The 849,527-nt window shown below is 41.6% G+C and overlaps 11 protein-coding genes and 7 long non-coding RNA genes across 55 annotated transcripts in view; 6 read left to right on the top strand and 12 right to left on the bottom strand.

The window, feature by feature from the left end:
• LOC110404807 lies at positions 11,090 to 79,810 on the top strand. Of its 3 annotated transcripts, none has more exons than XR_002442498.1 (5): positions 11,090 to 11,251; positions 11,554 to 11,604; positions 40,298 to 40,437; positions 77,211 to 77,392; positions 79,660 to 79,810. It is a non-coding gene; the product is annotated as an uncharacterized LOC110404807 (long non-coding RNA). The 3 variants fall into 3 exon arrangements; XR_002442497.1 differs by lacking the exon at positions 11,090 to 11,251 and adding an exon at positions 62,075 to 62,624 and having other exon boundaries at positions 11,414 to 11,604; positions 79,660 to 79,791; XR_002442496.1 differs by lacking the exon at positions 11,090 to 11,251 and having other exon boundaries at positions 11,425 to 11,604; positions 79,660 to 79,809.
• Positions 76,904 to 86,326, bottom strand: LOC110404806. Of its 2 annotated transcripts, XR_002442495.1 has the most exons (5): positions 84,954 to 86,200; positions 84,062 to 84,172; positions 81,367 to 81,452; positions 80,886 to 81,020; positions 76,904 to 80,619 (listed from the first exon to the last, which is right to left on the bottom strand). It is a non-coding gene; the product is annotated as an uncharacterized LOC110404806 (long non-coding RNA). The 2 variants fall into 2 exon arrangements; XR_002442494.1 differs by having other exon boundaries at positions 78,272 to 80,619; positions 80,886 to 81,452; positions 84,954 to 86,326.
• KBTBD8 (kelch repeat and BTB domain containing 8) lies at positions 89,382 to 99,617 on the top strand. 4 transcript variants are annotated; one of them, XM_021409583.1, is made up of 4 exons: positions 89,382 to 89,467; positions 91,488 to 91,698; positions 92,215 to 93,329; positions 95,986 to 99,617. In XM_021409583.1, exons 2-4 carry the CDS (start codon positions 91,550 to 91,552, stop codon positions 96,447 to 96,449), a joined length of 1,728 nt encoding a protein of 575 aa, XP_021265258.1. In that variant the 5' UTR covers positions 89,382 to 89,467; positions 91,488 to 91,549; the 3' UTR covers positions 96,450 to 99,617. The 4 variants fall into 4 exon arrangements, with proteins under 4 accessions (XP_021265258.1, XP_021265255.1, XP_021265256.1 ...); XM_021409580.1 differs by having other exon boundaries at positions 89,410 to 89,540; XM_021409581.1 differs by having other exon boundaries at positions 89,441 to 89,540; positions 91,539 to 91,698.
• Positions 108,527 to 134,685, top strand: LOC110404924 (monocarboxylate transporter 2-like). Of its 2 annotated transcripts, XM_021409711.1 has the most exons (5): positions 108,527 to 108,801; positions 109,067 to 109,324; positions 124,376 to 124,519; positions 128,364 to 129,239; positions 131,334 to 134,685. In XM_021409711.1, exons 2-5 carry the CDS (start codon positions 109,108 to 109,110, stop codon positions 131,624 to 131,626), a joined length of 1,530 nt encoding a protein of 509 aa, XP_021265386.1. In that variant the 5' UTR covers positions 108,527 to 108,801; positions 109,067 to 109,107; the 3' UTR covers positions 131,627 to 134,685. The 2 variants fall into 2 exon arrangements, with proteins under 2 accessions (XP_021265386.1, XP_021265385.1); XM_021409710.1 differs by lacking the exons at positions 108,527 to 108,801; positions 109,067 to 109,324 and adding an exon at positions 116,078 to 116,334.
• Positions 116,523 to 180,769, bottom strand: LOC110404925. Its single transcript, XR_002442574.1, has 9 exons — positions 180,621 to 180,769; positions 179,514 to 179,745; positions 178,774 to 178,895; positions 175,964 to 176,060; positions 149,395 to 149,477; positions 139,736 to 139,942; positions 134,701 to 134,854; positions 132,007 to 132,097; positions 116,523 to 121,011 (listed from the first exon to the last, which is right to left on the bottom strand). It is a non-coding gene; the product is annotated as an uncharacterized LOC110404925 (long non-coding RNA).
• On the bottom strand, positions 184,317 to 209,899 carry LOC110404750. Its single transcript, XR_002442475.1, has 8 exons — positions 207,022 to 209,899; positions 202,531 to 202,722; positions 194,404 to 195,889; positions 191,814 to 192,029; positions 188,559 to 188,686; positions 187,837 to 188,036; positions 187,428 to 187,656; positions 184,317 to 186,147 (listed from the first exon to the last, which is right to left on the bottom strand). It is a non-coding gene; the product is annotated as an uncharacterized LOC110404750 (long non-coding RNA).
• Positions 217,136 to 322,512, bottom strand: SUCLG2 (succinate-CoA ligase GDP-forming beta subunit). Its single transcript, XM_021409364.1, has 11 exons — positions 322,359 to 322,512; positions 302,320 to 302,461; positions 273,422 to 273,521; positions 273,219 to 273,309; positions 269,191 to 269,343; positions 268,116 to 268,205; positions 265,423 to 265,519; positions 260,139 to 260,300; positions 258,989 to 259,131; positions 224,129 to 224,249; positions 217,136 to 219,037 (listed from the first exon to the last, which is right to left on the bottom strand). The coding sequence occupies exons 1-11, from the start codon at positions 322,440 to 322,442 to the stop codon at positions 218,922 to 218,924; spliced, it is 1,299 nt and encodes a 432-aa protein (XP_021265039.1). The 5' UTR covers positions 322,443 to 322,512; the 3' UTR covers positions 217,136 to 218,921.
• On the top strand, positions 322,509 to 622,907 carry FAM19A1 (family with sequence similarity 19 member A1, C-C motif chemokine like). Of its 7 annotated transcripts, none has more exons than XM_021409372.1 (7): positions 322,509 to 322,647; positions 340,211 to 340,267; positions 412,899 to 412,995; positions 420,421 to 420,541; positions 580,057 to 580,197; positions 615,718 to 615,842; positions 619,768 to 622,907. In XM_021409372.1, the coding sequence occupies exons 4-7, from the start codon at positions 420,424 to 420,426 to the stop codon at positions 619,783 to 619,785; spliced, it is 402 nt and encodes a 133-aa protein (XP_021265047.1). In that variant the 5' UTR covers positions 322,509 to 322,647; positions 340,211 to 340,267; positions 412,899 to 412,995; positions 420,421 to 420,423; the 3' UTR covers positions 619,786 to 622,907. The 7 variants fall into 7 exon arrangements, with proteins under 7 accessions (XP_021265047.1, XP_021265040.1, XP_021265044.1 ...); XM_021409365.1 differs by lacking the exon at positions 619,768 to 622,907 and adding an exon at positions 618,205 to 618,515; XM_021409369.1 differs by lacking the exons at positions 420,421 to 420,541; positions 619,768 to 622,907 and adding an exon at positions 618,205 to 618,515.
• LOC110404751 lies at positions 604,708 to 636,877 on the bottom strand. Of its 2 annotated transcripts, XR_002442477.1 has the most exons (5): positions 636,766 to 636,877; positions 632,409 to 632,530; positions 627,355 to 627,446; positions 615,910 to 616,067; positions 604,708 to 604,830 (listed from the first exon to the last, which is right to left on the bottom strand). It is a non-coding gene; the product is annotated as an uncharacterized LOC110404751 (long non-coding RNA). The 2 variants fall into 2 exon arrangements; XR_002442476.1 differs by lacking the exons at positions 632,409 to 632,530; positions 636,766 to 636,877 and adding an exon at positions 628,236 to 628,412 and having other exon boundaries at positions 615,910 to 615,995.
• On the top strand, positions 641,159 to 660,425 carry LOC110404923. Of its 4 annotated transcripts, XR_002442571.1 has the most exons (5): positions 641,159 to 642,130; positions 651,864 to 652,090; positions 652,561 to 652,633; positions 654,650 to 654,770; positions 655,332 to 660,425. It is a non-coding gene; the product is annotated as an uncharacterized LOC110404923 (long non-coding RNA). The 4 variants fall into 4 exon arrangements; XR_002442573.1 differs by lacking the exon at positions 654,650 to 654,770 and having other exon boundaries at positions 652,561 to 652,648; XR_002442570.1 differs by having other exon boundaries at positions 654,650 to 660,425.
• Positions 646,264 to 674,747, bottom strand: LOC110404922. The gene is made up of 4 exons (XR_002442569.1): positions 674,469 to 674,747; positions 673,469 to 673,593; positions 647,288 to 647,550; positions 646,264 to 646,807 (listed from the first exon to the last, which is right to left on the bottom strand). It is a non-coding gene; the product is annotated as an uncharacterized LOC110404922 (long non-coding RNA).
• Positions 675,142 to 728,118, bottom strand: FAM19A4 (family with sequence similarity 19 member A4, C-C motif chemokine like). 4 transcript variants are annotated; one of them, XM_021409705.1, is made up of 6 exons: positions 727,660 to 728,114; positions 726,006 to 726,141; positions 722,876 to 722,991; positions 690,086 to 690,241; positions 682,055 to 682,179; positions 675,142 to 678,475 (listed from the first exon to the last, which is right to left on the bottom strand). In XM_021409705.1, the coding sequence occupies exons 2-6, from the start codon at positions 726,083 to 726,085 to the stop codon at positions 678,464 to 678,466; spliced, it is 489 nt and encodes a 162-aa protein (XP_021265380.1). In that variant the 5' UTR covers positions 726,086 to 726,141; positions 727,660 to 728,114; the 3' UTR covers positions 675,142 to 678,463. The 4 variants fall into 4 exon arrangements, with proteins under 4 accessions (XP_021265380.1, XP_021265382.1, XP_021265383.1 ...); XM_021409707.1 differs by lacking the exon at positions 682,055 to 682,179 and having other exon boundaries at positions 727,660 to 728,118; XM_021409708.1 differs by lacking the exons at positions 726,006 to 726,141; positions 727,660 to 728,114 and adding an exon at positions 724,761 to 724,828.
• Positions 763,700 to 779,849, bottom strand: EOGT (EGF domain specific O-linked N-acetylglucosamine transferase). Of its 3 annotated transcripts, none has more exons than XM_021409055.1 (16): positions 779,694 to 779,849; positions 778,521 to 778,745; positions 777,824 to 777,924; positions 777,161 to 777,269; positions 776,973 to 777,067; positions 776,360 to 776,464; positions 775,115 to 775,221; positions 774,106 to 774,209; positions 771,917 to 772,009; positions 771,050 to 771,121; positions 770,441 to 770,527; positions 769,180 to 769,248; positions 767,833 to 767,894; positions 766,289 to 766,408; positions 765,198 to 765,300; positions 763,700 to 764,810 (listed from the first exon to the last, which is right to left on the bottom strand). In XM_021409055.1, the coding sequence occupies exons 2-16, from the start codon at positions 778,728 to 778,730 to the stop codon at positions 764,664 to 764,666; spliced, it is 1,584 nt and encodes a 527-aa protein (XP_021264730.1). In that variant the 5' UTR covers positions 778,731 to 778,745; positions 779,694 to 779,849; the 3' UTR covers positions 763,700 to 764,663. The 3 variants fall into 3 exon arrangements, with proteins under 3 accessions (XP_021264730.1, XP_021264731.1, XP_021264732.1); XM_021409056.1 differs by lacking the exon at positions 779,694 to 779,849 and adding an exon at positions 779,465 to 779,636; XM_021409057.1 differs by lacking the exon at positions 779,694 to 779,849 and adding an exon at positions 779,388 to 779,410.
• TMF1 (TATA element modulatory factor 1) lies at positions 780,237 to 795,309 on the bottom strand. Its single transcript, XM_021409045.1, has 17 exons — positions 795,022 to 795,309; positions 793,264 to 794,501; positions 791,542 to 791,645; positions 790,576 to 790,702; positions 790,241 to 790,346; positions 789,935 to 790,077; positions 789,217 to 789,383; positions 788,917 to 789,073; positions 788,414 to 788,506; positions 787,403 to 787,559; positions 786,749 to 786,941; positions 786,266 to 786,335; positions 786,084 to 786,176; positions 784,971 to 785,081; positions 784,192 to 784,338; positions 783,628 to 783,753; positions 780,237 to 783,006 (listed from the first exon to the last, which is right to left on the bottom strand). The coding sequence occupies exons 1-17, from the start codon at positions 795,161 to 795,163 to the stop codon at positions 782,863 to 782,865; spliced, it is 3,318 nt and encodes a 1,105-aa protein (XP_021264720.1). The 5' UTR covers positions 795,164 to 795,309; the 3' UTR covers positions 780,237 to 782,862.
• UBA3 (ubiquitin like modifier activating enzyme 3) lies at positions 795,810 to 811,160 on the bottom strand. 7 transcript variants are annotated; one of them, XM_021409047.1, is made up of 18 exons: positions 810,254 to 810,413; positions 810,065 to 810,106; positions 807,225 to 807,345; positions 806,158 to 806,238; positions 803,463 to 803,545; positions 802,887 to 802,967; positions 802,208 to 802,251; positions 801,839 to 801,903; positions 800,897 to 801,052; positions 800,664 to 800,766; positions 800,075 to 800,188; positions 798,881 to 798,934; positions 798,364 to 798,400; positions 798,202 to 798,283; positions 797,405 to 797,505; positions 797,203 to 797,266; positions 797,049 to 797,103; positions 795,810 to 796,599 (listed from the first exon to the last, which is right to left on the bottom strand). In XM_021409047.1, the coding sequence occupies exons 1-18, from the start codon at positions 810,358 to 810,360 to the stop codon at positions 796,511 to 796,513; spliced, it is 1,479 nt and encodes a 492-aa protein (XP_021264722.1). In that variant the 5' UTR covers positions 810,361 to 810,413; the 3' UTR covers positions 795,810 to 796,510. The 7 variants fall into 7 exon arrangements, with proteins under 7 accessions (XP_021264722.1, XP_021264723.1, XP_021264727.1 ...); XM_021409048.1 differs by having other exon boundaries at positions 810,244 to 810,381; XM_021409052.1 differs by having other exon boundaries at positions 810,233 to 810,315.
• On the top strand, positions 811,171 to 821,186 carry ARL6IP5 (ADP ribosylation factor like GTPase 6 interacting protein 5). The gene is made up of 3 exons (XM_021409058.1): positions 811,171 to 811,385; positions 818,922 to 819,139; positions 819,442 to 821,186. The coding sequence occupies exons 1-3, from the start codon at positions 811,210 to 811,212 to the stop codon at positions 819,612 to 819,614; spliced, it is 567 nt and encodes a 188-aa protein (XP_021264733.1). The 5' UTR covers positions 811,171 to 811,209; the 3' UTR covers positions 819,615 to 821,186.
• On the bottom strand, positions 822,437 to 829,966 carry LMOD3 (leiomodin 3). Its single transcript, XM_021409046.1, has 3 exons — positions 827,519 to 829,966; positions 824,786 to 826,144; positions 822,437 to 822,779 (listed from the first exon to the last, which is right to left on the bottom strand). Exons 1-3 carry the CDS (start codon positions 827,807 to 827,809, stop codon positions 822,753 to 822,755), a joined length of 1,677 nt encoding a protein of 558 aa, XP_021264721.1. The 5' UTR covers positions 827,810 to 829,966; the 3' UTR covers positions 822,437 to 822,752.
• Positions 835,015 to 849,527, bottom strand: part of FRMD4B (FERM domain containing 4B) — a 108,687-nt gene continuing 94,174 nt past the window's right edge. For 6 of the 10 annotated variants that reach the window (XM_021409422.1, XM_021409423.1, XM_021409421.1 and 3 more), the window contains 13 exons: positions 848,279 to 848,355; positions 847,825 to 847,963; positions 847,198 to 847,339; positions 846,228 to 846,361; positions 846,024 to 846,143; positions 844,609 to 844,837; positions 842,661 to 842,717; positions 841,220 to 841,370; positions 840,271 to 840,396; positions 838,642 to 839,447; positions 837,953 to 838,085; positions 837,319 to 837,594; positions 836,540 to 836,677 (listed from right to left, as the gene is read on the bottom strand). In XM_021409422.1, the coding sequence (XP_021265097.1) occupies position 836,677; positions 837,319 to 837,594; positions 837,953 to 838,085; positions 838,642 to 839,447; positions 840,271 to 840,396; positions 841,220 to 841,370; positions 842,661 to 842,717; positions 844,609 to 844,837; positions 846,024 to 846,143; positions 846,228 to 846,361; positions 847,198 to 847,339; positions 847,825 to 847,963; positions 848,279 to 848,355 (2,391 nt within the window). In that variant the 3' untranslated portion in view covers positions 836,540 to 836,676. Of the gene's footprint in view, positions 836,678 to 837,317; positions 837,595 to 837,952; positions 838,086 to 838,641; positions 839,448 to 840,270; positions 840,397 to 841,219; positions 841,371 to 842,660; positions 842,718 to 844,608; positions 844,838 to 846,023; positions 846,144 to 846,227; positions 846,362 to 847,197; positions 847,340 to 847,824; positions 847,964 to 848,278; positions 848,356 to 849,527 lie in introns of those variants that run through there. The other 4 variants (XM_021409417.1, XM_021409419.1, XM_021409420.1 and 1 more) reach the window with 4 other exon arrangements.

Raw genomic sequence — 849,527 nt, forward strand, 5'->3', positions numbered from 1 at the left:
TCGCCGCGGGCCCACGTTGGCTGCACCGCAACATGTAGCCGCGCCGCCCCCCGCGCGCCCGCCCATTGGCTGGCGGGCGGGCCCGCGCGCGCCGCTATTGGTCAGGCTCGCCCCCCCACTCGGCGCCTCATTGATGCCGGCTGCCTGTCAATCAAAGGCGCTAGGGCCCGCCTCCCTTTCCCACTCCAGGTGCGAACGCGGGCGGCCCTCGCCCCCCCGGCTCTGCCCCCTTAAAGGCGCCGCGCCCGCCGCTCTCCGGCCGGCGGCGTGCAGGGGGACCCGGCCCGAGAGCTCTCCCCATCCTCTGTGTAACCTTCCCCAGGTTATAGTATCATCCACAGACATGTACTGCAAGGATGCAGCGCAGGAGCACGTGTAAGCAGTTCACTCCAAACCCAAGAAGCTGCCCAAATTCACCCGATGTTTGAAAACCCCGGGTTCTACCATCGGAGGGGGCAAGCCCTGCACAGATATGAGAGCACTCCGCCCCAAACAGCGGCGCAGGACTCATCTAATGGCTGCAGCAAGACGATTACCAGCAAAGTTATCGTTGGGGCATCCACGCCCTCTCAGATGTTGCTCCTGAACTCAGCAGAGAGCATCCAAGCTCCTTTGGTCACGCTCCTGGCATCACATCCAGATGGGTTCCATGATCCAATGGTAAATCAACACCAAACAGAAAACCCAAACTTCTGCAAGAGCTTCTGCCACCCCACGCTGGGGTCACCAGGACCCTCTGGTGTCCCATGCAACATCATCTCCAGTGACACTCAGCAGTGTTAATGACCACGTGGGGCCAGGACAGCTGCCATCCCTCCATACAGCTCCAAAGAATCAATGGGCATTATTTTGAGACAGAGGTAGAACTTCAGGGGTTAGGTTTTTGTTAAGACAAGGGAGGACAAGAAGAAGAGATTCACAGTGGCACAGGGTTGAGTTTCAGCCTCCAAGAACTGGAGAATGTAGGAGAACGCTTGGGATTAGTCCTTTCATTTATGTGAAAGCTGTCTGCAAACTAAAAGAAAGCAGCTCCCACCCTGGGCCAGCCAGGGAGACCTGATAATGGCCTTTCTAAAGGAGGGCTGTGAGAAATAAGGGGACAGACTCTTTAGGAGGTTCTGTTGTGATAGTACAAGGGGCAAAGGTTTCAAACTAAGGAAGGGGAGAATTAGATTGGATATAAGGAAGTGTTATTTTACAGTTAGGGGGGTGAGGCACTGAAACAGATTGCTCAGAGAGGTGGTGGATGCCCCATCCCTGGAGACACCCAAGGTCAGCCTGGATGGGCTCTGAGCACCTGATCGAGCTGTAGGTGTCCCTGTTCACTGCAGAGGAGTTGGACCAGATGGCCTTTAAGGTCCCTTTCAACTCAAACGATTCTAAGATCCATGCTAAATCACATTGCATGTGCACTGGGAATCAGTCCCCAGCAGCACTCAGTAGGAAATGAGTGCACTCACAATGCTCCTGCCTTGCCCCAAGCCCCAGTCTGTGCTACGGAGTTGTGTACGGTGTGGAGGATGCTTCTGCCTTGAATCTCATTAAGTCTAATTAAATAGCTTACAAAAGTATTTAGGAAAACAAATTTTAAAGTGGCAAAGGCATGCCAACACGGAAGAGATTTCGAATTCTGTCAGTGTCTTTTTGTGGATTTGGATTCGGTTCAGAAAGTGCACACTTGGAAGGTAATTGCCGACAGCATGCAGAATCCATCAAGCTATAATTAACACTACTATTATTCTAATTGCCTCACTCAAGCTTCTGTGTTTTTTAATTGTAGAGCAATTTGCCAATAGAGAATTTAATTGCAATACATATTTTATACATTTTGGGACAAAGTACCATTATTTCTACTTCAGTAGAATGCTCCTCAGTTTTTAATAGCTTTCTTTATTCTTCTCTAGGATTTTTTTTTTTTTTGCCCAATAAAGGAATTTGATTGCAACCTCTTGTGAAATTAGTAAGGATATAATATACAGGAGCGCCCGGAGGCTTCGCTTTGGATCATGACTCTATTAGGCGAGGAACTGTACATACATGCAGCAAAACACAGCCCTGAGGAGCTTGAAATCCAAACAGAGAAGACAAACCGAGGTGAGAACAGAAGCACCATCCCCGTGGCACAGATGGGGAACGCAGCCGTGGATCACTCACCTCGGGTGACCCTGTGCTGGTAATTAGGAAGGTACATTCTCTCTCCTGCTTCCTGCACATCACAGTGGTTATTCAGCGCAGCCACATCGATACAGAGCTAACAGTGGTCCTCAGCACCAGCTGCTCCCAGCAGGATGGTGATGTGGTGGCACCAGCTCCACCACGGCTCCATCAGCCTTCCAGAGCTTCATGGGTTACACCAGACCTGGAGGGACGAGGCGATGGCTGCTCACCACCCAGAGCTGCTCTGTCTCTGTGGTCCCAGCCCTGCTGCTCAGATCTGGTCTGGTTGGAGAACGTGGCAGATACATCTGTGACCCACGAGTATCCAGCAACAAAGGCTGATGGTGACATCACGCCTCGCTGCTGCAATGGGCAGTGCTGGCTCAGCCTAGCAGAAGGCAATACATGACAAGGAGAAATAAAAGAAGAGATCATCACGTGTAGGGTCAGTGCTGACATGAAAGTTGGGTTTGGGCTCAGGCTCCTAAGGGTTTGCCTTCAGTGACATGTAAATCTCTTCTTTTATCAAAAGCAGAGGCATGTGCTTGAACACTAGTCTTCCAGGAACAAAACATCTTTGATCAAGACCAGATCATCCTTTGTTAACTTGAAAGTTCATCCAAGAAGCTGCCATCGTTTCATTTTGCACAGGCAGTGAGTTAAATTGCTTCCCCATCCTGGGACTGACACAGGCACTCAGCAGAAGACGGTGCAAAGAGCGAGATCCAATTAACTTTGTCCGTGTTCTGTCACATCAATGCCACCTCAGTCTCTTTCTCCTTCCCTCCTAAAGGGCTTGTTTGAAAACTTCTGCATAATGAGAGCGTCTCACCTATTTAAGATCAGCCTCAGGAAAGCACAGCAGCAATTTGCCGTTGAGACAGAAGGGGGAGAGAAAGGAGGCTGTGAGCAGCAGAACAGTGCCTGCCATTTGGATAGGCAAAAAGCATGAGGCAGAAGGCAGCTGGCAGCCCACTTGGACTGTGCCTTCCAGCACCTTCCATCGTTGTCCCCTCACCGTGCTCAAGATCCACATCCAGAAGATTCCTGAAGCCCAGAGATCAATTTGGTCCCATGTGCGAGCTGGCAGTGTCAGGGCTACTCCTCAGCTCCAGGCAGCAGATCTGTGCCCAGTCTGACAGCAAGAGCAGGACTGGAGACATGGTGCTTCCCAGCAGTGACAGGTGCTGACGGTGTTTGCGCTATGAAGAGCTCTACTAGTTGGTATAATAACTGTAATTACATGGTGTAACTCCTCATTGCTTTCACCTGTAGGGTGAGGTGGAAGCGCAAGGTTCTTGCAGCCCCAGAGGAATGCACGAGATTAAATCATGAAAGTGGAGCAAAGGAGCAGGGATCCAGCTAACACGGGAAGCACCTGCCCCAGCCCCGAGAATAACAAAGATTTAGGAGTATCAGAGGGACCAGGGCTCAGAAGGTTGATACTGACTAAGAAAAAAGCCAGATGGAGTAAGCACAGGATGCCCCTTCAGAAGGGATCAGTATTATTTAACAGCTCACCATAAGGCTGTGTGCAGCAAGATGAAGGGCACCATCAGCACAGGTGGTCTCTGCCTGGTAGTGTTTCCAAGGCAAGCTGAGCTGTAAGTTGCACAAGTGGTGCCTGTTTGCAAAGGCTGAACTCCCATTCAACAGCTGAAGGAAGTTGATGGCAGAATAGCTACTACAGGCTGGGAAGGGCCTGGAGAGCAGCACTGCCTTGCAGGTCAGAGCTCATTTTTTTCAGCTGTTTTTCTTGAGCTTTGGCTACAGTAGAAGTGTGGCAAGATGCCTTGTGCCAGCTTCCATTGGTACTCAAACACTGCCTCTGTGATTACCACAAGCTGTTACTACCAAACCACCTCTTCTTGCTTCGACTGGCTGGAAGATATTAGTGTTTGTCCATCACACTTTGATCCCTTGTTTAGAAATCTGTTTCCTTGCTCTTGAGTGCTTCATTCTTGGCTAGGGTCTGAACTGCAGGCTGATATTTCTGCTTGGCCCTCAAAGCCAACTGTTAACCACACTTCTTGTCCTGCTGGTACCACCCAAGAGCGCAGCAATACTGCCATACAAATGGCACAGCATCATTATATGAAGAACAAAATATGTGGCAGGGCCCTGCTGTGGCTTAGAGGCTCCGAGAAGAATCTGTCAAAATATCTTAGACATCTGCCATGTGTAAAAATCTCATGATTGTTCTTCAAATTCTTCCGTGGATACATCAGCTTCTCCCCAATTTCTTTCCCCATCTCCCTCTGCTCGTTACCAGCTGCGTGTGACACAAGAGCTCTTTTCCTTCCATTTATTCGATACCTGAGGTCATTATGCTCTGTTTTGAGACATCCTAAATCACTTCCATAGCACACAGTTGGGATAACATGAAGGATTATGACTTCATGTGGGAATAAGGAGGAGCAGATGAAGACTTAATAGACACAGACCCTGCTTTATGCCAGTGCCATAACTAATTAGAAACAGGGGCAAACAAGTAGATGGTAACTGTCTCAAACTTCTTACAGGAGTCTCTAGCACTCTCATGCCAGCATTGCAGCAGTTGGACAGCTTTGTCCTTGCATGCAGTGGTAGGTATTTGGGATTGGTATTGGCACATCATGTCTCCCACAAACATGAGTGGCTATGGAAAGCTGCGGGGATACACGATGACTGTGTCTGTTCAGTCCCAGGAGGATTATATTCCTTCTGCTTTTTAGAGGCATTTTCCAACAGCTTTGCAGCAAGGCACATTGTAATGCAAGAGCTCATGCGGAAGTAATGAGGTTAAAGCAGTTACCAGGTTGTGATCCAGAGGCAGCACTGCATGAAGATGCTTCGAGCTTCCAGCCCCTTCCCAAACCTCACTAAGCTTTCAACAAAACCAAACCAATATCTCAGTATACTATTATTTGTCTCTTGGATTCACAAAACTACGGAGAGCTTTTAGTCTCACAGCTGTGCTGCTCTAGAGAAGCAAAACTCAATCCTGATTCCTTGTTGTTCTTTGGCTTCTACACTGTGCTGAGGGGTCTCAGTCACTCTCCTCCTGCCCCACATAGAAGGACTCTGTTCTGGTTACTATGGGCAATAAACACATCATCCACCACATTTTGGCAGACCTGTAACCAGCACTCAAAGATAAGAGCTTGCCAGCAGCCTCCTCACCCAGCAGGGGCAACACACAGCAGCATCTGCCAGGGCACCAACAAGGAGTTCTTTGTGAGGATGGCTTAGAAGAGGGACAGCATCCAAAGGAAGCACCAAAGGAGGAGGTAGGAAAAGAAAGGAAAAATACAGCCCTTGTCTCCTACTTACTCTGCTGCCCACCAGGCCCATTTGATGAGACACAGTACCCCCCCCCCACTGAGCACCCTCACTAAACAAAAGCTACCTACACGACTTCCTCTCCCAGCATTTATAGGGTTTATGGGATGCTGGCATGCCTCATGGTAGAGCCTTTCCCAATGGGCTGCACCTGTGGGGAGAGACATCAGCTGCAAGCTATCAATTACTGTGTGCTGGGTGCTTTGCACACTGCCCAAAGTTGTCATCTTGAGATCTTTGAGGAAGGCTTTGCAGGTAAGGGGTGCTTTTTGCATGATGATTTTACTGCTATTTTGCTAGGAATGCTAGGGCTGTGGTTCAGAGGGCTTCCTGTTCTCTAAGGCTTGTCCTTGTTCCAGGCAGAAGGGAATAGCTCTGGGGCTGTGCTGGAGGGATGGGAGAGCCTGGTGGCTCTTGGCTTATCTGTGGTGGACCCAAATTACTGTGTGAGGGGTGGGTCAGTGAGAACTACCAGCCCCTGTGGGGGGCAGGGAGATGGCTTCTATTTTTGTTTGTTGCCTTGGTCACTTCTTTAGTATTGATAATGGCTGGGTGACTTTGTCTGGGCTATAACGTTGTATGAGTTTGTGCCTTTGTGTAAGATGTTCCTTGGGACTTCAGATACACTTCTGTCTGGTTTTGGACATGTTCAGGGGGGCTTATGGTGCATTTTTGAATGGTTTCCATATGGACCAATGGTTTCCTTTATCTCTCTGGCTCTGGCATCATGGTTTTCCTAAACACCTCCCTTGAACATCTGGGTAGAAGGCAATATAAGCAGGAGGTCCATATGTAAAGGTAACACAAAGCTTAGGCTGGCTTGTTTCTGAGATAGCCAGGCTGCACCAGTTTCAGCAGCTTCCTTACAGATGTGAGCCTGTAGGTGACCAGCATCCACCAACAGATCATCCATAATTTAATAAAAGTTAGCTCTCTGTATTAGCGTAAGGCAACACATTGGAAAAAGCCATTAATCATAGCGAGTCTTGATGGCTGCTGAGTCTGCACCTGCGAAGCTGGAGCCTTGGGAAATAGTATTTTGAGCAATCTGCGTGGCTTTGACAGAATGCCTGTAACTTTTTCCCATTACATCATTACTGGGGCCAGCACAAAGGCTATCTGGGTTGCTCAAGGAAGTGTATTGTGGAAAACAATCCTACTTTGATGACTGATCCAGGCATTTATTTAGGCAAAGCAGAAGCAGTTGCACTGGCACATTTGATCTGCACTGTTAATGGGAGACAGCTCAGTGCATGCTTTTGTTATGCTTGCTCTTGCTTGCATAAGTTCTTGAGATTATTATTTTTTTAATTTTAATGAACAAAGCTGTCTACTCCTTCACGTGGCAATCCTGCCAGTGTCACAATCCTGCTTATCACTCATACTTTCCAGATGGGATTTTTTCCAAAACCTGGCTCAGAAGAATCTGCCCAGGTTGAAAAAAAGCCACTTGATATAACATGAAACAGATAAAAGCATGTACGTACGCAGCAAGGAGGGAAAAAAACCCACACGGGCGGGATGCAGCGTGTAAGAGTGGAGTAAAATAAAACAGTGACTCGATTTCTTGTTGCACTGATTGATGTCTAAGTGGCCAAGGAGATGTCAGTATCCCTCAGTATTGTTTTGCAGCGAGCATGCAGAAGTGACCGCTACCCTCAAAGGGAAGAAAATCTGTTGTAGGGCTCGCATTGATTTCTGGCGTTGTTGCTGGTGCACCTTGCAAACCATTCATTTTTTTAACATTCGTTCTCTGTTAGCATTTCTCATATGTTGTTGACTGTTATTAAACACTTGCTAAACGCTTTGAATGAAAGACATGCAGAAATGGCCAACTCACTTCTGTGCGATCAGGCTTCCATAGTTTGAGTGTTCCTTATTTGATTGTTGATTAAATAAAGATAAATATTCCTTCTGAAGGAATGAGTAGGGCTTTCAACAATGTAATATCTGAAAATAAAAGGTGAAATTTAGTATGGGAAACTAGCAAAAGGCAGTTGTGCTCTTCTCAAGTGTATGCAATGTGGTAAAACAGTGTCACTGCAGAATGCTTCTGCACTGTAGCAATATTTTTCTGGTTTAGGTTGTTTCTAAGACTCTCTCAGAAAGGAGAGGAGTGTGTTTTCAGCTGTACTTTGCTGGTGGGAAATGCACTGCTCATTGCTCCAGCTGCCGCTGATCAGAATTGCAAGAACTTATCTGTGAGGGGCAATCTGTTAAGGTAAAGCTGTGGGCAATACATCTGTCCTCCTAAGCTGACCTTTAGAAGACTCAGCCAGAGCTGGCCATGGTCATTCCTTGCACAAAAATCAGTGGATGGGGTGTGCAGCTCCCCAGGCTCACAGGTACGTGTTCAGCCCACTGGCAGCTGGCTCTGTGTCTGCTCTCCCTTAGCTGCTGGGTCATTCGTCCGCTCCCCAGCTCTGGGCTTGGCCAGGAGTGGCTCATCGCCGCCTCCTCCTCGTTCTTGGAATTAATTCTCGGCCATTTCAGGGCGTATCTATTTATTTCTTGCAAAAGAGGTTTTTAATTCGTTTTAAGGTGACCAGAATTCCTTGTTGAGAGTGCAGGCAAGAGCCACGCGTGTGTGCCTGCGTGCTACCCTGCAGCTACCGATTCCTCCTTCCCTGGGCAGCTCTGTGCAGGCAGCCCAGAGCATGACAATAGCTCTTGGCTGTCATCCTGCTTCCTCCCCCTTCCACCTGAGCGCTGCCTTCCAGGTGTTACATGCATTTTGGAGTCAAAGCTCTTGCCAGCTCCAATTAAACTTGTGGTTTGCAGACAAATTGGGAGCCGGCCGGAGAGGAAGCGGGCGGGAGAGCTGCGTGGAGCCTGCAGCAACCTGTGAGCTGCTCGGTTGCTTCATGGCTGTTCCAGCCTTTGGGCTTTTCCTTCCAATCTTTGTGGTGTCCTTCTTGGGTAGAAGTGTTGGGTGGGCACAGTGAGGGCATTGCTCATTGTCACTCTGTGTTAATCTGAAATTCTCTCCTTGCTCAGTTTGACTGCTCTTTCAAGGGAAATAAGGCTTTTGCAGGGAATTCCTGCTGGTAAACTTTAACCAAATTCAGCATTGGAGTGGATGTCTCCATGGCAGCTCAAATTCCATAGGTTTCATGCAAGTAGCAGTAAATGTTCCACTGTGAATGTGTTAGAGGCATTCGAACAACGCAATTCCCAGATTGCACAGTGACCAAGTTAAAATCATGGAATGGTTTGGGTTGGAAACATGGAATTAAAGATCACTTCGTTCATAGAGTAGAAACATAGAATATCTCAAGTTAGAAGGGACCCATAAGGATCATCGAGTCCAATCCCCCACCATGGGGGGCCCAAAATCCGAGTTCAAACACTGGGTTTTGTTTGGAGGTGGTGGTGGTGATTTTGATCCTTTTTCTACTTGCAACCTTGGACACAGATGCACTTTCACTGGCACAGCTGCCCAGAGCTGTGGGTGCCCCATCCCTGGAGGTGCTCAAGGCCATGAATGGGGCCCTGGGCAGCCTGAGCTGGTGGGGGGCAGCCAGCCCACAGCGCGGGGATGGAACTAAATGATGTTTCAGGTCCCTTCCAACCCAAGCCATTCTATGATTTTTAACAGCAACAGAAGAAAGAACCTTCAATGTTGGCACTTGCCAGAAATGGGACGCCTCAACTGGATTTAAGAAATAGACCAAAATGGCTTCAAATGAAACATTTCCTGCAAAAAAGTTTGTTTTGACGATTTTATTTTTGTTCTGTAGCAAGTACTATATGGTGAGGAAATTGCTCACCAGTTCTAGTATTTGAAGCAATTGGAGATGTCCTTCAGAGCTTAAAAAGAAAACATATTGCTTTTTTTTTTTTTCCTGTTTGCATTCACATTGCTTGCCAAAATGGGCTCCGAGAGCAAAGTCAGATACAAAAGCAGCAGGAATCAGTTTATTAGTTGGGAAGTGACTTTCAGTGCATCTTGCTTTTGTTTCAGTGATCTTTCGAACCTGGCTGTTGGCACTGTAGACACATCCACAGTTAATGTGTTCCTGGTAATGTTTTTCCCCAACGCTGATGGTGTTGCAATGATGTTTCTCCCCAGCATCCTGATGGTTTGCTCCTGGGGGCTTTCCAGCCCTCTAGTTGCTCTTACTTTCTGTTCTGTGCCTGAGGGTACTCCCCCCATCTCTCAAGATGTCTGTGTGCCCTTGCCATGGCCTTCTGCCGTACCCTTTTATGTTTTACTTGCTGCACCCGCTCTGGCAGGCATCGTTTTCATTTACTGCCCCTACTACACCCATAAAAGCTCCATGCTGATGTCTCTGAAAGCCCCAGAATAAGCTGCATTAAAGCAGAAGAGGAGTACTTGATTGTGGACGTGAGGATAAAGAGGATTAGGGAAGGGTGCCAAACCTACTGTTTAAAATCCGGCACTTGCTGCAGAAAGTATCTGGCATGTCCTTTGCCAGAAGTGTCTTTGGCCCTGAAAATGAGCCCCACGTCTCTTGTTGTCCCAGCAGCAAGTCCTTTGCAAGGAAGAGCCGTGTCTGAGCTGTTCGTCCTGGGAAGGACACGTGAGTCTCCATGCAGCCCTCCTCTCCTGCAGCCATCTCCCTGAGCGCATTTCTGCTTTTCCTCTCGCCTGTTCCTCTGTCCTCCACCCCCCTCTGCCTCCATCTGGTTTCTATCTGGGCTAAACAGATGTTTTTCCACTTCTTACATGTCCTGTGCTCTCACCTTGACGACGTCTAACAGCGGTTGTTCATTCTTCTTTCCCCAGGTGTAAAACTTGAAAAACAGGAGGGGCTGGAGGAGCACCAGCTTCTCACAGCCCCTTTGTGCACGTTGCTGCTTGGTGAAGGGACGGGGAAACCTCTGTGCTGATTCACCTTGCAGCCTAGAACCCCATTTCTCCTTCCATCTCCCCTTTCCGTTTTACACAGAGGATCAGACCCGTGATTTATGCTGGGGCAGTGTATATAATATTCTCACTTTCATGTTGTAAATGTTTAACAAATCCGTAAGGTATCAAAAGAGCTCTCAGGGGAGATTTGCTAAGAAGGGCTGGTGGATAAACCTTTTGGGCTTGGTTGGAAAGCAGACGTACACAGTTTATTGCTTCCCACTGCTGTGGGGTGACAATAGGTTAATTGCAGATTTTTTTTTCCTTAAAATAAAAGTTCCTCACTTGGCAACTCAATCAAGTGGTATCCGTCACACGGAGGACTTGTGAAGGATTTATTCCCATTTTAAGTAATGTTTTGGAGGTGTGTGCTCCATATGGAATACATTAGATAGACAGCAGCAAGGTCTGCTGGCATGTGCCTGGGCTGGGGAAGGTGTATGCAGCGGGGACTGGCTGCAGCTTGTTATCTTCCTGGTGCCATCCTTCTCTCGTGTTCCCATTCTGTGCCTCTGAAGGACTGCAGGAGGGAGCCCCAGAATCTCCCGTGGTGGGACTGTGAGCATCACAGCAAGGGATAGGGATGCTCTGAGCAGTTCTGGGTCCCAGAGCTGGTGGCAGCCAGTGCTGTGACCACTCCAGGCCATGGCAGTACTCAGCTCCAGGGCCCTGGAGATAGGCCAGAAGTTACCAATTGCCCCCTCCCTGAATGAAACCACCTCCCTTCTGTGTGCCCTCTGTTCTCTCTCCCTTCTTCTGGGTACTGTACAACCAAGTGAAATCATGCCACCCTTGGAAGCTTCTCTCTGCTTAGCTTTGCACTTTTTTATTTTTCAGCTGGCTGGACCCTTTCTCCCATAAAACAGCAGCAAATGATGGCATAAGAGAGCAAAGCATGAGGTGAGCACCTGCTGGGTGCGAACCCTGTGTCAGAGCCCTGGCCACCAGCTGCTGCCCTGCGGGAGGTGGGTGCTGGGCAGCCCCTCCTGCTCTGCTCTGGGTTTTGGAAACTGTCCTCCTTGGAGACCATATCTGTGAGTGCTGGCATTTTCCATGCCGCCTGCCAAGGGGGCTGTGCAGCGCGGAGCAGCCGGCCTGCGTGTGTTTTTTTGCTCACTGGAGCACAGCCACCTTCCTGAGGGAATGGGGCTTTCGTCACACACTGTCCCCAGCCACTGAGCACCCATGTCTGTGCCTTGCAGGTGCCTGAAAACCCGTTTGAGGGGCAACGTTGGGACACTGAAATGGGATGGGTGAGCTGACATGTTGTCTCTAAATCTGGGGAGAACTGGGTCTGCTCTAGCATTGAAGCCCTATGAGGTCTTTTTGGAGGCAGGACCTCTCAGTGGGTGCAGTCAGTGCTGTGTGATGCTGCCACTGAGAGCAAAAAGAAGTTTGGTTTTCAAGAAACATATTTCCCTGAGCTTCCAGCCCTTGGAGATCTTGGCCAGAACTCTGGTATTCTGCGTTCCCCAACCCTATGAAAGATGAAACTGGGCGCGGGGTGCAGCAGGCGCGTTACTAATGGGATATGGAAGTGCCATATGGCCCCAAACCATCACTGTCAGCGAGACCGCTCCAGGAACCCCCCTTGGTGTGTGGGTAATTAATCACCTTCACCTCCTGATGTGGGTGGAGCTCCCATCCCGAGGGGTGCTTTGGTTGGAGGAATGGAAGAGGTTTCCTTTCTCTTCTGATGCTGGAGGGGTCTGCACAGCGAGGAGGAATCCATCCCTGTGAGCACTTGGCTGCATTGCCCTTGTGGGCCTGAGTCTCTGCAGGATCATTGCAAAGCTTAACCAACGCTTCCCTGAAGCCACCAGCTGCCACTTCACTGCTGGAAAATCAGCAGCACTTCGTTCTTTTATCTTTAAACTCGGTCTGGATTAAGTTGAAAGTGGTACTCAGGGCAAATTTGTTGATTCAGGCTTTTCTTGCTGCAACAGACTTCCCTTTGTCCCCTGCACCTCTAATTTCCCACATTTCCTTCTGTGTTGCAGGCTGCACTATTAGCTTCAGGCCACAGCCAGGCTCGTGCCACATTTTAGCCTTTTATCATTGCAAACCTGGGGACGTGCTGGGAAAAAGTCTGAGTGAATTGCGTTTCAGCTCATCCCTTCTTTCACTGCTCACGGCTAAAGCAGCTCTTGTCAGTTTCATGGCAGTTCATAAATATTGCTGCCTGGGTAGAGAGTGGTAGCAGAAGCGGTACTGGGAGAGTTTGCTGTAAGGATACGTCCCTTGGATGCCTCTGCTGAGACTGTGTTGCTGCAGCTCTGTGCTGCTGCGGTGGCCATGGCAATGGTGCATCTGTGGGGTAAACCCACCCTTTTGATGAGAACAGTCATGTCCTTGGTCACAGGGAGGGCCTAAGGGCAGCCAGGCTGGGTGCACCCAAGGCTTGGGATGGCACTGGGGACCTTTGGTTGGGTTGGAGTGGCGGTAGTTGTGTATCCAGTAATCCCTAGCAATTCACTGTATCCTAAAATGCTGTTTCATTAAAGCTGCTCTTGCCTTCCAGAGTGGGGAGGTAGGCCACTGAACCAGCTGTGGTTTTCTGTCAGTTCACTATACTGGAGTTTGAAACTCTGCCTCTGGGTTTGCCAGTGCTGTTCTTTCTGATGCTACCCAGTTGTTTTGCATGGCCTTGAAGTGGTTTCCCAGCTATTTGAACTCCCTAAATGACAATGCTTCATTACTGTCTGATGGAGAAGTGGAATCTTCTGTTTATATGTAAAGGTTCCCCTCCTTCCCCCCTACCTCCCTCAACATATGCAAAGGCACTGCAGAAACTGGAAACAGATAAAAAGAAGAAAACGGGCTTTTAAAACGAGTTCTGAAGTGTAAAGATGTGAAGGCCACTTAGAAATCATTGCCTTGCGCTTTCTCCCACACTGTGATTCATTTGGTCCAATCCATCATTGATTCAACATGCTCATCCGCCAGAGCCTTCAAAGACAACTGTGCATCTGCTTTCGCCATTCATCAAGGAGGAGCACAAAGGAGAAGGGCAAAGGAAAATGTATTGCCAGCTCCCTTTGGTGCTGTTTAATGGGTGTGAAAAAAGGACAGTGGAGAAGCTGGGTTAATGAAAGCCAGCACTGCCAGGGAAGTGCCCTCGGGACATATATTTCTCAGCCCAGGTATGGACCTTGCTAAATTTGATTCTGCAAAGGAACTTCAAAAGCAGAGCAGGAGAGCCAGGATGAGGTCAATGCGCAGAAGGGTAATCCAGTGCAGGTGGGAGCTCCTCCCCAGATGTGGCCTCATAGACATTGAGGGGAGAGGGCTGCAGACCCCTCAGGTCTCCCATCTCCCAAATATGCACCAAAGTATTTTCAGGAAGACGATGCTTTGCTACTCCAGAGAGCTTTGTAGGCAGCACTATGTGAAGAAATTGGTGGTTTTTTTCATGCCAACTCCTATGGAGAAACTCTACCTATTCTGTCCATTGGATCCTGCATGCTTTAATAAGTACAGAAGATGTTTTATGCTAGGGCACTGATTTGCCAATAGGGGTTGACCAGATATATGTTTTTTTCTCCTTCAAGCCAGTTCTGCATGCGGAATTGTTAGGATGAACTGGATGAACATTGACTGGGGCAGAAAGAAAAAATCTTGTGGCCATATGAAGGATATGCGTGAGAGAGGAGAAGATGCTTTTAACTCCTAGTTATGCCGTAGAAAACCCTCCAGACTGATCCTTCCATGGGCTTTCTCTGAAGCTTTCAGGCATTTAACATTTGCCATTTAACACTTCTGCTTTAACACTTCTGCTTTTCCAATAGTGAGGAAAAATACTTTGGGTACAGCTACCAAATAAACAAAAATGTATTTCTGGGCATCCTCAAAACCCACCCCAAATTCCTGGCCCAGCCAACTCACTGTTAACAGAGATTATTGGTCCTACTTTAGCATGAGTTTCTCTCGGTGGAGAAAGCTTGTTATGAGCTGCACAGCAGAAGGAGGACACTGTACAAACCAGGGGGAGGACTCTTGGGCAATTTAGTGGCTGGTATAGAGCAACGAGTGATACAATATGCCTCACAGCTAATTATCTCATTTTTGGAGTAGGCTGAGACCTCCTCCGGTGTTCTCACATGATATTATTTATCACTAATATCATGTTCTTTTCAATCAAAGATGCTTAGCTTGAAGTTTTGCGAAGACAGCTTCCAAGTAGTTGAGCAACAATTTGTTCTCGGAATAAACCAATTTGCAGCTGGGGCCTGAAATGCTTTGAAGAAGATGAGTTTATACTTGCAGGCATTCTGCTTTGTGCTTATCTTGATTTGGCCTTGCAGATCTTAGTCCAGATTTTAGCTGAGTTCAGTCTTTTCTTCAGCTTTGGGCTGGGGAGGGGAAGCACAGTGCTTCGCAACCACGTGTGGATGGGTGAGCTCTTGTCCCAGATCCTTCCCCTGTGAACTAAATAGAGCTTCTGGACTCATGGCCAGTGCGTGCTCATCGGGGTCCTTCCATGCTGGAAATAAGATATAGATGAAAGCTCATATGAATTATTCATCTTTGTGCTTTAACTCTATAAATTGAGAGAGCTGGAGGATGGGCCTCCTTGGGAAGGGCTGGGAGATGTGGACAAGAAGTCTGTAGGAGTGCGGGGAGGTTTTTCATTTTACTGCACCCGACACAGAAGCCCTGCTAGCTCTGTATTCATGTGGCTCATCTTTCCGACCAACTAGACAGACTTTCTTTTTTTTTTTTTTTTTTTGGATCTGCATGCTGCAGGTTGGGTTTTGCTTTTCCTGGCTTCCTTTTTAGTATCCATGCCGAAGCTTTTTGCTCTCAAGTTCCCTTGATTTCACTCAGTTCTGCAGCTTTAAAGGGAACGGGAGAAGCTTGCTCGTGTGCCTGCAGCCCAAATTAAACACAGCAACCCCCTCTTTGCAAGTTCATAATTGTTATGGAAATATTATAAATCATTCTTGTGAGGTCCCAGTTCGCTAACGAAGAAAGCAGGACAATGTATGCTACTAAATGAGTGTCCTGATGTTAAAAGGCTCCTGATGGACATCTGGGACAGTGAAGTCACATAGCCTTAGTCTGGGTGTGGTCAAAATTGCAAACAGACATTGGTTTTAGATAAAACAGCATTAATGCACTTTTATAGAAAGTTAGTAGCGTGGCTGCTGACCTTATGTTTGGCAAAAGTGGCCCACTCAAAACATGCATGCAAGGCAGATGGGGAATGCGATTTAATTAAAAAAGAAAATGTTATTATACTTTGAGAACAAAGTGGTAAAATCTTCTGACTGCGTAGGAATTTCTATTGAGAAATGGAAGGCACTGACAGGCTGGGCTGGGAGGGGACAGGGTCTGGGCCATCTTCCCCTGGTTGGGAGGAAGAAGGACAGTCTCAGGGTATCTGCCAAAAGCATGGTTGGTTGTTGTCTCTAGAGCAGCAATGACTGGAGAGTGGCCAAGCACTTTTTCCATCCGAAGCTGTGCGATAGCAGCGATGGCTCTCTGCCTGCTGGAGCTGCTGCTGGCACCCCTGGCCCCACCTGTGCCTGCCCCGGGGCTCTCAGCACTGCACATAGCAGCCAGACCTGCAGGCAGCAGGTGATGCAGGGAGTGGCAGCTGAGCGGGGATGCTCACTGCCCACAGGCAATGCCTCTGGGGTGCTGAGCAGATTACTGACAGGGTGGGGGTTCTGGAAGTGGGGTGAGGTAAGAGGTTTCCGGGGAGGTTCAGGTTGGATATTAGGAGAAAGTTCTTCTCAGATAGAGCGATAATGCATTGGAGCAGGCTGCCCAGGGAGGGGGTGGAGTCACCGTCCCTGAAGGTGTTCAAAATGAGGGATGTGGCACTGAGGGACATGGCTAGTGGGCATGGTAGGGATGGGTTGGGATTGGTCTAGATGGTCTTAGTGGTCTTTTCCAACCTTACTGAATCTATGATTTTTTTTTTGATGTGGATTTAGAGCTTCTGGATAGACACCAACTTCTGGAAACATATGCCAAGGGTGCTGCAGTGGACAGGACATGGGAAAGTGGCTGCATGGTTGAGCAGAGCTGGGGGTGCCAGCTGGATCCCCAGGTTGGGGGAAGCTGGAGAGGGATCAGTCTTGGGTGCCGGCACGAGAGGACCTCCTCACCCAGGAGCGAGAGTCTCTGGTGGGTTACAGAGATGCCTCAGCTGAGGGAGGAGCAGCTTCTCCATGAGGCTGCTTGCAGGAGGCCATCAGCATTGGCCATCAGATGTCAGGGTGACATCTGCCATGGGCTCTGCTCTTCAGGGCAGGACCCTCTGACCTTTGGAGACATGGAGACCATCACCCACCCCTTGAATGGCCCCGGAGAGGGCAACACAGCCCGTGACCCTGATCCTCCAATCCATCATCCAGTCCTGTCCCCAAGCAAAGCCCGTAACTCTTCTTGGCCTGGCTTGGTGGGTTCTGCAGGGACTGGGGTGAGCAGTTCTGGCTGCAGTCAGCAGGTCTTCATTTGTAAATAAGCACCTAGCTGCTATGGTAATGCTTATTTAATTTGGGCTAAGTATTTCTACAGCTGTTCTGGGAGAATCATGCTGGTTTATGCTGAATGTTAATTCTCAGCTGCTCACAGCTGCAGAATTGTGTCGGACAGACTCAGCCCTGAAAGTAGATTGTATTGCATGCTGTGGTGTGGCCACATCAGTCTTCTCTGCATTTGGGGTTCACTGAAAAGAGCAGTGGCTTTCCAGGACTGCATGCACTCACTTAACGTGACACAGGGACTAATATTCATCTGTGCTAGCAAAGCAGGTCTTTAGGTATACTTTGCCAAAGGCATTTTTTAAAGAAAAAAATGCCACTCTACTTCTCAGGTCCAGCTGTCTTATTTTTACCTGCCCTCACGTCACGCCACAAGCCATGCCAGGTTGCCTTGCCTCAGTTACACAGGGCTAAATCTCTCTTTGCTTTGAACAAGCAGGGTGGGCCAAGGTGCAGGATCCAAGGGGCCATCCACCAAGCACATGCCATGGTGCCTGTGAGCCATGGGTGGAGTCAATGAGCTGAAGATGGATGGTCCTTGCTCCAGGGTCCTCCAGGGACCACCTGACCTTCTGCAAAGACCCCACAAATCCCCTCGCTGCACTGCACTGCACCTGAGTTATATTAGTGCTGAGAGCTCTCCCAGCAGAGGGATCGATGGACTCCAGGACTGAAACACTGCCAAACCATCCTGCTGCAGCAGGTGGGCCCCATTCGCAGCCCTGGCTCCTCCAGCACTGTGAGCAGCTGGGGAGCTGCTATCCTCAGCCAAGTGTGATAAAAGCCTCCCTCCATCCTCCCCTGGGCTCAGGCAGGTTAGAAAGCATGGTTTAGCTTGTGCTACACAGGATGCTTCTTGCAAAAAGCAAATTTTGGAGCATACTGCTCTGCAGCAAACTTAAGAGCTGCTCTTTGCTCAGGGTGGTGCTTTGGAACAGGATTTGGGTAACAGCATGTTGCATTGCAGCATCCCCGGAATCCTTCAGACCCAGCGTCATCTGCAAGCTTTGCACCACCTGAGACAACACCGGGTCCACAGTGTACTAAAAGAAGCTTTGACAGGGCCTTTTGCAAGCTATCGTGCAATCTGTTTATAGCTCGGGATTGTCTTTGACTTTTAAACACTGCAGTGAGGAGTAAACGCAGCAATCCCAATGTGGGCTTTGTTATGACATTCTGTTGCAGGCAGGAGGCAAGCTCCGGCTCTAATAACAAACACCCAGTGTTATGACACTTTTACCTTTCCAACTATTTATGCAAGCGCAAATATTTTATTTTAAGGTTTGAAATGGGCGGTTAACATAAAGCAGTCCCATTCCTTTAAATACGGCCTGGTTTTTGCTTTGGGAGATGTTGTTTAGTGGAGAGATTAATTGTGTTTTACAGGGCTGTATTGCCTACCTACCGGTTTGTGTCTTGGAAGGAGCAAAGATGTGGCTCCTTGTGCTGGTGCCAAGCTATGGACCATGAATATGTGCAGTTCCTAGGAAGAAAACAAAATGTGCTGTAAAAAGTAGCATAGAAATCAAGGGTTTGGGCTGTGCAGTTCCTTTTTGGGGCTGAAAAAATGATTTTAGTTGCAATGGTTTGCAACGAGTCCACCCTGTGCTAATGCCCTGTGCCTTGCAATGTAAAATGAGATGGGAGTTTCAAAGAACTTGAGCTGTTTTCTGCCTTGCAGTAAACATGCACCGTGTTAGAGAAATCCTGTGTGCATTTTCATCTCCTGAGATTGAATTAATTAACTTGAAATTTCTTCTTAACAACACATAATGACTGGGGAGAGCAGAAGGAACTGAAAATTTAATCTTGACTTGTCAGCAAATTCCTGCTCCAGCAGCAGAAGGAGAAGCAGCCATGCACTTGCATAATGCCCTGGTGTGGTCGCCTGCCTGTTTTGATTAAATGGATTCTGGGGGTTTAGGAAAACTACAAAGTTTATAGCTATGGTGATCTTCTCAAAAGTGATGTAAAACACCATAAAGCTGCCAAACCGCCACTGTGGTGCTGGGATTTCATGCTGGCCTCCTCTGCAGCAGGGATTTTCAGCCCTGGAGAGTGCTGTTAAGAAAATAGTGTGGATGGAGAGGGGGAGGTTCACGCCTTACAGACCTTCCTTCCCCCTCGCTGAACATTGCCCTTCTTTCCATCAGTGCTGCTTGGAAGCAGTGTCTGAAGCCAGCTTGGTGCTGGGATCCAGGAGTTCCTCTGCAGTGGCATCACCCACATGTGAGTGGGGCTGTGACACGATGCCCTGCAATATTAGCAGCCTGGAGCATGCAGCCAGGCTGGTGTCTGGCTCTGAGCTTTAGTCAGCTTCCTCCATTGCAAAAATGAGCAGGTTTTGGGCTGGAGCTGTTGGGAATGTCAGCCTCTAAGAGCTTAGGGAATGCTCCCTCTTTTGGCAAATTTTGATATCTGTTCCTATTGACTACAGAAACGAAATGCAGCTTAGGGATTCTGAATTCCTGACTTTAAACTGCACAGAGATTGCAGCCACTTCTTCTTGCAGTTGGTGCCAGAGGGGTGTGCTGTACAGCCAGAGGATTTACATGGCCATGAGCATTTCAACATCCCAGGCCCTAAGGAAGAACAGCCAAATCTACAGCAGAAGGGAGGGAAATTGCACCTACTCCTTGCTGAAAGGCAGCAGCAGAGATGGAAGTATTCAGAAAGCTATGTCTGATGTGATAAGGGCTGAAGGATGAAGATTGATGGCTTGTTTCCATCCTTCTGGTTGGAAAGGTCTGGCACAGATTACCCATGCAATTGGGGACCTCATGTCAGCACATCAAGTGGCCTGGCAGCCTGTTTGGGTGCACGAACCTCTTCTCTTCAGGTTTCCAGCTCCTGCACTAGGAGGAGGGAGAGCGCCTGTGTAAGATAAGGCTCAGCTAAAGGACATATGTTGGGGGTACGTGCAATGCTGGGGATGGGATGTGACTCGCTGATGGGAAAGCTGTACTTTCAATAAGGCTCTGCCTGATGCCAGTGGAAAACATGAACAATCAAAATACCTCCAACATATAAATGGGAGTTCTCTAAACCTGAAGGTTTAATTGATATTTTTCTTCAAATAGAGGACTGAAGTTGAGTAATTTAAGACATTTTACAGCAAAAGCAATTGAATAATTGCTAATGGCTTTCAGCTGAATGTATTTAAAGTCAGGTCAGGAACCTGAGCTCATTTAAAGACCAAAGGGCATTCCTTTCTCTTGCAGAAGAATTAGATTACAATGATAATTACAAGGTGGGATTCAAAGTAAAACTGAGATTTGAGCATTGCTATGGCAGACCCACAGAAAATGAACTGAGTTGGTGAAGAAAAATGTGAAGAATTGGCAAAGCAAAGCCTGAAAGTTGGTGTTATGCATGTGAATGGGTGGGAGAACAGAGCAGGAAGGAGATGGAGGTCCTTCTGGCTGAGATCTGGTCCAGGCAGTGTGTGGTGGTCACAGTCACGTAGGGTTGGGTGATGCCCATCAGATGGCCAGGAAGCATGCTGGGAGCAGTGTTGTGCCCAAATGACATGTTGGGGGGGGGGGCAATTTGAGATTTGCCCCTGAAACATTTGTGGCTCTTATGCGTCTGATTCTTGAAACCATTTGTAGAACAAGGGAGGTTTGGAGAGGTGAGTGACAATCCTGTGGAGTGCTCGAGGGAAGTAAAACAAGAAAAGAGACCTTCATGTTAGAAATCTGAATTTTAACATTTGTTTAAGGATGAAAATTGAAGGTTTTTTAAAAACCATTTGAATGAAAAATCCTCTTGGCAGAATTTGCAGCAGCACCGCTTCCTTTGGAAGAAAGTCCTTGTGCTGTAACACTGACAAGAAAGGGATGGAGCTGTGGCCATCTGATTTATGGGTCCTGTCGACAAGAGGAGGAGCTGCCACAAGATTCCCTCAGCCATGGCTACACCCTGTATGCACTCACAGGCTGGACAGTGGTCTGGGTGTGGATGGTGGGCACCTTGGTTGGAGAGCCCATAGGGATGTTGTGGCCTGCAGAGCAGGGCAGGCCACAGTCACAGGCCACGTGCTGAGGGCTAAGTCCTAAAAACCTCCGAAGCCAAAAGGAAGAAGATGCTCAGAATATTTGCGTGGGTTCTTCTCACAGCAGATAAACCTCATGCACTCCCAAAGCACAATGTATTGGTACCTCAGACAAGCTGGGACTCCTGCCCCAAGCTGCTGTTGGGGCAAGTCCTTGTTTTGTTTGTTTGTTTTCCTGCTGCTGGCTGAGGAATTTGCTGGCTGAGGGAGCTGGCAGGTGTCAGTCCTCCTGCACAGCTGCATGTCACTGGGGCACAGTTACACCATGCAGGCACTGCTGGGCCTGCAGTGCTGGTGGCCCATCCTTGTCCCTGCAATGGTGTTTCATCCTGCTGTGCGGGTGGCTGGGGGGTGGGAGGGAAATCTGGCAATTTTCCCTAGCACTTTACTCTTTACCTAAAAGAGATGTAGTTTAGATGAAGGTAATGGCCTCCACATCTCAGTGATGGGGTTGCAAGAGACTGCTTTTTGCTGTCCGCTGGAATGGCCTTGCCCCGATACTTCTTCAGTCACGGGAGAAAGAAAAGATAAACTCTCAATCACTTTTCTTCAAATAATAGAAAGCCCTTCGTTTCCTCCTTTTTATTTCCTTTAATATAATTGGCTCTTTGTCTTTCCTCAGTGTTTATTTGGTCTCCCTGAACTCCTACTGTCTCCTCCAGCTGCTCTCCATGACAAAGCTCTATGGAAGGATGTTGTTCACCATGCCTACATGTTCAGCTAAGGTCTCCCCTGTCCCTTCTGCTCTACTGGTATCTAATGGCTTCCCTTCAGCCCCCTGCAATGATATGAGCAGCTTCCATCTTTTGATTGCTTTGTGCAAGGCATGGCTGTTCAGCAAATTTTCCACATCACGGATTGTCTTTTGCTATAATTTAGCTTATTTCCTTTGCCAGCCACCACATGTGAATGTATGGCCTATTAACACTGAACTGTATTGAACTTTGTCAGAATTACCCAGGATACACCATGGGTGGCTTTGCTATGGCATACGTGCCTATGATTACCTTTCGGCAGCCTAATAATATCAATGAAATGTACTTGCGGCCCTCCACAGGCTTTCTTCAGGCTTTGTAGCTCCTGGCAGAAGACTCTTTCTCATTGGATCATGTTTGCTCAGTGTCCACAGCTGAGGAATCCTTCATTAAGGTCTTGTTTCTTGCAGACTCCCTGTTCTCCAGTCCTGATGCCACCGGACTGCCTCCTTGTCTGAAACTCTAGTCTTCCTTTTCCTTCTCTTGCTTTGTAACCTGCTCCCCAGGATTCTCACAATGGGATTTAGGGAGAAGCCAAAGAGCAAACAGAGCCACCAGTGGATTTTTAACATCCCATTCCCTTGGGAAAAGTCCTAATCTTAGACTTCTCTGTTTTCTTTGCTATCACCCAACTTTCCACCGCACTCCAACATGGGAACAGTTAAGCAGCATAAATAGCAAACAGGTTCATGTGCCTAAGCACTTCCAGATGCCTGAGCAGGTAACGCTTTGAAATGTCTTTTAAATGAGCGCTGAGTTTTGACCTGCAGGATAAATGCTGACACAAATAATACTGATCTAGAAAATTATGCCAAATTATCCCCACCAGCTGTAATGGTGGTAACGGCTCAGAGACTCACACCTCAATGGAGCTATTTCCTGCCAGGACACTGTAGAGCCCTGCAGTTACTGTCACGATCTTGTTCCTTGAATTACCATGTCTTTGCTAATCGTCTATGCTCCCCCATCTAGGTTTAAAAACAAAACTTTTGCTGTTAATTTATTATCTGTGTGTACATCCATGCTCCAGCTGGTCTGATCATCCTCTTGCACTAGACCTAGAGAGCTGAGTGTTGTATGCTTTGTGTTGCTCACAAAAACCTTTTTCCTTTGGTGCAGTTTCCTCATGCAGGGATTTTGCACCTGGTCTCTGCAGTGTAGGGGTGTCCACTTTCCCCTCTCTCCCTCCAATTGCTATTCTCTTTCTGAGTAGGATGGTCAGAAATATATTTAGCCAAGGAGCGGAGCTGTACGTTGTATTATTGCACAGCATGGTCAGATTGTATTCCTAGTGACTGTTAACAAATGTTTGCTTCTTGGAAAATGTCTTCTATACTTGGGCAAGGAATTAAACTGCTGGTTTAAAATTAATTTCCCTGTTTGAGAGGGATCACTTTACCTTGTGCTGAGTGATAGCAAACATCCAACATAATTTTAGAGTCCTTCCTTCCTCTTATTGTTCATATTTCAAACTTAATAGTAAAATAAAAAGTTAAATGAATTATTCTCCCTTTATTGCCTCCAGTCTGCTCCCACTTTCTCCCCCAATAGCTGTAGGAGACCTTTCTTAATCTTTCCAATTAACTCAGTATTTCCTGTTAGGCTAACACAAGTGGGTAAGAAAGGAGTGTAAAGCGAGGAAAGACATCTGTCAACTATTGGAAATACTTTCCATGTTAGAAATTGAAGGGAGCCCACACTGAAGCCAGATGATCCAGCGAGAACAATTGCAGCGTTGGCTTGAAAAGAATGCGGGTGATTTGTTATAGCTGTCCTCGCAGTAGGCACCCGGTTGTCATGATCATGTGAGAATACCTTGGAGATATGCTAAACGCATATCCCGTTCCCATCAGGAGTGCTGAAGGGCCAGAGCAGGCAAGGTTTGATTTGCATTTTCTGGAAGACATAAATTATCATTTGTTCCTAAATCTCCGTCTTTTCAAATCTTTCTCATTCCTCTCTGCCGTCCCACGACTAATTTAAAGCAAGCTGTGAAGACCTCGTGTTTTGTGTAGGCAGTTGCAAGTGTGCATTTTACAAACTCCCAACGGACAGAGGCTGCGTGCAGAATTTTGTAACGATCTGCTTCTGACTATTAGCCTTATGTAATAGGTCAGTGGAGGCCCATTTTGGTAACACCGCAGTAAAAATACGAAACACTTTTGGGAAGGAGAGACCCAGCACTTCAGCTGATCTGACATGTAAGCTCTTGCATTGTTGTTTGTTTTACTTTTTGGTTGTTTTAAAATCGCTCTGGCATAGCCTGAAAATGCACAGGTTTGTGAGCCAAGGCATGTTTTAACAGAAGAACGGGTCTGCAGGCTTCCAGGGCTGTCCCACTTCTCCACTCCTCCTTGCCCTAGCTAAGTTAGTTCTAGTTGCAGAGAGAAGAACCAGCTTCATCCTCCTAAATGGCAGAAAACATGATTTCATTCCAATAGTTTCTGCACCACTTACTTGATGTCCTTTTCTCATTCCTGATCACAGGCCAGTTTTTGAGTAGTCTCTTGCCATCCCCATTTGCAAAAAGAATCCTATGAATCAGTCAAGTCATGGCGTTGCCCTACCAGTTTGACATTACACTCTTGTATTCTCTTGCACTTGAGCTCCCTTATTGTGCCAGGCTCCAGGAAATCAGAAGAAACTTCTGTGAATGACTGGATTACTCTAAAGGGCAGAGGGTATCACAAGATCAACAACTGGAACTTTGCATTTCATGAATCATGGGATTTACCCAGTCTCCCTGGCAATGAGCCCAGTAACTCTTGTTCCAAAATGGCCTACCAGTGAAGATGTCAAGGGATGAAGACTGTGCTAACAACTCTTTTGTTACCTCCATGGTTAATCATGGTACTTGAATTTGTTTAAATTCATTTCTAACACAAATTCATGCAGTTTCTTCCTCCCAGAATGTTACTATGGGGTGGGGAAAGGAGGCCTGCAAAAGTGATTGCTGCATGTTGAGGTTCCTCAGAGCAGCATGAGCTCTGGATCTTGTGGAAGAAGAGCAACTTGGCCCAGAGAACCCACCAGCACACTATTAGCAGCCAGCCTGAGCCTGAACAGATCTAGGATTATCTCTGAACCCACAACATCTCGCTCGCTGTGTCCTCCTCTGCTGGCTTTAACACAGAAGGAGCTATTTTAAATGGAAACCTTTCATGAATACTATTCAAGATATTCTCTTTCAAAGGGCCAAAACCCATGTTTCATTGCGGGGTTTCTCTCTTGAGCTGTCTCTCCTGCCATTCAATAGATGTGAACAAACAGACCTGATGGAGAGAGGAGTTGGTGTAAGGCTTATGTCATTGCACTGTGGGTCTCCTTGCTCCAGTCCAGGTCTGGAGGACTCTCCACATCCATCAGGAGCAACAGCCCTGTCCAACTGCTTCAGTTGTCCTACAAAAATTTTATCTCTTCCTGTAGCCATTGCCTTCTTACATCCCATTAACCCCTCTTGCACACACCAACTTGGTGAGACATCTCTGGCCTCCAGCTCCTACCTCCATCCTTGGGACCTCATCTTCTCCCTCCCTCGTACATCCCCTAAGCCCAGCATTACAACATATGTGCAATTTGCAGAGAATGTTTGTCGCGACCAGGTGGCTGAAAGTAAAAATGCCAACAGATCTGCCTCTTGTAACCGTGCAAGCAGCTTGTTAAAATTAGTCACGCGCTAAGCTGCAGTACATCTGTGCTGTCAGCCGGCCAGAGCCATCGGTACCGCGTCTTCTCCAGCGCGAGCCCAGATGGGAGCTGCTTTGCCAGCACCAGACCCCAGCTCTGGGCTAGCACAGATCCCTGTTCCCAATTTACCCCACTTCAATTTCTGAAGCTCTGCTCAAATTTGGCCACTCATCTTGTTGTAAGCTCATAGACATTTGTGTATCCTGAGTTTCAGATGCTCACAGATAGAGGATCCTGAAACAAAACCTGGGAAACCTTGACGCTGGAGTGAGCTTTAGAAGAATTTGTACTTGGCTGTTCTGAAAACCTTTTTTTTTTTTAAACTTAATTGAGCAAGGGCTGCAATTTCCAAGGCCTTTTGGGGAGTGAGGTGCCTAGCTGTCACTGGAAGTTTATTAAATTTGGGCCCAATTCCCATAATCTGCTTGAAAAACTGCGAAGTAAATTCCTGTCTGGCTCTGTGCTGTGGTCCAGCTGTCGATCTGAAAGTACCAAACCTTCTGGCAATTAATAGCTGTCCTCAGTGTTGAGCAGGAGACATCTTTCCCAGTTTTCAGTGTGGTGCCCTGTTTTTGTGATCGGGATGGCGGAGGAGACAGGTGCTGCTGCCAGCAGCATGGGGCTGCACCGTGCCTCCAGTCCCGCTTCCCTATCGAGAGCTGCCTTTGATGTACATCCAGAAGTAAGGCTTTGGATCCATTGTGCTTAACTGCTCTATCAACATGCCCCACTGTACAAATACATAAACATCTTGCATGCCTGTCCTTGAGCCAAGGGTCTCTTGTTTCTCTGAGTCCTACCTCTGGCGACTTCTGACTTGCCATAGCTGACATCTGTGCTCACCCAGCCCTGTGCTCCCAACCTCATCTTCTTGCCCTGCTGTGCATCATTGCTCCTCCTGAAGCCCAGAAACACAAGTTTTTTTTTTCTTTTCCCACCCTTAAAATGAGGATTATCATGACTGCCACCAAAACTTCTCAGCCACCAAGAGCAATGGGTCCAGCAGCCCAAGCTCAGGCAGGGAAGGAGAGAACATTGTTCTGTCTTTGCCCCTTTCAGAGCACGTTTGGTGCTGACTTCCAGACATTTTGCACATAATTCCCTGCCTGTGAAAGCCTGACATTGTGCCGGGAGGACACGAACACAGAACCTTTGTGCTTAGGGTATTATGCTTTCCCCGCGCACTTGCTCTCTGCTCGCACATGCCGTCTGGACAGCCCTTGGAGCTGGGTCTCTTGCATACCATGCTTTCTGATGGAATTTGGATTCAAATGTGAAAATTCTCCGCCACACAATAAAAGTGGCATTTCCATGCCCTTTAGCACATCAGTCTTTTCTTGTGAATAGAGCCCTGAGTTCTTTGGCTTTTGCCATATGGAACAATTGATCCCTTCAGTTAACTTGCCAACAGTAATCGTTTTCTCCTAGCCATAAATTTTAGCTATTCTTTTTTCTCCCTTTTTTGGGGGGTGAGTCGGTGGGGAATAAAGTAATAAAAAGAGACAGCCATGAAGTAGGCAGCTGTTACTAGTCAGATCTTGCTCTGGGAAAGAAGAGAAGTGAATATCAGCTTGGTTGTTACCTGTTGTTCTGTGCTGAAGTTTAGCTATCAGGACAGGTTGCTTTACAAAGGGTCTCAGTGCTAAAGTTCTTACTTCCAGCTTCCACTTTCTCTGTACTTAGGTCAGCTGCATTCAAACTAAAAGATTAACCAATCTGAAGCACCCTCTGAGCTCTGATGCTTGCTAGACAAGGTGAGGTAATATCGTCTAAGAGTGCAAAGCAGTGGTGAGACAGTAGTTCTGCTTAGATGCAATTTTTGGATACACCACTTTCCTCTGTTTTGTGACGTTATTTGTTTGCCTGCTCTTTGCCTTGCAAAGACTGCTTGCTTATTTCACTGATGCCTTCCCTGCCTGTATCTGTTTCTGAAGGAAGACCTTGGTGCTCCTCGCTCTGATGGAGCTGCAGCTTTGGCACTGGTGGCACTGGAGAGGTTCACCAGAGCACAGCAGCATCCCAACACCAACGCCATCAAACTTCCCCTCTCCCCTTCCCACTGCTGTCCTGGGTTTCTTACTTCCCATCAGGGGTGGGAAATGCCCAGGAAAAGAATTTCCCCCTGTTCAAAGTTGAGCCCTGCAGAGCTAACTGTACAGGTCCTGCTTTCTTCTAAACCTGGAATGTCTCTTGAGGATGGACTTATTTGAAATAAATTTGATCTGAATTGAGTCTTTCCATTCATGTGGCTTGGTACAGCATGATTTTTTTCACACTTCTGTGGTTTACAGCAAGCTGTGAGCACTTGCCTCTTCAGGACTTTGGAAGGGAGAGGAGCTTTGAAATTGCTCATAAAATTGTGTGAGGGAACTTGATCTTTCTCAGTTTCCTTCCCCTGTATGCTCCACACTGTTGGTATTGGGCAAGGAGGGCAGGGACCTTTGGCATGAGGCTTATCAGAGGAAATCTGGCAGATCTGGGGTCTGATCCCTCTTCCTGACAAAAGAAAGGCTCTGCTGCTCTGCCAGCCCTTGGGAAGGAGAACCTTCTTACCTAAGTTGCTTGCAGTAGAACCAGAAAACCCTACTGCAGAGTTCCTCCTTCCCTGCCATTACTGATCTGCAGATGTTTGCTTTTTCTCCAGCAGGATCACGATTCCTACAAAGTCCTTCCAAAGCTGATGTCATTTGGGCAGAGGTCTGCCAGATTTCCTGACCTTTTTGACACGTTCCCAGTATCCACAGCCCCTGGGGACCCTGTGAGATGATGTGCGCAATGGCCAAAGGTCTGGCCAACCCAACTCCCCACTGGAATCACTTACTTTTCCTAATGACACTTTACAGCTCCAGTTGGATTTTGGAGAGAATTTAGGTTTCTTCCCACTGTTCTCACTGAGGATCAGAATGAAATATAAATATTTTAACCCCCCTGGATTTGGCAGGTTGTCCCCTCCCCTCATCTGACGCTGTTTCCTGGGGCTGTGTGGGTGCTGTGGATGTCATCAGCCCATTTGATTTTCTTCTGATACCAACACCCAACGCCATCTTCATGCACAAAAGCAGAGTTGGAGACCAACCTTCAGCATTTGGTTCCAGATGCTGACAGGTTGGAGCCACTTTGGTAAATCAATGGCTTTCCACCCCCAGATGCACAAAACTTTGGACCCATTTTTGAAGCAAGAAGAGCTTTCCTTTGTCCCTACCTTGAGTCTACCCATATGTGAGACTGCCAGGGCAGGGACTGCCTTCTGGTGGTGTTTGCATAGAGTCTGGCTTGAAAAAGGACCTCCTCCAAAACGCTGCTGCCACCCAGAGAAGATTAGCAAACTCAAGGGACGGCCAGAAATAATATATACAGCCCTTACTCACATTCTTGTCACGATCAGTTAAAAAAAATAAATACACAAAGCTGTCAGTTTACCGCAGTTGAACACAGTTGTATTATCTGCTCCGCTTTCTGATTTATTTGTTGAAGTACAGCACAGCACTTATGCCCGATGCAGCTCATAGTTGTTCTTTCACCAGCGGCAGAAAAGCTTACGCATTCCAGTAGTTAAATGATGCAATATCCAGGTGGATATTCAATGGCCCGTGACAAATCTGGAATGACACAGCAGACACCATAAATATCTTCACTTGAACAGATAGAACAAAACCTTTTTTATAAACGCACTTCCCCCTCCTTTTTTTTCTCCCATAGGCTGGCCTTTATTTTTAAAATACTCTATAAAAATAGTCCAAGGAATCATCTCTGTCCACTCTCCAGCCTGTCCCCTTCTGAGCTTGTCAGGACGTGGGGCCTGTTGTGGTGCAAGCAATGAAGCTCTTTCCTATCAAACATATAATTCTTGGCATTTCTTTAACGTTCAGAAGTTCAGCTGTGCGAATATTCCCAATCTGTTCAGATAAACCCCTCAAGTCTATGCATGTTTATGTTTTTTTGCATAACTTTGGAGAGTTTTTGAAGCATGTTCGTCATCTTATAGGTGGCTGCGCTCTTAACCAAGGGCAAGTTGCTGTGAGGTGTCAAGGCTGGTGGTCACCCAAGGCAGTGTGGTGGGTGCCAGGGGTGTCCTTCAGCAAGGACGTGTTGTCCTGTAGACACAGGGTAGACCTGGACTCTGCCCACACTGGTCCCTCAGCATCTTCTCTGAGTTCTGTTATCATCACGTTACATATAATGCACTGCAAAGGGCTTGTTGAATGATGGAAGGAAAGCGCACCTTTATTACCAAATTACGAGTTTAGGAGGTCCCTGCAGCTCCTGTGAAATGAGACTGAATTTCTTGAATTTCTGATTTTTCTGTTAAAGCTTTTTTAAAAAGTTTTTCAAAGGATAGGGAGGAGAGGTGGGTATTTTTCTGAAACATTCCATTTGCTCCAAGGTGAAAAGATGTATTTACATTATTTAATTACTCATTGACGTAAAAACTACGGATTTCTTGGCTCTGTTACTGAAACAAACAATGGTGTGGGATCCTCAGTGTGGTATTTAGCTTATGGAGACATTGCTTCCCAGAGCGTTGTACCCACACTGGGTGCTCTGACAGGCAGCAGTTGTGCCATTCTTAAGGACAATCCTGATCATGCAGGGAAGCGAAGCAGGGTTCAGGGACAGCAAATCCCACTGGCCACAGGTGCCAGGGCAGTGCTGTAATGGTCCTAGGGATGCTGCAAAAGGGAGTGAGATTTGTCATCTTGAGTAGAGAGGTCTCAAGGAGCTTTGCATAGGATTTGATCCCCTTTGGAGTGTATGGCAGACCTTGTGTACAATTATTCCCAAGCAGGCTATCAGCATTCAGAAGAATGTATCTGATGCTGCTGTCCTGGTTTATGGGACTTCTTTAAATACTCTTTTTTTTTAAAGCAGTAGTTTTTCACTACTCACACACGTGTGCCTCAGGCAGATTCTGAGTCTAGTAGAAACATTGTCCTTTCTTAAACAGCGCTTTGGGCAATGAGAGTTTAATGACACGTGCTGCTATGGGGCACCTCAGAATCATTTTTCAAAATAGGCAGCTCTGAAATGCAGCACATGCAGCTTAGTAGACTACACACGGGTATGCTCCTGCCCACACCTCCCCTCTCTGAAAACATTCTTTATTCGTTTAAATACATCCTTTAAGAATAAACAGTGAAGAACTTGTCAATTTGTCATGTTCTCCATATCCCTTTCTCCTCTCTGCAGTTAAACCCATGTTACAGGCTAACATAGCTGATCTTTATCTGCTCCCAACCACTTACCCCTTCTGGTATTTTGCAGTCACTTTCACTGATACTTGTGTGTTTATTTCTGTTTAATCTCCAGTGCCAAAGCACTAGAAATCTCTCTTGGTCTTGAGTTATGGGATACTTGTCCCTACCACCAATTAATGAGTGACATAATCACAGCTGCGTCTCGAATGATCCTGCCTGAAAGTACCTCCGCAGCACTTTCCAAGCACAACCGCATTGTATTTGCCATGCAGAAAAGCCTCTGCTCTGTTCAGGCATCGATTGCTCTGTCCAGCAAGGGTTTGGGGCACGACGTCTCCACGGGGTGCAGGTTTGTCCTGCAGTGGTTGTGTCCGGTGGCAGACCTCTGCTTGGAGCCATGTGCATATCCCCTTGGCCGCCGTTCGCTCCCCGGCAGCGATGCCTTTCTTCTTGTGGCTTTGAACTTGCAGACTCCCCTCTCCTTTGGCAGAGTTTAGGTTTTCAGTCTATTGTACAGAAATGTTAGTGTTTCTCAGTGGAACAGTGAGGATTCTTTTTCTTTTTTCTTTAACATAGACAAAACAACCCTGTTTTCCATGAGGTCATTCCGTGAAACACCCGACATTTTTCAAATGATGTTTTCCCCCAAAAAATGCAGACAGAGGCAGATGATAGCTTGGAAAACTTCAGTCCCACTGGCTGAATTTTGGCAACAGCAAGTGAAAAACCAGTGTCCTGTGATGGAAAGTGTCTGACAACTGTAACCATCGAGAAGAGCTCCATAAATTAACCCTGGGAAAATCACTTAGCTTGCAGAAGAGACTGTGCGTATGCATTGTCAGGGAGAAGCTACTCGCTTCTCTCCTTCTCTAAAAGTATAATTTCCTAGAAAACCTCCTGGATCAACACCAAGGCACCAAGGAGAATGGCCAAGCCTGACTGAATGGACTTTGTTTTGTCCCCTTGCTTTGCTGATGCCTTCCTCTGCTTGTCCTTCTACTTTCCCCCTCTCCCCATCTGAGGCATCATGGCCCATACCTGCAGCCTGCCGGGAAGACTTGAGTTTCCATTAGTAATGTCCATCACGTGTTTGTCAGGTCCTGTGCACAATTCTGAGTTTGTATTCCCAAAGTGCGTTTATTATACAGGACACCGAGAAAAAATTGTCTAAGCAGTTGAAGGACAATAGTGTTTCTTATATTTTCCCCTTTTTCCTCCCGTAGAGGAAATCTGTTTGGTGGAAAGACCTCTGCATTTTTATCCAGCTTTCCTCCTGCTGTTACAGAGCTATGCTGTCATTACTCACTCAATTTTTATCTTTTATGGCAATGAATTTAGGGTTTTTTTGGCTGTGAACTCTAGTTTGTTCTGCCTTTGCCCTGATTAGCTCACATTTGCTTTTCCTTTACTTCCTGCAAGAACATCTTTTCTCATAAAAGCTGTATGTGTTTATCTTTTAGGCATTTATTTGTAAACCACCACCAGACCCTTGTTGCTAACCCAAAGGCAAAAGCCCTGGTATCTCCAGATGTTCACAATCTGACCACCAGAGTCTTGGACATGGCAGGTACCTACACGTATGTTAGGGTCATTCCCCTGGGTCAGATCAAATTTAGCCCTGCCTTGTGTTTGGGAACATGTCACAGATGCCAAGAGAAAAAGGACAAGGAGAGAGTGTCCTCATTCCACCTTGGCAGCATTTTGATTCTTGGCAGTCAACAACTTCAAGACTTCCCATGCTAGAGGTTGTGTTCCTTCTTGGTAGTTAATGTCCGTGTCTCTAATCCCCATTTAAACACTGTGCTTAGTAACTTGTCTATGTAGTGGCTAACAAAGCCTTCTGTAAGTGGCTTTTTTATTTTTGTTAGCAAAATATTTTTGGGTTCCATAAAGCGTTTTCCTTAAAAAAACAAACGGAGTAAGTCTTGGTAATCTATCAAATTTAGCACTGTGAAAATCACAACAATTCCCCAGCCAACCCCATTGTCTCAAGCTCTGCTCAGACTCTTTGACAGTCAGTGGGAATTTCCTGGGCACAGGGATTGTCTCAGGGGAATTGGGTTTCTCTCAAGGCGAGTCCTTGACTGCAGACGTTCTGCAGTTGGAGTAATTTCAGCAGCACTTTGCTGGATTTTTTCCAAGAAAATTGACTGTCACCTTCAGTCTTTGACCTTCCCCCTGCATCCCTTTTCTCTTCCTTAAGCAATGCTGTTTCCAGGGTGGGTTTTTGGATCCACTAGTAACATCGAATGAACCCAACCTTCACCCCAGCCGAAATCTGCACAACTTCCACTACCCTTTCTCACTCGGCACCAGGTTTCCCATAGCTGTAGGTCTGAGGTCTCCACCTGGGTGACCAGTTGAGTTTGTCTCATTGCTGGAAGCCTGGCTTACATCTCCTCGCCCACAGAGGAAGCCAGTAGACATCTTGCCCATGCTGGTGATAATCCTAGCTTAGTCTGGGATGGAAATGCAGAGGAAGGATGACTGAATCTCTTATGGGGAGGGTGCAAACTCATTCCCAGTGGCCAGGAATGCAGCATGGAGCCAGAAAATCTCTGCTCAGAGTGTTGGGCAAGAGCCTGTTTTACAAAGTTGCCTGGGTGCCTTGGCAGTAGCAGTTGTTTTCCAACCCGAAGAAAACCATCAGGGCAACAGATGATGTTTACTTCATGTGACATAATACTCAAGTCAAATATTATTTAATAGTGCTTTCTTTCATGTCCTGACAACTCCGAAAGTGCCTCTGTATGACAAAAAGCTGTCGAACAACTTTTTGCAGCTTTGTCTTGTTTTGTGCGCAGAACGAATATTTGTCTTTTCTTTGGCCAAGTCAGACTGATCCCAGAAGAACTACATCAGGTCAGACTGAAGCCATTTGTGTTTGGTTTTGCTAGCTCAAGTTTATCACGTCCCACAGAGGAGACTGCAAAAAGGCTCTGGTGGCTTTTGGACTGAATTTACTGTCAGTTAGTATGCCACGTGAAGTGGGGGGATTAGGAAGAATGTCAGTAACAGATGACATGAAAAAAGCTCAGATTATGACCCAAAAAAGTGTCAGTGACTCCCAGATGCCTTCAGGTGCTTGGCTCAGGACCATGCTCCTACCAGCATCCTTCAGTGGGCACCTCTGCCTTGTGCCAAGTGTTTGAGACCAACCCTGCACATCCAGCAAGGCGTGGATTGAGGTGGTGCTGTGCAGAGACACCCTTACTTTTTGCAAGAGTGTCTGATTTATTAACCTCCCAGAAGCCATTTTCTCAAGGAAATGACACATTTTAGGGATTTGAACCACTGTCTTGACTGTCATCACAAGACATGTCTGTCCTGGCAGCGTGGTAGCCATGACATACACCATTTTCATGGCGTGCTTAGACTGATTGTATTGTTGCATTCACTAGAGAAAGTGAACACAATTTATCATGATGGAGAAGTGTCTTTGGAAAGGATATTTCAGGTGACTGAAGCTGAGAGAGCAAAACGTGGCTGTTCTTCACCCACTACAGGTTTTCTCTTTCAGAGTCAACAAAGCTCCCATCAGTAAAGTAGAAATACCCAACAATTTTTTAAAAACTTCCGCTGACTAGAGGAAATGTTCTTAGAGGTACGGTTTTTAGAAGCACCCAGAATGGCTGAATGCCACAAAACATCACAAATATTGATTGGGATTATTACATGAATTTGCCCAGGCCATGACCATGTCCTTTGTATACACTTTCCACTGATACTCAGTCCATCAGGTTTCCACTGTCACCAGTATAAATGCTTTGAGGCCACAATATCACCGGCACGAGTATTTGCAGAAGTTGAACTTCACATTCCTATGTAAAAATTATTGGAACAACAATGCAGAAGGAAAAGATAAAAAAAAAAAAAGGGGGAGGGGGGTAATATTCAGGGCCTCGTTTAATAACAACTGGAAGGAAAACTGTGCTCTCGGAGTTGGCTTTGTTAAGGGTTTGAGTGTTGGGGTGCAACTAAATGGTCTATAACCACCAAGACCAAGTAACATTTAGCTGAGTTTTTCCAAAGCAGAGTTGCTGTGCTGGCTGGGGTGGATTGTCTCTGTGTTTTAATTACTCAAATAAAACTTTCTTCTGGACATCCTCAGCACAACCATCTGAGCAACTTCACTGAATTAAAACCATCCAGGAGCCTTATGTGTGCTAACACTAAATCAGTTTTAAAGTTGCAAAGGATTATCTGTGTGTTCTCCGAGTCCCACCAGGTCCTCCCAGTGTCCTTCAGCAGTGGCTGTGTGTGGCAGTCCAGGAAAATAAACTCTATCCCATTAAAGTAGATGTTGCTAAGAGTATTGGTCTGACAGAGCCTACTTTATCACAGTAAAGCTGCACTTATGGCTGATACTGATCTAAGCCACTTATGTTGATGTGTTTGGAAGCAAGATGTTTGGTCTGTTTTATGGGTTTTATTGTTTACAAGATGATTGATGTTGCAAAAGGGTTTATCATCCTGTCAGCAATAAACGGAGAAAGGACACAAGCCGTCCAGAGCCATGGAACTGGTAGCTCCATTGAGGTCTCCTGACTCACAGCTGTGAGCCTTCTCTGCTCAGCCACCCTTCCCCAGAGCTCTGGGCCATGGTCAAATGTTCTGCTGCGTCCCAGCTCAGCTGCGAGCCCGCAGCAAGGGGAAGGGTGTCCATCAGCAGCTCTGCTGGGCTTTGCTTTGAGAGCTATTCAAACCCAGACAGTATCCCGAGCTCCACTTGGGGCTTCTGCAGTCACACTGTAGCTGATCCGACTTAACGTTTAGATTGGAGACAGGCGGCAGAATTTAATCCAGAAAAGATGGAGACAGAAGCTTTTAAAAAAGGACTGTTTATTACAGCTCCCTCTCAACTTTAATGCTGGGAGGGGTGCTTTCAGAAGACAGAGGGTTGGGTACCGCTCACTGCTCCTCCTTTCCTTGTTCCCTGTGAGGTTCCGGGCACGCTCCCAGCCCTGCATCCAGCACTACCTGCTGCCCTTGCAGCAGAGCCAGCCCGCTCCTTGGGCACACAGACCCAATGTCCAGCAGCCAGTGGCATCTCTTGCTTTGCTTGCTCCCTGCCTGCTTTTATAGGGCAGCATTTTTCTGCCACTTCTGGCTGGGAGGCAAGCTTTGTCTGAACAAGCAGGAGGGAGGCCTTTTTGGCAGCTCCCCATCTCCTCTCTCATTTCCCCTGGTGTTTTGGCTCTTTCTCCCCTCTCTGTTTATTCCCTTAGGAGCCCAGACACTAGCAGGATTGTTGAGACTCCAGAGAGGGTGCAGCAGTCGCAGTCATGCACTCACATTTCGTTTTGTAGAGAGAGAGAGCAGATGTTGAGTGCAGGGGAGCTGCCTTGGGCTGGGGATGGGGTTACTGGTGCAGATGCAGAGCTGGTCCCAAGCTGGCCCATGTTGCTTAGCTGTGGAGTAGGCTGTGTCAGCCACTCACTGCACGATCCAGGATAGGCCAGGTCACTGGGGTGAAGCTCACAGTGTTCACATCTGCAGTGCCTTTAATCCCTGTGCTGAGTGCCTTTCCTTAAGGAATTCAGATTTTGGATGCTCAGGAGAGAAAAAGGAGTCTGACTGCTGTCAAATTTGGCTGATTCAAGCAAGGCTTTGAGTCCTCACCCAGAAAACCTGGGAACCGGGTGTGGAAAAGGCATCACTGCCTCTGCCCTGATGTAGCAGAAAAGGAGGGTGCTCGCCCTCAGTTCATGGGGCAGCTCTTTGCCTGGTGCAAGCTGTCCCCTGAGGAAAAACTGCTGGCTCATCCCAGCTCAGGATCTGCCTTTCCTCCTTTTTTTTTGTAGCTTTTGGAATATTTACTTTTTTCCACTGAAATGTGATTATCCCTAAATTTTTGCTGCAAATCTCCTGTATTGCCCAAAAGATAAAACCCAGAGATAGGGTTTGTGAGGGCCCTGTTTATGTCCATCTTTTGCTTCCTTCAGCAGGGATGTGCTAGGGGAAAGGAGGGAGAATGCTGCCTTCAGAAACCTTCCTCTCCTACAACTTGGAATGAATACCAACAGCTGAAACCCTTCCTTTTGCATAAAGGAACTTTTGAAAGATATTTTCTGGGTACTTCAGTGTTGATTGGAGAACGGATTCTACATCCTTAAATCCAAAGGTTGCAATTTGAGGTTGAATTTAACCCAGGGAATCTGGTGCCCTGTGTTAAGAAGAAGCTCAAACCAGATAACAGCATTGATCTTTTCTCACCTATGGGGGAATAGGTCTGATGTGGATAAACCCAAAGCTAGACAAGCAAAACTCATCCATGCCTACCAGCTCAGCCAACCTTTGAATCACAGGGACAGCTTCAAACCTCAGATTTAGAATCATAGAATCATTTGAGTTGGAAGGGACCCTTAAAGGCCATCTGATCCAAAGCCCCCTGCAATGCACAAGGACACCGACAGCTCCATCAGGTGCTCAGAGCCCATCCAGCCTGACCTTGGGTGTCTCCAAGGATGAGGCATCCACCACCTCTCTGGGCAACCAAGATTTCTCAGCTGAAGACACCGCCTTGCACACCAGGTACATCAGAGGAGGGAACAGCACGACTTGGATGCCAGACCCCACATCTGGCAGGCAGGGCGGCCAGCTTGCCTTCCCCAAGCGAGGCATGCAGCGCACAGAGCGGCTTTCAGCGCGCTCCAGCTCCTCGCAGGCCGGCAGCGGGGAGGTTTGTCTTCTCAGCAAGCCACCTCGGAGGGCTTCCTGCACACCGCGTGGGTCTGGGTTGAGCCAGCACGCTTAGGACCACACAGAGAGCCCAGCCCTTTGCCTGGGGGCTGCTCGCTGCCCATGTCTGGCTCCTGCTGGGCAGCCGTCACCCGCTGGGCCTGCGCTCCTGCAAGGTGGGCTGCCAGCATCCAACCCATGGGACACAGCAAGGGCACGCGGGCTGTAGTGCTGTAAATCGTCCTATAAATAGCGGAGGGATTACCTTTCAGGAAGATGCGCTCGGTGAAACAGCAAGTGAGAGGGGTTGGTTTGTTTGTTGATACAAATGGTCTCCATGCAGTGCTCGGGCCCAGCGAGGTTGGAAACCCTATCAATATTTTGGTGACACGGAGTTACTAAGCTGCTGTCAAAGCCCGCCGAGAAAGGGAGCAGATCCTCTCCCTGCACACAGCTTGCTCGCTTCACTCGCACTCTCTGTTTCGAGTGCAATTTTATGTTTTATGGCACCGCTGTGCAGTGTCTCTCTATTCCCGCTCTGTGATGCTGAAGGCAGCTCTCTCCTCTTCCTCCTGGGGATGCTGGGTGCCCTGCATGGATCTGGGAATGGCATCCCAGTGAGGTGGGGGTGCAGCAGGCCGAGGCTTGGCCGAGGGCTGCTCTGTTTGCTCTGCTCTCCGTGCTCCAGCTCAGAGCCTTGGCAACCCCTGTGAAAATGCCTCGGGGTTAGAAAAGTCTGAAATGTGTTTGTTTCAAATACTTGGCCGGGCTTTTTTTAGGCAGGGTTCCCAGCACAGGTGTGAACTTTTTTTGGGTGCTGTTTGTAATGCAAACACAGAGAAGGAAGCGCTCCCATATTCTGCCTGGATTTCATAAAGCTTCAGCATTGGGTTTTTTTTCTTACCTTGTGGCCCATGGCAATGTTGGTTTTACCACTTGTTTATTCATTTATTACTTAAAACCCACCTTCCCTGCAGGTCCTGAGCCACGTCTCAATACTGGTGGCTGGCTGGAGATGGCCCTGTCCCCACACAGGGGCACCATGCAGGCACTCTCGCCCCGTTGTGCTCTCACCCCGGAGCTATTTGCTATCCTTGTGTAAATGAAAGGAAGCACCAAGTTTCATCAGCCTGGGAACCAGTGCACGCTGGGCTGTTTTTCCTGGTTTCAAGCTCAAACCACATTCACTCTTGAAAGCCTGGGGGGGGTCTGCCTGAGCCCCACATTGTGCCCAGAGCCCTCTCTGGGGCTCCTCAGTGCAGCCAGGAGGAACAGCTGTAAAGTTCTGCTCAGAAAAACTAACCCATGAGATCCTCACGCTGGCCCTTTGCCAGGAGCAACACATGTGGGGTGCGTTTTGCTTTTAAAGATGGGGCAAAAGTGTATATTGTTTGCTCTACATATGTATTTTTTCAAGTTTGATGGAGCGAAGACCTTGTTGAAATAGGACTGAGAAAGTCAGACATGCATTTTCTTGATGTGCAAGGGGTCTGTAGTGTTCTTGTCAAAACATGGCTCAAGTGTGGGGACATGGAGTTAACTTCATGTTTCTATTGAAAATAATAGTGTAATGAAAATGAGATTATAATGAACATTGGGCAGTTTTGGACAATGAATTGTGGGCAATATTGGTGGACGGTTGGACTTGATGATCTTAGAGGTCTTTTGCAGCCTTAATGATTCTATGATTCTATGATCTATGAATATTGTAGTCCCAAAAGGAGCCATCCTGCTGAGGCAGTTGTGGACAAGAAGAGGGTGCAAGGGTTTCAAGGACCATTTTGAGAATGTGCCTCTGTGACACAGGGGTGGGCATGTGAAGGTGTCTGAGGTGCTCAAGAGCTCTTTCTTGTATCTCATTTATTGTATATATTGTATATATATTTCCATAGTCAAACAGACAGCTGCTTTCCTCACCAACCATTAGCACTGCAATCCTTTTTGTTCTGTTCTCCCATGGTTTGTGGCGGCAAAGGCACCTGAGCAATCTGTGGGCTAAGCTGTCCCTTTCAAAAGGCTGTATGAAAAGCCATCTTTTCTCATGAATTTTGGTCATCATTTTGTCCTGATTCACTGAAACACCTGAAAAACAAAACCCAAACCCTCAGTGCTTGCAAAACATCCACTGAGCCCCACAGCTCTGTCTGCTTCTCCTCATTCCAGAAAAGCCCTGGTTTGCCAAGGTGGATGTCCAAAGACAGTGATCGGTATTTTTATTTGAGCAGAAAAGAAATCTCATATTTTAATAAAATAATTGGGGTCTGGGGGTGCCACTGCCCTCGGGGCATTGAGAGATGTGGGTCAAAGGGAAAAGAGGATTAAATTAGTACCAGCCCTTGTCCTGCAGCCCTCCCACTCCAAAGCCCCTCCTAACTGGAGGAGGGTGGGTGGGGGACCTGCTAATTGCTGGAAAGGAGATTTCCCAGAAAATCCCTAATGCAATCACTGTGCTGATACAATGCAAGGCGGGGGTCGGGCGGAACACCAACACCCTTTGTTGGGTTGGGGGCAGCTGCAGAGTCCTCCCTTGGCCTCACCCAGGCACGAGGAGAAGGTATGCAGCTGGAGTTAGGCTCAGCACACTGCAGGACAGCTCTCAGTCCTCAAAGGATCGTGCTTTGCTGCCTTCAGCGGTGGCTGGTGCCCACCCAATGCCTTCCCGTGTCCTTGCTTTGATCCAGCCTCAACGCTGCTGGGAGAATGGACCCCTTTTACAGACTTAACGAACTGAGGCAGCACCAAAGAAAATGGTTTATGTAGAGAAAGACATCTCCCAACGTGTGCACTTTCAGCTCTCTGCTTTCTGTCATTCTTTGGGGATAAGCTATAGGAATCCTTCCTTCTAAAAATATTTTAAGGTCTTATTAAGGAATCCTTTGATAGAGAACCAATTATAGCTCTTAGCTTCATTTCCTTGCTCAGGCATGACCTAGAAGTCATAAGTACTCACATTTGTTACCTGTACTTCGCTTCAATGTTAATAGTAATTCCTGCTTTTAATTTGATGCTGATTGATCGTGAAACTGCATGTGAGCCACATGGCACGGTGTTTACAGTTTTACACCATTCCCATTTTCCAGCAGCCACATCGAACTATTTACATAGCTCCAGACATGCTGAAAGGACAGCCGAGGAGGGGCATTTGTTATGATTACTTCATTAATGCTTTATGAAATCAAGAGAAATCACAGCAAACGCGGAGCAGCCACGAACGCCCAAGGTACACGAGGAGGGGAAGGGCCGGAGTTGGGAGCTGGGGGGAGGTGCGTGCAGTAGATTTTTCCACACCTGCTCTTCAGAAACAACCCCAAATGTTTTATCTTTGTCACGGAGGCATGATAAACTCTTACTGAAGGCGAGAGCCTTAACTTGCTGCATTTTGCCCCATTATGGGTGTGCTGGAGTGTAGCGCGCACAGCTGGTGGGCAGGAAGGGCTGTGCAAGCTGTGCCCCAGTGCAGTGGGGTGCTCCTCAGGGATGGGGTGTGGGCAGCCCCCCCAGTCCCTTTAGCACAGCCAGCTGCCCCTTGCCCCAGCTTTAATGACAAAGTGTTCTTTTTGCAGTGTTTTATCCAAGCCAGGCTCTTGTCTTGAAACCGGGAGGGTGCATTCTGGCTGCACTCAAAATCAGGAATTCCAAATTTCCACAGAATCTGACACAAGAAGAGAGTCATTTCCCGCTGAACAGATGGGAACCACTGCTCCCATGGCTCTGGTATGCATGCACATGTGCAAGGGGCACTTCTAAAACAGCTCTTGCCTTTTTCTCTCCTGGTGTGCCTGTGCGTGTATGAGCCACAGGTGCTTAATATGCACGGCCTGCATTATTCGAGTTTAAAACATAAAATAAAACAGCAAAGAGGCAGACAAATCATGACAAATATCAATATTCATGGTAATCTCATTCCTGGCAGTGTCTGGAGCCTTTTATGATAGCCAGGCTTCTAAGGAAACCAATTCATATATAGAAGATTAATTTCTTGAAGGTAAACTGCACATACAAAATGAAAACCAGGTTAAGGGGAGAAATGTGTGCTGGGTGCTTCGCCCTGGCTGGGAGCAAGGCATCTGGGTATGGCTCCATTCTGAGGTTTCCAGAGATGTTTCAGGGATGCAGCACTCAGCTCCACTTATTTCAGAGGCTGTTGGTCACCCGCATCCGACACGTGGCATTTTCCTTTTTTGGATAAATGCCGCTCGAGGTTGCGAGTGGTGCAAAGATTATTTTCTTTCATAAAGAGCTCCAGGTAGATAAAAAGGAGAATATATTGCACTCTGATAACTGGAATATCTGTAGTTTACTTCATTTAGTCTTCATTTTAAATAGATACTAAACTTTAAAGAGGAAAACTCCTCTTTGTTTCATGTGTTTCCCATACTGCTTTGCCCAGGACAACGACGAATTGAGTAGCGGGTTTGCTTTTGCTAGTGTAAAGTGGGAGCAAACAATTACATGAGATTTTCACCGCTGAACGTGCACCAATCTGCTGCAAATATGGGTTAGCTTGTCTTGTGCCACGCTGGGAAATGAGTAATTATCAATTGTTTTTGCAGAAGAATGACTTCCTCTCTGACACTGAAACCCTACTTAATAGCAAACACAAAATAGAATGTGCAGACTTTGCTGAAGGTTGCTCCCTGCTCTTGTAAGACAAAACAATAGCAAAAGGGAATTCAGGGAATGTTTTTAATTCCAGCTGAGGAAATCTCGGGGGTTTCTACAAACCCTGCCGTGTGCAGCACTTTGCCCCGGCTCGGCCCCATGGCTGGCAGTGATGCGCTGGCAGCAGCTGGGGAGCAGCTGGGTGCCCCCTGCACAAGGGCACAAGGCTGAGCCAACGCAAGGGAAGAGGGGTTTGGGCAGCAATGTGTCCACACTGTTGACCTTGCATGGAGTCCAAGGCTTCAGTGAGCTTGGTTTGCACGTGCAGTTATCAGTTTTCTGGATGTCACCACACCTTTGCCCTCTGGGCAGCATGAAATGGATGGAGGGAAATACAGAGCACATCAGCTAAACCAGCCCTGGGGTGATTCAGAACTTCAGACACTGTCTTTTTCATTTCTCTATGGAAAAAAAAAATCCCAAATTCTCCTCTTTCTGGAACAAAATTCAGTATTTCTACATGAAATTAGGATTGAATTTTAGCAGTATCAAAATTGACACAGGTTGCTCCAGGGAGGAGGTGAAGCCACTGTCCCTGGAGGTGTTCAAGGACTGAGATGTGGCACTGAGGGACATGGTTAATGGGCACAGTGGGGTCAAACTAAATGTTCTTTGTAGTTTTTTCCAACCTTAACCGTTCTCTGATTCCATGAAGTTCCCACATATGTAAAGGCAGTGCATTCCTAGTGTAGTGTAAATCTGCAACAATTTGTTAACCTCCATGAAAAAAAAAAAGCAAAATTGAGCTCATATCTAGAATCTTTTCCCATGCCTGAGAAGTACAGAAATAATTTTAATTTCAAAGGAGAAATGGTTAAAATCAGAATTGATTGAAGTATTTGCTTTCTGGTGGGAGCAAGGAGTCTTTTGAGGTCTTTTAGGCGAGCTTCAAAAACACCTACAAGTTGCATGATCGAAGCTTTGTTTTCAATTATTCATTTGTTTTCAATATCTGAAGGTCATACAACAGGCTGGGATGGGGAATGCAGCTGTCATTAAAAATTTACTTTCTTTTTGTACTCCAATTAAACTTACAGATAATAGCAGATAAAAACAGCCACACAATTGCTTTCCTGATGAAGGCACTGATTTATTGATACTGAACTTGGCTTCAGTATAGTTACACCCGGGATGAATTTGCAAAGGTTTGCTTCCATTTTAGGAAGAAAAAAATTGACAGCTGTAAAAACAGCAGGATGTGATACTGTCCTTGGTGAGGATTTTTCTTGGCAACAGGGTATACACATCTTGCAAGTCCATGACATGCCGCGCTCCCTCTGAAGATGCAGTCAGCCTGAGCTTTCACTTTAAATTAGGGATCTGGTCCCCTCTGCTCCCCCTGCAGTCAAAGAAAAAGGGTGGAGGATCGGATCTACCAGAGGGGATGGCAGGACCGAGCATGGGCCTTCTCCTGTATTTTCCAGGATCTGGAGCTTCGTAACATTGGAAGCAAAATCTTTCTTGAGGAATCACCCCTGCTAGACCCACAGGCTGATGTTCTGACAGCATCAGCATATCAGTAGGAACGAAGTTATCCAAATGGTGAAATGCTTTTGGAAATCCAGCCATGTAACTTTGGCATTTAAACAATATTTCCTTCTGCAAAAGGCAGGGAAGATGCTGAGGTGAATAAATACATCCTGCACATATCTCAGACACATTGACTAATTGGTCCAATAGCATCTAGAAGAACTGCAGAAGCAATTGGAATATGCAACAATAAAGTAGCCTTTTGCTATATACCATCTAAAAAAGAAATTGGATATCCAAATCAGGTTTAGATTTACAATGCACGTACTCAGCTACAGCCACCTTGTACTCTTCGACAGTGAAAACTGGGTAGCTCCACCAAAGCAAACTCTCTGCAATGACTCATCCCTAATCACTGGCAATTAGTCCTGAATTATGCTCCATATATTTGCAAAGGACTGCAGACATACTAAATTTTTTCTAATGTACACGAATAGAAAAAACATTAAGCACCAAAGAGTACGTCTGGAAGCCACTGATAAAAAGAAGTCATGGTGTATGAAGACAGATCTATTGGAATGAGCTGAGAGTAGAAATGGAAGAAGGAATTGATTCTTTTCTTGCCTTTCAAGGTCCAGGAATTCCCAGAAAACTCCTTTAATTTTAAACTAAGCGGATTGGACTGAGGATACTTGAACTTCTCTTTCTAAGGCTTTCTTTTTCTATGCAGTTCTCCCTCTCTTGTTGCGGTATTGTTTGTGTTGTCCCTCTCAAAACCAAATTTATCACAGCAGTGATACTAGGGATCGATCTTGAACATTGGATCAAAGGGATCATTTTACTGTGACATTCATTGCTGGTGAGCTTAGACTTCACCACAGCTACCCACCCAACAACAGCCTCTACTCATCACTTGGGTGGGGTACATTCAGAAACAGTTGATAATTTGGTAATTGATTCACTACAAAGCATGTGTCTGTTTTGGTTAGGAATGTGAGAAGTCACAAAAAAGCTGCTTATGCATTGGCATACGACATGCTTCTTTTTTCTTCCTTTTTTTTTTTTTTTGCTACGAATAAAGCTGTCCCTTGAATATCCTACAAACTTTGGTGAAAATTTTTGAAATGTTGTCAGCATTTTTTTCTGCATACAAACATGTAGCATTTCTACAAAAGTTAGATATAGAATATACCATTACAAGTTTGATTTTTAACAGCAGATTTGCTGTCACTCAACAGGCAAAATATTCTATTCTCCATCTTCCTACTGGAGGCCTGGAGACAGGCACGGTGTGGTAGGAACCAATGAGAAGAAAATGTCCCACGAGTTTAGAGGGGTTGTGTCACTCTCACTGAACCAAACTTTCATCCCCTTTTTTAGTGCTGCTCAAATGTACTCTTCAACGGTGTTGAGTTTCACGAAACATCACAGAAATTATCTTCATGGTGCTTTTGGAAAGACTGATGGTAGAGGCTTGCTTGTCATCACATTGTCATCTTGTCCAAAGAGGCTGGATGGCAATAAGTTAAAGCTCTGGTGTGACCGAGGAAAGACTTAAATACATGCTTCTAAGAACAACCTCTTTCTATAAGCCTGTAAGATGACTAAGACGGATGGGGAAGGCTTAGGTTTGAGCTGATCTTTGGGTCTTCCTCATGCCTTTAGTTCTGTCTGGCTGATATGACTACAAGCAACAAGCAAGAGCGTTGTGTCTACGCTATGAAAACAGCTGCAACAGAGGAAGGACCTTAAATCTTCTCTGGATGGCTATGTGTATGTTTGCACTGGACTTCCTCAATGAGTTGAATGTCAATCTGGGGAAGACTGCTGGAGCTACCATTTGCTTTCTAGGGGTGATTTTCTATATCCAGGCCTTTGTCTGTGTACCACTGCCTCAAAAGCTCATAAGGTCCATGCAGCCCTACATAGAGGGCTCTTTTGTCAGAGCATTGCAACCTAGAGGAGAATCACGCAGCATCCTCAAATGCAGTGCACTACTTCCCCAGGATGGAGAGGTGCTCAACTTGGTTATTAATTAATACCTCACCAAGAGGTTTAAACATTTGCCTTGTGCAGTCCAAGATTTTCTATGAGTTTTCTGAAATTGAAATAGATTCTAGACTGTTTTTTTTATTATTTATTTATAAGCAGAAAATATTTTGGTATGCACAGAATAGCTAATTTCCCATAAGGATAGAATGTTAAGAACAGCATTCTTTCTTGGATATTCACAGAAGAGATCCATGTGATTTCAGTTTAGATAAAAAGAAGTTCTGATTTTCCTCCGCTAGATTTTAGTGAAGCAAAAAGTTAAAAAATGCTTTTAAGGAGAGGACAGTTCTAAGGTAGGGTAGCTTAGAAGTACAAGCGTTAGAAGTTAATTGAATTGACACAATTACATGGACAAAACCTCTTTATCTTATTGCAATATTAACACTAGTGTGATTTTTCTCCCTTTCTGAGAGGCAATGTCACACTAAGCTGATATCAGTGTGATTAGATAAATGTTGCTTTTACATGTATACCGCCATAGTGAATTGTGTGTGTACATTTATAACGATTGGGTTCTCCTTCTCATTAGAAATATCCTTTTGCCTTTCAGTTATCATACAGTAAAAAATACCCCATTCCTGGGAAACAAACTTCAAAGTATTTGGAAAGTTGGAGTTTATCAGAATGAACAGATCGAAATGGGCCGTGCGGATGGTGTGAGGGAAAACTCTCCCACGCAGAGATGGAAAAAATTTCAGACACATATTTTGGTTTCAGTTAGTGATCTGTAAATGCCCTGCAGTTCCTGGGTGGTATCAAATTTAAATTTTTTGGCCTCAGTCCTTCCAGCATGAATAGCTTTGGTCACAGAAGAAGCTCCTTGAGCTCTTCCTTAAGGGGACCTTCCCCAACGGTTTTGGTGGGAGGACTGTGGTATTGAGGGACATGGTTATTGGGCATGGTGGTGATGGGTTAATGGTTCGACTTGGTGATCCTAGTGGTCTTTTCCAACCATAATGATTTCATGACTATCCAGTTCCAAAGAACTCGACACCTCTTGTACCTGCATGCAGGGCAGGGCTAAGAAATGGTCATTATTAAACCAAGTGACAAGATTTCTTCTCCTGGACCTGCCCCGTATATTCCTTGCCCATGCATTCAAAATAGTGCTGTTCTCAGTGGAAGACAGCAGGAATCTGGGAAGACACCAAGTTTCAACGTTTTTTTTTTTTCTTCTTCTTTTTTTTCTGCTGCTATTGTGGTCGTCTAGTTACTGTTTCAACAGGAAAGTGTTTAATCAGCGCAAGGCAAAAGGCAGAGAAACAAACTGGTGGTTTCCAAAAAGAGAAAATGTTGGCCCTGATTAGAGGGCTTTTTTCTCAAGGCAGAGTAGACAATACAAAACGTGTGATAACACGTTCAAGATATGCCTAAAATCCCCAGCAGCAGCCCTGTGAATGAATGGCGCATTTCCTATCATGGCTCTCACAGTTCAAGGCTGATAAGAAATGTCCTGTGCAGCAGAATGCACTTCAGAAAACCTTGATCTTCTCTTGGGCAAAAAATGAAACCAAAAAAACCCCAAAACTCAACATAAGGGCAATTAGAGGAAGCAGTTCCCTCTGATTTTTAGCTTGTAAATTTACTGTTTTATTTTACATGTTGGGTAATTGTATTCTCCAGCTCATGTAAAGGTAGGGAGACAGGAAGAAAGAGGATATTTCCTTTAAGTTTTGATCTGCAGAAGTGAAATGTTTGCTCTCCCAGAGTGTACAATGTCTTTCTGTGCTTTAAAATCTGATTGACACTGGCAAAAGGGACATATTATGCACATAGCACGCGAAGCCCTTCATATCCTGCCCGATGTGTGAGCTGAAGTCGTTAATCTCACCCATTTCCTATGCTCAGCAGTGTGTGCCAAGATGTTCAGAAATAGCTAGGGATTTGGATGCCTTAGCTATTGAGTGTCCAGCTAAAGAAACTTCTAAAGGTCTTGGTTTTCAGAGGGCTTTGAACAGCCGTCCTCTGAAAATCAGGCTTGTAAAACATCTGTTGGAAAGTGACTGGTCCTTGGAGGCCTCCGTGGTGCAGACATTTTCACACAAGCAGGTTGGAGTTGGTGGAGCATCTTAGGATGAACTTCTATAGAGTCATGCTGCCATGAAGGCAGAAGGGTCAAGCTGCAATTACGATCTGCTGGGTTGGGCTGCTGTTGTTTTCATAGGACTTGGACTTGACTGGCATGAGCGAAGGGCAGGTGTTCCCCTTGTGTGATCTTTAAATGTAAAGTGAGGGAAAAAATACGTACTTTAAAGATTAAAAGAAGCATCAATTTTGTCTTCCTCCAACCAGAAAAGCAAAAGCACTGGTTCCTATCCCATCCTATCCCATTCCATTCTATCCTTGCTCTCCTCTCTACAGCACCTCAGCAGCTTCTAAAAGCACTGGTTGAACATGTTTCTTAGGTGAACTCTAAGGTCAAAACACCAGAGAATAAACAATACATGGAACAGAACCAGCATGTACCAGCTTGTTTTATTGGCACAAAACCGAATAATACCTGAGTAAACGTGGCAAAAGCAGCTATTGACAAATTGGCCACTCAAGAGCCCAGTGACCTCTGAAGTGCTGGAGCCCTGCCGAAGTCCAGCAATGGCAAAGAATATGAGGTACTGCATGTTTGAGAGTGAAGATGTGGGCAGAGATATAAACTACATCCTGGATGTTGCAATATCCCATAGCTGACACCTCTATTATCTACACTGTGTGTATGTAGCATAGAATTACAATCTGAGAGATAAACATAAGGAGAAATCTTGTTTTCATCCTTTTGCTTCCAAACCTCTTCCTCATTCTTTTAAAAGTAGTGCAACACAAAATGATAATAATAAAATCTGCTTTTCAGGATGTTTGCAGCCACTTTGGCAGGTTCAGAAGATAATCCTTCACACCTTTGGCTTTAAATAAATCAGATTTTTTTTTCAATCAGCCTAGGCTGTTTCTCTTCCTTTGAGGAACCCTATGCAATGCCTCTCAGCCATGTCAATGCTGTGGTCACCAAGCAAAGACATTTCTCAGGTGGGGAGGAGTCTGACATACTTTCTTCATTCTCACAGATCACAGGAAGGGGGTTTGCCCATTCTGCATGCTTTGCAGTAGCCTGTCTATTAATCCTTTACAAACTTTATGTAGAGGCAGAGAAAGACTGCTTGTAGCTGCAAATAAGCACTGGTTTTGCTTACAGTGGTATGCACTTTGCTGCAATGATCTCATGTAACATGGAGGCCCTGCATTTTTCCTTTCCATATTCTGTTTCCAGACTTTCCGTTGCCCTCCTCCCCTGCAAGCTGTCTCGCAGGTAGGGTTACCCATGCAAGCTGAGGGTTCTCATTGCCTCCTGTCCTCGCAGGGCTCTCAGCAGTAATTGTTGCTGTGAGCATTGCACGCCTGCAACGTCCTTGGTAGGGAGAAGAGTGCAAACAGGAGGAGACTCTGTCTTGGCCCAGCTGAGCTTTCTGAATGATGATTTCATGACCTCCCCATGCCAAGAGCGGCCTTGAGATGATCTCCAGAGGTCTCTTCCAACCCCTGAGTGATTTGGTGAGAACAAGTCATGCTCATGCTTTATGCAGAACATATGCCACTGATTTTTTCTGCCAGCACACAGCCAAAATCTTTCACTGGTTGGGCAGAGGTGTGTGGATAATGCATATTAGCAATAGCAATATCTCACCTTTAGAGTGAAAGATAGATATCCTTTAAAGCGACGGCTCTAAAGATTTATGAAACGCCTGCTGTTACTTCACGCTTGATGTTTGGTTACAGTCTGCTCTGAACAGCAATCAGTTCTGCTTTTGAACACAGTATCTGATATTTTAAAACACCTTAGTCCACACCAAATGAAAAAAACCCTTTTCCCTTAAAAGCTGAGATATTTGTTCTCCTGCTGATCTGAGCACGTGGCTCTTTCTTTCCACTCTCTCACTTTGGCCAGCTGTGGTTCCCTTCTTTGTCTTCAGATGCATCCAGGTCCCACTTGGGCACGAGCGATGCTAGGAGGCGATGCCAGCTCTTCTCACACAGCTGCTCTCAGGGCTCACCCCATTGCCACTACACATCTCTGCTGCCCTCCTGTACCACGCATCCCACCTCCCCTTTCATGGCTTTGCTGGGGCTGCTAATCTCATTTCTCGCCCTTCTGGGGGGTTAAACCATTTGACCTGTGACCCCTAGCTGGTCTGAAGCCTCCATCAATCCTTCTGAACAGTTTTGCTGTGATCAGGGCTTTCAGATCACTCTGTACATCGTTCCTAAATGGAAGAAGAAAAAAAAAATCAAAAAAATCCCCCAGCCGTGTGCTGTTTTCTGTTGTTCTAGCAGAAACCAAACATCACTCATAAAAACACAGGCAAGAAAAATAGAGCGTGCTGCTTGCCAGAAAAACAAACCGTAGCAGAACACAGAGGGGCCTCTCACAGGGAGGAGGCAGGGGAGAAACACCTGTGATTTCCATCGAAACTCCTCCGAGAGCCCCGTTCCCTCCGTTCTGCTCCAGTGAAAGCTCTACCCCTGACCCTGGGGCAGGGGCTCCATTGAAGGGTCCCTCCTGGTTGGGCCCCGAGTGCAGGACCGGTGAATCACAGAGCGCAGCTGATGAGCACAGAGCGTGCCTGCCAATGTCCTCATGTCATTGCCATGGTTATCTGAAAGTGTGCTGCAGATGTTTGCCTGCTTGGAAAAAAAAAGAAAAAAAAGAAAGAGAGAATCAAGAGAGGGAGATGGAAACAAAGCTTTAAATTTTTCCCCGCGAGTGTTCAACCACAGCTATTAAAAAGTTTGGATGGAGGCAGAGCTGTTGTTGGGTTTTGGACCATGGTGGTCTGCTGTGAAAGTAGTTACTGTAGAGTTCTTTGTGCACCCAAATCAATAAGGAGTGGGTGACTGAAGCGGGTGGCACACTGTGGGTGCCAGTCCTTAGGGGACTCCCAACACTGAGCCTTCAGGGTTGGGAAGCATAACAGCACCAGACTGTCTCCTTGCTGGCAAAGCAGCTGCACACTTTGGGACCCCCTTAAGGCCACTGTGCAGTGCAGATGTGCCCCTTGGGTGTTCAGAGCTCTGAGCTTTAGGAGACAGCTCATTTAGCATGAGAAACAGAACCCCGCCATCTTGGGATATTCTATGATTCTATGCTTTTGCAAATATGGTCTATTAGTTTCCTAGTAATGTAATCCCAATGACTGGGACAACAGTAATGTTGGACGTTCCTGATCACCCTTCCCCAAGTGCTCCTAGATCACAACACACAGACTTGGAGGAGAGATCTGAGACTTAACATGAACCCAAGCATGGAGCTTAAAGATCTGTCTTGGATTTTTTATGACTTTGCCAGACTTGGTGTTTATAAGAGACAGAAGGATAAATTAAGAGAGAGATAAGCACTGAGGATGCAACATGGAAGATGTATCAAATAGGCCCTCAAGGAACTGCTTTGCATTGCAGCCACTGCACTGCTTCTCCCAGCAAGATAAATGCAATTGGGTGCTACCAAATGCCATGCAGGCATGTGATAGGAGTGTCCAGCTCAAGCCCACTGGAACCAAAAGGAGATTTTTCCTTCCACTCACATAAGCCCTGAACTACGTTAGAAATGAGCATGCATGCCCTCTGCCCAGCAGCAGCCCACCAGGCTCAGGGGTCTCACGGCAGGAGGTGATCCCACGGACAGTGGTGAGGAAGCTGTCCCTACACTGTACAGAAAGACAAACAACCCAGAGAGAAAGCTCCTCTGTTATTGCATGGGCACACAGTGCGCTCAAGAACATTTTGTGAGGCTGGGCTTGCTACATGTCGTGTCAAAATACACATTTTTCTTTGCAAAATGGGACAAAAAATCCTGTTTAGTAAAGCAGAGCCCTATTTGTTTGAATAGGAAATGATCTTGCTATAAAAAGCATCGTTGCCTTTCTCTGGAACACGAGCCCAGGCACATTAAGTGGCTCAAATCAGCAGCATGTGCAATGCTTTGGTGGCCTCTCAGCAGAGATGCCTGACTTACCTCGTGCATGGCAAAAGAGGAAGCTCCTGCTACAACTACAGAAGAAACGATGCTAGAGATAAGACTACTGAGTAGAGAAGGACCCCAAGATCTCTGGCACCTGAAGCTTTCCTTGGTGCGCTGAGAGCTCTCTGGGCATGTCCACAAATGAGGAGTTTCCACTGATACAAATTTATTTCAACATTTGAAAGCTGTGTGAAGAAATTGCCAATTTAATGAGAAGTTCTTGATTTGGGTTAAGTTCTTCAAAGTTATCAATGCCTTGAAGATGCTCGCTAGTATGGTTATTTCTTCCCTGCCTTCTCTTATCCTTCTCCTCCTTCCCTGTCCATGAAAAACATCAATGAACACCAACCCAGCTGACAGAGAAAAAGGGCTTCAGGCAAGAGGAGAAATCAGGAAACGTTTTAGAAAGTATTTCAGTAAACATTGGCTAAAACACTGAGGAAGTGGGTTTCTTTGCATCTTGGAGTAGAGAATGCCTCTCTCATATGCTCTAGTAAACTATTTCCCATTTTTTGTACGTTTCCCCCATTTCAGTCAGAGCTTTGCTTTGCAAATGGGTGCCATGTGTGTGCTGAGGCTCTTTTCCCCTGACAGCTGAAGGCCCCATGCACAGTGCCCATCCCTGCTCCCTGCCAGGCTCCACTCAGCCTGCAGCCAGGCACTCAGCCCATCACTGGATGAGCTTTGAGCAGACTGAAAATGACCCTAGGGAGATTTAAAAAAAAAGAAAAAAAATTCTTGAATCAACACCAAAATTTCACGCTCTTGTAATATTCTGGATACATATTGTTTATAAAAGGGAGGGCTGTGTGGCCAGTGCAGTACTTTTGGGCTGTCTCTGAGGCCTGCAGAGATTTGGTGCAGCCAGAGCTAGTGCTTCTGCATCTGAGCTAGTGTTACCACTAGCTCGTTGTTTCAGCTTGGTTCTCCATCTGAGAAGATCACTGTCCAGAGAGGCATAAAGGGTTCCTTTCTTCTGGGTAACATCTGAAATCACAGACCGGGCTTTGGTAATGGGATACGGGTGGCTTCAGTTCTTCCAATGAGGGGAATGCTTCTTTTCCTTGTTGTTGTTAATCCTGGGAGTGGAGATCAGTTGCAGTGCAGGTGTCTGATTTTCATTAAAATTGCAAATTGGACTGGATGCTTGATCAGATAACAAAGACATCATTGAAACCATGTGTCTTCCTTCAGCAGCAGCAAAACAGGGGACAAGACAAAGAGTTTCCCAGTGTATGTCCACTTGTGCATATTTACTGCAGAGAGCAAGTCTTAATACTTTGGTCATGGGTGAATAAATAGCTTCTAAGAAATGCCAACCCCATCAAGCTTGCTGCAGCTTTGGAACAGTTTTTGAGCTGAATACAAGAACTACAGTATTAGCCCTTTGGGGAGGGTATAGTATGTTCTCAAAGGAAATCAATTAACTGTAGCATCTCTTTGGTCCCAGTTTGGTGGATCTTCCCTTTTTATCAAAGCACTTAAGTGTTTTCTCAGCTTTAAGCATGAGCTTAAGTTCTGTGATGAAAAGGATGGACTTTCACGCATACGGCTGACCCCTCCACAAGTAAGACCATGTGCTTTCTACTATGGGAAGGCAAACAAGTTAGAGAGGTTCAACCAGTCATTTTATTTAGAAATCATATGCAAAAAATTCACCTGGGTTAGGAAAGAGTGAGAGCTGATAGCATGTGCTGTCTGGAAAGGAAGCCCCTTCTATGATGTCCTCCTGACCGCCAGCCAACTGACTGTTGCAAAGGCAGGTGCTGCCTTTCCCAAGACAGCTCCTTATGACTGTGTTTCATCTCAATGCCTTCTTTAAATCATGGTTCTCTCTTCTGCTTTGTGGCAAAACATGTATGAACTACCCTTGGTGATGATGAATTGAGAAGCTAGCAAAGTCTTATCCAACCCAAAGAATAGGAAATGTCTAGGATAGGCTCATCTTCATCCTTTGAACACTCCAGAAACCACTGAAAATGGTTTCCACCAATAAGAAAGGTGCTGAGCCATGCTTATGCATACATGTGCATTTCTGTTTAACCTCTGTAAGACAGAATTTTCAGTGGTGACCTGTTTGCATGGTGTTTGCAAAGCCTTTAAAGAAGATCTGTTGACAACAGAGCATTTTAAATCACTACATAGTATTAGAACAAGCTGGAATGACCTTATCTTGGTCATAGGTGGAGTTAAGTGCACCCAAAACATAACTCTTGCCCATTTAGGGATGAAATAAACTGTTCCTGATGCAGGTGAGCAAGGATTGCTTGTGTTAAAAATGCCTTTTTTGGAGACTTTCTACTGAGTTTGCTGTGCTTCACAGTAAATGTTGCAGGAGGTATTTCTCAGGGAGTTTAAACAGGTCCTAACTTGAGAGGGAAAACAATGCTGAGCTTTTACAAAGAGACAGAAATGAGAAGTTTATTGTGCTCTGCACGTACTGTGAAGAACTCAACTGCTGAAGTATAATTTGCTGTCCTGGTGTCCTTGAGCAAAACTCAGCCACAGCTGTCTGCACTGCAAGTCCCACCTTATCTGCCAGGCAGCCTGGCTTGCTCTGCAGGAAGAGCGTGATCCGGGTGGTGCTTGGCCCTGGGAAGAAACTCGGGCAGGGATGGAGCTCTGCTTTGGGATGCCAGGCACCCAGCGTGCTGCCTGCTGCTAGAGCAGGGCTACATTCAGCTCTGAGAAACAGCTGGACTTCCTACTCCCAAAATGCTGTTAAACATTTTGTTTTCCAAGAAATGAGCATCACTAGAAAATCACAGAAATATGCATGGAATTTCTTTGAGATTAAGACAGTATAGATGTAAAAACTGATTGCTCTGACAGCTTCCTATGCAATGAGCATGCTGCGTTTACTGCTTGCTTCCATCCCTCCGTAAGTAGGAGGTAATCTGAAGATATTTTCATTCCTCTCCGAGCATCACTTGGGATATCTGTAGAATCACAGAGCATCACAGTTCCAAGAAATCTGCCAGGACTGTGCTCTGAAGTTTGCTTTGGATAAAAAGGGACTCAAAAGGTCATAGATTATCCCAGGACATATCAAAACACGCATTACAAATTTCCATGTTCTTGAACTTGCCGTGAGAGTCAGCCCCATTTGCTCAGTTTTGCTCAAGTTTGAAACCCAAGGGAACCTCTCTCTGCTTGCCGGCGTGTCAGCTTTTGCTTTAACTTAGTAGGATTTCCAGCCTCTTCAACATGCAGAAGGGCATTGCTGGCTTCCTCACCGCCATTCCTCTTACCAGCTCTTACACCAACCTTTTTTCATGGGTAGCAGATGGTGACACGTTGTGGCACAACGGTGCTCCTGCTGTACCTACAGAATATCAGTGGACATTGGTGCAGAAACAAACCTTGCAGCGTGGTGTGTGTGTGCTGACCATTCATTTAGCCATGCCCACCCCTCGGGATCAGATGTGCTGGCAGGAGATCTCTAACCATGGAAGAACGGCTGTGAGAGGAGGATGAGGTCATCATGGGCTACAGCTGTAAGATCAGTCGAAGCCCCATGGCCAAAACTATCTAATAAAGGGAAGCGGGCCAGAACGCCAACACCAGTGACCCAGAGACTGCTTTGGTGGGTTTTTTTTTATCAGCTTAAACAATCTTATATGGCAACTCCACTCTAAACAAAAGCAGGGATTTCGTGGCCATCCTCAACGCTTTCGCCTGTGCTACAGTGGCAAACCGTGTTTCAGAGGGTCAGTAATGGAGAACAGATGTGTAAATGTCTACAGCAAAGAAGCAAATACCACAAGCACAAAGCCTGTCATGACAAGGAGGGTATCTTTGGATTACAGCAATAAAAAACACACATTCATGAAACACAGGACTAGATAAACTGCTATTTTTTAATTGTTGCGCACAGCTGCTTTCATGGCCATAAACTCGCAGTCCTTGTAATAAGCCTGAATCAGAACCTTATTTTAGCATTCTGCACTCCTGGTTCATGCAGGGATAAACTACTGCACAAGAAGTGTTGCAGGAGAGTGCTCTGCTGCCAGAAAAACAATACAAGATTAATGATTTGCCCAGCACACTGCTGCCAGGCTATGAAGAATGATGCTATGTATTCTTTTAATTAAGAAGAGATACTTCCACTGAGTAACAGAAAGACCTACTTTGAAATCCGAGAGTTTCCAATATTTCAGAATTAGTTTTCATTCCAAACTAGATTTCTAAAATATGTCTATTCAGAAAGGTTTTTTTAGAAGTGTCAAGACATAATGCGAGTCAAAATACGTATCTGCTGCAAGATGCAAGCCATAGATGAATGTTTAGAAATTGTAGTCATGAAAAAGAATCCATGTGAATAATATTTCTTCCCCTTTAAGCATCCATACACACTCCTGGAGTGCATTACTTGGGGCGTGCTTAATTTTTGTACAGAAAACAGCTTCTATTTATTTTTACATGCCAACAGTAGCAATGTCTTTGTGTGTTTCTTCTTCTTTCTTCTCAGCAAAGGAATGTGACGTGAAAAATGGAAATAAGTGATTTCCTAAACCTGTTTTCATGGGATGCATAAAAACGTGCAGAACTACAGTGAGATGGTGAAAAGAAATATTGGAATCCTTCTATTTGAAATGATAAAGATCATCTTGTTCTCTTCCAGCTTGTCTCCCTGCTATTCTTGGATGAGGAATAAACGGTCCCTGAGTAAATGTTGCATTGAAATCCATTGAGAAAAAATTAAACTTTTATATTACTTACTGGGAAAAATGATGATTCTACAAGCTGACGTTAAGGGACAGATTTTCAACATTATTCACCCATTGAAAATAGCTCCTATTGTTCCCAAGTTCAAAAGCCTCTCTCGTTATTGCAGCTTTGTCCTAAATGTGTAGTGGAGCAGTTGGGCTCAGGCTCTCCAAACCCAGCTGCAAAGCCATGCGACTGGGCCATGCAGTTACCGCCGTGTCATGCAGGGATGGTGCCCACCATGGGTCACAAGGAGCTGCTGCCATCAACTCCCGGCCCTTGATAAATGCACGCAGTGTAAAAATCTGATTTGCTGTGAGATTAGGGGAGCATAATCTCATTAGTTACTATATGCCGCACCGGCCCATCCTGCCACCCACTTTGCATCCTCACTGTTCTGGGGTTGCACAGTGACTTAGGGCTTTGATTAAAGGCTGATTGCACAGATAGCAATCCTGCCATCTCTGCTGGCACTGCATGGAGCTGTGCAGGTGTGCCCTGGTTTGTCCTCCTCTGTGGTGGATGTCTCTGAAGGGCCACTCACTGGTTAACCCCCATCCTGGGACATGCTTATCATGGAATCAGAGAATCGGTTGAGTTGGAAGGGACCACTAAGGGCCATCTGATCCACCCCCCCTGCAATGCACAGGGACACCCACAGCTCCATCAGGTGCTCAGAGCCCTGTCCATCCTGACCTTGAGTGTCTCCTGGGATGGGGCATCCACCACTTCTGGCAACCTGTGCCAGGTCTCCTCTGCCCTTATTGGAAAAAACCTTTTCCTTACATCCAATCTAAATCTCACCTTTTTTAGTTTGAAACCATTTCCTCTTGTCGTGTCACAGTAGACCCTGTTAAAAAGTCTGTCCCCTTTCTTCTTATAGACTCTCTTAGATAATGAAAGGCCACTCTCAGGTCTCCCCGGAGCTTTCTCTTCTCCAAGGTGAACCTTTCTCTGTATAGACCCCTGTCTCTACCAGATGTCTCCATCTTACTCATCTCAAAGGGCTCTTCCTACCAGTAATGCTAACTGGCATGCCTGAATCTCTCTGCAGAACATTTTCCAAAATATCACATTGTTTTTACCTATTTTCCTTCTTGTTTGAAGGCAAATCACCCTGATTTGCATTTGCAAAATGAAGATTAACATGCTAGTGATCATACTAATAGTACATGCACTGATTCTTACAGGAAAATGCTTGGGAAGGACCAGGATCCAAATTGCATGACACGTGTTACAGGTAACAGGGCCACAGAACCACAGAACCACAGAATCACAGAATGGTAGGGGTTGGAAGGGACCTCTGGAGATCTCTCAGTCCAACCTCTCATCTAAAGCAGGTTCCCCACAGTAGGTTGCAGCTCTCTGGGTGACATCAATAAAAAAGGTGGCAATTCTCCAGGTTTTCCGGGAGTTCATTTACTCACATTCCTTTCTGGTGCACGGGATGAAAATCCTTCTTTAATTAAAATTGCTCCTAAGCTCCCAGTACCGCAACGCTGACCAGGGCCACGCTGAGCACCGTGCACCCTCCCATTTCCATCAGCCTCATGCAGCCACTTCAGGACAAGTTGTGGATCTCCTTAAACTGATAAGAAAAGAAGAAAACAGGACAGTTTCCAGTGTGAATGCACCAACCAGGAGCTGCCAGGGGTGCCTGCACACAGCCATGGCGCCGCGTCTGTGCTCCAGCACTCTGCGTTGTTTCTTCTCGGCAAAGCAACTCAAATACTTCCCTGCAATGCAAAATATTTTGGAAGCTAAAGATAGTTCAGGCTGAAAGGCAGACATCTAACTGACCCTGACCAAATAAATACGAGTTATGAGGAATTCTTAGTGAAAATAAATCCCCATAGGAATGGAGCTTGTTACCGAAGCAGGGCAGGAGGCTGCGGTGGCTGTAGGCTCCACCTGTGAACATCTGTCCATCCATTGGAACAGTTCTGGGGGTGGGGACGGGGACGGGGAGTGCCCACAGTTTCTGCTAATGGCATCAAAACATGCAGCAGGTGAAGGAAATCACAATACTGCCGTACATTGCAATGGACCTGTTCTGTCCTCTAGATTCAGTGACTCCAAACACTATTAACAGAGATGGATGTCCTTTCTTTGAGTTTTCTTGCTTTTGATTGAGGAGGCAAAGGAATCAGGTGGAACTCTAGGAAAACATAAGACTGATCACAGAAAGTATCCTTCTTTTACACATATTAGGTATGTGCCATTACCGTTTGGGCATGGTGTGGGTGGGTTGATGGTTGGACAAGATGGTCTCAGTGGTCTTTTCCAACCTCAGTGGTTCTATGATTACCTTCTTCACCTTCTTCTAACGAAGACTGTGTTGGGCTGCAGCTGCTGTCACCTGCTGGTGGTGGCAGGACATTGATGCTGAGCAGAAGTTACTGCTGTACTTGCTATACTATGTTGATAATTGACACAAAAAGTGTAGTTGGTTATATAAATACAGTGTCAAATAAACAGACCAGAAGAGGATTGAGAAAAGACACTGGAGATCCAGGAATGTGTTTGTAGAGTGTGAATCCTTTTGTCTGACCTTTCAGTGGCAAGGTAGCTTGGTGTCATATGTTGAAGCCTTGCTGTCTCATGAGATGTTTCTCGTTTCCCTACTGTGAGGCCAATTCCCTTGGCCTGAGGGGATCAAAAGCAGTGCCCAGTGCTTGCAAGGATGCACCCATGGTACTGCTGAGGCTACCCCAGGCACACACAGACTCAGTCCTTGGGAACAAAGAACAGACAAGATGATGGAAAAGATTGGCATAATCAGATGAGAAAATTTCTCTCCTACTTAACAGCACTAGCTGCCATTGTTTTTATTTCCTGGGGCTAAACTAGGGCTATTTTGCTCAGAGTGGGAGTAAATCCCATTTTGAAATATCACAGTGAATATTAGCCATTAGAAATGCCTTGATAAAAACACCAGATACAGCTGCAGCAATCAAAAGGAATATGCCAGAGATGATTTCACTGCCCCAGAAGCTGATGAGCTTGTTGGAGGAAGGCACTATTATTAGCTCCAGCAGACACTTGCAGCTTGCCTTGCTAGTACAGTGCTCGTGAGAGCTGTTTTCCAGTGTGCTTTATCACAGAGCTCGAAGTCTGTGTGGTCTCCATCCCATGTGGCCATCCTGCATGGGATGGGAGGATGGGGGATGCCAGCTATGAATTATGCCACAGGTTCCATGGACAACTCCATGCACCTACTCCAGCTGCTTCAGCTCCACTTTTCTGCGCAGAACAAAGGAATTTGAGTGTGGGGATTATGTTCTGCTGCCTTTGTTGGAAGATGTAGAGAGGAACCTACTATGGAGTTTTATTCCACAGGCAGCCCTGGGCTGCTGCTTAGTAAGGATGTTGCTCCAGTCTCTGCAGACCTGGTAGCTTCCTCATTTTATGTAGTGGTGACTAAGCAATGAGCCCTATGGCCATGCTGGAATCCTGTTGGGGACCTGCATCTCAGAGCAGTGCTGTATGAGGACAAGCCCAGCAGGTGGGTGCCACGGCAGAGTCCTTCAGCAAGCTTTGACCACGTTTGATGTCAGGGGGAGATGGACTTAATGGCTCAGCTTGACTTGAAAGCTGGTGGATGTGAGACTGTTCGCTTTCTCGTTTGGCCAAGGCAGATTCATTTTACTTAATGTGGCTAGTGCTGCTGGGCAGGGCAGGGAGGGAAACGAGATCAAAGTTTGACCGATGCCTTCAAAGCCAAGTGACGTATCTTCTGATTGGGCTCTTAACTAAAAGCTGTGCAGCCACCCTTTGAAAATGCAAGGTCCTGAGTGTAAATGTTCCATTATGCATGGGAAAAACCGACAGCCAACGCTTTTATCAGCAAGAGTGATCAGGGCTGGCCATTAGCCTAACGCAGCACTGAGAGGACAAAAAGTGGTCCTATTGGTGTGGTTCAGAGGTGTGCAATGAGTTTTCCTCTTTGAGGGGAAGGACTTGGGCAGCTACTGAGCTGCGGAGGATGAATTCAGCCAATACAGCAAAGCCTGAGCACCTTGGCACCATGGCAGTTTGGTGTACAAGGGAGCTCTACTGGCTCTCAATCTCTGGTCATGGTATTTTGGGTGATTCACTGGAGTTTTGATCCTGAATGTGTTTTGGTCTTGGTTCTCTCTTGGTAGATGGAAAATGCTTCCTTGCCTCCAAGGGGCTTTGGGCAACAAATCAGTTCTCACCACTGAGGTGCTCACAGACTGAGGTGATGAGAAACCTATAAAAACAAATCCCACTCACTCAGAGCTGAAGGAAATGAAATGGGAAACAAATGTTCGCCCCAGATCAGAATGAGTGCAGAGGAATCGCTCTCTCAGTCAGAAAAAAAAAGAAAAAAAGAAGAAGCAATTCTGCACATTTAGGTCTCCATTTGGTGTCAAACTGCACAGCTGTGAGTACTCCAGGGTGGAATGACAACCAATCCCTGAGGTTGCTGTTACGAATCCCGCGCCTTCAGAAATACGACAGTTTTAAACAATTTGTTCCTAATTGAAAGAGGTCACATGAGACTGACTTTACAAAGTTTACATAACAAAGAGTAATTCTGTTAAGCAAAATGATTAATTCCTGTCATTGCACATCAAACGGCGTAGTTACAAAACAGTATTGTCTATATTCGCATTGCATTGAAAGCCATTTTTTCTCCAGTTTCCCTTCCCATAACGGAACCTTTTGACAGAGCCTTAACTCTTTGGTGTTATTCAGTGGAGGAATTTGTGAATGGGAAGCGAGTAGGCTGCTGCAGATGTGTGAGATGTGTAACACTGGTGTGGTGGCAGGCAAAAGACAACAGCTCTTTAGAGGGGACCCGGCTTACCCAGGATCCCGTTGCACTGAGAAATGCTTGCCTGTACAATGCGTTGGTTGTCGCCCTTCCATGGTACAATGAGGCATTGAGGCAGAGTCACAGCCCCAAAATGGCAGATTGTTCCTTTGAAATGCTTCCACGGTGTGCTGAACAGATGTGCTATGGGCTCAGTAACGCCAGCAGCTGAGTAATTTGGTGCTTGGGTTGTCTGGGAGAACGTGGGTATCTTCAAGCCCATTAAGCTGCTAGCTTACAAGTGCATGGGGTGGGACACTGGCTGTGCAGAGACTGAGAAACTTGCATAGTCCTTACATAATATGCATAGATCTGACACCAAGAGAACCTTTGGATTTGGAGCAGCTCTGTTACTGCTCCCTCTAGGAAGGGAGGCTGTCTACATGCCTAAGTGGCTACAAGGAGGCCGCTACCCTGCACATAGGGATGGGGTGCTTGGTTGTCCTCAGGACAAAGCTGTGCCTGTGAGTGCTGGGGGACACCTTCCCAACTCAGTGGGCAATGAGGTGGTCTCTGCAGCTTGTACATGCTGCTTCTGATGAGCATAAGTGGACTGGGAAAGGCTGAGAAGCACTGGGGTGCACAGAGAACCTTACTTGCAGTTTGGGTTGGTGTTAAAGCCCACTGCTGGATTTTAATATGAAGTCTCCAACACACCATGAAGTTTTGTGACACTCCTGCTCCTGCCTGCTTGTCCCTCTGCTCCCCTTTTTATCCCCAAGACAATCTCTTTCCTACTTGGCCAGCGACCATGGCAGCCACAGAGGTAGGAACTGCTGAGACCAGTGAGAGTATGAGGGACAGATGACATAAATCTGTGCTTAGTCAGGCTTCAGTTCTGCAGCTGCTGGAATTCCCTGTTTGATCAAACAGTTTGGGATATGCTTGTGTCTAAAACTACCTTTTTTGCCTAGTCTGTGGAGTAGAACTGACTCACTCTTTAGAAGTTTTTCTCTCTCGCTTATTTTATGTAGAGCACATATTTGCTCATTTTGTATTTGTTTTTTTTTTAATCATTACACTCCCTTTCCCTCCCTTTCTGCAGACTCCTCTCGTGTCTCTCCTTCCCTGCCTGCCTTTCAATTCAAAGCCCTGTTGGAGTTCTTCATTCTCTTCTAGGGCTGAGTCACTGACTTTTGTCAGTCTCCCACCATGGATAGCAGAGGGGAGGGAGAATAGAAAGAAGAAACAGACAGAAATTGCTTCAACACCAGCCAAAAGTTGCATAAAAAGGCCCAAATGTTATGGAATCTGAAACAAAATCAAGCACAAACAATTCCTGCCAAATCTCCTTTGAAATGCTGGAAATCTGGAAGCGTTCAGTGCAGCTAAATGGCAGCTTTCTAGCCTGGATGCCAGTGGAGTGGTCAGGGCAAGAATCTTGCTTTGCAGGTGGGATGTCCATGTTCTTGATCCCATCCAGGCAGCCAGGCCCTGCACCTCTTCCCTGCTGGGAGGACATTTGCTTTGCAAAGAGACGATGCCAAGGCTGTTGTTGAAATGTGGAGGACTGATCACCAACACGAGTCGGGGCCTGAGTCAATCTGGTGAGCACACACTGGAGTGGTGCAGAGGACCTCTGCCTGCTTTCAGCCCTGGTTGTGTGAAGACCAAGCCTTAGAGTCCAGTTTTTCTAAGACCTTCCCAACCTGTGTGCCCAGGCTGCCAGGTAAGCAGTAAAAATATGTCCCCTATGCAAATTATCCAGTACATCTTTTTCCCAATATTTTCATAGTAATTGATCTTGTATCCAATTACTTAGAAATCTGCCAAGACTAATTAACATATCTTGGATGAGGGCAAGCTTTGTCATATTGAAATCAGACTCATTTTTATTCTAGAAGAAAGTCCTGGCCTCCCTATGGAACCCAGAGTCCCAAAGCCTCTTTGAAACCCCTGCAGTCAGGCCATTGCTTTCCCCATTCAATGGGAGATGATGGAACAAAAATTCTTGCTGGCTTGCAGCAGAAGGATCCACCTCTCCCAGATCTTTTCTTGGAGAAACAAAGATTGGAAGTTGCTCCACGAGGGCTTTTAAGCTAGACTTTGTCCTTGTTTTTTGTTTATCTCCCAGGAGAGGCATTTTGTTCTCCATTGACTATGAGAGTACTAATCTCACTGTCACACCTCCCACGTCAAACACCAGTCCCCTTGACACCCACCACCTTACAATGTTTTTCAGGGCCCCATGACCAACCCAAGAAGGTTTGCACTCAGCTCTGAAAGCAAGGAGTAGGTGAAGGTTCATTTCAATGTATGTGCACTAAAATCCACTTTGGCCATAAAAGGGTATCACTTGCAAGTCCCAGGCATTTTCGACACCTCTTGCTATAAATCTAAGCAGTTTAAACTATATTTACTTATTTATTTGTGCCACCGGCTAATCTGTTCAGTTGGGAAAGCAGATTTTGTATTGCTTGTCATTTCAGACTTTTTTTCCATCTCTTTCATGTGCTAAATCTCAAGATCTGTAATGTTGCAATCCATTTTTCTCCATAAAAGTGTTTAGTAACGATAGATTAGATTGGCCCTTCTGACAGATTAGATAGGTTTTTCGTTTTGGCCTTTGATGAAATTACATGGAGAGCACGAGGCAAGTAGTAAAAAATGGCCTCGCAGTGAAAGGTTTGACTTCTTATCTTCATAGATTAGCACCCTGCCTCTGCAAACAGCTTCAAGAAAGCTTAATGAGTCTGTGGGGACTGGCTGTTATCAAGAATAGTTGCTCTCCGGGGACTTGAAGGGCAAGGAGCAGCCACTTTGATTTAATGAGTAAAAATATACTGTGCTGCCCACTGCAAGGGCTGTATGACACGCGGCCATGGGCTTTCTTACTGCTGCACAGACATTGTCTTCTCTCTCTGTGTCTCATCTACATTTATCTCAAAATATTTTGGGAAATCCCAGTGCAGCCAGTGGGACCAGTGCAGGTAAGAGAGATGGCCAGCGAGGAGAGGGACAGTAAGTCCTGGTGTCTTGAACAGGACACAGATTGGCAAAAGAGCATGATTTCCACCTAATAGAGAGAAGTCTAAAGACATCACCTGGTCCATCTACACCTCTCCCAAGATATGTATTCATGGCAAACCAACATGGAGCATCTCTGCCATTCCCTATGAACTGGGTAGGATTTTTTGGAAGCTGTAAGATGAATACACAGAGTGCCCGTGATGAACCATGCTCTGAAGCAGCCACCAGCATTCAGAGCACACTGGGCCCCTGGAAGGTGCTTGGGCAAAGCAGAAACCAAAGCTCTTATGTCTTCTTCAGTGGAAAATGTGTTGGAAGAGCCTTTGATGAAAACTCCTTGCAGAGAGTCTGGGACACATGAAATGTGCTGAGATCATGACACAAGTCAGCTGTTTCTAGGAAGAGCAGGGGTGAGCTGAGCTTGTAGAAGGCACGGAGGATGCAGCACCAAGATTTCAGTCACCCACATTCAAAGCCTGGTAACTGAAACGGGTGTGTAGAAAGGCTGAGTGAGGGCAATGGGGACTCTGCCGGAGAAGAAGCTGAAGCAGCTTGTTTAGTCTGGCAAGGACAAAGGGCGACGGGGTGGTCTCTATAAATATACATTTGTAAGGCAAGGCCCCATATTTATTTCTTTTTTAATTAGCTCGTGTTAAAAAATGGGAAACTCGATTTTGTTTTTTGAAAAATAAATGTAGTAGAGATCCCAGTCATTTCCACACCTCAGAATCCTGAAATGGCTCTATTTTATGGAACTTTCTAAGCATTCCCTTTTCACTTTTATCTCGTTTTCCAGTGGCCCATGTTCCCCGGTAGCAGGAGGCAGAGGGTCCTGCTGAGGGGGCCCTTTATCTGCAGGGTCTGTGGGAACCAGTCTGTTTGCAGGCTGAAAGAGGACGATATCCTCCTGTGTGACATTTCTGATCCCCAGAAGTGCCCTGTGCTTCCTCCCACAGCAAGAGCATAGCATGGAATATCTCATGGCAGCTCCACCCCAGACTACTGCTTTTATTTTTAATGAACTCAGAATGTTCTCATTTCAGCGGGCCTTTGCACTGTGGCTCAGTGCCTCGAGGACTGTCCTGGTCTCGGAACGGCTGCGAGATCACATCCCTACAGGGCAGAGACCTGGTTTTCATCTGGCTGTGTGGTGCAGTGCCCTATGGCAGCGCTGCAGCTCCCGGGACCTTCTCTGGGGCCGAGCTGGGCGCAGAGCCGCCAACCCGGCACAGAGCTGCTGGGATGCTGAAAGGGCTCTCACAAAGCACAGCAGGTGACTGCGCTGAGCGAGGATGTGGCCTCCCCAGCTCAGGAATGCTGGAGTTGCTTTCTTTTTCTTTTTTTCTTTTTTCTTTTTGACCAAAAGAAAGAAAAGACCAGCGTGAAGCATTTGTAGATTTCTGAAGCCATTCTCGCCCTGCAGCTCCCACCCATGGAAAAGCCTACGGGGTGTCAAGGTAACATCTCTTCCCCGCAGAAGAGCCTTTCCCAGAAAATGGAGATCTGGCTCCCTTTTGGCTCTTCTTGCAGAGAAGAACTTTTTCACCTTTTTTGAGGGGGAGGAGGGAAGACAGTGCCCCCAGTCCACATTTCAGCTTCTTAGTTCCAACAGGTTTCATACTTTCCAAACGCAACCATTCCCCTGCAATTTTTCAAATAAGCAATTTATTTTAGAAATAGCACCTCAGCCTCGGGGAACCGCTATCTGTGCAACTGGTTTTTATTAACTGTGGAGAGGGACTCCTGGGGGGGTGAAAAGAAGAGCTTTCTGGAGATGGGAACACAGCCCTAATTTGTACTTCTTTATTTATTTTACAAAAGGCATGGAAATTGCACAGCGTCCCAAGGATTAGCTCAGTCTCCTTGCCTTACTCTGGGTACTGCTTGTATTCTGGGGAAATCACTTGAAATTTCAGAGCCATCTCCTTGTACAAAGGTTATGTCATTAACATGCATGTTCCTTGGCAGCGGCTCCACGTGCTTTTCGAACCAGGAAGGCATTTTTTATCTTGCTTGCGTTTGAAAGGTGGAAAAGCTGTTTTTCCATTAGGGCAGATCATCAAGGGAAATACTTCAGGCTGGAAGAAATCAGTCATGGGAGTGTCGGTTCAGCTGTGCAGGGCCCCCTAGGAGAGCTCAGAGGAGTTTGCCTCTGTCTGGACTCCATCTCACACAGCCTCCCACTGAGCTCAATGGCTTTTTGGGGAAGAGGGTTCCCAGGAAGCTTCTGTGAGGATTTTTGGGCATCCAGTGCAAGATGATGGTGGTACAGCTGGGCTTGCTTGGCACAGAGAAAGAGAGACTACATGAGGACTCGTGACTTGTGACACGTTCTGACAGTGTAAACTGTGCAAGATGCTTTTGGCAAAAGGTGGCTTTATTTTGCCCGTGACCTGCACCCTGAGCTGGCCCTGCATCATGCCATGTCTGGAAGCATTATGCCATGCAGTCTGGGGCAACCTGGATGAATTCAGTTTCATTTGCTTCACATGAATCCATGGGCTTTTATGCTGCAGCAGGAGGACGAGTGGGAATGAAGGAACCATTTTTACCAGCACAGCTGGATCCAGGAGGGAAATTCTGTGCACAGGATGTGTTTAGGAGCAGCAGGGCCCCCCAGCAAGGTGGGACACAGCTCCTTCAGCCCCCCTCTGTGCAGAGCTCTGCCTGCCCCACGCTGCTGCACACCCCCGGGATGAGTTCATCTTTTGGCCTGAAAATCCACACAGTTGTTTTACTGTTTGCTCTGTGCCTGTAACAAACACTCCTGATAATGCCTTGCTGCTGTTTTTCAAAACCTCTTCTTTTAGGAGTGATCTCGTACATCAGGGATGCTCAGTTACTGAGAAAACGAGAGCTGCTGTTTTAGGGGGAAACAGGGTTGCAGAGACGTGGTGGTTCTATGAAACCACACAACAAAGCTGGGGACAGAGGCATGAAAGGACACAGCTGTTCTGTCACCAAGCCCTCCTTCCTGGGGCTGCAGCGGGAGGGGGCAAGGCAGAGCCATGGTGCAAGGACTGACCGTGAGACCCCAGCGCTGCTCTGGGACAGGGCATGAGGCCTCTGGGGCATGAACCAGGCGCTGGCTCTACTACCAGCCCCATTTCCAGCCAACATTGACTGAAATAATGTCCTCAGCTGATTCTGTTTCTCTCCCTAGAGAGAGGACACACACGAGAAGGCAAGGTGACAGGGAGAGCCACAACCGGGTGTCCTCTGCCTGGCAGGCGGCCAGAGACGGGTCCCTCTTCCCTCACGATGTGCAGGCACTGCCCTCTAGTGCTTCTGCCTTTGGACATCGCTGGAAATATTAAAGAGAAAAAGTGCTATCGCAGCAAGAGCAAAGCTCCCAGTTGGCACTGGGATGTTACCCCCAGAGAGTCACCGAGAAAGCTGGGATTGTGAATGATTGGTGGTAGATCTGCAAAGATGTGCTCTCCCAGTGGTGCCTCATGTCCACGTCGTGGCATCCAGAATCCCTGCAAGATTGTGGCACATCCCAGCATAGATCTGTGCTGGAATGGGCCCAGACAGATCTGTGTTGAGATATGCCCATACATTCTTCTGTTGGGATATGCCCACACAACCCACCACACTTTGCTGACACATAAATGGCACTTTGCAGCCAACAGGTGATTCCCAACACGTGTAGCCGAATTCCTGATGAAACAAATACCATTTGTATAAATGCAGACAGAGTTTGAATACACTCTGAATTCAGAAAATAGAATTGTTGATTTAGATTAGGGACTTATTTTGTATTTGCCTTCCTTTTTTTTTCCTTTAAGAAATGCTTTTTATTATCTTGCAAGTGCTAAACTTTTTATTGCCTCATTTCTACTTCTCAATCACAATTTGCTTGCTGTTGGCTCCCAGTTTGAATCAGTTCTGCTTTCCTAAAGGGAAAAACGCTTTCATTTGGATGCATGTATGTTTAATACAAAAAAAAAAAAAAAAACAACAACAACAAAAAACCAACCCACCTCTGGGTTTAAAAGAAATTTTCATTAGTACCCTTGGGAGCAGGAGAAAAGCTTTTCTATTAAAACACAATGAAAGAGGAAATTTGATCCATATGATTCACCACACAGCCTCTTCCTTCTCATTTCTGGCAGCATCTTCTGAGGATGTCTTTTATCTTCATATCATCTTGGCTGACACCAGCCCCAATCCATGTGCCCTCCCAACACACTTAAGCACAGTCTTGCTGCTGAAAGTGCTTCCCTTTCCTCAGCAAGGACGATGGTGGATGGGCTGGTGGTAGCAAGAGGTGTCTCCCTTGGAAAAGTGATACTTTGAGAAGTGCCTCAGTTCCTTTGAATGAATGCAGTTTCACTTTGGACAAACTTTTTGCTCCTCTCCAAGCTCCAACTGGCTAAATTGCCTCCACTGAAACATCCTTTCCAAAACCAAGATGACTTTGGTTGACACATAATTATCCTGGTTTGATATCAGAACAAGAATCAGGGTATCTCTCCCTGGGACAGCATGAATGTCTATGGACAGTGCTTTGCAGTTTCCTGTTGTAATTGGTACTTTGGTACTTCATCCCCAATGCAGATGGTGCAACATCAACAGAAGAGATTAAACAGAACCACATCTCCACGTCAGCATCTTCCTTATGTGGCCAAAAAGTAACTCTTTCTTTTTAGTGGGTTGAAGCTCTTAGTTAAGTCTCACTTCTCAAATGATATTTCACTGCTACAGTAAATGATCAATTTCTGCTCCTTGTAGCCAAGGTCAGGTGTGAGAGAATAATAGTCTCCTACCTTAGCTTTGCACACGGCGTAGAAATGATTTATTGCATTTCTAAAAGAGGATGCTTGACATTTTGAAAATGCAATGTAGTGCAACAGTAATTAAGCAAAAAGTAGACTGCTGAACAATTGATTGCCACTGTCAGCAAAGCCTGATTAACTCAGATGCTTGAAGAACTGTTTCTGCCACCTATGAATTAAAGATTAGTAATTAAATTTATGGGCCATGGCCACTGTCTCTGGATGGTACTTCACTTATAAGGGTCCCGATGAGGAATAATCAGATGGAAAAAAAATGTAAGTTGGTAACTCAAAGGCTTTCTACTGAGAGACAGAGGGAAGAGCTCTCGAGGACAGTGCCAGCCTGCACACAGCTGGGTGCAGACTTGTCCATGGCGCCCAGCAAAGGCATGGTTGGCAGGGCAGGTGGAGTCATGGAGTGACGGAGCCATGCTCAGACTGAGTTCAGCATCTCAGTGTTGCTGAGGCCCCACATTTCAGGTCTTCTCTTGTGGACACTGAGCAACAGGAAGGGCTCAGGGGAATTTTCCAACCTTTCACAGACCCCAGATTCGAGGTTTAGGTGTTTATGGATTCAGGCCATGCTTTGGGCAGCGGCTGCTTCTGTCAGGATCCACTGACCCCAGGGCAGGCAAAGGGCAGAGCTGGAACTTGGCCAGCAGATTTTAATGGGAAGTGACAAACTTTTCAGCAAAATGGGACTTTGGGGCTTCGTGAACACATTATTTTTGTCCAAATTCATGAAAGCCATGCCTTCACCATCCGGATTTATTGCAAGCCTATTGAGGTTAGCACTTCCTTTTTGGAGAAAGTTGCAATAACCATGGCTGGCACTGACTCTTGCCCACCTTTGGGATCTCTCCATCACCCCTCATCGCAGGAATGTGGGGCTCTCCACTGATCCCACGTGCTGAGTGTCACTCTGTAAAGCAGATTCTGCGAACGATCCATACTTCCATATTTCAGAGCACTTCAGGTGCCAAGATAAGAGTTAGTTTTCTGGGGAACTCACACCTCAAAAGCCATATTTTGAGTGTCACAGACCTGTGAAAGCCAAGTGTCTTGGACCTCGCAGCTGCTCACTCAAATTGTCCAGTTTGAAGCATCTCATTGCAAAGTGAACTCCATCCCTTTGTGCTCCATGTGAGCACAGCCTTATCCCCATCCAGGGGAGGCACAGAGCTGCTCCAAAGTGCACTGGGGATTACACCTCACACTATGAGGACATCAAAACATCCCCGCTGGGCAGACTGGGGTGGGCAGGGCCACATGGCCAGGGCAACATCACTCATGCACGCAGCCTGAATGGGATAAATAGGCAGCAATTCATATTTCCGTGAGTTTGCACACATTCACACAGCTGTACTGAAAGGAGAAGAAAGAGTTATTTATGATGTGTTCTGAACTATAAATTATATCAAAGTCAAAGCTCAGGGTAATTGCTGCTGAAGTAGATCCAAAGGTTGGCACTATGATTAAATAGCGCTGCTGCCTTTTAGGGGAAATCTAGTTACAGACAAACAACATGGAGGTCAGAAGCAAAATATAATTCAATTCTTAGCTATGAATTAATGAATGTGTTTTAGATTAATTTAAATCCACAAAGAGACTTTGTGTTGCAGAAATATTCATTATGAAGTTTACCAGATTATTCTTCTGGCAGGGATTCAGCTTTCTGGGCTCCTGCAGGTGAACCCACATCTTGCAAAATGAAGCACAAGGAAAGTGCCAGCTTTTCCTGCAAAACGTGTCAGCTTGGATTCTTCTTTGGGAATGCGTTCTCTCCTTTCCAGCTGACCTGTATGATACCTGTGGCTGCTTTGGGTTGGTGTAAGATTGATGGTTGGACTAGAAGATTTTAAAGGTCTTTTCTGACCTTAATGATTCTATGATTCTATAAAGGTGAAATAGAACAACAATTCTGAAAGTGCCATACATGAGCAAGTGGCACTTTTCCATTTTCTGTTCTGGGAGCACAGCCTCTTGCAGGAGAGCTGAGGCTTAAGTGTGTCCTTAAATGTTTCTGGAAAAGTGAAGATCTTCCCAACTGGTGTTTATGGGCGTGTGTGCTGGAAATCTTTTACATTTGAGGTTACTTGGAACACCTCCTGCATGATGATAGTCTCTGGCTGCCTTCCTAATTGTGCAAGGAAAGAGCTCATACAGCCAGTGACAATCCAGGGGATGAAACAAAATGCTTGCGGTGGTCACAGGACTGAGGACAAGCTGTACCCGCAGGCTCACAGCCCTGCCAAGGAGTGCTGAGCTCCAGTCCTTCCTCCAGGGATGGACCAAGCATGGGGAGGAACCTTGACCCCACTGCCCTGTCCTCAGAGGGAGCAGAGACTGGGAGGGACAGTGCTGGCAGGACATGAAAGTGGATCCAACGCTGCCTTGGCTCTGCTCTCCCTCCTCCTCTGTGCACTCACCGTGCTCCTTCCCAGCACTGCAGGGATCTATGATGAGCTTCCACTAGAGTAGAAGGCTGCACATGAAATACCATGGGCACATCTTTCTGTCCCCACCCTGAGCACTGATGGCTTTGTGTTTGCACGAGCCCCTACCGTTGCATTTACAGCAGTGGCAGTTGCCTCTCCTTAGCTGTAATCTGGTGGTTGAGTGGCTTTGCTTTTTAACTTGAGTACAAGTTGTCCGAGCAATGCGCGCTTTGATTCCAGATCAGCTGCTCTTGACAGAAGTGCCTTGCTTTGTGAAATGTTAGTGGCTGAGACGATGCATATGTGTATTATTTGAACATCTGGATTTTTATGACTTGGCATCTCGCTCCCTAATTAACAGCGACATAACACAGCTTTGCAGGGACCTCCAGCGAGGGCAACTGCTGTGGCCAGCACCCTCTCTCATTTGTGACATCGCCCATTGCCCTGAGGCACCTGCATGTTAGGGGAAGCACTGCAGGTCCTAAACACGGCTTGGTCAGTTTTATTTTATTTTTTTAAAGCAGAACATTTTTTTTCTCTTCCTGTAGTTTTATATGGTTTCTTTCACAGAAAGCTGTGCTAGCCCTGGGTAGCCTTACCCTTCCCAGCCCACTGCTCCAGATGGTTTTGCTTTCCTTCAACAGCAAGATCTTTGGTCACAGAGGCCAGCAAGTAATAATTCATCAGCTGTTTTTGGCTGCTCTTAGCTCACAGTCAGGAACCAGGGTGGAAATGCATTTATCATGGACAAGCTCTAGCCATTAAACTTGGACTTTGCCTTCCAAGCACTGCAGTCATTTCTCAGCCCCAAGTTTCTCTCTTTGCTAACAGTAGGGAACCAACTGCAGCTATCTGGGGTGCTCAGGACGTGGTTTCCTTCATCCTTGGGTATGTCCATGTCTGCAGGAGCAGATGGAGACTCTTCCATAGTAATAAAAGGTGATTTCCAGCAGTCACTGACTCAGCCCTGGGCTTTCTGGAAAGCATTCACTTGGCTGAATGCAGACTGTTTCCAGGCACTGTTCACTTCAACTTCCTAAACAGGAATTTATAATTCTGACAGTCCCCAGGATGAGGACATGGTTTAGTGGAAATGGTAGGGATGGGTTGATGGAGTACATGATCTTAGTGGTCTTTTCCAACCTTAATGATTCTGTCTGTCTGTCTGTCTATCTATCTATCTGTCTGTCTATCTATCTATCTATCTATCTATCTATCTATCTATCTATCTATCTATCTATCTATCACCTAAATACTTGGAAGAGGGCAACATGTGGATGCCCTGTCCCTAGAGGTTCTGAAGGCCAGACTGGATGGGACCCTGGGTAGCCTGGTCTAGTGAGTGGCAACCAGCCCACAGCAGGGGGTGGGAACTGGATCAGCTTTAAGGTCCCTTTCAACCCAAGCCATTCTCTGATTCTATGGTATTTGTAACCCTGTTCTATTAAGGGCCCCACATGGGAAGAAGGGCTCTGTGCTGACAGTGCTGTGCTGATGACTGACTCAGATGCTTGATTCAGACTGAAGCTTAGTAAAAGTCTTATACAATTCTGAAGGACTTGGGACAAGACCCATACTAAGCAAAAGAAGAAACTCAAAACTAAAACTCAAACCACAGTGAGAGGAAATTGCAAGAACAGGAATATCTGAAATAAGCAGCACACTGTGATAGGTGGGTTAGGCTCATGGAGACTCCTCAAAAACCATACAGTTAACTGAACCAGGAATGATACTGGGGCCTCCAAGGAATAGATGTAGCAGAGGAATCTTGGCTCCTGAGCTGTAGCTATAAAACTCCAGCCCAGTTTCTCTTCGCCTCCCCCACCCTCTATGGAGGGCAATCTCCCGGTGTCCCCATGTCCCCCTGCAGCCACTGTTCCCATTGCACATCATGGGATGCTGAGGCTCTTGCAAATCAATTAACTGGGAGGTGAGGAGGAAGTTGAAAGACTGCCCAATGGAAAACATGTCAGCTGGAGGTGTATCACCTGCCACCCAAACATCCCCAACTGTTCAGTGCTTTTCTCTTCAAGGCCACCTGGAAAACCTGGTGGAGAGCTTAGCCTCAGCCAGAAGCCCCACTGCTGGCAGCCCTAGCAGGAAATTTGTATCTTGGAGGACAATCAGCGTCAGCAGGACAGGCTGGAGCTAGTCCTAGGAGCACACCTGGAGGACTTGCTGGGCTCTGATCCGCTGCCAGCTCCCCTACATCAGGCCATCCCCAAAAGGGCATCTTGCCCTGACTCCAGTGCCAGAGGGCAATGCCTGCCATCTCTACAGACTCAACCTGCCAGATGCTTATTTTCATTAAACACATTCATTTTATTGCCAGATTTGGAGAGTGTAGACTGTGTGTGTGCTCACTGACCTCTCCTGGCCGGCCTGGGATGCTTGTCAGGGCTGAACCATGCACACAAGTACCTGCGGGAAGGGGTACCACCAGTCACAGCCAGGGTATTGCTTCCAGGTATAGGGCAACACAGGCAGTGGCAGCCCTTGGGGAAATGCTGCAGGTCTTCAGGGTCATCTTCAATTCACAAACTGAATCATCCACATCTGTGATTGCAAGTGGAGCAGAGCACACAACTGGAAGAGGGATCATGGCAACAACGAGCCACCACATAGTGGTTCCAGGAAGACCTGGAAGCAACAAAAATCCATCCCTAACCTGCAGTCTTTGCTGGGGAAAATGGAGGAGTGAAGTAAAGACTGCAAAATCAGGCCCATAGTGAAACAGGGCAGCCTTGGAAATACTAAAGGAAGATCAGCCAAGCCTACAACTCAATATTAAAAAGCAATTGGTGTGTTTTCTTTTCTGTGCCTTCTGCTGCTGTACTAAAAGCGTCTTTTCTTTGTGTGAGAATGCCTTTGTTTGCTTGAAATAGGTTTTCCCACCCCCAAATAAATACTGCTTTGAAAAATCCCATTGTGAAACCCACAGCATTGGGCATTAGGAAGTGAGCCCAGATGGCTCGGAACATCCACGGCGAGGAGAGCCGGCTTTCATCTGACAGTGCTTAAGGATGGTTTGACCTCTCCCTTCCTTTACATGCTGGGAGTTAACTTCTCATGTAGGTGTCCAGCATAAATTCTTCTAATGCAAATTTCCTTGTCAAAACTACAAACAGACATTTGATCAAAGGTCAGCTCTCCTTTGTGTTCCTGTTTGATATAGAAATTTCTATTTCATCTTTGACTGTCATGGTCAGTTAAGGGAACTGCAGCCTGATGGGAAATTACTGATGCATTTCAAGTCCTCTCTCCAATGAGGCTTTTCCCCTCCCCTCTTTCATATCTTATGGGTGTTTTAATTTGAATATGTTTTCATTTTTTAATGGAATAGTTAAATTAGCTTTGAAAATGTAGCAGTATGACACTGAAAATTGTCTGCTTATTAACTGAAGCTCAATTTACTGCTATTTGATACCCCGGGAGCTGATCAAATAACAATTATTCCCTTGCTGCTGGCTTTATTTCATGCTTAACTTGCGGATCTTTCTTTATGGGGCAGCGCCTAAAGGACAGGAATTGCAGCAAATGGAAGGTCTGGGAAAACACTGCATTTATTCTGGGGATTCCCTGGCTTGGATGGACCCAGAAGAGTTGGGGCTCAGCAGAGGAGTGAGCGCTGCTGGCTCATCCTGCCCCGGTGCTGTGAGGAGTGCTAACTCCCATTTATCATCCTCAGAGACAGCAAAAAGAACTGGGATGAGTGAGTCCCTCTGTTGGCAACATTTAAGATTTGCACCTGGGTTTGCAGGCTGGATTATCTGACGAGTATAATTGTCTCCTGAGGGAATAGGAGGCTGTGCACCATCTTCTCTTGGGAGGTCACCCAGGTCTTGCAGCATCCAGTAACGGCCCATGCTGAGAGAGATGTCCTTCACAGTGACAAGAGGCACAACATCTCATTGCCACTGATCTCTTTGAAATAAATCACTCCTTGAAGTACCAGAAACTCTTCCCATAAATCAGGAGGGCATCACCCACCAGCCTGGCTGGCTCACCCAGTGGGATGAGTGATGCCATCAGCCAGCGTGTCCCTGGTGCTACCAGAACCTGGTCCTCCACCAGGGTACGTGCTGGTGCACAAGGGGTTATGCCCACGGAGAAATGCATGTGCCACAGCCCTGCAAATTCTCATGCTGGTGGCAAATGCAAAGGAGGTTTTTTTTTTTTTTTCCCCCTAGATCGCTGCAATTTATTTTGTTTTACAGTTAAATTGATTTAAATATGCGCAGTTACGCATCGCAGTCAAATGAAATAGCGTGAGATGGTCACCTCACCAATGTCACCTGGCAAGATCCAAAGCGACCAAGCTGTGTGGCAGCCCGCGGGGAGTGGAGCAGCACCCGGTGCTGGGTGTCCCTGCCCAGTTCCCTGCTCAGCCCCCAAATGCTGCCTCGAATAGGTAACGTAGGGCTGCTGCAGCCCGGAGGCAAAGGGAGAAAAGCGGGTTGGAAGCTCGGAGCAGGACGCGACGCGGATGTTGGCCACGCTTCGCCAGAAGGACTCTGTCCTTCCTGGCTCCCCCAGCGGCTGCACACCCCGCAGCCCGCTCTCCTGCCAGGCGGGTGACAGTGACACCAGATGGCAGCAGTGGCCTTCGGATCCCAGCAGCTCCCAGCCAAGAGGAGGGCGAGTATTTCTCCACGGCCGGCTATCCGAGGCCGGCTTCCCTTCTGCCCTCCCTGCGCTGGGGCTCGCTCAGCATCCTGCATCCTGCCCGTATGGGCTGCCAGAACATCACTGCGCAGAGTAGTGATACGCTGAAGTTGTTCCGTGCATCAAAATGACACACGGACTCCAACATTTCAAGGCGAAAGAGAAAACCCATGTCTTAGGCCGGGCTTTTGGAGAAGCACTCACCTAGCAAAACTCCTTTGAAGGCGGAGAACACGGGGTCTTGCAGAAGACTTTCAAGACAGGTTATGAACTGTACCAACATGCATCAGTGGAAATACTGGTTACTTGAACATTACATTAACATTCTCATTTCACTATTACTGCATTGTAGTGCTTTAACCTCCTGAATAAGTTTTGTTTATGATAACACTCCAATATTTATCGATTTCTATATTGATTTAGGGGCTATCCATTTACCTGTTCACCCCTGTGTCACTCCAGAAATTATTAGTGCCCTAACTGCCAACAGAAAAGCAAACTCAAAACACAAGAGTGATTGATCGCTGTGTGCATTTGGGCAGAGAGCACTGCAAGGAACAAGAGCAACCAGAAATAAATCCTTTTGGCTTCACTCACATAGATAGGGCAGCGACCCAGCAAACAGCAGGACAGGTCTGGGTTCAGCTCTATTTGTACCCAGGAGCTCGGACAAGCCCAGAATTTAAACAGAACCTCCTGTATCGGGAAAATCTCAGAAACGCCAATAACAGTGGATCATGGACTCAGTTTCTTCACATTCCTCCACTGCCCCTGTGCAAAGCACAGCTCTGCCCTTTGGGTTTGCCCATCGCAGCTGGGATGAGCCCAGGACAGGCTGGGATGGATCCCTTTGGAAGTGTTACACTTCTGTGCAACCTGAAAACAACAGGCAGCACATGAACAGGACTGTGGGTGTTTGCATCTCCAACAGAAGCTTGCAGTGGCTCTGGATAGCAATAGCGTTCAGGCTTTGCAACTTGGGATGCTAAGAAGGGTCTGCAGCATATTGCCTTGTAATAACATGAAGCAAAAGCTCAGCAGAAAGGCTGTGAACCAGATAAGATTGATTAAACAATTTCTAACCAACGGGGTTGCACATAAAAATTTTATTAAAACCTCAAGTGCTAAATTTATTTCCTGGGTCTGTCACTGCTATTTTTTTTTTTTATTCAGTAGTGATAATTACTACATTAGAAATTAAATGAACCTCATATACTACATCTTTCAGACCTCCTAGGAGAGTTGTGAAAGTGATTTAGGGAAGCGAATTTGCTATTGTGCCTAATCAAGTTACAGTAATTGTCACCTATAATTTTAACTTGACTGCTATGTGTTTAATTGGGAGCTTTACCTTTGGATTTTTGTAACCGAGCTTCTCTCTGTTTTCCTACTTTCCAGCCCCTCCCAAAACGCACTGACAGAAAACAAATCACTGCACACAGCTGTGCAGTTAACAACATTGCTCTTAATGAGTCCCTGATACTGGTTCCCCAAACGTGGCTGTGCATGCTTCTTCAGGGAGCTCTGTGGAGCAGTGCACAGTCCAAAGCCTTCTGAGAAGAGCAGAACGGGACCTCCAGGTGAGTGACAAAATAAGATATAGGGGAGCCAAAGGCATGTGAGCATCTCTCAGCAAGAGTCCAGGCGGGAAGCTGGGTCACTGGTAGGCTTGTGGAGGCTGCATGCGCCTTTCCTTGTTCCAGCTATGCACAGCGAGCTTAACTCACAGCTTCCCTTCTGTGGTCTCTGATGTGGGCAGTGGTTCTGGTTACTCAGCTCTGAAATGGGCTCTCTGGACGGCCACAAGCCTGCTTGTTCCTCTTTCCCTTTTCTTACTAAAGATATGTGTCATGTATACGCATGTGATATACATTTTCAAGCTTTCCCAGGACTCTGATGACCTGTGGTGGCTGTGACAAGTGCATCACATGCTGCTTGTGGTGCTGCTGGAATCTCCTGTCCAGGCACTGCACCCAGCCTGCTCTGCCTGCCTTGCAGCCCCCAGAGCTATTGCTTGTCTAGATCCCCGGTTTAGCAGGGCCACTGGCTGGCCTGTCCATTGATATTCTGCTATTGGAGCACTTCGATAGCACGGCCAGGCACTGAGCAAGTTTACTCCAACCTGACCATCTTCAGCAGCAGTACAGAAAGCAATTGGGGTAAATTTCAGCCTGCAAGGAGACAAGGTTTCTTCCGAATTTGTGGAAGGTGGTGATGATTGCAACCATGGAAGCTTTAAGTTAGCTCATGATTCTGAAGCACTCCCAGATGGTTGGCCAATATTAGTTTGAAAAAAAATGGGGCTGTTTCTGACTTCAACTAGATGTAGTAAAGGAATACTTGTCCTGCTTGAGTTTTGTTGTATATAAAACCTGTTTAATTTAGATTGGGATCGGGCCCTCCAAATTTAAAGTTACAGATCTTTACAGATGCAGAAAGGATATATTATGTTGCTGCAATTAAAGGAGTTCATCTGAATTTATTTTATCACAGTAGCATTCACAGAAATGATTTTTCTTCTGTGGCTTGGAACTCGCATTATGAAGCGATGTGTGTAGAATAGCAGTAACCTTGTCCCTGAATAATTCATAGTGTTTGTTAGACACTTTTTAAGCCTTTCTGCTTAACCACAGAAGATTAGCATTTTTGTTGCTTTTTTCAATTGAAGTTTTGGAGCTGGGGGGGAAGGGAGAATGTTGGCTTTCTTCTTAGCTTACTTTAAACAGTTCCTCAGGCTTTCAGTATACAACTTAGCTATTCAAATTGGGATATTTTGGCCTTAGAAGCATGTTAGCTAGTTCTCAAGCTCGCTATATTATACAGCTTTCTAGTAAATCACGAATAAGTTGAAAGGCTATAGAGCTTTCTCCCTAATTTCTCAAGGGTCCTTTTACTACCAAATTTGTTTTCATCCCATGTTATTTACCGACTAGCTCTAATAAGCTCTTCTGGTGTTGTTCCAGTCTGCAAGTGTGGGGTTTGGCAGGTAATGCGTGGCAGCACAGGGAGTTTCAAAGATCCTGGCTTTGAAACGAATATTGCTGGTTAGAAATGGGACTGTGTTCATTACCTGCTGGAGTGTTTCTGAGCTCTGTCTTTAGGATGGGATGCTCCAGCAGTGTAAAACAGCAGAGCTCTGTTATGGCTCTCTAGTGATGCTGTATTGCACAGCTGCAGATATGAAATAGCCTCAGAATCAACAGGATGGTGGTAAAAGCTGAAGATCTGGCTTGGAGCAGAGTGAGAGGGCAATGCTAACCTCAGAAGATGCAGGACTTGGGCTTCCTTTGCTCTGCTTCCATTCTGGGGTAATGCAAAGCAGCAAATGTTATGTGTGTTTTGTTTATTGTATTTTTTCTTAAAATCTCAAAGATTAAAAGTGAAGAATTGCATTAATGATACAAAATACTGAATAAAAGTGGAGACTATCAAATAGTAGAATTGTTGTGATGAGCAGAGACCAGGTATATTAGCCAGGCAAAGTTTCTGAAGGGAAATACATACATGTATTATATACATATAACATATATACGTCAAGCTATACTTTGGAATCCAGTGGTGTGTATATGGGTATGTAAGCTTCCTTAAAAATATTACAAAAGACAGCATCTACCCTCAAATGTAACTCATGGTATCTCTTAGAATGCAGTCTACCAAAACCAACATATTTCTGTTTGAATTTTAACAGGACCACAAGTTCCTCTTGGGAAGTTGGTGCCATTTTGAGCCTGTCAGCCCGCCCTGTTGTGAAGTGGGCTGGCAGGGAAGTGTAGGTTTTCGTGTGTTTGGTTGTTAGGTTTTCGCTTGTTTCAATTTGTTCAAATACATGTCTTGCTTGTTGCTACAGGTTCTGATTTGTGGTCTTTACGTGGCTTGTTGCATCCAGGTCAGTGCTCTGAGAGCTGCTGAAAGCCAAATACGCAGGTCACCCCACTGGCGTTTGATATTTCAACCTGTTGTGAGGAAACGTTTTGTTCTGTCTGAACAGAAGCAGTAAATCCCAGTCAATGTGGACAGTGCCATCCCAAACAGAGCAGAATTATGGCTGTTGGCTAAGGAGCTGCTGCAAAACCTAATGACAGAGCCAGTGTCCTGCAGGAAGCAGTGCCAAGAGGCACTTGGAGATAATGATCTTTTGAAGAGGTTCAGATAAGGTCATTTGCCAGCAGTCAGTGCTGGCCCTGGTTACTGAGCACAGAGATCTGCAAGCAAAGCTGATGAGAATGTCTGGAGGATGTGTGTCGGCACAGTCACCATCTCTGAAAGCATGGTGGGACATTAATACAGGAACTGTTGAGTAGATCAATCTAGTGCCACCAAAAAGTAAGCCCAGTGAAGGGAAAAGATTCTTCAGGCTCTTCAGAGGCAAGGCAAAATACAGATATTCTCTGGAGTGTCACCTCCAACTCCTGCAGCCGATGGGATGCCAGTAAGAGGCAGGTGGCTGACAGCAGCTTGGGAGCTCCTTCTGTCCAGGATGGTACTGCATAGATAACATGGTTCTCTGGGGATCTGCAGCAGCCTCTTCTGTCTGAGTGAACTAAAATCATTGGCATGCAGCAGCCAAGGCCTGTGGGCAAGAGCATCTTCCTGAAAGGGAGGATGTTTGGGTTGCTGTGCTGACAGATTTAACACTAACATCCATGTGTGCAGAGAGCTCTGTGGGCTTAGTTGGTGGAAGAGAGACTGGAGTGAGATCACTGCTGTAGGAAAAAAATCCTCCCATCTCTGCAGGCACTCCTGCTCAGTTGTTCCATTTTTCAATGCCTTTTCTTTGCAAACCCTCCTCTGACACACCAGGTGATCTCTGGCAGAGGACAGAGGTGACAGAAGTCAATACGTGGCCACAGCTGCTTGAGTGCAGAGCATTGCTATGTGGCATTCACAGCTTCCTGCTGCCCTTATCTCACTTTTGTTATTGCTATTCCTCCCCTTATTCTATTACATTTAAGAATCAAAACCAGGCTTCTTCTGGAAAAACAGAACAAGGTTTTGAAAGACTGCTAAATCCCAAACTTTGCAATATAAACTTTCCAATCAAGCTAATTTTCCAAAATAACGGCATTGATTTACCTTTTTTCCTTCTCGTGATACTGTTTGTTCCTCTTCTCTTGGAACTGCAGCTCTTTCTGTTGTACACAGTTGCCAAGAACCAGTCCACAGCTCACGCTGACGTGTTGCTGGAATGACAGCTCCAGCTTTCACACGCTGGTGCACTGTATTAGCTGGGGAGTTTCTCTGTTCCTGTTCCACTATTAGGTTTCAAACCTCCCTGCTGAGTAGCTGTCCTCGAGTCGTATCAGGTAAGCTTAGCTATGCATTGAATTCAGGGAGTGGAACTAATCCACACTTCAGCTTTAGAGGAGAACAATGAGGCAGGGAGCTAAGCCTGGCCTCTGTCTGAGAGGTAGAGCTTTTGTATGCTGAAAGAAACAGGTGCACTGTGCTTAAGCATGTGTTCTATCTATCTCAGGTCCATCTCTGCTTAGACAAATGCCTGTATGCTGGAGGCAAATAGAAAGTATGTACAACAGTGTGTCTTAAATATACTTACATCATGTCTGTTACATGTATAATGTGTGCATGCCTTGGTTCACGACTCTTTATTGAAAACTTGTAATGCCAGCATCATCCGTCTGCCTATAAATGATAGAAAACAATATTACCATAGCAGATAAAAACAAACCTCAGTAAATGTATGCTGCTGCTTCCCCAGGTGTTGGTATTTCTGTCACTGGAGTAATTAAGTTCTGCCCCCACATTTTATCTCCCCTGTTCAGTGCAGAAGCGCCTGGCCCTTCATGAATTCTCTCCCAGCATTCCCTTGGAGTCAAAGGGACATTTCTTACTGACTATGGTAGAATTGGATTTAATTTTTTTTAATGACAGAAAGATGAATCTTTATTCAGATCTGAACTTATAAAATCCTTATTTATAAAGATCTGAGTCTCCTACCTGAAATGAGCAGATATGCTAGCTGCTAAAAATGATGCTTAACTGTCTTATCAGACACTGAGGAACATTTGTTATTTTTTGGCAAGAAGAGGAAAAATTTAATTTCCCCTCAATTGAAGTATAAAAAGAATGGTGAATATGAGTGACTGCCCTGAGATCCAGCCTGCACAGCGCATGCTAGAAATGAGAATGGTCTCTGCAAGAAGGAAGTGGCACTAAAATTACTTTCTCTTTTAGCATTTATACTGCGGAGTGAAAACTGGGCTCCGAGTGTTCACCATGCATCTGACAAGCAAGCATGACAAATCTAAAAAAGCGATGAATGGACTCCTTCCACTTTGCCTCCCTGTGTGGTGGGGCAGAAGGAGCAGTGTACCGCCCATGATAGCCCAGCAGGCAGAGATACGCTTTTAAAGCCAGATTTTGGGAGGAAGCGGTGAGTCTGCTGATAGGTGTGAAGGGCCCTAGCTGACCCAGGCAAGCCTACAGCCGTGTTAGACTTGCATTCTGGCTGGCAACACGTAGGCTGCAGCACAGCATGATCCCATCTGAGCCTGACAAATAAGAATCCTGGCTTCCAACTGCAATGCGGCCTTGGGTGGTAGTTCTCAGATTAACATAACAGAGCAAAAGAATTAAGACTTTGAATGTGAATAGATGTTATTGCAGGATAATGCAGGTATCTACATAGGGATCTCTACTTACCTTTATATGTCAGCTTTTTATCTTTCTATCAAACAAGTCTAGGAAAGTTCTGTAGTCGAGATATGGTAATAATCAGTGTAATTCCTTAATAGTTAGCTTTGAAATCTTGGAAGCCCTCCTCCCAAGTAACAAAAAGTGAATGCCCTGCTAGCTGCAAGTACCACGAACCATTTTATCTTAACTACTTTCACTAGGAAAGCTCTTCTTTATTCTGTTAGGTAGAAGAGTAGGCATGTTGTCAGAGTGCAGTTAAATCCCACAGCTTATTACCATGAAATATATGAGCTTAAAGGATATGAAAGTGTTCAATCCAAGAGGATATGAAAGTGGTCTGCACAGAGAGAGTCCAAGGCCTTTTGTACAAGGAACACAGTTCCAGGCTTTAAGGCTGTACCATATGTCAGGATTTCAAAAAAGGCAGTTCTCAAAAATGGCCTTTCAAACTGGCAATTATTTTCCATATATCATCAAGAGAGACTTTAGAGGTGAAATAATGACCCTGAAAAGAACAGTTTGGAAGGGCTCATCTGCTGTTTCAGAGGTGCATTGGCAGGGTGTGTGGGGACAGCTGAGCTATGGCTGAAGTTCCCCTAGCCCTGAGACCCAACCTTGACCACTGAAGCTTCTGGAGCTGTATCTGGTGGCAGCTCTGTATTGCAGCTGGCACCACTGCAGTGCTACTGCTGCAGGTATCTCCTTGGGCCGGGTTAAAGTCGTAGAAGATTTGAGCACCCTGGATTCATGCAACTGCAATCTGACTGTAGACTCTTTTTTTGCTAGGTAAGGCTACAGTGAGAAAAACCTGACTATTGTGGGAGGGGGGTGATGAGACAGTGGAAAACCCTGTTGTCCACCTGACTGTTTTAAATTCCAGAATGAGTCACCTTCCTTTTATATTTCTAAGTGTATTTGTAGGCTGCATCTAGGAATCCCCTCTTCCAACTGATTTATTCTGTTGCACAGAGATTTCAGAGGCAATAGCATTTCATTCTTAATACATAGACATTAAACACACTTCTGCAGTCAATACCAGACCAGGCATGCTGCCTGGACCTCATCCTAGTTCCATTCAATAATAAAGCTATTGACTACGATAAGAAAAAGATCTAAAGCCATAAACAGAAAATAAAAATAGCCAGTGCCAAGAAAAATGTAAACTGAAGTTTTCATAAACAGTCAAATATTCCAAATTGAATCCACACAATATAAATTATGCAACTGAACTTGGATGAGCCAAGTAAGATAATGGCAGGTAATGAGACATCTGTATCACAGCATGTTATTTAGAAAAGCTAATATAACATATTAAACTGATTTCTTCATGAAAGCTGTCACACTGAGCATTCTTCTCTATTAAAGAAATACAGGGGATTTTATTTAAAAACAAACAAAAAACCCAAACCTCCCTATTACCCTGGAGCTGTTTGTTAGTTACCTTTCCCAATTCAGTGGCTGAGTCTGTAAAACCGAACTACCTCAGTAGTAATAGGTTTTTTGTTTTATTTAATAGTAACAAATAAACAACAACAACAAAACCAAGTAGGCTTCTGAAGTGATTAAAAAAAAACTACTCCAGTATATTAAGCTACCTGTGTTCTTCAGGTTGAAAGTATGATGGAGAGAGAGATGTTCCTTCCAGCTGTGGCTCCAGAGATTGTCTTTTCCATATTCTAGCTCTTTTTTACATAGAAAAAAAACTACTGTAGAGAGAAAGAAGTAGAAAACAAAGCAGCTTTGAGTGATAACTTCAGAATGGCTCAGGGATATAGGATGGCTTTGAGTGATTTGAGTTTATTGTATTTCCCCTTAGAACAAACAAGTGTGGTTGCAGCTATGCCAGCTCTCCTAGTTGGGAAGGAAAACTAATTTGCTCCATCTTCTCTGCTTGTTCCAAAAGGCAGTTTAGAGAGAGCAGAGAGCAAAAACTAACCATTTGCACTCTTTGGGGAGCATCTGCACCTTTCTTGCAGCTGAGTTGCATCCTGACTGGCAGCTGGATTGTTAACATTAGTATTATTATATTATAGAGCCATCTCTTAATTGTTGGAGCTGGCCAGGCCATCAATGAACAGTTTTTTTGGAGGCTGCTCCCCCACCAATTGAAGGGCTTTATAACAAGCACACACAGAGCGGCAAAAGTGGATAGTGGATACAAGAAGCAGCAAGAAGTCATTCCTTCTCTGCTGCCACCTCTGCTACAGTTGCAAGGGCCTGTCGGATCTGAGCCACTCTTTCTGCTTGCAGCTGGAGCTTTAAAGCTTGCCCATGTAGCACAGCTGCCAGAAGCTCAGGGGTCTTGGCAGTGTTAGGGAGGGAACATCACAGAAATATGCTTAGAGAATAGACAAATTGGACCAGAACTCATATTCTGAGTCTGCTGTAACCCAACCAAGGCTATTTCCTTTAAAACTGCTGTTGGGTTACCACTGCTGAGAATGAGGTCTCACTGGGATCAAACTCAATGAATCTCCTTCCTGTCACCTGTGCTGAGCAGATCCAGTGCAGTACAAATTTCTCATCTCTGTGCAGGTACCCAAGCCTCGCAAAGCTGTGATGACAGTGGATGAATGGGTACTCTGTTCCAAAGTGACTGTTCCAGAATGCATCACTGTCACGTCATTTAAACACCACCAGTCATCCAGGTTTTCAGTAGCTGCTGGGACTTGCTGAAAACAGTAGGGCCTGTCATTCTGAGATTAAGGAGGGATTAGCTGTACGATTTCAGTCAGCCTTAAAAGAAAGGTTAAACACTCTGGGAGGAGGAAATGTGTGTGTGTGCGCATATGCATCTTCCAAAACAACAGATGGTTTCAATAAAGTTGCTCCTGCTGCTAGGAAGTGGCACTTCTTGACATTAGCAGAGCCATATCTCATTAGGGTTCTTGTTTCTACCAGCCTGTCTCAGCGAGGCCAAATCCACTGTACAGTATGGGGTAATCAGAAAAGACACTCCAGTATCTGCCCCATTAATTGCCTCCTGCCAGTCTTCACTCTGTTCTGATGTAATGCCCACTGTGCTCAGTATGGAACGATCAATTGGCTTTGAAGGGCAACTTCCCCTAATGATCTGCGATTCCCCCTACTTAAACTGCAGCAAGAAGTGTCTTTTTAAAGATTTTGCAAGAAATGTGTTATTTCTTGGAACTGCTAAATAAAAACTCTCTGCTTCAATCAATGTATCGATGTATTAAATTATTGTGCAACTAAATTAATGTGCCCCTTGGTGACAGAGCTGCAGAAAATGAGCAGTGTTTTATGCATTAAAGACAAATTGGGAAAAGATTGTTTTCCAAGGTTAGATTGTTCCTCAGTGAATATCGAGATTTTTCCAATTAAAATATGAAGGTTTTTCAGAGTGCAGTTGTATCAGGTGTATTACTTCTCACAGATTCACGGCACAAATTAACTCGTACAAATAGCTAAGCAATTGTCAATGTTAGAGTTGGCATAATTTGAAGAAGGCAAGTAATATTATTCATTTCTACTAGTATTGTGTTTAAATTCTATAGTTAAACAATTTTGCTGGGAGTTGGCTTTTTTTTATTATTATTTTTAAGGGAAGATTCATGAAAAAAAAAGGATCTTCAAAATGTTGCTCTGAAAGTCTTGCCAAGCTTTTGCCAATCCTGGTTCCCCTTATTTGGGGTATGTTGTGTGTGGGGGGGGAGGCTGGTCCTTACTCTCACGATAGCTCCCACCTTACAGTGAAAAGCACCATGCAGGAGAGGGCCAAAAAAAAAAAAAAAAAAAAAGGCAAGAAGGGTGCTGCATTGCCTTCCTACAAATTGAAACTAAACATGGCCTACAAAATGGAAATGTTAATATGAATTAAAGCTGTTTTTTAAAAAAGCTGATTGAATTCATGTTTTCCTTTAAATTTTGGTCTAGTTACATTTATTGTCTTCATTTTTCCTCCAGGAGAAAAAAAAGAAAAATCTTATCTGATGTTTTATATCAGTAACTAGATCCTCCGAAACTGCTTTCTGCACCACCTGTTGTGCAGCACTAACACATCAGATGACCCAAACCAAAATTTGCTGAAGATGTGATGTTTTCTTGGACCCTTCATTGAAGGTAGATGAACCAAAACATTCTAATTAATTTGTTCTGTAGATGTAATGAAGAAGGGAAACTTTTTCAATAACTTCATTGTTCAAACTTTTTTTTTTTTCTGGTACCTTCTAAGTTCTCAACTATCTGAAAAAAAAAAAGTGTATATTTTGTTCATTCTCTCTTGAAACTTTTTCCTTCTCCTCTTTTCTTGCTTGGGCTCGTGACAAAGACATTCTTTATTCTGAAGGCAAAAATCCCAGAACAAGCAGTGCCAGCTCTGAGTTCATAAGGAGGGCAATGTTTCTAATCACTTATAAAAAGCAGACTTGGACTCTGCGTTTTCTCAGTCGATATTATTTAATCTTTATGTCTGAATTTTTGGAATATCAAATGGGAAGCACTTTCTCCAAATGCTTTCATCTGTATTCCTTCAAGAGGTATCTGCAGGAATGATAAATTAGGCGTGGAATTAAAGCATAAATGAAAGCATCCTAGTACCTTAGTATTCAGGACATTTTGTATTCTTGCAAAATCTTAAATGATATCATCAGTTCTAATGGATTGCTGGACAGAAGATCTAAAAAGGACCAAACAAAAACATTCTTCAAAAAATTATTACAATGTTGATAAAGAAATTTACGTCAAAATATCATAAAGGGCTTCAAAACTCCCCACTGTCTTCTGGGAAGCCAAAATCCATGAAATCAAATGATTTGGTCAACAGCACACAGTAAATTAGTGTCAGCACTAAGATAAAATTCCAATTTTCTGACTTCTAGTTCTGTGCTCAAATTCTGGGCTTGTATTGCTTCCCAGGCAAAACAGAAGAGAGATAGAAATAGATGCAGCAGAAAGGAGCTGGAACTCCCTTTCTTTTAGCATCTTGTAATTTCTGAAAGCACCGATGCTAGTATTTGTGTGCAATGCAAGTGCTCTTTATAAAACCTAGCTTTAACATCGTGATTGCCACAGATTTTGGAGTAGTTTGCACAGGCAACGTGACTCTCATTTTGCACCCAAGAAAGCCAGTAGATAGTATGCAGACCTGGGTGAAAAAGTCTGGTCCCTGGATTCCCATGGGTGTGCCACCCTGTGCTAAATCTTCTTAGTGCTAGGGAGTGCTAATGAAGGTTTCCAGAGAGGAGAGTGGATGAAAGTGTATTTATTGTACCTGAGAAAGACTTCAGAGTAAGAGAAAGCGTTGATACCAGTGCCTCTTAAAGAACACCTAAGCCTGTTTGTATGGCAATTTATTTTCTTCACAGAAACCTTACAAAGGTAAGCTATTTCAGGAAATACTTTACCCCAAAGTACCAGTTCAATGCGGTATTTATATTAAAAAACATTTTCCATTTTGCTTCTGCATTTTGAACGCTAATCCAGCCCTGCCTCAGTGTCCACACCAAAGGAAATGAACTGCATTAGGCAATGTCATTTGCTAAAAGGTAAGAGTGGAGTCCCCTGGTTTTATATTTCTAGGGACAATTTCACAGGCCATGCCACTGCTGAATGGGGAAATTGGAAAACTGCAGAATCGATTTGCAGACATGCAGTTCTATTTTCTTTCACACCTCCTTCATCAGAGCCCCCATCATTCCTGTGTTGTGTCGCATTATTACCGACGGCAGCCTGGACACCACTGATAATGGCTAAACTAGGGAAAAGCGACTCCTTGCAAGTGAAAGCAAAACCACATAAGAAGCAGTCAGATGACACTGAGCGCTGCTATTTTTGCTTTTAAACTCATCTTGCTTCCGAGCACTGTAATATACCCGTGGTACATTGTTGCTGAGAGTTAAAGGGAAATGTTGCTTAAAAAAATCTTATCTAAATTGGTTTGGGTTTGTTTGCATTTATTTTTCCTTGAGCAAACAGCTGTACTGCAAAGTTGCATTACATCTATTTTGATTTATAATAGAAAAAATACGCAGGCCTTCAAAACACTTACAATATTTGATAATTCCTTCGTTAACTGCATTTCACAACGGAAAAAAAAAAAAAAAAAAAACAAACCACACCGAACGCCTCTTCCACAGCACGCTGCTGATAATGGCTCAGTTATCAACACTGAAACCAGAGGCTAGTCATGGCCAAAAACCAAAAAAAAAACCAAAAAAAAAAAAAAAAAAAAATGCTGGTGACTGTCAGCTGCTTCATCTCCAGGGCAGAAAGGTGCCTTGTGATGTTAAAGGGCATTGGCAACAAGATGGGGTCTGTCTGCTGGGGTCACCAGCTGCGTTCTGCGCAGGGCATGGCTGGCCGCGTGCCAGGGTCACAATTACAGAAAGAAAAAAACATGACTGCTGGCACGACGAGCTTGTAGACCGCTCTTGATTAAATGTCTGGAAAGATCTGGGGCTTGCAACCACATTACCACCCTGCCCTTTTGGCATTAGGAAGGCAGTAAATACTGTCGGGTTTTGTTTGTTTGTTTGTTTTCTGCCATCTTTTGCTTTTCCAGCAGGGAGCATGGCAGCCAATGCCCCCGCCTGCTCGGTGCCATCTTTGCTCTCCCTCGAGCGCTGGGGATTGGTGCCAGGAGCTGCAGGCCAACGCCTGACAGAGCAGGGACCGGGGACATTATTTATACAGAAGGGCCATTTCCGTGGGGTGCTCTAAGGGCAGCCGGTTCCCGGCCGCACTCCGCCCTCACGACCCTGCCCGAGGGCCCCAAAATGGCCGCTCCGCCCTTCAGTTCCCACCTCCTCGTTGCTACGCGACGAACAGGGCCTGGGCTGCCCCCCCCCCGCTTTCTGTGAACTACAACTCCCAGCATTCCCCGCGCGGCCGCGGCCGTGCGCCGCACGTCGCCCGCACTACATTACCCGGCAGGCCTCGGTGGCGCCCGCCAATCAGCGTGCTCCGTGTTGGGCGGTGTCGAGAGCGGGGTTGGCTTCTGCGGGAGCGAGCGGAGAGGAAGCGGCGCGGAGGAAGCGGCGCAGGTGACGTTTCCTCTCGGGCCGCCCCCCTCTCCCGCTGCCGGAGCTGGGGCCCCGAGAATGGCAGCGTTAGGAGGTTGGTGCGACGGGGGAGGGCTGCTCGGGCCTGGGGAGCGCGGTCCGAGCTGGTGGGCCACGCCGGGCCTGCGAGGTTGGGGTGCGGTGTGGGGAAGGTGGGACGGAAAGGGGGGTTNGCAATGGCCTTTAGCAGCAGTTTTAAACGAGAGTGAATCCAGAATGGAGAGCACCATAATTCGCAATACCCGAGGGAAGGGCGGGGGAGGGGGGGGGAAGAGCACGACAGGTCCTGCTCTGGGTTGGGGGGGGAGCTCCCGGGGCCTGCAGCTGCAAGGACCTGCTCTGCCCCCAGCTCTGCTCCCAGCATGGGGGGGGGGGGGGGGCAGGGGGGTGGGGGGTACTGGGAAGAGCAGGGGTGCGAGTGGGAAGAAGATTAGTAGAAGGAAAAGGTGCTTGTTGTGATAAGGAGATGGAGGCGGTGAGAGTGGCTGCGTGAGACCTGTGAAGTGCATGGTGTTACGGATTAAACAGAAAAACGAATACGTGGATGAGAGCGTTCCTGGTTGATTCCATCAGTGCTGGAAGCTGCCTTGTCCGGGTGACCGGCAGGGTCGGGGAGGGGCTGTTTTGAACCTTTTCAGTGTTACAAAGTAAATGAAACTCCTCTGCCGTGGCAGTTACATCACTGCGTTACTGTACGTTAAGGTTTGGCCAGGTAGGAAACCTTGGCATCCATGTACCGGGTATTATTGCCTTGGAATCACTAGTGGCTGGCACTATTTCTGAAAAATGTCGGAATTCCCTGCTTTCCCCATGATCGCTTAGTTTTTGAATGTTGGTGTTTAGTTACTGTGATCAATCACCCTGTTGTAGACTTTATCTTTAAATACAGTATTTACTAGCTTATTTGGAGGGGAAAAAAAAAAAAAAAAAGGTGCTTTGAAGACTTCTCCTAACAGTAGTTTGAAGAGACACTGACAATATTTGGCCTTAAGCCTACCAGGAAAATGTGTGCCCGACCAGCAGATCCCTGCTGATTTAATTGAGAGTGCTCAAAGCTGTGTCTGAATTCTGAGTAAGAGAAACCATAGCTCCTGTGTTTTGCCATGTGTTAGAATTTCAATCTCCTAGTCGTTTTTCGCTGTCCTTTATTCCCCTTTGTGTTGCCCTAAATTTGTTGAAGGCATTCTCTGTTGCAGTCAGCAACATCACCTGATTTGCAGCTTTTACCACCTAATGTTTTTCTTTTGAGTTCTCCTTTGGTGTTGCGCAAAAATCTTGTTGCTCTTACGAAACAGATATTTGTGCTTGAGGTATTGCTCAATTTTCACTTCGGGATTTACTTTGTTAAGCATATCACATGTTACTTAAAAATGTATTCTCTTTGCATGTTTTCACAATGATGTGCAAGTACCTTCACAGCTGGGTAGTCTTAAATGTTAATTGGATTTAAGTGGTGAAGAAAAACATGTAACCATATATACAGATTTATGTGAATTTATCTACTAGGTTTGTTGCTCTACATGTTTACTGTAAGGCTGTTTCTTTGTGGTCTTACTCTGTTAGTCATCATTTGTGGAAGTTAGTAGCCAGTTCCTGTTTCAGTGCGGAGTTAAGTACGTGCATACAGACTTGTGAAATGGTGATGTAGATTGTGGGCTAGTCCTACTCTTCTGCATTCTTTGTTCTTCCCATTTTAGAGGTCAGTAAACATTGTGATACTTCCCTCCAACACACCTCCCAAGAGATATCTAGTAAGAATTCATGTAAATATTCCGTATTTTTCTTAAAGTTAGTGAACTGAGGAAGGAAAAAAAGACAGAAAAAAAACAAAAACTCAAACCACTCCCATATATCCTTATATATTTACTCACCCTTGAGAATGTTAGATTTGCTGTTAATGGATGATGACAGTAAGAACATATGGAATATTAACTTGCATTAAATGTTTTTTTCTGCACGTGTATGCTTTTTTATTTTAAATGGTTTCAATTTTGCTTTGTAGAACCAAGTAAGTTTTCACAAACACTGAATGGAATTCCTTCTTCAAACACAGTCAGCAGTGGAATGGACCCCTTCCACGCTTGCAGTATTCTTCAGCAGCTTAAAACCATGTATGATGAAGGACAACTGACAGATATTGTAGTGGAGGTGGATCACGGGAAAACATTCTCCTGTCATAGAAATGTTCTTGCTGCAATCAGTCCTTACTTCAGGTACAGTAGTCTTTTGTTCTAGGAATGACCAAAAGGGGAATTGCAAATTATTTTCATTTAATGACCAAAAAAGAGCACACGTTTTACTAATATTCCATGTAACTATTAATGTTACAGTGTACCTAGTAAATAGCTTTTTACAGTAACGCTATATTTAAGCTACTTGTTTCCTTTTGAAGTTAAGTGTTCTGTCATGCTAGAATATGCACACGAGTAACATGTTGAAAGTTGAATGCAATGACTTGGCTATGTCAGGAGCTTTGCTTGTAAAATGAATGAATTTTTATATGAAATTAATGGGGTAATTAAGGAAGAAATCCTAGCTTGCCATTTTTGACTTAAAGTCTGGAACTGATCTTAAGTTTAGGTTCCCAAGCAGAACAGTGTAACATCGTTGATAAATGCATTTGTGCTCATAGAAGGGCAGAGGTGTTGGGGTTAGCGGTATGGTATATTTCTTAGATCTGTAGTTAGAAGGTAACTACAAATAAACTGCTAAATATTTTTCTTTTGTAGATCTATGTTCACTAGCGGCCTTACAGAGAGTACCCAGAAAGAAGTTCGTATAGTTGGTGTTGAAGCAGAGTCAATGCATTTAGTATTGAACTATGCATATACCTCCAGAGTAATGCTGACAGAGGCCAACGTTCAAGCTTTGTTCACTGCAGCTAGTATCTTCCAGATCCCTTCCATACAAGACCAGTGTGCTAAATATATGATCAGTCATTTGGACCCACAGAACTCCATTGGAGTGTTTATCTTTGCTGATCACTATGGTCATCAGGAACTCAAAGACAGATCACAAGACTACATTCGTAAAAAGTTTCTGAGTGTCACCAAAGAGCAAGAGTTTCTTCAGTTGAGAAAAGACCAGCTCATAAGTATACTCGACAGTGATGACTTAAATGTAGACAAAGAAGAACATGTTTATGACAGCATTATAAGGTGGTTTGAGCATGAACAAAATAAGAGAGAAGTGCACCTTCCAGAAATATTTGCCAAATGCATCCGTATGCCTCTGTTGGAAGAGACATTTTTAGAGAAAATCCCTCCCATGTTTGCACAGGCTATGGCCAAAAGCTGTGTACAAAAGGGACAACATAGTGCCAATGGCTATACACAACGGCTTGGAATGACTGCTTCTGAAATGATCATATGCTTTGATGCTGCCCACAAACACTCAGGAAAGAAGCAAACAGTGCCTTGTTTAGATTCGGTCACAGGGAGAGTGTTTAAACTATGCAAGCCACCAAATGACTTGAGGGAGGTTGGAATTCTTGTATCTCCTGATAATGATATTTATATTGCGGGTGGTTACAGACCAAGCAGCAGCGAGGTCTCCATTGATCACAGAGCAGAGAGTGATTTCTGGATGTACGATCACTCTGGCAATAGGTGGATTCCGAAAGCTCCTTTGTTACGAGCCAGAATAGGCTGCAAATTGGTTCATTGCTGTGGTAAACTGTATGCAATAGGTGGTCGTGTTTATGAAGGAGATGGGCGAAACTCTCTCAAGTCTGTGGAGTGTTATGACAGCCGAGAGAACTGTTGGACGGCTGTCTGTCCAATGCCGGTAGCAATGGAGTTTCATAGTGCTGTGGAATATAAGGATAACATCTATGTTTTACAGGGTAAGGTGGTTTGACTGGCTATATGGTGTTGGATTGGAAGTGGGGGTTGTTCAAGCCAACTGTCTTTTCTTAGAAGCACATTAGAAAACCCAAGTTTCCTGGACATCTAAACAATGCCCTAGGGTAATAGAATGGGAGAAAAGTTGGGGAGGGCATTGAGCGAGGAAGAGTGAGGCTGCTGCTTGAGTTCTCAAGCCCTGGGTATGTGTCACTGACACATTCTGCCACGACTGCCATTTCTGCAAAGTCAACAGTTCAGTATTAAATTGTATGGTGAAAATTCTGTATTACATCTTTATTGGGGTGAAGTACACTAATGTTGAAGAGCAGCTATTGTCATGAAAAAGTACTTTGCATTTTATTTAGCTGAACCTGTGAAAATTCCTGGTGTCTCTTCTTGGTGAGTCATAAAAATCAATTAGCCACGGTAGGCCTTCCCTCTCTGCCCCACCCTACTTTTTGAAGTCAGCTAACTAAATAAGGAAGATGCTTTATCTTTTTCTAATTAGCTTGTTTTCTTTGGTCAGGAATTACGGTACAGTCTTTCCATCCCATCTTCTGATACCTGATCAAGCTTACTGCATTTTGATTCCTAAATGATTTAACTGAAGTTCTAGTACCAGGAGTGATGATATCCATTTTTGAGATGTACCTCAGAATAATCAATAAGAATTAAAACAAGCATGTTATCAATGATTTATTGCCAAGATGTACGTGCACGTGAAAGTAGTGTGATGGAAAAGATGTTTGCAGTTCTTTTAGACTGGTAATTGAAATATTTTAGGACTCTGAAAAGGGTCGTTATGGGAATGGATCAAATCATTTATTCTACTCCTATTCAACTTCTAATTTTATTTGTGCAGCTTACATGAAGTGTGTAATTTTATATGTACTTGAGCCCCGTAGCACTCTACACTTAAAAGTGCTGAGGCTGTGTATGAGGTTGTAGTAAGACTCCTCAGAAGTGGAAAGAAAGATTGGGCAGAGAATTGTCTTTGTTTTATTTTGCTAACGTCCATCTCTGTGCAAAGACTTCAGGAACTTGGGTCCCAGATCTGTAAACTCACTGTAATTTATCAGAAATCAACCTGATTTCTTGACATTGCACTCCTGCCACTCAGTAAGGTCGGAGGGCTTCCACATGACCTATGGACTGTGGTGTTCTTTCATTGTTTCCATATTACATCTGATTCTGGTTGTGGCTCTAAATAATTCTGTTACAAGTTTTCTCAATCTGTTGAGTCAGAGATCTGCTTTAGATCATTAAAGAGGAACACCAAGGAATCTTTAATGTAGAATATTTGTTCATCCTTTAAATGTTTATTGGAACTGCTATAACGCAGATAACTTTTATAGAGATATTATGGTCTATAGAATAAGAATGTATCTTGTTTACAGATCTTACTTGCAATAGTTTGGTGCTTCAGTGGTTTTAATGACAACTCCATGCTTGCATAAATAAACCACGTCATCACACCATCCAACAAATTAAATAATTTGTGTTGCAGAAAATAAGTAACTTTTCTATTTGTGTGATAGGTGACAGCCTTGACTGAATTGCACTGTAGTAGTCTATAATAAGTTAACTATTAATAATTTTTGTGGAGGAAACTCATAAGTTTGAAGTAGTCAGTAAGGATTAATGAGTCTTAAAATGCCAATTGGGTTCCAGGCATCAGTCATAGGAGATCACACTGTGGAACAAAAGTGAATAATCAAAAAATGCATTATCTGTAGGACTTCATGTCTTAAGCTACATTCCACTGTTTTTTACTGTATTATGTCTGTATTCTTTGTCACGCTTGAAGCACTTGGTTAGACTGCAGCATGGTTAAAATTCTTTAAAATATCCGTCTGAAATATAAATGAAGTTGAATTACACTAATATTTGGCGAACTGTAGCCCTTTGTTCCCCCAAAGCTTCATAAAAGGCAAGGTAATTTTTATCCATGTTCTTCTTACCAAGTTTGCAGAGCATGGGCTTTCAATCGTCTGAATTTCTGCTATCTACAGTCTGCATAAGCTGCTCTGTGCACTCAACAGAAGAGGTGCCTCATAGTCCAATCACAAAACTAATGATGAATCACAGCTTCATGCAAGTATTCACCTGGCATCCTTTGAAACCCAATCAACCTGTGTAGCCTAGCCAAGTGATACAAACAGCTTCAAAGTCTGTAGTACAAGATACATTATTTGCTCAGATTTAACAACTTTCAAGCACTGAATTCCAAGATTTTCCAGTCTGTAGGTTACGCTTTGTGAAGATACTAAAGAACAGAGCAAATACTTCGGATGTTTGAAGGCTGGAATCTTGAAAGGTTTTATCCCAAGTTCTTAAGCGTGGTTTAAAAGTAGTAAATGATAGCTGGGAGATACGTATTCCACCACAGTGTTCGTGGTATGCTTCAGATTCAGTTTTCATCAGCAGGGATAGAAACCCAAAGTAGCTTTTGCTCTCGCTATTAATGTTTCTAAGCACTCTGAAGAAAGCAAATGATGTTAGATTTTTGTTCTAAGATCAGGGCTTTTAAAAAATTGTAGACGTTAGTGAATATAGCTATATAACTGAAGAATATAACTGAAAACTTAATAGCTACAGGATTGCTGTTATGGAAATAAAGCGTAAGTTATGTTTTATTTTTCCTCTCTTTTTCAGGGGAATTTTTTCTCTGCTATGATCCGCAGAAGGATTACTGGGGATTTTTGACCCCGATGACTGTGCCTAGAATCCAAGGCTTGGCAACTGTGTACAATGACTCCATCTACTACATAGCTGGAACCTGTGGAAACCATCAACGTATGTTTACCGTAGAGGCCTATGACATTGAACAAAATAAGTGGACTCGAAAAAAAGACTTCCCTTGTGATCAATCCATTAATCCATACATAAAACTCGTACTCCTCAAAAACAAACTCCATCTGTTTGTCAGAGCTACTCAAGTCACTGTTGAAGAACACGTTTTCAGAACCAGCAGGAAGAATTCGCTCTATCAGTATGATGAGGTCACTGACCAGTGGCAAAAAGTGTATGAGACTCCAGATAGGCTCTGGGATTTAGGCCGGCATTTTGAATGTGTTGTTGCTAAGTTGTATCCACAGTGTCTTCAGAAAGTTATTTAATTTTCTTTTTTTCAGTAACAGGCCTTAGTGATTTCAGTGGTGATCTGATGCTAGAGAAAACGTCTTAAAACAAAGAAATTGTCAGTATTTATTGTAAGCTGAAACAGACAGTTTTGTTTTTTTTTGTATGTGGGGATGGGTGCTCTTTAAAGGTTGCAGTCTGTGAAGGGTATTACTGGTTCAGTTTCATATTTACTGATATTTTCCTGGGAAATGAGAAGGAGGTTACGAAGTGCAATTATCAGCATTTTTTTTCTGGTATACACTTAATCATGTCATACTTGAGGGGTGTATTTGTGGTAAGAGCAAGTTAAGTGGAAGAGTCAGGATAACTATGCACTACAGTGAAAGAAAATCTAGCATTAATAGCTAAGGATGTCCAAGCTGTTTTGAAGTGACTTTTCATTTTTTCTTTTTTTTTTAAATACGGGTAAAATTTGAGGCAATATCACTAAGTTGTGTTTGGTTTTTTTTGGCTTTGTTTTCTTTTTTCATTTGAAATTAAAATGGCATAGAGGAATGGTAGATCCTGATTCATAGTGATCTTTTTTTTTTTTGTACTGTTCTTGAAGTCCGTGAACATGTTTTGTGTTGTTGTTTGTGCACTACAGTTTGGAAGGACAAACTCAAGTCAGAATTGGAACACGAAGTACCTTTGCCTGGAAGGAGGCCTGTTCAGATTACTGTACCACTTCCTGTCCATGAACTTCTGTTGAAAGTTGAGGTTAAAAGATAGAGAAAACAAATCCCAACACCTATTTTCTGCCGTTTAGGTGTAGTGCTGTAAAAACGTTTATAACACTGCTTAAAAAACTTATTTTTCATCCCATAAAGGGCTTTAATCCAAAAGTTGATGGTGCTAGTACATTTTTAATACTTGTTTGTCTGAAATGGGCTAACCTTATGCTGCTGTTTAAGACAGCCTGGTAGTTTTCATTGAGTGTCTGTTTCCAGGCCCTGTTCTGTCATCATAGTGTCTTTTCTAACATAACGTTTTTACTGTAGTGGTATTCTTGCACAGGATGGTGACAGGATATGGCCTTAATATTGACTTTTTTTTTGTGGAGTGTTCATTTTTGTCTCCACTAAAGTACAGTGCTGTGTGCAGTGTTAGCATGTGCTCCAGTAACTTTAAAATGTGTGGCTTAACTTGACAAGTTATTTTTTTCTCCCTGTGATTGAGCCCTCGAATATCTTCTATTTCATTCTGATCTATAATGTGAAAATTTTGCACTACTGAGCTGTCTCCGTTATTCAGTGTATTAAAGCAAAATTGGTAACAAGTGTCCATGGCTTAAATAATATTAGATGCTGATCTAGAATAGAAATCCAATGTACTGCAACACGTTTCTCAATGTATTAAACATGTAGCTTACTTTTCCAGAAGTAAAAAAAGTTTCGAAGTTCAGCCTCTACTTCAATAGTGGAAACTCGACATAAAAGGGAAAAGAGGAATCCTAAAAATCTTAGTGGCTCTAATTTGCCACGTTTGGTTTGCTGCAGGTCTAGTTTTTCCAGAGCGACAGGTGTGTGCGATCTTACTCTTTCCTATTTCTCAAATCTTCTGAAGGAATAAACCAGCTAACTTGAAATGGCAGTGGCCATCACTGGCTCTAAGTTCTTACCATTATCTGTCTTAACAGCTGATACTTCAGTGAGCCAAACAGTGACCTCACTCATGTTTATCCCCCTGGCCTGGCTGAGGATTTGGATAACGTTCACTCGCCATGTAGTCTTTATGTTCCCAAATGGAATCTTTCTGATATACAGAGATACTGGCCTGGTTCTACTTCTCAGTTCTTGCACAAAACGTTAAAAAGACAAAAACAAAACTGTGAAATGAAAAGGAAAAAAAAAAAAGAAAAGCCTCTTTGCATTACATACCTCATCTTCCAGAGATTTACCAAACTGCTTCTTTCAGATGCAAGCGCCGGATTTTTTTTCTGAAGTAAAGTTATTTGTTGTAAAACGCAGTCTTAGCAAGCGTGTTGAGGCATGTTGTTTCTTTGTTTAGTTTTCTTCTGGATGCTGTTTTATATATCCATAGCCAAGAATAAGAGCTTTTTTTTTTTTAGTACAACTAATTTCATTTTTAAAGTTATCCTTAGTCCTTGGCTCTCTTTGCGCTGTTGTAGGCCTCTAGCTGCAAGCTTTCTGAAGCACCCTCCCTAACAGTGTTGCATTTGTGTGTAAAACCATTCTTTTGCAAAGTGTTATATAACTTTTCTTTTTGTTTAAGCTTGGTTGAATATTTACGAGACTTCTTGCTGCTTTTTGACAATCTTCTATATTTATTTAGTAGAACAAATTTCAATATATTACTTGAAACTATGAAATAGAATTGAGTTAGCAATTGACTGGTCATGTGATGTATAGAAGTACAATACGCTGTGGTTAATTCTGCAGTAGGTTTGTTAATTTTGTTTATCTGCACTAAAGTACGAAGATCTCCATTCTGTTTAACCATTCAAACTGAGGGTGTGATCCAAGTCTGTAATGTGTTTCAAAGCTAAATCCTGGAACTTGCTGTGGGAGTAGAATATACTGAATCTTTTGCATGAGGAGTTTGTTGAGACGGTAACATAGCTGTGAGATTTTGCCAATTCTTAAATGCTTCTACACTTTGCTGAAAGTCAGATTCCTGGTAAAGTTTTTGTTTTAGAGTTGAGCTTAAGTAAACTTGCACAGCACAGAAAAAAAAAATAATTGCACCAAAGGTACTGATAATGTTTAAACAGTAACCTGTCTGTTTTCTGCCCATTTAGTATTTTTTTCTGCATTCTTTTCCCTTTTATTAAATTAACTTCTAGTATTGTAAGGATTTACAGAGGTGTAAATCTTTTCCGAAATTACTAATTACTTTAGAAGGAAGCATTTTGTAATTTCTGCTTGATTCTTTCAGTAAAATTTAGGATAACTAAAAGCAATTCTGGTGCACCAAACATGCAGTGTTTGTATGTTCTACAAGAAATTGACAAGCTCCCTGTTTGTAAAGCTGTTTAGAAATGGCACCCAACATTCAGTGCTCAGGTATGTTAGTAAGAAGTACTGTAGTCCTATGAGGGCAAATGTGTGGATTTTTAAACATTTTGCCATAATTGCACAATTTTGCATTTTTACTTAATGTCATGTTATGTTTCTTAAAATAAACCTATTGTTGAAATACAATTGAGGGCAGCTGGTTTTGTGGTAATGATATTGCATAAATTTTGATGGATTTCTGAAAATTGACCCTCTGATATCCTCTTGATGGTTGTTAATTTTTTTTTTTCTGTTTACTCTCATGGCTAAGCTCCTGTAATGTCACGTCTCCTTTAAGGCAGCCCCAGACTGCTGCTTGAGGTGGAAGGTGCTTTGTTCTTTGTCTCTTTCTTTGTGGCTAACTTTTCATTTGCTTGTACAGGTGCCAACATTTTGCCCCTTCTCTCTTTGAAGGTGGGGACCTGCAGCTGACACTCTTGCTGAGATGTTAAGGAGTCCAATAGCACTGTATATTGACAAACCCTAAAATATCACTTAATGAATTTCCCATTGTCCTTGCTGAGTAGAGAACTTCATTCCCCGTGCACAGGCCACCGTGCAGCAGGCTGATGCACAGACTGTGAGCTACTCGGTGCAGCATGCACCTTTCTGAAGAATGTTGCACAATGATCCTGAATCATCTTGGGTGAGTTTGAAGTGATGATTGCTCGCTCCTGATTGCAGTTCAGAACAGTATGCTTCCTTTTGTCAGACTAAAGACCGATTTCTGTTAAAAATCAAAGATACTTGCTCTTGAAGAACTAGCAGGAAAAAGTGATAGAGCCAGCATGGAGGAGATGGGCTTGCTGTTGAAGATTTTTTTTTTTAAGTGAGCTGAATAAATCAACACTGCATGCTGAACTGTATGCACTCTTTGCTTGCTTCCCCATCCAAGGACTCTGCCTGGGCACAGACAGGCCTAACTAAATTTGGCTGTACTCTTGCTCTTTCTCTGGAGTTTGCTAATAAAATGGTAACTGAGAGTCCAATTTGTCCCTGCAATGGAATTCACAGTTGTAGTTACCCATACTTGAATGGTGAAAGCATTCTAGCCTCAGTTTTCCTGTCTGCTGTCTTCTTTGGTTGGAGCACCTCTCTTCTGTCCAAAACAACAGGGACTCGCAGGAGAAGATTCTCTACTGCTAGAGTATGGTTTAGCAACATGCTAGTATGTAATGAATCGTTGAGACTTAAAGAAGTTAAGAGAGCTGAAGTTGATGAAGGGGGGTGGGGGGCAAAGACCTCCTTCGGAGGTCCCTGAGGGAAAAAGTTATATCACAGTAAAATAATGAGACTGCCAGGAAAAGATAGCCAAATTGCACTGACCACCTTGGGACAAATCAAGTTAATTCAGGGTCTGCAGCTGGGACAACAAAGCTAAAACTGCAGAAGCTGGCTGGAATTATCTCAACTTTTTTTTCCCACCAAAGAGGAAGAAAACAACCCAGCAGTTGTAGCAGAAGCCTTGGTGAGTGCGTAAGTCTTCAGATACATCTGAATGGTTCTTATGCTTAGCTGCAAGTGTTCAAGGCTACTTCAAAATGACATGCGTCTGTGAGCTAAGTAGTAGCTGATATCTGGTTTCTACAATGTTTATGGAAATGTCTGCAAACTTTCAGCCAACTCATAAAAGTCATATCTGGAAGGCACTCTTGGTTTGTAATGGCTGGGGAGAGGCATGTTATTTTGGAACTATCTGCTGGAGGAATGTTCGCACCCTAAACCAAACTGGCATTTCTTTAATCTATCAGGTTTATTCCATGGCAGTCGACTTCTGTGAATCCACCCTTTTGTTTTTCATTGCCCCTAAGCTTTCTGTTCAGCCCCTAGAAGCACATTAGCGTACACTGCTCGGGGACATATCTGTCAGTAGGGCACTTGTGCAGGAACATACAGAGAATTACACACCCAGGCGTTGCCTTTTCCTTATCTCTGGGCAACATGTAGGCCTCTCTCTGCCTTTGCAAAGGAGCCGAGTTAAGCTAACAGAGCTTGAACTCTGTTTCTTAACATCTGATTGAGACCTTGTGAGCCTCGCTACTGATCTATGTGTTTCTGTACTTTACATAAATCATAATGGAAATATCCACTGTAAGAGGAAGGTATATATTAACTTAAGCTAACTTTGGGTCATCAGGGTACTGTTTAACATGTTATTTCAGGAGCAGAAAAACTAACAACCTGTTCACGATGCATTTTTCCATAGTGGATTTTCATAACATAAGGTTATGTTGTCAGCACTCCCTTTTCCTGAGGTAGCAATGGGACCTCATTCCTCTTTAGCCACCTCAGTTCACATATGCCCTATTACTTCTTTAAAAGCTTGCTATCACACAGCTTAAACCCAGCCCCACCTTAGAAGATGAGATGTGTATGGTAGCAAACACTGGGAGTGATCAAGTGGCGGTACGAAACCCCACGTGCATTTTGCCATGAAATAATGCTACAAATCCTCACTTGGAGGACGCTTGGCCGTGCTGCAGCAGACAGATCTGTACAGATGGCTCGCTGCTGCTCCTTCTCGCCTAGCCTGGCCCCACAGCAGGGAATGGCTGAGGAGGCTGTGTGCCCTGGTGGATTCGCTTACTGACTCTGAAGTGTGGAGTCTGACCTCTTAGAAGACAGGATGTGCTTATTTAGATCTTGAAGTGTCACTGAGTACCAGCAATGATAACGTATCTGTAAAACATCAACGAAAATAGTACCAAATAAACCCACTTAAAGGAATGCTTTCTGTGTTCCAACACCTTAGCCCTGCATGTGATCTGCAGCTCTGTTAGTGGCTCAGAAGCTGGCAAGGGGCAGTCCCAATGTTAAAAAGTGTAAATTGCATGCTTAGTCTGTTTTGATTCTCTTTTGATGTTGGATAAGTAGTGTTTGGTTATCTGTAAACTCAGTTCTCAGTTTCAGTAATTAATCTGCAATCAGAACAGTGTGTAACGTACCAGCTGCATAAAAATACTTGCAGGTAAATTTTGTGGTATACCCTATTAATTTGATTCTGATCATATTCCTTCACTTATAGGTTTCCTTAAGCACTCTGAGAAATAGGTTCATGGGCAGGAATGTTTGGTGAACGTCAAATTAGCTTTCTCCCACAACCAATAAATAAAGTGAAACACTTAATTTGCAGAGCAAATGCAATTTGCCTTTCTGTTTTTGTTATTTAAACAAAAGGAATACATTATCTGCTATGTTTTGCATCAGAACTAAGGCATGGAGAGCAAATGATAAAAGCTATCTGATTAATCATTCAAATTTCAATTTTCCATAGTGTAATGAAGCAGTAAATGAGAGTTTCTGCTATTCTTGCCTAACTCAACTGCTAGGGGAACTGACCAAGGTTTTTCAAACTCATTTTGAGAAGTAGTTTGAATAGTTTGAATTGCTGTTGTGTCTGAAGAGTGTGCCAGTAGTCACAGCCCAATGACTACCAGCAGAAAATCTTTGCAGTTCAGGCATTTGTATTTTCTTAAGAAGAATATCCATGTTGAGAGCCTGCTTCCTTGGGTATCCCATGAACAAGAGCAGGTGATGTCTGTCAAATGGGTTGTTAGAAATTCTTTACTAAATTCTGTTTATAATGGGTACTTACGATGATAGTAATTTCCCAAAGTAGTAATGTAACTGCTTTGAAGACTCAAATGCAGTTATTAATAAAAAATGATTTGGATGGGAAAGCCCTTGTTGCTCAACCAGCCTTGAGAAGCAATATTTAACATGCGATGTTGCCACATAGTGTGGGGCACTTCCTTGGAAATGAATGGAAATTAATTCACCACTGTGGATATGTAACAACCTTTGACACCAATGGTCAATGTGATGTGAAACTGGAAGTTTTCAGTACGAGTTGATACAGACCCCTACTACTGGATCTTCTGGAATAACTTGATTATCTGCTGTGACCAATATGTTGTTGTTTTCCATCAGAGTGAACCCTAGAATGATTAATGTGATTAAGCAGTGGGGTGAAAAGGGACAATATAATTTAATGTAAGCAATCTCACAGTTTGATACAAATGGTAAAGCTCCATTCTAGAGTGGGTCAGAGCCAGGGGAGCTATCGAGCTAGTATCTGCAGGCAAGGAGAAAACACATTTCTGGAAGAAAGGTCCAACACTGTAGAAGCTGCTTGGTTCTAAAAATCAAAAGGATTTTCACCATTTGTAATGCCATTAAGCTTTTACAATAACTTTGTTCCTGAAGTTGTGATGCTGAAAGAGAGAACCCCAGTGAACTCAGGCTGGTGTGACTGAAGACTGTTCAGATGGAAGCTTCTGCTGGCTTCCCATGGGACAGAGGACCATGTGCATCTGGATCAGTCTGTAACAAATTCTCATAGCACCTATGACAGTGTTGAAGTGTTTATTCCTTCTAGAACACTGAACAACACCAGGTATACTTGTTATATTTCCCATGGAGCATGTTATAAAACCTTTTAAGAAAGATAACAAATGACTAACTGGTAGCAGCCATCACCAGTGAGGTAGGAGGAGCAGAACAAGGCACATCCAGCTGGTATTCTCTCCCTCAAAGTGAATTACTGGTGAATTACTCAGGATGACAAGAACAGAGCAGGGTGTAATATTCCCCAGCCTCCAGCAATTGTGCGTCCTGTGTCTGTGAGAAACACCTGAGCTGGCGGGGACTGCACTGGTAGAAGCCTTTCTTATTAATGTCAACTGGGAGCTACAGCACAGTTTTATGAGCCCTTGCAGGGAAGCAGTTTTTGCTGGGCAATCCAGAGCAACGCGGATGGCTGCATGTGGCCACGAGGCAGGAAGCAGGGGCTCCAGCAGATGCTGACTTGCAAAGTCAGATCGGGTGAATCACTTTTCTCTTTGTTTACCTTTCTGCTGGCTTTTCCACTCAGATTGGATGAGAACATTACACAGGCCTGCCTATGGTCAGATTTTTCCTGTTTTTTCTTGTGCCTAAGTAGTGTGTTGCAGTGTTTGGATTATAAACCTGGCAGGGGAATGTTTTAAATCCCCCGAATGGGGATTTGCAATGTAAGTCTTATGGAAACATTCCTGCTGAAATTGGGTTATGTAAACCTCTGCACGGTGCGTACTCGTGTTGTGGACATTCCTCTTTCCCTCATCCAATTCCACCACTCAAATACTGGCAACAAATTCAGGAACTTTCCGTATCCCCTCCCATCACTCCAGGGCAAAATTTACCCCTTGTTAAGGGTCACTGTGGCCTATGAGTCCCTTCCTTTGTTCTTGAGTGATCAAAATAAGTCTGACGCAGGATTTTAGGTGACCCGGAGGTCATGCAAGGGAATTTCTGCCAGAAGGTTAAAATTGCCATAGCAGGACTGGCAAAAGAGGGGCGTGCTCTATGCGGATTGCCTGGAGGAGAGTGGGAGCAGAGCCTGCAGAAACTTGCCCTAAAGAAAGAATAAGTTAATATGTACTGGGGGAGAGGGAGGAGAGAGAAAAGATCTCTAACAAATAATTAATTAACATCCACAGAGCTCTGGGTGAGGCCGGGGCTTAAAACACTGCAAATGGGGAGTTTACCCGAACTTGTCCCTGGTGGGCTAAGAGCCATCACTGTTTGTGAAGGGTTAGTTGATGTGGGATGCTGTTACTGCTGGATATGAGCAGAGGGTGCTGCAAGTTACAGACAAGTCTGAGGATACAGCCTCTGATCTCAACCTTTGATCTGAGCTGAACCTGGGGCGGGGGAAGAGTTCAGCAGTTGGCTTTAAAAGCTGAGCGGGTCACTGCCTGGGGAACCCGCAGCTGGAACCCCATGGGGCAGGAAGCCTGAGGGGTACCTGTATCCACTGAGGGGAGAGCTGTCGAGAGGGGAGCTGGGCCTCGGGGAGCCCCTGGGCCACCAGGTGAAGTTGTGTTAGCCTTGGATTTGATTTGTCATGGTGCTCTCATTTTATGAAAAAAAATAATAATAATATCCAAGAATATTCTGAAGCTGGTTTGGCTTGTAGAAATGGAGGACTGAGATTGTGGATCTGGTTCTAAAAGGGAAAAGTTCAATAAATCAAGGAGCCAAACTGGTAATGTCATCTGGATTGAGACCTAGTGGCCTTGGGTTTGTGCAAGAGACCTGGAATTTCTTTAACTGGAAGTTTTTTATTGTAGTCTCAGCCAGTTTTCTAAAATGGAAGGGAGGAATAGTGGATGAAGACGACTCAGATGTAATAGTATTAAAGCAGGAAGCCTATGGGGAATGGTAGATGGAGAAATGGGAAGTCCAGACATGTAGAACTACAAAAAAAAATAAAAAGAAAAAAGAAGTGAGTGTTCCTGCAGGTGAATTTGAGTTAGATTGTTGTTATGTAGTGGTAAATCTCAGAATTTTCCTTCGCTTCAGTAGAAGGGTGATAAAGGTGAGGGAGTTCACTACTCTCTAGGTAAAGCAAAGGCATTGGTGTATGAAAGAAAGGCTTCCCAGGTAGCACTAACAGCTTAGAGAACAGTTATTGAGAAAGGAGAATCAAAACGTAAAAGATTTCCTTTAAATGGATATTGTAGAAGGAGCTGCCATGGTGCTAAATGGAAATAAAGAGCAAACCTGTAGCAGATGGGGAATGGTGTAAGGAGATGTTAAGGTGACAGAGATGTAGCTAAAAGGAGTGGTGGCGAGTGCAATGGAATGGGAAATGTCAGATGAGGGACAGGTCCTGTGCCGTCCTTAGTGCTGATATCCCCAGAAACCAAGGGAGAAACAGGAGGAGGAGGCGTATGTGTCACGTTGCTGACTCTGAATTCTGAGGCTACTAAGCCTTGTTCAAACAATCTTTAAAGCTGTACTTCTGTTCTTCCAAGTTAGCCTCTGGAAGCATTGTTTTACCATCAGGAAGGCAACTGCTGTGATTTTTATATGTATTTTTAGCGTACGATACATTTTCATTTACCTTCAGTTCCTCTCTGGTTTTCTGCATTATGTAGAAGTTAGAATTGATATCAAAAAGCTGTACAATGAAGCTTATACCACCATCTGACTTTATGCAAATCTCTTTGCAGTAAATCTCCCATTAAACAGAAAATCAAATGAAATGAACAAATATATTCACAGCATTAGACTTTTAAAAGCGATGTGCAATTGGCCACAGTTCTACAAGTAGAACAAATTGGTCGTAATAAAAAAATAACCTTTCTTCTTAATCTCTGAAGATATATTTGAAGTTCAGGCTCAAGCTTTTTTAAAGACTTCCAAAAAAAAAAAAAAAAAGATTTGGATTTGAGGGGCCTGAGAATTTTTGCATAGACTGTACTTTGGTAAACTATGAATATCAATTATGATATGAAATAAAGAACTTGTCCTCCCTATGCTCACGCTTTAATTTTATTTTGCCTAATGTCAGAGCCACTAGAATATGTCAATGTTTTTTTGGAAACTGGGTGTTCTCAACAATATTTGAACGGCTTAAATTGGGTGGCGTAAATGTAAGTGATAGAAACAGGGCAATGAAACGCATATTTGATAAGTAGTAAAACCTCTTAAATTTCTTGTCAGCGCATGATCATTCCAGCATCACCACTATTCCTCCTTAAGACTAATCTCCTAAAATTCTACCCTACAGTAATGTCATTAAAAATCCTTTGAGAAGACTGCACAGTATTTTTTTTTTCCTTTGGAAAAACTTCGATAATAGGAAAAAATAGATTCTGCATCAGAATAAGTTCTTCCATGTATTCTGCATCTCTGTAATGGAAAAAATAATGTTCCACCGATTTCTATCACATTGCTTAATTACCTGATGTCAGAATGGGAGAAACTTTGCAGGTGCTGTTGTCTTTGCTACTGAAATCCTGACATAGTGTCATAGAGCAATGGGACATTTTTATGATTTATTCATTTGTAGTTAATTTTTAAGGCTTCCTAGTTGATGTTAATTTGATAGACCAACGAAATCTAAGAAAACCCAACAGCTCACAAACCAGGTAGACATCTTCAGGGCTGGATTTGTTAAATATTGGTGTTTGGGGCTAATGTGTCCTCCAGTTACATCTAGGTTTTGCTCACCTGCTTTGGACAGGCCTAAGGGATTTGTCTCATGCTAGAGGAGAGCTGAGCAGTTAGGTGTGCATTTGCCAGTGGCCCTCAGAGCGTCCATGCGAAGAGTGCAGCAGCTCTCAGACCTTTTAAACAGTGCTTACAAGTGAGAGGCTGCAGACAAGCAAGGGAATAAACTGGCTTTAATTCAAAGGGCGATTAGCTACGGTCTTCGTCCTCCATGTTTTCCCTTCATCTTCCAGTGAGAGTTCAGGGTAACAATCAGTGAGTCCTCCTAAGTGGGAGGCCAAGTGTGCAGCCACGTGTGCACCCCCTGATGCTGTTAGAGGGGACCTGACCACACGTCCTTCTGCCCTTGGTGGCTGCAGTGCTGAGGGTGGAGGTGAGAACAAGGCTGGCATGCACCCATCCTACCCCAGCGTAACCTCTCACTGTACCAGCAGTGATGCTTTTGCAACTCTGACCTTATACAAATACTCTTAAATCAGATGTAAGTCATGCAAACCATACTTCTCAAGAGCTGATGGGCTCACGGATAGATGCAAATTGCACTGCACTTTCCCTGAGTATTTTTCTTTTTCTTTTTTTTTTTTTTTTAAGGTAAACAAAGGTCCCTGTCTCCCCACTGAGCAACCTGAGGTTCAGCAGGGTGTGTCCAGCTGGTCCCTTTGCTTTCTGCTTCCCGTTAGCTCAGCTGTTGCATGCTCCTACTGGCTTCTCTTGCTTCTGAGTTCCCAGTAGAGAATGGCAGTCACCCGCCTTTTGTCCACAAGGCCCTCAGCTGTGGGACATACTCCTCTCCCCTCCAGCTTCATGTCTTGACCTTGAGTGGAGACTCGTGGATTAACTCCTGAGAGGCACATAGGTTTATTATTATTATTTTTTTTTACCCTTTTTTTATTTTAATGGTTGGGGAACATGGGAAGAATGCAAATGGGTGAATGCCCTCTTAGGTCTGTGTTGTTTCTGAGCATAATCTGCTAACCTGGCAGGCACCAGGCATGAGTGAAATTGCTGCCCCAAACTCCGTCTGCTTTGCAGGTGTTTGGCTGCAGCTTGTGTGTTGGCTCCAGGGAAGCAGTCAGCCCAGAAAGCCCCATCGTGGTACAGAATGAGGAGCTGGACAGAGGCACCGTGGGGCTGATCGCATGCTGCTCACGTAATGGGACTTATTCTTTTAAGCAGGGATAACTTGAAATCATGAGGCTTTCCACTCACGTCTGAAAAATGCACAGTGGAGCATTTACCCTAAAAACAAAACAAGTGTGGCATCTCCCCCCTCCCCAGAGGGACAGGCTGAGCGACTGCGAGAGGAAAACCCACAGCAGCCAGCAGTGAGGTGAGAGCTGGGCTGCAGTGCTGCGTGGGGACTGTCCTCACCCTGGGAGCTGGGGGAGGCTTCTGAGGATACGTGCTTAAAGCGCAGATGGAAGGGCTGGCTGGGGTTGTAAGAGAGGGGAGGGTGATTTTGATTGTGATAGTTTTGTGCCATAGAGCTTTGAAGAGCTAGGAAAACGCTTCAGGAGCGAGACTAAATGATTTTACAATTCTGGCACGATATGCATGTTCTGTAAGACACACGCTTGCTTCGCTTTGCCCCGCAGGACGCTGGGACGCAGCTTGTGCTCCACGCTCTGCAGTGACCATGTCCCCTCCGCTCACCTCGGACCTGGGCTACGTGCCCCCCGACGGCGGCTGGGGCTGGGCAGTGGTGTTCGGAGCCTCCATCTCGGTGGGGTTCTCGTACACCTTCCCCAAAGCTTTCACCATCTACTTTAAAGAGCTCCAGGCTTTTTTCAGCATCTCCTATAGCCAGCTTGCCTGGATCACATCCATCATGTGCGCTACCACCTACGGGGGAGGTAAGTAAAGCAAGAGCTCAACCTTTCCTTGTATGAGATGGGAGAATGTATTTCTTTGAGAACGTTCTTGCAAAGTTCTGATCTAAAACATGGCTTTTTCTGATGCCGTGCATTGGCAAAAGAGAGAAAAACACCTCTTGACAATGTGTATGATGTCATCAGCTCTTGTTATTTCATCGGAAATCTTGCTATGCTTGGCCACGGGGAAATTGCTTTAAATTTGGACAGTTACTGCAGCACGTTTGGTATGACAGTTTTTGTCCTGTTCCTATTCTTTGCCGTCTTTTTAAAACTAACAAATGTTTCTGGCACCCGTGACTGTAGAGAAAACATTGGAAATGTGAAACCTGAAGCTCTGTTGATGAGCAGGCATGACATACATACGTGCAAATCATATCTGTCCAACCTGCTAGCTTTATGGTTTTGTTGCCTTCTTTTTCTTATGTTTTAATTACAAATCTTCTTTCTGTACATATATTTCTTGCTTATATACATTAACTATATTATATATTTTGTATGCAGCCCCAGACAATTCCTCTTCACTCAGTGAGGCCCAAGTTGGATACCCCTGGGGTAAATCTTGAGTCAGTATATGAACGTGTTTTCAAATATTCCCTAATTCTGATGCTACAGTCTTGGTGTAAATCATTAAGGGATTAAATTTTAGATTGCTCTCCAGAGGAACCTTCTGAATGGACAAGTGCATCCCCCAATCACTTAAGTTACGTTGTTGGCTGAGTACGTGTCCCTGGGCTGCAAACATCTCGGTTGTACCAACGCCATTGAGCGGCTGTGCTCAGAGGAATGCTTGCCTCATGATGAAGCCAGGTATCATTCTGCTGCTTTGATCTGAGCTGCTGCCATGGCTCTTGCTGTTTACAGTTAGCAGAGGGGCCACCTTCAGTAGGTTGCTGATGGCCCGTGAGGTGCAGCCATCAGAGGCCACTGCTTGGCTCTTGGTGCTTTTTAGCTTGAGTTGCAAGGGTGAAAAGTGAAAAGATTAACACGTAGGTTGTGCCAGCTCGTGCCTACCAAAGCCTGTTTTCTGCTCTAACAAGATCAGTGACGCAGTTACAATAGGAAGGACTATTACATAAAAGTTGTGGCTGGAGGGATCCTCCTGGTGCCTGTCCTTCATGGCAGAGTTATTTGGGTTGAGCACTGCAAGAGTAGGACGTGCCCCTTATCCATGGGCTGTATGCATCTCATGTGCTTTAGGAAATGGCTTTGTGTGGTGATAAAAAAAAAAGGAGTTCCTTTCACATGTGATCTATTGTGGATGAAGACAAAAGGAGGACATTTCTGGAAGGCTCACTTTGCCTTCACACATCACTTTGCCAGTGCCCAAGTCAATGCTGTCTGTGGCAAACCTACATCTTGGCTCTCTCCAGATGTTGTTTTCAGTAAGAGGTGTTGACACCTCCATAGATCTGATGGCAGCAGCATAGTCATAGAAAAGGGAATTGTATGTAATAATAACAGATTTAAGAGCTTAATCCTGGAAAACAAATATCTGAGCTCATAAGTAATTGACTGCTCAGTTTGGTCTTCCTTTCATACATGAGCATGAATATAGGGCCATTCTGCAGCACCCAGTGAGGCTGTGTTTGAGGGAGGAGGGAAGCAGCAGCAAGCCTTGCCAGAGGGGTCATGGGTATGCAGGGGATGCACAGGGGATCCAACAAATATTGGATATTGCTTTTGGTTGAAATTTTGACTGCACCAAAGTCCCTAGTCACTTTGCCATCGCTTTGCCAGGATTTCACCTTTCAGCTGCAAAATTGGATCTCCTCATCTACAGCACAAGGAGCCTGGAATATTTCGGCCTAGGTAGGACGTTTGGGCTGAAAAGTGAATGCAATGTTAGGAATACTGTATCTGTAAGTGCTCTGTTTCATAAAAGTCTCCAGGAATGCTGAGTGATGGAGTGCCCTATATGCACAACCCAGGTGACGAGCGCATCTTGGAAGCTGCTTTACATGGGTTTGTGACGGTGGCACAGAGAGGTTATTGGGAAGGTCACTCTGCAAGCCCAGGATTACAGCAAGCTTCAGCAAACACTGCACTGGAGCCAGTGTCTCCTCTCTTTGATCTCAGGGCAAAATGGATGTACAGTGTCAAAAGTTCAACAAGCTCCTACAGAACAATCTGTGTAAGACCTTGAAAGTTAATACTAAAGCATTGTGCTCAATCTGCTGGACAACGGTCAGCCAGAAGAGCAAAGAAACATGGAAAATGCAGGCACAGGAGCCTGGCTGCGTTCGCCTGCAGTAACACTGTGTTGCATCACCCTGCACTAATGGCACAGGGGCTGATCTGCAGGGATGTACCACCCCACTGTCCATACTGCCCAGCGCACATATAACCTCTTCCCTTGGTTGGTTCTGTTTCTTGCTTCCATGTTGCAGTATGTGACTAAGTTTGGAAGACTGGAAGGCTGCTAAGCAGGAGCAGCCTTGTCTTCAGGGCAAGGCAAAGGTGCCTGCTCCAATGGAGACTATATGGGTTGCTTTTCCCAGGGCACTGCAGGGCGATTTTTGGGGGAAATTACAATCACTCAGCAGGTAAGGCAAACTGGAGTAAGATGGGACATAGCTCTGATTTTACTTCCCCAACTCCAAAGGGCCTTTCTTCACTGCATGTTTACCTTGAGCAAGGAGGTATGCACTTGTCAGCCTGGACTTTGGGAGCACTGTACCCCACATCCTTCAGTGGAGTCCCCATTGCTGTTGGTACAAATGAATGACACGCTCTGCGCTGACTGGTGAGCGATGCCACCTCCAGCACAATCTTCCACCCCAGCAGTTTTCTTGCCTGTTTGCATGCACGATTTGAAGTGCCACCCAGCTCTGCATTTGGTGACATTTAGGAAAAGCGTGGTGTTTGTGCTATTTTTTTAATCAGTCAAGGCTTGGCATGGCCAGACAAGGGTAGATGTGGCACTGAGGGACGTGGTTATTGGGCATGGTGGAGATGTGTTTATGGTTGTTCTAGATGACCTTAGAAGTCTTTTCGAACCTTAATGATTCTGTGGCATCTGCCACTGATGTTAATAGCTGAACTCTATGCATCTTTGAGTACTCCAGCTATGTTGTTTTTCCCTTATTACAGTAATTTTCCAGATATATCAGAGCAAAGCCCTACTGGGATTAAGATGTAAATGAGACGAAGATGCAATAGCAAAGGAATAATTTGTTTTAAGTCCCCAGTGAAAACATTCCAGTTATTAGATTTAAATTAATTGTCACCATCTTCTTACCAACACAAATGTTTCTGTTTGGGCTACTGATTAAAACCCTGCAACAGGGGAGAAGTAGAAGAAGTGATGTCACTGTTGGGTTTATGGTGTGGTTTCTGGGAATCCAGTGCTTTAGTAGTGATGCTTCGTGTATCTGGTGGGTTTTCCCGTATAATGATCCATATTAGGATGGACTGATCCCTCAGAAAACAAAACATTATTATGAAAATAAATGCATGTGAGTATTTTTGGAGGACTGGGGTATCTTTCGTAAGATACTGGGCTGAGGAAGGTACCAGTGTTGTGTCAGTGTCACCAAGGAGAGCCCTTTGGTTTTGCGACAAGAGCTGCACATAATGCTCTTTCATAAATAAAGGAGCAGTTTTAGCCTCTGTTATTGATTGGCCTTGGCTTCCACTGTGTTTTATTAGAAAACAGAAAGTGACAGCAGCACAGTTTTGAGAAACACAGCCACGCTGTGGGAATGGGAACCATGGGCAGTGAAAGAAGTGCAGTTACTTCTCCAGGTGCTTGCTTACCCAGTGCCCTCCTGCAGCAGAGAGGGACAGGTTGTTTTTTTTCTCTTTTCTTGAAGTGGAAGCAGTTTCTAAAGCCTTTAATTGACTTCAAAATGTTCAATGAGAGAAAAAACACTGCTGAGTTACGGAGCTGTAGCTCCTACCTTTGACTGCAATAGAACACCCTGTGCTTGTGCTCCAGGTAAAATCCTTTCCAAATACCAAAGTGGCCCACAAAAAATGGAATGGTAAAGTGGTTTGGGTTGGAAGGGACCTTTAAGATCAGATAGTTCCAACCCCCCGCTATAGGCAGGGACACCTCCCACTAAATGAGATTGCTCAAAGCCCCATCCAGCCTGGATAAATGAAAAGAAATGCTTTCCATTCTCAGAGGAGTCCCCATTTTTTACTTTTTTTTTTTTTTTTTTCTTTTGGACACGGAAAACACTCAGGTGGCCAGCACTAGTCACTCTTCTTTTGTCCTCTTGTTTTTGTGACTTTATATTTTAAAGGATTTTTTTTTTTATCAAACCTCAGGCTTCAAAAAGTGAAGGACACACTTTTAAAAAATCAAGTCTTAAAATATCAGTGAGGACTTCAGAGAGTGGAAAATGGAAAATAGGTGGTTTTGGGTGGAGGGGGAGCAGGTTCAGCCCTGGGCTCAGTCCCAGCCCCTTTCCCCTTTGCTCCTCTTCTCTCCCCAGCTCTGGAGCTGAGCACTGGGAATGCAATAGCTGTCATGTATTTACATGGAGGATTGCGATAGGGAAATGAGTCAGTGGAAAAGGTATTTTGCAATTTTAATCAATTTTGTTGCCGCTTGCCAACAAATTAAAAAACCTGCCCTGCGGGGACCGGCTGCTCCCCCACGGATGCATGAGAGGAGCCCGGCCCCCGGGCTGTGCTCCTGCCCCACACCTCCCTGCATTGTGAGGAAGCCCTTTTTGCCCTCACCACCCCAAGATTTCTGCTGCAGGTTTGGTTTTGGAAACCCCCCCCTTCTTCCCCTCAGATGAGCACATTCTGCTTGTGACCATCTCATCAGAGCAACAACACTAGTGCAAAGAGTGATGGTTTTCAGGGATCTTTAGAAATAATTTGTTCCCTTTCTAATATCTCCTGTAGCTACCAATTTCCTGCTCCAGTTCTGTTTTTACATCCAGTTTCTGCGGACATTTACCCAGAAAGTGCCATGCCAGTGTTTGCTGCAAAGGAAATTAATTAAATTGCACCAAATTTAGCATTTCTGCAGAAGGAATCTCTCCCATCTCCCAGCCCAGCCCAGCTCATGGCTGCAGCTGCGTCTTCTTGGAGAAAACCGTCCCGTCCCCATGTCCCCTTGTTCAGCCACAGAGAGGGATTTTCATACTGGGGAGATTTCACTGTCCCTTGCGAGGACTGATTTCATGTTTGCAGGGCTGCACCATAAAAGTCGGCTGTGCAGATGCCTGTGGCTCGTAAAGTGGTGCTGGGCTGCACCACGACAGAATTCACCAGGTCACTGTGCTGTGGCCCTGTACTCTTGAGTCAAGGACTCCTGCACTGCTCTGAGTTTACTCAGTTTTATAGGAAGAAAGGAATGGTTGTAATACGTGTAAAACATCTTACAGATGTGTTGAAAGGGGATGTTTAAAGCTTAACAGTGCCAGGAAAATGACAGAGGGAGACAGCGATTCCTTCCCCCTCTCCATTATTTCTTAATTGCCTCTGTAGGAAAATGGGATTTATGGTGGCATAGGCAGTGTGGGGAGTGCTGGAGGGAGGCTGGGATAGGGAGGAGGGGATCTCCTTCTCATTTCATTAGTGACTGGCATGTTTGCACCTGAGCCAGAAGTTAGCAATCTGTGGTGATAAAATGAGAAGGAATGCCACGTGAGTCCATCTCCCTGTGTCCTTGGGGAAGCCCAAAGGACAAATCTGCCCAAATCATGCCCCAGTCTTCACGTTTGCACACGGACGGAGGTGGCTATATCAGGTTGCCCAGAGAGGTGGTGGATTCCCTGTCCTTGGAGACACCCAAGGTCAGGCTGGATGAGCTCTGAGCCCCTGGCGGAGCTGTAGGTGTCCCTGTTCACGGCAGGGGAGTTGGACCAGATGGCCTTTAACGATCCCTTCCAACTAAGACAGGTCTACAGTTCTATGATATCCATATGAATTTGCACAAAATTGGAGCTGAGGCTTGTCCTCTGAGACCAATCAGACTGTTGCTTGAGCCAGGAGGAGGCAAAGCTGAGCAAGATGTGAGTCTGGCAGCAATACTGCAACTTTCTAGCAAGAGGAAACAGCTTAAGAAGTGGAATGTACAGTGAATTGGTGAGGGTAACCAGTGGGTGTCCATCTGCCAAGAGCTGTTGTGTTGTGTGCTGTTCTCCTGTACTACTACAACTTTGTAAGGGGAAGGGAAGAAAGCTGGTAGAAACGCACAAAAAAAAAAATAGAAATTTCTGTTTAAATTACCGTGAGTGGTTTAATTAACTCCAGCAGAGTGGTTGAGGTGCTGGTGCTTGGTGTTGTAGGAGTAGGGAACAAAAGATAAGGAGGGAAAAGGGGAAAGGAAAAAAAAAAAAGGAAAAGCAGCAATATGTGTAAGGAGGCTTGGTCTGCTGGCTCAGCATGGGGCGGTTCAGGAGGCTGTCCCATCCCATCCCATCCCATCTGGCACCGCCCAGAGCTCAGAGCCGCTCCTGCAGGTGGGTGCTGCGTGGGGCTGCGGGGTCTCACGCGGGGCTGGGGATGCCATGGGGGGCTCCCAGTGGGGGCTGCTCTGAGGCGGAGGCATTATTTTGAATCCTAGCCTCGTCCACTGGGATTTCCAGTGCTGGCCCACTCTTCCCCCAAGACCCCATCGAGATGCGCTATTAAACCTAGCCGATATTTGCAATATTTACGACACTCAGAATCAATAGCTGGACGCTGCTCTGGGGCCGTGCTGTCACTGCAGCCTGGGGAGCACCGCCAGCACTGACTCTGCCCATTTGCACTTTTATTTTTCAGGGCTTCCCAAGGAGCACCGGGTGCCCACTCGCGTCCTGTGGCCATGCCGCCCCACACCGATGCGGGGCCAGTCGCCGGCCCCCCAGATGGTGGCTGGGGCTGGGTGGTGGTCTTTGGGGCTTTCATTTCTATTGGCTTTGCATACGCCTTCCCCAAAGGCATAGCCATCTTCTTCAAAGAAATCCAGGATTTCTTTGGCACGTCCTATAGCGAGATCGCGTGGGTCTCCTCCATCATGTTGGCCACGACGTACGGCGCAGGTGAGTACGCCTGCCCCAGCCTCTGGGTTTGCTGTAAGACAGATATCAGTCAGATATCTCCCTCTAGGGCAGCGCACAGGGGAAAGCACCAGCACCCATCTGTGCTGCTTTATCAGCAGATTTATTTTCTAATTGCATTTTCCAATATCATTTTGGGAAACGTGTCTAGACGCAGAGCGTAGTTGAATGAAGGGGTGTTTCTTTGGAGTGGGGTTCTTCTCTCGCCCCTGATATGCAAACAAAGCATGGCCAGGACAGGGCACATGGCTGGAGGTGGCAGCGGTGCTTTGCCGTCCAGAAGTCAGATAACTTAATGGCAGTGTGAAATAACAGGGACTCAGCCAGGGGCGAGCACGGAGGAGAGCAGCTGCTTGTTTCTTGTGGCAGGTTATAATCACAGCAATTAAATCACTAGGGTCAATCATTCTTATCAGTCGCAAAGCAGTACATGAGTTTGCTTTTTCTCTTTTTAAAAAAAAATAAAATAAAAAATTGTGATAGCACTTTCCTGACTCAGTGAGAGTCTTGGTCAGCCATTGATAAAGTCTACAATTGGAGATAGACAGAAAATAGGCTCAGTGATTGCAGGAAACATCATCAGAATTTATCTTTGCTATTAAATCAATTCTGGAAATATTCTTTGTTACCAAAAAGGGTGTATTTTTCTTCACACTGTGGTGTAGCTGATAATGAAAGTAATGATGCTTTATAGTGAAATGGAAGCAATGCTTGGTTCAGAACCTATTGTGATCCTTCATGTTACAATGCAGAGCTAAGTCTTGGTGCCACTGCTCTGCTTGAAATGTAGCAAAGAGAGCAACTTGCTTCGCCCTCTCTGCTGTGCTACCAGCCTATGGCAGCACACCTGAGGAGCGCCCAATGCCCCGCAGATAGCAGCTGTTCTTTGCAAACACCCTCAGGAAGCAGTCCCTCAATTCCTTGGCATGCTCTTTGATGCAGGGACTTGTTTTTAGGGGGCACTCCTTGCTGTAAACAAAGCATGTGTTTGCATTTCGTAATCTGAGCAAGGCTGCAGAAAACAATCCCGTTGCTCACAAACAGTCAGTAAAATTGGATCAGTGTGCAGCAAAGCAGGGAGCCCGGTGCTCTTCTCTATCAAACAGTGTTATTGTGCTCTTTGTGTCTGTCGTAGTTACCATAGGAATAAGTAGGAGGCACTACTTTCAGAGCAACCTACGAGTGAAATTGCAACTCTACTGATAGCAGCACTGTCCTTGTAGCAGCACTGGGCTTCTCTAAGGCTTAAAGGCATTGAGGACTGGGCAGAAGTAAGGCCTTATATTACAACCAGCTGTTAGAGCTTGTGTAGTGCAGTGGAGTCTTGATCTTCATCTTGCTGTAGGTACTGTGGTGCTCCCCACATCCCCAGGGTGCTGTTCTTACATCTCCAAATGTCAACAAAAATTAAGGAATCACCTTCTGCCTGTTTTACAAAGACAGGCACAGAGAGCCGCTTCTTGAAAACACAACAAAAACCAGAGTGTTTCTGAAGATAAAACCTCATCCCAAAGCCAGGCAGTATTCATTACTCTTGTTATTTATTATTTATTGTTTTGAAATTGGATGAAATGTCTGAAGATTTAATTCTGGAGATGCCCCACAACCGAGTCTTTTCTCCAAAGAAACTTTCTCCCAGAGCTTGTAACTGCTTAATAGAGCATCAGCTACAGCAGCAAGCAAGAGATTGGGAAGCTGAAAGTCAACCGCTGACCTTGAACATTTAATCCAAAATTTTATAGCTGTATTTTATTACATTGCTGGCATGATAAATTGCAGTGACAGGTTTAGAAAGGACCTTACAACATGCAGTGGCGTCAAGCTAGATTAATAATGAGTTTGATTCTGCAGTTCTTAACTTAATCAAAGCTGCATATGTTCTCTTCTGGTCCGGTCTAAACCTAGTCAAAATCTTCTCTGCTTCCAGAAGACCTCACCCACGTCTCTGCACCCAACTCAGCTGCTTGCAAACAGCTCCAGGGCTTGCAAACAGCCACAGCTCCAGGGCAGGAGGGGCCCCAGCCAGTGGAGTTGGGTGATGTTCTGTGTGTCCTGCTGAAATATAGATGGTAGGGGTGTGACAGTTGGACTAGATGATCTTAGAGGTCTTTTCCAACTGTCACGATTCTATGGTTCTATGATTCCAAAGAACAAAGGGCTTATCCTTCTGCGTTATGTTTGAGGGGCTGCAGTGTGGTCTTTCCATCTCTCTTTGTAACTGGCTATGCATCGTTCTGCCTGGCTGTTTTGCATAGGCTGAAGCAAGAGGAACCCTCCCATGACATACCACAGTGTTACCTGTGCTGGCCATGCAGACACTGGAGACCAAGCCCAGGTGTTCCTGGCATGAGCACCTGTATAGTGCTGGATCATAGAATCATGCCATCCTTCTGCTCACTGTGGCCATCTCTTGGAGTCCCACAGGGACGAAGGAGCTTCCCTGCATCACTGAAGCACAACGTCTTCCCACACTGAGGCAATACCTGGTGTAGCAGCACCATTATCAGCATGGATTTTGTTAAGGAAGCAGGTGAAAGATGATTTGATTTCTGTAATGGATGATGCTATGGATTCATATGCTTCTCCTGACTCTCAGGAAGCACTCAAACCCAGCAAGGTCACCATGTATGCACTTATTTTTTATTTTTTTAAATAGCCTGTTCTGGTTAAGAGCAATAATAGCACTATAGGTTTGGGTGAAATATTTCTGTGTTCGTGGGCTTCGTCACAAAGCTTTATCATTTTGTCCTTCATTGGAGCTAGCAAGGTCACTGGGCAGGAGTAATTGAGATGTGATAGACTTAATAAAAACAGAGATTAATATGAACTAGAAGAAAGCAATGGATTTTGGTTGGGGAATTGTTAATGTTTTGCAGGCAGTTGTTAAGCCCAGAAGTAAGTTACAATCCACTCCAAAATGTGAAGTTAATGTGTGTGAAGGCTGCTTCCCTCGGTCAGTACAGGATGTGTTTGTGTGTTGCTGTAGGAAGGGGTGCAAGAACGTTGATGCCAACTTGTCGAGGGGTGATGGCCTTAAGTTGCACCAAGGAAGGTTCAGGTTGGATATTAGGAAAAATTTCTTCTCAGAAAGAGTGGTGAGACACTGGCACAGGCTGCCCAGGGAAATGGAGGAGTCACCGTCCCTTGTGGCACTCAGAAACCGTGGAGATGTGGAACGTGGTCAGTGGGCATGGTGGGGGTGGGTGGATGATTGGGCTTGGCAGTCTTGGTGGTTTTTTTTCCAACCTTAATGATTCTATGATTGTCCAGCATACATGCTCTCTCAGTCCCATTATATAAGGCTTCTGGGAGATGGACAAAAGCCTTGGAGAGCGTGCCCAGGTAGAGCAGGGTGTAAAAAGGGCCAAGCAAGGGAAGTTAATCTGAAGGCATACATGTGCAGGGAACCGATCTGCAGCTGGACTTCATGATGGAAGGGATACAAAGCTGTGGTTCTGCCAAAGTGAAAGCTTAGCTACAGAAATCATGGGAAAGCAATTCAGAAAACATGAAGCCATGACCTTCTGAAGGTGAGCAGCTGTGGTGTGTTGGGGTCCAACCCAGCGGCCCGAGGAAGTGTTGAGCACAAGCAGCTGTGTGCTTGGCACCTGCCATGCTGTCCCCTTGCAGGAGCAGTTATTTAATTGCCTAAACACGAAGTGACACGAAGGACCTTGGCTCCAGCCCTGATTTTGGAGCTTTTGGCCTGTGGCTGCTCTGCAGCGCATCAGTAGTGCGGGCTGGGAATTGAAATGCCGAGGCACTGATCAGATAAGATTGTTGGATAAGGATGAGGACGCTTTGTGTCTCTCAGCTTGGTTCTTATCTGCTTTGTTTTTTTTCTTTTTTTTTTTCCTTTTAACCCCAGGATGCTGCTGTGGAAAATGCACGTGTGTGTAGGGTCCTTGGCTTTCCAAGGATGTGTCTGGTGGGTGCACGTGCTCCTCAGCCCCTCATGTGTGTCCTGGCAGCCTGTTAATAACACAGGGCACTTCTTTCATTGCCTGGGTAATGAGGAGGCTGCTGTGCTACAAAGGGCTGGTACCCTAGTGGATAAATTACGAGGCCAACGGCAGTGTTGTTATCCCACCGAGGGAATGAGATTATTACTGAGGAAATTGCAGGCCTGCTGCTGCCGTTGTTTTACTACTGGTGTAATAATAGGCTTTGGTTTATTAGTATAAATGATTTCCCTCCCTTCCTCCCAGCTGGGTACGCTCCCTCCTGTCCCCAGTGACTCCGCGCAGCCCGCGCCAGTCCTGTCCGGCTGAGCCTCTGCGCATTATCTGTGTTTTCACAGCAGATTGGAAAACATAAACTATCATCTGGGCAGCTCTGACCAACGTCTGCACAGCCACAGTTTTTCGGAGAGCTGGGAAAAGCTGGGTTGTGCGTGCAGCCCCAGCGCTGGGGACACTGCTGCTCCCACATCTCCGCCCCACGCAGAGCGCACTTTGAAGCATTGCTGTTTAATCACCTGCACGGCCATCACGTGGTCCTGGTAGCAGAAATGCTGTATTTGTACGGTGTTTGCACGGTCAGAAGGTCAGTGTTGTGAAACCTGGGATAAGCCCGTGTTGCATAAAAGCCTCTCGGGTATGGGCTGCCTGAGCCTGGCGCAGAAATGTTTCAGCAGCAATTCATCCCAGCCAGGTTCCGCTGAAAATGGGGAAAATTGGTGCTGTTAAAATCTGGTTAAGTTAAAAAATAAAAACAAAATCACAAAGCTGGCTTTACAAATGAGAAATACGCATGTGGTCAGAGCTAAGGGAGAGGAGAACACTTTAAATAGAATGCTTGTTAAAAATACATTGGTGTTTTGCACCAACACTGGAAGTTTTGCTGCTCATAAAAAATTCATAAGGCTTTCTGAGAAAAACAGGAAAGCAATTCAGGTGTCTATTTCATGAGCACTGTCACACTCGCAGGAGTTTAAGCCAGTCTGGATTGATATTTCTTGTTAAATGCCACCTCCGCCTTACATCCTGCCTGCCCCATAGTTCAGTGGCTCAAGAAGAAGAAATGACAAGATGGCCTGGCTTTGTGGGGGAGAGATGGGGAGAGCCCGGGGTACTTTGCATTTTCTTCATGGTTTTACAGTCTCCTCTTCAGGGTCCTTTTCACTTCTGCAAACTCAAAACTCAAGGTGAAAAGTAATTGGACAAGCTAACAAATGAGGCAGGGCTTGTGTGCCTTCCCAGCGGCGAGCTGCTGCGCTCTGCAGCCGAGATCAGCCTCTGACATGGCCTTCCATGCCCCAGCTGACAGCCGATGGAAAGCTGTCACAGGTATGAGAAAGGAGAGGCTTTGTGCAGGACAGGAGCTAAACCAGGGTGATTTATGTGAGCTGGGGATGCTGCTCTGCATGCCGTCAGTCTTCCTGGAGCGCGATGGTCCCAGCAGCATCTTTATGGATATTTGGTGTGAGCAGTTCTCTGGGTGAGAAATGCCATCCCTTCTCACCGTTGGCAGCCCCGTGTCAGCAGCTTCATCCTTTTAATACAGTGTGGTGCGAGGGAATGATTGAATCTTGCCTCCGATTTCCCCATTAGAAATTGCTGTGTGCTCTCTGCTGCAACGGGGATTTTGTTGGGAGGATGCTGGCTCGGTGACGCTGCTCTGGTCCCCATGGTGCCATGCCTGGGGACACACTCTGCAGCCGAGATGGCTTTTGCTCCTTAGAATGGCTTCCTGGGGACTCCCGACAGCATTCCCATTTCTGCCTCTGCAAGGTCAGGCCAGACAAATGGCAGCTTTCTGGGCACTTTTAGTTGGCTATTTCTCTTGTCCTGTCCTCACCTGGCTCTGCAATTAAGAGACAAAATCAGCCCAACCCCCTGTTAGCTCCTTGGCCAGGTGGGGTGGGTTTGAGGGCAGGAGCCCACACCAGGCAGTGTGAGCAAGCAAATGTGCCCTGAGATTTACGTTCCCATAATAGGTTTCTGTGTGGTAATGCACAGCATCTTTATTCTTTTCATGCATGCTGAATAACCGGTAAATGACAGGTCCTGTTTTTTCAATTCCACTCTGTTTCCAGATGCTGTCACACTTTTTAATTTTTGCAATAGCTGCAAGCAAAGTAGTAATCTTGTTTCCCATTTCCCACCACTGCGGTCCTGGCTTTGTTGTTCCCTCTTCTTAATTCCTCTCCCTGACACGAGCTATTTGATGTTCTCTCCAGCTCCCCAGAACAATGCTGTTTCATCTCACGTCTGATGGCTGATCCCTACGAGCAGTGTGCCGTGGGTCCTGCAGGGCAGGAGCAGTGCACTGGCATCTGTTGGGGTGACACTGATCGCTGCAGACACCTGGGCAGGGTGGTGGTGTGCGTGTCTGTGATTTGTGCCCACACTGGCAGGGTTTGCGTGCTGAAGTGTGCACGGCTATGTGACATATTGCGTGCTAGAGTTCCTGCTGAGAGACGGGACAGCTTCTAAAAGGCTGCTCCTTTAGCCTATGGACAATCACCTCTATGTTTCTGTAGGTCCAGATGACTTAAGTGGAAGTAATTTGGAGGATGTGATTTGCTTCAGTGCGTTTAAAAGGTCTGCTCAGGACTGTTACAAAACCTTTGCCCTGTGAGCAGCACAAGGAGGTTTGGTTTCCCATCTGTTTGAGGCCATGTGTTGGATTCTCCTGTGTCTCGTAAAGTGTTGGTCTGGCTGATGCTTTCCCTGCAGGCTGGGCACTCATCGTGACCTTTGCTGTGGATTCTCCAGAGCCTGGAAAGGTTCAGAGCAGATGTTCTGCTCCTGGCTTTCTCCTCTCACTAGTTGCAATTGGTATCTTCAGGGTCTCCAACACCAGTGTGATGTGGGTGAACTGGTCAGAGACCCCAAATGCTGCCGCTCACATGCATGGGCTGTGATCCCATAAGCTGTGCTGCTTTAGCAAAACAAGCTTGTGGTGCCTTGAAGTTAAGGTTTCAGGGTGCAAAGGGGAGAGACTAAGGCTGCTCCTAAGCTCTTTGCCATTCCCCCTGGGCACGGCCCAGCCCAGGCTGATAGCACCTTTGAGACTACAGCTCTCCACCCAGACAGGCAAACAAATGGGGCTGATTATCCCCCTGTAAAGCTGATAACACTGATGATAACAGATGAAGACTGTTTGCTGAAGGTCACCCAGATCTGCAGTAAAGCCTGCCTGAGTTCCCCCCGGATAGCTCAGGAGAGATGAGAACAGGGAGCTGTGTGGCTGGGACATTGCTTTCATGGAGGCTGCCCCAGGGGAGAACCTTGTGCTCTTCTTAGATAACCACTCAGCAAAATTGGTTCCTCTCTAAGCAGGAGTTGGGACCTGAAACCTTCACAGTCCTTCCAGCATCTGTGATTTTGATTTCTACGGGTCCTACAGCTAACTTGGACTACAGTAAACAAGAACCTCTGCCCAAAGCCACCATCTTGTTTCACTTCCTCAGATTTAAATGCTTCCTTTAGGTATCTGCAGTCTTCGTTAAACCATTTCTCTCTTTCATAATTTTGCACTTTCCTGAACCACTTCTTTACAGAAATACAAGACCAAACTGGTTCTTTGGAACCAGTTCATCCATCATCCCAAACTGTTTCTACCGACATAGGCTGCTATTAAGAATTAATTAACTGTTCTGCTCAAGCTTCAATCCTGGTCAGCAGTATCGGAATTGGATTAAGTAGAGACATTAAAAATGCAACAGTGTTCATGATATCAACCTCATAATATGAACCACTGCTTTGTGCGTGTGGTTTAGCATCCTAATAAATCATGGAGTTCCTGTGCTTGGGTTGTGTGTTCACCCAGTATTGCTGTTTGCCTTCAATGATGAAACTGTTCATTCCTGGGGCAGGGACTGTCACCATCACAACCACCGTATGGCACGGGACACGCTGCCATCCCCACACAGTGCAGATTGTCTTTCTTTTCCTGTTTTCTTCCTGAAGCCACACTAGAAGCTGTCAGAAGCACCCAGGGATACTAATACTGCTACTTCTACCTGCCTTCTGACAGATGTGCCCTCTTCAAGGACTTTCTTTCTCTCTTTCCCCAGGTCCCATTAGCAGTATTTTAGTGAACCGCTATGGCAGCCGACCCGTGGTTATCCTCGGAGGCCTGCTGTGTGGCATTGGGATGGTCTCAGCTGCCTTCTGCACCAGCATCCTGCAGCTCTACATCTGCGTGGGCTTCATTACGGGTAAGAAGAAAGCATCTCCTTTTGACCCATGCTTGAAGTTCATTTCTGATGGCTTGGGCATTCTCCTTTGGGCTGAAGGCAATGGGAACATGGTGGTACAAAGGTGGCAAGGGGGGCCTGGCTTGTTGACTGCAGCAGCTGAGCTTTAGCACGGAGCCTGTTCCCAGCTTAGCTCCATGTCCCTGGCTGACCATTGCGTGCAGGGATGTGCTCTTTGCTGCTGAGCGCTGTCAGCCAGAGGCGATGGTGAGGATGGCCACCAGTGCCCTCGGCTCCTGCTGAAGTCAATGCAGGCTGACTCTGCTCTGCCTGGGGCAGGGCAAGCCCTCCCAGGTACAAGTGCAGCTGTGAAGAACGCATCCATGCTCTGATGGAACTGTGTGTTACCTTCTGTCTGTGAGACATTTGAAATGAGATTACAGGGAGTTGCTTTGGTTTACGTGCCATTTGCCTGCGTGCCAGGTTAGGAAGTCTTTATCTGAAAATGATAGGTCAATTAAAAAAAAACCCACAACAATTATATTTTCTTATTAACATTATCCTTTGAATTTTCTGTGGTGGAATATGAATCTCCATATTGGAAACTCTATGAGGAGAAGGCATAGGCCCAGTAGTTCAAAACTGGCTTTTGAGGTTGCGAGGTGTATGCTTTACTGAATGCTTCCTGGCTCAGTGCAGCCACAGGAGGTGTTGCTGCTCTCTGAATGTGAAAAGTGTGAACCTGTCATTTAGAATCAATAAAAACAGCCGCTATCAAAGTAAGGTGGGATGGAAAGTTTGTCTCCCTGTTTTCCCACACCAGTATTGTTTTATCAGATCTGCACAGTACTGAATAAACCCTCATGTAGGATTCCATCTCAAAATGTAGTGATACATGGGCTTGAGTCATTCCCCACCAAAAATAACGTCCTCTAGCAAGCTGACTAATGCTGGACGAGCACGTGAAAACCATGAATCCTTGTCAGTAGAGCTGGGATGTTTCCTCTGAGAGATGCACATTTTTCATTGGAGATGCTTTCCCTCCCGTGTGCTGCATATGAGGGTAGCTGTATGGATGAGGTCTTAGCTAATAACCCATCATTTCCAGGCATGGTGCGTGTGCTGGGGAAGGAATATTAATTTGACGGAGAGAGGAAGAGGTTTGTAATCCTGCTAACGTGCTTGATGCCTCTAATTATGCCTGAAGTGCTGTCACTAGGCAGGCCTAACATGGAAGCATTCAAGGGCAATTATGAAGCTGCCTGCTCATCACACGAGACCATGTTGCTGTACGAAGAGAGAGCCTTCTGCAGGAGCGATTTGCAATGGCTAAAAAGCAGCCTGTAATCATCACACATTTTCCAGCCTCCTTTCTGGACTGATGTCAAAGACTGTGTTCCCGGAATGCCCAGGGATGGAGGCACAACAGGACAGTTGGTACTGGGAGGTCTCCACCACAGTTCTGTGCCTGTGGCATATGAATAGAAATCTCTTCAGAGGAGCACAGAGGGAAGTGTCTGTTTACAGCAGAGGGATTAGACGTGGCAATCTCACTTTCTTCCTTGATTTTGTCTCCTTCCATTTGTATGCAGAGCAGGGTCTAGGCTCCTGTTGGATTGCTGTCGGAGGCAGCTCTAAAGCAACTCTGTCCACGATGGCACCGAGCTGTGGGCTGTACGAGGCACTTCCCTGCACATGCTGTAAAACCCAGGTTCTCTTCCTCGATAATCGCTTGTTTCCCTGTGGCACTTTGACAAAGAAATGGGGTGTTCAAGCTGTGGGCCTGAATGGATGCCAGCCTGGACACACTGGGTGGATGCTCAGGCACACAGCTCTTCATGACTGAGGTAGAAGCAGCAGATTTCAAAGCTAAACGCAAGCCAATAAGGACTGGTCTGAATTCAGTTTAATCTCTACCAATGGGGCCATTATCAAATAAAGTGGAATCTAGAGTGAAGTACATGGAATAATGAAACTGGCATCCTTGCTTCAGCTCTTGAGGCTGAGCATTGAAATACTTGGTAGGGTCTTCCCTTACTAATGAAGGAAAAACAAGATCAATAGCTACTCATCTCACTCCTGCAGCACCATTACTTCCTTCTACTATAGGGGAGATGAATTTAATCTAGGGAAGAATGTTCTGTCCAGCACAGGCTTGCTTCTGTTCATGCCAAACCACCAACAGAACCCTCTGTCAAATCACTGGGGAGAAAATGTGGTCATCTGAGTAACAACTCTGATCATAGCAAAGTTACCGTAGTTTCAAAAAGCTGGAATAAAATGGTAACAAATATTTCCACCTAAAGCCAGCCAAAAGGTTGAAGTAAATTGAAATTCCAGTCAGTCAATTTGAAACTCTCCAAATTTAATTAATGGGAAGAGCATGATGTAATATTAAATTAGATTTGTCTGACTGGCAAATTAATGTTCATATAATAAAAGATTCAAGTTGATTATTGGCTAAGTGGGCAGCTGGCATCCAATCTGATTTTCTTTCACCTCACAGTATGGAATAGATATAAAAAGGATTCTGTGAAACAATGGTTCAATATTTGCACATATCTACCAGCCTGGGAATACGGAGTTAAAGCAGATTCTAGTCCACTGTGCTGCATATTCTTGGGTGAAAATAATTCCCATTTCTGAGCGCTCCCAGTTGTGCTCTCTCACAACGCTGTGTTTTGCCTACGTAGTTTTTGGGTCAGCCCTCCTTATAGGCATAAACCCCATCCCTTATGAATTAGGAACAAGCTGTACCTCCCAAAGACCTACCAAATGTATGGACTCGCCAGAACCAGAAATTCATATTGAGAATGTGTTTCCTATCAAGGCTAGTTTCAGTGATGTCTTTTTGATTTCTTTTTGGTGTTGTAAACTTGCAAGTAATTAAAAAAATACATATCTGAGACTTGGCAAAAAGCATAATTTTGTAAAACTGTTCAAATTTAAGCTATCTAACATCAGTCAAATTCTACTGCATCAGTTGGTTTCTACTCTATCAGTGACTAATGATAGCATTCCTTAATTAATTTTGAGGACCTTGACCTTTCTAAATTCTCTTCTGTAAAGCAATATGCCTAATTATGTACTGCAGAGTTAAACAAACTCATTATATAGACTAATGATCAAGAAAAAAATCTGCGTGACCCTATTTTCAGGATTCATGTTCTCTGGTACAATCACTTCAACGATTACATTTCTGCTTTGTTCTAATGTGGCTCATTCTTTCCTAGATGATAGGGTGAAAAATATGTGGCATAATTTTAAAATGTCATTTTGACAGAGTTTTGCAAATTTAATTTTGTAAGGAAGTACTACCAATCATAGAAATGTGTAAAAAGAAGAGATTATCATTTGCTAGTGCTCTTAAATAGAACCACAGAGAGTTGAGGCCATCACAGCATTTGGTGCTGCTTCTTTCAGATTTTAGCTGTGCAAGAGAAGCTGGTTTGCTGAATTAGCAATGCAGATTTATAGTATCATTTATATATCTAAATGTAATAAAAATAAATTTTAATTAGAAGAAACACCCTACAGTCCTGTTTAATTGGTATCCTCAGTAGCTGTTTTGTTGTGTACTTGCAGACCTCTTAATCTTATGCATCAGAGCTGGCTCACTCACCCCACCAAATGAAGAGCATTTGGGCAGTCTGATGCTACCTTCCTGGGCATGTCTGGTGCCCACCACCCACAGAAGGAGTGCTGGCTGTAGTTCACATGAGGAGGATGTGCTTTGGTGGTTGGCACCAGACTTCTATATTGAAGAGCTACTGGTTCTCCATGAATTTGCCTAGAACAATGATTTGAGGACACAACAGGTCTCAAAGCTTTCTCTGTATGTCTCAACTGTTTGTCTTTGTTTCAGGACTGGGACTTGCTCTCAACCTCCAGCCATCAGTGATAATCATAGGGAGATACTTTTTTAAGAGAAGACCTATCGCCAATGGCCTTGCTATGGCAGGGAGCCCCGTGATGCTCTGCACCCTGGCTCCTCTCAACCAGTTCCTTTTTGACAATTATGGCTGGAGGGGCAGCTTTTTAATTCTTGGGGCAATTTTATTACACTGCTGTGTTGCTGGAGCTCTCTTCAGACCCATCAGTGCAGACAAAGCCTCAGTCAAAACCCAATCAATTGAGGAAGGGAAGGAGGTCCTGAAAGAAGAAGTTACTAAGGATGCCATAGAAACGAACAGTCCCACTAACATCCCTATTGAGACCAAAACAGAAGAGGAAGAAGAAAGGGACTGTTGTGAAAAAGTCAATAAGTACCTCGATTTTTCCCTCTTTAAGCACAGAGGGTTCTTGATTTACTTGATTGGAAATGTGCTCATGTTCCTGGGCTTCTTTGCCCCCATTGTTTTTCTGGCACCCTACGCAAAGCACATCGGCATTGATGAATATTCAGCTGCTTTCCTCCTTTCAATTCTTGCTATTGTGGACATGATTGCCAGGCCGACCACTGGCATCATTGCAAACAGCAAATGGGTGAGGCCACGGATTCAATACTTCTTCAGCTTCTCCATTGCTTTCAATGGCACTTGCCATCTTCTGTGCCCGTTGGCTTCTGGCTACACAGGGCTCGTTATTTACTCCATCTTTTTTGGCTTGGCCTTTGGCATGGTTTGTGCCATGCTTTTTGAAACTCTCATGGACCTTGTGGGAGCTCCCCGCTTCACAAGCGCTGTTGGCTTGGTCACCATTGCGGAGTGCTGCACGATATTGCTGGGACCACCTATTGGAGGTGAGTGTCTTTCCTTCTGCTTCCACTGGCTAGTTGCTCCCTCAAAGAGTTTTTATGTAACTTCCTGCCAGCACAGTCTGTAAGAAGTGATTCAAAACATCTTTCCTGTCCTTCCCCTCCACCTTTTTTCTGCTAGTAGCCTTAGGTGCCTTGTCCAGTAATTCTCCTCTACTCCTTTCTGTGTAGTACTCGAGTTGAAGTTAAGAGTTTGGAGAGTGATCTCTCAGGCCCTGATCCCTTCAAATGCTTAAAATTCCATGAAATCCTCTTGTTGATGCAAGGTCAGGATTTTACCTAACAGGTGCTGTTTGTCTTTAAGGTTTTGATTACTTCCACTTACAGATTTCAGTCGAGCCATTCCATGGTTCGATGGTTGTTGTTCTGTGTGTATTTGGATATATAAAAGTTAAATTCTGCTAATTCTTTTGAGTTTGTCAATATCATAATAAATTTAAAGAAGCTCCAGAATGAAGGCAGTTTAACCTCATTTCCTAGATTCAAAGTGAGAGCTGGCTAAATGACATGTCTTGCAGAGCCATTCAATTCTTCATATTATTGTGTAGCTCATCCAGTGTGACAGAAGCAGCTGTATCCTCTTTCTGTCTTAGAGATTCATTATTTAATTAATGACAAACAAAGAAAATACAATTTAAAAATGACCATTTTCTGAGCTACATAATTTTCTGTGTGGAAAAATAACTTAATGACCAGAGACTCCTAATGAGGCTAAAGCAGTTCTATGTAATAATCAGTAATATTAGTTTTGTAGGGTTTTCCCTTCTACTTTAATAAGCAGCAAATTTATTGGTTCTTTGGCATTTTAATAACCTACTGCAGGGTTCTGCTTCAGTGAACTAAGTAAATTGTTCCCAGTGTGTTTTATGGCTTTATCTTATTCTCAAAGGAAAAGAGGTAGGCTATCCTACTGTTGTATTTTCCAATACTCTACTCATTAAAACTCTCATTGAAACCTGTTTAGGAGACCTCTAGGTCATCCTGATTAGCAGAAAAGGAAAAAATTTTTGCAATTAGCATTTGGTTGATGTTTCACCACCCACATGAAATACATTGTGCACTGAAAACGATGCACGAAGACATCTAAGAGTGATTCAGGAAGAACTAGTGACCAAAAACAGTTGAAAGTTACTCTTTTTGTGATCAAGAAACGTATTTGGTGGCCATAAAATCCCTTGTTAGTGTTGTGCAGTGGGATAATTAATCATCAGCTTTTCACATTAAGGGTCAGTCAGGAAGTAATTAAGATCCCTCATTTTAAGGAGGAGAACATATTCCAAGAAGTCAGAGAGCTAAATGGATGATGGGCCAGTTTCAAGGAGGTCTATCTGTACTATGACTGCCAGGTTAGGAGTGGGTCTTTCTTTAATTAGGATCTGGGATGTTATGAATGGTCCGTGATGCTCTAGTAAGTGGGAATTAATGCTTAGGATCATAATCCCAATAAGATTTGCATTACATTTTGACATAATGGAGAACACTGACATTTCAATTAAGCCGTCTCCCTTCAATTACTCTGTTACTCCGTAACAGAGGCATTAACCTTTTAGAGGAACCTGTCACATTTGTCTTGGCATTGAAATTATCTGACACTGAAAGCATCATCTTTGCTTTCCCTGGAACTAATGTTTTCCAGTTCCACACAGTGCACTTTCATCCTCAGATCACAGGCAGAAATGCAGAAAGGGCAGCTGTGACCAAAAGCTGAGTCCCCTCCAATGCTGGAGAATGACCCGTGGTGGAATAAATTGGTAGGTCTTTGTCATGAGTCTGAGATGAGACCCAGTGGCCAGGTGCCATCTCACACAGAGCTTCCAGGAAGCTGCCATTATCCCGTTCCGCTTTACTTACAGATTTTTGGTAGCATTACCTCCATCAGCATTAACTACCCCCAGGCAGTGAAGTGGAGCACGTGTGAAGTATTTGAGGGATCAGAGCGCTTGGGGAAGAGATCAGAAGTACAAAGAACATTTTATTTTATCCTAAAGCCACAAGGTAGTCCCTTTATAGTTAGGAACTGATAACACAATAGTCCTTCCTTCATCTCTTTTTTTTTTTTTTTAAATATGTCTTTTACAGGAACACTTATTGATACCTTTGGGGACTATAAATATATGTTCATTAAATGTGGGGCTGTGATGGTGCTGGCAGGAACGTTTCTGTTCATCATGAATTACTATAATTACCGTATGCTTGCCAAGGAGGAGAAGAAAAGAAAGGCAAAGGAAGAGGATACTAAACCTGTAAGGACAGAAAATGAAGGCAGAAATAACTGGAACAAAGAACACGTACAGGCTGGACCTGAGTTAGAACCTCTGAGAAAGGAACAAGAAGGACTAAAGAAAGAAGCAAATGGCACAAATGAAGTTTAAACCTGTTCTCATGGGCTGAACAGGGAATTACTTCCATGTTGCTTATGTTGGCACTAGCTGTGAAATCACACCAGATTTTTAAATTTTGCCACGTGCATCCTCTTCTTTGTCTTAAGAGAAGACTAGAACAGAAACAAATTTAGTTTCTTATGAAGTGCTGGGACACATAGCAGTGCCCATCCATGAACCAAAGGATCTGAACCATTTTTCTGCAGACATCTCCCATTTTCCAGAGGGCCAGTAACAATCACCCTACTGTTACTCCCAGTAATACAGCTCGGTTTGGTGAAAAGGGCAATGATCATCATGGTCAATGCTGAGCCCTTCCGCCAGCTTGTAGGGGCTTTGCATTGAGCACTGCGGTGGCTGGATCTACTCACCATGCATTCCAAACACTTTGATGCTTTGATTGCAGCGTCAGAATTATCCCAGGGATTTGGTGCCACCTTCCATGGGCAGCTGCACCTCTCTCTCATGGAAAAAGAAAATAGACCATATGCTCATCTTAAATACGTCAGCTAGAGCCAACTGAACAGCACAAGGGCAGTACATGCCTGTGCTGGCAGCAAAGCAGCCTGTCCCTGTGGCCAGAGCATGCCAGGAAGGAGCTGACTCGGGGTGGCTCATCATAGCTTGACCATGGAACTTCTCAGGGACCTCTGCACTTAGTAAAATGGCATTATTCAGGAGGAATACACCAAGCCAACGTGCTGCAGGAGTCCTTATTCCAGGTAATTTGTCTGTGCAGGGCAGAAACTTAGTCTTAAAATGCTTAAATACTTTTTTTCCTTAGGAGGTTACATATTACAAACCAATATCTAAGTGCCTTACAGTCCTTAGCCTTTTAGTTTTTTTTACAACTCGCTGGTGAAGCAGTAATTACAACTAGTTAATTTTACAAATGAAGAACTGAAAAGCTATGGGCATCGAGTCAGTGAATAAAGCTTAGACATGCTGCAGCTTAAATGGGATCCATTGCCCTGAGTCAGGAGCCTTGGCTGTGTACAGAAGAAAGCAATCGGCAGCTGAGGAGGGGAGCTGACAGCCTGCCAGCTGAGCACAGGCATCCCACTACTGGAAAAGAGAAAATACCAGCGAGTGTGCATTAAACCACAGCCTGCCTCCTTTGTGCTTCTTGCTATTTAAGCTTAATGATTTAAAACACTGTCTTACAGCTGGAATTTATGCCTTTTTTTAATCCTTGTTAAGTTGCATCCACCCCAGAGGGAATCTGAACACAGCTGCCTCCACGTTTGCACCCAGTTAGTCACCATCCCATTGCTGGTGCTGCAATACCTGGTGGCCTCTTGCCATCCTGCTGCAGGAAATACTGCTTCCCTTGGTCAGTGTTGCCAATGTAGAGATGAGGCCATGTAGGAACCTATCCTCCACTGGTGATAATGTTGATCTGGGCTCTGACAGCAAGCACTGATATATTTGTATTAAGCAGCCATTGCCTGAGAGCTGTGGATGCTGAGCATGGCATCCCGTAGTTAAATCATAAGTCTTTTTGAATTTAGCTCCAAGTGGCCAGATAAAAACAAGGACTTTGGAGGCAGATGAACCAAACCTGAAGTTCACAGCTGTCCATGGGCCAGCTATCACCATTCTTTGCTTCAGTGGACCCCATATGTGATCAAATAAAGTCCTTTCTTTTTTTCTTTCATGTCTTTATCACCCAATAACTGTATTTAATGATCACTTACATACGTGCTATGAAGAATGACTTGTAAAAAAATCTTTCCACAGCTACACTGTCCTCTTAAATGTAGATCGCTCATAGCTCATACAGAAGTTCTGCAGTGAAATCTTTTGTTCCACTGAAGAATAATGGTCATGATCTAGTGACAGCAGTAGGACTTGAATTTCTTCCTTATATTGCATTTCTTGGAAGAACAAAACTTGTACAATATATTTAGCATTTTGTTGCTGTATTTTTAATAGTTCTTATTTCTGTCAAATATATCTATGACTGTTCAGTAAGAAAGGTGTTAAAAGGAGGTCCTGAACATTTTCTAATATACCTTCTGAATGCTTCGTTATGCTTAATAAATCTCTTCTAAGAAAATGAAATTATTTGACACTTGTTCATTATAGTCTTTCTGTTTGGTAAGTATTTTATCCTTGTAGGGTTTCTAGCCTTGGCTCCACGTGCATGGTAATACAACTCTGATTTGCAGCCTCTGATCCCAGGACTAGCATCAGAAACTCCTTACAACACATTTCTCAGACATTCAGATATTTTCAGTGACTCAGGCCAGTCTGACTCACACCTCCAGTTGCATGAGCCCATAGTAAGTCTGAAAGTAGTTGAGTTCTAGTCAGTTAGTTCTAGCAACAACCACCCAAGACCCTCAACCATCCTTACTGCAGGAGCTAGTGCTAAGGCTCTTTGTCTAAAAATAATCTTTTTAGATCATAGAACTTTGCTGAAACAGACAATGTTTCTAATAAAAAGGCTTTTTTTGTTTGTTTCTTTAGCTATCTTTGAAAATCCTCTGGAAGAGATACACCTTTGTTAACTTGTCCCCAGGAGCAGAAAAATGCTGTGTCGAATAACCAGTGCTTTATGGCTTCCAAAGTCTTTTATATTAAGCATCTACTTCATTTAACCTACTCAAGCCTCTTGTCATAGAAACAAGTACTCTTTAAGACTGTCACATAGGAAGCCAGACTATCTTAATGCAATTTTGGAGGTGAAGGCTTTTTTTCAGGTTGGATGCCTGCCTGTTCCCTGTCACTCTGTCTCCTGTGCCCACTGTGGGTTCAAACTTCAGATCACAGCATTTCACTGATCAATTCAGCAAAGCAAAGCTGTGTACTTTTAAGCATGTGAGTAGTTCCAGAAATGCTTTGCTGAATCAAATCCCTTGAATTCAATACCCTGCAGGCTCAAGATGTAATCCAGGCTTGGAAAACTCTCCCACTTTCCTAAGAACATTTTTCAGTTATTAAAAATGTTTTGCGTGATATAAAATATCCATTAAGGAGAGCGCTTGTGAAGGAGTAGAAGCTGCTTGCGCATCTAATGTAGTGATTTGAGAGGCAAATTGGACACAACACGGTGTACTTACATGCATTCTTAGGCTCAGAAAGCACCTGTGTAAGCAGGTTGAGAGGTGTGAATGTTGCTCCCAGGGTTGCCAGAGCTTCTGCAAGAACCTGTCTGCGATGCTGAGCCCCTGTTCCCCTCATCCAACAGACCAGGCAGCAACACAGCACTCACTGCTGCCTCAAAGTGAGAAAACAAAGCATCAATTTAGCACACAAAACCTTGCCACAAATATCCAGGCTAGCTATCATATAGATGTGTTTGAAATGTGGAACTGTGTTATTCTACATGAGATTATTCAGGACAGTTCCCGTGGCAGCTGACACCAAATTCATTTTCACTGTGTTCAGAAAATGCCTGGTAGACAATGCAGGTGCATTCAGATTATACCGAGGAACAAATTTAAAAGATGACTTTCGTGCCCTCCACAGTGACAGTGACATTGACTATATAAGAGTATTATTTAGATTTATCAGAACCATGTGAGAGTGCCTTGATGACTGACATTCATAACTGTCAGCAGAGCTTCCCATAGCAGCAGCGCAGCTCTGAAACAAAGACTTGATCTGCCATCAGCTTTGGCACTTACTGAAGTATTGCTACAGTTTTTTATTCTTTTTGGAGAAAATATCATTTACATTCTGACACCAGAAAATGAATATATATATTCATTTTTATATTATATATATATGTGTGTATAATTCTATACATATATATAGGTAAATGGGAACATCATTGTCTCCAAAGTCAAGAACGTGCTATCACAGGTAACAGCATTGTGTAATTTCTGTTACAAAAATATTTACAATCCACACATATTTAACAACACAGGCATACACATGGACCTCAGCCTGCCAGTCAAGCTGTTAGGATATTTGCTCAAGAGAAAGTGATATGCTCTCCTCTTCAAAAAAAAATTAAGTAGATTTGGACGCTGTTGAAAAATCCAATTTTAAAAATTGTATTTACTTATTTCTATGTTTCTGCTTTTCAAAACATACTCTGCATCTCTTCAGTGCTCCCATTACTAATGATTCTGGACTGAAAGTACTTTCTCTTTGCTCTCCTGTCCTTTATTCTCTTACAAACCACCTTACTTGGGGACACAACTTCACACTGACCATGGCTGTTACAGCGTACTACATTTTCAAAAGCTTGTTTTCCCCTATTTTGACATTTCTGAAACACTATAAACTCAGTAAAGAGAGAGTTGCAAACCATCATTTAGTCAGAAAGTCCAAATTATCTGAAAATATTCAAAAGTCAGTGAACGATATTTGGCTGTAAGTGTCCATAGCTGTCCCAGCTGCCTCAGATTTGCTGTTTTTGTAAGCAAAGAATCCTTTAAGGCGCATTAAAATCTCTCTAGAAGTTTGCATTTAGCTGAATTAGTGTCCCAGCCAATGACGTGGGAAAGGCTGGGGAGGTTCCAGCAGGCCTGCATGTATTTTTAAAGTCTTTTGGTGAATGCAGCCCTATTTTACTTCTGACCTAATGAGGCACACATGCCCAGCAGATTTTAGATTCATAGAATCACTGGAGTTGGAAAAGACCTCTAAGATCATCTAGTCCAGCTGTCCACCACCAACATTGCCCTGTAAACCACATCCCTAAGTACCCCATCTACATACTACTTGAACACCTCCAGGGATGAAGGGAGGGACAGGAAGGAAATAGGGCTATTGCTACAAAGGCAGATAAGAAACATCTTATACCAGAAAGGATGAGGGTATCCCTCAGTGCACACAGCACTGAATCATGTATTTCACCCACAGATGCTCTAGAAGCCAAAGTCTGGATCTCCTTCAAACCAAGCAGCTGCTGGACCTACCAGTAGGAACATCTCAGCTGGTAGTGCCTGTTGTCACAGCATGGCCATCCCTAGACAGCCCATTTTTCACCAGCAAGTCCCCAGCCCATGAAATTGCCATTTTTCACTCCAGACTAAATCTGAGAGAAGAGAAATGTAGAGAAACCCGGGATCTCCATAGGCTCTGCAGAGTTTTTACACTTCTGCTCACTCATTGCAAAGGCCTCCTACCCAGATGTGTAGCATGAAGAAATTCCCACCTTCTGTGGGAACACTGCTGCTTTGGATAGGCACCGACAGAGAATGCACTTTCATACTTTCCTGGTCAAATTCATCAGTTTCTGAGGAAGAGAAGATATTCATTCATCAGAGGTATTAATTCACCAGAGGTCTAATTCTGGTCATTCCAGGTCTAATTCTGACTGAGCTCAGACACATTACAGTCCTTTTGCATCCTGAATTCCCTTTGATGTGCAAAGCAGAGTCGATCTATGCCTGCTGTTAGCAGCCGATGCACTAATACCACTGCAATGAGATATATAGAGACAAGCACTTCCCTTGTACTGCAGACCTTTTTATCCCCTTCCTGGACAGACGAGATTCTTAAGTAGTTTTTAATCAGCATGTAATCAGCCCCGGCCATTAGTTATGCCATCTGATCACAAACATGACTCCAGACAGAGATCCTTAGGATATCTAGGAAGATCCATGCATTATTAAGTGAAACAACCGCAGACTCAACCTATCACCCATTACTACTACATATAATAAGTGCTTGTTGAGCAAACTTGCCAAGCATAATTAACTTGCCAGCAGACTACTGTGTTTTTTTGGTGGTTTTTTTTTTTTTTTCCCCTTTTCTTTCTGGCGCTTGTACAAGCCTAATGGAAACCACAGCAGGCCTGCTCCTGCAGAGTCAGAGTGGGCAAGGAATTCTGATGTGCTTCAGGCTTCCAAGATGGTCCCTACCTTGTGTGCAGATGCATGCACCCACATCCCAGTCTCAGACACACCAGAGGGAAAATCCACATGCTGAAGCCTTGCACTGGAGGTTGCTTAAAAATGGATACAAGAGGGATCTCCATGGCTGGGGTCTCCCTTCAGAGAACCATAAAGTTTGGAAAAGACCTCTAAATTCATCTAGTTCAACCATCCACCTACCAATACTGCCCACTAAACATGACCCTAAGTACCACATATCCATGTTTCTTGAACAACTTCTTTCTCCTCCTCCAACCAGGGCAACAACATGATAACATCCCTTCCCAGATTATGACTCGGGGGATGACTTATGATTTCCCTTTTGTACTTATTTTTTTTTGAAATCTATTAGCATTACTCCTGAAAGTCAACTTAATGCCATAGTGGGTAATTATGTGGAAAGATTTCGAGCACACATGTTCCTGCATGAGGTGTTGTGCTCTCCAGAAAGTCTGTCAGGAGTCTGTCTTGACAGAAGATCTCATGGGTTGATACTGGAAAGATGAATGAGACCTCATATCTCATCCAAGAAATTAATAAGGAAGACTGTGCTGATTAATTAAGACCAGATGCAAAACCTCCCTGCTGCCTTGGAGGGTGGGCTGTAGCCATGTGGGTCTTCTCCTACACAGAGTGCAAACATCATCTCTACTATGATATTTAAACAGAAGCAGCACCATTTCTCTGCAGAAAAGCCTCCATTTGGAGACCTCTGCCAATGGGATTGCTTAGAAAACGCCAAATACTTAGAATGTTGGTATCCTTCTATCACTAAGCTCAACATTTTGGAAAACAGCCCTACAGGTTAGGCTTATCTTTTCCTCTTTTCCTTATTATTAGCCAACTATTGCCCCCCCCCTTTTTTTTTTTAAACAGAAAAGGTCATTAGTGCAGTGCCTCGAACCATACTGACTTCATTTACTCAGCAATGCATGTCCTCTGACCTACCTGTTAAAGACATACATCAAAACACAGCGTTGTGCAGTACATTACAGTACAAAACACAGAGGACAATTATATCATGATTTCAACATTCATCTAGAGAAGATGGTAATTACACACTATATAAATAGATGTGCAGTGAAGTAGCTTTGTAATTACAGTGTAACTAAGCCGTAGCTAATTTACTTACATTCTGAAGTCTATCTGAAGTTGGTAATTATGGCCAGTGCATGATGAAATACTGGCAATATACTTACCTTCACACAGTGTATTATTTTTCACCCGTATCTATCACGAACCTAGATATTTTCCAGGGATTAATGATAGGCTGTGAAAAGTTGATAGCCTGAAGTTCAGCAGAGAGCCATTAAACTGGCCTGGTCATTAATCCCTGGAAAATACCCTGCACCAAGGTTGTTATAAGGTGAATATGGAAAATAACTTTCCACATGTGTTGACTTTTAGTTTGGCTGTGATGTCTTTGACGGTGTGTAGAGAGAACACCCCAAACATGAGGGGCTCTCTCCTCCTGGGAGTTGGATGTGCCTGATGAGCACATCATGAAGAGGATGGATCCTCCCTCAGCTCACCTCTGTACATCACTGTGGGATGTCTATAGAAGAGCCTGAGCAGACAGCTTGTTTTCCTGCCTTAGCCACAGCTGTTTGGCAATATTTAGATGTCAATTTTAAACTGAACCTCCATTTTCTTAAATGTGTAATTCCAGCTTCTCTGAACTGAGAAACAACAGTGGCAGTCAAGTGAAAATACCCATTACTGGGGGAATGTGTAAAAACACTGTTTCATCAGTCATCCTGCTCACACGATTCCCTCCCAGAACTGAAGGTGGTAATGAAAGTAATTTAACACACATCTATAATTAATTTACTACATTCTTCCTGCTGATGGCAATCATCTTACCCAGCAAAGTTCATGAAATTGATCTTAATGCATAAAAATAGAGATGGAAACATGTTCAAGGCATCTAAATGCGGTGTACCTCTAAGCCTGGAGGCAGTTCAGCACTGTTTGGAGAGAAGTGCTGGGGTTCATTTAGCAGGAGCCATTACCTATGAGCAATGACAGAAGGTGCAGGTGCGGAGGGCGTTCCCCTCGACACAGAGGTGAGGTCCTGCATTGTGCAATGTGTGCAGTGTGGGTTCAGAGGCTTTGCAGAGGAGGACAAGCTAATGGGCCACGAGCTCCTGCATACCTGATTTGAAGGGCAGCCCTGGGCAACACGTAGAAAATCCAGATGAGTGGATGTGTCTGAAAAAGCAGGCCTAGAAAAGCAGAAGCCCATATCAAAGCATGCATTCATCACCTGTAACAACTTCATGGAGTTAGGATTCCTCAGCAAGGCTCAGGGAGAGGGGGAGAGGCTCTTCCTCTGCGCGCAGGGCTGAACATTGGCTTCAGGACACGCAGGACAAGTGTTGCTGAAGAGGGGACGTGGAGCAGGCTGAAGATCCATCCAAATGGGCATCCAATCATCTCCAGCTTCATGACACACAAGCTTTGTCTGGAAGGGCTGAGATGAGCAGTTATCACTTAAGAGGCGTTGCTCTAGGGGACAGCCCTTCTTTAGGGAAAAAAATAAATAGGGAAGATGTCAGCAAGGGGCAGGAAAAGCCAGCTTTTCTGGAATGAAAGCAATACGGGATGATACTCACCTACAAAAGGGGATCTTAGTGGTGAGGTTAATGGGAGGAGGATTAAACCAGCACTGGGTGCTGAAAGACAGAACCAACCCTCTCTGTGCATGAATTCCCACATCCCTCAGCACGCGATGTTAGCTGCTGCGTGGCAGAACGCCGAGCGCTCCCAGGGGGATACGCAGAGCTCTCTTGAATGGGCTGTGCCAGATCGCTTTGAAGGAACCTGAATCGGATCTTCGTTAATCAAAGAAAGGTAATACTTTAGCTGGATTAAAAAAATAATAATAATCATCGCCTCTTTTAAATGACAGCGATGGACGAAATAACTTTCTCAATAACTTTGTAGGCTTTTCTCTCGAGACCTACGTTGGACTGGATGACCTTGGAGGTCTTCTCGAACCTTGGGGATTCTGCGATTCAAACCGCGATTAAGCAAAATTCGTCAGCAAAGCCGTTAAGCAGCGATTGTTAACAGAATATACAACACAGCAGCGGCACGCGCCATCCAGAGGTCGAAACCAACCAAATCGATCGATCAACCCAGGGCAAAGTTTCCACCCTTCTCCGAACCGCGGCGTAGGGAGCGGGCAGCCCCGCAGCCACCCGCGCTGTCCGCACCGAGCCCGAGTGCGTGCGGGAGCGCGGCGCTGCTCGGAGCGGCCGCTAGAGGGCAGCCTTGCCCCGCTCTTCTGCTGCTGCCGCATCCTCCTCCTTTTCGCACTTGGTTTCTCTTTCTCGCTTTTTCTTTCTGAAGTTATTCTGCTTCTGGATGCGCATGCTCTCTGCAATGAATTTTAAGATTTCCCCCTTGTTTTTTTTTTTTTCCCCCCCGCCCTTTCAACTTGGTTGTCGTTCATTAGCTGACAGCGAAAGAGAGACGTTTTCTGACAGAGAAACCGTGCGTTTTTCTCCTGTTCTTTCCCCAGACTACTTACTTTGGTTTTGCTAATTTTCAGAACTGTGCTCTATTATAATCTCTCAGGCTTCTTTTCTCCCCCAGACTCCTATCTGCTGTCAGATCACTGCTATGATCTGAATACAATCACTATTCCTGTTCCAGCGCTGTGTCTTTAGGTAGTATATTTACCTCAGCTACACGCGAACCTGGGGAGCAGAAACAGAAAAGCAAAATATACTTCTCCTTTGTCTACAAGGGCACTGCCATCCCAACCCCCTGCCCGCTCAGAGACAGGAGGCAGCAATGACAAACTGTCACGTAGACAGGAAAACACGGATTACAAAAGGATGTGATGCACCAGGAACTGGGCTCCAACTACATTTCTGCATCAAGAACTCAGCTTTAAGTTTGTCCCAGGTGCTCACCCTCTGGATTTGTTGCAGTGCTTTACTAATAACCAGGAACGTCTTCCTAAATGAAGTGCACCAGTGGGACCTGAGGACAGATGTGGCCTTAGCATCCTCCTGCTCTGAGCCACCTGATGAAGCAGCCCTGAGTAGCTGGGGTCCCTGCACGTTGGCACTGCCCTGGAAATGATGCTGGGCAAGAACTTGAACGTGTGAATTTGAAAGTTCCTCTCTTCAGGTGCTGGAATTTTTCCTCCTCCTGCTCATCTCTGGGAAATGACTTCCGAAAGCAAAGAAATATGGCCAGAATTCTTTTCTTCATTAATTCTGCTGAAACTTTAGTGCTCACAGTTTTCTAGAGCTGATGGTTGGTGTACGCAGCACCAAAAGGCTGTTTTGCTACCAGAAAGACGAAGATCAGCTGGCAAGAAATTCAGATCCTGGCACCTGTATCTCCCTCAAGATTTAAAGCCCAAAATGCTGATGTCTGCCTGTTAGCCTCACAGTGACCCTCTGAGAAGCTGAAAGTGGCAGCACATGAGTGATGAAAACCAGAACGCAGAGAGGAGCTGGCCATCAGCCCCTAACCCCAAATGCTCCCTACAGAATGGGACCTGGGAGTCAGCAACAGGGTGGGAAGAAAGAACACAGAAAGAGCAGGGTGGGAATGGTGCAAGGAGTGTTGGTTGAAAGTAGCTGTCATCACTGCCCAGACTGAGAGCTTATTTCTCCCTTCACACATGGCACGTGGGCACATGGTGTTCTTATGCATTCACTCAATGTCACCACAACCCCTGTGACTGCAGGGAATAAGCATGGGCCCAGCATGATGATATCCATTGCTGCATGCACACATGCACGGAGGGTTTTGAAAGAAACATGGCAGTATTTGAGAACCTCATCTCTTTCCAAGAGAGAAAATAACCAGGAAGCCCTAGAGTGAGTCCCAAAAGAGATGTCACTGCATTTAATGTGTATTTATGCAGCTGTTTAGAGGCAAACGAGCAACAGTGATTATGTATAGAATGAAATGGAACAACAAACTGAGACTGTTTTAGTTTCCGCTCTATCTGATTAGCCAGGAAGAACAACAGACTGATGTGCTCCAAACGAACAAAAACAAGTCGAAGCATTCCGCCCTTGGGGGATTCATTTTTACTTACTCAAACCAGCCAGGGCGCTTGGCAGCCCAGGCTGAGTGCTTCTGATGTGCACTTGCCTGATGCTGGAGTTGCTGGGATTTACTGGTGCCACTCCTCTGCTCCCTGGCTGGGAAAAAGCCCTCAGTTAGTTCTAGCTCCAGCAGCAGCTGCTCTGCAACTGAGCGGTGGGAGCCTTTGCACAAGAAAGGGCTGTGGCACAAAGTAAGCCTCCCCTAGACATGTTTAGGCGCAGGATGTTGAAGATTATTCAGCGCTTTAGAAGAGCTGAACCTGATGGCTCAAGCCTGCTCAATGCTGTGAGATGCGAGCCGGATGCTGAGAGAGGGAAAACCACCATGAGCTTCTTGCTGGATCCACAATATGACATATCTCAGTGAGGACTACAGTCACCAGTCCAGCTCTGCTCTCACAAGGACTTTAGGGGTGCACATGGGCTGGGCAGGAGCAGCTGGAGGAACTCTTTGAGCTGCATGGTTTCATCCATCTATCTTAGGCATATACCATGGGATCACAAACCACTAATAAGCACCATTGCTCAGAACACCAGGTGCAGTTAACCAAGGCTTAGGTACTCCACTGAAGGGTAGCGTGTCTCAGATAAGTGATAGAGTGGCAGGAACAAACCCTTCAGCAATGAAGGTTACAGTTTGGTAGCTTTCTTTAAGCAGCAAATATCCTACACCAACAAAGTCCCCTGACCTAAGTAATAAGTAACACTACCAGAGCAGGCAATAAGACTGGATGGAACAAGTATTTCATGTACATGCAGCCAAACAAACCTTGCAGACAGCGAGAGGTCAGGCTAAAACTTATTTACCTTCTGTGCTTTGCAGGGCTGTGCTGGTGTGGTTACAGTATGGCAGCAATTAATCCACCACCTCCTTTCCTGCTCCACGGGGAGACAGCAGAGCTGCCCATGAGATAGGAAGTCTGAGTTATACCCGAAAACCTGTGAAACAACTGATATATGGCTTAATAAACGAACTATTGCGTTGTCTCATCAAAATATAGGACGCCAACTCCCCCAGCACTTTCCTCTACTAACGCGTCCCTTGTCTCTTTATGCGTTTTAATAATATTCTTCCCTTTTCTCAATTACTTTCTAAATGGAGTGGGAAAGTGAGGTTTCCCCACAAACCATGTCGTGCTATAGACACCATTACAGCTCTGCTTAAGAAATATTTAAATACACTCATTGACACAGAATGGGAAGAACTACTCCTACTTAGAGTCAATGGCATGATTTTCGGCTTGGAAAAAGATCCTGTAAAATATATATATATATAAAAGGTCAGCAGCATAATTCTTTGCTCCTTTCTCCGCATCAAGGAAGATTCATCAGAATTAAAAATAATAATGATAAAACAATCTATGGTTTCTGCAAACACACCTTAGCCAGTTTCTAAATGAAGAATGGCAATAGCTTTCGAAAGCCTGGCATGGAAAAGGTCATTCTCAGAAGGGAGCACTGGTAATGCAAAACTGAGTGAAACAGAAGCGACTTAATAGAATATGTCAGAAAGGACTGTTCAGCTGTGATAATAACAAGGCTTCTGCATTTTATTATTTTTTAGCTGATATTTCCAAGCGAGCGAGGCTCACACAGTCACACTGCATGTGCTGCTATGTGCCTCTATCTGTTCTTCCTGAGTGATTTTGGAATCCTTTGGGCTGTCAGCACCAAGTTTGAAATGGAACAGCATTTCAGGGGGAACTGAGCTCTTCCAGCTGTTGTTCCATGTACACAAGTTAATGCTAGGTTAGGAATCATTGGCACAGGCAGGGAGAAGGCTGAGAGAGCCCAGAAGCAAAGCTGGTAATCCTGGCTTGAGGAAACACCTGAGCTGATCAGGACCTGATATCCTCCATTTATCCTCTCCTGTTCAGCTGACCAGCAAGGTTTTCCATCAGCCACATTTGGTGGTCTTCTCTTTATGTATTTACTCTTTCCTTGTCACCCTTGCAAACAAATGCACACACACCACACAGACTATTTTATCTCTATAACGCGAGCACTATCATCTCAAATGAATGCACCAGGAAGGTCAGAGCTTGCACTGCACATCAGCACCAGTTATGTGTTCTGACAGCACCAGATGTCAGCTCCAAAATGAGCTGCATCTGCTCAGTAGTACACAAGGAGCAATGTATGGCAGGGCAAGACCAGGCTCCCGAACGGCCCCTTGGCAGCCCTTACCTGGAGCAGCTGCTCCTAATGGGTTTTGGGACAATGCTTCCAACACAGAATCATAGATCATTAAGGTTAGAACAGACCACAAAGAACATCAAGTCCAACTGTTGACTCATCCTCACCATGCCCACTAACCGTGCCCCTCAGTGCCACATCCCCATGGTTCTTGAACACCTCCAGGACAGTGACTCCTCCATCTCCTGGGCAGCCTGTGCCAGTGCCTCACCACTCTTTCTGAGTAGAAATGATTCCTAATATACAACCTGAACCTCCTCAGTGCAACTTGAGGTTGTTACCTCTCTTCCAATCACTGTTACCTGAGAAAAGAGCCAAATCTCCATCTCGCCAATAAGGACTCCCCTCAGCCTCTTCTTCTCCAGACTGAACAACCCCAGTTCCCAGCTCTCCACAAGACTTGTGCTCCAGACCCTTCACTAACTTAAATGCCCTTCTCTGGACATGCTCCAGAGCCTCAGCATCTCTCTTATAGTGAGGGGCCCAAAGCTGAACACGGTACTTGAACACAGCCTTACCAGTGCCAAGTAGAAGCTGTTGCAGATACGCCTCATGCTACTCTGATGGGTGGTCGAGTTCAGCTGAAGATCAGAGACTCGATGTGTGTCAGCTTTTGCAGCTTGGCTACAGTGTCCCCACAGTCCTGGATGATGGCACCTACCCAAGGGACTCGTGGAAAGACTCTGGAAGGAGCAGTCCTGTCCCAGCCACAGCAGAAAGCCAATCAGAGGATGCAGGCCCGTGGTGAATTTTTTGAAGGAGCACTTGTACTGCCATGCTGCTCATGTCTTGGAGTCTGGGCTGATTTTTGCAGTGTCAGAAGACTCGCTTACACTTGGTTTCACAGCTGTTTCATTCAGAGCTGTGAACCTGACCTGTCTGCTACTACGCTGATGGGAACAGGGTCAGGTTTTTGGCTGGAGCTATGAAGCTCTGCTTTTCCGAGCACCTCCTCCAATTAAAACTTTTCTACCATATTTGCAAGCCAAATAGTTAGCACCCTTGAGATATCCATGGCCTTGTTTAGATTCTCAATTTCTGTATTTTCAGTAAAACGCTAGGAAACAAGTAAATGCCACATTCAGCAAGCATTTTAGGATAAACGCCGTAGAGCAAAACATTACACATGTTATCTGCTTTAATGCTACTTGTTCACAAGTATTAAAAATATTCATTCATTTCAACAGCCATGACATGCTTTCTGTCAATGAGGTACAATATTACAGACTCAGAGTGATTGCCTTCCCCTTGGCGAGTCCCCAGGTAGCATCACACCTCCAAGAGCTGTTTTCATGGGCACCAGCGCAGAAGTTGTGTTGGTGGCAGCAGCCCAGACAGAGCAGTCGTCCTAATCAGCAGCACTAGAGTTGTGTCCCTTCAGAAGCTTGGGAAATACTCTCTTGTTGAACATAATGAGGATCATTTGGCTTATATGTGTGTTTGCTTTTTAAGGTAAGGGCACGGAACATTTTCCTTTCCTCCCTTGCACATTGCACCCGACATGATAAATCTTAGAACAGTAATGAGAACAAGTTAATATGGGGCTATATTTTCTCTGCTCATAATGAGCTTTGTCATGGAAATGGATTGATTTTATGTCACTTTCTGTTCTCTTTATAATTTTTATGGGTGGAATGAGGTAGCAAATTTCATCTCTCATAAATTTAGCATAAATTTGCCTTAGCCTACGTAACTCACTGTGTATTTTGGCCACCTGTTTCACTGCTCCCCTCTTTGCAGCCTGAAAAAGAGGGAAAATGGCCAATCCTTCACAATCTGTAACATTGAAAAGGTGACAGCCATTCAGTCCCGCAGCCCTGGCACCTCTCAGTTGCTGCTCCAGATGTGCCTTGCACTGTTTCTCCAGCAGCTGTCTGAGTTCCTATCAGATACAGATCCTGCCCCTGGAAGCCAAAATGGATCAATAATTGTGACCCATAATAAACTGGCACCGAGTCAGGGGATAGCTCATGTTCCTGAGACTTGTGGCCAATCGCAGTACAACTGCAGATTTCCATAATAAGAACAAAAAATATTGCTTAATGGATTTGGGGGGGTGATAACTTTTAAATAGGAAGACCGCACAGTAGAAAAATAAAGCAGAAAAATTGCAATTTTGCATTGTATGTGATAAAAACAATGGAGGGAAGAAGGGAACATGTGGCTGCTACTGTACAAACTGTGTCGAGGAAGCCAAGCTCCAGCTCTGCTTCCATTAAGGATTAACATCTGGAGATAATAGTTTAAAAGGCAATATTGCCTTGAAAACGATGCACAGACACAGCTTCAAGTCACTGCCTTGCCTACATATTCACAGCTCACTGGCTTTATGCTTTATGTCTCCCTCTAAATTATTCATCCTGAGCACCCTGTGTTGCATTTTCTTTACATCATGTCACAGTGGTAAAAGGAGAAGCAGATCCTGCAGGAGAAGGAGCTCCTCTTATCCCTGCTTTTGAGATCCAGGTGCAGTCTTTTCCTACCTCTTTTGCTTTGGTGAACCCCAGTGCTGGCAGGTTGGGGGTCCCTCTTCCCCCCACTTCACACCTGTCACACTCAGGTGGGGATGAGGAGTGGGCAGGTGCGCACACAAGTACTCATAGGGCACCAAGCACCTCGTGTTGAGCACAGGAAATCAAGCACATTTCTACTTCAGATCCTCTCCAGCCTGCATCGCTCTTCAAATAAAAATTACTCTGCACTCCAACAGCTGCTTCTGCTGCCTGGTGGTTGTATTCCAGAAGTGATTCCAAGCTTATATCAGAAATACAAGCTCAGGATATTCCCCTGAGCTCCCACGTGCCCCATCAAGACTGGCACTGGGACTGGGAACAGCTGGCAAAGCAGAGGGATGGTGCTGAGGACAGACCCATGAAGTGAGACTCTTCCTCTCCCATCACACTCTTGCTCTTCAGGGTAGCATGTCTTCTGCCAACACCCCATAACCACTGAGATCCCCTTGCTGATGAAAAAGATTCATTTTTGTGATGTTAGGCAGAAATTCTTTATGCAGAGGGTAGTGAGGCAGTGGCACAGCTGCCCAGAGCTGTGGGTGCTCCATCCCTGCAGGTGCTGAAAGCCAGGCTGGGGCCCCGGGCAGCCTGAGCTGGTGGGTGGCAACCAGTACAGGGAAGGGGGATGGATCTGGATGATTTTTTAAAGTCCCTTTCAACCTAAGCCATTCTATGATTCTAAGAAACGGTAAAAAATAATAATAATAGTACAGTAAATACTGATTTAACCCCTCCAAAATTTTAAGTCTTGTTATTTAAGTACCTCAAGTCCCGGAGAAGGAGAAAAGCTACTTCAGCTATTGAGCAATGCCAGCATACTCACAAACAGGTATCAAAAAGATTTCTGAAGCTTGGAAATTAGCAGCCAAGAGTTTATCTGAAACTCTTGCATTGAGAGAGTCAAAGAGACAGAGAGAAAGACATTTACTTAGGTCCTGTGATAATAATATTAAGTTTGAATCTCTTTTTCTGCCACATTACAACTGAATCAACAGAGGGAATAGGGGACTTCTGACTTATAAACAATGTATAAGAAGGAGATCTGAGTGCATTATGCATTCAGAAGATGAATAAAAAACTCAAAATACTCTACTTAAATAAACACTTTTTACAACAAATTTAGTGTGTGAGTTCACCTCAGAAGGGTTGGGAAGAATTTAACCATCAATAAGGTTTACTAGAGTTAATGTAAACGTAACCTCCCCAGAAACCAGCAAGCAGCGATTTTATGCTGAAATCACAGACGCTTTTTCTACTATGCATACTGAAGCTTGGCAAAGAAATATAAAGCCAAAAGTAATTGAAAGCCACAAAACACAATGCCGTGAGGTCACCGCAACTATGAAGTCAGGTGGGATACTCTTTACCCAATTTTTTTCCCCGCTCCCGGATGGGTCCTCACACCCACTGAAAACAACCAGGGCAGGACGGTGTGAACTTGCACTTCCAGAACTGCAATGATCATAGAATCACAAAATCGTTTGAGTTGGAGACAACCTTTAAAGACCGTGTAGCTCAACCTCCCTGCAATGCACAGGGACACCTACAGCTCCATCAGCTGCTCAGAGCCCAGCCAGCCCGACCTTGGGTTCCTCCAGGGATGGGGCATCCACCCTTCCCCTAGACAACCTGTGCCAGTGCCTCACCACCCAAGCAAGTTTTGCTTGGCTGCATCATCTATAGCACTGAGCACATTCACCAGCTAATTGACAGCTAACCAGCTTGTCAGCTCCAGCTATTCCTTTCTGCCACAAACAGAAGAGGTGAGGAAAAACACCAGCTGGGAGTCTGTATCAGTTTTTCTATATGGAAAGCTTTAGGGTAAATCATGTTTTCTGTCAGCTGATGCAGAATTGGATCTGTTTGCCATAGCTCTATTGCTTAATACATGGGCTCTAGCATACTGTTCACATATGAATGGAGCTATGAAGGCACGCTATGATTTATAGAGCACCTTTCATGTTATATCTCTGATTTAGCAAGGTTGGGACTTGATTCTGTAGGGAGCTTTCCACTGGCATCTGCAAAGCACCAGACTGTGGCAAGTTGTGAAGGACTTAAAAGCAAAAGAAAAATTGTCACTGTACATCCATAACCAAGCCAGAGATCTCTGAACGACGACAGTAAGAAACGGTTACCTTGCAAATGCTCTTCCAAATCCCCCTTCAAGAAGTCCGATCCTCCTGCAGCACTCCTTTATCATCTCTGCTTTACAGCATACCTATAAGGAACGAGTCAGGGGACAAAACTTAGAGCAAATACAGCTTTCATCTTCTAAAGCAGGAAATAAATATATTGTCCTGATTAAACACATGTGAAAGAGATGTCCATTGGCTTTGGTTCCATCTATTGCCTTTGCAGCAGGGCAGAGCGGTCCATCAGCATGCTCGAGTCTCGCCTCTGAGACTGAACACAGTCGCATTTATTTTCTTTCCTCTTGCTGCCATTAGTGCTAGTTTTGCTGTTAGATTTGTTAATCTCACAAATGAAATTAAACCAAGGCTGTTATACAAAAGGGGTTTGCATGGATCAGCTCTAAGAACGTCATACTGTGATATTTTACACAAAATGATTAGCTAGTAATTGGTTTAATGGAGGAAAAAAATAAACAAAACCTCCATGAAGTGGCTATTTCACATGGCAGGCATGGCTGAAGTTGGGCTAACTGTGCAAGTGGTATCAGCTACCACGTGCTGGACACCATCCTGAATCAGAGATAGCCCAGTCCTGGGAGTGAGCTTGGACGAAGCATGCCATCAGACAAAAGGCAGCTGATGCAATTTACCATCATTTCACTGATTCTGGCACTGCTGAGCGTACAGTGGTGTATTCTGGTAATGAGCACATCTCCCCCTGTAAGGTGTTCTCAGTGCTGCAGGAATATTCCCCATTTTTTTTCAGTTGATGTGATAGTGAAGGAGACAGCTAAGGAGACAGTTAAGGCTTTTAAACCAAATCTTTTTATTTTAGTATCGTTATTATACACAGCACATCAAGTGTTTAAGAATCGTTTTGGTTCGGTGTCTGTTTAGAAATTCCACTCCACTCTGTTAATATCAAGGGAGCTCTGTTAATTTACCCCTGTAGAGGATTTGTCTCTTGTTTTGCTCAGTGGCATGACCAGGGGTATTTGTGTATTTTCTGTTCTAATGTCAGAGTGATTTGATGACATGCACAAGCTATTATTCAATAATGATGCCTAAATGGAGCTATCAGAAGGGTTATTATCAAGGTTATTAAAAAGCAATTCTTTCCGCCTTCAGTTCAGCCATGAATTGCAGAGCTCACCACCATCTAGGTGAGGATGTGTGTATTAATCAAGAGGCTTCCTGTGGTCCACCTAGATATTCTGAGAATGGATAATGATTGATTTACTCTACTCTTAGATTAGCACACAACCAACTGGGGGTGTCGAACATCTGACCAGCAGAGTTAATTCATAGTGCTTGGCAACCATTTTGTAATTTCCTCACATCTGTTCTTTCTGGCTGAGATGCTGGATTTCTTTTAGGAGCCCAGAAAATGGCTCATAGAGAAATGTTTGTGGAGCAGCGTCCCCTGCTATCAAATGGTTATGGTCCTTCTAAAACCTCTCTCACTTCAATGCTTTTCCAGGAGAAATAAGCTTTCTATAAAGTAATATACCAGATGCTAAAGTAAGGAGTAAGCCAATAATTTTTTAGTAATCATTTGAAGGTAGCTGCATGTAATTACATCCCTATGTAAATCAGATTTCATCAGGTAAGTTACTAATGAGGTCATGAGCACCATTTGGGCTTAGTCGCCAGCGTTAGGGAAATGTATTTAATTTCACTTCTTGCTTGCTTGGGGGTAGGGGGCAGCTCAGTATTGCCTTACACACTCCTAGCAAAGCCCAAAGTACAACACGACCTGCATCTGTTGCTGCAATTTCTTTGAGCGCAATCATGGCAATGGAGCTGGCTCAGGTCCCTTCTGCCGACTCTGTGCTACCCGGGCATACATTTCAGGTTTGGCAAAGTCCTCACTGTGCTGTCAAGCTGACCAACACATCCAGCATTTAATGGTTCCCCTTTTGCTGTTGTCATCATTTTCACAGGCTATATTTCAGCTTTGCTGTTTGCACTTCTAAGCACTTCTAATGCTTTCAATGCTGCTTTTTGCAAGCAAAAAGGCCGGAGATGTCAAGATGCAGATGCACCTGCTCCAGGCCATCTACAGCAGCCTAAGAATGGCAAAATGAGCATTTAATATGGCCACTAAGAGCTGAAAGGCTTCTCTCTAGTCTTCCCTTCAGTTACACTGTCAAAACCATTCACCCTGTCCTGGGAAGCTGTCAAAGATGAGTGCAGAACAAAAGGTGAAGGTGGGCTTAATCCATCTGCCAAGCCCAAAATGGAGCTGATCACTTCTGGGAAAGCACCTTAGGTACAAGTCAGAACGGATCTCAAGCTTCTGTTTGGATTGGCCACTCATCCCTGGGGTAAATAAAGTCACACAGCCTTGCGCTTCCCTTTGCAGTACTGGGCACCGCACCAGATATCACACCCAACTTTATGTTTAAAGCTGTGTGATCAAAAGGGAACCTTTTCTGGAAAACTAAGAGAAAACTTATTTTGAGAAAGTATTTGGCAATGCCAATAGGCAAGGAGTGCCAGCTCACCAGCCTCTCCAGGATACAGCCTTGCGGGAGCTACAAAGCCGCTGAGCATCATTACGACCAGCACAGTTTTAGATGCGTGCAGAAGACAAGTTTCAGGCAGAGGACTTGCTGTAGGCTTAGCTGCACGTGCAGCTGAAGTGTCCCTGGGGGTGGCAGGTGTGGGGCTTGGTGCCTCCCCTGGTCCAGCTCGGTGCAGTGGCCTCCCACGGCCGGATTATTTATGCCTTGTTATGTCTTAGCTCTGTAATTTACCAAAATAAAGAATAACATTCCTGTAACAGAGATTAATGGCTGTCAGGCTGCAAAGTAATTTTTCAATATGAAATGGAGCAAAACTTACATTTTTAGCACAATTTCCCAGTTCAGTGATGCACCTGGTAATAATTATGATTTACATTAACCATAACATCATCCTTCTTATATCAACTTGCCTTAGTGAAGAATGAAATAGGCCCTTGTTAAATGTTTCATGAAATAATTCAAATTACATATGCTAAAATTTCCCAGCTCCCACCAGCCAGGCTAAAAACCAACGAGAAGAAAAATTACTTGCTGCTGCCTAGTCCCTGATTCTGCATTCTGAATCAGGTGAGAATAGCCCTAAGTTAATTACACCAAGAGCAGACAAAAACTTTAAGCCCAAATAGGTGACAAAATGAATTCTCTGCAGATATTCTGTGTCCTGAGACGACACTCAAGCCAATGTTCTCCCGCAAGAATTCCCTCATAACAACACTCAAGCAAAAAAAAAATCTTCTGTCCCCAGTGTTAGCAAAATCCAACCCCTCAGGACCACCTAACTAATGAAGGCAGTAGGTCTGTAGCAAGAAGTTTGCAATTTGTTGCTTTGCTGATCTAGGGGCTGAGCGTCTCCTGTTCTCCAAGGCACAATAAAACACTTTTCAAATGGAGTTTCCTGCCAATATATAATAAACAAAGTACCTAAAGCAAAACAGGAAGACAACATACTTCTAGCATTTATGAGGAAGGCAATGCATTTACATGCTAAAACGTTGCAGCAAAAAAACAGAGAAATAGTGTGAATTATTTACATTAGAAACGCAGATAAATAAAATACAGAACTAATGTAGCCCTAAAAAGCAGGTAAATTCATTCGAATAAAGGGATTTTGATTTATGATTTGCCTATTACCAGAGCAAATTTCAGTTCTACAGCCCTTAATTACACACTGGCTTGTGCCAAAGCAGCTCTGCTGCTACACATGAAGCCCCAGAACCCAGGAGAGGTCTCAGAGGAGACCTCAAGCACCATGCACAGCCCTGGCTCGAGACTATCCCCCTCCTGGGGTCCTACTTTCCACCACAAGGACCTCCTTAGCCAGCAGCCTACCAGGAAACCAGGGGGCTGGAATCACTCCTCCCCATAAATATATTCCACATTACCAGATTACAGCTGGAGCATCCCCTAGAGATAAGTGTTAGGCTTCCCCTTTGCAGATGCCCTAGCATCAGACCGCAGGGTCAACATAAGTCTTTTGTTCCACCTTACTGTGTCTTTTTGCTATTTGAAGAGGTGCAGTTCACCCCAGATACATGCAGTGCCATCACATAGCACTAGGCTCCATCACTCTCCATCACTGGGTTGGGTCGCCCTGATGCTGGAAGGGACACTAGTGCCCGCTGGCAGTGCCAGTCCTGTACCATCCCAAAGCACTGCTTCCTTTTCTGCAATCTCTTCCCCTCAGCCAAGACAGCAATAACGGCTGCCACTGCCCGAGTAAAGTTCAGCACTGAATCATTAATTAGGATGACTGGATACTCTGGGATTTAAACCAGTGATTAATGAGCCTTTCCAACTCCAGCTCCATGTGAACAACTATCTAGTTCATGTTATATTTAATTTATTTTAAGAAAACCTCACCGAGACAGTAAATCTTGCTCAGAAAAATTAGCAGAGGAAAAAATAACACTCACACTACATTTATAATGTTGATTGCACATTTCTATTCACACTCTCTTGCACTAATGCAAATGTCTTCTTTATAGAGATAATATAATTCACAAATTGGTGGATTCTTTAGAAATCTGTTCAGAAATGGGAAATTATGAAGGGGTTGTGGCAGAGTTAGTAAAATGGGTATGGTAATGTCCAAATAATTCAAACCAAGCAAAAATAGCGTGCTTTTTCTTAATCTTGGCACAAAGCTCCTGTTCCTTTTGTGGTAAGACACTATGTTCTGCCAAACCAATCATCTCTCCCTATGGTTAATTAACTTACAAAGAAAGTTTGACTTGTGCTAATCACATCTTCATGCAAGGGCTGAGCCACCTTCAGATTTCCTGGTGGTACTTCCCACCCCCCCCAAGCTTTTTCCTTAAGCAAAGGTTACAGGCAAGGTGCATGACAAGTGCATTGGATATACATTTTCAAATTAATCTGTTCTGAGAATTAATCCACTCCTAAGCTCCCTTTGCTCCTGCATGACGCATAATCGAAGCTGGGATCATGGCTACTTGAGCAATGCTTCCCTTTACATCTGCATGCAGACACCAAGAATCCAAAGGCCACCAGTCTTAACTAATTCCTCTAACTATGTGCTCTGCAACCTCCCTGCCACGAGTCGGTCCAAGGTCTCTGCAAATTTCCATATGTTTGAAGTTTTCCTCTCCTCTTTTATCTTTGTCTGAAAGCTGTTAAAACACAGCTACGATTTCATAGGGTAACGAGGAAGAGATTAAGGAACGCACACATCTGTCACCTAAATATGTTCAATAAGGAGGACATAAAACACATCAAATTAGGGTCCCATAAAAGTAAGCAGCAGCAGCAGCTCCTACAGCAGGCAGTGCTCTGGGTTAGTTCCTTTACCCCAGCAGCTCCAGGAGCATTTTCATTATGGCCAGGCTTGTGCCCCATGGCATGGATGGACTGGGTCTATGTCTGAAAATACCACCAGGCAGCCCTTACCTTCCCATATACCTGCAGGACTGCAGAGGTCAGTCCCAGACCCTGCACACAGCAGGTATATGGGGAACACTTTTTGGATGTAAGCCTGGGTATCTGCATGGATTCCTCCACGGGAGGTAATGGGGAGCATGCAAATGGGCTCATTTTCCATGTTTTCGCAATAAAGTTCTAGAAAAACTCTTATTTTCAACCTTTCCCCAGAAATGGTTAAGCTCCTAAATTGGATCCATTATCGCCCAAATGAAGACACATACCAGTAAGCTAATTATGTTTCTCACCAAACTCGTGAATAATTAAATATTTTATTGTGATGTTATAATTTGTATTTATTATCCTTTGCTAAGGAGCAAAATTAAACATAATGAGGCCTGTTAGCGTCTCTCTTCACAGATGATCCCATGTTACAGGAACCTATATCATTTGCACCAATGGTGATTAATGGATTTAATTTACTTGACTTGCATATGTTGGAATCTGCGAGGGGGAGAGAGAAGGGAACTCTGATTGCTAAAATCCTTTTAATTAGACTAATAATGCCAAGTTTGCATGTGTTAACTAGGGTGCACTATTAATTAGTTTTAGTAGGCTGTTTTCTGAGAGGTGGCACTGTAGCATTTAGGCATGTCTTATGATCCCAGGAGAGCTATTAAGATGACAAACAGAGCATGACATTACACATAACTGCAAACAAACAGCCTTTAATCTTTCTGGATGAAGAATTGGGGGTAATTGATGGACAAAATACTCTCTGCACTGTAGCTGCCTCTCCTTCTCCCTGCCTTTGCTTGCTTGGTTATGGCCCAGGCCCTGCAGAAGTGTTTGGGCAGGAGATGAGCCAATTGCCATGGGACAGGCTGAGCAAGGTGCTCACTTCTGGGGCTTCCACGGGGGGTGGATGGAGAGAAAGGCCAGGTTCAGTCTCTGGTCATAGGGCAGAGCTCAGCAGGTCAATGCAGACAGGGCTATTCCGTTACCCAGTCAAGCCATTGGCAGCATGACTTGGCCCAGCAGGCAGAACTGGCACAGCCAAAAATGGGTGTCTAAAGGACTTAAGATTTTAATTTTCACTCTGATTTCTCTGCCCATATTAAACACCTGTCAGTGTACTAATGTGTGGAATTTGCATCAACTTCCTTGGAGATGTTTTGAGTGCAGAATAAATGGGGATTATGCAAGAAAGATCCTTAGTGTGGACAAGAACTGTAATAAAAGAAGAAAAATAGAGTTCACTCTGTTCCTTCTGCAGCTCTGTCATGCTGTGCCCAAGAAATAAGGGGGAACCCACTGTTCACATCCCTGTAGGATTACTCAGGTGTAAAGGAAAAGGAAGTAAAAAATAATTATTATTGATCTAAACAGAGGGAAGTCTCCAGGGTAAGTAGTTGTGTAAAATAATCACTTATAGCTTCTCATTCATATCTGCTAGCATTTAAAAACAGGCAACACAGGTCAGAGCAAGACCCATTCCAGCCAGGCATCCTGTCTCCAAAGTGACAAGTAAGAGATATCCTTGTCACATCCAATGACCGCTGGCCTTGAGTTACAGTGTTCCCTGTTGCTGGAAATCTGCAGGTTAGATATTTATTTAATGGGTTCTAATGGACCTTTGTTCAATTAATTTTTCTGCTGCTTTTTATTCCCTTGGTTCTGCAGCATCCCGTGGCTATGAGTTCCACAATTTCATGATGCATTTTTTTTTATCATTTCTACTCAATAGTTTCATGTGATACCTCACTCTGTCACATTTGTGAGAAACTGAGAATAACTGTTTTCTTACAATTCCTAATAGTAAAAAAAAAAAAAAAAATCATTTACTTCTCAAAGGGAAAAGGAGATTATATCTCAATTTAATAAGATCAATGACTTATGGATTCAAAATACATACAAATTATCTGAGTAAATAATTGCTTTCTGCACATGGTTTGACTCTTAAAGAAATACTGAATCATTGAGAATGATATACACACAAGGATTTCCATGAAATGAATTGTATGTCTTAAGTGGAGCTCAAAAGCTAGAGATGTCAAAAATCCCTTTTGATTTATTGGTGAAAACATATTGACAGGCTAAATAACATAGCTGCCTAAGTAAGAGGATTGTTAACTATCTCCAAGGTAAATCCCAGCCTTCTTGGTCCATTTTTTGGGAAAAAATAATCATAGTAAACCCAGGTTCACAAGTTGCGGTGGTCCAATCAGTATCACTGAGGCAACATTACACCTAAGGGGACCATTCACTCTAGAAGCAATGCTGCAATCTGCTCTACCTCATCTCACCTCTGCAGCAACAACAAACCCAGAAATTCAGATTACCCACCCTCACGGGACAGACAGCTTAAACTGAGCTTTGCAGATGCACACCCCTTCACTCCCTATTTCAGCTGCTCAGCTCACGTCTCCAAAACATGCTCCCAGCCTTGTAGTCTGTTTGCTTAATTCCCACTGAAGACCTGCTGAGTTGTTTTCAGGCTAAGCAAAGACAGATCAGGAAAGCAAAGCCTCAGAACTCAAGCCTGAAAAAAACATCTTGTTCCCACTCTCTAAAGTGGGAGCCAGGGCAGATACATCTTGCAAACTTCACAAAGACTGCCGAATAAGTGAAACGTTTGAGGCAGAGGAGCGCTCGGCTGGCAATGCTGTTTGATCTAGTTGCTAATCTATCTGTGGCAGACAGCCCTCTGCATCTCAAGCACTGGTTTTCCAGCACCCTCCCACCCCATAACTTCATTATCCCTTGGATGAAAGCTGATGCTCTCATCCTTCTGACCGACTGCTATGCATTGCCAAGGCAGCCTGTTCTGGGGAATATGTCCACATTCCTCCAACATTTCCATTCACAGTTAACTAATTTTTCAGTTTCCTCCACCATGCCAGGTTATCCTGATTTATTCCCCACTGAAATCAATGGAAAGTCTCCCCATGGTTTGGACCAGACAAATAAGGCTGGCTTCAGGTCCCAGGTGGAGGCCATGGTTTGAGTCTGGGGTACCTGAACCCTAAATATGCAGCCCCAAGTACTTCTGTGGCACCACTCAGTTAAGCAGAGGCTGCAGAACACAGGTAAGGGCTGCAGCTCAGCCAGGGACACAAATTTAATTGCCACTATTACGAACTCTCCACCAAAACTATTTCACCTGTTCTGAATGAGCATTGTGTGACAATCAAGACATCACCTTACAAGTGTGCTGGCTTCCTTCACTGATGAGTGAAATAGGTAGCAGCAAATAGACACAGCTTTGTGCCATTTAAGCACTGCCAGGCTCTGAGCTGGCTTTTCGATCAGACCTTGGGAGCCCAAATCGTAAATCATCACTCTGAAATGATGCCCTGGGATTTGAAAGGAGACACATGGCAGGTTCTTTGAGGAAAGTGGGATACAGGAATTCATTTCTGTTACAAACGTGCCACTGCAGCGTACACCTGATACTTTATACACGGACACAAGTCAAGATGTGTTTTGCAAATAGAAATGAGGTAGTACACTTGTCCTAGAAAATAAATATGGGTAAAATCATGTCTGGTTAAGCCTGGGGTCCTCTCCTGGCTGCAGTGAGCTGATACCATAAACAAAGCTCCCATGGCAAGAGCAGACTGTGGAACCATGACAAACACTTCTGGCACATGGCAACCTCAGTAGGGAACCTATGAGGCTTCCTCCACGAACACTTTGAGCAATCTGAGACATTTTATCCTGAAATGGGATAAGATGAACTCTCAGTTATGCTTACATACTAGGGAAGTTTTCACTCTGAGTCAGCCGAACCATTGACCTTATTTGAAGAAGTTTTAGACTATAAACAAGCAAGCCTTGGGTTAGCTTACATCTCAAACCACAATGCCATTTCACATTGCAGAAAGAGTTTTTGTTGTCGAGAAACAATGGTTTCAAAGTACACAATAAACTTCTTCAGCTGTATTCTAGTAACAGAGAACCACAAGGCTCACAGTTTGCAAAAACAAAAACAACCCACACAAAATATAGGCTCAACTCTGTTCTCTGGGACTGATTTCCCAGTAGGTTAAATGAGAGAAATACCAAGCCCTTTGACACAGATGAACAAATATGCTTATTTCTAATTCCTCCTGGCAGGTGGAATGTACCTATCACAGCACGAACAAAGACACCCAAAAGAAAATACCAGAAGGTGGTTATGATAATAAGCTTATTTTCATTACAGAAGGATTATGTTTTAAACCTTTGATTAGACTCTTAAAATTTCAGAACATGCTTCTTCAATCCCAGATTTTTAAAAGACAAAAGAAAAACAGAACGAGAAAGTAAAGTCTTACTCTGGTGGACGAACGCAGTTTTGATGCACAGAAAAAACTCTTTTTCTTGTAGAGTTATTTAATTACATTCAGAGGACATCTTTAATTTTGATTATGACTAGAATCACGCATGTCTTAATTTAGGAAGCCCTATTGGAGTCTGTGTCCTAAGCACAGGCTCCTTGAAGCATTGCTAAGTGAGGTAATTTTATTGTACGAGTTTTCTTGTAAAAATTATTGTCTTTCTGGATGTCTAATTAAAATAAAGATGTAATAAAGAATTTATGGTTTTAATTAGACCATAGATCTTAAAGCAATTATAGTGTGATTAATAATTCCTTAACAGGCTTTCTTATACGAGATGAAGGAAAAAAAAAAAAGATTTGAGCCCCATGAAAAATCAATATGCATTACTCAATTACATTAACAAAGCTACACAAAGCAGTCTAGGTCCCAATTAAATTGCTCCTTGTGTTAAACTGGCAATGGAGTCTGCAGTTATTAATGAGCCCCGATCTATTTGTTTAGTCATCGTGGATATTTCTGAACTACATTTTTCGTTACTGGAAGGATGCTGTAACGTACGGATGCATCTATAGACTCATGGTCCCTGAAGGGGATTTCAGAAAGTTCGGGACCTGGTGCCTCACTCTGTTACAGCTCCAGGTCTGTGGCAGAGCCTGTGCAGCTCTACAACAAACAGAGGATTGAGGCTGAACAGGAAATGGCTGTTCCCTATTTGGCAAAGAAGTGGGAGCTTTGAAGAACCCAACCAAAGCAGTGGGGAGCAGGTGTGAAATGGACCAAAGGAAACACGTTCCGGACCAACGGTGCTGCGAAAGTCCCAAGTGAAAAGATATCCTAAGGGCAAGGACTACAAACTGATTCAGAACTGGAAAAGATAAGCTATATAGCAAGTTTATAGTCAGCATTAAATTCAAGGGTTGCAACATCCCAGAAAGTTCTGACATGGCTCCAGAATTGAAATATTGACAAGAAGACTTTCGGTGGATATCAGCACTTAGTGTACAGCTTGCACAACAAATATCTAGCAAAAATTGTATTTTACCTGTCATTAAGAACCCAGCTGAATGAGCAGGGAACAAGATTAATTCAGATTTTACAGATCAAATTAACTTTGAAAACAACAATGTATCTACATTCATTCATGCACAGACAGCTCCTCTGATCAAGCTGCCCAGCAAATGAGGCCACGCTAATTGTAATGTACAAGACGGGGAAGTGATCTCATAAGAAACTTCTAACCTGCCATCCTGTAATATGGATTGCAGCCTCACTGCCTGCAGACCTGGACCTTCCCTGCTATCTGTGAGCGATGCTGCCTTCCAGCAGCAGTGCACAAGGGTAGCAACACCATCAGAGCTACCTGCAGATTGCAGCATTAGGGGAACTCATTAGGGGAACTTAACTGGATTTCAGTTCTCTAGCACAACTTCTGTAGTTCCCTTTGAAAACACAGCTTACTTCAGACAAGCGACTGTGCAAATTCATGCTCATTTCAAAGAGTTGATCAGATTACAGAAAAAGAAGATTCAGTAACTGCAACAGAGAAGAGTGCAAACTACTTAATTCCAGCCTAATGCTGTGACATGAGTGAGTGCCTTACAGCTGGTTTCGGTTACTTGAAAATCTGATTCTAAAGCCCCTTAAAACACTTCAGAAGCAGTGTGACATTTTTGTAAGATTTTCCTTTCCTGTCTCTCCTGTTCAACACCTTTGGGTTTTCCTGATGCTGTGTGGCTGCAGCATTCAAAGACACAGGACAGGGAGGTGAGCAGCACAATTTGGCTGCAGGGCAACCATCTAACCCAAGATAGCAGACTGTGCAGCCCCCCTTCTTCCTCTTGCTATCAAATCCAAGAAAAATCCACCCTACTTGCAGGGCCACAGGTGTCAGGATGTTCTGATTCTCTATGGTAAGTACATAGAGAAACCAAAGTGTAGAAACTCATCTACAGATCTTTGCAGGCCACGTGGCCCAGGGTCTGCCCAAGTGACAGGAGCTGCACGAATTCAGTGCCCCTCAAGGCCATGTCCCTGCTATTGAAGGGACTTTCAGGGGACCACATTCTGCATCAAACACTGAAGATGACTTCTAGCAACGTCCTGCACTCCTCCTTTATGCACTGTCACTGCTCTATGCATGCCTTGCTCCCTTCTGCTCATCTTTCTTTCCATCAGGAAACCATTTGTCTTGGCATGTATTTTCATCTTCTCATTTACATGTCTCCTGCAAGACTGAAACTCCAGCATTGATTTACCACAAAATAATGGTAATAGGATCAATAAACCGCAACGACTGTATCGAAAGTGTCTGTTCTACACCCTCCAGGACTGCAGAAGGTGCTTCAGTCTTGAAGTACATCCAGTAATCCGTTTCTCACTCCTCTTGGTCTAGTCTTATGCATGGGAGACTGTCTGTCTGCCAGGTAGAAAATAAATTATTAGCTTGCTGAAATAATTTAAATTTTAATACCACTTCAGCACACATAAAATATTACTGATGCAATTAAAAAAAGACAATTGGCTCAATGCATCTAAAAATGGGTGCTACATGCCCTGACAAGAATAAATGAAGTCTTTTGGGAAGACTATTAAAAGGACAGATTTCTTCTTGTCCTAAAAGTCACATCGTCTCAGCTGGAAAAGCTCCGGTGTCCTATTGCATTTGGGTCAGACAGCATTTAACAGTGTCACTGGAGAAAGACTGGGAAAGACATGGCTCAAAACAAGCTGGATCCTCTGAGGGTGCACGCATGAGTAATTTTCAGAGGTGTGAAGGAATTTATCTGTTTTTAAACCAAGGTGTAGCCTTTGGTTTCTTGGTTAGCTATTATGGGTACTATGTAGATGATTCATTTCTCAAAGGTCACAAAGTAGAGAGCACCCTGGTTACTGGATGGGGCAATAGGTTGCAGTAGAAGGCTGCTTCTGGTGCCAGGCACCCCAGCAAATATTTGTGTGGTCCCAACCAGGTTATTGCAGCCAGCTGTGAAGGCACAGGAGCAAAAAGATAGATAACATCGTCTATGATTTAAAAACTAAACATTTCCTTATTCTTTTTGATTCTAACCAAAATCTGACGCTTGATATCAAAGCATTTTACAGGCAGGATTAAAGACCTGAAATTCATTCTAGTTATTTTCCTCAAGATCAGATGAAATGGTTCAGTGAAAGACTGATGACTTTGTTCAGCTTTACGACCGTGTTTAAATAGCAATTCCTGGGGTGCTGGTGAGTTTGATGGGAGATGTAAGGGGCATTGTACGGTCTCCGTACAAATGACAATTGGGCTGGGCTGCCACCAAGGGACATCACAGTCATGGGCACAGGAACTGGGTTTCTACCGCAGGTCATTGGAATCATCTTACTGATAGATAAAGGTAAGAAGATATTAGCCTGAAGAACCAGGAGTCTGAGATGGAACACGTGAAGACAGTCTGTCTGAGCAGTGACCAGAAGTCATCACCTTCCAGGAGATGCTGGAAACATAGGAAGGCTCAGCCCTTTTCTGGGAAATGCCTGTCTGAAAGAGTAGTGTAAAACCCCATCAGTCTGTGTAAATCAAGCCCAGCAGACTGCAGTCACGAGCTTTACTGGAGATAAAGGGTGAGATTTATGAACTGCCCATGTAATTCAGCAACACAAGTGAAAATTCTTCCCTAGGGACACTTTTAAATCCAAAATCTATAAGAAAACAGATTTTGTGAGTTATTCCTATTGATTTAAATGGACTCTGGATCATCCCCAGAGCATTTTAAACTTCATATCAATATATTTTCCAGTTTTGTTTGTATATGCCGAAGAAAGCAAAGGGCTTATTATTATCCCCACACACAACAAAGTAGATTTGTTCCGACAGTTTAAGGTGGCTTAAATTTAAAACAAAGCTCTGAGCTTTAAAAACCTAGCTTAGATGTTATCATTTTATGATAGAACACCACTTCGCCCAAATAAGCATCCATTTTCCATATCAATATTTTTATAAAATTATCCAAAAGCTTGAAAGACACAGTAGTACTTCTATTTAAATATTTAAGAGCCTCTATTAAAAAATAAGCTGGCTGGTGAACTAGCACAGTGTTCTCAGTTACATGGATGCACAGCAGAAAAACTGATAGGGAATTTTAAGAAGTCATCTACAGAGTAACCTCCTACTCCAAGTAGGAGCCAACACTTGGTTAGGTTAGTTGGGCTTTGTCTTACTGAATCTTGAAATCTTGGAAAAACAAACAATTGATTTATGCCAATTTTATTTTGGTGGAAAACTTGGCTACCTAATAAATGAGAGCAATATATCCAAATTAAAAGTAGGCATCAGGATAAAATGAACTTGCTGGATATTCAGATTCTTTTAGGCATGCTTGTTCATGGTTAAAAAAAAAGCAATAATTTGGTTTTTGTTTCCAAAGTGAACTAAGGTAAGCCCAATTAAATCCATCCTAATTCTCTGTAAGATTGCCTTTTGAGAGATTTAATGCAGTTCAGCAAGTTGGCTATAAAAGGCATTTTGGACTGAGTACCTCCAAGTTGGATCAGGGACATTACGTATGCTTTAGAAGTTTCTTAAACACTTTTGTGACAATTAATCATTTTTTTGGTCTTATAGAAACACTCCCCTCCTTAGCCTCACTGTACAAAATTGGAAGAGCTTATCTAAAAGAAAATCCCCAATTAAACACTTGGAAGAACATTGCAGGCTTACTCTCAGCATTGTCCAAGGGAGACGGGAGGAACAGACCCACTCTATTCCATGAGATTAGCCAGGCAACCAGGGACTGGGACTTAATTTCATAATGTAATTAAAATTTCCTTTTATTTACAGTGATGAGTTAGCTGTAGGTTGGCTTTTAATGTCTCCCTAACTGACTCTGGAAAAAGAGCAGGATGAAATAAGAATGAATGCAACACGCTCAGCTAAAAGGTCAAATTCTGCTCTCAAAGCCACTGGCTTTGGCAGTTCCCACTTGGGTGCAAACTTCCCACCAAGGACCTTGGCCATACTCCATCTAGTTGAGCCCCCAAGAAGAATTTGGTCAAAGCAGAGCTGGAGAAATTACTTTAACCTTTTAATAAGCATTCAATGCTAAGCAGATACGAAAAAATTGCAAAGCAAAATGTCACAGAACAGCTATAAACAGCGGGGAAAACAGTGGAGGAAATTAGGGCCAATTTACACTCGGAGAGACCAATACTGCCATTTTTTCTTGTCTCCCTTCCCTAAATAAGCTTGCTATGTCTTAATGTGGCTAGCAGATTGGCCTCAAATAACATAATATCTTGCCAGTTTACTGTCATACTTAAAAAAAAAACAAACAGTCATTGCTTTCCAAATTCTTAATTTGTATTTTTACTGTACCTACAGTTAATAAAAATCAAATTTTAGAAACCCATTTCTAGAAAGCCTCTGGAGTTTAATTAAAGGCACGTTAACCCAAGGGTTTGGGTTTAAATAGAACGTTATAGATTCAGTGCCCTTGTCTGAGGATGAGAAAATCCAGAAGTGGCAGCAGGGATGAGCGAAGGGCAGAGCTGGAGCACGGGGCTGTGCCGGGTGTCTGGCAGATGCCGTGCTCCCACCCACAGGGAGCCCGCTTGCGTGCCAGAGAGGATGTTTTCCAGTGCTGAAGGGAGTCCCATGGGGAAAAGGCTGATCAAAGCTATGATTAAAGGCAGATTTCACAGGGTCAAATTGAGCTCCTTTGTTCTTCTGACTTGTTTTAAAAAAGAAAAAAAAAATTGCACTCAATAAAGCTAGCTCTACTCTTGAGGGCATATTGATAATTAAGTGGTTGCTTGGCTAGCTTGGCTGTTTCAGCTTTGTTTTAAGAATACGGAGGAAAGTGGTGCATCTAGATTCTGGTAACCTGAATTCTCTGCATGACACTCATTTCTATGCAGCATGGCAAAGATCTGTATGGAGCTATATTTGAAAAAATGAACTTGCAAAAGGGCTAGATATAGAGTTAAGCTTGTGAAAAAATGCATTTCCTCAGTTATTCAGCACATCCATTATTAATGCTTCCAAAAGTTCACCATGCCCTTCAGTCCAAAGGGCAATTCTAAAGAAAACCAATTCTACCAAAAAGGCAGCAGTCCACACCGCATTCAAAGGTGTGGTGAGGGCAATCCATTCCCACTTCTTCCAGATATGGGCCTTCCCTACAGGAGTTAACAAGCCTTACTTACCTGCACATTACCAAATTAAGTCCCTATAAGTAGATAAATAAAAATTTGAGTATTTGCTAAATTTTAGCAAGATTTAGGTTTTGCAAATTTTAATCATTTGTTTCTTATTTGCAAGGACACATATATACATAGCATTAATACTATCTAGAAAGAATTTAAGCTACATATTCATTTCAAAATACCCCATAAAGATTTTGTTCACAAAATACTTGAAGACATGAAAATGATGCTGCTTCAGAAGTATGCAAAACAGTTTGACCTACTAATATCAGATCCCCAAATGTACTGGTGTAAGTGCAGAATTACTCTGAAAGACATGCCATACAGGTACAATGCTAATTTCATGAAGCCTCAAGTCGCTAGCCTGTAGTATTTACTCACTTATGGCCCCCACAAGTAAACCATATGCATGGTTATTGATTGCCTGCAATTGTAAGCCATAGGGAGACAAAGCAACTTGAATCACATCAGCATTAAAGCAAATTAAAATTAACCACTTACATTAGAACTTGTATCTCCCAAGCACGTGCCTTGCTCCTCCCACACATGAAGAGGTAGACACCCTCCACAAGATGAGAAGACATAAGCTGAGAATAGGTAGCTAACCTCCTTTACACCCTCGAATAGCAGAGGGTGACCAGACACTGACTGGCCAGGAGCAGGGTGAGCTGGCCTCATGGGATTGGCCAGGGTATACTTAGTTCTCCAGATCTCCACCACCTACCACCACCTAGCACCTGTGGGGAAGACACACAGCTGAGGAGCCTGCCTGCTTCTGGAAGCAGCAGCTGTAGCATTACTGCTTTGGGGTTAATGGGTATGGGCCTGCTCCTAGCTCAAAGAAAGCAGAAGTTCCCACTGTCTGTGACTGCATAGGATGATAATAAAGTTGAGTAGAGAGTTCTTAGTTTGAAGGTATCGCTGATGGTTGGGCTGATGAACAAGGAAATACAGAAGAACCAAAGGAGAAGCCAACTGTAGTATTGTGCTATCTTAGTTCAGCTGGGATGGAGTTGTTTTCTTTGGACGGTCAGGTATGATGCTAGGTTTCGGTTCAAGGAGAAAAACAATGTTGATATCACACCAATGTTTATAGTTGCTGCTAAGTAGTTTTGTACAGAGCCAAGGCCATTCTCAGGAAAGGGCTCAAGGAGTTAAGAGGGAACAGAATTAGGACAGCAGACTTAAACTGACCAAAGGGATATTCCATACCATAAGACATCATGTGGAAGGAGTTTTGAAGGGGGTAGGAACTCATCTCTCTTTCTTCTGCTGCCAGGGAGTGGTGAGCAATTACTTGTGCCTATATAGATATTTATGAATGTGTATAACAAGTGCACAACTATTATCCTTTTCTCTATCTTAGTATATAGTTACATCTCAACCCATAAGTTTTTTTTTTCTGATTCTCTCCCCTGTCCCATTGGGAAGGCAGGGAGTGAGCGAACAACTGTGTACTGAGCCACCTGCTGTGTTAAACCACAACATGTATCAAAAAAGCCTGAATCTTTAGTGACCTAGTAGTGTTCTTGTGATCAGTCTATAATGGTACTGTATTATCCTTTGTATGCTAGTGCTCTGTGTGAAGTGTCTTATGTCATCCACCTTTTAGTGGAATAAAGCCCTATCCACTGTAAGTTTGGTTGTATATCCATAAAGAAACCATAACACACTGTCCAGAGAAAGCAGCCTTCTTCCAGCAGGACTGCCCAGAGCAAGAAAATTAAAACCTAAGTTAATTATTCTCAGGTGCTGAAAAAACATGATTTGTGATGCACAAGTAGGCAGAGAAACCATCATCCCACCAGATTAACATCACTGGAGAATCAGAAAAGAAATGCCCGGTCTTGCACCCAAGTAGTGTTCTCTGGATAGGAAACAATTAATTACTGCCAGGTAATATTGTCAGAGCTGATTAGGTGACACAGTAACTAATGCATTTCCTAAACCAGCCCGGAGCTGCAATGAAGATGCAGCAAGATCCCCTTTCACTGAAAGCAAATATTAAAACAACATTCATTATCTTTTCATGACAGAGAAAAAAACAGTGACCTTGGCAGAATTTCTGCTTCTCCTTCTCCCTCTTTCAAAACAAAACTAAACCAAGGCAGCACCTCCCCCAGGTCCATCAAAGTCAAAGCCCCCAGCAGAAAGAAGCAGAGCCCTTTTAACCATTGAAGATGCTTTGAGATGGGCCTTTCCTACGGGGATTTCAGCAGCTCCATTGCAGCAGCAGCAAGCAAATGAAGTGAAGCATGGGCCACTGAGTCAAAGAGGGAGCAGGAGCAGGCGTAGTACAGCAAGTTATTTTAAATCATCATCCCAGATCTGTAGCTAAGCTCTCCAGTGGCCTGCTTCTAGCTAAAAGGCTTCCACTTGAGTGCCTCAGATCATGTAAGTTTGTTTAAGATGCATAATTCATGAAGGGTACATAACACCATCCTTGAATAACTTTTCACTCACCACCTGCCTGACAGGAGAGAGCTGGCAGAGCAGTGTGACTTCAGAAATCTGACAGTGGCACGCTATGTGTCCTGGGAAGGAACAGGGATCGCTCAATTGTCTTAACCCCTTAGTTAGCACCAGCATCTGAGAAAGTTAATTCCACAATTAGGACTATTTCCATCAGATATTATTGCCATTAAAATAAAAGAAAGAGAAACAATGTGAAGAGTTATAACTACTTGCATTATAGTCTTGAAAAGCGTATGTAAAGAAAATGTCTGCTTTTATAAGCTAAAAAAAAATCCATTGCACACCAAAGGCCAAGTACAACCACCCCTGTGCAAGCTGAGTAGTACCTTGCTACTCAGATAGTCCCACTGAAATCAATTTGGGGTTGTATAATGCAAGTAAGGAAAGCACAAACTGGTCTTTTGGTAGCAAAATAAGATGTGTAAGGAACAAATCTTCAGCTGAAGTTAATGGGATTTGCCTCATTGTGGGTAATGGACCTGTGCCCATTCACATCAGTCTGGAGCCCACTCTGTAACAGTGTGCCTGTTCTAGAGTTCTTGGGTTTTAATTACCACTGGTAAATACTCTGTCCTTAAGCTTTATAGACCTTATATATTTGCACTACTTTATTTTGTAGATAAAAGCCCTACTGTGGCCTGATAGGCAATTTAGGGATGATTTATGGACTTGGTCTGCTCTTAGTAACAGTTTGTTCTGTCTGACAGAAGGGAGGGATTCTTTTCTATTTTATTTTAAGAGATCATGGTTGGACTGGAACTGTCTTGTGTTACCTTATCAAAAATATAGTGTTTTTTCTTTGACAGGGATTTATTAAAAATAAAATAAAATAATATAATAGGGCAAGATGAGATATAAAGAGAACAACAGACACAATAGCTGGGAAGAAGGACCTAGCACAGGCTGGAGGAAGAGCACTGCTTTCATTATTTATGCTGTGGGCCACTTGTCCCAGCAGTGAGTCTCTTCCCAAACCCATCCCAAATCCCTAGAACTCAATTTATTTTGTCTCCTTCACCACTGAAGTGAGTCTCCTGCTGTCAGGCTTGATGTGACATTCGGGTTGAGCACAGACACCTCTCAATTCCATTTAAAAGGCAGAAACAGCAAACACATGCACACACATCGGGACAGGTTAATTTTCAAAAACAATATATTGAGCATGTCATCACCCTGTACACACAGTCCCCAAAATAAACATTTCACACAAGCAATATTTTGCCTCCTGTCTACCTCAGAGCAGTGAAGTGAACTGGGACTCCCAGCTAGGGCACTCTGAGCATTTTAAAAGGAGGAGATTTTTCCTCCTTAGTGTTCAGACAGGTTTTGTAATTGGAGGCTTATTTGATCCCACTGTGATTTCTGCCCTATGCAAGAGTGCTGAGGCTACCTGAAAAGTGATTTCTGAGTCAGAGAGAAATAGTGAAAGATGTAGAGCTGGTGTACTGATGTGCACTTTACCCATCCTTCTGTTTCTCTGAAAGCTAGCAGGGCTTCCTCCTTTTACAAGGGTCATTTGAGTCTTTTATCTGAGTCAAATCCTGCTCTTGTTTCCTGCAGGGCATATGAGAGAAATGACATTTTCTTACCAAAGGAGAGAATTTATCCCTGCGACATGGGGGTTTCCCATGGGGACAGCCAAAAAACTGACAGAGGGAATGAACTGTCCATTCCTCTTGCCAATGGATGCCCAAGATGTTTGCAGAGGAAAAGCTGAGAATGCCTGTTAATGTAATTCTTTTGCATGCCTCCTTGTGTAAATCTGCACAGCTGGAATAAGCATTGTTGGACACTGTTGGACATGATAGAATAATGCTGCCAAATTTCTAGGGTCTGAAAGGGACAGAGCCCAGTATCAGACTCTTTTTCACCCAGCAACCATCCTGCAAAGGGCCCACATTGACTTCAGTTGGTTTGGTCCATTATTACCTGCTTCAGGCCCTGTCCTTTTCCTGGCCACCATAGGTGACCTGATTTATCTGCCTGATGATGAGACTGTGCTCAAACTAATAGGCTGTCTCTGTGCAGGACTAAACCTTCTCCCAAATGGGTCTGCTGAAATAGCCTTTAAAAGTTTACAGAGCATTATGAGATCAGTACAGATCTGACCATTACTTATTAATTGTTCAATTCAAGGAATAACAATATGATAGAAAATGAGGTGGAGACTTGGGAAATAATGACAATAATGAAATCTCAGTGAATGATATTTGGAAATATATTATTAAGTTTCTGCAGCGCAGCACTGATATTTCCCAATGCCCTCCAGAAAAGGAGCAGCATCCTACGTTCATGTAGGCAAGGCAATGCAAAATAACAAAGGTGCTGATGCGCATTTTTCTCTGCACGTGAAAAGTATGTCTGTCCTCTCCAATGGGCAGTTCTTCATGACTTCTAATGGATAACATCAGAAGGCACAAAAAAAGCCCTGAAAACTGTCTACCTCAAGCTGGCTGAGGGGAGGAAGGCTTTGAACACATCCCTTCTAAATGCTATTCAACCTTGTGATGAAAGGATGGGTTAAAATTTGCCCAGAGATGTGGTGAATACGCCCTCCTTGGAAACATTCAAGGTCAGGCTGGACTGGGTTCTGAGCACCCTGATATACTGTAGATATCCCTGTTCGTTGCAGGGGAGTTGGACCAGATGATCTTTAGCTCAGATGACCCTTCCAACTCAAATGATTCTATGATTCTATGATTCTATGATTCTATGAAAGGCCGCTGTGCTGGACCTGGAAGGTAATACAAAGCTCATCCCAATTATAGATTTACTGTGTGACCATGAAAAAAGCTTGGACAGAGCTCATTGAAAACTGACTCTTCAGGACATTGGGAAGTCTGCTGTCATTCCAGAAACTAGAGAGAGAGATTAGTCCATCCCTGATTCCCAGGGTACATTATCCAGCGAGCTGGGAAAAGCCTACCTCTTGCCCATGTGCAACCCCTGTTTACACAGGGGTGTGGTACATCTTTACATGAGAGGTGCAATAATGCTCCTGACCCCTGTGGCAACTCCACGCAGTCGACACTGCAGCGAAATAGCCATCCTAACATAGCAGGTCACTGTGCTAACACAGACAAATTCACACTGCTGAACGCAGAAGGAGGAATAAATATAAATGAATGAGAAATAAGTTCCTGCATGCTTAGATGCACAGATGCTGCTTTTTGGCTCTGCTCCTTACCCAAGTCATGCTCGCAGATGTGCCAAGCTTGTGACCTGCTCTGTGTCAGGGGGATGTGACGAATTGCTGTGTTGCTCAGCTACATGGGAAGGGAATGAAGACTGTGTCCGGCAGCGCTGAGAGAGGTGAGGCAAGGTGAGACAAGGCTCCCAACCCCAGCAGGGCTCTGTTTACAAAAAGAGGCCAACAGCGTTGCAGGGCACATGTTCTGCGCAGAGCACCGGAGGAGCAGTAAACCTTGACGTACAGCATATATCCACATAGCCGTAAAGAGGTTAGGACTCTCTTGGTAGAAAACGGTAGGCGAGAGCCTCAGGAATGATTATTTTTCTTTCCTGCCTGCCCCATAGGAGAACACAGGGAACAATTCCTTCTGCTTCAGCTAATGGCTTTTCCCCCCAGAGTTTTGGTGCTGATTGAGGATGATATTGTTTGTACAGGGACGCGGTAAAGATGACCACAGTTTCATGAGGAAGGAAAAGATGACACCCAGTCTCTTAGCATCAGCATCACAAGTGGCACTGAAGCAACTGAATCACTACCTGAATCCAAACTGTATATAATTTTCATGTTTGCTATGCTGCATTTTGGGCTTTCACTCTTTGTTTATTCTGTTGTTGGTGGGTTGGCTTTTTTTTCTGTTTGTTTTTGTTTCCTTGTGTGTGTGCTTTTCAGAGGTTACTAAAGTTTTCTGATTTATAAAAGCATCAGACAGCACCGTGTTTCCTTGGGTCCAGTTAAGGAAATCCAATAAAGTGGGTGTTTTGTGCAGTGAACATACATATATTTCATTCCCCTGTAATGCTAGGCCTGTCAAAATGAAACTGAGAGGTAGGAAACAACTCTGCTGAAGAATCAAAAAGGAGAATAATTTTACTAGACCTGGTGAAATCCATTGAGTAAGCATCAGAGAGCAGGAATTAAGGAGGAAGGGGAGTGGTAGGCTCCAACTGGGCAAGGAGTAGCTGGGTTTTAGGTCTGCTTCTCCTGAGAATCTGCTGCATGACCTTGAGCAAACACACTTTTCTCTCTACAGTTGTTTCTTCTCTTAGAGTTTGTTTTGTTTTATCCGTTTAAATTGGAAGCTGTTAGGATGGGTTTTGGCTCCTAGTGTGCTCAAACAGAAGCTGAAATGGAGAGATTTTCATCTCCATTGTGGGGCTCAAGGTGCTACAGTAATTCAAACAATAATAAAAAAGGAGTGATGCAGTATATTTGCATGAAGAAAAGGACACCTTTTAAGACTGTTCCGCCAGATCATCTTTGTGCTAATAAGTTCTGTTTACTCAGGAAATATTCAATAAATAATAAATAAAACCTCAGGCTCAGACTTTTCCAAGCACAGCAGGTAATTTAGATGTATCATCCATTAAAATTAATGCACAGGGTGCATCTAAATCCCTCAGCACTTTCAGAAAATCCTTAGCTCTAATATTTTGTTTCCAAGTGTGGCAAACGGTAGGGTGTTCTCCTCTTCCAGCAGAGAGTGGGGCACAAATTAAGGGGAGTAATGGATGTATGTGGGTGAAGAGCTCTTCCTCCTCTGAGCAGCTTTACTGAGGTGGCATTGCTCTTGCTCTCCTTAGTCCTGTAAACAGACTCTGGGAATCAGTCACTATGTGCTTAACACAGGGTAGGGCTCACTGTTCCTTCCTCTGGGTTATGAAAATCATAGAATCATTAAGGTTGGAAAAGACCTCTAAGATAACCAAGTCCAACCCCAACCCACCCTCACTGTGCCCCCTGACCATGTCCCTCAGTGTCACGTCTCCATCTCCACAGTTCTTGAACAGCTCCAGGGACAGACCCCACCGCCTCCCTCGGCAGCCTGTGCCAGTGCCTCACCACTCTTTCTGAGAAGAAAGATGCAATATGCCATCTACATCTTCTGCCCCAATAGATATTCCATAAGCACTGCTCCAGGCTGAAACTGTGCTTCTGAGATACCCCCTGCAGTGCTGCTCTCACTTTTGAAAAGGGCCAGTGGGAACCCATGGTACATCCAGCAAATGGAAGCTCAGAGCAACTCAGAGCCACCTTCTCTCGATTTCTCACCCCTAGATTACTTAAACCCATCTCTACACTACTACACACTGCAAACGTCACATTACAATGTAGGACAGAACTGATGTGCTTCGAAAGGTGCTCACTGCAGCTTTGGTTGATCACTCCATCTCTGTCAGCATGACAGATAACAGCCTGCAGACACCTATGAACACATTAAAAATATACTTCTGTCTCTAAGCAATCACACGGCGGTGTGGTGCCGTCTCACTATGGAGAAACAGAGAAGGCTGTACCTCTGGGAGAGCTGTACAAACACCTGTGCCTGCCTCAGCTCTATTTTTCACTATTGTTCCTTCCTGACAGTTTTGCCACCCTTGATGAAAACCCGAGTGAGAGGAAAAATTAAATGAGTTCTTTCTGATGCGTGCATACATATTTAAGCATTTCTGTCACTATATGTTAGAGTTGCCGGCACGTTAACGATGCTGCTGAGTTCTTTGCTTTTTGCTTGGTGTCAGGTTGTAATATTAGGCTATGAGGTATCAGAAGCTGAACAAATCTCCTTTTTTCCCATTTCATATTGGCCATTAAACTTATATTATCATCAGAATCATAACCAAACAGAGCAGCTCCTATAATTCTGTGAGGAAATGAGGCTGACAGAATCAGAACAAAATACACATCATTAACAAAGCTCTGCTCATAACAGTCTCAAACACACAGCTCTGTGACTACTCATACTCTATCTTTGAGGGACTCTAAGCTAAAAGTTGGAAATTTGGGCCTCCTGGGATCAGAATACAAAGGAAGAATATCAGTGTTGCTCAGGGTATCTGTCTCTCCATAAACAAGGCAGAGACAAGTTTCTCTACAAAATAAAGGGATGGCAGACTCACATTTAAATGCCTCATATCTCACTTTTTAAGGAAGTAGATTGTGAATATTATGATGTTGGATTCCTCGTTAGAGGACAGAACAGATGGTGAAAGCTCAGAGTACAGTCTCATCCCTATGCAGAGGGATTTCTACAATTGCATATTAACTGTTATGGAAGTTTCCATACACATGTAAATCCCTCTGTACTGGAAAGAGAATATTCTTTAATGCAAAGCATTATGTCCATTACAATAAGGAGCATGAATAGCTAATAGTCATTGCAATTAAACTGAAAATCGATTTGGTCTGCTGTCACTTTGAATATAAAGGAGGAATTTTATAAATGATATTGTTTATTTAAACAGAACATTTAATGTCAGTGGCAACTTCACAGATACAAATAGCTGGCAAGTTCAGTCACAGGTCAGTGAACTCCAGACAAAATCTGAATGTTCAGAACATACTGAGAAGGCACTGGTCTGGTTCAATGTAGTTCATACATATACTAACAACTCTAGTATGTATGTGGTTCTACCTACTTGAGTGGATTTTTTTTACAGTTCTGTAAAACTTAAGAAACACTAGATTTCTGTATGAAAAACCTGTAAGCACTTGCCTTTAATAAAACCCACTGGAAAAGATTCCCACCCTAATGCCAAAATGTCACAGAAAATGCTCAGTGCTAGTAGCTCCCTGGGAGATAAGGTCAATTACTATTAGTGCAGTCTTAATGTAGCCAAATAGCCTCTGAGGCCTATGCCAGCCTCTTGGACCCATAGTTGCCAAGGAACCCAAGGTTACTGGAAGGCACCTGTCAAACTCTGGGAGCTACCTGCGTATAGAGTGAAACAGTCAGTCATAGTTAAGCTTAGTTCATCATTTTCTTTAAAAAGAGATTCTATCATTTCCACACTGCAATGAGTTCTTGGGAGGAGAAATTCAGTAATACGTGTAAGATGTTAGCACAGCCATGGCGGCCATACTGATTGGAAAACTAACCTTGACACCAGTCTCTGGTTACCTCACCAAGACTCACTTCACTCAGGCACAAAGAGATCTACAAACTGACTGCGCTTCCTTTTGTGGCTGTCTATGGTTTCAGAAACCACTATTTGAAAACAGTCATGCGACCCAAGTTACACCCTCAAGCAACGGTTCTCAATCTCAGAAAAGTCAGTGTGTTCTGCAGAATATATAAACAAACAGACACTTTGGATAGAAAATATTTGAACATCTGTTCAGAGCAGAGTCTTTGTGCATCTTGAACTATGCTAATAAAATTACTTGCTTTCCTCATTTCCTCATTCTAAACCCTTTTGTAGCAAACATTTAGTTGCCATTCACTGTGCTGAAGAAATTTTGCAACATCGGGATGAATTAAGCTGTCCTGTAGAAATCACTCAAAATTCAGTATTAGAAATATACCCCAAAGAAACTCAGAAAATATAAACCCAAGAAATTATTTAGAATGCTTTCATTCATGCCTTGTCTTGGAAGCAGAACCAGTAAATATCCTTTGCACACAGAGTCGCTTCACTGGCGTTACTTATCCGCAGCCTCTCCTTAGCAGCATCCCTGGATAGAGCTCAACAAATGCCCCTGCCAAGTGTTTCAAGATTATTGAGTCTGTTTATCACAATTGTTTTGTTTGGATCTCCCTGTCCTTCCTGCCTGACTACAGAATTTCATGAATCCAAAACAAGCAGAAATCATAAGAACCCTGGTTTATTTTCCATTCTTCTCTCCTCTGAAGACAAAGACCTGGCCTCTTGTTTCAAGACAGAATTTGCCTCAAAGAGAATTTATAACACTACTAATGGAAAAGCTATTTTTATGGAAAAATCCCACAAGCAATTCAGTTTCTCCCTGTAGCATTATAATTGCATTCTTGAGGGGAAAAGAGTGGGGGGGGAGCGGGGGGGAAGGATAAAAAACCCAACAAAATATCAGGAAAAGCTTAATCCTTCCAAAAAACTGTTGCTTACAAAATAAACACATATACTGAACTGAAATTATTTTTGTCTTGAAAAAAAATTGTCAGGCACATGTTTAATATAAAGCCTACTCATAGCCCACAGATAGCAAGGTACCCTCACTGTGTGAAGTGAGCTTACCTGTTGATCACAACATGGTTGCTTGAACTTAAACCAGTGTTCAAGTGTCCTGTCAAACTAAGTTCTTACAGTTCCCCCTTCAGCTTTCTCTTCTTTCCTGTTGGAGAGAGGACAAATAGGTCCATGAATGAATGGACAGATCTTCAAAGGGACAAGATATTTCAGTAAGTCACACACAATCAAAAAAGTTATGCCTGTCCTTTGCTGCAGAAAGCCAGAGCTAAGTTTCCACCATCTTTTAGTGAGCCTACTCCTTTAGCCTTGGTATCTCTTGCTGTGAGTGTGTGCATATGTGTAAAATAAGTACAAACCTCTATTTCACTCCAGAAGAGGAAAGGGGTACAAATGGAGGGTCATGGTAACAGAGCAGGATATGAGGAAGTCAGCCAAACTGCCCTTTCAGAAATGGCAGTCTTCCCAGCCTCAGTCTTTTGTGGAAAATAAAATATTCTATTACATTATTTTCCAATTTCAGCTATCTCCCTTGTTGGGCTCCAGGGTGGTATACTTCCAAAAGTTCAGGAATATTTAGCTGCTCACCATCTGCCTCAATAGCTGGACATATTGGCCGTCAGCACCAGGCCCAAGCATCTGTCACCCAAGGACACCAAGCAGACACCAGTGTCAGACCAGTGGGAATACCCATGTTCCAGATCTCTGCAAGTTCACTGACCAAAGGCTGATGGGCACACAAAAATAAATCTCCCTATACACACTCCTTCTCTTCTTACATCAGTACAGAGCTGCTGGGTAAGAAGAGTAAGAAGACCTATTCTGACACACATATGCTTTCTTTCTCCTCCTTTCCCAGCCACCGTCTTTCTCTCTCCCTCTCTCCCTCTCAGGCACTCACACACATCTGAGAAAGAACTGCAGCTGGTTGTGTCAGTGTATGATATTTTCCATCCTGTTTTCCAGTGTGAATATACTCTCAGTTTGTGCATCGGACATAGAAGAATATAAATGGTATTTTCCAACTTCTGAGTTCCCAGTTTGGGGATTGTTCCTCATGGATGTTTTCTCAAAGAAAGAATAGATCATTCTGAGGATGGATTCCTCCCTTAGATCACACGAAACCGCTGTGACTGAGAAGATGGCAAAGGACAGTTATTTGGGAGTACCTACTGAGCAGGCCTTGCTCTCAGAATTGACAACCAAACAATCCAAAGGTTAATATAGGAACAGACTCAATCAGCTCAGTATTTCCAATGGTACATACTAAATGAACAATAACAACAACAACAACAACAAAGGCATAAAAAAACCCAACCATCGAGACAAAATCCATATTTCTTAAGAAGGATGGAGCCAAACTGAAATAAATGAGATTTTAAAAATATGTGAACATTTCTGTTTTTCTCTGTTTACATATTATATTATAAAAAAATAAAAACAACAAAACCAAGCAGCTAGACAAGCCAGGCTCTGGGATGCTTTATCCAGACAACAGGATTTTAGACAAATTATCTTGAAAATATTCTGGCTTACAATCCCCAGTAAGCTTCATAGCAGCTTCCTGGTTTTCTGAAAGCAGATGGGCAATTACTTTGATTCTGGAGTAAAGCAGATGAAACATCTGGACTCTAGATGTTGCTCTCACACAATTTCCCAGCTATGAATTCACTAAATTCCAAAGCGCTTGCTCAAGCCTCTCTCTGGAGGCTGACTTGATTCAGGTGTCTTTTTAAATTGTGAAAAGTACCTCTGGACATAGAAACTGGCAGGCAGCAGATCCCAGAAGCAGGTCATTCATATACATACATAATGGCAAAACAGGAAAAGATGGATGTTGTGACTACTACAGGAGGAGATGCCCACAGCTGGCTCCAGCTAGGACAGCATCCCTGTTTTTGGAGCAGCCAGAAAAGAGTAAGAAAACAAAAATCAAAGCAATGTCACCCAGTAATTGAGCTGAAATGTCTCACTGCTTGTTTGCAGTCTCTCTCCAGAGCACAGAAAAAACACCCCTGGGACAGCTGTGTATGAGTTAATTGGCTACGTCAATCTGGAAAGGATCCCTTCTTCCTTTGTTAGACAGAAATCTGTTGGGGAAGGAGCTCAAAGGATACAGATAAACATATTCCTTTTCATTTCAGTGTCATCACACTGGTTTACATTACTGGAGGACCTGGCTCTTGTCTGCACATGGCTCGGAACAGAAGAAACATGATGGATTCAGGCTTGTATAGAATAGCAGTACAGAAAATCTGTACAAAATTACAGTTTTTGCTAGAGGATACTAAGGATGAGATTTGAGTTGCTGATGGAGAGTGTGGGAGAACAGCTGGTATTTTCAGGTCAACTACAAGCTATTGTATTTGGAAGTGAGAGGAAAAAAATTGTTCACATTGCTTTTATGAAACGTGTAATTTTCCCTCTCCCTTGCCATGCCTTAAGAGCTTAATTGGACACAGTTGATGTAGACACAAGCCCAGCTCCTGTCTCAAGCTTATATTTCCAAAGGTCACAGATTTCATGCTGATCCTCTGCATTATGCTATCATTTCCATGAGAACCTGAGGAGGGGAACATTAATTGCCTGTGACTGTAATTGGCTTCATGATGGTCGTCAGGCCAGTGGCTGGGAACGCACACCCCAGAACAGCTGTCAGACATGTAACCTGGCAGAAAGTCACCAAGTGTCAGCGCCGTGCTCCGAGCAGGACTGACATTTTTGCTGCCCACAGAGGCCCTGAAATCAAGACAGATCTCTTGACATAATGATTCGCAAAAGCAACTAATTTGAAATAGCTTCGGCTGAAGCAAAGGAAGGATGCAAAGCATGCACAGGCTGTTGGGAACAAAGCTCACCTTAAATTGCAACAGAGAAATGTGCTCTTTGAGACCAGCGTGTATTCAGGCCAGGATGAACCCACTGTGGTGTGTCACTGATACAGCACTGACATTCCTGGTCACAGGTTAGGTTGGAAGAGCTGAAGTCAAAGCAGAAAGCCACTGGATAGCCACCACAAACTAACTGGCACTGATATCAGACCCGTTTTGTGTTCTGCTAAGTCAAAACCAGCCCCTTCTGAGGGCAAGGAGAGCAACTCAGATCAATCAAATACCAACAGGCAGAAGGTGTGCTCTGCGTTACCAGAAATATCAGCTCTGCTCTCTCTCACCAATGAAAAACAACAGTCCTTCATGCAATATGTAACAGAGTAGAGAGTTTTGAGTGTGCTTTTTAGATCTGTATCTGCCAGTTGTATCTCTGCTCTGCAAAAAATTTATTTTTCTCCCTGCTGGACAAGTCTCCAGCTCCCCTTTGCCTTGAAGAGATTCCTGCTTTGCAGTATGAGGGTGCATGCTCCTCTCAAAAATACAGTAGTAACCATTGGCTGCTAGAGTTATTTCTATTTCAATAGAAAATTCTGGGCTCCACCAAACTTCAGTATAGTAGAAGGATAGTAGTATTGCTACCCACTTTTCTCCTGGGCATGCTTTTCATTTCAGTGAAATTAATCTCAATTACAGCACCTCATTCACAACTTTAACATGAAATACACTGAAAGGCTGAAGGCAAATTACAAATTCAAGTCAGTTTATACCTGTGGCAGCTCATTTCCACATGGTTTTGGAAAGTGCTGTAAAAGCACCACCAAATTGCCTTGGAAGCCTGTTCCACCTGCTGGAGGCAGGAAGATCCTACGTTACCAATCAAATTTATTCTTGGGCAGAGCTAAGGGGCTTGAGTGAAGCCAATGGAATGGCTCCCTGGACTGCAGACGAGGCCATGAGTACATTGCTCTGCCACTTGGACCTGGATTCAAAGTGTGTGAGCTGGAAAACAGAGAAAAAGAGCAGCAGTCATCGCAGTGACCTCCCTGTGAACCTGGTCGGGTAGCACTTTGCTCCCTCCCACACTTCAATTCATATTTCTGTGCTGACTGTAATGCTGTGTACTGGCCCCAGAAAGAATTAAATTAAATATTTATACTTTTGTGATGAGATACTTTGTTACCGCGTAAAACTTGCACATATGGAACTCTATTAATTTATGCTAATTCCTTATTTCTCCAGAAGAGCCTCTCTCCTCATTAGCATTTGATCGTTTAATACAACTTTACAGCACACACTAAATTGAAGCCCATAATCTTTTGTAATTGAAGCTTTGTGTGCATTCATTGCTATTTTTCAAAAAAAAAAAAAAAAAAAAAGAGAGGGGGAAGGGAGATGTGTGTCGCATTGCCTTTGCATGGCTCCAAAGGTGGTGAGCACCATGGGGAGCGGTTTGTAGGGCCAGTTGTGGGGGGCAGGGCACTTTGGAAGGCAGGGCTGACCCGGCTGGTGTTGGGGAAGCATTTTCTGCTGGCCTCCAAGGGCAAAGGAGCAGCCCTCTGGCACGCTGCCCGTGCCTGGCAGCTGTATGCAGGGATGGTGGTAGGAGGATAAAGGAGAAGTGGAAATTTCAGCCCGTGGAAATTTAGACCTGCAGCAAAGAGAAATCCTACAGCTCAGCCTGCCCAAGAGAGCCTCCCTTGCCTTTGCCTCCTGTTATGGGCCATTGCAGTGCTCTGCTGTCCTTGCTGAACTTAGCCAGTAAATTACTGGCTTTATGTTGAGCTCTGGTGTTACTGGAGAGGAAATTAAATTAGTATTTCTTCCCATAACCTAGCATTGTCCTTGTCCAGTGAACCAAATTCACGTGTACTTACCCACAGGTCTGATGGAAGGAAGCAAATACCTCTGGCTGGTGCAGAATCTGTGCCCCTCGCAGGGCTGATCTCTGCTCTGCTACCAGCTTCTCCAGCCCATCTGCTGGACTCCTCTTATGGGGACAGTTGCTCCCCTACTCATCTCTGGCCACAAGCTACAAAACAGAAGTAAACCATAAGACTTCCAATTTCAGGAAAGGAAAACAACAGCGTTTTTCTCTATATCTGGATTCCAACATAAATGGGCAGAAAATGGTGAGCTGTACTGCTGAGTTTCACATTGCTCCCCTTTTTTTCCCACCTTGCCATCAGCAGCTGGGAGATTCCGACAGAAGGAAGGCAGACATCTGGCCAGCTTCTGGATTTTTCCAGCCACACTACAAAATAAAATCTTTTAAATTTCAAACAAGGCTGTAAACATATATGACTTACTGAAATATGTGTCAAATGTACACACAGAGAAAGAGTACAGTGCCTCTTAAAATAGTTTTTCATTCTTTTAGCAATGTTCAGTTTGCTCTCAATTTAAGGAAACTAGATGGGACCCAAACAGGCAACAACACACTTCGAGAGTACTGAAGTTTTCAGTGCTTTTGTATTTTTTTTACACGCACTTATGACACCCAGCTTTATGTTGCTGAATTCTCTTTGTTGCCTTTCACGCGAGTAAAAACTTGCAACACACTTATGTCCTGCTACCACTGAACTTGAGTTGACAGGAATGGGAGCTCATGTAAAAACAGAGTCAAGTAACAGTTTTCCATATGGAGACTGACTGATGTTACTATTACACATAGTCTCATTCAGGTTAGGACCTTATGATATGCCTGTCTCAAAATTAGGTTGAGTTTTAATATGAGTGGTCCAGTAACTGCAGACCACATTCTGACTTTATAAAGTTCCAGGATTTACAGCAGTAAGTTCAACGGAAAGGCACCCAGCCTCCATCTGAATGATAACTGAGAGCTGGAGCAGGGCTGAAGGAGCAGAAATCACCCAGCTGTGGAAGATTAATGATGGTAATGCACAGAGGTCCCACCACGTCTCTGGGGAGGAGTTTTTGAGCACTACCTGTATTCTTAGAAGTGCATAGAGGGAAATGCTGTACTGAACACTACCATCTATTCTCAGGGACAGGCTGACAAAGACATAAACAACAAAAAAGCTAAAAATATCCACTGCCCCAGTTAGAGAAAACACCTGCACCTTAGTACTCATTTAAGACTCGTTGAGTTTGGTGAGAGTTAAAAATGTTCGGTGCATCAAGATGCATAAGACAACATGACAACATTTGTGCTCCCATGTTGTGGACATAAAGTGATGATTTCACCAGCAGTGCTGCAACCTGGGCAAACTCACTGCAGCAGTGGTGTAAAATTGAAAGACTGACTCCATTTTTAAGTTTAAAAAACACTTCCTATCTAAATGCCATATACCTTCACTGATGCTTATTTAAATTGACAGTTAATCAATGAAATCTATTTGAGCTAGCAGCACATCAAAGCAAATCAGTATAATCACCTTCATCTCCACTTAAATTTAACTGAGCTCAGTTCTGAATTCTGCCCCTGACCAGAGCTAAGTCAGAAGTGAAAACAAGAAGTTTGCTTTACCAAATGCAGTTGTTGAAACTCCCTCACCGCTAGCACCCATTTATGTAGGACAAGCAGTGTGAAGAAAAGGAAGAGAACTGATTCTTTCCTAGAATCCTAAGGCTTGTCTAAAACCCTGTTAAACAGCTCTGCATGTTTCATATATACATAGCTCGAGCTGGGAACCAACAGCTTCGATGTAGCAGCAAAATATACTCATTTCTCTATCAAGGTGACCATCAGCTAACAAAGGCAGTGCATTTCAAGTCAGGGCTCTCAGCCAGCTACACAATCTTTTCATACGCTGACCATAAAATTACATGGTAAGTGCCTTTTAAAGACAGTTACCACATGGTTATTGCTGTTTTCCAAATTAGATTGTCATCACGAGTGTTAAGAAGTGAAAGATACAGGTAGGGAACCTGTTAATTCCTTAGATCTGGCAGGTTGGAGCTCCCAATGCTTATTCATTTCACATTAGCAAGAAACATCAGAACATCTCAGCTCCCCACACAAAGAGGTAAATTATTCCTGGAACACTGTACTCGGTTGCTTCAAGTTTAATTACCTTGTAATCTGCAGGTCGTGTTATTACTTTGCGGTTACGTGATTATTTTTTTTTTGTACCTATTTATACAGCCTATAAAAGAAAGTGACATTGGAATGGATTTTTCTAAATTGGTCCCATGCATATAGTTCTTTCAGTGTCTGAAAAAATGAGATTCTGCTCTCAGTGTCTGCTGGGTCAATCTGTATACACTTTTAAGAATGAAAAACCTACTAATATCTTAGCAAGGCACAATGATTTTCTTGTAAAGCCAAAACTGATACTGAAGTCGATTACTTTATATTAAGCTTATGGAACCAGAGCATTTATTTGAGAAAGAATTCATATCATTGACTACATGAATTGCAGTTTTAAGTACTGATATCTGGTCCCATTTCAGTTCGGGGAGTGTTCCCGGATGGAGATAATCCAGAAAAATTTTATTGCAAAAAATAAATTGAGATCAAGAATTGGATTTCTCTTACACAGTATCCTATGTGATATCTCCTATCTCTACATATTCAGCCACAAATAACAAGATTATTTGGTGGCTGGGAGCTAGTCCAAGCAAGTCCAAGCATGGCTGAGTGCACACATTCTACATCCTTCTTTTTTCAAGAATAGTCCTCTCATCAACACTTCTCCAGAAAGAAGAGTTCTGTACTTGGGATCTGCACCAAACACACCAACGAGAGTGTATTAACAGTGAAGAAACTTATCCCTTACAGACATATACAGGGACATCTCTGTTAAGTGTGGAGAGAGAATCTCCAGCCTAATGTCTGTCCCTCTGACAAGACAGAACATTTATGTTATAAAGATGAGGGTTTTTTTGAAAAATGAAAAAAAGGAAAAACATAGAAAGTTGCTGTAACTGTTGTTGATGGCCTATTCTGTACTGTATTTAATTGCATAAATATTTTAAGGCTTTCTTAATGTACAGCCTGCAGAGATGTTAACCTTTGCAACAAAGAATGCCTTGAATTCTTCTTTGCCACATGGTAGTTGATTAATGTTAAATCAGCTCATTGTTTTTTAATTGTGGAGGACCTCAGAGTGTTATTAAACAGCGCATACATTCTTACTATGCAAAGGAAGAAGCACATATATATCTTGGTTGCAGGCAGAGTCTTTAAACATTTTTTTGTCTTGGGAGCATTGCTAACAGATTTTACCCCCTTCAGTGCAAGTTTTGTTTGTGTCCTTATGGGTTACAAGAAACATCTCCAATGCTATCTGCTCAGTAATAGTTTGATCAGGAAGTAACTCACAGATCTGTTGGGGATGAAAGATGGGCTAATATGATGCGACTTGTCTTAGATCTATGAGCATGTTTTTCTTCCTTCCCTCCTCCCTTACTTCCCTGCTTCTTTGTGATTCAGGAATAAGCCCCCAAAGCCGTTTGTGGTATGAAAAAGGGATGTGTAAGCAAAATTACTGAACGCACCAAGCCTTGGGATTTCACCAGGTAAATCAGATGCTCGCAAACAGTTCTGTCTTTTTAATGGAATAGGTGGCTGTGCTTTTTTCATGCTAAACTGCAATCAAGAGTGGTAATTTCCACACCTGAGTGAATAAATATGCAGTAACTACAGCACAATGTGCACAGGTGGAATCTGTAATCAGGACTTTCTGGGGAGAAACAAGACAAACATTTTTCCTGCTTTCCACAAAAGGGAAGGGCTTTGTACAAAACCAAAGGATGTCTTCCCAATGCATGCAAAACATTCCAGTATGTTTCATTTCCCACATGAAGAAGTAACAGAGTCAAAGGAAAGGCTTCTTGATAAAGCATGATGCAGACTTATTTCAGGAGCTGCTAATTGACAAAGCAAGCTTCAAGAGCCATCTAGAGGTTGTTTGGCAAGAATCAATTTTATTATTGTAAGAATGTGGCTTGTGCATGCCAGAAACACAACCCTAGTTGTCCAAGTTTTGTTCACACGCACAGTAAATCAGGAAGACCTCTCAATCACTGGAATTTCAGCAGTGTGGAGATAATTCCAGTGAAGGAGAAATAACTCCCTTCACCACCGAGACAGTTGTTTAAAGGAGAAGATGCATTCATGTACAGCAAGAGAAAAAGTATTACAGAAGATGCTGTGTGAGCCAGAAAGCATTTGGCATGAGGACTGTGCTCTGGTGAGCCCCAGACACACTCCAGCTGATAATAGCAACTCAATAAGAGATAAGTAGATTTGGCCAAAACTGGCACACAGCTGGGATTTACTTAATTATGAAGCTATTACACTCCCAATGGCATTGTCTGATCTGTTCTGGCTCCCTCTTAAGTCTGTATCTAATCAAACCAAAATCAATAGTGCTTTGCACGGGGGCTGGAGTTTGCAGGAGCATGGCAGAGAGAGAAGCAGGGAGGCTCAGTGAGCTCAGTCCCATGGTTTTAGACAAAATGTGCCAGCATTCAAACAGACATCTTTTTGGATGGACTCTTGGGAAGTGGGTCGTATATGCATGGCTGCATAGAGAGAAAGGAGAGAACAGTGGGATAAGATTTTTTAGACACAGTGGTGGCAAACTGGGGGAACAGTTCCTCAGTTCTAGCAGATATTTTTGTTTGCAACTCAATTCTCTTTCCAACATGTGTCATCCTCCAGCAACAAATCCGATACATACCTTCTCTAGTGTAAGCTGCTTTGATGTTAATGCATCCCTTGCTTATCCAAATGATAAACTTAGACTCAGAGGTCCAAATGTATTTTGCAATCCAAACTCTGCACTGACTGGTCTAATACCAAGCGTATCCATTAACATCTTCCTGAGTAGGAAGCAGGAATTGTGTACACAAAGCAACACAGCAAGGATATCATATATTCACTTTAGCGTAAAGAATATCCTTTGGATGCAGAGAAATCTGCCTGACATTTCCTGCGTAATTTATCTGCTGGAGGAAGTGCTTGAATGCTATTTGAATACCACCCTGGAATGGTTGAAGCTCAGAGCAGGTGGACTGCTGAGGTAGCACCAGTAAAACTGAGCCCACATTGCTCTCCAGGGGTACACAGTCCTGCTCCAAGGGAAGGAGCTCCCTGCACTTTGGGTTTACTTGGATTTTCCACTGTGGTGGACTTTCTTGGGAAACCAGAATGCAGCAACCAGCAGCACAGGCTTAATTTCAGGATATTAAAACTTTCTAAAATGTTTCTAAAGTGATAACCCAAACAGCTGTCTAATGCATTCCCAGGGCTGCTCTCTCCAGGCCAGTGTGTGCACCTGTGAGATCTCTGCACAAACGCTGCCTTGAAAGCCACGTCCCGAGAGCTGCTCCAGTGTTTGCATTATGCATGATCCTCATCACTCTCACCAGATGTAGGTGGAGAGGGGAACTGACACAGATGCTTCCAGGGTAATGGCAGGGGCTGCTTGAATCCTGAGAGAGGGAAAGAGAGGTTTTATCAATACATAATATGAATGAGCTGAATTGAAATGTTTCCATAAGGGATTACTGGCTTCAAGATGCATCAACTGGCTTCATCAAAATGCTGAGGGTAGGAGACAACAAAGAGGAAGGCTTAAGGGGCACTGCTGGGTTGGATATGTCAGCTATTCAGCCTTCCTGAGTGTCATTGAAAACGTACATATGGTAGAAAGGTGGAGAATGGAAAACACAGCCAAAAGGTTTCTCCAACAGGAACATATTTCAGAACTAAACCCCAATAATAACATTTAGGCACTCCAACCTTTGGACAAAGAATTGCACAGTAAGAAAATCTGTTCTTGTAAAAGACGTCAAATTACAGCTTCAGTCACTGACCTTCATTGTAATGTGACAGCCACATAATTAAGGAAAGGGGATAAAGAAAATGTAAGAGTCATAAAGTATGAACAAAAAATAGAAATATACAAACATATGCATGCATATACACACACACACGATATAAATAGGAGGACAGGTGCTGTCATTAATCCAGCAGTGCTGCAGGTGAGACATTGCAATATGTAATTTGTTGACTGGGTGAGATCAAAATAACATAAATGACTGTAATATTGTCTCTGTGACACACCATGGCCAAGGGTCACCTGCAGAGAAAGGCAGGGCTCTCACTAAGAATGCACTCTTGGTTAGGACTTCTGTAGGCTAGCGAAATGTACCTGGTGAATGGGTTATAATGTGACTTTTGCATACTGGTTCAGTATTCTGAGACACCCCGAGCCTGTGAAACTCTAGGGTTTAATGAATAAGCCTTTAAGGGTTCTTTAGTCCACATCCTCACAATAACCACGCCTTCAGATAAAATCCAGCTGCCTCCACTGAGAATAAGCAAGACCGAAAAAAGACATTAGTAAGTAATAAATTATTGAGAACAAACTAAAACAGCATGTAAACAGCGTGTCCTTTAAAAGCAAGCTTTTGATGCCTTTTGGAGGCTTGAGAAATGTGCTTTTCCAGCATAAGTTAAGTTGCTCACAGTCTATTACATGTCTGATTGCTTCTGACAGAGGGCAACAATTCAGCACAGACATAAAGAGCCTAAAATGCTCATAAACATCAGTGGAATGTAAGAAAGAAGTGCAGATAAGAGATTAAAAGGAACATCTTGGAATGGATGTTTGCTTCTGCTTTCCTGGTAAACCTATCTACAGCATGGTCTTTGGAGTGATGAGATCAAGATCTGTCTTTAATAGTAAAAAGCAGTCTCTTTTGCTTACCAAGGAACCAGAACTGTCATCCTCCAACAGTCCCACAGAATTTAGTGGGATTACAGCAGAGCAAGGAATGCGTGTGGGGTTGCAGGTGCATCTTACGTCCAATTTCAGAGGTAATATTTCCTCAACAAATGTGTTGGAGTTCTCCTTCGTGTAAAGTGACAGAACTTGAAGACATTACTTTTTAATGTGCTTGTAACATATTTGCAGTCCCACTCACCCCCAGAGAGTACTGTGGAGAACATAACAACAGTAAAACTTATGATATATAATCAGAATCTGCAGTGTTCAATTAACAGTTTCCTTTAAAATTTGCCATGCTGCCAGCTACACTTAGGTGCATACTTTACATGATGGAGATGAATGTGTACATTTTAGAATAGCTATTAGCAAATATAGAACCACATCCTACCTGTAGACATCCTCTAGATAATTTTGTGCCAGTCTCAAGTCCCCGTGTTCATAAATTATAAGCGAAGATGTGGTCCAAAGCCAGGAACGTACTTCAGAGCTTTGCTGCTTTCTTTACTTTCCATCTCCTGAAGAGCAATATATGTTTGACAGAGCGTAGCCCTGAGCTCCAAAAGAAGTTTTAATTTGAATTCTCTGTAGCTGACAGACCAAGAAAGAAGAAAAAAAAATCCATAAGAATGAAAATTTCAGTACATGCCAATGTATAAATGAAAAGGTGTCACGACCCTTTCTCTAGACCATGATCTTTGTAACCCTCTGACTTTGCACTGTGAACGGAGACTCAAATACTCCATCTTCACCAGAAGAACAACAATCCAGACACGAGATGGGATCCTGTAAACTAAGGTATTTATGATGCCAAATGTCTTGTTTGCACAGCTGCTGTGTGCATGAGTTCCCCAGATACGTGGGCTTAGCTTACCAGGCGAGTAACAACCTTTCCAGCAAAACCTGCCACAACTGTTGGCAACTTCCAACAAGTCAGTGGAGCTATTCATGTGATTAAATTAATTAATACACATTAATGTTTACAACACAGAAGCCAGAGTCAGATGAAGAAGAATGACATACATTAAATTCTCTCAGAAAGTAGAGTTAGGAAGGAGGAGGCAGAGCTACTCACCGGTTTGATTTGATGGAGACAAATATTTTTAATCTTACCAAAACAGATGTTTCTGAAAAATTTGAAATATTTTGCTCAAACATTTTTCTCCTTAGCAATGGAATGCACTTTACTCTTCTTCTTCTGTTCCAATTGCTATTTGTAGCTGGTACATCTTTGTTTTCCACTTTGAAAAATGAAATATATTGTAACTGTTTTTGATTAAAATACTTGAAAATAAAAAGGCACCGCCTTGGGCAAACATTTCTCAGATGAACCCCAAATGCCATTTCTTTTCAATTTCCTTTTGTTTGTTGATTTCCACAAAATAACAACCAACTTCTTCTATCTCAGGACCCCTAAATTGCAAACCCACCAACCAACCCCAGTTCTCAGCTTGGCAGGCACTTTGCGTGCATACGGGTGAACTGAAAACAAGGAAGGGCATGAGACTCAGAGCCCTTGGACTTGGACCTTGGAGGAGAACAGTTATGAAGTACAATGCACCAGTTCTACCTGTGACATCTTTCAGCTCAGACTATGAATATTAGGACTGCAAAAGGTCAATGGCTATTGTCTGCCGTATCAGATAGCATAACATTAAATATATTTTATCCATGGATTGTCCTAGACTACGTCTTCTGTGTCTTGGCTTCTTGTCAAATCTTCTGGCACATCCCTACCTATTGCAGCATTCAGACTGAATTGATGACTGACACAACTTACATGATTGAGTAGAAGTACACTTACTGGAAGTGACCTGTGTTCAGGTCTCAAAACTGGTGAGTTAGTTAAAAATCAATTTTCCCTATTAGCCAATCAATAAACTAAAGGCAGCTTAGAGGTCACTGGAGCAAAAATGTCCCCTGAGCCGTGAACTGAGATCACAAACAGCTGGGTAACCAACCTGGGAGCTCTCTCAGACCAAATTTCCCTCTTGCCTATAAAAATTCAGCAACCGTTACTACAGTATCCTGGGATTCCAAGTGAATAATTCTTGAAAGCTTTGCACAGAAAATATGCTCATCTCCTTTTCTTTTTTTTTGGCTCTCTTGCATTACTTTCCACTTTGCTTACAATACTCTCTACTCAATATTCTTTTCATGATAACCTGAGTTTTACCCACGTCAGGAATAGCTGACAACATGATGGAAGGGCAGATGAAAACAGGAGAAAGCTCGTTAAACTCAGAGACATTTTGAGCGCAGCTATCTACCATTCAGTAGATAGAATGCATATAAAATACAAGATTCTGCACAAGATATTGAATGGAAGATTTTCTGAAACCAACCCTTGGCTTTACAGCCACTGCAGGGTTATGGGAAAGAAAATGAACATCCTGCCGAAGAAGCTGTGAAGCGGGGGTGAGAAGCCTAACATTCCCAAGAAATTTTATTTTTTTCTGAGTTTTTTATGGAAGTATTGAAGCAGCATCTCTTAAAATATCTAGTGCTGAGGTTAGTTTACCCCTTATAGAGCTTCAGTGCTCTTTTTATATTGTGCCAGGGCAGTATTCACACGTGTCAGTTTTAAACACAGACACAATCAATCACTGCTTTTTCTGACAAAACTCTGTCACTGACAAAGCTCTGCAAAAATGTTCCATTAAACATCTGGTAATAACATTCCATAGATGTTCTATTGAACACCAAGGTTCTCTAAGCCACCTAGTGTACCTGTAAAAATGTGAAATAAAATACTCACGCGATAGAAATATGTCTGAACCAGTACACAGTGGTAATTAAGAAATGCATGGTTCAGGTGATTGGCTGGAATGATATCAGACACATTGGCACCAGGAGAAGGACCTTTGGTGCATTTGCTCACTGGAAGTAGTGCTCCCTTCCCACTCTTTATCAGTAGCTCAGCATCCAGGGGGTTCAACTGTGTTGACATTTTCTGGGCAACGTTTTCACGTAATTTTTATTACAAAAGCTTAATTCCTCACTCATTAAAACTCCAGATGGAAATATTTTGATTTTCTGTTTGAAATGTAAAAATGTTTTGATTTTGGAGAAAAAGCACAATGCTTTTTCACTTTTTCAACAAATCCATTTTCTACAAGTTTTCCCTATCATCTCTTTCCTCATAGGCCTCCCACCTCTTTGAGAACAGGCTATCAGGAAGTCACCAAAGCAGACAGAACCTTCTCTCTAGTTACACAGATGTGTCTTTTCCCTCAATCTGCTGCCAATTTTCTAACAGCTACTTGAGTTTCTTTCTTCACCAGTCTTCAGTTCTCTTGAATATATACTGTCCCTGATCTTTTATTTTCTATTTTGTACTCTTTTTCCCATGGTGGTTGTTAACTTGTTTTTCCCTCTACTGGTCGCTGATCCTTGGCTCTTCCATTATCCTTTATCTTATACCTTTCCTGTCTACTGCAGTAAATTCCCATGTAACCTTTGAAGCCTTGAGCCAGAAAAGCACAGCATCTTTGAGAAGATTCTCTAGGCTGTCACCTTCTGGATTTAGCTATGTGTGTAACCAAGTGATTAAACTCCCTACTCTTTTCTAAGGTCTTCAGGCTTGCTGCTCTTCACCTCTCTGCCTCAGCTTGGAAGGAATCCTTAACACTGAATTACAAAGCTCTGACTGGCCTCACTAAGTGTGGATAGGTTTGTCATTATTCCCCTCCAATCCATGTAAATACATCTCCTTGTTTTGAAAGCTTTCGCTTTTTAGCTTAACCCAGGAAATCTAGGCAGATCTTGAGAAAATCTGAATTCTTGTACTTTTCAGCACTGCAAAGCTGAAAACTAAGTTCAGTGGCACCAAGGAAGGCACAGGAGATTGAACTGGTGGCTCTAGAAACCCTGAACTTGTGGTAACAATTTAGACTAAGACTCATGGTGCAGGCTTCTGGATATCGCGTAGTGCAATGGACTGCAATATGGAGCACTTCAAACACCTATTCTGGCTGTTCACCATATAAAACATAACCCTTGAGGCTCAAATCAAAGTACAGAAAAAACAATTTTCCCCCAAAACAACTGCCTCAAGTAACCTACACTAAAAGCCTCCACACTTGGTAAAGATAAAGAAAGTTTGCCTTAATGTCTTACTTCCCATTTCTGAAGTGGACTAATCATATTTGTTTTCTTTCACCTAACTCACGCCTAATGCTCTTTAGAATAGAGACTGTACCCACAATGAAGTTCCTCACGATGCACAAGGGGAATGTAGCAGTTGCCAAGAAAAGCTGTTTTAGAGTTGTCTGTAGGATGGGAGTCCAAATGGCCTTCACTGCACCTTACACTATACATCCCTGGTAGCACATTTAAGTTTCTCTGGCAAAAGAGCCAGGAACACACCTTACTGGATGGCCCAAGGGCATGAACTCAGAGCTGCACCAGACTGACAGGTCTCCGTCGTGCAGAATGATGGCAGCAGTAAATGTGGAGCTTTGCCCCAGGAAGACCACATCAGCATGCCCACTTCCCTGCTGCACTCTATGTCCAGCATGTCCAGTACAGCTTCTTCACATTCAGATCAGGGACGTCTGTGGGGGCCTTCTGCAAGTAGCTGGTCTGGAAAATAAAATCAGATTTGTAAAATTACAATGTATAATATCTTTGAAATTGAATTCTCAGGGGAATCTTCGCTGGGGCCCATGGCTGAAAATGATGAATGCCTGCTGCCCTTTCCTCCTGCCAAATAAATGTTTCGTCCCTCACCACTGGGGCCAGGCAGCAGATGCAAAAATACAGCACATAAAAAGAGCATAATTTAGCCATTAAAATGTTGCAATAAGTGTTGTTATATAACTGAAATGCCGTCTTCTTTAGTGCATCCACCCACTCATTTTACAACCAGTTAATATTTTTCTGAACTTTCATGCTGTATTCTAGCCTGCCGCCTCTGCAATCTTTTTGCCTATTTTTTCTGCCAAAGCCACAAGAATAAAGCTGTCAGCATTGCTACCAAGCCATCTTTCTTGTCTGGCAAATTGTCTAGTGGAGACTATAACCTCCTGGCTGCTCCACTGTATCATCTAAGTATCCTATCTTAACAAAACAGAATTTAAATATTCTTTAGATGCAAGATATCTGCAGGCATCTGTGCAGAACCAAGTTAAATATATTTCCTTGACAGTTTTTACTTTTCTCCAGTGGGAATGGCACGGACATTCATACTAAGCTGAACACGTATTGACATGCTTAGAGAGATGTTATATGACTTTTCAACTGAAATATCTCCAGGTATTTGAACTACATCAATAAATACGGCTGCTCCTGAGGGAAAGAAGAAGCAGCAAGAAAATTCCCCGGAAAACTATGATTAAGAGCTAAAGCGAGCCAATGGCATACAGTAGTTATGTTTTGAATGTGATTGGGATTTATGATTTCAATTAATGCTGGAGCACAATTTTAGAGAATTATTAGCAAGATACTGGCTACACAGAACACAGCTTATTTGTGTATTCCTCTCTGTTAGCTGTCTCACTGTGCTGTTTACAAACAGAAGGCTGGATCCACCATGGTGTAACTTGGTGTGGCACAGCCCATAGCTGTAGAGGAGCTGGGCTAGTATATACGAGCCAGAAATGTTGCCTCTTCTCTACGGTAGGGGTCAGTGTTTTGGAGAAGAGAGATCAAATGAGAACTCTCTCTGCCTTTCCACTTTGTGTCCCAGGAAAGGCCCAGCACTGTGTGCTCAGCTGGTGTCAATCTGTGGGATTTATATCACCAAGATCATGTGCCCTCCTGAAGTTCATTTGTGATTTAAAAGCTAACCAAGGCCAGACCCAGCTGCACACGTGGACATGTGCTGTATGCATATACATGTCTTAGCTTGTGTATATTTTCTATAGGCACAGCTCTCCACAGCTGCCTCCTAACTTCAGGATTTAGATGTCACCTGTATTTTAAGGCATTGAGTTCCAGCTCGGGAAAGGTGTTGCTCTGTGGGGGCTCTTTGTGCACGCTGCCCCAGGAGAGCCTGAAAGCCAAGGTCTGGATCCTGAACATGTCCTGGCTCACTGAGCTGGATGAGGCTATTCAGAGAGGCAAAGAAAATCAGGTGTAAGCAGCTGAGGGCTAGGGGATTAATGAAGCATTCAGGAGGGAAAGCAGCTGAGTATTTTAGTCACGCCCCAGAGAACCGGAGTGGGGATGGGGAGAGGAACGGGTGCTTCCATCGCCACTGGTGGCTATAGGAGTAAGTGCAGGAACCTGCCTGCAGGCTGGTCCTCGAGCACCTGGCTCACTCGTGGCACCCTGTTTCCTTTAGATCTCTTCTCAGGCACTGAGAGATCTTTACTGAAGTCTCCAGTGTTACTACTTTGCTTTGTAATGATGGTAATGATTGTTCTTCACAAAAAGAAATACTAAAATCACAAGTATGTGAAATGCAGTGACAGCAGACTTAAGTCTCCATGTTTCCGTATTGCCAAGACTGCAAAATAATTCACCATTATTTTTACTGAACAGTTTTTTAGGAGAAGCATTTTCTCCTTCATTTGCAAAAGCTGCATGTCAAAGCTTTGTGCTGGTTTTGAACCAATACTGTGGCTGCCAGCATGACTCACAGCTGCTCTGATGTAATGGTATTTGTCAGTGACTAGGAGAGAAATCTCAGTGATGCTTCAGGCACTTCTCTGTGACCATAGCATAGAGTAATTAACTTCTAAGGATGACCATTTCAATCCCCACGCAGCAAGAGAAACCTTACACCTGCAGGTCTGGTGTAGTCCTGAATGAAGACACCCAGGCCAAATTGTTTTAAATTCTGTGCATTAAATGACAGAACCCACAGAGGAGGAAATGGAAAAGAGATTCTGCTTTTTAGTAGTAGCTCTTATCTGCAATTCCTGTTGAAGACTGTGGGAGACAATAGCTCTGAAAACTAATCACTTGCTTAGAGACCTTGACACCGGTAGAAGCACTATAGCCGAGGACTTACCCTTTGAAATCTTGTTTTCAGTGTGTCCTCTCAGCAAGGCTCTTGGACAGCAGTTTCAGCTTGCTGGGAGCTCCGCTGAGGCTGTGAGCATAGGGCTGCAGGGCAGAGGCAGCCCTGTTCTGTTTGGATCACAGACAGCCCCTGTGCAAGCCTCTTTCTATTTTGAACAGCGAGAGATCCAAGATTAAGGTTCTGGAGGAGGCTGAGAAATTTGCTCAGAGAAAGTGTTTCAAGAGGGAGTTTTCACTTGTTGCACCTGATTGAGCCATTGGACACAGGGAGGGGAAAGAAAACCATTGCTTCTGAGTATTTCTAAAGCAGATGGTAGACCTTCATGGCCTCCAGCACATTCTTATCATTACTGCACACTATCTGTTTTTCAGTTTCATAAAACTGTGAGTGAAGTGTTTTTGGCTTGTTTGTTTTCCATATGGCAAAGGCAAAGCTTTCCCCTTTGGTTCTGTTGGATCTAAACTTGACAGGGCTGTTCTTTAACAGCTCATATAACACCGTATTCTGTCAAGACATCTTTGTTTGCGTACTAGCCACAACAAATACACTTAGCACAGGACTGGGAATACTGTTTGTTAGTTAACCACAGCTGCAGAACTAGCAGGTGGAGCAGAGTATATTCTTGGTGAAGATCACAAAAGTAATGACTCTTCTTTTCTTGGAGAAGGAGACAGCAGCAAGACTAGGGCTGCTGGTTGTTACACAGAACAATTCCCATCGGCTTAACTAAGTTCCCTCCAGCAAACAAACAAGCAGAAAAACAAAAAGTAAACATTTTCAGTCTTTTCATTTCTAGCATCCTGTACAATGAAGGAAGCATGCTGCATTGTTCACAGTCCCACAGTATCACAGTTCCCTTATTTCGCCCGTTCCCTTATTTCATTACAAACTTCCGTTTCTCTTCACAGCCTTTGCCCTAGAACTTCCACACCTCGAGTTTCAATACCCAGAGCTGTCTGTAATCTTTAGGAGAAATGAATGTGAAGAATCAAGACCTATATCCCAAGGACCTGGTATCAGAACTGCTGTAAAAGTTGCAGACTTTCTGTAGGAACACTAACTCTTCCAAAAAAGAAAAGCAGATGGGAACAAAAAGAAAACCAGTTAGGTGGGATTTTTCTCTTAGCAGTAAACAGAAAAGTGAGGTGAGTATGAGGAAGTTTTCTTGTAGCTGTCATATCCAGAGAGCTTTCTACTTCTCTGTTTGGGTGAAATAACAGAGAAATTATGGCTGGGTTTGGCAGTACGGACATGAGTTGACGTGTGATCCAACAGGTAATAAACAGACTAGAAGAAAGGGATGTTCTTACAGCTCTGCTACTGTCTTGTTGTTTGCATTTGATTAAGGCTCACTGCCCCTTTATATCCATCCTGTCCTGTTTATTAGGCCTTTTAGGCAGTAAATTGAAGGGAAGAAGACTTTTTGCATGCCAACACCGCAATGGAAGATCAGCCTCTGCAGAGGGTTAAAACACTGTGAAAAAAGAAAAGAAAATCAACACCAATCACACCAAAGCTAATCCCCAAAAAACCGAGTGTGAACCATTTCTAATGACTGCATTAACACATTCCAAGATGTCCCTCTATAGAACATAACCTGCAGAGTGGACTGTACCTGCAGTGACGTGCAGAAAGAATTTATGTTGTATGCAGTGATTTCATGATTGAGTGTCTTAACACTTCATGCATCCAAGGAGCAAATCGTTTTAGTGTTTTGAGCCTTCCATCAGCCTAAGATGTTGAGAAATAAATGCCAAATGACAGCAGCCATTCTAGCTACAGACAGTGTAAGGTGCCTGTCTAGAGCAAAGGCTTTGTAAAACTGAAGGAAATGAGCCATGGTCAGCAGGACAATTTCGGTCACGATAAAATTCTTCATTGCCACTCTAACTCAGTCACTGGGCAAGAACCACTGAGATCATCAGTGGGACCCATATCTCTGGGCAACTTTTATTACACTGGGATGTATTACACTGGCCAGGTAGAGTTTAGATGCCATATCTAGCTCTCCTCTTTTTGCTTCTGTTTTTTCTTCCCATGACAACTCCTGACACACACATACTCACAGCCTACATCTATTTACGTAGTAATCTCTGTAGTGGGAATTTGGGTTACGTTCCAGCACCATATCCTCAGCAGAATTGTCCAACCCTGATTAAACCAAAGGAATCCAGTCTTTTACTACCCATATGCTGCTTGCCATTGCCTCCCACTTTCTAACCTTTTTTTTTTTTTTACCCAAGAAAGAATGCAGCAGCCTTCCAATTGAATTACAAATTAGCGATGTGAGACACAAAACTTCAAGGCATCATTAAAAACAGAACATTGTAAGCACGCATGATCTTTTTTGCCTCATTTTCATGACAAAAAAATAGTGGACTCCTATCATCAGCCAAAATTATTATAATCCACTGATAAATTGCATAACTAGTATCATGAGTGCTGGACACTTAATCTGTTCTCAGATTGGATTTCATATTAGTAATATAACAAAAAGGGTTATAGCAATTTTCTTAGAAATAAACTGTTCTCTCTGAAACATATGCAACAGACAATGGCAAATCCCTTCCATGCAGAAATCTGCAAACAAAAGCAACAACAGAAACTCCATTTAAATTTATTTGTGTTTCACTTCTGTGTCTAATAGGATCTCATCATCTCCAAGTGTTTGTGCAAACTGGTTTTATCAGCTTAAAGCATCTTTAATTCAGGAATTCTAGAAACCAATCAAAAACTAACTCAGCATCTTAGACAGATAAATCTTAGAGGACATTTGCAGAACTCTTTGCTCTTGAAATAAAATTAAGTTGAATACCTACATCCTAAAGGGGGACTTAATGAAGCCTAAGTAGAAAAACTTTAGGAGGAACATGTTCTAATCAAAATTTTTATGTATGGATAGCTGATAAAGATTTTTGATATAGATATAGACACCCATTTATTAAGCAATCCCCTTAACAATTTTATAACTACACAGTACTATATACATGCAGTGGGAAGCCCAAACATACAACACCATCAAAACATTCTTTAAGTGTCATTTTTAATTTTAAAAACAATTGGTTGTTTTATAAACTGGTACTACAGTTTATATGATTTTAAATAATTTAAGACATGAGTTTAAACTTCACTGCTCTCTTTAAAGTTATAGCTCCAGTAATTTCTAATTCATATCAAAATCAAACAGATGAGAGGTTTATTATGATTTAGGCTTGCAAGTACACAGAATTTCTCCTACCAGAAGAACTTACAGGATCTGAGATGAATAAGAGATATGTTTGATTTATTGACTTATAGGGGCATTTATAAAAGTGATTTGGCAAGCATTCCATGAGTCGTAGGATATGATTGGACAGCTTGAGAGATAGAGTAAGAAAAAGAGATTACTACTGTTTAAATCCAACTCCAGACTGAGGAAGGAGTCTTCCATCACTTTCATCACTGATCTTTCACAAATATATGTAAGTACATTATTACCACAGAATTTGGAAATGAGTGTGCATAATGTGTAAGCAGGAGTATGAACGTTAGGAGTGGAAATATCCAGCCAGAGACCCAGAATGTCACAAAGAACTGCACTGACTGCAGTACGGAAGGTATATTATAATTATCAGAAATATCCCCAGGACCTCAAGTTAAAAAGGATTTGTGTCAATTTCTGAATGTATTTCTGACCATTATAATTATTATTATTTTTTTTTAACTTAGATTGCTGTTGAAGAAGGGGATCTTTGAAGGAGCCTGGTCTGCTATACAGCCCACATGCAGAGTCTTCTACACAGCCCATATCAATAGATCTGGGAGAGAACATCTTGTGCCATCAGTGCATGAATCTCGTAGCAGACATTCACCTGATCTACTTCTTAAAAATTTCCAACAGCAGAGCTTCCTCAGTCTTCCTAAGCAATCAAGTCTGATGTTCACACTATCTTTGTAGGAAGAATGTTTTTCCCAGTATTAATTAAAGTAATACAGTTCATTTACTTGAAAGAAACTCCCTCTTCCCTTTTGGTAGGATGTGCCAAGGTTACACTGACTGTAGATAGCTTTGGAGATATGAATCAGAAGTGGCATCCAAAAACTTCTCATGACCTCAGCAGAGAATGTGCAAAAGCTTTCATTTTCAAGCTTTCAGAGAAGGATTTTACTGAAAGGACCCTTTCAGGTGACTCAAATCAGGAACTCAAAAATGCAGATCGTCAGGATGATGCATACCTCTGGAAAGCATCAGCCAGACAGTTTATAATATGTGCTCAAGGAAGTCAGTGTTCATCAAGACAATTAAATATCATGCTTTATACTGCTGTCACTTGTAATCAAGTTAGACTGGAAATGAAGAATGAGTTGTCTATGCAATTGCTATGATAAACATCACAGAAACTGCGTGGAAAGATTCACAATACAATACTAAGTTGCTATTATCTCGATGGCAGGTCCATCCTCTTACAGAGTGGTAAGTAATAACTCCTTCACATTTGCAAAAGAAAGCAATATTCACACTGCAAGGATGTGTCCTGTTAGTTTGAAAATAATGTCAATAAGGTGCTCTCCTCAGAAACGACTCCACCATCCAATTGTTTCCCAATCACAATTCATTTACTCAAGGACTGGACTCTGCTAGAGAGTAGGAATAATCCCGCTTTCATAATTGCTACTCCTATGTTAAATCATCGACAGCAGACCACCAATTCTGGCTGATTTAGTCAAGCGAAAGGTTAATGCTGGGTAACTGCAGCCTGAATATTTCTTCTAGCAGGAAGATGTTCAGAGTGTAATAAAACCTTATCCCTGGCTACCTTTAAGCCATTGTGCCAGACCCTTGCTAAACATGGCTTCAAAGAGAAAGTAAACGTTGAAATACAGCACTTCAAAATTGCACAACACAAAAACTTGCACAACAAAAAACCTCAACGGTTGTGAATCCCCATTTTGTGCTTTACTTTACCTCCTGGACTCTCCACCAAAAGGGATAAAAGAAAAAAAATAATTCTTTACCCATCCAAGAGGAACTGCAGCCAGAGACAAGGTTCTTCATCAGTTATTGCTTTTTATCTTTTTTTTTTTTTTAAGCTGTGACTTGAAAAACCTCAATCTTATTATAACTAAGCAGTTATTCTAATCTAGTTTACAATCTTCAAGACGCTCCATCCAAGAGAAAGTACTCAAGTGAGTCATATTCCAAATTTCTTGATCGACAGTTTTTGATCTTGCTAGACTTTGGTAGTCACTGGGTATTTACCACAACTCAACCATATTTACCACAACTCAAACATATTAGATAGAAAGATTATCTCGAGTAGTCTAAAGCAAAATACAGTACTCAAGTTCTTGTACTTTTTCAGACTAGAAATAAGGTGAACTAGCACTCATCTAGACAGACATGTGCACACCTACTGGCATCACTCCCATATTACGTGAATAACAAATAATTATTCACACTCCCGGTAGAGCTATATTCACCCAAGTCCCACACTGAATTTCAGCTGTTGACTTCTTAGGATGCTAGATACAATTCAAGCCTGCCACCAACAAGGTGAAAGATCTGTTGGAAATTTATTCTAGTCCACATTTTTGCAGGTGACAGGTGATCTTGTGTGCTCCACATGTGATGGTTAGGACAGGACTGATCTGCAGAGAATGTTATTGAGTCATCCCCCCAAAATCATGCCCTTGTAACATGTCTTACAGTAAGCAGCCAAGAACAGTTAAAATTGAACCACTGTGTATTTCTGGTCGGCATTTTGAAAGGCAGAGATGAGATCAGACACCATGTCTGAAAGTGAATTCAGGATGTTTTGAACAAGGGTAGAGGCTAATCATTTGCTATGTATATAAAACTCTCAGATTCTGTTTAAGGAAGTTACACTTCCTGTTGATAAAAGACAACATTAATTGCAATAAGTGTAGGTGGCCACCTGGTGTATCAGTTGCTTTCTCCTCCTTCAGTGAGATAAAGCAAAGGGAATTGAAACCGCTAATAGTCATGCATACAAATACATTAAACAGAGACTTAGAAAATTCTCATATATATATACTGCAGCAGAGCTGTGAGTAAAATGAGTATTTTTTTAAAAACAGTAGCCCTATTTACTCTGTCATCAACTCAGTATTTTTTTTATTATTCTTCCATAACCACTGATAATTACCTAATATATTTTGTAAACTGCAAGTCCATTTTCAGAGCAGAAATGGCACTTAGACACGGATTGACTCCAATTGGCTTCGCCGTCTGCTCCACAGAGGAACGGCCATCATATGACTTTTAATCTCATATGAAACAAAAAGATTAAACTGTCAATATTAGGATGAGCCACCATGACGGCTGCCCTGATGGAATGGCGCTTCCGAACTGCTCCTAATAATATGTATGCAAGGAATAGATTTTTCTTTATAATGCATGTAATTAGAGTACAGGACAAAATGTTCTGTTCAAATTCATGACATGCACAACTAATAGAAAAGGAGAGAATGAGGCCCTTGGCTATTTATTTGCATGAAAAGGCTTCAATATAGGATATACTTTAGAGAAATTAGTTTTTAATCTAGGTGACTAGATGAGATTTTGACCCTGAACTGTTTTTGAGTTGACCTGGGAGAATTTATGCAGAAATAAATGTGATGCCCTGAAAGCCAGGCGGGTGTCGCTTTTTTCATCAATTTTTGAATGTCTCATGTAGTCAAGAGGAGCAGAAAATCGCTCCTTTTAAAGGCTCACTTTATGTGAATTTGCTTTGATGAGACACAATCCAAAAAAGGCAGATAGAAATCTTAGCAGGAATGTATTCTTTGTAAATTTGGGCTTTCAAGGAGTTAGATACATTGATTGAGCAGCGATTCCCCCTGCTTGACCTGTACAGAAGAGAAACCTACAACTGTAGCTTTCTATGAATACATTAAGTAGGGCAACTTACCCTCTCAGCACAAGCCTCATACAGAGAAATATTGTTCCACAGTCTTAATAACAACCAATCCAGTAAGTCATTGAAGGAGGGTTTCAGAAAACAGCTACCTTTTAAATAACATTGCTCATTTAATGGCTGATATGGGAAATGTATGACCACTGAAGGTGAAGATTGTGTACCAGGTCAGGGTAGAAGCCTTGCATCTCTGGGAAAAGGGTACTCTGAGCATACCTGACAAACACCTGCATCTCCGTCTTGATGAATCACTGTTAACAACATGAGGCAGGGACAACAATTATTCTAACGTGTCAGACCATTAAAATACTGCTATTTCTACATGTTGTTATTAACTCTTAGCTTGAAGTCAGATTTTAGATGGTAAGTTGCTGTTTTTATACAAAAGCTACCTTTTAAATAATCCCACAGGTGGATTTATCTGCACTTTTCTGCTACGGGGTGTCCTGACCATCCCCTGGCTTCAGCAGTCAAATTCTTTCAGATAGGAAAGGAGTGATGTAATTAACACATGAGTTTCACAGCAGCAAAAGACATAGAAGCGTAAGTTATTTCTCTAAAAATCACCACATTAATTAGGGAGAACATATAATTTATTTATGGTTTTAGGCTTTGAAAGAGTATTTGATGGCTAGGGAAAGGCAAGGGCAAAGTGTCTTCCAGAAAGCTGATGGATGTGCAAGTCACAGCAGCAGAGGGAGAGTGAGGACTTCTGTTGTGGCTAATGAAAAGGATGTTTTTGTGAGCAATGACAGAGGTTGGGACAGGCCAGAGCCTTTTCCTGAGGCTTGGGTAATTTGAAAGACAGTCTGTCCACAAATTTCTTTGGTAATTGCTAAAGCTGCTTTTCAGGAAACTCAGTTTCTAGCTTTTCCTCTGCCACGGTCTCCTGGGAAACACAAGGCGTGCTGTTTAGACTCTCCATGCAGCATGGCCCCCCTTGCTAGTATGGGACTTGCAGCCACAAAGTAGTACTGGTGACAAGTCACCAGCATCAGGTAATGCGCAGCGCCAGGTGCTGCAGTAACAGAAGGAGAGGCAGGAGGCAGGGGAAAAAGCCAACAACAACATAAACCAAACAACAAAACACCTAAAGAAAAGGCACATTGAAAATGACCATGAAAGAAAGGTAAAGACTCTCTGATGTTTTAACTAGAGCACTTATGGATGAAGGAATAAAACAAAAAGTGTCTCTTACAGCATACATCTGGTTCTTTGGACTATCTCTCAGTGTGACTTTGTTGTAGTATCTCACCCGCTCAGGTAACACTCAAGGAGTCAGCTCAGTTCAGCAGTTTCCGTCACCTATGGAGCCTCCTTACAAGGTACTTTGCTGTCAGAGGCAGCTGGTAGCAGCAGCTTGCCAGGCCAGTGCTCATGCTCTAGTGCTCTAGAGAGGAAATAACAATTAAAAGAAAAAAAGTTATTTGAGAATTAATACAGATTATGCCAAAACTGATGGGTGTATCTCTGTATCTGCAGTGTATGCATGCCATCTTGTGAAGGGTGACATCCTTGGTGGATCAAAACACATTCTTACCACTGTGAAATCCAGAATCAGCAGGTCTGGAGGCAGCTTGACAGCTTTCTTGAGGGCTGAGCACATCTGTGCAGTACCTGGCATATCTGGGTGGTGTGTTTCCTGCAACACTCATACCTACACCACTTGACATGATTCTCTTTTATTTATTATTACTATTTTTGAGTTTTGTTTATTTGTCTTTTATATTTCTAGAAGATCTTGACGGGTGAAAACAAGAAATGCAGATGGAAATGCATTTGGAGAATGGCAATGAGAGGCCATAATGGGCTTGCTAATACAGACTGTACATTCATTGTATCCTCAGCTTTCTTTATGGCCTAATTACTATGCAGGCTCATGTTTGGTTTCCCAGCAGTTGGGAAACTAGTTGGAAGGTGTATGCTGAAGCTACACTGTCTCATTATGCTACATGCTTCCTCACTTGGAAAAATCATCTCTGACAAGCCACTTTCCTGGGTGCAGAGCTCAAAAGACGCCAAGAGGCTTGGGGCTCGATGAAAGGTATTTGATGTCAATAGCATTTGACGTATGCAGGTTTGATACGTTCCTGGCTTCTAAGTGATGCCAAAAATGCAGCTTATGAGAATAATATAAAGAAAGAGGACAGAGATCTAACCTCCTTCAGATAATTGCTCTGAGTTGTTGCAAGGTGACCTTCATCCACTCACACACAGCTTATTGGTGAGAATGAAAAAAACCTCTCTCTGTCCCCAGTTCCTGTGGGCATGCAAGAGGCAGGCAGTGCTCATGAGAAAATGCTGCTGACCCTGTCAGCTGCACCAGTAGGTCAGATGGTATCTGTATATAAGCATAAGTGTACCCACCCTAATGTCCCCCAAGACTTCAATGTTCATGACGTAGTCCCCTTGGTAAAACCAAAAATGTTGTTTGCAAGCAGAAATGCTCCCAGAAATGGCTTCCAAAGGCATATGGGCACCTCTCCTTTCAGCCTCCTCCTCCTCCCAGGCAGATGTTTGGGCACATTTGCACAAAGAAAGAGGTGCTAAGTGCCAGCATGGCTCCTTTTTCCTCAAATAGCAGAAGGTAAGGCTTCCCTTCCAGAGGTACAATCCTGTGTAGCTTCGTCCCATCCTTCACTCTCTGCAGAGCCCAGCTCCTGTCTGCATCCCCTCTCAAATGTGTGATTTGCTGTGATCCTGGGAGCTCTGGACTGGGCCATGAACTGATTATAATTAAACTGGAATTGGGGCAGAACATTAATAATACAGAAACACAGCACCTGCACTCTGGGCAGCCAACCGGAAGCCTGTTCTACCCTCAGACAGTCACACGAAGGCAGACACTGACACGAAGGGCTCCATTTCCCATTGCCTTCCCTGAGGTGAGTGCAAGGCTGAGGAAAGGTTCCACGGTCATGGCTCTGAGGTGGAAGCTGTGCTCCCTCTGGTTTCATGGCGTGGTTTGGCTGTAGGTGTAATGCCTGAGGGGTCCATCCTTCCCTCCTGTCAGTTTGCAGCCTTGACAGCCATGCCAGACCCAGCAGTCACCACAGAGGTGGCCGCCATCTTGGTCTAGCACCCTCCATGAGGGGAGGCCTTCAGGGGCAGATGTGAGCTCCCCACCATGGCACAAAGGGCTCTACAGCAGGGAGAGAAACCTGGGGGATGTGTGGGTTCACCAAAAAAAGGTGAGTTATTTCACTGTCCCAGTTGCATGCTACTGGATTTTTCCTTCAAAGTCCTTCTGTCTGTGCAGTCCCTCCTGGTGTATTCGTGCCTGGTAGAAGATGTCAATGCCCAATACCTTCTGCAGGCTCCTCTGTGGCAATTTCAGTAGAAAACCCCAGAATAAATGGCAGAATAAATGAGATTACTTCTAGCAATGAGGACCAGGAGTGGCTGAGGTGTTCCCTGGCTGCTTAGACTCAGGAAAATGAATAGCTCTAATATACAGAGGAAATCACAAAGAATCCTGTTGTCTGGACATTTCCACAAAATTTCCCTCCAAGGTAAAAAGCTGCTTTTCACACTGCACTCCCAAATGTGGAAATAAACAGGAAAAACAAGTTTCTCTTTTACTGATTCTTTTTCCTTGGTGTCAAGGCAGCACAGAGGCATGAGTCGGGAATATTGATGATGCCCAGCCCCTATCAACACGTGCATTGAGCAGTGAGAGGGCAGAGAATATGTTTATGCCTTTCCTTCTTCGTTGAGCATTTCTGCCTGTGGCTTCCTTCTTTCAGATGCCAGACTTACCTCTCCCTGCATGTTTCTGTTTGCAGATGGTTGTCAGCAAATTACTTTGCTGTTTAATGAGACTGGCTTCCATGTAAGGTTGCTTATATTTTATATCTAATATGGTGGCCAAAGTAGTCTGTCTTTATTTTGGGAAATGTTTTCTGTCCTCCAGCTGCTCCAGCTCAGATAGAGCTGTCTGCTGAAAGCCTCCACCCATATAAGAGGTATTGTTCCCGGTAAAAATCCTATTTCACTTAGAAACTTTAAAAGACCGCCCTCCAAATTTCATTGCCAGACCAGTGTTTTGTCTTGACCACCTGGCAGATCAGAGCCTCCAGGGAAGCTAGAACTTCGTTCCTGCATGATTTCTGGAAGGAATTTGAAGCAGGCTTGCAACCAACCTTTACAGAGTGCCTACCAAACTACCTGTTCCCATGGGGCAAATGCTTGCCTTTGAGACACCAAAAATGAATAAAACCTTAAAAAGCTTCAGTGCTCCTGCCTCCCATGCTGTCTTCAGAAGCAAGCACAAGCTGAAGTGATGGACAGAGCCAGAACTTTCCTTGCCATAAACCACATCCTTCAAGGGCAGTCACTGCAGCCATACCTCAGAAGCAGCTCTGCCAGTTTAATAGTGTTCTTACCTTTAACAATGTATAATTCATGGCTGTGTCACTCCGTAGCTGCAGCAGAAAGAAGGAGCATTGGGATGCTCTTTCCAAACTTGGAAATCTATAGGTACCCTCAGGTAGGGTTGGGACTGCAGGAATGTACTTGGCTCCAGCGTGCTCCAGGTTGATTCAGATATGCATTGTGAATTTGGATTGGTTACACCTCAGAGCCAAGGACTGCTTTACTTCTGCTAGCAAGATTTCTTGGTGGTGGCAGGTCTGCTTGAGTTCAAAGCACCTTTACACCATTGGCTCCGTGTCTGCTCAGGGAGCCTATATGTTTTATTTCAAACTAGATCTGCTTAGACCACTGTGTCATGGCGAAATAGACTCCTAACAAAATTTCATTCCAAATTGGTTAAGTACACAGTGCAGAGGTGCTAAAGGGAGACACTTGCCTTCAGTTTGCACCTTTTGAATTATATCTGATTTATCAACAACTTGTAATGTCACATGATAAATAATGGATAGCCAGAATGTAACATTCCACAACATGCTTCAGAATCGAGTCCCATGCATACAAGAAGTGGTACTGCATGCCCAGAGATATTTGCTAAAATCTCCAGAACAGAAAATTGCTATCTTCTACCTTTTTCTCGCCTGTTTGCGCAATCCACAATTCTCACCTATTCAGATCCATGCCTTTTACCCATTAGTACAGTGAGAGCCTCTGTAGTTCTAAATACTACAGATCATATTCCCTTTAGGGTAGGAAAGGTATGTGCACACAATAAGACATAATCCTAATTTGAAAGATGCAGACAGATAAACGCTGGGGTACAAAACTCCAGAGTGGAACCCTTGTGTACTATTTTTAGCCTTCATACAAGTTCCTAAAGTAGCTACCAGCTTGAAATCCAAGCATCAGACCTGGAAACCACTTTTAAGCGGGGGCCAAAGAGAATGGGTAATTTGCCAGAGACATACAGGGACTCTATGAGAGCACCAGAGAACAGGAGCAGGATCTCCCTAGCGAAATTTAAAATGTTTGTCATAAATCTTCCCATCGTATAACACTATGCATCTGTTTCTCTGCCTTCTTTGTTGAATTTCTCATAAACACTTTCAAAATACCTTTTCATAACATTAAAAAAGAATAAAAAATATGCAAGTGCTTCTGTTTATGAGTAAGAAACTTTCTTAGAAGTTCACGAGAACAAAAAAATCAACGTGTTTTCCAAGGCACAATAAGATTTCTGAGCGAGCCTTCTTTCAGTTATTCATTATTCAGTTTAAGCACAACTGAAATATATGGACACTTCAAATTTGGTTCCGACCTGAAGCATGCCTTGTAGAACAATGTTTCTGTCTCCCTATAAACCCCAGTTTCATTTGCCAGGCCTTGCGAACAATGATCTATCCATCCATGTCATGCATATTATGTCAAATTTATGATGGTAGCTTTTCAGCATATTTCCAGTCAGGGCTTCATTCTTCTTACAGATTCTGCAAATGAACAACAGTTTTAGTTACAAATGCCTCCTCGTGAGGCAGCACTCCTGACAATAGAACTGAACTTACTGTTCAGTACTTACTGTATTTCTTGCAGAATTGTGACACCGGTATAACCAATCATTATGACACATTGCTGAGAAACACCGTTTTGCTCTGCTGTTGATATATTTCCAATTCAAAATGAACAGGAGTGATACTGGGAGTCATTCAAGCCTTGATTAGTACTTGAATGGATCAAGCATATATCTTCATATCCCATTAGGAGAAGACAATGCAAAGAACTGGTTGCCCCCAGCCAAGGCCCTGAACCCTGGGAGAGGTTTGTCCACAGAACAAATGACAGATACATGGAAACATGAACATCAAATATGCACAGAGCGCATCGAGAAACAGAAAGAACTGCAAGATGTTCCTGACAAATGGTGGCAGTGCTAATGAGCGTCTGGACTAAATGATTATATTCCCTTTTTGATTGAAAGCGCTTACAGGTTTACATTAGCTCTGACCCAGCAAAGCATTAACACCTGCTCATAGCGAAGATGCAGAGGCTTGTGGGCTGTGAAGGCAGCGCTCACGTGTGGGTAGATAAATGATCTGGGTGTTCAGGAGAGAAATGCCCTGGCTGGCTCTTCCCAACTGGCAGGATCAGTACCCGATAAACATGCCTGTGAAATGTCATTTTTAAGACAGGAACCAGAGAGTCCTTCTCCTGATTATGTCTGCAGAGGAGCCTTGAGCCAGTCCTGTGGACCTGTGTGCGCTGATTGCAATGCAGACAGCTGCACCGAGGCACCGGGTGAACTCAGAAATGTTTATCAAAAGCTGTAATTCATTTTGCTGAAAGTTTAACTATGGTTTCCTGGTTGTTCCACTTCTATAAGCCTCACATTCCATGCCAAGTGCAGCAGCAGTTGCATTTCTTTCAGCAAAGGTAAAGCACGGGGCTAAATATTTTGGAGCACTAATATACATTAGATTCCTTGCTGCTCTGAGAGTGCTTCTCATAAAGACTATAGGTAGGCTGTGCTATAAGTATCAGACCCAGAGAAGAAGACCAATGTGATTAATCGTAAACGGACCAAGGAAAACTCATGTTGGAGTTTTGAGGATTGCTATTGGTTGTTCTTGGAGAACTTGCAAGTGCAAAGTTATTGAGCATCAAATGACTATTTAACCTAGCATGCCAGCATTTCTCTTACTTTGGAAGTCTACACCAGAAACTGAAAAAGCAGGATTTAAATAGCTGTCAGAAAAACTGAGAAGGCTTTGTGACTCCAAAGGTTTGGAGAAAATAAATACAATCACTCAGAGTAATTTTTAAGTCATGGACAAATGGCACTGAATAAGCTAACCATGGCAAATTTTATAAAGCAGTAAATAGGAGTATCACTCTTCAGCCCTAGATTCAACAAAGGAAAATGTCCTTTGTCAGATGAGAAACTGAATTTCTTTCTGTCGATCCCCCACGATGCTAGCTGGGAGTCATGAACAAAAGGCAGGTCCCCTGCACTGCATTTCAGTGGTTTTCTTACTAAGCAACACTGCTCATGTCCACAGTTGTGTATCTACTGCTGATGACACTAGGTAATACTGAAGAGATGAGTTCTGCAAGGCGTGAGCTCCTTCAGTGTCTCCGCAGTGGCATGAGTTCTAGTTTCATTCCAGCTGGTGCTCTTCTCTCTGTGACACAAGCATGCATACTAAGCCACTCAATGCCAGCAATTGCTAATTCCCACCTACAGGGCAGCATTAATTCTATTTTCCAAATCTCAATAGTCTCAAGACCTGTACTGGATTTTTCACTGAGCCCTGTGCAGAGTGCAGCACAACAGAGGACCCTATGTCATGACATGGACTATCCACCCGACTGGGTCACCAAGTATTAATCTATGGGTTTGGGTTCTGCTGCAGAAATAGTCCTAGCACTCAAGTTTAAAACAGCAATGTTGGGTAGCAGCACTGAAAGCCACGTGCAGAGGGACGAGGCACTCTTCTGAAAGGATACAAACAATAGACTCTGCAGGTCTTGGTTGCAATACAGCTGGAAGTAGGCGAAAGTCTAATGAACTTTTCAGAGGATAAAGTGAACTAACAAAGACATCAGCATCCATCCATCAGCTGTCAGGGAACACAACCTCTATCTTTCATCTTTGCTTATAGCAAAGCACACGTTTAAGTGGTTTCCTGCAGTGGGACGTCTTTGCTGAACTGAGGCCTGCGGGAGCCATTGATCATTTCCACGAGTAAACAGTCTTGTTTTGCACTAAGCACAGAACACTCGGATGCAAAAATGCAGGTTGTGGTTTTGTAGCAAGTCCCAGAATCTCAGGAAGTATCTCTGGTATAAAATTAAAATAAATGTAAAGAAAAGTTTGCACTTTGGACTTCCCTCCCTACAATACCTCTTGGTACTATCAGCTTCTTCTCCAATAAAGTACAAAGAACAGCTTCCATAACGTAACATCACAGGTAGAATGCAATTTGTGCATCCAAAGTTTTCTCATCAAAACCAGAAAACAGCCAGGAAAAAATAGATGTTGATTCTGCTATGGTTTTGTCATGTGAATCAATCAAACACCAGCAAAATATTACTTAGCTTCAGTATGAACAATCATTTCCTCACTTCCAGTGAAAAACACCCATTCCAAATGGCCATTTGTCTCCAAGTGCAAAAACAAATCTTCAGTTGCAGTATTTCAAATTAACATTATTTTCCTGAAAGGAAAAAAAAAAATCAATTTTCCAATCATCTGTGAGTAAAACACTTTGCTTCCTAATTCTAGGTAGGGCTTCTGGAGCAGAAGAGTCCTGTGTCAGCCAGAGTACGGATTTAAGGAGTTTCAGGATTATTTTTTTTTGCTTCATCCTGTATTAATTTTTTTGGCCTTTAACTGTAGCGATACACAAAAGATACAAGCATTTGTAATTAAAATCTTCAAATTTAAACAATTCCAGATTCTAGATCGTTTATTTATTTACTAGTTGTTCAAAATATTCACAGTACCTGAAACATTGAAAATCTCCTAGGTGTTCGCATGCTTTGCATTCACTGCTATTTTTCTTTTTTTTCCTCCAGATTTATGCTTCTTTCCATGTTTGACCCAAGAATTGAGAGCTACAGGAAGGCAAGGCCGAGGAAAGCAGCTTGAATCAGTATTCTTCAGGTAGGCTTTTTGATTGGTTTGTTTCAACTGGAGTGAAGAAAACAGAAGTACCTCTTAACTTAGAAGCTACTGAGAATCCAAGCAACCACCAAATAGTAAGGAAGCCAATGCTGCATTTATTTCAAAATTGAAAGCTGCCCTTCCAAGGGGTTTAAAGATGCTTCCTTGACTGCTACATTTAGAAAAAAAAAAAAAGAGGCTTACCAAGAAATTAATTTGTCTTAAATGTTTCCATTTGCGCTGTGAATCTCTTTTATACCTTAGGGAAAAGATCGCTTTAGCTGTGTTTTGGTTATCTTTATATTCACTGCAATTACAAAGTGTTTAAATAGAAAAACACTGATTTTCATACAAAAATTGGAACCAGTGTCAGAAATTCAGCCATAGCATTATTGCTAGGCTCTCAGCTGACCTCCATTTGAGGCCACATCCCCTTCTCTTCCATCGAGATAAGGGAAACATAAGGGAAACATTGACAAGAAGGAAAAAGAAAAAAAAAAAAAGAAGAAAGGGAAGAAAAGAAAAAAAAAGAAAGAAAAAAATGGGAAGAAAAAGTAAAAAAACCACTGAAGTTTCTTGAAGTACATCCCGCCATGCTTTGGGCTGTTTTTGATAGGCTTCAGTATAATTAGTTCTTGCTCGCAATTTCTGTGATAATTGCACTCTATATTAATTGAGCGTATATTGTACTCCATGCAGTCAGCAAGCGATGAAGCTGTCGGTGTTTTGTTAGCTATTACACTGCCTGATTCTTATGGGCTGTTTGATATTGGTAACAAATTAGCCAATTTATACATCATAAATAAGATTCAAAAGCCCTGCTTTATCAGCTGGAGAGAAAAATACTGTTATCTTGGTTGACAAAATGCTTGAGCTAAGATTCCCAGTGCCTTCTGGCAGGAATTCATCAGAGCAGATGTATTCCTTCTATTGGGCACCATTTGGTTCAATTATTCTTAATGTTTAATGGCAGAATAATTGGACCAAATGGTAATATATACTCCAATAAAATACTTTCATCAAATACTTTAATTGCTGGATCTCTGTAACTGCAGTGCTGAGCTTTTTATTCTGCTTATTGACATTTGACAGACAATGATCTTAATGTGCTATTTTTATAAATCTCTTGATGAGCTTTATCAGTGGTGAGCACTAAACCCATGGAAGCAGGTCCTACTTTGGTAAATGGGCCAGGGAATAGGAACAAATAGGTAAAAAAACAAAACAATGTGACGTAAATCTGCTCCATGGTGTTACCTGAGGTAGGAAGAGGAAGGCTGAGAAGCTATTGAAAGATGGTTAATTGCCTTCACTACCTGCTACAAGCAGGAAGTGTCCATCTGGGACTAATGGGGAGAAGGAGAGGCTTACAGGTCAGGGGAAGACTTACAGACCAGAAGAGGATTTCTGGCATTCCAAGGCACTGACCAGTTGACTTCTGTGTTGCCTGTTTGGATAACGTGGGGCACTATGGACACTTGGTCACTTTTCAGGGCTCCTCGGTGCCCAGGGACACAGGAATACATTTTGTCATGCAGAAGCCCTGCATTCAGAAGGCATCTTCCCCTAGTTTCTATCACCCACCCTGTAGAAAAATCACACATAAAGACTTGGTGAGCACTTTTCCAGTTTGGAGGCAGCTCAGCCTCACCGGAACAGGAGGCATCTACAGCTGTGGGAGGTCTCAGCCACCTCTCCCTGCTGTTAGAGCAGAAACGGGGCTGCCCTGCCAGGAGAGGAAATGGTGTTCCTGCAAACCTACTCTTAAGGAGGCACCTACTCTCGAGTTCCCAAATTAATGTTGTATTGTGAACTGCGAACCACAAGGACGGAACTAGGGGCCCGGGACTCCTGTAGAGATACTGCACAGCTGGTCCTGAAGGCTGGGAGTGACACAGACACCTTCTGAATTAGCTGCTTTTAGCACTCGTCTTAGAAAAGGCTCCAACACAGTGGGTGGGTGGTTCTGTTACACCAGCAAGAGCCAGCAGAACAAAAGGGACCAAACATAAAAGTTGGGCTGTGCTTCTGCTGCTGTTGCTGCAATTTCAGATCTTTGCAACATCTGGAAACAACTGGGACAGAACGTGTGATGTGAAAGAGCTCAATCTTAATGATGAAACCTGGAAATCAGTCATTAGAAGGAGGCACAGCTTTGGCAGACCCCTTCGTGTCTCCTGAAAGTAAGCCATTTTCAAAGGGCAGCCTCATGAGGATGGATCTGGGAATTTCCCAGCTAGAAAAGCCAATGCAGCTGTCATGCAAGAACAGGCTGCCTTCAGCAGATGGAGCATGACAGCAAGAATTCTTCAGGCTTACAAGCAGCTATTTCTAAAATGGGTATAATCCAGAGAATAGCGGAAAAAATCAATAGATGGGTAACGTTAAGGAAATCAATAGGATTGAAGCTTTAAGGCTGAGTTGTTCGCATGGAGAATTGATGCTAACCCAGTGTTGTCCTAGAACATTTTGTCTTGATGAGGGTGCACTCAGCATTCCGGACATCGGTGTGAGAGTGGCACTGTCCTGCACCCACCACACGAATAATGGAAAAAAGGATCCATTCTCACAAAAGACATTCTGCATGCCTGAGAAAATTCACTTTGAGTGTTCTCTGAAGCAAATCTAAGGAGTGATTACCAGCTGTTTGGCAGACAAGCTGTGGAGGTGTGTTACGCCAAACATTTCACCAGGGCTACAAGACAATAGCTATGGAAAGCTAAATGCAAAATAATTTATGCTTCATTGTCCCCGTGTTTTGCACATGCTTCTTCAGAGCACAACTCAAAGGGGATTAACATCTCCATGTCTGAAGTGGCAGTCCTGCTGTTAAATACAGGAAAAGCACTTGGGAAAGCAGCGGAAAAGGCCACTGGCAATAAAAGCTTTCAGTTCTTCAGGAACTCAGGATTTAGGCTGAGCAGTGCTATTCAAAAAACTCCAGGGGATGGGAAGGTTATGATGGCCCAGGAAAAGGAAGGGCAAGTTGCTGGCTCAGCTCGCCCAAGTCTTCCAACACCAACCAGCCTTGCAGAGCAGTCAGGTACATCTTGGGGATTTACACAGGAGCAGAGGATTTTAGGGTTGATAGTTTCTACTGGTAAAGAACGAATAAGGATTCACACCCTCACAAAAAGTTTGAGCTCGTCTGTATGTGGCAGAGAGGTGCAAAAGGGCAGAACCCACGTTCGTGTTTGCTATGCAAACCCCATCTCACACTTTGCTTGGTGGCAGCCCTTTGATGTCCAATGGCAGAGCTGCTGCTCTCCTATTTGAAAGGCAGCATGAATCCTTCCAAAGCTGCAGGCTGTCAGCATTCACAGCCTGCGATATTGCAGCTGCAGATTAATACCATGCTGCTGCCAATACCCTTCAAATGAAGCCTCTGGTCCCACCCAGCTGGGGAACACATCCATGTTGCTATGCAAGCAGCCCAGGTAAGGCAGGGCACCGAATGCCATTTATTTCTTCAACTGCGTTGCCCTGCACTGGCCAGCGATCGGTCGTGGGGCCCAACAGAGCAGTGCTCAGGCACTCAAAGGAGGAATGTCACTGTAAGTACTTGTTGCAATGCCCTTTCTTGCCTGTTATTTTTTATTTCTGTTTTGGTGCGGCTGGAGAGCAGCAGACGGCACCTAGCTGCAAAGAAGCTGCCAGATGCAATTACAGAGGAAGTCTTGAAGGACACAGTGCTGAAACAGAGACATCTGAAATAAAGGGAGCAGCTTTGTTTAGCTGTGTGGCCTTTTGCTGCCCTGTAATTCTTGATGTCGATTATAATAGAAAGATCAAATTTCTCATTTTCCCATCTCTCTATCTAGAGCAATGCAAAAACTCTTACACTTGATCTCTCTGAGCCCTCCTTTCCCATATTCGCTTACTGATGCTTTGTCACTGTCACCTCTCTGACAGCGGCCTCCTCGCATCCACGCATTCAGAAGAGTCGCTCTGGTAAATACAAAGGAGCCAGTTTCCAAATCCCATCATGCTGCACATCTCAACAGCACTTTAAAAAATGGAGTAACCTACTTCTGTCAGCTGCTTCCTTCTCCCCAGCCTTGGCTATTCCTGTCAGATTTCATTTCAAATTAGCTAGGATGTAATTGGGAACTGGGGGCCAGGCCATTTCCCTATTGCCACAGACTCAGGGAGGTCCAGAATGAGGCATCTCCTGTCCCGAGGAGGTGGGAAAAGGCAATATATTGCTCGTGGCACTGCTTTTCCTTCCTCCTTCTTCATGATGTGGGAACACTCCAAGGACACGTGGAGGACAGGGATGGGAAGCTATCACGATTCCAATGTGGAGCTTCTTCATTGCAAGTAAGATGGCATCACACCCACAAAATTTCCCCCTTTAGTGCTCCAAGTCCTATTGGAAAGGAGTGGCCACAAGAAACGGGAAGCATCATGGAACTTGCATTCCTCCAGTACTGCTGTCCCTACAACACTCAGCACCCACAAACATGGACAGGAAATACAAAAGACAAATTCACATACGCTACCAGCTCTTGAATAAGGCAGTTTTATCTCATATGAAGAATAACATCCATTCATCCACGTACACTTTTATTTTTAATCTTTAGCTGGTACTTTGTGAGTTTGAACAAAGACAAAGATACGTTCAGGATTCTACCAAGGATGCATCTGTCTCTGGATGAAAGTATCCTGACATCAAACTGAATGCAGCTGGGCTGGAAGAAGTTTTAAATCACTGCGATCAACACAAGTTTTGCGCCAAAGTACAAATATGAATACCATGATTTCCTCTGGGTGACAGACAAATCCTGTTATTCTACTTATGAATGGGTCTCATTAAGTGAAAAAAAAATTGTTGGTGCAACCTGTTCCCTTTTAAATTAAACATATTAAAGTTGATAGATACCCCTAATTCTCTGCTCAGCCTTTTATGTATTGCAATAACACTGCTCCCATTGTTAGGGAAAGTCTTGAGTCTGCATAATCTGCTTTTCATTTCCCTGGCAGCTGCAGATCATTCTCAGTGACTAAATTAAAAACAGTTTCTTTTAAGAATCCACCAGATCTGTCCTCCTCATTCCTCCCTGCACCTACAAGTCACGACGAAAATTGCAAAACAAAACCTTACCAACAAGCATTAAATCCTATCAAACCAGGCAGGAAGGTCACCTCATCCATCCCTCTGCCCTGAGGCAAAAATCAGCTCTTCTTAAAGCAGGCCTGGCAGATGCTCATCTAACTCCAAAACACATCCACTGATGATTTCACAGCTCGCTCCTTGGCTCACCTCTTGCCTATAAGTCTGACCTAAATGTCCTTTGCCACAGTTAAAGCTCCTCACTGCTTGTCCTGCTCGCAAGAAAGACTGTTTCCCCTTGAAGAAGCACTACGCCTCGTAGGCTGTTGGATTTCTGTAGCTAAGCTGATTCCTTCCAGAGGACACGGCATTGCCAGCACCAAGCCTGGAGCGCACAGCCCAGTGGGGAGGCTCAGAATCGTGTTTCAGACCACCCTCAGTGCACTCACCAAGCACCGTGCGCCATCCAGCACAACGGCACCATCCAGACCAAGCTGTCACAGCAACCAGAGGTCTGAGAATGCCAGCAGCTCCCAGGCAGGGCAAGCAGTGGAGCTCTGCTCCCAGCAGGGCAGCAGGTTGTGCTGCGGAGAAAAGGCGCTGCCAACAGTTCTACACCAACGTGCTGTTCCCATCACAGCAATTCTGGTGATGCCAGCTGCTTTTCCAGACACAAGGTAGGAAAGCCCTGACAAACAGGATAGTAAATGAATGTTAAGGACGTTACTCCAGAACTCCCAGCTGTTGCATGCTGCTCACTGTGAGAATTTTAGGGTATCTAGTTAAAGACGTAACACAATGTCAGCATTAACAGCTTCCTCTTGCTTTCCCATCTACATGCCCAATCCTACAGAGCTTTACTAATACAGACCGAAATCTCAAGATTCAAAGGCAACTAAATCCCAATGTCAGCATTAACAGCTTCCTCTTGCTTTCCCATCTACATGCCCAATCCTACAGAGCTTTACTAATACAGACCGAAATCTCAAGATTCAAAGGCAACTAAATCCCACTTAAACTCTCACAAAGGGGATTAACTGGAACTTACTGCTGCTTCCACTGCTGCTCTCCGCAGGAGGGGCGATGCTCCCGTGTGCGATGCCCTTCAGCTTTCAGTGTTAACCGCAGGACATTGGGCTGGGGACAGCAAACCTCGCTTGCACCAGGCTGCAACTCTGCGTGCTAGAGCAAAACAAGAGTATCCCTTCCAGGTATTGCATTACTTGTGATTTAGAACAGCTAAAACCACAGGAAGCGCAGCTAAAAGCAAGGGAGACCAGAACCAACTGCATACGTTTCCATGCACACAGAAACAACCCATGCAATTGATAGCAAACCAGTTCACAGCACCACGCAGAGCAAGCTGTGCATACAAAGCGTGCCTCTGGTTACAGAAAGCCAACGGTGCCATGGCACAAGCACAGCGTGCTGGCTCAGAAACACATGCCCAGAGCTAGGGAAACTTTTGATGTAACAGCTGAAAAGTAAAAATGATACTGTTCTACTCTGCAGATGGCTCAACAGGAATAAAACTTGTATGTAGTGTCACTAGATTATGTATAAGAAGTAGGAGAAAGATTATTTTTTAGGGTATAAGGGTATATCACGTTAGTGAAGATAAATTCCTACGTGTTTAATTTCATCAATCTCTAAAAAAATGCTGAATGGAAAAACACAGAATACAACAAACAAATGTGTTTTCCAGAGAGGACAAAGTCATTAAATGGGATCATTTTTACATTTATTTGACCAAACAATTGGTGTAGATAATGTTAATCTTTGCAGAATAATCATGTACACACACAACAATGGTTTTGGGATCCAAAGTAGATACGCAGTGTACGACAATATTGCATAAACAGCTCTTCCACAGAATGCCTCTAGTTCCAGTATTAAAACACATAAAAGAGTGGCTTCTGTATTTATGGTGGTGAGGTAAACATTTCTTCCTTCAAAGCTCTGCACTTCCATGCACCTTCAGGAGAACTGCTAACGACGCCCTTCTGCACCATTCAGTCACTAAGTGCACACCCAGTGGCATATTTATTGCTGTCCTAATGGCTGTACGTTTTTGCCTGGAGCAATACAGAGAGAGAGGAACGGAGAAGAAAAAACCCACAGAAACTGATGACAGCAACCTATCCCCACTATTGGTGTGAAGAGGCAGAGATTAGTGCAGGTAATTTATTTAGAATGTAATCGTTCTAATGGAAATGCCAAGAAAAAATCATTTACATTTTTCTAAGCGGAACGTGGTATTGATTAGAGCTGCTCAAAAATCATAATTAAGAATTTATTAGACAAATTTTAACCTCTCTGCCCATTTACAAAACAAGGCCAGATCACAATACTCGCTCATTTGTTCACGGTTCAATTTATTGATGATCCCACGCAGCCCCTGTGCTGGGTGAGATCTGTGCTGATTTCTGTTGTTACTCAAGCCATTTGGTATGGTCTTCTGTTCCCTGAGTGAATGATTTGTGTAACTAACAGCCTGAATTTGGACTGCTACAAAAGCGCATATAACCTAAATAAATTTCAGTCCATATCTGAGTACTGAAACTCATATCTTATTTCTTGTATAGACCTTTGCTGATATCTTGGAAAGGAAATACTTTAAAAATTGAAAACTTCATCTGTGTTTTGCTCTTGATAAATCAGAATGGTTTTTTTGAGGGAGAAGTTATTTCAGTTTATGAATATTCCACGATCCTGATAGCAGACTGCTTCAGAACCTCACCTTATTCTAAAACCTCACAGCAGTGGCATACTTACAAAAGTGGTTATTCTGAAAAGTGAGCAGCCATTTTCTGCCTGACATGCACATTCTCCTCACACATCCTCTTATGTGACACGGTCACACCTAGAAACACTGCACCTCATTTCCAAAACCTAGAAAATGAAACAAATCACATTCCACCTATTTACAGGTACAGTATAAGAACGGAAGGTCCTTTCACTACCAACTACTCGGTCTCTTCTATTGTGAGGTATACTTGTGAATCTACAAAAGAAAGTCATCTTAAGGCAAAATGTGTACTTTCTAAAAAAAAAGAAAATAAACTTTCATTTGAATAAAAATAGATATTGTGAGCACAATTTTTTTTACATTATTGTAAAAATCCATAAAAATATAAACCCATTATCAGTTTGCTGATTCTTTACAATATAAAAAAATGACCAACAGTATTGTGAAATAGCGTTCTCAGTGTTTATCAGTGGCAATTCTGGAAGAAAAGCAGAAAAAGATTTATGAAACTAAGTATTAATAAAACTCAATGAAATTACCAAAACTAGACGAAGACATACTTTTCAAGAAAGTAACTGCAAAAAATTTGTGAGGCCTAATTTGCAAGTCTATAGCCTGAGTTTGCCACGTGTCACAAAGTAAGTCCCCCATACACTGATGACAGCCCAGGAAAATTCCACCAATCCTCTCTGAAGGAACGACAGAAATGACGTCTTGTAAAACATGCACACTTCCCCTCAGAGTATCTTCAAGGAATTATTTTTTGGCCACACACGCCACCGCCTTCTTCGCTGCATCTTCAAGGTCACTTGCAGAGGTGATAGGGAGCCCACTTTCATTCAGGATGCGCTGGGCTTCATGAACGTTTGTTCCTAATAAAGAACATTGGCTATAATTAGTTATTAATATTAACGAACAAATGAGCATCTTCTACTAAATCTCTATTAAGAGTTGATGCTTCAGACTACATAATGTTCCATTTAATATCAGATTCAATGACTGATTTAGTCTGAGCTGAGAGGAAGGAGCTCTCAAACTCAGTGACAATTTTGAAAGGCAACACAATACAGTAGCAGTACCTGCGCCTGCAAGAGGGACTTTGTGAAGATTAGAGAGTCAGTCCAACACCCACAAGCAAGAGCAGTGGATAGCGGATCAGGTACAAGGCCTTTAAGATGCTTAGAAATTCACAATCCACTCTTATCCTCAAAGTATAAAGAACCATGTACTGATGAAAATCTTAATTCTCCAGAGCTTTCCCCAGCAAAGACACTTTTGATCACTGATATTTTGCACAGCAGAAGAACTTCAAGGCAGGTACTGCACTGAGCAAGTGGAATCCAGCCTTCTGGATTACATCAGCAGTCACATGCACAAGACCCCAGCTCGATCTTCTTTAGGATCATTTCTACCCCCTCCCACGAATCAAGTTTCTTGTTCATGTGACACGTCAAAACGCTTAATTACTTTGTAATTCCTAGACCTAGCAAAATGAATTTTAATTATATTTGGAATTACACACTAATTGCACTCTTAATTATTAACCAAGCAAGAAGCATACTGTGCATTGTAGAACTTCCAGAATGCTCATTTTAAAGGGTGAATTTTTTTTTTTTTTTTGGCAGATGTTTTACAATATCTGCAATTACACAGCAGAAGTAGAGAAATTCCAAAGTCTACGTAAGCAGTGTGCCCAAGTCAGGGCTCCCACTCCTGGACTAAAAGACCAAAGAAATCCCTGCAGCAGCAGTCCCAGCACTTTATGATGGTCAAGGCAGGTGCTGGGAAGAGGAGCGCAGGCCCCATCTGCCCGTTGTTGGATGGTGCTGCCCACAGAGGTCATCGACATGCAGAGGACACACACTGTGGGACAGTGGTAACTTGGGGAGAAAGGCCAAAGATATCTGCAATCTCTGATGGGAGATTTGGATGCGCAGTAACATCCAGAATGGTCCAGAACTTTTCCTGCAGAAGAGCATAACATCTCAAACAAGCTCATACTGTCTGAGGTTTTTCAATCAGCCCACACAACGTAACAGGGGAGCTGCTAATTGCCAGCAGAGAACAGTATAGGAAAGTCAGAAGACACTACAGTAGGTCCTCTTCTCTGTTAAGTTCCTTATGTTTGTACAGCAATTCCCATAAAGTCTTGAAGGTTTTATCAATGATTTAGATACAAGTGTGATAAACACTAAACACCCGAGATTATACCAGCCTCTCAAATAGGATTCTACAAGAGTTAACAGGAGAACAAATGGAGACAGGGAAAAATTTTTACTGGAAATTATCCCACACAGAAAAAGATGCTGTTTGTGATAGTTAGATATTTAACATTTGCTGTTCACCAAATGGCAAATAATAATTTACAAGCAGGTCTGAATTAAACAATACCTTGGGTCTACTCTGTGCTGCACTGACTGCTCTGCACACTACTTGTCTAACATGCATTACCAAATCAATACAATACACGGTTCGTTGCGAAGGGAGGGAGGAGTTTATGCAGGTAAATGAATATATGAAAGCTGCAAAAGATGTTACCACTGTCAGAACACTAAAGTCACATACTGTATTTATTAAATAAAATGCTGCTCTATAGGCAGGCCGTACAACCAAACATTTTTCAAGTATTTCATGTGCAGCATTTTTTTTTTTTTTTAATGAAAGCTTTTTATTGCATCATGATGAGTATTTTAAACATAGAGAGCACACAAATTGTAATGACATCCTGTTGAAAGCAGAGTTTTAAAATTAAATGTTCAGGAAATAGTGGAAACATTTAAGAATGTACATAAGACATCACCTTATTGCAGTAGATGTTAAAAATAAACAAATAAATAATGCTATTATTCTGACATTAACCTCCTGCCACTGGATGGTGTCAGAGAACTGTACACAGAAGCCACATGCAGACTGTTGGAAGTACCCTGCTTTTCACCTACACCGCCACCAAGAAAGTGAAAATTCACAGCACTGAAGGCTGCAGGGTTTTGTTGTTGCCCGTTTTTTTTCTTCCTCTTGTTGTCATTTGATTTTTTTGTTTTTGTTTTGCTTTTTAAACTTGATTGCTATTAGGAGGATGCCTTTCTGATGAGAAAAAAAGATGTTTTTTTTTTTCCTTCTGACACATATTAGTACCAATGACACGCCAAAGAAAAACAGGAAAGCTCTAATTTTATCAGTATATACTTTCAGACTTTATATTTTAAATATTCTCCATTGGAAACCTGGGCTCTGAAACAACCTATATATTTGTGTACATGTAATCTGTCACATTTACATTTCTATCACCTTGAAATCTCTGCTCTCCCAAGCAAAATGAATCTATTCAACTCATTGCTCCTTGTAATAAATATTCTATCTGGGCATGATTCAAAGAATTGTAGGATTATACCTGCACACGCTGTTAGAAATGAGTCAAGGGGACTGCACAGGTTGAATGAAAACAAAAAATACAACACCCAATCAGACCCCAACAGGATTTTAAAGTCAGGATGCTGGATGAGATGGATGCAAAATGAGTTCTAAATGTGACCTCGAAATACCCTATTCTTCACTCTTGATAGATAACGTGGCATACTAAAATGATAGATTATTATCTATCTATACTAGACCACATTCATGCTGACAAGCCATTGGGAGTAAGGTAAACAAACTGGAGCAAAATCCCACTTGGAAAAGATTTCTGAATAGGAAAATCAAAGAAAAAAACATCATTAGATTCTGAAATATACAGGTCACAAATCATATGGCTAAGTATAAGAAGTTAGTGATTTAGGCATTTGAACAGAAGCCAGTTTGATTCTGTGTTTCCATATTTAAGTAGTTCTGATTCCTCCCAATTCTTGTCCGAGGACGAGACAAACAGAGAATTCATTTGTTGAGAGAGAGAATGGAAAATTTCCAGCACAGGAAGAGGACATCTAATTCACAATTCTTTTTTTATTCTTTGCTGTTTTCATCAAGGACTGAGCTACATAAGTGAGAAACAAGTTTTGGCTTCCATACAGCGCTACTGGTTTGCTCTCACAAAACTTAATTGAAATACATTACATTTTAAAGGAAAAAAAAAGCCCTGCATATAAACAGCAGAAGTGAGTTTTCAACATCTGCAAAAGATAAAATTCAGAATATGCTGTTTCTCCGTTTGTCTACGAGCCTTTCAAACAACAATAATCCCATGTCTCAGCTGGTGAGTTCTTTACTGATAAGGCAAGTAAATACATGTAATTATAAAGTTACCATTTTCAAAGAGAAGAGTAATCCTTTCTTTATCCACTGGTAAAACAGCTTGTAATTATAATTCAACTGAGAACAAAGATTTGTCCACAGAATCCTGCTAAATCAAGGCAGATTTGACTGATTAAAACTCTAGTCATCACGACATTTGTAATACAGTGCATGTGGGCAAAGAGTCTTTAAAATGCAGGTCACAAATCTGTTAGATTTATGGGAATAATCATGAACCTTCTATCGGAAAAATGGAAATCCAAAAAAAGTGCTTGTCCCTTCTTCACCTTTTGAAGTGTAAAGTATTATCAGCCACGTTTTAAAAAGTCTTGGGTAGTCTTATTACCTCCACAGTGCTCATTATTAATTCAAAGTAATCATATATTTGGATAACCCAGTACGAGTTCAAAGAAGAACAAGGAAGATGATTAAGGATCTGGAGGGATTGATTTCTGAGGAAAGATTAAAAGAACCAAATACATGTACAGTTGGGTTGGGTGATTACGGAGCAGAGAAAGCTGGAGTTACAAGCTAACAGCTCCTAGGTGCGACTTCTGAAGGCTGTAAATATCAGAGGACAGCATCTAGAACAAATTCACCGGTAACACTAGGAAGAACAGAAAGAATTAAAATGCTTTTGGAGTAAATATTATGCAAAAGTGAGGGCTGAGTGTACTATAATGGGACAAAGTTTCCTAAGAAAACACAGTAACTGAATCTCCTGAATGACTAAGAAGCTTAAGAAAAATATCATCAAAACTAGCAAAGAGCATGCAGTCATGAGGTGATGGCCAACACAAGATATTTGCACTGAACAATGTGCTGGACTTGCTGAAGAATGAGCTTTGACATCTGTGCCTAAGCAGCATATGGCTCTGCTAAAGGCCACGAGCCACAAGGCAGAAGCTCTCCCAGTTCTTCTTCTAAGCAAACCCCACTGAGCAGCACCTCTCACATACACCCAAACATGAATATTTAAAGAGACCAGAAAAACTCTTATTTTTCCAAGGCTACTTAAGTAAGAAGAGATGTTTTAAGTGTATCAGTGCTGTGCTGATTTCAGCCAGTGCACTTTTTCTATTCAGTGGCAGAAGAATCTCTCTTCTTCCTTCAGGATAATTCTCAAAAATTAGAAACAGAACTTCATATCCACTGCCTTTATAGCAAAGAAAAGAAGAGGAGCCCGTAACCACCAAGGAACGCTCATCCTCACCTCTTTATGATTTCTATGCTGGATTTCCTGTACCCTTAGCAAATTCAGTTTTTTAATGGATTTCAGCTGGACACTTCAATACTTGGCTAAAGAACACGCTGCAGCAAGCTCTCTCAGAAATACTACTTCTAACCTCTTTTAATTAAATCGGAGAAAAATTAAGAAAACTATTTTGCTGCAGGTTTAGAAATCATAGAAATGCATTCAGCAAAAATCACATGAAAAGGAAATACCTTCCAGTCAATAGCAACTTGCCTCAAAATCATTTCTATTTGCATTGCAAATATTACAAGCAAAACCATAATGCTTTCATTGCAAAATTTCATCTCTTTGCATACCACCTGGTACCAGGGATGCAGAAACACACAAGGAAAGAGAGTTTGTTGGCTTCAGGTCATGCCATGGACAAAGAATTAAACATAGTGTGTTGGACTTGCCTGTTTAGAGCTTAGAAATCAGCAAAAGCTGAAATAGAATACTGTGAGCGTGAGGGAAGATTGTGTCTGGGACCACCAGCACTCACCTTCCAGCCTGACCACCAGAGGCACCTTCAGCTCAAGCTCTCGGCAGGCTTTGGTAATACCATTGGCTATAATGGCACAGTTGACGATACCCCCAAAAATGTTCACAAGTATTGCTTCAACCTGTGGGAAAGAAGAGTGGGAAACAGTTATTTTTAATAAACATGTGTATTAGATCTAAAGCAGGGTTAAAACTTCCCTCTGCTAGATAGAGTTTCATTTACAGAAGGCTGCAAGCTTCATGGCCGTAGCTCAAAGAAGTTGATTCTGAGTGTATTGTTTCTGTAGTACGTAGCAGTGATTAAATGCCTTGGTCTAAAGTGGCATTGCAATTTATGTCATAAAAAACATTATTATGCAGAAAAGGAGATTTTCTACTCAAAATTAAACAATCTACGTTTTGGATTTGGAAGAATCTTCAGAGTTTGGGGCTCAAGAGAACACTGGATCTGTGTTTATGCACACTGCACAAAATAATACAGATGCACACTTTATTATAAGCCGCACAGAGGACGTGGTAACACACTTGCCCCGACTTGATAAAGAGGAGTAAAAATCCCTTCTAATTAATAAGGAGAGGCATGTAATGAAGAGTTTTCATTGCTACAGATTAATTGATAACAACCTCAACTGCTATTCATCAGTTTATAGAAACTGAAATTCCTGCACTCATGTCACCACCCAGATGCTTCGGGTCCCCAGCTTGAAAGGAACATTTGATTTTCATGAAATCAAATACAGCAATACTAAATCTAGCAATAACAACAGGTAAATAAAATTGATGACAAAGTAGCTACTGTTTGCAACAGAAAACAGCACATTGTGCTGTCTTATAAAGACAACTATCATACACACAGAAAATTATGTCAAGGTAGCACAACACTGAATCCAAGTTCCCATGGCAGGCTTCCCACCACAGCTCTAGGAAGGCTGAGGATGCTCCACAATAACCTTCCCTGAGCATCACAAACAGGCTTTGCCAGAATCGCGCTGACTCACAGGAAGACGAGATAAAAAATGGGGGATTAGGTCCGGAGGAACGAAACAACACTGGGATTTCTCTTGTGCACAATGTCAACCACAGTTATGCTAAACTCAAGGCACAAGGTGAACAGATTCCCTGTGCCCAGCAGGCAGATTGCCTCATGCTGACACTGAGAACATTCCCTGCAGTCACACATGTGCGCAGTTCTGCACCACCAGGTCTAGCATTCCTCTGCACACAAAACATGACAGCTGGCTCCGGAGATACGCAGTCACACAGACTGAAAGCTCACCATGGCCAGTAGTACTGCCATCCGCAATACAGCAAGAAAAAGGGAAAAAAATCTCAACACGTGCTTTGCTTCCCACAAGTAATCAGCTCACCTATATCCTGCAGCAGAAACCTGGAGTGCAAATCCATCATTTACTATTGGCACGTGCAGTGCTCTGCAGAACTCCAATACCAGCTCAACAGCCCCAAAATGAAGGTGACAGCAGGGCTACACCGCTGACCCCTCTCAACACCCTCTGCTGCTCCCAGCTCCAAGGCTTCTCACAGTACTGCCCTCGTTAGACTCAGGCCAACAATTTAATGTCACGTTAAATGCATACATTCACCCGTCTAGGTGTTTAACAGTGATGTCATTGCAACTACTTATTTCACCTCTGTGCTCCCAGAAAGTCCTCCCCTTTGTAGAAGCTACCCATGGTGAAACCTTACAAGGCTTCTTCTCTGCTTTGCTCCAACTACCTGTGCACATGCAAATATTCATGGGCTTGGGATGTAAAAGCACATCAAGGGAAAACAGAACCCTTCAAAGTCTTATGCCATTAACCCCTATGGTAGGGAGCTACCTATGCAAAGTGCTTTGATGTTAAAATGTACTGGTGATGTAGTCTAGCAGGACAAGCCCCAGGCACTGCTTTGCCCTTCCTAACACACGCTCCTTAATCAGGGACATTGCATCAGGCATGTGACATATCAACTTAACCAAGGGTGTTTACATTATTAGAGATAAGGAGGAGGATATTATGCTCAGTACAGATATTTTAATTCCTAATGCAGACATTCTCATTTAAGCATCTGCCTTTTAGCTTTCAAGCTGAATTCTAATCAGGTCTTCTAATCCATTGGCAGCAAAAGGAAAAAAAAATGTTGAAGGAAATTAGATGCAGCTTGGATAATTGATGTTTGTATGTTTGACTTCTAATAAAAATACCCTGTTAAATTAGAGAGGAGTCTAAAAGGATTCAATCAATAAGAAACTGATTCAGGTGGAGAATTCAATCTTGGGTTTTATTGTAATCTTCCAAATAAGCCAACAGATCAGTCCCAACGATGCTGAGATTCACTTTAACTTCACTGAAACTTGTGAACATTGTTTATATATGCTTCTGTAGACCGATGAGACCTCGCATTTCTAGTTGAAAGAGCTTTAACATTCAGACCCAGCATACGGATGAAAAGGTTTTCAGTATTTCACAGAGAATGTGCATCCCTGTGTTATTCAAGTCTATAAGAGAAAACCTCCCTTTTTTTTTTAATTGGAATAGTTACATATTAGTGTGCTCAGTATCTAATGCATATGGAACAACACATTAATAGTAAGAGGACAAACTGCCCAGTACGAGACTTGGTAGCATTATTACCACATCTACCAAATAGTATTCCTTATAAAATTAATTTGTATTTCAGAGACATTATCAAGGAAATTCAAGATACCAGCACATCCAAAGGTTGGGCTCTTTCCATCCACCGAAACAACTGATAGATGTGAAATCACCCTCAAATGCACTCAGAATTAATTATGGACTTCTCTGGAGAAATAGAAGAACCCACAACAGCATTAAGACGTCACCATCAATGGTGGTAACAACCTGCAGGCTGCCAGCCCCAAGCAAAAGTGGTGGAAACTTAAGTAAGAGCTGCATTATTGCTGTCTTCATGCTAGGTACAGTATGCAATACCTATTAATTTCACAGCTCCCAAATACTGTATGCATATATATGCAGACACACAGCCTTCTCTCTCTCTTTATATAAGAAATACTTATGCCTAGCTGTATCTATACAAAATATATACAATATATAAAATCTATATTGCTTAATTACTAACAATTCTAATTTACAGCAACTTTTTATTAAAGTAAGCCTCAACAAGGTTTGACAGAGCCTGCAATTCTGCTTTAAACACTTGGCACTGGAAAAAATAAAACAAAACAAAAACAAAACAAAACAAAAAAAACCCCAACAAAGTAAATGTAACAGAGCAATGGCAGATGCTTCAACTCTGGCAAAACCCTGAATTTCACATAGAACAAAACCCCCACCATGACTGCTTATTAACCTGGGGTTTCACAACCGCTTGAAGATGGTCCAAGCATGGGTGGTCACCAAAGAGGGCTGTCTTGCTTTGCTACATCTTTTTCCCTTATATGCACACACAGATGCATGAATACTCACAAGGAACTGTAAATATTATTGTAAAATCACTGATACAATCTCTGACCTTGCTGTAAATTGTTGCTTGGAAGTTCAATCCATTTATTTCAGTTGAAAATTAGCTACTCAGCAACTATCAATAAAACCACATCGGCAGCAAATTAAGAGCTCTGCTAGCAAAGAGCTCACTTACACTTTGCTTTGACTGAAATCTGAAAAAATGACAACAAAACATACCCACCTTTACATCTCAAGCTAACTGAATTCATTTATTAACCACTCCTTGCTCTTCTGTCAGCTAAAGATACATGCAGGCTCTCTGAAACAGCCTGCGTTTGTCACAAGATTTGTTCTCCAGGACATTGCAGCTCACACCCACATTGAGGACAGTCCATTCAAGGGCTGCAGTTGGCCAACTTGTTCTTGCCCAGAGGCTTCCAGTGCTTCCCAAGGTTATAACATGAATCCTGTCTCCCAGTCCTGCCAGTCAGCAGGGGCTAAATTTACATCCTCAAAAAACACATTATTTTACCAAACTTAATCCATGAATTCACCCCAAATTAAACAAGATAAAGCCAATAGTGTGCTGTCAGGCAAAACTGAAATGAAAAAAAAAATACATGCATAAAGTGAGATACATAGTTTGTCGCCTTCAATCTAATAAGGCACATTTAATCCTATTTTTCCACCAGTCTTTATATTCATTTATTCACATTTTTAAAATATTTGTTTCAAAGTGAAAAAAGCAGATTACCTGCAACTCCCAGCATCATGTAACAAAACACAGATGCCATATACCTGCGCCATTGCTCCACCTTTCTTCTCCAACTGACCCAAACATTTCCAAACATCCCTACATTACTCCACTTTGGTTCCAAGCTATAGTTATTTATTCTTATCCAGTATTGAAATCTTACTGTAATCCACTAGCCTCTTTTATCAGGCAATGTTCATGGTTCATCTGCAAATAAAGATTAAGCCTCCTGTATCAGTGGTATGAAAGTCACAAACACAGAAACAATTGCTTCAGATATCCACTAGAGGACAGTGCAACTCAATGCGGAAAAGGAATACAAAAATCCCCTCGGAGAGAAGAGCACGGTTATTTTTCCTACTTAAAGCTGAACTCTCTTATTCTACTTTATGAAATGAGAGGCGAAGTGGTATTTTGCATCTTTAGGGTGGAATTTTCAAAGTCTGAAGGTGATAAAATTAAGGAGGATGAGTCATCCAAAAGTAAAGCAAGAATGCCTGCAGTCAAGAAATATCAATGCCATGCAATTTCGAATGTTTCTGACTGTTTTAAAATGGGTCAGGGTTTAAGATTCACTATAACGCACCGTTATATCACAGCACGAGAGGAATGCTGATGGATCCTCCAAACAAGATTTTCTTTTGGGGCAGGGGGACTGGCTGACAGGTAGGAAAAGCACACTGAGCATTTTCCCTGACACTGTTATTTTGGCTTGTATTCAAGAAGCACCTGAGGAATGTGTCTCGCAGAGAGTGAATGCGTGGCTCTTGCCACATCCAGTTGTTGTACATCTTTTGGGAGCAGAAACATTCCCATTCCATGTGCACAGCCTCCTTCAAACTCTCAAATACCATGGCAGCCAGCACAGCAGCCTTGGGAATATTCACTTCAGTATTACTTTTCAGTGAGCTAAGTCACTGGAGGAGGCTTCTGGAAGGTTTCCCCATCGGTGGGTCACGCCCTGGGCACACACATCACCACGATGCCATCGCTGCCATGCAGCAACGATTGCACTTCAGGTGTGTTTTGGAAGATGCAAACCTTCCTGAGTTTTCTGTGCCTGTGCTACTGCCTGACAAGACATCAGTCAGCCCCTGTCCAGAAACCAAGTTAACACAGTTGAGAACATGAGCTAATTAATCCTACTTCAGAATACAGGCAGAGCGGGCGAAGGAGTGCCTGCAACCATGTAGGCATGTTTTCACTGATAGGAAGCAAAGCAGCCTCCCAACGTAATCTTTATTTATGGTAATAAGGGACAAAAATAAGGAAAGAAAAATCTCGAGGCCACAGTGCTATTCTAAAATATATTTGAGAATCGAGACAACAGCTTTACTATCATTTGGGGGATGAAATGCAGCTGGCAGTTCCTAAAACAATTGCATTTTTGGTGCCAGTATGAGAGGATAATGATCATGGGTACAAGGAATAAAAGAGCATAAATTAAATTTGTTCTGACTATTGTTTAAATATCTGAGCCTCGAGGTGATCAATCCCCTGGATGAGCCCATCCAAATGCAGATCAAAATAAAATTAAGGGGTGATGACTACCTCCATGACTACATCCTGCAAGAACAAAAACAAAACAACGCACACGGTCAATTCCATATCAGACAAAGGTGCAATATTGCAGAGGTTTTAAAATTTTCTCTTTGTGCCCCCAGAACCAAGGGTAGTTGCATGTTTAGATCTGATTTAGGGATTTTATTGTAGCAAAAACATGATGCAACCATCCACCCCTCGCCTAGGCATATTTGGAAAGCACTGGTCATTAAACACCTAGGGAATTTGTGTTATTTGACTGCACCATATTAGCATAATTACTTATAAATACTCTCCAAACTCACTCATCCAGGGTGGTTTATAGACTACAAAAGGTCTATTAAAATTGATCCAATATTTGCTGAATTTTGCCTGTGTACTTTTTAATTTCTCAGAGAAATTATGCTACGTGCTACCCTTAACATTCTTAGTGTCTGAAGTTCAGATCGGATTTCTGACAAACAATTATTAGCTATCTGAAAAGTAATGTAGCAACGTGATCATCATCTAAGCAATGCCATATGACAGGACGTGTGTGCTCCTGCTATCTCAGCAACACGCTGTGCCCCAGGATGGATCTGTGCACCGTCTCATCGGGCTTTATGATGTGTTCAAAGGCCAAAGGCCAAATGATTTTACATCATTCAAAGTCAAAAAATGCAATGTTCCTGGAAGGGGGGGAGAAGATGGGTAGATAAAAACAAAACAAGTGCAGTACTCAACCACAGTGCAGGTGCTGTCAGAAGAATTGTTCACACTAAGTTACGCTGCTCAGTGCATTTGGGTGTGTTAACAAACACTTGGCCAGCTACCCAAACAATTAAATGATACAATCAAGAATAGCCACAAAAGGACTTGATTAAACAGACCTGCTGATTCGACGATTAACTCAAGTCTTTATTTTTATTTCAATTTAAAATGCATCTGATCAATTTGTGAAGGTCTTCAGGTGTGCCTTCTCTCGACCTGTTGGCCACAGATGTGATCCTGACATGAAGTTCAGCCCAGTTATGCCCTACTGTAAACCGAGAGAGTAACTTCAAAATTCAGGAGTGGTGGGAACAAGTAAGGCCTGAAATCTTGATGTAATGTTTGAGGAATACCAGTAAATTTATAAACAAAGCACAACATTTTCAGCATCTCATTTTAAAACTGTTTAAAACCATTTTTAAAACTATTTTTAAAGAAAAATAATTGTTAGCCTATAAAGCCGTCTTAGGACTTCTCTACCTACTGAAAGTTGGGAACTCCCTTTATGTGAAGATTTCACCTTCTGTTTGACTTCACATCGTACCACTCACACCCTAACCCATCACACCACATCTACCATTTACGTTTCCCATTGTTCAGTTCTGCACTTTCTTTTGAGAAAGGGACAGGCCTAGCTACTACTTTTCAAACTGTTATGGCAAGGGATTTGTTTCCTGAAACTAATAGCCATCCAAACCACCTTCATCTCTAAATGTATATTTAAAGAGAGAATTAAATCTATATTTATCTAGAGTATCAAAATACTGAGTGATTGTAACTCCCTCAAAAGGAGAAAGCATGGAGAACAGTGACTATTTTGTTTTAGAGAAACTGAGATCTTGCTATTTTTCACCTGAGAAGCATCTCTGGCATGTATTCCCCACACAGGAAAACACAAAATGTTACACAAGCTCCTATCTAGGTCGCACTTTTTTTCTTATTGAGACAATGGAAACTTTTAGAAAGGGATTTTGTGATTCCAGAAGCTTAATTAAAGTGTAAAAATGCATTGTCATGGGTACTGAACTGCATATACACGTCTGAAATCTCCAAATAATTAGAAACAGTTCTTTTATGGTAACATGCTAGTCATCAAAAACCTGAATTGCTGCGCTCATTAGGTTCTGAATTACTATCACATAAAATCTGCCAACTACTAACACATAAGTGAATTCACAATGGAAACAATACAACTAAGAAAGGTACAAAGAAGGGTAACAAAGATACTGAACACGCTTTGGATACCGAATGAGCAAATAAAACAGGGCTTTCCATCATAGAAAAAGGAAAGCTGAAACATGGTATTTAGGGAAGACTGTAAGTAGAGAGACGAAAAGGAACAAGGTGCAATCAGTTAGTGCCTGCCTCCAGGGAATTTTATTGCCTAGCCCTTCATTTGTGCAATGACAGATGGCAAAAACAAAAAGCAAAAAAGGGGATGGTCAATATTTCTGTCATTTTTAAATAGAAAATATTGTTACTGTGAGGACTGGCACAGGACACTGTGGATGTGAAAAGTTTACATGAGACCAGAATACACAGACATAGATTCATGGGATGAAAGGCAAAGGCTGGTAAATACAAGGATATCAAAGATCACTATAAAGCAGGCGGCATATATCAAAAAGCATCCTCACATGCTTGTCCTTCTTTAATGCTTTTTTCTAGGAACTTGCTTTTGGCTGCTATTGGAGACAAGAAGATGATATATCAAGATAGATCCAAACCTTCCTCAATGCAGGTATGCTCTTCCATTAAACAAAAGCTATATCCATCATTTAAATATTATTCCTATGCATCCCCTGCTCAAATTAAATAACAAAGCAGTTAATGCTTGAATGTATGTTCTTTTATCTGTTTCCCTGATTATAGTACTGCCTAATCTCAGCAGTTACCATTTAACACTGTTGAAGTATGTGGCACTGGGCAGGTGATTGAACAGGTAATCAGTAGCCCACCATAAGGACTTGCTGCCACCTAAATGTTGGTGAGAACTTTTGTTCCAGAAACTTCTCTTGGGAAAACTGGTCTGTCTGGCATTATATACTGAAGAAATTTAGCTGAGAACAGGACTGCTGAAAGATGGATGATGATCCTTATCATTTGCAAGGTTATATAAAGTAATTTAAACTAAAAAAAAGTGACAGTTTAAAAATTAATGACCAGTAATAACAACCTCACAAATAGGATGCTACACTAAGAACTGTATTATTGTGAAATGGGATGACTCAGAAGCTGACGAAGTGGTTCTCCATCCTTTTTCGATTGTCTTGCTACTTGTGAAATCGTAAAATGCAATTTAACATTATTTTTTTCCCTCAGAATTAAGAGAGGGAAAATGCCCTGAGAAATCAGTGACATCACCTTATTCACCCAAATAATCTAAACTCTCATCTTCGTTTTCAGTAAACGTTTTTCTAACCTATTTTCTGCCTTGAAAAAAGGAATCCGCTTCGGAGAAATAATTATTTGATAATGAACTACCAGACAATTTTCACAAATTTATCAAAGCATCTTATAATAAAAGCAGAGTTGAATGTTTTAACCAGAAACCCAAAGTGATATAATCAGCAAATCTGAACTGTGAAAGAAGTTATACAGCTACATTAAGAAACAGATGGAGTGAGCATAAAACAATCACAGATAAGCCAGCATAAAGGAACTTAACTTTAGAGTAATCAAGGTTGAGATGCTCAAGGCAGCCATGGGGAGTCATAGACATTAAAATTAGCAGGAGAAGCGTGTAAATCACAGTCTGCTTCTTAAACTTCAGTGCAGGTCTATACAGAGCAACACAAAGAACTTGCATTCTCTCACTTAACCATATTCCATTAGTTGACAAGTGATTTTGCAGTACAGGCAAGGAAAAAACGACTACGAGAAGCAGGCTGAGTACTGCATATCTACCTAAAAAAAAATCCAGATGCCTGTCAACTTCAATGAGAAACAGAAAATCTTCTTAAATTTTAAACTCCCACATTAAATAGTAAAAAAAAAAAAAAAAAAGTGAAAAGCTGACCATCTATCACAAAGCCCAAAGATCTCATTTGACTTGAGTAACAGACTTCTAAATTCAAATCTTCTGCAGTGATCCGTATTGCAATATATTGTGAACCTACCATCGGTTCCTTGATGTAGGAATCCGAAAGAGATAAAAAACCAACCTGAAACTCAATCAATTTCAATTGCAGTATTAAATGCAAAGCGAACAGTTAAGTCCAGCACTGTCTCATAGGTCTTAGTTTCAAAATCAGTTAAACGAGTACATGCAAAGCAGATTTCTTGTTCTACAAACCGGTAGCATAAAAGTGACATAGGTTTAGGATCCTCTTGCAGCCACTTTTTGTATTTCTTTGCTAGATGACACATGGAAAGGAAAAGTTTACCCTGATCTGGGAGTCTGTTTCATCACCTAGCATGCCTTGTTCACAGACAAGTGCCCAGAACCTATCACAGTCGGGCAAAGCTGTACAATAAATGCAAATTCAAAGTCTCTATTTCAAAAGATAACAATGTAAATGGTTATAAGCAAGGAAAATGATGCAGGCAGAAACAGTTTAACGCATGTACTGGGTGTAGATTTTGTTAATTACTTTTTAAGTACTTAAACACAGTAGTAGCTAAAGAGAATTTGAAAGAGAGATTACATACAAATGCTTCCAAGTGGGTGTTTCCTGCTGAGCTGCAGTCTGCCATAGCAGCACTGATTAATCAGGGAAGCCTTGCCTTCACTTTCTAGTTCCTTAATGGCCCACCACCACCCCATTCCCACCCTCTCTCTTCAGCACCAACAAGGCAGCTCCTGCCTCCATTCTGTACTGCCAGCTGATGGCTGCCACTGGCTGAGCTGAAACAGCCAGCCTAAGACACTTCATTACATGGACTCCCATGTCTAAGAGAAGCTTTCCAATAAGATTCTCCAGTGCCACTCCACTGACACATTTTAGTTATGGCATCCTCAATCCCTCAAAGAACTCCAGATGTGACAGAGGTAAGGCTGTGACTGTAGCTCTCCTCCTCCATTTTCCAACCTAGACCATGCTGGAACCTTAGGGCGCAAGTTCCTGAAACAGCTGGAATCCAAACAAAGCATGAACAGAAGGAGAGAGGAGCAAGATCTCACCTTTTCACCTGAGTTAGCTGCAATGCAAAATCATCTCCTCATCTCAGAGCTCTTTCTATCAGAGACTTGGATTTTATTCTGCATCGATGCACTGTATGGCACAGTGGTCCTGGGCCACTGAGAGCCAGAAGAAGAAGAGAAATACAGGCAGTAATGACAGTGTGCAGTAATAGCCATTAGCCTCATCCAGCAGCTACAAAACAACCAGAGTTCAACACAGAACTAATACACTGGCCCTGAAAGCCAACCCACGTGCACTTCAAGCTATTGTCTTTTAATTCATTGCAGTCGACATTTTAGTGCTACAGTTCACCTCCATAAGGATAATGCTGAACGAATGTGGATACCTGCAGCTGGCACCACAGCAGTGCATAGATATACTCTCACCAGTACCGGCCCTAAACAGACAGATTATAGTGCTGAAAAGCAAGGAGGTGACATATGGACTTGTCCCAAAAGACCTTATCCGTTGCAAACCTCTGCAACAAGTCCTTTTTTTAAGAGGCCCTTCACTTGCGGTAGAAAAACTTCACCAATAATCCTATTTCCATAGGACACCAGTTTGAAGTAGTGTGCTACGTTTGGTCTTCAGGGCAGCAACACGCAGCCAAAAAACACTGAATACAAGATGAATTTCAGTTTGGTAAGGCCATCTATCAATTAAGTGAGGAAACACTAAAAATCACACTGAGTGCTCTTCTAAAACCAAGCAACCCTGTAGCACTCAGCAGCTCTTGCCTTGGTGACACCTTAGAGTGCCTACAAATAGCAAACAAGAGGACTCTGGCTTACTTCAGCCTAATTAAAATGTTTTAAAGGAATTTAATTACAATGTGCCAAACCACACAAATGTAAAGATCTTTCCTACAGAGAATTAGTGATGAATTGAATAATTTTATTTTAATCTAACTGTTGGCAAGTGATGTGGGTTTCTTGTTTGTAAACAACCATACTAATGCTAAGCATATTTATTCACAACTTGACATGAAATACAGCTCTGTAATTAATCATTTCCCTATCTAATTCAGACAAAATAAAACCCCAAACTTGTACCCCTCTCACATTACGAAATAGTCAGTTACACACAAATGAATAATTATCTGCATTATCAACTATCTACAGATGCGCGGCTCTTTTCAGCCCAGACAATGGCATATCCCTGGTGCATACTGGTAATCTCGCACACATTCACTTATTCTTTGTTTTAAGTGAGAAAATCTCCTTACATATTAAATAAGCTCAATCATGGGCTATTTAAACTATTGTTTCAGGTTATCTATTAATTGCAGGCTTCCCTATCTGCATTCATTGCTAAGATGCCAACTGTCTTATTAATTGAAAAATGTCTGCATGTGTGGGGAAAATGTCAAAGGGCACAGGTTGAGATTAATTCTGTAAAAATAAGGTAACACTTAAGCTGTGAAAAGTTGTCATTGGAATTAACTGCTTGAAAGCCTGTCTTATTGTAACAACACAAATGCTAAGTTGCAAATAAAAAAAATATTCATTAGAGCTTATTTAATTTCAGTCTTAAATAATTTGCAAGAATAGTTTGCTTTTCATATCAACAGATGTTTAAATCTGAAAGACTGTATGATTACACTTCCTGTAAAACAGTATTTTCATCTTCTGAAATGCAACAATTAGGAGTCAATATGAAGACATTGAGAACTATGTTGTTCATGTAAAAAGATTAAGTTCTTTGTATGAATGTTATATTAATCCCAAATAAGACCAGAAATGTAATATGCTGCATGATTATGGTTTTGAATGTAATGGTAAAATTTGTATGGGTTTTTTTTTCCTCCACTTAAAAGGGAAAAATAGATGCACAACATCTTCACAAGCTCATTGCATTCAAATAGAATAAAAATAACACACAGGCACATGTACAAGTGACGTCTTTGACAGTAAAATGCTTCTGCTGATAAAAACACAAGCAAAAGCCATGACACAAACCACTGAAGACACAAAAGAACTCACCACATGCCAAAACCTAGACTAGAATACCACGAATCCACTTCTTTCCCACACTTTCTCATGATGTTTAACCCCTGAACTAAAAAAAAGAAGTTAAATCTTTTTTTGCAGACTTACCATAAGCTTGCCCTAGAAGTCTAACTTAGAAACCAGTCACTTAATTTATGCACCTGTAACTCACTGTAGTATCACAAATTGGTTTGCAGTGGCATGATGGAAAGAGTGGGAAAGGAAGAGAAATAATTAAACTTCATAATCCAGGAAGTCAACTGAATGATTCTTGAATAACAACAGATGATAATACTCTTGTTATCAAAGTTTCCTTTTGTCGTTTGTCTTCACTGGCTGCAGCTGACTGACACACTCTTTTATAATCCTTTGCCAGCTGCAGACTGAGAAGTCTTTTGAATTAGTCCCCCACCTCAAGCCTATGAATTCAATTCTTTCCACAACCGACTGAGCAATGTTTCAAAACCTCGCTTCAAGACACCCACAAAGCCCAGTGTTTGACTTAACGGAAGAACAAACAGGTTACTCCCTGTATTTGCAGGAATGCCAATTCATTTCAGCATTACAGACAATCTGGATGAAACACTGTAGAGGTATTAAAAGTAAAGCATCATAAAAATACCTTTGCTCTACAAAGTTCTGAGCAGTTCCAATTTTGATTCAAATTTGAGGCATATCAAAAGTTCTTAAAAATTTAGGTAAGTAGGATCCAAATAAAAAAAATGTTTTTTAACCCATTTCATTGGCAACGTTTTCTTTTCACCTAATGACCATGGATTGGACCTTGCTGCTCATATCCATGAGGAAAAATATTTAACTGTCTAAACTTTCTTCTTCATTCCAAAAGCAGAAGCGTATCACAGTTGAAACAGCATAAAGAAGAATATATGCTTTACAGAAAAAGAAAATGCACAAAATAATTAAAGCCAAGGTAAATGGTACAGTGACTAATGTATCACTCCTTTCCTTCGGGATTATTCTGGTCATATGGAAAGCAATTGTTCTCAAAAGCTTTGATCGTGTCCTCATGGAGGACATATCAGAAATGGGAGGGTACCCAATTGCAACTCCAGGCAACACATTGCTACAATCAAAATTGATGCAAATAAGAAATGAGAAGCACTGGAAAAGCAAGAGAGGTCCTTGCTGAGACAATCAGTACATTTCACTCATAAATGCTCAAAAACTTTCCATTCACATCTGTCATCATTTCTTGATTTTTCAGCTAGCCAGATGACAAAATCCAAACATTTGATTAACAACGTACCAAGAGGTTTCAGAACTCAGAATTAAAGAAAGAACAATCTCTGTCAGCAAGTTACAGCTGCTCATGCATTATGATTAAAATAAACAAGCATTTCCACAGGTTCCTTTGCAAGAGATTATCAAAGTAGTAACAACGTGGAAGAATCTGCATTATCGCAGATCTAAATGAAGCCCGGTAGGATTCAGAAAGCAAGGAGCAGAATGAAAGGGTCAGTGTTTATTCTGGCAGATATCTAGAGTGAATGACTCATGGTTTCATTTACACAGAAATTCTCTAGAAAGGTGAGGAGTTACATAGCCAGCGGTGTGAAGGAAGCAAGCTGGGAAGAGCCAGTGAAAATTACAGGAAGCAATAATACAGCAATATTGAAATGATTCAGTTTACTAGTTTTTATTTGACATTTTTTAGGTCTGTAATTGCTTCATATAGGGTTTATTTAGCCTTTCTCTTGGAAGGAGCCACCTGTTACAGGTTACTGTCAGAGATATAGTGACTAGCAGTGATGACAATTCTGACTCAAACTGGTAATGCTTATGCCTGGTGTTTACTGATTCTATATTCTTTTCCTTGAAGGACAGGTTACTTTGAAACATCAGTAAGCTGCTGCATCCTAACAAGTCTCATTCAAGCAAATTGCCAAGGCAAGACCAAGAACGTGTCATATCGCTGTTCCCAGGATGTTTGGATTCTTAGTTTAAACAGTTATGCCTCTGAAACGGCCACTGTTTTTTGCACTTATTTAAAATGAGCACTCATTCAATGTCATCATCTCAGTTATTTTCTGGCCTGGACTTCAACTTCCCTTAAAATTTCCTTCCCAGCAAAACAACTGTGGTCCAGTTAATCACCATCATAGCCTGCCTCCATTATTACCTGCTAGGTTTTGATTACCTGCACCTCAGCAAATCCAATACCACTGATTTCTGCCTATAGCTACAGCTGTGATGATGGCTTCTAGAGAACAGTGGAACTGGCAGAAAACGCTGAAGTACTTCTACACTGACAGCTTGCTTTCCCGTTGGCATAGAATTCATGCAGAAGTTGCAAAGCTACTTTTGAAATATTTATTTATTTTACCGTTCAGGATTTAAAATCAAAACCCAGCAAGACTTTACAAGTCCTATTATTTGTATTTGTCTGAACTCTTCCACCATACCCAATACTGTGGAACTGCAACCCTCCTTTATACCCCACATTCATTACTTGACAAATGAAATCCACAAACACATCTAATGCGAGAGCTAAGAACACTCCCGGTGAATAATGACTCACAGGGAAAAGGCACTAAAATTCTTTCAAACATTTTACTGCTGAAGAGCTAATAATCTACTTGTTGCCAGCTCAAAAAAATCAGACGACTACGTTGGCCAACATTTAGGATAACCTACCAGTTGTGGCACAGGCAGGACAAACTCTTAAAATGGAATTCTGCAACAGTTCAGCTCATGTATTGCTGGATATGGATGTCAGCAGGATGCCCAGATGCTGGGTCTAAACACCACTGGTTTTTAGCAGTCATTAGAGCAAGCACTCTTTCACTGCCCCAAGCTTGAGTATTTTCCAGCCTTCACTTGTATGTCACGTATATGTAAGCATTCATCTAAAGCCATGCCAGACTACCCATACATCAAAAAATAAGCATGGAATCCATTAAACATTGCATACAGCTGGGAGCGCTCAGCGCTCAGTGCAACTCAGATGCAAAACCTCAAAGAAACAAGAACCATTCTATTGATTTCTGGATAGCTCTTTTGGTTTTCCAATTATGAAAAAGCTACAGGTAGCAGTTTTCTTCAGTATAACAAGATGCTGAAGTTGTCGCCTGTTTCTCATTAATTTTTCATTTCTACAAGCAAATGTCTTTTCTAGGAGTGCTCAGTGGCAGCACAAGTCTGTTCCATTCACTTTCCAACACCAGACACGTATTTATTTCTAAGCTTTCAATTTCATTGCATAGCTTGCTATGCAACTTGCACACATCAGCCAAAGCAGCAGACAGCTTTTCACCAAAAACTTGTAGCTTGACATATACCTTGTCTTGCCTTAGGCTTAAATTGATTAATTCATCTTTCACTTGTGGTAAAGTCTTCCATTTAAAATGTTTTAGTAGGAAGAGGCAGATTTAAAAACTGAACCAGAAAGAATACTTCCAGCCCACTTCTCATATATAGTTTAAATACAGCATTATGCTCTGCTGTTAAGGAAGTCTTTAACTTAATTTTGCTGTTACTATCTCCATAAGTACCTGGTTTTCATATATTCCTTTGTGTGCAAGAAGACTACAAAGCAATGGCTGTCTCAGGCATTTCTCCTCTTAGAGCTTGCTAGAGTTGACTGAAATTCTCACTTTTTTTTTTTTTGCAAGAAAATCGAGTTGGAGAAAGCCACCATAAAAGATTCACTTCACTTCAGAGCCTCAATCTAACACATTTTTGAATGGAAGATTACAGAGTAAATTCTGTCTATAAATTACTCAAGAAGGCAATAACATACTGCAACTTGAAGCACAAACTGAAAATTCTAATGAGAAAGACAGAAGCACATGCATAAAATTAGATAGACCATGGAAAAGATTACAGGTTCATGTATGGTACCCTCCTAAATTAATGATGTTTGTATATGAAGATAGAGAATTTCTTCTACAAAATGGGTTAGGGCTTATTCAGCCACAGGATTTTGAACCGAAAGCAGGGATTTTTACTCAAGAGTTTGCAGGTCAGAAAAGATGATCTTAAAGATCTTTCCTAATCTTCAAATCTGTGTCTCGAGGAGTACATACAGATTTAGTTTCGTAGAACTCCCAAGTATGGTAATATATTGAGCATATTACAAATAATAAATTTGCTTTTATCCTTGAGTAAAAATGGTAGATGGTACCTGGCTTTCCCCAATGGAAGTAGTTATGGGTGTCAAACCAGCACATACAAGCCTGCTCACCTGCTTTCATTTAGAAAACTATACTAGATTAGCAGTTAATACACACTTCTTAAGTTTGTTTCATTGAAGTACTGCTGGTATCAATGAAACTGAATTCAAAAATACTGAACTGGACAGCAGATCCTGGACATAATGCAAAAACAATATACCCATTAATAACAACATCAACTGCAAGAGTTTCTCAAGCAAGTAAAGGGAATCAAAGCTCATATTTCTGTGGATATACACTCAAGGTGAGAAAAACAGAAACAAATAGGGCATCTTATGCAATACTGATGCTGACAGTGCATCAAGAAGGAAATGAAAGAGGCTATAGTAATTTTGGGGTTTATTAGAAACACAGAGGGTGGGGAAGAAATCATGTTTTTCCAAATAGAAAAAGGGCAAAATCAGCAGGGAAAGTGGCTTTAATTTCAAGCTCATAAGTGAGTATTACAAATAATGTAAAGTTAAAAAAAATAAAGATAAACTGCATTCCCGAGTATTTGTGTATGCACCCTTCAGAAATGCAGACACTAATTTATTTAAGCACAGGCTTCCTCACACACACACAAAAAAAAGGTAGTACCCTAAAGATTATAAAGTTATAGCTCAGTGATCCTTCTTCATAGATGCCTTGAGCATCTTCTCTGTTACTTTCCCTAAACAGTCCTAGCAAGTGAATACCTATTGACTGCAGCACACAGCAGGTGCTTCCTCAACTGAGTGAAGGACAAAATGAGCCACGCAGCATCTATCTGCCACTCCAAAACCTCCTCTGGAACTTCCCAGAATGCAAAGAGAATCTTCTACTGACTGAAATGTGTGCTGGACGTGAGCAAAGGGTTTCCCACTTCTCAGCAGGGAAAACTACGCCTAACAGAAGAATAGATCCCTCTAAATTCTTATGCTGACCTTCAGTAGTCCTAGAAGGCTGAAGACATTGTCCTGTAGGTGGCATCTAATATAAAGGAACGCATGTTTTCAGTGAATATCTTGGTAAAATATACCATTTACAAAGTCATGAGTAATTTACAGTACTGAGAGTAAGAGACATAGCATCATCCTATGGAACATGAACAGCAATGGCAATCTATGTACATAAAGAACAGATGACTGATCATCACTGCATCCAAGAGCTGCTCCCTTGACAGCTCATTGTGATGGCAGGACGTGAAAGGAGGGAAGTTTAACCTAGAAAATAAAGTAAGCACCTACAAAAGGCTATACTGAATGGAGATGAACAGATGAAAAAACGAAACTCGTTCACTCAGTTTCGTAACCCTAACAAAGATAAAGACAAGCTGATTTTCAGCTGACATTATCCCTTTATCGGGGCAAAGTGTTGTAAGGATGCAAAACACTCCTCGTGCTGCAAACATTGTACAAGCAGTGTACTGGACACGGCATTTTGGAGGTTGCTAGAAACATCTGCTTCCATTTAATGCTACTTCAGGTTACACTGTCCTGTGGCTTGGAGCTGAAGTTCACAAATTGCAAACAGCAGCAGTGTTACTAGCTTGATTTTTCACTTGTATTTGAGACAACAAGGCCATTTTTTGGACCTTTTCATACACAGAACAAGTCCAACTAGCAGGCTACCCCTTGCTGTTCTGCAAAAAAAAAAAAAAAAAGCATTGAAAACACCACGTTGAAGACAAGCAAAGATAAGTTCCTTCACACATTCAAGGAAATGATACATAACCAAGTGCCACATGCCTAAAGGGGTGACAGGGCTGCAGAATGAAGGATATTTGGTGGCCGCCACGTCATCCCATTTAAGCATGAGAACGAAGTGCGAAGCACTGCTACGTGGCCTGTTCTCTAAGCATGCAGCGGTACACACGTTCCATTCAACACTGCCAAAGCTGTATTTATCCTGATGTTACAGCCCGAATTAGTGAATATAATAAAAGCAACCTAAGCAGCGGAGATCAGAAACTATTATTAAGCCTGTAGATTAATGCTGCTAGTGCCTGTTCACCTAGCAAGACATACAATAGACACGAGATAGCTACTAAGCCATTCAAACCATGTATTTCAGAAGTGCATGTGATCCTTCCTCTCCTCCCCTCCTCAAATATTTATTTTCTAATAGCAATAATGACCTCAGCATTCAAGGTAGTCTTCCAAGATTAATGACCAGTGGAGGTTAATGGTCCTTAGCTATTCTTCGAGCCATCAACTCCTCCCAGCCAGTCATTAATCCCCACGAAATGCCTTAATGCTTCACTTATTACTGCTTAAGCATCAAGCCTGTAAATTTTCAGGGCATTAAATCTCAAGAAGTAACCTTTCTCTCTTCATAGGGTACTATTTCAACAAAACAGACAGACAAAATGAAATTAGTCACTTCGTTTTTATAGGAATTCTCTCAGCCTTGCAAAACAGTACTATTTATTTGTGCTTATTTGCATTTATTTGTTTTGGACGCTAATAAATAATGTCTCCCTTCTTTTCAATTCAGTAAATTTCCTGACAAAATACTGGTATCAAACCTTCTTCAGCCAGCATGTCAGCAAGAAAAAATAACGGTGAGAACGTTCTTGATTACTTTCTTTCTGCCACAGGAAAAAACACAACATCGAGGAACTACTTGTATTCCACACTTCTGCTGAAGATATCATTGATCTCTACTACCTATAGAAATATGTATACATACACATTCACTTTTAATTTTTTTTCCCCAAAACTCAGCAGCAGTGACCTGCAGCAGAAGACAACATGATCCAGAGGACGTGACACTGCATGACTCAAAGCCATACAATGAAGCTTCTAATGAAGGTTCTGCCACTGATATTTGAGTAACCTTGGGAGAGTCTCATTGCTTCTGGAGGCCTTTTTGTTTTTCCTGCTGTACCTGTTTAGACCAGACTGCTAATGAAAAGAAAGAGCTATTCTCTGTAGGATTCTGAGTAAGATACCTTGATTTCAGCCCAGGGCTTCTATTCTCTACTGCAATGTAAACAACTACAACAAATCTTTTCCAATGGTCCATTAAACTCAGTGTTTATATGGAAGCACTTTGTATACCAAGTGGTATAGCATGTAAGAAATTACCTTTCCTCTAAAGCACTTGTTAGTTTTTTGGGTTTTTTTTGGAAAGTTGTGATACATGGTAAAGTACTTGCTTAATTGTCTCCGGATTCCAACAGAGCAAAACAGCAAAACCAACAAAAATAAATGTCTTTATTCAAATGGTGAAATCAATCAAATTTAATCTGCATTCATATGTTTCTAAATTAGACTGTACCTGATCCAGGTGGCCCATCAATCATTTAAAGGGCAGCCTTCCTTTGCCTTTTACTTTTTCATTCCCCTACTATTTTAAATGGACATCAAGATTTACATTCTCTTCCTATTGTCATACTCTGGCTAATAAGACCTGTTTTACAAGGCATTCCCAACTTGAATCCTCTGGTTTTTGAAAGAAAAAAAATATTCTAGAGTTCACTGTCTGTGGCTATGACAAACAAAGCAAGATGTCATTATTTTTCAATCATTTTTCTGTGAGGAAAACAGCACACAGAAAAATGTTGACATTACATTTAGAAGATTAGACATATCTGACTATTATCATACTCATTTATATTGGCACTCAACTAGCATTAGTTGTGAAGGCAACAGGGCTAGCTGTCAGACAGCATGTGCAAATTGACAAGCTATTAGAGGATGCCAACTGGATCTATTCAATTAGAAAATTTACTCCAGTACTGAAAAAGCTTGCTTTCAAGATAAGGTAGGAATGGCATGTGTTGACTAGGGAAAAAATGATAGAAATTAATAAACAGAGAAAAATTAATCTCTTCCTTTTTGCAATAAACGCTACAAAGAGATTAACTGTAAAATATTAACTCTAAAAAACTCCTTTAAAATATTAATAAGATAAAATAAGATAAAAAATAGAGTAAATACTTCATTATGACAGCGTAGGAGACATCTCCTCTTGTTCTCCTGATAAGATTTTCCAGGATCTGCTGCTATGGAGCTCTTGTGACCATAGGAACTCTGAAGTGTTAGCAAGGTGGCTGGAACTCCTGTCTTCCACCAAAACACCATTTTCAGCATTTGGTGGCTCTACTGTATTGTCCCCATCATAGCCTGTTTTCTTCTGGAAAACTGAAGCTATGAAAACACTATAAAAATTGTAGTCCTAAATACTACTTGGAAAATAAAACCAAAGACGAATCTACAAACAAACCCCATGTTCCTAAACTGTCACAATGCCAGCATGCAGTATTGGCCTGCAAAATTCACAGTTATGTGAACACTTCTAAGGACTGTATATGTGTGCATGTACAAAACTGTGTACAGCATTTCCCTGGAAAAAATCAGTTTAGTTCACTCTGCAGAAGAAAGAACCGTGTGGGTATTAAGGCCCCAATCTGATTTTAGTTAGATTAATACAAGACAGCACTAACACTCAAGTACCAGTGGTTTTATAGCTAACAGACCCTGAGGAAAATCAGACCTTGATTGCTCCTGGAAATAAATCTTTTCCTAAGACAGTTCTGAAATTTCATCCATAACTCTAAAAAACCAAATCTGAATATTACGCTTAGTTAAATCCACAGAAGCGCTGACCTTCAGCATCTACAATGTTTAAGAAAAAGACACTTCTTCTTCTGACTGACAGATCCACTGCAAATACATCCTCAACAGCCCCAGAGCCAAGGCTGAGAAATGCAACCCAAGCGTCCAAAGTTCACTCAGCCTAACCTACCCAAGCAGGTTTTCCTCTACAATTCTCTTGAGAGAAAGGAAAGATTCAAGATTCAGCCCTTCAGTTAACAAGTAACCAGGAAACCACTATCATATGGGATTTGATCTTGGGTGATGATATAAAGCACAAGTTCTTACAATATGCTTCCCAATTGACTTGGAATAAGCCTTCAACTCAAATCCAAAATTATCCTTTATATTTATTTATGGACTTTCTGTGTAATATTAACTCTGAAAAAGTTAATTATACTTTAAATTCCATGCTGAAAATGAGACACACCTCAATGCAACAAGTGCGCAAGTCCAGCTGGCACAGGACAAACCTACTATGTTCACTGAATCTTTCCACTTTAAGATTCCAGAACCAACTCCAACAAAGAGCATCCTTTCCCAGCATAAATCCCTCATCTCTGCCACGCCAGCAACTACCCAGACAATACAGCACTAGCACAAATGAAAACCAAACCATGCTGAAATGTCGCAGCTCCTCTCCTGCACTCCTCGGACCAACCTCCAAATCAACCCAAAACACGAGAATACGTCCAGGTTTCCTTATGGGCTAAAAATGAAGAAAGAAGCATGTGGTACGAGCTGCCTCTTCTTGCTTAAGTGGAAGGTATTCAAAAACACTTAGAGGACTGCTGTAAAACCTGTGGAATTGGAAAGCATTGTTACAGCTTTAAGTGCTTTTGCCTCAAACCCTTCAAGACCCTGTGTTATCTAAGGTGTTAGATAATGCCTCAGTACCTTGTTACCTTAAAACCCATAGTTCAGGGCTGAAAAGCTCTTGGATACACGAGCAAGATCAAAGCAGGTAAGTTCAATAAACTGTGTAGTCGCTGCTTAGGGGCTTGAGGGGCATCGCTTCCACAGCATGCTGCAAGTAATTTTCTCTGGTGACACACTATGTTTTGTCTTACTGAACATTTAACCTCTAGATTTGGACAGCACACATTTGGCATGGGCACATTTCTTTAGGGAACACCGGAGTGGTTACTTCAAGTGACAGTTTTCTAATTATTCTGTCAAGCATCAATCTGTGAAGTTCCAAGTTCCTCTCTGCCCTGACTGACAGGGCAATCAGCGCTTTACTTAAAGCCTCTAGAGCTGCTCTATCCTGACAAACGCTTTTAAAAAACCCCAACCAACCCCTCCTCCCCAGCATTTGGGGGCAGTGTAAAATTTAACTTCCAAAACAGCTCCCTGCTTTCTGCGACACAGTTCCCTGAGGTAGCCAAAAAATGGCATGAGTGCGTATAACGCAGCTGGGGAAAGAAACACAGACCAAAACAGCATCTTCCTTTGTATTATAGCAATTCATTTCAGGCATTTTATTTTGGAGAAAATTGGCTGATAAAAGTACATCAGAAACAGAGAAGCAGCTGATACAATGCAATCATTCTCACTGAAAAGTTTTCATCTTTTCTCTTATGAGACAAAAAAGACACAACACCTACACAGCACTTTTAGCTTGATTCTGAGTTCCCCTTATTCCTGAGGAGAATCATCCCCTGCTGAGAGTCATACTGTGAATTCTCTTGGGGTGGTATGGTACCAGTGATTATAAGAAGTGGAAAAATGAGGGACTTTGTGATTGATAAAAAAAATTAGGCCTGTACCAAGTTTACAGAATTACACAAGCTATTGAGTAGTCATGATTATAGTTTCCTCAACAGCACCAAAGGACATCATGTTCTTTATCTACCATATAATTAAACACTGGGGCTAGGATTTTGACCATTAGGTTGGCATCACAGTAGCAAATATAGACAATTATATGCCAAGGTGCTGCATCTGAGGAGTCAACAGTGGAGATGCTCTTCTTGGTTCCACTTAATAATGGATAAGAAAAGAAGACATCCCAGTATGGGACCGCAGCCCTAACACACTACGGTACATTCTATCGCAAACAAATTGGTATAAAGTTGCACCTGCAGTTTTCAATGTAAACTATGAATAATGCAGGTTTGGCGACTTGATTGTGTGCATAACTGAGCACTCCATGGTACAACACACTGCTTCAAATCAGCAACGCTAACAAACAAATTAATTACCAAGTCAGGTGTCAGAGCGGAAGAGTACAACACATTTGATCACAAATCAGAGTGAAATGCAGAAAATCTCTCCCTAGATTTAATGCTTAATTCTGTTTTTCTGAGGACATTAAATATGTAAATATATTCACACACACAAAATTCAATTTTTTTCTTGGATGTGAATCAAAACTCCCAGAACACAGAATACCTGTGATTTATGAAATGAAGAAAGGAAGCCTGTTCTAATCAGAGCTCAAGTTTAGTCAGAGCCTAGCAATGGATGCATAATTTTGTTTTCCTTGCTGGACAGCTGAACACTAGATGATTTCTACAACGAAACTGTCCTCCTCCTCAACCATATGACATGATGAGTTTCCCCTTAATGAACCAGATTCCCTTTGGATAAGGTTACGACAAACAACATACTATGAGAAAGTAGTTTCCCTGAATTCAACAGCAGCATTGAATGATGGAGGCATTGTATGATGCACGAAAAAATACCAGTCTGCTAACAGCCCAAAGCTCAGGGCTGAAGTTTCCCTAAACCAGCACCGTCCTCCGGGAGCAACTCATCCCACCCAGCAAAGTGCAGGGAGCCAATCGATTCCTGTTTTTACAGGTTTAGTCTTGCCAGTGCAGCTCCCCGTTGTTCGCTGCACTGTTGGAGGAGCACCAGGGCACACCCAGGGAAGGAGGGTGCAAACAAAAGCACTAACTTAGATAAGCTCGAAATGCCATAGACTGAGTGCCTGCAAGTAAGAGAACACCAGCGCTGAGTGCTGATACCACACACAGAGGAAGGAAGCTCTTTGATAAAAAGCCTAAATCTGCAGTGGTCAGTTAGGGGAAAATCTGTTCCTCTGGCAGGGGAAAAGGCTGAACTCATCTGTGTTCTTACTGAAGTGTAACAGATTTTTAACATTATTAAGGGAGATAAGCTAACACTGCTGAAATGTATGCACTGTCTTTTTTAAATTGCTTTCATTTTATCTTTTCAGTTCAATTACTTCCATAGTTTGTACGATGAAATGAAAACAAAAACTTATTTGATTTTCTCTAACTAATACATACAGAAAAAAAACAACCAAAAAACTGCATGGGGCCCGTGAAAGTTTTGATTAAAGACAAAACCTTCACAATTCAGAGAGCACATACTCAATCAGTGGTTGAAGAGGAAAACCTCCAGGGTGCAGCAGAAACTAAACAATTCTGATAAGGTTTCTGTGACTTTCCAGCAAACAGTAATTTGCTCTTTTTTATTTCTTCAATGAGAAGTCAAGCATTGCAGTCCCAAACCTTTAAATCAAATGATTTGCTGGGCATCAGGCATCCAACTTTTACCATTTACAATAAAATAATGACTCTGCACATTCATTCATTTCTATCCAATAATTGATTTTTTTTTTTTGCCAGTTACAATCCTGTAACAGTGTTCTGGGCAGGTGATTTCATCAGGATTTAGTTAAGGAAAAGAAATTCACAGCACTTTCAAGTTTTAATCTTGTCTACACCACGTAAGCATGTATACCACTTGTTTTCTTAAAGATATTAATTTTACTCTTTTCCCCCCTGTTATCATTATAAATTCCAAATTACCATGCATCCACAATTCACATGAAGGTTCTGTCACAAAGCCAGCTTTTTCATTAAGTCAGTCCCGCAAAAAAACTTAGTCTTCCCTCAATCCAAAGAACAACCAAGAGTTTCCATTGAAAATCCAGGACTTTCAAATAAAACCTTTTAGAAAAAGTGACAGATTCCATTATCATTTAAGTACTACCATTGCCCAAATTCCATTCTGCTTTACACAGACTCTCTTTCCCACTATTCCCCACTCAGTGACAGCAGAATGAAGGCTAAACACGTAAATCCGTTGAACTTCTGTGCAACTGAAGGAACCATGGTTGGCTGGGAATATTTCTTCCATTTCTCCACTCCCCCAGACTGCAGACATCAGAGAACTGTGCCGTGGGAGATAGAATAGCTATTCTATCTCATGTCTGCTGTAGACTGCATTCAAAAGTCAGGTACGAGCAATAGAGGAGATGAGCTCTCCTCAGCTCTAAGGAAAACACCCTGTCGTAGGGTAAAATACTGAAGGGTACAACACAGCATATTTTGAGAGACGAGCCTAATTTTCATCTTGCTATAACTGAGATACTTTTTCTATTAGAAGATGAAACTAAACCTCTAGCAACAAGAATAAGAAATACTCATTTGAAGTAGATGTGGACTTGATTTACCAAGTACTTAAGCACATGACAAGCTTTAAAAGTGAATAGACTAATTTATTTCAGCTTTATCCAGCCACTCAGAATAATAGATAATAAAATATTAAAATCTGAAACAAGTTTGAATATCTTCTTGAATTGGAGCATGAATAATGAAGTTCTGAAATAATTCAGTCTCACCTGAAATAAAACAGAGATTCAAAGGAAAGAAATAGCTTTTCCCTCTTTCATTAAGCCATATTTCAAATAATTTTTGTCTTTTCCAAAGCGTTTTCATCACTCTGTGCTCCTCAATGCAAATGAATGGATGAACACAAGTCAAGGAATACTTTTCTCATTCAAATATAATTAAATACATCCTTCTGACAGGAAAGAGTGCATCCTGCTCCAAAACTAGAGTTTACATACTTCAGAAAAATATATTTCCTATCTCTAAAGTATATGAAAAGGCATAGACACAGGAATACAGAATACATCAGAAGATTCACAGGGCATCTCAACATTCAACCCATTCCCATAGAAATGGGCAGATGCTCTAACAGATTTTTTTCCCCAAAAAATGCGAATGAATCTAAAAGCTCCCTACTTGCCATCCCTGCTCATTATTCTTAGTCACATCACTGTGCCAGACATTTCAGATGGCATATGGGATTAATAATAATTTAGATTACGATAGGTGATATTGTTCTTTTTCCTATATTAAGATGCAAGCCAGCATGCAAGTGTGACAGCAGAGCTGAGTGATACATCCGTATTTATTCATGTAATTTTCCCCTTTTTTCCAATAACCACATAATCTAACATGACATAGCAGAATTCGGTCTCTTTTTTATCTTAGAGGCAAAAGACAAAAAGCTCGTTTACAAACAACACTGCTTCACACTTCCCCATTTTCCCCTTTTTTAGCATAGACTTATTGTTACACTAAAAATCTTTGCAAGATCAGGCCCTTTATTCTTTGGTCTTAAAAGATAAATTTATGATGGGAAAATGGTATTTATCACATAGCACCTTTTTTTCCCCCTCAGAATCAAGCCTTCAACTAACCTATGCTCCTTCTATCTGTACTCCATCCATCAAGGGTGCTCTGGAAATTATAATTAAAAACAGTTGATATGCATTTCACTGCCAGAAGAGAATGTTCTACTCAGTGTAAATGGCTAAAAGCACCTAGTTGAAATATACAATTCATCATCTAGGTCTGCATCTATCAGAAACAGATGGAGGTGAGGTGATGAGATTTCTTCATTCTGGTGGAAAGAACTCCTCCCTGGATGGCCATGACACCTCAAGCCACTTAAAAACAATAAGCAATAAAAGGTGATTTTCTCTGCAGAGGAATTTAAGTAGGGAAGCCAAAATTTTTATTAACACATTATTTCCTATTTGTATCATTAAATGATTATTCTTTAATTCCTCTATATGCTAGTCGATCTATAAATAGATTCATAATAAACTACTCATCTCACCAAGATGAATTGCCAAATGGAGATTCCCTAAATATCTTCCCCTTTTATCCTCAGTAACAGTGGAATGAATCACATAAATTTTCAAGATTTAATCAATTTATAAGTAGAGTAAAAGATTAATCATTTTTCTGATGTATTACGCATGGCTTTTCCTCTAACCTGGCAATAGTAACACACAAGCATAACTGCACATCGTATCGAATATGCTGCATGTGTGACATCAGGCATTTTGCAATTAGAGATGACACCACAAGGTTCTCACGATGGAAATTTTTCTTCTTTAAACAGTGGAAGATTCTCCCCAGTGTTACAAGCCCCAGTTGTCACACTCATCTGGGATTTCCTATATTGGCAGTTGAAGTAAGCGTGGTCCCTAGCATACCTTGACTACCACTATGTGGCTACCAACTTCCACCACTGCTCTCCAAGTTTCTGATACACAGGAGGTAACTGCAAAATCTCTGCATATTTTTTTTTCCTTGCTTAGTAAGTTTATTTTTGTATCCCCCTTTTAAGATTCATTATAGTCAGCTTTAAAATGCCAAAAGGCACTCAGCTTCTCACTGCCTACAAATAACTGCAAATTCATGTTAAAGCATATTTACATATCAATTATCTAGGACTCAATAATACATATGCTTCTAAAAGATATGTAACTCTTGATTACAAATCAAGAAAATTCCATTATACATTTTAAAAATGCATAATTGCCCTCACATTTTCATAAATATTGGCTATATGCTAGGAGTCTATTAAAACGTTTAAATGAAATGAAAGAATGTCTTTTCAATACTTTAATTGCTCTACAAGATGACTACCCACCTCAAATTAATACCTGTGAAATTGCAAAGGCACATTAGTTGAAGTCCTTGCTCAAATTCTATTAGTCTATATTTTCTCAACAAAGAAGCACTAATAAAAATTTGGGATAAGTTCTAGATTACTCCTACAAGCCCAAACTCTGCAGCATCTGGCAAAGAACTGTGTGTTAATACTGTGCAGACAGATGTGCTCCAGTACCCTTGGTTACAGGCAAAGTATTTGTACAAATTTCTGACACAAGGCATACGATGTGCCTCTTTCAAATTTGCTCAGCTTTACAAAATGTTTCTGATCTCTAATCTGTCTTTTCTACATCTACAAACTGTCATCCTATGAGAGCAATCTTAAACTTTCAAAGGCTTAAAAAGCCCAAGTCCACATAAAACTACCCATCACGGCTTTAGATGTACGGCAGTTGCCCGAAAGAAGAAAAGAAACCTCAAGTCCATTCACTGGCCCCAGTGTGTGATCAGCTCTTCCTGAAACATCCTGGCTAAGTTTTTGTTTAAGGCAGTTCTTAAAAACTTGCAGTGTTGGCACCTTGTGTAAACCACTAAAGGACTCAATCACCTTTTCTGCTGGACAATTTTCAGAACACTTAACCTAGCTTCCTTTGCTGCCTTTACACAGAAGACATTAACCTGTAACAATGGGCAGACTACCCAGGTTAACTGAAGTTTTCCTTCACCTTGCTGTGCCTTGTCCTTCTTTCAACCCTTAAGTCTTTTCTAAATCTTAAAGTAAATGTATCAGCTCACCATACACGTTCACGCACCCCTAAAGCAGAAGGGGCTCCTCAACACTATTAGGAGATAACGTTGAGATGATGTTTAAGATTCACCTTCTGAAAACTGACACATAGCAATAATTTATTAGATATCACCTTGCACAAATGTCAAATCACAACACAAAACCAGGTTTACTGACTAGGACCTCTTTTTTAATTGAATATTTCATTTATACAAAAACAATGGTGAGTACAAAACTGCCACTAGGATATGGCTGTGCAGTAAGCAGTAAAAGAATAGCAATAATTTATTATTTCCATAGCACCCGAATTCTTTTAACAGCCTATATAATTTGCGATCAGTCCTGAGAGCAGTCACCTATGGAAGACAAGTATTATAACCCATAGCTCACCCAGAGGGGGCAAAATCTTTCACAAGTATCCACTAAATTGAAGTGCCACCATTTTGGGACACCTAGCTGGAGCTACAAAGTGCTTTTCAGAGGAGGGAACACTGCACTTGTAGTCAGCATCCATGGAAGTACTGGGCCCTGTAAACCTGGGCCTCATAGAGCATGGCCACAAAAACAAGCAGAGATGCTTGTGAGAGATGCAGGAGAGGAAGAAGAGTGAGACTTCCAGGAAGACTTCCAGCTGAGGTGTGCCAGTGGGTACTCTAGTTTAGGTGAAAGCAAGAGAACAGCGGTCAGTTCCAATTTTTGGAATTGCTTCCAGGTCTAGCACTGCTGGCATGCAGCCTATTACACATTTTTCACTACACTAACTCTTCAGCTACAGTTTTTAGAGTACTCAAAACAGCATAGAATGCTTCACCCTCTTGCGTGAATCAGAAAAACACACAAGGCATAAAGACTTTTCATGCTGTGCAAAGAAGAGCTGGGTAATGAAGTGTGTAAAGGGTGCATGATATTTGAATGAGAAAGCAAGAGGATTCCTAATGACTATGTAAGAATAGGGTTCCTCTGCATTATCTGAAATGACATGCAATCTCACAATTCAAACAAATCCAATGCTAACACTATTATACGTCTACAGCTGAATGCTATTTACATTTCATTTTTTTTATTCACAACTATACACATGCTGACATAGGCTGTATGTGTGATACAGAGAAGGTTCTCTGATCCTATAGATTTATAGCATTGCATTACAACATTGAGAAATCCACTACAGGCAATTTGTCAGTGAAATGCAGAAAATGCACAGCAAACTACTCACATCCAGCATACTCTATGACAAGGCTCACTACCACTGCAAGTGTGGCCATTTTAGCTGTTAAATTGTTAAAACCTCTACACACTATTCCCTATTTATGACTTTTAAAACTTAATAGTCTACAGCCCCCACTCCCTGAAGCACCCTCCTCTCAATCCACACAAAAGTACCAGAACTAGCAACAATAACAACCAAAAGACAAAGGCAACCCAAGAAGAAAATCACGTTCTCTGTTTCTTTTTCATTTCTATTTCTGGATGTTGCTTTTGATGCTCAAGCTGCAACTCATCATAAATAAGACAGATTTGACAGTCTTGACTGACTGGCAAGACAAATATTGCAACAGACATTCTGCAGATCCCATTAAACAGCTGTGCAAGCTGTCTGTGCTCACAACTTGGCTGCTGGTATTGTCCTTGCTTGCTGTGATTACAGTGTCTCAATGCCCAATCCTGGATCAGGTACACTCCATGATAGCATTCATTTCCCTCTTCTTCCAGTCTCTGCTCACCTCCAAGACTGTCCAAGATTATGCCTGCTGCATGGAATATTTGGTTGGGAACACAATAAGCACTTGGCAACTCCTAAGAAGAAAAGGTTCACTGCCAAAAACTCCTTTTTGGCTCACGTTTCTAACACTACAGACAAACACTAGGCACAGATTCACTGAATAAGACAGATTTTTGCGTAACTTCCAGGACAAAATCCTCTGCTCTGTAGTCAAGCACAGTTGGAAGCCATACTCAAAAGACCCATTTCCCCTGAAACTGGGAGCCAGTCTTTGTTTCAAGTTGCAGAGTAAGAGCAAAGAGCCCAGAATCACCCCAGCACAGTCGCTACGCTTCAAATTGCCTGAACACTTCCAGGTTTTCTGAATTGTTTAAACTGAACCAGTTCACCCAATTAGTTCTGAATTACTTAAACCAAAATTAGGATAAAACTGGTTACGAAAGGCAGCTTTTTTTTTTCCCTATTTCTGAAATCTGAGAAAAAGAGTAACACAAAGCTTTTCTCTTAGTAGCGAGTTATGCCTTCTGTTGTCACATAACGGACTGCAGCATTAAGAAAAGTAATACCAAAAGCCCCTCAAGCCAAAAGGATAAACCAGTCATAAAAATATCTTATATAATAAGGATGGATAAGCAGTATTACTTTCACACCAAGCACGGCTGGAAAATAACCGAATTGCAAAATTATGATTTAACGATACCTTCCTTCAGAATTCTTGTCACTCTCTCAGAGGCCTGGAAAATAAAAGCCCTGAGACTTCTGCTTCACGCTGCCACTTAACGGCGAGGCACATCAGTGCCGTTACCTCTCCCATCACCGAGATGGACAGAGAGATGCGTCTGACATAAGCAAACAGCAAAGCAAAGTGACAGGAATAAGAACACGCATTCCACATTGAGTAAACAATAACCTGAATTTGGAGCAAGGAATGCCTGCAGGGAAATCAAAAGTTTTGTGTGTGCCTGATATTAATTATTCCCTGGATACTAGTTACCAGATGTCAATACAGAGTATTTTTTCCAGAGAAACGTCCGTCAATCTGTCAATAGATTTTTGCCTGTATGGCAAGCAAACACTTGTTAACAGCAATTGATTTGATAAATCTTTTGTAGCACCAACAAGGACAGGAACCAAAAAAAAAAAAAAAAAGAACAACAAAACCAAATAATTTTGGCCTTTCAGCTCCTGTATTTCAGTGTTACTTTCAATTAGGAATCGATTGAGTTCAGCCAGTCAATGGCAACTCCACACCAAAGCAGAGGGCTGAGACAGTCACTAAGCTGCAGTGTCCTGGACAGCAAATTTATTGACAGGACTGTGTTTTCAGCTTTAGCCTTTTGGAAACTATGGAATGCTACAGTTATACAGTAGACACAACAATCTACGTCTTCACCCTGAATAAAAATGAGCGCCTGTTGAGCTTGGAAAGCGTGAGAGTGCTCAAAGATGGGGACCTCAGCAAGAACAGTTGTACCAGTGCTTCATGCATGCAGGGAGGAGCCAGGCTACACTCAGTGTCTGAAACACTGAAGGAAAAACCTTTTCTACGTGCTGTTGGACAAAGAGGAGCAATAAGTTCCTGCAGGGCATTCCAGCAGCTCCAGTTCCCAGAATCAAGCCCTCTTCCCCATTCTTGTTACTCACTGAGAAGTGGGGAGACATTTCCTTTCTGCCAAGCAGACACACTGAACAAACTCAGAGAAATAAGAAAGGCAGGAAAGAAAAAAAAGCCTGGAATTTAAATTGTGAAAAGAAAGGAATTCAGAGCCATTGCAATGACCTGCCCGACCTAGGAAGTATTGGATATGGCAGACTGCAAACAAGACCAGCAGAGCATAAAAGGGTCACTGACTCTGAAGACAGCATTTCCACCCAAAAGCCACAGTGTAACCTTTTGCAACAAACAACTTTTTTTTCCCTTTTTTTAAAGAATTACAGACACTGACAGCAGGTAGATTAAACCAAAAGCAAACCAGCAAAGATCTTTTTTCCTCACAAACAATATCCCCCGTTTTACTAAATGAAACTGTCATACCTGTGTTGTTTTTTTTTTTTCTTTAATATAATACAGACATCTTAAAGCCAGCCAGAGAGAGAAAAAAAAAAACTACTGGAAAGAGCAGCTGAATATTTTCTTCTGGAAGATTTCTTTTCTTGCAGTGTCCTTAATACTGCCAGTGCCATATTTCAGCACAACCAGTCACACTGAAGCCCTGCAGACTGTCTGTTTTATGCACTCCTCAGAAGCCCCACGTTTTTGGGCAAGAATTAACTGGCTTCAGAGTTCTCAAGAACAAGTTCTTATATTCTCAAATAAGGTGGGAATTGGGTTAAACATTACAGGGAAATTACTGACCAGGTACAAACAGTGAATGCTACGTTAGACGCCACGGTGTCTTGGAATTGAAAACCTAATATTACCTAAGAAAAGAGAGGATTCATTCCATTACCTTATTTAACTAATGAACACAGATGGAGAATGGAAGTAAGGGATTTATCAAGTTTTCTGAGCAGAAAGAAACAAAACATTAAATGTTTATTTTTTTTAATAGCTAACTTGCACTAACATTCAATAGGAGAGCAGTAAGAAAAGCTACAAGAGCTTTGAGGTTAGGCTGGTGTAACTGCCAGAGCTGTTACAGTCCCCTGTTATGTACTGGGTTATCACTGGTTGTGTTAAGGGAACATGGAATAGAAGGTTAGGGATTTACAAGTCAGTACTGGGTATGCAGATACAGTATAGCTGAGAGATACTGAAATGCTTTTTTGTTTCAAGATGGCTTAAACTCAGTTTTCATCACCAAAATTAGTACCTGCTGTTTATGCTGCTGCAGCAGACAGAAAAAGGTATTAGCATAGTGATAATCATAAGGTAAGCTGTGTATCTAAGCCTTTACTGCACCTGCTTTTCCACCACTAAGTCAAGTTTCAGAACTAAATTACATCTCAGTATGATGATGAAGATTTGACTAAGCATGCACTGCACAAACACAAACAAATCTGTGGTTAATGTCCTGAGAATATCTAAAACTGACAGAAATGAACACAAGTATATCAGTGTCTACTAGCATCAGACAATGAAGGAAACTCTTATTTTCTACCATGGATCCCAAGTCCCATCCTATCTCCCTTTTGCCCTACACAAGATAACTTGCTTCTCTACTTCCTCAGGTCTATGGTCTTTTACATCCATTAATAACCTGAAGTTTGTAAGATCACTAACTAGAATAAGGCAACAGGTTCTCTTACTGAGGGTCTTGGGAACAGCATACACCTAGATCTCTACAAACAAAAAGCACTACCCAGGTTTATGAGGGTGTAAAAAGATCCAAGCAAAATGTTTCAGATCTTGCTGATGACTCTAGTAGACTTGAAACATCAAGGTACTGCATGCCTTAAAAACATGAAAGAAGAGTTGCAGCTGCTAAAGGTTTACAACATCAAGTCAACACGTGCTTATTTTGTACTGTAGATTTTCTTCCTGATTTTGCCTTGAAGTATTGCTGCAAACAATATCCTCTTCTATCTGAAAAATCACATTTTGTTGCTTACTGCTACTCAGGGTATATAGTTACAGTGAAGTAACTTCCACAGGAAGGTGACATTTAGATGGTTTAATAGCATACAGTGAAAGTAAGGAAAAGGGAAGGAGACAAAGGAAGAATTAAAAAAAAACAGCCAAATCCACAAAAAGTAGTAAAATGCTGAAATGGGGACTTCAGCAGAGATGCTTAGGTGCAGGAAATGGATATGATGATCAAAGCCCCTTGACAGATTTTCATGAGTAAAAGAAAAATCTACAGTAATGTAGGTTCTGACACAGAAAAGCACAACTCCGTGTTGGCAAGGATGGTTGGCTGGCACTGCTCCAGTGCTGATGCCTGATCAATAGCCTCTCAGTAGCTATTCTGCTTCTGTCTGCAAAAGGGCACCGATGACCTCAGCATGCTAACATGCATCTCTGGAAATAACCTCCGCTCAACACATACTAGCTAGTCTTCTCCTGTTGTTTAAGGAAAGGAGCAACTGCACCTTCATCTGCTGAAAAAAAGCATTAAGAGTGCACCAGGATCAGATTGCAGCCTTAATTCAAGTAGAGCAGGATGCCCCAAGCTTAAAAGAGCACAGATCAATCTTTACAATTAACTATTTGCTTAAATCGAATTTTCCTCCTCAGTGTGGCACAACACTGTTAGGAATAACCTCTCCACAAATTCATCCTCTGTGTTCATGCTATTACCTGTATTTTCAGCATACCATTTGTAGCTCTGGAACATAGGTGTATGACTTGGTACAGGGGAGCCTCCTGTCCAAAACCAATGCTGAGCTTCTTATTTATTACCTTTGGATCAGCAGTCAGCAGTTTGAACGCTTGGTACACTTGTGCTTCTTTCACACCTCCACCCAGATCCAGGAAGTTGGCTGGCTTTCCTCCATTCAGAGATATTATATCACAAGTCGCCATTGCAAGACCAGCTCCATTCACTGCAATTGGAAACATGTGATGTGAGAAAAGGATTGGAGGCATCAGTGCAACCACATTAACATGGCCCACCATATTCCACAAATATGTCTCAGTAGGTCAGGACCTATTCACAGATATCCATAGCAACACATTGTTTAAAATCAGGTGCATACACACCAACATTTAGGTTTCTTCACGATTTTATTAATTTTATGACTTATTCATGCCCCTTCCCTTAGGTATGTATGAGCACTGGAATGGAAGCTGGGGAAATGCAATGAAAAAGAAACAGAAACTTCCCGGAATAGCAATCCCAATATGAGCTCCCCTCCCTCCACTATGACAGCAAGAGAGAATGTTTAGTGTTACTGTGAAACAAACAACTAAATTTTGGGGACAGGTATCAGATGTGCCTTGAAACTGCCTTCTGTTTTGTATTTGCACCAGTCTAGAAGCAGCACCACGAGCACAAACATCCTCTAAGCTAGCTACAGTAGATGAGAATTATTTGTCCCAAGTATGTTTCCCCTAATGGATAAAATAAGGCTTCTGTGTCATCTGGAATTTAACAGAAACATGCAATACTAGATAATAATAGTAATAATAAAAATTACTGTGGTATTGCCAATTCTCTTTTATACTGAGATTAAAATCTCACTGTATTTATTTGAAAAGGGAATGCTTTTACAAACAACCTTTTGCAGTGCCTACTAAGTTACACCACCTCATTTCCTAAAACTAATCATCAAATTTGGATTGCTTTTCTTGTTTTGTTTTTAATTACTGGCAAAACCAATTGACTCCATATAAAAGTTGAAAACAGAGAAGCTCCCCGTTCAGCTCGCCTTCTCTCCAATGCATCACACCCTGCCTGCCTGCTGCAGACTGCACAGCTTCCGCATGCTTTTAGTTTCACTTCTGCTAGAAATATTATCAAGGGTGAATTGAGCGTCAGAATGTAAACAAAGCCTATACATTGAACAAATATGAATGTCTTCAAATGTCTTTTCGATTTATTTGTTCTTACCAAAGCAAGCAATATTTCCATCCAGTCCTATATATTTTAAGTCATATTTGGCAGCTTCGTTCTCTATAGGCTCATTTTCAGACTTGTCATCCATGGCAAATATTTCTTTTTGCCTAAATTCTGCATTGTCATCAAAGTTTATCTTGGCATCAAAACAAACAACTAAAGAAAAAACATAAAACAACATAGAGGCATTTAGAGATTACAGTTAGACAGAGCTTCTGAAATACTACTGTTGCAGAGCACTACAGGAGGAGAGACTTCCTTGCAGTTTGATGCTGAAGATCCTGCATTGAGTTCAGTAGAAAAGTACAAGCTTTTCTTCAAGCTTATACTGGGAGAAAGTACAAGTGCCTCCACACTACACGGTCACGTGCCTTTGTCAAGGCATGATTTTCTGTGTTCACTTGAAATAGAATTAAGTGATGACGGCAGGTTTTCAATCTGCACAGGTGGTCTGCAGCAATTTCCTAAGACACTCTGCTTTCAGTCTTTTGGAAGGACAACAGATGTAACCAATAACAGATTAGCAATTCCAAGCAAATACTAACACTTGTTTGAATTTTCAAACCTTTTTGAATTATTTAAATTTTAATATTATCATCTATACGCACCTTATTTCCCTGAAGATGTAAATTAAAATAACTTTAAACAAAAAAAAGTGATGAAAACATGATTTTTATGTTGACATCCACTATAGTTGCGGAAAAAAAAACCAGCTATCCTTGACTACATTAAATAAATACCAAAGACTAGAACTAGTAGATATAATCACACAAAACCAAACAGCAATAGAAATGCATGTAGAGTAAACAGGTTATTTGCCTATTTACTAACTCATTTATAGGTTTGAATGGGCAAATGCCTCATCAGATTTAAGTGTTCTAAGTAAATATAAGACCACATACTTATTTTACTATTTCCATAATTTTGGCTGTACTAGCTCCAGATAATTACTGACTGCAGCATAATTGATTTCTCAAAGCAAATCAGCCAGATTTAAATGTCTTTAAATGTTGCATCCAGAAAAATCTAGTAGCCCTCCTTCCTGCTGTGTTTTGATTCTTATTGCTTTGAAATACATATATGGTACACATGCCTCTACTCATGAGCACTATACACGCCTCTTCATTGAGAGGCCAATAACAAACAAAAAGACAATTCAATACAGATATCCATCAATTAAAATATCTAAACACAAAATATATTTTTAGTAGAATAATTTAATTGTTTAACTTGGAGGAAAATACCACAGCAAGCAAAAAAAATATACACATTTAATTTCTTGATTTGCATTGGGTTTTCTTGTTTTCAATTTTTTGCGGGTGGATTGATGTTTTTTTTATTTGATTGTTTTTCTGTGGGTTATTTTTTGTTTGTTTTGTCTTTTTTTTCCCCCAATACCTTTGACTTGTAACCAATATCAGATTAAATTTAAACAGGATCTAATTTAGTTTCAGAGACTTCAGTTGCAGAAAACTGTTCACAAATTTTCACATGTAATAAATCTCTGTTGAGACAGTCTAGATCTTACCTTGTGACTCAACATGTGGAAAACTGCCAAAAGGAGAAATACCTTAAGCCTATTTTTTGTTAACAAACTGAGACCTGTACCACTTTTCTTCTTCGAGCTTTCAGTTCCTTCAATTGTTAAAAAAAAACATAAAACCCTCAAAACTAGACTAAAAATGCAGTTTCAGAGCTCTAAGTCTGCCTTAGACATGAACATCCTCAATGACACCTTAATAGAATCTCATTTCTACAGAAAATTCATCTTTAACAAAGACCGTGCCGTACAAAGTAGCAAAAAACCACTTTGTAATATTTATCAAACCATTTTCACCATCAAAAGTGCATTGTTACATGCATGATAGATTTTAGAAATTAATTTTTCTTCTCAACAAATATATAAAAAAAGCTCCAACACATTCATGGAGTATTTGTTGTTTTTGTACAGCAGTATAGGATTCATGTCATCTGCCAATTCAACAGCTTACACTGAGAATAAACAAACCAAAAAAAACCTGGCAGTTACAGGCTTTTGACCCAAGAGCATTAACAAAAAGAATTTGATGCAGAATTAAACAAAAGGAAATACATAGGATAATGTATTTTCTCATGGAAATTCACACAAAACACAGCAAGAAATAAATCCATCTTAACCACTGCTTTGACAGGAATAACACTCTTTGTATGCAAACTTATGTTTTATCATTAGAAATAACTGCTTTAAGCTGCTCAATGGTTCTTCCATTTGTTTATTCTTCTTTAAGACGTTTCAAATGAAGAAACTGCTAGCAGAAAAAAAAAATAAATGAGCACAGGGCAGTATGTGTGTATGTCTGCCAGCAATACTGCTTCCACAGCTTGAAGCCTGCTCTGTTTCTGCTGCTCCTCAGTCTCCTGGATGCGAAATGCAAGGAGAGAAACCTTGGAGAAAAGGATGAAAGCAGCGTGAAAACTCCTAGCATCCATCAAATTGGGCCTTGCTCATTACTGCAACTTGGCCAAATCTGTTCACTTTTTCCACAGCGCTGCCTCAAAGTGTGCAAAAAAAAACAAAACAACCATCAACCTACAAAGCCTCCAGCAATGGTGCAAAGCTCCTGCCACCGTGGTCCTGTGCACCAGCTTTTAGGTCCAGCAGTTTTGTTTCCTCCCATTCCCAACCATCCCTTCCTTCACTTGCCCTACTTCTCTCCGAGTTTTCCTTTCTTTGTTGGCCAAACACATCCTCAGCACCTAAATAAAATCCCTTTTCTCTGGTTACTCGTGAAGGGCAGAGACTGTGTTGTGTCCACAGTGATCACTTGCCAATATCCAAGATGTACTTAAAGGCCTTTCTTGCAGAAAACACTGCTGAGATGACGCATGTGCTGAACTGGGGATTTGGTCCTTTCCTCTGCCAAAACAGTACAGTCATCAACCGTTCAAACAACTTTTAGGAGAAAGTATATAAATATATATTTTAAAATTCTTCAACATCAGTTGTCTTGAACCCAGAAAATAAACTACATAAGTACATCAGTTACAGCAAACAAACACACCAGTAAATTTGTATTGAAGTGAAATTCAAAACCTGCAGGAATACTCAAGTAATTTTTTTGCATCTATTTTAAAGGTCCCATTCAATTTCAAGAACTCAAAAATGTCATGAGTGCACGTTGCTAGAACTAAAAAATTCCAGATCATTCGTTTCACAAGTCACTACTTCATTGCTGTGCTACAACTTTACTGTGCAACACAAAATAGAAGTCTTTCTCATCTCATTTGGTTCTAACGAGGCCAATGGATCTATATAGATAGTGGGGTAAAACAAACAACCTACAGAGTTCTGAAGGCCATTTTTCAATTCCTATTTAAAATAAAGCCTGTACAATAGAGCTGTACTGATTGACAGCAAGGCTTTTTGTTTCTCCCCCAGTACACATTTCACAAATTGGCCAAGAACCAATGGAGTTAGAATTAGTTGCTAAGAATTTGACTTCCATTTATCAAGTTGGGTGAGGTTTACAATGCAGCAACTATTGATTCAATTTGCACGTTATTATGGTACCTCAAATGAGCTGGAAATCTGAGCACACATGATTGCAAAAGATTCTCAAAGAGAGTTAAAGTGCTCAGTGGAAATAATCCTCAAATAGTGAAATCCACCCAGAGAGGTAAAGGACTATGGTGGCAAGAACACCAACAAAAAACAAAGGAAGTTAAAATAGTTCCGCTACCAAAGCACAACTCATACACTTAGGCAACACTTCCTTCTATTTTAGAATAATCTCAGTTCAGTTCATTAAGTCAAAAAATAAAACAAAACACCAAAAAAAGCAACCTGGACACACTCTGGATCACTGTTACCATTATCACTGAATTACCATTACTATTACCATTGTCACTGAATTATCCTCATACACAAACATAATATTTCTTCTTTGTATTTGTTTTAAATATGTCACTTTAAAGCACTCAAGTGTCACAGAGACTATTTTATGACAAAATGCAGCACCTTTTGAGATGAAATTTTGTTTGAAATCTTTCAGAGTTCACGACTAGCAGAATTTTTATTTTAAACTGTGGAAAATTCTCTGCCAATTTCTTAGCATTTGGTTTGTTAATAAAAATGGAAAATCAAGGTCAGACAATTGGAAGAACATTGCTTCTATCCACAATTCAGCTTCTGAATTCCGGACCAACTGAGCCAAAAACATGGATTTTTAGTGAAAAACTGTTTATTTTACAAACTAGCTGTGGGCACAAAAGGTACTTTAAAAGTGCTAATTCTTTCAGTTGTTACTGACTTCTGTGAGGAGTTCGTGGTCTTATCTGACACAGCAGTGATCCTTTTTTTCCATAAGTTTCCAGAAGAGCAATCAAACAGCTACATTCCCAATGTCTCAAAAAACGGGCAAAACTTTTCTCTTTACGTTTTCTGATTTCTGCTTTAATCTGTAGCTGTATTTTCTAAAGCTCATGAAAAGCTGGAATTTTCTGTCTTAAAATCACTCAAGAACACTTGAATACTCAAGAAATACCCACTGCCAGTTCCCAGTATCAAAGACTTCTCTCAAATCCCTTAGTGCTACCCTGGGCAAGGCCTCCTCTAGGAAGTCACCAGCAAGGTAGTAACTCAGATCAACTGGGATCAGCCCTACTGTACTTCAGTATCCAAGACAGCCTCTTTCATTCCTCTTCTCTCTGCCTTTGGCCAAGCTAACTGGTTTCGGTTGGAAAACCAACTTGCTGAACAACGTGAAAGCTAAATCAGTTCCTCTCGTTTACCCTACACCTTCTTCTTGGACATAGACTCCAGGTGGAAGCGGATTAATTACCCTTTTTCTTCCCAAAGGAAGAAACAAAGTTTCAGTTTCAGCTGGAATTTCTCTTGTTCCCTAGTTGGTTGCGGAGTCATGCTCTTAGAATTTTAACTCTCCTGTATGTTTTTAAACCTAAATTAACCTATTTTTTTCCCCCCACAACCTCAGTAATTCTAGCAGTATTGACAGTAAAGCAAAATAAAAAGAAAAAACCCTTGTGTAAAAAGAGAAAAAACTTTGCTGTCTCTTACCATGCATAACATGTAGAATCTGATACTTCCATTATTTGAATTAAATAAGAAAAGATATTGAAATGTAAAATCTGCTGTGGGAATGTTTATGAATATTGCTTAAATTACATTACAAAATGAAATTAATGCAAAGCTGCTGCCACCATCTTCCATGCAATTTAATTTATAGTTTGCATAAACAAAGAGTTCTAACACATGCATTTGTTTCCTTTAATTTCTTACCTTGCCCTTCTGGAGTTTCACCAAAGGGATTCACTTCAACCTGAGTGGCATCAATTTTCAAGAAAAGATTATAAAGCTTCTTAATTTGATCTGCTGCCTAAATTTGATCAGGAGATTTACAATTACCACACAGAAAAATAAAAGTTAATGTCTTCAAGGCAAAGGTAAGCCGTTATTGATTATTTTTAATGTATTAAATTGCAAATTGGCTCTAGATAATTATGGCTTTTATTTCTGTTTTAATTATAAATAAAAATACTATCTAAAGTAGCTATAAAGTAGCATTATGATGCTGCATAACATTTACTAAATGTGCATTTAAAGACTCCATGAACAAGATTTCCTACAAAATAAACAGCGTGATTAGTATGAACAACTTTAATTTCAAAAGCGCCTAACAGTTTGTAATGACACATTCCCCAGTGCGCCGAGATCTAAATTGCATGCACGTTAATCAGTCTGAATTCAGAAACCATAAAACAGTACATGCATATAAGTGACTTTAGAAAAAATATACATTTCTCCTTCCCACATCACTCTCAAATGTTTTCTTCAAGAAATTATGTGAGAAGTATGCTTGTTTATTCCCTAAAAGATATGCTTGCTTGTTCTTTATTGCTCCTCACCACCTCTCTGCAACTAGTTCTGTGGCCAAAGTATTGCCACTGTCTACTAACTACCAAGCCATTTGTTCATGATATTCTTCCATTAAAAGAACAGCTTAGTCTTCAACAACAGCAACACAAACTTGCATTAAAAAAAACTCCCTTTGGTTCATTACACAGTGACAAGCTATTAGCTGAAATGAGTCTGCAGATGAAGAAGTACGCTAATAAAGAACTCTTCAAATTTGTTCCTTCATTACTGATAATTTAACTGAAGAATATAAACCAAAAATATTTGGGACTTCTCATAATAAACAAATGAGAAGTCAGTTTTCTCCCAGAACTTCACGCACAAGAGAAAACATTGTAATCAGAAAGACTAAACTCCAGTGCTGCCATACATCAGGAAGAACATGATCAGTAGGTTGAGGGATAACCCTGTCCCCCTCTACTCAGTGATGACAAGGCTGCACTTTGAGCACTATGTCCAGTGTTGGAGTCCACACTCCCTGGTCAAAAAAAATCAGTAGAGGGCTTCCAAAATTGTTCTAGGTCTAAAATACACGACCTAGAATGACAGGCTGAGGACCAGGGCTTGCATACTCTCGTGATGGTGATGCTGAGGGTCATTGTAATAGCAACCTATAACTGCTATGAAGAGCAGTTACAAAGATGATGGAACTGGGCTCTTTTTACTAGGGGCAGACAATACAAAAAAAGGCACAACAGCCAAGCTGTGGCTTGGGAAGGTTCAAACTGAACACTGGGAAAAACAAAACAAAACCAACACTTTTCACTAGAAAGCTTCTACAACACTGGAGAACAGTGACAGTGTGGTCAGGGAACCCTTGTCTTGGAGATTGCCAAGGCTTGGCTAGACAAATTCACAGCTGATGAGATCTCAGGTTTGCCATGACCTCATTTTGAGCTGGACAAGCTGACCTCCAGACATCCCTTCTGACCAACATGTCTAGACTCTTTAAAGTGAGTTATGTTTTGTCCCAGCACATCACTAGAATCACTTAAGTTTTATTAAAGGCTGCTCTACCTTTCAGCACCTCTCTGAATCAGGGAGCTTAATGTCACTTTTTCCCCTCTTTCAATCCTCTTCAAGGCAAAGCATTAAATCTCAACCTTGAAATACTGAATGCATAAGTAAATACTAGGATTCATCTGAATAAAACCTACATCCTTATGATTCAGTGAATTCCTTTGAGGAGTTGATAGCACAAACAAAGAAATGCATGCACTGCAGCATTATTTAAATGTATTGTTGAGAAGTCCATGTATAGTTGTTAATTATTAAGTACTAGAACTCTTCAAGGGTTGAAAGGTTCTACAAAATCATTCCTCCTCATTAAATATACAGCCAACTCTTCAAATGTGTGTTAATCAACTTAATGGTTATGCATTTGTTAATTGCACAGTTGGGATAGAAAATAATTAAAACTGCTGAATTAAAAATAAAAGAGTTCTACAAAAATTACAGTTTGATACTATGGAAAAAAAAATCAGGGAAAAGCAGCTTAATATTGTATCTGTCCTTCAGTTATCAACATTAAACTAAGCAAGCGTTTTCTTCTCTGCAAAATGATTCATAAAGGCAAAATGTCTCGAGTAATCTCAATTCTATGTGGAATTCCAATAAATATAAGAGATACTGAAAATATAACAAGCTGGTAGCCTTTCAGCTTAATTTTGAGTTCAAGTAATAAAAAAAGGTTTCAATTACACAAAAAGATACCCTTCTACTTTTCCTCATGTTAAGGGCCAGATCTTCCAAAAAAGAAGTACCCATGTTATTCACCGAGCTCTAATGGCATTCCAGTGGAATCAAAAGAATTTCACACGGCGTAACAGCTTGTCATCAATTGCTTCAAAGACCAAGGATTTACAGTTTGGAACAACAAGAACCTCATTAAAATTGCTAAATCCTGATGACAAGTATGGGTGCAATATAGAATCTAAAATGTCAGAATGGTCTTGATCTAATAGAAACTTAGCCTCTCGTGTCCATTTGGAAATCATTTACCATATAGCTTAGCTAAAATATCTTCAGTAAAAACTGAGGAAGCAGAGTCAAGTCACCTGCTGTTGTAAAGGTCCTTGGAATCCCAAATTTTTTGCCATCTGCAATGCCTGATGATCTTGTACGCCTTCGAAAATATCTATTTCCTCCTGTAACAATGATATGCATAAATATAACTAAAAATTAAATCGGAATGGAGATTTATAACTTCAAAAGGAAAACAGTTAGTATATATTTGCAAATTAGTAATTAAAATTTGGCTGTTTGCCAAAGTTTCTCTGAGACTGAGGCTACAGCAGCTGCCTATAGGGTATGTTATAATTACCACACTATCTATGAAACAGTCCTTCCAAAAAAATATGTAAATCTTCAGGGTGGCATGCTGACAAGACAATGTGACACCAGTTTTCACTTTTAATTACTGTACAGATGGCGTTGACGAATATTTAGTCTGTTAATTTTTATGACATCTTCTGGAATATTTTCAAAGCAATGGTGTCACTGCCCAGTAACACTGTAAAGTTTATATAATTTTAAAATGTATGTTAAATATTTTTATAGTTTTTTTGCATAATTATACTTGTTTGTATCAATTATTTTCCCAGATGAGTAGCTTCAGTACTCATTATTGTGCCTCAGTAATATAAAAAATATACTTAAATGTAATCAATGTTAAGAAAGCAATTACAGCAGTTGTATTGCAAATGCAAAAGTCATCCAGGTAGTAAGAAATAATTAACAACTATGTCAATTAGAAAAAAACACAGAAAAATAATCACATTGCCAATGACCCACTCGCAAAAGAACTGTGTACCTTCCTGAAAGCAAAGCACCAGCTCACTCATAAAACATTTCATATGTTAAGGTCAATGTATCATGTAACAGCCAAATTTACGCTCTTTCTAATCAAGTTGCGGACACAAACACTGACAAAAATCAAGTGTTATGCACACTTCATCATTTACTAGATGATAGGTTCAGCCCTTTATTTAGTGAAATGCAATTTTTATGGTTCTTGCCATCTTCTTTCCATACATGGAAGTGGCATAAATGGAGAAAAAAGGAGAAAATTAAGATATATTATTTTAGATAACGGATAAGGAAAATGCTGGATCTAAAATATTATTTCAATACCTTAAAGATAAGTTCCGGGCTAGTAACTGCAACTTCTTCTATGTCAACACCGCCCCGTGGACTACCAACCATTACAGGTCCATTGCAGGCTCTGTCCATCAAGATTGCAAAGTATGTTTCCCTTGAAATATTCAGTGCTTCTGCAACCATCACCTAAAAATCAATACAGGGGAGAAGAAAACAGCAAAAGCTCTGTGTGGTCCATTGAGCTGGTGCCACCTGATCTGAACACATTTTTATTTCCTTGATGTATCAATGCAGTGAGCGCTCTAAAATCTTTTGCATATTGACTTTCTGACGCATCTATAAAAGCTATTTCAGAAACTAAGTAGTTTTACAGTTTGGAGAAGGTCTCAAAAAATTCTGTGTTTTGATGGAAGATGACCAAATTCCTCCAAATGTTCCTCATCTTAAAAAACATCTGCATATAATCATTAGCAATTGTTCTTACAATCATAGCATGTGCCACAGTCTCAAGTGCAAAGACTGAGGCTCTGCTCTACTGTTTTGCTTTTCAATCTGGAAGTTAAGCAGTCACCTTTGCACTTCAATTCTCACCACAGATTCTCCTTCTGACAATAATTCTCCTTAGTAGAGCTACTATTTTGTATCTTTCAATGGAAGCAGCAGAAATCATGAAAAACATTACTTTTTCTAGATTATATTAAAGTAAATGGCAGTGTCTTTCTAACACAGTCTGTTTATCAAGTGACAGTTTTGAAAAATGACCGTAGACAAAGATCATCACTCTGAATGAATCATAAGGTGAAATTCATTCTGTAAGTCAGTGGTTCAAAATCCTGAAGAACAAGAGGAATCCACACACCTGCAGTCTTAAAACTGTCTACCCAGCAAGATGTGTTCCATCAAGGAAATATTTCTGGGGTTTTAATAGTTCAAGGACTATAAACAAGAAAGATGCACTGTACTTTCACCCAACTTGCTTTTTTGACATTCTACTCCTGAGTACATAAGAAAGAATGTACTTACCTTCTGCCAGGTTGTACATCTTACCAGAACAGGAAAAAAAAAGTAAGAGATAAGGAATTAAATGAAGTCCTCTGTGGTCAGAGTGGAAGGAAAGATGCTATTTCTTTATTCTTTTGACTTGGAAAAAAATATTTTTTACAGTAATTTTGCTTCCTTCTACTTTCACCTTGCTTTATTTATATAACATAGGGTAACGTAAAGCAATAGTTCAAACTACCAACTGTTCAAAAGTAGACTAAAAAAAAACTAGGAGAAAGGCGACAACTAAGAATACAGAAAACCACGATACAGTACTTCTTACAAGCATCTGCCCATTTAAGGCTTCCATAAAGGGATGCTAGAAGCCCACTTCAGATACATAGCTCAGCTACTTGCTGCTATTTATCAAACTAGAAGCAAAAAAAAATCTGTATTTGTCACAATCAGACCTTTTACCTGCATGTGTAGTTTTACCTTCATACATATCCTGTATCAGTGCGTCTGAAAAATGTGAGTCAGTTGCTTTAGACACAAGTCAAACCAAACCACGTGATCCTACTGGAGCTTCTTGGAGTAGTTCAGTTTCCAGAGTGCTCAGGATCTGGGTCAAGCTCAGGACAGAAATCAGCACGAGCCTTAAGGACTACATTTTCATCACAGCAGGTGGAATTCACATTATTAAATCCGTTATCTGCTGCTTCAGAGCCAAACGATTGTCCTCCCCATTGCTAATTAACAGTGCCAACATCACCAAATACTTCTCTCTTACCACACCAAATTACAGCTAGTCTGCCTACTCTGTAGCAGCCAATACAAATTGTTGTCAGATTGTGCAACGTGTCATTTCTCCCAGCAAAAAGTTACTTTCCTTCACCATCCTTCCCGTCTGATGCAGAGTAAAAGCAGGTAAGCTGGCATTCAGGGTCTATAAACACTATTTGTTAAAGTCTACCCATTATTCACATGACAAAACTAAAGCAAACACGTTGATGAACATTCAAGAGCGGTGCAATTGAATCTACAAACTGTTAACGTGTCTAATGTTTTGACTGTTCTGCTTATGACAAAGAAAGTGAAGTACTGTTAGCTAGTTTACCACATCTTGTTTATATTTTAGAACTGCCTTAGGGAAAAATACTTTTTCCCCAAAACTTCCTGATAACTTCAAGTTTTCCTTCCTAAAAACAAAACATTACCAGAAAATATAAGTCACATCTAATTTCGTGAGTGTAACTGTAACGGCTCTTTTATACTGAATCAAATATTCAAAACGTTAATTCTGTTATTGCTTGGGGAGAAAACACAGGTAGCAAATTCTCAGGTTGTCACGATAAGAAAAGAGTGGCTTCTCAGATAAGCAGGCTCTCCAAATTCCAAGCTGCCACAGGAGGATTTTATGTAAACTTACAAAACAGCTTCCAAGTTATGAAGTTACTGAGGAGACTGCTATTTATTTAGGGAACATCAATCTAAAAAAGTGCAAACACACTTTAAATTCTGTAGTAGTTGCACAGGCTGAGAAAGCAAGCTGGAAACTCTATTTTCAGTTCCATATTACTCTAATTGTACCAAAAGAAAAACTTTTCCCTTACTAACACATCTAAGTCATGTGACTTCCACTCCCTGACTTGACACTAGCTCATTGCTTGCTTTGCAGAAAGTAACGTGTGACAAACATATGAATTAGGCTAGGACTTCCAAAATTCAACTGTATCATTAGTATATAATTTTTGACATTATATCTGCTTCTCCTTGTGAAAAGCATGGCACCAGTAGAAAGTAGACTTGCTACCAAGTCTACTTTCCTGTACCACTGAAATGGAGTAGCACAGACTTCAAATGAGGCTTCATATATGCTGACTCAATAGCTATTCTATACACTGTAAATTGGCATCTTGATATAAATCCTGTCCTGGAAATAATAATAATAATCAGATCTTTCTTTCATTTCTATCAATTTCAAAGAAAAACTGGAAGTTTCTTTTTTAGAACTGAACATGCAATTGAATGAACAGACTTGCACTCAGACAAAAGAGAGAAATATCCTGTATTGATTTTTTTTTAAGTAGTTTAACCATGGGAAAGTGATAGAATCAAATAATTTATAAAGAAAAGCTGCTTTTACAATACAACATTTCCAAAGCAAACTGTCTTCATATGGGAAATATATATATATATATCCTTTTTTATATCCTTAGTTTTATCACAATCTCTAACAGACATACCTTAATACTGTTCCTTCTGTTTAATATCTAGTATTTCTTTTAATAATGCCTTATCAGGAGCGATGGTAATTTGCTGTCTGTGCTCCCCAAGAGAAGAATCACCTGAGCACTTTCCTGCAGCCCTCATTAGACAGCAGCTTTCTAGACAAGTGTTCCCCTTCTATATTAATACCAAGCTGTTCACAATATATTTACAAGTGAACTGCAGTTCCTTTCAGCTCATGCCAAACTATATTCTGGCATCAGATACAGTGTGGGTCTAAACTACGCATCTGTCTGAAGAACTTTGCTCAGGTAAATGAAACAAGACAAAATATATATACTAGATATGTAATTGCTAGGATTTTCTGACTTTCATCAAGCTAGAAGTGAGTCTTGTTGAAGGGCTATCTACGCTTCTGTTATTTAGACCAACATGTAATGACACATTTATTCCCAAAGTTTGTGGTGAATGAATTAAAGATCATTATACTGCAAATTACCAGGTATATATTACTTCCCTTAGCAGAAAGTCAGTGAGCACATAGAACTATGTCATACAGAGTTATGCCAGCACTGAGTACACATCTGATGAAGGATGAAGATATGAGAAAGGATTCTGCTCATTACAGGTAGCAAAAATGAAATTATTTTTCCACTACTAGGTATACTAAAATTGATAGACTAAACATGTGCACACAAAGTAGGTAATCTGTTTTTTTTCCTTTCATCAACTGGAGGTAATCAACGTGACATTGGCAAAGGAATGGAAAAAAAATCTATGACATATACCCCAGTATGTTAATACACACTGCAGATAAACAGTTCTCAATTTTTAAGAGCTAAAAACCTTACCTTTTTCACTCTCACACCATCCTTTGGAGTTTGCTTTGTTGACAGATTGTACCCAATCATCTGTTTAGCAAGCTGTTCAACAGTCTTAGGGCTACAAACAAAGAAAAAAGGGTAGCTTATTGACACCCACACAGCTATTATAAACAGCTTGGATATTACTAGAGAAGCAATGTATGCACACTTTTTGAGTTTTCAAGTCTTACTCTTTAGTTAGATGGACTCCTCCTTTCAATCCACTGTTGAAAGTACCTTTTCCTCTCCCTCCAGCCAGAATCTGTGCCTTCAGAACAATTTCCTTTGCCTCTGTAAAAGAAAAACACAATGCTCTTCTACCGTGTGCCATTTACTGAGCTTGTTAGCTTAAGTTTAAAAAGCATTTCCAGGTTAGATTGTTTTTTTTTAAAAAAAAAAAAAAAGAAGTTCAAACAATAAGAGAAAATTAAATTCACCATTTTTAAAGCAACCTTGCAAAAAAGAAAAACAAATCAGATGTTGAAGAATAAATAGATGGTGACTATTAGCTGGATAAATATATCATTATTAAGATTAAAACCATACTTTTAATACTACGTGACCAGCACAACAAGCTGTATCACTCGTATACAGTATGACAGCTTACACTCTGGCATGGCTTTTTAAAGGATGTATCAAGCCATATTTTGTATTGAATGCAGAACAAAAATGCTCATCAAGGATAATAATTTCCAGTCCTTTCTCTGAGTACATGTAGGGAAGGCTATGGATGTGATCATAAAAGAAGAAATCTTCATCCCCAAAGGACAGGTAAATGTAGAGCATGGGCACTAGTTGTGAAAACATGTTTTCCTGTTCATGAGGCAAGACAGCATTTCAATCTGTGGTAATGTGAGTATAACAGTGACAAGAAACTGCAGGGAGACACAGAGACAAAATTAACTGCAATAAGATCCACATTCCAAACGAAATGGATCCTCACATCCTTCTGAGTAAACGGGTGGAAGGGGGAGAAGAAAACAACCAACCAAAACCCAGCCGAACTGCAAAATACTTCTTGAACCGTAAGTGTCAGCTAAGTGGCTATAGGATGCTTATCAATCATGAATACCATCACTTCTCTCAGGGGCCAAAATGCTACCAGGAATTTTGCAAAATGTGAGATCCTAATACGAACACATCATTAAATGGTGCCTACAAAAGGCTAACATTTTTGTTTTGTGACTGACACGATTCCCTCTGAATTCTGGGGAGATCTCTGACTGCAGTGATGCTCGAATGAGGTCACACCTTGAATCAAACTGGTTGATAAAACTACACAAGATAACATGATAATTTCACATTAAATTGACAGACTTGCTGCTTAAATGGCACAGAGAGTACAGATACTTATAGTCAAACAAACACAGGCTTCCTAGGCTTGTATTGCATACAAATACCTTACAGGTGATTGAATACAAATTTGGAGGTGCAGTCTTTTTTGGTGAAGACCAGTTCTTACGCAGCATCATTTCAAAGTTCCAGTAACATAAATTTCAGTGAACAGAAAGCAAATTGGATCTTACGACAGAATAAATATTACAAAATAAATATTCTGTTTTCTGCATTAAGGCAAAAACGTATTTTTAACGTAGCTATTGGAGGCATTGTATCAAGAGTGACTGATTTCCAAGCTTCTCAAGCCCAAATTCTTCCACGTATTTATCCGTTCAGTAACACCTGACATACATCACTCTGAACCTTAAAAGCCTCCTTGAAAATACTTCATGCATTTGAATATATGTTCTCAGCTCCCTATTACTCATGCCACTCCAAGGCAGATAACAAGGAAATTTAAATGCAACAAAAAGTTTTATATCAAGCATTTTCTAAGCACACAAATTATTAAGATGAATTAAAACTATAAATCACTTCCCAAGCTAGAGAATTATGCCCTAATGGTACAGTAGCTGCTGTGATAAAGAATCTGATATAGATGCTGCAAGCATTTAATTAGATCAGTTTAGGTGCCGACCACACCAGCAGGGTGGGTTTGGGACATCAGTGAGATGTGATGTCAGTTAGGGGAGTGTTGATTACCCCCCATGCACAGATTCTAGGCCAGCAGCTCCTTTTTATTCCTAACGGCATGCTACGGAGTGCTGATTATCTTCATTTGGCTACAACAAATGAAGACAGAGAAAGGAATTAACGTCTACGATTTTAGAATCCACTAGAGGACTATCAAGGCAATGCAATGACTTCAGAAAAACAACTATCAAAACCATAAATAAGCACACTAGAAAGTAAGCATAACCACGTAAAGATTAGACCTGAGGAACTAATCAATGTGGGAGCTCGGCAGAGCACAGTACGGCAGGTTCTGCTTGCCCTGGGGAAACCAACAGGAAGCAATTTAATTCAATAGTTATTTGCCCAAGCTCTGTAAAATGAAGTAAACCAGCCAGATCTTATTCTACAGTAACTAGGCTTGATCATTCAGTACTTACCAAGCTGATTCACTACTTAACAACACCATTTTATTTAAAGAGCTGATTTCCTGAAACGTTCACATAAAGTTGCCTGAATGCCATCTTCTGCCTGAGTTCCCAAATTGCTACGAAAGTCTACCCCAAAAGACAAATGTGGTTTTAGCTGGAATATATAAAGCAATTAATTCACCTTTACCTTCATTTGTAGGCACTAGCAAAAACAAACAAAAACTAAAAAGGAGTATATAAAGTCAGTATTAAATGTATTAAAAACAAAAAGCTGTAATTAATTTCAATTAGCAGCCTTCCAAACTGCTGTAGGAAGGTCGCAAAGATGTTTTAGGGTGGGTTGTGATATTAAATACTGCATTTGAAGAGAACCTAGCAGAAACAACATGTCTTTACACCCCCGTAAAGCACAGCCCAACATTTTCAACCGCATTGCATTTGGTAATTAAGGCTCCAATGAACTTCTGTTTATGTCCATTGACCGATAAGACTCCGGAAAATTAAAAAGCAAGCAAACAAAACAAAACAGAAAAAACCCACACAGGCTGTTTCTTAAGTGCACACAGATCTGTTGACACAGATTTAAAATTTTCTTTAACCTTAAAAATAATGATAATAAAGACTTGAGTGTCACTAGTTCAGCAGCAAAACAGTTGCAAACTTCTCTGTGCGGACTAATGACACATTTCTGGTAACAGTATGTGTTCTTAACTAATTTTAACTTGAATGCATTATTATCTCAGACTTGACAGTTTATTTATTGAATCATATACACATATGCATACACGTTTTACATTACCCTGCAGAAAAAATTATACATACATAAATATGCACATATATGTATATATTTTAGAAAGAGCAAAATACAGCTCATGCCTAGGCCAGATGCTACTAACTAAGACAGATCTGTAGTCCCCCAAAGTTTAAAATATCTCAGCTGCAATTGGGTCTAACTGTTCATTTCCAACAAGTTAAACCTAAGTATAGAGGAAAAAGCCTTACGTACTTCTATTTTAACTAAATTCCACTGTTTCAAGAGAGCAGAATACAAAACTCTAAGGCACAAGCATCCTCCACATTGCATTCAGCAATACATCCCCTTTCCCTGCAGTCAGCGCAATGCATACCAATGGCAGTGCTACTCCTTGCAATTGCAATGGGCTCAGCTCTATAATGAAAGCCTATTTAGAATCAATAAAATCAGTCCTGCTTTTGGGAGCTATGATTACTCTGGTCCACTGGTAATGCTTGCAGCAAAAATGAACAGCTTGTTCTCAGCCCACTGCTGTGTATATTTAACTACTGAATTCTTGATCGTGAAACAATATACTGAGAACCACAGTTCTGCTTGTTATATGGTATGTTAATTTATTACCTGTGAACAACTTTCCATTATTATTGATACGACTGCGTGATTGCAAATTAGCCGTGTTAACAATCACATTAAAGTGTGCTGTAGCTCACCAAAAATAAACCGCTGTAAAGAACAGGGAACGTCAGCCTGCACAGCACTAGGCCTCACTCCCGCCTGTTGAACAACAGCAATCTGTACCCCAGAGCACTGTGGCAGGGCAGCACACACCACAGTGAGAGCTTGGGGCTGAGCAGGAGGTGGCCTCACGCGGCATCCTAATGACATCTCTGTCTCACCATGCAACCTTCCGCAGCTCAGCTTCTGTGTCTGCAGGGGTTCTGTGAAAATTAATTAGCGCTGGCACCTCTTGAAAATGCAGAGCCAGATTCAGTGTTACATTTCTGTATTTTTGCCCCAGTGCGAGGCAACTGATGACAGGAAAAGGGCCCAACTCAGGCATTTCTCCTGTTATGAGGTTAGGACACACTGCAGAAGACACGGAAGTAACCCATGGGAACAGCGTGATGAAGACACATTGAGGACAGGCCCAATTCACATCTTGCAAAAGCAGCGTCTGCTCATTCACCCAAATGGGACCGTAAAGACTAAGCCCACTCTGCTTTGTGATTTTTGTAAGCCCTTCCTGCTTCAGCTTCCTCATCACTGCTGACACAAAGGTGTCCTTTAAGGTTTCTGGATAACCTCCCAGTCTCTCTCAAACGGCGTCTCTGCATTTTATAGCTTGTAAGGGGAACTCTGAGACGTGGAAGGCAGAGACAAACCCAACTCCCAAACTTGACCGTACCTGATTCAATAGGAAAAACCTTCCTCAGTAAGGAAACCACTTTTCTGGGTTTCACCTGTCCTCTTCTATTGTTTTTTTTTTTTTTTTCTTTCTTGTTTTAACGCTACTGCAGAAGTTTCTAGCTTTCTTTTAGGAAAGATCAGCAATTTCCTTATACTGTTCAGACGGGATCCTGGCAGGCTCTTATGATTCTTTAACATTATTGTCCAGAGACACTCCTGTGTACTTGCTTCAGCACAAGAAGGAAGGGAGAAGCATAAAAGCAATAAAGATGGATAATAAGCATAATACAACAATAGTAAAAAATAGTAGCAAAGCATAATCCCCAAACTGAACACTGCATCTTAACGCTGCTCTATGAACTTTCTGTATTGGGGCCTCTTTATGTGGACTTGCCCCAAAATTTGGGGCAACTTTTCCCAGAGAGCAGTCATTGCCACCACTCCTGCTGCTCCCAGATTCTGAGAGCTCCAGGGATGCCTAAGATGGTTCCCAGTCTCTGCCAAACATGCAGAGTGAGATGGGGAATGGGAGCTGACCACATGAAGATTCCTCCCACATCTACCAAACTATTGATTTCCTAAACACCTTTAGAATGAAGTTGAAAAGTACATTTGTGTTTCTTCATCCCTCTTCTGATTTTAAACTCCTTTCCTCTGTTATTCCCATTCTTCTGCTCTGTAAAGCCAAAAAGGAATTATGTTCTTACACATCTACTTTCCATATGCTTTGGTCTTCAGACTAGTTTTGAATTAAAATTAAATAAATCATCCTCTTCGTGACTCCATGGTTTTGAGTATATTGTATATTTATTGCTAGATTATAAGCCTCATTAAAATCTATAATGATAAATTAGTCAGTCTCTTGATTCTGTCAGTGCTGTTATTAATTGCTTTCATAGCCATTACTACATACTCCTCAAGTGATAAAAATTTTAAAGCCAGATAAAATCAACTAAGCTAAAGCTCACTGTTCGTACTGCACCCTTAAACCTCAAAGTAAAAGTAATCAGGCATTCTCACTTTATACATTTAAGTTAAAGTTGATAAATTACTTCTACAACTAACAGAGCCAGTAGAATGAAAAAATATGCACATTAAGCCAGAGAAACAAAAGTTTTCACATTAAAATTATTTCATTGTATGCACGCATTTTACATTTGATCAGCCATCACACTTGTGATATTTTCCAACCTTTAAGAGTTCCTCTTTTCAACAGAAGTTCTCATTAATTTTAATGGAGATTTTACTTTGTAATAGACCCAGGCTTTCAAAAAAACTATCAACTTCGGAAAGTAAAGAAGCAAAGAAAACTCTCAGTAAATTCATTTCACTATAATCTTTTTTTGGTTTCAAGCTTCCTCTGCCTTATCTCTTCTTTCTTTCTTTTTAATATTTACAAACATATTTCAAAAGTTAGCAGATTCTGGCAGTTCAACTACATCCTAAATTCTTGATTGAATACCACAACACCATTTGTTTTAATGCAATTCAGAGAACAGGTTTCATGCAATCTGTAGTGTCAAAGTCAAGCAGTCATTAAGAACCAACTCTCCTCTCGCCCCTAGCTGCAACAATACACACACCTGCTTTCCTGGAAAGATTTCAGAACTTCATTCTTTGAGATTATGTATCAGGAAGACAAGCCAGAAAAAAGTCCTTTTGACTAATTCTGATTCTTTTGTCCATTACTGAACTGTAGAGATTATTTTGAGAAATATGTAGTTAGTGTAGAGAATAGAAAAACTAGGGAACATGCATTAGTTGTTTCATAATCCACTCTGAGGCACAGAAGAGTTATAGCAGACGATATGATGTTTTAAAACATGGAGAACAAAATAAGAAGCCCAAGTAAAATAGCAGCGATTCCCATGGTAAAAAAAAACAATACCTACATAAATGAAAAAAAGCAACAACAAAAAAACCAACAAACTTACAAATAAACACGCAGAGAGTAAAGACAAGTGTAACATCACCACCATCACTTAATATGTGTCAATCCATTCATAATGTAATACATGTGGTCAGTGAACACAGTTCAAGCACAGATTTGTCAGTCAGCCCTTCGCCAAGCACAGCCTTACTGCCACGCCTGCCGTGCCCAGCAAGATCCTGGAAGGAGAAGCACTACAGCAGAGGGCAAAGCTAACAGAAATCTGGAGCACATCACACCGTGGTCACTGGGCACCAGATCAACAGCCTTTGAAAGCATGGGAACACACGAGAAGGAAATCACGAGCCGCTTTAGGCCCAATTTCCACACGTTTGGCAGCAGCAGTGGGGCAGGACAGAGGCTCTGACACCAACTGACCCGAGAGCCTAAGATGTGCAAGTGCTCCCCAGCCTCAGGCGGCTCCCTGCTCCCGCGGCGCTCCTCATCGCATCAGCAGCAGTCATCTCTGCTTCATAATAACTGAGAGTGATGAGCATGAATTCACAATACTGACACTTTCATCAAAACAGCTCATTATCTCCTTAATTTTAAGCATGCGCTAATGCTGTCTTAGCATTTGAGTACACGCATAAATATTTCACGAGCTGAGGTTTTGACATGTTTCATGAAGATTTCTTAATGAAGCTCCACACCTAAAACTTTTCTACTGATTTAAGTAAAAATACTTAGCAGTTCTTAGCTGAAAATTTGCATTTTTAACAAAATTAACGTTTCCTTCCCAAGACAGTCATCATTAAAAAATCCCGCTCTACCTCTAAGACTTGCAGCCCTCAGTTGTTTCATTTTGTAGGGCTGCATCAAATACGAAGCTTACTGCTGTTCAGACCATAAATACATAAATTCACACCAATACCAGAACCGTGCAAGGGAATGGCAAATCTGGCAGTATTTTGATCTGAACCGAGTCCAGCAGTATTGCAACGCTCTCCAGCAATCCAAACCATTATCCAGCTCAGACAGAAGAACTAAGTACAAAAATTTTTCCTGTAAAACTGAAAATTTTCTGAACCTCTGAAGAAAAATCATGCTAGACTGGTCATCATCTGGGAAACAACAGGATGGGAAACATTTACTATGCAAGTCCAGTTTGATTTATGGAAGCATTTTATTTTTGGCAAAGAGAAGAATATCATAAAACATGCTATGAAAATAATCACTATCTCATTTAAAATAATAGGGTTTTTTTTGGCTTTTAATAGACATCTGATAACAGGTCTAAAATCAAGTAAAAGTATGAAGTAAATGAAGTAAAATCAAGGAGCAGCGCTGCCAAGCAAAGGGCTTGCACAAGGCTAAGTGATACGTAAATTCTTTTGTAGATATAAGTGGGACTACGCAGATGAACAGGTATGGCCCTGGCCATCTGGAATATTAACAAATTTTACCCAGTGCAAAAAAGAAAAACCACAAAGAAGAAAACTGAACTGAATTGGTTCTGATGTCTCATTCCTGTTAAGGTTGACTAATAGCAGACTCCCGAGCAAAAGCTTATTCATTTCCAAAGCCTCAGATCTAGAAAATCAAGTTAACCAAGTTTGAAACAGCCAGAAAAAACACCTCATCATCTGAAGACTTAAAAATGGTGAAATGATGAAATTAAAAAAAATAAATGGAGAAATACATATTTAAAGCACAGAAACACTGCAAGAGGAAAATAAGCATATTTATTATTAGGCAATACGAAAAAGAAATATCCTAGCCCTCTGGCAACAGGCAAAGTACTGCAAGCAGATGAAGTTTCATCTGTGGTAAACACAACTGTATATATTTTAACATAAGATGGAATCAATAATAAAATAAGCGCAACTAATAAGGGAGAGGATGTATTATTATCCTCTTCTCGTTTTTGTTTACTCATCATATGTGACATAAGGATGATGGCCAAAATAATCTAATATTGGAAGAAGGCTGAAGAGGAGACCCATTACCTAAATTTGCTACTACCTAATTCAATATTTCAAACTTAATTGTTCCACCCATTACTCCAAAAGGACCTTTCACTGACCAGTGATACACCGGTGAATTTAAATTCAAAGCCTAAAAAAAATTGTTTAGAAGATTGTGTCAAATCTTCACCATCTGAATGACAATCATTTACAGCTCTACAGAGACAACCAACCTACACAATTCCTTCACATCCATGCAGTAAGCTGAGGCATTCAACATAAAACCATTCAAAAACACATCCCTAATAACACACCTCTGCCAATATAAGCAGTCTAAAAAAAACCAATTACCTTTAAATATTTTTTCTAGATTTCTTTTTTTCCCCTCCATTTTCTTCTCTGATATTTTTCTTAATTTCACACCATCTGCAGCCTCTTATGAAAAATACCGCAGAAAAACAAGTTAGGGAGTGTTCCAGATAAGCCAAGAAATACTTGATAATTTTTACTCTCACCTTGGGGATTTCTTCTTTTTTCAACTATTGTATTAAAAAAAAGACTTCAGTTTTGAGTACTTGGTGGAAACAAGATAATGTAAATAAATGATAGAGACTTGGCTGTGAAGACTCATTGCCTATTAGGAAAGGTTAAGAAAAAACACATCAAGTTTTACATTTTGTGACTGCTACTCCTTGAAGCGAAGCTTGCAACAACTTAGTTGTGTAGATCAAACGTGTTACCATCTGATTAGCTTTACAAAGGAAGAGAAAGTAAAAACTGGGTAAAAACCGTTTCTCCCCAGAGACAAGTATTTTCTATGTACACAAATTAATTATTTAGATCACACTGTAAAACAGTTATCTAAATACACAGTATCCTTAGTTTTAACCAGTGGCTTCCTAGCTGAACTAACAGCACGCATGACTATGCACTGAACCAATGTATGCAGTCTCTCTTCTTGTCTCAGCTTCTCTTTACCCCGTAGGCTGCTTTGTGGATTTATTTATGAGCTGCTTGTTACTATACAGAGTTACAGCACGCTCTGTATGAGGACACTGGGCAAGCTGTTGGCTCCATTAGCTTAATAATCGATTTTCAAGTGTGATTTTCAATTAATTTCATTTTCCTCATTCCACTGAAAACCAAAATTACAGAGCCATATGGTGCTTCGTAAGAAACAACTAAAAGTTATTTTCTAATCTTTGCGCACAAAAAAAAAAGAGGAGAAAAACAAAAATACTTATGGTCACAAGGACATGGAGAAAATGAAGATCTGGATGTCTGCAGCTGTCCTTTAAGCTCCAAGGACTTCCTCAGCTTCTTGCCCATTCACATACTTCTGGTCTGTGCTAACCTTTGGATAATCCAATTAATCACAGTGCATGCCCCAAAACTCATCATCAAGGTCTTTCTTCTGAAACTGCAGCTTCATAACAACAGCTTGTACGAAGATCTGTGTAGCACATTGCGTGTTCTGATTCTGATACCCAACTTTACCTAGTGCCTGGGTTTGTTGACAGCTTGGTCCCTAGCCAACCACAAGCGTTTTCAGAGAAATGCCATCCAAGCTCCACAGACTGGGCTGCGACCTGGGAGCCTGCAGGCTTACTGCAGGACTTTGCCATTTTCCAGCAAGCAAGAATTCACACTATTCAGCACGGGCATGCAACTACAATTGAATACTTTCAAATTCTACTCCCAAGCATGTGAAACTTAAGCTGTAGCTTGAAATGATCCCCCAACAGCCACCTTCCACCTTCCCGACCTTTGTCATACCTTCTGCACACCCTTTTTTTTTTTTTATCTATTACATTTGAGACTCCCATTTGGGTACTTGAAATAAGATAAACTCTTGATATCTCTCACTGTGAAAAGGAAATAGCATGGCTACCTGCTTTATTGGACATTTCTGGAGTAACACCTACATACAGTGAGGCAAATTTTCTTTAGAAGCACTCTGGATGACAGCTTTCACTACTGCCCACTACTGAGAGTCACGCTGATGGACAAAGAATTCCGTCTCCTTTGGCACAAGCATCCAGACGTGCAGAAGACACACTGGCCTTGGGTACTTGGAAAGCAACAGTCACCTCCAGTACAGGCAGATGTGAACATGCTCACTCACAGTATAAATGACTCCTATCATCTGCACATCTCCTGGGGATAAAATTGACAAGAGATTTTGTTAAGCAAAGAGCAATAGGAAGAAAATATTTTATATACTTAGGCATCAATGGATTACTTTAAAGTCATGGGGACTGTATGACTTTCTTAATATACCTATTTTTAAATCTGCTGAATTATTGCACTCAAAAATACTGTATACTACGATCTTTGTCAATTCTCAAGAGTGTAGTTTTGTCATATTCATCTTTCATGGAAAGACATTTTGAGGCTACACTGAAGATAAGCCAAAGAGAATAAAATGCAGCATCCTTTCACATTCATATTCATGGGATTGATTTCTCCTAACAATCTTTGTGCTTTTATATGCACATTCATACTTAAGTTATAATTGTATACACACATACATATAGATCTACTAGCATAAAGATCCTCTAACATATAAACTTAAAATATTCATATTTTAAAGCACAGAATACAAAAATTATGGTGACTGAAGGGACAAAGGAAGGGAAAAAATTGCTCTCCATTGTATATTTTATTTAAAACGATCTCAATTTTAACTGTTGTTTGCATAATGCAGAAATATTCCATTAATGTCAAGCCTGTAACCTCAGTTAATACTAGTATAAACTAAAAGTACTTAACAAGAAAGATATCTACCTAACTACTTCACAGGTCTGACATTATTCAAAAATGTCTATCTTATATACATACACAGACTTACATACAGTATTTTGCATAAACATACCTGATAATTTTAGCTATTAAAAGAGAGCAGAACACTCAGCAATATCGCTCAAAGGTGTAATGATCTTCTCCCAAAATCTACAAGCATATTCCAAGTCAGTCTAACATATCTCACCAACCTGCATCAAGCCAGACATACTATATTTCCTTGCTCAGTTATGGAATGGCAATGGCAAGTCTATACCTACATCTAGGCAACACGTCACAATGTAAGAATTTGAATGTTACTTTAGTACAAAGCTTATTTTTGAGTGATGCATTCATCTTCCCACTGTGAATATTTCAGCTCTTGCATTAATGTCAGTCTGATTTAAATAGCTGATCTTGTAGATACATTGTTGGAGACACAGAAAAGTGAGCCCTGGAATCTTTTTTCCTGGGAAGGTATATATAGCAATTGATACATCTGAAGGCAACACCTGTACCAGGGACAAGTCAAACCCCATGGTCCACTGCTCATGTTTTCCTTCCTTGGTATTCTATTGGGCATTTCATGCTGGTATTTGCTTTAGATTTTCAACAACCTGCAACACAGCCTACACAATTCCATCAGTGCTACGACACAATACACAATACCATGAAAAATATGGCAACCCCTTTATGCAAAGCAGCACTCCACAGATGCTTCCTCATCAGAGAAGAGCTACAGCTTTTTAGGAGGATTCACAACCTCAGTCACAGTCAGAACAATCAATTTGGCCCTTCAGAGTGGCTTTTAAATATTCCATATATATTTAAGTTAAAAATACCATATTTTGCTTGAGAAAACACATGCAGTCTGAATGAAGACAACAACTTTCTCACATATGGATACATTTTTGCAATTAACAAGGTAGTATAAAAAGTTACTCTTTGTATGTCAGCAATGTATTATCAACATCACTAGCATTTTAACTACTAAGAACTGCTGAAAAGCAGCATTTTATCTGCTAAATTACTGACAAAAGACACTGCTACCAAAAATGTATGCCTAGGCGTACAGTCATTCAATCCAAAGTGACATTTTTAAGATCAGTAATTGATTTCATTTAAATCAAGTTCATAAAAGTAATTATTAAGCAAACTCTTTCCAACTTCACCACGCAAGAAACTTTATCTCTAGCACACATCCTAAACAAATGAATCTAAACCATTCCTCACTTTCTTCTTTAGCACTTCCTTTCCTAACAAAAGCTATTTTTCCCCCTTTTCATGCACCCATTTCTATTGTTTCACAAGGGAAGCCTTTTTCAAATTTGTCACAAACGTTGCCATTCCGATATCAACAGATTTTTCTTCAAAGCAAATCGGATACACAGCCTCTGGACTAGTTTTAAAGGCAAACATATTGGATACATGAGAAATGAAATCAGATAACATACAAGTAATTTTCTTTTACTTTATTACACCACTGATCTGAAGCTGAACAAGATCTGAAAGCTGACCTACAATCACGTCCTTTCTTTCAATTGACTAACACAACCTGCTTTTCTGATATTACCTCAGCTGAAGCTTGCAGAACCAAGTCTGCATCTGCCAGTGGAACTTTCAAGCAGTAGCAAGTAAATTGAGGTTAGGTCCTGCTCACCTGCAAAGTTAAAATATCAACAGTTTCCTGGGTTTCAGCATGGGAAACGTTATTAGAAAGGAAATTGATTTAAACAAAACCCTCGTGGGTCACAGAATAACGGCCTGTGTAAAACAGAATGCCCCACCCTCCAAGGCAGCCTGTATGGTATCCCAAAGGCCAAATGAGATGACAGAACAAGGCATAGAGGGGCACCTTGCCCAGGGCCAAGCACAATCTGCGGACTTGTAACCTAAGAAAATGGCAGAGGGACAAGAAACATGGAAGCAAGAGAGAAATATCAAAGTGAAGAACCTGAATCATCTTGAGAAACCAAGTAATTTCCCCTAAGAGTGGGACATTTCATAGCTCTGCACAGCGCAGCTCCAGAGAAAAGCCTCAGCCGGCACTGCAGAGCAAGGTGTTGATGGAGAGAGAACAAGACACCTGAGGCTCTAACCTTGGCCATCCAGGTTAGTGAAGTGTGCTTCACGCAGTAAACTTTTCACAGAGCTCTCAACTGTCCTAGCCTAAAGAAAGAAGAAACAGGGCAACAAATAAAAATGAAAAATTAAGAGGGGAAGATTTTCAGCAGAGCTAAACAAGCTTCTGTTCACGGAGTGGAGAAGCACTGCAATGCCATCCCCTGCCACTGTACACTCAGTGGGCAGAGCTGGCAGCCTCCTGTCAACATCATCAAGGACCTATTCTGCTACACAATTCAATGAACAGACAAAGAAAGAGAAATCCTGCAAACGAGCATTAGAAGATCGTGCACTTTTTATTAACATTATCATTTTTCAATATGGTTTCTTACCAGTCACCTAATTCAGAACAGCCATCAAAAATTAAGTTTTAATTCCGCAGTATGCGAGCTGCAAGAAAGTTTGAAGTGGCTCAAAATCTAAGCAGATCAAACACAGTCAGACTTTTATCACTTATTGACCTCAGCCTTGCAAAGCCATCACACAGCCACCCAAACTTAAGGTCCATGCGTTTGCTCTCAAAGCTTTCCTGGAACACACCCGACTTCATGAAGGAGGACATGGAGCTTCTCAGTGCTTAAGGAAGCCTGGTTCAAAAAAAAAATCACAGGCTAAGCATTATAAATCATTCAATCTCTGGCAATCATTTAGAAGCCTTTTATGAAGGTTCTGTTGTTCAGATGCTACACTGCAGAGTACCCTGCCCTGAGAACCCCGGTCTCCAAAATAACCAGAGCTGCCAGATAATGTCGTTGCTTTTGAAACTACAGACCATGTGTAATTGAAATGAGCATTCTGTAGATAGTTATTTGCACCTTTACCATGCCAAGACATGCCAAAGTACAGAGTCCCAAATGTAAACACCTTCTGCCTGCATGGGTAGAGACACAAACATACGGACACACAGAAAACATTAAAAACAGTATTTTCCAGTAAAGATTCACCTAAAGACAGAAGCAGTCTGTTTATTTTTTATGCTGATAGCATCCACTGTGTTAACATATATGGTGAGATTCGCATTGTCTACACAATAATCCACTTCAAAAAGTGAAAATACATTAAAAACAAAAAAAAAAGTGCTTGACTTTAAAGAAAACTATTTTTAACTTGCAGTTGGCACTTCTTACTCTCTCAAACATGCTGAATTACCATAACAACACAGTACAATTCATAAGGTCAGTGGGCATCTTCCCATTACTTCTAGCATTCCTTACCCAACAAAGCAATTCAGCCATGTGCAGATCAGCATGCACCTTCCAGTCTCAAGGCTCCTACAGTCACAGGACCCAGTTATGCCTCTAAACCCCTCTGTGTACAAAACAGCTATGAAAGAAAACAACTAGCTGCAATATCTCACAGTATTAACAAAACATTTGCTTTCCCAACTGAGCTGAAGTTACCACACCTGTTTGTTTATTTTCAGTTTATGCAGAAAATAATACATTTTATTAAAGGAAGGTCTTCAAAGTTGTTTTAAAAGCCCCAAACTGAAAACTTTTCACATCCCTCTTTTCTTTTTTTCCTGTTGACAATTTAATGCCCTCCTCTTGTAAATACGTGCCTCTAAGAATAAATCACATTTTATTATTAAAGATAAAAATATGATTGAATACAAAGCAGAAAAGCCAATCTCCATAAAGTTTCCCAACACAGTGACTGAAATTAGCTTTTATATGACTATTCAAATATGCATCCAGCCAAGCATTTAAGCAAGAATAAGAGTAGCCTAGCTGTACGTGGGACTGAATATCAAATGCATTATGTACTGTTTAAAAAAAAAAAAAGATTCTAGAGAAGTAAAATCAATGATAATTCTTTATAATGTGAATATTCTGCAATCAGAACCCTGATATATCTGAGAACAACAGCCTATATCAGCAAAGCAAGTCCATAAAATGAATATAAACCATTTTTTAAAAACTTTTATATTCAAGTTATTTTGTATTCCCCAAACTACTGATTCAGATGAAAAAAATACAGAAAAAAACCACAACTTGATTCTTCTGTAAACATACTCTGCTTGGAAAAGTGCCTGCATGAAGCACACCAGGGAACAGGAGTGCAAGCAGCCTGGCCCACCTCACCCTTTGTTTAGATTGTCAGTCCTATCTTTTGATCTTTCTTTGCAGCTGAAGAACCAAAAATTGATTTTCCCTGTTGAACTACAGAAAAAAAACAAAAAGGACAATACTGTGTGTGAGATCCTTCACTCTCCCACGTAAACCTATTTCTTTATTTATATACAAAAGAAACGGTGTTTTTGTTCTGGCAAAAAAATATTTTCAGGTAAGGAATGTTCTCAGTGTACTGACGGTAGTTTAATAAAAAACTTTAAAAAAAAATGGGGCTAAACAACCCCAAAGTTGGTCTCCTGAGGAGGAGTGCACACACCTCAGGAGCCCTCTGAAGATCCAGAAGCTGAACTGCAGGGAAGCAGCAGTCCTGGTTGTTGGGTGCCTGAGTCAGCCGAGGTTGCAAGTCATGTTACGCTCAAAATCTTGTTCACAAGCAAGGAGAAAAGAGTTTATATAGAGATAGAAATACATAAGGCCAAGAATATATAGTCAGTATAACCACAATTTTAACATTCTAGTTCAAAGTTCATTATTGTTTCAGATTTAATTACAGAAAAATGAAAGAATCTCTATACAAAAGTGTTTCAATAATAATGCAGTTAAAATTTATACATATATATTTCTTAATTTCTACCACTTTTCCTGGTGTTCCACTCAATTTTGCATAATTCTCAGAGATGAACCTTGTAATTTAACTAAAATCTTGGAGTTTCCCCATGCTCACGTTGCATTCAGTGAGCCCCTTAAACCAGTAGGCGATCATGCCATTTACCATCTTCCTCCAAAACAGCAGTTGATCATTAAATAAGAAATATTTTGCATACTAATAGATTATTAAATATGCATTTTAACTCACTGTGTCACCAGGATTACTGAATTTAGTAATTAACCCCCTTGTGGTTACATTTGCATTTCAGAATGAAGCGCTGACATAGGCAGAAAAAAAAAGGTTCCCCAACACCTACAGGTATCACTGGTAATAGCAGACTGCAAACTTCCCGTGATCTGCACAGATTCCATAGCTTCTCAACGGAAGCTGAGCTCACAATGTGTAGAGCTGCCCCTGAAGCTCCAGGAAAGCTTTGGACACACTCATGACTTCCCACAGGGAGCACAAGCAGCCTCTTGCAGGCTCTGCAGCGTGCAGCCATCCGCTGTCTCCCATGGCTGCTCCAGCTTTCTAATCAATCTTCTTCCATGAACTTGGGAAGGCTTACACAGCTTTGCCCAAGCATTTCGTTTGAATCAATTCAGCATTTGATTTGTCACACAGGATTTATTCAGAACAGTGGGTGGATAGCATACCAAATGCTGTGTAATTGTGACTGAGCAATCTGTAGTGAGGCCAACCACCGACAAGTTTAAACCCAGAGGATACAAACTGTGATTCTCCTTAAGTATATGATTACCTCTTTAAATCTTGCAGAAAGGAGGATGCTTAAGACAACCAAGTTTAGTAGTGAAAAAGGCTCTTTTTAATCGGTTAAAAGACAGAGAGAAGGCCATGGGCACTTTTGCAAGCCTCATAATTAGTGTTGAAGTGGATATTGAGAAGCTTACTTTGCCTTCTTCATGCACTATGCTATCCTGTGTAGACATTCCCCAGTCCTGTGAGATAAGGCATCCTACACACCAGTTCAAGCAGCTTACAGTTTCTATCCCAAGCTTCAATAGCTCACCACCCCTGTAGCAGAGATATAACTACAAACATTACACTTAAGACTTTGAGTTTTCCAGATTTTCTACCATTGAGTAAGTCTACATAAATAAATGTAAAGGCACCTGGGAGGCATTAGCTTCTTGTCTGGCAGTCAGCATTTACAGGGAAAGACGCATCTCAACACGATGCAGAAATCAGCACTACTCAGTTCCATTTAGGCTCACTGCAAGATGAGCTCTGGGGGGACGTTGCAAGTAGGTATATGCCTGGAACCTGCATTCCAAGTGTTTTAATGAAATCACACAGTCCTGGCATCACAACGAGGGAGCAGTTGTCTCAAATTCCAAAGTGTGCAGCTTTCTCAATTACTCACACATACAGGGAACAACTAAAAAATTGAAATTGGAATAAGCAGCAACCATGTTTGCAAAGGGAGAATACAAGGCTGATTTATGTCTTTTAAACCAGTGCTGAACCTACACAAAAAGACCAACAGAACAGGTGAGTAAGTACATCTCACATTCTTCTTGCAGTGCTGTTCAGCTAATTTTCAGCTTCAGATGAGGAGGACTGCGAATCAAACCTGTGTTGAACTTCTCAGCAGCAGAGAACCATATCTATACACCATCTTCATGGCCACGGTCCAGACGAGAGTTTGAAGTCTGCTATTTAAATGATAAATGTGTGACCTAAGCACTATACCCACAGCCCCTGGTATGAATCCTCAAAACCAGATGTACACCCTGGCATCCCAATAACTATTAAGAACAGGTTAATATTTTATTAGCTGAAGGTCAGCAAGTTGCCTTGCCACACTGGAAAAACTCACTTCTCAAATGGTGCACAGAGTCACTCAATTGCGTCTGCCTGGTTTACAAATCGTAAGAGGTAACTGCTGAAAAGAACGTTACAATACGTTATTACTTCCTTCTGCACTGCAGAAAATAGTTTCAGATTTTGTTGAGGTGTCAGATATAGAATAGGGCAATTTTTCCTTAAGAAGCAGAATTCTTGCATGATGTTTTGTCCATGCTTCTGCTGCCTCTTCCACTTAAGCCTTCTTACGTAGAGATCAAGTTCAGGCCCTCTACTTGAGGCAGCGCAAACTACGTCTGTGGAAACAGCAGTCACAGCTAACTCCCAGAATGTCTCTCGCGACATAGCTTACCCACCTTGCTAAAGCAATTCATAGAGAGGCAAGAGAACATATAATTAACATGGCCCTTCCTGCTGTTGGCTGCACTAATTACATTCCTTTCTGCACAACTGACAACATCATATAGACAACTGGAGTAGTTTCGCCAAGCTACCTCTGAGCCCAGCCATTAAAAGTCTCTCTCCAGTATTTAAGTTGACCTGTTTACTTCCTTTCTTCAGCAGCTCATTCCTTTCTGAAGGAATGCTTCACGCACTCTATGGAAGTGCATATATATGTATCACTGTTTACAGGATACTAGATGTCAAAAAGTGTAAAAATAGCCATAAATCAGAATCCGTAACAATCAGATTGTTAAAACAGTCACAAAGCTGTACAAACCCAAAAGAGGTAAGAGCCTTGTTTGGGAACTGAACAACGTGAAATACGGAAAGACATGAAATGGTTTTCATCCCCAAATTGCAAAGTGACTTCAATAAGAAAGGATCTTTAAGCACGTAACAATGTTTTAAATAAATACTATCTGCATATGGACTTCAAATAAGACTGTCACTCAAAAGCTATTTATAACACATTAAGTATCCCATTTAAATGGCAGATTACAGTACGAGACATCACATTTTGTATAAGAAACTACTTTTTTTGTCAGATGGTTAAATTTGCAGTAATCTGCTTCAAGTCTCTCTTGTTCCACTTTTACCCCAACCACATAAAACAAAATCTGCATTGTACTACAGGTAAGATGTGGAAAAGCTAGTAACCAAAAGAAAATTCAAGAACACTAAAGCTTTAATGAGCTATAAAAACAAAAAACCAACAACAAAAAACACCAGGACCCCTGTGCAGAAGATTCCTCCGAGGTAACAGGCACAAAAGTGGATGCTGGACAAGCAGACGCAGAATCGGGATTGTTATGACAACAATCTTCAGTGGAGCACAATGCTCACACACCTGACAGGCAATGAGATGAAGAAAGCTGCTGCTCAAACACACAGGTGAACACCTGCAGGGATGAAGGGATGAGATTTGGCAGGGAGCAGAAGGAAGTGCAGGGAAGCAACGAACGGCGTTCTCAGTGACTTTAATAGACTTAGGATGGGGCTAAGTGAAGTAAGAGATTTTTCTCTTCCCCCCCAAAAATGAGCATAGAATTAAATGGTACTTACAGATCATTCGTGAGAAACTGGTAGAACTGGTCAAATACACTAAGCAATGAAATGACACTTCTGACACAAAAAAAACTCACTTCCCAGAGAACATTTCAGCTGTTCAAGCATCCAACTTGTTTTTTTCCAAATCTTCTCCCAAAATAATTCTGCATATGCATCATAGTTACACTGCTGTAACATTTCCTTCTTGCTATCTACCACCTCCTCTTCCTCCTCATTTTTCTTTTACCATTTATATAGTTTACTGTCTATACCATAAACTTCTCGAGGTTGCCTTACTTTCCTCCCTCTGCAAAAATCCTGAGTCGTTCTTAAGCGTTTAGAACAATAAATATATTGAAGATTTATAGCCTGAGGTTTGGTCCTATTTATCTTACTCAGGTGAGCAGTACAATTGAGCCCAAGGGAGGTGCAAGAAAAATGTTCTCCTTCACAATGATGCAAGAAACAATAGCTGACTTGAACAGCAGGACAGGGGAGAGTACACCACTTGTAGGTAACACGGTCAACTTGGAATTTTTGTAGCAAAACAAATATCACTTAAATAATAGCGCAGCTAACTTCTGGAACTCAGTGTTTTTCATGATGATACTCTCGAGAGTTAATGCCTCATTTAAAATACACCATGGTACATGAAGTTAGATAGCATCTCCCGACTGAATTCAGCAGAGTTACAAAGACACATTACATTTTCATGAGTGTGTTTAAACATTTTACTTTTCTTAAACTGCAAATATTTGAAGAAATGTAGATAAACATATTTTAAATTCACAGCACTTTCTCAAATACGAGGTAGCAGATTAAAGGAATGTCAGGTCATCTTCAGCTTCAAAAAACTGACCTACCATCTTAGGAAGAGATTATCTGCACAAAAAATATCACAGCCTCTTATGGTCATACTTCTCAATTGCTGGATGTATTCAGAATATCAGATTGTAAATTGCTCCCATCTCCAAAGATGAAAAAAGCTCTTGCAAGTCATACTAACCTTTGCAAAATACCAGTTAAGCTTACTCCATAGGCCAGAGGAGGCTGGGGAGTGAAGAAAGGGGAAGGAGATCCTGGTCCAGAGCTCTCCGTGCTTATCGTGAGCTCTTTGAGCATTGCACAGCTTGCAAGGTCAGCTGTGACAGAGATTTCTGGCTTGGTTCAAAACCACGTATTCGTACAGCAAACATACAGGTTAATATCCTCATACATCAATCACAGCCCTTCCTAAAACAGCACCCATTCCATAAGGACTAACAGTATAACGTATTTAGCAGAAACAACTCACTTAAAAGATGCTACTTCAACTTTCGTACTGAATTTGGTTATCTAACAAGCGTACCTTCCTGCTACATTCTGTCACCTATGGGAAGCTGGTGGAGAGCAGGGAAATGACAAAGGCATCCATGTAGGGCAATAACACAACAGTCACCTGTAACACTCAGCACAAGAAATAGTAAAAAAAAAAAATATGGAGCAACAGTTCAGAGTTCATTTAAAGAAAAGCATCTGAGCAAGAGCTGTTTTTTCAGCACAATGTTAACTATTGATTTGAAAGAATTTATAACTACTGAGTCTTCACTTTTTGTGAGGTTCCCCAGTTTAACTCTCACTACATTTGGCCCACTTCCTTCTGCTCTTTATTACGTTCCTCTTCTGAGCTCCGATTACAAAAGGAAGGGTCTCTGCAAGTACCCATGATAACAGTTAACGATGAGACAATATCAGAGCTACTGTCATCTTTGCCCCCTTGCAGATGAAACCGCAGCCTCAAATAAAATCAGTTTCAAGTGTAAAAATGTCCACAGTTTGGAGGAAGGAATAAATAAGCTATTTCACCCAAGCAACTACTACCAAACTGCTGACCATACGAAAAAGCTTTGCCACTAAGGACCTAGGAGATGCTATAAAAAAGGATTAATTGTAAACCATTCTCGTCTCTAGACAGTCGTCATTTTACTCTTAAATTTTATACTAATTCAACGTAATTTTACTACTTGTATTCCCATTAGAAAAGCTTAAAATAAAAATGAAACATTTTACAGACAGAGGCATCAATTATATATTTTGCATTCTCAAACATGGGATTAAATACCATCACACAGCCATCAATCTGAGGAGCTCTGTCATCTCATTTCCAGTTTCTAACCAATAAACACTACTGCAAAATTAATACTTAAAACACGTCTCCTGCCGAGAGTTTGTACCACGTAAACAGAAGAATTGCAATTCCTCTGATCAAGGTCACCCCAAAGATCGCAACACAACGCAGCCGTAGTAATGAGCCCCAGAGAGGGCAACCTGCAAACTGCCAGCTGAGAAGCAGATCTTTCCATCACAAGTTTAACCAATAGTATTGGCAGTATTTGTTATCAGAATGTGCTGTGCTATAATTAATATCAACATGGATATTTATTTAAAAAATTAATCAGGCTTCATAGGAAGCGAGAGAATTCTCAAGAAAGTAAAAGTCACATATGGCTTCTGGACAATATTACTTAAGCTGTATACTTTGTTAAAACACAAATGACAACTAAATGATCATTAAGCTAAGCTGGCATTTCTTTCAGTACATCACATATACTGAAAGATTTGTATTCCTTTCTACCTTGAAACGCACTCAGCAATGCAGTCAGTGATGGCAGAATCCTAAAAAAAAAAAAAAAACCAAACCCAAAAATCCAGCACAGCTCATTCATCTTCCATCAGAAGCAGACATTCCCAGAAGGGGATACACCGTGGTATTTGGATAAAAGCATCCGCTATAAACACAGGTGGATTTGAAAAATGGCTATTTGGTGTCACAGATGGATTTTTACAACAGTGCTTTATAAATTAAAAACAACACAAATGCTTTATCACATTTCCAAAGCAAGCCAGAGAAGCAAGGAGCAACAAGATTTGATTTCAGTAATCAGCCCCAAACATTTTAAATCAGATGGGCATCTAGAGAGCATAGAAGGAGTGATTCCTCTCCTTTACAGAGCTGCAGAGAAAGAAAAATGTTGTTTAGTTTTTCCTATCTTATACGTAAAGCACATCTAATGGTTCTGATTTTATGCATAAAAAAATGAGAATTTCATGCAGCTGCTTCCCAATTACACATCTGGTTATTGTTTTGCAGCTGCAAAACTACCTTGAAGAACTGTAAAATACGGTGTGACTAGCCTCGAATAAACACCAGCACTCATATTGTACCTCCCTTGTGGCACGCTGCACTTTTTATCACCTTTTAAAATTCCTGTATCAAGAGCTATGGCTTCTGTCATCTCCTTCTTCTATAAACAAAAATCCACTAATATATTTAACTCAACAGAAATTTGTAAGTGATTGCTTTCTCTGGCATGCTTTAAATATGAAATTCAGTACCCCATTTCTAGAGCTTTTTTTCTTTTGTGTTCTTACTTCCAAGTAGCTATTCTGGTAATTTGATCAAAAATCCAACACAGGGAACAATAAGTCAGAACAACATTACTGTCAAACATCTGAAATGAGATTTTGATTTGTTAGCCCCCAAGCCATTACTCATATTACTATAAATCTATTAAATATGAAGACATTTGATGACAAAGAATAGTTGTAAAATAGCCAACTACTGTAAGCAGTCTCCAGCTTGCACTTGCTGACTTACATTCAGCATGTAATTTTCTAACAAAAGGAGCAGGTAAGACAAACAAAACACATTCGTTTTTCCTAGCCATGCACTGGAAATTAACTATTTCAGTAAGTCCCCACCAGACTCAGGTTTCCTTGAAGAATTTCCATCTCTAAAATATTAAAAAATGCTGAAATTTATAATTTAACTTGGTTCTGAAAAGCTCAACTTGAAACACTGCAACACACAGTGGCTAAGCTTGGACAACATTCTTTCACTTATTTTGCTTCAAAAAGAATAAAACCCCAAATTGCAGTTAGGAAAGCCGAAATTGCTTTGTCAGTGTTTCTGGCACGCAGGACACAACACGTGTGGCTGTTACCAACAAGTGCACGTGCTGTTGGACAGCTGCCCCTCTCCACACAGGTGCTTGGGGCTTCTGTGCAAAAACACTGCTGAGCTGCAGAGGAACCAGGCATCCATGAAGCCAAGTGAGGGAGCACTTGCAGGGCTTACCGAGGATATTACACCGCTTAAACGTTGCAGGGCTTAAAGCTTTGCCCCTTCTTAGCAGACACTGTGAAATAGTTTCATCGCACAGAACTCAGCAGGAGGGGAAGCAAGGAGGACAAGCGGGAATTACAACATTCATAAACAAACCAGCCACACACAGGAAGGAGACAGCAGTGGTATTTTAGGGCTCATGTCCTGGAGAAGGGTCCTCTGATTCTCCCTGATTTCCTCATCCAGCAGACAGCGTAAGTGAATTGGATCACTGACAAAGTGGTCATTACAAACCCCACACATGCATTAGTTTGTTATTTGCACCATTTTCAGACATGAGTGAGATTTTTAATATTGTTGGCTCAACTAAACTTGGAAAAAGTATTCTGACAAAAATCAAACCCTTTCAACGTGAACCAATAGAGAGAGAAATATTATTAGAAGTGCTGGTGATCATTACTTTATTTGTGATCGCATGCAGAAACATTCATTTCCCAACTGCCTGTCAAATAAATGGTGGTTTAAGCAAAGCACTTTGGGAAAAAATGAATAGTGAGCGTGCTCAAATACACAGAGCCTTTCTGCAGAATGCAACTGTTGCATTAATTTGTTGTAAGCGAGATACAATATGTCAGACTTCAGCACAACAAAAAGCAAAGAGCCAGTTCTCAGTCTGAAGTCACAAGGCGAGATGGCAATAGGAAGAGACAAGAGACAAAATGGGTACAATGAGGAAAAGGCTCTACAAAAAAGAATAGGAAAAAAGAAAGGGGACACAACAAAACCACAGACCACAGCAAATTCTGTGGAGCTTTCAAACAGACGAAATACATGAACTACATCCAAGAGGCATCTATGAAGAGAAGACTGGGAGTAACAGGGTAAAAGCAGGTATTTCCTAATGCAAATTCACAGCAAAATGCAGGTATCCTCTAGTATTGATTTCACCACTAGGCAAAATTCATTAACTGGAAGCTAATCCATTAACTGGATCACTATATGCGGGAGATGTGTTTGTTCTCAGCAATGGTGAATGAGGTCCAGAATAAACTCAACCACCACCGGCTTTCTATTAAATAGAAGACGTTGCTTTCTAAACGCTTACCCCTTTGAGGATAGAATCATATTAGTCAATAACGTAAAGAATCATCTTCCCTGAAAGGATAGTTCTAGAAAGACATAACTTAGGTACGAAGAACTTTAATAAAGAGAGAACATAAGAGGACTTTAGGAGAGCAGTTCCTTAACAGCAAGCAAAGTTGCTGCACACAGCTCCATGGAACAGCATGTTTCAGCGACGTGTGATTGTTCATCAGATGCAAAGAAGAATGATCCAAGAGTCTTTAAAAAATAACTGGTTAAAATCATTAAGTACGTTGCAGCTTTTGGAGAAATGAAATGTTATGCACAGGTGAAAGATTATTACTACACAGTGAACCACACAATAACATAAAAGCATAGGTTAATTGTAGGATTAGGGCTTCTATAGAAAAAAGAAAACTACCAACCTAAGGACTAATCTTTGATTCTTTCTAAACATACACTGCTTGCAAGTGGTTTTCTGACCAGTACTGGAGATGAACTTTGAAGTAAGGGATCTAAAACAGCATCTACAGATTTAGACCTCATCTAAAACCAGGCATAAGACAATAGAAATACAATATGCAGAGACTACACATTCTTATATTTTTCTTTAGGAAAAAAAAAAAGAAAAAGAGTGAACAAAGGCCTTGCACTCAATTCAATTGCATTTCTCTGTGATAGAGTGTGAACACTGCACCTGACTGATTCCTAAATGTAATGAAACACTCTAAGTGGCAACAGGCAGCACTCTATTGCTTTTGTTAAAAATCAGGAAAAGAAATGCCAGAAGCATGCCAAGCTTCTACCATCCATTTAGGATACTCAGCATTTTCAGCCCCCTCTGTAAGTTCTCTACTGATTCAAAGAGCCAATTGACAGTACATAGTAACACCCTCCAGCATAATTATACTCCCTTTCAGCTTTGTCCACCTACTGGTTTAAAATGATGGTTTCCCTTAATAACTTCACCATCAGACAGAACATAAAGCACAGTGCAAGAGCTGAAGTAGACTTAAGTACCCCTGGTGGGGAGGAGAAAATGATGGCTCCTAAATGATGCACAGCGCATCTGCCCAATGCAAGCAATGAAAATGCTCACATCCTAATATGTATGTATGCACAGATAAGGATTTTTTTTTTTTTTGCACATATTGGTACTGTGTTATGTACAAAAGAAAGGAAACTCCTTCCCCAGATAAATGAGCTCTGAATGTACAACTGCATTTAGTGAGAATCAGATCTGAAGAATTGAGAGTTAGTACAGCACCAGCTAGATTGCCTTACATTTCAAACGAATGCTCAGCTACCAAATACTTTGCTTTGTTTTCCATTAACTAGAGGTACTTGAACTGTAAGAACCTGTTTACAGGTTGTGTTTCTTCAGATGGCAGATCAAGCAATACCTTACTGATCCAGCAAAATGGCACAACACTTTTCTCCCACTCTTGAAAACTCTGGAAATTCAGCGTGAAACATGAAGCCATTTGTAACTGCATTTCCTGATATTCTACAAATACTGCCTTCTTCACCAGACTTACAGCTGAAAATTGCTTAGCACGTAAAAGGCAATTAATTCCTTGGAGTCTAATTCCATATTCCTTACTGTACTCAACTTCTTTTGAAGTCAATATTAGTGATGTCATTTTAATTTTCTTCACATCTGCCATTCTTATCTTAGAAAAAAAAATCCTTTAATTCCATTAAAAATTCCTTGTAGACTGCCTTTTGGACCGTTGGTAAGTTTTGAAAATATTTCTGAGAAAATTAATATTCAGTGTATTCAGTATACACATTAATAAAACAGAGCAATAGAGGAAGTGAGCAAGCTATAATAAAACTGCTGATACCAGGTAAAAGTAAAGCTTTTCAAGAACACATGCATTAACACCTTCCTGACAAGTGAAGACAGCAGCAAAAATGGCCTAGTCCCATCCCTTTCCATTTCCATCAACAGGAAATCCAACAACAAGAAAACAGTCACTACAGGCACTGCAGCAATACAACATGCTCAGTCTTCTCTTTTTAAGAAAATCGTATATTTCCTTATTTTTCAGCTTTACGCTTTGTCAAATCAGGAATTTCTGTCCCTTTACTTGCTCCCCTCTACCACATACGGAGATCCAAGCAAATAACATAATGCTGTAAGATTATCTAGGGAAAATTCAAGGAAATATGCCTCCAGAAAGAATCTTTTTTCACAAGAAAAATACATTTAGAGTATGAATATCTTTTAAGTATGCTGGCAAGTACCCCTTATTTGCAGAAGTGAAAATGAAGGACAGCTGCACCGTGGCAAATGATACCTAAAAGACCAAACTTTTGAGCAGGCCTTGGCAAGGGTGCTGGCCTTTCCTTTTACCATCTACTACTGCAGAATGTTTGTCTATCAAGAACATCCCAAGGCCACTTCCATCCCTTATTTTATTTTGGAATATTTTGAGCCTGCAGTAGGCAAAAGGTGTTTGGTTTGCTCCAAAGTTTTTACAGAGCAGCTGCATTTTGAGAAGACAACAGCTCACATCACATCGTGCAGATAAGCCTGAGTGATAGAGATACTACTTATCAGATTTATCTCCTTTGTGATACATCAGGCAAAATCTTGGTACAACGACAACAGAAACAGAACGTGTTCTTGATTCTTAGATTTCAAATACATGTTAGAAATACGACAGTGCAGTACCAGAATGATTACAAGGATGTTTAATTATTTAGTGGAACAATAGAGCGTGCCAATCATTTCAACATGAAATACTCTAAACCACAATTGTTTAACACACAGTAATGTAGACTGCTTGAATACAATTCTATAAAATGAAGAAAGGTACTGCTGACTGATAATTTTTAAGGCATTCACAAGCCATCCCAGTTAAAATGCATGCAATTGACTTGAGTTTGATTAACAAATCTTTTTTTTTGTTTTTATATTTTTTGATTATTTGAAATTCAACAGGTTCTTTTAATAGACCAAAGTGATTTGCAAAGCAACCAAGCAACAGAAGGTTATTTAAAATAAATCTGGCATCATAGAACAGAAAAGGTCTACTGCCTTTAATGGAGCAATTTATTTCTGCAAATAGTTATAGGGATCTAGAATAGTTATAGTTATTGGATAGGCTAATCCATTTATGAGCTCAATCATGGAGAAAAGAGTTTAAGCACTGAAAGATTTGTGGAAAAAAGTTGCCACAGCTTCATAGGGCATTTTCTGGTTTTCTCAGATGTCCATACACAAAGAAACCCTCAAATTTTATGAGCTTTGCTTTGTGCCAGCATTTTTTCAGTTTGCACTGACAAATGACCGTAACAGTAGCATTTAATGCTTTTGCTTCAAATATATTTTCAAATATTTGAGTTGACATAAGAAGGCTTTGATTACTGAAAAATATATCACCTTCATGACATTATAAAGATTTATCAAGCCATTATGCTAATCCTATTCAGCTACTTGAGGACTGATGAGATCTTTGAGATCAGTAAATTGTGTTATTTACTTTCCAGTGTGTAAAACTGAAATACATTTAACCGAGTGGCTTGTGCATTAAGTAAAACATTAAAAAACTTCCTGTTATTGGACAATTAGACTACAATAATATTTGTCATCCAGCATGTTGATTATGGCATATTCATTTTAACAAAAGTTAAATCAAAGTCAAAAACTACAGAAAACAATACTATTAACTTCAGAAAAGTAAGAAACTTTTTTACATCCAGAATTTGGTGAAAAACATATTTGAACATATGTAATACCTGTCATATCCAAAGGAAATAAGTTTCTTTCTGACTCACATTCTCATCTTAATTACACTAAATGAGGATGTTGTCTCCAGAGCCACGATCTTCCCTTCGGGCCACTATCAAATCCTTTCGTGATGGTATGTAACTCAACTCATCTTTCCTCTTTTCCTCGCATGGAATAATATATCGGTGGACAAACATGTTTGTAATTCTCTCACATATTTTATACCTTTAAAGAATGATAGAATAGTTGAGGCTAAAAGGCTCCTCTGGTGATTGTTTTGTCCATCCCGTCTGGCTCAAAACGAGGTCTGCTACAGCAAGTTGCCCAGGACTGCATCCAACTCAGTTCTGAGAATCTTCACAAATGGAGAGTTCAAAACCTTTTTCTTCTTTTACTTTTTAATAGAGCAGATGTTTGTTTGAAAACAACTTCCATAACTACCATAAGTTTGTTTACTTCAGTCCCTTAAATTTTATCAAGTATACAACATGTATTCATGAGGGTATTCGCCATTCTAAATTGGCAAAATGACTTAGATAGTAGCAATTAAAGACTCCATGCTATATGTTGCCTACCCTTAAGAAATAAACTTCAGAGAAAATATTGCTGTTAAGCACTGCTGATCATAAACAAAATAAATATTTATGGTTCAGATAATATATCAAACCTTTTCAATAAACATCAATTTGAAGATTGTGTACAACTTATTAGAAAGCAATTTATTTTCCAGATTGCTATCTGGTGAAGCAGATTACTCCCATTATCAGTCAACTTACTTAGTCTCCGAGCAGCCTCCAGGGCATCATCTGCAGAATCAGCCACAAAGAATCTCTGAACTGTAACCCCATGGTCTGCCATCAGCTTTTTGCTTTGGTATTCCTGCAGATTCAGCCATCGTCTAGGGGTTAATTGAACAGCCTAGAAAAATGAGAGGGGAAAATAACATAATGCTCATTAACAACAGCTCATCAGACAGTCAGCTGAGCTCTTCAGCCCCGTGGTTATCTCAAGCCAGCAGCTAAACAACACTTCTTCAGAGAAAATATGTTATTGATTCACTTTTCTTAATGTTTATGTCTCTAACATACTCTGAAAGCTACATAAGATATTAAGCTATACAAGGTTCCCTGGGTGATCTTGGCTAGCTAAGATGTCTTAAATTTAGTATTATCAACAAAGATTGGCAAACTTCATTTGAACTACTTGTGTTTTTATGTTAGCCTGTGCTGTCTTAAAAGACCCTAAATTATCTTTAAAAAAAAATCATTGTTTCATATTAAATATCTTTACTTACACTAAATGTTACATAATTTCTCCCAGTAAAATTACTTCTACTTATTTTGTGCCTTTATTGCAGCATATCTAGGAAGATAAAAAGCCATGGAATTAGTGTCATAATGTAGGAAACAGAATACTGATATTTTCAGTGGTTTGTTACCTATGCTCCGTTGGTCAGAAGTTTATATTTATCACGAATACAAAGACGTGACAAAGTTATACATGCGCACAGACATCATGTTTGCTTGTCTTGGAGGTAAAAACATTTCATATTGATACTTCAAAAGTCAAAGGTTCCTCACTGAAGGATATACAGAAAGGACTCTTTCTCCACACAAGATGAGTTGTTACAGATAAAAACAAGAATTAAGGAGCTATTAACATTGCGTTGTTCCTACAGTTCTGTAACACATTTGTTGGTTTCAAGTCAGTAACAAGCACAATAAAGACTTTAGCCCCAGCTCTGAAAAAACATTTGAGGTAAATGAAGCTTGAAGTTTTTCGGTTTTAATCACAAGAAACTTTAACTGACTTTTTTTTTCCCCTGAAGGTGTTGAAAACACAGTTCTGAAAATACATTTTATTGACAATAACATGAATTCCACAAAGAGTTCACGTTTGCGTAGACCTAATGCAACTAAGACAGTTTCAGGCATCCCTACGGACCAGTCAAGCCCTTCTACTACAACACAAAGGAATAACATCATCAACTAGAAAAACTGAGAAATAGAGAAGTTATTCTGAAAAGTTATCCTGTTATTCTGACTGCTGGCAACGGTACGAGCACAACTTATGCCTGAGAAAGATGCTGTTCCCACATGGAGAGACGAAGTGCTGTCCTCCTGGCAGAGAGCCCACAGCCAGCTCTTGGTTCTTCCTGAAGCTCCGGAGCACAGTATGCAAGCTAGTACTGCATATTCAGAAACATCAGACAAAGAGGACTATTTACTATACTAATACTTTCATCTCTAACAGCATGATAAAAAATATTATCCTAATGTAACTTTATACTGAAAACAAAAACCTCCATGCTAAAGTTGTTCAATAATGCATACCCTTTATCAGAACACTAGAATTTTAAATGTTGCACTGTATCAAAAGCAAACCTCTGCCTGCTCCTACTTGCTTTGAAGAAAAACACAAAAGACCGATGCATAAAGGAAATACAAAACCTATCTTTTGCTGTATATAATCACTTTTTTTTTGTAAAACTGACTCCCACTCAGCTTAAACAGCTACAAAAAGCCCAGAATTACACATTTTAAGTTCTTTTTAAATGCAACCTGGTTAATAAATTTTAGAAGAATACAATGGTATATTGTCAGTATGTTCTATGGCTATATCTAATTCTAGCTATCACACCAGCACCTGAGCATGTTCTATTTTTCCATGTTACTCGGAGACAATGTGTTATTATGTTATGCAGTGCCTTCAAATTACAATTTAAACTTACTTCCGTAATTGTTGACTTTTCGTTTGTTTTCCCTATTGTAAGATCTCTGTTAGACTCTCACAGCTATTACCTCATGATAATTTCCACAAGGGGATTAACACTAGGAGCCAAACGGGGACCTGAAAGTCAGCTCTAACCTCACATTAAAACAGGTCAGAGAATTTCAACCAAAAGTTGATGCCACAATCCCACAATTTGCCAGTAGTGAGAGCAAAATTCATTCAAAAGAATTAGAAAAGCAGACAAAGAACAAAGTAACAAAGAAAATCTGGCCAAAGAAACTTTGGCGCAGAAAAGAGACGCCTACAAACATAAGGTTAGAAAGCACACAACTTTCTTTCTCTTTCTGTGTTACATGACTCTTAGGGAGACCAACTTCTGAAGGCCAAGCAAAGACTTTCAGCCAAGACTTTTGACAAAAGACAGACTCCTGGCTGCGAGGGACAGACTCAATAAAGCAAGTTAGCACAGCCTACCATTGCATAGCAAAGTACAAGATACTGAGGAAACCAACACAAAGTCTGTATTAGAAGCTTTGAAGAGCAAGGAACATGAAAAAAAATTCTTTAAAGATCTTGCAGTATACGCACCATATGTCTTGAGAAGCGCAGGCAAAATAAAGAGATGAAACAAAGCAAAAGCCTTGAATCTGAAGACGACTGCTCTTTCAAGACTATCTTGAAAATACACAACAGCTGTAAACATGTGTTTTAGGCTTGTGGCACAGAAAAAAAGTGACCACAAGATGTTAGAAATGTGAGTAAACATGATTCCCCAAACCAATTCCCAGTACAAAGACGTTCTGGTCGCAATAAAAGTCTGAAAGATTTAAAAGGGACAGCAATGAAAAGAATCAGTACAAAACTCTTGAAAAATCCTTGCCAGATGAGGTTCCCGACCCCCTCAAATACATTTACAACAAGCAATATAAGAATGTGAGATGGCCTTAAAATAGTCTAAGTTTCTTGAGCACCATAAATTTCCAGGCATCCTACATAGACATACATACCCAAGTCTGCCAGTGCTAACGCACAAAGGTACAGCCTTCAGACAACCAACACAAGAGTCTGCAGCTCTGCTCAAGCAGTTTAAGACACCCCTACATTTTATCTGCTTCTTTATGGCAAGGTTGCACTGGAAAACAAGGAGTACAAACTTCATCACGGGCGCTGTTTCACTCCAGCTTGTGGAGAAAACACTGCAAAGAGTGAGCGGCTTTTGCTCAAACTTAAGTCCCCAAAGAACATCTCATATTTCACCTTTGCAAGAAGATGGGCAAGAAGTTGAAAACCCTCTACCGGTGACATTTTGCTGTTATCCTTGTACATTTTTTTTCCTAACAACAAATCAAATTTAAAAACACATTTTAATAAACTTGTACATTCTTATTACTGTAAATATACCTCAACTTTTTTTTTTTCCCCTCTCAAGCTCTGAACAGCCCAAAGAGGGGAAGCAGGTCCAAAAATGCATCTTTCTAACCCCCCTCCCTTTCTTTTTTAAATGATATTTTACTTCTTAGCAGGTTAGCTACAATTTCTATAGAAAAGGAGCACTTAAAATCATTCCGGAGAGCATACATGAAAGAACTGAAAATCTAGATAGTATGTTTTCACAGATTGGAACAAAGAAATTCAAACTAAATGTTTTAGTCCTTTAAAAGCAAATTCTTACTAGAAGGACAAAAGTATTCACAACTTGACTGAAAACTTCCAATAGATCTTATATTACTACAATTTTTTTAAAAAAAGCTTTTATATGAGCTTTTTATGTTTTGTGTGCACAGTATAGGTGGAGAACAACTCTTGTTGGAGAATCATGTAAGCCAGGTAAGTTGAAAGGGTGTTCTTCAGTTTAAATCACAAACAGAAACAAAAATAAATGAGTTCATGAAAGTAAGAAAAACATCACTACTAGATACATCCACGATTTTATAGAGATTATAATTTCAAATAATTATAATATTTTTAAAGAGGAATTAAACTCTTCCTGGTAGGATATTTTTTAAGATTACATTTCTAATATAAGAGTCTATCACAGAGATTAATAAACTTAAATACGGCCCTTTTACAACTGATAACATTTTTTTTTTAGAGCCCGACAACAGCATCTAAACTCCAGAACTGAAATAAGTGGAAGCAAAGGTCTCAACTGAGAAGTGAAACAAAGTAAAACGAAGACAGAATTATTTCATCAAGTACAAGTTTCACGTTGGATTTTTTCCTGCTGGCTAGAATTATTTGGCACTTTTCACAAGCACCAAGAATGTTTGGGGTTCCCTTCCAGTCTCACTTCCCTTCTTCACTTTACAAGAGTTTTGCTACCAGTCAGACTCCAAAATATGGAGCAAATATGCACAGACAGACGAGGCTTTCCGAAAAGCGCTGTTACTAGTAGTTGACTATTTTGTTCTCAACAAGCCTTATGTTCCGTTACTTTACGCACATAGAAACCATGTGTCTGGTCCAATTACATATGTACACAGTTACTATAATCAGTGACACAGGCATATAAAGAAGTTAAACATCTTTTCATGACCATCTTAGCAAAGGAACGTGTTTTAAAGCGTAATGGTTTATTGACTGCTGCTACCAAAAAAATTGATTGTTCACATAACCTGCATAACCTCTTATTTTTCCACTGTTTTGTTTGGTTTATTCTATATAAAATGCTATGAGTAGCATACAAATAATGTATTCGGAGAGCAGCCAGATTAGATTCTTCCACTACTCAGTTTGCCATTTCTTCAGCTAGCAACAAAAACAAAAAAAAAAAAAAAAAAAAGAGGCTAAATTCTATAGATAGTTAACCTGGAGTGGAACTATGAGCACATTTTACAGCAGAAATCAGTTTCAACACATGAAAAAAAAGATTTAGTAAATGTTACAAAGGGAAAATTTTGTCCTTATACATATGCACCATTAACTACTCTGACGCACAACATCTTTCAGATGACCCAGGAGATATCTCTGGAGTGCTTGCTTTTTATGTGTGTGTTCTTTTTTTAAAAAACACGAGAAACTACCTTAATGTATTCACAAAAAGTTGTCAAGTTGCTTGCTAACGACTTCAGCAAAATTGCTCAGGAATAACGTTCCACGTAACCACAAATAAGAAGAGCATCAGCAGTGCAAGCTTCATCGAACTAGACTCCAGTATTTCTTCCTTTTAGGAATCAGCACACCAAGGTGCCAGCTCAGCCTGTTTTTTTTCATTGGAAAGCCACCTCTAGGAGGGACTATTAAGCACCATGTATTCTCCTTAAACATGGGTGAAGTGCTCAACTCTCCTTCTGAGCAAGTATTCAAAGAAACTAGAAAAGAAGGACTGAGAGGTCAGTCTGGCAAGTAACAACACTGATAGCTACTATGAATTTTCTGTCTTAAGAAAATTTGTTGCAATAAGTGTTGTACTACTTCAGGCCTAATTCCACATGGAAATACACTGGCTACAAATGTACATTACGTACCTTCCCACTCTGAGTTGAGTAATCACATTTAGACAATTTCTCTAAAAAAAACAGCAACCTTGAAGATACAGTTTCCCTTAGCAAATCTTTTCAGGTGGAACCCTGTACTTTCAGAAAATGCCATGAGCAATCAGCACTATTAAAAAAAACAACAACAAAATCACCACTCAGCAAATTTCAGGGGTAACTGAACACCCCTTGACACAGCTATAAAATCGGAACAGCTTCACTGTTTACACGAACTTAGCTTAATGGATTTCATTGCATCAATGTTAAACGCAAGACACTTTAGCGATAGCCAACATTCCCTTCCCATCCATAGTAGGAAACCAGCATTAAGTATGTGAAACAAACATGGACCACTTAAAAGCACCTGAAAGTAAAGCTGGTCAAATAAATGCATACTAATTTTCCCCTCTGCTGCTCCACTGAAGTGACATAGCATAATAGATCCTCTATTACAGCATAAAGTGGCTCTACCAAAACAAAGTCTCTGGATGAATGCAAATTATATGAGAAATGTAGATAGCACCAAGTTTCATAAATACAGACTACCCTGTAATGGCTACACCACAAGGAAGCCACGTGGGGAGAAAAACTGGGTTCTCTACGGGGAAATCTTTCAGATGCATCCTGTCTCAAAACCAAAAAGCAAGTGTGCATAACTTATGTTATATAAAATAAAAGCATCTAGCCAAAAATCCATTTGCTTACCCATCACATTCTACAGCATTCCAGTTTATTCGATTTGTGTAATACAATTCCAAGCGCATATGAAAGAAACAGATACACCATGATGACAGTAATGAAACAGCATACCATTCATCAATATAAGAAATAAACTTTTATTGTATTTATTGACATACAGCCGCTGTAATTGACAAAGTTGTAGCAGAAGTTTGTAACAGAAAGGAGCATCAAAATACAACTAAGTGGCAGGCTTCCTTATAAAACAGTTCAGAGAACAATACATTTTATTATGTTACGTACTTGAATGATGCCATGTAAGGTACTAAAAACAAACTAGAATACTTATCTTAGTTTGCTGGCAGCATGATGTTACAAAGCGAGTATTAGTAGAGTTAGTCTGACTGGAAACAAAAATTTAGGAAAAGTGCAGTACATTGAACAGAAAGTTTATCACAAATGTAAGTCATGAAATGCAAACGTATGGAAATTAAAACAAATAATTAAGGTACAAAAGAAAGTAGAAAGACTCCCAGTAAGAACAACAGGCTCTAAGGTCTGCCATGTTAAGTCAAACCACACATCCTCTTCTCCATAAAGATAACTAATGCCGTGCACCTACGTTATGTAAAAGAAGATGGAGAATGTCCTTCCGAGGTAACATCACATAGAAAATGAGAACTGATTCATGATAGCCTAAGACAGGGGCAGGCCCCCAGACTTAAGAGTCACAGAGGAAAGTATTTTCCACCAGCACCTCAAAGTGTTGACTTTGGACTGGATACAACACAGCAGAGAGTTTGCTTCGGTATTAGCAGAGCCCAGCTTCACCCAGCACTGGGTGTTTTCAGCAACATCTCAATCCATGCTTCTGTGATATATTTTACAGAATCCTATGAGCCTTAGAGTTGGAAAGGACCCTCCAAGGTCATCCAGTCCAACTCCCCTACAATTAACAGAGACATGCACAGCTAAACCAGGTTGCCCAGGGCTTGATCCAGCCTTGCCTTGAAAGACTCCAGGGATGAGGCATCAACCACATCTCCAGGCAACCTGTTCCAGTGCCTCACCACCCTCACTGTAAAACACTATGTTAATTAACTAGGTTGTGGAATTAGTTTTATCCTTTTATCCTTTCCCTGACAACAACAAATTTTCCACACTTTTTTCTACAGCAGTTAGGAATTGTTTATTCCTCGTTAAAATTTGTGTCAAAACACTGTAAATCATCTTAATATCAAGTAGTGTTGCTTCAGCTTAAAATCTTTCGGTTCCAAATTCACTGCTCAGAATGCACCACACAAAGCACCCTGGCACAGTAAAATGAAGTACGTCTCATAAGAAGAGAAGGGGGAAAGAGTTTACGCTTCCAAGTTCTTTAAGGCTACGGTATTTTGATCAATAAACTGCAGGAGCAATTTACTTTTTTACACCACTGATCTGAGCACTCACTTTTCAGAATGAGTGAGATCTGTAGCTGCAGCTGTTGAGGTTTATGTAACACAACTTGCAATAAAAAAAACCCATGAAATATGCCACCGAGCTGCTGTTTACTGAAGCCAGGCAGCAGGTTGTGGTGGGCAGCTCTAACTACCCCTAACAACATTAGGGGTAGTTAACATTAAATAAACAAGCAACTCTACTTGTATGCACAACAAAAAAAAAAAAGGAGAAAAACTGGTTGTTTAGTTAAAAGAGCAGCATCAAATGTTAAAGTTATCGTTAGGATTTTTGCTGATAAACTGTTTAGAAAAGTGAGAGTCAAACAGTTGAGGGCATGGCCAAGAGTTTCAAATTATTTAAGTACACAAAGTTAAAGTTCCCAAGCAGCAGAACAGGCAACAGTTTCTGCTTAGAAGTTCACACTACTGAAAAATCGAGCTGCTACCTTGAGTGTATAAATCTTGACAGCAAAGCCTGAGGTCAAATCCCGTTTTGGAAAATCTTTGCCCAGCATTGCCTTAATATTGTTTTTCAATTACCCAAATGAGTTTATTCAAAACTGAGCATTCTGTAGTCTCTGCAAACACTAATCCACCCTTAAGTCACGCTTACGCAGAAGGAGAAGTGCATCAGCTCAATCCAGAGGCAGTTTAGTGACATTTAGAGAGCAGCACTCTTCAGCAATCAAACAATTGCTCCGTGTACTCCTGCCATCTGAGAAAGCTGGTCCTGCCTTCAGTCCTGCCTCACACCCTTCTGCAGTTCTCCAGCCACACCTGACATTGGTTTAGACTTCACCACCGCTCTCCCATATAATGCTGACATCCCCTCACGCATTTTATTGCACCGGTGTCAACAGCATATAAGAGCATCGCATTCCTTAGAATGGAAAAGCCAAGGTGCTTGGTGCCACAAGGCTGCAGTTTCCCTGTTTAAAACAGGTTTTTTTAAAAATGTATGCAATTATAGGAGGTGTTTGTATCAAGATTTTAATCCTAGTTCATGCGACAGAACAAGTGGTTAGTTAAATCTTTCCCTGAAGACTTCCACAAAGTTCGTGGAAAAGCCAATTTCTCTTGTCAAGTTGCAAGGTTCTTTCAATAGGAGCCACTGCAAAGGAGAGATAGGAAGGCAGAAATCACAGTGCATCCCAGCAGGAAACATCAGGACAATTACAAACAGGAAAAAACATTAGCGAGCTAGTAATGTGCCAATTTCAGAAACAGAAACTGTTTTAAATGAAAAGCTAGAGAAGACATATTTAGCCATCTCATCCATTTCAGTAAAGAGAACCTACCTTCTCTTCCATTGCCAGGCAACAGTGATTATTCTAACGCAATGTAATAAGGCAAGGATATAAACTACAGATTACCTACCTGTAGATAACAGAGCATACAAGAAACTAATAGATGCCAAGTGGCTCCACTTTCCTACTGAGAAACAGGCAGTCAGCAATTACTAACAGAATGAGAATTTGCTTGTTTAATGATTATGCTAAGTTACTGAAGCCTTATCAGACAGGTATACAGGCAGTACTGATGAGTTCCATAAAGCCCTAGAAAGTATGGCTGAATTATTTCAAAACAAACTAGAACAAAACATAACTGCACACTACATAAAGGAATAATAAAAACCTGGCAGTGAGGGAATTGGCAGGATCAGCTCTGAATAAGATGCAAGTGTTCAGACCTGCACAGGCCTACAAACCTTCTGCTGCAGCAGAAAGCTTCCCATCTATGTATGGCTTTACCAAAGAAATAAGCCTGCTGGATTTGACCCCAAAGTAAAATCAGACTGCCTCACTCTCTCACTGATTTCCTCACTGCAATGGGCGAGCCTTCCCAAAACTCACTCATCAGCTGAACTGTCAACTCAGCAAGGCAATCTCATTTGAAAATACGTATACATGCGTCTCTGTTAAAGCTCTTTTAAATTTAAAGATAAGGGGAAACTGGACATTTTATTCACTACCCACTGCCTCAAAGTTAGTGAATTGATAAATATGTAAGATGTCCATGAGGATTTACTTCTTCCACCTGTAAACCAGTATTTCCTGCCATTAAAAATATATTTAACTTTAACAATATATTGATTACTTTCTGTTTGGAAAAACCACAGTGACCCTTCAATATCCCTCCTAAATTTTGATTCAGCCTTCCCTTTCCTCTCTCCATGTTGGTACCAATTGGTTGGAAGCTGGAACATCAGGAGTGTCTGGTTTATCTCAAGGCTTTCTTTGCTCTATTTGTCTCTTTCATTGAAGCCCACCTTCTAAACCCTTACCCAGCAGATCCAACCCAGAACAGTGCTCTAACAAATGCTACAATCAGAGGAGGACTCCAGAAGACAGCAGTGAACTAGCTCACATTATTCTCCATTTTGAAACAGATTAACAAAATCAGATAGATTGGATTAAAAAAGGAAAAGTCCCTGGATAGCTCCTGTTCCATTGTACTTCAGTCATAGCAAGGCACATGTGAAGAAACACAAGTCTTTGTGTAAGTTCTAGAGGCATGTCAGTTGTGCCTTGAATATCTCAGAGCATTGCAGATAAAATGGTAAGGGTTAAACTTTGCCAGTTTCTAAGTAAATGCACTCTGGGTAGAAGTGGGGCTGGAAAAAACTAAACAGTTATTTTAACAAAACCATAAAGCTGCCCTTAATAGCTCTCCTGAATGTTCCTGATAGCTCGCTGCTGTAAGAAACATTTTTAGTTCAAGAGTTCCTGAACATTTCTCTCTATAGCTCTCTGCCCTACGTTCTTTTGCTTTTACCTTGTCTGCCTTCCTGTCCCTTTATAATCAGTCTGATTGCAAACTGATTGTTCCCAAGCTTAGCCTCTGCTCTCCCCTAGAGATGACGCACTGTGGTGCGGTGTTCCTACACTGCACACGTCACTTGGGCCATTAGCTCAAGAAAGAAAAAGGATAAAAAGAACACTACACAATTCTGTTCCAGAGTGTCTTTAAGTCATGTTCATAAATGCAGCTTTCTGATTTACCCTTCTGTTTACATCTCAGGCGAAGAAGCAGAGACAAGAATGAACTCAAAGCGAGTCCTTCGCTCGTTGCAGATTTAAAGCCTCCAGTAATGATTACACTTTACAGACTTTTTTGCAGCTTGCTTACACACAGGGATTTTGACAGCTATTCTGTAAACACACTCTCCCACCCACTAAGCCCTATTGTAAAGTACAAGGAACAAGCACAGGGTCAGACTTGAGCTCTTTCTGTCAGCCTTATTCTCCTTATCTCGAAAACCAGCATCTGAGCCCACCTCCTTGTGCACTGCAAGGCTGATTTTAGCAGCTGCCACCTGGACAATCTTCATGCATCCATGTGGACACGTTCTTCTGAGGACTGCAGATCTCAGGAGTACAAGAGGTGATGGCAGGAAGAACAGCCCCTCACCAGGAAGGTCCTGACCTCACAGCTCCCTTTCCCACACCTTGCTACCCATTGCTCTGCACTCAGTTCCATTCGGCAGCCACGGGATCATCCCAAATTAAGGAGTGCATGGCCAAATCCTTCACAGCCCTGCACCACAACGCAGGGGAGTGGCAAGGCCTCTATTTACATACAAACACCAAAATAGAAGTTGCTGCAAATTAAGTGCCAGCACATTTTAGACACTGACAAGTTCTCTGATGCACTCTGCTTAGCATTTAAAGGCTGACCGGGCAGAGCTGAACCTGCTGAAATCACACAGAAGTTGAGCTGAGCAGTGAATCATTGAGTTCTGAAAACACAGCCTAACTACAGCGGGCTCCCATTCTACAAGATTACACAGAAACCTTCCGGCTTGAACAACATGCTTAAGGCCTCCTAAGAAGTAGGATGGCAATAAAACAAAGCTGCCTGCCTGAACACAGAGCTCTCAGTCCCCTGCCCTGGCTAGGCAGCACGCCCTCAGCTAACTTCAGAAACCATTTGGAAAAAAATATATATATCTTGCATTCTTTAAACCTCACAAAATAAAACAATATTAAAAATACTTATTGTACGTCCACACAAGCTTTGCACTTCTGGAATCAGTTTTCAGAGCCTTTGCTTGGACAAAATGAAGAAGAATACAAATTCATGGATTCAATTTCTCCTTTTCTCAATGTGTTAGCTATCAATAGTTCTCTTTTGCATTAGTAATTAATTTTAGTCAAATTATGCCCATTTTGTTTATTTGAAACTTCAAAGCTTTGGGAAAAAGCATACTTCCCTGACCTAAAAAAATAGAGGCTTTGAAGTATCTGATGAAAATAAACTTACCACGGTGTACAACTGAGTCATCAGTCACAGAAAATACTGTGATACATTACCTGCCTTTGTAAATGAAGGAAGACTGCTGGTGATATGCATTACTTAGCCAAAAAGGGAACTGTGCTACCTTCTTCACATAAATCAGAAATAGTCATTTAATTTAAATTTAGTATTTCTGCTCTCACCTTACAAAGTGTTTAAGCTTCCTCATTTTCACAAGATTTAAATCATATTTTTATGCAACTATGAAGAAGTGTCCTACACATTAAATGCAGCCAGGAAAAAAATAACTCAAATTATTTTTACCACCAACCATGAAATATAAAGAGTAGGAATATAAAGAGCCCACTACGAATTTTTTCCTACAGCTCACCCTAATTAAGCTTCCTGAATTATTAGGAACCTCAAAGCATGGTCAGTGGGTTGATCAGGAATGTTTCTGAACTCCCAGCTAAAGTAATCATACCTATCAAAGAAGTTCCTTGCACCTGCCATGCCCTGGAAAACTATTTTCTCAAGCATTAGAAATCACTGATATTTTAAGAAAAACACCAATTAAATGTCAATTTAGACATTATGAGCTCTATTTCTCATCATACAGAAGCAAATACGAAACATAATCATAGTTTTTGTTCCAGTTCTTCAGTACTTGCAGTGAAATCATGATAATTTCCACGCTACCTAATTATGTCATCACAAAGATTACGGCTTTGAGCACTAAGCAGCATAACACTCCAAAGCAATAAACATGCAAATGTCCACAGCAGTAGAGAAATATAGAGAAGTATCTACAGTAACAGTCTTACCGCATGCATAAGTCATAAGTGGCTTACCAAACAAGTACATTGTATGGAATGGACTGCAACCTTTTCTGTCCCAGAAACACCACAAAACTGACTGATACACAGCTTTTGTTTCAAATCACCTTTTATTGTTAAAAACACTTGGTTTTAGTTAGACCACTTGACTTAGACCTACATGAAGTGAACGTAAAGGAACAAACATACAAGAGGAAGACAGCCACCTGGCTGCTTTGGCGCAGCTGCACAGAAACCAGAACCTGTCACAGAACAGAGGATGAAAGTATGCTTTTTTAATAGGAAACCAAAGGTTATGAGCATTTTTCCTTACTCCGCGGGATACATTTTCTTTATTAATATTTCTTCATTATTCACTCTGAAAACTCACCCTGCTGCCATCCTCAAATCTCAAAGCAAGTCCGGGACACCACGAGCAGCATTATCTCTTTATCATCAAACAGACTGACCCTAAAGTCTATTTCTACATTTCTTACACCACTGATCAAACATTCCAGGCAAATGAAACTCTATTTTAAGCCATCTTAAAAACAAAGCCATCTCCAGCTTCTTGCCTTCTGGAAACACAGGAGCGTTCACTGCCTGTGCTCGGCTGTTTGCAAGGATTGAGGCTTTCAGACATGTAGAACTGCAGTGCACAATAAAAGCTCATCAGCGAGCTGAGGGGTAGGGGAGAGCAAGCATTCACCAGAAACACGTTAGTCGAGCAGCTCTTTAGAGCCACTACCTACCTCCAAGCCGATAACATTCAGCAGGCACTAAGCAACCAAGGGCACCAATAAAGCCAATGTCAACTCAAAGTGGCTGCTCATAAAAGACAGCAGAGTAAGTAACTGAAGTCACAAGTCCCATGCACGAGGGGGACAAGGAGGAAAGCACCAACTCCGTAGGGCTGGCAACTCTCAGCGCTGCTCTGCGACCAAACCCTGTGTGAGTATCCCAGCTCCACCGCGCATCCCCAGTGCCACAGCGATGGTCTGAAAACAGATTTGTAGACAACTGGGAATCATAGAATGGCCTGGGTTGAAAAGGACCTCAAAGATCATTGAGTTTCAACCCCCCTGCTGAGTGCAGGGTCACCAACCACTAGACCAGGCTGCCCAGAGCCATGTCCAGCCTGGACGTGGGTATCCATCCCATCCAGCCAGCCTGGGTATGATGGAGTGTTTTTCAGAATATCTTTGTTACTAAATCTTCAAAGAAATAAGGTGCGTTACTGTGGCCAGTGAATTAAAAATACATATTCTACTTTTTAATCATAAAATCACTCTTAACAAGAGCTACCAGTGGGACATGACATGAACCACTTCTGCACTGGTGGAAGAAAGCACTGAGAGACGACCAGAGACTGCAACCCTGAATCTATAACAAGTTCCAGGACTCCAAGAGAAGTCAAACCCCTCAGCTCCCTCTGCATGCCATGGTTTTGTCTCCTTGTATAGACTACAGGGTAGCTAGAAAACTGACTGACCAAAATAACCTCTGTTAACGCTGCATAGAGAAGTAATTACTGAGAGGACATGGAAAAAGGTCCCATACGGGCAGGTTATGCAGCAAGGTTCTTTCATCCCTGGTTGACATCTGACATCAGATCTATGCAGCTCCTAAAACCCACAATTACAATAGTCCAAACACAGATCTCAGGTAAATTAAATGTAGCCCTACAAAAATACTTTCATAGTACATATTATTCCCCAGCCCATCTCTCTCTCTCTCTCAGAGTTTCACAACATGTTTAACACAAGCTCTAAATACCAGCTCCTCTATTCCCTAAATTTACAGCATCGCTGTAGACTATTTTAAACTGAGCCATCCAACTGAGAAACAAACCCAGACTGAAACTCTGCATGAAAGAATTTAATTAAATACATTCAGTGTTTCCAGTGTGTTTGGAGAGGCAGAGTTGAAGAAGCTAAATAATTTAGGGGAAAATAAATTTCTTATCCCACCTTCATACCTTAAACAGCTAAGCAAGTAAGCTGTTGATAAGGAAAAGTATTCTGCTGCTTTTAATAGCACTTTCATCTGTAATTTTCATAGATATCTATATTCTTTATCTTTACCTATCACTTATCTATAATTTGCATATGTAATCTTTCCCATAACTGTAATTTCCCAGACAGTTTCATACCAATATTATGTAGGAGCAACTTTCTTTTTTTTTCTTTTTGCAAGGCTGTAGCTGCTTTCTTGGCTGCCACTAAATAAGCAGATGTCAAATTAAGCTGTTCTTTTGCCCGTGGATCCCTCTGAGAGGGATCTCAAAAAAAAAAAAGTATTCCATGAGTGACTTGTTCCTGGCTTTTAATTTGCAGCTTCAGATTTTTTAGTCCAAAGTCTTGAGCAAGAGACAACTCTACCAAATGTAATCAGAAATCTTCCTTACTTTTCCATTCCAGGCAATTCCTACAAAACTTTCACATCTCCCAGAGAATGTAAGTGGACAGGAGTTAGACACCAAAGCAAAGTAACTACAGCAAGAGTGATTCTCTCTCCTCCTGGCACAAATTGAGACTCTTGTTCACTGCTTATAATCCTCAGAGTCTATCTACCCCATAATACCTTGCTGGTTTTCATCTTTCCCACTTATTGCTCCCACGAGCTTGCTTATTGCTCCTGAAGTATTCTAAAGACACGCTGTATGAATAGGTGTATGAAGTTGCTGCTACTGATACTCTCAAAATGTGTATCCATTTTCAGACAAATAAAATCATCTCATTTACAATGTAATCACCAAAAGAAAACAAATAAACAAAAGGCTTCTTGCTCTAAACTGAGTTAATGCCCACCAAATCTTGAAGGTCAATATTGTGTCTGGTCCACCTTCCTTAAGATGAACAGGACTTTCCACAGTATTCCATCTTAACTTCCCTTAGTTTCATACCTACACCTACTGTTACTGACTTAAAATAAGATCAATAGCTCACTATTAATTATGGATCAATGCTTAATTACCATTCCCAAAGTTACTGTCATAATCAGTTGCAGTGATGACCCGATTCCTGTCTGCACCCTGTATTTTATTAAAATGCTGAGGTGAGAGATGAGCATTCAGCTCTGATACACAGATGGCTAGAAACTGGCTTCATCAGCAGAGAATATTAAAGAAGGGAATTTTCTGTAGAAAATCCTTAGGGTATATGCTCAAAGCTGCAGATTATAGTCACAGACATGCACAGAAAGATTGGACTGTCTGATGCAATAATGAGCTGAGCTGCTTGCTGCAGGTGTGGACCACAGCAACAGAAGAATAAATCAGTACGGGTTCAGTAATCCCAGAACTGTCCCAGTAAGTGCGCCTTTAAGATGGGGCAGGGGATCATTTCCAGGCACTAAGTAAACTTCCAACTCTTGCTAAAAATGAATATTCAAAACAAAAGGGAAAAAATGATCTGCTTCTAAGGAAGAACCAAACTTCAAGCATTTCTATGCCCATATCTCACTCTTTTTTACATTCCCAAAAGAATCTCACCATCTTCCCGCATCCCTCAGAGCATTCTTGTTGGCAGTCATCAGCCAACATTTAACTAAATGAAAGTGAAACAAACAAACAAAAAAAAAATAAAGAACTGCTACACACTGACAATATTCCAGAAAAAAAAGAACAGGAAGAAAGAAGAAAACTTCTCAGACACCGATAAAGGAAACAGAGTTTGTCTACTGACAACAGTAACTAACACCTCGGGAGGCCAATCAATGAAAAAGCACTTGCTTTTATAGCAAAATAATCAGTTAATCCTAAATATACCCAAGCAAGGGCTATCTGTGGATGAACTGGTTGGGAGTTCAGAAGGTGGAAGAGTTTACTGATCCACGGCCAGGTTTAAGAATATAGGCATCCCCGGTAATTCTCAACCAAGTGCCATATTCATGAAGCCTATCTCTTCTCAGCTCATTGGCCCTATCCTCTGAATATACTTAAATGAAGCACAAAGAATGGCCAATAAAAACAGCAAAGTGCAATGATTTGCTACTTCTAGATAACACTGTAAACATGCGCATTCTGTTTCTAAGACAGAAGATTCACCGGTATAAAACTACTTAAAAATGAACAAATTAAATTAGTCTTAACATATTCATGTTTTCATTACCATCTCCAAATAGGATTCTCTAACTGCCTTAAAGAGAACCGCCAGGAAGGAGTGGGCCAAACATCCACTGCGTATCGGCATTTCAGCGCTGCCTACAGTTCAAAGAGGACTGCAGTTTTTTTTTTTATTTTTATTTAGGCACACATAATAAAAAATATTGCTTGTGGAAGTCAGTAGGCTCGTGTAATGCCTGCCTCTAAACATAAAATATTAAGAATTATAGTGAAACTGACAACCAGGAAAAGCCAAATATAGAAGCAGACTGAACCTTCAAGAAACTTTCAAAAGCTTTACATCAAGCCAAGAAAAAAAGGAAGACTTCTGGCATATGAGTAGCTGCTGAAGTCATAAATTACGAGTTATCTTCAATAACGTTTTCCCTTGCATGGAAGATCATTAACTTCGCTTACAGCTGATAACTTCTTAACAAAGACAAAACTTCCTCCATTCAGCATTAAGGAGGCTTCACAAGTTGTCAAGTTTAGGAACTGAAGGCATCTGCGGCAAACAATCTTGTCTATTTTTAACCCACACAAAATTCAGTAGATTTTAAAACCGGAATGTTGCTGCATCCAATCTTTTCTTATTTATTTTCAAATATTTTCAACATGCATGAAATTTGGAAATGTTACAGCAGGACTGAGGAGAGTTTTGAAGGCCAGGATAGGGCTGTATAATGCACTAGCTATTATCTGTCCATTGTATTAGAAAATTTGAGAGTTACCTTAAGCATTTTATTATGACTCTGACTTAATTGTTCCTTATTTATATTCATCGCTGAAATTCACCGCATCTGAAGCTATTTTGAAAACACAGCATTCTCCCAAAGGGCTGAATCCAACTCCCATTCAAATAAACAGCCTTCAATGGAGCCTATTTGTTGCTAGCCAACAAGATTGAATTCTGCTGCAGAATGGTCCCTGGAGCGTTTGTCACAGCTCTTTACAAATACTGCTCCAGTAAGAGCAGGTCTAAATACGCTTGTCCACAAGCACCGCAGACAACTGAAATTTATCTTTTATCTTCTTGAAACACTTGGTCAGATTTAAACTCCAAGAGCACAAACAACTGAATCCATCAAGAATTTTTAAAAAGGGGGAAAAAAAATATAAGTTATGATAAGTTAAAGAGACAAAGGAAAAGCTGAAGGATGATAAAATATTTTCATGGGATAGGATCAAGCATCACTTATTCCACCCCTAAAGTCACAGAGGAAAAAAAAAATGCTTGTTCATGTAGATTTTTATGAGAGCATACAACCAAACTCCTCAAAAAGCTTGTTTCAACATAGCTGTGAGCAGCATCAACGGTTTTGAAATGAGTAATTCTGCAACAGAGACAGTGCATGAATACCACTCCTGTCATCAAGCTTACGAGGAAAGATTTTAAATCTCATCAGGCATCTACTTACACAGGGTTACGAAAACACCAGAAAGCACTGGATGAGAAACAAAACTGATCTGCAGTGCTCCTGCCTCAGCCTCCTGCTACCAGAGCTCCAACAAACTGCTCGAGCAAATGCTCAACTAGACACAAGACCGGAGTTTTCCAACAGGGAATAACGAGGAGACTCCCAGAAGAAACAGTTTTAAAAGTTTAAGATTATTTGCTACTGTGGCGGGCTTTGAAGACAAAACAGATTTTGCCGTTTTATGGTAAATAAATCAAATTATTGGTGCAATTTCTGGTCTGAAATAAGTAGAGAATGGTACAAATGAAATGAAGGCCTCTCTCACATTCTTCGCCTTGCTACTTTGTAGCACCACAGAATCCAGACTCCACACCTGGAGAATGGTTTGGAGTCCGAGACTATCAAAGTTAGAGAATGATTCAGATATTAATTCTATAATGCAACACTGCAAAAATGAAGACCTTTCTATAGAATAATGTTCCACTTGGAAATTAAGAATTTGATCAGTTGTTACACTGTATAAAAAGTGTTCTTGAAAACAGTTGATATGGAAGGAGCATAACTTGGGAGAAGCTCTGATTATCTGACATAATAATTCAGACACAAGAACATGTCATTTACAATACAAGCTCAGTAGCTCTATTTCGTTAGTAACATACAAATAAATTTTCAAAGTTGACATGTTAATATCCTAATTATTTTGAGAATCTCAGCAGATTCGCCCTATAAAAGCTCTCCAAACCAGAGCTTTGCAGAAACAAAAAGCCACTTCTGGGTTTGGTATTGTAGGGTCAGAGTCACTTGAGCCGTTATGACAGAACCACATTTTCAGTGTAATATGTGAGCACCAAACACTGCTGGGACTGGCAGGATTGCTAATCAAGGCAAGGAAGATTTAAATACACATACGCAATTAAGTGTATACACATATCCACACATACATGAAACAGATGTGCAATAAACCGGTTGCCCAGCTGCACTGAATTCTTCTGTACCCACCATCAGAAAACCAAGCTTCCCTCAGGCTGAAGGATATTCCATATACAAGATGCACAGTGCCAGCTCTGCTCAGCCCTGAGCGTGCACAGCCACAAGCACCCAGCAGCTGCACCGCGCAGCGCTCAACTCAAACCAGCTTTGTTCAGCCAGGTGGGTTTTGCTTTTGGGAAAACGTTTGGGAGCACAGACCAAAGAAGACTCCCACGCACCTGCTGATCTGATAAGACGACAAAATAAAGGAGCAGGCACCAAAACGATCCCAAATGTATGTATCTCATTTTATCTTTAGTGCTTCTGCAGTTCTGTGGTGGAGGTGAATGATGGCCTCCTCCTGTGCAGCCCAGCAGAGCCCCTGACCCACAACCCTACCCATGGAAGCCGCAGCCACCAGCTGAGCGCAGCTGCCCCAGACGCTGCTTAAACTTGCACTAAGGAAGTGGACAAGTGACTCCTAAACGAAACTAACGATCAGCACCAAAAGGCCACCCAAGTTCCGTCCCAAGACCGATTTAAGACTCAAGCCCTTCAGGCAGAGCCACACTCCGAAGCCTGCTGCTCCCAGACCTTTGCCCCGGGCACGGGGCAGCGAGAGGGTCTAGTTTGTATGTTTCTAATGCAACGGATATGTTTGTTTCTATCACTACACATTTGCTTGCTTCCAACGCTACAAACACAGCGGGGTTTCAGGCTCAGCACATCGCTCACAGCCGTAACCCGACCAGGGACAGCCTGGGGCGCGCGAAGACGGAAAGTGAAAGCTCCCGCTCCAGCCGCGGGCTGAGCTGAGCCCCGCGCCCAGCGGGAGCCGGGGGGAAAGGCTCCTAGGGACGGCGAGCAGCAGACGGAGGGACGGGGAGCAGGGCGGTTTCTGCAGAGCCTCCCTCCTCGGGAGGACGCGGCGGCCGGGACTCACCGGGAAGCTGCCCCGCAGGCGGGCGGATCGCAGGGCCAGGTCCCGCAGCGCAGCACCCGCCCGCGCGGCCACGGGAAGCGCCATCTTGGCCGCAGCGTGCCCGCCCGCCGGCCGCTGTCTCCGCCCTGCCCCGCTCCCCGGGCGGAAACTCGGCGCGGTCCCCGCGCTCCTATCCCTCCACAGGGGAGGAGAGGGGATGGGGAGGGTCGGGCACGGCGCAGGGCTGTCCTGAGGAGGCGCGGGAGGACATCTTGGTGCCTGGCGGGAACGGTGCGGTCACCTGCTGGAGGTACTGCGCTGTCTGCGCGGGCTTTTTCGTCACTAAAAGCACTTTCTAAATTTTTACCTTTTAATTAACTCGTGCTAATAAGCCCTAATAAGCATGGCTGGAAGCCTATGGACTCTTTGCAAGCGCTTTCATCTGAACTCCAAGAAGAGCCCCAGTTTGCTCTTCCCTCACAGGTGAAACCTGTTTGTTAATGCCCAAACTGAGGCACTGAATCGTGGCCCTCCTGCAGGATGGTACATAACACTAGAGCCCTGGTAGATCATCATGTGGAAATAATAGCAGCTCCCAGGCATGAAAGCGATTCCTAGAAGCTAAATTGGTGGAAATACCTCATTCCATCCACGTGGGGATGGAGCGAACGCAGGTGTGACATGTCCGCATGGCTTGGTCTTGGCAAAGGTCCTGCATGAAGCCAGGTGTCTGTTTCTGGTATATACACTGGATAATCCATCCTTGTGGAATGGAGAGTATAAACTATTCACAATGAACTGGTGATTAATGATTGGGGTTTCAAAAACAACTGGAAAATTGAGCAGCAAATGAGATACCCTTATAACAGCTCAAATTAAGTTCGCCTATATGGAAGAATCCAAAGTTTAGCACTGTAAGAAGGCGCAACACTGAACATTATTTGTTCAGTGTTCGGCAATGAAACAGTGGGATAAAATTCTAATCCAGGATGCGAGTGGGAGCAAATGAGAATTCTCCTGTCAGTGCTTAGGACTTATACTCCTAAATACGGTCTTAAAAAAAAAAAAAAAATAATCGAGACTGAACATCTCCTTTATATGAATTTAATCAGTAAATAAATTACACTTCTATTAGAAAAAAAATCTGCAATTTCATAAAAACAGAGATGCTGGGAAAAGCTGAAATTGAACAGTTTTGTCTTTGTCTCGACAATTTAAGTAATGTAATATGTTTCTATAAAGAATCTGAAGATGCAGCTTTTTGATAGCATTGAGCAATAATGTATGGTATCCGGTATTAACCTAGGTATTACTGTGTGCTTGTTCTTTCAAAATGTTATATATTGGCTTCGGTATTATGATGGAGGAATATAATTTCATTTTTAGTTTCATGACTGTGGCTCAATAAGCGCAGTGTTTCCTATTCATACAAACTATTATGGCTGTCTGTATTAGGTTTAGATATATAACAGGTATATAAGCCTTCAGATAATGTGTGTGGATTGCATGCAACACTATCATTTAATGCTATATGGAGCACTTTCACTGCTTAATATAAATTGTGGAGAACCTTCTTTACTACATTTTTATTGTTTAGATTTGGTAAATGGAAAAACACTCTGCAAACACAAAGTCTGTGTTAGTCACTAAGAGATGATTTTTGTGTATCTCTAAGGTAGAAGATATCTGATTTTTGAAGTATGAAGAGAAGAAGGATAAAGATCAACTGTTTTCATATTTAGTCTCCTTGTTTATAAATGTAAGCCAAAGAAATGTAGATTGAGTAGGTCTCACACAGTTAGCAGGGCAAGCAAGAGCCAGCTTTCTCACAATATGGGGTAGAAGGATATGGGAGATGAGATATCCAATATGGATTATTGTTAGGAAACTCACTTGGGATGCAGTAATTTGGGATCAGTTAAGGATCATTCCCAATGCACTATCCTCACAGCAGCATAAAAATAGGGTCAAGGGAGACTGATTTCAAAGCACATTCCTTCTAGGCTTCCAAAGATTCCTCCTTGTACCTGTCGTGGGAGTGCAGCACTTTATGTGCATTCCCCAGGATGCGTACAAAGCTAGATTATGGCTGGGCTTTTTAGCAGTGGTCTACTTAATGGAAACAACCAGTAATGTTTTTGAAATTCAGTGAGGTTTGAAAAAACATGGTATAATGCATGTTATAATGCTCTTAAGAACTTATCCCTAAGCTTATGTAGTTGACAGTATTAAGTGAAAACACACACACAAAATATTATCCCAGGTAAAGAAAAGCATATTTTTAGTGTTCTTGCATTTCCTGTTCATTGCAGCAATATTTGTTAACGATGAAATTGTATATTCATTTTCTCATCCATACTGATTACCTCCTGAAACATTATTTGCTAAAGATGGACGTCACAGCCAGCACATGGATGGTGTACCCAGCAGTTCAGAAAGGTTGTTTATCATTAACTTTTCATTTAACCATAAAGCCACTTGACAAATACAAGCTCATTATAGCTAGCAGAGCTGAATGGAGTTTTTTCTTAATAATTTTTCCTGAGTAACATGTCTGAGCTCATGCTGATACATGTCAGGAATAAAACCATTATTACAGCAATGAAGCAGGGAGCGCTTATGTTTTTTTACAGAAAGTACAGTCTTCTAATTTAGACTGAAATAAAATTGAGACAAATAATCTTTCATTATTCAGATAATTAGTCTTACAACTTCAGTGGAGTACCTATGAGTCCGATGAGGCCTCACACATTCACTTTTTATCACTGTTAATACAGTTGCCCTAATCTGTTTTTGATGGGCTGCAGCTTTGTTTTCAGAACACTTAACAATTGACAGAAAGACATTTCATCACGTACATATTACCTTGTAATCATACTTGTGTCAGCTGCAGAACAGTCTTCATATCCACATACATTTCCTAAAGAGTAAGTTTCTGTGTAAAAGACATTCCACACACAGCATTCCCAGGAGTAATGTGTGTGTGGTGAAACTGCATGAAGTTCACTAGAATAGTACCACTGAAGGTGACTGAAGAACAGAAAATAAGATCACAGACTGAGTCTTACGATGTGCAAATACCTCTCAGCCTACAACGCTGTCTCAGTTCTTCACTCTTCCTCATTCTTTTCCTCTTTTCATGTCTTGCCTCCAAATACAAAATTAAAAAAAAGGGGAAAAGGTTATGGTAAGTGGTAAATATACCAATGAGTGGAGGGAGGGTAACAGAAGATTAAAATTAAAATAACAATATTCAGTGCTAGAGCACGAAAGAAGAATGAAAATTTAAAGATAAAAAATAGAATACTAGAATTTGTAAATGACCTTCTAAGTCAATGAGTTCTGTCATTGCACACAGCCACAAAATTTCCATTCGTTAAAAAATTACTTGAATATAATGTAGGGGATCCAGAAAGCTAGAAAAATGGTGTGCTTTTTGGCTAGGTAGGATTGGATTTTCTGGTTGCAGGCTTGAACAAATATATGTGCTCTATCTACTGCTGCATCGTTGGTCTATCTATGTAAATATCAGTTTGCCTTTTTCATTTTCAAATTATATGCACTTCTGACATATCTAGTGGAGCTTGTATGTGGCTAGGAGCAAAAGAATGAAGTGAAACTTCAAAACAGTCCCTGAACTTTGTGTTTGATAGGGTGGGAAGTCAGAGTGCAACATTGCAACGCTGTTGCAATGGGATAACTTTACTGTATAGTTAATGCTAGAAAGAGGAAATAAGTGCCTAAATTAAGGAAGGCTTTAAATAATAAAAATGTAGTAATAGAGAGAAAAACTAGTGAAGCAACCTACTTTAAAAAGATTTTTATCAAAAGAGGCAACACCAGCGCCAGTGGCAGAAGAGTAATGCTCCTTTCTGATATCTAAACATTTGACTCTGTGAAAAGGAAACATTCAGGAATTATGACACAAATTAATTGACTAAAAACAGTAGAAGTGATGCATCAATTTACAAGTGATATCCTCCTTTTGCCAGCAGCCTGCTGTCTAATAAAGCAGGCAGGGGAGTGCAGGTTTCTCAGCAGAGATAGACTATAGGTCTATAACACTCAGTTCCAACCATGTTGAGAATCCTGGTATTGTGGATAGAAAGACAATTTTATTGAACTTCTGTCAGAGACAATATAGGACTATGAATAGAAAAAGTGTAGAGATCTGAGCTGTGGGATACAGTGGAAGAAAAAGTCTCAGAGGCTGGACCCCTTTGATAAGATGTGGCTGCATCCCCACAAAGACTTTGAAGCCTTTAAAAAGTATAGACAATCTAAATTCGGGAAAGAAATATCTAACAGTCCAAAACAAAACAAAACAAAAAAAAAGAAAGAGAGGGAGAAAGAGAGAGAAAGGTAAAGAGTGGAGGTTAGAATAGCAGCAAAACAGTGATGTACAGTGATGTAATGGAAAGGCAGGCTCTTTCATGTATGTGCTAAGCAATTGAGTCTGTTACCGAGGTAAACATTTTAAAAAACTCCACTGGTTTATCAAATATGAAACAGAATGACCAGATTAATTTTATTCTGTAAATTATATTAAAACCACATTTATCGGTAAGCCAGTATATTTAAACATATTTAACAGCAAGCTAACTGGAGTACAAAGGAAAGTTCACAGATTAAGATGCCCAAACAGTTGAATGTGTAACATCCATACCCAAGGGCACGTGCTTACCAATAGGAATCGGTGGGCTCTGTGTGTGCCATGCAGTTGAGCTCTTTAACTGTTTCACAGTAGGGCTGGAATACCCAAGTAGAAGAATAAAGGCGAGGTGACACCGCCTTAAGAGAAACTGAATCCTAACATTGTCAGGTAGGATTATCTGAGTCCTGCACAGTCTTTGCAAAAGGCTGAGCATTTTCCAGAAATGGAGCCTGGATACTGCTTGATGCTACGGACAGCTGTAACTAAGAAGCATTCCTATAAGCAATGTTTGCTTTTTTGGTAAAGGAAGGCTAGAGAAGTTAGGAAAGCTGTAGGTGTTCACATCACATCTAATCCATGTTTTAACTGATACGTTGCAAAATACCTTATAGCATGTCACCCCAACCTGTTACAGGGCTTGAAATTGTCTATTGTAATTAAATTCTAAACCTGTAGGCTGAAGGGACTGATAATATGTGAGGGGTAATTTTTTCCTGATGAATTTTATGGATTGCAGAGGGAGGGAAATTGATTTTTCTGCCGAATTAAGTATTGATTTAAATGTAGCTTTCAGTGCTAGCTAGTTTGGGGTCATGGGGTACCATTTCAGTGGATTTTGTAGATTGCTTGCTGTGTCTTCCTATTTCAATAAAATCTTTTTGGCATGGATGCAGGTTTCACTTTCATTACAATTGGCTGGACACCAGCAAGCGGTTCAGTGATTATGGAAGTTCATGAAAACCATAAACTTTTTAAACAGCCTAACAGAGAACTGCAGCACTGTGCAGAAAGTCTTAAAACCTAAATGCACCACTCGAGAAAACTGAAATACGTAAACACAAAGCAGATACAGCTTCTGCTATGTTGATTGTTTGTCCTTAATAAATGTTTTGTTTGTCCTTAATAAGCATGTTTTGATGGGTTTGTTTCTCTAGGAAACCTGGGTGTGTTTTGATGCATAAAAATGAGTCTACGATCAAAATTCTACCCCAGTGGGTATTTGCATACTCTCAGTCTGTGCTTCAGAAAAAGCTGGATTTTGTCTTAAGCAGAAAAGCAGTGAAGACCAATTCATTAAAAACAATTGCCATAGGAGGTATGTGATTTGTTTTGGGGATCATTTAAGCTCAAAATGCAAACAGTAATAAAAATTCAGGGAAAGAACTGAAAATCTACAAGGACAGCTCATTTAAAGGCCGTGATGATTTTATGTTTAGAATTAAGGTAATGTGCATCTAAAGTGTAGTATTCTGAGATAATTACTCATTTATTCACTTTAGATTTAGCTTCTTTAGACTTTTAACTTATCTTTAGTGAGTGTTAAGCTATATACCGTAATGACTTACTCAAGGCTACGTGTGGTTTATGCAATTCAAAGTAGGATTCCCAACAAATGGCAGAGTTTGAAAGGATAAATGTCATGATCTTATCTCTGCTGGTCTCTGGGAGCATAGTTATTACAGTGTTTGTGACCCATACATACAAAATATTGAATTTACTTCATAGTAGTTAACCAGTAGAAATGAATGCAAGAGTATAATATAGTTTAACAGTAGGAATACCAAAGTCATCAGGTGATATTTATAATTGAAAATGTATTGCCTGTAAATATTTTCCTAAATTCTAATGAAATTTGTATGTATGTAAGAGTTTATGAGTATTTCCTTTAATAATCACCTACAATGTTGCCAGACAGGAGAAAGTAACAAAACGATGCTGTGTAACTTGTATAACATATGCAACTGATTGTCACATTTCAACTGAAAACACAGCTATTCTCATTCTGTGAGACTGAAAACACTCAATTCATTACTTAACAAACAACTGAGGAATTAGAAAAATACATCAGTGTTCTGTGAAGAGAAGAATTTGGCAATAATTGTTATGAATTAATCAGCCAGCTTTAATGCTAAGTATAATCTTGTGATACAGCTTGTAAATATGAGCTTTAGTCAATACACAGGCCAAGAAAAGGTTTGGCAAGAGATTTGTCTCTTGTCTGGAGTTTCTGGAAAGCAGCAGTGGATCTTTATGCTAACTCTCATACCTCAATATAAGGAACAGCTGGGCCCATGCTGTCTTATATTAGAAGCACAGATCTAAGCAGTAGCAGTGTACCTTCTATAGAACCTTTATCATCACTATATCCTGATGAAGCCTCTTACTCTTTTTAGGGCAGTGGGAGCAGTAAGCGAGAGATTTCTGGCACTATATAAAGCACTTTATATATATATTTTATATATGTGTTTGTGTGTGTACATGTATAAATAGTGCAGTACTTTATTGACAGATTTTTTTTTATGATAAAGTGGGAGAACAAATCTTTCTTCTACTTTTTTTTTTGTGACGTAAGAAGGTCTGCAATATTTTTTCTGTAATGCCTCAGTTTATTCCTGTTTTATTCAAAATTATGAGTAAGTTACAGTACACCTAATTTTCTAGAGATTACTAGCAAATGTGAAGATTAATTGCATATATACATTGTTAATGTAGCCCAGTGGTGTCAAAGTGAACATGTCTAACGGTACGTAGTACTTAAGAATCCCCAAGGGCTGAGAGAGTAAGAATCAGCTCCATAAAACTCCACCCAAATGAGAAAATCAGCCCTCAGTGAACTGTGAGTATAGACCATCAGAGGTCATTTTTCTTGATGGGCAGAAGGAAAAATGTGTTTTTGAAGGTAGGCTGTTAAGTTTTTGAAAGGCAACTATCAGAGGCCATTTAAGACTCTGCTGATTATGTCCTAGGCCTTAGCCAAGATTAAATGGCAAGTTCAGAAGCCTCATATGTATAGCAGAGTGAAGGGTACTTAGCACAGATGAAAGTTAAAGAAAAGAGATGAAGTCAAAGTCAAATTCAAGGAAAAGAAGAGTCCTCTCTTTTAGATTAGCATGCTTATTGATGAACTGAAAGCCAGAGATTGTTTAATCATGTGACATTTCTCCTCCCTTGGCTGTGTAAAACTGAACCCATGTTCATGTTTGGCATTCAATTTCTGTTCTTCTTACAAGGAATACTGGGGTAGTTATAAAAACTCAGTTGTACCCCAGGAAGATAAGATGGTTTGCAACTTGAAAAATAAAAATAAAAATAAAAGGAGGGGGCAAGAGCTTGCAGCAACTGTCATCCTAGTCAAGAAGGCATTAGCAGCATGACCTTATCTCTGTGATGTATTTCAAAGCCATTTAACAAAGATGAAGCAAATGCTTCCAGAGAGGTTTGATATTGACTTATTTTGTCTCATTCCCTTTGTTATCTGCCAAACAATGCAGTAGTCATATATGACAACTCTGCTTTACAGATGAGGTTGCCATATTAACTTAATCCAGCTCATCTATAACTTAATTCCCATGGTGTATCTAGGCAAGGGGTCTGCACTACTGCTAAGGCTTCTGCTCAGATGCCACAATGACACCTAAACAAAAGGTCCTATCTCAAGGAAATTCCCCTCACCTGTTGAAGTAAGCCAAATTTTTCATCAGGGAGCTATTGCTTCTCATTTATAAAGTAAAACATCAGCTACCATGGTAATAATACAGAAAACCTCATTAATTACAGCACACAATAAAGAATGAAGTGAGTTTAAAGAAGTCTAACAGATGGTGCAGTATAAACAGACTTTTTAAAACAGTAACCTTCACAGTAGGGAATGCTATGGGAAAGAATGCAGCTTAACTTTCATGCTTAACTTTCATTAGAACATTTTTATTTCTATGTTTAGAACATAGAAGTATTTCCAGATATATGCTTTGCTCAAAGTTGAATCATTCTAGAAAAACAAAAAGCAATGCAATTGCTTTCTAATTACAGAGATTATAAGGTTGGGGGCTGGGGGATAAGAGGATATGCTGTAATGTTTCGACTGTATTCTGTCATCACTTCTGCAGTTTTGTAACACTCTAAAAATTTATCAAAATTTTTCTGGGAAGAAGTTTGGTGATTAGCAAGGAAAAGAAGAAAGATACAAACACGGGAGCAGATATAACTCTGATTTTGGTGTTAGGAGAAAGGAAGGCTAGAGGTCATTGCATGAAAAGGAGGAGCCCTCAAGGTGCCATTTGCCCCCAAAAGAAGGCAAAAGCAGGGTGAGGAATTGTAGAATTATAGAATCATCTGAATTGGAAAAGATCTTCAAATCATCAAGTCCAACCATCAACCCGACCTACCAAGTCACATCACTAACCCACGTCCCTTAGGGCCATGTCCACCTGTCTCCTAAATCCCTCCAGGGATGGGGTCTCTGCCAGTTCTCTGGGCCACCCATTCCAATTATTGAAGTATTGTTGTATGTTAGAGGCCATTTTAAGAGACAAACCCCCTAAAGATTCCTCCATCAATATCAAGCATTCTTCTGCACCTAGGAAACTAAAATGTAACTTGCCAGATCCTCTTGCAAGCATCCAGAAAACACCTTTAGTACAGAGCTATAAGGTATCTGATTGGAGAAACTGTGTCCTAAAACTATTAAAATTAAGCCTGTGTGGTTCAAGAACTCAGTTCCCATCCAGTTACTTAGTAGCAGAATTGTAACAAATGAACTGAATGCTAAGGAAAGGTTTCCCCCTGCTTCATTGCAACAGGACCAGAAGGACTGCACATGTCTGCTGGGGTCTTAACTGACCAGCCTCAGGAAGGACGGATGCTCAGAGAGCTGCTTTGCATCCATGCTGTCTTTGGAGGCTGCCTGTGTGTAAATCTCATCTGCCTTTGCAGACGCTGAAATGGGAAAAATCTCAAGCCTTCTTATTTTTTTCCCAGTATTCTGTGACTTTAGCAGGAAAACAAATAGGATAACAGCTGAGGAGCATCTATGAAAGGGGGAGGTGTTGGGTATTGGAGAGTTTTGATGCAGTAGTCAGATAGCTCAAAAACCTGAAGCTGGGAGGTTTTGTTCTAATTTTTATTAAGGGTGTGTACTTTTTACTTGGGGACAGTGAGTTTTAAATAGTTTCCATTCAGTCTCCCATTATTATTCATCCACTTAGGCTTTATTGGATTGTTCTTGAAATAATGTGCAGAACTGCAGTTATTCACAGTCTACAAGCCTAGTTCTTTCAACTATGAGCTTTCTACTGCCTCAATGATCACTGTGATCTACATATTACACTTCAACTTTGTTGTTAATGAAAACCTATATTCATGGCAATAAACTGAAATTCATTTCCTTTTTATTCCTGATGTAATTGGAAATTAAGCTCAGTTTATTTTAGACTGGACATTTAACTGCAAGAAAACAACTGTCAAATAGTCTTTGGAGCTGTAAAATAGTCTGTGAGTTCAGAGAACACTTCTGAAGTCAAGCAACTGTTATTTCAAATCTGAAATGTATAGTCACATGGAATTGTAGAAATGAACTTTGTTCAACCCTCTGAGTTGGCATATGTTTTGCAGCTGGTCAGTAAGAAGCTGAGATACCTTGTACTCATGTCTTGTCTCAAACCGTTTTTTTTTTGTTTGTTTGTTTGTTTTGTTTTTTGTTATCACTGAAAATGCAGATCCCCAATGTCCAGCATATGGTAATATAGAGAACATTCAGAGTAAGATTGAGTTCAAGGCTATTCTTCTAAGGTCTGGGGTGATTCATTGTCCAACACATGTGTACATTATTCCTTGTTTTATATGAATCAAACACAGCTCTGTATGGTGCTGCCACAGCCTTCCTTTGGGTATCATTCCCACTGACACTAGCCTGCCTCACAGCATGCCAGGCCATGGAGGCTCAGGAGGGTGGGTTTTTTTTAACGTATCAATGGTCATATTAACCTGCTCCTCGAACATGGCAATAGCAAGAGACAAAACCTTGCCTCATGAAGAAAACTTTCAGGGTTTTTTTGTTGTTGTTGTTTTGGTTTTTTTTGAGCTTTCAGTTATGCATCTGAAATGATATCTAGCTGTGTGTTCACAAAATACAGGTATCAAACTGTGACAGCTCTGAAACTTAGGGGAGGAGCTCTTTGCTGCCATCTCTCAGTGAGCTGAAAAGAGTAGAAGTACATATTTTATTGGTGTAGTTATTTGCCCACCCTTTTCCTGACAGGCATCTTGATTGATTTTCTAGGGGATCATTAACATCTGGGGACTTAGAGAAATGAAATAATGTTATATTTGTTGAAAATCAGAATTGTATTTAAATATAATCTCATTAAGAGTTAGCATATTGGTACCTCAGTCTGACAAAAGATACTAAATGAAAATGAGTCTATATGTACATGTAAATATGTGTGTTCTTAACTGATGTGATGCATTGAGTGTGCTGAGAAATGGAGTGCAGACATCAATATGACAGCAGACGACAGTAGCATCATTTAGGTACGATGATACAGGATTAACACTGACAAAGGATGTAAATGGGAGATACAGTAAATTGCTTCCTCTATTAAATGAGACAGCTCTTTTTGAGAGCATTTTTAGATCTGTCTCTTCCCTTTTTTGATAATAAATGATGAAGAGGGTGCAGCTGATGGGCAAACTATGAAATCATTTGTTCATCAAATGTTCAAACTAAGTGAAGGAAAGTACCGAAAGGTGCTGTGTGAGTCTCTGCATTGGTGCAACAAAGCTACTCTAAATATTGACATTCTGTAGAAATATTGCTAAGCGTTTGGCGCAAATCAGTGCTGAATTCCATTTCAGCTTCATTTCTCTGAAAGAATTAATTGGGGAACTCAGAGAAAGTGTTTCAGCTTTTTCAGGATTTTTTGAGTCATATTCTGGGTGAATTTTTGTAAGTCTAAGAAAAGATGATAGCATCTGAACATGTTCCTTCTTGTCAGCAGCAATATTTGGAGGACTAGTTTAAGGCTTGTATCATTACAGGAAGCTTCCTTAATATAGCTCTTAAGAATAGTCTCATTAAAATCAAAGAGCATGACTATATGGCTATGCAAACACAAAGTTTGACCCAGAGGAGAAGATGTGCTAGAGTTTCTGTGATATTCTCTGGAGAATTCACTATTGCTATTGATTTTACATGAAGGCGCTCAGATAGTACAGTGATGGACGGCAGTATAAAACCCTGAGAGAGATGGATAGACATGATTAAGTGTTTATTGGCCAGTAGTCAGTACCTTTCCTTATCCTCTCAGGTCCCAATCCACAGATGATATGCTGTTACCGCTTTTAGCTACAGGGTTGGTCATTAAACTCGAGAAGAAATAGCTGATATATTTAGGTCCAGAGGTCTCCAGTTCATTGCTTGTTTATCTCTGTGCTAGAGTCTAACATAGTTACAATGCAAAGGCCTAAATCAGCAACAGAATTATTGTGAATATTTAATTTGTTAAAATCTTTTAATTCAAATATTAAAGTTTTCAGCTATCTTGTGTGTTCCCTGGTGAATTTACAATTTCCCTTGAGATTGTGGTTAGTTGTTACTCTTTCCGAAGGAAGCACAGAAATCATATTTTATCCTGAAAGGATTATCCTCCCTTTGTGCTCTGTTTCATGTTTTTAGTTGAATAGTGTGAACTTTTCTGAGCACATTTCTAGGATTTATGCATTCATATCGGACTCCTGATAAAGCAGCTTTTTATCAGATAAGCAAACCTGGAACAGAGTCTGAATCTTAACAGTGGGATGGAGGCTAGAACTGTTCCCCTTCTTAGAGCAAATCTTATTGCATTGAAGTGGCACAGAAGATGGAGTACCTTTATTCACTTGTTACATTACTCCCACAATAAAATACATAAGCTCTGTAAAAAGAAAATTCTGGGATGTGGATATATTCAGTAGCGATGCGTACTAAGAAGCAATGAACATACTTTGTAGTTTACTACTACGTGATATCTAGATGGCCAACTATCTTAAGAGCACTTTCAGATCAATGTTCTTTAGCGTGGTTTTAGCATAGTTGATGATATTGCCATCAATGCCTTGCTATGGAGAAAGACATCTTTCTGGATTCAGGCATGTTGTTCTTTCTCAGGGGATAATACAGTTCTTTGCCAGCCATTGCCATCAGATCATAGGGTGTTGCTGGTACCCTGAAAACTCATTTTTCTCAATCCTGGTCTAAGACTTCATTGGAAATACTGCATTGTTTATGTAATTATGCCTTCTTCCTCAAGATCAGTCAGCAATTTGTATCCCATTAGAACATGTTTTTGTAGCAAATCATGGCAGCCTGACCAGCTCAATTATTTTATGTCTTCCAGAAGAATTTGCTATCATAAAATTGTATAGTAAAGCATGAAAAAAAAAAAAAAAACCCCTCAAAGCTGAACAATCCTAGGATAGATAGAAACTTCATATTTAAAGTAGTATTCCACAAGTACCTAGCATCAAATAAAATGTACACTAGTTTTATTGGTGTCTTCTACCTCCTCCTTCTACCTCCTACAATAGAAGAAATGGTAAACAACGTAGTAAGGTGTGCTAATACCACACCTATATAACATTTTTGTAGAGTATGCATTGTAAGCAACCTATGTTCCACAGCAAGTTATCTGATTTATGACAAACTGTTTCATAACTGTTGCCTAAAAAAACATTCATGATTTGCCTTTTTTTCTTACTGAAACCATTGTATGTTTACTACATCAAAATAATTCATAAGCATTCAATAGAAGACAGAACAAACTGAGTGACAATCTATTAAAGATGCCAGTAACTTTATACTTTTGTGTATACTTTCAAAGAAAAATTCTTGAAAGGAGCTGGAGAGCTCATACAGAATGCAATGTATTTTGAACAATCACACTATTTTTATCCAATTAATTTGAGAGGATTTGGGTTGACCTGCTAGGGGGTGTTTGATAGTGATTCCTGCTGTGATTCTTAGTACTGGTGTTATGGTCTAGTGGTCTAGATCCCCAGGAGCTATGTCAGCTTTAGCTCAGTCAACGGCACGTGAAGAGACCTCGTGCACATCATCTGAGGCTCCAGAAGAAGGAACACTGTGATCTCCTTAACTGTGGAAGCAAGGAGAGGACTAAAGTTCACAATTTTTCTTGAAATGCTTGCTATGTTCTTTTTCGTGGTATGCCAGCCGCAGAAGCTCAGTGAATTTAAAAGAGGGAAAAGACAGCTGTAAATATTATACAGAATTGGAGAACACTGTTAAGAAACTAATAGAATAATGTGCCTTCCAGCTATAATTTGAGATTGCCTGCAGAAATCCTTGAGAATTCTGATTCCTTTCCTTGAGCTAAAAAGGGTGCCTGGATTATGAAACATAATTACTATAGTCAAAGCAAGGAAATAAGGGCTATCAGAAAGAAGGGGACAGACTTTTTAGCAGGATCTGTTGTGACAGGACAAGGCGAAATGGTTTCAAAAACAAAGAGGGGAGATTTGGATTGGATATAAGAAAAAAGGTTTTTTATGATAAGGAAAATGAAGCAAAGAACAGGCTGCCCAGAGAGGTGGTGGATTCCCCATTCCTGGAGACATTCATGGTGTTATGAAGACAGACAAGCCTTGCTTTTCCTAAATAACTGTTGCATCTTAGGACAGCACTGTTCCTCCTGGGCAAAATGGCATCTGCTCATCCTAACCACATCTGTTTGTCATACCTAGCCCTTCCAAAGAAATGGAAGGACTGTAATGATCAAGAGCAGTCCAAAATGGAGTAGGCCAATTCTAGACTAGGCTAGGGTAGACTGGTGGAAGCATTTCTCCTATAAGACATACACATGGCTCTTTGTCCTATGTTGACTGGTTGAGACATTTTTGTCAGCCAGATACTCATTGTAGTACTGTTCATTGTAGACTGGATAGGAGAACGATGTGCAGGATCACAGAGCCATAAGCTCCCAAAGTAGAACTGACAGCTCTGACACAAAGACAGTGGGTATTCTCTGAGCAGTAGTAATAGTATCAGGCCCATCATATGTAAAGCAATTACAGTGTAAGCTAATAAAATCAGATGCCAGCTTTGCTGATATAACCAGTTTCCCAACCTCTAGCCTTCCAAGCATAACACAGAATAATTCATAATGGGACTGCACAGAACTCTTTCAATTAGATTTCAGCAGTGGAGCGAGTTATTTTAGTTAGGCAGAAGTATGCAAAGCCTGTAGGCTCTGGCACATGGTAATTGAATAAATAGACTCAGGCTTCTGCTATCACAAAAAGAAATTAAGAACTCAGTGTAGAAGATGTAAGAGTCTACATCTAAAAGACACCCATTCAGCTGAAATCATCTCATTGTACTCCACTCAACAATCACACTTCTGTATGAAGGAAGAGGTTGCTTTTTCTCGGGAAAACTCTCAGGGGTGAGGATGCCTTCAAGTGCAAACTGTGAGTGCAACTAACTTTCACATGCTACAAATGTCAAAAGTGCCTGCAATGCATAAAGGAAGTTGAACATTAATCAGTAAACAGGGTCTGTGAAGACAAACTCACTCAGGGATGCTATTTCTATTAAAGGTGATATTTCAGCATTTCAGGAAAGTATCAGTGCTAATCACTTGAACCTTACACAGCACAGTCTCTTGTGTTTCTGCCTTTTTTTTTTTTTTAAATCTTTTTTGCATGTGTTCCCCTCCACCTTGCAGCTGTTTTGCAATGCTTAGTGTCAACCTCCCTGCCAAAGCGTATTGAAAATAGCTCCTGAACATTGCAGCTGCTGAATGTTTCTGAACCAGTGCATTCAGTGCCTGGAAGTTTCTTCCTATCTTCACTGTATTTTGCACGTTTCTGATAATGATTGCTGCTAGGTGATCAGGTCTTCAGTCACTTGATCTTTTCCATTATTGTTAGGAAAGCTCTCCCCAGGTGGATGGCTTGTTCCCTAGCCAAATTACTTCAGCCAAGAATGTTTGATCCAAGACTTTCACTCTGGGCTTCAGATGCTTTCAAGCAGCAAATTGTAGATGAACATCTGGCAGGCTAACTCTCGACTTACTAATAGATTTGAAGGAAAATGAGAACAAATTTGGGACTCCGTGAAGGAAAGTGACAAAAGTCCCTAAATACCCTTTCTGGACTGTAATGGCATACTGGGGAGGAAGCATAAATGGTTTTGTTTATAATACTTTTATATTATTTTTCAGAAATTCTTTATAATCTCTCAAATGGCATCACACTGGGAAAGAAGCATTATACGCTATGGCAAATTTGCAAAAATCTCACATGAATTTTGATGATGGATTCAAAAAGGCAGAATAAATATTTTTTTCCTTCTAGGTTTGAATAAGAATTGCTTATACTGAATATAGATTTTCCAGTCCATTAAGTTCAGTCAGTACAAAATGAACTTAACTGGCCAGATTGACACCTTGAGAATACACCTTGTGCTAGAGGGAATCCTCATTTGGGTAAGGTTGGTAGAGCTAATTCTGTTACTTCTTGCTTCGGATCTGACGTCTGTGAGGTTTCTGCTGCCGGAGCTGTTTTCTGTATGAATGGGAAAATTCTGAAACAATACAAGAGACAGGAAAAATCAAAGGCAAATCAATACTATTCTGCTATGTCATGTCCTCAATTAGCAAAATAAGCAGACAGAGTACGCGGTCTTGCACCTAGTATCTTGCCACTCCAGAGCCATGCAGATCCTACTCACATCACTCCCCTGCTGCTCCAATCTGAACACGAATGTTGCAATGTGATATATCTAATCCTTTTGGTACTTTTGTTTAATTATTATAAAGAACAGACATATTTTCTTCCTCGTAAGGAAGAGCTAATGTCCTTTCCCTAGTAGAAACAGCATAGGATCAACCGGTGATGTAAACTATCAAAAGCTACTGATATACAGACATTGAGAAAAGGATGAGAAAGCAAATTTCTTCTAGAGATGTTCTGGTCAAAAAAAAAAATGTCAAAAAAATTATATTTGACTGTAATTTCTCTCTACCATTCTCAAGTTTCCATTTAAGTGACGGAGTATGAACTTGGCTGTCTTGTGATTCAACAACCATTACACCAAGTCCAGTAGTTAGCTGAGTGGAGTTGTTTCTTGGTCACTGAAAATTGTTTTGCATCATAGTCATAACAAATCATGAGCAATCAACTATCTTTTCCAACAGTAGGAAATTGTGAAAGCTCTTTGTCTCTTCTATGTAATGTCTGCCACTGGTTTATAGTTTCTTAGTAGATAACAACTATGAGAGATAGGATTCATATTGTCTTGGTTATGAACTTAGGTAAGAATTTTGCATTTATGTATGAGAATACCATGAGGGCCAAAGAAGTCATCAGAAGTGCTTTAAACAGCCAGGCAAATTTGCTAACTGACCGGTCTGAATTGCACCCACCAGTATCAAAACCACGTCACTTCTGAGTGCTTTTCTGGGAGACAACTTTTAGCTTTGCAGAGGTCTGAAAGCAGAGCCCACAGCTGCTTTGATTCTCAGGAGTGGGAGTGGACTGTGGAATTATTTCCATTGATTGCAACTCAGACATTTACACTCTCCTTTGTTTTTTTATTCCCTTCCCTTTTGAAGAATTGATTTCAATAACTAAAGCAGTAGCAAGAGAAGATTGGCTATATTGAATTCACATTGAACTGATTAAAAAACATAGAAGTTATTAGAAAAATAAACATATTTCCTTTTGCATTATGTAGTATTTCATCTCCAAATTTATTAGTTTAATATACTAAGTAAAAATGACAATGAATATTATTTAGCATCATCGGAGAATAATTTTGGCAGCTGGCAAACATTTTTATGTGTGCATTACAGTTTACAATCAATTTTTTTATGAAAGACATCATATAGTTTTTCATCTTATGCAGCAAGGAATGAATAGTATGAGGATAGCCTAAATATTCACACACATCTAATTTTGTTTACATATTTTTCTTAATTATTGTTAAACCTTAACTACTGAAGTCAATCTGTGTAAAGTTTATTTGGAGAATAATTAAGGGACATTCTAAGCATGCAGATACCAGTCGTTATTTCCATTGTTCTAAGCTGGTGTTTTTGCACTGTGAAGAGTTGTTGTAGCTGACACAAGAATCCGTTTGCAACTCACAAAGAGAGATAACTGACAAAATAATCAGATGCAGTACACCCACTTCCACAGGAAGGCCTAATTGGTTTTAGAATGAGCAGTGCCTGTCTGTGAGCTGGAGCAGAAGCTGCGCCCCAGTGGTATGGTCAGCAGTGCCTTCCAGAGGAACGGATGGTATATAAAACAGAGACCCTAAGTACCTATGAATTATAAAGCTTTTGGAACAGTTTGTGTAAGAATACAGGATCAGTCTGAATTAAATTCCCTCAAGTATTCCATTGGGCATATTAATTCTTTCCCTTCTTTTCCTTCTCAGATGTGAAATGCTGCAATCTACTGTTAAACAGCTGCTGTGGCTCCTGATCAAAGACAGGTAAAGTAGTCCCAGATCTTTTACCTGCCTCTTACAGGTGTTACGAGGTTTAATAAATTTATGCTTTTATAGCACAACAAGGTCCTTGAAGAAAAGATGGTATAAGGTTGTATTCCCCGCTACGTTCCATTACTGGCTAAGCAGATTGCTTGGAAATGCAATTTGGTATGCACAGGTGGCGCTGCCTTCTGCGAGCTCCTTCATTTGTGCGCTTTCCATGGGGCTGATCTTGTTCTTTCTCCTTTAGAATTTCTTAATAAGGGGTAAGAAAGAGGAGGCAGGTCAAAAAGATGCTTAGTGAAAGAGATCTTGCAATACATTAAACTTTTCCAAGGAGGTTCCGCTGTATTGTCCCTTGTACTGATCAATTATGGAATCTTTTTCTCATGAGCACAACTCCAGGAACAGATAATGAGTTTGCACAAATAAAAGTACCAGTAGAATTTGATATGGAAAACAGACGTGCAGAGACACTTAATGTGCTATGTGACTTTGCTATTCATTTTTGTAATACCCCAGCAAGTTCATTAGGGCCAATTCTCAATCATGCCATATCCATATATGTTCAATAAAAATGAAAATTTCCTGTCAAAGCTTGTATTTTTGATGGTTCAATTGTTTTAATTATTTATGTAAGGAAAACAGCTGTTCTCTGTAGGAAAAATTTTAATTTAAACCAAAAAAATGCACTTCCAAATGTCAATTCATTTGAGATGTGAATATTTAAACCGAAGATATTTTCACTCTTTTGTTCATTTTGGTTTCATAACCCTAAAACTTTGAGTCACTCTGATATTATTTTTAAGTGACTTCCCTATGAAGAATGAACAGTGTGGCTTCCTGGTTTTCCTTTAGGTAGCAGATCAGAAGAGCTTTTTATGTCCTTCTTGCCCCACTCCCTCAATGTGGGGTTGGACCACGAATGTGTACTTTGGCTTCATCAGTGCAACTCATTCCTTTTTCTTCCAGTACATTTTCCATTGTTGCAACTGTCGACGGTTATTAGCTGATACTATTAGACTTGGGAGATAAGACTTTCCTCAGGAAAAAAGCGTGAAAAATTGAAATGACAGCATTGTACCCGTGTTGTGATGGCTGTGCTAACTCCAGCTCAAACGTAGTTTCTGCTGTGATATTACAGAAGCCTTGTTGTGATGCAGGGAAATTATATCAGTGCCCATGGGCCCTACCACAGAACACAACACATTTTCCACATCTCTCTCTCAAGAACATGCACTAACTCTGTGGAGTGACTGTACTGTTATAAATGTTACACAAGAGGAAAATGTCATACCTGCAAAGTGCATTGACAAAAATTCAGGCAATGTTTTCCAGCCACTGCTGTACTTGTTACTGCTTCTGATAGTCCAAGGTTGGATTATTTTGGGTATAGCACAGCATTTGAATCACTGAATCACAGAATCAGAGAATTGTAGAGGTTGGAGGGGACCTCTAAAGATCATCCAGTGCAGCTCCCCGTGACCTTAGGAACAAACTGCTTCACATACAATAGTGAGCCAAGGCCTGAATATATCAGGGAGCAGAATGAGATCCTAAACCTGTATGATCAGTAGTTAGATGCGTCATTCATTTTTCATTGATTTCAGTGCAGCATCCTGGGCTGCTGCATCATTTGGGCAGTTTCTCTGAACTGGGGCAGAATGACTCAGTTGAAGAACGTTGTTATGTATTGCTGTCTGGACATCCCACTTCTAAGTGGTTCTTAAGTTTAATGATCAGACTCTTCACTTAAAATACCTTGCAAGAGCTTTCTCAGTAGTAGGAAAACTTGGATTTGGCTGCATTTTCCTAAAAGTCATTGCCCAGCCAGCAGCACACTGCCTCTCCCTTCAAACCATAGGACGAGACACTTTGCTGACATATGCCTGTTTTCTCTGATGTAGAAGGACCTTTAATGATTTGCAACAGCTAAACATATGACCCTTAAATTTCATATTTATACTTGTTTTATATATCTGTACACATTAGCAATTCAAATCTAAATATTTGCTCATTTAAATGTTTGAAATCATCACTCTCAGCTCTATTCTGAGTGTCTTGTTCATACTTTTGCCCTTGACTAATGGTGCAAAGTGTATTGTATCTTAGTGCCTGTGTGTGATCCTCCCAGCTTAAAAATTCATATATTCAGTAAAACATTAGATTTATAATATTCTTCATCATGAGAAGATAAATACAGTCCATAAAGGCGGCCTTTCTTATATATTATAAATATTTTTTCCATCATTACAGGTGAGTGCTGAATTTTGCTTGTTCAGATCAGTAACACAGACTGTGCATCAGAGGTGTTGATGGGCAAAAATGAGTGTTCTGCAGCCATATGGGAAATGAGAAAACCATCTGAAGAAAATCAGGCTAATTTAACCTGTTACCTAATTTGTTCTAAAACCAAAGATTTAATTACTGGAGTTAACTTTCTGATTGTTGAGAACACTTATTCTGCATAGACAAATGACAACATACACCACGGATTTAATTAAAGAGAACAGAGATAAGTACTGTATTGTATGCTAAAGTAATGTTTATATAGTAATTGATTACTCTGCAGACAGCTTGTTATGTTCCATTCCAATTTAAAATGAAGATAAGAAATATGGCAGGATGATAAATATTCAGCCTGAATTGCACCTTTTAGAGAGGTGACTGAAAGTTACTGAGAACATTTATATAAGAAATACAGCTGTAAAATCCACAGGTGATGTAAACTGGCATGTCTCCATTTGACATTACTGAGTGTTGTTTTGCACCAGCTGAGAAACTGACTCCCAGGAGTGCTAATGAAAAAATGTTGGTATCTTCAGACCACTCTAAGAAGAGCTGAACTTCTTATATCAGTGTGCAATGGCCTGATAAATCAACAGCTATTTCTTCTGAGAAAGTGTGGGAGAAATGATGGGGAACAGCACTGTTGTTCTCTGGAAGAAAGCTGTAGGGCATAATGGAGAGACAGTATCATAGCACCAACTCACTGGTGAGTTCTCTTCAGGGCCCATGGTTTTGTAATTTCTGCAGTTGTTGCTCGGTATTCCTCCTCTGATTCAGCCTGCTGGCTGCACGTACTGTAGGACAGCAGGCTTTCTGTTGAGGTCATAGATTAGGAAAAAATGTTGTTCCGGGTTCATTGTACGGCTGTGGCAAACTACATTGCTACTGTATGATTCGGTTTCTTTGCTGACATACTCTTCTGAGCTACCCTTTCTGTTACCCCTTTCTTTCTGAAAGGCAGGATTGCTGTATGTGAGAAGTGGGCTGGTGTTTAAATTCAAATCGTTTGGACTAGAGCACTGCCCTGCCTCAAACTGCTTGTGTTTTGCTCAGTGACTGGGTTATTCTGTCCTTGCTATAGCTGGCTGAGTATAAAACAAGGACAAAACAAAACTTACTGAATGCTGAGCTAGGAATCGGTCGGGCCGCAGCTTGCCAGCTCCACAAGATGACAGTGTGAAGGGGAAAACAACTTGTGTCTTAAAGTTATCAAGGGAAAATTAATCCCTTAATCAGGGCACAGTGTGCACTTCAGGATCCTGCAGAAAACACGTGGTTCAAGTGCTGCAGGAGGCAGTGAGCTGTGAGCACTGCTGGCTCCCTGCTCTGCACTCAGTTGTACACTGAGCAGGGACTGGAGTGCTCAAAGCATTCGGCTCACGTTTGTGATGTAGCAAAGCAAAGACAGGCATCACACGTGTCAAATCTGTACAAAAGGAGATCTGGATTATGTGAGCTTCTTTATTCTTTTATTATTGTTATTATTAATGTGGAGGTATTGCGTGTAATTGTGGCATGAGCTATGTTAATTAATTCCAAGTAGCCCTTTTAGCTAGAAAGTATATGTTGTGTTTCATTACTGCAATAGTCTCTGCCTTTCCAAGTTTCCTCAAAATAAAACAATTTTCTTTTCAAGTGTACATCACCGAAGCCAAAAAGACATAATATTCCCAACTGTATAAAACAGCCTGTGGCAACTAGGTTAGAGCTGTCAGTTTTACACATGGGGTGCCTGACAAACATATTATACATACAACTCAAGGCTGACCTTATACTGCACCTGAATTTAAATCCGTGTACTGCATGATGCTTTATATCCCAAATAGGCTGTTAACACACTCTTGCAGCCCTTCCCTTTTATAATGGACTGTAACTGCAGACTCTAAATTGTCATGAGCATCAGCCAGAAGGTAACACCATAAAATTAGTTAGTTTTAACATAAAGATGCCAAATCACTGCTGCATATGTTTGAAAAATATATTTTCTTTTAAATATTTGCGTGCTTGTGGGTAAGAATGTTCCATCAGAACGCCACAGTGTTTTAAAATGTCTGATGTATCCAGAACACCTGGGATAAGGTAACACATGGACTTGTAGAGCTGGGGACCTTTGAGAGAAGCCCAGAGAGGAGGAGGCCTTGCGGACAAAGGCTGTGCAATGTTGTGCAGCCTCTCCAGGGACGTGTGCCCACAGCCAGCACGCAGCTGGACAAACGCGCTGTGAGCCGGGCCGTGCCCAGCCCAGCCATGTGTTTGCTATCGAGCACTTTGCCTCTGAGCTTTTGCGAGTCATCTGGAGACATTCCATGTGTGATCGCATAAGGGCAGTCCCTGGTATGGAGAGGGAGCTTTTGTTCACGTTTTACGGAGCGTTCTTTACTGAACGGTCCCCACTGAAGTAACTTTTTTTTTTTACTAAAACCTCTTAATCTGTCTGTAAGATAATCTCCTAACTAGAAATTCTTGGCTCCACTAGCCTGGGGATGCTGAGATATTAGCCAGTGTTTTCAGAAGGTGTAACAGTCATTTGCAGGGGATGAAATGCATGCCAAACTCCTGATGACTTCAGCAGGGTGAAATTTCCACTGTAACTTTAATGAAGGCACAGATATGCAGCACCTGCAGAGAAACCAGTGGTGCTTCTTCTGCTGATGTGCTGGGGAAGTAATAATTTGTTTCCTCTCTTATTATGACTGGAGGCATTACAAAATCTTTGCAAGGGATGGTGTAACTGCAGTCAGGGAGGCAGGGGATGCTGGGGGAGGATATGAGCAATTTTCTGCAGCTCATTCTAAACTTCTATAGGGGATACAGAAGGCTAAAAAGGAGAGAGGTATGTTGTGCTTTGCCACTGCTCTACACATAGGCAATCAGACACCTCTTTTGGTACAGTATGGTTGGAGAAGGCATCATGGAGTGTTTCTGTCCTCGTCTCCTTCTCTATCAGATGTGCTCTGTGTTGGAATGCTGCACACAGTAGCTATGTCCTTGCTCAAAATGCAAAGCTAACTCTGATGCTTACTTTACATTGCTGTGCTTATTATCTTTCATGTGCTTGCTGCTGCAGAGCTGTGCTGTTTGCATGTCAAATCACCCCCTTGTTTCTGCTCAGAACAAGAAATTGATTCAGACAAGGCAAGCTCAGGAATGGGTCTGGAGCAAGGAGCCTTAGACTGTCTCAGGCAGTTGGAAGGTTGAGATTACGATCTCACCATGAGCTCTGTAAACCAGGCTGGGCTTCTCAGCTCATTTCCAGTCCACACAGGAGCTGCTTGTGCCTGGCTTTGGGCCTTGTCTCTGGGAGTTGGTATTGTGCTTGGCACCTTGAGCAACATTTGGAAAAAAGACTGTTTTTCTTGGCGTAAACAAATCCTTTTGGAAATGTTTTCAGGCGTTTTTGAGGACTGCTCGGAAGTATCTCACTTCAATCCGTAGGCTGCTTTTGCTATTCTTGTACATGCTCCTGTCAAGCATTACAACTGATAGGTACCATTTGGGTTTAAATTCCTTTGGAAGTAAAATCCTTAGGATTAGTGTTTTTGTATCCTTTGATTTGGTTGGTTGCCAGTTATTGACTCATGTCAGGCTTTAAAAAACTGGCTGCTATTCTTGCTAGAGAAAATGAAGACTAGGGTGTAGTGAAGCATGTATATTGTTATAGTTAATGAAATTATGGCACACTGGTGATGCTTTACTAACAAACACTAATAATTCATTGAGTGGATTAGTTTCTGTAATTGATTTCCAACTTTCCTATCAAAGCTTGTTCTCAGAAACTTTTAAACATAAGACAGTTCCTCTCCTTCCTCTGGAGACATCTCGCTTGTATGCATTATGAAATGGGCACATCCTATTAAGGTATTCTTCCCTGCTTGAATATGACAGATATTCTCAAAGGAACTAAACTCATTTCTGCACAATGTGCTAGAGACCTGAAGAAGTAAACTATAATTTATCTTCCCTGAATAACACTTCTCAGTTCAGTGCCTAAGCTGGATCACCTTCCCATGAACTCTTCATATGGATATTTATCTGCTGACCCAAAGCCATATGGAATTATTTTTATAACATACAAATCATCTTGTAGATAATGAAAACAAACATTTTATTACTTATTTTCTAGAAATTAGAATTGCCACTGACAAAAAATTGGCTGGTTGCACAGATTTTATTACACTCTTGCATATTGCTTTTTAATTATTCACTGTTTAATAAAACAATTATGTCTTTCCCACCAACTGATAGGTAAAGCATACGGTCTCTGATGTTGGTAGAAGTACAGTAAAACTCTGAGTAGAGAAAAGGGCAGGAAACTGTAAGCAATTCCTTTTGGGATTCTTCAGTAGCAGATAGTCATTCAAACTTTTTCCTGTGAGAGAAATGATAACTTGAGCAAAGTCATGGTACAGCTGCTGCAGGAAGAGCCTTTGTCCCTAGAGATGAGCAGGCACTAAAAACAAGGCATGTTAAATGTCCCAAATGTCAGCTTCCCAAGTTTGAATAGGCTGGCACCTGCTGAATATCAGCCTCACCATCCCTCTGAGTAACCCTGATTTCTGCCTACTTCCTTTGTTCTGCACGGATATGTTCCATCTTTGCAAAACAGAGGGGGGAATAAATCGTCAAGATTGGAAAATACAGAAATACAGAAAATTAGTTTAGAAATAAATATTAGAGAACTAATGACTTCTGATAGCCTGTCTCTAAATGGTGGGAGTCACACGCACTTTTCACTTCAAAATAGCCATACTCTGTCTTTTTAGCTTCTAGCTTGTTTTTTATTATCCCAAGGTTCTTCTTGAGTCCATTGTTTCCCCATGGCAACAGGTGTAATTCCTCAAACCATCCCTAAAATACATTTAAAAAGTAAAAATAAATATAAACTGTAACAAGGACGTTATTCACATACGAAACCATGGTCTGAACCATTTTCCACGTGTTTTATTTGCTAATTACTCTGGAAGCTGAAAGTTTATTTTAAAGAGTCCACTTTATAGAGAAGCACAGCCAGCACAGCAGTCTGTGCAGAGGCATATGTTTAGAATATATGCACAGAATTGCTTTATGTCTATATAAAGAATAAATGTTGTTTTCTCCAGGTTGTAGTATCGTGCTTCTAAAAATCAAAGACAAAGGGCACTGTATTAAAATCCTGCCAACAGAATGAACAGTAGTTATTAGTACTTAAACTTTTTTATTGCAGTGTAAAAAATACTTATCTGTAGTCTCTTCTCACCTCTGCATGACATCAGAGGGTGAGGCTAAGGAGTCCTAAAACATTTCAATTTGCTGCTATATAAGACACACCAGCTATTTTCAATGGCTCTCACTGCCAAGCAAGATGGCAGCAATTAATTCTTTGAAAAACAACCATTATTTCAAGTGGCAGAGCTATTCCTTTAACAGCTCCTTCTGTTAAGAAGTTACTCGCATTTGGAGCCAGAATGAAGTGATTTCCCAAACCTTCCTTTGTCAGAGAAATTCGGCTCGTAGACACAGTGGGTATTCACACCCTCTAATTTTAAGTGGAGTTTAAGATGCTTCTTCCCTTTAAGCTACTTTTGTAGACAGTGGAGAGGTACTAACTTCTTCAGGTATGGTTTGGATCCAACATAGTCTAAGCCACCTTCTGGAGATACAGAACTTTTTTCTTGGGATGTAGGATTACTGTACTTATAACACAGGCATCTCTGGTAGTTGCTTACACCGAGCTGAGCTGGGATGATAACAGGATCTACTGTGTGTCAGAGGAAAGTAATAGGCTAAATTTATCCCATTTCTTCATTGGCTTGGAACTTTCTAATTAAGAACTAGGAATTAGGAACTGGGAACTAGTTTGTTGTTTTAATGATTATCAAGGAAAATATGACTTTAAATCCATTCCTAGACATCCATTGTGTATTAGGTTCAGTCAGCTTCATCTCTAATTCCCAACGTTAAGAGAGTAAGAATGTATATACGGTGTGCACATACATTAAAGGATGCACTTGGAATCATATAGGATTCTTTGAAATCAAATCCTGACCTTCACATGCAAACAATTTGCAAAGAGTATTAATTAGTTAGCGGTTGCCATTTGCATGTTAATTTACTATTAATGACTGTTGCTTAGTAACTCCAGGATGGGTGCAAGAGGAAATGGTGCTCTACATGCATAGGTGTAAATCGTAGAATTACCAAGGTTGGAAAATACCTCCAAGATCATCTGGTCCAACCATTCACCTAATACTAGTATTTCCCCACAAAACCATGTCCCTTAGCACCACACGGTTCCACATTGCTCTTGATTAGTTTCTGCAGTTTCTTGTAGTAGAGGGGACATATATTCTATGGTTAAACTCAAATTGGTACATTATATTCTATGGTTAAACTCAAATTGGTGCATTTGGTGAGGCGAGCTGCTTCCTCTCAAGAGAAGGAAGAGGATTAGCTGGAGACGTAGCACTAGCACTATACTTTTGCTCTAGCAGTACAGCATGTGCATTTGGAGCTAGGAATCCCAGCTTCAGCCCTTGGAGCCGGCTAACCTGGCCAAGTGCAGCATGCACATCAGCAAGTACAGCTATCTTCAGGCTAATGAAGGAAGAACAGAGGCTTCCATGCCTATGCTGATGCTGTATGACTAGAACAACACAGGTGCATTAAAGCATTCAGAAACTGAATTTCCTGTGTTTTTGGCTGTGCTTTTATAAAAGTGGCAGCTTATCTGTGCTCCTACATACAAGAGAAAACAATGGAAATTTCTTAAGAAGTAATCTCAAGAGGCTGAATCATAGATCCAGCAGAGAGATGTACCACTTTTCCTTATTGACCTTTAATATAGCTTCCCTGGCATTCTGCAATCAATGCAATCTTTTCACTATGATCATAATGGTCATTGTCCCAAAGACAATTGATACAAGTAGAAGTAATATTAAATGAGAAAAATCACTGAAGGATTTATTTGTTTCCTTTATGGATTTTTTTACAATTTTTTTTGTTTCTTTCTTTCTCTTTCTTGTTTTACAAAAAGTGAGAAATATTTTTACACTGAAAAAAGTGGTTGGCCCCATTAATATTACACACTTCCCTCTGCCTTAATACTTTGCCAACAGTAAGGAATTATTTAGGGAAAAATATAAATGCATAATAAACAGATCTATACAATCATTACTGAAGTAAAATAGCAGTTAGGGAAGTATTTTTATTGTGAAAAATGGCCCTGTAGGACCTGCTGGCTATTTGTAATGTTGCAATGTAACTCAGATAAATTGGTGCCCAGGAGTGTGACATTTCAAAAGCTTGAAAATACACTACATTTTTCTGGAACTCCATTTTTGTAATTCTGCTAGCTATTTTGCAGTAGCAAGAAGCAATTCCTCTATGTCCAGGCAGTTCAATTAGAGTGTTGTAGATGTTGTCAGAAAGACTCAAATATAAGTGCCCCTGAGCCATGGTTGCGATTTCATGAAGTATCCTGTGGCCCTTCTTCCTAGCAATTGACATTTGTGGTCAGTTGTGTGCAATGCTATAAACTAACTTTTAAAATAACGACTCCTTTGTCTTTCTGTTGTAAACTTTGTATGATAAACTCTCCCATTTGGTGTTAGACATGCTTTTCTCATTAAGAAGAGGTTAATAGACGAAGACTTGCTCAGAAACAAAAGGCTCAGTGTTTCTACTGACAAGCAGAAGTTCACTACGTTCTGGAGATGGATGTAGGGCAGCCTGGCAACGTTATCTGCTTACCTGTCATTATTCATAATACGGATCAGGAGTTCAGGAGGTATCAGAAGTCCATAGTGAATTGAAGCTATGCAGTTAGAAGGGAAGAAGTGGATCAGGCACTGATATGCTTGACCTTTGACTAAGTAGGAATCCCAGCTACATATAGGCTAGTTAAAAAGCACTGCATTTTGAGCTACAGAATTCAAAATCTTTTGGGACTTCGAATGTGCAGATAAAAGTTTTTTAAAATGTAAACACACACCAAGATTCCCAAGTTTGTCTTTCATCCCTCAGTGGTTTAGGCACTGTTATGGGTCCCATGGGTGCACTGTCAGTGTTGTAAGGGTTATTTCGCAAGGTGGGAGGAGAGGAGTGGTTCAAGGCCTTTGGTGCTGCACTCCATGTGGCTGGGACATTACTTGGGACTAGAGATAGTTTGAGTCTCTGACCCTTCCCATCACTCAGGTGGTTGGTAGCTTCAGTCTCTTAAGTTCCAGCAAGGTCTGGAACATATTTGACACCTACACTTCTATGTGAGCGAGGCTGTTGTGCAGTGACTAGAGGCAATGTGGGGATTCACTACTGCTACAGATCAGATACAGCCCATTGCACCTTTAAGCACCTGAATGTCCCAGTGGATGCATCCTTAAGAGAAATGGCAACTGTGAAGGTTTAAGACTAGCTCACAGGCAGTGCAGGAGTGGTGACAACATTGTATTTCAGACCTTGAGCAACATGGCTCAGGATTGTGCCATGGGTTTCAGGGAGCGTAGTCCTTGGAGCAGTTGCATTTTAACTGAATGTGAAGATTACAGGGCACTCACTGGTTATCCTCAGTCCTACTTGGTTGCCTAAATATTTGCAGTTTCCACAGCTTTTCCTTCTTTCCCTCACTGACTTCATGCGAAAGAAAGATGATTTGTGCACAATTAGAAGAAGTGAATTTACTTCCTGCTTCTGCTGCAGTTTTCACACAATGGCCTTGATTTCCTTGCTCTGAAATGGGGCAGTAAGATGTTTCTGATCTATCTATATAGTTAACCTCATGAGGGCAAGTACGTTTTCCTAATGTGTGTGCATCTAGTGCTCAACACAGTAGGGTACTGGTTTTGCAAAGCAAAACACAAACTCCCTAGTTAACTACAAGAGTTTCCTTAAGCTGAGAAATGGGAAACACCTTTTATAGGTGAGATTTGCAAAGGCTATTTGTATTAATTTTCTGAGTTTCTGCTGGAAGCTTGCACTGGCTGCCACAAGCAACGCCTACTGACCAGTTGTCTAAAGACCTCTTGATAACAGTGAACAGTATCATTTTTGCAATATTCAAATTGATCCACCAGTAGGAAGACCAGTTTTCATAGAGGTGAAGTTAGAATTCCAGTTCCCAAAGATGATAAATAGCAGTTGGGTACAGTGTGGTTTTAATGCCTTTGAAAATCTCTTCATGTGATTTAACATCAGGGTATGAGACAGCATGATTTGATGCAGGCTTGGTATTCTTACCCAGAGGCTTAAATGTCATAACACAGCATCATGTGATGGCATTACTTTAGAGACATTTGAAAGCTTGGAGACGACAATATAAAATAAAAGTAAGGACATAGTACAGTGTTGACAGTTTCAGTTTCAGGAATCAGAACACATTCTATTTCTTTAGTCTAGTGTTGTGACGTTCCACATTGAATCACTTAATCTCCCATTAAGTAGCTGTCTTATCCTATTTTTCTCATAGGCATTCACCCAAATGACATCAGCATCATTGTCTAAATCCAATCAAACACTAACACCAAGTTGGGAATTTGTTCTTATGTATACTTTAGCAAGGTCTGTCCACACAATCTGCTACAAAGGAAAAAACAAACCAAATGCCGTAATTGTAGCTTCATCTATCTTGTGCTTTCTACGTACTTCAATGTTGATCTGACTTTGAATTTTCTTTTGGAGGAAAGTATTGCCATTTTCTGTTGACAAAAGGACAACTATGGAGTTTGGGGAAAAAAGTAACACTGACAGATATATTGAATTATAATTATAAAAGAAGCACACAGCGCTCCCTAAAATTTCTGTTGGCATATGCTAAATATGTAGCGTATCACTTAGAAATCTATTCTCAGAGGCTGCAGTTAAAAAGAGCAGTTATCGTTATAATCATGCCTGCATCTTGTTAAACAATCATGAGGTGAGAAGCTGGGAGAAGTTTTCTGGTGCATATGAAGAGTGAAGTCAGATTTTTTTCATTATGTCCAAATAAAAAAAAGACAACTTGCCTGATCTGGAATATTTTATGAATCAGCCTCTACAGGTTCTGCGACTTAGTGTTTCCATTGAGGTTCAAGATTGGTTTTGGGTCTGTATTTAAATCCCTGTCTAATGAGAACTGTAACAAAGAGTTGCAGTACACAGACTTTACCCGCCATCAGAGATAAAAACCCAACAAACCACTGAGCAAACAAGTAAACAAACTGCAACAGAGTTCTTCTGACAAAGTTATTCAGAGGATGATAGTACTACAGAGAGCAGTTATTCTTATTGTTGTTGTAATCATTGTGTCTGCAGCCTGACAAACAGTGACAGGCGCCTCTTTACCCTGGTAAAAAGGAAACAAAATGATCAGATCGCAAAACTCGTAGACTTTGATATCGGATCGTGTCTAGACAGTCCTTGCCTCTTAAAGACAGTCGTCAAGTGCTTTCCATCAATAATATGATATGCTGCTGTTTTCGAGATGTTGAACATTAATGTCACCTCCTTGGGTCCCAAGTGCCTGCCTCTTTTGCATTCATTATTTCTAGGCAATAATGGATACTTGCTTCTGTTTCTTCTGTTTAATTTTAATAATCTTTCTGAACAAGCAGATTCAATATCTGAAATAAACTGCTTTGCAAATTAATCAAGTGCACAACAAAGCCTTTTAAAGTACACAACAGCCAATAAAGTAATTTATGATGCATTATACAGTATGTAGTCTTTTCTGCTCTGTGCTAAATACTATCACCAGCTGTGGAGATGGAGGGAAATTTTATTCAAAATCAAGTTCTCCAGGAGTTTTGACAGAAGTGTAAAACTTGATTTTATACGTTAAGACACAATCATTTAACGTCAATCCTGCAATTTCAGAGGATAATTTAGGAGACTACATGTTTTGGAGAATTAATAAAATGAGCTCAAAATGGAATTGCTCTTATGTTCTAAAGAAGTCTTGGATGTGTTAGATGCCTTGCAGGCAGTCATAGTTCAAATTTCTCATACTGGGAAATAGAATCTGTGCCCGTGTTTGAGTCGGACTGAATTGTTTGTGGTTGAACAGTAATGAACTTCCCTTAGCTCAGCAGCTGGCTTGTTGAGCTTTTAAATTCTGTGTGGTTGTAGGAAATAGCTGAGTTATGTGCTGCAATTTTGCATCAGCCCATCAGTGCAGTAGGAACTGACCAGAGCTATCATTCGTTTCTCCTCGGATTTTATATTGGATATGAATAAAAATATAGTTGTAATATTGAGATAACCGACCCTCTTGCTTCTGATAACTCCCGGATTACATTTAACTCTATCTTCAATCTGTTTAACAAATCCATGTCCCTAAAGCCTTTATGAAAATAACATGGGGTACAAACTGACAAATTAGCACTGATAGATATGCAGAGAATGTGATGGTTTTGAATGTATCACATTGTAGAAGAGAAGATCTCAGTACAGACACAATCTCCTGTGTAAAATCTATATGAGATATATAGAAGTTACTACTCAGAATATTGGCTTACTGCACTCCATAGATTTGAAAACATCTTTCTTGGATGGCAGTGGAAAGCTTCAATATACTCACATGAATTATAAATGATGTCTGGTTTTCTTGCTAAAGTAGGTACCCTGTGTTTTTCTAACGTAGGCACTTCAGACTTTAGAAAACTACTTCATGCATGCACAAAAGCAAAAGACTTGCATGTGGAAACTTTTACTGTTGTCAGTACCATTGTGTGCTCTATTGTAAATATTTTTGTTTTAATTGGGAGTGCCACAAATATTCTCTTAACATGGGAATGAAGTCGTGGCTTTTAAACAATTAGTTTAAAGATGGAATTGATTTGGAAGAAGAAATGCCTGTGAAGACACAATATATGAAACCAGAATTGATTCAAGGCGACAATTCCTACATAGTTCAGACATTTCGGTGCCTTGAAATGAACATCCTTTCTGTCATTTCAGAAATATAGTAATATACAACAAGGCAGATCAAAGACAAGGAATCATCACATTGCTCTCCTGATTCTCAGCAGTGATGCAATTTACATTCTTTTAGATGTCTTTGTATTGTTTTCATTTCAAAACCAAGCACGTACTGTGGTACTGCCTATTGGTAGCCTGAGACATTAACTCTTTGTACCATACTTTTTAGTAAATGGTAAAGCTTACAGTAATGACAGTACTGGGTTCAGTACATGAACTGGGTAAAATTCACAAGGTTGTGTGACACAAGGTGCTAGGCAAAATGACCTCTTAGATCCTGCAGGGCTATAAACTTACTGCTGCTCCTTGGCAGAAAGCAAAAATCTGTACAGTCTTCATTTAGAGCAACCAGGATTCCAGTTAAATCATCAGAACAGCAGTGCTTTCAGGTTTGCCATGCACTTCTTAAAGACTGGATTGAGATGACATCGATTGCCATAGATCTTGCACAGTCCTATCTGAATGAAGCATTTTGGCTCTGCTGCAGACCTGTTCCCATCCAGAGGAGGCTGGAAATCCAGCCTTCAGAGCTGGAGCATTGCACCTGGGACAGAAATATGCGAGCAGCTTCTCATCTAAGATCAAACATGAAGATTCTGACACTGCATAGATCTCATCAGGATATTAGATGAGTGAAGTGGCTGCTTGCAGAGAGCGCTATGTCTGTATTTCCTGGAAAGCACTGCCCTCAATAACAGCACCAGACTGTGGGTAACGGAGCTGATAGACAAGGCATTAGCCAGACTAACCCAGCAAAGGTCAATCAAGGATAAATAAATCTTGGCAGACTACTTGATGTAAGAATTACTTTATGCAAAAAGGACTTAATGGGAAATAGAATGTGTTTTCTGGAAGAACAATCTGACAAGGATGCAGTGAAAATAGTTACTATGCATGCCAAGAACACAGTGTAGTCTAGACTGGAGAGTGCCAATGGGAGTGAGTTTTACTCCAATTCAGACCTGTCCAAACACGGGAAGGCTGCACTCAAACTCCAGCAAATATGAGGGATATTTACCTGGCATAAAAAGAGTATATTGTCAGAACTGGGTTACTTTAAAAACTGTCTGGTTCCAGCCCTGCAAGAGTCTGCCTTTCAGCTATTCCAGAATTAAATCTGAATCACAAAACCAATGCATTTCCCTGCCTGATGCCACAACTCGGGTCACTATCACAGATGTGATACATTTCAAAACGTAAGGCTTGCCCTCAAGCAAGTGCATGAAGAGACCCATCATAACGAGTCTGATCAGTCGAATGGTGACAGCCAGGAATGGTGTGACAGCACAGAAACATGCCCACTGGTCACCTGTGCAAATGGGACTCACAGAGGGATTGAATGAAAAGACACAGACCTTAAGAGACCTGAGGTTGCTTAAAAGAAACATGAGTTTGCCATAGAAATTTAGACAATTTTCAAAAGGGCACCTAACATAGATTGATACTATGTAAAAGGAAAAACAGATTCAGTGAGAAAGTTTCCTACACCATTGCCTCACCTAAGGTCTGACAGAGCTCATTTTCATTACAGATCTCAAGGCATCATAAAAAGGAAGATAATTATCATTATTTCTTCTGCACAGCCTGGGAAGAAGAAATACCATTTAACTATTTTCATGTAAAGATGAATACCAGGCTGGAATAGATGGGCTTCCTAATTTAATCCATGCCTGCTATCATGTGCCTCCTGAAGTTGCAGATGAATGAACTGTAAAATACAGAATTATATTTTGATGAATAGTTAAATCACATGTAGATTATTTGGAGTGATATATTTACGCCTTGATCTCTCTACTCACTGTAACCACCTGCCTTTTGTTTTCTGCTGCTTGTATACTATGCTTTTTTTCATAGTCATGACATCATTTAGCTCAGCTAATAATTTTTAAGGAAGTTGCTGACACATTATATTGCATATTGGATTTTTAAGATAGAAGATATGAGCCAAATTCCTTGTTAGAGTAGGTCGATTAAAATGAAGTAACTAGAACAATATCAATTTACCTTAACAAAGACCTTTGCTTTTTGATTATTGTTAGTACTACTATAATGTTCAGGCTTCAGTTCCTTAAGTTCAAAGTCTTTGCGTAGAAAACATGCCTTTTTTTTTTTTTTTTTTTTTTTTTTTGTACAGTTTAAGATTCCCAGCACTGTTATTTCTCAGTGGCCACTGTTGCAGAGCAGCCTGTTGAGCAGGGTTACTCAAAGAACATTCAAGTTATAATGGACTTCACTGAAAGCACCTTTAATATTTGAAGTTTGTCATCTCCTGAGTTAAATTAGACAGATTCCCCCCTTTTTGTGGCCTGATTTGCCCCTAGACATTTCCCAAGAAATAACATAATGAACCTTGTCAGGGTCACGTGTTTGTGCAGTGTTGAATATTAGGGAATTCCATACTCAAACATAACATTTTAAGCAGTAGTTTGTGATTCAACAAAACTCACCTTTAGTAAAAGCAAATGGACGTCTATAGGATTATGGGAGAGTTACTGAATCTTCAGAAAGGGTTGCAAAATTGAAATCTGCCTCTATTAACTAGCTGGTTAACATTTGCTCTTCTACCATCCTGACTTGGTGGCCCTGCCTTGTTAGGGCTCTAGAGCAGGCTCAAGTGTTCTACCCAGCTGGATACCATTGGTACTGCAGTCCGAAAGCAGCGGGTATAAACTGAGTATGAGGAGAGCATAGGTGGAGACTTCACATTTAAGGAAGAAGGAAGAGGAATGCTGGGAAGTGCTATGTTCTGGAAAGAGGGGAGTGGGTGTGTGGTGGAGCCATACAATTCCTAATTGGCCCCATTACTCACACAGCTGTGCATGCCAGCTGAAGAATTAGGATCTAGGAGTCCTTGTGGCATGTTCACTAAATACTTTTTTGTAGTTAAGAAAATGGTTTAGAGATCTCCTTCTTCCATTTCTGCAGTATTTATTCTTCTGCGTTAGCAAATAACTACTTTGCCTTTCCCATTATCCGGTTTGTCATCTTTCAACTATTTTCCTTTGTATTTTATAATGTACGTGAACTAAATACAATAAACCTAAATACATACAGTGCAGAAAATACAAAGGATCTCAAACAGCTTTACATAAAATAATATCTAGGAGCTTTAAAACTGAGCTGCATTTAATGCTGTAAAAGCCAGACTAAAAAGATAAGATTTCAATTTTGTCTTAAATGAATTCACTGAATCTGCATTTCTGATGTCAAGCAGAAGCGAATTCCATAGTTCTCATGAATAGCAGGCAAAAGCCTTACAGCTATGAGAATTTAATCTGATTCTTTTATTTTGCATGTCCGGGATTTTTTAAAATACATCTCTTTTTATATGTTCTGAAATCTTTGTGGACTTTCGATCTTATGGTTGCACGGCTATTTTTTTTCTCTGCAATCGTCCTTACATTCCAAATGGCCAAATGAAACAGTCTTCTGGAAAAAATGTTGTTAACACAATAAATAGCTTTGAAATGACAGCCATGATTCATTGGAGCAGAATACTTTTATGTGGAAAAGTTTCTCGCTCTACAGTTTTCTCTTTGACAAAACCTATGCATTCAACAGCTGTTGAGGTACATGAGTATATATATAGATGCAGTTATAATTGTGCATCAAGAGAAGATATAGAAATGAAAGAAGGTCATCAAGAACTTTGGATTTCAAATCTGCTGCGTTCTGTACTCTTTCTGTACTCTAATATATGGGATCAGTATCCTAAAATGCAGTGTTCACAGATGAGGTTTCTATTGCTATGGCATGCTTCTCTACCTCCTCCTGGCAGTAATCACTGAGTAATCTCAGGGCATGTCTGTATTGCAATGAATGTAGAGCTTATAAACTGTCTAGGGTAGCTTTAAACAACCTAGCTTGGTGTTGACACTATTGCAGTAATGGCAAGATAACCACTGGATTCATTTAACAAGCCCAGCACCACCTCTGCTGGGCTGCCTAATATGAGGTGAGATGTGTGCTTTTCATGGCTACTGCATTTTTGCTCCCTGATCAGTTAATTTAACAGTAGTTTGGATGTGTTGACAGAACCCAAAGGCACACATGTACACATGCCTTTGGTGTGGCAACCAATGTGCTAATCCATCCAAAGGTCTGATGGGCCCTGCTTAGCTGACTTTATGACTGCAACCAGCTGAAGGGGGCAAATGCAGTAGCTGATAGTAAGCTAAATTCTCAGAAACGTATTCTTGCATATTTCTGTCTATAGCCATGTGTGCTATCAAATAGTAAGTACTCCCTAGTTCCTTGTGTTCAGAGCAGAGAAGAGGGAATAACCCCTTTTCCCCCTGGCCATGCACTGGCAGGCTTGGAGGGGTTTCAGTGAATGTGATGAGGTAAGGGGCTGGAGAACAACTGCTCTCTGCAGCATGCTTGCCAGGTACTGGCAGTGATGCAGGTGGGTGTGTGTGCCAACTGTAATGCCTCACAGAGAGAGAATACTGCTCTGGCATAGGCAGAGTAAGTGTTGGCCATGTGGTTACAAAAGGGCAGATGTGTAGGGCATTTTCCAACTTGGCTGGCTCTTCCAAATCTCTGGCAGCTGTTATTAATATTTGCATAACATACTAGCACGCGCTATTTGGACTCAGCCAAGCTGTCTGCTGTGACTTCCCCTGTGCAGACTGCTAAGCCATGCTCCTTACTGCCTTATTCAGCCTCCCTGAAAGCCAGACTGGGGATGATGGTATGGGTATCATTCCCGGGGCATAGGTTAGAGCAGACTTGGGGTTGCTCTACCATCTGTTAAGAGGAGTCTCCAACTCCCTGCTCCCTCCACCAGCCCATCTCTCACATCTGTTCCAGCAAGCTTATCCAGTGAGATGCTGCTCTCAGTCTTCACCAAAAAGCCCTCTCCAGCCTGCATGTAAGGAGCAAACTGAACAGAAAATATGCATTGTCATATGCAACCTCTTCTGATTTTGGTCCTTCTACTGGAAAGTCTGTTTCTGCTTCCTCTGACTGCAAAGTCCAAATAAAACTTGTAGGTGGGCAGAAGACAGGCATGGATCTGTGGCTCTGTCCTCACAGATCGCTTACAAAGCTTGTTTATTTATGTAAAAAGCTGCTAGCTGTATTTCTACAGAGTTTCTAATGATCATCAGTGTCTCCCAGGGTTTCCTATAAGTTGTCCCTTTCCACAGAGAGCACTTTAAGGGATTATAAATATCAATGCCAAAGGTCCCTTTAGGGTGTTCGTAGGCTCCTGGTATCTCTTGTTACATCTCTAGTCTTTCAAAGAGAAATCTTGCAACCATGAGCTGCTCACTTCATGCCTTTGTAAAATGTCTATGGCTAGCACACATGCAACACTTAGTGCAGCTAGGAAGTCAGAGCTAACACTGCCAAGAGAAGCGCAGGTGAGTGAGTGTTGCACAAGAGCAAACATATCAGGGTTGTTAAAGTGGTAATAGATTTTAACAACAATTTGCATAGTCAATTGCTCTTTGTATCAATGTTCTGTCCATGTGTTTGTCTATGAAATCCTGTGCAGAATGCAATATTTCTCGTTTACCTCTGTTCCCTGATGTCTGAGCCCTGAAATGTACCTATGTGGCTAAAAAGTGCCCAGAGGAACTTGAATATTCAGTGCTGAATAATTAGCATGTTACAATGTGGGAGAGAAGAAGGATCAAGCAGTTTGTAATCAGTTCTAAATGAGAGCATGCTGCAGAAGCAGACACATCTCTCTGCAAAAGCATCTGGCTGGAAGTAAACGGAGTACCTGACGCTGCACCTTGGTGGGAAATTGGTTTCTTAGTCTGCAGAGGTTTATAAAGTTTCAGAAATAATAGTTTTGAAATAGAATGAAACTGGAAGTGGAAAAATCCAAAGCAACTGAGCAACTTGTGCAGTATCACTTAAGATCTTCAATCATTTTGAAAATACTGGCAATCTATTAGACTGGGAAATGAAACGTCTTGGCAAACAAGCTGTTAGCTAATTTTGGTATTTTGTGTGAGTCAGAAATGTGTGGAGGGAAATATATTAAAACTAAGCCCTCCTTGTGAACTGCTTCAGATTGCATAACTGACATTTGCCAATAAAATTTACATCAGAAAGTATCAGAACATGTCCAAAAGAAGAGGAATTAGAAGCTACTGCAGACGCTCTCCCATGTGTCATTAAAGGACATTGGTCACACTGAATTTTCACAATGGTCAACATGAGAAATGTCTGCTTTCTTCTATGCCTAACTCTTGTTAGTTACAAAGTGTATGAGAATTGCTAAGTCATGGCCTGAACTAATGATTGAGCACCTGGTGAAGGGACACAGCCAGCCTTGGGAGCACAGGTGAAAGCAATTCCCCTATGGACCAGAAGGGGTGGAACCCACCCCTCCCTAAGCCTCATTTAAGGGCTGGCTGCCACCAGGGAAGGTTCTTTCCCTGGTGATGTGTCCTTTTGGAGTATTTGACAAGCCCTGATCCTTGGGATGGGTAAGCTAATCTTCATTTCTTTAACTGCCTTGTGACCATCACCCTTTTTGGGGTGATTTAGAACTGGTTGTTTGCTGTTGCCTTTCTCTGCACGAGGTGGTTATGTTCGTTTCTGAACTTGAAAGTTTTTTGAGTCATTTCCTTGATTGTAGAACTACGCTACCCCCTTTTTATTTTGTTTTCAGCTGCTTTGTAAAAAAGCAAGGTGATAAAAGCATTATGCTTTTTTAAAAATGTGAATGTATCATCTACAGATCAGTAAAGAAGTCGTGTTTCCCTTCACACCCCCATGTATCTAGAACTCTTAAAGTTTCATTTTTGGCTTCTGGAAAGTACATTTTAAAGTGAAAATCATAGCTGCAAAATTAGAATTGTGGTGTTGAAAAACTGATGAAATAGTTTGATTTAAATTATCCACAATTGTCTGTTTTTCTTCCTGCTGCAAAAACATGTCACAGGTCCTTAGCATTTCCTTTGAGTGATGCTGAAAAGCTTTTCACATTGCTTATTTGTTTACTGTACTTTTGAACTGGAGCATTCAATGTTTAGAAATAAGTGCTAAATATATTAAAGTTAATTGAGAAAAGTAATTTTGGGGAGAACTTGAGCTTCTGCACCAGTTTAAATCTCACAGTGAGATGTGATTTTTTTCTTTTTGTCTTGGTTTATGAGAGTCATGCTGAATTCCCATTGCATTAAATGGGCAAAAGACACTAAGAGCTATGGACACTGCTGAGAGATAGAATAAAGTGAGTGAATATTTAAGTCATGCAAAGAGTGGAAAACCCTACTTAAGTAACCTTATCAATGATGATTCAGGGTGTGGAAGGCTGGGGGCAAGTCCTGAGTGAAACAGATCTCCTTTTGAAACAGGATATCCTTTTGCAGTTGGTTCAACTAAAGCTTATAGCTCTGTAATTGTGAAATAACGTCAAAAGAAATTGACGTCTTATTCTTCTGGAAGCTTCTCAAGACACTTCAGTGAGAGTGCCTCTAAAATGAAAACTTATTTCAGTGTATCCCATGGACACCAAACTGTTGTTTGGTGTTGTGGAGGTGGTTTGGAAGAGCTGTCTATGGGCTTATTTTTTCCTTTGCCTCTCTGAGTACTATGAAGACCTTTCACTTAAAGTGACACCTGTGTAGTCCTTCAGTGCTCCCAGGTGTCTGAGAGGAGTGTGTGTCACTGCCAAGGAGAGAGAACAAGGGTGGGCAATGTTTCTCCACTACCAATGAATTTAGCTTGAGGTGGTGAGTTTTCCTGATATCCACAAGGCTTTGTCTGCCGTTCTCCAGGTGAAGCTGAAGAGAGGTAACACTGCAGCCATCAGCTACAACATACTACTGTATGTTTATTTATCTGCCCCTCTCTTGGTGTCACGTTTCTTTTTTGTTGCTGGAAGCAAAATCCTGGTAAGGAAATTGCTGTGCACGTTGCACGGTGTTTGTGCCCCTGTATTATCAGGCCATGTGGCAGATTTTAACTAAGTTTTGGGTCCAGTAATCATATTAGTGTCATGGCACCAGAAGAGAGAGAGGAAGAGCAGTTGTGCTGTAGTGAAGTCTTCTCACCAAGCAGTCTCACTTCTGAAGTCAATGTAAAGTCAGCACGGTGGCAGCTGGTGGGAGTCAGAGGTTCCTTTACTCAGAATGTCTGTAGATCTGATTTCTTCTGCATGGTGAGGAGGACATTAAGATTAAAAAAAAAACACATTGCAAGACACTGAGGGATAATGTAACAGGGAATTCTATCAGGAGTTAAAGCTGTTTTAGATTTTCTACTCCAAATGTGGGTTCTTTGTGGAGTTATTTCCAGTAATGACACATGGTGGGTGGTAGGTTGTGTACTCAGCTCCCCAGTTAGTTGTCTTTGAGTTCCACTTTTATCAAATTAAATGGAACAAAACTTAGGACAGATGTTACCTGCTGATCAGGGTAGTATGGTATACATGCCACAGGAATGCTGTGATGAAACCACAAAGGCTGAATAATCCAGATTGTGATTTTGTTGCAGCTAGAGTAAATTGATATTGATCTAAATTCCAGCATCAAAATATCTTCACGCGTCCTCCTTCGCGGAAGTATTCACAACCTGAAAACATTCAAAGCTGATTTTATTGCATCTTTCTTCAAATTGCAAGGACTCTTGGTTATTTGAATGTACCATCTCGACATAACCCAGATCACAGTATCTCTACCACCAGAAAATTTGCTGTGGAGAGAAAGGAGATATGTAACAGAAGCTACTCTGTACAAATGAGTAGTGAGAGTTATGGTAAGTCATTTTCCATCTCAGAATTCAGCATCTTTTTAGGGGACAGCGGAGTTGCTGTACTGTGCCCTGTGCCAGCTCTCTGAACGTGTGCACTGGTTCTTCCCTTTTCAGTGTAGCTTTGTAAGTCCACACATCTTCAGTGTCTCTTTGTTTTTGAGAACATAAAGGAATCTTCTGGCTGTGTGGTGTGGAGGCTGTCCCATAGAGGGATCTGTGCACCTGTTTATCCTACTTTCTAGCACAGGGATATTAGGTGCTTTTTTCCTTATCAATGGATGAAATGCAAGAACAGAATGGCTATGATGTTACCAGTGGTTGAGAGTTAACTTTACAGTAAGTCAGTAACATTTGGGTTTCAAATCAGTCCAAACTTCCCCCTAAATGCATAATCTTCTCGAAACTTATTTCACTGAAATGCTTAAAGCATCCATCTCACTGTCAGCACAGATTCCCCTTTTCATTGTGTATACATATGCAAACTGTTTAAACCACACGTTATGTCAAGGATATGGGATGGAAAGAAAAGTGTGAAGACTGTTTTGCCCATATGTTGAGGAAAAAATCTTTTGCAGACAGTAAAGAAGCTGCTAACAGGAAAAGTATCTGAAGTTACGTTACAAGGTAAAAGACAAGATTGTGGCTGTGAAAACAAACTAAAACAGAAGGAGATAAAATACCCTTTACAAGACAAAGTGGTAGTACTGTGATGCTGTAGTTCCTTGGAGGGGTGGTGAGGGTATTTTAAGAGTGTGGGTACTGGCACAACTGACTTTGCTGATACTGCATAGAGTTTGCTCTCATCTAATGATATGAAGTGAAGCTGTGACCAGGAGAACACTCAGAGTGGGGAAAAAGACAAGAATGTCTGAATGAGGAAGACGGGAGGCTGCGTTACCCTGAGAAGGAGCGGGTTGTTTGCAATGTGGGCTATATAGCCAAGGGAAGGAATCCCCTCTCTGAGCTTTAACACTGGAGAGCTGTAAATAAACAGTTGGATAATATGCTTCATTTGACATTAATAATGCAGTGCCTGAAGTATGTTGGATGTGCTTTAAATATTACATGTGAATCCCAAACCTCTCTTGTAGTAATTTTAGGAAATATCCATAATCTTGTCATTTTAACAGCAGAACAAGTTTTCTGGCCTTTTCATCCTTCTTTGTGTATTAGGAACTGAGATATGCATACCTTCTCCACATAAAGAAATCATGTACTGTTGCTGCTGCCTTTACATCTATGAAAGCAACTGCTGACTTGATTTCAGACAAGTTAAGTAAATTGACAGCATGGAGACCCAAGCACAATAAAACTACTTTGTAGTCATTATATGATGTTAGCATAGAACAGATCATGGGTCAGATCCAGGTCTGGCATCAACAGTCAGCTCCAGCTCTTACAGGAATTGATTCTAGACATCAAAGTTACCTTCGTATATCAAAGATTGTGCTGGTTGAAAAATACTTGGGCTTTGGAAAGCAAAATCATTTGAATCGTAAGTGCAAGGTTCTTGCCAACAGGATTTCCATTGGTTTGTTTCACAATCCAAAAGAAGCATTACTGTACATCCAGATGGAGACTACCCGGCTTCTTACAACATATAGAATGAGGAACAAATCTGATTCATTTTTCTACTCATGGTTTGCCCTGAATTAAAGAGTAAGCAATAGGGGAACTATGAAGGAAAACAACCAGGGGGAATTTTTTTCCTGGGAAGAGAACTGTGTACACTTCCAGCTAGCATCAGTGGTTCTTTTGAAGCATGCATGCAAGAATACACTTTGTTCTGTAGATATTAAAAGATACTCAGTCTGCTGCTGTCAGCAGTACAAGATGGGCAAGTGACAATAATGCCTGCCTGAGCTAAATGAGAAGATGAAATACATATGGAGTTCATTTTTGTTCCATTTATCCTGCAACTTCTGTATCGCTGGATGGCAGAGGTCACGGTGAAGTCTTCCTTTCATAGTGGTATTATTAAAGCAGTGCTTAATTAAATTAATCTGTGATATATTAAAAGAACACTTACTTTGTTATGCTAGTCCCTACTCCTCAAAACTAGGGACTGACAGATTCAATCTGATAGAGCCATAACGATTATTTTCCTATTTTCTGACTATTCAGTTGTGCTGATAAATACACCTACTCCCTGCTGTAGCTGTGGAGTAGCATTTCCAACAGAAGCTATCATCATCCCAGCTCAGTAGTGGAGAGCAGAAAGGCTTAGGAGAGCAATTGTCCTGTACAGTGTGTGTGACTACAGGCAGGTCACATCACCTCTTTGTCCTGCCTCTCTTTTTGTTGGCTTTGACATGCTTTGAAGTAGGGGTTGCCTGTTTCCTTGTGTTTCTCTGAAGCTCCTGGTGTGCTTTCCCACTGATGTTAGCTCTTGATCTTGAAAGAGGTGCCTGAGGGCACCGTGCAGATGTTTCTGCCGTGCCAAATGTCCACGTCACAAATGAGAAGGCTGAGCAGCTCAAGCAGGAGGCTCAAACTGTTATGGATCTGTTCATTTGCTGGGAGTTAAAATCTCATTGATGTCAGGTAGAAGTCAAGTCCTTTGCAACCTGATGGGCGGTAGGGAGTTGTGTGACGTGTCCCTTCTGCTTCATCCCAAGAATAGTGTGTGTTAATGGAGTGGGGTGTGGTGGAGGGGTTACAGTCCTCTGTATCCCTTTCTACTTTATCTGCTCTGGGAATAGACAGATACGCTGCCCATACACACCCTGAGAGTAGAGAAGATCCTGCAGGAAGGTATTCAGCATGGAAGTCATAAGTCACACAAGAAACAAGTGTCACTTCTGTGATCTGTGTTACATGAGGGTACCCTTAGGTAACAAACAATCCCAAAGAGAAGTTAAAAATGGCTTCCAATGGCAAGACTGCTAAAACGCAACACTTTGCTGTGGAAGAGGGGACTCTGGCAGGGCTGCTGTGTTTGTGTGGTCGCTGAAGAATGGATGTGTGCATAGAAAGTAGGGAACAGCACTAAGAACAACAGAAGAAGAAAGCTGGGAAGAAAAAAGGGAACCACACAGAACTCGAGCTGTTAATCACATCCCTATGTTGATAAAATATTTATGAGATCTCATTCAATTAATTAGAATAAACTATGTAACACTGCAGGAAACAAATTGAAAATTTAATAAAGTAAGTTCACTTCCAATTTCTTTTGAAGAAAGAAGCTAATTATATTTAGTTCTGTAATTATAACTTTAATTAAAATATAATGCAAAATATTCCATAAAGTGAAAGCAGTTCTGTGTTAGAAAATGGAGCCTTTAAGACAACTTGCTTCTCAGATAAAACTTCATAACAATTTCAAATGAACATTTTAATGTACCAGCTTCTAAAATTTTTCAGGCTAATTTTAAAACAAATCCATCTTAGGACTGCTCCTGAGTGTTAGCTTTTATTTAAAAAGTGATGTCTTACATTCCTGCCTCTATTTAGAAATGTACTTACTCTGCATTAATGTGTTTTCCCTACTATATTGGAATCAGTGACACACTCCTTATTTCTATTTGCTGATTGCAGCATCCAATTTTTGTTTAGCGAATAATTTCAAAATACATGTAAAGGATATCCACACAGCAGCTGCCCTCACCTGAGCAGCAAGAGAAGAGAGCATCTCAGGCAGAGAGGTCAGGGTGAAATTTGGTCTAGCAATATAAAAGGAGAATACTGACAAAATGATGTCTTGTTGATGTTTTTGATGATTTAATAGCAACAGAGTCTTCTAGGCTTGTGTAAAATGAATTTGTCTTCAGGACCCCAAAAATTTTACAAATAATTTCTAATGTACAGTTCACAGGGGAGTCTGGGATGAACGTGATGCTTGTGTATTCACAGAGCCTATCTGAACCATGCATTAAGTCTGGCTGCATTTCTTCCACTTTGTTGGGTTTTGATTCAGGCCAGTTCGTAAGTGTTCCCATTTAGGTTAGAAGCCATAATCAGATGCTTAGATATGTTTTAAAATAAATGTAGCATTGAATCCTGTTTTCAGCGATGCCATTAGAGTCCCGGACCTTTAACATTTCTTTGGTTTCTGTCTGTTAAGTAAAGAAAGAATTAATACACAAAGGAAAAAAGAGAAACTTACGAAAGAAAAAGGATTATTGCTCTTATCAGTGCTAATGTGCAACAGCGGTCCCTAATGGCATGTGTTACAAAGGTGCTCTTTGCATATTTTCTATCTGGAAGAGAGTCACAAACTTTGCTTATCCTTAATTCCAACCTTGGGATGTACCTCTTGTCATTTCAAGAAAGAAGGGGACATCAGACCTTGGGGCTTTCTGACTTTGACCTGTGCTTGTCACTGCTATAAAGTCCCTTAACTACAGATTTGCAGTGCAAACCAAAACTCCTTCTGTTCTTCCCGAGTAGATCAGCAGTACCCAGAGTGAGTCAGTTCTACCAGTGTTAATTGAACAAAACAGGAACCCAGAATAGAACAGTTTGAAGGAAATGCTGGACTGACATATGCTGTTTTCGTACATTTGTTGAACATTATTGAGCATTTCTAGTGCAGTAATCAGAGAGTAGGAAAATATCTGGGAGTGTTTATTTGATAGAGTTTACATTACACAGCCCACAATTCAGCCAGGGCGGCATTTCCTGGTCTTCCTGATCTTGTTTGTCTTCTTCCTCTCTTTGAGAAGGAATTTGTAAGGATCAAAACCAAACACTGACCAGGAGCTGATGTTTCAAAGTCTGTCTAATGAATAAGAAGTTCTTTAGCAGTATAGTCCTCCCAGAGTGGATCAGAAAAGGGGCATTTGTCTGCAGAGCTGACTCCTGTGCTGAGGCTGTGGCGGTGAATTCTTTCATCTCCCGCAGTATCTAGCTTCTCTGTCTGATGAGCTGATCGAGGTGGTGGCCTTTCTTCCACTACACCATAAATCCCTTCATCCTTTGGGCCCTTTCTCTTGGTATTTCTTCATCTCAAGGAGAATAACTGAAGACTTTTGCTGAAATCGAGCTCACTTAGTCCCTGTTTGGCACAACTGAGCTATCAGGTGACATTTCAACCTCCCTGCAGAACTGGAATGCTAAAGATCTGGTTCCAGGTGAAAATCAATACTGAAGTCAATGAAACTAAACCAGGACATAATTTGCGGAAATCAGTTGTAACTCACTAAATTTACTGAAATTGCTGCCATGTCAAATACAAAGTAACCCTGCTAACGTCATGGGATATAGCTGATGTGAAAATAACATTAGAATATACTTATTTACTACAGTGTTTAAAATGAAAAAAAAATACATCATGTGTTGCTTTGTGCCCTTGCTCCATAAGTAAACTTACTGGACTGAGCAAGCTTTGGGTGAAAATAAGTCCTTAAGAAGAACCTAGGAAAACCATACCTGATCGAACACACAAACTGGTTGTAATGTGTTTTCAGTTTTTTCCCTAATAGCCAAAGAGATCTGTTTCCTGGGAAGAAAAGCTTACTATTTAATGCTTTGTACTTCCCAAAAGAGATCAGCTCCCGAACCCCAGGCAGAACTACAAGAGTGGAGCAGAGGGTCAGGTGGGTGTTTATGCTGAGTTGAATACAGAATTACTTAGTGAATCTTAGTCACAGTGAAATCAAATCCTCTAATACAGACAGGAAATTACGCTTTTTTTGGTAAGTGGATTAAGAAAATTAGGTGCTCAGCTGCAATTAATTAAATTTGAAGAAAAATACTCTTTATATTCATATCTCCACTGGTACTGTAGCATACTATAGAAATAATCTGTGGTTTTGTAGTATTCTCTTCTGCTGACTGCTATGGATATGGCCTGAACAGTGGGGATGCTTCCAAGGCATTTGCAGTCTAAGTATCATCTCTAACCTAAACATAATATATCACCAGGTCTGCCATGAATCTGCTGTACAACCATTTTCTCTTTTCTGTGCACCTCTTTCTGCTCTGATCTTTTGCCTGTCTGGTTTACATAAGTTCAGTATTCTACTGCCAGAATTAACCTTTATGGTATGTCTATAAAATGCCTAGAATAAATGAGTGTTCATCTCAGTGGGGAACTTTAGACATTGTCATCATGCAAATAAGAATTTAATATGTAACATGTCTGACCCTGTTGTTATCAATGCTTCTTTGCACACAAAGGAAAACAATAATGAAGAGAAGCAGACTCAGTTGTCACACAAGAGATGTGAATACTTAAATAGCTGTCTGCTCTCTTTCACATTTTTAAGATTTAAAAGTTCATGTTTTTTTCTGCCAATGTTAAATGAAAATATCTTGATATTCATCATTCTACAATGGCTATTTTATCACCTAGACAACATGAATAAAAGTTATTATTCTTAGTCATTAGTCACTCAGTCAGGAAAAGAGAAAAATTGAACGCTTTAGAACATTTACTTTTCTGTCACTTTAGAGTAAATGACATTCCTAAATGATGGCCAGTCAAACCTACAGAATCTATTAGTAACTTGATAATAAGTGTGGAGGGATGCTGGGACCCAAAGGAGTCTTAAAGTGGCATTTATCAGGCATGTCACATCATTGCTACTGGTAATAAAAGCATTTTTGTTTTATGCTGCAGCGTCTATAGAGAATAATATTTTTTGTGCTATAGCCAAAAGTGATATTGCTACATTCATCACACTGCTTGATATGAAATAGCCTAAAAGCTCTGGAAACTGACTGTCATTATTTGTTTCTTCCTTTTATTTTTCCTTCCTAATCAAGGAGCCTGTTACAGTGGTGGGAAACATTAGCCTTCAAATTAAGACACAGACACAAAACTGTTTATTCATCGTGAGTCTAACACTTTGTTTCTAGCACTGCCTTTTGTTTTAGTGTCCTTTCAGAAAGAATATGATTAACTCACTTCATTTTCATTTTGTCTCCCCTTCTGAAAGTAAGGTTCACGGTGCTTGGTTTACTATCCCAGTCTTCCTGGCAAAACCTTCATTGGAAGAACCATTACAGAACATTCTGTGCGTTTGGGGATTGCGAAATGGTAATTTTATATGTTAGCTTCTGAGTGTTAAAAATCAGAAATTAAAAAAATCACAACAGTAACAAAAAACAACCCCAAGAGAGTCTTTCTTTTCAGCAGAATTCCTTGGTAGGAAAAGGATCCATCAGTTACTTTCAGTTGATGGATCAACCAGTCCTGGCCTTGTACTCTGTGGCCTATATACAGCTGCTGCAAAAATGTATGGGAAAGCTTACAGTTTCCTATGGAGATGTAAGGCTAGTATAGGCAAATGCATCACAGGAGCTTGCTTAATAGCAGAGAGGAAACAGCACATTCATCATACTGAATTCTTACCCACAGATATTCATCTTTCGTATGTAAAAGTGCCATCTGATTTTCTCCCTCATAAACCCGGTGCGATGTTTTCCCTTTTTCCTGTTGTTGTTATTTTGGTTTGGACTTAAATCTGTTGCTTTTGAGAACTTATGGTTTTTAAGCCACGCTTCCCTCTGGAAGTAGAAATGAATGAGATTTTGAAGGACTGGGGAAGTTGAAATACCCTTTTAAAATTGTCAGTGCAGTATGATGGGCTTTATAATTACTCGAGTCTGTTCTGAGTAGAGGGCTTTCTCTGTTTCTCTCTGAAGGTGAATTCTACCCTGACTGTTATTTCCAGAATACAGAATTTGTTTAATTGACTGACTGTGGTAAGATCTGCTGTGCCTTATTAATACTCTTTAGCAAAGCAACCCGCTCTTTGTCTGAATCATAAAGCCAGGTAAGACAGCTGGTACAGCTAGAGCAACCTTCACGCTTTGAAGGGGCATGATGGTGCCAATATTTTTGAATAGCCCTCTGCTCTTCCTTCAATTAATCTTATTCCCCCTTCACAGCATGCAGACATATCAGCTGATCCCATGGGACATTCAGTCTGGTAAGAGGATGATGCTATGACAATTTAATTCAGGATTTTAGAAGTTCATACAGCTCATCAATAAGAAAAGGTGTACCACAGAGAAATGTTGAAAAGTACAACAAATTTGGCAATGCTATACCATTGGTATGAATGGCCATTTGTAAACTGCGTAAACAGCTTTTGCCTTTCTTTTCCTGACTTCTTCTTATTGCTAGTTCTCTGCTCATGCAACTATGCAGTTGCTGATGAAGCAAGCTGCTACTTTGAGGTTGAATGTATCACTCATCGAGTATGGTGCTCAAGAATGGCCCTAATCAAATAAACTAATGTGTAATTAACACTTACTGAATTCTAGAAGTCACTGTTTGAACCTGTTCAGCCTTCCTGAAGATGTGACATGCCTCAAACCATGTCTTGAAATAACCAAGCTGCAGATCACACCGAGAACCACATGACAGGAATCATTTTCTTTATGAATGTCTTTATAATTAAATACTCACGTCACCCTGAAAAGACTTCATTTTTTCTACCTTTCCTTTCCCTAACAGCACTTCTTTCTGGGGCTGTTTTTGGCAGAGATCCTTTCGTGCGGCCTTAGGAGTTCTCTTGTGTGCTGCGGGTGCTGTTTGCTGCTAGTGGCTGTTTTTCCTCTGTTTCTTACCCTTGCTCTAGTAGCATTTGCTGCTTTATTTCTGAAAAGATAATGCATACGCTAGCAGTCAGTACTTCAATAATCATGTCTCAGCGGTTGTCTTTGGTCAGCAGTAATGAGAAGAAAGGAACAAGCTAGAGAAAATGCTCTAATTAGTTCCTGTAGATCAGAACACTTTGCTGCTGAAATAAGCCATGTGTCTCCACAGAACTAATATCACTGCACTGAAATGTTGCCTTTTCTGGGGAAAGAAATTGCAGTATGTTTTAGGGGATGAACCAAAAATAATTTCATAATGAAAAACAAACTAGTTGCAATAGACTGAGGAGATGAAGTTCAATGTTTGTTTCTGAAAATCTCAAAATCAAACATGCTTATATTTATGTATTTATATTTTTATGGATTTATATTTAGTTTGGTATGTTTAGTACTCCATGGATATTTTCAGTGTTTGCAAAAATTCTTCTCTTGTCTTTTCAGTCACTAATTTCTTGCTTGCTGCTTTCAAACAGCACTCCTAGTGGGTTTGAACTAAGCAAAATGGCTCACTTGTCTCTTGCTAGTATTTGCATGCAAAGCTAGAGATGTTTGCAAAGAATCTGTAAATTTATTCTGCAAGAAATTTCTGCTAGTATTGCCAGCAAAGACAATTTTTCTATGCGAACACAGTAAAATTTCACCAGGAGCAAGCCACAGATGTGTTGCATGAGCCAGCTTGCCATTTGTTAGTAGAAACTCTTTACAGCTTCTAAAATATCACTTCTCTCAGGAGCAGCTGCCTCAAACTCCACTGTGTGCTTGTTCTGCTGGGGAGGGTGGCTGTGCAGATCGTTGATGGCCAATGCATGCACACATCCCCCATACATACACATTTGCTTCAACTTGTCTACCTGTACCCCCTTCAAACAGAAGGAAAGCAAAATAGTGACAGTGTTCCAGCTCAGCTATTTCTTGGCCTGTGTTTATCACTTTGCTCCGGGGCTGTGTCTGACTGTAAGAATGAATTGTGAGTGAAGCTGAAGGTCCATCTAGGTCAGTGTGCTGCCTCTCATGTTTGTCACAAACGGATAGCTGGGGAGGAGCACAAGGAGTGTCCCGTATCTGATTCTCCCCCCTAAACTTTTGTCAGATTCCAGCCGTTCTCAATACCTGCACTAAGGTTTTTAATAAACTTCAGTAGATTATAATTCCGTGAACATTCCAGTCTTCCAACCACTCTAAATGTCTAGCATCCATGATACCCTTTGACCAAAAGATTCACAGGCTGTGTACCAGTCTCACGAGGTACCACTAAGCTTTGTTCCAAGCCTGGCTCAGAATTTCCTGTTTCCTTTTCTCTTGCTAATTTGAAAACGGCTTGTAGCATTTCTGTGACCTCTTTCCTTCCATCCCTCTTATAGTATCTTGCTCATTGTTCTGCTCTTCCCTTCTGAACTCCAGCATTCTCCAACTCTTCTGCTTGGAATCAGCGACCAATATCCTAGGAACATAAGATTCTCAAAACTATATCTTGTTTAGAGGATTCTCTCCCTTCAGCTTAGCAGGTGGGACATAAGCATTTAAATAAGGAATGTGCAGTCTATATGTTTGAGGGCTGTCATCTCACTAGGGCATAACAAATAATATCAGCTTGTTCCATGCCAGTCTTTTTTCTGCCACTGAATGCATAAGAATTCACTTCTTATCATCCATTCAAAGACTATCCTGAGGCATTTGAGAAAATGTATTGGAATGACTCAGCAGTAATAAAATGTTCCATGCTCAGATGCAAAGTAAAATGCAAAAACATTTCAGTTTAAATTCTTGAAAAGAGCATTCTAGCTTAGGAGCTGGAGTAGGTAACAAGTAGTGCCTATTTTATAACTGAGGTGTAACGTTGTTCCAGCTGACTCTGGTAGTATGTCTGGTATTGCTTTGAGTGCACACAATACCTTATGAAAAATGCAAACAAGAAGCTGAACTTGCATGGAAAAAGAAACAACAGAGGGAAAGTCATGAGGCTCTCCGTAACAGAGAAGCATAGAACTTCTGTTATTAATCACGGTCACTTGAGTAAGAAGAAAAGCAGTCAGGAAGAGTCTAAAAGACAGCAAACGTTTCTTGTTGAAACCTCTCCTGTGTGAAGGATGTGTTTGCTCTTCAGCAAACTCATAAAAGGATAAATGAGTTCTTAAATTCTGTATTTTCATGAAACTTTAGTGATGCCCTAAACAGTTAAGCTAAAAAGGATAAACAAAAGAATGGAGTGATCTGGAAGAGGGGTAGAATAGTTCTCTCTGAACTTCTAGACTTATTACTGGATGTTTATAAACTACAAGGAAAGGCTTCATAAACAAATAAGAAAGGTTATGCTTGTAGTTTGTTGATTTACACAGATAATATATAACTGCATTTATAAACCTTACAGAGCAACTTACTCATTTGGTAGAGAGTAGCTCCAGATGTGCTGTCTTCCATTAAAGCTGCGAGTGTTAAAAATGTCACTCATCTTTAAAAAGCAAACTACTGAATATTTTTTGCACATTCACTGGTTTGCTGCAGTCTTGCATTGTTTGTGAAACTTGGGCAATGACATTCCTTGGTCAGCCTTGCATGCAAGGGATTCAGCATTTTCATCTTCCCAAGGAGGTGCATCCAGTGGTGAAATCAACAATGCTGCATAAAACAGCAATGATAAAGTAGGCATCATGTTCCTGGCTTTAGTCTGCATCCTTATGCTTTGAGAGGCACTTCGATTTCTTTTCTTGTTTCTACAGCATCTTAGTGTTTGAGTGTGCAGTCTGTGTGTATGTAGTTCTGAATCAAAGCTGATGAAGGTGGGAGGAATATAGAAAGCAAAAGAGTAATGTTTGCAGGAGATGAGTTGGAAAGGAGAATTTCACTTATCTGGACTACTCTATTGCAGTGGAAGGCAATATTTTATGGAAGACCCATGCAAATGTCAGGCAAGAATGCAATACATTCTGACAGCTATCAGAGACTTAAACGGAAAGCTGGGTCTGAAAAGTAAAATGTAGTTCTGCAGCAGCAAAATCTTTGGTGTATTCTGCAGAGTGGAGATGTGGCAGGTAAGACAGAGGAGAAATTGAATGCTTTGATACAATGTTTCTAAAATCCATCTGGAACTGCAGAGCAGGGAGGGAATTGTTAAGCAGATTTCTTGCAGATCTGCCTCCAGATATTTGAGCCAAACTTTGTGCAGGAAAAAAGACTGCCATTGCTAGTGAATTCATTGCTTTTCTGTGCCGTTCAAAGCTTGAATAAGCAAGTTGCCATTTATAGCTCACAGGGACAGTGAAGAAACAAAAGATAGGAGTATGACAAGTTGGGCTGGTAGGACTGCATACGGAAAGGGAGGAAAGGCATTGAATGAGTTGAAGTCCAAGTGACTGAGATGTACAGGTGTCACCTCCCAGTTTCTCTGCACAAAGGAACTTACATGGTCACAATCACCTGGTACTGTAAAAAAGTGCCTTTATTACTGCAGAATGGTTGGAAGATGTACAGTATTAGACTTGAGCTTGAGAAGGCTGATAAAGTATCTCAAATAACCACTGTATCCACTGCTACAGTCATTTTTGTATCAAAAATAAAGCGAGGTTCATGCTTATCTTTCTGGATAACAGTTTATATTGTAGTGGGAAGGCCTCTGTAAATTAATCATGCTTCAAAGACCTTATCTCCTTGGTAAGCAGTAGACTGTATAATGCAATCCCTGCAGCTTACAAAGGATCAGAGCCTGCTTTCCTAATCATAGGAAGAGGGCAGTGTTTCTTTCAGTTCTAATCATGCTTTTTTAAGAAAGGAAAGGGCAGTCTGAGTGAAACATCTAAGATATTTCCTCTGCCTCCTTCTCTGGAGGAGGATTTTTATCACACATAGACATGCTTCGGATGGGTAAGAGAAATTCTCAGCCTTGCCCACATGGGAAAATATCAGAGCCATAGACTTAAGGGAAGAATCATGTATCAAGCCTAGGCATGTTTCCTGGCATTTAAATTGCATCAGTACACAGATTTCTGAGTGCTTTGTAGGTAACTGTTTCCATCTGCTTAATTCGCAGACAACTCTTACCTGAGAGTTCAGCCAGAAGGATGATTATTTACAGTGACACTTTGCATCAATGCTTTGCAGCTTAAAGGATAAACTGGTAACATATAGCTATTAAGGCTGAGGTCAGACTATACTATTAGATTATTTCAGGTTTTGGAATTCAGGGATATAGTCTCAGAACACACTGCTGTTTGAAAAACTGTTTGTAAGCATAGTGCTGCCTTCCATCTTGGTTTCCATCACTAGTCATCCAGAGTACTTGGTAATATGAAAGCCTGTCTGATATTTAGGTTTTTTCACGTTACCCTTGAGCCTCTTCTCCTTTGGAAAAAAATAAATGTTAAGCAGAGGTTACTGACCAGTGTCTCTGTCAGGTGAGTTACCATGTTATTTACACCAATTTATCCCACCCAGCTGTCCATCTAAATCATCTGTGACTTAAGGATCACTGTTAAATAGTATATTTCTATAACATGAAATAGGAATGATTGCTATCTGGCCAAGTGGAACAGAAATAAGATCCCACAGTTTGTGATAATAGCTTCATAGTATGTCCTGAGGGCTGCTGAGCAACTGCAGTGCTATTGATTTCAGGATATTGCATACAAGCTCTTAAAAAGTGTTACTGAATAGGATTTTCTCCTATTATTTGTTATGAGTACAATGTGAAGCACCCCACAGAGAGTCAGGCTGGAAGGACAGCTGAGAAGAGGGGTGAGTATGGCTTGAGTTGCTATCATACTGACGATGTCCATCTTGCTCTGATGCAACTAGGTTTGTGTCAAAGAGCCATGGCAGTTTGGGAGTGGAACAAGTTTGTAATCCTTTAGCTCTTTTGTGAGATTTTAAATCCTGCAATTTAAAGGAAGTAAATTTCAGCCACTGACTTTTGCATTGCTTTCTAATAATGGTAAAATTGCCAGGTTCCTTGGAAATTGCCCAAGGGTCACGCGCTACAACAAACCTTTGAAAATATTGTTGTAAGTTCCAGATGCTCTTAGGAGTGTTTCCAGCAGGCTTCAGTGATGAAGCCTGGAAACTTTCCAAAGCTGTTAAACGCATCTAATTCCCTCCAAGTCCAACAGCTACTACAGCCTCCCTTGGAGCCTTGAACCATTAGCACCCTGGACTTTAGTTGGGTAACAGACTTAGCAAATGATCAGAATGTGATCGCGTTAGCAGTGGATTTTACATGAAAGCAATCCCAAAGTACTGCCAATCACTTCAGGTTTGTGAATCGCATCTCTCTGAAATGAACCTGACTAGATGATGGGTATTGTGTAAGTCAGATAATCCTTCCAGAGAACTGCAGAAAATTGTTAGCAATTCTTTTATGCTGTTATTGGAAGATGAAAGCACTGCTTTAACTGTTGAACAGTAGTAAGTGGGGCTTTTTCTTACACAGCACTTTATTTCTGGTCATCACCCGATCATCCGTATATTTTAATCTGACGCTCTAATGGTTTACCTCTGTTTTTCTCTTAGTTCTTTTCAGCCCAGAGATGTTTTATTTCATTTACTTCTATTCTTTAATGCTTCCTTATTGTACATTTCCCATTATGATCACTATTGTTTCGAATGGTTTGTGATCAGAAAGATGCTGCAATTATTTTACCTACATGAATTCCAGCCTTGACAGGTTACAGAACAGGATTGCTCCTTTACATAATAGTAGGATTCATATGTTAAATCCTTTCCTTTGGCCTGTACCACAGCATTCAAACCAGAAAGCTGTTAAAATAGTTGGCTACAGGCCCGTGACTGACTTTCTAGTTGTAACAGCTAACCACGTTCACCTGCAAAGTCAAGACACAACTGGGACACTCTTAACAGGAAAATCCAACTGGGCTACCAGTTGGGAAAAGCACAAGAAAACAACTGGTCAGCTTCAGAGCTTAGCTAAACTGCAGATTGCAATCTGAGGTTTTCTCACTGACGGAGCAGCCTAGAAAGTTGCAATTTTTGGTGTGCAAGTCCAAAATGGTCTGTAGAGGCTTCAGTAGTCATCTGGGGGATGAAAATTGGATTTCAAGTGTACCTAGACTTTCTAGCACTCTGCCTAATCCTGATGGACATACCTTTTCATCCTAATTTCAGGGACCTGAAAACATCTGATGAAGGACTCCTAAAACTGTTCCGTTTTCAAGTCAGTGCATTAAGCGAATTGATCTCAGGTTACATAATCGACTTAAGAGAAATGCTGATGAGTCTTATGGTTCTTCACAAGCCCTCTACACAATCTGCCATTTGTGTGATGGAGTGAAAGTCTGGAGGCGGTGAACTCTTGGTCAGACAGAGAGCAACCCATCCTGCTCTGTGGGGCGCAGTCCCTTGGTTTGCACTGGCAGTCTGAGGGCTTGACATCTTTATAGACAAATCTCCAACTTTATAACCTACAAGTTTTGTTTTTGAAATCAAGGGGCTATGATCAACATATATTTTAGAGCTGTGTATTACATGGGATTGTGGAGAGCTTTCCTTGCTTCAGTGCCTTTTCTGGCAGAGTCTTCAGGACACTAAGACAATCAGGCTCTAGTCTCATCCACTAATGCAAGATGCTGTTTTAATCTCACAGTATAGGAGGACTCTAAAAATCAATTCCATTAGCATTATCTTTTAGGGATTTTTTACCTTTACCTTCTTCCAAATTGAGTGCTTCCGAAGACTTAGTGAAATTTCAATTATTAAGTCTTAAGCTCTGTACTCTGCCTGGGATTTATGTCTTTAAATATGGACAGAGCTCAAAATGAAGTGGTTGAATTCATTAACAAAGTTCTTCATCACACAAACTCTAAAATTTGTGTGTAAAAGTATTTTTTTTTGTTGCAAATTTTCTTTAGTGTTTGTGGTGACTGTAATGTCACCATCTGTTCAAGAAGAAGCAGAATAAGGTGCCAGCTCAGATGTGTCATGGAGATTAAAACCCTGCAATGTTTCAAAATTTCATATTATGATAAATCTATTTGGTTTCATTTAATGTGTCTATGCTGTTTATTTTTTTATAGTCAGAATGCCCAACTAGAAGAATCATCCATGAGAGACTCAAGACTGATGAGATACTAGGGGCAAAATCTTGACTTCAGAGAAGTCAAAAGCAGATTTACTTTTCTCTGACTTCAGTTTGCAGTGCTTCTGAAGTTCACTTTGAAAATTGCCTGCTTATTTTGGGCTTGCTTTATAAAACACTTCAGAGCAAACATTATTTGAGCCGTTCCAGCTATATTCTGTCCAGTGCTACGTTTCAGCTGTAATAATCACCTCTGATGCTTCAGCAAGGGCGATGTTTCTGACTTATCCTTGTCTGAGACAGACTAGACTATACTAGGTAAGCTAACCACCTTGGCCTTGCAGTTAGTTCTGTTTAGATGCCTGAACATCTCACTTAGTATGACCTTTAGAAATATATATATATATAGAATGAATAGTATGAAAGTTTGACTCAAGCATAGCTAAGTAATAAATCTCCTTAATTTTTCTCTAACAGAAACCAACCATTGGATTCATAAATGCAATAAAACTCAGAAATATTCCTTCAGGCAACTAGGCCACTTTGTGAGAGTGCTATCTAGGTAAGAAATGGATGTATCTTGACTGCAAACACAGCATTGAAACAGTCCTCCTTTTCTGTATAAAACATCCAGCAACTCCTCTGTGCAAGAAACCTGATGTACTCTAGGATCAGACATAATTTGCAGAAATAGTTATGTTCTGGAATAATCTGCCTCACTTCAAAGAGGAATCAGTACAATTACTATGAAGCTCTTTTCTAGCTGAATAGGAAGATTAGCACACTCCTTGTGCAAGGCAGCAGCTGGGATTCCAACAGCTCATATGGCTTGGAGGGCAGGAATGTTCCCAAGATAATACATCATGGAAAACTCTGTCAGTTCAGCAACCAATTGTCAGTTTAACACAGTTCCTGTATTAAAACAAACAAAAATACAGAAATAGTGTTAAGAAGCAAAGTGTTGGACTGTTTGAGTTGTGGTATTTAAGTTCAGTCTGAAACATAATTCTAAGCAATATACTTCAGTAATTTATGTTAATCGTAACACTAAAATCCAGATACTTTAGTATTGCTTCAAAACTAAATTAGATGTTGATAATATCCCGAGTTATCCTGAGGCTACTTTTTTTGAGCATGTTTAGCCCAGAGCTTAGTTAGCACAAGGAGATGGATGAAAAAGGCTTTAGGCATGTTTAAAAATCCCTGAAACGCACTGTGTCAAATCTCATGCAATGGACAACACTGGGTGATATATACAATCCCATCAAAATCCTTTTCTACAGCAAAACAGAGGCCTCTGGGCATGTGAGCTCGAGTGTGTGAAGAAGTGAGAAAATGTTTCTAGAGCAGTTTAGTTCTCTCATAACCTGTTGGGTTTGATCTTTCAGCTCTCTGTAGAGTAGGATCCCTACAGCTGTCTAAGGCTCAAAGTGATGATGAGTGATTAAAAATTACAGAGTAATTATAGAGAAGGCAAGATCTGAGGTCAGTCATGCTGTCAGTCAGATTTCTATTAATGGTTGGTGCCTAAAACAAGGACTGAGCAAAAAGTATGATGGTGTAAGCCAATTTTTCCCTGATGTAGAAAGGCAGGAATTTAATGTTTGACCCCCATGAGCTGACTGGCATATGTCTGGAAGTATGAGATTTAATTGAACAGATGGCAGCACACATTACTGCTTTAGAAATGTGATTAATCATTATAAATGTTCTAGGTACTTTAAAAGAATGACTAGAGCATCTGGCTATCCACACTGAGACAGTGTACACCCACCTGACAGGAATCCATCCCCATAGCAGAGATGATACTTGTATTTATATTAATTGCTTTAAGTCTTTATGCTTCAGCTGAATGGACAACTGCTGGCAATTTCTTTTAAATAAGTAAGATCAATTTTGAAGTTAAATTGCTTTTACTTTGTTTACTGTTGAATTTTGGCATCACTATGAAGCACAAAGCAAACAAAAAATATAATCTTAACCTACAACTTTTCAAGAAGCGCGGAGATGAAATTTCTCGTAGAACTGTAGACTAGAATAAGGCTAAGTGCCTTTGCCTGCTGTTGGAGTACTTTTTTTCTTCCCTAAGCCATCAGATCAGTGAGGAACCTCATCATTCCTGGGTGTGTGCACTGACATCAGTTCTAATGTGCTCTAGCTGGCGTGCTCACCCACTCATTGCAGTCTCTCCTGTGTTACGCATACCTGTTATCCAACCTGGACCTCAGGCAATGAATAGAAAAGCTGACTGTCTGAAGTTCGCTGTTTTTCTTGTATGTCATCCTGCCACTCATGACTACTCACCAGGTGGCTTCCAAGTATTCCTCCTGCAGGTGCTTGGCAAGTGCCCAGGAACTCGCCTGTGATTTTTAAGGGACATGAGTCAGGAGGAGCTGGCTAATGCCAACCAACCACTTTTGCTGGATATGTACCTTTCAGATCCTGCTCTGGTTATGAGCATGGTGATTTATTTGTCTCAAGTAGATATCTTATTTTTTAGTACTCTATATTTATCCAAGTTCTGTCATTTACTTCCATCTGCTGTACACAAAGTTTAGTTTTTATTATAGAACCTAGTTCCACATAGTGCCATCATCTTGAGACTCTCAGAGATTCTCAGTGTTTAAAGCTGGACAGGACCTTTGTTTTCAGCCTGTTCTCTGTAGTGCATGACTTGATTCATTTATGTCCTGCAATTGCATGTTGCTGACTGACCTCTAAAGCATATAGCAGCTGTGCAGGAGCTGTTCAGTGCTTTGAAAGATGCCCACAAAGTGCTCTGATGTTCGTCATCTTGGGAAACTTTCATTCATGCTCAGAGAAGTAGATGATGAGACCAGACTGATGTTGAACAATAGCCTCGAGTCAGTAGCCAAAGCTGCAAAGCAAGTGCTGTAGTCTTAATACATAGGCATCTGTATAGGTTTCTAAACATGTTAAAAGTCAAATCAAGAGCCAAAGATACCAGGACAAGGCAGCTTGGTGTTTGTTCAGCAGCTCTTGTTCAACAAACTGCTGGATTAACACTCTATCATTTTCATATGACTCTAAAAGGCTTACGGAAACAAACTTACTTCAGAGGATTACCTTCTTGTTTCTGTGCATTTATAACTGCCATCTGTTCATATCTGAGAGCTGGGTGTTATGGTAACCTGAGTCCTTTAAACTTGAGCTAATTGGAGAGCTCATGCCTGTACTTATAGAACACATTTAAGTGTGGGTGCATAATGGTGGCAGGAACATGGTGACTGCGAACAGTCCAGAATTTGGGAAGCCCTTCAGTCAACCTTGTCTGCCACAGCATGCACAGGAGGGGAAGGGAGGAAGTATGTCTATCTCCTTTGCAAGCAATGTAAGGGGAACAAGGAATGTTACTCTTAATACTGCAGCAAGCCCACAGGCAAGAAGGGCTTTGCTATTTTGACAGTGAAAAACAAGCTCTGGGGAAAACATGAAGGCAGGGTAAAAGTCTCTCTGCTGCAATTACCTTTTCCATATGAACTTTGTCACATCTCGCGGGTGTTTTTGTGATATGCTGACTGATTCAATGTGAAGGTGCCACCTGTCTGGTTCACTCCATCTGTACGAAGAAAAGCTCATGATTATCGTGGCCATGAGGTCAATTTGAATCACTCTGTGCGCAGCTCCTTGTGCATTTACCACACTTCTTAGGTTATTCTTCATAGAAAGCAGTTTGGTGTAGGAACAAGACATTGTCTCAAATGACTTTTGCTCTTAAAAACATCTTCCAGTTTATGGCCAGGTAGATTCAATAAAAGTTAATAACACAATATCACAAAGACAGGTGCACAGCCTCGTTCCTTGTAGTTGACTGCTGTATGAACTAGTATCTGCTACTGTTTTCCTCCTCTGCGCATCCATTAATTATGGATCAATTATTCAATTCTTTAAGAACTCGGGTGGTGCCCAGGCTACTGAGTTGTGAAATTAAAGCAATGCCACAGTGAACAGGAAAGAAACATGCATTTACTATACCACCATCATCGTATCCCTGGGACAAAAGCTTTTTTCTTCAATAACTAAGCCAGTTCATATGGATGTCCTTTTTTTCCGTGCTGCTTCTAATTCTCCTTCAATAAGGCCTGTCAAGGCCTTCTTTTTGACTAACAGTCCTTCCTCTTATTTTCAATGGCACAAACAAAATCTGAGAGCCAAATGCCTGTTGTCATCATAGGTGTAATTCACGCTCCTAATCAAAGCACAGCACAATTAGCAAAAAAAACCCAACTGCTTTACAAATTGAATCTTGTAGGCCTGTAATCTTTAGCCACTGAGGAGCAGCCTAACAAATGAAGTATTAATTTTCTATTTGAGATGCTGGAAAAAATGTCAAATGAAAATGTGGCTTTTCAGCTTCTGGGGCCAGGAGTAGTGTGCTCCAATACATTGTTCACTGAGCAGTCAGTCTCTTGCTTAGGATTTCACAGTGGTTCCTGTAATATTTAAACCAGATCCTCTTTACCTTTAGGGAGTGAAATTTCTAATGACAAGTCTTTTGTTAGTGAAAATTGTTTGCTGTTGAAAAATGTTCTGTACTGCAAGAATGTGAATAAACTTGAAAGCAAATATTTACACAAATTAGAAATATGCTAACAAGTAAAGAGAATGGCCTGCTTTTCATTGCCTTTATCCTTTGTTTAGTCATCTACATCAATCAATTAAGCAGCTAACAAAATTACTGAAAGAAATAATCTAACATTTCAGCTTTTTTGCATGGAGGAGAAAGGGGAATTAAGGAGTTTGTTTTCAAGTATGTGCCATTTTGATAGAGTGTCATGTTTTTAAAGTATTGTACTCAATGCTCATCGATTGCCCTATTACTAATTATCTTTAACACCGTAGAGAGAGGTCATACTTGTATAAGGAGGAAGTGCCTTTGTGTTACTTGTCCATCAGAGCTGAAACTGGTCCTGTCTTACCCATCTGTTGCATTTACCTCGAGCCCGTTTCAAGTACACCTTGCGCCATTTAATCAGTTTCCTGATTTTTTTTTTTTCCCCTTTCTTTCCAGCATCAGAATACATCACATCAGGGGCTGTGAATTACTGACTGAACTGCTTCTGTTTGCTTCCTCCAACTACTGTCTGCTGTGTCAGCAGTCCGGCTCCAGCCTGTGACATTTTTCTCTCGATGTCTCTGAGGCACGCGATGCTAAGCCCTGCCCAGATGCTCTAGCATGGCTTTCTGTGAAGTCCGATGCTGGATTCAGCTGCACAATACTTGTAGCAGGAGGGGCAGGTCTTGAGAATGAAAATCAGGCAAAAACAGTCTCACCTCAGATACTGAGAACGCTTGCAGAAGAGCTGGGTTTCCATTTATAGGGTACTTCAGCTTTGCCAGTTCTGGAGTGCAATGTGCAGTAATAAGAGATGATTATGCTGCACAATAGCCTGAATATAGTCACTGAAGCAGAGTGAAATTAAAAAAGGTTTCTTCATATGAGGCATGATATAATGATTTCTGTCATGCTTACAGCCATAAATGAAAATAGCAATTCATTACATACCAAAACTAAGCAAATAGTTGAGGCTACAGGTAGCGCATAAGCAATAAAACCAAAACCAATATAAGGACCCAGGGGCTGAGTGCATTTTCTACTTTATTTATTACTTTGATCTAGACTAGAATAGACGAGACTAGAAATAACTGTCCTCCTGCTCTGAGCACCCTGCCAATTATTTCAATCTACAAAACCAAAATGCAATATGAACAACTCACTGCTTCTAGCAAATACCCATTCAGATATTCCCGCCTCTCTCCTTTTCCACCAATACTTAAATTAATTTCTCTCTCGCTCCCGATGCCAGGTCACATATGTGAGTATTGCAAGCACTGCTGATATGTACAATAACAAATTATTTTTTTTCTTCCTTTATTTATTTTTCAGAGAAAAGTAGGAAATGTTTCCTTAAGTGAAATGAAAACTCTTTACAGTCTGTTTAGAAGCAGCTTTGTAAATTATTGGGCTTTTGTTCTTCATTCTGACCTCTCTTAAGAGTCTGCTTTTTGTCTGCTTTTCTGTGCTTAGCTCAATTATACAATGCTTTGACCTAACAGCTGCTTCTCTTTGCTACATTTCACCCTATAACTTACTGAAATGTGGGAGTATGACTAGCAATATTGCTTTTAGTAGGAGAAAGGTCTATGAAAATCTGCCTATGCTCTAGCTATTTAACCATCACACCCTTATTTCTTTAAATCTCATTAGAAGTTAAACCAAGAGTAAATAATGCTTTATTCTGAAAGCCCCAACGCCTTACCAATTAACACTTTTAAGAACGACTTTAACAGGTGTTACTATTGTTTGGAGACAGACTGAGAGAACAGCTCGTTTTTCCCAGACAGATAGGAGTGATGCTACGTTACAGTAATAGTTGTGGTGAAATGTGGAGGGGATGCTGGTGCCCTGACAGTCAATGGCAGAACTCCCTAGTGTGCCAGTACCCCAATCTTTGAACAAATTAAGCGCCCAAATCCCAGTAGGTTTTCCTCGGTCTTTTCTACAGTAAGCATCGTTGAACCTCAGGTAAAACCAATCATCCATTTTGCTTCTACCTCATCTTGAACAATGATTCCCTTCCCAAAACGAGCGCCTGAAAATGGCAGTGACCTTTCAAAGGATCTTAGTGCAGAGAGTGCAAACAAGATGATGCTGTTGCTCACAGGAAACTTGAAAGCCTTTGTTTAGGGAAGAGGCATTGTACAGCCTGTTTGATACTCATAAAATTGATTTCTGAGCATAACTTAGAGAGAGGCTTGATGCACAACTTGTCTTATATGTTTTTTAAAAAGGCTGAAAAGTGTTTCTGCATTTCTAGACTGTTTCCTCCTTGTTAACAGCAACAGTTATGTTGCTCTGAAGTATTTTTGTTTAGATGCAGAATTGTATTTGAAATGACATCACGACCTTCTTCAAATACACTGTCAAATAAAAGGGGATGAAATCCAACAGATGCAGATTTTAAGATTCTAAATTTCCATATTCAATGCCCTTTAAGTATTGCAATCCTATGTTCTTGAAATTCCTTACAGATATATTATCAGGCTTAGAACTGAGTAAAGGTGAACTTCATTAAATGGGATCATTATAATGGTATTTCATAGGTTTGAGCTTGCGATTAATGGATTGTACATTTATACTTTAAGACTGGAAGAACACGATCATATAAATAGTATTATTGAAGTTAACAGGGCTATTCTTTGATGGAAAATGCCATTCAGCAGAACACTTAAGTGTATGCAGAGCTCTAAGCATATGTTTAAATTCAACTCAAGTCAATTTATTTGGTTTTAAGAGGGTTTGACTGTGCTTATGTTCCTTGAAACATCTTATTAATATATAGGGTGGCTGCTGCAGCAGCCTTGGGATGTCATTAATATCTTAAAAACGATAGTCTTCCTAAGCACTCATGACTGTTAGCTAGGGGAACTGTTAGTAGTTTGTAGCCAAGTCCAAGCCCTAAAATCTCTGTAATCAGGCATGTTTATTAAACTTACCTACGTGTTAAACAGATGCAAAGAAGAGTATTTAGTTGTGTACCGGTTGCTGGAATCTTTTCCTTGTTGTCAAATATTGTAGGTAAGAAGTTGCCAGACAAAAATTACATCTGAAGAACAGTGATAAGAGAAGGAGTTTCTATCCCTAATTTTTTGACTTAGTTACTCAGAAAAAAAACTTTGGATTTGTTCTGGAAGTCATTTTCCTTGGTCTATTTAGGACCCTTCACATCGACTGTTAAAGTACCTTGTGGGAGAATAAAGAATAACTATTTCTGGTTATCATTTTCTGTATTGGGGAAAGCACAGTGTGATGAAGGAGCATCACTGATGCAGTGCATCTCCCTTACAGTGAAACACTGTGCTGTATAAGAGTAAAATGAATGAAAAAGTTCATTTGTTATATTTCTGTAACAAGAACGTCTGATGTCCTAATGAGCAGAGATTAATACAAAACAAACAGGTACTTTCTACATTATTAAATGAGGATGTAAAGGATGAATATATTTTTTGTTCTGTACACTTAGGATACTGTAGATACAAAGCCAACTGTTCAAGAATTCCAAGTCTTATCTCAAAATCCTCATCATAGCTAATCTATTAAGAAATGCAAACCAAACAGCACATTTAATCCCCCTGCTTTGTAAGTGTATCATTGGGTTACATGGCGGCATAAAGTGATGGCATGCTGCACAGAGCATCATTTCCCTGATTGGAATGAAATCATATCATAATTTTTCTCCCCTTGATCTCCAAAATATTTTTTGCAAGGTCATTTTTACGAATCTGCAGTTATCACTTTTTCCGAAACTAAAGGATACCACTACTGTCCCACTGGTGTCCACAGTCCAGTTCATACCTTAAATTGCACCAAAACCTACTGGCTTTCCTGTTGTGAGGAGTTTCACTGACATCAAAGAGGTACTATAGTTCCTTTTGCCTTAGCATCCTTTCATCTAAAGTAAGAAAAATAAAGAACAGAAATGGTGATGACTGATCAAAACTATCCCCTTTGTATGTGAGAAAGCATTTTTGGACATCATTTTACCATACTTTCAGTGGTCTAAAAACGACAGAGAGCAAGAAAGAGGAAGTGTAAGCATAGAACCTAGGAGCCTTTCTTTGCCATTTCTTATCTATGGTCTGAACTCAAATACTTATTTACTGATGTCTTGAATAACAACATTCTAATTTGCATAAATGGGCTGATAATCCAACGTTTCCTTTAACTCTTCCAGATAAATGCACAAAAGCAGCATTTTCCTATCCCCATGTTTATGCTGGACAAAAAATAGCACAATTCAGAAGAAAGTCTGTTGTGCCTCTTTTTAAGATATGCATGACTTAAAAATAGGAGAAGTCCTTATCTTTCTGTTGGTGCTGAGATGCAGTACAATAGGTAAATGTTGATTAAATGCCAGTTACACTACACTGGGCAGTGCTTTAATCAATTGTTTTATATTCTCCTAAAAGAAATGCACACTTTGAATTCTAAGCTTTGGGGGGAAAAAATAGGAGTGCTCTTGTCAGTAGAATGCAGAAAAATAGCAAAGTATCATTCAAACGTTTTCAAGATTTTTTTTTTTTATGGTAGAACTATGCAGGACTTACGAAAATAGAACATCAGAAATGCAGGCTTTCAACATTGCTGTTGTGCTCCAGTGAGTGGCCATAAACATGACGTTTATGAAGTTTTGTGTTTGGCACTCAATCATCCAACATAAAACCCATTAAGTTTATAATTAGAAATATATTCTGTTCAATTCTTCAATTCCAGCCTGCACTCTGGTAGTCAAGGCGCAAACTTTCTGTCATGCACACTGACAGCAGAGATGAAGGCTCTATGTCAAATTAGACCCAAATTAACACCTCAAGAACTTCAGATTCTTTAATGTGCCTGCACTAGGCTAAGACTTATTAAACAGCTCAGATGATGGTGGTGTGAAGGAATTAATTTCCATCTCACTCTTTTATCTCTGAGTTGGTTCTCAGGGGCTGAGAACAATTAAAGTAATTTCTGTCACAATAGTCAGCCAAATAAGGAGACTGATATATGAAAAGGATGCAGGGCACAGAAAAGATGGTGTTCTTATATTGCCTTTTCTAACCGGAGCCAAAGTCTGACTTGTAGTGGATATTCTTTATTCCTCATAGAGAAAATTCTTATGGAGCTGGCGTAAGGCTGCTGTGAGCAAGCAATCCCTGGGTGTTGATGTATATAGAGGTTAGGCAAGTGCCATTTGTATTCCTTTGGTCAGACAGTACCGTGTCACATATACACGTTCACGTATCACATACATATAGAATCAAAGAATCATAGATTGGCTTGGGTTGGAAGGGACCCCGAGGATCATCAAGTTCCAAGTCTATTGCCACAGGCAGGGCCGTCAGCCTCCAGATCTGGTACTAGACCAAGCTGCCCAGGGCTCCATCCAACCTGGTCTTGAACACCTCCAGGGATGAGGCATCCACAGCCTCTCTGGGCAGCCTGTTCCAGCACCTCACCATTCTCTCTGTGAAGAACTTCCCCCAGTTTCTAATCCAAACTTTCCCTCCTTGAGCTTAAAACCATTCCCTCTTGTCTTATCACTATCTACCAGAGTAAAAAGTTGATTTCCTCCTTTTTATAATCCTCTCTTAAATACTGGAAGGCTGCAATGAGGTCTCCTTGCAGAACCATTGTCCAACAGAGTCGTAGTCAAAATAATTGCTCACCAAAAAGACACAGACACTTGCTTTGGAGCAGCACCTATCATAATGTTTCTTGCTGTAAGTCTTACCAAATCTTTTGAATAAGATTTCAGAAGCAAGCTGTACCTGCTTTTTTTTAAATTGAATTTTAAGGAAAGAGAAATGGGCCTGTGACCCTTTGGAATATTCTTACCAATTTCTTCAGTTTTGAATCGAAATTAACTTCCTGTGAATGGAAATTTCCTCTGCCATTTGGCATTTAGAGAAGCATTTCTCTAGTTGCAGCTTAGTGTGGAGGCTCAGGAATAACAGAAACTTTTTAAATTATAGAACTAATTACCTCCATGCAGCTGATCAAACACTTTGCACCTCTTGCTGTGAGCACAACTCACCACATCTGTTGGCCTCTCCCTGGGTAAGACTACACTGCAGTTTCTGCTGTGAATGTTATAGAGTGGAGATGCACCACAGGCAACATTAAACTAACCAGCCTTGGATTTGTTAGCATGTCAGCACAAAGCTTCCTGGTGGCTTCTTGCTGGGAATCTTCCCCACTTTGGAACCACCAGAGAGTTTAGGGGTACCACAACTGGGCCTCCACTGTCTGTGTTTTGGTTGCTTTAGTTGTGCTGAACGCTGATTGGGGTACAGATTGTACACAGTGCTCCTAGAGGGCAGGTTGGCACGAAGTCAGATCCAAGCAGGAAGAGAGGCCAAGCAGTCCATGAGGTAGATTTTCTCTCCACTAAAAAGTTTGGGTGTTCCTATGTGAAAGGGGAAATCTGTTGGACAGGTGCAATGTTTTCTTGAGTACATTACAATATATTATTCAGTAAATATCCTTCCTGCTCTTAAATCACCAGGGCTTATAGAGCTGCAGAATATGAACACTTAAAGTACAATGTACTCATCCTTGCCTGTCAGACGAATGGTCTTTCATAGATGCTTTTGGACTGTCTGAATAATCTGTCTGTGAAAAGAGAGATGTCCACATGCAGGATTGGACACTCTGTCATCTGGATGCCTCGAGAAAACCTCCACTGGTTCCTTCTGTATAAATGCTAACTTGTGCTGTGTCCAGCTATAACTATGCACAAGGATAGCAAAAGTATGGCGTATGATGTTCCATTGAATGTTTATGTATAATAATAGTGCTAGAAAACCATATGATGCTTCATATTCTCTTTGCAAGCCGAACTGAAGAAGCAGTTGAGCCTTTTTTGTTAAGAATCACACCGTTCTTCACCTACTGTCATCAGCAATTGTCAGCCCGCTATTTAAATTCCCTTGTACCGGTCTTGTTTGTAGTACATAACAGCTTGCTTTGTCTGACTAACAAAAACTTCTTTTTATTATTATTTTTTCCTCCACTGAATGAAAGAATAAAGCCAAGCAATTTTTGATTTAACCTCCTGCTGCTGACTTTTCAAATTTTAAAGTGTTAACAAAAGAGATTGCGTGTTTTCAGCTCTGAAAGCTCTGACTGTACTGTGGCACAAATTTATAAAAATCAAACGCAAACAGAGAATGGCAAGTTAGAGATATTTGACTCTCTTTAACTGCTGGCCTCCTGGAAATTGAACTTTCTCAGAAAAGTGAGCTGTGAAAAAGAGGCTGTTCAGCCAAGTCAGAGTCTGTATCCATTGTTGATAGATTTAGTTAACCTGCAAGGGAACAACAGTATTGACATATATCACTTTGAAAAATGCCAGCTGAATGAGATATTCTTGTTTCCTGGGTTGCATGCTGAAACCATGTCATTTCTTCTCATTTTTTTTTCCCCACTAACACACTCTGTTCCTGTATTTTATGATTGTGTCCACTTTCAGAACTACTCTGGTGTTATTGATTAGATTTTTTTCTTTTTTGGGTGAGTGAACCAAACAGCCTACATGAAACTCTCACATCTGTTTCCATTTATCTTTAGACTAGAAATATAATCAGATGAGTCAAATTCTTACCGTAAAGAATATTAACCTGGCAAATAATTTTTGATGGGATGACTTTTGGTTCCTTAGATTTCCTCAGCTGATTACCTATATGAGAAAACGTTGCCCTCAAAGGGGAAAACTAGTGAGATTAGTTATGTTTGGGTGTTGCTTCGGTGGCTATTTCCTGATAATCAGTCACTGCCTGGTTATATGTATTTTTGGGTCTCCATACTGGAAATACAATGAATATTAAGGGAAGGAACCTTAAAGGTTTCCGGGTCCGCAGTAAAGCTATGGATGCAGCTGCCTGCTGAGGCACTTGTGATGCAGAATCAGATCTGAGATTTTCAGATTCAGATCTGTTAAGATTCAGGGCACAATCAGAAAACCAGAATGATACGGACGATGTCACCACTGCTGTTACTTACAGCTTGTTTGGTGAGAAGGGTCAGGGTCAGCTTGTCAGGAAAGCTTGATGTGAGCAAAGCCTTTACAAGAGATTTGTTCTTTTTCTTCCAGTCTTTTTTCATCCACTTCCCACCTGCATAGGAAACAGAGTTTTGTGCAGACCAAACCTGCACTCATTGCTGTTTGCTGAACCCCTTCAAGTTAGCGTGCAGCAGGCAGAAGCACTTGCATGGTTCCTGCTGGTGGGGTTCAGGATGCTGGTAAGAGCTTATTTTGAGGGAAAGGTGCCTTATTTAGTGAGGCAGCTGATAGTTTTGATAGCAGCTCGGAGCAGCTTTACTCCCTGGCTAGTGCCAGCAAGCAGATGTGTGATGTGCCATCTCCTTAACAGATGGACATGCCATATGCCATCAAAAGTGCTTATCCAACTTTCTCTCACGCTGTGGTTGAACAGCCTCAAAGCTTCACCAGGCAAAAAAAAAGATGTTAGCGCTTTGGGGAGGTGAGTAACTCAGTGGAAGATTTCCCAAGTGCCTTCCTGAGTTTCTTGGTGGTGAACACCTGTGTGCCTTTCAAGGATCTGTCTGAGGGTTTGAAGTCCTCTCCAATTCACAGTCCTGGGATTAGACTAAGGCATGTCCAAATCGGAGCTAATTTGCTGATTTTGACTTCCCTCTCTGTATAAATTTGATTTATTTGAATGGATGGACTGGGCTTTGGGCTGTTTGGTATTTTAGGTGGAGATGGTGCAAAATGGGAGTAGAGAGGATGTGGTCAAAGTCTTCATAGGCAAGGTTGCCTCAGACCCCAGCCAGCTCATGAAGTTGATTGTGTTTCTGCCTCAGGTTGTTCAGGGCCCCTAATGCAGGAGGATCAGAATGAATGGTTTTGATTTGGGCTCATCTTTGGAGAGTCTGCAGCATAATGTGAGACAATGGACACAATAAAACCTACATGGATTGAATAATGCAGAATCAATAAGCGAATAGAAGTGTGTTACAAGGGTTGCTATGGCATCTTCTTCATTTAATAAAAGAATAAATAAAGGAATGGAAATCTCCTTAAATGGTCTGAGCGCAAATGAGAGCTGTTCCTAACTGTTCTAATATATGCAGTATCATTTTTGGAAATTATCTTCCTCCTTAAACAATAATGTTATGTTTTGATCATGGTTAAAATTACTTTAATTTGTCTAGATCTGTGCCAATTCCAGTTGAATAGTCACCAAAGCACTTGAGGAGTAGGGATGTTATGGAAATAGAGATTTGTACAAGTGTTTTGTTCAAATGCTTTCTGCTGTTGTGTGCTGGATGTGCAAGAAGATAGGCACAAATACACTCCAAAATGCAGTTCATTAGAGAGTGGGGGACCTAAATTTCCACCTTGAGCTCTCAATTTTATTACTGGGCTTGGCAAAGGAGGGAGAGTGACAGGATCTACTCCACATGGTGGAACCGGGCTGAAGGTAGTGCTGGAGTTTGCCTATGATCTCTAAACTGATTCCCTAGCTAGGGTGCTCCTGAGCTAGAAAACCCACACTCAGATTCCAGATCTCACATGCTTAAAATTGGGTTCTCTAAGGAATTAACAGGATTACACAACGTGGGTGTGGAGAGATGAAAGGACAAGTAAGTTACACACAATGAATAATTAATCCATGGAGTTAAGATTTGATTTTGCTTGTCAAACATTGATTTTCTCATTTAGGCTTACTAGTACTTGATATTATCACACACATTCCAATAGTTGTGCCCGATTTGAAACTTTCAGGGTATGTTGTTTAATTTTATGCAGTTAATTGTGTGACAGTTTTTCTTCAATAGGACAGTGTTAAAGTTGTGCATCACATCTTGTAGGTGTTTAGACATGTATGTCGTTTATTGTCCATAAGTATTTCCTCAGAAATGTTTCTTATTTATAGAACCATAGAATGGCTTATATTGGAAGGGACCTTAAACATCATCTGGTTCCAAACCCCTGCTGTGGGCTGGTTGGCCCCCACCAGCTCAGGCTGCCCAGGGCCCCATCCATGGCCTTGAATACCTCCAGAAATGGGGCACCTACAGCCCTCTGGGCAGCCTGTGCCAAGGCCTCACTGCCCTGTGAGTAAAGAACTTTCTCCTATCAGCTAAAGTCATCCCTCCTTTTCCTATCACTGTCAGAACATGTAAAAAGTCAATCTCTCTCCTATTCGTAAGCTCCCTTTAAGTACTGGAAAGCAATGAGGTCTCCCCAGAGCCTTCTCCAGGCTGAACAACCCCAGCTCCCTCAGCCTTTCTTTGTAGGAGAGGTGCTCCAGCAGTCTCACACAGATCCACTGCCCTGTTTCCCATTTAGCTTGATTGCTGATGCATTGACCATGGTGGCAGCCAAGGCAATAGGCTTTCCAAGCCTCCTTTGGGTGCAGGATTGTTCAGCCCCATCTTTATTCTCTTCTGATGAGCGTTGTCCTTGCTCTTCTCACACCAGTTGCATTCCAGACCTGGGAGGGATGGGGCAATGAGTGCTGCCCCACTGCCAACCCTCTGCATCCCATCAGCAAATCCCAACAGCTGCCTGCTCCTGGCCTGGCCTCCTCCTGCTGCATCACCCAGCGACCCGCTCCAGGACTGCAGCTGCAGGCAGCACTCTATTTTCAATTGTTCCTACAGTTTGATGAGAACAAATTGCGAAGGGGCATACTGTGGCCAAAAGTAATGCAAATAACTTTGGGGTTTGTGTTTCTCTTCCCTTTCAAAGCTGAGCGGAGGCTTCTCTGTGCTTGAGTATTTGTTAGTCCTTCAGTGTATCACACCCTCATATCTCTTACTGTTCCCGGAGAGCATGTCAACCTTTAAATGAATAATTTAAAGCTAATTTAACTTTCCTGAGAACCAGTTCAAAGTATAAATGCAACTGATGCCCACTACTTATCACATTCCAGGGTACGTGGTGAATAAATTATCATTTTCTTTTCCCTTGCATGAAACAGTCTTTATTTGTGGAAATGCACTCGCTAGTCAAAAGTATCCTTCAAAAAAGTGCATGCAAACCAAATTGCATGCTTTGTGCAAAAGGCCTTCACTTTCATGAGTCATGGGTGAGTTTGTGCTTTGACAACATCAACAAAGCAAATAACAAATGATTAATATTTGCTTAGGAGAAAATGTCTATATTTGCTTGCAAATTTAGGTATTTTTATGGGCCTGGTTTAAAGCCTACCACTTATATGAAAGACCTTACACAGGTCAAGCAGCTGAGAAGGTGCTTTTTCCCCAGATTTTTGTGAAAATAGAAAGCAATGTATGTGAATATTGAAAAATAGGAAAAAGTACCAGGTATAGACAAAATAAAAGTCATTTGAATAGCTCTGTATTTCCTGCTGTTTGTTTTAGTTGCAGCACATTAAAATAGAGCAAATATATATGAAATGCTTAATCTTGTGAACTGTGGCCCATGGAGGATCCTGGCTGTAATGCAAGGAGGTGGTGGGGCACAACCTCCAGGAGTTTGCAAAGGGGATTGTGGGTTTAGTTACTTACAAGCTATGAATTGCTGATGTTAATTACAAGCAAAAATAATTTGCAACAAGAGAGAAAATTATTTGTCCGCGTATTGATTGCAAGTGTATTTTTCAAATTCCTCGTGATGTGGTGAATCTCAAATGCCATAAAAAAAATCAGGCCAGATCATTAGCTGAAAAGTCAGCTACATTTGCACTGAGTTCTGTAGGGCGGAACAGCTTTGCTACACCAGTAGCTCTGCTCTGCAAATCTGCAAGCAGAATTTGAAAGCTGAGTATTTTGCTCTCAGTAATAAGCTGTACGTGAAAACGTTTGTGCTTGCTCTTCCCTGTGGATTCCTGTATCCTGTTACTCCATTCGCCCTTCTTTGGCATCATGTCACTTTTCAGCAATAATGTATTTTAAAACGTAATGAGAAGCTAAAATATGCTTAGCGGGTTATTAATTTCTTTTCACTCATCCTTTAGGCCGCATATTTTACCTTTTTGCAAGAAGATCTTTACACATCTTTTGACCAAACATATATAGTAGGGAAGTTTATACAGTAAGAAAGTTTATGGCCACTTTGTTTTGCAAGGGGATTTTACATGTGCCTCGGGTAGGGACAAATAAACAACTGTGTTCACCATAATATCACTCCGTGCAACTTTCTCTTGCCACTAGTTAGGCCTTAATACGCTTAGAAGGTTGCTCTTCTAATTTGAACTGTGTGAGACTTTGGCTGGAGGCTACTTCTGTGTCCCAGTGATAAAAGAAGACATAAAACAAGCTGGTGCCTGATCATTCTCCCTGGCTGTCAGTGAATCATGTTTAATAGCATCTCCATTGCAGTTTTGGCCAATTTGCTTGCAATGGCATTCTTTTCCATGGGCTTACTGCTCAGCAGGCCCTGAAGCAATCTATGAATAACTTCCCAACAGATGCTGTTTATGAATTGAAGCAAATGGCTTCCCTGTTTCTCTTTTTTCTCACTTCAATAATTTTCAGTTACATTACGATGAATATTTATAGTCCTATAGCAGTGCATAAAAATGGGAACAAGCAGACCCATGCATTGTTTCATACGTGAGTGCTGTTCTAATGGGTTTTGGCTCAATGGTTTTAATAATGTTGTGCTGATGGACTGAAAAGAGAATGCAAATTGTAGATCAGTCACTTCCATTCAGTGTTTTAGCAGACCGGGCATTGATGGAAGACTATATTAGGAGCATGGATAGTGCATCTTATCTTCTGGAAATAATACACCCCCTAATACAAGCCTACAATACCTTTCTGCTCAGCTTTATCCCCAGTGAGTGATCCCAACTGCACTGCTAAGCACGGGATCTTACACTACTGCTGCTGATACTTACTAGATTTATCAGACTCTGGATAAAACATCATGTGATTTATGATAAAATTTACGTTCAGAGGTAGAAGTAGTCAGTGTTACATGTATGTCATTCCTACAAATTAAGATGGAAAAACTGATTTGTGATCAACCATCTTTCTTGAGCAGAACAGCTCAAAATTCTTGTTCAATCCTGAAAAGGCCACTTTACAACATTTTATAGTTCTGTAACAGTTCTTTAATGTTGTTTTGCCAAGAGAAGTGGTGAGATTTACAACTGCATATGTTTATTGAGTTTTTTTTCCGAGGGAACAGTTCTCAGCAGTGCTTCATTCATCTTCAAATGTCTGATCTACTTTGTCATTTCTATTAAACAATGAAGGCTAAAGAAAGAATGCTTTTACTATCACAGTAATTCCAAGATTAATAAACCCATTAAAGTACTGGATACACTTGTACAAACATATTTTGCAGACACATACACTACAAGAAAACTTACATTTAAATACAGAACGTATTAAAATCTTTCATTTTCAATTGCTTTATAGTAAATTCATTTATACTATACAACTAATAGGAAGTATGAATGACCGCATGTGCTATTCACACTACACATCTTTAACACAGCATTTTATTCCCTGGTACAGAAGTTGGGAGCAGGAAACAATCTGACCAATTTCTTGTATCGTAATGTGATGGCACTCGTGTGATTTAAAAATCTGTCGTTAATAGGGTGCATTAAAAAAATATGACTATTGTGCCTATGAAACGCAAACCATGTGGTTTCATCACTTTGGACTCCCCATAAATGAACGAAAAGCATTTACCATGTTAACTTATATTGTCAATTGCCGTCTCAGGAAAGTAAACTCAGACATGCACTGAGTTCTGAGTTCTAGGCCATTAAGTAGCAAAATAAACTTCTACTTCTTTAATATTCTGAAGTCTCTTGTAAAAGGCACTGATAGCTGACGGTTGGCATTTCTAATTCACAGGATAGTGTGACATTTTAAAATGTGTACTTGTTCCACTTCTCATGAAATCAGTACCCTGGCAAGCTGTCACATGGGGTCATTCAGGTTTCCAGATCTGGACATCAGGGTGAGGTCAGGCTCCCTGCACAGGATGATGGGCTCAGTCTTGTGGCCACTGGGAATGCTGGGCTCCAGCCTTCTCTTTTCAGCTCCTAACCAACTCTCCTTCCTCTCCAGGCTGTGCCATCTCCTACAGCTGCTTTATAAGTTATTGGTCCTTCTTTTCTGCTCCTTTTGAACCTGGAGAGTGCAATCAATGTAGCGGCGTCTTTCTCACATCTTTGGTTATTCTGGTCTTCTCTATGTGTCACCCTACATACTGTATAGAATCATAAATAAGTCTTCCCTTGAGACTAGATCTAATTAAGAGCCGCACAAAGCCTGCAGTAACAGAAAGGCCTCGTTTGAACTTTTCAGCATCTTTTAAAAATAAAAAAAAAAGTCATTAGAATGTTGACCAGGTATTCACAAAAATGCCTTCTCCCCATCAATCATACAAAATGCTTTTTTATTTAATTATTCAATATAACTTATCTTCCTCTATAACTCATTTCCACAGCTCCCTGCTTCTTGGACAGGTTATTGATCTGAAGTGTACAGAGAGGGTCTTTTAAAGGCGGTCTTTTAATAATAATCACCTATGCACATAATCAAGGAGCGGTTTAATGTAAGCACTGGTAGAAGTCCGATCAATGTGAGCATTACAGCATTAGGCATTAAATTAATTGTTTCAGCTTACAATTTTGGTAGCTTTGACATCATTTCAATATCTGGTCTTTACGGAGCTCCGTCATGTAGGAAACGTTATCTTCATACATCACTGTCAGCTAAGAAATTTTGCTGGGGAAGGAAGTAAAGTAAGTGGAGTAAACAATTTTCCGCTGGAAGTTGGAGACTGAACTAGATCCTGGCCCCAGTTTCCAGCTCCAGTAATAGTGATTTAATACCTCTAATGTCCCCAGAGAAAGCAGTGAAAAAGATCTGCCCAAAACATTTGACAGGAAAAACTGATAGCATGTTACAGAAGCATCAGTCAAATGGGCAGTGGGAAGAAGCAATTAGCGATGCTCAAAACAAAAGTTGGGTCTATATCTGAGATATGTTTTTTTTTTTTTTCTTTCACCAGCCAGATTTTGAATGCTGAGGAATATTGCTACTATTTAAGTTTTCATTTTAAAAAGAAATGCTGTATGTTTTTTAACCGAGGAACAAAGATCAGTGCTCTAGACCCAATACCTATCCTTGTGAGCCTCAGCTAGAAGTGGGAAACAAGCCCTTTCTCAGGTTAATCATAAAGAATTGATTTTTTCAATACAAACACCCAAAGCAACATCTCGGTAGTGAACTGCTGGGGTCAGGCACAAGTGACTTTCAGATCACCCAGCAGGCAGCCTCCTGCCAATCCCCAGCGACAACCACTGCTGCCTGCAAGCACCCTTCGGTGATGGGAAGAATGGGTCCCACAGAGATGCAAGGGAGATGGGTGCTCTTCCCAGGAGGGGATGCCTGTATAAATGCACATTCATTCCTTCATAGGGGTTTAATGGCTTGCATGCAGTTGTGAACAGCTCTAAAGCTTAGTGTTTCTAATGAGTTGTTTATTACTGCGGACCTTCAATTTGCCACACACTGAGCAGGCTATAAATATTGCTCCTCTATAAATTATTGATAAAATCAACCTCTTTTATCACTTTCTTGCCTGATGTAAACTATTTTGAGCTTTATGTCCTACAGATGCTTTTAACCACCCCTACTACCCTTGCACACGCAAACCAAATATTTGCTTTTATGCTACTGTGGAAGTGATTTTGCTGCGGCTACAGTAAATTTCCTCTGATTTTTTACGGTGGGTACCAATAACCAATACCAAAGTAGCTTTGTTATTGCCTAACAAAAGTCTAGCATGCTTTAGCTTTAAAAAATCATATCTCTCCTATTGTTCTTTTCATCTCAGGCTTGTTTTCTTCTGTCGTTCATTATTTTCTAGTAGACAAAATAAACCCCATTTGTACCAACAAGACAGAGTCAGATTAAGGGCTCACAAAGCCTTGCATATCAATGTTAACATTATTGTGTGAGCAGGAATTTATCAATTTGGAATTAAAAATTAATCACCAAAAGTGTTTTAGGAGCATGATTCATAGTCAAGCCAAAATACCAGAGTGTTTATTTCATTCCACAGAGAAGACAGATGTCTTTATCTTAACTCTGTGGGAATTACACTGGATAATAGAAAGGAGTGTGACTTTAACAAAGCTAAATTTGAACCATTTCATGTGATCATTTCATCTCTCTTTTTTTTTCTTTCTTCTTTTTGCCTTTCTCAGTGTGCCATGACTCAGACAAAAATAGCAGGATAATGTCACAGATGTTCTTTTACACCAATCAATTGGTTATTGCTTATCCAAGTGATGTTTTAATACAAACACACATCTACTCATTCTGTGTTATCGCTGTCAAATTTTGTTTCAAATTTAATAAATGGAGAAGTGTGGGCAGATGTGTCATTGAGAGCTTGCTTCCTTTCCTGGGCTCTATGGCAAGCCAGAGGATGCCAGTCACATCTGCATTTTTAGAATAGCTAATTCTGCACCTTTTTCACCCAGTCTGGCACTCCATGAGCTGTTAGGTCTGGCACAAACTGGCTGAGGCTGTGCATGGATCTGGAAAGCTGTAGCAAGCTCGGAGCTGCACGAGCAGTCAACACCCATTGCCACCTCCTGGCACTGCAGGTACCTCACTGGCTTCGTGGAGGCCAATGAGAACACTCACTCTTTCAACCATGGATTGTCTCTGAGAACCTTAACTATGACTGCATTTATCTCAGGTCTTTTTTAAAGCTTGATATCATACCACAGCACCGCTGACTGCTGCACAACTCTGGTTACTGTGCCAGCTGTGCTCTGGTAAAGCCCATACAATAGACTGATTGCCAAAACTGGATCAATAATGCAAATTCTGGGATGTCTGAACCACCAGAGAAAGCACATTTCTTGCTGGCCGGAGGCATTTTGAGGATATTGCTGTATGGAGGGATTTGGACAGAAAGGCTGGCTAGGTCCAAGCAGGGATCCCATAATCTGCTGAATTGGGTAGTTTATGTTTTTGGGAACCAGGCTGAGAGAAATCCCAAGGAAGAAGCTGTCTTAGTATAGTAACAGCAGAGGCCATAAAACACTGTGAAATAAACAAACTTCATCAACATAAAGCAAATAAATACTTTCTCAATCACAGTTTTTGTGATTTATGTCTTTGATTTATTTAAATCAGTGACCGTTTGAATGCAGACACAAAATTAGAAGCTCAGCAAAAAATTCAACTGCCATAAGGAAAAACTGAGATATTATTTTCTCTCCTCCCATGTCTGACTGTCTATGTTGCATGAATTTATCTCAAAATGAAGCACAACAGGGAATCATCTAGCCAGAGTATTATTGGTCTGTGATTTGGGTACCGGACTCAATGCACTGTAGACACAGATGTGGATGTGAAAGAGACAATTTTCTCCCTCTTGCCCCCAGTATTTTCAGAGAGGATTTGGTTTCAGGTACATAAATCTGTAAGCATTTCATAGCAATTTTGTGACCAAGTGTACGTTCCATATTACTTAGATTTTTCAGTAAGCCAAGAATGAGTCAGTGTCCTTGTATTAATCAGATGGTCATGGTTTCAAGGCCGCTGATATCCGTGTCACTTGGCCCAAAGGGGTCCACAAACGGCGAGCCTGCTCTGCAAGGAACTGAAATGAAGGTTTCTTTCTGTATTTTTTTTCCCATTGGTTACAGTGGGATTTGGTTCAAGCTCAATAAATTCAACAACAAGCACCGGATCTTCAGCTGGTGTGTAAATTTCACACGTTGCTACAAAAGCAGCCGCTGCCTTTCACGGTGGGAATTTTCCTGGTATCTTGGGCTTACACATTTTGCAAGTGATGAAGTTGAAGTGTCCACCTCTATAACTTTGAAAAAGATGCTTTGCTTATTTCCATGCGTTGCTGGTGTCCATACTCAGAGAAGCAGTTTTCTCCTCCTTTTTCCTGTCCTTGTCATTGACCAGTAAAATCATTATTTGTGCAGACATTTTCTAGAAATATGTGATTGAATTGTGCTCACAGCACAACGAGAAAAACATGTTCCATGTGTCAGGATGAGGCAAAAAAGTGCACAGCGTGAGATGTACTTGATTTTCTTTTAGGAAATTATAGTAATTTTAACAATCTGGCCCTCCCTGCCAAAATAATCCAACCCTCTTTCAATGTTTGCCAGGAAAGCTAGACCAATGTATCAATCTTTAATTAGAGAAAACCGTGTTCGAGTACAGAAAAAAGGGAAAATTTAATTCTCTCCAAGGCACTGATTTCTTTTGCAGTCTCTGGGAATTAAATCAACCTGCCTGGGTCCAAAATGGCCGCTTACTCAGAATACAGGTGGTGCAGGAAGAGCTTGATGGGGTACAACTTACTTGTGGGAGAATGGCTTGAATGAAACTCCTCTGCCAATGAATGCCTCAACAGAGAGCCAGCTGACCTTCACAGGTTTGGAGTTGTGCAAGCACCCATCAGAAAAACTCTTTTATCTGACATAAAATGGGGTTTGTTCAACTTATGAGCATATTTACTCCTTAGGAAGATAACTTTAGGATTAGACTCTTTGATGAGCAGCAAAGACAAGTTGCGCTTTCTAAAGACCACGATATTGTATGTAAAAACTCCTTTTGAAATTTGATCATTTACATTATTTTATAAGTGGGTTTATTGTTTGTTTTTATTTTTTTCTTTATTGCCTCAGAAGCTTTTCTACATTTTCCTTCTGAAAGTGCAACACTCCTCGGCTTTCTGACTGCCTGATCCTGCTCCATTGCCTGCTGCCATGCTGCTGTGTGACAGCTCCTTCAGAGCTTTGATAGTGATAGACAACAAGCATGGCACCCAGCTGTTTCTCTAGGAGTGTTTCAGCCATGTTTAGATGCAGATTTGATCTGCATTAGGCATGGACACTCATTGCATTTATGTCTCATTGACAGAATGCCTTAATAGAGCTTGTGCGAGGTTTTTTTTGAGCCCTGGGAGGACAGATAATGCCAGAATGACAAGCAATGCAGCATGCTATGAGAGAGAGGGACTTATGGTCTACTCTAGGCAAAATCAAGCCCTGCTCAGCCTTTCTAAAGCAAGTATGAGTCAGTAGAATGATTTTATACTAGGCCAACTCTTTACATTTTGTAGCTGTGACTTAATACTAGGATTTCAGAGGCTGCATTTACAGTACCATTGTCAAACCACAGCTCCAAGAGGAGTCTATAATCCTGTCCCAGTGTCATCTCCACTGATCTCAAAAGGAAACGCCCTCTTGCCATACTCTGTGGATTATGGAGCCCTCTAATGTCGGGAAGCTGCACTGGGTGAAATGTGTCAGCTCCACTGAAACATAGGATAGTATGCTTTATGAATGAAGGACATGCATTATGTATGCTAGCCCTATATGCATGCTTTCAAATTGTACTCCTGTTTACACTCTGAACACTGCTGACTCCAGTGGTACATAATCAAGACAGAGCTCAGCACTGTATCTTTAGGAAACTCATATTTTTCTTATAGTAGGTGTTCTTGCTGCAGCACTGACATCCGTTGGTTCATCAAGTTCTGATTAGAAATGAGGTAAATAAGCTCTCTACATTGCATTACAATTTTCTTCAGAACAGATACAAAGCAGATTTCTGGAAAAGGACAATGAGTTAAAGTTAGAAATGAAATCTTTCCATTAAAGCTGTGCAAAGTATGTGGTTTCCAAAGAAACCGACAATACAAAAAGAGAGCCATGTCACCAAGCTTCAAACATTGCCCACTTGCTAAAAGACAAAGCAAGCTATGCTAACAGTAAAGAGCTTAGCATGTAGCAATGAAGAAATCTGTATTAAATGGCATAAAAAGCCGCTCTAATTTTCCATGACCCTACATAAGCCTACTAATACTCATTAGCGTCCACATAAATTTGTTAAACCTTCCCAGCACTGAGAAAATACGACTTCTTTTAATTTGGATCTGTTTGCAGCTAAAGCTTTCATATGCTCTAACTTTCATGGGAGTGACAATAACACTCCCATAAAATACATAAATTTGAGGATTAAGAAAACACATATTTTCCACATCTAATCGAAGTCACTGATAGCGTAACCCACCACCTTTCTCAAAGCAATCAAATGGACAAATCTCTGCCCCTTAAGTAAACAAGCCTGCCTGTGACAGCTGCATTCTGGATTTCATAATTAAGTGAAAAATTAGAGGAACCCAAGTGAAGTTGTGAATTGATGCAGCTCGATTGTAACAACAAGGCCATTAATAGTTATTAATGATAACTGGGATAAACTGTCAGATATCATCCATGTGTAACTAGGTAGACATGAACAGATGATTAATAAATGTGTCCTAAAGAAAAGGAATCCTCGGTTGAGACTTTCGTGAACTTGCAAGCTGGGAGAGCAGATACAACAAAATGCAAAAACAGGTCATTTGTTTTAATTTTCATATACTCTATTTTAACACAGGCCCCAGCATCACGCAATGCAATGCCATAGAAACAGCAAAGTTACTGATTTTAGAAGTAAGTAACAATGAAATGCCCCTCTTGGCTCAGAAGCCTTTATTCACCCCTGACTAATTTCATTACATTGCTCAAGCTGACATCCTGATTAAAGGAAGTCATTCCATTTACTGTTCCTTTTAATCATTGGGTAAACATAATAGGGAGCGCTGGGTACATTTGGTAAATACGAAGTAGATCAGTTACTGCTCCTCAGGTGCTGATAGCACTATCACACTGGATTATCTCCCCTGTTATCAGCACCCCATTCCACCATATAGCAACTTCTTGAAATTGCAACGTTGTAAACAGAACGCCTTTGGGTGTTTGCTTTCTCTTTTTCAAATATACATAGCCGCTCAGTAATACCAGGATGGTGAAATTATCCATACAGCTAAATGACTTTGAATTAGATTTCTTCCTTAACTACACTAGTGCCCCATATGCCACTGATATCAGTGAGACACCAAAATATTCTTTTTCTGCTGGAGTCGTATTCCGCACCCGTGTCCAGGCTAAAGTGAATCTACCTGCTTGCAGAGTACACGCTCCTTTGGGTGAAGGGCTGGCCCACTCTGCCCCTATGGCCACTCACCTGGTGGCTGCTGAAGAGTGTCCTGTGTCACTGCTGTCACCCTTTCTGAAGTGCGACATTTTCAAATTACCCACATGACACTGTTTTCAAGGCTGGTGAAGGGCGGGACTTTCAGAGCACTGATACAGATCTAGCTCTTCTCAAGTGGTGGGATCTTTGCTATTGATTTACATGAGAGTGGAATTAAAAAACACCCTTCCACACCAGTTCTGTGCAAAAAATTGCAGAACATATTTTAAACAATACGAATGACCTAATGTGGATAAGCAAAGCCTAGCTGGAGCCTGATGAGCCTCCTTCCTTTTACCCCTCTTTTGGCCATGAAGAAGCACTCCTTTTCTTGCCTTTGCCCATTTAGTAACGGAACCTGCAAACACAGGGAAAGCTGTGGGTAGGGAGCATGGAGATTGGAGGGGAAGGCCTTACAGCATGGCAGCAGTTTTCCATGGGTGCCCATCCTTTCCCTCAGACCCACAGAAATACTGAGCTGTGCTACGGTCCCTTACAGGGTACCACACAGAAAGATATATGTCTAATTCCTGCTTAACTCCACTAACAAGGATGTCCTGTCACTCTGCAAGAAGCAGCCTCCAAATGTCCTTCGGGTAGGAGTCTCGAAAAGCTCTAAATTTACAATTATTATTTTTTTTTCAGTCGGTTCCTGTCATATTTATTATTACAATGACTATTATTGGCATTTTGGCCATAGCTGCTCACTCATTTTTCACAGAGCAAGGGTAAAATTGGAACCCAATTAATTTTTCCAGTTGTAGTCTCACAACTCTGAAAACAAAAGAATCCAGAAGTTGTCACCAGCCTGCCTATTATTTTATTTGCAGCACAGACCTTTCCCTCCTGAGCAGTTGCATCAAGATGAGCTTATATCTGATGCCTTGTTGTCATTTCTCTTTGTTTCCTCTTTGCAAGACGCTGATGGCTCGTTGCAGATCGGAGAAGGCTCCCGGCACAGCAGCTGTCTGGACAAGCTGCAGGAGCAGGTTAGCAGGAATAAAACCTCCCCGAGACACAGGCTTAATACTGTTTGCATGGCTTTCACTCTTTGGCTTGCAATCACTCTGACATCAAAGGAGTGTTTTATGAGATCTTACATTCAGAGCGTTGTAGAGAAAAGTATTTGTTCCCTTCAGCTACTCTCAGGAACAGCCTGACAACAGTTGGTAAAGGGGAGGCGTTTTACCCCTCTGAGTCCCTTAAAGCAGCGACATCTTGCAAGACTGGAGGACAATTATAGGTGCCACATTTTTTTTTACTATCGTCCTCCCTAGCTTGTCTATTCCAGTTTAATACGCATGTCCTCACAACTGTGATTTTCCACAGGCATAATTAATATTTTGCCTTCTGAATGCGGCAAGAGGCATTTGTTGGTCTGTTGAGAGGCTGAGCCAGGACGCACTGCTTCTCACTTGGTAACATTTTAATGTTCTCAGGGAACGCTGATCTATTTGTTACAATTTTGTTCAAATAACACGTCAGTCAAAACCAATATGAGTCTTTTCACATGAACCTTTCCAATGTCCTTGTTTTAGGTGTGAATTTTCTTCAGTGGCTTTTTATTTACTTATTTGTTTGTTATCAAGGACACTGCAGATGGAGAAGAATAAAGTCAAGCAGGCAAACCTGCAGGCTGCTGAGAGGCTCTCAGCCTAATAGCAACGTACAGTGAGATGCAGGATCTGTCTGAGGATAAAAGTCTGCCCATGAGCAATGACCAAACTCACGGTCTCCAGGACATCAGCATTTCCTCCAGTGGCTCTCTTATAAAAGCAGAAGTTCGCTTTTCTTTTTGTCTGAGTCTTTTTTCCAATTAATTCTTTATCAACTCTTTCTCTGATTTCAGCCTCACTTAGAACTTTATCCACTTTTTCTCTCCCCCTAAAGAATGATTTCTTTAAGATTGTCTATGAATTCTACAGAAGTATTCTGGTTTAGGCAAAACCTCTGTAGAATAGCTAGGTATTTTTTTTGTAAAGAAGACAGTAAGATCACGGCACTGCTTTTATATCAGTGCTGACAAAATGTAGCCTTCAGGCCCATATCTGAGTCTCCTTTTGCTTGATTTATTACAGATTTTTCTCTTATCAGGTGAATAGTTTGATCATTTGATTTCATTGTTGGTTTCTTTCCAGGTGCCAAAAGTAGTGAGTATTTAAATATATATCTGAAGTGCAGCAGGAAATTGAAAATTGATTCTCTACAGCATTTATTTGAGTTGCGGTTCAAGTTCTTGCTTCAGGTTAGCCAGAGCAGAGCTAAAACAGTCTCAGTGGAATGCCAGCTAGGCAGACAGTCTGGAGTTGTTTTGGTGGCATCTTTGATGAGAAATTCAGAAATTGTGCATTTTTTAAAGGAGTTTCTTGTTTACTGTTGGCACTACTAAATAAGCACGGAAGGTAAAGACAGACCAAGAAGGATTTTGAATTACTTGTGTAACGTGCAGGCACCTTTCAGTGGAAATAGAGGTGATGAGTTGGCAAATATGGTTGATGAACAGATTGTAATTCCTAATGGTTTTCTTTAGCTGCGCTGTGGAGTGACTGCAGGATCTGACACAGGTCAGCCTTCTTGTGTTAGGTCTCATACACATAGACAGAAAGCAAGTGCCTTCTGCCCAAAGCACTCACCCACAGACTGCAACAGGAGCCAGTCTGGTGAGGACCAAAAGCCAAGAGAGCACAAGATGGCAGTGCACTGCTGAAGCCTGAATATCCATCAGCCTTATGGCTGCTCCCACAAGCGTCCATCCACTGTTAACCCATGTTGGAGTCTTGTGGTTCAATCTCTGCCATGGAAGTGAAATTACTCTCCTTCCGCTTTCCAAATGGTTCCCCAGGCTGCTAAGTACAGCTGCAGCACATGAGTGCGCTCCAGGAAGCTAAGTGCCACAATGAAAGTAAGTGGCAAAACATAAAGTCATATTTACACTGATGTTTCCATCAAGTTGATATATTAACAGTGATGCACTTACTCCAAATGGTAACCTTTGCTGCTCTTAGTCCTGTATCAGTGAGCGGTTGGAAAAGCACTTGGGTGTCACACACTTTAGTGATGATATTCTCAGCAAAACCAATGAAATTGGTCTTGAGTAGAACACTTGCAAGAACATAATTGTGAGTTAGGCCATTCTCTGCCTCAGTTTGAGCTCTCTAGAGCAGCACCTCCAGTGGTGGCCCATAAAATGCTGCTCAGACTCCAGGAGCTGTGATATGTGAGACAGCTCTAACCTCCTTTATGCTCTGGCAGGAAAGAGAGTACAGTAATGATTCACTGTTACAGGCCCGTTCAATACAGATTGATTTGGGTTCTGTTCCTTTTTGTTTAAAATGTATTTCCACACAAATGAGTTTGGTATGTTCCAACTTCCTAAACAATGTCTCCACCAAAATTTTGTAATGAATAATTTTAAATTACCCTCAAAAATCTACTGGAATTAGAAACAAATCAGCAGATTCTCTGTTCAGCAGGAGCAATAAATCCTTTGACTATCACAGCATACAGTGTTTACATTTGCCTAGGGGCTCTAAAACATTATGAGATGAAATGATTTTCCTGTTCCTTGGTGTCTGGCTGCCATAGAATTTAAGTGTTTCATGAATTTAATTGTGAGGAGAACAGTTTAACATTTTTCAGCCTCCTGTGGGAAGTGGAAGGAGGAGCCAAATGGATATTACACTGCCTGGGAAATGATTCATATTTAAAATTTTGCTATGGTGATTCTATCAGGTGAGATTCAGAAGGCCAGCAAATGACTCCAGGTCCATCAAGGCAACGTAAACTGCCAGAAGGCAGTTTTGGTACTGTAAGTTGGGCCTAGCTTTCTACTCATGGTGGAATTTCATTCCAGGTTTCATAAATATATTTATTTATGCAACATTAAGCTAATTTTCAATGTTTTTCTGAAAATCTATTAGTCGCTTTCAGGCTCTCTGAAAGGTATCATACTTCATGGTGTGAGAATTCATCCGTCATACTTTGGAGAGAGAGTTTATGTCTCTAGCAGCCAAAAGCTTGTAAAAAAAAGGGTTGCAGTCTTTTGCTGGAGTATAGATAGAAGAAACAAAAACTACCACTGTTGGTTAGATGTAAAATGAATTTGGGGGGGGGCGAAAAGATTTTTCTGATTTACTCTGATGACTGGAACCAAGGGAAACATATAACCTAAGTCTGCCATACTATTTTTTGTACGATGAAGGAAATGAAGGAGAATCACTGCAAACAATGGGGGAAAAAAACAGAACTATTAAATAAGCTTCCTTTAAACACATATCTGTTTATATTTTCATGTTTTCCAATCTCTGTTTTCTTACCTTGACCCTCTTTATTCATGTTCATGTTTTGCAAGCAATATGGAAAGATTTCTGTGCCATTATGTATGCTCACTTGTTCTGACTTCTCTACTTGCCACACAGAATTCAGTATGACATGAACAACAATTTGATGTACAGAGCTTACAATGCCAACAAAATGTAGCATTTTATTCAGAAGCAAATGACAACAAAATCTTTGAGAATCCGAGAAGAAGGTGAGGTAGTAAAAGGGATGTGTGGGAGAAGAGGAATATAAAAAAGGATCAAAGCAGATAAATTTCAGCAAGCAAGTGATAACATACTCCTCAGTTTCCTAGAGTTAAATTTGTAGCTTCCAATATATTTTAGTGATGGATCCCGCATAGCAAACTTAACCAAAATTATCCCTTGTAAATTTGTTTCCAAACAAAAAAATAGAATTAAATATCATCTTATATGTTTTACAGTTGAGCTCGGGAGTGAAGCAAAATCAGCTGTCAGATGAAGAGTACTATTGTTCTTGAGTGAAGAACAAAATCAGTGAAGTGTAATGTTAATAATTCCTTATTTACTATGATAATTCGATCCCAGCATTCTGCACAGTGATGTGCAGGGCTTGCTTTGTTCATGATGTTACAAACATTAATTCTTTGGGCATAGTTGTCTTCCTTTGCCACCAACTCCATACATGCTTTTTAGTATATACATGCACTGAAAACGAGTGCTTCAAAGCTTCCTGACCAGCCCCACACCTCTCCACGTGCATACCCAATGACATGGAGACAAATGAATTTGCTTCCAGGGACACAACTGCATGAAACATTTCTTTGGTTCATTAAAACAACTGCCTGGATACCCGCTCAATAAATGTTCTTTATCACTGAAAATTAGCAGTGATGTGAATGTGTCTCTTGAACTTCATTAGTACAGCTGGGGTTACGAATGGCACAGTCTGAGTGTTGGGAATTGGAAGAAATAAAAGAGTAAATCTGAAAACAGAACAGACTGGAGGCTGGAGCACTCCTGCATCTCTCTTAGGGTGGAACTGCGCATTAGCAGATGGCAGCCTAAAAACAATATGTGCTGAGAGAGCTTGAGATGTATGGCAAGATTTTCAACACCTACGCAAACGTTCAAAAGAGTATTGTCTGTCAGGGGTGGTGGAGCAATTTACAAGTTGCTTTTGTGTGGATTTCTGAAGCTATTATCTACATACAATCAGCTAGGAAATGTTGGAGGCAAATTCGAGGCAAATTTTTGCAGAATGGAATACAATAACTAGTCACAATATTAATCCATATGTTTTGAGTATTGTAAAACTCATACAAAGCAGCCCAGGCCCTTTCTATTGGCAGATCATGTAGCTAGGTTGTTTGTGCGAGGCAGCAGAAAATTGCAACTGAAGAGCAAATCGTGATCTTGCCATCTGCCTGGAAGGAATTATTATATAGGGTTGGCTGTCAATCAACCAACCTGTTTTGAAGCAAAAGCAGAACAGTATATGATTTTTTCCATGTTCATTTCATGCGCTAATTTCTTACCCTGCAGCTCTTCATTTCCAGCAGCAGTTCAGCACACAGGGCTCTGGCTGCAGCACTCTGCCCAGCCCTGCAAACAAGCGGACGAGGTGTGGTAGGGAGTGCCTGGAGCATTTTTCTTAAATAATGACAAAGCTGGTAGCAGTGACAGGGAGCTAAATCTTAAGGTATTGTGTTCTTCCAAGCGACGGCATCAGGGATCTGTTGGCACTTGTATATCACATCATCATGTTGATTCTCACTACCTTTTTTTTGTTCCAGTGGGATAATTTTCCCCAACTTCTTGTTTCCACCTCTGTAAGGAAGACTTTTGTGTTACTTTCCAATGTCAATTTTTTTTCCTCAGTTTCACTGTTTCTTTATCCTTTTCTCTCCCTCCTCTCCCTCCCTGACTGCTTTATCTTTTCAAGGATTTTCCTACAAACTCTAGGCTACTGTATCGCACACCAGTTTATTTAATTAAAATCAGAATTGCCTTATGGTACACCTCCAATCCATGGTCCTTAAAGCATGCTACAATAGGTGTGTAGAAGCCACACCTGCAAAACCCTGGACATTTTATAAGAAATAAAGTGAAACATATCTTAAGATCACACTGTGAATCCATTATAAGAGGTGTGTTACAGGGCACAGGAAGCAAGGAAGTCTCTCAATTTGCTAACGATTTTCTTCCTTTTTTTTTTTTTTTTGTGGTGAAGTGGAAGAAATACACAAGTTTGCTAACTATCTGTTTGGTTAAATGCCCTGGTGCAGCGCAAGAGCTGATATTCCCTCTGCAGCTGGGACTAATGCAGAGTAAATCTACTTTTAAGTGCTATTTTCAGAGTAGCACCTGGAGTTACGAAGCTCGGAAGTGATAGACTGAAGAGCAGAACTCCTTGCATTTCTCTTTTGCATGTGTACCAAGCACAGCTTTGTTTTTGAAATAAACTCTTTCTGAAGATGGGTGCTGGCTTGGGCAAAGATGAGCATTCCGTGTACACTGGAGCACACAGAGATGGGGCCTGGAGTTATCTGTGAGCAGGAAAGGGCATTGAGCTCATAGATAGCGTGGCTCCATTTGGTGTTCCCTGTAACACAACACAGCCACCCTAGCACACTTCCCAAATCACTCTGGTCACGTCTTATCACTGGGATTTATTCTATCTGAAGAAATTTTGTGTGGAGGTGTTTTTTGGGGCTGTTAGAGCACATGGGCCGGGTGCCAGGCTGTGGTCCTTTAGCAGCTCTGGTGTTTGGACTTACAAGGCTCCCTTGCCCCAGCTGTGGGATTGCTGCAAGGTGTGAGGGCTGAGTTGAAGAGTTTGCTCCAGGACCAAGGTAAGAAATACCTTATAGAAAGGAATTTCTGAGTTAGGAGTCAGAAACAACACCTAAGCCTGCTAGAGAGCTCGGGCTTATGTATTCTGAGGTTGGTGCTGAGGATCTAGGCTTCTGGGGCTGGAGGAACAAGTTCTGGGCTGTGTTGACCATGTGTGCTTTCAGATTTTGTGGTGAGTTGGGGAAGCTCTTTTTTACCCCAGTGATAGTCTAGGAGGGACTGGGGGTGACCAGGGAAGAGCCGATGCGTTTTTTAGCTGTGGTCGGTGTGGTTCCTGCTGCCCTCCCTGGGCTCAGCAGTCTGTTGTGGTGCAGCTGGGCCTGTGGCAGTGGTGACCTACTGTTTGTTAAGCTTTATTTAAAGCTACGACCATAGCGAGGCTGAAGGGAACAAAGGCACCCCAGTGACCGTGGCTGAACTATCTGCACTCTTTGCCTGCCAGCGTCTTGCAATTGCTTTCTTCTGATTGAATTGCTTTTATTTATGATGCGGATTTTGAAAGTACTTGCACCTTCATGTAAAACTTGACTTTTGAGCAGCAAAAGTAAACACTGAGCCTATGCCTGGGGACTGATGTTTGATCCCGTGAAGCTTTTTAACCCAATACCAACTGTCTTCTCTGACTTCAAATGCACTAATCTTCAGTTCATGCACCATGACCTCTGATTTGGCTGCTGTAGCTGGATCTTCATGGAATGTAGTTCTAGTTGGTCTGGAAGGGAACCTGCAGGCTAATGCTAGAAGGTGTTCCTTCCTGAAAATTGGAATATTTTGATACTATTTCATTTAATGGACTTATCTGGATAATATAAGAATGCATTGCCTGAAGGCTCTTGACTTTATACCATGAAGAAGTTGAGAATCGATGAGAAGAAGAGATTCTGAATTTTCCAGGTCAACGTGATCTCTCCAGCTGCTGTGTAGCTGATTAAGGATAAAAATATTGTTACTTGAGAAGTTCACCATGACCAGCATTTCTCTAGGTCTGATTTAACTTAGATTATTTTTTTTTCTTGTTTGCTTTCTTGGAGCTCTCTAAACTGAAACAAAATAAACAACTTCTCTCATTGCAAGGCAATTAGGCTCACCTGCCATAGTGAGATCAGCCCGATTGTGTTTTGTGGTTATGTTTATAATGTACTATGTGCTACTGAAATGTTGTTGCTCATTGATAATATACTGCATAGTTAATTCCTCTTGTTACTCCTTAGCAAATACTGATCTTGTTGGCTAAAGGCAAGTTATAGATAAGGGTTTAGATTTTTGTGTGTTGTCCTATGTACTTTAAAAATAACTGGGATATAAACTATCAAGAAATTTCCTTGACAAATATAGGTTTATTTCTTTTCCTTTTTTTTTTTTTTTTTTTTGTCTTAGCCAGGAACAATATGTAAAAAGCAGAATCTTCGCCTTCCAAGCAGAGGAACTGGGAAGATGAGCCCTCCTGTTAACAAGGAAAAGTGGCGTCTTCAAGGTAGGCTGAGAAAAATAGCTATGAAAGTTTTTCTTTTGTGCTCTGCTCTCAGTTCTTCTTCCCCTTCCATCAATATTTGGACTGGATTTTTAATTCTTTGTTGCTCTTCAGTGAAAGTGTCTTACAGTGCTCTGATATTTGCCTTCTAATGGCTCTGGCTGTGTCATCTTGTTGATTGAATCTTTCCTTTGTGTTTGGGAGAGGCTGAAAAATAGTGTTTCTACTAAGCAAGGTTGCTGTGGCTGAGGAACAAGAAGAGGTGATACAAGGAAGTGGTACAGACAGGATGATGGGAAGGAGCCACCAGGTTTTCCTATGCTTAGCAGAGCTTCTCCATTGAGTGCTGTGCCCTGATCTTACTGTATACTTGAGAAGACCCCTGTGCCTAGACAGGTTCATTGGGAACAGGGCAGGCTTCCTGGCATGCTGTGCATGATGCAGTATGATAACCATGTCAGCTAGTTCCTGAGCTCATGTGAGAAATGGTTTCCCTGTATGAGCTGCTGGTTCAGCTCTGCTTCTGCTGGCTTTGGGTGTGTGCAGTCTCTTTGTTTGGCTAGTAGAGGCTGTGGTCACAACTGGACAAATCACCAAATCTTTCTTTGATGTTCTTCCTTCATGAAAAATTGTGTAGCTTTCTAGCTGAGATTTTCATGCTCAGCATGGATACGCATGAGCAAAATCATTGCATCTTCTTTCCACTGGAAAAGCTAGAGGAGAAGAAAACCTGTCAATACAGACTAAATAATTTAATACTGTTGCAGAAGACATAAGAAGAGAAGGAAATGTGTTCAGTTCAATCACTGAGGTTAGAGGAGGCCCCTCAAAAGAAAGGAACAAAAATGGTGGGGACTCAAAAAGGAAAGTTCCTGGGCAAAGTGGGGAGGGCTTTCTTGGGAACATGTAAAAAGTGCTGGAAAGGAAACGACGCACCACTGTGAGCATCTGGCTGACCACGGAGGATGTGCATGTAATATCAAACATTGCTGCAGACACTTATATGCGTGGAACAGAGCTTACGAACATTTTTCCTGGGCAAAGCTGCATCCACAGATTAGTTTTGGGAAGCCCCTGGGTCTCATGCTCTCCCTGAAAGAATCCTGCTTTAGTGTTTGTTGCTCCCTGTTCCCCAGTGGGAAGAAGCCAAGAGCCAGAAATGCCCTGAATTAGGGTTGCTTCTTAGCTGTTTTTACTCAGAGCTCATGGCTGCCATTCAGGCTATTATGTAGATGCATACTGATCTTTATGTGCCCAGTTGCTGGTTTTCCAGGTGGGCTAGCTTTCAGGGGAAGCCACTGTGGTGATGCAGTGCGAGAGGAAGACTTCTGGTCTGTTGGATTTTAAAGATAACTGCTATAAGTGTTGTGGACATGAGAAAATAGTCTGTAATTTTCCTTCCAGTGAAGATAAGGTAAAATGTACTGCTAGACTTGCCTTGGCTCACCTGGAGTAGGAACATGTAGGCACTCATGAGCTGCACTGATCACTGCCTGTTGCCCAGGCAGCAGCCAACACTGAGTTTGGGTGTATGGGAAAGAGCTTTGTAGGGTGGGTGGAAGCAGCTGGGAGGGATGGAGAACACAGTCTGTGAAAACCAAAGCTTCATTGTCCCGGGAGCATAAGAACTAATGAGCTTTGCATTTCAAAGGTGGTGAGCTTTCTTCAAACCCTGTAAAATACACTCCTGGGATTTGTTGTGTTAAATCTCTACATGGGGAAAAGGTGTATGTGGGGGAGGAGAGGAGCAGAGATGGCAGCATGAGAAAGTAGAGGCCAGAGGCCCCTATTTGGGTGCAAGTACCAATCTGCTGTCTGCATGAGTCTGCCTGAGTTGCATATGCTCTCCTTTTCTGTCTGCACGGAAACTTGTGATAAATAGAGTCTCGGGGAGTGAAGAGCATTTATTTTTATTTGCCTATTTTTGTCGTCCGCTTGGCATCTTTAGATGAATGGTGGAACCAGGAGGAAGAGGCTATTCTTCTTGTGAATAAAATCATTGTTTGTGTAAGGCAGCTTGTCTCAAAGGCAGTTTGATGCCTGCTGACCCTTTGCAACCTACTTTCACCTTGGAAATATCGCTTAAGTGCAATGGTCTGCTTTTGGCAGCCCCGCTGGCAACCCCATGGAGTTTTTCAATCAAAGCTGTGGATAGGCAGTTTTCCATTGCTCTTTGTTCAGGGTAGCTCAAAACTCCTGGTCTCTGTTCTTTTTTCTGTTTGCCATCAGGTGTCATAGTGGAGGTGGATGGGCCAAGTAGGGAGGAGGACAGATAAGACCAGGCCAATGTGAGAAGAGCATTCAACTGTAAATAGCATAAGCTGATAACTGCACCCTCACCTTCACTGTCCCTGGCCTTTTCCGTACCTAGAAGCCTCACTTCATTCTGAGATGAGGAGTTGATAAGCTTCTCTCTGCTATGGCTGCTGCCAAATGTTTGGAAGGAGGCAAGGGGCAAGGCTGCGTTTAGAACAAGGACTGCTTCCCTGTACTCCCACTTATGAGACCCTCTTGGACAAACAGTATCTTGTTCATAGATTGATGCCTCTGGGTGAGCAAACCACAGCTCTCCCTGGCCTGTCTTTTCTTTTGCTACTTCCTCTCCCAGGCAAGTACCATGCAACCCAGGGGCTGGTCTCCTCACTGCAGGTCCTGGGACTGTCCTATCCCAGTGCTGGACGGAGCTGCCATTGCACTGGATGGATGACACAGACTTTCACCTCCTTTTCCTTCTAGGAAGATATTACTTTCTTTCAGCCTTCCTTTGTCATGACAAAGGATTTTGAAATGTGCAGACTGCTTATTCCTATCTTATTTTCCTTCATATTTTCTGTTTCTGGCCTTGTCAGTGTTAGCATCTCCAAATTCAATACACGATCCCATGGGTGCGTGTAAAGATGCGTCCTCTTCCTGTCAAAGTCAGTGACTCCTGAAGCGAGGAGGCAAAAGTAAAGCCCCAAAGTGTCAGGTGAAGAAGACACTGTGCCCAGCTGAAGACAGAATATTAGAAGCTTTCTCATGTCTTACTGGTCCACTGAAAGATAAAACTGGCAGCAAGGACATCAAAACAGGTGTGAGAATGCTACTGCAAGATTTGCCAAGGCCTCCTCTGTTCCCAGCTAATGCTGGAAGCCAGGGTAGGGAAGAGACTGTGCAGCCTTTTTAATATTCTCTTCTGTTCCTCTGATCTCCCTCCTACCCCACAAAAGCAACATGTCCCATGTTTCTGCAGAGCTTGTCCTGAGCAATAGCAGCATCTGTCAGGGGTTACGGTGGCATTAGCCTCATGGTGCTGGGAGTTAGCAGTGCCTGGCAGAGTGACAGTTCTGCTGTACCTAACGTAAATCTGTATCTTGCATAAATCTGTCTCTGTCTCCTCTGCCAAGGTGTGTGGTCACAATTTGTCTGATTCCTCCTGCTGTCCAGAAGGCTTTTTGCTTTCCTAGAAAATCTTTAGATCTTCATGAAGCCCCACTCCCGCCTCTTGCCTCACACCTCCCCATTCTGTACCCTTCATCACCTTTCCTAGAGGGAATGCACCTTGTTAAACAGGTGCTATTTTAAAATATACTCCCATCACCTACCCCTCAGGTACTGCAGAAAGCTTCCACATTGCCACAGAAGTTGGGAAGGTCTTGAGCCTCCCTGAGGCTTTGGCAGCAAACCAGAGCTGCTGCAACCACCAGCCCTCTGCCCATCACCTCCTGCTGTGGGCTGGCCCAAGTTGGTTCCTCGGGCATCAGCACTCAATGTGCTTTGGTTGCCTGTCTTAGCAGCAGCTTTTGGAAATTTCTGGACCCTTCTGAAGCCAGAAAGTAACAACTGCTCCAGCTCTTGGCCTTATTCCAGTATCTAAGGAAATTGTTGGGGAAAATGAGAAAACCTTTATTGAAGAGAATATTGTGTGCTGAACCAAGCTAGTGTCGTATGCTTCCACACAAAGCACCAAAAAGAAACACTGACCTCTTGAAAGCACCTCTGGCCACCACGGGGCTTGCCCTAAGTGACCTACCAGGAGCTGTGTGGCAACGGTGGCTTGGGGCGCGTCCCTCCCCTGTGACACTTCATCCCACATCCCCATTGCTTTATTGTGGTGTGAAGATGTGATGAAGAGCTGCTCTGAGCACCGTGCCTGAGTCCTGTGTAAAGCAGTGCTTGTGGGGCCAGGCTCTCAATGCTGGTTACCTAATGACATAGGGGCCCCAGGGGAGTGCACAGATTGCCAGGTAAACGTGTCACACCTCTCGGTGAGCGTCTCCACAGAGACATCTGTCCTTGGTGCCGAGAGCGAGATGCTTGAGAGGAAAGGCACTTATCGCTGTTACTCGCATTGTTGGTGTCAGGAGCAGGTAAGCAGTGAAGGCAGTACGCTCTTCTATAATAGGTTAAGTTGGAGAAAAAAAGCAGCGTTGTATTACAGTGTGCACGTAGAGCTCTTAAAATGGAAGTTTGTTCCTTCTCCTTGCCTTCCTCCTTTTGTAGGCAGACTTGAGAGCTCGTAAAGCTGAGTGAATGGCATTGAGTACATACAGTGGCTCTTTAAGAAATAATTACACATGGTACAAGAAGGAGAGGAAACCACGCCATTCCTGTAAATGGCCACTTAAGATGCGATCAATAAATAAAGAAGAGTAACCAATAATTGTCACAAAAACAGCTTCAGCAAAGCAAGGCTCCTTCCTATTGTCCGCGAGGTGCTGGAAGGAAAGCTTCCCCCCACTTACAGCGAGGTGTAGCAAAGCCCTGCGAGCGTGCGGAGCTCACACGCGTGTGGCAGGGGAGTGGCTGCCTCAGGGCTGCGACGCTGTCACCAACAAGTGCGGGGGGACGCCTGGGGACAGCACAGCCCCAGCGCCGCGCTGTGCGATCCGGAGCCGTGTCGCTTTAAGGCATGTGATACTTTCCCGAGCAGGGATGCACTGAAATAGGCTCCGGTACTTCCAGCATCCTATAGCAGTGTGCGTACAGCTGCCCGGCTCTGCACTGCCCGCGCTGGAGTGAGGCTGCTCCGTCTTTAAACACAAACCGCTCCTCGTCCTTAAGTAGCCTGGAAGCTGCAAATTGCCTCAAGATCGCTTCGGAAGTCTCATCAAGCAGAAGGTGATGCTAGGAGATGATTTAAAGGTGAAAATGAGAAGGTTTCCACCCCTCAAACCTCGGCCACTTTTCTGACGGCAGTGCCTGAGAGCTCAGATGTCGTCTTTACTCTGGGAACAGGATTTGTAACGAGATTTTTTTTTTTTTTCCTCGTAATCCTGATAAAGAAGATTATTGGGAAGCTATTAAAAATCCCTTATTGTGGTACAGATGGATTTTAAAAAGTGTTAGACCTTTCCAATGAACACTAATAGAGTGCTCTGCTCTTGGCTGGATTACTCAGGTAAGGAGCTTCTTTAGGATTTAGGATTCAGAAAGCAGATCTGGAACTCATCAGATAATAACGGGAGGAATACTCACTGCTGTGTTTCTTAATAACAAGGAGATGATCTGTGCATAGAACCGTGTGTGTGATAAGTGCTGACAAAGGAGCGTGAGAAGTAATGTTTGTAGGAAATGCTGGGGCTTGAGCAAAGGTAGTTTAGATTAGAACGGTCTGAGAAAGGTTTGAAAAATGTAGAAATAGAGAGCAATAAAAAAAATAGAGTGGGTTAAGGAAGTCTGCTGTCCATGTGGTTTGGAACGTGATTCCTGAAGACTGGCATGAGCATTTAGCAGACTGTGGAAGTTTGGCTTTGCTTTGCTCTTTGTCCAGGATTTTAGAAGTTTGGTTTAAATAACCTGAATGCCTGAAACATCTCCGCGTGCAAGAGTCACCTCTCCCTCGTGTAAAAAGCATGAGAGCACCAAACACAACAGAAAGGCATTAATTCCTGCAGGCACGGGAAGCCTCGCTGGGAGCTCCCTGAGCTGAGGGGACAGAATCTGTATGACAAGGGAACTAGGTCTGAGGAGAGGAGCAGGAGTGCACTGTATATTGGGAAGTAAGCAGTCAGAAATGGAACCAATTATATGCTGAGTAGTGCTTCAGATACTCCAAACGGGGGAAGGAAGAGCCTCATGCTGATCAAAACAATGTTTTGCTGTTTGCTGTTAATTAGACTTGTCAGTTTATGTGGCTCTCTCCTGCCAGTTAGTCCTAAAGCTTCCCAGAGGCTACGTCTGCTCCATTAAAATTTGGGGGAATATATTTTTCCTTGCATATATTTTATTGATACTGAGTTCCTCTCTTCTAATGCTGCTGATTTTCTACTGCAGAACCCCCCGACAGACCACATAGAATTCTTACTTTCACGTTTTTGTGTAAAGGCACGATTTTTCTATGCAAGAGATTTAATCTCTAAGTCTTTCTTCCTCTGTGAAAACAACGTTCAGCCGATTGGATTATTAGATAGAAAATGGCATCACGTCATTGGCTGAACAAGGAGAGTGCCTCAAGTTTGATTAATTTAGCAATATGAAATGCAGCAGAAGGTGTTGTTAAGGGATCCGGACGATGTGTAGCGTAGCTGAGCCTTGCAAACCTCCAGATCCTTGCAGGCATTCGGAAAGAGCTGCTGAAGTTGAAAAGTCAGAGGAGAATTTAGGCAGCTGGTACAACAGTGAATCCGAGTATGGAAATGCTCGATTGCCTGTTCTGGATGCCCAAGTATGCCAGTGCTGGGAGACAGAAACAAAGTGCTCTTTGCCTCTGCTGTAAGAGTTTCTGTAAAATTTTGACACAACCTCCCTTGTGAAAAAGAGCAAACCTTTTACGGAGAATGCATGAAAGCCGGAATACAGCCAGGCTGGTCCCCGTGCACACACAGGTCAAACAAAAGGAAGCTGGTTGTACTTTGGGACTGGAGGATAATTCTGAGAAACGATTACTTTCTGTAGCAGACAGCATCATAACTAAAAATTAATGCTCCCAAAAGTCAAAAACAATCATCTGTTACCTTTTGGGGCAGAATGAACCTCCCAGTATTCAGGGTGGAACGTTTTTGAAATATGTCTTGATGCCTGATAACATTACACGCCTATCTATAAGGCATTTAAATTAGTTTGGTACTGTCTGGACATCAGTCTCTTTAGCTGGCCTTGTGATTTCCCCCCAGTTGTAAATTAGACACTGGATCAGTGTGGGGAAAATTGCCCAGCCTTGTTGTTTTCTGTTTTTCCCTAATCCTCAGATCATTACAGTTTCATTTTTGTCACTGAATTATTAAAGTTATCCTGGCTCCTGCACTGACATACTGTTACATTAACTGTCCTTTTTTGGACATGACCTTTGTTGTATGACAGTTGCGTCCTGCAGGGGGGGGAATAGGCAGGAGACAAAAGATTTTTAACAAAAGAAGTAGAAAAATAACAATACTGTTGTAATGGAAGCTGACTATTCTGTGTGCTGCAAGGCAATGGATAATAATGTCTGTCTAATATTTTGTTTAGAGAATGGCAGTGGTCTCTGCAATGTCCTGGGTCCTGTATTTGTGGATAAGTGCCTGTGCAATGCTGCTCTGTCAGGGATCCCTCCATCACACTTTCCAGCAGCATCACCTGCACAGACCAGGTAGGACTGACGGCATCACACAGCTGATCTAAGATTACAGGCTTTCTGCCATGCTCACATCTGTCTTGATGAATGACTGAATAATCATGACAATCCATTTTATTGTTTAACTTTTCAAAGTTGTCTGCCTTTATGTTGCAGAGCATGGTTTTTTTGGTCAAACGTGTGTTGCACTTTGCCAATCTGATGTTAGTATGTTTATTTTATACACTGTTTTCTAACAACTTCCCAGCATGGGAATCTCACTTTGGGTAACTGTTTAGTCTCTATCCTTCTTTCTATCTCCTATTCTCCCTTTCTCATGCAGTTCTAGAGTGGGTGTACAATGCAGAAAGACATTGTGACAGCTCTTTTGGGTAACTTTGTTTGCAGTATCAAACCCAAACTGGACAAGGTTTTGCTGTTTGGGATGCTGATATCACATCTCCTCAGACTTTGTTGTTCATCAGAGGTCAGGATTTTGCCTCAGTGTAAATGAGAATAGAGCTTTTCCAAGATTCTCAAATTTACTGCTCAAAATTGTTGGGGCGTGGACATGCAGCTCAGAGGAGAGTTTGGGCCTGTCTTCCAATGCAGTTAAACACATGTAAGGTCGGAACTGGTCCCAAAGGTCTGCGGTGAAGAACTCAGTCACGTTTACCACTGTGATCCATAGAGACTGCACGTTAGTTTTATTGCACTTCTGTTTTTTATTGATAGAAATCGATCATTAATTTTTCGACTGTTAGTTATGCTTTGAAGAAAATGAGCCATGTTTAAAAATTGAGAAGCTGGCATATTCTAGAGCAGTTTTCTCATCTGCTTAAATTTAGATGGGCTTAGAGTGGTATATTACAAATCTAGATCCACAGAAAGAAGGGAGAGGTCTTAAGAGCTTTAGGAACTGAAGATGGCAAACGTTAACTTGCAATGATGCGTCATTTAATAAAGAACACTTTGATTTTTTTTTTTAAAGTATCTTTCTTAATCTAATGACCTGCCTTCAAAGAGAGCCTGTCTTGAAATGCAGATTTTGAGCAACCCAAAGTTTTCCTATCTATTTCCCTTGTCTAGAAGTCATAGCTCTTCCTTCTTGGCACAGTCTAGTTTCCTAGTAATAAAACACGTATAGTACAGAAGAATAGACCTAAGTCTTTGATAGATCCATTCTGAGTAACTACTAGTTAATCTAATATCATCTTTACCAGCTGCCACTGGAAGTCTGAGTCTTTGAAGTCTGAGTGGCAATGTTCTTGGCACTTGCAGAGAAATGATAAAATATTTGTTACGACACAATTGTGAGAACTACTCCTGGTTATTTGAATCTGTCCTCCAGTGAAGGAAAAAAGAAAAAAGAGCGCAGCTAAACAGATAGGTAAAAGGAAAATGTAATCTTGTTTTGCAAAATTGGTTGAAACAAAGTGACATTATGAGAAAAAATGAGCTGGACAGATTCAGAACTCTGCAACATTTGCCTAAGCTTGAAAAATCGCCTCCTTTATGAGGCAAGAACAGCGAGACACTGAGTGCATACCAAGTGTTGGGGAAATGTGAAATATGACAAAATCTTTCACTCAGAGGTGTGATACATATAGAGTGAAGGTTTTACAGCTGCCTCATCACCTACTCAGAAACTGCCCAGCTTTCCCTCTTGCGAGCCTTTCTCAGGCAGCATCTCCGCACCCTACGTGAACAAGATTGATGGCGTTCTGATCCCAGGCAGCCAATTTCAGTCTCTCAAGAAATAATCCACTACGCTGACAGATGAGTGGAATTTGACACGATGTTCACCTCTGATTCAGATTGTGTGGCACCTGGGAAGTACCAGCAAGTGGCCGTCCCTTAGGGAAACAGTTCCAGATTTCGGGCAATTTCCGCTGTCACAACAGAAAAATCAAGACAGTGTTTTTTTATAAGACAGTGAATTTGCAGTCCGCCAACTGAATGCAAAAGGTTGTATATAAAAGGGATGAAAATATGTTGATTAGCAAACTGAGTGATTTTAATGTATTCAACTGCAGTCCCTGAGCACACCCTATTTTTCATATTTATAATATTAGGAATGCGTCATTTACTTTTAGTTAGTCACTGTGTAAGTAAGATTAAAATGTTCAGCTAAATAAAAGGGAATTAAAAAATGGATGCAGATGAACCAATACATAATTTCAGTAATTTAATATTTTGTACATGAAATTTCAACTTATTGAATCACGGCAAATATAGCTGTAATCAATAGCATGCTCAGCATACCTCTCCCTTCAGTTTGTGATCTTCCATAGACAATGAGAAGCTCTAAAATAAGAACAATTCAGAGCTGTTCAGCTCCATCATGGGGTTACTTTGGTACAAGATGATGAAAAAGGTAGACTCCACCCAGTCGTGTGCTTCTCATACTTGATGAATAGAAGTCTCACTGAGCACAAGAAGGTGCAGTTAAAAGATAAAATCCTCATGGAGTGGATTTAGCATAATAAACTTGAACTGAACTCAGTGGATTAATGCAATGACTATACCTATCCGTAGTACTGCGGTTAATCCCATTTTGAAACACTGGAAATCAAGGACGATATAGTTTATAATCAGATATTTCTGACCTTATTCTTTTCTGTTTCCTTCCTGAAACTTTCTTAAGCAAGCATCTGAATGGATTGAAGTAGATTTCTACACACAATGTGCAATCACAGAAGTTTAAAGCTTCCTTTCAGTCTAGTATGCAGTTTTATAATTCAAGCCTTTATTCGGTTAGATGACTTGGCAGAAGGTACAAACCTGAAAACAAATGTGATAAACCATTTTACGTGACAGTGTTTGTAATTGACTGGAGCTGTATTTTCTGTGAAATGTTGGCAGGAGGGCACAGATAGTAAGAGGATAGTAAATATTGCTTGATTTTAAAATGGATTATTCTGGGTTGCCCGTACCCGTCCATGAATTCCTTCTTGTCTCATTAACACAATAAAAAGTTGCAATGCTGCTGTTAAGTACCTTCAAGTGACGGTGTGTGTTCCCTTTTAGTTGAGACAAGTGAGGGGGCAGGTTGGGTTTTTGGGTTTTTCCAGTAGAATCCGAAGATCTTACTTAAAGTAAGCTAGCTGAACCCCCTTTGCAGCATGATTCCCCTTGGGTAATGCACATAGTTGTCTACAGCGTTTTAATGAATATTTTTCTTTTTCATGAAAACTCTTAGACCAAAGCTGTATGAAAGCATTCACAGGAAATAACTTTGCGGGGGGAAAAAAAAAATCTTCATTTTTTTTAGAAGCATGTCATTTCTGTGTGATTTAATAAGATCCGGCAGTAATGAGAAGAATTCCACATTGGCCGTTTTAGGCTGTAAGATGCAGACGGTTGTAGAGCTGTTGAATTGGCCTGAGGATTAGAGTGGACAGGTTGTGATTTGCAGAGTTAGCCGAGTGCCTGTGATAGTCCATTGATCATCTGATTGACAGTATTGACTCTGCCCCAGAGGCAGAGAGTAGATGCTGGCATTTGACAGGAAAATGAGATATTAAAAAAGCACAGGGTCTCAGGTTTTTTTCCTAAATTAAAAATAATAATTAAAAAACCCATATAATGTGTAGCTCTTAGCAAATTTTCTAGCTTTCTTCCGTAGAATGATGTCTTGCACCCAGTGAGGACCGTTAGCTAGCACTGAATCACAGTGGGCAGTACTGGCCATGTGTTGCTTGAAAACACAGGAAAGCACACTGGAGCCTGTAAGTTCACGCAAGATGATTAGCTACATATTAAGGATGCTGGGTTACTCTTGCATACAGCATAAAGATGTGAGGCAGACACAGGCAGAAACATGTACTTACTATAGCAATGCTGACATTTGCAAGTATGTTAATTAAAAATAAGTTTATTCAGAGGAAGAAGCCACAGACTGAATGAAGGATGGCTAGAATCTAAGTCCACTAAATATAAGAGTGTCTTTTATTGTGGTAGTTGTTAATGATGTGCCCATTAACAATCTCAAGAAATCTCTATACCGCATACTGTGAGGAGGAAAATCTGTATCAAAGCAATTCTGCACAAGTTAACAACCAACATCACCCTAAGTGTTCTGAGCATCTTTCTTAGTAGACAGCATTTTGCAGAAACTTGAGTCTGTGACTGTGAGCAAAAAGTCTTCGTTCTGATCTTGGCCTTCCGACTGTTTTCTATAGCCTTGGGAGGAAACTGCATATTTTCCCATTTCTAAAGACTACTATTTTCATATGCTCTAAATATGTGGCTATTCAGTTCAAAGCAGCCTGGGAAGAATGTTGGTCTGAATCCCATTCCCTAGTAAAGTGTAAATATAATGTTTTCTACTTGCCAAATGAGATTTGGAAGATGAATTTAACGGGGTTTTTGCTCTTGGTGTTGATAGAAGCAGATCTAGGACTAGGTAGTTAATGCATAAAAGTGGATGACTTCTTTGAGAATTGTATTCCATTAATCATATGGTGGAAATGCAAATTGTAGCAAATTGTATTATGCAGTGTCCATTATGGCACACAATGACTCCACCTGTGTGCAGTAGATCAGCTCATGGACGTGAAATTTGGCAACTGGTGCTTCATGCTGTGTTAATTGAAAGAAACAAACTGATAGCTGTAACACCTGACTCAGTTTTCATTTAATCCAGTAAATGCACTTGAAACACCATGTATATATACATCTCAGTTGGTTCAGAATCTGAAAATCCTGAGTACCCATCTTGGTATCCCATAGGTGCTTGCTGAATTCCTTTCTCTCCCAATACCTTTCTGTTGTACACCTCTGGCCTTCACAGTCTGTTCTTGAACATGTGAAATTACCTACTGCAGTGTAAAGCAATCCAGCCTAGAGGTACTTACTGTGTTTCCTGGTCCCACACAATATATTTGGATATACGTGGATGAACACACTCGCGTTTCGTGTAGGCAGAGAACTGATGTAATGAAGCCAGTGCCTCAGGCTGAGGTAGAGCTGCTGCCAGCATGATAATGGCGAGTTGCGTGCAGATCTTGTGGAATGCACTTGTTGACAGCAGCAGGCTTTATTAGAGGTGTAGCAGCCTGTGATTTTTGAGGAATCAAACATCCAAATAAGAGAAACATGGCTATAGGGTGTGTTTGTATCCAGAGACTTGGCTGTGTTTTTCTAGGTGAGCAAGAACACTTTAATGGTGTTCTCTCTCTCAGGTAGAGAGGAAAGGGTCTGCAGCTCTGCTGAGGAGCATATGGTGCCTGGTGGAAGGTGGATGGCAGGAGAATGCCCCTCTCCTTCACCTGAGATGGGTGCATGGCTCGTTTGCAGGTGGAGGAAAGCTGTCACTGGTCACGCTGCTGAACTGCCTTGTTACTTCTGATCCAGGGAGGCAACACGGGCTGTGGGGAGCAGGTGTTGCAGCTCGATGGGCTGTGAAGAACAGCGTGGCCAAGGCGCATGATGGGCACCAGATACCTGCTGTGCACAGCGTGACTCCACGAGCTGCTGTGAGCATTGTTGTCCCGCTGTGTGACAGCAGGAGCCCAGGGTGCTGACAGTGGTATTGTAAGAGGAGAGCTGTGTCTCCTACGGGTGCAATTGTTGCAATTTCTCTGTGCTCAGGTTTGGCACTCGCTGCCCGTGCCACCTCAAGTCCACCTCAAACTTCTCTATGGGCAGTCATGCGGGCAGGAGCACGGGACGTCCCTCTGCAGGGCTGGAACTGCTGTGGGAGAGTAGGGACACAAAAGCCCCTCTGAATGCAGTGCCTCCCCCTCCTGGAGCTGCCCCCGGGCTCCATGAGTCACGGAGGGGACCTCTTGATGCTCTGTGCTATTTGGAGCTCGCTGTCACGGTTTTAAAGACCCTGAGAATTCATACTGTGGTGTTTGAGCTCTAAGGAAAAGTTGGCACCTACAAATATAACCCCCAAAGGCAATACAGTTTGCTCTGTACAGAAGTATTTCTGCTGATAACATCAGAAGCCTGCCTTTAATGATTAGCCTACTTAAATCCAAGACTCATTTATATTTTAAAAGGCAATATCCAAGTGCATTTCCTCATAAGATAGGCATCTTTTCTCCCATTAAATTTCATATTGTTTTATCCTATCCCTCTTACAATCTTTGGATTTCTTTGAATGTTTTCTTTTCTGCGCTGCTGTGAAATCAACCTTTGCTGTGAGTAAGATTTATTTTCCTGATGGGATTCAGCATTTTTGCCATCTCCAGATGCTCTGTATAGAACAGCTCTCTCCAGCTAGACTTATTTTTTTGCATGGTAGCAGTGCTGGAGACTTCTTTTCATTGTGCTCTAGGCAGGCACTGCTACGACTGCAGCACAGTTGGACTCTAAATTTATTAGACTCAGTCAATGATGCACAATGGGGATTTGGGGGTGTAAATTAAGCTGAATGAAGTTACAAAGCCCCATGTATGTATTTGTGACTCATATTTCTGTGCTCTATTTAGAAGATTATCTGACATCTCTCTCTCGCCTTCTGTATTCCTTTCAGAGCAGCAGTCTTCCCCTTTTCCTTTGCATTCAGCGAAGAAACCAGTTTTGCTGTCCTTGGAAGGTCACTTCTCCAGTGACAGGATCACTGTGGCTATTATTTGATGTTAATTGTTCATAGTATTCCATAGTAATCCTTATTTTCCTTCAATAGGGTGGAAAAACAAACAAACAAACAAAAAAAACCCCAAGAAAGACCAAAAAAAAAAAAAAAAAAAGAGATGTGCTTGGGAAGTGAATTTGTGGCACAAAGGAAGGACCTTGCTAGTTTTTAGTTGATGTGAGCAAATCAGGATTTTAAGAATCAGCTCCTAAACGCTTGGTGTGATCCCAACACCTTACACTCCAGTGGTAGACAACCATCTGCTCCTGAGCATTTCTGGAGTTCAGTGCACTCTTATAGCTTAATCCATAAAGGTACTGGGTAGGTTCTGCACTGCCCAAGGAGCAGTGCTCTTCTTCCAAGGCCTGGAGCTCACTTACCCCTTCAGACTCATTAAGTGAATCAGGACACAAGGCCAATCTGTTGTCTGAGATGGCTGAATTTCTTCAGTTATTCTCTCATTGTAGTGTCTTGACTTTCAGCCTGGGAGAAGGCTGATCTACACCAGCAGTTCCTACTGAAAGTCATGTGGGCTGAACTTTTTATAAAATTGAGTCTTAATATTTTTCCCACAAGCTGTAGGCATTGTATGGGGTTGTATGTCATGCAATAGGCAGTTAAAGCACAGGTTAAATGGTAAGACTTGTTTCTTTGTTTTTAGGAGAGCTGCTGGTTCCAGTAAAAAAATATATTTAATCTGTCTTTATACGCGATCCGGCGCTCCTGTTAGATCAATAGTTTAGATTCTGTAGGGTACAAATCAAGAGCTTTCACTGTAAATCTACCAGATACAGTGAGTTAAAATCTCTTTTGTATTTAACTTGCAAGTGAGTGAAAGTCATACAGATGGAGAACTTGACTGGGAATCACCTCTGATCATACCTGCTGCTTTACTGGAAAGTGGGTAGCTGGGCATTTCAAGTGCTGATGCAAACAGTGTCAGCAGCCAGCAGGCTGTATAGGTCAGGTAAGGGTCTCAGGACCTAAACTGCACATTTGATAATGATTCATATATTTTTTTTTAGTGTCCTTAGTAATGCTATTAAAAATCCCATTAAGTATTTTTGTCAAGCAAAGCTTCAAGTGTAATTTCACTGTATTGTTAGGGATTTATTAATTATAATCTTTTCTCGTGGAGTCTATTTATTTGATCACGACATTAATTGGCTGCCAAAACAAACGAGAGTTAATTGTGTTTAATTAAGTGTTTGGGAGCACGCAAGAATGGTTTATTTGGAAAATCAGTTTCATTGATTAGTATGTTTATTTTTTAATAGGACACAAATAAATGAAGGGAACTTATTGTTTAGCACCTTTTCCCCTAAATGCTGAAGAGAAATCATCAATAACAGCTATGACTTTAGACAGATTCAATGCCAAAGCAAACTCCAAATTAGTTCTCATGTGTTCCAGATGATACCACTCTTGTATTAGTATGCAGAGTCACTGAACTTAAAGGAGGACTTTTGTTGCCAGAAGTTGGTCTTTTTTTTTTCCCCTCCCCTAAAATCAACTTTCTCAGTCTGCTGTTGCAATAGAAATTATTTGTCTTAACTAGAATCTTGCTTAAATCCATAAACGAGTAGGTCTATGCTAATGCTCTTCGCTGTGAGTGTCATTAACTCATGAAGAACTTTTTGGCTACTTCCATGGGATGCTTTTAAATTGGAGTGGTCAGTCAGCCAAAAGGCACCATTGTGCATGAAAATGAAAACTGAAGAGATGAGTTGAAGATAACAGAGGTCTACGAATGAGTTTGTAATTGGTTTCAGTGTGCCAGTGCATGATTTGACATAGAATGATTGCATCCAAGGCAGCTCCCACATCTGTAGTATAATTATTTCTGTAATAATATTGTATTTTTGTGAGGCTTTAATGACCTGGAGGAGAAAGCTGCATTGTAGAAATGGCTTTCCATGGCTGAAACCTCAACCTTTTCTCTGCAAATTCAGCTGCCCAGGTGGTGTTTATCTTAACTTTGTTTTGAGTTTCTCCAAAAATATGCAACTCTTTTAGTTTTAATTTAGCTTCTCTTGGTATTTCTATTATCTTTCTAGCTGGCATGCAAGAAAATCCAGTGTGCATCAAATGAAACCATTTGTCATGGATTAGTGCATGCAAATGCCTCGATGACAGCAATAGACAAAAGCCTGAGAGTGTCTGAATGCGAACTTTGGAAGAGAAAATTAATGAGGCCCTAACACCACAGATAACAGTCCCTAAATGAGTTGATTCAATACCTAATCGTAAGGCAACACTTGAAAAAAAAAAAAAAGAAAGAAACAATCTGTAAGGAAACTTTAAGATGTTTGGTGTTCCCTACCAGCTGGAAAGGTATCCCATGGGACCTCCTGGTTTTCCCAAGGCTACACAATGGCAGAATGTTTTTGGCCAAGTAACATCCATCTGTACCCGCAGCAGAAAAGAGGTATGGGACTCATGGTGAAGTAGACACAAAGATGGCCTCAGTGATGCTCCACCATGCATATCTCTGTTTGTCACAGCATGTTGAGTGCAGATGAGCAGCCAAATAAGGTGCTCCAGTGACTCCGGAGGTGGTATACCTCTTCCTTGTTGTCTTGGCCAGAAAATCTGCATTTCCTTTATCCCTGAGAATGAAGTAATTGTTTAATGCTAGTCTCCCATTGATAACTTACAGAATTAAATGGGTTGACAGCCATTAGATCTTTATCTCCTGCTTGTGTTTGTTACTCCAATTTCATTACAAGCCTACTTATACTCTGTAGAGTGCTAAAGGATAAATATGGGCTTTGCTAAAGTTTCTGCTTAAAGAATGGTATGAGGAAGTGTTAGGGAATGCAGCTGTTGAAAAGGGAATTTGAAGATGCCCTGATTGGGAGCAGGCTGTGGACAGCAGGCACATGGTGTTATCACCCTTAGGAGAGCACCAGGCACAGAGGCTGTAACTTAGTGGAAGGTCCTCAGTGTAGCCAGACTGGCTGCTGCTCTCTATAAGTTTTTAACAGCATTCCTTCTCCACCCAACCCCTGAATTTATTTTGTTTCTAAGCATCTCCATTTGAATCAGTTTATTATATGATGCTCTTAAGGAGGTCACTTTCCTAAAAGGTTCTGTAAAACTCTTCATAGTTGATGCACCTGGATGTGAGGTATGAGAAATAGAAAAACACTTGAATTCATTCCAATTAGAACAACATACATATTTATCAAATAGTTTCAACCATTTCTATTTGGAAAAAAACAATTTGACATGAAAGATATGTTTTCATTTTCTGATATTGACACCAGATTTTGTTAAAAAAAATTTCTAACAGTCAGGCAAATATGATCTATAACTTTTTTCACCCACAGGGAAGACTATTTCTGTGAATAAGAATTTTCCAGTGAGAAAAGTTATGCATTTTGTTCCTGTTCCTACAGCAGACTGTATACAAAGGAAATTTACTATTGTAGCGGTTTACGGCTTTTGTTGGTATTTTCCCCTCTATGCTTGGATTTGTGTATTAGTGCAGGAATCAGACTTTCATCCTTTACATCCCCATTTTTTTCCACTGTTTTGATGTTGTAGTAAAGTTGAGGCACCTCACTGAGGCCATGATATTGCCATAGAAATAAGTATGCTGGTCAGGTTGGGTGAAGCAGGCTCTGGAAATCAACAAATGCTGGGGATAAAAATAGGCACAAATTAAAGGAAAAGGGATTTCTGCTTTCAATGTGAGTCATTTGATGGTTTCCCCTGGTAAAAGAGTTCCTTGACTTCTTAGATTGGATTTGAATTGGCTTTGAGCTGCTCAGTGTTTCATGATGATGTGCTTTGTACATGCAGTAGGGTATCAAGTGGTTTCTTTTGTATCAGTCGTGCTCTTCTTCTGAGGATCAGGCTGTGTAAGTCCCCCTTGAACCAAGTTCTTATGTAAATTGAATTATTTGCTTATGTTCTTGTTTTGTTTTCTAATCTTTCAGAGGAATAGGAGAATCTATAGTGTCTAGAGATGGAAACAAACTACAAAGTAGTATCGCACTTATGCTGCAGTTCTGATAAGGATTATGTCTTTAGAGTGCTGCTCTCTGCTTCTGAGGGGCTGTGCACTTTAACAGGTGAGAAGGGATAATCCCTTCGTCCTGGCAGAATCTATGAATCAAAGTCTGTTTGGGAAAATCACACAGAGTTTAAAATGAAATCCTGTTTTCAAATGTAAATAGAACAAAATCGTTTTCTCTGTTTAGGTACTTACTACATAGCCCACTTTAATGAAAGTTTTGGAGGTCCTCCTGTAAGCTGTATCTTCTCTGCTCTTAAAGAAGGGCTAGAACCTAGTATATAAACAGAATTCTTATATACCGTTGTTGGAAGAATATCCACATGCTGACAGCACATGCAGATCTCCAGAACATCAGTGCTGTGAAGAGAGCACTCAAAGCAGCACCTGCTTTTCTGTTTGAGGTGTTTCTTTCCTTTCTTGCCCAACCATGGGACGGCTGATCCCCATGTGTAGTACTTCCGTAGCATTTAGCACTGGATTGCTTGAGGATACTGAGAAATCTCCACCATGGACGTATTTAGGGTAGTGGAGGCACTGTTATTCTGTTTCTTAAGTGAGCTTCTGGTAGTGTCTGGTGGCTGCCAGAGAGTCCGTCCTCCCCACTTCCCCAACTGGTACCCATGGCAGGCACACTGTCCCTAGGCATCATTGGCATGGCTTGGTGAGCAAGTGCAAGCTCTGCTGCGAGCTGAGTGGGGATCATGGAGGCTTTTTGCTTTTCTTTTCATGAAATCAGGAGCTTTAGTGTAAGCCAACTTCACAGCAGCTTAAACTTTCATGGTGGTTAAGCTATAATCTATCTGACTGCCCCAGCTGTGAGGTGTAAAGAGCCTTCACGTTCACTTACTGTAGCTCAATTGACAAACAAGTTGTAAAATGCAGTGGATTTTTTTTTCCCCTGTGTTCCTGTTCTCAGCTGAAAAAGAGGCTCAGCACGTGCAGATGGGCAGTGTTCTGTTGGCTTCAATGTGCAACTCTCCACGTCTTGCTTAATTGCTTCCTTCAGGAGAAGAGAAGGCTGGGCTTGTCTTTGGACAAAAAAGATTTCAGTTTTAAGTGTGTTTATCTCTCCATGGCTGTGCATCCTACCAGAGTGCAATGCTTCCAATCTCTTGCAGGCAGTGTAACACCAATTCTGCATAACTTAGAGTGTATTTTTATAACACGTCTGACTTGCAAATCTTGTTAACTGCATGCTGTTATCTCAAAATGCTTGCAGGCTGGCTACAGCAGCATAAAAACCTGTGGCAAGATAAATCATATCTTTTTTTAATAAGGGGGGTAAGAATCAGTCTACTTCACTTGCTACAAATGAGCTTTGCTCTCTTGGTTGCTTCTAAAGACATGGATTGCTCTGAGTTGAGCCCTGGAAGATCCTCCCCAAGGGAATGGTGCTGTGGAGACTCCTACCAGGAACGTCACTCATAAAGGCTGGAGATGTGGTGGGGACTGGTGCTGTGTGCCTTTTTACCAGTGTTATGTTTCCTGGAAGGGTTTCATGCTGTCATAGAGGCATAGTAGGAATCCCATGTCCCATCTCATGTTGGGTTGCGCTGGGTTCCACCTTTTCCTCTCATGCAGTGTAAAGGCAGCCAAGCTCCAGCCGATGGCCACTACCTGGCTTGCAGAAGGTATCCGGAAGCTCCTGTTATGCCTTGGGGATCAAACTGGGACTTGATTTCATCTGTACTGCTGCATTAACATTAAAATAATTATTTTTAACATCTTGTGTTTATGAGCTTCTATGTGCATAAGGAATTGTAGCAGACTTTCATTTCTATTGTGACAATTGTTTATTTTCCTAGGCTAGAGGAATACACGGGGTAACACTGCATTTTGCAAAGCAATATTTCCTTTGTGTGACTAAAGCAGTGTAAATAATTGAATTTTTTTTATGTGACAGCCAAAACAAGATATCAAATGTTGATTTGGCACAGTATTTACGTTTGAAATTAGTTTAGAGCAATTTAATTGTTTTCCTTGCTAACTGGAAAAGAAAAAGAAAACAAAACCTGAAATAATTTGTCCGATTTCTGAACACTGAAAGAAAAGCAAGGAACAGCCAGATTAAATTATTATTTTTCTAAGGGAAAAAAAAGTCTAGAGCAGAAGGTACTGCTTCTTTCCTTAAATTGTCTTTTGTATTGTATCCAATTTGAGATGCTCTTATTTTAATTGGATTCCTGCTCTTCTTCTTTCTCCCCAAAAGGAGCACTGTGGCGTTACGATACCAACTCCGTGTGAGCTGGGCAGAGTTTCAGCTGTTCTGCTGCTGCACTGGGACATCAGGGTCTGGGCTGTGGAAACAGAGGGGGTGTTTAGATTGGATATCAGGAAGGAGTTCTTAACAGAAAGTGTGGTCCAGTATCAAAACAGGCTGTTCAGGGTGACGGTGGAATGGCCGTCTGCAGGTATTTAGGAGATGTGTGGATGTGGTGCTTGGGGATGTGGTTTAGTTAGACTTTTGTGTGAGGCTGATTGTTGGACTTGATGACCTTAAGGGTCTTTTCCAGCCTCAGTGATTCCATTCTGTGATTTTTCTCCACCTGTTTTGAAGGAAACAAGAGCTGCACCTCAGGGCCCTACTGCTGGCCTCTGCTCTTCCACTCAGAACAGAAGCAGGAGCCAGCAGGGAGCAAAGGCACAGCTTGGGCAAGCTGATGTCTGTGGTGCTATTGCAGTGTTTAGCTGACTTCTGTCATCTCCAGATCTTTGCTAATTTAATGAGCCAATTTCACTTGTCAGAACGACATAGTAATCCATGTCTGAGACAAATGCTCTTTCTTTACCAAATACAAGGCTGCTGCACTTATCTGGTGTCCTTGAAGAAATATGGACTAGAAGCTCACTTTATTTAAGAGGTGGTGCTTCTGGAGCTTTTGTTTATGTTTAGCTGAGGCTTGATATTAGAAATGTCTTTCTCTAAGTGACAGCATCTACATTTTTATGTAAACTCAACTTTGCTTTGCAAAGCACCACTGTTTTTCTTTCCCAAAGAAAATGTGATTATCTATCAGCACTGATGTTGTCTGCACTATAGTATTAATCATTGAATACAGCAGTTATTTAAACTGTGTCTACTTAGGCAATTTTCACGAATATTTCTTGGGGAGTGGGTGGAGGGGAGAGTTGTGGGGGACATAAGTGACTATAGTGGATTTTAGATAAGAACCTCTGCAGTCATTTAGTTAGGGACCATGTGCCACCTTCAGTGGAATTCCTGATTTTGTCAGGGAAAAATAATTTCAGTTTCATCAGGACACAAATTTTGAGAAAATGAAAAGATCTCTCAACCTCTTTGTCGAGAATATAATCATTAATGTTTGGACACATCTCTGGAAGCTGATTCAAATGAAGGGCTGGAATCTGTTTTCCACTGGACTGTGGACTTTGTGTTTTCCCTTTCCTGAGAAGAAAACCTGCCTGTTCAGCACACAAGGAGCCAGCAGCATGGCTGGGCAGCAGCACCAAGGGCAATATTTCTGCAGCCATATGGCTTTGGTATGATACCTGCCTGTTGTGTGCAATGTGTTTTTGTGCTGCTACCCAGCTCATTGGACAGCCTGTAGTAGAGCCCCAAATTTCTGCCATCAGAAATTTCTTAGTGGTGTAAAATGATTTTTTTTTTTTCCCAAGGCCCTTTGTCACATCAAATAGAAAATGTAGATGGGTTTCATAGGTGACAGGGTTGATTATTTATGTTTGTTAGAAAACTAAGAATGTCTGAGTGTTGGTTTGGTGAGTTTTTTTAATCATTATGAATGTCTTGACTTGTATTTTGACGCTGATCTCGTATCATGACAAATTGAGATTAAGCAACAAACAGCCCTTGAAATCTGTCCATCTTTTTTTTTTCTCCCGTGATTTATGTAGGATGATACCTATAAATTATAGTGGATAGTGGATGTTGTGAATGAGCAAATACTTCGTTTGCAATTCAGTTTTGCAAAATATCCCGTGAATTGTGTCTGCAGAAGGTAATGGTGCCATCCTATTAAAACCCTGCTTACTGCTTACAGAACAGTAAGCCATGATGCAAAGGTGCAGATTTTCCATGTCTTCTTAGCATTTATGACATAAAAGTGTGAGTCTTTACGCTGGATTGTACGCATTTCTTTTCATGTTGCTTTTACTATGGCATGTAAATGTCAAAAGAACAAAAATACACATCTTGTAACAGGAAAAAGATGAAAAAAATTCCATTTTGCTCTGGTGCTCTGAATACTTTGACATCTGTAAAATAACTATTTCTCAGTAAACAACTGACCCAGTTTTGGATACCCTCTTCTCTCTGAAGTGTCTCTTCCTTTTTTAACTGGAGCTTCTGGAAAGATGCTGTAAGAAAGGAAGTCTAAATTTGTTCTGTTGCAAAGCCTCCTTATTCAGGGCTATTCCAAACTTTTTTTATTTTTAATTTCTTTACCTTTAAGCTCAACTGACCAGTTAGACGTCAGTGCTCTCAAGGGCTGTGTTTTCTAAATGAAGCACTTAAAATCATAAAGGATAAATGTAGGAAGCACAGAGCAATATGAGTTGTCTTGCTTTTCTTCTTACTTCTCTATAAATATTTTTCTTATTACATTTTGAGTTATGGTTCCTGTAAGAACTTGTAAAATATATATCAACACAAGTGGAGAAAATGCCTAAAGTGTGCAATGGCTGTTTCTATCACTATTTGATATTTGGGTAAGTGCACTTCACGCTGTAAACAAAGCCTTGGTATATTGGTGGAAGGTAGATGAGGTGTTCTTGTGTACATACATATCCATACTTTCACCATAAGCCAACTCATTTCCTGCTCTCTGCTATCACCTAGATTTTTCTTGTAGGGTTTTGGGGAGCTATACATTTCTATATATATGGTAAGATCCAGAAGTCTCAAAACTGTACAATCAACTCCTCTGGTGATCTGCTGCTCAGTGACACCCAGGAGGGTGCAGCTGCCCAGCTGGCAGCCCTGTGTGCCTCGAGGGGATGCTCGAGGCTCCCAGCACTACGCATCTGCCCTGCATAGTGCTGCGTTTTGGGTGCAGTGCAAAGATGTGCTATTCAGCTGTGAGTGGGGATTTGAGGTAGTAGCAGGTTTTCTTTACAGCAAGCTTGCCAAACATTTTGGTTTCATCACACTTCTTTTGGCAGTGATGGATGTATTAATTAGCATTTTTTCTCATGTCGTTGTCTATAGCCTGAAAATGTCAAACTGTGAGCACGTTTGTAGATTAAACTATTAGTGCTTTTCCAGGAATTATATATAGATGTGTACTGCCAATAAATGAATAATAATATTAAATCATTGTAGTTGGAGAGCTATACATCTGCTCTTGATTCATTTTTCCCCTGCCACCAAGACACATGCAGACATCGCAGCGTCTCACCCAGCTGTCAGCATTTGAAGATGTGTTCTCATTTTAAGTCTCTTACATAGATATATAATGTGGGGGAGTGGAGGATATAAAGGTTCCATCAGTATGTGTTTCTGTAGCTTAATTTACATTTATTATTTTTCTCAAGGAAGGAAACTTCCACACCTGTGAGGAGAAAATGAGGTGGACTATAAAACATTGTTTTTAATGGCAGCAATGAAAATGTTCAGTGATTTGGGATGTTAGAGCAAGTCTGCTGGGAAGGGGATTAGTAGGCCAGGAGAGGGTATTGTGATCAAAGTGCATAGTAAATTAATTTACCTCACACTCCTTCAATTTATCACGTAGATATCACCTCTGCACATGAACAGATTTATGAGTATGGATGCGATATTGCTCTAGTGCTTATATCTTATTCCAGAACTTAAATAATTTAACACTCCTGCTTTAACCTTATTGAAATATTAAAACCCTGAGATCCTTTAGATTTGCTTTTGTTACAACTGTAACATTACATTTTCATGTCATCATGACACTGGTTCATAATTGCAGCCCAGACAGATCTTTGGCCATTCGGAGAGAAAGCAAAACTGGTTTTGACTGGTAAGCACAGAGCAATTTCATCGTGAGCATGGACACGTGTTGTGAAAATGTGGGAGTTACAGATTCATGGATATTAGGAGGCTTTTCTCAAAACTTCTTTGCTTGCTTATCCTTGCAACTCACACTCCGACTTAGTCACTTCCCATCTATGTAACAGTTCACAGTGATTTTTTTCAAGCTGCAGCAGTTAGACTTCACAATTAGACTTGGCTGGGAAACAATTAAAAATAGCGGCTTTAAAGTGTAATGAAAAGTCTGCCAGAGTTTTGATGGAGAGTGAAACAAATTAAAGACCCATGAATTGTTGCAGAATGGGCTGTGGGTTGGAGGTAATGGTGCAGAAGAGCAGAGCATGGGAAAGGCAGAGTTAGGTCCTGACATGAGCTGTGTGGCCAAGTGCTCATCTGCTATGTGTGGTCCAGGGCAGTGCCCTGCCAAGGCTGCTCTCATTAGTCTGTGCCTTAGGCCGAGAGCTGCCCTGACCCTCAGCAACTCCTTCCTATTAAAATTACTGCCAAATAGCTTTACCGCTATTAGGTTTCAAATATTGTTACCTCAAAAATAATCATAATAAAAAAATCTCAATTAGCGTTAGTCACCGTGCTTAACTCAATTAAGATGAGCTGATCCCCTCTGCTCATGGTGCTGGTGACCCCAGCATCACAGAGGAGAGGGCTCTTTCCTCCTGCTGTCCCACGTCGTCTTTGCAATTGCTGCACAGCCATCAGCTCCTCGAGCCAGAATCCCTTCATTGCCTGCACCGTTCTAATTAAATACTTATCTCCAGGTCTTTTAAAAATTTCATAATTGGTGCATGTAGCTGGTTGTTTCCCCTAACGTCTGAAACCATTTTATGTACAACTTATCCAAGTGTACAATCAGCTAAATTGATACTAATTACCATTCCTGAGACTCCCATGCATTGTTCATTTTCTGAAGGGAGAGAAGTTCTCTTGACTGCTTTTTATGGGTAGAGGTCATGAATATCATTGTACTAATCTTTTTTTGATTGCTAAAACCTGATGACATGAATTTCTTCTTCCTAAAGTGTGAGCATGGGGCCTTTACCTGCAGTGTGACAATACAGTGCACCTCAGGACAGCAGGGTGGATGTGCTAGAGTGGTGCCAGATGAACGGTGCTTGTGAGAAGCGGTTCCAGGCTCTCCTGCTGTGGCAGAAGGAGACTGATTCCAGGAGCCAAGATGGACTGCAGGGGATGGTGGGGGAGAACAGCTGACACTGTGAGGGTGGCAGTGCTTCTGAAAGCTGCTAAATGATGAGGTGGTGCAAACTTTGGAGCTCAGACTCCAAAACTGGCAAGGAGAAGGTGATGGAAGAAATTGCTTCTCTTGTAGAGAAGGCAGAATTCCTTCCAAAACAGGCACTTGGCACCCAGTTGAGTTTTCATCATAGTGTTACTCCATCAGCAAACATGGGCACTAAGTAAGACTGCATGGATTCAGTGGCATTTTACAAACCTTGCCAAAAGTCTTGGGGGCAGCAGAGATCTGTTTTCTGGGATTATATATATAAACACCCGTAGACCTTCTCACAAAGTGAGTTTTACTGGTCACTCTTATGAAAGGTTTCATATGAGCTAAGTGATCCGTCACAAAAAGGAGTGAATACTTAATAGAGACTCTTGATCTTAACCACTGCAAAATTAACCTCTTCCACTGAGGCAGAAAATCTGTATCAGGACAACGGTTGTTCAGTGCTACAAGAGCGGGTAATACATCACTAGGTCTGCAGGCAGCAAAGAGGTGTCTGGCTACTCAAGTAGGGAAGAAAGAGGCAGCAATTTTCTTTAATAAAGGAGGCCAAAACTGCAGAACCACCTCACAATGCACTATTCTAACCACAGATCAACCACAGTCTAGGATTCAACAGAATAGAGGCTTAAATGACTAATGAAAACATCTGCAGATTTGTTATTTTCTGTTTACAGTCTTTGTTTTAACAATATAATTTTTCTGTTCACCACTTCATTTTGTCCCTAATGCAAATTCTAGTCATGTCTGCACCAAAATCTGCTCCCATCTCTGTGATGTCCGTATCTTTCGGCTTTTGACACTGATTGCTGTATCTAGAGCACCGTATTTTACCATGACTGCAGCAGAACTCATTGTGCCAAATCTCGCTTTTCAGTATCATGCCCTGAACAGCTCCATCCTGCCTATAACAGTAGTGTCACTTTCAGCTGTGTCACCCAGACCACCTCTCAATCATGCTGCATGAGCTGTGTAAGGTGCAATCATCCAGGCTCTTGTCTTGAGCCCTGATTATTTCTTCCTTTACATGTCTGCGCTTCATGTTTTTATTCTGTCTCGATGTCCATCTGTAAAGATGAAACCAAGTCTCTCCTTACTCTGTATCTTTTCTTCCTGCTTTTCTTGTATTCTCTTCTCTGTTATGTCAAACATAACCTCGTTTTCATTTTAATAGCCTTTTTGATCTGTCCCCAGCAGATTTATTCCCTGCTTATTGTGTTGTACATGTTTTCATGTGTATCTCATTGTTCAGGCTTTCATGCAGTTCATTCACATAGTGCTTTGTGTACCCTTTTAAAGTACCAAGCCACTTCAGTGTTAGCTGCTGTTGAGATACTGGATTAGATGTAACAATTGGTTTGGTATGCTAGAATAGTTTCTCTGATTGCATACAGAAGGATTTCTATAGAAGCTATCTGCAAATATCTGTAGTTTGGACAAGAGACATTTTTCTTGAACTCAAGAGACCATGTCTGATCTATAAGGACACCTCCTGGGACACTGGTTTAGATTTTTATGAGTACTTAGGCACCTACTGTGAATAGGCATCTAATGTAAAAGATCAGTTGCATAGGGCTTTTATTTCAGTGGGTCTTAGTCCTCGGAATATTCCTCTCATAAAAAGATTATTCTGGGCGTATACACGCATTGCTGAAGAAGACCAAGATGTCCTTGTTGGAGCCTGTACTGGCTCCAGAGCCAAGATAGTTGCAGCAGGAGATACTAGCTTGATTTGATTGCTGTGTTTGTTTGGTGTCCTGCTGCCCTAGCTGAACTGCTACGTGTATTGCTCCAGCATCACATCTGGGTTCTTTGCAATTCTACATTTTGTGTTCTGTTGTTTAGTGTGGACTGCTTTTAAGATGCTGTGCTTGCTTTGAATACTCCTTTTAATAAGTAAAATTTAATCAAAGATTATCTTAAAATTACACATGCGTTGTGTGGTTCTCAGACTTTGATAAATAATTATTAAAAAAAGCTATTAAAACGTGTAGATAATATTAAATTAACCAATATTAAGTTTTAACTTATGAGTATGCATAATGTAGACTGGCCCCACTGTATTAATGTGAGCCAAACTATGCTGCTCTGCAAGAAGGAAGATGTTATTAAAGTGAAGTATATGTGTATGGTTGGGCTATTGGCTTATGAACTGCGGTAGTAAACCTGAGGCTTTGGAGCTCTCAGAAATATTCTCTATAGAGAAGTGCATATGTGTATTTGTTTATAATAATAGTCACACTTAGGACAAGATGACTGCTGGAGTTTGTAGCCCATGCTCTGGCAGCAGCCAGCAAGCACTTAATTAGCATCTAAGCCCCATGTTAGGGCCTTAAGGGTGACCTTCAGTGGAGGGGAGCAATCAGACACTTAATTTCCTAATTACTGAGCAGGGCTAATGGATGCATGGCGACATCAATTCCACAAAAACTATTCTTGTTCCTCTTGGGTTCCTCAGACTCCTTTGCTTGTATCGATTGTATCTCTGCCCTGAAAAATGTATAGGCAGTGTGAAAGAAAGCTATTTTGGCTTGAGATGCTGTGAGATCAACACTGCTGTAGTATAAAAAGTGATTTAAGTGATGTTCCAAAAAGAGGGCAAGACACTGTAGCTCATCTCTACTGAAATATGTTACTAATAACTATGTTCTGTTTAAAAATAATACTAATTAAAATGGGGAGCAGGGAATTCCCTCAGAGTTGGGAGGCTTATATTGCTCCAATCAATAGTATACATAATACTATCAGTAATACTGATTAAAGACAACTCTCTGAAAAGGAAAAACTCACATTTTTAATATCCGTGGTGCATCAGCGACTAATCTATGTACATGTGCAGCGTGCTCATAGAGCATCCCTTATTTGCCGAGGGTTTCTGGTGCTATGGCTCAGTGAGCTGGTGTTGGATTCAGTGGCCACATGAAAATGATTTCCCTTGCAGCAGTGAGATACAGGGGCCTGCTTCCCCCTCTCTAGCTTTCTGTTCCCCTTGCTAGTATAGCTCAAGTTTGTGTAGTGACCTAGAACTAAGTAATTACCATGCATAAAAGTGCATAGGCTTGCTGGAGTAAAATACTGGTGTGTGTGCCATATAGGTATGCAATAAAGTGCCATGATTATTAAATCAATTTGGTGTGTGGCTTTAGTGCTCTTCACTAGTTTTTCACTGTGGAGAATGGTAAATATCTCTCTGTTTGGTCCTTCCATGTCATTAGCTATTTTTTATGCTATCCTGTGTCCATCCCCTTTGTTTGTACCTGCTGGAAATGAAGCGTTTAAATCTTTGTTCATTGCCCTTGATTCTTGGTCCTCTTACAGCTCTCTATCCTGTTCTTCCTGCTTCACCTTTTTCAGGGTGAGGATCCTAAATGTTGTACTTTTAAAATTTATTTCCTCTGTACTAAATTTTTTTCCAAGGTATTATTTTTCTGTCTCCCAAATCGTATGACATTATGGCTGAACTATGGTTTTCCAACCTGATGTTACGTGCTTTAGAAGTATATTGGAGAAGATAGAGCTGACCACAGCGGCTTGAAATGGGATTGCATCAATTTTGTTAACTCTCGTTTAATTTAATGATTTTTTTCCTTCTTAAAAACAAAACAACAATAAAAACTGAAAAAAGTCAATTGAAGAGCCGTTCAGCAAATTAAAATAACAATTAATGTTGACTTTCAAAGTGAGGAAAGGGGAGTCGATGCCAGTATTCCCTCAGAGCCCCAGTGCTGTTTTTCTTCCTTTGATAATACCAACCAAGTGGAAGCAGCTTGGGCAGATTTGTGTGGGGAGGTGTAAAAGTTGTGGGAGTGTGGAAATAGAAAAATAAATTTATCTTCATCCCACTGCAATGTGTCATTGCAGCTGTTTATTTCAATAGTTGCTCCATATAAAATACCGACACAGAGCCAGATTCTCCCCTGCCTCAGACTGGCAGGTAATGGGCCAATAAGAAACAACAGCCCCAAAAGCTGTCTGTAAGGCCACATGTGGCTTGGGCTGGATGCAATCCCTGCTTAATCAGTTGACAAAAAGCCACTTCCTGTAAACAGCACAAAATGTGAAGCCACCTGCAAAGGAGCTTGAGGTGAGAGGATGTTCTCGACTCATAAATTTGGGCAGGAGCATCCCTTGTTTTTGTTGTTGTTTTTCCTTTTACATCTCTTCGTCTCATTCCTGATGGGGTCATGTGAGAAATGCTGAAAAGGATTCTCCTCTTCCTCAGCCATCTTCTCATTCTCAAGTGCCACTGGCAGCCACTTCCCTTAAAAAAAATAAATAAATAAATATAAGGTGAACTCCTCAGGTCATTGTTTCGGCTATTGACTGTATGGAGGGTGACCTCCAACACCACCCTGACAACTGGCATTTCTGCCCTTGTAGGGCTGTCTGTTTTGGCTCTGATATAAATTAAAGCCATTAGTTCGTCCCCAGGCCCCTGTGGCACCCGTGAGTTTTCATGCTGGAAAGAGACCTCGCCATCTGCTCCCAGCTTCCCCATCCCTGGCCAATGACTTCTAGCAGAGGTGTGTCTTCGGGCAGAAGGGTAAGAAAAGACTTTGGACAACTTCAAACCTTTTTCATTATTTAAACATGGATTCTCTAGTATTTATTAAAACATAGTAACTGTCAAATTTAAATAGAAAAATAGCTGTTGCAAATGCAAATTATTTCTAAAGTTCAACTGCTGCTAAATGAGATTCTGTTGCTCCTATACTTAGAAATGCTTAACATAAATTATGACCTAATTAACATTTGCATGGTAATCTAGACTTCCTACAGCTTATTCTGCTAATTAACACATGACAAATGATCAGAAATTAATATTTCATTGAAACATAACTTGTCCAAGAGAGCCCATTAATGTTGCAGAGAACATTTCATTTCCTTACAGTTTTATACCTGAAAAGTGTTTTCTTATAGTTAAGACTATTACATAATATTTGTTATTAGGAAAATAGGTGTGATAAGGACAACTGCAGGTGTTTCATCATAAATTCTTCTCAGGTCTATTAAAAAAGAAGTGCATGCCCTGACACGATCACCTGGGTTAATTAGGATTTGGGGTAGCTAGGATTCTGCTGTAGTACCCCACTGGACTTCAAACAGTCAGCTTCAAACAGATTGAAACAAGTGCAAAACCCATGTGTGCTGTATTTCAGTTTTGGTTTATTTGTAATGTGATAAAGCATAGTATCCATTGTGTGCAATGCAGTGTTATGAGCAGACCTGAAGGTTAGCTCCAAGCAATCCAATATCAGTACAGAGCACAGAGCAATGGCACACAGAGATACCAGCTTGGCTCCTTGGCTGTTCCTGTATTTGCTGCTTCGTTTTGTTTTTCCCTTTCTAATGCCTCAAAACATCCTTATGGCCATTGCTGCTGCAGTGGGGCCAGGCTTCCATCACCCCAGTGGGACCCAGCTCCTTCTCCTCACCTTTCTGTGGAGGTGGGGTGGCTCTCTGCAGGATACAGGACTCGGAACTCCTGCTTGAAGAGTTTCTCATCTTAAATGGGTGACAAAGTAGATATTATGACTAAAACAGGGGGAGCACACTCTCCAGAACAATTATTTCCTTTTCCTGTGGATATAAAGAAAAGAGCCCAAAGACTTCAGAAATTTGTATAGGCTAAGCATAATTAACACATAATAATTAGCTGCTCACTCATATACCCAAGAAACTGAAGTTTTACATCAGGGTTGTAATTGGGATTACATGATCAATGCAGCACAAAAACCCAATGAGCTAGTTCCTTGAGTTCAATGTGATTAAGTACTGGCCGTTCTTACCATGCTTTGTCAAGCATTTCTACTTCTAAGCACTGCCTACTCCTTATATGAATAAGAATGTGTCTCCTTGGGCTAAAATACTAAGCTTGATTACCCTTTAAAAAAAAAAGTTAAATGGAACCAGGTTGTTTCCTTCCTCGCGTATTCCTCTGCAAATAATACCAGTTAAAATGATAGATATGCTTTTGCAGGAACGTAAGTCTCATCTTCAGTGTCTGATCATCAGATACATCCCTACAGACACCACTTGCTCGATTTCTTTTAGATAATACATCATTTGTTCACTAGGCAATAAATCCTTAGTGATTAATCAATCAAAATGCTTATTGGCTTCAGAAAGGAATCTCAGCTGCTTGAAAAAGCAGGACCTGCTCTCTCAGGGAAGAGCAGAAACACATGCGCACATTAGACTAACATTTGCTTAGTTTTAAAGTCAAATTAATTTAGCCTTGCCTGAAGCTGAGAAGGAACTTAATCATATATAGAGGGTCTGTAATAAATCCTGCTTGACACCTGGTATTTTCCTGTGAGCTCTCAAATGAGGGGCACAGCAGACACATGGGTCATGGACAAAGGCCTGATGTTTATCAAGGACCATCTGAACTCCAACATTTCGTATTTGCTTTTCTGCTCTTGCTGTGCATGCCCTTCTTGGAAGGAGCTCCCCACTCAGTTTTGTTGCCCATGGCTGCTTTTCACTATGCTCAGATGCTAGCACAAGGCAGAAACCCATCTGAAAACTGTTTCATAGGTATTCCTCAGCCAGCTGGTCTCCAGTGTGCAAGGTCACTGTCCAAGGTTTGACCTTGTGGATATCATTTTATAGCAGCCCCAACTTAAGAGTGAATTTCTTAGATCTACAACCACAAGGAGTTGAAATTGTTTGTTTCTCCCAACAAATTGCAAAACACGGTGTAAGATTATGGGAGTTTCTGGGCAGGAGGAGGATGACTGGATGTCTGTCTGAATGATGGCGTTGTGTAGCACAGTTTGCTTAACAAATCAGTACTGCACTGCTGACAATCCTTATGCAGTCATTCTGCCATTGCTTCTTTGGGACAAACCTTGGTGAGTACTAGCTATAACCTGTTGCGTAATTAACCATTATGGCTTTAATATCATAATGTTCTGGGAGTTAGTAGAGCCATATCTTTGAAATCATTTTTCTAAGGGTAACTGTTAGAAGAATTTCCTTCATCCAGAGATGGAAGTGCAGACAGAGATTGGTAATATTGATCTGCCAGCAGTAATATATATTTTACAACAGAGCCTGAAACATATCATCCCTTTGAAGCTCTCATTCTTGTTTAACTATTTTTCCTTTGTTCTGTTCTGTGTTCTGGCACTGATACCCACAATGTAAGAGAGCTGAATGAAAAGCTTGTCAGAAATCTAGCAGTCGGTTCCTGTTTATGTTTTTCTGTTCTGCATTAGATACTCAAACACATTTGACCCTGAAGAAGACTTCCTTTAAGGCTTTTGATTCACTGTGACAGGTTACTTGTGTCTGCATTATGCAGGTGGCATCATGGCATTTGCCCTCTACCATACAGCTGGAGGAGAAAGTAATAACGTAGAATTTCATGTCAATCACTTCAGCTGTAGGTGGCCTTTCAGTGCTTCCAAAACCCCAAAGTGCATAATTTTCTGCATTTGATGGCTAACACTAAAAGGTTTCTAGTATATGACTTGGCACTATATTTTGTATTAAGCACAAGTTGTATGTTTTCTTCAACTAATTCATAATCTGATTCTTTTGAGTTTGGAGAATCTCTGGGTCAACTCTGAAACTACAGATATGCTGCTCTTTCTTCAGAGAAACTTTGATTAATTTGCTTGATTAAAATCAAGGATTTCTTGGGATCTTGAATCTGCAACAGTCTCTGAATCTTCGTGATTTTCAGGTTGAATTGATGTTTCAGTGCCTTTCCAGGAAGGAGCAGCACCCATGGCTGGATACATCTGGGTTGGCTCATCCCTCTGATCTCTAGACTGTCCTGTAAGCAAGGCACAGTAGGTATTGTTGATGTCCCATAGGCCAGTAATGTTCCCTATTTAGAAGTTGCATTTTGGGTAAATCCATGTTTATCCAGGCTTCTGTTGCATTGTGTAACTGAAACAGTCTGATTCATGCAAGTGAGTAATGCTGAAAGTCAGTGGCTCTCTTCGTTGAAGTGTTGGGAATATAAAGGAAACCATCTTGAACGTCTTTGATCTATGACAAAAGGTAAAGCTTGAGATGCAGGAGGCATTGCATACCACCAGTGGATCTGTGGATGGCAGATATGTCAGTCAGGCTCCTGCTTGCTGTACAGTGACAGCAAGTTCTTATCTCTGGTGGTCCTACATCCTCCAAATGTAGAGCTCACATGCTTGTATCTATTTCTAAAGTTTTCACTTTGAACTTCTGAAGGGCAACAGCAGCTTGGGCTGCAGACTGAAATGGATCTTGAGCCATCAGCTCTTGATTCACAATAATCACATAAACAGAAAAAATGCTCTAAATAGGCTGCCTAGCTTTGGTGTTGTAGAGTTTGGGGACCTATGCGTTTGACATTATTTTATTTCTTTTGCTTGTTAAGTGGGAATCTTTCATTATATCTTAGGTCCTTTAGGTCTGCAGGTAAACACACAGCTGCTTCAGGAAAGGCTTTTCTTCTTTCCAATTCTTTGAAGCAAAAAATACTTCCAAACAAACAGCAAGTCAGTAACAATTGTCTTTAAGAAGCACCAGTCAGTGCAGTAAGGAATGAACTACCCTTCCAATCTGGCTGTCTAAATACAGTTAAATGCTGCTAGATTTGCTGTAACAAAGTGCTAAATTGTCACTGTCATCTGCTGAAGGAGATACCTCTGGTTATTGAGGGCACTGCTCATTTCCTCCTCCCAGATAAGGGATCTGTCCAACTGTCAGGTGTCATTGATGCTGCTGTTGCTGGGCTGGGCAGAGAGCAGCACACTTTTTGTTCAGTGTTCTTATTTATTCTTCTACTTGAGTTTGCTGTTTTGGGGTGTGTTTTGCATTCTCAGCTTCCTAAAGAATGGCTTCAGCTTGTAACAGGTGCAGTGCTTCTACTCTGGGTCTGGATGTGCAAACTTTTTTGTTTTGTTTTCTCTGCTTAAGCTCGTGCTTTGTTCTGAATATCTCCGGTCACAGACCATTGCAGTCAGAGAGAGTTAGACTGAGAGAGAGGAAAAAGTGTCTGTTTTGGTGATTTCAAAGTGAATTCATTACGGGATAGGATTTTCTTGCTGAGAATAGAGGTCATGCTACCTGAATTTGGTCTGTCTCCAGCACTGGGCTATCTATTACTCTAAGTCAATTTGTATTTTTACTTCTTGTTTTGCTTTTGAAAGGGGAAGGGCACACCAGAGCATATTTCCAGCATTAATTCTTGTCACTAATTTGAGATGCTGAAGAAACCCATGATGGTTGTGATATTCTAGTTTGGGCTACTGCCTCACTTATTGATGTTAATTTTTCCTCATGAACTAATTTAGCTGTGGGGGAAGTGTCCTTTTTCTGGATGGATGTCAACTAGCTCTTTTCTGTCCTCTCTCATCCAAAGCATCTGGGGCACATGGAGCATCTGCCTGCATTCTAGGCTGTTGCCAAATGAAAGTGGCTGTGCACTGATGCACACGTTGCACACTTTCTGACTTGTCTGGCTGTATTGATGCTGGAAGGCAATGTTTTGGCCACCGGGGCCGGTATTTACATTTAAAACCGAAATGTCTGCTTCTCTGCTTGGAGATGAGGTTGTCCATCTACAGGAACTATGTGAGCATCGAAGAGCCCCTTGGGCTGTAATGACCATGGAGGATTGCTTTGCAGCAGGTCCTCTGGTTGCATAACCTGAATATACTGCTGCAGTGCCCCCAAACACAAACCCATCCAGCAGATTGTTGCAGAACGGCCATGTGTATTAACTCTATTTATCAGATAATTAATTTTGGTTACAGAGAGCAGGGATGACCATAATTTACAAAGTGGTTTGGGGCGCATGGGAAAAGAATGATGCTGCAGTGCTGTGGGCTGTGAATGGGCAATGTAAGTACGCTGTAGTGTCTCTGTGGATGTACTAAATACATTAGGGAACCTGAAGGTCATCCTTATGGAAACAGGAGAGTCCAGTTCACTTCCGAGTGCCTTTCTGCTGTGTTTTTTGGTTTTGATTTAATTTAGTGTTGCACAGCTCACTAAGAGATGTTATTGGTTCTCTGGCGGCAGTCATCTTTTAATAATCTTAACCGATAGGATGTTTATAGGCCAGCAAATGATTTTGTAATAGTTTTAAGCCACAAATGCTGATCAGACTATGGGGTGTGGAACCCTATAAATATATAATCAGCCCCAGTGCTATTTCCTGGCTGTGTTTTGCTGCTGAATGCCCTGGATGACTTCACTGCTGTATCCCTGCTCCTTACTAGCAGAAGAGGAGCAAACACCAGCTGTGCCTTCCCCAGAGCCTTGGGAGTGCTGCTGCCTTCCACCTTTCAGCAGCAGCATGGGTGTAAGGCACATGGGGCACAATCACAATTATCCTGTCGCTCCCTATTCCCTCAGTGCCTTCAGAGTCAGAGTTATCCTATTTGACAAAATGTGTACAGCATGCATAGCTTTGTCTAATTTTTCATCACTGGATTGCCTTCTGTTTATCAATAGCTCAATGATTATTGATATTATGTTTCCTACAGAACACATAGCATCTCTTTAAATTTATTCTCCCTCCTTACAGTTTTTCTTCATTTTCTACAACATTTGGCTAGAGGGAAGAGAAGGGGAATGAGCGTTCAGTTTTATTTTCCAGTTCAGGATCCCTTTTATTCCTGCCAGCAAAATACAAGTCACATTGCAAGCACTAGACAAATGGCTCCAGTTTTACCTCATCACCAAGTGAAACTCCTTGCTCAGTTTTTTTGCTGTTACAATGTGTTTGCTGTTTTTTCATTTGCAAGGCGTGTAAGCAGTTCCAGTCCGACGAGGTCCTGCCATTCCTTCTCAGGAGTTGGTTGCAAGGGGATGAGTTGTTATAGCTGTAGAGGGAAGGGGCTGGCAAAATTTCCTTTAAGGCTGCTAAAGGTGCATTTGGAATGTGCTGCATTGTTAATTTTCTTTCTATCCTTGGTAGCTGAAATTGGTTGTACTGAGCATTGTGAGCAACAGGGATGAGATGAGGCTTATGCTGACCAATACGTCAGCGTGAGGAGCTCGATGTTGCTTTGGGGAACATCCATCCAGGGAATGGCAGCCAAGGGAGATGCTCTGGCTGGGAGGAGTTGTGGCTCCAGCTGGAGCATTGTCCCAGCTGACTGTGACCTCCTGCCCCCTACTGATGGTGCGTGACCACTCTCTGGCACTCTTTCCCAACAGGACGTCAGGTTTTGGGCAAGGCTGGAATGTGGAACTTCCTTTTTTTTTTTCATGTGAAATTTCTTTTGTTCTCCCATTTTTTTTGTATTCTATTTATTATTTCTTCTATGTGTTTTTATGAGTTGAATAGTAGTTCAATATTTCAGCTTCCCTTTCATGTTGTATCTCCTTTCATGTTCTTTTGAAAGTCGATATTGGTTTGCATTGATCAAATCGCAGTTCCCTGTATTTAGAGCGAAGTGTCTGCTTTGAGATGCAATGAAGGGTAAGTCTGACACTTGTACAAACATCATACATTAAGGCATGTCAATAGAAATGTAGTGCAGGATGTTACTATCATTGTGTTGCAAGATGTGAAATACGTCAAATGTATTTCAGTCCACAGCATCTAAATATGTCTCTAAATTTTCATTTTGAAAAGTAACTTATTGGAATGTCTTATATTCCACAATATCTTTGTTGAAGGTTTTTACTGAAGTCAACAGAATCTGCAGAACAATATCAATTTTGACAAAGACTGGCACTTGGATACGAGACCCTACAAACAATATATGATGGAGGGGATGGAGGGGAGGAAGGAGAAAGGCCCTTCATGACACCGTAGTCCTTGCCAGAATCTCCAGTAGATTGGTGCTAAACACCCTTTTAATGCTTGGGAGCTCTTTCTCAATCAGCCTCTATTGTGGGAGAGAGGGAAAGGAAGAGTTATTCTTTCAGTAAGCCCTTTTCTGATGGTCTGAAATCTCAGACACAATCAAGTCTTTATGTACCACAGAACTGACTGGTAGATACCAACCTAAATAGGTTAGATGAATTATTAATGTACCTATTTTCTAGATTGACAATAATCGGTTGAAGAAGACAACTCTATTTTCATAAGTAGCATGCTCCCAGACACAGCACTAAATCAAGGGTCTGGGCTGGGGCCCTCAGTTTGGAGGGGAGAAGGCTGAGAGGCACATGGCTACAGGTTATCAAATGGCAGATGAGCAGCTGCTCGCCAAACCTTTCAAAGTTAGAGGCACCCAATGAACCAGAAAGAAACAGATTTTAAAAACATTTAAGCTCCTTGAACTTCTTCAGTGCAGGGCTGGAGGTGCTGGGGAAGCACAGTGGGATGGGATGGCAGGATGCAGTCACGGCTCACACGCTCCCATCAAACAGCACCTTACTGCTTCTGTGGGAGAGGGGGCAACAACCCCCAGGGCACAACTTTTGGTAGTATGCCCTTTCTAAAAAGTCTTCAATTTTTATTTTTATTATTATTTTTTTTTTTTTAGTTTTCCTGCTTTTTCTCATACATTCTGGTCAGGCAGAAGATATATGAATTTGAGCTGAGAAAGGATGCTTTGGCTGTTTCCCCTTATTGATGAATGTGCCTCTGTAATGATAGTTTGTATGAGAAAACCTTATCCCACTTTTCTAACTCTTCTCATTTTCACACCTGCTAACAGCAACACAGACTCAGCTCCGGTCATCACCTGGAGGCAGATTGCTGCTTTTGAAGAACTGAATGAAATCTCGAAGATATGGACAAATACTTTTGAGACTAGTTTGCAACTTGCTTAATTTGTTTCCAGAGTAGATTCGTCTCAGATTGTCCAATATGAAATATTCATCTTCTGCTTAGTCCTCTTAGTATCCCGTGTCCAAGCTTGTGCACAGTATGCAGCATTTTAGGGTGTAATACTGTCAGGCCAATGCATGTATAATGTGTTAAACTTATTCCTAAACAAATACAGAAATATGTTTATCAACATTTGCTATGTATACAAGCCAATCTTTTCAGCTCAATTTATATTGATTATTTTAGCCTGATTTCCACCTTTCCTATTAGATGTTTTTGAACGGATGCCATTAATTTTTGTCCTTTGGAGCTGTAAGAATGACAGAAATGATGCTATTATGTTGCTCTTCAGAGAGTCGATGGTGGCAGTGGCAGCTTTCACTCAAGTCCCCGGAAATCTTAGTGTGCGTCTGAGATTCCTATATTATTTTCATCTCTCAGGTCAATTCCAAAATAGGAGGAACTAATCCAAAAGCTGTGCAATTCTGTCACCTCCAGAAGAAAAGAGTACAGCAGAGGCATTAACAGTTGGTACAGCAAACACCTCTGCTGCCCTTTAGAGCCTCCTTTAAATGACACAGAAACAACAGCTTTGCTTTCCAATCAGGCACAGGAGGTTAAAATTTAATGATTGAACACTATCCCACTTGTAAGGTTGTCATGAATTTTATCTGCAGCCTGCAGAATGAAAAGGAGTCTCCTTGACAAGATACCACCCAAATCCCAAGGCTGAGTTCTCTTTTTGGGGGTGGAATTCTCTGATGTTTGCATGTTTTCCAGTTTGGCATTTGTGGCTTTAAGAACCATATGAAATATTTATGTATTTTGCAAACGGCACTGCTTAGTTACTATTGGATACCTGCTGTGGTACAAGGCTTGAATTAGAATTACGCCAAGTCTGAATTGCAGGATGCAAAAGGACCCCTGAAAACAATTCCATTTTGTTGAAAGAAGCTGATCCTTCATTTTGAGGCTGAAAGAAATTCCAAATTCTGTCCATTTCCAGAGGGATTCTGCTTTTGTCTGGATTTGTTGAATCAGGAGAGAGGTGAATGCTTACTTTTACGTGTTTTGTGAGAACACTAAAGATCTCTTAGCTGCCATATTCTGTATGCTTAGGTCTACTCCATGAGGAAGAACATGTCAAACTGACCAGCCTGCTGCTTCGAGCCATGTGGTCAGTGAGATGCAAGATGGGGGGGAGGTGCATCTTGGGATGTTAATTTCTCTGGTACACTAAAAGATTGACAGACTTCTTGTTTGATAGATGTGTACAGCTGTCAGTGCCATGTGCTTATTCAGGGTTGAAGAGACCTTTACTACAGGTAAATAGTTGATGATGTCGGTTCTTAATGTCTTTTAATCTGCAATTTAAATCTTGTGAAAGCTTTTACATGCTCTAAAATTGCGTTCATTTTGTGCCTTTGTACTTCCTTCCACGTGCTAGAATTTTAGTAACCATCCCCTCCGTGCCTGTTAGGAACAGAACCACAGTTGTTCAACTTCAAAGTCATTAGAATGGAAATGCAAAGATTGCCAGAGCCCTCCCAAAGCATTTGTCTAAAGACCTATTTTCACTTCTGTTAGGTAGTGATTCTAATCTTTGTTTCAACTGTAGTAATATGTTGATAATATGATACCTGGGTATGGATCTAAATCAAAATTAATGTAGATGTAAATTTAATAGACATCTCTCTCTCTTTAATCTGATGCATAAATATTTCTGTGGGAATTAGTTGCATACGGAAGTGATAGTCCTGCATACTTTGCAAAACTAACTAAGGTCTGGTATTATAATGTACATCTCTGGTCACCTTCCCTACTGTCTGCTCACAACAGTCTCAGCCTCTCCTATCACATTTCAAGCAAGGTAGAACTCTCCGGAAACTGTCCATATGGAACACAGGTGGAGTTGGATCTGATGCATTGTGCGATATTTGTTGGTTCCAGATTTGATCCTGGATCTGTTGTAGGGCTGAGGTGGAACACACAGTGGTCACACAGGATTAGCAGAGGGAATGGGCTCCTGAAATGGGAAGTCATGGCATCAAGGAGTTCAGTGTTACCTCCTGGAAATAAACAATTCTTGTATGGAAAGTTTAGTGCAAAGTCATTTTCAGAAGTTTTTCAGGTGGGTGTAAATGTACCCCTGGAACTAAATTACTAGCTGAGAGAAAAGGGAAAATTACTGCAATTAACTTTAAATGCTCTAATTTTTTTTTTTTAATGTTCAGGTATATTGCACGTAGCAGCATGGATTAAGGGACTCTCAGGAGTTCACAAACATTTCTTTAGGATGACCTTCATAAGTTCCTTGGGACTTTGCTGTCTACATTGGAGACGTTCCTGATGAGTGCCAATTAAATATTTATACCAGACCATATTTTTGCATATATATAGTGGCCACCATTAACATTTCAGAATTTGTTTACAGATGCTGCATTTTCACCACAGTTATTTGCTAATTCAGGCATATACACAAACAAATGGTGTCTCAAATAACTCTAACTGTGGGAGAAATGCTAAATTTTTAATTGTGAGCACTATGTATTCATGTGGTCATATTGTTGTTTTAAATAATTGGGCCCAGAAGCCCCAGCTGAGAGCAGCAGTCTATTGCACAAACTTGCACGAGAATGCGGCCAAATACCTTTGCAAAGGAAGAGAGCTGCCATTCAGAAGACCTTATAAGATTGCTGGCTTAATGAAGGTAGCTGCTAATTGAAGGTAAACAGAGAACGTTCATTCACAGATTATGTCAGTGTAGGACATGAAGTTAGGTAGCAGCAACATTACACTAAAATAGAAATAATGCAAGATGGAGGAGTTTCATATAAAACTAGAAAGTGATTTATCCTTACAGAGTTTCCTCTCACTTTGGATTCAGATTTAAATGCAATTTACAGTCCAGTGCTCATAGTGGAAATGATGTTTCTTTTAAGTTGTAGTGATTCCTGTGCTTAAAGGGTACAGCTTAATAAAATACTACTTCTCTTTGAAATATGAGTTGTCAAAACTAAACACCCCAATTCTCCAACAAACTTCAGATGAAGCCATGATAACTGGCATTGGTGTGTTGAATACAAAGTACATTCCCATTGTAGGACTTGCTTCACTTCATTTTAAAGGGGCTTATTCTGCACATTGAAAATTTTGAGATGTAAGCAAAATAAATGATGAATGAACTTGACAAGTAGCAAAAATTAAAATGTACTTTTAAGTGTTCATTCATCATACTACTACTGTGTAAACTACATTCAGAATGAATGGTTTCAGTTTGCTTATTTTCTAAGCACTGATCAGGTTCAAGATTTTTTTGGCCATTTTTTTGCCATTTTTTCTGGTCGATAGAGGGATCACATCCAACCTAGTAAGCTGCAGATACAGAGGCCCCATCCTTTTCTGCCTACACAGAGGTGAGACCAAAGAAATACCTTCCACTTAGGTGTATGCATGTTAACAGTGGGGCTTCTTAAGTAATCTGTTCTTTTAAAAGTAGCAGCTCGCTAAATCTTTCACTTACAGAGCTTCAGAATACTTTGTTTAAAAGCCTCAAGCAGTGGACATCTACAGTCACAGCTTCTGCAAGTTTTCTTTCACTGAGAGTAGTTCTTGGAGAGATTGCTGTGGAAAAGTGATGAGTCTTTGAGTCAGAAGCTCTGCTCCCGGGCTGTGCCCTGGGTCACCTCTGCTGAAGGAGCTCACAAAGCTGAGAGTCAGACACAGCTTTTCTGTGCATCCATCAGGAATGAGGCACTAATGATTCTCCCAGTCCAATCACTTCAACTGGGTGCACCGGAAGCAGGCAGGATTGCAGGGGTTTTAGGAAGGGCAGCCAATTTAATGCTAGAGCAGTGAGAGAAGCCAAGCACTCAGGATGCCTTTCAGCCCAGAAGTCCCATTTGTGGGGTTTGAATATGGGAGGTTTCTCACCTTGTTCATACCTAGGAGCCACCGGCTCACAGTGTGGAAGCCCTGAATGAGACTTTAATTTGCCAGTGCCTTGGAATGTCTCTGTCCCCTTTATGATTGGGATGTTTCAGAGGGACATGGAGAGGCAGATATGCGGCAGAGTAATTGGCTTGTGGTGTATGAGTCCTTCACATAGTGAAACTGGCACCTCTGGGAGGAGTGGGATGCACCTTTATTGGCCCTGGTGCAGGTGATGAAGCCCCATGCAGGGGTATCAACCACCCATTGCCGAATAGGGAACAGGCAGTCACACTGCTGCTTGCTACGGTAAATCACTTGGTAAATGAGCAGAAGGCAGGTGAACAGGATTTATGCAACGCTAGGATGTCATCCTTTTACACAAACAGGCACTTAAACTGCTTGGTGCGGTTATGTCTTGTTCCCCTGGGAGTCTGGAGTCATTCTGGGGGGAGGGGGCAGTTTAGTTCTGCTCAAAGCAGGCATATCTGTGCTCCTTATTTTATGTCACGGTGAAAGCTGCTGAGCTATGCCAGCCTGTCCTTGCTCTTAAATGCTCGAGCTGCACAGTACCTGTGTTCCCCCCAGCAACTCTGTTAATTCATTTAAACCTCTCCTAGGAAGTAACTTTTGCCGTCTACCTTCAGATGGGGAGTTGTAGGGGAATTACAAAATCAATATACATAATAAAGACAAACTAAATTTAAAGAGACCTCTGTCAAAACAGTGCGTGTACGTGTCCCTTATTTAAGAAAGATTTACTTTTTGCATTGTTCCCTGCGTTCCTCCTCTATCTGCCTCTTGAACCTTCAGATCAAATGTAGGAAAAAATGCTATAGATTCTGAGCTGTGAGTTTATGCGTGTATTTTGGTGTTCAATTGACTCGTCTTTTTCATCTCGCCATTTCTTAGAAGTAGATCACAGTTTGTGCAGTATATAAATGCTATGGTGCATTTTGCATGGCTGTTCAGGAGGTGAATACTTGGAAGAGGTACGTTCTATCTGGCTGAGCACACTGCTGGGTGAGAGGAAAGCCCAGATCCATTCCAGCTGCTCATCTGACTACAGCCATTGTGTCAGAATAGGGAAGTCCAAATCTGGTTTTAGTGATAAGTAGAGTATGAAACGCTGAAATTTGGGGAAACAATGATATTTGATAGATGCATATTAAGTGCTCTGTGTTTGGCTCTGGTTTAGAAAATATTGGCAATGAGATGAGAGAAGTTTCCCTACAGTGCTGAACTCCCACAGTCTGCCCAGTTTGATTTTTTTCAGTGCTTTAAATAAAACCCCCAGGACTCTGGCAGAGCACTGAAATTTCTTAGGAATTCAAGAAAATATGGAAAATAATGGCAACTAATGGGCATTAGCCTTTAGGCAATTGGCACAAACCCTTAAGAAGCAAATCCTTTCCCTTTCCAGATAGTGTGAGGAAGCCTCTTGGGTTGCAAGAGCTCTTCCAGCCCAGGCCCTCATGATGGCTGAATCAGAGCCAGGTTTTAAAAACATGTGAGAGACCTTCTCCTGCTGAGCAAACCCCAGGCCTTGTGAGGTCTGTGTTAGCTTCCCAGACGTTTGTGAGCTGTTTACAAATGATGTTTGCAAACTCTTCCAACGTGAGTCACCACTGCAAGGAACGCAATACGGGATGAGCTGGACTGGTCTCTGTTGGAGTAAAGCTGGGTCATGTTTCTGCGTCTCCTCTCTGCTTCCAGGAGATGAAAGCTAAACCTGCAGTGCTGTATCAGCCCTGAGAAAGCCATGCACAAGCCTAATGCCTGCTGTCTGCAGACAGGGCGATTCCAACCTGTGTGTCTTTGTAACCCGAGGCTGTCAGCCAAGGTTATCCCTGAGCCATGAGGATTCAAAGGAAAAATAAGATACAACAGCTTTGAAATTGTTGTTCTGGTTTGGTTTGGAGTGGTTTGTGGGTTTTTTTTGTTTTGTTTTTTTTTTTAAACTACCCTCACCAAACAGCATATAATTAGCATTAGTATACCCCAGGAAAAGCTGTTGTAATCAAGTGGACACATTGGACCCATTTCCTGATTGCTGGTTTCAGAGCTGAAGCTGAGCATGCAGCAGGCTCAGTCCTGAGTGTACGAAGATCAGTGCTGATCTTAGCACTCCATACACACAACCTCCACCTCAGGACAGAAGTGTTTTGCAATATTTACCCTCAGGAAAGAGTGGGCTTCCCACAAATTTCTTCTGTTCAGTGCATGGCAAGAATGGATGACTGGCCCTCAGTTTTTTTCCTGTTTAATGAGACCCAAATTTGTAGTACACGAGCTCCAACACACAGCCTACGTAGTTTGTTATCTCCCTTGTCAGTAATTGTGGAGGTCCTGGCACCAGCTCACTGTGTTCATTATTTTAGTCCCATGCAGCTTTCCTGTTTGGTGGCTTAAAGTAGATGATGCTGTTTTACCTTTTCTTTCATGGCAGGATAAAAGCTGCCATCCACTCTGTACTGCACTGGTGGGCAGGTGAGCCTCTCCTTCCATCTACCACTTGTAGTCAACTCGTAAGCTTTGTCAAATACCACGTGGTTAATTGTTACTTTCTTAGAAGTCTCGTTGTACTGTTAAATGTCCTCTTTCTCCTTATTACTAATCAATTGAATAATGACTGACACAAACGCAGTATTTAGGAACCCTTCTTTTTCATGGATCACAACAAGCATCAATTTGAATTGCAGAGCCCTACTTTTGGGATGAACAAATAACGTGTAGCCTCTGTCCTGTAGTTACTTCTTTATTCGGAAATCATCAACAACAACTACCTGGCTATTTAACTAACTTTTTGTTTTAATTACTTAGTTATTTATCTACCACAACTTCATTATTTAATGTTAAGAGAAGTGTTTTGCTTTCAGAAATCTCAGTGCTCTTTCTGCCCATTGCTGCTATTCTGTCTGGGAACTCTCATTACAGATAATATTCTCTATTTGTTTTTGCAATATATGAGTTTAATATTCTGCCCTATGCTTACTGTATCCTAGCTGTCCTCATAGATTTCTTTTAGAGTTGTGAGGGCAGCCTACATTTATAATTTGCTTCTCAGCAATTTTACTGTGTTGACAAGACCTAAAACAATTATTTTTGAGCAAAAGATCTGAAAAATTTTTGACTACCCAAAAAGCAAAGACCTGATCTTAAGGAAGAGGAAGATTCAGCACCAACTGCATTCAGTGTTACTCTTCATATTCTCTATAGAGTTGTGTAGGTACACATACACACTGCACCTGGAAACCTTTCACTGTATGTTATGTAATACTGTTAACATCTGGTATGTATTTTTCTTCTCCCCTGCTCCTTGGGAAGAGAACTGTGGGCTGCAGTGTGCCTGTTTTTGTTTGGTTTATGCAACACGCACATTTCTCTGAGTTTGCTCAACTCAAGAGACTGTTCTTGAAAACAAGAGGTTGGAGGCCTTTAGTTTCTATTTCAAATTGGGAAAGCTCACCATCTTGCACACGTGATCTTAATCCTCATTGTAGCATTATTTATCCCACACAAAGACATCCTGAAGCACAGTTTTCAATCCTCTCACATCATTTAGATTCAGAGTTTGGTAGAGATGCACTCTATCAAAATCGCTTAGCCTGGCTATCCAGAGAACTACCTTTTAATGTCGATGGAGGTATTTCACTTATGGACCAAGATCAGTTGGGTGGGTGCTGGGTATCATGACTCCACACGCTGATGTTGTAGGTGGCAAGTGGGATTCAGGCTGTGCAAGAAGGGCTTTCAATCTTTCTGAGGTTATTAATGTAGAAAACTGAAGAGTAACCTGATTGACTTGCAGTTCCTGTGAGCTGCAGGGACAGTTGCAGCTTTCTGTCCTCCCTAGGAGTTCACTGGCCATCTCCTTCTGTGCAGCACTCTGCAGTGTGGATTTGCCTGAGTCAGAGCAGGCTGGAACCAGAGTCCTCAGCTGCAGGGGACAGGGGGCAACTTCTGTGTGCGTGAATGCTTCATAGCCTTGGGCTTCTTCAGTCTTAAAACCACTGTGAAACTCTTCTCTAGACAGTAAGAACCTTGAATCCTATTTCAGCTCAGCCACAAAAGAAAACTTCTAACAAATTTCGTTATTTCCTCACAGAGATTTGAATAGACCTCATGTTAATTGCAACAGCGCTTCAAATTTTCCATTAGTGTATGCTGTATCATTTTTTCGTGTCAGTGATTCTTTGTTTGGTCTGCATAGCTGCAAGAATATATTAAGAATCTTTATAGCCCAGACATGCTTCGACATGATGATTTTTCATTTATTGTTGTAGGATGCACACTGCAGAGCAAGCAGAAGGCTAACCATTTAACACCAAGTGTCTTATTAATCAGCTTTTGTTTATTTAATAAGCATCTTTTGACAGCTGTGAGAGTCTGGTCATAGATTTAATTTGAGCAGCATTTGGATCTTTGGAATGTTTGACATCAGCCTTCCTGACACTGCAACTGCATGGTGGATCTTGCATTTCTATTTAGGAAGTTTGTTTTAATTTTTTATTTTCTTTTGAAAACACGAGGAGCTTTTTCTCCTTAAGGTGCAAAGGAGCATGCTTTCTGGGGCTGAAAGCTTAACACTGTTTTGCTCTAAAATTTGGGAGGTATCTGTAAGCACACAACGTTCAAGCAACTTTTTGCCCTTTAGCATCAAAACTTAGAGCAGCAAGTGCTAGATACTGCTGCCTTTGAATCCTCGCCTGGTGCTCTGGGAACTCATGGCAGCTTCTTACCATCCTCCATCCTCCCTTCCTTTCTGACAAAAATGGGCATTTTCATATATCCGTGTTCAAGCAAGTCTCAGATTATTTCAAGAGAGAGATGAGAACCAGAAATCACCTCTATAATCTCAGCATCCTCTGGCTTCAGCACTCCTCAGGTTTTCTCAGATATTTATTCTTAGTATTTAAAATGCTGACAGGCGATGTGCTGCATTTCTGCACCTGGTGCTGCAGGCTTCATCTCTTTAGGGACCTGGGGTCCAGGGAATGGTTGTTGCTCTGCTCCCACTCCTCAAAATTCCCTGGGACAAAGAAATAGCAGACACCTCTGGGAAACCTTACTCTAGTTTCATTTGTTTCACGTAATCAGCATGTATTTATTAAGTAATTAATTGGTTTGTTTGTTTCTAAGCTAGAAGAATGCCATGTGGTTTTGTATCTTCCATTATTTCAATCATGTCACATTAGCAGGATGGTTTTGCGTGTACTGCTTGTAGCTCCAAGCGGCCTCGGGCCGTGTTGCATGGATCCAGTAGCTGAAGTTGGACTTGGCTGTAGCTAGGGAAAACTGAAGAATTCTCCTTGATGTCCACTGCAACATGACTCAATAAAATCTTGAGGAAAATGAGGACAAAATATTCCTGAAGGAAATTTACAGACATGTGAGCTTTAGGACATTATTTTTCAAGCAAAAAAAGGGATATAAAAAACCTTCTCCTACTCATGATAATCATATTTGTGCATTTTTTACAGCGCTAGATTGACATGGAAACTGTGTATTAAATTGACATTATAAATATGCCTAATTCTAATAGCAGTGCTGTGGGCTATAGTACTGTGTCTTTAAAGATTGTTCGGGATTAAGTCTCTAACTTTATGATGCATTGCATAAATTGGTTGAATACTAAGTAGGGGTAGGGAAGGGATTTCCATAAAAAGGATAATTTCAATTGTTTTGTGAAATACATATTGACAGCATTAATGTTAATTTCATAAACTCTATTAAAAAAAAAAAAAAACAATGAGAAACCATGAAAAACCCAACCTACTTGTACTTGTGAAGGTGCAGCTTTTGGCAGATCCTAATACAATCTGAGAAATACAAAGATTGGTACGTAACTGCAGAGTGCTACGTTTCCTTGGCTGCAGCAAGTAGCCCTGTAACAACGTTCCGACACTCACAGGTTGATATGTCAGGGCCAGTTATTTGGTGCTGCAAAGCTATTAAAACATAAAGTAAATCTGTTAGAAAATTCATTGTATTGTCTATTTAAAAAATAATAAGAAGAAATTCCATGCTTGGTAGAAAGCCAAGGGCATGGCCAGATTTGGTTTTTCAAATACATGGGTATACAACTAGTCAACGTAACAAAGCTTTTAAACCCAAATTAAAAGAAAAGAGAGAGGAAGAGTTTTGAAACACATAATTTAGTTTCTTTCTCAATTTGTTCCTGTGCCTTCATTGATTTTTAGGGGGCTGTTGAGTGATTCAGTTGTAGTCATTAGGGCCCTAATTCTCTTAAGTACTTATGAAGCAGTAAATTGTTTGCTTATGCCAGATCTTAGTAATTCATTGCCCTGAAACAAGAAAGAGAAATAGCAAGGATTGACATTGGAATTGTTATTTTTCCTAGTGTTATCAGGTAGAACAGCAAGATCAGCATTTTACAACATTTTCCTCTCTGCCCTATAATTAGAATGTAAGAGAACTCCAGAAACAAAGGAAGTGGCTTGCCTAAATGTGAACACTTACATTCTGTTCTGGTATTTCATCCTTCCAGGAATGTACTTCCGCATAGAATTCTTGGTACCTGGCTCCCCCTGTTTCCAGATTTCCAGATGAAGTGACCAGTGTTTTTAGGAACAATGTAATATTCCTTTATCCACTAACAGTGGGACTTTCATCTTTCCAAGCAGGATCTAAAGCAAAGACCTCAGAAATTAATGTGGGATAGATGGCTCCAAGAATGAATTGTCTCACTTAATATGCTTGCAGGGTCTACGTGGCATCTAAAACATATTTCTGCTTCAAATAATGTCAAAAGATCCATAAGTTAATTATCTCTAAAAGCTAAAGTTCCTGAGGGAGGCGTAAGCCCAAAACCAAATGATGCTGTGAGCATTAGACCCAGTAATACGGCAGTCATATTTTTGGCTGGAAGGAAGCCTACTGCCAGGCCTTGAGTTCCTTGGATCTCCCCCCAAAAAAAGTATCCCCCTGAAAATCAGTCTGTGAGAGTTCTGTACTCTAATGGCATGGCTGATGTGCAGGAGCATCACTGAGCGCTCTTTGAGAGGAATTCTTGATGAAAGATGTCAAAGATAGTCCCTGAGGAAGGGGAGGGAGGGGAAATTAAAGTTCAGGTTGGAGGAGTTAGCTCCTAACAGCAAAAGGCAAGGCCATGTTCCGTGTATGGGAAAATGGGCAAGAATTCATCTTGAAAAGAACTAGGGCCTGTTATCCTTTATTGACCTAAAATGATGTGGGCATGAAGGAACTATTAGAGGGCAGCAGAGGCAGAGAGAAAATACTCTTTTAAATGAGAAATAAGTCATTTGAAGAATGAGTTTGCTTGTATTTTTTTAATGTAATTGCCTTTCTCTCCATTAGCTAGATATCAGCTTTGAGATGTGCTATTCAAGCTTTGGGAATTTGTCGGCAGTATTTCAAGTTTGTTTCTGTCTATTGGTTTTATAGACTTGTCAGCAGAAAATCATGGGAGAACACAAATCAAGAAATCTTTAATTGGGTATAACTTGTCAATTCATTTCCATGCGTATTTCATGATACTCTCTCTTATTTCTACAACAGTGAATGAGTGTATGCATTTTATTTTTGTTGTGGTTATTCACTGAAAAAAATATATATCAATAGAAAAATGTTTTCCTAAATGCAGTCTTGCTAGCATTGTAATGTTATGTCTCTGGACTCTTATTTCCGCCAATAAGAATATTTAGTACAGCCACTTCCAAAAATTAAGATGCAGCCTGCTGCTCCTTGTCTATTTCTTGCATTTTTATACAGATTTGGGATTTTTTTTTTTAAAGGGTTGGGGAGAGGATATCATCCTTCTCCTTTCCCATGTTCCCGCACCTCACTCCTCTTACAGGCAGCGTTTCACCCGCTCTGGTTTTCTTATTTCTGTTCAGAGCAGTTTATTTTGGTTTACACCAGGATTGCATTTACACTATGCTGTGGTGGAAACAGCACAGAAACGAACCTTTCTTTAATGCTGAGGGAGCCCTGGAGGTGTTTTGCTGGCTGCTCCCCAGTGGACCTTGGTTGGCCAGATGTGGGAGCATGTGGGCAGGCTGTGAGGACTGTGCTTGTGTTCACCGCCCCTTTGTCTGCTGCTGCTTTCACTGCTTTGCTTCCATTGAGCGAGGCACATCCCTTCCACCCAGCCATCTGCCTGGCGTGAGCGTGCTCCTTCCCTTCTACTTTGATGAAGAGTTTGCACCATCTGGGCCTCCCCCCTCATAGCGGTCAGAACTTGTAATATTATAATGGGTTTTCTGGTTGGTTTCCTCATGATTTCCTTCTTTTAGCAAGAGCCTGGTGTCAGCAGAGGAATTACACTGTGGATTTTAGCTTCATTGCCCTCCTCAGACACATCTTACTGCTGGTTTTCTTTAATCTTACTGGTCACTTCAGCTCTAACAGCGTCTTTCTGAGTTTCTGGGTACTACTGAGGTCTCCTCTTTGGCAGCAGCCATGCTTTAATATGCTGCGATCATGTAAATCACTCTGATTTACCTGATTTTTATTGCTCTTAACAGAATCCAACTTCCTCATTTGTATCCCCAGCCTCAGCTTTGCCTTGCCTGGCTGCAGCCAGGGTTGGGTTTTTTTCTTGCATCCCTCAGTGTGATGTAGAGAGCAACAGTTTTGTCCATAGCTTTGGTTAACTCTGAGGAATATAGAAAAGACTTCTGTGACGTTTGCTCCTTTGCAGAGGGATGGGTTCCCCCAGCCTCTGTCCATTTGCAGAGCCAAGCAAATGGGTTTGATGCTTTCTTCAGAGCTAAGCATTTACTGCTTCACTAATTTAACTGCTCTAAGGATCTTAAAATAAGAATCATTACCTTCAGCTTTATTTAATTAAGTTTTTTAATTGTGTACTCTCTTTGCTGCATGAGGTAATTTGGGTACTTCAAGAAAAAAATATTATTCTTGTCACTAGGTTGTGGATTTTGTTCATTTTAAGTTTCCCTCAATATGACACCCATGATATTAAAGCACATGAGATTGTGGGAAAGCATCTGCCGCATACAATGTGGGAAAGATGCTGTGAGTCCTGGGCAAACAGTGACATGGCTGCTGGAGCAGGGTCTGACTTCTCAACAGCCCTGCAGTTGGTAATGATGGATTTCATTCCACTGCTGGGAACTAGTGCTTCTTTTAGGATTAGATCACAGAATGAAAGCCACGGGTCATTTAAGCCTGATCCCAATTTTTAATGATTTTATCATTCCTCTGAAATGAATAGTGGAGAAGAGAAATAGGCCCATTGGGTCTTAGGATCACAGGGTATGTACCACAATCCAATCCCTGTGTAGTCTGTTTAATAGAAGAAAACACAGCAGAAGGATCCGTATGAGTGGTTTTAAGATCATCAGCTCTCTAAGCATTGTCCTTATTTCCCAGAGAAATTTCATAAATGGTAATCACTGCTTTGGGAACAGACCATTGAGTGTCTGAGGATATTTGGCAGCGCTCATAGCCAGGGGGCTTAAGGGCTTTTCCACGTGGGGAAATTTACTGCCGTAATTACATCGGTGCAATTATATAGCTATAAATGTACCGACGTAAATACCCTGTGTCTTCCAGAATGAGGGTGACTTCTAGCTCATTGTGTTTCTGTCGTGACGTGCTTTGTGCAAAAGAGAACGTACTTTGGCAGGCGTGACTTGCCCTTACCAGGGAGCTGGAGCTCTCACTATGCCAAGCCCTCCACAGACGGACATCCCATCATCTCCCCAACCTGTGGCCTTGATGAATGATGTCCCAGCACTACCGTAAAATGAAGAGAGCTGCACTGCACACCCCGGGGGGAGGATTATTTTCCGTACCCAAGCTGCTATTCTGTAGAATAGAAAGCAGCTATCTAGCAGGAACGCATCTCTTTTGGTACCACGGATTGTGAAAAGGGGTGGAGTGACGTGCACATTCAGCAAGATGGTACGATAGTGTATTATTAAACATCCAAAGCATTGCTTTAGAGAAATGTAAGCAAGTATTCCCTTCAGGGCTGGGGGGAGAACATTCCCAGCCTCAGGGCTTTGCTCCTGGGGTAAGCTGAGGTGCAGTGCAGGTGAATGGGGAGTTAATTTACTGAAGTTTCTGTGCAAGCTCCAGTTAAAAGCATTAGGAATCTTATTTGCATAACCACTGTTACTTGAGCAAACTGAACTAATTTTGGAGTTATTTCTGTTCAGGACAAAGAAACATTGCTTCTTTCTGCCAGTCAGCATTAGTAGCCAGCTGGAACCAGCCTAAAAAAGTTTCTCTTTAGATTCGCAATTATTATTTTTGATTAAATTAAAAGGAGGGATCTCATTTTGTTTTAAGCACACATTCTGCAGTATTTCTGGTACTGTGGAAAAGAGCACACTATGCACTTAAAAATAAATAATAATTACTGCTCATTAATTAGATTCTTTGATCCTCAGAGCGAGAACATCTCACCTGTGCTATAAGGTGACTTGCAGTGTCTTCTCCAGGAAAAAAAAGAGAATTTTGCTGAAAAAGCCTATCTTTTCTGCTGTGTTACGCAAACAATTTTTTTTTCTTTTAGTAGGAGTTCAGTATGAGCTCTTTTTCTTTTCCTGGCTTGCAAAAAATGTGTGATAACAAGTTGACTTCAGTGGGAGTTTTGCATGGGTAAAAGCTGAAGGATCAATCCCCATATTGTATGTGATTTTTGCCCTAGTAATTATTCTTCAGTGGAAAAATTTCTCCATGGCAACTGCTTCAAATAAGTCTTGTGTCTTCACCTATTTTTAAAAAAGGGCATATTAGGATGTATGTTTAAATTTTTTTTCACCCTAGAAATGGAGGGATGGGAAGGATCAGACAGAAGCAGAAGTGTATAGGGGGATTTGGCCAAAGATGCCCTTTCCTCCATTCCATCCCCACTTTTATCTGTCCTAGGAGGAAAAAAAATATATATATAGTTAAAAATAAATTGACTACCTTGTCTTTCCACGTCCCCTTCCTGAGCCTCTCAGACATCATAACACTGATTTGATCAATCATCCCACATCCACCCCGACGTTTCCTTAACACCAAGTTTCTTCTCCCCACTTTTTCAGCCACAGTCTGCTTTCTGTCTGGCAATTAATTGGCCTACTTCTGTTCTCAGAACCGCCTTCTCATCAGCTGAAGGTCAGGCCTTGCTGGCTGCTTTGTTTTGCACCTTCATCCCATAAACTAAAGGGAGGAATATATTTTGTGACTGGATTACTCTCTCTCATATTGGACTCATCTCACTGGTTATCAGTGATGCCTCCACATGCTGTTCTGCTCCTAAAAAGGGGGACTGTCTACTTTTTTGCCAAGGACCAGAAAACACATCCATTGTCAGCTATACAATAGTCACCAAAAAAATCCAATTATTTTAGACTTAATTTTCTCTTTTCGTTTTAGTAAGGCAAGTGTGGTTTCCAACAGAAATCCAAGAGCAAGGGTTTCATTAGAAATCAGCTTCTCTTTATGGTTTTCTATTGTTGGAGACCGCTATCTTTGGGAATAATGCATTCTTTTGGAAGGTCTTTTTCCTTGATTCATTTCCAAATGCAGGGTTATTGTTGTATGCTGGATATGCTATTTTGTGTTCAATTCCTGATGCTGTGCCACATTATAAAGGCTAATGGGGTAAAATGGGGGCCCCCTCCTTTCTGCTGAACACATGAATATGCAAACTGGTGGATAAGTTCACCTGTCCTGGTGACATGAATTTGAAATGCTGCTCTCTGACAGTTTTGCTGGCAGGTTTTCACCCATGGCTTTTTGAAGCCGATACATAAAGTCACATTACATCTGTTTCACCTGAAAACCCACGTAGTGTGACATACAAAAGTCATTATCTAATAGGTTTCAGCAAGGCTACGTGCAATGTGAGAGCTCTTTTGTCACTTTTAAGGTTGCTTCTGGAAGTTTTTGCAGGTTATGTCTAATTTTAAAATCATCACTCTTCTTTGTGAGAACCATTGAATGCTGATTTTTAGCTGACTTTTAGCAAATCCAGAATGACTGATGCTGGCCCCGTCTTGCCTTCTCTATCTGCTCAACTCTCTAGGTATAGAGTGGTGAGGCATTGGCACAGGCTGCCAGGGAGGTGGTGGAGTCACCGTTCCTGGAAGTGTTCAAGAACCATGGAGATGTGGCACTGAGGGACGTGGTCAGTGGGCATGGTGGGAGTGGGTTGGAGTTGGACTTGATGAGCCTAGAGGTCTTTTCCAACCTTAATGACTCTGTGCTGCTCTCACCCTCTCTCCATTGCACATAACTTTTGGAAATCCAGTCTATGTTATGACCCAATAAAGAGCTTCACATGCAAAAACTAAGATGTCAACAAAGGGTCAACACAAGTTTGCTGGTGCACTATAAAGCAGGGCCTGTTGCTGTTTTGCAGCGGTCAAAGCAGAGAGAGTGGTTAATAAAGGTAAACTAGTATTTTTCAGTTCAAATATTGACAGCCTCTTTGCAAATGCCATTTTAGCTCTGATATTTTGGGAAACAACCTAACAATTAACATTGTAATGGGGAGTTTAACTTTGTACCAGTTCTGATGATCATGAAAACAACGCAAACTCACCAGATGTAGCAGCAGTGCCTCAGGTGGGATGGACAACAGGCTCTGAAGAGCAGCTGTTGTGTTTGATACAGTGCCATTCAACAGAAGAAACTTTATCTGAATTTTAAACAAGATGCATCTATTAAGTTTTTGTTACATGTGTATGTATTGAACAGTTAAAACACCAATTTAATTGTCTTTTGGCATTAAGAAATCAGCAGTTTATAAAGTGAAATAAATACAAGGAGGAGTGAAAATCTAGGATTTTTTAAAATATATCTTGGCAAAAATAGTGATGAAACAGAATATTGTCAGCCATAGTGGGAGAATAATTTGACTCTAGAAAGCTGTGAGACAAAACTTCTTGTTATCCTTTCTTCTGCACTACCTATTCTGTCACTTAGCCTAACATTAATTAATTCCAAAGAGCTATCTTGAAAAACAAATAGCCCAGGATTCCTGCTGAAAATGACAGAGATGACTCCACAGGGAGAATAAAAGATAAACAATAGTTAATTTTTATCACAGAAATATGGATTCTTCTGTTTAATTGAGTAGTATCCAAATTCTCAAAGTACTCTCTGAATAGAATATATATATATATCTAATGGTTAAAATGGGTGTGATTTGGTACTACTCATCAGTGCTTGTACAGGTCCTTTAGAAAACAAACTAAAAAACTGTAGAGGACTCTGCTTTGTTAGCCTTATTGCTAAGCTTTTAATAATAATTAAAAAAAAATAAAGCATTTCATGGCTTAATGTGTCTCCATGGGCCATTGTGAGTTGCTTACTGGTGTCTTGTGGGCAACCAGATAGAGCTGGGGCAGCACATGGGATCCATGATGCGTTCTGTGAACAGCCTTTGCTGAGAATGCAGAATTTCCACGGGCAATACATTTCAATCAGCACCAGTTTCCCCATGTGGCAAAGAGAAATACTTTTTTGCAGTAGCAATAAAATGATTGATGCTGTTGTTTTTTATTATAGCTAAGTCTTAAAACATCCATTTATCCCGTTCGTCCGTACCATGCAGATTTTAAACAAAGTGACATCTTTTCCATGGGTCTCCCGAGCTTGTTCTTCTCCCTGAGGCTCAGCTCCTTCAGTCTTTGTATTTTCCTCAGGACGCCCATCTCCTTGCTTGTATAAGTAGGATAGTGAATGAAGTATTCTTTGGTGAGGAATTCAGCAAGTTTATTGTTTCGTTTATTGCTGGATCTGGATTTTGAGCAAAGGCTGAAGCAGTGGGACTGCACATTGAATGCTGAAGGGAAAAATAAATGTTGCACAGTCTGCATTGCCAGCTGAACTACATACTGATTTGGGCAGGGTCCTGAGGAGCAGGGAGTTATGCGCAATCCCTGCTGTAATGCGCAGGATTAATGTTGGAGGATTAGAACCAACACTAGATTGTATCCTTCTTTTTGAGAACTTGACTTTGCAAGTTGATCATTCTTCTCAGTCACTTTGTGATTATTGTTTAGGAAGGAACTTTCTTTAGAGATCTTCCAACAGCTTTGCTGAGAAAATTCCTTGTAGTCTAGGCCTTTTCCACTTATACTAGATCTTGTGCCCCGTTGTATTATGGGTATTATACTTCCCAAATTCAGCTGATGACTGCACAATGTGGCTATCCAAATGATAGTCAAGAGATGGCAAGAGATATTGTAAACAAGGTGGCTAAAGTCCTTTTGTAGCATAGCATGCCATCTTGTTGTCACAATCAACATGTGGTGAACCAGGTATTGGTTATCTCCTCAGTTCAGAGCATCTTGGCTGCTAATACAAATTAATGACATGGGGACACCAGACTTGATGGAAAAAAAACTAATTTATCAGCAGTCCAGCTTGCAATATTGAGACTTAAAGAAAAATATTAAAGCGAAAGCAGGGGTTTGTATGTGTTAATAACCTGTAAACTTAAAAATACCAGTTAAATGCAGGAAGCCTAACACATGCTCCTGTCAAATAACATTTCTGACTGTGAAAGTACATGAGTAGATTACAGTTTCATGTTTTTCTCAAGGCATGTTTGTTTAATCTCCATCACAATGTAACTGCAGGATCTGCTGTCTGCATATGCTTTGTTATGTTTGTATCCCATGCCCAGATTTAGGTAGCACACAAGTGAAATTTTGCCATTTATTAAGCAATTAAAAGTGATCCTACTTTTCAAATGTCTATTAGAATGCAATAGAAGTAGTGACATTTATCTTGCAGACTCATGCTTTTGAAATCTAAATGCATATGGAATATCTACTAAAGAAATTTGACTTGCTGAGCTGGATTTTCAGGTCACGCTGAATTTACATTTGTGCAGTCTTTTCTGAGGAAAGAGCCTTTGCTTCTATCTTTGAAGGAATGTGAGATAATGGACTCTTGCACTACGACGTTTGTACTTCTAGAAAAGCTTTTCATGGCCAAGAGCTATGCCCAGGCACTTCTTTGGCTTTGATAAGATTAATTGGTGAAGAAGCATTCTACATTTAATGAAAACGAGAAAAACATGTTTTGATGACTTCAGGGACTCTTTTTTCTTCCTAAAAATGACCGTTTGAGCCTGCTGAGGATGGAAATGCCTGATATGTTGAAATAAATCACAGAGAAATAAATTAGCAGGCAGACAATGTAGTTTTGGATGTAATATAAATTATATGGCTGTGATTATAGATACAGAGGAGAAATCCATGAGGTGAATTCTGCATGTAACTGCTCATGTAAGCTAAGCCTTTGCAAAATAATAGCAAAAGGAATAGTGTATGCTGTGAGGTTGGACTTGAATAATCGTTCTGCAAGCCAACTCCTTTTTATTTAACAAAGATAGAGGAATCTTTGTAACACACAAAATTCTGACTCTATAATGTGTTGATTATCCTTCCATTAAATGTTATTCTGACATAGAAATGGAATATAAGTTAGCTTTATAGGGGAAATATTGACTAGACAGGCTGGAAACGTAGAGATTGATTTTATTATTTAGGAAGGCAGAATATTAGGATACATGAGCGTTTCTTTTTTTAACCAAAATGCTAGGCTGTCAGTGGTGAAATATTACTGCAGGAGAGTTTTCTTTTTATACACAGTGGTAAGAAGTATGGCTTCCTTTCTCGGCACTTCAGCCACAGATGCTATCAGCTAAACCATCTGTGGTGACAGATTTGTGTTATATCACTTAAAAACTAAGCGAAGCTGGTAGAGCCTCCTACTACAGGATATAAGTAGCTTCTGTTAAGGCTGCGATGTATTCCGATTCTTTCTTTCTTCAGGGGGCAGAGGAGTGGGAGGGCTGTGTGGATAGGGACCCACAATAGCTTTCAGTCGTGCCTTCACTGAGTCTTGAAATGCTGGTGCAGAGCTGCTGGGGCAGCGTCCCTACAAAGCTCCTTTCTTGCTGTCCCCACAGCGAGAGCTCTGGCTCAGTCATGTTCCTGTGAGCTGCTGGTAAGCCTGACTCACCTGCAGAGGTCATGGAGAAACCAGGGGGGCACTGACTTCCAAGGAAGTCTATGCTAGGTGGTACATACCAGGCTCTAGCGTGGCCCGTGCTTGTGTAGAGGAATGAATCTGCAGAGAGGGGAATGTTTCCTCAAACTTACATTGTCTTAAAGATGGTAGCATCTGGGGGTAATGTTAGGTTCCTCCTGCCCAATTTTTGTCATGATTTCTTCTGCTAATCTTCAAAGTATTCTTAATAGGTGTTCTGAGATTTTCTGGAGCAGGGCAGTTAAGCTTTGAGCACTATTGTTAGCAAGTCCTGACCACGCGCAACAGCTGAGCGCTGCTAGGACTGAAACTGCTCCACCACACATGCAAAGCTGACCACACCAGGGGCAGTTTCTCAGCCATGACTGTTCAAGAAAAGGGTATGAATGTCATATAATGTCTCACAACATTTCTGTGCAGTGAAATGTGGCACTTGTTTTGGAAAAATGCTGCCCAAAGCTTTGCAGATGCAGGGAATGGAAACGTTCAGTCTTCGCGTTTGTGACTGTCCAGTTGAAGGTATGTGGAGCTATGTTCAACTGGAAGAATACATCTTTTTCATGTCTCCATAAGCATTAAAGAAATGTGTTCTTAGACTGTGAAACAATTTTTTGCTTCTGAAAACATTGTGATGTCCTTCTACATATGTCCAGAATACTCAGGTACCAAACAAGCACCATTGAATTTAAGCGTGACAGCTCTCAAAGTGTTTTGTGCTGAGAATTATGGGCTTTTTGCCCCATAATGCTGTCAGCTCATTCTCTATTTCAATTTCTAGCAAGTAATGACAGCTAACAGTGTTGAGCACCTTTATGGGAGTTGGCATCTCACAATCTCAGGCTCCCCACTTCCAAAACAGAGACCACCTTTTTTTCATCATGTAGGGAAGTGGCCTTGATTTCTTTCAATAATAGAACCCATAAAACCACCAAAAATAAAACTATGTTGTTTTAGCAAATCTAAGTTATAACAAACACCTACTTGTCAGTATAAATTTGCAAAATTGTCCTTCCTTTTTTAAAAAATAAGATCCTATCAATAACTTATATTTAGATCCAGCAAAGAGACTTTCAAACAGATAATCTCAGGAAAATGATTTTCATCTTTGGGAGATTGGGCTTGCTATACCTCACCCACAATATCTTTACAGAGGAAAATCATAGCAGTGGTTCCCTGGGTACCTAATTCTGGTGGGATATAGTGCTGAAATGCTTCAGAGGACTTAACAAAGCTGCTTAGTATAAATAAAATAAGATCTGCCGGTGAGCAAAAGAGAAATATTTGATATTGTTTCCTTTCTGTCTCTGATTTCCAGAAATTGCTATTTTTTGCCTTTAAAAATGTAAACTGGCTATCAGCTATTTTAAAGCAAAATGAATCCAGCAAAAAAGGGTGCTCCATTTTATTACTTTTTTATACATATAATAAGTATTGCATACAATGGATATGTATTATTAAAAGAGAGAAGAAATGGTGATTGGTTTTACTTTGAGATCAGTGGTGTCTCTTGAACTGGATTTTTTCTTTATCAGGTGATTGTCAGGAAGGTTTGTTGTATGTACATGCAGGGTAGCATTAAACTAAACTGAGCAACATTTATTCATTTTGCGGGATTTCATGTTTATCAGGTGTGCTTATTTTCCAGTGTTCAATGCTTTTAAGTTGTTGCTTGCCAACTTTCTGCCCTGCTGGCCTTGTGTTAGGAGAGGGAGATTCGTGGTGTCTTTGCAATGCCTTGAAGCTCTAGGAACACACGTGTAAGTAAGTCAAGTCAGAATTCTTGGTCTGTGCTTGTGGGGAGTCTTTCCATGAAGGACCCCAGGTTCTTAAGCACTTTCTTGATGTTGTCATCTGAAATCCTGTCTTAAGAGAGGTTCTTCAGTGTCTGTGCTTGTCTGATATGCTGCTGACTGGACAACACTTGGCCCTGACAAAATATTGCTGAAGGGGATGTTATAAGGGACTGTACTCGGACAGCCATGGGTTCTTGTCAGTGGGGAGACACCTCTGAGCATCATCCAGTCTAACATACTGCTCACAGCAGGGCAGGAAGGGCAGGCTTCTCACGAGAAACTCCAGTCAAAGTCTGAATAACCCATGCTGTGTGAAGCCTCAGTGAGGTCTGCTGGCCAATCTAAAATGAAATGCAGCCATGCGCTTCTGCAGTAGGAAAGGTGCTACCAAAAAAAAGATCATTGCTATACTGCATGTAAAAAGAAAGACAAGAAAACCAAAATCTGCGGCACAAGTTGTCTTCTCCATTACATCCTTGTCATGTCCTTGAAGCCAGGAAATCCGTCTGACTAGCTTGGGTCAGGGCTAGGTACTGCAACAGGGGCTTGATGAGTCTTGCGTGAAGAATACTTCATTAGCAATATGTTTAAGTTATGTCAACTGTCAACCATTTATGAACTTTTATTGACAGTCAAGTAGAACCTGAATGACTTGAGTTTTGGCTGTCATTCAAGGGTGCTTTTGCTTTCTGGTCTATCTTAACCTGAAAGCATGTAATTTATTTCATTTGTGGTGCTGCATAGGAAATGAACCTAGGTCTCTAGTGCTCAAAGGCAAACGTAGTAATCATCTGCATGAGTTGATTCCTTATTCCGGTAATATGAAAATTGTCAATTATGGATGAATTATGGGTGCTACCGATACCTGTAATTTGGTTCTGCAGTTTTGTAAACATGCAGCTGCATTTAATTGTATTTTACTAGTCGTGTAATTCATTAAGGTGCACCTGCAGTCACCTAAGATACGGATATTAATGAAGTGAAGAGCTGTATTTCATTGTCTACTATTTATATTGACTTTTCTTACAAGTGTTTGCATTTAATCACATCTGTGCATCTGAGTTGCTGATTAAAAAAATCATGAGATAAACAGAGAACATAGTTAACTGCTATATTTTAAGTTTCTGAAAGTACTTGCTTAAATAATTAATTTAAATAATTGCCTTTCCATGCAAAGCCCAAGACTTTGCAAGGTGGTAAAGCTGTAGAATTGATTTTTGCAACTGTTGGCAAAGATGAATCAGTAGATAACTGATTTCAAGGATGTGAGCTAGTCAGGCCCTTGCTCTCTATTTCCATGGTTGACCAATGATGGATGCTGTTCAGCCCTGCACAAGCACAGTACCTTTACCCTTCAGTGTTGAATCCAGTTAGTGGAAGTTATTGGGAACGTACTTTTAAAATAGATTTGTTATGCTGTGCAGAAACACATTCAATATGCACAACCTGTCCCTCCTCTGCTTCTAGATATTCCTATCATTTTGGTTTAAAAACATAGAAACGAAAAAAGCAGATAGCTTTATTATCCCTATGACCAGTCTTGGGTTCAGTGCGTTTTGCAGAAAATATAGGTAGAGCACTGAGACTCAGATCATACAAATAACATCTTGGGTTTCTTTTTTCCTATTATTTTTCAGCATGTCTCATTTGGCCTGTTATTATGGGGATAAAATCTGGTCTTACAGTCTCAGCAGGTCTGGGGTAAACTTTGGCTCCACAGGGAACTGTCATAATGTTATTGCATAGCATAAAGATGGAAAAGAAGGTGACACAGAGAGCTTCTGTTCCTGTCTGTGTCCCAGGGAACATTGCTCTGTGGCTGCTGTCTGTATGGGAGCACCAGGCAAAGAGTGATGAGCCCATTAGCTGCAAGCTGCTTAGGTGAAGCTCAAACCTTTCCATCAGCACAGCAGAAACACTCTGATCTCCTCTCAGTGTTAGTGTCTGCCTGTTTCTGCTCTCTGTATGAGCTGCCTCTTGTCTCTGACCAGGTGTGATACTCAGGTACATTCTTCTTGTCATTTCTGTCTCCTTGGGCAGAGCATCAGTCTTCATCTTTCCTTCAACTCGACCTCAAAGGATTGTCCTCATTCACTCTGTTATATATATGAAAAAAGCCACACCACTGAATGTAAATTGCACAGAAGCTAAACAAAATAAAATGATTGAGTCTGGGAAAGAAGTAGAGTCACTTACCATAATTTAAATACATAGGTACTGTATTTCTTGAAAAAGTCTCTTTTTCTTGAAAAGAAACTGTTGGTTGCTTGACAGTCTTTGCTAGAAACTTGCTGCGTATTCCATGTTCGCTGTAATATTTTTTTTCAGGAATGTTCTTACAGCTCTAGCTAATAGAATACGCTTTCTGCCTCAAATAAAGTTGGTCTTCTGCCTCGTAATGTGGGCCCTGGGGCAAAAATAGATTGAATCCTTTCCATACATCTTGACATGTTCAGAGATGTGTAAAATGTTTGTCACAGGTTTTGGAGGGGAGGAGGGGGAAGGAGGGTTAAGTCAGTGTTTCAGAAGTTTCTGTGTTCTAAGAGAGTACGAGGACATAAGAAAAGATGTTTTCTGGCCTTACAATGAGATTCTGAGGTAGGTGCTTTTGTGGTTGTAATATTTGTCACAAAACAGACTTACCCCATTACTCAGGTAATGGACTTTGTGGCTTGGCACCACCTAACTGTGCAGGGGTGTTTATTGTAAGTGTAAGCTAAATATTCTTTAGCCTATCTAGGATGTTAAGTACTACCAAGCATCGCACCTCCATTTCATCTGGTGCTTGGCAGGTACAATTTCCAGCTAGGAAAGTGTCAGGCAAGGAGATGAATTGGAATCAGAGCAGCAAGGCTTACGTAAGAGGACACAGGGACTTGAGGTGAAAGAGGCAGATCCTGGGACAGGTGCCTTCAATTGGAAGAAACTAAGAATTCAGGTTGTAAATAAATTCCAAAAAATGCAGGAGATGCTGGAATGAATAATCTGATTATTTCTGTTCCGACATCTTGTGAAAATACTGGAGTGTCCATTGGTGGAACATCTGCATGGGGGCAGTAAAAGTACTCATGTTCTTGATATCCAAGAGTCTAAAAACAGATAGAAGAAATAATAGCATTTATCTCCTGGTTTTCTTTTCTGTTTGTTTGTTTTCTCATGCTCATTAAGAACATGGAGACAAATGAAGGAGAAATTAAAGTAAAAAGAACAAGAAATATCCATTGTTGTAGAGAGGACTGGGAAATGAGGAAAGTTGGATGGGAGTTTATTGTACATCAGATTAGGGATAGTACCATTCCTTAGGGGAACACTGCCCAGACATCTGAGTTAATATGGGATCCTGGCTGTTTCATGATTCTGTTCTACTGACTGTATTAAAATGAGGTATTAAAGAACAAATGAAGTACAGAAAAATGTTAGCAGTAGGCTACATTTTCAAATCTTTTTTTTCAGGCTGTTCTTTCCAGAGAAGTATAGGATAGATGAAGCACAGTTCCAATAAGTTATTGTCTCCGCTGGATTATTTTAGAGTCTTCTTTCTACGTAAGATCAGAATTTGTAGATATGATGAGGTGACCAAATCCCACAGGTTGGTTCATCTCTCAGGCCCTTGAACTTAAGCCAATTGCAGTTAGGGTCATTTACCTGCTCATATAGTTTCCTCCAAAGCTTGGCCTTCCTTCATTGGTCTTTGGATAAAGTCTTTACACTACTGACATCTCATCCATTTCACTGGGTGAAGGAAAAAGGTTTAGCCCTTATCTCTGGTTATTAACTTCATTTGAAGTTGCCTTTATATGAGACACGCTTCCAAGCCACCTAGATTGAACTACCTCAATCACTAAATGGTTCCTTGTTTTTGCTGCAAATCATGCAGTGTTGGAGAATAACTCAATTAGTTTTGAGTTTGAAAACCTATTGATTTCCTCCGCCTTTCCCCCTCTGCCAAGCAATGGACACTACTTATGACAGCACCTATCTCTTATTTTTATGAGGAAGTTCCACACACAGCAACAAACTTCAGAAATTAATGGCTTTATGACAAACTTACAGACTTGTGTGATTGTGTTTACTCTGGTCATTGGTTTGTTTACAGTCTGCAGTGTTAGAAGAGAGGAGAGGTGCATCCAGCTCTCAGCTGACCACATCTAACTGATTCTCTTATGCCAAGTGGAAACTGAGTTTTCTTGGCTCAGGAAAAGGATCTTATTGCTGGCACTTGCTAGAATTTAAAGCTCTTCTGTTTATGCTCACAATTGCCATAGCCACATAGCGCTGCCATTTGCTTTTTGCTGTTGATTTCTAAGTACACTGAACTAATGAACTTTAGTTTAAAATCTTAATGTTTGTTTGTATAAATGGTTCTTGCTGCATTGAACATTTACTCTTAGATCTTTTATTGCTGATCTCCACTCAAATACTTCAGTGATGCAGGCTTATCCAGGCCACAGAATTATTCAATACACAGTCTGGGTAATTCAGTGTTTGGTTTCCTGCTGCAACACGTGTCAAGGATAGTTACCTTAAATTCAGTTTGTCCTGAATTAAGACAAAACTATAATTTTTTACATCAATAGAAGTCCAAGTGCCAGAAAAATAGAATCATTTTCTCTTTTTCAACAATACTGATGATTTCAGGATGCTGCAAGATGTAACCTTTGTAACGCTCAGCTTCCTGCTGTCCACTGATGCTTTCTGAAAGGATCTCAGAGCAGAACTCACAGTATGAAGCACAAAGTAGCTGTACATTAAACACAGCTTTAACTTGAAAATAAGTGTGGGATAGTTTGTTGTTTAATTGCTTTGTGACTTCATCTATCTAAATAAGGTAAGACGAGGGTATATGAACCATCCTCCGTTCTGCAGATTGCTTAAACCTCCAGTCCCAGAGAGAGGACTGGGAGATGGTAGGCAGCTTCAGGGGCTGGGTAACACTTTGGCTCAGCCCTCCCACTCCCTGGGTCAAAATAATCAAGCCAGCACCCACATAAAGGGAGGTAAAAACCCAGTCCTGTTATAGGCCAGTGGTAAATTGCTAGCTACACTTTCTCTCCCACGGGAGTAGGTGACTGTGATTCAGAGATGCATCTCTGAGTCAGGTGGTTTCCTGCTGCTCATCATGGGCTGCTCACTCTTGGTTTAGTGTGCAGTAGTGCGGAAGAGTCAATGCTCATTGGAAGGGGTTTATTTGAGAAGAAAGTATCAGGAACTGATTTGCCTTCTGGGTTCCTACTGAACCGGTCTCCCATCAAGCCGTCAGTGGTAGAGAATGGTTTGGAATCCCGATGCTGGTCTTTCCAATTGTTTTCTGGAAGTGCCTGTTATAAAGCATAGGAACATAATCATAGTAAAGATCATCTGCCTGCAGAGGTGTGCTCTTCTCATAAATGCATTTCAGAAGACAGTGCTACTAAAGATAGAGGAAGAATCTGAAATAGTTCGGATAGCAGGAATTTTCTGGTAAATTATTTGAAATTTGTAAAGAAGAGAAATGTTGAGGTTGTAGTGTATGCAACACTGCACAAGTCTGCTGCGGTTGAAGAAATGTTTCTATTGTGTGTTGCTTGTGGATTAGTGTTTATTCTAGAGACAAACTATTTCTGAGATTCTTGCAAAAGGTAAAGACATACTCTTCTGCTGGACCACTTCTGCTCCAACATGAGCAAACATACAGGAATAATGTGGTGCACAGAAAACTCACCCAAATATCCAAGAAACATCTGGTTTCTCCTCTGCCTAGCCCAGTTGCTCACTAAAAGTTCCTGGACAGTCGAACTTTGTCTCACACAAGGGGGACAAGAACATTATTACTGGTGAATCTGTAACTAGTCAACAATTGATTAGCTGAAAGTGTACACAAAAACCTTCCTTAGGCAGGAAAGCAAATGACAGAATAGGAGAAATTGCTAATTTTGACATGTTTTAACAGTAAGTGTCTCAAAACCACACAAGGTACCTTTTATTCCTGTCTTTTGTGCGCAACATTTCTCATGTCTTTTTCTCTCAGTAAAGCAGCTGTGGTACTTGTGAAAAGGCTGTCATCAGTGCCAGAGAGAGAAATACTGCATGAAAAGTGGCAGAGGAAGTTTTTCTGCTCCACAAGTGTCCTTGCCTTGATTTTCTTAGGAGCGTTGTAGTAGATTAAAGGTAGTACCTCAGCCATTATGGCCATTCAAACAAACCTAGCTATAAATGTCTCTTCTCAGTTGGTAGACTCTTCCCCGTGCATCGTTTAGTAACATCTCTGCTGCCTGCCAGAGGGAGGGCTGTTTTCCAGAGCAATACTTCCCCATGGGGCTGGGAATTTGGCCTCTCTTCCCATTACTTTTAAAGACTCTTGGTGAGAACCATGATTGCATCCATGCAATAGAGTCTCAGAAAGGTTATCTTGCACCTTGGAAATGATCTGATCATTGATCCAGTGACTACACTGTTGGCTGCTGGTGTTGTTATGGGGAACTGGTTGTTGTCCCACAGCCGAGTCAGGACAGCAGATCGCCCAAATGATTCTTCAGTGAATCCATGCATCCCTTTTGGTGATTATTTGCTGAGTACTTCCAGATTTCCTTACTCCTGTTACCTCTGAGTGAGTCCTCTAGCTTTAATCTTAAAATTCAGGTTGAACATTTGTCAACGGTTTACGGGTGTTGGGCCCGGCTCCGTGACAAAGGGGACGGGGGACCCACGGGCCCACACCCTGGGAAAAGGGGAAAAGGGGAGAAGGGTAAGGACATGGCCCTGAGAGCAAAGAACAGCGGCAACAATCTGAGGAGAAACAAACTAATTTACTAAATAAAATATCGGAATGCAAAACAACACACTATAATACAATATAATTACAATTTAAGCTGATAAATCCAACACAGAGAGAGAGAATGTCCCAAAGTCAAGGTAGGCCTTACTCTACTACCGACGATAGGACGGCTGGAGAGCGAGGTGCTGCCAAGATGAGAGACGGCGGAAAAAGGGACAAGGTCTCGTGATCTGCAAGTTTTTATACTGCGAGCTTTTTTCTTTTCCCTCCAGCTGGAAATGGTAACAGAGGAGCAAAGTGCCGTGGGGAATGTAGTAGTCCTTCTCTTCTGAGAACCAGGTATATCCACTACATGATGTTATGATGTGGAGTACCAATAACCAAAAATCATAAAACCACGACAACATTAGACTAACATCTCACATTAATGCAGTTGTTCCATCTTAGATGATCCCACTTCATTAAAGTGCCTTCCCATGGTCTGGAAATAATGTTATAGAACAGTAAGACCCCGGAAACACTAATGCATCACCATCTCCATAACCGTGTTATCTAAAAAATACTTGAAGTGCCTTTTTCTTTGCACTGTGTCCAGAATCAAAACGAGGAAAGACAAATTTTTAGGATAAATTGGTTTGTGAAAAATTTATGTGCACTTTACTAGTGCAGGCAGGATGTAATCTGTTTTGTATTGAATCTGCTTGAGAGAAATAAAGCACAATGATAATGAGATTATTTTAAAGGCACTTTTAAATTCATGCTGGCAAAAGACAAATAGTCATGACTTTTAATTTCTATAAACTTAACAGCTGGAGACAAAATAAAGCGTTATTAACTTAAAGGGTGTAAGGAAGTTGCTTTTGTTTCAAGAACAAAATAAGCAGTTCTATTTTCAGTGTTATTCATCAAAGCTGTCCATCTGATCTTTCTGCTGCTATAGCCGGGTCAGTGAGTGGTTTTATTTACTCTGCTTTTATTGTTAGTAGTGAGAGAAGAGGGGCCACAAACATCTCCTGCCATTCCTGTGTTCCCCAGCCCAGTACTGCTTGGTAGAGCATTGGATATTAAGGAACAGTGCTGCAGGGACAACTTGCTTTGCCACTAAGTAGGATGTTCCTCATATTCAGAACATAAAATGCATTACCAAATAGTAAGGAGCTTCTTAACCTCGTTTTATTGTTTAGAAAAATATTTTTTGTCTTTTCTATCATGACAGCTGTTAATGATAAGGATGTTTCTCATTGTCAAACTGAGTTCTAACGCTGATTTTAATTACATTAAGTGCACTTTACTGTTATCAGAAGATAAGTTATGTTGCTTTATCACTGTATGTTTTATATTCCAACAAGAGCTAATCTGATTTACTTTTTTTTTTCATTTTGATTAGAAATTTAATGATAATTCAAATGCCAGCCACGGTTTCCTGTTGTTCTTATGTACCTGCTGATTCCTTTGACTGATACATTCAATTCTATTTCAGTCAGTGGTATCTTTTTCTAGTAAATATATTTATTAGCCACCTGCAGGCTCCTCCTATGTTTTCCCAAACTTCACCATAGAAGAAGTTGTAGACTATATTGTATTAACAGTAAACCACAAGTTCAAGTTCAACATACCACGGGGTTTCCCTTGAGTCCTGAGTCTTTACTAACCAATTTGTCATAGAGGAGAAGGTCACAACCTCTGTGTTTAGGAAATCAATAGCAGCTGTCACTTCTATTAAGGAATGCTGGCTGAAGCTCTTCTATCTTTGCATATTGTACTGCTGTCTGTATTTGCTCACGGTCTGAAGCTAAAAATGGGACAGACCAAAAAGGGTAGATGGTTTTTACAAATAGGTGCATCTTCTCCCTAGAGTTGGGAAGGATTGATCTGAATATGGCTTGAGGAAAAGGGAAGGCAGAAAAACCACCTGATCTTGAAGAACAACCACTGTGTTGTTCTTCAAGTAACTGTAAGTGTGGTAATAGCAAAGAGCCACATGACAAGAGCAACTGTATATGCTGTCATTATTTAAGCACTAAATCAGTGCTTGATCCAAGGGCTGCAGACCTTTATTGGTACCTGTGTTGCTGTCCTTCCCATCACTTCTCATCATCAAGATGCATTTTGTCTCTGGCTTATCTCTGAAGTGCAGGAATGCATGAGCGCACCAGCATGACAGTGTCATTACAAAACCAACTCACCTCACTATGTTCTGGGGAGAAAGTGGGCTGAAGCCATCCATAAATACTCCTGAAGTCAGCATGTGCAATTATGAAACATGCTTCGTGATTTCAGATCAGTGCATCCCAATTGGCGCTAACAAAAAAGAGAATTGTTTAATGATCACACTATACGTGCTAAGGATAAACTCCCTTCCTCTCACTGTGCTGCTCATGGATTAACTCCTGAAATTGGAGCACCCGGGCCTGGAGCATCCCAGCCATGGTGAAATGGAGGTGGGCTACAGGAAAACCTGCTGGCCCTGTTTGTGGTTTGTTATCTTGCTGCCTGCCGCTGTGCTATGTGTAGGTCATGTGCTCTCTCCAGTGCATTTCGAACACTGAACTTTTAAATACTGACCTGAAGCAGAATGATGCCACTGCTGAATGCTCTATTTGCAGGCGGGATACTCTTAGGGAACAAGCATTTCTATGAAAACTATTAGAGGAGGCAACTGATAGAAGTGTTTGTTAAGGCTTATTAAACACTATCCATTTTATCCTCAATTTTCAGGGATTTCTAATTTTGCAGTAAGAATTCACTCAGCCTTGAAACTTGGCACTCATGCTTTCATTTTAGAAGAGATCTTTTAAGACACAAAAGCAAAAGTATTCCTATTCTGGCAATGGCTTAAATGGATAATAACTTTCAGTCATGTGCACAGCATACTGGAAAGTTTTGAAAAAGCACTACTGTAAGCTAAAAAAAATAGTATGCTTAGATTATCCACAGAAATATTTGCTACTTTGTCTATTTAATGTGTGGTATGATTTGAGCTCCAGTTTGTGCAAGCTGCTGAGATGCACAGATAGCTCTGTATGGTACTTCTAGCAGGAGCTGGAGCCACGTGCTCCTACTTAGGAGGTCCCAAGAAGGAAGGGTGAGATAGACAGGGAGGATCTCCAAGCCTAGGCAGTCCTGAAAGCACTAAGAAATAACTATTTTGCAAGAGAGTTTTAGCTTTGAGATGTAAGAAATCCTATGTTACTCAAATGCCTGGGACTCTCCAAAGAGGGTGCAGTGCAGTGGGAGAAACAGCAATGGTTGGTTTTGAGGTAATGGCCTCATGCGGTACCAGGGGAAGTTCAGGTTAGATATTAGGAAAAATTTCTTCTCAAAAAGAGTGGTGAGGCACTGGAGCAGGCTGCCCAGGGAGGTGGTTGAGTCACCATCCCTGGAGGTGTTGAAGAAGCGTGGAGATGTGTCACTGAGGGACATGCTTAGTGGGCACGGTGGGGATGGATTGACAGTTGGACTTCATGATCTTAGTGGACTTTTTCAACATTTATGATTATATGACTTGGCAATGGGCAAAATTGCAGAGTTTCAGTGCTCTTTAGACTTAACTGGAGACAAGAAACAATCTTTCTAGGTGTTACATCTTGGAACAGTTTCTGTAGGGCTGCATTGGATTTCCATCATCAGACTTCAAACAGGACAGGCAAGGCATGTGTCAGTAATGGGCAGAGGGAAGGATGGACTCTCTCACATCCTTCAGGCAATTTTTTACTCATTTTTCACCATAACTTTCTTTATATACTTTGTCATTGGTTCTGCTTATCCCTTTCCCCATTTCACTAGGCAAGTCCTTTATAGTCATCTTAAGTGGGTTCTTATTTCTTAATGCAGAGCAGAGTTTTATGCTCTCAGTAGAGGTCTCCATTTTCCTGTCCTTTTTACCTAACACATCTGAGCCTGGTGTCGTCTTGATTTCATTGGCATTTAAACTGCTTGACATCTTTAGCCCTCAAGGATGCTCTGAGCTGTAAAGGCTCCTTGCTGAAACTGCTGTTCTGGAGTAATAGGTGATTCACGATTGGTTGGCTGCTTTGTGCACTAAAGGAATCAGGCAGCATGTAGCTTCTCCCATTAAAAATTAACACTCTGCAGTAGGCTGTAAAGACCTTTAAATGTTTTGTTGTTAAGGAGCAAATAATGGAAAAACACCACCACCTTGTTAAAGAGTGAAGGACGCTTCAAGTAGGGAGCTCTCTCCTGCTGTGTGACGTTTGCTGCATTGAAGCTGGTGGTAAAGAGCGATGGCCAGCAGCATGATCGTGTGTGTGGATTGTTCAGTGTTATTCCACCATTAATAATCTCACTGCTTCTACCTGAAATGGCCAATGTGCGTATGCAGTATGTTAAGAGATGGATAAGTACCTATGTGATTTGATAGTATTTTGGGTATCCATTCACATATTTTATACGCACGTAAAGCTTCACGAGGCTGCAGATGGCTAATTTGAAAAGAGACCTGTGGGAAATTTGGCATAGAGCATGTTTGCTAATGCAAATAACAATAATTCATGTGGGAAAGAGTGAAAGGATCGTTTAAAATGGAGCACTGATTCCACAACTTCCCAGACATCCATGGATATTCTGGGTGAAGGGGCTAAGCTTGTGCTGGGGGAACCAGGGACTTGGTAATCATTCAGAGCTGTGGGAAGATGAATTGTGGGATGTCAGTGTTCATGTCTATTCTACACACTCAATTTTCAACAGGAGATTTGCCCGGTGCACGGGGCCCTTTTGCCTTGTTGCAGCTGTCTCAAGCTGTTCTTCACTCTGCAAAACAGCGATGAGTGGAAGTCTGAGATATCCGCAGAGTGGGATGCGGTGATTAGAGCTGACCTGTGGACAGCAGGCACGTTTCCTCTGCCTGCCTGCAATGGCATAATGTTTTTGGCAAGGGACACAGTGAGAGAAATGAGAAGGGGCATTCTGTCCAGCCAACTGTCGCTGCTCATGTCCACTTCCCCTCCCCTCGCTGGTGCACTGGTCCTGGTTCAGCTGCATTATCTAAATGCTAAACAGCAGGTCTGCTGCTTGTCTGCAGCTAGGAAGCGCTCCTCTGTGATGCTCCATGCTGCTACCAGATGAGGGAAGAAAAATAGTTACCATGTAATCAAAGATATCGGAAAACTGTAAAGCATTGCCACGCAAATAAGAGGAGAAGTAATGCTATAAGAATTAATTGTTGAGTTTGTGGTCTTTCTTGGAGAAGCTCTCTGGAGAAATATGAAGTGAGGCTTCACCATTTAACAGGGTTGCAGCAGAGCAGTCCTTCTGCTCATCTGCATTGTGATGGGCTCCACTAGGTACATAAGCCAGTGCTTACAATCTGTCTGATTGAGAATAATTGCAGTAAACTAGTGATATAATACAGAGGAGTTGGAATAAATGCTATTAATGACAGTAACACTCGTGTTAATGCTAACAGGATAATTGGTGGGTATTGCTGGGTAATTGCTAGCTTTAATTTGAATTTCACAGAAGAAATTACCTATTGTCAGCCACTTGTCCAGTACAGTGTGAAGAAAAAGCTAAGATAGATGCCTGCATTCAAGCTCCCCTGGCTGCCTTACCTGAGTTGCACCGTGCTTCCCTTTAAAGTCTGCCCACAGCCTCCAATGCACAACCTTTATGGAATGAAAACAGCAATGTGACTTTGAGACAGATCCACAGGGTTTAGACCAACTTTCCATTTCCTCAGTTAATTACCAGCATAATCTCTAGATAATCTCTTCTCAAGTCTATGAAGATTGGCTGCCTTTGAATTCAGAGGACGCTTGGTCTGTCTGGATCCCAGCCATAGATTAAACTTCTTCAGAGTGGAGATAGCTGTACTCTCCCGCTGTTGATTGAAACGCTGCTGAATGCTTCTGAAGTTGGATAACTCCTCCAGAAATGCAAACAATTGCTGGCCTCCCCATGTCCTCCCACCTCAGAGGTGCAAAATCCCATTATAACTCGTTTCTGTGCAGACAGTCAATCACAGCCCTGTTGTTCAGTGTCAGAGTTATGCTAGGAAATTATAGAGTCAGAGTTATCAGTAGGAAATTACAGATTATCCAAGAGCCATTCTCACCAAACTTGCAAAATGATGTCAGTAATGTGTTTATTTTTATGTATTTTTTTCATCGCTCTTAAAGGGAATGTTATAATTTTCTTAACTATTCTCATTGCAGCCAAGTTCTTACGTATCCCATGTAAGGAGAGACCTCCCATCTGCAGCAGACAAGTACTGTCATTTGCACACCTCTGCTGCCTTCTGTCCAAGGCATTTTGTGCACCCTCTCCCTCTGTATTTGTGCAGGTGTACAGATCATCTCAGGACTTGTTTGCTCACTGCCTGCCTATGGCTGAGGATGCAAACTTGCAGAAATCGATCTGGTTTCTTGTGAGTCCCATTATCTGTTCATGCTGGTGCTGAGCAGTCCTTCTGCAGGCTGTAAGGCCATGTCTGGCCCTGCCCTTCTGGCTATACACTTCTAATCATAATGGGCTTGCTTAAAAATACTGGCAGCTGAGAGCCTATATCCTTTCATGTCACTGTTGGAGAATAAAAGTACTAATTTTAAAAAAATATTTTTAGTAATTTATGATACAGCAAGAGAATCAAATGTTTAATATCTTCTTTCCTGTAGGGCATCATTTTAAATTAAATTTTGCTTGTCAGTGGGTCTTATGCTTCCAAGCTATTTCACATCAAAAAAATGCATAGAGATATCTGTGCAGTCATGTCAGCGGGCTTTGTGTCTGTTTTCAAATGGTGTCCCTGGCAGCAGATTGCCACTTAATTTGCTGATATTTGTTTACCCACTAAACCCTACCCTTATCTGAAGGTAACTCAGTGAATGCCCACATGGTTTCAACAGGAGATGTCCCACCATTCTCATAGATATTCGTAGAATAATTTCCCCCGAGCTCTGAGGAAATCATTCCATCTCCCAGAGGACCTCCAGAAGCACTTCCTATTGTACTCATACTTTCTTTGCTTTTGAGTATTGCACTTCTACGCCCCAGCCCCTGACACACACAGACATTCCGGTTTCTGGTAACAAGTTTTTGATCAGATTGGCTTTGTACTCTCAGGCTTTTTTGAAAGCTTACCATTGGGTACAAATTTCCCCTTCATCTTCACATTGCCTTCTCCTCCCCTTTTTCTCTGGAAACATCTGAAATTGCTAAGGAAGAAAGTTGCAGACACAGTTTGCTTGTTTAGTTTGAGGGTGTACGCTCCCCCCTCCCCACTGAAAGAAAAAAAATAAATAAAAAGACTGTTTTTATCTTGTGACATTAAAATCTGGAATTTCTACTTATAAAGTCTAAGACAGATCTTTCCTTCACCAGCTGTATGTGTTTTTACAAATGTCAGGCTTGGTTTTGAATGAATGAATGAATGCATGCAAATATAGCTGCATGCTTAAACATGGTGCCATAAAGGCATCGCAATAGGCAGAAGTGGAGCTGGCACTCTGTGGGTGGGGGAACAGTGCAGCGTTCTCTTCTGCCCTGCCTGATATTTTGGATGTTATCTGCAAAACACGACAGTTGATGAGTTTGCTAATCAAATCCTGCTCTCTTCCAAAGTACTGATGCCATGACTGAAATGTTTGTCTGCATGAAATGTTGAGAAGTGAGAAAAGTGGGTGAGAAATAGCTTTTAGTGAATGACAGTGGTTTTAGTTTAAGCTATGGCAAACTTTGGCTTGGCTTTCTACCAGGAAATAAGTAGAAGATGAACATAAATGCAACCTCTGAAGCCACTCACCGAGCAGGCAGCAGCTTGTGTATTAAGAACAGCTGGGCTGGTCTGCACATCATCTCTCTCACCATTCCCAGCCCTGCCCAGACCACGGCCCGCTCCCACCATGCTGTCCTGATTTGTCTCTACTCATGGTGGAGGCTCCTCCAGCACAAATTTCCTGTGAAAAATGCTTAGAAAAGCAGTAAGCAGATTCCCCTTAGTCATCTGTCCTGCCATCCCCACCACTGCCGTTGATCAATAATGACCCGTGACCTGGAGGAAACTGCATGAAACATTATTTCGGTAACGTGCTGCCTGTAGTGTTGTATTTTCCCTTTTTCCCTGCCATCCCTTTTATTTTCCTAAGCTAATGAGCAGCATCCAAAATCCCTATGAACTGCTTCTGCTTATTAAGGCCTGATGCTGAGTGCAGGAAGGATAAAAGTAGCAAGGAGAGGGCTTCTCAGTTGGGGCATATTTCACAACTGCATATGCATGTATGTAAATGCATTTGGACACCAAACCCTTTAAAATCTGTGAATGACCTCTGGTTGTTGGTTAGTATGGAGAAAAAGGATCCTGCTCAATCTGATGACTGAATATAACACTGTACTGTGAGCCAGACTCCCAGCTGGTGCAATGTGGTGTAGTCTCACTGACACCAAGAGGGGGCCAAGAATTCAGTCCGCTCAGTCAACAAGTTTCAGCAATAAGCTATTAATCCATGTTACTCTTAAAATCTTTTGTGGGGCAGGATACTTGCAGACAGCAAAAATAAATAGCTCCCAAACGTGCTAACAGTATAGAAAAGACTTGAATGCTGCTAAAAGGTGTTGTTTTACTGAATGCGGCTTATTACTTGTATAATTGGCATAAAATAGAAAGCAGTTCATGACAATGGTATTGTTCATACTTCTATAATTAAGATTGTATCAGTGTTTCAAGGGCATAATACCCATTTAGAAAAATGCATGTAATTAGAGCATTAATTCCTCGGGAAGTAAATCTTGAGCTAATTTTTATGGAGAAAACACTGCTTTGGTCAGTGACCAGGTGGAGGAGTCCAAAGAAAATGATTTTGTGTTCCAGCATGCCATCAGGTGTTTTGCATTCCTCACGTAATTAAAGCCTAATGTAGAAGAGATGCCTTAACAGACTTAACCAGCAGAAATGCAAATATTAGACCGACTTAGTATGTTCCACTTTTACAACGTATTAATTGCTGTAAATATGCAAAGGTATGCAATTAAAAGAGAGAACGAGTATTTCTAATTAGGATGGAACAGTAGCACATTTAATCAAAGTAGGACACAGTGTGCTACTTAACTGCGTATATGTTTTTGCCAATTAGTCAACAAGGAATTCTCGTATGAACAATTGAGCCTTATATAATTGGAAAACGAGCACTGAAGCACTGAAGTCCAAAACCAACATTTATGTTACCCTGTAATGCAACAGGATGCGACAACTGGAGAAGGGGACGATTCATCGACAGAGCCAAATGAAGCAATGAGTGTGGGTCTGGGGGAACAGCAAGACCCACATCCTTCCCAGCTCCCTGAGCAGCCCACAGCCTGAGCTGCTCCCTAACGCCTTTCCCCCTTTTCTGTTGCGTTGCGAGGATTTAGAATCTGGGTTGAGCATTCAGTAAGTTCAGGGGTTCATTTGAGAAGAGGAAAAGTCATTTCTCTTTTGCATAATAACACAAATAGATTTAGATACAGGCTCTACTTAAGGGATTGACTGACAGCCACTGTGATCGATGAAATAGAACGTTCTGGGGTTGCAGAAGAAAATAATGTAATTCCTACTGTACCAGGCAGCCTCCTGCCCTGCGCCCTGACCCCTCAGCAGATACTCCTCCCATAACCTCCTGAAATATTCCCAGGGCTTCTTTCATGGTGAAAGGTAGCTTGCTTAGTTCTTCTCATATGCTCAGAAGGCACTGGCCTGTAGCTATAAATAATTACTGACTGCTCGCGCTGCCTAGCACAAAGTTCGGGTTTGAACTTTCATTCAGGTACCTCTGTGCCTGTTCGTGCTCACTGTACGTGGTAAAAGTTGCATTTTTTACATCTACCCCGTTCGTTCCAAGTTAAAGTGATTCTGTCATCTGGCTGAGGTGCTCAGACTGGGAATTAATTTGGGATTTTTTTTCTTTTTTTCCTCCTTTTCCTGAGGAAAGTTTCTGATACCTTTTCGTTCCAAAAGAAAGAAGGAAGATGGCAATCTAACTCCAGATCATTGCCATCGGAGTATGTAACTCCCTTGTGCTCCACTGTGAACTGCAACTAAAAGGCTTTGGTTTGCCCTACAGCCACCTTAAACAACTGCCCTCGGGACTTGGGAACGTCCCAGCCCAGCCAAATGGAGGACCATGAATCACAGCCCCTTCTGCCTGGCTGGATCCCATGTTTCTGGATGGGGGATATCTTTTGTCTCAGTCCAGCTCTGACTGCACTAAAACAACTGAACGCTGATACATTTTTGCAGTTCCCTCCTGCGAAGCCTCAAGTTAAATCAGATTTGATCTGTGCTGGCCTGATCTGGAAGCACCTCTGTACAGTGTTTGTTGGTGCATCGAAGGAAGGGGGATGGCTTCAAGGACATTCACATGGAAATTAGTAGCAGTTAAGGGAAAAGTGTACTGTAGCAGAGGGGCAGTGTTTCACCAGCCCAAACTTTGTTCTTAAGAGGTAGCACCAAGTAGGTTTGTAACTACCTTGCACAGGAAAGCTGCTCCCTGTGGAACCATCTGCTCTGCATGACCATACCCAGAGAGCTGTGGACGCCCCATCCCTTGAGGTATTCAAGGCCAGGTTGGATGAGTCCCTGGACAGCTTGATCTGGTAGTGGCAGCCAGCCTACAGCAGGGGGTTGGAACTGGTTGGGCTTAAAGGTCCCTCCCAGCCCAAGCCATTCTGTGATTCTAGGATGCCATAGGGGCAGCCTTGGGTAAAGGTGTGGAGAGCTGCAGTACTTGTGCATATTTATCTGACCTTCCCGCAGTGCCTCATCAGCAGTTATCGGTCCCAGAAAATGCAAATCTAATGTGTAAACAGTCAAGCTGGCTGCATTCCCGCTGAGCTGGGTGAGGAAGCCTTCGCAGAAGCTGGTGAGCTGGGAGATGACTTCCAGCCCATGCTTTGAGGGTGGGGATGAGTGGATGAAGCGGGGGGACATTTACAGGTCACTCATTCCTGAGAGCCTCCAAGTCCTGGCAGCTACCCCGAGGTGAAACATTGTCCTTCAGACCATCATTGCAGCTGGTGAAGCTTTGGTGGCCCAGCCCCACGGCACCCTGCTGGCTCGAAGAAGGGTCTCTCGGTGCTGATCTCCACTGGGTGTGCGCCAACTCTTCCACCGTGGCTGAGTCTGACATGTGGATAGCTGTGCTCACAGACAATACTTCAGTGGAAAGAGCAGTCTTCTCCAGCTCCGAGCAAACTCCAAGGCATTTTGCATCCTTACGTTTTTTGTTTTTTCTTTTCACGCTTATTTTGACAAACCTCCTACCCAACATGCTTTGCATCACTCAAGCTTGCCAGATACTGAGCTTTGTATTTTGAGGGAAGGTAACTTTCCTGATGTATTGAAGGTGTTTAGTACTTTCATTTGACCTTAGCTTTAACTTGCTCATATTTGTCACTGGAAAGAAAGGTGATTAGGAAGATCTATGGCACCCCATACTGATTGCAGACAGTGGATATGTGGTGCTGTCAGAGTGGGCAATTGCTGATAGAACTGTTTCAAGTGCAGTGCTGTTGGGATCTTGGGCTCACATCTCTGTCAGCTCTATTTGAATATCTCCTAGCACAATTTCAATATTTACTTCATGCAGAATAGAAAACATCTGGGATTTATGTGGCTGCTCACAGGAATAAAGAAAAAAAAAAGTGATTCTGGGGCTTTGCTGACAAAAGCTTCAACTTTCTGAGCAAAGCTAAATGATGTTTGGCATTGCTGTAGTGGAAAATTAGAATGAAAATAGTATAAAGGCTCCTGTTAGCACCAAAAGAACTTGTACTTCTGGAGAATTTGGCACAGCAGCATCATGCATTCCCAGAACTCTCCCTACATATTCAAAAATAATGAAGTGAAAACAAATTGGGTTTGTGGAGAGCATTATAGGTGCCAGCAGTCTTGTTTGTGTGTGTCTGAGATAAATGTGCTTGTGCCTGTGTTTATGTGGGGTAATTGTTATCTGCTAAGTGGTGTGTGATCCCCCTTCCCCCCTGGACTTACATCACTGCTCTATGATGCGGATATCAAAGAAATACTGCCTGGATGCTACCATTTTGTGTCCAGGCTCAGTTTCTATGAAAAGAGGCATATGAGGATATTTTTAATCCCTTCCGCTTTTAATTGCCGTTTTCCCAGTTTCATCCTCTCCGTTATTGCCATTTAGCCCTTGCTGAACTGAAGAAGTGGCTTTTACAGAACGTTCTGTAGTTATTGAGATATTTGATTATTAAAGCTACACGAGGTCTCTGCTGCCTTCTGTAACAGAAATTTGCACGTGGGAGTAGTGGTGAGGGCTGTGCTGACAGGTGGCCAGAGTCTTAGGAAACCCACTGACATGAAAGTGCTGCTCTGCTGTGCGCCGGGACAGGATCTGTGTCACCTCTGTCCCCTCAAGGGTGGTGATTTTGCCAACAAAATAGGGGTTCCCTACAGTGTCAGGGCTCTATTATCCTGGAGAAAGCCAGCCGAATGTCAGGGCAGCACAGTGTCTTCCCAGATGTTTGATGCTGTGATAATATACACTTTATTGACAGGCTGCAAGAGAGCTGGATCTTTGCTCTCTGAATTAAGAGCCTAGCGTTCTGCAGTAATGGCACAGCGATTCCCTTCCTGCACTGCTCTTTTTATTCCACAAGTCCCAGTTCCTTACTTACGCAGAATAAAAATGACTTGCATTAATTGCAGTTAGCCTGAGCTAACTGATCTTTATGAGGTAAAAGCACTCAGAGCAAGGGCTCTTGCAAGAAGTCACAGCCCCTTGCTGCTAACTCAGAACTGCTGATACTGTCAAATTCCAAATGTTACTTCCTACCCTATCTCATAAATATATATATACACTGAGTCAAACTTGAAGGTGCCATATGTCTGGGGTTTTCTGTACTTGTGTTCCTTTGCAGTGCTATCATTTTTTTCTAAGTGAAAATTGCCCTGTATATGTAATGTTTTTCATATACAGAATAGACTTTATTTGCAGAATTCCTGGATGTCAAGGTCAGGGTCACTGCAGGAACGCAGAAACCCTCTTGCTCAGGGGAATCCTTATAGATCTCTACAACTCCCTGAAAGGAGGTTGTGACAAGGTGCAGGTTGGCCTCTTCTCCCAGATAACAGCAACAGGACGTGAGGGACTTTAAGTTGTACCAGGTGAGGTCAGGTTGGATATTAGGAAAAATTTCTTCTCCGAAAAGTGCTGATGCATTGGCACAGGCTGCCTGGGAAGGTGGTGGGGTCACCGTCCCTGGAGGTGTTCAAGAACAGTGCAGATGTGGCACTGAGGGTCATGGTCAGGGGTCATGGTGGGGGTGGGTTCATGGCAGGACTTGGTGATCTTAGTGGTCTTTTCCAACCCTTACAGTTTTATGAATGTCAAACTAACTCTGATGTTCCAGAAGAGCTTGGGCTTTATTGGAGCACGTGGCTCATGGCTCCGTGGTGTGGTGTATCCCCATGCTGGTCCCTTTTTCAGAGTGGGTCTTCCTAAAGGGAGACCAGACAAGTCTGAAAATGGACCGATCACCCGGAGGTTATGAAATTGCTGGGGAGAAAAAAGAGGTGTGTGACTGACTGGGGGAAAAAGTGGATAATCACAAAGGAAAATTACTTCTGCTTGGCAGTTCTCTATAAATGCGTCATTATACTTGAGAGTTTGCTAACATCTCTGTAATTGCTTAGTCACTGTGTCTCATATCACAGCGGAGCAATTCTGCATGTGTAGGTGCATATAATATGCAGAGATGGTTTTATTCATCTCAAAGGGACATCAAAAGTCTAAACTATGTCTAAGCACTGGCATATATTAGTTGAATGAATCTTGGTTTGCACTGACTTCTATATGTGGATTTCAGCATTAATTTCACCATCAGACAGCTACAGGTTGTCACTGTGCCGAGTCTAGGTATATTATTGCCGTATCATTTTTGCATGGATGTGGTGTTATTTATGCATACACAAATAAAACCAATAAAGCACATATCTAGTGCATATTTTATTACTAATGTAACATTTACAGCACTTTATTTTTAACATAAAATAACCATGTAATGATGGTACACATATAAAAAGCAAATGTTTCTGCATAAATCATTCTAAATGCTCAACCAGCATGACCATCTCATATAACGTTTCCATTTATCCATCAATATGTCAACGTGCCCCTGTGCATCAGCTGTAAATTATCGTCTGAGGTATCTTTAACTCCTCAAAATGTCATCCATTGATCTGAACTCATTCAAGATCACCTTTTAACTTTTTTCCCCAAGATGCTCGCTGTCCATCAAGTGTCTGAAGAAGGTCATAAGTTAATGATTCTTAATTGGACTTCATTATGTGTTAATATAGCACCTTGACTCCCTAATTATACCCAAATATTGAATAACAATGTCATAACATTAGGATGTAATGAACTGCATGCCATGCATTATCATGCACTGTAGCACTTCATGACTCGATATGGCTCTCTGCATTGTCTCCAGTGAGGTATAAAGCTTGGTGCGTATTAATGCCGTCAGATTTCAGATCTGAAAATTATTTGAAACACATTTTTACTTGATGAATTTTGATTGAATGAATTATGTTGTAAGGCAAGGCCAGTGCTATATAACTTCTATTATTACTGGAGGCTGTTGTTTTTTGTCTGTGATATTTGAATGGAAATTGTATCCCTTCACCTCAGGTAGAGTAAGTTAAGCTGAAAAAAATCCTTCGCTCAATATCTCCCAGATTGTATGGTGTACATTCACCACATATTAATTTTCAGGTCTTATTTGAGTGCAAAGAATTAAAGCAGTTCATTAAGTAATAAAACTGTTTCACTCAGAGATGGAATTAGGCTATATTCTTTTCAGTTTCCATTTGGAGGGTTGCAGGCCATGAGTAGAAAATAACTGTACTTTGTTTCATACGTCAGAAAGTCTGCTTTTAGGCTAATGTTTAGCAACTGAAGCATGGAAGATATTGGTGAAGTTAGCAGAGCACTGTAAGATCAAAATATAAGGAAACAATAATATTTTGGGTACATTGCAAGTGCCGCTGTATATATGTGTACTTGTTTCCCAAATTTCTATAATCTGCAACAGGCTCATTTCGCCAATTATTTTACAGTTGTCATTCATACAATTGGTTTGTCGTCTGATTTAAAACAGGAGCCAGGTGTGAGGTCTGGTATCTAGAAAACATACTTTGTGAATAAAAGCTGTGGTAGGGATCTTCATAGAGCTGCATAAATAACTGATAGATCTGTTTGCCAGCTGAGCTGTTTTGTTCTTTTTGTTTGTTTGTTTGCTTTCTTTTCTTTTTGTTATTAGTGCCAGTGTCTGCTCCCTGGGATCCCAGACAGGACGTACGGGGATGGCACAGAGCCAGGCACTGGAACAGGCTTCCCAGAGAAGTGGCTGCTGCCCCACACCTGTCGGTGTTTAAGAGGCATTTGGATAATGCCTTCAGTAGTCTGCTTTAACTTTTGGTTAGCCTTGAGGTGGTTGGGCGGTTGGACTTCATGATCTTTGAAGGTCCTTTCCAAATGAATATTCCATTCTTTTGGCCAAAATTCTTTACGGACTACGCCTTACGAATGCAGTTTTCCTTGTGTAAACTAGTCACTTTTCCATTTTTTCAATTTTTAGGTAATTCATTTTTGATGAATTTTTTCTTTTCACCTTCAGGTCTATTTCCTTGTTGGGCGAAACCCAACCATCATCTCTCCTAACATTATCTATTTTGGCTAAATCTTTCTTAACAATATGGGAAGTCATTTTTTAAAAACAAAACAAATTTAATCCACAAGATGAAAAGCAGTAGGGCAACTCTGAATTTCACTGCAGAGAGAGAGAGAACTTTAGTCTGGCTTACATAAGAAATGTGCTGATTTTCCCCTGATGTTGTAAATGGCAACTAATTTGAAGTTGTTTTTATAAATAAACGATTCTCAGTCAGCAAAGGAGCACCTCCATTTCTAAGCTGGAAATGGTAATTTTCTTGAGGACTTTCAGTTGTTATGAAAGGAAACCTCATTATACACTACTGTCTATACCATCAGGTGTCCTGCTTTGAATCCAATAACTGAATCCAACAGCCTCAAAAGGGTATTAAACATCAATATCCTTTCCTCAGCAAGAACTAATCAGTTCCATCTCTCTAGCTTCCAGGATGAAATGAGGCTGCCTGCTTGCTGCAGGATTTACAATATTTATAGTTGCATTTTACATTCTCCATTTCCGTTTCCTTGTTTCCATCCCTCTCGTTCTCTGTATTTACATAGCATACACGTAAGCTGAACGTAGCGCTGCAAATTGCTCCGAGCAACCGAACAGTAGGGAGTCTGCCTTAGGAACAGCTACGTTATTTCACTCCACAAACCAGTGCGTATATCATGTATCTATCTTTATTATTTCCAGTCAAGAAGAACATCCCCCAGGGCTAAATAACCACTGGGGGGACTCTTTGGACCCAGCCATGACCAAGTAGACTTTGTCTCCATGGATGAGCCCACGTCTCCTAGGAGCTGGGCTGCAGGGGGGCCAGATCCCTTCAGCCTCTGTGGTATTTGATGTGATAGGATGTTTGGGGATGGCAAGCAATAGGATTTCTGTTACCACCAAATGCATCACCATGTATTCCCTCCATTCCTCCAAAAAGAAATTTTCTTTGAAAACAAAGGAGAAAGCATAGAGATATAAATGGTCTTTGAAAGCAGATCTGAACCCCTAATCGTTTTTAGACTGTTAAAAGACATTTCCCTAGAGCATAACACATTACTATTCTCTTTAAAATGTGAAATAAATACAAATAACCAGTGGCAGTGAGGGATGAACAGGTAGGGTTCTTCTGGTGGTATTCTTCCACATTTCAATAGATTTCTGACAGTTCAGTTACAAGTACAAGAGTCACACACGCATGCTCCATACCCACAGGGACAAAACAGTTTCCAGGAAACACAGTGAGCATTCCAGCAACAATCACTATTCAGGACAACAGTGTCTTCAGTCTGAATATCAGTGGCAGCATCTAATTATAAAGAAGAAAACGTCAATGCTTTTCCTTTATTACTAGCATTGTAGCTGCATTAAATCTAACTTTATTTGACAGAGACTACTCAAAATTATCTCCTACAGAAATGTGCTATCAGACAGCAAGTGTATATCTATGTCAAAACAGCAAGCAGTAGCTGCTGTTAAGCAATTTAGCAAATATGGAACCTTCAGGCACATATACTATATTTCATTCCACATTTACTGATATGACAATTAGCCTTCAGTGTCAAGATAAAAAAGATTATGGATGCAAATATGGCTATTCCTTTTCTTTGAGTTGATTGTATCTGATCACAGCCAGATACTACTTCTTGGAGAGATGAGTTTAAATATGTTCTACTCTTTTCTTAATGAAAAAAAAAAAAGGAAATTGACAGCAGAGTACTTAACTGCTGAGATTCATATGTTCAATTTATGTATATATGAAATGTAATTCAAGTAGCTGCAAACATTGACTAATCCAAGAATTCAAGCTTATTTGAGTTTTCTGTGGAGAAGCTTAGATTAGATCAACTTGATGAGTTCTTTTGAGTTGCATATTACAATGTCCTAAAGCCGATCTAACTGTATTCACACCAAATCCAAGCTGGGCTCCTACTCTCAGAACAGAATCAAAATTTGCATTTTCTCTTCAACAGAAGCAAATCTTCTTTTTGATTATGGGAGGAGTTATGCAGATTGTCTCATTCTGAAGCAGCAAAATGACATGAAAAATCCTTATTGTGGAGTCAGTCTGCATATATGAATTTTCTCATTGTCATTTTCTAGCCCTGCTTCAGTTTTGCAGCCTGGAGGTGGCTAAAACTTGTCCAAGAAATTCAGAGACAAAGTTGTCAAAAAAAAAAAACATTCCATAAAATTAGCCAGAAGTATGAAAATGCATAGTTAAAGTGAATCACTTCAATATGGTAGACCATGGAGAAAGCATGTGGTAAAGTTCATGGTGGGATCATCTATCACATAGCCAGGCAGGGAGGAGCTCTGCTGAAGGACTGGCACAGGTTGGGCTTGACCTGGTGCTTTGAATGAACCCAGCCATACCTGGCTCTGCCACCTGCATGAAGTAACAGAGACTGCAGAGGTTGCTGTGGGCAGTGGGCACTCTTGAGCAGACTCCTGGGCTCTTGAGAACAGAGACCTTTTCCTTTGAATGTACACACAAAAAAAGAGTTATACTTTTTAGATTTGTTTGTTGGTTGATTGGGCTTTTTTCAGCTTATTGCCTGAAAAACAGGCATAACAATGCAAGGAGCGTGTGCGTTAAAGAGATGGAGCTAAATAAAGAGAACAATAAAAGTTGCTGAGATTATGCTGTTGGCAGAAGAGTTAGACGCAGGTAAAAATCCAGCAGATCAGCTCAATAAGATAAAATTCATTGAATGATGCTAGGAAATAATCAGAAGAATGTGTTCAAGCCACAACAAAAACTGAAAAGAAAACACGGAGATGGCCGCAGCAGGTGTACTTTGTACTGCTGGCACTCCCGAGACCTGCCAGAGAACATTGCAGGCATGTGGCAGCAGAGCGTTTGAGTATAAAAGGAGCATAAAGTTGCCTTGGCATTCACATCCAATACAAAAGAAAAGCACTGCTTGGATACATAGAAAATGTGTATCTTCCAAATATGTCATACGGAGATTGCGGTGCTTATGCAGCTCTAATCAAGAGGACATTCATGGAAGAAACCAGCAAACAGCAGGCTTGAATAAATGCTTTCCCAGCCTCAAAGTAGGAATTATTTTTAATCATAAGACATAAAGCATCTACTGCAGTAAACCCCTGATCAGTATCTTGTTGTCATGCAAGTTGTTTCATTGATTTCAATGGAGCTATTAAAGATAAGCATGTACTTAAGTGCTTGGCTGTGTTGAACGATAAAGCAGGTAAGCGGTTTTTGCAAAGATACCTGGCAAAATCTGCACTCATTTGCAAATTAACTCCCATTTCATAGTTCTGTCCTTAAAGGAAACATTAACTTCACTGAGAAGAAGAAAGGAGTCAGAAACCCAAACTGCACCAAAACAGAGAGAGAATGTTTTCCCTGCAGAGATTTTAACAATGTGCAATGACCTCCAACAACTTAATTAAAGAGAAAATGCATGCTCAAGAAAACAGTACAAAGATATAGCTAGGGCTAACAATTTTGCTCTGCATCAAAAGTCAGTAAATTATTGTGCTTCATGAAAAGCAACTGTCAATCTTTGGCTAACTACAAAACATACTGTGATGCTCTGAAACATTAGGAAAAAAAAATGAAACTTTTGCTGACTACTTAAAACTGGGCACACAGTTAACAGTCCTTTTAACTACCCAAGGGAATTAATTAATTGGGAATGAGTAAACCTCACAAAGGCAAAGTCCATTGGGGAGTTAATTGCAGGTATCTGCTCCCAAGCTCACCTGCTGCTTTGGCTGTTGCTCCCCAGAACTGTCATTGTTAGCTGCTGCTGACCTCGCCCTGTGAGGTTATTCTACAGGCTTGCCTAAAATCAAGGTGCTGTAACCTTGTACAGTGTTCACTTGAGTTGGCTTTTCTGATGGATAATCCAGGGTGGATAATTATCAGGGAGCAGCAACTTTTCCTTTTGCATTAGCTGCAAACCTATAGAATTTCCATCTCTGCCAGCAGACTTCTCTGCTACAGGTTTGCATCTTGTTCCTGCCCTTCCAGCTGCTTCTTTCAGTGACTGCCTGTCAGTACTCTTTAAATGTCTCTTTGGGGTCTACTGGCTTCACCCTCAGAGTTGTGGAAAGGGGCACTGGGGGTGCTCGATCTGAGCCTCTGCTCATAGGGTTCTTCAGGTGGGGACTACAGCAAGTCTTAGCAGCAGTATACCTTTCTTGACTTCTTTTGCAAATGTTGTCTTTCACCTAGAGCAAACGTTATTAAAGAAAGTGGTAAGCCAACTAAATTTAGATGATAATCCTCTTCCAGTTTTTAACCAGTTTTCAGGGGAAATCTATTAATTTCTCTGTACTTGAATATTGACTGTTGGTAACTTCTGAGAGCTGTATTGTGGTGATCAGGATGTAGGACTATGTCTGGGATGTCTAGAAGGCACACACATCAAAGGTGCGAGGAGCTTTCACCCGCTCACACACCCATATCTTTCCTACTTTGCTCCTGTGCCTTGTATGCAGAAACAGAGATGTTTGGATAGATGGGATGGATATTGTCAAATTTGAGAATCAAATTGTAAATAACTAAGGTGGACAAATTATCAACGGTTAGTGCCTGAAAGTTGCTGTTGAGTTCAAGGTGTCTTTGCTTGTTGGCAGACCACAGTGAGGATGCCTTCCCTGGGCATTAACAGACCGATAGCATCCCCTCAGCAGTGCCAGCTGAAGTGGTATTTCTCTTTCCTTTTCCTAGTAGAGACTGAAAAAAGCATGAATTTTTGGACCAAGTTGCGTTAAAGTATCGGGTGTTTAGAGAGGCCATGAAGAAAAAGGAAGATGGGTGTAGGAACGAAAAACACTACAAGACCAAGAAAATGTTAAAAAATGATAGGTTCATGTGAGGTTAGAGCCTGCCCAACAAATTTGGATACAAATTTGGATACAAATTTGAAGTAATACTTTAAGACATAGTTGAAACTTGGACTTTTACCTATAACTAGCTAAGCAACGTAACAATACACATTAATAAAATCTTCTAGTACAAATCAGACTTGATAGTTTTTCTACAAGGCCACTTATTGTAAGCAATTCTGGAAATGCAGATGGCTTGATTACAGAAAACCAACTGGAGAGAGCCATTGAAAATTCGAGCAGGTAACCAGCAAGACTTGCTGTACTCTTATATACTTTCTGTTGTACAAACACCAAATTATTTTCTTTATTGCAGTGTTTCTCTCCCATACAAAGTATTATAGCAGAATCCACGGCTGAAACTGAATAGCCAAGTAGGTCCTTGAAGTATTTATTTGAGCTTTTAATCTATGTGTGTAGATTAGAGTTTACAAATGAATACATCAAGGAAATACTTCGGTTTCTTCTGAGTAAAACCTGCTAAATTGCATTCTGAGGTCAAATTTAAGTTCTAGATTCAAGCAATAGGAATTCAAAATTGAACTCACTGATTCTCACCTCACTGGTAGGCACATTGATCTGGAGAAAACTACCCTGGCTGTTACTATGACATCTGTAGTAGTGCAGGCACATGTTTTGTTGAAGTGTGTGTTTCATCTGAACTGTACCATCTATCAAATAAAAGCCATTTAGTAAGATACAGTAGACAGATGCTGAAATTGGCCTATTAAAGATGCTTTAACGAATGGTGTTAAGAAATTTTCCGTAGCTGAGATGCTAAGCTTAATATGACTCAGAATAGATAAAGCAAATACTGACTAAAAGTAAAAGCACTTTATAGGAGATAATTATCATTTAAGTAAGGTACTTTGCAGTTGTGAGAAATTTCTGCAATACGCTTGTATTTCTGCTAACATTAAAGGTAGTTTCCTCTCAGTAGTGACTCAATGTGGAGCAATTTGTTTCATAATTTGGGAGTTTATAACGTAGTTTGAAGGTTTGCTAAAATATCTCAGACTCTTCATTTTGTGATGGTTAGAAATAAGCTGTGTATTTATGAATGATTTCCCCCCGAGTCTTTATTAACTAACAACCACAAGCCCCCTCATCCTCCAACACAAACTCCTTGTGAGAAGATTTCTTGCTGCCTGCATGGTATTTTCATATACCGCAAAGAGCAATGTGCTGCAGGGATACTCTAGTAAAATTCTGATTACCAAGCCATTCAATTTAAGGTCACATTTCAAATACACGTGGAAGCAATCCCTTTTTCTGGTTACATATCATAGCTGCATAAGAGTATGGGGTCTGGCTGGGTCATACATATGTATCCATGTTACGAATACATATATGTTTCTACCGTGTTATAAGAACAATTTCAATAGCTCCTACAGATATCAGTCCAGAATCTGAACCATAGATTTTGCTCTTCATCGCAGATAAGGATGCTGGGAGCAGGGAGATTGGAGATGGATTTCCATTGTGCCTGAAGTATGGTTTGGCAACGTTCTTTGTGAACAACTTATGTTGCAGTATTGCAGGATGGTTAAGTGAGTAACAACAGCAAACAACTGGATGTGCACATTTTTACTTTGGAAATAGGTCCTGTTTTGCATGTTCAAGTCTCCAAACTCAGGCTCAGCTTTGGGAGCCATGTCTGTTTTGTGTTTATGCTTGCACATTTAAACCCTCAGTATTACTGTTTAGCACAAACCTTTTGGAAGTGTTGCCTGAGCACTTGTGAAAACCTGTTCTGCTTTTTCCAAGTCCTCCAAAATTCTTCAGAGAAGCAAGGCAATTATCTGTTATCCTGCCACTCTTGTTTGCTTTACCTCCTCAGTATTGCTTCAGTCATCAAAGTAAAAGCCTTGGGTGAAATACTGGCTTTACCCACACCCATAAGCAAAGCTCAATGGTGAAATAATTTTATCCGTTACCTCCAGTGAATGTACATAGTTGGAGAATGGCGTCAATTGGGCCAATGTAATTTTTAAAATATTGGTGAGATATGAGACCATTCAAGCACTGAAGTTCTAAATATTAAAACTAAGTAATATTGATAGTTATACTATAGCTACTGAAAATGGCCTTCCTAAAATACAATTAATAATAATTTAAGGGTAGTGTTAACAAAACAGTAATTTTTCTTCTCACTGGTGCGTGTTCAGATCTGACTTTATCTTCAGGCATTAATAACTCTTTAAACTTATCTTTAGATAGCAGTCAACTAAAGGTGAAGAGAGAGGCTGTCTGGATCGTTTCATGATCCATGTGATATGACAGAGATACCTCATGAGTGTTTTTCCATCCCCTGCAGTCCTTGTTTTCTTCCGGGCAGAGTGACTGCTCATGGGTTGAGCTCCTGGCAGAGCAAGCTTCCGTGGATGAGGTGGAGAAGGTTGACACACACAAATGATTTTGCCTGCTTAAGATGTCTTCTGAGATATGATTCCTGAATCACTTTTTAAGTAGGTGACTGACTTGATTAATTAGATTTCTGCAATATGTTTTACTCATAAGCAGTTAGGAAGCTTTTCCACTTCATCACAAAGCATTTTTATTTCACCAGGCGTTATATCTATTTAATATGCAATCTATTCAGCAACTGATTGCAGTGCCCCAAACAAGATTTTTATGAGTGTTGCTGTATGTTTTAGTAGTCCAGGTAGTTATTGTAAGGTTTAATGTTTGCAGTACTTCTGAAACAAATGACTTTTCAGTGTCCTTAATATTTTATCCGATCAGAAGTGAGCTAATATTTGAACACAGAACAAGTTTTATGTGACACAGCAGAAAAACAGTATTACCATACCATTACATTCTCATTTTGTATTAAAGATGTAACTGAGAATGACTTCTAAAACAAAATTGAGCCATGGGTTGCTGTATAAAGAATGTCCTGAAAAGGAGATGCTGCTGTTAAGATGAGGATAAATGGAGCTTTGCTCTTAGATAAAAATCACTTCTTTAAATACCTTTCCCCATCTGTAGATTAGAGCAGGGCCATGTTATTTAGGTATTGGCCCATGGAGGTACTGCAGCAGCCCCTCCCGCATGCATTTAATTCCTCAGGCTGAATCCCATGGTGTGGTCACTCTGAGGTGTTCTCTTACCCAGCCCTTTCCCATGCATCTGGCATGGCTGTACACATCTCTCCTGTGCCTTTCCACTTTGGAAGGTCTCCACAACCTGTGCGGTGAACTCTGCAGGTAAAGATTAGATTTAGGGTCAGGGAAATTATTTCAGGGATGAAGCTATTCACACACACACAGGTTGGAGCTAGCCCATAATGCCTCACTGAGAAGTTAAAATCAAATTTGATGAATAAAATATTTCAGGGTAAATCCAATCAGAGGCTTGGGCTACCCGCACATGAGGAAAATTTCTTCCCTCGCTTCCTTTTGCATCACACTGTGCCTCCAGAGCCAGCTGTGTACTGGTTTCTGTGGCACACCTGGTTTGCCCTTCCACACCGTAGCAATTTGCACTTCTCTGAATTTCCTTTTCTTGATTTCAGGCTGTTTCCCCAGTTTATCAAGATCATTTTTCTAAGCCTGTCCCCAGGAGACCTTCCTGCCTCTTCCAACCTCTTGTCATGGGCACGTTTCAGAAGTGGCTCTCTTTTCTAATTACTCACTGTGTAAAAAGCAGTACTGCTGCCGCTGATAAAGACTGGTAATCATTTCTTTGCAGCCTGCAGAATTTAATGAGAGCTACACTTCTGCTCTATGAGGCTATAAATGGGCTTAAAACTCTCCAGAAGATGTATAATTATTTATTTAAATGTAGTGGGTTTATCGATTCCTGTGGAATCCGTTTCATTTCATCCCTGTTAAAACCCAGGTGACTACAGAAGGTAGCTTCTTTGATAAATTAGTGATTGAACATAATGAATTATTAATCACGTCTCTTGTTCTTCCTCTGGTGACTCGAGGTGCAAAGACCCCAATTACTTCCCTCCACCCCCTATTTCATTCAATGAGTTTCCACTCCAAATTCATTCCAAATCTAGCAGAAGAATAATCTTAGGTATGTTCTTTGCCTGTTGTGTTGGTAGAGTGAACTGTATATTTGCAGTGCCTGAAACTTAATGAAGTCATTTCAGTTTTGTGGTATTAGTTTTTTAAACATACATGTCCATTTTTCAGCAGAAGCTATTGAATTCCACAAGTGCATGTTGTGTTTGGATGTAAACATGCACTCCTTCACCTCCAAATTACGGATCAAAACAGCAAGAGTTCTAAAACAATTATTGAAATTATAAATCATATGTTCACGTGGCACAAATACCCTGTGAAACAAAGAGCCTCAGGATCGGGTCTTGAACCTTGCGCAGAGCGGTAAGTGGAAATCATTTGTGGTACAAGAAAAATTGGTTTAAGGAAGCCCTGTCTGTGTTATGGAAGAAATCGGCCAAATGTGCTGCACTCTGCTATTTGCTTCCATTTCAAAATCACTGTTTGCTCTGAAGACCCCATTTACTGCAGCTGCACACATCACTTTTTCTCATGATCTTGACTTATCTTCTTATTGACCTAATGGGGGAGAACTCGATATTTTCTCTAGAAGATGGGATTACAGACAGCGCTGAACAAATGATCTCTTCTTTTCTCATCACGGCCTCAGCTACCTGGTGGCTCACTGGCCCAGTGACCAGCAAATCTGCAGCTCAGCGTCATCCTCAGGAAGCAGCAGCTCTGCAAAGCGTCCTTGATCTCGCTGAAGGATTTTTAAGTAGCACTACCTCATTTCCAGAGGTTTTATTTTTCCCTGAATCATTTTATAGCAAGATATTCTCTAAAAGGATTTATAACTTACCGTTAGAAATCCTCTTCATTGCTTTTTATCCCTTTAGGATTTTGTCAGGATTACTATCGGGATTTTTATCTCTAGGGAAATATGGCTTCAAACCTCATATTTAAAAAAAATAAATCTGCGGTATAGACTGTCAATGAAGCAGCCAACACATTTATATTCCTCTCTAGAGCAGCTTGCCCTGTAAACCAGAGTATTCTTAGCAAGGTGTTTTAATTTTTTGTGTGTTAGCATAAAGCAAAGTTCTTCCTGAGGAAGGCTATCCCTATAGATGACAGATAGACCCTCCTGGTTTACCATTTTGCCAACATATATGTTTAAAATGCTTGACTGTTTTTTGCTACAGCTACATTCTTACACACCCTGCTCCCATATTTAAATATATTCTTAAGTCTAGCTCTGCTCAGCCATTCACTCAGGATTGCAGGCATGTGCATAAGTAAATCAAGCAGCCTCTCAAGTGCTTTCCTGCATCAAGGCCTCTTTCGTGTGCCAAGGAGGAGCGAAGAAAGAATTAGGGACATTAGTTCCTGCTACTCTAGACCCACGAGGCACTGTAGGGTAAAAAGCATTCAAGCTCTCCTGTAAATTTTTCTGTGGGCGTAATGATCACAAAATACGCATGGGGTAAATACTGAGCCGGCTCGACTGCAGATGTGAACTTTGTATGTGATGTTGTTGAATGGCATTTCTACCCAGGCTTCTTATTGTGACTTAAAGCAGTCTTCCCACCTAGAGGAAAAGCAATCAGCAGGTTTTGCATCCGCAGCCTCCTGCTGATGCACGGTGAACTCCCTGAATGAGCCATGGAGGCAGCTCAGCAGCAGTGCTTTGTCGGAGACCTGCTCATGGCCACATTCCATCTCCGTGTTATACCTAGTGCATCCACAGCTGGGGAACGGCAGGCAAGCTAGAAATGAAGCTGGCCTGCAGAAATGCTGCGTCCAGGAGAATGTTTGTTCTGTCCCACTTCCCTTCCTCCTGGTGCAAGCAGTTGATCTGCAGAAGGCATGGCTAGGCTGCTTGCCTAGTGGTCACAGGTCAGAGCTGGGCAAGGCCCTTAAAATTGAGGTGGCAACTCTGTTTCTGGAAATGTTTTCCAAGTCGTGGTTGGGCCCGGAAGGTTGGCTCCCATGGTGGGCCTCTGTGCTCCAGGGTCACTGAGGTTCTGAATGTTCTTATTGTAAATCAGTTAAAACTGCTTTTGAAATAACTGCTTTATTTAGAAAATTATTGGCTTTTCTTTTTCTTTTTCACATCTCCTTTTGCTTTTCTGGTCGATAAAGAGAATTTATTGGTAAATAAGCCATCCAGCAGGCTGACTGACACTGAGTTAATTGGATAAAATGCATGACACTGCAGAGGTTAGTGGGTCACATAAATCTTTTACAGGCAATAACTCTGTGATTTGAAAAAAAATTACTTAAAATTGTGTGTCTGGGGATACACTGTCAAGGCTATCTTAATTTCACATCCAGCATAATTATTTAAATAGACTATAATCTATTATCTCTTAGAAAGTCTAAAATGCAACTAGTAGTAATGAAATGTTGTGGTTATAACATTTCTAGCCACTGCCTGGATTACATCTAGGAATTCTTCAGTGCTTTGGAGTTCCTTCTGAGATATTTTTATGTTTGATTTCTAAAAACTTTCTGGATCATTTAACAATAAATCTAGATTCATTCTCAAGAAGAGCAAAATACAGAAATCCCTGGGAATGATCCGAGCAATAATTAGCATGATCCATCCACATCTGTGTGCTAAGGGATTTATCAAGCTGTGACCATACGATGTCCATGAGCTGCATTCTGATCTTCCATTTACAGCAGTATTTAGGATGTCCTCCAGCTCATCTTCGTTTTCCTGAAGAGTATGAAAAGGTTTCTCATTAAAAAGCTCTCAGTAAAATGCTATTAACTTTTAAACTGCTGAGGACAGTCTGCACAGCTGATAGCTCTATGCTATTTACAGCAGGAATTATTTATCTGTATTTAAAACAGGCCAGGTACTGACTAATGTGGGCAGCTTTCCCCACCAGGCTCTGCCACCACTGAGGTCCTCGGGCAGAGCCCTTCTCCCCATGCCTCAAACAGCCCACACCACCTTTGTCCCTCCACAAACTATAAGTTCTGCTCCTGCTCCACTGAATTATGTGAGCCAAACTTATGCAACTGGTTTAAATGTGTGTGATCTTTAAAAAGAAGTCTGTGTCAAGTAACTTTTATTTCCATCCTTGGCTGTGACCCTTCAGGCTTTAATCTGCTTTCATTTTCAAGTTCATCTTTGAACCCACGAAAGCTCTCTTGTCAAAGGCAAGATATTGCATCTAATCACTTGACTTCAAGAGCTGGACTTTAAAATTAAAATACCAGATAGTGAAGTTCACAGTAAGGACATGAAAAGTCATCCGTAAAGCCAAAGTTAGCAGGATTTCTTTTTTTATCTTCCATGCCATCCAGCACAGCCCCGTGGATGGAGCCAACCCTCAGAGGTGCGCAGTGAGGGGTAGGGGCATGGCAACTGCAGAAATTCTCAAATGTCACGAATACCCAACTTGGCAGCTCGCCTTACACACGTGGTTTGTTTTAGCAGGAGAGCAAACAGTTTAATTGCTTAGATTCCAGGCCCCGACATCAACTAACCTTAATTAATTAATTAGATATCGGCACAAGTCATCAAGGCAGTACGTGAGGAGAGGAAAAAGCTTCTATTTTAAGACCTGCCCTAGGACCTTTTTGTTTGTCTTTGCCAGAGGAGAGGAGTGAGGAAAGTGCTTTCTATCACTGTTAAAGCAAGATCTGGGGAAGCTCACATGGGTGCGAGGTGAGCAGCAGCAGGGCATGACTGGGGACTCTCCTCCATGGCCCGTCACACAGGAGTTTGTGGGGCTCCTGTCACCTCAGGGTGGATGATGTCCATGCCCAAGCTTACCTGCTGGTCAGCTGAATCTAGGCTTTAGAAACCAAATGTATATCAGGGCAGGACCGCTGTGGCTGGAATGGATGTTAGATTCTATCTCAGTGACAGAGTTTCCTTTAACCATCTAACACAGAAGTAGAGTAAGGTTGGTAGGCTTCCCAACAGTGGTTTGGTGGTTATAGGGCAGTCTTCTCTCCAGGTAGAAGATTTTAAGTCTATATAGACTCTCTGGATTGTGAGGAGAAATAGAACCATCAAACAGGCAGTTTAGAAGAGAGGACTCAACTGGAGAAACTCCCTCTCTTAAAACAAGCCCCTGAGCTTCCTCCTGGGAGCAGCTGCCTCCAGGAATGTTTCCAAGGATGCCAGGAGGGAGGTGGTGACAGCAGTAGCTCTCCTGCAGCTTTGGGTGGCTCTAACTCAGCAGGACACAAGCCTGTTTGTCTGCAGCCTCAGATTTGGGATGTAAATGCTTCCTTTGGAAAGGAAAACAGAGCTGCCCTGAATAATTCATGCCTTTTTCTTAATTACTCAATAATAGGTGCCTATTCTTCTGTACTGAGATCCTAGATTAAATGCCAACAGTATATTATGTTTCTAAATCCCATTTTCAGGAGTAGTTTGAGGCCAAATTTTCAAGGTTATAAAAACATCTTAAGATAGAGATAGCAATTTTCAAGACCAGTAATTAAGCTGGGCATCCAATTCCCTAGGAGCACAGCCTCTGTAGCCATTCCTGTAAATGTATCTTTTGGCATCTAATGACCTTGGCATCTCTCTCAAGAACAGAGGACTGACGGAGTTTGGATGACTTCCTATGGTTAAATTGCTGTGTAAGCTTTTGTTAAATAGGAAATGCAAAAACACTCTTTTAGCATGTTTATTTGGTTAGCTGCTCACTTATAATATAGCAGAAAAGACAGGTCTTGTAAATAGCTGAAGTGACAAGTGAACTGGTCTTGTCATTTTAGGGGAGAAAAAATAAATCGTGTCATGTTTTTCTTCTAGTTCATTTTAGATTTTATATCTGAGGCCGTGCTATTAACTTTATGTGGCATCCTTGGAACACATGTATTTAAATTAATTTTACACTGTGAATTTCTTAGAAAGTCTGATGTCTTCTAAGCTTGGCCTTCCTGGCTGCACACCACTGGTACTTGCTTTGGCAGAACCCCAGCATGGCTATGGGTCCTTTCTGCTTTTTGTCCTCAACAGCTTTTCTGGATCAGAGCTTTTGTCAATCAGATCGTGCAAGTGTCATGTTCGACAGCTCCAAATTATTAGGAAGAATTTGAACCAGAGTAACTCAGTATTCCTGCACTGGCTGCAGCAGCAGTATATTTGTCTTGGTTAGCTGAGATTCTGGTCTGTTTAAGAATAAAAGGTGAAATTTAGATCACAGAATCATAGAACTGTAGGGGCTGGAAGGGACCTCTAGAGATCATTGAGTCCAACCCCTCTGCTAAAGCAGGCTACCTAGACCAGGGTGCACCGGTAGATGAATGTTTTAATGTGTTAATTGAGGTGTTTGGTTATTTGGGTTTTTTGTTTGTTTGTTTGTTTTGTATAAGTGGTCTCTTTTATAGTGAAATACTGTTTTTCTTTATAGATTTATGCATGTGTATCTTTATGGTCATCTAAATTAATAATAGCAACTGGAACAACATAATGGAATTACAACATTGTAAATAACAGAAAGTAGCAAAATTTCTGATGTTTTGATTTCCATTCAATTGGAGCCTCAGCCTACCCTGCTCCATAATGCAGAAGGAACTCCTGTCCCTGCTCTGCCTGGTGGGGATGGCTGGGGCAATGGGATCTATCTGTACCCCTGTGTGCAGCACAGGGAGCTGGCTGGGTCCCAGCAGGAGCGTGGCCATGCCAGCAGGCGCTGGGAGCGGGGTTAATTCTGCTGCTTGACCTCAGCTGGGGGATCAGCATGTTGGATATTATCTGTGATATAGACTTGCCATGAGGTTGGAGTCTTTAAATGTATTTAAAAACCGAAATATGCAAGTGATTCCTGGCAGACTTGCCCAGGGTCAGAGATGAGGGCTGAGTGGGGAAGCAGCAAAAGCTGTAACCCTTTGCAGTCCCTACAAAGAAACAGCATTTGTGGGAATGGTAAAGTGTGTTGGGGAGTGCTAGAACTCTGAGAAAATAATTTAATTTGGAAAAATGAGCATAACAGTGATAGGAAGATTGCCTAGCCCATGCTGAACGCATACTAACTTCACCCTCTCTGTCTTCTGGTACTCTAAACTTGCAGCTTGTCCTTTAGTAATAAACTAAATACCACAAACAATTTACAGAATTTACAGAACTAAATACCACAAACAATTTACAGGTAAATGACAGTGCACATCAAATATATTTGGTTAAAAGATAATCTCCTTGCAAATAATTCACAAAGAGGAAACAGAGAGCGGCTTCATATCTGGTTACTTTCCCTTGTTACTGTCTGAATTAACCTGGATTAAGGTGGCTTTGTCTTTTGTCTCTGTTTTACTTCATGTTTCTGGCAGGCAGGCCTCAACTCAGCAACTATCCTATATTTGTTTAATACTTTGCGGATATTCAGAAGTAATTTTACAGCATGTAGATTGTATACATTATTATATCATGAGCCAAGGCAAGAGTAGTGCAGCAGAAGCAATAGTGAGCAACATCAAAGCCCCATGCAGGTCAGTAGCCACGTAGTCTTGTGATCCCAAATTGGTTTATAGTAAACTTAGGGTTTTTTTAGGCTTTAAATAAATACATTGACCAAACTATCCATGACTTTTTATATTATGGTGAATATAGAGCTATGGTGATTTTTCCCATCCTGAAAATCCAGTCCCACTGCTTCAAAATTGCTTTTCTGTCTTTTTATAAGCTTCAAAGGGAAGAAGCCTATGATGAGAGGCCCAGCTTTGAAAATGTAGCAGCGTTCCCTTCCTATGGTAGCTAGGGAACAGGCTTGAAAGTCAAGCTTATACATATATGTGTGTATATATGTGTGCTCATTTGAAATGTGTATATCAGTATTTTTGAAGCCTTTAAATATATGTATTCACAGATACATATATTTGCAGATCTATTACATGTGTAAAAATAATCGATTGATGCTAAGTCTCATATACTTCTTAAACGAAGAACCAAAGTTTTCTTCCTTGCCCAGGAGATGCAATCCAGATAGTGTGCCAAGCAAAATACCAGTTTGTGTGCCAAGGTACTGGGGGTTTTGCCTATTTAAGGAACTGATTTCAGAGATGTTGTTTAACGAAAATGCTTGCTTTCTTTCACACTGGCGCTGTTTATTTTTGTCTAACTCTGGCTGGTTTATTAAATATCACTAAATGATATTTACAAGTTTGCAATGCTCCCACGGACCAGGTGCAAAGATTCTTATGTATCTATCTATCTATACGATACGTATATATATTCCTGATAATGCATAACCGAAAGGAAAAATTAATGGCAATTTCCCACCTACCCATCATCGGGAATGTTACTGCCTAAATACCATATCATTTTATCTCTTTTCAGTTTCATGCTTAGAGAAATGGATCCGACTTTATAGCGAAAAAGTCTGAATGTCAGATAGTTGTCAATGAAATTTTCCAGCAGATAAAGGTTTGAATACCTCTCTCATGGACTCATGGCCTGATTTTACCAGAAACTTCATCTGAATTCCCTTACAAATCCCACAGACGCTGGTGTTTGAATTTCCTCCTCTCTATGGCCCTGGCCATCTGGAAGAGCCCATATATGTATCTACTCCTGGAGCTCTCCATCTATTTTCAAGCATTATCTATAAATATCTTCTTCCCCTTGTACATGACCCTTAATTTCTTTTGCCACCTGCAGCCACATTTTAAGTGTTGATTTTGCTGTTTGCATTTTGGGATTCAAGTTGCCCCCCCAAGACGTTGGGGTACATGTGTGGGTGCCTGCACAGGGAGCACCCAAGGGAAGGAGTGCAGACACCAAGAAAGGAGTCCCTGTGACATAATTGTAATCCCATTAACCTCAGCTTTGGGTCATAGGGAAGGTCAACACTGTAGGTCCTTTCAGCATGACTGCAAGTTTTGAGCCACAGATGGTTTTTGCAATTATTTGGGTGCTTTCTTTAATTATGTCTGAAGAAAACTGATTTCAGCCAATTCCCTTTGTTGTCTTTAATTATAAAGAGCAAATAATTTTTTTCCCAAGTTATTTCTAAACTTTCTTTCAAAACTGATGCACATGTAAGTTGAATTGATTGCATCATTGCATCAGCCAAACATTTATCTTAAAACCTTGTCTGATGCCAAATAGAGCAAACATAGCTACAAAGCATTTTACCCTTTACTTCTTCAGAGAACCGTATGGGTGGTGCTAACTGACACATCAGTCTGCGCTGCCCTGGTTCATAGTACACGGGTAAGTCTTCACCTGTGTTTACATGTTTCTTAGGAAAGTTACTATATGCTTTATGATTGTCACTGCCGCCTTACAATATCCTAGAACACATCAATAGCCATTCTGTGTGGTCTAAGTCAAAATTTTTTGCTTAATTCTAAGGCATTTTGGATGATCCAAGGAACAGTGTGTTCAATCAGGGAAAAACTCCTAATTCTTGCATGAAAATGTAGTTCACTTATCACATTCTGAAGGTAAATTTATGACAGTGATTCTAATTCAAGCCACACTCTGGAGTTCAGACCGCCTGAGTACAAAGAAAGACCATTTGATTGATAGAATATGTGATCTACCTGTCTCTAGAGTGCCATCTTTTTCCATTGTCCTTTTGAGCTCTCCATTCTGACACAACTGAAAACAAGGGGTCAGGTTCCTGCTCGAATTTTATGCCACTTACTAATGCGATTTCCTTGTAGGCTAGTCAAAAATATGGAAGAATTTGACATGCTTTTGTGCTCCCTGAAATGTGGTTTTGGAGACCGTATAGCATACACATATTTGTTCCATCTCTTTCTTCTAACACGTTCCAAGCTCAATCTGAAGGAGGTTGCTCACAGGGGAAGAATATGCTCATTTGAAAGATTTCTTACGTAGATTTTTGATGTAATATCTGACTTGTATTTAGATTTAACTATTGATAGATAAATGATTCCCCTGCTGCTTTAACTTCCTTTTATTTTGACATTTTGCTGGTAATTGTCACTGGTGAGTCCTGAAAATTAGCAAGCTAGAATCATCTGATACAAACAGAATACTTGGAATATTGAGATACTGAAGTGGAGTGGAAATCCATCTACAACGATTTTCCTGCATTTTTTTCCAGAATTGCTTTGGGGCAGCTGTTTATGTTTCAGAAACTGCAATTTATTCTGCATAGATCCTTTCATGCAGAAGAAATGGACTACAAGGTGCTTTATAGACTGTGGTAATTTAACTTACAGCAGTAATATAGGCACAACATGGAGCACAAGCCTTCTAACTGGCAGAACACTTAATTCCCGCTGAACATTAAGCACCTTGGTAGCCCCATGATGAAATCCACTTTGAGACTGCTGACAGGCCATTTTAATGTTAATCACATGCTTACAACCTTTGCCATATCAAGGACTTAATTTATCAACGCTTGAACAGTATGTAGCCAAAGAGGGAAAAAATAGGGAAGATTGTAAGAAATCATTCCCAGATAGAAAGCAATGCACTTCAGAAGTTACTGAAATGGTCACACTCTCAGAAATGTTACTGACACTTGACTTCACGCCAATGTATTGCAGATTTTTTCCTGTCCAGACCATGGATGAAAGACTGTCTTTAATTTCAGATAGATTAATTCAGTGGTTTTGGCAGTTGAATTTAATGGTCTTGTCAGTTTCTTGCTTGTTTTGTTTTTAATGTAAATATATACCTTTGTAAAGGTACATAGATTAATCTGTTGGGGAATTAAAAAATAAAAAATTTCTCTTATTAATATATAATACTCTAAAGGGAATCTCACACAAAACAAAATATGGAGAGAAGATGTGTACTGTCTATGCTGACAGCAATAAAACCTTCCTCGACACATTGAAACGTACGTCACTAGAACTATTTTATTGCAGCTGGAAATAACAAGAACTGTGAAAACTAATCATTAGAGACAATAAAAACAGTGTTGTTGTGCTTTTTCCTCCACGTAGGTAAATCACTTTTTGAGAGGTAATTGTTGAACTAATGCTACACAGCCAGCTGGAAATACACCATCCATCCGAAGGATGAAATATATACTTTCTTCAGTCATAATCCTAAACTTCCATCAAAGATCTAATTTCCTCCCTTCAGCAGGAAAAAATACAAGCCTTTATCAAACAGTAATCCTTTTAACAGAAATGCCAATTAAAACTACCCTTTTCTTTTGAGTGTATAGTTCTTACCATCTGTCTTGCAGCTCAGTACTGTAAATAAGAAGGGAAATAAGAGGATTCTCAGTTTATTATAGCTTTAACTGTAGGAAACAAAATTCGAGCATTCCCTTGATGTCAACAAATATCTCTCTTGGCACCCAGTGAAAACATGATTGTACTCTTGCACTTCTGCTTGAATTAATGAGTTTGAGCTTAATGCTTGGGGTGTAGGGTTGGGAGCCAGGGGCTTGTAACCTGTAATCCAGGGCTGGAGAGGCTTTCCTTCACCCAGGGTGAACAAACCTTTGAAATGCCTTTGGCAGACCACACAGCAGCTCCTAACCAGAGTAGCTGTCAGTCTGGAGAATTAACTACAAAACTGAGGAAGGGGGGAATGCAAATTGCAACATGGCATAGATGCTCGCCGTGGTGCTATTAATAGCACTCTGTACCATCAATTAAAACTTCTTGGGAACAAATCAGTAATTTCTCTTGAGCAATGTAAAGACCACAACATCTCATTTAGAGATGTCTTTCCTGGGTATGAAAGCTAGAAGTTTTCTGCACTTTTCTACGGAGCTGTGGGCTGAGTGAGAGCAATGTCCTGCATCACATTTTGAAGTAACCTCTGCCTCTCTCTCCTTTCTCCATTGTGCCAATATAGATATCTCTCTCAACTGCTCAAAATTAAAAAATCATAGAATCATTGAATCACCAAAGTAGGAAAGGCCTCCAAGACCATCTAGTCCAACCATCCACCTACCACCAATATATCCCCACAAAACCATGTCCTTTACTACAACATCTAAATATTTTTTGAACACCTCCAGGGACGGTGACTCAACCACCTCCCTGAGCAGCTCATTCTAGCACCTGGCCACTCATTCAGAGAAGAAATTTTTCCTAATATCCCACCTGAACCTCTCCTGGCACAACTTGAGGCCATTCTCTAGGCAACCGGGCTCATCTAAACTATTAGCAGTTTAAAATCACAAGCAAGGTATTTTGAGAATACTGCAACACTTTGAGATGTTCAAGCCCAATTTTCTTTCAGGTATAAGCCTATTTTAAGTATTCCATGACCCTTTTTCTTTCATTTTTAGTAAATGATTAACAAAGTTTATTCCATTTCCTCTGGGACTGATGACCTCAAAGACTTTTCCGATCAGTTAGGCAAGAGGAATCTGCCTGTGTGCAGAAAAGCTGCAAGCCTCCACATTTGAGTGAACTCTAAATTGTTACTAAAAATGGCACATGAAAATGCAGTACCGGGTACAGGGATTTGTTTTTCTTCTTCTTTATGTTAGTTCTGTCTCTGGGAAGTGTCCCTGTTATCCAGCAGTGGCACACCATAGTTTGGCAGTAGAGGCCTACGGGACGGTGTGAGAGTGGGTGCCCAACATTAGTGTTGGTTTTGATAGATTTAGCCTGTGGACTCTGTGGTATGAAGAATTCATCAGCTTATTTCAATGCAGAAAATGTGTGCTGCAATATGCACTAAACCAAATGGCAAAGTATATATTTTTCCCTCCTGCATACAACAAAAGACATGCCGCCCCCCCAGCACCTTTTTTCTGTTTATAATTAATTATGTGCTCATTAATGTTTAAAATCTTTTTTTTTTCCCATTGATTGTTCCTGTTTTTTCAGCTTAGCACTGGGCTAATATTAATTCTGCTTCAGATATACCTTGCAGAAGCCTAACTGTATGTTGCTACAAATTCCTTTAAAGCCAGCAGCATCTCCTCTGAGACCGGAGTAGCAATGCTTTAATTCCCCTTTGCATTCAGGAAATACACTGCAATGCTTGCTGCCAGCCTACTTCCTATCCTTTTAATAACTCCTTTAACTCTCCCATCTCCAGTTTGATGGCTCGTGTTTTATTGCAAAGTGAGCTCTCCTCTTAAAGATAATGACACCCTTTGGTTTTTAAGTACCTAATAAACTGGTCCCATGGCATCTTATGACTTTGACTTGTTGAAACATCCACCCCTTTCGTTGTACAGCTTCTCTCTTGGAAAAAGTTCTTTACCCACTTTGTGGCAGTGACAGAGTTTCCATGTTGCGCCAGCGGTTATGTCATTATTGATTAATCATCTGCACATCTGCGATGTCGTGATGTGGTTGCTGCCGTATGTACATAGGCAGAGCTCCAATCATGGTGTACACACTAACACAGACATATGATTTGTTAATGGAGAAGATATTATATGCAATATAGAAATTACTGCTTGGCTTAAGTGTTAAATTTTCTTGTCTAAAAATTCTAAGAAATGGGAGACAAGATAAGCTGTTCAACATAGGGGGCAATGTTCTAAAAGAAATGATTTCTATTACATCAGACTTGTTTCTTTTCTACAGAAGCCCGAATCTTACTATAAGCTGTTTTTCATCTTTTTTTTTTCTGACAAAATTGGTCAGATTTAATTGTGCTTCCTTGGAACTTGATGGTGTATAAGGACAAATGTCAGATGTGATCCCAGGTGGCAGTAAATGTTAGGATATTCCTAAGCCACAATCAGTGAATATGTGTAACTAAAGATAACCAAACTTTGCTGTATTTGTCTCAGGAGAATACGAAGGACTTCAGTTACATTTCCAGTAATGTGTATTTCTAGGGAGCACTAACAGTTTGTGTAAAATGTGAACCAGAATGGCCCTATCACAAAGTATCCTAGAGAGTCTAAATACAAATTCAGTACGTCCTATGGAAAATTTAAGACAACTCAGAAACAGTCAGAAGAGCAGACAGCACCACTGAAATACTCCAGTTCTTGTGCAGGACATACAGGTTTCATTTTCCTAAGGATTTCATAACAATTGCTACAGATGTGAGTTTACTTCAGGCAAATAGAAATTGGAAATCCTCTGGGAGGAGGTGAGCAGTGATGAGTAATGCCACTGTCTGTATGGCAAATTTCACCACATTGATTAGCACTCTGCATAAATGGTAATTAATTAGAATAATTTGCTATGTAAAATGGAAAGTGGCTTTCTTGTGAACCAATTCATAATGAATACAAGTAATACCCCATGAGGATTTTGTCATTTTTCCCCAGCACCCCTTTCTGAATAGTTTCCTCTGAACAATCCTCTTGGCCTGCCATTCTTGTGGCTTTTGAAATATAACAATCCTCCTTATGCAAACGCTCGGTGTAATTACTAAGGCCACTGCTTAGAAAACTCTGCTGGAGTCACTCCATCTGTGAACTGCGTGAACCTACATAAAATAATTCACTGCCCATGTAAAAGAGAGGGAGATACATACAGGAAAATTGCAGATAGCCCCAGGGCTTAGCGGTAGGTCTGCTACAATTAAATAAAAGATTTTCTGAAGGTGACCTTGAGGATGTTCATTTCCTACTCTTGTCAACAGTGGACCATGATGACAAGGCAGGCAGAAGGTAGTAATGAGACAGTTTGATTGATCAGTGAATGTCAAATTAATTCAGCGGGAAGCTTGCCAGAGCAAAACACAAAACTGCATGGTGCAATAAATAGGAGAGTGGATTTGATGCTTTGGCTAGAGTAATGCTCTGAAACCACTGAAGAGATGGCTCGGGCATGGAAAGGTAAAAAAAAAAAAAAAAAAAGTATTCTGTAATGAATTACTTGTCATTCAAAACAAATTTGGTTTTACAACGGGAGATAAAAACTATACACAAATCTTAACATCTTTGCCAAAAGAAGCAATACGTTAGAAAAATGTTACTGGAACAGATGACAAATATTCGTTTATCTTTAGGCAATCTGCAAATTCAGCCTCTTAGATTAAATCAAAGGCACCAGTCTGGAGAATTCAGTAATTTAAAACATGAAGGAAGAAAGCCCGGTTTTCTACTTTCTTTTATATGTACAAGCACGTATCTCTTTATAGAGCTTCTTCAGAATCAATCTTGAGAAGATTGGTCTATTAAATATATTTATTTGGATTTGATTGCAGTCATTTATGAAATGTTTATGATCTGCTGTATACACAGAGGGAATCCCCGACCTACTGATTCAGTGGCAAAGGCTCCCTGACTTCAGGAGGTGCTGGGTATTACTGCTGTGTGTACAAGGGAAAATTGTTCCTCCTGAAACCACGTTTTATCTGATAATCAAATATAGTGGCTATTTTTAAGCTTACCTAATTTGACACTCATTTCCCTTCTATTAGCATGAAAAATAGCATTCAGCTCCTTAATTATATTGCTCCTTGAAAAAAAAAAATTCACATAAGTTATATCTCCAGAGAGTATATTGCGTGGCTCTATCCCCTGCAGTGTGGCTGCAGTTCCAGAAAGCCTTCTTGCTGCTGAATGTGGTTGTTCTGATATAGCAGAGCTGGGAGGAAGGGAAGTGATGAGGTTGTGGAGAGGACAGGGCAAGCTACAGGGGAGCAAGAGGTGGGAGCACCTCCGGCATAGCCTTGTCAGCTGGATCACCCCATCCTGCTCTTCCCCAGGGCTGTTTTGAGATGTCCATGCTGTTGACAGGTGCTGTCTTTGCAACCACAGCGTTGCTGTGTTGGGTTTTTTTTTTTTTTAAATACTAAAAATCTGGAACAATGAATGTGAAGCATACACCATGGAAATGTCAGCACACCAGTTATGTCAGCTGACAGCAGTCTGTAACTACAGAACTGCATGTTGCTAAACGCTCTCTTTTTCATTAAAAAAAGAAGTCATTGTCCTATATAGACTGCAAAGATACTTATATCAACTTTGTGATGTGAACATATGGCATGAAGTGGGAATTTGCTAGTTTCACACAGAACGCTTATTTATGCCGCAATTGTAAGACCTACATTTATCAGTGTAGAAAGACATCTAGCTGGGCTTTATTATCAGCCCTGTGTGCATGTGCCATTCTGATGTGGAAGAATTTTTCTTCCAAGTGTAACGCTGATATTGAAAACACTGAAAGAGCTATGATAACTGGAGTCGATTCAATTGCTCAGTGTTTCCTGGGAATACTCATTCCATCATACTTGTAAATTAATTTCCTTTGGCCATTCTGTGTTCCACTTGTGTTAATTTTCTATGAACATTTCTGTAAGATGCTTGTATCAATACAAATATTCATAGAATGACAATGTCAAAGCCATGGCATGTTTGCAAGGGCTACTCCTGGTGCTCATTCGTGCTTGTATTGAAAGAAAACTCTTGCATTGTTGGTAAGGAGTTGTTTTTTAAATGCCTGCTGAAAACAGTAACAGCTCAGATAAGTGATTTTCCTCCTGTATTAACTGAGTTCTAGTGTTGCAAGTATAATTTGTTGAATGCCAGGAAAGGCTGATAGTGAGGTTCCTCGGTACCATCACATCTCCATTTCCTTGTGGGCTTGTCCTGTAAGTCTCATTTTGTAACAGAAAGAATAAAAGTAAATTCCTCGGTGTGAGCTGCCTGTGTTCACACCCATTAGTACCTGCAGGCTTGACTTTGCAAGGGCTCAGATGCTGGGAGCTCATTCTGCACAATGTAAAGCAACCAAGGCATGAGCACACAGTGGTAGCGCCTGGGTCCTGTGGAATTTCCCCACAGGCACTGCTGGGCAAATCCATGGTGCTGGCACACTTGTTCTAACCCGACACCAAGATTGCTGTGAGCACATCTGAGTCTCAGGGCACAGACTGTATGGTGGGTGGAAATAAGACATGGGAGTTTTGCCACCAGCATCAGTGGGAAACAGATCGAGCCCAAGGTGTTGTCTTTTTTATGCATTTATCTGCAATGATTAATTTTTCAGGGAGCCAGGGGCAGCCAGCTGCCACTAAGCTATCTGTTCCTAGGCTCCAACTGCTCAGTAACTTCCCATATGGAGAAGCCTTTGTCCCCACCTCATCTGTTTTTTGGTTGCTCACATTATCGCACTTGATAAATATCTCATGACACGAAGCTCTGTTTTACCCAGACCTGCACCTCGGAGACCTCCCTGCAGCTTCTGCCATCTCAGCCCCAGGAATGTAGCACATCAATAAAAAAATGATGGCTTGATGTGACATGGAGGGAGACCTAAAATACCCCTGATGCTCCGCATTAGCTACATTTCAAACCTTTGCAGGCTGCAAGGTTTAATGGCTTACTACAGTTCTACTGGAAAACTTTACTTTTTTTTTATTCAAGCAGAGATTTGTCATATATAGATGAACGGTTAGATGGACAGCAGAGTCTTTTGATCCATTCTGTATATGATGCCTACTCTCAGCTCATTCTTTTCCTGAAAGTGTGTTAAAATCCTTATTGGGGCACTATTTGTCCTTGATGAAAACTGTTTATTTCAGTAGACGTCAACACACCTTGTTAGTGCAGTGAAATGCCTTATGGAAGAGAAACTCCAATGTGAAACTTGAGGTACCTGGTTCCAGTGCTCTCAATTAGGCTCCTGAACTAGGAGCCTTCTTTCCCTAAACTTGGAGTGAACAAAGAGACAAAACTGGTCACTGATGAGCAGAACCACCCGCAGGAACTGCCAGTTTCTTTCCACTAAAGGAAAGCTCCCAAATCATGGACGTGCCTGAGTAAAGCACTTAAAATATGTCTGCAGAGGGCCAACATCTCAAAGTCATCTCTACAACTGCAAAGCTCATCTTTCCTCCAGGAACATTGGGAAGTCTCAATTAACTTAATTGCAGCGCAGGAACAGTCTTTTGGTTTTAGTGACACAGATTTCTTACAAGTCCAGGAAAAAGCACAGTGCTGCATTTCTAGGATTATCTAATTTCAAGCATTTCCACTGAAAAAAAATAATTCCTTGGAATTTCTGAGTTTCAAGGCAGGAAATCCACTGCTTTTCAAAGCAATCTTCTTGATCTGTTTGCTCCTCTTGAAGTCTGCCATTGACTTCAGTGAGGAAGATGTCAACAGCATCTGCCACCCCAGGCCTTGAAATTCCAACTATTCTTTCTTGGCACGTTAAGAATTAGTTCTTTCTCCACTGTGTTAATGCGATTTAACATTCCAGTTCATTTAAAATACTAACACCTCCTAATATTTATTGTACACGTAGGAAACTTGATCTTCATTTCCCAATAACGTCTGTACGTCAAGATGATAACATTTTGATTTTCCAGCTGATGTACATTCCTCAGTAATGAAGTACTTGAATGCATAGCCAGAGCTCTGAACTTTAAAGAGATATCTTAGGGCTGGGATTAACATAAACGTAGTTGTAAAAGTCTCTCTTATCTAAAAACAATTCACACAAAAAATCAAGTGTGAAGCATTCAGTTGATGAAAGATTATTTAGCATACTTGGATTGCTTGGATAGCTTTCCAAAAATAAAACCCCACACATGTAAAACTGTCACATTTCTGTAAACCTGTATGGGTGTTTCTGATGAGGTTTTTATTAATGGTAAAAGAAGGAAAATGTTTTAGATTTTTTTCCCAAAGGAAATGCCAGGTTTTAATGTGATGAAGAGGACAACCATCATTTGCTTAGATTTCTGTTGCTAAGATTCATTTACTCATCCTACTCTTCTAGTAATTAACTTAGACTTGCTCCCTTTCTGCATTTGGCATTTCTGGAGCATCTGAGGGGAATCCTGGTGCTTCCCATTTCCATCAGCTGAAATGAGAGGTCCTGGGTCACTTCTGAACGCACTCTTTGGCACTGTACTCTGCTGTGCAGTTGGCTCCATGCTCCTCTTTGATTCTGACACTAATCACAATGCCGTACAAGAGCAGTTGGTGTGCTGGTGTCAGATAGGTGGCATCTAAGAAGTGTCGCCTCTGGGGAGGTAAATGTAAAACCTATGGGAGGGAAAGGCTACCTGGGAGATTGTTGGTGCCTTGGGTTTCTAAACTGGTGTATGGATATGAGATTGCCACAGCAGGGATTTTTCCTTCTTTCTAAAATCCCTCGCCACGTTTTGCAGTACAATGCATTCTTTAAGTTCAGGGACAGGGAAAGTAGAGAAGTATTAAAGATACAGATTTTATTATGGGAAGTGACCAGCTTTGGAGCCAACCAGCATGACAAGATTGAGGTGGAAGTGCAGAGACGGATTTTTGATGTGGATAATTTAACTTAAGAGCATGACTATCATTCACAGCTTTGCACATTGTGATGAAGGCAGACATGCGGCAAGAACAGTTTGGGAGCATCTGATATGTGAAAGCATGAATATGATATTAGGCACTTTTAATTGCTTGATTTTTGGTGTCTCGTGCTCTGTTTTCATCATTTCCATTGTTGCTTTTCTTTTTCAAGAAGCTGTAAGAGTGCTGCTTAGATTTACAGAGTGCATTGGACACGGAAACATTCAAACCAATTGAATTGTTTCTATACTTTATGCTTGTAAATTATTATTTTGAATGAGAGCAGCTTTTGCGATGCATCTCCCTAATTAAGCTACTTCAAGCACCCTTCCTAGTGCAGTGTATATTGGCCCAGACTCAAGACTTGCTTGCTGCAGTGGAGAGGTTCCAGGGAGCCGATTACGGGCCTCAGACTTGCAAAGCCCATCTGCTCCAGCCTTGATTTCAATTAGAGCATCTGAAGGGGTGGCTCCAAGTTGCCCCCAGTTGTTCTGTGGCCTCAGAGATGCTCAGCTAGCTGGGAACTGAGAAAAGGGAGATTTTTAATCATTGTAATAATTGTGACTGGGTCAGTGACAGCTGAATGTGTCCCCAGCTGGGGCCATACTACGCCCAGATGTGCTCTTATTGGTTGGGATGAGTGGGGAGAAAATGTGGACTCTGCATAATATGACTTTGCCATTTTAACCATCTTCTGCCAGTAATGCCTGCTATTCTCCTACATCCTCTGTGAGGGGATATTGTTCTCACCAGACCTCCATGCTTGAAACAAAGTAATTAGGAAGGGTATGAATATTTAGTCACAATCCACAGAAGTTCCCTTGGGATATGCTTCTCAAGAAATTGTCTTTCATAAAAAGCAGAGGTAGCGACATAGCCCGACTGAATTCGTTCAGATCTTTGATGTGTTGATCTTCTTGGTATAATTCTGTCAAAAACATAAGTTAAGACATAACTGTTTTTGCCAAAATAAAATAATATTTGGTCTGCAGCACTGGGGAGACAGATACCAATCCTGAGACTGGGGGAAGATACTTGAATGAATGCTCATAAAAATTATTCAGTTTTAAATACGGTCAGGATCTGCAAATATCATATTAACTTTAAGAAAAAGAGAGAGAATCTGTCGTCCTTGATTAACTGAAATCAAGTGGTTGCAGGGTGCCCTTTTGTAGCACACTCGCTGACATTTGAGACATTTAAACTTGTCTACAAAGGATTCTTGCCAGAAGTGGTGTTGTACTTGAGCAGTTCTCAGACTAAATTATGAAACTGTAAAATTACTAAAAGAAAATTTTCCTGCTGTAAGAGTCAAGGACAAGCCTAAGGTTATAGGGAATTGATCCAGAATTTCCTTTAAATTATTCTGCCGGGCTATTTAAAAAGAAAATTTTAGAGATGCGAGAATTTTGGAGATGGCTGCTGCACGCTTTTGTTGGGTTTTCATGTTTTTATGACTTGTTCAGGGGTTCAGAACTTTGCTCTAGTTTAACAACATGAAGTCATCATGGGAATGCTCGAGGAAGGTGCTGGAAGGCCACTGGGGAGGGTGTCAGCAGCAGTGGGTCCCTGCAAAGTCTGTACAATGAGCAGCTCTGCTGGTATGGAAACTTCCAAGCAAATGGCTCATTCTGATCTCCAGCAGTCTTCTATTGGATAGAGCTACCAAGTGGCTCTTAGTAGATTTCCCCAGCAGACTGAAGCAGAAACATCTAGGTGTTGCTTGGAGTTTGTTCTCTAAATACTGACAGAATATCCTTGCCAGAGACACCTTACATCTGAGCTTTAAGAAAACAACCTACACCAAAATGTTCTTTTCCTCTTTTTTTTTTTTCTTTCTTACATAAACTGAATGAATGGTATTTACAGAAAAATAAATCACCAGGAGGAGATACTTTGAGTGCTGCACTACCCAGTTCTCTACCATCAATATCCATAGGATGATATCCAGGCCCAATATATAGATATTAATGAAAACAAGGATCTTAATAAAAGCAGTTTTTTCATATTTATTTTTTCTAGTTGCAGAGCTATTACTCCACAAGAGCCATTAGAAGACTCCTCTAACTGTGCTCTCTGTTGGAAGATGTCGCATCTTAAAATGTTGTCACCTTCAGAATACTGTGAAAGTCAGGGGCAAGTTATTTTAATACAGCAGTGCTGGAAGTTGTGGGTAAAATCACAGTGGAAAAGCATTTTCCTTTCTATGGCCAAGGCAGTAATCTCAGATTTTCTGTGTAGATGCTAGGAATTAAGTGGAAGGTGAGATTCGATTCTGAAGATTTTAACTGCAAGAGCAGTTGCCACATTAGCTCTGTAATACATTAGGAATGCTTAACATTTCTGAGTTACCTAGCCCCTCACTTTATAGATTTGTTGTACCTTCTTTATTGCAGTTTGCTCTGGCTACCTTGAGAGATGGAGAAATAGGAAGGCTTTCTGAAGGGAGTGATTGATTGGGGTGAGATAGGGCTCCCGCAGGAAGTGATTGAAGCTACCTGGCTCATGCCATGGAAAATGCAACTGAACAACAGCACAGCTTTTATGAAGGAAGAGATTTTCTGGAACAAGAGGGATGTTGTGTTGTGCAGGAAGAGCCCGATGGTGACTCTCAGAGGAAGGGTTAATAGGAGAGGAGTTTTGTAGTCGACATAAAATTCAGCTTGCATTGACGACTTCTTCACTTGGAGAGCTCTTACTTCCTGCAGGGGAAGTCACAATAGGGAATAAAGGAGATTTCTTTCCCATTCTCCTCCAACTGACCCCAGGCCTCGCAATTTATGCATCCTGGTCTTTTCTCTCCCTCGATCCATCAGCTGCCTCCCCCAGCCCTGGTGCCAGTAGTTAAACTGCTTCCAGTTTGGGTTTTTCACAGCTGTTTTAAAGTTTCATCTCGCTCTTGGAGGCTCCCATCCCAGATTCCCCACACTTATTTATGCACAAAAGCTGCTTCTCAGCAAAAGTACGTATCTGGGCAGGAGACACAGTGACAGGTCTAATGTTTCTGCTGTCTAACAGAGGACTGCTGGAAGGGTCAAGCCAGCACAGCAGAAACAACACACTTCACACAGAGCCCAGGCAATGCAGAGGGGAGCTCTGCTCAGCCTTGAATTTGTCTGCAGCCTCAGATTAACAACGCTTCCACCCCACATCTCCTGCTGCGCTGCACTTTGTTTGCCTGCCTGCTCCTCGCTGAGACCCAGTGAGCATCATGCACTCGCACAGCCCTGGTAATTATCCTGGCTACCTTGCCTCCTTCCTCTCCAGCCAAGGCTGCCAGTCTCTGTTCTATTGCTGACCAACCAGATTTTCCCTGTAAGTCCTCTTAATTGGCTTTTGGGATAACTGAAGTTTACCTATTCTGCCTGGCCGATTTGCTAACAAGGCTCAGTTGCCTTTCCCAAGCGTTCACAGGCTGGAGAAGGATTTTCAAGGCTTCTTGTGCTTTTGGAGCAGCTGCTGGGGATACCTGAGGATGGCTTGCGCTTCTCCTGTGAGAGGTTCCTTGCGTGTGTCCAAAATGGGGATTTTTCTCATTGATAAAAAATGGGTGAGCTGCCCATCTCTGGGGCTCCTTCACCAACCCCTAAGCCTCCTCTTTTCCTTCTCTTCTCACAGAGCTTTACAACAAGTACTGTGTGCCAAGGAAAATAATGAACCTGTACGTGGTGTTTTACTGCGACTTGCTATCTGTGTATACTGTGTCAGGTATATTGAAAGTAATTGGATTTATAACACTATTATGGTTCTGATAGTTGGCCATATCTACGGCTAATCTTGTTTTTCTCTGAGCTCCACTGTCCTTTGCTGCACTCTGATTTGATTTTTTTGAATGTAGCGATATCAATCTCTAGGAGGCAATGTTCTGTCACAATTAGAGTTATTAGATGGTACTGTATATAAAAAGAGGCCAAAGTGACTTGATAGTTATTTCTTTTTTTGTAGCTGTAGACTCATTAGAAGAGCCTCAGCCACTTGTGGCAGGCAGGCCAGAGCACACCTCATTAGTGTTTAGGATGAGAAAATCCTGGCATGCGGCACCAAAGGTTAGTTACAGATGTGTTTCATGATAGATCTAAAGCTCTCCATTGTAACAGTATCTCTAAAGTAAAGCTACTGAAGCATGCCTCTGTATTACAGTACATTAAAATGCAATGATAATTACCCTCATTAGGAAAACATCTCCTCGTAGCTCTTGTGATACTTGTTTCAAAATTGTGTGAAGGAGGAGTACACCTGGGAGTCAATTCACAGAAGAGGGATCGACACTAAGAAAGCCAAAGTACAGATAGACAAGAGCGATGGTGAAGAGATGTCCCAGCCTGGCAGCGGATCCTGCTGCAGAACACTCTCTGTCAGCAAGGCTGTGTGTCTAAGAGTGTGGTCACAAACCAGAGGTTTCCACCAGCTCTGGAGACAGCACTCCGTGGGTGCCAGCGCCCCTGTTTGTCTGGTACATAAGGATTGACCAAATTCAACAGTGTTGTGTCCAGGCATGCTCACCCAGCACTCCCTCACATGGAACTGTGGCTTTTTGTAGTTCTGAGATGATAGAGTGAAAGATGTCACAGCTGAAATCAGAACTCGTTAAGAGTTAGGCTTGTGTTTCCAGCCTCTCCGTGCTCACAGGAGAAAAAGCAATCCTTGTGAGTAGTATGTAACCCACAGGACTTGGTTTAAAGAACTGCATTAGCCTGGAGACAAAGAGGGAAACCTTAATTTGGAGAAAAATAAGCAGGCTCTCAACACCCCTGAACTTGGTGGGATACAGGAGAGGCCTTGCAGTAAAAAAGCCCCTTGATCTGTCAGGTTTCCACTAGTATCGCTGCCTAAAAAAGCTTTAATATTGAGCAAAAGGACAAAAACAGGATTTGTCTGCCCATACCAAGCAGTGGTAAGGCTTTCTGCAACGTTTCTCTTAGCGGGGGACAGCAATCTGATAAGGATCAGCATCTGATCCTTACAGTTTTGTGCAAAACTTTGCTGATGTCCGATGCCTTGTTGTTTGCTTGTAGCCTCCAGGAGGAAAGGGAGCAGAAAAACAGTCAGTTGGGCAATCGTAGTAATTAAAAGAGATGTAAACTTCCAAAGTAGCTGACACTTAAGTCACTACACCAAACTGTCATGCTTGACTGAGCTAACGTTAATTCCAATATCCAATCATATCTAGCTGATACCAGTTTAAAAGATAGCTGCTGTATTTCTTCAGCAACTTGCAGCTGCGGTATTGATTGCAGCGCACATTTGACAGACCTGAGATGTGTTTAAGAGAAATTGTGCCATAGATATTCTTTTGCTTAAACAGTTCAATGCTTTGTGGACTCCAAGCATACCCTGAATGTCACCTGTAACATACTATGGAATCTGCCTGAGAGGTGCAAGGATGAGAAGATACCTTCTTTCGGGCTGCATTTTTTAGCTTCTTAGCAGAGGTCTTTTTGATTTTTGGTATGTGAATACAGAGGTGGCATGCAATGGGAGAAAAAAGCAGGTTTTTAGCCACCACCACCATTTGCCTTGAGACTTCACCGCATACTAAGTTACAGATCTCTGCCAAAGCGGAGTAGTCTAATTGACACCAGCAGCCTTTGATGCAGGGGATGAGTGCGGCAGTTTTTTACTTCTAGGGAATTACCTCCATATTTAAGAGTTATTCTATCTTGTCTTCTTTGCTGCCATCAAACTGTTTTTCTAGTAGTGAATTATTCGTTTTAAGACCTTGTTAGATTTCACTGAATACTAAAACCCCAGCACGTGGAAGCTGCTGGGAGCCGTAAGGGAGCTATGGAGAAACTCTCCCTTCCAGGACATAAACTCTATGGAAGTGGCAAGCTGGGCTGCTCACAGCAGACCTTGTTCTCCTGAGTGTCTAAAGGACATGCAGCTATCTTGTTCGATTCTTAAATGATACCTGTTTCCCTCTTCTGCAAAGTATCCCAGGCTTTGTTACCCTGTGAGTTAAATAACCATTCATTAGACATTACATTCTCAATTTATTCTTTGTTTCTGCATGCAGTTTTGGATCAGTCTGTATGCCTGAACTGAAGCATGAGGAAAATGCTGACAACTGTCCTAAAATAAGAAAACGTAAGAAAAGAAAAAGGAAAAAAAAAATACATTTCCCTTAAAAAAAAAAAGTCATAAAATTAAAAAAAAAAAGTAATAATAAAAGAAAAAGGCAATTACTTTTATCTTTCTTTAAAGTCATATGCTGGTGCATTGCAAGGCAGGAAAAAAAATCAGGAGCAGACTCTCAAACGTACATGAGAAATGGGAATAGCAAAATGAAATGGCAAAAGAATTATTCATAGATTTATTTCTCTGGCCAAAAAAACTGGTGACTCTGAGGACTTTCACAGAGACAGGAGTGCTAGCATTATGAGAAAGAAGGCCAAAGTTCACCCCTAGCTAAAGATTCAAAAGCTGTCATCAGATCAATGTTTGCCTTCCAGTGTAGCTTGCAAAAATCGTTTCTCAGCTAATATCCTCAAGGACAAGATATAGTTTGATTTGGCTCTTCCAGGAGGTATTCTTGATTGCTTTGGAAAGCAATATTTTAAAATGGGGGCAAGGGAGGGAGGATGGTGAGGAGTTTTATTTTTAAAGTTCAGGCAAATCACAACATAAATCAGCCGTGAGGATGGAGACACTGTTTCTTTCTTCACAAAATGAATCTTGACTCTTCTATTTTATGCCTAATTGGGAATTGTTTTAATGAGTTTACAAAAATCAGTCTGCATTCCAATATGTTTGAGGGGTTGCTTACGTTTGGGTTGGTGACTTCTTCTGTTTGTTTTTTCCTACTCTGCAACATGAAGGGACTTTTTTGATTTATTTTTATTTTTTTGGAACAACCTTTGCATTTGATTCATGTGTGGATAAACCCTCAACACTATAGAACTAGACTGGATGACCAAATTTATCAAAAGTTGTATAGAAAAAATGCTAGAGACAGTAATCTAGTAGCTCAGAGGCATTATGGAGACCAACAATTCAAATTTTTGTTGTTGGTTTTGTTTCTTTTCAGAAAGATGATTGACACAGAAAATGAACATGGTAAATAAATGCTCATGCTACGTTTATTTAAAGAGGTGCACTGGCTTTTGTCATGCATCCCACAGGTTATTTAATAAGATTTGTGCACAAGGCTCCCACACCATGCTTACCACCTGATGGGCAAATATGCATGCTGCATGGCCACTTTTTAAATGTGGGAGCCTAAGAGGCCTAATTCCTATTTCTTTATTCAGTCAGCAGTGCTATTATTGCTATGGAAAAAAGAAATCTTCTATTTTCAAAAGCACCGATATTCCCCCCAGCACTACTCTGGCAGCGGTAGCTCCAGTGAATCACACGTGAGGAATTACTGATGTAGAAGTGCCAGCTGTAAAAACTTCTCTTGAAAATGCTTATGCAGAGATGCTTTTGCAGAAGAGAACTTACAGAGATCTCAAAATTTTGAGGGTGTCACTGCAGGTTGGAGTTTACTTTATCTTGCTCTTGGTGTGATGGGAGGTCTGCACAGAGGGGAGTTCACAATGTGCTTTTGGCTGGTCTCATTCCTGAAGCTAAGAATTAAAAGTGTCGGGGCCCAGTGGGCCCAAGTGTGGCACAAAACGTGATGAGATCCCAGGAATTTATGTTAAAAAGAGATTTGTGACATAGGCCCTCTAAGGTAAATCTGCAGAGCTATCATTTCCCGGCCCAGAGCAAGGTGGGTGGAACTAGATGATCTTGAAGGTCCCTTCCAACCCAAGCCATTCTATGATGGTATGGTGTGCAGATTAAAGGAAACAATAGGAAAATTCTTTTCCTCTTTCTTCATATTGGTCACTGTATAGCCTATAATGGCACATCTCAGCATTGATTTTTCCATCTTTATATTGAATTGGCTTTCATCTGTCTTTGGTAAGATGAAGAAATGCCTGCATTCTCAAAGTGTGTTAATTAGCATCAAAAGTATGTCTGTGAGAAAACAGGGCACATCTTTTTAATGGCTTTGTTTCCTGTATACTTGAAATTCCTTCTATTTCACTTAGAAAATGGAGAGCTGTGTTCTGTTCTGGCAGTCCTGCATACTGTGTCTCCATGGAAGTGAGCTGGTGTTGCTGACTTTGTCCCCTTAATTCAGCCTGCTGTTTCCCAAGACTGGCACTGTTTCTGCCCATCTATCACTAGGCTTGCCCCATGTGGAGCCACAGTGCCTTTGGTTAAAGGAATAGCAATTCCAAGGCTAGGCTGGATGGGGCCCTGGGTGGTCTGATCTGGTGGGTGGCAACTGTGTCCATGGCATGGGGGCTGGAACCGGATGAACTTAAAGGTCTCTTCCAACTTAAGCCTTCTATGATTCTATGAACTTGGCTACTGGCTCAAAGGTGATGAAAATTACTGAGAAGCAGAAAATTTGCAGCAAGATGTTTTTTTTCAGCTACTTCCTTGAATGCAGCTTCCTTGCATTGATTTAATGGACGCGTTTGTTCTCCAGAGCCTGGTGCTTTTATCATTTAGTGAGAGTTGAAAACCAGATTAAATAAAACTCAATAATTTGAACAAAGATGTAATCAACTATTTAAAAAAAAAAAAAAAAAGCAACCTTAAAGACGTGGGAATCTTTCATTTAGTGTCCTGTGCAATGATACTGGGCTGGTAGTTGTAACTGTTTATCACTCTAACATGATCAATACTGTAGCTAACTGCAGCTCTCTCTTTCAATACCATTGATTGCAGCAGCCCTGACCGGCAGTTGCTTCGTGTATACTACATCTGTAGCAACATATTAACATGACTTCTGAATGACTGGGGAGATTTAGACTCAAAGGATGCTGTTGTACACTGATTTACAGCCCTTGCAATATTCCTCAGGCTACGTGGAATGTAAATCAATGGAGAACTTGGCCTTGATGATGAGTTATTCCATCACAGAGATATGTTATTTCCATTTTGGTGTATTTACAGTATAAAGCACTTGGTATTACCTCTAACATGAAGCAGGTCTGCAATGCTGGGATGTAAAATTAAAAATAAAAATAAATTGAATAAAAAAAGGAACTCATTGTTCTTTGAACACATTTGCTTACAAAGTTATTACTAGCACTTTTCACAGCTTTTGAGTCAGCATAAGTGCGCAAATGTTAGAAATGCATTCCTGGCAGACTCCCTTTGATCTGACAGCAGTTCAGTGCACCTACCTGACTTTTACGCTCTGCTTTGCTTCCTTGCGCCGGGAGGGTTGTTAACATGGGTGAGCTGTGAGCCCCCCTGGGCAGGCACTGTCTGCAGGAGGGTGCAGAAACACTGGGAAGATCCCAGGGCAGGACAGGGCCAGCAGGTTTGCCCAGGTCCCTGCAGGCAGCCACTTCTGTGCTGGTGTTCAGTCCGGTGCAGGCACTGTGGCAGGAATTTATGTTCAGAGATGACTGAAGTGGCTTTATTGTATTGAGGGCCAACCCAGCCCCAGACAGCCTCGGGATCTGGGAGCAGACAGCATTTTTCAACATTTATTTCTCCTGGGATCACAACAAAGTCGCGTTCTGGCAGCTTAAAAGTTTAGTCTTTGATTTTGTCTCTGACAATAAGTATAAAAAGTGGAAGGTAATTCCCTGTCAAGACAAAGCTACCATTACACTCTCCTCCAAGCCCTGGCCATTAACTGAGCTGAACAAATTGATGGCATTGCTTCAGTTTCTTATTGACAGCTTTTAGACTTCCCCCAGTCTACAAAGGCTGCTTATCTGGATTAGTGTGGGGGTCTGTTAAACAATCTATTAATACTTCAGGTTATTGAAGGACCACCTTGAAATGCTTAAATTACATACATTGGAGTCGGTTGAAAAAAAAAAAAAAAGACTCTCAGAGTTCAGAGGGAGAAAAATGCCCCCTCTTCTCCCCAGCCCAGCTTTAGTGTGGGTGCTGATGCAGTCATGATTTCTTTCTGCTGCATGCCTGTTTCAAAGCTGGTCTGTGTCTAAGTTAAAGCCACTATATAGAGTGGCACAGAGCATGAAAAAAAGCAACTGGCCTACATAAAATAAGTTCTGTTTGTGCTTTTCTTTTCTTTACTCTTCTTGCCTCCTCAAATCGCTAATCACAGGCACAGAGGCGAAATCTGTATCTCTAGACTCCCACTGACTTGCAGTGAGAGATTATAGAGAGGTACCTGAGGCTAGAGGGTTTGCCTGAGTTTTACTTTTCATTCTGGGAAAAGGAAAAAAGAAAGGCAAAAAAAAGCAGAAGGAACTAGTTGGAGCTCAGAATTGGAAATTAAAGACCCCAAGTAAATTATTGCTGTGCACCTACATCTTGAAAACAGGTTGTTTTCCTGCTTCTTTTGTGCTGGTGTCTCACACGCTGATTGCCTTATTAACAAGCTGACATGCACTCCAGTGCTGAATAGCTGAGCAAATGAGGATGTTTCTACATGTGTGTTTCTTGAAGGGCATGCTTCAGTTGGGATTTCCTTCAGTGTCTCGTATCTGTGTGAGCCTAATGCAACTGCTTTGTATTTAGTGCTCATGATGGTGCCTCTGACCTTCTGAGCTTCCCCTCTCTTACTGGAGAAGGCACCTGCATTTTTGACTGACTTACCATGCATGTAAATCACTCTGAAAGGCAAAATGATGACTTCTGATTCAACGCAGGGTACTAACAATTGTGCTTTTGTTCCCTACGCTACTGAATATAAGATTTGGCTAACTATACATACTGTGTGAGCTATTGTATCACGCTGTTAAAAGCTAAGGACCTTTTTATTGGACTTTCATGCTAAATAACCTTAAAGGTACCGCCTGGTGCTTTTATATAAATTATAAATGTTTTAAAAATGCATCAGAAAAAATACTTTAATAGTACAGTTTCCTACTGTGGAGCCTCACACTACGTAAACTTTCGATTATGGCTATTTGTCCCTTCCCCCACCAAGGACAGTCTGTTTCACAGGACTCAATTATAGCTATTTATTCATCTCGAATAAAGGAACTCTCCAGATCTTTGGCTTCGGAGCATTCATCTTCATTTTGTAGGCAGGTAGGAAACAAAACGTTGTGGGTTTGCTGGAAACTCCCACAAATCTGATTTCTGCTGCAATCCCTCAACTGTGGTTGTTGTGGAAGACGACATAAAGACCAATGTAAGAGAGAAGCACCTGCTGTGTCCAAGATGAACCTGGAGTTTTCGGTTTTTTGCTCCTACCCTGGTACTCCGAGCTGCACCAACACTGGGAGCGTGATCCTGCAGCAGCTCTGGAAGGTTCTGCAGGCAATGGGCCGTTCTCCTACTGGAAGAGAAACCCAGTGTAACTCCCTACAGCCTCTGCGGCAAACACAACTTCTCCTGAACACCATTTCCCTAAGGTGTAGGAGAAGCCGTGCTGGCTGGAGGTTGCTGTGGGCAAGAAGTGTGAGGAGGAGGCTGGTGCAGCTCCGTGGGCCTGCTGGAACTTGTTAAGCTTCAGCAACTCAACTGTGAGTCTGAAATGCAAGCCACTGGTGCTCCTCGGTGATAAAAGAAATGTCCTGGGGTCATGGAGTGTTTCCTATTTCGCTTTCATGTGGGGGATTTGCTTGTTATCCTTCTGCTAAGGATTGTTTCAGAGCTGCCTATGATAACTCCTAGGACAAGGGAAGCTGAAAAACTTCTGCTCCGGGCAAAAGTGGCAAGCAAGCCCCAGCCAGGCCTCCCCCCCCACCGCTGTCAGCTCCTCACGGAGTGCGGCCCTGAATGTGGATGAGGGCGAGCAGCTCTGCTCCTCACTGCGCTGCCAGCACGAGGGAGAGGTTTATATTTAAGGTTCTGTATGGAGCTGCACTGCTCTGGGATGAGCATTCCTGTTGGCACCTGTGGAAACGGTGGGGAGAAAACCAGGCTGACAAAATGCGTAGGTTGTGCTTGTAAGGGGTGTGTAACAGGCTGAGAGCTGTGCCTGAGAGCTGTGGTGCAAGGATAAAGCTCTTTGGTGAGAGAGGCTGCACAGGGACAAGGCTCGGTGTTCCCCCTCCTAAAGAGCACTAAGTGCTGCTCACAGGGCAGAAGCCCTTTGCTTTTTTAACTTAATTATTTTATCCAGGCAATTTTTCTTCCTCTACTTTTCTGCCTTTCCCATTAACACTGGCTTCAGAAGAATCCCTTGTACTCTATCTAATGAATACCTGATCTTTAGAACAAGAGTCTTCTTGCGTGCCACCAGATGTATATTCAGTCAGCTGCAGCGAGTAACAGAGCACCGGCATGGAAGGGTCCATGCTGAATCCACTGTATCTGTTGTGGTTCACAGTCCCCAGGAGGAAAGTGGCCAGGGTGAGGCTGGGTCTTTTCTGTCTTACTCCCAGCTGAGTTTGGTGATGAGTTAATTGATGACCAGTGAAAAAACCATAGGGCAGAAACAGGCCTGCTCCCCAAAAATTGGGTGTCACTGGCTTAGAGATGATCTTGCTGATTCAACAGTAACCTAAACGAGCAAAGAGCTCCTTTGTTTTGAAATCAGATTTTTTCCTTGAATACGTAGCTCCTTTCTGTATGTAATTCTTGTGACCATCAGCTGTGCTTACGCTACAGATCACTGTATTATTTTTGATGGCCTCAAAACTGCTGTCTGGAGTGAGATAATATTTGCAGATGATGCCTTATAACTGGTGATAGAGGAAAATTGTGTTTTGCAATCCAGTACGGTAAAAGTAAATTAAAAAGGAAACTGTAGAACTTGCATGCATAATGATCCTACAAATATTATTTCTTTTTGCCTCCCTATTTATTCATACATTTGTATGTGCCAAAATGTCTTTTATCTGCCCTTTCTCAAGGGCAGTTCCCTAGTGTCATAGTAATTGAAAATTAAGAATTTACAGTATCGTAATTAAATTCTACCCTTTGAACTCTTGTAGACTGTAGCTGCATATTAACAACATCCCACTCAGATCATGAGTGGCAAGAAGTATTTTGAACACCAACTGCTGCAAGATAACATAACAAGCTCTGACAGTTCCCTAATTACCAGACTACCCACTAGTTAAAAACTCTTTAATACTGTAGCAATTCTCTTCTTTGCACATAAGTCAAAAGGTATAACTAATTTGTCCTTTAATTGATATCTATATTGCTGTTTAAATAAAAGACACATATTCCCCCAGTATACTTAAGCATTAATTTATAACCTATGAACCACATTTAGAAAATAATTAGAATGACTGTAAAGTCTTTTTTTCATTGGCTTTTATTACTTTCACCAGGAAATTCTACCTCTGACTTGATCATTAGTTATGATAAGTGATCATCATTGCTGACCTAAGCAATGCCGAAGATAAAATGCATTCCGTACCTTTAAGAAATTCCCACCATACCGTGTCCCAATACTTATGGCTGAGTTGCAAAATAATGAATAAATAAACCTAAAACAAAGGTTGCAGAGTCATAATGTGTCACCTGAACTGAGTCCTGCCTGCTGTAAGACTCTTCATTTGTAGTCTACAACCCCGAGGGATTAAGTGGGGGCTCATTAGCAGTTTGCTAATGAGGGGTGAGTGACTGCACTGCTGAACTCAGCTGCTCCAAACCCCTTGACCGATGCCTTCTGCCCTCACCTGATAGCCATCCCCATCTCTTTGCTTTTGATCTTGGTGGCTATAATTTAGGGGGAATAAAAAGGGACCTAAGTGGTTTGCCAGTTGGAAAGTGCATGTGGGAAGGTGATATGGAAGCTGCTAAAAGCGTATTGTCAATGCATACATGGAGAGTAAATTCCAGAGAGGTATGAAGGTAGAAGAGGATAAAACCAGGGTGTTCGGCTCACAGGAGCGTAGTTATTTCCATGAGAGATGAGGACTTCCAGAAGATGTGACCAGGGTGCCTGTGGCCTCCCTGAAGGAGGCAGCTTGCAGAGGTCGATACATGCATCTGCCTGAAAAGCTGCTGGAGAAATGCATACCTCTCCCGGGGCTGCTAATGAATATGCCGTGGGTTTCTTAACAACTTCTGGCTCTGTGTTCTTTGGCACATTGTGAACATGTCATGATTGAAGCCTCTCCTTAAATTGCAGCCAGAGGAGGTGGGAGACCGCTAATGAGCATGGTTTGGGGACATTCCTCATGCTGTGTAAATACTCCTCAGAGACTGTACTATACAGAATGATAGTAAATATGAGTTTCATTTATGCTTTTCTCTTTTGTTCCATACCTAGCATGAGTTTAATAGAAATGCTGTCTCCAGTGCAAATAAATACAGTGTGATGTTTTGATTATGGCTAAGATTATCCACATTATTTAAGTAGCTGAAGATGCAGACAAGCTGTTCTGAGAGCATCACTCAGTGCCTTGCTCCCATGGAGTCTCCAGCAAGAACAGAGGTTCAAATAAGCCCATGTGTCCTGGCTGTGCACTGGGGTGCCTTTGTGGCTTCAAACCCACTTCATCCTTCTCCTCTGCCTTTCATGATAAAGAAAACAGACTCAATGTGTTTATTTCAATCTTCTCCCTTCAACAATACTATATCCTTTGCATGTATTTTTTTAGTATATCACTGCTGAATTCAAACTTCTTATACTCAGCCAGTGAACGGCCCAACAGATCTATGCCCTTACAGCACATCTAGAGACACATAGAGATCTCTGAAGCACACAGAAAGGCTCAAAATATTTTTCAAAACTTTTATTTGTGTTTCAGTTTCTCAAAATGGCAGGGCAGGAAATTATTGATCTAGCCAAAAAATGCCTCCTCATAATACAAAAACAGCAAACAGCTTACCCACAAGAAGATGGTGACCTATTTCCAAATTATTTCAGAGAATCATTATTAAAAACTTTATTCTGGCAATCATTTTTCCCTTGTAGGGCTTTCTGGGTCATGTTTTTAATTTGATCCAAAGCAGAGTCTGAACTGATTGCAACTCATGATTGACACAGTGAAGAAAAGTGTAATTTAGAAGAACACATGATGATACAAAAAAAAAAAAAAAAAAAGCAACAATAACATTGTGGTTGCATGTAATATTTGTCATTAAAATATTCTGAACTAGTTGCATTTGCATTACTAGAAAGGAATATCTTTCTATGTTTACCTTCCCTCTGAAAATGGAAAATATCAGCTCAATTTCGCAGAAGAATGGCTGGCGCATTCTGAGGTTTGAGTAAATATTCACACATGCCAATTCACAAAAAGCCCCAAATGTTGGTTCACGAGCCAGCCAGAAGGTGCAGTGCAGTTGTGGCACAGATGATGTTGCAGAGAGGAAGAGTAGATGCTCACTCAATGTGTATGCTCAATCCTACATATTGTACGATGAGCATTATCCCAAAGTGGCTCTGAATATAGAAATGCGTGTTGCTGTTATGTGTGATGTACTGTATGGGATGTATGCATGGGTCCATTCTGATGGCCTAACTTCAGAAAATCTAATGAAAGTGGTCTGCATCTCCCAAAAGAAAGAATGTTATGTAGTTTATAGCACAAACTTTGTGTCCATTTGGTTTCCCCACTACCTCTGTGTTTCCTTGGGACCCTTTCAATGACCTTTTCCTTTTCCATGCCACCACAGGCCACGTGGAGCTCCTTATGTGAAAGGTGCACTGTCCGAATACCTTTGTGGTGGGACAAGTGGGTCATGGTTCATCAAAACAACTTTTATCAGAACAAAGACTGTAGAACCAGGTAGAGGAAGGCAAGTGAGGAGATACCACTACTTCAAAGAAAATCCCAAATCTCTTTGATTTTCTGGATACATCCACCTGGCCTTTTGTGCCAGCTTTGAAATGTGCTATAATCATGTAAAAGGGATCTGTAGGCAGAAATCTATTTTCTGTTCCTCCTCGCCTTTGTATTAAGTGAGCTCTATTTTGATGTTGCTTTTTATATCCTATAATCATAGTAATTATGTTTTGTTGAATCTTTCACAGTAGTCTAACATTTAGTAACATTTATCTCACTGTGCTGGGACTTGAAATCTTCCCTGCCATCAGATGCTAATACGGTTATATTGTTGTGGAAATATGGGAGCTGAGCCTAAGTACAGTTGTTACTTGTTACCATTGTTACCTTCTGCAAATTACTCCTGGTTATTATGAGTAGCTGAAATCAGAAGGTCAGTGTTAAGCAAACTGTGAAGTTATAAGCAATAGATACGTTTAGATATCCACACAAAGCTCAGAGTTCAGATTTCTAATGCATTGGTCAGCGTCCAGCAGTCAGCGATATTTGCTTTCAGTGTTGTGCTTATTGCAACAATTACTTCTTGCTGAAGGTCCCTTCATGTGCTTTCTCAACAGAATGCACATGTGGCCAAAGCTAACTCATCCAGACAAACACTCCTAAATGCCAATATTAGTATAGCCGTACCAGCTTATTGCTATAAATGCTGGGGTGCACAACATCCTACTACCAACAGATCAGTCTAAGGAGGTATCAGAAAGGCAAGAAGTTTAGAGAATTAATACCTTAGTTTCTGTTATTTCTTCTGGGGAAAAAAAAAAAAAGGAAACGCATATTCCTTTCTCTTTCAGTCATCTGTTCACTCGCTCTCCCACTTCATAACTGACATCATACTCTGTGCTGTAAACAATCACTATTAAACTCAATTGAGGCGCTCCCAGTCAGCAGCAGAACTTCCTCCACCTGTTTATTTCTCCTTGTATTCCTCCAATCTGATCTGCTGTCATCATCCCAAGGCAAGATCCTCAGCTGGAGAAAATCAGCCGAGTAAATCTGCATCAGTTAGAGGCACCCTGTGATAAATGTACCGTCTATAAAATGTGTAGCAGGTTGACAGGTTGTTGGGCTGTGCATTTGGAAGTGACAGATCCTGGACCAGCAGTGGGAGAAGCATCATCCACCCCAGCTCATGTCTGCTACTCTCAGCTCAGTAAGTTACAGCGTGGACCTTAATAGCTTTATGCACATATTGAGCTTGAATAAGATTGATCAAACGGCTGATATTTAACTAAAAGCATTTCTCTGCTCCTTTTTCTATTCCTTGTACAGCCTTTTCTCAGACGCTCATTAACTGGGAAACGTAGTCACTACAGTTTCTGCCCTAAGGCAAATCCTGTGATATACCCTGTGCACTTAACAGAGAGATATTGCTTTAGTAGGAGAACAGAGTGAGAGAGAATACTTCTGCCTTTAAATAGGATGACACAACAGTGTTTCAGAACAGTAAAATTCTGAGCTTTTGTGTCTTGTGTGCGACAGAACTGAAAACCCTTTGAGATCCTGTATCTGTGTACCCACATGGACCCAGCGAGCACACGGTGGCCAGCGGGCAGCATCTCTCCACCATGCAGAGCAGGGCTGCCTGACACGGAGAGCTGCACAAAGGCTTAGAGGGTTGACCTGACATCTCGTGTAGTTGTAAATGATATTTAAAATGCTGTAAAGAACATCTTGGGTAATTGTAAATGATATTTAGAGCGCTGTAAAGGCAAATGGATTCCAATGAAGACAGGTTGCCACGGGTGGCACACGCCATGTCATGAGTGCTTAGGAGTGAGAACCAGAGGAGGAATTTTCTCCTGTGCTCCTGCCAGGCATCGATTGGTGTGTCTTCGCCAGGAGGTTCCCCCTCCTCCAGGTTTCTTTGAACTTGTCTTCCTTTCTGTCTGGAGGCGCTGACACTTCTCCCTGTAGGTTGTGGTTTTGACTCAGCAAGGAGAGGGAGAGTGAATTTTGTGTTCCCTGAAGCAACCATGGGAGCATGGGAAATGGTGACATACCAGCAGCAAGAGGATCTTTACAGCACAGCTCTAAGGAAATATAGCAAAGTGAGTGCTGAGACACAGTGTAACCATGGTAGTTGATTTTTTTTTATTTTTCATTTTCTCTTTGTAATGACAGGATTTAGATGGCCTTGTTGCTCTTGCTTTCTAGAAGGGACTGGTGGTGCTCTGGGAGATGTAACTTTCTTTCCTCTAGAACAGACTGTTGAGCACCAAATCTCCCAGTGCTCTATGTGCCAGTAGATTCCCTGTGCCTTCAAATTTTAAAAAAAGAACAATGATACATGCAGCATCCAATTACAGGGCTTTGTGCTGAAACAAACTTGTAATATAAGAAAAGTCATTATTGATTTGTAGTGCTATTAGAGTTTCTTTGCCCTCCCACCACTCTGCTTCAATGCCTCTGACAAGCAATTGGCTCTGAGGTCCTGGAATAGGAACAAGCAAGACAAATCCAATAAAGGATTTAAGCATCACTGTAAGGCTTGGGCAAAATTCAGGTTCCTATGTCTGAAATTGCAACTGTGAAGACTCAGGTGGCTACCTGCTTCTGGGGATACCTAAACGCTTTGGTTTAACAGCATGCCTTGAGTGATTGGATAAAACATGTCAGTATTTCTGGAAGCGGGGTCCAGCATCCAGTGCTGTTACCTTCCCAGAGGTAGTGATCAGCTCTCCTCTTATCTCTCCTAACCAGCAGCACAGGGCTGCTCTGCCTGTCATTTAGGACCAAAGTGCTCAGTAGAGGTGGAGGATGAGGACACCTGAATCTGTTTTGCTGGCTGAATGCTCAAGCAACAAAACTGCTTTCCAATAAAAGGGAAAGCTCCAACACTTCCATCTACATTTAAAAGCCAGAAGACTGATCAGAGCCTGTGTTTTCAAAGAAAGGACGTGGCTGCATGTTTTCAAAGAGGGTCTTGGATGAGACCTTCCCAAAGAAATGAGCTTGAAGTAGGACTTTTCTGAGTGGCACTTCAAGGTGCTTTCTAAAAGAAAGAGATGTTGCAACAGCCTTCACTTAATCTACTCAGACAATTAAAATATTCTTACTGTAATTTATCTGACCATGCTTTCTAATTGCACTTTCAAAAACATCTGACCTATATTAACTATATATATATATCAATGAAGAAGAAATGCAAGTGGTAGCATTAGCCACATCTATTTGCTTGTTTTGCATGGGATGCCATATTTTTAGCCAGTTTTGCACATTTTAAAATGCCTTTCATGCCAAATCACCCACGAAATGTACAGATCATCTCAATTGTTAAATTCATTAACCTAACAAACTGTAGACTAAAAGGCACATTTAAAACATGTGTCCTAAATAATATTCTCATTATGTGGAATCAGATTAGCCCCTAATCAAATCTGACTTGGAGCTTGGACCAAAAAATAATGAAGTATGTCCCCTGATGTAAAACAAGGATAGGTGAAGTAAGTATCTAGCAGCACGATATCTCAGTTTTGTTCTGAAAAAGAAAAGGCAGGAGGTAGAACACAGAAAGTAACGGGGAAAAATAAACTAACAGGTATCACAACCAGTACCTCCCATCCTAGAAACTGGTAGGGAAAAGAGAAGAGGTACTGAGAAAGGCTGAATGTAATTCTGGCCTTCCCTTTAAACTGTTACACTTTCCTTTGAAATTGTTCCATTTCATGCCCTTCCATATGTGATTCATTGGCTTACTATCCACTGGCTAATTAACAGTGAAGTTGTTCATGTATTAAATGAATACCATACACCAGAGTTGGTTTAGCTCTTTGGTTGTGTATCCATAGTAAGAAGAAAAAATGGATTGCATTTACATATAAAAAATCGAGAAAAGATTGGTTAACAGTTCTTCTAAAAACATCCCTCTGATATTCAGAAGCCCAAAGAAAGACTGTCAACTCTCTGGAAACCAACAGACAAATACTTCCGAAGTGTGGTGAAGGACATGAGGTGAGGTTACTGCAAAGCAATTTAGCAGATAAGAGGGGGCATGGTGGTGCCGAGGTCGTTGCAAGCTGCTCATCTGCTGGTAGCAGGCTGATTTGTGGTGGAGTTTTAGACACCTAGTATTTGTTGCTGTCTGTTTGCAGCATCTAGTGCTCTGTCACAGTCCTATACATACTGCCCTGCACTAGGGTAATATGCAGTTCCTTCTTCTCCCTGCTTGCTATAATAGGCCTTTTCGAGCGTGTAAATGTCTATGTATGAATTTGCAAGTGCTCTTTCTTTTTTCCCTTTTTTCCTTTTTACATTTTCATATAAAATGGATTACCTGAACATATAAACAATCCCATTTAAAAAACTGATTAGTCTGGAGGCAGCATGCGTTATTTAATCAGATCTGCAGTTCTGGTACAAGGTGATGGCTGCATTGTGTGGCTCTAAAATCCATCTCAGAGGGATGTTTGGTGGGTTTTGGTGTGCTGCAGCCATTACAAAGTCATCAGTGGTAATCTGACATAGACAGCGGCCTTAGTAATGAAATGGTAAGGACTGAGTCAGTACAAATTACAATGACTTTTCATAACTTGCACCATAAACTAAAATCACTTTTTCCCCAAAAAATTTGAATAGTCATCCATTTATTTTCCCTCCTTGCTGATCATTTCTTTTCTTCTTTCTTCCCCAAAAATTAAGTTTGTTCAAAAAACACTTCTCAGACCAAACTCTTCAGACAGCTCTGGTAAATGAATGGGATGGCTGACTCACCTGTGATTTCCTTTTAAATTTCGAGATTTTTTTCCCACTTTCTGGCACTTTAAAGTTAAAGGAAGTTTTGATTTTGACTTCAATAATGTCTCTCTTTCTCGTTCTTGAAGAAAACGCAGTTATAAAATTTAAAGTATACCAAAACCTTTCTTCCTGCAAAGATGAAATAACTCAGTGCTGCCCATTTAGCAATTACTCTCACATTGTCTTTCTGCTGACTTCTGGGGTGCTGTTTCATGTCAGCAGCTGGACTACAATTTGGCTGCAATAAATCACTTCAGATTGGAAACTGGAACGCAACATGAGTATTGAAAAACAGTAGGGGTAGAAAACAGAGGGGAAAAAAACCAAGCAAGCATAGCTCAGTAGGTACTCTGCGGCTTGTAACACAGCTCAACAGTCCAGGTTGGAATATTTGATCTGGTTCATTTAACCTATCTGCTGGGAGAAAGATCAGTGGCTCCTCTACCCCGAACCTTTTGTCATTGGGTACAGAAACACGGCCATTCCCACCCAGTTCTCACCTAGTGCACATGTCCCCACTGAAACACCCAGAAATTGCTAGGAATGTAGTTGCCTGCATTGCAGAGGGGGATGCACAGCTCCAATTCCCTACACCAGCGTCCAGGGATCCTGCAGCATCATCCTGGAGGACAGCAGAGCACTGGTGTGATTTCATAACAGACACTTGGGCTTCAGCACCTGTGAGGGGCATAAGAATTGTCCCTGAAGGAAGGCATGGAATAAGGAATGTATCATCAAATAAGAGAAGCTGCATTTTGAAGATAGAGTAGGTCTGTTGTGAGGGTCCTTTCTTAGGAAATCTTTTGAAAAATAGAAGTGCAGTAAGGACTTCCCGTTATTCTCCTTTCTCTGAGGTTTTTAAGAGTTATTTCACTGCTTCCTCTAGATAACTCAACTGATGCCACCTTTAGATCTGGGCGCTACTTTACTGGACAACTAATAAATTAGTTGAAAAATAGGAGCTAGCTGGGAAGAAAAGAATGTGGGTCAGATCCTATAAATAGTTCCTGACCAAACATATAGTAACAAGAAAGAATTCAAAACCTCTTCATGGGAAGTACCAGAATGTTTCATTTCAGTGCTTTAATGATCCAGCTCCTGAGCTTTTTGCTTCAAATACCTTTTTTTTTTTTTTTTTTTGCTTAAAAGAAGATCTAGGAACTAAGAAAGGAAACAATCTTTTGTTGAGGAGTTAAACAAATCAAAACACAATAAAATACTTTATTTTAGATTAAATGAAGCGTTTCATATTGTCCCTATTCTATGGGGAGAGGTTTTGTTAATAATGAGAACCATGTGTTTTTTCACCTAAACCAATTTCCTTCTCAATCTCAGAACAGACTGAGAAACTGAAGACGCTGTTCTTTTCTCTCTTTCTCCTTGTTCCGGCATCCTTGAAGCATTACATTTTCCTTAGAAGACTTTCTGAGAGAGGACAGGAAGCAAATCTCTCTGTGACTAGCGAGATAACGTTTTGCATGTGTGCTCTTTCTGAGGCAGACTGTGTCGCTCCACAATACTTTGTGGGGTACTTTCCTTGGCCATGCACTCAATGTGTAGTTATTCTGCGTTTATTTGTGTTTAAGCTTTGGTTATTATGGAAAACTTAGGTTTTAGATTCCTGTAATAGGAATCTGCCAGCAGTGGAGATGTATCCATTGCTGCCTTTCTCAAAGAATTTAGGGTCAAATGATAGATCTTTGCTAAGCAATGAACTCACAAGTTAGCACTGGTTAATCAGGGTTACCACAATCCCTTTTTTTTTTTTTTTTTTTTCCCCGTTAGGCAGCAGTTAGGCTGGAAAATACACCTCTGAAAGCTGCACTGACGTGTTCAATGATGTCCAAATGATATAAAGTTTAGTGCTGCACTTTGGTATCCTTATCTCTCACTCTGGTGTCCTTATCTCTTTCAATAATGTTGAAAAACACTTCAGGGGCGTGAAGAGTTGCACAGGCAGAGAATACAAAAATTGAATATTTTGCTCAGGACACAGCTGTTGAAGTGAGGGTCACACATCTATTGCTTCATCTGTAACAAAGCAGCTCCTGTTCTCTTGTCTGCTCTCTGTAACTTGAATGCCCTGCAAACAGAGAAAAATCCATACACATCTAGGATCCTTTTTATGGTTCTCCTATTATGAGTGCTGAGATGAGGTGGTAGAGAGGAAGTACAGACAACCAAGACAGCAGCTGGTGTTGTCTTGGGTACTCACTATATTTGCCTCTTACATTTCCCATAGGACTAGGACCTGAGTGTCCATGGGATGTGGTGCAGTCACTGGGGTCCAGCATTGAGCTCACAGCCAGTCCTGCTCTAGCCCAGAGCGTATAATGATGAGTTTGCCCCCAAACCCTACGTGATGTCCGTGATGCTCTTTCTGTACCTCTTGCCTAGAACAGCTGAATTCTAAAATACAGTCCAAATCACACAGAACAGCGCTGTGGCTCTACAGCGAGTCTTACGTGCGCATTCAGAAAATCATTGAATCATTAAGGTTGAAAAAGAGCTCTGAGATCACCAAGTCCAACCATCAACCCATCACTACCATGCCCACTACCCATGTCACTCAGTGCCATGAACACATACCTTCACAGCACAGGGTTTCTTTTAATTCTGTCTTAGCACTGTCTTCCATTTTTCTGTTTGGGAAAGAGAGAGCTCCATAGATGAAATCAGACTTCTGCCTGCTCTTTGCAGCTCTGCTGCAATTGTGTGTGTAGGGAAGAAGTGAGAGGAGAGAAAATTTAGGCTTTTGCAATGTTATGGGACAAAGAAATAGAGAAAATGTTCATGAGGAAAAAAAAACAAAACAATTTGTGCAGATTTGCTATAACTTGGAGTCAAACATTTCCTAGATATATGAATGTTATTATCTAGATGAAGAGTATTATATGGAAATATCATTTCAGGCCCAAGTCCCAGTTTGATTTCCACTAAGTCAATAGAAAAGATTGCGATGTGCTCAATGAAAGTGAGATGCAGACCCATAAACGATGCTTTCTTTTCACAGGGGATGTTGCTTTGCTATTTGTACTCTTTGTTTCTTAGGAACGTCTCTCAGAGGTACTCCCTCTTTCATTTCTCTTGTCAGAAACATGTGATTAATGATCTCTTTTTAAGCTTTATTATTCAATTCAGCTCACTAATCCGGTACACATGTGCATAGTTCTGAAAACCTGAATTGTCACCACATTCAGCCACACTGGTATGCATACACTTACAACTATCCCAGAATCTGACAAATCAAATCATTTTAATGAACCACAGCAAACAGTTCATGTTGAAACAGCTGTAAGCACAATATGCAAATCATGTTTACTGGTAGCTTATGCTCCAGAGAAATAATCTTTATATGACTGCTTTATTATTTACAGTAGTTCCAAAATTTAATTTTAGTCAACATTGACAGATGCCATCCATGCTAATACTTGGACTGCTATATGTGGAAAATGCTAAACATATGCAGAGATCTCATGTTTGTGAGTTGATAATGTGGTTGACAAATGGGTTTAACAATATCCACTCGTTTCGGAGTAGTCAGCTAAAATTCACCTGAGGTCTGTGGTAACAGAGTGAAGAGGAAGGTCAGAGGAATATGAATGAAGAAGAAATAAAGGAATGACTCCAGAGAGCAGTGAGTATAATAAAAGCATGACAGAGGATGATTAATTATATTTTAGAGTCAAATAATTCCCAGAGAATATGTGTGCATGATAAAACTTTCTAACCTTTCCCGCTGTAATTAAATGAGAGATACACTAATCTGACCAAGTGGAGACTATTCTCTTCCTAAAACAGCACTAATGCACATATTAAAAATGTGTTATTTTAAATAAGCAATCCTACCTGAAATGAATACTGACAGAGGTATTAAATTCAAAAGACAGAACTGAGAGTAAAACTGCCAAATTAGAACAAAAAATAGAGATTGTTTGAGTTGTGAGTTGTAATTCGTGCATGTGTAAGCTGCAGAGAACAGAAATAGCTGCAACATCTGTTGCTGGAAGTTCAGGATTGAAACCCTCTAAAATCCTTCTCTATTTTTCATCCCAATCCCTTCTGCTTTGTTTGGAGGATGCCCATTTGAGTCTTTGGATACTTGCTGTCAGTGACTTTGGTGGCTTTAGTAGAAGTATCTTGGGTTTCTGCTCAGGTCCTGAGTGGCTGGCAGGCTGATTTAGACAAGAATGTGTTTGTATTCAGTATGTATATGTATTCAGTAAAATAAAGCATGGATAGCAGAGAGGGGCTCTTCTCCTCTATTATAGGTCAGTACCATTCAGTGGTATCAAATACTGAGGAACCCCAGGTACAAAACCAGAGCGCTTTAATTCTTAATTCACTCAAAGGGAAGAGCTTAAGGGCAATGAACCACATCCCCATTTTCTGAACTTCATTTTGATAGGAGTTGGTATGTTCAATTACAGCTAATGCTACAAGAGATATTATGACCCTCTCTATCCTCCCTTGGTTTTAAACACAGGGCTGTTGTAAACCATGTTTGCAGTGTGTTGGACTTGTTAAGCAGATCTGCTTCTTGAAACACAGCACTTGTTCCTGAAATAAAGCTAGTTCCGGATTTCATACTGTCTACTGCACTTTGTGCTGATTTTTGAAAGGGGAAACTGTGTCATCAGAGATCATATTGTTCTGAGATGGATGTGCAGGTGATAGAGTACTCCTTGGCCTGCCTTCATAGGAAGATACCTATTACCTTTATCTGTTGCCTGAAAATCTGCAAGGAATATTGATTATAGCAATTGTCTCTGGTTGTTTTTTATTTATTTATTTTTGCTCTTTCCTGCTGATTTGTTAGGAGTCCTTGAGAGAGGAGTGCCCACAGAGTTCATATTTCCACACTTTTTCTCCAGCTGATCCTGGAGCTGTCCCCATTCCAGGCTGTGGTTTCCTCTCGGCCTCCACCCCTGCTCCCCACATCTTGCTGTGTGATATGTTTGCTGGAGAGAACGATGCTTCGTCTCTTCTCTTTCACATGGTCTTGTTCATCTTCTTGGCCAGACTTCCCGAGAGCCCAAAGCCGCTCCATCCCTGCTTTGCAGCTACAGTGGTAGATGAAATAAAGCAGAGGTTCTCCTAAGGTTGCAGGTTGAGGTCCAGAGGTGCAGGTTGTTACTGTGGGCTTTCCTTCTTAAAAATTCCTTGGGTTACTTTGTCATGAATCAGGGTGACTTCTGGTAGTAAGTATATGTAGTGGTTAGGAGCTCTTACCAAAAGAAGTGGAAGAACTACGTTTGGTCCTCCATTTCTTTTAGAATATCTTAAAACACTCATTCACTATTCGCTCTTTTTTGACCATATGTAAATATGGAGCATTTTATTGAGGTGATTGGCCACACAGTGGGGGAAAAAAAACGACCAGCTCAAGATGGATTTGAGAAAAGGATTGCCTTTCTAATAGACCTGAATGTATCAGAAGCACTACCGTACAGCAAACCTTTAGATTCATGGTCCACTTAACAGGAGCCTATCATTTGGCATTAAAATCTGAATCTGTGAAACAGTTAAGCACATGTTTAATCATAATGGATTTTGGACCCGCTCATGTATGTCAATTCCCACATTTTTTCAGTTTTCTTTAAGTTCTCGAATAATAATGCAGTGAATTATGCTGATTTCTCCCAGATTTCACATTTTTAATGTTGCAGGCTTGATCAGCAAATTTCAAATCGAAGCATTTCCTGTGGCTTCTTAGATTAAAGTCAAAAAACACAGCTCAGCTGTTTATATACAAACATGCAGCACTTATAATGAAAGAATTACCCACAACACCAGTGTAACTATAGTAACCTGCATTCATAAAGATCTGCTTTTCAAGGTGGTTTAAGCCAAACACATATTTGTTTCACATAGACAATACCTTTCTTGCAATAGAAAACAGCAAAAACAAAGAAGCTACAGATAAAAAATCTAACCTTTATGTGAACAGGAGAGTGAAAAATCTGAGAAGAGCTATCTTTTGCATCTTCTTTTGAAGATGGCACCTGTGGAGAGCAGATGTATAAGTCAGATGCTGGAGTTCAGTGGGTTTGGTTGTAAACATGAGCATAACATACACATCTAAAAACCTCAACACTTTGCAGTCTGCTAAATTAAATATTCAGCAATATTTGAGTTGTCTCTCCAACACTGCTTTTTTTGTTTTCTGTGGATAAAAACATAAGATGTGGAGTATCCTACAAAATAGACCGTACCTCTGGTTTTACTAACAGTGTGCAACCTCCCAGTGTGCTTCAAGCATGTCAGAAGACAGAGTCATACATCGGCTTATTTCAGCGCAAGACCTGAAAATTCATTTGTCCAAGCCCTCATCCACAACAGTGGCCACTGGCAGAGGTCCCATTGCATGGAGCAGCAGTGACTTCAGTGGGATAGCATGGGGCTGAGATGATCCCTACCCAGCATGGTTGGGTGTTTGGCCATGGTAGAGTCATTACTGATTCCAAGTGGTTGATAAAGAAAAAGTAAAAAAAAAAAAATAAACAGAAGGCAAATAGACAAAATATAATAGCATGTGGACATACAGTGCAATCAAAATATCCTTTGTAGTTTGTATAAACTTTGAAGGATTATGTTTTGATACACTTTATGATGATGCTCTGTTGAAGAGAGGTGGGGTTTTTTCAACTCTGCTTTTGATTACAAGCAAGAGTAACTACTGATCAATAAAATCCTCCACTGGGAATGGAGCAGTGCCTGGAAATGTTGTTAGCAAATCTATCTGGCGTATTGCCTTGCAGGTTTATGCAACTACATCTTCACAATTTTTTCAGTTCTTGAATGCAGAGAAGTCAGGATTGGCCTAACTCCATCTTTGTAGCATGATAGTTTCACACTAAAACAGTTTCTTTAGGGGCTGGCATGGAAGATGGTGGTGGCTGGGTCCTTCTCCCTGCTGCAAGGAGACGTTATCTGCCCCAGAACTGCATCCACAATGTCTGCAGCTTTGAAATGTAAAGCAACATAAAGCAGCTTGAAATTAGCTGCATTTTGTTATGGCTGAAAACAAGAACATAATTTCAAGTGAGCAGCACAGAGCTGTCAGCTGCTGCTCTCTTTACATCTAAAAGTTTAATGCAATTCGTTGTACGTGTGGAAAGAGGAGAGGAAGTGTGGGTATGTGGAGGGAAGGCCAGCGGGCAGCAGGTAGAAGGGTCCATCAAATCTGAAGTAAAACTGAGAAAGTGAGTAAAAATGTAAATTATTTCTATAAATAGAAGGATACATGAAAATAGAAAGTAGGCAGCAGCACAGCTGGGATATAATCTTCATAATGACACATTCACAACATAGGACAAAAGTTTAAAATCCTGCTGCTAAATCAATAAAGAATAAAAAATGACATGCTTTACTCTAGTCAAATAGCTTTTCGAATATCCATTTCAAATAAAGTGAGAGTAGGTTGCCATGGCTACTGAGTGTTATTGAATGTCTTCATATCCGTATAATTGCTGAATATTTGTAGACAAACAGTTAAAATGCATCTTTCATTTTCACTTGAAAACCTGGAAGATGACTAGTTGTTGATGTGAGTCCCCTGGTGTCTCCATGAATAATTGGCTCAACATTAAGCTACAATTAGCCCTACACTGACAAAAAGGCAGATATTCAAACAACCTTCATACATGCATATATCAGGCCCGGATATCATTATGTGTTAACATACTGTGTGTTTTAATCCTACAGCGCTTTCCCCATTTAGATAAATCAAGAGCTGCTAAAGTGGTTGACATGATTTTATGGAGCTTGCCTTTGAGCTGTTTGATCTTTGCCTCCAAAACTTGATAGCTATTCAGAGAGAAGTGGATCTCTTGGCACAGCTGCAAGGTCCTGTGTGTGAGAGCTGACGGCTGTCTTGGGGTAATTTTATATGGTGTTATATAGTGTTTGCCCACAGTGTCTCTTTTCAAATGGTAGATAGGAGATCATCTCTAAAAGGCATTGCTCATGTTGTTGGTTTTTTTTCATTTGAGTTAAGCTGTTCATATGCAAAATGAGATTTGAAATTTCCAGTCTTCATATATTATGCATACATACTTTGCTCCATTTGCCTGCTAAATGCAGCACTTCCCACTGTCATAGAGCTAATTGATGTTTAGTCCTGGATAAGCAAGAACTGCCCCCCAGTGAGGCTATGCCCATAGCTTTCACTAGTATTACTAACCTCAAATTTTGATTAATGTGTAATCATCTGGAAGTTATCAGCACGGTTCTTGTGATCTTAGAGAAGTGAGCTAAAAATGAAAGGGAAATAGTTGAGAAAAAAATTCATGAATCATTTCCATGTTTTTCATCCAATTTAGTAATATAACTAAGCATTGGACAAACTAAAGGGGCTGCTACTTCCATTTCGCTTTTGATTAGTGTCTGCTCAGGTTTCACTGGATTTGGGGTTCTCTCGCTTGGAGTTGGCTGAAGTGTATGAGTGGTATTTCTTTCCCCCTTGCACAGTTGTTGGAGAAAGATCCACACCTCTATTTTGTTGCTTCATTGACTGCAGTTCTCCACTCTTCCTATTTTGCAAACTCTTCTCTTTTGCTGTCAAGCCCACCTATGCCTCCAGTGTGAGGAAACTGATTCTTCTGAAGAATAATAATTTATACAAATAAAATTCTTGTTAATTTATCTGTAGTTTCTCCATAGTCATGGATTTTTCCCTGTCACTCTGCAGAAAGCAGCTTGGGTTGCTACATGTGTTAGCATGAGTTCCAATACCAAAAAATTCATATACTTTTCTGTTTTTTCATAAAAAATGTCTTCCGCTACATCATTTTTATAATTCATGCAATTTTGAAGTTTTTCATTATATTATATATTAACTCCAGTGAGTTAGATGGAAACATAATTACGTCAAATTCTAGACTCAATCTCCTATGTATCTGACCATCTAACATTTCAACAACTAAAAAAAGCTTAAAAAGGGAATAAAAGGAATTAATCCTTTCAAGGTTCGTGGGCTCAGCATTTCAAAAGTGCGTGAAACTTCTTTTTCTGCTTATTTTATCGACTCAAAGATTTTTAAGGTCAGAAAGTGTCATTGGAATTATGTATTCCATTCTCTTGTGCAATACAGGTCACAGGACTTCATCCAGCTGTTTCAGTGCTGGGCCCTGCACACTCTGTTGAATAAGCATATTTACCAAGGCAGAAGTCAATGAACTAGAGATGTTAATCGAGTTCTCTTCTTCTCTCAAACTGACAAAATCCCCACTTGCCTCTCTATTTTCAGTCAAGATGCCAGTCTTTTTCTAAAAATTTATTTCCACATATAACAGTGTTTTTTTTTTTTAGAACTAACAGCTGATGTGTTCTTTATAGTAAAGCAGGTACATATGATATACTCCTCTTAACACGCATGCACGCACACACTAGTCTTTCTCTATTTCGTAAAGTCTCCCTGAGAATAAATTATTGTAGTTCTGCAAACGTTGGTAATCCCTCTGCCATGATCACTTCTATGTCTGTAATCCATTTGTTTTAGGCAATGGAAACTCTTCAGAAACTTCAAAAAAGCTTTATAGATCAAATTTACAGAGTGGAGAAAATTCTGTCTCACAGAAGTGATGCTTCTGGAATGAAGATGAAAAATGTGTGGTTTGTGCTTATTTGTTTAATTTTCTGCTAACAAACCCTCAGTGAACTTCTTATGGCATCTGCAGCCTGAATGGCTGCAGTCAAATTCAGAGAGAAAGGAATGACTCAGTAATAGAGTTGAGCTTCCAACCTGGTAGAACATATGTCCCTATCAAAGTTGCTGCACACTGGCTTGTCACTACTGCTGCTCCCCAGGCACCACAGGTGGCCAGACATCCTCTGGGTGCCTGCTGGCCCGGATTGCTGCTCAGGACACCAGTGGCCAGCCTGATGCTTTCCAGGAGCGTGAATAAGTCTTTGGAGCTGAGGCAGGGTCCTCCCAGCCCCTCCTATGTCAGGAAAATAGCTGTGATTCGTTTTCCTCCAGGATGGGTTTGGAATGAGGAGTGGCTGAGGGAACTGAGATTGTTCAGTCTGCAGAAGAGGATGCTCAGAAGGGACCTTATCCCTCTCTACAGCTCTCTGAAAGGAGGTTGTAGTGAGGTAAAGGCAATAGGATGAGAAATAATGGCCTCAAGTTGCTCTGGAGGAGGTTCAGGTTGAATATTAGGAAAAATTTATTCTCTGAAAGAGTGGTAATGCATTGGCATAGGCTGCCCAGGAGGTGGTGGAGTCACAGTCCCTGGAGGTGTTCAAGAACCGTGGAGATGTTGCACTGAAGGATGTGATGTAAGATGAGACATTTTTTTGTAGCCAAACCAAGTAGAAGCCCAAATCTGTCTGTACTGTAGCCAGTAAGGTGCTGGTACAGAAGAGCGTGAAATAGAGTGTTGTTTTACTCTGATACATATGGAATGAGAGAGAACTTGAAAAATGCAACGTATCAGCTGCATTGCAGAATGTACTCGTTGTTCATAGAGAATCTTAAGGAGGAAAAAAAAAGAGAGAGAAAAATCATGTTCTGAACATATGCCAGAAGAAAGTACTGACAAAATGCTTGTTATCAATAAGTGGACTATCTTGGGAAAATTTCAGTATAGTTTCAGGTACCTGGAACGCTTAAAAACTTAGAATCATAGAATCACTGAGGTTGGAAAAGACCACTAAGATCATCCAGTCCAACCGTCAGTGCATCACCACCATGCCCACTAACCTTGTCTCTCAGTGCCACATCTACCATGCAAACACTCATGTCCATAAATACATCGGTGCCATACATTTCTCAAGCATATTATCACACCACATTACGCTGCACCTCTACGTGTACATGTGGGAGGATGGAGGATGTGATGCAGGAACCATCACCAGTCTGCCCACGCTGGCTCTCCCTGAGTTGCAGGCAGTAGCCTCAGCAAGCAGCTGTGTGTCAGCACCACGTTAGGGGATGTTCATGCAATGCAAAGGCTGGAGCAGGCCTCCCCAGTGCATTCCACCCAATGGCTCATTTCTCCACTGAGCTGGCTGCAGTAGGCGGGGGGGAAGATGGCTGCACACACAGGCTGAAGTCCAGATAGTGTTGGGAAGACTGACGTCAAGATGAAGTGCCACTTAAAAAAAAAAATTTCTTCTCTTGTGTTAAGCATAAAATCTCGTTGAAAATAAGATTTTCCATGTCTTAATTGTAATACAGAGAGTGTCTTTTATTCTTCCTATGCCTGAGATGGCAAGGTAATTTCAGAACTGAAACTGATTGTCTCAGACATTCGCGACTCAAATATTTAATCTAAAGGGGAAAATTCCCGGAGTACTTCTCTCATCATTCCTCGGTTCTATAGAGAATAAAAGCTTCAGCTTTATATGATCTGATATTATTTCCATTACTGGTATTATGCTGGAGGCAAATATCCTTCAAAAAGCAAAAATCCACTTCCCCAGTGTTCAGTACGTTACGCATCACAAAGGCCCAATCTCTCCTCTGCAGTGTGTTCTGGAGATGCCTTGTAATCTGCCGAGAATTTAATAACAATTATTTTACTTCTTGTAGTGTAGAGCCTTTAAGATGTAATATAAAATATTCATCTGAAATCTGCTGTATCCAAATTTCAGGGGCAATTTAGGATTGAAGAATGAATTTTTCCAGCTAACTTGAGACTTTTAATAGTAGCATGCATCTGTGCATGTGCAGCTGTGTACCTCTCCATGGGGTGTGCAAGGACTTCTTCTGGTACCACTCTGATTTTACTGTTCCGATAGCTAAAAAGACTGCGATAAATAATAGCTTACTCCTGAGTAGTTCATTTCACTACATTTTAGGAGCTCTGCCTCTAGAGCCAAGAATGTAAGCAAGCAAAAGCATCTTTTGATGCTTTTTTTCCAGTAACACCTCAGTATTTTTTTTCCCTTTAATAACACCTCAAAGATTTTCATATGATAGATCCATGTTCAATTGCTTCAATGTAAGTGTTAAGAGCTCCTAGGTAAGGATCTCTAACAGCATGTAGTGTAATATGACAAACTAAAGTATTCTGCAATTGAAAACAGTGGGTAATAGAATGCACTTTACTTGTAATATGGAAAGAAACTCTTAATGATATCAGACAAATTCCCAATGTCTTTTTTTTCTGAGCTTACTGAGTAGAAATCCCATTGACTTTATCACCTCACTGGGGAGGGATTTTATCCATTCTGCCTGTATATGGATTGCTTTCTATATTTATTGTAATGCAAGGGAATATGCTTTGTAATTATGCATAACAAGGTTTGTAAGGCTATGAGCTGTGTATGTCTATCTGCACATTAGCCACAGACATGCAAGCAGGAGATGGATACAGTTTCTCTACTACTGATCATTTCTAAACACAGAATGTGATGGTGGGGAAGACTGCTTAATGCATCTGCACAAAGCAGTTACTGCATCTACAGAAGGAGCTCGTGCAAATAAGCGTGAGGAGAATAAATGCATGGGAATTCAGGGGCACATAGGTGATAATTGTATGGTGGTACACACACAGAGCAGCAAGATCAAAGATAAGACAGAAGTATTGCGGCAGACAGATGTCCTGCATCACCAAACCTTGTTGCTTTCTGTGTTTGGGATATCTTTGGAAGACATGATTTGCTGTACTCTGTTGTCGCATCAGATTTGGAGATGACACAGCTGGGCTTTGTAAAACAATGAAACAACGGAATCACAGACCAAGAATAAGGAATCGTGATTCAGGGCTGTGTAATAGACTGAGAAAAGAGCAGTCACGACCTGAGCCAAAAAGTAAGAGTGTTAATGTGTGCTTAGTCTGAACTTCCATAACTGCAAACTAGGAAAAGGGAAGAATCCACTCTGGATACCTAAAGAGAAACCAAATTGTGATAGAAAATGAAATCATTTAGTAGGAGATGCTGCAGGCAGCTCGTGATGATGATAGCTTTATGGAACAGATTTTAATTAATTGAAGCGTTATCAGCTAGTCATATCAAGCCATAATAGCTATCATGATCCACATAAGTTATGGATCTACTTCAAGATTCTAATTTCGGTGTTTTTCAAACATGAGAGAGCAGAAAAATAAACCAATTAGTTATTAAACCTGATAAAGTTAATTGCCATAATAGATCATCCTTCCTTCCTCCTGTCTGGGTGTATGTGGAGTTGGTATTCATGGGGTGAACTGGGTTTATCACCAAATTGTGACATTATATTATAGAAAACGATATGTATGTTCAATTTCTTACCTAACTTGCAAATAGCTAGTAAATGTCAGAATATGCCAGATGACATTAAGAAAGTTATTCAAGCAAAGCTATCTTAAAACACTTGCTAGTGCCTGTGGTGTTTTTAGATAGAAGTGGAAGACATCAGTCAGCTCCCTCTTGTTTTGGTAATAACAGCAGGTAAAGGCAGAACAGTTGTTCCAATGTACCTCGAGCTATCTGCTAACAGCACGTATCTTTCAAGACAGTCACAGACTCCTGAGTAATATACTACTGAATGTAAAAGTCTGAGCTAACTGAGCTTTTATGCATATATATGTTTAAAAATGAATATGTTTATAGGCATGTACACAGATTGTAGAGATATTTCCTCCATGTGCAAATACATCTTGAAATGGCAATATAATCTCCACGTCAGTACAGAACGTGCCCTGCGTCACTCAATAGATATCATTTCTCTCATTCTCCTTTATCATAGCAGTGAACTTGCACTCAGACTCAGATTTTATAGGTAAAAATAGTATCATTTAGCATTAATTGGTGATGCTTTTATTATCTTCTCTTGCTTGGTCTTTAGAACAAACATAATGCAGCTTGCTGTAGCATGAAAGCTGTATGAATAATTGCTGTCTGGTGACTTGAAGCAGTTTTCCTCACCTTTAGTAGAGATGGTATTCCTCAAATGGTTATGTGGTTGAGAATTTTATTTTGCATTTATAGCAGCTACTTGCTGCACTATCTGGCTTTCTGAGGGACCATGTCTCTAGGAGACATCAGCATTCAGGAACAGTGTGAAGATTAAAAAAGAATTAGAGGAACAGCAAGAAAACAACAGACAAATAATGAGACACACGGTCACTCAGAAAATGGGAGTACCACCTGGGTTGGGAAGAATGACAACCAAACAAAGAACTCATTCAGTATTTTAACAATTTGCATCACTGCCCAATTCCTGTAGTAAAAAAAATCTCAGCCATACAAGCTGACAAGTGCAGGAATCCCAGAATCATATCATTTCTGAAACGATATTTTCTTTCCAAAATAAAACAAGCTGCCAAGTAACTTCCAGTTATTCTTGCTGTGGCAATAACCTTTCTCAAATAAATCAATGGCAGTGTTATTTTATTAACTCATCCAGGTGGAAAACTGTCTCCAGCCAGCCAAACAACAGCTCTTTTAAGAAAATGCAATGAATTTAAGCATGTGGCAGGGAGATACTTGATGCTGTGATGGCCTCAGTAGATCACCAGGAAGAGGTGATACAGTAGTTCATAAGGCAGATAGTTCAGGGTTAGTGTGGGACTTGCACTGCTGAAAATGCTCCTCCCTTTCAGTGATCACCACTCCTCATTTAGGAGTGAGTATGATTCTCCTACTATCTCAAGACTTGATGGTTATATAACACTATTTCTAGTGAAAATGAGATGATATGGTCTAACGAGGAAATGTCCTGGTTGTTCTTGACATGTTACTCAGAAAAGATTGGGAATTATGGTTGTATAATTTTGTCCAGCTATCTAAATATATTATTCAGAACCAAGCAGCTTCAACGATTTTTTGCTGATGTCTGAGAGTGTTCTTAGGAAAACAATGTTGTGGGTGGAAATACTTCAATATTCTGCAATATTTTCCACAGACTCCATAAAGCAAATGTTGGGATGTGCAGATAATATTCTTTACACTCATCCATACTTTCCAGTACTCTTATAAGTTCTGTAAGGTCTGTTGCAAAGGAAGTTATGAAGGTGTTTGGATGCTATTTGAACACAAATAGGGCAATCTTTAATGATGTTTTAGCACATGTTTGTCTGTAATGCTTAAACTGTTCCATAGGAAACTTAGGAGGATGGAAAAGCAAACATCAGAGCTTATTAAGTACTCACACAAAAGCTTAATATGCCTTTTTGGAGAACATGTACGTGGTCAGGTGCTGAGCTGATTGCTGCCTGGTTAACTTCTGATTTTTACTTTGTTCCAGCTGTAAGTGACAGGACTCATTAGTTATTGGATCTCAGTGGTATTATTGTCATGGCTAATTCAAGACTTCCTTCAATAACAAGATGCCAACTTGCACTGCCACCTAATAAATGCTGACAGACAAAAGGGTCAGTGGATGGAAGAAACAGGACAAAATTTGCTTCATTAGTTACACAGTAGATATGCCATTTGATACAAATTTTATTACAAAGGTTCATTCAGCAGCTGGAGAAGTCGCTAATGTCGTATTGCTAATATTGTTCTAGTTAGTCACTTGAAATACAGCCTATACAAATAAATATAACATATGCTGCCATTTAAATTCACAGCTTTGCATCCTACTAAGACACAAAGATGTTTAAAAGAGTGATTTGTTTGGAAATCCTACTCATTTATGCTCAACAAGAATCTATGCATTCAAATGTTAATATAATGAGAGAGGGAGAAAAAAGTTTTATCACACATCGGTGAAAACAGTTGTGTATTTATTTCTGTGTTTCCATAGGTTTGGACAATACTGTCCTCACACTTTTTAAATCATACGATTAGAGGTTCGTAAAACAATCACAGTGCTGTTTCTGTTATTCCTGCAAAACTTTTCAATTATGAAGGCAGAAATACATTACATAAAAGAAAACCATAAGTTATGGGAGGAGACACGGCAATATAACATGATTTTATTCATTTTACCCATGTTTGTAGTTAGATCAGGCACCAAATTTAATCCAGATAAAACATGAATATAACTAGGAGTAAAGCCTCATTGTCCATTCCACTCAAGCAAAAACGATCAGAGCATAATTCAAATGATATTTTATCTCCCAGTTAACACTTTCGATATTAAAATAGAAGCGTCTGCAAAGGTCATACGAATACTTTGGGTTTATTGAAATTTTCAGGAAGCACTAATTCATATCAGTTTGGGGGTTTGCTTTAGAAGCAGTAAAGGGATTCAGCACTGCCTCTGTTAGAGAAGGCTTTTAGGCTGGATCCCTTCAGCCCCGACACATTGATCAGGTGTTGCATGGTCCTTTGAACGTTTCATTTTGTCCTCTCTTCCTTGAATTGTCTTGGGAGAAAAAAAAATGAAAACAATAAATCTGGGAGGCTAAAAATAACTAAAGAAGGGCTTGGATTCTTTGGAAAACTACAAAACTTAAGAGGTATTTTGAAGATGTCGAAGTAATTGAATCATTTGCAGCCCAGAACAGTGGAGAAAGGAACAATTCTACAAAATGAGCTTTTAAATTCCACTTAACCTCTTGCATTTAGAGGTAGGAATCCTTTATCAGAGGCTGGAAAAAGGGCTGTACAGACAAAATTAAGGCAGATTGATTTAATGCAGTCCATATCCCTTAAATGAAGCAGATTGTAGTTTCAATAATTAAGCAGGTAGAGAGAAGTCCTGCCCATATTTGGCACTTTCTTCACTGGGATCAGAGCTCTGCCTTGTGATTGTGTGGCATACAGGGACCAAATCTCCAGCCAACTTCAAGAGATGTCTTGACAATTTATGTTACTTTTTTACAAGTGCTTCTGTAGATTCTGCTACCTATTGTCAGAACAGGTGTGGAAATTCAGTGACAAAAGGGAGCTTATCCAGAAATAGAAATGTTTATATTCTTTTGATATTACTGATTCTGAACTTCAGCTTTCACATTTTTCTTTTTCTTTCTCTTTTCTTTCTTTTTTTCTTCTGTATGTTATACTATCTGGTTATTTAATTATTGCTATCAGTTCTATTGCATTATCATACAGACCACTGTTCCCTTGTGTTTCACTTGGGCCTGGGCATGAGGGCATTAACCTGTTAACATACTTGGGAAAGCAAATCAGCATCTCTTCTCCACAGTCTAAAGCATGCTTTAAAAAAAACCATGTACAAGGGTAACAGCATTTCACCTTTTCTCCATTTGCTCTTTACTGATTGGCATCACGAATCAAAAGGCTTTGACAGATCCTTTAGAGATAATACCTTCAAGGCATGGACGGTATTCAGCAGAGCTGGCTTTCCATGGATAAAATTCCCACACTTCTGCACAAAACCCCTGATGGCAAATATCCAGCAGAGGCCTCAGTCCCAACTCTGTCTGAAATACTGTCACTGTGGTGATTAAGTTTGTGCAGCTCATAGCAGTAATAGTAGAACACAAAATACGCAGTATGCAGTGTTTAATATTGCTTAGCAATGCAGTGAGAATAGCCGAGTGGAATTATATACATTTGTGCATGTTCGTGTATGTATTTAATGAACTGAGCTAAAAATATATTGAGCAACACATTTTAGTGTGCTGAAAAATATAGAAAAAACGTACTGCTCATCCCTAATGAACACAATTTTTCTGTAATAGGCCCTGTGAGTATAACATGCAAAACCCTGCACCGACCACAGCCAGGCATGCTGAGCACTGATGGCAGCAGACCTGGATGGGTGCTGATGTGCACAGTTGCCCACTCCATGCATGCACAGCCAGATTTTTCACAAGCTGACGTGCACAATCACAGCTAAAATATGTGTGTGAGTTCTCATTCCCTGCTGTAACATGAAATCCTTTCGTGCTGTGTTCAGGCCAGTCTTAAAATTAAGAGCTCCTTATTTTTCAGTAGCCAAGAAAAACTAAAGCAAAATAATGTTCTTGCTACACAGTGTGTACATGAAGGGGTGAGGGTGCACATGTGCAAACAATGGAATTATCTCCAGTGCTGTCTTTAATGTGCTAACACTCTTTTCAAGGATTTCCAGAGCTAGGTAGGAAAGGATATGTTTCTACTAAATTAGGTTAGAGGAAAGGCTTGGGCAGCAGTCTGAGAAGTCCAGAAAAGTATGATGTTACAATTCTATTTTTTTCTGAAATAGAAGGAGAGACTTAGAATGACTGATAAAGTTGATAGTTTTTGTGATGGACTGCATGGCAGAGAGTTTCACAAGGACTAAGAAAGCTAAACGAATGAGTAGCATAAGGGTAGGTTGTTTTCTGTGTTGATGAAAACAGGAAAAATGAAAGAAAAAATGTGTACATAGGGAAAAAATCACAAAGGCTCATTTTAGCCTTGGGGCATCATCCTGCCTTTATACTCGGTGGGAAGAGAAAGGCATTTAAATTGCCACCTACATGACCACCCCTGGGCTAAAGCTAGTCCTTGTGCATGTCCCCCACAGTACTGTTCTCTGATTAAATCATAGCTATTCAATTCAAAGACCTGGTTCATCGTGTAAGTAGAACGTCTGCTTACTGTACACTATGGTTAACATGATGCAGAGTGTGATGTGGTTAGCAACATTGTTCTCAGGAAATGAATAATGGATTCATGAAGGATGGTGTAAGTGAAGAACCAGGGAAGGTGATGTTATCAAGATATAAACTGCAGAGAGAGAAGAGCACCCAGGGGAACGTGTAGGGAATTGTTTCTAGTTGCTAGTGGAGGGGCAGGGACTGCAGAACAGAGTAACAGGAGTTCAAGCCCAAAAGGACAGGAAGGAAATAGAGAAAGAGGCTGAGAATCATTAGAAAGAAAAGCTAGGGAAGTCTTCAGGGTGGTTCACCCGGGGTCGCCTACTGCTCCAGTGCTGGTGAGGGAGCTATTGGTCATCTGCTGCCACTGTAATGGAGCTGTTGTGAAAGAACTGGTTACTGAAAACAGCAGCATCAAAGGGAAAAAGGTGTGCCCATACTGGAGACTGCTGAAATCCTTGCTTTAGCACACTGCTATAAAATGAGGTCGGAAATACCGGAGTGAATACTGAATTCTTGAATGTTTTTATGGGAATCAAAGACTGATAGGTTCACATCTCCCCTTCCATCACCAGATCTAAAGCAGTGTCCTAAAAGAGGACCTGCATCATAGATTTGAGACAGAAGGAAGTAGGTCTGTATGAGCAAAATTTGATGCGTTTGTGAGGCACAGTACAGGAAAAGCTCATGAGGAGGCATGAAATAGAGTTGCAGAATAACAGCTAAAATTTGCAGCTCTCTTAATGAGTGCAGTCAAAATATTTATGAAACTGATGTACAGAATCAGGATTAAGGGGCTTATTTATAGTGCACAATATATATGAAATACACAGGGTACTAGTAGTGCCAGAGACGTAAAATAATATGGATATTTTGCCTGATCAGTTGAAAATCACGTCTTTGTATAGGATTAAAAATGCTTCAGAAGGAATGGGAGCTCTTACTGCTTCTGATATAAATATATAAGCAAGCTATATTGTAATTGTCCCATTTATGGGCTTCTGTGATGCTCTTTTGAAGCCCTCATTTTTTACTGTGTCAGAAAGAGGGCAGAGCAGATGATGGACAATTGTTCTGATCTAGTTTGGCAGTGTTTATGTTCCACGTTTGTACATGTTTAAGGGCCATTTAGCAGTGAACCTGGGATGCTCTGAGGATTTCTGGGATGTGCTGGAGATACCCTCACTTGAAGCCTAAGCACAAAGAAATTTTGGAGAAGGCATGGCTAGCAGGAAAACCCAAATAATAGGAGGGTTGTTCTGGGGAACATGCATGACCACTTTGACATTTCTTTCCTTGTTCTGTCCTGTCACAGTGATGCTGGACAAGGCCGTGCAAGGCAGTCTGTCAGATGGTAAATAAAATAGATGAAACTTTGAGTGTGTACTTCTGATGGCATTTCATAGCACAAGTCTTCTTTTGAGAAAGCATGTCAAACCCGATGTCATTTGAGTACAAAGAGAATACTGGAGATGGAAGCATGATGATTTGCTCTGAATAAGAACAGAAGTAGTGGCAATACAAATCCTGCAAAGGTATGTCAAATTCCCAATATATGATTTATGTTAGGAATACATGTCCTAAATAAAATGGTAATACTTTGCAGCAGGTTACTATTTTTGGATGACTAGAAGAATGACCTCTGGGACATAATAATCCTTCAGAGAGTTTTCCCCATTTGCTTGTCCAGCCACTCTGTGAGCCCATGGCAAACTGTTAGCTCGTGTGCCGTGTGTGAGAAAGTCTCTCTCATTTGGCCAAACCTTCAGCTGCAGTTGGCCATAACTCCTGGGAGTGGTGCTGGAAGAGACTGAGAATTCCTATTGCCATAACTTTTAGTGGCACACCGATCACACGCCATTTCAGAAGCACATCGGTTGTTCAGCATTCCTAGTAAGAGTCTTTTTCAAGAAACTCACCTGTTTTTCTGGTTAAAAACACTCAAATTTGGTTCTGAACAGATATTAGTCACTGACATAAATATATATTTTACAGTTGGGCAGCCCAGCTCAGTTCTGGGCTTTGGAGGTTACTGAGTTGAAGAGTAGTTGACCTCTTTGTCCTCTTCTATTCACTTTATTGTTATATTGCTGAGTTTTGTGACCTTTTTTTTTTTTTTTTTTTTTTTTTTGCTTTTGCTTTATTATGAATAAATTCAGACCTAAGGTAAACACTTTCCAGAATAGCAAATGATTGTAGGGCTCTGTTTCAGGGGCTGCAACTGAAGTTCCTAAATGGTGCCTCATTTGCAGCCTATTAATCTTTAACCTTTTCCAGCACTTGGGTGTCTTAGCACATCTTCAAGTAGACACTCCAAATCAGTAGTTACTGCAGAGTAAGGTATTCTCTTAGCTCTTGGTGTCAGAGGAAAGTTGTTTTGTTCACAGGAGTTCAGTGCTCACGCCAGCCTGCAGGCAGAGAGGTCCGGAGCTGCTGCTGGGGGTGGGATCAGGTGTTCCAAGGACTGTCTAGTGCAGCAGCTGCCCTTATAGCTGTCATTTATGGCTCCACAGAGACTAAAAGCATATTTAGAAGTCCTTCAGAAACAGAAGTATGCACATTCCTTTGAAGATATATATGTACTTTCTTGCAGTTTATATTTTTTCTCTGTGAATTCTGAACAAATTGCAAGCTCTTATTTTTATTCTTCTCCAGTAGCGCCTTTCATACTAAAAACTCAAAGAGTTTTGAGAGAAAGAGTGAGAAAGCATTCTATTTATATAAGTCCATTAATTTCAGAGAAAACACACGAGGCTGTGGTAGGTCCATTTGGTGGGTAAACACCATAAGAGGTGTTCTATCTCTTGCAAAGAAGAAGGAAATGTATAATGCCATCTTGAATCACGCTGTAGTGCAGTCTTCTCTGGGGTGGGACATGATGACCTAAAGCCAAACTGCATCCAATTCCAGGAGTAAAGAGATGAGCATATTTTTTGGAACTATGTCATGAATTTATGTGCAATGCAATTATTCAGGTCAGAATTCTGCCCCTTTTCCTATGCCTTTTATTGGTATTCAGCATTGTAGTATTTAAGCGTCTCCCACGAGTGAAAGACACATTAATGTTGCTATATTTTTTGCTTAATGGAAATAAGATATTTCTATTTTATTCTTCATTGTAATTCTTACAGCGTACAGAAGAATATGAGTGTTATCTGGTTTAGCTTTACTGGGGGAAACCAGGTAGAGATTGGTTCTCCTGTGACTGAATATTCCTAATTCATCTGGCAATGTGATTCAGCTGTTCAAAGCTTGTGTTTCCTTTCACACACACCAAATCCACCTCCTGTCAGAAAGTAACAAATGAGACTATAATGAATATCATGGTATGATGTCTGGGTAAGGCAATCCATAACTCTATGCAAGACTTTCAAAAATCTGTGGGGTAACCACTCACCCTGCTATCTTGTGGGACTGGTACAGTGGATGATACTTCCCAGAAAATAATCCTGATGAGATGATATCTGCTACTTTGTGAAAATACTGGGTTCTCTTGGAACACTGTTTTGTTCCTATCTATAGGCAATTTGGCCAAACAAGAGAGTTGATTTCATCTTGTATTGTTTCCATCTTTTGCAATCACAATTGCCATTATCGTTTGTAAAAATGACTTTAAAATCTTTTTAAATCTGTAGCCAAGAATATCTATGAGTTTATCTTAAACATCCACTTTAACAAAACCTATATTCCTTCAAGAAGTCGCAGAGCGGTTTTATACTTTATGTTTTGTTGTGCTCTGTTTTTATGCCAAAGTCCCTGCTATGCCTCTGGAGAATCAGAAACAAAGCCATAAAACCTAAAGCAGTTGACGGGGAGGCCCGTGAGTTAGATAACTGGCAAGAAGGGAGCAGAGATATCATCAGTCCATCACGCTGATGACCATCTGATGAAATTCACAGCATGATGAAAGTGAGGGTTGGTGAGTGAGCAGCAACAGCTAAAAGCTTGTTTGTCTGGGGACATTGATCAGTGCATATTTTCAATCTTCTTAAATATCATCTCTTTTGAAGCAGTCACAGCTAGTAATTTATTTAGGACACAAAACCTTTAACAGAAAGAGGGATTAATCTTGGAAGAAAACTAACAGAGACAACAGCTTTGTGCCATTTCTTTTGTTTGTATAATTAATGTTCAACATTAAGCGTCCACTCGGCTGATGCATGCATGGTACCAGCAAAGTAAATTCATTCAAATGCAAACAGTTTCTCTTGTATTGTGTTTGGAACTATATGGTACATTTGTTCAGCTCCCTGGTAATACTTTAAAAGCTAATTACTTTGAAAAGTAAACAAGTATGCAAATACACATCAAGAAGTGCCAATTGGTTGTTTTTGAGGTTTGGGGCTGAAAGAAACCAAGAAGCGAGAACCATGAGTTTGCTGAATTCCTGACAGTGCTGTATTTTCTGTTTTCTGCCGTAGCTCTCTGCAGTAGTTTTTTCTACTGTCAGTCTCCACAATGCTTCCTTAATCCAACCCAGTTTAAAAAGAATCAGAATCAATGCTTCAAGACTGTGCATATTTTCAGCTGAAGCAAGTCAACAAAACTGATAGTGGGAGGGAGACCACAAATGCCCAGGAGATTTGATCTGTTTGCAATATTTATTCATAAATTGAGCAGACCTCACAGAAAGCTTACCTATGTTGGCTGGTAATTATAGGGTTTGGATCACTACAATGAAAACATGAAGGAACAGAGCAGGGAAGGAGAATGGGAAATTTGGGGCAGCTGTGTCCCACTGTGCTGTGATGAAAGGCCTCAGGCTTAAGGATTCCCTCCCTAACACTGCCACCGCTGAAGCTCAGGACCATGGATGTTACAAGCATGTGTGCTTTCTGCTCTGTGCCCCCTGCACTGACACTGTTATCTTAGATGTAAACAGGAGGGAAGGGACACAGATTTGCACTTCATTGCTTGCTAGTGATGCCAAGCATCCTAATTGCTAAGATGATGGCAATGAATCATCTGTGTTCATGTACCCTCACTATTCCTGCCTGGGTCTGAGAGGCTGCCTACTCAGCTTTGCTCCTCACAGGTGCCCATCAGGAGAAAGGGAACTGCAGTTGCCCTCAGATGCCACACTCACTGGTATTGCATGATGTTCCCCAGGCACAACCTGCAAACAGGAAGACAAAATTTAACCCTTATAGATCTAGCCAGGACCTTAGATTTTCCAGTGATAAAACTATATATGTAATACTTAGATATTCACTAGGCAATGGCAAATGGCTTCACAAAGGCAGATGAAACTAATAGTTCATAACCTTGATAAATGGAAAATCCTGGTCCATGTTCCTATGTGAGCAACCAGATTATTAAATCCCTCACTCAAAACCTGGGACAAGCAGCCTTCCATCTTCTGACAAAGCAATTATTTAGGACCTAGTGCTGTCTCCCTGAGATAGGAAACTTCTCACAAGAAAGACCATCTCTTGGTTTGAGAAACAGCAGCCATTAGATTTCCATTCCAGCACCATTAATTCTCTGGAATGCCCTTGGTATGAAACTGTGATTGCATATCAATCGCTCAGAACTGTTATTAAGACTACAATTCCAATTTCGGTATGGCTAAACATTAGTAACTGCTGTGAAAAGTACCTGATCCTGAAAATATTAATACATATATTCAGACATTGTACAGGTAAGCTGTCCCACAGAGTGAATTACGCTTTCTAAATAAGAGAAGGGCTAAGATGCAAGTGATTGTGAGGAGATGATCACAATATCACAAGATGGAAATGGCATAAATGAACTTTACGACGATTTCAGTAGCTTACTTCCTCCACAGAATATGTAAATTATTGTAATGAATTTAGACGACATTTCTATTTTTTCTGGATACATTAATATATCAGAACAAGAATTTCTTGGACATTTTCTGTGGGTTTCTTTCTGTGGTGTTTTAAACCAGGCCCACGTCCTAAAGCTATTATTGTAGCAACATGGATTTTCTGGCTGCGTTACTTGTTCACAGATGGTTAGCCTTTGACATGGCAATGAGATTGTTCACTTCTGCAAGATGTTAGCACAGATCAATAAGAAAACTGTCTTACAGCAAGAACACCTGTTTGTCAACCAAGCCTGCCTTTAAGGTATTACTGATATTACATTTTTGTTTGTTCAGTGGAGAGCCAGTAGTTTCCTGGCTGCAGGGTTAAAATTCCTCTTTGCTGGTGTGGTGTTTGCTAGCAGTAAGGAGAAAACTCTCTTTGGAAAAAGATACAAACCCAAATCTTTGCAGTGTTGGATATTGGAGTAGGTTAGGCTGAAAACTCTGTTCCCCTTGCTCCATTTTGAGCCACAGGGGTAGTACAGGTGCTAGTTCTGAGCCAAGCAAGAAAATGCCTTCATCTTTTAATGTTTAAAAATAAATATTTGGGAACTGCTCTATCGAGGTTGTGGCTTGTTGGAAACAGGGCCCCAGCCCATCTACCTGCGATGTTAAAATATGCTTTGTGACAGATAAGTCATAATAGAAAGAATCAGAAAAATTTGAAAAACTGGCCCAGAAAATAGTACGAGTTGAACTAGAAAAATGAGAGCTAATAGAGCTGGGGATAAGAAGCGTTCAATGTAGTATTCAAAGTATATCAATGCTTGAAAATTGTTAGTTGTTACAATGCAGAAGAAAAGGCTGCAATGTGACGGTGTTTTCTCAAAGAACAGGAGATAGCAGTCTCTTCCTGAGTTGCCTGGTTCTGAGCACTGCTGGAAAGCACGAGCACCATTTCAATTAGCTGTGGTATTCCTCTTCCACTGTCAGACTGTTGGCTAGTTTTTCTGTTACACAGCATCTGTCTCTGTTTCTGTCTATTGCTTGTTTTTCGTTCCTTGTCTGTCTCCATGCAGCCTAAGCAGTAACAGATAAATGTTTGTGTATCTTTTAGTTTATACGCTGATGCGCAAATATTTTTGAAACTTGATTAACTCGTGTTTGTTGTCTATGTGTAGCTAACAATACTGTACTGAAGAACAGACTAGAGATAAATGCTAGGTTGGGAAAAGAGGGCAGATTGCTTGTCTTAAAAGGAGATAATAATACTCCTCAACTTAAGAGCACAGAATTTTTATTACTGTTAATACTAATGTTATTATTATATAGTAGAATCCTAAGACCATCAGTACCAGTGATGTCAATGATGCAGAGAAGAGCTATAGACATAATTAAGGTGATGGAGGCAGGCTTATGAAGAAAGATGAAGAGAAGCAGCAAATGCACAGCTTGGCTAAGTGGTGATAATGATGATGGGGGATGTGATGACCATCTAAAATGTATCTGACATCTGTAAACATAGAATGGGGAGTAGTGGTGTTCAGTTGGTCATGGCATTACAATTAGAGTTAATGAGCAATACAGAGCAAAAGAAAACACAGAATTTTTTTTTTCGCTTTTCAGCCCAATAGTAGATCACATTAAATGCTGGAATGGTATCTTGAGAGGATCCCTTGTTGCACCAGCAGAAGCCCAATTGCTTAAATAATGTGAAAATAAATTGAGCAAGATGCTCATGAGTGTGCAGTGAAACATTTTGTTACTGGGAAAGGAATGGGCAAGATGACCTCTTCTGCTTATAATTCCTAACCCTTTGTTGGAAAGTGTTGGCAGAGATGCCCTATTCTAGTTTGCAGGTATTTTTCATTATTTTACTTCCAGTGTGAGCCCATTTAAATTAAATTTTATACAAAATTTTCAAGATTGTAGACTCAGGTGAAAAGGGAAAGGGGGAGCTGAACTGAGAATGGAGAAAATGAAGCTTCCCAGAATGGTGAAGGATATTCTCTCCTTTTTGATGAAGATACGAGTATTTCATAAGGTTTTCTGGCTGTAGTGCTATATAGGGAAGAAACTGGAAGCTATTCGCTAAAAATAAATGAATTGTTTGAATAATAATCCCTTTGAGACATATGGATTTTTTCTTGATTTGAAATTTATTGATGTTTGCTAATGAAGCGTCAATATTTTTCACAAACAGTGTTTTAGTTAAAAAAAAAAAATCTTTTCAAAAGGCAACTATTAATTTAGAAAAGCCTACCTCAAATTCTCAGAGATGGTATTTGGATGAATACTGATCATTACCATGGGTAAACAGGAGAAAGAAAAATACCCACATATTCTGCCTGGCCTCTTTGGTTCTGCTAACTGCAGAGCTCTCAGCACACTGCTGCTGTTTAACTAATAAAAAAATAAATTAATATGAGTTTCAAGCCAACACTGTAATGTATCACACATTGCTTTGAAAGTAGGAAATTATTTGCTCACTAGACTTCATGTATTTCCACTCAAGTATGCAGCCCTTTTTATTTGTATTATAAGGGAACGGAGTGAACTGAATTGCACATGTATTCAAAGAAGCAGTACAAATCTGAACAGGAGCCAGATGATCAATTATCAGGAGGTAGTATTGTATTGTGTTGTTCACCGGGAGCTTCAAGAGAGACGAAAAAGAAATTGTCAAAGAGAGAAACATTCAGTGCAGTTACAAAAAAGGTAAAAAGAGAGAACCAGAATAAATCATGGTTTGAATTGTGTGCTGAGAGCTGGAGCGGAAAGACAGAGCAAATCAAGGTGACAGGAAATAAAATATTGCTCATCAACAGCAACAGAGAGGAGAGAGACATCAAAACATGGAGACTTGAGATAAAAGGCAGCTCAGGGTAGAGACTACTCAAAAATGTAAGGGAAAAGAGGACTTGGGAGTGATTAAATCAGTTTGGGAAATGAGAAAATCTGTCAGAGTTGTTTTGTTTGAAATTAACATCACCAAAACAAAATAAAAAGAAGCAAATACAAGGAAGCAAATGTTACAATGAAACAAAATATTGCCCCTTGTCCTCATCTTTAAAAGGCTGTTTAGGAGGAGGCAACCATCCTTCCACTAAAGCTTCTCATAGAAGTAGCCACAATGAAGAGATGAAAACTGAGAGGAGTGAGGGCTGAATCCCACATCATCTTCTGCATCTCTCCCTCGTACTCAGACCTGTTCTGCTACAGATTAGACATTAAGCAGTTAAATTATGCTTCAGTCTGGATTAAATAGATCGTTCTGACAAAGAAATTTATAAAACTTACCAATTTATAACCGTGGTACATTAGCCTGAAAATTAAAATATTGCTCTTCACATACCCAGCCTGTAGCATTTCCTTGAGTATTTAACTAAATACGGTTCAGTAACGAATGTGCTATAAAATCCTTAGGCTGCAGAATATAAGGTTGTTCTGCTACAGATAATACATGTGGTGTAAAACGCTTTCCAATGCAAAACCAGTTGATTGCTTCTGGTCCTTCACTTCCACCCTCTGTCTCTCTGTACCGTTGTACAGTCACCTCCTGCAAAAGGGATCATTTTCTACTCAAGTGTAAGACCAGCTGCTGGTCCAAATGATGTGAATGACTCTAGGAATATATGGGATGGAATAATGTGCACACTCATCCACTGAGAAATGACTGCTTGACATTGTGTAGCTGCAACAGAGTATAGGATTTACTGCTGCTGCTCATGTCACACAGCACCTGTACAGTGACATTGTCATTACATATATCGTAACTTACGGACTTTTGTTTTCTTATTCATGAATTTTCTAGCAGGTGGTCAACCCCACTGACAAAAAAAAAGTTACAGTCACTATAGCAAGACAGCCTATCTGTAAGAGATTCCATTTAAAATATCTACCCTTTGATGCCACTTTACCATCTCAGTTTTACATGTTGGTCAAATTCTTTCAGTCCTGTTCCTCCTCGCTATTTTATTTATTGCCATTCTTTGGAAGATTAATGCAGCTTCTGCACTGGTAATAATTCTCTATATCAGTTTGTCCTCAGCATCTATGCATTCCTGGCTCTCCATCACTGTACATTCTTTATGGTTCACATTACTTTCACCACCCCTTATCTAACTACTTCATAAAAACCACGTCGCACATTTTTAAAGCATGACAAGAACATTACCATAAACTACGTTACTCTGCTCAGTAAACACATCATAGACTCTCCATAGGCTAATCACCTTAGTGGATAAAATTATCTGGGGATGAATTTATCTACAGCAATCACATCAAAAGACAAACTGTGTAGAACAGCATGGTTCTGCTTTTCCATGAGTTTAAGGACCCTGCATCATTTTGTTTCCACTGAAAATCTGGATTTTAAAATTGATTATTGATGATCTTTTTAATGAGAATCATAGAATCATAATTACTGTACATCATTATCAATGTTTTTAAAAATTCCTAAGTGAGAGATTTTCTAGCGTCACATGAAACATACAAAGGATAAATTATGAATATAGCAACAGCAGTTTGGAGTCTCTTTTGAGATGGATGGGAAAAGGAGTATGGTTTACTGCTTTGGAGTGCAGGCTGAAGCCGTAAGTATTGAATAAAAGAGTCAGTCAGTTTTGAAGATCTGGAAACACCATAGGCATAGAATAACATCTCAGAACTTTCTCAGCACCTACTATTCACGCACTCTCCCATGTTCATCTCTCAACAGCATCTGTGCCTCAATCATATATTTTTTACCAGCTTAATTGTTCCATCTGAAAACAGTATCATCCTGTCTTTCTCTGTCTCCACTTACTAAGACTCATTCCACTTGACATCCATTCTTCAGATTGCCTTGCAATATCCTGTGGTTCACCTCAATTTTTTTGTTAGGACATTTTCAAGCCTAATTCCAGTATGGATTTTCTCTGCACTCTGGCAAGGTACTGGAGATGTCAATAACAGGATAGTTCATTTTTCCACAGCTTTGTTAGCACCACAGGTCTTTTCTATCTCTGGCTTATACTGCTGCCTGCAGTTTAAGTTATAGAAGGAGCACTGCCTGAATGCATAGTACATCTATTTTCCTTATAGTATATGTTCAGATCCTCTCTGAAGAATCCAATATTAAACTTTGCAAACCACTCAAGCAACTAAGGGCAAGATTTTTGCAAAGATTCAAGATTTTCTGTTCATCTTGTCCAGGCCAACATCACTGAATGTAATATCTCACTGCAAGTCAATGATAATTAGAGTCATGATGCCTATTACTTTTTTTGTATCAAACTTAAGTTTTCTCAAAAATAATATTCTTCTCTTTCTGAGCTGTCGAAGTCCTGTCTCTTCAGATACGTCTCTTAATGTCATTCAAAAGCTGTAAATCCCGCCAAAACTTCTAATTTCTAGCCTTCATTTCTTGAAGTTGCTGTAAGCTGATCTCCCTTTGAAGTAGAAAAATCTCATTAAAATACTGAAGATCCCCACTAAGAGGACGTTGGATTCTTGGCTGCCTCGTGGGTTACATCTCTGCCTTTTGTAGTTCATCTATACAAGAATGCTAATAGTACCTATTACAATTCACTTTCAACACTCCCTGTGACAAAGAAGCAATCAGACGTACAGGATATGTGCATGGCCCTCTGCAGGCAGCGCTGCCTGATAGCTTGCACTCTGCTGCCTATCAGGAACAGCACACACACACACAATAGGTGGGATTTTCTCCTAAATTCTGTCATTTAGACACGAGTATACAGTACACAGGCATGCAAAATCATAATCAAGTCTACCAACAACTTAAAAGCCTGAAGGAAATTCCTCATCAGCATTCCTCCCCAGCCCCTCTTGCCCCATGGTCCTCTCCAATGCTTCCCCCAGCGCTGGCTGTTTTGCTGCCATTTGAAATGCAGTGTGCCAGAGGCAGGAGCTGCTTGAAGCCTGCCTTGTTTTCCTGGACACCGTTTTTCCTTTGATTCATCTTTAAGAGATTTTTTTTTTAAATATGCATAAGAATAAGGTCCTGTGCAAATTTCTCAGGAGATCAATTTGCAAGGCTCTTTAGTAGAAAGGCCTATTCTCTAGTGTGTATATTGGTTTGATATGGAAATCCGTAAGCCTGCCCTAGATCCACCCACATCTTATACACTGGTGTGCTCTGCATTTTCTTTGTGAATTCAAGAGTAGAATCCATACTATATCTCCTTTTCAAAAAAATACTTATTTTTAATTTCTGTGCATAAACCAGCTATTGCAGATCAGAGTCTATTCCGAGTGTAAGTATAGGAATCTGTAAATCTCCCAGATAAAAAGCCTCCTGTGGCTGATGGGAGAGCATTAGTAGAAAATGATAAAAGGCTACAAATCCATGTGTTAATTAGAGCTTTGCATATCCCTGCTTTCACTATTATACTGAATGGGAAATAAAATACAAATGCAAAAAAAAAAAAAAAAAAAAAGCCACAAGTTAGTTAGTATTCAAATGAACTATTAACATTCCTTTGAACAAAATACTTTAAAGATAGTATTTTCTTCTCGTTGTTACGGATTTTTTGTAGAAAAGTTTGGTTTCATTGAAATGGCCCTTTCTGTCAAAAAGGGTCTTAGAAAATTAACTTCAAGCACCGTAAATAACCAGAGATGTCTTTGCTGAATGCACATTGCCCCTCTTAGGTTTTGAATTTTGACTCGACAATCAGTCAAAACTTTTACCTCCTATTAAATTTGTTCCAGCTGTAGAGGACCTGCTTTGCCCAACAGTTCTCCAGACTCAGACTGCTTGTGCCACAGGTCAACATGAGCCAAGAGGATTAGTCTGATGAGAAATTATGGTCATTTTATCAGTGATACAGGAATTAGGGCCCTGAACCAAGTGGAAAAGTTGCACCACCCACCAGGAGAGCTGAGCTGGGAGCTCCACAAGTATTCTTTAAATGACCCAGACATCATGAGAAGCTTCAATAGCAGCTTGAAATGGACCAGGATCATAGGATCATTAAGGCTGCAAAAGACCACTAAGATCATCTAGTCCAACCCCAACCCATCAGTACCAGCATGCTGCCCACGTCCCTCAGTGCCACATCTCCACGGCTCTGGAACACCTCCAGGGACAGTGACTCCACCACTCCCTGGGCAGCTGTACCAGTGCCTCACCTCTCTTCCTTGGAAAACTTTTTTTCCAGTATCCAACCTGATGATGCAAATCAGTCAGAAACCAAATTTTGTCAGTTCCTCACGGAAATACTTGTTCTAATCTTTTGCAAACAAATAGCATTTTCATTGCAGGAGATACCCTCTGTCTCCAGAACTCTCTCATAGCAACAATGTTCACAAGAATGATATCCCAACCTAAAACTTAATGATTCACAGTGGGAATCGCGTCTGTTGCATGGAGCGCTCCACACTGAAAATAATATATGTACCACATAATGACAAAGAAAATACTGAATACTAATGAAAATGTAAATATAAATTTAGGAAACGGACCACTGCAGCCTACTCTGATCCCCAGGGCAAAAGTAATGCAGTGTATAACCAGGAGGCTCACAGAACACGTGTAGTGAGTTACAAATACCACCCTTACTGCAACGCTGCATATAATTAGTAGCCCACGAACCTATTTGTGCCAGTTGTTGTAATGGGCAAGAATTAAATATGAATTAGAAACCAGGGCTCTGGCTTAACGCTACAATTTTATACTTTCATTGTTTTTCTTTTTTTCTTTTTCTTTTTTTTTGGGGGGGGGGGGTTGTGCCTTTGTGTTATTTAGCATTCATGGGCCCAATTCAACTGTTCTGTAACTTAGCGCGGTTATCCTCCCTCAGCTTCATGAGAATTAATAGCAACCCTGAGCCCTGATTGCTCTGCAGCCGTTGTCACTCTCTGTGCAGAAATGTGTCCTGTAAACTTGATCCTTCTCTTTCTGGAGCAGAAACAGTGTGTCAGAGGATGATATGTGAAATAAAAATAGGAGTATAATTGCAGTGGGGCTATGATGAGTCTTTCATTTGTTCACCAATGAAGTGGCTCACAGAGTAGCATGGGACTTTGTTTTTCCATTTGTATGCACACTGCTGTTAGGAGCAAAAATGTTCCTTTGTAGGTAATAGAGTAGTGGCTTATTATTTCTTAGAGTAAAGTAAAATATGATATTTTCCCCTGAGCGCAGTGTAGTCTGTGGTTCTGGCACATTAGCTGGCATAAACATTTTGATTAAAGCGTATGAATGTATTAATTACACCTGGGAAGTTTCCAGAGCTTATTCAAACTACCAACTTCAAACTCCTGCACCCAAATCTGAATCCTTTTTAGCAACCGTCACAGCATTACCTTTTTCTTTCTCTAGGATGTTTGTACAAAGACATGAGGTGGCAAATGTGCAATTTTTTTATCCATTGTTTTCTGTTAGCACTTGTGCAGTAAATCTGGAAGCATCTGAAGAATTTTTACTGCCATGTTTTTAATATTTTCTTTTCAGACTAAAGAACTTTAATTCTGTTTAAAGTTTTCTGTGATCCCCCCCTAGGTCTAGCAGCATCTGCATAGACTTAAGCACTTTTCAGAATAATGTCAGTGGGTGTATGATTTCACATAGCATGACAGCACTGGAACACAGACCTAACTGAGGCTGTATAAATAAGTACAGCTATCAAATCTGGTCATATTTCTAATAAGATATCTGGAAATGTTGTTAGGATTTGATCCACATGAATTTCCTTTGTTCGTTTTCCTATACTGTACTGCATATGGTGTAACAGAGGGCAGAATCTCACCAGCAGAGCATATGAAGTCGTTTGGGTATCACTGTTTTTCTGCAAGAAACACAAACAATTTCTTGCAACAACCTTCAGCTGAATCAGGTTGCGTGATGCACTGAAGATGAGATAGAAGCAAATGCAACAGAGGATCTGAATTCTAAAATCACTGGGCGTATGACCACAAAAAGAAAGGCCTATCTTATCTATCAGCTGCCTGTGCCTCTGCCAAACAACCCAAGAAGTCTCACTGAAGCACAGCTTTGCTCATGCATTCATGCACACACGCATTCATTATGACTGACCTGCCCTAGGAAGGTCCATTAAATGGAGCTCATTTCAAGCACAGATGGTCCTGAATAGCTTAATGTCTGCCTGGTGGCCAGAATAAGTGAATTCTTGATGGTCTTAGACTTCTGATCACATACATGCAGCCAAGGAGGAAATGAAAACATGTTTATCATTTTGATAAACAACCTTTCTCATTGCTGCAGGATGCTCAGTGTAACTCAGTAGAGTCAAATACTATTAAATTGTCATCACTGTCAAAGAGAGAACGTATAAGTTTTGCTACCTGAGTCATAGTTAATGACTTCCACAATGTATAACACAAATCAGCACCGCTGTTTTTCCTTTTTTATGTTTGTTTACTGATAAGTTCAGGCTCTGCTAGAATACAGAGGCAAGTTATAATTTTCAAGTGCAAAATATGCTTTTATTATTACCTCTCAGCTAGAGATATAAAAAACAGAGATGACTAGAAGATGGCTTTTTGGCTTCTGCCAGGCATGCACTCAGTGCCTATAGCTGATTAGGTGTTTTAAATCACAGCCATCCACAGTAGGTTCGTACTTACAATAAAATATTTCACTCTGCGGTGTGTAAACTCAAGGTGGCTTTATAACAGAGATAAAAAATGAACGTGTTTTCAGGAGTTAGGTGTCCTCCAATTAGAATTAATCCATTTGCAGGCAGTAACAAACAGTTGTCCCTGTCTTACAGTAAGAATGATAGGGAATTTCTACACTTTAAACTTATGCAGAATAAAGACTTCCAGGAAGCTAGGATGTATGAGGATGGTCATAATGCCATGGACAGTTGCAATCTTTGGTAGTCCAAATTCCTTTCCAGAGTTTGATTCTGTCCCTCTTGCTTAGATAGGTAGCAAAATCCCTTTAGACGGCGTTCAGGGCATTCTGAACTGAGTGCTCAGAAGGGGTGGTCTGCTCTTCCTATCAAGTCCTGCTAATGATTGTTGTCAAAAAGATGTAAGTCATGATAGGACATTTCTGTTCATCTCCAGAGTTTCTTGAAGAAAGAGAAAAACTGCTCCTGATTTGTGAGTTCCTATGCATTTCTATCTTCCCATTTTTGTGGAAGAAGGGAAATAGCAAATAAGCAACCAAACAAAGTTATTTCTCTTGCTTTCTTTCCTAAGCAACCACCTCATGGGATGTAGCTGTCAGCAAGGCATTCAGAACACTCTTAACTGAGACATGTTTAGGGTGCTTTCCTCTCTTTTTAAAATCAGTGGGAAATCCCCCATTAACTTAAATGAGTTGGGTAAGTCCATTATTGTAGAAACAAAGCCAGAAGACACATTAGCTCAGTAGGACAATGAGCTGTTAAAAAAGCGTCATTTCTGTTGTTTGTGACCAGGATTCAAACTTTTGCTGCACTCAGACTATCAGGTCAATAATCCACATTGTTATTTAAGTCCCTAAGTATTCGTTTGTAACAGATGGGAATGGCTCTCAAGGAGAAGTTTGGAGTCAATAATTCATGTTCTTTAAAAGTCCATAAATTTGAAATGCATTTATGCAATATGTATATTTTTCTGCCTACCACCCAGGTCAACCCTGATAGGCAATACAAAATGTCTTTGAGTATTGCTTCCTCTCTTTTTTAAAAAAACAAGTTGTTATACCTATGAGATACATATTTTTATGAATAATATGAGCATTGAGCATATTGCTAGCTTCTGTGATTTGTCATCTGGGAAGACAATGAAAAAATTATGTTATCTGGAATCTCTTCTCATTTCCATGACAGTAATGGAACTGAGGGGGGGAATATTCCAGTTTCCAAATTTCCAAGGGTGCCATGAGGGTTGAAATCCATCCTTACCCAGCAGGATTGGAGATGTCATTTTTGACTGGACACCGGTTTTGTTTCAATAAAATTTACTCCTCGTGTGAGAAGATCTTTAGTAAGCAGTGTCAAGCTCTAGGCAGGTGAACAAAATGTACTGCCTCTCCAAATGCAATGCTTCTTGTGAGCAACACCTTTTTTTCTTCCCTTTTAACTAAAAGTTGACATCTGTAATTTCAACACCAAAAGAGCAAACAGCATCAAGAGAGAACAAATGTCATAATGCACCTGCACTGCACAAGCAATTTTTGTGTTCTGCAGCATGAAATGTTCTCTGTGTGCTGTTAAAGTCTAAGTAGTAGTTTTATTAACAGTTCACCTCTTGGAAGCATGTAAGTTGCTACTTCCATGCTACATCTCTCATGTAATGGTTTCAGTGGAATTAATCTTTGATATTAAACCTGAGAAGCTTGAGCAACTAGACAAATGGAAGTAAGAGGAAAATATTTTTGTTTTGCTCAAGAAAAATATTTCCAGCTACAGTTCTGCTTATGTTTCCATCTGAGAAACAGACACTGCAGAGAAAACTTCATCATGCACTGCATAACCTTTAGTGTTAGCAGTAGCATTACTGTGGGTATATTCTGATATTTTTATAGTCAGCACTATTAAAAGTTCCAATTAATGTACATAACTATCGAGTGGTAAGAAAAGGGGTTTTTACATTGCTTTTATAGTTTTGTTATGTTTTCTCACTCCTAAGCATCTACGCACTTTGAGTTAAATTCTTTACTGCTGCAACAACTTGAGCTTCCACATTACAATTAAAGGTGTTATAAAGCTCATCAGCCACAACCCATTATTTTGAATAGATAATCAAATGAGAAAGACTAGCGCATGTGGTTATTAGTACTCATACAGGAAATTAATAGAGAAAACGAAGCATTTAGTTTATTCACAGATATTTACCACATAGTATACGTAATCTAAAATTAGAAATACTTATTACCGCGTACATTATTTTTATTGTTGTATTTGCAATCAATAAAATCACAAATCCTTCTTCTCTTAGGACACGACCATAAGATGAGTCAAACCAATGAGATGTTTTTTATGGCTTTCAATATGATTTGGATGGGGGAACAGGGAGTTTATGTGAAGAACTATTTCTTAGACAAACACAAGGATTTGGGGCTGAGTTGATTATCACAATTCCTCTTACTCCTAAGAAACAATTAAATGACCTTTTGTCAGATAATGGCTTTCTGAATTGTTGGGATCTCTCTTCTGTGGTACCTACTGGCTTTCAAAATTCCCATGTCAGCAGGCCAAATGCACCTAACAAGTAGTACATGCAGCAGCATGTCTTTCCAGACGAGGTGAATATTTTCTGCAGTCAGTCTTGTCTAAAGCTTGCAGACTCATCAGTGCTTAACCCCAAGACCATGCAACCCAAGCTCATGTACCTTAATGGACATTCACAAGCTTTGATGCACTGACTCATCCTGGAAGGCAAAAGTTCATTCTTTGCATTGAGATGTGTGCTAGTTACTGCACATGCTCACAAGTTCTCAAAGGTTTTTCAGTAAAAGAGTGAATGCCAAAGCGCCAGTGCTTGCATTACACTGTGAAGGTAAATGGGAAATGGTAGAGGTGACAGTTCATTTCTGTGCATAGCGTACGCCACAGACACCAGGGATTCCTGATCCTGTGTCATCGTTTCTTTGCCTATTACTCCTTTGTTTTCTCCACCCAGCCAAATCATTGCAAATAATCATAAAGGACAATGAAGGAGAGGACAAATTAAGCCTTGCCCACGATGGGAATGTTTTCTGGCTTAAAACTGCCCATTTTATGAGTGGGATAGCAAAGGGAAATGCTGTTGCACCATCCTGTAGTTTGGAGACACTGATTACCACCAGCTGTGAGCTGGCACTGAATCAAATATTTGGAGAAAAGGTTTCTTTCTAGATGGATGCCCATAACCCCTGTCTTTGTGGAAGTGAATATTTGGGTCTTCCAGTATTACAGGCATAAAATCAGCCAAAAGTTATTTCATTTATGCATGCAACATAGGCAGTGTATCACCTACATTTCTTCAGGCCCAGACTGTGACTTCCTCCATTTTCTTAGTCCAAAAGTCTACAGATGTCAGAGAAGCTTTTAATATGTGACAGGCAAAAAATATCTGCTCTAGAGGGAAATTAATCTGCATTTCCTATAAGAAGTATATCAATATCTGTCTTAGTAAGGATCACACACAATGGGAGAAAAATAGCGTCGTAGTACTGGCTGCATAGAAGCTGTGCAGAAACGTGGACAGTAGCACACCGTGTGCTTTGATTAACCACTTCTGCTCTTCCTAATCAGAATGTCAATACTGTCTCTTTTTCTTCTTTTCCTTTTTTTCTTTTTCTGCCAGAAGGAGGAACGTGTGAAGTTATAGCAGCACACAGATGCTGTAATAAGAATCGAATTGAGGAAAGATCACAAACAGTAAAATGCTCCTGTCTACCTGGGAAAGTGGCTGGGACTACACGAAACAGACCTTCCTGTGTTGATGGCAAGTAGCTTCTCCTGTATATACTTTTTCTGTATCTGTACCATCCAGTAAATAGCTTCAAGTCCATAGATTCCTCATAGGAACTTTGCTGTGTTGTCTGTTTAACTCAACAGGAAAGCTGTACTGTGCACATGGATCACACTGAGGTTCACTCAGAAAAATATGAGTAAAGCATTCAGTGCAGCCGCTCAGATCAGTGTAAAAGATACTGTGGCAGGATCAAGTCCTTAATAAATAACTGGATGAAATTATTCCTTATGTCACTTCAAGGGCCTCCCCAGTGCCGCATTCATTTTGGTCCATACCTATTTCAAAGCGCAACAGCCATTCATTTTGATTTAATTAGCTATTTGAAAAGTCAGTGGCAAAAAAGATAAATAAATGAATGCTGTGGTTTTGCTTTGTAAGAAACTTCGTAGGAAACTAAGAAAAAATCACTGCCTTTAGCCCTCATTTGTGCTGAATCTTGTCAGTCAAAGGGATTTTTTTTGCTGAAGCAAGAGCACCGGGTTACTGGTGTCTGGATTACATACCAGCTGCAGCCCAGGTCTAACTCAATGGGATGTCCTCCTCCCTGGGACTCCCCTGCCACTCCTGCCAGGTGAAGCCATACAGCAATGGGTTGTGACCTGTGGCTTAGAATTGCTTAGGACTGGGAGTAGGTGGTACTAATCCCATCAGTTCACCATCCCAAGTAAGCCACTCAGTGTTGCAGATTCCCTCTGTGCAGCAGCTCTGTGAAACCTTTTTCTTTCAAAGTTCCTCACTGCTCTTCTTGGGAAATATTTGGCACCCGACGTGAGACAGGAGAATCAGTGGGTATTACAGACTGGAGGACTTTGTAGACAAAGCTTGGAGGTTTTTACATTCAGTACTAAGAAGGTGAAAGATTGGGGGTACCTTCAAGGGATGAGAACCTAATGTTTTCTCACCAAGTATTTGTGGTGGACATGTATCTGGCTTATATGTTAAAGACTGAAAGAAAATATTGCATGATTTCAAAAAGACTTTCAAAGTCTTAAGTGATGAGGCAGTAATCTGCACCTTGTTGTGCAGGGAGTGCTATTCAGCTTCTGAACTCACGACTAAAAATGCACTACAAATGGACTTCTGAATGACTGCACTTTAATCCACATTCTGTCATTCTGTTACTGCTTAATTAACTCAATATAAAGAAACTTCCTTTTCTGCTGGCACACTCAAAAAAACCCCAAACAAACAAAAAAACAACCATAGGTGAAATTTACCGCTGATCTTAATCAAAGATCAGCTGTACAAGCCTTGAAAGGTTTCATGTTCTTCAGCAGGTCATGAGAAAGAGAGGCACTGGGTAGAGCAGACACCATTAATTCAGATCTCATAATTCTGCTCAGAGGACAGGAGCTCAAAGAGTGCTGTGTTAAGAAAAGAAAGCTGGGTGCAGGTGTGGACTGGAGCCTAATTGCTTTGTCAGGATTACAATAAAAAGAAACGTTTTCGTCTGGAATTTTGAAAGGAGTTAAGGATAAAACAATGACTAATATAAAAGTGCAAAGCTAGTCCCATTGAAGTCACTGGTAAGATTCAGGGTGACTTCAAAGCCCGAAAATGTGAACTACAAAGGAATGTCTTCCCCTTTCAAGTTTAGTTGTTGTAGTCAGACCATTGCTTCTTTTGTGGATGGCTGGTGAACAGTTCAAAAGCCCAAAGTGTTGCTTGTAAAAAATGAATAGAATGGGCATTTCCTCTGGCCTTTGTTTTATCCCAGACTTTGCTTTGTGACTTTTGACATACTGACTGGTGTTAAGTCAAATGTTTGACCTATTTGGTGCTTCTGTCCTTTCTAAGGGAAAACTCCAGAAACTTCCTGTTGGAGACCTGTAGATGGCAATACTTTAACTCATGTGAAGATCTGGTGTTTGCTGCCTCTTTTTCACATGTGGACGTTTCAAAAGGTCATGTAGAACTTGTTACCTTGTTCACCTACTGCAGTGAAAGGATGGAGACCTTTTAGCCACATTGGGTTTTACAGTGCAGATGATTTCCAGCCACAATCCATCATTCACAAAGCTTATTTGGATCCATTACTTTACTGGGGACGTTCAGGGACAGCAGTAAACTCTCAGCCAAACAGGTCAACCACCTTTGAGGTGAGAGGAGCAGGAAGATACCATGTCAGCAGTCTGGTAGTGGCAATCATCACACTGGTAGTGACGATTGCCTATAGTTTTGTGTATAAAAAAACCTGAATCTCAGTCTTGCCCTATTTATACCATTAGCCAAACTGTGACTTAATGGGATCAGAGTAAAACTTTTGGTGCTTCTCAGTCCAGTTGCATCAGAAAACACATCAGGGCCGATGCTTGACTGTTTGAGTTCATGTCACAGAGGAGGGATAGCATTCCCTTCCACTCCCACCAGCCACTGCTCCAGGACAGAACCGAGCTGTAGGTGGGACTGCATGAAGTGCTTCTTCCTACTCAAGGGACAATACTTTTCTATGTAGTGGTCAGCTTAACCTTTTCAGTAAGTACCAGAGATGCTAAATGGTCCTTTTGTCTCTTATTGTGAGATCTCCATGTGGGTAGCACACTGTCATAGTACAGAGGACTACTGTATGCAATTCTCCTTCTAAAATTCAGGCTGTGTAGTGTTTGTGCTGTGAAGGGCACGAAGCTGCTGTGTGTCTCCATGGATTGTTTCCAGCCCAGTCCAGCAAACTCTTTTTCTGGGGCCTCATCTTGTAAAAAGCAGAGTGAGGCCAGGCTGAGGCAGCCTCCGAAGTTATAAATTATTCTTTGCTGCTCATTCAGTAGACACTGTCCTAAAATCTGCCTCAATCACCAATGAATTATGTAGTAGCAACAGTGAGAGCAATACAAAAGCTGTGAGTGTCATGAAACAGAGAAGCCAGTCTCTGTTTCTCATTGCCTCTTCTGTTGCACATTTACTTTCATTATTCCCCTCACTGCTTCAAGGTCTTTTTTTTAGAGGGTTGTTTTGAATGCTCCACTCCCTCCTTCCAATTTATCATGTGTGCCACTTGGCTTGTAGCACATGGGCATTAGCCTGTTCAGCTCTCTGTTGTGTCTGTTATTATTTTCTCCATTTGCCCAATTGCCTCTCTAGAGCAAGTCCCACACGGTTTCATTCAGTTTGAGTTCCAGCAGTGCCAAGTATGCCCAAAATCTCCCCACCACTCCTCTGGAGCATGCGGAACCTGTGCAGCAGTCATGCTGGTGGATACGGTGGGTTCCAGAGCAAGCTCCTGGTCTGCTGTCCTGTTCACACATCTCCGTGATGACCAGGGCCAGCCCAAGGCTCGAGTCTGCAGCTCAGAGCAGCATGCAGACCCCTCTGGCTTTGTGTTTTGATGGACCCGTTACTGCAGACCCTTTATGTGACGTGCAAGCTATTTCTGCATGGTTTTCTTAGCTGTACTTCTGAATTTACATTTCCTCTCCCCTTTACTTACAAACAGCTTGCCTTCCTCATTTCAGAAAGTCATCTTCCATCTTGCTATGTTAAGCACTGAGCATGGACAAACCCTGATGAAACAGTGTGGCTTTTAATTGCCTTTACAATCTCTGTTCAAAGCTTTTGTAGATGAAATCAGCAAGTTCTTAAAATATTTAAATGTTTATTTATTGGAAGATTTGCATTCAGAATCACTCCACACACACAAAAAAGCAGGTTTTATTTTGCTTTTGTTTTGTTACAACTCAAAATACTTCCTTAAAATACATGGCTGAAGGCTGCTTGTGGTTTGGTGGTTCCAACAGGTCCTGGCATCATTTAGGGTTTGATAACTTTAGATAGGTTAAAATAACTGTGCTATGACAGCATCGAATGTAAAGGTTATACCAACACAATCACATTTGAGTCAGGACTGTAATGTCCACCCGTCACTCTTCTTTGACCTAATCTTCATGCAAAATTGATGTCACCTTTCTGAATAGGGTGAGATTTTCTTTCATGGTACGAATCAAGCTGGCTGTGTGAACCAGAGAGCAGCAACGAGCAAGTGACAGCAGGGAAGTGATTTGTACACTCATGTCTTTTTTCTTTCCTTTTTTTCTTTTTTTGATTCTTTAAGGACTATCTGCACATGACTTGCAGTTTTCTTCAGTCGCCTCCATTAGCAAAACAGTCTTGTGGTCACTTTTTTGCTGCAGACAGAGATTTTATTGGAAGCTACACTTACTACGCTTTAGTTCTCAGTATACCCAGCGTGAGTGTTTGATCAGACACAGGTGTAGAACACCTTTTCTACACTGATGTAGACTGGTCATAAACAACAAATGTGAAGGAAGTGGGCACAGAGGCCAAGTGACCCCCTGGGGTTCCTGAGTAAGTATTAAAAGAGAAGCTTTAGAAATATTCTAGCAGCTCAAATGCTTCACGATTGCTCTAAAAACGTAACAGGAATCCAAAATATTCATAATTTTAGTACCGTCACTTTTATGCGGCGAATAATGTGTATGTTACTATATAATTTACAGAGGTATTGAGCCATTCTGTACACTCAGCAGGTGGTTATGCCCATGTGTTCTTCAAGGCCTTGAATAATACATAATTTGTTCAACAATACTGAAGTTTACTGTGTTATGGTTAATGATGCTCTCAGGCACACATTTTTGTAGTGCTTGAATTCCCTGTTCCCTTCTCTTCGCTCTTCCTCCGCTCTCTTTCAAACTCTGTCAGAGCCAGTCAGCATTTTTTACAGTTCTCTGTGAAATTGATTGGACCACGGAGCGTGCAATAAAAGAAAAGCACGTGCACTGGCTTTAGAAATTGGTCAAGAAGGGACCATCGCGCAGGCTGTATGTGTTGGCTCTTAGGAAATGAGGGCTTTTTAACACTGGTCAAAATCAATGAGAAAGGAGGAAGGTGTTACTAAAACTATTCCCAGTTTCTGCGCATTAACTCTCTCTCCAAGTTGTTCCTCTAGGAAATGTCACTGCCGAGGTCCCCATCCATGTTGTCAGCAATACAGGATTTAAAGTGCTAGCTCTCACGGAGCAGGACTGGCGTGCTAGCTCCCCATGCCTGCTGCTGGCGTGCTTTATACCAGCCATGCATCAGGGCAGAGGGAAATCACTCACTGATACGGAACAATAAAATGAAATGAACCCAGTGTTTTCCGTTCTCCTAGCCTGGCCTTGGAGCACATCAGCTTTCAAATCATTCTGTAATATATGAAATATTCACTTGCATGTACATACTTCAGGTTTCTATTAGTTTGAGGACCATCCATCACTAGCTACCATATAGCCCTGTGAATTTACATCAGACTTTGTCAGGACAGTGCTAACAAACTCAACACAAGTCTTAATGACTCTTGGGAGCACCAGGACTTTTAATGCCGCTCTGGGCCAGCACCTCACAACTTTCCCTGTGCTACTGATGGTAGATACTGCACATTATTTTTCCCTGTGCATTATTAGAAGCACGGAGAGGACAGCATTCATCAACACTTGAGCTCTTTGCTGGCATTTACCCTCCTTGCTTTCACCCAGGGCCTACAAATAGAAAGGTCATGGCCCATAGGTCACTCCTTGGGCAGGTGGTAATTGCAGCCACACCGTTGACAAGAGCTAATCTATTTCATTCTTAAATTATGGACAGGACGCTGGCTGTAAAGTGAGCATTCCTAATGAAAGGGCTGTGCTCCTGCACCAGGAGAGTCTCAGCTCATCCCCTGCAGGAGCCCAAGCTGGCTCCTGCCCATGCATCCTGCCCCAGCTCATGCCAGCAAGAGATGGGCACGGGAAGTATGGAAAGCTCCCAGAGTGAGAGCAAGATTCAAGCCCTGCAGAGTCAGATGAAGGACTCTCATTGACTTTGAGTCAGATCCTTAGCAAATAGTTTGTTAGATGTAATCCTGTATCTATCAGCACTTACATCGAGTGAAAACGGTTTGCCGTCACAAAGCCAATGGTTTTCTATTTATCTTGTGTGTACTTTAGGTGGTTTCACCAAAAAGCTTTTTTTTTTTCCCCACTCTGTGAAAATACTTTCAATCAATTTTTATTTCTTGAAGAAAAAAGGGGAAAAAGATGTTTTTTGCAATGGAAGGAGTCAGCTTCTCATCCCTCTAGCTGTGCTTCAGCCTAGATGAGAGGAGATCTCAGGGTCCCACATTATTAATGCACTGTCTGTATGAATAACGAGCAGGCTTGGTGAATTATTTCACACTCCTGGGAAAATCTATAGCCCTGTCCTTCTGCAGCACCACGGAACCGAGCGGGAGTCTCGTATTTTTTGATTTGGTGAATTCAGATGACTTCATTTGTGAAGAGGAAAAAAATGTATCTGCTCCCTACTGACACCCATTTAGTAAGCTCAAAAAAAATCACAGCGTATCACATATACTATTAAATAGAGGCAGAGAGAGAAGCCTAACTTTGTGCTGGAATATTTTCAGACTTTGCTTTTGACTGGAAATACGTCTTCTTGAAATGTCCTTGGAGCTGCCCTGACGTTGCAGCCAGGCAGAGGAGCTGACTTCATGGAGGGTCATCCTTCTCACACATACACACCATACACCCAGTGCTGTTCGGAAGTGTAGGCATGTCCTGGTGGCTAAGGCACAACATGGGAGGAATTCAGGGACTGAATTTGTAGCCAACATGGGCTGAAGTTCTCAGTGGGGGCTGCATGGAGGCTCCTTCCCATTTGTGCCATGTGTGTGCTGCCCGCAGACCTTGGCCGGGCACAGGGGAGAAACAGATGGATGAGCTTGTCTCTCTGGGGTGAGGATGGTGCTGCTCTTGAGATCACCTGAGCACATCTTCATCTCCGCTATAATTTTTCTCCCTACCTACGCCTTATATTTCTTTCTTTTCTGATTGGCATTATGGTTTCCTGCAAAGCCAAGCAATCACCCCTTTAATACCAAGCCCAGAGAAGAGCTGACAAATCCACCCCTGATGAAACAGAGAGCGCACACTTCAATCCCAATGATTTTCTTCCACGGGAAAACATTTTTTATTCCTATTTTGTTGTTGTTGTTGTTGTTTTTTAAGGAGGGAAAAAGCCATCAGCGTGGCCGTACCTCCACCCACACGGGGCAGGCAGGCACTTTCCATGCTGCAGCTGGCAGCCTCAGTGCCCACACAAGGGAGGAGAACCCTCGCAGCCACCGAGGTGCACAGGCAGCTGCTTTATGATGAAATTAGAGCCCAGCACGGCCGTGTAGCTGCAGGAAGGCACACGGGAACATACAGAGGAAAGTAACGTTTCTCTAAAATACTTCTCATAAGCCATCCAGCAGCTAAATGGAAAAGCAGTAGGAGTTTCCTTGTCCTACAGGTGGAATTAAGTGTTAATCATAATACTGGAAAGGGGGTTTTGGAGGCAGAGGTAGCAATCTGACTGGAGAAAGAGCTTTGTTACCATGCACTACACCCGTGTGGATTGGTCCTGCCAGCTGATGTAGGATGTGTGGCAGCTCAGGAAGGACAGGTTTAAACCTTTACACTTTGCCTTTAAATAAACACTGAGGTTATCTGTGTCATGAGATACCATGTGTGGTATCAGTACGACAACCAAAATGTGCCAGGTTTTCAGCTGTGGAAATCCAGGGAGAGCCACTGTTTTTTGCCAAATGAGGACACGGTTTGTTGAATTTAGGAAAATGAAGAGAATGGTGGCTGGCTATTAATCCTTCCCATGGTGCTTAGGGAATGTCAAGAGCCAGCATTCAGCTAACCAGTGGCCAAGAGGAGCTTAGAGAAACATTAAGGTCAGGTTAGTATCTGCACTACATCTCCTTGCACCAAACCTCTGCAGTAATTCAGATGATAATTTATCTTTGTCGGGAGAGACCATATTTCTCAGTGGCTAATTCTGCATAGGGTCACGTCGTACATCTTTTCTGCATCAGATACTGTGTTTTCAGTGTGCCAGGGCTGTGAAATGCTGCTTGTCTACAGGCGTCTCCAATGTGGTGGAGAAAATACGTGATTGGAGTATTGCAGAGCATTAAGGTTTTTTCTTTTCCCTCACAGCTACCTTGTGTCTGTAAACAAGGAGCTAGTTCATGAGGCTGGAATGTGTTTTGTAGGATTAGGATCTGAACACAAAGGAAATGGGTGATTAAGTAAAAATGGAAAACACTGCTCTTTAGGAGACAAGAACCTGAAGCTATTGCAAAATGCAATTTTAAAGAGACAATGACCAAATCGTTGTAAGAGGAACATGAATCATTAATTCTTTTTACTGATGCAGGAAGTTCCAATGAGAGTCACTAATTTAGCGTGAGGATTGTCCATTGTGTTGAACTCCATGAATTAATCTGGCCAGTGCAACTAGAGGCAGACAAGTTAGCAGGTGTTTTATTGACTTCAGAGAATTGATAATCCATAAAATTGATCACACATGTTTCCAGTCTCCCCTCCCAGAGCACTGCAGATAGCTGTAGGACCTGATGTCTGTCTGCCCATTGCCACTTTTGGGTGATTTTCGTGCATTAAGATCACGGAATTGCCTTTCCTTTAGGAATCAAGTAAGTACATTGCAAGCGAAAGCTTTATTTCAAATCTTAGACTTTTTGCCAAGTCTCCTACTCAGCATGTACATACCCTGCAGATTTTGAAACAGGTCTCCATCCATATTTGTCAGAAAGCAGTTTGCTAATCTGCTATCCCAGAAAAGCATTATTCCTCTTTGGCAGGTAAGTCTTTCCATGGATCACCCAGTTCACTGCAATAACTGCTCAAGGTTAAGCAAGCACAAGCGCTGATGTAGTATGGCAAAATTCAATAATATTTTAAAAGTGCTGCCTTTCCTTTTTGTAACTATCATGCAAAAGACAGCAGTGCAGAAAGAAGCTGTGCTATACAGATTTAAGCATTCTGCCCTGTCATTAGTACATAAAAGCCATTCTGCAGGCAGATGGATTGTTTTTAATACATGCTCTTGTGTAATCATTTCCTTTTGATTACAATTCCTAGGCAGCAAGCACACAGCGGGGTTTGTGAGATGCATGGGCATGGTCAGTATGTGTATTTTTTTATCTATCTGCCTGGGACTCACAAGCAGCAAGGTGAGCTGTCAGCACAGCCATGGCTCAGGAATGAAACTGAGAAGCAAATGGCTGTGTCCTAACTGAGGACAATGGCAAATCTCCTATTAACTCAAATGAGAGTAGAAAACGTATCTCTGTATTGGTTTTACTATTACAAAGCGCCCTCTCCTTTTTCTTCAGACCCCTCTGTGAAATACCATCAAGTCTGGTTGTCTGTAATGCCGTTATGCAAATAACAGATGAACCCTATTCCCTTTGGAAATTTCCTATCCTCCTCTTGAAAATTGCTTAAGTGGATGAACACACTTTAAAACAAGAGCTCCCATAGTCCCTGTTAAATAAATAAGTTCATGAGTAAAAGCCCATTAGGGTAATGAACGCTTGCATCACATTGCCAGGACCATTGCCAGGGATACAGCTACCTGTTGCTCTGAACAGGACAGGTGACCACTGCTCTGAACCAAAGAGCACAGACATGAGGCAGTAAAGGAGAATATCTGTACGCTTTTTGACAGATTGTGTTTCCTCTGGGATTCAGCTCAGTCGCAAAAGCCTGGCCTCATTATTGCAGCGGTGCTATTCATTTCTCTCATTTGTCCCTATATTGTGATGAATTTGGTTCATCCGAATGTCAGGTGGGGAGTCAGGCGAGGAATGTGTGGCAGAGCTACAGGAGCGTAATGCTTCTCCATCACACGGTGATCGGCCCTTTCCTGGGATGGATGTGTGCTTCTGGGCACTCTGCTCCAGGAAAGGAGATGGATTATCCTGGGAGTGCAGGCGCAGAGAAAGGCTTTGGCTGCTCAGAGTGGGAGCCTCCACCGAGAGAACAGAGCTACCGGGCAGCAAGGCAAGGGATGAAGGAGCATGAAAGAGAAAGGCAAAGAAAACAATGAAGAATTTAAGAGATAGAAACTCTCCACCATTAAATGTAGGTTGGAAATTAAAATAAACCAACTATTGGAGGACGTTCTCAGTAGGAATGCCAGACAGTTCTGCACAACTTCCAAAGTGTTTTGCCATACCTGAAAGAGGCAAAGCGATGAGAGCTGCTTGATCAAACACCACCGCAGCATACTGATGAGGAGGAGTGTGCCACAGAGAGAACTCAAGAAAAAGAATCATAGAGCAGACTCATAAGAATTCATGTATATGTTATATAATTATATATATCCTTTCTTTTTAACATAGCAATAGTTAGATTAAAAAAAAAAAGAAGTTTTCAGGTAGCTGTTGTTTCTATCAAATAAAGGGGGCTTGTGTGATTGTCAACGGTTTACGGGCGTTAGGCCCGATTCCGTGACAAAGGGGACGGGGGACCCAAGGGCCCACGTCCCGGGAAAAGGGGAAAGGGGAAAAGGGTAGGGAGATGGCCCTGAGAGCAAAGAACAGCGGCAACAATCTGAGGAGAAACAAACTAATTTACTAAATAAAATATCGGAATGCAAAACAACACACTATAATACAATATAATTACAATTTAAGCTGATAAATTCAATACAGAGAGAGAGAATGTCCCAAAGTCAAGGTAGGCCTTACTCTACTACCGACGATAAGACGGCTGGAGAGCGAGGTGCTGCCAAGACGAGAGACAGCGGAAAAAAGGGACGAGGTCTCGTGATCTGCAAGTTTTTATACTGCGAGCTTCTATCTTTTCCCTCCGGCTGGAAAATGGTAACAAAGGAGCAAAGTACCGTGGGGACTGTAGTAGTCCTTCTCTTCTGAGAACTAGGTATGTCCACTACATGATGTTATGATGTGGAATACCAATAACCGAAAATCACAAAACCATGACAGTGATGGTTTTTGAAATGCAACTTTTTGAAAACAAGAATGTTTTGTGAATGCTGTGGCTTTAGAAGATAAAAGAGGGGAGACAAAACTGCCGCACAGTTATATGGAAGAGTTTCATCCCATTTCGAGGTCTTTAGTTATAGTTTGGCTTTATTTGATACAGTAATTTTTTATTGTTTGGCAGGACAAAATTGGTATCTTTTTTTTAAAAAATCAATTTATCCTTAATAGCATGCTGATAAACCACTTCTAACAGTGGAACAAATTAATTTCCCATTGTTCAGTATCGACTTAGATTTTTTTAATCAGAGATGGCAGAGCTGCACCTCCCTGGGTGAACAATAGCGATGCAGCATTGCAGAATCCATTTCTACTAATCCTCTGGAACACCGCTTGCAAGTTCTATGTGGTCATTGCAAAAAATGCATTGACCACATGCAAATGCATTTGCACACACACAAATTAAGTAAATAACAGCTTTGCTGTCTTGCACTCTTCAAATGATCCCTGGTGCCCACAAATGAGGATCCCTAACAAAAGCATCGATTTGAGTTTGCAGATTTCCCAATTGAGCTTGCTCAATAGTGCATAGCAAGCTGGGGACTGTGATCAGAAGTGATCTGTGATTACAGTGGATGCAGTCTGCGTGTATTGCATGCGGTCAGGATTGCTAAATAAAATGAGTAAGGGAGGTTTCAAAGCTCCTAAAATTCAAAGTCAATTACATACCACCAAGATCTCTCATTGGCTGTTGCCCAGTGCTGAAAGCAGTTTGAAAGGTGATAGTTTTTTGATAAAAAGAATAAATTGACAACACAGATTAGAAAGCTTTAACTCTGAATGCAGTGACCCTTATGTACAGATCTTTAGGGAAAATGTCTCTGTGCACCCTGTACTGGTGAATACCTGAATCAGTATATTTCTGAAGGAATCAGGAACACTCATTTATAACAAGCTTTGGGTGAGACCCTCTCCATGTGACCCAGTTCAATTTTAAACTCGTTATTTATGGTAAGCACAGCCATACTCTTCATGCATTTTACTTATTCAATTTTCAAGCCAAAATATGGGAGCTCCATTAGCTCCAGCACTCCCAGCAGGTAATCAGCCTCCTGCAATATCAAACCTTATGTCACCAGCAGTAATGGGCTGAAATAGTCAGAGCCCCATAAGGACCGTTTCTGCCCAGTTCTTATTAAAATTAATGGGGACTAGGCATCCATTCCCTTTAGGCAACTTTGAAAATATCAGCCAAAATGTAGTTGTAAGTATTAACCTTCAGGAAGTTAGTGTTGGCAGCTTCCTACTGCTCTGTAGCTGTTTTCAATATCAGTGATTAGGCAGGAGCCCTACGTGGGAGCTCTCACCCAGGTTTAATGAGGTCTTCCTTGGGGGCTGAGTGGGGGAGCAGCTGTGGGCACTTTGCACCTTGGGGCTTTTTTGGCCAAGTAGACACCAGGGAGGCTGAGAGTTAAGTGTAAGGTTGGGTGTTGCTTGTACAGGAGTACAAGTTTTTTTGTGTTTTTTTTTTTCTTCTTCTTTTTCCTCTGTGGTGAGGAAGTTGGTCCTGCAAAGGTAAGGAGAGATGGTACGAAAGGCCTCTGTATCTGCATGTGATGCAGTGTGGCAGTCTGGGGCAGAAATGCTAATAATGTTACAGCATAATTGTTAAAAATGTATTTGGTGTAGAAGAAAAGCTGCCTGTGAGTGCTTTTATAATTTATACCCTGTAAGGAACTTCTACCCTACTGATTTAACCTTCTTTAATTAGGGTTTTTTTTCCTTTCCCCTCTGTATTTATAAAGAAAAGTAGCTTGGTATTTAGAAAGAAAATGGGGATTAGAATCACTTATTATTGGATTACTATTTAAACCAATAGAAACAGCAATAGAAATTCTTGCTTTTAAACACCCCTGAGGTCTCAGATCTAATCCGTACGTATGACCTGTGAGGAAGCAGTACTACAGGAGTAAATCAGTGGAGGTTTAGAGCAAAGGATTTCAGCCCAGCTAACAAACTTGCAGTAGTGCATATCTGAAATGCTGCCGTGGGAAAAGCAAGATGTCCTCTTGAAATTTTTCACCCAATAGATCCAAAAGAATCAAAGGGTAATCAACACCCTCAGTGAGCAGACTGCTCATGGATGGAAAATACATTCCTAAATCAAATGAACTGCTAACTGTGAAGCATTAGTTAGGCTCTGCTTTGCATAGTGTGAGATAAGATGCAAATATAACACATGGATCTCTGTTACTTGCTGCTGCTAAAAATGCAAAGTGAAAAATCAAGAAACTTTCTTGACTTCAACAGTGCGTCATTAGAAATACTGTAAGAACCAACTAGATCTTAATGACCTGTTATGCTGTGTTTTCACTACCATTGTGAGTGCTAGCTCTGTGGTTTTTTGTTTGGTTGGGTTTTCTTAAGTGAATGTCTATGCCTTATTAGGAAGTAATACTTGCATTTGGTAGGATTTTTATTCTGGCATTGATACTTTTTTTACTTTACTTTCCTAAATATGAGTGTCTGGTGGTCATGAATCTGGAGATGTGTGGCCAGGAGCATTAGCACTGCTGGCAAGTCCCAAAAGAAGCAAGAGGGCCTTCCAGAGCCCAGCCTGGTTCTGCTGAGCCTGCAGGTTTGAGCAGAGTTATGGGCAAGGCTTTATGCGGTATCCCCGTGCTCAGGATGTGGATTGTGAGCTTGTTCTGCTGGCTTTCCTTGAAATATTAGGTCTTGCTAACTCTAGCTTTCCATAGCATAAATCAGCTTTGTAAGAGTGGTGTCCTGCCTGCACAACATATTTTGGTTGTCTACCCTTATACTCGCTGGCTTTGTGGCATAGTGCAGTATATCAAAGAATGTAGATGCTGTTGCTTCCTACCACATTTTTCAGCTAAAATGACAGGTGCCTGAAATTATTACAGTAATTTTTTTTTGTTTGTTTGTTTTCACTAAGAGACCAGCCTTGTAGATGCTGGGAGATTTTTGCCAGGAATTTTGCAGGGACCAAGAGGGCTATGCTTGGTTTCTTCTCCCCAGCAGGGGACGATAATCTTTCTTTCTTAGAAATGCTCCTGTGCAGTATCTGAATATATTAAAACCATAAACTGTTGCTGTATCTGTGAAGGATGAGATAAACACGTATAAAGGGTGAGGGGCAGAATGACAGAGTCCTGTTTTACGCTCCATTTTAGGTAGCCCTAAGGTAAAAGGAGATACTCCTACAGCCTGCTTTCCATTCCCATCCAAAAATGTTTTTCCTTCCAATTTTTCTTGGGTGTCAAAATAAATGAAAATGTTTCACGGTGATTAATGGTGCGCTGGTTACGCAGTGAGTGCTGGTAGAGATACAGCCGATCAAGGAAGAGGATATTTTTGAGAAAGCCTCATCATGTTTTGTTTTGACTTCATGCTGATATGCTGAATTTTGGCAAAAAAAAAAAAAAAAAGTGATGAAATTCAGCCAGCTACCTCGGCACGCATGTGTGCACATAGACACACACATGGAGAGAGATGATGGATGATTCTGCTGCTGGAAGGAGATCTCTCTCCAGTGAAAAGCTCCATTGCTTGACACATGCTGTACTGCTGGCCGTTATTTGCTACTGGATTGTCTGCTTCAGGGATTAGTTCTGCAGGACAGGACAGCAGAAGCATCCTTGTGGTCACCAAGGCCACGCAGTGCTGTGTGATGCTGCAGGGCAAGAGATGAGGGAATGCCCAGAGGTAGGGGGAGGGGTGGGTAAGCCTCCACCTCCTGTCTACCACCTATGGGAATAGAGGAGGTGCCAGGTGCCAGCCCATCCCTGTTTTCTTTAATTTTTTAGTGAATTTACAAGTGCTTGCTGAGTTGTGGAGAGAGGTCTTACACCGCACCATTCCAGTGTCAATCAACTCAGAACTTCTATTTGGTTTTGACAGAGCTCATTCTACACTAAATCTACACTGTGTTTATTCACCTGGAGACCTTAACTGCTATGTACAAAAGAAACTGCAGCACAATACTGTTTCTTTCACTGCTATTGATCTTTAGTTTCACATTGCAATTTTGCCCTCTAGATTAAGGTGTTTGGGTTGTTTGTTTTTCTCAGGCTGCTCTGTGTGTGAGCTGCTTAAAACTCGTTTGATATTTTGACTTCCAGAGGATTCTGCAGGGCTAAGGTTGTAGCTTATCCAATATTTTGACAAAAGTCCAGGCTCTGCGTTGTAAATATCAATACATTTTTAAGCTGTTTTTTCACCACTACTGTGAATAATCCAATTTTTAATTATCTTATACATTATTTTTTTAATGTATTTTTTGATTAAAAGTTACTTGTTTGTCATTATAATAATTTTAATGGAAAGGACACTGGAGGAGCCTTGCCGGAATAGATTGTTATCTAGTGCAATGTATCGATCAGGTCAGGTGGTAAATTAACAGGAGCAGAACACCATTAAATTTTGAACTTAATTGCCTTCTACTCTTAATTTCTATTGAATATAATCAATAGGTGTCAGAGGAAAGTTAAAAGAGTTATTTAGCAAGCCGCTATTTCCTGCAGCATAGTGGAAAACTACTGTTTCATCCTCTAGTTGATGCAAATAATCTGCAGTTCAAGTGTGGCCACTTAAGCATTTTATCAAAGACACACTTTTAGTTCCGTCTTGATTAATCTTCATCCCTGCCAGAAAGAAAGGTGATTTAGTGATGCAATCTGTTTTGGTTTAGCTGTCTCTTTAGTCTTTCACTTAGACTGGTGTTGCAGCGCCATGTTAATGTCATTTCCTTTGAAGAAGAAATATTACAGCCAATGGAAATGAAGATCATAGCCTTGTCCTTGACTTCTTGGTTCTTCCACTAGCTTGCTTGGGCAAGTTTCTCTCTTCTTCCTTTTTATTTGCCTGCAAAACGCTGATTTTTGCCTTTACAAAGGTCTAGCATCAAACTTGACATGTTGCACTCCCTTCTAGGACTCCCTGTGCTGATGATGCACCTTGTTCTGATCTCTAGCCTTCTGCTCAGTTTGTAGCTCCCTGTGTTTCACATCTCTCTCTCTCCAGTAATAATTCAAATACTTTTTTTGTTATTTGCTGTCAACCCTTAAGTATTGCTTATACTGCTGTAATCTAAAACCAGTTCCTTATAAATCAATATCTCCACGCTATTATTATTTTACACCTCCATGAACACTCTTTCTATTACCTAGTCTTTTGCTAATAAAATGCTGCAAAGGAAACACCGTATTTCAGGTGGCCTTCTGCCAAAGCTCCGTTTCCGGTATCACTGCCCTCTGGAATCACAGAGACATTAAAAAGCCATTGAATGTGGGATAGACATTTGATGCAAATTAGGGGATTATTGCAAACCTTAGTAGGCCTTGGAAGCTGCATTACTGAAGCAGCACACAGAATAAAACAGACCAAGGTAAGCATTCCTCATATTTCACAGTAGTGTCATTTCTGTGCCAGTGGTGCTATTCCATATTTATAACCTTATATTGGCATGAGGCAATTCACATTCAAGCTAATGGGAGTTTTCCAGGAGTGTTGATTCAGGTTCTTGACAAGAAATGAGTATGGCCTCTTTTGCACAGCTTTACAGCAGAAATAGCATTTAGAGTAGAGAAGAGTCTACCTGAGATTTTTATGAAGTGGTGCATAATGATGGATCACCAAATGGACAGACCTTCATAGAAGTTTCATTTTCTAAGAGATCTGATCTATACACTCTCTGAAAAACAAATATCTTTAGAGAGTGGCAAGTTACCTGACTCAAAATAGTCAATACCTACAGTAAGATCTGCTCTGAAGTTCTGACCTACATTTGTCCACAGCTCTCTCCATTGTGAAATGTAGTTAATGGGTATTTTATTGTGAACTCTTTTGATTTTATTCAAGTCTGGTATGTTTGGGGATGGAAAAAAAGAAAGTGCTTGCTGTCTGTGCAAATTTCAAATCTGCCAAATCATCAAAAGAACTAAACATGAATTTGCCTTTTCAACAATGATTCCTTGTCAGGTTATTTTGGGTAGCAGAGATTTCATTACAGGGGGGAAGAAAATAAAAGCATTTTGATTGTTATGAGGAATTAATTGTGCTTACAATGCCTTCCTTCTCTGTTTGATTAAGGGTGTGGCCATGCATGAAGTTTTCTAAAGATGTCCCAACAAGTGAAATCCAGATAAAATACAACACAAGGCTAAAGTATTCTGGGATTCTTTTTCTTGCTTAAGAACTGCTGCCTTAGCAGTTTGGAGGAAGGGAGAGGGAGAACATAGGTGCTGAAAACAGTTAGGAGCTAATCACATTTATGCATGCTTTGTTGATGCTGTTACATGACTTTGGGTCCACACTGAGACTTCATGAGCCTCTGTGGCCCGGTGTGTATTCCAGCTTCATGCAGATTGTGAATTTAATCAGAATTTGTAAAATGTTTTATTCTCTTCCAACTGAAGTTCAGACAACAAGAGGTCACCTGTTTTTATCTCCTGATTCAACAGCAGAATTAAATGTACTCACACCTCATCCCAGCCAAAAACTGATCTAATCTGGTCTTCTGAATCACCAGTAACAGGGATTCCACAGTATCTGTATTCCAGTGGCTTGTGGCCCTTGCAGTTGGGAATGTTCTCATCTTTTTATAGTAAAAGTAAGATCCCATACTTCATCTGAATTAAAATTAAATAATCATTTGTTGTGAAAGAATAAAAGGCACTGGAACAGGCTCCACGGGGCAGTGGTCACAGCACCAAGCTGCCCAAGTTTGCATTTGTACGATACTCTCAGACATAGGGTTTGAATTTTGGGTGATCCTGTGTGGAGTCAGGAGTTGCGCTTGATGGTCTTTGTGAGTCCTTTCCAACTCAGGATGTTCTATGGAATATATTTTCCAAGGGAAGGTTGAAGAGCAGAGTTCGATGGTGCTGAAGCTGTACTATTGGCATGTTGCTTTGAACAGGGCTACCTCTGCAAAGGGATGGCTTATTGGTCTGTATTACAGAGCAGCATGAATTGTGTAAGACTCACACTCCCAGCTCCCAGGACAGGCTGAAATTCTCCTATTCAGGTTACTCAAGTGTTGTGCCCATGTGTGTACCCATCCTCACATTATGAACAGGCAGAGAGAAGAGCTGGTGTTTTGCCTACAGTATGTGTAGGGAACTGAATCACAAAGCGCAGGGGTGTGCAGAAGCCTACGGCCGAAAAGTGAGTTAGTTAATTGAATATCTATCTCTGGCCAGGGTGGTGTCAGCAGTTATAATAACATTTGACACTTCCTGTGGAGAAGAGGTTCTTTTGTGTTTCACCCTTCTGCCAATAAAAGCATAAAAGGAGCTTTTGTTGCTAGGAGAATCAACAAGTCTCATTCAAATTATGCCAATTCCAAGGCACTGAATTAGTCTCTCTATGATATCTCATTGACATTTTTTCTAGATTAACACCCTTTTTAAAGGGAAGGATCTGCTTGCCCTACGCTGCAGCCTATGGCAATCCAAACTTTTGCATGGTATAGACATCTGCAGAGATCCTGAGCTGATTTGCAATTAGATGAGGATAAAAAGACAACATTTATGTTAAGGTCAATGATGAGAATGGTTTGGCTCAGTTGAGTTCTCTCTCTGGGTTGTTGTCATCATAGAAACCTTGAGAACTACAGCTTATAGCATTATAGGTACATGGCAATGGTAGATAAGGTAGGAAGTTTGAGACACGCATGAATTAGGATTAAATGGAGCAAACTAATTCTTAATCATATCTAGTCACCGCTAAAAAGAAGAAGATAGAAAGAGACAGAATCAAAATTAGCAGGATAACAGATTGCATATCTGGTTAGGAAGAAGTCCTGCGTTGTGAAGTGCTTGTGGATTTAATGTTCAATTCTACCCTTGTTTGTCATGCACATTGTAAAGCATATTTGCAGTCGTCACCTTCTAGATGAATTAGGGCAGTGAGTTTTTGGTATTTTTAGAATACTTTGTTTTATAGCTTAGAGCCTTGGCTGAAGTCCATCTGCTGTAATATTGAAGATTCATACCATTGTCAGGCTGGAGACTGCAGTTGTTGCTTTTCTCTCCATACTCCACTATGTTTGCAGGAGGATCAGAGCTGTGAATTTTCCTCATGATTCCCAAATCCAGAAGTGGATCTGCATCATTTTTTATCCCTAGAAAATTATGCTCCACTTGCTATTTAGCTTCCCTGAGAAATGGTCAGATGCCACATGGAAAGCAGGCTTATTGTGAGTTGGTGGTATTTAAGAAATTAGATAAGACAGTAATTCTAGTTATGACCAAAAGTAAATAAAGAAATATTAATTAAAGAAAAAATAAATGCAGCGCTGTGTGAGCCAGAATTGAATGCTGGGAATTTAGGTGAAGAATGTATTTTTTATCTAATTGTTCAAATTAGATAAGTTGACTCTATACATAAATCATTTTCAACTCTGTCTTGTTATTCAGTTGGAAGGGTTTTTCAATAGCACTTCTGTGGAGTTTCTTAACTCTGCTACTGGCAGCTTTGAAAAGACCTGCATCAGCTGAAGGGAAGCTTCTGCTTCAGAGGGGGATTTTGCCATTACTTTCATGGCCAGTAGAACAAACAAATAACAACTACAGAAAAGCTTTATAAGATGCTGCAAATGGAAAGTTCTTTATATAGCATCTCTGGAAATGCAATATGAGGATTGTGTACAATACCCTTTTTTCTATATGCACACATCTTCCAACGTTTTCAGCAGAATCAGGAGATTACCATCTCTTTGTCTTGAATGCTAAGTAAGTGCATTTGATAAAGACATGCTCAGCATTCATATAAATAATAGTTTCTTTTCATCTTTGCAAGCCGCCATCTGAAGGTGAATGCATCTTTGCTTCCTCATTCTTTCCCTTCATCTTTCCACATAGCCATAACTGCATGCAGGCATTTCAGGCTTGCAGTTCAAATGTCAGGTCGTCAATCTTACTCCAGTACTCTCAGGCCCTCTTTTGCTTTCAGCGTGGCTTCTTTTAGGTTTCTTTAAAAATGGCAGAAGATGCATCTATGGTTCTTTCCGTTAGTCCCATCTGTTACTCTGTGGTTCCAGAACAAACACATAATGCAGCATGCTGCACTGAGAGACTGATCACACCTAATCCCTTTGGGTTATCGTGTGTGTGTGTGTGTGTGTGTGTCTCGGTGGTGCTGATGTGACTCCCTTTGCTTCACAACAATTTAGCAAGATCTTACTGAGCTGCTGCTGGAGTTTAGCCATACTGCAAAACCAGACATTTTTGATGTGGTCCTACAAGGGGAGTTGAAGCTGCAAAGGTGTGCCCTTGTTGCCCATCTCTTTCAACGTACTGAAATGGAGGCAAAATGGTGCAGATAATATAAATATATACTGTATATGTATAATCTATTTCACAGCTGTTTGTCAAGATGGTGGTTGTAGTTTGTTCCCCCCCCTCTCAGTGTGTTTCCTAAATTCCACAGCTGGCCACCTAAATGATGTGGCCTCAATGACTGTCTAAGTTAAGAATTACAATTTCTAAAAAAAAAAAAAAAAAGCACTAAAAACCACACAGTGTTTTCTCAAATTTTCTCCATCTGAAACTAATAGCAAGTACAATGACTTTAAAAAATAAATTTATATGGCTCTTTAGCTTTCAAAGAATTTCCTTCCAAACAGTGATAATAAATATACACATGTGCCTTTAGAGCTCTCTCTTGAGTCCAATTTATTTAGTCTTAGGGAAACCTGTTTTTATAGCTATATAAAAGGTTACGACCATTCCCAAACAATTAATCTGTGCCTTTTTATTCCACTGCCTGCAGAAAGTGGAAGGAAACTTTCCACTTCTCTCTCTCCAGCAAAGAAGACATAAATACAACCCAATATTTCTCCCAAATATTTGGTGCCCTTCCTGCCTGGGTCCTCTGGAGCACCCTTTACAATCCATGAAGATTCAGGGATGGGAATACACTCTTGCTTCCATTGTTGCAGGACTTTACCATGTGGAGGCAGGGCTTGGAAACTATTTGAAATGCTGGTGGAAGAAGTGCTGTGGACAACTATGGTGTCATGTGCCATGAGCCTCCCCATTACTACTGAAAGGAGTAGTCAAAAGCCATCCTAACTTGTCTGTTTCTACCTGCTTTTGAAATGAACAAACGCTCATACTATTTGACTAATTAATGTCTATTAAGATATAAAATCCTGAAGCAGCCACTAAAGAAGGCACTGCTTTGCTTCCATTTCTCTGCTCAGCCTGCTGCTCCCCGCGAGGCAGAACTGGAGATGTCCCTGTGAGCCCCTACTGCAGAACTGAGCCTTGGATGCTCCCTGGTGTGAACTGAGCAATATTCAGCCACGCACGCTGGCTGAATATTCATTTTGTCCATTCTTCAAAAAAAATACTTACATTGTATAGTACCAGAATAGCTCTGTTCGTAAGCCACAATGTGAGACAAGTGTCTGTCACTGGTGCTGTATCCGCATTTCTTAATAAGAAGCGAACAAAGCCAATATATTACCACATATAAAAATGAGGAGAAAAGATATGCAGGGAGAGAAATTACCTTTTTGTCACAAAGTGATGTGGGTTGATTATAAGCATAGGTATTATTTCTCTTTGTTGTTCACCTCATTGTGCAGTGCAGGAGAAGAAGGGAGCAGCGTGCACCTGCTGCATGGCCGGATGAAATTAGGGTTTCAGCGTTTGGAACAGCGGATACTTAGGGTAAAACTTTCCCTGATTTGAGCTGTCATTAATCTTACATGCAGAGCCAGGCTTTTCATATTTCAAAATCTGTGGAGAGGCAGCTTTTAATCTGAATTTGGTTCTTCTTTTTTTTCCCCTCTGAGATTGGTTTCTCTTTGCATATAATGCTGTGGTAGTTTTCAATTTAAACAGAAACCTGAAATAAAATAGTTGAATATGAAACCTGTGCAGAGAGAAAGGAAAGAATTATCTTGAATTTTTTTTTATTCCAAGAGGTAAAATCTTCAATGAGAGAATGGCTGACTGACAGAATTGGCACGTATTTCAACTTCTGTTTCAAGCAACGGATTATCTTAATTACAACAAGAGGGCATATGCTCCTGGATGGGACCACAGGCTCGATTAATCTCAGTAGTAATTCTCTGTGCAACTCATTTTAATATAATGCAGCACCCTGAAGTACCCACATTAGAGCAGCTGGAGCTGGGTATAGGTGGGAAGCAAAGGCAGGAGCTGCTGGCTGTCATCTCCTACACCAGGCAGGGGAAGAGGCAGACCTGGGGCTGCTGTTGGGAGCCTACACAGGAAAATGAAGGAACAAGAAGGGAAAAAGTTAGGAAAAACAGGAGAAAAGGCAAGATGGATGTTAGGGCAGCAGTAGGCGGGGGTTAAGGCCTAAGCTGCTGCTGAAAATACATGAACAGCAGCTCCACGTAAAAAAGTGTTTCTATCAAAAGTTTCTGGTGACCACGGGCAAACTTTTAAGTGGTTTGCATATCTCTCTGAGCACTTGAGGTGATAACAGCTGACTGCTCCTTATTTTGTTGGTCATTTATACAGCTCATCTTCTAAACCCTTCTCTGTGCTCAAGATCTCAAGGAAGGATTTTATTGAAATCCCAAACTGCTTAACATTTTGCAGAGCTGAATCTGGACACGTAACATTAGGATTCAGCAACGTGTGTCACTATGGGAGCTGTTTCTCCCACCAGGTAGCCTTGGGATGGCACTGGGAAGTGTTTCAACACCTGTGAGTGTGTGTGTGTGTGTGCATCTTCTGGGCACGTGCACACATAAGCATTCAAATGCACGTATGTGAAATCTACAATTAAGTATTAGCATTTCTCTGCTCTGCCATTTCTTCTTATTTTGCTTCATTTAGCATAGATTAGCTGCATAGTAAGTCTGGCAACTAGTCAATTACCAAATTCCTTTTCAAAGGAAGGAAAAAGGAAGATTACAAAACTCATCAAACTAGCGTAAATCACCATATCTTCACCACCTGAGGACCTGACCTGCTAACAGTAGTTTCTTTCTTCCTCATAGAGGTAATTATTCTATTAAAACTAATAGTAAAAATGAATACTGCTGTGAATGAATTACATGGGATAAGCATGAAATACTGTGATCTTTTCTGCTATGAATTAGTAATTATTGTGTGCCTGGTGAAATTTGCATACTTTCCTCTTCTTCCCTGGTATCAACCTTGGTTTATTTGCTAAAGTTCTCTCTGGGTTTAGAGCTGCAGATTACTAGTGCTTTCCTCTGGTGCAGCAAAGAGGTGTTCCTAGAGCACGGTACCCTTGGATTTAAGGTAGCAGAAGTTACAAGATAAGCGTGGATTTGTTTGAGGTTTGAATTATCTCTGATCACCTTTCTAAATGTGGTACTTACAGAAGCTTTTTGTTGTGCTTATATATGAAAGGTGGGGGGGGGGGGGTAAGGGAGAGAAACCATTCTGCCTCCTTTCCACCTGTTGTTGTTGTGTTTGACTTTGTGTTGTGACTTTGAGTTCACTCTGCCTGGAGCAGGGAGGGAAGTTGGCAGCTCCAAGGGATGGCACTCAGAGTAAGAAAGACTCAGGCTTATGTGGGAGCTCACAGATCTGCAGTGGCTGTTTTGGAGAGATTTGTGCTCACCTGTGTGCACTGAGGCAGTGCATGGGAAGTTTAAAGTTGACCTTGAGGAGGGTAAATGATAGAAGGGCAAAAGGTGACTCTTCCCATGCATGTACTAAGGGATACGCCTCAATAAGTAATTGCTATTGCTGCCTCAGCTAGTAGATGGAACGAAGCAATAGTTTTCAAGTGCTGTATAGAGGTAGGGCAGAAGTCGAGCATCGTGCCCAGTCTAGCTTCTGAGAACTAGAGAGAGAGCCCAACACTAGCTGGGAAGTTCTGCCTGTGGGCGTCTTGCATCAGGTCTAACTAAATCCCCATAACGTAACAGAAAGGAACATATGGGAGACAGCGAGAGCTGCTCTCCTTTGGCCTGCACTAGTCTGAATCCAAAATCCTTGCAGCTTTCCTACAAAAGCCACGTGCTCAACTTGGCTTCAGAGACAGAAGGAAATTACTCCTCCCTGGGCAGCCCAGGAAGGTCCTAGCCGCTTGGCTTCCTGTGAAGTAATTGCTTTTGTTAATAGGATTTTATTGCTATTAACTATATTAAGATGGTCGCAAGCTGGTTTAGATAGATTAAGTTTGAATAAATAATGACCTGATGTAGTAATAAAGGCAGAATATTCCTAGGGAATTGAGATCTTGTTCTCTTTCTTGAGAATAGTTTGCAACCACAATTACTCAAAAAAAAAAAAAAAACAAAAAAAAAAAAACCTTAATGTTGACATACTTAATTAATGCAATGTGTTTTGTTTCTTTGGCTAAACCTTGATCTTGATAGTCCCCAGCCTTATAGATAACTGTTCTCTTGTTCTTCCTACAATAGTCTGTGCAGTGCATAGCTTAACCAGATTAATAGAAGCGCTTTTTCACCCCAGGAAAGCAACTATAGACAACTTAGAAAAAGGTCATATCAACTTCAGATGCAACACATAATTTTTAATTAATGTGGACTATCTGTAGTTCCTAGCACCTGAATAGTCCTTCCTGAAAATTACATTCTTTTTGTGAATATAAACAGTTTATTAAAACTCATGTATTAATTATTAAATGAGGTTATAAATATTTGAGGAAGCCCACGCAAAAGGCACTCACAATAAATTATCATATTCTACCTTTATTGAAAGTTAAATTACAAAACTCTGAAGATAGCAGAAACGTCTTTGCCACAGAAGCTGTCAGCCATCACAAGGTCCAGGGTAAGAGCATTATCTCCAGGTAGCATCAAAAAAAAAGAACAGCACCTGAAGTTTAAAGGGAAATATAGACACTTCAGTCTTAGAGTGGTTATAATAAATGTGGCAAACAATCAAGTATGTGAGTGTATAATTCTGGGAGGAGCCATTGTTTTTCAGCCTTGACTTTGAGGTCACTAGTGCGGAGACTGAATTAATGAGCAGAAGTGGAGATATAGGTATAGAGGAGAAGCCTGGAATAAGTGAAGCAAGAAATCAGTCACAGATCAATTGATTGAGTGAGAGGTCAGATACTGTAAGTACAGGGAAGAACATCAATCCCACAACTGTATGGTAGATAAACTCCCTTGCAGTGTTCAGGTTTCTTATATTTTCCCTGTCCCCTCGGATAAATGAGAGCAAAAAAAGTGGCAGCAACCTAACTGCCATGTCAGGGGACTCACTAGCCAATTATATTTCCTATTCAGTTCACTTACAAGTATTTGCAAAGGTGACTGTTTAGAGAGAAAACCCAACTACTTCAACCTTGAGTAGTTTTCAAGTGCTTAAAAATAATTAACAACAAATATTCTAAAACTTCACCGAAAACGTATTCCTGTTTTGTTTGTTAGTCTCTATGGCAGTTCTCAGCATCTTTGTTTAGCTGTTTGTCTTTGGAGGGCTTCTGCTTGCAGACATTTTGCAGCTGGCAGGGCTGAAGATATTCTGCAAAATATTTTATGCTATTCACGCTCAGATTTGTAAAAACAGGCGCTGGGCATGCTCAGGCTCCATTTACATTCATTTGGTATGAGCATTAATGAAATCAAGTAGAGTAAGGACAGATGTTTGTGAAAAATAAAACATTAATCTCGCATTTGTGGTGATGACAACAAAGCTTGTGGCTTCATAGCTAAGCATCATCTGACCAGAGCATGGACGAGATTCCTGGAGTATTTGGAGTCCAAGACTCACAGCTCCTTCCCTCTGGTTATTTCTTCAAGAACACATCTTGTGTATTACAAACATAGGAGATAATGAGCCTTGCATAAATTCACCCCAAGGAAAACAGAGTATGGTCATCATATAAATTATTTGTAGCAAAGAGTGAGTTAGAAGTGAAATCCAGGGACTCTTCCAAGGTTTAAAAAAATAATAATAACAACAACAAAAAAAAACATTGTAAGTGGTAGTGAATTATAATCTTTTAAAATAATACCATTTAGAGTTAAATTGAATGGAAGTAAAAAGACATGAGCTGTGCCAGTACTGTTATGGCCATGAAATTTCAAGTGCCCCATTCCTAGAGTTCTCATCTCTGTAAAATGCTTCAGAATAAATAAGTATTATGAGCACCAAAGGAAAACATAATTTCAAAGAAAAGCTTGTCAGTTAAGGTCAGTTTAATATCCACTCATGAATTGCACTGTTTTTGTCTTGCTGGTAAGTTTTTATACTTTAGTTACTTCTCTTATTCAAGCATATTGAAGCAGTAATTAAACTATGATATGAGATATAAAGTATTGTGTGCTCAATTCATCAATTTTTCTTCAGTCTCATAGTTCTTGTTCTGATTGCACTGGCATTGTTGAGCTGAAATATCTCCAAATCTATCGTGTCAAGATTATGCATGATGTAATTTGTAATAGTAGCTAGGGATTTGTTTACAAAAAACAAATGTTCCTTTAATCTTTAATACAAAATTAGACTTGTCTTACATCGCAGAACAAAGAGATTTGCATGAATACAACACTTTTAATAAATGAGTAATTACCTTGTGGAGTGGCAGTTGGCTCATTTACTGTAACCTTTGAAAACAGCTTCTTCCATACAGATTTTAAACAATGCCCTTCTGAGGGCTGGCCGGGGGAGGTCTAAGGGCTCTGTAGGTCTATTATTTACACCACAGCATCCCCCACTTCATGGATGGGAATTTGGACTCTATCTTCTCCTCACAATAGAAGTAATTGCAAGTTACCTAAACTACTAGAGCAGATGAACTTCAATTACAGGAGAAGAGTTCCAATCACCAGTTAAGCAGCTTTCCTGCAATTAGAAATATGAAAGCCACGTGCTTGATGGATGTTTCAGACATAAGCGTGACTAAACTGACTGATGCTTGCTCTAGAGAGGACAAGGAGGGCCCTTGGGAGCCATGTCCTGCTGCCATGCTGATGCCAGCACACAGCTGCTCACACCCCAGCCCCATCTGCACAGGGTAGGGTCAACCTGTGTGAAAGGATGAGATCTTAGGGAAGGGTTCTCCTAAAAACTGCACAACTGAGTCACTAAAGCAATAGCTGAAATCTGTATTTATTTACACTCATCAAGGTATTGTTAGAACTGCCAGCGTTTCTCAACCCAGCGTGAGATCCAGTCAGATGATGATACTTTTAGGACATCCAATTCTTATAAAGACCTCAAAATTATGGGATGATTTGATTCAGGAAGTTTCCAGCTCAGATTGTTAAGCTCTTCCGATACCTTTTAGGAGAAGAGTGGAAGATGGTTTAATGTACTTCACACTTGTTTTTTTTCAGCAGTTTCTTTTTCAAAAATTCCTTGAAATCCAAATTATAGGAAGAACATCACCCTTTCCCTAATCCCATGATATCTGGGCGTTATGCTTTTTTTTTTTTCCCTCCCCTTTTGGCACTTCCCTTATCCTCATACATCTTCTTCACCAGCAGGTACCCATGCAACATCCCTCACTATTACAGAGCAATTCTGTATCCCCCAGCCACATACGTTAGCATTTTCAAAGTTCAGGGGTTCTGGGCGATATAGCACAGAAAAATTAGGGTTCCGGGTTTGATGCGACAATATAATTAAGAAGAAAATAATAATCATTTTTCCCCGGAAAAATGTATGCAACATTTAAAAAAAAAATCAAGAATTTTTCATTGATTAGAAGCGCATAATTGTTTTATGTGTTATTAATTTCTAGACATTCAATGGAAGTTATTTCCTTATCTATGTGGAAGATTTTCCACATAGAGTGGAAACAAGTAGAGTTGAATACCACACAAGCAGCACACCAGATCCTAATTTCATAACTGATAACCATCCAATGCATTATACATGTTTTGTTGTGCCCTATGAATGCATTACATTTATATAATTTAATTTATTCATTTCCAATGTTCTTTCATAGCTTTACTGCTAAGCTATGTTTCTGGCACTTCATTCAGACAAAAATTTCATTATAGGCTTTCACTCTTTGGACCCCATCTTGCAGCTTTTCCTTTCCACTTCACTAAACCCAACCTCCCAGGGCAAAGGGAATTCACATTTGAGCAAACATCAGGTTTTACAGACACCAGATTTGGTTCAGAAGCCCACAGTTATGAAGGACCTTTTCCCTGTTTTTTTTTGGTTCCCCCCCCCCCCCCCAGTAAGTGTTGGTTCAGACCCTAACCATGGATCATTGGTTTCTAATACAAAGACAGGCCATAACTGTTCCTCTTGGGTGCTCACTGCCACAGTCACAAGGGACAAAGTCACAGCACTCACATCTCTGGTTCAACACCACCATTTCCTGGCATTAACAGCTGTGAGAGCAAATATTTCCACAGCAAAAGCCGAGCCATGACAACTCACCAGCAATATGTATGTAACATAGGGGCCCCACTGCCACCAGAGGCATAGCAATGCAAAGCCACCCACCGACCCCCAGGTATCCCCATCATCTTCAGATCACAACTAGGATCTCCTCACTCTCCATTTTGACTCATCCATTTGCTCTATTAATTATTACTAAATGAAAAATTAACATTGCGGGGAGGCATTTTTCTCCTTTGACAGCATGCCAGTCCTCAACCCAGATCTGAAAAGTGTGAATATTTATAAGCAGCTTCCTATTGTCTCTCCAAAAATGTATAATTATGCTACAGTTCATAGGCATTTCATTAAATATATAACAATAAGATTAAGCATTCACCAGGCTATCGAGAAGCAGTTCAAATACGATATAAATAACATTGCTAAACAGCACAAATATTTTATCAGCCTGCTCTCAGCTTTGTCCTGCAGCAAGGGACAGCTTCAGTTCCAAACTTAGTGGTACCAGCAACAAGGGATCTCCCTGACCTACAGAAGATCACTTTTCCTCATGCAGGTTGGGAGAGGATCCTCAGACGCCCATATTCCAGCTCCTTGCATGCAACAGTTTGTGTTTTCATTAGTCTCATTAGCACTCATTGGTGACAGCAGGTTGCTCTGAAATGATCCACTCCCTTTGCCGTGGGTTATGTCAATGACTGATAAGCCAAAGGTTCGGTGCTATACCTCTGATTTACTTAATTCAGAAGACATCGTGCAAATCCTACGGTTCTCCTAACAACCTGGATGTATTTATACCTAGCTGCCAAAAGAGTTTTTCCCTCTGAACAGCTGTACTCATTTCCTAAGTACTCAGAGGAGTTGAGTGCTGTCATTATTAATGCACTCGTGGAAGTGAAGATGCACATTCACTTACCATGAAGGTGCCACCCATGAGAAACTGTGGTCCTGCTTCTGTTACACATGTCTCTCGGCCATATGTTCAAGCAGTATTTGTTTCCAAAGGTGCGAGGAAAGGGATATAGATAAAAAATGACAAAGCTGCAGCATCCAACCCTCCCAGACTGAGCAGCACGAGGGCTAGAAATTCCCTTGCAAGCTCTGAGCTATTTTGGCTAAATCTGCTCTTTATCAGACTGTCTCTATTCAGCAGAAAGTAATGCACGTGCTTAAAAACCTCCTGGCAGCAGACGGACATCACAGCCTTTTAATGTTATTATTTGTTATCATAGTGCCTAGAATATCTCATTACTGCCTGGGACACTGTTCTTCTAGATACTGCGCAAATGCAGAAAAAAGGGTTGGTCCCAAAGTGCTGCAATACAGCGTTGAAACTCAACAGGTCAGTAAATATAGAAAGGAACACATAAGGAAACAGTGCAAAACTATCTCTTCTTTTCAAGTAAATAATATTACAGATGGAAAACCTGGGACAGCAAGGCGATGATTTAACTGTAGTAACAGAAGAAGTCAGAAGCAGAGCTGGGATTAAAGGAGCCTCAGGAGTTTCTGCTTCCCAGGCCATTAGCCAACGCTGTCTCTGTTAGACATATTGTTGTGAGAGAAGTATACAACACGCTCATGTTATTTTTTCCAATTTACCTACCGGTATGCCAACTGTTAGAAAATGGCAATGTAAGTGTTTTTCACTAGTGAGTCTTCTCCCGCTGTTGAATTTTTGCTGGCTTATGCAGATCTTAAATGGAAATTGTACAGGGATTCTCTGCATCTAATCTACCCTTTCATATTTTATGGGTGTATTTTAATGCAGCCCACAGAGTTCTTTAGACACATATTACACCCTTAAAAAATATCCTGCTCTGGCTGCTGAATACATTACAATGAAAAAGCAAGAATTCTGGATGGAAAGGGAAAAGCATAAAAACCTTAAATCCTCTATAAAAGAGGAGAATTAATAAGGCATTGTTCAAGAACCTGGAGAGTGCTGCAAAGATTGGGAAGTTCTAAAAAGAAAAAAATATATGTATTATCTCTTTTTTTTTAACATTTACTACAATTAAAACATTAAATTAACTACACAAGATAAGAGGGTAATTAGGAAATAAGAGACAATGCTTGTCTCACTGATGGCACTATTTTAAAACTGGAGAAATGTCAGTTTTCCCAGTGTTATTAGAGGTCTGTTATCAAAGTCTACCAAGTATTACGCTGGGTGAGCATTAGATTGATGCTTCTAAAATTGAGTAAGATTGAATTAAAGGAGATTGATGGACTCCCAGTAGGAAAAATCCTGTATTTCTCCTAAACAATATTATTCAACCTGAAATTTTCACTTTTGTATTTGTATTCTTTAACTTATCAGACCGCTGCTTTACAACTCCCAGAGTAAATGGTATCTCATTCTGTTTATGAAATACATAACCCTTCAAATGACACGTTCTTTCTCTCCAGCTTTTTCACCCTCCTAGTGTTCCCTTCCCTGTAATTCATTCTGCACCCCATGACATCCCAATAAAATAGGAGAAACTATGTCTCATTCAATTCTCTGAGATTTTGTTTTCTAAGGCATATGAGCACAGGGTACAGATACAAACAGTCCTATTCCAGCTTATATCCGATTTTTTTTTTTAAGGGCAAAAAAAGGGCCTGAAAGATTTTACCTCAGTGCTATATCTATTGCCAAAAGTCTCCATCAGTGCATGAGTCTCTCACAGGGAGTTTGAACTTTCCTTTAATCTAATCCATTTAGAAAATGACTCACTATTTATTGAATAAAGTGGAGAAAATTGATATCTTTTCATTACACTGACAAAGTCTTTTTCACTGCTGGCATCTGTGAAATGTGTTCTCTATTTAAATTTTATTTATATCAATCTTCTCTGGTGGAAACTAGATTAAATGGAAAGCTTTACACTTACAGTAAAAACCTTCCCATCCCCAATGAGTGTCATACTGGCTCTGCAAACCATCTCTGTTCATTATTCCTTGGATACCTATGATCAGGAGGAAGCACAATCTAATATCTCTCTTCCTTTGTATTCTATCTGTAAATAACCCAAATGTGTATACTTTATCACAGGCAAAAAGAGATAGCTGCTGTGGCTTTCTAATGGCAAATGCAGAAGTAATCTTGGAACGCTTTCATACATAGCGTGTTCCTTCCGAACTGTTGAAAAATGCATGATGAGACTTTGCTCTGTTTCCATACTTCAGAGTGTTCCATAAACATGAATTTAAGTTACATATGACTCTGTACTGTCATATTGTTATCTTGTTAAATACATCTTTATCCTCATTGTTATATATGCTTTGTCGTATCGTTAAAACCATTTCCTAAATACAGATGTAAAAAAGTTAAAGCAGCGTTGCATCCACCAAGAAAAGACTTGCATTTTGTATACACACTGGAGCAAAAAGCATGACACAAGTCAAATGCCTGCAAGTTTCTGGGCTGTATATGCACATTTTCTCCCAGACCTCCTCCAGCCCTGCTATCCCCTGTAAGAGAGCAGCTGGTCACTGCTTTGAAGGGCTCAGCAGCTGCAGTTTAATGCAAGAATTTGAAGACTGGAAAAGGTGAAAACAAGTTTGGGAGTTCCAGCAAGCAAGGAAGTTTTACTCAAATGCGTTGTGTATTCATTTTTTTCCTAAATATCATTTGAATCAAGAGGAAGGTGATTGAACATCTAATAGCTCCCTGTTGATTTGATCCCTGTTTAGACCTAGGTGTTTGAGGGAATGCAAGTGCATTTCTATTGTACTGCTGTAGTAGAATGATTTGTCTCTGAAATTCAAGGGGAAAATATCCCCAGCCAGCTCTCTTCATGCATCCAACCTTTGTGCTCCAGATAGTGCACGAAAAGACAAAAACCAGTCATGGCCCTTTAGCATCCCACAAAGGATCTCATGAACTTTGCATGCTGAAGCCCACTGAGTTCAATCTAAACTTGAAGTTACAGCCATCTAGGGCTTTGGGTGCTGTGTTTGGGAATGAATGCATTTGGAAATGCAATAGCGTTGTGTAAATACTAACAAACAAACGATCTTGCTCTTTCCCTATATACAGTCTGATTATCAGATCTCTTATCTGTTGTTTTATTTCTCTGATGGTACACATGATAAGAAAATGACATTTCAAGCAAGTGCTTTTTGTCTAATTCATGCAGACTAAAGCCATCCAAAGTTTTGCTCAAAAAAAAAGAAAAAAAAAATCTATAGCTTTACAAACAAAGGTGGTAAAAAAAAAAAAAGTCCAGTGTGAATTGAAATGGAAAAAAAATTTTTTTGAAGAAAGTTACTTTTCTCCCCAGCTCCATTAGTTATGTGCTTAGAGTTTAATATTCTCATAAAAGATGCATTTTATTGAAAAGAACTCAGATAGAAGCAATCCCTTATTTACGCTAGCAGGAGCTGGGGAAAAATATCACAAACGAAGCAGGAGCCGTCAAGCCTCTTTTATATCACATCCCCTTTACCTCCCTGTGGCTGAGGGTATCTGTCTCAGTCAAATCAGCCTTGCACAAAAAAAAAAAAAAAAATCTCCACTTCATGTATTCCTCAGACAGAGAGAGAGAGAACACAATGAAAGCCGCTCCAAAATGTTACAGGCGTCTAACTCTGCATGATGTGAGCACTCACAGCGGTGACTATGGGGAGCCTGTAGTTCTCACCCGGCATTAGCACCACGGGTCAGAGAGGAGCTCAGGTTCCTCGTGATCCCGGAGATCTCCAATGTAAACCATCCCAAGGGAAAGCACCTTAATTTCAACATTCTCTCTCACGCATCTGCCTCAGCACACGTCAAAGCGACATCACCTAGACAGAGTGAATCTGGATTGTGGTCTCCGGAGAGAATTTTGGTTTTTTTTATCCCTTTCCCTATACAAGCGTACTTAAGCTCAAACACAGCCAACTGTGCTTCGTTTTGAAGCTTTTGCTTTCTCCTTTGAACAGACCTGCAGGTGTAAAACTTTCAAATTGAGCAGACCTCAAAGGATCAGCAGTGCCCAGGAAAGATAGCTGGTCCTAGAGATTCAAAGGCTTGTAATAGAAGTGAAAACCTATAAACATGAGACTCAAAGGAAATAATTTTCATCGGGCTCTGGATGCCCCTGCCACAGCATGGGGCTGAGGACAAGACAGCAGTGAGCTTTGTAGTGCTTCAGACTTAGAAAGACTGTGCCCACCTATACTTTAGAGGTGCTTTTCATCTGCAAATGACCTTAGTTTCCCCTTTACAAAAAAAAAAACATTTCCCCAGCCCAGCTGTGCTGCTTAAGGACCAGGAGTGAGGGCTACTGGTGACTGTAATTGCACTGGGATCACAAAAGAATGAATGCATACACTAAAACCTGCACGCTGTTAGATATAAGAGTTGACATTGCAATTCAGCATTCACTTTGTGTTTGACTTTTCTGGGGGGTCAATACCCAAATAGTTGGTCTGTATTGAGGAACAACATCGGTGAGTAGTTAGACCATTTTAATTGCAATGAACTGCATTGCTTTCCCATGCTTCCCTTAGCCTGTGTTAATTCATATCACCATCTTACACTGCAAGCTCCCTGTGCTGGGGCATTTCGTGTTGTGAATTTTAGCACCTAGCATCTTAGGGACCTTCTCCATGGTTAGTTAATGCTACAGCATTAACACTAACAAATAAATACGATCATCGTTTTTGATTCCATGTCATCAGATTCTCCTCATGCACTCCGAGGATGCTCCGCTCAGATGCTTGCTGTGAAGGGCAGTATTTAGCAGGATACAGTTTGCCCACTGCACAATGTATTATTAGAGTGCAGATTCACCTCCGTGCGCCTGTTCACACAGAGCAAAGAGAGATCTCTTTTCTCCACTGTTAGCAGCATTAATGATACCTTTCAGAAAGCAATGTGTGAATAGCATAATTATACTGCCTTGCAAGCACAGGTGTAAAGGCTTTTGTGTGTGCTGTACATGTGGAGAAATGGTATATTGCACAATATAAATGAGGCAGAAGCTGTGAGAAAAAGTAGGAGAGAGGAAATGGAGAACTTAACTCATTTGTTCCAACTTGCTGACCTCTTCTTTGAGACCAAAGGAGCTTTCCACACCAAGATGTTTACTCCCTGGGTTTTGAGTAAATTCAGTGTGTGAAAAATGTGTTCTTAATGGGACAGCTATTCAGCTTGTGGACAAAGCTCTCCTACAGCTTCGTTTATGTACGTGTAAATTAAGGGAATAGACATAACGAGTGGCACGTGTCTTTGGGTGTTTCCTTTAGACTTTGTAAGCATAAACAGATCTCTACTAGATAAAAAATAAATCAATAATTTAATTATGAACTCTGAGATAGGCTTAAATCAATGCATGCACAAAAGGGCATTTTCCAAGGCTGAAAGCTGTGACACAAGTCACTCTACTGCATCAAAGGTATTTTACGGGCTTGAAGAAGTTATGAGGGAAGGTAGGAAAGAGTTAAGCCTCTATCTGAGTGTAGGAGAAGCCTTAACAGTTTGGCTTCAGGATTGCAACCAAGAAATTAATTCTTGCCCAGGAAAACAAGCCACAGACAGAGCAACTCAATCCTCAACAAGCTGCAATTTGCAACATCAGCCAAAGTTTATCAAAATCCCCAGACAAAAGTTGTCATTAAGATAGAGCTAAGGTTATAGACAGATACCAATTCCCAAGCAAAAAAAAAAAAAACTTCATTAAGATACCCTCAAGGTTGTAAACATACGTGCCAATTAAATTCAAACAACAAGACTCAAACTCTACAGTTATTTAGAACGTTAAACATTTGGAAATTAGAAGCAACTGCTACAGATAATATGGTTTCTATACAATTCATAGTCACGTTTCAACAAAAAGAACTTCTGTAATTCAGAATTAACTTACCTTCCATTTCCAGTTGAGTTGTAGCACTCCCTACAGCAGGATACTGTAGAAGTTAAAAGGCTACATGGATTTAAACAATTAGGCACAGGTGTGGGGGGAGAAAAAGCCAGCTGTAGGTACTCAAGGCAAAGCAGATACCACTGATTTTGGAGTTCCTCAAACCACAAGTCCTGAAGACCTGTAGAATATTCTGGGAAAGTTTATTTCAACTCTTTCTACTTACGCATTCATAAAGACCAGATTGGCTGCTTAGAGTGAAGGACTTTTAGGGTGGATGGTTCTTTGCTCTGAAACAGTACTAGTGCCATCACAGCACCCCCAGCAGACACGGCATCTACAGCAAGTAGACTATATCTCATGTATAAGAAAGCTATGGCAAGCAGTGCACTGTTTTGGATGGATAATATTTGATGAAAAGCTAGTACAAATGTAAATTCCTTGCAACTAAACTTCAGATGAAAGGTTTACATGTCTTAAATAGTGTTGGCTTCTTGAGATATTATTTACTATTTTTTTCATTACAACTTAACTGTGGACTTTGTCTTTCCTCCTTTAGCTTCAATAGTGATTGGGAAATGGTGGTGTGAGATGGAGCCCTGCCTAGAAGGAGAGGAATGTAAGACGCTGCCTGATAACTCTGGATGGATGTGTGCAACTGGCAATAAAATCAAGACCACGAGAGTAAGTTGTCTTTCTGTCCATAGCTATGAGTTTTTAATAGCAATGGGAGTCAACAATGGTAGCTTACCTACATCATTTCCAGCATTATGTCGGCTGTAAATGTCCCAAAGATTGCTGCACACCTCCCAGGCCAGCCAGTGCTTCTGGCTACAGCTTAGTGAGATACACATGCAGAGAGAGAAGGTAGAACGTGAGCTGGCTAAGCTTCTCCCCTTATGAAACTACCTTTGGGGGGGAAGAAAAAAAGTCATTTTCAAAAGTATATATTTTTACATTGACCAAATATTTCACAAATATTTTCATCGAGCTGACAACTATACCTGTATTCAACAATTTTAATTAGATTGTTTTCATACCACGATTGAATTTTTTTACGCAGTTGTCAACTCAAAACATATTTTTTATGAATGAATACATCTTGATTCTCAGTGAAGTGAAAAATACCTTCTGAAAACTGTTCAGTGGAAGAAGCAAAATATTCAATATTTTTTCCTTTCTATGAAAAAGCACAGCATGCTCATACCTGGATTCTACCTCACAGAAGGTTTGGAGTTATCATATTCTGGCTTCTCCCTTTTCCTGTGATCCAAGCTCTGGTCATTTTTAATGTTTTCCATGCCTCTTACTGAAGGAGATCTTACCCCAACTGATCAGCACAACTCCTGAATTCTTTTCTTCCCCTCTGTATGATTTATCCCAGGAAGAATGACTTGTATAGCAGCTTCATCTTTTCCTGGCATGGGTAGTTTCACCACCACTTAAAATTATGCTTTTCTTTATGTACTTACAACCAAAAACCTAACAAACCGCTATATGACCTTTTCAGTGAGACAACAGCTTTCTCTCTAAATTAGGAATTTAAAATGGAAAAAAGGAATATTAAAGAAGTAATGAACAATACGAAGAACTATGATGTTGTACTTTTCTATTTAAATTACAATAATATAGTAGCTCTGCAGTCTCTCTGCAAGTTATATAATTTAGGTTCTGTGAACTTATCCTACCCTTAACTCTCCCAACCATCATCGTATAAACTCGTTTTAGGCAAGTCTGCATCTAGAAGACATTGCTAGAAATTGAGCAGCTTCATTAATATGCAGATGTATGGTCCAATCTATTCAGTATGCATTATTGTATTTCATTTAAATTAAATACTTACAGAGTGAGTGCTCATAACTGAAGAAATATTTCTGTCATTTACCCACAGGAGTTATTTTAATTAGCTTGTGAGGGGAGTACCTTATGGTACTGCTTCCAGTAGAATTTTGCTTTGTTGCTTTAAAGTATCATTACAGAGCCCATCTGACAAAGGCAACATGACATGATGAGTTTAGCAACTGTCTCTTGCAGTTTCCAAGCAAAAACCCTACTCTATAATCCCTGAAACTTCGCTTGAGTCTGTACTTCTCTGTCAAGTCTAGCAACATAAATATAAACTAATAGAAGCAATCAGATCCTGAAACAGGCATTTTTTTCTTTGTTTTGTCATTTCAGATGGCATCAGAGAAAGAGATTACACTATAATCTGTATTGACCCCAATCTGGGCTGCAAGATTGGGCCACGTGTGTCTAATTTATGTAGTTAAGGAGGCTAAGAAAGCAGAAGCAGCAACACAAATCACTCAACATCCTAGATATATCTGTGGTGATTAGCCAAGAAAGCTAGAGCAAGTCACCACAGGCTGTAAACTATTTTAATGAAGGCTTTTCCTTACACAAAATACATTTATGTTAGGCTGCTGCTGTCCTGACAAGGGAAACATTCAGGTTTATGACTCACAGTATTAAAAAACCTATTTATATTATCTTCAAGGCCTGCAGTGTATCACATATAAGCATGTATGTGTGTATATATATATATATATGCATAAACATACAGCGTGTGCAGTTTTACAGTGTATTACTTCATGGTTGGTTCTCAGGAGTGATTAATGTCTAATTAGTGTTAGAAGGTGGACAGCAGACCCAGTGAAGACTTTGCCAGCATGGCCTCCACCCCTTCTTTTTCATGCATTTATTCCAGGGCTTAGTCCTTTAATACAGCTCACTAATTAAGTTGTTAAAGCCAAAGATATAAAGCTCACAGCCTCTGTAAATTGATCTGTTTTCTATTGATAGTCAGAGCAGGTGACAAACACTGGAAAGAAATCATTTTGTAATTCAATTTTTGGACCAGTTTCAACCCTTTTTGAATCCCTATTCACTCCTATTTTTTTGTAATTATTTTTTTTTTTTTAAGAATGTAAATTTCCAGGCTTTCTTTGAAAGATTGGAGTTGTTTGTTTTTTTTAGGAATTGTTTTTTCAGGGGGTTGGCTTTTTTTTTTTTTTTTTTTTTTTTTTTTTTTTTTTTTTTTGAGCAGTACCAGGACCTGGTTGGAGATTATACCATGACATTTCAGGAGAGCAGCCAGAACCGGGGGGACAGGAACACACGATCTCAGACTTGGCATTGGGAGATGGTGCACCAAGCACACAGTAACCACCACTGAGAACCAGACTTGTTGATAAACAAAACCACAAAAACCCAGCCTCAGGCTGCTGTCTACGCATGACCTTCAGGGCAGCACTTCGCAGGGCCCCTGAGGAACACGGTGCTCCTCCCAGGGCTTTGTGCCCATCCTATGCGTGCTGCCAAATGCTCTTCAGTAATCCACACTAACAGCACCTGGCATTCACATAGGAGCCCTCTGAGTACTTCAACAAGCTGTTTTTCTGCTGATACCGTGGAGAATGGAAATTGAAGCCTTCAGCACTTGGGAACTGGCACAGCAGCTCAGCTTGGAGCAGCTCTCTAGCTTCACAGCCTGCACCCTCCATTGCAGCCCACTGGTTTACAGCACACGTTTTGCCATTGGAGAAATGCAGGTCGTTTTTACAGTGACCTGAACAGCATGTTTCAGAGCAGTCATGGCTCATCTCATGCTGCAGCAAATGGCACCTGAAGTGCAGGTGGCCCCTTGGCACTCCCTGCTCCTTCACCAACCACGCGCATCCATTTAGCAGGGTATGACAGGACAGGGATGTATGCATCCCTGGGAAAGAAAATCCAGAAGGCTACTTGTCAGCAGCAAACCGGGAGAGCACAGAAAGGCAGCAGGGGAGGAAAAGAAATGGGAAATGAAACAATGGTTTTGTTTTGCCTTTTTTTTTTTTTCCTAAGTTGTCCAACTAGGTTAATATCAGATGATTTTCACACTGCATTTTTCTTTAAGGAAAAGAAAGAAGAAACCCCTCTATTTTTGCCATAAAAGTCTATGTAATTAAAGGTCAGTTCAAAGCAGTAGGGCACAAAATAGCAAACATCTCTTGCCATGAGACTTACTGTGTCATTTCATCATATCGGCTGGTGCTCAGCTAACAACTTTTAGCCCTGATTTAATGCCCAGTCCAGCTCATATTTGAGTCACCTGGCTTTTCCTTGATGACCGAATCGTCTAGCAAAGTGTTGGACCCCCTTCTGCCATCCATCTAGATGTATGAAACAGAAGCCTCTCCTCAGGAGAGCTGTATTTTGCTTCTGGTAGGTTGTCTTCTTCAAGCTGTAGTGAGACTACAACTTAGCTCACTTGCAGCCTTTGCCATGGAGGGAGATGGTTTCATGGTCTGTTGTGCTATGCAGGTGGTGTTAATTCACCTGAAGTGAGCAGACGAACTCAGTCAGACCTCCCAGTCTGTTATGGGTTCTCTCTCATACCCAGCCCCCACAAGTGGGCTGCTGGACCCATCCACATGTCCTTGCCTAGCAGGAGCTAGGGAAAGGTGGAAGGCTTTTCAATTCATGCCCAGACTGACACAAAACATAAAACTGAGACTTGAGCTCAGCTATACAATGAGCAGGGCAACGTGCCAAAAAGCCTAGCTTCCTCTTTCTTCCCTTCCTTAACATTTTTAACATAACTGACTCTCACACTTTCATCCTGCAGATCCACCCGAGGACCTAACAGAGCCTGCATGGAGGCAGTGAAAGCCCAGCTGATTTATGAGGACAAAGTATCGAAAGTTAAAAACCATCTCAGCATTTACAAGCCAAATGGATTTCTTATTTGCACTCTGACTGTTTACCAGATAACAACAGTGGCTTTACTGTGTGAAAGAGAGTATTCTGCGGAAATAACGCCCCTGGCTTTTGACAGCTGAAAAGAAAAATGAAGAAAAATGGTTCCTTTGGTAAAGTTTCTGAGATACAAAGTACAAACAACAGTATAAGTTTGGATCTACAATTTACTTTATACCATTTAAAGTATATATATATAGAAATATATATATATTAATATATGATATTTTGAAATAAAAGCCTCACTCTTCAAGAAATTAAATAGTACCACACTTTGCTGCAGCTGCTGTAATTTTTTTTCTTTATTGTATGGTCTGGAAGATCCCTACCTGTTTCAGAGAGAAATGTGGCAGTGAAGAGGCAAAGCAAACCTGCTGCAGTACAAGGACGCCTAAGAGTTACATGGATCCTACTGATATGGCACCCAGAGCTTCCCGTTCCCTTCGGCAGAATTTTGAGGGCATTTCATTGTTTCACTTTGTGTTCTGGAGGCTTTTCCCCTTGTGCAATACGAGCATGCTGGCTTTGCTTCATAACCATACTCGGTACTCAATTGATATATAACAATGATAATTCTATCCTCTTCCAAGAAAATATTTTTAGAGCTGTTAGATATTCCGTGGAGAAGAAATGGACAACTGCTGAGTGAAGTACAGTATGTATTAAGTTTATTTGGCAGAGTTTGGTAGACTGTGAGCTCCCTTCTTATTAAAGATGTACTGTATGTACAACGTCTTCAGACTTTGTATAGCTCATAGAGACTACAGTAAAGTCCCAGTAACCAACCCCAAAGCTTTGCGTTGTTGGCTCACTAATTCTTTGAAACAACAACAAAGCTCCTTCTTTCTAGACTAACATGGGAGAGGGCTTTTGCATATGGTTTCTTTTCTTATGAGCCAATTTGCAGTTGGGCTGAGATGAGATGCTCTTCAGCAAGGATGTGTCCGCAGAGTCGTTTACCTCCCAGCAGTGAATGGTCTGAGTTCACATTTCTAGCTCTGCTATTGCTGTTCACTGTTCAGCCTGGCCCTTCTGTTGCTGAGGAAAGATCAAATCTGAGGGCTCAAACGTGCGAGCCTAGATCACATTGCCAGGCACTTTTGTGAGCAGTTCAGTTAGTTTCAGGGGGTTATTCATGTGGAAGGCATCCTGCTGTCATGCATAAGTCTGCACAGCCCACCCTTCAGCACACCTGATGCTACCAAATCAAAGTGGAATTTAGAAGCGTAGAACTCACTTTATCCAGTCCAGGTTCATTTCTTTAACATTTCCAATTTCCTTTCACCCTGCTTACCTGTCTCTCACAGGACCCCTTTGGCCACGCTTATCACTTCTAATCCAATGCAAAGGAAGCGCTGTACTTCCCAACCCAGAGTTGGCCAAAATTCTCCCACTAACTTTCTTTCTCCTTCGGGGCAACCACTTCAGTCCCTGATGTTCCAAGAAGCAGAAATTTGTCACTGTAATTACACTGCGTATTAAAGCAGCTACATGACATGTCACGCAAAACTCCATGCAGGCTTCCCATGCTGGTCTCTGCCTGATGCTCACAGCAGAAATGGAGGCACCTCTTCCAAGCAGTTCTATTATTTCCCTTTTAAAAACGGACCAGAATGGGAAGGTCCAGGAAAAGATTTTTTTCTTTGCACAGAAACACTAAATAGGAGCACAAGCCTCACAGGCAGCCCCACTGGTGGCCCAGCTGGGCAGGCTGTGCATGTCTTGCCAAGGTATCTGCCTAAACCACAGAAGATCCCTGTGCTTTAGGCTGTTCTAGACATGGCCTACCATGGACATGGGTCCCTAGGCCAATCCTCTGAGTTTGGCAGGGACTGCTGCATGCCCCACTACCCACAGACAGATGTGTTCCCAAAATGAGCTCATCACACCAACTCCAAGCCTAACTGGCACAAATAAGAAGAAACTTCCCTCAAATAAATCCTTAGCATTCCTCATTTTTACTAAAACTGCACCTTAAAAAACACCCAAGACTCTCTAGAGCAAGGAAACACTTGATGCACTAAGTAGTAGACCTTGCTACCAAGATCAGAGGAGATTAAAATCCAGAAAAAAAGACACCATCCCTTTACCAGTGGGATCAGAGGCACACAGAGCTAAATGGCCATTCAAAATCCCATTGGCAGGCTGTGGAAAGCAGCAGAAATTGAACCTGAGTGTCCTTATTCCCAATCTAGGGATGCTCTAACACCTGCCTCACACACAACAAACTAGCCCGTGGCCTCTTGCACCCTTTCCCAAATTCCAAGGTATCACTACTGAGCAGCATTTACTCCACAGCAGCGCACCTGACGTGGCTCAGAATGTGAGCAGATAACAACGCTTACGGCCATGTCTACAAAATATGCCTGTTAAAACTGGGACATATTAGACTTGCTAAAATATAAGAAGGAAATGTTGTCATTTCCACAGCAAAGTTTCTTAAAGATGTTTATGAATCCTTTCTTTGCCAGTGGGCAGCCTCAAATATCACCACACCAAATTCCGTCAACATCTGCGTCTCTTTGAAGTTTCTGCAAAATCTGCTCATGAAGTGCAGCACTCAGAAACTGCTTTTAATTGTTTTAATTAAAATGTTTTAAAGGGGAATTAAGATCTTTGCAAAAATAACGGCTAATAAAAGATGAAGTCAAATTAAGAGCTGGATGCAGCTAACCGTCATTGTTTCAGTGAACCAAACTGTAAACAAAAATAAAAATATCCAACCAGCCTGAAGTCATGATGATCGTGTATTCCAGTGATATGAGCAGCAACGCAGTGTATGGAGGGAAGATGTCAGAGCTGTCTTTTCACCTAGGCAGCCCCATGTGTTTCAGTGGTGGAGTGAAAGGGTCCTCCATCTTTGTGCACGCGAGCCTGCACAATGTGAAAGGATATTTACTTCAAGGAAGAGAATGTTCAAGTTCCTTGTTTCTGGCACAAGATGAGACAGAGGGATGACAGGGATAAAAAAAAAAAATCAAATATTTGTAAATGTCTCAAAGATGAACTTAGTTATATCAGTGTTTCTCCTTCAGATGCGTGAAACAAAGTTATTTAAATCCAAAGCGTACCAGCTGAAAAAAATACTGAAAAAACAAAGAAGTTATCATCTGCCTATTGATTCAGAAAATCTAGATTACATGTTTCTGTCCAAAAGTCTCGAGTAATAAAGAGCTCAGTGTGGTATGATTTGATATTGCTTTGAATGTGCTTCATGCTATATTTAAAGAAAAATGTTCCGTGGAGAAAGTCCGATGCTATGGCCAATGACTTTGAACAGGATGATGTGCACCAAAACCCAGCATTACACACAGAAAGACCCGTGAAAAAAATACTGAAGGTGACTGATGCAGTTTACAATGAGCGATGTTCCTATCAGACCTATTGATCGACCATTAACAGAGCGTGCAGATACTTTCAGAGGTGAATTGCTTGTATATTTTCCTATTCTGAAATGATCTGTTATGTTTTGAGCTCTCCTCACTCGCCACTGCTATTGCATTTCTCATGGTTACTTTGTCAGAGTAAAGCAGTACTTTTCTGATTCACTGTATGGTCTAAATATAATTACAGATGGTAGAGAAGCTGTGGAGAAGATGAAGCTACCTTGGCTTGGAAAGCATATCCATTTCATCTGAAGGTGGCAGTCTTTGTCTCTTTTTAGTGGCAGGATGAATGCTGTGTCCTAATATGAGCTTCCTTTGTATCACTGCCTCACTCACATCCCAGCACTCAGGGCTTAGAGCTTGCCTAAAAAGAAATGGGTCATGCTTCTTTGCTTGGTATTCTGCTTTTTTTTTTTTTTTTTTTTTTTAAAAAGAGAAAGATAGAAATACATTCCACAAATGATCTTTCAGGTAGACAGAAGGGGAGGTGCGTGCAGGGCAGTTGGTTTAAGGCTGTCAACACTTTTTCTAGTTGAATTCAGATCATAGTCCTGACACATATTTACGGTTTCTTGTCTGAAATACTCACACAGTCAAAACACTTAACTGCAAATATTTATACTCTATAAAACTATGTCACTCTGAGGAAAAGCAACTGCATCCTCTGCAGCTAGGGAACTGAGATTCAGAAGACTTGAGACCTGCCCAAGTTACACTAACTTGCAGAGCCAGCAGCAGAATTGAGGACTCCCAGATTCTGGGTCAGCACCACAGACGGTTCATCTAAGGGTCACATCAGTGTGACTGCACTGACAGCAGGCCCTGCCTTCCAGCTTGGGTCACAGGGAGCAGAATCAGGATGCCTGCAGCAAAGTGTGGACAACAATGTGCAAGCATCATCTGGGTAAAGCTTTTTCATCTCTCTTCAAATGAGATTTCCAAACCACTGATGCATGAAAGACCACCACTATACCTGGTCCAACATCTGCTACCATGGGGATGCTGACAGTCCCATCCTGCTTTGTCCGTACTGCTCCTGAACAGAAGTTGCTCTGAGCCATCTCAGATCAGAGTAAAGATGAAAAAAGGCACAGAATCTGGTTTTGCTCAGCACTCTTGGTTTGTAAGTACCCAAGCGTAGCCAGAAGCCCTGTTTTTGGAGGGTCACCATTCTTCAGAAATGCTCAGCTGATAGAATAACTTTCATGTAAGTGCTGATGACTTGGAGCCAAAAAAAGCACACATTCCCTGGCATCAGAAGGTGCCTGAACCAGCCAGCAGGAAACACAAAGAACTTGTATTCAACTGAAAAAATGAGAGCATCACTACTGCAGGAGACAGTACTATACACAGTAACTAAGGCATGGAAAAAGCATCAGTAATTTTAAAAATATTCACCTGTTGGAACATCTTTGGAAGGGAAAAAAAAAGAAGAACATTATTGTTGCTTGACAAGTCCTCCTAATTCTGGAGAACAGAGGCCTTTCCCATACCTCAATCCTGAGTATGGCTTCTTCTCATCCAGCTCTCACTGTCAGTTTACTTTTGTTTTGCCACCATGCAGCAATGCCATCAAATTCATATGACCAGAAACAATGCACATGTTGGAGCATCAGGTTACTGACTTGCTTCCAATTATTTCTCATCTGCTTTCTTTGTCAGATAGCTGTCCTTGATTCAGTTAGAAATGAGAGCCAGAGGCCCACCTAGATTTGAAGTAAACTACCCATAACCTAAAATATTGCTGAGGGGGGATATGCAATTTCTTCCTCCCACCTGCCATTCCTTTTCATTTCCTATTTCATTTCATTTTCATTTCTTCTCATCCCCTCTTTCACACCACCTAATTATTTTCATCCATCTCTATTAGTCCTTTATCACCAGTACTACCCCACAAACTAACGAAAAGCAGCTGCACTGTCAAGACCCAATTCAGAGAGCTGTTCCCCCAACAGCAGTGATTTATGTGATCATCTTCCTTTTCCTTTTTCTTGTGTGCTTTGGAAGACGAGAGCCTGACCTCGCTGCTGCTGCCGTGCCAGCAGCTCCGATATTTGCACTGCACACACCAGCAATCCTCAGCTCAAGGCCACAGAGTCCATCTCAGCTGTGTCCTCCTGTATACCAAGCAGCTGCTGCTGATTCTTTGTTTGCAACAGAGGACCCAATTGCCAGCGCCTTCACCTGTCCCCTTTGTTGCATCTCCTACAGTCTTGTACAGCCTGACCAGCACCAAGAACTCAGCACACTGATCACTGTGGGGCTGCCATTTGTTCATCCCTCTGCAAAAGGAAAATGTATCACTGTTGACTTGTTTGGACTTTCCCTGGACTTGAGATTGAGAGTAAAGAACAGCCTAAGTTGCTATTAAATGCACAATTTGGGATCCAAGCACAGAGATGCTAGTTTTTGTCTGAGCTTTTTTCCCCGCCACTCTTTCAGTTCCATTTTCTTTCTGAAAGAGTCTCTAGCCAGTTTTGTAGAGGTAACAGAGATACAGAGTAGAGAACCGCAAGATTCTAAAGCCCTATTAGCATCTCACCCACACCAGTGTGAAACAGAACAACAGCTAGGAAACGTTACAGGTTGAAGCCAATGGTCCCTGTGTCCTTCCTTCGAATTCCTTCGAATAATCTTTCCTGAAAGTATCTTTGAGACAGTGCTTGCACCTTCAAAGAATTCTGCAACCTGAACAACCTCAATACTAAATAAATGTTGAAGATCAGCTGAAAATCCTTAAGGACAAAATGCACTTGGCTCTTAGTGAATTCAAACTCATGGTCAAATCTTCCATTAGCTTTCTCCTAGAGCAGTAACTGATGGGTCACCCTGAGACTCGTTAAAGTCTTTGTAATGAACGTAAGCAGGGAAGGAGACCTCCCAGAGACATCTCTGCCTCTCTCTCAGTGCTACCTCCAGGCACCCTCCAGCTTCTCTTCAGCTCAGCCAATGGCAAGTCCAACATTTAGCACGGAATACCTGCTGCCAAAGGAGTGCACTGGCTCCACTGTAAGCAGCTTTGTTTTTCCATCCACTTTTGCTGATCTAAGTCTAGCCTGAATTTGATTGATGTATGTGTCATAATTGCACTTACGACTTTGCCACAGAGTACAAGAATCTAAATAAAGCTTTCTTCCAGAAGAAGGCATGCAACCTTTTTATAACTTCCTGCTTTTTTATCAGAGTGGGATACATCTTCAAAGCTGCTCAAGAGGAATGATAATGTGGCAATGCTTTTCCTTAAGCAGCGTGGCTATTTTCCTCCATTCATCTTGGCCACCAGACTCTCAGAGATATAAGAAACTAAGCAGCACCTGCTAGTGCAAGAAAAAAGTCTCACAGCCTGCATGTATGCCTTGAAGAGGTAGCTTTAATGAACGCTTCGTTCATGTTGCTTGATTTTCTTCTGACCTTGACTTCTAAGAACTGGCAGGCTCAAAACAGCACCAAACAGCAGCAACATAGAAAAAAGGTGGATAAAAACAATCACCCTAATTGGTATGCCCTTACAACTCTTTCTCACGAGCTGGCACAAGAGGAGATTTAGAAAAGCAAGGCAGGGGTCAGCGGCAGAAAACTCCGGTACCTGAAGCCCTAAAAGTGTTACACGCCTAGACTGGCCTTTCCTGCCCATCTGTGCTGAAATGTGATTATTACAAGAATTTCACATTCTCTGTAAGCTTTTCTATTCCCTCAGCAGCTGATTTCTGAATATTTTTTTATAGACTATCTCCTTTTCAGCCCATTTTTGCTCTGCTTTTGTCGTAGGTAGCAAAAAATGATATTCTGCTTACACAAAAGCCTATTCTTTTACTTGACATACAAAACAAGGCAGATGATAAGAGCCCACTGGTTTTATTCAGCAAAACTAATCTCATCACTTGCAGCACCATGGGCTTATAACGAGTATGCCACTCTATCCTCATAACTAAAAAACCTTTTTTTAGATCCCATCTTTTTCCTCTTTATGTCAGACAACTTTGATTTGTTTACAGCTCCAGCTTCTGCAACCCTTCTCTAATTCTTTGAGAAGATTGAATACCATTTCAAACTGGCAGGCCCAAACTTACCATTTTTCTCTGTAGGTCTTGTGGCCATGTACCCCACAGTTTCCACCTTGGAATGCCCTCCCAAGAAGCATCTTGTTCCATATGTACCATCCCTGGACAACACAGAATGAAACAGCCAACCCTGAATTTATAATCCAGACATTCACATATTTTACAAATTACAATATACGTTAGACGGTTTAATATTTACTGTTAGTATTTTTACTTTTGTCACTCACCTCAGCTGAAGGCACAGCAAAACCTAACCAACTCAAATACACCTGTTCCCCTCAAAAGAGAATTTGACCCACAGTGTTTTCTTGTGAAGGAGACCCAAAAGCCAACTACACTGCACAAAGCAGGTGTAGCCCTGGTCTATGCATTGATACCTTCAGTTTACATTTTTTCCCACTGCTGCCCTTATGCTCCCAGCAGAATTTGACTGGAATAGCTACGGGAGACTTGTTCTCCATATATTTCTGTAAGGCATGAAAGTCATCTTATGCCTGAATAATTAAAGTACTCAACTCTACCAAAAGTCTATTGCTTGCTATATTCCTCATTAACCTGCAGTAGCCCTATTTAAACTGATCTAATTAGTGCTTTACAATCAAAGGCAGTGGTTTGGGGTAGAATAGCTGAAAAATATGAGTTCACAACAAGGAAAGTTATTGATCAGGATTATTATCACTTTGCAAATCAAAACCAAAGTTTGCACAATGAGAATTGCTAGGAAGATATTGTCTATTATATAGGAAAACTATTTGTTCATCACTGATTGACTCCATCCTTCTCAGGCCTTTTTTCACAGACACCCAGAATCAAGATTGCTGAGCACATACAAGCCTAACATTAAGTTAAATGAAAATTGAAGAACTGACCTGAAAGCAAAGATTACCAACCTTAACTTTCAATTTATCGGAACCTTGCCATGATTGAAAAGCTGCTGCTATGCTGAAATACAGAAGGCGTTCACCCACAGCTCTTGATTTTCTGCACTGCTCTACAACACCCAGGCTGAGCTGAGTATAAAACAGAACCCGACCAAAATACCCTCCTCACCTCAATGGTAACACTCCTCACCTGTTAGCAGCAAGATGCTATGACACAGGTGAGCCGCTCAAGCATGACCCAACATCCAGCACTGTGAGTTATATTGACTATTCAGTTTCAAGTTTGTGTAACGGAGAGATAAAAATATACTCACAAGAGGAACAAATTGGTATCAAAACTAGTGTCTGGACAGCTGAAGATCTACGTCTCACAGATGATTTACGAATAAAGAGAGCATATACAACGGCTATGCTGATCATTTCTTTAGGATTTAGAGAAATGAGCAACTTTAGCTTTAGAGGCTTCATGGTTGCTTGATCTCACTACGGTAAACAGCTCCATATTTTTCCTTTTCATGTTTTATCCTGAAGCAACAGAGCATTACATTAATTGACTTGTCTTATTAATTCAATAAGCTGCTTCCAAGATGAAATGCTTAGCTATGCTTGCTTGTTTTTGGCACTTTTTGGTTGTTGGAAGAAAAGCTTTAAGGCTAGAATTGCTCTGATGTTTTCCACAGTTCACTGAATAATTTTATGCACTACTGAAGATTTGCCACATTTGGAATTACTGCAAACTGCTACTTTTTCATCATATTATAATTTAATTCACACTTTTAGTATGATAAGAAAACATTTAACAGTTTGCACATTAGAGAAGTATATTTGTTCAGCAATATAGCTGTGGTTAAGAATTCATTATAGGTCACTCCTTTCCAGGACGTATAATTTGGACATAAGATGCATTTATAAGATTAAAGATGACATAGAAACCACTCCGTTCAAATGAATTATATGCAAGAAAATTCAGGGAGAGAAAATTGACCTTGCTGTAAATACATAGCAAAAATTATTTACTGAAAACTTGAATAAGATGATTGAGAATTTTTTACTATTACAGCAACTTAATGGACGAGAGGGTAACATATTTTAAAGTGTAATAAACTTACATCCCCATAAAGATTTCCAATATTTCTTAAGGGAAGATACTTATGCAGCTATGTGGACTTCTTACATTTCAACTTCTATAGGAAATATAAGCTTGAGATTTGCCTTTCAACTGGTAAAAAGATGTTTGTTTTTTTGTCTGTGAATTGGGTGAAAACAAAATTTATTTTTTACTGAGCTTGTCCTATTTCAGGAAGGTTGTCCAAGGGTTGTCAGTGCTTTCAAAACTGCATTTCTCTGCTCCAAGGGTGATGCCTGGCCCAGGCTGGGTTGCTCCAGGGAGCAAGGGCGAGACACAAATGGAGAGAAAATCAGAAAGCTACAAAAAAGGAGCCTGTCCTTGGGTAATCGGGTCAGTTCTTAGTGCTCCTGATTAGTATGTCTACAAAAACTGTCCTTCACACCCTTCTTCCTCCTGCAGCAAGCCATGAGTCCGGCAGCTTTGTGCTCAGAGGTTGCTGGGGTCCTGGTAAGGGTTGGCGCAATGGGTGCAAAGCTTCCTCTCACTGCAGAGGCAGTTACAATCACTGCTGCAGTAAAACCAATCTGGTGATCTCTGGGCTTTGAGTCAAAATACCGACTTTGCCATCAGTGAGGTCCTATTTTTAAATGAAGGTTATTGATCAGGTTGCTGGCCTTGAGAAAAGAAATCAAAACACAATTTATAGATCAGAGTGACCCATAAGCTTTTTGCACTACGATTAATACCCACAGTTATGGTAATGCAGCTGGACACGCTGCAATAGATCTTTTCCTGCAATGTTTTACCCTTCCAGCCACTGCATCTAACTCTTCATTATGTCTCCCCATACTCTTTGCATTTTAAAATTATTGTAGTGAGCAAAGCTCAGCACACTGTTTAAAAGAGGAAGGAACATCTGGTAAACGGAGACTGCTGGGACTCCACGGACAGATAAAGTTGTAGCACTTTTCCTCTGTATATGGAAATGCACTGTAAATTAAAGCTATGAATCCTATGAAAAGGCACAGGTCAGAAAGGAGGTGGGGAAGGGACATCATCGTGCCAAGGTTGAATTCCATGGCGTAGCTTAAAGTCACAGCATTTACATGCACTTGGTCAGGATGGATCATGGCTGATATCCTCTAAAACCTGACAAAACGTCTGCATGCAGAAATATTCTGTTCCTCCTCACACCTTTTTTGTTTAAAAAAAAAAAAAGTGAGATAATGCTGAAATCTCAATGCGGGGCTGCCTGAGACTTAGCTGCCGCCTGCTGATCTACCTTATTTTTTTTTAGAAAAGGAACGAGTTGTGCAGTAGGCCATCTGCCGTGAAACACAAATGTCTTGTAACAGCAGTGAGCCGAGAGCCACGAACCACTCAGCCCGAGGGGAAGATGTTTCAGCAGGGTAAGCAGCGAGGAAGGCCTCACAGGGACGAGGTGACGCTCTCTCTCAGCTCCGGCTGCCTCTGCAAACTAGGCCGCTCCCTGCAGCCTGCTCAGACTGAGGCCTCTGCTGCCTCACCTCTGCTACCAAACCATAAGAAAAATACCCTTCATTCTGAGTGCATCTGTACCTCAGGAACTACCCTGACATACCTTACAAGCACAGCCCAAACGTCAAATGGGATTAATAGGAAACAGTAGGACAATAGGAACTGTTTATGCTGAAACAGAACTAATAACAAAAGACAAGCAGCATTCAGCACGATCTAGGGTTAGCTCAGGTCACAGCTGCTCGGTAGTGTCATTTTAAAACCCTAAAGGGGAAATTTAACAAAATCTCTTTCAGAAAAATCCCTGCTCTTGCTATTGGTTTTGAGAACAAGCAGCAGAAACATGAGACCTTTGACCTGTCAGAGTACAAATGGCACTGAGTATAAGAGAAAAGTGAGTGCTAATTGTTTATAAGGTGATGGGCAGTACTCCCAGGTGGACACGAAGGAAGAGGATGAAAGGAGATAAACAATCCTTTGGATTTCTCCTTTCAAGAAATCGTTTAAACAAAGACAGGAATGAAAGGAGTGGCAGGAGTGAATCTGCAGATGGTTCTGATGTCAGGGAACATTCATCTTAAAGCCAATAAAAATGTGACAGTGTACTGTTTCCCAGGGCATTTAAATTCATCTTGATGACTGTTTAGAGATAAGGCAATAACTATGAAGCAGAGCATACCTCCTTTTTAGTGCAGCACTAGGGGTATGGCACGTAGGGCTGATGGGCTCAGGGGAAGGCTTAAGATCATAAGAAATGCCCATGGAGCTGGTAATGTGTGCCAGCACCATATCACCCACTGTGCAAATTTCCTTTGAAAATCAGCCTTCCATTCATTCATGGAGTACCCCAGCCCTAAAGCTGAAGGACATGGTGAGCAGCTACACACTGGCTGCGTCTCCCACTGATTTGGTAACCCATGGCCATGACCACTCAGCCTTTTTCCATCCAAATGCAGCAGCCCCAGCCCAGACCCTCAAAATGGTGCTGTGCCTGAATATACCTGTTTTAAGTCACAGCCCCAAAGCCCATCTGAGGATACGCCTCACTTTTGCAGCCACATATTTCTCAGCTTCTGCCCCAGCTCAGGAGACCTTTTACTACCTTGGAGAAGACATTGTAAGTTCCCCACAAGCAGGTCTGTGACTTCATTCAACAAAGCAGGGCTCAGAGCAGCTGAGAAGAAATGAAGGCAAACACGTCCCATATCTGAGCAAAACACACTTTCTGGTTCAGGATAGTCTGACATTAGTTTTGTACAAGCTGAGGGCTGCAAAGAATAGCGCAGAATCACTCTGACAGTTCCCTTATATGAGATTATCTGATGTAGTTGATATTAATCGATGCCCAAGGGCAGAGTGACTGGTATTAACCCAGCTAACCTCTCAATGCCATGAAAAATGAGTCCATCCTTGGTATACTCCTAGGAGAAGGAAATAAAGCTGGAAACAAAGTGTTTAAAAACCTGCATTTGTCAGACTGATCCTGCTTAATTAAACAGGAAATTGCAGGGCAACTAAATCAATCTTTACAAAGAAAAGCTGTTTGTCTGTTTACTGAAGAGGAATTTGTGGTGATTTATCTTAAAGAACATAATTGCCTAATGATTAATACTGACCAGAGACAGTCGAAGGGAGGAAATGCAAAGCAGGAGTGATGTCTTGGTGCACACATGGCAGAGCTACATGCCACTGCCACAGTTAGAAATTCCATCAGTAGCCAGAAACAAGTCTTGTTTACCTGAAAACAAATAGGAATTAATACTTGAGGGATACTTGGCCTTTCCGATAAATCTATCGTCTTGCTTAAGAGGACAGCCTGTTCATTACAAAATAAGATCATGGTCTTTTTGCAGACATTCATCTCAAGATACACTCAAAAATACAGATCAGTGGTGACAGGCTAGACAAATGAGCATGTCAGGGTTATTTTTTCATTATATTTATTTATTTATGTGTGAAGTACTCCAGCCTGACAAAAGCAGTAGGAGTAGAAGCTGGAATTCTTCAATTGTCCAGAGAAGAGATAGTTCCTGGGCAGCTTCTTACACAGCTGCTTTGTTTTACTACTGATACAGCACAGCTTTCCATTTTAGAGATCCTCAGCACCTCATGAGACGTCGTTATAACTTGCAGTCCTACAGAATGCTCAGACTGCACTGCACTACAGCACACACAGGGTGCTGACTTTGTACTGAAGTGCCTTTCCAGGAAGCCTTGAATGTTCCCCGTGTATTTCCAGGAAAAACATGTAAATTTCCCAGGAGGAGAGAAATGAACCTGGAATTCCCTTTCTCCCTAAGCTGAGCAGTTAGGCTCTGTGTTGCTCATTCCCTTTTCATGACCCTGTTGATTTTCTGTCTTAACTCCCCAGTAGGAGGCTGAGCAGGTGGTCGCCTAGAGCACCCAAGTGAGCACGACAGTGGAGCAAACCAGCATACGTCTGCAGCATACATCTGTAATCTCCTCCTGGGTCTTATGCCCAAACCCTGCCCTGACTTCTAGACCCCTGCAGTGGAGGCAGGAACTGAACACAGCCTATCTGCATCCCAGTGCAGGACTTCAAGCACTAAATGCTCCTTTCCCTTCCAATGCATGTGCATTCGTGGCTTTACAGGAGATAAATTAGATTTGCTGCTCTCTGCTGATGATTAGCAGGGCTTAGAAACGTGGATTTCTCACCCAGACAATAACAGATAGCATGAATGCAGAGCGCTGGTAGGATGGCCAGACATCGCCCCACTTCTAGGATTTCATTCTCCCATTTACTAAAGCAATATCCTTGAATTTAAATGGACAACAGATGCTGAATTTTGAGTGAAATCTGTCAGAGAGGACTCAAAGAAAGGGCAAAGATGGGCAGGTGGCGGTTATCATGGAGCTTTCCTCACCACCTGTGGCTGGGGCACGGTGGGTTTCACTGGCTCAGAAAAGCATCAGAGCAGCCCAGCATGCAGCTGTGCTTACTGAAAGCCTCTGGGAATAAGGCTTTGCTCACCTGCCTGCACCTAACGCAGACTGAAAGCACACAACCACTCTGCTGTGGGACTGACCGAATGACCTGGGGTTTGATGAATTGTGATTCAATTCAACAGCTCCTGACAAGGTCAGAGGCAGCATCCTCTGCAGCCACAGAGAGGAATGCCATTGCTGTCCCTCTCCCCTCACGGAGTGGATTAGTAGATGGAGACAACTCCTATGCACTTTTAACTGGCAGAAGCCAGGTTAAGACTGTAACTTTTTAACGACCTGCAGTTTTTTGATTACTTATGATAGATCTGGAAAATGCAGCCTGAGGTCTTACAAACCAGTCAGAAAACGCCCCATTAGTGAAACCTCATACTTTAAGCAAATGAAGAACGCTTATTACTACTCTAAGTTGGCTTGCACTGAGCTGAAATTTTGAAAGACTCCCTCTGAAGGAGGTGTCCTAAACTCAGCCAGCACGGGAGCACTGCACCCATACTACACGTGTTTTGTTATTTTTCTGTTGTAGCTGAACTGAAGCAATGCAGTGCTTGTTTTCCACCTCCAGCATGAAAGTTCTGATCCTGAGAGTTAATGCTCCTTCCCCGGGAAAGTGCTTTGCCTTTACATTAAAGCAAGCATTATACTTCCAGCAACACTTTCTTAGCCCATTCCCTCTAAATGACTCAAAGAAAAAGCTGCTCTTAGTTTGTTGCAGAAAAGAATCCATCTCGTTTTACCCCATAACTTCTCTATGCACTAGTGACCTAAAACCCTGCTTCTTATAAGGCAGATTCACATTTTAGAGCATCTTTCTCCATAATTTAAGGGTGGTCATAAAGCATAGTGCGAGCATATCTGCTCCTTTTCCATAGATCATTTACTGATTATTTATAGGCATTATCATAACTACTTGTTTAATGAGTGTTTTCATTACTATGTCCCCATATGAAATCACTCTGCTAGTCTAATATCCACAGATTGCAGTGTGAATTCCCTATTAAGCCCTAACCTTTGTAATTACTCGATCCTAAATATTCTCATTTCTTCCTCTGTAGGTTCCAGAAATATCTGGCACATGAGGATCCCACAGCCACCCTCATCGATCCCCTGCCACCACTTAATTGAATTATAACACCATAAATAATCTGGAGGGTATCTCAGAGGTACCCCATAAAACTTTCAGGGATGCTGCCTGGCAGGTGACCTATTTGGTGAGGTGCAGACAGGTTTCTTGGGATTTTCTTCAAACTCATTATCTCAGTATTTCCTGATGTGTCTTTACTGCAAAAGCATTAACCATTAAAAAAAAAAAAAAAAGTATTAAACTATTTAATTTATGAACAGCTAGTCCCAAACCAAATTCCCAAGGAGGAGAGGTACTGATCAGATAAACTTCTGGAACTGAAAGCTCCAAGACAGCAAAGTGTTTTCAGATGTGGATCCGAATTTTGCAGCTGAAGACCATCTCCTGTCAGTGAATGGATTAAGGAGATTGTTCAGGGAGCCAAATGAAGAAGGCACTTATTGCCAAGTACCTTCTGGCATCCACAGACATAATCTCCTGAAAAAGGTTTTCACCACAAAGAGATGCTCCACATATGCAGCCAGAAACACAATTGCTTATCTCAATTAAAAATTCCGGGGCATTAAGGCTAATCTATTGGCAGCACTGGGCCTGCACTTCAGATAGACGGAGTGCTTGTGCTGTATTGTCACCCTGCATCCACTCAGCAGCAGGCATTCAGAGAATTGCTCTTCTGTTTGCTCACCCAGCTGCGGAGTGCATGCCTGCCCTGCTTGGGGGACAATGGATGAGAGTGGAGCAGACTGTATGCCAGCCGCATGCCGAGTGCTATTGTATTAAGCAGAGCTCTGCAAAGCACGTGCAGTCTCATGAGGGGTGAGAGCTCAGCCTTGTCCTCATCCACCTTCAATTAATGGCACTGTGCAAGGAGTGCCAGCACCACACCGAAGTGCACTGCTGTCAGCGTGGGTGGCAGAAAGCTCCCAGGAGCCGGCTACTAACGCTAAGAAAACAAATGCAAAGAAACCCAAAACAACCCTCTGAGCCCAAATTTCTGATTAAATACCATTAAGGGCTCTCATGTAAGCCGTTCCATACCGAAGCACGCAGGAGGTGTGCAGAGCACCAGGAGGCCCCAGCTGGAGTGTGGCTGCGAGTACTCTGCCCTCAACCAGGACAAGGGAAAAAGATTTCCCATAGGAATGACTGTTTGGGGCAGGATAACGCAGCCAAATGCAGAACAGCTTAGAATAAGGCACAGCCTGCAGTGACAATACCCATCATTCATCCTGATCCCCAACTCATGGGTTCCTGTTTGTCTTTAAGTTTCTGCTAAGTCTCCACTGAAACTTTACCACTGGGAGACCCCAAGCCTTCATCCACCATAAGATCATAGAATCATTTGAGTTGGAAGGCACCTTTAACGGTCATCTAGTCCAACTCCCCTGCAACAAACCAGGACACCTACAGCTACATCAGGTTGGTCAGAGCCTGGTCCAGCCTGACCTTGGTTGTCTCCTGGGACAGGGCATCCACCACCTCTCTGGGGAACCTGTTCCACCATGCATGGAGCTCCCGTCCAGCCATCAGAAGCCAAACCCAGGGCCAGAGCTACATGCTCAGAGCCAGCTGCAGATGCAGCACAGCATTTTCAGTTCCAAAGATTTTTCTGTTGTAATATAGGACAGAGCGAACAGTGATTTAAGCTTGTTAACTGATTCCAGGCTGCTTTATCTACTCCAGCCTTGCAATTTCAGGTGTCTAGTTAACCTCTATACTATGGCAGGGTTTGCAGCAGGCAAAATCCTCCTTTCCAAAAGCTTCAGTGACTCCTGGCACATGACAGGAGCTCATTATAGGACTGACCTGAACAGAGAGAAGACACCTCCAAGTACAAATTCCACCTATTCAATTATCCCCCACCCCGCACCAAGACATGCAGCAGGAGGAGGGTGCAGGGGGATGCACGGTGCTCTGGGTACCTTGCTGTCTTTGGAGACATCTGAATGTGCTCAGCATCTCCTCAGGGTAGTGAAATCCCATCTCTGCCTCCGTGCTCTGCATCACCGAATTCCCAGTAGCAACTGGGTCAGCACCGTCTGTCCCATAAAGGAGAATGTAAACTAGGTTACCAGTGAGAAAAAAAAAACAAAAAAACAAAAAAACAGTCACCCTTTTAAAGAAAGTAAGTAAACATCCTCCACTGAGTGATTGATGCGTTAGAAAGTCACACAGCCTAATGAAGAGCACTATGAGCTGCTGGCATTATTATATTTGCTGTGACCTTAAAAAAGAATAGCTCCAGTGGTCTCCAGAGTACGGCGGTGTATGTTCTTGGATTTCTAATACTAGCGGGAGCACAAAATCCAGCACTGATTAAAATCATAGAAGCTATTGCTTCTACACCGAGGAAGGGGTGAGAATGGATTGTATTACAGGCATTTTGACAGAAAAAATATTTGCTTTCTTAGAGGGAGATACAATGTGTCAGTCATCTAGTCAAATAGCAGACAGGCTCACTTCCACTCTAATGTAGTTTCAGCTAAGTCTGATTTTACTCTGTTCCATGTTGTGCAGTGCGTGAGCCCGAGCCCTGTGCAAACGTGTCCAAGAAGCTCCTTTGCAGTCCTCCTGGTGCGAGTGGAATTGGCTGCCCAGGTGAGAGGCAGAGATGTGCCCTGGAGAGCACAGCCACAATGAGCAGCTCATGAACTGAGCACGAGGCTGCCACGCTGCAGCTGCATCATGTGCAGAGCTGTGGACCAGTAAGGGCTGTAGAGGCCGCTCCTTGTGCGTTTTCCACTTCCAATCAGATACCCTCTCCACACTGTCCCAAGGGGCAGAAATGAGATTGATAAGAGCACCCCATAACACCAACTCTCATTCTACCCCAGTCCAACTACCTGGCATGTATCTCAGAAATACCAGAAGACGTTTGTTGTGACTCAGCACACCATAAAGACCGGCCACAAAGCCAACCTCCCTGGCCTAAGAACATTCCGCAACAGGATAGTTATGAAAATAAACCAGCTTCAGGGAAAGCAGTGAATTCCAATTGCATTTTCATTTCTGTGCAGAGGCTGATGGTGAGTTTTGTGCCATCCAACACAGCATTCAACAATATGTGACTAATTACGCCACAAACAAAGTAAAGTGAATACATTTCCAACTTCATCGGCTTCGAGCTGGAACTTTATTAAACAAAAAATGGAAATAAAAATGAGGTCTGTCTCTTTGAGATTGAAGTCAAAGATTTAAACACGTATTTTCAGACTTTATACCATTCTTTCATATTTAATCTTTCTTTTTCAGGTGCAGTTGTGAGCCTTCAAGTGAACAGAATGTCTTATTCTTAAGACATTCATTTACTTTGGAAATTACATGGGAAGGTTTCAGGGAAGAGAAAGTTAAGTTTCACCTGCTTTGAGAGTACATGAGAGGAGGAATACAATGTTTTAATTAAATATATTTATACAACAGAGTCTGGCAGAGCATATTTCTCCTGTTGTTGAGAAAACAATGGCATTCTCCTCTCTTTTGTCATACTACCTAGGAAAATGAATAATTTCCTTTATCCATTGTTTTAATAAAATGTTTATATTTTTATCAATATGAAACGTCAGATCGAACTGCGTAGTTATTTGCTTTGCAGTAATCATAATATTACCCACAGCTGTATTCAAAGCACAAAAGAGCATAATAGTGTTAACTATAATTAGATTATTTTTCCAGAGAGTTGGAGCGATTCATTGCAGAAGCAGAGGTTTTCACAAAGAGCTGCTTTGCTGAAAACCTCAAATACCTTTACACAAAATGGACTTTTAGAATTCACTTCCCTTTGTGCCTGGGTTTTAATTATTGTCTTTTTTTAACTTGGTAACGCATGGATTCTAATTATCACATTTTAATGATATAATAGATGATTTAATAGTCAAACGTGGCTTCAGAGTACTGCATTAGCTTATCCCACTCTACTCTGAGAACCTCCTGGATCTGCAGCACGTAGCATAACCACCCTTGAACATCACCATTACCTTCGATGTGGTCGACATGCTTTACCTCCAGAGAAAATTTCCTTTCCACGCCATGTTCAGCATCATTCCCAACACTGTTCCAAGCAGAACTCAGGACAGGTGTTTCACTCCTACCCTCCAAACAGATGGTACAACGCTCTTGCTCCAATAGCTATCTGTTAGCACAACACTACAGGGTTAAAAACATTGAATCCGACATTTCAAGGCTTTATCTTCCTGCCTCAAAACAGGCAGGCTACCACAAGAAATCATATCACTGATTTTATCAGTTATTTCTAAGCAAGCAGGTATCATGGCTTAAATCACTTTTACTTCAGAAGGGCTCTGCAGTTGTTTGTTGTCTTTTTTCACACCCGAGGTCTGTGTCCTAATGGATGTTTCATGGATGACTCATCTGGCATCTGAAGCCTTTATTGACCTGTTTGGTAGGAAGTCAGTGCTGATCATCATCGCGTCTGACAAGTTTTAAGGAATGCCAGATAAATTGATGTTGATAAACTACTTGCTGTTACACATCTGGCACTTTTGGATTTACAGGATTTATAGCAGCTGTTTCACCTCCAGTTTCTTGGAAATTAAAAGAAACTTAGGAAATCTTGAAATACAAGGTAACTTCAACAGTAATTTAAAGGACAATGCACAGTTCAATGGCCATTTTGCTATGGATGTGATACCCTTTTTGGGAATGATATTGACTTCCAGTCATAAAGATCTTTTCATTTCCAAGGATCCCTAATGTACACTAAGTGCTACTTAAAGAAACTGCTCTACTAATCAATATAGTTCTGTACAGCTGGCCTGGAGAGCACAGAATAAATGCTGGTGTACTCCTTTCCACATCTTTGTGGACGTTGTAGTTGAATCAAACAATTTTTAGTATTAACCTTGGTCTCTAAACAAATTTATTTTCAGTTCTGCTGGGCTCCTATGTGTTTTCACTCTCCATAAACACTGAAAGGATCAAGTTCACATTTTAATATTTGTAGGAAGGGAATTTTAAGCACCAGGTAGTGAGCCATAGGATTCCCCATCCAGCTAGGAAGGGCAGAACAGTTCCTGAGAGTAATCATAGTCAAAAAAAAGGGAGAGGAAAATTCAGATACTTTTGGTCAGACCAGCAGATAAAACTGTGTCTAAATCAGGAATTAATTTTGGAGACTTATCAACATGAGCCTTGGCCTCCAGCAATATGGCAGTAGCCCTGTAAGATCTGTGGGGAAAAGCCTGGACCTGCCCATGGGCTGGTGCAATGCCCCTGCCAGGCTGCTGGGTATCACTATCACATACCAACTATTAAGAGACCTTTCAATCTCTCTTGAATAAATTGATAACAAACATATTTATCAAAGCCCCTTCTTTTGGAAGAATTCCTCAATAGTCTCTACTGACTTATTTTCATATGCCTTCCTAGAAATTACCTCTTCCAGTGCAGAGGAACCTGACGTGAACCAATGGAACAGCACTGATCAGAAGAGTGCCGATTTATTGAATTATATGGTTGATTTTTATCCATAAACTGAATTGTTCTTGGAGGTCTTCTATTCACAATGGACAAAGCCCATATTATCTTACCTTGCAAGACTTCTGTCCAAATTTCTGTGGCTTTGGCTGTAGGAACATATTTGCTTCAGAGAGAGCCAAGCAGGAACCATAGCAAAGCTACTGCTGGCAGCAAGTGAGATTTTGTGTATCAGCGCTTGGGCTTCACAGACAGTAGCACTGGCGGTGGAAATCACATTATTAACTCCAACTAAACAGAGCTTAAGCCATTACAAAGTCCATGGGAGGTTCTAACTGACCTCAGTGGGCTTTGGATCAAGTCCCAGGAAGAATATGACTAAACTGGGCGGTGTTATTGCAACACACTGTTCCTAGAAGTCTGCTTTGCCTATGAGAACACTGTTGTTAGTGGACAGCTTTCTAACAGAGAGCTTGGGCTACTAAGGGAGGTTGGTTGGTTTTAGAGGGTAATTTCATGTTGGCTGCCACAGACAAGTGCTGGATAAGGATCAGCCTGGTTTAGTCCAGTGTTCCTTTCCCTGCTATATGGTCATCCTTAAGTGTTATTAAGCACACTTGCTCACAGTCACTTCTTTCCCTTAAAGTCTGTGGGTGGGGCTTCAGGAGAACAGAGACCTGGAGTGTGTTTGTGGGCTCCTTGCTGCCCTCCCTGTAAAAGCAGAGCATGATGACACATATTATCAACGGAAACTGCCACCCAAACCTTGAGACAGCTATTTCTTTTGGAGAAAAGGAATAAATACGGTGAACACATAAACATGAACCTTGGCTTCCTTTTTCCAGATATGTTATTAAACTTGTAAAAATTGTTTTGGGGCACCAGAATCTCTCACTCCTAATACTACACAGAAATGGGAAGGAAGGCAGGGTCCAAAGCCTGCCATTAAATGTCAGTCATGATTGCTTGTTGTTAGAAGGGAGCTGCAGCTATGCTAATACAGTGTGCTCACTACAAAGAACCCTGTAATTGGGACAAGGCAGTTGCAAAGCTTCCCACAGCTGGCAGGAATTGCAACTGTTCTCTTTGGTTTTAATCATGGCTTTTAAAGCAGATCAGTAACAGCAACAATTAGCCTTTTAGATGGGTCTCAGAAATTACCATTTTTAAAATACGGTGACTCTGCAGGCACAAAACCAAAAGCTCTGAGCTCTGCATAAAACAAGCAGCCACACGCTCTGGGCTTGTTTGTCACCAGCATGGTTTCTCCTTTGTTTCTGCTGAATTGTGATTCTGAAAAGCAGACAGGAACTTGCACAGTCAAAAGGAAATATCCTTAGTCACTTCCCTTTCCCCTCAAAACTTACCCTTTGAAACAGCTTCAGCTCTGAAGAACTGTCTGGCATTCCAGCTGTGTAAGGAGGCACGACCATGAGGTTATGCAGAATAGATTGCTGGTTCTACGTCAGCAGAATGACTTTGAACCTTCCTTCATTGGACAAATCTGAAAGACAGCCATTTGGGATACAGAAACGGTGGAGGAGGAATGAGAGGGAAATATTCAACCCAACAGAGGACCTGGGAGGGCACTATCCCCTGAGAGAAGACAAAAAGCAGTGTAACAATAATAAACTCAAGATCCTCTCCAGAGCAGATGTCACCATCACAGGTCACAGATGAGAGGGTCCTCTGCAGCATCTCCGTGCATTGCAGTGAGCCCTCAGCCTGGCACCCAGAGCTGCCTGGAGCTTGATCTGCTCAGACCTGCCTCTAATTGACTACTTGGAAATTTTTGCCTGTGCAGCAAGATTAGTCAGTGACCAGACAGCTTTTATACAGCCTCTCTTTATCCAGGTAAGTCCTCGTGTACAAATACCTATTTTAAAACTCTCTTGCTCCTCTGTGTGGCATTACCTATGCTTCATCCCTTCTAGGAGAGTTTGCCAGCACAGCAACACAAAGGAGCGTTTTCAAGTGCAGATCTGGCCTTTGTGCCTCAGGGCTTAATTCTCTGATGCTAGGACTTCTTTGTACCACTCTGGCTTACAGTCTTTAAAGTACAAGTGTAAGTGCACTTCGATGTATCTACATGTCAGGTGGTAACAGGACGTTTCTTGCCTGCCTCAAAGAGTGGGCAGGAACCAACACCTCCACCAGGCTTTGATTTCTCTCAAGAAAGCACTTACATTGACACGCATTGCTCAGTCTGCTTGAAGCCTGCTGCAAATCCCACATGTGAGCTTCAGGGCATGGTGTCCCTGCCAGGCTGTTGTGCCAGCTGCTGTCCAATATCTTGAGTTCCTGAATTTATTTCCCTGTCCCAGCCCTGCATGTGCCCCAGGCTGCAGAGAGCTGGGATTCCTGCTTGAGACTGGAGGCCACCAATCTTCACAGATAGTTCATTAGCTCAGCTGGCATTGCACTTATACACCATTAACAGCAGCAACGTGATCGGCATGGATGTCTAAATAACATACCTGCACATGGGAGTAACATCAGAGCATGGCAGCACTGGTTTAGAAAACACCACCAGCATTAGAACAATAGGCCTTGGTTCCGAAGGAACTATTTTGGGAGGTTTCCTCAGATACCCATGCTACTATTACACCTGGGTGCCCTTGTTTGAAATCCTGCTCCTGTTGACAACCAGCAGAGGAGATAAGTTTATTTTAAATATATCTCTGATTAGAGGATTTAGAAATAAAATTTAGCAATGGAATACTTCTGGCGGTGGAGAGTAGAACATTATCTGCTACATAATGTCAATGTTATCTACTACATAACGTCTTCCTTCTAAAAAACAATAAAAAGACTATATACTCTGGATCACTTTTTCCAACAAATGCAATTAGAAAATGGTGACATGATAAAATCCTTATAAACAAGAAATGCTGACAGACACCGCTCCATATCTAGCTGTTCCAATCACAAATGATACTGACATTTCCCTGCTTTATTTCTGTCACAAAACTGTTGGGAAATTTAGAAAGTCATCATGTTTTCAACATCATAATTTGTCTTTCTCTTTGTGCTACATAGAACTAGGAAGAAAAGAGTAGAAGCCACAATTAGAGAGGCTTTCAAAGAAGCAAAGGAAAATCAGCTTTATGGAGCAATCCTGCATGAGTAATAGTATGGGAAGTTTAGGTTGAGCCTTTCATCCCAGTGGGCTCCATGTACATGTGGACAGAAGTGCAGAGTATCCATTTTTTTACTTCAAGCCTACCATTCACTGCATACGTTCAATCAAATGGCATTGAATGGTGGAAGTGCTGATTTTGTCCACGATGACTGATAATGGGTTTAACACCTCCCTGGGAAGCTGCAGTGGGAATCGGCAGGAACATAAACCTTGCATTTCCTGAGGTCATATTTTGCTTTTAAAATGTGAAGCGTGGTTTTTTTTGTTTGTTTTTTGGGGTTTTTTTTTTTTGCTGCTGTAAATATGGTGAATACCGAGCCAAAGCCATCATTAAGCCTTGTATGTTCCACAGTTTACATTACTACACTCAGCTACCTCTAAATCTGCACATAACAGGCACAGCAGGAGTCTGATAAACCAAATGCTTTTTGAATGTGGTTCCTAGTTTAACACAGGGCTTTCATTTTCTTCCTGCCTTATGAAGTTATTCTTTCAGGCAATGCGCATTAATACTAAACCAAGAAGTATTTCATCCAATCAGGACATGGCAAGGAGAAATGCTATTACAATAACCATGAACGATTCCTCTTATAAATAGCCATGGCTTCGTACAGGAAAGCAAAGGATAATGTGTTTATTTCAAACACTAAAATGGGCAGTATTTCCATTTCATAACTTCCAAAAGCATATTCTTTTTTATTTCTGCAATAATTGGCAGTAAGGTGGAGCACAAATGACTTAGTCCTTGCATTAGACTTACACAGCTGACCTCTTTCCACCATACTCACCATTCTCCAAAGGTTACATTTGAGCCAAATGTCCTCTTCATTGCTTAGTATTTCACTCTACGTTTTCCTCCAGTTCCAATGGTATCTCTTAGAAGTGCAAGCACCAAGCATTAATGGAAATTTTTAATAGAAAACTCAAGAGAACTCTCTATTAGCAAGAGCAGAGCCCTGTTCAAAGCTGGATGATTCTGTTAAGTGTTGAACTTGCTCACAGTGTATGAAGTGGCCATTGTAGCCTTGATTTTCTCTTTCATGACATTCAGTAAAACACAGTTATATTCAGAATTTCTGTCCTTGGGAAAATAACAAGCTGTTGCCTTCCTTCCCATGCCAAAATGGGACAGGAGAAATCCTGAGAGAGGGAGATAGAAATTGTCTTTCCACACTTCGAAGAGTATTAGTACAGAGACGTGTAACCTTGTGGATGTCCTGCAGGCTATAAAGATCGCGTAAGCAGGTTTTATCCTGTTTCAGGTTTTATATATAACTCTTCTCTAAACTTTTGAAAGTTATTTCCTCCCTCTCCCCCCTCACCCAAAAAAAAGTATTATTTTTAATGACTGATTAAAATTTCAACAGCTTGTGAAAAATTCAAGAAAAGCCATCCCTTATAATGAAAATTTTAATTGATATCTGCTTGAATATGTTATCAGATTCATTATTGAAATTCTATTTTTGCTAAGCATTTTTATTAAAAAATTTCAGGGTTTCATTAAAATAAATGTGACAGATCTGAATGTCTTGAGATGAAAACTAGTTTGCTTAATGAATTGCGTGGCATTCAAGCCAATCTCATTGTCTGCCACTGTATCTGATAATGCTATGTAACGTGGGGAGCTACTCAGAACTACGGTAATATAACATTTGACATCACTATTTTTGCAATTGCTCTGTTACTGAGTATTGCAGCTGAATTTCCTGATGCTCCAGGATGAGGCTTATGGATTTGCCCATAGGGATACTACAGATGATATAGTCAAATATACCAACGTGTCTATGATTTTATCTTTTTCTGGAGAGCCGTATTGGATAATGTTATCAACTCCAAAGAAAAATTGAGAGTTGCTCTCGCCTGGCTGCCAAAGCTTCTTTATTCCTGGAGAGTATTTCACTTGCTGGTTGAATGAAAGTAAAATAGATAAATAATGGGGAAAAAAAAAAAAAAAAAAAAAGAGACACGGTCTATTTCTGCCTAAGATGCTCTATAACTTCTAGACGGTGTCCTGCTAATTGCAAAAAGCATGACTCATTCAAGTCATAAATCAGCATTTCTTGAGGCAGCAAAAACAGCCTTTAAAATTCAATGTGGTAAGACTGCTTTATTACACCACTAGAAAAACTGCTTCCCAACAGCAGCTCCCTATTCCGCGCTGCTATCTCTGCCAAGATTTGATAAGACAAATAGGGAGGTTGGGGCGGAGAAGAGGAAAATGATGAAAGAAAACTTTGCTGCCAATTAGTTACAAAATCGTTTTAAGCCGTCTTGTTTCAAGTGTCTTTCGCCTCCTCCACATCCCGCGGTAACATCCAGGAGGGCTGGATTACGCTGAGCCGATCAGCTCGGCCTCATCCCTTATTCAGGCAATCTCTCAACAGCAGCTTTCCCAGCAAGAGGTGGAGAGTGGCCCATAGGATTTTGCTCATGCTGCTTAAAACAGCAAGCAGGACCACTGAGTGATGTGCCAATGACTGCTCTCTATTCAGGGATCTACCTTCCCCCTTCAGTGTTGCGCCTCTCTCCTATCCTGTCCCAGATTTATGTCCCTTTCTCTTTCCCATCTTCACCAGCCGCTGCCCCCCGCTTATCACCACCCTGCCATGTCTTCCCAGCCAAGAGGAAGAAGTGACGATTCCTCAGCTCACAATGACACACGCCATCACTTGCAGGGTTTTTCAGAGCCATGATCGGCAGCCCTCCTGAAATTGTGTAAAAATTAACATGTAAAAAAAAAAAAAAAAAGAAAACCAGAATCTGTGGTCTGTTGATCTAACCCCAGGCAAAACACAACTCTGGCTGTGGCTGTTTTACATCTAATCGCAGCAGCAGAACAGCTTCCAGCCGCTCTTATTTGTAATTTTTTATCTCACTGTCCAGCTAAGTCAATCAATTGCTGCAAACTGTGTTGTGCTGCAGGGGAAAGAATAATAGAGAAATATTCAGCCAAACAATAAGAAACTTGTTCCTGCTGCTGTGTATGTATGTTGAAACAGCAGCCTGTCCCCTGCTTGCCAGGTAGTGCCACCGGTCCTTAATAAGACTGCTACAGCTCTTCCGCTCTCAGGAAAATCAGCAAAAAAAGCCATCACTCACACCTTGGGAAATGTCCATGGAATAATTACTCCCTCCAAAACAATTATATCCACAAAAGCTCCTTTCCCTCAGAGGGAAATTCCTGGTGGAGGCTCTTCTCAATTAAGGTTTAATATATACCTCTATTTCTTCAGAAAAAAGGGTTGTTCTCATTCCCACTGGAACCACTCAGAAACTTTAATGGTTTTTGAACCAAGACCAGTGATGATGCATCTTCATCAGTGATAGGAGTGCTTCCTTTTTTCAGGTTTTACCATGGTTTAGATGCTTATCCATCACAATGCGGCATGCTGGGGATGAGAAATTGGACATACAATTACACAAATAAGTGAGATTTCCTACTGACTCATTTGCTCCTCATGTCTGCTCCAGGGATTGCATGGAGAATGGCATTTTCAGGGACTTTTGCTTTAGGGACACTCTTTGGGCCAGTCCCTGCTTCTGACGCCAACGTGGCTGAGAAATGGGGTTGGACAGGTCGGTGTTGGTCTGGATGTTTAAACCCTGCAGTGCTCCTCAGCTGGGGGGCTGGAAACTGGCCAGGCAGGAGAAGAAAATGAGTAATAAAGCATGCAGCTTTCTTCCTTTGTATCTCTGTAAAACTGCTTCAGAGTAACTTTCATTTCAACTACCCCACAGCAATTACACCTAAGGGTCCTGGGAGGAGCAGAGATTTTCTTTGATGGAATTATCATTTAATTTTTGTTCTGTATTTAGCAAACCAACCTCCCAGCTGCTAGCCTGGGAGCTCCCTACGAGGTCCCACTTACCTGGCAAGGGAGAAGAGAGGTTGCCTCTGAGTCTCAGGAGCTTTCCATCAGCTCTTCCATGCTTCCTTCACTCTGCCCATGCTTTCCTGTATACCCCATTACTTTTCCCAACAAACTGGGTGCACGTCTTAGCATTGATTGCTGCTCTCCATCACACACGGATACATTTCTCTTCCTCTTTGCTCAAAGAAAATGATGCTGTTGACCACAAACCAACAGTCAGGCTTTTATGATATCTGCATTGGTTATTAAATTTCTGAACTCTGTGAGAAAAATCAGAAATACATGTGAGAGTTCCTTGCAAGTATACAACAAAATCATTTCACTCAGGGCAGCTGGGCTGCTTATCAAATAAATGAATAAAGCAAAGTATTCTTTCTTAACATAGAACTTACATCTTTAATAAACATCCGCTGCATGTTCTCATGAGAATCCTATTATACAACTTCCTTTATTGATTCATATATTAATATCATTTTGTATTAAGCTAGTGCATAACTGATAATATGGAAGCATTTTCATGTTACAACTCCTTTGCTACATAATATAACCCACTTATCATATTTTCAGCTCAAAATTCAGAAAGTTCATGGGTGCATTATACATTGAAATGAACAAATTAACTGTAGAAAAGTACAGTATATCATCTGCAAATTGCATGCAAGCTACAGTAAATACACAGTGCTAAATGCTGACTTTGATATAGTTCAGGTTGAAAGGCATACATCAGCTAAGAGAAAAAAGAAGAATGGAATGGTGGAATGGAAAACTCTCCCTCAGAAAACAAGACCTGGTCTAGTCAGGTCTATACAGCTGTGATCAGTGACTCTCCCCAGGAAACGCTGTCCCAGCTCCAGAAACTTCAGTGCTGGTACTGCCTTCCTGCAGCATCGGGTACTACTCACTGTAAGCAAAAGAAGCAGGAGAAATCCCTGAGGGTATTCATTTTTCTTTAGGTTTTAGGGCCTTGTTTTGGTTTGGTTTACCTGCAATTGAATAACAGGCTTCCGCAGTACTTCAATACCTAATGCGGTGAGATTACAAAAGGCTTAGAAGCTTGCTCTTTCTTATAAAATATACTTAAAACTAAGCTCAAAAGGCAGATAAGGAAACCTTCCTGCCAAACACACCAGTGCAATGGTGGCACAGCCCTTGCCCTGCAGCCCTGGGAGCCCAGCATTCCCCTGGCCTGGCTTATCAGGGTTTCATCCTTGGGAGCTCATGTGACAGAAGCTCAGTTAGAACCATTACTGTTGGACCGTGTACGTTCACCAATGGAAAAAATGTTGGTTTGCAAGAAGAACACACATTAAACCTCAGTCTTACGCAAACATAAAGAGGGTTCATTTCTATGCTGCTGCAGCACCAGCTCTCTGCCCTCAGCCTCGCAGAGCAACTGATGAGATGTCACTGCCTTCCCATGGACGTGCGCCAGCACAGAAGCAGCTCCAAGTTGCTGTTCAATTACCTGTTATCTCCTCCATGCTGTTACACAGCTAAATAGCTCTAAGCTTTAATTGAACTTGAGAAAATAAGTGAGGAAAAACACTTTTTTTTTTTTTAAGACGCCAACTAGCTGTGGCTGTTCCATTCAAACTCCTGATTCCTGCATCATCACGCTTCAGTATTCACTGAATGTCAAAGCATTACACCAGTGTTATACCATGAAGTTAGAGCTATTTATGCTACCAATGCACATTTTGCCCTCAAGCTTTGCTTTGGCCAAAGTCAGTCCTTACTTCTATTACCTAACTCTGGCCCTGACGCCCATGTTATTTCAGTGCCCAGCACCTACTGCTCCAGAGAAGCTGCCTGTGATGCTCAGAGCCTCTCTTCTCCTCTAGGAACGGCCTCATTGCTACTTTCATAATCACCATTATACAGCCAAGGAGTTCAAATGTAATGCTTTGTAAGGCTCTACCTACAATTCATCCACACTCCTCCCACTGCACCATTGTGCACTTTCTCACTCACTAATAACGTCCATCCTGTGCCCAGAAAAGTGATTATTAAATATTCATGTTTCAGGAATAGACACTTCATCCACAGATCTGCCCACATCAAGTACAGTATTTCCCTTCATCTCCTTTATTCTTCCTCCCCAGTACAGTATAATTTACAGCAGACTCAAAATATGAGTTAATGCATCTTTTCTTTCATTACCTTTTCCCCAGCTTGAAAATTTATTATGTATTCCAGCTAGTTTGACGAGGGCCAGATGCATATGGGATGTTTCAGATTCATACACTGCATTTCAAATAAGGCGCAAGGCACAGCCCTTAGATGTCTTCAGTGGAATATAGCTGCCCCTGCGTAGGGACATCAGTGACAAAACTTGCATTGGCCCAAATACAAGATGAGAGCTCAATAAGGAGCTATTTCCTATTTCCAATGATTTGTAAACATCTTTGCTACTATACTCATTGAACTGCAAATACTGAATATGCACCTATTGCCCATTTGGCCTTTTTCTTACAGTATTTTAATCTTAGGTGTATTTTTAACAACAAATCATAACAATGGCAGATTCAGTTACCATCTGATTTGATCAAAGTCACAAAGATCTTCCAGACAAGAAGAACAGCTAGTATTTCTGCTTTATCCTTTAGGTAAGTGGATTAATAACAGAAAACCGTTCCAAGGGTTTTTCCCAAAACCATCCTTGCCTTTTGCATGATTAGCATTGCATGTGTGAACGCTTTAATACTTATGTGTTAGTAGGAAGCAATGCAAATAATTTACAGCCATGGAATCTTTAAAAATACATTGTTATTGAGTTGCTGAAGCAATTGGCTGAGTTGTGTTCTGCAGCCCCAAGCCAATATCACTTTATGCCACCTGTAGTAGCTTGTCCATTTGAATCCAGAAATTGTATTCCACAATACCTACACACTGTGGGCAAATTCTTGCATCCAGACTTTTTTGCTTGGGTCCTACAGCCAAAAGTGGGAAGCGGCGGGGGGGTGCAATTTCCCGGGAACCAGCAGATCCTGGAGCTTCCCATGCTGACAGGGTCTGGAGCAGCAGGTTGTCGCTGCGGCACCCGCTGGCAGAATTAAAATCTGAGCAAATGGTGAATGCTGTAACGTCTGACAGCTCTCCCAAATTCCCCTGAGCACAGGCTGTCTCAGAGTGGGTACTCCATTTTGCAGCTTAACATCTTGTAAACAAGTGGAAATAATCAGGCACAGGTATCTCTAAGACAACTGTTCTCATATATACACATGCACACCTATATTAATGTGCATACACACGCGTGTATATATACATACACTTCCTCACTTTTCCTGCCAATCCTCACCTTTAGAGAGGAGAAGACGGAGGGCCCAGCCACTTCTGCACCCTGACGTCTCCTACAAAACCATTTCCTGGCTCTTCCACCACCAGAGCACGGACTCATCACATCTCTGCTAAGGGTGCTCAAGACCCATGGTTTCCTTCCAGTTCCCTCAGACAGGCACTGACCCACACTACGTGACTTTCTAACTCCCTCCCCTCAGAATGACCTGCTACTTCCAGAGCCCCTGGTTCCTCTGTGCAGTAAACAAGTCCTCCTCCAGGAGCATCACAATCCATTATTAATCCCGCATCACTCTGTCTGGGACTTTCAGTCCAAGACAGAAATAAAAAGACTGCAGCACAGGCAGACTAGGGCTGCAATCGGAGCAGGGTTTGTAATTTAATAGAACTACCTGGAGTAATGCTGTAATCTCAAACAACCTTCAGAAGTTGTTCAGAGAGAGATTCCCTAAATCCTCAAATCAGCTACAAATATACAGTTGCATTACTACTACGGATTGAAATGCCTTTGAAGTCAACAGAGAGATTCTTACGGGGTTTTTTATAGGCTTATGCATTTATATATATATATACACGCATGTATATACATACACGTCTCCCTAGGAGTTTAACCAGGCTTGAGTGTCCCTGAAGAACTCAGAGCTGAGACCCTAAGGAAAGGTATATTCTGAGAGCTCTCTGCCTGTAGGATTTTTTTGTAATTTTTTGTTTGAGAAGAGAGATTCCATTAACCACCATTTTTCTTTCCTTCTCCTTTTTTTGGCAAGGTGAGAGTTGTCTCTATTCTGTAATGTAGACATCACCATCTCAGAGCATGGTCCCAAGGAGGCCAATTTGGAGACTGACAAGAAAATCATCCCTTCTGTTTGGACAGAGAGAAATGATATTTTTCCAGCTGGAAAGAAGAAAAAATATAAACCCTATTGTGTAGTCCTGATCAGGATTGCTGGACAAATCAAGGAAAGCTTGAGGTTTTGCCGAACTAAGGATCACAGCCATGAGCTTTATTTGCTTGCACCAAAGCACTGATTTTCCCCAGACTGTGTTTTACTTTGGTGCAGGAGCACTCCCTGCCAAAGGAAGCTGGATGTTCACAGGGACCCAATGGGTCCTCACACTGCCAGTGCCACTGAAGCATTGGGTCACCTATTCATTTTTCATCCCCATTTTTACCTCACCCATCTCTCCCTTTACGGCTCTGTACCTGCAGTCCCACATCACCGTGGTCACTTCCACTTTTACCTTGTTAATTTTAACTCCTCCTGTCTTTTCTCAGCTCCTGCTGGAGGGGCTGAGGGATGGAGTTAGATCAGTGCATCACCAGCACTGCTTTTGGCACTGAAACCACCAGAAGTGAGTGAGGTTGGAGGTGATGGCAGCATCCTCCTGCCAGCCAAAATCACCATCAAGCAGGATTGGATGGGAGGCCAAAGGACGGAGTTTTCTACCTCTTTCCACAGAAGGGCTCAACGGAGCAGATCCAAGCAGACAAAGGCAAAGGAGGTGAGAGACAGGTTAAAAACAAATGCAAGTATCCTCCAGAGGGCACAGGTCAGCTCAAAAATCTCAGCCCTTTTAACTTAACCAACGGCTGTGAAAGCATTTCCAAATCAGAAAGAAGCTCTGCAGGGAAAAGGGGGAAAGAGGAGAAAATCCATATTTTTTAGCTTCAGGAAAAAGGAAGGTATTTTTACATATTTCTGTCTCATATTAATTTGGAGGTGGGAGTTAATAACCAGCTAAAGGCCACCACTCATCTCAGCAGTCCCATTGGGACACAGCCCTTCTGTACAGCTGTGGGTGCTGATGCCCAGTGAGGGCTGAGCCCGTCCTCTGAGATCCCAGGGAGAGCTCAGCATCGTGTGGGCACCGCCCATAAACAGAGAAAAGTTCCTATAGAGATCAGCTGAAAACCCAAGAGCGTTTTTTACCAAATCGTTTGTAATTTTGCTCTGTGTTTCTTTGTTTCAAAGCAGGACAAATAGAAACAAAAGAAACTGCAGACATAGACCAAGAACAAAAGGCTGAGCGGAGTGCTCATAGTGGGTGAGTAAAGCAAAGGTAAGGAGCCTCAAGCTTCTCTAAATGTCTTTCTAATGCTAATTAAAACACCGCACGGAATTTCCCATGGGAGGCATCGTGGAAATTGAGCCTTGAGGTGGGAGTCTGAGTGAGGGAGAAAAAAAATACTCTGCTGGGTTTCTCTGCCTGTCCTGTCTCACTCCATCACCATGCTGCTGTAATGGCAAAGTCCCAGCCCTGATCCCACAGCCCCAAGCCAGCCCAGAGCCCTTCCTGCACCGTGCTTGGCAGCGTGAGCATCTCATCCTCTGCGCTCTCTGGAATCATCTTGTGCCATGTTCGCAGAGATCAGGTGGGATTTATTTCTAGATGAAACTCGGCTGATAAGACAAAGCAAGTTATTAATCCACTCAGGCCAGCCATCTAACACCCAAAGCCTGTTACTCTTGCTGGCTGGAAAGAGGTATTTGATTGAATCAAGAGGGATTTGTTTAGCTCTCTCTTCTTGTTTAAGCTAGAAGCCGCTTAAAATTTGCAGCTAGGGGTTGTGCCCCCGCTGGCTCTGCAGCACCTGCGACCGAACCCACAAGCTGCAGTGCAGCTGGAATAGGAACGAGAGCAGGAACTGTGTGCTCTCTGCTACAGCCTTGTTCTGTATTAGGATGTCAGGACCGGCAATAAGAGCAACTCTGATCACTTGAGGCATTTTCTTTTTGTCCTGAATATTCATTAAATATCTGTTCCTTTCAGGCTATGCGCTTGGCTTCCTGACACTCCTCTGGCTACGGTCTGCAAGTTCTTTTTCTTTACCTCTCCCTTCAGGACACCCAAGACACACCTCATCAGACTCCCACATGGGCACTGCGCTGCCCAGATTCCAGCCCCCAGCAGAGCCCTGTCCCAGCCCAGGTGCTCCTGTTGCTTTGAGTCTCAGGGGGGGTTGAGTAGTTGTGTTTCTGCAGCTCTGCGCTGGAAAGCTGATTTCTCCATAGCGGTGGTTTCGATCTGTCAGTGTCTGTGTTAAGCTGCTGCTTTAACCAACAGGGACCAGATTTTCTCTCTTCTGTCAGAGGGTTTGATGACAGAACCAGTATCAAGAGGATCAGCCAGAGAGTGATGATAATGCTTTCAGCATCTGAGCCAAAGCCCACTGCCTTTACTGAAAGCCTTCCCATGGACTTCAGTGGGGCTTAATCAGCCCTACGCTCCACTGCAGGACGGGGCCAGCTTGGCTTTGAACTCATTGGCAGAGCTGGACACCAAAGTTTCCAAAGACCATGACGTGCTACAAATGAAGAAGTTTGCCAATAGGCAGGGGAAAAGGGAGGACAAAGGAAGTGCTGTTCTTTCCACATCCTTGCACACCTTTGTATCTCTTGCTGCCATTATACCTCTTGTTCAAGTATCCCTTAATGTCTACTAAGGGATCTGAAAAGAAAAATGTGCCAACTCATTTTTAACAAAGACATGTAAAACCAAAAGCTCTTGCACAACTAAACAAATAAGAACTGGGGGAGTGAAGAAATTAGGCAAAAAAAAAAAAAAGGTTAAATATTTGATGAGGCTGACAGAAAGTCATGCATTTATCTTCTCTTTCACACAGCCTGAAAACAGCTAAACATAAGTAATGTAATTTTCTCCATCTCTATTGCATTATGCCTAAATGTTGCTTTCCGGGGAGCAGATCTTGGCATATGGTGACAAGCTGCCAAAGATCCCACAAGCAGAAGACTCCTGACCAGCCCCTATAAATGAAGTGCTCCCACCACAGCAAACCTCATGCAGTTGCTCACTTGACTCAAGTTGACCACTCAAAGGTTGAAATAAGCATCTTCACTCCGGTGCTGGTTGGCACCATACTGGCGAGGCCATAGGCTCTTGCGTCCTTCTTAGGCTCTCTCTGTCTCTCGTTACACACGAACGCTGGAAGTTAATTAGCTGCTTGCATAAAAAGGAGGAGGGCTGAGGGAAGGTGTGACAGAGACAGGTGGCTGTCACAGGGGAACATCTCTTCACATAAATACCCATATCCATTCGCAGGCTCCAGGAAACCTCATCCCTGAGAAAATACACGCCAGATGCAAAGCATGTGATCCGCAGCAGCTTCCCCTGCACAGCCCCCAGTTAATTATAACTTTGAGGAATAGCAGTCTATAATCACGTACGTGGAAACTCATTTCTCTTTAAATGGAACCTGGGTAACATTTGCTTTTTACTGGAACAATTTTCGAATAAACAAGCTCTGAAACTTGAAAGGAATCTTAAACTCCATTAAATAATACAGTTCCTTAGCAGGAATTTCTCCTGGGAAGAGATGTCTTCTACTCAAGTGCCATGTTATGACAAGCATGACAGACTTGATAGCGATCTGTTCCAACTCATGACATTGCTTAAATTAGGTTAGATAGAATCTGTACAGGCTTTCTAAGGAAAGCTCCTCCGGGTGAAAGCACTATTATTTTTGTTAATGGCTGTGAATTATGATTTGCTTCTCCTAGGAGTCATAAACAATGTTGTTACACAGTAGTACATCATGTAATGTATGTAATACATGATGCCTTAGTAGGGAGGAAACTGTTACATTTGCATACATTAGAGCTACAGTTGTAATCAGAATGTGTTTTCCCACTCCTTCACTGAATATGTATGGTTTTCTTTCCCACTTCCCTTTCTGTTACATATGTCTCTTCCTTGACCTGGTGTCTTGCTCTATTTTATTCAGACTTGGGAAGGATGCACGCTTACAGCACATTCCCATTGCTCTGCAAAGACCAAGCAACCAGCTTCCTTTCAGACTGCTTCCCGAACCTCACCCTTGCCCCAGCCATGTGACAAGACAGACGGAGGCAGAAAGCAGCTCAGCTCCACCACTACGGGCTCACGCGCGCATCAGGGCACCAGACAGCAGCTGACGGCACCAAGGACACTTACAGGTAAACAAGGGGATTTTAAGGTTGTAGCAACTCTCTGCAGCCTGAGCAGGTGACAGCTTACAACACAGAGGGATGCCAGACAGGGCTGTGTGGGAGGGAGGACAAACCCATCCTCCCAGTCCTGTCCCGACGGAGCACTCTGTACCACCAGTAGCAGCGGGGTGGGAAGGCACAGGGCAAGGCATTCAGCTGCGCCGCTGCTTCGTGCGGTTATTTCCAGGGGATTGCATCTTCAAAGATGCAGCTGGGCTCCTAAGTCACCAAGGTCTTATTCAGAAATCCTGCTCAGCGGTCCAACAGGAGAACCCGCGTTTGTATTCTTACGCACCTTTGATCATTCATGTCTTGAATTTAAGGAAAGCCATTCAAGTGCAAAGCCAGATGATGAAGAGACAGACTTAAAGGGTTTGTTCTGAGCTTGCATGAATACACCTATTTCCCCATCAATAAAAGGCAAGCTGAGAAGACTGACACCCATTTGTAATCTGCAAAGAGGAGCTGGAGGCCACCTGAGCAACCTGGATGTAGAAAGTCAGCAAGTGGTTTTGATGCTTCACATGAGCACAGAGATGAAGCAGCAAAGCTGGAGGTCTCTCAGAATGATCAGAAGGCAGCATTCCACCACAGCAAATTAATCATGGAACAGCTTAGGTTGGAGGGGACCTTAAAGATCACCCCCCTGCCGTGAGAAGGGCTGCCAACCATTAGATCAGGCTGAAATTAACACTTGGGACCTTGGGAGATACGCTCCTAGGTACACTGATGCTGATCAGGACAGAGCAGACCTTCTCCATGTCCATCACATCAGCAATGGCTCGAGCAGGGGAAGAGGAGGGCTCAGGTCTAAGTGTCAAAGCCTTACAGTAATGCTGGGCTGCACATTCACACCTGAGTTATTGCCAGTGCGGGGAGGTTACAGAGAAACAAAGAGCATTTTTTACCGACTCGAACCAATTTAAGCACAGGTTTCCAGAGTGACACGTTGTTATTTTTTAGCTGAAAGATCACTGAAGGCAAACTTCAACCTTTCAGGCAGCCTATGGGTAGCACAGCAGGCAGCGAGGGGCAGGTGCTCGTGGAGTCTCTGTTACCAAAGGGACAAATAAGGATTTCTCTGTTTTGCCACACAGAAACATCCTCTGTCTCAGAGCAGATTTATTGTTGGGCTGCCAGGGAAAATCTGATCTTGTTCCTTTTCATTGATGAGAGGGTTGTTCCAACGTGAGATTTCTGAGTGCATGCAGAGGAGGAGGTGGCATTCCACAGTACTCCGAGGGTTTTAATGCATGATCAAAGATGTACTCAGAGCTAAAATATGTTGATGTGCCTAAAAGTGCAGAGAAGCACATGGGCCCATGTTCTTAGGGAAGAAAGCACTGAAATGTTTTGTTGTTTTTTTTTTCCTGGGCAGGGCTTAGTGCAATTTCCATGTCCTCAATGCCAGGAGCACCACATCTCTCTGCTCTGGCGTTTTGGAACCTGCCTGTGCACCTATTTGCACCCAGTAGAGAAATAGGGAAACTAGTCTTTGTACTAAAGAATAGCTAGAGATTTCAAAGGAAAACACATTTTTCAGAAGGGTGTTGCAATTTCTGAGCTATCAGGACAGGCACATATCAAACAGAAGCCAGTGGTTTGATTTCCTACATTTGAATTCATGAAAAGTTCACATTAAAACAAAACAAAACAAAAAGCAAAAAGACACTAAGGTTGTTTTGTTGCCTCTCTTCCCACATGAGACTCTAGCCACAACGATCTGAGAATTACATGAGAGTCATTTACCGTCTAGGGATGAACTAATACCAGCACTCTGCTCCTGCATTCAACCTGGAAAGGCTGTTAATGCAAAGCAAACAAGGAAGGAGCAGACCTTAAACCATGATCCCAGATCGGCATCCCTACAGGAGGAGGTCATGCACAGACATGAGCCCTGCATGCCCACTCAGCTCCAGTGCAGCGTGTGGGGAATTTGGTAATTGTATCGTGTGATGATTTTGCAGTTGATAAGCAGCAGGCTTCTGCCTGCAGTGCTGTTAGTCTGGCTTCTTTATGAAAACATTTGTTTTCAAAGAAAAAAAGAGGATACTTACGGCTGATAAGTGTTATTTGATCATTTTTTGTTGAATTTAATTTGTTTTATGCTGTATGCTCTCCAAACTACTCTGTAAAATTGCACTTAAAGCAAAAATGATATCAATCACAAGCAAACTCATAAAATCCCCACCCCTTAAAAGTACTGCATTAGTATTATTTAACCACGATGCATGCAAATTAAATGCAAATTAAATAGCAGTGGGTGTGGCACATATGCAAATTTCTAAACCTACTCGGTTCCCATTTCCCCTTTATGAAGTGCCTGCAGCTATAACTCCCTCATTTTACGAGCTGCTCAGTTTCTAATACAATCTTTGTCATTGTAACGAGGCCAAAAGAATGGGAGGTGGAGCAAAGTAAGCCCATCTCCACGGTCTTTCAAAGCAAAATAGTATTTGGTGGGGTCTTTGCAAACAAGGCATGACCTGGCTCTAAAAGCAACCTGTGCTTGGGGCACACTCATTATCACTGCTATTTTCAAATGTGGGATCTGTACTTTTCTGAAGGAAATATGACCACTCTCCAGACTGACCTACCTTCCACTGTCACAGCAATGAGACAGGAACGCCCACAGCATGAGCTGAGCCCCACAGAGGGGTGGGCTTCACACACAGGCTCTCTCTGGCTCGGGGCTGGAGGTTGGGCTGGTGAAGCTTTACAAGCATTCTCCTCCATCTTCTCCTGATATTTGAAGCCCCCCTGATTTTGACGACTTCTGAAATTTCCATTTGAATTGCTTATCTGAGTGTTCTCACAAGAGATGTGAGGATTTCCACCCCTTGACAAACTCACCGCATTCTTCTCAGGATTTCACAAAGAACCCTCCAGCTGCTCAGTTTCCATCCAGGGCCCTCATCCGAGGAGAGAGGCATTGAATTTAGTTGCAACAGACTTAGTGACAGAGAAGCTTCTTTCAAACACCACCTCCCACACCTGGCAGACTCAGACTTAACACAGGGATTGTTCCTCCACCCTTTAATTAAAAGGGTTTCCTTCAGTTTGAAAGCAATAGAACAAAGCAGCCCCAGTGTCTCTGTCGCTTTCCTCCTTTCTAGCTCTCATAATATAAAAGGAATCTGACAGTTTTTCTCTCCTTTATCCACCTCATCACATTTGTCATCAGGACTTTTCTCTGGGGATGCATTTATAGACACTTCTTTCCAAAACCAGTTCCCCACCACCACCCGCAGCAAAGCTGAAAAGCCAAAGCACGAGGAGGGGGACACCATCCAGCCCCCTGGGCACAACCACAAAACTCAGTCAGCAACAGCCTTTGGAGATCAGCCTCTCCAGGGAGAGCATAGATGACTCCAAGGAGAGCTGGAGGAGCAGAAAGGGCAGACAAGAAAATGAACAAGGACATGGGGGGGACTCTGAGCACAATGCATGTGAAGCCCCATTCACTGCAGACAGGACATCCTAACTTATGGTTGCAGATCTTGGAATAGCCCAATCAAAGGCAGTGTCTGAAAGCACAGCATTCATGACTTGCTCCTGTCTGTTCTGTTCCCAGCTAATTATCCCTTCCTTAGGTGCATGGAAGGTATTCTAATCTGTTTTTGCAAAGCTCTTTCCACCAAGTTAGGCAGCAAGGCATGCAGAGCCTTCACTGCTGGTAAAACCAGCATCAAGGAACTACTGAAGACAAGAAAGCCATCTTTGCTGTTTGACAAACTAGTGGTTCCTCCACGGGGGAGGCACACCAAGCACAGGGAAACACTTATCTTCCTCTGGAACATGAGTCAGAAACGTCTTAGTTCCCCCCATCCACCTTTGGGTGCAAAGGATGGTGGGGAGCATCCGACCTACCAATTCTTTTTACCCACTGATAGTGAGAAAAGCCGAAACCACACTGCAACTCGCTGTTCTCCCCACCCAGCTCCATAGGGACGCTGGATTCCTCAGCACTGATGATTACTAAGTGCCAAGACTACTGTGGTGCGGAACGTTACCCTCGGCCTCTCCAGCATCTCATAATGTATGCTCACTCATGCTAGGGATTATGTGGTTCTGATGGAAATCACTTCACTTCGCAAGGATAGAGAGAGCACACAGCTTTTGGATTAGGAGAGTTATCCATCCTTCAGGTGCATCTTAGCCTATTCTTAGCCTTGGAGGGTAGCAAGAAGTAACAGTTCCTACCCAAGGAGCACTCTCCCTGGAGTATTAGCAGTTTCGCAAATTGGGAACACTCGTTAGCAGTCATTTGGTTGACTACTCTTAAGATGTACCTGTGCTTTAGTCTCATGAGTCTTCCAATGTAATCATTCACTTGACATCTCCTCAACCTGCTGTGCATGTTGTCATTTTATAGCCAATTCCTCCATAATGTCACTGTGTACGTACACTTCACGTGGTCTGACCTTGAGAGAAAAAAACTTCTCTTATATAATTGCACCCATAAATCCAGCTCAGTCTTCATGTCCCATTGATCCTTCTCCATATTGAGAATAACCCATGTCCTGCTGAAACGTATGGGAAACCTCCAGCTCTAAAGCTATTGCTCTCCATCTTGCCTTCATGCTGCTCTGACCAAGTACGCTGTAGTGCTTCTAAGCTTTTCTTATAAAAATAATCCTTCCTTAGTTAGAAATGTATTAAAGCAGTGAATTACAGAATTTCAGAAGACAGAGCCACAAAGGAGTTGAAAAAGCCTATCCTTTCTGTATTGACAGAGGAACATATCTACATAAACTATTCCTGAAATATGTTTTTTAAGCTGTTCTGGGAATTATTGGGAATTAATCCTGCTGTACTTGTATTTTGACATGATTTTTTATTTTTCCATAGTTTGGTCCTTTTTTGTTTGTTTGTTTTTAATAAATTCTAGATCTATATAAATTTGTTCTAGATTGAATGAATCAAATTAACAATTACTACTAGCGTTTGTTTTTGATTATTTTGTTCCCTTGATTTTGTTTTATGCATTAAGCCCATGTGTAAAATACACAAGACACTGTCAAGACAAATTGGAATCCTTTTGTCTTTAATTTCCAATCTGAAAAGGATTCAAACTATACCACACAAAATGCACAGGAAGTTGGAGAGTATTCTATAGGGAGAAATAATGAATAAAACAATTTGATGTCTTTCCAATCTGACAAAACAAAGAAACTTTCTGAGCAGAGGTTCTTGGGGACAAAAATCTGATTTTCATCCTTTCATTACATGTGTTAATTTATACTTTACGTATTTAGAAAGTAGTACATTTGAAACTTTAAAGCCTGCTGTTACATCTCACCACAAGCATCACTCATGCAACATATCATGACGTCCTGATGGATTTAAGCACCATGAATGGTGTACTTGCAGTTACAACACCTTCTAGTTTGCTATGGGATGGTTCTTCACTGAAGATTTTTTTTCCCCAACCACAGATGGACATCTCCCTCAAAACCACAGCTCTAACCTCAGTCACATCAGTGGGAGAAAGGGCTTAGGACTTTTGGCTCTGCTGCCTTGCAAGAACATCCAGTGTTTTGAAATATACTTCAGTCAGTGAAACCAGTTTCACCCAACTAAGCAACAAACATAAATCTCAGTTGCAACAAATGTAAGTCTCCTAATACAGAGCAAAATAGAGCAGAAAGAGACTACCCATTTCAGGGCTCAAGAAGTGGAAACCGGCAGGATGAAGTTTCTGGAATATCACTGTCCTCCACCTAAATCCATAGAAAATATTTCTTCAAACCACGCCATATGTTGAATCAGTTCTGAGCCCAGCTGTTCGTCCTGTGGTACCACTGAACAAAAGGGAAGGAAAAAAGGACTCTAATGTTCTAATAGCTGACTACAAGATCAGAGCCAATCATACAAGCCAGGATTTCAGTTTGGATGTTGTATTTGGTCTTGTTTACATCAATGAGATATGACTCAATGGTATTTTTGACTCTTGAAAAGACAGTCCTTTTCACCTTTGCTTCTTCTCACCAAAAACTCTCAGGTCATTCCCATTTTGAAACCCGCATCATTATCTGGATTTTCTCATGAGGCAGATAAAAATATAGATATAATAAAAACTAGAATCACAATGTATGAAAGAGATCAATGACTTTCCTGCCTGCTAAAAGTCAGAAAAGAATAAAATACTCTTCTACAAGTAGAAGTAAACAATACCTCTTCCAAAATAAATAAATAAATAGACAAACAGGATTCAATATATTAAGAAAAAAAATAGAAAAAAAATGCCTTCAAAGGTCTTCTTCCAACAATCAATAGTTTCTTAAAGCTTTTCAAAAATTCCTCCTTGACTTTGAACATCCCTGCATGCATTCCTCTCTTATCACTCCCTCCTACCTGCCAATGGTATCACATGGGCCAACGCCCCATGTTCCAGACAGAGAGGATATCACCCATGCCACAGCACAGGCAGCTGTGCTGTAGTTGTTCTCATGGCTACCATCACCTTTGCCATACTGGCTCAGTCTGCAGCTTTTGATGCAAAAATCAAAGAAGCTAGTAATAACAATTTGTACCAGAAGTAGACTCTTCATCCTCAACACAGTTACTATCGCTGGTCATCAGCCGACTCAAGTGGAGTCAGGTTCTGCTCTCCCCTCCTTGAACAGCCCACAGGCATTCACATAATCCCTTCTTCTCTCTATTAATTGTGGAGGATGATTAGGAGAGACATAGAGGTGCTGCAAGCTTGGCTGCCAACAGTCTGCAGTGACAGTCAGAGTTCTCGTCCTCCACAGACACAACCATTGACACTAACAGCACGCCAGAACACCTCCAGGAAATTAGCTCTTGGAGAGGAGCAGATGGCTTGAACTGAATCCAAGTGAGGCTGAAGTGAACGAATCCAAGCACAGCCAAAATGAGGGTCCAGAAGAGGGATTTAAAAAAAATAAAAAAAATAAAAAAAATAAACTCATGGAAACATCATCTTCCCCTTCATGGAGAAGCATGCTGCCCACGTTTGCCAAAGCTGTGCCTTGAGTCTGACACTTGGCAAACTCCGGCTGCTTGGGTTGCATCATTAGTCCCTGAACATGTAACTTCTGGGATGTATTATAATAACTCAATGTGTTTTGAAACTCAGCTTGGGAATGGTACACCAGCTCCAGCTGGTTGGAAATGGGGAACAACTGCTTTTTCTCTGGTTCACATAGCCAAGGGCATATCTGATTTGCAATCAAGTCTTTCCCAGAGTTCTCTGTCAGCATCTGATGCCAGCTTAGGGCCCTGCTCCCATTTTTCAGAGCAATTAGTGTCTTAAGACCCAACTACATAAAAGGCGGAATTTTCATCCATGAACCCTCATGGTAACAGTGCTCCTATGAGAGGCCGTAAAGCTCAGACCAAAGCTTCTAGGAGAGCTGTGAAGAAAACAGGCCCTTTTTATCAATAGCTCCGAAGTATTTTTCTTATGGAGATGAGGTAAATCCAGATTCTGGTACACTTCAGACACAATTTTTTTGAGGTGGATTTATTTCATAATTTAATCCTACCACTCAGATAACTGTTACATTCCCAAACTTTTCTCAGTTTTCTCACCTGTTACTGATAACCTGCCACAATTTTCTACTCCCATGTGGAGAAGCGGAAGTGGTTCTGTGAAGTCCAGGGAGGCTGTGGATGCCCCCTCCCTGGAAGCATTCAAGGCCAGGCTGGATGGGGCTTTGAGCAATCTGGTCTAGAGGGAGGTGTCCTTGCCTATAGCAGGTGGGTTGGAACTAGATAATCTTAAAGGTCCTTTCCAACCCAAACCATTCTATGACTCTATGATTTTAAGTCCATTGGAGTCTTAATACCTCAGTCGATCTTGCCCATGTACAAATGGTTCAGCAGTTAAATACCCTCACAGGAATAAAGGAAAAGGAAGGTTTATTTGCAGTGAAAAAAAAACTGAAAGAAGTTTGGTTTTCAAGTGCCTCACCTTCTTAAGAATTACAAGAGGACACTCTTTTGTAGATGGACATGATCGGATACACCACTGGTGTGCCAACCTTCAGGAACCGGATTATTTCACAAGGCTGTGGCTTCAGCCATTCTCCTCCTCTGTTGCTCCCCTCTACAGAACACTCCCCTCCTGCTGATGTTTTTCAGCACTGAGCCCTGTTAGTGGTGAAAGAGATTATCTTGTTGTTCCCACCAATCTCCCCGGCATCAGTTGTTAAAAACACACTCAGAGCGGCACAGGCAACCCCCTCACATCCATCATATTCTGCCCCTACACAGACAAGATTAAAGACCTTTCAGTAATTAAAGATGGAGGGATGTCACTGAGAGGTACAGGCGAGCTGGGGAAGGTGGGTTATCCAAGTGACACATCTATGATTCTCTCCTCTTTTCTGACCCCTTGTTCTGAAGGCTACTGTTTTGTAAATCAAGATTAATGAGAAGAACAGCACTTAAGTGCACCTGATCATAAATCTGGGAGAGTTAGTACACTCTCTGACAAGATTAATATATTTTATATCTGACACTGTCTGTATAATGCCCCGTGTTCAATTTATTACCAGCGCAGACCTGCAAGTGGAGCATGGATTTACTTCCAGTGCCACTTGTGCTTTCTCAAAGCATTTCATGGACAATCTTACATTCATTTACATCCCTCTTGAGGTTATTTTTGTTATGAAAAAAAAATCTTTTCCTTTTAATATAATTCTAGCATAATTATACACAAAACATGTTGGCAAAAAGCCACTGATGACTGCTGCTGTTATTCAGATCGGGAGGACAACAGGTGGGGAACTTTTTAAGGAAACATATCAGTAAATGCCAATTCACCTAAATCAAAACATTTCGTAGTTAAAGGGTGATTTAAAAACCTGTCACTTAGAAAAAAATTGCAATCTGCTTAAGCTACTCTTTAATTTGTTTTTACTTGAAACGGACCATTTAGAGAACTGCTTGCTTTCTCTGAAATGTAAAGTGATCAGGAGATAATTCTTTTAAGTTTAAAAAGGTTCGGTTCAAACTGCAGTAACCACAATTTACCGAAACATTTTTCTTTTTCCTCCTCTGAGACTCCCAAGGCTGATGAATTAAAACTGTTGAGATTTTTGTGAGTCCTTTTGCCTAATTTGGGACAACAATATTTTTCAGATCTCAAATTCCTTATAGTTTAGGAAAGCAAGCCCCATTCAGCCATAACCAATACCCAAACTCTACAAGGTACCATAACCACTTGGGATAATTCCTTAGCAGGTCTTCAGGCATCAGGAAGTTCTTGACCACTGTCAGAGAACATGCTGATGAACAGTTTCTTAAGTTGTCTCCTTGGTGGGCTAAAAACACCTAGGGCTGGCTTTAGACATCGCAGGTTAAATCCCTTTGTGCAATGGCTGCATCAAGAACTGCAAAACTTTGGTACAAAACTATCAAAGATAATACAATCTAACAGATCCTAGACAGTGGGCAAGGAGAAATGGGTCTCAGTCACATAGAACTAACTCCTCATCTGTCACTTCCTCCCTATTTATTTCCCTGTCCTGCTCCCGTGGGTCCAGCAAACCACCCCAGGAGCAATGGGAAAAGGAAGGGCTAGCAGCACACCTCCTCCCACAGCCAGTCCCACCCTCCAGGACTCCCTCACAGCCATACATGCCAGACAAATAGCTCTCGTGCCCTCCTGAATCAAGTTCAGAACCAGCAGAGGTCCCCAACTTTTATTCCTTCAGGGAGCAACATATGGGCACAGATCATCGAGCTTTCAAAATGCTCTTCTAATTCACATCAGAAATTCAGTGGCTGACATATGCCATGAGAAATATGAGCATGATGGAAGCTGACTGCACTACCCAAGTTTCTCTTTCAAGGCTCATCCCTGTTCATAGCTCCCATAGCTCCTTACACACTTTGATTCCTCTGCGCACGCAGCCACCTTCTGCACCAGTTCCTGCCCTCTGCTGCAACATTTCCTAGGTCGGCACCCTACCAAAAGTTTGCTTCTTATTATAATTTCTTACTCTTCAGTACCACTGTCACCTCCTCCCACCACACCATATGTTCCCCATCTCTTCCCCGCTGAGCAGCCTCTGCTATGTGCAATCTGACAGCTGAAGTGACCTCCCCTCCTCAGTCCCTCTGAGCACTCAGTGCTGCAGTCAGTCCTCTGCTCTCCTCAGGATCCAGACCCACACCTGAGCACCAGGGTAACGGCATGGTCTCGCTCCCAGACTTGATTCACTCCATCACCTAGAGGTACACTGGGACACAGAGTCTCCTGTTATTTGGTGACAGGTGCTTAACACAGGGCCTCACATCTGAGTCAGGACTCGGAGAGCTAAACCTGCTGCCCCCCATTCCTTGTGACCAGCCACTTCTAAAGCACTTGGCACCAGCACCACCAAAAGGCTTCTGACGTTGGATGAGCTCTCAAAGAGATTCACAGCACAAGTTCAGGATTTTGCCTGTCAACAAACCACGTGCTCCCTGTACGTGCCCACGACTAACACAAAGCAAAGTCAAGTCTTCTAATCTTCCCTGCTATAAAACAGCCAGCAATCAGAGCCTTATTAGCAGATAATGATTTACTTTCTACCCACCAGCTATTTGCAAAGATCATCCACTCTCCCTGTCTGAAGTACCATCAGGGTTTCTCCATAACTCTACTCCATTTATCAATATAGGGATTTGCACTGTAAACAGGACAGCTGCATTACTGAGTCTAATTATACCCTGAGAAGACAAAGCACCGTGTGCCCACACACTGCACGGGAATTAGAAGTACAGGTAGAAGAGAAGAGAGGCTTTTAATTAAACAATGTCAGTTACCTTTCACAGAAAGCCTACAATTTAATTTAGACACACAAGCAGGAAGAGCAGTAGGTCAAGCACCTTCCCCATCTTGTGAACTTCAGGCCCAGTGACTGCCAAACGCAGCACAATCATTTCTGCCCACCTGCCTCACATTTAGAAGTACTTCATCCTTTTTTTTGGCTTTCTTTCCTTTAATTAGGAGCAAGAAAAAGGTTGTAGTGACTCCATAGCATGTCAGATTTAATCTGCATAAGACCCCATCACATGTTGGAGGTGTGTGTGGCAGCAGTTTTTAATAAAGGCTTACAGAATACACCTGCTGTGGTTGAAATATTGCAAGCTTTTCCCAGCTCCAGGAGGCCTGCATTAGGTCACGTTTGACTCCAGCATTTATAACTTATCAACCTTTGGAGTCAGGATGCAATATGAAGCACTGTGATGATGCCAGCTGATTTCAATTGCCAAAAAAGTGATCAGGTTGTTTGCACGAAACTAGGTAAGTGTTTGTCTCCATGGCTGCTCCAAAGATGGGCAGGAGTTCTTTGTCCCAGATAATGCTTTGTTTTGTTCCCAGATGTCATTGGATAATGACTTTTATGCCAACAAGTTAATTGCAAGAGCAAAGCAATGCAAAAAATATTCAGATCCATAGTCACATGTCTCCTACAATTGCTTCAAATTTAATGCAATGAGCTCGGTCTTTTACAAAGAAAGCTTGCAGGTGCCATGGAAAATACACACTTGGAGGATAGCCATCCCACAGCCAGCTGGCTTTCTAATTCTCCCCTTTGCTTACCTCACTCCTCTCTTGCATCACTTGCAGGAGGTGGGATACGGGGTCGGTCGCTTCCTCCATTGGATCAGCACACCCCAAAGCTCACAGCACATGCCTCTGACTGGTGCTGGGGCAGGAAGGATACTGTACTCCCACCAGCTGAAGCAGCCCTACATGGTGTGGGCAGAGCCAGGATTACAAGGGCTGACAAAGCACCTGCACGCTCTCCTACAGGTGTGAGGAGCCTCCTACTAGTGAATCTGTCTCATTGCCTGGTTTTGAGGTCATTTTAATGAAGAAAAGCTTGTCACAGACCATAATTGGCATGTGCAGCTCCCCAGCTCCTTTCAACAGCCCTTCCAAATACCAAGCCACAACCAGCAAAAGAGCAATTAGACCGCTTCACCTGGGCATCCTGAGCACAGGGGCTGCAGAGCTGTACCTTGTGCCTGTCCAAGAATGCCTGGGAAACATATGTCTTTGGATTGTTAGACATCTCCTTTTGACTAAATCGTTTGTCAGCTCATCACTTGCAGCTGCCAGTGTACACCAGACTATTTACAGCATCCAAGCCGTTCCCATTCTAATGGTACACAATAGAAGAGAAAGGCATACTGGAAATACACAGAGTGGTGACAAGTGTTAATAGGGCTGCTATCCTGCTTTAAAGCAATTCTATTAACACATTATACTGCAGCTGAGGGTAATTATTTCCAAGGGAAATGGGTTTTGTGACCATGACCCATGGTAGGCTCTCATAATGGTGATTAAATTCACATGTGACTAATATACATAAGACATTAACTGAAGTTTGAGGATTTATTAAGATCTGCAGAGACATCTGCAGGGCCACAGAAGACAGTCTCCTTGAGGTGGAGAAGCAAAACAAAGTGAGAAAAGCTTATGTTGGCCCATCAAACTAAATTACTGATTTTCAGTAGTATGTCTTAAAGAGGCACCTTTGCAGATTTAACATTTCATTCAGCTAGGGAATGAAAATAAAAGGGTTCTGGCTGCTTATAATTTGTTATAAAATATTTCACCTTCAGTTAACACAACTTCAATTTACCACTGAAGATCAAGCTAATTTGGAAACACAGGGAACAGGAAGGAAATAAATACGGAGCGCTAAGATTCACAGCATCTCGTCTGTCATGGTCTTCTTCCTTACTGCTCCATGATGGCAGCCCAAGGCTCTGCCTCTCAGTACTTCCCTGGCACACAAAGGAGCAAAGCAGTGGTAGATAAAGGATACTCTACTCTTCTCTGGTAGTATCCCCCTGGCTAAGCTAGTGCTGGAGTTATATGAGCCAGGGGAAGGTCACTGCTGCTGCAAAATCCCCACCTCTGCCCCTCCCTCCAGACCATGGGCTCAGCATTGCATTCTGATCTGTCTGCATTTACCACAGTCCAAATCAGTCTCATCATGGGGTATCAGAGGGCAAACAGCAGAAGTGATAATGCAAGTTATGCCGTGTCTGCCACAGCATTAGAACGTAAAAGCCTTTCCAGCTTCATAAAATAAATCCTTCCACAGATTTCCACCGTGACACGGTATGATCTCTACAGATAAATGAGAGCAATGCCATCAAGGTAACTGTTTCCCACACGCTCTGAGGTCCGCTGTGCCGTGTCAGCATGGCATCTGGCTGCAGCTGGGGAGCATTTGGCAGACCTTGAGCCGTGCTTGATGGGAAGCAATGCTGCAGCACCTGTCTGCAGCAACCAACCAGGAACACTGCTACAAAGAGCTTCCTCCTCTGCACAACAACCTGAATGTGCCTGAAGAATGAAAGATGCTATTCTGAAAGAGAAAAAAAAAGTTCTTATCCAATTCTGTCCCTGCAACAGCAGTGCAGGAGACTTGAACAAATCTCTCTCCACTTTCTTTTCCATGACTTCGTATCATACATAAGAGAGGAAGGGAAAAAGAGGACAGAAGTGAGGAAAATTTGGATCTGTATTGTGGGTAGAATGAGTATAAACATAGCTTTTACCACCCAGCCAGGCCTTTGACTGCGCATCCCATCATGCCTCGTGGTTGTAGCACACAGTCAATATTTGACAGACAGGTTGGCAAAGCTCCTCACATCTTCCATCCCCGACGTACTGAGCACAGATCAGAGCTGCAGACAGCCGGGCAGCGTGGCGGTCTGCTTCTCCCTTGGCCCTGTGCCTCAGGGACAGAACAGGAACAGCCAAGGTTTCTTAGTCCACGCTGTCATAGGCAGCAAGGCAGAGAGAGATGTAATTGCTTTCAAACATTGATTGAAATCCTATCGGCTCCATCATTCATGCAGATGTTCTATGTGATAAATGCGCACACTGAGATGGCCGGTGTATTTAAAGGACTGTCTGTACTTACTCAACCATTTTGTCATTCTCCGGGTGCAACACAGTTTGCAAGTGGATCTCAGACTCATTGCAGGACTCTGATTAACTGCAGGACCAAACCCACTGCTTCTCTCGGGCAGGTGACACCTTCTCCCTTACTCTCCTGTCTGGCCACTCCCCAAAATCAACTGAGAGCCCTTCAGGCAGAAGCAACATTGAATGGGTTGGGAAGAGTTGGGTTCCCAAGAGTTGGGAAGGGGCCAGTTTTGTTGGTGCAGAGGAGGGTTGGTTTGCTATGAATTAGCTCTTTTGGGAAAGGGCTTTCTGAAACTGTGAGGGGAAAGAAAAGGAAAATATTCCATCCCTTCATAAGGTCCAGTGTTTGGAATTATAACACTGCTCATACAACTGCAACAGAGGGCTTCGGGAGCGCAATGCTCTTCAGGTGCTTTTTAGAATAAAAATGACATCTAATAAGCAATTTCTCCATCACACATCAGGACTTTTATGGACTTAAGAGAGAAAAATAGAAAGGATTGACTCTACTATTCATCAAACATTGATTTTCCCTACATTTCAGGATATAGTGGATCATACCTCAGAATGTACTGTGCTATAGTAGAAAAAGTTAAGAAGGGAAAGTATTTGGTTTATCATTTCAGAGGCTATTTATTGAGCAGGGAGAACATCTTTGGCAGGCTCAGCATTGTCATTCCTTCAAAAAAAACACTCTGGAATCTCCAAAGCAATCCTTGGACTGACTCTCCTAAGGTAAAAATGCGTAACTATTGTTGGAGAGTCCGGGTAATGTTCCTGACTCGATTTCAGAGTTTATCTGACAGAATGTAATTCTAAATACATACGGATCACCAGATCAATGGCCTGGGAACATAACTGTGTTGAAATATTCTTGACACAGTGGACATTAATGGCTTGTGAGAGGCCCATAGGGTCTATCCCATCAATGCAGCTGCAGCAATTCAACAGACTGTAGCATCTCTGAAATTGCTATCAGCCCATTAAACCATAGGTCTGCAAATGTACATCTCTCTAAAGGAGGAGCAAAGCCTGATTTGGTCTGACAGACTGAAACAACCTCATCAGAGCTATTAACTAAAACCCCTTCAAAGGTGCTTATGAGGGCTTTAGATCCCACTCCTTTTACACATCCTGACTGCAGAACTCCAGTGCAATGCTTGAATGGACAGACCAAGATTTCATTTATGAAAAAGCATCAACACAAAACACAACCTCCCCACACAGCCCAAACAACCTTCTCAATTCATGATCATCAGGGCATTCTCCCAAAGGGATAACGTCCACAAGGGCTTGAATTTGTAATATCATTGATCATTCCAGAGCTTTGCTCTGATGTAGAGGATAACTGGGTTTGAAATAGCCAGGCCTCCTTCCTCAGCCAGGAGCAAAGACCAGCAGCTATAGTTTTCTGTTTTCATCCAGTTTGAGCCTGTCATTTTTTGCTGCTTCCCGTTTTCTCCCTGCTCTTCCAAACACTCCTTTTCTTGCCTCTGCCCCTGCCCATGTGCAACGTTCTTGGTGGACGGAGCAGAGGGATGAAGCCTGAGAGGCAAATGTTTGGGAAAGGAGTGGCCAAAGCTATGAAAAGTCACAGTGCTGACCGCAGCTTGGTGTCCTGGGACCCACAAGGGCTACACCAACTCATGCCTGACCTGTCTCAGCAGCCAATCACTTGCCCCCTGCACATTCACAGAACTCCATTCCTCAACACTGCCTCTCAGGAAAGGATCCCAGGGTGATGAACTGCTGTTGTGGTGAGGAAGATAAGCTGGTGGGTGAGTAAATGGAGAAAGAGCAAGGGCACGAGGCAACAAAGGCACAACCATGAGAACCAGGATTATAGCCAACTCACATTAAGAGTGTTTCTCTGCAGATATTTTTGGATGAAACTTTTCTAAAATGAGAGCTAAAATATTGAAGCATTCACCATTGCTAAGCACACTGTATCACAAGTGCAGTTCTATGAGCAGAGTCCCAAAAGATACCATCAACAGCTCAACATTTCTTCTTTGTGCATCAGCTCCAAAACTATTTTGTTGCTAGGCTTAATTTTCAGTTGGAGGGGGTGAGGGAGAAGAAAAGAAAAAAAAAAGAAAAAAACCTCAATAAAAAAAGTGCAAATATTTACATGCTGCACAAAAGAAAGTTCCGTTTTTGGCAGGGTTACCCCAATCTAATTAAAAACAGTGCTTGTCACACTTTGAAAATTAACTGTCTTCACACAGGGTAAGCACTGTCACTTGGAGAGGTCACAATAAATTACTTATAAACAAGAAAAAAAATTAAATTAATTCCTTTTCTAAGTACCAAGCTCTACAAGCCCAATTAAAGAGCAAAAATTAGCGTCCTGAAGTGAGTCGGAGATGTTTCCCACTTGCAGAACAGAAGTCTGTGTGTTTAAGGGAGCAACAAAACACATTTGGGAAAGAGGTGGAAAGCACAGAATGAATAATATAAAAGATGAGAAGCAAGATTTTATGCAAATGTATTACGAATACCAATGCACCCTACCACTAGAACAGTGAGAGTATCTTTATAGTGGAAACTGGGGGATTGACTTTCTTGTCATTCACTGCCAAAAATCAATGCAAAGCATCCTTTTCTCACGACGCTGATACAATTCATAAATTATTAACCTGAGTCTTTTGTAAAAAGTTCCTGTTTACAAGGTTACTCTGTAAGTTAAAATGTTTGTTTCCCATCAGGTCTCTACTGTAAAGCATCTGTGGGTAGATTTACATGATGAAGTTGATAGATTTGTATTTTGGCAGTACATCTGTCATCTTCGCTTCGTGTGTCAAGAGGTCAGGTGCGCACTTGGTGGTATCAGGTGGCTCATTAGTGTCCTGTGGGATACGCTACCTTGTCTGCTTTACTTTAAGTGTCAAAAAATGTTATTTTTAGCCCTTCCTGCAGGAATTCACACCCCCTTTGTGATTGTTTACATTTTCCTACCGTCAGAAGATTAGAAAGAATTTGCAGCACATACACGGAGAAAAACATGCAGGTGCGCAGCACCATGTGAAAGAAAAGCTCAGTTCCTCCGCTCCTTCACACACACCCCATCGACCTGCTTTGCTAAGGGTGCGAGTGCCCTTGTGGCATGTGAAATACAGGACTGGAATACATAGTTAGGCACTCAGCACAGCCATGTGGTGGCTAACCCACAGGCTTGTGAAATAGTCCAGAATTGAATGAAGTTGCCTCGCCAAAGACTAGTTGAAAGTAGCAGTGCCGCTCTTTTACTCTCCCTGCGACGTTCCACACGGATTTGTTAACGCTTCTGTTGTCTGTGGGCACATCTTCAAAAGACAGACTAGAGAACATCATTGTGCATTCATTCAGACTCGTGTGAACTCATTGACTCTAAGAGTTTCGTATGAAACCAAGTGAGTGCAGATTCTAGTCCTGCGAATGCTAGTGTTGTTTTACAAAGCACCTATTTTATTTTGCAGGGACTTAGAGTAATGTATTTTGCATTGATTTTACCACTGTAGTAGATTGCTTTCCAGGCCAATTAATTTAAAGGGTAAGCAAACAGCTGACGGTTTTGCTTGCAAATCACTTGTTCTAGTGAATTTTAAGCAATGGGCTTATTTGTTAAAAACACAGTAAAAGAAAAAAAAATGTCATCATGATTCTGTAAACTGGAGTCATTCAAAGCATGACTTTGGGCGGATCTACATCCTATTATACAGCAGATAAATTGATTGCATGCATAATTTTTTAATTATCTTTTAGGCTACTTTTCCACTGCTACAATATTCCTCACCTCTTTCTAATGGCAGCAGATAGACAATATTTTAGATGCTCCTTTAAAGTGCAGGAAAATTATTTTTCCAATTATTTCAAATCTTTTCATACTCAGGAATATGAAGGCTACAGGTCAATTGTCCTTGAAAAGTCTATTAAGTAATAAACCTCTATATAGAGAACATGGAGTATCTTGAGGTGAAGTTATCTTTCCAACATTACCTTGTTACTCTTCCAGCTCCACGTAGAGATCATTTGTGCGATGGGATGGAGCTTGCCCCTCTCCTTGCTTTCTTTTTGTACCCGAACCAAACTTTCCTCAGAAGACTGAGCGAAAAGATTCTTGGCTGGAAGGCATTTATGCAAAAAAATTCCCTGATTATTCAAATTAAGAGAAATTAAAATAAAAAATAAAGAAGAAAAAAGAAAGAAAAAAAAAAGAAGTACGCCCACCCACAACCTTGAATCACAGAGAGAACAAATAAGGATTCTATAGCTAAGAGCCATGTGAGTGGGCTTAGCAAACCTTCACCCAATGCATACATTAAAGAGAAGAAGGGATACAAGATTCCTACAGTCTGCAAGCTTTTGTGTAAATAACTTTACTAATCTGTGCAATCTCATGCCAGTATAGATTGCCATGAAGTGAAACATAACTTCAGTGGGTAGACAAAATATTTGTGTTTCAGTTCCACAGCTGAGAAGTCTCGGATGACTCAGTACCAAGATCTAAGTGGAAAGAGTCAGTTCTGGAAAATTTCACTTGCAAAGACAAAATCCTCTCATACCCTACATGAAGAAGTCACCGCTAGTGCTGGATGGTCCAATGTCCCTAAATATCCAGTGTTCCTACCACTACAGGCAGGCACAATACAGGTTACTGCAGAGGCAGAAAACTGTAAATGAAACAGTGAGTACGTCTTGAAAAGTGACAGCCTTCCAGCTAGAATCTTCACGGGAGTCACAGCTTCCTTTCTTAACTTAGCAGACTACAAGCATGCACAGTATGCACTTCAGGTTAAGGCCAGCATCTTGTTAAGATGCGCTATTTAACCACTTGTGATCTGACCAGGCCCATAGATACCTCCTAAAATAAAAAAAAAAAACTTGTATTGGCTAGGTGATAAATAAACCACCTTTTAAAATTATCTAAAAAATCCCGCTTTTAGAAAGGGGCTTTAGTTTCTGAATTAAGTTCACTGAAGTGGAAATGAGTACATACTCCCCGTCCTCATGTTTTCCAAGCAGTGAGAATCCCTGCAGCCATAACCATCAAGAAAACATCCTCGTGAGCTCAGAGAGGCTCTCCACAACCAACACATTCCAAATCCCAAGGTGAGCCGATCCATTCCGAATCTGCCCGGAATTACTGTCACAATGCAGTACTTTGGGACTCTGCGCTGTGAAAAGCAGTCCTTAAAACCACATTACAACAGCTTACAGGCAATTATTTATCCTAAATAGTTAAAAGTTTCTTACAGGATCATCTATATTTCAGTAAATACAGCAGCATCTCTTGCTGTGACAGAAGCCTTGACTGCCTTACCTCAGGGGCTGCTCGGTCTGCAAGCAAACTACTATTCTTTAAAGACATTTTCTATTGTAGTAGGTTTGTTATGCACTAACGCTTTGAAAAAAATTACAGCAAATGTAAAAAATTTATTCACTCTCTTCAGGTACCAATTCTAACAGAAATCCTTGAAGATAACAGACTTAGAGGAAAATGGAATAAAATCCATCATGGATTTAACAGAGTTGTAAGACGCAAGAGAAACCTTGCAAGGATTTCTATTAAGATAATTTATTTTCCAGATAAAGAAAATGCCATGAATCTAGTTTGACCTACATATCAACGCATATATCTTCTTCTATATATTTATTTTGATACCGCAGAGATTTCCCTGTCTAATTGAGGAAGATAAGGACAACGGTAAGGAACTCACTGAACAGTGAACTATGGCACCTTCTGTCCAAGATGGGATACGATGGACATCCTCTTCAGTCAGTCCTGGGATCGCTCAGCTGTGGCTCTGCCACGAGGTGCACAGAAGTGCTCAGCACAGGGACAGGCAGCACCTTGTGACCTCAGCGTGGGAGAGTAACACTGGGCGACGTTCAGCAGCAAAACTTCCAGGTCATGAACTGAGGCAGAACTGGTAAGAACGCACACTGTCAGCAAGAAGGTCTGAGCTGAAAAGAAGCAAGCCTAGAATAGCAGTGAATAGCAGTTTGTCTACTGAAACGTCAAATCAGTGGAGGAAAATACAACAGGGTCATACTAATGAGGGGAGAAAAGAGCAGAGTTAAGTGAGATACAGGTATAATCAGGACGTAAATTAGTTCAGCCCGCTTATCAGAATAGTATTTTATCCAAGGAGTGAGTGTCTGCAGTGGTCTTTTGTTAGAAACTGTATGGCAAAACTTTGCAATTTTAGGACAGAGGGAAGAGATCAGTCTCCCAACCAGACTGCAGGAGGCAATGCTGTCCTGAACAAAAACCTGGACACAACAACCCACACGTTGTAGCCCCACAGATGCTTAATGGTGGGAAATAAGGAGAGATTGCCAGCATGCTGCTCACAAATGCTGCTCTTCTAGAAGCAGATATGCAGAAACTAAGCCACTTCCACAGAGAACACACGACAAATCTGGGATGCTGATCTCTTCTACTAGCAGAGCCTCTGGCAAAGGCTTTAATTTTGCAATCATTCAGCAGAAGGGCAATACTGGTGTCAGATGCCAGACAATGGCATTAGAGGAAACAGCAATCCTCCAAAAAGACACAGGTATCTATTACAGCGTTTGTGCAGTGAGTCAGAAAAGGCTGTAAATCATCCCAAGATCCTCAGGAACGAAGATTCTTCAGAAATACAAAATCTTTGTCATCAGCGGAGGATCTAGGAAGGAAGTCATTCATGTGGGATGCGTTTCATAATCCCATGCTATCAAGCTCTAGTTTTCCCTTTCCCCAGGGACACTGAGTGCCCTTTCCAGGCAGGTGTTGTAAGGCCTGTCATGTACCTCTTTTATGCTCCCCACAAGAAAAGCTTAGTCAGATGTCATAAGGTTTGGGTCGGTTCTCAGCTCTGCCACAAATCCAGAGTATGAGCTCTGGGAAATAGTTATTCTTTGTATTTGTATTTTTTATCAGAAAAAGAAAAGTAGTAACTTTTCTCTAAAATTCTCATTTATGCACATAGATCAGAACATCTCAGCAATGGTTTTTACTATGCTTTTATGTACAGAAATTAGCAAAGTAAATAAATACCAATTTTGGGCTAACGTACAAACAGTAAACAAAAAAACAATTTCACTGATGATATCCTTGAATAGATAAAGGCAGAAAAAAATAGAAATTGGAAAATTGAAACAATGGAAATTCCGAATACTAGTAATGTAGAACTCATTAGAGAAAGCAGAGTCTGCTAGGTAGAATCACAGTTTAGCTGTCCAAGGATAGAGCAGAACATTTCTTTTTCACTTATCACCAATTACAATGGCCACTATGATCCCAGCTGTAATCAAATGCATAACCAAAAGTGGGGTAAACCAGGGAAATCAGAAGGAAAAGAACACAGGGCCAGACCTTCCCCCACTAACTTCTGTGGAATTATCTGGCTGAAAACTCACACTCACCCCAGCAAACCAAAAGCTAGAAAAGCTAAACACCATTATTCTGAACAGCTTCACACAGTTGATGGTATCTTCCCCACAAAGTTGAAAGCGTACGCACAATGATCTAAATTAATACAACATACTTATTTTTTCTTTTTTTTCTTTTCTTTTCTGGCTATATAAAAATTAGATTTACATTATTACCCTCATATTTACATAAAGCATAACAAAGAGTTCAGTAGCTGGGTCAGCGGCAGTTCATCTGCAAGATATCCATCTGCATCATTGCATTTTAGTCAGTTTTAATGCATCTTAAGTCCAAAATGATATACTGGGGATCAGCCTGGCTACAGCTTCACTTCTACTTTACTGTTCTATTTATGAAGACTGATGACAAAAAACTGCAACAGGCAAATAAGAAAAACAGTATGAAATGCATCTACAATAATATGGAACAATTATGTGTCACCAAATGTAATCACTTGGAAATTCAGTCTGTCAAAGAACTGGACATTTAATTATTATAATCAGTCTAAACAAGAACTAATTGAAAGCGAAGATTCACTTTTATCTAGAATTTTGCTCATGAATTTTAAGTATGTTACCTATTAGGATATAACCAAAGCTATGAAAATCCGAACAAATTACTCTCCTTCCAGTAAGCCCTCCTTATGCAGTACAAGCATGCTCGCTTTTTTTCTTTTTTCTTTCTTCTTTTTTTTTTTTTTTGAGGCATCTGAATGCATATTTCTAGCTAATGGCTAAATTCTTTTCCATATCTAGATTCAAAGAGGCAAGGGATACATATACTTTGCTATTCCCCTAGAGAATGGATTTATTTTAGGACAGCAAAAACTATATCTACTTTCAAATTTTGTCTCTTTCTCATGCTTCCCTGCCATCACTTATGAATGTAAAAATTAAAGTACCTATAACTACCTAAGGAAATAAATTTAATTGCACAGATATAACCAAAGTATGCCCTACAATAATCATTACTAATTTATAAGTGCCATCTTCTCACTTTCTAACAACCTTGATAGTTACTAAATCACAGCTGAAAACACACTAATATGTTATTTACTAACACTGTCCTGTCGGCTAACTCAGCATTGGGATCAGCATTGTATTTTTCTGTTGCACTGTGAGGAGCACCTCAGACAAACCCATAATGGATCCAATGTAAGAATTTTCTTTCTATGGTATCCTAGGTTAATTTCATAATCCAAACTCATTTGAAGCAATTTTATATATCCCAGCATCGCAAAGAAAGTTTTGTCCTTGATGTACTGCAGAAGTTCAGATTTGTGCTTCTATGAATTGCTGCCAGGTGTCAGAAGCTGGAGAATCCAAGGTGCAATTCAGGTAGAACCAAATCCCCTCGTGTTTTCTCACCAAATTAAACATGTATTGTTCTGTACAGCAAAATCCAGGTTCAGGAACTGCAGCCACAGTTGAAAGAAGAGTTGTCCTTTCCATGAAGTAATTTCGCAAGTTCAATGAATGAAGTCAATAGCACCCTCACAAAATAGGGTCTCTAACAGCCAAGCAACACAGTTGCACATGCCGTTGTTCCAGTAGGACTCACAGGTTTATTCTTTGCTACCGTGTTACCTACAAAAGAGGAAGACACAGTTACCTACATGGAATCCTTCCAGTGAGGATTATAAAACATCCTCCATTGCAGAAAAGAATACATCACAAATAAACTAGCCCCAGCCAAACCTACATGACCCACCCAGAAATAAAATCTATACGCAAACATTAATTACACTGTTATCCAAAGTATAAAGAAGATTTGCAGATGAAGAAATGGCTGCTTGCCATTAAACAGCCACCAACACCGCATGGAAATATTCTTCTGCTTCATTTAGCTTAGCATCATTTGCAACACCGATGCCTACAGCACCAGTGTACCACTTACATCCCCAGGAACCATTCATGCAAAGAGTCCATTCCCAGCAGCCCCTCTTATGGAAGGGAAGTACAGATCACAGAGAACATCATGTGCAGGATGGATGAACTGCTCTAGCAGCTGTGGTCACTTCTGGATAGCACTTCCCCCACAGGATCCCGTGGTCTCTTCCCCTTATTACACTATGCACACTCCATCAGGTGTGTTAGGGATGTATGTGCAAGCCTTAATGCATGCACACAGCGCTAAGCAAACCCAGTGGGTTTGTCTGCACAGTGAGAAGGGTCACATCAGATTTCCCACCCTGCAGATGGGTAAGAGCAAGGCAGCCTGCAAAGAGGAAGCTTTGTCAGCTCTGCTCTGTAGTGTCTAGACATGTTATAAAGCTTAACAAACACGTTGTACAGTTTTTATTTCCCTCCCCATAGTAACTAGTTTAAATACAAGCCCTTCTGCTTTTCATGTATTTAATGTCCCACTCAGCTACCACCTATACATTTAAATACTGAGTAGCATTAGGAGTCTCTCCATGCTTCATACACTTCAAGTCACTCTAATATTTTCAAATAAGATAGAAGACTTAAAAGTGATTACTTGGCATTTCCTCTCTCGGTGTATAATTAACCTGAGGAACTCACTGTCCCAACTAGCACTGATCCCAAAGTCTCAGTAAGCTTTAAAAATTGATTAGAAATTTAAATGGTAATGAGATCCTCTTTGCTACATAACATAGAAAAAAAATTAGTATCGAATGGATCTCAACACTCATGTTTTAGATATAAGCCAACTACAAAACTGGAAGAATTTCATACACAGGTACATTTTCTCTAACGGCCCCAAAAGGTTTTGCTGTGTCTTTCCTATTTGAGTATCCCAGCACTGAGCCACACAGGCTGCTGTATGGTTTGGAGTACTGGTCATAGGACAGCCCTCTATTTGTGCTGAGTTTTAATTATGCATTTAATACGTACTTTGCAGACAGAGCTGAGCTTGGGCAATTGTTTTGTTCATTTTTAAAATAATAAAAAAAAAAAGTTGCATCATACATTTCCCTCTAACAAGAGGTTTTTCTTCCCATTCCTTTCCGCTTGCTTTCCAATTCAATATTGTATGTGCCACAAGCTTCTGCTCAGAATCTGAAGAGACCATTATTCACTATATTTGTGCAACAACTGTACCTTAGTAGATAGAGAAAATCACCCACGAGACATGCAAAATATATACAGAGGAAACATGGATGTGCTCTTTAAGGCAGTCTGCTACTGGCCTGCTCCCTTCTCTAACATGGCCAATCACTAGTAAAGCTCAGGACTCCTTTCAGTAAGATGCATAACCATTAACTTCATTATTCATATCTATATTTATGTTGCTGCAGAACCAGGATCTCCCTTATGCTGTTGCTAAGCATATGCACAATAAAGCACAGCCCTACCTTAACGTGTTTAAGTCTAAAATAACGAAGTGCAGCAAAAGAAAAGCAAAATCATGCAAGAAAAAACAGTCGAGCAGCTCTCATATCGATAATACAGCAGAACAAGTCACATCTAAGCACAAGTGCCAGTCCTTTGCTTATCCTTTCAATTAAATACCCCTTAAAGTAATCTCCTACGGTGATAAAAATCAATGCAAAAAACATTACTCCACATCCCAGCAAAGCAGAGGACAAGTTTAATGAAATAACATTTGTTGTCATATTGCTACACTTTGCCCTCTGTTAGACTCACACAAACTCACTGGACTTGACGAATTTGCACAGGTCTAATTGCAGGCAGAATGATTTGTCCCACTCTAGCTTTATAAAGGCATCCCTAAACTCATCAGAACGCATTGCCAAATTCTGTAGTTTGCTAGTTGCAGTTTTTGTCATGGATAATAAAATAAATGATCCATGCCAAATTTGCCCTTCTATAAGTAAACTCCCACTGACTCAGGCTGCCTCTTTTCACTGTTTAAGAGCAAGAGTCATAAGCCCAGGCTATGTTATATGTCTTGTGGTCAGTTGATCTCACTGAGCTGAAGGCAGCTGTTCACAGGAAGGAAGAGATAACTGCATGAATGAAGACCGGATGCTCCAGCTGTCAATGCCATAGATGTTGTTATCTTATTCAACTCCTACTTGGCCTGTCTCACCCTTCTGTGTGATGCCACCACACTATCCCTTATTTACATATGAGCAGCTGAAGTCAATGCCTATGAAAAAATTCAAAGGCTGAGGGTAATTTATACCTTTCAGTAACTCCTCTGACTGAGCAGTGGGGTTGGACATTATGACCTCTGGATCCCCCTTCCAACCCAAACCATTCTGTGATCATTAAAACAGGAATAGAGGTTTTCTGACTTTTCTGGTCAGATTTCTCCTGTGAACTTCCCACCACGGAATGTGTATGTCTGGGCTCTGGACCACTGGACTCACTCCACAGCTGCCCAAAGCCATCTAATTTTCTCTTTCATCCAGAATTAGTAAGCGTTTTGCTCCTTAAAATAGCCATTATTAAACAGCATTTGGTGTCAGTATTTGCTTATTAATTCAGACTGTTACCTAATCATCAATATTCATTTCCATTTAGAAGAGGCTGTAAAGGAAAAAGCTAAGCATATGTCTTTGCTGCTATTGCTTGCTGAAAGCTCATGTTTTATGTTATATTTAGACATGAAGTTCACTATGACTTGTTGAACTTCAATGCACTGAACTCATTTTAGATTGTTAAGCAGACAGAGAACACGATATTTTCTTTCTGCTGGCCATTAATTAAGAAATAGGATGGCACAGCAAAGCTTATTTTAAAAACAGGCTGTCTCCATGATGGCCTGTAATTAGAAATTATCAGAACCAGCTTGATTTCCACTGGTGCTCAGTGTCCCACAGTTCCAGTGACGTCAGTACAAATTCTGAACTCCAAAGGTTAGTTACTTCATTCCAAAGCTAAAGGGGCTTTCCAGTAGTGCAAGAACATAACTTCAGATAACTTTACACCTTGGATCTAGGTACTCAGTATGCAAATAGAATAATAGATCCTAGAACATGATTATCCCACTACACCGATCGCAGCTGAATCATTTCTTTGGTTTGACTCCAACATCCAGTAACTAAACTGGGCTGGGAGCTAAGGAGCAGTTCTTACCCAGCATTTTCCTACCTGAAAACAACTGCATTAATGACTGCTTTCCAGAACACTGAGGAGTCCAGCACTGGTGCTCATAACCACAAATGCAATGAAATAAGCAAATGCCACCAGCAGACTGCTATCTATATTTAAACAGGCGATCTCTGTACTTGCCTTTGTGGTTTTGACTTTATTTCCACTGCTGCAAGACCACCCTGAATAGTCTGGTAGTACCTTACAGTCCTCTCCATCCAAACAGGGGTTCATATGACACCACCACTTCTGCAGGACAATAGAAGCTTGAAAAAGAAATGGGAAAGAGAAACAGAATACAATCTTTTCTTAATACTGTTGTTTTTTGTAGGTAGGTTGCCTGCATGCTGTTCAGCTGTTTGATCACAAAAGGTAGAACCCACACTTACTGTTCTAGTAGCTTATCACACTGATCATGTTTGAGCTGAAGAGGTGGCTAAAAACCTTCACCAGCACACAGAGGATTAATGGCATACAGACCAGCACTAGCAGAGAGTGATCTGGCCTCTGGAAGTGCCTTTCCTCCTCTGCTGACTATGGAGGTGGCATTCCTCCTTCATTTACACGCTTTAGCAAAGAACCTGCTTTAAGGTGGTAGGAAACTAAGGCTAAGGTAGAAACTAAGGCTTCTTGTTTAATTCAGATATGCATATGTAAGACTGGACAAAGAAATGCCAGTTTCTCCCTCCACTGAGTGAGAAAATAGAACTGCACAGAAGTAAGCATGTGAAGTCCGTCAGTAAATAGTGCAAATAAGGACATGAAAGCCATGGGAAAGCATTAGATTATTAACTAAAAATCTACTTGCAGTTACACTGCCAGTTTTGCAATATGTTTAGCAAGGCTTCAGAAGCACACTAACTGTGCAAATTTAATAATTTTCTACCCTTAAGCCAATTTTTGTTAATGAGATCATGCTTGTTATTTTTATACCCATAGTCGTGACTTTTTAATACTGCTGGTAACAGATACATTTTCCCAAAAACTAATGCAAACTTCCACATGCATTTCTCAGTTTTGCATTGTTCACAGGATTCATCAAATCCCAGAACATGATTTTAAAAAGTATCAGTTTGTAATCGCACACAAACTAAATTGGATTGCAAAATAAAATATGGTTGGGAATGCTGATGTAGTTAGTCTGCATTATTCTGCTGCATGCACGCAATATTGAAGTCTATGCTTTAAAAGATAGCACATCCAAGAGAGATGAACAAAAATAATTTAGTCTAATTGTTGTAAAGCACTTTTTTTTTCCTTCTAATTTCAAGGTAGATTCATATCTCTGCAACCTTCAAATTAGAGTGACAAGCAGGGGATATTGCTCAAACGCTCATTCAATTTCTTTTGTTTTGCGCTTTCACTCTAAGGCTCGTGAAGAGCACTATGAAAAATGTATTTCTGAAACACCAGTTTAGCTTCTATAAATGATTCTTTCACTCTCCTAACGTTATAAAATGAATGCATGATTCCTGTCACCAGCTTTTTCATCCTGGATCATTTGCTTTGATGCTGATTGATTGCTGATGAAATGGATGAAACTTGCTTATGCTTCTCTAAGAGGTGAGGGATCGCTTCCACTCCAGACAAATAGTCCAGCAGTTTATTTCATATCTTTGCTACTTTCTAAATTTTATTCAATTTCCATACCACATTAATTTCTGATAAACGTAACCAGTTCAAGAAGGTTTGACTCAAGAAGACTGAGGGCATTTGCAGGGACCCCTGCACGAGATCCTGGTAGTAAGCTAGCTGCATCTCCAGAGCTCTGCTTCAGAGCTAGCAAGCGCTGCTGGGAGCCCTGGCTACCACATTACACAGCTCTGCACAGTGCTGTTGCAAGCATGGATGCATTGACATAAGGGTTTGCCTGCACTCGGACATGTGAACCTGCTTTCATATTATAGTGCTACCTTAAAAACTTAAGTTCAGCTTCAGACATTGAAAACAACCTCCCTCTCACTCAGCTGTCTCTTCAGGTGCCTAGAATTCCTGGTACCTCAGACATCATGATAACTCCTAAGATCCAATCTTTTTCAGATTGGCTTGAGCACAATACGTTCTAAGACTGCAGAAAGTGCACCAAGCACTGCAGGTTTTATTTACCAATGCAACCTGCATTAACCTGATTCTAACAACTTATTAAAAAAGGCACGCGCTGACTGCCCAAAATTGCAACACAAGAATGGGTTCACACAGTATCTTGAACAACAGTGACCACGTAGCTTCCTGGTCCATGAAACGTGGGCCACGTACAAAAGACAATGAATCAGACCCATCACTCCCAGCAGTACCATCTTCCATTAAAATAAGAAGGGATATGAAAAGGAAACTGTGGAGTCAGCCTAACTCAAACAAGCTCTTCAATAGCCTGCCTAGTTCACCTTCTGTTCACCTCCTGTTTAGACACTTTCAGAGAAAATGACTCCTACCCTTCTGTTGTTTGATTTCTATTCTGTGCAGACATCTTTCTTCCGATTAATGGAAAGACTGTGAAATACCTAATGCAGGTCTCATTCTATTAACTTTCAGCAAATCCCTAGTTCTTTGCTGTAATGCACTAATTCTTATATCCATTTTATGTCCAATTTCTTAGTAGTTCTAATGTCCATTCTGCTGTCTATATATCCTAAATGGCTGTGGCTGTTTGTGTCAAACACACTGCTGAGATTAGTCTATTAAAATTCTCCATCAGATGCTTAGGTTTATCTTCAGAGCAAGAGTCCTTTAACTATTGCTGTCCTTGTAACCGTGTGACTCTGTAGGACGTAAAAGTTTCTACTTTTCAGACTGAGGCACTCTTGGGGAGGTTTCAGCAGATGACTTTTCTAAGAAACGAGAGCAGCTAGGTCACACTCATACACAACCACCCTAATGAAGGGAAAGGAAAATGCCTGAGTTTGAAATTTGCCAGTCAATTTGCTGGTGGTTACCCTACCAGAAATAAATCTTCTGCTGACATCGCTCCCTAGATGATGCAACTCCATGGAAACAGTAGATTCATAGAGATTAAGGCCAAAAGGTGCCAATACATCATCTTGTCTTGCCTCATGCAATTCACTGTGTTGTGCCCTCAGTTGCGTTTGGTTACATTGTCTTCCAAGCCATTCTGGCACAGGTGAAGAAAGTAACTTCTCCAATTGACATTTTCCACAACAATTAAACAATCTCAGCATGAAACACACAGCTTTAGTTTTTTCTCTTTAAACCTCTTCTGTTGCACTTTCCTCTCCTACATTACAGCACCTGGTAGTAATCATCATTTTCTCCCTGTGAAGGTATTGAATGTGCTGCAATCAAGTAACTTTTCAATCTTCTGCTTGATAAGCTGAGCTGATTCAACTTCTTCAGTTTCTCGATGCAATGCATTTGTCTTTATTAACACAGTTTTTTCAAACAGGTTCAACTTCTTGCAATACAGGACTATGCCATGTGACTGCCTTGGGCTCGTCATTAGTTACTCCTTTGATCCACCAGATGAAATCCATACATTTTTTTGTCAGGAGATTCTACATAAGCTTTCAGGTCACTGCTGAAAATGCTGCAGAGGGACAGATGTAGCACTGTGAAATCCCAGTAGGTACGTGCCATTTCACAACTACCTCCTACTGATGACTGCATGGAGATACGTGGTTTTGAGGTATGCTTGGTCACTGACACTGAGCAGTACACGTATGCAGTATTATGTTCTATGGTTTAAAGTTGAAGGGATTACAGAAAGTTTATTTAATGATTTCTTTGTATTCTACTTAAACAAATCCATATTATCTGTAGTCATGACAAAAACAGATGTCTTTCCTACCTCACTGGATTAAGCTTTCCATATAAATTTTCAGTATTCATTCTATTGTGTTTCCTTTTCTTCTTTGAATACTGACACAGCATTAGCATCCTTTTGAGTTCTCAAGTATCCTGAAATACATCCAGACACAGTGGGAAGGGAATCTTCTCAGCCATTTGTACTTTTATCTGTTTGCTACCTATTGATTTTTTGTTTTCTTGTTTCTCTATGGTCTCTTCCCTTCACTCTCTAATCCAGTTGGGCTTTCAGCCAGAACCGTACTTTTTCTTTATTGTGTTTCTTTGACCCTATAGAAAACCTTTAATTATTTAATCCCCAAATCTCAGTGCTTTTCCTCAAAAATTCTAGGGCTAACCGACTTCACTGGATGGAAAATGATTTGGCTAGTGATGATTTACTTAGAGGCATTTAAAGCACTTTGCTTCTCTCCAGACAAAACTTATTAATGTTTTATCTCCTTGGCAGTAGCTGTTAGACAAGCTGGAATTGCTTACTAAAGATGTTAATTTCCACAAAGAAAATGGATAAAAACAAAATCTCATTATGACTATTTTAAAAGTAACTGTTGATCATTGACAGAAGAATGAGTTGACCTTTGTTAAGCAAAATTTTCTATAGCTGCAATCAAAGTAGTATAGGTACAACTCAAGGCAGGGTATATAGGCTGTATGGTATGCTTTCTAAGTATATTTAATTACTTTTTTTTGTATGTTCTGTTTTTCTCCTGAGTTTAGTGGCTCAATTCATCTACAGCAACATTTCTCAAAGCAGCAAGTTAGCATGTATGGAAGGTGGGAAAAAAAGAAGAAAAAATACAGAAAAACAAGGCGTGCCTGTGTACAGAAGTAATAGCCTTGCTTTTCTTGTTTGCCAATACTTGCCAATAGCTTTCAGAACTAAGTTCAAATACACAGATTAGAGTTTCTTGTTAGCTGCATCCAAAATACTATTATCTGAGTGGGAAGAAAGTAAATGAGTATGTCAATGTGGGCAAGGGATTACAGAAATATCATGACCCAAAGACTTCTTGCTCTATACTCTCATTTAGGCTATGACAAGCAATTTTACTCTGCTTGTGAAAACACTATTGAATATCCCAGACTATAACATTGATTTTACCCTTTATATTCTTCTTTTCAGATTAACTAATCTGACTTCTGCTGCTACCAGTGTTTAAAGTTTCTGCAATGAATGATGCTGTAGAAATGCAAAGCACTCTATAAATGTTAGTTAGGCCCCACAACACTGTAGGTATTATTATACCACACTGAAAAGAAATGGCTCATAGTGCTCAAGGCACTTAAGAGTTTCACTTGATGCATTTATAAGGTCTAAATATTTTTTACATTCCTTCCTGTACAATTTCAACATGTTTTCCTTGAAACTTACCTGGATATGTATCATTTTTTTCTATAACAGAAAGTACTTTGCTTAGTCTCCTCCTTATTTGACACGAGGAAAAATATGTCACTTGTGCAGGTCTATGCCTGAATGTAATCACACAAACATCCAGTCTGACTTACCTCCAGCAGGAGGCTTTCCTGAAATTCTGGTAGCTTTGAGTATTGGTACACTTGGCACTACTTCTCCAAGCAGGGTTTAGCCTTAACTTACAGTACTGTTTTAATAAAGTGCTGCTTTAATCTGACCTTGTGTAAAGTTCTTCATCATCTGTCAAGCTATTTCAAGATGTAAATATCCAGCTGGCCTATGACTGCATCCTAAAAACAATCATGACAGGCTTTATAAACCTATTTTACGGCCTGTTTATGCAGAAGGGCACAATGCCCAATACCCATCAACAACGAGCTGCGTTTGATGAACTAGATTCTACCTCCACCCAAATTAATCAAAAAATCTGTCACTGAAATCCAGTGGGAGTTGGGTCTGAAAACCCATATGCTGAAAGACTGAGAAAATCAAGAGGAAAGAAAAACAACAGCTATAAAGTACCAAAATCACGAGTATAGATTTCAGATGAAGAAGGCTTATTTTAATTGTTAAAATTTTCTGGGGAAAAAAAATATATATAGCTGAAGGCTACTTAAATGTGAAATTCCAGAAGAGAACAGCAAGGACAGTTTGTCTAGGCATTGCTGAAGTCCCAGATCTTTACTGCCTTCCATATTTTGAGAGAATCTATTTGCTGCAGTAGTCTTAATTTCTCGTGGATGAGCCACAATCAGAGATTTGCTAGCCTGGATGAAAAGAACGTTAGAGGCAGCTCACTGTGCTTCCTGGATTGCAAACACTAAAACAGAAAACAGACCTTCATTTAAGAAGCAGCAGACATCTTTAAAATCATCACACAGATATCAAAATAATTGTAATCATGTAACCACCCATTTGTCTGGTCAAGAAAGAAAAATGTTATTCCATTCCAATAGCTTCTTTTTAAGGTTGCTATTCAGTGTTGAACATGAAATATGAGCCAGTTTACCCTGTTCCAGTCATCTCTTCAATGCTGCTAACAGCTAAAATATACAAAACCTGAAAAGTTCAGTCAGTGTTGACATTTGGCTGATTTTACCCTGTTTATTGTTGGTTTCCACCATGACTTTCACAGTTATTTCCTTTTTGAACATGTGTTGTAGAGGCTAAAGTCCAAATAGAACATGTTTATACGTATAGACGTTCTACTTGGATGTAGAAAACATTTTCTATAAGCATTACTAAGCCCTAGACTTTTTTTTAATCAAGAATTTCAGTGTGTAAAAGCATCTGTGCGTATGACCAAAAATCACGTGGTCTGACACAACAGGTGGGCGGCACCTAATGGACACAAATTCAATGCATGTGAAGCACCTTATTTTCTCTTTTTATCTGAGCACAATGTAACATGCTCTATAAAATCTTTTCTTTTGGTTAGAAAAATTGTAATTCAAGCACGTCCTTCCCTTTAAATTCAGAGCAAAATACAGGCAAATCAAATATCTCTCTGTTTGGTAAAACGGTGCTAGAAAAGAAAACGAAATGTCTGTATCAGTCTAAAATATGCAAATCTGAGAGGTTTTTTTTTTTTTAATCAGAAAAGATTTTTGGTTTCCACAGCATAGAAGCCTACTGAAGGCTGTGAGCAGAGTAGGAAAAAAACACGCTTAATCCTGAGACTAAGTAAAAATAGTTACAGTTTCTGTGCTACAGCAACTGAAAAAAAAACACTGACTGTACTCTCAGATGCTTGCAGGGATAAAAAACAAAAAGTGAAGCATGTTAAAGCATTACCCTAAGAAAGGAGGAGGAATCAAAGATTTCCACTTTACAAACTAAAACCTCACATTCATAATATTCCATCTTATTTAATTTCAACTCTGCTTGAAGGAAAAAAAAGAGCCACTAAATTCTCTCAGCAACTGTTTGCACTGACAGACTGAATTAAGCTTCTACCGTATCATACATTTATGTCTTTCTATCATGGAATGTAGTGTCACCTTTGCAATCCTTAGGCAAGTTTAGAACACTGAGTGACTTTTATTATCTGTCATATTGAAAAGTATTTCTGATGCTTCTTGTATCACCTGAAAACAGAGGGTATTTTTCCTTTGAAGAGAAAACTGCTTAACAAATTGTACAGTTAAAGCTTATTATGCTCCCAAATTGCAAGGCATGAAAAGTCCAAACAGTCTAAAAAAGATTTTAAATGTTTTCTTAAATAACAAGTGGAAATCAAAAAGACAAAAAAGACATACTGCATGTATTTGGTTTTATGTCTAGAACTAAATAGCTCTGAAAGTTTACAAAAATTGTTTTTGAGGCTTTTGTTCTATATTCAACTCATAAAGGTTGTACTTTCACATGGAAAAGCTTGCTCTGCTCTGGTCTACCAACTCCAACTCATTTGGAGTTACAACGCACACAACTGAGTAGACATGGGACACCATTATAGCACTGATGTCCTGCATCAAGAGCCCATTCAGTACATAAAATAATGAGTCGTCCATCTGGAGAACAGCTTTCAAAATCATATGTCCCAGCACTATCTGCATGCTCACTCTTAGGGCTGCATTTATTATCCAGTGACTTTTCAGCCAAGTTACTAGGTCTAAAGGTAACTGGAATGGTTAATATCATTACTTAATTTATTTATTTAAATTCTGCTGTTTCCAGACCAGTCTTAAAGTAGAATTCTTCTGTGAAAAAAAATTAAGAAGTTTTATTGGCACAGACATGAAATGGACGAGCACATACATTATGAGGATTAATTACACCCGGATTTGTGCACAGACTCATTATAATCAATGCACAGCGATGTTTTCAAAATTAACAAAAGGAAGGATTATGCTTTTGAGGCAGCGGGAAGTCAAACAATCAAGGAGACTAAACTTCTCAAACAATCCTGATGAGCTGTGAGCGAGCAGGAGGCTGCTTACCTTCCACGCACGAGGGCTGAGCCCGCGTCGTCCCAGCCACCTGCCCTGGGAAGCAGGAGCACTTGACTGTTTGCGATCGTTCTTCAATCCGGTTCTTATTGCAGCAACGATGCACTGCCACAACCTCACACGTCCCTTGCTTGACTTGGTGCTGCCCTAATAATTGCAAGGATAAGTGATGGAGAGCAAAATAAAACATCAGCGTACAAACGAAAAGCCAGTGCTTTTCAAATATGGTGGAGAGAGGCTCGACAACCACATCAGCCAATTTCCTCAGGACCCTGGGCTCCTTGTACTAGGCTGTTTTCCTCCACTCACCTCCCAAACTCTTGCTCAGAAACCCCACTTCATAATACTCTTCTCTTTGCATAACTCATTTCTACATCCTCGCTTTCCTGAACTGCCTCCAAGTGCTTCACCTTGCATTTGTCTGTCTTACACAGAGTACAGCCCTGAATGGCTCTTATCTATGTTTGTAAAGCAGCTTGTAAATTAACACCACTATGGAGAAGGGTGCTGGGTTTTGTTCGTTTGATTTTTATTTTAGTAAGTAAGTCAGACAGAGAGACAACGCCAAAAATATTCACCATCACATTCTCCTTGCATGAGAAGGGACTAAAGTACAGATATTGATGTAGGGGTATGCAGTACCAGAGATACGGAGATGAAGCAAAACAAGTGAAAACATTACAATGGCATGCTTGGAGAACTGCCCTGCTTGCCCACCCAGTATCCGCAACTAACGATATAGAGAGCACCTTGCTCTGATGCAGTATGGACAGGTTTACATGGGTACATCCTTACAGACAAGACGTTACTGAATGATTAAATGGGAAACTTTCAACAAAGTTAGCAATGCAATTTAGGCCTCTAAACAGGTTTTCCATGACAACAAGCAAGAAGAGGACAGCATACAAATACATACATAATTGTTAAGAGGCTGGCTTGGCAATGTTACTTTGCTGTGTGTGTTTTTGTTTCACGAGTACTTCAAACACAGCTGGAGGGCTGCCTGACTTTTCTTGCCAAATTTGTATTCACAACCACCTCAATGGGCAGAAAACTATGTATATAAAATCCTGGAAAGGAAATTTAGTCTTTATTTGTGCACTCTAAATGTAAAAAGAAATTCTATACACAGAGGTGTTTGGATGCCTTTTTTTTTTTCCTCAGGAAAAAGCCACGCTGTACTTGGAAGCAAAATATGCTAGAGCAGGAAAATGCATAATGTATTTTACTGAAAGTAGGAAAAATGTTGAAGACAGCATAAAAGTATCTTACATAGCTACTGTATTAAGTTTATTGGCAGACTGTGAATTTCCATGCAAGTACCTAATACCTATATCATAGTAAACATGAAAAAAAGGTGAAAACAGCTATGAGGTGGTAGGACAGTAGCTTCTCTCTAAGTCAATAAGAAAAATAAAAGCACAAACAGACAAATTAAATTGGCTGTGCCACTTCATTCCAGAGTATTATTCTACAAAACACCTCTGCGTGACAGTGTTTGGAGATAATGAGTAGATGGACAGAGATTCTGACAGAAAAGATTTTGTAAATTGAGGTTGTTAGTCTGAGAGCATTTATCTATTTATTGGATCAAAGTTGTGAGCCAAAACACTTCGGAGTACACAGGGAAAGTTTCCATTGGCTTAGTGTTGTAGTCCTGCACTCACTGGAGTCAATGGCAAAATTCCTCCTGATATCAGAAGAGCAAGGTCACTGTACTGTCTCTTGGGAAGGACATTTTATAATGGAGAGAAGAAAGAGGAAAAATTGGAACTGCTCAAGCCACATACTTGGTTTTGCTATGTTTCTCACCTGAAAGACCAAGTGGTCAGGTCTTCTTTTTAATTAAAGTCATTATTCACCCCACATTAGATGCCAAGATAAGAGAAGAAGCCATTTTGTGAGAAAGAACATCATAAGGATGGACTAGAGCCAGCCCCAGAGATCAATATGTAGCTGAAAGAATGTCTCTTTTCAATCCCAAATTCTGCTTCCTCGAGGTGAATAGTCCTGATAAGTCAATACCAAAATAAATCAAACAGGATTTGACCCTGAGCATACAGGAAAAAAAAAAAAAAAAAGAAAAAAGAAAAAAGAAAAAAAAGGGGCTTGCTTTCAGTTATCTTATTAGAATTTTGAAGCACTGGCATTGCTCCTCTGAAGTGCCAGGAGTCAACAGGAACACAGATACTTGTGCAAGGCAAAATTACGTTACATCCCAGATGTGCCTTGTGGCTCAATAGCTGTTTTGCTGTACACTCATTCATGCACAAGCCAGTAAGAGAAGGTGTCCCCTCTTTGCTGGCAGGGGTAGGATTTTAAGGTTTGAGAGCACTGCTGCCATGCAAAGGAAGACAGAGCTCCCATCCTTTGTCCCTAGCACGCAGATCCTACGGAGTAAAACAGTGAAAGGCACTAAAAAGCCAAAGACATCTGCATGCATCATTTGCATTAATTGGATTGCCCTTGTAATAGTCTTTTCCCTCCTACATACTCACATCTGTATTTCCTCCTGCTTGTTCACATGCATCTTAACAACTCTTCATTCTGCTGAACACCCATATGCATTTCCTCTTAATATTCAGGCACATTTGTGAACAGGTGCTGAACAATTGCTAAGCATTAACAAGCGAGCTCTGTGCACCATTTTTCTCAACATTTAGCAATACAGAGGACAAGCACTCAGTGTGCAGAGTGGCTGTTAGAGTTCACAAAACTCAACAAGTATCTAAAAAACTAACCATCAACTCAAACAGGTTATTCGCTGCCTAAATCTCTTGAAACCTGTCTTATCTACATTCAGGTGCCCAAAGGCAGAGAAAAGAAAGAATACAAGAATGCTTTTCTGCACATCTTAACCTCTGTCTTGCAATAGATAAACCTTCAACTCAGGTTTAGAGTACATTTAAGTTATGGCTGAGAGTAGAAGAATCAAAATACTCAAGAACATTCTTAAAATATTTTATAATGAATGGATTCTGAGAAAGACAATGTAGTAGAGAAGTGGGGACCGAAGAATTTTTTAAAGTGTGAAGATCACAGTAAGTGAATTCTATGCCAGACACATCAGGAAATCCATTTCAGGGAGAACTGCAATGAGAGATAGGTAGAAAACCAGAGCTGGGAGAGCAAAGCCCCTTTGGGCTCACTTATAAAAAGCCTATAAATTCACAGCTCTTCACCTGTAAACCTATTCAGATCTGCAACCTAAGGGCTGTCAATACTTGCAGTTGAAATTCAGTTACATCTTCACATTTAAATAAGAGAACTCTCCAAGGAGAGATGCATTTTATCAGCAACAGTACTAGAGAGAGGTTCCTGTTGTTGAACACCTTCTGCATACTGAACGAGGAGATGTCTGCCAGTCAAGCACTGTGGAGGACAGCAGACAAATCTTGAGAACTGTAGGACTCTGGGCTACCTCTGATCAGGAGTCTGGCATAGGTGATGTTCTCCATATCCTTTATCTCTTAGGTTTCTCAGAAATACCATGTTAACTAACAACAACCTCTCTCTCTCCATATAGGATTCAGACATAACGGGAGAGGGCTTGCTAATGGAATTTGCCTCTGTTTAATACAGTTTCTTCAACTAATAAATTTGACAAGACCTTGCTTTCACTTTCTTCATGTAAGTCAAGGGACAGACATGCAATTAATGCTTCTAAAACTCTGAAATCCTCAAATGAAAAAAAGCAAAACACAATTATTGTCAATATCCAACATCACATTGATGTACTTCAAACTACAAGGAAAAAGAAAGAAAGAGAAAGGAGGCTTTCAGAATGCTGCTAGCCAATCCTGTCCACGTCCATTTCATCTTTGTGACTAATTCTAATCACTCCCAAAGAGCATTCTTCCAATGCAATATGCACACAGGCTGCATGCCTTTATTAGAAAACCTTAATCCTGGCTAACCTCTTCTTCTTCTGATTTCTTAGCTCAGAAACATTTGGAAACAACACATACAAAGGAGTTTTTAATTTATGTTTCCTAAGCTGTTCCTATGGATGAGGAAAGCAACTAACACTGTGGAGAACAGTGTATCTAGGATAATATGACCCTAGCTCAGCACATTCTTCGCTGAGCCTCAAAACCAGCAAGCTTGGTCTGCACACAAAAAACTTGCATCATTTATTTAAAAGGTAAGAGGATGTCTGTCAATAGAGAGATGAATGGCTATGGAAGCTAATATTGCATCAACAGTATTAGAAACGAGTAAGTTTAAAAGGCAGCAATGCAGTTTGGAAGAGAAAAGCACTCTAAGATGCTTGGTATCAGTTCATCTGTTCAACCTTCATGTCATGTTCGCTTTTGCTTACACACATAAGTGCTCACCAAGAGGCAAATATTCCTTCGGAAAAAAAAAAAACAAATTAAAGGAAATAGTATTTGTTGTTTTTCACATTTTGCTACCAAACATACTTATGAGAACCTCACCAGATCATTGTTGCACTGTTTTTGTGTGTCTGTGTCTTTTTAAGAAGAGGGAACGGGAAAAGGAGGGGAGACATTTCTAAAGACAAAAGTCTTTTTCTTAGAAGAAAAAGCTGAAAGTCACTTGGAATGTAAAACTAAGACACCATCTTCTAAGATTAAATGAAAGCAGAGTGCTTCTCTGCTAACATTCCACCCACCACTAGCTTTTTTCACAGTCATTTAACATTTGTGTCAAGGTCCTGATCTAGATGCTCTCTTTCAAGGATGCACAATACTTCTATGAACACTTTCTCATAAATTGTCTCTGCATACATAGTTCAGTCCAGTTTTGCCTGTAAAGCTGTACCTTTTCATTTGTTGGCAGTAAAGAGACTGTTCAGAGGTGGTCCAGAACTGCCACCAAAGGACATTTCAACTGCCTGGCAGATAAATAGGCAAGAGATGTCTTGCCATAATCATCAGCCCATGATAACAGGCCAAATAAGACATAGTACAAAACCAAAAAGAAAGAAAAGGTATTCAGCTTGCTATCCGTTACTTTCACATTCCTCACATATGTAGCAGTATTGTGATTAATGGAGCTAACATCCATAACATAGCAAGTAAGAAGAGATGCAATGATCTCCCACACTAAGGAACTGACACAGATGCTCACACAGTGTTCATGTTGCCAACCACAGAGTTCCCATAAAGTTGCAGCCCATGTTCAAATCAAAACATTTCTGCATCTTCTGCTGCAGAAGCCAGCAGCATGGCATGTCCAAAGTCCCAATCAGCATCGTAACTGGATGACAAGCGAACTAGCACTGAACACCTTTAACTAGTTTGGGACAAGAAGTCACATCTTGAGTCAAACAATGACTCTCAAACATGCAATCAATTTGAGAGGAACCCTAGGAGGAGCATATCTAGGTATGTATTTCAGAAGAAGGTGAGTGACTTCAAGCCCTGATAATGAAACCCAAAACAGTTAATGAAATCAAAAGCATAACCTTTCATATGTGCAGGTAGAGGAACATGCTGACACAGCTGGAGAGAATCATGTAATACAGTGAATTCTTTGGCAAGTATCAGAGGTCACATCCATATGGAGATTAAAGTCCTCTGGAATAACTAGTGTAGGTGACCTTAGATCAGACACAAACACCGAGACTTCTCCATGGAACAAAACATTAAACCTGAGCAGTCAATAAATCAAAATAGCTGAGACTGAAGTAAGTGCTGCAAGCAAAGGAAGGAGGAGGGAAAAGTTGCTGCAAATGAGAAGAAAGGTGGATGAAGAGTGACCTGGAAGCAAAAACAAATTAAAACATGAAGCTCTCTACCTGACAGAGTGCTATGCTGAAGCTAATGAATAAGGACTGACCTTTGGCCAGCCAGTAATATTTGTCCAGGTTGGAGAACACATACCACTTGTACAAATTCAACCTAAGAGCATAAACTTCATAAAGTACCTAGGAGTAAAGTGGTGCTAATCACTTCCTGTAGGAAACTTTCCAGTCTATATCTATTTTAGGTGAGGCACGAAAAAATATGTAAGGGAAAGATTTGGTTTTCCATCTTGTAGCAAATGAGCAATGCTGTGTGCTGTAACATAGCATATTTCCTACATGTTCCATTAATATGCATGCTTGCTCTTGCACATGGACAACCCTTTTCTTATTTGTTTCTTCCTTCACAAATTTATCATGGGAGAAAGGGAAAATGAAGTACCTTTAATATTATCATAAACAAGAAAGAAAGAAATGAAAGAAAGAAAAACTTTGTCTCATGTATGCAACAAAACAAATTTGGAGGATTAGGCCTTGTGCCCTTCTGAGCATTCCTCCACCACCTGAAATATCAAATGACTGCTTTTGGGCTTAGCTGTATAAAACAAATGTTTGTAATCTACTTAATACCAGAGGTATTTTTGACTCAGTTCAAGGTCATTCATCAGGCAAGAATGATATTTGTTTAGAGAATACAAAAGAGTAATTCTCAGCTAAGACACGAGCCTCTGCAGATTAAGAAAATAGCAGCTGCTAGAAAACAGAGCAGATGTTTGTGAAAAAAGCATTTTTTTCATTTCAAGTAAAAATTAAATTTTTATAGTCATGCCCAAGTAAAACAGGTAAAACAGAGGACAGCAAGTAAGGGAACCTGTACTCTTGCATTTCATTACTCAATACCGTTCAAATTCCTTTTGCAGTGTGGATTTTATCTTTTTTGCTTTTACCTTTTTTAAATGCAAAAGGTGAGTCTCCCTTCTTTAATTACCTTTTATGTGACTGCAAAGTAATAGGACGGTGCCTGAATTTGGCAGTCAAAGGTAAACAAACAAATAATTATTCATTAGTTAACCCTCATTTGATAATCTGCTCGAGAAAGATCCAAGAATAACTGGTCATTAAACAATGCGGTTTATGAAAGTTTTTCTGGAGCCACTTCCTGTTTGACAGCCTTAATTTAAAAGACTGAATTTGGCAGTGAAACTCTTCCATTAATTGCTCTGTGTTTATCATAACCACGTAGCAATATTTGCTGCTACTAGAAGAATCGCCTCTTTCAAAATCAAGGGCCAGTGGATAACACAGAGAATTTGAGTGATACATTTCATTGCTGAAGTGGAATGAAATTTTCATGTGATAGGCAAACCAGTAAATGGAATTTCGAGGCACACTGAAAGCAATCAGATCGGTTAATGCACTGGGCACCGGGCCATCAGCTCCTCAGCTGGTCTTTAATCCCTGCAAAAGCCTCTATGCCTTGATCACCACTGATTAATTATTTTCAGAGTTTGCCTCATTTTATATCAGGTTTTATATAGCTGTAATGGTTATCTTGGGTTTATTCTGATGGAGTGGACAAGAAAAGCATTGCAGCAGTCCAACTATAAGATCCAGCTGCCAGTTAAGCAATAACAGGTCATAAAACTAAATTGCACAAATGCATTTTTAATTCTGAGTGACGTGAGGACTTATAAATGGTTTCAGCAAGTGCAGACTATCCAACCTGGCTGAACAGCTAATTGAACTTAAGCTAGTTTAACTATAATAACCATACCGGCATCATAAGTGAGCTTTCCAGACTGCTGACAGACTTTTCATGCAATAATATAGAATGTTTTTTTTTTCCTTATACAGAAAAAAAAATAACACTGCAGAGTGCCCATCATTTAATGCCACACTGTAACAGTAAAAAAAAAAAAAAGAAAGAAAGAAAACCATAAAATATAGTCACAATCAAATAAAGAATCAGAAACTGATCACAATCTCCCATACATTCACATTGCAACTCATGATCCTGAATTATTTAGTATTATTATCCTGAATTAACAGTAAAATAATAAGTAAAAAGAAGGGCAGGATTCAGATGTTGCAAAGGTCCATAAGTTTCCTTATGTCATTCTGGTGACTCTTTCTCCAAGTTTCACCATTACTACTTTTTCCAAGGTTCTGCATATCTCGAGTCTTTCAATTTACACATTTTTAACGTTTGGATTGGTTGCTTGAAGGAGGTAGAACAGAATGTGAGAAGGTCTCCTAATCCCAACGGCTTTTAGATTCCATTGCCAAAATAAGAAATCAATATTTATCTGAAATCAATGTAAATGAGATGTTTAAATAGCAGGAGGACACCTGGATATCTTTCTAGATCTTGGCCAGAAAACAAACAAGTCCCCTGGAAAAAGGGACAGGTTTCATTCACTGTAGAGAAGAGAAGATTCCCACTGTTAGCAGGAACATTTGTCACAACAGGGCAGGTTGCAGAAACAACGTAGTGAAATTGGCTTTTCAAAGTATCCCAGGTAGCTTGTCAGATTTGACAAACTTTGTTTCTAACCGGAAAACAACAGACTGCCTCACCTGGTGAATTTTCCCTCGACCCTAATGAGACTATCAGCAAATGCAGAAATGAATTAGAATAGTCATTAAGGAGGCAGAGCATAAAAAATGAGCCACAGGAAAGGTCAGAGCAATGAGGGTGAATGAAGAAGAGCACGTGCCCTGTCACAACCACTGCAGATGTGAAGGAAATAACCAGGGGAGAGAAGCAGATGTTCCTGCTAAAGCTGTGCAAATTTGACGGCTGCTTTCAAGGATAATGGAGCAGCCATAGGTGGCAGAAGAGGGCATGCTGTTAACTTACACAATGCTAGATGGTCTCCCCCAAGAGCCATTGACTTTAACAGAAACATTGCACCATCTCCCCAGCCAGAATAGGATTAAAGGTGACCTGGTACAGTTGTCATTAGCTCCACTATTCTTCCACAAAGATGGTCCTCTGACCACGTTAATTAGTTTTTTCCTCTTGCAGTGTGAATGTTACAAAGGGGAAACTTCTCAAATGTTTCTTCTGATCACATTCTCAAGAAAAAAAAAAGTAAAATCAACAGTTACACAGCTTATTTTTCTTACCTTCTATGTCTGTGTTGATTTTTAACTCACTAGAAAAAAAAAGTTACTGCTTTTTAAAAGCTTTTTGAAAGCCACTGACTTTTATTCATCTTAAAACATGTATTGCCTCGCTTGCAAGATAAATTAGTGGAACTGTAGCTATCTCCACAAATTCATGAACATAGGTAACATACCTTCTGATACTACTTTTAATGCAGTGTCCCATCAGAGATAGTGTGGGAAGGACCAATTGCTTGTGATAGCTGTTCCACAGAGCAGTGGCAGCTCCATGAAGGCAGATATCTCTGCAAGACCACTTGCTCCAAGGTTCTGGAAACCCAAGCAAAGGTCAGTTTAATCACTCGTGAATCACAACAGCAGGAGTCAGTGACAACTGCATTAGCACCACTGTCGATAATGAGTTGTGAAGCCCTCCACAGTTAACACAACACACTTGTACAATGGCTGGATATGTCACGGAAAAAGACTTCTCCTCCACTAACACCTGTTCACCTGTTATTTTCAGAGTTCCATAGGACAGTGTGTGTGGTTGCAGCATCCCTCTCACACTGTTTTTCCAATAGCCTTTAAACATGAACAACTCTACTACCTCTTTCTGTCAATGTGCCTCCAGTGCCCAAAGCAGAGGGCTCATGTCTGACAGCATCATTGCTGCCCAGCAGGTAGTTCTCAGCAGCAGTGCAACTGGCCAAAATCCATTACTTTTACCCAATCAGCTCAATACAAGAAAACAGCAGAAATTCTGTCTCCCATCCAGATAAGAAGGAAGGAAACAGCCAGAAAGAAAACCACAGCCACAGCAATTTTTCTTAGGTAGACATGTACTTACTAACAACGCTGCAATTTTCAACTAATTTCACACTAACCAGCTATCTGAAGGCACTACCAATCACTACCAAGCAGATCTGGATTAAAAACAATGACTTCGAGGTGAAAGGCTCCGTATCTCATTACTAATCCATTGAGGCTTCCTGTTCTCCTGTGATTGCATCTTGTAATTATTTACAAGTGCTTCTTTTGAGCACAATAATTTACAAGCCTTTCTTTACAGTGACTATACACCTTTGGAGTATGTAAAACTGGCCATTTGAGATCAAGCAATATAATTAACTTATTTGTTACTGCACTACCACTTCTGTGAAGAGAACTCTCAATTGTCAGCAAATTGACAGGCCTGACTAGACAGGTTTCAATTCTACCTTGACAAGCAGAACATTTAAGGAAAATAATTCAGACACACTAAGTGCCAAGCTGTAACTTCTTTAATGAAAGTCTTTTTTTTTTTTTTTTTACTATAAGAATACCTCCATTTCTGTGTTCATAAAAAACTCAGTTTCACCTGAGAAAAGACAAAATTTTATTCTTAGGCAGAAAGCATGGCATTATTCAGCATAAAAATGCTGAGAAATAAATGGATTTTCAAGTCTTCTTGTCACTTTATATATGATCTATTGCCTGCAAGTTTCTTGTTTGAATACTTCTAACAGTCATTCAGTTTATACTCATGCATTACCTAAGAAATAAGAAGAAATTTAAACTGAGTTCTCCAACTTGCTTCTGAGAATGTAAATGCGGCAGCAGAGAAGTTAAGGAAAAATTTCCTTTTATTTCTGGACAAAGGTTCAGTGAGAATCAAAAGAGGAGAAAGATTTAAGAGATTCTAGAATGACTACAAAATAGTCATAGGTTTAAAACAATAAAATATAGTGAAAGATACATTCTGCTGGCTGTGATATGGAAGGATGCATCTAGGGTGAGTGTTTTTCTTCATTGTGAAATTGGTGGCAGATCATCAGATGGCCTGAGGTTATCATAAATATGTACACTTTGGAAGCGGCCTTAGCTGCAAAGGTATCTGTCTTCCACAACATAACCCAAAAATAGTTCACTTCCAAACAGGAAAGCAGATTTTTCAGCATCAGTGGTGTCCCAAGCAACCTGTGCTCTGAGAAGCTTAAAAAAAAAAACAAAACACATCTTGAATCACAACAACTCAAACTCACAAAACAAGCTTGATCGATGAGCTGACAGTCAACACAGAATTTAATCTGATGGTATATAGAGTATGCCTAACTTCAAATTACACAAAGGGTTGGCTTACAAGGCTCAGCACCACAGAAATTTAGACCTGCAGATATGGCCTTTAAAACATCCTACTTTTAATGAAGGGAACTCATTAAAAAAAGACAAAAACTTCAGGTAAGCATCAGAATATACATATATCTATTTCTAGCACTCACGGTTCATAGACATGGGATGGCTAGACAATATTTCAGCTTCACCTTTTCTCCAGGATCTGTTTTTCACTCTAATACCTTCTAAAGACAAGATCTGAACAACAGAAACCTCACAAAGATGTAAGCAAGGACAAGCAAGTTCCTCCAAGTATTAAGAATACAACTCTAAGGAAGAAGGCATCCACAAAAATAGACCCAGAGCCACATGTTCTGCACTGGCCAGGGATAGGAAACTCAAAGCAAAGTGAAAAAGTTCTCACAGTGACTTCCATGCTGTCTCTATGTAGAGCCCAGCTGCGCCATCACTGTGTTTTGATGACCCCAGTTAGAGGACGATTCCTGGCAAAAAAAAAAAAGCTTGGAAGAGCTGTTGAGTATGGCTTCCAAACTGATCACAACAGTTAGGCACCTGAAGGACTGTAATTTAGTGTAAACTTCATTCCCTTTCTGAGCTTTCAGTAAAAGAACCTTGAAGATCAACAGTAAAAATCTCAGATCCACAGTTCCTTGTTAGCTACGAAGCATACCCCTTCCTCCTCCCCTTGAAATCTATTCAGAGTGAGCTGAGGTAGTTTTGTTTCCAAGGTGCCCTGGCTTCACTTTTGTTCTTTAACGTGAAGCATTCAGAGCACTGAATGGCTGCCTACAGGTATCTTTTACAATAAAATGAACAACGAGGTGTGTCAAAGGAAGAACTCAGGTACCTTCCTACTGAGAACCATTCCATTTTTTCAGTTTATACTAATTAAATTTTGCTAACTATTGGACATGAAATAGAACATGTTATTTGGCAACAAACTTGACAGTTACTTTCAACGGACTAGAAAATACAGCATCATTTATCTCCTGCAGGAACGTGCTTTGTACACTACAATTAAAAGGTACGGTCTCTTGAAAATCGTAACTCAATTTTCCTTTCTTTTTTAATTTAAGAACAGACACATTTTATCCCAAACTTTGGTAATACATACATATGAAAAACACTGAAGTTGGGTAAGAGAGGATTTCTATTTCCTTCAATGTTCCTATCGGCTTAAACATGAGGGATTTTTTTCAATGAACCTTTTTTTTTTTTACATGTCCATCAAATTACAATACAAATCCCAGTAGAGGAGAGGGAAACTCTAATTCGAGACCATCTAAAGATGAAAATACTATGGTGAAAAAAGACAGGTGCACAAGGCACACAGGCCATTTATGCAGGCTTACTGTTAGACGTGGAAAACATCTCCGCAAGATTTTGCGAACATCTTGCCCAGATAACCTCACACTATGAAGCTGATGCTCATACTGGAACAGAGCAGGACTCCTCCCCAACGCTGCAGCCTGAGATCATCGAACATTGAAAGCCTTGAATTAAAAATGTTGAAGAATAGCCTGTAGCAAGGACTGACCAGTTTCCAGTTACAGGCAGACAGAAAACACTTATTCTAGATTCACTCAGCAAGCAATCACTCCTTGGGTGTAAATACAACATGGTTTACATCTTATCTTCACCAGCACTGAACCAAGACAGGCAATTAGGCAAAATGACACTGGAGTCTGTGAGACCATTTGTTTTTTGTTTACTATACAGTACGATCTAATAGAGACTCTGCAGAAACGAAATCCCTTCCTGGAGGTCTTGGCTTTGCTCATAACTCATTACCCTAGAGACAAGAGATATCACTGATGTTATTTTAATCCGCTAAGCTGCCTTTGCTCAGCTATATAGTAAGTCTTACAAAACTGTCGGGTAAAAAGAAAAAATCTCTCCTCTGGCAAGACGACCTTGAACTTAAAGGTTTGATTCTACAGCCAGTCAGTCTACTGCAAAATAATTAGTCATAATAGTACAGCACAATAATGCCTTGTATTTTCAAATTTTAAGTTTTGATGAACAGTACTGGTGCACGTGCAGCAATCCATGTCACCAATAATTACTATTTCAACTACCCCAAAATTCTCACCAATTAACTAATTTCACATTTTGAGAATTTCGGAAACAAAAGAGAATTACTGATGTCTTCAAACCACAGTCAGTAGTTGACACATCTTTGTTCTGTCTGAAGGAGCTGCTGTCAGGTGGATTGCTTATAAATGTATTTGAAGTGGTTGTATAAAATACTTCAAGGATGTATTGCAGAGAGTTCTGCAAGTATTAATTCTTGGGGTACTGTTTGGATCTGTATAAATGAAAAATACTCCTCATGGCCAGAAGTGACGATCTGAGGTAAGTGCTATTTATAGATGGCCAGCGTTTTAAGGGCTAAAAGAATGTTGAGAATTGCAATTGCATCTAAAAATAAAAATAAAGCAATTCTTGACTTTTTCAGCAATACACGCTAAATATTTAATAAGGGATCCTGGAGCTCAGAAAGGTTTAAGACAGTATGTTAGAATATTGAACTAATAAGCTCCTCCAGTAAGTCTCTAAATACGTATAGTTAAACACTACCTAGTTTATTTTAATTATTTAACACAGAGACTGAAGGAGGTTAATGTGACCCAGTGGACTTGTTTATGTTGAAAACTATTGCCTCTCCTTACTCAAAAATCTGCGTGCTGAGCTGCATCATAGCACAAAGCTACTAGGGAGCAATACAGAATAGAGGTTTACAGCTGCTTGCTAACATCCAAATGATAGCATTTATACCAGGGCAGCGACTGCATGAAGGCACAGGTAATAGGCAAGTCAGGCCCACTGACTTTGTTGACATCGCTGGAAAAACTAACACGTGTACATTAGGTGCATACTTCAGGATAACTTGGATGATGGGGGATTTTCTTGCTAAAATTTAGTTTTGTAAATCTACAAATCCCCATTTAACATGCAGCTTACAAATCATAACTGCTGACTAGCTGTCCTTCTCCCTCTTCAGACCATGGATGGTGTATCACCTTGATCTTCAGCATTCTCTTCCAGTTAAGATAGTGGAGAAAGAAGCCTTCACTAGGCCACTGAGAACAGTAAGGAAAGCAAAAAGAGAAAAACGCTTCCGTTCATAAAGCCCAAAGGATAAACATTAAACTACAGGGAAACAGAAAGAAAAAAGAGGCTCCACTAGAGAGAAAACAAACAAAAATCCAATTCTAAGCACTACCAGCTAAGGCCCAGTGTATTTACTGTAAAAAGTTAGAAGATTAATAGCTAGCCTTGCATAAGTGATAAAAGATTTGAGTTTCATTTTTAACTGGGTAACTAGTTTAGTAAAAGAACTCTAGTTCAAAAACACTCACTTCATTTGTCCCGAGGAATGCCAGCACAAGATGTTGCCTGCATCTCTTCTCATACATGAAATGAGAAACTGTAAACATCATCCTAGCATGATGTGCCAAGGAAAAATGTGGCTTAGCCCTGCAACATCTCTGACTATTTTTAGAGTTTGGAGTCATCATTTTTTATTCTTCAAACCAATATTTATGCAACAAATGTTAAAGATAAAGGAAAAAGCTATGGAAAGCAGAAGTCATGGGATTCTTAGAAAAATCAGTTGGCAAAAGGAACAGTTTGGAGTTATCTGCTCTAACGGTGCTTAGATGCATTCAGAAGGGAATAAACAATGGCCATTTTGCACACAGGTTTCATAGGAACACCCTGCTGTGCTAGTGCAATCCTATTAGCAAATCAATGCTGAATGGCAGCTTTGTGTCACTCCAGCCTTGGAGATCTAGTGACTTAAACTGCCCAAATGCCAGATAAGCACTGATATTGCAGCACTAAGGTCTGGACCCTTTGCTGTTTAAGCTCTCCCACCACCACTGTCACTATCACCTCACCTATGGATCTAAACGAGGTCTGTGACTCTGCTTTGTTTCTAACACAACACTCACTCCTTGAGTGAAAGGTGCAGCAATTTTAAACTCTTTCTCACATTTAGGTGCCTACATTCCAAAGCTATTGGATTTCAACCATTAAAGTAAGCTGGTTTTGGTATCTTGGGCAAAAATTACCACTCTCACTGTGAAAACAAGATTTTCAAACAACACTGAGGTAAACTGATTCCAAAGCCTCCAAAAAAAATCAACACTACCTTTTATCACCTAAAATCTTAGCAATGGAGGAATCAGTGGGGCAGAAACCAAGAGAGAAGCTCATCCATACAAGAAGAATGCTTACAAATAATTATCGATTCAGATGCTTTGAGAATAAACCCGGAGGTACCAGAGTCATTTTTCTCCCAGTCCTGGATAAAAATAGCAAACTTAAGTTTTAATTTTGTTGGCTTATTTTTCCTTTTCTGCAGGATTTTCATTACTGCTTTCCTTTAAAGCTCTCCCAAGACTCAGTTATGTGCCTAGAGAGCTTTTAAAGGAAAAGAGCTTACTTGCCTGGCATCTCTTTCCAGCCTATCTCAGCTCTAATTACAAGGTGAAGATTAAAAAGACAAATTAGTTTTATCATTGTATCCTTGGCCTTTTGGAAGGGAAAAACAAAACAAAGATCAGTGGAGCTTCCAACCTCAGGTAAACTGTTGAAGTCAGCAGCTCGTACAGAGGGGGGAAAAAGATATGAAATCCAATTTACAAAAAAAAAAATTCACTACAAAGCTTACATGCCTTGTGGCAGTCTTGCTAGAGTACAAAGCTGTACAGCATGCAGGTGACATAATTAGGTCACTGGGGGCAAGGCTTCTTAGAACTATCACATAAATAAATCTATAAAAATCTCAAACTTCTCAAATTAGACTTCTGCCAGGTTTCAAAGGTAGATATTTCCTTTTTGCTGCCATGGCTCAAAACAGTGACTCCGCAAGAAACTTGGACTAAGTCCTTCCTGGCAGCACATAGCACTGCAGTTACAGGTTCCGGCTAGCTAAACAGTTGCTTTTCATCACTATTCCACTCCCCTCTTGAGATTATTCATGGGACCCTGCTAAATACATTTTAGAACTTTGGCGCTGAACACAAAACAAGATTCAAGAGGTGCAATAGGCAAGCTGCCATTGGCGCTTCCCTGTCACTTCAGGATGAGGAGTGACACTGCTCATATAGTAAAAGTGGATAATAAGAGTTAGACTTTGCAGATAGGAATTTCAGAAGTGTACAAAAGGTGGCCCGTGAGCATTGAAAGCAATCATCTTTCCTGCTCAGCATTCCAAAAAAAAATAAAAGTTGCACAAATTAGACACTTATGTGAGAATGACAGTGGCTGTCCTGAGAGGGACAGACCTCAGTGTTGGGATGATGACCCACACTCACACAACAGCTACAACTCACAATCATAAGCAGCTGCCCATAAATGCCATTATTGAATATTATAAGCTAATGCAATACCTGCTCCCCCTCCTCTATCACCACAAGCCGGTTGGAAGTGCCACAGAGATGACCTTATATCTGGCACATCTCACAGTAGCATAAAAAACAGTATTCAAATCAACACTGTCTTCTCTCATCAGAAGAAATCAAATTTTTGACATTAAACAAGTCAAATCCCATTTCAGAAGACATCATCTCTTAGCGGGTGCCATAACCTACCTCAATTCCAGAAAATCTACAACATTTAAAATCATTGTTTGGTTGGAATTGGCCCAGCAGGTTCAAAAATTCATCAGGGATTCAGTGACATTTGGAGGGACTGCAAAATTACAAGTCTTGCTCCTTTCAGGAACTTTTAGTCCCTCTGGGATAAGAGGTGTTCAAAATGCAAGATGTACGCATAGTTCTCATTTTGCAAAGCACTGTGAATTTAACCGCCTCACTAAACACAGTCAGACTCAGACACTTCTTGTTCTCTGCAACAGTCACAATTCCATTTGCTCTGAAGTTTTTCATAATTAATTCAGAACATGCTGGACTACTGGATTGACAAGTATTGTAATACAAAAGAGCAAAGTGAAATGGAACAGACTAAAGAGAAGGAAGAAACAACTTGCTCAGGACAAAAAAAACCCACAAAGAATTGTTGTTGCAACTCACAGCTAATCCCTATAGTTGGAACAGGACACCAAAATCAGGATCTATTTGATAGTAGCCCTTTCACATAATTATTGCAGCTACATAAATAATTTCATGACTGTACTACATCATTTTCCAATGAGTGTATGGGAAAGAATCCTAGTGTTTTTCTGTGCTGTCCCATTAAAACTCCCAAATTCCCTTTTAACTGCCCAGTTTCAAAAGGATTATTTCATGGGTCTTCCAGCTGGAGTTGCTCTTCTCTCTATGGATCTTCCATCATCTGTCACCTGGGGCATACACAGCATCATTGCCAAAGGGCCAGTCACAGAGTTAGATTAATAATGCTAACCAGTTACCTTCTCTGAGTGACACAGTTAACCACAATTAACCCTAATTAAGAGATCTCCTTATTCTTTAAAAAATAAAAAATAAAAATCTTCCTTCAATGAGATTTTTCCATTGGGCTTTTAAGCTAACCAGATACACCCAACTTCTCATCCAGATCCTTAAATTGAACGGATCCAGTTTCCATAACACAGAATCAGATAATACATTCAGCCAGTGCACATTGCTTGTGTTGATAAATTTCAGGTTTGTGTCACTATATCTGCAAGCAAAATTGCCAAAATCTTGTTTCAGCCTCAGACTGAAGGCCAAACAAGGTCAAACCTGTACCTGCTTCAAGTTTGAGTTTTTCTCCATATAATAACTTTCCTGACTTTATTGTCTCCACCTGCCTAGCAGCAGCATTAGGACCTGTAGCTGGAATTAAGTCTTTCTTACATTACACAGTAATTCCTTTTGGTTATTACCATTAACACTCCAGTCACTGGGTGCCACTGTTACTATATTCATAGGCCCCACGGCTCTGTTCTGATCACGTTCACACTTGCAACATCAGTATCCTTACACGCGTAATCCCATATTCAGCTCTGCCTCTAAATAGAAGTATTTTCTCTTAAACATTGTGTCACCTCCAAAAGAAAACAAGTGTGACATGCTCAGAAACACTCAGAAATCTTGTTGTCATTTCAGCCATGGTATTTACTAAGTAATCATGATTAAAAATACCTATATAAAATCTCAAGATTAAGTTGCAAGTGACCAGAAGTCAAAGAGTAAGAAAGCTCTTGTCCTGCTGATCAAAGCTCAGCCTCCATCTAGATACTCAAAGATGTCACCATCGTTAAAATTTTAGTTTTTGTGAGACATTCTCACACTGCAGAGAGAAACGTACCTATTCAAATCTCTTTTCTCTTACTGTACAGGCTGTGCACACAAACAGCTAGGAAATATTACCCTGACACTGAGGTGAATTGCCCACACTTCCATCCCAATGACTGTTAGCAAGCTGAATCTCATTTAAATGCTGGCACAAACGTAAAATATTGCAAGTCCAAGCATAAAATCACAACATTTTCTCAAGAAACGTGTTATGTTATAAAGGCACGGTGCTACCCAAAACCTTGTTACAAATTTTAAAGTAACATAATTTAAATGTTAAATAGTCTCAAAAATTAAGAGTCTGCTTCAAGTAACATGAAAAAATGTAAGATTGCTCAAGGTCAAATCTAATTACAAAGCTTGCTAAGATGAAGACGGTTCTTTAAGTAGTGGGAAATTAAATTATTTGTCCAAGCTATCTGGCAGTAAATACCTGCCTGTTTTAATTGCTGTTGATTCAGCCTAATAAATATTGGAAGGGAAATGCTCATGCTCGGCATCGGTTCCCTTTCCAGGTAAAGCTCTGCCTGATGTTCAGTGGGTTGGTGCGGTCACTGCTGCAGCCTGCAGCACACCAGGACATCACTGACTCACTGGCCAACTCAGTCCCACTGGGGCTGGTACAGAAATACGCATTCTTAGGCACTGGGAGGAGACTGAAAACCAAGCTGTACCTCTGCTGAGTACAGAAAGGAAAACAACAAAAGATTAAATAAGAAGAAAGTCACATGAAAGCTGGAAAAATGTTCCTACTTAGACAGTCCCACTACTCAGTCATAGAAAAAATAAAATAAAATAAATAAGGAATATATGGAGGTGTTCTGCTGCTGCCACCCAGTGGGAAGGTTGAGTAAAAAGCACTTCAGTAGATCGGTGGTTAACGAGGGCTGAGTCAGAGTCACGGTCAGGTTGATATTTATATGCTGCACCTTGCTGTCAGTGCTTTCCAAGACAGAATTTTTCAGAGAAAGCGAAGTGAAACTGAAGGAGAACTTCTGCAACTGCCTGTGCCTTCTATGCGAGCAAGTCACTCCGCTCCTGGTGCCTGTGAAATCACTTCGTGGGCCTGACCCACTTCAATCCCACAGCTCTTTAGCTGTTACTTTGGGGGGGTCAGCTGTTGATTTTTGGTGGTCTTCCGTGGAGCCAGGAGTTGAATTCGATGACCCTCGTGGCTCCCTCCCGACTCAGGATATTCTAAGATTCCATCAGATGTTGGAGCTGACAGAGGGATGGTTAAATGGAGCTTTGAAAAATGCAGCATCTCAGCTTACACCATTCCAATTTTCTCCCCTTCAAATATACACATTTCATTGTAGTTCAGCACCTACCCTGTTACACACATCTGAAAAAACCTACTTGCTGCTAATCTGCAGCAACAGGGATCTAAATGCCTTGCTAAATTCGTCCTTAAAAGTCCATACCTGCCTCATTTCAGTCCTCGGGAGCTCGGAATACAGATGTCCAGGGTAAAACAAAGAACTCTGATACTCTGCTATCCACTTAACATCTCCTCATAGAGAACAGAGGGCCTCTGAGCTGCTAAATGACAACATAACATTTTCATTATCATCATCATTAATTGTGGATGATATAGCAGAAGCAATGACAACAATTTAAAGTCAACTGAAGTAGTCAGGGTACAGTCTACAGAGCAATTTATGAAGAAGATAAATTTCTGATGTTAAAGGACTCTCCAGCAGGACACCAATAGGCAAGAATTCCTCCTGCAAATCAAGTAGACTGGGAGGGAAGTGGGGGAGAAGTGGACTGCCTTGTGACCAGGAGAGATGAAAAAGACAAGCCTCCCAGAAGCAGCCCAGCTGCACAAGCAGCACCCTGCTTTGTGAGATGCTGCTCAGACTGACTCCCGTTCCTCTATGCCTGCTTTTTCAAGTCTTGATAATATTCTCTGTAGAATGACAACAAGCAAAATTATCACTGAATCCACAGCATCAAATTGCCCTACACAGAGCTCTGCCAAACAGCGCTAGTGGCGTGGCAGTTAACAAAGAAAGGGATGAAGCTTTCCTTTTGGTGCATGGGAGACAGCAGGTAAACTGTGTAACAATAAACACCATCCACCAGTGCTGACATTCAAATACACTGTCAGCAGAATGAAAGAATCAAAGCTCACATTTCACCTGTTTTGAGCGCTGAGGACTGATCCACATGAACCTAACTCTGATTATCTTGGGATCTGCATGGCAGCAGAAAAGATTGACATAAGTTGCCCTCTTTGTACAGTTAACCTTCCTGAAAAGCAGGGATACAAACAGAACCCTCTGTACTCCAGCAAGTTCTTGCTGCTATAAATAGTATTCTCCCGGAGTCAGATGCAAAACTTAGAGGTGCCCTGTAACTACTTACCACACATCTCACCAGGCACCAAAACCAGTGTTCTACAGAGTATCTGCAAGTACATCTGCCCTGTGTTCAGCTCAGTTCCATCTGAGCAGAACGCCAACCCTAGGATCCCCTCAGTGCTTAATTTCAGAAGCATTAATTCAAGACGTTAAGTCTCACCAGTAAACACGTCCTTGATTTGCTGCTATACCAAAACACAAAAATCCCATTTACTCTTTTTTTTTTAAATGAACTGTAATATTAAAGCCCCAGTAATATGCACACCCATACAAACATTGCACAGAAAAAACACTTGTGTCACGTGTAACACGAAAAAAAGCCTCTGCCCTGGCACGTTTGCTATTAGGTTACTGCTTAACCATTTTAAACTCTAACACTTGTTTGGATATAGGACAGCAGAATTAACTGAAGATGTCAATATATTATTTAGCCTTTGACTCTAGTCATGAGGATATGTAATCATTAGCACAAACCTATTTATCTTCCTCTCATTTCATCATCCTGTAATTTAAATGATTTCTAGATTTCATTTGGCTTATCAAGCTCTCGACAACATCATGAGATCCTGTCTCCACAGAAAATGATTTCTGCCTTTCTTCTTCCTTGAAGACTGTCATGTCCTGTTCACTCTATCAATCAGCTTGACATTATCTTCCTTCCACAGAGCGGAAAGCTTAAGTTATCAGATTTATGTAAAAAATAACAAGTAGTTCTCACTGCCCCAGAGATCTCTTTGCAATTGGATGTTGTTCTTTAAAAAGGGTTACTCTTATTGAAGCACAGGATTTATTCTTGTGCATTTCATGCTCTCTTCTATTTATATTCATCTATTCATTGCTTAATTCTTTATTTACAGCATGTTGCAACACCAATCACTTATTTTTAAGAGCACTACTTATTGAGTTTTGATCAGATACAGAAAAATAGATACAGAAAAAATGGAAAGGCGGGTGCTATAGAAATCCATTAACACAAAATGGAATCAAGATCTGGAACACACACTCATTGCGTATAAGCTAGTAAAGCTCACCTATTAATACACAGGTTCTAAATACACCACATCACCCAGATAACTCCAAGGACTATCATCTTCCTCTCACATTTCTCATCCTGTGTGGTATGCCCAGTATAGACAAAGAGCACCCACTGGCTTTTCTTTCTTTTAAGCCTGTGAACCCATTCTCAGCTAAGCAGTCGCTCTGCAGTCACAAGGCAAATTACGTCTCACCCAAAACAGTTAATTGTTTTGTAGGAACCAGAATGTTACACATTCTCCTGGGACTTGTGTGACCCTGTTGGCGTGCAACGACTGTATGATCTTCTCACCTCAGAGGGAAGGACTCCACTTCTCTTCCCCACACCCACATGCAAGTAGCAAACCAGTCCTCAGAGAACATGCTAATAAGAGCAGTAACAATTAGCAATATCTCATTACAACCATCTGCTGAAACTGCCACAAAAATGCCATCTTTCCACTGCCTGTCTCCTGACTGAATTCATCATTTCACAACATTCAGTTTTTCCTCGGTCAAGAAATGACCTTGCTATTACTATTTATTACTTAATGGATCTCAGTCTGAAAGCCCACGTCATAGTCTATAATAAAATACAGCGAGCAAAACTTCACCCACTTTAAGAGTAGAGCATTTAGCATTCAACGCAAAATGTTAATAATAATTCAAATGTGCCATTTCTTAGCACAAACTTTTGACCAGCTTAGCTAATGGATTCAGGACTAAGCAGCATTGAAAATAATTTTGGGAAGGAGCTTACCAGTTACTCACCAGCTTTCAAATGTTTTTCACTGTAGCTGGCCAGAACAGTGCAATGATGTTATTTAAGTGCCATACTCTGTTGTTTGCATAAATAAAACTCTGCATAAATACCAGCCCAGCTGCCACGTCCCAGGCAAGTCAATCTAAATATAACCTCTGGCACCATTTTGCGACTAAGTCCAATTTGTTCCTAAGACCTGGAAATATTCACCAGGCACATGTGTGTTTCAGCCCCCCATCTGTTCAATGAGAGTAATCGCACTTCGCATGCAAAGCGCCTCGCGTTCCTCTGACAAACACCTTGCATCACTTTGATTTCAGCGAGCTTGGCTGACAGTTACTGGCTGAGGAACTCCAGCACGCTGCTGTTTATTTAGACTGAAGCACTTGGGACATAGACCCTTCTTTTTTTTTTTTTTTTGCTGAAAGGCAATACAAAAGAAAAATTGGAATGAATTTGAAAAGAAAAAAAAAAACCATCACTACATTCAGGCTACAACGTATTTAGGCCTTGATTCTGATCCGGAGTTCACTTAGCCCAAATCACTTCATACTGGGGAAGGGTGGAAAAGTCAGGAAAAAGCTTTCTGCACTCACTGCTGGATTTGATTTGTTCCCTGAAAGAGGACACGTTCTCACAGAAAGCCTTCTTTTCTCTCTAGCTTGGCAGAAACCGCCATGCTATACAGCCTGGATGTCTCTTGACTTTAGCATAGCAGAATTATTTGTCAGTTGTAGACTAATTATTTTGGTTCCATGTCTGGGGACTGTGGCATCCCTTGCAGAAAATGGCATTTTGCTGAGGACAGCAATTTCACTTCATTTCTAAAAAAATGTTGACATAAAGTTGTGGATTTCTTTTTTTTTTTTTTTCCTTTGTATTTTCAGTAACAAAGCAGAGGGAAGAATAGTGAACCTGTCACAGTATTTCAAAACAAATGCCAACACTGGAAGTAAAAATATCAGCACATGTTTAATTCTTCAGTGACCCAGCAGCGCTAACTCCAACAGGATGCACCCAGACAATACTTGAGGACCTTTTTCTACATTCCAACCGTTTTAGATGAGAAATTTTATATAATTTCAGTTTGGGGTATTTATTTGCAGTTGGAAGAATATCAGCATCTGCTGAAAGGACTGAATAGACAGAAATCATTAGCATAAACACAGCTTGGGCCAGACACTCGTACTGCTGGTGTGATTTATGCCAACAGACATAATTTGCACTTTGTTCAAATTATATCCTGACTTGATTTTCATACTTTCAGTAAATTTTATTTTCTATGGATAATCTAGGAATGCCTAAGAATAGCAGCAAACGTCATAGTCAATATAGATATCTTTCTATTTGACTTTCTTTGAAGAGAACACCTCCCCAAAATACTAAGTCATCAGAGGACAGTCACCATTCCCCTGGGTGACCAGTTATTTGTTGTCCCTCATGAAAAAATAATAATAAAAATGTGCAAGTGCAATTATTGCTTATTCATGAAATGAGATAATATGCTTCCTTAATTTCCAGTGTCTCGGTACACTTTTTATTATACCAGCAGCAGACTGTGCAAAGGACATCAGTCGGACAAGAGGAGGCAATGTGTCAGAAAGCCTTGATATTTTCGAATTGTTTTGTGCATGGGATATTGTTAAAGAGCCATAAATATCTGTCTTCCCTAGACATACATACTTCCATAACCTTTTTCGAGAGACTTTATCTTTCATTATGCTGTGCATTTTGGATCAGGAAGAGCAGTGGGTCCAGTCTGGTACTTTACAATGATCATCGGTATGAATGAGGGCCTGGCGTGCTGTTCTTCTTTCCCCTTTGCAATGTCAGCTGCTGAACACCACCACGTGCTGGAACCAAGCACGCTATTGCCACTCTAGACCACTGCACTCTCACCTTCATGATCCATCCAGTGATGATCCAGAGGCAGTGTGAAGGTGGAAGGTCAGCATGACCTTTATTGACTTCTATTTCTTGCTATATAGAAGGAAATCTCCCAAAGAAAAAGGGAAATACAGAAAAAAGGATACAGAGAGCAGAAGAGATACTCCAAGCTTTTTCACCCAGCCAGAAAATAAAATGCATGGGAAAGACTACCTTGATACATTTAAATTACATTCATTTGTGCTAATCGGGCATCAACAGCCAACATGAAACTCCGTCAGCTACAGGCAACACCTTACAAATACCTGTTAACACAATCATCATCTGTTACATACCAGTCATGATTTTCCACCCCTGAAGTATAACACCAAGCTACTTTGCAACAATTTGTCACTGTGCAAAAAAAAAAAAAGAAAAAAAAAGAAAAAAGAGAGAGAAAGCTGTTTATTCTAAAATATTCACTGCATCTTTGGATGCTACTTTAAGGAGACTCAGGTGCAAAACTAACGGGACAGCTGTAATCAAGAAGATGTAAGCAGTAAATAAAAGCTCGGAGTAAACCTGCCACGTGCTTATCTGGTCATCATCTCTTAGAACACTCAGATAAGTAAACAAAACAGTGATCATCATTGGACCATAAGTCACATGGATGATGCCCATCAGAGAAACTAAAGTGGAAATAAAGAAAGGGGAAAAAAATAAAGGCAGGTCAAACAGTAAAGAAATAGAAATGTTGATCCTTGAATTTTTTGCTCATAGCTTCCATTATTGGCGAGGTATCATTAAAGATTGCCTCCCTGATAGATAATGAACGTCAGGTGTAGCACCAGTTTCTGTGCTGACATACAGCAACTTCAGTCTGATGAGATCACCCTGCTGAACCCCACAGGACATCTTTAATCTCCTGATTTAGAATCGGTTGTCCTCTACCAATTGTCATTCTCCTGAAAGAATGCTGTCAAACACTGAAAAACAGACAAGTGCAACAAAGGGATAGCGGCAGCAATTTAATTATTAGTTTTTTTTAAAAAAAATCCACTGTCAGATTCTTCCACAGTTAAACATCTTTTGTTTCCAAGACAAGATGCTTGCCCAAACATGTCCTTGACATGAGACTCGGCCACACCATAGACTTCCAAATTTAAACCAAGCAGCAGCTCTTTTGCAGGGGAAATAACCATGCCTGGCACGAGAACAGAGCTGAGATCTTTACATGGTCTTAGTGGACCAGGTGCAGGTGAGGCCAAACATGACAACTGATTTCCTGCTTTTAAGTACTTGGCTTTTTAAAGCCTGTGCAGTCACTCATTTGGAATGGAAGTCTCCAGTAGCACAAGGCCTTACAATTACATTAAAATTGGACTTGAAGTCTGGGACAGGCTCTGTGCTGCTATTACAACTAATGCGATTGTAAGGCTGTGACAACACAACCCATGCAGTAAGCACAGGGATGTCGATCAATAGCTGAACAGACCCTAAAGCAATTTCCATCCCTCAAAATGGCAGTGATTTGCAAAACACTGAATGATGAATTCAGTAAGAATTTTATTAACGCTTAAGTGTTAATAAAATCATAACTATGAAGCCTAACTTTTCTTTTGGGACCAAACACCATACGACGTATCTGGAGCAGGCTGGAAACTAAATCACAGAAGAAACACAAACTCCCCACTCAGTTTGGTCAGGACTTCCATCTCAGGCAAGTCTTTCAATCAATTCGGAGAAAGGAATTCAATGCAAGTCCTTTACATTTCAATCTATCGCCTTCATCACTCAAACATCAACCTTCCCAAGGACTCAGCATGCCGACCTCCATGTAAACTCAGAGCACAGCTTCTGAGTAAAACATGTTCCACTTTGCATTGCATCACTTCACTCAGGAAAACACTGAGGACAGGATGCCTTCCATCCTATTTGCAGATTTCTATTTCTTTCTCCCCACATCGGTGCAAGCATACTCATTTGAAGTACAATACTTTTTTGTAATATAAGTTCTAAGTTTGGAGAAAGAAGGTGGAAAAACAAAAAGGAAGAAAGAAAGATAAAGAGCAAACAAAGCTTGCTTGGTTAGAATTGTGGACAATGGAACGTGAAGATTACCATTTCTGCACATAGCGACTATATAAAAAAATGATGCTGCCAGTGTAAGATGAATAAAATAAAGACAGCATTTTCACAAGCTTTCCCCAAGAGTTTTAGAATAGGGTCACCCTGATATTGCTGGAAACAGCCTGGTTTCAGCCTCCTGCTTCACACTGATACAATGGACTTACCATTTTTTCAGTTAAGTGAGACTCAATCTTCCAAAAAAAAAAAAAAACAACTCCCTTCTTTTTGCTATATATTACTGCTTTTTTTTTCTTCCCGAAACACGATGCGACATAACTACGATACACATAACTACACATTCTTTACCTCATCAGTAACTTTTTTCCCCGTAACTCCCTGCAATGATTTTTTTCATATACAATCACATTCCAGACAGCTAAAGCACACACTCAAGCTATGTTTTACCCTATAAAAGACTAAATTAACACTGAATTTCTCTTTACTGGTAGCCTCTACACACACTCGGATTTTCAAAAAGACTATCTTATATACAGCAAGTTCTCAATGTTATTTAAAGCTCCCTCTTCACCCCTTGACCCCCAATAAAGGTTCATTTCTTCCTTTTTTTCTTCTCAAAAATGCACCAGAAAACTTCATGCAGAAAACTCCATCCCATTCTGTCTTAAAGGGATCCTATTGCTCAACTGAATTGCTCTCCCTATCGTACTACGTGAAGAGATTACAGCCAGGGCTGTATATTGCAGCTACCCTATATTTAGAAGCTGGATAATAAAACACATAAATAACACGCTGAATAAAACATTAAGACATAAAAGGAGTTAAACAGCACAAAAGGCTAAAGCTTATTGTGCACTAACCACATCTGACCCACTGAAATACAAAAGACTCGTAACTCTAATTAGTAAAATGCACTGTTATGACTTAAATCACGAGACAGCACGCCTGCTGTCTGCAGCTGTGCACTAGAGGCCTTTTCACAGCCCTGCAGGGCCCTCTGGTGGAGCTGGGAACCGAGCCCCCAGCAATCTGATAGCACTGTTAGAATGAGCGATACCCCAGTCCAAAAATAAGGGGAGAATCAGAAGCCTGCTTTTCCCTTTTTTTCCTTGAAAGCAGCAATATTTCTAACATAGAGCTGCATCTTTCAGATAGCCTTCAATTAAAGTAGATTAAGCCCTGGAGCCAATGTAAAAGAGAAGTTTTTCTACTTCACACTATAGGGGATACAATTCTACTCACAAAGTCCTTACAGCTGTGAAAAGCTGCAGCTGATGTGGAACAATCTTATCTGCTGCCAGACCACCTGTATCCAAAAGCCTGATCAAAAGGTATTAACAAGTCTGAATTCCAGCTGACAGTAACATCTCACATTCAGGGGGAAAACAAACAAACAAACAAAAAAACAAGCAGATTCAGAGAGCCCAGCAGATCAAAACAATTGCAGTCGATGGTAGAACTCTGTCCCAGGCCTATGTACATACAATATTTGCCACTACCAAGTGACAAGAAGACCGTTTCTGTGACAAACAAGTGGCTTGGATTGTCCCACTGGTAGGCTAGATCAGAGAGCAATTAAAGACAGGTAGAAAATCAGAAACAGACACATTCTAAAAAGACTCTGCCTTCCCCATGCAACAGCAAGGGCAGAATAGGAGCATTAGAGGAGAGCCTTTGTTTTTTCATCAAGGGCAAAACTGCATAACTCAGATGATGAGCTGAGTCCCATGCATCAGTCTCACACTGTTCAAGCATCAGTCAGAAGAGCACAGAGGAAAATGATCGTGGAATCCCAGAAAATTATCTGAGATTCCAGTGCAGACCCTGCACAGCACAATCAACAAAAGCAGCCCATCTTTTACACATGATGGAAGCCCCTGTTCCTCTGAACACCAGCCAAGACAGCGTCCCGGTTGCTGGAGATCGCATCTAAGATGCCAAGCAGCAAATTAGATTTTCTGCTGCATTTCACTAAGCAAAGAGGTAGAGTTTTCAACACCTCAGGCTGCTGTTAATTCCCTTATGAATCCACTTCCCAATCTCCACAGTCATGCACATTTGACTTGCCATTGCAATTTTTAACCAGGCTTCTCCCATTGAACCTCTGATAACCTTGTAAATTAAACCATCTGCAGAGCAATGGGAAATAAACTCGGTGAAGTTACTACTCATTCTTCCAGTTGGCAAGAAGACCAAGCTGTCCCAGTGAACTCAAACAGAGTGATTTATCCCTATGTTCTGCATCATCCTGTATCTGTGGGAAGCAAGCAGACTATTAGGGTAGAAATCTTCACTTGAAAGCACAAAGAAAAAAAAGTGAACCAAGTAAGACAGTTGAGAGATAAATTTGGCCCTACAGATATATATTAAGCATATGGTTTCCAGGCATATTAATAATGGACTCTCCAAAACCTGGAACCTTCAGCAAGCAGAAGGAGGCTGAAAGTATTTCAGGTAAGAATCATCACATAAAAATAAAATGCAGCAGCCTCAAAAAAGCCAAGCTGCACTGGTAATTCACGACAGAAATTGTTCAGCTGGTTATACCAATTAATGGTCTACAAGTCCAGCCTCCAAGTGAGGTGACCTGAGGAAGTGTCTATTCAGTGTTTCATCATTTGTGGATCCTGACTTACAGCAGTGAGGTGGAAACAAATCTTTTCTGGTACTAAATGTACACTGCTTCATTCAGCACAGCATGGAATTGATAGTTATACTGGTATCAGTTAGGAACTCTGGGAGCCTGAAATACTGCCTAATTTTAAATAGCTATAGTAAGGTTGGTGCTCAGCCATTGTCAGTGCAAAAGACAAACTCTTCAAAAGGGTACTTCACAACCATGAAGTCAGATGAATATCCTGAATTGTCTTTTCTCCACAGATGTACAGGGAGACTGCTGAAATAATCTGCATAAGCAGCATCTACAGTGATCTAAGGGTAATGGGAAGGAACATCTCCCCTCTACCTTTTGCCTAGTTAATTCTGTCAGTCAAGACAATTACACAGTTCAAATTAAAAATAGGTTGAGGCCTTCAAGCTGGGTTCAAGATCCAAACTTCTTCAAAGCAATGGCAGAATTGGCTTGCTAGATTGAACAAGACTCTTTCTCCACTAAGAGTTATTTGATGGCAGCAAATATATCACAGAACAAAAGAATAGGCCTGCCTTGTCCTACACTTTATTACAGTGATGAGGCCCTTTTTGTCAAAGGGACTGCTCAATGCCATTGTCTCTCACTTTTCAGCAACAGGATGGTTTCTGGGTCCTTAAAGATCTAGCCTATGTTCCTGTCTGAATATTATGGAGACGGCTGTCAAATGTCTTTCTTTCAAGTGCCATCTAAAACAACCAAAGTCAATATGTGTCTTTTCCTGGATTACACTCCTTAAAAATTGCAGTATTTTGAAAAGAAAAAAAGTCAGTCCCACTTTTCAGCTTAAATTCTATTGTCTGCCCTTGGCTAATAAACTTTCTTAGATGTAATGAGCAAGCACTTTTTCCGAGAAAGACCAGTGTTCCCACATACAAACACTGAAACACGATGGTTTTCAGGGCAAATAACACATTCTTAAAAATAATCTCTTAAAGCATCACAAGCTAAGTACCTCACGTCTCACAAACAGCAGGTATTTCCAACCTTAATATATACCTACTGGCTTACAGCTGCTTGACCTAAGGAACACAGGACAAAGGCCTTGCCAAACTCAAAGCATGAATTTATCCCTCTACCATATAACATGCTTCAGCACATATTACTTTGAAAAATATCGAAGTTGTCTATTAACCAGAAAAAAAATGTACCTCGTGCTAATTTGCATCAACCAGATGAGGTTAATTATTTGTTTTCCATGAGATGGGCTATACTGAAAGAAAAATTATTTGCTTTCCAGACACAAATCAAGAAGCTGCAAGACATTGTTTTGTTCACATATCAGATTACAGCACAGATCCGATCATACATCAGAGGGGCAATCTATGCATTGTATCAAACAGCCAAAACAAGATGATGCTGGGAAATGCAGGCCCTGTCATGAGGGCCCTCCAAATGCTCTGTGATACCACACACCAGATATAGGGAGATAGAGAACCAAAAATGGGGTGACTTGCATCTGGAAAATGGAATCAAGCTGGGATGGGGTTCACTTCAGTGTATGCATGAGAAAAACTCATGTCCGGGGAAGAATATGACACCACGAGTCTAAAAAAGGTGCACAAAAGCTCCAGCTTCAAGGCAGTCTGCTTAAAGAAGAGCTCTATAATCTGACTAAACTGTTATGCAGAACCTTTCTTTAGCCTACCAGAGAAAGCACTGTAAGAAAATTTGCTTAACAGTTGAGAACTCCAATTGTGTTTTACAATACCTCTTTGATAAAGGGAAAAAATCTTTAGTGTCAGTTAAAAGAATGCAGTCAAGCATTCCGAAATGTTATGTTAAAAGATTGCCAAAATTTACATGACACATAATGAGCATTCATCATATGAGCCCACAACGGGGGATCACTGCTGCCTTATTGCAGGTATTTCCCTTAGGTACACATGCAAAGTGCCTCTTAAAAAGACAAAAATAACATTCCTTTTTGCAGGACTCTTCCCTGAATGACAGAAGGAATTTCAATGGTTTAATCAGCTCCAAAATGTACTGATAAGCAACAGTTGTTTATAGGAAGGGTCAAGATTGCCTAATTAACTTGGCATCGTGTGTAGACTCTTCTCTTTAGTGAAGTGATTTAGCCAGTTACCATAACAGCTACCTGTACAAAGGTAATACAGATCATCCTCTGACCCTGTATTCGCTGGAACCACTTTATAGGCTTTCACTGAAACTTCTGTACTTCTCCATGACCTGTGACTGCATTATATTTCTGACACACGTCACTGCATGGAAAATGCATCTACGAGGCAGTGAAAGAAGTAGCATCCAATTATTTTGGTATTTTATCAGTAACTTCAACACACTTACTGCTGGTTTACAGTTTTTGGCCAAATCTCCTTCAATAGCAAGATGGTAAACATCCAAAAGAAAGTACTAGGCTGGAATCCATTTTCAACAGCTTCAAAACATAGTGGTGTTCAAAAAAACTGACAATAAATCCTATCAGTCCATGCCTTAAAGAAAACCCAAGGGATTTTTTCCCTGATAAGAAGGCTAAATTTACATAGAACTTGAATGACGCAGTAGGCTCGTACTGGATGGGCAGTGCCAAATGACACATCTGAGCATGGTACAGATGCACTACAGCACCATGGAACCCAGCAGCTGGTGATGGGGCAAGGCCAAGAGGAATTTTGTGTGGTTCTTAGATACGCACATCGCTAACATGCTGCAAGTATGTAGATAGACACAGCAGCTGTATGTAGGTCAAATTCAGTGGCGTGTGCCAGGATTTTCAATTTTTTTTTTTTTTTTTGGCAAGCACATGAGGATCCTTCAGCTCCTACCTAGACAACCACCAGAAGCAGCCAGGAAAGAGGTCAATAGGTTGCCTCATCTGGAGGATGAGTGCTCTAACAAATGTATCCTCGCTTCCTAGCACTGAGCTGAAGTGTATGTTAACATTACACAAGGACCCATGAGTGTGGGAGTCAGAGTTAAGAACGTTTCATATGGATTAATGGCAGTGCACCCAATTTAAGAACATGACTATATCACAAATAGGAAGCCTTGCAGAAATCCCCAGGCCAGCATGACTCTAACTACAGCGCTGAGAGCTCAGTCTTCTCATCGTGAGAGTGCAGCCAGGATTTTGAGCTCTCCTAGAAGTGGAACTCACTGGTACTACTATGTTAACTTTACCTTTCTTGCTTCTGGGATCAAAGGTGGTACAGGGCGTTAGCACTGGTACATCTATGTGTCTTTCTGCAGTGAGGCTGGGGTCTCTGCATGGTCCCAGCACAAACACATGGCTTCCAAGATCCAGTATCAATTCACAAAGCCAACCCAGTCTGTTCTGAGTTGTTTCTGCCATTTATAATGAGACACTTACACTGTCTTGCTAGAATAGTGCGTTCCTTTGAATGCAATTATTTTTGCTTTACTCTGCAGGAAAAAAATGTAGCATACCACAAGCTGAACTAAACCACAGTTCCATATCTGTGTTCCTTTGTGAAAGAGCTGTCTCACACAGTCTTAGAGCTTTGATCTATTGCTCACCAAAGCTGAGGATACCATTTGTAAAGTCTCCTGGTAAGTACCGGATTAGGAGGGGGAAGATAAAGATACATTTCAGAGTTGATAAAAAAAAAATAAAAAAAATCTCAAAGTCCTAGCAGTCATGAAGCTCACCAGAACATTTTTGGAGGAACTTCACTACATAAAATTGCCAGAAACTCCATGAATTTTTACAGTAACACGTTTTGTTGTTGCTGTAGTTTTAACCCATTGCACTGATTGTAACATGCTGTCAACAGCCTCATCAATTATCCATTGCTAAAAAGTGGGCCCTAACATTCTCCAAGTGCTATTAATTGGTCTCAGTAGCACATAATGAGTTCAAAATCTCCTACCTGTATGTCCCCGGGGATGGTGGCTAGAGGCGGACAACAATTTACAGCAGACCATTAACACATACACCAGAAAGAGCCAGTCAGATAGAAGCATTGATTTGGCACAGAATCTCATCCTGGAGGCAGAAAGGGAAGAAGATGAGTGAAAGAACAACGTGAGTAGGGAATAACATAAAAACAGTGCTGGGAAGGAAATGCTGCTAATATACTGAAGAATAACTAATAAGGCAGCACTGACAAAAATCACTTTCACAGTTTGGCTGAAATCAATTCATTTTTTAAGTATGCTTTACCAATAGAAGAAATGCAATGGTTATCACACATCATATTACCCCACACATATTTATAAGAACACCATACAACTGCAGCACATTTTTACAAATCTTGGGGGCTGTTTTGTTTTTTTTGATTAAGGTCCGTTCACGCAATTTAAAAATGAATATTGATAAGGTGTACTACTATTTTTAAACTGCACTTGCCTCAAAATCATAGAAACACCACAGAGCAATTTCATCTTTATTTAATACCTCTTAGAATGTATTTTCTAATGACACCAACACGCAGGTAGGCACGCACATCAAGTGGCTTGATCTCTCAAGTACACAATACCTGCTAGCTTTCCTGGCAATCACTAGGTTTGCTAAGGGTTAAACAGTCATGAAACCATCACCTCAGTCAAATACACAAGGACTCTGCCGGTGTTAGAAACTATTTCAGAAAACGGTTGCTCAACAGAAGGCAGATGTTGTTAGTCTTATTTATGTTAGTGATAGAAATAAGGCCACAAATCCCCAGTAATTTTACGGCAAATATCTACAATTAAATCCTTCAATAGCTTATGTTATGCCATTCATCATACAGAAAGGTAATCCGATCATTTTCTTAAACTCAATTACGATGATTTATTACTCGTGCAATACATAAATGTGCATTACGCACTTAAACTCCTAGACGTAACATTCCCCACTTTCAGAAAATGCTGTAAGCAGGAATACATCAAACTAATTAAAGGCAAATCATAGATTTGCATAAATTGAACTAAATACTGCTTTCATACCAGCGATGTAAGTCTGTAGTCAATCGGCATGCTGGGATTTGGACAAGCCTATCACCAGCACTTTTATTTGCACCAGAAAGTCCTTTGAGAACTTTTCCCTGCAGATTCTAGTTCTGATTCCTCCAGGTATTTTCTAAATACTTTTTTAAAATTGTGTATCTTTGTAATACCTGAAACCATTCAACTATCAGGATCATTCAAGTGCTGAACAGCCTGACAGTTTAAAAAAAATAAAAATAATACAAATAAATACAAATAAAATAAACTCACACCTTATCTTAGTCTATGGCAGGCAAGTGAAGGTCCTGTTTTAAATCCAATAATAATTTTCTCATTTGAAAGTGCTTGCCTGATTTTCCTTTTCACACACCACAAAACAACGCTGTTCTCTCTACGTGTACTAATGAGAACGCTGATAAGGCCCGAGCAATTCAGAAACACACTCCTTCATATTAAAAGTTAAGAGGCCAAAAACCTGCTGTAAATAGATTGTAGCAACAAACGCTATTTTGTACCTGCTGGTTTGGGGTTTCTTGTTTGTTTGTTTTTGATCAAGGCAATATTTTCCCCCTTCAGCTGCCCTTGTAGACTTCAGCCCACCATTTAAAAAAAAAAACAAAAACAAAAAAAACCCTCCACAAATATTGTGAAAAAATAATACATCATCTTAAAGAAAAAGTAAATAAAGCCACATTTTAAGGACAGATCTAGGAAAAAACGCAGATATTAACCTGCGTTATTAAGATGCTCTGTTTCAAAATCAACACAAGAAGAAACAGAGATTCTTTATAAACTGTGTGTGCAACTCTCCTAAAAGCATGAACCAACCTCAGAAGACAAAGACTTCACTGGTCCTTATCCATCCTAGAAGTGTCCTCTTATAGAGCATCCTAAGCTAATTCACAGCAGCTACACTTCAGCTGAAAACCATGGGACTAATTCACCTCCTGCACCCAGCTGAACCACATAAGGCCAGTGTGGCTAGTGGGGTTGAGTGACCACGAATCCAGCACAAGTGTTGTTATTGCTGCTGATTTTCATCTAAGTAAACTGCACAGTAGGTATTGAAATCAATCTACCATTTCAGAATTCAGTTCCCCAAAATTCAGAGGGCTAAATTTAACCATGGCTTTATTTCTCCTTTTATGAGAACAGTAACGCATGACTTGCACCTCATGCACCAGCTGCCTCTGAATAGGAAGCCATGATTTACTCATCTTGCTCATCAACTCTGTTGCCCTAAACTCAAACACAGAAATCTGATGCAGGTATCAGTGGACATCCCAGCTCTGGTGTCACTCTGTAGTACCATAATGAAGACAGGGACCTTCCTTCAGGTTTCCTGAGCTGTTACTGAATGTAGAATTTAACCCCTGGAATTAAATACTACAGATCAGAAATTCTAAGCATGGCATTTCTGGTGTGGCTCGACAGATGGGACAGATATTTGGCCCCAAATCATGCACTGGCTGCTCAACAGCTCCTATTTCAGAACGTAAGTGAATCCAGGTGTTCCCACCATTCCCAGTAGAGGAGCAAGCCCAGGCTCAGTGGAAACATGTGCTGACATCATTTTGAAGCTCTCCCAGATTATGAAAGTCTTACTCTGTTGAAACATGGACCCTGACGTTAAACAGATAATGGGAAACAAGGTTTAATTAAGTTAACAGACTAAACTTAGTGCTTAGTAAGTACTAAGTACTTAGTAAGAGTTCAGAAATAAGTGTATCACTAGAAAACATCCATACAGTTATACCCAAACTGAGAGGCTGCTAAAACCATTCAGTGTCACTAAAACGATACAACACTTGCAGACTTCAGTCTGTACTGCAGGTAGACAGGATACAAGCCTTCAGCCCGCTAATATAAAGAAATACAGGGTGATCTTTAAAAAGACAAGGGAAGAATGAAATTGGGCAGACAGATGCAGCAAGGGGTGCTGGGCCCTTCAGTGTCAGTGGGCTGCCACTCTCAGAAATGTCAAGCCTTAACTCTCTTGGATTCAAGTGGATAGTGTTGCTAACCACAATAGCAAATCTTCAGTGTCATTTGAAAGATAAAAAGCGCTCTTACCTTGGGGACTTTGCAAGAATTTTGTTCCAGTCAAACACAATTATTTCAGTGTGTTTTTCATAGTTATTCCAGATTCCCATTTGCGGCTGCAGATAAGCCTTTCTGCATTTCAGAATTTTCTCTTCACTTTGGGGACCTACAAAGAAAGCCATATTACACTGCAATTAACGTCTAGAATGATGCTGTGAAATAGATCTTTGTTATCTAAATCATTGCTTCACAGTGCCATCTACAGTACAACCCAATGCCAAAGGCAGCAGGCATACTGCTCTTCTCACTTGTTTAAAAGAACACAGAGAAACTGTGTTGAGACAGCTCTGAAATACCACTACATTAACAAAAGGCAGAGTTTGCACCACCAGAAATTACAAACACAAGGCACACTGCTTACTGTGGCCTCACAACCAAGTGTCCCCTCTCCACGCAAATGCTGTGGAAGCTGTTAGATTGAGGAAAGACACAGCCACGGTGCAAACAGATTTCCACACAATTACTTGAAACCTTCAACAAATTGAATATGAGGTTATTAAATATGGAGCGAAATCCTTCGCCATCTTCATAAAGATTTGGCCAAGGCTCCTGGAGTCCAGCTACCTCAGGAGCAGGGGGTCTGTAGGGCTGCATCCATAGGATCACGTCTGTGTGATCAATGTATTATTGCTCCCACCGATGCTTTTGGCTCTACTTGCACCATATCCAGGCCAAGCCCACCTGCACCCAAAAGCTACATTTCCCAGTCATTATATGGAGGTAGTTTCCCAGCAGTACTGACATGCATTCCACAGAATAACGAGCTCAAACACTCCATCTCACAGGCAGCCAGGTCTCTTTGCTTTTATTGTTTATATTTGTCCTCCCACTTCTATCCCTGGGCTCAACTTGACCTTCTGCTATTGGAAACACGGCACGGTGTAATTTGTGAGAGTAATAATAATGCGGTCTTCACTGACAGAGAAGTGAGCTATCACAATAACCTTTTCCAGTGTTCTCCCACCACCCCTTTCATTTCAGTATTCCTTTGATCAGTTAGAAACCCACTTTTTAGGAAACACAACATTATACTAACACACACTGGGGGCAAAGCATCTCTGGGGTCAGAAAAGCCAGCAAGCAGACACCTTCCAGGAGCTTAAGGCAGGAATGGCCCTGGCTCAACACGTTCAGTTTCTTTCTGCTCAGAACACAATGAGAAAATATTAATCACCGGAATTAAAGAGGTACCAGCCCAACAATCTATAATTAACCACATTTTACTCTGTCTTCATCTTCAAATGCAGAGTTTCAGAGTGAGCCAAAATCACAATGCAGCAGTTCAAATCAAAACAAAACGCGGGCAAAAAGATGTCTCAAGGCAAGCGTTATATCAAGCCTTTCTTATTAGCAGTTCTTAAGCAGATAATATATTAAAAAATAAAAAAAAAATCAGCGTCCTTCCACAGGCTTACTGAGAAGAAAAGCAAGCAAACAGGCTTCTCCATACAGTACTGAGGGACTGAAGTGGTTGCGTGGCTCATTTTTACCCATTTCATAATAGAACGTATACATACATCCTCACAGTGCTCTTGCAGGAATCAATATTTCAATACACCAAATCAGGTTTTAGAGCTTCTTTGTTATTTTTGTTAGAGAGAAGGAAGAAGAACTTTAGACGCACCTACAGGTAAATACTAACTGTAGTGTCATCTCTTCTGCAGAGCCACGCCAAACGCTGGTTACAGACAGGGGAGTATTGATTATTACAACTAATATTAATTAAAGGGATACAGTAAAAGAGGTGGACAATACTGCTCTTGCATACTGGGGGGCTTTCTGATTCCTGGCAGGCACTGTATGTTTCTTCTGACAGAATAAGACAGCGTTCTAAAGTAAGTACTCTTCCCACCAATATTTACATGTTGCAAAATGCCTCTTACAGCCACTTGCTGCAAAGGATGAATTACCAAAGCTTTTTAAGCCATCTCTTATAATAAGCTATTCAATAATTTAGACAACCTCCACCCATTAAATATTTAGAAAGCCTTAATTCCTCCGCCCTCGCTAACTCCTGAGGGGAGGAGGGCAGTGAGCCGAAGGCAGGCACTTAAGCGGCCGCCTCACTACGGGTACGCGGCTCCCGAAGGCTCCCGAAGGCTCCCGAAGGCTCCCGAAGGCTCCCGAAGGCTCCCGAAGGCTCCCGAAGGCTCCCGAAGGCTCCCGGCGGCCGTCGGCTCTGCCGCGTGGCGCTGCTGCCCCCTGGCGGCGCCGCGCCGCCTCAGCCGGCCCCGCGCAGCGGAGCTGTCCTCGGCCCCTGCGAGCTCTCCTTTGTGCGGGAATGAGCTGTCCATGCAAATTAAGTGTTGTCATTAATCATGTTAACACGCTGCTGTCACAGGGCTCCACCGTTCACCCTCCCCTCTGAGAGCCAGGCGGCTGTGTGAGCAGACAGCGGGCTGAGCGCTGCCCCCCCAGGCTGCTCCCAGTCCTCGAGGTCCTCTGAGAACCCCCAGAAATGGGCAATAATGCTTCAAATCGCAGCCACGGGTGAGCTGGGCTCGATCTGAAGCCTTCAAGTGGCAGTAAATTCAGGACAGCAAAGTTATTCCAGCAGTTCATTAACCTCCCTTTAAACGCTGCGCCTTATTTCTAATCTGCGTTTGTCCAGCTCCGCTTCCAGGCATCCGATCTCATTAGGCCGTTTCTCCCTCTCCTCTGCTATCACACGCAGCACTTGCAGCCTGCAGTCAAGCCCTTGCTGAGCAACTTCACCTATGTTCATTTGATGGAGGAAGCCTCTCCTTGAGAGGTTTTGCAATATTAAATCCATCGCGTTGCTCTTCTCTGTATCGCTGCTGATTTCTCAACATCAGGTTTTTTTGAAGTGAACATCAGAAGTCAAAGTAACTAGAGATGATCTTTATTAATACCACAAAGAGAGGTAACAAACTTTCCAGACTGTACTCAGTGTTCTCTCCTGATGTATCCTGTCCGTCTTCCAAGTGGGTTCATCACACAGTTCTGCCCATCCTTACTCACATTAACAGCTACATCAAGTAAGTAGGCTCTATGCAAACAGAAAGAACACAAAACTGTGCCCTGAGGAACATGAGACCATTCTCCCAGTGCAAGAAAATAAAACTTCTACTGGGACTGGTTCCTGTGTCCTTTACTCACAGAGTAAACATCAACTTTTCTGCTGCAGTTACCACTGAGGAAGGCCTGATCACACCAAATATGGAACTGCTGTTACATCCACGTAGCATGAGGTATTGACCCCAACAGCAGCCAGCCTATCCACACAAAGACAGACATTCTATGTGCCATTTGTCTAGGGGCAGATGTGTCTGTCTTCATCAGCATTTGGAGCTCTGTCCAGGGTATATCTGTCTTCCCTGTCCCCATTAGAGATCAGAACAAACCATCCTTCCGTTGTGGACACTTTAATAGGATGAGCTGGGAGGGCTGTAGAGAGTGAGAATTATGAGTCATATGGATCCTTTGTTGGAAACCTCCTTTAGTTGGACTAAAGACCTCAAAGTTTAACCCTCAGCTGAAGGTGAAAACTAGAGGAGTGCCAGAAGCTCTCAAGTTCACGTCATGCAAGGAGGATCTTGAAATCACAGTTGCCACCTCTGCTGAGGCAAAACAAGGCAGGTATCGACTCAAACCCTGATGCAGTGCAAACTGCGGGGCCTAGCTTAGGTCCACTCTAGGCAGGAGAGCACTAACTGCTTCAAATACATTAACTCCAGCACCTGTGATTCCCTGAACTCACAGTTTTAGAGAGCGTTTACATGGCCAGTAGAACTAGCAGCTGAGTTTTGCTGGCACAAGTAGCTGATCACTTGCAGTCCAGAAGTACAATCTCTGTGTATGAGAAGATCATCTAAATGAAATGGAATCTAATTTAGAAGTTGAAATGTTAGGAAAAGATGTTAGAGCCTGCTCTCTCCACTCAAGCTGAGCCAACATCCTTCCTTCAGGAAAAATTCTACTAAAACCAATAGGATTACAACTGTAATCCTGTAAATTATAGCATTAAAGTGAAGACAGAATGTACCCTTTTCTCCATATAGCATTATTTATTATTCATAATCATCCTACAAAGAACCATTCTGCCAAAGTAAGTGCGCAGAGAGGTAAGCACTGCTATCAAGGTTTCATTTTTAAGGTTTCAGAAACAGGCTTCTCAGCTTGGACAGCAAACACAGGATATTTCCTTGTTACAGCCTAGCATTTCAACTCTTTCAACTACATTTATCAGAGAGAATTTTTCACTGTGATTATCCAGGTTGTTTCAGGCCCTCACTGTAACCTGTGAAACAGCTCAAAATCTTCCCCACCTCCTGGTGTATGGCCTACTTAAGAAATGGGCAGAATTGCAGGCACTGTGTTCAAGGAAGCACAGAACTGCCCCAGCTCTGTTCAAAGAGGAGGCAGTGTCCAGCTCCACTTCCAGTTGACCTCCCTGAAAGCAAAGCAGTACTGCTGCAAAGCAGGCAGCAAGCCAAGAGATGTGGAGAAACATGTATTTGAAATAAATCTCTTCAGCAGAATGTTTCAGACAAAGCAAATATGCATTTCCCCTACTATAAGCTTTTTCTACCAGGTAAATCGGTGGCACAGAATATTTCAAGCAATAAAGACCCTGTTTCCCATACCCTGGATTGATGCAGGCATTTGATTCATTCCCATAGATGTAAAAGATAACTGACCCATAGCTATAGAGTGGGTCGCTTGCCTTTCTTCCCCCTCACCAGAGACCCAGGTGAGCGGGTAGGTGTTTTCACAGAGATCACTTGAACAAGGGAATGAAGGGAGAGGGAAATGGGTCCCATACCTGCTTGTGCCTCTGGATAAGGCAGTGGGTCCTAGGGCTGTGCTGGCTTCTGCCCTGCTGTGCAGCCAGGCCTGGACTCACATGCGAGAAGCAGACGATCCCCAGCTGTAGATGTTTATATCTCAGTACCCTGAGCACAGACAGCCATCAAGTGTACATCTCTCATAAGTAGTGGAGAATGGTGGCAGAAAGAAACTGGAAACACCTCCTAGGTGTACTGGAGTTTTTTCATGAAGACATTGTCAACTTGTGGCACATCTAGCTATCATTATGCTTTTCTGGTGGTTCTGAGGGGATTTATGCAGCCAGATCTAGTTCTTTCTGATTCTACTCCATTGGAACACTGGATTCTCTCATTCTCTAAAACATTTTGCTCATGGTAAATAGTCACATCACAGCTGTTCATTCTTTCCCTTAAGTCCCAATCAGGCCATGACTCCAACAGGGTCTGTCCATTTCGGCATCACCAGTGTGATCTGATCTCTGCTTTCATTTTGTTTCGTGAAACGCTCCACAAGGAAAGCACAGAATGGCTACATTCGCTTTTAGAACACAAACACGCTTTATGAGCAATGGATGCACATTGGCCAATGAAGAATCCCAACTGTCTGGGTATATGGGATAATTGTTCCACTTGGGACTCATTAGCTAATTGTTAAAAGATTCTAATGAAAAGCATTTCATAAATACAGCACTAAATTTCCAAAAGTGTAATTATGGACTGAATGCACACTTTTAGCACCTGCGTTATCAACTACACAAGCCAACAGCAAAATATGTTGTGCTGTGCTATTTCTGTTCTTGCTCTCAGTCACATTGCAGGGCATAGGATAACTACTAGCAAATTGAACTTTTAATATTCCTACTTTTGTACAAAAACAGCACAGTTAGCTTGAGATTCCAGCATACAGAATTTCTTGTGGCAGTGGTGAAGAACTAAACTTGCGCAGGAGGGAAAAGGCACAGACCATGGAGCTTTAAGTCAATTTCTTGATCTTTTATTGTCATTTGACTTTGAAATGACTGGACAATCTTTTTACTTGGAGTTAGAAAACATTGTTTGCTTATCAAACATTGATCCTCAAATTATTCTAAAAAATCATTACTTCCTCTACTGAATAGGAAAATTCCAGACCCAGGTTCCTAACGTGTCAGTTCAGGAGCTGTGAGTGAAAACAAAAAAAATTATTTGATTCCTCATGATTTATAATCCAATGACAAAGGCAGCAAACCAGTGCTAATATGCCAAGAAAGAATTTTTATGGCTTGACGACTTGGAATTGGGTCAATAACCAATGGCACATTAAAGAAGGACCCAATCTTGTCCAGTATTTTTCCTAAGTAGACAAACAAAAGCATATTCAGATCCAGTCCCAAGGCTGTATGGCTTGGCAGTACCACACTGGGTGGAAGTTCTGACCATTGTGGAATGCATCCCCCATGGACACAGCTCTGTCTGAACTGGGGGTACCTTAACTTGCATTCCAACACTGACTGCACTGCCTCGAGTCCTGAATTCTGGCTTTTGCTCAGCTTTGTATTGTGGAGAAGCATCTGCTTTTTTTGGAGTTAATTGGAACATGACCATCACTGTATGGACACAGCACAGGTGAGCTTAGCCCTCATTGAGTTTGAGAGACTTGAGTGAGGCTGTACAACATTTGTATTGTGCTCTGCAAATACCAGGAGTCTCGTAAGGTTTTCTACACCGTGACAATATGCCCTGAAGCAAGAGAGTTTTAAAATTCATATTATTTACATTCTGCTTCCTCTTCTCCAGAGGTGATTTCCTTTGTCCCTTCCTCTTCCAGCCCCATCCTTCACACCTCCTTCGCTGTCCCTCCTCAGCCCCTTTATGGTTTACATATCAGCTCTTCCTGCCTCCCCTGGGAAGCCCACCTGCTCTGCAGCTGTGTGTGAGAGCATCAGGAGAACGACTGGCAGATGGAAAGAAAACTGGAGTTCATGCATTGATCAGTGGTGAAAGAAGGCCTCCTCACTTATAGGAGGTTATTCATCTGCTGGCTGCTGTTCGCATCCTTTCACAAGCACAAGGAAGCCAGACAGGCCTCTGAAAAAGGAGCAGGCCTCAAAAGAAGAATAGTTCTAGACACCTTACCACTGCCCAGACAGGACAGCAGCAGCAGCAAGCTGATAGTGTTTTTCAGGAGCAGCAGGAGGTGTTAGCATGGTATTTACCTCTCAAACACCTGAAGTGTCAGAGGGGGACAGAAGCAGAGCCCTCCTTCTGGTGCCTGCCACAGCTGAAGGAGCAACATGTGAACATGTTTCCACACAGGAGGCTCGGCCAGTTGCACTGACTGGAGTAAGAGCACGGCCAGACTCTGAGTGAATAACAGCACGTCCTCTTCAAGAGCAAAGCCAGAAAATTCCTTCTTTATTTGCTTAAGAAAAATTAAAAAAGGCATTTTCAGAAACCTTACGCTTTCTGTTCCCAATCTGCCTACAGTGGATTTTGCTATTGTATGGCCCTTTTGCTCACGCACTTGCCACTTCATGATCACATTGCCATCTGCATGAGTGATGGGAGGAGCTGGGAGGAGGGTAAGTGGCATAATTTTGATTATGCTTTGAAACGCTCAGGGTTGGAAATGAAGTATGAGATCCGCTCACTTTCCCATGATTATGATTGCCTTTAAAAATGTGAGATCTCTTGAAAGTAATAAATTGTTGATCGTTTGTTTAGTTTCAGGGTAGACAACAATCAGCTTTTCATCAGCTTTTCATCACCTCTGGAGAGCTATTAACTCTCTTAAAAATAATTATGAAGCAGAAAAGAAAAATTTCCTCTAATTATTTTCATCCAGGAACTTGAGACTTTATGAATAAAATCAGGATTCACAGGAAAAAAAAAAGAAAAAACAAGCTGAACTTGGTGGTATATTTAGTTCACTTATTTAATATGAGATATTGTTTGCCAGAGAGCTGGGGGAGCAAAACATGAAAAACAGAATGATAGTTATGTTTTTCACAAAGCCTGCTTCAGCACGTTGTCCAAAGCTTTATCAGCCTGTGCTGAGCACTGACTGACTCATACACCTTGTCACAGCCAGCACTGCCTTGCCCTCCTCCTCTCGAATCTCTTTGAGGTAAAAACCACCTTTTGTCTCGTGGAGCACTGTCCCTTTGCCACAGCCTCCAGATGTACTACCAGATTGGCAGCTGTTTCCCCTTGTTTCCCCCAGATACAATTTGTCTGAGATCACGCTCACAATGGCAGAGCTAAATAAAATAACCACCATTTCTGTTTCTGTGTATTGTGCTTCCTGAGCACGTTATGGGTACTAACACCTGAATAAGAACCAGTATTTCCAGCTACCTTGGGTAGACAGTTAATTCGGTTGATGGTTTGGTTTGGTCTTTTTTGGTTTTGGTTTATTTTAAAGGAAAGAAATTGCAGGAACCTTTCATTTCCAACAGAATCCCATTTTTCAGGTCATCACAATAGCTATTTTTTTATTTTTATTTTTGGGAGATGAACTGTGAATATTATCCTAGAGGAAACAATCCTCAAACTTAGCTACAGTAAAGAGAGTAGCCTCCAAATTTCCATCCTATCAGAATTAGCAACAAGTAGGAAACATCTCAGCAGACATTGCCTTTGTATGGCTTCAGATAGGCAATCTTAACTAAACAGAGCCCCTCCATCCCACATAGGACTTTTCAGTAGTTGTCCCCACCAATAATCCCGTGAAAATATACCTTCAGCATGCCTCATTTACTTCTATCCTAATTGTAGCTCAAATGCAGCTGTCTTTCCAGAAAACAAGATTATGAGAACTTTGCTAGATCCTGAATCAAGTTTTCAACAGATATTTCCCTTTTGGGATGATAACAATGTCCTAAATGTTCCCAAATTACAGTTAAGCAGCAACCAGCCCTTTGTAAGAAGACTGGGAGACAGACATGTTTGATTGTTATACACCAGGAGATGTCCTCAGACTCAATAAAAGATCCCCTTCTTGGTGGTAGGCACGAGTCAAATATATTTCTCAGACCCAGTCAGAGCTAACTGAACCAAAATGTAATGGACTGTGAAAAACAGATCAGACTGGATTATGGATTTTAAGGGACGACTAACTAGAGTGTGTGAGGGGCTGAGCTAATTAAATACTCCCCCATCAGGACCACAGCTGCATTTTATCTAATTTTTCAATTTCCCATTGGAGATGAATTGTGATTCACTTTAAAAAAGGATTCTTCTTGTAAATCGATCAGTGTTAGACCCATTTGACCTACTAGTGTCTCTTTAAAGATTGATGAACTGAAACACAAAAGTGAAATTCTCTCACTTTAACCGTTCCCATCTGAATTTCCTTCACCGTGAGATACATTTTTAAAGAGTCCTATGGAAAGGTTACATCATTGATTCAAATCTAAATTTCCAGGTTGTTGCACGAAGCATTTCCGTAGCCTGGCAATAGGCAAGACAGCCACACCAAATGAGAGGCAGTCACAGGACAACTGCAGATGAAATCTTGCTGTTAGGAAAAATGTGCTACATCTCAGGGACCGCAGCAAGAATTTCTTAGGCCTTCTAACTTGAACAGTGGTAAATAATACGATGGAAAACAAAAAAAGCTAATGGAATTAGAGAAAAAAAACCAACATGATACGTAAAATCACGTACTAGATTTACATTTTCCCCACCGCAGATGAAACCCCTTCCTTGCAAACAGCAACCTCCACAATTAGCAAAGGAGCCTGTAGGAATCCAAACCACCGCTAACCAGAGGATACCACTGCATCCAAAAAGAAAGACGGAGTTTTGCACCATTTTGGGCTAATCCCTCTTGTTTTCCTGCAGCTATCTGCTGCCAGTTTGGTCTGACTGTTTTTAAACCATCTCTACCCTCACTTAAAACTCACAGAGAGTGGTCAGAATTCCCTCCTCTGCTCACAGCTGCTGACTGGCGAGTACCTAAAGGATGTTTTTGAAAGAGCCCCATGGAGACAAATGCTCATATATAAGATGGAAATGAGCAATATTTCTGCTCCTGAAATATTCTTTTTTTTTTTTTTATGTTATCACCCTCTTGGTCCTTTTCCTAATTTTGATGGCTTTAAGCAAATAGGCTAAGTACTCAGGTAGTTATCTACTCAGCTTCCTTCAAACTGATGAATTTTGAAGAGGTATTTGTGAGTATGAGGTGTTTTATAGCATCTTTCTGGCAGAAGGATACCATAACTTACTTGGCGTACAGACAGTACTGCTTAAAACAGAATAAATGGCCAGTGGGGGTGTGGTTCATCATTTTAAATTATTTTTGTACTCAAGCCAAAGACAGTTGATCTTGTCCTTTTTAATTTGACTCAATTGAACAGGAATTCCTCATTATTTTTCTGCTTGCAGTACCACTATCCAACTTATTACCTGAGAATAGCAGTATCACATGAATAATCTACTGCCTTTTGAACCTGAAGGTCTCAACATCTGATCTTTGAGAGTATGAAACATTTCTAAGTTAATAATGGAATATTTCTGTAATAGTCACTCTAACCGGAAAGCAATAGCTTCTGGAGCTCACTGTTTTCCATTCCAAAGTATTTAGGGTCAAAATACTTCTGCACAGCAGATGACAGCACAGAGATGCAGAAGCGTGGAGATTGAGAGCAGGCTGCCTATACCATGAAGAGCCAAGATCCATGTGCTGTTTGTCAACAGTCAGGCTGGAAGTGTGAGTGTTGGACCAAGGAGGTAGCAGACTGCGGGCTGGCATCATCACTTTTGATCTGCTTGGATCTGTGCTAAGCTAGCATTGCTCTTAAGCTCCAGAGCAACAGCCTAAGCACAGCTGTAGGTCACTTGGGACCCCCTGAAGCTCTCCTCCACCCATATGATTTGTGTCACAAGCATAGAGCCACGGCCGCACCCTGCCTGTATGTTGTGCAGCACTGAACAAAAAATTTTTCAGGATGAAAGAACAATTCCCACTATTGCTCCTCCGGCACAGAAGAACCAGTAACAGTATCTCTGCTGTGACTGGGTTTGCTTCAGCTGAATTCGCACAAGTAGCAGGATTTTTTTTCTAACATCTCTAAGTAAGATCTGCTGAGCACCATGTAATAACAATAAAGACAGACCAGACTTGACAGGTTTGCAATTAATTTTCCTTGGCTCTTATTTACATCTTTGGTCCTGGCAGTCTTCCTCTTCTGAATGAAAAACACTGGCTTCACTCATAGCTCCTAACGTAACAAAATCCATAATGTGGCAGGTGTTTGCTACTCATTTCATTGACACAAGTATTATCTTTAATCAAAAGCTAAAGCAAGACAAAATGAATAAAACAAGATAAACCCACGCAAAGCCTGAAACAGCAGTCTATGCTCAACTCTTCACAGTTTGTCAGGGAGCTGCTAGGTAACAATCTCAGGGTAAAATTTGTCTGCCTAGGACAAAATCACACTCTCTATTGTCAAATCATCCCACAGAAGCTCAACAAAGTCATCCTAATGGACTTCTCAGCTCCTGTCCTATGCACCAATACCTTACCCAGGGAGTTTACAAAGGCACTGCCCAATCTACTCCCAATGGGACCGTGGCATACCCACAATGTACCCCCTCTCTTTTGCATCACCCAACCAAGTTTCCTCAAAGCTGGCAGCCACAAGAGTAGGAAAAGGCAAAATCTGAAAATCTTTGTGAACCAGCTAATGCTTTACCCTCAGAAGCTAACAGAGTTGTCTAGAAACCATAGGAATAACCAAACTTCAGAACAACTGTTGGACAACACAATTGCAGCTGAAAGGCAGTGACCCAAGGACCTGAAGCAGCAGCAGCTCAGCCATGCTTGTCAAAAAATGTATTTGTAGTTGCACTGAGATTTGAGAAAATATATTCGGGAAAAAAAAACAAGATCTTCAAGCTTGAAAACCAGCATGACTTGGGAGTCACTTAGAATTTAAGCATGAGAATTGTGAAAGCTTTATTCAAGGCACAGTACTATACACATAAATACTCCACCGGGGAATCCACCAGTTAAAAAAGTTAGTGACAGAGCGGCCTTTCCAGTAGAAGGCCATTTATCTCCCCCTTTAATGAGATCAGCTACCGTGTCTTCAGAGAGCAGCTCCTTCTGCCTCCTCCTCCCCCGGGAGCAGTGGCCACACAGCTCTGTCATGTCCAGAAGAGCAGCCGGCCAGACTGGCATGTACACCAAGCCTTCCTGCTGCACAGCAGAGCCAGGTGCCCCTTTGCAGTCAGCTGAGCTCTGACAAGAGCTGCATGATATCAAAAGCAACGTGGGCTGAAAGACAGAGGCCCTGAGACATCCTTTTTCAATGACGTGTAATTTGTAAAGCCAGTCCAAAAAAATAGCAAGGGTTTGAGCCTGGGATTTTGCCAGCTATGATATTCGTTGCACATGTGGGCAAAGAGAAGAATTTGCCAGGCACTGGAAAAAGCAACTCGGCATCCACCACCGAAGGTAAAGCCTCTAAATATTACTATTGATCAGAGTAGAACTATTTTCATCTGGCTGCACTGCACTGGACATTAAGCATCTGCAGAATCAAGGCCTGTGTAAGCTAAAGCTGGGACAGACAGGCGCAGGGATTTAGCTTTCTCAATACATGAGCAATTTGCAGAAGAATAATTCACCAAAAATGCTATGAAACCACACTAAAAATTAAAGAAAGATCTCAGAAGTTGATTTTATGTAATACTCCAGGTTATGTCACGGTATATTGACACATACAACAAATTAAAACAGCTAATTCATCTTACCACCTTCCACTGATAATTTTGTAATTAAGTCACTTATCTTTATCTGCATATTTAAGAATTCAGATCTTTCATTATTCATCTCTTAAAGAAAATCAATGTCGTCCTGATTTTGCCACAGCTCAAACAAGTGAGCAGTATTAGTTAAGATAAGACAGCCTAATAGGAAAATAATTCATTAACTTTATTAGCAAGCCTTAAGAAAATGTTATGGGGCAAATTTTCCTACTCCCAGAAGTCTGAATTAGGAACAAAACTTAATGGTGTCCAGTGTGATTAAAATATGTATCACGTCTTAAAAAAAAAAAAAATTAAAAAGCCAACACCTGTAAATAGAAAGGAAGATGGGAGAACTATTTGAAGAGTTCAACGAAACATTACAGACCCTTCATCCCTAATACCGAGTCACGTTGTAACAACCACTGTTGAAAAGCATAATGGTCTGAAATTAATGACGAGACTGGAAGTTATTGTACAGCGCTGGTGAGAAGCCAGTGTCTTACTGCCGATCCACGGCACAGTTTCTAAATATTTGCACATCAAAACAGCCCCTGGTTTTACTCTTGGGATCCTAATGCTTTATAAAAGGCACCGCGGAAAGAGTAAACTTTGAATCTAGGTTTCTTGAGGAAGCAGAGTTTTCTAGTCATCTTAAGTGTCCTTTTCTTCTCAGGGTGACCTTAACTTTCAGATTTGTAAAATGGTTTCCTCTTGTGTTCAATCCTACTGTGTAATAAATTTTAAAAATGACTATTTATCTTCTTTAATATATTAGTCATATGTAGCAGGAGAAACCTCTGTGGGATTTTTTGCTATTGAGTTTGCTCAGGCTTAAGTCAATGCTGATTTAGAAAAAATAACTTATGCTTAGCGACAAACAATCATGAATATATTTATTGGAATAACATCTTTCCATTCCCCTCCAGCAGCATGTTTAGTTTATCATTTGCAATACTATAGATCGGCATATATTTACAGTGACCAAGGCAATTTAAAAGCAATGCTTTTATGTTGCCCATCTTATTACACTTCTGCAAACCTGATTCACTGGCATTTGGAAAACAAATAGATCTGATCTGCTAAAAAAAATGTAAATGAAATGCAAATTAGCCAGGCAGGTAGAAGTTTTATTTATCTGAGAAAAGTGAGAATCAGTGCATGTTGCAAAAGTTCTATTTAAGCAAGTTTAAATGTTTCTAGATGTTGCCTCGCTAATCATGACCTCAGCTGCCTGCACCATGTAATGACAATAATGAATAAACATGCTGTGCTTATGAAGAACTAGAACCTAACAAGCTGATCAATTGTTAATTCTATAAAGTGACTAAAACGTGTCTCTACTATCAATAAGTAAATCAGCTTCTATTTGTGGGACTAATGCACCTTGCACATATCCTCCAGCTATTTTACCCGTCTCCATAATAATGTAATTATCAGTTTGGTCATATTAAAAGACAACCTGAATTAGATTTATTTTATTTTATTTTTGTCTTGAGTGTGGAAAAAATAGAAGGAAAAATTACCAGGCTATTTAAAGAGAGACACCGCATTCATCTGGAGGTTACGGGTTTTCCATCCGCCAGCCAATTAGTAATGCACAATCATTCATTTGAAAACCAATTATTTTGAAATATTATTCTTAAATGTTATAGATTATTATCAGATAGCCATTCCAGAGAAGGTGTCCCTTTTCTTATTAAAGCCCTCTTGCTCTAAGCCTCTATAACAAAGAATTTAAACAAAAGACAACAGTACTCATTAACTGTAATGGATTGTATTGCTTCAGTAGAAAAAAAAAAAACATTTAAAACAAAATCAGTCTGGCTTTATTCGAGCTGTAGCTTTCCTTTTAGACGAGGAAAAAAACAGAAGATGGATTACTTTGGTAGCCACGATACAATTATTTATATTCCAAATATGCCGATTACAAATAGCTACCACTCCCAACTACAATTCCAAGCAAGACTTAACAGCAATCGTTTCTTCATTACCGAAGCTTCTATTCAAGAAGAACATGGCGCACATGCAAAAAATCAAGAGTTTTGCTCAAAACACCCCTTTTTCCTCTCATGTCTCCAGCCATCTGCAAAGGCACCGGGTGCACGCAGCTAGCATTGCATCCATGCAACAGCACGGCTTGGCTCAGCTGGGGCACAAGCAGGCAGCGAGCACAACCTGAAGCGTGTGGTCGGTGACTGATGCACAGCAGCACTGTAAGTAATTGTGTTTTATGCTGCTCCACCTTGCTCAGAGCTATAAATGGTAATTAGTCTTAAAGGTTTAGAGCTTATATGTTTATTATGTTGTTAAATTTAAGTATACGTCACAAAAATACATTGGGAACATCTACAGGAAGGAAATGTTCTGGAGGGAAATGGTATTAAGTGTGTGGATAAGCTCAATGCCAATTAATTTCTAACAGTTAACGAACCAAACGAACCTATTCATTTCTCAGGTGGAATGTTTCACTAATTCTGCCAGAAATTGCCCTGCTTTACCTCACATCCATCCCTCTGTGCCAATTTGGTGCAGAAACAGAGGGACAATCCTTACCTGATACACTCGTAAATTAAAAGAATCAGTGCAGCTTCTTCGAGGCAAATTTCCTAACAAAATTTTTGGTCTCTTAATGGGCCCTAAACAGAAACCGATCTATAATTAAACAGAAGCAGAACGGATCATTTTAGCAGCATACAAAAAGTGTGGGATAATTCAGAACTAAAATAATTATTTTGCTTTCTCCCCTTCTCCCCCCCCACCTTTAGCTCCAGTTAAGCCTATACGCTCTATAACTGGTAAACACTTCCACAGTTAAACTGCTACTCCAGTAGCACATTCCAGCTAACCAAGCCAGCATCAAAAACTCTCTATGCTCTTACAGGTAATGAATATCAGTGCAAGGGTTCAGAGACGCTGTTTAACTGGCTGTTGTAACAGGAATACACGCATACGACAAACTTTCTATATTCCACAGAATTACTGATCGTTTTTCAGGTTCAATGGCCTATTTTATGTGCAAGTCCACTCACTGCTGTGGACGCATGTTTGGGGAAATTGTTATAGCACTTGACTTCTAACCATGGTGCTTCACAGTCATTACGTTACACTGGGAGTGCTCGGTACAAACAGCGATGCAGCCAACATGAGCCCACCAGACATTCAGGATCAGGTTTTTTTCAGCTACCTGTATTCATTCCAGTGAAATCAATGAAAATCCCATGGAGTGAGACGAAGCTGCCTATGTGCGAAGAGGAAAAGGTTTGGCTTCCAAACAGCAATGCCAGCTGACCAACACTGCTGCATCCCAATGCTTCTTGAGGAAGGAGCAGCACTGTGCCCCACCATCGGGTTCCAGCACCCTCTCCTCTGCTCAGCTGCACAAACACGGCCAACGAGAGGCCCCTTCCCTGCACTCTTGGCAAAGCACAACCAGGGAGCATCTCTGGGTAACATGGGGGCTCAGCCAATTCTCCCCAGAGCTGATAGAGACAACGTGCAGGTGGCAATGGGAGCATGCTGCCGGTCATCACCAAGATTTCCTTCACACTCTATCACACGTCCTAGGAACAGGGCACCTGGATGTCCCAAACACAGCCCTGGCATTGACACATCCCTGGCAACAGCCAGAAGAGGAGATAACAGTGAAGATGATTCCTCATGCCTTCAGGCAATCATATCTGCTGGGCATCTGTCAGGAAATTGGAAGGAAGCAAGGATTCAAAAGCTCACAGGCTTCTGGAATGGCCAGCATAGGGCCACACCACCATCACTTTTTCCTTCTTGGCATACTAATGAAGAAAGAGCCCCAAAGGTTAATTTAAGCATTTAACCCCACAACTTGTGTCCAAAAACATGCTTCTGTTAAAGATCTCATCCACATCTCTTTTATAGTTCAAACAGAGCAACAATTTCCATTTAGGAGCCTAACTTAAATGAATTTTATTGAGAAATTATAATATCAATGCATTATATTCATTTCGGAAGACATTCCTCTTCCTATCTCCAACATTATTAGCATGTTACAGTGGCTGAAATTAAAAAAGAAACATTTTATCACTCTCTGATATCAGCTCACTGCAATATAACATTTTTGAAACAGGAAAATATCACAGCTTAGCATCATAAATTCAGTGCTGCAACAAGATAAATCCTTCCTATTAATGTAAACCGCTGTATTTCACAATATCTCTTTATCTGCAATGCAATTCTATTTGCTGATCAGACTATCATAAACACACATAATTCTCATTGAATAATGGAAGCAGCAAAGAAAACCAAGCATAACTATGGCTAAAGCAGCCACAGCTTGGTCCTTCAAACAGATTCACTCACGCAGGGATGCTTCTGCTCACAGATGACAATATAACATACCACAGCCTCCATAGCTGGAGTCTGGATGACACAGCAAATGACATCAAAGTACAGTCACTCCTTAATTACACATGCACAGAATGTACGCTGGAAGCTTTATTAACTCTCAGTATATATAAATCCCAGAGATGCACCTATGTAAGACTAGGACCCTGTCAACTAATAATTTCCAGTTTTTTAATTGAATATCTGAAATGACTCAGGGAAAAGGAAACTTGTTTAATTCTGTTGAAAAGAAAAATCACTATCCATTCACTGCTGCCTACAACAACAGAGTTTCCTCCTCTTGCTAAACTTAAACAAGATGTGAATTTGGCACACAGCTTAGGAAATGCAAACACTTCGATGAAATGCCTGCATTATGCAGATGGTAACCTGAGGTCTGCTAAAAGAACTCATGTCAAGTGTTTTGCTCAGATCTGGGCACTACTCATGTGGTTCTGGTTGAGGGAGCAGTTTCTTGCAGGCTAGACAAAACCCTAGGAACAATTTTAGAGCCAAAACATCAGCCTACTGCTTTCTTCTATGACATGGTGAGTCGTTTCCAGAACAGAAGTCAGGCTGGTGCCACCTATACGGCATCCCTCAGCTCACAAGGATGTGACACACAGCCACGAGGTGTGCTGCAAGTGGCAGGCTGGAGAACTGAAAGGGGCAAGAGCTCTGCACTGAGGGCTGGGGACTAAGGTCTTTAATCAGAATTTTGCTGTCATATAACAGTGAGGCTGGAAGTGCCGCCACTTTATCCTTTATCCTCATGGCACTTGACTTGTTATTTTAAAGGAAGGAGAGGGATAACTTGTGCTGATGCTGCACAGGGGGAAATATCCTCCAAGGAGAAAGGCCTGACCCCACCAGAGTTTTTATTCCGCAGGTGTTCTCTGTTAAGTCTAACTGAAATTGAAACACAACAGAAGGGCAATAAAAACAATGGGTCACCTTTGGAGTCACAGAGATACCCGATACTGCTTTCCTTCATTTAAGCTCTACTCTGGCATAGTTCTACTGACTCTGAGGAAATTAGTCTTTCAGCTCATGGTCTTTCCAAAATAATCACTGCAAAAAATAAAAAATAAAAAAGCAAAACCGGTGATATCTACAGTTCCTTGTTCCTCCATATAAGCCTCTTTAGAATAGCAAAGGAGCCTGACTTCAGACACAACCCAGTAGATATCCCCATAGCTAGCAAGTATTCCGGGTGCTTTGCCACTGCAAAGCAGCTCACATTGCACTGCCTAACCTCAGGTGAAAGTGTGCTGTGATCTTCTGATCTGCAGGGTTGGCACTGGCTTCAAAACAACTGCTTGCATGATAGTTATCAAATTTTTAAAAGGGAAAAAGAGATGCCGAGAGAGTTATCCTTAGTAGACTTTGAGAGGGGGCAAGAAGTCCCAGGGCCATAAACTGTAAGAGGCAGACAAGGAAAATCCAATATATTGGATGAAACACATACATAGAGGAGAGCTCTTTATTCTGAAAACTCTTCCAAAAACTAAGACAAAGCAATATCCTCAACACTTTCCTCAGGACAGTGGAATGAAGCTTAGCACTCAAGGCATCTTTGCTGCTCCTTATTTGTGTTGATAGTGAGTTAAAGATTTGTCTTAGAGTGTTATTAAATATTGACGTTCCAAACAAAACAATTACTTGCACTCACAAATTCAAGTTTAGTTCTAGATTAAGGAATTGATGTTTCATTGGCCAACAGAGCTACGTGGTATTGAAAGAGCATATTAATTTCAAGATTTCACAAGAAGCATTGTTCTAGATGAACCTGAGTATTTTACTGTTTACCCCTTAAATATACATTTTTTTTCTACCACTTGAGCAGTGCTGGCCACATTCTGCCCTTTTCAAAGCCCAGTCCTTAACTGGTCATCTTGTCTGTGTAAGGACAGCAGGCGTTGGCCTCGGATTGATAAAAGGTCAGCATGGGGAGATCAAGAGCTGCCCTGCACAAGGACCTCCAACAGGTCACCAGTTCAAAGTTAATCCAGAGCCATCATATCTGGGAGCCAATATCAGGGAACACTTTCTTGGTGAGACATACGACCAGGAGAACCAGTGGATTCTATCTAGTTCTTAGGAACAGATATAAATCTCAGTGAAGCCTGCAGGAGTCTTTCCATGCAATTTCAGTCATATCCTGGAATTACCAGAGCTGGGGCACCCTTGAAGATAGTTGGGCAAAGGTGCCATGGAATACATGGGCATGGACCAGACCATCTCTGCCCCCCTGTGAGGCAGAAAAGCTTTTCAGAATTGGGCTGAAATCTATCACTAAGCCTCGTGTGTCATTTTGCATGTGTTTTTGTTATACAATTAGGAGCTTTTAGCTACCAGAGTACATCAGACCTTCACCTTGCACAAGCACTGAAGTCATTCAGAACAATAATAGTAAACATAGGCATGAAACTAGGAGAAATAAAAAAATTCTGCTACAGCATCATCTAAACATGAGATAGTAAGTAACAGCATTTAAAAAAATCTATTTCACACAGATGAAAATCATTACAGTTCTCTAGAGACCCTTTCTCTCTGCAGTAGCCCACGTTATTTCCTAGCTAGTAAAAATATGCCACAGGATACCAAAAGACACTAACATTCTTCTCATTTTAATATTCACTTAATCCAATGATGGCTTGTTTACTGCTTTCTAATTTAAAGGTGATTCATTAGATGTATCCTGTCACGTTTTATTGGCATCAAAGGCGTAAGAATCACGCGTACCTCTGAGGCACGTCTGCTGTATTGCAAATATTCTGCGTGGTTCCCTCAATATAAATGGCTATGGATGCAAAGGCGCAGATAAGAGAGTTTGTGTGAGTGAACACATAACTACAGACAAAAAAAAAAAAAAAAATTTAAAAACTTCCAGGATGAACTCTGGACCAAAATTTGTTGTTCGAGAGTAGGGGCTCTAGAGAACATGAAGAAAATATTTAAACTGATACACATGATTTGTGTGCAAATATCTGTGATACTGACACAAACATCTCATGCAGCCAGTGCTGAAGCCCCCCTGCTGAACTGCAGGGAACTTGAACAAATCTGCTGCAGAATGATGAAGGTTACGGAGGCAGAAATGCCCATTCCACGGGGCAGGCTGTGCTTGGTAACGCATGCTGTGATTCTGCAAAAGCTACCCTCGACGGCTGAGTTTAAGCAACCCTCAAGCAATATGGCAGGATCAGAGGCCGAGAGCTTCAGCCCTGTTGGACCTTGGCAGCACGGAGGCATCCAGGTCCTGGGGTGAAGTCAAGACCACTGCAGGACCCGCCAGCATGGCATGGGAGCTGTCCTACCCCACAAGCTCCAGCAGCACCCACTTGACTGCGTGGTTTCCCTCCCCTCTCCTGCAGCACCATGCCTATGCCCACCTTCACATGAGCAGCTCTGCTCCAAGTGATAAGGCAAGGTGCAGTTCGTACAGGTAGAGCCTCTGTGTGCTCTCACACATTGCTCAAGCAGCCCTCCTGCCACAGAGGCTGAGAACTCTTTGGCTGTTTGTATTCAGCCAACAACCAGCTCAGCCACATCGTAGCTATCAACATCAGGAAACTAGTGTGTCCATTCTTCGACTCTTCCCAAATCTCTGATCCACCAGACTAATCATACACATGTACCTGGTTAATGAACCGTGCCTATCTCAGAGGCACAAGACAGAGCAGAACAATGAAACCATGCTAGGAAACCACCCCATTTGTCCAAACTTGTGTTACTCCATCGGAGCAGGGCAGGATCACCACTTCAGTTTGGAAGGCACGTTGGTACGTGTCCAAAACCACCCCCTCATTGGCTGTCGATGATGTCATGCCCATGCATTAATCCCCAGTGACTGCAGGTTTAACATCACACATATCACCACATCATCTACATAACGATGACAAACACGAGTTTGAGAGGAAATTACCGGAGCAGAGAACAAAGCAACTTGTTGAAACAAGGAAAGTGGCATCCCTTAAATGATTATTTTCAGCTTCTTCATTTTGTCAAACCGAAGTTGGTGGGGTTGGTAAATAACACATGCCTCACTAAAAGGAGCGGGTATTGTTAGAGCTCTGTTTTAAAGAAAGTAAATCTTCAAGCCCTCCCACTCAAAAAGATAAAAGTACAGTGGTGAGAAACCACCTGCTCTGGGAAATAAAAGTATTTCAGAAGCTCTAAAAACGGTGGTGAAATTAAAAACATTTCTAAAGAGAAACAACAACAACAACAACAACAAACCAACCCAAAAGTAAGAGCGATATCCGCAAAGCAAACTGTCCGACTGCTAGTGCCACCCGAGTCGCTGGATTCACCGGAGTAACTATGGCAGTAAATGAGTTTCACGCACAGCAATACATCCGTATATTTCAATATAATGGGAATACTTTGAGCCGCTCTCCCGCTGCCGGAGCGTGCCCAGCCCGCAGCGCCCGTGAGCGACCCTTTCTTAAGCACTAACATCTCAGCTCCTCCGAGACAGGGTCTGCCCGCTGCCTGGCACGGAGCCTGCGGGCCGGGGCAGCCCGATCCCAACAAGTCTCTGCGGACGAAGCAGAGCTCTCCCGGCGCTGCCTCCTCCCTCCGCCCGTGCGGGACGCGCTGCTCAGGGGCTCCCGGCCCGGCCCGCCCCGCTCCCACCGCCGCGTACCTGGCTCCGCGCCTCTGCAGGGCAGCGGACAGCGCACCGCCCTCCAGCTGCCGGCAGGATGCTCCGCACCGGCTCGGCGGCGGCTCCGAGTGCCTTCGGAGCTCCCCTCCCACTCCTCCTCTTCAGAGGCGGGCGGGGAGGAAGCACGGTATCACGGCCTTCGTTTCTCTCTCTCCCTCCCTCCCCTTCTCCCCCGGTGCGGGGCTTCCCCCCGCTCTCCAGGCGGCTCTCACCGTTCCTCTCCGCTCCGTGCTGCCGGGAAGGTTGCGCTGCTCGGAGACGGAGCTGCCCGCCCCTCTGGGCTCGGAGCTGCGAGCGCAGCCCGGACCTCAGCTGAGCCCCGCCGCGGTCCAGCAGAGAGAGGAGGAAGGAGGAGACGTTTCCTCAGCCCGCAGCCCGGCCGGAGTTCGCAGCATCTTCTGGAGACAGCCGCAACTTGAGAAGGGAGAGGAGGGTCAGGGCCGCCACCTCCCCCTGCTCTTATCACGGATCTGGTCACTGCGGCCCCGGGCACCACAGTCCTGCGTGTTATCAATAAATCATCACGCTCGGGAATTTAGTTCAAATGGAAAAAGTAAAAGAGGAGGTTACAGCGACTACGAAGCCAGGGTCGGTGCTTTCCAGCACGCTGGGAAACGGAGTCTGCCTCCTGCTCTGCCACTGACTTTCTGCGCAGCCTTCACCAACTCACTTTGCAGCCTCCGTTCCTCCTGCAGCCCCGGCGCCTGCTTCGCCTGTGATATCCGAATACACGCTTCAGAGGGAGGCAGGTGCTTAAATATGAGGGAGGGCACTGTCTCACAATAAGTGGTTGAAGAGCTTAATGCAATGCTAGGGAACACAGCCAGGATCAGACTAAGTGCTGCTGTAATGCAAATCATCATCTAGAACAAACATCCTTGAAATAGGAAGAACCACTGAATATATGCTCTGTGGATCAGGGCAGGCTCCTTTTATTACAAGAAATCATTCCTCTGCTATAGATTCGGAATTGCGTGTTGCCCTTCCAAGTTGGCCACTTGCAACTTTTTAAGCACGCATTTGAAAACCAGTAAAAATCTCTGTAGCATTTACACCACAGCTCATTATGAATTAATAAGCCAGTAGCAGATTCTCATATCTTGGCTAAATTCGTTTAGCCTGAAAGAAAGGGTCCAAAAACCCCATCTTAGCTTTCCCTCATCCCACATTAGCACAACCCATCTTAGCTCTCCTCGTTAACAGGAGTTACCAAAGAGCCAGGACAGGAGGGAACAAGCTCCTGGCATCAGATCAATTCTCTCAATCTCAGCCCTTATCCACGGAGTTACCATCTCCATCCCAACTGCTCCTGACACAGTTACTCTCCTCCAGTCTTTACCCTGGGCCCCTGTGAAGCCTCAAGAAGGAGGCAGAAATGGCAGAGAAGGGAAGGATCTCCAAGCTTGCACAAAGGGTTATGAGAAGTAGATTGGAGCAGGGTGGGGGGGAAGAGACAGCTGGAGATTTTGGCAGCAGAGGGAAGGATTTAGGGGACAGGAGACACAAACGAGAAGAAAAAACTCTGGTCTTGCTGTCTGGAGAATAATTTGTTGAAAAGAGCCAGGCCAGGACATCAGGTGGGGGTTACATGGGATCAACACCCCCAGCACATGCAGATAGAGCAGAATGCTGGCCACAGGTGCTTTTATAACTGAGCTGCTGGAGACAGGAGCTCACTGCTCCCCTGCCCTGGTGCACCCTGCACTGTGCTCCCCTCCCCATCTGCCTGGGGCTGGTCTTGGACTCAGTTATCCCATCCAGACAATGGAGACGGCCACATTTCTTGCGCAGGGCTGCTGTCAAAATGAATTAAGTGATGTCCAAAGAGTACTTTGAAATGCAGATATTATGCTCGCTAGTTTTAATGCCTCCAAAGCGGTCTCCAGATATCTCTAAATCCTCGAGATATCCCTGATCAATTCCTGTTTTACAGATGAGGACGCTGAGCAGAGGGATGAGTGCTTTAGTCCATCTCTTTTATGTCAGGCTCTGCAGGTTCCCCTGACCTTGCCATGGCTCAGGCTCCCAGTAGCAGCTCGCAATGGCAAAGCCACATCCAAAGCCAGATTTTGTTGATGACATAGAACAAGCATCACACACTCAGCGTATCCTCACTGGATTTCTACCCCCCTGCCTTTCTCCCCGTATTTTCCTCTGTAGGTGCAGGACACAGGAGCTCCCATTCCCCAGGCCTGTGATCAAATTATCTCTCCCTCTGTCACACATCCTAATCATCGCAGCTGGCGGTCATGCCAACAATATTAACGCTGCTGAGTAGCTTTCAGTTTTGCAATTAGCAAGGTTTTCTGCTTCCTGCAAATATCAAATAGGCTTGTACTGCTTAACACTGCATAAATGATACAGATACATCCAGGCCCATGGTACTGTCTCGTTGAGATGAACTGACATTATAAGTGCTGTAGATATTTTAAATCTTTTGAAGATTACAATAGTTACAAAGCTCATTATTTCTAAATGTGTTTATCCTTCCTCTCATTTTTTGTTTGCAAAATTAGGCAATGCGCAGTTTAAATAAACAGCTATTGTACTATTAAACATTGATTAAAGAAAAGAGCTCCATTTAAATTATTAAGTGGTAAGATAAAAAGCATCCTTTCTCTTTCGTATGCTACTTTATTCAGAAGTCAAACTTCTGTAGTCTCACTGAATGCTAATGAACAGCATAATAATGCACAAGGGCAAGAGGGGGCTGAGTAATTAAAAACAGAGGCCAGAAATCAAAGGGCTTGAAATATACTTACCAAAATAATTCAATTATACATTAGAAACTTGGGATAATCAAGGCACGTCCCTCAGTTTCATTCATCATTACGCCCCAATTTAATATCTCCACCAGTTTGCAGCACGCAGGGAGCAGCAACTGGGACTTCCACGTGCTGTGCTTCAGCTGAAGAGACAAAGGCAACGCGCTCAGGTCCCACTCTCCACGTTCTGCACGTTGGGAATGGCTTCACTTGGCTGGCTATGATCTCAGTTAAACTCATTTGCGGGACTGTTTTTAGGCACTAGACAACTCCGTACTGGTTGTGTATTCCTTTTCTCTCCAGCTTTGCAGTTAATTAATAAAAATCTCCACACCCACCATTTTAGCTTCCCTGTGAGCCCATCTCTTTCCTTAGCTTCGCTTCTTATGGCTTCAAGCCTTCTGGTTATCTACAAAATCCTCTGCCCTGCCACGCAGTGTGTCGGTTTATTCAGCAAACCATGCATTTAGCTGGGATGGCACGTTGAGCCTCTGAGGTTTTCACACAACAAAAACTGGGTCAGAATATCCTGATGTAGTTTCACAACATCACCTCTTTCATGGGTCAAGGAGCCTCTGCACCGCTTCTGGTCTCCAGGATGGCAAATGGGGACCATGCATTTCAAGGAAGCTCCAGTGCCATGTGACAAAATGGAGGAAAAAGAGCCAGCCTGACCTTGGTCAGTGATTTTGGAGATCAGCACAGGGTTTGTGTTGTTTTGTGCAGTCTTGATGCGATAAGTGATGATGAAACATTGTCCCATTGGCTCTGGTGAGAGCACTTCAAGTGGAGGACCCTCCAAGTGAGGCACCATCAGGAAGCATGGGAAAAACAAAAACAGAAAAACAGAAGAAGTTCTCAGCTGACAAAGGACAGCGCTATTGTTCACCAAGTTTGCAAATGTGTGAGTTATTCCATCCCTTCTGGTATATAATTAAGGCAAAACCAGGCAAAAATGGTTGGAAACAGCCCGTGGCAGGAATTTCAGCAAAACCAACACTCAGTGGTGTAGCAGCTTCCTGAAGAATCAGAGTCTGATGGTCTTATTAGGATTTTTAAAGGTTTAAGCACAGAGACTACTAGTTGTCTGTAATGAGTGCAGAAGCCAAACAAAGCACTGCTGTGCTTCACAAGGCGCCGGGAGCCTGTAGGCCAGCACAGGTCAGAAAATTAGATGGCAGAAAGGAGAAAGCAGAATCGCAGGTCAAGCTTTCCAAAACTTAGAGGTCTTAATTAAAATGAAGGTTATGACTTTAGCAGATGGGTGCCGTTTAGCAAAGTCCCAGCTATTACTGAGATTTGCTCCATCTTCAATTTAGAACAAAACAAAACACTGCATGGGGAAGCGCGAGCGGGCTTCAGCCACTTGGTGACAGCAGCGAATGTGGCTGTCTCCAGCTTTCTTCAGTCCTACCAGCTTCGTATTCATCAATTGGAAATAAAGCTCCTTTTGAGGTGTGCCAGCTTCCCAAAAAGATGTCCATGTAGTTGTTAAAAATGAGGTCATTAAGACCAACCAACCCATAATGTGAGCCGGAACAGTGTTTGCCAAAGGGGAAGAGGAAAATGTACAAACTGAGGTAGATACAATTTCAACACACAGCAAAGCAGGGAGCAAAAGTGCTTATTTCCCCTCATTTTTTCTAATGAGGATTTCATTTTCAGAATAGAAAACACCAACATACGGGTTTCATGATTTTGCAGGGGAATGGCCTGGAAGTGGGGACCACGTCCCTGTGCAGAGCCTGGGCTACGCCGGAGCCCAGCGGCTCAATATTTGGTTCCCAAGTTCAGTAGTGAAATACTCTAATAGATATCTTAGTGACATCTTTTTCTTGAGAAACAGTCTGGGGCAGTAATTCTAACAGGACAAGTCAGCTGTAATGAATATCTTTCCTCAGCGCAGATGGGGCCTCGCTTTACTTGCATGCATAGCTCCTTCGACTTCCTAAGACTACACAGAGACAAGAGCAAGTAGCTCTGGCCTCTTATGTTTACCTGCCTTAAACAATACAGTGGCAATCAATAAATGAACTTCATTTCTTTTAAATATGCAATTACATGGAATAGATTATAGAAGTGACAGAAACCAGAGCGACTCCACAAACACAGAGCCAGGCTCTGATTTCTATCAGTACAAGATCAAAGTAGCGTAGTTGCTCATTTACAGCTCAAAGCTGCATTATTTTCCCTAACTCAGGCTCTATTGCCAGCCAACTGAATGCTGTAATGCAGAAATATCAAGCCATCCTGATATTCCTCCCACAGTAAATAACGATTTACAAAGGAGGGGGAAGATCTCCCTTCCCCTCCCTCTTTTAATTCATTAAGTTCAACTGTGATAACCAGTGAGGCATACAGGGACGGGTTAGGTATCTCTGCCTCTGAATATTTAATTCGGGACTAAATGTAATGCACAGCATCTTTATACCCTCGGGAGTTCAGCAGCCAATATGCCAATGAATATATCCTGACAATAGTGATATTTTCTGCACTTTGGAGGCATGAGTGACATTTGCTCACCACATATGTTACATCGGATGCTGAGGTCTACACTTGTGAGAAATTAATCAGAATCCATCTGTTTCCTTCTCATCCTGGACAATTTCATTACAACTTAACCAAAGATTATAGGATTCTCATGGCTGTGTCCCCAGCCCCCAGCCCAGTCTTGGTGCTTCCATACCCAGAGATTAAAGCTGCTTAGTTTAAGTAAGGTCACAAACAATCTTCCTTCCCGCAGGAAAAAGGCATAATGCTCATGAGCAGGGTCCAAAATCTGCTCTAAATTACATGTAGGCAAATCCAGAATATCCCCACTGAACCAAACAGGGTTTAGATTCATCACAGAGCAGAACCTGGGCCTGGATCTTCCCACACACATTTCTGGTGACTGGTTTTGATTGGCATTAGGCTCAAGATGGCACAAAGTCACTCACTCTGCAGGTCCCCTGTTACGTTTTCATGGACCTGTCCAGGGGTGCACAAAGGAATGGCTCAAGGCTAGCTGGCATTCTGTTAATGTTGGGAAGAGAAAGTGCTCCTTCTTAGGCAAAAAACAAAAAACAACAAAAAACCACACCTCCCTATAAGGAAGCTTCACCAAAACTTTGCTTGTCCCTTATTTAATTACAGCCACTTACCCACCAGTGCTGCTGATCAGCCTCGGCGAAGGCAAGCTTAGAGACACGAGGTTTCCCACCAGCTTCAGCTCAACCCTTCCAGCAGGGAGGTGGAAACCAGATGCAGAAGAGATCTGCAAAGCAAAACACCGCTCGGACAGCACGAGATGGGGAATAGCACGAAAGCTCCCTGACCCCGCTCGGAGCCGTGCTGCCTTCCCCGCTTCTCACTGCTATTATTCCAGCTGACTTGCAGATACCCGATAGTTATTTTTGAAATGAAGGTGCATTCGGATCAGGCTGTCACTGCCTGTCTTTTCAATCACGAGTCACTTGATCAGATGCTTTTTTGCTGTAACGTAATCACGAGATAGCAGGGCTTTAGACAGGACCGGCATTCTAGCTCCAGAGCTGGTACTTCCTCGCCAGAAAGATATTGACACACTGGGAGATGGCTATAAAAGAAAAGAAAGATCTTGCATAAATTAACTTGCACTATTTATAGACATGAAGAGCAGTCTATCCATGGGACCATCTGCTAATCTGTGTCCCATGGCAATTAGAGTCAACATTTCACCATATCTTCTCCATCAAGGGCTGAGATTATGCACTGTACTTTTTTTTCCCCTGTACAAGACCGACCTTACATCTGTGCTGTTTCGTGCTTCTCCCCAACTTTTCATGACACTTCCTATATCTTCTCCCTGAGCACCTGCCACAAGAAGGGGAAAACTGGAACAGTTTGTTTTATTATTGTGAGGCTGAGAGGCCAGCAGACGACAAAATCTTAGTTTAATTCACCGATTCTCCGTAACTCTTCTTCATTAGAAATAGACATGATGCACATTATGAACATATAGACGAGGTGCAGAGCCGAGTTTAGCCAGTTAAATTTCTTCCTTGCATCTTTATTATAAACATCCCACATCACACAAACATATTCAGAAGTGGCTTGTAATTCTGGATGTTTTTTGAGCATCCAACCCCAGATGCTTTCCAAAATTATGACAAAAAAAAAAAAAAACAACGAAAACTATTAGCAGACCTTCCCCATTTTCTTCAATGAGCACAGGAAGCCTAAAAACTTAGGCATCCAAACATGCTACTTTGGAAAACGTGTGAAGACAAACAAAATAACTGTATTTACAGCATAGCTTGTCTATATTATAAATACTAGAGAATGTTCCAAAATAATATAAAGCTTAAGTCACACGGCCTTGTTCTGTATCTTTTTCTGCACAATACATTTTTATGATTCAATGTAATTTTAATAATCTACATTAGCACCACCGTTTCAGCAATTGCATTCACTACTTATAGCAACAGGAATTACTATAAAAGCAAGAAAATACAGACAACTCAATTAGCAGAAAGACTTGCCAGAAAATCAACCTTACAGCAAGAGCTAAGCCTGACGGACTCCTGCTCACACAGAGGATAGCAACTTATGGAAATGGAACTCAGATATATGAGAGAGAGAGAGGAGGACGTGGAAACGTCCAGCTGTGGCACAACCAAACGTTTTCCATTTTAGTCTGGAACTTGTTGTAGTCCCCAGATATTCTGCATCCACGTGAGAGCAGAAGTCCCTACAACTGGTGCTGCCTGAGCTGCTCTGTACAGGAACCCTTGGCAGATCCCCCTTCCGTATGCAGCATCCCCAGGACTTCCTATCTCCAATTTCCCCTTCCAGGCACAGGATACAAAAGCTCTGAATTACCGGGAACCACAGCCCGAGACCAAAGGTGCCGAGGATGAACATCTGCGACCGTGACCAAAGGTCTAAACTCTCTGCTCAAAACCTGAAGGTTATTATGCAAAGTGCTGGAGGAGAAAAATTGTTTTAATACCCTCTCTCAGCATCTGAAAAGACATAACAGACCATTACTGCTGCGGATATAACGTACACAAAGTATACTATGGCATAGACCTAAGTACAGGGGAAAGTTTTACAGCCATTGTTGTCCATTCTTGCACATTAAAACCCACAAAGAGATTTATTTAGAGCACTAAATCATTTCGTTTCTCTCTGGCTAGAGTTTTAACTATTAAAATATTCATCATGCACTCCAAGAGTCTCTGTGCCAACTATTTATTTTATTGTATGGCTTTTTAAAGAAATAGCTTCTTTGAAATACCTTCAGGTGTAGATGTGACTCTTAAAAACACCGAAAATAAGAGCCCATGTACAGCCTCTGACGAGTAGAGGATGTGCTTGTACACAGTCACTGCACCTGTTTTGTTTTCTCTCCCAGACACAGAGATTAATGAAGAAGGCAAGCAAGACTGCATATGTAGACACTGACTACATCATTTCCTAACACAGAACTTAACACCGAGCGTCTGGGTCATGTAAAAGGTGACATGCGTTGGTGAGGAAATGCATTTAGCTTATTTATGGACAACAGAGATTCACTGGATCGCAGGTTTTCCTGAGTGAAGTGCCCCAGCCAAGGTAAAGCAAGCGAAGACATCTTGCAGCTGAGGAGGAAGGTTGGTCTTCTTCAACACATTGCTTGTATATGGTGTATTGGGTATCATTAATGGACTTCAGAATCTTTACTGAAACATGACCTGCTGTTTCCACAAACAAGGCCCTTACCTTTACCACATTTATTTCCTACAAACACTTTGATTTTCATTTAATGTTCATCTAAAGACCCAGGCACTCCACTCAGCTGCGCTGACATTGTCTTTTAATTAGCAGAGGTCACTTAATGCTTTTAGTACAATCAACGGCTGCTTGCTTTCCACGATCAACTGCAAGAGCATCACCGTTAATGCAGACTGATTAAAACTTGAAAATCCTTTAGCACAGAAGTATCCCAGGACAAATATAATCAAGCCTCCGCATGTAGATCATTTTCATTGACAGCTTTGATTGCCACTCCATTAGCATGTGACCGATTACCACTGCGCAGTGCCATCTTACAGAAAACACACGAATTTCTGCAGCACCACGAGGTCATGGGAAGAACAGCTCAGGATTGCTGATATTTGTATCAGGGGTTTGTCCAAAATGAATGAGGTTTTGGGGTTAGGAACCATGTCCAATTCAGAATTACAGCAAAGCTTTTCACGCCAGCATCATTTCCCCTTTTGACAGAGAGATTTTAAAAGCTAAAGGTAAGCAGAACGGTCTTCTGTCTCTGATTACCAACAGTTTTGTTAATCCTTGCCCTTTTGACCCACGCACAAAGAATATTATTCCAGGAAACTGTTGGTAAGAACTCCTTCATAATCCCCGTATTATATTATATCTGCTGCCGAGTTCCCAAAATTAGTACAATGAGAGGAGCTCTTACTCTGCCTGCTACAAATTAACGAAGGCTTCTTAGTCTCGGTAGCTTTTTATTGCTAGACAAGGAGCATATGTCAGAAAACATATGGCAGCCGACAAAACCAGGATGAACCAGACTGAAAAAAAAAAAAAAAAATAGAGCAAGCATTTCTATTTAAAAAACAATTACATAAAGCTCCCTTGGAATGGCCACATACATCCACAAACCAGCCATTCTCATCTCCTGCGCTGCATTTAGGTTATGAAAGGATTTTGTTTCCCAGAAAAAGAATTTGAGACATAAGGAATGCAGGACAATTTTAAATTAAACAGCATGGCTATGGTAACATCTGCAATAGATTGGTTGCCTGAAACACAATACAGGAGATAACAGTCGTCTTATCTACGGTTTGGTAAATAATTTCTTCTACCTCAAGGGTCATTACATCTTCAGCTCTTGCTGTCATTTGTGATTCAGCTGAGGAGCTGAGGAATAAAGTCTCTACAGGTGCTTCTGGCTGTGGTGAATGGCTCTAAATCATGGCTCTAAATCACAGCCCCGAGTTCGGCCACACTGGACAGGGGATCTCATTCCTGTCCTGACACCAACTCCACAGAATCTCCCTACACTGCATGAGGCAAGAAGTCAGCAACAGGAGCCATCAGGGAAAGCCTTTCTGCTACATCCCCAAGATCCATAATGGGGAGCTTGTAAGGAGTAGAAAAATGAAAAATCCCACCCAAGGGCAGGCCTCTAAACCTGTGAATCAGCAGAAAACCCTTCCTCTGCAGTCCTCAGGCTTGGACTCATTGGGTGGGGGTTAACAGCAGCCAAAACCTGGTCTCCAGTGTTTGGGTAATGCTTGTGCATTGCTTGCCCGGGGCAAGTGGAGCATGGGCAGCTGCTGCTGAGTGCTTGGGGAGCAGTCCTGATGGCAAAACAACCCCACAGGTCTGCAGCTGGAGGCTCTCTCTGTCCTGGGAAAAAAGATGCAAGAAGAGAGGTCACCTTAGCTTAGGAGAAGGGGGGTTAGAAAACAGCAAGATTGAGTGTATTAAAGATAAAAGCTGCGGAGAAGGTGAGGAACAGAGCTGAAGTGATGCATGTAGATCTCCTGGGAAAAGGTCAGGAGAGAAGCGACAGCTGGCCCAAAGAAACAGCAGTGTGAGATCCACAGCCCTGCCAGGCAAGCACAACGATGTGGACAATGAGGAAGTCCAATAAAAATGGGCAGGCAGAAAAAGGACACAAGGTACATAAATACATGCTGATTGAATAAAGCAAGAAACGGAACAGCAAAATTGAGCAAGCAAGGCTGCCCGGTGATGGAGACAGCCCGAGATATTTGCCTTGCTGAAACATGGGAGTGTGGCAAACACGGTGGGGAAAGCGCATTGTCTCAGTAGGAATTACTGAGCTGAGGAGGGTGAGGTCATGGCGAGAGCATGAGGCAGCCCCTGGAAGTCATCTCCAAGGGAAGAACAGTCGCACAGATAGCACCTGATGGATGTGGATGCATGTGGAGCATGGTGCTGTTGGCTTGGGCTATAGAAAGGAACGTATTAAATTTAATATATACTTTTTAAGGGTTAATAATAAAGCAGTTGTGGCTTTAATTACCTGCACACAGCTGATTGCCGCCCCGTGCAGTGACGAGCTGTCTCTTAGCAACTCACAGCTGCTGTCGGCAGGGCTCAGCCCAGGGACAGAGGCTCTGTTCCCGAGGGACCCAAGTTCAGTGGTGAACTCTGCCTGGACTATTGGGTTCCAGGAGCTGAGCACACGACAGTCAGGCAATTTACCTCCCTTAGGAAGGGACTGCACCAAAAAACGCTTGGCAATCATTGAATCGTTAAGGTTGGGAAAGACCACTATGATCACCAAGTCCAACCCCAACCCACACCCACCGTGCCCACCAACCACGTCCCTCAGTGCCACATCTCCACAGTTCTTGAGCACCTCCGGGGATGTTGACTCCACCACCTCCCTGGGAAAGGTAAGAAACGCAGATAGGAATAACTCGATTTCTCAAAGTGCATATTGAAAGCTTGGATTCAGCACTGGAGATGCACAGGCAGTTCTGACAGAAGCCACGACTTCTTTCATTGTCAAAGAAATTGATTACTATTAGACATCATTGAACGTTACTCATGCCGAGGTGAGCAATATGTTTCTGTAGAGGAAAGCTGCACTTCTCTGCAAGTTGCTCTGCAAAATAATAAGGAAAAGTCACCTATAAATTGTATCATCTTTGAACAGGTCTTTGAGAAGTTCTGGGCCAACAGCACTGGCAAAGGTCTATGGATGACCTGAAGAATCTGTAGACATGAGTACTTCAATTTACCAGAAACTGCTTCACATAGGAGCTAATAGTGAAAAAGAATAACAGGAAATGGAGCTGCCTACAGGAGCCCTGCTAAAAATTCCCTCTGTGATGGGCTGGCTGGAAGAGGAGCAGGCAGGAGAAGCATTATTGCATAAGATGGTGTCATCCCTATCTCTGATGCCATCTGAGTGCTGCCGAATAGTGAGCTGTGGGTTGCACCCAGCACAGCCACAGCCAGCCCCATGCATCACCTCAGACCTGCAGCAAAGCCAAAGGGTAGCAAGAAAAGCATGTCCAGGTCTGGTCAGCTCCAAGTGGAAAGGAGTAACAGAATGGAGCAGAGATGCATAGCCACCTGCCCCGAGGGGGAGAGAGCCAAGCCCTGCTGCTGAGATCAAGCTTCTGCCACAGACAGGGTTTGCATTTCCAACTATTGCTCCCAAAGTGACAGCAGCATCCTCAATTGATGTCATTGCACGAAGCTAATATTAAATGCTTTCAAATCAGATCAATAAAACAGTTTACATTAAATGATCTGAAAGCTGTCAATTATTTTTCTTAAATCCTCATCTTACTCATGAGGTCCTGACTCGAAAGGCAAACATTATGGTTATTAAGCCATGATTGATTTATTACATACCATACAAAGTGTTTTCTCTGAAGCATGCATTAAGAGATCTGATGCTCCCAAATTTTCCTTTAGGTTGAATGTAAAAATCACTGAACAGCAAACGTCCGGGAGAGCCTCGCAACCAAGGGCATTAGAAGGAGCTCTGTGTTCCTCTTAATTTAATTAACTTTTTTTTTCTTAATGAAATGTTTTAATAATCTGCACTGAACTAACGACACAGTTCTCCTTCACTAGGGAAGGCAGCGCTGAGAACAAACAGCAAACAGATTGCTTACAAGAACTCAAACCCAAACACCGCTCAGCCTTCAAAGGCACAAAGATATTTTTCAGCTGCAATTCTCTCCGTTTACAATTATCCAACTTTGGAATTAGTGGCAATGTGGAGAATACCTGGTGCTCCACATACACCTCCACCAGGGCAGTCCTTTGCATTTCAGCCAGAGGGACTCGGGGCACTGGGAGGAAGTTTTGTAAAGGAGAACCCAAGCTGCTTAAATTATGAATTAAGAGGCATCAAAGAATGCACAGGTAGAAGGACAGAAGCAGGAGGACTGATAGTTTAGACCAAGTCAGACCATAAGAAATAAGAGATGCTGAATACTAAGTATAAAAGTGCCTAGCAAAAGAAAAGTTCCCACATTTCTCATCCTCCGCTGGGTCCCCAAGACAGAACTGAGGCCTCAGCTGCTCCACGAGGGTTTTTCCCCCTGCACATGTTCCCATCCAAACTGAGGCACCCTTACCTAACAGCACCCATCCTGTCTCTGAGGCTCACATCCTTCTACAAGGGAGACAAGCTTGCTTATTTTTCTGACACTGTTACAGTCCGTGCAGTCATAACACACTAAGAGCAGCCAGTCAGTTTGACAAAGATGAAGTGATAGGTAGGAGGCATATTTCATTACACTATCAAGGCTTTGGCGTGGTAATTGGCAAAGAAACAACTGGGAGCTGTCAGCTCAATGCACACGCCTGCTCACTGAGTGACGCACCGAGTCCTTGATGGGGTAATGAATGATGTCCAACCGCCATCACCGCCGTGCTCCCACCCTCCTACCTGGCATCCTGCAAAGCATGAACAGCACGAGCATCCCTCCTGCACAGCGAGGGCAGGACAGCTCCTGCACCCAGCACAGGACCACCAACAGGATTTTAATTACCTGCGGGATGCAGAGATTGAATGCCAACTCCTTCTTTAATGACGGACTGCGGGATAAGTTCTGTAAAGGGGTAATGTTGCGAAGCTCACCAGCTTTCTGAAAAACAAAGCCCTCACAGTAATTGTTTTTTAATAAATTAAAAACTATTGGCATTTTATTACAGTTTTCTGAGTGCCAGATGTGTGCACACACACACACACACACACACAACCCCAGTGAGCTGAGTGGGAGAAGTAATTAGGTGGCAGAAGGTGCACGATGCATCGCATGAGCGGGTGGTGCCACTGCATACACGAAACCCAAGGCTGCATCAGAGCAGGAATTGTGTCAACTGCTCAAAAGTAATATTTTTGGCACAAAAATTACTTTTAAAAGGAAATGAGAGATATTACTTTGCTACAAAAGATCAGCTGAACATTATTCTTCCAACACCAAGCTGCTTCTAGAAAATTTGAAGAAAAGTATTCTGCTATCATAGCATCTGAGTAATCCTATGCTAAAACCTAAAATCTCCCTGGATTATTTTCTCTGGGCATTCCCTTCACAAAGAGGAGGGAAAAACAAAATCATCCTCTGCAGGAGTAATTGGTTTATTGCACTCTGAGAGCTGACTGCATCTGAAATTCGATTCCCTTAGAAGAGCCAAGAGAACTTTGATAGGGCTCTGGTGCCACCTACTGCTGCAGCATGTAGGAGGCACTTGGAAATCACACCCACAGCCCAAGAATAAAGAATGTAAATATTCTTCAGGTAAAGAACCCAATTCATTAGAAGTGCTCAGAGGAATGGAAGTGAGAACTCAGCTTCAGCGCAAACACTGGAAATTGGAACAATTCTGCAGCATTGAAACCAAAGAAAAATTTCCCCTCGTACTTTACCATTTTGTGTAGAGATAAAGCTCCCAAGAACGTTTCCTTTAATTTGCCTCTGTTTTTTTTTTTTTTTTTAGCAGGAGAGACTCTAAACCCTGAGTAATCACATTAATAGTAGAACCAGATAGATTAACAGCAAAAATGAAACCATACTTACAAATGCCTCCTTAAGCCCTGATTTACCACTTCCCCATCACAAACCACTCCTCACGCTTACTCAGCTTCTGCAGAACTTTAAAAATATTAAGCACATCTCAAAGACTTCTGAAGTAAAACAAAGACACCATGTGTGCCTGTAAGTTATTCTGTATTTCCAAACCAGCTCCAGATTACACTGCACGTGAAACAGGAGCAATGCTGGAAGTATTCAGAGTTGGCAGCATTCACTGAGCGCCAAATGTGAATTCATCACGCCGACGCCGATGTGCACGTTAAACACAATTTCAATTCTTCAGTAATCCCGAGACAAAAATCAAGAGTAGCAAAGAGCAAAATTCCTGTAGTCTGTTAGGAACATAGAGACCAAAACCACACCCTGCCTAAAGAACAAGTAGCCCAGAAAGTCCCAAAGGTTCCCCCTGATTCCAATTTCCAGGCAGACCGGGATGGCCCAGACCCTCTTTCAGGTTTTGATGTTGCTCAAGCTCCATCTGAGGATTTACTGGCAAAATCCCATCAATCCACCAGAACTCCCTTCAGCTGCCAAGATAATTTTGGGACTATTCATAAAGCTCATCAACAAAATGACTATTTTCAGCCCAACAACACTAAGCCTTAAAGGCTGAAGAATACGTTGGCTAGCGTCAATATCAACTATTGACATTGCACTCCAATTTGCAGAAACCAGTGAATGCTGGCAGGACATTTTACCCTTGGATGAAGTCCCCACAGTCTCTCACCATGCATACAGGCATATGGTTGACTGCTCCATTTAGTGAGTCCTAGCACGGCACAAAAGAGAAGCTCCTCATTAGCTGCTTCTGTAAAGATTCAAGAACGTGCTTGCCCTCACACTTGAACAGCATCATCTGCAGCACAGAAAGTTTACCACACACAAATACATTCCACAAGCCAAACTTAAAACGCTCTGGCAGCAAAGCCATCAGTACAGGATGATGGCACTGTCTGTGAACAATTCCCAGCTAAAGAAACGAGCACCAGCTTGGATCTCCAAGCATCAGGTTATCGTGGCAAGAAACAACACCATGCAACAACCGGTATCTACAGCACTGGCCTCCAACACTTGACAAACCATGACCAAAATTTTTATACTTTTTTTTTTATTATTAAAAGACTTTTTATAAAAGTTATCACATACATCTGTGCACAGTTCATAGTTAAATGCCTTTTATATTTTCAATTATTTTTTGGGTCTTTTTCCCCCTCTCCACATTCATTTACTGACTTAAGTTTTATACATTACTTTAAAAACGCTACAAGATTTAAAAACAAACAAGCAAACAAAAACAAACCCAACCCAAAACAAGAAATCGTATTCTCAAAGGTTTTTCCTTTTCCCCATATAAATAAGTGCAATTTTGCTTCCATGGTTGTTTAAAGTAAAACAGTTTTACCCATCAGTAACGTGATACACCACACCAAAAATTGCAACAAAAACCTTAATATACGTCATGGATCAGCTTTTCCTATGCACTGCTTAAGGTCATGACAGATCTATATGAAAATTATGCTTCCTGTAACTCATTTTTACCAGTATAGGCAGGTCAGCGAGTGTAGCTACCCCTGTGAAATTGCCTATGACTGTTGGTGAATGGAAGTCAATAATATCTACGATTATGCCAGTGAAGTGTCTACATTTACTGTAACTGTCTTGCTTTTGCATACAAATGCATGCTTTGCTTCAAGCCACTGAAACTGTTTGATTATACTGCAGATGTACCATGGGAATACATTCTCAGAAAATCCATAGTGTAAAAGGGAACTCTCTTTTTTCCTTTGAAAACTCACTGAGCTTGGTTCTTCCACACATCTCCCCTTAAGACAACACAACTACTCTCTCTGTTTGTTTGTTTCCTTCTTTCCCTCCTCCCCTCCTTAGCACCAACCTGCATCAGCACGGGGGGGATTTTATAAACAGCTCAGTTTTGGCTTCAGTGAGAACAGTGAGTGATGCTACTGGCTTTGGAAGGACTTCTGTAAGTTTTCGAGATTGACTCTTCAACATTTTAAGAAAACAAAAACAAAAATAGATGAGGCTTTTAATGATTCGAAGAACAAAGTTCCTCATGATTTCATTTCCTTCCAGCTGCAGCTGAAAGATACCCTTTATTCCTTATCATTTGTCATTAAAAAAAAAACCCTGAAGTCCAATCCCTTTAGCATCCTCAAAAAGGATGAAGGTTTCTGTGTGTGCTTTTCTTCCAATCTGCAAAGGTTTTCCACAGCAGAAGTGCTGTTTTAAGTGAAAAAGTAGGAAATACCCAGATTACCCGAAGTTTGTAAGTATTCATATAGGAAAAGATTCACTTGCATGGAGAGGGAAGACTGACTAAACTTAGTGAGCAGATCTGTTGCATTTTAGCATCTAAAACTAGAGGGAGAAGAGTCAAAGTTACACTTAAATGCAAAAAACTTAAGGAATCTGTAACATGAATGAAATGGATGGACATAGCTTTTTACAAAGACAAGTACTTCAGAATCGGGAATGCAGAAATATAGGGGGGGAGGGGGGAAAGAGTTCTATAAATATATTTTATTGAAAGAAAGCACCCAGATTTAAAGAGATGGATGATAGAGATTAGGTGTGGTGCCCTGAAGTGTTCTGACAAACTAATTATGAGTTGTTTCCCTCGTAGAGGTTTCCTTATTTCACACCAGCATTTTGCTTCACGTTCTTACAGTATTTTGTGGAGCATTATTTAAAAATAATTTTTCAGTCAGAAGTCTGATTTAGAGTTCATCATGCTTTACCCTAAATGGCCACTTGGAATGCTGTGAAACATGATTTGCAGCCAAAAGCACCAAGTACATAAATTCTTCCACATCAAAAGAGTAGTTTGTAAATTTTGGATGCTCTCCCAGCGTTGGGTGGTGTCCCTAAAAAAATGAAATAAGGTCTTTTAGTCAGAAAATTTTCCCATACATCTTCCATTCAAAAGAAAGAAAAAAAATGAGCATGTGCTATTAATACATTATTTCTGATCCACTGATCTGCTCCGAGGCAAAAGATTCAGCTAAGTAACTGCAAAATAGCAATGCAGTGGATGGCTTAATGGATCAATTTCTCTTCTTCCCTCATCCATTAATACCAAATGATTTCTTAATCACAACACGGAACTTAATTTGTTTGGCTTAAAGAATGAAAATCGTATTTCAAATACCAGAACGCAGACAAGCAAAACAAACTAGCCTTTAAATTCATTCAGTAGAGTATGAATACAGCAGAAAAACCATCCCCACCCTTCCACCAGTGGCCATCGTTACCTGATCTTGAGGGAATACTTTATTTCTTTTTCTCCAGGTGATGTAGTGAATGCCTCTCAGCCTTGCCAAATCCAGGTAACAACGTTCATCCTCACAATTGTACCTAGGGAAAGGCAGAAGAACCCACTCACCTACAGAGTTTGTGCTCAAGTTGATTAGGATGAAACAGGAAAAAAAGTGTCAAAGCCTACACCTTTGCTGGGCAGTTCCAAGGTAACAAAACCATGGATAAATTCTGCCCCACCACAATGAAGAACGAGGGCTGCCCACCCGTTCTTAACATGTGGTCAAGGAGACAGTTTGAGACACATCCACATGTCAGACATCTCCCAGCCCAGCTGTAGCAGCTCTTGGGCATGTAAAAACACCCCCCAGGTGCCTGAATTTATTTCCTAATGTTCTCAAGCCAAGATTACACCACAAAGCAGCAGCTCCACAGCCTTCTCTGCTGCAGGGATTTAGGTGGAATTTCCCAGCATAGGGGATTCAGTGCTCTTTGGACAAGCATGCTGCACTTTTTCTTTAGTTCCATAGAACTGGAACACCTATTAACAGCCAGCTTCATGACAAAATATATTTAAAATGGAACTACTGGAGAACTTTAGATAAGATAGAAGGACATTCAGCTGAGCTTGGCTGGCAAGCTAGTGCTCATGTCCCAGGTACAGAAAGGAGAACAGCAATATAGTCCAGAGGGATCTGTAAGAGGCTGGGCATGCATCATTATATAATCAGACAGGTCAGCAAAATACCATTGTATCTCAGACCCACTAGACAGAATCTGATCTGTGAGACTTGTTCTATTTTTATTATTGCTTTAATTAAAATAAAAGGGTGCATCATATTTATAACATGGCATCTTAAGAAATCACTTGCTAAGCCCTTACGATAGCTACATCATCATTTATAATGAAAGCTTCCTCACTTTCTGTTCCCAGATGAAGAGACTGTCAAAAATGAAGACTAGAAGACAATGCAAGTGAAACATTTGTAGTCAAATACTAGAAGGGGAAAGTGCTTAATTAACATATATGAACATATATTAGCAGTTGTGTGTATAATAGAAAGGGAAAGAGGAAAAAAACACTTACAGTTCAAAAACAACAGCCCAGTCTGGCAGAAAGAGCAGATGGGTAAGTCCAGCTCCATGCATCCCAATGAATATATCAGAGTTATGGGTAATTCTCAACTGCTCTGAAAATTCAAGTTCCCTGCAGACAACACAACAAAAATAGTGATCTGGCATGCCTATCCATCTCAGTAAGAATTAGTTACATGTAGAAAGCGCAAAATTAACTTAAGGGAATACTGAAAGAGAGAATTGATTTTTCAGGGAACAGTACTAAGAATCATAAATGCGGCAGCGAGCAATAACCCAGCATGGAATTAGAAGAAATGCAGACGGGTTTCAAAGCTTCACATTAATAAGAGCCTATTCCAAAAAAAACGTGATTTCATTGGTAAGTTTAAACTTTTCAAACTTTGGAGGTTTTGTGGTTTTTTTTTTTTTTTTTTTTTAAACAATTGCATCATCTTTTTTTAAAACATAACAGACCCGAATTGTTCATAGGGCATTAAGCAGGCAGAAGGACACCAAATTTTGTTTTGTTTTTCAGCTCCTGCCTCAAACTCTCACTTCCTTCCCATCCTTTGAATGTAACCTTCAAATACAGTATTTTATTTTAAATAACCTGGTGTTCCCTGAGCAAGCAAGCAAATAATGGGCAAAAGATACTTAATTGTGAGAGAAGTCTGACAAGTGGAAAAGGAAATCGTAGCAGCCTTCACTCATGTGTTAACAATACATACATTAAAAAGGAAGAGAGCTAGTTCTTCTCTGATCATTTTAGTTAGTTCATCTCTGATCATCACTGTTTAAACTACTGTAAGAGCAGATATCAGGGAAAGCCCTGTAACTGTGATGGGGATGACGCAGAGGGTAGCTGTAGGAATCTCTAATAGTGAATGGTACAACAGTTTCAACAAGTATGGGAATTTTGGAAGCATCACTCGGTTATGCTTTCAAACAGAGGGACTGCCTAGAGGCCTGCCTTCCTCTTTATAATTAACTCCCTCAAATGCTGTCATTGACAAAGGAAAAAGAAAATAAACAAAATCAACTTTCAACTTCTTCGCTCTCCCTCTGCTTGGCTGAAAACACTCATCTGCTTCGGTTCCTCCCTACTCCTGGGTGATCCAGGACAGCACCACTGACCTCAAAGGAGCTGCTGCCATCTGGTGCAAAAAAACACCACTTGGGAACTTCTCCTTTGAGCCATTTCTTACTGGCACAGTGCCTAGCATGTCTGGGAACCACAAAATGATCTCAAGTGGTGTCTTCAGGAGCCACCAGAGCAGCAGACAAGTTGAGTTATCATTCATTACTAAATTAAGAGTCACATAAAATAAGACACCGGCATGCTACAAGATAAATTCATTCCTAGGCACTGCATCATAGGATGAGAATGCTTAACTAGCTCACCCGCCACTCCCTCAGTAACATTCATCTCTTCTCACCAGTTCCAGGATTTTGCAAAGCTTAGAAACTGAGAGGTGTATACTTCTGCATGACAACAGCTTTCACCAGCCATAGAAAGTGTGTAGCCACACTAGTTTCCTCTAGCAACATACTTACTTGTATTTGTAGTCTACCACTTTGACCTCCAACGTTGATACTGTTTTCAAAGCATTCACAAGCTAAGAGGGGAGAGAAAAAAGACAACGATTTGGTGTTCTGTTTCAATTAATTCCTCCCCTACACTCCTCACCAGGGAATTACAATGAGGAAGACACAACATATGTCACTGCCATATGAAGCTGTTTTCCTACTTTTCTACATTCTCATTTAGGATACAAATATCACTTCTAGTAAAGCAGCCATTGCAGAGGGGACTTGAATCTCAGAGACTACTGTTGACTTTTACATATGCTACAGGGCCAAGTCCCAAGCCACTCAAACTGGTATCAGTTTTGCTGAGGATGGGAATTGATGAAGATGTGACACTTCAGGTTGGATTTCCAAAAGAGATTCCAATACCTAAAGAAGCAAATTGGTAGCTAGAAGGGTTTTCAAAAATATTTGACCAGGTCAGTCTCCTACACACACAAGAAGTAAAGCCAATAGAGCCTGGGATTCTAACTTAAAAGGGCTTTTCCAAGTCTTCAATTCATAGCTAGCAGGAGAGGGAGAGAGATACAAGTATTTTTCTTAATAAAAGATCAGTAAAGAAAAAATTAATTTCTCATTTTCCATTATATGCTCATTTTCAGAAAATGTACAGCACACGTGGTGTAAGCAGGCACTGAGGTCAGTGCAGCAGACTGCACACATCTGGCAATCTGAGCCCTGCCTGTTTTGACACCAAGATATCGCATGAAATAAGACTCAGCCTCTCCCTTACATAAGGAATAATGACGTCGATCCATTTTTGTCAGGCACTAACAGCTAAGAATGAAGAGAGCTATAAAAAAAAAAAAAAGTGATGCTATCATTTTATCAAGAGAGAAGCTTCACCCTAAAGCCACTAAGCTGCATGATTCAAAACAGTGATTCAATATGAAACTCAGAGTTTTAAATGCATACACTCAGATACAACTGCTTACATATCTTGATCTGCAAGCGTAACAAAGCTTTTGTTACGGCCTTTAACACTGAGAACGTTAGAAACAAGAGAATTATCTGAAAGCAGAATAATTTAATGTCATCAGAAGCTCTGCAGCATCTGTTTGTTAAGAGGAAATACTTTTAGTATTACATCTGTAGACTTCCACTGGAATTTTAAAAAGGGCAACAAGGTTCAGCATCTGGTGAACAGAAGCAGAGACAGGATAAAAGGCATATTAGAAGAAATTAATATTAGCACTAAATGTATTTGCCCAAGAGTTGTCAGCAGACAGATGTCTTGTCTGTGCCTGAAAAATCAACTCAATGAGCAAAATTTAACTTCCAATAAATTTCTTTTAAAAATAAAAAGGGCCACACCTCATTCTGGTTTAATATTTTCCGGTAATCCGTACTGCGTGCAAGTATCGTGACTCGAATTTTCCCATCCTAAAAATAAAGAAGAAGCTGAGCGTTAGCAGTGAGGCAGATCTCATTTGGAAAAAAAAAGAAAAAAAATAAAGAAAAAAAGAAGAAGAAAAAACCACAACCACAATTTCCATCCTTAATTTTGGCAATTATTTGAGCAACTAAATATGTTCCCTCCTCATGTAATGGATGATGTAAGCATCTTAAAATTCACATTGTATTTTCCAACAGATTAAAAGTGTCAAGAACTTTGTGAAAGGCTGACTATTAGCAAATAATAAAATGTTTTCTGAGAGATTTATTTTATTCCGTACAAAAGAGTCTTTGTGTTACACATCATACACCAGTTTTTGAAAGCAGGAAAGCAGCTTTCAGGACGGTCTGTGCACAAGATCCATGGAAAAAAAAAGTATTTTTCTTCTGTAACAGTTCTCCATTTTACCTCTTTAAATTAATTGGTCTCATGGGGGTGAATGTTCCAAGTGAAATAAAGAGATTTAACTGCGTGACTCCCATTAGAGTCAGCAGGAGAAGCATAACTAAATGTCTGTGCTGTGCTTTGAATGCGTGCCCCTCAATGATGACACGTAGGCTACTCTCTAGCAAACACTTCAAGAAGCCCAGGATTGCTGTACCCACCAACGCAGCCCTTGTGACAGCTTGCAACAGCTACCAGCTCTTAGAACAGAGAAGCCCACGGCCAGACAGATGGTACTGGGCTGGAATGGAAGGACCAGACTCAGCCATCTCTTCCTCTGATCTGAGCTCAGCAGAACCCATGAGGACTGATAAAGAGCGTGCCTGCAGAGAACAAGGTCGCTGCATTGCTTTGTGAGATCCCCTCTATCGGACCCAAGGGCAGGTTCTTGCCTGCACACTCCAGAAGAGACCGTGTACTGTGCAATGCTTGGCTGGGAAGAACACAAAGACCTCATGCACAGAGAATGGAGGTGGGGAGGAGACACTGGTGTTGAAAGGAAGATGTTCTAAAGCCTGTCCTGTGGAAACAAGATAGGAGGGCACCTGTCCTCATGTTTGCTGAAAGCCTTAATGGAACAAACTGACTTATTGGAAGAAGATGGCAAGCACCCTCAAAAAGTGCACTGTGTGCTCCTGTTCCACACTGAAATCACTTCACACCAGCCAGATGATGCTGCTTCTCTGGTAAGACCTGTCAGCTCCATATTACAGTTTTAGCGTTCGGTTATCATACCTTGGGTCCTTCTTGCGTGATATTTAACCTGTGTAGCACATGCTGAGAAAATGCTCTAAACAGCCCTGTACCGTGGCAGCCAGATATCTGAAAGCAGAAAAGCAATCGTTACAACAAAAGGTTATTTCACTCAGAAAAAGCATCTCATTTTGGCATCAGTCCTGTGCCATTCTTATGGAACAAGAGCCTAGTAGCACACACTGCACTGAGCACGTCACTATCTGCTGCAACGCAAGAGGCACTTTCATTTAGAAGCAACGTGGCTCTCTCTGTAGCGTTATAGCCTCAAGACACGAGCTAATACCCCTAGGAAAGTCTGCCAGAGAAGCAGCTCTCGTGCTCTGCCAAAAGTTCGTGGTGCCCTCTCAGTAAAGAGATACAGCACATCTCTCAAAAACAGTGGGATAGAGGATTGCACACAACCAGTTACCATCAGCTAGCTGAAGTAACTTCAAAATCTTTAGGCAAGATCATTTCCTTTGGAGTTCAACAGACCTTCAGTGCAGTACACTTCATGACAACTCAGCTGGATATTTGAGAAATTCATTAGCTCAGACTTCACAGCGCCATATACGCGTGTAGTTAGCATGACGATGGGTAAGGACTCACCAATGGTGTGTTATAAAACAAGCCATACCGCATCCGAGGCAGTAAGGAGAAGACTGCTTCTTTAAAGCACACCTGCAAAAGGAGATCACAAGAAATTACACTGCACTGCTACCTTCCGCTGGCACAACCCATGCTCATTCAGCGGGATCACTGCTTGTAAAGGGCTAGCAATTACACGCTCCTGTCAGAACATCCTCACTTCCTCGACTGTGCAAAAGGATAGAACAAAGACCATCCTGATCCCAAAGGAGATCTCAGCTCAGCTGCTACAGACACACATGTGGGAAGACATCTAAAAGACAAAAAAAACAGGAAAAAATACCCCCAAAAAACCAGAACAAGATAGAAGAAAGCCAGGTGAAGCACACAGAGTTTAAGACTGAATTTAAGGGATTTAAGAGACTGATGTGAGCTCTGAAAGAATTTGTACGATGGAAGAAGAAGATATTGCAGTTTTGTCTGTGTTTTTTCACTTGTTTTGGGTTATTCTGTTTGATGTTTGATGATAAGCAGCAGACACACTAACAGTTGGAAGGGAAGATATCTATCTCAGTAGGAACCAGAAGACTTAGTGCCATTTGAAAATCCTTCGCTTCAGTAGTGGGTGTTGTAGAAGAGAAACTAACACACAAATATCACTTCTCGGAAGGTAGAGAAATTTGGTCCATCTATGTAAATGCAGACATGCCACAGAATTAGGTTACAACTGTGTCTCCTGTTTGCAACACACTCATATTACACTAATTAAACATACATGTCAAGCATTAGTGCTCTTCTCTGAAAAACATATATCCAGAAGCAGCTTTAGAAGCAGGCATTTTTACTACACAGTTGCTACAAATTAAGACAAAATACAAAATTCCATACCCTTTTAGAGTCAAAAGTTTTCAAGTGTATTATTTCATAGTCAGTAAATGCCTTCCACGTCTCGCTGAACAGGTCTCCATAGCCATAGGAGCTCTGTGTCAGAAAGGAAGAATAGAAAGGCACAATAATTTCATAAATGCATATAAAAACTCCCTTTGTGACTTAAAGGTTCTATATGCAGGTTTAAACAGACCCATAACGTGCACATCACCACCACAGGACCTAAGACACTCTAGCACAGAAAGCACACATTACTAAATAGCTAGAAGTGCAATTACAAAGGTAGTTGAATTACCTGGCAGGTAGTTAATTTTTTATTAACACAGTTCTATAACTTAACAATCCAGACAAATTCTTCAGCAGCAGATTAGAATCTGAGTTAGGAGCAAGGTGTGAGGTGTTCCCCCAGAGACAACAGAACACAAGTGGAACAGAAGTGATAGAAATGGAAGGAGGGTAGAAGATATGAACTTGGACTCCTGAGACTAAAAACCACCCGGGAACCCAAGTGCAGCAGTAGCATTCGAAGTAAAATGTCACAGCAAATCTGTTTCACATTTGCTTCTGTTTTGGGATGCTCACTTGTGTACTGCACGCACACCTCAAACTGAAAGCAATGATGTGATTTGGTGGAAGAGGGAACCAGGATACATGCTGAAAGGACTTCTCTCTAACTCTATCTGCTCACCTTAAAAGTGCTTTAGAAACATTGCTTTCTTGGAGTGGCAAAGACAGTCTGCAGATCAACACCCAGTGGATTTCCTACTCATTTTCTGCTCTGTTTAACCTACATCAGAGGGCATTACTGCTTAATAAGAACAGTGCACCAACTCTACAGTAGCTAGAAAGTACGCCCAAATCTAATTACATCAAGGAAAAAAAAAAAAAAAAGAGAATGACTAATAAGATCAAGTCTATCTCTTGATAGGTAACTGCTCATCAGCAGTTAGTTGGTGCCATCATCTGGCTGTCCATGGCAATGAACTCAAGCAGACCGAGCAGTTAAGACTCATTCAAAATGATAGTGCTGTTACATTACACACTTTGAACGGTACATTTGAAGGAGTTAATTGATGCAACAACGCAATGTAAGAAAAAGAGTTTCTTTTCAAAGTAATTTACAGTGCTGACACAGCTGATCTTTTCAGAAAGCCATTGGAGCTGGATTAACAGCGGGTCTCCCTATAAAGCAAGCTTGCTTATCTGGCAGGCACATTTATGTTAGCTTTCAAAATGTAAGAGAACTAAGGAAAGGAAAAAAAAAAAAGTTTCTTCTAGCCAAGGAAGAGGCTTCTCATTAAACAGCAAGCATGCGATATTTGCAGTTCTTTACTGAATATCTGTCATAGCAATAAATACAAAGGAAGAAAACATCATATTACAGGAGAACAGGAGAACAGATGTGGGACAATGTTACAGTCATCAAAACCTTTGTTCCTTTTGAACCTGACATGCATGTTATCTGGCATATTACAAGCTGTGTACTTGTAACGCACTCCTGTACAACTGAAGTACAGGTCAGTAAAACCATTGTTACACTGAAAAAGTCATGGTTTCAATCCAGCAGTACGGCAGAAAAAGTTCCACTTAAAAGCATTTATTCTAAGGGGGTGATGGAGAGAAAACTGCAAGGCTACTTAAAAGAAATTAAGTATTTGACTCGGCTTGGACACAGGTGTTGTGTATCCGATAATCACATCAATCATATCACACATAAAAGGATTTTATTTAGTTTTCTTTATGATAGATCGGACACTACTGATTTAGAAAGGTGCTAGGCTCCATTTCTTTTTAATGTAGAAGAAAGTTTTGAGTAAGTCTACCTTCAACATTCTCAGAGGAAAAAGTCCACAGAAAACAGCATGAGATATTCAAATGCCACACACTGGGAATACACGTGATGTTGTTTTTTTACACCTTTATTGGCATGAGATAATCACATGCTAGCAAAAAAAAGCTATGGTGCAGTGTTCAAATAGTTCAGGAGTTCAAACAGGTTTACTGCAGAAAATCTGTTCCCTCACTACTGTTCATGCACCTGTATTAAGATGATCCAAAAACTGACCAGCTCCATGTGGCTCAGTTCACAGCCCACGAGAAAGCTGAACTGTGGCTACTAGAAGGTTCAGAGTCTCTATTAGACAGAAACAGAACGCGTTACAAGTATGTTAAAAGCACAGTGGACTTACAGTGTCCCACATGACTATGTTGACATCAGTACTGAAGGAATTATTAATATGCTGTGTAATATAAAGATTGACGAAGTCACAGAAGTGATGGTACATATTAACACCTGAGGAAAAGAAAAAAAGTGTTAGCAAAATGCTTCACTACTCACTCCCCTCTTCAGTGGTTTATGCGTTTTTCACTAGTAGTATCTCACGTTTTAGACTAGTTTTCTCCTAATTCTGACTGAATGCTTCTTATACACCCTAGAGAAGCAAACCTTTAAAGGGAAGGAATCAAGGTAAGAAATCTGAAGGAAAACTTGTATTCAGAAAGGCTCCAACAACTCAGAATAGCAGCAAAAAGACGGTGAAAGAAAAAGATACATTCCATGTACTACTTCTCATTACAAACTGCAAATGCTTTCTGAAGTATACGAAAACAACTGCTGTTCTAATAAGAACTAGTTAGGCATACAGGAAACATGAGAAAACAGGCCTTTGGCACTGCTCTTCGTTCTTTTTTATTAAGGTTAACTGAAGCTCTTTCTGGAGGACTACAAGTTAGAACTCGTACTTGCACGGGAGCCAAAGCCCAAGAAATTCCTCAGGTTCTTTCCCAAAGCATTCTTCTTCCCTTTTGGCTTCTTAACTTAATACCTTAAGACCACAATGCATAAAAAGCTACCATAAAACAAAGAGTTAACATAGTCCAGCCTCCTTGGTATCTCAGACCAGGCATCAGCTTTGGGATCGTATGCACACAGATCTTGTTTTGAAGCTTCTGCCCAAGAAGAGCAGCCATGGTAGGAACCAGACCCTGGGCTTCCTAAACTACTAAAAAGCAGTTCTCCTCTGCCCCCTCTAAAACAGAGGAGCCAGGCAGCATCACCTTTTTAACACAGCTAGGCACCCCTGTTCAAAGGTACAAGTTGACAGAGCTGCAGTTATACCAAAATTATCACAGTTCAGAGGAATACAGTAACTTTGCTTAAAAGATAAGATACCCATGTCTGGGGGATTACATGCTCACCTGCATCTAATTTCATGAAGTACGTTGGCTTCTCAATAACAATATCACACTTGCCATCATCCAGGGGCCTGAAATCTAATGAAGTAAAGGTCTGGAGTTCTGCAAACCTACAAGATTCAATCACAGAGAGCATACTTTGTCATTAACGTATTAGAACACGTGTATTTCATATATCTAAGATTCAGTAACTGTTCTTTCAGTCCACTTGATTTAACAGGACGGCTGAAATCTGATAGAGTCTGACAATTAAAATTATTTCAAATCCTAATGGAAGGTTCTTCAGGTTATGATCTTCAAGAGGTTAAACACTGCCTTTGATCTCAGGAGCGAACAGCATCTTTGATGTACAAATCAAGGCAGGAGAGATGTAACAAAGAGCCTTAGAGCATAGATCTGTGGGTCCGTCCAACTTGATCTGCATTGCCAGAGACACTTCAGCAAGATCTTCATGCTTTGCTCAGAATAATGAATACGGATGCAATATTTATTACCCCTGGATCTAAATGACAACGGCAGGTACAGAAGAAAAGCCTTTTCTTCCTCTGGAGCTCTTCTTAACTGAAATTGACCATCAGTCCAAAAAGTGGGAAAAAAATAATTGAAAACATGAAAAAAAACCATAAAAACTCAATTCCTGTAGGCGTTTTAGTAGTTCCCTTCCTTTTTACTTCATCAGTTAACTGTCAGCTCAGCTTTGAAGTGCTAACATGCAACCCATGATACCAAACCAGCTACCACCAAGCATCCGTGCACTTCCTACTCAGTCCCTAGACTGCTGCCCATTTCACATTCCAAACACAGGCTCCCTGGGAACAGTATATGAATATATATCCAGATCAGGCATTGAATTGGAGCAAGCATCACCAGGCCTATATGAACTAAGGCAAATATGCCAACTTTAAGGTATTTCTCAACAAACGAATTGGCTCCTTCCATAGGCAGAACAGGCACAGAGCTAACATCTCTAGAAAACACTTAAGCTTTAGAACCTCTGATTATAAAATGCTCTCATGTCCACTGCTGCTGTAAATTAGGCAGAAAAGGTAGCATTACACAGTAACATAGCTCAGAACAGCACTCTGCATAGATGTAGTTATAGAGGTATCTAATGTGAACAACACAAACCGACCTTAGAAAGGAACGACTAATTCCCCAGAATGAAACACCTTCCACACAGCTGCTAATGCCAAGGAAAAAATGAACTGGTAAGTGAACTTGGCATCAGCCATGACAAGTGATTCTTACCAAGACTGCAGAGGGCTCTTGCGCTGACCTTCAGCTAAAAATGCTTTCACGTCAAGGGTGCAATGACCTCCAATTTCTCCCTTCTGGAAAAAGTCTTCTTTGAATCTAATGCAAACGAATAAAGGTCTATCAGCCTTTGTGCAACAGTGCCACATGTGCTCTGCAATCAAGATTATGTACTCAAGCCAGTGTCACTTAGTCTCAGGTCAGCAAAGCACTTGGTACACATTTAAAACCTGAGTATTTTCTTCTCACACAGAAACAGTTCTACCCTGCACGCCACCTGAACAAGAAAGAATGTGTCTGAATACACAGAAAGAATGGCTCAAGATACAGAAACACTATCCTCTGTTCAGTCAGGTGGAGGAAATAATCACCCATCCTCACCCCAAAAATAAATGAGTTTTAGAATAATTCATTCTGCTAGCAGCAGCAGCAGCCAGCAGTCAAGCATTAGTGATGTAGATCTCACAGCATCAGCACCATGCCTCTGCCCACGGGCTCTGCAAAGCTCAGCAAGCACACCAGCTACACGCACAGCTTCATTCAATGAGCTCTTCAAGCCCCTCTCCCTGCCACCCCTTAGTTTTACTCCAGCATCACGGAATCAGACCTCTCGTGGTTTCTCTTTGCAGCTCTTAAATCAATGTACAAGTTTGTTGCTCTGCAGTGCTGGAGGAACTGAGAACAGGTCAGAGATGAATCTCCCTGTTAAAAAAAAATAAATAAATACATTTTATCGATAACAACAATTATGTTTAAAACAAAGTGAAAAGCAAAATATCCATCGAAAATACCCACTGTTACTGCAGGCTTACAGTGGGTTTTCATTTCATTCAGCCTCTCTCGAATGTAACCAAAGTCAGCTTGCTTCCAGAATATCTGCTGGGCCGTCTCGATGTCGTTCGCCCTGATGAGAGGAAAATAAAAAGCCATTGCTCAGTTCTAGTAATAGCTTTAACAGATAACAGCTTCTTTTTTTCCCTCACTAAAAGGGAACAAAAAAGCCAGCCAGGTACTTTACTGACATCCAAGATGCAAAGCGGGAAGCAACCTATCAGCTACGCCTCAGTGAAAACATCAATGACAATTTAAAGCAATTCTCCTGAAAAAGGCTCTAGATTTTTTTTTTTTTAAACATTTTTTCATCTGTTTTTAAAGCTAAGGAAAGGAGCTGCGGAGTTATTTTAGGAATCTGAATGCAAGGCTAAATCAGGATAATGAAAACATTGTGGTGGGAAGTATTTCAAACAGGATTTTCTTCCTTAAAAAGCTGAAAGTCACACTGAGAGATGTATGTTATGTATGCATACATGTGCATCTGTACAAAGATGGACAGCCCTCCTTTAGACTCCACAGACCACAGCAGTGTTAACTTCACAGCTAATACAAAAGCGAGCACTACAACTTTTTCTTTTCCCCTTTTGAACATACTGCACTTCCTACGTTTAAGATGAGGCTCACCATCCGGATTCCACGTAATCACACACCGGGTAACTGAACCTGTAATCCGATTTGCAAGATTTCTCATAGCCCCAGCAGGATTTCAGTTTCTTCAAGTATTTCTGTAACACAAAATCATTGAACATAGCAAATGACCAAAGCTGTTTGTTAGCTTATAAACCACCTCTCAATAACAAATCCTGTTTCCCAAATCTTGCGAAGAGAACTTTGTCTGAAAACAGACCAAGCTGTTTCACAAAGAGCACTCGGGCTCTTGACACACAGCAGAGGGCCCACAGAAAACACATGCACAGCAACATTATTCTTGCCATTAACACCTCTTCTCAGGTCAACCAATTTTCCTGTACCAGTCAGGAAGAGCCCAAAGTTCTCACCCTGCCAACAGCTATCAACAACAAAGCTGAGCTCACATAAAGCACAGTGCTCCAGGCCAAGCACACCATCAGGCAAACCTAGAAGCATTGGTTCTGCAGTGCTGTAGAGAGGCAGAGAAGAGGGAGCACAGCTCCAGCCCAGGTAGATGCTGGAATTGCCCCCAGCTCACACAGCCCCGATCCTCAGGTTCACCATCCCTGCAGTTCCTATTCCTAACGAAGCCAACTCACCAGCAAGGAGACCAACCCATCACCGCCTCTAAACCAATACGACTCCACCGACAAACTGCTCCGAAATAACGACGAAATAAAATCGAACCTACTTTATACGGACAACGAGAGTCCTGCTTGCAGATGCCAGCAACGTGCCGGTTGTTGTGCAGGAAGTATGGAATATGCTCGTCGGGCAAGTTGATAGTCCTGTAGCTGTACATCGGCTCTCCCGGAACGCTTTGGAGCTCAGGGAGATTCTCATCTTGGGAATTAGCCAGGATTTCTTGCAGTAGCAATCCAAACATCAGCCAGATGAACATGGCAACTTGCAGCTCCTGCAGTGAGAGAAAAAGGGAACGTAACTGCAGCAGCACGCATTTCAAGCATACCGGGTAACAGCGTCATGTACGCCAAGAGTTTTCACTTGTGCTGCTGGAGCGGCTGTGCTGTCTGACGGAAAGTAAACTCTCACGGAGAGACCAGACTGTGCAGCCTCGGGATTATCTGGGGATCATTAATCACTGGGTAATTACGCACTAAAACGGCCGTGTTTACTTCAGCTGGAGCCCGAGGGATCCTCTGAGTGCGGCCGTGGGAGCCGAGCACAGAGCGGGCAGCGCTCAGCTGGGAGAGCGGTGCCAGGGGAAAGAAAAGGAGAAATTCTAGTTTAAAAATTAAAATAATTAGCACAGAAGATAGTCTCCGGCTTGGAAGAAATTAAGCATAAGAGGAAGGGAAGCCGCGCAGCCGCCTTCAAGCGGCCCCACTTCAATAGGGCCCAGCAGCAGCAGCAGCTGCCGTCGTGTTACGGAGCCGGGATGCGGAGGCGCACGCTGCGGGGACCCGCGGGCCACGCGGATCCGCGCTCCGTTACGGCACGTCACCTTCTGCTTACGCATCCCCATCCCGAGCCACTCGGCTTCCTGAGGGGGAAAAAAAAAAAAAAAAAAAAAAAAAAAAAACAAAAAAAAAACCACCACGCCCGCGTCTAAAAACCCTTTCCTGCGTTGCAGTTTGCCGAAGAGCCAGAGGCCGGCAGCGCGGGCAGCGTTACCTGTCGGCTTCGGGGAGGAGCGCTCCAGACGCCGCCGGGCGCACGGACCTAGCGGGGCGGAGGGGGAGCGGAGCGCGGCTGCACATCCCGCGACGGACGGTGGCGGCGCGGGGAAGGGAGGGGAAAAGAGGGGAGGGGAAGGGAGAGGAGGAGAAGGGAGAGGAGGGGAAGGGAGTGCCCACCCCGCGCCCGCAGCCCGCGCTCCGCCCTCCCCCCGCCTCGTGCTCACCGCTCAGCGCCCCGCGGCCCATGAGAGCTGCCGCGCGGCCCGGGCCGCTCCCTCCGGCACAGCTCCGTCCTCATCCGCCGCCGCAGCGCCGCCCCCGCGCTCCTCCTTCACACCCGCGGGCAGCGCCGCGGCCCGGGCCCGCCCCACCTGGAGGCGGCGGGCGGGGAGGAGGAGGAGGAGGAGGAGTGTGCGGAGGGAGAAGGCCTTTTCCTGCCGCGGCGCAGCAGGAAGCGCGGCCTCTTAGCACCGCATTGTTCCATTTCCTCCCCGGGGGTGCTGCGGGGCACGGGCGGCGCTGCCCCTTCCTGCCGACCGCCGCTCTGCGCCGGCAGAGGAAGTTCGCCCCTATTTCACACGATCCCTAATCCCATTACCGCCGTGCGTTTATAAATGCACCGGGCCCTCGTACCCAAATGGCCATGACGCGTTCACGTGTAGCTGAAATGAAATTCCGAATACGAGGAGAGCTCCCGGCCCACACCTGCCAAAAAGAAAAACCCACAGCGCTGCTTTAAGTCTTTGACAAACAGAAGCAGAGCCCGCTCTTAGCGTAAAGTTTTATTTCACCCCAACCCATGCTCTGTATGTACACTTTATACACATTTTACAATTAGAAACCAAGGTTCCGTTTTCACCGCGGGATAACCCGTGTTGTTGTTCCGCATTCAGGATCTCTGTAGCCCTTAGCAAAACGTGCACTGTGACAAACACGTTAACAGGACAAAAGCTGACAGAACCAACCCTTTCTCTGATGGATGGGTACGTGAGGTTTTAGATGTTTGATTCTTTGCTCCTGAAGGAGGCAACACCAACCCAACGCTGGGCCAGCCCCTCCCTTTACCACCTCCCTTAGCAGAGGCCTTGCCCTTGTTTGCCAAAGGCATGAAAAAAGACCCCATTGAGCAGCACACTGAGTGAGACCTTAAATAACCTTGCTCCGCACTTGCCTACGCGGTGAGAATGAGCTGCAAATCAGTTGCTTCCACAAGGGCTACTTAAAAACAACTAATTTAAATGGAAGAGGATGTCAGTATTGTGACCTAAACGCTTTCTTTTTTCTCCTTTCCATAGCAACGAGCATCAAATGTCCTGGTACACATTAACATTTCCTCAAAACAAAAACCCTACAAGTATTATGTCAAAGTGAATCAGAATGCTTAGAAGTCTACGTTCAACCAGCTACTCTGGTTTCTAAGGCTTTGATGCTTAAGACACAGTAGGCCCTTGGATTCCTGTGCGACAGTAAACGTTGCACTGAATGGGAATAAAGAATCCGGAAAGAGTCAGTACAGCTATTTACATCTACTTCTGCAAAATTTAAAAATCGAACACTCCGTCAAATGCTTTTGCATCTAAAAAAAAAAAATGTTAATGCTGAGTGTGCGTGTAAATTGCTCATTTACCTCCTGAAAACATGAGACAGTGTGAGATGCTGACACCGGCACCTGAAGGAGCAGCCACGCACACGCTGCAAAGGAAATGCTGGCAGTAGTAAATCCCAAGAAAAGCCATGATGTCATATATATATATATATATATTTTTTTTTAGAGTGCTCCATTTGTCTTCCAAGATTGTAAAAGGAGCGATGCACTGATTCTCTGCAAAAGAAAACAGCTGCTTCTCGCCATCAATCGTCATGAAACAAGGTTTATTGCCTGTTCTGGGCTTTGATTAGTTTTCTGTTTTGCTTTGCAAGAAATGGATGAGCTAACAGTTGCACATCATAACTCTGGCTGACTTAAGGTGCTACAAATCTGTGAGTTCTGACAAGTGTTTTCATTTTGGGTTTTTTTTGTTTGTTTTTTAAAACTTAAGGCAACTGAGCACATTTCAATATGGTGGCAAAGTGAAAAGCTCTGAGAGGCTTTTCACCTCAGCAGCTTGGTCTGTCTCCTGTCCACTGAATACAGAAGCAGAAACAGAGTTCTCCAACACAAATGCAAAAGAAACCCCTCACAGTGGAGGCAACAGTATGATAGGCAAAGAACTTCAACTGCAGAGTATTTCACACGAGTGTCTATCACAGCTACAGCTCTGAGATAAAGACAAATATTTGCTGTCTGGAATGCAAAGAGGAGGAGGCAAGCTTCTTCCCCCCATTCTCAGCATTCCCAAGGGTCCAATTCCGAAGTTTCCTCTGACATGACCCACAACATGGCTAAGCATCAAGCCACGTGGATGCTGTTCGACCAATACCTCGCTTCAGGAAGAGCATGAGAAATACTTTGCAGCCACTGGAGACTTGCTTGAAAACTATATTAAGCGGCAGTACAGTTCTGCAGAAGTCTAAACCTCGCTATTTATACACCAGGAATGATGACATGAGAGCAGCAGCAATTCTTTTATTTCAAAATGTATATATATCTTTTTTTTCTGCATTCTTCTGAACCGTTTTAGCTACTGTTTTAAAAGTCAGCGTCCAACCCTAGAGCAAATATTGAATGCTTCATATCTCTGGTGTTACACGTTAAGCACGTTGAGAACACCACGCAGATCAGCTGTCTCTGGACAGCTCACAAGACACAGCATGAGCAATAGATAAGATGAAGCTGCATCACTTAGACAGTTTCACCTGTGTCCCACACTCTGCTTTACAGGGCTCAGAAAAATCAGATCAGGCTAACTATTTTACACAGAGAACTGCTGGCCTAACATGTTCAGAGACTGCAAGTACAAATATTAGACCTTCCTTTCCTGAAAATACCCCATGATCCTTCAGACAGCAAACCACTGCTATTTCGGTATTAAAAATGACCTGGTGGAATTCTAGAAAAATTCTCCTTAAGAACATTTTAAAAAGACTTCTGATTTGTCATGAGTATACGAGGTTATGAATGAAGGGGCCACTTGAGTAAATCTCATGCCATCCAGTGCTGTCTCATGAGGTAACAACCATCTTTCCTGTTAGTGTTTTTGTAAGTAAAATGGTCCTTTTTTTTAGTAAAAACATAAATACAGAGATGACTTAAATCTTTTAAATATTGCACAAATAATTTAACTGCAGACAGTAGAAGACATTTAAAGCATTGATTCTTGTCAACATATGAACTCTATCGTATAGACACGTTTTCTATCATACACTTAATTTTTTTTAAAACATTTTAATCCAGCATTTACATAAATATCTATACAATCTGTTACCATACAACGTTACGAGTTCCAGCAGGAGTTAGGTTTGTCTTTGTTTTAAGAGTTCATCTATCTGAGTCTTATACATGTTTTTCACATCCTCAAGATCCAGCCGGAGTTCTTCAGCTTCCTCTGCTTTCTCCCCATACATCTGCAGAATGGTATTGTATCTTTGATCCAAGTCCTGCAATAAAACATACTTGCTATCAAAAATTTGCTGCTAGCACAGTGCTTTTATACTACTAGGGAGAATGAGCAGAATGTTATTTTTTCAAAGTGCATTTATTTTACAGTGATGCACATAGCAAACTCTTCATGCTTTGACTCTCTGAATACGTCTGGATTTATCTAAATACGAGAAGAAGAAACTCCAAAGTTAAAAGTTCTTGACTACAAAGAGTTAGTGCTGGTACAGAGGAGCCACTGAAGTAACCTGAAGTTCAGCTGCATTAAAGAACAGCTAGCAAATTATCACTGCCACACACAAATACAGTCTCTGGATCAAACTCTTATAAATCCATGCTGTTTATCAAAACATCTTTATTAAAAAGATTTGCCTTCAACATCATTGTTTCATGTGGCAGAAAAAAATGACCTCTCACCGATTTAGCATGCAATCTTAGGTAAAGCACACATTTTAACAACAAACTGTGAAAGTGACTACCAGTCATGGAGTAGGGATCACCGGATTCTAATAAACAAAGAAATCATTTATAATTAGGGACATATTTTAATATAATCATAAATTGATAGAGCTATTAAAAAAAACCCTACTGTACCAGATCGACAACACAAATGCACTTACCTTTAGCTGTGCACGCAATTTTGGTACTTCCTTCACTTTTTCTTCAAGTTCATCATTTTGATTTGTTAATTTTACCAGTTCCTCTGCCATGATCGATCTAGTTTTTTCAAGGTTTCCAATTTCCAGCTACGGGAAATGTTTCACAATTAGGAGGAAGAAATAGTTAATTACCTTTTCCTTTTAGTAGGATCTAAACATTCTGAAACAGTAATTAACGATTTTTTTTCAGGAACCAAACTAAGAAACAGCATCTCCTGGAAGCACTCTCACTTTCTTTTCAAATCTGATCAGTGCTCTTTGCTTTGTTTTGTTTCAGACACGCAAGTTCCGTTTTCTTGATAAGTCCTTGCCAAAATGAAAAAAGGAAGCAACAAACATTTCTCTTGCTCATCCCTATCTACTTGGCCACTCGTGCAGCCGCTTTCTGAGTTAACAGAACTGAAAGTCTGCAGTGAGGAGAGGGATCGAGCTTTTTGATGATAAAAGCAGTAAAACACAGCAGACTGCATTAACATTTAACCTTAAAAGTGCTGCATTTCATTTATGTAAGAGCAACTACAGTACCTGTAGATGGGAGATCTCTCCTTCTCTTAGTTTTAATTGTGATTGAAGGTTTTCAATTATACTTGAACCTGCTCCCATTCTTATAGCATCATAAAGATTGCTCCCACTACTAGCTGCTGGTCCAAATGAGTGATCATGAGGATCATCCTACAAACAGAAAGGTTAGACAACCTTAAAAGCTCACAAGTATCTGCTTTTAAATCCTTCCTCTCCCAAAGTATTACTTCATTTAAAAATCATAATTATATTGTTACTAAGCAAGTGCTTAGTATGGATACTTAACATTCATTTTTGTAAACAAAAGCTTAAGGTGAATATTTACAATTTGAGACAGCTCCTTACTGGCAAGTTTTTATGTCATACAACTACCATTTAACTCAGACATTGGTAACTGTATGAAAGTAGACTTCACAAAGACCACACCAGTCAATGAGATTGCCTACAGAGCGGGCTTGTGCCCTACACCAGGATGACCTATAAAGATCACTTGGTTTGACTTCTACCAGTGTTATTCACATTTTCTAGCTGAAATTGGTCCTGTGAACTCAGCACTGATACATGTATATATCTGTCTGCACTAAAAACTGTAGGCCTGCTGTCTTCCACAGATGCTTTATAGTCATAGACATCTCATAAGCAAGTTCTAGAAATTTTTGCTTAAGAATCACCTCACCTAAAAGCAGTACACTCTTCAAGAGTCATTTTCAACATTAATAAAGCTTCCTGAAGAGAGAAAAGTAAGCACACCAAAAAAAGCCAGTATTACTGATGTACAATACCTGTGACAGGAAAGAGGTCTGAAGACCTGCCATATCAACTCCACTTATGGAACTAGACCGTGACATCGTTGGAGTGCTTGAAACAGTTTCAATGGTAAATGACTTCCGATCCTTAAATAGAAAAAAACAACAAGGAAAACAACATCACCACTTAGTTACAGAAAAAGTTTACGAGATGGTACAAGATAGATTCTGTAAAAACAGACTGCCCTTTCCTCTCCACATCTAGTGAAAAACATATGCAAGTTTAGCGATGAAGAACTGTTGTGCTACTAATACTTCTAGTCTTTGCTTAACTCTTTAGACTTTCCAAGAAACAAAGACACAAGCTGCAAACTACAACAAAATAATTTCTCTTTCAGTAGCCAAGGGAGATGCAGAGGCAGTTTCATATGCCCAAAAGCATCACAGGAAGAATAGCATAACCCAGAAGGTATGTCACTTTTTAGAATGCACGTTAATTCTCTTTTTTCTTTTTCTTTCCTTTTTTTGTGTTTTGAAATTTAACTCAGATTTCTTCTATTACTGACATCCTTTCCAAACAGACTGATCTTGTTTACAGTCAGTAACCGAAAGTTTACCACCCTCTGAAGGATAAAGCTGTTACATTTTGGAACTAGAGAGAGAGGAAGTAACCAGCAATAGAAACAGTTTCACTTGAATATCAACTGCTAATCAGAAGTTACTGATGCTGCAAGAGTATTTTGTGACTTAAAGTGGAAGGTATGCAAGACATTAGATATAACTATGTGATACTTAGAACAGGAATTCAGAGGAAGCAATGCTAGCAGTTTAAGCTAAGAGAACAAGCAGCTTCAGAAGAAAAAGAATCAGCTAAAATAATCAGAATTTTTTTTTTTTATCTTTTCTCAGATTAAATGAATTATTACTCAAGACTGACTCCAGCAAGTTTTACAAAAGCACATACTTCACTCAAAATAAAAGGCAGCCACAATAAAGAAAAAGCCAAATTCCTAATGCCTCTGCTCACAGAATATACAGTGCTGCCCTAAGGCTGCTTTGCTGCTTGCCACAGTTTTGGTTTCTAGATATCAAAAAGAGTAATATTAGCCTGCCTCTATAAAACCAAAGAGAAACATCAGGTTTTGGTACCTTCTCTTTTGCTGCTTCTTGCGCAAAAATTGCCTTCTTTCTTTCCTGTTCAATCTTCATTTTCTCCATTTCTAACTGAGTAGTTAGCAGTGCCTACAAAAGTAAACACAGGTTGTTAACCCCCTGCTGGTACAGGTGTCAATAGCAGCTTAAAGCTGAAGTAGACTTGAAGCAGACAATACCTTTTCCTTCTTTGCATCTTCCAAGGTTTTTGCATACTCATCTTTGAGTTCTTCTAGTTCAACCTCATACCTACCATTGAAGGGGAAGAAAAATTCAGCAAATAAGTATCCTGAATTTACTTTTGTTCTGATTTTGGGTGAGACAGAGTTTATTTCTTTCACAGAGGCTTGCATGATGCTGTGGTTTGGATTTTTGATTAAAATAGAGGTGATAACACAAGAATGTTTTAGCTCTTAATACAAGCATGGCTTCAAGATGTTAAAACATTATGTCTGAAATACGGCACTTCCAATCTTCAGCACGAAACAAAGTATCCTCAAGAAGTTAGGCTGCTTTCTTAAGAACTGTTTTTTTTGTTTGTTTGTTTTTAAACAGTACTGTCAACACTCCAAGGATCAAAATCAACGCTCAAGGATCCAGCCTGGAGTCAAAGATCTGCTGCAGATGTTTACAGAATAGACAGTTTACTCCACTGTACTCACCTACTGTTTTCAACTTCCATTTTCTTCAATTTGTTTCTCTCCATTTCCAGCTGAGCCTGAAGGCGGCTATTCTCCTGCCTTAAACGACTATTCTGAGACTCAGTAGAAGACATCTGAACTTTATTAGACATAAGCTCCTCTGTTGCGGCCCGTTCTCTCTCAGCAGCTGCTGCTAGAAGAGTTTGAGACTCACCTAATGTTAAAGGCAAAAACAAACAAACCAACACAGAATTTACCTTTTCTGCTCACACATCTATAACGTGGGTCAATTATTTATGCATCAAAATGGAAGTTGAGGCATTTTTGTCAGTATTTTTGACACAACTATTTTTTTTTTTAAAATGCCAGTGTACTTTCAGTGTCTCAGTGTTCATGCTTCTTTTAGATGCTGTAAGTACACGCATACTGTAACACTTTTATCTTACAGTCCCATTATCCTTTGTGCTTTGAAGAAAATCAGTGCGTTACGTATCCGAGAACCTTGGCAAAACAACCCATATATCAATTCCTTACATGAATGCATTTTGTGCTCACCAATCCCAATTAACTCACCTGACCCTTGGGCAAACATTAAGCCCTTCTAATTTACTTTCAGTTACTTCACATTTTCCAACCAGGAGTCTTACAGCTCAGTATAAGCTACAAACATCTTACCAAGTCTGTCAGAAAGGTTCTTTTCCAATTTTTCCCATGCAGAGGTTTGTGCTCCTAGTGTGGCTTGCAAATTCTCTATCTGCCGGAGAAGAGGGCGTGTAGCAGAAGTAACACTTTGACTTAGTTCTTGGTTCCGGTTCTCTGCTTCCTGGAGTCTCTGAAATCACAAGTTTAATATATTAAAGCTTTAAAACCATACAATGGATTTAAATGATATCACACAACTCATCTAAATACATGGCAGTCGCTTCACATTCGAAAATCCTTTTGTTTAAACTCACAGAGAAGTCTGAAATCCCAGCAGGGAAGCGCACCGCTTTCAGATACATGACAAAGCAACAGCCCACACATTTACATTTTCAAGAGCAGAAAGCAATTTATCCAATACCAGTGTTCAGTTCTGATACCTGAAGCTTCCTGAGTTAACCAAGACTTTGCAAATTATCAGTTCGTACCTGGCAGCACACTAAGCACTGCAGCAAAGCACAAATAATGCCCCTAATTTAGGTGACCTCCCGCCTCCTTATCTTCTACTTACACAACATTTATGCATGATTCTGCTCAGCTCCAGCCCCGTACAAATTCCTCTGTGCTCCAATACCATCTGTTACTAAGTTTACTTTCCCTCTGGACACCACTTGAAGCACTTTGACAACAAAGTATCCGAACTTCAAGATCAGGAAAAATACTCTTAAAGAGGCAGATAAGAGTCATTCAAAACATATTTGCTAGCAATTTTAGAAGACTATTACAAACTTACTGGCTGTATGTTGTCTCGTACATAGAGTTACGTTTAAAATGCTTTAAAATTGTGATTTTGTTTTCAATATTAAAGGAAATGCCCTTTGATTACACATTTTTATTGTTCTTCTACACGGGAAAAAAAACCCCACAGGAAACCGGGAACACAAAACCCCTCTTTCAGGATATTTATGACATGCAAACATTTTGTTTCAGTTCTCAGAGCCCTCCTTACAGATATATGTTGGCACTGTTTATTTGCTAGAATACCTGTTGTAGTTCACTGATCTCCTGGCGTAAATAGTCTTCTTTTCTCGCCGCCTGCTGTTCTGCACGTTGCAGCGCGAGCCTCAGGTCTGCCACCTAGGTAAACAAGGCGTTGTCATTAACCTCTTAGCAAACATTACAGTGCCATCTACTAATTGCCACGGTCCTCTACCACCCTCAAACACCATCAAGCAGGGTGTGTCTGCTGACAAGTTTAAGGCTTGAGTTCGACACATGCACAAGTAGTTGGAGCGATTTGTTTATCCCTAAAAGTTGTGTCCAATTAAATGTTGACCTTTGCATCTTGATTAAAAAAAAAAATAGTACACACCTAGTACATAGACTGTCAAAGTCACTTTTTTTAGACAAGTAAAATTAAAAGTCTTAGTACACAGAAATGAGTTCCGTCTTCTTTTGTGTCCGGTACTTTATGGAAGATGTACTTGGCACCATCCATACGCGCTTGTTTGTTCAGTTAGAAAGTTTAAGACACATTTAAGACACACCTGAATTGCCAAAGCTTCTTGTTGCTGCCGTGCCTCATCCTTGGCCTTCTCCAGCGCTAACCCAAGCTCTTCCTTTGCCTTCATTTCCCGACTTAGGGCAGCTTCTTGTGCCTCACTGTCCTTTGTAGCATTAGCTTTATGAAGATCTGCAAGTTCTCTGTGGGAGAGAGAAAAGAAGTGAACAGTGACTTCACAAATAACTTCATTATATATCACTGTAGCATCTTGGAAGCACTGCATAAGGAATAGACACTAAAACCGATTGTACAGTTGAATACAGACATATAAATATCTGCCTACTTGTATGCACTATCAAGTGCTGCCTGGCCACTTCTGTTACGTTCTTCAAGGTCTTCCACTTCTGCCTGAAGCTTAGCAAGATCCTTTTCCTGTCGCTCCACAACAACATTCAGTTGTTTAATGCTGTCTCGATGCTGCTTCTCAAGGTCCTCTTTGCCATCAAGTACCTATTAGGGTGCCAACAAGAAGCACAAGAAGCATCAGACTAATTCCAGTGCACAGGGTAGATCATGACATCTGAGTGAGGACAGTGACAGCCGTGGTAACTGATGAAGAATTAATTTACACAAAATGACTGAAGTGATCTAATATCTTGCCAAATAGAAAGGGAAGAGAAAAGGCCACCTCCGCAGAGCACACTCCACCACCACAGTTTCACATACTTCCTCATGTTAGATCTTAGGTTTTTAAGATATTGATTCAAGTAACAAATTAAAGTTAAAAAAAAAAAAAAAAGGCCATGTTTTTTTCAACTCAAAATTGAGTAAACTGAATTTGGTCAGCCTGAAAATCAGTAGTGCAAGTGCAAACAAGCAGCAGGAAAGAGATGAAGAGATGCAACTGCAATTTGAAAGGACTGAAATCACATCTCAGTGTTCCACTAATACGAATTAGAAGAGTTTCCCAGCAAAACAAACAAAAAAGTCCACCTCCAGCTTCCCCAGAAGGCTACTCTGCAGCTAAACTAAAAAGCTTATGGAAAAAAAGCAAATCTCACCTGTTTTAAATGCTGCAACTCTTCTTCCAGCTCCTTAATCTTTTTGTTCTGTTTTGTGTTAATATTTTCTCTTTCTTTCTCCTTTGCTCTTAATTTCTTAATAGTGTTGGAATTGTGAAGCTGTTGTTTGGAAAGTTTTTCTCCTGTGAAGAAAGCACGTACAAAAGTTAGCATCTATTGCCTGCTATTCTATGAATAGTCTTCAAATTACGTATTTTCTTCACCAAGTAAAGAAGGCTTTAATGTGAATACAGTACATTCCAAATTATTCTACAGATTTTAATTATTAATTATTTTAATTCTTACCTTCCTCCATCAATCCTTTGATTTGCTCTTCTTTTTCTTTCAGTAATTCAGCAGTTTCATTGGTATTAAGTCTAGTTGCCAACTCTTCTTTAACAGTCTTTACTTCCTAAATAATAGAACAAAATACTTAGGGCCATTTATTAGGATATATTTATGGATAAATGCTCAAAATGCTCCCCAAGTACAACATAGGCTGGAAGGGACCTTTGGAGGTTATCTGATCCAACCTTGTATTTAAAGTAGAGCTAACATCAAAGTCAAATTGCACTGCTCAGAGCTGTATTCCATCAAATTTTAAAACCTCCAAGGATTTCTATCATTAAAAAGCTGATTACCTTTTTAGCTGCATCTCTTTCTTTGCATGCTAGCTGGAACTTCTTTTCAGCATCTGCTATTCGCTGCGCAAACTCCTCCTTAAGAGATGAAATGCTGCTGGTCTCTTCTTTCATTCTAAACATTTCACTACATTTAAAATTAACATTTCAGAACAGTTTCACAGTTATGTGGCATTCCAAACATTTTGCAACTGTATAAATGCTTTTAAAATATGTTTATACTTTTTATACACATCCATATTAGAAGTACTGATCAAAGACCTTCATTAATCCACTAAGTTACCAGTGAAAGCAACAAAGTGCTAGATAGACCTTAACAGTTTTGCCCCATAATCAAGTTATTTCAGAATAACCTCCTCATCTGTATCATATACAGGGCAAATAAATACATGTATTTTTAAATTACGATCAATTTAGTCATTACATAATACCTTCACATATTATTTGTAAACATCTAGAACTCATACTTGATCAGTAAACTAGCAAATTCAACTTTTCATTTTGCATTTTAAATTGAGTTAAATAATGAATTCATATTTTAATTACAGCCAGCCCTCCTACCGTGCTTCCACTGTCACTGTTTTAGTCACCAAATTATGTAGTAAATCAAGTTTATTTATTTGTACCAGAGCAGTCAGTTTCCCCTATAGCGAAACCCAGCCTTATAATAAAGACCTTTATTAATATCAAAATCTGACTGCACATCTGATTCTCATTCCTACTGCTTACTTACTGAAACCCCTTTCATCAGCCCTCCTGAAAGAATTTGTAGCCACAAGAAATAACAACTTTAAGAAATACCATCACAGCACATGCAAGCATTATTTCCACCTGCCCCAGCTAGTGCATATCCCTTGCAGCCTTTGTTCTTGTGATAACTGGTACCTGTTTTACCATTTTGTCTACTGTGTGTGTTTACAACAAAGTTACAGCTAGAGCAGTGACTGCGTATACTTTCATACTTACTCTTTTAGGTTATCATAAGCTTCTTCCAGCCGTGCCTTCTCTTTACTAGTACTCAGTAACTGTGTTTCCCTCTTCTCCAGTTTCTCAGTTAATGAATCAATCACCTGGACAACGTTTTTTACAGACCAAGATTGGGTGAATGGGACAATTAAAATGCGAGAGGAGCAGGTTTCCCCTTTCCCCCCCTCACCATTCCCTCCCCACATTATTCAAAGTTAAACTTCTCAAGGCTTTTAGGAATGTGAAGTTAGAAAATCACCACGTTTCTGCTACATTTATTTGGATCTATCTCATTTCTAAACACAAGATATCTGTTCCAGAGTATCTATAGCTGATAGCCTGTAGAACTACAGCTGACGTCAAACACTCAGACTAACACTGTGCTCCTCATACCACTCTTTACAAAGTCACGGAATAATTCACTTTTGAAAAGGTCTCTTCTGTGAAATGTTGATATTGGATGAGGAAAGCAAACTTTCAGACAGTGTGGAGTTCATAAAAAAAATAATCATGTCAGATTAGAAAGCAACATAAAGGGAATAACACAAACATATATAAAATTATAAAGAAATCAAACAGATTCTACTAATGAATGTCATTATATGGTCAATGAAAGACAAAATTTGCTGTGGTCCAGTAACAACTATTCAGTACGTTAGGAAAACTTATGTAGGCTTATGTAAACTTACATAGATTCTATGACTATGGAGTTTCCCAAGCAATTTACACTGATAGTCTTTACAATTGAAGCAAACAAACAAAAAATGCTTTCCTTAAAATACAAATCTGATTGTGGCTTTATGAGCCCCTGTAAGCAATTGTTTTTCCCTTATTAGTGACAGAAATGGCATTGGTATGGCAAACATGCCTACAGGACACAGCCAAGAGTAGGGCCTACCAATGTCACATACTGTGCAAAAACACTATGCCTGAAACAAAATACAGGAAAAAAAAAATAGAGTAACACATGCCACAGCATATCAGAATTTAAAGACAAGAACAAAAGGGCAGGAAGGTGACAAAGGAAATGGGAAAAATAAAACAGTGCACACAAAGCTGAAGTTTAGCCTTTCACAGAGAAACTAGAAATGTGGAGAAGTAGGATACTCCATCTATTTAAACTAGTTCAAATTCCTTCTATTCACTATCAATAACTGCCTATCTTCTTTATTTAAACCCTAATACACCTCCTTTTTAAAAGTAAAGATTATTTCTGCTAAAACAAACATGAATTTATCTAGAACAACAGACTTTTACACTACTACTGTCCTCAAAGCTCACAAGTAACACGCCTGTAATGTCATCAGATTTTGCCAGTTTGCAACCCTGGGGAAAAAATGCTTGCAGAAAAATTACCTTGATAACTGGTGAGACACTAAAGGCTTGTAGTTTCACAAATCAAATTAAAATACCTCAAAAAACCTCCTTCATCCTTCACAGAAAAAGGAATTTGTACCAGCCAATTAAATTAACATGTTTGACTTTTCAGTACTTCTTGTTTGCCTCCACCAGCCACAATTCTCAATACTGATAATTGAACTCAAAATGATTTGACCAGAAATTTAGGCAATATTCTTTCACTGCAGAATACCAAATAATTTTCTACAATTAAGTTAATTCAGTATTAATCAATTCAGCTAAGGTAAGGCTGATATCTCTAACATGACATGATGGGAGTTCAGCTTGGATTTGGGGGTGTGCTCACAGAACTTCTACTCTTACTTTTTTAAGCTTTTCCATTTCAGAGTCCTCTTCTAGCACCTTTCCATCAGCACCGGGCTGAGGCTCAGTCTGCTCTGTCACAACTTGTTCTTCAGTTTGCACAGCAGACACCAAAACATCTGGCTGCTCAGAATTAACAGGGGTTGCGCTTCTCCCACTCTCTTCCATCTCAGCTTCCTCAGCGTGTACCACAGGACTGTCACTCACATCTTCAGATTTACCTTTCAGGTCGTCAACCGTTTCTGTCTTTGGCACAGAAGGACTGATAGCGACAGATGCTGAAGCACAAGCCTTGCCCGATAATTCATCATCTGAATTTATTTCACTTACGCTTCTGCTATCTAAAGACTGTACACTAAATGAATCTATTCTTTCAAAAGCATCAGAGGAGCAGCCGCTTTCGGTCATTTTTTGAAAGTCATCCAAACGATTATAGTCTGCGCAGGCAGATGTAGATAAAAGCTGAAATGATGTTTGCATTAGATGAAGACTGGATTTTGAATCTGCAGCTTCCTGTCTTGAACTTACTGAGCTCTCACTTATTACACTTTCATGGTCCAAAACTTCAATATCACTAGTTGTGGATGTCCCCGAGGAGAAAGTGCTTATTGGAGGTGACGGTGTATTGCTTTGCCTGTCCTCAGTTTTTTGTTCCTTAGTTTCCAAGCCTGCATCTTTTGTACCTGTATTAAGAGACTGCGAGTTGGTATCCAGCGCACCTCCTGCTCCATCTGCCCCCGCGCTGGTTTTTTCATTAAGAGCATCCTCAGGTTCTTTCAAATTTAGAGCAGACGCTTTTTTGTCAGCAATTTCATTTGTGCTTTCTTCATGCTCAGCGTTCGATTTAAGCACAGAATTCTCTTCCAATTTCTCCTTCGGACTATCAAGGTTTTTCAAGTCCACTAGGCCTGTTACAGAGGAATCTTTCACTTCTGCCTCTGTTGTCACCGGTACTTCCAGCTGACTGAAGTGCTGAGACTCCTTTAAAGTGCTTTTCACCTCCTCCTTGGGTCGCTGTGATTTGGCTGGAGGTTTGGACACCACTGGATTTTTCTGTATACTCTGGACGTCCGTTGGAGAGAGAAAGGCACTGAAGAAGTTTTCAGATTCATCTACTACTGTTCTCCTCACTGGTTTGGTGATTGCTGTCGGTGATATTGGCTGATTTTGTGGTTCTGTATTTGAACTTAAACCCCACGAAGAGGTATCCCATCCTCCACTTATGAGAGAATTGGTTCCTGAAACAATTAAAAAGCACAAAGATATAGACCAAGAAAACTTCGAAATTACTTCTTTTTCCATATCTGCCTTATATGAATACGCGACAGGTTCAGAAGAAAAGTTTTCAATATCATATAAAGCAAACATTAATATGATCACAAACAGCATCAATTTCATTAATACTTCCTACCAAAGCCTGGAACTGACTTTCAGGCAAAACAAAAGAAGAATAAGGAAGACAAGGTAATTCAAGGACTTAAGGTGGACAGCGACGCCTCTAACAGGTAAGAGTACCCGAGCAAAGCAAACGTGCTCTCTCCGTGTAACTTGAGCAACGCCTGAAGGAAGCTGCACACAAATTATGGCAGTAACGCCAAGAAAGAGAATTTCAGAGAGGAGATGGAGAAGCGTGTCTCGGGAGACGGTGAAGGGGAGAAGAGCCCATAACGCGTTCAGAGGGTCCGGGAGGAGGGGAGGCCGTGAGGGGAGCCGCCCTCCCGCCCCACGCAGTGTAAGCCAGGCCGCCGCCCCGCTCACCGTCGCCGTAGTCGGGGATGACGGCGTCGGGCCAGGGGCTCTCCTCGGCCTGGATGTCCAACACCCGGTCGATAGATTTCTGGGCCTGGGACAGCGCCTGCTTGGCGAAGCTGGACAGCTGTGAGGCGTTGAACCAGCTCATCCTCCGCGCCGCCCGCTCCCGCTCAGAGGCGGCAGCCCCGGGCCACAGGCAAGGCCGCGGCCGCGACCCCCGGGCCCGCACAGCCCGCTCCCCGGCAGCGGCGGAGCCGGCGGCCTCGGGCTCGGCTCCGCGCCTGCGCGCCCTCACGCTCCACGTCGCAAACAGCCCGCGCGCAGCCGCCGGCCGGCCCCAAAACACGTCACGCGAGGAGGAGCTAGGCCTTCCGCCTCGGTACCTGTCATGGCGGAGGGAGCACCACGCCCACTTCCGCCTCGGTATCTGTCATGGCGGTGAGGTACGACTTCCGCTTCAGCGCCTGTCGTGATGAGGGCTGACCCTGGCCCGGCCCTCGCTGGTTCCCGTCCCCTCCGTCTTCCAGACGAGACGCTGAACACTCATAAGCATTCCCCGCTCCTTACCTTAATGCCTCCTTCGGCCGCTGGCCGCAGCAGGAAGCATACCACAAATGGAATAATTTTTAAAGCTCAGTATCTGAACTTGCTGCTCCCACAGCCTACACTGCTCCCTTTAACATTCCTAAACACTGGACAGCTTTTAAACAAGAAAGATGCGACTAAAGCAGCCAAAAGATGCAATGTTTTTCCAACTGTGGCTACACGCACTCTTAAATAAGCCACAAACTATGGTACCTTTATGGGTTTTTATTAATAAATATGTTAACAGCACTGATGACACTTGAACATAATTCTGCAGTACTGCGTGCAGCAGCTGACTGGTGACTGCAAACGGCCATGTCCCTAAATCCACGTAGTTTTCATTTCACCCTTCTATGTTTACTTGCAAACAAAGTAATCTCTTCAATACTTCACACGTTTCATACAATTGAGCAAATCTCAATATCCAATGAGAGGAAACCACTCATTTTAGTCTGCTGCCCTCTCTTGGATTTGCGGTGACAGCAAGCACTCAGGAGTGCTGCGATTTGAATCCAGGCGCAGAGGTTCTTTCTTCAAGGTCTTGCTTTGCATATACATGTATGCATACATGTTAAAAATTAAAAAGACAAGACGACTTTTGGCCACTCTACAATTTCCATGTGTCTGAAAGCACATCAGCATTAACATTTTGACACAAAAACTGGGAAAAAGTGTATTCCTATACATCAGAGTTCTGTACATTAATAAGTATTTATACAAATATAATCCACCAAATATTGGCTTCTACTTAAAATTCTGAAATATGGTGATTCATTTGTATTACCTAACCTTCAGCAATGCCAGTGCTAACACGAACTTTTCAGGTTAATTTAAGATCCACAGAGTACATTTGTTTTACAAAGTGGGTACAGATTTCCCTCGCTGTATAACCAGTTTACTTATGCATAAATTAAGTGGTAAAGTGAAGTTTGAACAGCATTGTCTGTGGTGTAGTAACATCAGCAACTGCAAGTTCCTGGCCATCCACAAGTCCCAGTTCTAAAACAGAAAGAAAAGTTTAAATTAAAAAAAAAAAAGTTATGAATGTCCTTCACACAAACCATACATATGATGAAATAAAGCTGCAAATTACTCACTAGCTAAACCAATATTCATCTAATTCAGCTAACAGAACTGAAACTAACTGACCTTATCAAAAACTACACAACTACCGAAGCACCATTAATCTACATCAGTTATCAGCTTGCTTTGTTACAGTTTTTTGTAATACCTGTTGACAGGCGTCATTTGGTGAAGCAATTCAAAGTTCACCCCAGAACAGTCTAAGAAGAGCACACTGCACTTGTTAACAAAGCAACACATGCCATACAGAGGGGTGAAACCAAATGACTATCTTTCTATATAGACTATAATATATATATACATAATATATATATATTCTATATATAATGTATCTTGAAAACCTCCATGTTACAACTGTATGTTACCTTTTAGTGTTTTGGAAAGATTTGGCCTTGTTCGTTCTTCAATTGAAGCTACTGTCTGGGAAAAAAAAATAAAAAATTCAAAACATTTCTTGTCAAATTCAGGCAAGTAAATTTAAATAAAATTATTTTAAAAAATTAAGAAGGTTCAGTTTACCTGTAAGTAAAGTGTTTTATTCCCCCCGTACATGGTTGCTGTGATTGCAGGAGATTTCATTTGCCTATATAAAAAACATGAAAAATAAATAATAACAAAAAAAGCTACAGACACTCAGGCAAAAATACAAGTAAAAATTACCTTTTTTGAAATATTAAATTACCTAAAATTATCAAATAAGTCAGAATAGTTGCATACTTACAATGAAGCATTATTTGTCAAGTAATCCAAGATCTCCTGCAATTTAGCTGATGGAGAAATCTCAATGTTCTGGGGAAGCTGGCTGCAAGCTGGACAGTTCTCCTAAAACAAAGCACCACAGGAGCACAGGTTGTGTCTATCAAAACAACTGCTGTCATAACCTTTTTTGAGAAGATTTGCTTCTGAGTGTTCTTAAGATTGTATCTTATTCCCTAAACTGTGCTTTATGTATAACAGGAGAAATCTCCAGGATTCACTTTCAAAAAAGCTAAGACTGTTTTCCTCCGCAGGTAACATCACAAACCTTTTAGATACCGATGTTACACAAGCACTAACCACAGTCGCCTGAAGAAAACCCCCTATATCAAAAACTACTTTTCCAAATATTAGGAAACTTTGGCTAAGCAGGCAAAAACGAAATATGCTGTAACATATACGATGCGGTAGTTTTTGGTAAATTGATGAGTAGAAGAAAATCTTCTGTTATGAGGACATCAAACAAGGTATCTGTTGATCTGGAGACAAACGCTCCAACTTTCCTATGCTACATGGACAAACCACCACCCCGAAAGCATACAAGGTTTAAAAAAATAAAAAATTCTACACCCTACATGCTGAAAACAATATCCCAGAAAATAACTAGACTAATAACATTATAACTTCTGCTTTTCAAACTTCAGAAATACTGGGGTATAGTGCCAGGGGCCAGAGAAGTTCAATAGCGAGTTTCAGATACAAACTGCACTAAGTTCAATAAAAATCAAAGAAATAACCCTGCAAGCCTTCCATGGCACTGACCTTTCTTTCAGCTTCGAATGTGTACGTGTATAATCCATCCACGTCATTGAACACCAAGTAGTTGTTGAGAGGAATGTATGCACTGTAATGACAAACACATTTAACGTTAATACATGTTCTCATATTGGGAGCCATGTATGTTATTAATAAGAAATGAAATACCTTGTGGCTATTTTAAATACTTCAGTGGCACAAACAGCTGGAATCAGAAAAAGAAAACAAAAAACGATTTGTTTGTTTTCCACATCCATCTTAGAACACGCAGACATCAGTGCACAAGCTTGTCACCAAGAAGCCACCAAAAAAAGCTTCAGAAAGGGAAATACAAACACCTGAAGGCAGCTGGTAGTTCCATGCATTACCACCAGAGAACTGGCACTAATCTGAGATTATGTTCAACGTATATATTGTATTTCCAATTATTATTTTTTTTTTCTCAAGTCTGAAATGCTTTTGCCCACTCCCCGTCATACATGAGCTTAAAATGCATACACAATCACATGCAGTTTCTCCAAGTGGGAAACAAGAACAAGACTGTAAGAATAAGTCAGACCCATTCAAAAGCTACAGTTATCCTCCCCAGGTTCCCTGTTCTAAACTTTTACCTTACAAAAAATAAAAAGTTGATAAAGAAGAGGTGAAATGAGTAAGAAATGACATTCTGGTTCTTTCAGCATACCTGCAATTACTGCATTTGTAGAAGCTACTGCTGGAATAATTCGTTTTACAACCCCTGTAAAAACAAAACATATCGCTTTGTCTTTTTCCAAAACCATACAGAAAGATTATTTTAAGCTAGAATAATTACAGAAGGGTGTACCCAAAGGTACTTCAAGCACTTTCCAGGAATTTCTATATCAGTGAGGTACAATGGCAGGCTGCTCAAGTACTTTGGCATATTTATCTATTTTAGGACTAGATATTAAGGGAAAAAAATGATACTACACAAAGAGAATTAGTGAATAAACTCTAAACACAAGTATGGTGTATTTATTTAGCAGCAGAAATCAATGTAAAACTCAGTTCTATTGCTGGTTAACTGGAGAAATGCATGAAGGAAAAAAACTTGGTTTTGGTATTCCTTGTGCAAGAACAAGCTTGCCAAACTGTAACCATACTTTCATCCAAATCTTCTTAGCCAGTCCATCCAGTCAAACAGCACAGTACGTGGACCAATATCAAGCAAGCATTCCTATACATACAGGTTTGTTCTAAGAAACAAAGAGGCTCCCTTTTCATTTTTCACACCTTCCAAAAAGACAGAAAATTCCTAAGAAGTCTGGCCTGTTGGTATAGACTTACTGTGTTCCCTTCATACCCGAGAAAACATGCATAAAAACTTCATGCTCCGGCTTCTTTCTGCTGCATACTTGATACTGAAGCTATGTTCAAATGCTTCAAAACTGTGCAGCCATTTGCACACATGTAACTGTATCTCAGAACTGGAGTTCACATTTATCTATGCCAAAAACCTACCTGCTACAGTCTTACGCAGCATAAACTGGCATAAACTGTTGCTGATGCTAAAAGAGGCAAATCACATTCTTTTGCTCCTACTTTTTGATCTGGCAAACATGGTAACAGTGTAATGTAAATTGTGGAGTTGCTCCAGGTTAAAAATAAAATGGAAAAAAGAATGTTCAGTTCTGTCCCAGATTTAAGTTCCTATGATTCATCACAAAATGCTAAATGTCTGATTCATCATAAAATATTTGTGCTGGCACAGGAGATGAGCTGCTTGTTTCTGTTTTAAGATGTTAAAGGGAAAAGAGAACTATTTCTTTCCCAGCACAGCTGCCAGCTTACTTTTAATAAACGCGAAGAATGCCAATCCAGGCTAACTGCATTAGTTAGCAAAGTGTCATACCCTTACCTTGGGTGAGTCTGTACGTAACCCCTTTAATATTAAATTGTGATGCTCTTTCTAAAGACTTCTGGTAAATCCATTGTATGTGTTCAGGATCATCTCCATCCAAAGCAACACCTTCTGCAGCAATTTACAGACAAGTTATGGTTATAAGACTTCTTCAGAAATACAGCATTATTTTTTGCCTAAAAACATTCTTTGTTTTAATTTGTGTAAAACATAGTACTCCATTTAAATACTAATGCTTGACACTTTGACATTTCAAATAATCAAAACATAATTTCTATGAACATACTAAGTTGTAACACATTTTATGTATAATCTGTCTTAATTTCACAGGTTTATAGACAGGTCATGTGCTATATTTTGAGTCAGGAAAGACATTGTGCAGTAGGAGAAAGAGATACCTATCAGTACTTAGGAACAAATAATGGACTGGAGAGTGAGTTTGAGTGAGCTCAGAGAAGGCCCAGTTTCCAAAGTACAGTGCACCACACTGGTTAGAAGGTCAGGCTGTAGGGGTGTACACCTAACTCAAAACAACACTGTTGAAATTAGAAATGTTACCTTAGTGCCAACGCAACATAATAATTACCTCCAAAAGGTTGCTCCTTTGGCCACTGCAATATCCTGACATACTCAATACAATGCTCTGGTAGTCTGGGCATAGATGCAATAGTACACATGGGAAAATTGACCTGAGTGGTCAGGGGTGGGGAGAAAAGCAGAAAAAAAGGATTTAATTTATTATGTATAGTACTTGGAAAAGAAACAATCAAACCAGACAATGGGATATATATAAAAAAAGGAAACATCCATGGTTGTTACCTGTGGGGGATAAAGTTCAAGTGTGCATTCAACACATGCTGTCATACCAGGAATAATCACACGAGCATTCCCTTTGAAACCTTCTGTCCCTCCATCTATTAAAGGTATGATGGAACTTGGATCCAGTACACCATCTTCGTAATGTAAAAACGACATCTAACGAACAAAAGTGGACATTGTCATGGTCTTGTTTGTTTGATTATGCAAGTTGCAGGAAAAAATCTGTAACAATTTTATTCTTAATGGTATGACATGAGACTGAACACTTAGTATGTGAACTATTTTATGTCCATAAAACACTGTTTATTTGTTGGCGCACAAGATTTTTATCTACCATCTTATCCCCCTCTCCACCCACACACAGCAAGTGCTATTATTTCCTTAGACTAAACCAGAACAGTTGGCTGGCTGGTTGGAAGGATTTGCTTGGGGTTTTTTTGTTAGTTCTTGCTTGGTTTAATATTGGTAAATAGTGATTCCTTTGTAAACAAATTTACAGTGATGTATCTACTTAGTTTAATGCCTAACATTTTATGCTGTAGCAGTGGGGCTACAAAAGACAACTTCTACAAGCTGGAGAAATGCAAGTACTTAGCCAATGAAAGACAAAAAATCACAATGGTAGCACCCAGAGAGGCTGTGGAACTTCCATTCTCATGATTTTCAAAACCCAACTGCACAATGCCCCAGTTACGTGCCCTAATGTTGAAATAACCCCTTCAAGGCACTGCTCAAACGTTGACTAATACTCCTCAAGAAAAAGGCACATGAGAGAGCATGCACTTTATCCTTTTCACAACAACAATAAGGTAGAAGATACAGAAAGCTGTGAGTTTCAACAGCCCTTTTTTCATTTTAGTGACATATTCTATGCAAAGCTGATCAATTTTAATTACATAAACTCAAGCAATAACCAGGCTTTAAGAAAATTTTATACTTTACCAGCATGCCATTTATCCATCTTCTTGCAATTATAGAGTCCAGCCCACAAACAATAATATGAAACTCTAGGGGGGGAAAAAGTGATATTTAAAGTCTATACTAGTGCACATTTCTTAAGACAACCAATGCATTCTGTCTATAACTTTTCCAGAGGAACTGTCTCAAGTTTAACCATCTTTCCTAGGTCACCAAGAAGACAGATACATTTAAGTTTTGTCTGTGTTACCTCTGTAACCAGTCTACATTCAGTACACTGTAGAAGTCTAAAATAATTGGCCATCTAGCTAGCATGAAGACAGCAAAAAACAACAATGGCAGTGTTCCCCTGAAGCACCAATCATGTTTGGCATGCAAACAAATACCACTTACGTCGATAAAAGCTTTCATCCATGTCTTGAATCTTTTTAAAATATCTGAATGTAAGCACAATGAAGGAATATAATGTGGCTGATTTTATGGCTTTCTATTTGCTAATCTAAAGCCAAAGCATGATATAAGCTATCACTATAATTTTATATGAGGTGTTCTTTTAAAATTAAGTGATCAGAATATTCAAAGTTCCCACAGCTGATGCTGTAGCAACTGGTAAAACAAGTAAGGTCCACAGTGCCATATTCACACACAGGAGAAAGCACAGCAGAGAACACTACTCAGGAAGCTCAAAACGTGCTCTTACAAAGTCCTACATCAGCAGTGCTGCTCTATGTTTGTAAATGAACAAGCCTTACGCTACATACTCAAAACCCCCTGGTGAATAAACCCGTAATTCTAACATTCCAGTGAAAATGAGAATATCTAATTTGAATAAAAAGACTCGATGGAAACATACAAAACAGTTTCTTAAAGCTTAGGCTTGGTTCCCCGTGCATATTTACTGCATGTCAAAGCCACTCTGGGAAAGAATTCTCAACCATCAGCTGAATGAATCTGTTCTTTATTGCACAGCAAAAAAGGACTGCAGCAAAATAGTTCAGATACTCTTACCACCTACAGAGTTTTCTAGGTTTTTTGAAGTCTTTGGGGCTACTGCTTCACTCTAAAAGGATACGCTACAACAGCACAGTTGGGAATGCGACTGTTGAGGAATTCTGCTGCAACTTCTGCTTTTGGTCGCCCAACATCTTTCGGTCTAGAAAAAAAAAAAAAAGGAATTACAAATGCATTAATTCTAGTAACATTCAATCTTTTGAGAGTTTATTTCCAAATACTGTGTTAAGTGACTAATTATTACCATTGGACAACTTATCGATATGGATAACATTAAGACATTCCTGCAAAGCATCAGATGTGAGAGCCCCAGAGTTAGCAAAGTCTATCCACGAAACAACTGTTATCAGCACAAAAATAAATCAATAAATAAATAATCCAACCACAAAAAGGTACTGGGAAAACTGGTATCTCTATTTGTGTGCATTATACTTTGGTGTTGCTATCTTCATCAGTCATTAACAACACAGGTCTCAAAATAAAAATGAAGGAATCATTTGGTTAACTGCAAGTACTATTTTACTATTGAGATATGGAAGTTCAGAAACCTTTCGTGACACTTTGTCCAACCAAAATAATGATCGTATTCATACATATTTTTTAGGGACAAAGGACAAGTCATGAAAATAACACTTACCGAAACAGAAACTGTCGGTTAAGATTGGACACATCTATAGTATCCATGTCAATAACGTGGATCTGCCTAAAACCAGACAGTGCCTGTGAAAAGAGATAGGCAATTTCACTTAATAGGCAATGAAAAGCTTGCAGTGCTGCAAGATTCATTCCAAATGCTTAAAAGGCAACCTTTGGAGGAACAAATGTAGCTGTTCTTTGTTCCCTGTGCAGATTGGCATGTCAGCTTTCTTTGCTAAAATGCTTCGTTGCTAACACTGGTATTTGGACAGATGGAATTAGCAACATTTCAGTTTCAAAGACAATGTCCTACTGAAAGTAACAGTGCTTTCCCCTACCTAATCATAACACACAGACGTAAGCTCATCTATAAGGAGAATTCACAATATTCCCTCACATTTGGTGTACATCAAAAGTGTCTATTGGGAAAAAAAAAAAAAAAAAAAAAAAAAAAGGAGAACTAAATGCTGTAAAGCACTGGCTTTAGAGAAGGGAAATGTTTTGTGGTGTCCTGAAGTGACACAAAAAATTGAGTCCCCTGCTCTACTTTTTTTTTTTCCATTAAGACTCAATCTTGTCACTTACAAAGACTTGCAAACTTATTTTATGGTTTTTTGTACATCCCACGTGCAATAACCGCATTAAACGCTGCACTTCGAAACTGACTGATCAAATGAACAAGTGGACTAAAGACTTTCAGAACAGAAATTAACCTCTGGAAGAAAAGCAGTAAGAATTTCTGTACGTCATGTTGGGTACCTTTAGTGCTGAACACTCATTTTGTTTCACAGATCAAAGTTCAGCTTTTGCCCAGTATGATCAAAGCAGATCAGAAGAGCCTAATAAAGAGAAGAGTGGGCCTGAGACATGAGGAACATACATGTTGGAGCCCTTAAGATATTTTTTACCGGCGTGTCAAATCATAGAATCACCAAGGTTGGAAAAAACCTACAAGATCATCCAGTCCAACCATCCACCTATCACCAATAGTTCTCACTAAACCATATCTCTCAACACATCTGAATGTTCCTTGAACACCTCCAGGGTCAGTGACTCCACCACCTCCCTGGGCAGGCCATTCCAGCACCTGGCCACTCTTTCAGAATAGTAGTATCTCCTAACGTCCAGCCTGAATCTCCCCTGGTGCAATTTGAGGCCATTCCCTCTCGTCCTATCACTAGTTACAGGAGAGAAGAGGCTGACCCCCAGCTCACTACAACCTCCCTTCAGGTAGTTATAGAGAGTGATAAGGTCTCCCCTGAGCCTCCTCTTCAAAGACACTGAATGCACGTGAACGTCATCTAGATCTACTTATGAGTGTTTCTTTCTGAAAATGATAAAAATAAATCATAACTTAAAAACTCTTTGAAAGATGGGGACTGAGCACACATGGCAGATTTATGAAAACCCTTAACTCACACAAATCCTTCCTCTCAGTAAGTCAGCAACAGAGTGAATTCATTATGCTCCAATAATCCCACAATACAGCAGCTCTAGGCAGAGGTTAAATTCACCAGCACTATATTTTCAAAGAAAGAAAACTGCCTTGGAGTTTTTACAGTGTGTTCAAGAAAAATCCTGCTTAAGCAGAGCAGCAACAAAGCAGTACCAGAAAAACATTACTCACAAGTGCTGGAACTCAAAACCCTAACTTGACTGATCTGGAATGCCTGACTTCACATGAGGTGATTGATTTATCAAGTTTGGAGAAATTCTGTAGTGTAGTGAAATAGCAGGAAATGAATACCATAGTAAAATGAACCAACACATAACTGCTGGTATAGAAACTGTATTTCATAACAATTTATTATATCAATCCACACATTTTCCATGTAAACTGTAAGGACAGAAGTTCTTACTGTTGAATGGAAGCACGTACACTACAGTAACTACTACAGTGTTAGTCCAAACTAAGTGATGGTAAGTGATATATTATGACAAATAAGAGAGGCTGTGAGGATGAAAAATAGAGCAATAGAAAAATTAAACTCATACACATTTGATGGGTAAATGTCAGATAGCACACAATGCCATGGCTGCATTTTAAACACTTAAATATTGCTTCTCAGAGCACACAGAGAATCCTTTACAAGCTAAAGCCATTGTCAAGAAAACTACAGTAATTCTGTAGTATACTTTCTTTGGTCTTATACCTATTCCTCCTTAGCCATTTCCATAGAGGATAGTGCATGTTGAATAAAGCTTCCATTACACAGACTGGATTCAGCAATTCAGACGCAATCCTGAGCATTCAGGCTCTGGAGAGAAGCCAAAGAGAGCCAAATGGATTCCAACAACGAGGAGGATGTCACCACAGACACAGGAAGACTGACTCTACTGCTTTCACTTTTAAAGAACATAAGTCCAGCATTTCCAACCTCTCTTTGAATTAATCCAAACACACAAAAAATTAAGTTCAGTTTTGACTGTTAATACCAAACTCTTCATTAGCTACTCTTAGTATAGTTCATTTCCCAGGATCTCATAACTGAGGAAAATTCCCAACATTAGGCAGCACCTAAGGCTGTAAATGAGCATTTTCCTACACTTCATAAGCAGCAGCACGTTGCTCCTCAGGACAAGCCTTGAGATAGCTAGAAGTAAAAAAGTACAACATCTTACACTAACACCTTTCAAGCTCATTTCAAGGAATAACTAAGATTTTAAGAAACAAAGGACGAAAACTGAGTAATTACCAGGTTTTTCAGGAGTTCACATCCTAATCCTCCTGCTCCAATAACTAGTACTTTACATGTGCTTAACAGAAATTCAAGCGCCTGTGGAAAATATAAAACAAACAAAGAAAAATTAATACACTATACGGGGAAAGGTATGATTTGTCTTTTGTTTCATACACTTTATAATTGTGTTGTCATAAATTTTCAGTGCCCAGTAAGCCTCATCTAAAACAAGTTAGATCAATAAAATAGTTAAAGCTTGCAGGAGTAATTATACTTGGACTTTAATCAGTTGTTGAGTTCGTGTAATTCCTATATCTCAACTTAAAGGAAAGCAAGACCTTGTTTGGTATCAGTATTCTCTTTGTATTAATTTGGCTGTGAAAAAAAAAAAAAAGTAAGGTCAATTTTATTATTACTCAGTTTAAGGACAAGTTTCAGTTTAGTGTTTTTCCTCCAAGAAGCTTGCTTATATATAATACAAAATAAACATAAACAGATAGAAAACATCGCTGGCCAGATTCTTTTTTTCTGTTAACTATCCTACTAGACTCTAAAGTCAAAGTAGCAAATAATGGAATGGCACATTAAAAAGGTTAAACTCATTCAACTGTAAGCTTTGAAACAAAACGTATTGAAACAAGGAAAGCAGATGAAAATTAGAAGAGCCTAAATTTTGCTTTTCCCTACTGAATATTTTTCCCAATTCTGTAAGTATTAAAATTTAATCTTCTTTAAGTACAAGAAATTCTTTACTGTCTCTAATTAGCTAAAAATCAAAACACAAACAGTGCTATTTTTCATGTGAAACAGCAAGACGGAGAATAATTATTACATTGTACAGCAAAATTCATTTCTACACATAACAGCAAGCTTGTAGCCAACAGTTTACAATTCAGAAATAAATTCGCCTAAAAAGAATACAATACATTCTTCTAGAATATTAATGTTCACCAATTGAAATACATGGTCTTCATGGAGATTTACTATTCATATGCTGCTGGTGGTCAATTAATGAAACCATTTACACTAGTTTCCAACACAACACTACAGGTTTTTTTTAATTTAAAGTAAGTGTTTCTCACTTGAGTGCCTGGCTCGAAATCAGGATGTGTGAACGGTCCAGATCGCTCGAGGAACTTCTTTACATGGTTCCAGCGACCTTCCCAGTCTCCAGAGTCCCCATACCCACCATCAACAGCCATTCTGCACAGAACATAGTAAATTCAGCTGCAAAACCATAGAGAAATAGCCACACTTCTAAAACGTGCTTTTTTTTCTTGAATAGGTTAAAAGTAAATTATCGATCATTCATGCAAACGTATCCACGTATTCATGTTGATCATATATGCGTGTAAGTTATGTGCATGAACATTTGCAGGAGTGGGCTTTATCGGTGGAACCCGAAAGCGGTAACACAAACATGCAGAAGAAAAAAAACTGGCATTTCAATAAATCCCACTGATTTTGCTGTTACTAGTAAAAGTTGACCTGAAGTGAAAAAAAAAAAAAAAAGGGTCTACTCTTTTTGCTTTTATTTCCCTTGCACTTGAAGAGGGCACCAAAAAAAAAAAAATAGGGCTGCCCTTTAGATTTTGAGAGCTTCATCAAAGTTGAGTATGTAATTTTTTTTGACAGTCTCTTTAAGAAAGTTCACAAAACATATTTACAATTATCACCGTGTAACCGCAGTTGGGAGGCACTAAAAGAGCAACAGTAATGTGCCCCAACATTATCTCATCTGAACCTTTATAGTAAGTAGTTTAAACAGCTATGAAAAGGTACACGTTTTGAATAATCTTCACCTGCTATGAGTACTGTGGTATTTATGACACCCTCATTTTCCAGCTGTCTCCTGAGCCCATTGGTAATAACTATCTGACTTGAAAAATATTAAAATAAATTTGCAGTTCTCTTATTCTAAATCACAGAGACAGAATTTTATATGAAGTACTCTCACTACCCTTTTTCCCCTTTTGCAGGTCACTTTTAGTAGTACATAACTATAAAATTAAACTGTTAAGTGACTTACTGGAATAGTTCAAAATCAGCTCACTTAAGTAATTTTCTAATGTAAGATCACCTATGAGGAACAAGCCTTTCCTTAACACAGCACACCTCCCTTTTTAAGTATGAGCTCCACACATGAATACAAATGATTGTTTGCACTATGTTAATACAAAACTAAGCTGGTTATAAATGAGCTTTGAAAGGTTGGATCACCATCAATAAGAAGAGTGACTTGCTTCCTCCTATGAAAAAATATGAAGAACATTTGTATCAATAACTGCTGATTAATGTTTAGAATTTATTACTTCCTTGGGTCACATCTAGAGTGAATCTTTTGATCCTCACAGAATTCAGAAGATGGACAAAACAGTATGTCTGTGGTGACTTTAACTTCTAGGACAGAAATGTGCAAAAAGTTTACAGTAATGGGAGAAAAGCTTAACTGAAATGCAACAATAAACATATCAGATTCTGCCTGTATTTTGATTACTGACCGAACTCATTCCTGGCTGACTATTTGCTTTAGGTACATTAACCTAACTCTTAAATAAATTGTTTAAAAAGAAAAAAAGTTTAAGTTCATAGAGGATCTTTTGACCTCCAACTTGCACTTTTGTAAGGTTCCCAGTTGCATCAAAATGAGATTTTAGGAGGGAAGGAAGACATGAAGTTCTTCCTCCACTGAACCCTGGTCTCAGCTGTTTTAAATCAGTTTTCAGGATGTGAATGAAACAACAACTTCTGCAAACATAATATGGCTGAATGTAAACCACAATTATTGCTTTCATGGATTTTATCTTGTTTTGGAAACAAGTACAGACGTTACGCCTGGTGACATTACGAAGGATTCTTCAATCCTTCTACACAGGCCGTATAAACAGCCACTAAGCAGCTGTACTTCTTTTCTGTTTAGATGTGAATTTTTCTTTATAGAGATAAGATGGTAAGACCTAGCTTCACTTTTGAAAATATATTAGCTTGTTTTTTTACAGAGTTGGACATCGTGGAGATGTGAAAAACACCAGCAACTCAACATGAGGTGTTATGTTTAACTTCAGAGACAGGCTGTTTCTTAAGCATTTATTCTTGTGTTGTTACAGCATGACCAAGTATTGGCGTTATTAGACTTTAACAAAATTTGTACGCATTTTAGTGAATTCTAGATTTGGTTCAAAATATCAGAGCACCACAGTCCTTTTAGGCCCACGCTTTTCCCTGCCACCTTCGCACACCCAACGTTCCATGCTTGTACGGGACGCAGCATGCACCCCACACCCCACATGCCTCAGGATTTCAGTGACCCTCACCCCAGCGCTCGGGCGGTACCGCTCCGGGAGCTTTGGGAAGAGGGCCACGAGGAGATGGAAGGGAACAGTCAAGGGATGGAAGCAGATGAGGTCAGGATTTCTGCATGTTAGTTTTCAAGGCTGCACAGAATTTAGAGCTTTAATAAGCAGAAGCAGCTGCTCTGTAGCCTGAAATATTCACTTTCAGCCAGAATTGAGTCGCCTGCTCCTAGCCTAGCGGCCCTGCCAGGTCCCAGCCAGCAGCAGCTCTCCCGCTCCTGTCACAAAGCTCTCAGCACACCAGCCTCCATCATGCCAAGCTTCAAGCCTGCAACCCGCCCCCCGCTGCGGGTGAGCCCCTCGGTCCTCTCCCCAGGAGATTCCTCATCCCCAGTCCTTGCTGGTCAAGAGCCCTTTCGCCTTCCCCTTCCTTTCACGCCCTCAATCTTCCTGCTCCCAGAGCCCCTGTCTGCGGCCCTCACAGCAGAGCCGCCCGCTGGCCCAACCTCTCTGCGGGGCTGCGGCTCCCCTCACTGCCAGCCGCCCCTCAGCAAGCGCTGCCTGCCCCTGTCCCTGCTCCTGTCCCTATCCCGGGCCGGGAGCCCGCTCGCCCGCAGCCCCGCACTAACCCATCCGCCAGCAGCTCCTCTAGCCTCCTTCTTTTCTTCTCCCTAAAAGAGAGAGAATAAAAGAAGGGTCAGTATCGCGCTACAGAGACCGGGGAGGAGGGAGAGGGGACCCCAGGGCCCACCCGTCCCCGGGAAGCGGGGGGAAGGGGCGGCCGAGCACGCACATACAGGGCACTTACGGTTCCTCACCATCCGCCATATTTTTCCCTCTGCTTCCCACAGTGCCCCGCGCGCCGCCGGGCTCCCGCCATGCGCGGCGCCATCATGGGCGGTGCATCGCCGCGACGGGCGGCCATGGAGCCGGGGATCCTGAGGGACCGTGCGTGCGTGCGTGTGTGTGCTGGCGATTGTGCTGTACAACCTGCACTAAAGGCAAACGTGGAGATGGAGTTGGCCTCAGTCATGCCTCCGCCAGGCAGCTCTATCACGCCAGCTACGCTTTCAAGTGTTTTCTGTTCTTTTCCCAGCTCTCACTGGGAGCACACAGACGCACTGAGGTCTGCGTGCAGAGCTGCCCGAGGAGCGGTGCTGGAGCTGGGAGGTGGGAAGCAGACGTGCAGCGCGCATAGGGATTGTGGTTATGGCCTCAGGCTCCTGAATGCAGTTTGAGGAATGCAAATCTTTTGTAGATTGACGTGAGAAGCTGCCATAAGCCCCAGGCATTACGGCCACACCCGGCTCACTGCTGAGGCACAGGCGGTGTGCTGGGACACACCTGCACCAAGCGCGTGCGCTCCAGCCGTGCGAAATGAAGCGTAAAGGCACCGAAAATGTTCTAACGTGAACTATGGCAGTTAGAGCCATCACAGCTGCGGGCTGCCCACCGCAGCTCCGGGTGGAGGATTCAGGGCACAGCCACCTCACTGCAGCCCTCAGCGTGACCCCGGGCTGTTCCCTCGCCTGCAGAAGCCCCTCCAGCCTCAGCGCCGCCCCGCTTGCCGCCACGCGTGACACTTGTGCAGAATAAACAAAACAGAACGTACGACCACCAGTGACGAAAGCACGGCGGCAGCGTCTACGCCTTGCCGGCTGCGCGAAGAGCTGCGTGGCGGCTCTCCTTTTCCATTTCCCCGCGGCCCGGAGCCGCCCCGGGGCGGTACCACGAAGCCCGAGGCCTGCGCGGCGGTGGGGCGGGGGCAGCAGCCATGGAGGTGCAGGTGGCTCCGCTGCGCTCCTGGGAGGACTTCTTCCCCGGCTCCGATCGCTTCGCCCGGCCCGATTTCAAGGACATCTCGAAATGGAACAACCGGGTGGTCAGCAACCTGCTCTACTACCAGACCAACTACCTGATGGTGGCCGCCGCCGTCGTCGCCATCGTGGGGTCAGTGCGCGGGGGGGAGCGGCGGTGGGGCTCGGCCGGCTGCGGGGCGGGGGGCTCCGCGGCCCACCCCCTGGTACGGATCGTAGCGATATTCCCAAATATACAGCTCCCCTTGCGTCTGTGTTGGGTGGGGGGTGGCTTGCTTGGGACCGTTGGGTAGGGTTTACGTGTTTTTTAATTCCTTTTGTGGCCGGCTAGCAAATCTGGGAGCTGCTTTTTTGTTTCCCACGGGCTGCCCGAGCAGAAGGCACCCAGCTCTTCTCGGGGTGCCTGGCACAAAGCAGCGGTGGGTGTGCATGCCGGATGTCACTGTCTCCTCTGCGGCGATCACGGCTTCCTGGCTCAATCTGCCCAGCGTGGCTGTCAAGCAGAGATAAACTTCACTCTGGATTCCAACAAATAAGGAGATAAATTCCGCTCTCTGTCGCGGCTTTAAGCCTATGCTGAGGGGACAGAACAAGTCTTTCTTATTTCTGACCTAGTGCAGGCTGAAAAGACTTTAATATAAAATAAGCAGAGTACCCATCCATTTTTGTGAGACTGAGACCTTCCTGTCTTGTGTCAGCTGTAGCTTCCCAAAGGAGAACTGAGAAATCACCTAATCACTGTTAGAATTAAAGCCTGTGTGACTCTTCTTTAAGTATTGCTTTAAGATCAGGAAGCTCTTTGTCAGGAGTTGCAGCAGAGGTTCTGATGATTATGCTTTTAAAATGGATACTGAAATACATCTCCTACACTCCTCAGCAGACAATGTGCAAATGCTTCAATTGGAGGATTGCCTGGCCACTAGGCCGAAGTGGCTTTGGCAGAAGTATACTTTGTTATATACGTTGCAGAAGCTCGATTTTTTTCCCCCATCCTTTTTTTTTTTTTTTTTTGTGAAGCAATCTGTAACTTTTTAGGGCTGCTGACGCTATTGACCCAGTATCTGAGTCAGTGAAGAATCTCTGGGCTGGGGGGAGCTTTTGTCCTGTGCTTCGTGAAAGGAGAGGCTGAGAACCCCACTTTTCCCTTCTTTTTGCTGCATATCAGCTCAAGGTCTGGCATGATGGCATAGACTTTCTTCTTAATTTTGGTGGAAATCCGTACGCTGTAGTCAACTCAGTAGTAGATAACTAGACCAGTAAAAAGAGACTTCCAGACTCTTACTCACTTTACCCAGAATCTAATCTTCTCTCTTTATCTACCTTTATTTAGCAGTGCAATGCCGTAGCCAGTTCTAAATAAGGAGGTAAATAAAAGCAATCGTTTATGCAAAAGCAAATGTTATCGTCTGTTGGAAAACTGGAATGGCAGCAGCTTTTACTCTTAAATTTCTTCCCCCTTTTATTCTCTGATCTTATCAGATCAAGGATGGTGATACATTTCCACTTATTTCCCACCATTTTACTGAGGTGGTGGTAAGGAGCAGAGCCACACAAGGCAGAGATTAATACCAGAATTGTAATTGTAATATCTTTACATTAAACAGTTACCTGCAACATTGAAAATTTACAGACAAGAAGAACCTGGAGTGTTTTATTTTTTATTGCACACCTTAGAGCCTTTGATATGTGGCAGACCTGCTTCTTCCAACACTGAAGTAGAAGGATGGGAGAAGAATTCCGAAGGGAACAGGATAACACTTCAATAAAGAAAAGCTACCCATTTCTTTTTAATAAAAGATTTTTCTCTTGGCCGGACTGTAGCTTTGGGAGAAAGGCCAAGAAAGGCATCCCAATTAAATTTACATTGATGACTAAGATGCAATCTTGCACTTCATCCTGTAGTGGGCAGGAATCCTTGAGTGATAAGTGATGAATCATGGCTTTTTAGGAACTCCAGGACTGTATGTAGGCCTACAGGCAGGATTCTTGAAATCGCTAATTCAGTGGTCTCTGTGATCAAAACTAAACTTTGCCCATGACCAACTCTACCTGTTCTTAAGCCATTTAATTATGGAGGCAGGTATTCAATACAGAGATGATATTTTGGCTATTGTAATAGCTTGGTAGCTGTGGTAATGCTGGGCTGAGATGGAAATTGTACTTGTGGTATCAAGAAATCTCTGGGCAATGGTGCTTATTGGCATGGCTTAATTCACTGCCTCCTAGACAACAGAATTGGCCTCTTTAACATTTCTCCATCTCCATATCTCTGTGTGGTATGGAATACCTTACTGTGAGCGAAGCATTCTTACTCTGAGCTAGGGCTTTGTCACTGTGGGAGGTACAAAGTTTAAGAAATATCTGCACAGCACTCCCAACAGCTTGCAACTCTCTCCCAACCAATCAGTCTGCCTAGTAAGCAGCATTTGTCTGTACTTTCTCCTAGTATGAAAGGGCTTCTCTGTTTTGCAGTTCAAACTAACTACTTAAGTTGATGTTTCTTTTAGGCTTGTGTTGCCTTGTACTTGCTAAAAAATAGTATGTATAGAAGTGATAGTATTACAAAGTGTAATGGGTTTCAGAGTGCTGCATCCTTTGGCACAGTGTCTTCTCTGTAGCCTGAAGTTCAGTGTTGCTTTCCTTTTGCACTCTTCTCATTTAAACATCTACTGGCCATCTGCATAACCTCTAGCAATGAACAAGTGTGGGTGTCTTTTTCTTTTGTTTTTAATTCTTTATTTTCTTTCCTCCCCAGACCACTTAGCTGACTTGCTTGTAGTTAATGCCCTTATGAGAACAAGGGCTGCAGAGCAGCAAAATGCTCATTCATAGTTTCTGTAATGCCTAATGAAACATGAACAAATGTGCAACACACCGCTCTAAAACTTACTGCTGCAACGTAATGCTACGTAACTTCATGAAGTGGATAAAATCTTCATTTGAAAAACAAACAAACAAAAACCTTCATAAAGGTCCAGCAATTTTGCAGAAAGAACTCCAACTCCTGTTCTGAAAGTGGCCTGAATGAGAAACTGTATGTAAAGGAGCCTTGCTAAATCTGTGGCTGCTGTGGTCTGTCGCCTGGCTGTGTCCAGATTGGTTAGTGGCAAGGCAGAGGACAACATACCTTTCATAGTTTTACATGCTACCTTTAGCTGAGCTGCGTAACCTCACTGAAATCAGAAGCATGGGGAGTGGAGAAGCAGAACTTGGTCTCTACTGCAGCGTTGTTTCAATTAATACAAATGAGGAAAGAAGCAGGTAACTGCTCTCGCCTGCCCACCGCTTCCAAGCATAAGTTCTCCTAAAAGGGAATCTCTATGCTTATGTGATGGAATCACCTAACTGTGCTGCTCTAAGTAAAAAAGACATTCTCAATGACTGGGGGTCTCCTACTGATTGTCTTTGCTCAGATTTGCCTGCTCACATGCAGAAGAAACAGACATGACAGCAACTGCTGAATAAACAGCCAGAAAGTCATCTAAAAGGGAGATAACTTAAGGAAGGAGCTAGCTTGTTTTCTCTTTATGTTGGCTTCTGGGCTCGTGCTGGTGCAGGTTTCCTGCCTTGTACAGAAGATGAGTCTTGCCTAGCTCTTTTCCCCTATGCTGTAGCTGTGCATTCTCCAAGTGAGCAGTTACCTCTCCTGCTGTAAGGCTGTGCACAAGCATGCTGTTGTGAAGCAGCTCTACCAGAAACGGTTAACGTTGTAAGTCACTGAAAGCAGAGCTCTTTGGACTCCGGTGCACCTGTGTGGGGAATCTAACCAGTTCTGTGACAGATGTAGCTCAGAGTCTAGAAAGATGAATCCAGGAAAGTTTTTTTAAAAAAAAAAAAGCGCGTCTTAATCAGTTTTTGCTGTCAGACTTAGCTACATAGTTACCAGCACTCCTCCACCGTTGCAGCCCCTCCGCTATCTTCTGGTACCACTTCCAACAGATACAAAGTGTCCCAAGGCCCTAGTTGACACAGCGCAGTGTTTATGTCCCTGCAGCCTGCGGACAGAAAGAATGTTTCTTCTATTTATTTATTTTTTTTTTCCCACCCCTCTTTTTACTTTGTATCAAAGCAATTACAGTAGCAGCAGAGTAACTGCAGGTACTTACTGTTGCCCTGAGACACCCGTGGCACTAAATCCAGGTGCTGGCTTTTCCCTGCCGGTTTGTCCTTGCTGTCCTGGAGACTGCAGCATCCTACCAGGGCTGTATCTTGTCTACCAGAAGGAGCAGTGAAGTAGAGCATCCCGTTAGGGGGATCTGAGCTCTAGGCTGTTTGCACACCAAATGTTGCTTAGTCCTGCCATCCTGACTCCTTTCAATGCAGTGAGAGGTAGCAGTTTTCTTCCTCAGCCCCCAAAAAGTACGTCTTCCCTTAAGATATCTGAGCAGCCCAAAATCAAGTTACCACAACACTGCCATGCTAATAGTTCCGTGCATTACATTTTAAAGTATTTGAGAGGCCTTACAAATCCCTCCTAAAGAGAATTATATTTAGAAAGTATCTTGTAACATGCTTAATGGCTGGCCACTTACCTTGTCTCAGCAGCTTTGAAAGACTCCCAGCATATTTGCCTGACCATGAATTTGTTATATTGTGTACTGATCTGTATATAAAGAAGGCCAGTATCAGTCCTGATGGCTCAACTGTATGAGGACTTCTAGGGTTGTTATACAGCTCTCTTTTCCCCCCAGATATTTGTTCTAAAATAATGTGCCTGTGTTTTTTTCCTTCTTAGTCTTTAGATGTTGTGCTAGTGAAAGAAGTGTGCCAGCAGATCTGAATGAAACTGCATAATGGAGATCTGCCCTCCTGAAAAAAAATGCCATTGCTGGGGAAGAGATATCTATATATGAATTTCTAGGAGAATTTTAGATAGCACCGTGAATTTTGCTCTTTTGGTGATTCAAACAGTGGAGGGGATCTTGGCATGTGACACCCTACCCAGAACTGTAATTAACAATATTGAAGCCTGTGGACACATGGCTGATAATTTGAATACCAGTTTTTAGTGGCAACTGCTATCCCCATCTGTTTTCATGTGGCTCTGAATGACTTCATTTGATACTTATGTTCACTGTTTCCTTGTAAGCATTGGAATGCAGCCCACTTGAGAAAACATGTAATTCAATTAACTTCCCCCAAGAAAATGGGTCTTTTGAATGTATTCTTTTTTTCTCCGCATCCCTGACAGCAAGTCAGTAACACAAAACCCATGTAATACCAGAAAGGAGCATAAAGCAGATGAGTCTTTGGTCTTTTCCTTACAAACACAGAGGGATTGCTTTTCAGCAGTTTCTGAAGCAAGAGTAAGAGGAAGGACAGGGAAGATAAAGCCTGGAGAGTATTTACCCCCAACACCTGGAAAATGTAGCATGGAGCTCTGCCTTGCCCTTTGTCCTTTCCAGGATTATTTTTTTCAGTAACTTCTTGGGAACAAAACCAAGGGTTGCTATGAGCCATGCAAGTAAGTTTGGCCATTTCTACTCCAAGCTAGCAGTGATGCAGAGATGATTTCTACTTCAAGAATCTCATAGGTCCAGCAGTATGTATGTAAACAGGACACTAGTGTGATACAGTCACGAGTCACCCTCCTTTGGCTACAATGGAACACAGATGAAGCTGATTTCTTTCCACAGCAGTACTGTTCACTTTTTCCAGCCTGGAAACTTAGGATTGACAATTCAGAGCTAAATATAATCTGGCTGTCTGCAGGGAGTGACTCAGATGCAACAAGTGAGTCTGCCCTATCACCATTTCCAAATAGCCATGCTGGCTCTTCAGCATGAGTAGCAGAAGCAGGTGGGGAACTAGTTTGGATTTTAATCTCTTTCTATCCAGTTGTCCTGTCTCCTGTTGGCACAATTGACTTACAGAGTCTAGAGCCAGGCTCTGAAATCATTCTGGGGGGGGTTCTTTGTTCTCTAGGGAAATGCTCTCTGGCACTGCAGGTACAGTGTTGACATGCCAGTCCAGAAAGAGATTTCTTCAGCTAGTGCCGGATATGAAGCACAGACCACAAACCATAACATCCTCCTCAGCACTGGGGTGGAGTGGTGAGTCATTGTGCCCATGACTTTAGAACAGTAAGTCTGACTACAAGGTCGATGGCAGAAAATCTTTACTGCTTTACAGGAACAGCGTTACGCTGCTGTCATAGTGAGCACTCAGAGAGCTCAGCTGTTGTGTAATTAGGGCTGTGCAAATTCAGGCAAGTAAATCAGAACGCACATGAAATTACAGAGCTTATTGCAATAGAAGTGAGATATAGTTGAGCCTGGCTTTTGTACAAGTACAGAAACAAGCTAAGCAGAGTCATCAGTGAAAACTGAGGACAAAGCAACCTCTTAAATACTTGGAAGCAGGTGATATTCTCATCCTGGTCCCAAAAAAGGAACTTGCTGTTTATAGTCCAAAGCTGATCCACTCGGTGGCTTGGTTTGCTTGGTAACTCCAATAACAATAATAGAACACAAACCTCAGCAGTCGCCCCTTTGCCAGGCCTGGCACTTCTTCCTGCAAAACCTTTACCCCACGTGTCCAGTTCCATCTGACTCTCAGACACATTTGCTTGGGACTGGGCTTCCATGTGTCATGCTGTTGGTGGTAAGATCCTGCAGGTTCATAAAATTACCTTAGTCAGGTATAGACTGTTAAGAGGGTTAATTCAGAGATAAAGGGCTAGGCAGAACAGCAAAGTATAAATAAATTTAAAAGAAGAAATAATGGGGTGAAAATCTAGGTTGTAACAGTTGTTTCAATTCTATATTCTCAGGAGTAATGCCTGCTGGGGAAAGCCTTCCTTTCCTGCCACCTACCCACACAATGCATCTTCAGTTTAAAGTTACCTCAGAATCTAACGTTTGTTTGGCAAGGGAATTAGTGTAACAGTTTGTATCAGTATTGTGGTATTTTCAAAGATCTGATGTAGTTTTTCTGTACCTATAGGCAATTTAGGTAGCTGAGTATAATGAACAATACTGTTCATTGCCTTCTTGTGATAATGAATTGCCAGTAAGTTGCTTCCTTGTGCTTGTTTTGACATAAACACCATATGCCAAATTTGGTAAGTATCGAAGACATAAACAACAACAGCAACAGCAAAGTAACTTTCTATATTCAACATTTCCCATACATTTTGCCCTTTGTAAATATAAACAAGATGATAAAAGCTAGTTGACCTGAACATCTAGGCTGAGCCTGGTTTTGGTAACGTGCAGGGGGAAGATCAGCACCTTGGGCAACTGATCACTGGCCCTGGCAGCTGTTGGGATTCGCTAACTTGGGGTGTGATATCAAGCAAATGCATTGATAGCCTGGGTGGGAGGCAGTCTTGTTCTGAGTGCCTCCATTAACAAGGTGACGCAGAAATTCTCATTATGCTCAGCTATGTTCAAGAGGAGAACATAAAGACAAAGATTATCTAAATATGCTAATTCATAGCAAAGCGTTGCACTTACTATTTTATGAGCTTCAGGGTAAAAATCAGAAGTCAGTAAAGGCTTTTACAACAGCAACTGACTTCTTAATGATTTAGCTAGCTAGCTACCGACCTAGCAACAAAGATACCAGTAGCTTGGTGTTTGCTGCATGGACGCAGTTCTCGAAAGCTCTGAAACAAACTTCCTTTTCTCTCTATTTTGTCTTCTCTTCCCTCACCTCTTTTCTCCAGATTTCTGAGTCCCTTGAATATGCTCATTGGTGGTACCGTGGTGGTCCTGGTGTTCCTGGGGTTCGTGTGGGTATCACACAACAAGGATATACTCCGCCGGATGAAGAAGCAGTACCCAACCACGTTTGTCATAGTCATCATGCTGTCTAGCTACTTCTTGATCTCCTACTTGGGAGATGTCATGGTGTTCATGTTCGGGATCACTCTTCCTCTCCTCTGTAAGTATTTTTCCTATTCCCTGAGGGCCGAACTGAGCTTTCTCAAATAAGTCTTAAGAGACTAAATTGGCTAATGGCTTTACTCTTTCTATAAGTTGTCCCAAAGCAAAATCAAGACTGGGGGAAGGGGGCACATAAAACAGCACACGTTATCTTGAGTGTTATTATTATTAAATAGATACTTGCAGTTACTGAAGCAGCCATTCAGAGATCTTCTTTTGGAATACATCTTGAGATGGATGCTGCAAGAACTGTGCGTTCATTGGGCATTACTGATTAATAAATGTGTTTTTGTTATACAGTGATGTTTATCCATGCTTCTTTGAGGCTCCGAAACATCAAGAACAAGCTGGAGAACAAAATGGAAGGAATAGGTTTGAAGAAGACCCCAATGGGTATCATACTGGATGCTCTAGAACAGCAGGAAGATAGTGTGAACAAACTGGTTGACTACATATCTAAAGCAAAGGAGTAAGCAACTGCAATGTGGTGTTTTTACCTGTTGCAAGAGTGTAATTGCTATTTACTATTGTTCAAGCTTGCTTTCAGTTTGTGTACAAAACAAGAAATGCATATGTGGTACAGATTAATAATTGCAGGATACAGTATTCCAAGGAATTCAGGGCTCCTCTAAGAGTATTAAAAAAGTAACTTTTTTTTTGTTGTAAATGTTCTGGTGTTTACACAAATACCAACTTAAACATATTTGCTTGTCTCTTCTTCTGGGGGGGGATAAAGGGAGAAGAGATGGAAACTTATGGAATGCAGACTCTTAAAATGTCTCGCAGCACATTTGTCTGTTAGTAAGAGTAACGCCCCTTTCATCTCAGTTCTCCAAGATGGCAGTTTAGCCAGTTATGCTGTGTAGCATCCTCATGCTGGCAGTGTTCAAGGTGAGCTGGAATGTATCAAAAATAAGTATCTCTCGCATCCTCTAAGCCCCTAATTCCAGTGGTCTTGTATAGAGACCATGTTGCTAGCTTAACTGGCAAGTGGTAAATCCGTGCAATACTTGTAACAAGTAAGGGGGTTCTGTCCTCACCTCACATTCCTCCTGTGTTAGCTGGGAAACAGTCTAAGTAAATCTAAGCATGGCATGAAGAGTATGTATGGCACCGTGCCTCTCAGTTCCAATAAAACATATCTTTGCGTTCCCTGAAATCTTCATTCTGTTGATCTCTAGAAGCTGCTCTTCTCTGCAAGAGAGGGAGAACTTCCTCGTGTAACTAAACCCAAGCGTGGGAGGAAAAAAAGTTTTTGGATAAGCTAGATGAATTAGGTTTCTACCCTAATGATGTTTTTAAACACTGCTACTTTAGGACTTACCTTTTTCTGCTTCATTCTGTATCGGCTGTTTTGTAGATGAAGGTGTACGTGTGTTTTTGTGTGTGGTTTGTTTGGTTTTTCCTTACGCAGAATGCGAAGATACAAGTAAAACATGCACTCCACTGACTCTAGTTCTGACGCTCTTCAAAAGAATAAACTGGGTTTCAGGTTTACAAGTAAAAGCAATAAATGTCAAGACACAGTTATTGAATACCCATTCCAAATTCATGAAGACACTTGCCTGTAACAACTCCTGACAGTGGTGTGTGGGATTCTTTTATATATATTTTAACTTAATTACCAGCTCCGATGGAATTGTCTTGCTAATAGCAGCTTGCAAAATCTAATGGGAAAAAAACGTTGTCCAGGTGACACTTCATTTCAGATATTCTTGCGTTTCTCTTTTTCTAACAAAGTAATTAATATAACAATAAAGCAAACATCCTTACGGTTGAAGCTTTTATGTAACTTACCATGCTGTTTTCATAGTGAGCTGTGTAGAAATCTGAACACGTCATTCCATTTAAGTGTTAAAGTGATCAGTATTTATTGAAAATAATTCCAGCTGAAGAGTCAATGGCCTGTTCCTCACTTGTAGCGCATGGTCTTTGTTTTTGAAAACTGTTTCCACACTTAAAGGTAGTAGCCTATGACTTCATCATTACTGTAGAATTTTAAAAACTGCACAGTTATGAAGAAAAATAAACTCTAATGGTGACTACTGAGTGTATTTCTTTCAGGCTGGGAAATGTGGCTCTAACCTCAGCTTGCGGATGTCTTCATGGCTCGTGGCCTCAGCAGGGTGGGGGTGGGAGAGCTGTTGTCACCCTACTGCTCATGGCATGAGGCTGCTTGTGATGAATCTGGTTTTGATTGCTGCCTCTATTAATGCTGCTGAGGCATGAGAGAGCTGCACATGAGCTGCAGGAATGGTACAGCCTTGCTCTTGCACCCATGCAAATGCCCGCCTGCAGAAGTGCAATATATAAACACTTGTTCACCTTGCTTCGGTCTCTTATATAACTCCGCTTAACTGCGATTTTACATTTCTTCTAATTACCTGGGAGGGATTTCTGCCTGCTTCTAAGGTTACTGGGAGCCGTGCCCTGAGCAGCACTAGGATTTAGCTGCCAGAGAACCATGGCAAAGAACTGTAGGCAGCAAGGAGAGACTGACCTGCAGGAAGGCCTGCCACAAGCTGCAAAGTGGGCGTTCTGAGCGAGTGGATCAGCCACAGGAAGGCAGAGAAGGTGAATGTTAGCAAAGGGGAAGGCTTGGCTGGGAGGAGGGGAGTGATTTTACAGGAATAAGCTTTGTAGCTTTCAGTAACTCAGGGAAAAAAAAAAAAAAAAAGAAAAAGCTGATCTCACATGGCTGTATTTCACAGGAGCGTGACTTGTAGCTGCTGTACAAAAGTCTTGCAGCGAAGCGATTAAAAAAGGGAGGAGAAAAAAAAAGTCACAACAATATTAAAGTAAAAAGAAGCCGTGCATCTTCAGGTTACAGAGAAAGGGGTAGGGCTCGTCCTCCAGATGCTTGAGAGCAGCATGAGAGAGGTTGGCAGTGGCACTTTGGTGCATCCCAAGGTGATGGTGGCGGGGTGGAGCCTGATCCAGGGGTGAATTACAGGGAATTAAGATCACAGCTCTCTGAAGAGCATGGCATCATCTTTTACACGCTGGTCAGGTACGAGACCAACTAGACTGTTAGGAAATACACTGGCTTGAAATCTGGATGCACCAGAGTGCATTCTGTTCTGCAAGCTTCTTACAAGCCACGGATGTGCTGCACACTTCTTATGGAGAGAGCTTTTATTTCATTCGTTTCCTTAGCCTAAAAAATAAAGCTGTTTACATAGAAACCAAATGCTTTTCTCATGGACAAGAGAATAATCAAGGAGCATGTGTGTGAAAAGGAAGATAAGCTAAAGCACAGCGTGTTCCTGCAGAATTGGACAGCAGAAGGACAACATGGAAGCAAAATAGTTTACTGACAAACTAGAAAGACTTAAGGTTATTGATGTCTCTGAGGAAATCCTCCCACAACAAACTGGAGCCTCGAATCCATTTGGCAGACAGATGGCACTGGGATTTTGATACCTGATGGAAACTCCTAGCGCTGATTTTTCCCATGCCAGCCTTTTCCATCACACTTAGAGAAGTGCATATCGCAAGCTTTGTTCCCAAAGAGTCACATACACCACCTGGGTTCTGCAGAAAGCTTCTGCTGAAACAACTGTAAGCAAAACTTGAACAGTCTTTGCTCTGAGTTGTTTGCTTTGGGTCTCTCACTCCAGCTGCTTTGGTAATGGCACCTGGACAAGGACAAAGAAACATTGTGAGGAAATTCCTCAGAGCGGTTTAGTTTAACACAAACGTTCAAACCTTCAGAAATCGTGAAAGGATCAGAAACGCAACAGCAAGGAGCATCAGGGAGCTCTGGTCAGGAGTTTGGGTTGTCCACAGTTCCCCACTTGGTGTCTGTAATGCTTAGTGCCCAGTAGATCCCTTTGCAAGCAATGAGCTTCCCCCACAAAGAGAGCAAGGACACCCAGTTTGGCTCAGGCAGTAAAACGTGCCAGAGTGACACGAAGCTGAGGATATCAAGGCAGAAAAGCAGTTACCAAAAATCACATGAGCAGATGAGAATAAAACCCTAATGCCCTAAATCCAAGCCATTTGGCCTGACACTAGGTGGATCAACAAAAATCAGCACAAATGTCCTTTGTTTCATCTTTCCGGGTCACCCGAGCACCCGGACGCGGCTCCCAGCTCAGCAAATGAGCAGCTCTGGGAAAGCAAACAGCAGCAAATCCCACAGCCCTTGGCTGTAAAGGTCTGCCTGGGATTTAGGGGTGTGTGTGTGGGGGGGTCGGGATTAGAGCTCTGCCAGTAGAAAGCCATAAGCCCAACTCTCGGTCTGGGGGCAGACCGGTAGCATTAACACCAGATAAAGGTTCAGGGTCAGTGCAGGGCTGGTGCCTTCTGATATGTCAGGACAAGCCACTGCCTGAAATTCCTGAGGGAACAGTTACTTCTGTGCAGGCAAATGAAAGCAAAGTGTCCTCCACTGTATAAAAAAGTCGATATTAAGCAGCATATTAATTCCAAAATACTACTGAACATATCTATTTGTAAAGGATTTTCTGTCCTCTGCCTCTGACCTTAGCAACACAGAGGCATCAGCATCAATAACTGCACATATGTCGAACAGCTTTCGATTTTCCTTGAATAAAGGTACAGTGCAAAGTAATGTAATGTTGCAGGGAAGCCAAAAAATAAGCATTAGAGGCTCCCTGGAGCAATGGTTCCCAGCATCAGGCCACTGGGCTCTGTGTGCACCAGCACAGGCACCTCTGGGTGCCTTGAGTGAATTTGGCCCCTGATCCTCCTTCCAGCACCTTAGTAACTTCTAATAACAGAGTAAGAATGAGCAACAAAACCAAAATCCATAATTTGTACATTTTGCAGAAGATCAGTACTGCACAGGATCAACTATTTTACCTGAGATGCTTCTATGCAACTCTAAAATTGTACTCAGGCAACCGAGAAAAAGCATCTGTTACCCATCCTGCTGTTATAATTCAAAGTGTAAGGTGCAGGCACAGACCCATGGAAAACACATTGTAGAGGGGTCTTTGTACCATCTCTGCTACAGAAAGTAAAAATATAAGAGGGCTACAGCATGTTTTTTTATTGGGGCCTGAGGACGCATTAAATGAATCCTGTGAAAAATAACCCGTTGTATCCCTGATCTTATAAGAGCATTTGCATATTATAATAACTAATATATTATTACCAGCACATAAGCATTGAGTTCCTCAGAGTTAAAATTCCACACCTATCATTAGGATTTTACTAATTTCTTTTGCCCTGTGATGGGGCAAAAAAAGCCTGAGAAGGCAGTGAGGCCCTGGTGATGCTGGGGTATCCCCCCCGTGGATGCCATAAAACAACCGCATGCAGCTTGGGGTGTGCTTGGAAGTCCCACTGAAGTGCTCATGGGTAAAACCTAGGATGAGAGGTAACAGCTTTAAGATGGGGCAGGGGAGGTTCGGGTTGGATATTAGCAAAAATCTCTTCTCAGGGAGGGTGGTGAGGCATTGGCACAGGCTGCCCAGGGAGGTGGTGGGCTCACCGTCCTTGGAGGTGTTCAAGAACTGTGGAGATGTGGCACTGAGGGACGTGGTGTGTGGGCACGGTGGGAGTGGGTTGGGGCTGGACTGGATGATCTCAGAGGTCTTTTCCAACCTTAATGGTTCTACGACTCCATGAGAATAGCAGCTCTGGAGCACGATCCCCTCCACCACTGAACACTCACCGGTTTCAGGTAAGCGACGTTGCTCTGACGAATGTCGTTCAGCAGCTGATCTCTCGGTGTTATCTCGACGAGAGGAGGGGGCCTTCTCCTGGGGATCGGCTTCAGCGTCTTGATCACGTCCTTGAGGTTGGTTTTCTCAGTGGGCTCCACGTACTCGGGCACTGCAGGTTTGCGTTGGATCTTCTTCAGTTTGATCACCCTGAAGCTGGGCTCAGCCCCACGCCGCTGCTCGGGGGCCGCAGGCCGCGCGCTTTCTTTCCCCCGTCCCTGAGGTGCTGAGGTGGGGATGGGCGGTTTGGGTGCTGGGGGAGCTTCATGCGGCCTGGGCTGGGGCAGCGGCCCCCCCAGCATCTCCCACATCCCAGGTGGCAAGCCCAGTCCGTTCTCCAGCATGGTGATCAGCTCCCTCTGCTCCTTCATTTGCTGCTGCCTTTGTCCCTCCTGCCTCTTCTGCCTCTGCTTGTCCAGGTTCCTGCTCAGCAGGTTGGTCACCACCATCCTGGGCCCCGGCAGCTCGAAGTGGTAGCCCATTTTCAGCAGGGTGGTGTTGGCCTTCAGCAGCCTGGCGATCTCCATCTCGGCCTGGTGGCCCAGCATGCTCCTCTGGTTGTGGAAGCGGAACTCCGTCAGCGTCTCGTTGTACTGCAGGCACCTCATGATGGCCACAACGCCCTTCCCAGAGACGAAGTTGGAGTCGATATTGAGCGTGGTGATGCTCCTGTTCTCACGCAGCATGTTGGCCAGCGCAAACGCGACGTTGTCGTCGGCTCCCACGTTGGCCAAGCTGAATGTTTTTATGTTCTTATTCTTCTTCATCGCGTTGACAAAGTCAATCAGCATTTCCTTGGGGATGTTCTCTATGTTGTTCAGGTTGAGTTCCTTCATCTCTGGATTGTTTTTTCGGACTTTCTCCAAGCTCTCTTCTAAGTTGGTTTGATTTCCTGATGGCCTGGCACTGAGCTTCATGAAGCTGGTATCCAGCGCTAACTTTTTGGGGATGTTTAATTTTGAGATTTTCTTTTCATTTTCATCTGGCTTTTCTGTGGTTTCCCCTGATTCAGTACCTGGTTGCTTGCTTGTTTGATCACTGCGATGGTTTTCATTAACACAAGTTTCCTTTGTTTCTGACTCACTTCCATCATCCTCCTCTTCACCTTCATCTTCCTCATCCTCCTCCCCCTCCTCCTCCTCTCCCTCCTCATTGTTTCCATCTCTGTTCGTCTCCCCAGGCTGTGTTACTGCATGTGACACGCTCTCATTTTTGTAGTGCCGCTCCTTTCCATCAGCCTCTGGCCCCCTCCTGCTGCCTGTGTCTCCGGGGCCACCACAGCTGTCTCCCATCTCCTCTGCAGCCATTCTCTGCAAGAGACAGAAATAGCCAAAATAACATTAACCTCGTGCTAAAACAATGGGATGGCTGTATTTTCATACCTCTATGTCCACTGTAGAATAGTAACACTTAAATGTGCCATTGCCTGTAATTCACAACGTGCTGGCTTGGTGTGGAATGAAAGGACAATTGCTCTGAAAGTGGCTGTAGGAAGATTTCTCATCTTTGCCCCTTAAGAACATCGACCAATAAATCCTGGATGGATTTAACGCTATATTAAGGTGGTCCTGAAACCCTTCTAGGGATTAAGGAGTTCTTATCCTAATCTACTTCTGGATTTGGTGTGATTTTTATCATTTCCTTGTCAAGAGGCAAAGTTTGTTTCACGGGCCACAAAACACTGTGGGCCCACATGAAGTCTGGCTGTGTTCTCAGCGTAAGGGAGGGGGAAGGACACATCATGATGGCAGTGGGGTCAGCTGGCACACAAACAACGAGGCCGTGTGCTGGTACCTGTGTTATGGAAGCAGCCATGGATAAAGCACAATATTAACTCGGTTTCATTCTGAGTCCAGAGATAGGAAACTGGCTCTGCACACAGCTGTTGAGAGGCAGTGGTGCTTTCGGCATCAAATTAAAACCACCTGCAAGCCTCCCCCCCCCCTGCTGCAGACACCCTCCTGGATGAGATTTTTAAGAATTTCCCCCCTTTCTGAGTACAGCCCTGGGACTTCGAAGGCAGAGGGGCTGCTCTGGGCCAGAAGTGCCACAGCTATCAAGGCAGACCCCAAAAAAATGAGAATGACCCACAGGTTGGGCTGGCCCCACTCTGACAAATATCTGAGTGTGATCTTAACCTCTATTCAAATCCTGTGGATGGTACAATAAATTTAAGGACTGCATTGAAAGGAGTGGGGTCAGTTCACGGAGCTTGCATGCCTGGTTGTTTATGAACGTTCACGTTGTAAAAATGGAGTGTAGGATTTTCCCCCCAGTGTGACATTAAATTCTGCCAATGATTACATTAAACATACTCATTAACCTAAGTGCTCCATGGAAAAGCAATATGGTGTCAATCAATGTGCAAAGCCAAACCAGTTTCTTATATCCTCTGGATTGATTTTCCAAGAGTTTCTCAGTGGTTTGCTTTACTGAAACAGCATTAGGATTTTCTTCTGTTAAAAAAACACAAGTAAAGATTTAGGAAAACACCTAAACATAAACTTTAACACCAGTTCAAGCTGGATCCTGACACTACTGAGGCTTTTAAGCCATTTAAACTCATGCTTTGTACCATACCATTCTAACAAAGAATAGAAGCAGGGGTAGATTAACGTATTGCAACTACAACACAGATCCCATAGCAGACACACAACAGATAGGGGCGATTTTTTGCTGGTTACCTCGGAGGGCAGGAGGGTGACGGGAACTCTCTCGTCCTCGAGCATGCGTCGGGACGCCTTCTGCCAGTACAGGTAGTCCACCAGGGAGCGGTGGTCAAAGCTGCCCGTTGGGGGTTTCTCCGTCTGATCCCTCTGTATCATCCCTGTGGGGAGCTCGGGGTCGGGGGCCATCACCTCCATCTCGCTCTGCAGCTCCTTCAGCTCCTCGGGGGAGAGGTTCGCCAGGATTTCGTCTTCATTGATGTCCTCGGGGGACACGTCTTCGTCCGACGTTTGGCCGAGTTCGGACATGTTTGCTCGCTCCCTCCTTCCCCTATTACTTTATAAAACTAAAGAGGAAGATAAATTTGACTTTTTTCCCCCCTAGCAGTAGCTCATTTGGTTAAATCGAAGGCTTTGTGTTTTGGTCATGAGCGGCGGCAGCTCTCGGTCACAGTGCAGCAGACGGGCAGCACCGCTAAGTCTATATTAAGCTGCACTTGGCTGGATAAAGAGAATTTATGGAGATGCTGCCATGCTCCATTTTCAGCAACGTGTCAGCTGTGCAAACCCTTCTGACATTTCAGTGCAGCTGGTGCGTCCCCCATTGAGACCCAGAGGAGATGGTCGTTCTCTAGGGGAATTTTATGAGAATTTCAGTGCATCTCCACGTGCATGGATTGCCCCCAGCGCATGGGTGGAGTTGATGCTGCCTGCGAGGTGCTTGGGGGAGCCCCATTTTGAAGTTATTTTTCTTTATAATTTCCATCACATCTCAGATGTCTCAAAACCAGGACTGCAGACAGAGGGGGGATTTCACCACGTTTAGTGAGGTCCTAAAACCTGAATACTGCAGGGGGGCCAGTGCAAGGTCACCTGCTGCATGACCTACAAGCTCTCCCAAATGCCAGATCCTGGTTAAGACCAAGCTCTCAAGTTGGGAAGAGGCAGTGAGTCCATCCCTCTCTCCATCGCAAGGGTTCCCCAGCACATCACGTCCTGCCCAGGAGCGATGCAATGCCCTGCTCTGTACATCCCCACCGGCCTCTCTCTATCATGGATGTTACTTGCACTGTCACCAGATATTGGCTGAAAAAACACATCTCAGGTTCATCCTTTTCCTACTTTGAACTGTCATTTCAGGGGCCATCAAATCAAGTCCTCACCTTATGACCGTGAATGTATCTTTCATAGGAAAGAAGCCGCAGGTGAGAAGCTGTGAAACCCAAATCCTAGCGGGTTGGAGCCCAGTCTCAGTCATGCTCCACCGGAGTCTGCAGCAAAACCACATCTGTGAGACGAAGCTTCACACTGCTGGGTTCTGTAACAAGAACCATGGTGTCCAAAGCCCTGTTAACCTCAATTAAAAAGCCACAAACCGCAGGTTGGTACACCAGAGTCAAAAAATTTAAGAATCAAAGAAATGGCAAATGTAAAAATAAAAAACAAACCAAGCCAAGAACATAGTGCTTCTGTTTGCCCCCTCGGTATTTCAGAGGCCATCCTTATTTTATATTATGCAGTAGCAAGCACAACAGCAGACCCACACATCAATCTATCTGCTCTCGCAGCTCTAACCCCCAGCAAGTGCTGTCCATAATAGAGTCCATAAATGGTTTCCTGATGTTATCAAATAAATCAATGCTCTCCAGTAGCCGGCATGTTATTCTCCCAAACCATGCTGTTTGGGTCACAGAAGCTGTCCATTCAGTGCTTACAAATCGCTTGCTAATTTCTTGACTGTAAATAAAGCCCCTGGTCACCTTCTTGTATTTCCACGATCCGCAGCCAGGCCCATCTTGGGCCCTGGTCTTGCCAGATCTGCTGAGTTAAGTAGGGTCAACCCATGAAGGCCTCTCAGGATGGAAAAGAGGAGTACTGAGAACACTGACAGGGATTTAAAAAGCAAGCTTTCTTCTAAGTAGAAATATATCATTGGTCAATACTGCCATCAGGAAACACTACACCTCTGAGAGCAGTGCCTTCCCCATCGGGCACAGGGCGAAGGCTGCCCAGTGACACCTCTCCCAGTGGCACAGGTGCTAATCCCCCAGATTTCCAAAGTGGGTATCACATTTTGCCTACTTTAGGTCTCCTCCATAAATTACACTGAGTACGGGATCCACTTCCTTTTCTAACACGTTGCTTAGTGTTTTGGTGTACTGGAAACAGCACGTTAAGGCAGAAGACACCCTTCAGGCTGATACCATTCTTAAGGCCAAATCTAGAAGTCCTTTCCAAGGCAAAACCCAATTCCTCTTCCCAGTAACATTTCACGGGCGTTTCCATGAGAGCTGTCCAAAATCCTCCCTAATGCCACCACTCCAATGAGAGAGGAAAGCCACTTCTATTGGTAGCACTCATCATTTCATGCCAATTTGACACTTGCTCAGGAATCCCGGCACTAATGAGCTGCTGCACGAGATGCAGGGATGTAAGAAGCATTAAATAAAAAGAATGAACCCTTACTGTGTTGATAGGAAAAAAAAAAAAAAAAAAGAAGCCTGCACTTGTTAATGAACAATTTGTACTTCTGCTCACTGTTCCTAAGGCAAGCAGTTATGTGCAGTTGGATTCTTGCATGAAACTCAGCAGGCTCCAGTGCAGGACTGTTCTATGCAACTGGCTCTTCTCTTCTGTGCACGTTCTCCGAGGCTTCCAGCCTATCTGTCTTGAAAGCAAAAGGGTTGACAAGTTTCTAACTCAAATATCAAGAGGGGTTGACCCCTGTGTCGTGACTTGACGCTAAGCAGGCCATCAAGCCGTGCTTCGAGTGCCTCAAATTTGTTCTGTATTTAAGGTAATCGATGGCACATATGCTGATGCCAAATACTTGAGAGGAATTTCTATAATGCTGGCTGTCATTTTTTCGCTAATAAAACCCACATATTTATTTCCCTTTGCTACTGATCCATGCCATTTCCCAGTGCCAAGGCATTAAGTGGAAAACAGTCAGAGAATGTGCCTGTGTAACATAACCATGAATCGCTTTTAAGAAACTCATAGGCTCGATGGGGCAGTCTAAAATTGACCAACAGAAGCATAGACCAAGAATGTCCAGCAATCCCTGTAACGCAATATGGGGCTTATAACAGGTCAGATGATGGGGACCTGAACAATAACAACCGCTGAGTAATGAGAGCAATCGTGGAGAGACACCCTGTGGGAAAGTCACCGGGGAGAAAAAAAAAACACCCCGCGCACCTCCAAGCAGTTACAGATATATGATCAGATGGAGTGCGCTGCTTAAATAGGGCAGGGATGTCTGGCTTTTGAGGCATGTGCCCTAGCTGCTTGAGAGGGAGCTGCAAAGTGGAGCTCTGGGGCAAAGCAGGGGGACAGGGACCTGATGTGGAGAGGCCTGGGTGCCTCGATCAGTCCCAATACATAACCAAGGAGATTTATTATGTATTTATTTTGCACTTTCCACTTTCAGGTAAGCCTGAGAGCAGCTGAACTGAGTCCTCGCTGTGCCATAGGACAGCACCAGCGTCATCGTCCGTGTTCCCTGTTGCAGGGAAACCAAAATGAGAACGTGTGCAGAGGGGAAGGGGAGTGCAGGGGGAGCTGGGCCATGCCAGGAAATAAAGAGAGCAGATTTCAGCACCAAGCAGGGCCCAGCACCCTGCAGTGATACCTGCAAGGCAAGCAAGGGCCAGCACGTCCAACAGCAGCTCGCATTGGGGATGCTGAAATCATCAGTTGCCGCTTCCTGAACCATTTCAGCTGTTTGAAACCATTTGAACAGAACCTGCCCAATCCACATGGGCAGCAGGTGGAGGTCAGTGCCAGCTGTTGGTCCCAAGCAGGTGATGGGCTCTGTGCTGCTAGTGATGTTATCGCATCTCGCATCCTCTCCACCTCTGCATGGCAGAGCCTCAAGAGTGACAAAAGCCCCACCCTACAACAAGCAGCTAAAGTTAAGTTGCACGATGTCCTCTGCCTTCTTTGCCAAATATATAATTTCCCTCCAACCAGTGCATGTCAGTTCTGTCTGATCGAAACTGAGATAACAAAGCACAGAGGGCTCTTGAAGGAGTAACACCACTCATTTGGAAGGTTACAGTGATGATCTCCTCTACCAGCTGAACTGCTGAATTCAACACAAACCAGACAATGAGAAGAATCAATGAGCCAGCAGATCAGATACCAGAACCTGGAGTCCTTCTGGGTAGCAGTGTCACCCTTTGCTTCAGGCATGGGGGTGTATCTGGATTTCACAGTGAACAAACCTATCACAGCCCCATGCCCTGTATCACCCTGCCACCAAAACGTGCCCAGGGGCAGTGCCCAGGGGCTACGTGATGGGTTCTGCACATGTCCTGCCCTAACCTCTGGCCAGGAACAGGTGGGAGGCTGCTTCTTGAGTTACTCCAGCTGAGCCCCTGCTGGCTGCAAACCCTTCTCCGCCTGTGGCTCGTTGATGGCACCCCAACCATTAACTAGAAACTGAGACTCGTGCACACTGCTGAGCCCTGGGAGAGGGTGCACATCCCTCAGAAGTCAAGGGCTTGCTGAGGGATTTATGGTGACATGGATAATGAAGCCGGATGGAGGAGATAGAGCTTCTCCTTGGCAGAGGTTTCTTCACTCTTTGACAAGGACCCTACTGCCTCCGTGTCCCCCTGCACTACCAGCACCCATCACTGCTTACACCATCCCTTCTTACAAGCAGGAAATGTCACGTCAGCTTTACTGTCAGCACTGGGGGTAACGGCCTTCAGTGACAAGTCGTGCCCTGGGACATGACCCATGTGGTCCTAAATCCACATCCAGCAGCTGAGAAGTGAAGGCCTGGGTAGGTAAGGCAGGGGCAGTGCATCAGGGTGTCACCATCCCTACCTGAGGATGTCACCATCTGCATCTTCTGGTGTCATGGTAGTGCTTGGAGACGTGGAGAGTGGTTTTGAGAAGCTCAGCTGGGCTTGTGCCTGAAAACCCAGATGGAAGCCAGGCACAGCCCCATCCACCCCCTGGCTGCACCTTCTGTGCCAGGATGAAGCCCATCATCCCATCTCGTGGTGGAACAGCCAGCATCCACATCTGTACTTACCCCACTTACACTGAAACAAACATTAAATTGGTTCCAATGAAAGCTGCACGAATTGGGACAAGTTGAGCTGCATCCAGATTAAAACCTCTGCCCTATGCCAGCACCAGAGCACTGAGAATGAGCACGCAGAACTGTTTATGTCTTTGCATATTTACAGAATAAAACAAGACTTTTTTTCCCCCATTGTTCTTATCTCAAGCAGCTGCAACAAGTGCCCAAAACAATCTGAAAGCCACTCCAGGAAATTTCTGTTTGCAGTGAGATAAGAACATTCCTTAGGACGTGGAGTTTCCCCCCCAGCACAGGATCCCCAGTAAATAGAAACCACAGAATGGTTTGGCTTGGAAGGGACCTTTAAGATCATCCAGTTCCAACCCCCTGCTATAGGCAGGGACACCTCCCTCTAGATCAGGTTGCTCACAGCCCCATCCAGCCTGGCCTTGAATGCTTCCCGGAGAGGGCATCCACAACCTCGTTGGGCAACGTCTTCCAGTGCCTCACCACTTTCACAGTAAAGAATTTCTTCCTGATATCGAGTCTCAGTCTGCCCTCTTCCAGTTTAAAACCATTTCGCCTCATTCTGTTGCTCTCTGCTCTTATAAAAAGTCCCTCCCCAGCTTTCCTGTAGGCCTCTTCAGGTACTGGAAGGCCACTATAAGGTCTCCTCGAAGCCTTCCTTCTCTTTTCCAAGCCGAAGAGCCCCAGTTCTCTCAGCCTGTCCTTACAGGGGAGGTGCTCCAGCCCTGTGACCATCTTCATGGCCCTCCTCTGGACCTGCTCCAGCAGCTCCAAGTCCTTCTTGTGTTGGGGGCTCCAGAAACATACAAAACACAGAAAGCAGGGAATTGTTTTTAAACCAATAACCACGAAATAAAACAACACAAGTAAGTTTGCTTCTATTTGCTTTAACTTGACCTGTTGCAATGCTTGTATGAGGCCCTGGTATAGCCGAGCTCTCAGCTACAGAAACACATTAAATATGATAGAAAAGAATGAAGTAGGTTGAGGAGCAGCACCGAACTGCTCAGGAGCTGCGTGGCTTTGCTACACTCAGTGCTGCTGCAGCATCACCCAGCAAAGCCAAACAAGCCCGAGACCACCACGGAGCAGCAGCACGATCCTGCCAGCTGCATCCTGCAGCAGTCACACGGACCTGGTGTCCGCGAGCGTTTCACCTCGGTGCGTCACGTTGCTCGTGTCCGAGCTTTGCTCCGGATGGCAGCAAACACCAATTCCTAAGGACTCCGGAGGTGGGAAGGCTGCTCTCCTCAGTGGCACCGGCTGGTCGCTAGGTGTCCCTGCTGACCCTGCTGGAGAAAGCCTGCGGAAAAGTTTCACCAGCTGAAGTAACACGACAAAACAAAGCCTGGGTCATTTGAATTCCATATTTGAACAAATACGGTCACCATTAGAACCACATCATCGTTACCTTTTCAGCTGCGCTATACGGAGCCGGTGCCACAACAGCCGTGTGCCAAAGCAGCACGGCAGATCTGAGGGCCAGCAAAGATCAGCGGGCCAGGATCTCTGCTTGCCCAAAGGGGTGCGGGCAGCAGAACCCGGCTGCCTGCAGGGCGGGAGGCCCTGAGCCCTCTGCCTTGTCCCCCACGAGGGGTTCAGCTGCTGAAATCCAGCCCTGGAGGCTTTGCGCCCCATGGACGGCAGATGGACTCCAGCTGAAGCCACCTGCAACTCCCAGGTTCTCAACTCACCCATCCCCAAGTCATCCCAAACCATCCCCATCTCGGCCCAACAACGGCGTCGGCCGGGTGCCAGCCCTGTGCCGACATGGGCAGGTCAGGCTGAGCCCAGCCCTGAGCAGGAAGGGAAAAGCCCACGCAAAATTCAATGGCTGCAGCATCAAAATAAAGGAACGTGAACAATGCTTGAAATGGGGAGCAGATCTCGTCACACAACTCATTTCCTTCTTCAAATGAAAACCCTTTGTGAGTGCTGATGAATTGCCAGAGTGCAGGGACAGCATTTGTTCCGCACGGGGCAATGGACCCCAAGTCACAGAGCTGCCTGCTGCAAGCATGCACTCAGTGAGCCAACAGAAAAGGCTCCAGAACTGCTTGGAGAAATGGAACAACATGACAACGTGGGGTATCTCTAGTGCCCACTAATACGCTCATCAACAACCTGAAAATAGGGATGAAATAGCGCTGGTTAAGCTTATGCTTATCATAAAAAAGCAGGAAACAACAAATAACCGCCAGAAATTCAGACTTGCAGAGATGGTTTTTCCAGGGCAAGCCTTCCCTGGCACTAACACAGCTCCTGCCCCAAGCTGGGGGACCTGCAGGGAAGCCACCGCCACCGACCCTCAGTGACAGCACAGCCCAGATGGAATCAGACCAGGCTGACCCACTCTCACACTCCCAAACCTGGAAATACCACGCGCCGCGCTCTCCCCAAGCACTCAAGCAGAGATACCTCGAGGAGAAACAGGAGAAATGCCGAAGAGGTTTTGGTAGCACGCTTTGCAGTTTATTGACCTATACAAAATAATAGGTCTAGAAATCCGTAAGTAGTAAAAGAATAAGCAAAAAAGAGCTTTTGCGTTTCTAGAAGGCTATACAAATATGTAAAACCGAGGAAATAAGTTATTTTTTTGTTGGCTTTTAGTTTTGTTGTTCGTTTAATTCCCCAATCGCGACCCTAATACAAACGACTAAGTACCAGCTTAACAAGTGTGTCCTTCTGTATATATTACATGCTCTGAGATATCGGTAAAAAAACGTCAAAAAAGCGTATCAGAAACCTTTCTATTCACAATATGAACAGGGAGTTACTAATCCTTTGTATAAAAGAAAGAAGAGCACCATCGTTTGGGATCCTGAAGCACGTACAGCTGAGACGCGAGAGGGATTTTACAGTATGCAAACGAGTCGTCGTCAATCACGCAAGAGAACCCACGCTAACTTGTTCCTACAGCTGGATGATATGAGGTAGGTTTATCCCTCTCAGACCAAGACTGCAGTCGCACTGTTTTCCTCTAGACACACGGTTTTGTTCCAACGCTGTTTGTCACTTGGTGACTCCGCAGCACGCCGGGCAGCGCGGTGCAATGTTAATGCCCCTCATTCTAAGGCACCCGCCGGGCTGGCTGTGTGTGCACCCAGCCTACAATACTGGCCGTTAGTCACGTTGCTCCTGTGCCAAGCAGAGCTCCCCGTTTCCATCCTCCATTTGCCACGGCACGGCAACGTGGAGCTGCCACCCAGGAAGGATGGGGCCCGCCTGCCCCCCCGGACAGGGAGGTTGTACCACGGAGAGGTCGAACGGTGAGGGTGTTTGTGACACTTCATCACGGGGAGGAGCAGACTCCTCCTGCTTCCCAAGCCCACAGTTTTACGTGATGTATTGTGACAGCTAATCCTTTTCTCCCCAGAACTCCTCTGCGGTGCTGCCGATCACTCTTAACAACACCCCGAAAACAGATGAATTCATTCAAACCTCCGTAACAACAACAACAAAAAAATCCAGCCTTCCTTCAAGTAATGTTCCAATACTGACCAAGTCACCCTTTGCCTCATTCACACACACAGAATCAATCCTTCATCAGCTTATGAAAGTCCTTCCAGGTCCTCACAAGCCACGGCGGAAGAAATTCCCATTTGTTCCTCTTTCAGACATCAGAATTGTGCTCCTAGAATTCCTGGGTTTTTCCGTAAGTTTCCTTTTCACATTTATTTTTTCTGAGGTTTGCTATCAACACCTTCCAACCTTTCAACAAAAGTGCTCGCTGAACATAAATACTTCAACCAAGTGCTGCATCTTGTCATAGATTCAGTTGTGGCTTGCCCTTGCTCGTGGAGGCGATCCGGACTCAGAAAGAAACGCCATTCTCGGTAAGACTTTGTCACTTTGCTACAATCCCTCTTAATGCTGAATTTCATTGTTCCCGGCGACGTCGGTCTGGAAGGTGCACCCGAGATCTCCTTCGGAGTAACAGCATTTTGTGCAAGGCACACAAGGGTACGAATGCGGGGCTGCGGGCGGTCTACACGAGCGTCCCAGGCTTGGAATCCTCGTGCCAGAACAACCTCTGCTCGCTGCTGTGCAAGTCTTCCTCCAGCTGGTTCTCTTCATCATCGCCCAGCTGGCTCGGCTCCGGGTATGCTCTGTAAGAGATAGGGCACCAGGGATAAGCAGGAGCTCCCGTCCTCCCCAGAGCCCCAAGTGCCCGCCACCTCGGTGCAATGGGCACGAGCACACGGCCCCGTAGGCTGGAAGGAGCTGTGGATGCTGCGAGTGCACCCTGGCAATGTTTGGATCCGAACGCAAACCCCAGGCTTCGTGCCAGCTGCGTGCAACAGGATCGCTGCTGCTCAGAGTTGTCAGGAGTACGGAGCATACTGATTGCTCGTTTGCCATAGTCACATTGAAATAGAAACAAAGAAAACCCCACGGATTAATGATCGGCCAAATGATTCAGGATGCGGAAAATTAATAGCAAAAAAAATACACTCAGAAAAAGCTGCCAAAATACACAGATTTCAAAGCTCGATTACAGGAAGTTAAGTAATTAGTAGAAACAACACTCTTAAACGCTACTATTACAGATCTTTTAAATCACTGCAATAAAAACAGCAAGGCGTTTAGCTTAGCAACAGGGATCTAGCAGAAGCCTTTGCATCTTCTCCTACACTTTAGCTTCTTCCTAAGCGAGCAGACCAACAAGGCAGTCCTTTCCCTGCGAGGCAGCCCGGCACAAGCACAAACCACAACCCCGGCGCCGGGCACACACATGCGCACTACTTACTACAGCTGGCTGCGCTTAGCACGGGGGCACTGAGACGTGGTGGCACCTGTGCAGGCACAGCCACTTCTGGGACAGGCGGCTGCCGATCTCCCCGGTGACAGCTGGCGTGTGAGAGCCGGGGCAGAGCGAAACCACAAAGCAGGAGCAGCAAGAGTGCCGCATGCATTTCTGCAACGCCCCAGCGGGATCCTGGGCTCCTGGCAGTCCTCGGGAAAGCCCCCGCACCCAGGGAGGATGCAAGCAGCAGCGAGTCGTGCCGAGGTCAGCGGCTGAGCTCTGCCAAGCAAGATGTGCTTGGTTTATTGAGGGGCTGAGCGATGGCAGCGTTGCCTTGGAGCAGCAGCACGTGGGTGTGTGGCTGAAGGGAGGTGCGCAGGGTGCTGTGCCCTGCTGGGAGTGCAAGGCTCTGGCTGCAGCAGCTGGGGGAGCTCATTCGTCCCCACGTCTGATCCCCCTTCCCTTAAGGCTGCTGGTAAAGTTAGGCTGATCTACACCAATATGATGAAGGCACTCTCATAAAGGCAACTCTGTAAGTGCTCCTCATCCTGGCCCTCTGAAACCAAGCTGCTTGCTTCAGATGTTTTAGTAGCTTATAAAATGCAGGAGGGGCAGAACATCTCCACCTTTTACTCACCTGCTCTGCAAAGGAAGGTTGCCATAAGCGTTTCCATAAGAGCTGGCAAAAGAGGAATGAGATAACGTATCATAATCTGAAAGTCCCAGTGCAAGTGGGTTCCGCCAGTTCCCAGCAGTGTTCCCAGAAGATGCTGGAATTAAAAACAAAAAAAATTACAGCCAATTAGATCTTTCTGCAGCCAAAGGAGATAAGACAAATGACACAGTTCTCGTTAGCGATCTCTATGGGTTTTTGTGCGACACAAAGAGAATGCAAACAAAATACTATCTACAAGCACCATGGGGAGCAAAGCAGTGTGTGGGTGATATCTCAGGTGAGGGAATCTTTCTTTATTAAAGACTGTTCAGTGGTGCCAACTGCACTGTATTTTGGACAGTGTCACAGCAATTGGATGTGTATGGCATACAGGTGAGCGTATTGCTTCTACTTGGTAGGCATTCCTGCTTGAAACATACGGCTCTCTGTGCTTCTTTGAGTTACTGTGCTTACAAACAGTAAAAGTTTTACCCAGAGAAGGCAACGAGCAATTCTCTTCCCAAGCACAGAACAACGGGAACAAAAATCCCATTGAGCTCCTTATCTACCTTTCAGCCTTGCTTATATCCTCCTGACTTCATTACAGGGGCAGAGTTTGATGAACAGAAGGGATGTAAAGAACACATAGCATAGAACCAACGAGACATTACCCGAAGAGAAAGACGACACCCGACTGCTGGGAGAGCACGGCACCTGCAGACCAGCAAAGCCCAAACTCCTTTGAGACCCTCTGTCAGACTCAAAGCCTGCCTGCAGGCAATGACCCTGCTCCTTCTGACTGGAGGCACGCTGGTACCAACCACGGAGATGCTCTGCTACTAAGGCCTTGTGAATGTTTTTGGTTATATGCTCCGTTTTAGCAACTTGCTTCCTAGGAAGCCGTAGGGTTGCGTATGGGTTGTGCGGTACTCTGTCCACTTCGTCCTCATTGTAGGACCTGAATTCCCTGTAACGGTCGTATCCGTAATGCGCCGAGGAGCGATACGAAGGATTGACACTGTACTGTCCCTCTGTATCGCTCTCATAAACATATCCTCCATTGTAATAAACATCAGATTCGGTGTACGGGGAATATCCAGAAATGTAGTAACTGGAGGAAGGCTGCTCCTGGCTTTTGTGGTAGACGCCATTCCGGACATCCTTCTGGGCAAGATTTGGCATACTTCCCGAACCCGCAGCAGAAATGTGCTGTTTCTTTGACCGTCTTCGACCCCTGGTCCTGTTGTCAAGCGTCTGAGTCGTATAATACGGTTTGGGCGTAGGTGTCACGCAGTAATACTCGGTGCTCGACTGGCTGGTGTAGGATGACCCATCATCTAGGATCTCGGTGCTGCTGCTCCTCTGGGACTTTGTGAGGGAGAAGGCCGTCTTCTCAGCGGGAACCTCAGACAGCAGGTGGGTCTGGGACTCCAGGCTGCCACTGCGCTGCCTGCAGTGGTGCGGGGAAACATCTGGCCTGCAACAATACAGATGTAGGTTGGTTAAATGCAGTCACATGCAGGCAGAGAGCTGGAGAGAGCACACGCGGACAAACCAGGCGTGCTTCCTCCCCGGCCACAGCACAAAACCAAACCAGTATTTCCTTTTTACACAGAACTCAACTTGGTTGAATTGTACACTTGCTGCAGCAGCAGGAGATTTTTCAGATAAAAATTACGGTGAGCAAGGTAACCTGTGAGTGATAGATGCAGCAAAGCTCACAGCCTCTCATTCTGCAGTGACTTACAGGAGCGAGCTCACAGTCGAAGTATGTAACATCTAGCCAAGCAGCTGAGCGAGGATGGGAGCATAGGAAGGTGGGTTTCCCTCAGCCCTGTGTCCCACAGTTGTGTTACCTCAGCTAAAGAAACCATGAGGTCTTTACCACCTCTTTCAACATTTATAGCATCTCTCCTTCCCACAGTAAGGGCAGTAATTTGGATCTCTCTCCTCTACTGGGTCTTATACTTCTTGGGAGGCTCAGAGGACATGAATCCACAGAAGATGTCTGTAAGCATGCACACAGCTTCCATCTCACCCTTATTTTGTAAGCAGACACCCACTCGTGCAGCAGTGCACGCTGCTACTTCTGCTGCTGCCCAGCGGTTTTGCTCATGTAAACGCTCTCACGTGCATATCACAAAGCCGGTGCAGCACTGAGCCAGCAGATGGTGGCTGACAGCAACCCGGTGCCCCAAATATCCAGACGAGACGTTTTGAGAGCCTGGCCTTGCAGTAGGGAGAGCTGCACCACAAAAGACTTTTTAGCACGGTTCAGAACTCAAGATCAAGCCCCTTACTGTAAGTGGCTGCTACTGTAGGCATTGCGCGTGAGCACAGGCGTTGTAGGCATGCTCCTTCCTCCATGGGACGGGGCCGGTCGTTCCAGGGTGCGGTAAGGACTGCTGTGAGTGGAAAGAGGGTCCCTGCAGCAAAGGAGAGAGAGTTCCAGTTTGGTTAAACACGATGCAAGCCACGCAGACCGAGAGTCTTAAAGGGAAGGGAAAAAATATAATCTGAACGCTTTATAAAAGACACAGTCCAAGAAACACTGAGATCAGTGGGAATCCTTATACTGAGAACAACCAACACCAGACCAGACTCATACAGCACGATCCCACCACTGAGCTACTGCTCCCATGTGCTCCATGGAGCTGTTCCCTGAGCACAAAAGTGCCCAAATCCTATAAATCCATATGGGAACCTGAACCACTCGCTGCAGCTGGCACTGGTGCTGGCACGTGGCTTACATCCCAGTAATTCTCCTATTTTTAGACAAACTGCCTCTCAAGTCTCAAGTGAATTGTGTGTGTTGTAACAATGTACCTGCTGAAATACCGATAGGATCAGGAGGGATGGGTACAGTTTGGTGTTATCTGAAGCAATTACACAGTCATCAGGAAAAAGACAAGTTGTTTAACACTGAAAACAAACCACAAAAATAGAGATAAAGAGTGAAAGTAATGGTGGGTACGAGCAATTCCTTAAGCACAACCCTTCCCACTGCCTTTCTCACCTGACTCACAAAGACAGCACTACCCTGCAGTTTCACAGCCCCCGATGACTACCTGCACACATGTGTATTACTAAGCAGGAAACTTAACTCTTATTGCCAAACTTTTAAACCACAAGAGAAGTGTGGAAGCAGCAGCAACTCTGGAGAGTCCATAATAAATTTTTGACACAGACAGGATCGAGCTCTTGTGCCAAACAATGCAGAGAGCCCAGCAGAGCCAAGATGTGCAGTACCTGGAGTGTCTTGATTCCAAGAGCTGCTCGTTCATGGATGACTTTCTGAGATGAACTCTCTCCAGCCCAAGAGACTTTGGTGGAAGCAGCCTTGGAGAAAGCTGTGCGGAGCTGGTTCGTTGTGCTGGCACGCTGAGGGATTCACTGCCTGCTGGAAAGGAAGAGGTATTTATTTCAGCAAAATCCATGCTATTTTCGCTCTACCTGCAAATCTGCAGCCACTGAGCAGAAACTTTGTGCCGTGGAGACGAGGGCAGAAGCTGTGACTCCAGGAGGCTGCCTCACAGCTGCCTGCACCACGCTGTCCTGGCAGGACACTGTGGAGGCTCGTGCAGCTCTCACAGCCCTGACTGCTGCTGAGGCTCCTGCTCAGCACTGTGCATGACCACCACGTTGGGCAAGCACCTGTTCTGCAGCTCTGTCCCTCCCAGAGCGGAACTGGAACGCTCAGCTGCACCAAAGCCAGTTCCTGTCCCTCACCATTCAGCACTTCACTTGAAAATGACATTCTAAGAATTAGTTTAACTACAACCTGAAAGGGACTGACTGCAAAAGCGACTGAATGAGCAAGGGCACTGACAGACAAATTTGGCTGAAGGCAGTTGGGAAGACATTGGTTTCATCCTTGTTCTCATCTTGCTTGAGGCACAATTCGGTAAAATCTCATTAGAACCAAAAGGAAACTACAACTAACACAGGTAAATGCAGGACAAGTATCACAGAGAACATGTTCCCAAACCAAAACCACAGCTCTACTTCTACAAGCAGGAATCAGGTGCAACTCCTTTTTTTTTTTTATAGTGCCAGATGTGTTGTACAAGCCTAAAACTGGGACAAGCGAGATCAGAATCAGGCCCGAACTGAAAAGTGAGTAATAATTTAGATAATGTTTGTCCCCAGATGATGATTACCCAGCGAAGGGAGAGGCAAGCCAAGTCCTTTCCACCTTGTGGAACAGGGTGTGAATGTGTGTCTGTGGGTGTGTGCGTGAAATGAGTAAGCTGAGCAAACACCAAACCCATGCAAGATGCAGCTCACCAGGTAACACTGAAACGTAAACAGAGCTTTACTATCTCTGACTCTTCCACTTTTAGTGAGTTTTAGTGGCTGTGAGGACAGAAGGGCTGGGCAATTCCTCCCAGCTCCCACCTCCTCCAGCCACTCGTCCGCCTCCAGTTAGGTCCCAGGGACAAAGCACCTGCTGGAAATTCACAGTGGCTGGTCACAGTACAACCAGCTGCCTTCCCTGAAGATGACTCAAATCAGCCCACAGAGCAGAACCTTTCAATAAGTAACTCATTATGAACACTGACTCCTGACTAAGCTCTTTTTTCCTCTGCTGCAATTCGTCATTGGAAGACAATAAAACAGCAGGCTAAAGGGTGTTAAGTCAATGAGTATCTCCAAACAGGCAGAAGGAAGAAATGGATAATCAACGTACCGTCATCGTAGGTTGTTGTATCAGAGAGAGAGCTGCTCTCAGATGGGATTATATCATCTGCGAATGAAAACAAGCACTTTAACCACACTCGGCATTAATTTCAGAATATCACAGAGTTTGTTTTCTAAAGCTCCAGAACCAGTCGATGCCTGTAGTGCTGCAACCAAACCATTTCAGGCTTCAGTAGCCCGAAGACAGCCCTGCTACGCTTTCCTATCAGGACCTATTTGTTTCCATTGCGGTTCTGCAAGCTGCCTACATCGTTATCAAAGCAGATTTTTTCAGCTGCAGTGGGAATCAGGCCAAGATTCAGAAAGGTGTTTTCCATTCAACTTGTAAGAGATCTCACAGGGTGTTCTGGTGCTTCTATAGGAGGCAGAAGCCTACACAGACATGTAGATCTTGGCTGCCAGCATCTAATCTCCTCAGGTACACCTGAAATCCCACCAGGTAGGTCCTAAATACCTTTTGAAATCTGGCATGACATTAATTTGTGAATGTTTCATCAGGGTACAAATTCTGCTTCAATTCAATTAATTGAAACCCAGGAAATTTTCACTGATTTCAATCAGATGCAGGAGCTCCGAATTCAAATCCCAAACCCATGCAATTCCCTGGAAAAGGGGAAGAAACTCTCTGAGGGTACAGAGGAAGCAAAGGAAAGGGAGAGGAGAATGTGGAGAGCAGCAGACAGCTCCGTGTGTCCTTTGCCTCCCATCCCTGGGGGCCTGGGATGGAAACAGCTGTGGTGTGATTCTATAAATCAACGTTACGATTCAGCACGTCATTTCCAAGCCAGTCCCAAACTTCACAGCTGCAAGTGACATCACTGCCCAGCTTTGTGCAACCCTGCACCTTGAGCCCAGAGTATCGTCAGCGATAGAGAAAATGCTGCACATAAAATCAGGTATCGAAGCTGAAGCAGGAGAGAGCTGCTTCAGGTAGTGTAAATGCACTGTGCTGCAGGAGCCGGGAGCTGGAAGGGAATCCAGCTAACCTACTGCTGGCTCAATGCCTGCTGCTTCTACCTGCAGACCCTCAGAGGAACCCACAGCCCCTTCTGTCCGCGCTCCCCTTCTCAGACAGCAAACAAGGATGCCATGCATCAGATATTGCAAGACAATGGGCTAAATGGTGCTTGCTTAAGGACCAAGGGTTGCATGCCCAACTCCAAAGTTCCTTGTTTGCACAATGGTAGAAAAAGCTCCATGCAACAAACAGCAGCAGCTATGCATGGATGCTGTCTGTGCTCCCGCCGGCCTTCAGCAGCTTCCTCTGCTGTCACTGCACATCACGAGCATGGTAACGCAGGTAATGCAGGACCTCCCACAATTAGCATCCAGATCAGTGAGCAATAGCTGGAAAAACAGATGTTTTCCTCATCTCTGTCAATCAGCAATGAGATGGGCCGCATTGAAGAGCAATCATCAGCCTTTCAGGATAAGCACCTCGTGATGATGGACAGCCCAGCACTGCTGCATTGCGAGCCGGCCAGGAACCCACACCGAGCTCTCAATGAGAGCGAGGCACAGCGAGGGCAGGAAAACTCACACAGTCTGGTTTTGCCAGAACTGCAGCATTGCAGAAACAAAGGGAGAGAGACCTCGCGTGCGGCAGCTCAGCAATACACTTGCATCCAACACGCTACAAACTGGGACACCACACCAGTTTCGGCTGCGACGCTCCCGCCAGCCTTCTATCTATAGTACTGCCGGCCTCTGCCTGGTGCTGCTACGTGTCTGCACTTGTGCCCAGAAGGGCAGCTCATCTGCCCTCAGCCTACGAGCCGTGTGCCTATTGTAGCAGATGCAGCAATTGCATCTCTCCTTACTTAACAGCCTCGGAGAAGATGAAAATCACATAGAGAGATGTAAACAAAACGTGCAAGTGAACCGAACGACTTCTTTTTTCCTATTTTCCCCAGAACATGGGGAATTCTCTTGTTTACCTGGCAGAGTAAGAGTCGATTTCTGGGTTGGCTTTTTGCCACACTTGATCCTGTATTCATTTATGGAGTTTTCTATCTCTTGAAGCTTCTTTACAGCATCGGCATACTCCTGTTTTCTTTTCTTCTTCACGTTTTTGCAGAGGTCTGGCTCGCCGGCAAGTTTCTTTGCAGCTTCCACCAGCTTTTGCTGTATGATAAAATTGCTCTCCAATTCCTGCAAAGCGGGATCCTGCAGATTCAAGAGATGAATTATTCAGATGAGATTACACAAAGGAAAATCTGGTTTTGCGGTAACGAAGCGAGATCTTGAGCACAAACCACAGAAACACCAAAGTTTATACACGAGAATCTCAGCACAGGAAAACTTCAGATCTTCTGTCTGTGACTAAGATCACAAGATCTCTTGAGAAAGATGCGAGGTTCTCAAGGCTGGGTGGCTGAAGCTGCATACCTGAGTTCAAGGTCAGCCCCACCTGTTGCATGGCCAGCTTGCAGGCTGTGAACCTCCTGCTCCAAGGCAAAGCCTGAAAAGGCCTCTTTGAATTCTCTACATTAGGAAAAATAAAAATTCCCATCGCCATACCTATACAACAGGGAGCTTGGAGATTTAATGAGTTGTTTGTAAACAACACTGAGAGGCTCATAGGAAAGAAGTGGACAAGTGCTAAGTAGCACATTATGAAATCTGGACAGCAGGACTTGGTTTCAGTTGCATATAAGCAGTTGGCTGCAGACAGGGGTTACACCAGTACTATAGAAGCGAGGGCAGAGAGTTTGGGGTGAAAGATGGATGCAAAGTGCTCACCATCTACTGCTACTTGGATGATACAGCCAGTTAGCAAATCTCTCAAGGAACGAGGGGGAAAGATTCATGTCCAGAAACAACATACACCTGCATTAGCACATCTCCTGAGTCAGGCTCTGCCAGCAAAATTCGTATTAGCTTCTTGAGCAACACAGAGAGCACCTACTTAGGTGGAACTTGCATTAAGCCACAGATAAATCTCCTCCTGCTGTCATCTGTCACCCAGCTATGCTCACAGACAGATGATTTTGCAAAGGGGACAACACACCTCCGTCACGCTCTGGGTTCAAACACAAACTCAGCACGAAACAAATCAGTGCTCGTGAGGAGGAAAAATTCACAGTCACAGGTTGCCAAATGGCATTATCAATCTGCTCTTTTCTAACTAGCAGCAACATTTACCTTGAGATATAAGTAACATGGCCAAATCAGGGTTCAGGTTAGAGGATTTTAAGGCTGAAATAATGGCAGCACCTGTCTAAATCCCCCAGCACAGGCATGCAACTGTCTCATCTTAAACAACCAGGGAATAGCTGGATTATTTAGAAGTAGCTTTGGCCACCGGTCTGGCCACCCCACCTCTGCTGTGCAAACAAGCCACAGCACTCACCTCCTCAGTAGGGAGCAGGTTGTCATCCAGCTTGAAGGCCGTGCCGACACGTCTTCTGACCTGGGGAGGCTCCTCTCCAGCACTCAGAGGATACTCCTTTGGCATCTTGCCTGTCAGCTCCTGAGGAACAGAGAGGGCTCTACGTGAAGGTCCAGCAGGCAAGAAGGGCTCTCACCCACCTCAATCCCCAGGTGCTGCTCTCACCGCCTCACGCAGACAGATTTTCTTCAGCTCCTCAACTTTCTGGAGCAGCTTTTCCTGAAGGAGTTTCTCTTTCTTCTTTAGCTCCATAATTTTCTCCTTCTTTTGTTCTTCACTCACCTCTGAATCCTGAGAGCCTGAAAAATACATTCTCCTCAATAGAGAATTTGCAGGTAAAAGCCATTTCAATCCATCCCACAACAAAAGACCGGGCAGGTGAACTGAGATCTCACCAAAGCTGGCCAACCTAGTAATACTGCATCACCTTCCAGACAAAACATGCAGCCCTTGTGCCATCCAGGAGGCAGGCTCTTCGGAAATCCACACTCCTTCAAACCCCCAACAATTGCAAGTAAGTCTCAGGTATACAACCTGAAAACCCACTATCCAGAATGTTACAATTAGCATCGAGGATATCTATGATATACTTGATGCAGCTTTGATACAGGCACTGATGCTCCTCGCTGAGGTTTCAGCTCCAGGCACTCTGGTGGGACAAGGCAGGCTTCCATCTACCCAGGCCTCCTCCATAGGTGGTGGAGAGATCCAGAGTCCACTTCAGAGCCAAGTTTTATTTGAGAAAATTTCTCTTTTCTGCTTATTTTTGAGGAATCTCAAGTCCATTCAACTCCTAGGGTAGGTGCTTGAAGCCTGCCTGGATAAAACTGCCCTAGACCTTAAACTCTGATGAGACGTGAAGTCATCCAAGGACAGACTAATTGGTAAACTGATGGCAAGTTACCTATGGACCAAGATTACATGGGTGCTTATCTGCCTTCAGCATATTTTTATTTCTTTGTTAGTTATAGCAGGAGAGGAAGCAGCATACGATAACAATAGATGTTACCATCTTATATGTAAACTAATGCATGCTGTCACATTTTCACTGTATTTATGGTCAGCTGGACTCATTGTCCCTTCCTACACACACAGGTGCTGCTGTATTCATGGTCTTACATTTACACAGTGTTACCTGATGAGATTAAGCTGCCATTGCTGGCCATAATAAGCTGATTTTTTGCCTCCAGAGTCACGAGCTTTGAAACCTTTGGTGTTCCCATCTCTGTCAAATCCATGGCGATATCATCCAAACTTCTGGCTGAAGGAATTTTTGCCTGAAGGAGTTAAAACATAAAATCAAGTTACTTTAATTTCAGAACGCAAGGTCACGGAAGATGCTGTTTCACACCTCATCCCCCACAAAACCGAGGGCTAAGGCAACACCCTTGCACCCTGACCGCACTCAGCTGCCCCAGCACTCCTCAAACCCAGCCCCAAAGCCTGAACTACCTCCAAATCCCTCCTCTATTTGCACCCAGTTCAAACTGAACGTGAGAAGAGACAAAAGAAAAAAAGGCAGATTAAACACTGAGACGTGGGAATTCCCTCTGCTGTGATTACACTTCCATAGCTCTTAATTGGAGGCAGGCTCAAACGGATCGAATAACAATACCGTAGATGATAGTCTGCTCAAAAAGCGGATGAAAACTATTTGTATTTTTTCTCTGGAGAGCAGTTTATCCATAGAACAACATACACTGAAGGACACGCAGGAGAGGTGTTGAAGCTTATGCCTAGAGGAAAATGCCGTGTAACTTACTTTGCTTTGTTTTCTGTCCAAGTAGAACTGGTGTTGACTGATTGCCATTACCCAGATGGATTTGATCAGGGAAGTGTTTGCATACCAGGTTTGCACTACCAGTCCGCTCTGGCCAAAGGTCCTTCTTGACACTGAAATCCTGAAGAGGTGAAAAGAAATGCAATTTGAGGACAGCCCTGTTAGGTTTCAAGTCCTCAAAGCCTCTTTCCCAACCAGTCAAGTCTTCATGCTAGAGATCCGAGAACTTAGACTTCCTACTCCTCCCACCACCCGCTGCTGCCTTTCCTCCATCCTAACTCCCAGGAGTCAGCTCCATAGCACAAAGCCAACATTAAACACATTTCTGCACTGACATCAGCACAAGAGCCCTTCCCACCCATCGATTCGCATGGACAAGGAATGCCCGCGCTGGGAGAGATTCCTCCCATGGCTCCGAGTGCCCCTCCAGCCTCACCTGCGGGGATCGTGCACCTCCACAGCAAACTTCTTCTCACGGAAATAGAGGTTTTCCAGCTGTTTCCATTGGAATAGCTATAGGAGAGTTGGGAGAGAGCAGCAGAGCACTGTCACTCTAAGAAGCCCCCAGATTACACAACTCCAGCAAACTACAAATTCTGTGCATCTTCAGCTACTACACGCACTCAGCAATAACACTCATCAGTTAAAACAAGCACACAAACACAGATGCTTAGAGATGCCCTTCAAATAAATGCACACTTTTACAAACAATGCATTGCAACTTTTGGATTTTGCCTGCTTGCACATGTCCCCACTCGATGTTTGTAGGGACCTCAGGAAGGTGGTCAAAGTCCTTTTCTTTCTGATTAAATGCAAAAGAACTATAAAGCAATCACATCAACACTGAGAATCTCTCCCCATAGGATGGCAGCAGCTGGGGGAAGCCCAAGACCCCTGTTTCCTGAAGATACAGGGCATGAGGCTCAGCGAGACGCTTTGGAGCAGGGCTATGACGTGCACAGCGAAACCGCAGTGAGCAGAAGGAGCCACCCCGCAGCACAGACATGCTGCAAGGAAACCACTGACTTCCTGCTGAATGCCAGCTAGGAGAACAAGACACCTATACAGCAGGGCTCAGGGACTCCCAGGAGCCAGAAACACAGGGTGTGAGGGCACATGGTGTCCACACAGGTGTCCCTATAGGCAGCCAAGCAGCAGTGACCCCTCCATCCCATCCCATCGGTGCCACCAGCCCCGGTGCGATGTTCCAGCAGGATATGGCTGGAAACTAATGCACCGTGCCCCAGCTACAGAAGAACTTTGTGTTTGATCAAGTTGCACTTTGTGCCATGCTCCACCTGAAGCATTCTCACCGCGGGCTGGAACGGAGACCCAGCCCCGTGCACGCGTTTGTGGGAAAGCCCAGCACTGCTCTGTCAGTGAACTTTCATCTGCTTCGATAAAGCTTTCCTTGCTATAGCACTACGACTTGCTATTCTAATCATAAGTCTCTGCTCGATGAAAAATGCGGCAGGGGAAAATGCCACTGACAGAAACCCATAAGCCATTTCCAAAAAGACCATACAAGTTTGCCGCTTCAAACTTCTATCTCTGTTTATCTTCAGATCCAACGCACCCGACGCTGCGAGCTCCTTGCCCGCTCTACCTCTGTCTCTGAACTTCCCAAGCAAACATTTTCCCACGCAACCGCGGCCCCAGGGCCCGCAGCACCCGCAGCACCCCTC

The sequence above is a fragment of the Numida meleagris genome, chromosome 11, assembly GCF_002078875.1.
Source record: "Numida meleagris isolate 19003 breed g44 Domestic line chromosome 11, NumMel1.0, whole genome shotgun sequence".
In the NCBI taxonomy this organism is placed as follows: domain Eukaryota; kingdom Metazoa; phylum Chordata; class Aves; order Galliformes; family Numididae; genus Numida; species Numida meleagris.

Bases quoted from the DNA above. Each gene is read 5' to 3' on its own strand.
- FAM19A4 (XM_021409705.1), bottom strand. From the start codon at position 726,085: ATGGGAATCTGGAATAACTATGAAAAACACACTGAAATAATTGTGTTT. The intron at 722,992-726,005 runs GTAAGAGCGCTT...TTCTGCCTCCAG, and splicing joins ATTCTTGCAAAGTCCCCAAG to GATGAGATTCTGTGCCAAAT. The intron at 682,180-690,085 runs GTAAGCAGCCTC...TTCTTTTTCAAG, and splicing joins TCAGCCCTCGTGCGTGGAAG to CTTCTATTGTCCTGCAGAAG.
- SUCLG2 (XM_021409364.1), bottom strand. From the start codon at position 322,442: ATGGCGCTTCCCGTGGCCGCGCGGGCGGGTGCTGCGCTGCGGGACCTG. The intron at 273,522-302,319 runs GTAAGTTGACTG...TTTCTTTTACAG, and splicing joins GGAGGCTGCTCGGAGACTAA to AGGCAAAGGAAATTGTTCTG. The intron at 259,132-260,138 runs GTAAGAACAAAT...TTCCAATTGCAG, and splicing joins TGGAAATATTGCTTGCTTTG to TGAATGGAGCTGGTCTTGCA.
- FAM19A1 (XM_021409365.1), top strand. From the start codon at position 420,424: ATGGCAGTGGTCTCTGCAATGTCCTGGGTCCTGTATTTGTGGATAAGT. The intron at 580,198-615,717 runs GCAAGTAGCTTC...TTCCTCCTTTAG, and splicing joins CAGACCTTCCTGTGTTGATG to CTTCAATAGTGATTGGGAAA. The intron at 615,843-618,204 runs GTAAGTTGTCTT...TTTTTTGAGCAG, and splicing joins ATAAAATCAAGACCACGAGA to TACCAGGACCTGGTTGGAGA.
- LMOD3 (XM_021409046.1), bottom strand. From the start codon at position 827,809: ATGTCCGAACTCGGCCAAACGTCGGACGAAGACGTGTCCCCCGAGGAC. The intron at 826,145-827,518 runs GTAACCAGCAAA...TGTCTCTTGCAG, and splicing joins TCACCCTCCTGCCCTCCGAG to AGAATGGCTGCAGAGGAGAT. The intron at 822,780-824,785 runs GTGAGTGTTCAG...GTCCTTGTCCAG, and splicing joins ACGTCGCTTACCTGAAACCG to GTGCCATTACCAAAGCAGCT.
- EOGT (XM_021409055.1), bottom strand. From the start codon at position 778,730: ATGTTCATCTGGCTGATGTTTGGATTGCTACTGCAAGAAATCCTGGCT. The intron at 777,925-778,520 runs GTAGGTTCGATT...TTTGTGTTACAG, and splicing joins ACTCTCGTTGTCCGTATAAA to AAATACTTGAAGAAACTGAA. The intron at 776,465-776,972 runs GTCTGATTCCGT...CGTTTGCATTAG, and splicing joins GCAAAGAGAAACCACGAGAG to ATTCAAAGAAGACTTTTTCC.
- KBTBD8 (XM_021409580.1), top strand. The intron at 91,699-92,214 runs GTACAGTAGTCT...TTTCTTTTGTAG, and splicing joins GCAATCAGTCCTTACTTCAG to ATCTATGTTCACTAGCGGCC. The intron at 93,330-95,985 runs GTAAGGTGGTTT...TCTCTTTTTCAG, and splicing joins TAACATCTATGTTTTACAGG to GGGAATTTTTTCTCTGCTAT.
- ARL6IP5 (XM_021409058.1), top strand. From the start codon at position 811,210: ATGGAGGTGCAGGTGGCTCCGCTGCGCTCCTGGGAGGACTTCTTCCCC. The intron at 811,386-818,921 runs GTCAGTGCGCGG...TCTTTTCTCCAG, and splicing joins GCCGTCGTCGCCATCGTGGG to ATTTCTGAGTCCCTTGAATA. The intron at 819,140-819,441 runs GTAAGTATTTTT...TTTGTTATACAG, and splicing joins GATCACTCTTCCTCTCCTCT to TGATGTTTATCCATGCTTCT.
- UBA3 (XM_021409047.1), bottom strand. From the start codon at position 810,360: ATGGCCGCCCGTCGCGGCGATGCACCGCCCATGATGGCGCCGCGCATG. The intron at 801,904-802,207 runs GTAAGTGGTATT...TTCCCCCCCTAG, and splicing joins GGATGAAAGCTTTTATCGAC to AGTTTCATATTATTGTTTGT. The intron at 800,767-800,896 runs GTAACAACCATG...CTGACCACTCAG, and splicing joins TTGAACTTTATCCCCCACAG to GTCAATTTTCCCATGTGTAC.
- LOC110404924 (XM_021409711.1), top strand. From the start codon at position 109,108: ATGTCCCCTCCGCTCACCTCGGACCTGGGCTACGTGCCCCCCGACGGC. The intron at 109,325-124,375 runs GTAAGTAAAGCA...CTCTTTCCCCAG, and splicing joins CGCTACCACCTACGGGGGAG to GTCCCATTAGCAGTATTTTA. The intron at 129,240-131,333 runs GTGAGTGTCTTT...TGTCTTTTACAG, and splicing joins GCTGGGACCACCTATTGGAG to GAACACTTATTGATACCTTT.
- TMF1 (XM_021409045.1), bottom strand. From the start codon at position 795,163: ATGAGCTGGTTCAACGCCTCACAGCTGTCCAGCTTCGCCAAGCAGGCG. The intron at 786,942-787,402 runs GTAAGATGTTTG...CTTTAACATTAG, and splicing joins GAACCTTTCTGACAGACTTG to GTGAGTCTCAAACTCTTCTA. The intron at 786,336-786,748 runs GTGAGTACAGTG...CTTCAATGGTAG, and splicing joins ATGGAAGTTGAAAACAGTAG to GTATGAGGTTGAACTAGAAG.